At 44.0% G+C, this 1,062,761-nt stretch overlaps 6 protein-coding genes and 1 long non-coding RNA gene across 37 annotated transcripts; 4 read left to right on the plus strand and 3 right to left on the minus strand.

Annotated features, from left to right (window-relative positions):
- The first annotated feature begins 13,895 nt into the window (after positions 1-13,895).
- Positions 13,896-149,930, plus strand: LOC144596346 (melanophilin-like). Its single transcript, XM_078404594.1, has 15 exons — positions 13,896-14,024; positions 46,487-46,656; positions 70,314-70,535; positions 78,374-78,513; positions 84,210-84,263; positions 89,599-89,684; positions 93,783-93,911; positions 98,537-98,747; positions 107,692-107,936; positions 115,030-115,113; positions 127,814-128,047; positions 138,678-138,770; positions 141,791-141,851; positions 143,149-143,249; positions 146,865-149,930. Exons 2-15 carry the CDS (start codon positions 46,547-46,549, stop codon positions 146,889-146,891), a joined length of 1,797 nt encoding a protein of 598 aa, XP_078260720.1. The 5' UTR covers positions 13,896-14,024; positions 46,487-46,546; the 3' UTR covers positions 146,892-149,930.
- An 18,088-nt stretch (positions 149,931-168,018) lies between these two features.
- Positions 168,019-238,697, plus strand: LOC144596074 (calcium-responsive transcription factor-like). 6 transcript variants are annotated; one of them, XM_078404194.1, is made up of 16 exons: positions 168,019-168,066; positions 180,711-180,796; positions 182,556-182,680; positions 184,231-184,461; positions 187,327-187,447; positions 189,170-189,296; positions 191,988-192,072; positions 195,128-195,317; positions 200,107-200,224; positions 206,565-206,708; positions 212,770-213,009; positions 216,244-216,406; positions 219,883-219,958; positions 225,465-225,595; positions 226,526-226,886; positions 235,788-238,697. In XM_078404194.1, the coding sequence occupies exons 3-16, from the start codon at positions 182,570-182,572 to the stop codon at positions 235,886-235,888; spliced, it is 2,199 nt and encodes a 732-aa protein (XP_078260320.1). In that variant the 5' UTR covers positions 168,019-168,066; positions 180,711-180,796; positions 182,556-182,569; the 3' UTR covers positions 235,889-238,697. The 6 variants fall into 6 exon arrangements, with proteins under 6 accessions (XP_078260320.1, XP_078260322.1, XP_078260323.1 ...); XM_078404196.1 differs by having other exon boundaries at positions 226,526-226,882; XM_078404195.1 differs by lacking the exon at positions 168,019-168,066 and adding an exon at positions 177,246-177,519.
- A 4,776-nt stretch (positions 238,698-243,473) lies between these two features.
- Positions 243,474-267,651, plus strand: wdr12 (WD repeat domain 12). The gene is made up of 13 exons (XM_078404205.1): positions 243,474-243,575; positions 246,506-246,600; positions 248,397-248,491; positions 249,575-249,681; positions 249,871-249,986; positions 252,399-252,553; positions 253,226-253,271; positions 254,336-254,421; positions 258,459-258,599; positions 259,542-259,647; positions 265,681-265,813; positions 266,355-266,427; positions 267,281-267,651. Exons 1-13 carry the CDS (start codon positions 243,535-243,537, stop codon positions 267,356-267,358), a joined length of 1,272 nt encoding a protein of 423 aa, XP_078260331.1. The 5' UTR covers positions 243,474-243,534; the 3' UTR covers positions 267,359-267,651.
- A 3,394-nt stretch (positions 267,652-271,045) lies between these two features.
- unc80 (unc-80 homolog (C. elegans)) lies at positions 271,046-524,593 on the minus strand. Of its 4 annotated transcripts, XM_078404201.1 has the most exons (65): positions 524,437-524,593; positions 503,436-503,484; positions 494,337-494,493; positions 485,696-486,006; positions 480,491-480,614; positions 477,519-477,580; positions 470,419-470,549; positions 463,923-464,184; positions 463,145-463,279; positions 458,850-459,066; positions 457,450-457,590; positions 455,639-455,907; positions 452,813-453,133; positions 448,550-448,681; positions 446,993-447,140; positions 446,731-446,769; positions 439,687-439,835; positions 438,340-438,503; positions 436,483-436,581; positions 433,003-433,211; positions 425,854-425,960; positions 422,116-422,263; positions 414,029-414,201; positions 411,203-411,415; positions 409,758-409,893; positions 398,339-398,472; positions 397,233-397,398; positions 395,255-395,458; positions 395,062-395,159; positions 393,206-393,406; positions 386,797-386,901; positions 376,421-376,559; positions 374,548-374,729; positions 369,000-369,131; positions 368,126-368,309; positions 367,322-367,453; positions 367,036-367,179; positions 356,842-356,942; positions 349,692-349,778; positions 349,108-349,291; positions 340,913-341,007; positions 336,070-336,159; positions 334,098-334,199; positions 330,133-330,313; positions 328,199-328,464; positions 324,706-324,840; positions 322,764-322,902; positions 321,343-321,439; positions 320,384-320,554; positions 319,968-320,060; positions 314,940-315,158; positions 313,426-313,626; positions 311,314-311,437; positions 309,932-310,057; positions 306,711-306,834; positions 306,212-306,418; positions 305,166-305,350; positions 299,857-300,022; positions 297,431-297,610; positions 295,026-295,170; positions 292,802-292,858; positions 283,371-283,452; positions 282,257-282,368; positions 276,357-276,571; positions 271,046-272,244 (listed from the first exon to the last, which is right to left on the minus strand). In XM_078404201.1, the coding sequence occupies exons 1-65, from the start codon at positions 524,526-524,528 to the stop codon at positions 271,990-271,992; spliced, it is 9,948 nt and encodes a 3,315-aa protein (XP_078260327.1). In that variant the 5' UTR covers positions 524,529-524,593; the 3' UTR covers positions 271,046-271,989. The 4 variants fall into 4 exon arrangements, with proteins under 4 accessions (XP_078260327.1, XP_078260328.1, XP_078260329.1 ...); XM_078404202.1 differs by lacking the exon at positions 446,731-446,769; XM_078404203.1 differs by lacking the exon at positions 292,802-292,858.
- An 8,998-nt stretch (positions 524,594-533,591) lies between these two features.
- Positions 533,592-814,296, minus strand: LOC144596077 (microtubule-associated protein 2-like). Of its 21 annotated transcripts, none has more exons than XM_078404210.1 (23): positions 814,163-814,296; positions 782,393-782,475; positions 706,799-706,849; positions 697,855-698,202; positions 612,291-612,570; positions 594,152-594,196; positions 586,320-586,436; positions 578,640-578,714; positions 575,491-575,733; positions 568,614-568,859; positions 562,679-566,932; positions 562,269-562,472; positions 561,869-562,000; positions 561,188-561,264; positions 557,562-557,735; positions 554,447-554,491; positions 551,410-551,557; positions 549,458-549,523; positions 548,538-548,866; positions 547,824-547,922; positions 538,297-538,378; positions 538,085-538,197; positions 533,592-535,941 (listed from the first exon to the last, which is right to left on the minus strand). In XM_078404210.1, the coding sequence occupies exons 5-23, from the start codon at positions 612,547-612,549 to the stop codon at positions 535,726-535,728; spliced, it is 6,924 nt and encodes a 2,307-aa protein (XP_078260336.1). In that variant the 5' UTR covers positions 612,550-612,570; positions 697,855-698,202; positions 706,799-706,849; positions 782,393-782,475; positions 814,163-814,296; the 3' UTR covers positions 533,592-535,725. The 21 variants fall into 21 exon arrangements, with proteins under 21 accessions (XP_078260336.1, XP_078260334.1, XP_078260333.1 ...); XM_078404208.1 differs by having other exon boundaries at positions 782,389-782,475; XM_078404207.1 differs by lacking the exon at positions 697,855-698,202.
- A 51,573-nt stretch (positions 814,297-865,869) lies between these two features.
- Positions 865,870-952,625, plus strand: LOC144596347 (parathyroid hormone 2 receptor-like). 2 transcript variants are annotated; one of them, XM_078404595.1, is made up of 13 exons: positions 865,870-866,428; positions 874,727-874,826; positions 890,543-890,653; positions 891,268-891,383; positions 891,583-891,677; positions 906,330-906,513; positions 914,962-915,115; positions 916,951-917,011; positions 924,506-924,572; positions 929,071-929,165; positions 944,248-944,386; positions 948,463-948,504; positions 951,820-952,625. In XM_078404595.1, the coding sequence occupies exons 1-13, from the start codon at positions 866,369-866,371 to the stop codon at positions 952,156-952,158; spliced, it is 1,563 nt and encodes a 520-aa protein (XP_078260721.1). In that variant the 5' UTR covers positions 865,870-866,368; the 3' UTR covers positions 952,159-952,625. The 2 variants fall into 2 exon arrangements, with proteins under 2 accessions (XP_078260721.1, XP_078260722.1); XM_078404596.1 differs by lacking the exon at positions 874,727-874,826 and having other exon boundaries at positions 866,312-866,428.
- A 100,901-nt stretch (positions 952,626-1,053,526) lies between these two features.
- On the minus strand, positions 1,053,527-1,058,442 carry LOC144596079 (uncharacterized). 2 transcript variants are annotated; one of them, XR_013547564.1, is made up of 3 exons: positions 1,058,338-1,058,442; positions 1,057,522-1,057,544; positions 1,053,527-1,053,777 (listed from the first exon to the last, which is right to left on the minus strand). It is a non-coding gene; the product is annotated as an uncharacterized LOC144596079 (long non-coding RNA). The 2 variants fall into 2 exon arrangements; XR_013547565.1 differs by lacking the exon at positions 1,058,338-1,058,442 and adding an exon at positions 1,057,778-1,057,798.
- Positions 1,058,443-1,062,761: the final 4,319 nt, after the last annotated feature.

Genomic DNA, 1,062,761 nt, shown 5'->3' on the forward strand with positions numbered 1-1,062,761 from the left:
GAAACATCACTCATTCCTTCTCTCCAGAGATGCTGCCTGTCCCGCTGAGTTACTTCTGGTAAGGCACACAGTCTGTCAGCCACCACCTGATGCAGCCTGTGTGTTACCTCCCTCCTACCCTAACCAGCCTGGCCACCACCACCACACAACTGCTTTGGCCCAGCCTGTGTACCACCCTCCCAGCTGGCCCAGTGTGAGTTCCATCACCCCTCCGCCCTGCCCAGTCTGTGTTGCACCACATCAGTACCTTGCCCACCTTGTCTTTAACCTCCCTCTCACCCAACCCTGCCTGTGTACCACCTCTTAACCACATTGCCCATCCTGTGTTTAAGAATAAGGGGTAGGCCATTTAGAACGGAGATGAGGAAAAACTTTTTCTGTCAGAGAGTTGTGAATCTGTGGAATTCTCTGCCACAGAAGGCAGTGGAGGCCAAGTCTCTGAATGCATTCAAGAGAGAGCTGGATAGAGCTCTTAAAGATAGTGGAGTCAGGGGGTATGGGGAGAAGGCAGGGACAGGGCACTGATTGAGAATGATCAGCCATGATCACATTGAATGGTGGTGCTGGCCCGAAGGGCCGAATGGCCTACTCCTGCACCTATTGTTTATTGTCTATTCCCTGTGTGCCACCACCTCAACCACCTTGCCCAGTCTGTTATCCACTACCCCACTAGCTTGCCCAAGCTAAGGGGTCCACCACCTCACGACTTGGTCCAGACTTTGTGCCACCACCCTATTACCTAGCCATGTGTATCACCTCCCTCCCACCTTGCTACACCTGTGCCACCACCACACCACCAGGTCCTGGGTCACCACCCTCCCACCTTGCCACACCTGTGCCACCACCACACTATCCAGGTCCTGGGTCACCACCCTCCCACCTTGCCACACCTGTGCCACCACCAGGTCCTGGGTCACCACCCTCCCACCTTGCCACACCTGTGCCACCACCACACTATCCAGGTCCTGGGTCACCACCCTCCCACCTTGCCACACCTGTGCCACACCTGTGCCACCACCTGGTCCTGGGTCACCACCCTCCCACCTTGCCACACCTGTGCCACACCTGTGCCACCACCTAGTCCTGGGTCACCACCCTCCCACCTTGCCAAGCCTGTGTTCCACCAACCTACTACCTGGCCATTTGTGTCACCAATGTCCCACATTAATGTCCTCCCACCAATGTCCTCCCACCTTGTCCAGCCTGTGTGTCACCACCTCACTACCTGACCCCCTGTGTCAACACCATCACCTTACCAAGCCTGTGTTCCACCACCAGAATACTCCACCCTAGTCAAGAAATGCTAGACTTGCCAACAGTGTGCATGTCCTGATATCTTTAAAACTGTAATCAATTCTGTGGGTATGTTCAGAGTATAGCACACGAGTATTCCTAGTTTTCTGGATCTTCAACAAACATATCAATGCCTGTTAGTTACTTGTTCATCTCCTATTCATAAATGCAATGTAGCTGGGCAAAATATATATATGGACTGAATCTTGTGTTGAAGTAATGACAATACTTCAATAGTATAAGAAAATAACTGCAGATGCTGGTACAAATTGAAGGTATTTATTCACAAAATGCTGGAGTAACTCAGCAGGTCAGGCAGCATCTCAGGAGAGAAGGAATGGGCGACGTTTCGGGTCGAGACCCTTCTTCAGACAGTACTTCAAATTTCAAAACTTTGCAAAAGGCACTGAAAAATGTGAGTCCCTTAGTTTTTAGATTCCAGCTTTTGTTTTGCAACTGAATTTGCCAATTCAAATACTTCTCCAAAGATGACCAGTTTGGACCAGTACAAACAGGACGGTCTGCACCTGAGCTGGAATGGAACCAATGTCCTAGGGGGAGTGTTTGCTAGTGCTGTCGGGGAGGATTTAAACTAATGTGGCAGGGGGATGGGAGCATGAGCAGAGAGATAGAGGGGTGTAAAATGAGGGTAGAAGCAACAGGTAGCAAGGTGAAAAGTAAAAGTGGCAGGCAGACAAATCCAGGGCAAAAATCAAAAAGGGCCACTTTTCAACATAATTGTATAAGGGGTAAGAGAGTTGTAAAAACAAGCCTGAAGGCTTTGTGTCTCAATGCAAGGAGTATACGTAATAAGGTGGATGAATTAAATGTGGAGATAGTTATTAATGATTATGATATAGTTGGGATTACGGAGACATGGATCCAGGGTGACCAAGGCTGGGAGCTCAACATCCAGGGATATTCTATATTCAGGCGGGATAGACAGAAAGGAAAAGGAGGTGGGGTAGCGTTACTGGTTAGAGAGGAGATTAAAGCAGTGGAAAGGAAGGACATTAGCTTGGATGAAGTGGAATCGATATGTGTAGAGCTACGAAACACTAAGGGGCAGAAAACGCTAGTGGGAGTTGTGTACAGGCCACCTAACAGCAGTAGTGAGGTTGGGGATGGCATCAAGCAGGAAAGTAGAAATGCATGCACCAAAGGTGCAGCAGTTATAATGGGTGACTTCAATCTACATATAGATTGGGTGAACCAAACTGGCAGGGGTGCTGAGGAAGAGGATTTCTTGGAATGTTTGAGAGATGGTTTTCTAAACCAACATGTCGAGGAACCAACGAGAGAACAGGCCATTCTAGACTGGGTATTGAGTAATGAGGAAGGGTTAGTTAGCAGTCTTGTTGTGCGAGGCCCCTTGGGCAAGAGTGGTCATAATATGGTAGAGTTCTTCATTAGGATGGAGAGTGACAAAGTCAATACAGAAACAAGTGTTCTGAACTTAAAGAAAGGTAACTTTGAGGGTATGAGGCGTGAATTGTCCAAGATAGACTGGCGATTGATGCTGAAAGGGTTGACGGTGGACATGCAATGGAAGGCTTTTAAAGGTCGCATGGATGAACTACAACAAGTGTTCATCCCAGTTTGGCAAAAGAACAAACCAGGAAAGGTAGTGCATCCGTGGCTAACAAGGGAAATCAAGGATAGTATTAAAACAAAAGATGAAGCATACAGATTAGCCAGAAAAAGTAACATACCAGAGGACTGGGAGAAATTCAGAGTCCAGCAAAGGGCTTAATTAGGAAAGGGAAAATAGATTATGAGGGAAAACTGGCAAGGAACATAAAAACTGACTGCAAAAGCTTTTATAGATATGTCAAGAGAAAAAGATTAGTTAAGACTAATGTAGGTCCCTTGCATTCGGAAACAGGTGAATTGATCATAGGGAACAAGGAGATGGCAGACCAATTGAACAAATACTTTGGTTCTGTCTTCACTAAGGAAGACATAAACCGTCTGCCGGAAATAGCGGGGGACCGGGGGTCAAATGAGATGGAGGAACTGAGGGAAATCCAGGTTAGTCGGGAAGTGGTGTTAGGTAAATTAAATGGATTAAAGGCAGATAAATCCCCAGGGCCAGATAGGCTGCATCCCAGAGTGCTTAAGGAAGTAGCCTCAGAAATAGTGGATGCATTAGTGATAATTTTTCAAAACTCTTTAGATTCTGGAGTAGTTCCTGAGGACTGGAGGGTAGCTAATGTAACCCCACTTTTTAAAAAGGGAGGGAGAGAAAAAACGGGGAATTATAGACCAGTTAGCCTAACATCGGTAGTGGGGAAAATGCTAGAGTCAGTTATTAAAGATGTGATAGCATCACATTTGGAAAGTGGTGAAATCATCGGACAAAGTCAGCATGGATTTACCAAAGGCAAATCATGTCTGACGAATCTTATAGAATTTTTCGAGGATGTAACTAGTAGAGTGGATAAGGGAGAACCAGTCGATGTGTTATATCTGGACTTTCAGAAGGCCTTCGACAAGGTCCCATATAGGAGATTGGTGTACAAACTTAAAGCACACGGTATTGAGGGTTCGGTGTTGAGGTGGATAGAAAATTGGTTGGCGGACAGGAAGCAAAGAGTAGGAATAAACGGGTCCTTTTCAGAATGGCAGGCAGTGACTAGTGGGGTACAGCAAGGCTCAGTGCTGGGACCCCAGTTATTTACAATATATATTAATGATTTGGACGAGGGAATTGAATGCAACATCTCTAAGTTTGCGGATGGCACGAGGCTGGGTGGCAGTGTTAGCTGCGAGGAGGATGCTAGGAGGCTGCAGAGTGACTTGGATAGATTAGGCGAGTGGGCAAATGCATGGCAGATCCAATATAATGTGGATAAATGTGAGGTTATCCACTTTGGCGGCAAGAACAGGAAAGCAGAGTATTACCTGAATGGTGACCGATTGGGAGAAGGGGAGATGCAATGTGACCTGGGTGTCATGGTGCACCAGTCATTGAAAGCAAGCATGCAGGTGCAGCAGGCAGTGAAGAAAGCGAATGGTATGTTGGCATTCATAGCAAGAGGATTTGAGTTTAGGAGCAGGGAGGTTCTGCTGCAGTTGTACAGGGCCTTGGTGAGACCGCACCTGGAGTATTGTGTGCAGTTTTGGTCTCCTAACCTGAGGAAAGACGTTCTTGCCTTAGAGGGAGTACAGAGAAGGTTCACCAGATTGATCCCTGGGATGGCGGGACTTTCATATGAGGAAAGACTGGATAGACTGGGCTTGTACTCGCTGGAATTTAGAAGACTGAGGGGGGATCTTATAGAAACATATAAAATTCTTAAGGGTTTGGAGAGGCTAGATGCGGGAAAATTGTTCCCTATGTTGGGGGAGTCCAGAACCAGGGGTCACAGCTTAAGGATAAGGGGGAAGTCTTTTAGGACCGAGATGAGAAAACATTTATTCACACAAAGAGTGGTGAGTCTGTGGAATTCTCTGCCACAGAAGGTAGTTGAGGCCAGTTCATTGGCAATATTTAAGAGGGAGTTAGATGTGGCCCTTTTTGCAAAAGGGATCAGGGGGTATGGAGAGAAGGCAGGTACAGGCTACTGAGCTGGATGATCAGCCATGATCATATTGAATGGCGGTGCAGGCTCGAAGGGCCGAATGGCCTACTCCTGCACCTATTTTCTATGTTTCTATGATGGTTCAGCATTTACACGGCTCATCTAAAGCCCATCTCTGCTGCCACCTAATGGAGATGGTACGGTACTCCCTACTCTGTTACTCAATCTAAATACAACTCTCAACTCCAAATAAGTCTTTCTGCATCAAACTGTTGGTTCTGAGTGCCACCTTTGTACAACAAACTTCCACCTCTGCTGTGAATCTACCAAAGCCAAGCTCTGATGCCCGTCGGTCGGCGGGACCAGGAGCTGTTCCTATGTAGCCCTCCATGTATCTGCTCACTGAAACCATGTGTGCATTCAACACTCATTCTTGGTTACCTTGCATCCAGCAAACCTTGCCTCATGTAACTGTATATATCAGACCCTCTATGTATACACCTTGCATCCCAATCTGAATTATAATAATGGCGCATTTGCTTAGCGGTAAAAGGACTGGTCCAAGTCAGCATGGATTTATGAAGGGAAAATCCTGCTTGACTAATCTTCTGGACTTTTTTGAGGATGTGACAAGTAAAATGGATGAGGGAGAGCCAGTGGATGTAGTGTATCTAGACTTTCAGAAAGCCTTTGATAAGGTACCACACGGGAGGTTGGTGAGCAAAATTAGAGCACAATGGTATTGGGGGTAGGGTGTTGACATGGGTAGAGAATTGGTTGGCAGACATGAAGCAAAGAGTAGGAATAAACGGGTCCTTTTCAGAATGGCAGGCAGTGGCGAGTGGAGTGCCGCAAGGCTCGGTGTTGGGGCCGCAACTATTTACAATATATATTAATGATTTGGATGATGGAATTATAAGTAACACTAGCAAGTTTGCGGATGACACAAAGCTGGGTGGCAGCGTGAACTGCGAAGAGGATGTTAGGAGGTTGCAGGGTGACTTGGACAGGTTGAGTGAGTGGGCAGATGCATGGCAAATGCAGTATAATGTAGATAAATGTGAGGTTATCCACTTTGGTGGCAAAAACAAGGAGGCAGATTATTATCTCAATGGTGTCAGATTAGGTAAAGGCGAAGTGCAACGAGACCTTGGTGTCCTTGTACACCAGTCACTGAAAGTAAGCGTGCAGGTATAGCAGGCAGTGAAAAAAGCTAATGGCATGAAAGCTAATGGTATCAGTCTGAAGAAGGGTCTCGATCCGAAATGTCACCCATTCCTTCTCTCCAGAGATGCTGCCTGACCCGCTGAGTTACTCCAGCATTTTGTGATACCTTCTAATGGCATGTTGACCTTCATAACAAGAGGATTTGGGTACAGGAGCAAAGAAGTCCTTCTGCAGTTGTATAGGGCCCTGGTGAGATCACATCTGGAGTATTGTGTGCAGTTTTGGTCTCCTAGTTTGAGGAAGGACGTCCTTGCTATTGAGGCAGTGCAGCGTAGGTTCACGAGGTTAATCCCTGGGATGGAGGGACTGGGATGAGGAAATATTGGAAAGACTGGGCTTGTATTCACTGGAGTTTAGAAGGATGAGAGGGGATCTTATAGAGACGTATAAAATTATAAAAGGACTAGACAAGCTTGATGCAGGAAAAATGTTCCCAATGTTGGGGGAGTCCAGAACCAGGGGCCACAGTCTAACAATAAAGGGGAGGCCATTTAAAACTGAGGTGAGAAGAAACATTTTCACCCAGAGTTGTGAATTTGCGGAATTCTCTGCCACAGAGGGCAGTGGAGGCCAATTCACTGGATGAATTTAAAAGAGAGTTGGATAGAGCTCTAGGGGCTAGTAGGATCAAGGGATATGGGGAGGAGGCAGGCACGGGGTATTGATTGTGGATGATCAGCCATGATCACAATGAATGGCGGTGCTAGCTAGAAGGGCCAAATGGCCTCCTCCTGCACCTATTTTCTATGTTTCTATCTTTAGATTTTTTTAGAGATACAGCGCAGGAACAGGCCCTTCGGCCCACCGGGTCCGCACCGCCCAGCGATCCCCGCACACTAACACTATCCTACACCCACTAGGGACATATTTTACATTTGCCCAGCCAATTAACCTACAAACCTGTATGTCTTTGGAGTGTGGGAGGAAACCGAAGATCTCGGAGAAAACCCACGCAGGTCACTGGGAGAACGTACAAACTCCGTACAGACGGCGCCTGTAGTCTGGATCGAACCTGAGTCTCCGGCACTGCATTCGCTGTAAGGCAGCAACTCTACGTACTAGAAGGGTCTTGACCCAAACGTCACCTATCCATGTTCTCCAGAGATGCTGCCCGACCCGCTGAGTCACCTCAGTACTTTGTGTCCGTCTGTGTATTAAACCAGTGTCTGCAGTTCTTTGTTTCTACATTTCGACAGCCTCGCTCCGTTTTCCACAGATGGAGATTTTTAAATGGAAATAACACCACAGCATCGTAAGTATTTATTCACAAAATGCTGGAGTAACTCAGCGGGTCAGGCAGCATCTCGGGAGAGAAGGAATGGGTGACGTTTCGGGTCGAGACCCTGAAAGGACTGTCGTGGTCAGAGAGTTTGTCGAATGAAAGCTGGGTGGTGCAGCGGTAGAGTTGGTGCCTCACAGCGCCAGAGATCAGGGCTCGATCCTGACTACATCTGCTGTCTGTACGGAGTCTGTACGTTCACCCGGTGGGTTTTCCCAATTTTTTAGATTTAGATTTTTAGATTTAGTGATACAGCGCGGAAACAGGCCCTTCGGCCCACCGGGTCCCTGCAGACCAGCGATCCCCGCACACTAACACTATCCTACACCCACTAGGGACAATTTTTACATTTACCCAGTCAATTAACCTACAAACCTCTGCGTCTTTGGAGTGTGGGAGGAAACCGAAGATCTCGGAGAAAACCCACGCAGGTCACAGGGGGAACGTACAAACTCCGTACAGACGGCGCCCGTAGTCAGGATCAAACCTGAGTCTCCGGCGCTGCATTCGCTGTAAGGCAGCAACTCTACCGCTGCGCCACCGTGCCGTTTCCTCCCATACTCCAAAGATGTGCAGGTTTAAAGTTAATTGGCTTCGGTAAAGATTATATATTGTCCCCAGTGTGTGTAAGATAGTGCTATTGTACGGAGATCGCTGGTCGGCGAGGACAAGGTGGGTCGAAGGGCCTGTTTCCACACTGTATCTCTAAACTGAACTCAACTAAACTGAAAGAACAGCATCGTAATGTGGGTGTTTATGTTCCTTCCCCCACCCGGCCCCCAACTCCAAGAGCTCCCTACCCGGCTGAGCACGCTTGCCCAAAGAGGCACTACAGCTCAGGTTAACATGTCCCCCACCACCTTCTCAAGGGGAATCTTGGATGGGCAATAAATGTCGGCCTTGCCTGCCCCACCCAAACCCCATGAACGAATGCTATGTTGGAGGCAAGAGGAGACATTCATCAAGGAGGTTCAATGGATATTTTGTGGCACGGTGGCGCAGCGGTAGAGTTGCTGCCTTACAGCGAATGCAGCGCCTGAGACTCAGGTTCCATCCTAACTACGGGCGCCGTCTGTACGGAGGGGGGATCTTATAGAAACTTACAAAATTCTTAAGGGGTTGGACAGGCTAGATGCATGAAGATTGTTCCCGATGTTGGGAAGTCCAGAACAAGGGGTCACAGTTTAAGGATAAGGGGGAAGTCTTTTAGGACCGAGATGAGAAAGTTTTTTTTCACACAGAGAGTGGTGAATCTGTGGAATTCTCTGCCACAGAAGGTAGTTGAGGCCAGTTCATTGGCTATATTTAAGAGGGAGTTAGATGTGGCCCTTGTGGCTAAAGGGATCAGGGGGTATGGAGAGAAGGCAGGTACGGGATACTGCGTTGGATGATCAGCCATGATCATATTGAATGGCGGTGCAGGCTCGAAGAGCCGAATGGCCTACTCCTGCACCTATTTTCTATGTTTCTATGTTTCTATGTTCTCCCCGTGACCTGCGTGGGTTTTCTCCGAGATCTTCGGTTTCCTCCCACACCCCAAAGACGTGCAGGTTTGTAGGTTAATTGACTGGGTAAAATGTAAAAATTGTCCCGAGTGTGTGTAGGGTAGTGTTAATGTGTGGGGTCGCTGGGCGGCGCGGGCTCGGTGGGCCGAAGGGCCTGTTTCCACACTATCTCAAAAATCCAAAAAAAAATCTAAAAATGAGTTCCGCCTTCCAAGTTTTTAGGTAGAGAAGCTTTTTTCTCATTTGCAGTTTAGTTTAGTAAGAAACTGCAGATGCTGGTTTAAACTGAAGATAGGCACAAAAAGCTGGAGTAACTCAGCGGGACAGGCAGCATCTCTGGAGAGAAGGAATGGGTGACGTTTTGGGTCAAGACCCTTCTTCAGGCATGTCTATAGTTTAAGAAAATAACTGCAGATGCTGGTACAAATCGATTTATTCAAAAAATGCTGGAGTAACTCAGCAGGTCAGGCAGCATCTCGGGAGAGAAGGAATGGGTGACGTTTTGGGTCAAGACCCTTCTTCAGACATGTCTATAGTTTAGTTTAGTTTAATTTAAAGATACTGCATGGTAACAGGCCCTTCGGCCCACCGAGTTCGCACCGACCATCGATCCCTGCACATTAAAGACGTACAGGTATGTAGGTTAATTGGCTGGGTAAATGTAAAAATTGTCCCTAGTGGGTGTAGGATAGTGTTAATGTGCGGGGATCGCTGGGCGGCACGGACTTGGAGGGCCGAAAAGGCCTGTTTCCGGCTGTATATATATGATAAAAAAAAAAAAATTAACACCACCCCACACACACTAGGGACAATTTGACTTTTATAACCCAGCCAATTAACCTACAAACCTGTACGTCTTTGGAGTGTGGGAGGAAACCGAAGATCTCGGAGAAAACCCACGCAGGTCACGGGCAGAACGTACAAACTCCACACAGACATGCACATGTAGTCAGGATCAAACCCAGGTCTCTGGGGCTGGAAGGCAGTAGCTCAACCATTTTGACATTGAATATCAGAGATAGACAAACAGCTCTAGTAACTCAGCGGGTCAGGCAGCGTCTCTGGAGAAAAGGAATAGGAGACGTTTCTGGTCGAGACCTTTCTTCAGATAGAATCGGGGGAAAGGGAAACGAGAGATATAGACGGTGATATAGAGAGTTATAGAACAAATGAATGAAAGATATGCAAAAACGTAACAATGATCAAAGAAAGATGGAGCCCACAACGGTCCATTGTTAGCTGTGGGCTAGGTGATAATGAGTTATACAGACAGTAAAATACGACAGTGAAATTAGTTCAAGGACTCGGGTGGGGGAGGAACGGAGAGAGAGGGGATGCAAGGGTTACTTGAAGTTAGAGATATAACAACTTATACCGCTGGGGTGTAAGCTGCCCAAGCGAAATATGAGGTGCTGTTCCTCCAATTTGCATTTGGCCTCCCTGTGACAATGGAGGAGGCCCAGGACAGAAAGGTCAGTATGGGAATGGGAGGGGGAGTTAAAGTGTTTGGCAACCGGGAGATCATGTAGGCCAAGGCGGACTGAGCGAAGGTGTTCAGCGAAATGATCGCCCAGTCTACGCTTGGTCTCGCCGATATACAGGAGTCCACACCTGGGACAGCAGGTACAGTAGATGAGGTTGGAAGAGGTGCAAGTGAACCTCTGCCTCACCTGAAAGGACTGTCGTGGTCAGAGAGTTTGTCGAATGAAAGCAGGGTGGTGCAGCGGTAGAGTTGCTGCCTCACAGCGCCAGAGCCCAGAGCTCGATCCTGACTACATGTGGTGTCTGCACGGAGTCTGTATGTTCTCCCAGTGGGTTTTCCCACTTTCCTCCCATACTCCAAAGATGTACAGGTTTAAAGTTAATTGGCTTCGGTAAAGATTATATATTGTCCCCAGTGTTTGTAAGATAGTGCCACTGTACGGAGATCGCTGGTCGGTGCGGACACGGTGGGCCGAAGGGCCTGTTTCCACACTGTATCTCTAAACTGAACTAAACTAAACTGAAAGAACTTGACATGGATAGGCATTGGCTTAGATGAGGCCGACAGTCAGAATCCTTTTCCCCAAATGGAAAAAATCAAATGCTAGAGGCCATAGCTTTAAGTTGAGAGGGGCAAAGTTTAATGGAAATGTGCAGACCAAATGTTTTACAGAAGGTGGACACAAAATGCTGGAGTAACTCAGCGGGTCAGGCAGCATCTCTGGAGAGAAGGAATGGGTGACGTTTCGGGTCGAGACCCTTCTTCAGACTCCGAAACGTCACCCATTCCTTCTCTCCAGAGATGCTGCCTGACGCACTGAGTTACTCCAGCATTTGGTGTCTACCTTCGATTTAAACCAGCATCTGCAGTTTTCTTTCCTACAAATGTTTGACAGAGATGGGTGAGTGGCTGGAACGTGCTGGCTGAAGTGGATGCATTAGTGACATTCAAAAGACTTTTGGATAGGTGTAAGGATTATGCAGGGATTGGAGGTATATGGGTGATCAGCAGGTAAATAAGTGATGATCTTGCCATCATGTTCTGTAAGGGCATTGTGGACTGAAGGGCCAGTCTGTTGTGGTGAACTCCTCCATGTTGTATTACCGAGGTGCCGCGGTAATGAGTAAACTTTTTTTAATATCAAAAAATACTTTATTCCAGAAATAAATATTTACAAAACATTTTCTTTTCAAAACTCCATCCGAAATTCCCAGAGGTTATACCTTCATTCATTACAGATATTATAGACAATAGACAATAGGTGCAGGAGGAGGCCATTCGGCCCTTCGAGCCAGCTCCACCATTCAATGTGATCATGGCTGATCATTCTCAATCAGTACCCCATTCCTGCCTTCTACCCATACCCCCAAATTGCCAAATTCATTGGCAAATTTATACGCCCCTTATTTGGAGGGGCGTCTCTCTCCACCACACACTGCCCCCCCATGTCAAGCAGCGGAAGGGCCCTAGACTGTGGTCCTCCCCCACAGGGCCTTGGCGTTGGCTGCAGCAAGCTTCAGTGCGTCCCTCAGCACGTACTCCTGCAATCTACAGCGGGCCAGTCGGTAACATTCCTTGATGGACAGCTCGCTCCGCTGGGAGGCCAACAAAGCTCGGGCAGACCAAAGAGCGTCTTTCACTGAGTCGATGACCTTCCAACAGCACTCGATGTCAGTCTCCGAATGCGTCCCTGGGAACAGTCCGTAGATCACAGAGTCCTCTGTGACGGAGCTGCTCGGAATGAATCGTGACAGGGACCCCTGCAAACCTCTCCAGACTCTCTTGGCAAATCCACACTCTGTGAAGAGGTGGGCCACTGTCTCTTCTCCGTAGCAGCCGTCCCGAGGGCAGCGTGCGCTGGTAGTGAGGTTCCGGCGGTGCAGGAAGGATCTGACTGGGAGGGGAACCCTCACCAGAAGTTTTAACTGATGCGTGTCTTCCCCCCACTCCCGCCCACCCCTCCACCACCACCCCCCCCCCATTCACCCAATTCATCCCCCCGAACCCCCTTTAAAACTCCCCCAAACCTCTACTGCATTGGTCTAACACCCTCCCCTCACTCAGCCACTCCACCCCCACTCCACCCCCACCCCGCCCCCCCCGCTCCCCCACCCCCTCACTCACACACTCCATTCCCACCTCAACCCCCCGTTAAAACTCCCCCAAACCTCTCCTGCAATAACTGAAATTGTGTTTAGGATTTTTCTTCAGAGCCCCACTCACGCACTCCATTCCCCCCTCAATCCCCCTTAACACCCCCATACCTGTGCTGCATTAACTTAAATTGGCTTCAGGTTTTTGTAAGAGCCCCACTCCATCCACACCCCCTCAACCCCACTTATCATCCCCCGCCACAACCCCCCTTATCCCCCCCTCAGCCCCCCTTATCCCCCCTCCTCCATTCACCCAATTCATCCCCCCCCCGAACCCCCTTTAAAACTCCCCCAAACCTCCACTGCATTGGTCTAACACCCTCCCCTTACTCAGCCACTCCATTCCCCCCTTAATCCCGCTTAAAACTCCCCCAAACCTGTGCTGCATTAAATTGGTTTCAGGTTTGTTTTTTTAAGAGCCCCACTCACCCACTCCATCCACACCCCCTCAACTCCATTTATCTCCCCCCCCCCCACAACCCACCCCCTTATCCTCTTCTCACCCACTCCATCCCCCAGCCCCAATATCCCCCCCCTCTCTTCCACCCTCCATTCACCCAATTCATCCCCCCTGAACCCCCTTTGAAACTCCCCCAAATCTCTACTGCATTGGTCTAACATTTAGCCACTCCATCCCCCCGCGTTCCCGGGTGGGGGCAGGGGAGGGGCAAGTGGGGGTGGCTAGGGGGGATGAAGTGGGTTAGTAGGGGGAGGAGTAGGGGGAGGAGGGGGGGGATTGAGTGGGGGGTTGAGGGTGCTACAATACAAGAGAGGCTTTGGGTCCAGGCCTCACTCAATCATACCCTCTCCCCTTCCCTGCCTCCCCTTCCCTGCCTCCCCTTCCCTGTCTCCCCTTCCCTGTCTCCCCTTCCCTGTCTCCCCTTCCCTGCCTCCCCTTCCCTGTCTCCCCTTCCCTGTCTCCCCTTCCCTGTCTCCCCTTCCCTGTCTCCCCTTCCCTGTCTCCCCTTCCCTGTCTCCCCTTCCCTGTCCCCCCTCTACGAGGAATAAGTCCACTTGGTCTAGTTTGTTCCATATCTCTCTACATCACCATCTGTATCTGTCGTTTCCCTCGCCCCTGACTCTCAGTCTGAAGAAGGGTGTCCACCCAAAACGTTACCCACACCTTCTCTCCAGAGATGCTGCCTGTCCCTCTGAGTTACTCCAGCATGTTGTGTCTATCTTCGGTTTAAACCAGCATCTGCAGTTCTTTCCTGCACGTAACCGTTCGTTCGTTTGTTTGTTTGTTCGTCCGTTCACTCCAAGCCACAGGCAGCTAGCTCCTGCAGCATCATGTGCTTATCCCATCAGCTGCCTGTGAACATTCTTGCCTGGCAGTGACCCTGATAAAGGTCCATATTCATCCGTGGCATGTGATTGCTCAGTGTGGGGGGAGTACACGCGAGTGATTCCACCGCTGGAGCATTGAGAGCGCAGTTCCACAGCGACGCGTCCACCAGCGACAGCTCAGCTCAGCTCAGCTCAGCTCAGCTCACCTGAATCTGCAAGGAAATCCCCACCTCGCACCTGAATGCGACCTGTTGACTTCACTCTGTGACTTTGGTAATGTATGACACTGTTAAATCTGAATTACTGAAGCAGAGGATGTTGGAGCCACTGAATCTTGGTTTGAAAGTGAACCTAGTAAAAGTGTGTTGTTGGAAGGAACTACAGATGCTGGTTTACAAAATGCTGGGAGTAACTCAGCGGGACCGGTGGAGATTGCTGCCTGTCCCGCTGAGTTACTCCAGCATTGTTGTGTCCTCCACAGATGCTGACTTACTCCAGCAATTTGTGTCTAAAAGTGTGGTGTAATTTTCAGAGCAAACCACTGCAGAATTACAAGTATGTAATAGCGTTGCTGTGTGGCATTAATACAGGTGTGCAACGGGCAAATTAGAAATCGGAATATTTACCAATTGTAAAATGAGTGATATTAATTCAAATGCTGGACACAAAATGCTGGAGCTACAATATGTTGTGCCTACCTTGAATGTAAACTGGCATCTGCAGTTCGTTCCTACACAATAATTCAAAAGCTGGTCGTCAATCCTGCCACTTTTGAGGATAAAATAAACTTGGCAGATTTACCTTCTACTTTAGTTAGAATATTGGAGTGTAATTTTACCCGGAGTTATTAGCTACAATCTACCAGCAATCCAATATGGATCACATTAACCATGAAGTGTTTTCCTGAGTTTCTTTGGAGTGCAACAAAATGATAATGAAAGATATTAAGCAATAATAAATGTTGTGCATAAGTCTGGAACAGTTCATGCGTATCACTTAAAGATAAATTCCATGACAACCAAAGCCCTCAAATATTTACCGATTAATGTGTCATAGAACTGAGCGTGCAAACTTGAACGTTAAAATATTAGCAGGAATTTATTATTAAAAAAATTAAACACTGGTTAAAATATAAGCAGGTGTATTTAAAGTTCGTGTGAGAGGGGAATGCAGATGCTGGTTTAAACCAAACTTAAGGGCTTGTCCCACTTTGGCGATCTTTTAGGCGACTGCCGGCGACTGTCAAAGTCGTAGCAGATCGGCGAAAAAAATAACCGTACGACAGTGATCGCGACAGTGACCGCGACAGTGCCCGCGACAGTGCCCGCGACAGTGACCGGGACAATGCACGTGACAGTGACCGCGACAATGCACGCGACAGTGACCGCGACAAGTTGAGACAACCTACCACATAGGCGACGGCAAGCTGACAACAACCAGCGACTCAAGGGCCTGTCCCACTGAAGTGATTGTAAGCCGACTGCCGGCGACTAGGCTGTCCCCACAGTTCGCCGGGGTGGCGCGGGCATGATCGTGGGGAGTCTTCAAAGAATCGTAGTGGATCTCGGCGCGTCGCGAAGATTTCAACCGGTTTTAAATTTCTTGGCGACAGCTGGCTTATGGCCCGGTACCGTAGCTTATTGCGGGCGCTGTCGCACGCTGTCCCCAGGTTTGCAAGGTTGTCGCCTGTACTTTATCATGACATCTCATTCACAGATTCTCGTTGCATTCATTTCGGCCATTAAAATCAAACGCTGACAAATGCGCTGCGCGATGAGAACTCTTTATTTGTTTAGATCAATGAGGCAAGCACATACGCAGGCATTTCACGATGCTTATTAAAGGCCAAGGCTCAGACATAGACAGACACTACTAAAAAGATATACTGTTTTACTGCTGTGCTGTTTGTAGGGGGAATGCACACCTGGCCATAAAGGACAGCAAGGTCCGGCCAGCCCTTTTCACACGTCAATGGCACCTCCGAGCATGACATCTGTGGTCTAAACCCGCTCACTGAAAAGCAGCTGCAACAGCCCGGTGTGCATCGCGGACTCCACCCACAATCCTCATGGTCAGGTGTGCATCTCCCCTACAAACAGCACAGCAGTAAAACTCAGTATATCTTTGTGTTAGTAGTGTCTGTCTAAGTGTGTGCTTTGGCTTTTAATAAACGTTGTGAAAATGCCTGTGTATGTGCTTGCCTCATTGATCTAAATGAATAAAGAGTTGTCATAGCGCAGCGCATGTGTCAGCGTTTGATTTTAATGGTCAAAATTAATGCGACGAGAATCTTTGAATGACATGTCATGAAAAAGTACTTTAGTAAATTCCGACAGCTATTTTTTAAGAAATCACCCAAATCAACTTTATTCAAAAACAACATATTCCTATGAAAGATGGGTAACTGCATGCAATTTTTTTTTTTTTTTAAACTGGCACTTCAAACAAATGTAAAATATACCTAGAAATGTCACTGGATGGGCCTTGCTGTGGGTTTGTTCACGTGTGAGTTGTGCGTGTGACACCTCCACATAAGTGCAGGTTGTCGTTGGTTGTCTTGCTTGCCGCGGTCCCTGTCGTAGTGGACGTCCTGGGTAGCGAAGACCGAGTCGCCGGTTGTCGTCAGCTTGTCGTTGCCTATGTGGTAGGTTGTCTTAGCTTGTCACGGGCATTGTCGCGGTCATTGTCGCGGGCATTGTCGCGGGCATTGCCGAGGTCACTGCCGAGGTCACTGCCGAGGTCACTGCCGAGGTCACTGCCGTGGGCACTGTCGTGGGCACTGTCGCGGCCGCTGTCACTGTCACGGTCATTGTCACTGTCGCGGGCATTGTCGTACGGTTATTTTTCTCGGCGATCTGCTACAACTTTGACAGTCGCCTAAAAAATCGCCAAAGTGGGACAGGCCCTTTAGACACAAAGCTGGAGTAACTCAGCGGTACAGGCAGCATCTCTAGAGAGAAGGAATGGGTGATGTTACGGGTCGAGACCCTTCTTCAGAGTTTATTCTACAGGTTTTTTTAACCCCCCCCCTCACTCCACCCTAGTGCTTGTACTAAACGTTATACCCTTGCCATGTATCTGTACACTGTGAATGGCTCGATTGTAATCATGTATTGTCTTCCGGCTGTTTGGTTAGCACGCAATATAAGGCTTTTCACTGTACCTCGGTACACATGACAATAAACTAAACTGAACTGAAACATCCATTTCTCCCACTATTGCACTATTCCACCATTCCCACCATCCCATTCATCATGTTCACGCCCCCTTACCCTAGTATACTCATCTTCCATCTCCAATCCCATATTTCCTTTAATTCCCTCTTTCCCCCCCCCCCCATCTGCTTCCACCCATAGCCCCTCCTCACTCCACCGCTCCTTATCTGATGCCTTTTCACCTCTAGCCTTTGTCACTTCTACCATTCACCTCCCCCTCCCCCCCACCCCCATCCTCTCAGCTGTCTCTGCTAATGACTTGCAAGACCTTACCCCACTGCCACCTCTCGCTTCGAGCTTGCTCCCCCCCTACTCTACCAACCTGAAGAAGGGACCTGACCTGAAACATCGGCTCTCCACGGATGCTGCCCGATCTGCCGAGTTCCTCCAGCACTTTGATTTGTGTTCAAGATTCCAGTGTCTGTATTTTCGAGAGTAAGATTAGAGGGATTGGATTTGAATGTTGTAAATTCAGTGGTATGCACTAATTGGTAATAAAACTTCCTATTAGATAGAATTTAAATTTGCTTTGAATGTCTAGCGCACACACACACTTTAAACAAAAAGCACAAGACAGCTATGCATGTTTATAGCACTATTCACAAGATCAGGACATCACAGTGTATTTCACAACTGCTGAGATATTTTTTAAATAGAACCTCATCATAAACAAGAGGAAAGTTTTGAGGTTGAATCGTAGAACAAGTATGTGCTGTATGTGTGATTTTTTTCGCATGCCTGTTTGTCCATCATGAGTTGAGGCCGAGAGTAAGAGAAATCGTTTCGAAAATGCTTGAAATAAGAGTTCCCTTGTTTTTTTCTGTCTGAGATAAGTAAGTGAAGTGGGAGCATAATCTATGCAGAACTTTTTGTTTTGTTCTTACTGCTTTCAAAGAAATTGCAAAATATTTATTTTAATTTACTGGAACTTAATTTGGCGATGTGAATGGTTGCATGTTTGAAGCCGGATTGATTTGAGCTGCTCTCCAAATCACTTTGACAATGGCCCAACCTGAGTACTTCCCACGAACAAAGGCCCAACCAACTTGTCCTCGCCATCAATATCTTTTCCTTTGATTTCGCCCACTTCCTCCAAATCAAAGGTGTGGCCATGGGCCTCAGCTATGCCTGCCTTTTTGTTGTGTACGTCGAACTATCCCTGTTCCAGGCGTTCACTGGGCCTATCCCCCAACTCTACCTCTGCTACATCGGGGCTATCTCCTGCCCCCGTGCAGAACTCATAGACGTTATCAACTTCACCACTAGCTTCTACCCTGCCCTCAAATTCACCTGGACTATCTACGACACCTCTCCCCTTTCTCGATCTCTCTCCCTCCGTCACAGGAGATAGACATCGATTACAGACCGACCGACACCCGCAGTTACCTGGACCACACTTCTTCCCACCCTGCTCCTGCACGGATGCTATTCCCTACTCTCAAGTCCTTGGTCTCTGCCGCATCTGCTCCCAAGATGAGTTGTTCCATACGAGGACATTTGACATATCCCCGTTCTTCAGAGAATATGGATTGCTTCCTTCTGTCATAAATGGGGCCCTCACACATGTCTGCTCTGTGTCCCGTAGTTCTGCTCTCTCTCTCTCTCTCTCTCTCTCTCTTTTCCCCTCCCCCCAGATGCAATAAGGATGGGGTTCCCCTGGTCCTCACTGTTCACCCACCAGCCTCCCCATCCAATACATTTTCCTCCAATATTTCCCGTCCCACCAACAAACACGTCTTCCCATCTCCACCCCTTTCCACCTTAGGCAGGGACCCACTCCTTCCACAACTCCCTGGTTAACTCCTCCCTTCCCACCCAAGCCACTGCCTCCCCAGGTACTTTCCCCTGCAACCACATGAAATGCAACACCGGTCTCTATAACCCCCCCCCCCCCCCCCCCCCCGACTCTGTCCAGGGACCCCTGATGGTCCTTTCAAGTGAGGCAGTGGTTACCTCCGCTAACCTTGCCTATTGCATCCAGCGTTCCCGACGTGGGGGTCCTGTACACTGGCGAGACCAACGGTGGACTTGGCGACCGATCCCTGAACACCTCGGCTTGGTCCGCCGAGGCCTACAGGATCCCCCGGCTGCCGAACATTTCAACCCCCATCCCATTCCCACACCGACCTCTCTGTGCTGGGCCTCCCTCCATTGGCAGAGTGAGGCCACAGGCACATTGGAGGAACAGCACCTCATATTTTGCTTGGGTGGCCTACAACTCAATGGTATGAATATTCTCTAATTTTAAGTAGTTTCTATTTGCACTCCCCCCCCCTCCCCCTCCACCCTCGTTGTTTAGAAAGTTCCACGGTTCACCATGTTGTATCCCTCTTGAGATCACACCTTCCCTAGCTAACAATGGGCCTAGCAGGGTCCACACTGCCTGAGGTCATTTGTGGCCAGCCCTGCTTAGTCCCGGTCTCTTCTCACCTCCATCTCTTCACCATTACCCCCTTGCATTCACCCAGAGAGTTGTGAATCTGCGGAATTCTCTGCCACAGAAGGCAGTGCAGGCCAATTCTCTGGATGTATTCAAGAGAGAGCTAGATAGAGCTCTTAGGGCTAACGGAATCGAGGGATATGGGGGAGAAAACAGGAACAGGGGACTAGTTCTGGATGATCAGCCATGGTCAGCTGGCTCGAAGGGCTGAATGGCCTACTCCTGCACCTATTTTCTATAACCATATAACCATATAACCATATAACCATATAACAACTACAGCACGGAAACAGGCCCGTTCGGCCCTACCAGTCCACGCCGACCATTCTCCCTGACCTAGTCTCATCTACCTGCACTCAGACCATAACCCTCTAATCCTCTCTTATCCATATACCTATCCAATTTACTCTTAAATAATAAAATCGAGCCTGCCTCCACCACTTCCACCGGAAGCCCATTCCATACAGCCACCACCCACTGAGTAAAGAAGTTACCCCTCATGTTACCCCTAAACTTTTGTCCCTCAATTCTGAAGCTATGTCCCCTTGTACCCACGTCAACTCTGTCCGTCCCTCTCAAAATTTAAAAAACCTCTATCAAGTCCCCCCTCAACCTTCTACGCTCCAAAGAATAAAGACCCAACCTGCTCAACCTCTCTCTGTAGCTTAAGTGCTGAAACCCAGGCAACATTCTAGTAAATCTCCTCTGTACCCTCTCCATTTTGTCGACATCCTTCCTATAATTTGGCGACCAGAACTGCACACCATACTCCAGATTCTACTTTCAGTCTGAAGAAGGGTTTCGACCCAAAACGTCACCTATCCTTTTTCGCCAGAGATGCTGCCTGTTCTGCTGAGTTACTCCAGCAGCACTTTGTGTCTATCTTTTTTTGATGTGTCAATTGGCCAGCATAATTTCAGTACAGTAATAGGTAAAATCAGAACATCCTCAACAATCTAATGGGAAATAAATCGAGAGTGTGTTAGAGATGGGGGGTTTTCACTCGGTGGGAAAATGTTGTCATGGGTGTGATTTCGAAAGAAAAGGGGGACATAGGATTTCATGTAGAGAATTGCAGACTGGGGTACAAATAGATGAGGACATGGCTGCCAGCAATGAAACAGTGGGTAGGATGCCATTCAGTCCAGTGGCACAGCTGGTAGAGCCACTGCCTCATAGCGCCAGAAATTGGGTTCAATCCTGACCTCCGGCACTGTCCCAGTTGAGTTTCTACATTCTCATGAATGAACGAATGAATGAATGAATGAATGAATGAATGAATGAATGAATAAGTTTATTGGCCAAGTATGTGCAGATACAAGGAATGTGCCTTGGTGCTCCGCTCACAAATGACAACACAAACATGCAGTTGACAATTAAGAATAGAGCATAAACACATCAAAACAATAAGGATACAATATTACGGTCTAAAGATGTGGGTGAAAATAAACCAGAGCAAAAAAGAAACTACAGACTTTGGTTATTGAGTGGAACTATCACGCGTGGGGGAAAAAAAATCTGTTTTTATGTCTGCTTTGACTGTCCGGAGTCGCCTTCCAGAGGGAAGTGCTTCAAAGAGTTTGTGGTCAGGGTGAGAGGGGTCAGGGATGATCTTGCCCGCTCGCTTCCTGGCCCTTGCAGTGTACAGTTCTTGTGGCTGAGTGGGTTTTTCCATGAACGTCGGTTTCCTCCCACACCCCAAAGATGTGTGAGCTGGCGGATTACTTTGCCCTTGGTATTTTGTTCCTCGTTTATTAAAGTGAGCGGTAGAACTGGAGGGAATTGATGAGAATGTGGAGCACAGACTCAATGGCCCAAAGGGCCTGTTTTTATGCCATCTCTCGCAATGAATCTGCACTGATGAACAGAGTCACACTGGTGGAGTTGGAGTTGTACAGTTTAAGGAGATTACTGGGAGTGATAGGAAAGTATGAAGCAACTGGAATATATAAGACCATCCAAAAGAATTTAAAACTTGCTGTAGTTAGCATTAAATTGCAATTCTAAAGTAAAAATACAGAGTGCCGGAAGAACTCCCTCCGCAACGTTGAGCAAAATGTGAAGCAGGAGAATAGCAGTCTTTGCAATGTAATTGCCGTGATGCGGCACGGTGGCGCAGCGGTAGAGTTGCTGCCTTACAGCACCAGAGACCCCGGTTCGATTCTGACTCCTGGTGCTGTCTGTATGGAGTTTGTACGTTCTCCCCGTGACCTGCGTGGGTTTTCCCCGAGAGCTTTGGTTTCCTCGCACACTCCAGATATATAGGTTTGTCGGTTATTTGGCTTGGTAAAAATGTAAATCGTCCCTGATGTGTAGGATAGTGCTAGTATGCGGGGAACGCTGGCCAGTGTGGACTCAGTGGGCCGAAGGGCCTGTTTCGGAGATGTATCTCTAAACTAAACTAAACTCAACAGATTAGTCAGCATCTGTACAGAGAATTGCACAGATGATATTTGTTGTTGGGTTCCAGGGTCTCGACTTGAACCTGTCCATTTTCCTCCACAGATATGAGTTCCCCCAGCAGTCTTTATTTCTGTTTGCTTCCTTGTTACCTTTTCCTAGCTGACGATGATCTATTCTACCTTTTTCTTGGTCAGCATCCCATTTGATGTCTCATTTTCACACCTTGCACGTGCTTGTCTCTGTGTCACCCTCTCCCCTGACCGAAGACTGGTCTGAAGAAGGGTCTCGACCCGAAACGTCACCCATTCCTTCTATACACTGGAATATAGAAGGATGAGAGGGGATCTTATCGAAACGTATAAGATTATTAAGGGGTTGGACATGTTAGAGGCAGGAAACATGTTCCCAATGTTGGGGGAGTCCAGAACCAGGGGCCACAGTTTAAGAATAAGGGGTAGGCCATTTAGAACAGAGATGAGGAAAAACTTTTTTAGTCAGAGAGTTGTGAATCTGTGGAATTCTCTGCCTCAGAAGGCAGTGGAGGCCAATTCTCTGAATGCATTCAAGAGAGAGCTAGATAGAGCTCTTAAGGATAGCGGAGTCAGGGGGTATGGGGAGAAGGCAGGAACGGGGTACTGATTGAGAATGATCAGCCATGATCACATTGAATGGCGGTGCTGGCTCGAAGGGCCGAATGGCCTCCTCCTGCACCTATTGTCTATTGTCTATTGTCTATTGTCTATCCAGAGATGTTGGCTGACCCGCTGAGTTACTCCAGCATTTTGTGTCTATCTTTGGTGCAAAGGTTGACTTGCAAATGAGTGGAGTATGAGGCGAAGGCTGGAGGTGACAAGGAGATAAAAAGGTGTCCGATAAAAAGAGAAGAGTGAAATGTAAAGGTGGAAGGAGGAATATGAGTGGAATGGGACAAGGGGGAGGGAAAAGAGGGGGGAATAAAAGAGAAACCATGTATGGGAGGATGTGAGATAAGGGTATTGTTAGGCCCGTGAGCGATGTTTGATTTATTACTTTTAATATTTTGCTATAACAATAAGGCCAAATCATAAAGATAAATGTTCAGTGGGCAAAGTTTGGAATTATAGATCAGATCTAGATAAAACATATCACATCACTCCAAAGACGTACAGGTATGTAGGTTAATTGGCGGGTAAATGTAAAAATTGTCTCTAGTGGGTGTAGGATAGTGTTAATGTACGGGGATCACTGGGCGGCACGGACTTGGAGGGCCGAAAAGGCCTGTTTCCGGCTGTATATATATGATGATATGATGATGATGTTCTACAGCGGTATTTGCCTGCCGTGAACTTGTCCACTATTGCCTTTCACTCCCAGTTAGCTTTGTCTTGTGGTATTGTGCCTAGGGTTGCCAACTATCTCGCTCCCAAATACAGGACAAGGTGACGTCACCGCCCTGCGCCCCACGTGACCTCACCCAGCCAGCGGCCAAGTCCTCCCGCTCCACCAATGGTGGCCGCCCAGGCCGGGAGGCGGGTTGCTACGCAACCTCCGTCGGGCGAACACACTCGGCCCCGCTCCCCGAACACACTCCATTAGCCTACACTGTCTGGGCCTACAGCGGCCCCCAGGCCTACAGTGTCCGGGCCGACAGTATCCAGGCCTACAACGCCCTCCGGGCCAAATCCAGTACAAGGGCGGTCCTTTACGGGACCATCCAATTTAGCCCACAATACAGGATGCCCCGGCTAATACGGGACAGTTGGCAACCCTAATTGTACCATATGTGGAGAGTGTGGTTGTGAGCAGGCATGCCACCTTTACCGATGTCCAACTTGGTATTATCAAGCTCGAGTTATGTATTTCTTCCTTCCTAGTGTGTGCAGCTGATCATGAATCTTTATTGAGTGGATCGATACCTTATCCTCAATGGCATTGTGTAAAGTACTGAGGACATGTGCTCTGTATGGCCATGTAATTGATATTCTCACTCTTGCCATATCCTGCACAGGAGAGGACAATGACAATTATCTGTTTACCTGTGCATTTTGTAGGTTTAGTTTAGAGATACAGTGGGGAAACAGGCCCTTCGGGCAACGAGTCGGCGCCAACCAGCGATCCCCGCACAATAACACTATGCTACACACACTAGGGAGAATTTACAATTGTACCAAGCCCAATAGACAATAAGTGCAGGAGGAGGCCCTTCGGCCCTTCGAGCCAGCACCACCATTCAATGTGATCATGGCTGATCATTCTCAATCAGTACCCCGTTCCTGCCTTCTCCCCATACCCCCTGACTCCACTATCATTAAGAGCTCTATCTAGCTCTCTCTTGAATGCATTCAGAGAATTGGCCTCCACTGCCTTCTGAGGCAGAGAATTCCACAGATTCACAACTCTCTGACTGAAAAAGCCTACGAACCCGTACATCTTTAGAGTGTGGGAGGAAACTGAAGATTCTAGAGAAACCCACACAGGTCACGGGGAGAACGTACAGACTCCGCACAGACAGCAACCGTTGTCGGGATCGAACCACGATCTGGTGCTGCAAGGCAGCAACTCACCGCACCACCCAATTGCTAAATTGTATGAACACCTTTCTTTATCACACCTATGAATTCCTGAATAGTCTTCCACTAGATTACTAGGTACCATGAGAACTCCAGTGAAATAAGTCTGTCTCCTTCCTCGGTGTGCACAAGGAACTGCAGGTGCTGGATTACAAAAAAAGACTCCAAGTGCTGAAGTAACTCAGCAGCTCAGGCAGCACATGGATAGGTGACATTTTAGGGCAAAGCCTGGCATGTGATAGGTGGAGGTAAATATTCCCCTTTCCCCTGACTCTCAGTCTGAATGAAGTAGGGACTCGACCCGAACTGTCACCTATTCATGTTCTCCAGAGATGCTGCCTGACCCGCTGAGTTACTCCAGCTTTTTGTTACAATCTCCTGCTATTTTATTCCAATATATACTAGTCATAAAATTTCCATCTAAAATGACTGCCTTGGAATTTCACGTTCTCCTTTCATCTCCTGCTTGTTTCAAATTCTTCTTGCTCCTCAGACGTGAATGTTGAGGAATGTAATTTGCATGTAATGTGGAGGGGTCAGTGGTATGTTACTGCCACATCTACTGAGATCAGTGAAATCAGTTTGGTATACGCTACATAAGCACAATCATAAACAAGTACAAAAGTGCAAAGAGGAGATCTTATTGAAACATATAAGATTATTAAGGGGTTGGACACGTTAGAGGCAGGAAACATGTTCCCAATGTTGGGGGAGTCCAGAACCAGGGGCCACCATTTAAGGATAAGGGGTAGGCCATTTAGAAGGGAGATGAGGAAAAACTTTTTCACTCGAGAGTTGTAAATCTGTGGGAATTCTCTGCCTCAGAAGGCAGTGGAGGCCAATTCTCTGGATGCTTTTAATAGAGAGCTAGATAGAGATCTTAAAGATAGCAGAGTCAGGGGGGGTATGGGGAGAGGGCAGAAACGGGGCACTGATTGTGGATGATCAGCCATGATCACATTGAATGGCGGTGCTGGCTCGAAGGGCCAAATGGCCTACTCCTGCACCTATTGTCTATTTTCTCAACTGGCAAACTAGCATTTCTATTAATTTGAAGTTACATTTTACAGCCTTGGTGACTATAATGGTCACAAGGCTAATGAAAGTTTCTCACCAATACGCATTGTTTTGCCGATTACGTGACTTGCACAACTTTGAATTGAATACTATGTGCACATTGTAAAGGGAAAACACAGAGGGGTTGGAAACAGAGGGAGACTTATTAATGTGTAGAATCATTAGAGTAAAGACTAGTCTTGGCTATCTGTGCCAAATGGCTTGTTTCTTATGCTGTCCAATACACTATGAAAACTGCTATGTGTTTGCAGATGCTGTTAAACCAAAGATAGACACAAAAAACGAGTAATTCAGCGGGTCAGGCAACATCAGTCTGTCTGGGCCTACCTGATCTCCCGGTTGCCAAGTACTTTAACTCCCCTTCCCATTCCCGCCTTGACCTTTCTCTCCTGGGTCTCCTCCATCGTTAAATTGAGTCCAAACTCAAATTGGAGGAACAGCATGTCATATTTCGCTTGGGCAGCTTGCATCCCAGCAGCATGAATATTGTCTGAAGAAGGGTCTCAACCCGAAACGTCACCCATTCCTCCCTTCCAGAGGTGCTGCCTGTCCCGTTTAGTTACTCCAGCACTTTGTGTCCATCTTCAGTGTGAGTATTGATTTCTCTAACTTCAAGTAACCCTTGCATCCCCTCTCTCTCCATCCCTCCCCCACCCTAGTTGTTGTGCTAGTTTCACTGTCTCATTGTCTGTAACTCGTTTTCACCTCGCCCACAGCGAACAATGGCCTGTTTCCCTTCTCACCATTACTTTTTACATATCTTTCATTCATTTGTTCTACTTCTCCATATCACCGTCAATACCCCTCATTTCCCTTTCCCCTGACTCTCAGTGACTCCAGTATGTCGTGTCTGTCTTTGGTTTAAACCAGCATCTGCAAGTCCTTCCTGCACATAACCATTCAATCGTTCGTTCACTCCAAGCCACAGGCAACTAGCTCCTGCAGCATCATGTGCTTATCCCATCAGCTGCCTGTGATCATTCTTGCCTGGCGATTGTGGAGGGGCTGTGACCCTGATAAAGGTCGGTATTCATCCGTGACATGTGATTGCTCCGTGTGGGGGAGTAAACGCGTGTGATTCCACTGCTGGAGCCTGAGAGCGCAGTTCCACGCTTCCACCCGTCAGCTCAGCTCAGCTCAGCTACCGTTCACCTGAATCTGCAAGGAAAATCCAACCTCGCACCTGAATGCGACCTGTTGACTTCACTCTGTGACTTTGGTAATGTATGACATTGTTAAACTGAATCTTTGAAGCTTGGCGTTATTGACAGAGGATGTTGGAGCCACTAAATATCTAATATCTTCCTGCATCATTGGCATATTGTGGACATTTTAATATAGAATACTATGTGCACATTGTAAAGGGAAAAAACAGAGGGGTTGTAGATAGAATGAGAATTATTAGAGTGTAGAATTATTAGAGTATAGACTAGGCTTGGCTATTTGTGCCAAATGGCTTGTTTCTATGCTGTGGCTTAAATCCAATGCACTATGAAAACTACTATATGTATGCAGATGCTGGATTAAACCATAGACACAAAAAGCTGGAGTAATTCAGCGGGTCAGACAATATCAGTCCACTGGGGCCTACATGATCTCCCGGTTGCCAAATACTTTAACTCCCCTTCCCGTTCCCATTCCGACCTTTCTCTCCTGGGCCTCCTCCGTTGTCAAATTGAGTCCAAACACAAATTGGAGGAACAGGACCTCTTATTTCACTTGGGCAGTTACATCCCAGTGGTATGAACATTGTCTGTAGAAGGGTCTCAACCTGAAACGTCACCCATTCCTTCTAACCGTAAATGCTGCCTGTCCCACTGAGTTACTCCAGCATTTTGTGTCCATCTTCAGTATGTATATTGATTTCTCCCACTTCAAGTAACCCTTGCATCCCCTCTCTCTCCGTCCCTTCCTCATCCTAGTCGTTGTACTAGTTTCACTGTCGTCACGTTGAGTCTCATTGTCTGCAACTCGTTTTCACCTAGCACATAGCTTAAAAAATAGCCTGTTTCCTTTATCATCATTACTTTTTACATATCTGAAAATGGAGTGGGCTCTACGGAGAGTGGTATGGGTCGGGGATGGGTAGGTGTGATTGGTGTTGGGATCACAGAGCAGGTGTTGGAAGTGACAGAGAGTAATGTGTAGGATGCGGATGTTGGTGGTGTGAAAAGTGAGGACCAAAGGAACTCTGAGGCGGAACGAGCACAGAACTGCGGAACCCAGAGGAGACACTGGCAGGGATCCATCCACAACAATAGACAATAGGTGCAGGAGGAGGCCATTCAGCCCATCGACCCAGCACTGCCATTCACCGTGATCATGGCTGATCATCCACAATCAGTACCCCGTTTCTGCCCTCTCCCAATACCCCCTGACTCCATTATCATTAAGAGCTCTATCTAGCTCTGTCTTGAAAGCATCCAGAGAATTGGCCTCCACTGCCTTCTGAGGCAGATAATTCCACAGATTTACAACTCTCTGACTGAAAAGGTTTTCCTCATCTCCGTTCTAAATGGCCTAACCCTTATTCTTAAACTGTGGCCCCTGGTTCTGGTCTCCCACAGCATTGGGAACATGTTTCCTGCCTCTAACGTGTCCAACCCCTTAATAATCTTATGTTTTAAACAGCAGTGGGGAAAACCAGGTCCACTCTAGAAAGAGAACATCTCGGATGTCCTAGAGTGGAAAGCCTCCTCTTGGGGGCAGATGTTGCGGGAACAGATAAATTGGGAGTAAGGGATGACCGCCTTGCAAGTGGCAGGCTGGGAGGAGGTGTAGCCAAGGCCTGCTGGATCTCCTGGTTGCTAACTATTTTAACTCTTCCTCCCATTCTCATACCGACCTTTCTGACTTTGGTTTCTTCCATTGCCAGAGGAAAGCCACATGCAAGCTGGTGGAACACCACCTTGTATTCAGCTTGGGTCACTTACAATCCAATGGAATGAACATTGAATTCTCTCATTTTAAGTCATCCTCCCCACCCTCTCTCTCTTTCCAATGCCTCGCCCACCCAGGTGTGCGCCAATTTCTCCCACTATTCCCTCATACCCTTACACCTAAATCCCCCCCCCCCCCCCCCACTGCTTTATATTTCACTTGTCCCTTCTTATCTGACATCCTTTTGTCTTCTTTTCATCTCTGGCCTTTGTCACTTATTCCCACCCATCTGCTAATCCAAACCCCCTCACCTGTGTCTACTCTTCACCTGCCAGCCTTTGTCCAGGCCCCATTTCTCTTGTGCAGCTTTCTCCCCGCCCACTGCAACCAGTCTGAAGAAGGGTCCTGACCCGAGACGTGGCCTGTCCATTTGTTCTGTGGATGCCGCCTGAACCGCTGAGTTCCTCCAGCACTTTGTGTGTTAATAAAAGATCAGTATTATGGGAGCAGCAGGGCAAAGCTTTGCAGTCGACACAGATGGAAGCGGTTGATTCTCGGTTTTGCGACCTTTTGTATTTGAGACTACTGCGGAGAGTTAAAGCCGACTGTTGGTGAAAGCGCACAGGGACAGAGGAAGAGACAGAGCAAGGCAAGGCCAACCTTGTATGTGGATGGGTTCATATGTTTTAATCTGCACTGGTTAGACTGTCAAACTGTGGTGACTCATGTCTTTGCATGCCTTTGCACCTAATCTATTCTCAAGAATTTTTCATGTGCACGCCTAAAGGGTGGGCAAGTGTTTATCCTGTGAATTCCATCCATTTTCATCCAATGAAAACTCTGCAAACACAAGCAAAGCATGTGGTAACTTTGACTTGTAAGTGGAGTGAGCTAAACAGTTGGTATGTGGCAGAGAATTCCACAGATTTACAACTCTCTGACTGAAATAAATTTCCTCATCTCCGTTCTAAATGGCTTATCCCTTATTCTTAAACTGTGGCCCCTTGTTCTGGACTCCCCCAACATTGGGAACATGTTTCCTGCCTCTAACGTGTCCAACCCCTTAATAATCTTATACGTTTCGATAAGATCCCCTCTCATCCTTCTAAATTCCAGTGTATACAAGCCTAGTCGCTCCAGTCTTTCAACATATGACAGTCCCGCCATTCCGGGATTTAACCTAGTAAACCTACGCTACACGCCCTGAAGAGCAAGAATCCTACGCTACACGCCCTCAATAGCAAGAATCCTACGCTGCACGCCCTCAATAGCAAGATACGTCTTAAATATTGTGAGAATATCCACCATCCTCACAGGCCGCGCATCCAGACCCAACCAAACTATGGTTGAAAAAAACCTTCCTCGAACCCTCTCTAAACCTTTTTCTCCTCACCATAATATTATGCCTCTGGTCTTAGAAAACTCTGCCGTGGAGAAAGGTTTCTTACTCTCTACCCTACGTATGCCTCTCATTGTCTTGTATACCTCTAGCAAGTCACCCTAGCCTCCTCTTAAAGTCAGAGTCATACAGCATGGAAACAGGCCTCTCAGTCCAACTTGGCCATGCTGAAGAAGATGCCTCATCTACCCTAGCCAACATGCCCAAGTTTGCCCATGTCCCTCTAAACCTTTCCTATCCATGTACTTGTCCAAATATCTTTTAAATGTTGTTTATAGTCCCTGCCTCAACTATCTCACTGGCAGCTCGTTCTGTACACCCACCATCCTCTATGAAAAAGTTGCCTCACAGATTACTTTTTAAATCTTCCCCGTCTCTCCTTAAATTTATGTCCTTTGGTTCTTGATTCTCCTACTTTGGGTTAAAGGCTCTGTACATTCACCCTATTTATCCCGCTGTTGATTTTATACACCTCTATAAGATCACCCCTCGGCCTCCAGTGATCCAAGGAATAAAGTCGTAACCTGTCCAACCTCTCCTTATAACTCAGGCCCTTGGGTCCGGCACAGTGGCACAGTGGTAGAGTTGCTGCCTTACAGCGAATACAGCGCCGGAGACTCGGGTTCGATCCTGACCACGGGCGCCGTCTGTATGGAGTTTGTACGTTCTCCCCATGACCTGCGTGGGTTTTCTCCGAGATCTTCGGTTTGCTCCCACACTCCAAAGACGTACAGGTTTGTAGGTTAATTGGCTGGGCAAATGTAAAAATAGTCCCTAGTGGGTGGAGGACTTTTTTTTTAAAGTCCTGGCCACATCCTCGTAAATCTCTGCGCTCTTTCCAGCCTAAAGACACCCTTCCTCTATCAGAGTGACCAAAACTGAACATAGGACTTCAAATGTGGCCTCGCCAACGTACAACTGCATCATTACAACCCAACTTCGACAGTATAGTCTGAAGAAGGGTCTCGGCCCGAAACGTCACCCATTCCTTCTCTCTGGAGATGCTGCCTGTCCCGCTGAGTTACTCCAGCTTTTTTTGTGTCTATCTTCTATAGTTCATACCCTGACTGATTAAGGCCAATTAAGGACTGAAAGCTACCTTGACTATTCTGTCTCCTTGTGACACTACTGCCATGGAAAAATACATGTCCACTTTACAGTACTCCCCAGGACCTTCACTGTTCTCCAAAGAAAATGCACCCCAGCCTCCCCAATCTCTCCAAATAACCTGTATGGTCAATCTGTGTATAGTCTTTACGCTGACTGGTTAGCACGTAACAATTTTGTTTTTGCTGTACCTCGGTACACATGACTAAACTAAACATCCTGGTGAAAACACAAGTGACTGCAGGTGCTGGAATCTGAAGCAAATAATCAACGGACTGAAATAACTCAGAGGGCCAAGCATCTTCTGTGGAACCAAAGGAACGATTGATGTTTTGGGCCATGATATTGTATCAGGACTGAGGGCGCAAAGGAAAAGTTGCCAATGTATAGAAATGAGAGGCAAGGGTGTGAGAGAGGCTGGTTGGTTAGGAGTGCAAGTAGATGAAGGGGGAGGGGGAAGGATGGGCAGAGGGTGAGGAGTGAAAGAAGGGCTCTCAGTCTGAGGAAGGGTCTTGGCCCAAAACGTCACCCATTCCTTCTCTCCAGAGATGCTGCCTGACCCGCTGAGTTACTCCAGCATTTTGTGAATATCTAGGGGGAGAACGAGGCCACTGTGGCTAACAAAGGAAGTCAAAGATAGCAAAAGAGAAGGCATTTAACAAGGCAAAGACTAGTGGGAAGCCTTAAGATTGGAAAGCTTTTAAAAACCAACAGACGGCAACTAAAATAGCAATAAAGAGAGAAAAAATAATAAGCTTGTCAATAATATTAAAAACCAAAAGTTTTTTCAGATATATAAAGAGTAAAAGAGAGGCAAGAGTAGACATTGGACTGCTGGAAAATGATGCTCGGGAAGTAGTAATAGGGAACAATGAAATGGCAGATGAACTGAATAGACAATAGGTGCAGGAGGAGGCCATTCGGCCCTTCGAGCCAGCACTGCCATTCAATGCGATCATGGCTGATCATTCACAATCAGTACCCCCTTCCTACCCTCTCCCCATACCCCCTGACTCCGCTATCCTTAAGAGCTCTATCTCGCTCCGACAATAAATTTAGAAGGATGAGAGGGGATCTTATCGAAACGTATAAGATTTTCAAGGGGTTGGACACGTTAGGGGCAGGAAACATGTTCCCAATGTTGGGGGAGTCCAGAACAAGGGGCCACAGTTTAACAATAATGGGTAGGCCATTTAGAACTGAGATGAGGAAAAACTTTTTCAGTCAGAGAGTTGTAAATCTGTGGAATTCTCTGCCTCAGAAGGCAGTGGAGGCCAACTCTCTGAATGGATTCAAGAGAGAGCTAGATAGAGCTCTTAAGGATAGCGGAGTCAGGGGGTATGGGGAGAAGGCAGGAACGGGGTACTGATTGAGAATGATCAGCCATGATCACATTGAATGGCCTCCTCCTGCACCTATTGTCTATTGTCTATCTCCAAGACTTAACACTGTAAGAGTAGGAGACAGAATACAAAGGTCCCTAATGTGGCTCCTCAGGGTCTCCTCTGGAACAGTTAGTCAAGTCGAGTCAATTTTATTTGTATAGCACATTTAAAAACACCCCACGTTGACCAAAGTGCTGTACATCTGTTTAGGTACTAAGGAAAAAATGAAACATACAGTAGCACACAAACATAACAGCACATACAAAACAGTTCACAGCCCCTCCTCAATGGGGCTCAAACGCTAGGGAGTAGAAATAGGTTTTGTTAGGGGTGGAGATTAAATGTTGCCCTTTCCCATAACCTTGGAATCACAAAATGATTTTTTTTTTTTTAATTAGTTTTTCATGCCTTTTTGGATAAAGACTATTTCTGGCAATGACTTCCAAGGACTTTAAATGGCACAGCAATGGAAGGAAACAGGAAATTTATTACCGAGAGGATCGTTTCAATTGAAACGTAACAAAAATAAATGTTATGCCGCTTGAGCTGAATGCAAGTATTCATGAGCAGCTGTGTTTAAATCTGAGAAATATTATGTTGTTATGCTGAGTAATAAAATTAGAGTTATTATTAAAATTAGAGTTTCCAAGGATATTAATGAATATGACATCTTTTGACGTAAAAATGCAGAGAAAGTCATTGATTCAAAATTGAAGGAGCCGGTTGGGGTTAGGGCCAAACACGTTGCCTTTGTTCATGTTTGGACCCGGTCTGTACTACAATTTGTCATGAGTTGATCTGGCCAGCGTCTAATCTGAGTGTGAACGAAAGGTTGCAGCTCAATAGCACTGTTGAAGACCACTTCCATCGTTTTGTTGATAGTGGAGCAGACCATAGAGTGGTGAGGCTATTGAAAAATGAGGATGGGGATATATCTAAATATATAAAAAGTTACATCTCAGATCCCTATTAAATCCTTTCCCCTTCACCTTAAACCTATGGTATGTCCTCTGGTCCTCACTTCATCTAGTCTGGGCAAGAGACTCTGCATCTAATGTGTCTAGTACACATGGTTGGTGACATGCATGTGAGTTTTCGTCTCGGTTGGAAGGGCTGTTTCCTGACCTGGATGGTGTTGAGGATGGACATGTCCTTCCAAATCCTTCCTAGCCAGAAGTCATAGTCATACATCGTGGAAACTAGTCCCACCTGCCTGCGTTTGGCTCATATCCCTCTAAACCTATCCTATCCATAATACCTGCCCAAATATTGTTTAGATATTGTTACAGTACCTGCCTGAACTACCCCCTCTGGCAACTCGTTCCGAACACCCACCACACTTCATGTGAAAAGGTTGCCCCTCAGATTCCAACTAAATCTTTCCCCTTTCTTAACCTATGTCCTCTGGATCTTGATTCCCCTTTTTGGATAAAAGACACTGTGCATTCAATATACTTGTATTCAATATAAATATACTTGGACCATCTCTGACATCTCCCTACCGTTTCTGGATCTCACCATCTCCATCACAGAAGACAGACTAGTGATCGACATCTGCTATAAACCCACTGACTCACACAGCTATCTTGACTACACTTCTTCCCACCCTGCATCCTGTAAACACTCTATCCCCTACTCCCAATTCCTCCGTCTACGCCGCATCTGCGCCCGTGATGAGGTGTTTCACACTAGGGCATCGGAGATGTCCTCATTCTTTAGGAAACGGGGCTTCCCCTCATCCATTATAGATGAGGCTCTCACTAGGGCCTCCTCTATATCCCGCAGAGGTTCACCTGCACCTCCTCCAACCTCATCTATTGAATCCGCTGTTCCAGATGTCAACTTCTCTACATCGGCGAGACCAAGCGCAGGCTCGGCGATCGTTTCGCTCAACACCTTCACTCAGTCCGCCTTAACCAACCTGATCTCCCGGTGGCTGAGCACTTCAACTCCCCCTCCGATTCCCAATCTGACCTTTCTGTCATGAGCCTCCTCCAGTGCCATAGTGAGGCCCACCGGAAATTGGAGGAACAGCACCTCATATTTCCCTTGGGCACCTTACACCCCAGCGGTATGAACATCGACTTCTCCAACTTCAGATAGTTCCTCTGCCCCTCTCTTCCCCTCCCCTTCCCAGTTCTCCCACTGTCTTCCTGTCTCCGACTACATCCTATCTTTGTCCCGCCCCCTCCCTGACATTAGTCTGAAGAAGGGTCTCGACCCGAGACTTCACCTATTCCTTCTCTCCTGAGATGCTGCCTGACCCGCTGAGTTACTCCAGCATTTTGTGTCTACCTGTGCATTCACCTGATCTATTCCTCTCATAATATTATACACCTCTATCAGAACAACTCCCATCTTCAGGCTCTCCAAGGAATAAAGACCTAGCTTGCTCAACCTCTCCCTATAGCTCAGGCCCTCGAAACCTGGCAACATCCTCGTAAATCTTCTCTGCACTCTTTCTAGCTTAGCACCATCTTTCCTGTAACAGAGTGACCAAAACTGAACATAATACTCCAATTATGGCCTCACCAATGTCTTGTAAACTGTAACATAACATCCCATCTGCTATAAAGAAAACTCTGATAAAAACCAATGTGATGAATGCCTTCTTGACCAAACTAACTACCTGTGAAGACACTTTCAATAGACAATAGACAATGGGTGCAGGAGAAGGCCATTCGGCCCTTCGAGCCAGCACTGCTATTCAATTTGATCATGGCCGATCATTCACAATCAGTACCCCGTTCCTGCCTTCTCCCCATACCCCCTGACTCCTCTATCCTTAAGAGCTCGATCCAGCTCTCTCTTGAAAGCATCCAGCGAGTTGGCCTCCACTGCCTTCTGAGGCAGTGAATTCCACAGATTTACAACTCTCTGATTGAAAAAGTTTTTCCTAATCTCCGTTCTAAATGGCCTACCCCTTATTCTTAAACTGGCCCCTTGTTCTGGACTCCCCCAACATTGGGAACATGTTTCCTGCCTCTAACGTGTCCAATCCCTTAATAATCTTATATGTTTCAATAAGATCCCCTCTCATCCTTCTATGAACTATGCGCCTTCACTCCCAGATCCCTCTGCTCTATGACTCTCCCCAGGACCCTGCCATTCACTGTGAAGGTCCAGCCGTGGTTTGACTTTCCAAAATACAGCACCTAGCACTTATCTATATACTAAAACTCTCGTTTGTTTGTTTGTTTGTGATTGAACTACAGTCAAAACGGTACACGATAACGTGACAATTTTAGGCCCACCTTACTCACCATCGTCGCTTTAATGGTAATGCAAGTAGTTTTATTGAATCGGTGTTATATTTTCAAAGTTATTCACATTTTAAAGTTTAAATCTATCTCCGAGGGAGGGGGGGTGGAAGGAGGGGGGGGAGGAGGGAGAATAAGGGGGGAGAATAAGGGGGGTGGAGTGGGGGGGGGGGGAGGAGGGAGAATAAGGGGGGTGGAGTGGGGAGGAGGGGGAGGAAGGAGGGGGCGAGAGGGGCGGGGCGAGAGGGGAGGGGCGAGAGGGGAGTAGGCGAGGAGAGGGTGCTGCACCAATGCAGGAGAGGTTTGGGCCCAACGGGTCCACTTGGTCTAGTTTGTATTAAATTCCATTAGCCATTCCTCAGCCCACCTGTCCAACTGATCAAGATCTTGCTGCAATTCTTGATAACCATCTTCGCTATCTACGATGCCATCCATTTTTGTGTCATCTGCAAACTTACTAACCATGCCTTGTATATTCTCATCCAAATCATCGATACAAAGCACAAGCAGCGATGGGCACAGCACTGATCCCTGAGGCACTCCACGAGTCACAGATCTCCAGTCTGAAAAACATCTTGTACAACTGTAGCGGAACATCGCAACTCTGATACTCAATAGCCTTTTATACCCAAGGCCAATGTACCAAAACCCTTGTCTGCCAGTGAAGCCATGTTGAGAGAACTACGTACATATACTCCTCGAACCCTCTGCTCTACAACATTCCCCATGACCCTGATAAGGTTCCCTGCTGCTCTGACCTCTCAAAATGCCTGTCACTTACCTGAATCAAACTCTGTTTGACATTCCTCAACCCACCCCCCGGCTGTTCAAGATCCCACTGTAATTCCTGTTAACTTTCTTCACTGTCTTTAACATCCCCCACTTTCGTGTCATCTGCAAAATAACTAATCATGCCTTGTACATTCTCATCCAAATCGTTGATATAGATAACAAAATGGCAATAGGCTCAGTGCCGATCCTGAAGCACACCACTGGTCTCAGGCCTCCAGTCCGATAAACAATCTTCCACTGCCACCATCCTACAATGCGGAACTTTATCAAAGGCCTCACTGAAGTCCAACGAAAGGTCCAGACCCGAAACGTCACCTGTCCATTTTCAGCAGTGATGCTGCCTGTCACGCTGAGTTACTCCAGCACTTTGTGTCCTTTTTTGCTGCAGTCAATATAGACTATGTCTGCAGCCTTGCACTCTTTAGTTTAGAGATTCAGTGTGGTAACAGGTCCTTGGGCCCACCGAGTCTGCAACGACCAGCGATCCCCGCACATTAACACTCTCCTATACACATTAGGGACAATTTTTGTATTTATACCAAGCCAATTCACCTACAAGCCTGCACGCCTTCAGAGGAAACCGAAGATCTCGGGGAAAACCCACGCAGGTCACGGGGAGAACGTACAAACTCCGCACAGCCGGCGCCCATAGTCGAGATCGGACCGGTTCTCTGGCGCCGTAAGCACTGTAAGGCAGCAACTCTACCGCTGCGCCACCGCGCCGTACCACTTATCAACTTCTAGGTTACTTCTTCAGAGAACTCAATCAAATTTGTGATTCACAATCGAGCGCAGACAGAAAAGATATTTGGCAGGTGCATGGATAGAAAAGATTTAGATGGATTCAGGCCAAACGCGGGCAGGTGGGACTAGTGTAGATGGGGCATCTTGGACAAGTTGGGCTGAAGGCCTGTTTCCACGCTGTATGACTCTACGAGCACCGTGTTTATAAACCTGTTGTGCTGCTGCGAGCAAGAATTTCATTGTTGTTCTGGTGCATATGGCAATCAAAAACACTCTTGACTTGACACGGAGCATCATTTGAGGGACACTTGAATGGGTACATGGATGGAATGGGTTAAGTGGGGTATGAACACGATGTGGGCAAATAGGGCTGATTCAGATGGGGCATCTTGGTTGGCATAGCCAACTTGGGCCGAACTGCCTCTTTCTGTGTTGTATGAGATGTGTGGGGCAAGTGTTTTTAACAGAGAGGGGTGGATGCTTGGAATGCACTCTGGTGGAGGCAGATATGATAGGGGCTTTTAAGAGGCTTATAGATAGGCACATGGATATGCAGCGAATGGATATCCCCCCTCTCCCTCACCTCCCTCTTCTCCCTCCCCTCCCCCCCTCCATCCCCATGAACCCCCCCCCCCCTTATCCTCCCTCCCTGGGAGATAGATTTAAACTTTAAAATGTGAATAACTTTAAAACTAGACCAAGTGGACCCGTTGGGCCTAAACCTCTCCTGCATTGGTGCAGCACCCTCTTCTCCCCCCCCTCCCTCCCCTCCCCCTCCCCCTCCCCCTCCCTCCCCTCCCCCCTCCCTCCCCTCCCCCCTCCCTCCCCTCCCCCCTCCCTCCCCTCCCCCCTCTAACGTGTCAACCCCTTAATAATCTTATACATTTCGATAAGATCTCCTCTCATCCTTCCAAAGAGGGCGTGCGGCGTAGGTTTACTAGGTTAATTCCCGGAATGGTGGGTCTGTCATATGTTGAAAGACTGGAGCGACTGGGCTTGTATACACTGGAATTTAGAAGGATGAGAGGGGATCTTATCAAAACGTATAAGATTATTAAGGGGTTGGACACGTTAGAGGCAGGAAACATGTTCCCAATGTTGGGGGAGTCCAGAACAAGGGGCCACAGTTTAAGAATTAGGGGTAGGCCATTTAGAACTGAGATGAGGAAAAACTTTTTCAGTCAGAGAGTTGTGAATCTGTGGAATTCTCTGCCTCAGAAGGCAGTGGAGGCCAATTCTCTGAATGCATTCAAGAGAGAGCTAGATAGAGCTCTTAAGGATAGTGGAGTCAGGGGGTATGGGGAGAAGGCAGGGACGGGGTACTGATTGAGAATGATCAGCCATGATCAGCCATGATCACATTGAATGGTGGTGCTGGCTTGAAGGGCCGAATGGCCTCCTCCTGCACCTATTGTCTATTTCTATTGACCGTCAAACTGTCACCTCCAATCTACCTGTCAAATGTCCTGACGGTAAATAAATTGGTTAAACAAAACTATCTTCTGGTATCTTCAAATGCCTTTATTAATTTAATATTATGTGCTTCTAAATGCATCTGCGACAACCTAGCAAACCTGGGGACAGCATGCGACAGACAGCGCCCGCAATAAGCAACGATACCTGTCGCCGAGAAATTTCTATCTGGATAATTTTTCTTCGACGCACCGAGATCCGCTACGATTCTTTGAAGACTCCTCACGATCATGCCCGTGACACCCCGGCAAACGTTTGGCGTCAGCCTAGTCACCGGCAGTCGCCTTAAAATCGCCTTAAAATCGCCCTTAACATGGCATTATGGCATTATGTTCGGTTTGGACAATCTGGGTTGAAGTGCCTCTTCCTGTGCCGTACTGTTCTAAGTGGACGCACAACATTTGCCACTCTTCAGTCTTCTGGCATCTCACCGATATCTTGTGAAAATTCCGTTATCTTACTCGGGACTCCTGCAATTTCTTCTGCAGCTTTGCACAGAGTCCTCGGGCACATCTGATCTGGCCTGAGGGATTTATCTACCTTCATATATGTCTTAGGACGTTCAGCACCAACTCACTGTAATATAGACTGCCCACAAGACATGCCCATCAACTATTGCATGTTCCCTAATCTTTGTGTCTTTCTCCGAGCTAAAAACAGGGGAGAAATATTCATTGAGGACCTTGGTCCACATATGGCTCCACATATTGATGACCACTTTGGTATCTGATGGGTCCAATTCTCTCTCGAGTTACTGATTTTCCCTCAATATACTTATAAAATCTCTTTGGATTCTCCTTAATTCTTTTATGTGTCGGAGCTGCCTGATGACATGGGATGATAAGCTGGATGTGAATGGTAGAGGGGTGACAGGCGAGGACTAAGGGAACCTTACATTTGGTCTCCTTTGTGCGAGGAGGGCTAAGAGCAGGAGTCTGGCAAATGGAGTAAATGTGAATGTGGACTCCATCAAACTGAATAGAGTGGAAGCCACATTTATATTTTTTTAAAAGGGACATCTCACCTTGAGAACAGATGGAGCAGAAAAGGAGAAACTAAGACTGGGCGATCGTTTCGCTGAACACCTTCACTCAGTCTGCCTGGGCCTACCTGATCTCCCGGTTGCCAAACACTTTAACTCCCCCTTCCATTCCCACACTGACTTTTCTGTCCTGGGCCTCCTCCATTGTCAGAGTGCGGCCAGACACAAATTGGAGGAACAGCATCTCATATTTTGCTTGGGCAGCTTACACCCCAGCGGTGTGAATATTGATTTCTCTAACTTCAAGTAACCCTTGCACCCCCTCTCTCTCCATCCCTCCCCCACCCAATTTGTTCCACTAGCTTCAAAGTCGTCTTGTTGAGTCTCATTGTCTGTTACTCGTTTTCAGCTAGACCACAGCTAACAATGGCCTGTTCCTTTATCATCGTTACTTTTTTGCATATCTTTAATTCATTTGTTCTATATCTCTCTTAATCACCATCTATATCTCCCTTTTCCCCTGACTCTCAGTCTGAAGAAGGGTCTCAACCCGAAACGTCACCTATTCCTTTTCTCCAGAGATGCTGTCTGACCCGCTGAGTTACTCCAGCCTTTTGTGTCTGTCTTTCGGTTCAAACCAGCATCTGCAATTCCTTCATACGCAACTAAGAGAATGGTCTGAATCCGTATAAGAAACAGGGTGGGAGGAGGACGTGTAGTTAATGTAGCCGTATGAGTTAGTGGGTTTAGAGTAAACTAGACCAAGTGGTCCCGTTGGGCCTAAACCTCTCCTGCATTGGTGCAGCACCCTCTCCTCTCCATCCCCCTCTCCATCCCCCTCTCCATCCCGCTCTCCATCCCGCTCTCCATCCCGCTCTCCATCCCGCTCTCCATCCCGCTCTCCATCCCGCTCTCCATCCCGCTCTCCCTCCCCCTCTCCCTCCCCCTCTCCCTCCCCCTCTCCCTCCCCCTCTCCATCCCCCTCTCCCTCCCCCTCTCCCTCCCCCTCTCCCTCCCTCCCCCTCCCTCCCTCCCCCTCCCTCCCTCCCCCTCCTCCCTCCCCACCTCCCTCCCCCTCCTCCTCCCTTCCCCTCCTCCCTCCCTCACCTCCCTCCCCCTCCCCATCCCCCTCAACCCCCCTTCCCCTCCATCCCCCTCAACCACTCCCACTCTCCCTCCTCCCTCCCTCCCTAAGAGATAGATTTAAACTTTAAAATGTGAATAACTTTAAAAATATAACACCGATCTCAATGAAACTTCTTCCATTAGCACCAAAGGGACGACGGTGAGTAAGGTGGGCCTAAAATTGTCGCGCTATCGTGTACGGTTTTGGCTGTAGTTCAGGAACAAACAAACAAACAAACAAACGGGAGTTTTAGTATATAAGATGTGAGTGGATAGTTTGTCTGCTGAGTTGGAGAAATCCACAAAGGGAGGGAGTAGTCGGAAATGGTCCAAGTGAAGTTGAGGATGTGGATGTTCACAGAGAATGTGATTAAAAACGACAAGTTGGTCCACCAATTTCCTCCAGCAGTTTGTTTTTTTGCTTCAGGACACAGCATCTGCAATCTCCTGCGTCCTCATTATCATCACTCAAACTTGGATCGTGGCAAAACTACTTGTGTGCTTATTGTCTTTTTTTAATTTTCAATTTGCGATTCTAATGATATTATCTGCCGACTGCTGTTGTGTTTTTTTGGTATGGTCATGATGGTAGCTACTTTATGAAAGCTAACAGCTAGATTATTGTACATGCCAGCATATTGGGCAGAACAATTATAGATTTAAGTATTCTGATTTCCAAGTGCTGCTTTGCAAATGGAAAGTCTTGCAGTGTTAGGGGGGGTCTACGACGTGTTGAGAACAAAAGACTCCCTTAATACAATTCAGTCACAAGATGAACTTGTGTTTTTCATGCCCTTTCGTAGTTGCTAAAACTGATCATGTCATGAAACCTCAAAATATTTTTATAAAAGCCAACCAGAGTGCAGCAAATTGATGGATCGTCAACATCAAGATTGTCAACAGGAAATAAATCAACAGTTTTCAGAGACATATTTTCCATTTGGGGTGTGATGTGCAGAATTTGTTACAGCAGAGACCAGTTGAGAGAGCAAAAGTTGTGCCCTAAAAGATCAGCCAAATAAATGTAATGCCTTGGATAGATGCAAAATGCTGGAGTAACTCAGCGGGACAGGCAGCATCGCTGGAGAGAAGGAATGGGTGGCGTTTCGGGTCGAGACCCTTCTTCAGACTTAAAACGTCATCCATTCCTTCGCTCCAGAGATGCTGCCTGTCCCGCTGAGTTACTCCAGCATTTTATGTCTATCTTTGGTGTAAACCAGAATCTGCAGTTCTTTCCTACACAAATGCAATACCTTTGTGCTTGCGTTTGCCCGTAAGGTTAATTCCTTCAGAATGAAATGAACGTTAAATAGACAGATATGCTGGACAAGGGAAAAGCAAAGACCGCAGGTGTTGGGAATCTGAAACATGAGTGATTGCTGGAAATACTCTACAGCTCAGGCTACGACCATGGACCAAATACAGAGTGGATGATGTCACAAACTGCACAAAGGAGAAAGGAGATCAGTCTGAAGAAGGGTCTCGAACCGAAACTGAAACGTCACCCATTACCTCTCCCCGGAGATGCTACCTGTCCCTCTGAGTTACTCCAGCATTTTGTGTCTATCAAAGGAGAAAACAACCTGGTTGTAAGATACAGAGAAGGGGAATCGTGGAGAGAATATCTGTGAAAGTATAGAGACTGAGATTCTCCAGGTGTACACAGGGCCATGAAGGTTTGCTGATCACAGTTGGTCTGTCTGAGGCAATATAAATAGGGAGTGTTGATTAAGGACAGTAAACATAGAAAATAGGTGCAGGAGGAGGCCATTTGGCCCTTTGAGCCAGCACCACCATTCATTGTGGTCATGGCTAACCATCCACAATCAGTAACCCTCCAACCTCTGTCTCCACCTTCACCCTCCCCTCACACCGCCTGGCTTCATCTGCCTTGTTTGCCTCCATCTATTACCCACCTCGGCCTCCCAACACCCTCTGCTCCCATTCCCTACCTGGCTCTATCCATCTACCCTTCACCTCTCTGCGATCCACCTATTATCCAGGACCTCACCTGGACTGCAAATACCAAGGCGGTAGTGAAAAAGTCACAACAGAGATTGCACTTCTTAAGATTACTTCGGAAAAACAGACTGAAGGAGAATCTGCTGGTGACCTTCTACCGCTCCACCATCGAGAGTGTACTGGCATACTGCACCATTGTGTGGTATGCTGGCTGCTCAGCTGCAGACCAGAAGGCCCTCAAAGGTCATCAGGACAGCAGAGAAAATCATCGGCTGTCCACTACCTTCTCTGAAGAACATCACCAGCTCGCGCTGTCTGAACAGGGCCAGAGTCATAATCAAGGACAGCACTCATCCAGGGCACGAATTGTTTGTTCTCCTGCCCTCTGGGAAGCGTTATAGGAGCCTAAGGACCAGGACAAATCGACTCAAAAACAGTTTTTTTCCCTGGGCAATAAGAACAGTGAATGGAAGCACATGACTCGACTTTTCTCATTTTAAGTGTTTAACCCATTCATTATTTATTAGGTTTTTAAATTGGTTTATTTGACACTAGCATTTGTTGTGTTGGTTCGTATGTCTGTGCAATTGTTTTTGCACTGTCGCACTGTTATCAGCTGTAGCATTTCTAATTTCGTTGTACCTTGTGTACAATGACAATAAAGGCATATTAATTATTAATCTACTTGCATCCCAAATGTATGAATATTGATTTCTCTAACTTCAAATAACGCCTGCATCCCCTCTCTCGCCGTCCCTCCCCCACCCAAGTCGCACCAGCTTCTCGTTCTCACCTAGCAAACAGCTTTGTCATTGTTACTTTTTTTGCACATCTTTCATTCATTTGTTCTATTTCTCTCTCAATCACCATCTATAGCTCTCGTTTTCCTTTCCCCTGACTCTCAGTCTGAAGAAGGGTGTCGACCCGAAACGTCACCCATTCCTTCTCTCCAGAGATGCTGCCTGTCCCGCTGAGTTACTCCAGCATTTTGTGTCGATCTTCGGTTTAAACCAGCATCTGCAGCTCCTTCCTGCACATCTTATCCACTGCCCCCTGCCTCACCTGTATCCCTCTCCACTTTATACTGTGTATGTTGTCTCTCCACTCTCTGTCCTGAATGTTAACAATACCTTTCCACCTTGACCCACTGAGCCCCTCAAGCAATTTGGGTTTTGAGAAATACCTTAATGAAGCAAAAAAGAAATGCAGATGATAGAAATAGGAAACAAAAGCAGGATCCTTGTATATTCTTTCACAGACTGGGCTACCAATTTATCAAATGTCTCGAATTCTGTCTCAAATAGTGTCTCTTCAGTAAAGCAACTCTTTGGATCATTTAACATATTTTTAAAATTTATGTTTCACTCAAACAGTGTTCTGCCCAAATGGAACCTGTATCAAATAAAATCGTTCATTAACATGTCCCCTCTCTACACTCACCACCACTGTCACGCTGGCTGAACTAATGCCTTCACCTTCAGTCTTAAAGTTTTAAATATACAGTTTCTGCACATTCTTTCTCATGAGGTTTATTTCTGATTTAACCAAGGTTGTTCTTCAACCTTGCACCGTTTCAAAAGAGCTAGCAAATATTGTATTGAAAGGCTCTAACAGGAGACAGACACAAAGTGCTGGAGTAACTCAGCAGGTCAGGCAGCATCTCTGGAGAGAAGGAATGGGTGACGTTTCGGGTCGAGACCCTTCGTCAGACTGTCTCTGCCAGGAACTGTATTCATTACAAGCAGCTAAATGGCATCTGCCCTCCAGTAACACACGGCTTTGATTCCTAAAGCATATTAATCACTATATTCTCTGTTTGATAATCCTATCCAAAAGCCACTTAAATGCCACTATTCTATCTACCAGCACCAACAATCCTAGCAGTTTTTAAAAAAAGTGCTCTGCTTATCTCCTTTTAAACCTTGCCCCTCTACCTTAAAGCTATGGCCTCTAGTCTTTGACATTTCCAGCCTTAGATAAAGGTTGTGACTGTCTACCCTATCTGTGCCTCTCATAAATGTATATACTTCAAAGGTATTTATTTCACAAAATGCTGGAGTAACTCAGCAGGTCAGGCAGCATTTCAGGAGAGAAGGAATGGGTGACGTTTCGGGTCGAGACCCTTCTTCAGACTGATGTCAGGGGGGGCGGGACAAAGGAAGTATATAGAAACATAGAAAATAGGTGCAGGAGTAGGCCATTCGGCCTTTCGAGCCGGCACCGCCATTCAATATGATCTTGGCTGATCATCCAACTCAGTATCCCGTACCTGCCTTCTCTCCATCCCCACTGATCCCTTTAGCCACAAGGGCCACATCTAACTCCCTCTTAAATATAGCCAATGAACTGGCCTCAACTACCTTCTGTGGCAGAGAATTCCACAGATTCACCACTCTCTGTGTGAAAAAAAACGTTCCCATCTCGGTCCTAAAAGTCCCTTATCCTTAAACTGTGACCCCTTGTTCTGGACTTCCCCAACAATCTTCCTGCATGTAGCCTGTCCAACCCCTTAAGAATTTTTAAGTTTCTATAAGATCCCCCCTCAATCTTCTAAATTCCAGCGAGTACAAGCCGAGTCTATCCAGTCTTTCTTCATATGAAAGTCCCGCCATCCCAGGAATCAATCTGGTGAACCTTCTCTGTACTCCCTCTATGGCAAGAATGTCTTTCCTCAGATTAGGAGACCAAAACTGTACGCAATACTCCAGGTGTGGTCTCACCAATGCCCTGTACAACTGCAGCAGAACCTCCCTGCTCCTATACTCAAATCCTTTATACTTCAATTAGATCTCCCCTCAGGCTCTGATGCTCCAGAGAAAACAATCCATGTTTGTCCAACTTGTCCCAAGCAGCTTTCTAGTAAACCTCTTTTGCACCCTCTGCTAAACCTCCATGTCCTTTCTGTAATGGGGTGACCAGAACTGGATATGTTCCAAAAAATGTCCTGAAAAAGTGATTTCATCAGTGACTATGGAACTGGCCTGTGGACTGAACAATTAGGTTCCATTTCCCAATGATACTTATCTATTGTGTGATATATATATATTTTAAACGTAACACGGGTGGTCACGGTGGCACAGCGGTAGAGTTGCGGCCTTACAGCGCTTGCAGCGCCGGAGACCCAGGTTCAATCGTTCTCCCCGTGACCTGCGTGGGTTTTCTCTGAGACCTTCGGTTACCTCCCACACTCCAAAGACGTACAGGCTTGTAGATTAATTGGCTTGGTGAAAAGTGTAAATTGTCCCTAGTGTGTGTAGGATAATATATTCCTTTATTCGTCCCACACCGGGGAAATTTACAGTGGATAGCAAGAGAGCAAGAGATCATTCATTATAAATAAAAGGTACATAAATTGTCATCAGTTTTCTGTGTGTTCTTAGCTGTTACTGTTGACTCATCTGCTGGGAGCAGTGCTGGTTGTGCAGTCTCACAGCAGCGGGAAGGAAGGACCTCCGATATCTCTCCTTCACGCACTTGGGGTGAAGGAGTCTGTCACTGAAGGAGCTACTCAGTGCAGTGACAGTGTCCTGCATGGGGTGGGAGTCGTTGTCCAGCAGCGATGTTAGCTTTGCCATCATCCTCCTCTCTCCCACCACCTGCACTGAGTCGAGGGGGCAACCCAGGACAGGGCTGGCCTTCCTGACCAGCTTGTCGAGTCTCTTCCCTTCTGTCGCTGAGATGCTGCTGCTCCAGCAGACCACTCCATAGAAGATGGCCGATGCAACCACCGTGTTTTTAGAGGGACCTTAGGAGTGCCCCCTGCACTCCAAAGGTCCTGAGTCTCCTTAGCAGATGGTGTTAATGTGCGGGGATCGCTGGTCAGTGCAGACTCGGTGGGCCGAAGGGCCTGTTTCCACACTGTATCTCCAAGCTAAACTAAATTAAACTGAGAATATGTATTTCTGCAGTTCATGAAATGGTTTGAAATGTGTGTCCTCACAGATTTCGTCGTTCGTTTGACCAGACACGTGTGACCAGTGCGTTCAAGAGAATACACCGAGTATGGCTAGGAATTTGGATCTTACACAGTTAACAGAGGACGAGGCACAGCATGTGTTCCAAGTTGTTCAACGAGATATGAATCTACGGAAGCAAGAGGACGAACGGCTTGGGTAAGCAGACGCAAGTTTTCTACATTAACAGGAAGAATTGACCAAGGTGACGTTGCCTCGTGAGGTGGACGCGCACTCTGTGACATTTAACAGAGCAACGTGGATAGATATTAACTGTAGGAAGGAACTGCAGATGCTGGTTTAAAACCAAAGATAGACGCAAAAAGTTGGAGTAACTCAGCGGGCCAGACAGCAGCTCTGGAGAAAATGAATAGGTGACGTTTTGGGTCGAGACCCTCTTTCACACTTCAGATTTTAAACATAGAAAATAGGTGCAGGAGGTGGCCATTCGGCCCTTCGAGCCAGCACCGCCACTCATTGTGATCATGGCTGATCACCCACAATCAGTAACCCGTGCCTGCCTTCTCCCCATATCCCTTGATTCCGCTAGCCCCTAGAGCTCTATCTAACTCTCGTTTAAATTCATCCAGTGAATTGGCCTCCACTGCCCTCTGTGGCAGAGAATCCCACAAATTCACAACTCTCTGGGTGAAAAGTTTTTTTCACCTCAGTTTTAAATGGCATGAATGTCAAGGGTGACTTGATAGACTTGCAATGCGTGCATTTATTTCAAGAGGATTAGAATACAAAAACAGGGATGTAATGCTGAGGATCTATAAGGCGCTGGTCAGGCCTCATTTGGAGTAACTGTGAGCAGTTTTGAACCCCATATCAGAGGAAGGACCTGCTGGCTCTGGAGAGGGTCCAGAGGAGGTTTACAAGAATGATCCCAGGAATGAGTGGGTTAACATATGATGAGCGTTTGACAGCACTGGGCCTGTGCTCGCTGGAGTTTAGAAGGATGAGGGGGACCTCATCAAAACTTACAGAATAATGAAAGGCTTGGATGGTGTAGATGTGGAGAGGATGTTTCCACTAGTGGATCACAGATGAGGCTGAGGAACGTATCGAGAACACGATCAGACATCAGGAGTCACGGATTTATCATATCATATCATATATCTACAGCCGGAAACAGGCCTTTTCGGCCCTCCAAGTCCGTGCCGCCCAGTGATCCCCGTACATTAACACTATCCTACACCCACTAGGGACAATTTTTACATTTACCCAGCCAATTAACCTACATACCTGTACGTCTTTGGAGTGTTTAGTTTTCGTTTTTTTTAGAGATACAGCGCAGAAACAGGCCCTTCGGCCCACCGGGTCCGCGCCGACCAGCGATCCCAGCATATTAACACTATCCTACTAGGGACAATTTTTACATTTATCAAGCCAATTAACCTACAAACCTGTACGTCTTTGGAGTGTGGGAGGAAACCGAAGATCTCGGAGGAAACCCACGCTGGTCACGGGGAGAACGTACAAACTCCGTACAGACAACACCCGTAGTCGGGATGAAACCCGGGTCTCCGGCGCTGCATTTGCTGTAAGGCGGCAACTCTACTGCTGCACCACCCTTGAAGTGTAAGAAACTGAAGAGATTGAAGTATAAGAAACTGCAGATGTTGGAATCGTGAACGAAACACAAAGTGCTGTAGGAACTCAGCCAGTCACACAGCATCTGTGGAGAGACAATGTTTTGGGTCAGGTCCTTTCTTCAAAGACTAGAGGGCGTAGCTTTAAGATCAGAGGGGGAAAGTTTAAAGGTGACATCTGAGCTGTCACTTTGTCCTTTAAGTTAGTACTGGACCAAGTGGACCCGTTGGGCCCAAACCTCTCCTGCATTGGTACAGCACCCTCTTCTTCCCCCCTCTGCTTCCCCTTCAGCCCTCCCCTCCCCCCAACTCCATTCCCCTCAATCCCCACTTATCCTCCCTCCCTAGGAGATAGATTTAAACTTTAAAATGTGAATAACCTTAAAAATATAACACCGATTTCAATGAAACTTCTTCCATTAGCACCAAAGGGACGACGTTGAGTAAGGTGGGCCTAAAATTGTTCAGGAACAAACAAACAAACAAACTAGAGTTATAGTATATAGATGGATAGAATTATTATTAGAGTAAAGACACCTGCTGAGGACATACACTAAGCGCTTTTGGGACATAAGCCCTCTCGCACATGGGAACCTGCGTATTGATTAAAAAACGTTTAAATTAATTACTTTTTTTAAAAGGGAAAACCTGGGTTTTGCCATTCCCAGGACAAGTGGATAGGGAATATGTGTGGACCCCACACATCACAGTACACCTGATATCATGATTACCTGGGGCAGACTGAGTGGATCACGAGGCCATTTCCAGTATTGCTCTATCAAAGGTACATTCCAATGGGCGAGATTGAGAAAGCCTTTCGGAAGTAGTCACGCATTTGAGTGAAATTGCTGTAGGTTATCTGCCTGAATTCTTAGAATGACGTTTGAATAAAAGGAAGGCGAGATCAGATATTGATTGAGCACAGAATGAAATGCCTCTTTGATCATCTGCTCAGTGCTCCTCAAATATTTAGATTGATTAACTAAGTTTAGACATGCTATTGACTGGCCTGTAAATGAGACTCTGTCTATTTAGCAGTCCACCTACATTCAATTCACCAAATATTTTAGAAACATAGAAAATAGGTGCAGGAGTAGACCGTCCCATATGATCATGGCTGATCATCCAAAATCAGTGCCCCGTTCCTGCTTTCTCCCAATATCCCTTGATTCTGTTAACCCCAAGAGCTATATCTAACTCTCTCTTGAATACTTCCAGTGAATTGGCCTCCACTGCCTTCTGTGCCAGAGAATTCCACAGATTCACAACTCTCTGGGTGAAAAAGTTTTTCCTCATCTCAGTCCTAAACTTCTTAAACTGTGACCCCTGGTTCTGGACTCCCCCATCAATGGGAACATTTTTCCTGCAACATTTTCTGACATATAGAAACATAATATCAACTTTCTTCAAATGGATGCTGATTTGAATGATCTAAATGTTCAATGTTCAATCTGTGCAGGCGATAGCAACCAAAGTTTTGTCCTACATTGAATAATTGAATTGAATTGAATTGATTTTATTAGCCAAGTATGTATACATACAAGGAATTTGCCTTGGTGCTTTGCTCACAAGTAACGACACAACATACAGTAAATAATTAAGAATAAAACATTATAGTTTAAACATGTGAAGAATGAAATAAAATACCAGAGCAAAAGGAGGCAACAGACTTTGGTTGTTGAGTAGAGCTACTGGTCGTGGAAAAAGCTGTTTTTATGTCTGGCTGTGGCTGCTTTGACAGTCCGGAGTCGCCTTCCAGAGGGAAGTGCATCAAAGAGTTTGTGGCCAGGGTGAGAGGGGTCAGAGATGATCTTGCCCGCTGGCTTCCTGGCCCTTGCAGTGTACAGTTCGTCAATGGGGGGAAGGTTGCAGCCAACAACCTTCTCAGCTGTGCGAACAATACATTGCAGCCTCCGGATGTCGTGCTTGGTGGCTGAGCCAAACCAGACCATGATGGAGAAGGTGAGGACAGACTCTACGATGGCAGTATAAAACTGGACCATCATTGCCTGAGGCAGATTGTGTTTCTTCAGTTGCCGCAGGAAGTACATCCTCTGTTGGGCCTTTTTGATTGTGGAGTCGATGGTGGACCCCCATTTAAGTTCCCTGGAGATTATGGTTCCAAGGAACTTAAATGACTCCACAGATGTGACTATGGTGTTGTTGATGATGAGTGGGGGGAGGGAAGGATGAACTCTCCTAAAGTCTACTATAAATTCCACCGTCTTAAGAGCATTGAGCTCCAAGTTGTTGCGATGGCACCAGGACGCCAGCTGTGTCACTTCCCGTCTGTAGGCAGATTCCTCCCCATCCTGGATCAGTCCAATCACGGTTGTGTCTTCTGCAAACTTGAGGAGCTTGACAGAGGAGTCTGTGGAGGTGCAGTCGTTGGTGTAGAGAGAGTAAAGGAGAGGGGAGAGTACACAGCCTTGCGGTGCTCCTATGCTGAGGGTCTGCGGGTCCGAGATGTGCTTTCCCAGCCTCACTTGCTGCTTCCTGTCCATCAGGAAGTTGATAGTCCACTGACAGAGGGGTTCAGGCACAGTCAGCTGGGAGAGTTTGGAGTGTAGTAGCCCTAGCACAATGGTGTTAAAAGCAGAGCTAAAGTCCTCAAACAGAATCCTGGCATAGGTCCCCTTGTGGTCTAGGTGCTGGAGGATGGAGTGCAGGCCTAGGTTGACTGCGTCATCCACCGATCTATTGGCCCTGTATGCAAACTGCAGGGGGTCCAGCAGGGGGTTTGTGATGTCTTTCAGCTGGGCCAGCACAAGTTTTTCAAAGGTCTTCATGACTACAGAGGTCAGTGCGACAGGCCTGTAGTCATTAAGGCCAGTGATCCTTGTCTTTTTGGGTACAGGAAAAAAAAAAGAATTCTGTTAAAACAAAATGAAATCTGACTATTTGCCGCCAGGCTAATTGTTTCAAATAAGTATCCACAGATCTTCAATTTTAAGAAATATTGAACATTCCTCTGATGGATTTTAGTCACTGGAACAAGTCATGCCATACCAAATGTACAACGAGGTACTTTATTTGCATAGTGGGTGGTTTTCATCCAAGTACATACAATGCACCTGATAAAAGTTTTAGTAAACAATACATTGCCCTGTTTACTAAATTGCTCATTGCCTGCAATACATTCCACACAAGCCCTAATGGCAAACAGATATAAACTTAATTCTTGGTCATGATCCTGCTACAACAGTCAAATTATATCTCAATATCCAGTGCAATTGTGCATCTGAGAAGGTGTAAATAGTATCTATGGCATCCAACTGAAATCCTCTCCCTGGTTAATCTCATGTTTATAAACAGACTTTCTGGGCACCATGATTATAGGAAAGATGAAAAGGGTACAGAGAAGATTTATGAGAATGTTGCCAGGACTGGAGGGTCTGAACGAAAGGGAGAGGTTGAGCAGTCTGGGACTCTATTCCTTGGAGCGCAGGAGTATGAGGGGTGATCTTATAGAGGTGTATAAAATCATGAGAGGAATTGATCGGGTAGATGCACAGAGTCTCTTGTCCAGAGTAGGGGAAGGGGAAAAGATTTCATAAGAATCTGAGGGGTAATTTTTCCACACAATAGACAATAGACAATAGGTGCAGGAGGAGGCCATTCGGCCCTTTGAGCCAGCACCGCCATACAATGTGATCATGGCTGATCATTCTCAATCAGTACCCCGTTCCTGCCTTCTCCCCATACCCCCTGACTCCGCTATCCTTAAGAGCTCTATCTAACTCTCTCTTGAATGCATTCAGAGAATTGGCCTCCGCTGCCTTCTGAGGCAGAGAATTCCACAGATTCACAACTCTCTGATTGAAAAAGTTTTTCCTCATCTCAGTTCTAAATGGCCTACCCCTTATTCTTAAACTGTGGCCCCTTGTTCTGGACTCCCCCAACATTGGGAACATGTTTCCTGCCTCTAATGTGTCCAACCCCTTAATAATCTTATACGTTTCGATAAGATCTCGTCTCATCCTTCTAAATTCCAGTGTATACAAGCCTAGTCGCTCCAGTCTTTCAACATAGGACAGTCCCGCCATTCCGGGAATTAACCTAGTAAACCTACGCTGCACGCCCTCAATAGCAAGAATGGGTGGTGGGTGTATAGAACGAGCTGCCAGATGAGGTAGTTGATGCAGGGACTATCCCAACATTTAAGAAACGGTTAGACAGGGACATGGATAGGACAGGTTTGGAGGGATATATGGACCAAATGCAGGCAGGTGGGGCTAGTGTAGCTGGGACATGTTGGCCGGTGTGGGCAAGTTGGGCCGAAGGGCCTGTTTCCACACTGTATCACTCTATGACTTGAGTTCTCTTTAATCTGACTGATAGTCGTTCAGGACTGCTCTCTGGTTGTGGTAGGATGATTCAGTTGCCTGACAAACAGCTGGGAAGAAGGCCGAGCGCGCGGACTGGACGTGACCCGCAACTGTGCGGAGTTGTGGCGCAGTGGAGGACACCAACGCCCATGCTTGGTCAAGACAACGGGCCTTCACGGTCAGGTTAAGAACTATGCGCATACAACAAGTGGCAATTAAAAATGGCGCCAAACCTGGCGACTCTTGCATACTCTCTCATCGTACGTTTTCTATGCCCCTTGTACTGTATCTAAGATGTGCTTCGGTACAGTAATACTTGCACATAAACTGTATGCAAAACAAGAATTTCACTGTACCTCTCGGTACATGTGACAATAAAGTAGCATTGAGCCATTGACCACAGCATCTTCCTGTTGTGCCTTAATCGATTGTACCACACATTACTTCTCAAAAGCGATGAAAGGTTTTCTTTGTTGTAAATGTTTTGGGCAAAGGACAAAATCCTTGTATTTATTCCGGTGACATGCCTGTTTACTTAGCAAATACTTCAAATCAGTGGAATACACAGTCATGCTGTGTTAATGCTTTATCCATGCATGAATCATCACAGAAGAATCTTGTGGCACACTAACACATGCTGACCTGACCAGAATGCTGTTGAAGAATGTCACGTGCCACTGCTCTTCTTCCACACACTTCCCACAGCATGGACATGAGCAGCAGACAATATGTTACCTCGCGCAAAAGAATATTTAAAGTAAACAGTTCATATTTTCATCGCTGGGACGGTGGTGGAGAGAGTCAAAAGCTTCAAGTTCCTGGGCGTGCATATCTCTGCCGATCTGTCCTGGGCACAGCACACTGATGCAATTATACAGAAAGCCCATCAACACCTCCACTTCTTTGGAAGATTGAGGAGATTCGGTATGTCGACAAATGCTCTCTTGAACTTGTACAGGTGTGCAGTAGAGAGCGTATTGACCGGTTGCCTGGTTCGCCAACTTGAATGCCCAGGAGCGAAGATGACCGCAAAAAGTGGTGAACACTGCCCAGTCCATCACCCATACTGACCTCCCCATCATCGAAGGAGTCACTGCCTCAAAAAGGCAGCCAGCATCACCAGAGACCCACACAACCCTGGCCACACTCTCATTTCACCCCTGCCATCAAGAAGAAGGTACAGGAGCCTGAAAACTGTATCGTCCAGGTTCAAGGACAGCTTCTTCCCTACAGCCATCAGGCTATTAAACACTACAATGTGCGGAAAGGACCTGCAGATGCTGGTTTAAACCGAAGACAGACACAAATAGCTGGAGTAACTCAGCGGGACAGGCAGCATCTCTGGAGAGAAGGAATGGGTGACGTTTCAGGTCGAGACCCTTCTTCAGACTCAACCTCCAAATAATGAACTACATAAACTTGGGGGCATTATTTTTTATCTTTGCACTATTATTGTTTGTTTATTTTATTTTTTTTAACATTTTTGTTGTTTACAGAATTTTTTTAAACTTTTATGTTTAAGGCGAAGATAGATAAATTCTTGATTAGGACGGATGTCAAAGGTTATGGGGAGAATGCAGGAAAATGGGATTAGGAGGCAGAGATCAGCTATGGCGGAGTGGACTCGATGGGCAGAATGGCCTACTCCTGCACCTATTGTCTATTGTCTATTGAAACCAGATTTTGTAGGGTTCAGGGTGGGACGGACACCTGATGGAGTGCATAGGTGAAAAAGGGCAAGGCAGTCACCGGTTCCATCAGCGTTTGAAGATGTAGAACATAGATTCAGGACATTGAGAAATGCACCAGGGATGGGAGTGTTGGGGGCTCAGAAATCAGAGTTGAGGTTTAGAAATTTATACGGGCGAGTCGCAGCCTGGCCACAGCCTCCTCTCCCACCGTGCGTGCTAACCAGTCAGCGGAAAGACAATACATGATTACAATCGATCCATTTACAGTGTATAGATACATGATAAGAGAATAACGTTTAGTGCAAGATAAAGCCAGCAAGGTCCGATCAAGGATAGTACAAGGGTCATCAATGAGGTAGATAGTAGTTCAGCAGTGTTCTCTGGTTGTGGTAGGATGGTTCAGTTGCCTGATAACAGCTGGGAAGAAACTGTCCCTGAATCTGGAGCTGTGCGTTTTCACACTTCTGTACCTTTTGCCCGATGGGAGAGGGGAGAAGAGGGAGTGGCCGGGATGTGACTGGTCCTTGATTATGCTGCTGGCCTTGCCGAGGCAGCGTGAGGTATAAATGGAGTCAATGGAAGGGAGGTTGGTTTGTGTGATGGTCTGGGCTGCGTCCACTGTTTTTTTGCTGTGGCCTATCGTCCCTCAGTTTAAATCCTGGAAAGCCCTACCTAACAGCAGTGCGAGAATACCTTTGTCAGAATGATGCAGTGGTTTAGGAAAGCAGATCCCCACCTCCTTTTTGAGGGTACTTACGTGTGCGAATAAATGCTGGACTTGCCAGCAGCCTCCAGATCACAGGAGTGAAATTTAAAATTTGTATTATCTCATAGAGTCATAGAGTCATAGTGTGGAAACAGGTCCTTCGGCCCAACTCACCCACATCGGCCAACATTGTCTCAGCTACCCTAGTCCCACTTGCCTGCGCTTGGTCCATAACACTCCAAACCTGTCCTATCCATGTACCTGTCCAACGGTTTCTTAAACGATGGGATAATCCCAGTCTCAACTGCCTCCTCTGGTAGCTTGTTCCATACACCCACCACCTATGTGTGAAAAAGTTACCCCTCGGATTCCCATTAAATCTTTTCCCCTTCACCCTGAACCTATGTCCTCTGGTCCTCGATTCCCCTACTCTGGGTAAAAGACTCTGTGCATCTACCCGATCTATTCCCCTCCTGTGATCAGATGTTTGTTAAGGGATAAATCCATTCCAAAACTTGTGAGAAACCTTTTGCGTTCCTTACTAGGCCAAGTTAAATTGCAGGATGAGCCTCAAGAGCTTGCAGCTGAGTTGTGGCCAGTCAAGTATAGATAATCGAATTAATTCGGGTCATTTGCAACGGTCAGTGACCACATTCAATGTTGCTGAGAAAACAGTTGCACAAATGCAGAAACACATTCAAAATATATATTTTGTACCTGTTGGTATTTCTGACGACCGAACAAAGCGGAGAAACAGCCGATCGAAAAATGTAATTTACAAAATCACTGACGTGTATTCAGTTGTAGAAAAATTCGCTTGAACTGTGTAGTTCAAAAATTAGTTTGAACTTGGGAGGCTCGCTCCGTCCTGGGGGTGGAGTTGGATTCTTGGGAGGGGTTCTTGGAGGGGAGGATGCTCCTCAAACTGTGGAGCATCCTGGACAATACAGCTCACCCCCTCCATGACTACACTAGTCAACCTGAGGAGCACCTTCAGCAACAGACTGGTTCCACCAAGATGCAGCACAGAACGCCACAGGACATCCTTCTTCCCTGTGGCTATCAAACTGGACAACTCCTCCCCCTTCTGTCGTGGGGTAGACTAACTGACGCCTCTCCCCCATCCCCCCCCCCCCCCCCCCATCCCCAAATATTTACACATCCCCAATCCTTTCCACTCGCCACTTTCATTTAATGTTTCATGTATTTTGTGTTTTATGACTGTTGGCAGATAAATTTCCCTCCTGGGATAAAGAAAGTCCTATCGTAGCGTATCATATATACATTTCTTATCATTTCACAAAGTAATATTTTACATCGGTTACTATTTTTAACAAAGCAACAGATAACAAGGGGCCACAGTTTAAGAATAAGGGGTAGGCCATTTAGAATTGAGATGAGGAAAAACTTTTTCAGTCAGAGTTGTGAATCTGTGGAATTCTCTGCCTCAGAAGGCAGTGGAGGCCAATTCTCTGAATGCATTCAAGAGAGAGCTCTTAAGGATAGCGGAGTCAGGGGGTATGGGGAGAAGGCAGGAACGGGGTACTGATTGAGAATGATCAGCCATGATCACATTGAATGGCGGTGCTGGCACGAAGGGCCGAATGGTCTCCTCCTGCACCTATTGTCTATTGTCTATTTCTGCTGCCAATATACTGGTGTACATCTGTTTTGGCTTATACCTAACATGGAGGCTTCATATAGAGGTTTTGTTATTGCAGATTTAGGTGATCACATCTTACAAGCTTTCAATGCAAACTCTGCAGATTTGGCTGCAATCCTACCCCTCATATGTTGTTATGTTTCATTGCAACTTGACCATGGTGCACATTCAGTACCAACAGAATCCAGGAAGTTCAAGACCCGACCCTTGGCTGCTTCAACTAATTCTGGAAATTGCTTTACAACTTCAGGAAAATCTTACAATTTACCCAGATCATTTATTACCCATTCACTTGCAAAAGATTGGATTGCATAAGCTGTGTTTTAACAACATGGGCAAAGCTAGCAATCTCAGCCCGTGAGAGCGCATGATCTATTAATATTTCCACTTTGAATATATAAATCACAGCCTACCTGCATCAACTCCACTTCTCAAAATCTTTAGACTCTAGAGACACAGCCTGGAAACAAGCCCTTCGGCCCACCGAATCCACGCCGACCAGCAATCACCCTGTACATTAACACTGTCCTACACACGAGGGACAGTTTACAATTATACCGAGCCAATTAACCTACAAACCTGTGCGTCTTTGGAGTGTAAGATGAAGCCAGACTAACCCGGAGAAGACCCATGTGGTCACAGGAACAATGTACAAACTATGTACTGACAGCACCCTTAGTCAGGATCGAACCCGGGTCTCTGGCGCGGTAAGGACGCAGGTCTGCCGCTCGGCCACTGTGCCACCCCTTCTCACTGTTACATTCTGTCCTTAAAGTTCGTCTACTGTTTGCCCGAAGATCCATTCAAGAAAAGTGGTCTAGAATGCGTCATGACTTGGCATTTCGTTTGTGCTGTCTTCTGCTCAGCGTGTCCAAATCCATCACAGTGTTGTTGTGAATGATGTTGTGTGAAAACTAACCGTGAATGGAAATATCTGATGATCTTCACTGATCATCTTGGCACTGTATGCAATAAACTGAGTGCCAAATGGCAGGTTTGTGTCAGTTACTTGAGATCAGGCCAGCAATTGATTGAGTGCTAGGTGAGATCCTTCCATTCCTGCTCACGGAACTCTGACAAATCACTGAAATGTTCAACATGGAAAAAATAAATGTGCAGGAAGGAACTGCAGATGCTGGTTTACATCGAAGATAGACACTAAATGCTGGAGTAACGCAGCGGGACAGGCAGCATCTCTGGAGGGAAGGAATGGTCTGGTAGAAGGAAAGCCATTCCATATCATAAGTGCTGAGTTACTCCAGCTATTTGTATCTATTTTCATGGTAAAAAAAAAAAATTTGCATTATACACCCATTGTGATGAAGTGCTTCATCACTAGGTTGTAGGGTAAAAGAAAATTTTGGCGATCTGCTACGACTTTGACAGTCGCCGGCAGTCACCTTAAAAATCGCGTAACTGGGACAGGCCGTTTAGAATGTCATTGTTCCATTTTGGGACATATGACAATAAAACACTCTTGACTCTTGAAAAATCATGAGGCCAACTCTACCTTGGCTATGCTCTCTTCTCGCTGTTACCATTGAAAAGAAGGTACGGGAGCCATCGAACAATTATCTCCAGGTTCACGAACAGCTTCCTCCCATTAACCAACAGGTTCTTGGAACACCCTGTATGACCTTAATTAGCATCGACCACCATAGACTTTGCACTACTATCGTTGATCTATTTACCTTTATTTTTGCACAATCGTTCTTAGAATAACTGGTAATTTATTGTATATATGTTTTGTTGTTGTTGTTATATCTAATGTGCCTGTAAAGCTGCAGCAAGTAATAATTTCATTGTTCCAGTTCACATCCAGTGCATATGACAAGTAAACACTCCTGACTGTTGAATACCAGCTTGTTCCTAGTGGTTGTGGACAGAGAGTCACTTCATCAGAATTAGTCCGTTGCTTCTCTGCAGAGAACGCTTTGAAACACTGTCTGCAAACAAGACAACGTCTGATTGTTGCTGCCATTGCGACAGTGAATTTGTAGACTTGAACAAATCCTGTTTAGAACTGCTCTGTTTGCTGAGTAAGATGTATCTTTATCCCACACACTGTGTTGAATTATTTTCAATGTTGCCCAGAAATCTGACAACAGTTTATTTTAACCACATATCAGTAGAGATGAAAGCAACTGCAGATGTTGGTTCACGCCAAAGATAGACACAAAATGATGGATTAACTCTGCGGGGCAGGCAGCATCTCTGGATAGAAGGAATAGGTGAAATTTTGGGTCAGTAGAGTCTCGAACCGAAACGCCACCCATTCCTTCCCGCCAGAGATGCTGCCTGTCCCGCTGAGTTACTCCACCATTTTGTGTCTATAATCGGTAGAGTAGCATTATTACGTTTCCATCTATTTGTTTTGGACCTGAGCATTGCGAACAAGGCCAGTATTTATTGCCCATCCCTGGTTGCCTTTGAGAAGCCAGATGGACTTAATGGTGACGTTGGGGCTTTGGGAGGTGCTCTCACAGTAGCCTAGCATGGTAATGGCTGTACAGATGGTACACATTACAACCAAAATGCATCAATAAAGAAGAGAGGGAGTGTTTAAGATGGTTTATAGAATGCCAGACAAGGCTATAGTTGCTGCCATACAGCACTTGCAGCACCGGAGACCCGGGTTTGATCCCGACTACGGGTGCTGTCTGTACGGAGTTTGTACATTCTCCCCATGATCGCGTGGGTTTTCACCAAGATCTTCGTTTTCCTCCCACACTCCAAAGACATACAGGGTTGTAGGTTAATTGGCTTGGCATAAGTTTAAATTATCCCTCGTGTGTGTTGGATAGTGTTAAGGTGCAGGAGTCGCTGGCTCAAGACTTCTATACCAATCATTCTACACAGAGAGCTAGATGCAGGAAGATTGTTCCCGATGTTGGGGAAGTCCAGAACAAGGGGTCACAGTTTAAGGATAAGGGGGAAGTCTTTTAGGACCGAGATGAGAAAGTTTTTTTTCACACAGAGAAGTGGTGAATCTGTGGAATTCTCTGCCACAGAAGGTAGTTGAGGCCAGTTCATCGGCTATATTTAAGTTAGACGTGGCCCTTGTGGCTAAAGGGATCAGGGGGTATGGAGAGAAGGCAGGTACAGGATACTGAGTTGGATGACCAGCCATGATCATATTGAATGGCGGTGCAGGCTCGAAGGGCCGAATGGCCTACTCCTGCACCTATTTTCTATGTTTCTATGTTTCTCTTTCCTCTGGCCGTACACACTTTGCATAAAAAAGAGATTCCCTTTAAAACTCCTTCCTCTCACTTTCAACCTATGCTGTCTTGTTTTTGATGGTCCTACCATGGGAAAAAGATTTCAACCATCCATCCTGTCATGTCATCCCTCAGCCTCCTTCACATCAAGGGAAAGAAGAGCAGCTTATCCAATCTCTCCCCTTAACGGGCACCATCTTAGAAACATAGAAACATAGAAAATAGTTGCAGGAGGAGGCCATTTGGCCCTTCGAGCCAGCACTTCATTGTGATCATGGCTGATCATCCACAATCAATAACTTCAACCCATATCCCTTGATTCCACTAGCCCATAGAGCTCTATCTAACTCTCTTTTAAATTCATCCAGTTAATTGGCCTCCACTGCCCTCTGTGGCAGAGAATTCCACAAATTCACAACTCTCTGGGTGAAAACGTTTTTTTCTCACCTCAGTTTTAAATGGCCTCCCCTTTGTTTTTAGACTGTGGCCCCGGGTGCTGGACTCCCCCAGCATTGGGAACATTTTCCCTGCATCTAGCTTGCCCAGTCCTTTTATAATTTTATACGTCTCTATAAGATCCCCTCTCATCCTTCTAAATTCCAGTGAATACAGGCCCAGTCTTTCCTCAAATGACAGTCCCGCCATCCCGGGGATAAACCTTGTGAACCTACGCTGCACTCTCTCCATCCTTCCTGTAGTGTGGCACCCAAAATGGTACACAACGCTCCAGGTATGGCCTAACCTGTGCAGGTTCACAAACTGCTTCTTCCCGACACCCATCAGGCTATTAAACACCATAACCTCCAGATAAGTTCTGAAGGACATAGACTCGGGGTTATTAGTTTTGTATATTTGTACTATTATTGTTTGTTTGATTTTATGTGTACATGATATAATATATGTATATATTTATTTTTATATACAGATGCTCCTCAACTTACGATGGGGTTACATTCCGATAACCACATCGTAAATCAAAAATATCGTAAGCCGAAAATGCATTTAATACACCTAACCTACCAAACATCATAGCCACCTAACCTACCCAACATCATAGCCACCTAAACTACCCAACATACAATACAATACAATACAATATATCTTTATTGTCATTATACAGGGTACAACGAGATTGGGAATGCGCCTCCCATACGATGCAATAAATTAATTAGACAATAGACAATAGACAATAGACAATAGGTGCAGGAGTAGGCCATTCAGCCCTTCGAGCCAGCACCGCCATTCAATGCGATCATGGCTGATCACTCTCAATCAGTACCCCGTTCCTGCCTTCTCCCCATACCCCCTCACTCCGCTATCCTTAAGAGCTCTATCCAGCTCTCTCTTGAAAGCATCCAACGAACTGGCCTCCACTGCCCTCTGAGGCAGAGAATTCCACACCTTCACCACTCTCTGACTGAAAAAGTTCTTCCTCATCTCCGTTCTAAATGGCCTACCCCTTATTCTCAAACTGTGGCCCCTTGTTCTGGACTCCCCCAACATTGGGAACATGTTATCTGCCTCTAATGTGTCCAATCCCCTAATTATCTTATATGTTTCAATAAGATCCCCCCTCATCCTTCTAAATTCCAGTGTATACAAGCCCAATCGCTCCAGCCTTTCAACATACGACAGCCCCGCCATTCCGGGAATTAACCTAGTGAACCTACGCTGCACGCCCTCCATAGCAAGAACATCCTTCCTCAAATTTGGAGACCAAAACTGCACACAGTACTCCAGGTGCGGTCTCACCAGGGCCCGGTACAACTGTAGAAGGACCTCTTTGCTCCTATACTCAACTCCTCTTGTTACGAAGGCCAACATTCCATTGGCATTCTTCACTGCCTGCTGAACCTGCATGCTTCCTTTCATTGACTGATGCACTAGGACACCCAGATCTCGTTGAACTCCCCCTCCTCCTAACTTGACACCATTCAGATAATAATCTGCCTTTCTATTCTTACTTCCAAAGTGAATAACCTCACACTTATCTACATTAAACTGCATCTGCCATGTATCCGCCCACTCACACAACCTGTCCAAGTCACCCTGCAGCCTTATTGCATCTTCCTCACAATTCACACTACCCCCCAACTTAGTATCATCTGCAAATTTGCTAATGGTACTTTTAATCCCTTCTTCTAAGTCATTAATGTATATCGTAAATAGCTGGGGTCCCAGCACCGAACCTTGCGGTACCCCACTGGTCACTGCCTGCCATTCCGAAAGGGACCCATTTATCCCCACTCTTTGCTTTCTGTCTGTCAACCAATTTTCTATCCATGTCAGTACCCTACCCCCAATACCATGTGCCCTAATTTTGCCCACTAATCTCCTATGTGGGACCTTGTCGAAGGCTTTCTGAAAGTCGAGGTACACCACATCCACTGACTCTCCCTTGTCAATTTTCCTAGTTACATCCTCAAAAAATTCCAGTAGATTTGTCAAGCATGATTTCCCCTTCGTAAATCCATGCTGACTCGGAATGATCCCGTTACTGCTATCCAAATGCTCAGCAATTTCGTCTTTTATAATTGACTCCAGCATCTTCCCCACCACTGATGTCAGACTAACTGGTCTATAATTACCCGTTTTCTCTCTCCCTCCTTTCTTAAAAAGTGGGATAACATTTGCTATCCTCCAATCCACAGGAACTGATCCTGAATCTATAGAACATTGAAAAATGATCTCCAATGCTTCCACTATTTCTAGAGCCACCTCCTTAAGTACTCTGGGATGCAGACCATCAGGCCCTGGGGATTTATCAGCCTTCAGTCCCATCAGTCTACCCAAAACCATTTCCTGCCTAATGTGGATTTCCTTCAGTTCCTCCATCACCCTAGGTTCTCCGGCCCCTAGAACATTTGGGAGATTGTGTGTATCTTCCTCAGTGAAGACAGATCCAAAGTAATGGTTTAACTCGTCTGCCATTTCTTTGTTCCCCATAATAAATTCCCCTGCTTCTGTCTTCAAGGGACCCACATTTGCCTTGACTATTTTTTTCCTCTTCACGTACCTAAAAAAACTTTTGCTATCCTCCTTTATATTATTGGCTAGTTTACCCTCGTACCTCATCTTTTCTCCCCGTATTGCCTTTTTAGTTAACTTTTGTTGCTCTTTAAAAGAGTCCCAATCCTCTGTCTTCCCACTCTTCTTTGCTATGTTATACTTCCTCTCCTTAATTTTTATGCTGTCCCTGACTTCCCTCGTCAGCCACAGGTGTCTCTTACTCCCCTTAGAGTCTTTCCACCTCTTTGGAATAAATTGATCCTGCAACCTCTGCATTATTCCCAGGAATACCTGCCATTGCTGTTCTACCGTCTTCCCTGCTAGGGCCTCCTTCCAATCAATTTTGGCCAGCTCCCGCCTCATGCCTCTGTAATCCCCTTTGCTATACTGTAATACCGACACTTCCGATTTTCCCTTCTGCCTTTCCATTTGCAGAGTAAAACTTATCATGTTGTGATCACTGCCTCCTAATGGCTCTTTTACCTCTAGTCCCCTTATCAGATCAGGATCATTACACAACACTAAATCCAGAATTGCCTTCTCCCTGGTAGGCTCCAGTACAAGCTGTTCTAAGAATCCATCTCGAAGGCACTCTACAAACTCTCTTTCCTGGGGTCCATTTCCAACCTGATTTTCCCAGTCTACCTGCATGTTGAAATCTCCCATAACCACAGTAGCATCACATTTTTGACACGCCAATTTTATGTCCTGATTCAACTTGCACCCTATGTCGAGGCTACTGTTTGGGGGCCTATAGATAACTCCCATTAGGGTCTTTTTACCCTTACAATTTCTCATTTCTATCCATACTGATTCAACATCTCCTGATTCTATGTCACCCCTTGCAAGGGAATGAATATCATTCCTTACCATCAGAGCAACCCCACCCCCTCTGCCCACCTGTCTGTCTTTTCTATACGTTGTGTACCCCTGGATATTCAGTTCCCAGCCCTGGTCCTCTTGTAACCATGTCTCAGTGATCCCTACAACATCATACTTGCCCATGACTAACTGAGCCTCAAGCTCATCCACTTTATTTTTTATACTACGCGCATTTAAGTACAACACTTTAACTTCTGTATTTACCTCCTCTCTCACATCGTTCACAATTGGCCCTGCCCTTAATTTCTTTTCCGCTCTAGAACTTCTGTTCCCATTCTTCCGAGAGTCTTTTGCAATATCTCCTGTATTCCCTTTTACCTCATCTTCATATTCACAATTTGTTAACCCCTCCCCCCCACTACTTAGTTTAAAGCCACAGGTGTCACACTAGCAAACCTGCCTGCCAGAATGTTTGTCCCCCTGCTGTTAAGATGCAACCCGTCCCTTTTGTACAAGTCACCCCTAGCCCAGAAGAGATCCCAGTGGTCCAGAAATCGAAATCCCTGCTCTCTGCACCAGCCCCTCAGCCATAAATTCATACCCTCTATCTCTCTGTTCCTGGCCTCACCAGCACGAGGTACCGGTAGCAGTCCAGAGATAACCACCTTCGACGTCCTACTTCTCAGTGCTTTTCCCAACTCTCTAAACTCCCGCTGTAGCTAGTTAGTATTAATTTAAACAACCCATTGAAACAAATTGGAACAGTTTTAAAACAGAATGAAGTGCAAGTAGGTCTGTGCCGGTTCACTGTGCGATGTGACCATCCGGCTCAGCAGGACCGGTTCATAGCAGCTATGGCCCTGGGGATGAAGCTGTTCCTGAGTCTGGAGGTGCGGGCGTAGAAGGCCTTGTATCGTCTGCCCGATGGTAGAAGTTCGAACAGACTGTTGCAGGGGTGTGAAGAGTCTTTATGGATGCTGGTGGCTTTTCTGAGGCATCGTGTGTTGTAGATGCCCTCCAAGGCTGGTAGCTGTGTTCCGATGGTCCTCTGAGCTCTATGAACTACCCGCTGAAGAGCTTTCCTCTCTGCCTCCGTGCAGCTGAGGTACCACACAGGGATGCCATGTGTTAGGATGCTCTCTATGGTGCAGCGGTAGAATGTTGTCAGCAGCTGTTGGGGAAGACCAGACTTTTTCAGTGTTCTTAGGTAGAACAGTCGTTGCTGTGCCTTCTTGACCAGCGCAGCAGTGTTATTGGACCATGTTAGGTCCTCCGAAATGTGAGTGCCCAGAAACTTGAAGCTGGACACTCTCTCCACACTGTTCCCGTTGATAAAGATCGGGGCGTATTCCCCGTTGTGTGACCTACGGAAGTTGATGATCAGCTCCTTTGTCTTGGTGGTATTTAGGGACAGGTTGTTATCAGAGCACCAGTCCGCCAGGTTCCGCACCTCCGCTCTGTAGTTTGTTTCATCACCGTTGGTGATCAGCCCGATCACCGTTGTGTCATCTGCAAACTTGACAATGGTGTTGGTGTCGAATGTGGTGTGCCGGTACTCAGGGTGATAGTGGAGGACAGGTGCGGGCCCATAGCCAGCTAACCAACCCAACATCATAGCCATCATAGAGAGTATCGTACCGCATATCGCTAGTCCAGGACAAGATCAAAATTCAAAATTCAAAGACGGTTTCTATTGAATGTGTATCACTTTTACACCATCGTACAATAAAAAAATATCGTAAGCCGACACATCGTAAGTCAAGGAGCATCTATATTTATATTTATTTAATATATTTATACTTATATAATATATATATTTAATATATTTATATATATAATATATATATATATATATATAATATATATATATATATATAATATATATGTATATATATATATATGTATATATATATATACATACACACTGAACGTCACCCATTCCTTTTTTCCAGCGATGCTGTCTGTCCAGCTGAGTTCCTCCAGCATTTTGTGTCTATCTTCGGTTCAAACCTGCATCTGCAGTTCCTCCCGACACTGAACTTGTTCTCATTTATTATTTTGTTTACAGGGTACTATGTTTAAATATTCTGTGGTGCTGCTGCAAGTAATAATGTCACTGTTCTATCTGGGACACACGACAACAAAACACCCTTGACTCTTGAACAGAGTTTTGTACAGTAGCGACATAACTTCTCAACTCAACCGAAGCTGTCAGGCCGAGAATCGGCTTGGATAGCATTGGCTGGATGCTGCAATTAATGCGATTACCAGGATGCACCACAGTGGTATATTTGTTGTTTGCAAAGATTTTAGTTAAAACTGGAGGTGGACAATTCTGAACTTTCAGATCACAGAAATATAATTACATCACTGTTCTAGCAACCACACCTTTCTGTCACCCATTCCTTCTCTCCAGAGATGCTGCCTGTCCCACTGAGTTACTCCACCATTTTGTGTCTATCTTCGGTTTAAACCAGCATCTGCAGTTTCTTCCTAGTGTCTGAAGAAGGGTCTTGACCCGAAACGTCACCTATTCCTTCTCTCCAGAGATGCTGACAGTCCCGCCGATTGACTCCAGCATTTCAAAGGGTTCAAAGGTGTTTTATTGTCCAATTAAGGTACAGTGATATTTGAATTACTATACAGCCATACAAAAAAAAAGCAACAAGACACACAACTACATTAAAGTTAACGTAAACATTCACCATGGTGGATTCCCCACATTCCTCACTGTGATGGAAGGCAATAAAGTCCAACCTTCTTCCTCTTTATCCTCCCGCGTCGGGGCGATCGAAGCTCCTGCGGCCTGGAGCTTCCGAAGTCGGTCTCTAACCAGAGACCGCCAGCTCCATGTTGTTAAAGTCCGCAGGCTCCTGCGGTTGGTGCTCTGAGGTCGATCCCTGGCAAAGGGATCGTCCGCTCTGCGATGGTAAGACCGCAGGCTCCCGCGGTTGGAGCTCCCGAAGTCAGTCTCCAGCAAAGGTCACCAACTCCACGACGTTAGGCCGCAGTACGGAAGGAGATACGATACGGAAAAACTTCGCATCTCCGTCGAGGTAAGAGGCAGTGGAGGCAGTGGAGGCCAGTGGAGGCCAGTTCGTTGGATGCTTTCAAGAGAGAGCTGGATAGAGCTCTTAAGGATAGCGGAGTGAGGGGGTATGGGGAGAAGGCAGGAACGGGGTACTGATTGATAGTGATCAGCCATGATCGCATTGAATGGTGGTGCTGGCTCGAAGGGCTGAATGGCCTACTCCTGCACCTATTGTCTATTGTCTATTGTCTATTTAAAAAAGGTTTCCCCCCCCCCACCCCCCACATAAAACAAGTTAAAGAACACTAAATATATACATTTAACACATACTATTAAAATAACAAAGAAGGAAGGGACAGACAGACGAGGCAGCCATTGCTGGCGCCACCCAGTGGTCAATTTTTGTGTCTATCATCGGTTTGAACAAGCATCCGCAGTTCCTTCGTATCCAAAAATATGTCAACCTCAGGCTTGAATCTGTTCTGTTAGTGGGCCGCGACAATCCTCTCGACATAAAATGCCCAAAGGTTCACACTGACTGGAACAAAAGTTGGAATAGCCTGCATGTGAGGGAAATATCTTTCAATCAATGAACTAGATCATGGATCTGAGTGTTCTACACAATAGATCATCATGCTAATGTGACCTCACCTTGTACCTGAATTAGAAAGCTAATAATCAATCTCATCGAAAGGGTATTGATTGTGTCGTATTTCCTGTGGCTCACGGTCAATTGGGAGGTAAGATATTTTTTTAACATGTAACGAGCTCTTGTTATCATTGCTGATTTATGATCACTAAATGATTTCTCACACTTTCAGTTTATGAGATTAGAATTAATAGCCAAAATTGTGACAAAACTGCAATGTTTCTCATCTCTCATTGCAGACTACTTTTCTGTTCCTTCATGTGTGTATTCTCTTATCTTTTTAAAAGTTCAAGGTACTAAGCAAAATGGTGAGCAAATTCGGAATGTCCGTCTGTGAATTTTATTTCTGTTAAAACCAAATAGAGCACAGGTTAGCCAGGCAAAGGAAAAATACATGCTGAGCAAAAAATGAGGCGTCACTTGAAGCAGAACATAAAACACAGCGCTGTGCAGTACAGGAACAGACCCTTAAGTCCACAATATCTGTGCAGAACATGGCACTTGTTAAATCTAATCCCTTCTGCCTGAAGGGATTCCAGTCTGAAGAAGGGTCTTGACCCGAAAAGTCACCCATTCCTTCTCTCCTGAGATGCTGCCTGAACCCGCTGAGTTACTCCAGCATTTTGTGTCTACCTTCGATTTAAACCAGCATCTGCAGTTATTTATCCTACCCCTCTGCCTGCATATCACTCCATTCCCTGCACGTCCATCTACCTCTGTAAAGGCCACTTAAATGCGACTGTCGTATCCACCATGGCCCATGGGATTGCGTTCCTGGCACCTGCCACTTTCTGTGTAAAAAAAACTTGCCCATACGTCTCCTTTAAACTTTCCCCCTCTGACCTTAAAGCTATGTCCTTTGTTCTATCTATTATAAAGTCATAGAGAGATACAGTGTGGAAACAGGCCCTTCGGCCCAACTTGCCCACACCGGCCGATGTGTCACAGCTACACTAGTCCCACCTGCCTGCGCTTGGTCCATATTCCTCCAAACCTCTGTACTTGAGTTTGAACTGATTGTATCTATATATGGCATATCTGATCTGTTCGGACAGCATGCAAAACAAAGCTTTTCAATGTACTTTGGTACATGTGACATTAATGAGCTGAAACCTAAACCATAGGCTATGACATTCCCATCCTGGGAAGAGGTTCCTGACTTCCCTATCCATGCCTCTCAAAACTGTGTAAACTTCTATCAGATCTCCCCACAACCTCTGACATTTCACAGAAAAAATCCAATTTTGTCCAACTTCTCCTTGCAGCTAATACCCTCCTAACCCAGCACCATCCTGGTCAACCTCTTTTGCACTCACTCTTTTGCCTCCATACCCTTAGATAGGCCCAGATAGTTGGAGTAACTCAGCGGTTAGGCAGCATCTCTGCAGAAAAGGAGCAGGTGACATTTCGGGTCGAGACCCTTCTTCAGAAGTTGGGTCTCCATCTGAAACATCACCTGTTCCTTTTCTCAGGAGATGCTTACTGCTGTTGCAGATACTGGATACTGCAGTCACCTGAATCACTCGAGTCACTCGAGGCCCTGGAGGGAAATGGTCGATTAATCTGGACAGGCCCGGTCATTGCAATGTTAGTTTTGCGGCCTTTAGTGTTTCTACCGGCCATAGTTTGTCTTTCCGTTCAGTTAGTGAGCAAGTTGGATGAAATATTGTAGGTATTTTTCTTTATATTACGCCAAAATAATACTTAAATGATAAAAAAGTTCTGAAGAGGTCTGCACAACACTGCTTACTCCATTCCTGCTCACTAGCGCCCCTGACCCGCTGAGTTACTCCAGCTTTTTGTGTCTATCTTCGGTTTAAACCAGCATCTGCAGTTCCTCCCTACACGCCTCCAAATGCTTCTTGTAAAGGGGCAACCGGAGCAGCACATAATACTCCAAATGTGGTCAAATGTGGCCAAACCAAATTTCAGTATAGCTGCAATATGATCTCCTGACATTTATACTTAATGCCCCAATTGATTAAAGCTTTCTTTGCTACTTATGTTGCTTCTTCCAAGGAACAAAACACTTGTATCCCAAGGTCCGTTTGTGCATCAATACTGTTAAGGGTCCTGCCATTGTTTGTGTACTTCCACCTTACATTTGACCTCAAAAGTGCATCACTTCCCACTTTCCCAGACTATACGCCATCTGCCATTTCTCCGCCCATATCTTCAACTGTTTTATAATCTACATGCTTTCAAATAGTTTGGAAAAAGAGGGGGGGAAAAAAACCCGTTTATCTTTGGAAATGGATCTGTTCGTTTGCAGTGTCCGCATAGGTTTTAAGTGTCAGGTAGATTTATACTCAGACTGCAGTTTCACTACTTAGCTGGCGAACCAACCTATCCAAAGCTGATAGGGCCTATAATTAATAGGGCAATATAAAAACAAATGAAATTTGTAGTTATGGTATTATGCTTTCTTGAGCTAAAGCTTCAGAACCCATTTAAATAAATTTGGAAGAAGTGTCATCAAAATTCAAAAATATAACTTGTGAAGTGGGACTAAATCAAAACTCTATGTGTCAAAGATGAGTTGAACACAAATCTTTTTAGTGCTTGCATTAGGATAATATGCATAATATTAAAATGTTTCCATCTATAATGCATGGTGCTGAAACTTTTAAAATTGAAAGCCATATCTTACTTGTATCTTGAACAACTGGTTTGGGTATCTCGGTCTACAAGTCATAAAGACTGCTTTGAATGAGCGTTGCACTTTCATATGCATTGATGGATTTTCACTCATTCCATTTGAGCATTGCACACTGGAAGAATGCCTGGGAAATTCAGGTTGAGCGTTCAGGGAACCCTCAAAGATTTTCCACCTCAATTCCCGATCAGTCCCACCAATATACAATGTCAATAACGTTTTATATTCCCTCAAACTTGGGAACAAATTCATATTCAGTTACAACCTACAGTACTTCCACAGAGTTGAAAACCATCTGACTGGCGTATGAACCGTGCATTGCATCAATCTATTTGTCAGATGTTCCAATCAATACATCTTATTTCTTTTGCTTTGATTTGCTCATCTGTTTCTCTGTATTTCCACCTTGTTCCTTTTCCTTTCCTTCCTGCTTCCTGTCACCCAGGGAACTAAAATGTAGGATTGAGGAAGAAGGGACTAAGAGGAAGTTTCTAACAAAGCAAGCCAAGTTTAATGAAGGTCATTGCATTCACTGTCTGGAGTCCTTCCAATTTTTGATGAACTGCAAGCGTCCATGCCTGGATTGTTCTCTGAACATCTGCAAAAACTGTAGCAAATTCAACAAAAAGGAGTACGGCTGGGTGTGTGATTCATGCCGGATAATCAGGTGAGAAAAAGCATGGAAACCAATCTTCCTTCTGCATGAGCATCTTGTTTGTCTTCTTAACTCCAGGGTTTCCCTATCTTTTTATGTATGGGCTTCACGGGGTGTCAGGGGTCATGGGGAGAAGACAGAAGAATGGGGTTGAGGGGGAGAGATGGATCAGCCACGATTGAATGGCGGAGTAGACTTGATCGGCTGAATGGCCTAATTCTGCTCCGATCGCTTCTGAGTTTAAGAAGTTCCCAACTTTTTTCCGCCCCCAGTAAAGAGAAGCTTTCAAACTTTGAATGTGGCAACATTATTGTGCCAAAATTGAATTTAAACCAACAGGTAATATGAAATGGGTCCCAGTCAGGCTCAGTTAAAACATTTGTAAAAATTAGCTGATGGGAAATGGACTGCTTTTCCTATTGCATCTAAAATTCAGATTTTAATTTACAGCCTTTTGCAATGAGCTAAATTCTAGGAAATATGTCTGGGGTGGAATCATTTCGATCAGGGATATAATGTACTGGTGCAAGATGAGAAAACTTGAGTGCATTCGGTTATGGGCACAAATAACCATTGCAAAAGTCGCTTACTTTTATTAGGTTACAAGTTGCCTTGATTGCAAAAGCACAGAAAATTGAGGTCTGGTGTGGTGAACACGAGGGCAGTAAGGTACACTTGTCAGATTATGATGAGAGGCTAGTGTGCCATAATCAGAGAAGTAACCCTGCGCAGGAAGGAACTGCAGATGCTGGTTTAAACCGAAGATAGACACAAAATGCTGAAGTAACACAGCGGGTCAGACAGCATCTCTGGAGAAAGGGAACAGGTGACGTTTCGGGTCTGAAGAAGGGTCTCGACCCGAAATGTCACCTAGTCCCTTTCTCCAGAGATGCTGTCTGACCCGCTGAGTTACTCCAGCTTTTTGTGTCTATCTTATAGAATGGATCTTATAGAAACTTACAATATTCTTAAGGGGTTGGACAGGCTAGATGCAGGAAGATTGTTCCCGATGTTGGGGAAGTCCAGAACAAGGGGGTCACAGTTTAAGGGTAAGGGGGGAGTCTTTTAGGACCAAGATGAGAAAGTTTTTTTTCACACAGAGAGTGGTGAATCTGTGGAATTCTCTGCCACAGAAGGTAGTTGAGGCCATTTCATTGGCTATATTTAAGAGGGAGTTTGACGTGGCCCTTGTGGCTAAAGGGATCAGGGGGTATGGAGAGAAGGCAGGTACGGGATACTGAGTTGGATGATCAGCCATGATCATATTGAATGGCGGTGCAGGCTCGAAGGGCCGAATGGCCTACTCCTGCACCTATTTTCGATGTTTCTATGTTTCTATCTGCACAGAAGTGATCCTGGTGCCTGATCGCCATCTTGTGGTAGGATGACAGTATGTTTATCTGTAAATGAAATAACACGCTGAGCTTCATTTCTCACAGGATGCAAGCTTTTATGTTTTTATAACATTGTCCTGTGTACATTATTTTTCCTTATTAATATTTATTTTTCTTGTATGTTATATAATAACTGCCCTTTGTCTTCTAAACTTTCTTATACCTCGCAAATACTTTGTCCTGAATGATGTTTGTCTTCCTTGTATAGTTCACTTATTTTAGTTTCAGGTTTTTTAGTTTCTGAGGTATAGCGTGGAAACAGGCCTTTTCGGCCGGCCAAGTCAATAGACAATAGACAATAGGTGCAGGAGGAGGCCATTCGGCCCTTCGAGCCAGCACCGCCATTCAATGTGATCATGGCTGATCATTCCTGCCTTCTCCCCATACCCCCTGCACCAACCAACAATCCCTGAACACCAGCACTTTAGGGACAATTTACAATTTTTACCGAAGCCAAATTAACCTATAAACCTGTATGTCTGTGGAGTGTGGGAGGAAAGCGGACCACCTGGGAAAAAACCCACGTGGTCACAGGGAGAACGTACAAACTCCGTACAGACAGCACCCGTAGTCAGGATCGAACCTGGGTCCCTGGTGCTGTGAGGCAGCAACTCTACCACTGTGCCACCTTGGTCTTCAGATCCATATTTCTCCTTTCCTGAGGGGAGGGGGGAGGGGAGGGAGGGGGGGGGAGGGGAGGGGGGGAGGGGAGGGGGGGAGGGGAGGAGAGGGTGCTGCACCAATGCAGGAGAGGTTTGGGCCAAACGGGTCCACTTGGTTTAGTTCACTCTAAATGTCCAGTCCCGGTTTGACATCAATGAAATGCATCAATTCACATTTGCCTGAGTAAATTTCCATCCCCCATTCATTCACAAAATGCTGGAGTAACTCAGCAGGTCAGGCAGCATCTCAGGAGAGAAGGAATGGGTGACGTTTCGGGTCGAGACCCTTCTTCAGTCTGGACAGGTACATGGATAGGACAAGTTTGGAGGGATATGGACCAAACGTGGGCAGGTGGGACTAGTGTAGCTGGGACATGTTGGTCGGTGTGAGCAAGTTGGGCCGAAGGGCCTGTTTCCACACTGTATCACTCTTTGACTTTATTCATCACTCGCCAAACAGTGCCAACAGTAGTTGGCAGTTCCAAAGAGAACAGCCAACAATCAGCCAAGCCACTAATGCTGGATGTAGAGCGTAAATCCACTGTAAGTCCAGAACTTGCTGAGGCATGGATGCACTGAGGGATGGATGGCATTGGACTCTATGTAGAGCAAGGTGGTGGAATACCTCAGGTCTGACATGGGATCAGAGACCAAATTCAGTCCAATTGGGGAGGCTCTTGATCTGCAGAATAAGGAAACTAGATGATCTTTTCAAAATGATATTATGCCAGTTCAAGTTCACAATGATTTTTAAGTATTTAAATATTCTTATTTTATTTTAAAAACTTTTTAAAAGTTTATTTATTGATTTTAAAAGTTTAATTTTTCATTGCATTTGAATGTCAGAGGGCTTTAAAGTTTGTCTCAGAGCTTTGGTACTAAACAAAGCGACTTCCGCAGTTTTTCCTTCTGCCAAAGACCTCAGAGGCTTTCTACAGGCACAATATTGTATCCCACTGCCCAAGACCCACTTGCTAACTTCAGCTGAAAGGGTTTTGAGGCCAAGCTAGCATCCACACCAACCTTCAGCACAAGGGGAGTCTTGAAGAGCAGAGGGATCTAGGAGTTAGGGTTGCCAACTGTCCCGTATAAGCTGTAGGCCCGGACGCTGTATGCCTGGACACTATAGCCCAGGGGCTGCTGTAGTCCCGGACAGTGTAGGCCCGGGCGCCATCTAATGGAGGTTGCATTGCAACCCACCTCCCAGCCCTGGAGGCCGCCATTGGTGGAGTGGGAGCACATGGCCGCTGGCTGGGTGAAGCCACGTGGGGCATGGGGCGGTGACGTCACCCTTTGTCCCTTATCTGGGATTGAGGAAGTTGGCAACCCTGCTGTAGGTATATAGTTCCTTGAAAGTCACAGGTAGATAGAGTGGTCTTCATTTGACTGGGAATTGTGTATAACAGTTGAGAGGTCATGTTATAGTAGCACAAGGTATTGGTGAAGCCACATTTGGAGTATTGTGTTTAGATGTGGTCACCCTGTTATAGGAAAGATGTCAATAAGTTGGAAAGGGTGGAAAGAAGATTTACAAGGATGTTGCAAGGACTCGAGGGTCTGAGCTATAGGGAGAGATTGAGCAGCTGGGAGTTTATTCCTTGGAGTGCAGGAGGATGAGGGGTGATGTTTTAGGAGTGAATAAGATGGGGGAATAGATATCATGAGGGGATAGATGGGGTAAATGCGCAAAGTCTTTTACCCAGAGCAGAAGAATCAAGAACCAGAGGACATAGATTTTTGAGGGCGGAAAGATTTAATAGGTACCTGAGGGACAATATTTTTACATAAAGGGTAGTCAGTAAATGGAACGAGCTGCCAGAGGAGGCAGTTGGGGCAGGTACTATCACAATGTTTAAAAAACATTTGGACAGGTACCTGTAAAACACAGGTGTAACAGGATATGGGCCTAACGCAGGCAGGTGGGACTAGTGCAGATGGGGAATTTTTGTTGTGGTGGGAAAATTGGGCCGAAGGGCCTCAATACACGATGTATGACTCTATGACTCTAAATAAGTATGGGTGCTTGCAGAAATCCATGTATATTACAGACAGGAATAGTGGCACACTTGTTTCTTGTGGCCAAACACTGCAACTGTTTATATAGAGCAAGGTCATATTACCAATACTGGGATACATATATGTCACTCCTTTGACTCCTCCCACTTCCTCCAAACCAGAGGCGTAGCTATGGGCACTCGCATGGGCCCTTGCTGTGCCTGCCTCTTTGTCGGGTACGTCGAACAATCCCTGTTCCGGGCGTACACTGGCCCCATCCCCGAACTCTACCTCCGCTACATCGACGACTGCATTGGTGCTACCTCTTGTACCCATGCAGAACTCACTGACTTCATACACTTCACTTCCAATTTCCATCCTGCCCTTAAATATACCTGGACTATCTCCGACATCTCCCTCCCGTTTCTGGATCTCACCATCTCCATCACAGGAGACAGACTAGTGACTGACATCTACTATAAACCCACTGACTCGCACAGCTATCTGGACTACACTTCTTCCCACCCGGTCTACTGCAAAAAGTCTATCCCCTACTCCCAATTCCTCCGTCTACGCCGCATCTGCGCCCGGGATGAGGTGTTTCACACTAGGGCGTCAGAGATGTCCTCATTCTTCAGGAAACGGGGCTTTCTCTCTTCCATTATAGATGAGGCTCTCATTAGGGTCTCTTCTACATCCCACAGCTCCGCTCTTGCTCCCCCTCCCCCCACTCATAACAAGGACAGAATCCCCCTCGTTCTCACTTTCCACCCCACCAGCCAGCGTATACAACAAATCATCCGCCAACATTTCCGTCACCTACAACGGGACCCCACCACTGGCCATATCATCCCATCCCCTCCCCTTTCTGCGTTCCCCAGAGACCGTTCCCTCCGTAACTCCCTGGTCCACTCGTCCCTTCCTACCCAAACCACCCCAACCCCAGGCACTTTCCCCTGCAACCGCACGAGATGCAACACCTGTCCCTTTACCTCCCCCCTCAACTCCATCCAAGGACCCAAACAGTCTTTCCAGGTGAGACAGAGGTTCACCTGCACCTCCTCCAACCTCATCTATTGCATCCGCTGCTCTAGATGTCAACTTATTTACATCGGCGAAACCAAGCGCAGGCTCGGCGATCGCTTCGCTGAACACCTGCGCTCGGTCCGCGTTGACCAATCTGATCTCCCGGTGGCCGAGCACTTCAACTCCCCCTCCAATTCCCAGTCTGACCTTTCTGTCATGGGCCTCCTCCAGTGCCATAGTGAGGCCCACCGGAAAATGGAGGAACAGCACCTCATATTTCGCCTGGGCAGCTTGCAGCCCAGTGGTATGAACATCGACTTCTCCAACTTTAGATAGTTCCTCTGTCCCTCTCTTCCCCTCCCCCTTCCCAGATCTCCCTCCCAGTTCTCCCTCTATCTTCCTGTCTCCACCTATATCCTTCCTTTGTCCCGCCCCCCTGACATCAGTCACCTATTCCTTGTCTCCTGAGATGCTGCCTGACCTGCTGAGTTACTCCAGCATTTTGTGAATAAATACTGGGATACATGGTCGTTAATTTATTTTTATGGGAATTGGTGCAGGAATCAATACTTGGCAGAAAATTGAGAGATCTTTATAATCTGAGATTATAATCTCAGACAATCTCAAATTTTATATTCTTAAAACTGAGGTGAGAAGGAACTTTTTCACCCAGAGTTGTGAATTTGTGGAATTCTCTGCCACAGAGGGCATTGGAGGCCAAATCACTGTATGGATTTAAGAGAGAGTTAGATGGAGCTCTAGGGGCTAGTGGAATCAAGGGATATGGGGAGAAGGCAGGTACGGGTTATAGATTGTGGACGATCGGCCATGATCACAATGAATGGTGGTGCAGGATCGAAGGGCCGAATGGCCTCCTGCACCTGTTTTCTATGTTTCTATGTTTCAATCTCATGTAATTCTTCAGATTCATGTAACAGATAGGATTTGATTTCCTACCATTGTTGGCAATGAAAAGTAAACCTGCACCCTTTTGATCCAGAGGCGACAATGAACTAGTTGGCCGAATCCACATACAGTTCCTGAAAAGTGGCCCTGATGATGCCTCATGCACTGGAGGAATCGTAGGCCACCAGCACTTCACACAAAGGACCTTTTACTGTGTGGTGTCTCCGCTGAAGAATGTACTTGTTGTGTCAGCCACATTTTTCAGTCAGAGAGTCGTAAATCTGTGGAATTCTCTGCCTCAGAAGGCAGTGGAGGCCAATTCTCTGAATGCATTCAAGAGAGAGCTAGATAGAGCTCTTAAGGATAGCGGAGTCAGGAGGTATGGGGAGAAGGCAGGAACGGGGTACTGATTGAGAATGATCAGCCATGATCACATTGAAAGGCAGTGCTGGCTCGAAGGGCCAAATGACCTCCTCCTGCACCTATTGTCTATTTTCTATTGTCTATTTTGAATCAGTCACAGTTCATTTTGAGTCATTAAATTTAATTGAATTGAATTCAATTCCATTCAATTCAATTCAATTCAATAGATTTTATTAGCCAAGTATGTACACATACAAGGAATGTGCCTTGGTGCTTTGCTCGCAAGTAACAACACGACATACAGTAAACAATTAAGAATAAAACATTATAATTTACACATGTGAAGAATGAAATAAAATACCAGAGCAAAAGGAGGCCACAGACTTTTGGTTGTTGAGTAGAGCTACTGGTCGTGGAAAAAAATCTGTTTTTATGTCTGGCTGTGGCTGCTTTGACAGAGGAAAGTGCTTCAAAGAGTTTGTGGTCAGGGTGAGAGGGGTCAGAGATGATCTTGCCCGCTCGCTTCCTGGCCCTTGCAGTGTACAGTTTGTCAATGGGGGGAAGGTTGCAGCCAACAACCTTTTCGGCTGATTGAACGATGCTCTGCAACCTCCAGATGTCGTGCTTGGTGGCTGAGCCAAACCAGACCACGATGGAGAAGGTGAGGACGGACTCTACGATGGCAGTGTAGAATTGGACCATCATTCCCTGTGGGTTGGGTTACAATCAAGGCAGCGAAAGTCTGGGGAATCAATTCAAATCCTCCCGATTTGCCGTGTTGCTGAAACCTGTGCATTAAGTCCCAAATTCATTTTGTAAGGCAGCGGAGAAGTAATTGGGCTTTAGAAATCTGTTGACTACAGAAGGAAAGGGGCAACTGAAGAATAAGAAATCAGAGGGAAAATTGAACCAAGATTTGAGGAGCCGGATGTTTATAGAAACGTAGAAAATAGGTGCAGCAGGTGGCCATTCGGCCCTTCGAGCTAGCACCACCATTCATTGTGATCATGACTGACCATCCACGATCAGTAACCCGTGCCTGCCTTCTCCCCATATCCCTTGATCCCACTAGCCCCTCGAGTTCTATCTAACTCACCACTAGCCCCTAGAGCTCTATCTAACTCTCCACTAGCCCCTAGAGCTCTATCTAATCCTCCACTAGCCCCTAGAGCTCTATCTAACTCTCCACTAGCCCCTAGAGCTCTATCTAACTCTCCACTCGCCCCTAGAGCTCTATCTAATCCTCCACTAGCCCCTAGAGCTCCATCTAACTTTATGGTAATGCAAACTTGATATGAAGGAAATAAGGTGAACTTAAATTTGATACCAGGATTGAATCTGGCAAAAGAAGGAATTTTAAAATAAAATCTGCCCCCTGGTTCTTGAGGACAAATAGTACTCATGGGAGTAGGAATTGATCATGCTGCATCTGAGGGTTCTATTGTAAACGTGGGTTTCAGCCAAAGGATAAAACTTCTAAATCCCAACTCTGGGTTTTTTTCAGGATTGTAAAGACCGCATCGCTGGACTGGTTTTACAGCCACGTGACCTCGCGTTTCAAAAACTTTGGCAGCGCCACAGTGATGCACTCTTTGAGCGAGAGAGACCAAAGTGTCGAAAAAGATCCCCTCCAACACTTAGAAGGTATTTATTCACAAAGTGCTGGAGTAACTCAGCAGGTCAGGCAGCATCTCAGGAGAGAAGGAATGGGTGACGTTTCGGGTCTGATGTCAGGGGGGCAGGACAAAAGAAGGATATAGGTGGAGACAGGAAGACAGAGGGAGAACTGGGAAGGGGGAGGGGAAGAGAGGGACAGAGGAACTATCTAAAGTTGGAGAAGTCAATGTTCATACCGCTGGGCTGCAAGCTGCCCAGGCGAGATATGAGGTGCTGTTCCTCCAATTTCCGGTGGGCCTCACTATGGCACTGGAGGAGGCCCATGACAGAAAGGTCAGACTGGGAGAGGGAGGGGGAGTTGAAGTGCTCAGCCACCGGGAGGTCAGGTTGGTTAAGGCGAACTGAGCGAAGGTGTTGAGCGAAGCGATCGCCGAGCCTGCGTTTGGTTTCGCCGATGTAAAGAAGTTGACATCTAGAGCAGCGGATGCAATAGATGAGGTTGGAGGAGGTGCAGGTGAACCTCTGTCTCACCTGGAAAGACTGTTTGGGTCCTTGGATGGAGTTGAGGGGGGAGGTAAAGGGACAGGTGTTGCATCTCCTGCGGTTGCAGGGGAAAGTGCCCGGGGGTGGGGTGGTTTGGGTAGGAAGGGACGAGTGGACCAGGGAGTTACGGAGGGAACGGTCTCTGCGGAACACAGAAAGGGGAGGGAAGGGGATGGGAAGATGTGGCCAGTGGTGGGGTCTCGTTGTAGGTGACGGAAATGTTGGCGCATGATTTGTTGGATCCGTTGGCTGGTGGGGTGGTACCCTCCAACACTTAGGTATGCTTTCAATTCCTTCTATCGGCGATTATGTTACTCTCCAGCGGGTATAGATCGCTTGTTTTAACGACCACTAGATGGATACGTAATGCCTTAAAGAAGCAAACAAGGATGAACAGAACAGTAATGAAGATAAATAAATTAAGGAATGGTGGTTATGATTAAACGATGCACCGTGTGAAGTAGATGGATCAGAAGTTTTCAATGATTTATTTATTCTTTTGAATTATGTTAAAGTGTTATGGTCTAAATATTCTAACGCTGGTTAATAGTTTATGTGGCAATGCATTATCACCCATTTTGATCATGGTCCCATCACTGTAAGCCAGTAGCTCTCACTAAATGTTTAGCTTTAGTTTAGTTTATTACTCTCACATTTGCCAAGGTACAGTGAAAAGATTGTATAGGAAGGAACTGCAGGGGGTATGGAGAGAAGGCAGGTACAGGATACTGAGTTGGATGATCAGCCATGATCATATTGAATGGCGGTGCAGGCTCGAAGGGCCGAATGGCCTACTCCTGCACCTATTTTCTATGTTTCTATGTCACCTATTTCTTCTCTCCAGAGATGCTGTCTGACCCGCTGAGTTACTCCAGCTTTTTGTGTCCATCTACAGTGAAAAGCTTTTGTTTGCATGCTATCCAGTCAAAGAATAGACTGTACACGTTTACAATTAAGCCGTCCACAGTGCACAGATAAAGGATAGGGGGCGCTATAAGCAGTGCAAGGTGAAGTCCCATAAAGTCCCGTGGCGTGGGGAATGACGCCAGGTTTGGCAGTGACCACACCAACACTCGCTGTGGGATGGACTCACATTGTCTGTTTTATTTACAGTAACAAGAGAGTTCAGGACCGCTTTGGAACACTGTCCATTGTCCAAGGAGCATTGTGGTGGTTCTGGCAATCTTGGGCCTGTCCCGGCAGCTCAGTCCTGGTCTCGAAGGAGAAGGCGTGGCGATCTCGGGCTTCTCCCCGCAGTTCACCCTTGCTTTGACAGGAGCCAACGGCTGGGGATCTTAGACTTATCCTGGCGGCTCAGTCTCTGCCTTTGCGTGTGGGCGCAGTGGTTCGCCCCATGGCAGGAAGAGGCATCTCAGGTTTGCCTGTGCCATTCAGTCTTAGCCTCAGTAGAGGCACTGGCAGTCTAGGGCTGCTTCCTGGCAGCTCGGTTTTGGCCACACGGTGGCACCGGTGGTCTCGGGTTGATCCCAGTGGCTCAGTCTTCCTCAAACTTGCGATGGGGACGCAGTCCCACTTTTTCCTCCCTTCCTCTCTCTGCCTCCCTCCCTCCTTCCCTCCCTCCCTCTTCCTCTCTCTGCCTCCCTCCCTCCCTCTTAACAAGAATACATGGTACATGGGGTGAATAAATAATCTGGTTCAGCTTCTGACATGGAGAGCGAGAAAAGAGACGAAATTAGGCGGGGAATGGAAATGGTAGCAGACTAAACTAATGATAGCTTCATTCATGCCAATATTAGATTGGAGGAAACTCTGCCCAGAACCAGATGCCAAACATCCAAGAGTACAACTTAGAGATACTGGGGGGATCGTGAAGCAATGCTATGGTGGACATGGGAGATTTCAACATGCAGGTAGACTGGGAAAATCAGGTTGGTACTGGACCCCAAGAGAGGGAATTTGTAGAGTGCCTACAAGGTGGTTTCTTAGAGCAGCTTGTAGCTGAGCCTCCCAGGGTAAAGGCAATTCTGGATTTGGTGTTGTGTAATGAACCGGATTTGATTAGGGAGCTTAAGATGAAGGAACAACAAGGAGGTGATGACCAAATTATGATAAAATTCAATCTGCAGTTTGAGAGGGAGAAGGTGAAATTATTTGTGTCGGTATTACTTTTTTTTAGTTTAGAGATACAGCGCGGAAACAGGCCCTTCGGCCCACCGGGTCCGCGCCGACCAGCGATCCCCGCACATTAACACTATCCTACACCCACTAGGGTCAATTTTTACATTTACCAAGCCAATTAACCTACAAACCTGTACGTCTTTGGAGTATGGGAGGAAACCGAAGATCTCGGAGAAAACCTACGCAGGTCACGGGGAGAACGTACAAACTCCGTACAGACAGCGCCCGTAGTCGTGATGGAACCCGGGTCTCCGGCGCTGCTTTCACTGTAAGGCAGCAACTCTACCGCTGCGCCACCGTGCCTCCGCCATGCCTCTGTAGTCACCTTCACTGTTGAGCAAAGAGGCATGAGGGAGGAGCTGGTTAAAGTTGTTTGGAAAGGGACTCGTGCAGGAATGACGGTGGAACAGCAATGGCAGGGATTTCTGGGAATAATAATGATGCAGGATCTTTTCATTCCAAAGAGGAAGAAAGGTTCTAGGGGGAGAATGAGGCGACCGTGGCTGACAAAGGAAGTCAAAGAGAGCATAAAACTAAAAGAGAAGGCATATAACCTTGCAAAGATTAGTGGGAAGCTAGAGGATTAGGAAGCTTTTTCAAAAAAACAACAGAAGATAACTAAAAAGGCAATATGGGGAGAAAAGATGAAATATGAAGGTAAGCTAGACAATTATACAAAAGAGGACAGCGAAAGTTTCTTCAGATATATAAAGAGTGAGAAAGAGGCAGGAGTGGATATTGAACTGCTGGAAAATGATGCTAGAGAAGTGATAATGGGGAATAAAGAAATGGCAGAAGAATTGAATACGTTTTTTGCATCACTTTTCACAGTGGAAGACACCAGCAACGTGCCGAAGATTCAAGAGGGTCAGAGGGTGGAAGTTAGTGGAGTGGCTATTACTGAGGAGAAGATGCTTGGGAAGCTGAAAGGTCTGAAGGTGGATAAATCACCTGGACCGGATGAGTTCTAGGGGCTAGTGGAATCAAGGGATATGGGGAGAAGGCAGGCACGGGTTACTGATTGTAGATGATCAGCCATGATCACAGTGAATGGCGGTGCTGGCTCGAAGGGCCAAATGGCTTCCTGCTGCACCTATTTTCTATGTTTCTATGTTTCTTTGTAAATGTACCAATGGGCAAAGAAGTGCCAGATGGAATACAGTGTGGCAAAGTGTGCAGTCATGCATTTTGGTAGTAGGAATAAAGGCGTAGACTATTTTCTAAATGGGGAGAGAATCCAGGAATCGGAGGTGCTAAGGGACTTGGGAGTGCTGGTACAGGATTCCCAAAAAGTTAATTTGCAAGTCTAATCGATCGTGAGGAAGGTAAACACATTTATGTCAACTGGACTTGAACATAAAAACAGGGATGTAATGCTAAGACTTCATAAGGCACTGATCAGACCACATTTGGAGTATTGTGAACAGTTTTGGGCCCCATATCAGAAGAAGGATGACACAAAATGCTGGAGTAACTCAGCGGGTCAGGCAGCATCTCTGGAGAGAAGGTACGGGTGACGCTTCGGGTCGAGACCCTTCCTCAGACTGAAGAAGGATGCACTGGCATTGGAGAGGGTCCAGAGGTGGTTTTATGAGAATGATCCCAGGGATGAGTGGGTTAACACACAATGAGCGTTCGACGGCACTGGGCCTGTGCTCGCTGAAGTTTAGAAGGATGAGGGGGGGACCTCATTGAAACTTATCGAATAGTGAGAAGCCTGGATAGAATGAATGTGGAGAGGATGTTTCCACTAGTGGGAGAGTCTTGAACAAGAGACCGTTGGCGGCACGGTGGCGCAGCGGTTGAGTTGCTGCTTTACAGCGAATGCAGCGCCGGAGACTCAGGTTCGATCCTGACTACGGGCGCCATCTGTACGGAGTTTGTACGTTCTCCCCGTGACCTGCGTGGGTTTTCTCCGAGATCTTCGGTTTCCTCCCACACTCCAAAGACGTACAGGTTTGTAGGTTAATTGACTGGGTAAATGTAAATATTGTCCCGAGTGTGTGTAGGATAGTGTTAATGTGCGGGGATCGCTGGGCGGCGCGGACTCAGTGGGCCGAAGGGCCTGTTTCCGTGCTGTATCTCTAAATCTAAAACATAACCTCAGAATAAAAGGTCATACCATTGCAAAGAAGACGAAGAGGAATTTCATTCTTTCAAAGGGCAACAGATCTGTGGATTTCATTGCCACAGAGACAGTGGAGGCCGGCAATGGATATGTTTAAGGCAGGGATTGATAGTTTCTTGATTAGTGCGGGGGTCAGAGGTTATGAGGATCTTATCCCAGAGGTAGAAGGATGAAAAACGAAATGCCATGGTGACTATCATCCTTGCTGCTTCCTTCCTGAAACCACACACCCTGGAGATGAACTGGGTGGAAGAAAGTGATGAGCCTGTGATGGACTTGGTTGTGTTCACCGCTTTCTGCAGTAACATCAATAGGATGCAAAGAATGTTTTGAGGAAGATTTTCAGAAATATCACTCTAATATGTTGGACAATGTAAGTTGGTATTTGTTGAAGGTCTCAACTGGAGAAGCACTTTTGAGGTCCAGTTTCTCCTGACCTATGGCTGATTAGTTTAGTTTATTTTAGTTTAGTTTAGAGGTACAACGTGGAAACAGGCCCTTCGGCCCACCGGGTCCGCACCGACCAGTGATCCCTGCACACTAACACTATCCTACACCCACTAGGGACAATTTACTCATTTACCAAGCCAATTAACCTACAGACCTGCACGTCTTTGGAGTGTGGGAGGAAACCGAAGCTCTCGGGGGGAAACCCCACGTGGGTCACGAGGGGAACGTACAAACGTCGTACAAACAGCACCCATAGTTGGGATCGAACCCGGATCTCGGGCGCCGTAAGGCAGCAACTCTACCGCTGCGCCACCGTGCCGCCCTTCAGGGGTTTCTTTGGCTCTCCTCAGTGATTTAGAAGCTTTTGCCAGGCATTTGCCGTGATATAACGGGACGTAGATATTTGTAAAATTGGGAAAAATGATCGAAATTTTATTGTTAATGTATGCAACGCCTCTTACAGATTTAAACTGTGAAGAAGATGATTACGACCATGAATCCGACAGTTATTTTCAGTGTGAGTAAACAACAAGTGTTTCATTGATCTTCCACTTTGCAGCAATCCGATGAGAACAATATCCGACCCCTGTGTGCATCCAATGATGTTAAGGATACAGGGTCTGTCTGTTTGCCACCAGCAATCCTTGGCTGAGCCATCTGCCAATTGACATAAAATGTACCCTGTAGAGAATAGATCATTACCAGTCTCGACCACCTGCCTCGTCATCCAAACAGGTGGTGCATCTCCAATTCCTCAGTGCAGCTCTCAAGCGAACTCTCGATCAGGATCATCGTTCATTGCAGAAAGGGGAAACAATAACACTGAATTGGTACATGATACTCCATTTGTCACATGTGCCAAGGTTCATTTTTGTATACAGTTCAGTACAAGTATCAGCATACATAAGCACTTAGACACACTGGTCAACATGAAGAGTACCTTCAGCAACGGACTGGTTCCACCAAGATGCAGCACAGAACTCCACAGGAGATCCTTCTTCCCTGTGGCTATCAAACTGGACAACTCCTCCCCCTTCTGTCGTGGGGTAGACTGGCTCCCCTCCACCCCAATCTTTGCACATCCCCAATCTTTTCTCCTCGTCACTTTAATTTCATGTTCCATGTATGGTATAGTGAAGAAAGCGAATGGTATGTTAGCATTCATAGCAAGAGGATTTGAGTATAGGAGCAGGGAGGTTCTGCTGCAGTTGTACAGGGCCTTGGTGAGACCACACCTGGAGTATTGTGTGCAGTTTTGGTCTCCTAATCTGAGGAAAGACATTCTAGCCTTAGAGGGAGTACAGAGAAGGTTCACCAGATTGATCCCTGGGATGGCAGGACTTTCATATGAAGAAAGACTGGATAGACTCGGCTTGTACTCGCTGGAATTTAGAAGACTGAGGGGGATCTTATAGAAACATATAAAATTCTTAAGGGGTTGGAGAGGCTAGATGCGGGAAGATTGTTCCCGATGTTGGGGGAGTCCAGAACCAGGGGTCACAGCTTAAGGATAAGAGGGAAGTCTTTTAGGACCGAGATGAGAAAATATTTCTTCACACAGAGAGTGGTGAGTCTGTGAAATTCTCTGCCACAGAAGGTAGTTGAGGCCAGTTCATTGGCTATGTTTAAGAGGGAGTTAGATGTGGCCCTTGTGGCTAAAAGGATCAGGGGGTATGGAGAGAAGGCAGGTACAGGTTACTGAGCTGGATGATCAGCCATGATCATATTGAATGGCGGTGCAGGCTCGAAGGGCCGAATGGCCTACTCCTGCACCTATTTTCTATGTTTCTATGTTGTCTTTCATGACTGTTGGCAGACCAATTTCCCTCCTGGGATAAATAAAGTTCCATCGTATCGTGTCCTATTAGATAAGCATCTCAGATACAGTACAAGCGTGTAGCAGTAGCACACTGAGACAGTATACAGGGAAAAAAACTGCAGATGCCGGTTTAAATCGAAGGTAGACACAAAATGCTGGAGTAACTCAGCGGGTCAGGCAGCATCTCGGGAGAGAAGGAATGGGTGGTCAGATCAAGAGCCCCACACTTACAACTGGGAATTGAAAATGATGCTGTGTACTGTCTCAAAGGTAGACACAAAATGCTCTTCTCGACCCGAAACGTCACCTATTCCTTTTCTCCAGAGATGCTGCCTGACCCGCTGAGTTACTCCAGCTTTTTGTGTCCATATTCGGTTTAAAACCAGCATCTTCAGTTCCTTCCTAGTAAGCACTAAGCAAGGTTCAATGCTTACTACTTTTCAATTCTATTACTCCAAAACTAAACACTCAAGCGCAGTTTGCTTTTTAATGGCCCTGCTAACCTGTGGCATTGCTGTTAGTCACAGTCAGACAGCACAGAAACAAGCCCTTTGGCCCTAAAAGGTGCCCCTTCCACATACGTTCCACCTGCCTGCATTTGGCCAATATCCCTCTAAACCTTTCCTATCCATGTAACAAAAGACCTCTAGATGTTGTCATAGTTTATGCCTCAATTACCTACTCTGGCAGCCCATTCCATAATACCTACAACCCTTTGTATGGAAAAAGTTGCCCCTCAGATTCCTATTGAATCTTTCCCCTGGATCTCGATTCTGATTCTTGATTCCCCTATTCTGGTAAAAAGAAAATGTGCACCTACTCTATCTATTCCCCTCATTAGTTCATAAGGTCCTAAGTTCATAAGTTGTAGGAGCAGAATTAGGCCATTCGGCCCATCAAGTCTACTCCACCATTCAATCATGGCTGACCTATCTCTCCCTCTCAGCCCCATTCTCCTGCCTTCCCCCCATAACCCTTGACACCCTCACTAATCAATCAATCTCCACTTTAAAAATACCCATTGGTTTGGCCTTCACAGCCTTCTGTGGCAATGAATTCCACAGATTCACCACCCTCTGATCAAAGAAATTCCTCATCATCTCCTTTCTAAAGGTACGTCCTTTTATTCTGAGGCTATGACCTCTGGTCCTAGACTCTCCCACTAGTGGAAGCATCCTCTCCACATCCACTCTATCCAAGCCTTTCGCTATTCTATAAATTTCAATGAGGTCCCCCCCTCATCCTTCTAAACTCCAGCGAGTACAGGCCCAGTGCCGGCAAACGCTCATCATATGTTAACCCAATCATTCCTGGGATCATTCTTGTAAACCTCCTCTGGACCCTCTCCAGCACATCCATCCTCAGATATGGGGCACAAAACTGTTCACAATACTCCAGATTCGGTCTGACCAACGCCTCGTAAAGCCTCACCATTACATCCCTGTTTTTGTATTCTGGCCCTCTCACAATATATATTATCATTGCATTCACCTTCCTTACTGCCAATTCAACTTGCAAATTAACCTTTTGGGAATCCTGCACCAGCAATCCCAATCCCTTTGCACCTCCGATTTCCGAATTCTCTCCCCATTTTGAAAATAGTCTGCCCCTTTATTCCTACTACCACAATGCATGAGTCCACATTATGCTCCACTGTATCCCATCTGCCACTTCTCAGCCCACTCTCCCAACCTGTCCAAGTCCTTCTGCAGAGTCCCTGCTTTCTCTATCCTACCTGCCCCTCCGCCTATCTCCGTATTGTCTGCAAACGGCCACAAAGCTAACAATTCCCTCAACTAAATCATTGATATACAACGTGTAGCACCCCCAGCACCGACCCCCTGCGGAGCTCCGCTAGTCACTGGTAGACAAGCAGAAAAAGCCCCCTTTATTGCCACTCTTTGCCTGCTACCTGCTATCCACGCTGGTATCTGCCCTTTCGATACCATGGGCTGTCATCTTCTTCAGCAGCCTCACGTGCGGCACCTAATCAAAGGTCTTCTGTAAATCACCTCTATCCACCTCTATAAGATCACCTCTCATCTCCCTCTGCTCCATGGATTACAGTCCTAGCCTGCCCAACCTCTCCCCTCTTGCCCACTTGACCATCGTATCTACCTGTGACTCCATTCTCAATCAAATATGTACCTGCACTCCCAGATACCTCTGCTCTACAGCACCCCCCAGAGCACTGCCATTTACTGTGAAGGTCCTACCCTTGTTAGGCTTACCAAAATGCAATATCTTACATTAAACAGCTGCATTAAACTCCATGAACCATTCTTCTGCCCACTTGCCCAAATGACCAAGATCCCGCTGATAACCACCTTCGCAATCTACAATGCCACCCACTGTAATTTAATCTGCAACCTTACTAATCCTGTCTTCTACATTCATATCCAATGTGAGCTAACCTTTCAAAGCAGCCTACAATGCGGAACCATGTCACATGCCTTGCTGAAATCCATATTGACCATGTGTAGGAAAATAACTGCAGATGCTGGTACAAATCGAAGGTATTTATTTCACAAAATGGTGGAGTAACTCAGCAGGTCAGGCAGCATCTCTGGAGAGAAAGAATGGGTGATGTTTCGGGTCGAGACCCTTCTTCAGACTGATGTCAGGGGGGGGCGGGACAAAGAAAGGATGTAGGTGGAGACAGGAAGACAGCGGGAGATCTGGGAAGGGGGAGGGGAAGAGAGGGAAGGGAGGGGAAGAGAGAATAAGCATTAGGACATTCAGAATCTCCTCGACCGTAATAGTGGCTGCCCTCAAGACACTTCCATTGACTGCCCCACGTTCCCCAAGTTGTCTTTCTTCACGGTAAAAACAGAGAAATACTAATTGAGGACCTTGCCCATCTCCTGTGGCTCCATATAAAGATGGCCGCTTTGATTGCTGAGCGGCCCTATTCTCTCTCTCTGGTTACCCTTTCTCCTTTAATGTATTTACAAATTCTCTTTGGATTACCCTTAATGTTATCTGCTAAAGCTCTCTCCTGCCACCCTTTTTCCTCCCGGTTTCCTTCTTTATTGGGCTCCTCATTTCCTGGGATACAATTGCTCTCACTTGCCCATACCTGTCCCATGCCTCCTTCTCTTTCTTGGCCAGTCTCAATTTCTCTCATCATCAAAGCCTCTTTCTGCCCACCTGCCTTGCCCGTCACTCTAACCGGAACATGCATGCCCTGAACTCTAATCACAACATTTTTAAAGGCAATCCACTTTCTGCCTAAGTTAGATAGAGTCAATTGACAAAAGTTCTGCTCAATTAAAAAGGTTTCCCTTTGCTAATGAAAAGAGCAGAAGTTGCTTTAATTGCTTGATTTAACCAGTTAATCGCGGACTTTGTTGCTTCCAGCTTTGGTCAATCGATCATGTTGGATTCTGTGGCAAGGGCCAAGAATGTATTTTCTGATTTATTGTGCATGTCAGTGGAAGTTTACCATGCTATTAAACCATAAGTGAAATTGATCTACAATAGTCTTCTTCTGAAGTGCACAACACTAGGTGATCCGAGAATACACGGCTGTGTCGGGTGTCCACCGATCAAAGATCAAGGAGATCTTATCGTAATGTATAAGATTATTAAGGGGTTGGTCACGTTAGAGGCAGGAAACATGTTCCCAATGTTGGGGGAGTCCAGAACAAGGGGCCACAGTTTAAGAATAAGGGGTAGATCCATTTAGAACTGAGATGAGGAAAAACTTTTTCAGTCAGAGAGTTTTGAATATGTGGAATTCTCCGCCTCAGAAGGCAGTGGAGGCCAATTCTCTGAATGCATTCAAGAGAGAGCTAGATAGAGCTCTTAAGGATAGCGGAGTCAGGGGTTATGGGGAGAAGGCAGGAACTGGGTACTGATTGAGAATGATCAGCCATGATCACATTGAATGGCGGTGCCGGCTCGAAGGGCTGAATGGCCTCCTCTTGCACCTATTGTCTATTGTCTTTTGTCTATTGTCACAAAGTCTCACAAGCAGAATGACATTTGCAGTATTATTGATGTGATTTTCTCTTCTGTTTTCCTCCTTTAGGTGGATACACTCCTCATATGATGACAGACGTTATTGGAGAGGCTGAAGATACTTTTGATGACGAAGAGGACCGGTTCTATAGTACAGTAATACCCCTTTGAGTGTTTGCTTTCTTTTGAAAATGTCACCGATGTCTACAATAAGATGTTATTTTTGCCATTGAACTTTGCGTTACAATGCCGACTTTAATTATGCTGATTACATTCATTACCAGAGAGGTTTGCCAATAGTCACCAAGTACAAGATAAACAAATAAATACAAAGATAGACACAAAATGCTGGAGTAACTCAGCGGGTCAGGCAGCATCTCTGGAGAGAAGGGATGGGTGACGTTTCGGGTCAAGACTTGACCAGTCTGAAGAAGGGTCTCGACCCGAAAGGTCACCCATTCCTTCTCTCCAGAGATGCTGCCGGTCCCACTCAGTTATTCGAGCATTTTGTGCCTACGGTGTTAACCAACATTTGCAGTTTCTTCCACCAAATAAATACAATACTGTTAAACTACTTACGATGCTAAAGATAAACTGCTGGAGGAAACTCAGTGCGTCATGCAGCATCTGTGGAGGGAAATTGACAGACAGTCAGTTGGGACCCTTCTGGCTGGATACATAGACAATAGGTGCAGGAGGAGGCCATTCGGCCCTTCGAGCCAGCGCTGCCAATCAATGTGATCGTGGGTGATCATCCACAATCAGTACCCCGTACCTGCTTTCTCCCCATACCCCCTGACTCCGCTATCCTTAAGAGCTCTATCTAAAAACTCTCTTATTAATGCATCCAGAGAATCGGCCTCCACTGCCTTCTGAGGCAGAGAATTCCATAGATTCACAACTCTCTGGGTGGAAAAGTTTTTCCTCAACTCAGCTCCAAATGGCCTACCCCTTATTCTTAAACTGTGGCCCCTTGTTCTGGACTCCCCCAACATTGGGAACATGTTTCCTGCATCTAGCGTGCTCAATCCCTCAATAATTTTATATGTTTCAATAAGGTCCCCTCTCATCCTTCTAAATCCCAGTGAATGGAAGCTCAGTCGCTCCATTCTTTCAACATAGGACAGTCCCGCCATCCCGGGAATTAAGCTCGTGAACCTACGCTGCACTCCTTCAATAGCAACAATGTCCTTCCCCAAATTAGGAGACCAAAACTGCACACAGTACTCCAGGTGCGGTCTCACCAGGGCCCTAAACTACTGCAGAAGGACCTCTTTGCTCCTGTACTCAACTCCTCTTGTTATGAAGGCCAACATGCCATTCGCTTTCTTCACTGCCTGCTGTACCTGCATGCTTACTTTCAGTGACTGATGTACAAGGACACCCAGGTCTTGTTGTACATCCCTTTTTCTGAACCTGACACCATTCAGATAATAATCTGCCTTCCTGTTCTTGCCACCAAAGTGGATAACCTCACACTTATCCACATTAAACTGCATCTGCCATGCATCCGCCCATTCACACAACCTGTCCATCCTGCAACCTCATAGCCTCCTCCTCACAGTTCACACTACCACCCAGCTTTGTATTATCTGCAAATTTGCTAATGGTACTTTTAATCCCTTCATCTAAGTCATTAATGTATATTGTAAATAGCTGCGGTCTCAGCACTGAGCCTTGCAGTACCCCACTAGTCACTCCCTGCCATTCTGAAAAAAGGGCCCGTTAATCCCTACTCTTTGTTTTCTGTCTGCCAACCAATTTTCTATCCATGTCAATACCCTGCCCCCAATACCATGTGCCCTAATCTTGCCCACTAATCTCCTATGTCGGACCTTATCAAAGGCTTTCTGAAAGACCAGGTTCATTACATCCACTGGCTCTCCCTTGTCCATTTTACTTGTTATATCCTTAAAAAATTCCAGAAGATTAGTCAAGCATGATTTCCCCTTCATAAATCCATGCTGATTTGGACCGTTCCTGTTACTGCTATCCAAGTGGATATCCTGCTATACTGCTAATACTGCTATCCTATAACATCTTTAATAATCAACTCTAACATCTTCCCCACCACCGGTGTCAGGCTAACTGGTCTATAATTCCCTATTTTCTCTCTCCCCCCTTGAAAAGTGGGATAACATTAGCGACTCTCCAATCCACAGGAACTGATCCAGAATCTGTAGAACATTGGAAAATGATCACCAATGCGTCCACGATTTCTAGAGCCACCTCCTTGACTACCCTGGGATGCAGACCATCAGGCCCTGGGGATTTATCAGCCTTCAGTCCCATCACTCTACCCAACATTTCCTGACTAATGGATATTTTTAAGGCAGAGATAGATAGATTTGTGATTAGTACAGGCGTGAGGGGTTATGGGGAGAAGGCAGGAGAGTGAGGTCAGGAGGGAGAGATAGATCAGCCATGATTAAATGGCGGAGTAGACTTGATGGGTCGAACGGCTTAATTCTGCTCCTATCACTTATCACCCAATTAACTCATTTCCTCATATCTTCGCTCTGTCTTGTACCCAATCCCTCTTCTCACAAACAACCGAGGCAATTCAAATGCTTTCTACCACAGTCGGAAGATGGATCCCAACTCAAAATGTCGCCTGTCCATTTCCCTGCTTAGTTCCCCCAGAGGTTTGTTTTTTGCTCGTTTCCAGCATCTACAGTCTTTAGTGTCTACAATGCTGAAGATGGACTGTAAACTGAGGTGGCTATAGATCACACCAAGTTGTACAATCTATCTCACGCAAAGTATCCATTGAATGGCATGGCATGGAAATTTAACTCAGGTGCATTTTAAAAGCCCACCTTTGATTGATTTGGATGAAAAACATGAAGTACATTGTATATTGAAAAGTATACTTGCACTTTTATATTCCACAATATAAATCCTGATTACTTACTCTGCCATACCTAGTTTTCATTGCTAGATAAGAGCATAAATAGAAGCAGTGGTAAGCCTTTCGACCCCTTACATTTGATCCACCATTCAATACGATCATTCAGTTCCTTTACCTCTGCAGTACTCAACAGTTGTGATGGGTATTCAAACGGCTTAGGGGTGACCTTGGTTCTCCATCACAGCAACAGAAACTGACCTAGGTTCGAAAAGCTTATTGGGAATTAAGATAAGCTTCTGACCACTACAGTTGGCTCATCACCTCGCCACTATCAAGAGATACAAGATGGACACAAAATGCTGGGGTAGCTCAGCGGGGCAGGCAGCATCTCTGGGAAGAAGGAATGGGTGACGTTTTGGGTCAAGACCCTTCCTCAGACTGATACAATACTGACCATGACTGCCTTAAAATTGCAACCTAATTCAGTTAGGCAACTCACTTGGCCTGGTCAATATTGTTGTAAAACATAACGCACCTATGATGTTAAGTACCTAAGTACCATCTGTATCTCTCGTTCCCCTTTGCCCTGACTCTCAGTCTGAAGGTCTCGACCCTAAACGTCACCTAGTCCCTTTCCCCAGAGATGCTGCCTGGCCCATTGAGTTACTCTAGACTTGTGTCTATCTTTGCTGTTAACAGCTCTTTTCTTCCAAATCATCATATCTAATTTGTATAGCCAGCTTGATTTTTTTAAGTATTACCAACAATAATGTATCATTATTTCGATCTTTCCAACATTTGTGTCCATTTTATATCAGCAAAACCTTTTTTCAATCTCTATCGGTTTGAATGAACCATGCTGTTACCAGATTTCCGTATTGACTATTAGCTGTCTTACTAAATTCTGTATTTAGTTAGTTCCATACTTCCATGAGCTTCCTCCCCAGACCTTCATATTTTACGGGCCATTGCAATGAATTAGGATTCTATGATTGCAGTTATTAATGCACATTCAGTTAGCATTTTAATGCAATACTCATTATAGAATGTCATTGGTGTCATTGAACTAAACAACAAAGGAGATTATTCAGCCAACTGATTCTGTGCCGGCTGTCAGGAAAAAACTATTCAATCAGTTGCTTTTGCCTGTTCTCCTTCCAAAGTTCTGAGTAAGTTTTTTCTACTGGAGACACGAGCAACTGTAGATGTTGGAAATTGGAGCAGAACACAAAATGCTGGAGTAACTCAATGGATCGGACAGCATCTGTAGAGGGGGAATAGATAAACAACGTTTTGGTTCTGAACCATTCTTTAGACTGAATATTGTTTTCTTAAAGAAACGAATATGGAAGTATATTTGAATTGAAAAGTCATTAAGATGTTTTCTACTTTGTGTTCCTTAGCAACGTAGAAATAAACGGCTGCTTTCGGTACATCTTTTCGATTTTGATATGGATTCAGAATACTCTGCCCAGTCTCGTCGCCAGTCTCTCCAGCTTGCATCACCACATTTTGATGGGAATGACTTCCAGGTAATTCCCGCAATTCTTCAGCAGCACTGCAACATTTTCCTGCTGTGTACACAAACAAACGTGCTCTATCAGTAGATTCCTGACCTTTACAGATCAGGTATTTGCTGAGTTTAGATCCTTACTGATGCTGAATTTGCTAATATTAGATGGCATCTCTAAACTCAATATAAGGTCATAAGTAGACAATAGACAATAGGTGCAGGAGGAGGCCATTCGGCTCTTCGAGCCAGCACCACCATTCAATGTGATCATGGCTGATCATTCTCAATCAGTACCCCGTTCCTGCCTTCTCCCCATGGTCATAAGTAATAGGAGCAGAATTAGGCCATTCGGCCCATCAAGTCTACTCCGCCATTCAATCATGGCTGATCTATCTCTCTCTCCTAACCCCATTCTCCTGCCTTCTCCCTATAACCCCTGACACCCGTACTAATCAAGAATATGTCTATCTCTGCCTTAAAAATATCCATTGACTTGGCCTCCACAGCCTTCTATGGCAAATAATTCTACAGATTCACCACCTTCTGACTAAATAAATTCCTCCTCATCTCCTTCCTAAAAGAAAGTCCTTTAATTCTGAGGCTGTGACCTCTGCCCGTAGACTCTCCCACTGGTGGTAACATCCTCGCCACTTCCAATCTATCCAAGCCTTTCACTATTCCGTTCGTTTCAATGAGGTCCCCCCTCACCCTTCTAAACTCCAGTGAGTACAGGCCCAGTGCCGACCAACGCTCATCATAAGTTAACCCATTCATTCCTGGGATCATCCTTGTAAACCTCCTCTGGACCCTCTCCAGAGCCAGCACATCCTTCCTCAGATATGGGGCCCAAAACTGCTCACAATGTCAAAGCATGCGCACTGGAATCACACACTCACGCCCGAGGAGGAGGTCACAATAGACAATAGACAATAGGTGCAGGAGGAGGCCATTCAGCCCTTCGAGCCAGCACCGCCATTCAATGCGATCATGGCTGATCACTCTCAATCAGTACCCCGTTCCTGCCTTCTCCCCATACCCCCTCACTCCGCTATCCTTAAGAGCTCTATCCAGCTCTCTCTTGAAAGCATCCAACGAACTGGCCTCCACTGCCTTCTGAGGCAGAGAATTCCACACCTTCACCACTCTCTGACTGAAAAAGTTCTTCCTCATCTCCGTACTAAATGGACTGAGTGTGTCATGCCACCACTGGCTCTTTAATTGACCTAGGTAGACACAAAATACTGGAGTAACTCAACGGGTCAGGCAGCATCTCGGGAGAGAAGGAGTGGGTGACGTTTCGGGCTGAGACCCTTCTTCAGACTTTAATTGACCTGTCCAATTAACTCACCACCTGCTCTTCTCAAATATTGCAAATGTTCATTTACAAATTAAGCGTCCAAATATTTTTGAAAAGTATGAAAATAACTTTTGAATTTCCATCACCTTTTGCCAATTATTTCTGATTTTAATCTCCCCATTGCTTGCTTTGCTCATTATTTAGTTTAGTTTAGAGATACAGCGCGGAAACAGACCCTTCGGCCCACCTAGTCCGCGCCGACCAGCAATCCCCGCACATTAACACAATCCTTCACACACTAGGGACAATTTTACATTTACTCTAAGCCGATTAACCGACAAACCGTTACATCTTTGGAGTGTGGGAGGAAAACGACATGCAGGTCATGAGGAGAAACATAGAAAATAAGTTCAGGAGTAGGCTATTCAGCCCTTTGAGTCAGCACCGCCATTCAATATGATCATGGCTGATCAACCAAAAATCAGTACCCCGTTCCTGCTTTCTCCCCACATCCCTTGATTCCATTAGCCCCAAGAGCCAAATCTAACTCTCTCTTGAAAACATCCAGTGAATCGGCCTCCACTGCCTTCTGTGGCAGAGAATTCCACAGATTCACAACTCTCTGGGTGAAAACGTTTTTCCGCATCTCAGTTCGAAATGGCCTCCCCCTTATTCTTAAACTGTGACCCCAGGTTCTGGAACAATATGTGATTAAACTTGAGCCATTCACAGTGTATAGATACATGATAAGGGAACTGAGAGAGAACGTACAAACTGTACAGACAGGATCGAACCCGGATCGAACCCGGGTCTCTGCCACTGTAAGCACTGTAAGGCAGCAACTCTACCGCTGCGCCACCATGTCGGCCATTTAAAATCAATACATCCATTTACAAGCTGCTTTGCTGTTCCTGGCTTGTTTCATTTAATCCATAGGTAGCCTCTGAAAATGCTTATTTATAAGGCACCATCAAACTTGGCTGTGGGGCCTCCTCACATTCTAGCAGCCTCAATAAATCGGGGTGTCAGGGTGACGAGACCCTCTTTGGAAAGACCAGCCAGTAGCTGACTTCAATGCGCCTGTACACAAACAGAAGGCAGTACCTTCAGAGGTTGAGAACTGAGAGAGAGAGAGAGAGAGAGAGAGAGAGAGAGAGAGAGAGAGAGAGAGAGAGATTGAGAGAGAGAGAGGGTCAGCCCCAGATTGGTTTGTGGCTTCAATGTCATACCGCATAATTTGTTTGCTTGCACAGATACACGGTTTTAACCATAGATTTCCGAAATGTTTAATATTTTTTGTGTGGGTTTAGAAAAACAATGAGAATTTCTAGTGAGTAAACTGAAGTTAGAAGTAAGGCGGTGGAATGAAGGAGGGAAGTTTATTGCCCTTTTAATATGCATGAAAGCAGCAAAGCAAAATGTGAAAGCAATAATATTATTTCCAAAGCATACATCATTGGTTTCACAAACATTCCTGCAGACTCTACGCATGACTGCATCTGCAGCCCCTAAAGCCAGCACATAGACAGGCCACGTCCTCCCAAAGAATTTTATGACTCTCAGTATGAATCATTGTAATTTAAGAAAATGATATACTTTACCACTCAGAAGTCTAGGGGCTCTATCAGCCCTTCCAGAAGCATGGGTGGGTCAAGGCAGAGGTTAAATAGCAACCAGGTGACACTATAATGCAAGCCCCTTGAAATCTCCACATCCAGTTAGTCAGTTTTGTTTATTGTCACGTGTACAAAGGACAGTGAAAAGCTTTTGCTGCGTGTTATCCAGTCAGCAGAAAGACTATACATGATCAGCCATGATCATATTGAATGGCGGTGCAGGCTCGAAGGGCCGAATGGCCTACTCCTGCACCTATTTTCTATGTTTCTATGTTTCTATGATTACAATTGAGCCATTTACAGTGTATAGATACATGATATCGTTTAGTGCAAGGTAAAGCCAGCAAAGTCTGATCAAGGAAAGTCTGAGAGTCACCAATGAGGTAGATAGTAGTTCAGCACTGCTCTCAGGTTGTGGTAGGATGGTTCAGTTGCCTGATAACAGCTGGGAAGAAACTGTCCCTGAATCTGGAGGTGTGCGTTTTCACACTTCTGTACCTTTTGCCCGATGGGAGAGGGGAGAAGAGGGAGTGGCCAGGGTGCGACTGGTCCTTGACGAGGCAGCGTGAGGTATAACAGGAGTCAGTAGAAGGGAGGTTGGTTTGTGTGATGGTCTGGCCTGTATCCACAATTCTCTGCAATTTCTTGCGGTCTTGGATGGAGCTGTTCCCAAACCAAGCTGTGATGCATCCTGATAAAACACTTTCTATGGTGCATCTGTAGAGGTCGGTGAGAGTGGTAGGGGACATGCCAAACTTCCTAAGCCTAAGCTTCCCAAGCTTCCAGGTGTAATGAACATACGCAGCTATTCTATGAATAGGAGATGTTAAATATTTCTTCTGCTCCGTTTAGTTTTATATTCAGCCTTGGGATCTGAGCATTGTTGGCAGGACTGGAATTTGTCCATCCTTAACTGCCATTGAGAAAATTGTAATGAGCCGCCTTCTTGAGCAGTTGCAATTCTTGTGGGAAGATGATCCCACAGAGTAGTCCCAGAAGTGGATAGGAGCCTTCAGATGGTGGTGTTTCCCATATGCCTGGTGGTCGACATGCTGTGGATGTAGACTGGCTGACCAACACAGTGCATTTTTTAGATGCCACACACTCCAGCCACTCCGTGCTTTGGGTAGAGGGAACGTCTATTTAAAGGATGTAGGAAGGAACTGCAGATGCTGGTTTAAACCGAAGGTAGATACAAAATGCTGGAGTAACTCAGCGGGTCAGGCAGCATCTCTGGAGAGAAGGAATGGGTGACGTTTCGGGTCGAGACCCTTTAGACTGAAGAAGGGTCCGATGGTCTCGATCTGAAATGTCACCGTCCCTTCTCTCCAGAGATGCTGCCTGACCCGCTGAGTTACTCCAGCATTTTGTGTCTACCTTCGGTTTAAACCAGCCTCTGCAGTTCCTTCCTACATCCTTTAAATAGATGTTCCCTCCGTTTTGTGTCTGTCTTTTATTAAAAGGATAGTTGATGGGTTCCAGCTTGCTATTCCTGTAGACATTCACAGCACATACTGAGACTTTAGGCACCAGACATCAAATCACAGTGTCTCGGAAGTGATGGTTTAATTCCATTGGGAATTCCCTTGAAAATGCAATTATGGAGGCACTTCTCGCAGTTGTTTTTATTGGCGGGGTTCTTGGGTTGTACATTGCAATAACTGTGCCCTCTGGATGTAGGCTTTGGCAGAGACCATTATTTTTTCTGCCTCACTTCCATTTCTGTTGCAGTCATGTTCAGAGATGTCCTCTCCTGGCAATGGGGCAGCAGGAGGAGGCTCCAGGAAAGGATCCTTGGTTGAAAACCCTGAGCTTTCCGCTGTCTTTCGAAGCATTCTGCAGGAGAAAAGTCAGAACTTGATGCCAGATCAACTGTTCAGCACGGAAGTCCGATTCGAGATTAACACAAGAAGGAAAAGCTTGGATAAACCGTTTAAAACTGGTACGCTTGCATTTTTTTCATGAGATATTTAATTTACATGCTTTGTTATAGATGCAATATTTTTTAAAGTTTTTTTTTTAGAGATACAACACGGAAACAGGCCCTTCAGCCCACCAGGTCCACGCCGCCCAGCGATCCCCGCACATTAACACTATCCTACACCCACTAGGGACAATTTTTACATTTACCAAGCCAATTAACTTACAAACCCGTACGTCTTTGGAGTGTGGGAGGAAATCGAAGATCTTGGAGAAAACCCACGCAGGTCACGGGGAGAACGTACAAACTCCGTACAGACGGCGCCCGTAGTCAGGATCGAACCTGAGTCTCCGGCGCTGCATTCGCTGTAAGGCAGCAACTCTACCGCTGCGCCACCGAGACCACTCTATGCTATTGTTACATAAGTATATATTAATAAGTAAAATCCAAAGTTAGTAATCGGTAATTGGTAGTTGGTAGTTGGTTATCTACACTAGGTTTGACATCCACATCCATTCCAACTTGGAATTTAAAATTTTCCAAATATTCAATGTCCATTATGCCTGGCAAAAGCTGGTATTTTTTTCACAATTATCTGTATACTGAAACTCTCGTTTGTTTGTTTGTTTGTCCTGAACTACAGCCAAAACGGTACACGATAGCGCGACAGTTTTAGGTCCACCTTACTCACCGTCGTCCCTTTGGTGCTAATGGAAAAAGTTTCATTGAAATTGGTGTTATATTTTTTAAGTTATTCACATTTTAAAGTTTAAATCTATCTCCAAGGGAGGAAGGGGGGAGGGAGGGGGGATAAGGGGGTTGAGGGGGATGGAATGGGGGGGGGAGGGGAAGGGGTGGAGGGAAGGGGTGGAGTGAGGGGGAGGGGAGGGGAGGGGAAGGGAGGGAGGAAGGAGGGATTGAGGGGGTTGAGGGGGATGGAGTGGGGGGAGGGGAAGGGGTGGAGGGAAGGGGTGGAGTGAGAGGGAGAGGGAGGGGGGAAGGGGATGGGGGGAGGGAGGGGGATGAGGTGGATGGAGTGGGGAGGAGGGGAAGGGGTGGAGTGAGGGGATGGGGGGGAGGGGAGGGAGGAGGGAGGATAAGGGGGTTGAGGGGGATGGAGTGGGGGGGGAGGGGAAGGGGTGGAGGGAAGGGGTGGAGTGAGGGGGAGGGGGGAGGGGAGGGGAAGGGAGGGAGGAAGGAGGGATTGAGGGGGTTGAGGGGGATGGAGTGGGGGGAGGGGAAGGGGTGGAGGGAAGGGGTGGAGTGAGAGGGAGGGGGGAGGGGAGGGAGGGAGGGGAGGGAGGGGGATTGGGTGGATTGAGTGGGGGGGTGGGGAAGGGGTGGGGGGAGGGGGAGGGGAGGGGAGGGGGAGGGAGGATAAGGGGGATGGAGTGGGGGGGAGGGGAAGGGGTGGAGGGGGAGGGAGAGGGGGAGGGAAAGTGGGAGGGAGAGGGAGAGGGAGAGGGAGAGGGAGAGGGAGAGGGAGAGGGAGAGGGAGAGGGAGAGGGAGAGGGAGAGGGAGAGGGAGAGGGAGAGGGAGAGGGAGAGGGAGAGGGAGAGGGAGAGGGAGAGGGAGAGGGAGAGGGAGAGGGAGAGGGAGAGGGAGAGGGAGAGGGAGAGGGAGAGGAGGGGAGATGGGATGGGGGGTGGAGAGGGTGCTGCATCAATGCAGGAGAGGTTTGGGCCCAACGGGTCCACTTGGTCTAGTGTGCCCTTAAAAAGGTATTGGTGAGCTGCGGTCTCCTTCAATCCCAGTCATTCTGATGGTGACAATACTCACACTACTTTCAGTTACAGAAATTGTAGATGTTACCCAAACAGCAATATGTGAGTGGTTTAGAGAGTTTTTTTGAGCTGATGGATTTCCCGAACTCTACATCACCTTGTGCATATCCTTATTGTACCTGAAGAAAATAGGCTTGGAAAAAAAATCCCTCCAATAGTTTAAGAAAATAACTGCAGATGCTGGTACAAATCGAAGGTATTTATTCACAAAATGCTGAAGTAACTCAGCAGGTCAGGCAGCATCTCAGGAGAGAAGGAATGGGTGACGTTTCGGGTCGAGACCCTTCTTCAGACCCTCCAATAGTTTACATCAATCACACACATTTTCAGGATACCAGCACATTACATTTAAAGGGTGAATTTAACAAATAGATGTATTCGAAAAATATTTAAAACTTATAAAAAGCAATGATTAATAGGATTAAGAAAATACAAGGAACAGAAAAAAAGTAAACCAAACGTTTTAATATTCTGCAAAACATTCTGAAGCTCCTAAATACTTTCCTTCTATTCAAACAAAGGGGAAGAGACCACTTGTGACTCCCATCACCTGAGGCACTGGATTCTTTAAATGCAAATTGTAACTACAAAGCCATAATCCCCAGATTTCCACTCCGATGCTGAATGTCCTATTTGTATGTCCTATTATACTGAGTGCAAATCCTTGGATCTCTTACACAAGACAATATCAAACCCAGGGACCTTCCACTAAATTGGTGTGTGGCAATTTAATAGGTTTCCATTCCTTGATATCTATATACTAAAACTCTCGTTTGTTATCTTGTTTGTCACTGAACTTCAGCCAAAACGGTACACGATAGCGCAACAATTTTAGGCCCACCTTACTCGCCATCGTCACTTTAGTGATAATGCAAGTAGTTTTATTGAAATCGGTGTTATATTTTTAAAGTTATTAACATTTTTAAGTTTAAAAGGAGGGGAGGGGGAGGGGAGGAAGGGGGGAGTGGGGGAGAAGGGAGGGGGGGTTGAGGAGAGAGGGGAGAGGGGGGAGGAGAGGGTGATGCACCAATGCAGGAGTGGTTTGGGCCCAACGGGTCCACTTGGTCTAGTCTAATATATCATTGCAAGAGAATTCACTTTGTATGTTACCACGTTTGGCGCAGGTTCAATTCTATTGTGGCAGTTAAATCAAATCTCTAAACAAAAGCTTTGGGATAGTAATGCTGGCATGAATGTAGAACATAGAACAGTACAGGCTACCATGAAGCCAAATTAAACAAATCCCATCTGCCCGCACATGGCGTTTGGCTCTCCGTTTTCTTCCTATTCATGTGCCTGTCTCTTGAATGTTGCTATCTTAACTGCTCTCATCACTTCCTCTGGTAGCATATTCCAAGCTCTGTGTTCAACTCTCTGTGTCATATATCTTGCCTCGTAAATTCCTTTAAACACTCTCCCACTGACTGTAAAGTTATGCCCTTTAGTATTTCACATTTCCATCTTGGGGAAAAAGATGCTGACTGTCTACCCTATCTAAGCCTCTCGGTGCTTTATAAATATCTGTCAGGTTGCCCCTCAGCTTCAAGCACTGGAAAACGAGAGAGAATTATCCACGTTTGTCAAATGTGCATGAAGGAACTGCAGATGCTGGTTTAAACCGAAGATAGACACAAAAAGCTGGAGTAACTCAGCGGGTCAGGCAGCAACTCCGAAGAAAAGGAATAGAAATAGGCGATGTTTCGGGTCGAGATCCTTCCTCGAGTGTGAAGAAGGGTCTCGACCCGAAACGTCACCTATTCCTTTTCTCCAGAGATGCTGCCTGAGTTACTCCAGCTTTTTGTGTCTATCTCCAAGTTTGTCAAACTTCTCCTTATAGCTAATACTCTCTAATCCATGCAGATGATATCCATTGTCCTTAATTCTTCAATTACCTTCATCACTTTCTCAAAATCTCAATTGTTTGGAAGGCATGTCCTCCCCCAGACAAAGCCATTCTGATTATCTCCAATAAGTCAAAGAAGGACACAAAATATTGGGGTAATTCAGCGGGTCAGGCAGCATCCCCGGAGGCAATGGATGGGTGCCATTTTGGGTCGGGACCCTTCTTCAGACATCTAGTCTATAGAAGGGTCCTGACCCAAAACATCACCTATCCATTTTCCCCCTGGAGATGCCGCTTGGGTCGGCCCTCTGCGGACCTTTCACCGTCCGGAACATGCCTGGAACATGGCAACTTCTACAGCCTGACCGCGGGAGAAGACGGCAGGGGAAGAGTAAAGACATCCCGGTCTTCCATCACAGTGAGGAGGTGACTGGAGGAGACTCACTGTGATGGATGTTTCTTTTTTCTTTTTTTTTGTGTTGCTTGTGATTGTGTGTGAATTTGTTTATTTTTATTGCTCTATTGCTGGACTGTGGGTGACCTTTCATTTCACTGCACATCTTGTACGTGTATGTGACAAATAAACTTGACTTGACTTGAATTACTCCAATATTTTGTGTCTATCTTTGGTATAAACCAGCATCTGCAGTTCCTTTTGTATTACATTATCCCCAATAAGCCCAAGCTTTTCCAAATATGAGCAAACCCCATCCCTAAGAACCTTCTCCAGTAATTTCACCTACTGCTGAGGTAAGGCTCACTGGCCTATAGTCTACTGGATTATCTCAATTAGCATTTCTTACTAGGGAACAACGTTGGCTATTTGAGTGTCCTCTGGTACCTTGCTTGTGGCTGAAGAGAATCCAAAGTCTCTGCCAAGTCCCCCGGAAATCTCCGCTCATGCTTCTCTCAAAAATTGGGATTGATCAAACCAGGAACTGTGGACTTATCCATCTTAATTGTCCTTCAAGAATCAACACCTCCTTCCTTCTTAATATCAATATGCCCCATCAGCATACCCTTCCCCCTCACTAACCATGTCCTTCTTCTTGATGAATACTGATGCAAAGTACTCATTTAGTACTTCACCTACCACCTCCGTCTCCAGGCATACATTCATTCCTTTAAGTGGTCCTACCCTCCCGAGCTACCTTCTTGTATTCAATGCATATATAACATGCCTCGAGAATTTCCTTGATTCTACTTTCCATGTCAATTTTAAGAAGCCTTTTTAGCCTTACTGGTGCCATTTAAGTTCTTAGACACAAAAGGCTGGAGTAACTCAGCGGGTCAGACAGCATCTCTAGAGAAAGGGAATAAGTGGCGTTTTGGGTCGAGACACATCTTCAGGTCTCTACCCGAAATGTCACCTGTCCCTTCTCTCCAGAGATGCTGCCGGTCCCGCTGAGTTACTCCAGCTTCTTAGCATAGAAACAAAGAAACATGGAAACTTAGAAAATAGGTGCAGGAGAAGGCCATTTGGCACTTCGAGCCAGCACCGCCATTCATTGTGATCATGGCTGATCATCCACAATCAGTAACCCGTGCCTGCCTTATCCCCATATCCCTTGATTCCGCTAGCCCTTAGAGCTCTATCTAACTCTCTTTTAAATTCATCCAGTGAATTGGCCTCCACTGCCTTCTGTGGCAGAGAATTCCACAAATTCACAACTCTCTGGGTGAATTTTTTTTTTTTCCATCTCATTTTTAAATGGCATCCCCTTTATTCTTAGACTGTGTGGCCCCTGGTTCTGGACTCCCCCAACATTGGGAACATTTTTCCTGCATCTAGCTTGTCCAGTCCTTTCATAATTTTATCCGTTTCTATAAGATCCCCTCTCATCCTTCTAAATTCCAGTGAATACAAGCCCAGTTTTTCCAATCTTTCCTCATATGACAATCCCGCCATCCTAGGGATTAACCTCGTGAACCTATGCTGCACTGCCTCAATTGCAAGGATGTCCATTTTCAAATTAGGAGACCAAAACTGCACATAATACCCCAGATGTGGTCTCACCAGGACCTTGTAGAACTGCAGAAGGACCTCTTTACTCCTGTACTCAAATCCTCTCGTTATGAAGACCAACTTAGCTTTCTTCACTGCCTGCTGTACCTGCATGTTTACTTTCAGTGTCTGGTGTACCAAGACATCCAGGTCTCGTTACATTTCCCCTTTACCTAATCTGACATCATTGAGATAATAATCTGCCTCCTTGTTTTTGCAGCCAAAGTGGATGACCTCACATTTATCTACATTATACTGCATTTGCCATGCATCTGTCCACTCACTCAACCTGTCCAAGTCACCCTGCAACCTCCGAGCACTCTCTTCACAGTTCACACTGCCACCCAGCTTTGTGTCATCTGCAAATTTGCCAGTGTTACTTTCCTGTGTCTATCTTCAGTTTAAACCAGCACCTGGAGTCCCTTCCTCCACATTTAAGTTCAATACACAGAAACTAAAACAGGAAAAAATGGTTTCCATGGTCATATATAAATGGAACAATGAGGTTGATGAGGCCTTACAGGACTGCTTTGACATAACTGACTGCCAGATGTTTGAAGACGCAGCAGAAGGCAATATCGACGAATACACAGACTCGGACTTAGGCTACATAAGTAAGTGCATCGATGATGTGGTTCCAAAAGCTACCATCTGCACTTACTCAAATCAGAAACCCTGGGTGGGACGGGAAATCCATGCTAAACTTAAGCACGGACTACTGCCTTCAACTCAGGTGACCTCAACGCCTACAAGGTAGCCAGATATGACCTCCGGAAGTCCATCAGGAAAGCCAAGAGAGACTACAGAGACAAAGTGGAATCTAACTACTACAGCTCGGACTCCAGATGCATGTGGAGTGAACTATGCTGCGTCACAGACTACAAAGGGAAAAACAGGAGCACTGTTCAGCCGACCGCATCGCTCTTGGACGAGCTTAACACCTTTTACGCTCGGTTCCATGCAGACAACACAGCGCCCACCATGAGTCCACAGGTGTGCAGGGGGACTACCACACTGTCCTTACAAACGGCAGACGTGAGGCGGTCCTTCAAAAAGGTCAACGACCGCAAAGCTCCAGGGCCGGATGGTATTCCAGGGCGGGCCCTCAGAGCGTGTACGGATCAACTGGCAGACGTGTTCACCAACACCTTCAACCTCTCTCTGAGTCAGTCTGTGGTTCGCACCTCCTTCAAAGCATCCATCATCGTTCCTGTTCCAAAGAAACCAGTAACCTCCTGTGTAAATGACTACCGTCCTGTCGCACTGACACCAGTCATCATGAAGTGCTTCGAGCGACGAGTCAAAACTCACATCTGCTCCTCTCTCCCTTACACCTTGGACCCTCTTCAGTTTGCACATAGACCAAACAGGGCCACGGACGATGCCATCGCCATGGCATCACATACTGCGCTCACCCACCTGGACAAAGGAAATACATATGTGAGAATGCTCTTTATTGACTACAGCTCGGCATTCAACACTATTATTCCCTCAAAACCCGTCCCCAAGCTCCTCGATCTTGGACTGGAGACCTCCATCTGCGGATGGATATTCGATTTCCTGACGGGCAGGCCCCAGGTGGTGAGAATTGGCAGCCACGCCTCTTCCTCAATGATCCTCAACACAGGTACACCACAGGGCTGTGTGCTCAGTCCTCTCCTGTACTCCCTGTTCACGCACGACTGTACTGCTAAGCACAGCTCAAACAGCATCCTAAAGATTGCTGACGACATGACCATCTTGGGCCTCATCACAGACAACAATGAGACGGCCTACAGAGAGGAGGTAAAGGCACTAAACAGCTGGTGCCAGGAAAATCACCTCTCTCTCAATGTCAGCAAAACTAAAGAGATGATCGTGGACAACAGGAGACAGTGGGGGAGTGGACACCTCCTCATCCACATTGGTGATGCTGAGGTTGAAAGGGTCAGCAGCTTTAAGTTCCTCGGTGTACACATCACTGAGGACCTTTCCTGGACACTGCACACGGACACAATAACAAAGAAGGCCCACCAGCGGCTCTTTTTCCTGAGAAGACTGAGGAAGTTTGGCATGAACGCCAGCATCCTCACAAACTTCTACAGACGCACCATCGATAGCCTGCTGACGGGCTGCATTACAGTCTGGTACGGGAACTGTTCTGCCCACAGCCACAAATCACTACAGAGAGTGGTGAAGACGGCACAGCACATCACTGGCAACTGTCTCCCGGCCATTCAGGACATTCTCTACCGGCGGTGCCTGCGGAAGGCACGCAGCATCATCAAGGACCACAGCCACCCAGCACCCAGGCTGTTCTCCTTGTTACCGTCAGGCAGACGATACAGGAGTATGGCTGGGCGTACCACCAGACTTAAGGACAGTTTCTACCATCAGGCCATCAGGCTTCTGAACTCATAAACACATTTCACATCAGATATGTTGATTATTTTTAATATTGTCTTTTTACCTATTTTTAATATTGTCTTTTTAACTTACTAATGTCATTTTTAAAATCTTATTTATCCTTGGAATATTACTGCTGAGGTGACCCGTTGTCTTGTCAAATACATTTCATTGTTCCATTGACCCTGTGCCAACCTACATATGACAAATAAAATGGATTATTATTATTATTAATAATAATAATAATAATAATAATATTCATTTATTGTCATTGCAACGAGTACAACGAAATTAAAAAATAGCCAATGCTGACGGTGCGTAAAAACATATATGCAATAAATGCAAAAACAAATAAATACAATTATATTAAGTACAAAAGTTTTAACAGTGTTGCCTAGTGCAGAAGGTAGTGTTCAGTTCTCGTATGGCCCTGGGGTAAAAACTGTTCTTAAGTCTGTTTGTTCGGGATTTGATCGACCTGAAACGTCGACCAGAGGGCAGATGAACAAACAGACGGTGGCCGGGGTGGGATGGATCTTTTATTATTTTGCCTGCTCTACTGAGGCAGCGTAGGCTGAACAGGTGCTCCAGGGAGGGCAGTGAGCAGCCGATGATCTTCTGGGCCGTCGTGATGACCCTCTGAAGGGCCTTCCTGTCCTTTTCTGAGCAGCTGGCATACCATGTGGTTATACAGTATGCCAGCACACTCTCGATGGAGCAGCGATAGAAGGACATCATGAGCTTCTCCTGCAGGTTGGTTTTCCTGAGGATCCTCAGGAAGTGGAGTCTCTGCTGTGCCTTCTTCACTGTGGTGATGGTGTTGGTAGACCAGGTAAGGTCCTCTGCGATGTGCGTACCCAGGAACCTGAAAGCGGGTACCCTTTCCACACAGACCCCATTGATGTAGAATTTCCCTTGTGCTTCACTTCCATGTGAATTGATCGCAGAGGAGGCTGTGCATCGTGAGCAGAGGGTTCCCCACTCTCCGTCCATTCCTGGAATTTGGATCTCCGCTGAGGACGAGGAGGAGCAGCAGTTTTTGCCTCGCCCGAAGCAGAAAGCCGTGTGCTACACAGATTTGGAGAGTTCTGACAATGACGAGGCTCCTGAACATCCCGTCTATCGTCGCCACTTAGTACGAAGTCGGAGTAAAAGCTCCTCACAGGAAAGTCCAGCAGCTGGTGGAACTCAGGTAAGTTGACAAATAATGCAATCAAACGGGCTTACTAACCAACACAATTATGTGTTACACGCAACTCAGTGTTCATATTGTATTTTTCCTTTGTGGTCTGGTACTTCCTTAGTCGCATAAGGTCATAAGTGATAGGAGCAGAATTAGGCCATTCGGCCCATCAAGTCTACTCCGCCATTCAATCATGGCTGATCTATCTCTTCCTCCTAACCCCATTCCTCCTAACTCCAATAAGGGGTTGGACACGTTAGAGGCAGGAAACATGTTCCCAATGTTGGGGGAGTCCAGAACAAGGGGCCACAGTTTAAGAATAAGGGGTAGGCCATTTAAAACTGAGATGAGGAAAATCTTTTTCAGTCAGAGAGTTGTGAATCTGTGGAATTCTCTGCCTCAGAAGGCAGTGGAGGCCAATTCTCTGAATGCATTCAAGAGAGAGCTGGATAGAGCTCTTAAGGATAGCGGAGTCAGGGGGTATGGGTAGAAGGCAGGAACGGGGTACTGATTGAGAATGATCAGCCATGATCACATTGAATGGCGGTGCTGGCTCGAAGGGCCGAATGGCCTCCTCCTGCACCTATTGTCTATTGTCTATAACACGTTTCTCAGATTACGAGCCTAAAAGTGAAGGTCTGACAATGTCAGCTTAACATCAAATTGTGATCAGGATATTCTACACTCAGTATATTGCTGCTGGTTTTCAGTTTTGTTGCTGGTATTATAACTTGTTATGAAAGGATAATTCACAGCATCAGTAGCCTCCACACATCTTAGTGAATGGCAAGTGGAATCTGCTGTGGTGGATGTTTATGTTAAATTTTATTTTATATGGCTGTGTGTCTCGTTGCTTTTCACTTATTATGGCTGTATGGTAACTCATATTTCACTGTACCTTAGTTGGTACATGTGACAATAAATTGATCTTGATCTTGAAATCTTGAAGTGAACTACACTCACTCCTGCTGCTCTGCTCTGGAGCAAACCTCATGTTTAACTCTAAGCTAAACTCTCTAAGCTAAACGAAACCAAACTCCTTCCTGGCAACATGCTGAGAGATTTATTCACAAAATGCTGGAGTAACTCAGCAGGTCAGGCAGCATCTCGGGAGAGAAGGAATGGGTGACGTTTCGGGTCGAGACCCTTCTTCAGACATGCTGAGAGAAGTTGACTTCATCCGTTCTTTGTGCTCTGTACATCATCTTCCAGAAAATAATTGCCCTTATGAAGGAAACCAGATTAAACCTTAGCATTGAAAGTTGCAAACATGTTAATAATTGCATCTTTTGGTTTTGTTTGCTGTCAATTCCATCATGTTTCTTCATGTTTCCAACACTGGAAATATTCAGCAGCTTTATTGAATCCTTTCTAAGAACTACTACCATTTGTTTAAATGGATGAACATTTGAAATCATTAAAGAACTAAAATACCGTAGATTTTAAAAATAAACACAGACAATTTAAAATATATTTAGAAGTGGCGCAGCGGTAGAGTTGCTGCCTTACAGCGCTTGCAGCGCCGAAACCCCCAGTTCGATCCCGACTACGGGCGCTGTCTGTACGGAGTTTGTACGTTCTCCCCGTGACAACATGGGTTTTCTCTGAGATCCTCGGTTTCCTCCCACACTCCAAAGACGTGCAGTTTTTTAGGTTAATTGGCTTGGTTTAAGTGTAAATTGTCCCTAGTGGGTGTAGGATAGTGTTAATGTGCGGGGATCGTTGGTCGATGCGGACTCGGTGGGCCGAAGGGCCTGTTTCCACGCTGTATCTCTATACTAAACTAAAAACTAAGCTAAAGTACAACTCTTGCCACAAACTTGGCCCAGGGTAGGTTGTCCAAACTGCACACAGATCCCACAGAAGCACCTCAATGTAATTGGAGGACTTTCACAATCACTCAGAAATGGCAAAAGTGTTTGCTAGTTATGCAGAGAAATGTTGGAAATTAGAAGAACCTAATAAGACAATAAGACATCGGAGCTGAATTACACCATTCGGCCCAACGAGTCTGCTCTGCCATTCGATCATGGCTGATCTATTTTTCCCACTCAACCCCATTCTCCTGCCTCCTCACCGTAACCGTTGACGCGCTTACTAATCAAGAACCTATCAATCTCCGCTTTAAAAATGACCCATGATTTGGACTCCACAGCCATCTGTGGCAATGAATTCCACAGATTCACCACCTACTGGGTTAAGAAGCAAGAGACACATAGAAAATGGGTGCAGGAGGAGGCCATTTGGCCCTTCGAGCCAGCACCGCCATTCATTGGATCATGGCTGATCATCCACAATCAGTAACCCGTGCCTGCCTTCTCCCCATATCCCTTGATTCCACTAGCCCCTAGAGCTCTATCTAACTCTTTTAAATTCATCCAGTGAATAAATTCATCCATGTGAAGCTCCTCCACATCTGTATCCTAAAGGAACGTCCTCTTATTTTGAGGGTGTGCCCTCTGGTCCTAGACTCTCCCACTAGTGGAAACATCCTTTTCACATCCACTCTATCTAGGCCTTTCATTATTCGGTAAATTTCAATGAGATTCCCTCATATCCTTCTAAATTCTAGCCCAGGTCGAAAGCCTTTATTCAGAGGGTGGTGAATCTGTTGAATTCTTTGCCACAGAAGGCTGTAGAGGCCAAAGCAGTGGATATTTTAAGGCAGGGATAGATAGATTCCTGATTTGTACAGGTGGCAGAGGTTATGGAGAGAAGGCAGGAGAATGGGGTTAGGAGGGAGAGATAGATCAGCCATGATTGAATGGCGGAGTAGACTTGATGGGCCGAATGGCCTAGGTCTACTCCTGTTCCTTATGACCTTATGACTATCACATGTTCCACACGCCAGCGCATTTTTCATCAGATCCGGAGCCCAAAATGTCTCACAATATTACAAATGTGTCCTGACCAGTGCCTTATAAAGCCTTGACATTATGGCCTTGCTTTTATATTCCAATCCTCTCGAAATGAATGCTAAAATTACAATTGCCTTCCTTGCTACCGACTCAACTTGCAAAGTAACTTTGTGGGAATCCTGCCCCAGCACTCCCAAGTCCCTTTGCACCTCGATTGCAGAATCCTTTCCATATTTGGAAAATAGTCTACTCCTTTATTCCTTCTAGACAATAGACAATAGACAATAGGTGCAGGAATAGACCATTCGGCCCTTCGAGCCAGCACCGCCATTCAATGTGATCATGGCTGATCATTCTCAATCAGTACCCCGTTCCTGCCTTCTCCCCATACCCCCTGACTCCGCTATCCTTAAGAACTCTATCTAGCTCTCTCTTGAATGCATTCAGAGAATTGGCCTCCACTATCTTCTGAGGCAGAGAATTCCACAGATTCACAACTCTCTGACTGAAAAGGTTTTTCCTCATCTCCGTTCTAAGGAGATGAGGAAAAATTGGCCTACCCCTTATTCTTAAACTGTGGCCCCTGGTTCTGGACTCCCCCAACATTGGGACCATGTTTCCTGCCTCTAACGTGTCCAACCCCTTAATAATCTTATACGTTTCGATAAGATCCCCTCTCATCCTTCTAAATTCCAGTGTCTACAAGCCTACCAAGGTGCCACACCATACACTTTGCCACGCTGTATTTCATCTGCCATTTTTTTGCCGATTCTCCCCAATCCGTCCAAGTCCTCTGAAGACTCCCTGCTTCTTCAGCACCACCTGCCCCTCTACCTATCTTTGTATCATCTGCAAACTCAGCCACAAAGTCATCAATTCCATCATCCAGATCATTAATATACAACCTAAAAGGTCTTAGACCCAACACCAATCCCTGTGGAACACTGTTAATCACCGGCAGCTGACCAGAAGAGGCCTGCTTTTTTCCCACTCTTTGCCTTCTGCCAGTCAGACAACCTTCGAACCATTCTAGTGCCTTTAATAGCATGGGCTCCTATCTTATTTAGCAGCCTCACGTGTGGCACCTTATCAAAGGCCTTCTGAACATTCAGGTCCATTGGTGCTTCTTTGTCTATCCTGCTTGTTAGTTCCTCAAAGACTTCCAAAAGATTTGTCAGGCAAGATCTCCCCTTAACAAAATCAAACTGACTTTGGCATATGTTATCAAGTGCGTCCAAGTAACTCGAAACCTCAACTTTAATCACGGACTCTAGTCATTCTTGAAAGATCACCACTAATGCCTCCACAATCTCTACATGACATTGTCTTGTAAACTCGAGGCATTGTGTAATGCAGTTATAATGTGCCATAAGAAATGAACCGCTTTCAACAAGATGGGTGGTACAAGTAAAATCCCTAACCCCAGATCTTTGCAAAAGTGGACAAGTTATGATTTCAAGGATATAAAATCTAGCTGCAGATTACTTAAGAATGAATCAATCAGGAGCATGAGTAGCAATGTCGCCCTTTGAATCTGCTCCACTCATTCAGTAGGTGAGGGGTGATGTTCTACCTCAATGACATTTTCATGCACTCTCCACGTGTCCCTTGATTCCTTAAAATCCAGAAATCTATAGATCTCTGTTTTGAATGAACACAATGGACAAACTTCCACGACCCTTATGCACAGAGAATTCCAAAAACGTGCCACACTGAATGAAGATTTTTTTTTTCTCATCTCGGTCCTAAATGGCCTACCCATTACTCTGAGACCATGACCCCTGATTCTGGATTCCATAGACAGGATAAACTTTCTCTCTGCATCCATCCTGTTAAGCTCAATGAGAGTTCTGTGAGTTTCAATAAGATCAGTTAAGAGTGGCACAGTGGCACAGCTGGTGGAGCTACTGCCTCACAGCACCAGAGATCCAGGTTCGATTCTGACCTTGGATGCTGTTAGTGTGAAGTTTGTACTTTCTCCTTGTGACTACAGGGGTTTCATTTGGGTGCACCAGTTTCATCCCACATCCCCAAAACACTCAGTTTGTATGTTAATTGGGCTCTGTAAATTGTCCCAAATGTTTAGGGAGCAGATGAGACACTGGACTAACATAACTAATGCCTAAAAAAGAACTACAGATGCTGGTTTAAATTGAAGGGAGAAACACCAAATGCTGGAGTAACTCAGGGGGACAGGCAGCATCTCTGGGAAGAAGGAATGGGTGACGTTTCAGAGAAGAATGGTCTCGACCCGAAACGTCACCCATTCTTTCTCTCCAGAGATGCTGCCTGTCCCGCTGAGTTACTCCAGCATTTTGTGTCTAACATAACTCGTGTTTAGTTTAGTTTAGTTCAGAGCTACCGCGCGGAAACAGGTCCTTCGACCCACCGAGTCCACACAGACCAGCGATCCCCGTACATTAACACTATCCTACACACATTACACACACTGAGGACAATTTACACTTATCCCAAGCCAATTAACCTACAAACCTGTACGTCTTTGGAGTGTGGGAAAAACCAAAGATCTCGGAGAAAACCCACGCAGGTCACTGTGGTCAGGATCGAACCCAGGACCCGGGTCTCTGGCGCTGTAAGGCAGCAACTCTACCGCTGCGCCACCGTGCCGCCCACTGTGATCAATTTAATCAGCCTGGACTGTGTGAGCAGACAGGTCCACATCCATGCTGCATCTCTAATTCAAACTCTAGAACATGTAGGCCTAGTCTATCCGTTGTACTGTCTGCTGTGTGTGATTGCATCATCTGGACTGCTTTAATTTGGCTGTACTTTGTGTGGTGACAATAAAGGTTTTTTACATTTACATTTACATTTACATTTACATTTACATTTTTTTACATTTGCATTTACATTTACATTCTGTCTCCCTCATACTTCAAATATGCCACCGTAGGAATCTGTCTGATGAATCTTTGTTCCATTCTTTCAATGGCAAACATATGCTTTTGCAGGTTAGGAGATTTAACAGGTGCGTAGTACTCCAGGTGTGGTCTCAACTCGGGTTTATATAATTAGACTTGAACGTGTTTGGTTCTATACTCAAATCCTCTCAGAATATAGGTCAATGGTCTTTTTGCTTGCCTCATTGTTTGCTGCATGTTCCCTTTTGGCGCCTTTTGTGCAAGTGGGTCCCTTTGCACAGAATCTGCACAATCTAAAAAACACTCTCCATTTCCACCTTGATGAAATGGATGACTTCATGTTTTTCTATATATTTCACCGGCCGTTTCTCATGCAGCCACTTAGCTTGGTCGGTTTCCTCTTTAACCCTCTTTACATCCTCCTGCCAACTCTCAATTCCCACTAAGTTGTGTATAATCAACAAATTTAAAAAATGATACTTGGTCCCCTCAATGTCTAATTTGTTGGCATTGACTGTGAATAGCTGAGCGCTGAGCACACTGAAAGATATTTCTGCTTTCACATTCTTTTATTTCCATCAATTCTGGTAAATTAACTCAGCCCAAGTTCCCCAGTCCTCACGTCTTTCTCCACTGTAAAAACAGAGTAGAAACACTCATTAAGGACCTTGCCCGTCTCCTGTAGCTCCACACAGAGTTGACCGCATTGATTCCTGAGCGGTCCCGCTCTCTCCCTTCCCAACCCTTTTCCCTTGATGTATTAATAAAGATTCTTGAGATTATCCTTAATATCATTTGCCAGAGCTATCTCCTGTCCGCTTTATGCCCTCCAGGCTTCCTCAGTTCCCGAAACTCCTCCAGGGAGACACTAGATCCCAGCAGCCTATACCTGCCCCAAGCCTCCTTCTTACTCTTGTCCAGAGCTTCAATTTTACTCGTCATCCATGTCCTCAAAGAGCCCATTTTGAACAATCAATACTTTGTGATATATTAACTCTTGCAAAATGTTTCTTCCTTTGCTGCTCTTCCTCTGATTAAATGCTGTTTAAAATGAATCCAGCTTGTTTTTGCAAATCATTTTTATCTCTGTGCTATTCTGTGTACAATATGTGTTCTGACAATGACCGAAGTGTGAGATTAAGGATGAAAAATGGTGCAAAGTTGGCACAGCAACAATTCTTTGGACTTGGGAATGAAAATGATGCAAAAGTTACATTGAGCCAACATCCAATATTGGTTTCCAATTGCACCACTTAATCTGACACTGATGGTCCTCTTTAAGGTGCATTAGATCAAAATGTATTGATCCTGCTGGTGGTGGTGGTGATGGTGGTGGTGCTTTGATGCTTTCCTTACCTGCAGATTTCAGACCTATCCAAGCGCATGTCTTCCATTGAGCGAATGCTAAGCAGACTGGAGGAGAAGATAACCCCAACCTCTGTAAAGGTAACCATTGGGATTATTTTAATCGCACTGGGGGAAATAGCTAAAACATTTTAACGCAGGAGGATGACGGGTGATCTTATAGAGGGGCACAAAATCATAAGAGGAACAGATCGGGTGCATGCACAGAGTCTCTTGCCCAGAGCAGGTGAATCGAGGACCAGAGGACATAGGTTTAAGGTGAAGAGGAAAAGATTTACTAAGAATCTGAGGGGTAACTTTTTCACACAAACGGTGATGGGTGCATGGAACAAGCTGCCAGAGGAAGTTGTTGAGGCTGGGACTATCCCAACATTTAAGAAACAGACAGGTACATGGATAGAAACATAGAAAATAAGTGAAGGAATAGGCCATTTGGTGCTTTGAGCCAGCACCACCATTCAATATGATCATGGCTGATCATCCAAAATCAGTACCCTGTTCCTGCTTTTTCCCCACATCCCCTGATTCCTTTAGCCCGAAGAGCTAAATCTCTCTTGAAATGGTTTGGAGTTATATGAACCAAATGCAGGCAGGACTAGTGTAGCTGGGACATGTTGGCCGGTGTGGGCAAGTTGGGCCGAAGGGCCTGTTTCCATGCTGTATCACTCGATGACTCTATGACTCTATTGAAATAACTTTTGCAATTCCCCATTCTCATGGTTGTTGGAGTTTGATCCAGAAAATGGATCTGAAAACTTTGAGTTTCATGAACCCATCCCAAGCAATAAATGACCTGCCTGGCCAATCAATCATTCACCCCAGGATTGCAGGATAAAGCTGGTGAAATCTGTGACTCACCTGCATGTTCAGTTATAAATCGGCTGCCCCATGTAAGGCAGCATGAAGGAGTCGAGCAGCTGCCTCATAGCTCCTGAGACCTGGGTTCGATCCTGACTACGGGTGCTGTCTGTACGGAGTTTGTACATTCGCCCCGTGACTGCGTAGGATTTCCCCGGGTGCTCCGGTTTCCTCCCACATTCCAAAGACGTGCAGGTTTGTAGGTAACTTGGCTTCAGTAAAAATTGTAAATTGTCGCCAGTGTGCAGGACATTGTTAGTGTGTACAAGGAATCGCTGGTCGGCACAGATGCGATGGGACGAAGAGCCTATTTCCATGCTGCATATCCAAAATAAATAACTGCAGATGCTGGTACAAATCGAAGGTATTTATTCACAAAATGGTGGAGTAACTCAGCAGTTCAGGCAGCATCTCAGGAGAGAAGGAATGGGTGACGTTTCGGGTCGAGACCCTTCTTCAGACTGATGTCAGGGGGGTGGGACAAAGGAAGGATATAGGTGGAGACAGGAAGATAGAGGGAGATCTGGGAAGGGGGAGGGGAAGAGAGGGACAGAGGAACTATCTAAAGTTGGAGAAATCAATGTTCATACCACTGGGCTGCAAGCTGCCCAGGCGAAATATGAGGTGCTGTTCCTCCAATTTCCGGTGGGCCTCACTATGGCACTGGAGGTGGCCCATGACAGAAAGGTCAGACTGGGAATGGGAGGGGGAGTTGAAGTGCTCGGCCACCGGGAGATCAGTTTGGCCAACGCGGACCGAGCGCAGGTGTTGAGCGAAGCGATCGCCGAGCCTGCGCTTGGTTTCGCCGATGTAAATAAGTTGACATCTAGAGCAGCGGATGCAATTTTGTGAATAATTCTGCATAGTTGCTCTTTTTCCTAATTTCTTTTTCCTATTAGTTTCAATATACTACTGGTCAAGAAAGAGAAACGTTCACTTTCATCCAAAGTCCTTGTGCAAAGAAATAATGGCTTGGGCTCTGCATTAAGATGTAAAAGGCGGCAAAGTTATGAAGAAGTCGTAGTTTATGTCACCTTTAGATCTGTGTTTTGGGAAGGGTGAATGTGAAAATGAGTAACAATGGGGAAAGTTTGAATGTTTACACTAGTTGGTGGGTTAGGGCAGATCTGGAGTACAAATGTAAAAGCTGAACACAATCCACCTAAAATCAGCTTGCCAATATGTTATCATATCATATCATATATATACAGCGCGGAAACAGGCCTTTTCGGCCCACCAAGTCCGCGCCGCCCAGCGATCCCCGTACATTAACACTATCCTACACCCACTAGGGACAATTTTTTACATTTACCCAGCCAATTAACCTACAAACCTGTACGTCTTTGGAGTGTGGGAGGAAACCGAAGATCTCGGGGAAAACCCACGCAGGTCACGGGGAGAACGTACAAACTCCTTACAGTGCAGCACCCGTAGTCAGGATCGAACCTGAGTCTCCGGCGCTGCATTCGCTGTAAAGCAGCAACTCTACCGCTGCGCTACCGTTGGCTGGTCTAAAACCAGTGCAGGAAAAGGTGGATATACTCAGCAGACCAGGCAGCATTTGTGGAGAAATGAACCAAATTCCATCTTGTTGAACTGCAAAAGTCAGATTGTTTTAAATGAAAACAGTATCGGGGAAATAAGGGGAAAACATCGGGTCGGAGGAGAAAAGAACAAAGTGTGGGATGGGCCTCATCTCTGGATAGAAAGAATGGGTGACATTTAGGGTCTCAGTCTGAAGAAGGGTCTCGACCCGCAATATCACCCATTCTTTCTCTCCAGAGATGCTGCCTGTCCCGCTGAGTTACTTCAGCTTTTTGTGTCTATCTTCAGTTTAAACCAGTTCCTTCATACACCCTTCAGGAACATGCTGAAAGCTGTAAGTAACATCATCAAAGATAGACACAAAAATCTGGAGTGACTCATTCGGCCCATCAAGTCTACTCCGCCATTCAATCACGGCTGATCTATCTCTCCCTCCTAACCCCATTCTCCTGCCTTCTCCCTATAACCCCTGACACCCGCACTTATCAAGAATCTATCTATCTCTGCCTAAAAGATATCCACTAACTTGGCCTCCACAGCCTTCTGCCCTGCTGAGTTCCGCCCACTCCACCTCTGGCAGATTATGACTCATCAGCCACTTTAACTCCCTCAGAAGCCAAAAGGAAGCAAGTCGTAATCGACCCGGAAGAAATGCCCGAGAAGAAGAAATGTCCTTAAAAGACTAATTAACAGGTGGACTTGTGACCACTAAAAGCGATTATAATATATTATTATTCTCCCATAGTTCAGGTCCAATGCTAGGTCTAAGCAAGTTGACAATCATTATTGAACAGTAAAGCCAAGCATCATAACATGCTTGGTTTAACCCACAATATCTCAGAAAGGGTTCCCCAGTGTTCCAGTCTAATCGATTTAAAAAATATTTATATTCACAAACAAAGTTACCGCAAGGCTTTCTGCTTGTTATAGTCTCAAATTATTGTGTAGGGAGGAACTACAGATGCTGGTTTAAACTGAAGATAGTCACAAAATGTTGGAATAACTCAGCAGGACAGGCAGCATCTCTGGAGAGAAGGAATGGGTGACGTTTCGGGTCGAGACCCTTCTTCGGACTCATTGTAGTTGGAGAGGACACTGTAATGAAAATTCCTTATGAGATATCTGAAGTGAAGAAGTTTAAAAGAACTTGTGTCAAAATGTTTAATTAAGTTTGGAGGCATTGGAGGGTAGATCGCCGGAGATGGTGAGGTCCGTGATGGTGCTGATGATGAAGGTCTGGTGTTTGTCGGTGGGGTCATGGTCCAGGGATAAGTAGGAGGAGGTGTCTGCGAGTTGTCGTCTGGCCTCGGTCCGGTAGAGGTCAGCACGCCAGACTACCACAGCTACTCCCTTGTCAGCGGGTATAATGACTAAGTCAAGGTTGTTGCGGAGTGAGTGGAGGGCTGCACGTTCAGGAGGGGAGAGGTTGGAGTGATTCAGGGGAGCGGAGAATTTGAGGCGGTTAATGTCACGCCGGCAGTTGGAGATGAAAAGTTCTAGTGAGGGTAGTTGGCCACACGGGGGGGGGGTCCAAGAAAAAAGAAAAAAGAACTTGTGTATGCACTACGAGTAAAAGAAGGATCAACATTACAAGTTATTTCTTAATTATTGGAGTACCAATTTTAAATAACTAATTTATGTTATTGTAGGAACTCCCTTCAAAGAGCATGCCTCACTAATTGCCCTTTCCCCCAATGTCACGCACTGAGAAATGTTACAAGGATTAAAGTTCAAGAGAAGCAGGGCCTCAGCCTTCATGCATAACAAGGAGAGACGCATATTGTCAACTGTACAAGGCAGCATGAGAAAAGTTCAGGTTCCTCACGATGCGTCATCTCTCGGGCAGTGCTGTCCCTTTGTTGGTAGATTAGCTCTCCCTCTCTGTGGAAACCGGGACTCTCGTTCACAGGAGCTCACGCTGCCTCAGTCCAGGGGAGATGTGCCGGGGGATTTGGAGCCTGTTAAAGCCAAACGACATGGCGTAGGGCACTGCAGAAATGCCAGAATTGTTCAAAATTCATAACAATTACGTGTCTTAGTGTTCTTTTTAAATGAAAAGCCTCCCTGTAAAGTGAATATAAAACAAAATCTCAATGGCCAGATAGTGTAAGAAAATAACTGCAGATGCTGGTACAAATCGAAGGTATTTATTCACAAAATGCTGGAGTAACTCAGCAGGTCAGGCAGCATCTCGGGAGAGAAGGAATGGGCGACGTTTCGGGTCGAGACCCTTCTTCTGAAGAAAGGTCACCAATTCCTTCTCTCCTGAGATGCTGCCTGACCTGCTGAGTTACTCCAGCATTTTGTGAATAAATACCTTCAATGGCCAGATAGTGATCTACGATGCAAAACTTTCTATTGTATGTTTAAACTTACATTTGAACCTGGGTTGGGGGGACCGCTGTGAAGGGGGGGGGGAGCGAGAGCAAAGGAAGACCCGGCTAAGGGAGGGGGAGTAGAACAGAGGAGGACCTGGCAAAGGATACTTTGGAACTTTGTCCTTTATGTGGCGACTATTTGCATACCTTGAGTATGCAAGCAGAGAATTTAACTGTGGCAATAAAGTATTCAATCATTCATTCATTTTATCATTTTTGCTTGTATCTTTTGACCTCCCCACAAAATTAAATATGTAATATTCCGTTCCCCATCTTATGCCACTGACTAATGGCATAAATTGCTAATCTGTATGCCGCGTGAAACCAGAATCAGAATAGCCTTTATCGTCATCCAAAAAAACAAGTCTTTTGGACGAAATTCCCTTACCCACAGTCCAACATTAAGAGCAATAAAAATAAGCAATAACACACACAATCACAAACCAACACAAAACAAAAGAAAGAAACATCCATCACAAGGAGGGAGAGAGAAAACGGGGAATTATAGACCAGTTAGTCTGACATCAGTGGTGGGGAAGATGCTGGAGTCAATTATAAAAGACGAAATTGCTGAGCATTTGGATAGCAGTAACGGGATCATTCCGAGTCAGCATGGATTTACGAAGGGGAAATCATGCTTGACAAATCTACTGGAATTTTTTGAGGATGTAACTAGGAAAATTGACAAGGGAGAGTCAGTGGATGTGGTGTACCTCGACTTTCAGAAAGCCTTCGACAAGGTCCCACATAGGAGATTAGTGGGCAAAATTAGGGCACATGGTATTGGGGGTAGGGTACTGACATGGATAGAAAATTGGTTGACAGACAGAAAGCAAAGAGTGGGGATAAATGGGTCCCTTTCGGAATGGCAGGCAGTGACCAGTGGGGTACCGCAAGGTTCGGTGCTGGGACCCCAGCTATTTACGATATACATTAATGACTTAGACGAAGGGATTAAAAGTACCATTAGCAAATTTGCAGATGATACTAAGTTGGGGGGTAGTGTGAATTGTGAGGAAGATGCAATAAGGCTGCAGGGTGACTTGGACAGGTTGTGTGAGTGGGCGGATACATGGCAGATGCAGTTTAATGTAGATAAGTGTGAGGTTATTCACTTTGGAAGTAAGAATAGAAAGGCAGATTATTATCTGAATGGTGTCAAGTTAGGAGGAGGGGGAGTTCAACGAGATCTGGGTGTCCTAGTGCATCAGTCAATGAAAGGAAGCATGCAGGTACAGCAGGCAGTGAAGAAAGCCAATGGAATGTTGGCCTTCGTAACAAGAGGAGTTGAGTATAGGAGCAAAGAGGTCCTTCTACAGTTGTACCGGGCCCTGGTGAGACCGCACCTGGAGTACTGTGTGCAGTTTTGGTCTCCAAATTTGAGGAAGGATATTCTTGCTATGGAGGGCGTGCAGCGTAGGTTCACTAGGTTAATTCCCGGAATGGCGGGACTGTCGTATGTTGAAAGGCTGGAGCGATTGGGCTTGTATACACTGGAATTTAGAAGGATGAGGGGGGATCTTATTGAAACATATAAGATAATTAGGGGATTGGACACATTAGAGGCAGATAACATGTTCCCAATGTTAGGGGAGTCCAGAACAAGGGGCCACAGTTTGAGAATAAGGGGTAGGCCATTTAGAACGGAGATGAGGAAGAACTTTTTCAGTCAGAGGGTGGTGAAGGTGTGGAATTCTCTGCCTCAGAAGGCAGTGGAGGCCAGTTCGTTGGATGCTTTCAAGAGAGAGCTGGATAGAGCTCTTGAGGATAGCGGAGTGAGGGGGTATGGGGAGAAGGCAGGAACGGGGTACTGATTGAGTGATCAGCCATGATCGCATTGAATGGCGGTGCTGGCTCGAAGGGCTGAATGGCCTACTCCTGCACCTATTGTCTATTGTCTATTGTCTATTGAGTCTCCTCCAGTCACCTCCTCACTGTGATGGAAGGCCAGAATGACTTTTCTCGTCCCCTGCCGTCTTCTCCCGCGGTCAGGCTGTTGAAGTTGCCACGTCGGGGCAGTCGGGGCTCCCAACATTGAAGCCCCCGCCGGGCGGAGAAAATCCTGCGGCCTATTCCAGGCCGCGCCGGTGAAAGATCCGCGGCAGGCCGACCCAAGCCCCGCGATTCGGGGCGGGTGAAGACGCTGCCGCTGCCGGAGCTCCCGATGTCGGCCCCCACCCAGGGGCCTGCGAGCTTCCGACGTCCTCGCGGCCCGCGGTCGAAGCCTCCGAAGGCGAGTCGCAGCCGCTCCCGCAGCGCCACCACAGCCTCCGAAGGCAGCAGATGGTAAGTCCGGTCCGTGGGCTCTGCGAACCAGAGACCAGGTGGTCCCAGGTGGAGGCCGCCAGCTCCAGGTGTTTGGCCGATGATAGGCTGCAGCGGGAACGGAGACACGACCCAGAAGAAAGGTTGCGACTCCGTTCGGAAGAGACAATTTTACAGTTCCCTCCTCCCCCCCCCCCACACATAACACACAACCACAAAAAACTCTACATCACATCTAAACACTACAATTAAGACAAAAAACAACAAAAAACACAAAAGACAAATGGACTGCAGGCGAGCCGCAGCTGCTGCACAGCGCCGCCACTTCCGAATGGAATTGTAATTAGATAAATGGTCAGATAAACTGCCCTGATAAGTTTAATTGACAGACAAATGTTGTTCAGGACATAGAGAGAGAAGCCGTCTGGGTCAATCCAGCTTTTTGTGCCTATCTTCGAGAGAAATCTTTTGTTATTCTTCAGATATTGCCATGAAATCTTTCACATCAGACTGTGGAAGCAGAAAGGGTATTGGATTAACTCTCCTGGCACCATAGAATCCTTCTGAATTAATGATTTTTTTTTGTATTTTGAATGTCGTTGTTGGGATTTATGTTACAGCTGTACAAGGCACTGGTGAGGCCACAGTTGGAGTATTGTGTTCAGTTTTGGTTACCCTGCTATAGGAAAGATGCTTTAGAAACATAGAAACATAGAAAATAGATGCAGGAGGAGGCCAATCGGCCTTTCAAGCCAGCACCGCCATTCATTTTGATCATGGCTGATCGTCCCCAATCAATACCCCGTGCCTGCCTTCTCCCCATATCCCTAAATTCCACTAGCCCCTAGAGCTCTATCTAACTCTCTCTTAAATCCATCCAGTGATTTGGCCTCCACTGCCCTCTGTGGCAGAGAATTCCACAAATTCACAACTCTCTGGGTGAAAAAGTTTCTTCTCGCCTCAGTTTTAAATGGCCTCCCCTTTATTCTAAGACTGTGGCCCGTGGTTCTGTTGTGAACTGTTTTGTATGTGCTGTTATGTTTGTGTGCTACTGTATGTTTCATTTTTTCCTTAGTACCTAATCAGATGTACAGCACTTTGGTCAACGTGGGTTGTTTTTAAATGTGCTATACAAATAAAATTGACTTGACTTGACTTGACTCTGGACTCGCCCAACATTGGGAACATTTTTCCTGCATCTAGCTTGTCCAGTCCTTTTATAATTTTATATGTTTCTATAAGATCCCCTCTCATCCTTCTAAACTCCAGTGAATACAAGTCTAGTCTTTCCAATCTTTCCTCATATGACAGTCCCGCCATCCCAGGGATCAATCTCGTGAACCTACGCTGCACTGCCTCAATTACAAGGATGTCCTTGCTCAAATTAGCAGACCAAAACTGCACACCATACTCCAGATGTGGTCTCACCAGGGCCCGATACAACTGCAGAAGAACCTCTTTACTCCTATACTGAAATCCTCTTGTTATGAAGGCCAACATTCCATTAGCTTTCTTACATTCCATTAGCTTTCTTTTAAGCTGAAAAGAGTGCAGAGATTTACAAGGATGTTGTCAGGCATTGAGGGGCTATAGGGATTGATTGGGCAGGCTAGGACTTTATTCCTTGGAGTATAGGAGAATGTAAGAGGTGTGTAAGATTAAGTGGGGGGAATAGACAGAGTAGATGCACAGAGTACCCTATTTTCTTCTAAAACGCACAAAGTCATAACTGTGCTCCACAAGGGGCAGCACTGTGGTGCAGTGGGTAGAGCTGCTGCCTCACTGCGCCAGAGACCCGGGTTCCAATCTGACTACGGGCGCTGTCTGTACGGAGTTTGTACGTTCTCCCCGTGACCTGCGTGGGTTTCTTCCGGGTACTTCGGTTTCCTCCCACACTCCAAAGACGTGCAGATTTGTAGGTTAATTGGCTTCGATAAATGGTCAATTGTCCCTAGTGTATAGGTTAGTGTCACTGTATGGGGATCGCTGGACGGCGCGGACTCGGTGGGCCGAAGGGCCTGTTTGTGCTGTATTTCTAAACTAAAAAACTAAACCAAGCATTCTGCAGCACTACCATCTCTGTACATTACATCTGATGATAAAGGAATAGAAAATCCATTGCAACTGGTCACTACTTCCACAGCAAGGATAATTGAAATGCAGAGAAAAGTACATCGCCTATTCTGCTGTATCTCAAAATGTATCATTTGCTCTCAGTAACAAGCAAATCCCATTTACATCCTCCAAAGAATGCAGATGCTCCTCGACTTACGATTGGGTTACTTTCCGATAAACCCATCGTAAATCGAAAATACCGTAAGTCGAAACTGCATTTAATACACCTATCCCTAATTGCCTTCCTCGTCTTCTCACCAGAAGGAGGAGACACAGATGGGCGTTTTGTAGACATGTTGGATGCAAAAACACAAAACACAATACACAACATCCAAACAGCGCTGGCAGCACCATACACTGTAGAGTATGGGTTGCTTACACTCGTGATGGCGGGGCTGGCTGGGAGCTGCGGCTCGCTGCCCGGCATCACGAGAGAGTATATCGCCAGCCCGGGAAAAGATCAACATTCAAAATTCAAAGTACCGTTTCTACATAATGTGTATCGCTTTTGCACCATCGTAAAGTCAAAATATCGTAAGTCGAAGCGTCGTATGTCGAGGAGCATCTGTATTTTGATTTCCACTGTCCTGTTCAATGAACTTCCCAGCATTTAGATTTAGCCCGTGTGGGGGAAAGCAGCTTGTACTGGAAGGATCTTACTGCTTGAACCATCAGATGGTGCCACGGACATGAAATCACTCAAGTGCATTGGAATGGTGCAGATGAGAGGCATCTGTGGCTCGACAATTCACTCATCTTCTTCCTCTGTCTCTGCAATGGGAGCGATGAAGCATTAGTCCAGGGACCACTGGGTTTATTTCCCGCTCCGTTTATCTCAGTTGACATAAAGGTTGTTCATAATGCCACTTTCATGTTGTTGTTCCTGCTGCAGTTGTACATGGCCCTGGTGAGACCGCACCTGGAGTATTGTGTGCAGTTTTGGTCTCCTAATTTGAGGAAGGACATCATTGCTATTGAGGGAGTGCAGCGTAGGTTCATCAGGTTAATTCCCGAGATGGCGGGACTGACATAGGATGAAAGAATGGGTCAACTGGGCTTGCATTCACTGGAATTTAGAAGGATGAGAGGGGATCTTATAGAAATGTACAAAATTGTAAAAAGAAATTGGACAAGCTAGATACAGGAAAAAAGTTCCCGATGTTGGGGGAGTCCAGAACCAGGGGTCACAGTTTAAGAATAAGGGGTAGGCCATTTAGGACTGAGATGAAGAAAAACTTCTTCGCCCAGAGAGTTGTGAATCTGTGAAATTCTCTGCCACAGAAGGCAGTGGAGGCCAATTCACTGGATGGTTTCAAGAGAGAGTTAGATCTAGCTCTAAGGGCTAAAGGACCAAAGAGGGATATGGGGGAAAAAGCCGGAACGGGGTACTAATTTTAGATAATTAGCCATGATCATATTGAAGGGCGGTGCTGGCTCGAAGGGCTGAATGGCCTACTCCTGCACCTATTTGCTATGGTTCCATGTTTCTATCCATGTACCTGTCTAACTGTCTACGTGGGGCTGTGGGAGGAGTGTCTATCACCTTTCCAGTTGGAGGTTAGTTAGGAATGAGGAAACATCTTAAACATCCCTTGATATAATCAGAATGAATGCAACATTGCTGAGGCCTTGACATCCAAAGGTCTTGCAGAAATTGTTTTTAATGGTCCTGGAAATGTTTAGATTTAGATTTAGAGATACAGCACGGAAACAGGCCCTTCGGCCCACCGAGTCCGCGCCACCCAGCGATCCCCGCACATTAACACTATCCTACACACACACGGGACAATTTTTACATTTACCCAGTCAATTTGTACGTCTTTGGAGTGTGGGAGGAAACCGAAGATCTCGGAGAAAACCCACGCAGGTCACGGGGAGAACGTACAAACTCCGTACAGATGGCGCCCGAAGTCAGGATCGAACCTGAGTCTCCGGCGCTGCATTCGCTGTAAGACAGCAACTCTACCACTGCGCCACCATGCCGCCCAAATTTAGAAGATGATTTTCATGAAACAGTGCGGGTAATACTGAATGCTCAGACAAAGTTCCCTCCTGAAGCACCAGGCGACCATGGTTTCTCGGGATAGTAGATTCCAGCCGCGTTCCCTTTTGTTGATCACATTATCGAACAGGAAGTTTACAGAGGACAACGAGGATGACTCAAAGGCAAATTGATCGAAGCAACATGCCCTCCTGGACCGGGTAATCATTACGTGCCATCTGTTGTGCAGTCCTTCGTAATGACACATGGCTGCTTTGATGGGAGCACTAAGTTGTTTACAGAATGGGTTTTGTGAAAAATGTGATGCCGTGTGTATTTCCATATCAAGCAAATTAACTAAACTTCCTTTAAATAAACCTCCTTTAAAAAAAAACTAATAGCCGGTCCAGAAAGGCTTGAAGTAGTTGTTGCTGATTCTCCTCTACACACTGGGTTGAAACATTTTCTTTTGTAACATTTTAACCCTCAGAATGTTGACAGCTACTGTATGCTTTCATTAGGATGCAAGTAAAGACGCTTTTCAAAGAAACTGATGAATTAATTCAGCTGGGAAGCATTAGGCTGGTCAACAAAAAAAATGTCCCTTTGTTTGGTTTGAGTTTTTAGTGCATTTACTAGTCTGTGGAAAGGGAATTACAGATGGTAAGTGGGACAGACAGAACAGCAATTTTAAAAAGCAATCCTACAGGGCAGGCAACATGTCCTCCCTCCCATTCTCCAGAACCAGGGGCCACAGTTTAAGAATAAGGGGTTGGCCATTTAGAATGGAGATGAGGAAAAACTTTTTCAGTCAGAGAGTTGTAAATGTCCTTCCTCCCTTTCTCCAGGACCAGGGGCCACAGTTTAAGAATAAAGGATAGGCCATTTAGAACGGAGATGAGGAAAAACTTTTTCAGTCAGAGAGTTGTAAATCTGTGGAATTCTCTGCCTCAGAAGGCAGTGGAGGACTATTCTCTGAATGCATTCAAGAGAGAGCTAGATAGAGCTCTTAAGGATAGCGGAGTCAGGGGGTATGGGGAGAAGGCAGGAACGGGGTACTGATTGAGAATGATCAGCCATGATCACATTGAATGGTGGTGCTGGCTCGAAGGGCCGAATGGCCTCCTCCTGCACCTATTGTCCATTGTCTATTGTTTGATTCTACAGTAAATTATTTTAGTTTAGTTTAGTTTAGTTGAGAGATGTGGTGCGAAACAGGCCCTTCGGCCTACAAAGACCGCACCGGCTTGCGATCCCTACACACTAGCACTATCCTACACACACTCGGGACAATTTACATTTATACCAAGCCAATTAACCTGCAGACCTGTACGTCTTAGGAGTGTGGGAGGAAACCGAAGGTCTCTGAGAAAAGCCACTCAGGTCACGGGGAGAACGTACAAACTCTGTGCAGACAGCACCCGTAGTTGGGATCGAACCCGGGTCTCCGGCGCTGCATTCGCTGTAAGGCAGCAACTCTACCGCTGTGCCACCCATCTCCAGCATTTTGTGTCTATCTTTGGTTTAAACCAGCATCTGCAGTTCCCTCATGCACTCCATGAAAATGCTGGTCGGGATAAAATGCCTGATTCTGTGATTTGACTTTTTTTTTTAAATTCTCATTGATTTTTTCTTTTAGTCACCAGACCACAAAGTCAGGCAAGAAATGTCTTCTCCAGCCAAGTCTGATGCCTCTGGACTTGATTGGACTGACGCAGATTTGGAAGAGGGAAAGCTGAAAAAGAAATTGGACGAGTTGGCCAGCAATATAAGTGACAGAGGTCCTTCATCTGAAGATGAGCTGAGAAGGAAGACTGAAAACCCACGAGAAATTAGCTCATCCATTGAAGACCCCCACGTTCAAATTCCAAAGGTATGGTTTGAACTTTCATTCAAGGCCAGAGCGATACTCTGAGGTATTTGAATATTTCACATTCAGTTCACCTGATAAGTAGAGTTGTGATCTGTTGGCAGTAATGTTTCCGTGCAGTCATTTGATGAACCGTTCGTGTTTCTAATTGAAAGCTGACTTGATAATGAGGCATGGTGTAGGAAGGAACTGCAGAAGATGGTTTAAACCGAAGATAGACACAAAAACTGGAGTAAATCAGCGGGACAGGCAGCATCTCTGGAGAGAAGGAATGGGTGACGTTTCGGGTAGAGACCTGAAGAACGGTCTCGACCCGAAATGTCACCTATTCCTTCTCTCCGGAGATGCTGCCTGTCCCGCTGAGTTACTCCAGCTTTTTGTGTCTACCTTCTTTTAATAATCAGGCAGTTCAACAACTTATAAACATTAACTCCTCTCGGCCACCCTTAAGTGTTCAAAGGATGGCACATCTACCATGGATTCTATTCAATTTTATTTGAATACTATCACCAACCCAGTTTAGTTTAGTTTAGTTTAGAGATACAGCGCGGAAACAGGCCCTTCAGCCCACCGAGACCATGCCAACCAGCGTTCCCCACGCATTAACACTACCCTACACACACAAATGGCAATTTACAGTTTTACCAAGTCAATTATTCTACAAACCTGTATGTCTTTGGAGTGTGGGAGGAATCAGAAGATCCCAGAGAAAACCTACGTGGGTCACGGGGAGAACGTACAAACTCCGTACAGACAGCACGCGTAATCAGCATCGAACCTGGGTCTCTGCAGTCATAAGGCAGCAACTCTACCACTGTGGCACTGTGCTGCCCATTCATTATCTCAGAACAGTTTCTCTCTTTTGTAAGAGGAAAGGGTCATCTGAAGCTAGGCGCCATTAACCCACAGGCTGGGAGTTGATGGGGAGACCATCCCTCGGTCCGTCAAACTTGAGTCCTCCCTAAGGCTACCAAAGATGCACACAGAGGGCAGATCAGATGTGATTTCTGATGAGCCCCTCAGTCTGGAGTTACGGTGGTCAAACAATGGACATGGAGAACACCGAAAAATTGAAATCAGGATTATCGGACAGAATGAGAATCTATTTTGTAAAATCTTAAGGTCTAAGTGATAGGCGCAGAATCAGGCCATTCGGCTCATCAAGCCTTCTCCGCCATCAGCCAATCATGGCTGATCTATCTCTCCCTCCTTACCCCATTCTCCTGCCTTCTCCCCATAACCCCAGACAACCGTACTCATCAAGAATCTACCTGTCTCTGTCTTAAAAATATCAATTGACTCGGCCTCCACAGCCTTCTGTGGCAAAGAATTCCACAGATTCACCGCCCTCTGACTAAGGAAATTCCTCCTCATCTCCTTCCTAATTCTGAAACTGTGACCTCTGGTCCTAGACTTTCCCACTAGTGGGAACATCCTCTCCACATCCACTCTACCCAAGTCTTTCGCTATTTGGTAAGTTTCAATGAAGTCCCCCCTCGTCCTTCAAAACTCCAACGCTCGGCATAAGTTAACCTACTCATTCCTGGGATTATTCCTGTAAACCTCCTCTGGATCCTATCCAGAGCCAGCACATCCCTCCTCAGATATGGTGCCCAAAATTGCTCACAGTGCTCCAAATGCGGCCTGATCAGCACCTTCTAGAGCCTCAGCATTACATCCATGTTTTTGGATACTAGTCCTCTTGAAATAAATGCTAGCATTTATTTTTGTGACAATGGGGACCAAATAAGCAAAACTAAAAGTGGGACAAGTTTAGGAAAGTAGAGCAAAAATAAAATTTAAAATAAATTGACCATCTTACGTGATATGAGAATGATTGTCAGAGTACACAATGTTAAATTGATCTGATATTAGCCAGCTTGACATCAAGGTGTCACAGTTGACGTCAGTCTTTCAGTCAGAGAGTGAAAGGAGGGAAGGAAATCAACTGTTCTTGATTGTAATTTAACAGCCACAAACCATTTATATTGATATTAAAATGTAATGCATTGGGACTCAGTTAAGATGCTTCCCAACCACTGAATGCTCAGTAACTTGAAAGGCATATGAAATATGCCACAGATAGATTATCAGAGACCTGCTGCTGTCTATTGAACTATCCAGATAAGTTCTCTGACTTCCAGCAATAAGGAGAGCAAATAGGGATGGATGAAACAATGCTTTTGTGTTAAATTGAGCCTGATTTATAGTATCGTTGAAATTGTGCTACTTTGTTCGCTATTTCCACAAAAAAGGGCGGTTTGGTTTAGTCACGGCCCACGTCAGCCTAAGAACACACATCATTTTCACAACGTCATTGGTCCAGAAGCAGCAAAAGAGTTTTGTGGTGCCAAGTGGCTCAGCTCTGCCATTGTGGAATCCATGACAGATTCAAGAGTTGCCAAACACTTTCACTCCCCCTCCCATTCCCACACTGACCTTTCAGTCCTGGGCCTCCTCCATTGTCAGAGTGAGGCCACGTGCAAATTGGAGGAACAGCACCTCATATTTCGCTTGGGCAGCTCACACCCCAGCGGTATGAATAATGATCTCTCTAACTTCAAGTCTCTAACTTCAAGTAACCCTTGCATCCCCACTCACTCACTCCGTCCCTCCCCCATCCAAGTCGTTGTACTAGTTTTGTCATCCTGGTGAGTCTCATTGTGTGTGTAACTCATTCTCACCCAGCCCACAGCCAACAATGGCCTGCTTCCTTGATCATCGTTACTTTTTTGCATATCTTTCATTCATTTGTTCTATATCTCTCTGTATCATCATCTATAATCTCTCGTTTCCCACTCCCCTGACTCTCAGTCTGAAGAATGGTCTCGAACCGAAACGTCACCCATTCCTTCACTCCAGAGATGCTGCCTGTCCAGCTGAGTTACTCCAGCATTTTGTGTCCATCACAAATTCCACATTGTCTGACATGAGGAGCACAAGCAACTTGCATCAACCTAGGCATATACATAAAGCACGTCAATCAGGGCTTATTTATAAAGTGCAGTAATCATGTTTGAATGGGATACTGGTTAAAATCCCACCAGTCTGATAGGGTCAACATCACTTCTGTTTGGTGTCTGACTGGTATTCAATGGAAAATGACCACTGTGCAAATTGGCTAACTCATTCTGTGAAACCCCAGAAGACCAGGTATTGGCGATGAAATAATGTCATGCAGTTGTTGAAACAAGTGCTGCTCTCTGGAGAGCTGGAGAACTGGAGAGGCCATAGCACACTCAATGGTCCTGTGTAGATATGCACTTGAAACTGCATCCTTGCCATTCACATACGTTACTTATTAAGGCTATTCCAGTGGCACCTCCCAAACACACAGCCTCCATCACCAAAGTAAATAAGGGCAACCATTGCAGGAAGCATCACCACCTCACCTTCTCCTCCAGATCAGAAGCTACCCTGACCTGCAAATTTATTGCCAATCATTCCTAAAGACTCCAATTCCCTACTCAACGACAATGAGAAAGAAATAAGAGGCCATAGATGCTGCAATCTGGAGCCAGTAACAAACTGTTGCAGGAACTCTGTGGATCAGGTAGCATCTGTGAAGACAGCAGGATGGTTGACATTTCAGGTTAATAATTTGCATCTCTAAGGGCCTGTTTCCGCGCTGTATCTCTAAATCTAATAATTCTCCCCATACCCCCTTTTCTATTATGTTATAACTATTTCATTTCACATGGGCAAAATACTACCATCAGCATTATACTAACCAATGAGACCATTTCAAGCAAGACATTGATGCAAATGTTAAATCAAGGTCCCAAGAGAATCCCATAGCGATCCATTGTTTATTATCCTACACTTGTTCTACCAAGCATTAACATACACAGATATCAGTTACCAAATGTGTAATCAAGAACACAGATTAACATAAAGCAGTATAAACAGTTTGGGAAGTAGTCCATGCTTCTAGAAATGCCATTGGGAAGTTTAAGAGCCTTGGTGCAGTTTTAATGCCCCTTGTTTTCTCTCCAAGGTTATCGTAAGTACTATCTTAGGGAATCTTCAATTCCTGGAGATTTTGGGGAGTGCAGAAAGAGTTGGCAATCATAGGCGGCATGGTGGCACAGCGGTAGAGTTGCTGCCTTACAGCGAATGCAGCACCGGAGACCCGGGTTCCATCCCGACTACGGGTGCTGTCTGTACGGAGTTTGTACATTCTCCCCGTGACCTGCGTGGGTTTTCTCCGAGATCTTCAGTTTCCTCCCACACTCCAAAGACGTACAGGTTTGTAGGTTAATTGGCTGGGCAAATGTAAAAATTGCCCCTGGTGTGTTTAGGATAATGTTAATGTGCGGGGATTGCTGATCGGCGCGGACCCGGTGGGCCGAAGGGCCTGTTTCCGTGCTGTATCTCTAAACTAAACTAAACATAGTTACTGATAGCTGGTGACATTCTTTGCCAAATGATATAGCACCTGTATTTTTATATCAGTGATCAACATGTTGGCAGAGGAATTAGTTTAACTTGGCATCATGTTTGGCACAGACATTGTGGGCCAAAGGGCTTGTAGCTGTGCTGTACTGTTCTATGTTCTGTTCCAATTCTACACCATTGTGGCAAAGAATGGGAGGGTTAGCTTGGTCATTCACCAGAAAGACCAACACTACCACAACATGTTTTTTCTCCGGCTTTACTTCTCATTTATTTTGTGTTGTATTTGGCCCTAACAAAGTTGCTAACATCATCAACAAGACCGCTTTTGTTTGCGTTCCGCAGAAGTTAGTCCTACGTAATATAATTCAGAAATATTTGTGTTTTTTAGAACTGGTTTAACCATAAGAGTATTTTCAAGTGGGATGGCACATTGTTGACGTAAAAAGGGTAGGATATTTGTGCTCAGATCTAATGGACGCATCAACTGAAACATAAGTACTTTCAGTGTTCCATTAGCTTATCTGTTGAAAGGGAGAAGATGTTAACCCTCCAATCCATTAATCAGAACAGCAACTCTGCTGATTTTGGTTTCCTAATGGTTCTTTTGTCTCAGTTTCCTTTAGAATTTAAGCAGCATAGCATGCACCTGGACAGCTAAATGTACTGTATTATGCCCGCATGTTCTTCCTTGCCTGCTTTGACATGGATTAAAGTAGACTACTCGGATATTAAGACACACAAGCATGTCCTTTTGATCTATTTCAGCATCAGGGAATATAAGCTATTAACAGGATCGGAAATGAATGAGATATTTTGAAATATCAACCTTTCCTGCCCTGTATTTCTGCTCAATGGACAACCTAGTTGTTTTGAACACGAGGGAGAAATAAAGCCCATTCATCAAATGCAAGCACAAAGTGGGGCCGAGGTTGTTGGAGGTTAACAGTCCAGAGAATTACAAGCAGATAGAAGCACTATTAGATTCCTAATGATAGTGCACCATGTGAAGCCTCAACACCAGAAGGAATACAGATCTTAGCTGGTACAGTAGAAAGGGCATTGCAGTCATCATTCACAAAATCCTGGCTATGAAACAGAGCATAAAATATCACCCTTTCGAGATTTTACCACCACCATTAACTCCCACATAACAAATGGAAGATGGGGTTTAGGTGTCTGACTGTACAGTGAGCGATGTCCATGCCCATACATGAGTCACCATAGTTAGAAACGTGGACCGCAGTAAGTGTCGGTAGATGCGATAATATAATCATTTGTTTACGGTCTTAAAAAACTATCTAGAAGCACGAGTTTACAATCAATACCGGGTTCCAATTCTGTCCAGCTATTAAATTCGATAACTCAGGCTTTCAAATATCTCTAATAATTTTTATCACCAACGATGTTGACTGTGAAGCTGCCGAACGGCAGTAAAAGACAACCTCACCCTTCAAGGAGAAAACTGTTGTCCTTATCCTTCCAGGGCATGTGTGACCCCACACTTAGGGTAATGTGGTTGACTTTTACTTGACCTTTGAAATAGTCCAGCAAGTCATTCAGTTGTAGAAAACTATTGAAAATCTAGAACATGTAAAGTAAGATTCAGATATTATAAAGGCACTGCCATCACAATCTACCCCAGCAAAAACCCGCTGCTTAATATAAGGATATACTTGCTCCTTAAGATCATTATGAAGTTAGAACATAGAAACATAGAAAATAGGTGCAGGAGGAGGCCATTTGGCCCTTCGAGCCGGCACCGCCATTCATCGTGATCATGGCTGATCGTCCACAATCAGTAACCTGTGCCTGCCTTCTCTCCATATCCCTTGATTCCACCGAAGACCTCTTCACAGTTGGAAGACCTGTTTACGCACTCGACGCACGCTATGGCATCGCATTGAATCATTACCTCAGAATCATAACTTTAATTGTAATTGTAATTAATTTGTTAGCCAAGTATGTAAACATACAAGGAATTTAATTTGCCAACAGTCAACTGCAGCTCGATTGTTAGTATTTTGGCTTCCGAGTCAAGAGGTGGTAGGTTCACACTCCACAAATGAATACAAAAATCCCCAAGCGACCATCCAGTCAAGAATCAAGAGTGTTTCATTGTCAAAAGTCCCAGAAAGAACAATGCAATTCTTACTTGCAGCAGCACAACAGAATATGTAAACATAGTGCACTGTAAACAAGATAATAAATGAGAAAAAAATCAGTGTGTGTATATATATATATATATATGTGTGTATATCTATACACGCATACTCACAATACATACACCGATCAGCCAAAACATTATGACCACTGACAGGCGAAGTGAATAACATTGATTATCTTGTTACAATGGCACCTGTATATATATATATATATATATATATATATATATATATATATATATATATATATATATATATATATATTAGGCAGAAAGTGAACAGTCAATTCTTGAAGTTGATGTGTTGGATGCAGGAGAAATGGGCAGGAGTAAAGACCTGAGCGACTTTGACAAGGGCCAAATTGTTATGGCCAGACGACTGGGTCAGAGCATCTCTGAAACGGCAAGGCTTGTGGGGTGCTCCCGGTCAGCAGTGGTGAGTACCTACCGACAGTGGTCCGAGGAGAGACAAACCACAAACCGGCGACAAGGTATTGGGCGCCCAAGGCTCATCGATGCGCGAGGGCAACGAAGGCTATCCCATCTGGTCCGAACCGACAGAAGGTCTACTGTGGCACAAGTCACAGAAAATGTTAATGGTGGTCACGGGAGGAATGTGTCACAATACACAGTGCATCGCACCCTGCTGCGTATGGGGCTGCACACGGAGGACCAACAGCATATTCGGCAGGTGGTCATAATGTTTTGGCTCATCAGGTCATAATGTTTTGGCTGATCGGTATCTATATATAGATTGGATGGGGTAAAAGCCTTTGAAATGTGTTGGTACAAATGGAATATTAAAAGCAGGTGATTTGTACTTTAGTTCACTAACAGTAATTTACAGAACTTGCAGCAGAAGCTGGATATTTTATCTGAATAAAGGTTCACTAGGTTAATTCCCGGAATGGCGGGACTGTCGTATGTTGAAAGATTGGAGCGACTAGGCTTGTATACACTGGAATTTAGAAGGATGAGAGTGGATCTTATTGAAACATATGATTATTAAGGGATTGGCCACGCTAGAGGCAGGAAACTTGTTCCCAATGTTGGGGAAGTCCAGAACCAGGGGGCCACAGTTTAAGAATAAGGGGTAGGCCATTTAGAATGGAGGTGAGGAAAAACTTTTTCACTCAGAGAGTTGTAGATCTGTGGTATTCTCTGCCTCAGAAGGCAGTGGAGGCCAATTCTCTGGATGCTTTCAAGAAAGAGTTAGATAGAGCTCTTAATGATAGCGGAGTCAGGGGGTATGGGGAGAAGGCAGGATCGGGGTACTGATTGAGAACGATCAGCCATGATCACATTGAATGGCGGTGTTGGCTCGAAGGGCCGAATGGCCTACTCCTGCACCTATTGTCTATTGTCTATCTCATGTACAATCAACCTGATAATTTCCTATTTGGCAGAGACATCCCATCAAGTTTCACTGCATGTGTTGTATCTCGTGTGCATTGCTCAGTGCTCTTTGATTTGGCAGGAACAGGAGATGCATTCAATCTCACATAAGGGAGATTTGTGAACCCGTATTGTTCTCAATTCTTACTCTTCCATTGGGACACGGAGCCATTTCTGAACTCTCCCCAAGTTTGGTTTGGCAGCAGTAATGTAGTCCACATCCGTGAATCTATTCCTTGTAACTGTCTGTACGGAGTTTGTACGTTCTCCCCGTGACCTGCGTGGGTTTTCTCCGAGATCTTCGGTTTCCTCCCACACTCCAAAGACGTACGGGTTTGTAGGTTAATTAGCTGGGCAAATGTAAAAATTGTCCCTAGTGGGTGTAGGATAGTGTTAATGTGCGGGGATCGCTGGGCGGCGTGGACCCGGTGGGCCGAAGGGCCTGTTTCTGCGCTGTATCTCTAAAATCTAAAAAACCTAAAAAAATCTAAACATCCAGCTCTCAATCCCTGAAAAGAGTGTCTTCTCTTTCAACCTCACTGATTCCCTTGATGTCAGAGCCAGGTCTTGACCATCAGTTCCACTAGCTAAAGCTTGCTATGTATTTCCCATTTGACTGATCAGGACTTGGCAAACAAACTCATTGTCTTGTTGAAATGGTTGTTGTTTATGCCTGAACCTTGGCTGTGAATGTTCTGGTAATTGCAGCAGAAACAGATTGTGTCCTGAATTGTCTACTTACAGTGGAGCCACTGGATTTTGTTCAGAAATAGGACATACAACTGATACTCCTTTACTGAGCATCACAGCCATTAAGAGCATGGTCAAATGATCAGACTGAATATGACTGAGCTACTCACTGGAGAAACATGGGGAGACTTTTATAATCAATCTATGTTTTCTTCTTCTAAAGTCAACTTTAAAAGGCAGTGGTGCCAATTCAAAGTTCAAAGATATCCAATTGTAGGTTTGCAGAAACAACACACAGCACTTCCTCACATTCCTGGAATGTGAGAAGTGAGAGTTCTGGCCTTGAAACATCCCTCAATGGCACATTATAATTTGGCAACACCTTCCCTGAACAGAAATGCATCAGGGCAAGAGAAAAGGCCTGGATAGAGTGGATGTGGAGAGGATGTTTCCACCAGTGGGAGAGTCTAGGACCAATAGTGGTCATGGCCTCAGAATAAAAGGATGTTCCTTTGGGAAGGAGATGAGGATAAATTTCTTTAGTCAGAGGGTGGTGAATCTGTGGAATTAATTGCCACTGAAGGCTGTGGACGCCAAGTCAATTGATACTTTTAAGCCAGAGATAGATTCTTGATTAGTACGGGTGTCAGGGGTTATGGGGAGAAGGCAGGAGAATGGAGTTAAGAGGGAGAGATAGATCAACCATGGTTGAATGGTGGAGTAGATTGAATGCTTGATGGGCTGAAGGGCCTAATTCTGCTTCTATCACTGATGAACATATGAAAACCTTTGTTTGGAATCTGAGTTATAATGTAGTAGGTGGTGGTGTTAACTGACTGGATATAACTGGGCAACATGGTCTGTAATTAGTTAGGAAGGGAATTGAAGGCTGTGCAAATATTGGTGCCTTGTTAACAATAGGTAATAAGATTGAGCACTTAACAGGCTAAGGAACTTGGACGGAGTTGGGGATGAGCTAATTAAGTTAGAAAATTGGGATCCTTGAGACTTAGGCCAATTGACGGGTTAGGAGGGATTGGTGGATGCAAGTATGAATATTTTGGAAGTTAGAGTAATAGGGTTGATGTAAGGAATATGGTTTATCCAAGTCAGGTCCCAGCCTGAGTGCCACTATTAAAACCTTCACTAATGCCTCTGGTAACATTTCAAAAGGAGCAATGTCTGGGAAATTGATATCATTTCAATTACATCTGAAACGGACATCATATTAGATGTGGGAAGGTGATTTATGATATAATGTGCCTTGTTGAAGTTCACAGTTGACACAATTAAAGTTGGAAATGGTTGTAACAAGGGGGAATAAATGCTTCCAGGTAAGTATTGCTGCAAAAAAAAACACTGGGCTTCTGAATTTGTGGTCATCTGTGGTTTCTGTGTGCACTCTACGACTATATACATTGCAACAGATATGTTTTAATTAGATTTACTCTCTTCCATAATGTTTTTGTTGTTCTCTTGATTGAGCCACGTAATGACAATGTAAAGAGCCATGGAAGGAAGCCATGAATATAAGGTTTGATTGTAACCAGGGATTTAGCTTAGAGATACAGCGCGGAAATAGGCCCTTCAGCCATCGAGTCTGCACCGACCAGTAATCTTCGCACATTAACACAACCCTACACTAGGGACATTTTTTTACATTTATACTAAGCCAATTAACCTACAAACCTGTACGTCTTTGGAGCGTGAAAGGAATCCGAACATCTCGGAGAAAACCCACGCGGTTACGTGGAGAACGTACAAACTCCATACACACAACACCTGTGGTCAAGTTCGAACCCTGGTCTCTGGCGCTGTCAGGCAGCAACTCTACCGCTGCGCCACCGTGCTGCCCGAATTGTTTGGTAATTCATCAAAGAATGGTATATGAGGAACTGCAGAGGGACAAAAAGACAAAAGATGTACAGTATCTCTAACCAAGGAATCTCAATGCATTGTTTGAAATGTCAGTGCGATTTTGTACTGCAGGTTTCACAAGTAGAAAACTGGATAGCAGCTCTGAATGTTGCTGGGATGAATGCCTCACTTCCCGAAAAACCTAAAAGCCACCAGGGTACACAGGTGCGTGTATGGATGTAACATGGAACATTGCCATTGATAGCTGCTAAATAATATTGGGTAACATAGGGTCAGTCCACAAACAGGGTTTAGAGAGCCATAGGCCAAATACAGGAAAATGGGGCTAGCCCAGCATGCTAACTTGCCGGCATGAACAAGGTGAACCAATGGGGCTATTTCCATGCTGCGCTGTTCTGTGATTCTATGGCCCTATGACTCAAAAGGTGGGACAATTTGGAGATTCAATTCACGGCTTTGACTCAATTAGCTGATCTTGGCCAGGCTGCATTTGATGGAGTTACAATTTGTTGAAAGGTCAAGTCGAGGGAAAACCAGCCTTCAGTAATTACCTCCAATCTTCAAGCCAACTACATGATGTATCTGCATGGAGAATCAGCTGAGGAGATAGGCTCCCTGCTGAGCAGCATTGTGGGCACTGTCTTCATGAGCTCCATCTTGAAGTATGATCACCTGAAAAAGATACAGAAGTGTCTACATTCTCAGCCAGGATTTAATGAGGTGCGGAGAGGTTAGGGCATGAGATAAAATGTTGTAACAGTCTTTTTGCTCAACTGAAACAGATTGTTGGAAATAATAGTCTTCTAGGTTCTGTATTTGACATATTAGACAAACATATCTCATTCTCCCCCTCACTGGATAGAGCTCTTAAGGATAGCGGAGTCAGGGGGTATGGGGAGAAGGCAGGAACGGGGTACTGATTGAGAATGATCAGCCATGATCACATTGAATGGCGGTGCTGGCTCGTAGGGCCGAATGGCCTCCTCCTGCACCTATTGTCTATTGTCTATTGTTACCCCCATACCTCCCCCTTCCCAGTTCTCCGCCTAGTCTGACTGTCCCCCGATTACGTTTTGTCTCTGTTGTCTTTGTTGTCACCTTCTCCTAGCCAACAATGATCTATTCTACATTTTCCTTGAACAGCATCTCTTTTGATGTCTCGTTTTCGCACCTTATCCTTCCTTATCTTCACTCCCGTCTCTCAGTCTGAAGAAAGGTCCCGACCCGGAACGTCACCCATTCCTTCTCTCCAGAGATGCTGCCTGTCCCGCTGAGTTACTCCAGCATTTTGTGTCTATCTTCGGTGTAAACCAGCATCTGCAGTTCTTTCCCACACATATGTTATTCACTTATCTTTTAAAGTAATTGAATGTTTCTAACTATTGAGACGCATTGCTTTGGCAAGCAGTATCATCACCTGTCATGGTAATTGTAGTACCTGGTTTCCACACTGAAGTGTGCAGGAAAACAGTAGTTAAGTGTAAGTGACTGGTCTATATTCCAAGGATTGGATTATTGGTCTTTGACAAAAGTGGTCTTTGACCAATAAATCTGAAATAAAAAGACTAATATTAGCAATTGTGGCCATAAACTTGCTGCACTATAGTAAAAAAAACACATTGGATTCACTATGTCTTTCAGGGAAAACAATCTACCATCCTTACCATCCTGAACTATGTGCGACTCAAGACCATGAATCTGGTTGATTCTTAACTGCCTTCTCAGTCCAGGACAAGTAGAGATGGACACTATATAACAGCTGTGTCAATGATGTCCATATTCCATGAACAAAATAATAAAATAGCTGTGGGTAGACACAAAATGCTGGAGTAACTCAGTCTGAAGAAGGGTCTCGACCCGAAACGTCACCCATTCCTTCTCTCCAGAGATGCTGCCTGTCCCGCTGAGTTACTCCAGCATTTTGTGTCCACCTTCGATTTTAACCAGCATCTGCAGTTCTTTCCCACAAATAAAATAACTGTATTGAATTTTATAAACCAAAATTATTGAAATAATCTCTTCATATTTTCATATCATATCATATATCATATCATATCATATATATCATATCATATATATCATATCATATCATATCATATCATATCATATCATATCATATCATATCATATCATATATCATATATCATATCATATCATATCATATCATATCATATCATATCATATCATATCATATATATACAGCCGGAAACAGGCCTTTTCGGCCCTCCAAGTCCGTGCCGCCCAGTGATCCCCACACATTAACACTATCCTACACCCACTAGGGACAATTTTATTTATTTTTTACATTTACCCAGCCAATTAACCTACATATCTGTACGTCTTTGGAGTGTGGGAGGAAACCGAAGATCTCGGAGAAAACCCACGCAGGTCACGGGGAGAACGTACAAACTCCTTACAGTGCAGCACCCGTAGTCAGGATCGAACCTGAGTCTCCGGCGCTGCATTCGCTGTAAAGCAGCAACTCTACCGCTGCGCTACCGTGCCGCCCTATAAATACCAAAGTAACAGTGGTTATTAACTTCCCCTGATAAAAAGGTTACTGTTTTTCAGATGGGCAACATAATAGAAAATATTAATTTGTTGTATTACTCCTATAAATAATGAATTACTTTCAACCCCTTGTGGTTTGAAATATAATCCCTAACAATTTGAAAAGATCAGATGCTGGGGATTAGAAGGAGACCATGTAACTAATTTGTCATAGTCATACAGAGGGGAAACAGTCCCATTAGCCCAACCTGCCCACGCCAACCAACGTGCCCCATCTATACTAGTCCCACCTGCCTACATTTGGTCCATATCCTTCTAAACCTATCCTGTCCATGTACCCATCCAAATGTCTTTTAAATGGTGTGAAAATAATTGCCTCAACTACTTCCTCTGGCAGCTTGTTCCATACACCCACCGCCCTTTGTGTAAAAAAGTTGATCCATGGATTCCTATTAAATCTTCCCCCCTCCTCACCATAATCCTATCTCCTCTGGTTCTTGATTCCCCTACTCTGGGTAAAAGACTGTGCATTTACCCGATCGATGCCTCTCGTGATCTTGTAGACCTCTTCAACAGCACTGGTCACATTTATCATTCCCATGAAGATCCTAATTCTGCATGGAAAATCAACAAGCACCCTTTGTTTTGACTGATATGCTTGAATGCTGATTCATTCAACAACCAATGTTTAACCAATGTATTTGTCTTTTACAGGCAAAGATGGTATCGGACCCTCCTTCGAGAAAAAATTCAACTGGAAATAGCATATCAAAAAGTAAGTTAGGAATGGTCGTAATTTTCATTTAACTGTGTAAATATGTATGAAGAGTATACTTGTATTTATTCATAAAATGCTGGAGTAACTCAGCAGGTCAGGAATGGGTGACGTTTCGGGGTGAGACCCTTCTTCAGAGTCTGAAGAAGGGTCTCGACCCGAAACGTCACTCATTCCTTCTCTCCTGAGATGCTGCCTGACCCGCTGAGTTACTCCAGCATTTTGTGAATAAATACCTTCGATTTGTACCAGCATCTGCAGTTATTTTCTTACACTACAAGAGTGTACTTGTGATCATTTTGATTGCAACAGAAATTGGATTTGATAGTCTTCAGTGAAACATCGATGCAAAAAGATGTTCAGATGTGCTATAAAAACACAGAAGATGCTGAAACCACTCAACAGTTCAGACCGCATCGTAGACTTTCAGCAGCGGCAATTCTTTTTAAATCTTCTGGTTCTGATAAATCTGCCTTTCCCATTATCTTATTCTACCCCCATTTCTCACGATGCTAATCGCTTTCCAGTCCTTTATTTGCATTCCCCTCCACCATGTCATCCTACCAATTCTGAATGTAATCCAGTTTCTTTCCCCTTGATTGCTTCCAGGCTTTCTAATCCTTAACATTCTTGCACAATCTCCTATTCCCTCTTCCACTTTGTTTTAAAATCGTAGTTTACTCTTCAGTTGCATTTCTTCCTGTTCCTCTCTCTGCTCCCTCTTGCATTCTGCATATATGCCATTGAACTGTAAATGTTTCCAAATGGGCCATTTAGTCCAACAGTCCTTGGCGATGTTTGTAACACAACAAAAGCCCCTTCTCTTCAGTTTATTCCACCAACAAGTCATTTTTGTTTGTTTTGCTTGTTTGATCAGCCACCCTCACTCTGCGAATGCAGGCACGTTCCACCTTCTCGCCACTCTCTGGTTAAAGGAGTTTCCCCTACATATCCAATGGCCTTTAATTAATGACTGTTTTATATTGACAATCATAGATCTGAACTTCATAGGTCTGAAGAAGGGCCTGGACCCGAAACGTCACCCATTCTTTCTGTCCAGAGATGCTGCCTGTCCCGCTGAGTTACTCCAGCATTTTGTGTCTATCATAGATTTGAACTGTTCCTTACATGAAATATTTCTTCAATCCACTCTCTCAATCCCCTTTATAATGAATCCAATCTGTTTAGATTCATGTCAGCCCTCTCCCCCACGGAGGATATAATCTCGACCTAATTCCTGATGCTGACAGATGTACAGATGTAGTGAGGTGTAGTAAATAATACTCCTTTTCCATAGCGGTCAAGAATGAAGCACGTGAGCAAAATAAGCAGTACAAAGGATCACTCACACAAAGGAACCCAAGCAAAAAGACTCGAAGATTGGACCAGGTTTTCGGGGTATGTTAAGGACCTCGCTGTGGGTCTTGAGTGTGCAAAGAAGTACAAATCTCTGCATAATATAGCAAGAATTCTCAGCAGATTTTTGAGGCCGTATTTAGAGTATTGTGTTCAGTTCTGGGCACCATGTTATAATAATAATAATAATAATAATAATAATACATTTATGTTATATAGCGCTTTTCAGGATACTCAAAGACGCTTTACAGAGCAAACAAGACATAAAAACAAACAAACAAACAAAAGATTTGTCCTGACGGAAAAGCGGCGAACAAACAGCGCCAGCGTCCTCTCACGTCAGGGTCCGGCAGTAGACAATAAAGAACACAAGACACACAATTACAGTTTAACACAAACAACCATCACAGTGATTGCTCCAGGCACACCCTCACTGTGATGGAAGGCAAAGAAAAGTCTTATATCCTCCTCATTCTTCTCCTGCGGTCAGGCAGTCAAACTGCTGCCTCGAGGCGAATGAGGCTCCCAACTTTTGAAGCCCCTGCCGGGCGATGGAAAGTCCCAGGCCGAGCCGAGCAGGCCGATGAAGGTCCTAAGCCCCCACCGGGCGATGGAAAGTGCCGCGGCCGAGCCACGCAGGGCGATGAAGGCCCTGCAAGCGGGTCGATCGAACCTCGCGCTTCGGGGTGGTTGAAGCTGCTACGGCTGGAGCTCCCGAAAGCCGGTCGCCAGCCAGGGACCTGCGAGCTCCCGATGTTGCGGTCTGCAGGGCCCACGGCCAAAGCCTCCGAGATGGTAAGTCCAGACCCTGCGACCGGAGTCTTCAAGGTCGATCCCAGCTGGAGGCCGCCAACTCCACAGTGTTAGGCCGTAGCGCGAACGGAGACACAACACGGTAAAGGTCGCATCTCCGTTGAGGAGGAGATTAGAAAAAAAGGTTTCCCCCACCCCCCCACCCCCCACCACCCCCCACATATACAGAGCTAAAAATAAATCAAAACATACATTTAAACGATAACAAAGACAGAGAGAATGCCGGTGAGCCGCAGCTGCGGCTATAGGAAAGATGTTGTCAAGCTGGAAAGGGTACAGAGAAGATTTACGAGGATGTTGCCAGGACTCGAGGGGTGTGAGCTATAGGGAGAGGTTGAGCAGGCTGGGACTCCATTCCTTGGAGCACAGGAGGATGAGGGCTGATCTTATGGAGGTGTATAAAATCTTGAGAGAAATAGATCGGGTAGATGCACAGAGTCTCTTGCCCAGAGTAAGTGAACCGAGGACCAGAGGACGTAGGTTTAAGGTGAAGGGGAAAAGATTTAATAGGAATCTGAGGGGTAACTTTTTCACACAAAGAGTGGTGGGTGTATGGAACAAGCTGCCAGAGGAGGTAGTTGAGGCTGGGACTATCCCAATGCTTAAGAAACAGTTAGACGGTTACATAGATAGGACAGGTTTGGAGGGATATGGACCAAACGCAGGCAGGTCCGACTAGTGTAGATGGGTCAAGTTGGCCGTTGTGGCCAAGGGCCGAAGGGCCTGTTTCCATGCTGTTTCGTTCTATGACTGTGTTGCTGCATGGTTCTTGGTCTGCATTCATGGCCAGCTCAGCTCAAAGATAATGCCTGGGGTGGAATTCAGTTTCCTCAACAACTGCTAGTTAAACTGCAGAGATGGTGGTGAGTCACAGGAACAGACCCACGATCCTCTTTTTGAAGTGCATCATATCGAAGATCAGAATTCCTTGTTTGGTTTGGTGGGGGTTTTTTTTAAAGAAAATTTGTAAATAATCCCTATTATAAAAATAAGTGCTTTCTACTATTAAATATCCAAATCTTTCTGCTGAATATTGATCTCTCTAACTTCGTAACCCTTGCTTTCCCTCTCTCTCCATCCCTCCCCCAACCTAGTTCTCAGACTAGTTTCACTGTCCTCACGATTAATATTACTGATTGTATGCCCCATTGTCACCTTCCCCTTAGCCAACAATGAACCATTCTGCACTTCCTTGAGCAGCGTCTGCTTTGATCTGTCGTTTTCACACCTTGCCCTTCCCTATCTCTAGTTTCCCTCTCCCCGACTCTCAGTCTGAAGAATGGTCTCAACCTGAAACGTCACCTATCCCTTCTCTCCAGAGATGCTGCCCATCCCGCTGAGTTAATCCAACATTTTGTATCTATCTTTGATGTAAACCAGCATCTGCAGTTCCTTCCTACACAGTCTTTCTTCGTACTGCCAGACATTCCAGTTGAATGTAGAGCCGATTCTCCTTCAGGTTGGGAGAGAAATGTCAACCCTATTTCAGTGTGCCAGTGTTCTCCACTTGCACTCCAACTTAGGCCTCTACTCTCCCAGAGTTAAACTCGGAAACAGTTTTCAAAATGGTGGTCCTTACTGTGGAAGGGGGGTGATTTCTGTGCATCAGGTGGAGGCATCTATCTGCAGATGTAGGTGGGGATGGTGGACCAGATTTGCTTCTGCAGGAGTGGGAAGTAAAGCTGTACATATTGATTGGGGGAAATAAAATGCAGTATAGAAAGAAGCCAGTGCCTGATTCCTCTATGCTTGCTAAATTGGGTACCATGATGCCGTGTAGATTGATGAAAACATAATTTTAAAGTAGTTCTATCTTCGAGTAAGCATGGAGCACAGCTCTCAGGAACAAAATGGGCTGTGATCAGGTTTACAATGCAATACAATACAATATATCTTTATTAATAATAATAATAATAATGCATTACATTTATATAGCGCTTTTCATACACTCAAAGATGCTTTACAGGGATTTAAAGAACATAGGGAAGTGAATAAATAGATAAATAAGTAAACGAACAGAGAAAGGAGACAGAAGGTGAGGTGACCTTCAGTGGTTGAAGGCAGTACTGAACAGGTGAGACTTCAGTGATGTTTTGAATGTGGTGAGTGAGGAGGAGTCTCTGACAGTTTGGGGTAGTGAGTTCCATAGGGTGGGAGCAGCAATGGAGAAAGCCCTGTCCCCCCAGGATCTGAGTTTGGTCCGGATGGGGGGGGATAGGAGATTGGCAGCAGCAGAGCGGATGACAATGACAATTGTCATTGTACAGGGGTACAACGAGATTGGGAATGCGCCTCCCATACGATGCAATAATTTAATTAATTTAAACAACAACAACCCAACTTTGCAAACGATATGGAAAATAAATCTATCTATAGTTCTGATATTTGACAAACAACACACATTCAAAAAAACATTTAATAAATGTGTTTATTGCTATACAGAGCATAATATTTCTGCATTAACTGGACGAGTTAAAGATTTGAGGAATCATTCATGAGAGTCGGATCAGACCGCCACCTTTCACTGTTTGGTAATATTTTACGTCCATTTCAGGCATGTAAAACATCAAAGGCTTTTTAAAAAAATGTTACAGTTTTGCCCTCTTTCCTGAGGTAAAGCAGAGATTGTAATCTGTTTGATGTTTAAGAGATAGAAATGCAGTTTCTATCCCAGTTAAGACTGAAATACAAAACCAGATATGGTTTGCAAAGTGGGGCCTGAGCAACAGGCTTGTAGATGGAAAAATAGTACCACCTTAAAAACCGAGGTTTGTTAATCTTGTTATTCTTACTCATTATTGTTCTCCATAAATAATCATCCTTATGTGTTTGTTTGCTGAACAGAAACCAGTCATGTCAATGCAACCATGAAAAAGCCACCGACGTGACACGCATGCTGCAGCTTTGAAAAATGCACAAGGTTTCCAGAATGAGGCTAAGAATCCTAATTTTCAGGAGCGATCGGCTTGCTAAATGATACATAGTACAAAAAGAGCTTGTATGCTTATTGTTTCTTTCATGCAGGGTTACGCACAATTGAACCTCTGACAGATGGATATCCTTTGCATGGAAATATATGCATGTGCAATTGACCATGTTGTGACCGTTGTATAGCTCGTACAAATTCAAATGTTTTGAAACAGCAATATATTACATATTATACATTAGCAACACTTCTTTTGTTATAATTTTACACATCTAATGAAGATATCACCATAGCCCAATTGCTAAATATACTGTCTACTGGGTGACTGAATTGAAAGACAGATCCAGCCTTAATTCCTGATCTACATGAGATAAATGACCTCGGTTGTGAGGTGTTGGGATATAATGATCCACTTGCTGCCATTATCCTTACCATTTCTTTGGAACGATCTTCCATAATTTTCAGTTTGTGATCTTAGCTATAAATCCTGAACAGGATTTAGACAATAAACAATAGACAACAGGTGCAGGAATAGGCCATTCGGCCCTTGGAGCCAGAACCACCATTCACCGTGATCATGGCTGATCATCCACAGCCAGTACCCTGTTCCTGCCTTCTCCCCATACCCCCTGACTCTGCTATCTGCTATCTGCTATCTAACTCTCTCTTGAAAGCATCCAGGGAATTGGCCTCCACTGCCTTTTGAGGCAGAGAGTTCCACAGCTTCACAACTCTCTGAGTGAGAAAGATTTTCCTCATCTCTGTTCTAAATAGCCTACCCCTTATTCTTAAACTGTGGCCCCTGGTTCTGGACTCCCCCAACTTCGGGAACATGTTTCCTGCCTCCAGCGTGTCCAATCCCTTAATAATTTTATATGTTTCAATAAGATCCCCTCTCATCCTAAATTCCAGAGTATACAAGCCCAGTCGCTCCCATCTTTCAACATACGACAGTCCCGCCATTCCGCACTCCCTCAATAGTGAGAATGTCCTTCCTCAAATTTGGAGACCAAAACTGCACACAATACTCCAGGATTGGTTTCACTAGGGCCCTGTACAACTGCGGAAGGACCTCTTTGCTCCTATACTCAACTCCTCTTGTCATAAAGGCCAACATTCCTCTAGCTTTCTTCACTGTCTGCTGTACCTGCATGCTTACCTCCAGTGACTGATGCACTAGGACACCCAGATCTCGTTGTACGTCCCCTGTTCCTAACTTGACACCATTCAGATAATAATCTGCCTTCCTGTTCTTACCACCAAACTGGTTAACCTCACATTTATCCACATTAAACTGCATCTGCCATGCATCTGTCCACTCACACAACCTGTCTAAGTTACCCTGCATCCTCATAGCATCCTCCTCATAGTTCACACTGCCACCCAGCTTTGTGTCATCTGCAAATTTGCTAATGTTACTTTTAATCCCTTCATCTAAGTCATATTGACTATGTTGCTTTCAGTTTGTCCAACCAACCAACATAAACTAAAACGATGAGTTAAGATCTTATTTGGTTTCTCATTTCTATCAAAGGTTAAATATCCCACTTGGTTCCCCTATAGATATTTAATAGTGTTTGTACACCTTCTGATGAGTGCTTAAGTATTATCCCAGGTTTCAGTCTTGATGTATTATCCACAGCAGCTACTACTATGTAAGATAAAACTGCTTTGAATTTCCTGTCCATTGCTTCATAAAAATGCCAAATGTTATTAATTTATCTAGCCTATGACCTTTTGCTTTTATAATTTATTAAACCATATGTAATATTTGTGAAATTTATCAAAAATTCCTATAATTAAGAATGAAAATGCTGTGTTAAAATCAAAGTCCCCTTCACAATTAAAACCAGTCCCCTTCACAATTTATCTCACTAAAGACAAACACACGTTTATATATCTTGCTGATAGTTATACTTTACACTTCCCCATTGAGGTTTCTTTAAATCTGTTGGTTTGAAAACAGGTCTGGCCTTGTTTAGTTTAGAGATACAGCGCGGAAACAGGTCCTTCGGCCTGCCGAGTCCGCGCCGACCAGCGATCCCCGCACATTAACTCCATCCTACACATGCTAGGGGCAATTTACATGTTATAGAAAGCCAATTAACCTGTCTTTGGAGTGTAGGAGGAAACCGAAGATCTCGGAGAAAACCCACGCGGTCACGGGGAGAACGTGCAAACTCCGCACAGACAGCACCTGTAGTCAGGATCAAACCCGGGTCTCTGGCGCTGTAAGGCAGCAACTCTACCGCTGCACCACCGTGTAATGGATTCTGTTTCTTTTAAAAATATTGCACACATTCCATCAACAGAAAAATCATTGATTGAAGTACAGAAAGTCTTATTAAATTGAGATCGGCATCGATTGTGAAACCTGAATCGGGATGTGTTGAGAAATTGATGGTTGTAACTGTTGAAATGATGCCTTACGTTCTGAACATTTATTTTGGAAACACGAATTCATCAGGAACAATTGTATTTAACAAACGAAATGAAAATGTACTGTAAAAATTGGTCTCCCAGTAAATAGTTTATCTTCGAGAAATTTCCAGCCAAAATTGTTGGAGACGCAAGTGATTGCAAAATTAAAATATAAACCATCTAGTTCAGTGGCTGAAGAAGGAGAGGGGGGGGGGGGGTGGACTGCCCCATAAGCTTAACTGATAAGCAACCCATAAGCAACATGGAGCAAGTCATTTTCATGATAAACTTGGCCCATTCCAGAAAAAACTGAGTCTCTATTCTCTGACAGAACCTAAGAATATATCCACTAGTCACAACTCTGAAGAATTTTGCAATGAAGAGGTGAATGCCTTAAAGATTAACGTATAATCCTAATGATTCCAATTTTAATCATGTATTCTGCTTCATTCTTTGAAGAAATGCACAATAAAAGTTTATTCCTGAATTTGAGCTATACTCATATTTTGGATATTAAGGAAAATATATAGTTATGGATAGAATTGGTGAGAATATTGTGGTTATCGCTGTATATAATTAGTTCATCTACCATGTGCCTATTATTTTGCACATTTCTATGATATGTAAACGATATTATTATTATCCTCATTGCTTATTAAATTTCCAAGTTGTGTATATTATCTTCAAGCTTTGAAATATGCTGTATTGCAGAATCTTAAGATAAATAGACATATGGGTCTAATTTTGACCCCAGCTTTGCATATTTTCGTTTAAACTAAAAACCTTCAATTCATTAATCTATTTCTGCTTTCCATACCTAACGCAACTTTGTATCTGTGGTACTCCTGTTTCTTTAATCCCATGAGCTATAATTTTGATCACCTCTTGTACAATGGATTTTCGGAGGTCTTTTGAAAGTCATCACTCACATTATCAAATTCACTTTTGAGAATTTAAGTCGTTGGGCTTCTAACGCCATCTGTGCATCTAAGAAGGATCTGTACCGTTGTTAGTTGCATCACTCAATAATAGACAATAGACAATAGGTGCAGGAGGAGGCCATTCGGTCCTTCGAGCCAGCACCACCATTCAATGTGATCATGGCTGATCATTCTCAATCAGTACCCCATTCCTGCCTTCTCCCCATACCCCCTGACTCCACTATCCTTAAGAGCTCTATCTAGCTCTCTCTTGAATGCATTCAGAGAATTGGCCTCCACTGCCTTCTGAGGCAGAGAATTCCACAGATTCACAACTCTCTGACTGAAAAAGTTCTTCCTCATCTCAGTTCTAAATGGCCTTCCCCTTATTCTTAAACTGTGGCCCCTTGTTCTGGGCTCCCCCAACATTGGGAACATGTTTCCTGCCTCTAACGTGTCCAACCCCTTAATAATCTTATACGTTTCGATAAGATAAACTAGGATGCATGTCTCTCAGCGGGTTAGGCTGCATTGCTGGAAAATGTGGACAAGTGACGGGAGGTGGGCGCAGCGGTAGAGTTGCTGCCTTACAGCGCTTGCAGCGCCGGAGACCCAGGTTCGATCCCGGCTACGGGTGCTGTCTATAAGGAACGTTCTCCATGCGACCGCATGGGTTTTCTCCAAGATCTCCGGTTTCCTCCCACACTCCAAAGATGTACAGGTTTGTAAGTTAATTGGCTTGGTATAAGTGTAATCTGTCCCTAGTGCGTGTAGGATAGCGTTAATGTGAGCGGGGATCGCTGTTTGGTGCAGACCCAGTGGGCCGAAGGGCCTGTATCTCTAAACTAAACTAAACTAAAGCGATGTATTGAGTTAGGATCCTTCTTCAGACTGATCGGGAGGGTGGGGGAAGAAAGCTGGAAGAGAAGAGGGCAGGACAAAGCTAGGACAGAGTAATAGGTAGACACAGATGAAGAGGGGGGGGGGGGTATGGTTGATAGGCAGATGGTTGGACAAGGGCCAGAGATTTAAAAACAGGTGTGAGACAAAAGGCTTGAAGAGTTGCAAATTGTGAAGCCTGAGGAAGGAATATATACCCATGTACCCATTTAAAAGCCTCTTAAATACCACTTTCCTATTCAGTACCACCACTGGAAGCAAGTTCCATGAACCTATGTGTCTTTCTGTAAAAACTGGCTTGGCACATCTCCTTTAAACTTTGCCCCCTCTCGCCTTAAAGCCATGTCTCTAATCTATGATATTTCCTGCCTGGGAACTAGGTTCTGACTGTCTACCCTATCTATGCCTCCCTTAGTTTAACCTGTTCAGTGCCACCCCCGAGTATACTTGAGGGATGGCCAATAGTGGGAAAACGAAACTTGGCAGTGAACAGGTTAATATACTTGTACGAGGTCTCCCCTCAACCTTCACTCCAGAGAAAACAATCCAAGTTCTCCTGACAGCTAATAACCTCCACCCCAGGCAGCGTTCTGATAAACCTCTTCTTCGCCCTCTCCAGAGACTCCACGTTCTTCCTGTCATGGGGTGACCAGAACTACACGCAATGTTCCGAATGCAGCCAAAGTACCGTAAAGTTGCAAAATACCTTCCTGACTCTAATACCCAATATCCCAACTAGTGAAGGCAAGCATTTCATATGCCTTCCTTAAAACTCTCTCTGCTTATGCTGCCACTTTCAGGGAGTTATAGACAGGTCCAAAAATCCCTCTATGCAGCGAACACCAGTTAAGTGTAAGAAAATAACTGCAGATGCTGGTACAAATCGAAGGTATTTATTCACACAATGCTGGAGTAACTCAGCAGGTCAGGCAGCATCTCGGGAGAGAAGGAATCGGTGACGTTTCGGGTCGAGACCCTTCTTCAGACTGAAGAAGGGTCTCGACCCGAAACGTCACCCATTCCTTCTCTCCTGAGATGCTGCCTGACCTGCTGAGTTACTCCAGCATTTTGTGAATGAACAGCAGTTAAGAGTCTTGCCATTAACTGTATTCTTTCCTCTTAGATCTGCCAGAGTGTCACGCCTCTCACTTGCTCAAATTAAACTTAAACTCCTTCTGCCAATTGTCCATGCATTTCTGCAGCTGATCTATATTCTGCTCTACACTTTGACACCTTTCCACATTGTCTGCAACGCCACCACTTTTGGGATCTGGAGAATTTGGAGGCCAGGGCAACACTGTGAACACTTCATCATGTTCCTCAAAGCAATCCCGAACAATGTGTGCAGTGTGGCAGGGCGCATTATCCTGCTGAAAGAGGCCACCAGGGAATACCATTGCCATGAAGGGATGTACCTGGTCTGCAACGATGTTTTGGTAGGTGACATGTGTCAAATTGACATCCATGTGATTGGCCAGACCCAGGGTTTCCCAGAAGAACATTGCCCAGAGCATCACGCTCCCTCCACCGGCTTGTCGTCTTCCCACAGTCGGTTCGGACCAGATGGGATAGCTTTCGTTGCCCTCGCACATCAATGAGCCTTGGGCACCCAACACCCTGTCACCGGTTTGTGGTTTGTCCCACCTCGGACCACTGTCAGTAGGTACTCACCACTGCTGACCGGGAGCACCCCACAAGCCTTGCCGTTTCAGAGATGCTCTGACCCAGTCGTCTGGCCATAACAATTTGGCCCTTGTCAAAGTCGCTCAGGTCTTTACTCCTGCTCATTTCTCCTGCATCCAACACATCAACTTCAAGAACTGACTGTTCAGTTGCTGTCTAATATATCCCACCACTTGACAGGTACCATTGTAACAAGATAACCAATGTTATTCACTTCACCTGTCAGTGGTCATAATGTTTTGGCTGATTAGTGTATATACACAAACATCTACACACATACTCAAAAAATACACTCTGCCAAGCTTTGTTCTGCCTCTCCCCTTTTCCAGCTTTCTTGTCACCCTACAATCAGTCTGAAGAAGGGTCTCGACCTAGAACTGCACCTATCCATGTTCTCCAGAGATGCTGCCTGACCTGCTGAGCTACTCCAGCACTTTGTGTCCTTTGGTGTAATAACCAGCATCTGCAATTCTTTATTTCTACAAAGAGTGTCACTGTGTCTAGCCACGTGACAATGAAAGACTTTGAACAAATGAGCTATTGTAAAAGGACGACTAGAACTGTGCACAATATTCCAAATTCAACCTAACCAAATGGAGCTGCAAAATGACTTATAGACAATAGACAATAGGTGCAGGAGGAGGCCATTCGGCCCTTCGTGCCAGCACTGCCATTCAATGTGATCATGGCTGATCATTCTCAATCAGTACCCCGTTCCTGCCTTCTCCCCATACCCCCTGACTCCGCTATCCTTAAGAGCTCTATCCAGCTCTCTCTTGAATGCATTCAGAGAAATGGCCTCCACCGCCTTCTGAGGCAGAGAATTCCACAGATTCACAATTCTCTGACTGAAAAATGTTTTCCTCATCTCCGTTCTAAATGGCCTACCCCTTATTCTTAAACTGTGGCCCCTTGTTCTGGACTCCCCCAACATTGGGAACATGATTCCTGCCTCTAACGTGTCCAACCCCTTAATAATCTTATACGTTTCGATAAGATCTCCTCTCATCCTTCTAAATTCCAGTGTATACAAGCCTAATCGCTCCAGTCTTTCCACATATGACAGTCCCGCCATTCCAGGAATTAACCTAGTAAACCTACGCTGCACGCCCTCAATAGCAAGAACATCCTTCCTCAAATTTGGAGACCAAAACTGCACACAGTACTCCAGGTGCGGTCTCACTAGGGCCCTGTACAACTGCAGAAGGACCTCTTTGCTCCTATACTCAACTCCTCTTGTTATGAAGGCCAACATTCCATAGGCTTTCTTCACTGCCTGCTGTACCTGCATGCTTCCTTTCAATGACTGATGCACTATGTCACCCAGATCTCATTGTACGTCCCCTTTTCCTAACTTGACACCATTCAGATAATACTCTGCCTTCCTATTCTAACCACCAAAGTGGATAACCTCCCACTTATCCACATTAAACTGCATCTGCCATGCATCCGCCCACTCACACAACCTGTCCAAGTCACCCTGCAACCTCATAGCATCTTCCTCACAGTTCACACTACCGCCCAGCTTTGTATCATCTGCAAATTTGCTAATGGTACTTTTAATCCCTTCATCCAAGACATAAGACTTCCTGACTCTTATACACAATGTTCTGACCTGTGTCAGCACTTGGAACTATGATGTCATGCCCATTACGAAGACTTGGTTGTGAGAGGGACAGGATTGGCAGTCTCAACGTTCCGGGAATCCATTCTTTCAGATGTAGGTGTTGGAGAACTTGCTTTACTAATCAGGGAGAATGTCGTGGTAGCTCTCCGACAGGACATCCTGAAGGGTTCATCCACCGAGGCGATGTGGGCAGAGCTCAAAAATAACAAAGATGCAATCACTCTAATGTGATTATACTAAAGGTCTCCCGTAGAAAATGAAGGAAAAAAACAGGTGGACAGATTACAGAAAGATGCAAAAGCAAAAGGGTTGTCATAGTGGGTGGCTTTAACATTGACTGGGACTTACTCAGTGCAGAAGGATGGGGCAGAGTGTGTTAGGTTTCCAGAAGGATTTCCGGAATCAGTATGGACATGGTCCAACTAGAAAAGGTACCATACCAGACCTTGTATTGGGAATTGAACTTGAACCTGACCAGGTGACTGGTGTTTCAATGGAAGAGTATTTTGGGAGAAGTGATCACAACTCCATGTGTTTTAATAGTTATGATTATGGATACAATACAATACAATACAATATATCTTTATTGTCATTGTACCCAGGGGTACAACGAGATTGGGAATGCGCCTCCCATACGATGCAATAATTTAAGTAATTAACAGCAACCCAACGAAACGAAACAATTGTAACAGTTTTTTAGACAGGGTAAAGTGCAAGTTGATCTATGCGTTGTGGCCATCCGGCTCAGCAGGACCGGTTCATAGCAGCTATGGCCCTGGAGATGAAGCTGTTCCTGAGTCTGGAGGTGCGGGCGTAGAAGGCCTTGTATCGTCTGCCCGATGGAAGGAGTTCGAACAGACTGTTGCAGGGGTGTGAAGAGTCTTTGTGGATGCTGGTGGCTTTTCTGAGGCATCGTGTGTTGTAGATGCCCTCCAAGTCTGGTAGCTGTGTTCCGATGGCCCTCTGAGCTCTATGGACTACCCGCTGTAGAGCTTTCCTCTCTGCCTCCGTGCAGCTGAGGTATCACACAGGGATGCCATGTGTTAGGATGCTCTCTATGGTGCAGCGGTAGAAGGTCGTCAGCAGCTGTTGGGGTAGACCAGACTTTTTCAGTGTTCTTAAGTAGAACAGTCTTTGTTGTGCCTTCTTGACCAGCGCAGCAGTGTTATTGGACCATGTTAGGTCCTCCGAAATGTGAGTGCCCAGAAACTTGAAGCTGGACACTCTCTCCACACTGTCCCCGTTGATAGAGATCGGGGCATATTCCCCGTTATGTGACCTACGGAAGTTGATGATCAGCTCCTTGGTCTTGGTGGTATTTAGGGACAGGTTGTTATCCGAGCACCAGTCCGCCAGGTTCTGCACCTCCGCTCTATAGTTTGTTTCATCCCCGTTGGTGATAAGCCCGATCACCGTTGTGTCGTCTGCAAACTTGACAATGGTGTTGGTGTCGAATGCAGGAACACAGTCGTGTGTGAAGAGGGAGTAGAGCATGGGGCTCAGAACACAGCCCTGTGGTGTGCCGGTACTCAGGGTGATAGTGGAGGACAGGTGCGGGCCCATTCTCACTGCCTGCGGTCGTTCCAGCAGGAAGTCCAGGATCCAGTCACATAATGACGAGCTGAGGCCTAGCTGATGGAGTTTGGTGATGAGCTTGGTGGGGATCACCGTGTTGAAGGCGGAGCTATAGTCTATGAATAGCATCCTCACGTACGTGCCCTGTCTCTCTAGGTGAGTCAGGACAGTGTGATGAGCCAGAGAGATGGCGTCCTCTGTGGATCTATTTGCCCTGTATGCAAATTGATGTGGGTCCAGTGAGTCAGGGATGCTGGATTTGATGTGTGAGAGGACCAGCCTCTCAAAGCACTTCATGACTATCGGCGTTAGGGCAACCGGGCGGTAGTCGTTCAGGTTGGAGATCTTTGCTTTTTTCGGCACCGGAACTATGATAGCCGACTTCAGGCACTTGGGGACCGTAGCTAGAGATAAAGACAGGTTAAAGATCCTGGTGAATACCTCAGCCAGCTGTTCAGCACAGTCCTTCAGTACCCTTCCTTGAACTCCATCCGGTCCTGCAGCCTTGCGTGGGTTGACCCTTTGCAGAGCGCGTTGTACCTCCTGTGTGTTCAGTTGCAAGACCTGTCCCACCGCCTCGGCTGGGGTTCTTTCACTCAAGGTGGTTTTGCCAGTTTCAAAGCGGGCAAAGAAGGTGTTAAGCTCGTTGGTCAGTGCCATATCGCTGTGGGGGCAGGCAGGGCTGCTCTTGTAGCCAGTGATGTCCCTGACACCCTGCCACATGCTTCTGGTGTCCGTGGTGTTGAAGTATGTCTGGACCTTGGACCTGATACTAAATTAGGGTGAGGCAGTTAACACCATTATTAGGCAGGGGCTAGGAGGAATAAATTGGGAGGCTGATGTAAGATGTAGAAAGATTAACACAGTCAGGGCTTCTGCTCCTGTGCTGTACTGTTCTATGTTCCTGTTAAGACCTGGATCACCTGGAGGGAGTACAGAGAAGGCTCACCAGATTGATTCCTGGGATGGCAGGACTTTCATATGAAGAAAGACTGGATAGACTCGGCTTGTACTCGCTGGAATTTAGAAGATTGAGGGGGGATCTTATAGAAACTTACAAAATTCTTAAGGGGTTGGACAGGCTAGATGTGGGAAGATTGTTCCCGATGTTGGGGAAGTCCGGAACAAGGGGTCACAGTTTAAGGATAAGGGGGAAGTCTTTTAGGACCGAGATGAGAAAGTTTTTTTTCACAAAGAGAGTGATGAATCTGTGGAATTCTCTGCCACAGAAGGTAGTTTGAGGCCAGTTCATTGGCTATATTTAAGAGGGAGTTAGATGTGGCCCTTGTGGCTAAAGGGATCAAGGGGTATGGAGAGAAGGCAGGTACAGGATACTGCGTTGGATGATCAGCCATGATCATATTGAATGGCGGTGCAGGCTCGAAGGGCCAAATGGCCTACTCCTGCACCTATTTTCTATGTTACAATATCCCTCTGTAGATCAAGGCTATTAAAGGTCCTGCCATTAACTGTATATTTTTCCCTTTAAATTTGACCACCCAAAGTGCAACACCTCACACTTACCCAGATTAAGCCCTATCTAAATTTATCTGCCCTTATCTACAACTGATCTATATTCCACTGTGTTCATATTCTTATATTATCTGTCTCACCTAATATCCACCTTCCCCTTAGCTAATAATGAACCATTCTACATTTCCTTACCATCGCCTGCTTTGATCTGTTGTTTTCACACCTCACCCTTCCATATCTCTCGACTCCCCTGTCCCCTCACTCTGAAGAAGGGTCTCGACCCAAAATGTCACCCATTCCTTCTCTCCAGAGATACTGCCTAGCCCGCTGAGTTTTTCCAGCATTTTATGTCTATCTTGAATAAAAAGAATCATCTGATACACCTCTTAAACAAATTGTTACATTTTGCTGCCACGTTTAAGGATTGGTCTACATATACTTTAAGGTCCCTGTATTCCCACACACCCCTCTGTAACCCTTTGCCTATTGTGTAGTCTCTAGCCTTGCGGCAGCTTCCCAAGTCCATCACACACTAGAGTCATGGAGTGATGCAGCCTGGAAACAGGCCCTTCGGCCCAACTTGCACGCACTGGCCAACATGTCCCAGGTACTGGTCCCACCTGCCCGCGTTTGGTCCATATCCCTCCAAACCTGTCCTATCCATGTACCTGTCTAACTGCTTCTTAAACGTTGGGATAGTCCCTGCCTCAACTACCTCCTCTGGCAGCTCGTTCCATACACCGATCACCATGTTCCACACACCCACCACCACCACCACACTTCCATTTGCCACTTCTCCACCCAAATCACAAAATGATTTGTACCTTCCTGCAGGCTGAAGCTTTCTTCTTCACCGTCAACTAAAGAACCAATGTTAATATATCCTGGAAACTGCTTTAAAATGCTACTACATTAAGACAGTCCTGTGAAGTCGCGTATAGTGGTCGAAAGAAGGGCTGGTATAAGAAAATAACTGCAGATGCTGGTACAAATCGAAGGTATTTATTCACAAAATGCTGGAGTAACTCAGCAGGTCAGGCAGCATCTCAGGAGAGAAGGAATGGGTGACTTTTCGGGTCTGAAGAAGGATCTCGACCCGAAACGTCGCCCATTCCTTCTCTCCTGAGATGGTGCCTGACCTGCTCAGTTACTCCAGCATTTTGTGAATAAATACCTTCGATTTGTACCAGCGTGAAAGAAGGGCTGGGGTCCTGTGAGATCAAGAAGTTAAGGAAAAAGCAAAACCAGTGTGGGGGGGGGGGGGGGGGGGGGGTGGGGGGGGAGGAAAAGGGAAATCAGAAAGCTGGAGACTTAGAACAATTGAAGAATAAACAGACAGTGGGAGTGTGATGTTCGATGGAGATTATGGGTTTCCATATTAGCGGATGGCTGTTTTACACATGGGCTAGTGGTTCCACTAAACGGATGAATTATTATATTCCACTGCATTAAACTTTTGTTCACCATCACTGCCAACGGCAATTCCGTTTCAGCCGACATAACATAGCACAATTGCACAGTTTGCTACGGATCACGGGGGGAGACACGAGAACTACCAGGTAAGTGCAGAAGTGCTCACGGTGGAAACTCTCACAGAGTGAGGGAGAAGTTTTGCCAGCTGACTGGGTGTCATTCCTGTAACTAAGACAGCAGATCTTGGCGTCAGCGAGTCACCTTTCAGAGGGGCGCTGAGTGAGAAGTGACGCCAGGCGACTGGGAATTGGGTAAAGTTGATTCGGTCAGTCACTGACGTATATCACGAAATTAGTGGAATGAATAAAAAGCAGATCTTGAGGAAGCGGACAGGAGTCTTCAGCAAGTGCCTGTTTGGAGCCGTGCGGTCAACATCTCCTGGGCCAGCCAGCAACCCCTGCTACATCAGCCTAAATTGGACATACCTAGAAATTCCGTGAGTTACTTGAAATATACATACATACATTTTTAACACAAAACGCTGGAGTAACTCAGCGGGTCAGACAGCATCTTTGGAGAGATTAAACCAGGGAGGTTTCGGGAAAGGGTCTCAACCCGAAACGCCACCTATTCCTTCTCTCCAGAGATGCTGCCGTGACCCGCTGAGTTACTCCAGCTTTTTGTGTCTGTCTATCTTCGGTTTAAACCAGCATCTGCAGTTCCTTCCTGAACATTTTAACGTGGGGTTTGCATTTCAGAACGATTCAAAGTCTGTAGAGTTCATGTTTTAAAACGTTTCCGACAGATTGTGGGGAGAGTGTGTACTTTTGTAACTTACTCCACTTGCAGAGAAAAACAATATTTTCATGCAAGACACCTGTTTGTTGTTACGTTCCGCAGTCAGGACTCCACCCAAACAAACCCCTGTCGAGGAATGAAGCTGTTGTTCGCTTGTTGTGTCGCGTGCTTGCTGCTGTTCATCGCGTTTGCCGACGCCGGTACCCGGGTTCACGGATCCCCGGTGGAGATCAGGAGTAAGTGACCGATCGCCTTACCCAGTTGGTGATGATGGGAGATTGCTCAGCGTGCACTTTTAAATAGTCTCAACCCGTTTCGTTAGTACGAGCGGGATGTGACTCAAACAAGGACAAGTGGGGCTGGGTTGGAGTGAAAGTGTGGGACTCCATTAGAATAACATTATCTCTAAATCTAAATCTAAAAAAAAAATCTAAATTAGAATAATATCAGTCTGAAGAAGGGTCTCGACCCGAAACATCGCCCATTCCTTCTCTCCTGAGATGCTGCCTGACCTGCTGAGTTACTCCAGCATTTTGTGAAATAAATACCTTCGATTTGTACCAGCAAATGCAGTTATTTTCTTACATTAGAATAACATGTACTGTTTTGAGTCTGAAGGGTCTCGACCCATTCCTTCTCTCCAGAGATACGGTCTGACCCGTTGAGTAACTCCAGCTTTTTGTGTCTGTCTTCGCTTTTCAACCAGCGTCTGCGGTTCCTTGATAGACACAAGAAGCTGGAGTAACTCAGCAGGTCAGGCAGCATCTCTGGAGAGAAGGAGTGGGTGACGTTTCGGGTCGGGACCCTTCTCCAGAGAGTTCCTACCTACACAATTTGCAGTTCCTTCCTACACGTACTATTTTAAGTTGCAACACAAAGTTGGAGTAACTCAGCGGATCAGACGGCATTTCTGGAGGGCATGGATAGGCGACTTTTCGGGTAGGGGCCCTTCACCAGACATTCGATGCCGGGTGGCTCGAGTGCTTATGAGAGGGACTTGGGGGGTTAACGAACAATAATTCCCACCTCCCACTACAATCTGTCTGAAGAAGGTGCCCGACCCGAAACGTCACCTATATATTTCTGACCAGCGGAGTTACTCCAGCATTTTGGTATAGGAGTAGAGAGGTTCTTCTACAGTTGTAAGACCACATCTGGAGTATTGTGTACAGTTTTGGTCTCCTAATTTGAGGAAGGTCATCCTTGTAATTGAGGCAGTGCAGCGTAGGTTCACGAGATTGATCCCTGGGATGGAGGGACTGACATATGAGGAAAGATTGAAAAGACTAGGCATGTATTCACTGGAGTTTAGAAGGATGAGAGGGGATCTTATAGAGACATATAAAATTATAAAAGGACTGGACAAGCTAGATGCAGGAAAAATATTCCCAATGTTGGGGGAGTCCAGAACCAGGGGCCACAGTCTTAGAATAAAGGGGAGGCCATTTAAAACTGAGGTGAGAAATAACTTTTTCACCCAGAGAGTTGTGAATTTGTGGCATTCTCTGCCACAGAGGGCAGTGGAGGCCAAATCACTGGATGGATTTAAGAGAGAGTTAGACAGAGCTCTGGGGGGCTGTAGAATCAAGGGATATGGGGAGAAGGCAGGCATGGGTTACTGATTGTGGATGATCAGCCATGATCACAATGAATGGCGGTGCTGGCTCGAAGGGCCGAATGGCCTCCTCCTGCACCTATTTTCTATGTTTCTATTTTGCGTCTATTGTTAACAATAAGAAAATGTTTTGCTCACGATTCCAGCGTTTGCAGACTCTTGTGTGTCTCAAAAAATAGAAAATGCAAGATATGCTGCGCTGGTCTGGAAGTGTCAGTGGAGTGGGAAACAGTTAAATTATACGGGCTAATTTGGTCTCGGCTTAGAGCCGTGCGCGTCTTATTTGGAGTTTCGTACTGCCCTCGATCTCCTATCTAGGCGAGAGAGGAAGGTGAGCCAAAAGGTCTGAAGATTTGCAGTGGAGTCGCTGCTAGGTTCGATTCTGACCTTGGGTTCTGTAGTTTGCATCCCGTGGGATTTCTCGGGTGGTCCAGTTTCCTCCCAAAGACGTGTGGGTTTGTAGGTTAACTGGTTGTGTGAATTGCCCCAAACATGAGAAATTAGAAATGAGAATTCAAATGAGAAATGAGAAGTGAATGAGAAATTAGCTAACACAGCACTAGTGTGTGGGAAGGAACTGCAGATGCTGGTTTAAACCTATAGATTGACACGCTGGAGTAACTCAGCGGGACAGGCAGCATCTCTGGAGAGAAGGGATGGGCGACGTTTCTTCAGACTGCACTAGTGCGAATGGGTCGCTGGTCGGCGAGGTCTCGGTGGGCCGAACGACAGGTTTCCATGCTGTAACTCTGAATTGAACTAAAACTGGAAACTGAGGAGAGGCACTGAAGTTATTTCTCCAGAGATGCTGACTGATCCATTGAGTCACCCCAGCTTTTTGTGTCTATCTTCGGTTTAAACCTGCATCTGCAGTTCCTTCCTAAACATTCCGTGAATCCCTATCCAGTAAATAAAAGCAAAGTCCTGACAATATAAATGATTATGTTTTGGTTCTCAGATGCTGATATTGATTCATCTTGGTATACTGGGCGTGGGATAAGGCCTGTGGGTCGTTTTGGAAGAAGAGGACTAACCTTGGAAAAAAACAGAAAATATGGATTTGCTACTCGCAGTGTCTGTGGTCCAATTCGAGAGAGTGGAGATTCTAACATGGATGAATAACTGGCTTCTGGCCTGCAGCTCTGTCAACACACAAAGCCAAACTTTTTAAATTATCTGCTTATTGTTGATTGTGTACTTAGGACAAATCACAAACTAATGATTATCTGTCAAGCAAGAATAGTGTTTTGAAACCCAATATGCATCTATATATTGAAACTCTCGTTTGTTTGTTTGTTCCTGAACTACAACTAAAACGGTACACAATAGCTCGGCAATTTTAGGCCCACCTTACTCACCGTCGTTCCTTTGGTGCTAATGGAAGAAGTTTCATTGAAATTAGTGTTATATTTTTTGTTATTCACATTTTAAAGTTTAAATCTTTCTCCTAGGGAGGGAGGGGAGAGGGAGGGAGGGAAGGGGAGAAGGGAGGATAAGGGGGGTTGAGGGGGATGGAGTGAGGGGAAGGGAAGGGGGAGGGGGGGGAGAGGGAGGGCCCAACGGGTCCACTTGGTCTAGTATTGTAACAAAATTTTAATGCTATTTGAATTCCCATGTAAAATGGGTTCTTGGGAGCCAATTCATCGTCAAACCAATTCATAGTTTGCTACCATAGAACCCTAATCTTGAATTCTATGTCACTTGGAAGCCCTCAAGGAAATATTTAGGAAGTAGAATGGATTGTTGTTCTACTTTTTTCTAAACCTGCAGCTTTCCCTCAGCAATAGCTCCCACCCTCAACCCACTTTCCTGGTTCCTGCCAGATCTTGAGGAGCTTTTTTCCAGTCAGCTCATTTGATAACTTCCTGCTTAACTGCTTATTTAACTGCTTATAACTGCTTATTATCCCTGTTCTCTGTATGTAATTTCTGATTCCTGTTTTTTAAGTTCCTTCACAATTTTGCTTTCCTCTGAACATGATTTTCATATTTAGTTCAGATTCAGCATCAAAAGCTTTTCATAATAGCCACTTAATTGTTTTAATTTCATCTTTAATTGGATTTAAGATTAACTTTAAGAATTGGGGGGTTATTGAAGTGAGATCTATTATATAAAGATAGTATAGATACAGCAAGTTATTACATTTTAATTTAAAATAATGTGACAAAATACCTACATTGTTGCCAGGAGAATGAGGAGTGAAATCGGGAAACTGGATGAAAAGTCCCATGAACTATTCTAAAAGAATGTGGAAACTGTGAAGATTTAAATTTAGATCTGCTTTTTAACATGTGTGTGCTTATATATATATATATATATGAATGATAATATGGTATTAAGGGATACATACATAGACACAATAGGTGCAGAAGTAGGCCATTCGGCCCTTTGAGCCATTCAATGTGATCATCCACCATCAGTACCCCGTTCCTGCCTTCTCCCCATTTCCCTTGATTCCACTAGCCCTAAGAGCTCTTTATAACTCTCTTTTGAATGCATCCAGTGAATCTGCCTCCACTGCCTTCTGAGTCAGAGAATTCCACAAATTTACAACTCTGTGTGAAAAAGTTTTTCCTCATCTCAGTTCTAAATGGCCTACCCCTTATTCTTAAACTGTGGCCCCTGGTTCTGGACTCCCCCAACATCGGGAACATGTTTCCTGCATCTAGCGTGTCTAATCCCTTAATAATTTTATATGTTTCTATAAGATACCTTCTCATCCTTCTAAATTCCAGTGAATACAAGCCCAGTCGCTACATTCTTTCATCATATCACAGTCCCGCCATCCCGGGAATTAACCTCGTGAACCTAGGCTGCACTCCCTCAATAGCAAGGATGTGGAGAATAGACACAAAAAGCTGGAGTAACTAAGCGAGACAGAAGGCATCTCTGGATAGAAAGAATGGGTGACTTTTCAGGTTGAGACACTTCTTCAGACTGAGTCAGGGGAGAGGGAGAAACAGAGATATGGAAGGGTAAGGTGTGAAAAAGAAACATCAAAGGGGACGAAAATCAAGGAAAATGTATAGATTATTGTTAGTTGGGAGAAGGTGATAATGAAGCATACAAAGATAAAATAGATGTTAGATGGGGAATAGATGTTAACATGTAAATTTGAATGTCAAAACAGGATCAAGGATTTAATGGCTTCTTGTCACTACCATCAATTTCTTCGCTGGCAGGGGACTCAGAATGAACGTTGTTTTTACAATATCAAATTCTTATGGCCCCACGTAATCTTCAGTATAAGAACTCTATTTTTTGTGTTTGCAACATTGTGAACCTCCTGTTATTTTTGTTTTGTGACCGGCTTTTCATCTCAATATGCCAGTAAACATTCTTTCCTGCCCCATGGTTAGTTTGCAGTGACTGTCAAATTATTTTTACTACTGCCTCAAGCCTCATTTTTAAACAGTGATCCTAGACCTAGATTGTTCTACATGTGGATACACGCTCTCCCATCCATCCTGCCAAACCCCATTTGAATCTGATCTGATCACTTTCCACTTTTTCCCATATGATCAAGTCTGATTGGTATGGTTTTGCCTTCTTGGGCAATCTCTTGGGACTGAGGATGGCCAGCTTCCACTCTAGGTCTGAGGTGGGTGGCAAGGCTGATGTGGGATCCACAACTCTGCTACGAATGGGGCAGGAGATGCTGGACAGGGCAGAAATGTGGACTTGTTTCATGGGTATCCCATGTTTACTCTGGGCTTGTGTGGTCCTGAAATGTGGACTCGTTTCTTATTACCATCCTCAAGTTCATGGTCTCCAGTGTGTTGAGGTAGTCTCTGTTTCAGGTGGGCAGGAAGCATAGCTGTTTAGTAGACCACATCGTTTGACGTAATTCTCTTCAAATACTCTTTATCTCAAACAGCAAAAAAACTGTTCCAGCATGTTGATAGTGAATTTCATCATTGACGCCTGCCTTCACTGAGAGATGACTCCCGTGATAAAATAAGTTGTTCAACTTTTCCAGTGTCTTGACTTAGATATTTATTGACTGAGCCCTTTGTTATGAAGCGGGGAATCTTGGCTGAGCACCTTTTAAAAAAAAAAAATGTTAAGCGTAAGAATCATTTTTACAGATGTTCATGTGAATTAGTTAATGTGAATCTGTAAATTAGCTCCTTCCTACCAGGAAGTTTCTATGATAAACCGTCTGTTATTGTCTATTATTTCTAAATTAGGTTCATTGCTATGTTGAAATCAGTTATTCTATATGAACTTGTTTGAATAATATTTGAAATGAATTAATAAACAAAGGAGGGGTGGGACAATATTGCAGACTTTTTTATTTGTTGAAATCTGTCATTGCCATGAATCTACTTTATATAGAGAAAACTGTTTCTGAAGTAGAAAATGGACAAAAACATTACAAAGTTCATTCTTCATATACTGAAATACAGACTTGCCTAGTTCTACATTTTTGCCGTGTCCATTTTCCTTCTTTACTCCCCATACACACTGCATCTAACAGTTGCATTAAAAAATTGATGCAATCAAAATTCAGAGCACATTTTGTATCTTTTGTGAATCTGTAAGATGGCAATGGAAGAACTTTATACTAAAATGAGCTTTCAATACACCCGAGTGCAATTAGCAGCACGCACCGAAATTGACTAGTTAAACAAGAACAAACAACAAAATCTTCTCCCTAAATCCAAGAGAGTACACAATCAGTTTCAGTTTAGTTTATTGTCACGTGTACCAAGGCACAGTGAAAAACTTTTGTTGCATGCTAACCAGCCAGCAGAAAGACAATACATAATTACAATTGAATCATGGTGTCAGATTGAATATTTAGGACTTTTAGTTTCCTGAATTATCAGTGTTGAGAATATTGGACCAAATAATCCCATCTCGCCATCATGCAAACAGATGGTAAGATTTCACCAGCAATTTGGTGAGAATCAAGCAGGGCCTGTGCACAGAAAATTGACAGGCTTGCACTCACATTGAGCAATAAGAGGAATCTTTGCTGAAATCAAACTGCATGAGAAACTCAACACCGTGGAAGAGCATAATTGCCAGAGGAATCACAACAGGGAGAGAAGGTCGACCATGTTCATCTGCCATCAAACACCTCTTAACTGGAATCTACCTAACATTTGCCAGTTCTTATTCCACCCATTCCCTTCACCTTGCTCGACCAGCTTTCTCCCCTCTATTTCAACAGTCAGGAGGGTCCCGATCCAAAATGTACTTTGTCCATTTTCTTCCATAGATGTTGCCTAACCCACTGAGTTCCTCCAGCACTTCGTTTTTAAAAAAACGTAAGATTCTACCATGGGCGTGTTTCTGAGAGAAATCCTTTCAACCACGCCTACAACCAGCAGAACAAAGTGTACCCTGTACAGGAACGGCCTAAGGAGACACAGAATGCTGGAATCAGAGGCAGAAATAAATATGCTGCTGGAGGAACTCAGCAGGCCGAACAGCGTCTGTGGAGGCAGATTGTCAATCCTGGCCTGATTGCCCCCACAAACGCCCATTCAATTCCTCCAGCAGTTTTTTCGCGAAAGGAACGGCGGGTGGAGATCAGAAAGACCAGGGAATAGACACAAAATGCTGGAGTAACTCAGCGGGACATGCAGCATCTCTGGATAGAAGGAATGGGTGAGGTTTCGAGTGGAGACCCTTCTTCAGAACTGCCCCGCCTCCCGAAGTTGTGGCAAAGGCAGAAATCAATGACGAAACTGAGGATCACCTTTAATGCGCCAGGCACATTTTGGACAAGTGAGGAAAAGCGTGTTCTAGCATAAAACCCATGCTCTATTGAAGATAGCCACGAAATGCTGGAGTAACTCAGCGGGGCAGGCAACATGTGTAGGAAAGAACTGCAGATGCTGGTTTAAACCGAAGGTAGACACAAAATGGTGGAGTAACTCAGCGGGTCAGGCAGCATCTCTGGAGAGAAGGAATGGGTGACGTTTCGGGTCAAAACCCTTCTTCAGACTGAGTCTGGGGAGAAGGAGACTAGAGATATGGTAGGGTAAAGACCCAAAGTTGCACTGGGTCCTGGCAGCAGCCCACACCTCACCCCAAACCAGGTGGCCATAAGTGCATGAATGATAGGAGCAGAATTAGGCCATTCGGCCCATCACGTCTACTCCACCATTCAATCACGGCTGATCTATCTCTCCCTCCTAACCCCATGCTCCTGCCTTCTCCCCATCACCCCTCACTCATCAACAATCTGTCAACCTCCGCCTTTCAGCTGCGAGGTGTGAAATGCCGGGTTGTTGTGTGTGTTTGGTTCACAGCCAAGCCGGGCTGCTGGAGATGGCTGTCGGCGAGCGGCTGGGACTGGGACTGGCAGAGTAGAGAGCTCACCCCGCCTCGGCCTGGCTGTGCCCCGCCGCTCCCCGGCCTGTGGCTGCCTGTGCCCGGCCTGTCCTGTCCCAGCCTCGGCCGCAGGGCCCGAGTCTTGGCCGCCGGTCCCCGACCCCAGGCCCAGCGGTGCCGGTGCCGGGCGCGGGGGGTTGGGGCCGAGCGGCCGGTCGGGCCCGGGTCTTGCCCGAGTGAGTCCCCGATCCCGGATCCCCGGGTCTTGCTCGGGGTCCCGAGCTGGCGCAGGCGCAGGCGCAGTGCCGGTTGGGGCCGAGCGGTGCCGGTGCCTGCCGGGGTGCGCATGCGCAGTGCCGCGCCGCTCCGGCTCTCCAATGGCGGACGTGTTGTGAAGCGAAGACGAGGTTGAGTAGACTCGTTCCGGCGCCGTGTGCCCGACCCGACCCGCGCCCCGCACACCCACCCACACTACACTACACACACTCACTCACACCACACACAACACAACACGCAGCGAACACCCACCACTCCCCGCCACTGCAGGCGCCTCTGCGCCAGCAAGGGAAGGCAGCTACGGGCAACAAAATGGCGAGAGGACTGCGGGCTGCCTGTGGAGATTGGGAGAGGGGGGCAGTCTGTGTGTCCCAGTCCCACTCCCAACTTAGTCAGTCCCACTCCCAACTCCGTCCCAGTCCGTCCCTGTCCCACTCCCAACTCCGTCCCAGTCCGTCCCTGTCCCACTCCCAACTTAGTCAGTCCCACTCCCAACTCCGTCCCAGTCAATGTATCCCAATCCCAACTCAGTCAGTCCCAGTCAGTGTGTCCCACTCCCACTCCCAACTCCGTCCCAGTCAGTGTCCCAGTCCCACTCCCAACTCAGTCAGTCCCTGTCCCAGTCAGTCCCTGTCTCAGTCAGTCTCACTTCCAACTCCCGACTCAGTCAGTCCCAGTCAATGTGTCCCACTCCCAACTCAGTCAGTCAGTGTCTCAGTCCCACTCCCAACTCAGTCAGTCAGTGTCCCAGTCCCACTCCCAACTCAGTCAGTCCCTGTCTCAGTCAGTCCCACTTCCAACTCCCAACTCAGTCAGTCCCAGTCAATGTGTCCCAGTCCCACTCCCAACTCAGTCAATCCCTGTCCCAGTCAGTCCCTGTCTCAGTCAGTCCCACTCCCGACTCAGTCAGTCCCAGTCAATGTGTCCCAGTCCCACTCCCAACTCAGTTAGTCCCTGTACCAGTCAATCCCTGTTTCATTCAGTCCCACTCCCATATCCCGACTCATTCAGTCCCACTCCCAACTCCTGACTCATTCAGTCCCAGTCTGTCTCTGTCCCACTCCCAACTCCCGTCCCAGTCCCAACTCAGTCAGTTCCAGTCCCTGTCCCAGTCAGTCCCACTCCCAACTCCTGACTCAATCAGTCCCATCCCAGTCTGTCCTAGTCCCAATCCCAGTCAGTCCCAACTCAGTCAGTTTCAATCCCAGTCCTAGTTCTAGCCCCCCAGCAAATCATCTCTGCACTATTTCCAGTTTAATGGCATCTTTCTTATCACAGAATGACCAAAACTGAAGAAGGGTCTGGACCCAAAACGTCACCCATTCCTTCTCTTGGAGATGCTGCCTGTCCCGCTGAGTTACTCCAGCATTTTGTGTCTACTGAATATAAATAATCTAGGTCTGGTCTCATCAACATCCTGTCCAACAGTGATGAATGTCCCAACCACTCTTTTCAGTTCCCAGATGAAGAGCAGCATGCCCAAAACCCTTTTCACCATCCTATCCATCTGTGACATTACTTTAAGAAAACAATGTACTTGTATTCCTACAACACACTCCAAGATCCGATCGTTCACTATGAAGGTCCTGCTCTATTTTGACTTTCCAATTTCCAATTTATATGAATTAAACCTCATTTGCCACTCTTGGCTTACACGCCCAGCTGATCATGATCCCACTAATTCTCAGTTTAGCATCTTCACAGTCTCCGATGCTATCTATTTTAGTATATTCTGCAAACTTGTACATTCTCATCCAAATCATAGATATAGGTGACAAACAACAATAAACTCAGGACTGATGCTACCACTAGTCACAGGCCTCCAGTCCGAACATCAACCTTCCTCCATCATCCTCTTCTTCCTACATTTTTGACAATTCTGTATCCTGGATCCCATGCGATCTAACCTTCCAGAGTAGTCTATTGTGCGTAATCTTATCAAAGACTTTGCTAAAGACTATTTAGACTACGGCTACAGCCCTGCCCGTCTTGGTTCCTTAAAAAAACACAATCAGATTTGAGAGACACACTCTCCCACACACAAAACCATGCTGCCATCATTAATCAACCCCCGCCTTTCCAGATGAATGTACATCTCATCCCTCTGAATTTTGATCGAATGAAAGTTGTGGGTTTGTGGGTGGTTGGATCTTTCTTTAAAATTAAGATAGATTGTAAATGAGAGTTCTGAAGTAATTGTGAAATGACTCCTTTTTATCTCTCTTTGGTCCTTGCAAATTAAAAAAATTGTTAGCAGTTAGCACAAATGTGAAGCCCTTTGGAATTCAAATTTTAAAGTATTAAACCCTCATGATGCTGATAAATAAATAATTAACATTATTTCCTGTGGTAGTGTTTGCTATCTATTTTTAGAACACCTTTCAGTACCTGCTTTGGAAGATTGTATTTAAATGTTTGGTTTTCTTGGCCTTCCGAAGTAATTCAGTTGAATTAATTTAGTATTGTACTGATTAAAAATACTGTGAATATTTTCACTGAATTTTCAGAGATTTATACTGAAGAAATCCCATGGTATATGGATAGAGGATCTTCAGGAATGATTTACTCTGTTGCTGTGATAAAATTGTAAAGCCAGAAATGTGAAAGATGAATTAGCATTTCGCATTTCCAGATTCTGTTTCAACTGCAAATATGTTCATTCTTTAGAACTTACTTTGTTTAACAAATTAGTTAGTTTGATATGAGTGCTTATAGACAATAGACAATAGTTGCAGGAGTAGGCCAGTCGGCCCCTCGAGCCAGCACCACCATTCAATGTGATCATGGCTGATCATTCTCAATCAGTACCCCATTCCTGCCTTCTCCCCATACCCCCTGACTCCACTATCCTTAAGAGCTCTATCTAGCTCTCTCTTGAATGCCTCATCACTGCCTCGGGCAGTCCATTACAAATGACAAACACCCAGGTAAAACATTTCTTCCTCAGATCCCTTTGAAAGTTTGTACATTCATCTTGAACTCATAATTTAGTATACCTCAATCATATTCCCTCTCAGCCAAGGAACACAAACTCCAGGCTGCTCATAGTTGAAAGGCAACATATGAGCAGTCCCCAAGTTACAGAAAATATGACACAACAATTTTATACATATTTTCCCACGATTTCCAAAGACTTTTTCAACATAGTTTAGTTTAGAGATACAGTACTGAAACAGGCCCTTCGGCCCACTGGATCCACACCGACCAGCGATCCCTGCACATTAACACTGTGCTATACCCACTCGGGACAATTTTTACATTTACCAAGCCAATTAACCTACAAACCAGCAAGTCTTTGGAGTGTGGGAGGAAACCGAAGATCTCGGAGAAAACCCAAGCAGGTCATGGGGCAAACGTACAAACTCCATACAGACAGCAGCCATAGTCAGGATGGAACCCGGGTCTCCGGTGCTGCATTTGCTGTAAGGCAGCAACTCTACCGCTGTGTCCCTGTAGCCATCATAAATTAATTGGCTTATGTAATAGTGCTAATAGAAATAAAATATATCATGGTATTAATGATTGGATGCAGTAAATACTCCGTTACTTCAGTTATGGGTAGCGTGTGAGAGATGAGATGATGAAATGAATTATAGCAGGTGTATGCAGAATATGGACAGCTGTAGAAAATGGATGTTTCAGATTTACAGAAAAAAATGGTTTATGTACAGTTTTCAGGAACAGAATCCTTATGTAAGTTTGGGACTGACTGCCTGTATTGGCGAATCTCCTCCGCACCCTCTCCTGTAGAATCAGGTCTTTCCTTGAGTGTGGCGACCAGAATTATACACAGTGTAGGAAAATAACTGCAGATGCTGGTTTAAATCGAAGGTAGACACAAAATACTGGAGTAACAGCGGGTCAGGCAGCATCTCAGGAGGGAAGGAAAGGGTGACGTTTCAGGTTGAGACCCTTCAGACCCAAAACGTCACCCATTCCTTCTCTCCTGAGATGCTGCCTGACCCGCTGAGTTACTCCAGCATTTTGTGTCCACCTTAGAATTATACACAGTCCTCCAGTTGTGGCCTAACCAATATTTTAGAACCATAAACTCCCTGGACTTACATTCAATGCTGCAGTTGTTGAAGGCATATACCTTGTGGGCTTTCTGAACCACCTTTTCTACGTAATGCCACGTTTAGAGATTGTTGGATTTATGCAGCCTTTTTTTCCTCTGTCATCCACTGGGCTCTACCATTCATTGTTTATGTCCTCATCTTGTTAGTCCTCCCAAAATATAATGCCAGCACAGGCCTGGGTTCATTCCCAATCTCTGATTTGTGGAGTTGTGCCTTCTCCTTGTTTCCACATGGGTTTCCTCTGAAGTTTTAGTTTTGTCCCACACTCCACGAAAACATTCAGGTTGGTAGCTTAATTGGCCATTGAAAGTGCATAAAATCTGGGTGAATGTGGGGAGAATAACAGAAAATGGGATTGATGTAGGATTAATGTAAGTGGAATGTGGGACCTTAAACCCACAAGGTCCCACAATCTCATCAGAGACCTCATCAAAGGTTTTATTGAAGTACAGATCAACTGCATTGCCTTCATCAATATACCTTGTTTCTCATTTTAAAAATCAAATTAAATCGTTCAGACAGTATATCCCTTAACAAGAACATACTGATAATTAATTCTTGCCTTTCCAAGTGTACATTGATCTTTGTCTCTCAGATACTGAAATAAGCCTGTCACATTAAGTTTAGTTTAGAGATATAGTGTGGAAGGTCCTTTGGATCACTGAGTCTGCATGGACCAATGATCACCCGTACACTAGTTCTATCCTACACACTCAAGACAATTTACATCAGCCAATTAATCTACAAAGCTGCACGTATTTGGAATGTAGGAAGAAACCGGAGCACCGGAGAAAACCCACATAGTCACAGAGAGATGCCTACAAAGTCCATACAGACACCACCCGTAGTCAGGATCGAACCCGGGTCTCTGGCGCTGTAAAGCGGCAACTCTACCACTGTGTATTATTGCAGATTTTGAAATTCCCTGCCACTATAAACCCTATTATTCTTGTATCGCTCCGATTTCCCTACATATCAGCTGTGTCTGCCACTGTCTGTTACAGTGGAATTCTCTGCCACAGAGGGCAGTGGAGGCCAAATCACTGGATGGATTTAAGAGGTAGTTAGATAGAGCTCTAGAGGCTAGTGGAATCAAGGGATATGGGGAGAAGCCAGGCACGGGTTATTGATTGGGGACGATCAGCCATGATCACAATGAATACCGGTGCTGGCTCGAAGGGCCGAATGGTCTCCTCCTGCACCTATTTTTTATGTTTTCTATCCTGAGCAACATAGTCAGCCTATTTTTGTTTACAAGCTCTATGTAAAATGCCTCGTTTGAAGAGCTGTCTAGGATATTCTCCCTCATTTTCTCTTAGGTACATTTTTATTAGCGGCTGTTACACTGTCAGCAACATGGTCATCCTTTTTTTCCTTATTACAATAAATTATGAGACTGAAAATTAATTTTATGATTTGAATTCCAAGGAATACCATGTTCCAAATAGATGTTTAATTTAATGGAAAACCTGCCGGTTTGTCACAGGCATCGTGGAAGTGATGAGTGGCACCAGGCTAATCTTGTGCATATAGGTAGAACTGGTAATGCTGTAACATGATAATAGGTAGTATTAAGACATTAAAATTGACCTGTGCCTGAGATATGTTCTGATTTGTTTCCGTTGTTACTCTCAGTATCACATTGGGAAGAATGCTGGTCTTTTATAGAACACCAGAACAGTTTAGGTGCAAAATGTTGCATATAAAATATGTGAATGTAGTTATAAAAAGAATGACATCGATGTAAAATAAAAATGGTTTTCAACAGAGAAGGCAGCACTGTATTCAATTCATGTCCATTCATAATATTTTAGCAATGGTACTTGTTATGGATGGAATGCTGTTTGGTGGAGTTGTATTGTTGGTAATTTATTATTGAAGTTTAAGTTATGTTTAAATATGAGCCTGCAGAATATTAAGGAGGGAATGCTATGATAGAACATATAGTTAGCTTTAGGAAGACAGACACAGAGGATCAGCTGTGAGATGAACAGAATTGTGCAGAATAACATTTATTCAAAGCATGTCCTGATGAAAAATCAACTTGACATACAAACTTTACTTCTCCACATTCAAGGCTTTATATTTTCATTCAGAATTCTAGCATCCACGGCATTTGTTTTTGTTTACTCTTTTATTGTTTTGGTACAAATATGCAGTTTTTCCCAGTTTGGTGCAGTTGCTACAATGAAATAGCAGAACGTAGGCAGCATGATTGAGTTTTACATTGTTTAACTGAAGATTATGTCACATGCTGATTCTAAGTAATGTACATGCATACCTGGTTCACAGATTTCACTGTATCTACATTTTGACTATTAAACAGCATCTGCAGTTCTTTGTTTCTACATTTTCATTTTTAACCAGTGTAATGTATTCATGCATATTCATGTGCCATGTTAATGAGTGGGTGTTCCTTATTAGCCGAGAACGCTGGGTAAATAAAGGTTGGCAACGAACGTGTGAGTGTACTTTATCTTTATGCCGTGCTGAACATAACAAAATTGGCGACGAGGACGGGATTGTGAAGGAGACAGTTTGTTTTGCATAGCTAGCATAGCTTTTGTACTGCTAAGTTTTAGGTGCTTTGCTACACCAGAACAGGCAGGAAATCTGAGCTTGTGCAAAAAAAAACTTTCCTCGTTCCTTTGTTTAAAAAAAAGAGAGGGACAAAATGGCAGCGTCCACGGGCTACATCGGAATCCTGGGCATCTTTGACAAAAGTAGAGAGCCATTCAGCTCCTATATGGAAAGAGCGAACATGTTCTTCATGGCTAACAACATCACGGAGACCAGTGGTGAAGGAGAGGTAGTGGCTGCAACAAACAAGGCCGTTCGTGAACGCATGAAAGCGATTCTGCTCACGGAGATCGGACCTGAAGTGTACGGCACACTCGTGAATATCCTTGCGCCCATAAAGGCAAAAGATGTGCCTTTCAGTGACATTATAAAGAAGTTGGAGGAGCACTTCAACCCAAAGCCTCTGGAAATTGCAGAAAGCTACAAATTCGGCACGAGAAACCAGAAGCAAAACGAGACAATCAGTGAGTACATTGTTGCCTTGAAAAACTTAACGTTGCACTGTAACTTTGGAACCTTTCTCGAACGCGCACTACGTGACAGATTTGTTTGTGGTCTAGTGGACGAACGAATTCAGTCCAGACTCATGAGCACTCCTGATCTTACATTTGAGATAGCATGCAAGATTGCTACCACAATGGAGATGACATCAAAGAATGCTCGCGAGTTTCGTTCACCACATACTGCAGTGGCCATGTACACACACAAAGCAGCGCCTATGGCCAAACCAAAAGGGGCTAAACTGAAACCGAAGTGCAGCCAGTTGTTATCGTTGCAACGGTAATCACCAATCCCAATCCTGTCAGTTCAAAACAACTAAGTGCTATAACTGCCAGAAGAAAGGCGATATCGCCTCAGCATGTCGGGCCAAGCTTAAAGTGGGAAACACACGACAACACCAGAAAAGTGTTCACAACTTAGAGATGAACCCGGATGACAATGAACTTGGGTTGTACATTATTCATGCAACTGATATCAATAAGCCTATAACCAGCCAAGACATGGACTTTCGAATTAAACTATTGGTTAATGAACAGTTAATTGATATGTGTATTGACACGGCAGCAGACTGTTCGGTCATGAGCAAAGACCTGTACGAAACAAAGTTCTCACAGACACCATTGTCCGAGAGTAAGGTCAAGCTGAGAACCTACTCAGGGGAAGCCTTGGAGACGTGCGGACAAATGAATTGTTAAGTTCAGTGTAATGGCCAGTCAGTAACACTGCCCATCATAGTGGCCAGCTACAGAAATAAACCAACCCTCCTTGGAAAGGATTGGCTCAGTAGAATGAAATTAGACTGGAAGAACATTTTCAGCATCGATGTGTCCAAATCACGTCTTGAAAATGTCGTAAGCAAACATGCTGAAATATTTGCTGATAGTTACACGGGAATAACAGGGTACTCTGCACACATTCGACTGAAGCAAGATGTGAGACCTGTGTATTGTCGACCAAGACCCGTACCATATGCGCTAAAGCAACAAGTGGAGGAAGAACTCAACAGGTTGGAGCGGAATGGAGTACTCGTGAAGACAGACCAGAGCAACTGGGCAACGCCAATTGTGGCCATACCCAAGGCTGACAAAACTGTTCGACTATGCGGTGACTACAAAGTCACAATCAACCAAGCTGTTGACAACGAACAGTATCCTTTGCCAACCTCGCAGGATCTGTATGCAGATCTTAGCGGAGCAAGAGTCTTCACTAAGCTGGATTTGTCTCACGCTTATGCCCAACTCAATGTTGACAAAGAAAGTCAGCAGTGCTTGACCATCAACACACATAAGGGCTTGTATTCATACACAAAGCTGCCCTATGGTGTGAAATCTTCCCCAAAAATCTTTCAGTCCGTCATGGACAAAATGTTGCAAGGCATTCCACACTGTGTGTGCAACCAGGATGATCTACTGATATTCACAGTGGGCATGGAAGAACATCGGGAAATACTCGAGCAAGTTCTCACACGACTGAACTGCCACAACGTCAAACTACGAAAGAGCAAATGTGCATTTGCACAATCAGAGGTGATCTACCTTGGACTCAAAGTAGATTCCAACGGACTGTGCCCTGTGAAGGCGAAAGTTGAAGCAATTGCGAATGCTCCAAAGCCCAACAATGTGTCAGAGCTACGATCATTCCTTGGGATGGTGCAGTTCTATGCACGATTCCTTCCAGATTTAGCAACCGTGCTAAAGCCACTACATCATCTGTTACAAAAGGATGAGAATTGGATGTGGGGAAAGGAACAACAACATGCATACGACATCTGCAAGAAAAACCTGACAAGTGACAAACTCCTTGTTCACTACGACACGACGCGCGATATGAAACTTGCTTGTGATGCTTCAAGTTATGGTGTAGGTGCAGTGATTTGCCACGTAATGGATGACGGACAGGAAAAGCCTATTGCTTTTGCCTCCTGCACCCTATCACCAAGTGAGCGCAACTATGCACAGATAGAAAAGGAAGCACTCAGCATTGTGTTCGGAATCAAGAAATTCCACCAGTTTCTACTTGGCAGACCATTCACCCTTGTGACTGATCACAAACCACTACTAGCGATACTTGGTCCCAAGTCAGCTATACCTTCCATGGCGGCATCAAGGATGCAGCGCTGGGCAATTCTGCTGTCCCAGTATGACTACAAGGTAGAGTACAGAAACTCCAAATGCAACGCAGTCGCAGATGCGTTGTCCCGATTGCCCCATGAGAACTCTGATGTGGGAAGCGAGAACTCAATCTACACACTGCAAGTCGTAGATGAAGACTTTCCAGTGACTGCAACAGAAATTATAGTTGAAACAGAGAAGGACACTGTGCTGAAGAGTGTCTATGAACAGACATTGAATGGTTGGACTGAAATCGAGAGTGGATCAAACTCGGAACTGAAGCCTTTCTATAATCAACGACATGAATTATCATGTGAGCAGGGATGCATAAAGTGGGGTTACAGAGTGGTTGTACCAGAGTTTTTAAGAAACAAGATTATGTACGAACTTCATGCCGAACATCCTGGCATAGTAAGCATGAAGTCAATTGCTAGAAGTTTTGTGTATTGGCCTGATATAGACAGTGACATTGAGTCACTGGTGAGCAAATGTAGCGTGTGTCAAAATTGCCGCAGTAAACCACCAAAAACACCACTGCAACCCTGGTCATGGCCAAGTAGACCGTTTCAGAGAGTTCATGTAGACTTTTGTGAAAAGGGTAATGATAATTTTCTGGTACTAATAGATAGTCATTCCAAATGGATTGAGGCTAAGCATATGGGATCAAGCACTACTGCTGAGCGTACCATAGACGAGTTGAGTTCAATTTTTGCATGTCATGGTTTACCAGAAGAACTTGTTTCTGATAACGGACCTCAGTTTCGTTCAGAACAGTTCAATAGACAATAGACAATAGGTGCAGGAGTAGGCCATTCGGCCCTTCGAGCCAGCACCGCCATTCAATGTGATCATGGCTGATCATTCTCAATCAGTACCCCGTTCAAAGAGTTCATGCAGCGTAATGGGGTAAAACACACACTTGTTCCTCCATACCATCCAGCCTCCAATGGGGCGGCGGAAAGGTCTGTTAGAGTAGTCAAAGACGCTCTCAAGAAACAGGTTTTGCAGGGTAGTTTCTTGCTGAAGTACAGAACCACACCACACACAACTACGGGTTATTCACCTGCAGAACTGTTGATGAAGAGAAGGCTAAGAATACGCCTAAGTCTAGTTCAACCCAATTTGGCCTAGAGAGTTGAGCAAAAACAGTTAAGTCAAAAACGCCACTTTGACTTCCACAAAAAGGAGAGGAACTTCAAGCCAGATGAGCAGGTTCGTGTTCTCAGTCCTCCCAACAAGTCCAGTCGAGACAAATGGGATGTTGGGAAAATAGTGGAAGTGTGTGGAACAAAAAGATACTTAGTGGATGTTGGAGACAAGATCAAAAGTGTTCATGTGGATCAAATGATTCCAGCCAAAGATGATCCAAAAACTGAGCATGAATTACTAATCCCTGAGTATTCATCTGAAAGTGAGTTAGAAAAGACTATTGTGGTTGATACACAAAATCCAGTTAGTACAGATAAAGAGACAGACTTCTCTAGTCAAGGTCAGTGTACTAACATAGAGCCAAACAAGCCAAAATTGAGTCTACACGTACATCTGTTATGCCTGTTGCACCTGTTACTGTTAGACGATCAGGCAGGAACCGCAAACCAGTAATTAGGTTAAATTTGTAAGTTAGACAACTCACTCTACAAGTAAAACGAAAATGTGTGAATATGTAAAATAAATGTGTTATGTTTATCATTTGAAATTTTGTAAATATGGTTAAAAGTATTGGTTTAAATCAAGTATCACAACACCAAAATTGTAACTGAGTACTTGGATTTAATACTTAAAAAAAGGGAGAGCAGTGTAATGTATTCATGCATATTCATGTGCCATGTTAATGAGTGGGTGTTCCTTGTTAGCCGAGAACACTGGGTAAATAAAGGTTGGCGCGATTCAGGCAACGCGCGTGTGAGTGTACTTTATCGTTATGCCGTGCTGAACATAACAACCAGCATCTGCAGTTCTTTGTTTCTACATTTTGGCAATTAACCAACATCTGCAGTTCATCGTTTCTACATTTTTGACTGCTCCGCTGCAAAGGATCTCGACCTGAAACGTTAACTGTCCATGTTCTCCAGAGATGCTGCCTGACCTGCTGAATTACTCCAGCACTTTGTGTCCTTTTGTGGTTCACAAAGAGCAAGGGGAGTTGCGGTTCACATTTAATCCTGACCTATTTATGTGGAGGAAAGAACTGCAGATGCTGGTTTAAATTGAAGATAAACACAAAATACTGGAGTATAGCTGCCTGTCCTGCTGAGTTACTCCAGCATTTTGTGTCTATCTTCAATTTATGTGGAGTTTGTATAGTCTTCCTGTAACCACATGGGTTTTTTTCTCCAGGTATTCTTGTATCCTCTCACAACACAAATAAGTGCATGTTGACATGTTAATTGGCCTGAGTAAATTGCTCTCATGTTTAGGTGGTCATTAGGATCTAGGGGGAGTTGATGAAAATGTTGGAATAAAACAATTTGAAAGAATGTAAGAATAGTGTAAATGAGTGGTTGATGGCAGTGTGAGGGGCCTGTTTCCTCGTGTAATCTCTTTATGATTCAGATTCTAAAATGATCATTTTACAGGATATTAATTATTGTTTTAAAAGTGCCAGGATGTAGTTGGAACCTGACAAATGTTATGTTATAGAGTCATACAGTACGTAAACGGGCCCATGGGCAAACTCGTTCATGCCCCATCTAAGCTAGTCCATTTGCCTGCGTTTGGCACATATCCCTCAAAACCTTTCCTATCCATGTATCTGTCCAAATATCTTTTAAATGCTGTTACGGTACCTGCCTTAAATACTCTCTCTGGCAGCAGCTCATTCGATATATCCACCATCCTCTGTTTGGAAAAAGCTCCCTCTCAGGTTCCTATTACATCTTTACCCTTGTACCTTAAAGCTATGGCCTCTGGTTCTTGTTTCCCATACCCAGGGGAAAAAATCAGTGCATTCACCCTATTATTTCCCTCATGATTTTACACAGCTCTATAAGATCACCCCCTCAGCCTCATGCGCTCCAAGGAATAAAGTTCAAGCCTGCCTTTAGCTCGGGTCCTTGAGTTGTGGCAATATCTTTGTAAATCTTCTCTGCACTATTCCCAGCTCAATGGCATCTTACCATTACAAGGACAGTGATGGGAAAGTAAATTGCTGTTATCTTAAATTGGAGAAATGGGTCTTCTATACCCTATCAATTAAAGAGGTGTGTGTGACATGTTTGAAAGCATACTTTCAACTTGACCCTTGGCATTTGTGATTATTTTCCAGTGACAAGCAGAGATGTGGTATCAATTTAAAGTTTGACTATGCAATTATCTTGCTGGGAAATAAAGTGCTGTCCTTATTCATGGATAGGATTAATAGTAAATTGTATAACTGAATATTCGCTAATGACCAGAGAACAGAAGTTGAAAAATGTTTGCAGATTGTTTTGAATTTTGTTGCCTACTTTGTAAATGAGAGGAGATACTTCTTGTCACAATGTAAAATTTTGCTCATTCTATCAGCAAACCAATACAGAGAAGATTCAAGATCTTGAAAAGAATTTGGACAATTAAGTGGATTGGCTATCGAACAGTGGATGGATTTTAGTGTAAGTAAATACATGAAAATTCACATTGGTAGAGTAACCATAAGGAATAAAGACTCAAGAACTCAAAACTACTGGAAATACTCAGCTGGTCAGGCTGCACCTGTGGGAAGAAAATGAAAACGAATGTTTCAGATTGGAGACCCTTCGTCAGACCCTTCTCCAACCTGAAACATTAATTCTGTGTCTCTTCAGCATGACCTGCTGACTATTTCCAGCATTTTCTGTTGATGCTTTAGATTTTATGTATTTTTTTAATTTTCAGTAAATGTGCCTATTGACGAAGGATTCAATCATAACGTCCAAAAGCTTCAGCAAATAATCTTTTGAAATTGCTCATTTAAAAAAGAAATGACTTCTCTTTCACATCACCTTGGATTCTCCACAAACCTTTTTGGAAAGACTCACTACTTTGTTTAAATTACTTTCAATGCTATCTTTTTCTTTTGTACTTGCATCTAGGTTCCACAAATTCATAACTCTCTGGGTGAAAACATTTCTTCTCACCTCAGTTTTAAATGGCCTCCCCATTATTCTTAGACTGTGTCCCCTGGTTCTGGACTCCTCCAACATTGGGAACATTTTTCCTGCATCTAGCTTGTCTAGTCCTTTTACGATTTTATACGTCTCTATAAGATCCCCTCTCATCCTTCTAAACTCCAGTGAATATAAGCCTAGTCTTACCAATCTTTCCTCATATGACAGTCCCTCCATCCCAGGGATCAACCTCGTGAACTTGCGTTGCATTTGTAGCATTGTTCTTGTTACCTTCTAAAGTGAGTTTCTGGTCATAACATTGTTAGTAAGTTTGTGGATGGCACTAAATTGGTGGTAGAGTGGACAGCGAAGAAGGTTACCTCTGATTACAACAGGACCTTGATCAACTGTGGTGATGGGCCGTGGAATGGCAAATGGAGTTTAATTCAGATCAATGCAAGGTGTTGTATTGTGGTAGGACAAACCAGGGCACGTCTTACACAGCAATTAGTAGGGTACTGGACGTATGCTTTAGAACAGAAAGACCCATAGGTACAGATACATAGTTCCTTGAAGATGGCGACACAGGAGGACAGGATGATGAAGAAGGTGTTTGGCATGCTTGTCATGATATACAAGATATTGGTAGGGACACATTTGGAGTGCTGTTCACCGTTCCCGACAGCCTACTGTAGAAAGAACGTCATTAAAGGGAAAGGGTGATAAATGGATTTGCAAGAAGGTTTAAGTTATAAGGAGAGTCTTTTTTTCCCCTGGAGCGTAGAAGACTGGGGGTGACCTTATAGCGGTATATAAAATAATGAGGAGCATAGATAGGGTGAATAACCACCTTTTCCAAAGATAGGGGAATCTAAATCTAGAAGGCATAGGTTTAAGGTAAGAGGGTAAAGATTTAGAACTCTGGGAAGTGGGGGGCAACATTTTCACACACACAGGGTGGTGCATACATGGAACAAACTGCTAGAGGAAGTGGCTGAGGTGGGTACAATTATGACATTTAAAAAACACTAGGATAGGCACATAGATAAGATAGGTTTGAAGGGATATGGGCCAGGTGTAGACAAGTGAGATTAGCTCGGTTAGGCAACTTGGTTGGCTTGGTGAATTGAGCAGAAGGGTTTTTATTTTGTGTCCATTTTTGTTTTACCCCCAAATTCCTTTTATGAATTTCAATCTCCTCTTTTTTGCTGCCTTGCGTAGTTAAATATTTCTACTTGATTTGTTGATATTATTTGGCCATCGCAGTTTAAACTTTTTGTTTCAGTGGTTATTTCTGAGATGGAAGAGGATGTCAGTCGGGACGAAGTCAGTATTGAGAAGGGCACTACATTATTGGGATCTGATTCTGACATAACTGAGGAGTCTGAGGCAGAGCCACACGTTTTCCAGGTAAGATAACAATAGACAATAGACAATAGGTGCAGGAGGAGGCCATTCGGCCCTTCGAGCCAGCATCGCCATTCAATCTGATCATGGCTGATCATTCTCAATCAGTACCCCATTCCTGCCTTCTCCCCATACCCCCTGACTCCGCTATCCTTAAGAGCTCTATCTAGCTCTCTCTTGAATGCATTCAGAGAATGGGCCTCCGCTGAATTCCACAGATTCACAACTCTCTGACTGAAAAAGTTTTTCCTCATCTCTGTTCTAAATGGCCTACCTCTTATTCTTAAACTGTGGCCCCTTGTTCTGGACTCCCCCAACATTGGGAACATGTTTCCTGCCTCTAACGTGTCCAACCCCTTAATAATCTTATACGTTTCGATAACGGAAGGAGGCGCAAGATACACGAGAAGTGTATAGCAAATCAGTCAGCAAATATGGGGGAAAGAAACAAATTAGCGATTCTGGTTACAGACCTTTCCTCAAACATTGGTTCTGGAGAATTATGAGGATAAAATAAATGCTTAATTGAACGTGATGTAAATTTTGGGTCAGATATTTCTCATTGCAACCTGATTCTAATTCCAGTGGCAAAACCCAGGAGGTAACTGCTGGTGAAGTCCTGCTCCTGACATACTCTGGAAAGTTTTGACAGCAAGCAAAATGCTGACCCTGCCACGTTACCAAATCTGTCAGGGATTTTAAAAATCTCTGCGTATGGTATTCAGATTTTTTTTTAAAATCTGAAAACATGCATAATTGTGCAGGAAAGAACTGCAGATGCTGGTTTAAATTGAAGGTAGACACAAAATACTGGAGAAACTCAGCGGGACAGGCAGCATCTCTGGAGAGAAGGAATGGGTGACGTTTCGGGTCGCGATCCTTCTATAGACTCGACATGTCACCCATTCCTTCTCTCCAGAGATGCTGCCTGTCCCGCTGAGTTGCTCCAGCATATTTGTGTCTACCTTCAACATGAATAATTGATTTTTTACAGATAAGATTATATTTTTCACAGCTCTTTCCAGTTGAAATCACTGATGAATATCTAACCTGGCAAAAGAGTATGGAGCCAATATTCCACAGCTAAAATGTTGATCGTAATAAAATGAGCTTCGTTGCTGGCATTGAGAATTCCACTAGCAGACTAATTGACAAATATTACCTTTACCATTGTCTAATGAGCTTGTTTTGTTTGATGCTATGGAACCTTAAGCATTTGCTGACAAAATCTGAGCCAATGTATCTTTCATTGTTGCTCTACGTGTGACTGTTGAGGTTTTTGGTAATGGTGTTAGTGATATCTTCCTGCATTTTTGTTCAGTTTCTGTTGAATGCTTACCTTAGTGGTACAATTGAGATTAAGTTATCTTGCCACCTGATATTTGGCCACATTGTCCACAGTTGCAATAAATATTCTTCCACGTAAAATAAGGTTCCTTCAGCTAAGATTGTTATAGATGTTCAACCATAAGAGCTTAACACTCCTCTCTCGCTACTGTTTAAGTACAAAAGTCACTAAATTCAGTTTTATGTTTATTTTTTAAAAATCAAAGCAATTGGCTTGGATAGATGATGGAGATTCGGCATTTGGAAGGAGTGATCCAATCACTGTCATTCCTATCACGGTACATATTACGGATGGCTCGGGTACCCATCAGAATCCTACTGTACAGGTGTCACAGCAGTCACAGACACTATCTACTGAGCAGTTCCAACTGATGGATCCAAATGGTCATCCTATCCAGTACGAACTTCAATCACTGGGGGATACAAATGCACGCATGGTAAGTAACAAACAGCACACAATGATTTAAATTTAAATTGTATGTTTCACTTTGCTACATCAAATAGTGGTGCACTGGATGGTAGAAGTAATGAAGCGTACATAATTGTACAAATTTTATTAATATTAAAAATCTGCATATATTGAAGCATGTCACTGAAGAACCCTTATCCACAAAATAATGGTGAAATAGAGGCTACAATGATTAGACAAAAGTTGCTTTTCTTTATGGGAGTAGCCTTTTGGCTCCTGGAAAAATAAATGCCAGAATTTTTATATTTGGAGTCCAACTTTTTAATAATAGATCAAACTAGGTTGCCAGTTTGCTGTATTTAGCAGATAACCTCATGCACATTCAATATTTTATACATTTAGTGTTTTAGATCCAGTCATCGTTTGTAGTTTGCGTATGAATACCTTGATCAGTGACTTAGGCAAACCCAAATTTGTAGTTGTTTGTCAGTTTCTGTGACTGACTTCAAAATCTGCATTGCTACCACAGCCGATTCCCAGCGAGGTACATAAGGATACTTAATGAACTGTGCCTTGAGTCCTAGAGGGAAAGAAAAATATCACCAGGATAAGAGCATCAAAAGTGAGGTGACTTTTTATTTATCTGAACATAGAATCTCAGAATAATTGACTCCATTATTGTATTGGAACCTAGATCGTAACTGTTTGATGTGATTCCAAATGGCTAGATCTCTCAATCCACTTCGGCACTCTTCTCCATGTGGATTGGTCAAACATCATGTGACGTTGATAGGTTGTGCAAGATAATCCCTCTAAAATACATTGATAAATTACAGTTTAACTCCCTGAACAAAATATTTGTAATTCCTATTTGGCTACCAAATTTTGGCACTACTTGGATTGATTATTTAATTGCTGAAATAGTATGTGTCTTATTCGCCATTGAAAACATGCTCCAGGTGTAAATTACCTCATTGCAGAAACGTTTACAGTAGAATATGTTGTTCTGAATTGGCTTCCAAATGATTCTGTGACTGAAGCTGACGATGCTTCACTGAAAAAAAGGTGTTTATCTTCTCCCAATGAATTGTATCTTAAGGTGTACCTGTTTGTGTTGGTCAGGAAAAGAGATGATCTCAGTCTTCTTCTTCTTGCATATGGCGTGCACAGCCCAAGGTTGCAGGTCAAGGGTAGACATCCAGGCCAGGGCAGCATTAGTTGCTGGGTGGATGGCCTTGGTGCCACCAGGGAAAAGCCTCAGTGAGCAGTCATTCACTCTACCTGACATTTTTAAGTCACCATTCAAAACTCTAAATTCCACAAAGTGTCTGCTTGAAGAGGGTCTATATGCGTTCAGACATACACTGTTGTCTTGGTAGTGGGGCACAATGGTTGCTTGATGGTACAGTATTTTAAAATAACTTGAAGATGAAGATCATAGCAAACGTGCAAGCAGTTTTTAAAACTATTTCCAGTTTACTATATGAAAATTAATATTGATACTAATTATTTGAACATTATTTAGCATTCATTCCTCCATCTGTTCATATGTGTCAGCTTCAGGATTTCTTTCCCTTAATACGACTTTCAGAGGTTGGGCTAAAATTAATAAGACATGGCTCAAAACTATTTTTGTTTGGAGACAAAAGGTGAGTGCATCGTAGGGTCCATTTTCTCTTGGATTAACATGATATATGTGCATATATAGCTTGGATAGAATGATCATGCATGTGAATTTTCCGCGTTTTCGAGGTTTTCCACGTTTTTATAATCCATTTCCCGTGCTTTTTGCATGATTTCCGCGTTTTTCACTTTGCCAAATAAACAGAGAAATCGGATCGAAAAAAAGAAACAAACAAAAAACCCGATGTATAGACTTGTAATGAACACTAGGATTCCACTAGAGGTCGCTAGGGGTTCCGCGAGCAATCCCCCCCGCGCGCCCTGGAAGTCTCTTCGATAATGTGCCACCTAGGCTGGGCAAGGCAGCCAATCTCGACCTCATCGGGACTTCCACGGCCGATCGTTGGGTTGAATTTGCAACCTGCGGCCGGGCCTCTGGAACTCCAGCCCAGCTGGAGCTAGCAAATCTATCCCCATAGCCGACTTCCTTGGCCTGCTGGATAAACCAGCAAAGCTCTGGAACCAAGAGTGGCAGAAAATCAGTGGTGGAACTGTAATGAGTAAATATTAAATTTAAGTGCAAGATTATATAACTAAATTAATTAAGACAGGGTTAAAATGTAAGATACAGCAGAAAAGCCAATTACCACCTTTTTGGGCTGATTATGATTATCAATTCATGTGCAAATTTACTTCAATGTTATTAGTGTACGGTGACATATTCACTATTTTGTAATGTCTGTTTTTACTTTGAAATGCACCAAAAGAGGTTTGAAACTGGTAATTTTTTGTAAATTTTCAAATATTTTCCAATTTTTGGACCCTCGTTGTATGCCCCATGCAAGCGTTCGGCTCTATTCCTCTTTTTTTTTTTTACCTCACTCACATGCCTGAGTGATGTGGAGAGGATGTTTCCACTAGTGGGGGAGTCTAGGACTAGTAGTCATAGCCTCAGAATTAAAGGATATTCCTTTAGGAAGGAGATGAGAGGAATTCCTTTGTGGTGAATCTGTGGAATTCTTTGCCACTGAAGGCAGTGGAGGCCAAGTCAATGGATATTTTTTAAGGCAGAGATAGATTGATTCTTGATTAGTACGGGTGTCGGGTTATGGGGAGAATGCAGCAGAATCGGGTTAGGAGGGAGAGATAAATCAGCCATGATTGAATGGCGGAGTAGATTTGATGGGCTGGCTGGCCTAATTCTGCTCCTATCACTTATGATGTTACGAAGCTATGATCTACCACAAGTACTGTTGGTTGCTATTTCTAGATGATTGTTACCAGCCAGTCGGAGAATGGCCAGGTGCTCCATGTGATTCCATCCAATCAGCCTGGCGTTGCACAAGTCCTCATTCCACAGGGACAGCTTCTTGACATTACAAGTTCACATGGTAAGAACAATTATCTGGCATTTAAAATTATGTGTAATTGTGTGTGTGTGCAAGTCATCTTATTAAAACCAAAGGAGTGCTTGTATGATCAGTTCCAAAGAGAATTGCTAGACAATGGGACAAATAAAGAGTATAACTAAAATGGAGAAGAGGTACCAGCTACTTATTCCTAAATTAATAACTTCAACAGCGATTACTTGTTCACACCATAAAACTACACTTCATTTTTTAAATCAAATTAGTGCTCGACTAAAATATTCATGGTACATACCAGGTCTTTCATTGCTATTCTAAATAAAGAAAATAATGAAAAATAGCGCTCAGCAAGAATCATCGTCATGATAATTAATAACAATTCATAATTGTACTGGGAAATGATTATCAAGTAAGGTTTGTCAGAAGAATTGTTAGTTTTGAAGCACAGAAGAATAGAAGTTAAAAATAATTGTTACATTTTGTTATGGTTGTCAAAGTTGAAAGAAGGTATAAACCCCCCTACTTTATATATATATATATATATATATATATATATATAATCAGAAAAAATACCAGAATGATAATTTGCATTTTAAACCAGATACATTTTTCCGCATCGCTCACAACTATAATTTTATGCCAACTAAACTCTGGTATATTTTACTAATTTATTGTAATCCATGACTACGGGTGCTGCACTGTAAGGAGTTTGTACGTTCTCCCCGTGACCTGCGTGGGTTTTCTCCGAGATCTTCGGTTTCCTCCCACACTCCAAAGATGTGCAGGATGTAGGTTAATTGGCTGGGTAAATGTAAAAATTGTCCCTAGTGGGTGTAGGATAGTGTTAATGTACGGGGATCGCTGGGCGGCACGGACTTGGAGGGCCGAAAAGGCCTGTTTCCGGCTGTATATATATGATATGATATGATATTACCGATTGGTTGGCAAAGTTAGAGGGAATGGTTAAATAAGAAATGCCTATAGGGAACAAAAACCTAAAATATTGAGTTTCTAGGTATTAGAATGTTCAAAGGTTATTGTCACGTGTACCAATTAAAGTACAGTGAAACTCGAATTATAATACAGCCACACTTAAAAAAAAAGCAACAAGATACACAACTACATAAAAGTTAACATAAACAACCACCATAGCGGATTCCCCACAATCCTCACTGTGGTGGAAGGCAATAAAGATTCATCTGCTTCCTCTTTATTCTCCCGCGGTCGGGGCAGTCGAACCATCCGCAGTCGGGGCGATCAAATCTCCCGCAGCTGCCGGTCGAAGCTCCCGCGTCGGGGCGGTCGAAGCTCCTGCGGCTTGGAGCTCCTGAAGTCGGTCTCTGACCAGTGACCGCGAGCTCCACGATGTTAAGTCCTGCAGGCTCCCGCAGCTGGAGCTCCCGAAGTTGGTCTCCAGCAGAGGCCGCCAGCTCCTCGATGCAAGAGATTTTTTAAATCGCATCTCCATCGAGGTAAGGGATTTAAAAAAGTTTCCGCCAACCCCCAACATAAATCGCATCTCCGTCGAGGTAAGGGATTTAAAAACGTTTCTGCCAACCCCCAATATAAAACAAGCTAAAGAACACTAAAACATACATTTAACACATACTGTGTGATGAGCGGTGAGTGTTGTCATACACTCATCCCATGGTGGGGTTTTTGTCGTTTCTGTATCCTGTTTGTTTTTATAACACTGAGGACGTGGTCTGGTGGTTACATTTTGTATGTTATTGTATTTATTGGCAGATGCAACAGATGACAAACGGATAAGTGATGAACTTCAGACAGTGACTGTAGCTGCAATTGCAGATAACGCTGGCTATGTTTTGCATCCACAGTCTTCACTAACTTTGCCCAAAAAGACTACAGTCAGGTATGAACGGGATAATGCTTACATTAGGTAAAAATAATATTGAATTGCATTTTCATGGCATATTTTACTTTCCACCTATATTTACATCTAGTTAGCTCAGAGATCCTCATTTAACTTGAAAGATGGATTGACATGTTGATCTTTATCATGAATGATAAATCCAAGGAAGAGGCATATTAATTGACCAGAGGAAGCAGCAAACCGGAGGACTGGGAGAAATTTAGAATTCAACAGAGGAGGATAAAGGGGTTAATTAAGAGGAGGAAAATAGAGCATGAAAGAAAGCTTGCAGGGAATATAAAAAGTGACTGTAAAAGGTTCTATAGATATATGAAGAGGAAAAGATTAGTGAAGACAAATGTAGGTCCCTTACAGACAGAAACAGGTGAATTTATAATGGAAACAAGGAAATGGCAGACCAGTTAAACAAGTGCTTTGGATCCATCTTCACTAAGGAAGACACAAACAATCCCCCAGAAATCTAGTGGGAGGGAGGAACAGAAGGAAATTCACATTAATCCACATTATATAATGGTGTTATATAAACTGTTGGGACTGAAGGAAGATAAATCCCCAGGACCTGATGGTCTGCATCCCAGAGTACTCAAGGAGGTGGCCCTAGAAATCATGGATGCATTGTTAATCATTTCCCAATGTTCTATAGACACTGGATCAGTTCCTGTGGACTGGAGGGTAGCTAATGTAACCTCACTTTTTAAGAAAGCAGGGAGAAAGAAAATAGGGGATTATCGACCAGTTAGCCTCACATCGCTAGCGAGGAAGATGCTTGAGTCGATTATTAAAGATGTAATAGCAGTGCATTTGGAAGGCAGTGACAGGATCGGTCAAAGTCAGCATGGATTTATGTTGGGGAAATCATGCTTCACTAATCTGGAATTTTTTAAGGATGTAACAAGTAGAATGGATAAGGAAGAGCCAGTGGATGTGGTGTATCTGGACTTTCAAAAAGCCTTTGACAAGGTTCCATGCAAGAGATTAGCGTGCAAAATTAGAGCACATGGTATTGGGGGCAGGGTATTGATATGGATAGAGAACTGGTTGGCAGACAGGAAGCAAAGAGTAGGAATTAATGGGTCCTTTTCAGAATGGCAGGCAGTGACTAATGGGGTGCCGCAAGGCTCAGTGCTGGGACCCCAGTTATGTACAATATATATAACTGATTACGACAAAGGAATTAAATGTAATATCCCCCAAGATTGTGGATGACACAAAGCTGGGTGGCAGTGTGAGCTGCGAGGAGGATGCTAAGAGGCTGCAGGATGACTTGGATAGGTTGGGTGAGTGGGCAGATGCATGGCAGATGCAGTATAATGTGCATAGATGTGAGGTTATCCATATTGGTGGCAAGAACAAGAAGGCAGATTATTATCTGAATGGTGTCAGATTAGGAAAAGGGGAGGTGCAATGATACCTTGTACACTGAAAGTAAGCATGCAGGTATAGCAGGCAGTGAGGAATGCAAATGGCATGTTGACCTTCATAGTGAGAGGATTTGAGTATTGGAGCAAGGAGGTCCAATTGCAGTTGTACAGGGCCCTTGTGAGACCATACCAGGAGTGTTGTGTGCAGTTTTGGTCTCCTAATTTGGGGAAGGGCATTTTTGCGATTGAGGGAGCACAGCATAGGTTCACCAGGTTAATTCCTGGGATAGCGGGATTGACATATGATGAAAGAATGGATCAACTGGGCTTATATTCACTGGAATTTAGAAGGATGAGAGGGGATCTTATAGAAATATACAAAATTATTAAAGATTGGACAGGCTAGATACAGGAAAAAAGTTCCCGATGTTGGGGGAGTCCAGAACCAGGCGTCACAGTTTAAGAATAAGGCGTAGGTTATTTAGGACTGAGATGAGGAAAAACTTTTTCACCCAGAGAGTTGTGAATCTGTGGAATTCTCTGCCACAGAAGGCAGTGGAGGCCAATTCACTGGATGTTTTCAAGAGTAAGTTAGATATAGTTTTAAGGGCTAACACAATCAAGGGATATGGGGAAAAAGCAGGAACTGGGGACTGATTTTGGATGATCAGAACATGATCATGTTGAATGGCTGTGCTGGCTCAAAGGGCCGAATGGCCCGCTCCTGCACCTATTTTCTGTTTCTATGAATTAGTGGTAGATGACACGATTGCAAACAAAAAGTAAAACCAGAAAATGCCTGGGGTACTCAGCAGGTCAAGCAACGTCTGTAGGGACGTAATATTCTGGGGCAGTGGTCTGCTGAGTATCTGTGGCATTTTCTGTTTCTGTTTCAGATTTCTAGCATCTGCAGTATTATTGCTTTGGAATAATTGAAAACTATTGTTGTGGTGGTAGGCAAACTACGGTGGGTTAAGGCTGCTTGGTTGGTAGGTTGGATTTAATGTGTGCCAGTCTCTCGAAGCACTTCATGATGGTGGATGGTTAGAGTTTACTGTTAACATACAATTTCATTTGGAGAATGCACAATTTATCTTTAGTGAAATTGATTGTCCTCGAAGTTTGGCAATGTTAGCAATAGCAAATAGAATTTCTTTATCTTTTGCAGCCAAATCTCGCTGCAATTATGTCACTTCTTTATTCTGTTTTTTTTTGCCTCTGTTTAATAGTTTTACAATTCCTGAAGAAAATAATGCAATGATATCACAAAATAGCTTTAAAAAAAAGTTTAACTTTTTTTGTATTTCAGAATGGTTGAAGACAACTTTTCTGTCCCGTTTCAACCACTGCCACACAACACCCCTGCCTGGGCAAGAAGACTTCGGAGCTGTGAGGTTGATTAGCTAATTGTACATGATCTTTACTAAATGTTTGCCTTGTTGACTTCTACTTCAGCAATGTGACTTTCAAATAATTTGTATCCCTTAATTGCAATATACAATTTTTAGAACAATTGTTGGTGCTTCAGTCTGAGATCAGATATTTTAAAGATTACCCTTTATAATTTTCAATCCTTCAATAGATTGCAGATTTTGATCATGGAAAAAAAGCAAAGCAGATTCAAGGCATTTTTTTAAATATACATACTTTTGAAGTTTATTCATCAAAAATTAAAGATCTGGAAGTGAAAAACCTGGAAGATTTCTGACAGAAATTAATGTTTACATATTTATTGCTTTTTTGGTGCTGTTTTTCCATCAGTTGTTATTTCATATTTCCAGAGTTCATCTTAAAATGTTCTGTCAATTCGTGCAATGATTTAACATAGAAACATAGAAAATAGGTGCAGGAGGAGGCCATTCGGCCCTTCGAGCCAGCACCGCCATTCATTGTGATCATGGCTGATCGTCCACAATCAATGACCCGTGCCTGCCTTCTCCCCATATCCCTTGATTCCATGAGCCTCAAGAGCTCTATCTAACTCTCTCTAAAATCCATCCAGTGATTTGGCTTCCACTGCCCTCTGAGGCACAGAATTCCACAAATTCACAACTCTGGGTGAGAAAGTTTCTTCTCACCTCAGTTTTAAATGGCCTCCTCTTTATTCTAAGGCTGTGGCCCCTGGTTCCACCAATATTGGGAACATTTTTCCTGCATCTAGCTTGTCCAGTTGTTTTATAATTGTATATGTTTCTATAAGAATCCCTCTCATCCTTCTTAACTCCAGTGAATACAAGCCTAGTCTTTTCAACCTTTCCTCATATGACAGTCCCGCCATCCCAGGGATCAATCTCGTGAACTGCCTCAATTACAAGGATGTCCTTCCTCAAATTAGCAAACCAAAACTGTACACAATACTCCAGATGTGGTCTTACCAGGGCCCTATACAACTGCAGAAGAATCTCTTTACTCCTATACTGAAATCCTCTTGTTATAAAGGCCAACATGTCATTAGCTTTCTTCACTGCCTGCTGTACCTGCACGCCAACTTTCAGTGACTGGCGTACAAGGACACCCAGGTTTGGAGGAGTGTATGCTGTCCCTAATAGGGATAGTACTGTGTAGGAAGGAACGGCAGATGCTGGTTTAAACCGAAGATAGACACAAAATGCTGGAGTAACTCAGCAGGCCAGGCAGCATCTCTGGAGAGAAGGAATGGGTTGAGGCCCTTCTTCAGACTAGAATCAGGGGATAGTATTATGTCTACACTGATAGGCAGACGAGTTGAACCGGTACTTTGGATCTGTCTTCACTAAGGAAGATACAGACAATCTCCCAGATGTTCTAGTGGCCAGAGATCCTAGGGTGTCGGAGGAACTGAGGAAAATAGGTCCTTCTGCAGTTGTACAGGGCCCTAGTGAGACCGCACTTGGAGTACTGTGTGCAGTTTTGGTCTCCAAATTTGAGGAAGGATATTTTTGCTATTGAGGGCGTGCAGCGTAGGTTTACTAGGTTAATTCCCGGAATGACGGGACTGTCATATGTTGAAGGACTGGAGCGACTAGGCTTGTATACACTGGAATTTAGAAGGATGAGAGGGGATCTTGTTGAAATATATAAGATTATTAAGGGGTTGGACACGTTAGAGGCAGTAAACATATTCCCAATGTTGGGGGAGTCCAGAACCAGGGGCCACAGTTTAAGAATAAGGGGTAGGCCATTTAGAACAAAGATGAGGAAAAACTTTTTCAGTCAGAGAGTTGTAAATCTGTGGAATTCTCTGCCTCAGAAGGCAGTGGAAGCCAATTCTCTGAATGCATTCAAGAGAGAGCTAGATAGAGCTCTTAAGGATAGCGGAGTCAGGGGGTATGGGGAAAAGGCAGGAACGGGGTACTGATTGAGAATGATCAGCCATGATCACATTGAATGGTGGTGCTGGGTCGAAGGGCCGAATGGCCTACTCCTGCACCTATTGTCTATTGTCTAAAAGATGCTGTCAGACTCTGGTTCTCTTGGACCCATGCTATGCCTGAAATTCCTTTAACTAGATATTAGTTAGAGAGCCCCAACATTTCTTTCATGTCTCTTGAGAGTAAAATGTCTGATAACTTATCCAACTAGTTTGTGCACAATCTCATGAGTGAGTGTTTAAATGTGAGCTCTCTGTTGGCTTCATGTTAATCTGCAGAAATATTTTAGTTTTGTGTAAGTTTAGTGCTGGAATATTTTATGTTATTGCAGTATTTAGACAATTTTTGCCGATGCATTTTTCTCCCTAATATTCCTTGTAGGAGCCTGAACAAGAGTAAAAGAATAGTTTAACTCAAGCTAGGTTGGTTTAAATAGCCCCATGTTTTTCTTGATATTCTTACTGTTAGAGACAAAGTGGCTGTTTGAATATTTTATTCATTAAAATTTGTAACTGTTTTTTTACCTGTTGCCATTTGTAAAAAAACAGTTTGTTATCTGTCCTTCTATTTTTACTCCTTTCTGGCCTATGTCCATGGCCTAATTGAAAATGCAGTTAATATCAAACAAAATGTATGGGATTATGCAATGTCAGTATGGTACAGGAGCGGGCCCTTCAGCCCACTAATGTTGTAGCTTCTCATTCAGTAGTCATTGTTTAAATGCAGATCAGCGATTGGATGGAAATATAAAAACTGCAGATGCTGGCAATCTGAAGTAAGACCAGAAAATGTTGGAAAGGTTCGCAATGCCAGTTATGGGAAAGGGAACAGAGTTAGTATTTCAGGTCACAGATGCTGACAATGTTATTCATTAGTTTTTGTTTTTAGTTCAGTGTTTACATGTTTTACTTTCCGGTTGGTGCTCAGAGCTCAATGCACTATTCAAGATATGGTCCATTAAAAACATGGCCGTAGCCGATAGCATTATAACATAATAGATAGCGGAAGGAATTGGAGAATGCCGAGAAGAAAACATAAACACCAATAAAATGTCTAAAGAGGAACCATCTCATCATTGTGTTTAAATTCATTATTCTAGAAAATTGGAGATTCCTACCGTGGATATTGTGAAAGTGAAACTGAATTGGAAAATGTATTAACGGTCCACAAACAACAAACGCAAAGTGTGTGGGGAACAAGACAGTCTCCGAGCCCTGCCAAACCTGCCACCAGACTGATGTGGAAATCCCAGTATGTCCCATATGATGGAATTCCATTCGTTAACGCAGGTCAGAATAGAATACTCATCGTAAAATGCCCAATTATCACCTGAGAAATATTTAGTTGACAGTTATCAGATAATTATTTTTAACATTTCAAAATGTTTTTAATTCCCTTGGCTCATTTCATATATCTTTTATTCTCGTTCATAATTTTTTCTGTTCAATCTCACTTCACATTATATCTCCTAAACATTGGAGTACTGGACGTTATATTATTATTATCCTAAATATGTTGAATTTGAGTGCAGAAGGTTGATTATTCTTTATCCTACGTTGGAATAGAATTTTGTAAGCCAAAGGAACCTATTCAGCTCAGTGTGCTTGTACCAGTTTTGCAAAATAACTGCCCGTTTAATTTTATTCCAAAACCCTCAAAAAAGTTTTTTAAAAAAAATCTTATTCTTCTTTAAGATTGGTTTTGTATTCTGATTTGAATATGATCTTAACAATCTGCTGCATGAAAGATATTTTTTGATCTCTCTCTCTCTTCATTCTGATTTGTGATGATTTTATGTCGTCCAGTACCAAAATGCCAACCAATACATTTTTTTTGCTTATTTACTTAACATAGAACAGTACAGTACAGGAACAGGCCCACAATGTTAGTGCCAAACATATTGCTAAGTTAAACTGATCCAATCTGTTCTGTATATGATCCAAATCCCTCTATTCCCTGCACTTCCATGTGCCTTTCCAAAAGACTCTTGAACCCAATATTGAATTGGCTTCCACCAGCAACCTTGGCAGTGTGTTCCAGCACCCACCCCCCCAACACACATTGTGTGTAAAAAAGAACTTGCCTGGCACATCCCCATTAAACTTTCCTCCTCTCACATTATAGCTATGCCCTCTAGTGTTGGACATTTCCACCTTGGGAAACAGGTTCTGACTGTCTTTGCCTCATAATTTTATACACTTCCATCAAGTCTCCCCGCAACCTCTGATGTTCTAGAGAAAACAATCCAATCTAATCCTCAGTCGTGTTTCATAATTTTAAAGAGCCTTATCATATTTTCCTGAAATGTTTTTGGTGTAAACAAACACATATTTTTCTATCGATTCATTATTGACTGTTTACATTCATATCAATATTTCTTTACCCCCCTCTTGATGGCTTTGACATTATTCTTAAAAGGAATGTCCAGAATTTAATGAAGTTGTTTTAACTGGCTTGCAAATTGCTTTTGTAGATTAAACATTATTCTTTGCATATGCATGTTAATCTCTTCTTTGAACTTGTATTTTTACTCATTAACCTAATATTTCAGTTTTTTTAGAAGCCTATCGCAGCCCCTAAGTGCCTTAACGATTTATCACTTAAAGTATATTTGTTATTAGGATTGGTTTGTATTGTTTTATTACTGTCATGTGTACTAAGATATAGTGAAAACTTTATTTTTTATCCTTGTTCTCAATCTCAAGATATGTGATGTAACGAGGTGGCTCAGGGGTGCAGTTAGTAGAGCTCTAGTAACCTGGCTTCGTTCCTGACCTCCACTGTTGTCTGTGTGGAGTTTACATGTTCTCCCTTTGCCCACGTGGGTTTCACCCGCATACTCGGTTTTCCTTCTATGTCCCAAAGACATGCAGGTTGATAGGTTAATTGGTTACTGTAAACTGATCCCATTGGGTAGGCGAGTGGTAGAATCTGGGGGCAGTTGATAGTAATAGGCCGATGTCAACATGGTTTCGTGAAGGGGACAAATTTGTTGGAATTCTTTGAGAAAGTAAATAGCAGAATAGACAAAGTAGAATAGACAGAATAGAGTCAGTAGATTTTGTTTATCTGAATTTTCAGTAGGTCTTTGAAAATGTGCTGCACATGAAGTTGCTAAAGAAGATCAGGGCCAATGGTATTGGAGGGAAGATACTAGCATGGATAGAAGGTTGGCTGAATGGTAGAAGACAAAGAGTGGGAATAAAGGTTTTTTTTCTGGTTGGCGCCAGTGACTAGTGGTGTTCTGAAGGGGTTGCTGCTGGGTCCATACTCTTCATGTTGTATATCAATGATTTAGAGGAGGGAATTGAAGGCTTTGGGGCCAGGTATGCAGATGATACTAAGTGGAGGGGCATGTATGTGGAGGGAGCAGGGAGTATGCAGAAGGACATGGACAGGTTGGGAGAGTGGGCAAAGAAGTGGCATATGGAAGACAACATAGCAAAGTGCATTCATGCATTTTGGTAGTAGGAATAAAGCCTTGGACTATTTTTAAAATGGGGAGAGGATTCAGAAATCAGAGGTGCAAAGGGTCTAGAGTGCTGGTGCAGGATTCCCAAAAGGTTAATTTGCAGGTTGAATCGGTAGTAAGGAAGGCAAATTCAATGTTAGGATTCATTTTGAGAGAACTAGAATATAAAAGCAGGGATGTAATGCTGAGGCTTTATAAGGCAATCGTCAGACCACATTTGGAGTATTGTGAACACTTTTGGGGGGCTATATCTGAGGAGGGATGTGGTGACGTTGGAGAGGGTCCAGAGGAGGTTTACGAGAATAATTCCGGGCATGATTGGGTTAACGTATGATGAGCGTTTGATGACTCTAGGCCTGTACTCGCTAGAATTTAGAAGGATGAGGAGGGACCTCATTGAAACTTACAAATAATGAAAGGCCTGGAGAGAGTGGATGTGAGGAGGATGTTTCAACTAGTGGGTCTAGGACCAGAGATACACAGCCTCAGAATGAAAGGACATACTTTTCGAAAGGAGATGAGGAAGAATTTATTTAGCCAGAGGTCGTGAATGTGGAATTCATTGCCACCCCCAGATGGCCATTGAGGACAAGTCATTGGGTATTTTTAAAGTGGAGATTGCCAGGTTCTTGATTAGTAAGGGTGTTGAAGGTTACAGGAAGAAGGCAGGAGAATATGGTTGAGAGGGGAAGATAAATCAGCCATGATTGAATGGCGGTGTAGACTCAATGGGCCAAATGGTCTAATTATGCTCATATGAGATGAACTAATGTTTGGGAGAATAAAATATAAGATTAATGTACAATGAATGAAAATGAGCAGTTGATGGTCTGTTTGGAGCATAGTTGTAACTCTTTTTGACTCATTAACGCATTTTTCATAAAATTAAGTTTAACATCACATCTTTCTTGCACTTAAACACACAACTGGTAAAACTCCTTACTCAGAAACTTGTTGTCACCTTTTGAAAATCACACCACATTGTCATCTCTGGTTTCCTTATTAGTACTGCTTTGATTGTCAAAGTATTTAATTAAATTTGTCAGATATGCTTTTGCAAAGTTATAACAATTATCCTTAATCAATCTGCTAACTTTCTGAATTAGTATTTACACCGATCAGCCAAAACATTATGGTCATGATGAGCCAAAACATCATGACCACCTGCCTAATATGCTGTTGGTCCTCCGTGTGCAGCCCCATACGCAGCAGGGTGCGATGCACTGTGTATTGTGACACATTCCTCCCGTGACCACCATTAACATTTTCTGTGACTTGTGCCACAGTGGACCTTCTGTCGGTTCGGACCAGACGGGATAGCCTTCGTTGCCCTCGCGCATCGATGAGCCTTGGGCGCCCAACACCCTGTCTGTCGCCGGTTTGTGGTTTGTCCCTCCTCGGACCACTGTCGGTAGGTACTCACCACTGCTGACCGGGAGCACCCCACAAGCCTTGCCCTTTCAGAGATGCTCTGACCCAGTCGTCTGGCCATAACAATTTGGCCCTTGTCAGAGTTGCTGAGGTCTTTACTCCTGCCCATTTTTCCTGCATCCAACACATCAACTTCAAGAACTGACTGTTCACTTGCTGCCTAATATATCCCACCCCTTGTCAGGTGCCATTGTAACAAGATAATCAATATTATTCACTTTGCCTGTCAGTGGTCATAATGTTTTGGCTGATCGGTATATTATACCTACTAATTGTAGGCGTCCTATTTTATTGTTATCATTTATTCCCTCGCTCACCTTTTACTCCAAAATTCTTTGAAAGACTCTTGTTCAGAACTGCTGCTATTTCCTTTAGTATTTCCTTTCATTCAGAAAACTCTTTGAAAGTCCAGCTCCTCCTGATAGTCTCTAACCAAGTCCTTGACCCAATTTTAAGTTTTGATCATAAACATTGATGTTTCTTGGGTTACAGAGGATCTGTTTGATGCTGATGACTGGCCACAAAAATTGCAGAGGGGAAAATGATCCAAATGAATCTGAATGAAAATTTAAAAAAAACAACTGCAAGTGCTGGAAATCTTAGAAAACCAGGCAGCAACTGTGGAAAGCGAAACAGATTTAACATCTCTGGTCGAAGCCTTTTTTTTGACCTGCGACATTAACTCTTTCTCTTTCGAAGTTAACCATAATGATTGGTAGAATGAGTTTAATTTAAAGTGATTAGGATATCAGGTTGGTCACCCAAAGAACTTAGTGCGTTTAAACGAAGTCTGAAAGTAAAAGTACATGAGGTTTCCTGGATTCAAACCTAAATGATGCACTTTGTTGGTAAGCAGATAAGTACATGAGTGAGAAATACGCAGGTAGGATGGGGGAAAGTTTTATATGGAGTATTAACATGGCATGGACCATGTTAAGCTAAGTGGGTTTCCATATGGATAACTTCTGTGCAGCATCTGATTCCAAGCGAACAAGCCATCTGATTCCAAGCCAACAAGCCACCAGTTGTTTCTCCAGCTCTTGGACCTGTATTCCTTAATTGAAGCTGGAGCAGATGTTGCAGCTCCTCCATAGGCAGTCAGGAAAGCTATTGGTTTGCTTTGTGTCATTTGTCTGCTTGATAACTTGACCAGTCCTTGTATCTGCCTCTTTCAGGAAGTAGGGCCATTGTCATGGAATGCCAATTTGGACCAAGGCGAAAAGGAGTTCAGCCTAAGAAAACAGAACAGGAGAATATCTCAAATCAGCATTATAAGGCAACTTGTGCTGCACGGTGAGAACGTCTCTTGAATAAATGGAAGAAATGTATGATCACTTTTAACTTGACGGAAGCAGATTCATTGATGATAAGATTATGAAATGTAAGGGTTTCTGGCATCTTAAGTGCAATATAGTTCCATTTGCACAAATGATAATGCTACTCAAACTGCTAAGGTCCTTTAATGTAAGTTGGGTTAAACGTTTGTATTCATTTCTCAAGGTCGGTAATGAAAAAGAGATATTGTTGATCAAGGAATTGGCAATCGTGCCCTCAAAATTCTCAAATGAGCAGAGATAATCTTAGGGGATGTGGACATTACTGATTAGGCCAGTATTTAATCCTCATACCTAAAAAGAACATTGGGCATTGAACACTACAGCATGTGGTCTTAAGGAGAACATATAAACTTCACACAGATACTCGAAGTAAGGCTTGAACCCTGGTTGCTAGTGCCGTGAAGAAGCAGCTAGTAGAGGACTTAGGAGAGGAAGCAGCTTTACTAACTGTACTACTGTGCTGTCCCAATTGCAACTACAACACTTTGTCTGGCTTCAGTGGAAAAAAAACAGATCCAAATTCATCTTGCAATGGCTGTGGTCCATATGAGCTTTCTCTGCTTTAATTACTTTCTCCTAACCCATTTCAAGTCTCTCTTTAAATGCTTTGCCTTAATCTCCAGCTGTAACACAACTTCCATATTCTTATAATATTCTGTGGAAACAAATTCCTTAAACTAAGAAAATTGATAAAGGCAGTACAGTTAAACTGGTTTACATGGATTTCATTGGCTTTTGACTATGTCCTGCATAGTAGGCTGGAAAAGAAGGTTAAAGCCCAAACAAACTGATATTTTTTTGTTACTGGTAACAAAGCACATTTTAAGGCAGAGATAGATTCTGATTATTACAGGTGTCAGAGATTATAGGGAGAAGGCAGGAGAATGGGGTTAGAAGGGAAAGATAGATCAGCCATGATTGAATGGCGGTGTAGACGATGGGCCAAATAGCGTAATTCTACTCCTATTCATGACATGACCTAAAATTAGCTTGGTGCATTAATAATCTTTCAGTCAACACAAAGATTGAAAGAGTCGTAGATAGCAAAGAAGGTTGTCTAAGGATACAGCAGGATGAAGACCAGACTAGTTGGAAAGTTGGGCAGAGTGATGGCAGATGGAATTTAATCCAGAGGTAATGCATTTTGGGAAATAAACTGGCAGGACATGTAGAATAAATAGCAGTGACGTTAGAAGTGTTGATGTACAGAAGGATAGGGGTGCATCCCGATAGTCCTCTGAAAGTGGTGACACAGGCAGGCCATGAAGAAGGCTTTTGGTATGCTTACCCTCATAGGTTGAGGCATTGTGCATCGGAGTTGGAACATCATGTTGCAGCTCTACAAGACATCGGTTAGAACGTGTACAGTTCTGAATGCAACATTACAGCAAGGATCTGGTAGCAATAGAGATTCGTCGAGACATTGCCTGAAATGAAGGCTGCAGTTAAAAGGAGTGATTGGATAGGCCATGTTGTAAGATAGCAGACTGAGGGGTAAGTCACCATTGTATGCGGATGCCGAGAAGTGTGTTCAGCTCTGGCAGAACAATTTCTAATCTTGTGATGTGGACTGGAGAAGAAGAAGTCATGGACTCAATGGCATTCTTACTGTTAACACATTTTCAGATTTACTTGAGGCTGTTTGTTTTCTGCCTTTCGTCCTAAAATGAAACCTGCTGGAGCAGCATCAAATTGTGTCACAATTAAGGACCCGTACTATTGCCTGTGCATTTTGGTTTCCTATCACTGTTATTTCGTATTTGTAGACTTTAGATATGGTTGTGCAATAGCATGTAGTGTAATGGCTTGTATGTTTCGATGGAAAACTATATAACGATCAGAACTACGTTATTTCCTTTGGCTGGAAAATTGTGCAGATTTAACTAGTAGAGTACCCGAGGGATCAGTTCATAGGCTTCAGTTATTTTACTAATTATATTAATGACTAGAGGGGGGAGCAAAATGCAAAGTATTTAAAGTTTGTTGAAAACAGAAATAAGTGTAAGAGCAAGTCGTGTAGATTGATTGTGTCCTACAATGGAATGTAGTTAGATTGAGTGAGTGGCTGAAAATTTGTAAATGGAGTTTAACGTAGAAAAGTATGAGGATATACGTTTCATTAAGAAGAGTCAAAAAGCAGATCTTTATCTAATTGGAAAATGGCTGCAAATGAGTACGGTACAAAGGGATCTGGGTGTTCTTGTGCATGAATCACAAAGTGCAGATGGAATTTAATCCTGAAAAGTGCGAGGTGATGCACTTTGGCAGGAATAACTTGGAGAGGGAGTACACCATGAATGGAAGGACCCTAGGGAAGACGGGTACAGAGGGACCTTGGAGTGCAGGTACACAAGTCCTTGAAGGCAGCAGGACAGGTGGACAGGGTGGTCAAAAAGGCATATGGGTTACTGGCCTTCATTAGCCGGGGCATCGAATATAAAAGTAGGGGGGTAATGATGGAATTGTACAGAACACTGGTGAGGCCACAGCTGGAGTATTGTGTACAGTTCTGGTCACCACATTATAGAAAGGATGTGATAGCTTTGGAGAGGGTGCAGAGGAGATTCACCAGGATGCTGCCAGGGATGAAGGGCCTCGGCTACGAGGAGAGACTGAGCAGACTGGGGTTGTTTTCCCTGGAGCAGAGAAGGCTGAGAGGGGACATGATCGAGGTGTACAAGATCATGAGGGGCATAGATAAGGTAGATGGCAGAGAACTTCTTCCACTGGTGGAAGGTTCAACAACGAGGGGACATAGATACAGGGTAAGGGGAGGGAGGTTTCGGGGGGATGTGAGAAAGAACTTTTTCACCCAGAGGGTGGTTGGAGTCTGGAACTCACTGCCTGGGGTGGTGGTGGAGGCGGGAACACTCACAACTTTTAAGAGGCATTTGGATGGGCACTTGAAATGCTACAACATTCAGGGCTACGGTCCAAATGCGGGAAAATGGGATTAAAATTAGACTGTGTTTGGTAACGGGCGGCACGGACACGATGGGCCGAAGGGCCTCTTTCTGTGCTGTAGGACTCTATGACTAAAAGGGTCAGGGACGTTTTGTTACAATTGTATGGAGTTTTGGTGAGGCTAGAGCTGGAGTGCTGAATACTGTACTATTTTGGTCCCCTTATCCTAAGAAAAGATATAATAGCATTAGGAGCGTTCCTGAAGAAATTCACCAGATTATTTACAGGGATGAGAGCATTGTCCTAGAAAGAGAGGTGAAACAGGCTGGGTCTGTATTTTTGAGAGTTTAGAATAGAACATGGAACAGCTCAGCACAGGATCAGGCGTTTGCCCACAATGTTTGTGCCAAACATATTGCCAAAATAAACTAATCTCCTCTGCCTGCGCACGATCCATATCCTTCCATTCCCTGAATATGAAAGGCTGCAAATGAGTAAAGTACAAAGGCATCTGCTTGTTCTTGTGCATGAATCACAAGGAAAGGGCACAAGGAATGGGCATTTGCATGTGGCCGTCTTAAAGCCTCTTAAACGCCACCATCGTATCTGCTTCCACTACTACCCCTGGCAGTGTGTTCCAACACCCACCACTCTGTAAAAAAACCACACTGTGTCCAGCACATTTCCTTTAAACCTGGGCCCTCTCAACTTGAAGCTATGTCCAATCACTTTTCCTCTACTAACACTCTCCTGCACCTGGCAGAATGTCCTCACTGTCAGCAACTTATCTTTTGACTCCTCTCACTTTCTCCAAGTAAAAGGTGTAGACAGGAGCATTTGCGTGGGCCCCAGCTATGCCTGCCCTTTTGTTGGTTACGTTGAGCAGTCCTTGTTCCAAACGTACACTGGCACCAACTACCCTGATCTCTTTCTCCCCTACATCGCCGACTGCATTGGGTATACCTCCTGCAGAGAGTCATACAGCGTGGAAACAGGCCCATTGCCCAAAATGCTCACGCCGACCACCGCCATTCCCACCTTTCATCCCACCAGCTTCTACATTAAATACAGCATTCTCCAACATTTCCGTCACTTCCACTGTGATCCCAGCACCAGTCACATCTTCCCATCCCTTCCCCTTTCTGTCACCTCCAATGTGATCCCACCACCTGCTATATTTTCCCGTCCCCACCCATTTCTGCCTTCCACAGAGACCACTCGCTCCGCAACTCCTTGGTTCATTCATCTTTCCCCATCCACACGACCCGTCCCCGACTATTTTGCCCTGCAACCGCAGGAGAAAATACGCCTGTGTCTATACCTCTTCCATCAGCTCCATCCAGGGACCCTAGCAGTCTTTCTAGGTGAGACAGAGGTTCACGTGCACCTCCTCTAACCTCATCTTCTACATCCAGTGTTTCCGATGAAGCCTGCCGTGCATTGGTGAGACCAAGTGTAAACTCGGTGAAATTTGCACTAATGCCTACTGGATCTCCCTGTTGCTAATCATTTTAACTCCTCCTCCGATTCCCATGATGAACTTTCTGCCATTGCCAGAGTGAGGCTACACCAAACTGGAGAACAGCACCTCATATTCCGCTTGGGTAGCTTACAACCCAATTGCATGAACATTAAATCCTCCAATTTTAGGTAACTGCAAAACTCATTGTTCCCTCACTCCCCCCTTCCTTCCACCCCCCCTCTCCTGAGCCCCAACTGAACTCGCACCTTTTTCTCCCCTCCCCCTTGCCTTCCACCTACATTCCTTCCTCGAGCTTCACAATTCGCTACTCTTCAATCCTTCTCTCTTACACTTCCTGTCTTTTCATCTCTGTTTTTGTCCAACCATCTGCCTGTCAAAGAACCCCCACCACCTATTACTTGCCAAGTTTTGCCCTGCCTCTCCTCTGTTCCAGCTTTGTTCTACTCCCCCCACCTCCCCCACAATCAGTCTGAATAAGGATCCTGACCCGAAACATAATCTATGTTCTCCAGAAAGGCTGTTTGACCTGCTGAGTTTCTCAAGCATTTTGTGCCTATTTTTAAAGCTATACCTTCTAGTTTTTCACATTTCCAGGCTGGGGGAAAGGTTCTAATTGTCTATCCTATCTAAGCCTCTTATCTATACAATTTTAGGCCCACCTTACTCACCGTCGTCCCTTTGGTGCTAATGGAAGAAGTTTCATTGAGATCGGTGTTATATTTTTTAAGTTATTCACATTTTAAAGTTTAAATCTATCTCCGAGGGAGGGAGGGAGAATAAGGGAGGTTGAGGGGGATGGAGTGGGGGGGGGGGGTGGAGGGAAGGGAGGGGGAGGGAGGGAGCGGGGGGAAGGGCGGGGGCGGAGGGGGAGGGGGGTGGGTGGGAGCGGGGCGGGTTGGTGGAGGGGGGAAGGAGAGGGTGCTGCACCAATGCAGGAGAGTTTTGGGCCCAACGGGTCCACTTGGTCTAGTAATTTTATATACTTCTACCAGTTCTCCCTCAACCTATGGCATTCCAAAGAAAACAAGCCAGCCTCTCCTATTTAATACTCCCTAATCCTGGCAGCATTCTGGTGAACTACTACTGTACCCTCTCCAAAGCCACCACATCTTTCCTGTAATGGGGCAACCCGAACTGCAGGCAATATTCCAAATGCAGCCCAACCAAAGTGTAGAGGTGCATGATGACTTCCTGACTCTTATATTCAATGCCCTGATCAATGAAGGCATGGATTCGGGCAGCACAGTGTGCAGCAGTAGATTTGCTGCCTTACTGTGCCAGAGACCAGGTTTAATCCGGACTATGGGTGCTATCTATATGCAGTTTGTACGTTGTCCCTGTGACTATGTGGGTTTTCTCCGGATTCTGTGGTCTCCCACACTCCAAAGACGTGCAGGTTTATAGGTTAATTGGCTTCTGTAAGTTGTCCACAGTGTGTAGACTAGAATTAGTCTACGGGTGGTCATTGGTCGGTGAGGACTCGGTGGGCTGAAGGGCGTGTTTTCACGCTGTATCTCTGAACTAAACTAGACTAAAACTAAATATACCATATGCCCTCCTTACCACGAATAATGGGGGATTTTCTGATTGAGGTCCTAAGATCCTAAGTGAACATGGCAGGGTAGATGTTCTGACCGGTTCAACTTGAATGCAGGAATATAGTTTTGAGATAAGGGGCCAGTAATTTAAATTTGAGGTACATAGAAATTTCTTCTCCCAAAGAGTAATGAATCTCCGGAATTTATCGTCCAGAGGTGTTGGAAGCAAAATCATTAGATTCTTAATCTGGGTTTAGTTTTGTGATGAATGGAAAATGCATTCATTTGCAGAAGATGGGTGTTTAATGATATTTTTAAAAATTCTGATGGCTTGTAACTAAACCTTTATTTTTATTGTTATTCTGTTGCAGAATCTACATTAAAAAAGTACGGAAATTTCCAGAATACAGGGTTCCCACAGACCCTAAAATAGATAAGAAAGTTATTCGGCAAGAGCAGGAAAAGGCTTTTAATATGCTGAAGAAGAATGGATTTGATGTAGGCGGAGTTGTCAGGTAGGGATGTTCTATGGGTCAAAGAATGGCTCGCGATTAATTTGCTCCAACTTATCTGAGTATCATTGTTGCGATATTTTGCTCTACCTGTGAGTAATTAGTTGCCATTTTCTTAAAGCTCCTTCAGTATCGCTGCAAAATGAGACAGGAATGTCTTTTTGAACTCTGAATGAAAATTAGTTTCTCTAGTCAATGACATAAATCTAATGGATTCACTTAATGGCAGCATAAACATGCATTTGTATTAAATTTACACTGGTGTACTTTATCTCACTGAATTGTGGTGGCACAGCTAGGGTTAAGGCACAATTATCTAACTGTTCTTGAACAGTTGAACTGGGAAAGAAACAGTTTGTTCTTGACTCTGTTAGCAAAATTGTGGGATTTCAGACAGACTTGAGTAAAGCAATTCCCTACATAATCACAATGAGTTAATCAATTTAAAATTCCAATCCACTGGCAGGATTTTTTTGATAAGAGTAACTCGGGTCCTCTGCTCAAGCCAGTGGGAGGAAGCCTCATTATGTTTAACTCATCCCTTCCCACCCATGTACCTTCCCCTGCAACCACAGGAGGTGCAACACCTCCTCCCTTGATTCTGTCCAAGGACCCCGACAGTCCTTTCAGGTTAGGTTCAGGTTCACTTGCACCTCCTCCAACCTCATCTATGGTATCCGTTGTTCAAGATGTGGTCTCTTATACATCGGCGAGACCAAATGTAGACTGGCGGCTCGTTTCTGTGAACACCTCTCAGTCCAAACACTTTCATTCTCCTTCCCATTCCCACACTGACCTTTCGGTCCTAGGCCTCCTCCATTGTCAGAGTGAGGCCAAACGCAAATTGGAGGAACAATAGACAATAGGTGCAGGAGGAGGCCATTCGGCCCTTCGAGCCAGCACCACCATTCAATGTGATCATGGCTGATCATTCTCAATCAGTACCCCGTTCCTGCCTTCTCCGCTATCCTTAAGAGCTCTATCTAGCTCTCTCTTGAAAGCATCCAGAGAATTGGCCTCCACTACCTTCTGAGGCAGAGAATTCCACAGATTTACAACTCTCTGACTGAAAAGGTCAGACTGAACAGCATCTCATATTTTGCTTGGACTGCTTACAACCCAGTGGTATGAATATTGATTTCTCTAACTTCAAGTAACCCCCTCATTCCCTCTCTCTCCATCCATCCCCCACCCAAGTCGCACCAGTTTCAAAATCGTCTTATTGAGTCTCATCGTCTGTACTCGTTCTCACCTAACAAACAGCTAACAATGGCCTATTTCCTCTATCATTGTTCCTTTTTTGCATATTTTTAATTCATTTGTTCTGGGTATCTCTACATCACCGCCTATATCTCTCGTTTCCCTTTCTCCCGACTCTCAGTCTGAAGAAAGGTCTCAACCTGAAACGTCACCTATTCCTTTTCTCCAGAGATGCTGTCTGACCCGCTGAGTTCCTCCATCTTTTTGTGTCTATCGTAAGCCTTATTCTTCATTTGATTGGGAATTCTTGGTGTTTTGTAGTGTTATTTGCTGATTGATTTTCAGTTGAGCCAGAACTACTGGAATTGGGAATTCAATTCAAGCACACTGAACTGCAACAAGCTGATTCATTTTGCAGAAGGTGCTAGCAAAATGCACATTTTTACGAAGATTCTGGAACTTGTTTCTAATACCCCTTTTTTTCTGTCGGGTCTTGTCAAATTGAAATTTGCAGATTGATGATAAAGGCCTTGTAGTAGTTATCTAACTGACAATGCTAAAATGCACATTGGCAGTCCGAAAATAATCTCCTAAAAGTGCTATAACATATAATTAGTTCCAAGAGATCTTTTGATAAATTTGTATTATTTTAATTTACAAAGTTAAAACAGTAGCACAGATCTGCTGCCTCACAGCGCAGAGGCCCGGATTCAATCCTGACGATGGGTACTGTCTGTGCAGTTTGTATGTTCTCCCTGTGACCGCGTGGGTTTGCTCTGGGTGCTCCGGTTTCATCCCACATTTCAAAGAACTCCTGGTTTGTAGATTGATTGGTTTTTGTAAATTGCCCCGAATGTATAGGATGCAAAAGTGGGACAACATAGAACTATTGTATGTGTGATCGAAGGCTGGTGTGGACTGACGGGCCTGTTTCCACCTTGTATCTCTAAAGTAAACTAAACTAAACTTAAGCAACATTTAAAAATCTGACTGTAATTGAGTTTCCAGAACTTAGATAGGCTATCATTTAAAACAAATTCTGCTGTGAGTAACGAAAAACATAAATCTTTGCCGACATTTAAAATAAGGAAGCCATCGGATATTAAGGTATCAATGGATGAGGGGTGTGTCGTAGCCATTTCCGTGCTGCAGGACGTCATGACTATGACTCCATGAATTAAGGATGCACAATAGGGGTGGCACGCTAGCACAGAGGTAGACTAGCTGCGTTACAGAGCCAGTGCCCCGGGTTCAATCCCGACTACGGGTGCTGTCTGTACGGAGTTTGTACGTTTCCCCCGTGACCTCTGTGGGTTTTCTCTGAGATCTTATGTTTCGACCCACACTCCAAAGACGTACAGGTTTGTAAATTGGCTTGTAAATTGTTCCTAGTGTGTGTAGATAGTGTTAGGATCGCTGGTCCGTGTGGACTCGGTGGGCCGAAGGGCTTGTTTCCGCTCTGTATCTCTAAAGTAAACTAAACAAAACGAATAAATGCTGACTTGTCCAGTGAAATTCAAATCCTGAAAAGTGAAGAATAATGGTAATAGTTACATGAAAAGTTGATTCCAAAGTAGTTGCAGGTTTTAGATTACATAAAACATAGAACAAAACAGCACAAGAACAGGCCCTTCGACCCACACTGTCTTTGCCAAACATGATGCCAAGACCAACTCTTATCTGCCTGGACATAATCCATATTCTCCATTCTACATATCCATAGACCTATCCAAAAATCTCTTAAATGTCACTATCGTATCTGGCAAAACCACCACCTCCCGCAGCTAATTCCAGGCACTCACCACCCTCGGTGTAAAACAAAATGCCCCACTCATCTCCTTTAAACTTTGCCCCTCTCAACTTAAAGCTATGCCCTCTAGTATTTGATTTTTCCATCCTGGGAAAAAGGTTTTGATTGTCTACTGTATCTATGCCTCTCATAATTTTATATAATTCTATGAGGTCTCCTCGTGGTCTCCAGTGTTCCAGAGAAAACAGTCCAAGTCTGCCCAACCTCTCCCTTTAGCTAATACCTCCTAATCCAGGCATCATTTTGGTAAACCTTGACTGCTCCCTTTGCAAAGCCTTCACATCCTTCCTCTTTTGGAGCAGCCACAACTGCACACAATGCTCCAAATGTGGCCTAAACAAAGTCCTATAAAGCTGCAGTTTGACTTCCAGACTCTTATGCTCAATGCCCCAAACTATGAAAGCAAGCATACCATATGCCTTCTTTATTATTTTCTTTCAAAGAAACAGGCGCACTTAAACTGACAATTTCAATAGCGCAAGGTCCTGTAATGAGACATTTCAAAATATATATTATCAGATACTAATATTTTCATCGTATATGAACGTGTAAATACAAAAGTTTATTGACACCTTTGTTAACATTTCGATCAGAAGTTGACTAACTAGAAGAAGGTAATAAAGAGCTGGAGGGGATCCATCAGCCATTCAGTGAGATCATATCTGATCTTTTCCCTCAATATAATTTTTCTGTACTAATCCTATTATTGATTCCTTAACAACCAAAGTTTTCCTTAGTCATCTTTGCTAAATTTATTTAGTTATCTTATTTCTCCAAAAATCCGTATTATAAACTGAATTTAAATTCCACAGCTGACTTGGTGGGATTTGAACTCTTCTCTGGAGAGTAATCCAAAAGCCTGCACTAATAGGTCCAGTTATTTATCAGCTGTTCTACCAACATGAATGAGTGAAACCTTATTATCACATGTGACATGTCATGGTGCAAATCTTTGTTCAGCATGCACAAGGTATGCAAAGAGTCGCTACCTGTAGGGCGCTGACAAAGTTACAAAATATTCCATTTAGTCCCTAATGGTCCCTCTTTATTTTTTGTGGCCCACCCACGCTGGGTCCCCTTTTGTTCCCTGCAGCATGTCCGACCTCCGGCATCCTCTGCCAACCCCATCCACGACCGCCGTGCACGTGACCTCGTCCGCTGTCGCCCGAATACATCTAATACCCTCTGCAAATTTCTACATGCTTTTTAAAATATGCAACTCAATATGGGAAATAATACTCCAGCCTGGCCAAAGTTAGTATTAAATACATGTAGCGAATCTTCTTGAGGTTTGCTTATCATTCCTGTATTTATAAAAATATTTGACAAACATCATTACACCATTCTCTCACGTTAGCTATCAATCTAGTCTGGAATCATGGCCCCACCTTTTTTTACTTTTTGTTTGTATTTAGCTTCATTTTCCTATTATTATTATTATCATTATTATTATTATTATTATAATAATATAATAATAATAATAAGAGAAGAGCTATTATTTAACTCCTCCCCTTCTGTCATGGGGTAGACTGACCCCCCCCCCCCCCCATCTTTGCACATCCCCAACATGTTTATCATCCAGTGAACCCTGGCTTTGTCTGGCCTTTCCTAAAAGTATCTCTTGACAACTAGTATACCATCTTCTTTTTAAAGGAAGTATATTTGTTAATTATATCTCTTCCATTTTGTGTTAATTCTTTATGTAACCTGGGCCTTACTGTAGTATGATCACTCTCTTCAAGACGCTCCTTCACTGTGGCATTCTCAATTGACCATGTTTTTATTTTGTCGAAGGGACTAGATGAAATAATAATTTAGGTAAAGAATACTCTCCAAAGCACACTTCAGAACCTCCCCCTCCCCCAAAAATAGTTGCTGATGTATTCAAGATTGGCCCACCATGGCTTTTTATTATTACTCCAAATAATATGGTATTTTTGGTATTTTTCTCACATGGTATTTTTCTTAGAAATCTAATTGTCAGCCACTGCAACATCTCCATTGTTTCTTAATTACAATTGAATTGATTGTGCCTCAACCTTTCTAGTTATACCTGTCAACACTCTCCTTTTCCTTAGTCTTCTTTCTTTGCTTAACATTTTAACTTTTTTTGGTGAACGCTGTCTTCCATGACACACAATTGCCATGCTGTTGTTGCAACTTTGGTTCTCACCCTCATAACCCTGGCACACTCCAGATTTTATAAATAACCTCTCTTTATTTCCCATGGTTGTAATAATTTTGTCACATTTCTAATTGTCTGCCTGTCGCAATTATCACTGCACTTCAGTTCTCGTAGCACTATAACCTGGTAATCAGACTCCTATTTAGTTAGTTTAAACTCGGACGCACTACACTTGTCGACCTGCCTACAGGATCTAGGTTCCATTTCTGTCCAGGTGCAACCTGTGAATCTTGAACTAACCCCAATCATGAGGAATCTGAACCTCTCCCTCCTATACTATCACTCTAACCATTCATTGAGGCACACTTCCTTATTTCCACTCTTACGAGCACATCGCCCTGACCTAATTCAGATATTACTACTTTAAAATGAGCACCTCTCATTTCTAGCTGATACATTTTTTGGCAAAATTTTTAGTATTCTAATTTTCTGAAAATGATGATCATCTATAAATGCCATTTATTTCACAAAATGCTGGAGTAACTCAGCAGGTCAGGCAGCATATCAGGAGAGAAGGAATGGGTGACGTTTCGGGTCGAGACCCTTCTTCAGACTGATGTCAAAGGAAGGATATAGGTGGAGACATGAAGATAGAGGGAGATCTGGGAAGGGGAGGGGAAGAGAGGGACAGAGGAACTAACTAAAATTGGAGAAGTCGATGTTCATACCGCTGGGCTGCAAGCTGCCCATGCGAAATATGAGGTGCTGTTCCTCCAATTTCCAGTGGGCCTCACTATGGCACTGGAGGAGGCCCCCCAAAAAAACACAGCCCCATCTGTAAATGCCAATTCATTTTACCTGCATGACTATAAACAGTTATAACAATGTAAGTTATTGAGTTTCTCACACAGGATTCATGTTTGTCATAGGTGGTATGTACAGTTACCTGCACCACAGGCTCATCAATATCATGATCAAGATGGCTCCTATTTACCACCGCCTCCATTGCCACCCCCCCCAACGTTTGTCTCTATTGAAGAGGAGGATGTTAGTATGATGGATGAAAATGGGATCCTTCCATCTCGTCTGCACCCGCGGGTCACTGATAAGATTCGAGAACTGGTTGCTCAGGGAATTGACCAGGTCTACATGGTCCGGAAGCAGCTCAGGTACAACGTTAGTTAAGCAAAATGTTGGGAATGCTGGAAATGGTAAACATTGAATGTGATGAGAAAAACTGGCATCTTTGGAAAGAGAGGGGGAAGTAGGCAGAGGTACCATTTCAGGTCAAACCGTTTGCTTGAAGCTATTTATCGTTCCGATGAAATATCATTGAGTTGAAACAGGAAATCTGTTTCACGTTCCATAAATGCTACCTGACATGAGTATTCTTTTGCATTTTCCATATTTTATTTAACAAACAGCTTTGTTTGTCAATAAGAAATCCAAGTATAAAATGTACTCACAGAGCAACTCAATAATAATAATAATAATTCATTTATTTTATATAGCGCCTTATCGCATGCTCAAAGCGCTTTACAAAAACAATTAACATAGAAACAAACAGACAAACTATCCTGACGGAAAAGCGGCGAATAAACAACGCCAGCGTCCTCTCACGTCAGGGTCCGGCAGTAGACATTAAAAAGCACAAGATACACAGATATAATTTTTTACACAAACAGCCATCACAGTGATTGCTCTAGGCATACCCTCACTGTGATGGAAGGCAAAGTCTTATCTCCTCCTCATTCTTCTCCCGTGGTGCCACGAGGTGATCGAGGCTCCCAACTTTTTGAAGCCCCCACCGGGCGATGGAAAGTCCCAGGGCCGTGCCGAGCAGGCCGATGAAAGTCCTGAGCCCCCACCGGGCGATGGAAAGTCCCAGGGCCGAGCCGAGCAGGCCGATGAAAGTCCTGAGCCCCCACCGGGCGATGGAAAGTGTTGCGGCCGAGCCACGCAGGGCGATGAAGGGCCTGCGAGCGGGTTGATCACACCTCGCACTTCGGGGCGGTCGAAGCTGCTACGGCTGGAGCTCCCAAAAGCCGGTCGCCAGCCAGGGACCTGCGAACTCCCGATGTTGCGGTCTGCAGGGCCCACGGCCGAAGCCTCCGAGATGGTAAGTCCAGGCCCTGCGACCGGAATCTTTGAGGTCGATCCCAGCTGGAGGCCGCCAACTCCACGATGTTAGGCCGTAGCGCGAACGGAGATACGACACGGTAAAGGTCGCATCTCCGTTGAGGAGGAGATTTGAAAAAAGGTTTCCCCCACCCCCCCCACCACCACCCCCCACATACACAGAGTTAAAAAATAAAATAAAACGTACATTTAACGACGACAATGACAAAAAAAAAACAAAAAAACAGAGAGACTGCCGGTGAGCCGCAGCTGCAGAACACAGCCACGCCTCTTTCTAATATAGAATCATTTGTCAGGGCTATCAGGGAAAATGACCATTTTCCCTTGTTTGTAATGTACACAAATATGTGATGTCAGTTTACTAATTTCTGCACCATGTTTTCATTGGTTGTAATATGAAAGAGTGCCAATCTGGTTTCTAAAAATCATTAATGGTGTTGACATTTATTCAATGGATATGTTTGCTTTTTTTCAGCATTTTAAAATCTTTTTTTAAGTGACCCAGTTTTTAATTGAATCTGTATGTATAAAATTGAATTCAGTTTGCATCTTAAAGTGAACAATATCAACAAGATTAACTCTTAAAAAGCAGATTTGTAATCAAAATCCTTTTAGTTTTTTTTGAGTGTATTGAGTTTTTAAAGTGTAAGCAATGCTTTGGTAACATCCCTGGATAAGTGGGAAACAAATTGCTAGTTTGACAATGAGGAATTAGAAATGTCCGAGGATAGTTGGAGGGTCACCAAATAGATAGTAGTTCAGCACTGCTCTATGGTTGTGGTAGGATGATTCAGTTGCCTGATAACAGCTGGACCACCTTGCACTATACATTATCCCCTTATCATGCATCTAAACACCGCGAATGGCTCGATTGTAATCGTGTATTGTCTTTCTGCTGACTGGATAGCACGCAACAAAAGCTTTTCACTGTACCTCGGTACACCTGACAATTAACTGAACTGACCTGCAATGTGGATGTAGATGCTTGTTGTTAATGATGAAGTGAATATTAATGATCAAGCCATTTTGGTATTGGTATTCATTTATTATTGTCACATGTACTGAGAGGCAATGAAAAACATTGTTTTGCGTGCTATCCAGGCAAATCATACCACACATGAGTACAAAAGAGAGTGGAAACAGAGTGCAGAATACACTGACACAGAGAGAACGTGCTCAGTGAGGGTGGTGCCATACAACAGCAGCCTCGCCAGATGTCTGTCCATCCTTTTCTTTTGCTGTTTTTAGTCTATTGTTAAATGTATGTTTTAATGTATCTTTAGTTTGTACTATGTGGGGGTTTTTGTTGGGGCCGGGGAAACTTTTTTAAATCTCTTTCCTCGACGGAGATGCGACTTTTTCCGTATCGTATCCCCGTCTGCGCTGCGGCCTAACATCGTGGAGCTGGTGACCTCTTGCTGGGGATCGACTTCGGGAGCTTCAACTGCGGGAGCCTGCGGACTTAACATCATAGAGCTCGTGGTCCCTTTGTCAGGGATCGACTTCAGGAGCTTCGACCGCCCCGATGGCAGGAGCTTCGATCGCCCCGACATGGGAGCTTCGATCGCCGGCTGCGGGAGCTTCGATCGCCCAACTGCGGATGATTCGACTGCCCCGTCCGTGGGCGAATAAGGAGGAAAGAAGAGAAGACTTTATTGCCTTCCATCACAGTGAGGAATGTGGGGGAGCCACTGTGGTGGATGTTTATGTTAACTTTTATGTAGTTGTGTGTCTTGTTGCTTTTTTAGTATGACTGGCAAATCAAATTCCTTGTATGTTTTTACATACTTGGCTAATAAATTAATTACAATACAATTACAATAACAAAAGTGCAAGGGCTGCAGATTGGGAAATTGGGATTACATCCTTGGCAGATGAGAGGTCCATTTAAGAATCTGATAAAAGCAGGGATTTCCATCTCTTATTTCCTCATGGCCATTTTTTTGTAATCCGCCAATTTTAAACAGTTTACAATTAGGAAGCAGCCAGGCAGGTCTAAATTGGACCATTTGTGTATTGATTTTTATTCCCCTTTTAAATTATAACTAATTCATTTCTAGGTGACTTTTGAGCCAATTTGAGAGTTCTGTTTTGTTAAGGTTATGTCAGGGAGGTCAAGCTGGTGTGTTTGATTTACTTTGGGTCTGACTGCATGCAACAGAGGCATCAATTGTTTCATTATCTAAATTTCGTTTAACTAAATTATTTCTTCTTGAAGTGTGATGTACTAAGCTGTAATTGATGATATGTTTATCTTTGTGCAGAAAGTTTGTGGAAAGGGAACTATTTAAACCTGACGATGTTCCTGAGAGACATAATCTTTCCTTCTTTCCGACTGTTAATGACATCAAAAATCACATCCACGAAGCACAGTTAGCACTGCAGAGAGGAGAGCTGGAGTACACGACTGGATCAATGACTGCAGCAGTAAGATTCCTTTGTTCAATTGTGAAAATAACATATTAAGCTGAAGAATGGAATATCCTTGCTAATTGGGTTCAACCTTCTATAAATAGTAATTGCCATTGATCTCCGAGTGGCATCTGTCATTTACTTTACATGAACATCTGCCGAATTATTTTGTTTTGGCCACCAGAGAAAGATTTACCAATAGTTACTAGCTTTTGTCAATGTTTTATTTTTTCATTTATTTCTGAGTGGTATCCAGCAAACTATTTTCTAATTCTTCCATATTTTGTGCTTAAAAAACAAGTTCAACCATCTTCACTTGACATGACACTATTTGACTAAATCCATAAACAATATCCCGTTTATCCAAGTTCCTGTGGGATATGTAGGGAGATCACAGGTAGCTGAAGGAATATTAAATTTTGTAATAATAAGGGTTGTTAACTTTCCAAGTATCGACTAAGTGCTAGGAACTTATTGGAATTTGTTTTGCGTTTTCAAGATAGTTTTCTCAATCATGATATAGATTATGCTTCTGGAGAAGGATCAAACCTCTTCCTTCTCTTGGGAAACAAGGAAGGGCATGTGACTGAAGTGTTAGTGGAGGTGTTTTTAGGGATCAGTCACCATAATTCTATTGATATTAAAATAGCTATGGAAAAGGATAGGACTGGTGGCAAGTTAAGATATTATATTGGGGCTGGGCAAATTAGATGGTAATAGACAGGAGAGAGAGACTGCAGGCAAAAGGGATGTCCATCCAGCAAGAGGGAGCCTTTTAAAAGTGGGATAGGGAAATTTCAGTCAGCATATTCCTGTTTAGCTTAGTTTTTTGGTTTAGAAATATAGCGCGGAAACAGGCCCACGGAGTCCGTCCGCACCGACCAGCGATCCCCGCACATTAACACTATCCGACTACCAGGGACAATTTACACATACACCAAGCCAATTAACCTATATACCTGTACGTCTTTGGAGTGTGGGAGGAAACCAAACATCTCGGAGAAAACCCACGGGGAGAACGTACAAACTCTGTACAAACAGCACCCGTAGTCGGGATGGAACCCGGGTCTCCGGCACTGCAAGTGCTGTAAGGCAGCAACTCTACCACTGCGCCACCTTGCAGTTAGAATGAAAGGTGTGGCTGACAGAAGTAGGGAACTCTGGATGGCAAGAGATATTGAGGCTATGATTGGGAAAAAGAAGCAGGAATTTGTCGGGTATATGCGGTTGGGATCCAGTGAAAACCTTGAAGAGTAAGGGGTGTAGGAGTACACTTACAAGGGAAATCAGGAGGGCAGAAAGAGGGCATTAGAGAGCTTTGGCAAATAAGGTAAAGGAGAACCCAAAGAGATTCTATGTATATTAAATGCATAGGTAGGGAGAGAATATGGCTTCTTAAAGATCAGCGGGGTTGTCCATGTGTGGAGCACAGCCCTAAATTAATATTTCAAATTTGTATATATCGTGGAGAAAGTCATGGATGCTAGGGAACTTGGGGAAGTTAATAGTGATGTCTTGCAGATAGTTTACAATAAAGGAGGTGCTGGAGGTCTTAAAACACGTCAAGGTAGATAAATCTGGGACATGATGAAGTCTATCCTCAGACATTGTGGGAAGGTAAGGAGGAAATTGCAGGACCCGGCAGAGATATTTATATAATTGATAGGCACGGGTGAGCTACCAGAAGAATGAAGTTGTGTCTTTATTTAAGAAAAGCCAGGGAATTAACAGATTAGCAAGTCTGACATCAATGGTGGGTGAGTTAATGGAGGAGATTCTGCCAGACAAGATCTACATGCATTTGGAAATTCAAGGACTGATTGAGGATAGTCAGCATTGCTTGGTGCATGGCAAATTATATCTGATGAATGTGAGTTTTTTGAACAGGTGACCAAGATGATTGATGAAGGCAGGACAATGATGTTGTTTACATAGACTTCAGCAAGACCTTCCAATCACTTTTGATTCAGTCTATCTTGCACAAGACTAGTTTTATTTCAGTTGGAAAATAAAAGCACTTCACAACAAAAGTCTATAAATATTGACAGACTTTCTATGGGGGCAGAGACAAGAAAAGAGGTCAGTGCCTTTTCTGTCTACTGCATAAAATAATGCAATGTTTTAGAGTCATAGAGCTACACAGCATGGAAACAGGCCCTTTGGCCCAATTCGTTCATGCTGGCCAAAATGCCTAATCAAGCTAGTCCCATTGGTGTCGGCCTGCTTTAATCCATCCAAACATTTCCTATCCTTGTACCTGTCCAAGTGTTAAATGTTTTAAATGTTGTAATTGTATCTCTACCAACTTCCTCTGGCAGTTTGTTCCAAATATGTACCAGCTACTATGTGAAAATAGTGTGTGAATTCCTCCCAGATCCCTGATAAATATTTCTCCTTTCACGATAAATCTACCTAGAGCAGGGCAACAAGAATTGTACACAGTACTCCAAATGTGGGCTTGCCAGCATCTTGTACAGCTGTAACATGATGTTCCAACTCCTGGACTCAATAACATTTCATGCCAAATGCCTTCTTCACCATCCTGTCTACCTGTGTCGGCACCTTCAAGGAACTTTCAACCTGTACCTCTGTGTGTCTCTGTCCTACAACACTTCCCAAGGCCCTGCCAATTTACTTTGCAAGTTCTGCCCTGGTTTGACTTACCAAATACAACACCTCACATTTACCTGAAATCAATTCCATCTGCCATTCTTTGGCCTACTGGGCCAATGATCAAGATCCTGCGGTAAGCTGTGTGAAAGAAACCAAAGATGTCGTAATTTTTAATTTTTAATTACCGGTGACATCTGCAATAAAATATTTAATTTTCCAGCTTTTAAACTGATGCCACTTTGTCTTTTCTGGTCGTTTGGATAGATTGTAAATCTCCTCTTATTATTTCAAGAGGGGCAATTGTTATGTGTTTGGCCATATCAAATTTTTCAGAAAAAGGTGGATATTTATAGGATTTTACAGTAAGGGTATTGTATTTGACGGCATAATCATATACTAATTAATTGCAATGTAATTAATGTGCAAGTCTATAGATAAATGAACTTAAGACATAATTCTACATTGTTTAAATCAACCTGCATGTAAAAATGTAAGATAAGGTTTGAAGATCTGGGTACCCAATGTTCACAGTCTTATGTTAGTTGGCACCTTTAAGCAACATGCCATAGGTAAGTCAATTATCCCCAGAAGAAAAACAATGATATTAAGCTAATTTATGCTTACCTAGGTCCCAGATAGAGCAGTGAAATAGTCATCTGTTAATGTTTTATTGATATTGGCAAAAGAAATGCACTTTGGCGAAGACATAGGGGTGAATGGGGTGAATGATTCTGCCCTTCTTAATATTGCATTATGATATATTTTAAATGTTTACCCATCCAGTACTTTCTAAGTTGCATATGTAATGGGTGACTGGGTCACTGATCTGTGCGGTTCTCAAATCTGTTTCTGTTTAATGATAAAGATTATTTTTCCAGCTGCAGTGGACAACTTCCAATGGGAGTCTTCACACAGAGACAGTGACAGTCACACTTGCATCTGCACCTGGGGATGGTAAGTGCTGGTACAAATTTTAATTATCATTTTGATCTCCAATTTGCAGCAGGAAGTAACTATGACAACTTTATGGCCTTGATTTAAATGTGAAAGTACAACAAAGTTATCCATTGAAGAGTTGTCGCAATTATACATGTGATTCAAAATGTTGAGTTCAATTTGCATATCGGACACAAATACCTAATCTATGCTTACATTTCAATCCATAACTAAGGGAGAAGGGCTTTTGTTCTGGTGGTACGTTAAATGGTCTCTCTTTCCCCCTTTGAGTGGATGTAAAAGATGTGCTAGTTTAATGCAAAGTCAGATACAAACCTAATATCGGAAACTGGGAGTAGTGTAATAGACAAAATGTTCGATGTGAATATAGGGCTCATTTCCTCACTTTATGACTAAAAGCTGAAGGGTTCCAGCCGATATTTATTCCATTTCCAAGTTTTAATGAAAATTCTCAATTCATTATTATCATTGCTTTTTGTGAGATTATCATATATCATATCATATATCATCATATCATATATATATACAGCCGGAAAAGGGCCTTTTCGGCCCTCCAAGTCCGTGCCGCCCAACGATCCCCGCACATTAACATTATCCTACACCCACTAGGGACAATTTTTTACATTTACCCAGCCAATTAACCTACATACCTGTACGTCTTTGGAGTGTGGGAGGAAACCGAAGATCTCGGAGAAAACCCACGCAGGTCACGGGGAGAACGTACAAACTCCGTACAGTACAGCACCCGTAGTCAGGATCGAACCTGAGTCTCCGGCGCTGCATTCGCTGTAAAGCAGCAACTCTACCGCTGCGCTACCGTGCCGCCCAAATGGTGTGCACATTTGCTACATTACGGCATTGCTTACATTTCAGAAATGCTTAATTGGTTATATATTGCCTTGGGAAAGCCTGAGATTCCGAAAGGTGTTTTATGCAAGGAGCAAATAAATATTGTCTCTAGAAAAACATAGAGCCTAAAACATATTCAGCTGATTTCTTCTCCCTAATTCAAAAATAACTCTGTAGAAATGTTAATGTAATCAAGAAAACAATTCTGAAATTATTTTTCTTAACTGAAGGACGAAAGCCCTCCCCCTTTCGGATACAGAACCATCTGTCCTCAACAGAGGCCTCACCTTCGTTCCCCTCTGCCCCCACCTCAATGAGTTTCGGGTTCGCCATGAGGTAGAGCTTTTCTTCTGTCACCTCCGCCTCCGTGCCTTTTTCTATGGGAAGGTGTCCTTACCACCCAGTGATGACCCCTTCTCCTATCTCCACCGGTCGCCCTCCTCTTGGACTCCCCCAGATGACCCTCTACCCGTTTCATTTCTAACTGCCAGCATGACATCAACCAACTTAACTTTTCCATTCCCCTTACCGACCCTAACCTCACCCCCTCTGCTCACTCTGCAGCAACCCCGACATCATCAAACCCACAGACAAGGAAGGTGCCGTGGTAGTCTGGCGAGCTGACATATACCGTGCTGAGACCAATTGCCAGCTTTCGGATACCTCCTCCTACTCACCCCTGGTCCATGACCCCACAGATGAGCACCAGGCCCTCATTTCACAGACTATCTCTGATTTTATCATTTCTGCAGCCTTCAACCTTTTTGTTCCACAGCCCCGCACAGCCTGGTTTTACCTTCTCCCCAAAATCCATTAACACAACAGCCCTGGCAGACCCAATGTTTCTATCTGCTCCTGTCCCACTGAAATAATTTCCACATACCTTGCCTCCATTCTATTCCCCCGGTCCAATCCCGACCCAAGATACCTTGCACGCCTTTTGTCTCTTTAATAGCTTCCGCTTTCCAGGTCCTCGTTCCCTCCTCTTTACTACAGACGTTCAGGCACTCTACCCCTCCATCCCCCACCAGGAAGGCCTTAAAGCCCTCCGTTGCTTCCTCAACTGCAGAATCAGCCAATTTCTCTCTACAAACACTCTTCTCACTCTCAACAACTCCTTTGGCTCCTCCCACTTTCTCCAAATCAATGGCGTAGCCATGGACACTCGCATGGGCCCCTGTTCCTGGCGTACACTGGGCCTATCCCCAAACTCTACCTCCGCTACATTGACGACTGCATCGGTGCTACCTCCTGCAACCATGCAGAATTCATGGACTTCATCAACTTCATGACCAATTTCCATCCTGCACTCAAATTTCACTCTGTCTATCTCGACACCTCCCTCTCCGTTCTTGATCACACCGTCTCCATCACAGGAGATAGACTATAAACCTACTGACTCTCACAACTATCTTGATTACACTTCTTCCCACCCTGCCTTCTGCCAAGACTATCCCTTACTCCTCCTGGTGTTCCATACCAAGACATCCGAGATGTCCTCATTCTTTAGAGAACGGGGATCCCTCTCTTCCATCACGCATGTCTCCTTGGTCGATATCCCGCAGCTTGCTCTTGCTCCCCCTCTCCCCAATTTCAACAGGGACAGAGTCCTCCTTGTCCTCACCCTTCACCCCTTCAGCCGTCGCATACAACACATAATCTGACATTTTCCCCACCTCCAACGGGATCCCACCATTAGCCACATCTTCCCATTTCTACCCCTTTCCACCTTCTGTAGATACCGTTCCCTTCGCAACTCCCTGGTAACTCATGCCTTTCCACCCAACCACCCCCTCCCCAGGTACCTTCCCCTGCAACCGCAGGAAGATACAACACCTGTCCCTATACCTCATCCCTCGACTCTGTCCAGGGACCCCAATAGTCCTTTCTGATAGGGCAGAGGTTCACTTGCACCTCCACCATCCTCATCTACTGTATCCGTTGTTCCAGGTGTGAACTCTTATATATCAGAGAGACCAAGTGTAGACTTGGCGATCGTTTCGCTGAACGCCTTCAATCAGTCCGCCTTGGCCTACTTGATCTCCTGGTTGCCAAACAATTTAACTCCCCTTCCCATTCCCACGCTGACCTTTCTGTCCTGGGACTCCTCCACTGTCAGAGGGAGGCCAAATGCAAATTGGGGGAACAGCATCTCATATTTTGCTTGGGCAGCTTCCAACCCAGCAGTAGGAATATTGATTTCTCTGACTTCAAGTAACCCTTGCATCCCCCTCTCTCCATCCCTCCACTGCCCTAGTCATATTAGTTTCACTGTCGTCCTGTTGAGTTTCATTGTATAACTCATTATCACTGAGCCCACAGCAAACAATGGACCATTGTGGGCTCCACCTTTCCTTGATCATCATTACTTTTTTGCATATCTTTAATTCATTTGTTCTGTATCTCTCTATATCACTTTTCCCGTTCCCCTGACTCTCAGTCTGAAGAAGGGTGTTGACCCGAAACGTCACCTATTCCTTTTCTCCTGAGTTACTTCAGCTTTTTGTGTCTATCTTCGGGTTACACCTAACTGAAGTCCAGCTGATCTTCAGAGATGCAGATCCCCATCTGAGCGTGAAATCACCAGTCATTTACTTGTTGACCACACCTAATTCCAGAATGGTCGCAGGTGCAGTATTTACTGGATGTGGGCTCCTAGCTGATTACTGTGGCCTCTTCAGGACCTCTCGAGTTGCAAGTGACCACATTTGAGGAATGACATTGACAATTGGTGAGGCCTTGTCTCATTTGTAAATGTTTTTGATATTCACAAACAAGACAAGTATTACCAAAATGAAAACAACTGACTCAAATAAAGTCTGCTTGCCATTCTTGATAACCAATTCTTCCCAATGTTTCGGTACTTGTTTGGTCTAATCTAGCACAAACTCAGTGGAGAGTATTTTGCAACTTAAGTTTAAGGAAGCCCACTATGGGGGGTGGGGGGTAGTTGGGGAGAGTGATGCCACCTTTGGACTTTGGGCCTTCCACAGTGAAGCACTGTTAAGTTTCAGTAGAATCATTGGCACGAATAGTGAAAGGTTTGGATAGAGTGGATGTGGAGAGGATGTTTCCATTAGGGGAGAGTCTAGGACTAGAGGTCACAGTCTCAGAATTAAAGGACGTTCCTTTAGGAAGGAGATGAGGAGGAATTTCTTTAGTCAGAGGAAGGTGAATCTGTGGAATTCTTTGCCACAGAAGGCTGTGGAGGCCGTCAATGGATATTTTCAAAGCAGATATAGACAGATTCTTGATTAGTACGGGTGTCAGGGGTTAGGGGGAGAAGGCAAGAGAATAGGTGAAGGAGGGAGAGATAGATCAGCCATGATTGAATGGCGGAATAAACTTGATGGGCCGAATGGCCTAATTCTGCTCCTATCACTTATGACCTTATAACCTTGGTGGAAGGTTCACCCCAATCTTTTGTTTGGCAAAGATAATGTAGAAAAAATTAAATCACTTTATTTTAAATGTTGAAAGAGTAAGGAAGTTTTGCTTCTGTCACATTTGCGTCTTGAAGTATGCTAAAGCAGAAGTAGAAATAAGAAACTTACATGAATTGCCATTTTTAAAGCCGACCATGATTTTCCTCTGAGTCATACAGCATGGAAACAGGCCCTATGGCCCAACTTTTCTATGCCGACCAATATGTCCCACCTAAGCTAGTCCTATTTGCCTTCATTTGGCCCATATTGATCTAAACCTTTCGTTTCCATATAAAGTGTCTTTTAAATGCCGTTATAGTACCTGACTCAAGTGTTGCATCTGCAGCTCGTTCAATATAACCATCACCCCCTGAGTTAAGTTGCTCCTCAGGTTTCTATGAAATGTTGCCCCTCTCACCTTAAATGATGTCTTCTGGTTCTTGATTTCCCTAACCTGAGTAAAAGACTATGCATTCACCTTATCCATTCTTCTCATGATCTTATCCACCTCTATAGGATCACCTTTCAGCCTCCTATTCCCCAAGACATAAAGCTGTAGCATGCTCAACCTTTCCCTCAGGCCCTCAAATCCTGGCAAAAACTGCGCAAAATGTTCTCTGCACTCTTTCCAGCTTAATGATATCCTTTGTACAGCAGGTTGATCAAAAACTGAACACAGTACTTTAAATGCAGCCTTATCGACATTTTGTGCCACTGTAACATAATGTACCAACTTCTATACTTAATGCCCCGACTGATGAAGGCCAATGCACCAAAAGCCGAATGGCCTCCTCCTCACCTATTTTCTATGTTTACCACCCTATGTGATGCCACTTTGAGGGAACCATGTACTATTCTGCTCAAGTCCCTACCATTCATGTGAAGGTCTTGCCCTGGTTTGACTTATGTCGTATTACTGTAGAATGCTCATCTTCCAGTTCATTACATTTCAATTGTGAATGATGTTAGTTTCCCAAGTACCCGTAATAATGTCCTGCCGACCTCAGTCAGCTCCACAGCATTGTACTACACTTTCCCATGGTGATGATGAGAAATTATGAGTATTGTAACTTACTACAATCTTAGAGAAGATTCATTGATATTTGTACTTTTAAGGTGGAAGATGTTGTTGTAAAACCGTATTCAGCTAATTTCATTGAACGTTGCTGATGAAATGATTCAAATAGTAAAGCTATGTGCATAATTATATGGATGTTGTTAATTCGCAGAGAGCACCACAGCAGATTCAATCATCACAAAGGTGGAGTCAGCCCAGCTAGCAGATACACTATCTCCAGAGGCAACACAGATTCCTTCTTCAGTCTCCTCATTGCAACCAAAGCTTTTTGCACAATTACAGGTTAGATTGAAATGATATTGATATAAAGAAACCCTAAACCTCCAATTTCTCCTTCAGATGTTGATTTGTGTTGTTGTAATCTTTTCCCCCGCCTAACAGGAAAGATCTGGCTTTTGAGCTTTGTTTCAGAACTTACTATTAGCATTGTCATGCTTCAGTCCATCTGCTGCCCAGAAACCTCTGACTATGATCTTCAGACCATTCTCTGCTGCCCACAATCATTGCTGGTTGACATTGGATTCGAGTTGACTCTTGCATATATAATTTTTTCAGTTCTCATTCTTGAATCCAAATAAATTCACTGGCTTGTCCTTTCCTCCCCTTGTCACGTCTTCCTCCCATCCAATTTTCAGGGTCCCTTGTATGCTTTCAACAGGGCCACCATGCATTATTTAGTTCCTCAGCCTTACCATTGCAAACAATGCCCCTTGTCATCCAGCCTTCAAAATCTGGGATTCCTTTCACAGTCCTTTGCCACTGCTCGCCCTCTTTAAAAACATTAATTAAAACCTTTCCATTTGACAAAAAAAATTAGCTGCTTTTCTTGGTATTGGAATTTTTTCTTGTTATAATCTTGTAAAGTGTAATGGGATGTTTTGCCTTGTTAAATATTCTATATAATGTAATTCCTCATTGCTTTGTGCATGTTCATCATATTCAACACCAGTACAGTCAAAACAGAGTTTATATCACAGATTAGGAATTCAGTTTTGAAATCAGTTTTGTGCATGTTAGAATCATTGAATCTTTAGGTTAGAGTTTGTTATTGCTTCACCCAGACCATTGAAACCTGATGCAAGAAAATGTTTGGTAGAATACCTCTTTGGGTGATTTTCTTTCCATAGCAATTTCTGTTTGATGTGGAAAGTTGACGACCTTTCAAAGCATTAGTGTCTTGTCATTTACTATTGCATATCTTCTTTCTTTAAGGGTTTACAATTACAGCCAGCTTTTGCTGCTGCGGACACAGCCACTGCAGTTGTTACATTGAATTCCCATCAACGAGGCTCGTGCGCAGTGCAGGAGTCAAGCAGCCCCACTGCGCGGCAGCAGGTTTTCAGTCAGGCTCATTTCTTGCAGCTTAGCAGTTCACTGTCAGAATGTGACTCTGCAACTTCAGTGGGCATGACAGGATCTGAACAGAATATGGTCAGCATGGGGCAGCTGGTGACAGTCAGAGCATCGATCAGCGGAGACAGAGGCCTTGATGGAGGAGTTCACCAGATCTTGCTAGGATCTGGGCAGACCATTCCTGTACAAATTATGGAAACCTCATCACCACCCACAGTCAGTAAGTTTACTTGGTTTTGTTAATGGAACTTAGAGCTTTGAAGTATTCTAGATTTAATTCATTCATAATTGGGTGTGGTTCACCCAGATTTTATTTTTTGTTTTTGTTTTTCTCTCTTATTCCTTGATTGTAGAGCTACATATGAGAAGGATAGGAAAAGACATTCAGGTTTACAGTGCCCTCCATAATGTTTGGGTCAAAGACCCTTCATTTATTTATTTGCCTCTGTACTCCACAATTTGAGATTTGTAATAGAAACAATCACATGTAGTTAAAGTGCACATTGTCAGATTTTATTAAAGGGTATTTTTATACATTTTGGTTTCACTAAGTAGAAATTACAGCTGTGTTTATACATAGTCCCCCATTTCAGGGCACCATAATGTTTGGGACACATGGCTTCGCAGGTGTTTGTAATTGCTCAGGTGTGTTTAAATGCCTCCTTAATGCAAGTGTAAGAGAGCTCTCAGCACCTCATCTTTCCTCCAGTCTTTCCATCATCTTTGGAAATTTTTATTGCTGTTTATCAACATGAGGACCAAAGTTGTGCCAATTAAAGTCAAATAAGCCATTATGAGACTGAGAAACACGAATAAAAATATTAGAGACATCAGCCAAACATTAGGCTTACCAAAATCAACTGTTCGCAACTGTTCTTTAAGAAGAAAGAGAGCACTGGTGAGCTTACTAATCGCAAAGGGACTGGCAGACCAATGAAGACCTCCACAGCTGATGACAGAAGAATTCTCTCTATAATAAAGAAAGATCCCCAAACACCTGTCTGACAGATCAGAAACACTCTTCAGGAGTCAGGTGTGGATTTGTCAATGACCACTGTCCGCAGAAGACTTCACGAACAGAAATACAGAGGCTACACTGCAAGATCCAAACCACTGGTTAGCCGCAAAAATAGGATGGCCAGGTTACAGTTTGCCAAGAAGTACTTAAAAGAGCAACCACAGTTCTGGAAAAAGGTCTTGTGGACAGATGAGACGAAGATTAACTTACATCAGAGTGATGATAAGAGCAAAGTATGGGGGAGAGAAGGAACTGCCCAAGATGTGAAGCATACCACCTCATCTGTGAAACACGGTGGTGGGGGTGTTATGGCCTGGGCATGTATGGTTGCTGAAGGCACTGGCTCACTTTTCTTCATTGATGATACAACTGCTGATGGTAGTAGCATAATAAATTCTGAAGTGTATAGACACATCCTATCTGCTCAAGTTCAAACAAATGCCTCAAAACTCATCGGCCGGCGGTTCATTCTACAGCAAGACAATGGTCCCAAACATACTGCTAAAGCAACAAAGGAGTTTCTCCAAGCTAAAAAATGGTCAATTCTTAAGTGGCCAAGTCAATCACCCGATCTGAACCCAATTGAGCATGCCTTTTATATGCTGAAGAGAAAACTGAAGGGGATTATCCCCCAAAACAAGGATAAGCTAAAGATGGCTGCAATACAGGCCTGGCAGACCATCACCAGAGAAGACACCCAGCAACTGGTTATGTCCATGAATCGCAGACTTCAAGCAGTCATTGCATGCAAACGATATGCAACAAAATACTAAACATGACTACTTTCATTTACATGACATTGCTGTGTCCCAAACATTATGGTGCCCTGAAATGGGGGGACTATGTATAAACACTGCTGTAATTTCTATATGGTGAAACCAAAATGTATATAAATGGCCATTATTAAAATCTGACAATGTGCACTTTAACCACATGTGACTTTTTCTATTGCAAATCTCAAATTGTGGAGTACAGAGGCAAATAAATAAATGATGGGTCTTTGTCCCAAACATTATGGAGGGCACTGTATGTATGCAGCGATGGATATCCTGCTAAACAAGCATTCAATTAAATACCTATGAAAGAAAACTTTAAAAAAAATTATGCAATCTTTATCTAGCCAAGTAGTAACTTATTTTGTGTAAAGTTCTTTAAGTCATCGAAGCAGAAGTGGGTCATTAAGCCCATCGAGTCTACTCCACTGTTCATTCATGGCTAATCTATCTCTCTCTCAATCCCATTATCTTACCTTCTCCCCAAAACCCTTGACACCCTGACAATCAAGTATCTTTCAATATCCACCTTAAAAATACCTAATGACAGCCTCCACAGCCATCTGTGGCAATGAATTCCATAGATTCACCACACTCTGACCAAAGAAATTCATCTTCATCTCCTTTCCAAAGATACGTCCTTTTATTCTGAGGCTATGCCTTTTGGAACATCCTCTCCACATCAATTCTATCCAGGCCTTTCAGTATTCGGTAAGTTTCAATGAGGTCCCCTCTCATCCTTCTAAAGTCCAGCATGTAGCAACTCCAGGAAACATTCTCGTAACCTGATTTTCCCAGTCTACATGCATATTGAAACCCCCCATGACCACTGTAACATTGCTTTTCTTACATGCCAATTGGATCTCCTGATGTAATTTGTACCCTACATCCTGTTGGGAGTCTGTCCCAGTGGAATAACTCCACCCATCCCCAATACTGGTGCCAATGTCCCACAAATTCTTATCCACTTCTCCCGTACCAATCTTTGAGCCACACATTCAACTCTTTTATCTTCTCGACCCTGTGCCAATTTGCTCATGACTCAGGTAGTAATCCAGAGATTATTACCTTTTTGGTTCTGCTTTTCAATTTAGTCTCTAGCAGCTCAAATTCCCTTTGCACAACCTCTTTTTCCCTGTTCTACCAATTTCATTGGTAATCACATGGACCACAATGATAGGACCTTTCTCGCCCACTTCAAATTCCTCCGTAGGTCAGATGAGATGTCCCGAACTCGGGCATCAGGCAGGCAACACAGCCTTTGGAACTCTCAATCCCCGTGACGGAGAATTGTATCTATTCCCTTGACAACGTCATCCCCAATGACAATGACGAATTTCGTCTCTTCTCTCTCCCCTCTTGGATGGCTCCCTAATCCACGGTGCCATGGCTAGATTGCTCATCCTTCCTGCAGCCCCCTCACGTGTCTGCACGGGGAGCAAGAATCTCAGACCTGTTTGACAAGCTGAATGGCTGAGGCTCCTCGAACACCGCATTTACCTCAATCCCCTTGCCTGCCTCACTTACAGACACACCCTCCTCCTGACGAAAGACCACTTTGAAAGTGGTTACTCTAACGGGTGTGACTGCCTCCAGAAACGCAGTGTTCAGGTCATTCTCCCCGTGCCTGATGTGCCGTAGCTTTTGAAGCTCAGATTCCAGGTCGTCAACTTTGAGCCTGAGTTATTCAAGCAACCAACCACTTGCTGCTTTCCATGCAGGGTTCAGCAAGAACCCTTTTCAGTCCAAATCTAAAATTCTTTCTGCATGAGCTATCTGCCAAAATATCTCATTCTTTTAAGTTTTTCCTGAAAGATATTGAGTCCTGTTCATTTTTCAACGTATCATATCCTGTGCCTTTTCCTAACATAGCCTATATGGTCAGCCCAAATGTTAGCCAAGCCTGATACTTGCATAATTATTGTGATTTCCCTTTTAATATGCTCAATGGTCTCCATCCTTTGCAAAGTTGCTAAACTGTACACCAGAGTTCTATTCCAAGTGTGCTGGTTGACACTGAAAATGGACACAAAATGCAGCGCCCTTTGTTGTATATCAAAACCTAAAAACACAGTCCTAGTTCCAATCTTACTGAAGTAAACCTTTTAAATTTCTGAGTTCTATTAAATGCAACAGGTGCTATTCAAACAGTTATACCTGGACTATCTCTGACATCTCCCTCCCGTTTCTGGACCTCACCATCTCCATCACAGGAGAAAAACTAGTGATGGACATTTACTACAAGCCTACCGACTCGCACAGCTATCTGGACTACACTTCTTCCCACCCGGTCCCCTGCAAAAAGTCTATCCCCTACTCCCAATTCCTCCGTCTACGCCGCATCTGCGCCCGGGATGAGGTGTTTCAGACTAGGGCTTCCGAGATGTCCTCGTTTTTCAGAAAACGGGGCTTCCCCTCCTCCATTATAGATGAGGCTCTCACTAGGGTCTCTTCTACATCCCGCAGCTCCGCTCTTGCTCCCCCTCCCCCCACTCGCAACAAGGACAGGATCCCCCTCGTTCTCACCTTCCACCCCACCAGCCAGCGGATCCAACATATCATCCACCAACATTTCCGTCACCTACAACAGGACCCCACCACTGGCCATATCTTCCCATCCCCTCCCCTCTCTGCGTTCCGCAGAGACCGTTCCCTCCGCAACTCCCTGGTCCACTCGTCCCTTCCTACCCAAACCACCCTAATCCCGGGCACTTTCCCTTGCAACCGCACGAGATGCAACACCTGTCCCTTTACCTCCCCCCTCAACTCCATCAAAGGACCCAAACAGTCTTTCCAGATGAGACAGAGTTTCCCCTGCACTTCCTCCAACCTCATCTATTGCATCCGCTGCTCTAGATGTCAACTTATTTATATCGGCGAAACCAAGCGCAGGCTCGGCGATCGCTTCGCTGAACACCTGCGCTCGGTCCGCATTAACGCAACTGATCTCCCGGTGGCCCAGCACTTTAACTCCCCCTCCCATTCCCAGTCTGACCTCTCTGTCATGGGCCTCCTCCAGTGCCATTGTGAGGCCCGCCGGAAATTGGAGGAGCAGCACCTCATATTTCGCCTGGGCAGTTTGCGGCCCGATGGTATGAACGTCGACTTCTCCAACTTCAGATAGCTCCTCTGTCCCTCCTCCCTTCCCCTCCTCCTTCCCAGATCTCCCTCTATCTTCCTGTCTCCACCTATATCCTTCCTTTGTCCCACCCCCGACATCAGTCTGAAGAAGGGTCTCGACCCGAAACGTCACCCATTCCTTCTCTCCCGAGATGCTGCCTGACCTGCTGAGTTACTCCAGCATTTTGTGAATATGCATTATACTTGTCCATCTAACACAATCTTCTCCCATGGCAACATTGCATCCAATTGGTAAAATTTATTAAATATCTATAAGCTTTCCATAGTTGTGGTGAATTTAGAAATGTAACTATTATTCCCATGATATATCCATTGTTTAGAAATGCAGAACAGAGATAAGCCATTTAGAAGCAACATTCATAATGAGCTCTGATGGGTAAGGTTTCTTAAATCTACAAAATTCACTTAATCATCCGTTTCTGTTTTAGTGCAATTCTAATAACCATAAATTTTATATGAAAACAAGTACCTGTTTAGTGCTTCCTTGGAAGCAAGCAAATTAATGTTTCTTGTTTAACCTCCTGTTCTACACTTTCAGTTTTCTTTCTGAAAAATGTTCACCCTGCATTTCCTATTAACCTCTGTCTCAATTTATAATAATTATGACTCTGCTAAATTTGCACACAGTGAAGCTTTCTAACTGTAATTGGTCTCTTGCACTTTCTGCAATCCAAAGAGGTCTAACATGAGCATTGGTTATACCTTTTAAAGGTGATATGGGTTTCTATGTTCACCATGCTTTCAGACCCCAGCCGAACCTCCTGAGTGTAAATCTTTTACTCATTATCCTATTAATCCGAACAATTACTTTGAATGATTGGGAAATTTATCCAGACTTTTCATAATTTTATGCACATCGATTAAGATTCCTCTCATACAGTGCCCCCATAATGTTTGGGACAAAGACCCATCATTTAATTATTTGCCTCTGTACTCCACAATTTGAGATTTGTAATAGAAAAAAATCACATGTGGTTAAAGTGCACATTGTCTGATTTTATTAAAGGCCATTTTTATACATTTTCACCATGTAGAAATTACAGTAGTGTTTATATATAGTCCATCCCATTTCAGGTCACCATAATGTTTGGGACACAGCAATGTCATGTAAATGAAAGTAGTCATGTTTAGTATTTTCAGTAATAGCAATAACATAACTTTTGGTACTGCAAGCTAAAATATTAAATGTTGTATATTACATTGTTTAATTAAGTATCATTGTTAATAAAAGTGATTGTTTGTTAATTCCAATGGCCATCTGCAGTGAAAATAGCAGCTATGTTGTTGAGAGACAATGGTAACTTATTAATGCGGGGAGGTTACATGGAAACATTTCTTTTTCTTTATTGTTCAAATCCAAGACAAGTTGTTTTCTGTTTGCCAATTTCTAAAGTAACTTTTAAGTGGTTCACTAGCTCCTGATCGTGTTATAACCAGTTTGACCCATGTAATATAAATATTTTTCCCTAATTCATCACTCGTTATATCCAATTTATGGAAACACATATTATAGCAGAACTATCTGTTACTGTTGTGTTGCTGCAAGTAAAAATTTCATTGTTCCGTTTTGGAACATATGACAATAAAACCCACTTGACTCTTGAACTACCTGCACAAAGTAGGTAATCCATTCTAGTGCTCTTTTTCAATATGACAAATGATTTAAAAAAAAGCTGATTAACTAATTGTCAGGGTAGTTTGATGGCTGTTGTGAAGAAGAAACCTTCAATCATTTTGTCACATGAGCTAAATTTGAGGTCTGAAGAAGGGTCTCGACCCGAAACGTCACCCATTCCTTTTCTCCAGAGATGCTGCCTGTCTCACTGAGTTACTCCAGCAATTTGTGTCTCCCTTCGATTTAAACCAGCATCTGCATTTCTTTCCTACACAGTTAAATTTGAGTGTTGGTTACAGTGAAGTGAAACATTTTACCTCCTTTTCCAATTCTCCGAGGTTGCGATATTTACCTTGACTTTCCACAGCTGATTTCAACCCATTCCTTCATGCAACACTCCTGGAAAATTGCTGTCCAAGAGAACTTTAACCCCTTTATTTGTTCACATGTTCACTGATGATATACTGCAGACTATAAGCCCTTAATAGAGGAAAATCAAAAAACTGTGGAGACTGAAAATCTAAAATAAAGGCGGGAAATGCTGGAAATATTCAGCAGATTCATAAGTTCCAGGAGCAGAATTAGGAAAGTCAGTTTTCAACACGTTATTACTAACTACATTATTTGTTCGGCCGTTGTTTGATAATATAACTCCACTGCTTTGGAAACACAAAATTAGTCTTTTTGCAGCAAGCATCATTCACCTCCAGGAATTTTGCAACATGCTAAAATCAACTAAATGAATCCAATCTTTTCAGCTTCAAGTGATACATCAGACAAGTTAGTTTACAACACATTATTAGTAATTACTTTATAGTTAGATGCCATTGTTTGAAAAATAATACTGCTTTGAAAACACTGCATGAGTCTGCAGCAAGCAGCATTCTCTTCCACGAATCTTGCAATAACTTTTCAGGGCAGGGTGCCACAATCAAATAAATGACTCCCATTGATAAGCTTCATGAGATATATCAGAAGAGTTAGATTACAAAGCATTATTATTTGTTACTTTTTATTTAGACTGTTTGAAAAATAATACTAGTGCTTTGTAAACACTGAATTACACCTACTCCCAATTCCACACTATCTCCATCACAGGAGACAGACATCTACTACAAACTTCAGTCTGAAGAAGGGTCTCGACCCAAAACGTCACCCATTCCTTCTCTCCCGAGATGCTGCCTAACCTGCTGAGTTACTCCAGCATTTTGTGAATAAATCTACTATAAACCCACTGACTCGCACAGCTATCTGGACTACACTTCTTCCCACCCTGTCTCCTGCAAAAAGTCTATCCCCTACTCCCAATTCCCACACTACCTGTAGCAAGCAGCATTCATCTCCATGAATCTTGCATTAACCTTTGAAGGTAAGGTGCAATAATCAAACAAATGACTCCAATTGATTAGCTTCATGAGAAAAATCAGGAAAGTTAGTTTACCACATTAATACTAACTACATTATTGTTAAAGGCCGTTGTTTGAAAAAAATAACTCTACTGATTTGGAAACACAGCTTCCATTCGGCCCATCGTTTACGCCATCATGGCTGCTTTATCTTTCCTTCTCAACCCCATTCTCCTTCCTTCGCCCCATAACCCGACACCCTTCCTAATCAAGAATCTGTTAATCTCTGCCTTAAAAATATGCATTGACTTGGCCTCCACAGCCGTCTGTGGCAATGAATTCCACAGATTCACCACCCTCTGACCAAAGAAATTCCTCCTCATCTTTCTAAAGGTATGTCCTTTTATTCTGAGGCTATGGCCTCTGGTCCTAGACTCTCCACTAGTGGAAACATCACCTACACATCCACTCTATCCAGGTCTTTCACTATTCGGTATGTTTTGATGAGTTCCTTCTTCATCCTTCCAAACTCCAGCGAGTACAGGCCCAGTGCCATCAAACGCTCATCATATGTCAACCCAATCATTCCTGGGATCATTCTTGCAAACCTCCACTGGATACACTCCAACGCCAGCATATCCTTCCTCAGATATGGGGCCCAAAACTGCTCACAATACTCCAAAGGTGGCCTGACCAGTGCCTTTTCAAGCCTCAGCATTACATCCCTGTTTTTGTATTCTAGTCCTCTCGAAATAAATGCAAGCATTGGATTCGCCTTCCTTACTACCAATTAAATGAGTGCAATTAAATTATTACAAATCAGCCTTTTGGGAATCCTGCACCAGAACTTCCTTTGCCCCCCACGATTTCTGAATTCTCTCCCCATTTAGAAAATAGTCTACAGCTTTATTCCTACTTACAAAATGAATGACTCCACACTTTGTTATACTGTATTCCACCAGGTCAGTTAGTGTCTGGAAAAAGAAGTAAAATGAACAATGATAAGAGTCATTGACCATAAACATTCAGTTCTGCTTCTATGTCTGCTGATGCTGCCTGACCTGTTGAATATTTCTAACATTTCCTATTTTTATTTATGTCCTATATATAAAATAAATTTGAATTGTTTCCCTATCCCTCTGGAATAAATTGTTAGTACTTAACTTATTGTTGGCTTGGTGGATGATATTACTTATTTACTTTGTATTTCTTTCCAATGTGATTCTAGCCCAAGACAGTTATATTCGCCAAGTGAAAGAGGAGTCTGAAGATGGGATTCTACCTGCACCTGAGCCCTGCATGCCTGAAATAGCTAGACCAGGAGACTGAAGATCTTCATGCACTCCATGTGTGCAACCAAAGAATCAGCTGCTCCCCATACATTATCCTGGCATGGGGAGACTCCTGAGCTATCGGAACAGGGAAGGGCCTGGTTTCAGACACAGGTTAAAGCTTTTGTTCCATTCAAGTAGCAGGGATATGTTTGCCTGTTTTACAAGATTGGGATTCAAAAAAGAGAAATTTGTTAAATGCATGGACCGGACCTCCTACTCAATCTTCTCCAGAATCAAAAGTGGGGGCAGCTGAATATTTTAAAAAAAGGCTGCTAAAAGAGATCTTATGTTTTGATGGTCAATATCTTTCCGTGAAATATCCGGAAATGCAGGCAACAGATCACATTGTGCAGCTCAGTATTTACCAACTGGTTTTGGAGCCTGTGCCAGCAACATGAATGATCATCCTAAGTACTGGTTTCTACTATAAGGCTGCTGCAATTTGATTGAAGGTTCTTCTGCTTTGACTGCTTGTCAGTGTTAACTATTGCTATTTCTGGTGCTGGTGCCAGATATATGCTGAGAAGAGAACATGAACTTAAAGGCATGCCGGATCTGATCAGACTATAATATATTTATTCTGAAAATGTTCAGCAGGCGCTAACCTGGCAAATATGGACCGATTTTATATTGGCTAATGGTTTGTTTGGTATTAGAGATGGAGGCAGAATTGAAGTCTTTTGTTTTATTTTCAAAATGATACAGAAGAAGCCTCTCAGGATTACAATACAGGCATCTTGCTGGCAGAGCTTGGAAATGGGAGGGTTTTCACTCTGGGACTGACAGCCAGTGTGTTTACTATCAGAAGGCATTCTTCCAAAACCTGTAATATGAATGAATGTCTTGCAGCAAATTTCTATGTTCGTGTTCCCTGCCAATTACAGTCCATATTATGTTTTGAAAAACCTGCTCATAGCATGAATAGCAGGAGTCCTAAAATCTAAATTATTATATTAACATTATTTCTTTTAACTAATTTGATTTAAAGGGAGATAGGCTGCATTTGAAGATTACTGAGTTTCTATACTGTTGGTAGGTGTGGAAGCTTGTGAGAGAAACGTGGAGTTCTTCGCCATGCATACCCTTGTGATTGTGATTACAATGCTATGTAATAAGGAGATGGCTTCTGGCCAGACTTTGGGTAATGCAATCACATGTTTTACATTCAGGCCTTTAGTTATTGATGAACAACATATGTGCAATCGTGGCAAAAATACCACCAAAAGTTTTCACATTTTTTGTGCTGTGGGTCTCTTTAGTGTTGAGAACCAAGCATTTATGTTGGTTATATTTGACTTGACAATGCCTATCAATATCTAATTAACTCCAAAAAATTAAAATGTGTATTTATCTTTAGATGCCACAGGCAATCATATTTAAAAATGTGCCCTTTATTTTTGGGAAGCCTTATAATCCGTCAAAACGGATACAAACTTTTTTAAAAAGAAAAACAAATTAAGATGAGGAAAGTGTGCCATGAGGAGAGGATTCAACGTTTGAATCAGCAAAACATCTTTGGTGGTAAAACCTATTCCATTGCTGTGAAACAAGTAGAATGAGTTTTTCAGCCAAAGAAGGACCAACTATTGCTGTGCCTACTTTTTAGCAAGCTAACTGGGAACTGCCAATATATACCCTATCCCTATTTTAATATGGGCATTAGGAGGATTAATTGTGCTTTCTGATTACACATATCTACCTGATATGAGTCATTTAAAAAGTACACTTGCTGCAGTGAATTTTGATCACAGATAATATTCAGTCATCAGTGTTTGCAAAAGATTGCATTGTTTACAGAAGTAAAATAATTCAAATAAAGCCACTTTTAAATGTAATTTCTCCTTGTGGAGAACAGTTTGTTTTTATTGAGGAGATAAGAGAAAGTGTTGTACAAAACTTATCTACTTTTATGATGCATCACACTGTTTCATGATGAAAGCTTTGGCAGTTTAGTTGTTTTTAGTGCTCAAAGGCTTGGCATTGAATTTTCTTGCAACCAAATCATATTGACACATCTTTGCACATTACCATTATGGTTTATTTTAAATGGTACATTAAAGTTGTTTAGCACCCAAATAGTTCCATCTGTGGGAATGAGTGCAGCCTGCTAAATGTGCAGTTGAATTCCCCACAGCTGCTGCAGTTAGCCACAATGGGACTCCAGATGATCAGTATAACTCACAGGTTGCTATATCAGAAGGTATCCAAAAGATGATGAGGTGTTTGTGGGAAAAGGAATGAAAGAGAGAAGAGGGAGTGAACATATCACTTCATGGAAACCTGAAGATCCACCATTCCTTTATGTTGACAAGTGGGGTGTCTGGAGACTACCCGGGGGCGTACCTTGTAGAGATGCTGACCTCCAACAGCATCACTGGAATGCGTGAACCCTAACCCTACTCTTGCTAGATGTGCTGCCTTAACTTCACTTTACCTTTTCATTGGACAAACATAGTCAAATAAATAGCATCACAGGTTGCAACAGGATCATGGATGAAAACAAAGTAAATCTGAGCAAGTGTTTCCATCGAGACCTACTTTGATGGCAGTATACTTATGAAAATAATGGGCACGGAGGGTGTAGCGGGAGAGCTACTGCCTTACAGCATCAGAGACCCGAGTTTGATCCCGACTACGGGTGCAGTCTGTACGGTGTTTGTACGTTCTCCCCGTGTCCTACGTAGGTTTTCTCTGAGATCTTCGGTTTCCTCCCACACTGGATGTACAGGTTTGTAAGTTAATTGGCTTGGTTATAAATGTTAAAATGTTAGGTCACATAATGGGGAATACGCCCCGATCTTTATCAACGGGGACAGTGTGGAGAGAGTGTCCAGCTTCAAGTTTCTGGGCACTCACATTTCGGAGGACCTAACATGGTCCAATAACACTACTGCGCTGGTCAAGAAGGCACAGCAACGACTGTTCTACCTAAGAACACTGAAGAAGTCTGGTCTTCCCCAACAGCTGCTGACGACCTTCTACCGCTGCACCATAGAGCATCCTAACACATGGCATCCCTGTGTGGAACCTCAGCTGCACGGAGGCAGAGAGGAAAGCTCTTCAGCGGGTAGTCCATAGAGCTCAGAGGACCATCGGAACACAGCTACCAGCCTTGGAGGGCATCTACAACACACGATGCCTCAGAAAAGCCACCAGCATCCACAAAGACTCTTCACACCCCTGCAACAGTCTGTTCGAACTCCTTCCATTGGGCAGACGATACAAGGCCTTCTACGCCCGCACCTCCAGACTCACGAACAGCTTCATCCCCAGGGCCATAGCTGCTATGAACCGGTCCTGCTGAGCCGGATGGTCACATTGCACAGTGATCCGGCACAGATCTACTTGCACTTTATTCTGTTTTAAAACTCTTACAATTTGTTTCATTGGGTTGCTTAAATTAATACTGACTAGCTAATTAAATTATTGCATCGTATGGGAGGCGCATTCCCAATCTCGTTGTACCCCTGTACAATGACAATAAAGAGATATTGTATTGTCCCGAATGTGTGTAGGGTAGTGTTAATGTGCAGGGATCGCTGGTCGTTGCGGACTTGGTGGGACGAAGAGCCTGTTTCTGCGCTGCATCTCTAAACTAAACTAAAATTCTGTGCACGTCGGGATGACATTCCAAGAAATTGACCCAGTGACAAAAGGATGATATGAATTTCCAGTGGCTCTGCTTTTGTTTTCCATATTGTAGAATAAATAGCTGGAAATGCAAAGGTCAGAAAATATATGTGACAAAAGAGTTAGCTGTTCTGATCAATGACCTTTAAATCACCTTGTTTTTTGCTCAAGGATGTATCTGGAAATGGCTAATAATGTCTATATATTCTCCCTACCTCTCAATCCAGGATTGCCAATGCTGCATTTTAAAGCAAGGGTCTATATATTCATGTGTAGGAAGGAACTGCAGATGCTGGTATACACCAAAGATAGACACAAAATGCAGGAGTAAATCAGCGGATCAGGCAGCATCTCTGGAGAGAAGGAATGGGTGACGTTTCGGATCGGGACCCTTCTTCACACTGAGTCAGGGGAGAGGGAAACAAGAGGTATGGAAGGGTCAGGTATGAAAACGACAGATCAAAGCTGACGATAAGGAAATGTAGAATGGTTCATTGTTAGCTGAGGGGAAGGTGATAAGGAGGCATACAATCAGTAAAATTAATCTTGAGGACAGTGAAAGTAGTCGGAGAACTAGAGTGGTGGAGGGACAGAGAGAGGGAAAGCAAGGCTTACTTGAAGTTAGAGAAATCTACTGGTTTGTAAGCTGCCCAAGCGAAATATGAGGTGCTGTTCCTCCAATTTGCATTGGGCCTCACTCTGACAATGGAGGAGTCCCAGGACAGAAAGGTCAGTATGACAATGGGAGGGAGAGTTAAAGTATTTAGTAACCGGGAGATCGTATAGGCTGAAGTGAACTCAGTGGAGGTGTTCAGCGAAACGATCACCAAGCAGATACAGTAGATGAGGTGCAAGTGAACCTCTACCTCACTAGAAAGGAGTGTCAGGGTCCTTGGACGGAGTCAAGGGAGGAGGTAAAGGGATGTGTTGTATCTCTTGCGCTTGCAGGGAAAAATACTTCGAGAAGGTAGACACAAAATGCTGGAGTAACTCAGCAGGTCAAGCAGCATCTCGGGAGAGAATGGGTGACGTTTTGGGTCGCGACCGTTCTTCAGACTGATGTTAGGGGAGGGGGTGGGACAAAGATAGGATGTAGTAGGAGACAGGAAGACTAGTGGGAGAACTGGGAAGGGGGAGGGGAAGGGAGGGACAGAGGAACTATCTGAGGTTAGAGAAGTCAATGTTCATACCGCTGGGTTGTAAACTGCCCAAGCGAAGGGGTGGTTTGGGTGGGAAGTGATGAGTTAACCAGGGAGTTGCGGAGGGAACTGTCTGCGGAAAAAGGTAGAGATGGGAAGATGTGACTAGTGGTGGGATCCCGTTGGAGGTTGAAAATGTCGTTAGATTATATGTTGTATGTGATGCTGATGGAGTGAAAGGTAGGGACTAGGGAGACTCTGTCCCTGTTGTGATGAGGGGGTTGGGGAGCAAGAGTGGAGCTACGGGATACTGAGGAGACGTGTGAGAGCCTCAACTATGATAGAAGAGGGGAACCCCCATTCCCTAAAGAATAATTAGATGTCCTGCATGGAACAACTCATCTTGGGCATAGATGGAGGACTTGGGAGTGGGGGGGATAGTCTTTGCAGGAGGCAGGGTAGTCTAGATAGCTGTGGGAGTCAGTGGGGTTTTAATAGATGACAGTCGATAGTCTATCTCCTGTGATGGAGACTGGGATCAAGAAAGGGGGGAGGGAGGTGTCGGAGATGGTCCAAATGAATTTGAGTGCAGGATGGAAATTGGTGAAGTTGATGAATTCCATGAGATCTGCGTGGGTGCAGAAGGTGGCACCGATACGGTCGTCAAACTCCCCCCCCCCCCCGACTCTCTCCCCCATCCCCCGACGACACTCTCCCCCTACCCCCCCGACGACTCTCTCCCCCCACCCCCCGACTACTCTCTCCCCCCACCCCCCGACGACTCTCTCCCCCCACCCCCCGACGACTCTCCCCCCACGACTCTCCCCCCACCCCCCCTGACTCTCCCCCCACCCCCCGACTCTCCCCCCACCCGACTCTCCCCCACCCCCCCCGACGACTCTCTCCCCCAACCCCCCCGACTCTCTCCCCCCCCACCCCTCTCCCCCCCCGACTCTCCTCCCCCACCCCCCCCGACTCTCTCCCCCACCCCCCCCGACTCTCTCCCCCACCCCCCCCGACTCTCTCCCCCCACCCCTCTCCCCCCCACCCCCCCGACTCTCTCCCCCCCACCCCCCCGACTCTCTCCCCCCCCCCCCGACTCTCTCCCCCCCCCCCCCGACTCTCTCCCCCCCCCCCGACTCTTTCTCCCCCCCCGACTCTTTCTCCCCCCCCGACTCTTTCTCCCCCCCGACTCTTTCTCCCCCCCGACTCTTTCTCCCCCCCCGACTCTTTCTCCCCCCCGACTCTTTCTCCCCCCCGACTCTTTCTCCCCCCGACTCTTTCTCCCCCCCCCACCCCTTCTCCCCCCCAACCCCTTCTCCCCCCCAACCCCTTCTCCCCCCCCAACCCCTTCTCCCCCCCCAACCCCTTCTCCCCCCCCAACCCCTTCTCCCCCCCCAACCCCTTCTCCCCCCCCCAACCCCTTCTCCCCCCCCCAACCCCTTCTCCCCCCCCCAACCCCTTCTCCCCCCCCCAACCCCTTCTCCCCCCCCCAACCCCTTCTCCCCCCCCCAACCCCTTCTCCCCCCCCAACCCCTTCTCCCCCCCCCAACCCCTTCTCCCCCCCCCAACCCCTTCTCCCCCCCCCAACCCCTTCTCTCCCCCCCCAACCCCTTCTCCCCCCCCCCAACCCCTTCTCCCCCCCCCCCACTCCTCCCCCCCCCCCCACACTCCTTCTCCCCCCCCCCACTCCTTCCCCCCCCCCCCACTCCTTCTCCCCCCCCCCCCACTCCTTCTCCCCCCCTCCCCACTCCTTCTCCCCCCCCACTCCTTCTCCCCCCCCACTCCTTCTCCCCCCTCCCCCCCACTCCTTCTCCCCCCTCCCCCCCACTCCTTCTCCCCCCTCCCCCCCACTCCTTCTCCCCCCCACTCCTTCTCCCCCCTCCCCCCCACTCCTTCTCCCCCCTCTCCTTCTCCCCCCCACTCCTTCTCCCCCCCTCCCCCCCACTCCTTCTCCCCCCCTCCCCCCCACTCCTTCTCCCCCCCCCCTCCCCCCCCCCTCCCCCCCTCCTTCTCCCCCCCCTCCCCCCCACTCCTTCTCCCTCCCTCCCCCCCACTCCTTCTCCCCCCCTCCCCCCCACTCCTTCTCCCCCCCTCCCCCCCACTCCTTCTCCCCCCCACTCCTTCTCCCCCCCTCCCCCCCACTCCTTCTCCCCCCCTCCCCCCCACTCCTTCTCCCCCCCTCCCCTTCTCCCCCCCACTCCTTCTCCCCCCCACTCCTTCTCCCCCCCACTCCTTCTCCCCCCCCTCCCCCCCACTCCTTCTCCCCCCCCTCCCCCCCACTCCTTCTCCCCCCCCTCCCCCCCACTCCTTCTCCCCCCCTCCCCCCCACTCCTTCTCCCCCCCCTCCCCCCCACTCCTTCTCCCCCCCTCCCCTTCTCCCCCCCACTCCTTCTCCCCCCCACTCCTTCTCCCCCCCACTCCTTCTCCCCCCCCTCCCCCCCACTCCTTCTCCCCCCCCTCCCCCCCACTCCTTCTCCCCCCCCTCCCCCCCACTCCTTCTCCCCCACTCCTTCTCCCCCCCACTCCTTCTCCCCCCCTCCCCCCCACTCCTTCTCCCCCCCTCCCCCCCACTCCTTCTCCCCCCCTCCCCCCCACTCCTTCTCCCCCCCACTCCTTCTCCCCCCCACTCCTTCTCCCCCCCACTCCTTCTCCCCCAACCCCCCAATTCCGAGTGCCTGTGCACCGGCCACATTGCTCTGCAACCCGCATCAGTCAGGAGGGGCGGAGCGCTCCCGCCCCTGACCGGGGGCACTTCGGGCGTTCGGCTCTTCGTCCGCTTGGCTCTTCGGGCGTTCGGCTCTTCGGGCGCGACCACGTGTTGACGTCGGGTCTGTGACGGAGGAGGCGTCCTGTCGGCCAGGACTTCGCCATGGCTCAGGTGCAAGCGCGCTTCCGCACGGACAGCGAGAGGTGAGGAGTCGCCGCCACGACCAACCGTCCCCGCCGCGCGACCCCAAGCGTCCGCCCCCCCCCCCCCGCGACCCCAACTGACCAACCGTCCCAGCCCCCCCCCTCCCGCGACCCCAACTGACCAACCGTCCCCGCCGCGCGACCCCAAGCGTCCCAGCCCCCCCCCCCCCGCGACCCCAACTGACCAACCGTCCCAGCCCCCCCCCCCCGCGACCCCAACTGACCAACCGTCCCAGCCCCCCCCCCCGCGACCCCAACTGACCAACCGTCCCAGCCCCCCCCCCCGCGACCCCAACTGACCAACCGTCCCCGCCGCGCGACCCCAAGCGTCCCAGCCCCCCCCCCCCGCGACCCCAACTGACCAACCGTCCCAGCCCCCCCCCCGCGACCCCAACTGACCAACCGTCCCAGCGCGACCCCAACTGACCAACCGTCCCCGCCGCGCGACCCCAAGCGTCCCAGCCCCCCCCCCCGCGACCCCAACTGACCAACCGCCCCCCCCCCGCGACCCCACCTGACCAACCGTCCCAGCCCCCCCTCCGCGACCCCAACTGACCAACCGTCCCCGCCGCGCGACCCCACCTGACCAACCGCCCACGCCAGCTCGCGACCAACAGACCCCGACTCGCACCCCCCCCCCCCCCCCCCCCCCGGGCCACCTGGCATCAGCTCCCCGCCGAACCAGCAGACTGCCCGGTGCTGCCCGAGTTAGCCCTCCCCCCCTCTTTTTGTCATTGGGTTTCGCTGTTGTCGGCGGCAGAAGCGTGGCGACTGTGTGTGTGTGCACTGCCTGGGTGAATGAAGTCTGCTGTTTGATGATAACTTCACTGTACCTTGGACCAGGGTACAACCAAGGACCAACATCAAACATGCACCAAGGCTGAACGTACAGCTCCAATGAATCTGGATTGGTGCCAGTGTGCATTTGGACAAGTCTGTTCCACCCAACCTAGAGAAAGGCAGAGTGAGTGAGACACAAGATGCTGGAGTAACCCAGTGGGACAGGCGGCAGCATCTCTGGAGAGAAGGATGGGGTGGCGTTTTGGGTCGAGACCCTCCATCAGATTGAGTCAATTTGAATCAGCCTGAGGAAGGGTCTCAACCCGAAACGTCACCCATTCCTTCTCCAGAGATGCTGCCGCCTGTCTCGCTGGGTTACTCCAGCATTGTGTATCTTCGATTTAAACCAGCATCTGCAGTGCCTTCCTACACTATAGAAAGACCCCATGTGTGTGCGCCTGTGGCTGCACCTTGAATTTGAAGAAAGAGAAAGGAGTCAAATTTATAGGGAAGATTTGTGAAATATGGGCCAAACACAGGCAGGTGGGACAAGCCTAGATTGGCCATCTTTGTCAGCATGGGCAGGTTGGGTCAAAGGGTTTGTTTCCATGCTATATTACTATGAATGGAGCAGTTCGTGAGGGTGAGGACAAGTTCCTCCGGCAGAGGAAAGTGTCAGTACAGGAAAACTGGGATTGGGTGTCTGTTTAAGGGAGAAGCGAAGGGGCCTGAGACCTTCCTGGTGGGGAATGGTGGTGTAAAGGGACTGGATGACCATGGTAAAGATGAGGCAGTGGGGATCTTGGCATTGAAAGTTCTTGAAGGGCTTATGAAGTGTTTCAGATGTATTTTGGATGGGACTGGTCAAGGAGATGGAATCAAGGTATTAGATAATGAGTTCTCTGGAGCAGGAGCTAGAAAATTCGATGGGTCTATCAGGGCAATCCTGTTTGTGGCTTTTGATGTCTTAACAGCAGAGAGCAAAAATTACATTTGGTTTTATTTTTGAAATTCATCCTACTTGGTGATGTTAAAATCCTGAAACTTATTTAAAAAATAATTTTTTAGTAATTGGAGGAATGACAATGTGAGAGCACTCACAAACTTGGATTGCACCACCAAAGTAGATTCGATCAGAAATTAGAAAAACACTATAATGATAATACAAAAAATAATGAGAGGGCAGTAAGTGAGACATCAGGACTCAGATTGAAGAAGGGTCTCGACCTGAAACGTCACCCATTTCTTCTCCAGAGATGCCACCTGTCCTGCTGAGTTACTCCATCATTTCACGTCTATCTTCAGACTATCAGGACAGATCTTTAAAGGTGTTTGTCAAATGTTCACTGCCCATATTGTGCTGTTTGGTAATTCTATGAAATACTTCACCAGAAGAGGAAACGTTTCATCAGTACAATTTTGTCTCTGCTTTTAGTTTTCAGTACAAACACCACCTTTTCTGGAAGTGAATTCCAGATATCAACCACTCTGTCTAAAAACATATCTTGCCTCAAATCCTGTTTAAAACTCCTTCGTCTCGTCTTAAATGATGTACATTGAAAATAATTCTCACTATCCACTCTATAGTTCCTCTCATTTTATATGCCTCCATCATACCTTCTTTGCTCTAGGGAAAACAAATCCAGTCTGTTCATTCTCTCCCCGCAACTAAAGTCCTCAAAAGTCAGGCAACATCCCGGTGAACTTCCTCGATGGTTTTTTTAGCACATTCACATCCTTCCTATAATGTGGACTGCACACATTAATCCAAATGCTGTTGAATCACTATTTTGTGAAGCTACAATATAACATCTCAACTTTTATATTCTCTGTCCTGAACTATTAAGGCAAACATCATATGCTAGACACAAAATGCTGGAGTAACTCAGCGGGACAGGCAGCATCTCTGGAGAGAAGGAATGGGCGATGCTTCGTGTCGAGACCCTTCTTCAGACATATGCCACTTCGCCTTCCTGTCTTTCTGCATTACCACTTTTGGAGAACTGTGTACTTGAACCCCAGGGTCCTATTATTCATCAAATTTGAGTTTTTTCACCATTCTGTATGTTCTTGCTTTGAGGACCAAAATGAGAAAGAGTTTAACAGTAAAATGTGTGACTGTGACATTCTGCTGTGTGTTTCTGTTACAGATATGAAGTAGATGACATACCATTCTCTGTGCCAGCTATATCTGAAGTTATTGATCTCAGTAAAATTATTAATAAATTACTGGAAACTAAACATGGTGAGTTTAATCTGTATGCAAATTTTGGGTGTCAGTCTGTCAACCTGCTTTTGTTGAGATTACCTTGATTCAGTATTTCGAACAAAAACAATACTGGAAGTACTTGGCAAAACCCCCTTGCTCAGAAGTACAAAATGGGGACCAGCACGTCCTAAGTTGTGGAGAGAATAGAGGAAATATCTGTGATAAGGTGCATATCAAAGTTGTCAAGGCAATAATTACTTTAAGAACCAACCTTTGAAACAAATACGATGTTTGACAAAATGACAAATTTACAGCCACATCTGAGGGAAAGAAAGGGGGTTTACCTGAAATTGTCAAAATTTATATCAAGTCCCATTCAGAAGATGAGGTGCTGTTGCTTGAGCTTGTACTGGGCATCCTTGGAGCAAATGGGAGGTCAAAGACAAAAGTCAGAGAGGGACATGGAATTTAAACTGCAGGTACTGGAAGCTCTGGGTCACCCTTGTCAACTGAATAGAAATATTCTGCAAGTGTTCAAGTAAAATTGAGTTTATTGTCATTTGCACAAGCATGGTGATGTACTGGTACAACAGAAATCTTAGCAGCATTACCAGCGCATAGGTCAGACAACACGAAACACAAATTAAACCAATAGAAACAAAAAACAAGTCTGTGGTAGTGCAAGAGGTAGACCGTCGTGTTCTGTTATTGAAGAAGGATTAGGTGGTTCAAGAATCGGATAGTTGGAGGAAAGTAGCTGTTCCTGAACTAGGTTCCTTAAGTGTGGAACTTCAGACTTCTGTATCTTCTGCCTGGTGGTAGCAGTGAAAAGAGGGCAAAGTCTAGATGGTGGGAATCCTTGATAATAGATGCTGCCTTCTTGAAGCAGTGCCTGATGTCGACATTTTCAATGGAGGGTATGGCGATTGCTGCCTGACCTGCTGAGTTACTCCAGCATTTTGTGAATAAATCAATATGGCGATGCATGTGATGGACCAGGCTGAGTCCACCACTCTCTGCAGCTTCTTGCGTTCCTGTGTGTTAGAATTGCCATTCCAAACTATGAGGCAAAGAGTCAGGATTTTTCTAGAGTTCATCTGTAAATGTTTGTTTGAGTATTCGGAGATACACCAAATCTCTTTACATTTCTAAGAAAATAGGGGTACTTGTCGTGCCTTCTTCATGATTCCATTCATGTGTGTGGCCCAAGACAGGTTGTACAAGATATTAATGCCCAGGAATTTGAAATTGCTAACTCTCCACTGATCTGCAAATTAAAACTAGCATGTGGCCTCCTGACTTCCCTGATTGTTCCTTACTCTTGTAGATATTGTGTGAGGCTGTAGTTGCAACACCACTTAACTAGGTGTTTTATCTCTCTCCTATACATTGACTCATCACTGGTGATAGAGTCAACCAAGGTGGTGGCATTGGTGAATTTATAGATGACATTGGAGCTGTGCTTAGCCACAAAGTCAGGTGTGCAAAGAGAGTTGAGCAGGGTGCTAAGCATGGAGCCTTGAAGTGCACCTGGGTTGATGGCCAGTCTTTCTCCATGAAATAAGTATTCTGAAACTACATTCTGTCTGGATTTGCATTCTACATTGTTTTATGGAACTTGCAGGCCCGTGTAATGTGGCAATTCAGAGGATGTAGGTGATGATGAAAGTGGCCTGATATTGAAAAGGAGCCAGCTAATTTTCTAAGATTTCAATGATGAATGGTTTGTAGTTTCTGGAGAGTAGTTCTGGCGTTAGGAATGGTGAGGAGAAGTTAGTGTGCTTTGTGCTGGTATGTGTAACGTAAATCATCGGTCATTTCTTGTCTTGCAGTTAATCACAAGCATGCAGACTTTGATTTCCTCATCAAGGGGCAGTTCCTGCGAGTGCCACTGGGTAAGCACATGCAACTGGAGAACATTTCAACAGTAAGTCATCATCAAACATTCTACTGAAGTTTATTAATGCAGTAAACAATATCGATAAAATTACATTTGACAAAAGTGTTTGTTCCATGATGTATTTGCTTTTCCCTGATTATGACTATATGAAGTATGGACCTTCCTATGTATTTAATATTTGCACTTTGGGAGGTTGAATGTAAGAGGAAAGTATATGATTGATGGCCAGACCTTTAACGGCATTGGTGTGAAGAAGGATCCTAGGGTCCAAGTCCATAACTCTCTGAAAGTGGCAGCACAGTAGATATAGTGGTAAAGGCGGCATAAGGTCTGCTTGCCTTTACTGTTCTGTGCATTGAGTATAAGAGTCAGGAAATCATGATGCTTTGGTTAGGCTGCATTTGGAGTATTATGTGCCATTTTGGTTAGCCCATTACAAGACTGATGTGGAGGATTTGGAGAGAACGCAGAAGAAGTTTACCAGATGCTGCCTGGATTAAAGGGTATTAACTATAAGGAAAGATTGGACAGTTTTGACACACTTAGATAGTTTTCTCCAGAAGGCCAGAGATTGAGGGGGGACAGTCAACCTTTTTCCCAGGGTAGAAATGTCAAATTCTCGCAGGCATAGTTTTAAGATGAGAGGGGAAAAGTTTAAAGGAGATGTACAGTGCAAGTTTTTTTTGCACATGATGGGGAGTGCCTGGAACGAGCTGCCAGGGGAGGAGGTGGAGGCAGATGCGAGTGACATTTAAGGGGCGTTTATCTTATTATATTTAGCACAAATATTGTGGGCCGACAGACCTATTCTATTCTATGTACATTTATTATTTCCTACGATCAGCAGATTTAGTTTAATTCTCTTCACTTTTAGTAATTATTCTTTCCTATCAGTCTTATGTGCATTTGATGCCATTCATTACAATACAGTGGGGCTACAGTTTCCATACCAAGTAATTTTTGTGTATATTCTGACTAATGGACAAAATCGACTTGCCGATATTTGTTAAAAATAGATTATTTTTTTTACATGTGGACAGCTTGTATGATTTTTCATGTTTTCTGTGAGGAAATTGAGGATAAGAATGCTGATGTTTTTTTCCAAACTAGGAAGAAGTGGTTGAGATTGAATATGTAGAACGATACAATGCCCCACAGCCAGAAGAGTGTTTGTTCCATGATGACTGGATCAGTGCTGTGGAAGCACAAGGTGATTGGTAAGAACAGATTAAAACTGTTTGGCATTAAGAACCCTGGTAGAAAATTGGGCTAATGATTTAAACAATTTTTTTGCAACTCATATTTGCTAATGATTTATTGGAGCTAGTTTCTTCATCAGTTCCTTGTCTACTTGGAATACAGCAGTAATATTTAAAATATGACACAGTTATCTTGTATTCTCCCAGGATTCTTACAGGTTCCTTTGATAAAACGGCTCGTATCTGGACATTAGACGGCCGACCACTTGCAGCTCTTTCTGGACATACTGAAGTTGTCAAAGATGTTGCATGGATTAGGAAAAGTGAGTTTTTGGTCACCTTGTCACAGCAGTTATATCTAAGTTCTGTCCATTTGCCTGCATTTTAGAATTTGAATTTGCAGATTTTCTTTTATCTTTGTAACTCAGTTAGAATATTATAACTTAGTAAGTTTGTGTTACTCTAAATAACGTGAGATGTGTTTAGGTGGCTGGGAATCCCTTGTGGCTCTATTTAATGTACAAAAGGTTTAGAATTTTGGATTCCATATTGCAAATGTTGCACATTGCAAATAGGCACCGAACTATATAGACTTGGGAGCATTAAACTTTTTTTTGTTGTTTATTATGGGTTTTACAGGGTACTATGTTTGCATATTTGTTGTGCTGCTGCAAGTAAGAATTTCATTGTTCTGTTTCAGGACATAAGACAATAAAACACTCCTGACTTGACTCTTGTAATTGATTAAAGAAAATGTTAAGTCAGTCCAATTGGTTAATGAACAGTGTAGTTCTGTGCTTCCACAGTTTCTTAATGTGACCTCTTCTGTCTTGTGTTGATTCTCTGTCAGCAGCATCCTTAAGATCAGACCTTCATACCCACATGCCCAGGAAGTGCAGGCTTGACATTTGAGCAGCCTCATTTCCTGTGGTTTTAATTACATAATATAATGGGGATTTAATTTGATTTCTTATGCCATTGAAACCATTATTTTTGGTTAAATTCTCTTATGATATTTGAGATCGGTGAAGGACGTTGACAATAATAGGTCCTTTGAAAGTCAGGTCCGTAATGTGTCACCTTCATGAACTTGTCATTTGTAATTTTAACACACCGTTTCAGTTACTTTCTTCCTTTGCCTGATTTCTTGTGAAAACTAGGTATCAGTGTGAAGGTGATATTTTAAAAGATTTCTGTTGATTCATTTGTTTCTAGAATAACAAATGAATCAACAGAAATCTTTTAAAATGTGAAGAAATATTGCAGGACACTTAAATGTTTTGGATGAAAAAATGTAATTCATTTTCCTACCAGAATTGGGGAAAGTTGCCTATAATGAAATACACTAAATATGGGCCATCACTGAATGCCATACTGCTGACCTGGTGTGGGAGTGTTGAGTTGGGGTATTCTAGGCCTCTTCAAATGCTGATGCAGGGACTGTGAGCCTACCATCCCCAAGTGAGGAAAAGCAAAGTCTGAGGCATTATGCGTGCAGAATCGGTAGATAATGTCACCAGAAGCCCAATGGTCCATGTTCAAATATAGGTTTATTAAAAACAGATCCAAATAATGCATTTTTTGATGAAAACAAGAAATGATCCATGACAAGTTTGTTACTCATCACCCATTGGACAGATTGTGGTATTCTTTTAGTCTTCCAATCTGCAACTATAAGTTTTCTGACCGAAGAGGTCTTTAGATTGTCTTAATGTCGATTCCACCCTTGGAGCTGATCACTAGCTTAAGCGAGTTGCAGCTTTATATGGAGTTTATATTGGCTATTTTTGAGGCAAGCCCATCGGGGAGTCGCTGCTAATAGGCACTCATTTACATTATCTAGCAGCCCAGCAGATAATTGTTGTGTTCAGCTGGATGATTATTTGCTGTTTATGTGCTTCCTCTGCTTTAATCCGTAAGACCTAGTCAAAGAAAAATTGTCTATTTTCCCCTTTCCTAATTGGACATATACTGTCAAAGTTCAACTGCTGTTATGTCTATATAATTTAGCCAAAGACCTAACAATGTAAGCAACACGCAATACTGCAATATCACCAGCTCTATCTATAGCTGTTTCTCAAACAGCAGCATTCTTAAGAACAGAGATTCACACCCATATGTTCCATCATTCCTTGCTAATGTTCTTTAGCTTTCACCCAGTTCTTTAGCTCTCACCCACACCCCGATCCGTGACCATATCACCCCCGTCCTTTACAAACTCCACTGGCTCCCCATCCCCCAGAGAATCCAGTACAAAATCCTCCTCATAACCTACAAAGCCCTCCATAACCTGGCCCCATCCTACCTGACCGACCTCCTCCACAGGCACACTCCCACCTGCACCCTCCGCTCTGCTGCTGCCAATCTCCTATCCCCCCACATCCGGACCAAACTCAGATCCTGGGGGGACAGGGCTTTCTCCATCGCTGCTCCCACCCTATGGAACTCACTACCCCAAACCGTTAGAGACTCCTCCACACTCACCACATTCAAAACATCGCTGAAGTCTCACCTGTTCAGTACTGCCTTCAACCACTGAAGGTCACCTCACCTTCTGTCTCCTTTCTCTGTTCGTTTATTTATTTACTTATTTATCTATTTATTCATTTCCCTATGTTCTATAAATCTCTGTAAAGCGTCTTTGAGTATATGAAAAGCTCTATATAAATAAAATGCATTATTATTATGTGCAGTGTGTGATGTTACATTGATTTAACTTTTGTTCCTTCTATTAGGTGCTCCTAGCAATTTGCTGCTCACTGCCTCCCAGGACCAGAGTATTATTTTATGGGAATGGAACTGTGAAAAGAACAAAGTGAAAGCATTGCATTCTTGTCGAGGACATGCAGCTAGTGTGGAATCGATTGCTGTGGACAACTCCAAAACCAAAGTGAGTTTATCTCTTGACATTTTCTGTTGAGATCTACAGGCTTCGATGGTTTTGATACTTTTGAGAGTTACTATCAAAGGCCTGGGAAATGGAGAGAGCTGATTAGCCAATAAAAAAAGATACTGGTCTCCGTATGTGTTCCTTGGAGAAAAGGAACTAATGAAATACTTGCTAAAAGGGAACATTATATATTATTTAGAGATGTGTAACCTATGGTGTTGCTGTGTCAGGACTCGTGCAATCTCATCGCACAGTCCATGACTGAGTTTGATATTGGTTAGGCTGGGGTGAGCAGTGTGACGACTAATTGTTGAGGAGTGAGGTACAGAATCGCCCTTGCAGACCCAGGCAGCATGGCCCCATTGATCTATTGTATCTCCTGTCTCTCGCATCACCTCCTCTGTGATGGAAGCTACAGTCTCCCCTCTTTGCTTGGCTGCCCAACTATTCCCAGCCGAGAATCATCATTGAGCTTGTTACTGGAGAGAAATCTCTGGGCAATTGTAGGCCTTAGATTTCTTCAACTAGACTAGCAGCAGGACACACATGGTGCTTCCATAGGCTTTCCTGATGTACTAAATATTCTGCAGTTGGCATAATTGTAGTATTTTTGTTAACCATAGTTTTATAGAGTACATATTTCCCCATTTCATTTAATGATATTTTTTTTAGTTTTGCAGTGGCTCCTGGGACAAGATGGTAAAGATTTGGTCAACAGGTAATGGAGAATTGTGTCTGTTATTTTGAATTCATTTAAGTATTTGTCTACAAAGTATTCAACTCTAGGCCATCTTCTTAATTCTATTATTTATTTCTCTAAGCAATCTTGGTATTTGCATGATACAAGTTGCTGGCAACAGTATTTTTTGAAAGTAAGGCACATTTTGTACTGGATAGGGACATTGTATAATATTGAAACTGCTGGATCTAAAGTTATTAAACTTTATTTTCGTTGTCTTAGAATTATATTGATTTATACATAATTTGGCAGAATTACTGATTTTCCTGAAAATCTGATGTTGTTCAATACAGATGTATCTACCTAATCAAATGGAGCTCAAAGCCCTTGTGAGAATATGTATTTACAACACTTGCAGGTTGCTGCTTTTTCCGTGGAGCTAAGAGAGCACTTGTTGATAAATTGCACATTGAGTTGTATTTGGAAAGCAGAGTAAACACATCACAGGCTGGACAAAGTTCAATCTCCCTACCATGTATCTTTAGGATTTTTTTAGATTTAGAGATACAGCGCGGGAACAGGCCCTTCGGCCCACCGAGTCCGCGCCGCCCAGCGATCCCCGCACATTATAACAATATACACACACTAGGGACAATTTTTACATTTTTTTTACCCAGTCAATTAACCTACATACCTGTACGTCTGTGGAGTGTAGGAGGAAACTGAAGATCTCGGAGAAAACCCACGCAGGTCACGGGGAGAACGTACAAACGGCGGCCGTAGTCAGGATCGAACCTGAGTCCCAGGCGCTGCATTCGCTGTAAGGCAGCAACTCTACCACTGTGCCACCATGCCGCCGATCATGCATTGTATCCTGGCTGGGGGATGGATTGGCCACTTTTCTGTGCCACAGCCAGTGATACTCAAATTTGCTGTTTTGTGTAATCCTAGGTGACCTTTTCTATTGGTTTCTGCTGTTTCATTTTACAGATGCATTTAAAAAAAAATTAGTTTCTCGTGTGGTTGGTTTGGACTATAGAACTCCTTTCTGTGCTGCACCAATTAAAAATTCTCATTGTCATTGTTGGTTTGGATTCTATTAGTTCCCAATGAGGATGAAGAAATGACAGAGGAGTCAGAAAACAGACCGAGGAAGAAACAGAAAACTGAACAGCTGGGATTAACAAGAGTAAGTTGTTGTTTTATGTTGTAACTTCGGGGGGGTTGGGGGGGTGATAAGTGGTGAGCTGCCTTTTTTTCTTCAATCTGCTTTATAAAGTAGAATGCATTTTGTACTATAAATGTTATGTAAATCCAGTCAGCAGCTCAGTTACTAGTTCTACTCAATAGTTCTCAGTAGTTCTACTCAATAACCAAAGTCTGTAGTCTCTTTTTTGCTCTGGTTTATTTTCACCCACATGTTTAGACCGTAATGTTGTATCCTCATTGCTTTGATGTGTTTATGCTTTATTCTGCAGTTGTACAGGGCCCTAGTGAGACCACTGTGTGCAGTTTTGGTCTCCAAATTTGAGGAAGGATATTCTTTCTGTTGAGGGCGTATGTTGAAAGACTGGAGCGACTAGGCTTGTATATACTGGAATTTAGAAGGATGAGAGGGGATCTTATCGAAACATATAAGATTATTAAGGAGTTGGACACGTTAGAGGCAGGAAACATGTTCCCAATGTTGGGGGAGTCCAGAACCAGGGGCCACAGTTTAAGAATAAGGGGTAGGCCATTTAGAACGAAGATGAGGAAAAACTTTTTCAGTCAGAGAGTTGTAAATCTGTGGATTCACAAAATGCTGGAGTAACTCAGCAGGTCAGGCAGCATCTCGGGAGAGAAGGAATGGGTGACGTTTCGGGTCGAGACCCTTCTTTTATCCCCCTCTCTTGTAAATCTGTGGAATTCTCTGCCTCAGAAGGCAGTGGAGGCCAATTCTCTGAATGCATTCAAGAGAGAGCTGATAGAGCTCTTAAGGATAGCGGAGTCAGGGGGTATGGGGAGAAGGCAGGATGGAGAATGATCAGCCATGATCACATTGAATGGTGGTGCTGGCTCAAAGGGCCGAATGGCCTACTCCTGCACCTATTGTCTATTGTAATGTTGTATCCTCATTGTTTTGATGTGTTTATGCTTTAGAAACATAGAAAATAGGTGCAGGAGTAGGCCATTCGGCCCTTCGAGCCTGCACCGCCATTCAATATGACCATGGCTGATCATCCAGCTCAGTAGCCTGTACCTGCCTTCTCTCCATACCCCCTGATCCCTTTAGCAAAAAGGGCCACATCTAACTCCCTCTTAAATATAGCCAATGAACTGGCCTCAACTACCTTCTGTGGCAGAGAATTCCACAGACTCACCATTCTCTGTGTGAAGAAATGTTTTCTCATCTCGGTCCTAAAAGACTTCCCCCTTATCCTTAAGCTGTGACCCCTGGTTCTGGACTCCCCCAACATCGGGGACAATCTTCCCGCATCTAGCCTCTCCAACCCCTTAAGAATTTTATATGTTTCTATAAGATCCCCCCTCAGTCTTCTAAATTCCAGCGAGTACAAGCCCAGTCTATCCAGTCTTTCCTCATATGAAAGTCCCGCCATCCCAGGGATCAATCTGGTGAACCTTCTCTGTACTCCTTCTAAGGCAAGAACGTCTTTCCTCAGGTTAGGAGACCAAAACTGCACACAATACTCCAGGTGCGGTCTCACCAAGGCCCTGTACAACTGCAGCAGAACCTCCCTGCTCCTAAACTCAAATCCTCTTGCTATGAATGCCAACATACCATTCGCTTTCTTCACTGCCTGCTGCACCTGCATGCTTGCTTTCAATGACTGGTGCACCATGACACCCAGGTCACGTTGCATCTCCCCTTCTCCCAATCGGTCACCATTCAGGTAATACTCTGCTTTCCTGTTCTTGCCGCCAAAGTGGATAACCTCACATTTATCCACATTATATTGCATCTGCCATGCATTTGCCCACTCGCCTAATCTATCCAAGTCACTCTGCAGCCTCCTAGCATCCTCCTCGCAGCTAACACTGCCACCCAGCTTCGTGTCATCTGCAAACTTAGAGATGTTGCATTCAATTCCCTCGTCCAAATCATTAATATACACTGTAAATAACTGGGGTCCCAGCACTGAGCCTTGCGGTACCCCACTAGTCACTGCCTGCCATTCCGAAAAGGACCCGTTTATTCCTACTCTTTGCTTCCTGTCCGCCAACCAATTTTCTATTTCTTTATTCTTAATTGTTAACTGTATGTTTGTGTTGTCATTTGTGAGCGGAGCACCAAGGCACATTCCTTGTATATGCACATACTTGGCCAATAAAAGTATTCATTTTTATTCATTTAGTACATGTCTCTTGACGAGACGGGATGTGGCATTGTGGTGGTGTGGGCTACGGTGTACAAATCATTTTTGGGTAATGTGAAGGAATTCTGTAATGATGAATTTAATGTTTATAGCATGAAGCCGCAGTAATTTACAATTGGCTGACACCACTTGGAGTAGCCGGTGCTACTCTTTATCGTGCTCCTGGGTGGCAGGGCCAGAGACCAGCTGATTTCTGCTGGTTGCTGAGAAAGTGCAGGAAGCTAGGCTGGGTTAGTGGTGGGAACATCACAGCCAGGTGTCTCCATAAAGCCATTCGTTTGTCGCACGACCTGTCTTACCTCAGACACTGCCTTGTGTGCTGTGCTGCATGTGCACACGAGCCGCATGTGGCTCTCTGGATAGCCAGCTTTACTCTCCTAACTGGTGCTCTTGTTTGGGATGGCAAGACCAGCTCTTAGTCATTGTGTAGGAATGACCTGCAGATGCTGGCTTACATTGAAGATTGACACAAATGCTGGTGTAACTCAGTGAGACAGGGGCTTTGGATCGAGAATGCCTGTTCTGAGTTACTCCAGCATTTTGTGTCTATCCTAGTTGCCATTGTTGTTTTCACTGTTATTTCTTGTCAAAGTACGTTGGGCACCAGGTTAGCTGATAAATTAATAAGATTGGGAACTGCTCAGATATAGCAGAAGGATCCGGTGGAAAAAGATCAGCGGCACTGTGGGGAAACAGTTGGTAGTGTACTGATTTAAGACATTTTTTTAAAAGCTTATTTACTAGAAATTGACCTGAGCATTTGAACTTGGTTTAAAGGTTATTTGGATGCAATGTGTAACCAAGTTCAAATTTACGATTTTAGTGTTTGTATACTAATATACCTCAATTTCAATTCACCTGAATGCTAAAGATACATGATGCTTAGATTTTATGGTATTCAAATTAGTTTAATTGACTATTGTCTTTAGTTTCAACCTTAATTACGTGTTCCTGATTGCTGATTTCAACCTGGCTGACATGAAAGTTAGTGATTGCCACAAAGATCAACTATCGTACAGTACTTTTTTCACAATGTAAGCAAGAAAAGCTTAAGTGTCAGTGAGCAGAGTGTATGTGACTTGCAGTCATCATGGTGAAGGGAGGAGGGTACAATTACCATTTTAAGATTACCTGATTAAAATGAAGATCTTGTTAATGGAGAGTTAATTCGGAAAGATTTTGAGAATGCAAGCTGATAATCAGCTAATGAGAGCTGATTATGGAGCAAAACAAACTGCTGGAGGAATTCAGCGGATCAGGAAAATGGATCGTCAGCATTTCTGGTCGGGACTTCATCTGGGCTGAGGGAGGTGGGGAGCTAACCAGCATAAAATGGTGTGGCGGCAAATGACAGGTGGATCCAGGTGAGATGGGGTGGGGGTTGGTGGATGGAGTCAAGTGTTGGAGAGGGAGGTGCAGATGTGATCAGGGGAGGTAGCTAGATGCTGCCGGTGATGGAATCTGGTGGGAAAGTAAGGTGGAGTAGGGACCAAATTAAAGGTGGAGTGAGCAGATGGGAAGTGTGTGGGGTGGGAGATGTACTAAGGGGTAACAGGTTGCTTGTAATTAGAGGATTCAAAGTTCATGTTGTTGGGTGCTATTCCTCTAGTTTGCGTTGAGCCTCAGCATGGCAGTGGATGAAATCAAGGACAGATATGCTGGCATGGGAAGGGGAATTGAAATGTCTTGAATCTGGGAGCTCCTGGTGGCCATGGCAGACTGAATGCAGGTGCTTGGCATAATCTGTGTCTGGTCTCACTGATGTAGAGGAGGTCACATTGAGAGCACCGAATGCAGTAAACAAGATTGGAGATTATTGATATGTTAACTTGCATATTCCCTTTCATAGACCCCCATGATGACACTGTCTGGTCACAATGAGGCAGTTTCTTCAGTCCTGTGGTCTGATACTGAGGAACTATGTAGTGCATCTTGGGATCACACCATAAAGATATGGGATGCGGAAACTGGAGCTCCAAAGTGTACTCTGGTGAGTTAATAGTATTTATGCTGCAGTTTAAATTCTGGAATTAAATATTTGTGTCGACCAGAATGGAATTAATATTCTATTAACAGTATAAGAATTTGGAAAGAGAACTATTACTTCAGCGATTGTGGCCTATATTCCAGTTTCTCTTTAATTTACTATGCTTGCATATATTTGCCCGTGCTCAGATTAGAGGACTTCCATTGTTTCCTGCCTGTTTCCATTGAGAAATGGAACAATTCTTGCTCTGTGCATTTTATTGATCCAGTGCCTCATTGATGAATCACTGCAGAGTAAGACCTTTGGCGGAGTTACCAATTTAAAAGTTAGGACAGACTTTAAGAAGTTTCTAGTAGTTAATCATATATTCTGTACATGATTAAATATATGATTAAAACTACCAGTTTTGAATTTCTTGCTGTACTTGACGAGTGAATATTGATAATGAGTCTTGTAAGAAAATAACTGCAGATGCTGGTACAAGTCGGAGGTATTTATTCACAAAATGCTGGAGTAACTCAGCAGGTCAGGCAGCATCTCAGGAGAGAAGGAATGGGCGACGTTTCGGGTCGAGACCCATACTATATCTATATGTACAAAATAAAACTCTCCCATGCTTTTCCTTAAATGATGGTTAATATAACACTTTTTCAACATCTTTTTGTAACTAAGATGTGTTGTTCTACATTAATGCAGAAGCCTGATAGGTTAGCTTATGTGAATGAGGTTGCATGTGTTTATGTTGTTAGTCTCTTTAACTTATTGTCTTCCACAGATATTTTTGTGGTTTAAAAAGCTTATGGTTAACTTTTTTTAATGAAAAGCAAAATGAACAGATCATCTTGTGATGTAGGTAAATAACATATGGTAATCTAAACATCTATCTCATGAGGTGTAATTTTTCCATGCTTTTTGAAATAGGATGTTTTCTTTTCTACTCTGCAGACTGGGAATAAAGTGTTCAATTCCATCTCTTATTCCACTCTATGCAAAAGGTTAGCATCAGGCAGCACGGACAGGCACATTAGGCTGTGGGACCCACGCTCAAAAGGTAATGTACAATGGGGTTTATCATGTAAGATGCTACATATTTTACAATGTTTTCCTTGCCCTGAGGTTGAATGTAATTGTGGGTTATTCAGGAAGATAATGGAAACATAGCTCTCCGATTGAATGCAACCTGTTTTATTCCAAAATATTCTAAGTTTGTGTTGTCACATCAGGATAACCTTCAAGGTTGAGCAGTGCACAATCTAGTGAACAACATAAAATTTTATGTGTGACGTTTTGGGTCGAGACCCTTCTTCAAACTGGTTAGGGATAAGGGAAGACTCCTAAGGGAAGATAAGGACTTGAAACGTCACCCATTCCTTCTCTCCAGAGATGCTGCCAGTCCTGCTGAGTTACTCCAACTTTTTGTGTCTATGGTTTAAACTAGCATCTGCAAGTCAAGTCAAGTTTGTTTGTCACGTACACATACACGATGTGCAGTGAAATGAAAGTGGCAACGCCTGCGGATTGTGCAAAAAAAGAATTACAGTTACAGCATATAAATTAAAGTTAATACAGAAAAGACAAAATTTAGTCCCTGGAGTTATAATTGTTAACAGTCCTGATGGCCTGTGGGAAGAAACTCCATCTCATCCTCTCCGTTTTCACAGCGTGACAGCGGAGGCGCTTGCCTGACCGTAGCAGCTGGAACAGTCCGTTGCTGGGGTGGCAGGGGTCCCTCATAATCTTGCTTGCTCTCGATCTACACCTGATGTATAGGTCCTGCAGGGGGGCGAGTGTAGTTCCCATGGTGCGTTCTGCCGAACGCACTACTCTCTGCAGGGCCTTCCTGTCCTGGGCAGAGCTGTTCCCAAACCAGACTGTGATGTTGCCGGACAGGATGCTCTCTACAGCCCCAGAGTAGAAGCATTGAAGGATCCTTAGAGACACTCTGAATTTCCTCAGCTGTCTAAGGTGGTAAAGGTGCTGCTTTGCCATACCCACCTGTGTGGCAATGTGTGTTGTCCATGTCAGATCCTCTTTGAAAGTGGACTCCCAGGTATTTAAAACTGCTGACCCTTTCCACAGTAGAGCCATTTATTTCCAGTGGCATGTACGTCCTTGGATGTTGAGCCCTTCTAAATTCCACAATCAGCTCCTTCGTTTTTTTGACATTCAAGTTCCTTTCTACGCATAAAATTTTATGTACTCTTTTTTGTAGTCAAGTGGATCATGGATCTAGGCCATGGACAGGAGCAGATTAGTTATGCCAATCCAAGTCAATCTGTTATTTCAAGGAGCAATCACTAATTGGCTGCAGCAAGAATCTGGGAGCTATTACCACTCACTAGTTAAAGGTTTTCGGGCTCATAACTAAACTGTCTAAAACTCTATTGAAAGTGCAACCACACGTTGCAGAATATTTTTTTTGTACCAGAATTGTTAAATAAAATCTACTAATTATTTACTGGTTGCTTTTGACACATTGATTGAATAATCAGAAAATATTTACCTTGCTATAGGAACAATGCCTTTAAGGTGGGAATGGTGCAGATAAGGTTTAAGGATATTGCCAGGACTCGAAGGCCTGAGCTATAAGAGGAGGGTGGACATAGAAACATAGAAAATAGGTGCAGGAGTAGGCCCTTCGAGCCTGCACCGCCATTCAATATGATCATGGTTGATCATCCAGCTCAGTAGCCTGTACCTGCCTTCTCTCCATACCCCCTGATCCCTTTAGCAAAAAGGGCCACATCTAACTCCCTCTTAAATATAGCCAATGAACTGGCCTCAACTACCTTCTGTGGCAGAGAATTCCACAGACTCACCATTCTCTGTGTGAAGAAATGTTTTCTCATCTCGGTCCTAAAAGACTTCCCCCTTATCCTTAAGCTGTGACCCCTGGTTCTGGACTCCCCCAACATCGGGAACAATCTTCCCGCATCTAGCCTCCAACCCCTTAAGAATTTTATATGTTTCTATAAGATCCCCCCTCAGTCTTCTAAATTCCAGCGAGTACAAGCCCAGTCTATCCTCATATGAAAGTCCCACCATCCCAGGGATCAATCTGGTGAACCTTCTCTGTACTCCTTCGAAGGCAAGAACGTCTTTCCTCAGGTTAGGAGACCAAAACTGCACACAATACTCCAGGTGCGGTCTCACCAAGGCCCTGTACAACTGCAGCAGAACCTCCCTGCTCTTAAACTCAAATCCTCTTGCTATGAATGCCAACATACCATTCGCTTTCTTCACTGCCTGCTGCACCTGCATGCTTGCTTTCAATGACTGGTGCACCCAGGTCACGTTGCATCTCCCCTTCTCCCAATCGGTCACCATTCAGGTAATACTCTGCTTTCCTGTTCTTGCCGCCAAAGTGGATAACCTCACATTTATCCACATTATATTGCATCTGCCATGCATTTGCCCACTCGCCTAATCTATCCAAGTCACTCTGCAGCCTCCTAGCATCCTCCTCGCAGTTAACACTGCCACCCAGCTTCGTGTCATCCGCAAACTTAGAGATGTTGCATTCAATTCCCTCGTCCAAATCATTAATATACATTGTAAATAACTGGGGTCCCAGCACTGAGCCTTGCGGTACCCCACTAGTCACTGCCTGCCATTCCGAAAAGGACCCGTTTATTCCTACTCTTTGCTTCCTGTCCGCCAACCAATTTTCTATCCACCTCAACACTGAACCCTCAATACCGTGTGCTTTAAGTTTGTACACCAATCTCCTATGTGGGACCTTGTCGAAGGCCTTCTGAAAGTCCAGATATAACACATCGACTGGTTCTCCCTTATCCACTCTACTAGTTACATCTTCGAAAAATTCTATAAGATTCGTCAGACATGATTTGCCTTTGGTAAATCCATGCTGACTTTGTCCGATGATTTCACCACTTTCCAAATGTGATGCTATCACATCTTTAATAACTGACTCTAACATTTTCCCCACTACCGATGTTAGGCTAACTGGTCTATAATTCCCCGTTTTCTCTCTCCCTCCCTTTTTAAAAAGTGGGGTTACATTAGCTACCCTCCAGTCCTCAGAACTACTCCAGAATCTAAAGAGTTTTGAAAAATTATCACTAATGCATCCACTATTTCTGAGGCTACTTCCTTAAGCACTCTGGGATGCAGCCTACCTGGCCCTGGGGATTTATCTGCCTTTAATCCATTTAATTTACCTAACACCACTTCCCGACTAACCTGGATTTCCCTCAGTTCCTCCATCTCATTAGACCCCCGGTTCCCCCGCTATTTCCGGCAGACGGTTTATGTCTTCCTTAGTGAAGACAGAACCAAAGTATTTGTTCAATTGGTCTGCCATCTCCTTGTTCCCTATGATCAATTCACCTGTTTCCGACTGCAAGGGACCTACATTTGTCTTAACTAATCTTTTTCTCTTGACATATCTATAAAAGCTTTTGCAGTCAGTTTTTATGTTCCTTGCCAGTTTTCCCTCATAATCTATTTTCCCTTTCCTAATTAAGCCCTTTGTCCTCCTCTGCTGGACTCTGAATTTCTCCCAGTCCTCTGGTATGCTACTTTTTCTGGCTAATCTGTATGCTTCATCTTTTGTTTTAATACTATCCTTGATTTCCCTTGTTAGCCACGGATGCACTACCTTTCCTGGTTTGTTCTTTTGCCAAACTGGGATGAACACTTGTTGTAGTTCATCCATGCGACCTTTAAATGCCTTCCATTGCATGTCCACCGTCAACCCTTTCAGCATCAATCGCCAGTCTATCTTGGACAATTCACGCCTCATACCCTCAAAGTTACCTTTCTTTAAGTTCAGAACACTTGTTTCTGTATTGACTTTGTCACTCTCCATCCTAATGAAGAATTCTACCATATGATGATCACTCTTGCCTAAGGGGCCTCGCACAACAAGACTGCTAACTAACCCTTCCTCATTACCCAGTCTAGAATGGTATACAGGAGGCTAAGGGATGATTTTGAGAGATTTATAATATCATGAGGGGAATAGATAGAGTGAATGCACAAAGTCTTTATCCCAAGATAGGGGAATCTAAAACTAAGTTTAAGGTGAGAGGGGAAAGATTTAACAGGAACCTGAGGGGCAACCTTTTCGCAGAGCGTGTGAGTATATGGAATGAGCTGCCAATGAAAATAATTGAGGTAACAACAAAACATTTGAACAGGCACATGGATAGAAAACGTTTAGTAGGATATGTTCCAAATATGGGTAAAGGGACCAGCTTAAATGGGGCATCTTGGTCACCATGGTCGAATTTGGCCAAAGGGCCTGTTTTCGTGCTGAATGACTCTGACTCTGATAGGACTGCTGATACCTACAGGATGTTAACTTTAGAGATACAGGCCCTTTGACCTACTGTCCACCCCGACCAGAGCTCGCCCTGTATACTAGCATCACCTTAAGGGTCTGTCCCACTTAGGCGATTTTAAGGCGACTGCCGGCAACTAGGCTGTCGCCGACAGTTTGCCAGGGTGTCACGGGCATGATTGTGAGGAGTCTTCAAAGAATCGTAGTGATTCTCGGCGCGTCGCTGAGAAATTTTCCAGATAGAAATTTCTCGGCGACAGCTGGCTTGTCGCCAGGTACCGTTGCTTATTGCGGGCGCTGTCGCACGCTGTCCCCAGGTTTGTTAGGTTGTCTTAGATGCATTTAGAAGCACGTAATATTAAATTAAGTAAAGTCATTTGAAGATACCATAAAATACGTGTGTTTAACCAATTTATTTACCGTCAGGACATTTGACAGGTAGATTGGAGGCGACAGTTTGACGGTCAGGTAAGCCTGGGAATTTCGCGATGTTTATGGCCATCAGCGATTACATTTAAAGTGGGTTCCCAACCCAGATATGCATCTCCTGTACATTTTAAAAGAATGCCCACACTCCGCACAAAAATCCATTTAACCACATTTAAAATTAAATTTCTTAATACTGCTATTAGTAAACTGGAAGTCAATCCAGTTTATGCCTTGTTACCGTGAAGCTTGGTTTTCAAGTAACCTGGGCGAGATGTTATATTTCAAAACTCTCAAGTAATTACAGACTTGTCAGTGATTTCAGCGGAAATTAGGACGCCGGAGAAGCATTGATAAGTGTGGGAATTTTGCGATGTTTTCGAAGACGGTGTAATCTCTTAGCCAGGTGCTAGTTTCACAAAAAAGGTAACCGTAGGGTAAAACTTGAGCCTTGAATAAGCAATCTTTGGAGGCAAGCTTAAGCAGATAGTGCCTGTATTGTCCTGAATTTGCATATATGAGAGGGGATTGTGTAAGGTTTATACTGGGTTTAAACATATAAGTATTTTCCCTGGCTGCAGTTCCAGAACCAAATATGAGTTACAAGTTCAAAATAAGTGATTTACCATTTGAACCGAGATGAGAAAACCTTTTCAGCAAAAAATGAACTGTTGGAGGAACTCAGTGTGAAACAGCATCTGTGGGGGCGGAATTGTTAATGCTTTGGGTTGGGACTGCAGCATGACTGGGTGATGCAGGATCTCCACTCGAAATGTTGATAATTCTTTCCCTCCCTGCCACGGATGCAGCTCGACAAGCCGACTTCCTCCACCACTTTGTTTTAGTCCCAGATTCCAGCATATAAGTCATTTGTTTCTTTAGAAAATGTATTTACGCAGAGGGTAGTGAATCTTTGGAATTTCTTGATAACCAATAATCTATAAATTTCTGAATCTACTCAGCAACTAACACTACACAATCTTGTGTACAGAGGGATAGATTTTTAGTGCAAGAAAGGGAGGCCGAGACAAACTATCAGTTGTAATCTTAATGAATGGCAGGGCAGGTGCTGTTATTCTTGTTATCCCTGGTACTACTAGAGGGCATGGATTCAAATATTTCTGGTTCTACCAGGCCCACCAAAATGAGTCTGGAGAAGGGTCTCGACCCAAAACGTCACTCATTCCTTCTCTCCAGAGATGCTGCCTGTCCCACTGAGTTACTCCAGCTTTTGTGTCTGTCTACCAAAACGATTCTCTATGTAAATAGTGTAAGTGTGGCAAAGCTCTTTGTGGTAACCTTACTTGAAAGGGGTTATGTGAACCTCTAGTCATTGTTTACTCTTTCTTGCAGATGGATCTCTCGTTTTGCTGTCTCTAACTTCACACAATGGATGGGTAACAGCCGTCCAGTGGTCACCCATGAATGAATATCAGTTGATTTCGGGTTCCTTTGACAAGCTGGTCAAGCTCTGGGATACACGAAGGTATCTTGGGAATGTGTCTGTTTGAGTGGGATGGAAATACACAGCTGCTAATTAATGCAGTGATTAATTACTTTTGCAAAATCACCATTATTCTAATTATTGGAAGAATTGGAATGAAATCTTACTTGTCTCAGTTAGATGGTTATGGTACAGTTTTTCTGGGGCTACAACCAATTCAGTCCCCAGAATATAAGCAAATGTTAGTGTACATTGGTGTGTAGCATTTTCTAGAACTGTAAAGTTATCCTTTTAAAAATTACATTGCAGATTTAATCATACTATTAATAATAAAACAGCACTTTGTAAATGATCTACTGGAAAGCGCTTTATCTTAATGTCTTATGTTTGCAGTTCTACTTTGCTGCCCAACCCTATTCTCCTTCACCCAGCCATTGCTAACCAAGTGTCCCCATTATCAATTAGGTTGGCTACACAAAAAGAATCTTCTGGGTTAGACAGATTTTCATTATGCTTAGACTTATGCTCACACCTTATCTCTACAGTAAAATATGCATACATTGTTTAATCTCTTTTGTTTTAGTTGCAAGGCTCCTTTATATGATATGGATGCACATGAAGATAGAGTACTTTGTGTGGACTGGAGCGAGACGGGGGTAAGTTTGCTATGAGGATGAAGTGCTGATGCTGCAGCATTTATGGTTTTCCACCTTGTAAAGTTACTAGTTTCCGAGGCAATGGAGCAAAAAGTGAACAGTTATAATTTCTTGTTATTAGGTATCTTGCATTAAGAAATGTGCTAAATGGCAATGCATTAGTTACAATACAATATATCTTTATTGTCATTGTACCCAGGGGTACAACGAGATTGGGAATGCGCCTCCCATACGATGCAATAATTTAAATAATTTAGACAACAGCAACCCAACGAAACAATTGTAACAGTTTTAGACAGGGTAAAGTGCAAGTTGATCTACTATTGGCATGTAGTGTTTACTGAAGTGTGACCTAAGAAATGCACACAGTGAATAAGCTCATAAAATGATGTCTTGTTCCCAATTTTCTGTTGCAAAATGGGGTGTGGGATGAAATAATGGGTGATGCAGAAAAAGCTCAATCCCTTTTTCTTTACTCTTGTGAGACATGTGGTCAGATGTCACTATGTTAATTGAAGAAAACCATTGCACTTTGTGTTGAGAGAAATCCAAATAGAGGAGTGTGAAACATGAAACTTGTTTGCACTTGGAGATTTAGGAAATTTGATGCAGATTGTAATTGCTCATTGACGATTTTAAGAAAAGGTTTTGGATGAAACAACATTGAAAAAATATCATATTTCTCATCTGGCACCAGCTTTTCACTCTTTGATTCTCTTGCATTAATTTTCTATTGATGTACTAATGCTGAAAAGCTAACTGATATACATAGCTATCTTTCTGTTCAATCTTCACAGGCCAAACTTGGAATGGAAAGACTAAACCATTTTTTCTAATTTTTCCCTTTTTTCAGTTGTTGTTAAGTGGCGGAGCAGACAACAAATTATTCATGTTCAGATATCAGACTCCCACTTCTGGAGATGGAGCATGAGAATGGGAAAACAACCGATGCCAGAACATCATCTGTGGAGACCAGAGACTGCAATATTACTATGTTTCTCTTAAAGCAGCTTACAACAAATTGAATAAGATCTGTCAGTGTGGCATGACTAGCCTGTCTAACTGTATGACCAACCCTGTTAAGGTCATTTGAGAAATTACAATCGGACTAAAACATTGAAATCTGGACTAATGTCATTAATCTCTACTGTGATGAACAAATGGCAAGGATTAGAGCCAGAGGAGAAAGGCATTAATCTTCAATAAATTTGCACCTATATTTTATTGTGGTTATACCTGAAACTTCTAATTTTACACTTTTTGCAAAATTCAGTAGTTGAAATTATGGGCGATTTTGTCTGTTTAAAGGCACTTACATATCTACATAACTAAACCACCTTCCTCATGTGTGTTTTTGGGAGGGTCTGTTAGAAACCGCTCAAATTTTGAGTATGAAAAACAGGAATTTAAAAGTTGAAGCAACCACCAATTATCTTGATTAAAGGTTCATTTTCCCAGGACAGAAAATTAGGTCAGTTGAATTTCTATAGTGCTCAGAGCACAAAGATCAACAGATTGTTCAGTATCCGTAAAACATCATAACCAACTGACTTTTGCTGTAAGAAATAAAATTATGGAAAGCCCTAGAAAATCATTCTAAGTCAGTAGTTAATGTACCATTTTGTTTTGTTCTCTTAAATGTTAAAATAACATTCAGAGTAGATTTCAGTGTTCTGTACAAAATTAAAATTGGGAATTAGTACTGGTCAGAATATGGAATATTCATAAATTTAAAAAAATTAGCACCTTGCAATGCAAGGCCAATGGATACAGAAGTACCAGGGATTTATGCTAACAAAATGTATACAGGTATGTAGGTTAATTGGCTGGGTAAATGTAAAAATTGTCCCTAGTGGGTGTAGGATAGTGTTAATGTACGGGGATCGCTGGGCGGCACGGACTTGGAGGGCCGAAAAGGCCTGTTTCCAGCTGTATATATATGATATGATATGATATGAAAATGCACTGCCTGTTCATAAACAATAGAAAATTAATTCCAGGCACTAAAAATAAATAATACAATACCATCTCTCTACTGCCTACACATTTTAAAACTCCCCAAAACATGTAAATGCCATTGTCTTCAGTGAGAGTGTGGAATCAAATAAATGTGTCTTTATTGAGACAGTGTCGCTGGAGGTGCTTGCTCTCTGAAGGAAAATGTTACTTTGGGAGCCTGCTACATTGAGGCATATTTTAAAATCAGATTAATTGTTACCTTTCAAAGCATACATATTATAAATGCTTAAATAATTCTAAACTCAGTGAAAATCAGGTGGAAATATTTGTCATATTAAAGTTTAAAAAATCTATTTGGGGTAGGAATTGCATGTAAAATTATTCATTACTGTGTAGAATTATACCACAATTTTAAAGAAAATGAGTTGCATCGATCACTAGGCATTCATTAAATGATTACCTGATACACCTTTTCAAAGCAGTATGACAGCTTAATTTCTAGTTGATGATCCAGTGCATATTCAGGGTTCGTACACTTGGAACAGCAAAATATTTAAGGACTTTCAAGTCCAAAATCCAGCAAACTTTGATGGCTTTTTCTTGTTTTTCTCTATCGGTAAGAAAATACTGTATTCAAAACTGTTAATTTGGTGTATATATGGTTAATGTAAAAACTATGATGATTTTGTAGGGATCTTTGCTTTATGATGCGTGTTCCCCTCAATTCTTTAACTTGTCCCGGGAACCGTGCGGCTGCGGGGACTGGAGGCAGAAGCTGCCGGCGAACGGATCGCCACGAGAGATCACAGCGCCCCCTCCCAAGGAATCTTCCCTCACCGCCGCTCACCCTAGGGCTTCTGAACAACAACTACACTTGTGTTTGTGCTAGAGGGAGACGGGGAAGAGTGGAGGAGAGGGGTGGGTAGAGGGAGCAGCGGGTCCGGTGAAGGAGCGCCCCCACTTGCGGGGGCTGCTTCCTCCTCCTCGGCCCCGTCTCCCTCTAGCACAGCGAAATCAGAACAAACAAGTGTAGTTCAGAAGCCCCGGGGTGAGTGGCGGCGACGGAGTTTTAGTATATAGTTTATGGATAAGAAATAGCTCTTAGACCATATCGTTTCATGGTGGAGAGAAGCTAAAGCCCGGACCGTCTGCAGCATCCATCAAAATTTCTGTGGTAAGTGCAGACTGGTACTAGCTTTGCAATGGGGCCCTGAATCCCAGAGGACTTAGCTCACATTGGTTCCACATAAAGAGATTGAAAAGCAGATACCTTCTCCCATTCTACTCATTGCTCATTCCCTCCTGGTTATCTTCCAGAGTATTACCCCAATAGTTTTCCTGATCAGCTGTGAGACAACCCCTCCTTTTTTGTATCACTTCTGTCGTTTAATATCTCGATTAATAAAATTCTCTGCAGATGATCACTGAAAAAGACAAATAATCCCTTCTATTATTGACACTCGGGCAATGATACATGCAGCCTTTAGTATTTTTAGACTGCATTAACTAAAATAAACTTAATTAAAATCTTGTGGGGGAAAGTAACTTTTTTATTGTGAGTATGAAACTAATCCCAAAGCCCCTTTTTCACAACTGGCACAGTTGTTTTTATACCACCATTTTCTACAACACGAGATTGCTTTATAGCAGAACTGTTTCCTGGAATACTGATGTCAGTCCTGCCCTTCCCTCAATCGTGTTTCCATGTTGCAACAATATCAACAGCCCATGCACTGATCCATGCTTTCAGCTCAACCGTATCTGCAAGGCTCCTTGCATTAAAATAAATGTAGTTAAATTAAACAAAGTGAAATGCTGTAATAGACTGGTAATTCCAGGTGCACACAACAAGCAGCACATCAGGACATAGGAATTTAGCCCCTGAGAACCTCAAGGAATGCAACAAATGTGTATTGATTCCATCTTTACACACTTAAATAACGGGCATGTGAATTTTCCCCATTTCCCGCGCTTTTTGCATGGTTTCCGCTTTTTTACTTTGCCAAATAAACTGAGAAATCGGATCGGAAAAAAGAAGAAAAAAAACCGATGTATAGACTTGTAATGAACAAGTGTCGCTAGGGGTTCCGCGAGAAATCCCCCTCGCGCGCCCTGGAAGTCTCCCCGGAAATATGGCACCTAGGCTGGGTAAGGCAGCCAATGTCGACCTCATCGGCACTTCCACGGCCGATCGGTGGGTTGAATTTGCAACCTGCAGCCGGGGCTCTGGAACTCCAGCCCAGCTGGAGCCAGCACATCTATCCCCATAGCCAATTTCCTTGGCCTGCTGGAAAAACCAGCAAAGCTCTGGAACCAAGATTGCCAGAAAATCAGTGGTGGAACTGTAATGAGTAAATATTAAATTTAAGTGCAACTAAATTAAGACTGGGTTAAAATATAAAACAAAGCAGAAAAGCCAATTACGACCTTTTTGGGCTGATTATCAATTAATGTGCGAATTTACTTCAAAATGTTATTAGTGTACAGTGACATTCACATTATTTTGTAATGCCTGTTTTTACTTTGAAATGCACTAAAAGAGGCTTTAAACTGGTAATTGTGTGTGTAAATTTTCAATAATTTTCCAATTTTTTCATCCCCGTTCGCAAGCACTCGGCTCTTTTCCTCTTTTTTTTAACCTCTCACATGCCTGAATAACATACTTGACAACACTTAAGTCTCACCTGCTGACGTGGGATACGGCTCCAATTCTAATGAAATCAATAACTATCACATTCTAGAAAGGATGTATTAGTCAGAATCCAAAACGAGAACATGTACAAGTTAGATCTTTCGATTATGACCATCAGAACTAAATAATCTCATTCAATTCGAATTGATTAATTTGCTCATACTTTAGACACATATGTTACATTAACTCTGAAATATGCAACTCAATGTCTGCCGTAATGTTATGAAGGAAAAGAAAGCAAGTACAGTTCAAATATCAAACTGAAGTAAAGCTCTTGTTAATCACTTTTATTTTGATTGAAACAGGCCCTTTGCCCACCAAGTCCACGCCGACTATCGATCACCTGTTCACACTAGTTCTATGTTATCCCACTTACAGTATTAGACTGACATAGTAACATTTTAAACACATATGGAGACAAGTAACAGGCTTAATTGTATATATGCACATTAAAGTGATCTGACAGTACAAGCTGATGGACATAAGTGGTAACAACATCAGGACTTGAGATATCCGACCATAGATCTGAATTCACTGAAGCAATACATTTACGGCTCATGATTGACCTGCTATATTTGGAGTTTTATTGAATAATTCTTTGCACTATTCACATTTTGGCACATTGTTACGTAGTTGCATTGGCTAAACTAATTCAGTAAACTGCTAAATAAATCATGGGATTGAAACTCACCAAGTTATGCTTGTGGCAGCAGATATTTTCAGCTACATTTTGACTTTCACTATACATTGGTCAATAGGTCTAGACAATAAAACATAACACAAAACTTCTGAAGCAGCAAAACATATGAACAAAGTTACTGATGTAACATTTAAAAAGAAATACGATGGAACTGAGCCACAGTTATAATGACAGGAGGATGCAAAGCTCTCCATCCATGGGGAATAAAGGGTTAAACATGGGATTCATCCACATTTGCATTAGTCTCACCAGATTCTACATGGGGCAAAACCAATGCTTCTGAAAGGTGAGAATTTTCCGATCCATTCTCTTCACTGATGTACAGGTCATTCCCTGGAGGTTCAAGTAAGTTACTTATTTCAAGGCCTGACAAATCTTCACTCAGAGGAACTGGGACCTGTTCTGGTGGTTGCATCTGTGTTGTTTGATAATCCTTATATTCACTCTCTGAAAATGTTGGCTTCACCTGAGAAAAGTAGAGGCACTGTGTTATAACAAGACAAGATTGGCATTTTAACAATCTTTTATGAAGCAATGCCCTAGGCAACCTGCACTTAGAACTGTGAGCCCACTGCCTTCGACCCTCTGTGAATGAAGCACATTGTTTGATTAGAGAGAGCACTTGTAAAAAAATTAATTTCGATGTCAGACGAGCAGCGTGCAATTTTGTACCAGGTACGCCTTTGCACGTTGAGGAACAGTGCAGAAGTTTTACCATTAATACAGTTTCATTGTGCACTGCTATATTAAAATTAAATCTTGGGAAATGATTTCAAAGTATATCAAATATCAAGCAGCTTTATTGTTTGGCATTTTTAAGGACCTTAGTGAATATGACCAGAAAACGTTGATTTTCCTTCCTCTTTTAAGTCTATATGCACAGCACTCTATTCTTCAGCTCAATGCAGGCAAAACGTACTTCTGAAATTCTAATCCTTCTTTAATATTAGATGATTAGCAAGAGTAGATCTTGCACTTTGACTTTCCTTCTTTTTTTCCTGATAAATGTTAGTTTGCCTGTGTCTGCATGATGACCAGATATTTAATTTCAATACATAAGTTATGTGTAACTATCTGATCATCTTCTCATAGTACTGGAACATCTGTTCAATAAATCAGCACCCTACCGTTACCTGTACTTTGCCTTTTCTTTTGTATTTTCACATGTTAATATCTTCAAGTACTGCTTGTCTTATACAGTTGTCTTATTTTTCTTTTGGTTATGATTTGCTACTCTATGTAGCAGCCAACAGACATCCAACCTGCTACGATGCTTCTAATCCAGTTGAAAATCCATCCAAATCTCTTGTGCCACTTAAACTGAGCAACATGACATCATATTGAAACTCTTTCAGAGGTTTAGCAGGTGATAACTGTTGAGAAGGTTGCTCAGCATTCGACTTTCTGGCCATCTCCAGCTTCTCGAGGGCCACTGGTGGGAAGGCGGGGTGCCCATCCAGGGCAACAAGATCTCTTTCTATTGCACAAATTGGGGTTCTTTTACAAACTACAAACTCCCACTGAAACTTTAGGACATTAGTGGCAGAGTATGCGGTAAATTCATATTAATCTAGACTCTGTCACATCATCTTTTGAGGCAGCTTCACCTAACACATCCTAACTGTGACATATATCAGCATTACATCTATAAACTAAAACTCGTTTGTTCGCTTGTTCCTGAACTACAGCTAAAACGGTACACGATAGCGCACCAATTTTAGGCTCACCGTCGTCCCGTGGTCCTATGGAAGAAGTTTCATTGAAATCGGTGTTATATTTTTAAAGTTATTCACATTTTAAAGTTTAAAAAACCGCGCATATGCAGTTGGGGCACCTTTGATCTGGTACTTACGTAAGATTGCCGCCGCATCCCCAGAACAAATGGGGGCCATTGAGCAGGGCTCGGCCGCCTGTCTCTTGGAGCGGGAGAATCAGACCTGGTGCCGGGGGAAGCAACCGGAGCCTGGGCCTGGACGTGACCAGGTAACCGCGAGCCTGAGGTGGGCCAAGGGGAAAGGCGGCAGCAGTAGCAGCGGCGAGGCCGGACGTTGGTGGAGGTGGAGGCTGAGGCCTGGTGCTGGAGGGAGGGAGGGGGTAGGAGAGGGGAGGAGAGGGTGCAGCACCAATGCAGGAGTGGTTTGGGCCCAACGGGTCCACTTGATCTAGTACTTAGTTAATTTTCTGTAGGAAAATAACTGCAGATGCTGGTACAAATCGAAGGTATCACAAAATGCTGGAGTAACTCAGCGGGTCAGGCAGCATCTCAGGAGAGAAGGAATGGGTGACGTTTCGGGTCGAGACCTTTCCTCAGACTGATGACAGGGGGGCGGAACAAAGGAAGGATATAGGTGGAGACGGGAAGATAGAGGTAGATCTGGGAAGGGGGAGGGGAAAAGAGGGACAGAGGAACTATCTAAAGTTGGAGAAGTCAATGTTCATACCGCTGGGCTGCAAGCTGCCCAAGCAAAATATGAGGTGCTGTTCCTCCAATTTCCGGTGGGCCTCACTATGGCGCTGGAGGAGGCCCATGACAGAAAGGCCAGACTGGGAGTGGGAGGGGGAGTTGAAGTGCTCAGCCACCGGGAGATCAGGTTGGTTAAGGCGGACTGAGCGAATGTGTTGAGCGAAACGATCGCCGAGGCTGCGTTTGGTTTCGCCGATGTAAAGAAGTTGACATCTAGAGCAACGGATACAATAGATGAGGTTGGAGGAGGTGCAGGTGAACCTCTGTCTCACCTGGAAAGACTGTTTGGGTCCTTGGATGGAGTTGAGGGGGGAGGTAAAGGGACAGGTGTTGCATCTCCTGCGGTTGCAGGGGAAAGTGCCCGGGGATGGGGTGGTTTGGGTAGGAAGGGACGAGTGGACCAGGGAGTTACGGAGGGAACGGTCTCTGCGGAACGCAGAAAGGGGAGGGGATGGGAAGATGTGGCCAGTAGTGGGGTCCCGTTGGAGGTGACGGAAATGTTGGCGGATGATTTGTTGGATATGCTAGCTGATGGGGTGGAAAATGAGAACGAGGGGGATTCTGTCCTTGTTACGAATGGGGGGAGGGAAGGGGGAGCAAGAGCGGAGCAGCTGGATATAAAAGAGACCCTAGTGAGAGCCTCATCTATAATGGAAGAAGGGTAGCCCCGTTTCCTGAAGAATGAGGACATCTCCGATGCCCTAGTGTGAAACACTTCATCCCGGGCGCAGATGCGGTGTAGACGGAGGAATTGGGAGTAGGAGACTTTTTGCAGGAGACAGGGTGGGAAGAAGTGTAGTCCAGATAGCTGTGCGAGTCAGTGGGTTTATAGTAGATGTCAGTCACTAGTTTGTGTCCTGTGATGGAGATGGTGAGGTCCAGAAAAGGTAGGGAGATGTCGGAGATAGTCCAAGTATATTTAAGGGCAGGATGGAAATTGGAAGTGAAGTGTATGAAGTCAGTGAGTTCTGCATGGGTACAAGAGGTAGCACCAATGCAGTCGTCGATGTAGCAGAGGTAGAGTTCGGGGATGGGGCCGGTGTACGCTCGGAACAGGGATTGTTCGATAATTGTCTCTTTATTCTGACCCCTTGTGCTGAATCCCCAGGTGCTGCTTCACACCCTCTTCAGCTCAAAAGGCCTTATCATTTTTGTGGCACTGGAAGAACTAGAGAAAATATAGGATAATGGAGCAAATACATAGAATTCAAAATATATTTGGATTTTAAGAAGTTGAATTTATGATTAAAACAAAATCACTTTCAATCATCAATGTTAGCAAGAAAAATTAGATGATCACAGAAATGCTTCTCATTCATAGAATTGTTGAATAGAAATCCTGACGGGGAACCCATCAATGATTTTAAAATGGAAGAAAATGTACAATAAATGTTACATGGAAAATATATACGTTTAAAAGAGAAACATTCACATTCATGGAGAAAAGCAACAACATGTATATAGACACAAAATACTGGAGTAACTCAGAACAGGTAGCATCTCTGGAGAGAGGAATGGGTGATGTTTCGGGTCGAGACCCTTCTTCAGACTGAATATGTATATGTTGATATCTGCTTTATTAAGATGGCATGCATGTAGTGGATTCAATAACCTTTTTTTGTAAAGTACTGATTCCATAAATTGGCATGGACATCATTATAAAATTCCACATCCCTCTTGGTAACAGAATTATTATTGCTAAGTGTTGCAGATAATTCATTTGCAAAATTAACCAATATCCTATCTGCCTTCTACTAATAATGTGAAAAGTTCCCTGGTATTTTGAGAATAATAATGTCGTTCCCCTGATGTTCTGTTTAATACTTACCATTCAGTCAAAACCACCAAGGTATGTTAACTTGTCGGTTCCAACTGTGTTCATTATGAGACCCCATTGTGTGAATTTTCTGCATTTATGCATCACTGACTCCATTAAAAAGAAATAAGATGAAAAATGCCTTATAAATGCATTTGTTCAATCGCCATGTGAGAGAAGCCGTTAAGTTCTCAATTTTATATTAAAAAGCATGATTTTGAATTAGGCTTTCAATTTATTTGCAACTCATATCATATCTTTCAGTTTTGAGGGCCAGCTTCCTGTTAAAGGGATTTACCTGGCTGCTGTCAAGAATGCTTAAATCTTTGTTTGAAGGGCTTGCAGGTTGTGCTGCTGAAACTGGTGAAGTGGTGGTTGACGATGCAGCAGATCCTGGTGGGTGGGCCTCAGTTTTCTCTGGTGCAGTTTCCTTTCCCTCTGCGATAGTTGCCTGTTGCTGGGTAGCTGTGCTATCCTGTTGCATTTCAGTGAAGGTAACTGATCTTTTTTGCTCTGTCAGAATTCAAGTCAAACATAGAAATATATGGAAAGCATCGTTACTTTCTTTAATTACATCCTCAGCGATAACATATTCATAAACCAGCATAATCAGGGCTGTATACAAGTCTTTAAACTAAATAGTGGGGATGGGCAGGGGGGGGTTAACCAATTGGAAATGTATGGATTAAGTTAAAGGGAAGGCGAGTGCAGGAGAGGTTACAGAAGTTTCCAGAAATAGTAGAGCGGGAAGTTTAAGGGATAAGAGACTAAGGTCGGGTAAAGTCGGTACCAATGAGAGAAGGGTGGTGAATAGCGAATTAAACGTATTATTCGAATGCACGTAGTATTCAGAACATGGATGAGCTTACAGCGCTGTAAGAAATTGGTATGTACGACGTTGTGGGCATCACATGGCTGACAGAGGATCAGAGCTGGGTGCTGAATGTCCAAGGTTACATATCCAATCGAAAAGACAGACAGGTTGGCATGGTGGGGGGGAGGGGGGGTTAGTTCTTCTGGTAGGGAGTTAAATTCAGTCCTTAGCAAGGAGTGACAGGATCAAAAGATGTAGAATCCTTGTGGATAGAGCAGAGACGCTGCAAGGGTAAAAAGACTCTGATGGGAGTTATATACAGGCTTCTGAACAGTAGCCAGGAAGTATGATGCAAATTACATTGGGAGATACAAATGGTATGTGAGAAAGGCAATGTTACGGTGGCCATGGGGGATTTCAATATGCAGGTTGACTGGGAAAATCAGGTTGATACTGGACCCCAAGAGAGGGAATTTGTAGAGTGCCTACAAGATGGTTCCTTAGAGCTGCTTGTAGTTGCGCCTGGGGGAAAAGGCAATTCTGGATTTGGTATTGTGCAATGAACCGGATTTGATAAGGGAGCTTATGGTAAAGGAACCACAAGGAGGTAGTGCCCATAATATGATAAAATTCAACCTGCAATTTGAGAGGGAGCAGATGAAATCTGATATGTCCATATTTCTATTGAGCAAAGGCACAGAGGCATGAAGGAGGAGCTGGCTAAAGTTAATTTGAAAGGGACCCGAACAGAAATGATGGTGGAACAGCAATGGCAGGAATATCTGGGAATAATTCGGAAGACACAGGATCTTTTCATTCCAAAGAGGAAGAAAAATTCTAATGGGAGAATGAGGTGACTAGGGAAGTCAAAGATATGATAAAACTAAAAGAGAAGGCATATAACATTGCAAAGATTAGTGGGAAGCTGGAGGATTGGGAAGCTTTTAAAGAACAACAGCGGGTAACTAAAAAGGCAATTTGTGGAGAAAAGATAAAATACGAAAGTAAGCGAGCCAATAATATAAAAGAGAATAACAAATTTCTTCAGATATGTAGTGTAAGAAAAAGGCAAGAGTGGATCTTGGACCTCTGGAAAATGATGCTGGAGAAGTGATAATGGGGAACAAAGAAATGGCAGATGAACTGAATATGTTTTTTTGCATCAGTCTTCACAGTGGAAGACACCAGCACCGTGCCGGAAATTCAAGAGTCGGAGGTAGAGGTTAGTGGAGTGGCTATTACTATTGATGACAATTTATCCTTGTGTTTATTTTATTTATAATGAATGATCTCTTGCTATCCACTTTGCAGCTTTTACACTGTAAATTTCCCCGGTGTGGGACGAATAAAGGAATATATTACTAAGGAGAAGGTGCTTAGGAAGTTGAAAGGTCTGAAGGTGGATAGGTCACCTGGACTGCACCCCAGGGTTCAGAAAGAGGTGGCTTTAGAGATTGTGGAGGCATTAGTTGTGATCTTTCAAGAACTACTCAAGTCAGGGGTGGTTCCAGACGATTGGAAAATTGCAAATATTACTCCGCTGTTCCAAGAAGCACATGATAAAATAGGCCCAAGTCAACATGGTTTTGTAAAAGGGAGATCTTTCCTGACGAATCTGTTACAAACCTGTTGGGATTTTTGAGGAAGTAAATAGCTGGACAGACGAATGAGAGACAGTGGATGTTGTTTACCTGGATTTTCAGAAGACCTTTGATGGGTGAGGCTGCTAAAGAAGATGAAAGCCCATGGTATCAGAGAGAAGGTACATGGATAGCAGGTTGACTGGATGACAGAAAGCAAAGAGTGGTAATAAAGGGACCCTTTTCTGGTTGGTTGTCAGTGACAAACGGTGTTCCTCAGGGGTCGGTGCAAGGGCCACTACTTCTCACGATGTATATTAATGATTGTGTGGGCAGGTAGTGTAGAGAAAGCATGGACTTTGCGGAACGTCTTGGGCGGGTGGGGAGAGTGGGCTGGGTCGGAGCAGATGGAATACAGTGTAGCAAAGTGTGCAGGCATGCATTTTGGTAGCAGGAATAAAGGCGAAGCCTATTTTCTAAATGGGGAGAAAATTCAGAAATCAGAAGTGCAAAGGGACTGGAGTGCTGGTGAAGGATTCCTCAAGAGTTAATTTGCAAGTGAGGAAGGCAAATGCAATGTTAGCATTTATTTCGAGAGGGCTACAATACATAACAGGAATATAATGCTGTAGCTTTATACGGCACTGGTCAAACTGTATTTGGAGTACTGTGAGCAGTTTTGCGCCCCATATCTGAGGAAGGATGTGCTGGCATTGGAGAGGGTCCAGGAGGCTTACGAGAATGATCCTAGGAATGATTGGGTTCACATATGATGCGCGTTTGACGGCACTGGGCCTGAATTTGCTGGAGTTTAGAAGGGTGAGGGGGACCTCATTTAAAACTTACTGAATAGTGAAAGGCTTGGTTAGAGTAAATGTGGAGAGGATGTTTCCACGTAGGAGAGTCTAGGACTAGAGGTCATAGCCTCAGAATGAAAGAATGTACCTTTAGAAAGGAGATGGGAAGGAATTTCTTTAGTCAGAGGGTGGTGAATCTGTGGAATTCATTGCCACAGACGGCTATGGAGGCCAAGGTCAATGGGTATTTTTAAGGCGTAGGTAGATTCATGATTAGTCAGATTGTCAGGGGTTATGGGGCAAAGGCAGGAGAATGGGGTTGAGAGGGAATGATGGAATAGCCATGATTGAATGGCGGAGTAGATTTGGTACACTTTATCCAGGCTCTCCTTCATTATCCTCCTTTCTCTCTATCACATCTCTTTACCTCACACTTTTTGTCATATCATATCATATCATATCATATATATACAGCCGGAAACAGGCCTTTTCGGCCCACCAAGTCCGTGCCGCCCAGCGATCCCCGTACATTAACACTATCCTACACCCACTAGGGACAATTTTTACATTTACCCAGCCAATTAACCTACATACCTGTCCAACTATCTGCCAATCATAACCCCCCCCTCACCCATATTCACCTATCACTTGCCAGACTGTGTCCCACCCACCTCTCCCCAGCTTCCCCCCCCACCACTACTACAATCAGTCTGAACAAGGGTCCTGACCAAAAACGTCACCTATCCATGTTCTCTAGAGATGCTGCCTAACCTGCTGCGTTACTCCAGCACTTTGTACCTTTTTTTTGTAACTCAACATCTGCAGTCCTTGTGTCTACTTGTGGTGAGACTATCATTAAGAGACCAGCGAACTATGTGCCAGCAAACATTCAAATACCATTCTAAAAAATAACAATGGTGAAGTAATGCTATCATTGATTCCTACCATTTATAATCCCAACCAACGAAAAGGAAAACTGAAACAAAATTTCTTCACTTGATCAATATTTGCATCACCTCAAACAATACTTATCAAATATGGAGATCTTGTTGCAAAGAGCACTGGAGAATTATACCACTTCATGACCAGAACCACACCATCTCATTGAAATTCCATATTTTTGTTATCTTGTCTTTTATTTATCTTAATACATGTAAGTTCACAAGACATAGGAGCAGAATTAGGCCATACTGCCCATCGAGTCTACTCTGCCATTCAATCACGGGTGATCTTTCCTTCCCTCTCAATCCCATTCTCCTGACTTTCCCCATTACCATTGGCAGCCTTATTAATCAAGAACCTATCAATTTCTGCTTAAAAAATATCCACAGAAAATATTCGCCTGTGGCAAGGAATTCCACAGATCCACCACCCTCTGGCTAAATAAATTCCTCATCTCCTTTCTATAGGCACGTTCTTTTATTCTGAGGCTGTGCACTCTGGTCCTAGACTCTCCCACTAGTGGATACATCCTCTCCATATCCACTCTACCCAGGCCTTTCATTATTCAGTAAGTTTCACTAAAATCCCCCTCACCCTTCTAAACTCCAGCAAGTACTCCAGAACAGTCAACTGTTCATCATACGTTAACCCAATCATTCCTGTAATCATTTTTGTAAACCCCTGTAAGCATTGTCTTGTAAGCATTGTCCTGTAACCACAAACATTGTCTTTATCTAAGCATGTTTATTAATGACTTAGACGAAGGGATTAAAAGTACCATTAGCAAATTTGCAGATGATACTAAATTGGGGGGAAGTGTGAATTGTGAGGAAGATGCAATAAGGCTGCAGGGTGACTTGGACAGGTTGTGTGAGTGGGCGGATACATGGCAGATGCAGTTTAATGTAGATAAGTGTGAGGTTATTCACTTTGGAAGTAAGAATAGAAAGGCAGATTATTATCTGAATGGTGTCAAGTTAGGAAGAGGGGATGTTCAACGAGATCTGGGTGTCCTAGTGCATCAGTCAATGAAAGGAAGCATGCAGGTACAGCAGGCAGTGAAGAAAGCCAATGGAATCTTGGTCTTCGTAACAAGAGGAGTTGAGTATAGGAGCAAAGAGGTCCTTCTACAGTTGTACCGGGCCCTGGTGAGACCGCACCTGGAGCACTGTGTGCAGTTTTGGTCTCCAAATTTGAGGAAGGATATTCTTGCTATGGAGGGCGTGCAGCGTAGGTTCACTAGGTTAATTCCCGGAATGGCGGGACTGTCGTATGTTGAAAGGCTGGAGCGATTGGGCTTGTATACACTGGAATTTAGAAGGATGAGGGGGGATCTTATTGAAACATATAAGATAATTAGGGGATTGGACACATTAGAGGCAGATAACATGTTCCCAATGTTGGGGGAGTCCAGAACAAGGGGCCACAGTTTAAGAATAAGGGGCAGGCCATTTAGAACGGAGATGAGGAAGAACTTTTTCAGTCAGAGGGTGGTGAAGGTGTGGAATTCTCTGCCTCAGAAGGCAGTGGAGGCCAGTTCGTTGGATGCTTTCAAGAGAGAGCTGGATAGAGCTCTTAAGGATAGCGGAGTGAGGGGGTATGGGGAGAAGGCAGGAACGGGGTACTAATTGAGAGTGATCAGCCATGAATGGCGGTGCTGGCTCGAAGGGCTGAATGGCCTACTCCTGCACCTATTGTCTATTGTCTATTGTCATGTTGCATAGGAATTTAAAGTTGACCACTTTTGAAAGGGCAAATGAAACATATACGAATGAAACAGACACCTATCCAAATGTTTATGTTCTTATGAGCTTAATGATTATAGGGAAAAGATCTTTAAGGAAAAGATGTTCATGCCTTTGTCCTTACACTTCCCCGCACACCCTGCTTTACCACATAAATTTATATAGTTAATAGGTGCAGGAGGAGGCCATTTGGCCCTTCGAGCCATTATATATTTCAAAATATTTGAATTCCCGTGCATTTTCTTTATGATTCTAGTTTCTAAATGTGTTAAAATATTAGGTAACCCCTGGGATAAAGAAATCTAACTCCTGGATCGTACCCAGTGGCTTGGATTTTGGCTGGATGCATCGCCTGGTTGTGGATAGCCGGGCTCCCTGCCGTCCTCTTACATCACTCTGTAACTTTGGACGCGAAAGCAGAGCACGCCGAGGCTGCAAGGAATATTCAGAAATAAATTTCTTATTTAAAACTTGTAAAGAATTACATTTTAGTCTAGCAAGTTAAAATCTAACAGGATATAGGACACTGTTTATTTTTAGATAGACACACAAAGCTGGAGTAACTCGAAGGTAGACACAAAATGCTGGAGGAACTCAGCAGGTCAGACAGCATCTCTGGAGAAAAGGAATAGGCAACATTTTGTGTCGAGACCTTCCTTCTGAAGAAGGGTCTCGACCCGAAACGTCACCCATTCCTTCTCTCCCGAGATGCTGCCTGACCTGCTGAGTTACTCCAGCATTTTGTAAATAAAACGATTTGTACCAGCATCTGCAGTTATTTTCTTATACTTCTTAAGTAACCCGTTGGGTTACTCTAGCTTTTTGTCTCTATCTTTGGTTTAAACCAGCATCTGCAGTTCCTTTCTTCACACTGTTTATTTTTCATCTTTTTGGTGCCAATAAACTGTGGCCAAATGTAACAAAAACCTCTCTCTAATCTGTTCCAATAATGATTCTCATTCAATAATTCTTTGTGCAAATTCTTGTTGCATGTCTTACTACCATCAGATTTCAATGTGATATTTGTATTTGACTGTTCTTATACAGAGTCATTTCAACTTTAAGGGCAGAGATCCATGTTGAGGTAAGCATGCACAAATCACTATTAATCTGGCCTCTCATCATCTGGAAGGACCAATATTACAAGGCATGAACGTAAAGAGGCTCTTCCTGCACTGACAATTGGCAGGCAAGGTGGAGTTTATCATTGGCCTCGCCTGATGAACTAAGCTGGTAGTTTGGCTGGTACACTGATGTACCTTCAAGAGGTACACACACAGACTATCAGTAAGTCACAGACGAATGTTCAATGTGACAATCTTGCACTTTATGTTTTAAAGAACCTCAAGATAATTTTCCACATGTCCATTCCAAAGTATTATTCATGGTCATTTCCTTAGTTTTCAGCGTTGAAAGATCCAAATTCACTCTTACCTGTCTTAGACCTCTCTTCCTTCCCAAAGGTTGTTGTGCGAGAAGAATCTGATGACCAGGTTCACTCTGTACACTTGCAACCCTGTTGAGCGTATTAAAGGCCAATTAGATTGCAAATGTTATACAGTAGAAAATATTAGCAGGGCTTGCCTCATGTTTTTATGCCAAGCAGTTCTAATCTAACACTGATTACATTGTTACAGTTTAATTTATAGGCTGATGTTGAAGACCAATTGACTGGAGAAATCTCAAATATTCCTTTTAATTCAAGCATGTACATTGTTTAGATATTAAAGCACCCAAATAAAGCTCCATTTATAGACAATAGACAATAGACAATAGGTGCAGGAGTAGGCCATTCAGCCCTTCGAGCCAGCACCGCCATTCAATGCGATCATGGCTGATCACTCTCAATCAGTACCCCGTTCCTGCCTTCTCCCCATACCCCCTCACTCCGCTATCCTTAAGAGCTCTATCCAGCTCTCTCTTGAAAGCATCCAACGAACTGGCCTCCACTGCCTTCTGAGGCAGAGAATTCCACACCTTCACCACTCTCTGACTGAAAAAGTTCTTCCTCATCTCCGTTCTAAATGGCCTACCCCTTATTCTTAAACTGTGGCCCCTTGTTCTGGACTCCCCCAACATTGGGAACATGTTTCCTGCCTCTAATGTGTCCAATCCCCTAATTATCTTATACGTTTCAATAAGATCCCCCTCATCCTTCTAAATTCCAGTGTATACAAGCCTAATTGCTCCAGCCTTTCAACATACGACAGTCCCGCCATTCCGGGAATGAACCTAGTGAACCTACGCTGCACGCCCTCAATAGCAAGAATATCCTTCCTCAAATTTGGAGACCAAAACTGCACACAGTACTCCAGGTGCGGTCTCACCAGGGCCCAGTACAACTGCAGAAGGACCTCTTTGCTCCTATACTCAACTCCTCTTGTTACGAAGGCCAACATTCCATTGGCTTTCTTCACTGCCTGCTGTACCTGCATGTTTCCTTTCAGTGACTGATGCACTAGGACACCCAGATCTCGTTGAACATCCCCTCTTCCTAACTTGACACCATTCAGATAATAATCTGCCTTTCTATTCTTACTTCCAAAGTGAATAACCTCACACTTATCTACATTAAACTGCATCTGCCATGTATCCGCCCACTCACACAACCTGTCCAAGTCACCCTGCAGCCTTATTGCATCTTCCTCACAATTCACATTCCCCCCAGCTTAGTATCATCTGCAAATTCATCTAAGTCATTAATGTATATCGTAAATAGCTGGGGTCCCAGCACCGAACCTTGCGGTACCCCACTGGTCACTGCCTGCCATTCCGAAAGGGACCCATTTATCCCCACTCTTTGCTTTCTGTCTGTCAACCAATTTTCTATCCATGTCAGTACCCTACCCCCAATACCATGTGCTCTAATTTTGCCCACTAATCTCCGATGTGGGACCTTGTCGAAGGCTTTCTGAAAGTCGAGGTACACCACATCCACTGACTCTCCCCTGTCAATTTTCCTAGTTACGTCCTCAAAAAATTCCAGTAGGTTTGTCAAGCATGATTTCCCCTTCGTAAATCCATGCTGACTCGGAATGATCCTGTTACCGCTATCCAAATGCTCAGCAATTTCGTCTTTTATAATTGACTCCAGCATCTTCCCTACCACTGATGTCAGGCTAACTGGTCTATAATTACCCGTTTTCTCTCTCCCTCCTTTCTTAAAAAGTGGGATAACATTTGCTATCCTCCAATCCACAGGAACTGATCCTGAATCTATAGAACATTGAAAAATGATCTCCAATGCTTCCACTATTTCTAGAGCCACCTCCTTAAGTACCCTGGGATGCAGACCATCAGGCCCTGGGGATTTATCAGCCATCAGTCCCATCAGTCTACCCAAAACCATTTCCTGCCTAATGTGGATTTCCTTCAGTTCCTCCATCACCCTAGGTTCTCCGGCCCCTAGAACATTTGGGAGATTGTGTGTATCCTCCTCAGTAAACACAGATCCAAAGTAACGGTTTAACTCGTCTGCCATTTCTTTGTTCCCCATAATAAATTCCCCTGCTTCTGTCTTCAAGGGACCCACATTTGCCTTGACTATTTTTTTCCTCTTCACGTACCTAAAAAAACTTTTGCTATCCTCCTTTATATTATTGGCTAGTTTACCCTCGTACCTCATCTTTTCTCCCCGTATTGCCTTTTTAGTTAACTTTTGTTGCTCTTTAAAAGAGTCCCAATCCTCTGTCTTCCAACTCTTCTTTGCTATGTTATACTTCCTCTCTTTAATTTTTATGCTGTCCTTGACTTCCCTCGTCAGCCACAGGTGTCTCTTACTCCCCTTAAGAGTCTTTCCGCCTCTTTGGGATAAATTGATCCTGCAACCTCTGCATTATTCCCAGGAATACCTGCCATTGCCGTTCTACCGTCTTCCCTGCTAGGGCCTCCTTCCAGTCAATTTACAGGACTATGTGTATTTTTTCATGATTGTGAAACATTCTGAAAAAGTTTTATTTAAATTTTCATGCATTAAAGAATAAAAAAATTAACATCTATTTTTCAGGTGATTAAATTAAGTTCATTTTTAATTACTTATTCAAGATTAATCATGGTTTGAGCTGTTTTCATAATCTGTAAATGGATTTTATTAAAGCTTTGAAACCCTGCGTAAATAGTACAATGTTTCACTCAGAATATAAAATTGGTAAAACAGAAGCCAAAACTATAGAGATCACAAAAGTCTGATGATTCATAAAAATATGTCTGCCAATGGTGTGAGCCATTTATTTCACATATTATGCAATAATAAAAGAATACTAGGGACATCAAAATTCCAATGCTGGATATAATTTCAATTTTAAGAAATATTTTTGCTTAATTGAAAAGAGACAATATTTGTAAGTCCCAAGTATGTGAAAGTATCTACTGGCACATATTCTATACCCACTGCACAAGGAAATCACCCATGTTATTGTGATTGCATCTGTTGGGCAGATAACCTTGGCAGAGATTTTATTGCTTTTATGACTAAGCTCATATTCAAACTAAAAATGAGATTACGTGTTCTTACTGGGACATAGGAGGTTGAAGGGTGACCTTATAAAGGTCTACAACATTTTTGATAACGATACGATAGGGAATCAGAATATTTTTCCCAGGGTAAGGGAGTCCAGAACCAGAGGGCAACCAGAGATGAGAGGGGAGAAATTGAAAGGAGATCTGCGGGGTATATTTTTCACACAGAGGGTGGTGAATATGTGAGGTGGTAAAGGCAGATACAGTTTCAACATTTAAAAGGTATTTGAAGAGGTCCTTTGGATAGGGAAGGTGTAGATGGATACAGATTAATACAGGCAAATGGGATTTGCATAAATAGGCATCAGGGTTGGCATGGACAAAGAGAGTGGAAAGGGTCTGTTTCTGTGCTGAATGATGCTCTGAGCTTAAGATGGTATTCACCAGGCTATAAGAATAATAGCTAGAGCTAGCCGATAAAGCTACGACAACACACCATCACCATGAAATCTCATGTTTACAAATGCGCTGCTAACTAAGACACTGCACTATCAGCAAGTCAAAGCAAAGCTCTGCAGTGGCCTGGAACTAGGGTTGCCAACTGTCTCGTATTAGCCGGGACATCCCGTATTTGGAGCTAAATTTGTTTGTCCCATACGCAACCGCCCTTGTCCCATATTAGGCCCGGGGTGTAGGCCCAGATGCTGTATGCCCAGATGCTGTAGGCCCGGACACTGTAGGCTAACGGAGTGTGTTCGGGGAGCGGGGCCAAGTGCGTTTGCCTAACGGAGGTTCCTTAACAACCTGCCTCCCGGCCGGGCAGCCGTCATTGATGGAGCGGGAGCATGTGCCCGCTGGCTGGGTGAGGTCACGTGGGGCGCAGGTGGTGACGTCACCTTTTGTCCCTTATTTGGTAGTTAGCAAGTTGGCAACCCTACCTGGGACCCCACTCATGTTACAGTTATACAAGGCATTAGTGAGGCCACATTTGGAGTAGAGTAAAGCCTTGTAATAACGGACCATAGGGCGGAATAATGTCCATTATAACCGACTAAGGTATTGAATGAATGAATGCTTTATTGTCACACGTGACAAGTCACAGTGAAATTCTTTGCATTAGGTATATAGTTGAAACAAATAAATTGCAAACGCTGGTTAATATACAAAAGGGCACAAAGTGCTGGAGTAACTCAGCGGGTCAGGCAGCATTGATAGCTGATATCAGGACCCTTCTTCAGACTTATTCAGTCTGCTGTTACTCCAGCACTTTTTGTCGTTTCACCTAAAAACTAGGGGCCGGTGCTGCTGGTCTGCATCAGCAAGCCCTTCTTCACACACCGCACGGTCCGGTGACACGGATGTTTTACGTTGTAGCCCCTGGGGACAGCGCTTTCTTCAGGCCGCTGCCAACAACAAGCTACACTCGGTCACCATGGGGCTCCCTCCCCTCTCACCTGCTGCCGCTTCCAAGGTGGAGTATGTCGGCGACTCCGATTGGGGTGGAGGCAGCGGTGAAGGATTGGGGGAGGGGGGGCCGAGTGGACAGAGTGACGGGAGAAGGAGGCGGCTGTGGACAAAGCAACGCCGACAGGAAGAGACAGCAACAGGTGGGAGGGGAGGGAGCCCCATGGTGACCGAGCGTGTACTGTCGATGGCGGCGGCCTCGCAGTAACAGCCATGTCAACCGGACAATCCGGTGGGTGAAGAAGGACTCGCTGCACACCTTGCGAGTCAGGGGTGGCATCAGAATCCGGTGCAGTAAGAGGCTGGGGGTAGCGTCAGCAGGTCAGTCCGCTAGATCCAGAATCCGTTATAAAGGGATCTGTTAAAGGGTTAACTGTATTGTGTTGTTTTGGTCCCCGTTAAAGGAGTTCATGTTAAAAAGGAAAGGGGCCTAAAAAGATTTATGAGGATGTTGCCAGGGCCTGAGCTACACAGCATGGTTGAGCAAGCTCAGAATCTATTCCATATAGCCATATAACAACTACAGCACGGAAACAGGCCCGTTCGGCCCTACCAGTCCACGCCGACCACTCTCCCTGACCTAGTCTCATCTACCTGCACTCAGACCATAACCCTCTAATCCCCTCTTATCCATATACCTATCCAATTTACTCTTAAATAATAAAATCGAGCCTGCCTCCACCACTTCCACCGGAAGCCCATTCCATACAGCCACCACCCTCTGAGTAAAGAAGTTACCCCTCATGTTACCCATAAACTTTTGTCCCTCAATTCTGAAGCTATGTCCCCTTGTTGGAATCTTCCCCACTCTCAAAGGGAAAAGCCTACCCACGTCAACTCTGTCCGTCCCTCTCAAAATTTTAAAAACCTCTATCAAGTCCCCCCTCAACCTTCTACGCTCCAAAGAATAAAGACCCAACCTGTTCAACCTCTCTCTGTAGCTTAAGTGCTGAAACCCAGGCAACATTCTAGTAAATCTCCTCTGTACCCCCTCCATTTTGTCGACATCCTTCCTATAATTTGGCGACCAGAACTGCACACCATACTCCAGATTCGGCCTCACCAATGCCCTGTACAATTTTAACATTACATCCCAACTTCTATACTCGATGCTCTGATTTATAAAGGCAAGCATACCAAACGCCTTCTTCACCACCCTATCTACATGAGATTCCACCTTCAGGGAACAATGCACAGTTATTCCCAGATCCCTCTGTTCCACTGCATTCCTCAATTCCCTACCATTTACCCTGTACGTCCTATTTTGATTTGTCCTACCAAAATGCAGCACCTCACACTTATCAGCTTTAAACTCCATCTGCCATCTTTCAGCCCACCCTTCCAAAAGGCCCAAGTCTCTCTGTAGACTTTGAAACTCTACTTCATTATTAACTACACCACCTATCTTAGTATCATCTGCATATTTACTAATCCAATTTGCCACACCATCATCCAGATCATTAATGTAAATGACAAACAACAGTGGACCCAACACAGATCCTTGGGGTACTCCACTAGACACTGGCCTCCAACCTGACATACAATTGTCAACCATTACCCTCTGGTATCTCCCATTCAGCCATTGTTGAATCCATCTTGCAACCTCACTATTAATACCCAATGATTTAACCTTCTTAATCAACCTTCCATGTGGAACCTTGTCAAATGCCTTACTGAAGTCTATATAGACAACATCCACAGCCTTGTCCTTATCAATTTCCCTGGTAACCTCTTCAAAAAATTCAAGAAGATTAGTCAAACATGACCTTCCAGGCACAAATCCATGTTGACTGTTTCTAATCAGGCCTTGTTTATCCAAATAATTATATATATTGTCCCTAAGTATCTTTTCCATTAATTTTCCCACCACAGACGTCAAACTAACAGGTCTATAATTGCTAGGTTTACTTTTAGAACCTTTTTTAAACAAAGGCACAACATGCGCAATGCGCCAATCTTCCGGCACCATCCCCGTTTCTAATGACGTTTGAAATATTTCCGTCATAGCCCCTGCTATTTCTGCACTAACTTCCCTCAATGTCCTAGGGACTATCCTATCAGGACCTGGAGACTTATCCACTTTTATATTTTTTTAAAGTGTCCGTACCTCCTCTTCTTTAATCCTCATAATTTCCATCACTACTCTACTTGTTTCGCTTACCTCACATAATTCAATATCCTTCTCCTCGGTGAATACCGAAGAAAAGAAATTGTTTAATATCTCCCCCATTTCTTCCGGCTCAGCACATAGCTGTCCACTCTGACTCTCTAATGGACCAATGGATCATCAGGAGGATGAGAGATGATCTTGATAGAGGTGCACAAAATCATGAGAGGAATAGATCAGGTAAATGCACAGAACCTTTTATCCAGAGTGGGGTAATCAAGAACCAGAGGTCAAAAGTTTAAGTTGAGGGGGGAAAGATTTAATAGGAATATGAGGGGCAACCTTTTTTATACAAAGGGTGATAGGTGTATGGAACAAGCTGCCATAGAAGGTAGTTATGGCAGGGACTATCACCACCTCTAAGAAGCATTTAGATAGGTACGTGGATAAGATAGGATTAGAGGGATATGTGCCAAACGTAGGCAGGTGGGACGAGTATGAATGAGACATGTTGGTCAGAGAAGGCAAGTTGGGCCGAAGGGCCAATTTCCATTCTGTATGACTCTATGATGAGTCGTCATTAAATATTGGTGAGCTGCAAGACTGAAGGGTGGCAAATGTATATCTATTCAAGAAGGGCTGCAGGGAAAAGACAACACGCCAGTGAGTCTGACGTCTGTGGTCGAGCAGTTACTAGAGAGTATTCTGAGGCATAAGATGTGCATGCACTTAGATGGAAAAAGGCTGATAAGGGAGAGTCAGCACGGTTTTGTACATGTGAGATCGTGAATATGATTGAGTTTTTTTGCAGATATGACCAAATAGGTTGATGTTGTGACGGGAGAAGGAGCTGTAGACATTGTACATATGGATTTCAGCAAGCATTCGACTAGGCTCCGCATGGTATGCTGCTTTGGAAGGTTAAATTGCATGGGAACCAATGAGAGGTAGCAGAAAGGATAGAAAATTGGCCTCATGGAAGGAAGCAGAGGGTGATAGCGGAAAGTTGTTTTTCAGCCTGTGACTAGTGAACCTCAGGGTTCGATGCTGGGCCCATTGCTGTGTGTATGGCCGGAGCTGCCAGAGGAGGTAGTTGAGGCAGGTACTATTGCAACATGCAAGAAACATTTAGACTGGAACATGGATTTCATTGGTATGGGGTCAAAATTTCATAAGTCCCTGCCTCAAACAAATGTGAAATATTTCCATCACATGGACTTTAGTGGTTAAATATATAGTTCAACATCTTAATCTCTTAGATGACAGCACGTCATTTTCGACTGCACTGTCCTCCGTCCCCCGGATGGAGGGGTAGACCTCACGGCCCTCGATAACAGCACATTGCACTGGCTACAGCGCCTGGAGGGCGTTACATAACTTCTGCTGCCTCAAACACAAGACGAAGATCTCTAAAATAATTAAGATTGGGCAATAAATTCTGGCCTTGCAAGCTGTGCCTACATCCATGAATAATAAGGATAGAAAATAATGTTAGATCCTTAGATAAATGTGTTAATATTAATAATAGCATAGAAAAATGTCTGGAAGAGGTGTGTTAGCAAAGTTTTGTTCTAGATTCTTGATGACACTACAGTATGCTGGTGTGAAAATCAGATTGGAAGTCAATTTCTCTAAATCTTTCACATTTTCCCAGGGTAGAGAGAATTCTTCCCAAGATAGTGGATTATCAAACTAGAGGGCAAAGGAGAAAAAATTAAGAGTGACCTCAAAGCAACTTTTTCAATCAGAGAGTCGTCCTCATCTGGAATTAACTTCCAGAGGAAGGTATAGAAGTAGATTAAATTCTGACCTTCAAAATACACTTGGACAGATAGATGGATTGGAAAGGTTTAAGGGAGATGGGTCAAATGCAGGCAAATAGGCCTAGCCCACCTTATCAGCATGGAGCTGTACATCTCTATGGCTCCGTACATTTTAGGTGTCCCGTACTACCTTCTCCCGTACTATTATTCAGTAATTTTCACGACTTACTACAAAGTGTGCACACAACAGAAATATGAATTTTTAAGCACGACAATGTCACATTGATATGCTGTTTTCCATTGTTATCACTTCCTTACAAGCAGTCGCCATCCTGCCTAAGCACATTGCTCTATATTTCTAGATTTCTCTAGACAATACTAAATTTCAATATGAAAATTACCTGGATTTCAATACCAACCAGTGTGAAGTGTAACCTAGATTTTATTCAGCTTAAGTAAATGTTTCTTGCCAAGTTTTGTGCTGATACAGAGATGTCACTGAAATTGTATTTAGGTCTTTCAAAGAAACCACTGGGCTGATCTGGCTCAAGAGGTGCAGTCCCATTAGTCAGATTTCCTGCCTCCCTATTTTCTTGCTTCCCTGCAACTTATGGGGCCATTTCAATTCACGTTTACATCCTTAAGTGCCTCTTGGTGCAATTTAAAACAGCTAGGGTGAATACATTAAAGTAGACAGATTAGTCATTGGAAATGGGGGCTTCTATTGTCCTGGACTTCTCAATAATTTTGTGGGTTGAGCTACATTTCCACCTTTGCCATCCAATTTTCCATCAAAGACTTGATCATCTACAAAGCTGCAACACATGGGCATAAATGAACATTATGAGACCATGAGTTTATAACATCAGTGTAATGGGAAATCTTCACAGGAGATCTGACTTTTAATTAAACAGAACACAAAACACAAAATATGAGGTTAAAGACAGGTGAATGGAAGTATGTTTTTTGAGAGGAAAAGTCACATGATACATAAATAATACTTGTTAAATGATAAGGAAAGTGTTTGTTGTGATTCCCAGCACACATGTTAACATAAATACATTACACTGTACCTAGAAAGGTTAATCTCAGCAGCCAGCCCCTGGGATTCGTCGAGGACATTAGGTTCACTGCAGGGCAGGGAGACGAGTATTTAGGGACATTATGCATGCCTTGTCCACAAACAGGGCAGTTCACAACATTACATGCTGTTCAACAGCATTTATTTAATATAGACTTAGAAAAATTAAAATAAGTGTTTACTGGTGTAGGGATTAGAAGATTAAATTAGATTAATTTTCAAAATACATGAAAAAAAAGTAAATAAATTCCACTTTGGAAAAATCTGCAAGAAAAGAAAAACATTTTTTGAGCTCTGTACAGGAAACATAGGTAGATGGAGAAAGCAAAACCTATTTTGTAACATAAAGGAATCAAGTTTAGTATATCTGAAAAATAAATGTGACAATTGTGAATTCTTCAGAATATAGTATATATTTATAGCAGCTAGAATGCCTTTCACTTTGTTCTATAAATCAAGTTTTTGCATATCTTTTCAGCAAATGAAAATACAGAAGAAAATTGTTAAATATAATTTTATATCACAACAATCCTGTGTGGAGGTAACCTAGAGGAAGTGAACATTGGTAGGTAAGATAGTTCATGTTAGTTCTTATTGGCTTTTAGTAGCGCATTAAAGCAATTAGCAGCCACCTGAATGTGTCACATCTGTCCAGAAACCTAAATATGATGAAAGCATAGAAAATAGCATTTCAGTGTAAAATGTCATCAGCATTGTTCTCTGAACCAAAAGGATGCTTTTCACAGGACGCATTACATTGCTGAGATTACGAGAAAGCAATTTTAAGGGAAGTTAAAATGTAAAAAATGTTGACAAAAATATATTATTTCAAATTTTTTTGCATTCAATTCTAAATTTATTAAGCTTGGAAACAAGTATTTTATAATCAATTTGATCTATTTCTTTTTATATGTCTTCATATATTAATTATAATTTTGTTGATTGCACTGATTGATAAAACTACCTGAAAATAAATGCAATGATTATTTTGGCAATGTCTGCCTTTTTATCAGATTTCTGCCACATCTAAATTGCACAACAATATATGAAATGTTGGAGAAAATGGGTAGTGACACTAATTGCAGATTATGGCCTCCAAGCCTGGAAGCATAAAATATTGTTAATTTCAGTCACAATACTGATTAGATAGCAAGTGGGCACAGCAATGGCAGCTTAACATTAATACATTCCAGAAGAAAGGATGACAAAACATACTGTGGTTCCTCAGCCGAGGAACGACGGTATGTTTCTCTTTATAGCCAGCAGTTTATTAACTATATTCTCTTCACTGTATATATTCTTCATAGCCAGCGTTTGTTGGTATTTCATGGCACTGCTGCACTGACAGAGTGAATTAAGATAAGATAGTATGATTTATTTTACCATTTTTTTCTCGATTTATCTCCTGCTTTTAAAAGATTTAAAAGAATGGATTGGAAACATGGCATAACAACATTTTAGAATTTCGCTGGTATAATTTTGCAGATTATTTGTAAGAATATAACAGAAATTATGACATTTGTTGTAAATATACGTATTATGTAATTACATTTTAATGAAGAAATCATATACTTTAGGAACACAGCAAACGGCCAAATCAATTTATTGTTTATGGAACTGTTTCCAACCACAATCTAACTGAAATATGAACATTCAATTTGTATTTATTCAGTCACGTTTATTTTTTTAATGCAAAATTAATTCTATTACTAAGTTACATCAATCTTAAGTTAGTAATACAGGTAGAAACAACATGCTGTAAATTCACCTCCTTCATTCTCAAAAATAAACATATTCAAAATAAGTTAATAACCTCAAAAAATCACCCCAGTTGCAGCTGCAGTGAGCAATAAGCATGGGAAACATATATTTGTAGCGTTAAGATAAAATAAAAAAATGTTTGTGTTTATTACGACAATCTGCACTATAATAAACAATAACAGGGATATTATTAATCCAGCATTATTTCCCAGATATAGTTCATTGATGCATAACTTATTTTGTTGATATTGGTTAATATCTCTAAGAGGCAATTCAACATCTCTGGAGATGAAGTAAACTTGACGGAACATATTTAAACAAACAATGATATTTCCATATTGAATTGTTATTCTTCAAATTCCAAATTTTAGAGATAGCACATGAAATTTTAATAATTCATAGAACATTTAATTATATTATCTTTGTAGCTAGCAGAACATTACTAGTTATATTACCTGTGGCTAGGCAAAATTCTAATTCTTGAATCAGACTGAGGAGCAGACGTGGTGATGTGGCTGGAAAATCGACGGCGCCCTCGACTGCTGCTAGCTAGATAAGCTTCTTGCTCACTAACTACGCTAGGCATGCTGACAGTGTCATCTGCAAGACAGAAAGGAGAACCGATATAACCACTTTTCTATATTAATAAGTGTTATGATGCACCAATGACAGTGGTTACAATGATAAAGCTGATATGGAACATGCTGGAACTCCCAATTAAAGCAGTTTAAGTACTTCTGTGATGAGCCTATAGAAGTTACAAAAATATAGATACAAGATTTTTTCACACTCTAAAAGTAAAGTTTAAATTGCCTTTTCTGTGCACTGATGCAGTTGTCAATTTGGTGATCCAATATGATGCTAAATGTCAGAACTAAATTCTCTCTTGCACAACATCCTTTATTTCAAATATAGTAAATGCAAATTTCAGGAGTAAAAGTTTAAACCCTTTTCAATGTTGCATGACAATCCACTGTGATGGGAACAGGGGACTTTAATTCATAATTTATGTGATCTTTAACAGGATCTGGGAAGGGAATGGCCAGGCAATCTTTCAGTTCCAGTCTGAAGAAGGGTCCTGACCTGAAATGTTGCACGTCCATTCCCTCCCCAGATGCTGTCTGACCTGCCGAGTTCTTCCAGCAATTTGTGGTTTGCTCAAGAACCCAGTATCTGCAATCTCTTGTGTCTCCTTTTTAATTATGTGTTGGGCGAATGAGACTACAGTAGTGGATTGAGAAAAAATATGAAAAAGTATACAACATTATTTATTTCTTTATATCTACACCCAACATATTCTACCTAAAACCACTTTCAAACTCAACCTGATAAGGCGTGTTTATTTTGCCATCTGATAAAGTGAAGTGGTGAGGGATGGCACAGTGGAATTGAAGTGGCAATGTTTGGCTCAATGGTGTTGTAGGTCGTGTAGTTGTCTCACATCTCCAGTAGTTCAAGTTCAATTCTGTTCCCTGGTGCTGTCTGTGTAGCATTTGCTTATCCTCATGACCACATGAATTTATCATGGGTACTCTAATCTCCCCCACATCCTTCAAGGCTAGCTGTTTGGCAGGTTAATTGGCTACTCTCAATTATCTCCGGTGTAGGTAGATGGCAGAACAATGTGAGAGAATATGTGAGTAATGGGATTGCACTGAGAGCTAGTGTAGACCTGATGATCTTACCAACCATATTGAATATTCATATATCAAGCCAGCCTATACTTCTTAACATAAAATCCCTGGAGTTTGAGGACATTGTTTTACTGGCATAAAAGTCATCTAATCATCCATATTGGCAGCAACATTTCTTGCTAATTAAAACATTGGAAAAATGGGTGCACTTGGTGAAAAAGAGCAGTTCAAGCCACTATTCCAAATGATAAACTCATCCAGCAAAATGGGGAATATGAAAGCTCATACCCATTGCCAGATTAATTTAAAAGTTCACCCAGTGCATATTTGTTAGCTATGGGTTTATCCTTTTAGGCTGCTAGTTTACTTTGATGAGTTTTCTGGTCTATTTTAATACTGTTGCAATTCATGGTCAATTTCTGAGAAGAAACTTCTGCTAAACTCACTCTGGAAAGAACAAGAGAAGAAATTCCCACTTTTTCACTTACTAGTCTGGAGACAATGGGATAGAAATTTCTCAAAGCAGTAATATAACACAGGCAATGCTGCATCATGCCTACAGATATTTGAGGAGGGGCTAGGGGCCATGGGTGCCTGCAACAGGAAGGTATCCACAACTTCCATTGGCATTAAATGTCACACCTTTTGCAGCAATATTTTTGATCAGTTACTTCAGCAGATCCACGCTCAGCAAAGCTGATCATTGTGGCTCAGCATCGTACCACTTGTACTTATGCAGTTTATCAGAGAAATAAAGCAGGAAAAAGTAAAGCAGGAAGCTTTGTTCAAATCAAAAATTGGAAAACACACTGTACTTTTGATAAAGAACCAAATACATCCCAAACTAAAATTACTAAAGTATAAAATGTTCTAATATTAATCCTCATGCTCTGTATGTGCATGATGATGAATTAATTTGAATTAGAATTGCCTGTGTAAATGTGAGGGTTTAATAATTTTATCAAAAGTAATTTAAAGAATGGAAATATTGTAAAATACAAATGTGCATTCAACATTCTAACAGGCACCATTCAAAGACAATTCAACTTAGACCTTGTAATGTATCAAATATAGAACCTGCAGCTCATGCTATTTTCATTGCTCTAAATTATGACCATTGAAATGGAGAAAAAAAATGCAAAGGATGAATAAACTGACAAGTGCAGTCTGCTAGAAGCAATTAACATGCAAGTTGAACTGAAGCTCTGTTAATGACAAATGCTCACTTTCACCATCCTCCTCATCAGTCCTGCTTAGTGTGTCCTGAGAGGCCTGATGAGAAGGTTGGCTGTCCTGCTCCCACACAGTGCCTGTCCCCGTGTTTGAACGAGACATGGTGGCCAGACTCAAGCGGTAAGCTGATGTGGAAGTTCCCACAGTGCTGATGGAAGGTTTGCCTTGGTATGCTGCAAAGATATAATGAACAAGTTATGAGACAAATATGGCACTGCAAGTTTCTGATTAGAGTCAGTACTTTCATCAACTGCAAGCAGTAACAGGAGTCTTGCACAATAATTGTCGTCAGCAGATAATATTGATAAAATGCAAATCTTCTTGAAGAGGGTGGTGGAAAGCTTGAAATATTGCCAGTTTGTAGACGAGGACAGGATTAGGTGCTTCAGGGTTATGGGGGAATCCTGGCGACTCAAATGTGATTTGAGCCCAAAACCATCAGGCTATGTTACTGCTTATTCCAATTGGGCAAGTTTATTTAGTTCTTAGCTAAGCAGTTAGAAACCACCCAAGAGTTCATTTCACTCACCACCTAATCAGAAAGTACAAGGATAGCAGTTGAGCACAGGTCAGTGGCTTGCACTATCAAGCTCTCAATGCAGAGGATGCACGATGATGTGCAATTTGTAAGGCAATGAAATTTGATAAAATGGTTAAAAAATGAATATGTATCTTAAAAGCAATACATGTGAAGAGTTTGTGATATTACAGAGCTTCCTCGAAGGGCCAAATGGCCTACTCTTGCACCTACTGTCTATTGTCTAAGCTGCATTCTGGGAATACTGCAACACTGCAAAAATAGACTTGGTGGAGCTTAAGCATTATTTCATTATTTTAATAATTAGATTTTCAGCAATAAACCTAAATGCATAATAGTTACTATCATATAGAAATATAGATTACATTCTAATATTGTATGTCATATTAACAGCCTTGAGTTGATGTTCCTTTTCCTTGTGGACAGCGTGGGCACTAATCTTTAGCTTTTTGACTTCCATTGTAGAAATGGATTATACTAATGCAGAGCAACTAAAAGACATGTGGACAATTCTGCAGTCTTTCTGAAGTGAAAACTGTTTTGTGTGCAAAATAAGACCTGAATTTGCAAAGCTGGAAAACATAATTTACCATTAAACACCCCTTGTGTACAGTGGTCCAGAAGAACATTCACAGTCCAAGTGGGATATTGAACATATATTTAAGGGAAAATATAATGACATATTGTCACCTGACAACATGTGGATGCATGGGTATAAAACAAAAGCTTAAAGTATTTACTTTGCCCGAAAAAAGATCAGGAGATTAAACCATAACTTAAGAAATCCAACAAAATACAATTCAATAAGATCAGTTCTCTTGCCCAAATAGTATGTCAAGAACATTACTTGTCAACATCTACCATATTCAATGCTCACCTGAGCTCCCTTGTACAATCGCACTGCTCCCCCAATGTATTCATGCGTACCTTCATTTCAATTGGGTTACATTGAAGTTTTTGCCACACATGCATCCTTTTAGAGGTACGCATATCAAACCATTGTAATAGAAAGTTGCTCATTCTGGTGGGGCTTTCAAGTCAATCTTATGATAGCTATCAGTGACTAGAATCATGACATCGAAATGGCAAAAGCTAGTCACTGGGAAAGTTGATGGCAGTGCAGGTCATGGTGACTGAAACATCAACTAATAGTTGATCAACCAGTATCAAACATAAATAAATAGCACGTTAAGTGATATTCCAATGGTACATGAGAATGTGGCATGGACATAACTGTTAAGAGAACGTTTCGGCTTGGCATCCACTGATCTGGCTGAATCTTTATTGCATGTTCACAATAGACAATTTGGGGACATTTTTAGCTGATCACTGGTCAACCGTAAACACATTGCTATGGTCTGTAGATAGTGTGACATGCCTGCCAGTTTTCCTAGCATTTGATCTTTTACGCTTCCTCAACTGTGCATTTGCAGCACCTAAATTAAGCTTTTCTTAAGTAATGAACAAAAATCTGGATTGCAAAATTTACAAGCTTTTATAAAACTGAGGTGGTAAAGGAATAACTTTCCCTGGTGACATAAAATGCAGCAGCTCGCAGAATACAGCCTGGGAAATTCAGCCTACTAGGACCTGCTCTTCCGAGTAGAAGTTTGTCCTGTGCAACAGCTGCAGCGTAATATTACAGAATTGAAATCAATGCATAAACATGGGTAACAGTTGAATATTTGTTCATTCAACCCAAGGCAATTAACCAAACTATCTTAACATTATATTTGCAAATATTCTCTAAGTGGGGCTCTGCCACCTGATTTAGTCTCTGGTCATAAAGTTAGGTTACATGTATTGTGAATAAACTTAATTTTATTCATGAAGTACAGTAATTTACAAAAAACAAAATTTGTGTGCTGAGATTACCATTACCTGATCCACTATGTACTGCCTCCTTCAAGATTTTTAATTCGTTGTTAAACTCAGTGACAAGTGAGCTTTTGCTGAGTGGCCTTGGAATAAACCTACGCTCCAGCTGGTCTATAATATGATGCCGAGCAGTTGCTTCCTCATGGTTTTCTGCCGGATGACCTAATAGCTAGAAGAAACCCAAAGAAAATAATTATAAATTGCCTATATTTTTATTCCATCCCTATTTAAACATTGTATTTCTCTCCATTTTTTATGTTCTTCCCATGGGAAAACTGGATATGCAGGAGTGCAAAGTAGGTTCACAAGGTTAATTCCAGGGATGGCTGGACTGTCATATGTTGAAAGAATGGAGCGACTGGGCTTGGAGTCACTGGAACTTAGAAGGATGAGGGGGGATCTTATTGAAACATATAAGATTACTAAGGGATTGGACACGCTAGAGGCAGGAAACATGTTCCCGATGTTGGGGGAGTCCAGAACCAGGGGTCACAGTTTAAGAATAAGGGGTAGGCCATTTAGAACGGAGATGAGGAAAAATGTTTTCACCCAGAGAGTTGCGAATCTGTGGTATTCTCTGCCTCAGAAGGCAGTGGAGGCCAATCCTCTGGATGCTTTCAAGAGAGTTAGATAGAGCTCTTAAGGATAGTGGAGTCAAAGGATACGGGGAGAAGGCAGGAACGGGGTACTGATTGTGGATGATCAGCCATGATCACAGTGAATGGCGGTGCTGGCTCGAAGGGCCGAATGGCCTACTCCTCCCCCTATTGTCTATTGCCATTAACCAATTTCAGATGCAGTCAGGCAATGATGTTACTCATTTATCCACAAACCTCTGTGGCTCGTCATTATAGACAATAGACAATAGGTGCAGGAATAGGCCATTCAGCCCTTCGAGCCATTCAATGCGATCATGGCTGATCACTCTCAATCAGTACCCCGTTCCTGCCTTCTCCCCATACCCCCTCACTCCGCTATCCTTAAGAGCTCTATCCAGCTCTCTCTTGAAAGCATCCAACGAACTGGCCTCCACTGCCTTGAGGCAGAGAATTCCACACCTTCACCACTCTCTGACTGAAAAAGTTCTTCCTCATCTCCGTTCTAAATGGCCTACCCCTTATTCTTAAACTGTGGCCCCTTGTTCTGGACTCCCCCAACATTGGGAACATGTTTCCTGCCTCTAATGTGTCCAATCCCCTAATTATCTTATATGTTTCAATAAGATCCCCCCTCATCCTTCTAAAGGAGATTGATTGAGAAGCATGAGGATCTAGCCTTTATTTTTTTCCTGAAAAGGCACCGTAACTTTGATTTAACCAACAGTTTGTTGTCCTAGAAGGAAATGAATAAGGCAGTCTATTTATAGGAAGGAACTGCAGATGCCGATTTAAACCGAAGATAGACACAAAAAGCTGGAGTAACTTTGGTTCTTCCTCGATCAGAGACATAACCAATTTCTCTTGACTAACACACTCCTCTGTCTGGCAAAACCTGATCTCGCCCTCAACAACCTCTATTGACTTCTCTCACATTCTCCAAGTTAAAGGTGTAGCCATGGGCACTTACATGGGCCCCAGCTAAGCTTGCGGTTTAGTCAGTTACATTGAACAGTCCTTGTTCCAGGTGTACACGGCACCATCCCCCACCTCTTTCTCTGCTACCCCGATGACTGTATTGGGGCTACTCCCTGCTCCTGTGTCGAACTCGTTGATTTCATTAACTTCACCACTAACTTCCACCCTGCCCTCAAATTCCTGGACTATCTCTGACCCTCTCTCCGCTTTCTTGATCTCTCTGTCTCTATCACAGAAGACAGACTATCCAGAAATGACTACTACAAACGCACTGACTTCCAGAGTTATCTGGCCAACACTTCCGCCCACCCACTCTCCCCAAAAGACATACAAAGGCACTATCGCTAACTTTCAATTCCTCTGTCTCTGCCGCATCTGCTCCCAAGATAAGGCTTTCCATTCTGGAACATCCGAGATGTCCACTTTCCTCAGTAAAATGCTGTTTCCCCCTCCCCCTGTAGATGCATCCTTCACCTACTTCTCTTCGGTGTCCCGTAGTTCTGGTCTCTCTCCCCCTCCTCCCAGAAGGTACAAAGATAGAGTTCCCCTGGTACTCACCTTTCATCCCACAAGGTTTTGTATCCAACACATCGCCCTCCAACATAACCATCACCTTCAATGTGTTCCCATCACCAGCCACATCACTTACACCTTTCGGCCTTCCAGGTACCACTCCCCCTGCAACTCCTTGGTTCACTCATTCTATCCCACCCAAATCACCCCCTCTCCAAGTATTTTCCCTGCAACATTAGGAGATGTAACACCAGTCCTTGTACCTCTGCCCTTGCCCCCATCTAGGGACCCCAGAAGTACTTCTAGGCGAGACGGAGATTCACATGCACCTCCTCTAATCTAATCTACTGCACCCAGTGTTCCCGATCTGCTGAACAATTGCGTTTGGTCCGTCAAGGCCTACTGAATCTTCCAGTTGCTAACTATTTTAAATATCCTTCCAATGCCCATACTGACCTTTCTCTCCTGGGCTTCCTCCATTGCCAGTGTAAGGCCGCATGCAAACTGGAGGAAGAGCACCTTATATTCCTCTTGGGTGGCTTACAACACAACGGATATAGACATTGAATTCACCAATTTTAGGTAACATCTAACAATCCCTCTTCCCCTTTCAAGATTCAAGATCAAGATTCAAGATAGCTTTATTTGTCATCCAATATTGGACGAAATTCAGTCACCCACAGTCCAACAATAAAAGCATTAAATAAGCATTAAAATTACACAACCCCAAAAAACCCCCAAAACACAGTCCAACAATAAAAGCATTAAATAGGCATTCAAATTACACAACCCCAAAACCCCCAAAAACACAGTCCAACAATAAAAGCATTAAATAGGCATTCAAATTACCCAACCCCAAAAACACACAAAAAAGAAACATCCATCAAAGAAACATCCATCACAGTGAGTCTCCTCCAGTCCTCTCCTCACTGTGATGGAAGGCCACAATGTCTTTCCCTTCTCCTGCTGTCCTCGCCCGCAGTCAGGTTGTTGTGGTTGCAGGCCGCACCGGACGGTCCACAGCGGGCCAAGCCTAAGGCGAGTCCCAGCCGCTCCCGCAGCCTCCGAAGACGGCCGGCTCCGCCGATGATAAGTCCGATCCGGGGCGGGCGAACACGCTGCTGCTGCCGCTGTTGCTGCACGTCGGGGCAGTCGTGGCTCCCGACATTGAAGCCCCCGCCCAGCAGAGAAATATCCCGCGGCATATCTTAGGCCGCGCCGGACGGTGAAATGTCCTCGACCCAAGCCCCGCGATCCGGGGCGGGCGAACCCGCTGCCGCTGCCGGAGCTCCCGATGTCGGCATCCACGCGGCCCGAGCCTAAGGCGAGTCGCAGCCGCTCCCGCAGCCTCCGAAGACGGCCGGCTCCGGTGATGGTAAGTCCGATCCGCGGGTTCTGCGAACCAGAGCCCTGGAGGCCGACAGCTCCAGGAGTTGGGCCGATGGTAGGCCGCAGCTGGAACGGAGACACCACCCAGAAAACAAAGGTCGGGTCTCCGTTCGGAAGGGACACATATTTACAATGTTACAGTTCCCCCCCTCCCCCCCACATACACACATAGTACACAAACACAAAAACACCACATCACAACTACAATTAAGACAAAAAAAACAACAAAAACACAAAGACAAATGGACCGCAGGTGAGCCGCAGCCGCAGCTGCTAGGGCAGCGCCGCCATCTTCCCCTTTCTCCCCAATGGCCCCCTTTCTTCCCCCACCCCTTCCTTGGGTCCCATCTGGAATCGCTCCTATTTCTCTCTGAAGAAAGGCCCCGATCCAAAACGTCACCTATTCATGTTCTCCAGAGATGCTACCTGACCCGCTGAGTTACTCCAACACTTTGTCTCTTTTTTTTTTGGATGCACAGTAACTTAATTTGCTGCAATCATTTGTGTTGGAAGCACAACTGCCAGCCTCACTGCCCACCTGCCAGGTGTGAGTTACTTCAACTGCAGTTTCCTTAAACTGAATTCATTTCTAAACCAAAAAGGAAACTTTAAAAATCTAGTTGAATAATTTTGGTGCAATGACACCAAAACGTATATCTTTATGACTTTCTGTTTCAATTTACGAAGAATTTACCTAATAAAGCAGAGGCATCTTAAATTAGAAGATATAGGTTTAGGACGAGGAGTTAGAGGTGACCAGAGGAAGAACCTTTTCCACAAAGAGTGTGGTAGAATCTGGAACAAGCTGCCTGAGTAGGTGTTGGAGGCAGGTATTCTCACAACACTTAAGAAGAATTGAGACAAGCACTTAAATTGCCAAGCCGTAAAAGGCTTCTGACCAAGAGCCTATGGGACTAATATAAATTAGATAGGGATTTGATGGGTTCACATAGTCCTTGTGTGCCATGGGGCTTATCTTCTGTGACAGCATGACTCTAGTATACTCCAATAACAAGAAAATACTTTTGAAGATAAGGAAAACAATGTGCTGTAAAATTAAAATCACAGTTTGATTATAAATTTCTATTTTCAGCTGTTTTAATTGAATCACTTACTTGCCACTTCCATCTATATGATGGAACATTACTTTAAAGCAAAATTAAAACAAGAATTACATTCTAAGTCACTGGCTAGTTGCACAATTCACAATAGGTTTTGCTTTTAGAAATTGGCAATTGAGTTTGAGTGGAGACTCAGCGACTCTCAAGAAGTGGGGTTATATAGACACTGAAGACGTCACCTGCATATGTGGCACTGAACCACAAACTATGGAGCACCTATTGAGATGTCCTCTATTGGAGTTCGAATGCAACTCTCAGGACCTCGCAGAGAACAATGATATTGCTAAGTGTTGTGTTCAGTTTTGGCTGAAACACAATATCTAACATATGTGGACACGATAAGAAGAAGGGGTTCTTCAAAATGAAAGAACAAATTGGTCTGTGTTTGTCAATAGACAATAGGTGCAGGAGGAGGCCATTCGGCCCTTCGAGCCAGCACCGCCATTCAATGTGATCATGGCTGATCATTCTCAATCAGTACCCCGTTCCTGCCTTCTCCCCATACCTCCTGACTCCGCTATCCTTAAGAGCTCTATCTAGCTCTCTCTTGAATGCATTCAGAGAACTGGCCTCCACTGCCTTCGGAGGCAGAGAATTCCACAGATTCACAACTCTCTGACTGAAAAAGTTGTCAAGGTCAAACAGTACACAGATTTAATGCAATCATAACAAATTCAAAAATGACAAAAACAGGGCAGATGTAAATATTTTTTACCTTGCATTGGATAAAGGGACGCAGAAGAATAAAGATGGGGATTCGTGTTCTCACTATAAAATCTATGAAATCCCACATGGCAAGACCTCCAACCTTTCGTAGTGCCATTTCTTTAACTTGCAAACTGAGCTTGTACCACTGGCTGCCCAAATGATGTTCAAAGCACACAAGGATAACCTTTAATGCTAACACATAAGCAGGATTTTAAAAAACAAGAGAAAAATAACTCAATTAATTGGGTTAAACACAGAATAAATAAATATCACTATTACATACTTAAAAAGTAATAAAATTAAATGTATAGTTTTATTCCATGAATCAATTGATGCTGAATATAAAAGAAAATGACACCCAGCATCACCCAGGTAAGGTCTGATCCAACTGTACATACATTTTTTAGTTTTAGTTTTTTAAGAGATACAACATGGAAACAAGGCTCTTCGACCCAATTAGTCCGTACCGACCAGCAATCCCCGCACAGTAACTCTATCCGACACACACTAGGGATAATTTACATTGATACCAAGCCAATTAACCTTCAAACCTGCAGATCTTTGGAATGCGGGAGGAAACTGAAGATCTCGGGGAAAACCCACACAGGTCACGGGGAGAACGCACAAACTCCGTCAAGACAAGCACCCGTAGTCAGGATCGAACCCGGGTCTCTGGCGCTGTAAGGCAAGTCACTCTACCACTATGCCACTCTTGGCATTAGTTTTAGTTATTGAGTTACATAAATGTCTCTGTAATTGTTGCCATTTTGTTGCTTTTCTGTGTTTATGTTTATTTACAAAGGATTTTCAATTCATATATTGGTCTGTACACTTTGGAAGCCAGTATCTGTGGAAATGTCAGTTAACGGGGCACAGTTGGATAGTACAATCTCAAAGTCAAATTAGCTTTGATTGTGAAAATATCTCAGTGGTATTGAAAACTGAATTTGGCAATAAGCACCTCGATCTGACATACAATAGGTAGAGATAAATTCTGCTTAAAACACATCTTTTGTTACCAAACAAATAAAACAAAATGCTCTCCCGCATTACCCAAGTAGGCTGCCTGGCTTGTAGATTCTGTTAATCCTTCGCGTCGCAGGTCCTTCCCTGCATCCCCTAGAATTGAACAATGAGCTGGAGAGTTCTCCAGCATGAAGTTTTTGCTACGGGAAGTACTGATGATTCGTGGTGGGAGAAGGATATTGATTACAGTCTGCAACAGCAGGAACACTTCAAGCTTCTCCAAGTTAGGGCTGTCTATAACAGAAAGTAATATTTATGTCATTTATAAAATGAGGGAATAATATCCCCATTCATATTATCAAATATGCAAGCACCAACATATCTTTAAGTCGATAAATAGAAATTTAAAGGATAAATTTAAGGAAAGATGTAGCCTACTTTCCCTTTATTTGCCTTTCTGCCACCAAGCTAATGTCCTTCTGCTGAAAGATCGGCTTATTTGTTCAATCGCAATGACTATGAATCTTAGTTTAGTGGTAAAGCGCACAAAAATATATTTTACTATTAAAAAATCATAGCAACTGACCTTTGCTTCCAGTTCCAACTGTTAGCACGAATGGTATCAGAAGATTCAGAAGCATCCCTTCCCTTCTTTCTTGATTAGTGAATGGGGAAATCACATGGCTTAAAGGGAAATCTTCTTTCAAAGCCTTTCATAAAAAGAAGACTACTTTGCTAAGAATACTTTAAACAGCATTTCAATGTGTTCTATGACAGAATAAACATTTAGTCTAGTGAGTCTAGAGTTACAAAGATCACACTGGTTGTGTATTATCCCTCTTTTCCATCCACTTCCGACAAGCAAGGCAATTTAGTGGTCGGTTAACTTACAAAACCACACGTCTTTGGGATGTGAAAGGGAATTGTAGCACCCGAAGGAAACCCCTGCGGTCTCAGACAGAACGTGTAAACTCCACACAAATAACACCCAGGTCGCTGGCAATGTGAGGCAGCAGCTCTCTACAGTGCCACCACATTGCAGATTCTTAACTGCTGATTGAACCTGCCCAGTAAACCAATCAGCCCAAAGGGACAATAAAGGACAGGCAATAAATGTTAACTTTGCTATCAGCACCTGTAACATGAGATAAACTATATTTTTAAAATCATTAATGTTGTCTTTTAAGTCTCTCGATTCTGCCTGATAAAGCACCAGCCCATTAAATGATTTAATTGATTTCAGCCAACAACACGGAAAATCACTATCAACTTAGGAAAGGAAACCACCGCTGAACCAGTTGTCTCAATGCCTGCAGGGAGCGTTCTGATAATTATGTGGCCAGCAAACCACACACTAATCTCTTGTAACATATTTTGGGAACGATCAATGCAACTGGACTGTTATTTACATCTGTGCCAACTCAGACCATTGAGATCTCATCATCCTGAAGGCACTGTCATGTTTTTATTATGATGTTTGGATTAAAAAATCCAGGGTTATAGTTTGGAAATTATAAGGTAATTGAAATGTTTAATATCCAATATTAATCAATATGTCCAATCAAAATAAATGATTGATGATTTTAGAAAAAAGTTCTGGCAACGCACGTCTAGAACTCTGGAAAGCAGCATGTGAGGAAGACATTTTTTTAATGCAAGTCTTCATCAGCATTGGTGGGAAATAATTCAACCCAACTCACTTAACAGAAAACAGATCAGGAACCCATTTAACTTTCTATCAAGTTCAACAGAGACTAAAATTAGGCAAGGTTAATTGGGAGCTTTTTCTGGAAAAAGAGAAGAGAACTTTAAATAAAACATTAAAACAAAGTGCTGGAGCAAGCCAGCGGGTCAGGCAGGATCGCTGGAGAACATGGACAAGTGACATTCAGGTTGTGAGGTTGATAGAAAATATCGGGGCTCTATTATTTGATCATTTGATATATATTTTTAACACTACATGATTTTATTATTTACTTTCAGCAAAACAGAAACAAACCCTTTGGCCCATGGAGTCCACCACTCATCATCCACTTATTTATATGAATCGTTAATTAATTCAATTTTTCTAATTCTTCCCACATTCTCTTCAACTTTCCCCTACTACTCAACTGTACATCTGGGACAATTTGGCAACACTTCGCAACATAGCTGGATGCAGTCACGAAGAAGGCATTCTACATGCTTGTCTTCGTTGGTTGAGCTATTGAGTATAAGAGTCAGGATAATATAGTGCAGCTGTTCAAAATATTAGTCAGGCTGCACTTAGAGTCCGACTATCCTACAACCCTAATCCTACCTCAACAACAGAACACTACGTACCTATTGCAGTACAATGCACTTGTTTTCTAATTGGGTTTTGCACTGATGACTTGTGTTTTCACAGTCATTCTCTTTTCACTGGCTTGAACAATGTCTTTAAAGGAGTTCTGATGGGCAAGTTATGATAAGTCATAGAGTCATACAGAGTAGAAACAGACCCTCCTTCCCCACTCTCTCCTCTCCCCTCCTACCCCCACCCTTCCCTCCACCCACTCGGCCCCCACCCCTTCGCGGACCCGTTGGCGGCGAAAGCCACTTACCGAGCGTGCAGGGAGGGGGAGCTCCGGAGTGCGGCGGCGGCGGCAGTGGCCTGGCAGAGCTCGGTGTACTCGAGGCGGACAGCGCGGTGAGACCCGGCAGAGGTGGGAGGCGGATAGCGCTGCAGGGTGGCGGGAGGTTGGACTACTCGAGGCGGGCAGCGCGACAGGAGGCGCGCACAAGATGGCGGAGTGTGTGGAGGAGGAGGAGGAGGAGAGCGGCCGCCATCTTTCTGTAGTCGCGATGGGGCCGTCGGTGACAGCGACCCTCGTCGACGACGCCATCGGTAGAAGCGGCTGCTGAAGGAAGAGGTGAAGAAGCTGCCCGCTGCGGCTTGTGTGCGGTAATGGTGTGGGGCGCTGGGCCCGGGTGGCAGCGGGGACTCGAGTACGCCGTGGGTTGAAGGGACGGAAGGGAAGGATCAGTGGACCATCAGTCCGACCATCTCCCTCCTGCTCAGAGTGTCCCCCGGGTGTGGGAGAGTGGGGAGAGAGGAGAGGGGAAAGAGAAGAGGGGCGGGTGGCTGCCTCGATAACGGCGTCCATCTTGTTCAGGTGCGTGTGGAGGGAGGTCATGCGTGCCCCATTGTGATACGGGGCACTTTGCCCCGTCATACGCAGAGCACTTTGAAAAATTTGGTTTGAAATGAAATTTTGAAACTTTAAAATCTCTCTAACTTAAAAAATATAAGACCAATTTAAATAAAACTTGTTTTATACAGTCGCCAGGACAGTGGTGGTTAAGGTGGCACTGAAATTGTGGTGCTATGGTTTACCATTTTGGCTGCAGGTGCACATGTCCACAACAAAATTTTAAAATTTCAGAGAGATATATATACATACAAATATTTTTTTAGATTTTTTTTTAGATTTAGAGATACAGCGCGGCAACAGGCCCTTCGGCCCAGCGAGTCCGCGCCGCCCAGCGATCCCCGCACACTAACACTATCCTACACACACTAGGGACAATTATTACATGTACCCAGTCAATTAACCTACATACCTGTACGTCTTTGGAGTGTGGGAGGAAACCGAAGATCTCGGAGAAAACCCACGCAGGTCACGGGGAGAACGTACACACGTCGCCCGTAGTCAGGATCGAACTTGAGTCTCCGGCGCTGCATTCGCTGTAAGGCAGCAACTCTACCGCTGCGCCACTGCGATATAGATTGATGGATGGACCTGGGAAATGTTACTTTCTTGACTTTCAGGAACAAGGTGAACATACCTGAATTTGTAAAGCAACAAGCCGCACCACAGCTGTGCTGAAGGGTAGTGGAGGAGAAAGGTACGGACTCAGGTGCAGAAGTGGTAGACCATCAGCAACACTTGAGGGTCCAACAACGCCCATTACCTATGGATATCAAATGAGAGATTTAAATTTCACTACAAGGTATCAGACGGGTATCAGTTCCTGAAATCCTCTATAATGAATAAAATCAGGGTATTTTCATTCTTGGTTAATCTATATATTATGACTGGAATACACTTTATATGCTAGTCTATTTAATATTTTCAGTTGGATGTACTGAAGAATGTTCACTAATTGTAGCAGTTTTTTGACAGAACAACTCAACACAAACAAAACAATTAAGTTTCACGTGTACATAAAATGTTTTAACCCCTCAATTGTTAGGCAGATCAAATAACTCCAAAAAATGTTCTCAGAGATCAGATGCAGGAGTGTGATTGTAGCTCCAACAAAATTCATAAAGTTTGACATGATCGAGAACAAAACTACCCCTTTGAGTGCCACTATAATTCCATTAAAGATTCAATCTATCCAATACTGGTACACCACAGTTGAATGTGTAGAAAGCTGACAAAGTAAACTCTGCTGCCCAGCAGGTCAAAACCAGCTGGTGGATGAGAATAGCACCATTTGCAAGTTCCACTCCAGATTTACACTTAAACTGGTAAAACCCTCAAACTTCTTACTTAAATGCAATGCCTTCCATTCATAAACTGCAAAAGTTCAAGGTGACTACAAACTATGAAAATTCTAAGGGCAGTTATGGAGAGCTAAGTTTACATCCTCAAAAGTAACCCAATTATCCTTTTACTGAAAACAGATAAATAAATCCCTAAGTGACTACAGGCACAAGCATTCTTGAGCAGTCATCAATTGTTCAGTAATTTTGGAAATAAGATAGAATTGAAAGGAGAAAGAAGAAAAAAGGAAAAATTGATTTTCTGAGAAGTGGCCGACTGCTATGGTTCAATCACTGAAATGTATTTCCCCGTTGGTTTCTTATCTTGCCTCCAAGATAAATCTTGGAGGCAAATCTGAGGGAGTCAGTTAACTTGTTACCCTACTTAAATCTCAATCTTTCCAATACACCATTCATAGATTTTCCAACATAAGTTCCCAGAGTTGGGAGCAATGGCAAAAGTTTTCTGACTTTCCTTTTGTGTTGAGGTGCCAAATATAGAATTACAACTAGTGTTCCATCAGAAAATGATCAGCATGGATTGGAAATTAAAGCTTGATTTTTTAATCTATACAGTTCAGTGCCAGACAGGCCACATCTTTCAATTATACATCACTGTAAGAATTCTACAGAATATTAAACAAATGATCAAATCCCCTGTGCACACAATTCTACTCACCAAATTAACACAGACATTAATCAATGACCTGAGATGTGGCAGAAATGAAATGATCGGCTGTCTTTGAAGAGTTAAACAAATGCCTTCTATTAAACTGCTGGCAGCTTCCCATTCCACCTGGCGCCTAAAGAAATAATAAAGATTTTACCAAAATATCGTGAAATATCCCAATATTTTAAACTAATTTATTAGATGGAAAACTACATATGTCCTAACATCAATGTCACTTTATTAAATATTCAAAAAGTTAAATTAAACTTAATATTTTTCATTTCTTGATCCCCAACACATTTGGGGATGTTGCCAGGACTCGATGGCCTGAGCTTCAGGGTGTAGTTGGACAGGCTTGAACTTTATTCCTTGAAGTGCAGGTGGCTGATGGGGTGATCTTATGGAGGTTTGGAAAATCACAAGATGCATAGGGTGAATGCACAGTCTTTTTCTCAGGGTGGGGGAATCAAGAACAGAGGACCTATGTTTAAGCTGAGAGGGGAAAAGTTTAATACAAACTTGAGGGGTAACTTTTTCACACGGAGGGTGGTGGGTATATGGAACAAACTGTCAGAGGAGGTAGCTGAGGCAGGTACAATATTTAAAACACATTTGGACAGGCACATGGAAAAAAATTGGTTTAGAAGGATATGGGCCAAATGCAGGGAGGTGAGAGTAGTCTAGATGGAGCATGTTGGTCATCATGGGCAAGTTGGGCCAAATGTATGACATTATGACAAGGCGGGAGGAACATCCTGTTTCCATGCAGTGTGATTCTATGACTCTACTTAAAAAATAGTGAGTGTATCTGATTCCACCACCTCCTCTGGTAACAAGATCTACATATTAATCCATTTCTGTGTAAAGTATTTTCCCCGTAAGATCCACTTAAGACTCCTTCCTCTCACCATAAACCTTTGTCTCTAATATCCTCACAATAGAAATAGATTTTGATCATTTACACCTCTCATAATTTTATGTGTATATATTTCCTTGGATTCCAATTAATATTTTCAATTTCTGCTGATTGATGGCCATCTTGCATCTTAAATTGCTTGAATGAGATTTTGGGAATATTTGGACAAGAGTAACAAGGTCAGAGTGTGGAAAAGACAAATATCACATTAAAGATTCCAACAGGTATTTTTGTTCTTCTCTGTAGGTGGGTCAAATACTGGTAAAAAAACTGTGGGAGTACCTTCATCACATGGAATGTAATGTCTCACAGGCATTTTCTCGGGCAGCTAGGGAAGGGAGATCAATTCTAGCACTGCCAACCAAATGCATAAAGTTAACAACCAAATAAACAAACAATGTTCTTCAGTATGAAGAACTGACTGAGTTCTGCCAGTGTTCTGTTTTAAATGTTCACCAATGATGGAGTTTCATTCCTTCTGAATATAGTTGTAGTCATCACTGTCTATATCTCTCATTTCCCTTTCCCTTGACTCTCAGTTTGAAGAAGGGTCTCGACCCAAAAGTCACCTATTCCTTTTCTCCAGAGGTGCAGTCTGACCCACTGAGGTACTCCAGCTTTTTGTGTCCATCGTCTGTAGATTTTAAAAATATTGAATTTCAAACCCAATTGTGTTTTCTCTTTTCTCTAAATTCTATCATTATTCCCCTCTACTTCCCTTGCAGTACCCGAAGTGGCATCAGATTTCAAAAGTGCGGGATCTAGAACTTGCAGAACACACGTTTCTGCTTTTATTTTATATTTCCCGCAACTGCCGCATATTTTTAACTTTTAAAAGTTGTCATTGAATTCACCCACTTATTTTAAACTGGAAAATCAAAAAGGACTGCAGAGGGTGGAAATCTGAAATAAAAACAGAAAATGGAAACACTCACCAGATCTGGCAGTTCGGTGAAAAGAGGAACAGAGTTAACACTAATTTATACTACCTCGGTCTTTATGCTGTGAGCATAGCTTCAAGGAGGAAAAATACATTTTCGCAGACACCAAGTTATGCCTTAATCACTTCATCTTGTCAGCCAAGTGCTAAACGAAGCTTTACAAAAGCTTAAAAGGCCTAGGCTTGGAAGACAAAGCCCAAATGTTCTACCCATTACATTCCCAACTATATTCTGTAATGTTTATTAAGATACAAATCAAATTACCTTAAGGTTGGCATTTTGTGAATCTTATTGAACATTCGATCTAATCTTTTCAAGATTAAAATGAGAGCTGGCCGTACAGCTTCTGTAGTCCAATCAGTGATTGGAAGCATTTCCATGATGTATCTTCGAAGACCATGACTCTCCATGGTTTGAGTATCATATGGTGCAAGCTTCAGAAGGGAATGTGCAATTTCTGCCAATCTAAAATACAAATAACATCATAGTTAGTCTAAAAGAACAAAATAATATAATTGCATATTAAGGAAGTTGAATACTCCCATTAGTGGAATGTAAAGTAATTTTTTGCTTTCAAACTACAAAAGGGATGAATCCAAAGAAGGTCTGAGAGCGCACTCATTGGGATAGCAGTACCAGGATATATTATACTCTTCTTTACATATATTACACATATTTCTCACCTTCTCATATATTTCACTAATTACATAGAGAAGATCCAATAAAATATGAGGCTCGTTGTAATGCATGGCATTTGATAGATTGAGTTTGGTACTAACATTGAAATTCTGGTTGCTGCTCCTGGAATTTACTGGCTCGTGATTATTCACTGAAGACGACCTTTCTAACACACGGTGGATTCAACCTATCAATTCATTGGGGGTAAAGTTATTCTGGGTTATTTTCACTATCTGGTGCCTCAATAAAAACTAATGGATATGGTTCAGAGTCTAAATCTGCATACATATGGTGATACTCTTCCGCCATGATGCTTTTAATAAAAGAGCTTCACAGAAACTGCATAAAGAATGTTCACCTAATGCATACATTACAGAGTCATATAGAGATAGCATCAAAACAGTGCTTTCGGCCCACCGAATTTGTGCCGATCACCCCTTTACATTAATCCTATAATAATCCCAATTTTCTTTTATTCTTTCCAAATGCTCATCAACTCCTCCCAGATTCTATCATTCGCCTACACGTTAGGGGCAATTTACAACAGTCAATTATCCTACCAATGTACAGATCTTTGATGCATTTGAGGAAACCCACACACACAAACCCCACAGAGATATCACCAGGTCGCTGACACCATGAGGCAGCAGCTCTACTAGCTGCGCCACTAGCCTGCATCATAGAAATAGGTTTACATCATCAGATGTTCATCAGAGCTTCACGGTTTGATGAAAATGAGCTCAAACTGAACAGAAAAGAAACACCACTTTCCTCTTCTTAAGCAGTGGGTGCCAGTGGAGCATTTGTTAAAAATTTAAGAGGAAGATGATTTCGTGGGTTTTACCAGCTTTCTGAACCGTTTGGAAGATAAATTAAACCCTCTGGAAAACCCCATAAAATAACTGAGCAGAACAATTAAGACTGAAAAGGTTAACAGAGGATAAATTCCTTATTTTTAATCACTTTAAGAATGGCTTCATTAGCTACTTTGTCCAAGAGTAATTAAGGATCAGTCAGAAATGTTGGTCTTACCAGAGACATTAACACCACATGAAGAAAGCACTTTAAAGTGAACAGAGCAGAACATTTATTGTAAATACCTCATATGTGACTTTGCATCAAGAAGGTCAAACGCAGTGACCCTGGGCTCTCCAGCAACATTCTGCAGGATTTTCAATCTAGAACCACAGTGCTTAAAGAACTCAGTGCAGATATTTAAGAGTGACTCCCGAGGTCTGCGGAACTCCTCCCTTGCTATACGTTCATCTAGCTCTTCAGTCGGAAGACCCTGCCCCTCTTCCAACAAATGTAGGTTATCTCTGCAGACAAACAACAGATTAATTTGGCGATAAAGTAACATTTAAAAAACCCAACATCAACAAAACCAATTATTGAGCATTTTTTCTGAACAAAATCATGGCGACTCTTACCTAATGTGATCAAAATGCCCCTACATTACAAGAAGTTGAGTGAGCAAGGAGTGTCCCACTGGTCGGTAACCGATTTCCAGAGGACTCAGGTAGGTGAGTCGAATAGGAAGATGATGAAATTTCATACAAAGATGTGTGAGTTGATGTATTTCCGTTGGGAAGGAGACAATATATTTAAGTGAAGCTATTTCAAAGAGGACACCAGCTTTTGAAAATGGCAGGAGAGTTTAACAAAGCAATTTAAAAAGTGGGCTTTACCAACAAGGGCACTGAGATGCAAAGTGAAGAAATTTGTGTTCAGAGGAAGAATTGCTTTCAAATTTGAGTAGTACTCTTTGTCAAAGAAAGAGGGATTGGTGCCAAATGTTTAAACTGGCTTAGAAAGAGTAAATAATAAGAAGGGTTTCCAGTGGCTGGAAGGTCTCATCAAAATGTCTCAGATTTAAAGCAGTTCAGTCTCATTGCACAGAAACGGGCACTAACTCCCACCATGGCCATGCTGACCCTTTTGTCCATCTACACTAATTCCATTTATCAGCATTAAGACCGTAACCTTCTAGGAGTTGCCTATTGCCTATAAAATTGAGGATTACGTTTTATGAAATGAATAGTTATAACAGGATAAACAGATAGGATACTAGATATAAACTCAAGAACAACTTTTAAATGGAACTGGACAAATATTTAAAGGAAAAGGAACAAATTAGAAGGATGTGACAAAACTGTTGCTCTAAAAGTGCAAGTGGATGGGCCAGATAGCTCTCTCCCATGCTGAACTATTCCATAGTTCTCCAAGATAGGGATGAGAATAAATTGTTTACCCAGGGTCAATCAAACATTAAAATCTGCTTTTGGGAATACCGAAGCACTGTATTGTAATGTTTTATATTGGTTCATTGACATTTCTTCACAATTTTGATGATTCTGTAAACTAATTATCAGTTGGGATTGTTACTTCGAGGCTGGAAAAATCAGCGGAGGTTGTCACTCTCAAATATTTCGTATTACGATACTTTTACATTGCTTTCCCTGTGGTATGTAGTGAATTCCGTAGTCTAGTGTGGTACACTTAAGAAAGAAATCAGGAGGACAAAAAAATACGAAAAGCACAAAGTGCTGGAGTAACTCAGTGGGTCAGGCAACAACTTTGGATGATATGCATAGCGATGCTTCGGGTTAGGACCATTCTGCAGATTAATGTCTGAAGAGGACATGAGATAGGTTTGGCAGACAAGGTAAAGGAGAATCCTAAGAGATCCTACAAGTATATTAAGAGCAAAAGGGTAAAGAGGGAAAGAATGTCCTCTTAAGAATGAGACACAGGAGATGGGCGAGATAATAAATGAACGTTCATCATCCATATTTACCATGTAGAAGGTGCGGAAGCAAACGAAGTAAGGAAATTGAATAGTGGCGTGTTGAAAGATATCAACATTACACAAGAGGAGGTGCTGTTAGTCATAGAAACATAGAAAATAGGTGCAGGAGGAGGCCATTCTTCAGACATTTTAAGGTGCCAAAATCACTGGGGCCTGATCATGTTAGGAAGCTAGGGGAGATATTGCAGGAGCCCTGACAGAGATATTTGCATCATCTTTAGTCACGGGTGAGGTACCAAAGACTGGAGGGCGGCTAATGTTTTGCCTTTATTTAAGAGGAGATGCAAGGGCAAGTCAGGGAACTATAGGCTGGTGAGCCTAACATTGGTGGTAGGAAAGTCACTGGGGGAGATGCAGAGACACAGGATCTACCTGCATTTGGAAAAGCAATGACTGATAAGGGATAGGCAACATTGCTTTGTATGTGGAAAATTGTACCTCATAAATCTGACTGAATTTTGTGACCAGATAATCAAGAGGACTTACGCGGGTGGAGCTATATGAGCTTTAACAAGGCCTTTGACAAGGTCCTGCATGGTAGGGTAATCTGGAAGGTTAGATCACATGGAATCCAGGGTGAACTCACGAATTGCTTACAAAATTGGCTTGGTGGAAGGAGACAGAGGATAGTAATGAAGGGTTGTTATTCAGACTGGCAGCCTGTGACTAGTTGTGCACCACAGGGATTGGTGCTGGGACCACTGTTGCTTGTCATCTGTATCATCAGTGAAGATGACAATCCAAGATTACAACAAAATTACGATGAACTGCGGAAGTGGACAATGGAATTTCAAATGGAATTTAACTCTGAGGTATTTTGTAAAGAGAAACCACTTACACTGTATATAATAGTGTGTGGTAGAACAGAAGGAGTGAGGGGGGAAGTACATAGTTCCTGAAAGTATACTCAGGTAGAAATATGGTGAAGAAGGCATTTGGCATGCTTGCCTTCATCAGTCAAGGCATTGAGTACTGTTCTTGGGACATCATGTTTCAGCTGTACACATTATTGGTGAACCCCTCTTGGAGTATTGTGCATGTTCTAGTCGCGCAGCTAAAGGAACGATGTCATTAAGTTGGAAAGGGGGTAGACTCACAAGGATGGTACTGGGACTGGAGGGCTTGAGTTATAAGGAGAGGCTGGACAGGCCGATCCTTTATATTATTATTTTCAGCCCTGTGATTAAGCCCACAATTTCAGTACCAGCAAGGTGTTCATTGTTGGAGTAAATTTTAGACTCTCCAGCCCGTAATATTCTAAAACTCCTTAATTCAACAAATGCCCCCAAAAGATTGTAACATTACAAATCTGCTACATTAAAAAAAGTCTGAAAGAGTGAAATCAATACAATTCAAGACATTTAGATCTATCATCACAAGTTGCCCAGCAAACCAAACTAAATTTTTTCATGCGCTTCACTGTAGCAGAGGAATGGCATGGATGCAGTTCATTTGGTTTTAGCTAAGGTTTCACAGAGGAAAGAAACACGGACAAGCCCTTTGTCTCATGGTGTCTGTGACATTCGTGAAGTCAGTCAAAACCAATTACAAACTAATCCCACCTGCCTGAATATGGTCTATATATCTCCATTCCCTGCTTGTTCATGTGTCTGTCTAAATGATAAACATATGTTCTTCTACCACCTCCTCTGGCAGCATGCTCCAGGCATCTTTCACTCCCTGTGTAAAAAACTTTCCTCTTCTTACCTTATAGCTATGCCCTCGAGAATTTAACATTTCCACCAGGTGTTCAAGCATCTGATTATCTATCCTATTTGTGGCTGTCATAATGTTATATACTTTTACCAGGACAACTCACAGCTTCCAACTCAAGTATCGATTGTTCTTGAGTTCGAACTGATTGTATCTATGCATGTTATATCTTAATTGTTTGGACACCATGCAAAACAAAGCTTTTTACTGTATCTGTGACAATAATAAACCTAAGCACTCCTGACCCTATCTAATCCAGTCTGAAGAAGAGTCCCGACCTGAAACGTCTCCTATCCATTCCTTCCAGAGATGCTACCAAACCCAGTTACTTCAGCACTTTGTGTTTCGATCAAGATTCCAGCTTCTGCAGTTTCTTGTGTGTCCAAGTCAATCTCTTCCACACCTTCTCGAAAGTCTCATCTTCCTGTAATGTGGTGGCCAACACTTCACACAATACTCCAAATGTGGCCTAACCAAAGTTTTCTACAGGTGCAACATGACTTCCTAACTTTTATACCCAACAGCCCAACTGATAAAGGCAAGTAAGCCATGTGCCTTCTTAGCCACTTGTTTGCCACATAGGGATCAATGGATATGCTTCCCAATATCTTTCTACATCAAAGGGTCCTGCCATTTACTGGACACTTTCCTCTTACATTTGACCTGCCAAATTGCAACACCTCATATTGGTTTGGATGAAACGCTAACTATTTCCCTGTCCACATTTCTAACCCGCTGCATCCTTTGACTACCTCATTCACTAGCCACAACTCTGCTAATTTTATTTCTTCATGAGACATTTGATTAGGAGATTGGTTTGGCAGCAGAACAATGAGTAAGATTAACGGGTTTGTATTCAAGCAGAAGGAAATGAGCAGTGGTGTCTCTCAAGACTAAGGTCTTAACTATCCATGTATTTACTTATGACCTTGCTAATAACATGAACTGCCATGACATTGACAGGAATACACCATTACACAATATATTGATAAAGTGAAGGGATGATGGAAAATTAGGTAAAAGCAAGTAATTGTGAGGTCATCCATTCTGAAAAAAATGATAGACATATTCAAATATTTGGAAACAGTAAAATGTTAGGAACAGTGAGGGTTCATAGAGATTTAGGAACCACTCACACATACTTTAGGGTTTTGAAAGAAACTGATAAGATGAAAAGAGGAAAAAATATCTTTGCTTCTGGAAGAAGTCTAGGGAAAATAAACATAAAACCAGAGCCAGTCTATTCAAACATTAAGTTAGCAGACACTCCTTCACATAAATAGCAGAAATGTAAAACTCTTTCACTAAAAAAGCCACTTAAATCTGAGACCGCCCACCTCGATAAAGATCAATCTACATGCCAACAATCAAAACTGCACATTTATTATGAATTAAAATATTTTCAATTGTCAACTGTTTTAGCTTCAAGGACCATAAGGAGTATGTTTCATTGACTAATCTTATAAACAGGATAATAGGAAAATATCTCAGGAGAAAACGTTAGAATGATAGAAATTACAGTTTAAGAGAGCAATCAATCCAATGTATGTTTAAATTGAAAGATGATGAAAGGAATATATAAAAATGATCATGGCTTCTTCCTGACCTTGTGTTGATCCCTGCAGACATGGTATGGTTGGCTGTTGGAGCTCCTCTGTGACCTTGATCAGACCTGCTCATCTGAGGAGCTGTCATTGGCCTACATCGAATCCACAAAATAAACCAACACATATTACCCAAATTGAAAGAATGGTTCATTTAAGTGAGGTTAATGTTCCTTGATTGATCTAACTACAAAAAAAAGTAACTACAAAATTGTATTTTTAAATTTATTTTGTTGTATTCTAATATAGCTTTGTGTATTTAGTTAAGAAAGAATCTATTTACTTAAAAATACAGTACAAAGCAATTTAGTAAAGATACAAATGTTGCAACATTTTAAATTTCATTTAGATGCAATTAACAAATCATTGGACAAGCTGAAAAAATTGTACAAGAACAAGATTATCTCTTCTACATTACCGGGTGAGAGATTCAACACTGTATAGCAGAGCTTGTATTGATGTGGCAAGTGAAGCAATGATACTGATTTCATCCCGAGCTGCAGTTGCTGACTCCAATTCAAAGGTTTGCTTCTTTAGTTTCTGTAGGTAACAAGGTACCAGTGCCTCTAGAACCATCAGCATTTGAAGGCTGTGGCACAGAATAGGAACATTAAAGCAGACAAAACACCTTGCTTGGCATAATCTAAGTCTAGATAATAATATTTTAGTCAACAGTTAAAAAACAAAATATAAAGATTGTGTAGCACCAAGATTGCTTCTCAAAAGGCACATTATCCATCTGTCCACTTATGGGTTAGTCTTGCCCTGTAGCAGTGATTATTATTAAATTTACATTTTGCAAATAATATATTGATAAAGTAATGGAAAAGGGGAAAAGTAATAGAAACATAGAAAATAGTGCAGGAGTAGGCCATTCGGCCCTTCGAGCCTGCACCGCCATTCAATACGTTCATGGCTGATCATCCAACTCAGTATCCCATACCTGCCTTCTCTCCATACCCCCCTGATCCCTTTAGCCACAAGGGCCACATCTAACTCCCTCTTAAATATAGCCAATGAACTGGTCTCAACTACCTTCTGTGGCAGAGAATTCCACAGATTCACCACTCTCTGTGTGAAAAAAAAACTTTCTCATCTCGGTCCTAAAAGACTTCCCCCTTATCCTTAAACTGTGACCCCTTGTTCTGGACTTCCCCAACATTGGGAACAATCTTCCTGCATCTAGCCTGTCCAACCCCTTAAGAATTTTGTAAGTTTCTATAAGATCCCCCCTCAATCTTCTAAATTCCAGCGAGTACAATAAAATTCAATTTCAGTTGACATGAACTTGCACCGTTTCATTAAAAATACTGATAACTATACTTTGAGCAATGAGCAACTATTTTTACATTAAATTTCCAAATAATATTACAGTACCTTCTTAGTGATTCTGGAGCATATGCAACTACGGTAACACACAACTTGATAGCTTCACTGATGGAGAAGGCAAGATCTTCATTTCCATAACAGAAATCTAGAGGTAAATGGAAATGTTTTATAGAGGTGATATTTTGTTTATGTGGGCTAATGCCTATGTTTATGTTAGAGAGAAACAACTTAGTTTGCTAGTATTATTCAGCATGATTTCAACCCATGAGAGATTTGGGAATAATAATGATAGGAAAAAGTCTGTAATATTCAACAATTGAAAACATCTTAACATGATCCAACTCCTTGTATCCTGTTATGGTGTATAACGCCAGGATATGATTAATGGCCAAGTTGCTGTATCATGCTTCCCAATAGCAGCAATCATATCTCCACGATTCACAAACTTGACAGAAATGCACCAATGCGAGCTGTAAATGTTGAAGATGGTCCATCTACCAAGTAGCAATATTGTTTGAGTGTGTAAACATAGTATCTGTAGCAGTTGGAAGTCTAGTGGAAATAGATACCACCACTGACAATGAGATGAGATGCTTGCCATGCCACAAATTGCACAATGGAATATCTCAGGATCCACAGAGCTTGTGATTTGTTGAACAGTGATCTGCTGATTCTTTAATTTATTGAAGATCACAAATCAAGAACTGAGAAAAATCAGCAGACCCTAATGTAGACCATCTATACACAGTGCAGCACCACCATGTTACAAGTCCAGCTCAAAGGCTTCCTGCTAGACTTTCTACTTGATGATGATTCAGGTTAAATCTGTCAATGTACCAATGTGAAATAAATTATTCCCCTTTTCTGTCGAGATAGGATATATCCTGAACTCCATTTTTGAGACTGTTATCTCCATGATTACATGCCTGCCACTGATGATTGGAATGAAAACAGGGCATAATATCAGTAAAGGTAATTTATTTAAAGAGTTCGACATGACATCTTTGTTGGTAATTGAACAACTCCTTTAAAAAACTTGGAAGAATATCTGTAGGATTTCTGTACTTAGCACCAATAAGTTTTCTACCAAATACCAAAACATGAAGGTACAGTGATGAAGTATATTTTCCACATTCTACAAATTATAAGCATGATGATGGATTTCTACTTGTTGGACACCTACCTATCAACCAAAGGAAAGCTTAAAATGCATCTTAGGAGAGTATTTTATACTATATTATCTTGTGCAGTAACACATTATTTCATATCAAGGTTAATTTATGATATGGTTAAAAACAAATTGATCAACTGTTGCTTTACAGCTAAATAATACTTTTTCAAGCTATATAGAATGTAAATGATGAAAATTGTCACAAATTTTTCATGTCATACAATATGTTGAATGGAATAATTTTCAGCAGAATTAATCATTATAATCTCTTTCTACAGTTAAAATCAATGAAGATTACCTAGTGATTTTAGAGGCTTCTCAGCTTTTACTAATTCCAGTACATCCAATATATCTTCTGTATCGTTCTCCAAGGATACCAAGAGATTAAATAGACATTGCGAAGACACACCTTTGGATGATGCATTATGTGCAGCATCCTAAATACAAAGTCAAATAAAAGTTTTGTTAAATGCAATTTGATGTCAATATTCATTTCAATCTTTTTAATCTAACCACAAAATGCTGGAGTAACTCAGCAGGTCAGGCAGCATCTCGGGAGAAGGAATGGGTGACGTTTCGGGTCGAGACCCTTCTTCAGACTGAAGAAGGGTCTCGACCCGAAACGTCACCCATTCCTTCTCTCCCGAGATGCTGCCTGACCTGCTGAGTTGCTCCAGCATTTTGTGAATAAATCGATTTGTACCAGCATCTGCAGTTATTTTCTTATACTTTTTAATCTAACCATTTAATTTCCTGGATGAAGGTTTACTTAATTATTTTAATAGTTAAATTGATGATTACTAGTGCACATATAAAATTTTAATCTTGAATTCAAGCGCATGGATAATTGTTTTCAATGCCAGCAATGGTGGATTGTTGCAACTGGCCTCCGCATCTTATGTTTGGAAGAGACATGTTAAATGTTTGTTCACAATGATCCCATATGAAAAAAATCTAACTACAAATATAATCCAAACACATGATTAAGCCTTTGAAGTTCTCTAACGTAGCAAAATTCACAATGCGGCTAATAAAGATGAAATTGATCCTGATTTTTGAGAAAAGGATTGATTGGGAAAAAGGTCAGCAACTGTAACTATTTCCACTGCAACAATTGGCTTATGCCTTTACCTCACTGTTTTGTATGATAATGTTGTTGGAGACTATTGATATTCTTGTATCAGCACAAGGTACAAGGCAATAGACAACTGTCTTTTAAAACAAATTCATCAGATTTAAGTGTCAGCCTGGACCGGGACCCATCCAAATTCAAATGGTGAAAATAAAGCATTTTAGTTGTGTGTTGCATTTTGGAAAGTCTAACATTGGGCAGTGGATGGGAGGGCTCTGTGAAGCGTTGTAGAGGAGAGGGATCTAGGAGTGCAGGTACATAATTCCTTGAAGGTGGGGTCACAGGTAGATGTTGTGGTCAAAAAGGCTTTTGGCATCTTGGCCCTCATCAGTCAGAGTATTTAGTGTAGAAGTTGGGAGGTCACGCAGCGCTTATACAAGACATTGGTGAGGCCATAGTTATAGAATATTGTGTTCAGTTCTGGGCACCATGTAATGGGAAAGATGTTGTTAAGCTGGAAAGGATGCAGAGAAGATTTACAAGGACTTTACCAGGACCTGAAGGTCCGAGCTATAGAGAGAGGTTGAGCAGGCTGGAACTCTATTCCCTGGAGCATAGGAGGATGAGAGGTGATCTTATAGAGGTGCATAGAATTATGAGAGAAATAGATCGGGTGGATACACAGAGTCTCTTTCCCAGAGTAGGGGAATCGAGAACCAGATGGCATAGGTTTAAGGTGAAGGGGGAAAGATTTTATAGGAATCTAAGAGGTAATTTTTTCACACAAAGGGTGGCGAGTGTATGGAGCAAGCTGCTGGAGGAGGTAGTTGAGGCAGGGACTATCGCAACGTTTAAGAAGCAATTAGACAAGTACATGGATGGGACAGGCTTAAAGGGATGTGGGCCAAAAAACAGGCAAGAGGGACAAATGTAGATGGGACTTGTTGGTCAGCGTGGGCAAGTTGGGCCAAAGGGTCTGTTTCCACACTGTATAATTCTATGTCTTTATGACTCTATAGTTATTATTCTGCCAGGAGACAATATTTTGAGTGTCAAAAAATCTAATTTTGTAGAACTTTACCATCAAAATATTTGCGAGCAGATTTGAAATACTATATATTAAAATAAATAAGGTGAAAAGAGATGGAAGCAATTTTGGTTTACTTACCGAAAATTCCAGCAATGGTGCCACACTAGCAAATAACTGGAGGATAAAGGGCTTTCGATGCAAAATATAAAACTGTCGACATGTAAATTCAATTGCTTGGCGTAGCAATGGATTGCTTTCATAATCAGCATAGACCTATAAAAGGAGAGCAGGAGGAGGGTAGTTACAATTTCAAAGAAGCCTAAATGCAAATATATAAAATAAATATTACGCATGATCTATGAATAATTCATTTTGTTTTTGATGATTTAAACAGTAATAATAGGTCATATAACTACAAATTTTCAAATTAATTAATTTTAATTCCTATACCCATCCATGGAATAAGATGGAAAAGGTTATTTCTGACTAATAACGTGATTAAAGAGAAGGCACTTCTTGGTGTTCCTGCTTGGTCACCCATACAAGCCTTTTTGCTTAATATCCCATCCAAAAGCCTACACCCTCCAACAGCAACAAGCAGACTTAATACTAGATTGATACACTATGCTATGCGTGTATAGGTGATAAAAGGAAAACTTAAAACCATAACCTTCTGATACAGAGGTGAAAATGTACATTCAGAATTTGTAGAAAAATATGTACTTTATTTGGTAGTGTTCTCAATTTTGTATCTAATAACCAGATACAAAAGAGAACATTTGGTTTATAACTGTTTTCAGGGCAGGCTAATTTATTTTGGAACACTTTAGATATATAACCAAGACACTCAAAATGTTAACCAATGAAGTCGACAAATTTAAACATTGTCAGTAAAACCAGATAATCTGCTCAGTTTCTGATGAAATAAAAGTTAAGCAGTGCACATCAATCTCACTCATGAAAGATATCTTTGAATACAATTGCTCAGTTATTAAACTGAGAGGCAGGAAACAGATTATTTTTCAGCAGGACGATGGAACTGAGTGAAAATAGCCGGAAAGTAAAATTATATAAGGTTGAGAGAATGTGGGGAGAAAGAATGAAAATAAAAAATGAAATAAGGTCACTTCAGTTTCCATGGGAATGAAGGAAATGTGCCCAAAGAACTAGGGTGACTAGGGTGATGAGAAATTAAATTTGGTTAATAAATAATTCTGTAAATTATAGATTAACACCATCTTTACAATAATAAAAATATCCTTAAGTTTGAATAGTGGTTTAGTTGAATTTTTCTGGAAAATGCATTCGCATCATGATATGCAAGCAGAAAATATACAGGTTCAAGAAAACTTGTTACATGTGCAGACAAACATAGAGGACAAGAAGGGGGCAGGGGATAGCTCTGGCAGATAATATTAAGGATAATCCCAAGAGATTTTACAAGTAAATTAAGGGATAACGGGTAACTGGAGAGAGAATAGGACCCCTCAGGAATCAAAGCTGTCAACTCTGGGATGGACAAGGTCCACAATGAGTATTTCTCCTCTGTTTTTACTGTGGACGAAGACTGGGGAACTTGGGGCAGTCAGTATTATGGTTGACGAGATGCTGGTCCTAACGAATATGAAGGTAGAAAAAATCTCCCGGGCCTGATCAGATATATCCAAGGACACCGTGGGAAGTTAGAGAAGAAATTGCAGGTGTCCTGTATGAGATTTATGAGTCATCATTTAGTAGGGATGAGGTGCCGGAAGACTGGAAGGTGCCAAATGTTATATCTTTATTCAGGAAGGGCAGCTAGGAAAAGCATGAGAACTATAGACAAAAGAGTCAAACATCTGTGGTCGGAAAGTTACTAGAGAGTATTCTGAGGGATAAGATATACATGCATGTAAATATACAAGGGATTAGGGGACATCATGTCTTTCGAATCTGATTGAGCTTCTTGAAGATGTAACCAAAAAGGTTGATGAAGGCAGAACTGTAGGTGCTGTATATGTATATATCTTGTACATAAGTTTGCAGACAACATAAAAATTGGTGGAGTTGTGGATAGTGAGAAAGGTTATTGAAGAAGTTCTCCTCAAGGTATGTCCACTTTGAAGAAGTTCTCCTCAAGGTTATTAAAGAGTTCAGCAGGATATAGACCAGTTGGAAATGTGGTCAGCAAATTGGCAAATGTATTTTAATCCAGACAAGTATACAGCAGGACATTTATCATCTCCAGAAATTGGCGGAAAAATGGCAGATGGAGTTTAATCTGAGCAAGTTTGAGGTGTTGCATATTAGCTATAAGGCATGTTTGGACAAACGTGGATTGTTTTCACTAGAGCGTCAGATGTTGAGGAGCGAGGATGATGGAAGTTGCTAAAGTTATGAAACATGGATAGGGTAGATTGTCAGACTTTTTCCCATGGTGGAAATGTCAAGTTATGTAGAGCATAGGCTTAAGGTGCAAGGGGGAACGTTTGATGGACATTCACAAGGCAGGTTTTTTTAACAAAGAGAGTGGTAAGTGTTGAGAATAAACTGCTTGGAGAAATGGTAGAAGTATATATAAGAGCAATGTTTGAGACATTTAGGTAGGAACATGAAAGAGTAGGGCTGTTCCTGAATCTGGACATTGCGAGGTTGCGTCGATTCAAGATTGATAGCTCAATTTGTTTCAATGTTTTTTTATGTTGAAACAAACCGTTATCACCAAAAGAAACAATCAGATCCTTATAGCTTTGCTATTTGTTATATCTTGCTGTGTGCCATCACACTTCTACTTGGTAGTAATATCGCCCTGTGTAGTATATTGGGCCAATTAGTTACCCAGCAGCTCTCTAAAGAACATAGCCATCCGCAGCCATACGCCCTAGCCTTTCAGCGGCAATCACATGGCCCACAGGATAAACATAAAATGCTGGAGTAACTCAGCGATGCAGACAGCATCTCTGGATAGAAGGAATGGGTGATGTTTCGGGTCTCGACCCGAAACGTCACACACCCACAAGCCAACGTTTATCAATCAGGGTTTGAACCTTATATATGCATGCAGGTAGTATGCTTGTATTCATCACACCCCAGTTATTCAATCATCACAAGCCAGCTGAAAGGTAATGTCACTGCATGACTGGGCTCCAGCATTGGGCTCTGCATTGGTTAGATGAAAGGTCATTGACCTGCAATTTTTTTTGTTGCTCTTTTATAGATGCTAAGTATTTTCAGCATTTTCAGTTAACATTTTTAATACTGGCTCTGTCCATTTACATTCATATAACTGAAAATTCTCCTTTAAAGTACATGTCTAATTATTTTTTGAAAGTTAATGCTGAATAACAGTTCAAGAAGTTGCAATTAGTTTTTAATTGTGTAAAATCTATCCTTCCCATCTCACTTGTTAGTCAATTACCTTATATCCATATTATTTGATGACTAATTTTCTCACCGGAGGATATTTTGTACTTGTAATTTGATCAAACTCTGCCTTCCTTCAACCTTTGAAATGTTTTAAGCAAATAACATCTTTAGTCCCTCCCACATATTCCCAGGGTCAATTTTTAATGATTACAAAATACAATTCATTAATTATTATTTCAAAAGTGGAGAGTTCATAAAAACTGATTAGTTGTTCAAATAAACTTACTTGGAGCATGGAAGGAAGGATCCACTGATAACCGCTGAGTGAAAAAAGATGGTTGAAGTGCACTGCAGTATTGATTGCTGTAGCAGCATATTGTCGAAGCAATGCACTGTCCTCTGGATGAAGTATTAAAGCGCCATTAAACACATTTAGGAAAAGCATGATCTCATCTCCCCATGGAAATTCACTAGGCATTCCCAAAAACATCTCTTCCAATAGTTTGATCCACATGCTTTTATGAAGAGTATCAAGTCCAAATAGCTCTTTACCTGACAAAAGGATGACAGATTTCAAGAGTATTTAATTGTCATATGCACCAGGATTGGAACAATTCAATTCTGACTTACTGCAGCTTTACAGGCACATTGAAGGCAAAACATAACAAATAAATTTACAATAAATTATCAGACATTCTAGGTAAACCAGACTATGATAGTTTAAGCTGAAATATGCTGTGAATCCATTGCAGTGCAAGGTTCATAGCAATTCAGATTGTGGTTATGGTCATGCAGGATAGTTAAAGCTTCTGGAAGCACCTTTTCTTGAACCTGGAGATGACGGTTCTCAGGCTCCTGTCCCTCTTACCGATGGTAGCAGCAAGAATAGAGTGTGGCCAGGGTGGTGTGGGTCTTTAATTATATTAGCTGCCTTCTGGAGGAGATCAATACCCATGATGGACCTGGCAATGTCCATCACTTTCTGTAGCCTCCTTTGTTCTTGAGCATTCAAATTAGTAAAGCAGCCTGTGATGCAACCAGTCGCATGTTCTCCAATGGCAACATGCCAAATCTCCTCACTTCTGAGGAAGATGGTGTTGGCAAGCTTTCTTTTTACTTGCATCAGTGTGCTGGGCCCAGCACAGATTATGCCCAGCCAGCACGTGACCTGGGTGTCATGGTGCACCAAGTAGGCATGCAGGTGCAGCAGGCAGTGAAGAAAGCGAATGGTATGTTAGCATTCATAGCAAGAGGATTTGAGTATAGGAGCAGGGAGGTTCTGCTGCAGTTGTACAAAGCCTTGGTGAGACCGCACCTGGAGTATTGTGTACAGTTTTGGTCTCCTAATCTGAGGAAAGACATTCTAGCCTTAGAGGGAGTACAGAGAAGGTTCACCAGATTGATCCCTGGGATGGCAGGACTTTCATATGAAGAAAGACTGGATAGACTAGGCTTATACTCGCTGGAATTTAGAAGACTGAGGGGGGATCTTATTGAAACATATAAAATTCTTAAGGGGTTGGAGAGGCTAGATGCGGGAAGATTGTTCCCGATGTTGGGGAAATCCAGAACAAGGGGTCACAGTTTAAGGACAAGGGGGAAGTCTTTTAGGACCGGGATGAGAAAACATTTCTTCACACAGAGTGGTGAGTCTGTGGAATTCTCTGCCACAGAAGGTAGTTGAGGCCAGTTCATTGGCTATATTTAAGAGGGAGTTAGATGTGGCCCTTGTGGCTAAAGGGATCAGGGGGTATGGAGAGAAGGCAGGTACAGGTTACTGAGCTGGATGATCAGCCATGATCATATTGAATGGCGGTACAGGCTCGAAGGGCCGAATGGCCTCGTCCTGCACCTATTTTCTATGTTTCTATGAGGGATATGTATCCCAAGGAAGTTGATGCTGTTGACATGCAGATACCAATCATGAAGATGTCTGTTTATTTCAAACCTCTTCATTATTTGAATATGTGGAAGAAATTAGTTTATCCATATGAATGTGCATGAAAATTGAAAACTATTCCATTTAATTTAATAAAAAATAATCCCAAGAATCTAATTGTTAATAAAACCATGATGAATTTCCATCAGCTCTGAAATTCATTACATTACCCCCAATGATGGCCATTTTGTTTATCTGAAACCTATAAAGAGATTGGACAACATGTAAGTTGCTTGAAAATGTAGTTTAAATGATTTACATTTCATGAAGAACAATTTTACCTTGATGATCAGCAAACAAGGAAAATTCTGCGTCGACCGCATTGCGAGGGAATGATGGCAATCTGAGGAGATCCTCTTGAAGCAAGGAAACATGGGATTGTTTGTGTACTGCAGGCATGTGTTGAGTAAGGGACATCAGAAACATCACTCGTCCAAGCTCCTCCAGTTTCCGTGTAAACACCTATTTAAAATTATGTCAATGTTATTTTCAGAAAACAAAATGCTAATAGTAGTTAGCTACTGCCTTACAGCGCCAGGGGGCCAGGTTCGATCCTGACTATGGGTGCTTGTCTGTACAGAGTTTGTACATTCTCCCGGTGACCTGCGTGGGTTTTCTCCAAGATCTTCAGTTTCCTCCCACACTCCAAAGACGTACAGGTTAGTAGGTTAATTGGTTTGATATCAATGTAAAATTGTCTATAGTGTGTGTTGGAGACTGTTGATATGTGGGGATCACTAGTCGGTGCGGACTCGGTGGGCCAAAAGGCGTTTCTGCGCTGTATCTCTGAACTAAACTAAACTAATATAGTAATTTTATATTTTTCTTTTAAAATGTCATGAAACTTGACGACTTCAGCAAATAAGGGAGTCATTGTGTCTGTGCTTTCTTCCCATTCTCCAAGGAGATACAGCGGGTGGCGCCATCAGCAGTGGCTGCCTCACCAACAGTCTGTTTGTCCTTTCTTCTATTTTTGTTATTTTAAGTATGTGTTAAAAAAAATGTTTTAGTGTTCCTTGGTTTGTTCTATGTGGGGGTTGGGGGAAACTTTTTTTCAATCTCTTACCTCGACGGAGATGCAATTTTTTTTCCATATCGTACCTCCGTTCCCACTGCGGCTTAACATCGTGGAATTGGCGGCTTTTCCTGGAGACCGACGAGCGCTCCAAGCTGCGGGACTTTAACATCGTGGAGCTTGCCATCCCTTTGCCGGGGATCGAAGCTCCAACCGCGGGGCCTGTGGACTTTAACATTGTGAAGCCCGCAGTCTCTGGTAAGAAGAGGCCGACTCAGGAGCTCCATGCTGCGGAGAGAGTTTCAATCGCCCCGATGTGGGAGTTTCGATCACCCCGCCGGGGGCTTCGATCGTCAGCTGCGGGGTCTTTGATGGCTCTGACTGCGGATGGTTTGACTGCCCCGACCGCGGGAGAACAATGAGGAAGGAGATTGAACTTTATTGTCTTCCATCGCAGTGAGGAATGTGGAATCCACTGTGATAGATGTTTATGTTAACTTTTATTTAATGTGGTTGTGTGTCTTGTTGCTTTTCACTTAGTATGGCTGCATGGTAACTCAAATTTCACTGTACCTTAATTGGTACATGTGACAATAAACTGACCTTGAAACCTTGATTTCACTTCAATATTCAGACTCAGCAACTGAACCTTTGGATCCAGTAAACAGGTCATAAGCAAAGTGACAATTTAAAAACTTGCTTTAAAATTAGCTGGTGGCTGTCCAACCCCCTCCATACGATATATGCAGTGTTATGAGAACTGAAAGAAACCCTGTTGATAGTTTTGGAAATACAACCTTTCAAGGAAAACCTGCTTCTGCTGCCTCTGTTTGTTGTCGTTCGCCTGACAGGTCAGTTGACAGGGCTCACCAAGGGGAGGTCGACAACATGAGCTCGGACATGCCCCGCAAAGAGTGGGTCACCCTGAACCGGCTCCGCGCAGGGGTCGGCCGGTTCAACGCCAACATGCATCGTTGGGGGTTGCGTCCATCAGCAGCCTGCGTGTGTGGAGCAGACCAGCAAACAGCGCAGCACGGCATTTACGACTGCACTGTCCTCCGTCCCCCTGGTGGAGGGGTAGACCTCACGGCCCTCGACAACAGCACATTGCACTGGCTACAGCGCCTGGAGGGCGGTACATAACTTCTGCTGCCTCAAACACAAGAAGAAAAACCTCCCTGAACTTTCTGATGAAAGTCATCAACATAAAATTTTAAACTCTTTCTCTCCATAAGTGCTGCCTGTCCTTCTGATTACATCTCAAAATTTCTTTGTCTTTCAGATTTTCATCAAAGCATTCGACATGGTAGGCTGCCCTGGAAGGTTAGATTGCATGGAATCTAAGAAAAAAATAGCTGAATGGATATAAAATTGGCTTCATAGAAGGAAGCAAAGGGTGATGGTGGAAGGTTGCTTCTCAGACTGGAGGCCTGTAACTCGTGGTGAGCCTCAGAGTTCGGTGCTGGGCCGGTTACTGTTTGTCAATGATTTGGATGAGAACATACCCAGCAAGATTAGCAAGTTTGCAGACGATACAAAAGTGGGTGGTTTTGCAGACAGTGAAGATGGCTATGAAAATTTGCAGCAGGATCCTGATCGATTGGTTAGGTGGACTGAGGAATGGTTGATGGAATTTAATAAGAGAAATGTGAGGTGTTACATTTTGGGAAGTCTAACATAGGTAGGACCTACACAATGAATGGTAGTGCTCTGAGGTGTGTTGTAGAGCAGAGAAATCTAGGAGTGCAGGTGCATGGTTCCTTGAAGGTGGAATCGCAAGTAGATAGGGTGGTCAAAAATGTGTTTGGCACATTGGCCTTCATAAGTCAGAGTATTGAGTTTATATAAGAGTTGGGAGGTCATGTTCAGTTGTATAAGATGTTGGTGAGGCCGCATTTAGAGTATTGTGTTCAGTTCTGGGCACTATGTTATAGGAAAGATGTTGGCAAGCTGGAAAGGGTTGCAGAGAAGATTTAGAAGAATGTTGCCAGGGCTGGAGGGTCTGAGCTTCAGGGAGAGGTTGAGTAAGCTGGGTCTCTATTCCTTGGAGTGCAGGAGGATCTGGGGTGATCTTATTGAGGTGTATAAAATCATGAGAGGAATAGACCTGGTAGATGCACAGAGTCTCTTGCCCAGACTGGGCTTAAGGTGAAGGGGAAAAGATTTAATAGGAATCTGAGGGGTAACTTTTCCAGTTACAAGGAACTTTTCCATGGAACAAGCTGCCAGAGGAGGTAGTTGAGGCTGGGACTATCCCAACATTTAAGAAAAAGTTAGACAGGTACATGGACAGGACAGGTTTGGAGGGATATGGACCAAACGCGGGCAGGTGGGACTAGTGTAGCTGAGACATGTTGGCCGTTGTGGGCGTTGGGCCAAAGGGCCTGTTTCCCCACTGTATCACTCTATGATTCTATCTGCAAGATTCTATTTGGCATTTTAACAACACTTAATAGTTGCTGGTGATTTTTCAGTACTGATTTGGGAACCTTTAAATATGATAATGAGCTTGACACATTGCTAGATCCTGGGAGATCATAACATTTCAAATTACAACCTACATGAAAAATAATCTACAATTTTAGGTAAACACTCCCTCTACAAATCCTAGGTATATGCCTCTTATCGGGATAATTACTGCTTAATTGAACATACCAAATCAGATCTTTTCTACACAAACAGATTCCACTCAACTTTTTGTTCAATTAATGTAATCTATCTTTTACTTGAAATATTTCATGTACCTTCAGCATAACTAAATCCTCTCATTCATGGTATCTTTAGTAGATCAACAATCTGGACTGAGTATTGTGGCAAGGAAAAAAAAAATCAGCCAGGGCTAACAATGGTCATCTTTACTAAATGTGTTGGTAAAGTATGTTTCCTGATGGAAACTATATATGCTCACATTGGAAAAAAATTGCCTGGCAAATTGCCATTTTAATCTTATTTATTTTCTGATTTATAAACAACCTTCACTCAGAGTCAACATTATTGTATAAATTTAAGCTTTAGGGTACCTTCAACTAATCTGAGAAATGAAGTGATGTATTTGCATGAATACACCGTTGCCTTGTAATCTGTTCAGCACATTTTCCATAATTAAATATTTTGTGCAAATATATTCAAATAGGACAACATTAATGAACATGGGACTGGAGGATAAAGGCGAGTATAAATATCTTTGCAATGATTCTAAATAACATTTCTCCTCATTGGTCTCTTACTTACTTGTTTTTGGATTAGTTCTTGTCCTTTGGCTGGAAGCATGTGGACAAGGTTCAACTGTGGGGACACTGATCGCCGAAATGGATAAATATCTCGTACATAGGTCTGTAAAAACAAAACCAACCATGACATTCTGAACAGGTCATTCTAGCAGACATATACCCTGCATGGTGAAGGATTTGATTCCAGAAATATCAGTTGCAATCTCTTTGCATGAGCTTCCCTCAGCTGGATCATTGTTGAACAACATCACTCCATTTGCTTATATTTAGCTCAAATTGCCACTTGCAATCCAATATTGAGAATCTATTATTACTTGAATTAGAACAATTCACCTAATTTGGTGCTGAATTATTCAAATTTGAGTTAGAAACAGAAAAATAAGTGCAGGAGTAGGCCATTCGGCCCTTTGAGTCAGCACCGCCATTCAATATGATCATGGCTGATCACCTAAAATTAGTACCCCGTTCCTGCTTTTTCCCCATATCCCTTGATTTCTTTAGCCCTAAGAGCTAAATCTAACTTTCTCTTGAAAACATCCAGTGAATTGGCCTCCACTGCCTTCTGTGGCAGAGAAATCCACAGTTTCACAACTCTCTGGATGAAGAAGTTTTTCTTCATCTCAATCCTAAATGGCCTAACTACACCCCACATCCCCTGGCTCTCCCTTATCCATTCTACTTGTTACATCCTCTAAAAATTCCCGAAGATTAGTCAAGCATGATTTCCCCTTATAAATCCATGCTGACTTTGACCGATCCTGTCACTGTTTTCCCATATTGCCCATTTTCTGGTCAAAAATCCAGTCAACCAACTCACATTAATCGGCCATGAATTGCATTTTCTCATTTTTGGGCCTTATTCTATTTAAATAGCTATATGCCACATTTTAATAGTAACTTTACTTGGAAGGAATTCAGTTTAAGGTAATTGTATCTCAGCCAAATGACAAGATACTATATAATTGATGTAGGTTAATTGACTGGGTATATGTAAAAATTGTCCCTAGTGTGTGTAGGATAGTGTTAGTGTGCGGGGATCACTGGGCGGTGCGGACTTGGTGGGCCGAAAAGGCCTGTTTCCGCACTATATCTGAAATATGAAATAATATGAAATTACAATTGTGCTTTTCGCATGGTTCAATACTCAAGACTCTACACATACATGCATCGCGTAATGATTACAGAATAATGTTCTGCAGCACTGCTTGGAAGGGGAAAGTAAGAGAGTTACACAAATGCAGGGAATTTTAAATTATAATTCTGTTGCATAAAACACTGTGGCCACAACAGGTAAGGTGGGGCAGAAGTTTATCCTTGAGCTCCACCATCATAACTACAAGTTGTAGGTGTGATAATCCAGTATTCAGGCCAAGACAATTCAGCTTGGATTGTAACTGGGAACCGAAGGGCAGCCTGGGAAGAGGTTGGGTAGGAATGGGAGGGTGAATTGATGATTGGTGATGCAATTAATAGGACAAGCCAGTATGAGCTGGCAATGATCGCTAACATGATGGGGAAGGGATAAGGAATATTCTTGCTTCTCCTATTTCTTTATTGTTTTGTTATTCATTTCTCACATGTGGGCTTAGTCATATAGTCATACAGCGTGGAAACAGGTCCTTCAACCCAACTTGCCCACATGGGCCAACATGTCCCAGCTACACGAGTCCCACCTGCCTGTGCTTGGTCCATATCTCTCCAAACGTGTCCTATCCAAGTACCTGTTTAATGGCATTTTCTGGCATTCTGTCACTGTACCTCACAGGATAGCCAGTGATGAAAGGTCACCTAAGTAAGAGCAGGACAGAGCTGGGTATACTACAATGAGAGCTTTCCCATACATTGCAAGCATACTTCAACTGGTAAAATATTGGACCTATTGTCATTTTAAGTTTTGTTCTTATTTTGCGATTTTCCCATAATATAATCAGCATGATATTCAATATTTGCGAATTGAAATAGATCAGCCTTACTTTAGCATAATGAAACAGGTTCCAGCGTTTATCCATCAAAAAGTAATGGTTCGACTGAGCTTCAGGAATATTAAAAAATTCCAAACATTCCTGGAAAGAAATAATGTAACAAGTCCCACAATCACAACACATATCAACCAGATGAATAGAAAACAGTGAATTATTTTGATGTTGATAACATATTGTCAGGTTAATTTGAATTGTGCAGGAGAAAAAAACATAATAGCCTACAGATTGTTGTCCACCCTTGAACACATGGAAAAGGGACGAGGCCCGTTAAAAAATCATGTCAGCAATTAGGATTTTTCTTTTAAAAGCATAAAGGTAATAATGTAATGAAGTGGAGGAACATTTCCGTTGTATTCAACACGATATAATGTAGTAAATGCACGATCAAAAAGAGTACATGATGATTTTGAGTGGCAGAAACTAGAATTTGGGAAAAGAAGGGTGACCGTACTTTAAAATTATGAAAGGTTTTGATAGCATGGATGCAGGGATATGCTTCCACTTGTAGGGAAAAGCTGAACTAGTGGGCGTCATTAGAAGATGGTCAGCAAGAAATGCAATAGGTATTCTGAAGAAACTTTACTATTCCATACAAAATGAAAGTCTATAGACCAGTTAGTCTGACATCAGTGGTGGGGAAGATGCTGGAGTCAATTATAAAAGACGAAATTGCTGAGCATTTGGATAGCAGTAACGGGATCATTCCGAGTCAGCATGGATTTACGAAGGGGAAATCATGCTTGACAAATCTACTGGAATTTTTTGAGGATGTAACTAGGAAAATTGACAGAGGAGAGTCAGTGGATGTGGTGTACCTCGACTTTCAGAAAGCCTTCGACAAGGTCCCACATAGGAGATTAGTGGGCAAAATTAGGGCACATGGTATTGGGGGTAGGATACTGACATGGATAGAAAATTGGTTGACCGACAGAAAGCAAAGAGTGGGGATAAATGGGTCCCTTTCGGAATGGCAGGCAGTGACCAGTGGGGTACCGCAAGGTTCGGTGCTGGGACCCCAGCTATTTACGATATACATTAATGACTTAGACGAAGGGATTAAAAGTACCATTAGCAAATTTGCAGATGATACTAAGCTGGGGGGTAGTGTGAATTGTGAGGAAGATGCAATAAGGCTGCAGGGTGACTTGGACAGGTTGTGTGAGTGGGCGGATACATGGCAGATGCAGTTTAATGTAGATAAGTGTGAGGTTATTCACTTTGGAAGTAAGAATAGAAAGGCAGATTATTATCTGAATGGTGTCAAGTTAGGAGGAGGGGGAGTTCAACGAGATCTGGGTGTCCTAGTGCATCAGTCAATGAAAGGAAGCATGCAGGTACAGCAGGCAGTGCAGAAAGCCAATGGAATGTTGGCCTTCGTAACAAGAGGAGTTGAGTATAGGAGCAAAGAGGTCCTTCTACAGTTGTACCGGGCCCTGGTGAGACCGCACCTGGAGTACTGTTGGCAGTTTTCATATCATATCATATATATACATATATAACATATAACATATAACAACTACAGCATGGAAACAGGCCTGTCCGGCCCTACCAGTCCATGCCGACCATTCTCCCTGACCTAGTCTCATCTACCTGCACTCAGACCATAACCCTCCAATCCCCTCCTATCCATATACCTATCCAATTTACTCTTAAATAATAAAATCGAGCCAGCCTCCACCACTTCCACCGGAAGCCCATTCCATACAGCCACAACCCTCTGAGTAAAGAAATTCCCCATCATGTTACCCCTGAACCTTTGTCCCTCAATTCTGAAGCTATGTCCCCTTGTTGGAATCTTCCCCACTCTCAAAGGGAAAAGCCTACCCACGTCAACTCTGTCCGTCCCTCTCAAAATTTTAAAAACCTCTATCAAGTCCCCCCTCAACCTTCTACGCTCCAAAGAATAAAGACCCAACCTGTTCAACCTCTCTCTGTAGCCTAAGTGCTGAAACCCAGGCAACATTCTAGTAAATCTCCTCTGTACCCTCTCCATTTTGTCGACATCCTTCCTATAATTTGGCGACCAGAACTGCACACCATACTCCAGATTCGGCCTCACCAATGCCCTGTACAATTTCAACATTACATCCCAACTTCTATACTCGATGCTCTGATTTATAAAGGCAAGCATACCAAACGCCTTCTTCACCACCCTATCCACATGAGATTCCACCTTCAGGGAACAATGCACAGTTATTCCCAGATCCCTCTGTTCCACTGCATTCCTCAATTCCCTACCATTTACCCTGTATGTCCTATTTTGATTTGTCCTACCAAAATGCAGCACCTCACACTTATCAGCATTAAACTCCATCTGCCATCTTTCAGCCCACCCTTCCAAAAGGCCCAAGTCTCTCTGTAGACTTTGAAAATCTACCTCACTATCAACTACTCCACCTATCTTAGTATCATCTGCATATTTACTAATCCAATTTGCCACACCATCATCCAGATCATTAATGTAAATGACAAACAACAGTGGACCCAACACAGATCCTTGGGGAACTCCACTAGACACTGGCCTCCAACCTGACATACAATTGTCAACCGTTACCCTCTGGTATCTCCCATTCAGCCATTGTTGAATCCATCTTGCAACCTCACTATTAATACCCAACGATTTAACCTTCTTAATCAACCTTCCATGTGGAACCTTGTCAAATGCCTTACTGAAGTCCATATAGACAACATCCACAGCCTTGCCCTTATCAATTTCCCTGGTAACCTCTTCAAAAAATTCAAGAAGATTAGTCAAACATGACCTTCCAGGCACAAATCCATGTTGACTGTTTCTAATCAGGCCTTGATTATCCAAATAATTATATATATTGTCCCTAAGTATCTTTTCCATTAATTTTCCCACCACAGACGTCAAACTAATAGGTCTATAATTGCTAGGTTTACTTTTAGAACCTTTTTTAAACAAAGGCACAACATGCGCAATGCGCCAATCTTCCGGCACCATCCCTGTTTCTAATGACGTTTGAAATATTTCCGTCATAGCCCCTGCTATTTCTGCACTAACTTCCCTCAATGTCCTAGGGAATATCCTATCAGGACCTGGAGACTTATCCACTTTTATATTCTTCAAAAGTGTCCGTACCTCCTCTTCTTTAATCCTCCTAATTTAATCCTCCTATACAGCCGGAAACAGGCCTTTTCGGCCCTCCAAGTCCGTGCCGCCCAGTGATCCCCGCACATTAACACTATCCTACACCCACTAGGGACAATTTTTACATTTACCCAGCCAATTAACCTACATACCTCCAAATTTGAGGAAGGATATTCTTGCTATGGAGGGCGTGCAGCGTAGGTTCACTAGGTTAATTCCCGGAATGGCGGGACTGTCGTATGTTGAAAGGCTGGAGCGATTGGGCTTGTATACACTGGAATTTAGAAGGATGAGGGGGGATCTTATTGAAACATATAAGATAATTAGGGGATTGGACACATTAGAGGCAGGAAACATGTTCCCAATGTTGGGGGAGTCCAGAACAAGGGGCCACAGTTTAAGAATAAGGGGTAGGCCATTTAGAACGGAGATGAGGAAGAACTTTTTCAGTCAGAGAGTGGTGAAGGTGTGGAATTCTCTGCCTCAGAAGGCAGTGGAGGCCAGTTCGTTGGATGCTTTCAAGAGAGAGCTGGATAGAGCTCTTAAGGATAGCGGAGTGAGGGGGTATGGGGAGAAGGCAGGAACGGGGTACTGATTGAGAGTGATCAGCCATGATCGCATTGAATGGCGGTGCTGGCTCGAAGGGCTGAATGGCCTACTCCTGCACCTATTGTCTATTGTCTATTGTCTATTGTCTCCCATAGAGATTGGTTGAAGCAAATAGCACTGATAGAGTTAAAGGGAAGCTAAACAAGTACGACTGAGATGGGAAGGGTGTAGGAAAAAAACTGCAGATGCTGGTTTAAATCGAAGGTACACACAAAATGCTGGAGTAACTCAGCGGGTCAGGCAACATCTCGGGAGTGAATGAATGGGTGACGTTTTGGGCCGAGACCCTTCTTCAGACTGATGTCAGGGGAGGGGGCAGGACCGTCATTCCTTCTCTCCCGAGATGTTGCCTGACCCGCTGAGTTACATCAGCATTTTGTGTCTATCTGGGAAGAAAAGGTGACAGATTTAGATAAGGCTTGGGGAAATGCTAGTGTGGGCTAGTTGGACTGAATGCAATGTAAACTATACAATCCTGATAACATACCTGAAATATTCCTTTCTTCATCTGCTAATATTTTCAGCGAAAGCAAGGTACAATTTTTAATTACCAAAACAAAACATTTATTAAATCATTTCATATTCAATCATAGTCAAAGTGCCAATTAGGCAAAACTGAATCATTATGTCAGCAGTGAGGTCATGTGTCACTGAATGCTGTGGGCCCTAATGATAAGTTTCTGTCCATTAAAACATATTTTAACATAGACATAGCAAGAATCATAATCTTTGCGTGTTTACGTATCATATAAAACATTAAAACAAAAATTGAAGATAAACTGCTTTAACTAAATATTTGATGGAATAGGAATGAGTACTTGATAAATGTGGACATAAATTCAGCATATACTGACGGAAATAATTAAGAGGTATAAAATGAAATAGGATCAATGAACAAAGGACAAAATAATTCAACATACATGAAATGAAGTATGTTATTATTGTTTGTTGCATTGAAATGTTCCATATAAGTAGCAGGCATACTCTGAAATGTGGCAAACATGCAAGTATTCACTATATGGTATTTACTTATAGCAACTATTTAATAAAGTTAAAGAATCTTAACTCCATTGATCACTATCTGAATCTAAACATGAAATAATAACTCTTTACCTTTAGAACAGCTTCAAACTGTGTATCTTCATGGACAGGTAGTTGTGTTGGAATATCACATTCATTCTGTCCGTGGACAACTAAAGTCTTTGTGCCTGGTATAAGAAAAAGTCCTACATTTAAAGTGTTTGCGATAAAGATTAAGCACATAGCCAAACAGCAACTGGGACAAAAAATGAGGATTTATTTTCCTACTAGCAGCAAAGCTAGCCGTTGGATTGTCGCAGCCAGTTAGTTTCAGTGTCGGCGGAGGAGCGGGAGAATTTAAAAGTTCGCTGCCTGATTGTTGCAGCATCAAAATTGGCTAATTGCATCACTAATAAAAAGAAGGCAAGATGGAGTGGAGCAGCCTATTGAGAATGGCTGTGTTGGGAGAGAGGCTGTATGGAGGGTAAGGGTACGGTTCAAAAGGCTTCGGCAAAGGGCCAAGGAAAGGAAACTAAACAGAGGTGGACAGTCTGCTGCTTCATGTGTGTAGGTGGAATGGTGCAATGTCCCATCTGCAGAATGTGGGAAGTCAGGGAAACTACTGGTGTCCCTGATTACTACACCCTGTCCTTGACTACACTTCTTCCCACCCTGTCTCCTGCAAAATGTCTATTCCCTACTCCCAATTCCTCCTTCTATGCCACATTCCTCGCTGCTCCATCGAGAGTGTGCTGGCATACTGTATAACCACATGGTATGCCAGCTGCTCAGAAAAGGACAGGAAGGCCCTTCAGAGGGTCATCACGACGGCCCAGAAAATCATCGGCTGCTCACTGCCCTCCCTGGAGCACCTGTTCAGCCTACGCTGCCTCAGTAGAGCAGGCAAAATAATAAAGGATCCATCCCACCCCGGCCACCGTCTGTTGTTCATCTGCCCTCTGGTCGACGTTTCAGGTCGATAAAATCCCGAACAAACAGACTTAAGAACAGTTTTTACCCCAGGGCCATACGAGAACTGAACACTACCTTTGCACTAGGCAACACTAAAAAATCTTTGTACTTAACATAATTGTATTTAATTGTATTTATGTATTTATTTGTTTTTGCATTTATTGCATATATGTTTGTACGCACCGTCAGGATTGGCTATTTTTTTAATTTCGTTGTACTCCTTGCAATGACAATAAATGAATATTATTATTATTATTATTATCTGCGCCCAGGATGAGGTGTTTCACACTCGGGCATCAGAGATATCCTTATTCTTCAGGAAACGGGCCCTCTTCCATTTATAGATGAGGCTCTCACTAGGGCCTCCTCTATATCCCGCAACTGCGCTCTTGCTCCCCCTCCCCCATTCGTAACAAGGATAGAGTGCCCCTTGCCTCACCTTCCACCCCATTAGCCAGCGTATACAACATATTATCCTCCAACATTTCCGTCACCTCCAACGGGACCCCACTACTGGCCACATCTTCCCATCTCCTCCCCTTTCTGCTTTCCGCAGAGACCGTTCCCTCCGTAACTCCCTGGCCCACTCGTCCCTTCCCACCCAAACCACCCCCTCCCCAGGCACTTTCCCCTGAAACTGCAGGAGATGCAACACCTGTCCCTTTACCTCCCCCCTCGACTCCATCCTAGGACCCAAACAGTCTTTCCAGGTGAGGCTGAGGTTCACCTGCACCTCCTCCAACCTCATCTATTGTATTCACTGTTTCAGATGTCAACTCCTCTACATCGGCGAGACCAAACGTAGGCTCGGCGATCGTTTCGCTCAACACCTTTGCTCAGTCCGCCTCAACCAACCTGATCTCAGCACTTCAACTCCCCCTCCCATTCCCAGTCTGACCTTTCTGTCATGGGCTTCCTCCATTGTCATAGTGAAGCCCACTGCAAATTGGAGGAACAGCACCTCATATTTTGCTTGGGCACCTTACACCCCAACAGTATGAACATTGACTTCTCTAACTTTAGATAGCTCCTCTGTCCCTCCCTTCCCCTTCCCAGTTCTCCCACTGTCTTCCTGTCTCCAACTACATCGTTTCCTTGTCCCGCCCCCTCCCCTGACATCAGTCTGAAGGTGGGTCTCAACCCGAAACGTCACCCATTCCTTCTCTCCTAAGATGCTGCCTGACCCGCTGAGTTACTCCAGCCTTTTGTGATAACTACACCTGTAGGAATTCAGTCCAGGTACAGCTCCTTACAGCTCGCATTACAGAACTGGAACTGCAGCTGGACGACCTCAGGATCATCCGGGAGAATGAGAGCATCTTGGATAAGACTCATAGCGAGGTTGTCACGCCTAAGGTCAAGGAAGAAAAAAGGTGGGTGACCACTAGGAGGAGGTGTAGGTGGGAGATTGTGTCTCATAAATCTGATTGAGTTTTTAAAGATGTAACCAAAAAGCTTAATGAGGGCAGAGTTGCGGACGTTGTCTATATGGATATCAGCAAGGCATTTCTTAAGGTTCTGCATGGTAGACTGCACTGGAAAGTGAGAAAGCATGGGATCCAGGGAAAGCTAGCCGACTGGAAAGCAAATTGGCTTCATAGAAGGAACAGAGGGTGATGATGGAAGGTTATTTTTCAGAATAAGGCCTGTGACTAGTGGTGTACCTCACGGATTGGTACTGGGCCCATTGCTGTTTGTGTCATATTAATGATTTGGATGAGAACGTGCAAGGCAGATTTAATAAATTTGCAGATGACACTAAAGTGGTTGGAAAGTTGCGGCATGGTGGCGCAGCGGTAGAGTTGCTGCCTTACAGCGAATGCAGCGCCGGAGACTCAGGTTCGATCCTGACTACGGGTGCCGTCTGTACGGAGTTTGTAAGTTCTCCCCGTGACCTGCGTGGGATTTCTCCGAGATCTTCGGTTTCCTCCCACACTCCAAAGACGTACAGGTATGCAGGTTAATTGACTGGGTAAAATGTAAAAATTGTCCCTAGTGTGTGTAGGATAGTGTTAATGTGCGGGGATCGCTGGGCGGCGCGGACTTGGTGGGCCGAAGGGCCTGTTTCCACGCTGTATCTCTAAATCTAAATCTAAAAATTGAAAATGGTTAGCAAAGATTACAGCATACTCTTGATCAGTTGGTCAAGTGGGCTGAGGAATAGTTAATGGAGTTTAATACAGATAAGTGTGACATGTTGCATTTTGGGATGTCAAACCAGGGCAGATCCTTCACAATGAATGGCTTGGCTCTGCAGAATGTTGTAGAGCAGAGGGATCTAGAAGTACAGATGCATAGTTGCTTGAAAGTTACGTCACAGGTAGATAAAGTGTTCAAGAAGGCTTTTGACACATTGGCCTTCATCAGTCAGGGTATTGAGTATAGAATTTGGGATGTTATGTTACAGTTGTACAAGACCTTCGTGACACCACATTTGGAGTATTGTGCTCAGTTTTGGTCATCCCCCTGTAGGAAAGCTGGAAAGAATGCAAAGAAGATTTACGAGGACGTTGCCAAGACTTGAGGGCCTGAGCTATAGGGAGAGGTTGTCCAGGCTAGGACTTTATTCCTTGGAGTGCAGGAGGATGAGGATGATCATATAGAGGTGTATAAGATCATGAAGGAATAGATAAAAGTAGGTGAACATTTTTATTTGTTACTGAGTGTAGGGGAATCAAGAACCAGAGAACATAAGTTTAAGGTGAAAGGTGAAAGATTTAATAGGAATCTATATGGGGTAACTTTTTCACACAGAGGGTGGTGGGTATATGGAATGAGCTGACAGAGGAGGTAGTTGAGGCAGATACTATTAAAACATTTAAAAGATATTTAGACAGGTACACTGACAAGAAAGATTTAGAGGGATACTAGAGATAGTGGACCCGTTGGACCCAAACCTCTCCAATGGGGTTCATTGGTGCAGCACCCTCTCCTCCTCCCCTCCCCCCCACCCTTCCCCTCCCCCCTTCCCCTCCCCCCTACTCCATCCTCCTCAACCCCTCTTATCCTCCCTCCCCCTCCCTCCCTCCCTCCCTAGGAGATAGATTTAAACTTTAAAATGTGAATAACTTAAAAAATATAACACCGATTTCAATGAAACGTTTTCCGTTACCAAAGGGACGACGGTGAGTAAGGTGGGCCTAAAATTGTTGCGCTATCGTGTACCGATTTGGCTGTAGTTCAGGAACAAAAAAACAAACAAGGGTTTTAGTATATAGATGGGCCAAACGCGGGTAAGTGAGACTAGTGTAGAAGGGCCATCTTGGTTGGTTGGCAGGTGCAGGTTGGGCCGAAGGGCCTGTTTCCGTGCCGTATCACTCTATATGTAGCGAGGTCTGAAATGCACTGCCAGGGAGTTATGAGTGGGGCCACATTCAATTGCAGTGTTCAGAAAGAAGTTCCTTGGGCACCTAATTTCCAAAACAATGGAAGTAGTTGGGGAAGTGGAACCAGTGGGATAGTTCATACATGGAGCTGCTACTGAGTTGAGTAGCCAAATGGCCTCCTATACAATGCTGTAACCATTTCATGAATTTTGTGAATCGCTAATTATACGTCTGTGCCCACAATCTTCCATCTTTTCGTGGTAATTTAATGTGTTGCCTCTTCTGAAATTATACTGAACCATTATGGCCATAATTTCAGTCGCTGAACTCCTCCAGCTTAAAAATGTACTTCATCAACCAAACCTTTAATAAACTATCTTACTGCTTATTATGTGGCTGGGAATCACACATGGTTTGATATTGCTCCTTTGAAATCCCCTGGGATGTTTTACTGCTTTAAATATAAACTAAGTTGTTGAAGCATGGTTGTCAGTCATTTGCCAAACAAGATTACTCATCTATTACTGAGTTTGTCTGATTTTCATCCTATCAATTTCAATAGGAGGAACGTGGTTCTACTGAAATGAATAATAACCAAACAGAAAAATTGATTTAGTGACCTTTCACCGTCCGGCACGGCCTGGAACGTGGCAACTACAACAGCCTGACCGCGGGAGAAAACGGCAGGGGAAGAGAAAAGACATTCTGGCCTTCCATCACAGTGAGGAGGTGACTGGAGGAGACTCACTGTGATGGATGTTTCTTTTTGTCTTTAATTGTGTGTGTTATTGCTAATTTTTATTGCTCTTGCTGTTGGACTGTGGGTAATCTTTCATTTCACTGCACATTTATGTGTATGTGACAAAGAAACTTGACTATAGGTGCATTTTGGCAAAAGGTGCCTCTTGAAGTTATATAAATTTTTGCTTATCATATCCACATTAAAATTACTTGACTTTAACAGTTCATAACTAGCTAAAATAAATCAAGGATTTTAAAATATAATCTAGCAATCAATTGTTTTGAATTTGTGATGATTCAATACCTGGCTCGCTGATTGGTTTGTAATGTGAGCTGGATTCTAGAGTGGAAACAGGGAGTGTGGCTAGATCTGGGGGGTCTGGACTGTGTGTCTGGCGAGAGCTGGGTTTGGGATCTGAAACACAAGGGCTCAGGAACATGGACAGCAACATACAGAGTGTTTGTACAGTTCCTACTCCCTTCAAACTCACTGGGTTCACAGAAAATTCATGAGGATTAATAACAGAATGTACAGTTCAGGATTCCTTCGTGAGTAGTGACCACAACATGGTAGAATTTCAGGTACAATTTGAGGGTGAACAGCCAGGGTCCAAAATCACCTTTAACTTTAATAGGGGTGATTACAATGGCATGAAGATTGAGATGTCCAGTGTGAACTGCTACAATATAATGCTTTGTTACTGTATTAGGCATTCTGATATTTTTCTCTTTTCACTCTCTGTAGTACTTGCTAATGGCTTGATCTCACTCATGTATTGAATGATTTAACTGGAGCGCACACAAAGATTTACACTGTACATGTGACAATAATAATAAACCAATACCAAAGTTTATTTATTGGTATTGGTTTATTATTATTGTCACATGTACAGTGTAAATCTTTGTGTGCGCTCCAGTTAAATGGGTCTGTCGATGAACAGTGGCAGATATTTATCATCTAGTTCATAATGCTCAGCAAAAATACATCCCTCCTTTGAAAGAGGAATGCCTCCAGTGGAAGACAATGCAGGTCAAAGATCATGTTAGTTGAAAAATAGAGCACACATTGTAGCAAGGGCAATTGGCAGCTCAGAGGATTGGGTATTTTTCAGAAATATGAAGCAAAAGGCTAAAAGAGCTCTTAAAAATGATTTTGAGAGAAAACTTGCATGTAATACCAAAACCTTCTGATAGGCTACTCCAGATTATTAAACTACATGGGATCCCGAATGAGCTAACCAATTGGATACAAAATTGGCTTGGTGGTGGGAGTCAGTGGGTGGTAATGGAAGATAATTTTTCAGATTGGAGTTCTGTGGCAGAGGGATTGGTGCTGGGTCTATCGTTGTTTTCCATTTATATTAATGATTTGGTTGAGAATGTAATATACATGGTTAATACGTTTGCAGATGATCACAAAATTGGTGTTACACTGGACAGTGAAGGTGGTTATCTAAGAATAAAAAAGGGTAAAGGGTTGGCAGATGGGAATTAACTTGGAGAAGTGCAAATAACTTAATTTTGGTAAGTTAAACCAGGGCATTTTACACAGTAAATGGCAAGGCCAGAGCAGAGACTTCCAGGGATACAAGTACATAGTTCCCCTGAAAGCGATGACACAGTAAACAGGGTGGTGAGGATGATATTTCCACACTTGACTTCATAGGGTGGGGCACAAAAGTTGAGACATCATGTTACAGCTGTACAGGACATTGGTGAGACTGCACAGAGTTCTGGTCATCCAGCTGTAGGAAGGATTCTTTAAGCTGAAAAAGGTGCAGGAAAAGATTCACAGGGACATTAATAGGACTGGAGGGCTTGTTATAAGGTGAGATGGAATAGGCTGAGGATTATTTCTCTGGAATATAGGAGGCAGCGTGTACGCCCGCCCCGAATCGCGGGGCTTGGGTCGGCCCACCGCGGACCTTTCACCGTCCGGCGCGGCCTGAAATAGGCCGTGGACCTTTCACCGCCCAGCGGCGGCTTCAATATCGGGAGCCCCGACCGCCCTGACGTGGCAACAACAACAGCCTGACCGCAGGAGAAGACGGCAGGGAAGAAAAAAAGACATTTTTGGCCTTCCATCACAGTGAGAAGGGACTGGAGGAGACTCACTGTGATGGATGTTTCTTTTTGTTTGGTGTTAGTTGTGATTGTATGTCTTATTGCATTTTTATTGATTATTCTTATTGTTCTTATTATTTAACTGCGGGTAATGTTTCATTTCACTACACATTTATGTGTATGTGACAAATAAACGACTATTGACTATTGACTATTGATTGGCTGAGGAGCATAGAGAACATCAAATTGTGAACATATTGGTATATTGTTGTCACGTGTACCGAGATACAGGGAAAGGCTTTATTTGCATGCTATCCAATCGAATCATACTATATATGAGTACAATGAAGCAACACACAAGTACAACAAATAGAAAAATACCAGAATGCAGAAAATGGTATTACAGTAGCATAGTATTATTGTTACAGAGAAATTGCAAAAAAAGTGGCCCCCCATGCCAGACCATTACTCACATATTGAATGCCGCACTTGACAGATCCATTTCAATTGGCAGCACAACCATTAATAGAGCCTCATCTGAAGCAACTGAAAGAATTACTAGGCTTGATAGCGAGTTCCGAATATTTAATTTATGTATATTACTATGATGGCAGTATTGCAGGGAAAGAAGCTTGATATATCAGCAATTGAAAATTTGCGGTTATTATGTAGTATTCTATTATAAGAAAATAACTGCAGATGCTGGTACAAATCGAAAGTATTTATTCACAAAATGCTGGAGTAACTCAGCAGGTCAGGCAGCATCTTGGGAGAGAAGGAATGGGTGACGTTTCGGGTCGAGACCCTTCTTCAGACTGATGTCAGGGGGGGGAACAAAGGAAGGATATAGGTGGAGACAGGAAGATAGAGGGAGATCTGGGAAGGAGGAGGGGAAGAGAGGAACAGAAGAACTATCTAAAGTTGGAGAAGTCGATGTTCATACCACTGGGCTGCAAGCTGCCCAGGCGAAATATGAGGTGCTGTTCCTCCAATTTCCGGTGGGCCTCACTATGGCACTGGAGGAGGCCCATGACAGTCTGGGTCAAAATGTGGTCGTAGAGCAGGAGAAATCACAGAGGGGGAGCAGCGAGAGAGCATGTTTTCTTGGTCAATTCTATTTATCATTTCAGCAAATGCACAAAAGTGATAAGCAGTTGAAAATAATTTACTTGCTTTTGTATCTACCTGGCATTGAGGCTGTGACCAATAGTTTGACTTCACACTGTTCTTTTTTCATTGTTTGTTTCAGGTCTTTGAAGAAAAGCCCTTCTACATAAACTACAACCTCCCACAGAAAGGTGACTGTGGCCGAAATTGCATCCATGCCCCATTCACAAGGGGTGCGCACAAAATACATAATCAGGCCAACCTGCAAGGCAACAGATAATTATGAAAACTGAGAGAGTATTTCAGTATGGCTTCACAATAGTGAATTACATTACCAAAACAAATGCAAAATTATCCTATATATTTCTGGGACTACATTCACTCTCATGCAGGCATTACTGAATATTCAGAGAATTGATTAAAAAAATTACTGTCATTTCAATGTGATGTGCAGCTTTCTTTGAAAATTCTGTTTTTATTTAAGTAGCTCAATCATGAAAATGATTGAGGAATGGTTTATCAGGTTACAGAAAACAGCTTTAATTCAAATGAATTGCAAAGATCAGACATAAAAGTGGATGGCTTAAATTTAAAATTTAATTTATTATTGCATGGGAATGGTGAATAATACTTGCGTAATAGAAGACCACACTAATACTTACCAAATAGTTGAAGAGTATATGAGACGTCTGAGCAGGCATATCCCCAATATTCAACAGAAGTTTTCGAAGCATGTAGATCAGTTCATCCTTCAAAGAAGAGTGCAATTCAGTCAAAATCCGATGACTTTGATAACTTTGTAATTTAAAACGAATTGTTCTCCAAAAAAAATAATTCACTAGACATTACGATTTATTAACAATATCACATGGATGCCATGTGATCTAACCTTCTAGAGCACAAAACCATTCAGCAGTTGAATTTTACCTGAAGAAAACTTTCTAATTCTTTACAATTAGAAAGTTTTCTTCATGCAAAGTTTGACTGGTGAATGGTAGGCGCCTCTGGAAGGTTTGATCAAATGACATCCAAGGGGGACTAGTTGTTTGGGTACAGAATTGGCTTCATGGAAGGAAACAGAGGGTGGCGGTGGAAGGTTGTTATCAATGATTTAGATGAGAATGTACAAGGCATAATGAATAAGTTTACAGATGTTACTAATGTAGGTGGTATCGTGACAGTGAAGAGAGTTATCAAAAATTACAACAGAATCTTGATCAGCTGGGCTAATGGAGTTCAATGCTGATAAATGTGATGTGTTGCATTTTGGGAAGTCAAGATACGGCAGGACCTTCACAGTGAATGGTGGAGGCCTGGGGTTCCAAGAGTTCAAGTACATAGTTCCCTGAAAATGGCTCCATAGGTAGAGAGGGTGATAAAGAATGCTATTGGTACACTGTCTTTCATCTGTCAAGATACTGTATAGAAGTTAGCCTGTTGTGTTACAGTTATATAAGACGTTGGTAAGGCAACATTTGGAGTATTGTATTCAGTTTTGGTCATCCTGCTATTGGAAGGATGTTATTAAACTGGAAAGAGTGCAGAGAAAATTTACAAGGATGTTTCCAGCACTCAGGGGGCCTGGGCTATAGGGAAAGGTTGGGCAAGCTAGCACTTTTTTTCATTAGAGTGTAGGGGGCCAGGGGAAGACCTTATAGAGGTGTACAGAATCATGAGGGGAATTGATAGAGTGATAGTCTTGTACCCAAGTTACGGGAAGAAAGAACCAGAGCACATAGATTTACAGTGAGAAGGGAAAGATTTAATAAGGACCTGAGTGGCAATGTTTTTCATTCAGAAGGATATGGGTATATGGAATTAACTGCCAGAGGAGGTAATAAAAAGGAACAGCAGATGCTGGTTTATAACAAAGATAGACATAAAATGCTGGAGTAACTCAGCGGGTTAGGCAGCAACTCTGGAGAAAATGAATAGGTGACATTTTGGGTAAGGGACCCTTATGCAGTTTGAAGAAGGATCCTGGTCCAAAAGGTCACCTATCCATTTTCTTCAGAGATGTTGCCTGATTACTTCAGCAATTTTGTGTATATCTTTCCCAGAGGAGGTAGTTGAGGCAGGAACAATAACAATATTTACAAAACACTTGGACAGGTACATGGATAGGAAAGATTTAGAGATAGATTGGCCAAATGCGGGCAGATGAGACTAGCTTAGAGCATCTTGGTCGGCATGGGGAAGATGGGCCAAAGGGGCTGTTTCTATGTTGCATAACTCTATGATGAATATCTTGTAGCAGTATTTTAGCATGTGCTAACCTGTTCCCCCTTAAAATGGCAATCTAGGTTTTATTTACTTTATTAGCCTACATTGTTTCAAATGGGAAGCTATTTTAGATATCTAATGGTAAAGGCTGCAGTTTCTGGCTCACAGTAGACATTCAAAATTTGAGCTCTGAGATATTTGCATCAATATCTCTAAAAATACTTTTTTTCGGAAATGTTATGTTGTGAACAGTTTCTATATAAATGCTTGGAAAGGTAATTAATATATTAGTAGTGCAAGGTTAATGCTTTAATGCATGAATAAATAATTGCTTTATTCAACTGCAGATGTTGGTTTAAATCAAAGGAAGACACAAAATGCTGGACAAAACCCAGCGGGTCAGGCAGCATCTCAGGAGAGAAAGAATGGGTGACGTTTCGGGTCGAGACCTTATTCAGTTGAGTAACTTGAAAGTATTTTATGAGCCCAACAACCTCAAAAATCTGTGCATGACAGAAAATCATGAGTGGGCTCACCATGATTTCTCACCATTGAAACTAATGGCTGGAAAATCACAAGCAAACAACATACCATTTTCGGGCAAGTAAAAAATCTTCTTTTGATCGACATGGCCTCAAAGTTTATCCCACTGATTAAACATGCCAATCAGGATTCGCACACTGGCATTTCTTCACAAGTTTACATGGGTATCATTGGCAAGGCCAGAATTCTCTAGCCATCTCTAGTAACCCTAGAGAATGTGCTGGCAAAACACTTTCCTGAACCGCTGTATAGTGCTTTTTGTAAAAATTTCACAATGCCATTAGGTCACTAGTTTCAAAATTTAGACCCACTGGTGATGCATTTCCAAGATAGGACCACACATGACTTGGAGAGAAAGTCGCAGGTGATGGGGCTCTCATTTACTTGTTGCCCTCCGTCTTAGATTGGGAAATCATGTCAAAGTTGCTAGGATGAGATGAGTAATTGTAATGCATTTTGTAGATGGCATCTAATGCACTCAGTGTGATGGTGGTGGAAGAATAAATGCTTAATATTTTTACTTTTTAAAGAAACAGTGTGGAATCAGGCCCTCCGGCCCACCGAGTCTACGCCGACCAGCGATCACCAATATGCTAGTTTTGTCCTACACACCAGGGACAATTTACAGAGTCCAGGCAATTTACCTGCACGTCTTTGGAATGTGGAAGGAAACCAGAGCACTGGAGAAAACCCACACGGTTGCAGGGAGAATGTACAGATAGCACCTGTAATCAGGATCATACCCAGGTCTTTGGCACTTTCAGGCAGCAATTCTACTGCTGCTCCACTGAACACAGATAGGGTGCTAGTCAAGCAAGTCGCTTGTCCTGGATGGTGTTGAGCTTCTTAAGCATTGTTGGAGCTGCACTAATCCAGGCAAGTGGAGAATAAACCATTATACTCGTGAATGGTGCATTGTAAAGGGCTTTGTGGTGGCAGGTGATGAGCCTGTAGAATATCTAGCATTTGATCTTTTCAATTTTTATTGACTGGTCTGGTTGAATTTATGGTCAATGGTAACTCTCAGGCTATGAGAAGTGGGAATTCAACGATAAGTAATGACAAGAAATGTTAGGGGAAGGCGGTTGGATTCCCAGTGTTAGAGATTGTGAAGGACAGATACTTTGGGGTATGAATATTACTTGACATTGTTCAGCCCAAGCCTGAATCTGAATGTTGTCTAGGTCATGCTGTATGATTACTTCATTTGCTGAGGTGTTGCAAATAGAATTGAATGTGGTGCAATCACAGTGAATATCTCTTTTTCTGATATTCTGGTGTTGTGCCTGAGAAACTGCCCTGCTAAACCCCTGCATCAATGTTCTGGGGTTGGTATGATCAACGTCCTTTGTGCAAGGTATTATTCCAACAAATGGATAACTTTCCCCAGATGTCTCCCATTAACTTCAGTTTTATCAAGAAAGCATAATGCTACTGTGTAGTCGGAGACAACGCCATGTTCACGTTCATATTATACTTGGCACTCGCAGAAAGGTGAACTCATGTGACTCATTCTATTTACAGTGGTAAAGGACCGCATGGGGGCGCTGTCTCTCGCCATCACACCAAATGTGCGATGATGCTTGCGATCTCACAGTTGTCCCAGCAGTTTAGTCTTGGCCATCGAAATAGGAGGCATGGCGATCTAAAGCTTCTTCCTGCAGCTTACCCTAGCCTCGAGAGGTGTTGACGGTACAGGTTTTTTCCTGGTAGCTCAGCTTTTGGCTTGAAAAGTTGGCGCTAAGCAGTCTCTGGATTATCTTAGCAGAGATACACCCCACTAGCAGAGATACACCCCACTTTGTCTCTCTTTCTCTCTACCCTGCTTCTTCTCTCATCTTCTCCCTTCTGGCTAGAATGCCTGGGTTTTATTGGGAGTAGGTTGAAGTGGCCAACCAATATCAGCTAATTGGACCCAGCTGCTACTAATGATGCTGAGGATTGGTCTATCCTGACCTGTCAGCCAGTTAAAGGCATCAGAGTGACATCGAAGGGTGTGGGCACTGTCACAGCTATCTTGATGTCAAGAGCAGTCACTCTCTGGTCAACGTGCCTCTAGAATTCAGCTTTTTCGTTCTTATCTGGACCACAGCTGTGATGACATCTGGAGCTAAATGGATTTGGCAAAACCAAACTGGACAGCAGTGAGGTTACTAAGAGTAAGTGCAACATGATAGCAGAGTTGACATCACTCGCTGCCTATTTAGTAATATGGAAAATAGGTGCAGGAGGAGGCCATTAGGCTCTTCGAGCCAGCACTGATTGAAAGTAGATTGATTGGGTGGGAACAATTCATAATGATTGAAAGTAGACTGATTGGGTGGGAATAATTGATATTATACTTGTCCCAATTTTGTCAACAGGAAGTAGGTAGAGTCACGGAAACATTTTCCTGATAGAAATTTCTCGTCGACAGCTGGCTTGTCGCCAGGTATCGTAGCTTATTGCGGGCGCTGTCGCATGCTGTCCCCAGGTTTGCTAGGTTGTCGCAGATGCATTTAGAAGCACGTAATATTAAATTAAGAAAAGGCATTTGAAGATACCAGAAGATAGTTTTGTTTAACCAATTTATTTACCGTCAGGCCATTTGACAGGTAGAGTGGAGGCGACAGTTTGACGGTCAAGTAAGCGTGGGAATTTCACGATGTTTCCGAAGACGGTGTAATCTCTTAGCCAAGTGCTCGTTTCACAAAAAAAGTAACTTGTATCGACCTGACTCGGCATTGTCGTGGTCATTGTCGTAGGGTAAAAGATAATTTCGGCGATCTGCTACAACTTTGACAGTCGCCGGCAGTCGCCTTAAAAATAGCGTAACTGGGACAGGCCCTTAAAAGACTAAAATAGTCACCACTAACTACAACATCCACTGATTGTCCTTTATCTATCCAGATTTGTCAGGCAAGGTCTCTCCTTAACAAAACTGTGCTGACTTTGGCCTATTTTATCTTGTGCTTCCAAGTACTCAGAAACCTCATCCTTAATCATGAACTCTAAAGTCTTACCATCCACAGAAGTCAGACTAACTGGCCTATAGTTTCCTTTCTTTTGCTTCGTTCCCTTCTTAAACAGTGGAGTTATATTTGCGATTTTCCAGTTCTCTGGAACTATTCCCGACTCTCGTGATTCTTGAAAGATCACCACTAATGCCTGCACATTTTCTACAGCCACCTCTTTCATAACCCTGGGTTGTCGTCATCTGTTCCAGGTAACCTATCCACCTTCACACCTTTCAGCTTCCCAAGCACCTCTTCCTTAGTAATAGCGGCTACACTCACTTCTGCCCCGTGAATCTCTTGAATTTCTAGCACATTGCTGGTGTCTTTCACAGTGAAGACTGATGCAACAAACTTATTCAGTTTGTCTGCCATTTCTTTGTTCCCCGTTACTACTTTTCCAACATCATTTTTTAAGCGGTCAAATTGCGTCTGCCTCAAACACCACACCCGGCAGCATTTTTCAGGCACTTAGCACCCTTTAAAGTAAAAAGAATGCTCCACAGTAGCTAGCGGCACAGTGCTAGAGTTGCAGCCTTACAGCGCCAGAGACCCAGGTTCGATGTTGACTGTAGGTACTCTCTGTACAGAGTTTGTACATTCTCCCCGTGATTATTTGGGTTTTCTCCGGGTGCTCCGGTTTCCTCGCACAATCCAAAGTTGTGCAGGTTTGTAGGTAAATTGGCTTCTGTTAATTGTTCCTAGTGTGTAGGATAGAACTAGTGTATGGGTGATTGCTGGTCAGTGCAGACTTGGTAGGCTGAAAGGCCTGTATCTCTAAAACTAAATAAAAAACTAAAACACCTCAACTGCGACCTCTGGCATTCCAGAGAAAACAATCCAAGTCTGTCCAACTGCTCCCTGTAGCTAATACCCCCTATTCCAGGCATCATTCTGGTAAACCTCCTCTACACCCTACTCCAAATGCAGCCTAACCAAAATCCTATAAAGCTGCATTATGAGTTCCTGACTCATACTCAATACCCCGACCTATGAAAGCAAGCATACCATATGCCTTCTTTACCATTCTATCCACTTGTGTTACCACTTTCGGGGAATATGGACTTGGACCCCAAGATCTCACTGTACATTAATTCTGTTAAGGGTCATGCCATTACTTGTATAGTTTCCCCTTACATTTGACCTCCCAAACCCCTCATACTTGCTCGCATTAAACTCCATCTGCCATTTCTCCCCCCTTTACTGTAGCTGATCTATATCTTTTCTTTAAATTCCTCTTTAAAACTCCTTCCTCTCAGTTTAAACCTTTTATTTTGTCTACTCCTAACATCGATTCTGTAGATTCTGATGATCTACCTTTCTCTTCCCTTATAATTTCATATGCCAACATCAGGCCAATTCTCAGCCTCCTTTGTCACAGCAAAACAAATGCAGCCTATCCATAGAGTGCCATAGAGTCATACAGCATGGAAACAGGCTCTTAAGCCCAACTTTCCCACACCAAACAACTTGCCCCACCTGCACTGGTCCCATCTTCCTGCGTTTGACCCATGTCCCTCCAAACCTTTCCTACCAATGTACCTGTCCAAAACTTTCGTAAATGTTGTGCTAGCACTTGCCTCAACTATCTGCTCTGGCAGTTCATTCCACACACCTACCACCCTTTGTGCAAAGATAGTTGCCCCTCGGGTTCCTATTAAATCTATCCCCCCTCACCTTAAATCTATTTTCTCTGGTTCTTGATTCCCCTACTCTGGGTAAAAGACTGTGCATTTTCCCTAAATAATCCACTCATGATTTTATACACCTACAATCTTAATTATCCGATCTCTTCTCATTACTAAATTTCTCCACTCCAGGCAGCTCCGTGGTGAATGTCCTCTGCATTTTCTCTGTTTATTTTCCCAACCACATCCTACCTATAGCGTGGCCATTATTTTGTGACCATCATTAATAAGATTAGTTTTTTCCCCAAAAAATCTACTTACTTAACTAAATTTAAATTCCTCAGATCCCATGCTGGAATTATGAGAAACATTACAAAACAAATACAATATGCACTAAATTCTCAGTTTTATTGAAATTTCAATACCTGACGGTTACTAATGGTGAGCTTCTCCAGAAAATGGCGCAACACAAGTGCAGGGTCTTCAATCAAGCAGTTCCACAATACTTGCTGTGCCACTGCACTCACTAAAAAAAAGGAAAGCGTCACACAGATTAATATTAGAAATGAAAGTTATGAGTTTATTATTAATTAATCTTTAGAAATATATTGGTGCAGTCTAATTAAAAAGGCTGTTGATCCTGCTCATATCTGTCAGTAGGAAGTCATCTGATTAATTTACAAGATATTTGGATTTCCAACATTTTCCGATCCATTTGCTCTATGAAGCAGAAAATGCAAGCTTCATGTTTTAGGACAGAAGTAACTTCAAGCTCAAACTAGGCCAATCTTCTGGTTTCTCTTTGTGACATTGAAAACAAAATGGACTAAATTATTTTGTTTTGAATTTCCAGATAGAATGTGGACACAATGAAAAGGCTATCAATTATTTGCTTGTCTTTTTAACTGAATAGTTTGCTTGGCCATTTCAGATGGCAGTTAAGACTGGGTCATTTAATGGGGCCAGATCATGCCTATGTCAGATAAGAGTGGCAGTTTTGCCTCCAGAGAAGGCAATAGGGTACGACAATAATTCTTGAATCCAGATCAGTAAATCAAACATTTGAAGCCCAATCCAGTTGCTTAGCCTACCTAGATGTCCAACAGCAAGCAAAAAGAATAATCTTTTGATCATTCAACGAATCCTCATTCAAATATAACCATCATTCATGATTTACAATCCCCATCTGCATTACTTCTTTTAACTATTCCTGACCAGTACGTGTGCCTTCAGAATTCAGCACACCCCAGCGGTGAGGACTGCACAGAGCTGGACAGGGGAGGCAAAAGAATGTCCACAGGACTGTTTGGAGTTGGCAGCAACACTTCCTCCTCGATAACCATCAGCACGGGAGCACCTCAAGACTGTTTGCTCAGCACCCTGCTCTATTCATTCTATACTCACAACTGTGTAGCTGGACACAGTTCAAACTCTATCTTCAAGTTTGTCGATGACACAACCATTGTTGGACAAATTATAGGTGACCATGAGTCAGAGTATAGGAGGGAGATCAATCGACTCTAAGCCCTACCCTGAAAACAGTGAAATTATCTCATTTCTTTCCTCTCTCTACTATCATGACCATTCTCAACTACACCACGACCCCTTCTTCCAATTACCCTTCTGAGCTCATGTCCTGTTTTCATAGTTTTTGCCATCAAATTGCTATTTCTGGCTCGCTTCCTCAAAAAACGACTCAGGCCTGATTAATTGTCAATATTCTATTCTCCCTTTCATCTCCGGTCTTTAAATGTTCTGAAACATCTCAAATTTACAACCAACTTTTCCATCTAATCAGATTTCTACCCCTCAACAGTATTGAATGTCCTAATTAAAAGAACAAATAGCTTCCTTGTCCCCAGTGCACTACCTTTCTCAATATCTATGCAATATCCAAAATAGTGCAATAACCAGTCTGTTATTAGCCTATCTTTCATTCTGGAACGTGCTCCCTGGGGTAGTTGAACTAGGCCTTTTCGCTGAAATGGCATTTAGTTGAAGTGGCAGGTAGTTGAAGTGGCGTTTAGGAGGCTTTTAAGTAGGCATATGGATATGCGGAGAATGGAGATTGTGAGCCAAAGGGTCTCTACTGGTCTATGTTCTGTTTTCCAGCTCAATTTGATGACATTTCCTTTATCCCACTCACATCTACTCAACAGAGTTGTATCAACAGTTTCTCTATCTGTTAGGTTTATAAGTCATAGGAGCAGAATTAGGCCACTCAGCCCATCGTGTCTACTCTGCCATTCAATCATGGCTGATCTATCTTTCCTTCTCAACCCCATTCTCCTGCCTTCGTCCCATAAACTTTGACTCCCTTACTAATCAAGAACCTGTTAATTTCCAATTTTAAAATACCCAATGACCTGGCTCCACAGCCAGCTTTGGCAACAAGTTCCACTGATTCACCACCCTCTGACTAAACAAATTCCTCATCTCCTTTCTGAAGGTATTCTGAGGCTGGGGCCTCTGGTCTGAGACTCTCCCACTAGTGGAAACATCCTCGCCACATTCAGTCTATCTAGGTCTGTCACTACTCAGTAAGTTTTAGTGAGGTCCCCCCTCAACTTTCCAAACCACAGCGAGTACAGGCCCAGAGCCACCAAACACTCGTCAAACGTTAACCCAAACATCCCCAGCATCATTCTCCTACAACATCCTCTGGACCCTTTCCAATGCCAGCACATCCTTCCTCAGAGATGAGGCCCAAAACGGCTCACAATCCTCCAAATGCAGCCTGACCAGTGCCTGATAGTGCCTCAGTGTTACATTCCTGTTTTTATACTCTAGTCCTCTTGAAATTAATGCTAACATTGCATTTGCCTTTCTTACTACCGATTCAACTTGCAAATTACCTTTTGGGAATCCTGCACCAGCACTTCCAAGTCTATTTGCACCTCCGATTTCTGAATCCTCTCCCCATTTAGAAAATAGTCAATGCCTTTATTCCTACTACCGAAGTGCATGACTGCACACTTTCCTACGCTGTATTCCATCTGCCACTTATTTGCCCATTCGCCCAACCTGTCCAAGCTCTTCTGCAGACTCCCTGCTCTCTCTACACTAACTGCCTCTTCACCTATTTTCGTATCATTTGCAAACTTGGCCACAAAGCCATCAATTCCATCATCCAAATCATTGATATGTGATGTGAAGAGTAGCGACCCCAACACCGTTCCCTGCAAAACACCACATGCAGCCAACCAGAAAAAGCCCCCTTTATTCCCACTCTTTTCCTTCTGCCATTCACCAAACCTTCTATCCATGCGAGTATCTTCTTTTCAATACCGTGGGCTCTCATCTTGTTTAGCAACTCTCATGTGCTGCATTTTATCAAAGGCCTTCTGAAAATCCAGGTAAACAACAGTCACCCATTCTTTCCATACCATAGGTGTTGCCTGTCCCGAGTTACTCCAGCATTTTGTGTCTATCTTCAGTGTAAATCAGCATCTGCTGTTCCTTCCTACACATCCACTGACTCCACCTTATCTATTTTGCTATTTACTTCCTCAAAGAATTCTAACAGATTTATCAGATCTCCCCTTTACAAAACCATGCTGACTTTGGCCTATTTTACCATTTGCTTCTAAGTACTCTGAAACCTCATCCTTAAAAATTGACTCTAAAATCGTAGCAACCACTGAAGTCAGGCGAACTAACATGTAGTTTCCCTCTTTTTGCCATGCTCCTTCTTTGAACAGAGAAGTGACGTTTGCAATTTACCAGTCTTTGGGACCACTCCTGACTCTAGTAATTCTTTATAGATCACGACTACTGCCTCCACAATCTCTAAAGCTACCTCTTTCAGAACCCTGGAATGTAGTCCATCTGGTCCGGGTGACTTATCCACCTTCAGACCTTTCAGCTTCCCAAGTACCTTGTCCTTAGTAATAGCAGCTCCACCAACTTCTGCCCCCTGACTCTCTTGAATTTTAGGTATGTTACTGGTGTCTTCCACTGTGAAGACCGATGTAAAAAACGTATTCAGTTCATCTGCCATTTCTTTATTCTCATTACTACTTCTCCAGTGTAATTTTATAGTGGTCCAATGTTCACCCTTGCCTCTCGTTTACGCTTTATATACCTGAATATACTTTTGCTATCCATTTTTATATTATTGGCTTGCTTGCCTTCATATTTCATTTTTCTCCCCTTGTTGCCCTTTAGTTACCTTCGGTTGGTTTTCAAAAGCTACCCAATCCTCTAGCTTCCCACTAGTCTTTGCAATATTATATGCCTTCTCTTTCAGCTTTATGCTTTCTCTGACATCTTTTGTTAGCCACGGTTGCTTCATTCTCCCCTTATAATCTTTCTTCCTCTTTGAGATGAAAAGATACTGTATCTTCCAATTTACTCCCAGAAACTCTCACCATTGCAGCTCCACTGTCATTCCTGCTCTGGTCCCTTTCCAATCAACTTTAGCCAGCTCATTCCTCATGCCTCTGTAGTTATCTTTACTCAACAATAACACCGACTCACCCGATTACATCTTCTCCCTCTCAAACTGCAGGTTACATTCTGTCATATTATGGTCACTATCTCTGAGGGGTTTCTTCACCTCAAGTTCACTAATCAAATCCAGTTCGTAACACAACACCAAATCCAGAATTGCCTTTTTTTAGATTTGACTACAAGCTGCTCTAAGAAGCCAAATCGTAGGCACTCTACAAATTCCTTCTCTTGGGATCCCATACCAACCTGATTTTCCCAAGTTACCTGCATATTGAAATCCCCCATAACCAATGTAAAATTGTCTTTCTTACATGCCTTTTCTATTTCCTGATGTCATTTGTGCCCTATATCCTGGTAACTGTTCAGAGGCCTGTATATTAAAAAAAATAGGTGCAGGAGTAGGGCATTCCGCCCTTCGAGCCAGCACCACCATTCAATATGATCATGGCTGATCATCTAAAATCAGTACCCTGTTCCTGCTTTCTCCCCATATCCCTTGATTCCGTTAGCCCTAAGAGGGCTATATCTAACTCTCTCTAAAACATCTCCCATCAGGGTCTTTTTACCGTTGCAGCTTCTTAGCTCAACCCACAAGGATTCTACATCTTCATGAGCGCCGATCCTCTTTCAGGCATGTCTCTGCGATGCCCACATCGTACGTACCAATTTCAAACTGCACTATAGCTCATCCACTTTGTTCCTTACACTGCATTCATTCAAATATAACAGTATTCACCACCCCTCTTTTCAAATTAGCCCCTCTTTTTGCCTGACCTTAAGGCTCTTAACCCTTTGCTTGCTTGGGTGCTATTCAATCAAATTAACATAATAAAGCCAAACTCAAGTACAATTGATAGAGCAAAGGAAATAGAGCTGAGTACACAGCACTGTACAGCACAGCACTGTTCTCAGCACTGTATCACACCATTTCCATAGACAAAGTCCAAAGTCCATAATGGGGGAGAAGTAAATTGGGACAGCACCATAGCTTATGGAACCATTCAGAAGCCTGATAACAGAGGGGAAGAATCTGTTCCAATGTCTGGTGGGATACATTTTCAAGCTTCTGTATTTTCTGTCTGACGTGAGCAGAGAGAAGAAGGATTGTCCAGGGTGGGACAAGTCTTTGAGTAGGTTGGTTGTACTTCATTACATATGGAAATCCCCAAGGATTTATCGTTGACCCGTGCCTGTTTCCCATTGACATGAAACACTTTGGTTACATTAAAAGTCAGGTCTAGTTTATTAAATGTGCGAGAAGGCCTATTTTATTTCTTCTTTAGATCAAGGTTGAATTTTGTTTGATTACATTTCAATAGAGCGCTCTTTGTTATGTTGCTTTCAGTACAGAGTATTAGAAATACAAGCTGCTATCAATTACAATTATCTGCTTGACCTAGCATTAAATTACATTATAAACATTGTCATTATCAAGGGGCAACAAATCACATGCCCACATAATAGCTGTGATTTTAGAATCCACATTGCCAAATAGAAAAGCTTTCCAATCTTGGCAGATTTGCACAGTAATTTTACAATTGAAATGGTAACAATGATAAAATAAGATAGCCGAAGAAAAATATATGACATCATCTGAAATAATTTTTTTAACAATAAAAATGAGTTTTATCAAAAATGTGTAGAAAGTGCCGTATGAATTGAAGACAGGATGAATGAATTAAAGTCCCTGGCACAATAAAGAGATTAGTCATAGAGTCATGTAGCACTGAAACAGGCCCTTCTTCCCAACTTGCCTATGCCAACTAAAATGTCCCACCTGCCTGTGTTTGCCCCATATCCCTCCAAACCGTTCCTATGCATGTACCTGTCCAAATGTATTTTTAATGTTGTTATAGAACCTGCCTCAATGACCTCCTCTGGCAGCTCGTTCCATTCAAACACCACCCTCTTTGTGAAAAGATTACCCATCAGGTTCCTATTAAATCTTTCCCTCTCACCTAAAACCAATGTCTTCTGGTTCCTGATTCTCCTACTCTAGATAAAAGACTCGCATTCGTCCTATCCATTCCGCTCATGATCTTATACACATCTATAAGATCATCGCTCAGCTCCATCGAATAAAGTCCTAACCTACCCAACCTCTCCCAATAGCTCAGGCCTTCAGGTTCTGGCAACATCCTCGTAAATATTCTTTGCACTCTTTCCAGATTAACAACATCTTTCCTATAGCAGGGTGACCAAAACTGAACACAGTACTCCAAACGTGGCCTCACCAACATTTTGTACAAGGGCCGGCACAGTGGTGGACTTGATGTCTTACAGTGCCAGAGCCCAGAGATCGATCCGACCGCGGGTGCTATCTCCATGGAGTGTGTACGTTCTCCCTGTGCTCATGTGGGTTTTCTCTGGTTTCCTCCCACTCTAAAGACATGCATGTTTGTAGGTTAGTTGGCTTTGGTAAATTGTCCCTAGAGGATAGGATAGAACGAGAGTACGAGTGATCGTTGGTCAGCACAGACTTGGTGGGCTGAAGGGTCTGTTTCCTTTTTAGATGCTTCTATTAAAAAAACTCAATTGGACGCCTCTTGCTTTTTCCTGACCAGAGCCTCAATTTCTCTCGCCTGCCCTTCACCCTAAACAGAATATGCTTCCCCTTAACACTTGTCATTACACTTTTAAAAGTATCCCACTTTCCGGACATTCCTTTGCTGGTAAAGAACCTAATCTAGTCAACTTTGGCACGATTCCAGATAATACAATGAAACTTTGCCCAATTCAAAATTTTAATTTGAAGCTTGTCTTTATCCATAACTATTTAAAAACTAATAGAACAGTGGATACTGGTCCCAAAAGGCTTGGCCATAGACAATTCAGGTACATGTCCTTCCCAATTTCCTAAGAGTAGATTAAGATTTGCCTTCTCCCTTGTAGGGTTCTCTACATATTGCCAGAGGAAACGTTCCTGAGCACATTTGACAAATTCCACACTCTGATAGCCCAAGTCTATGACATTCCTATTTGTCTTGCAGCTACATGCAATCTCCCGGCATATTTGTACATCTAATTCCCTTGACTATTTGGGGCCAATAGTACACTCCCAACAAGGTGATCAATCCCTTTTCTCAGCTCCACCCACATAACCTCACTGGGTGAACTATCAGTAATATGATCTTGGACTACTGCCGTGACATTTTCCTTAATCAATAAAGCACACCCTGTCCTCTTTTACCCACACTCTATCTTACCGTAGCATCTGTACCCTGGAACATTAAGCTACCAGTCCTGTCCCACTCTTAGCCAGGTTTCCGTACGGCTACAACACCCAATTGCACGTACATATCCACACCCTGAGTTCATCCACCTTGGCTATGAAGCTTCTCGCATTAAAATAAATGCAATTCAGTCCTTCCTTGCTCCTTGCCATGCTCCATACCAACTTCCAGCCTCAGGCCTGCATTGGATCCTGCCCCCCTGCCAATCTAGTTTACACCCACCCATGTAGCAAAAGCAAACCTGCCTGCAAGATATTGGTTCCACTTCAGTTCAGGTCACCGCTGCCCCAAAAGAGAACCCAATGGTCCAAAAATGTAAATCCCTGCCCCCTCCACCAACGCCTCAGCCACACATCATCTGTTCTAACTTCCTGTTCCTACCCTCACTAGCACATGGCACCAGGAGTAATCCGGAGATCACTACCCTGGAGGTCCTGCTTTTTAATCCTTTGCCTAACTCCCTATATTCATCTGGCAGGACTTCACCCCTTTTCTTACCCATATCATTTGTGCCAACATGCACAATGACTACTGGCTGCTCACCATCTCCCTTGAGAATGTCATGCAGCTGCTCCAAGATATCCTGGACGCTGGCACCAGAGAGGGAGCACACCATTCAGGAGTCTCAATTGTTGCTGCAGAATCTCCTGAATGAGCTCCTAACAAGCTCCTACCACTATCGCTCTGCCTGACTTCATTCTTCCCTACTATGCCTCAAAGCCAGGTTCGATGCCACCAACCTGACTACTGCTGCCCTCCCCTGACCGGACATCCCCCCAAAGGTATCCACAGGGGGCATACCTGTTGACGTGCAATGGCCACAAGACACTCCAGAACTCTGTGCTTACATCCCTTTCCTGTTGGTCACCCATTTCCTTTCTGCCACTACCCAAGGCATGACCACTCACTGCAACTCCTGTCCATGATCCTCTCAGTCTCCTGGATAATTCTGAGGTTGTACAGTTGCTGCTCCAGTTCCCTAATGTGGTCTGTAATGAGCTGCACCTAGAGGTTTATTGAAGAAAAAATACAGACAGTACCTTATCTCGCCATCACGGAAGCCTCTCAAGCCAAAGCTTCACACTTATTCTCCACAGCAGCCTCCACACAGCTGCTCCCAACATAGCTGGTTCACTTGTATCTACCTTCCTTTTATAAACTCTCTAAGGAGCAAATCACTAAAGTCTTTGCAGCTTGTCCAACTGAAATTCACCTCAGCTTGTTAACTGTGGCTGCATTGCAATGAACCAAGTGATTAAAAAAAAGACATTTATTTCATCACCTTTGCATGGTCCATTGAAATTAATATGATATGTTTTAAGTATTGTTATTGTTGTAAATTTGTGCACATTAAGCTCCTACAAACAGTATCTTTTAATATACTAGATAATCACCTCTCTGTAATGAAAAACTTGAAATCTCCTTCCTCTCACCTTTAATCCTGTTTCTGATACCAAACCCTGGTAATGTATTTTTGACTATCTACCCTAACTATGCCTCTGATATTCCTCTATCAGGTCACTCCTCAACATCCTTCACTCTAGGAAGACAGATATTTATCCAATCTCTCCCCATATTGAAGTCCTGCAATTAGGCAACATTCTTGTGAATCTCCTCTGCACTCTCTTGGTGCAACCTTTCAGGTTGAGGTCCTTTAATCACACCAAGAAAAACTATAAATCAAACATGTTTTAAGTTGTAGAGAAGGGGGAGGAATGGAGAGAACAATCCAAGTTTGTCTAACCTCGCCATACAGCTAATCCCACTAACCTAGGCAGCATCTTGGTAAACCTCTACTGCACCCTCTCCAGAGTCTCCACGTTCTTCCTGTAATGGGGCAACCAGAACTGGATACAATATTCCAAATGAAGCCTAACCAAACTCTCTAAAGCTCCAACATGACCTATTTGAGCACTCTTGTACTCAATTCCTTGACTGATGAAGGCAAACACTCATACACCTTCTTTACCACCAGGGGTACGATGGCGGCCTCGCCAACGGTCTGTCTCATCTTTTTCCATCTTTGTGTTTTTAGTTTGTTGTAAAATGTATGTTTTAGTTTATCTTTAGTTTTGTATTATGTGGGGGGGTGGTGGGGGGAACTTTTTTAATCTCCTTCCTCGATGGAGGTGTGACGTTTTCCCTATCGTATCTCCCTCCGTCTGCACTGCGGCCTAACATCGTGGAGCTGGCGGCATCTTGCTAGGACCTCCGACCTCCAACCGCGGGAGCCTGCGGACTTTAACATTGTGGAGCTCGCGGTCCCTGGTTAGAGACCGACTTCAGGAGCTCCAACCACATGAGCTTCGACCACCCCGACTGCGGATGGTTCAACTCCCCCGACCGCGGGAGAAAAAGAGGAAAGAAGATAAGATTTTATTGCCTTCCATCACAGTGGGGAATGGGGAGGAGCCGCTGTGGTGGATGTTTATGTCAAATTTTTATGTGATTATGTGTCTTGTTGCTTTTTTGGTATGACTATGACAAACCAAATTCCTCGTATGTTGCAAAACATACTTGGCTAATAAATTACAATAATGATTATGATTTACCACCCTATCTACCTGTTTGGCTACTTTCAAAGACCTATGGTCTTGGATACATCCCAGGATACCTCTGTGCATCAATGCTGATAAGGGACTTGCCATTAACTGTAGATTTTCTCCTTGTATTCAACCTCCCAAAGTCAAACCCTATACAGGGTGAATTAGGGCACAGCATCTGCCGGTTACTGTTTTTCAATGTACTCAAATGTCAGATTACAGTCCATAACCCATGACTACCCAACTAGTGTGAGAGTCCTACAACATTCGATGATACTCAATGTGGAGTTTAAAATTATAATTTTGACAAACTTTTGTGGTTCTGAATTTCATTTAAAAACATGTTTGCTTCAAAAAATTGTGCAGTTACCCAAGAATTGATAAAACATACCTGCCACACCATCTTCTCGTACTTCTCCATCCTCCATGAGATGAACAATTGGGAGCACTGTAGCACAAATGCATGCAGGAAATACAGCCTGGGGAGGCTGCAAGACATGATGCGTTGGAGTGTTCTCTGTAACATCTTCTTCATCTGCACAGAAAACAGATACTGATTCCACTCATAAAAGGTATTAATTTAAAGAATTAAGAGTTTAGCAACTTTGCACATGAAGGCATGCAATAAAATAGCTACTTCTTAATCATTCACAGGTTAACTAATGGCTATGATTTACCTTCTGCACTGACTGCTGATCGCACCGACCACACAGACCCTCGGCGGAATGAGTAATTTCTATGGGAGGTACTGGATGTACAGGATGGACTAACTGACAGCCGACGGGAAGCTAAGTTTGTAGCATCCTCAACTACAAAAGTAAATCAAAAATTTTGACTGGTAAGTCAGTATATATATTTAAATACTCATCTATAACATACAATAATAATAAAGATGGTTATAGCTTATGTACTTAAAAGATTATTACAAAAGATATATTCATTACAATGGTTATAGATAAGAATTGTCATTCAGTCTTTGCTTTTCAGGAAGTCATGATGCAGCTTATTAGGATTTTGGTTAGACCGCATTTATATTATTGCGCGCATTTATGGTTGCCCCCATTACAGGAAGGACATGGAGGCTTTGAAGGGTGCAGAGGTTGGACAGACTTGATTTATTTTCTCTGAAATGAGGAGAGACCTGATAGAAATGGAGAGACATGGGATTAGCTGAGAATGGGGATCTTCGTCGGTATGGACAAGGTAGGCCGAAAGGCCTGTTTTCGAGCAATTTGACTCTATGGCTCTAATACTGCAGTTCAATTTCCTCACAGTATTTATTCTTTTGGAAGGTATTGTACTATATATGGTTAAATAACTTTCCATATCAATGATTTTTTACTTGCAGCCTATATTTGCTGAAACGGCTTGGCGGTATAGTTAAGGCCTACCACAGTCTTACATAAAGTGAGCATTACATTTTTCAATGTGTTTTCTTTAAAAAATCTGAGGAACTGGATAATGATGTGTTCAGATATTACCTTCCTCCTCCAATTCAGGTGGAGTGTTAATGGCCTCATAGCACGCTTCCTGGATGATGGGAATGGCTGTGATCAGGCTGGCTTCTCTACCCAGTCGCTTCTTCTCTTCTTCCTGCTGCAAGTTCTTCAAAATATGTTCAGCTCGTTGATGCGATCGCGAAACTGCACGAGCTGAAAAAGATTTCTATAAAAGATGGCGAGTTAAGATCATTAAAACTGAGTCATTCAGTAACCATTAATGTGCCACAGAGTACATGAATGCTGAATAGACACAAAATGCTGGAGTAACTCAGTGGGACAGGCAGCATCTCTGGATAGAAGGAATGGATGACATTTCAGGTTGAGACATTTCTTCAGTCTGAACCCATTAGCTTTAAAATAGTTTATACTTTGATAGTAGGAAAAAAACTGCAGATGCTGGTTTAAATCGAAGGTAGACACAAAATACTGGTGTAACTCAGCGGGTCAGGCAGCATCTCGGGAGAGAAGGAATGGGTGACGTTTCGGGTCGAGACCCTTCTTCAGAAGAATATTACAGAGACCCTTCAGAAGAAGGGTCTCGACCCGAAATGTCACCCATTCTTTCTCTCCCAAGAAGGAATGCTGCCTGACCCGCTGAGTTACTCCAGCATTTTGTGTCTACCTATACTTTGATAGTATTAGACTGAAACTTGCAAAAGTTGATTGGAGTAGGTTGTTAGAAGTCAAACCAGGGCATGACCTTCACAGTAAATGTCAGGGCCCTGAGGAGTGTTACAGAGCAGGGTGGTTTAGGAGTAGTAGATTGACTTTATTCCTTCATATTAATGGCCGGAACTTAATAACACGGATAAACCAAAGGCTTGACACTATTTACCTGAAAGCAAACACTTACAGATTGGTCTTCACTGATTGGGTCTTGTACACGTCCAGTGCTCTGGGGAACCCAAGGGGGATCAAACATTGGTACAGATGGCATGCCCAAAATTGGAGAAGGTAAGGTGAAGTTTATGCTTGGAGGTGGAATCTTAAACACAATAAAATAAAAGTACTTAATCGATAAATGGACTTAATAAAATAATTACAATTTGCTTAACATGCTTTATGTCCAATCTACTAAGATCTGCACAGACGTTAAATGGTATAAAAAAATAACATAAATACCTCAACAATTATTTATTTCAATGTTTTTCCATGAAAATTAGTACCTTTTGATCTTCAGGATTGTTAGAAGTAATTTTACATCAAACGTCATATTGAGAAGGTTAAAAAATATTTTGCATCAATACATTTGCTTATTAATCCATGAATATATATTTCATTCTTGCCCTAGTAACATGATCAGTAATGAAACAGATGCATAAATGTAATTAACTGATCTAATATGGTGGGCAAAACTGGAGTTCAAAATTGAGAGTTCAAATATACTGGTGGGAATGTAAAATAAGGTCAAACCTCTGGACAGTAAGCAACCAGGCACCATTTGTGGAGGGGGATCATCATAATTAGGCGAGATCACGCTCAATGTTTGTTTGCCTGCAATGACCTGAACCGAATTCAAAGAGCGCTGTAGATGATTCAACAATTAAGTTTAGGGCGGTCACGGTGGCACAGCGGCACAGCGGTAGAGTTGCTGCCTTACAGCGAATGCAGCGCTGGACACCCGGGTTCGATCCCGACTACGGGTGCTGTCTGTACGGAGTTTGTACGTTCTCCCCGTGACCTGTGTTGGTTTTCTCCGAGATCTTCGGTTTCCTCCCACACTCCAAAGACGTACAGGTTTATAGGTTAATTGGCTTGGTAATTGTAAAATTTGTCCCCAGTGGGTGTAGGATAGTGTTAATGTGCGGGGATCGCTGGTCGACGCGGACCCGGTGGGCCAAAGGGCCTGTTTCCACGCTGTATCTCTAAACTAAAAAAAAAAAGAGACATTTGGACAGGTGCACGAATAGGATAGGTTTAGAAGGTTATGGGCCAAGTGCTGGCAGGTGGGACTAGTGTAGATGGCGCATGTTGGTCACCGTGGGCAAGTTGGGCTGAAGGGCCTGTTTCCATACTGTATGACTCTAAGGCACAAAAGATGAGTTTATCACTCCTCGTGCAGCTGTTCCTAAAAACTAATGGTTATGAAGTGCAATTACTGAAAATGTGGCGTAAATATCCCATCTATATTTGAGACATTTCTTCATGTATTTACGAGAACAGTTCTGGAAACCAAAAACAAGAGTAGAAGCAGAGAATTAAAATACCAAAAGCTCAATATCATGGTAATGAACTTAATTACACTAAGGAGACATCTTATCCCCATTTAACCTACCCAATATCTGAGAAGCAATACCGTGAGCAGTGACTGCAACTCAACTCTAAAAGAAATACAAATAAATTGTTGTTTCATCTGGGAGTAGCGTTTGACAGAGGATTAATCATTGAATGTATAGGCAGATAAGGTGGAAGGAGAGATGACAAAGGGAAATTCAAATTGTGCTCTTGAATTTGGGGGTGTGGGATCAGAGCAGAAATTTGGGACAAACACAACCAAGGGATCCATCAAATGTGTACCAAGGCAATCTTTAAGTTAGTTAAGCTAAATAAAAATGCATAGAACGTTCTGGTGAGAAATATTGTATTTGTAACGTCAGATAAATAAACTGAATTCTTACTGGAAGCAAGGTGTGAAGCAATGTAGTAATGCTGCATTGGAAATCAGTGGGCTTATAAAACAAATAGTAGGAGACAGCCAGAAATGAATATAGAAAAGATGAGAAAGTCAAAGGTATGTTGTATAGATGGTGAAAATTGGAAGCAAAACATCTGTCATTGGGAAAATGTTAGAAGCTACATTTCAAGGAAATCAGTCAAAGTCAATGGCTTTGTGAAAAGGAAATCAAATTTGACCGATTTGGAGTTTTTTGTAGACAAACCTGTCCTGTTGATAAAGAGGAAGCACTGAAAGTTCTATACTACATGTTTCCCGGACATGTTGATATCAAGGAGGAGGTAGTGTTAGTCTACTGAAGACCAACAAGATGAACAGTAAGCCCCCAGGGGCTGAGGGGATTGAGAGGGGTCAGAGAGATTGCTGGACCTTGACAAAGAACTTTGCATCCTCTCTAGCCAACAGGTGGGGTCCTGGAGGACTCCAGAATAACTATTTTGTTCCTTTGTTTAAGAAGGGCAATAGGGATAAATGAGGAAATTGTAGATCGGTGAGCCTTACATCAGTGGTGTATTATTGGAATGTTTTCTTAGGAATAGGATTTATTTACATCTGGAAAAACATGGACTTACTGAGGATAGTCAACATGGTTTTATGCAGAAGATTACGTCTAGTACATTTTTTTGAGGGGGTGACAAAGATATTTGACAAGTGCACAGCAGTGGTTGCTACCTACATGGCATTCAATAAGGTCCCTCATGGTAGGCTGATCCATAAGACTAAGGTAGAAATAATCCATGGAGATTTGGTAGAATGGACTCAAAATTGGTTTGGCCATAGAAACCAGTGGGTAGTGGTGAAGCGTGTTATTCTGACAAGAGCTCTGTAACTAATGGTATTCCACAGGGATCAGTGTTCTGATTTGTGATGTATGTACATTAGTTGGATGAAAATGCAGGTGGGCTGATTAGTAATTTTGCAGACAACACTAAAATCAGAGTTGTGGATAGTGAAGTAGGTTGTCAAAGATACAGCAGCACATGGATCAATTGGAAAAATAGGTGGAGAAATGGCAGATAAAGATTAATCCAGATAAATGTGAAGGGTGGTACTTTGGGGCATCAAATGCAAGAATAAGGGTAAGACCCTAAGGAGATTTGATCTCTATAGGGATCTTGGGATGCAAGTCCACAGCTCCTTAAAAGTGGCAACACAAATAGATAGCGTGCTAAAGGTATATGGCATACTTGCCTTTATACATTGGGTCATCAAGTGTAAAAAGTTGGGAAGTGTGTTGCAGCTGTGTAGAACTTTAGTTGGGCCATATTTGCTTAGGAGTATTGTGTGCAGTTCTATCGCCCCATTAAAGGATGTGGAGGTTTTGGAGAAAAGGTTCACTCACATATGGTGAGCAGTAACTTGCCAGTGAGATAAATGCTGGAGACACGTTTTATTATTTATATAAATGATGGATAAAAGGACTGAACATATGGTTGCTAATTTTGCTGATGACACAAATGTCAGTGGGAAAGCAAGTTGCGAAGAGGATATGAGGAGACAAAAAAAATGACCAAGTTAAGTGAGTGGGCTAAGATCTGGAAGATGAAGTGTAATCTAGGAAAATGTGACATTGTCCATTTTGGCTGGACAAATAGAAAGAATATTATCTAAATGGTGAGAAATTGCAGATGTAAACGAATTTGGCTCACAAAATCCTAGCATGAAGATAGAGCAGGTAATTAGGAAGGATAGCAGAGTTATTGTTTATTGCTGGCAAATCAAATACAAAGCAAGGCATGATAGAATGAAGTCCTAATGCAGACAAATGAGATTAGTGTAGATGAACAAAAAGGTCAGCATAGAAGTGGGGGGACCTCTTCTGAGAGGTTATACCAGTTATATGGGGTACTGGTGAATCCGCATCTGAAATACAATGTGCACTATTGGTCTAAGGAAGGGTGCAAATGTGTTGGAACCAGTTCAAAGAAGGTTCATCTGATTCTTGGATTGTGCGAGTTATTTAGGAGTAGACTTTAGAGATACAGTGCTGAAATAGGCCCTTTGGCCCACCACGTCCGCACTGACCAGCGATCACCTCGTACACTAGCACCATCCTACACACTAGGAACAATTTAGAATTTTGCCGAAGCCAATTAACCTACATGTCTTAGGAGTGTGGGAGGAAACCGGAGCACCCAGAGAAAACTCATGCAGCTACATGGAGAACGTACAAACTTTATAGACAGCAACCCTAGTCAGGCTCAAACCCGGTTCTCTGTCGCTAAGGCAGCAACTCAACTGCTGCGCCACCGTGCCACCCCACGGGTAAAGTTTGGACTGACTAGTGGAATACCTTGTGGAGCTTTGAAGACATAAATGAAACATCGTAGATCATAGTTGGAGGAAATTTTGTGTTTAAATTGTACCCAGAATCTAGCCTTCAAGTGGGGCTCAGTTTCCCTCTTAATTACGGTTCATAGTTTAGAGTTTAGAGAGATGCAATACAGAAACAGGCCCAGAGTCCACGCCGTCCAGCGATCCCCGTACACTAGCACTATCCTACACACTAGGGACAATTTACATTCTTTATGAAAGCCAATCAACATTCAAAGCTGTACGTCTTTGGAGTGTGGAAAACAATCGTGTCATGAGGTGAACGTACAAACTCTGTACAGAAAGCACCCATAGTCAGGATCAAACCCGGTTCTCTGGCGCTGAAAGGCAGCAACTCTACCGCTGCACCTCCGTGCCACCCGTTCATATGAATAGATATAAGCTACATCTCGTAGAGCAGGGGTGGGTTTCTCAATCAAGTCGTCTTTTTCAAGGCTTTAACAGTACGCACTGGGAAACATTGAGAACCCAACGTGTGTCAAAGATTCATAGCACCTACTGCATTTTTATATTCTCATGACACCATGGTTACATGTGGATTTTACATTTTTGAAATAATTCATCATTGTTCATTGGCTCTGTAGCCTTTCATCTGTTTTTCCCCAAAGTTATATTTAACCTCTCGTTCCCAGTTATTTAGAAAAATTATTCACCCTTTTATCTAATAAATGAGCACAATAAAATACATTATTGCCTGATCAGTTTTATTTTGTTTACAGCCCACAATGTTTAATTTAACTGTGGAATTTATAAACCATTATAAATTTAGTTATTGCCTTTCCTAACATCCTAAGTTGCCTTCACTATGTTGGCCTCTTTTTCCATCATGCTTACCCAGTATGCAATCTTTTGGATTAAACATATTACAAACTTCTCATTTTTCTTATAATTTTCAGAATTTCCTACATCAAGGGTTTTGACAGGATGAATTTCGGGAGGATCTAAAAAGATGGTATTACCACTTCAAATTAAAAGGGCACCTGTTTAACAGAGAGATGAGGTGATTTTTTTTTCCCTCTCAGATGGTACGAGTCACTTTCGTAAGGGGAGTTGCACTGAAGTTCTTTAATATTTTAAAGGCAAAGTTCTAAAGATTCCTGATAAGCAAGAGGTGAAAGGTTGCAGAAAATAGATGAGGTGGAATTGAGGACTATTCGTGCTCCTAATTTCCATGCTTTTATGTTATTCTGGCCAACAGTCGGAAATGGAATACAGCAGTAAAGATGAAGGTAAAGACTTAACACACTGGAATGAAGAATGTTCTACAAATCTTACAAAAAGGTAGTTGTAACTAAGAGATATACACTGTCTAAAATAATATGCTTTTATTTTGAACAAGCGAGTGGAGACAAGAGACGAGCTGCTCCAAAATTACTTATTCTCGTACGCCTACCTTAAAGATCTGTTGTGCACCTTCTTCCATACGTGGCCAGACCTGATATCTGAATCTCCAGAGTGTGTTAAATTTCACAATAGCATTGATCCGTTGAACTGCTTCTGGATGGTGAAATTCAGACATTACCATATCGGATACAGCATCAGGAACTTTTACCGCACACAACAGAAACATGGCAGCTGTAAAAAGGGAAAATATAATTATATATACATAGTTTCTATCACAATATACCAAGCAGTTCATAACCAAATACAATCTCTCCTGTAACATACAAAATATGACAGCCAATGGGTGGGTACAGGCAAGGTGGACAACATTTATGCAAGAAAGGACAAATTTGCAATAATACAATTTTCAAGAGTTGCTCAAGTCCAATGCATTTTTAATCAACCATAAGATGCTGAAATATTTAAAGACAGAAATGGCATTTGTTCTCACTGGTGTACTCACTACCTCCTGGCCACCCATTCACAGTTCTACTTGCCACATCTCCATTGTATCTATCAAGTTTGCCAACATATTCAACACCTTCCATGTTCTTATCAAATGCAACTACATGCGCTAGTTCTAGTTGGTGAGGAAACAGGTGGTTTAAAGATCAAATTAAAAAGATCCCAACCTGAGGCATAGTCGGCCCATTTTCCTCAATAGATGCTGCCTGGCCTGCCTTGTTCCTCCAGGACTTTGGTTTTTGCTCAGTCCTGGTGAAAGTTTATCATCTCTCCATAGACACTACCTAACCTGTTGAGTATTTTTAGCATATTGTGTTTTAATTTCAGATTTCCAACATGGGCAACTTTTATCTTTTGAGCAATATAAGAACTCAATGCCATTGCTCATTATGTTGAGCATTCCCAGCTTCACACTCTCTTGATTGTATACCACAATGTCAATTTGTCTTGTTGATATGCCTCATCAACAGGGAAGCAAATATTCAGGATTGGTGATGGATGAGTCTGGGATATTGACTGCTGATTGTGTTTGTTTGAGAATGACATCAATTTGTTGCTCAATTAATCTGTGCAATATTTTTCTCAACTTTGGCACGAAAAACTTAGTGGGTGTGACTTTGTTCTTGACCCTACTATTGATGCCAGGTGATTTGTAGGGGTTTGATCTATTCTTTTGTAGAATCTTGAAACAATTTAGTGGCCTGCTGTGCTATCTGACGCTGAGTTTAACATGTTGCATGGGTCAGGAATTACAATAATAAGCTTGGCAAGTTAATTTGATTAAAGCATTTTAGTCATAAGGATAATTTGGGATCAGACATTGGTGTGCATAAACATCGGATATAGACCTGTGATTATTGGAAATGTGAGACTGAACTATTTAAATTAAGCAACACATAAAATCATGCCATGCATCAAACCTGTTACAAGACGGCCATAGAAGTTTTCTAATCAACCAGGATTAGGACATTATAATAATAATAATAATAATGCATTACATTTATATAGCGCTTTTCAAACACTCAAAGACGCTTTACAGGGATTACTAGAACATAAACATTAGGCTTTATCAAATCATGCCCGTGACTAATATATCATTCTTTGTACTGCACAAAATAATGACATTTACGAATTTTTAATTGAATAAACTCAGCAGGTTTTACTGATAAGCAAATGTATCTCATTGCTCCCACAAAACACACTCTTGGCACTTGAAGCTGTCAGTGATGAAGAACGTTTTACTGTCTAACCTGATTTGTTTGGCACAAATGACATTGCCACATCACTGACAAATGAACACAACTTGTGAAACACCAATAAACGTTACTTTTCTTAAGCTGAACCAATGCAACGTTGGAAACTTTCATTCACTTTAAAGTATAGTATGATGGTATGAATCGCAATGAGACTGATATTACCAGCTGCAGCTGCCATGTGTTCATCTACACTGAGAAGCAGCTCCCAAGCTGCAGGTTGTATGTCACTGTACATGTCTTCAGTTAGTATGGGTGCAGCTTTAATCAACAAGGACAGAGGTGCTGGAGACAGGCTCATGACCTACATTAAAAACAGAGATCAATTAGAATTACAAGGCAAGAAAGAGAAACAAATTTCACTGGTACTTTACACGGTCTCTATCTCAATTCCATTTACAGGAAATTCAGGGACGACATTGCATGCAACAATTTATGACATAGTATGAGATATTTCTAAACTAAACTAAAAGACCAAATAAAGATTTTATTATGTTCATTGGGGGATAGTGACAAGGTACCAGAGATAACTCCCTTTCCGTTCCTAAAATAGTTTCACAGAGATTTTTATGACCATTTTTGGACCTGTGTTTTTGTGACATTTTTCAAGCAGGATTCCATCAAATCCTTAGGCTAATTTATATCAGAAAGATTACATTAATTTTGCAATTAAATAACACTATATAAGCCAAATTCTGATTATGCTTATGATTTTTTTCATTTATCACCCGATTATATTTTTCTGATGTCCCAAGGTTTTGCAGCAGATCGTGAGTAGCGGTGCCCCTTTGGTCACTGTGAAACGTGTCACGTGTGAACTGTTTTTATATTTCTTTTTTTTTAAATTGCTTATATTTTGTGTTTAAGCTTTCCATTGAAATACTTAATAATGATAGAACTTAAAATCATGAAAGTTTTGGACTTAGTCTCCAATAATCCTCGGTACATCAATGCTGTTAAGGGTTTTCGCATCACCTCTATAGATTTTCCTTACATTCAACCTTCTGAAGTGCAAAGGAAGGGTAAAGGGAGAGAGAGCAGTGATCCCCTCAGGCCATTCCCCTCGAAAACAAGTGTACCCTTTTGGATACTGTTGAGGAATAATGACCATTCAGAAGAGAGATGCATCAGCAATCAGTTCTATGCCACCAGTCCTGGTTTAGAGGCAGACTGGGGTAAGGTGAAGTCAGATATGGTTAATAATGATAGGCGACTCAGCAGTTAATGGGACAGACTGGAGATTCTGTGGCTGCTAACAGGAGTCCAGGATGGTGTGTTGCCTCCCTGATACAAGATGTCTTGGAGCAGCTGCAGATCATTCTCAAGGAGGAGGTCGAACAACCAGAAGTCATTGTGCATGTTGGCACAAACGACATAGGTAGGAAAAGAGTTGAGATCTTGCATAATGTGTGTAGGGAGTTTGGGAAAAGGTTAAAAAGCAGGAAAAAAGGTTAAAAAGGGATTAGAAAAATAAATGAGAGGGCTGAGGAGTTGGTGCAGGGATTCAGATTTTATGACCATTGGGATTAGCTGGGGCAAAGGTGACCCGCAGAAAAGGAGACGTGTTGCACCTGAACTGGAGGACTATTATCTAGGTGAAGAAATTTGCAAATGCTATTCAGGAGTGTTTTAACAAGTTTGGCAGGGGGCGGGATGAATAATGATAATATATTCCTTTATTCGTCCCACACCGGGGAAATTTACAGAGTTACAGCAGGAAAGTGAATAGCAAGAGATCATTCATTATAAATAAAACTAAAGACAAGGATAAATTGTCATCGGTTTTCTGTGTGTTCTTAGCTGTTACTGTTGACTCGTCTGCTGGGAGCAGTGCTGGTTGTGCAGTCTCACAGCAGCAGGAAGGAAGGACCTCCTATATCTCTCCTTCACGCACTTGGGGTGAAGGAGTCTGTCACTGAAGGAGCTACTCAGTGCAGTGACAGTGTCCTGCATGGGGTGGGAGTCGTTGTCCAGCAGCAATGTTAGCTTTGCCATCATCCTCTTCTCTCCCACCACCTGCACCGAGGCAAGGGGGCCTTCCTGACCAGCTTGTCGAGTCTCTTCCCTTCTGCCACTGAGATGCTGCTGCTCGAGCAGACCACTCCATAGAAAATGGCCGATGCAACCACCGTGTTGTAGAAGGTCCTTAGGAGTGCCCCCTGCATTCCAAAGGACCCGAGTCTCCTTAGCAGATAAAGTCTGCTCTGGCCCTTTCTGTATAGCGCATCGGTGTTTTCGGTCCAGTCCAATTTATTATTGAGGTAGACAACCAGGTACTTATAAGAATCCACCCTCTCGATGTCCATTCCCTGGATGTTCACCGGTGTCGGGGGGGACCTGGCTGCGCCTGCGGAAATCCACCAACAACTTCCTGGTTTTCCCTGCTTTGATCCGGAGGCAGTTCAGCTGGCACCAGTCCACAAACTCCTTGATCAGTTCTCTGTACGTCCTGTCCTCGTCGCCCGTGATGAGGCCAATGATGGCAGAGTCGTCAGAGAACTTCTGTAGATAGGAGTCTGCAGAGCTGTGCCTGAAGTGTGTAGGGTGAACAAGAATGGCGCTAACACTGTTCCCTGCGGAATCCCTGTGCTGCAGACCACCATGTCCGAGACCAGGTCCCTTGTCCTCATACTGTGGTCGGTTGATGAGGTAGTCCAGAATCCAGGATGTGCGGTGGTGATCCACTCCTGTGCGCTCCATCTTGCCCCCCAGAAGCCCCGGCTGGATGGTGTTGAATGCACTGGAGAAATCAAAGAACATGATTCTCACAGTGCTATCCGGCTTCTCCAGGTGTGAGAGAGCTCTGTTCCGCAGGTAGATGATGGCGTCCTCCACCCCGATGCGAGTCTGGTAGGCGAACTGCAGCGGATCCATTGATGGTCTCACCAGGGGGCGGAGATGGGCGAGGACCAGACGCTCCAGTGTCTTCATCAGGTGTGATGTCAGTGCCACCGGCCTGTAGCTGTTGAGTTCGTTCAGGTGCGGCGTCTTTGGCACCGGATGTCTTTGGTACCACGCAGGATGTTTTCCACAGCTGTGGAACTCTCCCCAGTTTCAGGCTCAGATTGAAGACATGCTCCACTATTCCGCACAGCTGGTCTACACAGGACTTGAGGAGCCTCGAGCTGATGCCGTCCGGACCAGCCGCCATCCCCGCATTGATCTTCCTGAGCGCATTTCTCACCTGGTCTGTGCAGAAAGACAGATTGGAGCACAGTGGCTGGGTGCTCAAGGGTGTGAGAGAAGGAGGGGGTGTGGGGGGGGGGGGGGTGGGATGGTGTGGGGGGAGGAGGTGGGGGTGGTGGGGTTGGGGCAAGAGAAGCAAAAGCAGTGGGTGGTGACTGACCCAAGTGCTGTGGGAGGGGAGGTGTGGCAGTGTACTGGACGTGCAGACAAGGGGGGCTGCAGCAGGGGTGACTGGACCGTGGGAGGGTTAGGTGACTGATCGAACCTGTTGAAGAAAAGGTTCAGATCGTTCACCCACTTCTGGTCCCTCACGGCCTGGGAGTCCAGTTCTTTGTACCCAGAGATGGTTTTGAGGCCTCTTCAGACTCCACTGATGTTGTTGTTCCTCAGCTCCTTTTGCACAGCCTTCAGCTCCTCCTTATTTCCCGACTTAAAGGCCCTCTTTTTCTCCTTAAGGAGATCCTTTATGTCAGGGTTGACCCAGGGTTTGTTGTTGGAGAAACACCGTACAGCCCTGGTGGGTACAGTGTTCTCCACACAGAAGTTAATATAGGCCGTGATGCACTGGGTTAGACTGTCAATGTCCTCCCCATGGGAATCACAGAGTTCCTCCCACACAGTTGTTTCGAAACAGTCTCTCAGAACCTCCTCGGTCTCCTCAGACCCCTCAGACCATCCTCTAACAGTGCGGGTCACCGCTGGTTGCCTGTGCACGAGAGGTTTGCAATGCAGTGGTGAGGCAGTTGGGACCCTAGAGGCCAATACAGAGGGTCAATGAGAGCAAGTTCACTAAACAGGATGGGCAGGAGCACGACTTGGAGTGAGAAAAGATGGTTGGTTATAATTACATTTATTTCAGTGCAAGTGGCCTGACAGGTAAGGCTGATGGACTCAGGCATGGATAGATACACGTGACTAGGGTGTTATAGCATTACAAAAACATAGCTGAGGGAGGGAAAGGACTGGCAGCTTAATGTCCCAGGGTGTTATTGATTAAGTAAACCATCACAACAGTAGTCCATGTTAATATTACTAAGAAGCTATATTGGTAGAGCTGAGAAATAAAAAGATAATCTCCTTGTTGCAAATGTACTATCGGCCCTCAAATAGTCAACCAGAATTAGATAGGGTGAATGGACATACTCTTTATTTCCCCCAGAGTGGGAAATCAGGAACGGAAGGGCATTGGGTTAAGGTCAGAAGGGAAAGATTTAAAAGGAACCTGAGGGACAAATTTTTCACACAGATGGCGAACATATGGAACAACCGACCAGATGAACTTGTCGATGCAGATACAATAATGGCAACAGTTAAAATATATTTGGACAGGTACATGGAAAAGAAAGGTTTAAGGATATGGGGCAGGTGCAGGCAGATAGAACTTGCTTAGATGGGTTTCTTAGTCAGTATGTCAGAGTTTCTTAGTCAGATCTTGAATCTCTTGAATGGATGAGTTGGGCCGAAGGACCTTTTTCCATGCTGTATGACAATATGATACTATAATTAAACGATATAAGCACTGTATGCAGTCATTAATGAATACCATGAAATATGTTATTATAATTATAACTAGCTAGAAAAATGCTAGAATTATGAAAACATTTGCATAAAGTCAAATTTCCAGAAGTTAGGTCATCACTAACTTGGGGAGCCCTGTATTAACCTTTTAAAATGTTAACATTTTTAAATTGTTAAACTTGACCCCAACCTATTCATTTCAAATTATTTCTGAAACAGGACAGGGAATTATTATAATAAGGCACATGCATTACATTTAACCCAGCAAAATGCAAAGCACTGAAGGACCTCAGTGGACCAGGCAGCATCGGAGAAGGGATTGGATAGGCGACCATTTGGATTGGGTCTAATCCTAGTACTAAAGTAAAGTCTAAAGTTCAGATAGATTTAGTCCCATTGGTGGCCACATCATCTCTAGTCTGTTCTGTTATATTGTTTTGAGGAGATTCACAATGATGTTGCCAGGACTCGAGGACCTGAGATAATAGTGAGAGGTTGGGCAAGCAAGAAATTTATTCCTTGGAATGCAGGAGGCTGAGGGATGATACAATAGCAGGTACAAAAACATTTAAGACAGGTACATGGAGAGAAAAGGTTTAGAGGCATATGGATGAATGCTGTCAAACGGTACTACCTTATATGGGGCATCTTGGTTGGCATGGGCAAGTTGGGCTGAAAGGCCTCTTTCTGTGCTGTATGACTTTGCCCTATCTGTGGTGACTCTTTGCATACTTGTGTATGCAAAACAAACAATCTCACTGTGACATGTCACAATGAACTATCACTAAGATTGACATCAATGATTTACCTGTATCCCTCTCTCTTACCCTGGTTTATCGTACCAAAATATCCTTCACTATCACAGCCTTGAATTCAAATCCTCTTCTGGCTAATATACCATATCCTGCCTTGCTCTCCAATTTCATATATTCCAAGAGATCCACATGCTTCCTTAACACCACTCTGACCACACTCCTAACAATCAACTTCCCATCTGGTTTACAACATGGTTAACAGTAATATGAAGGAAGGAACTGCAGATGCTGGTTTACACCAAAGATAGACACAAAATGCTGGAGTAATTCAGTGGGACAGGCCGCATCTCTGGATAGAAGGATTAGGTGAAGTTTTGGATCGAGACCCTTCTTTAGAGTAATCTTTTCTTGGTTCAGTGGGGTGGGTCATGACGCCGGATCAGCAATGAACACACTGACACACGTAGTAAGGTGAACTCACCCAATGGTAAAAGATAAATAAGAGCATCTAGAATCATCCCAGCAGCTTCCTCTCTTTCTCCCCTCTGGCTAGACTCCTGGGTTTATAATGACAAGGATAACATTTAATTGGTTCAATGACCATTAATCATATCGGGCTGCAGCTCGTTTGCCTGTAGACGGGTAGGAGCAGACCTTAAAGGGGACATGTTGTCACATTCCCCCCCCCCCCCCCCTCACTCCACAGAGACAATCCCGGGATTTGTAGCAGGTCCGACCAAAGGGCGGGAGAGGTCATCCGCATTCTGAAGCTGCCCTTCCGCCATTGCCGTGCATTTTCACTCTTCTGTCCAGCACTGTGCTCACTAGCAAGCTCTGAATTCAGTTTCAGCCTGCATCATGGTCCCCTGGGACCCATCACTGAGAAACTCCACGCTGCTCTGTTCTCCCTCTCGCCCATCCTTCCTCCAACTGGACAATAAAAGCCGCCTGGTGACGTTGCCCTTCCTGGAGAGCGGAGGTTCCAGATGTGCTGTTTACAATTTCATCTGCCAACTCGTCACATTCCTGTTCTGTATGGTGATCTGTTTACTTCGAAGCAGCCCATGTCCCATGACGCTGCAAGATTTCTGCCTCAAGATTCTTCAGCTTCTTTTCATTCTCCTTGGCTGGCTGAGGATCTAATCTCTGGAAACAGCTCACGTTGGTAGTCTTTCATCTGTGCCTGAAGTCTGCGGAGTTGTTTAATTGCCTCGTCGCGACATTTATTCACTGCCTCAATTTGCGCTTCCAGGCCTTTGGTCCATCTCCAGCTTCCTCCTTGTGGTAATTGTTTGTGCATGCTGCTATTCATTGTCCAGCTCTGCTTCAGGCTCAGGAACCTGTTTAACCAGCATTCTCTTCTCTTCACCATGGAAAACCTCCGGCGATCTACCCCTCAGTGCTTCCAATCTCATAGTTCCCCAACCCCGCACGGCCCGATTCTACCTCCTACCCAAAATCCACAAACACAACTGTCCCGGCAGACCCATTGTCTCTGCCTGCTCATGCCCTACCGAACTTATCTCTACCTACCTCGACTCCATCCTATCCCCCCTGGTTAAATCCCTCCCCACCTACGTCCAAGACACCTCACACGCTCTCCATCTCCTGGATAAACTTCCGGTTCCCAGGCCCCCACTCCCTCATTTTCACCATGAAACCCGTCACCTACAACGGGACCCCACCACTGGCCATATCTTCCCATCCCCTCCCCTCTCTGCGTTCCGCAGAGACCGTTCCCTCCGTAACTCCCTGGTCCACTCGTCCCTTCCTACCCAAACCACCCCAACCCCGGGCACTTTCCCTTGCAACCGCACAAGATGCAACACCTGTCCCTTTACCTCCCTCCTCAACTCCATCAAAGGACCCAAACAGTCTTTCCAGGTGAGACAGAGGTTCACCTGCACCTCCTCCAACCTCATCTATTGCATCCGCTGCTCTAGATGTCAACTTATTTATATCGGCGAAACCAAGCGCAGGCTCGGCGATCGCTTCGCTGAACACCTGCGCTCGGTCCGCATTTACGCAACTGATCTCCCGGTGGCCCAGCACTTTAACTCCCCCTCCCATTCCCAGTCTGATCTCTCTGTCATGGGCCTCCTCCAGTGCCATAGTGAGGCCCGCCGGAAATTGGAGGAGCAGCACCTCATATTTCGCCTGGGCAGTTTGCAGCCCGGTGGTATGAACGTTGACTTCTCCAACTTCAGATAGCTCCTCTGTCCCTCCCTTCCCCTCCTCCTTCCCAGATCTCCCTCTATCTTCCTGCCTCCACCTATATCCTTCCTTTGTCCCACCCCCGACATCAGTCTGAAGAAGGGTCTCGACCCGAAACGTCACCCATTTCTTCTCTCCCGAGATGCTGCCTGACCTGCTGAGTTACTCCAGCATTTTGTGAATAAATCGATTTGTACCAGCATCTGCAGTTATTTTCTTATTCTCTTCTCTTCATTCTGCTCATCTCTGGCCTGCAGGTCATCTTCAGCCAGGTACTCCGGGTGCGAACGAGACTCCCGGGGTTCCTTGCGTCATCTCCAAGAACGTGGGGTTTGGACTTTCCGGTGGCTGCCGAATAAGTCTTCAAACCCAGGATAGTCACGTCTGACGAGCTTTGGAACAGAGAGTCCTTTAACCACCCCTACAGTGGGTGACCAGCTGTGTTGCTTGGTGGCAATAGATATATGGGCAACTGAAGCTTGGCGCACCTCACCGTACACATGGTTCAGTGGCTCTACAGTGGTAGCCTATTGGTGTCTAACAGTTCTGGCCAGACCAGAGTAATATAGCTGCCCGAATCTAATAAAGCTGATGTAGGCTGACCATTTATAAAGAGGGTGCACATTCGGGGCGGTCGTCCTTTCTTCTGGCCCCCATGGATGGTGCAGCCTGTCAGCCACAGTTTGGACTGGGTCGAAGGAAGCCCATGCCATTCTTTCCTGCCTGTTGGCTTAGCCCCACCTCCCTCCAGTATTGAGTGGGGCTTTTGCCCATGCGGGACCTCCAAGCCATGGCTCATATGGTTGGGCTCATTCAGCACAGTCAATAGTTTCCTCATACGTTTGGGGGGCTTGCTGAGCCACTGCATGCCGAGTCTCAGCTGGTAGGCTCCTTAATGTTTTATTACCACATGAACAACAACTTCCCCTGAGATATGCCGGTGGGGCTGGAGTGTGTGGCAAGCCTCCTTTGCCAAGCCAGCTCAGCTCTTGGAGGATTATTGGGGTGGTACGCCCAGTCATGGAATTGCTGTGCCCTAACACAGGGGAGAGGCCAATGAGGTGCACTGCTTCCATCTTGACGATACCATGGTGTGCTGGGCTTCACCACTCAGGTATGGAGCCAAGGATGTGCATCCAATTCTGACGCTCCCATTCTTCTCTCACAGCAGTCAGTTCAAATGTGCATCTACATCATCCTGTTCGGTCAGTTTGATGAGAAGACCATGGGTTGTTGGTAGGCTTCACCCAGGGAGTTGTGAATCTGTGAAATTTTCTGCCACAGAAGGCAGTGGAGGCCAATTCACTGGATGTTTTCAAGAGAGTGTTAGATAGAGCTCTTAGGGCTAACGGAATCAAGGGATTATGGAGAGAAAGCAGGAACGGGGTACTGATTTTGGATGGTCAGCCATGATCATATTGAATGGTGGTGCTGGCTCAAAGGGCCAAATGGCCTTCTCCTGCACCTATTTTCGATGTTTCCACGTGCATCCCTGTGCTGTGTGCCTTCACTGGCACGAAGCAGCAGGGATTCTGTTACCTGAACAAAGTTATGGGTCAACTATTGGGTTGCCTGCTGCAGTTCTTGGGTGACTTGCTTTTGTTCGATGCTGGTGTCAAATAAATGCGAGATCAGTCCCTCCATCACGTGAGAAGCCAGTGTGGCATCGGTCATGACGCCAGATCAGCAATGAACACAATGGCACACACAGTAAGGTGAACTCACCCAATGGGCTTTATTTCTAACGATAAACAAAAGTGTCTAGAATCATCCCAGTAGCTTCCTCTTCCTCCCCTCTCTGGCTGGACTCCTGGGTTTATCAGAACAAGTATCAGATTAATTGGTCCAATGACCATTAATTCAATCTGGCTGTAGCTCGTTTGCCTGTGGCTGGGATTGGAGCGGACCTTAAAAGGGATGTGTCATCACAGTTCCTATCCAATTTTCTTCATCATCAGCCATTAGTAATCCTCTTAAAACACAAAGCATGCCCTTACACCAACCACCCAATCTGTAACATCGCCTTCCTTGTTAAAGTCCCATTTGAACATATAAACTAAATTCACTCCTTCCAATATTTTGAACAGCCATTCATGGCAAGCTTCGTTGGGCTAATCCTGATACACCCTACCTCCTTGAGTGTACTTGCACCAGCAACATTTTGAACACTGCCATTGTGAACTTGGTTGTCACTACTTTCTTGTTTACTTGATTTTTTGTGTTGTAACTTATGATGACTTTAAAAATGCCGCAATTTTTAAAGTTTACTTTGGGAATACAGTGTGGAAACAGATCTTTCGACCCACTGAATTCGTGCCGACCAAGATCACCCATGCATTAGTTCTACACTATAACAGTTTCACATCCTACGCATTTGGAGCAGTTTACAGAAGCCAATTAATCTACAAACCCACATGTCTTTGGGACATGGGAGGAAAACCCGGGGAAATGGGAGGAAGCACGCGGGGAAAACCCACACGGTCACGGAGAGAAAGTACAAACTGCACTCCATACAAACACAGGATTGAGTGCAGGATTGGCACTCCAAGGCAACAATTTTACTGCTGCAACACTGTTGCACCTCCTTCGCCACTGTGCCGCCTCCCTGTGCCACCAATGCTGCCCCCACTTTCCAGTTTGAGTTTCAAGCAATGATGTAATGCACACTTAAAAAAACATACCAAACATTTTACATGTTAGCATCGAAAACTACGCATCATCATTACTGCTTGAACATTTTGCAACCCAAATGTACCTTATTGAACAGCAGAAAAATGATAGATAGGAATTATGTATCAACTACAATTATGTATCAACTATTAGCTCAAGTATATATAAAAAGACAACTGAACAATTACATAACAATACCTGAGTCCTAATATATTTCAACATTCCAGAATCCTTTTTCCCTTCCAGACTTGTAACAGGTATCCTTTTTCTCAAAGGTGTACGGAGGCAAGACTTGTCAGAGCACTGAAGAAAAAAACCCAAATATTTAATTGCATTTTAAAGTGAACAATTATGAGCGACAAGCATTTCTGTGTCCTGGTATTCTAAAAAACACTCCATTATTGTTCTATTTTAAACTTACTCAAACACAAATGTGCTGTTTGCACTTTATTTTCTATGAGTCATAGAGTTGTACAGCACAGAAACAGGCCATTTGACCCAACATTCCCATGCTGCCAATGACGCCCCACTTGCACGAGTCCCATCTGGCTATGTATAGCTCTCCATACCTTTTCTGTCCAGTACCCATCCAAATGTCTTTTAAGTCTTGTTATAGTACCTGTCTCAACTACCTTCTCTGGCAGCTCGTTCCATATACCCACCACGCTCTATGCAAAAACGTTGCCCCTCAGGTTCCTATTAAATTTTTCCCATCTTGATTCCCTTACTCTGGATTCCTCTACTCAAAGACACTGTGCATTCATCTATTCCCCTCATTATTTTATACACTTTTATACTATGTATAAATAAAAAAGCAGTATGTATGTGGAATTTAAAAGGACATCCACAAAATGGTGTGATGGAAAGTGGATTACATTGTTACTTTGGTTAAGGAGTAAGTGAAGCAAATTTACATATGTATGCAGATATCTCTAAGTAGTTGGATAGTGGATTGTTGAAGTTTTACTGTATTGTCCCAATTTCAGCTTTAAAGTTAGGTTTAATCAGCTTTCTCATTCAAGCTCTCTCTTAATCCTTTCCACCAGTATAGCTCTCTCTTAATCCTTTCCACCAGTAGATACAAGTAATTCTATAATCTAGGATTGCTATTGGGGCAATAGGTGAAAAGTCCTTTAAACAATGATATTTATATAGTCTCATTAATATCTTAAAACATCCTCTAGAATTTAAAAAACATGGATACAAAGCCAAAAGAAAAGACTACTAGAAAGATGATAAAGCTTTATCAACAAAAAAAGGTTTTAAAGAAGCGATGAATGAACAGAATTCAGAGGTAAGTCTTAGAACATGGCATCTGAATACACAGTTAGGCATGTTTCAAGAAATTACAATCAGTCACGGGCAGCAATCTTCAGAAGATTCAAAATGTCATCGGAATCTGAAATGCAGAGCTGAGGGAGTTAACAGAAAAACAGGGGTGGGAAGTTGGGAAGGACTTTATAGGTTACCTCCGTGGAGAGAAGCGAAATATAAGGATTAATAGGATGTGCACAAGAACTGAGGGAAAGGGATTCAATATCTACAAGATTAGTGTTGGACCAACAGTATTCACTGCATTTTTGAAAGGAATCACAAAAAGCCTCAACATAAAGCCTCAGATGCACATGTGATGATACAGCAATAAGAATTCTCACATATTGTGTCTGACAATGCATCATAATGTAGCACAATGCTCATTAATGGTTTGAGTCATAGAGGAGCTAAAGCACCACAACGTCAATTTTATAAACTGTGTTTTTGTTGAGCAAGGCTCCCATGCTTAAATTTTTTTAAAAACTGAGTGCATCGCAAGTCATCAGTAACAACTCAAATGTAATCCATATTGTAAAAGTAGAAGAAATCTTGAGTTAATATTTTGGGCAATTTAGACCTTTTAGGTAAATGAACCACAACATTGTCAGAAGAATCTGAAAATAAAGCATAAAAGCCAGAAAGTGATTAAGTACTTCAGAGGTGTAGCATGTTGACCTGGAAATTAAATGCAGTTACTGTGAAGATGTAAAAAGGAAAGGAGATTGCATGATTTTTGCAAATATTAGTAATAAGATCTCATACTGATTGCAGTACTGGTCACTTGAATAGTAGATAAAAAAGTTGAATAACAATAGTGGGTTTAACAAAGAACAGTACAGCACAGGAATGGGCTATTCGGTCCACAATGTATGTGCCAAACTGATCTCATCTGCCTGCACATGACCCACATCCCTCTATTCCCTGCATTTCCATGTGCCTATCCAAAAGCCTCTTAAACATCACCATTGTATCTGACTCCACCAATCCTCTGTGTAGAAAAACTTCCCCTGCTCATCTCCAATAAACTTTCCATTGCCTCACCTTATAGCTCTGCCCTCTAGTGTTGGATGTTTCCACCCTAGCGTCTGCCTACTCTATTTGAGTACGGCATTGAGGGCAGCACGATCCCATTGACCTTTTGTCTTTGGCTTCCTCGTTTCCAGAGTGAGGCCATACACAAACTAGAAGAACAGTACTCAACGCTACTTGGGTAGTTTACACCTCAATATAAAGATATAAACATTGGATTCTCCAATTTCAAATACCCCTCTATCTTATCTCTCCTTCCAGCACCCCTCCATGCCACCCCATTGTGCACACATTTCTCTCACCACCAAGCTCCTTTCTCCGCTCAATCAGCTCATCTCCCATCCCCAAATCCCACAGTTCCCTTTTATTTCCCTCGCCCTTTCCCCTGCACCCTTCCATGCATATCCCTCATTTCACTCCTCCTCTTCTACCCTTATCTGACCTCTTTCATTTCCTTTTGAGCTCATGCCTTTGTCACTTACTCCTCCCATTTGCCAATCACACCTCCCCCCATCTGTATTCACATATCACTTGCCAGGCTTTGTCGCACCCCTACCTCTGTTTTCCAGCCTTCTCCCCCTGAGTCCAATGTCTAAGAAGGGTTCTAAACTGGAATGCCACCTGTCCATTCCCTCCTCAGACACTGTCTGATCCGCTGAGTTCCACCACACTTTATTTTTTGCTGATTTAGATTCTTGTGTCACCTCAAAAATCTATTACTTTTGACACCCAGAAAGAAAGCAACTTCAGAAGAAGGGGAATAACATCACTTGCATGTTCCCCTCCATGTCATACATCACTAACTTGGAAATAGATTGTAATTCCTCATTGTGGGTGGATCGGAATCTGGGTAAGCAGCAGTGGTACGGGCAGCATCTTCGGGATTGGCTGAGTGAGCAAGATAAGGCTGAGAGGCAGCAGCAGGAACAGCAGCATCTTTGGGATTGTCAACAAGCGAGAGGCATGGATAGGCAGGTGTGGTGGGACCAGCTACTTTGGGAGCTGTCGTTTTATGCGGGGCTGTGAGGTTAAAGTGGGCCGGTAAGACTCAGAGTTCAGACAGAGTGTGAGTACTGGCCAGGAGGGAGTGGGGATAAAAAGTCTGCAAGATAGGATGGTGGTGGTATGCAACTAATGGATTTGGATAGGGTTCTAAATTTATACTTTTTCATCTGTATTCACCAAAAAGAAGGACATGGAAAATAGTACGTTTGGGGAAGGATAAATTGATAGTCTGGCGCATGTCAATATTAAGAAGGGGAGACGAAATGCGTAGGAAGGAACTGCAGATGCTGGTTTACACCAGAGATACACACAAAATGTTGGAATAACTCAGCAGGACAGGCAGCATCTCTGGAGAGAAGGAATGGGTGACATTTTGGGCCGAGACCCGAAGGGGGAGGATTTAGATGTCAAGAACACAGAAGGTTTGATAAATTTCCAGGCTAGGCTGCTATGGAAAACAAGAAAGGAGATAGCTGGGGCCGTGACCGAGATTCTGCATCTTCATTAATCACATCTTTATTAATCATCTTAATTAATGTTATTCTTTTAAGAAAGGAAGCAGGAAATAAAAACAAGTAACTGCGGGGAAATTATTGGATCTATGTATATTTGGAAAGACGGGGTAATCAAATATAGTAGGCATGGGTTTGTGTGAGTGAAATTCCGTGTCACCAATTTGATCGGGTTTTTGAGGAAATAACTAAAGGGCCTGTCCCACTTAGGCGATTTTAAGGCGACTGCTGGCGACTAGGCTGTCGCTGACAGTTCGCCGGGGTGTCGTGGGCATGATCGTGAGGAGTCTTCAAAGAATCGTAGTGGATGTCGGCGCGTCGCTGAGAAATCAACCGGTTTGAAATTTCTCGGCGACAACTGGCTTGTCGACAGGTATCGTTTCTTGTTGCGGGCGCTGTCGCATGCTGTCCCCAGGTTTGCTAGGTTGTCTTAGATGCATTTAGAAGCACGTAATATTAAATTAAGTAAAGTAATTTGAAGATACCATAAAATACTTGTGTTCAACCAATTTATTTACCGTCAGGACATTTGACAGGTAGATTGGAGGCGACAGTTTGACGGTCAGGTAAGCGTGGGAATTTTCGCGATGTTTATGGCCATCAGCGATTACATTTAAAGTGGGCTCCCAACCCAGATATGCAACCCGGAAATCAGATATGCATCTCCCGTACATTTTCAAAGAATGCCCACACTCTGCACAAAAATCCATTTAACAACATTTAAAATAAAATTTCTTAATACTGCTATTAGTAAACTGGAAATCAATCCAGTTTATGGCTTGTTACCGTGAAGCTTGGTTTTCAAGTAACCCGGGCAAGATGTTATATTTCAAAACTCTCAAGTAATTACCGACTTGTCAGTGATTTCAGCGAAAATTCGGACGCCGGAGAAGCATTGATAAGTGTGGGAATTTTGCGATGTTTCCGAAGATGGTGTAATCTCGACCTGACTCAGCATTGTCGTGGCCATTGTCGTAGGGTAAAATAAAATTTCGGTGATCTGCTACGACTTTGACAGTCGCCGGCAGTCGCCTAAAAAATCGTCTAAGTGGGACAGGCCCTTAAGACGTTTGATGAAGGCAAACCAGTAGATCTATTTTGTATTGACTTTAGTAAGGCATTTAAAAAGGTCCTACATGATAAGCTAGTCTAGAAGATTAAGATACATTAGCTCTATAGCGAGGTGGCTGAATGGATCCAAATTGCCTTGGTAATATGAGACAAAGGGGGGGGGGAAGGGGGGGTAATGATGGAAGTTGCTTTTCTGATTGGGAGTCTGTGATCAGTGGTATACTGTGGGGACTGGTGCTGGGACCCTTATTACGTGATATATATTAATATCTTAGATGAGAATGCAGGAAAATAACATGAAAGCCCGTGGCATTAATAATAATGAGTAGATTGCTAAGGCTATAGAAGCTTATAGAAAGCTTATGGATCAGATAGAAAATTTAGTGGGCCATTGGCAGATGGAATTTAATCTTGATAACTTTACAAAACACTGGTTAGGCTGCACTTGAAGATGTGGTCGCCATACTATCCGAAAGATGTGTTTGTGATAGAGAGTGCAGTGCAAATTCATCAGGATGTTGCTTGGATTAAAGGATGTTAGTTATTGGGAGAGTTTGGATAGGATGTGGTTGTTTTCCCTTATGTCAAGGCGGTTGAAGGTGACCTGATAAGAGATATATAAAATTATAAAATGGACAGTCAGGATCTTTTAACCCCTCCTGGTAGAGGTATTAAAAACAAGAGGGCAGAGTTTTAGGTTGTGAAGTTTTAGGTGATTTCAGGAATAAAAGTTTCTTTTTTATTTACAGACAGAGTGGTTTTTATCTGGAACTTGCTGCCAAGGGTATAGGTGAAATCGGATACAATCACTATGTTCAAGTGACATTTAGACAGACACTTGAATATGCAAGGCATAGAAGTGTACAGAACTAATGTGGGCAAATATGATTATTGTGGATGGGGAAAAGGTTAGCTCAAGCCTTGTTGGGCAAAGGGCCAGTTTCTGTGTTGGACAACTCTATAACTTGAGACCTCCCTCTTTCAGTATCATTGTTGGACTATCTTTGCCACAGAATTGCTGCAGTTCAAGTTCGTGGTTCACCAGCAGCTTCTCAAGGCCAGTGAAAGGTGGGCAATAAATATTGGCAAGGCCAGATACTAAAATGCCCTAGTTTCCTTTTCTGAAATTTGTTTATGGGACATGGATGTCAGCAGCAATGCCAGTAATTTTTGCTCTTCATTAATTTTAAGAGTCATCCAAATTAACAAATACCACAAAGATAGACACAAAATACTGGAGTAACTCATTGGAACACGCAGCATCTCTGGAGAGAAGGAATGGGTGACGTTTCGGGTCGAGGCCCTTCTTCAGACTGATCTCGACCCGAAATATCACCCATTCCTTCTCTCCAGAGATGCTGCCTGTCCCGCTGAGTTACTCCCGCATTTTGTGTCTATCTTCGATTTAAACCAGCATCTGCAGTTCTTTCCTTAATAAATACCACAGCAGAATCATTATTTTCCACATAAACCGCAAGGAAATAAGTGGCACTTTGAATCCAGCATTCACTAAATACCACATTTGATGAGAACCAAACTAAAATTAATTCAATCAATGTGTGCATTTATTGCATTGTATTCAAATGTCAGACAACAATTGAAAATGATGGGGAAAAAAGTAACAAAGGAAAGCAAAACTCTTCATCCAGAGTACAAGGTTGAAGAATTCTAATTACCTCTTTGGACTTCTTGGGTCTCAATCCTATTTTACTTGCAGAATCATCATCGCGGATTGTATCCACAGTGTCTCCATAGAGGAGCTTGATTGCCCTCACAAGTCGTGCACAGGATCGGCTGTGATGCTGGTAGCAACATGGGTGGCAGTAATCAACATGAGAACAGATGAAACTTTGTTGGCTGCTTATCAATATCATAACCTATAGAAAAGGAACATAATATTATTAATATTAAAAAACTTTACCTACTTATCGACTAAATAAGATATCTGACCATACACCTAAACTGTGTTAATTATGCCTAGGAAAATAACTGCAGATGTTGGTACAATCGAAGGTATCACAAAATGCCTAATTATGCCTTATTGAAGCTCGGAACTAAAGTCAGATTTGGTCTGCAGCTGCCAAATATATTCTCATGCCTAAAAACAAATAGCTTTGGAATGGTAAAAAAGAATGCAGATGCTGGAATCTACAATAAACAGAATACTGGAAGAAATCAGTCGGTGAATCAACATCTGTGCAGCTAAAAGATGCAAGTCCTTTTTCATTTACATCCACAACATCTCTCATGCCTTCCACCATTTTGATAACTTTCAAATTTCCTGATCCCAAATGAGTTATCCTTACCATGTACAACCAGTTTCTCTCCACTAACACTCTCGTCAACTTAGCAGAACTCAACTTTATCTTCAACAACTTCTTGTTTGATTCCTCCCATTTTCTACTCATCAAACAGGTGGCCACGGGAACTCACATGGGGAGTTGCAATTGCCATTTTTGTTCACTCCATTGGTTTGTTCCAAGCCGATTCCAATACAGCCCTACAGCTCTGTTGCATCAATGACTGCATTGGTGATCTCTCCTGCAGTCGCACAGAACTCGTCAATTTAATTACCTTCGCCATTAGCTTTCATCATGTCCTAAAATTCACCTGGACTATCTCTGACACTTATCTCCCTGTTGAAAAAATACCTAATATTCATTAATTTGGTTGGGAGATTATTGCACATTGCCATTATGCCAATTCTAATCGCGATGCTTGGAGCTTTGTTGTTTTTAATTCATACTCTCAGATTCACTGATTTGTCAACCTAAATCTACATTATAAATTTAGTTTGCTGCAATTTTCCACAATGAAAAAATATTCAATTCTACAAGCCTCTGTTTGGAGTGAGACCTGTTGGGAACATTCTGTGCAAAAATGTGGGTGAAGATGATTCCATAGCATGGTAAGAGAATTGTTCAGATATTTTAAGAAGAGGACCTCCACAGCTGCATTTATAAAGTCAAAATGGGGCAGGAAGCACAAATACTCTTTTTAGAGAAACATAAAGGGCCAAATGGCTTCCATTTATGCTATATGATTCTGTAATATCTCAGTTTCAACTATTACTCAAATTCTTTGCCTCTCTTTGGGAGCAAGATTACCAAGAATGCACAAAATATTTGAAGCATCACTGATCAATCATCCACCTAAACTTACACATTGTGCATACACGTATATTAGTACATTCATGTTTTTTATCTCTATTTTCAATAGGTGATGTATGTACAAACCAAAATAAATTAAAGTACAGAATAACAGAAATTACATTTGCTGTAGGGATTGTGCAGTAATCAATGACTGCAGCACAAAGGTTAACTGTTTCTCTTTCAATAGCAGTTTTAACATTTTCTGTTTTTATTTTTGACCTTGAGACTCTGCTTTTTTTTAAATTTTCAGAGGAAGAATCTATTTTTATGTTATCTCTGACTTCACATTTGTGAGATTTCTGGTTCAAATATGCTAGCACTCCAAAGTTTGGCATCTCAAGCATAGAAGAAAACACAAATATTTTAACACTAACACATACCGGCAACCAGGTCATGTTTCTGTGGTAATTTTCTTCTGTCCCCCCTGTACTCTGTCCTTCTGGTTCAATACTTGGTTCACTGGTACTCCAGGGGCTACCTGTTAAAAATAGGAATTAATTTCTATATATATGCTTTTTACACAAGCAAACCAAAACTAGATTTGTTTGAATAAAACGTAGATTAAGAAATTACCTATATCAGTAACAGTGTCATGGCTTTGAGATAATATAAGCTCTTCATTTTCTGACTCAGAGTCTTGTCGTGAAAGTTTTGCACTTTTCAAACTCCCTGCTCGACGTATACTTGATAAAGATCCACCCTTCTTTACTCGAAAACTTCGTGCCCCCTTTATCTGAAGTAGACGGGAACCTCCTGGTCTTACTTTTCTAACTGGTCCTAAGAAAAAAAAAGTTACACATCAAAAATGATGGTACCTATTCCAAGGTATCTTACATAAAATGCAAGCAAATAATCAATACCCGATTGATCAATTTGGATTACAAAATCTCATCAGCTTAGTTTAGCTTCAAGGTACAGCGTGGAAACAGGCCCTTCGGCCCATCGAGTTTGCACCGATCAGCGATCCCCACACATTAACATTATCCCAAACAAACTAGGGACAAATTACACTTATAGCCAAGCCAATTAACCTATAAACCTGTATGTCTTTGGAATGCGGGAGGAAACCGAAGATCTTGGAGAAAACCCACGAGGTCATGGGGAGAACGTACAAACTCCATACAGACAGCACCCGTAGTCGGGATGGAACCCGGGTCTCCGGCACTGCAAGCTATGTAAGGCAGCAACTCCTCCACTGCGCCACCGTGCCACCAAGAGTTCTAGAACTATTCCTTGTACCATGTTGTTGCATGACTGAATTTGTTTAGGGGTGGAGGAAGTTCTTTTACAAAATAATCTTGTACAAAAGTCAGAATGGCTACAAACACAAACAAGGCTTCAAAATCTCAATATCGTGAAGTAATCTTATTAATACGACTTAAAACAAAAATCATGATCTTCGGTTTCCTCCCGCACTAAAAACATTGTATATTTTATTTTCTATTTAAAACCAAATTTAAAATCTGTGTAAAAAATCTTGCCACTGTAGTCAGAGTTAGAAGTTTACCAATTCAATCATTGTAAGGATGGAATGTTTTACTCAATTTTTCAAGATCTGGGCATAATTGACAAGACCAACATTTATTACCCATTCTTACACATCTTTGAGAAGATGGTGATGAGTCATCTTCTCAAACCACTCCGATCATTCCAGTGGAAACACTCGCAGTGCTGTTGGAGGAGGATGTCCAGTGACTTGAAGGATAACAAAGAGGAAATGGCATTCCCACGCAGCTGAAGTCCACGCTATTCCTGCTGAGCCAGTGTCAGAAGCAATAAACTTTTATAGTGGTGGATGGGTAACAGTGTCAAATCTAGTGGTACCCATCAAGCGCTCTGCTTGGTCCTGAATGGTGTGAAGTTTTCTGAGAATTGTAAGAATTGTACTCATCCAGGTAAACTGAGATTATCCCATGGTACTCCTCGTCAGTGCCTTGTAGATGGTGAAAAGCTCTGGAGTGTCTTAAGATGAGTAACTTGCTGCAGGATACCCAGCCTCTAACATGCTCTTGATAGCTATGGTATTTATATGCTTGGTCCACTTGAGTTAATGGTGACCACCAGGTTGCTGATGGTAGGGACTCTGTGATGGTAACCATTAAATAGTTAGATTCTGTGGATAGACTCAAAATGCTGGTGTAACTCAGCAGGACAGGCAGCATGTCTGGAGAGAAGAAATGAGTAATGTTAAACGTCACCCATTCCTTCTCTCCAGACATGCTGCTTGTCTTGCTGAGTTACTCCAGCATTTTGTGAAGAGGTTCTTGACCCAAATTGTACAAGGTGAAGCGAAATAATTTTTGGATCTGTTCATGATCAATAACTTGCACTGGTGCATTTTGAAATGTGCAGCATTTGCTTTGAAAAGGAAATACATTTTCTTCGATGCACTACCTCAGGAACATCAACTTGTGAATTTTCTAAGGTGGACAGTCTTACTTGTTTGTAGACGATGTATAATATACAATGATCATTTAATTTTATTATATTCATGATTCATTTTTATCTATTTAAAAAATTTTTAATGCTTAAAACAAAATTTCTTTCCAACCTTTCCTCTCCTCACAAGCTGTATCAGATTTAAGAGTATGGCTGCTGCTGTGTGGTGAGTCCTTTGAATCTTGCTCATCATCAATAATTCCTGCAAAACTGATTTTGCGTTCATATCGATGCCGACCTAACTCAGGGTCCAGACGAAGTCTGCAGCTTTCCAAATCCTGTTGAAAAGAGTAAATCAGACCAACATTTTGAGAAGGAGAAATATCCAAAGCCCTGTTGCGCAGCACATACTAAAATGTCCAAATTACAGAGGTCAAAAAGTTAATCTGAGAGACAAAAATGGGGAATGGCCATTTATTTTTCCCAGGGAAGTGTCTGATGCACTGGCAGAGATAAATTGAGCAAAAACAAAAGGAACTCAGTGGATCAGGCAGCATCAATGGAGGGAATGGACAAAGTTTCAGTCAGGATCCTTCTTCAGATTGATCAGTCTAGAGGTTTAGTTTAGTTTACAGATATAACATGAAAACAGGCTCTTCCGGCCCACCGAGTCCACACTGAGCATCGATCCACCCGTTCACACTAGTTCTATGTTATCCCACTTTTGCATCCACTCCCTATACACAAGGGGCAATTTACAGAGGGCAATTAATCGACAGACCTGCACATCTTTAGGATGCGGGAGTAAACTGGAGCACGCGGAGGAGACCCACATGGGAAAACATGCAAACTCCACACAGACAGCACCTGTGGTCAGGATCAAACCAGGGTCTCTGGCGCTATGAGGCAGCAACTCCATCAGCTGCTCTACTGCCCCACTCGAAACATCATTCGTCCATTCCTTCAACAGATGCTATCTGATCTGCTGAGTTCTTCCAGCACATTGTTTTTTGCTCAGATTCCAGCATCTGCAGTTTCTCTATCGACAAAGTTAAGTTTCTGCATTGGGACTAAACTTGACAATAAAACTAGCACTTAATATTGAACTAGAAAATGCACCTCTGAAATGCAGAAAGTACAAACTATGTGAAGTTTCCCTTGCTTTTGAAATTTCATATATAAGGTCACGGATTACTTTCTGCTTTTTAGTTTTGCTAAATGCCTTTTACTGATACGATGATTCGCTATCAATAATAAACTGTGATTGATGATACTTACAACAAGAGGCTCAGTACGTGGTCGGGGCAAGCAAGGAAAGGTTTCTCGAAGAAATGTTGTGATCTCTAGAAGGAGCTGGCATGCTGCCATCTTTAGTGCAAATGGACAGCCACACTTGGTCGGATTAACAGTATCTATGTGAAACGTTAAAGTGACCAAAAGTTAGGAAAAAGTTAGAAAACATTCATTTAAAATTAACTTGTGGTATGAGATTATGAGAACATTTTCAAACTTCAAACAGATAGTGTTTAAAGCTATTATTTAGTTTCATAAGAGTAAAGGTTTAAACAGAAAAAAATCTACAAAGACTTTTCTTGAATTATTAATTTTCCTCTCAGATCTTGTTCTAATCAAGCAGCATATTTGGAAAGACCATAAGACTATAAGGCATAAAACAGAATTAGGACATTCAGCCCATCGAGTCTACTTGGCCAATTCTATCGTGGCTGATCTATTTTTCCCTCTCAACCTAATTATCCTGCCCTCTCCCCGTAACAATTAATGATGATCAACATTTGATGATCAACAGACAATGTTAAATGTAGCCATAAATTGCATTCAAAAATCCTAGTCAATCTCTTACTGCATTTCTTTTGAGGAGGTGTGCTTAAAGGAAATAATTGAACAAGGCCGTCCAGCTGTAATTTAGTCTTCACTTTGAAGTTATACATTCTGGTCTTATCTTTTACATTTCCATCCTAAGTTCCCAAGCTTATATTTGCAAAGGAAACTGCCTGTATATTGCTGGCATTGTAATTATAACCTCTGATTAGTGGATCAACTCAAGCATCATACAGGGAGTAATTACAGTATTATAAGTTTACACAACCAATTTCAATTACAAATGTGGACATGAGAATTTACTAAAAAGTCAATAGGAGATGAAGAACAATACATTTTGAGGGCGATAAACTAATTATTGCAATGAAAGCTATGGCTGTTGAATCGGCTGTAGAAGATCATCATAGGGTCATACAGAACAGGAATAAGACCTTCGGCATGCCACATCCATGCAGCCCATTGTGCCATACATGATTCCCATTTACCCTATTCGCATGTAACCTTCTACATTCTTGGATTACTGCAATTGTGGGCTGCATCATCATATATCATCATATCATATATATACAGCCGGAAACAGGCCTTTTCGGCCCACCAAGTCCGTGCCGCCCAGCGATCCCCGTACATTAACACTATCCTACACCCACTAGGGACAATTTTTACATTTTTACATTTACCCAGCCAATTAACCTACATACCTGTACGTCTTTGGAGTGAGGGGAGGGAAGCTGAATACAGATGTGTAGTAAACGATTTTATTGAGCCAGGGCCGTCTTAACGCATGGGCCTGATGGGCACTTGCCCGGGGGCCCACGAGCATAGGGACCCCATGCTGATCTGTGTATGTTAAGTGACTTGCAATAAATAAATACTACTTTAAAAATGTAGGTTCAATAAGTGCTTTTTTCGCAACATTTTCGGTCCCTAAGTGCTTCTCACAGCGATCTGTAAGTGCTTTTCGCAACAATGTAGCACCCTAAGTCCATCGCTAAGTGCTTTTCGGTAAGTGCTTTTCGCCGGCACGACAGGGGGGGGGGGCTGGTAGGGAAAGGGGGGTGGGGGAGAGTAACGGTAGGGGCCCCAGTACACTGCTTTGCCCGGGGGCCCATAATGCTGTAAAAACGGCCCTGTATTGAGTGGTGTGGGCTGAATCACCTGAAGCTCAACACCAACAAGACTAGGGAGTTAGTGGTGGACTTTTGGAGGAGAGAACACCCCTGTCTCCATCAATGGTGTGGATGTGCAGTTTAGCAAGGAGTACAAATACCTTGGAGTTACCTGGACAGTAAACTGGACTGGTTCAGGAACGCTGAAGCCCTGTACAAGAAGGGACAGAGCCGGCGGTACTTTTTGAGAAGGCTCCACTCCTTCAACGTTTGCAGTGAGATGCTGCAAATGTTCTACCAATCATTCTTCGCTGTCGTGTGCTGGGGCAGCAGGGTGAAGGCTGCGGACGCCCACCCTGCGGAAGCTCATCAGGAAGGCTGGCTCCGTCCTGGGGGCGGAGTTGGATTCATTGGAGGTGGTCTTGGAGGGGAGGATGCTCCTCAAATTGCGGAGCATCTTGGACACAGAGCTCACCCCCTCCATGACACACTGGTCAATTTGAAGAGTACCTTCAGCAACAGACCTCCCCCAATATTTGCACATCCCCAATCCTCGTCACTCTAATTTGATGTTTGATGTATCTTGTATTTTATGACTGTTGGCAGATCAATTTCCCTCCTGGGATAAATAAAGTTCTATCTTATCGTATAGGTTTTGGTCACCCAGTTATAGGAGGGATGTTGTAAAGCTGGAAGGAGTGCAGCGAAGATTTATGAGGACTTGAGTGCATGAGCTTTCTGGAGAGGTTGGGCCGGCTAGGACTTTATTCATTAGCGTGCAGGAGGCTGAGGGGTGATCATATAAGATCATGAAGGGAATAGATAGGGTGAATGCAGAGAACCTTTTACCCAGAGTGGGGAAATCAAGACCAGAGGACATAGGTTTAAGGCACAAGGAATAGCAGATGCTGGTTTACTAGAAAAAACCCAAAGTGCTGGAGTAACTCAGCAGGTCAGGCAGCATCTCTGGAAGACATGGATAGGTGACGTTTCGGACCTGGACTTCTTCAGACTATTTGTAGTGGGGAGAAAGCTGGAAAAGAGGGGGAAAAGAGCATGGCAAATGATAAGTGGATACAGCTGAGGGAGGCTAAAAAGTATTGACTTCAAACGTCACCTATCTATGTCCTCTCAGACATACTTTCTGACCCGCTATGTTATTCTAGTGCTTTGTGTTTTTTTTGGTCCATAGCCTTCTTTTCCTTCACAATTCAAGTACTTACTCAGTTACTTCTTAAATGTTGTGAGAGTCCCTGCATTCACCACCCCTTGAAATAGTGCATTCCAGACTCCAACTACTATCGGTGTGGAACACAATCTTTCCTCAGAACCCTTTAAAACTACTTCTGACTTTAAATCTATGCCCTCATCTTATCACGGATCTATATTGTCTATTCCTCTCGTGATTATATCTACTTCTATCAGTCACAAATCCAAAGAATACAAATCTGGACTTCTCACAACTAAATGCTCCAATCCAGGTTAAATAGAGTCATAGAGTCATAGAGTCCTACAGCACAGAAAGAGGCCCTTCGGCCCATCGTGTCCGTGCCGCCCGTTACCAAACACAGTCTAATTTTAATCCCATTTTCCCGCATTTGGACCGTAGCCCTGAATGTTGTAGCATTTCAAGTGCCCATCCAAATGCCTCTTAAACGTTGTGAGTGTTCCCGCCTCCACCACCACCGCAGGCAGTGAGTTCCAGACTCCAACCACCCTCTGGGTGAAAAAGTTCTTTCTCACATCCCCCCGAAACCTCCCTCCCCTTACCCTGTATCTATGTCCCCTCGTTGTTGAACCTTCCACCAGTGGAAGAAGTTCCCCGCCATCTACCCTATCTATGCCCCTCATGATCTTGTACACCTTGATCATGTCCCCTCTCAGCCTTCTCTGCTCCAGGGAAAACAACCCCAGTCTGCTCAGTCTCTCCTCATAGCCGAGGCCCTTCATCCCTGGTAGCATCCTGGTGAATCTCCTCTGCACCCTCTCCAAATCTATCACATCCTTTCTATAATGTGGTGACCAAAACTGTACACAATACTCCAGCTGTGGCCTCACCAGTGTTCTGTACAATTCCATCATTACCCCCCTACTTTTATATTCGATGCCCCGGCTAATGAAGGCCAGTAACCCATATGCCTTTTTTGACCACCCTGTCCACCTGTCCTGCTGCCTTCAAGGACTTGTGTACCTGTACTCCAAGGTCTCTCTGTACCCCTGTCTTCCCTAGGGTCCTTCCATTCATGGTGTACTCCCTCTCCAAGTTATTCCTGCCAAAGTGCATCACCTCGCACTTTTCAGGATTAAATTCCATCTGCCACTGCTCCGCCCATCTGACCATCTCATCTATATCTTCCTGCAGCTTGCAGATCCCTTCCTCGCTATTCACCACCCCCCCTAACTTTGTGTCATCTGCAAACTTGCTGATCATGCCCTGTACGTTGACATCCAGATTATTAATGTAGATTACAAACAGTAAGGGACCCAACACCGATCCCTGCGGCACCCCACTGGACACCGGCCTCCAGTCACAGAAGCAACCTTCTACCATCACCCTCTGCCTTCTGTCACTAAGCCAGTTTTTTATCCATTTTGCCAAGGTGCCCTGGATCCCATGGGCTTTTACCTTCTTGACTAGTCTCCTGTGTGGGACCTTGTCAAAAGCCTTACTGAAATTCATGTATACCACATCCACTGCACTACCCCCATCTACCTCCTTGGTCACCCCTTCAAAAAATTCAATCAAGTTAGTCAGACACGACCTTCCATTAACAAAGCCATGTTGACTATCCTTAATTAACCCTCGATCCTCCAAGTGAAGACTGATTCTGTCCCTCAGAATCTTTTCTAGCAGCTTCCCCACCACCGATGTCAGACTCACCGGCCTGTAGTTCCCAGGTTTATCCCTACTGCCCTTTTTAAATAATGGCACCACATTAGCTATCCTCCAGTCCTCCGGTACATCCCCTGTTGCAAGAGAGGCTCTGAAAATTTGTGCCAGAGCCCCCGCAATCTCCTCCCTTGCCTCTCTCAGCATCCTGGGATACATCTCGTCAGGGCCCGGAGACTTATCCACTTTTAAGCCTGCCAGAGCCTCCAGCACCGACTCCCTGTCAATAGCAATATGCTCAAGAACATCACAACCCTCCTGCTCCATTTCTAAGTCCGCATCGCCCTCCTCCCTCGTAAAAACAGATGCAAAAAAATCGTTTAAAACATCTCCTACATCCTCTGGCTCCACACACAGCTTTCCACTATGGTCCCTGATGGGCCCCACTCTTTCCCTCGTTATCCTCTTACCCTTGATATACTTATAGAACACTTTGGGATTTTCTTTTATTTTGCCCGCTAGTGCTATCTCATGGCCTCTTTTTGCTCTCCTAATTTCTTTTTTAAGAACCGCCCTACACCTTCTGTATTCCTCTAATGATGCCTGTGCCTTAAGTTCTTTATGCCTTCCAAAAGCCCCCCTTTTTTTTCGAATCAATCCTACTATATCGTTCGACATCCAAGGTTCTTTGGACTTGTTTGTCCCACCCTTAAACTTTAGGGGAACATGCTTCCTCTGTACTTTTTCAATTATTCCTTTGAATGATTCCCACTGTTCCGATGCGGTCCTCCCCCACGAGAAGCTGATCCCAGTCCACCAGGGCCAACTTCTGCCTTATCAGATTAAAATCGGCCTTGCCCCAATTTAGAAATTTTCCCTCTGGTCCCTCTTTATCCTTTTCCATTACCACCTTAAATATCACTGAATTGTGATCACTGTCACCAAAGTGCTCTGCTACTGACACTTCAGCCACCTGTCCGGCCTAAGTCCAATACCGCCCCCTCCCTTGTTGGACTTTCAACATATTGGCTCAAAAAGCCCTCCTGGATGACCCTTAGGAACTCTGCACCCTCTGGGCCCTTGACACTTTGGCTATCCCAATCAATAATTCGGGAAGTTGAAATCCCCTACTATTACTACCCTGTTGTTTTCACACACCCCCGAGATTTGCCCACAAATATGTTCTTCTATTTCCCTCTGACTGTTTGGGGGTCTGTAGTATACACCCAGTAAGGTGCATGCCCCTTTTCTATTTCTCAATTCCACCCAAATAGCCTCATTTGAGGAACCCGCTAATATGTCATCCCTTCTTACAGCAGAAATAGATTCTTTGATTAATACTGCAACACCCCCTCCCCTTTTTCCCTGCTCTCTGTCTCTCCTGAAGATTCTATATCCTGGAATATTGAGCTGCCAGTCCTGCCCTTCCTTCAACCATGTTTCCGTAATGGCAACAATGTCGTACTCCCATGTGTTCAGTAAACCTTCAATTCATCCCCCTTGCTTCCAATACTCCTTGCATTAAAATAAATGCCGTTCAGACTTGCCCTACCCCATTGTGCTGGGGCATTCTTGTTCTGCCTCCCAATCTGACCAGTTTTTTCCTCTATATTTTCCTTCTCCTCACCCCCTATACTAGCTCCATGCTGTATCCCAACCCCCTGCCAAATTAGTTTAAACCCTCCCCAACAGTGCTAGCAAACCTCCCCGCCAGGATATTGGTCCCCCTCTGGTTAAGGTGTTAGACATGTTAGACAACATCCCACCTCTGATATTGTATGGCATGGTCGATAAAGGGAAGCATCCTAAATACCTTGTATTAATTGTGTACAAAATCATGAGAGGAAATGAACGGGTAGATGCATAGTCTCTTGCTCAGAGTAGAGGAATTGAGGACCAGAGGACATAGTTTAAGGTGAAGGGGAAAAGATCTAATAGAAATCAGAGGGGTAACTTTTTACGTAAAGGGTGGTGGTTATATGGAACAAGCTGTCAGAGGAGGTTGAGGCTGGGACTATCCCATCGTTTAAGAAACAGTTAGACAGGTACATGATAGGACAGGTTTGGAGGGATATGGACCATGCGAAGGCTAGTGGGACTAGTGTAGCTGGGACATTGTTGGGCAAGTTCGTCAAAGAGTCTGTTTCCACGCTGTATCACTCTATGACCTTCTTTGCCATCTTATCTGCCTATGCTGTCACATTCCATGGAAATGTAACGCAAGGTTCTCTCTGTTCATTGACAAATGCACCACTTTCCTTTCATTCTTCCAAAGCAAAATAGACAACATCTACAGCACCTTAACCACCAACGCACCTGCTCCCCCTCAAACCACCTGCCCCCCCTTATCCTGTCAACCCCTGCCTCAGTTCTCCCCAGTCTCCACCACCTACCTCTCTGACCTCTTCACAGGAATAAAAACTGCCACCTGCTCTCTGGACCCCATCCCCTCCAGCTTTGTCAAGGCCTGCCTTCCTGCTCTCTCTCCACTTATCACTGCAACAATAAACTCCTCCCTGTCCACTGGCATCGTCCCGCCATCCCTCAAAATCGCTGCTGTCACCCCCATTCTGAAAAAACCTGGTCTCAACCCTGACACCCCAAACAACTTCAGACCAATCTCCAACCTACCCTTTCTGTCCAAAGTTTTGGAACGTGCTGTAGCTTCCCAACTCAAATACCACCTCTCTACCAATAACCTGTATGAAACTTTCCAATCCGGATTCCGCTCCAACCACTGTACTGAAACTGCGCTCCTCAAAATCACAAACGACCTTTTCCTCTCCTCCGACGCTGGCAACCTCAACATCCTCATCCTACTTGACCTCAGCGCCGCCTTTGACACCATAAATCACTCCATTCTCCTCACCCGACTTGAAACCTCCTTTAACATCACCAGCACAGCCCTATCCTGGTTCAAATCTTACCTCTCTGACAGGCACCAGTTCATCTCCATTAACAACTGTAAATCCCCCACCGCTCCCCTCCCCCAAGGTGTCCCCCAAGGCTCAGTCCTTGGCCCCCTCCTCTTCATCCTCTACCTGTTCCCCCTTGGTCAATTAATCCGCCGTCATGGTCTCAACTTCTACTGCTTCGCCGATGATATCCAGCTCCTCATCTCCACCAAGTCAATCTCCCCCACCACACACTCTACACTGACAAACTGCATCACTGAAATAAAATCTTGGCTTCAATCAAATTTCCTCAAACTCAACTGCAACAAATCTGAAATCATCATCATTGGTCCAAAAACGCTCACCAAATCCAGCCAAAACTTCATCCTCAATATTGATGGTCTCCCAGTATCCACCTCCCCTCACATCCGGAATCTTGGAATCATCTTTGATCAAACCCTCTCCTTCGACAAACACATCAAACACAGCCTTCTTCCACCTCAAAAACATTGCCCGTCTCCGTCCATCCCTCTCCTCCACAGCTGCAGAAACCCTCATCCACGCCTTCATCACCTCCCGTCTGGACTACTGCAACAGCCTCCTCTATGGCGCACCCTCAAAAATCATCAGTTAGCTTCAATACATTCAAAACTCCGCTGCCCGTCTACTCACCCACACCCCGATCCGTGACCATATCACCCCCGTCCTTTACAAACTCCACTGGCTCCCCATCCCCCAGAGAATCCAGTACAAAATCCTCCTCATGACCTACAAAGCCCTCCATAACCTGGCCCCATCCTACCTGACCGACCTCCTCCACAGGCACACTCCCACCTGCACCCTCCGCTCTGCTGCTGCCAATCTCCTATTCCCCCACATCTGGACCAAACTCAGATCCTGGGGGGGACAGGGCTTTCTCCATCGCTGCTCCCACCCTATGGAACTCACTACCCCAAACCGTCAGAGACTCCTCCACACTCACCACATTCAAAACATCACTGGTCTCACCTGTTCAGTACTGCCTTCAACCACTGAAGGTCACCTCACCTTCTGTCTCCTTTCTCTGTTCGTTTACTTATTTATCTATTTATTCACTTCCCTATGTTCTCTAAATCCCTGTAAAGCGTCTTTGAGTATATGAAAAGCGCTATATAAATGTAATGCATTATTATTATTATTATTATTTAGGGCACATCATTAACTGTGTACATCCTGGCTTGCTCTCACAAAATGCACCACCTCGTTCGTCAGGATTATATTCCATTTGACAAGTTTGTGGAAAATACTGTAATCAAAGAGAGCAAGATTAACAGATTGGAGAGGCGAGTGCCGGCAAATTCACGACAAGGAGAGAGGATAGACCACTGATTTTAAAGTGTTTTATTCCGATGTTAGTGGCTTGATAGAGATGCAGGAAACAGAGGAGGGGTTGCTTTTTTGATCAGGAAGAACATAACCAAAGTGCTCAGAGGGGATTTTCTGGTGAGAGGTCATTCTGTGAGGCTTTATGTGTAGAACTTAAAAACAGATAAGGAATGATCATTTTGATAGAACTGTAATTGGAGGCCTCCCAATAGTCAGCATGAATTAGGAGCATGTTTTCTGGGAGATAGCTATTAAAATAATAGGGCAGTATTCGTGGGTGAATTCAACTTCCTTTTGTAATGACTGGGTCTCCAATTGTGTAAAGGACTTAGGCGGGATAGAATTGGTTACATTTCAGTTCTACACATGAGACAGGAGGAAAGAAGGAGGCTGCTTTTTTGATCAGGAAGAACATAACCACAGTGGTCTAGTTGTTTTAAGGTAGTTAGAGTTAAAGAGTCATACAGCATGGAAACAGGCCCTTCGGTCCAACTTGCCCATGCGGATCCAGGTGTCCCTTCTATGCTAGTCCCAAATGCCTGTATTTTGCCCATACCCCTCTAATCCTATCCATGTACCTGTCCAAATGTATTTTAAATGTTGTTATAGTATCTGCCTCAACTACCTCCTCTTGCAGCTCGTTCTATATACCCACCACATTCTGTATGAAAAAGTTGCTCGTCAAGTTCCTACTAAATCTTTCCTCTTTCACCTTAAACCTATGTCCTCTGGTTCTTCATTCTCCTACTCTGAGTAAAAGACTTTGTGCATCTGCCAATCTGTTCCCCTCATGATCGTTTACACTAGTGGTGTCCAAACTTTTTTCAAAGAGGGCCAGATTTGATATTGTGAAAATACCCAAGGGCCAATGCCCCCCCCCGGACCTTTAACTAATGCGCTCCACCCCCCCCCCCCCCCCAAGACCTTTAACTAATGCGCTCCCCCTCCCCCCGGACCTTTAACTAATGCGCTCCCCCCCTCCCTGGACCTCGCGTCTGACAATCCGCAGATCGGGCAGCGCTGACCGCCGGGAGGTGTAGTCACCGTCGCCTCTCCCGCTCGGGGCGGGGGGGGGGGATGCGGCACCTGCCCGACTGACGGGAGTGCCTGCCAATGAGCGTGCGGGGTGACGAGAGCTCAGCTGCTGCTCTCCCGACTCCCCCCCCGCACGCCCTCAACCCCGTCGCCGGGAAGTGTAGTTGCCTTTCCCGCTCGGGGCAGGGGGGGGGGGGGAGGTCGGGCAGCGCTGACCGCCGGGAGGTGTAGTCGCCCTCTCCCCTCCCCTCTCCCCCTACCTTCATTCTGTTAGACAGTGCTGGCGGGCCATAAATAATACATTTTAAGATGGAAGCTGCGGGCCGTATAAAATCTGACCTCGGGCCGCGATTGGCCCCCGGGCCGGACTTTGGACATGTCTGGTTTACACTATACGATCACTCCTCATTCACCTGCACTCAAAGGAATAAAGTCCTAGCCTGTAGAGCCTCTCTCTAAAGCTCAGGCCCTCAAGACATGGCAATATCCTCATCAATCTTCTCTGCACTCTTTCCAGCTTAACAACATACTTGCAAAAACAGAGTGACCAAAACCGAACAGAATATGCCAAATGTGGCTTCACCAATGTCTTGTACAACTACAAAAAAATCCCAACTTCTATATTCAAATACCTTGATGAATTTATGATGAAGGCCAATGTGCCAAAGGCCTTCCTGATCACTGTATTTACCTGTGCCGTCACTTTCAAGGAAGTATATACCTGCACTTCCAGATTAGAGATGCATGGACCAAATAGTAATAGTTTTCCGAACTGTATAGCTATCACTCTGCACTGCGTACAGAGCAAGAAAATATGGCAACAAACTGGCTTATGCCAGCTGGTACTTTTATTTAAATGTAGCAAGTGAAACAAGGAGTGTGCTTTACAAATCTACACTGTAAGAATGAATCCTTGAAAAAACAAAGTGCAATGAGTTCAAATGCAACTGCCAGATTTTCATCCATCCATTTGACTAGGTACCATATATTCTACATGTAAAACTCTCAACCAGAAATTGAAATCCTTAGGCGAACAGTTTGACAATAATTAGGTGAGGCAGCCTGTGTACTCCTAACAGCTAAGAAGTGCAATATCTGAGCCAAAACTTCCCTGATGGTACGCAGGTACTCAATGTTCTGCGTGCATTGCTCATGCAGGATGCATGCCTTCCATTGGCTGCATCAACTCCACTTCAACAGCACAATCTTCAATAGATGTTGGAATCGCATCTTCATTGGCAACCAGTGAGTAAACATTTGCTCATTTAACTAGGTGTATTGGAAATTATAATTGGAGACAAAAATTGCAGATGCTGGAAATCTAAAACAAAAACTGAACATGTTTCAAGTCCTCAGCAGGTCAACAACATCCATGAGAACAGAAAGAGAGTGTACAGTTTGGGTCCCGGACCCTCCATCTCTGGACATGATTGTCAATTCTTTTCCTTCTTACGGATGCTGTATGATCTCCAGCACATTCTTCTTTTTATCTTCTTGTTTCCACCTATATCATAACCTAGTCTTATAAAATGACCTGACATTTAACTGCAGCTTATCCAGAGGAAATATTCCACCCATGACATGAATGTATCCTAAAATCACATTTAAAGTTAAAAATCAATACATACTGTCGTCAAGGAAATCCTCTTCTTCATCTTCTTTCCTCAGACGTCGTTTAGTCTCATCATCATAAATGAAGCTGAGTATGTTTGCTGGGCTCTCACGCTCTGTATGACATAGCTCATTCAGTCTGGTCCCAATAGCCTGTAAGAAGACAGCATCAGAATTTCAGAGCAGCAATTTATGTAAACAAGTAATTCATGTAAAAAGGATTGTGCATGAAACATATTTTTAAAAATCCTGATCTTGTTATATAAAATAACACACAAGTATGTATGCATACATACACACACACACACACATTTACACTCCGCCAGCAATATTCTTCCCAAGTTTCCCATTTTCCCCAAATGTTTATCTTCACCGTCCCCTTCCAAAACACCTGTTCCAGGTGATGCTCAATGTGGGAAAATTGGAGGATATATTACATGTTGACATGGAAGAACACAAAATGCTCAACCAAAACATATGGATCTGTAAAGCCTGATGTTCCAATACTCCTTGTTAATTGACAAAGTGCTAATAAACAAACATGCCTTGGAAATGGCTTGAGCAGAGAGTCAAAGAGCCATACAGCACGGAGGCAGATCCATTTGCCCAACTCGTTCACGCCAACCAAGATGTCCCGTTTAAGCATATCCCATTTGTCTCTTTTTGACCCATGGCACATTTGTTATCCATATACCTGTCTAAGTGTCTTAAATGCTGTTTAAAGTACCTGCCTCAACTACCACCTCTGGCATCTCCTTCTATATACCCACCACCCTCTGAGAGCTCTATGTTCATAGTCACAATTACGTTTTTATCACTTGAAGCTTGAACAGTACAACAAAAGTTGTTTTTATATTTGTTTTCCTGTGCCCTCTTAGTGACATTGCTGATACCAAAATAGTTTAGGATGAATGTACAGCAGATTGAAGTACACATGAATATGTAAGATAGGTGGGATTCCATTTATATTCTAAATTACTATATAGGATTTAATGCCAGTAATATTAAAGGTAATTCAGAATTGTGAATAAATTCTTATTTGAATGCCATCTCAAAAGATGGATTAGAGATTGGAAATTATGTGTCATGGTGTTAGAACAGAACTTAAGCTAGCAGAACGTCAGAAGGTAGGAAATCTGCAGAAAATTTGAATTAAAACAAAAAATACTGGAAATATTCAGCAATCAGAACTAATGAATGATCTGAAATGTTAACTTTGCTTCTCTTTCCAAATGATGCCTGAAGGAATCCGTGTTGTAATTTTCTTACGGTAAATGCAGTTTTTTAAATTTTCTTTCATTTTGCAAAACTTGATAATGTCTTAGGATAATGATAAAGATGAGGGCTCTCCTTCTAACCTGTTTTTGTAAACTGTGAATATTTCATGGACAGACCTAGTTCAGTTTTCCATTTAATGTTTTCAGTAAAATATGTTATTAGTTGCCAAAGGTTCTTGTCTTACCTCACCCCACTGACAGAAGAGTTTTGCTGCCTTCCATTGTAATTTCTGATTGCGCTTATTTCCAACAATGGGTGATCTTCCTCGTGACAAACCCTTTTTAGTTATACTAACATGGTGTCCTTTCATCCACTCTGGCCAGTTTCCACGATTGCATCGATGTACAAACCGGGCACACTCCAAGAATAACGCTGCCCGTGCTACAACTGGCGCTTCCTGAGTTGATCATTCAAAGAGAGATGTTGAAATCAAAATACATTTAAAAAACTTGTTTTTTTGACCAAGTTGCTAATTAAGTTAAAAAATTTCATTGATTTCTATTCCTTGTCCCCAAAGAATGAAGTAAAATGATTTAAAACCAGCATTTAGTACATCTTTTAGTGGAAAGTGAACATCAATTAAAATGTTATTACTATCAAATGTCAAACTTTATTTATTGCACTGTATCTTCACACTAAGCATTAGGTACTTTATAATGCCATGAAACACATAACATGAACAAGACTTTTGCGCAATGTTACATAACCTGACTTCCATCCCAGGCCATTATCTGGCTTTGTTCATTTTAGTGTAATATATGCAGGTGTGGAAATAGGATAGAACAGAGCACTTGCTTAAAGAGGCCCAGAACAAAAGTTAAGAAACAAATCCAAACTTTCCTTCGCCTTAATTTTAACATTAATCTGCATCCCATCTCTCCTTTTCATTTTTTTCCCAGTGTCACTTCCACCATTCTCTCACGCTCTTGCTATCTTGATCACGAGTAACATTTACGAAAGCTGGGAACTGCTGGTTGGCCTGTCCTCTTTATGAAAGGAATTACACATTCAACAGAGTAGTAAATTGATTTAAAATGGATAAAGTGTTAAATATAAAATATGAATAAAACACAAATTTATATAGCATCCGTTGCATTTAAATTACTTCAGTGTTTGGATGTAATTTTAATTATTTTCCTCACCTCTTTTCAATCCCTTAATCGATGTTTGGAGAATGGGCAGCATTCTCATCTATTCTATTCATCTATTCTAATCTATTAGAATCTTTCAATGAAATTTACAAGGTTATTTAATGAGATTTTCAAATAACCAATTAGACAATATCTAAAAATTCCATATATCCTGATGAAATGTCCCCAAACTGACTAGTTAAGAAGACAGAAAACGTGAAACAAACTAGTAACTATTACAATGGATTAACAATTGGGTTTTGGCTCATGGGTAAAAACTTATAGTAATGATAGTGAACATGATAATGGTAATATGTCATACAACGGTTAGTCTTGAGTCTGTTACATTTAGAAATAATCTAGATCTAGTTATTTGAATAATGGAGTTGGTCAATCTGAATACCAATTACATTTATGTTTACATAATACAAAATGAAAGTTAATTTGAAAGATTGTCTGATCATTGGCTGTAACTCTCGAAAGGATATTGCCTGGAAGTTGAGGCCAAAACATACTGGCCATTTCGTTCCATAAACAGAACTAAGTACCAAACTAATCACAAATTTCTTGTACAAATTCATTGTAGAGCACATTTGGAATACTAATCAAATTATAGTTCTGTAATACAAGGTAGACACAAAATGCTGGAGTAACTCAGCAGGTCAGGCAGCAACTCAGGAGAGAAGGAATGGCTGACATTTCGGGTCGAGACCCTTCTTCAGACTACAAAGCAGATAAACTATTAGAGCAGAAAATCAAGGATAATTACATAGGTGACATTCCAGCCTGGAAGAGCTTGGTTATTTGGAAAGGCTTACTGGGCTGTCATTTGAGAAAGGCACATCAAATTGTGAAAGGGATTGAATACATTTTTTTGTATTTCAACAAGATAAATTCTGGATGATTACAGAACATGCATGAAAACTATATAATACAAGGGGGGATTGCATACTGGAGATTTTTTCTTGCTTCTGAATGCAGTACCAACTCGGAACAAACATGCTCTGGATGTTGTAACGAAGCATTACAACCAGGAATTAAACAAGCTACTGTTGCATTTTCTGCAATTATGAAATTTAACATATGCCTTGAGTTCATATTTTCCAAGGATCTTCTGGAATGGGGAATTCAGGACTTTGGACACAGTCTAAATTAGAGGTAGTCAGAGAGAGGGAGGAGTTTGAAATCCATTTCTGCTGATACCAATTCATTTAAAATCAGAAGTTTGATTTTCATTGATGTGGTGAATAAATGGACGCAGGTCACAGATCAGCAATATTCTCAATAACAGACACCAATAAAATAACAAATAATTCTCGATCTAAGCGTCTTTGAGTATATGAAAAGCGCTATATAAATGTAATGCATTATTATTATTATTATTATGTTCTAGATCTGCGGGACTAGCTTGATGCCGAATTGACCAATTTGTGGATATTTTGCTGTTTGTGGATTTGTGATTAAATTGTGAAGGAGCATTGCTGGATTCTGTTATGATGCTGGAAACACCCAAAGCACAACATAAAAAGTTACAACATTTAACTAGGCCAATTAGCTCAACTAATCTGTGTCAGTATTTATGTTCACCAAAAGCCACATCGCCAAATACATCTCACGGCCTCAGCATTCTGCATTCATTTTTTCACTATATACTTACTTATAGCATGTATGTTATACTGGCGTGTTTCTAAACTCTTCGCTCAACTTCTGCTCTGGCGGCATGAAACATAATCTATCAACTTTCCGGTAAAGGATGAATGAAACAAACCTTCAACATTTCGCAGTGAACATGTTCTACCACTGACATCTGGGAAGAACCTGTATTATCAGATACAATGAAATGGAAACTTGTAGGCAAAATTAAAATAATATTTTATTACCAGGTCAAGAGCTGCAGCTAGGATTGAAGCATCAGGAATTGTTCCAGGTTCACAGCAGTTTAAAAGGAACTGGAATCGTTTCATGCCTTGTCTAATGGCTCCAAGATTTAAAATATTTTTGCTTTTGTTCCCTTCCTGACTAGCTGCAAGGTGTTCCTCAAAACTACGACAACCTAGTGAAGTATAAAATATTAAATTATGCAAATGTTAATGTAATTATGTCTTTATTAAGAGACCAATCTATTTGATATGGCTTAAAATTACCTGACAGGTCAATTTCTATTCAAATATAGAAGCTGTAAATCAAACAGATGGTAATCCATCTAATGCACTCTTGCATTTTGGCAAACATATGATGTAATGGTAAAAGAACGGTATGATTAACAATTGCAATATATTTATGAGTAAGAAAATAACTGCAGATGCTGGTACAAATCGAAGGTATTTATTTCACAAAATGCTGGAGTAACTCAGCAGGTCAGGCAGCATCTCAGGAGAGAAGGAATGGGTATCTCCTGAGATGCTGCCTGACCTGTTGAGTTACTCCAGCATTTTGTGAAAAATATATATTTATGAGAATCACTCACAACAGATCCGGCTTTAAAGAAAGCTCCAGTTAGTAGCAGCTAAAAATGAGTTGCTGGGGCAACACAGCATCTGAGGGTCAAGCAGCATCTGAGCAGAAAAAAGGTTAGACAACATTTCACGTCAAACCCTTCATCTGGTCTGAAACAGAAGAGGAGAGAAAACCTCTACTGAGAGGGAAAGGGCAAGGTAAGAGCTGACAAGCTCTAGGTGGCTCCACGGAAGGAGAGTTTGAATAGTAGGTGAAGTAAGGTGGGGGGAAGTGATCTACCATAGCCATCGGTGCTAGGACCTTTGTAGTTTGTGATAAACATAGACGACTTGGACATAAATGTGAAAGGTACGATTAGCAAAAATGTGATTGCACAACAATTTGTGTCTTGGACAGTGAAGAAAGTTTTCTTAGACCGCTGCTGTATTGTTCCCTGAAAGTGCCAACATAGGTAGATTGGATAGTGAGGATTGCACCATTCATAAGATGAGGCACAGAATATAAAAATTGGGACATCTTTCTGCAATGTAATAAAACACTGAAGTATTGTGTGAAGTTCTGGTCACCTCATCATAGTGATTGCACTGGAAAGTGCACTGAAGAGAATTGCAAATGAGATTCACCAGGTTGTTGCCTGGATTGAATAACTTTAGACGGCGAGATATTGGATAGCTGGGTTTGTTTTCCCTGGAGCAAAGGAGGCTAAGGCTGAAAAAATAATGAAAGGATGATTTATCAATTTATCAAATTGATCAAAAGTATCAAAAACAAGTGTGTGTAGGTTTAAGGTGAGAGTAAAATGTTCTAAAGGGGAAAGTCTTTCACAGAGAAAATGATTGAAAGCTGCCAAAGGAAATGGTGAGTCAGAAACAATCTCTATGTTTAAGAGACATTCTAACAGATACTTAAATAGGCAAGGTTTAGAAGGGTACACACCAACTGCAGACAAGTGAGATTAGGATGGATGGATAAGAAAATAGGCATGAATGTTGTGGGGCAAAGACCCTGTTTCTGTGCTTTATAAATCTAAGACTCTCTGTCTCCACAACTCTCTATACATGCAATATAAGAATGCAACAAAGGGCAATATTTATGTGAAATAGAAAATCATTACAACTTGTAGTTTAATTTTTTTTTAAAGCAATCAGTTGAAATTAATGAGCAGATGATGAAACGGCACAGTGGTGCCACTGGTAGAGCTGCTGCCTCGCAGCACCAGAGACCTTGGTTCAATCCTGACCAAGGATGGTGTCTTTGTGGAGTTTGCACGTTTCCCCTATGACCACGTGGGTTTTCTCCAGATGCTCTGGTTACGTCCCACATCCCAAAGACGTGCCAGTTTGTATGTTTATTGGCCTCTGTAAATTGCCCTAGTGTGTAGGGAATAGATGCAAAAGTGTGATAACATAGAACTAAAGCAAGCAGGTGATCAATGGTTGACATGTACTCGGTGGGCTGCTGGGCCCGTTTCCATGCTGTGTCTCTAAACTCTAAACCAGGGGCACGAATGTAGCACTAATGTCTGTGATAATAAAGTTATTTCTAAGGTTGGTTATGATGTATATCAACTGTTACCTTAGCTAGGTCCTGGACCCACTACAATAGATCAACAGGGATGCAATCTCACTGGCTCTCCATTCTGCACTGGACCACTTGACAATAAGAACACATACATCAACTTATTGTTCATAGAGTACAGCAGGGTGTTCAAAACTATCATCCCAACCAAACGTGTTATCAAACTCTACGAACTGGGTCTCTGCTCACGCATAAGCAACTAAATTCTCGAGTTCCTTATTAGCAAACCAGTGTGAATTGGCAACAACACTTCCTCCTCAATAACCATCAGCACAAACCACCTCAGACCTGTGTGCTTATTCCCCTCCTCTACTCACTCTATGCCCATGAATTTGCAGCCATACACAGTTCCAATACCATCTTTAAATTCACCGACGATACCAGCATTGCTGGACAAATAACAGGCAATGATGAGTCAGAGTATAGGAGGGAGTGAAAATGTGATTGAATGGTGCCAAAACAACAATCTTCCTCCCAACGTCAGCAAGACTAAGGAGCTGACTGTTGACTTTATAAAGAGAAAGTCAAGGATCCACGAAACTATCTTCATTGATGCATTGACTGTGGAGAGAAATTCAAGATAGGGTGGCTTTGTACTTGGGATATTGTGTCTCATGAATCTGATTTGAGTTTTTTCAAGATGTGACCAAAAAGCTAAATGAGGGCAAAGCTGTAGATGTTGTATACATGGATTTCAGCAAGGCATTGACAAGGTTCCGCATAGTAGGTTGCCCTGGAAAGTTAGCTCGCATGGGATTCAAGGAGAGCTAGTCGACTGGATAGAAAATTGGCTTCATGGAAGGAAGCAGAGGGTGATGGTAAAAGGCTGTTTATCGGACTGGAGGCCCTGATTAGTGGTGTGCCTTAGGGGTCGGTGCTGGAGTAATTGATGTTGTTATCAACATATTAATGATTTGGATGAGAACGTACAAGGCATGATTAGCAAGTCTGCTGATGACTTAGGTGTTATTGTATACTGTAGGTGGTATTGTAGACAGCGAAGATGGTTATCATAAATTGCAGCAGGATCTTGATCAGTAGGGCAAGTGGCTAAGGAATGGTTAATGAAGATTGATACAAAGTAGTGCAAGGTGTTGCGTTTTGGGGAAGTCAAACCGGGACAGAACCTACACAGTGAATGGCAGGACTATGGGGAGTGTTGTTGAGCAGAGGGATCTTGGAGTGCTGGTACATAGTTCCTTGAAAGTGGCGTCACAAGTAGATAGGGTAGTCAAGAGGCTTCCTTCAGTCAGAGTATTGAGTATAGAAGTTGGGAGGTCCCACAAAGGTGGTGTCGTCTGTAAATTTGTAAATTGAAGTAGATTTGCACATGGCTGCACCATCGTGAGTGTACAAGGAGTAAAGAAGGGGGCTGAGAACGCAGCCTTGTGGGGCACCAATGTTGAGGATTATTGTAGAGGATGATTTGTCCCCTATCCTTACTGATTGGGGTCTGTTGGTCACAAAGTCAAGGATCCATTTGCAGAGATGAGTGCTGACACCAAGTCCCGCGAGTTTGGTGATGACTTTGGAAGGTATAATGGTGTTAAAGGCAGAGCTGTAGTCTATGAATCGGATCCTGGGAGCATTGAATATAAGAGCCAGGAAGTCATGATACAACTCTATAGGACTTTGGCTGGGCTGCTTTTGGACTAATGTGTGCAGTTCTGGTTGCCCCATTACAGGAAAGATGTGGAAGCTTTGGAAAGGGTGCAGTGGAGGTTTACCAGAATGCTTGGGAAGGTACTGCAAATGCTGGTTTACCCCAAAGATAGACACACCCCATCCCCACTGCAGCTTAACATCGTGGAGTTGGTGGCCTTTCTTGGAGACCGACGGGCGCTCCAAGCCGCGGGGGTCTGTGGGACTTTAACATCGCAGAGCTTGCAATCCCTTTGCCGGGGATCGAAATTCCAAACGCGGGGCCTGTGGATTTTAGCATCGTGAAGCCCGCGGTCTCTGGTAAGAAGAGGCCGACTCGGGAGCTCCATGCCGCGGAGAGAGTTTCAACCGCCCCGACGCGGGAGTTTCGATCATCCCGACGGGGGCTTCGGCCGTTGCCTGCGGGGGCTTTGATCGCCCCGACTGCGGATGGTTTTACTGCCCCGACTGCGGGAGAACAAAGAAGTAGAAGATTGAACTTTATTGTCTTCCATCACAGCGAGGAATGTGGAATCCACTGTGATGGATGTTTATGTTAACTTTTATGTGGTTGTGTGTCTTGTTGCTTTTCACTTAGTATGGCTGTATGGTAACTCAAATTTCACTGCACCTTAATTGGACACGTGACAATAAACTGACCTTGACCTTGAAAATGCTGGAGTAACTCAGCGGGACAGGCAGCATCTCTGGAGAGAAGAAACGGGTGACGTTTCGGGTCAAGATTCTTCTTCAGATGCTGCCTGGATTAGAGGGTTTCAGCTATAGGGAGAGGATTAACAAAGTTGTAGACCACAGAAACTAGCTCATTGGCCCAGCATGTCCATGCCAACCTTTTTGCCTATCTCCACTAGCCCCATTTGTCCACAACAGGCACGTACTCCTTCATTCCTTGCCTTTAATGACCATTGAAAATTATGCAAATAATAATATTCCTTTATTCGTCCCACACGAATATGTAAAAGATACATAAATTGTCATCAGTTTTCTGTGTGTTCTTAGCTGTTATTGTTGACTCGTCTGCTGGGTGCAGTGCTGGTTGTGCAGTCTCACAGCAGAGGGAAGGAAGAACCTCCTATATCTCTCCTTCATGCACTTGGGGTGAAGGAGTCTGTCACTGAAGGAGCTACTCAGTGCAGTGACAGTGTCCTGCATGGGGTGGGAGTCGTTGTCCAGCAGCAATGTTAGCTTTGCCATCATCCTCCTCTCTCCCACCACCTGCACTGAGTCGAGGGGGCAACCCAGAACAGAGCTGGCCTTCCTGACCAGCTTGTCAAGACTCTTCCCTTCCGCCGCTGAAATGCTGCTGCTCCAGCAGACCACTCCATAGAAAATGGCCGATGCAACCACCGTGTTGTAGAAGGTCCTTAGGATTGCCCCCTGCACTCCAAACGACCTGAGTCTCCTTAGCAGATAAAGTCTGCTCTGGCCCTTTCTGTATAGCGCATCGGTGTTTTCAGTCCAAATATAAAGAAGGTGCAAGAGGAAACAGTAGAGATGACACAAGGTCTGGATATGTTCCTCAGAATTCAAAAGTCATATTTAAAATGAGCGAAAATATTTAATTCTGATCATTATTCACCAAGATTCCAGTGTTAGACAGAAAATCGGGTGGAATACAATTATAAACCATATTAAAAATTGGGAAATTTCCCAATTTATTAGAGGAAATCGTAAATGCAAATCTCAGATCTGTAAATGTAAACTATTACAGACAACAACATCACAAACAGTGTCATAAGTGAGTGACTAAATTGCAAAGTATAAAATAAAAGTATTGAGAATAAGCACATAAGAACAAAGGAGCAAGAACAAAGGAACAGTTGACCACCCAGCCCCTCAAGCTGTGGCCCCTTCTGTATGATCACCAGCCTCAGGCTTCGACTCCTCTTGTGCATCACTTCTTCAATCCCTTGATTTTACAAAAATGTATCTAGCTCCCCTCCAAGTACTTGTACTGATCACGTATTGTGTTATTGCACCACTCTCTGCATCAAAGAATTCAGATAGCGCCATCCTCTATGTGAAAAAAATCCTTTGCACCTCAGTTTTAAATGACAGCCTTCTTATTGTGTAACTATGTTCCCTTGTTTAAGAGTCTCCCACATGTGGAAACATTGCATCAAGGAAGTGGAAGCTTTGGAAAGGGTGTAGAGGAGGATTACCAGAATTATGCCTGGATTAGGGGGTATTAGCTACAGGGTTGGAAAGATTTGAATTGTTATCTCTGGAATTTCAGAGGTTGTGGGGTGACCTGAATTATGAGAGGCACAGATAAAATAAGACAGTCAGAACCTTTTTCCCAGAATAGAAATATCAAATACTTCAGGCAAAAGTGGCAAAGTTTAAAGGAGATGTGCGGGGCAAATTCTTTTTTATCAGGGTGGTGAGTTCCTGGAAGGTGCTGCCAGTGGTGGTGGCGGAGAGTGATATGATTGTGGCATTTAAGAGACTTCTGGATAAGCATATTGTTATGGAGACAGTGGAGGAATATGGATTATGTGCAAGAAGATTATCATGGCAAGTTTTTTCTACTTTAGAGAGCTTATCTTACTCTAGTGAATCTCGTTGGACTGTCTCCCATGCTACTGCATCCTTTCTTAAACGAAAGGTCTAAAAGTGTGCATTAGATGCAGCCTCACCAGCACCCTGTAAAATTGTAACAATACTACTCAATTTTAAAACCCCAACCACGTAGCAATAAAGATAATATACTTCCCATAAAGTGGCAACTAAAGTGTCAGAGGTGGTGGAGTCTGATACAATTACTACTTTTGTAGACAGGCACTTAAATACACAAGACACAGAGGATACACACCTAATGTTGCACATGGTATTGGTGTAGATGGACAAAAGGACAGTATGAACTCAGTGGGCTGAAAAAACATGTTTCTGTGCTGTATAACTCCAAGGGCTTTGTGATCACAAGTGCACACAACATTCCCATTCTCCTGCCCCACCTGTGGAGAAATATGGTGTCTGCAATTCCCACATTGGCCTAATTAGCTATCATGGAACCCATAAAAGCAGAGTGTAACTAAGTCATCCTTAATCCCAACAGACTGTCTAACAGGATATCTATAATAAAAGTCACTAAATATTTTCATTCCTAACAGGTCTGTGCAGAATTATAACTGGGAATGTGGATCGTAAATGCAGGTAAGTAACTAAATACATACAAAGGTTCTGCCTAGCCTCATGCTCATTGCTGAATCAAAAAGATACGAGTTTGACCACATAAACTAAACTGACTCCTGAGTGCAGATTCACCTTCCATTTGAAAACTTAGACTGAGGCTGTGTTGCAAATGATGGTGGAAATAGTGGAAGAAAAGCTGATTAATATAACATTTAATCAGGTCTTTCATGTATACCATCATTCTCCGTTGGTATAAAAATGCTAAGTATTTAGTTCATTCAGAGATACAGAATGGAAACAGTCTGTTCGCCCCACCGAGCCCATACCAAAGATCGATCACCCATTCACACTCCTATGTTATCCCACTTTTGCATCTACTTATACATTCCAGGCAATTTACAAAGGTTAATTAAGAGCTGTATGTCTTTGGGATGTGGGTGGAAACTGGAGCACCTGGGGGAGACTCATGGAGTCACAGGAGGAACACGCAAACTCCACAAAGGCAGGACCAAACCCGGGTCTGTGGCATTGTGAGGCAGCAACTCCACCAGCTGCGCCACTGTGCCAGTTCATCGTTTGCTCATTCATTTCAACTGATTCCTTTCATTTATTTTCAAATTGCAAGTTTGATTCTCTATTTCATACAAATATTGCGCTTTGTTGTGTTGACATGTGTCAAGAGGTCAGGATTGAACCTAGGTCTCTGGCACTGTGAGGCAGCAGCTCTACCAGATGTGCCACTGGGCAGCCCATCATTCAAGCCTTTCTTTTCCATTATTGCCCATAAGAAGCATTTGCATAAATGATAATGCTATATTCTTGTATATATGAAAAGCTTTAGATAAATGAAAGGCATTGGGCAATCGTTTGGTTTCCTGGTAGTGTGAATGTCCATAAACTCCTAAAATGCTCAAAACTATCATACAGCAAACAAAGCAACAAGACTGCATCCAAAGAATGGATTCAATAGTGTCTGAAAATCAGTTATCTAATTGCAAAGTACGGCAAAACAGGGAAAAAAAACTCACAGAAATAATTGAAATGTTCAACATTAACTGAAAATCAAACAACCAAACTCACTGGACACAAAAAAGATTCAACTCTGAAATTAAATGCCTGGCAAGTATCATCTTACCATCTTTTTCTTCTGAATGATGAAGCTTTGATGGATTCCTTCGACCGGAGCGCCATTTACCAAGTCGCTTGAAGAAGTTCTCCTCTTCATCTCGCCCATCTTCCAAGCCCTCACCTTCAGAAAGCTTTACTGCACTATTAAATTTCACCTATGTACAATGGCATTATAAGGGAATAAACTGTAAATTTGGTCTTTTGCAGAATTTTATCAATTAAGAATTGATTTGAAATCATGGACAATGAACATTGTTAAATTTAAGCTTGTAGGATTCTCCTCGCCAAAATAATAAATACAAAATGCCTTCCCACTGCAATCCCTACCCCCCCCCCCCACCAAAACCAAAGTGTGTCAACTTAGGTTCAAATGGAGATTGAATCCACAATCTTCTGACAGTAACACCACAGACAAGGACATAATATCAAAACAAAGGGACCAAAGTTCTAATTATTTTATTAACTTAGAAGAAATATTTAATTAACGTCTTCTGCTGAATTCTTATCCTTTTATCTGTGCTTCAAATTCTGCCCAATTTTGATGGGGATAGAAAATCCCATCACTAATGTGGTTTTGTTTGGCAAGGCCAGTAATTGATGCAGTTATTTTAAGGTCTGCGGTTGCATCTTAAAGTGAAAGTGAAAATGAACCAGTATTATCTTGTTCTCTATTTTCTTGATGCAACTACTAACATTGCTATATTGTTCCAAAAGATGGAAATCTTCCAGTGAAAAGATTGTAAATACTGGGACCAACAGCAAAAAATGAACTGCTGGAGGAACTCAGCACGACAGGCACCATCTGTGAAAGGAAATGGACAGTCGATGTTTCGAGTCAAGATCCATCTTCTGGACTGAAAGAGTAAAGGTGAGACAGACAGCATAAAGAGGTCAGAGGGAGGAGCAAGAGCTGGAAACCGATAGGTAGATTCAGGTGAGGAGGGATGGATTGGTTGATAGAGTAAAGTGGGGGAGAGCGATGGGGATAACAACAGAAGCTGGGACATGAGGGGGCTGGAGTGTCCCGGGGAGCCGCGTGGGCCCGATCCACCCGCCGAACAACCATGCCGTCACTGACCAGTACGGCGACTGAAGACCCGGTAGGCCCGACTCGCCCCACAGGCCTTCCAGGGGACTGCGGAGAAGCCGGGTGGCGAGGCCTGTCTGTGCCGAAAGAGCCTCAGTGGTGGCGGCGATGGGAGCCTCAGCAATGGCAGCGATGGGAGCCTCGGTGGTGGCAGTGGGAGACTCGGTGGCAACGGGAGCCTCGGTGACGGTGGGGCCTCGCGGTCGATGAGCGTGAGGGGGAAGACAATGGGGACCCGGCTTGGAGGGTCCGCTGTGAGGGATGGTGGAAGAACAAAGGGGGTCCCGGTGTGGGGGCGGGGGGGGGGGGGGGGTGGGGCACTCTAGTTTCGAATCCTCTGCCCAGGGGATAGGTCTGTGTTCGTTTGTTTGTTCATTTGTTCCGGTGAAGGCGCTGTACACATGGCAGCCAGACAACAGTCGCTTGTCTTTTTCTTTGTGTTTTCACTTTTAATTTCAAGTTTTTGTATACCTTGTGTGTTGTGACTGTCGGCAAACCAATTTCCCTCCGGGGATCTTGTATCTTGTAGTCATCACTGCCGAAGAGACCACCAGGGACTATACTGGAAGTTGACGAGAGTGGGTTTGGTCTAACAGGGGCTTTGCCATCTATAGGCCTGGATGGAGGTCTTGAGGGTTGCCTAGGTGGGCATGTCAACAGAGGATTATGGGGGGGGGGGGCATTCCAGAGGGAAATTGCTTCAGGGAAAAAAGACTGGATGTAGGGAGTAGATGTGTGTTGTTGAACTACAAGTTGCTGCTTGTGGCTTTTTCTGGATCTTGTTGTTGAATAAAGGTTTAGCGTATCATGTCGTATCGAGATAAATGAGAGGACACAAGATATTTGTGGAAAAGAAAGATATGTACGAGAGAAGCCAAGTGTGGTCATTTTTAGTCATCCTGCTATAGGAAAGATGCCATTAAAATGGAAAAAATGCAGAGAAGGTTTATGAGGATATTGTCAGGACTTGAGTGCCTGAGCTATAGGGGAAGGTTCGGTAGGCTAAAGTTTTATTCCTTGGAATACAGCAGGCTGAGGGCGTTCTTATAGAGGTTCATAAAATCATATGGGCAACAGAAAGGGTGAATGTACAAGAAGGAATAGGTTTGAAGTGAGAAAGAAATGATTTAATAGGAACCTGAGGGACAACTTTTTCCACATAGAGTGGCGGGTAAATGTAGTGCGGTGCCAGAGGAAGTAGTTGAGGCAGGTACAATCACAAATAATTAGAGAAATCAATGTTCATGCCATCGGATTGTAGTCTACCAAGGCAGAATATGAAGTGCTGTTCCTTGTGGCAGTGGTGGAGGCTGAGGACACACGCGTTAGTTTTGGAATGGGGAAGAGAATTGAAATGGTTAGCAACTGGCACACCAATCTTTCGGTCAAATTAAAGTTTTCACGTGACAAACCAAATAGTTGGAGGTTATGTCAATAATTCACAGCTAGCAAGGGGAATGTATTAGTAGTGGATATAGGCAGATCTGCCTGACCACTGACTAGTTCAAAGTGACTGGCATAATAGCACAGATCAGGGATCAATGGCTGTGTCAGTAATCCTCACCAAATTGTACATTTATCTAATGGATCATGGGCCAGTTTCAGGGGATTTTTTTTTTTAAATCTCCTAATTTAAAGGAGAAAACAAATTAAAATTTTCAAACAAGCTTATGCAGAACCATAGTAAGTACTTAATAAAAATACAACAAAAAGAATCAAGGTGATTTTACTCCACATAATGTGCAGTAAAGTGGAATCACATAACACTTTGTTTTATTTTATTTCAGTGATTATTCGAGTGGCAAACATTATGCTAATGGTCAGTTACTTATTACTCTTTTAGACTTCAACAGCAGCTCAGTTTCAGGGCATATAATTCTATAATATCTACTGCTTGCATAAAATTAAAAACAAATGTTGAACAAATTATTTATTTGTTTGAAATGTTATATAATGAGGGATAATTGTCAGAATGAGGCCAAATGCACATTCGAGGAACAGCACCTCATATTTTGCTTGGGCCGCTTACAATCCAGCAGTATGATTGTTCATTTCTCTAACTTCAAGTAACCCTTGCATCCCCTCTCTCTCTGTCCCACCCCCCACCCTAGTCATTGTACTTGTTTCAATGTCATCCTGGTGAGTTTTATTGACTGTAACTCGTTTTCACCAAACCCACTGCCAACAATGGCCTATATTCTTTATCATCGTTACTTTTTTGCAAATCTTTCATTCGTTTGTTCATTTGACTATATCTCTCTGTATTACCGTCTACATCTCTCGTTTCCCTTTCCCCTGACTCTCAGTCTGAAGAAGGGTCTCTACCCGAAACATCACCTATTCCTTTTCTCCAGAGATGCTGAGTTACTCCAGCTTTTTGTGTCTATCTTTGGTTTAAACCAGCATCTGTAGTTCCTTCCTACATATTAACTTCAAAGCACTTTGGGCAAATGGAGAATATATCAACTGCAATGAATCACAAACATTTACTTAGCTGTACAACATTACAAAACTGCACATCAAAAGTTAACAACTAATTGCAAAGTCCTTTTAAATCCAGAGTATATGATGTTATGTGAAAGAAAACCACTTTTCCATTTGACATGACAGATAAATTAAAAAGTGCTAATTAATACAAATAATAATCTGTCTCTGCACCTTTGAATTCTGGCGTATAAATGAAAGTCTGTCAACAGAACTTATGTCCAAAAGGTCTTCAACGCCATCTGTTAACCCCGACAATGAAGAGCGCTTCAACCAGTTACCTATAATGGCAAATATGATTCATAATTATTTGTACACTGTTTTGTCTTTGATGTATACCATAATTTTATAATTTCAATCTATCCCAGATGACATGATGTTATACAAGTATATACAAGAGTTAATATTCTTTAACTTTTTCCAGAAATATTTCCATTGATGTCACCCACTGTCCAATATATTTATTTCAGATGGAAAGATTGAATGCAGCTCACAAAAAAATCCCTCAAAAAAGTTGATAATATTGTTCGCACACTATTATACTCAATGTGCATTTTTACACATGCTATTGTAACAATCCTCACTTCTATCCGGCAAAAGCCAAATAACATTTAAACCTGATCAGCTAAGTCATATGTGGCATTCACATCATGCAAATACCAAACAACAACCAAGTTTAATTAGAATAAGTGTAATCACCTTGACATTCTACATCGTGGGCAAAAGCTTAAATGGACCAGCCACATAAAAACTCTGCAACGCAAATAAGAGGTTGGGTATATACAGTGACTAATCTCCTGACTCCTTAAAGGTATTCCACCGTCTGTAAAGTACATTTGTGGGATTTCCTGTCAGTATGGCAATAAATAGTAGGGTGGCACAATGGTAGAGTTGCTGCCTTACAGCACTTTCAGCACCAGAGACCCGGGTTCGATCCTGACTACAGGTGCTGTCTGTATGGAGTTTGTACGTTCTCCCCGTGACCGCGTGGGTTTTCTAAGAGATCTTTGGTTTCCTCCCACACTCCAAAGATGTACAGGTTTGTCGGTTAATTGACTTGGGTTTGTAAACTTGGTATAAGTGTAAATTATCCCTAGTATGTGTAGGATTGTGTTAATGTGTGGGGATCACTGGTCGGTGTGGACTCAGAGGGTCGAGGGCCTGTTTCTGCTCTGTATCTCTAAACTCAACTAAACTAAACTCTAAACTAAAATATCTTGTCCGCACTACAGCATGTCAACTAGTGGAAAGGATCTGCAGGAGCAAATTTACAGGGCATTTGTAAAAAGTGATAGCACTTCAACTATCCATGTGTAAATTAGACTTGAAATAGGATAAAGGGGAAAAGGAGAAAACAATTTTTACATGTGTTCAGGAGAGTTATCAATCAGTACATATAAGGAACAAACTGGGAAGATGGCATTGCTGGATTTGGTTCTGGGAGATGTCGGACCAAGTATTGGTATTGGTGTGTTATTGTCACATGTACAAAAATAGTGAAAACCAGCGTTAAGCTTTGGCTTCTGCCTACACTTTTTTTTTTGCATACTATTCAGTCAGATCATACACTTGAACACAATAAATAGTGCTAAAGAGGAAATTAACAGAGTGCAGAAGAAAGTGTTATTGCTACAGAGAAAATACAGATTTTAAAAAGTGCAAGTGCCGTAACGAGTTAGATTGTAAGATCTGGGATATGGAGTGGAGTGGGAGAAGCTGGTTTGTTGGATGTACTGAGCAGTGTCCACGACTCTCCTTGAGGTCTTGGGCAGACCAGCTACCATACCAACTGTGATACATCCCAAAAGCATGCTTTATATGGTACATCTGTAGAAATCGGTAAGAGTCAGTTGAAACATGCCAAATTTCCTTAAGGGCCTGTCCCAGTTACACGATTTGTAAGGCGACTGCTGGCGACTGTCAAAGTCATAGCAGATCGCCAAAATTATCTTTTACCCTACGACAATGACCACGACAATGCCGAGTCAGATCGATACAAGTTACTTTTTTTGTGAAACTAGCACCTAGCTAAGAGATTACACCGTTTTCGGAAACATCGCAAAATTCCCACGCTTACCTGACCGTCAAATTGTCGCCTCCAATCTATCTGTCAAATGTCCTGACGGTAAATAAATTGGTTAAACAAAACTATCTTCTGGTATCTTCAAATGCCTTTTCTCAATTTAATATTACATGCTTCTAAATGCATCTACGACAACCTAGCAAACCTGAGGACAGCGTGCGACAGTGCCCGCAATAAGCTACGATACCTGGCGACAAGCCAGCTGTCACCGAGAAATTTCAATCTGGAAAATGTTTCCGCGACGCGCCGAGATCCGCTAGGATTCATTGAAGACTCCTCACGATCATGCCCGCAACACCACGGCGAATGTTCGGCAACAGCCTAATCACCGGCAGTCGCCTTAAAATCGCCTAAGTGGGACAGGCCCTTTAGTCTCATAAATAAATCAAGGTATGCTTTCTTGGCTTTATTGTTGATGTGGTTGGACCAGGTTAAATTATTGGTGACATTTACACCAAGGAACTTGAAGCTCCTCATCAACTCCACTTCCTTATTCAAAAAGGCTGCAAAGTTCATTCCATTAATTACAGAGCAGCCACTTACGTTGGTGGTGGGGAAGTGCTGAAAACAATAAACTGAGACAGTATGAGCAATCCAATGGACAAACATTGATTAATTAGGCAAAGGCAGCATGGATGACTAAAGGAAAAATTCACACCTAAATTTATAGATCGAGGGAACAAAGGATTAATTTAACAAAATGTGGCAGATATTGCACATGTAGAGTGTCAAGAGACATAGGACAGGACAGCACAAGAACAGGCCCTTCTGTGCTGAACTTGATGCCAAGACCATTACTTAGCTACCTGCGCACAACCTATATCCCTCCGTTCCCTGCATATCCATTTGCCTATCCAAAAGACTTTTAAAAGCCACTAACATATCTGTTCCAAACAACACCACCCCCAGCAGCACATTCCAGGCACTCACCAACCTCTGTGTACAAAATCTTGCCCAGCACATCTCCTTAAATTTTGCCCCTCTCACCTTACAGCTAAGCCCTCTAGTATTTGATTTTTCCATCCTGGGAAAAAGATTCTGACTGTCTACCCTATCTATGCCCCTCATTATTTTATCTGTTTTTATCGGGTCTCCCTGTAACCTCCAGCGTTCCAGAGAAAATAATCCAAGTCTGTCCAACCTCTCCCTGCAGTTAATACCCTCTAATCCAGGCATCATTCTGGTAAACCTCCTCTGCACCCTTTCCAAAACCCACCTTTCCACAATACTCCAAATGCAGACTAACCAAAGCCCAATAAAGCTGCATCATGACTTCCTGACTCTTATAATCAATGACCCAACCTATGAAAGCAAGCATACCATATGCCTTCTTTACCACTCTATTTATTTGTGTTGCGACTTCCAGGGAGTTATGGGCCTTGACCCCAAGATCTCTCTGCACGTCAATGCTGTTAAGGGTTATATCATTAATTGTATATTTCCCGCTTACATTTGACCTCCCAGAGTGCAACATCACACACTTGTTCGGATTAAATTCTATTTGTCATTTCTCCAGTAATTTCTGTGGCTGATATATATATATATCCCTGTGTTTACTTTGACATCCTTCCTCAAAGTCAGCGACCCCAGCAATCTTGGTGGCATCTGCAAACTTACTAACTGCCCTGTAAGTTTACTAACTTACTAACTGCCCTGTCTATAAATCCATGTGGAACTCTGCTGGTCACAGACTACCGGCCTGAATATTGTCCTTCAATCACAACCTTCTATCGGTATGCCAATTACAAACATACATCTGTTCCAATACATACATCTATGTATCAAACATACATTTGATAATGGCCACATAATAGGCTTGTCATCCAAAACTGAAGGCCATGGAATAAAAGGGGCTTTAGCAACACAAATAAAAAATTGCATAAGGAAACAGTATTAATTAGCATTTCTTTTATGGGCTCACGGTAGGTGTACAGTGGAGCTCCCCAGGAGTCAGTACTATGATCGATGCTTTTCTTAATATGTATTAATGACTTGGACTTGGGTGTTCAGTGCACAATTTCCAAATACATAGTTCATAAGTCCTAGGAGCAGAATTAGGTCATTCAGCCCATCAAGTTTACTCCGCCATTCAATCATGGCTGATCTATCTTTCCTTCTCAACCCCATTCTCCTGCACGCCCCATAACCAATGAAACCCTTACTAATCAAGAATCTGTCAATCTCCGCCTTAAAAATATCCATTGACGGCCTCCATCGCCATCTGTGGCATGGATTCCACAGATTCACCACCTTCTGACTAAAGAAATTCCATTTCATCTCCTGATGCCACAAAACCTGGAGACATAATGAACTGGGAGGAGGATAATAATGCACTACAGTGGGAAAATAAATAGTAAATTAAATTCATGCTAATAAATATGAGGTGCTTCAGTCTGGTTGCAAAATGAGAGAATATAAATTAAAGAACACTATTCTAAAGTAGGTACAAGAATAAAGATCACGGGATACGCGAGTATCACATTGAAGTTGCAGGACAGGTTGAGGTATTGGTTGTATAAAAAACATACAGCATCCTGGAATTTAGAAATAAAAGTAGAGATTAGAAAGCTTTATAAAAAACTGATTTACCCACAACTAGAGCATTACACCTAGTTCCCAGAGCTATCCAAAAGGAAAGATTGCAATGGTAGACGGACTTTATACCTGTGAATAGTCCAGAAAATAGGGTATTCTCATTGGAACAGTTGCATGGAACAAAAAAGCAGAGATATAGAGAGCCATAGTCACACAGCGTGAAAACAAGCCCTTCAGCCTAACGCCACGCCGGCCATCATGCCCCATCTACACTGGTCCCACCCTTTCCAGCTTGTCAACATCTTTCATGTTGACCTATACTGTACATCTTTCATGTGACCAATACTGAACACAATATTTTAACTGTGGCTTCTCCAATGTCTTGTACAACTTTAAGACGACCTCCCAACTTCTATACCCAATATTCTGACTGACGAAGGCCAATATGCCAAAACCTTTCTTGACCACCCTATCGACCTGTGACGCCACCTTCAAGGAACTATGTACCTGCACTCCTAGATCCCTCTGCTCTACGACACTCCCCAGAGACTTGCCATTCATTGTGTATGTCCTGTCCTGGTTTGATGTCCCAAAATGTAACACCTTGCAACTTCTCTGTATTAAATTCCATTAACCATTCCTCACCGACCTGTCCAACTGATCAAGATCCTACTGCAATTTTTGACAACCATCTTCGCTGTCTACAATGCCACCCACTTTAGTGTTATCTGCAAACTTACTAATCATGCTATACATTCTAATCCAAATCACTGATATAGATGCCAAACAGCAATGGCTTCAGTACTGAACCCTGAGGCACACCACTACTCACAGGCCTCCAGTCCGAAAAACAATCTTCCACCATCGAATGTAGACACAAAATGCTGGAGTAACTCAGCGGGTTTTGGGTCGAGACCCTTCTTCAGACTGAAGGGTCTTGACCCCAAACGTCACCCAATCAGTCTGAAGAAGGGTCTCGACCCAAAACGTCACCTTTTCCTTCTCTCCCGAGATGCTGCCTGACCCGCTGAGTTACTCCAGCATTTTGTGTCTACATTCGATTTAAACCAACATCTCCAGTTTTTTTATTTCCTAAACCTTCCACCTCTCTGCTTCCTTCCATAAAGCCAATTTTCTATCCCATGCAATCTAACCTTCCAGGGCAGCCTACCATGTGCAACCTTGTCAAATGCTTTGCTGAAATCCATGTATGCAACGTCTACAGCTCTGCGATCGTCAATCTTTTTGGTCACATATTCAAAATTCTCAATCAGATTTGTCCCACGCACAAAACCATGTTGACTATCCGTAATCAGCCCTTGTCTACCTAAATGCATGTATATCCGATCTCTCAGAATACTCTCTAGTAACTTTCCAACAACAGATTTTAAGCTCACTGGCCTATAGTTTCAGCCTTTTTCCTGCAGCCCTTCTTAAATAGAGGCACAACATTTGCCACCCTTCAGTCTTCCAGCACCTCACCCGTATTTAGTGATGAATCATAAATCTCAGCCAGGGCTTCCACAAGTTGCTCTCTAGCTTCCCATAGTGTCCTCGGATATATCTGGTCAGACCCGGGAGATTTGCATCCCTTCATACACGTTAGGACCTTCAGCACCTCCTTGATCTTAATACTGATTGCCCTCAAGACATATTGACTGCCCCAAGTTCCCCGGTCCTCATGTCTTTTTCCATGGTAAAAACAGAGGGAAAATACTCATTAAGATCCTTGCACATTTCCTGTGGCACCACAGAGTTGACAGCTTTGATTCCTGAGGAGCCCCATTTTCTCCCTGGTTACCCTTTTTCCCTAAATGTATTTATAAATTATTTTGGGATTATCCTTAATATTATCTGGAGAGCAATCTATTTGGGGGCCTGTAGTACGTTCCAAACAAGGTGGAGCATTCCTTTCTTAGTTCTCAGCTAGAGAAATAAGAAAGGTAAAGAAAACTTTTCCCAATGATGGTAAGGTCAAAAGCTAGAGAACGGAGGATGGAGATAATGTGTTAAAAGAACTAAAAGTGACATGAGAATTTTTTTTAAAGGGTCAGATTGAACTGCCTTCAACTGCAGCATTTAAAAGGGAGATGGATATGTACCTGAAAAAAAAAGAATTTGCAGGGATATGAGAAGAGACTTCTGCTGGATTGATTTTATATGAAATGGCACCGACCTGACACACCATACAGTCTTCTGCCAGGCTGTAATGATTCTATGATTCTGTAAGCACTGAGTTTATCATCATTTGTACAAATCAGGGCTATTTTATTACAATGGTATTTTCATACCATTGTAATAAAATAGCATAATCAAACCAAATAACATAGCATCATCTATAATCTCCAAAAACCTTTCACACTGGTTTTTAATAGCTTTAGGGCACATACACTGCAGCATGCAGTTCTGGTTAATTACATACAATTTTATTGCCAACCACTAAAGTTGATTAAGGCAAAAAGCACGAAAGAAAGAGAATGACCTCATCATTTGAAAAAAATTAATGCACAAGATATGAAAAAAAAACACAATGGTTATTTTTATTAAGAACACTTTTCATAAGAAAATCCCTTATATGGTCAAATTTTTTATACTGTTTTTATTCTGAAATTATACATTTATTGTACTTCCAATAATTCAATATCGATCCTAATATCTCTGGAACAAGATTGCAACAAATGGTTATTTTGCTTAATAAAATTTACCTATAGGAAGTTTGAGCTTTTTCCTCAGGGAAATTCTTCTGGATCTTGAACGTGACCGCCTGTCTGTGGTGGTTCCAGAGTGAGCTGTTGTGCATTCAGATGTATCTTGCTCGGATTGGCTGCTTGTATCACTAGCAGCGCTTTGTGATTTAAACATTTTGCGCCAAAAGTCTTTTCGACCCAAAAGAGCTCCTGGAATTTGTTCTTCACTGTTTTTATTGAAAAGCACAAAAAGAACACCAAAAATGTGAGCAGGAGGCGGCAAGTTGGTCCCTCAAACCTGCACTGCCATTCAACATAATCACAATCTGTACTAGATACCTCTTGCCCTCAATTCCGATCATTTAAAAACATATCTACATCCACTTGAAATATATTTATTGATCTTACGTTCACGTCTCTGAGGTTGAGAATTTTGTGACCAAAAAATTATTCGTACCTTGGTTTTAAATGACCAGCCCAGTCTACCAGAAAAGCTGATATTGCAAAGTATAGAAGTTACTGAAGGTGGATAGGAAACAAATGCATCCAACTTTCTGGCTTACGAGAGTGGGAAATGTTTGCCCTCTGAGAGGAATGTGTGAATAGATGACTTTAAAAAATTGCCTTATATGGCTTGATGCTATTATATTTTGGATGGCTTTACGTGATGCTGTTAAGAGTGCATCTCTGAATGAAATAGCACACAACTAGAGGCACACAGTGGTTTATAAAAAATGACCAGATTTCAGGATTAGGTTATTGGCAGATATAATAATGTATTTTCTTTCTTTTGTAGTTATTGGGATGTAATATCTATCGATTTACCATAAGTTATAGAAGCCCTTTGTGTACTCGGTTATGCTGCTCTAAGGATCCTATGCCTCAGAGATGAGTTTGTTGTGGTCCTGCTACAGAAGACCCAAGTGGTAACTGCGAAGTACATAGTCCGCTTATTTTGTCAAATATTCAGGCATCACAAAACAGAAACTATTAATTATCTGAGAATCACATAATCAGACAGACTCCATCAGCACCACTTTGGTTCCATAGTGTAATCTATGGTTCTGAAGCACGATTAATTAACCAGCTGATATTGAATGATCAAGTTCAGTGAGTAAAAATGCATCATTTGATGATACATTGCAATTTCTTCCTTATTAATTCGGTCAGTGAATTTCAAGGAAATGTATATAGTTTTATAGAACCACGCAAATTATAATGGTGTTTTGTCTTTTCATATGGGGGTGAACATCTGGGAAATTACATGTAATTAGAATTGAGCTGGTGAGCTAAACAATGGTACAGATTTTCATGTATAACATTAGATGTGAGACAAACTATAAACTGGAGGAAATTGGAATTGGAATCTGTTCATTCGTTCTTTGGGCGGCACGGTAGCGCAGCGGTAGAGTTGCTGCTTTACAGCGAATGCAGCGCCGGAGACTCAGGTTCGATCCTGACTACGGGTGCTGCACTGTAAGGAGTTTGTACGTTCTCCCCGTGACCTGCGTGGGTTTTCTCCGAGATCTTCGGTTTCCTCCCACACTCCAAAGACGTACAGGTATGTAGGTTAATTGGCTGGGTAAATGTAAAAATTGTCCCTAGTGGGTGTAGGATAGTGTTGGTGTGCGGGGATCGCTGGGCGGCGCGGACTTGGTGGGCCGAAAAGGCCTGTTTCCGGCTGTATATATATGATATGATATGATATGATAAATGGCAAATTTTGATAAACAGGCTTGATTTTAAACAGGATTAAAAAACAAGCCAACTCCAATTTGGGAGGTTTCTAAGGAATACACCCAAAGTTATTTGGCTCATTACATAGATATAATTAGAAATTCGGCAGGGATAGGCGTTATACTGGAGGGCAATTGACAGAATAATATTAGTTATGGCAATACGATTTTCACTTACAGAAACCGCCAAAACCATCTGGATAGAGTGAATGTGGAGAAGATATTTCCACTAGTGGGAGAGTCTAGGACCAGAGGCCATGACCCACAGAATAAAAGAACATACCTTTAGAAAGGAGATGAGGAGGAATTTATTTAGTCAGAGGGTGGTGAGTCTGTGGAATTCATTGCCACCAACGGCTGTGGAGGACGTCAATGGATATTTTTAAGGGGGAGATTGACATATTCTTGATTAGCAAGGGTGTCAGGGGTTACAGGGAGAAGGCAGGAGAATGGGGTTGAAAGGGAAGTATAGATCAGCCATGACAGAATGGTGGAGTAGACTTGATGGGCCAAATGGCCTAATTCTGCTCCTAGAACTTATGAAATAAAAACTATAATAGCTTTCTCATTGATTTATCCCGGTAATTTAGGTAAGATTACGATGATACATCAAATTAACTGGATTAATGTGTTCCACCAATTTCTCATTCCAAAGCGTTATATTTTAACCAAGAGAATTTGGATTAACTACACCAGGTGGTGCCAGTATTGGCTACCTAGACTCACAGAATGCTCTCAATCTTATTCAATAATAAAAATAATCAGATTTACAAGACTTATAATAAATTCATAAAACATAGTAAAATTCTTGCACTGGTCGCCATGGCGTCAAAATATGGTGAACCTGTGCAAGAATTTCACTGTGCAGACAATAAAGAACCATTGAACCATAAAACTCTTTAACCAAAGATTCATCACCAAAAGTATCAAATTATTGAGTGAAATGCAAAAACATAAATAAGTCAAGACTTTATTTCAGAGAAAGTACACTGGTTGTCAGGTGCATCTGTGCCACTGCACATAAAGAGAGAGAAGAATATTCAAGCAACATAAGATTATAAATATCTCAAAGAGCTATTATTATTAAAGAAAACTTTAGACTTTAGAAATACAACACGGGAACACACCCTTCAGCCGACCGAGTCCGTGCTGCTCAGCGATCTCAGCACACTAACACGATCCTGCACACCAGAGTGAATTTACAATTTTATCAAAGCCAATTAACCAACAAATCTGTGTGTCCTTGGAGTGTGGGTGGAAACTGGAACACCTGGAGAAACCCTACGTGGTCATAGGGAGAACATACAAACTCCATACTGACAGCACCCCAAGTCAGGATTGAACCTGGGTCCCAGGCACCTTATGGCAGCAACTCAAGAAAGTATTTGGTGTAGTTTGAGCAGTAGCAACAGGCCGGAAAATGCTGTGAATGTCAAAGAACAAGCAATTTGGTTGAGGACATCTTTAGTCATTTGTAGATCACAACAGAGTTGAGACAAAAGCAGATTGGCACTGCAGTGCTGAAGGTATGCAAAACACATCAAGGATAGATGATATTTGGAATTAATAACTGACCAACTTTAGGACTCGATCAGATTATTTTGTAATGATGCAATGAGATGGACAAAACTGGGTGAGTGGGGGTTTATGGGCTCTGCAGGGTGAGCAGATAGGGAAATGTTTGACTTGCAAAACTAAACTGTGCACCAAAACATTATATTATGGAAATTAAATACATTTTCAACAACTTCCTGCCACTTACTGCTCCGGAGTCTGAGGAGGACGACTGGAGACAATGCTACGACATTCATCTGGTGCTGCTGAGGCTTGTGCTTTATCAGTGGTTGTCCCTCCTTCAGCCCTGCAATCAACAACATTCAGATTTTATTACTACTACTTCCATGCCAATCATTACATAGATACAATTTTTTTTAAATGGCAGAGGTATGTAGGTTAATTTGACTGGGTAAATGTAAAGAATTGTCCCTAGTGTGTGTAGGATAGTGTTGATGTGCGGGGATCGCTGGGCGGCGCGGACTTGGTGGGCCGAAAAGGCCTGTTTCCGCGCTGTATATATATGATATGATATGATGATATGATATGGGCAAAATAAAAACTGGAGGGCTATTGACAGAATAATATTAGTTACTCCAATACCATTTTCACTTACAGAAATTATTGAGGTCACAATTTTTTTTCTGGTGGAGGGCACACAAATTATAACTACATAATGTGAACCAGATAACCATTCACTTATGCTAACATACAATAACACAAAGTAATGCAAGTCTGAAGTTCATGCCTCGATGAATCACTTTGTGATATTAGTACAAGCATATTTAGATTTAATCACATACAATAACAATTTCTTACAAAGACAACTAATGTTACTCTTTCTTTATTAAAATTCTGACTTTAGTAATGGTAAAGAAACAGTAAGCATTTCAGTACCCCAGTGTTTCTTATGCTGGTAATTATTTTGTTGGGAATAAGTGCAAAGTAATGCGATATATCTCAGAGAGTATAATTCAATTGACAAATTATTTGATTGCCAATTTGAACATAATACTCCTCCAGTCAACTTCCACCATAATTTCATTCGCGTCACTTAAAACTCTGATTTGATTCTGGTCACTCAAAAAGCTCTGATATAATTCACAACAGTAGGTTCTGTAGTTGTTCTCCAGATCAATCATGTGCAACAAATGAGTATTATATAATCAAAAGTAACCATCCTAAATCAGTCTTTATTCTTCAGTTTCAATGGCAAATCTATGAGCTGTTATAATTGCAGCCATTTGCAATTCTATCACATAATATCAATTTCAGTCAAGTAATCTAACAGATTTCACTTAGAGTCATAGAGCCATACAGCGTGGACACAGGCCCAACTTGCCCAGACTGGCCAACATGTCCCAGCTACATTAGTCCCACCTGCCCACGTTTGACCCATATCCCTCCAAACCTGTCCATGTACCTGTCTAACTGGTTCTTAAACTTTGAGATGGTCCCTGCCTCAACTACCTCCTCTGGCAGCTCATTCCACCACCCTTTATGTGAAAAAGTTATTCTTCAGATTCCTATTAAATCTTTTCGCCCTCACCTTAAACCTATTTCCTCTGGTCCTCGATGCACGTACTCTGAACAAGAGACTGTGCATCTACCCAATCTATTCCTCTCATGATTTTATACATCTCGATAAGATCACCCCTCATCCTCCTGCACTCCAAGGAATAAAAATCCTAACCTACTTAACCTCTCCATATAGCTCAGACACTCTAGTCCTGGCATCATCCTCATAAAAGCACATGACGAGCATCTCCTGTTGAGACTGAGTTGAGGCAGAAAGCATGTGCAATATAGAATCAGGCTGCATCCATTTTCGGGCCATAAAATGGACACAATGAAATCAAAGACTGAAACCACAGGGGAAAAATGTAAATGAATTGTTCACTTCATTGTCACCTCAAAAACACTGCACTGCATGATTTGGACTTCTGTCCAATAACAACAAAAATTGTTAAGCACATGCCCTTTCCAATTAAGCCTGTGTTATTTATCAGAAACCTAGAGTCACAATAAAATATTAAATTATTTTGCAGCAATAGCAGCTGATTACCTTTTGCTGACTGACACTTTCTTTTCTTCAGGTTCTTCAGGTTTCTTACCAGGTGTCACTTTTTCTGCACTATCTAGGAGCGCACTGAGTGTCACCCTTCGAAAAACATTCCCATGAGCTTCTTTGATGAATTGAACAAGCTGACGAATGTCACAATAAAGGCCCTACAACAACAACAGCAACACTTTGTGTTTACAAGCAATCGTTTGTGTAGCAAAACCAAGAAAATTCCCAGGAACATAGTCAAATAAAATTGGCATTACCAAATAAGAGAATATTTAAGAAGATTACCAAATGCTTGGTCAAACGTGAGATTATGCTACAAATGAACATTTCCCTTATAATTTCATCATCAATTTTTAAATGTCTTGATTTTAGGCAGACCACAAAAATTATCAAGAACTTTCTTTAATTCACAAGGGAGCTCCAGGCAAGCGCTGCACAGCAATGCTAGACCGAGCCCGGCATGGAGCCGACCAGGACATGGCCATCGCCATGGAGCCGACCAGGACATGGCCATCTCCGTGGAGCCGACCAGGACATGGCCATCTCCGTAGAGCCGACCAGGACATGGCCATCTCCGTGGTGCCGACCAGGACCTGGCCATCGCCATGGTGCCGACCAGGACCTGGCCATCGCCATGGAGCCGACCAGGACCTGGCCATCGCCATGGAGCCGACCAGGACAATGGCCATCGGCGTGGAGCCGACCAGGACATGGCCATCGCCATGGAGCCGACCAGGACATGACCTTCTCCGTGGAGCCGACCAGGACATGGCCATCTCCGTGGAGCTGACCAGGACATGGCCATCTCCGTGGAGCCGACCAGGACATGGCCATCTCCGTGGAGCCGACCAGGACATGGCCATCTCCGTCGAGCCGACCAGGACATGGCCCGGTCACCAGCAGAGCGAGGAGAGACGTCGTTGAGCGAGCAGAGGGTGCGAGCAAGCAGGACCATCGGTGAGAGTGGAGGTCTGGAGAGCCTTCACATGCATGAGTATCAGCGGGCAGCCGAGGACGGTCTCATGTAGGTCCCGGCGGTCGATGGAGGACACGCCGCCGCGAACAAGGAAGGACCGGCGTGGGTGGTGCCCAGAACAAAGAGGGACTTCGGTGGGAAGAAGGAAGAGGGACTTCATTGAATATCTTTGTAACTTTGTCTGTGACTCTTGCATCTTGTACTGTATGCAAACAAAGAATCTCACTGCACCATGTACACGTGACAAATAAGTATCAATCAAGGACCGAGTATGAACTTAATTTATAATAAAGTTATTGTGAAGTGACATGGTATGAAGACAGTATGAGACTGGCAACAAATTAGCTTCCAAAAGAGATCCTCACCAGATTCTCGGCACTGTGTAATTCATGTGTGGTGGATGCACATCGGGTGATCAGAGGTTTGAACATGCAGCTCACAATAATTGCTTCCATATTCCATGCAGCTGATTTGCTGTCACCAGTTGTAAAATTATTTTCAAATCCTGCCTTGTCTAAACGTACAGAAAATTAAAATGAATGCTTTATTTGCTGAATCCAGTTTCACATATATCTGACCCATTCTAACCCAGCTTTAATCTTCATAAATCAATTACTCTTTCCCATTGGTCTGCACTAATTTATCGCTTTTCTGCATATAAAGATTGATGTATCAAATGCATCAGTCAATAGCTAACTTCCAAATGCCCTAATTAAATTATGCTTGCAGCTTTCCAAGATAACTGCCAATGCAATAAAAATCATTTAACTTCAATAATTTTAGCTCTTCCCTGTCATTTAATTTTATTGCCCAGACCAGGCATTCTCCTCGCCATCCTTTTAGTGTCGGCCACCAATTATTCGATAGGTCGCATGGTCTAATTTCTGAATTAGACAGCTGAGGCTTTTGGTGCTATTTAAGACTTGAGTACAAAATACAGGGGATACTCCATTGACAAATATGTCAACAAGGGTTTAAAGGTCTAAAAAATGAGAAAAATATTAGTGAATTATTAGTAAACAGTAACAGTATAATCGGAAAAAATTTAAAATTAAAGAGGCTGGAATTTCTTCGTCCATGTATGTATAAAGCATACCATATAGTAGCACGTGTTTGTTTTGGCTTTGAAACTTGAATTTATTAATACCAATCAAATCAGATTCTGGATGGAGTGCAAGGTGCATCCACTCCCAGTTTGTGCATCTAACACAGGCATCTAACAGGGAAGAATTTGTATGCCTGTACACTTTTTGAATGAATAATGCTATCTAAACCAGATGCATCAAGGCTGAAATCGGCACAAGCAGGACTGGCCTTGTGGCCAGCGGTTCCATAGGGAGCCAGTGCTGTCAGCCAATAAGCAGTGCATCTGATTGGCACCAATTGAGACAAGCTCATGGTCAGCTGGCTAAGAGTCTGGCCTCCTGCTCCACAGCTGGACTGAGCTGAGACATTTTACCTCTCAGCTTGCTCAGCCAAAGCTGGCACAACCATTCTCGTGAATAAGGAAGCTAATGTTGATTTAAAGTTCAGGTTCAGTTTTTTAATGTTTCTTTGTTTAACTTTACATTTTTATTTTAAACAGTTTACAGTACTTCACTGCATTCTATATAAAAATATTAATTTTTAATTAGTTAAACCTTTTTAATTGTGTTGGCCCAGGCACAGATTGGAATACCTTCTGTTAGTTCAGTTTAAGATTCCATCCACTTCATGCAAACTTCTTCAGCATTCTTCCAAAATCCAAAACTTCTATCACCTCAAAACATTATTAAACAACCTCAATGCAGTACTCCCATATAATGCCCTGCAATCATAAGCCTACTTATGCACCATCTTTACATTGCCTCCCATACTTAGAAACAAAAGACTTTAGTAAAATATACCAATACCTACTAGATTAGGGGCAACACGTGATCTTTTATTGGGAAATGAGGATGGAACTGTCAGTGTGGGAGCATCTTGGGACCAGTGACCCCAATTCCATTCGTTTTAAAACAATTATAGAAAGAGATGCAGCTGATCCACAAGTTAAAATCCTATATTGGGGCAAAGCTAATTTTGATGGCATTAGTGAGCAACTTGCAATGCTTAATTGGGACAGTCTGTTAGCAGGTAAAGGGGCGTCTGGCAAGTGGGCAACTTTTAAAAGTGAGATTGGGAGAATTCAGGACCAACATGTTCCTGTTAGAGTGAAGGGCGAGGCTAGCAGGAATAGAGAGTGAGGATCCAATCAGGAAAAAGGGTATCTCAGGTATAGGCACTTGGGATCACATAAGGAGTATAAGGGACACAGTACTCTTAAGAAGAATATGTTGTATACCTAGAAGATGCTGTTTACCTAGATTTTCAGAAGCCGTTCGATAAGGTGCAGCACATCAGGCTGCTAGGGAAGATGAGAGCCAATGGTATTAAAGGGAAGATACTAGCATGGATAGCGAACTGGCTGGATGGCAGAAGGCAAAGAGTTGCAATAAAAGGTGTTTTTTCAGGTTGGCTGCCAGTGACTGGTGGAGTTCCGCTAGGGTTGGTGCTGGGGCCACTTCTCTTCACTTGTATATTGATGATTTGGATAAGGGGATTGAAAGCTTTATGGCCAAGTTTGCAGATGATGCTAAGATAGGTGGAGGCGCAGGCAGTGTAGAGGAAGCAAGGACTCTGCAGAAGGACTTGGACAGATTAAGAGTCAAGAGTGCTTTATTGTCATGTGTCTGAGATAGAACAATGAAATTCTTACTTGCTGCAGCACAACAGAATATGTAAACATAGTACACTAAACAATATGACAAACGAGAGAAAAAAATTCAGTATGTATATATACACATACCCACAAGTACACACATATATACACCGATCAGGCAAAACATTATGACCACTGACAGGTGAAGTGAATAACATTGGTTATCTTGTTACAATGGCACCTGTCAAGGGGTGGGATATATTAGGCAGCAAGTGAACAGTCAGTTCTTGAAGTTGATGTGTTGGATGCAGGAGAAATGGGCAGGAGTAAAGTCCTGAGCGACTTTGACATGGGCCAAATTATTATGGCCAGACGACTGGGTCAGAGCATCTCTGAAACGGCAAAGCTTATGGGGATGCTCCCAGTCAGTAGTGGTGAGTACCTACTGACAGTGGTCCGAGGAGGGACAAACCACAAACCGGCGACAGGGTGTTGGGTGCCCAAGGCTCATCGATGCGCGAGGGCAACGAAGGCTATCCCATCTGGTCCAAACTGAGTGTGGGAAGACGACCAGCCGGTGGAGGGAGTGTGATGCTCTGGGAAATGTTCTGCTGGGAAACCCTGGGTCCGGCCATTCATCTGGAAGTCAATTTGACCCGTGTCACCTACCTAAATATCGTTGCAGACATGGTAGACCCCTTCATGGCAATGGTATTCCCAGATGGCAGTGGCCTCTTTCAGCAGGATAATGCGCCCTGCCACACTGCACACATTGTTCGGGAATGCTTTGAGGAACATGATGAAGTGTTCACGGTGTTGCCCTGGCCTCCAAATTCTGCAGATCTCAATCCGATTGAGCATCTGTGGGATGTGCTGGATCGACAAGTCCGATACACGGCGGCTCCACCTCGCAACTTACAGGACTTGAAGGATTTGCTGCTAATGTTTTGGTGCCGGACACCTTCACTGTCATCCCTGCTAGGGTCTCTTTCCAGTCAACTTTGGCCAGCTCCTACCTCATGCCTCGATAGTCCCCTTTGCTCAATTGTAATACTGAAATCGGTCCATGACATCTTGAACCCTGGCATCAAGGAGGCAACAGATCATCCTTGAGTCTCGCCTGCCGCCACAGAATCTCTTGTCCGCACCTCGCACAATGGAGTCACCCACCACTATGGCTCTGCCCGATGTCGGTCTCGCCGGTCAAGTCTCATCGCTAGGAATGGAACCACCGACCTGTCCGCTGCTTGGATTGGAAGCGTCTTCTGCCCCAACAGCTCCCAAGAGGGTGTACCTGTTTTCATTAGGCACAGGCACCGGGGTCTCCTGCACTCCACGTTTACTCCCCTTTCTCACAGTCACCCACCTTCGCTCTTCCTGTATCCTAGACGTGACAACCTCACTGTAGGTCCTGTCCAGGAAACCCTCGTTTTCCCGGATGGCCTTGAGGTCATCCAGCTGCTTCTCCAATTCCCCAACACGTTCATTCAGGAGCTGCACCTGGACACAATTCCTGCAGATATAGTTTCCAGAGGCTCCAGCAGTATCCCTGACTTCCCACACGCTGCAGGAAACACACTGCACCAACTTGTCTGGTGACCTGGGACCTGACCAAGTGCATCCTAGGAAGGGGAGCAAGGAGGGAAATTGCTGGGGCTCTTGCAGATTTTGAATCTTCTTAGCCATACCAGAAGAATGGAGGGTGGTTAATGATGTTCAAAGGCACCAGTGAGCTTAATGTCAGTGGTGTGAAAGATACTGGAGGGGGTTCTGAGAGACAGGATTTGCAAAGGCAAGGTCTGATTAGGGATCGTCAGCATGACTTTATGCATGGAAATCGTGTCTCGTGTATTTAATTAGGTGTTTTGAAGAGGTGAGCAAGAGAATTGACGAGGCAGGGTAATGGATGTTGTCTACATGGACTTTAGCAAGTCTTTCAACACGATCTGCATTGTAAACTGATCTGGAAATTTAGATCACATGGGATCCAGAGTGAACTAGCCAATGGATGCAAAATTGGCAGTGGAAGGAATTATAGAAACATACAACATGGAAACAGGTTATTTGGCCAAACCCGTACATGCCGACTAACCCTTTCAAACTAGTCCCACGTAAGCACTTTGCCCATATCCGAGTATGTGTCCAAATGTCTTTTAAAAGTTGTTATTGTACCCTCTACCACTATTTCGGCTGACATCTTGCTCATTTCATCTTAAACTCATGCCTTCTAGTTCTTGAATTACCCACTGGGAAAAAGACTGTACTTTCAATCTTTCCATTTCCCTCATTATTCTATACATCTCCATAAGGTTACCCCTCAGCCTCTTGTGCCCCAATCTCTCCCTATAAGGGAAGGTCCTTGGGTCCTGCTAACATTCTCTGAAATTTTCTCCACATTCTTTCTAACTTAATGGCATCTTTCCTATGCCAAAGTGACAAAAACTGAACACAATACTTCAAATGAGGCCTCACCAAAGTCTTATACAACTGTAACATAACATCCAGAAACAAGGAACTGCAGATGCTGGTTTACAAAATGTAACATCCCCACTTTTCTACTCAATACCTTGACTGATGAAGGCAGCATGCTAAAAGTCTTGTCCACCCTATCTTTCTATGATGCCACTTTCAGGGAACTATGTTCTTGTATACTGAGGTAGCTTTGTCCTATAACACACTCCTGGTTTGACTTTCCAAAACGCATCACCTCACATTTAGCTGAATTAAACTCCATTTAATATTCCTCGGCCCAGTTGCCCAGCTGATCAAGATCCTGCTGTAATTCTTGATAACCATGTTCATCATATATGATAGCACCTATTTTGTTGTTTTCTGCAGACTTACTAATAATGCTCTGTAGATTCTTATCTACATTCTTAATATCAATGACAAACAACAATTAGCACAGCATCAATTCCTGAGGCACAGCACTGGTCACAGGCCTCCAGTCCAAAAAACAACCTTCTACCATCACCATCGGTTTTCAATGTTGAAGTCATTGCTAGTTAGCTAGCTCTCCCTGGAACCCATGCAATCTAAATTTGCCAGAGCTGCCTATCATAGAACATAGAACAGTACAGCACAGGAACAGGCCCTTTGGCCCACAATGACTGTGCCGAACATGTTGTAAAATAAACTACTCTTATCGCTCTGCACACGACCCACATCCCTCCATTCCCTGCATATCCATGCGCCTATCTAAAAGCTTAAATGCCACTATTGTATTTGTCTCCACCATCACCCCTGGTAGCATGTCCCATGCACCCACCACCTTCGGCAAAAGGTTCTCACTGTCTACCCTATGTATGCCTCTCATCATTTTACATACTTCTTTCAGGTTTACCCTCAACCTTCAGTGTTCCAGAGAAAATAATCCGTCTCTCCAACCTCTCCTTGTAGCCTATACCCTCTAACCCCCCTGCTTCCGGTAAACCTCTTTGCACCCTTTCCAAAGCCTCTACATCCTTCCTGTAATGGGATGACCAGAACTGCATGCAATCAGGGCCGTCTTTACAGCATTATGGGCCCCGGGCAAAGCAGTGTACTGGGGCCCCTACGACAACTACTCACAGGAATAAAAATGTAAATGGTCGATAAAATTAAACATATAAGCTCGTGGTGCCCCGGGCAAGTGCCCATCAGGCCCATGCGTTAAGACGGCCCTGCATGCAATACTCCAAATTCAGCCTAGTCCTATAAAGTTGCATTATAGCTCCATGACTCTTATACTGTATACCTTGACCAATGAAACCAAGTATACCATACGCCATCTTCACCACTCTATCTACTTGTGTTGCCACTTTCAGGGAGTATTTGATGTGGACCTAGATCTCTCTGTACATCAATGCTGTTAAAGGTCTTGCCACTGATTATATAATTTCCCCTTACATTCGACCTCCCAAAGCACACCACCTTACACTTACTCAGATTAATCACCAGCTGCTATTTCTCCACGATTTCTGTAACTGATCGATATCCTGCTGTATACTTTGACAACCTTCCTCACATTCTGCAATCCCAGCAATCTTGGTGTCATCCACAAATTTGCTAACCAACCAATCTACATTTACATCCAACTCATTTATATATATTACAAACAACAGAGGTCCCAGCACAGATCCCTGCAGAACTCCTCTGGTCACAGACCTTCAGCCTGAATATTGTCCTTCCATCACAACCTCTGTCATCTATCAGTCAGCCAGTTCTGAATCTATACGACCAAGTCACTATGAATCCCGTGCATCTTCATCTGTTAAACCAGCCCACCATGGGGGACTTTATTAAATGCCAAATCAATGAAGACAACATCAAACAACCTCCCATCGTTGATCACCATCAAAAAATTCCTGAGATATTTTTAGTACTAAGGTTTTAGATCTTTCATGTTTGCTGTTGAGTTTTAGGGAATTTATCATAAGTTTTAAGTCACTTGGGAAGGTTAGGTACTTTATCCATTCTATAACATTCATGTTCCCAAATGTTAAATGTGCAGCAGTATGATTAATTAACAGATTACCATTGTAATGATCTTAACAGCAAAAAAATAAAGGGCTGGGAACTTCTTCATTAAATAGGAACAAACTGATGGATAAGTCATCTAGAATCTTCATACAGCCCTGCTTTTAATCATTTCAAGATAATAGAGCGAAGAAAAACAGAAATATTCTAAATTCAAAAGGAATAGTGGATTTTGTTACAATTTAAAAACCAGATAGAGGCAAGTAGTTACCTTGAAAATAACTGCATAGAATCAAACCTGATTGAATGTCTGAAAGGCAAAGAAAAAACTGCAGCTGGTAGAAATCCAAAATAAAAAGATAAATACTCAGCAGTTCAGGTAGCATCTGTAGAAAAATCTGGTTAAAAATCTGAAACATTAACTATCTTTTTCTGCACTGTTGCTGCCTGAGCTGTTGTGAATTGTTAGCACTTTTTAATTCAGACTGAATATATACTCTGTGACAACTACATATGATGAAAAGAATACTTACTGTCAGTAACTGGTTCCATGCAAAACCCAAGCAAAGCATGCAAAAAATCCACTACATTGTTCAATGAATCCTTGTTTACATACTCCCGCAGAGTTTGTCGAAACTGTACTTTGCTAAGTTTGTACAATCTTGTAAGGCAGTTCTGAGCCTAAAATAAACAACACATTTTAAAATAAACAATATTTTTGAGAGCTAATAAGGATGCATTAAAACAAAAACTCATGGTAGCCTCCATTATGCAGCAGTGATATTTACTTGTGTATTGTACAGCATAAACGAGGATAAACCAGGTTATTTAAATGTTAATACCATTCAGAGTGTAATACTGTCAGCTCTGAATTCCATAATTATGAATTTATTTCCATATTGCTTTAGTCAGTGGATTTGAGAAAAGCAAGACCTATTGTAAGTGTAAGAAAATAACTGCAGATGTTGGTACAAATCGAAGGTATTTATTTCACAAAATGCTGGAGTAACTCAGATCGGCGAGTCTGCGTTTGGTAGCAAAACGATCGCCGAGCCTGCGTTTGGCTCTAGATGTCAACTTCTTTACATTGGCGAAACCAAACGCAGGCTCGGCGATCGTTTCGCTCAACAGCTCCGCCTTAACCAACCTGATCTCCCAGTGGCTGAGCACTTCAACTCCCCCTCCCACTCCCAGTCTGACCTTTCTGTCATGGGCCTCCTCCAGTGACATAGTGAGGCCCACCGGAAATTGGAGGAACGGCACCTCATATTTCGCTTGGGCAGCTTGCAGCCCAGCGGTATGAACATTGACTTCTCCAACTTTAGATAGTTCCTCCGTCCCTCTCTTCCCCTCTCCCTTCCCAGTTCTCCCTCTATCTTCCTGTCTCCACCTATATCCTTCCTTTGTCCAACCCCCCTGACATCAGTCTGAAGAAGAGTCTCGACCCGAAACGTCACCCATTCCTTCTCTCCTGAGATGCTGCCTGACCTGCTGAGTTACTCCAGCATTTTGTGAAATAAGACCTATTGTAACATCTTCTACTCATTTCATAGAGGCACATAATCAATGTTATAATTTTGGATCATTCTAAAGAGTAGCCCTAATTTGCCTCATGATGAGGTTAATTGAACAATGGTAAATGCATCCTTGCCTCTAAAAATAGAATGTGACATAATTTGGCAACATACACCATTTTAATTTTTGCTACTGGTATTCATAGAACATAGAACATACAACAGGATGGCACAGGAACGGACCCTTCGGCCCACAATATTTGTACTGAACACGATGCCTAGTTAAACTGATCTCATCTGTCTGTGCATGATCCATAGCCCTTTATTCCTTGCTCTTCCATGTGCCTATCTAAAGCCTCTTAAACAACGTTATCGTATCTGCCTCCACCACCACCCCAGGCAATGCATTTCAGCATTGCACCGCTCTCCGTATAAACAAACATCCCATTAACCCTTCCCTCTCGTCAATGCCCTCTAGTTTTAGACATTTCCACCCTGGGGAAAAAGGTTCTGACTTGCCCACTTTATAAATGTCTCTCATAATTTTATATTTTTATTCAAACGGAATTCACATACTTGATGACGGAGACGATCTCCTGATAGACCACGGTGACCCTCGCCACAACCATATGCACACCCCAAGGATTTGACGATTTTGATCAGCATCGTTAATGTAAGTTTATGAATGCTCCCTGGGATTTCTTCTTCCTAAGTAAAAATATATAATAATAATAATAATACATTTTATTTATATAGCGCTTTTCATATACTCAAAGACGCTTTACAGAGATTTTGAGAACATAGGGAAATTAATAAATAGATAAATAAGTAAATAAATAAATGAACAGAGAAAGGAGACAGTAGGTGAGGTGACCTTCAGTGGTTGAAGGCAGTACTGAACAGGTGAGACTTCAGCGATGTTTTGAATGTGGTGAGTGTGGGGGAGTCTCTAACGGTTTGGGGTAATGAGTTCCATAGGGTGGGAGCAGCGATGGAGAAAGCCCTGTCCCCCCAGGATCTGAGTTTAGTCCGGATGTGGGGGGATAGGAGATTGGCAGCGGCAGAGCGGAGGGTGCAGGTGGGAGTGTGCCTGTGGAGGAGGTCGGTCAGGTAGGATGGGGCCAGGTTATGGAGGGCTTTACAATAGACAATAGACAATAGACAATAGGTGCAGGAGTAGGCCATTCAGCCCTTCGAGCCAGCACCGCCATTCAATGCGATCATGGCTGATCACTCAATCAGTACCCCGTTCCTGCCTTCTCCCCATACCCCCTCACTCCGCTATCCTCAAGAGCTCTATCCAGCTCTCTCTTGAAAGCATCCAACGAACTGGCCTCCACTGCCTTCTGAGGCAGAGAATTCCACACCTTCACCACCCTCTGACTGAAAAAGTTCTTCCTCATCTCCGTTCTAAATGGCCTACCCCTTATTCTCAAACTGTGGCCCCTTGTTCTGGACTCCCCTAACATTGGGAACATGTTATCTGCCTCTAATGTGTCCAATCCCCTAATTATCTTATATGTTTCAATAAGATCCCCCCTCATCCTTCTAAATTCCAGTGTATACCAGCCCAATCGCTCCAGCCTTTCAACATACGACAGTCCCGCCATTCCGGGAATTAACCTAGTGAACCTACGCTGAACCTTTGTAGGTTATGAGGAGGATTTTGTACTGGATTCTCTGGGGGATGGGGAGCCAGTGGAGTTTATAAAGGACGGGGGTGATATGGTCACGGATCGAGGTGTGTGTGAGTAGACGGGCAGCGGAGTTTTGAATGTATTGAAGTTTATTGATGATTTTTGAGGGTGCGCCATAGAGGAGGCTGTTGCAGTAGTCCAGACGGGAGGTGATGAAGGCGTGGATGAGGGTTTCTGCAGCTGTGGAGGAGAGGGATGGACGGAGACGGGCAATGTTTTTGAGGTGGAAGAAGGCTGTCTTTGTGATGTGTTTGATGTGTTTGTCGAAGGAGAGGGTTTGATCAAGGATGATTCCAAGATTCCGGATGTGAGGTGAGGTGGATACTGGGAGACCATCAATGTTGAGGATGAAGTTTTGGGTGGATTTGGTGAGCATTTTTGGACCAATGATGATGATTTCAGATTTGTTGCAATTGAGTTTGAGGAAGTTTGATTGAAGCCAAGATTTTATTTCAGTAATGCAGTTTGTCAGTGTAGAGTGTGTGGTGGAGGAGATTGACTTGGTGGAGATGAGGAGCTGGATATCATCGGCGAAGCAGTGGAAGTTGAGACCATGACGGCGGATTAATTGACCAAGGGGGAACAGGTAGAGGATGAAGAGGAGGGGGCCAAGGACTGAGCCTTGGGGGACACCTTGGGGGAGGGGAGCGGTGGGGGATTTACAGTTGTTAATGGAGATGAACTGGTGTCTGTCAGAGAGGTAAGATTTAAACCAGGATAGGGCTGTGCCAGTGATGTTAAGGGAGGTTTCAAGTCGGGTGAGGAGAATGGAGTGATTTATGGTGTCAAAGGCGGCGCTGAGGTCAAGTAGGATGAGGATGTTGAGGTTGCCAGCGTCGGAGGAGAGGAGAATGTTGTTTGTGATTTTGAGGAGCGCAGTTTCAGTACAGTGGTTTGAGCGGAATCTATACAATTTAGTACTTCATAGATGAAAATTAGAGCAAAAGCAAAACTGAACAAAATGTTGGACTGTGAGAAGACTTCCTCGCCTGTGGAGTAAATAAAATCTAAAGTTCACATGGTAAACGTTCTATTATACTCTCAGTCTCTGAACAAAACTGTACATGGTTAAAACATTTCCAAAGAACATTCAAATAAATTTGACTTTTCAAAAAGTTCCCCCCCCCCCTTTTCTACTCTTGATGGTAATGGTTTTTACTGAATATTGTTTCACAAATACTTAAATTCTCTTGAAATGTAGCTCTTCAAAAGAGTGATTTTTCATGTTAAAAAATAGTTATAAACTGAATTTTGGTTAAGTATTTGATCCATTGCTGCCTTCTCCAGTCAGTCACATACACTTGTTATCCAGTAGGAGTCATTGTAAGTAGTTGAAAATGGTAATGTTGAGTCACTTACTTTGGATTAGAGCGACTACCTAACTACTTCGGAACAAATGTTTATATCAAATGTTTCAAATCTGTTTGCTGGAAATTCTAACTGAAGGAGATTAATTGACATCAAGCCAACATTCTTGACGTACCTCAAAGCCAACCTCCAAAGACGTACAGGTATGTAGGTTAATTGGCTGGGTAAATATAAAAATTGTCCCTAGTGGGTGTAGGATAGTGTTAATGTACGGGCATCGCTGGGCGGCACGGACTTGGTGGGCCGAAAAGGCCTGTTTCCGGCTGTATATATATGATATGATATGATATGATTCTGCCACCTGTCCTTGTCCACTGCTAGTTGACTTAACAGAAAGTCAGAGCTTCTGCAAAGTTCATTGCTTCCAGGCTGAAAAATCTGCCGACCAAAATATAGTAGCTCAATTAAAGTAACTACTGGGAAAAAGGTCATCAGAATATTTTATCTAAAAGTTTGAATTATTTTTAAATGTGCGAGTTTCAGTTTAACTTTCTATAATATCATCTCTTCAAATAATATTTTTGAATGTCTTTGACATTTTCAATTTCAGTGTAAAAAACATTAAATAAAAGTCAATGGATAGGAAAGGGGATATAAACTAAACACAGGCAAATGGGACTTGCTCAGATATCTTTGATGGAACAGATGAGTTGGGCTGAAGGGCTGTTTCAATGCTATATGACTCGATAAATCTAATTTCAATTACAGGTTTGAGATCCAGTCAGCCTGGGGATTGGACTTTGATAAATACAAAAGTCTTGCTGTGACTTCAGCTAGCCACTTTCATTGAAATATTCCCCACATTCCTCAATGGATGTTGGAAGGATGTAACAGGGAGAACAAAAAAACATGGTCCAAAGCAAGTGGTTAGTAATCTTTGGACAGAGAAAATCTGTTTCAATTTGTTTGATGACAATTGTACACTGCAGTAATCCAACTAGTTTTGCAATAAGTTATCCCAGGAACTGAAACCGGCTTCAGATTTTAAATAACAGTTGTTCTTGTTACTTTAATTAGAAGCTGTATTGGTGAATGCCCTTTTAATACGGTTGCTTTAAAGAAAGCTCCCTAAACCCACCTCCCAGGGGTGATTGAGTTAACATACAATGAGCATTTGACGTCACTGGGCCTGTACCTGCTAGAGTTTAGAAAGAAGAAGTGGGAACCTCATTGAGACCTACCGAATAGTGAAAGGCCTGGATAGAGTAGATGTGGAGAGGATGTTTCCAGTAGTTGGAGAGTCTAGGACCAAAGGCCATAGCCTCAGGATAAAAGGACGTACCTTTAGAAAGGAGATGAGGAGGAATTTCTTTAGCCAGAGGGCGGTGAATCTGTGGAATTCATTGTCACATAAGGCTGTGGAGGCCAAGGCAATGGATACTTTTAAGGTGGAGATTAATAGGTTCTTGATTAGTAAGAGTGTCAAAGGTTGTGGGGAGAAGGCAGGAGAAGGGGAAGATAGATCAGCCATGATTGAATGGTGGAGTAGACTTGATGGGCCAAATGGCCTAATTCTGCTCTAGCAATTTATGAAACAGAAATATTTTCCATTTAGGATTTTCATTTGACATTATTTTAAGACAGCTTGAAACCTTAACCTTTCCCCAATTTACCACAAGACCAGTAGGCTTGTACTGCAATGTCAAATCATTGCTCCATTTAATAATAACTCCCAACTTGCTAATGGAAAGGACCCCATTTCTGATTTGTCTAATAATGAAATGCTGAATTTCACAAATTTGTAACTTTTGTAACATTGGAAATAACAGCAAACCTCTTGACTTTTGCTCTTTTTGTCTCCATCATCTCCTCCACCGCCTCCTCGGTCACCGCTTGCACCTGCACTTCCATCTCCATCCTCTGGTGCACCAGAAAATGCACTGGATGATCCTCCTGGTGCTCCTCGATGGTTGACTGCTTCTTTCTGCCATTTGTCACCTATATTATTCTCCTTATTTTCTTCAGTTTTGTAATTCTTATCCACCGATTGAACTACCTCCAATTGCAGCAAGCAATCTATAATGTTTAGCCCAACATCACATATCCGAGAACTGATATCATGGTTAAGCACCACAAATAAAGCTTTCAGAATGACCTAAAAAATAATTTAAAAATCCATTTACAAATTCAATACCAAAAATCGTCATACTTTACATTTGTGAAGTCCTAACACATAGGCTGGATCAAGTTCCATTTTGCCTTTATCTGCTCCATTTCCACAGTCCCATTTAAAATTTGTGACCACACAACTTCAATTAAACTCAAGGCCTCACTCCTGCAGTTATCCTACAAAGTAATATTCCCAGAGAACAGCATCGGCCTCTAATAGCTGATCCTGAGGTGGCTAAATTGCCTTATGAATGCTTCCTGGTGTCAAAGGCCTATTTGTGACAATTACAGAAACATAAAAACAATTTAAAACATGTAGTGTAAAAATGTTAAATATATTTACTTAAAATCACCTTGAAGTAAAATTAATATTAAGATTAAGTTAAAAAAAGTGTAAATGGAGTCATTTTACAAATGCCAGTGATGCTTTCTCTCAAGTCCTGATCCCAGACTCAGAGCTGAGTGCAGTGATATATTTGAAGATCACATTTATTGGCACATTTCTAACATCCATGGTGCCTTGGACAGCAGTGTGACCCAAGGAAAACACATCTACAGTAAGATATTGAGCTGCAGGCCAAATTGCAAATGTTGTAAGGAATACGTGATACCAGGAAGGTTTTTAACCAGGAATTGCTTATACCCCATAAACTATACTCCTCTGATATGACCAATGGTCAGGTACAAGGGTGAGTGACTGCAAGTAAGCGAATGTTAGCAAAAAAGCAAAAGTACAACAGTCTTTGTGATCATGCTTTGGATATGAGTTTCATTCAGCTTGTTTAGATAAGAATGGGGGCAGCAAGGTCAGCTAACTAACCATGCCAGCATGCAAGTCGGGAGGAAAACAAAAACGTAGTGGTAGAACTGGACAGTAGAGCCAGGGGGCTTTACACTGTTTTCTGCAGCAAAGAGCAAGTGCCCAAAAGGATATGTTGCCCAGTACCAAAGAACGTGGGATATCTGTTCTCAGCTGGAGAGGAACCTACAGTGGGAAGGAGACACATCATCATGGTACCATGATAAATGTACCAACTACATAGGCAAGATGTTTCACATACTATGTATGAGGATCTTGGCACCAAATGAAACAGAACCTCAAAGACAATATCTCTGAATTATTATCCAACCCAAGTGCAAAATGGTCCTGAAAGTGTGTCTCAAAGACTGGTGTGGTAGAACTGGGGTCCAGATCCTGGGTCACCAGCAGTAAAGGAAGTGGGAGCTGTGCTATTGGGCACCAGAACCAGACTGTGGACAGTTTTCCAGCATATGGCACAACTAGAGAGCATTTTAAACTAAACAAGGTGACAAGGGAACAAATTTGCAAGATGATATTGCAAATCAAAGAGTAGAGAACAGGCTGGAGAGAAAGGTATTCCTAAGGAAAATGATAAATATGACAAGATGGATTAGAGCATATCTACGAATAAGTCAGTAGAAAAATCAAGAGGTAACAAACTAATAAAAGGGGAAACTAAATCATTCACAAAATATTTCCAATCGGACAGATGAATTTAAAGCACAAATAAAAATACAGATGATCTGATAACCATTGCAGAGACTTCAGGAAGATATAAAGTGGAATATGAATATTGAATGCAGGTCATAGTCATAAAATCGTAGAGCATGGAAGTAGGCCATTCAACTCAACCAGTGGGCATCCTTGCAAATTATAATAAGTGGCAGAGCTGGGTTGAGAGGCTGAATAGCCTACTCATAATTCATATCTCTGTCAGGGGCATGTGTAGCATGAAAACAAGCCATTCCACCCTCCACATCTACGCTGACTATTAGGTCAGCACTAATGCAATCTCCCAGCATTTGGTCCACAGCCTTCATTTCCCAGGCAAATCAAGTGCTCATCTAGAAACGTCTTAAGTGCTGTCGGTGACCCAGCTTCAACATTTGTCTCAGGCAGTTCAGTCCAGGTTCTTGGATAAAGGTGGGCCCCTCATATTTCCTCTAACTTCATTCCCCCTTTAAATCTGTACCCTCTTATTTTATCTACATCTGATATGGATAAACATTTATTGTAATCCCAGGGAGATAAGATTTAGCTACTCCAGTCTCTCCTCATAATTGAACTGCTCCATCCCAGGCAACATCCTGATGAATCTCTTCTGTACCCTCTCCAGTGCTATTACACATTTATTTTCACATGTTGTCCAGCACATAGTAATCCAGCTAAAGTCTGATAATGTTTTAGAAAGTTGGAGCATAACATCCCAACTCTGTATTTGATGCCCTCACTAATGAAGGCAAGTATGGTTCATTAATTTTGAATGAAATTTAGAATATTTGCAATTTGTTCCTGTTAATTTAAAGTCAACAATTAAATCTTAAAAAACCAAAGTTGTCATCTGCAATTATTTCAGCTTGAATTTAGAAAGAATTTGAAGTAGATAATTTCAAAATTATGAGTAGACTATCGATACACCTTTTTACACTTTCTAAAACCAAACAGCCTAGTTTTGTCATAAAACGTTACCGCTAGATCAAGCATTCCATTTTTCTTGATAAAATTGTTAGTTCCTTCCATGTTTTCTGTTTCCTCAAGGCAGGTATAGTTTATACAGGAATCAGTCAGACTGCGAGGCAGGTTGGCACATGCCAGTGGCTCATGGGGTAATTCTGGTATCGCCACTTGGTTATATAGTTTTCGCATGTGATCACTGAAGAAATCAGAATATCCCACATTGAACGAGGCTACCGTTGTGTTGAAAGTAGCTACTGTGATTGTGGAAATCTGTGATCTCACTGCAAAATATAAAATTAATTAAGATTTTTTTTTCCATAAGTTTAACTTCAAATGCAAAGTTAAAATGTAATACAATGGCTTAGATGTACTGGTGGTATATGCCACTAATTACATGAGTTTGTGACCCAATCATATGCAATATTGGGAGAAGCTAAGTCTTCTGACGATTATCAAATTATAGGAATAATTTGTAGTAGCCACACATTTATCTACCTCATATTTAACTGAGATTCAAGACCATCCCAAGTTACAATTTTGTCAATTTTACAATTTAATTATAAAATTACTCTGGTAATTTAGTTAACCTACAGAGGCTGCGATTAATCAAACCAAACTGGATTTAGTCTGGCCATTTTAATACCCCATCCCCCTCCCACTTTGACCAATCAGTCTGTGGCCTCCTGCACTGTTACTAAGAGGTTCAATGCGAGCTTGAGGGACACCTCATCTATCTGGGCACGTTGCAACCTTCCAGATTCAGTGCTGAATTTTACAACTTCTTCACTTGTTTCAATCATTCATTTTGGTGCAGCTTGTTTGTTTTTCTCCTTCTTGTTCATTTTTGCCACCACTAGAAGTGATGGTCAAGTGCAGCCAAGAAACCATTTTCTTGCTCTGCATTTCACAATTCCTAAAGCATATTGTTTATATTATTTTGTCTGTATTCTCACTCACTGACCAGATAACCATGTTTACAGATTATTCCCAGTCACCCTAGTTTTACTGTCAGAGATATCCACCATCTCCGCAGCTTAACACACTTCATTGCTCTCCATCCCTATTTTGACAGACGTCAAAATGAAATGGCAATTGTTTCTTTTCCCACAGATCTAGCCTGACCTGCTAAGTATTTTCAGCATTTTGTTTTCATTTTAGATATCCAGCACCTGCAGCATTTTTTCCCTCTGCTTTTTTATTCCCAAAGTAAGGGGAATGCAAAGGTGGGACTTCATAAGACTATATCCTACAGTTGATCTATACTGATCTAAGAAAATGAAGAAGGTTGCTTCACAAGGTTCCTCAACTGAATTCAACTTGTCACAGACATAAGGAGCAAATTCAGATGGGTATCTGGGCTCATCACATGACAGATTCTCTGAACACCTTGAAAATACATCTACATTTATTTAATCCCCATGCTCAGTTTCATATATATAGGCACCTTTTCACAATAGACAGTAAACCTAACACATAAGGATGAATAAATGTATTTTCATGAATTTAACTAAGCACTAAATACATCATGAGAATCGATTTTAGTTGAGTTCAAATTCATGGATTTAAGTTCGAAAGCCAAAGAAAACAAGTGCAAATCGGAACTGAGCAACCATGATTTTGGTGAGAGCTTTGGTGGTGAGGTGCAAAAGCCCAAAGAAATTAAATGTGGAGTAAATAACATTGATCAATTTTCCAAATATGAAGATTTTTTATTTTTGTTCAAATTTTACTTTGCAGTAGACCGTGCGACAATACATGACTCCCTATCAAAAAGGAAGATAGTTAGTTACACAGTAGACTTAGTTACCTACTATACTCCTTACCATCTTTAACTGTATTATCTCCATGACTGTTAGAGTGATCAGGCATGTCACTCAGCAAGGTGTGATGAGAATGAGAATGCTTAGCACTCATGCTTTCAATTTCTGTTGCAGCATCTGAACTGCCTCGTCGGGTAAACTTTCCTGTGAAAGATTATTTTTTCAGAAGAGCATTCATTAAAATTATTTTTATATTAACCAGACCTCATTGAAAAATATAGAAAAATTCAAATCCGAATTATACCAAAAATACAACAAAGCAAACTATATACCCCTAATATGAATAATGTTTGCAATGTAAGCAATTTAATAACAAACAGAAATAAATGGGTATGGTCCGATATTAATTTTAGACATGTGTTTGGTACCTAAACCAAGTGCGGGGGCGAATATAAATCTAAAATAAATATAAACGGGTATCTGACATTTCAGTAGGGCTGACAGAAGAAAAGAAATGGGGTAGATCTGGTCATAAAGAATCAGATCACAACAATTATATTGGTTCAGAAGCTTCATATATAGGATCTGACTGTCGAGGTTAAAAATAAAGTAAGAGTAAGTAAGAAGGTACAGATAGTAAGTAGTAGCAGTACCTAACAGTGGCTCTGCTGTAGAACAAAGTATAAATCAATAAATAATAATATTGCAAAGGTAGACAAAGTTAATGCAAAGGTAGACAATCTTAATCATCATAAAGACTGAAGAAATCAAAATTGGCACGGGCAGACTTGAGGGGGAGTTCATAGAATGCATTCAACATTTATCATTCTTAGAGTGATATTTTGTTGAGGAATCAACTCAGAAATGGGCTCTTTTAAATTTGCTATTGTTAAATGAGATTGGATCAGTGAATGGTCCAACAGTAAGCATCCCCCAGGAAGTGATAAAAACATGGTCGAATTTCAAAATCAGTTGAAGACTGAGAAGCTATGGTCTGAAACTAGTGTCCTAAGCTTAAGGTACTATGGTAAGAGGGTAGAGTTGGACAAAACAATATGGAAAAATAAGTTACATGGTAAGATAGCAGATCAGTAATGGCAGACGTCTTAAAGAGATATTTCATAAATCGCTACAAAGGTATAGTCTGGTAAGAAAGTAACTTCACACGGAGGATCTATGACGGAGGAAGTTAGAGGATGACATTAAATTGAAAAACATAAAATGCTGCAAAAAATAATGTTAGGTCAGAGGATAGTATATTTTAAAAACCAGCAAAGGAGTGCATTAAATAATGAAGAGAAGATGGGAACAGAAGGGGAAACTAGTAAAGTATATAAAAACAGAGAGCAAGGAAGTCGGCAAATATATGAAAAGGGTAAGTGTAGCTCAAGTAAACATAGATCCCTTGTTGGATGATACTAGGGAAGTTATGTGAAACAAATATGCTATTGTACTTGGCTAACCTAGTATCGTAGCTTGCCAGCCTCCTCTATCCAAACCACGTCTTTCATCCCCAGTTCCAGAAAAGCTCCCAAATGAGAATGTGCTTCGAGTCGGTGATACATCTAAATGATCCTCATGTAGAAGAAAAGGCATTCCCATTCGTCGTTGTCTCTTTTTACCTGGTTGATGGAATGGGATAGAGCCTTTGCGTTCACGGTCCTCTTTACGGCTCTTGAACTAGTACACAGGTAATACATTTTATTAGTACACATATAGATTTTATTATTAAACAGTATTTGATGTGGGTCACAAATTAGTGCATTTTAGCATTTAGACTGAACGAGCCTGAGTTTGTGATCTATTTTTTTTTTAACAATTACTGTTTAAGAAGCACTTAGACAGTTACAGAAGGATATGAGATAGTTTAAAAAGATACAACTTGGAAACAGGTCCTTCAGTCCACGCCAACCAATGATCACCGTACACTAGTTCTATGTAATCCCACTTTAGCATCCTACACACTTGGGGCAATGTGCACTGAAACATACTTCACTGCCAAGTGCTACACCTTCAGTAGTCAACTTATCACAAATAGTTTAAAGATGCAGCATGGAAACAGGCCTTTGGCCCTCTAAGTCCATGCTAACCATCGATCACCCGTTCACACTAGTTCAATGTTATCTCACTTTCTCTTCTACTCTCTACACATTAAGGGCAATTTTACAAAAGCCAATTAACCTGCATGTCTTTGGAATGTGGGAGGATATCGGAACACCCGGAGAAAACCCACACGGTCACAGGGAGAACGTACGAACTCTGTAGAGACAGCACCCATAGTCAGGATCAAATCTGGGTCTCTGGCACTGTGAGGTAGCCACTCTACCACTGTGCTACTGAGCTACTCATATGGATCTAATGTGGGGGAATGGAATTGGAGTAGGTGGGCAAAAAGGTCAGCATGGAGTTGGTGGGCCAAAGGGCCAATTTCTGTCCTGTACAATTCTATGACTCGAAAGAAGGGAGAAAGTAAATAAGAAACTGTTAGCCTAACATTTGCAGTTGGAAAAATGCTGGAATCTATAATTAAACTGTATATAATATATCTTTAGAAGACATTTATTGGTTTAATTACTGCTGGTATTAAAATAACCATAATCAAATGATCCAGGTTTATGTCTTCATGAAAAAAAGCGAATAAATAGAGTACTTTAGTAAATTGCTGAAATAAATAAACTAGCCTGAAAATGACTAAATTCCAAGGACCTGATAATCTATATGCCAGAGTTTTGAAAGAGATTGTGCTGGAGACAATACATCTTCTACAATGTTGACAGAATTTGGAATGGTTTCTGTAAATTGGAGGGTAGCAAATATAACCCCACTTGGATTCTGGTCACCACATATAGGAAGGATGTGCTTGCCCCTGAGAGAGAGGGCAGAGGAGGTTTACCAGAATGCTGCCTGGATTGCAAAAAATTGATTGGACAGGCTGAGCTTGTTTTCCGAGGATGAGGAGTGATCTGAGGTAGTTTATAAAGTTATGAGATCTGAAGATGGGCTAGATAGTCAGAAATGCTTTCCCCATAACAGAGGTATCAAAAGCATAAGGTGAGAAGAACTAGTTTTAAAGGAAAATTTGAGGAATACAGACCAAGCGTAAATGTTCAGTGAAACAGTCGCCGATGTACAGGAGGCTACACCGGGAACACCGGACGCAGTACATGAGGTAAGTGGAAGTTGATAGTCTGTCCCGTGATGGAGACCGAGAAATCAATAAAGGGGAGAGAGGTGCCAGAGATAGTGTTTTTATACAGGAGAGTAGTCAGCTAAGTTAGCATATGGATTTGGGGTAATGGACTAAAAGTTTTCTAACAAAAATCAAGGAGAAGGAATAATTAGGTCCAATGCAGGTTGGCAGGCTGCGATGAACGGGGCATGACAGGGATTGATCATCAAGGCCCAAATCTTTGCAAGCTAAATTTTTGAATTATCTGAACAGACTAAAACTCCCTCTGCACTATTGACTGATGAAACTTACAAACTCCTACAGTTATCTGAATTACACGTCCTCCCACCTTCCCAGCAGTTATCAGGCAACTGAATCATCCTACTGCAACCAGAGAGCAGTCCTGAACTACTATCTACCTCATCTGAGAAACTTGGACTATCTTTGGTCGGACCTTACTGGCTTTACCTTGCACTAAATGTTATTTCCTCATCGTATATCCATACACTGTGAATGGCTCGATTGTAATTATGTATTGTCCTTCCGCTGGCTGGTTAGCACGTAACACAAGTTTTTCACTGTACCTCAGTACACGTGACAATAAACTAAACGTCACATCTTCCAATCTCCACCTTTCTTCGTCTTCGGTAAAGACCGCTCCTTCCGCAACTCCTTGATTCGCTCATCCCTTCCCACCCAAACCACCCCCTCCCCCGGGACTTTCCCCTGCAACCGCAAGGGTTATAAGAGTTGTTCTTAGGCCTTCTCCCACACCTCCATCCAGGGACCCTAGCAGTCTTTCTAAGTGGGACAGTTGCAACTCATCTAGCCTCATCTACTGTGTTCCTGATGTGGCTTCCTGTACCAACCATTGACTTGGTGATCATTTTGCCAAACATTTGCGTACAGTCCACCAAGGCCTATGGGAACTCCCAGTTGCTAACCATTTTAACTCCTCTTAGAATTTCCATACTGACAGTTCTGTCCTGGTCCTCCTCCATTGCCAGTGAAGCCACAAGCAAACTGGAGGGACAACACCTCTTGTTCCTCTTGGGTAGTTTGCAAACCATTGAACATATGAACATTGAATTCTCCAATTTTAGGGAACCACAAAACCCTCCCCCTCTATCCTCTATTGCCCCCACCCTTCTGGCCCACTCTCCCCTGTGCCCCACCTGGGCTTGCATCTATTTCTCCAATCCTTCCCACTACATTCTTTCTTCTAGCTTCGCAATTGGCAACTCTGCAATCCTTTTGTCTCACGTCTTCTGTCTTTTCATCTCCGGCCTTTGTCTACCATCTGCCTGTCAAAAACATCCCTCACCTGTATCAAGATGTCTCTTATCACTTATCTCTGTGTCTCCCTTTCCCCTGACTCTTGTTTTGAGGAAGGGTCTCGACCTGAAATGACACCCATTCCCTCTATCCAGAGATGTTGCCTGTCCCGCTGAGATACTACAACATTTTGTATCTATCTTTGGTGTAAACCAGCTTCTGCAGTTCCTTCCTACTCACTCCTCAACATATTACCTGCCAGGTGTTGTCCTGTCCCTCCTCCCTTCCCACTTTCCTCCCCTCCCCATACAATTAGTCTGAAGTAGAGTCCGGACCAGAAACATCACCTATCTATCTTCTCCAGAGATGCTGCCTGACCCAGTGAGTTACTCCAGCACTTTATGCCTCTTTTTCAAAAATACAGAATTTCTCAGTTTGATGAGAACACAAAACTAATTGGGAATGTGAGTAGTAATAAGATTGCAACAAAGATTCAAGAGCATGTATACAAGCTAAATAAGTGAGTAACTACAAATCACATGGCGTACATTGTGACAAAATGCAAAGCTAACTACTGGAAAACAGAAATGCTCAGTATTTTTAAAATGAGACTGGGAAATGTTGATGTCCGAAGAGAGCTTGGTGTCCTATATTTGTCACAAAAATCAAACATGCACGCCAGCAGACAATTAGCAAGGCAAATGGTTATTTTGCAAGAGGATTTGAGTACAGAGATTTCCTACTGCAATTACGCTGGGCCTTTGTGAGATTGCACAATATATTTACTATAGATTAGATAGCACAGCAAAGATTAGCCAGCTGGATTCTGGTAAGGTGGATCTCTTATTGAAGAAGAAGTAGAATAGGGTAGGCACAAAATGCTGGGGTATAGGTTGGGTATCTTTGCCGATTAAATGGCAGACAAGTCATTCATTCCATTCAAAACATAATAATAGATTTCTGGACCTTAAAGAAATCAAAGATATGGTAAAGGGCACACAAATGGTGTTGCAGTAAAAGATCAACTGATATCCTGTTGAATGACAGAACCGATTTGAAGATCCAAAGGATCCATCTTTCCATTTCTTATATTTTATGTTCAAATATAAATTTGTCCTGGCACATACCTAACTGGGGGAGCAAAAGATACTTAAAAGTACTGATAGTTTTTACTTACTTAGAATAACAGTGTCTGTAACTAAAACTAGATACTTATGGGTAAATAATATTTAACTACAATATAAATTACACCAGCAATATCACTATTAACCTTTTAGATCTGGGATAATAACCATCTCCAAAACTTTTCTTTACCTTTTTGAAGATGTTCATTCCAAGATCAGTAGAAAGGTCTGGAACCGCCTGTCTTCTAAGGTTTGTCACGGACAACTTTGATAATGTTTCAGAACTCAGGGACTTTTCCCCTTCATTACATTTCACAGTAAGATCCTTATAACGACAAAAGTAAGATTTTAACTATTTTAAACTGTCACAGATTACACAGGGGAGTGGAGTGAGGGATTTTTTAATAGGTTGTTAAAAAGTGACAATCACAACATTAGATGATTAGAATACATATTTGACCCATTTCAAATAAAAGTGACTTAGGGGTCTCAAATGGGATAATCCTGCAAGAAACTGCAGACACTATAAAATTGTAGCTTTAAAAGAGAAAAATATGTTTCGTGTAAACCACTGGGTTTATTGCCCTGTTAGAAAATGTTCCTCCAAAGTGAAACATAACATCACTGGGTCTGATACAAAAAAAGAAAAAAGAACACCATTTTGAAATGCAAATAAAATTTAAACTTACAATGCATATTATTTTTGCTGTGCATAAATAAAGCTAGTTGCACAAGGTATTAATTATAATTACCTTACTATGAAAATTATGGTTAAACTAGCAAGTTTTTAATTCAACATTAATGAGATGAGTTTACTATTTTGCTGCCTTCTCAAGGATCAAAATGGTTACTTTTAAAAATATATGTAGATTAGCCTGGTCTTATTTTATTTCACATATTTTATTTTATAAACCAAATATTTTTTACATAGACATTGGAAGCCACAGATAAGAACATAATTTGCTTACCTGTGTTTTATGAGTGTTAACCAGAGAAGGAGCTGTTGCTACCATGGAACTACTGCGTGGTCTGGGTAAGTGGCTTATTTCTGGTTCAGTAGGCCTATCAGGCTTCTCCTCCAAAATCTGTCGAAGCCTTTGAAAATAATACATCAATGCCCAGTGGATACCTTCTTCAGACCAGTGTGGTTGCAGCAAGCAACGCAATACTGCAATATCAAAATAGGTGGCATACCGAGACTTCCGACTCAGTGGAATGGTTAATGAAGTTCTGTAACAGATGTAATTTATGCTACGTTAGAAGATAAGTGAGCAAAATGTGTTGAATCATGTTCAAAATAAATAGAATTCTCCAATAAAAATGATATTCAAAATCAACGCATAATTCATTAGAACTTCCAACTCAAACCAAACACAAGTTCCAATAACTAATACAGTTCATCTCCAATAGTCTGCTATCTGACTATTCAAAACTCCCAATGGTTTGGCATCTGGCTTATCAGTTAATATTTGCTGTACCCTCATCTAACTCACTTAGGGCCCTGGTACCTGCATCCATTGCAACTTGCTGGAGCCCTGGTTCCCGTGCTCCATCGCAGCTAGCAAGTCCCACTTATTGTACTCTCCTTGATCTGACCAGGGTTCCATATCCCATTTCCCCATTAAACATATCTGGTTTATTGGGAAGTGTATTATGATATTTGTAACATTTTTTTAAAAGATATTAAAATGTCGTGGATTTTAGTAAGGATTAATAACAGTAATTAATAATTAAGATGATAGGAAAGTCAACCGGCCTAGTGCTACCAAAGTCCTAAGTATGGCAGATAATAGGAATTTTATTATATCCTGCTGAAACTTCAACTATCCTCACAAATATCTTCAGAAAGAAAAAAATAGAAATGCACACAGGGTGAGAATAGATGGAATTGTAAAACAAATACAGAATTGGCTGGGAGCAGAGAATTTTTTTAAAAACTTGGGCAAAATAAAAGTGCTGGAGGAACACAGTGGGTCAGGCAGCATCTGTTGAGGGAATAATTCAACTTTTAAAAAGTTTGGAGTTTGTGGCTGTATATAAAAAATACCCCTTTGTTAAGCAAGATTATTTTGCTCAGGCACAAAAGAGCCATGTAAAAACAACGTAGTTATGACAATGGTGACATGGCTCATAAAGAAAGGACTGAATGCTTAACCTTCTGGTGTAAAATGAGGAAAAACAGCAATTGTGGCACTGCACTGCAAGAGAGAATGCCCTTGAAAGACCAAAGATGAAATAACATGAATCACAAGGTTTAAAATTAGTCATCAAAAAGAACAAGGAGCAAACGCGAATAATACTTGACAGGAATAGAGCAATTCCAGCAATCTGAGACAGACCATGCCGAAGTAAACAAAGTCAAGGAATGGGAAAAATGTTAATCCCTTGAAAAGGGCGCCTTTTGTCTATAATCCAAATATATTCCTAGAAGCAAGGAAAGGAAGAGCAATTAAGTTCAGCACTCCTGCAGAAGAAAGGAGCTGGAGAGTAGAACAAAGCAGAAAATGGGGCGAGTGTGACAGATGCATGGAAGAATTAAGATGAAAATACAAAAAATAATATGTAAAGATTCCCACAGCTATTTAGAAAATACCTCTTTGCACCCTGTCTCCCATAAAGATCATGTCTCCTTTGTATCAGTTCTCAAAGTGGGTCCTTCCACTCCAGGGCATCTGAAATGTCCTCCATTTTCAGGAAACAGGGCTTCCCCCCAACGATTAATTGAAGGAGCCCTTATCTGTATCTTTTTCCTGCACCCGTATCTTTTTGCCGCACTTCTATTCTCGTGTTGCCTCCTCCCAAACACAGTGATAGAGATCCCCTAGTCCTTGCCTTTCACCCCACTAGCCTCCACATCCAGCTCATCATTCTTTGACATGTTCACCAGTTACAATATGATCCCACCTCCCTCCCCACCCTTTTGAACTCTCTGCAGGGACCACTCCCGCCTTGACTCCCTTGTTTGTTCATCCCTATCAACCACCCATTCCCCTTCCCAAGCCCTTTCTCCTGAAACAAAATGAAGTGTTACACCTATCCCCACACCCCCTCACTCACCACCATCCAGGGGCCTAAGCATTCCATAAAGGTGAGGCAGAGATTAATCGTATATTACTTTTGTGATCCTGTCTATTACTTTTGGTGCTCTCGATGTGGCCTCCTACATCAGTGAGACCAAGTATAGACTAGGCAACCATTTTGCCAGCACCTGCACTCTGTCTATCATGGCCATCTGGAGCTCCCATTTTAATTTCCCTTCCCATACCTGCACAGACCTGTCTGTCTTCAGCCTTCCTCACTCGCTTCAAGGTGAGGCCAAATATAAACTACAGGAACAGCACCTTATATTTAGCCTGTGAAGCCTACAACCCAACAGCATAAACACTGTGATGGGAGGAGGTCAGGCAACAGAGAAACATAGAAAATAGGTGCAGGAGGAGGCCATTTGGCCTTTCGAGCCAGCACCACCATTCATTATGATCATGGCTGATCATCCACAATCAGTAACCTGTGCCTGCCTTCTCCCCATATCAATTGATTCCACTAGCCCCTAGAGGTCTATCTAACTCTCTTTTAATCTCTGGAGAAAAGGAATAGGTGACGTTTTGGGTTGAGACCCTTCTACAGACTGAGAGTCAGGGGAAAGGGAAACGAGAGATATAGGACAAATGAACAGAAGATATGCCGAGATCAATGCTAATCAAGGAAAGGTGGAACCCACAATGGACATTGTTGGCTGTGGGATAGGTGATAATCAGTTATTCCAACACTGATACTCAACAGGATGACAGTGAAACTAGTACGCGACTAGGGTGGAGGAGAGACGGAGAGAGAGGGTCAGGCAGCATGTCTGGTGAAAAGGAATAGGTGACGTTTCAGGGCAAAACGCTTCTTCAGACCAGATGTCAGGGGAAAAGGAAACTAGGGATATAGTACAAATGAATGGAAGATATGCCAAAAGCAACGATGATCAAGGAAAGGTGGAGCTCACAATAGTCTATTGTTGCCTGAGTTACTCCAGCTTTTTGTGTCTGCCTTCGGCATAAACGCTGAACTCTCCAATTTCAGGTAACCTACTCACTCTGTCCCTTTCTCTCTTTTTGATGTACACAGGTCCTCTCACACACACCTTTCTTTCCAAAGCTTTCTCCCCCAGTCTTTCCCCTCCTCAACTCACTCTATCTGGCCCATTGGCCTTTAATCCTTGAGCAAATTGCAAAGTGCTGGAGGAACTCAGCGAGTCAGGCAGCAACTGTAAAAGGAATGGAGACGTTTTGGAACTTATCTTCCGTCTGAATTACTCAGTCGGTGGTGAGTAACTCCAACACTTTAATGTTTGCTCAAGATTTCAGCATCTGCAGTTACGTGTCTGCAGCTTCCTGCCTTTTGTCAATATTTCCACCCCTCCTGCCCACCTTGCTCCAGCTGCCATGCAATCCTTCTTCACTTAGATCCACCTATCATTTGCCAACTCCTGCCCCAACCCTCCTCCTTTTACTGGCTTTCACCCCTATGCTCTCTCACTCCAGATGAAGTGTCCTGACCCGAAACATTGACTGTCTATTTACCCCCACAGATGAAGTTTGACCTGCTTTGTTCCTCCAGAAGTTTTTTTTTTGCTCTCTGAATATACAAATTACAGAGAAGATGCAAATAAGTAAATTGAGAATGAGTCAAGATGAGAATAGTGTTAATAAATCATGTCATAAGTGATAGGAGTAGAATTAGGCAATTCAGACCAACAAGTCTACTCCAGCATTCAATCATGGCTCCCTCCTAACTCCATTCTCCTGCCTTCTGCCCATAACCCCTGACACCTGTACTAATCAAGAATCTATCTCTGCCTTAAAAATATCCACTGACTTGGCCTCCATACCCTTCTGTGGCAAAAAAATCCACAGATTCACCACCCACTGACTAAAGAAATTCCTCTTCATCTCCTTCCTAACAGAACAACTTTGAATTCTGAGGCTATGACCTCCTGTCCTAGACTCTCCCACTATTGGACACATCCTCTCCACATCCAACCTATCCCAGCCTTTTACTATTCTGTTTCAATGAGATTCCCCCTCATTCTTCTAAACTCCAGTGAGTACAGGCCCAGTGCCGACAAATGCTCATCATACGTTAGCCTACTCATTAATATAAAGAAGAATGTACAGTTTTTTCCATAGTAAAGGGTGTTCGAGGAACACTGGGGTTGATCCAGCATAAAAACTGGGACCTACTGGTAAAGGTAAATACCTAACTGACTAAATGAGTTTCCATATTAATATTTACCAAGATTAACTACAATAAAAGCAGATATTGATGAGATTAGAATACTTGGATATTATTCATTTTTACTGAAAAAAACAATAATCTTTAGTTCTGCCAGATATTCAATCAAGGGTTGTTGCTATTGTCTATCATGGGGCAAAAATCCATTATTGTATATTAATTCCTCTATCTTTGATTTATATTATCATTATCATAAAAAATGACATCTATTTTACTTTAGTTCACTAATTAAAATGAATTGGTTACAAGTCAGAGCCTTACAATTTTCTGCAATAGCTGTCAAAATGAATGATTACCATCAAAGCGGGAAGGATGCTTTTACAATTAAATTCCAGCTCCTTATTGCCACAATATTAAGCAAGGTAAATAGCTAAAGATTAGTTTGAACGCAATTTAGAAACCATGGCAACTAGAAAAATGCAATGAGAAAGACAGCTTTTGCTTGCAGTCACTGATCCTTTACAGATAACATTATTAAATTCATCTCATTATTCCCTAGCAATTATGATGAATATAGTTATCATTTGCAGTTACCATTTTCTCCAAGTTTATCGGCTTCTTAAACAAAATAATGGAATTAATTTTTATCCCTACCATCTTTATACAAGACCAAATCATCTTGGACCGACCCACTTGCTGTTACCCATGTTTTTTTTTCTGGATGTTGAGCAGCTGATAAGCCTTGGTTCCCTCTGGAACTGCAGGCTATTCATCATGTGATTTAGCTCATTGTTTTCATCACTATTTCATTCATATTCATAACTAAATGAGAATTACATTACACTGCAGATGGCAGTAAAATCAAACTTAACATAAAACCTGATAAAAAATTGAATTACTACTGAACATTTTATCACATGGGGGAGAAATTGAGAAATTATAGAGAATACAGAGACAATTAAACCATAAAGGGCTTGTCCCACAGGTGATTTTAAGGCGACTGCCGGCGACTAGACTGTAGCCGAACGTTCGCCGGGGTGTCGCGGGCATGATCGTGAGGAGTCTTCAATGAATCGTAGCGAATCTCGGTGCGTCGCGGAACAAAATTTCCAGATAGAAATTTCTCGGCAACAGCTGGCTTGTCGCCAGGTATCATAGCTTATTGCGGGTGCTGTCGCATGCTGTCCCCAGGTTTGCTAGGTTGTCGCAGATACATTTAGAAGCACGTCATTTGCAGATACCAGAAGATAGTTTTGTTTAACCAATTTATTTACCGTCAGGACATTTGACAGGTAGATTGGAGGCGACAGTTTGACGGTCAGGTAAGCGTGGGAATTTTGCGATGTTTCTGAAGACGGTGTAATCTCTTAGCCAGGTGATAGTTTCACAAAAAAAGTAACTTGTATCGACCTGACACGGCATTGTCGTGGTCATTGTCGTTGGGTAAAATAAAATTTTGCCGATCTGCTACGACTTTGACAGTCGCCGGCAGTCGCCTTAAAAATAGCATAACTGGGACAGGCCCTTAAGGAATCCTATTCTCAGTGGTTAAAGGGAAGCTAGCTAAATATTGTAATACTGATGATAATGATAAAGGTAGCCTGTATTTTTTGTACTTGTTTTACAAAGTTAAATTTGACTTTGTTGGGGATTGGGCAGATTACTAATAAGGGGGAAGCTTTTGCACGCTCAAATTATCCTGAGCTATTGGGTAGAGTAACTGAGGCCTGTAATTCTTTCATGATGTGGTCCAACCAGGTCTGGTAATGGATGACAAAACAAGTTGTGTGCTCAATGTACTTCAGCCATGATCACATTGAATGGTGCTGGCTCAAAGGGCCGAATGGCCTACTCCTGCACCTATTGTCTATTGTCTGCTTGGATTTCAGGGAACAATGAGTATACGCAGTTAACTTGTGCTAGGACAAGTTCCTATGCCACAAATTTGCATGTCGATACCTGGAGCAATTTTACAGAAGCCAATTAACCTACAAACCCACAATTCTTTGGGATGTGGGAGGAAACTGAAGCATCCAGAGGAAACCCACACAGTCACAAGGAGAACGTGCAAACTCCACGCAGACCTCACCAATTGAAACTTGGTCTCTCTAGCGCTGTGAGGCAGCAGCTCTGCAAGCTGTGCCACCATTATTGAAAATAATGGCAAATTGAATGCCATGCAGTATATACAAACTGTAAGAGAAAACAATTATTTATTGACATTCAAAAGAGCAACAGCCATACCTGGAATTAGAGGTTCCTTTATCCTGGGATGCACCCGCTGCTTCAGGTGAGTTTTTCAGGTGAGAGCTCTGCGATCTGATTTCTGAAGCTATAGAATCTGGCTGTGCAGTTTCACAAACCATCTGAAACCCCTTTAAACCATTGGAATGAATTAATTAACTTTTAGTTGATTAAATTGACAGCCCAATTAAAAGCAGTGAAATTATACAACATCCATATTTCCAAGATGTATCAGTACAGACAAAATAATAATTCACACATATTGTTCAGCCTATTTAAAGGGCTGCTGAAGGTGAAAGATTAAATTTATTTTTATTTTCATACTAATAAGCAAAAAGCAAAAAGACGACAATGTACTGCTCATACTTGCCAAAATATAGATATAGAGATCCACCAATTTTCCAGCAACCTTGGTTTGCCACATTATCCTTTTTGCCTGACCAACAAAGGTTACATAATGATGATACAACACTACACCTCTGACCCCCTCCCATGTTTTTAAAGCACCATGGACTGCTAGAAACAAATAAAATGAGGTGGGACATGACTGCCAAGCATAGCCAATGAAGTGGGACAGGTGTCAAGCGAAGTTTTCATACAGCTCCCCAAACCCTCAACCAGTTCAACTCCCCCTGGAACTCCACTACCAACTGCCACTCCTCCCCACTGCAAGTTCCGTGACCCCACCCCCCGAGCTGAGGGTTCGCCACAGGACCCCCCACAGAACCAGAGGCACGGAACCGAACGTGAAGATGAACGAGGCTGCCGGACCTCGTGCATACGTCCCCACGCACAGGGGACACGCCCGCTACGGGCGAATTTGGGAGCAACTGGGATGGCGGATGCCCCCGACGACGAGGATGGGTCACCCGCACTGGCTCGCCAAGGTCCAAATGGGCCGGCTTCAAACGAGCCACAGACACCGTCTCCCGCCGCTTACTCGTTAACAACTGAAAGAGCGGCCGCATTATCTTTGCCGCCGCTGGCACAAATCGCTGATAAAATGTGACCATCCCTACAAACCCCTGAAGGCTCCGCACTGTGGAAGGCCACAGAAACTGACAAATGGCCTCAACCCTGTCCCTGAACGGAACAGCACCGTGTTGCGTCACGCGGTGGCCCAAAAAGCCGATGGCACGGAGGACAAACTGGCATTTGTCGGGGTTGATGGCAAGACCATGCTCGCTGAGGCGCTGGCATGACAAACGGAGGTGGGCATAATGTTCTTGCCGAGAGAGACTAGCCACGAGGATATCGTCCATGTAAATGAAAAGGAAATCGAGTCCCCGACCCACGGTGTCCATCAGGCGTTGGAAGGCTTGCACGGCATTCTTAAGATCGAAGGGCATACGCAGGAACTCAAACAACCTGAAGGGGGTGATTAAAGCCGTTTTGGGCACGTCCTCCGGCCACACGGGAATCTAGTGGTAACCTTCGAAAATAACTTAGTCCCAGCCAGATGGGCGGAGAGGTCCTGGATGTGGAGAATGGGGTAGCGATCCACGATGTATCCACGTTCAGGTGGCGGTAGTCGCCACAAGGGCTCCAGCCTCCGGAGACCTTTGGTACCATGTGCAGCGGGAACCCCATGGGCTATCTGAGCGGCGGACAATTCCCATAGCCTCCATGTTGTGAAACTCCACTTTGGCGATCTGGAGCTTGTCGGGAGGCAGCCTGCGGGGGCAGGCGTGGAGCGTTGGTCCCGAAGTTAGAATGTGGTGCACCACACCATGTTTCGGGCTGGCCAAGTGGAATTGCGAAGTCAAAATTTCAGGAAAGTCCCCCAAAATTTGTGCGTAAAAATTGTCCACTGCAGACACCGACCGGGTTGCGGATTGGCGTGGCGGATGCAGCAGGGCGCAAGGAGTTCACTTCCAACGTGTAGACGAGGCGTTGCCCCCTCACATCAACTAAAAGTGATTGCGCCCGCAGGAAGTCGGCACCCAGCAACGACTGAGACACGTCCGCAATGGTGAAAGGCCAGGTAAAGTGGCAAGAGCCAACGATAAGCGGAATGTGCGGACATAGAAACATAAAAAATAGGTGCAGGAGGAGGCCATTTGGCCCTTCGAGCCAGCACCGCCATTCATTGTGATCATGGCTGATCATCCACAATCAGTAACCCTGCCTGCCTTCTCCCTATATCCCCTGCTTCCACTAGCCCCCAGAGCTCTATCTAACTCTCTCTTAAATCCACCCAGTGATCTGGCCTCCACTGCCTTCTATGGCAGAGAATTCCACAAATTCACAACTCTATGGGTGAAAAAGGTCCTTCTCACCTCAGTTTTAAATGGCCTCCCCTTAATTCTAAGACTGTAGCCCCTGACGCCGCAAGTTCGTATGGTGCTGCCATTCGCGGCAGTTAACGAGGGCCCCAGCTTTCCAGAATGAATGTCCACTCCCGATGGGGGCAAAACGATGACTTCTGCCCATGTCCACCAGGAATCGTCGTCCCAAGCTACGGTCCCATGCATATGTGGTGTATCTGGCCGACCGCCGAGGTGATTACTGGCGACCGACCCCGGCATTTCCCGGAAACGAAACATACCAGCTACTCCTGGAGCAAGAGACTCAGCTGAATCCCCGGTGGTCGCGGCCACAGGTCGCGGTGCCCTCGAAGGCGCTGACGACACACGATCGAGCGAACCTCCACCCTGCCGCCTGGCCAGCCACAGCTCGTCTGCGCGTTCCGCTAGCTGCAGGGGTCATCGAAACACGCCCCAGAGAGGAGCAGGCGGATGTCATCGGGCAACTGTTCTAGGAAGGCGTACTGAAAAAGCAGGCAGGCAGGGCTGGTGGCCGTCCATGAGCGTGAGCATTTCGCTCATGAGGCTCGATGGCTTACGGTCGCCGAGCCCGCCCATGTGGAGGATCCGCGCTGCTTTCTCCAGGCAGCTGAGCCCGAAAGTGCGGAGGAGCAGTGCCTTGAGGCCTTCGTATTTGTTGGCCGCTGCCAGCGCGCGCAAGTAAGGCACCAGTAAGCCATCTCCTGGTCGTGCGCGCCGACGACATAGAAGTAACAGGTGTCGTCGGCTGTAATCCTGTGGATGTGGAATTGAGCTTCCGCCTGCTGGAACCACACCTAGGGCTGCGAGGTCCAGAAGACTGGCAGCTGAAGTGCGACCGCGTTTTGTTAGGCCTGGTCAGCGGCAACGGCGGGCCGAGCGCTGGCGGCGTCCATTATTGCGATCCAAAATACCCATTTCAGACTGTCGGGGTCACCAATGAGGCGGGACACGTGTCAAGCGAAGTTTTCTTTGTTCCTCATGCACCATACAGCTCCCCAAACCCCCAACCAGTTCACTAGTTCAAGAGCGGAACTCCACTACCAACTGCCACTCCTCCCCATTACAAGTTCCGTGAGCCCATCCCCCGATCCGAGGGTTCGCACCACGCGTGGGTCACCACCAGGGACCGCCACAAGCTATAAATTAAATTTACAGCAAAGCTTGCATTTCTCGAACACCAGTTAACGGGATGCCCTTGGAAGTTGTGATGAGGGTCAGATCGGCAGCTGCCCATGGGGCCGAGGCGCCCCTTTCCCAACTGGCCTAACGGGCTGACCCCCACCAACCCGAGATTTGCTGAATCTGCGGTAGGGCGGGTGCCCGCCGGAGTCCTCTGAGTGGAGTCAAACGGTCCTGGAACAGTCCGCCTAGGCTGCCGAGGGGCTGAGATACCAACCCGCAAAGTCGGCCTCAGATGTCGGCTATTGGAACAGATCTGCTGCATCCAACCTGACCAGAGTTCCACAGCTCTAGACACAGGGGGGGGAAATTCGACCCGCCGATTAGAAGTCTGAACACATAAGTCCCAATCAGGTCGAGATCGGCCACCTCATCTGGGGGGGAGGGGGGAATTTCTAGTGCGCTCGTAATTTTGTCTGGATTAAAGAAGGTGCCGGACCATCAGTTGCCGGAAATGGTGGTGGACCTGTAAATTGATTTCTTCAACTAAGTTGTTGAGAAGGGGTCCAATTGATAGCTGTTTGAGAACACATTTAGTAAACTGCCTCTTTTGTTTCTACAAAGAAACCTATGCAAAACTATTTCTGATAAAATACGTATTTTAAGGATTCATTTTGTTTCTCGCCCCAAAAAAATTATGTAGAGTGCTGGCCTCCACACCATATTCAATATTCTCTCAAGTGGCAATACCATTTTAAAAACAACCAAAATAAAAAATTATGGAAGTATACCGCAATTCAAGCAGCATTTGGGGGCAGAGAAACAACATCAATGTTTTAGATCAAGGACCATTATTGGAACTGGAAAAGTGAAAAGACAAATATGATTGCAATAGCAGAGCAGGGAAAGGTTGGAGAAAGCAGACCAATGCTGGCTAGCGTCAGTCTTTGGTCTCTTACATTGCTTCAATGAGGTCCAACGCAAGGTCAAGGTCACTTTGAAGTTCTTAGGACTCTGTATAGTTTCAGGTAAACACCCTCAGGTGCTCTTTAAATCTTCCTAATCTCACCTTAAATCTATGCCCTCTAGTTTGGACTCCTCTACACCGAGAAAAAGATTGTGATACGCCTCATGATTTTATATACCTCTGCAAGGTCACCTCTCGGCCTACTACGCTTCAAGGGGAAAAACCCCACCCTATCCAGTCTCCCGTTAAAGCTTAATCTCTCCGGTACCGATAATATCCTTGTGAATATTTTCAGAACCCTTTCCTGCTTAATAACATCCTATTATAGCTGGGTGGCCATAACTGCACACAATATTCCAAGCATAGTCTCTTCAACATCTTACATAATATCCCAATTCTTGTATTCAAAGCCCTGATCAATGAACGCAAGCGTACCTAATGTCTTCATCACCCTGTCACCACTTTCAGGGAACAGTGGTATACTCATACCCCTAGGTCTCTCTATTATACAACACTCTGCAGGGCCCTGCCATTTACCATGCAAGTATTCTGACCACGTTCGATCCTGAACACGGGTGCTTGTCTGTATGGAGTTTGTACGTTCTCCCCATGATCTGTGTGGGTTTTCTTCAGGTGCTGTTGGTTTCCTCCCACACTCCAAAAATGTACAAGTTTGGCATTGGTAAAATTGTCCCTAGTGTGTATAGGATAGTGCTAGTGTGCGGGAATCGCTGGTCAGTGCGGACTCGGTGGGACGAAGATCCTGTTTTTGCGCTGTATCTCTAAACTAAAGTAAATTATTGCCTTAATTTAACTTAACAAAATGCAATCCCTCGCATGTCTCAGAGTCAAATTTCATCTGTCAATCCTTGGCCCACTTTTCCAATTGATCTAGATCCTGTTATACTCACCAAATGTAGTACCATGTGCAAACTCGCACAAATGATTACAGAGTGAAAGATTTAAAAAGCAGCCATTAAGGTATGGATTTGTAAGATTCATGCGACTGTAGAGCTGTAAAGAGGGGCAGTGTGGGATGTTTAAAAAACAGCTTTATCCAGCTGAATAAGTGTGGGATGTTTAAAAAAACAGCTTTATCCAGACATGCTCAAACAGAGCAGCCATTTTGGATAAGGTAAGGTCTTTCCAACTTTCTTCTTTAATCTTATTAAGTCAGATGGCAGTTAGGCCAGTGGAATGTTCCTCCTGCAGGATGTAGGAATCAGGAACACATCCAGGGTTGCTGGTGACTACATCTGTGGGAAGTCCAGCTGCAGCTCCTCACCGACAGCAACCAGTGGCTGGAGTTGCAGCTGGATTCACTCGGGACCATTCGTAATGCTGAGAGCATCATAGATGGGAGTTTCTGTAAGGTGGCAACTACTAAGGTGCAGGCAGCAGGGTGACCACCAGGAAATTCCCAGGAAGCCATTGACCTCACGAGCAACTATACTATTATTGATACTTTTAGAGGGGAAGTCCTTTCAAAGATGGCCGCTGCAATAACTGGGGAGTTAAAAAAGTGATTAAAAAGTAGGAGTTCAAAATCTTTACAGAAAATACAGTAAAGAATTACTAATGTCAAACGAATGGACAAGGTGTTACTCTTCCCAGAACAAAGGAATCTAATATAAGTTCACTACTGCCTTGCAGGGAAGGAATTTGCAATCCTTAGATTTAACCTAGGTCGGCAGCAGCTCTCATCTCTTAACTAACTCCTGAAAGAGTCAAGCAAGTCTAATAATTGAATAATGATCGCTATGTTATGTTAGAAAAAAATAAAAACAGATTAAACATGCCTTCAACCCAGACATAAAATATGGACACAGCTATATTATGCTCAAGACAAATTGACCTGAGTACGAAAGACACAAAATACTGGAGTAATTTTGCAGGGCATGCAGCATCTTTGGAGAACATGGATAGGTTCAGGTCAGGACCCTTCTTCAGACTGACTCTATTCATGACTCTAAGTCACACCCCATCCCAACTTGTAAAAATATCATTGTTCTTTTACCATTGCTAGATTTAAGGATCTATATCCTGGGACTCCTTACCCAACAGCTTGCAGGATTAACTTCCACTAGTAGGGTTGTAACAATCCAAAGTAGCAACTCACCACACCTTTTGAAAGCAATTAGGCATGGACAATAAATGTCAGCTTCGTCAGTGACACTTATATTTTAAAAAAATGAAAGAATAAGAACAAAATAATAGAATCCTTATTTGACATTTAAATTTATACCGTTTTGTTTTCATGGTATTTCAAAATAAGCATTGAAATAAGAAGGTACCAAATGCTAACATCAATGCAAAAGTTAAAAGAGGGAAAGTATTTCCACATGAGCATGTTATATTCAAGATGTTAATATTGCATGGTACGAGTTCAGAGAGAGAAAAGCTGGGAGTACTGAATAAGGCAGCCTATCTTCAATTTTCAGAATTTCAGGCTATCATCAGGAAACACATTTCCCCATAAAGGGCAATGGAAAACTAAAAGTCAATTTCATCAAATTTTACGAATAATTGGAAATTGAAATGATTAACATATTTTTGTTAGATAGAGGTATTCAGGCACATCTGACAATAGCAGGTAAATACTCCTGATAATCGGGATCACTACAATGTAATTAAATGGCAATTAAAAAGCTGAATGGCATTCTCTTATCAAACAAAAGTATCTAAACTAAACTATAGGAAAGTTTACAAGTTTCCAAAATGCTCACCGTTGTTCCTTCTTTATCCAAATCACAAGATACTCTGTTGTTTAAGGGTGAAGTTCTCTTAGCTGGAAAGAAAAAACATGTATCACCAACAGAGAACAGGTTAGATTTTCTAATCTCCGCTCCCTGTTCTAACTCCTTTAATTAAGCAGGAATTGTGTGCTGTTGGAAGAACCAGGGGGCGCCTCGCCTGCAGTCTGTCTGTCCTTTTCAAACTCTTTTTGTTATTTTTGGTAAGTTTTAAAAGTTTGTGTAAATGTTCTCTGGTTTGCTTTATGTGGGGGGTGGGAGAGGGGTTCGGGGAAACTTTTTTCAATCTCTTACCATGCCAGAGATGCGATTGTTTTCCGGATCGTATCTCTGGTCGCTCTGCGGCCTAACATCATGGAGCTGGAGGTCTTGCCTGGGACTGACTTTGAGTCCCCGCGGGGGCATGGACTTACCATCTGAGCCTGCGATCCCTTGCCGGGGATCGACGCTCCAATGCAGCCTGTGGACTTTAACATCAAGAGCTTGCAGTCTCGGGTTGAGACTGGTTGGGAAGTTCCAAAAGCTGCACGAGGTTCGACTAGCCCCGACCCAGGGTAGATCGCCCGGCGTGGGGGAGCTGAGATTCCCCCCCGATGCAGGAGCTTGAACTCCCCGACGAGGTAAGCTCGCCGCCGGCTACGGGAGTCAAGATCATCCGTTCAACGGAAGGTTAGAGGCCCCCGACCGCTGGAGGACAAAGAAGGGAGAGATTGAACTTTTTTTTCACCTTCTATCACAGTGAGGAATGTGGAGGAGTCACTGTGGTGGATGTTCATGTTAAAATGTATTGTGTGTCCTGTTGCTATTTATTGTTATGACTGTACGGCAAATGAAGTTCCTCGTATGTTGCAAAACATACTTGGCTAATAAAGTTTTATTGTGATTGTGAAGAGCAAGAATTATGGCTTTTGTAATAATTATGATAAATAAGTGAATTGTTCAGTAAAATATGCAATTGGACTTAAGGGAGTCCATAACAACGTTTTCTGATGGCAAAGACATTCCCTTAAATTGGGTAAATTAAAATGTGTAATTAATCTTACCTAGGAATCACCGACAATATGCTGCATCCCAAAGTGCAGAAATTACTTTTGAACCTTTTCTGTTTTCTTTTCCAAACATTCCAAAAAGAAATTTCAGCAAAAAGTGAAAAGTGTCTATAACTCGTGCCCTGCTAATTGAACCATGATCCAATGGTCCATTGTAAAAGCCCCTCCAACTTACAAGTTCCCCATCAAACATATCCACTACTTTAACAGCCATCAAAGGGTCAGTTTCTGAATGCCCGTTCGCTTGTTTGCAGCCTTGCACCTGCACCTTGTAATTTGTTTGCCTTCAACCTTGTCAAAACTCATTAATGGGTTGAAATGCTTAAGCTTTTTTGTTAGACTTTTACTTTAGACTTTAGAGATACAGTGTGGAAACAGGTCCTTGGAGCCAATCAGTCCACGCTGACCAGCGATCACACCGTACACTAGCACTATCCTACAGACCAGGCAAAATTTACAATTTACAGAAGCCAATTAACCTACAAACCTGTACGTCTTTGGGATATGGGAGGAAACCAGAGCACCCGGAGAAAACCCATGCAGTCACGGGGAGAACGTACAGACTCTGTATAGCCAGCACCCGTAGTTAGGATCAAACCTGGGTCTCTGGCACTGCAAGACAGCAACTGTACCGCTGGGCCACTGTGCCGCCCTTATTCACCTATCAGTCCCCTTCAAATAAACCTTTCCTTATAGAATTAACAAAACACACATTTTAGTTCCCTGAACTTGTCAACTCTGCTCTAAATCTACTCAGTTGGGTAAACCAACTCAGTTGAAAATTGAAAACATCTATTTATATTGATATTGAAACTTGATAAATATTCCTGTTTCAACTATGTTCACAGTTCTAAACATAGAGTAGGATGTATGAGAATTGTATAATTGTTTGATTATTGCCTTGGCTGTATCATATTAATTTATCATTGTCACATGTTCTGAGGTTCAATGGATAACCTTGTTTTGAGTGTTATCTAGGCAAATCATACCATACATGTACGTCAGACAGCACAAAAGACAAAACAAAGAACATCAAAGAAAATGGGCACCAGATGCTGGAGTAACTCGGTGGGACAGGCAGCATCTCTGGATAGAAGGAATGGGTGATGTTTCGGGTCTCGACCTTTCCTTCTATCCAGAGAAGCTCCTTGTCCTGCTGAATAACTCCAGCATTTTGTGTCCATTTTCGGTGTAAACCTGCATCTGCAGTTCCTTCCTACACACCGAGGAAAATGTTACAGCTACTGAGAAAGTGCAGATAAAAAAATGCAAGGGCTGCAATGAGGTAAATTGAAAGGTCAGGAAATTCATCCCGAGCATTTAAGAGGTCGATTCAAGAATCTGTAATAATGGGGAAGAAGCTGTTCTTGAATCTGGTAATAGGTGCTTTCAAGGATTGTACCTTCGTGCCCGACAGAAGACAGAATGATTGGGATGCCAGTGAGGGGAGAGGATGTTTTTTTTGTGATGGACTGGGCTGAGTCCACAACTCTCTGCAAGTCTTTGCTCTCTTGGGCAGAGCAGTTGCCATACCAAGATGTAATGGATACTTTATATGGTGCACCTGTAGAAATTGGTAAGAAATATTGGAGTCATGCCAAATTTCTTTAGTCTTCTGAGGAAGTAGAGGCAATGTGTGCCTTCTTGGCAGTAACGTCAATTTGTTTAGACCAAGACAAATTGTTGATGAAAAAAGTATTGTAACAGACACCTGTATTGTTTAAATGCATGGTTGTAAATATTAGCAAACAGAATTCCCACTATTAAATTAATGTTTCTATTTATTTTGTCTTTCTTAAAGCACTAGGCAAAGGAATTTTACGCAAACTGCCATTAAAATACACAATAATAATTTCAAAGCTTAAACTCAAAGCCAAAAAGTCAATATCTTCTTACCTGTAACAATATTTCTGACTGGCTTTACATGGGCAGTAAATGCTGGAGCTTCGGGATGTTTGTGCTCCCACATTGGTTGCCAAATAACAAGGCCGCTGGCCAGGCGAAACGTTAGATCGGATTCCTATAGATTTGCATTGAAGGGAATACATCACTCGACTTGGGGGACAAATAAATTAGTTTCATACAATTGATTCTGGCTCTGCGAATCAATATATTTTATCAATATATTTTAAATAATTTAATTACTAATACTGAGATTTTTAGCCAATTCACAGAGATTGAAATTCATCTTCTTTCCTAAATGTATATTATATTATTTTCTTATAAAATGATTTATAAATTGATTTTGTAACTTTTCATTCCAAATTCAATTTAACTCGAGGGAAGTCTGTTATATCACAATTCTTCTAATATTCTTGCACCTACTTCTGAATAAGGCAAAATCATATTATAATGTTTTAATCATTCTCAGTTATCTTATAAATTGACATATGTATAAAACACCATTCAGTTGTGAAAATGTGTGTAACCCTCCTAAGAACACAGGGCTAAAGTTCATGATCAATGCAAGTTATCAAATTACCACATAATTGAGAGGCCTGAATATAACTTTCCAGCACAGATGTGGCCACTAGGCTTGTTTTGTCTGTACCCTTTTGTCTATTGTCTATTGAAAGCACATACAGGTCCACCACCAATTTCCTGGGGCATTTTCTGGGGCATGGATAGGTGAAGTTCTAAGTTAACCCCCTTTAGTTAATTCCCCTCTTCCCTGTGTCCCACCCATTTCTCTCGCTATCCCACTCTCCTTTCCCTATCCCTTCCTCTGGCTTCATATTTGACTCCTCCCCTTCTCCCTCATCTTACACTCTTTTCTCCCCTTTTCATCTCCACCCTTTTGTCCACCCATCTACCAATCAAAACACACTCATCTGTATCCAGCTATTACTTGCCAGGATAGACACAAAATGCTAGAGTAACTCAGCAGGACAGGCAGCATCTCTGGCGAGGTAGTGTAAGAAAATAACTGCAGATGCTGGTACAAATCAAGGGTACAAATCGAAGGTAGACACAAAATGCTGGAGTAACTCAGCGGGTCAGGCAGCATCTTTGGAGAGAAGGAATGGGTGACGTTTCGGGTTGAAGAAGGTCTGAAGAAGGGTCTCGACCCGAAACGTCACCCATTCCTTCTCTCCAGAGATGCTGCCTGATCCGCTGAGTTAGTCCAGCATTTTGTGATACCTTCGAAAAGTGGTAACACAAGTCGATAGAGTGGTAAAGAAGGCATATGGTATGCTTGCTTTCATGAATGAATGAATGAATGAATAAGTTTATTGACCAAGCATGTGCAGATACAAGGAATGTGCCTTGGTGATCCGCTCACAAATGACAACACAAACATACAGTTAACAATTAAGAATAAAGCATAAACACATCAAAACAATAAGGATACACCATTACGGTCTAAACATGTGGGTGAAAATAAACCAGAGCAAAAAAGAGACTACAGACTTTGGTTATTGAGTAGAACTATCACTCGTGGAAAAAAGCTGTTTTTATGTCTGGCTGTGGCTGCTTTGACAGTCCGGAGTCGCCTTCCAGAGGGAAGTGTTTCAAAGAGTTTGTGGCCAGGGTGAGAGGGGTCAGAGACGATTCATAGCTCAGAACATTGAGTATAAAAGTCAGATAGTCATGATGCAGCATTATAGAACTTTGGTTTGGCCGTATTTGGAGTATTGCATGCCGTTCTGGTCACCCTATAACAAGGAGGAGTTGGAGGCTTTGGAAAGGGTGCAAATGTAGTTTGTGAGAATGATGCCTGGACCAGAGTGTGTTAGCTCTGGGAGTGGTTGGACATACTTTGATTGTACTCTCTGGGATGCTGGAGGTTGCAGTGAGACCTGCAGTGAGAAGTGTATAAAATGACGGGATGAATAGATGGAACAGGCAGTCAGAACCATTATCCCATGATGGAAAAATCAAATACTAGAGGGCACAACTTTGAAGTGAGAGGGACAAAGTTTGAAAGAGATGTGCCATATTTACATAGAAGGTGGTGAGTGCCTTTGACAAGCTGCTGGGGCTGGTGGTTGAGGCACATGCAATAGTGACATTTAAGATTTGTACCAATAGTCACATTTGGATAGGCGCATGGATATGCCGGAAATGGGTTGATATGGATTATGCGCAGGCCGTTAAGTGTTGGTCTTTGCATCAACACAGATATTGTGGGCCGAAGGGCCGCGTTATACTGTTCTATGTTCGAATTATTGCAGCCTAATGTACAACGTGACCTCTAAGTAGTGATAACGTGGATAGATTTTATTGACTGATATGAAGGCACTGAAGGTCCTAGAAGGTTAAAGGGTCCTAGAAGGTCCTAGAAGGCTAAAAGAAGATCCCCAGATTTTTAGAATAGATAATTTAATCACAGAACTATCACATGGAATTCAATGCAAATATAGATAATTTATTTCCCAGTCTGGAATTGGGGCTAACCATGAGGATCAAAGGTCAAATGTAAGGGCACAATGGCACAGCGGTTTTGTTGCTGCCTTACAGGGCTTACAGCGCTGGAGACCCGGGTTCGATCCTGACTACGGGTGCTGTTTGTATGTTCTCCCCATGATCTGTGTGGGTTTTCTCTGGGCCCTTCGGTTTCCTCCCACACTCCAAAGACACACAGGTTTGTTAGTAAATTAGCTTGATGTAAGTGTAAATTGTCCCAAGTATGTGTAGGATAGTGTTAATGTGCGGGAATCGCTGGTCTGTGCGTACCGGTGCACTGAAGGGCCAGTTTCAGCGCTGTATCTCTTTAAAAAAAGGATAGAAAACAGTGTCGTTGTTAAAAGAATAGGAAAGAAAAAAGTATTTTGCTTCTACTGGTCCTAGTGCCAGAGCCTAGTTTGCAGTGTGATTTGTATAGGGTCAGGTGAATAAATGCCTGTGGAACTTAGACGAGTTGTAGCAACAGCAAAAATATCTACTTATATCCAAACGTTTTATGTTGAAGAGGGACAGACAGCAGTAAGTGTAAGAAAATAACTGCAGATGCTGGTACAAATTGAAGGTATTTATTCACAAAATGCTGGAGTAACTCAGCAGGTCAGGCAGCATCTCAGGAGAGAAGGAATGGGCGACGTTTCGGGTCGAGACCCTTCTTCAGACTGGAGAGGAATGCATTGTCCCACCCCCACCACTTTTCAAGGTTAAACCATCTGAGTAGATTTAGAGTGGAGTTGACAAGTTCAGGGAAATAAAAGGTGTGTTTTTTTAATCTATAAGGAATATATAGATTCCGAGATATTCCTAATCACCAGAGACCCAGGTTCAATCCTGACTACAAATGCTGTCTATACGGACTTTGCACTGTGCTCCCTGTGACTGCTTGGGTTTTCTCCAGGTGTTCCGGTTTCCTCCCACACTCCAAAGACATGCAAGTTTGTAGGTTAATTGGCCTCTGCAAAATTGTCCCTAGTGCGCAGGATACAACTAGTGTGTGGGTGATTGTGGTCAGCATGGTGGGCCGAAGCACCTGTTTTCATGCTGTATCTCTAAACTAAACTAAAACTAACTTGACCGTCGTGCACTACGTTTAATCTAGACATTATTATGGGAGCGCACTAGAAATCCCCAACCCGCGGGAATCCCCAGAAAATGTGCGCCTCGGCAGTGAGAGGCGGCCGAACTCAAACTTATCTGAATTTCCGCAGCGGACTTCAGTTCGGTGGGTTGAATTTGCGCCTGTGGCCGGGGCTCTGAAACTCCGGCCATCTGGATCAGTTTCCTTAGCCGGCTTCCAAGGCCGACTTTGTGGGCGTGCATTTCACCCCCCCTGCAGCCTAGGTGGACCATTCCAGTATCGTTCAACTAACCTCTGTTGGTCCAGCAAAACGGATAACCCAGCAAGGCTCTGGAACCAAGAATGCCGGAAAATCGGTGGTGGAGCTGTAATCACTTCCAGATCTATGTTTTGTCCCTTAGCCTGGGAAAGTTTTGCTGTTCAATTCCGTACATATCTTAATTTAAAAAATGCTACAACCTTTGTGTCAATATATTCCAGATCTTAACCCAAGGTGAAAAAAAAATCTTTATTAAACCTCTGACTTTTCTGCAATTACTTTAGCATTGTGTCCTTTGACTCCAAACTCACCCTGCCAATCTAAACCGTTTCCACTTTATCTCTCAATGAAAACCAATCATAGTTTTGAAAAAAAAACACAAAGTGCTGGAGTAACTCAGCGGGCCATATAGCATCTTTGGAGAAAACAGATTGGTGACAATTCGGGACCCAAAACGTCATTACCCACGTCCTGCAGAGATGCTGCCGGGGTTACTCCAACATTTGGTGTGCTTTTGTCAACTAGCATCTGCGGTTCTTTGTGTCTAATGGGAAAACACATGCTGATCCTATCTAATAATGGAGTGATAAAGCCTTTCTCTGCCCTCGCTGAATCTCTTATATCTTTCCTGAATAGAAAATAATACTGAGTTGCAGCCCAATTAGTAACTCATCTTTCAGCACTCCAAACTGGTGATTATTAAACATTTAGTGTAATATTGAATACTAAAACGTACTGGAGAAACAAGGAACTATTGATGCTAGTTTACAAAAGAATTGGAGTAACTCAGCATGTCAGGCAGCATCTCTGGAAGACATAGATTGGTGAAGTATTAAGTTCACCCTTTTCTTTCCTGTACCCTAGCTGGATACAGACCCATTTCTCCCACTATCCCAACCCCCTTCCGACGATATCCCTTCTTCCGGGTTCATGTTTTACTCCTCTGCTTCTCCTTTATCTTACACCCTTTTCTCTCCCTTTCATCTCCAGCCTTTGTCCACCCATCTGTCAATCAAAACCGTCATCTTTATCCACCTATCACTTGCCAGGCATTGTCCCACGGCCACCTCTTTTCCAGCTTTCTCCCCAGCTAAAATTAGTCTGAAGGGTCCAAACCCGAAAAGTTACCTATCCATGTCCTCCAAAGATGTTGCTTGACCCACCGAGTTACTCCAGCACTTTGTGTTTTTATTTAACAAAAACGCACTGTACAGTTTACAGTTCAAATGCACAAATGCCATATAATGTAAGCAGTTGATTCAGTAGTGCAGTAACAGTGAGAAGTAACCTGTGATTTATGCCAAATTCAAATACCCAGAAAGTAAAACATTTTTACAAAATGAATAAATCATTAATTTACCTTAATTCTGTTGACAAGAGGTGCAAACAAGAAGACAAACAGTTCGACCGTGGCCATTGAATTAGTGAATAACTTGGGTCTGGGGTGCTCTTCCTCCTCGGTGACACTGCACTGCCTGGGCTGCCCTGGAGATCCCTGGTTCTCCACTTGATGAATAAAAGTGCTGCTGCTCCCAGACCAACTGGATCCTCCTCCTCCAGCACTGAAAGCAGCTGTCGTTTCATTATTGCATTCATAAGGAGCATCCAACAGCATCCAGTGCAGGGTATGAAGAAGCTTGGTCTCTGCCACACCAAGCTTATCCTGATGGCCTTTAACATAAGAATGTACAATATACTTTCACGGTTTATATGGAATCTTTCACAAAATAAGCATTTCACAGTTTATGCAATCTTGTCGATTCCCGGTTCCCAAACACTTTAACTCCCCTTCCTATTTCCACACTCACATTTCTGGTCTGGGTCTCCTCCACTGTCAAGAGTGAGGCCAAACGCAAATTGGAGGAACAGCACCACATATTTCGATTGGGTAGCTTACACCCCAGCAGTATGGGTATTAACTTCTCTAACTTCAAGTGACCCTTGCATTCTCTCGCTCTTTCCGTCCCTCCCCCATCCTAGTTGTCCTGCTTAGTTTCACTGTTTCACTCGTTAGTTTCATTCATTATCACCTTCTCCACAGCCAACAATGGACCATTGTGGGCTTCACCTTTCCTTGATCATTGATGGTGTCTTTGATTTGTCCTTATGCATACCTTTCATTCATTGTTCTTTGTATCTCCATATCTCTAGTTTCCCTCTCCCCTGACTCAGTCTGAAGAAGGGTCTCGACCCGAATCGTCATCTATTCCTTTTCTCCAGAGATGCTGCCTGACCCACTAAATTACTGCAGCATTTTTTTCTATCTTCGATATAAACCAGCATCTGCAGTTCCTGCCTGCACATAACTGAAGGTAATTGCTTCATTTGCAATTTAGAATTTGCATTGGTGATTACTCCTATCCTGTTAGGAATATACACCAGGGTTTGATCTTGACTACGGGTGCTGTCTGAACGGAGTTTGTACGTTCTTCCCTTGACCACGTGGGTTTTCTCCTAGGTACTCCGGTTTCCTCCCATACTCCAAAAACATAGAGGTTTGTAGGTTAATTTGCTTCGGTAAGATTGGAAATTATTCCTAGTGTGTAGGATTGTGCTAGTGTAAGGGGATTGCTGGTCAGCTCGGACACAGTCGGCTGAAGGGCCCGTTTCCAGGCGGTCTCTCTGAACTAAACTGAAGCTTTCACATTACGATTTGGGGGGAAATTGCTCTTTTCCAACTTACAGTAAATTAAGTTTATGGACAGTTCTCGAAGATAGAACCCTTATGTAACCCAGGAATCCATTGTACTCTTGCTTATTTTAAGTTATTTCATCCCGGCTTGATGGATTCTTTTGAAAATATCTGTAGATAACTGAATATATAATCAAACAGCTGATATAGATTATGAATCTAGACTAGTTTCACCACAATGTTAGTTACTGAATTTTGTTTTAATGACTTTTATTCCATAACTTTCCAAGCAGGAAAAACAATCTTCTCATATTTGTTCTGACATAGCCTTTAAAACCATGATAACATGCAGAGTGGACAGCATGGTCATGACACTAATAGAGTTGCCATCTTTCCACTCCAGCAATTAAGTTCAATCCTGACCTCCAGTGTTACCTCTGTGGAGTTTGCTGGGAATGTTGGAAGAATAAGTTATAGCAAATTAGGTAGGGAAATAAGATTGCTTCATGAGCTAGCATAGAATCTTGGGGGCAAATGGCCTTCTTACCGAATAGCGGATGGAGCAGCATTGGAGGCAGTCCAAAGAAGATTCACTAGACTAATTCCTGTGATGCAGAAATTTCCTATCAAGAGAGACTAACAATTATGACTCTATGTTCCTCAGAGTTTAAAAAAGTGAGATGTTTTTATACTTTTCCTAAGAAGGCTTTTCAGGGAAGATATTCAGATGTTTTCACAAGTAGGAAAGTCACAACCAAAGGAACATAGCAACAAAATAACCAGCTGGCTTACAATTGAGATGTGTAAAAACTTCTTCCCTCAGAGGGCAGTGAATCTCTGAAATGTTCTACCTCAGTGGGTGGAGGAAGCTTGATCAACATCTAATATACCAAAACTCTCATTTGTTTGTTTGTTTGGTCCTGAACTACAGCCAAAGCAGTACATGAATGCGTGACAATTTTAGGCCCACCTTACTCACCGTCGTCCCTTTGGTGCTCATGGAGGAAGTTTCATTGAAATCAGTGTTATATTTTTAGTTATTCATATTTTTAAGTTTAAATCTATCTCCTAGGGAGGGAGGGGGAAGGGAGGGAGGGGGGGAGGGAGGGAGGGTAAGGGGGGTTGCAGGGGATAAGGAGGGGAGGGGAAGGAGGAGGGAGGAGGGAGAGGGGAGGGAAGGAGAAGGTGCTGCATCAATGCAGGAGAGATTTGGGCCCAACGGGTCCACTTGGTCTAGTATATATTTAAGATGGATATTTTAAGATAACGAATTTAGGTTTATGGGGAATTGGCACGTATGAAGAATTAAGGCCAACACAGATCAGCCATCAGCATGTTGAATGATGGCTCATGGTAATCTATTCCTGTTCTTATTTTCTTGTGGTTTTTTTTGTTCCATGTCCTAAGGAAATATAGAAATATATGGAGTAATCCATGCAGCCTTTCAAGCTTGCTCCCACATTCAACACAATCATAGTGAATCTTCTACTTCTACCTCAATGCCATCTTTCTGCATTATCGCCATGTTCTTTGATCCACGGAATATCCATGCAGTAACCTGTCAACCTTACTTTGAATTAATTTCTCATAATACGCTGGAATAAATAATTAAGAAGATTCACCATCCTTTGTGTGCAAGAATTTTGTCATATCAGTGCTAAATTCTGAAACTCTCACCTGTGGTTTCTCCCTACATGCAGTCTTGCAACCCCTAAAAGAATTTTGGAAGTTTCAATGATATCTCCTTTCATTCTTCTAAACTATAGCAAATATAGGCAATCTTCTCTCCTCATACAGCAAACTTCCTCTGTGCCAAGTACATCAGTTCTTGGGTAAGGACACTGCCTATTTCTGTAGTCATCTCACCAGTAGCCTAGTCAGTGCAGTAAGACAATGCAATTGTTGCATCTACATATTAGCTATCAAGGAACTGCATACAAAACCATTAATACTGCCCTATCTGTTACCATTTCTGATGTGAATTACCTCACCTTTTTCCACATTTTCTTGTATTTGCTATATTTTTCCTTCATTTCCTCTTGAAGTCTCTAAATCCTTCCCTGTTTAGGTGACCCCCATATTATGGCAATTTGGGTAACAGAAATACATCCTTACAGCATTCGCAAATCACGATCAGTAAATCTGGGATACGGAATAAATTGTGCTCCTATAAAATTTATATCAATTAAGGATGGAAAAATGCTTCAGGAGGATGTAGGTATCATATAAAAAATACACTGCTTTTACACTGTGTCTACCTCACATATCCCCATAATATATATTCCATCTGTGTAAGAAGGAACTGCAGGTGCTGGTTTAAACCAAAGATAGACACAAAAAGCTGGAGTAACTCAGCAGGACAGGCATCATTTCTGGAGAGAAGGAATGGGTGACTTTTCGGGTCGAGACACTTTTTTCTCTCCAGAGAAGATGCCTGTCCCGCTGAGTTACTCCAGCTTTTTGTTCTATATATATTCCATCTGCCAGGTTCTCACCCACTCATTTTCTTTGTCTACATCCTCTGAAAGGCTCTTTACATTTTACATTCCCAACTCACAATCCACCTGGGTTTATATTCATTGGCTATATTGGAAATATGACATTTCATCCTCCTGGCACATTGTTGACATTATTTATGGTTTGTTGGGGCCCTTGCACCAATCTCTATGGCACTTCATTGGTTCAAGTCTGTCATTTTGTTCATTCCCACTATTTGTTTTCTGTCTGTTAACCAATTTTCAACCAATGCCAGTATACTACTTACAATTCCATGTCACTCATTCCGGACTGAACAAGGGTTCCGATCCGAAATGTTACCTATGCATATTCTCCAGAGATGCTGCCTGACCCAATGAGTTATTCCAGCATTTTATGTCCTTTTTTGTAAACCAGCATCTGCAGTTCCTTGTTACTTCATGTCATCTAACCTTGCTGAGCTACTTCCTGCGTGAGAGCTACTGAATATCTAAATACACCGTATCCACTGGTTCACCCTTACTAATACTACTACTAGAGTACCACTAGATTATCTATTAGATTAGACAAATCTGACTTCCCTTTTAAAAAATGTGTTAACCCGATTTTCTTCCTTATCTCCTTCCGTCTACAGGAACCATTCCCAAATCAATAGAATTCTGAGTCATGAAAACCAATGTATCCACTAACTCTATAACCACCTTTTCCAAACTCTAGGAGATAGATCATCAGGTACTTAGATATAGATAGATACATAGACAATAGGTGCAAGAGTAGGTTATTTAGCCCTTCAATAGAGGTGCAGGAGTAGGCCATTTGGCCCTTCGAGCCAGCACCGCCATTCAATGCGATCATGGCTGATCATCCACAATCAACACCTCGTTCCTGCCCTCTCCCCATACCCCTTGATTCTGCCAGCCCTAACATTAAATATTGCTAGAACCAGTATTTGTGGAAAGAGAAACAGGGTTAATGCTTCAGAATGAAATGTTTTTTTAACATTCACTTGTCAAAATCTGTGCACAAAGATTACAGGTCAAAACCGGTTTCTCTTTCATAAGATATTGACCGACCCGCTGAGTGTTTCCAGCAGTTTCTGTTTTTATCTCAGATCTCCAGCATCTGCAGAAATTTATTTTAGAGGTACAGTGCCCTTCGGCCCAGAGTCCACATTGATCAACAATCGCCCATACATTAGTTCTATCCTACATACTCGGGACAATACACAGATACCAATTAACCTATAAACTTGCCTGCCTTCGGAATGTTGGAGGAGACAGGCGCACTTGGAGAAATACAAACTCTGTACAGACAGTTCCCGTCGCCAGGATTGAACCTTCGTCTCTGGCATTACAAAACAGCAATTCTACCATTGATTTGATTTGCTTTGATTTTATATAATATCTAGACCAAGTGGACCCTTGCGGCCATTCCTCATTGGATTCCCATCGTGACATGGGAAAATCGTGTTTGTTCTTAAAATAAATGGCTTTTTTTTCTTAAAAATAAAATAAATATTATCTGGACTGTTTTTGCTTTTTATGGATGAAATCCTCTCTTGGAGAGCCTCGAGACTGTGCCCTCATTCAGCAGCAGCGTCAGGGTCGATTGCGACGACAGTTGCTTTGAGCGGGAAGAAACCGCTCCCCCCAAGTGGGACCCAGACCAATCGGGCATCGAGCAGGAGGTCGGAGCCAATCAATCGACCCCACATGGGGGTGAGCGGCAGGAGCAAATCAGGACGCGCCGGCGACCAATCAGAGCGGGGAGATTCGGCGCTCCCGCCATATGGGGACTCGGGCCAATCGGGCGTCAAGTGGGAGGTTGCAGCCAATCAACGGACCCCATGTGGGGTGAGCAGCAGGAGCAAATCAGGACCTCCCAGTGACCAATCAGAGCGGGGAGCGTCGGCGCTCCCCCCACGTGGGACCCGGACCAATCGGGCGTCAAGCGCGTGGTTGGAGCTGAACACAAAATAGCAACCCTCCAACAGCGCACACACCAGAGCTGAAGACAACATGGCAAGCCTCCCCCTACTGAGCACGCGCCGGAGCTGAACACAAAATGGCAACCCTTCCCCAACCGCACACGCGTGGATCCGGCGAACATCCGTTGGGCTCAAAGCTCTCTTGCATTGGTGTAGCACCCTTTACTTCCCTCTTCCCCTTCCCCCCCACTCACCCACTCCATCCCCCCACTCATCCACTCCATCCCCCTCCCCCCCAACTCACCCACTCCATCCCCCCTCCCCCCACTCCATCCCCCCTCCCTCTCCCCCACTCCATCCCCCCTCCCTCCCTCTCCCCCACTCCATCCCCCCCACCCACTCCATCCCCCCCCACCCACTCCACCCCTCCCCACCCACTCCACTCCCCCCACCCACTCCACTCCCACCACTCACCCACTCCACAACCCCCACTCACCCACTCCATCCCCCCTCCCCCCCTTCCATCCCCCTACCCCACTTCATCCCCCCCTCCACCCCCGTCCCCCCCTCACCACACTCCCCCCTCTCACCCACTCCACAATTCATGTGTGAAAACGACTATTATTTCCAACAGTCTGCAGTTCTTGAACTACATGTACAATGTCAGGCATATCATGAGTATATTCTGCTATTTATAGAAAGGTTATTGAACAGAAATACTTTTTACAACACAAAGAATTTTTTTTTTTGTTTTGTGTTGTTTTTTCCATTTTGCCTTACATATCCCAATTCTCTGGGTATTGAATAAAAAAACAATGGTCATAAAATGTATGACTAGGTTATGAGGAATGAGTTTCATTTAAAACTGCACATACCTAATTTCATTGAAGACATACTTGCTGCAGTGGTCTTCAACAGCAAATCACAACAGTACATGTCCCCCCACCCACCCCATCTCCCCCCTCACTACCATCCCCTCCACTCACACTCTACCCCCACTCCCCTCCACCTCCCTCCCCCGACCCTCTTTCCCCCCCACCTCCACTCCCCCCTCCAATTCTCCCCCACCCCCACTCTCCACCCCAACTCCATCCCCACCTACTCCCCTCCCCTCCCACCCCTACTCCCCTTCCCTCCCACCCCCACTCCCATCCCCAACTCCATTCCTCCGCCCCCCCACCCCAACCCCCACTCCCCCCAACTCCCCCTCCCAACCCCCTCCCCCCATTCACCCACCCCATCCCCTCTGAACATCAACGGGCCTCATGCTATGCAGTGAGGCGAGGCCAGCGGCGAGACCGGGCCAGCGGCGAGACCGGGCCAGCGGCGAGGCCAAGCCAGCGGCGAGGCGAGGATAGCGGCGAGCGGCGAGGCCAGTCCAGCGGCGAGGCTGGGCTAGTGCGAGGCCAAGCCAACGGCGAGGATAGCAGCGAGCGGGAGGCCTGGCCAGGCCAGCAGCGAGGCCAGCGGTGAGCGGCGGGCTGGACGAGGGGCAGTGCGAGCTGCGAGGCATGTGTTTTGCGGAAAACTGTGAGGCGGAATAGGAATGGTGGAAATTAAATAAGAAAGCGGAAACTTTCCGCCAAATTCGGAAGGGTAGGGAGGTCTGCGAAAGGGTTCCCAGTGCAAAGGTGAGTAAGGTAGTCCTAAAATTGTCACGCTACGTGTGACGGGGGCACAAATATATCACGCGGCCAAACAAACATCAAGCTAACATCCTTCACAGCGACAGAGTGTTAGTAATATATAGATAGATATACTTGCATTGACGCAGGATATTAAAGCTGTCATATAAAATATTATTGAAAATATTTTTAAAAATGTTTGAGAGCCAATGTTCTGCGATTGGGAGCTGAAGCCAAAAACCCCAAGTTTCTAAACTGACACAGTGAGATAAGCTGTTGTGTAAACTGTCTATAAATAGGTAGGTTTTGCACAATGGAATATTATTATCAGGCACATTGAGGCAAACAAAACAAAGTTATTCAGTGGATAAATATTTGAAGCACTGCAGTTATATGAAGAAAAGGTATCACTTTTAGAATAAAGTTAAAATAAAGTAAAATGCATCTTTTCGTATCCCCAACTTGCTTAAAACAAGATGATAAAATGGATGTTTCTATTGCTGTCCTGTATTTCAAATTGTAACATAACCAGTGTCAGAACAGACTTTGTGCATAGACTTATATATTTTTGAGTATGTGACATTTCAAAATTCATGTTCAAAGGTCATGATAAACCTTTAAAGTTATTATCAATATTTGACAATGAGAGAAACCATGGCTGTTAAAAACTAAGGTGCAAGCCTGATTCTGTACACAATAAATCAGTGTTGTCAGAAATTACATGCCATTTCTCGCACTGTCACACATCACCTGAAGAACTGAAAACTTAACTATCTCTATTCCTAGGTGCATTTGCCTTTTCAAAATTCAATCCTGACTACAACTTCTTAAGACAGCTATTTGAAAATTGGAAACCATTTTTTGAGGAATTAGAACATGTACAAAAAATGATTCACCTAAAATAATGTACTTGGCTCATCATCTCTACCCTTCATCTTATCAATTATCTATTCTGCTTGGCTACAGTGAAGAAATAACCAAGTTGTTACAGAGTTATCACTTTGAGATGGTCTACTGCCTTAAATAATGCTGTCGGGTGTGACCTCCGTGAATTTATTTGCTCTACCCCAAAGCAAAAAGAAAATCAGTATAAACTGACAACTTTTATTTTGTTCTTGAGAATTTTAAGTTACTACTGAATGCACTTAGTAAACATTAAGTCTATAGACAGCGGCGAGCGGCGAGGCCAGCGGCGAGGCAGGGCGAGAGGCAGTGCAAGCTGCGAGGCATGTGTTTTGCAGAAAAATGTATACTGAAAAATATCCAATGGTGATATTAAATAACCAAAATAGGTTTAAAGTTAGAAAGAGCAAGAGGAAGAGAAAAATGCAAAACAGCTCACCAAGCTTATTCCGGTTTGACAGAAGTGTGGCTGTGCAGTGGAGTACATGTGGAAGGGCAGCCTGTACAAGTTCCCAACGTGTGATGCTCTGGATGGCTTCAGAAAGTGCAGGTGAGAGACCATGTAGCTTACTTTCCACCAATACACGCTCAAAAGACTAGAAACCAACAAAGCACAGTTAAAATAAATCAATTAATTCTTCTCACAAGTAAACATACACGACACAATGCAGAAGTTAGAAGATTGTTGTGAAAATGCAGAAGTTAGAAGATTGTTGTGAAAATTATAGTCAGAGATTAAAATTTAAACATAAAACAGTACCGAGGGTTCGGTCCACAATATCTGTACCACTTCTGATGCCAAAACAAACTAATCCCAACTGCCAGCACATGATCTATATCCATCCATTCCATAACTGTTCATGAATGAATGAATGAATGAATACATTTATTGGCCAAGTATGTGCATATACAAGGAATGTGCCTTGGTACTCCGCTCACAAATGACAACACAAACATATTGTTAGCAATTAAGAATAAAGCATAAACACATCAAAACAATAAGGATACAACATTACAGTCTAAACATGTGGGTGAAAATAAACCAGAGCAAAAAAGAGACTTTGGTTATTGAGTAGAACTACTCGTGGAAAAAAGCTGTTTTTATGTCTGGGTGTGGCTGCTTTGACAGTCTCCTTCCAGAGGGAAGTGCTTCAAAGAGTTTGTGGCCAGGGTGAGAGGGGTCAGAGATTATCTTGCCCGCTCGCTTCCTGGCCCTTGCAGTGTGCAGTTCGTCAATGGGGGGAAGATTGCAGCCAACAACCTTCTCAGCTGATCAAACAATCCGTTGCAGCCTCCCGATGTCGTGATTAGTGGCTGAGCCAAACCAGCCCATGATGGAGAAGGTGAGGACGGACTCAATGATAGCAGTATAGAATTGGACCATCATTGCCTGTGGCAGATTGTGTTTCCTCAGTTGCCGCAGGAAGTACATCCTCTGTTGGGCCTTTTTGACTGTGAAGTCGATGGTGGCCCCCCATTTATGGTCCTGTTTATTAATAAGGTCATGTGCCTGTTTAAATGCCTCTACCCGCCACCCCCACTCCCAGCACCTACCATTCTCTGTGTAAAAAAGCTTGCCTTTGGTTAGGTTTATTATTGTCATGGGTAATTAGGTACTTGTTTTGCATGCAATCCAAACAGATTAAGTATACTACATCAATAAATACAATCAAGTCAAACTTAACCACAATAGATAGAGCAAAGGTGAAGATACCGAGTGCAGAATATAGTTCCTAGCATTGTGGCGTATCAGTTCCATAGACAAAGTTTAAAGTCCACATTGAGATTGAGGTGAATCGGACAGTGCACTAGCTTACGGAGGGACTATTCAGAAGCCTGATAACAGGGAAGCTGTTCCTGAGTCTGGTGGTGTGCGTTTTCAAGCCCCAGTACCTTATGCCAGAAGGGAGCTGGGAGAAGAAATAACGACTGGAGTGGGACAAGTCTTTGATTATGTTGGCTGCTTTTCCGAGGTGTAGATGTAGTCAATGGTGGGAATCTGGTCTGTGTGATGGATTGTGCTACATCCACAACTCTCTGCAATTTCTTGCGGTCTTGGGCAGAGCGATTCCCAAACCAAACTGTGATGCAAAGCAATAGTATGTTTTCTATGGTGTATCTGTAGAAGTTTGTAAGAATCACTGGAGAGTTACTGAACATCCTCAGTCTCTTCAGGAAGTGGAGGCACTGGTTTGCCTTCTTGATTGTCAATCTTGTTGCATTGATGCGATAGATCTTTGCTAATATTAATGCCAAGGAACTTGAAGCTCTCATCCATTTCCACTTTGGCATAATTGATACTAATTAGAGTTTGTACTCCACCATGCATCCTGAAGTCGATATCTAACTCCTTTGTCTCATTGACATTGAGGGAGAGAATTATTGTTTTGACACCATGTTACTAACTTCTCCATCTCGTTATTGTTCATGTTCCGGCCCTCAACAGAGGTGTCATTGACAAACATGTAGTTGGAGTTAGAGCTGAATTTGTCCATATGGTCGTGAATGTATAGGGAAGTGTATTAGGGCACTGAGAACACATCCTCGCAGGGCACTGGTATTGAGAATTATTGTGGAGGTGGTGCCACCTATCCCCACTGATTCAGGTCTATAGGTCAGAAATTCAAGGATTCAGTGAGAGAGGGGCGTTGATTCCTAGGTCCAGGAGTTTGGAGCTGACTTTGGATGGGATTCTGGTGTTGAAGTTAGAGCTACAGTCAATAAATAGAACTCTAACATAGGAGTCCTTATTGTTCAGGTGTCTCAGAGATAGGTTTAGGTCCAACAAGATTGCGTCCACTGTTGAAGCTGTTACGATGGTAACCAATGTTCAGTGGATGAAGACTGGATGGAAGGCTGGAATTAATGTGTGCCATCACAAGTCTCTCGAAGCCCATTACATTGGTGGGTGGTACAGTGCCACTGGATGGTAGTCATTAAGACACGTTATTTTGCTTTTCGTTAGCATGGGAATAAAACAGGTGGGGGTCTCAGAATGGAGTAGTGATAGGTTAAGGGTGTCCGTGAATACCTCTGCCAGCTGATTCACACTAGTCCTGAGGACTGAACCCAGTTGCTTTCCACAATTTCACTCTCAGGAAGGCCGGTCTTAGGTCTGCCGCGCTAATCGTTGTTACAAACACACCAGAGACTGATGGGGAGGATGGCGTTCTACCACCGCCTTTCTGTACAAAGTGGACGTAGAATACAGAGTTCATGGGGGAGCAATACTGCCCACCTTCCCATGGTAGCCTGTTATTGTGTGCAACCTGTTATTGCCTTAACATACGGGTATCAGTATCATTGCCTCAGGACTTCTGCTTGGATGGAATTACTTCTTGACATCCTTAATCACTCTTTGAGGGTCATACGAGATTTTGAACCGCTCGGTATCATTCAACTTGAATGCTGCAGACCTGGACTTCACCTGGGAGTGGATCCATTGTTTCCTGTTGCAATGGTCATGCATCGTCTTCTTTGGTATAGAGTCTGTGACAGCAGTGACATATTCTTCTAAGTTAGCCGCAGAGGCTTTGAATATAAAGCAATCCACTGACTCAAAGCAGTCGTGAAGGATCTCATCTGTTTCGTCGGACCAGCAGCACAAGACTTTCTGTACTGCATCTTCCCACTTCAGTTTCTGTTTGTAAGCAGGGAGTGGAAGCACAGCCAGGGTATCAGATTTTGTGAAATGTGGTGTTGCAATCCTTTTTTGATAATTGTGTAGCAGTGGTCAAGGGTGTTTGGGCCTCTGGTGGAGCAGAAGACTTGGTGGTCGTATTATGGCAGCACGCTCTGGAGGTTAACCTGATTGAAATCCCCAGCTGTTATGAACAAGGTCTTGAGGTACTTTGTTTTAAGGCCATTGATGATGGTGTGTGGTTCCTCAACAGCAAGCTTAGAATCCCTTGCACATCTCCTTTAAACTATTACATTAAAGCTATGTTCCCCTATCACATTAAAGCTATGGCCTTAATATTTGACATTTGTACCCTGTGAAAAGACTCATGATCTACCCTATCTATGGCTCTCATAACTTTATAAACCCATCAGGTCTCCCGTCAGCTTCCAACACTCCAGAGAAAACAATTCAAGTTTAACTAATCTCTCCCTACAAGTAATATGCTCTAATTCAGGCAGCATCCTGGTATATTCTTCGTCCAGTGGTGTGACCAGAATTGTACACAACACTTCAAATGTCACCTATGCAATGTCTCACACAACTGCAACATTAGGTAGTGTAGCATGGGAGCTGCAACCTGCATTATGATCCCCTGCACATCAATGCTGTCCAGTCTTGCCATTGACTGTTTCTTTTCTCCTTACATTCAACCTCCCAAAGTGCAACACTTCACACTTGCTCGGGTTAAACTCCATCTGCCATTTTTCTGTCCATTTCTGCAGCTGATCTATTTCCCGCAGTATCTTCTGACAGCCTTCCTCGTGGTTTGCAACTCCTCCAATTTTGTTGTCTTGAGCAAATTTACTCACCAACGCATCTACATTCACTTCTATGTTATTTATATATATCACAAACAGCAGAAGTCCCAGTACAGATCCCAGCAGAACTCCACTGGTCATACACCTCCAGTCAGAATATCTACCTTCCAACATAACCCTTATAATGTGGTATTCAATGAATAAGCCAGTTCTGAATCCAGTACATCATGAATCCTGTACATCTTAATCTTCTGGATCAGTCTACTAAGAGGAACCTTATCTAAAGCCTCACTATAATGTGTGTATACAATATATTGGAAAAGTTAAAATCCACTATTTCTACAGGCCTACTGGTCTTGCAGCACCCAGCATATTTGCTCTTCTAATTCCCGATGACGATTTGGGGGTGTATTCCCAACAAGGTTTTATTTCTCAGCTCCACCCATATGGCCTCACTGGACGAACAATCAGTAATGTTTTCTCAGACTACTGCCATGATAGAAACATAGAAACATAGAAAATAGGTGCAGGAGTAGGCCATTCGGTCCTTCGAGCCAGCACCGCCATTCAATATGATCATGGCTGATCATCCAACTCAGTATCCTGTACCTGCCTTCTCTCCATACCCCCTGATCCCTTTAGCCACAAGGGCCACATCTAACTCCCTCTTAAATATAGCCAATGAACTGGCCTCAACTACCTTCTGTGGCAGAGAATTCCACAAATTCACCACTCTCTGTGTGAAAAAAAACTCTCATCTCGGTCCTAAGACTTCCCCCTTATCCTTAAACTGTGACCCCTTGTTCTGGACTTCCCCAACATCGGGAACAATCTTCCTGCATCTAGCCTGTCCAACCCCTTAAGAATTTTGTAAGTTTCTATAAGATCCCCCCTCAATCTTCTAAATTCCAGCGAGTACAAGCCGAGTCTATCCAGTCTTTCTTCATATGAAAGTCCTGCCATCCCAGGAATCAATCTGGTGAACCTTCTCTGTACTCCCTCTATGGCAAGAATGTCTTTCCTCAGATTAGGAGACCAAAAATGTACGCAATACTCCAGGTGTGGTCTCACCAATGCCCTGTACAACTGCAGCAGAACCTCCCTGCTCCTATACTCAAATCCCCTCGCTATGAATGCCAACATACTATTCGCTTTCTTCACTGCCTGCTGCACCTGCATGCCTACTTTCAATGACTGGTATACCACGACACCCAGGTCTCGTTGCATCTCCCCTTCTCCTAATCGGCCACCATTCAGATAATAGTCTGCTTTCCTGTTCTTGCTACCAAAGTGGTAACCTCACATTTATCCACATTATACTGCATCTGCCATGCATTTGCCCACTCACCTAACCTATCCAAGTCACGTTGCAGCCTCCTAGCATCCTCCTCACAGCTAACACTGCCCCCTGCTTCGTGTCATCCGCAAACTTGGAGATGTTGCATTCAATTCCCTCGTCCAAATCATTAATATATATTGTAAATAGCTGGGGTCCCAGCACTGAGCCTTGCGGTACCCCACTAGTCACTGCCTGTCATTCTGAAAAGGACCCGTTTATTCCTACTCTTTGCTTCCTGTCTGCCAGCCAGTTCTCTATCCACATCAATACTGAACCCACAATACCGTGTGCTTTAAGTTTGCATACTAATCTCTTATGTGGGACCTTGTCGAAAGCCTTCTGGAAGTCCAGATATAACACATCCACTGGTTCTCCCTTATCCACTCTACTAGTTACATCCTCGAAAAATTCTATAAGATTCGTCAGACATGATTTACCTTTCATAAATCCATGCTGACTTTGTCCAATGATTTCACCACTTTCCAAATGTGCTGCTATCCCATCTTTAATAACTGACTCTAGCATTTTCCCCACTACCGATGTTAGACTAACTGGTCTGTAATTCCCCGTTTTCTCTCTCCCTCCCTTTTTGAAAAGGAGAAAATGATGTTCTCCTTTATCAATAAAACAACTCCCCCTCTTTTAAACACCCCCCTCCCCACTCCCTTCAAGCACTGTACCAAATTCTGTCCGTCCCTCAGCCAGGTTTATGTAATGGCAGTCGCTCGTACCTATCCACGTTGGGATCATCTGATTTGCCCATCAGGCTTCTCGTATTGAATTCCTGTAGTGTGGCAGCCAGCACTCAGTACCATACTCCAACTGCAGCCTGAACAATGTTTCCGTTGAAGAAGTACTGAAGGTACTATCGTGTATGAAAGTAGACAATTCTCCAGGGCCTGATGAGATATATCCAAGGACATTGTGGGAAACTAGAAAGGAAATTGCGAGAGCCCTGGTAGAAATTTATGAGTCGTCTTTAAATGCAGGAGAGGTGCCAGAAGACTGGAGGGTGGCAAATGTTGTGCCTCTATTCAAGAAGGGCTGGAGGGAAAATGCTGGGAACTATAGGCCAGTGAGCTGAACATCTGTAGTTGGAAAGCCACTAGAGAGTATTCTGAGGAATAGGTTATACAGGAATTTGGACGGGTAAGGGCTTATCAGCATGGTTTTGTATGTGGGAGGTTGTGTCTCACAAATCTGATTGATTTTTTTGAAGATGTGACCAAAAAAGTCGATGAGGGCAGAGCTGTAGATGTTGTATACATGGATTTCAGTAAAGCATTCGACAAGGTTCTGCATGGTAGGCTGCTCTGAAAAATTTGATCGCAGGGGATCTAAGGAGAGATAGCTGAATGGATAGCAAATTGGCTTCATGGAAGGAAGCAGATGGTGATGGTGGAAGGTTGCTTTTCGGACTGGAGGCCTGTGACGAGTGGTGTGCCTCAGGGTTCGGTGCTGGACCCGTTACTGTTTGTCATCTACATCAATGATTTGGATGAGAAAATACAGGGCAAGATTAGCAAGTTTGCCGATGATACAAAAGTGGGTGGTGTTTCAGATAGTGAAGATGATTGTGAAAGATAGCAGCAGGTACTTAATCGAATAGCCAGGTGGGCTGAGGAATGGTTGATGGAACTTTATACGGAGAAATGTGAGGTGTTGTATTTTGGTACGTCCAACAAGGGCAGGACCTACACAGTGAATGGTAGGCCTCTGGGGAGTGTGGTAGAGCAGAGGGATCTTGGAGTGCAGGTGCATGGTTCTTTGAAGGTCGAGCCGCAGGTAGATAAGGTGGTCAAACAGGCTTTTGGCACATTGTCTTTCATCAATCAGAGTATTGTGTATAGAAGTTGTGAGATCATGTTGCAGTTGTATAAGACGTTGGTGAGACCGCATTTAGAGTATTGTGTTCAGTTCTGGGCACTGTGTTATAGGAAAGATATTGTCAAGCTTGAAAGGGTTCAGAGAAGATTTACAGGGATGTTGCCAGGACTAGAGGGTCTGAGTTATAGGAGAGGTTGAGTAGGCTGGGTCTCTATTCCATGGAGCGCAGGAGGATGATGGGTGATCTTACAGAGGTGTATAAAATCATGAGAGGAATAGATCAGGTAGATGCACAGAGTCTCTTGCGCAGAGTAGGGGAATCGAGGACCAGAGGACATAGGTTCTAGGTGAAGGGGAAAAGATTTAATAGGAATCTGAGGGGTAACTTTTGCACACAAAGGGTGATGGGTGTATGGAGCAAGCTGCCAGATAGTTGAGGCTGGGACTATCCCAGTTTAAGAAACATTTAGACAGGTACATGGATAGGACCAGGCGCAGGCAGGCGGGATTAGTGTAGTTGGGACATGTTGGCCGGTGTGGGCAAGATGGGCCGAAGGACCTGTTTCCACACTGTATCACTCTATGACTATAGATCTTACCCGACAAATCTGAGGAAGTAACAAGCAGGATAGACAAAGGATAGTCAGCGGATGTTGTTTACTTGGATTTTCAGAAAGTTTCTGATAAGGTGCCACATGATGAGGCTGCTCAACATGATAGACATGGCATAATGCACATGGCATTAGAGGTAAGGTACTAGCATGAATAAAAGATTAGCTGACTGGCAGAGACAAAGAGTGGGAAAAGCAGAGGCAAAGGCGGGCCTTTTCTGGTTGGCTGCCAGTGACTAATGGTGTTCCGTAGGGATCGGTGTTGGGTCCACTACTTTTCAAGTTATATGTTAATAATCTGGATGATGGAATTGATGGCTTTGTTGCCAAGTTTGCAGATGATACAAAGATAGGTGGACGGGCAGGTGGGGTTGAGGATGCAGGGAGTCTGTAGAAGGTTTTGGAAAGGTTATGAGTGGGCAAAGAAGTAGCAAATGGAATACAGCAAAGCAAAGTGTATGGTCATGCACTTTAGTAGAAGGAATAAGGAAATAATCGGTGGTGCATGGGGACTTGGGAGTGCTGATGCAAGATTCCCAAAAGGTTAATTTGCAGGTTGAGTCAGCAGTATGGAAGGCAAATACAATGTTAGCATTAATTTCTAGAGGACTAGAATATAAAGCAAGGAAATAATGCTGAGACTTTATAAGGCACTGGTCAAGCTACATTTAGAATTTTATGAACAGTTTTGGGCCCCAGGATGTGCTGGCGTTGGAGAGGGTCTGGACAAGAATGATCCTGGGATGATTGGATTGATGACTGATAAGCATTTGAAGGCTCTAGGCCTGTTCTCGCCGGAGCTCGGAAGGATGAGTGGGGATCTCATTGAAACCTACCGAATAATGAACGGCCTAGGTAGAGTGAATGTGGAGAGGATGTTTGCAGCAGTGGGGTAGACTAGGACCAGAGAACACAGCCTCAGAATAAAGGGATGTAACTTTAGAATGGAGAGGAGAAATTTCTTTAGCCAGAGGGTGGTGAATCAGTGGAATTCATAGCTGCAGATTGCTGTGGAGGCCAAGTCATTAGGTATTTTTAAAGCAGAGATTGATAGTTCTTGATTAGTAACAGTGTCATAGGTTACAAGAGGAGGCAGGAGAATAGTGTTGAGAAGGAAAAATAGATCAGCCATGATTGAACTGCAGAGCAGATTTGATGGGCCGAATGGCCTAATTCTGCTCCAAGATCTTATAGTCAGTGATAATCCCTGGTATTACAAAACGTAATAGCATCATAACGATACCACGTGCTCACTTTAATATACGCCGCATTTAATAACGGAACCAAATAACCAATGTATTTTTAAAATAAGATAGCATACCACACAGGAGGCTTCATACTGTTTTCCCAGCTTTGGTCTCAGAAATGCACTGCAAGATAAAAAAGAAAAGTAAACATTTGAAAAATAGACCAACTGGTTTTGAAAATTTGATGGAATAAACACATAAATACTTCTAATTTTGTTTATTAAGCAGTTCCCTACTTGCACAGTAGTGTGGGGTCGAGGGAACAATGTCACAGATCGAAGGTAACCACATCGACACTCGCAATAGGGTGAACTTACATGGTTTATTCCATTTACAATGGTAAGAAAGTCCAGGGCACTGTCTCTCACCATCTGAGCACATTTGCAATGACGTTGGCGATCTTGGGCTTGTCCCAACAGCTCAGACCTGGTCTTCGAAGGAAGAGGCGTGGCGATATCAGGCTTCTTCGTGCAGTTCACCACTGCCTTAAGAAAAGTGGCTGACAGTACAGGTTTCTTCCTGGCAGCTCAGCTTTGGGTTTGGAGAGGAGACGCTGGCAGTCTCTGGATTATTCTGGCGGCCACACTTTGCCTCTGTATGTATGCGTGGGTGCAGTTCCTCCTTGTCTGGGGCAAGAAGAGGTTCTGGTATTTCAGGCCTGCCAAACCACTCAGTCTTAGCCTCAGGTAGAGAACCAAGTGGGACCTGGTGCGGGGGCGCCTTCGTGAACACAGAGGGACCCGGCATGGAGGGGGGGGTCGAGAGAACAAATAGGCACCTGGCATGGGGGAGCGGGGGCACTGAGTGAATAGACGGCTATTGGGAACTACTTTGTAACTTTGTCACTGCCCTATGACTGGGGGAGTCTTAAGAAAGGTCTCGAACCAAAACGTCACCCATTCCTTCTCTCCAGAGATGCTGCCTATACCGCTGCATTACTCCAGGATTTTGTGTCCATCATTGACTTGGGGACAGTTGTGCCCAAGACTGCAATAAATTGCAAAGAGTTGTAGATGTGACCCATTCCATCACACAGACTAGGCTCCCCACCATTGACTCCATCTACACTTCACACTGTCTCAGAAAAGCAGCCAACATAATCAAAGACTAAGGCATCGGAGATACTAGGGCATCGGAGATGTCCTCATTCTTTAGGAAACGGGGGTTCCCTTCTTCCATTATAGATGAGGCTCTCACTAGGATCTCAATATCCCGCAGTTCCGCTCTTGCTCCCCCTCCCCTCCCCTCATTCGTAACAAAGATAGAGTCCCCCTTGTCCTCACCTTCCACCCCATCAGCCGTCGCATACAACAAATTATCCTCCAATATTTACGCCACCTCCAACGGGATCCCACTACTGGCCACATGTTCCCATCTCCACCCCTTTCTGCTTTCCGCAGAGACCGTTCCCTCCGTACCTCCCTGGTCCACTCGTTCCTTACTACCCAAACCACCCCCTCCCCAGGTACTTTCCCCTGTAACTGCAGGAATTGCCACACCTGTCCCTTTACCTCCCCCCTCGACTCCATCCAAAGACCCAAACTGTCTTTCCAGGTGAGGTAGAGGTTCACCTGCACGTCCTCCAACCTCATCTATTGTATCCGCTGTTCCAGATGTCAACTTCTCTACATCGGCAAGTCCAAGCGCAGACTCGGCGATCGTTTCGCTGAACACCTCTGCTCAGTCCGTCTCAACCAACCTGATCTCCCGGTGGCTCAGCACTTCAACTCCCCTCCCATTCCCAATCTGACCAGTGATAAAACGCATTGAGCTCATCCAGATGTCCAGGTGTGGATGGAGTGGTAGGTGCTCCAGATCATGGTGAAGCACTGGTCAAATGTGTGGCGTCTACTGGCGTGGAAGGCAGCGGGATACGTCATTTTGTGCTTATTGATTAGGGTGCTCACTACCCCAAGTGACAGCTGATGTCTGCCTGGGGATGGATTTAGACTGAGTCAGGATGACAGAGAACTTTCTAGGTAGGTTAAACAGTCGGCACCTAAGCACCAGATATTCCAGGTCGGGGAGTGGGAATGGGAAAGCGAACAAGTCCAAGGACCATGACAAGTTTATTATGAACCAGACGCTGCCATCTCTTCCTTTTCCTGACTCTGCAACCTTGAATGTGAATAGAAACAACCTTGGACTGGACCTTGGACCTTGCACTGCATTCCTGAGAGTTACGTGTGAGCTAAGACTCTGTAAAACAGAGTACACAGAGCACAACAGTTCCTTATGCCCCTCTGATACAGCAGGATTGCTTTTCAGTCTTCTACCTTGTTCTCCAGCAATTGTATATGTGCCAGAAGGCTACAGGATGAGAAAGGTGTGGCACATGCCCCAACGCTCCAGTCTTACCTGAAGGCCACCCCATCCATAAATTACAGACTTGCATGTTGCCTGCGACATCTGGAGAAGCATTTTAAATCTCATTCTTAATAATGAAGCTCATATTAAAACATTTAGCCCAACCCTAACTTAGACTAATAAGACTAATAATTTTAAAAGATATAACTGCAGACAAATCCTAAACATTAGTTTGTAGTTTAGTTTATTATTGTCACTTGTAGTGAGGTACAGTGAAAAGCTTTAGTTTGCATGCTATCCAGTCAAAAAGACTACATATATATTCACAAAATGCTGGAGTAACTCAGCAGGTCAGGCAGCATCTTGGGAGAGAAGGAATGGGTGATGTTTCGGGTCGAGACCCTTCTTCAGACATATAAATAAATATAATTAAGCTGTCCACAGTGGACAGATAAAGGATAAACGGTACAGCATTTAATGCAAGATATAACATTGAAGTACAATAAAGTCTGATTATTGATATAGTCTGATATAGTTCAAAGGTCTCCAACAAGGTAGATGGAAGGTCAAGACTGCACTCTAGCTGATGAGAGGACTGTTCAGTTGACTGATAAAAGCTGGGAAGAAACTGTCACTGAATCTGGAGGTAAGCGTTTTCACGTTTCTGCACCTCTTGCTTGATGGGAGAGGGGACAAAAGGGAATGACCGGAGTGACACTAGTCCTTGATTGTGCTGGCAGCCTTGCTGAGGTAACGTGAAGTGTAGATGGAGTCAATGGAAGTGAGGCTGGTTTATGTGATGGTCCGGGCTACATCCACAATTCTCTGCAATTTCTTGCTGTCTTGGATGGAGGTATTCTCAAACTAGGCAGATGCATTGTGATGAAATGCCTTCTCCGCACATCTGTAGAACGTGGTGAGGGTAGTTGGGAACATGTCGAGCATCCTAAGCCTGCTAAGTAGAGGCGTTGAGGTGCTTTCTTGGCCATGTCTTCGATGTGGCTGCCCAGGGCAAATTGCTGGTGATATTTATTCCTAGGAACATGAAGCTTTTGACCAACTCTCTTTCAGTGCCATCAATGTATACTGGGGTGCATGTACTGCTTCATTTCCTAAAGTCAATCACAATTTCCTTTGGCTTGCTGACATTCAGGGAGAGGTTGTTGTCTTGGCACTAAGTTACAAGGTTTTCAATCTCCTTTCTGTACTCCATCTCGTTATTATTTGATATCTAGTCCACTGCGGTGGGAAAGTTTTATAAAGGACACTGGTGCTGATCCAGATGGTGAATCAAGAAATTGGAATTGCAACCATTTTACATATTGAGTAGAATGTATTGTTCCTGGGTTTGATGTGGCAAAATTCAAGCTAGTATCAAGAACAGTGACCTGCAGCTCCACAGCAGCCAGCAAATCCACCCCACTGGTCTCTCCAACATTCCTTCATATGTACAGTTTATGTATTTATTGCCAGATTTGTACCAAGATAGTTAAATACTTTGTTTTGCACACCACCCAATCAAATCAGATACCATGCATAAATACAACGAAGCCCAATTCAAGTACAATAAATAGAACAAAGGGAAAGATACAGAGTGCAGAATATAGTCTCTCGTGGGGACCGACCTCCTCATCAAAGGGATCTAGCTAAGGAGGCGCTGTCTCAAAAAAGCAGCCAGCATCATCAAGGATCCACACTATTCTGGCCACACTCTTATTTCACTCCTACCATCAGAAAGAAGGTCTGATAATTGTAACATCCAGGTTCAAGAACAGCTTCAACCCAACAATCATCACGTTACTGAACACAATGAACTCCAACTAAACCATAAACTGCCTTGGTTGCACTCGGAACTTTGGGCTTTGCTTTATTTTGCACTAATTGGGTTTTTTGATTTATTGAGTAATCCTATTTACAAACCTGTCGAGCTGCTGCAAGTAAGAAATTCATTAATCGGTTTTGGTACATATACGTACATTTGGTACATATACGACAATAAAACACCCTTGACTCTCTTAATATTACTCTTAATATTAATCTTAATAATAAAGTTACAGCTCATTCAAAATGCCGCAGCCAGGCTTTTAACAAATACCAAGAAAAGGGAACATATCACCCCAGTATTATACTCCCTTCATTGGCTCCCTGTAAGATCCAGGATAGACTATAAGGTCCTCCTTTGGTATCACAAAATGCTGGAGTAACTCAGCAGGTCAGGCAGCATCTCTGGAGAGAAGGAATGGGTGACGTTTCGGGTCAAGACCCTTCTTCAGACAGATGTCGGGGGGGGGGCGGGACAAAGAAAGGATATAGGTGGAGAAGTTGAGATCTGGAACAGCGGATACAATAGATGAGGTTGGAGGAGGTGAAGGTGTACCTCTCTTTCACCTGGAAAGACTGTTTGGGTCCTTGGATGGAGTCGAGGGGGGAGGTAAAGGGACAGGGCACTAGGGCATTCTTTAGGAAACGGGGCTTCCCCTCTTCCATTATAGATGTGGCTCTCACCAGGGCCTCCTCTATATCCCGCAGCTCCGCTCTTACTCCCCCTCCCCCCATTCGTAACAAGGACAGAATCCCCCTCGTTCTCATCTTCCACCCCATCAGCCAGCGTATCCAACAAATTATCCTCCAACATTTACGTCACCTCCAACGAGATCGCACTACTGGCCACATCTTCCCATCTCCTCCCCTTTCTGCTTCCGCAGAGACCGTTCCGTCTGTAACTCCCTGGTCCACTCGTCCCTTCCTACCCAAACCGCCCCCTCCCCAGGCACTTTCCCCTGCAAACGCATGAGATGCAACACCTGTCCCTTTACCTCATATTACCTCATGAGGAACAGTTCCTCATATTTCACTTGGACAGCTTACAGCCCATCGGTATGAACATTGGCTTCGCTAACTTTAGATAGTTCCTCTGTCCCTCTCTTCCTCTCCCCCTTCCCAGATCTCCCACTGTCTTCCTGTCTCCATCTATATCCTTTCTTTGCCCCGCCCTCCTGACATCAGTCTGAAGAAGGGTCTCGACCCGAAACGTTACCCATTCCTTCTCTCCAGAGTTGCTGCCTGACCTGCTGAGTTACTCCAGCATTTTGTGATACCTTCGATTTGTACCAGCATCTGCAGTTATTTTCCTACACAAGGTCCTCCTTATAGTCTACAAAGCCCTAAATGGCTTGGGAACAGCATATCTTACAGAGTCCCTCCTTCCATATGCTCAGGTCTTCTGATGCTGGCCTGTTACACTCAATGCTGCAGCAGTAAGAAAATTAGGGAAGCAGCCTTTTTCAACTACGCCCCCAAGCTGTGGAATACCCTACCCAGGGCTATGAAGTACGCCGACTCAATTGAGATTTTTAAACGACAGTTAAAAACATATCTTTTCACTCAAGCTTTTAACTGATTTTACATCCTTTGTTCTTTTCCACTCCCAATTTTAAATTTTAATTTTTTTTATATCAATCTGTGCTTTGTATAAAATTGTACTGTTTTATATTGTATCCTTGTTTAGACGTGTTTGGTTTTGTGGAAAGCACTTTGGGCTCCATTAAATTGCATGAAAAGTGCTACATAAAAGTTGTTTATTATTATTATTGTAGCCCAACAGTTCCATAGACAAAGTCCAATGTCCTCAATGAGAATCGACTGTACCTTAGCTTATAGAAGGACCATTCAGAAGCTTGATAATAGAGGGAAATAGCCTGTTCTTGAGTCTGGTGGTTTGTATTTTCAAGCTTCTATATCTTCTGCCCGACTGGAGTAGGGTGAAGAAGGAACAGCTGAGGTGAGAAAGGCCTTTGATTCTGTTGGCTGGTTTCCTGAGGTAGCAGGAAGTGTAGATCGAGTCAATGGTGAGTAATCTGGTCTTTGTGATGAACATGGGGTACATTTACAACTTTCTGCCATTTCTTGCAGTCTTAGGCAGAACAGGTCCCAAACCAAGAGGCGATGCAGCTCGACAGTATGCTTTCTATGGTGCATCCATGGAAGTTTGTAAGAGTCATTGAAAACATGCTGAGTTTCCTCAGTCTACTGAGAAAGTCAAGGCATCAAGGTGCCTTCTCAGCTGTTGCTTTAATGCGATTGGTCCATGACAGATTTACGCTAAGGAACTTGAAGCTCTCTACTATTTCCACTTTGGCACCTTTGATGCTGATTGGTGATGTACTCCACTATACTTCCTGAATCCAAGTTCGGTATTTGTAAACTGGGGATAACCTGCAGTTGCACTTTTCGTTTAATTACATGATCGAGCTGGTGAACTGGTAAAAGGTTTATTGATTATATTTTTGACCAACAGTTTAAAACCTTACAGGTGCAGGATAGTTCTCATAAAGGGCCATTGGACTTCCCCTGTAATATGTTGCTACATATTAGACAAATTCAAGGCAGCATTTATCTAATCTAAAGAAGGATCTCAACCCGAAACGTCACCCATTCCTTCTCTCCAGAGATGCTGCCGAGTTACTCCAGCTTTTTGTGTCTAGCTAGCATTTCTCTAATGTTCAGAGTTAGTACTAAATCATGCTTAACTATTTTACAACTATCAAACTTGAAAATGAATCCAATGGTAGCGTGAACCCATCTGTATAGTTTCTGTAAAACATCTATTGTTACACCTGGTGGGGCCACCAGCACTGGCTCCCTCGCCAACTGTCTGTCCTTTCTATTGTTTTAATTATTTTAAGTATGTGTTAAAGTATGTTTCAGTGTTTCTTGGTTTGTTTTATGTGGGGGGTTGAGGGGGGGTGGGGGAATTAGGGGAAACTTTTTTCAATCTCTTACCTCGACAGAGATGCAATTTTTCTCCGTATCGTATCTCCGTCCCCACTACGGCCTAACATCGAGGAGTTGGTGGTCTTTCCTGGAGGCCGGCCCGGCGCTTCAAGCCGCAGGCGCGGCGCGGACTTTAAATGGTAGAGTTTGCGATCCTTTGCCGAGTATCGACTGTGGAGAGCTCCAACCGCGGGGCCTGTGGACATTAACATCGTGAAGCCCACGGTCTCTGGTAAGAAGAAGCCAACTCGGGAGCTCCATGCCGCGGAGAGTGTTTCATTCCGTCCCGACAACAGAGTTCGATGATGCGAGGGCTTCGGACAGTTGGCAGCGGCGACTGCGGATGGTTCAACAGCCCCGACCACAGGTGAACAAAGACCTTTGTTGAACTTTATTACCTTCCATCACAGTGAGGAATGTGGAATCCGCCATGGTTGATCTTTATGTTAACTTTTTTTATATGGCTGTGTGTCTTGTTGATTTTTATTTAGTATGGCTGTATGATAACTCAAATTTCACTGTACCTTAATTGGTACATATGACAATAAATTGAATCTTGAATCTTGATCTTGAATCTTGTTTCTAAACTGAAATCTCTGGCAAGCTTTTATGTTGGTATAACATAAATATATATATGTATAAAAATATGATACTGGAGAGATTTTTTAATGTTATTTTCATTTGTCTGCAAAAGTATATTCTGTTTACTTGATGGGAAATTTTGCTTGTATGTGGTACTTCATATAGCCATGTAATACATAATATAAACTTATGGTTCCAGACTTTCTTCAACTGTTGTAAAATTAAAATTTGTTTTTGATTTTGAGCCATAATTGGACACAAAAATGTGACATTTTTTACACATCATAACTTATGTGAAAATATATACGTATCGTAATGGCCTACATTTGTCTAAACAAATTTTTTTTGAGGACCTTTGATATGCCTTCCAAACCCGACTTTGCTTGGAGAAATTAGTTGCACATATTCATTTGGGAGTAAAAAATATCATGCTCATGTACGTAACTCATCGTGTCCTGAGAGTTAAGTACGTAAGATGCCGTTGGAAATCATGAAAAATGAATATTTTTCGGATCGATATTCATTTGTTTCTATGATGCTCAAGCCAAGTAAAAAATATATATGTCCAAAAATTCTTAACTCAACATACTTTAAAGCAAACGAGACATAATATGCTTACTTTGTTCTCCGTGTCCAAATCGTTACGTACATAAGCAGGCATCATTAACCCGCTGTTTTCATGTCTGGTGGATTTGTCAACTTATAAAAACATTTTATAAAAAAACATTTTATAAGTAAGTGTAAGTGTAGTTTGTCAGTTTTCTGCTGACGGTGCTGCAGCCTGATGACCCTTCGTGTCTTCGGAGCGTCTACTGGTTAAATACAGGAGACGTTCAATTGTCCAGCGCTATCTTCCTAATGAAAGCTGCCCATCGGACACCATCTTGTTTGAGTTTTGAAAGGTAAGATTTTGTTTGTATTTTAAATGTATTTTGGGGGAAATACTAGCCGAGTCAGGTTGAGATTACACCCTTCTGAAACATCGCGAAAATTCCTACGCTGTCAATGCTTCTCCAGCATCCTGGTTTTCACTGAAATCACTGACAAGTCAGTAAGTACTTGAGAGTTTTGAACTATAAAACCTTGTATGGGTTACTTAAAAACCAAGCTTCACGGTAACAAGGAACAAACCGGATTTACTTTCAGTTTACTAAGAGCTGTAGTAAAAAAAAAATGTTTTAAGTGGTTACGTGGATGTTTGCGAAAAGTGTGTGGGCATTCTTTGAAAATGTAAGGGAGATGCATATCTGGTTTCTGGGTTGCATATCTGGGTTTGGAGCCCACTTTACATGTAATGGTGGAGGCCAAAAACATCGCGAAAATCCCACGCTGTCAAACTGTTGCCTCCAATCTACCTGTCAAATGGCCTGACGGTAAATAAATTGGTTTGCTGTCCAATTTCATTGTGGACCGCCACGGATAGGATGTATAACTACACTACATAAGGGACATGGTTGCACCTGAAGTGGAGAAGGACTGATGTTCTTCTGGGTAGCTACCGTATTGATGCTCGGGAGGTTTTTAACAAAGGAAGGACAAACAGGGAGAAGTTAGTATGTTTATTTCAACACGAGTATCGTGGGTAAAACAGATGAACTTAGAGCCTGAATCAATGCTTGGAACTCTGATGTGTAGGAAGGAACTGCAGATGCTGGTTTTTACCAAAGATAGGCACAAAATGCTGGAGTAACTTAGCAGGTCAGGCAGCATCTCTGGGGAAAAAAGAATAGGTGAGGTTTTGGGTCATCACCTATTCCTTTTCTCCAAAGATGCTGCCTGACCGGCTGAGTTACTCCAGCATTTTATGTTTATCTTGGAACTCTGTTGTTGCCATTAAGGAGATATGATTGCAAGAGGGACAGGACTGGCAGCTCCACGCTCCAAGGTTTCAATGATTCAGGCGTGATAGAGAGGGAGGTAAAAGAGGAGGCCGTCAAAGTATACAGTGCAATATTAATCTAATGCAGAAATGGGTGGAAATTGGTTATGTAATTTAATCCAAATAATCAGACTGGAGGCCTGTGACTAGTGTGCCTCAGGGTTCGGTGCTGGGCCCGTTACTGTTTGTCATCTATATCAATGATTTGCATGAAACATACATGACAAAATTAGCAAGTCTGCAGATGATACAAAAGTGGGCAGTGAAGATGTTTTGTGTAAAATTGAAGCAGGATCTTGATCAATTGGCCAGGTTGGTTGAGGAATAGTTGATGGAATTTAATACAGAGAAATGTGAGGTGTTGCATTTTGGGAAGTATAACATGGGTAGGACCTACACAGTGAATGCTGGGGCTCTGGGGAATGTTGTAGAGCAATTCTGGGAACAACCATTGCAAAAGAAGAAAGGTGTAAGCCCCGAGTTCAGAATTTAGAGAAGACTAGAACCTGTTGGGGAATACCTGGCTGGTGTTATTTCACACAGGAAGTATTTAGGTCCAAAATCTTGCAATTTTGCACAAGAAGCGATAATTTAGAACAGTAAATCAAATGTAGTGTTAGAAGTCAGTGTTATAATACATGTTTAAGTAACTCCAATGCTAATAAAGATTACGTTAAACTAAACCTTGGGTATGAGACTCTTTTTCCAGTTGGCCAGATAATACCCCATAGAGGTGTGGCACCTTCACGCCCACGTTAGTTTTGCATACAGCCTGTCACCGCTGGCGACTTGCCAGCAGTCTCATGAGAAGGTCCAGCCACAAGAGCTCAATAACAACTTCAAGGTCAGATGCACTAATTGGCCGTATCGGCACACGGGTTATGATTGGTGAGAATGTAGATAAGAGGCTTCTGGAATAAACGGAACACAAGGTGTCTGGCTCAGCTAAGTGTTATTTGTTCTTTGCTTTCTGTCGTGGGATTCAATTGATCCCACACCTGGTGACCCCGTTGCTACACGCAATCTTCCACTTACTCACGAAATGTATGATGACAAGAGGGATACAGTGTCCCAACTCTTTTCAAAACTAACGCCAGAGCAAGGTTTTCAATACCAGAAGCTCGATTTTACTCCCTCAAGGTCACGAGCCAACGGACAAAATCCGGGTTCCTGGCACCTCGTCTTCCAGAGCAGATCGCAGGTGCAGTAGAGGACGTGCTCCAGGAGGCTCTTAATCCTGAAGAAATGGCACCATATGACGTGCTTAAATCCGCTATCTTGGAGTGAACATAGCCCTCAAAGCAAGCCCGCATTTCGGTGCTGCTGGGAGATGATAAGCTCGGTGATAGGAGGCCATCACCAATGCTGTGGAGATGATGCTGGCTAGCGGGAGATGAAAAGATTGACGGCGATATCTGGAATCAGAAGTTGCTCCGCTGCATGCCTACACTGGTGCAGGGGCACCTGATAAATATTTTCAATCGGCTAGCATTGACGAGCTCGCAAAACTGGCTGACATTGTCATGGAGACAACCACTGCGTTGCAGATGACTGTGGTTAATGTAACAACAGGAAAGCCGGAAAATGCACAACAGTAATAGCAAATTGCAGCACTCACTGAGCAAGTCGAGGCTTTGGCAGCCAAGCAGAACCATCCCCGTTTCAGGTTTAACGCAAACCTTGGGGGTTGGAAGCGACAAGGCCCGGCAGTAGAGGCGACTGCTGCCCGTGGGCAAACCAGCCACCGCCTTTTTCTCAGCAACCACCTTTTGGGTGTGCAATATCTCATTGACTCCGGCGCCGAGGTGTCGGTCATTCCTCCCAGTTCCCGAGAGCATTTTCACCCTAACACCAGATGTGTTCTCACCTCTACGAACAATTCTAGCATACAGGCATTTGGTCAGAAATCAGTCACGCTCGACTTCGGTCTGCAGAGAACGTTTCGCTGGATTTTCACAATCGCCGACGTATCAAAAACCATTATCGGAGCGGATTTTCTTTCACACTTCTCTTTGCTGGTGGATTTTAAAAATCGCCTCTTAAGCGATTACTGCACCTGTGCACACGTGAACTGCATCTGCCGTCTGGCAGTGACTATCTCTCACCTTAGCAGCCTCCAACCCAGCACTGGCTCATATCAGGAGTTACTTAAACAATTTCCGCGACTATTAACTCTGCCTTACTGACACAACGATATCAAACACTCTGTCACACATCATATTCACACCCACAGCCCTCCAGTTTCGGCCCGAGCACGCAGGTTACCCGTAGATCGCCTCAAAGTTGCAACGGCCGAATTTGACCATATGTTGGAGCTCGGGATCATCCGCAGGTCTAAGAGCTGCTGGGCATCACCTCTTCACATGGTCCCGGAGAAGTCTCCAGGAGATTGGCCACCCTGTGGCCCCTACCGTTCACTAAACAATGCCACTATTCCAGATCGATACAGCATCCCACATTTGCAGGATTTCTGTGCAAGCCTACAGGATAAGCGGGTGTTGGCAAGCATCCATCTCGTGCGCACGTATTATCAAATTTCGGTCGAACCTGCCGATATTCCCAAGACAGCCGTGATCACTGCGTTTGGGACGTTCAAATTTCTATGGATGCCCTTTGGCTTATGGGACACAGCACTATTGTTCCAGCGTTTCATGGACCACATACTCTCCGGCCTCGATTTCGTCTATGCATACCTCAACGACGTGTTGGTAGTGAGCTCCAGCGAAGACGAACACAAGAAACACCTCGAATTACTGTTCCGGCGTCTCGACGAAAATGGTATTGTCATTAACACGAACAAATGCTTGTTTGGTGCTCGCAAACTCACTTTCCTCAGGCATCGCGTGACGGAGCACGGCAACCCGCTCGGCAAAGCAAAAGTGCAAGAAAGCCGAAACTACCCAGTGCCAAATTCGTTAAACCAATTATGCCGATTTTTGGGGATGATGAGTCTCTACCGCCGCTTTCTACCGAACGCCGCAGGTTCCCTATTACCCTTGACCAACTTACTCAAAGGTTCAAACATATCGTCTTCAAAGAAATAGTTGTGTTTACCCGAGGATGCAGTGCAAGCCTTCAGCACCGCCAAGAGGACCCTCACCAATGCAAATATGCTAGTCCATCAGAGGCCCAATGCCTTATTTTCACTCACCACTGATGCCTCCATCAACATCATGGGAGCCGTCATGGAGCAGCGAGTCAATGGCAGGAGGGAACCTCTGGCATTCATTTCGGCAAAATGATCACCCACTCAGATGAAGTACTGTATATTCAGGTGAGAACTTTTGGCTATGTACCTCGCCGTCAAGCATTTCCGCCATCTGTTGGAAGGCCGTTCCTTCATTATTTATACGGATCACCAACCGCTCACATACACTACTCGTATAAGTGTGGGGAGCTATTCACCGCTGGAAATCCGCCACATGGATTTAGTTCTGCAGTTCTCCAGTGACATCAGGCACATTCAAGGAAAAGCAAATCCGGTTGCCGACGCCCTATCAAGACTGGAGGTGGATGCTCTGAATGCAGCCACACTCATTGATTTTCATGCCATGGCTCACGCGCAGCATACTGATCCCGATCTTATTCATTATCATCGGACGCATACAGTCCTAAAATTGGAAGATATCGGTGACATGACAGAAATATTCGTATGTCACACTTCCACTGGCAAACCAAGGCCGTTTGTGCTTAGGACAATGTGTCGAGAAGTTTTCAGCACACTGCACAACTTATCACATCCGGGCAAGAAGGCTACGATGAAACTAATTTCCAAATGGTTCATCTGGCTTTTCATCAAGCCAAGTTGGATTATGGGCGAAGACTTGTTCACCGTGTCAACAATCCAACATCTCCAGGCACACTAGGACTCCTTTCAGTGAGTTTCTTGTACCGAACACACAATTCGATCACGTGCGCCTGGACTTGGTCGGCCCACTCCCACCGTCAAGAAACTACACATATCCGTTCACATGTGAAGACCAATTTACAAGATGCTATCCCAGTCATCAACATTTCAGCGGAAACAATAGCCTGTGCTTTTGTTGACTGATGAATTTCGGTCTTTGGGGTCCCAAGTACGATCATAACAGACCGAGGACCGCAATTCGAATCTATGCTGTTTCAAACACTAACCGACCTCTTGGGTACGAACCGGATTCGAATGAATGCGTATCATTCACAAGCGAACAGCCTGATTAAACGGTTCCATCGCCAGTTGAAAGCTGCTCTGGCAGCCGGAGGAGATGCGTCGAACTAGAGTGAACGGTTGCCTCTGGTTCTGATTGGCATTCGTACGGCGGTGAAAGCAGACCTAGGATGTTCGTCGTCGGAAATGGTTAACGGCACAACTCTGAAGCTGCCCGGCGAATTTGTTGAACCAATCCCCAGACAGATCCTATGATCCAAGCAGGTGTCTCGATCGATTACGGCAAACTACACAGCTAATCAGGCCAACACCGACATGGCGAACACCTGCAATGGTCTACAAGCCTGCTGACCTCCAATGCTGCACACATGCTTTGGTCCGATACGACGCTGTCCACCTACCTCTTTAGCAAGCATATGATGGCCCTTACCAAGTCATCCAACGTCTACCTAAACGTTTTGTGATCTGTCGGAACAGAAAAACTGACACCGTATCCATCAACCGGTTAAAACCAGCATACATCGAGAACCAACTGACTATCTCACCTCTGAACCGGCGAAGTCACAAGACCCCAACACTTCCTGTCAAAGACCTCCCACATTGCAGTACCAAACACGATCAGGCCGTAAAATCAACCGGGGCAGGACAAAGCCAGGCAGTCGCCACCTTGTATGACTCGGTGGCTGAGGGGGGAGCTGTGGCGCCTTCACGCCCACGTTGGTTTTGCATATAGCCTGTCACCACTGGCAACTTGCCAGCAGCCTCACGAGAAGGTCCAGCCACAAGAGCTCAATAACAACTCCAAGGTCAGATGCCCTAATTGGCCTAATCTGCACATGGGTTATGATTGGTGAGAATGTAGCTAAAAGAGGCTTCTGGAATAAACGGGACCACAAGGTCTCTGGCTCAGCTAAGTGTCGTTTGTTCTTTGCTTTCTGATGTGGGATTCAGTTGATCCCACAGAGGTAATAGGGTTGATATTTTGGCTGGGTTGAGTGGTCAATTATTTGTGCTCCCACCATGTCAGAATCACAGACTTGTAAAACAAAATGGCAGTTAGAGGATGTAAATTCAACCAGGGGCAAGGGTGAACTCAGTGATGGGAGTTAAGTGTCCCTCTTGTGAATTGACCCAAAGGGATTGAACAGGAATTTGGGTGGGAAAACAGTCATTAAGGATTTAAGATGTCGCCTCTCACGTGCCACCCCTCCACCCACCCCGAAAGCAAATTTGAACCACCAGACTCCTATCACAATCACCTCCCTGGTAAGATCTATATCTTTGACCAAATTAATTTAATCAAGTATACACTCAGATATAACAAATCAATGTACATGTTTCAGAGCTGCTTTTTATTAAGTATCATTCAACCATTGTATGCCCACCACGATTCTTTATCAAACCCCTGAGACAATTTGGCATAGAATCTACCAGATTCTGACTATTTCCAAGTATTTTTCATCTCAATACCACTGATGAATTATGGCCTTGGTGAGCTGTCTCATGGTACAGTCCTTTCTTTGCCCTGTCCCCTTGACAATTGACCACAAATTCTCAATCAGATTCAAGTCAGGGGAGTTACCAGGCCAGTCAAGATACGTATCCCTTTCTGGTGAAAAAAATAGGGTCACCATCTTTGATGTGGCATGGTGCAAGGTCTTACTTGAATATCCAAGATCCATCTGGAAAAGATCTTACCATCACTGACACCACTCTTAATGATATTTTGCGACAATCTCATCATTCCGTCAACTGGTTGTAATGGACCAACACCATAGTAGCTGAAACAACTCCAGAATATCTTCTTTTCAGAACGATTGACGGACAGGTCTATGTGGAATTTTCTCACCAGCTCTCCGACTGATTTCTTAACATGTTGGCTACATTGGCCATGAATCAGGAAATGGCTTTTGTCACTAAATAACACCTTTCCGCAGTCCTTACATGTCCAATATATTTCTTTTTCATTTGTTTATTTTTCATCGCAGTAGTTAGAGGTTGTTTTTTCACAGGTCTTCTGGCTATACGACTAGCTTCAATAAGGCTCACAGTGCTTGAGATTGAGACCCCAGCTGCCGCCATATTGTTCTTCAGGGCATCACTTATGAATGAATGAATGAATGAATGAATGAATGAATGAATGAATGAATGAATGAATGAATGAATGATACTTTATTATCACATGTGACATGCCCCTGTGAGATTCTTTGTTTCGCATACTCAAGATATGCAAAGAGCTGCCACATAAAGGGCGCCAACAAAGTTACAAAGTATTCCATTGTAACACAAAGTATTCCATTTGTGGTCCCTCTTTGTTCTCGGCTTTCCCACCACGCCGGGTCACCCTTTGTTCTCAGCAGCGCATCCAACTTCCGGCAGCCACGTGGCCCATCCTGGCTCTTGCACCCACATGACTCCCTCAACCTCCGACACCATCTTCATCCTTGACAACAGACCCCTTCCTCGTCTTTGACCGCTGACCCTTTCCTCGTCCTTGACCGTTGATCCCTTGCTCGTCCTCGTCCACTGACCTCTTCCTCGACCCCTTCCTCGACCGCTGACCCCCTCCTCGTCCTTGACCGCTGACCTCTTCCCCATCCTTGACCGGAGACCCCTTCCTTATACTTGACCGGAGACCCCTTCCTCATCCTTGACCAGAGACCCCTTTCACATCCTTGACCAGAGACCCCTTCCCCATCCTTGACCAGAGACCCCTTCCCCATCCTTCACCGGAGACCCCTTCCTCATACTTGACCGGAGACCCCTTCCTCATCCTTGACCAGAGACCCCTTCCTCATCCTTGACCAGAGACCCCTTCCTCATCCTTGACCGGAGACCCCTTCCTCATCCTTGACCAGAGACCCCTTCCTCGACCACCGACTTCTTCCTCGTCCTCCGACCTCTTCATCGTCCTCAACCGCTGACCCCTTGCTTGACCGCCGACCCCTTTCTCGTCTGCTTCCTCGACCGCTGACGCCTTCCTCGACCGCTGATCTCTTCCTCAATCGCCGACCCCTTCCTCATTCTCGACCGCCGACCCCTTCCTCGACCGCTGACCCCTTCCTCGTTCTCCACCGCTGAACCCTTCCTCGTCCTCGACCGCTGACCCCTTCCTCGACTGCCGACCCCTTCCTCGACTGCCGACCCCTCGTCCTTCTCAAATGATGATCAAGCAGCAGGTGGATGATGCAATACTGACACAAATTGGTATTTTGTCTTTAACTTATTTTGAATGTTATCGGTTTTGCTTCATGCTTTGTATCATCACATGTTAAGTCGTATGTTAAGTTATAGCCATTTTTTGTAGTCTTAGGTTACCATTTCATCCCATGCATCATTTGAGTCAGTTCCAAACTATCTTCATCCAGGTGCGTTGATGCATTCCATTTTCACACCCAATTATTTTGTCCTTGCTCATTAGTATTCGAGTCAACCCTGAGTTTCATCCCCATCTTCTACAATTCATGCTGGTTCTTTCTGTGAATTGGATTAGTCTATTTCTGTAGGATTCCTCCATTCCCTGTGTTCTGATTTGTTGCTGTTCAACGCTAATTGATTTTTCTACTCTACATTGCCATCCAACCGAAACCAAATTTCACAGAAATCGCTGGAAATTAATACCCAGAGAATGAAAAATGACCAGAAGAACATTTTTGGGAGAGATTTATAGGGTTTCGCAAAAATATAAGAACAAATACTGGTCATAGAAACTTATTGCATGAAAAAATAACAATTCGTAATTTAAGATTGGATTAACCAAATGTGGGCCTTGCATTACACTTGATTAAATTGCCCATGGTTCAATTAATTTGTATAAAGATGTTGAAACTGTACAGTAATAGGTGAGTGTTCAGTGTGGGGAAGGTGCATTGGGATTATCTAGATGCCCCTTATGGGTAAAAAATGACTGAAAAGTATTAGAGAATCATAAAACCATCGGACTTAATATCGGGAAGAGGCTGGGAGAGCACAGGCAAAAACAAGCCTCTAAGCTTACCTGAGAGCACTTTGGGAAAAATTGAGATTTCAAACTTAAACAGTTCATTGTTCTTTATCTCTCTACATCATAATCTATATCTCTCATTTCCCTTTTCCATTACTTTGTTTGTTTGCCAGCTCAGAAAGGTACCTAGTTTGGCTCAAGGAAGATTGTGGGGGAGTTATTAGTAAAGCTTTGGGAATGATCCTGGGATTTCCAATAATCCCACTAAACAAAATTGGTTGAAAGTCTTCTTGGTAAAAAAACATTATACAGATAAGATTAGGACCAGAAGAGGGTCCATCTTATTCTGCAGAAAACAGAGATTAATCCATACAACTATTTGTATGGCTATACTCTGTAGAAATGATTTATAACATGGCGCAAACATCTGTGTTGTATGAAATGAAATACAGCCAAGGGTAATTGTGATCCAAGTCACTAAATGCTAAATGGATCAAGGGGGGCACTGCAGCTGCAAGGCTCACAGATAAACCTTTGCAAGAATGATGTGACAATAAGTCAACTTTGGTAAATTCTGAGAATAGAAGTCAATATTACATGAACTCTCTAGTCTGATACAAAGAATAAGGGAACCAGAGAGCCCAAAGTCATGCATAAGTGCACTTAAACATGAAAATCCTGAATTTACTACTAAAGATAATCTGTCTTCAGCAATGAAGATGTAGAATTAACCTAGCTACCTGCATGCAACACTGAAAGCAAATGAAAATAATTGATTGTTTCCTGTTAAACATGAAGCCTTTAATTAAGTTGTAATCATCACTACCCCTGAATGACTTCCCTGATTCTGAAAGGTCTTATTCCTTCAGACCCATGCTCTGCTGAGTCCTGTCTCCTGAACATCCTACAACTCCATTCCATTAATGACTAAAAACAAAGATTATATTTAAAAACTCAACAGAATCTATTTTCATGTAATCCCCCCATGAAATGAATGCAGAGTACATCTCAACCCAAATTTAGGGCGGCACAGTGGCGCAGCGGTAGAGTTGCTGCCTTACAGCGAATGCAGCGCCGGAGACTCAGGTTCGATCCTGACTACGTCTCCTGGCGCCGTCTGTACGGAGTTTGTACGTTCTCCCCGTGACCTGCGTGGGTTTTCTCCGAGATCTTCCGTTTCCTCCCACACTCCAAAGATGTACAAGTATGTAGGTTAATTGGCTGGGCATATGTAAAAAAAAAAAAAAAAATTGTCCCTAGTGTGTGTAGGATAGTGTTAATGTGCGGGGATCGCTGGGCGGCGCAAACCCGGTGGGCCGAAGGACCTGTTTCCGCGCTGTATCTCTAAATCTAAAAATCAAATCTAACTGCCAGGGAATCAGAGGATAAAGCAGGGTGACAGATGTGCCATTTAGGTCCAATACTTACCTCAAAACAGCAAGTTCCTTTAGTCAAACTTTATGGTCCGACCTTTTCTATTTTGCCTAGTGAGGACTGATCAGTTTCTATTATGACTTTCCCATCCCCAAGTTATGGATTCAATATAGAAGGCTGCAAATTCAAAGTGGCATTAAACATTAAAGGAAATCTGTGATTTGGTATATTCTAAAGCCTTGCAGGTGAAAATTAAACTTTAGGGTGAATGGGAAATTTGAAAGGAAGGTACATACCATTCCACTACCCTAGGACTATTGTGCACCATTGCGCATTACAGGTCAATGTCAATTATTCCATGATCAGTCTGTTTCTTGCTCCCCTTCAGAAGAAACAGCAATAAGCCAATAAGCCCCTCCGCTTTTCAATCATATGATGGCTCATCTAACCTTTGCCTCAACACTGTTCTTGTAGTTTAAATGCCCGTCGATCGCTGCCTGTAATGTATTCAGTGCATTACCTCTGCATCTCTCCCAAATCCAAATAAACAAACTTCTGGAGGACTCGGCCAGTTATTGCGATGTTGCAGCAGCCTGACCCGCTGAGTTCCACCAACGCATCGTTTATCGCTCAAGATTCCAGCATCTGCAGTCCCATCCGTCTCTCTTATCTAGTTTATCTCCCTTTCTCGCTCTCTTTTTCCCATGTCGGTGTTTCTCCTTCACCACCGCTCCCTTTTCAGGTTTATGCTTCCCACTCCCCTTCACCGTCCACGTTTTGTTTGCTTTCTACCGCTTCACCTGTTTATTATTCTCAGGACACACAGATGTTCATTGGCCGTGGAAACGAGCAATAAATCAACTACTTTAGACCGAAGGGTCTCGACCCGAAACATCACCCATTTCTTCTCTCCAGAGACGCTGCCTGTCCCGCAGAGTTACTCCAACATTTAGCGTTTATCTTCGGTGTAAACGATCATCTGTAGTTCCTTCCTACACATCAAACCAGACCCCCCCCCCCCCCCCCCGCTCAATGAGAGCGGCTCTCCAAAAGAAAGCGGATGCGTCGAATGGCCACGGGATTTGCTGGCTTGTTTTGGGAGAAGATGCGCATTTAAACGCATACGACAATTCATGCAACAGGTTGTTGCGTTGGGCAGCACGGCGCTGGGAAGGATGATGACGGTGCAAAAGGGATATTTAAAAGCGGAATGTATGAACACCCGCTGGGGAAAGGAACAATTTGCAGAGCCGAGAGGGTCGGGCTGGAGAAGCCTGAAGCTGCAAGCGGCCAGATACACCCGCGGTCACGTCTCTCCACCCCTCCCCTCTCCTCTCATCCCATCCCCTCTCATTTCCTCCCCTCTCATCCCCTCTCCTTTCCTCCCCTCCTCTCATCCCCTCTCCCCTCCTCTCATCCCCTCTCATCTCAGCTCATCCCCTCCCCTCCTCTCATCCCCTCACCCCTCCTCATCCCCTCTCATCTCAGCTCATCCGCTCTCATCTCATCCCCTCTCCTCCCCTCATCCCCTCCTCTCCTCTCATCTCCTCTCCTCTCCACTCTCATTCCCTCTAATCCCCTCCTCTCATCCCCTCCTCTCATCCCCTCTCCTCTCATCCCCTCTCCTCTCATCCCCTCTCCTCTCCTCTCATCCCCTCCCCTCTCATCCCCTCTCCTCTCATCCCCTCTCCTCTCCTCTCCTCTCATCCCCTCTCCTCTCATCCCCTCTCATCCCCTCTCCTCTCCTCCCCTCTCCTCTCATCCCCTCTCATCCCCTCTCCTCTCATCCCCTCTCCTCTCATCCCCTCCCCTCTCCTCTCATCCCCTCTCCTCTCATCCCCTCTCCTCTCATCCCCTCTCCTCTCATCCCCTCTCCTCTCATCCCCTCTCCTCTCATCCCCTCTCCTCTCATCCCCTCTCCCCTCCTCTCATCCCCTCTCCTCTCATCCCCTCTCCTCTCCTCCCATCTCGCATCTCCCCTCCACCGTCGCCGCCGACCTGCTGCGCCACCAGCGAGCCGGCGGAGGACGAGAGCCCCCCCCCCGGCCTGGAGTAATGAGCGGCCCTCACCTGGTCTGCCGCCACAGGAAGGTCTGGATGGGCAGCGGGATGCCGCGGCCGCACTCCCGCTCGGCATCCTCCGAGCTCTTCCGTTTCACCATCGTCGAAGCTGAAGAAACCCTTCTCCCTCCCTCTCCTCCTCCTCCCCCCTAATGGCCGCCTCTCCCTCCGCCCCCCTCCCCCTCCCCCTCCTCCCCTCAGGCCGCCCCCTCCCCTCCCCAACGGTCTCGGCACCTGCCCTGCGCGCGGGCAGCGCCTCGCCCTCTAACGGTCGCCTCCCCCTAACGGTCGCCAGCGTCGACACCTGCGCACAGACCGTTCCCCTCCCCTCCCCTCCCCTCCCCTCCCCTCCCCTCCCCCCGCCTGGTCCAGAACTCGGGAGATAGCCACAAAATGCCGGGCTTACTCAGCGGGTCAGGCAGCGTCTCTGAAGAGAAGCAACGGGTGACGTTTCGGGTCGAGACCCTTCTTCTGACTGAAAGTCACGGGATATCGCAGAGATATGGCAGGGTAAGGTGTGAAAACGAAACATCAAAGCAGGGGACCATGGACAGGGCCAAGGCAAATGCAGCCAGAATGGATCATTCATTGTGAGCTTGGGGAAGTTGACAACGCAGCAAACATTTAATCAGACTGTCAAGTGTTGCTCACTTCCTGGTCGTGGCGATATAATATAGGAAGGAACTGCAGATGCTGGTTTACTTCGTAGACACAAAATGCTGGAGTACCTCAGTGGGACTTGCAGCTTCTCTGGAGAGAAGCAATGGGTGATGTTTCGGGTGGAGACCCTTCTTCAGACTGAGCAGTCACTGCGAGTTCCTTATGGCTTGCATTTCATCATGCCAGCCAAAATGCAGCCCCAGATCAGTGTTGAGCAGATTGATTGCTCAAGTGGGCTCTCACAGCAGCATTTGCACTTTGCCTCGGTGGTTAATTCCACACCAAGCCATGGGATATAAGAGGTCACTCTAATAGTTTCACTGTTGTATAAGTGCCATTTGACCGGTGAGTCCTCAGCCTCGCACCACTGTGTGAACATAGGCACTTGTGCTTAGTCCCGTAGACATGTCCCTATGTCCTTAGTAGACATAAGATTCTGTCTTCCCCTTTTTTGCTTGACTGCATGTCTTCACCCACCCAGGTTATTTCTCTGTGTAGGATTGAACTGCAGATGCTGGTTTACACTGAAGATAAGACACAAAATGCTAGAGTGCACAAAATCCTGCGCAGTGGGACAGGCAGCATTCCTTTCTCCAGAGATGTGCCTGTCCCACTGAGTTACTCCAGCATTTTGTGTCTAGCTCCGGTTATTTCTCTCCATGGTAACAATCTCAACTGCCAGCAATCAATATTGAGCTTGCTATCATTCAAAAATCTCAAGCCTTGGAAAAAATAAATAGAAATATAAGTGATTGTTTAAATGATGAGAGATGGTAAAGTGCTTTTGAGTCCTTGTACATGTTAATACCTATGCACATCATGCAAATAGGAAGGCCTGTATTGCAAGAGGATTTGAGTATTGTGCACAAGTTTGTCCCTCTTGTGTGCAGGCAGGTTTAACTCTAGCTAAGGAAATATACCCTTTCAGCAAAGGAGTTCAACAAAGGTTCTCCAGATCAATCCCTGGGAATTATCCTGAGAGGAGAGTTTAGGCATAGGGTTATACTCTGAAGACAGGTCCCAACCCAAAATGTCGCTTATCCATTCCCGACACAGATGCTGACTGACCTGCTGAGTTACTCCAGCACTTTGCATTTTAGTCAAGATTCCAGCATCTGTAGTTCCTTGTGTCTTACACTCTTGTATTTGGAAGAATGAGAAGTGATCTCATTGAAATGTACAAAATTCTTACAGGATAGTTGTGGGGATTGATGTTTCCTCTTGCTAGGGTATCTCAAACAAGACCTCAGTCATAAATCTGGGCCTAGCCATTCAGAACTGATCAGAAGATATTTCTTCACTTGGTTAGAGAATTGGTGAATATTTTCAAATCATGGATTAATAGATTTCTGCATGTTAAGAGAACCAAGGAATGGGCAAGGAAACCAATGCTGAGATATGATAAACCACGATCTTACTTAACAGAAGAAAATGGGACTGGAAACATTGAAAATAGGTGCAGGAGTAGGCCATTCGGTTGTTCGAGCCAGCTGATCATACAAAATCAGTACCCTGTTCCTGCTTTCTCCCCATATCCCTTGATTCTGTTAGCCCTAAGAGCTATATCTAACTCTCTCTAAGTGGCTTCTCCTGTTTATTTTCTATTCCTTATCGACTGATAAAACATATAGAAATTATTAACAGCAATGATTTATTTCCATTTTTTTATTCGCCATATTTTCTCTTAACTCTGCCTGAAGAGAATATATGCTTATTTTTGCCTACTTTGAAAAAATTATAGAATCTGCTTGCCGTGTTCTAACCAGCTCAAACTCATGATCTCGTTTTCTATCCATCCACTTCTTAATCATTTTTGACAAATTCTTAAACCTGCCACTCCTCAGGCTAGCTGATTGCATTATGTGCATTAATACATTATATTTAGGATGAAACTGCAGATGCTGGTTTACACTGAAGATAGACACAAACTGCTGGAGTAACTCAGCGGGACACGCAGCATCTCTGGAGAGAAGGAATGGGTGTCCCTCGTGGGTGTAGGATAGTGTTAATGTGCGGGGATTGCTGGTCGGCGCGGACCCAGTGGGCCGAAAGGGCCTGTTTGCGCGCTGTAGCTCTAAACTAAACTAAACTATATCTGATATAGTGGAAAGTAAAGAGGGATTTGCCTAGTTTCTGCCACAGGGTTATTTATTGCTAGGCCTCCTCCACTGCCACCTACCTGAATAGCAGTGGTCAAAACATTTCTCCCTGCATAGCAGTGAGGATTTCATCCATCCACAAGCACAATAGCCATGGTCTGCAATATACATTAACACCAAGAGCTCTGTGGAAAACAGCATTATCCACTACACATTTTGAACTAAAGGCTGTGATTCTACGAATTGAAGAAGTCTATGGAGCATTCTCCTCAAACAGATTTTTTTTTCCATCCTGCATCTGGTAGATGATGGCATGCAACCCATGACCTTAAGCAACATGCCCACAACAAACCATTCTTCAGTGCAGATTGATGGTGAAGGAAACCTGCATCTAGCCTTAAATTTTCATTGGCCACATTGCCATACTTACCACCTGATAAAAGTTGGTATAAGAAAATAACTGAAGATGCTGGTACAAATTGAAGGTATTTATTCACAAAATGCTGGAGTAACTCAGCAGGCCAGGCAGCATCTCAGGAGAGAAGGAATGGGTGATGTTTCGGGTCGAGACCCTTCTTCAGACCTGATAAAAGTTGTTCTTTGGGTCATATGAGAAACTGTCTTCAATCAACAATGCATCTATTCCACCCCAACGTTGGTCATCAGGCTGCAGAACTAATGTTTGCATGTGTTCCTATTTAGAGCCCAAGTTCCAAGTTATCATCAACTCTTTCACTGAAGCACAAGGGCATTATATTTAACATCCACAAAACTAAGGTCCTGCAGCAACCTGCTGTAGACTGTTCCTTAACAATAAATGGTCTATGACAAGACCCTCTCAATTAATGACAGTGATGATGAAATTCATCACCTTCAGTGTGTCAGTGCAGTGTTTGGACATTTGAGGAATTGATAGGAAGATGAAAACCTCAAATCCAGCGTAAACCTCATAGTCTACTATCGACAGTGAGCATCCTAAATGCTTCTGAGACATTAGCAAAACCAAACATCTCAAATTGCATCTGCTTTCCAGGCAAAGCTGTCCAAACCTATAGCTTACATCCTCTCTGAGACCAATGTCCCCAGAATTGAAACCCTACATCATCCATAGCATTCATCTGCCCTTGACTATAATCCTGAAAAAAAGTCTATTTCGAGCTCTATTATGTTGAGATTTTCCAGGTAAACAAAGAAAATATCTCAAGAATATTCTCAAAGCTTTCTTGAAAATATATAACATCCACAAACTTGTGAGCATTCCTGACAATAACTGCTCAAAATGGAAATGCACTGGAGACATTGAATTTATTTGTTGCGAACAGACGGAAGTCCTGCATGAATGGTGGAAATTGCACACCACCTCCCAGCTTCCACCCACTGGCCCTAATCAACCACTTCAGAACCAGAATGGAAGCAATCACGAGGGTCTTTCTAAGAAAGGGATATCAAAGCAATACTTAGGTATCACAAAATGCTGGAGTAACTCAGCGGGACAGGCAGCATCTCTGGAGAGAAGGAATGGGTGACGTTTTGGGTCGAGACCACTCCACTCCTTTCGGTTGCTCCACTCCTATTCAAAGCAATACTTGGTCTTTTATACCTGGTTCCATTGGTCACAGAGGCTTAGGAAGCCATGGAAAACCATAAAATGGGAATTGGCTGATTATGTACAATTCAATGATACACTCAAGGCATAAATATAGTACCCAATGATAGAATTAGCATAAAATGAACAAATCGCAGATCCATTTTACATTACATTTTTTAAAGAATTAATTTTCTTTGTCAATATGAGCAGATGCTGACCATGTAAATTGGTCTTATTTAGGTATTAGCTAATCAATACAAAACAGTACTAAAAGGATTAAAAACGTTAAAAGGGACCTAATCTGTAGTGACAACAAGAAGGAAATTATCAGTGCACCTGCTATTACAGAGCCAATGCAGTGTAATAATTTCTGGTCCAACAAGCTAGAAAAATAATTTGAGCTCAATACAGAATTAAGATTTGTTAAGGAAAGAAATGTTTGGATGGAAATGTGGAAGGTTTACCCATGGAAACGTGTTTTATTACAGAGTTTATATGCAATGTGGGCCTGTATGGGCCTCGTCAGTAGCAGTGATGCTTTTCCTTATAGACCTTTCAGCTCCATGAGGCTATTCTGCTATTCATTAAGATCATGACTGATCTGATATTCCTTGTTCGATCTCATGGCCTTTCCTCATAAACCTTGACTCCAAATCCTTGATTCCTCTTGAGCTAATGTTCTCTCACTCTCTCTCTCTAGATGCTGCCTAACCCTCAGCGAATTTCCTACATTCTATTTTATTTCAGAATTCCAACAACTGCAGTGTTTTCTTTATCTCAGTTCCATCACTATTTATCTTTTTAATTTTCTCGCCTGTCCATTTGTCTCCTTTTATTTCTATCTATTCCAAACAGGTGAAATTAACTGCTTACAACACCCTCTCTTATCATAGACCATGAATATCATTCGGCCTCTTGGTTTCCATTTTATTACAGGCAATTCTATCTTACCCATCCTTTTATTTTTTAAACTGAAACATCATAAGTATCCATTTTTTTCTGAGTTCTGATGAAAGGTCGGAATGGTAACTCTTTTCACTCCACAGATGCTGTTTGACCTGCTGATTATTTCCAGTATTTTCCAGTTCTATTTCAATTCAGTGCTTTTTCTGCAGACAAAAGGGTGCTGGTATACATATAACAATTCACGCCATGCTGCTGTACAGCAATCTAATTTTTAACTATTTAGAGGTGACAGTACACTGTACCGGCACGTACTATAACACAAAAGCACTGTTTCCATCTATAATATTTGATTTAGTGAGGATACAATTATACAATTGACTATACCAGTCAGCACATAAATAAAATTATAATACTACATCAGGAATTTTTCTTGTCTGAAGAAGTATAGACATATAGGGAAATGTACATCCAGGATGCAAATAATCCAACACCCAAGGGAAGGCTACGATGGAAAATGAAATCTCGTCACAAAGTCACCAAATATGTAGACGGTGAAAAATAATGTATCTTATTGATTTAATCTATGATTGAATTATTCTTCAAAAGATAGCACACCATGTCAACTCTGTCAAGCAAGCATTTCAGAATTTTAATCATCCAGCTTTTGTCTGGACTTGGTTTTCCGTGAAGGTCGGAGAGAAGCAGCAGCCAGAAGCAGCGAGAGCGACTATTGGCTGGAAGTAGGTGAGTCAGAGGGAAAGAAAATTTAAAAAGAGCACCAAAGGCCCGGTTCAAGTGTTTTCCGTGAAGGTCGGAGAGAAGTGGCCGCCAGAAGCAGCGAGAGCGAGTATTGGCTGGAAGTAGGTGAGCCGGAGGTAACAAAGATTTAAAAAGAGTTCCAAGAGTTCAGGTTCAAGTAATTTATAAATTAGCCCTAAAGTCGTTGATTAGGTAACAGATGAAGAAGTGCAGCTGTCGAGGAGCGGCCTTGTTGGGAGCCGCCTTGTTGAGGTGAAGTGCCTTGGCGAGTAAAGTGTGAGTCTTTGGCTCAAGAGTCTTGCCTTGGTGAGTAAAGTGTGAGTCTTTGGCACAACAGCCTTCGGCGAGGTGGTTGAGGCAAGGAGGTTACATTTGATCGAAATTTGTGATTTTTGTCCACTGAAGAAATGGCAGGCAAGTTGGTCCACTGTGTTTCCTGCAGGATGTGGGAAGTCAGGGATACTGCTGGACCTTCTGGGAACTACACCTGCAGAAATAGTGTCCAGGTGCAGCTCCTGAATGAACGTGTTAGGGAATTGGAGAAGCAGCTGGATGACCTCAGGGCCATCAGGGAAAACGAGAGTTTCCTGTACAGGACCTACAGTGAGGTTGTCATGCCTAGGATACGGGAAGAGCGAAGGTGGGTGACTGTGAGAAAGGGGAGTAAACGTGGAATGGCAGGAGACCCCAATGGCTGTGCCTAATGAAAACAGGTACACCCTCTTGGGAGCTGTCGGGGCAGAAGACATTTCCATTCCAAGTGACGGACAGGTCGGTGGCTTGAATCCTAGCAAGGAGACTCGACTGGCGAGATTGACATCGGGCAGAGCCCTAGTGGTGGGTGACTCCATTGTCCGAGGTGTGGACAGGAGATTCTGTGGCGGCAGGCGAGGCTCGAGGGTGGTCTGCTGCCTCCCTCGTGCCAGGGTTCAAGATGTCATGGACCAACTTCAAAACATTCTCGAGAGGGAAGGTGAAGAGCCGGAAGTAGTTGTACACGTGGGCACAAACGACATTGGGAAGAAGAGGAAGGAGGTTCTGCAACGTGAGTTTAGATAGTTACGAAGCAGACTGAAAAGCAGGACTTCTAGGGTGGTTATCTCTGGATTCCTTCCTGTACCCCGTGCTGGTGAAGGCAGGAACAGGGAGATAGGGGATCTGAATGGGTGGCTGGTGTAGGGAGCAGGGATTTAGATTTATAGACCACTGGGATTTCTTCTGGGGTAGGGGTGACCTGTACAAAAGGGACGGGTTACACCTTAACTGGAGGGGGACCAACGTTCTGGCAGGCATGTTTGCTAGTGCTACACGTGTAGGTTTAAACTAAATAGCGGGGGGGGGGAGGGGTTGACAAATTGGGAGTGTAAAGATGGAGTTAAAGGGGAAATGAGTTCAGGAAAAGTTACAGAAGACTCCCGAATTAATGGGAAGGAAAGTTCGAGAAGGGATAAGAGAGTAAGGTCAGGACCAATAGTGACCGGTGTGAGAGGGGATGTTAAGTGTTGTATATGAATGCGCAAAGTATAAGAATTAAAGTGGATGAGCATTAGGCTAAGTTAGAAATTGGCACATATGATGTGGGAATTACACAGACATGGCTGCAGTTCATACCACTGGGCTGCAAGCTGCCCAGGCGAAATATGAGGTGCTGTTCCTCCAATTTCCGGTGGTATGAACGTTGACTTCTCCAACTTTAGATAGTTCCTCTGTCCCTCTCTTCCCCTCGCCCTTCCCAGATCTCCCACTGTCTTCCTGTCTCCACCTATATCCTTCCTTCATCCCGCCCCCCTGACATCAGTCTGAAGAAGGGTCTCAACCCGAAACGTCGCCCATTCCTTCTCTCCTGAGATGCTGCCTGACCTGCTGAGTTATTCCAGCATTTTGTGAATAAATACCTTCGATTTGTACCAGCATCTGCAGTTATTTTCTTACACAGGGTACTTAAGGAAGTGGCTCTAGAAATCGTGGTCGCATTGGTGATCATTTTCCAATGTTCTATAGATTCAGGATCAGTTCCTGTGGATTGGAGGGTAGCTAATGTTATCCCACTTTTTAAGAAAGGAGGGAGAGAGAAAACAGGAAATTATAGACCAGTTAGCCTGACATCGGTGGTGGGGAAGATACTGGAGTCAATTATAAAAGATGAAATAGCGGCACATTTGGATAGCAGTAACAGGATGGACGAGTCAGCATGGATTTACAAAGGGGAAATCATGCTTGACTAATCTTCTGGAATTTTTTGACGATGTAACTAGGGAAATGGACAAGGGAGAGCCAGTGGATGTAGTGTAACTGGATTTTCAGAACGCCTTTGATAATTAGTGCACATGGTATTAGGGATAGGGTACTGACATGGATAGAAGATTGGTTGGCAGACAGGAAACAAAGAGTAGGGATTAACGGGTCACTTTCAGAATGGCAGGGTGACTAGTGGGGTACCGCAAGGCTCAGTGCTGAGACCGCAACTATTTACAGTATACATTAATGACTTAGATGAAGGGATTAAAAGTAACATTAGCAAATTTGCAGATGACATAAAGCTGGGTGGCAGTGTGAACTGTGAGGAGGATGTTATGAGGATGCAGGGTGACTTGGACAGGTTGTGTGAGTGGGCAGATGCATGGCAGACGCAGTTTAATGTGGATAAATGTGAGGTTATCCACTTTGGTGGCAAGAACAGGAAGGCAGATTATTATCTGAATGGTGTCAAGTTAGGAAAAGGGGAAGTACAACGAGATCTTGGTGTCCTTGTTCATCAGTCACTGAAAGTAAGCATGTAGGTACATGGGAGTCAAGAACCAGGGGCCACAATTTAAGAATAAGGAGTAGGCCATTTAGAACGGAGATGAGGAAAAACTTTTTCACCCAGAGAGTTGTGAATTTGTGGAATTCTCTGCTTCAGCAGGCAGTAGAGGCCAGTTCTCTGGATGCTTTCAAGAGAGAGTTAGATAGAGCTCTTAAAGATAGCAGAGTCAGGCGATATGGGGAGAAGGCAGGAACGGGGTACTGATTATGTTGAATGGCAGTGCTGGCTCGAAGGGCCGAATGGACCTACCGTCTATTGTCTATTGACATAGATTATTTCAGTAACCTGCCTTGATCTCAGGCAAAGTTTACAAATTGCTCAGTTTCAAAAATAAACAGAACAAAACTTTACTAGTGTCAGATGAGAAGCAATTTATTCTGCAAATCACTCTACAGCAACAAATACAAGTGCAAATTTTACTTAAAACATACAAGCTAACACTGGCCAATCCCAAAATCTTATTCTGTCTTAACAGACTCCAGAATGACTGGACATAAAACACATTCTCTAAAGCACATTAAAATTCCGCAGCCGATACCAGGCCAAGATATCTTATTTTGCCCTATTTTTCCTTCATGTCTTCTAAAATGTTTAAGTATTTTCTTTTTCAAATTTTGTTGGAGTAACTTGGCAAGATGATAACATCAATAACAGACCCTCATTTAAAATGCAACCCCTTCATCTTTTTGTATCTATCTCCCACTTCAACAATGTTCCATCTAATCAGTTTCCTGTTACAGTATCCTGCATTGTTCAATACAAGCTGTTTTCATTTTAATTAAAAATATGCAGCATAGCTTTCAACATATTCAGATAATCTTAAAATACATTGTTATTTTCTTCTACAAAAGATTAATTTACTTTCCAAAGCATTTTTACAGGCTAGTGAAAAACATGGTCTCAATTTCATTAATATTTGTTAAAGATACTGTCGTTTGATTACATTAATAAATATCTACAATAACTTTTGATAGCTGGCTGTAGCTTTACAAAACATACCTTCAGATTAATTTATTTTTTTAATAGTTTTGATTTCCAGTTTATCCATCCTGCAACAAGATACTCCCTCTCCAGAACCTCTAAAAATGCATTACAAATTTCTGCTGTCATTCTATCAGTTGCCAATTAATTTCTAAATCTCCATTTTAACTAAACATTGAAAATAAAATCTATTGTTATGACTCCAAAAGTCGTGTAGGTATGGCTTCAGTAACTCTGACTGAGGCGAACAAATTTGGAACAAAATACTCTTATATCCTGATTCCATAGTATATGTATTTAAAAAAAACATCATCTTAATTGGCCCTCACTACCAAAACTGTCTTGCAAAATGTAATAAGCAAAAAACAGCACACACCAAATGCTATATGACCCCCTCGGTACATCAAAATTCTACAAAGCAATTGTTTGAATCTTTTAGCTAGCAATACATCAATAAATTCATCTGGCACTAAGGTCATAGCTTTTGGTTGTTACAGTAAGCACTTCATGCTATTTTTTTGAGAGATAAATCTAACAAGTATAATTGCTAATGGCTACCTTATCCTAAACAGTAACACCAAAAGGTGCATAAACACAGATACTGTGAATAAAAGCATAACTTCAAGTATATAATGGATAACACACTGGCCACAGAGAATATCTAGTATACCGTATATATATTATATATATGCAGTAGATTAAACTGCATATATATGTACTATATATCAAACAACTGATCAAACAAAATATGAAAAGTCAGCATATATAGAAATCTAACACTGAACTGACATTCTAGTTAAAGATACAGATCCACAACTTTAGATTTGCATCCTATTTAAAGTAGCTGCATGATATTTCTGAACAACTTGATTCCCATTTTTGTTACAACGTGTATTATAAAAATGCAAAACACTACCATTTATGAATGAGCCCAATAATATTGTGATCATATTGTGTTTTGACATTAATATTTCCGCTGTTCAACTTAACAGACTGCTTTTCCTTCCTGGACAGAATGTAATTCAAGGATTCTTTACATATATTACTCGTTTCTGGGCTTGCCCTTTTATTCTCATGAAACACAAGTATGTATTAATTTATCTTGTAATAAATACTAACAATAGGCATCCTCCTTCATTGACAAGGAAGAATCCATTCAACATAGAATGAATAACTGGGAATAAAGCATGTCAGCTGCTTTCTGAGTATTGATCCATTTCAACACTGCCTTCAGGCATAAATCATTATAAATGCATTTGCCATCAGTCCATGCAAGCAGAGCTGAGAAACAACATTGCTATGTGTGATGTACAGCAGTTGTAGCCATTTAAAGCCAGAAACACCTGGCATGAATGGAAACAAGATTTTATTTTTACTCATTACGGTCTAAAGACATGATCAATATTTAATTGAAAAGGAATAAACACAATCCCACTTTGAGCTCATGAAGGCTCAAAGCACATGCTACAAACAAACAATTAAAATGATGTAGAGCAAAATCACAATCCTTGCTTGGCTAGTGCAGCAGTAACATCATCAGCAAGTGTGGCAAGTTGCGGTGATTCCATTAAATTGATGCTTCCAGAAGAGGAGACGTTGCTGAGTCTGTGAGGAGTTGTGGCACCAGAACGCCCTGGGGACTGAGTGATAATATCTGCTCCATGGTCCACACGGGCCCTGGCATTCTCACGGAAGCAAAGCTTGTGGCTTTCAATCTATTTAGAAAATCAAATTAATATTCATATTACTGATGGAGACAGATTGCAATTGGTAATATTCCATGATACAAGACTAGTTTTCATATTTGCACAAAGTACAGTGCCCTCCATAATGTTTGGGACAAAGTCCCATCATTTATTAATTTGCCTATGTACTCCATATTTTGAGATTTGTAATGGAAAAAATCACATGTGGTTAAAATGCACATTGTCAGATTTTAATAAAGGCCATTTTTATATATTTTGGTTTCACCATGTAGAAATTATAGTTGTGTTTATACATAGTCTGCCCATTTCAGGGCACCATAATGTTTGGGACACAGCAATGTCATTTAAATGAAAGTAGTCATGTTTAGTATTTTGTTGCGTATCCTTTGCATGCAATGACCGTTTGAAGTCTGCGATTCATGGACATCACCATTTGCTGGGTGTCTTCTCTGGTGATGCTGTGCCAGGCCTGTATTACAGCCATCTTTAGCTTATGCTTGTTTTGGGGGCTAGTCCCTTTCAGTTTTCCCTTCAGCATATAAAAGTCATGCTCATTTGGGTTCAGATCAGGTGACTGACTTGGCCACTCAAGAGTTGACCATTTTTTAGATTTGAAAGGGTGTGTCTATACACTTCAGAATTCATTATGCTACTACCATCAGCAGTTGTATCATCAATGAAGATAAGTGAGCCAGTACCTTCAGCAGCCATACATGCCCAGGCCATAACACCCCCACCACTGTGTTTCACAGATGAGGTGGTATGCTTTGGATCTTGGGCAGTTCCTTCTCTCCTTCATACTTTGCTCTTGCCATCACTCTGATATAAGTTAATCTTCATCTCATCTGTCCACAGGACCCTTTTCCAGAACTGTGGTTGCTCTTATAAGTACTTCTTGGCAAACTGTAACCTGGTCATCCTATTTTTGCAGCTAACCAGTGGTTTGCATCCTGCAGTGTAGCCTCTATTTCTGTTCGTGAAGTCTTCTGCAGACAGTGGTCATTAACAAATCCACACCTGACTCCTGAAGAGTGTTTCTGATCTGTCAGACAGGTGTTTGGAGATTTTGCTTTATTATAGAGAGAATTCTTCTATCATCAGCTGTGGATGTCTTCCTTGGCCTGCCAGTCCCTTCGCGATTAGTAAGCTCATCAATGCCCTCGTTCTTCTTAATGATGTTCCAAACAGTTGATTTTGGTAAGCCTAAGGTTTGGCTGATGTCTCTAACAGTTCTATTCTTGTTTCTCAGTCTCATATTGGCTTATTTGACTTTCATTGGCACAACTTTGGTCTTCATGTTGATAAACAGCAATAAACGTTTCCAAAGGTGATGGAAAGACTGGGTGCTGAGAGCTCTCATTAAGGAGGCACGGTAGCGCAGCGGTAGAGTTGCTGCTTTACAGCGAATGCAGCGCCGGAGACTCAGGTTCGATCCTGACTACGGGTGCTGCACTGTAAGGAGTTTGTACGTTCTCCCCGTGACCTGCGTGGGTTGACCTGCGTGGGTTTTCTCCGAGATCTTCGGTTTCCTCCCACACTCCAAAGACGTACAGGTATGTAGGTTAATTGGCTGGGTAAATGTAAAAATTGTCCCTAGTGGGTGTAGGATAGTGTTAATGTACGGGGATCACTGGGCGGCACGGACTTGGTGGGCCGAAAAGGCCTGTTTCCGGCTGTATATATATGATATGATATGATAAACACATCTGAGCAATTGCAAACACCTGTGAAGACATGTGTCCCAAACATTATGGTGCTCTGAAATGGGGGGACTATGTATAAACACTGCTGTAATTTCTGCATGGTGAAACCAAAAAGTATAAATATAGCCTTTATTAAAATCTGACAATGTACACTTTAACTACATGTGATTTTTTCTATTACAAATCTCAAATTGCGGAGTACAGAGGCTAATAAATAAATGATGGGTCTTTGTCCCAAAGCATTTCTTAAAGTTTTACAAGTTTGCTACAGCAAGTACCTGCGAATAGGAAGTATAAAATAAATAAATTCCCCATCATAAGGCAGGGAAATAGACAAGAACAAAAACATGTTGGGATTTGATAGGTTTTCTATTGAAATTTTAGCAAAATACAAATGTACTCATTTACTTGACTTGGCTGTGAATTGTGTTGTCCGTTTCCTTTCCTACCTTTATATTTCCACCTCCTGGAGTATGACGTGTATTATCTAAGGAGCCAACCTTGGACTGAGCTTTCTCCTTAAAATCCAGTTTCTGACTTTCAATTTTAATATGTCCTCCACCTGCACATGGTCAATGAATCAAATTTTGAATTACACAATAAACAATATAGTAATACGCATTTAAAAAAACAGGCACATAATAAGTTGAGAGTACAGTACCTGATCTATAGTGTATGTTGCTGAAAGAGCCACATTTTGATGTAATGTGACTCACATCTATTTTCTTGGTAACTATTTGTACCTGAGAAACATGAAAGCAACCTTTCAGCACAAACATCAGATCATACATTGAACTTGAGCACTGCAGCAAAGTGAGTGAGGAACACAATTACAAACCTTTTTAGATAGAAATCATTAACTGTTCTACAGCTCTTATTCTGTTTTAGTTAATAATTAGTATTGTTGGAAAATGGATACCATATATAACTGTATTTTGAAAGGTAAAGAAGCATATAATAATTAAACGATCAGTCACAAAACCCCAAATGTAATCCACTTGGTTAAATCAATAAATATTAAGGACATCTAATGGCATGGTTACTTTTTATTCTTAAAAATAAAATTTCTAAATTGGATTAGGGTGGAATAACACTGTTAGAAATTGCAGAACATTATATGCTGCAAGCCATGCCAAACCCTCTATGGAAGAGCACCATTCAAGTCAAGAACTTATTTTACTGAATCAAATATTACATCCTATTCACACTCAATTTTGGACTTCTCTATGACAATAAACAATAGACAATAGGTGCAGGAGTAGGCCATTCGGCCCTTCGAGCCAGCACCACCATTCAATGTGATCATGGCTGATCATTCTCAATCAGTACCCCATTCCTGCCTTAATCTCCTTTAATCTTATACGTTTCGATAAGATCTCCTCTCATCCTTCTAAATTCCAGTGTATACAAGCCTAGTCGCTCCAGTCTTTCAACATACGACAGTCCCGCCATTCCGGGAATTAACCTAGTAAACCTACGCTGCATGCCCTCAATAGCAAGAACATCCTTCCTCAAATTTGGAGAGCAAAACTGCACACAGCACTCCAGGCGCGGTCTCACTAGGGCCCTGTACAACTGCAGAAGGACCTCTTTGCTCCTATACTCAACTCCTCTTGTTATGAAGGCCAACATTCCATTGGCTTTCTTCACTGCCTGGGTGAGAATGATCAGCCATGATCACATTGAATGGCAGTGCTGGCTCGAAGGGCCGAATGGCCTCCTCCTGCACCTATTGTCTATTGTCTATTCTCCCCATACCCCCTGATTCCACTATCCTTAAGAGCTCTATCTAGCTCTCTCTTGAATGCATTCAGAGAATTGGCCTCCACTGCCTTCTGAGGCAGAGAATTCCACAGATTTACAACTCTCTGAGTGAAAAAGTTTTTCCTCATCTCCGTTCTAAATGGCCCACCCCTTATTCTTAAACTGTGGCCCCTGGTTCTGGACTCCCCCAACATTGGCAACATGTTTCCTGCCTCTAACGTGTCCAACCCCTTAATAATCTTATATGTTTCGATAAGAATCCCTCTCATCCTTCTAAATTCCAGTGTATACATTCCAGTGTATACATGGTAGTATTTTTTTTAATGAACCGCAGGACAAACTAATAGCTAAATCCCACTGTCTGGCAATAATACAGAAGGGAAAATGTTTATGTTAAATGATTTTTTCCTCAGAAAGTCAAAGAAAAATAATAACTAATTCTAAAGAAATATCAAGTAATATGTTTTCATATTTTAGACAAAAATATTAGTTTGCAATGTCACCGACAGTTAAAAGATTTAGAATTAGATGTCGTAGCAGAAACAACACAAGATAATAGTTTGTCATATGTATGTGTGGACAATGAAGAGTTGAAAGAATAAAAAAGGATGCATCATATGGTTTGGAGATATTTGAGATGGCTTTCAATTAAGAATTCTGCTCAGTTCTGAAATATTTATGAAATTTGGATGCCTTAATCCTGTATTTCAGAAAAAAAAATCACTATTTCCCAGACACAGATATCGCATTTTTTCAACTCGTGTGCAAGAAAAATAGACAAAATCTAACAACAATGGCTTTTATTTCAAGGTAATGTATTTGTCAATTCAATTAATTCAGGCTATTAAATTTGGGGTAAAGCATATCAGTAATGTGCACTCATAACGTGATTGGGGTTTGATGGAGACATTTTCCATGAACTGATCTGGATTTCCTGCAAGAGCAAAGAAAATCATTGCAATATTGCCTTGAACAAAAGTTCATTGTTAGTTTAAAGATTTTCCTTGTTGATATCATCTTTTACCTTGATAAATTTTGTTGACCAATTTTATTAGTTGAACAATAAAATGCTTAAATATTCTGTGGATTTATATATCATGAATTTAATTGATAATTTACATAGAATGTTTAAATTTATTACTGTATTTTAATCTCAACCTATTGTAACCCCCAATGTTAGTAGGAAAGAGTCAGGTTGAGTGAATATGCGAGCTATTTGCGGATAACACCTGTGGGGGAAGGCTGTCGAAGTATATAGTGGGACAGATCAGCTGCAGAAATAGGTGGAGAAATGGCAGATGGAATTTAATGCAAACAAATGTGAGGTAGTGCACTTTGAGAGATCAAATGTAAGGAGGAAATATATAATTAATGGCATGACCCTCAATGACATTTATGTACAGATGGGTCTTGGGGTCTAGGTCCATAACTCCCTGAAAATGGCAACACAAGCAGATAGTGGTAAAAAAAAAAGGCATATGGTATGCTTGCTTTCAAAGGTTTGAGTTTAAGAGTCAAAAAGTCATGATGCAACTTTGTAGGATTTGGATAGGCTACATTTGGAGTATTGTGTGCAGTTTTGGTCGGCTCATTACAGGAAGGATGTGGAGGTTTTGGAAAGGGAGCAGAAGAGATTTACCAAAAGGATGCCTGGATTAGGGAGTATTTGCTACAGGGACAGACTTGGGAAGCCAGAGGTTGTGGGGAGGTCCGATAGAAGCATACAAAATTATGGGAGGCATAGATCGGGTGGAGAGTCGGAATCTTTTTCCTAGGATGGAAAAATCAAATACTAGAGGGTATAGCTTTAAGGTGAGAGGGGCAAAGTCCAAGGAAGATATGAGGGCTAAGTTTTTCAACACAGAATGTAGTGAGTGCCTGAAACATGCTACCGGGGATGGCTTTGCTCATTTAGAATTGCGGTTTTGTAATAAAAACTTGCAAAATCCAACAAGAATTATTCTGTTTCCAACATAATTCAAGATGCCGTCATAACAGTTGGTTCCCCTCTTTCAGTGCATAATCTCCTTTTTCGCTACCTTGGGTACGCATTTCTTTTACGCAGAGAGAGTATGCACTGTGCATTTTCTCATTGGAGTGTTCCATTTTTTTGCATTTACATTTAAAGCTTATTTTGCTATATGCCATGTCTGGGGTATGCTGTTGAATAGTTCCACGTGATAGGTAAGAAAAGGGGTATCAGGGGTAAATATGCAGGATGAGACAGCAATAATAGAATGACAGAATTAGAGTCGTTGCTTTCACTTGTGACTAATAATCAAGGCCAAATGAATATTTATTGTAATCTATCAAAGGAAGGTAAGTGTTAAGTTAAAAAGCAGACCATGTGTGAAAAGAAAATTGACAACCTTATCTATTAAATGATCAAATTTCATTTGTATCCCCCTCACATTTTTTATCTAAATCTGTAGCATTTGGAATCTTAAATACATTGACTGCATAGCTAAGGTATCAAAGTATGAAAAAAAATCAGGCAGGTTCGCAAATTATGAAGCATAAGAGAGAAAGGAGAATTTGTTTGCGTAAGACCAGACATAGGAGAAAATTGTCATTTTATTTTTAAAGCAGAAAATGGGTTGCTGGGATAGGTATACTTTAACATTGTTGGAAGATTTCCAAAAAGGATAGAAACCTAAAAATACAAGATGAAATAACAGAATGAAGAAAGTTGTTAATTAGAAAGTAGAAAAACAGATAGACATTTTATCCACAAAACGAAGAAAAAGGACAGCCACATACAACATATAACTTAGTGTAGTTTAAATCCATTGGACATGACATTAATCCATTAATATTTATTTTTGACTTACTAGCTTAGGTTCTGTTTGAACGATAAGGGTACATTATATAAAACTATAAAATATCAGGCTGATGCTGACTAGGTGAGTTGATGGATACATCTTGAGATATCGGATGCGAGTCGATGAGAGGTATAATTAGATTTACTAATTAATTCAAAGGTTCAATTTGATTATAGGGTACTCTGGGATTTCTATTGACACCTTGTAATTGAAATTCTACAACAATGAATCGTATTTCCATTACATATTCCTTCACTGTACGTCAATGCAATACATTTTCCAAATTTGAAGTTAATGAAAATGTGATAAATATATGGTAATTAGTGCCTCTGTGTAAGGAAAAAAGCATTCATTTGTAATGAGGGGGAGTTATGATGGTATTTGGTCATGCTAGTAGAGATAGTTCTGCCATTGATGCAGTAAGATTATGCTGCAAAACACATCTCTTATTGTGTCCAAATCCATAGACATATTATTAGATTTTATATAAGATTCAGGAAATCTTAGGTAAGGAGAAGTAAGTTTCAAGAAATCTTAGGTAAGGAGGAGTACGCAAAAGTGTAGGTTCACATATTAAACACATCAAAGCCACTCCAGGAAATTCAGGATCTACAAGATTAAAACGGAATAGAGATACGTGGTCCTGGAGGACTCTTAGTCTGAAGAAGGGTCTCGAACTGAAACGTCACCTATTCCTTCTATCCAGAGATGCCTGTCCCGCTGAGTTACTCCAGCATTTAGTATCATTGCCAATGTTGTTCCTTTGTTTAAGAAGGGAAGTAGAGATAATGCAGGGAATTGCAGGCTGGTGAACCTCACATCAGTGGTTGGGAAGCTAGTGGAGGGAATTCCTCAGGACAGTTTATACTAGTATTTGGAAGAGAGTGGACCAATTAGGTACAGTCAGCATGGCTTTGTCTAAGGCAGGTCATGTCTTACGAACCTGATTTTTATGAGTTGTTGACAAATATGATTTATGAGAGTGGATGTTGTCAATATGGACTTTAGTAAAACATTTAATATAGTCCCCTCATCGTAGCCCGATCCAGAAGATTAAAGTACATGGGATCTACAGTGATCTGGTCGTTTGGATTCATTACTAGCTATCTCACAAAAGACAGTGTTATAGTGGAAGATAGTTATTCTGGTTAGAAGTCTGTGACCAGTGGAGTTCCACAGAGAACATGGATCTGGAGTACATAGATAGGTGACGTTTCGGATCGGGACCCTTCCTTGGACTGTTTGAGGTGGGGGGAGGGAGCTGGAAGCTGGAAAAGAGGAGGGGCAGGACAAAGCCTGGCAAGGGATGGTAGATACAGGTGAGGGTGGGTTTTGATAGGCAGATCTTCTATCCATATCTCACACTTTTTGATTTTCATCTCTGGCCTTGGTTCAATCATCTGCTTATCACCCCCCCCCCCCCCATCACCTCCACCTATATGTACCTATCACTCACCAGGCCTTGTCCTGCCCTCCTCTCTTCCAGCTTTCTCCCCCCCCCCCCCCACCACAATCAGTCTGAAGAAGGATCCTGACCCAAAACTCCCCTGTCCATGTTCTCCAGGGATACTGCCCGACCCACTGAGTTACTCTAGCATATTGTGTCCTTTTTAAAAGCTGGATATAGGCTGGTTAGTAAATTTGCAGACGACACTAAAATTGGTGGAGGTGTCAAAGTATAGAGGGATATAGATCATCTACAGAAATGGGCAGAGATAAGGCAGATGGAGTGTAATCTGAGCAAGTGTGAAGTTTTGTGTCTTGGGAGGATGGAGGTAAGGGGAAAGAATCCAGTTAATGGCTTAACAGCAATGATGTACAAAGGGATCTTGGGGTCCTAGTCAATAGCTCCCAGAAAGTAGATAGTGGTAAAGAAACTGAACGGTATGCTTGCCTTGATCAGATGAGGCATTGTGTATAAGAGTCAAGAAGTTATTTTGCAGCTTTTACGAGTTTGGTTCGGCCACATTTGGAGTATCGTGTGCAGTTGCAGTCACCCCATTATAGCAAAGACGTGGAGACTTGGGGAAGGTGCAAGTTTACCAGAATGCTGCCTGGATTAGAGGGTATTATTTATGAGGAGAGGTTAGACAATTAAATTGTTTTCTCTGGATTATCAGAGGCTGAGGGGAGACCTGATAAATGTATATAAAATTATGAGGCATTGATAGAGTGGACAGTCAGAACCTTTTTCCCAGGGTGGGAATGTCAAAGACTGAAGGGCATAGCTTTAAGGTGAGAGGGGCAAAGTTAAAAGGAGATGTGCAGGGCAAGTTTTTTACACAGTGGTGGGTGCCCAGAATGTGCTGCCATGGATGGTGGTGGAGGCAAATACAATAGGATTTAAGAGGCTTTTGGATAGGCACATGGATGTGCAGGGAATGGACGGATATACATCATCTGCAGCCAGAGGAGATGAGTTTACTAAAGCGTCATGTTCAGCATGGACATTGTCGGATGAAAGGCCGGTTCCTCTGCTGTACTGTTCTATGTGCTAAAGACTCTTGCCCCTGCTCAAGTTTAGGGTTTTCATCTCCCAAATTTCTTTACTTTACAAGTGGCTGACACTTTCATTTGGCTCAGTGTTGTCATAACTATGTGTCTTGTTTTAAATCCAAGAGAAAGCAATAACAGAAAATTCTATTGGAAAATGAATTGATTTACTATTTTAGGTAATTGATCAAGCATGTTATCAGAAAAGACAGTCAAAAAGAGGAATTGTGTAAGTGTGTATATACAGAGAGCTGGTTATGAATTTTTGTAAGGACTGTAATTATAAACATTTAAAATTAGTCCAATAATAATACAGTAAAGCATCGTTTTAACGGACCTCTTTATAGTGGACTGACCTACCAACAGCTGCCCACGCCGCCCCCGGTTCACACCGCTTCCCCACCACTCGCAGTGCCGGCCACTCGTAATGCTGGCTGCCCCTGCCTGACTGCACCACCGCCACTATCAGTGCCAGCGCCCCCCAACCTGCACACCCCCCCGCCCGCCCTTGCAGTGGCACCACCACCACCTCCACTGTGACCGCAGCTGCTCCCAGGCCGCAAATGCCACCGCAACCCAGGCCATGCCTGCCGCCGCTGCTACCGCGACCACCACCCCGGCCGTTCCCATGCCGCGCCTGCCGTTGCCGACACCCCGGCCGCTGTCGCTGCCACCAACCCCTACCTGCATTCCGGCCACCCGCGGGAAGCTGATCCTCACCTCACCTCTTCCTCCATCGCCAGCAAGCCGGGGCCGTCAACTCACCTGGATTCGCCCAATTCCAGACCGAGAGTCAGAAGGAGGCTCCCGGCCCAAAACGCTACCTGTCCATGTTCTCCAGGGCTGTTGCCTGACCTGCTGAGTTCCTCCAGCATATTTTGTCCTTTTGTGTATTAACCAACAATTGCAGTCGTTTGTTTCTACTATTATACAATGATAATACCTTACTCAGTTATAGCGGACAATCGGCAATAACAGACACCATCCAACCCTCCCACCCTCCATGGTCCGTTATAACGAGGATTTACTGTATTGGAAACTAAAAAAAAAACTTCTTTCGATCATATAAAAGTCTCCTCCCTGATATGCAAAATGGCTTTGTGGTCATCTAGCTGGAAAAAGAAAATCAAAGGATATAATTATCTTTGTAGAGGTACGATAATATTAACATCTATAATATCAGTGTTGGAAAATTAAGTTTTAACACGCAGGAGACAAAGAATGTTTTAATATTGGATGGTGGAGAGAAGATTGGAAGCATTGAAATTATTTGATTGAAAATTATTAAAGATTAATGGTGCAGATAAAAGGTATCAAATGGAAAACTATATCTCATTGGTGATCCTCAGACTCTCCTTGATCGAACTTTGTTGGCTTTACCTTGCACTAAATATTATTCCCTTATCATGTATCTATACACTGTAAATGGCTCGATTGTAATCATGTATTGTCTTTCTGCTGACTGGTTAGCACGCAACAAAATCTTTTCACTGTTCCTTGGTACACGTGACAATAATCTAAACTTTAAAAAACTATAAATGCTTCAAATACACATCAGACATGAAGGGGTAAATGGGCAGGAAAGATTTAAAGGGATATGGGCCAAATACAGACAGGTAGGACTTTTGTAGATCGGGCAACTTGGGCCGAAGGGTCTCTTTCCATGCTGTATGACTATGATTCTAAGGTGTCCAGCATTTTAGGATTTTTCTGAGGAATGTCTTCATAAATTGGATTAGGTTAGCAGAACATAAAACTACTGCAAACATTGTGAATTTTAGAATGAAGAGCAATTCACTGATGTGGTTAGCAGTCTAGGTCATTTATAGAACAAAAGTTGATTTTTAAACAAAAAGTTCAAATATTTGTTTTATTTCTAAAAGATTTACATGCAGTAAGTAGCACTTATTTATGACCTCAAGACATCCCTCAGGACTTTACAGTTAATTCAGTTGTTCTAAAGTGGAGTCACTTTTATATTGTAGGGAATGCCACAACTATTTGGATAGAGTAAGCTGCAATGGTCATCAATGTGATGACAACCAGATAAACACGAAGGTAGACTCAAAATCATGGAGTAGCTCAGTGGGTCAGGCAGCATCTCGGGAGAGAAGGAATGGGTGAGGTTTCGGGTCGAGACCTTTCTTCAGACTGATGTCAGGGGAGGGGGCGGGACAAAGATAGAATGTAGTCGGAGACAGTAGGACAAGTGGGAGAACTAGGAAGGGGGAGGGGATAGAGAGGGAAAGCAAAGGCTATCTGAAGTTAGAGAGACTTCCATGACAACCAGATAACCTGTTTTTATAATGTCTTTTGAAAGATAAATGTTGACCAGAACCTGGAGATTGACTCCCCTACTCTTCAAAATAGGGCCATGGGAAAAATAAATTAGAAATAGTCATAGAGTGATACAGTGTGGAAACGGGACCTTTGGCCCAACTTGCCCACACCAGCCAACATATCCCAGCTACACTAGTCGCATCTGCCCGCATTTGGTCCATATTCCTCCAAACCTGTCCTATCCATGTACCTGTCTAACTGTTTCTTAAATGTTGAGATAGTCCTTGCCTCTGGCAGCTTGTTCCATACACCCACTACCCTTTGTGTGAAAAAAACATTAAAAAACAAAAAAATGCAGAAAGATTCCCAAACAATACCATGTTTCGACATGCAAAACATCTCTATTTCATTTTGTGTACATGTTGAGCTATTTGCATCATAAATATAGATTAGTGTTTATGGCAAAGAAGTCAGTCAAATGTTTTAACTGCATAGATAATGGAGATGAATCATAGACATAATACAAAATCAGATAAAGGTTATTGTCTTTGTAAATGCTGATCATACAGTAAATGTTGCTATTGTGTCAAAATATGGAATTTAAATATTGATATGTACAATGCACACAACAAAATACATGAAAATACATTATTTTCAAAGTGTCAAATAATACTTCATAGTAGCATCTCGTATGAAATGATGCAAAGCAAACAGACATTTTAATTGATCAGCAAGCAAGCAAGCAATTCCACATGTGAATTTTATATAATAACTACAGAATTTGCTGCTCAAATAAATTATCAGTTTTCAAAGTAAGCAAGTGACTCACGTTTCCAACCAGGGGAGAATAGCGCATGTTGTCCAGCGAGCCACATTTTGGCTGAATATGGCTAAAATCAGGTTTTACATTTACATTTGCTATATGCACCTGGAAATGATAGGAACTTTACCAATCAATATCTACACACTAGTCATTCAGTGAGAAAATACCCACAGTAAATTATATTACATTGTCACACAGTTTCTGTTTATAAAGAGGAATTTTAGTTCCAATTTTCAAGTGAAAGCTTTAATTCCAATTGGATTGAGAAAATATTTTATAATATCAAAAGTCAGCAGTAAATGACAAATGGCTTTAATTGATGGTTCCTGCTGTCTCATAGAAAATAGGTGCAGGAGGAGGCCATTCGGCCCTTCGAGCCAGCACCGCCATTCATTGTTATCATGGCTGATAATCCACAATCAATAACCCGTGCCTTTCTTTAAGTGAAAAATGTAAGCAAACCAATTGCCATTGGTCCTTTAGATTTGACTTGGTATCATCTTTTATCAGATTTTCAACAACAGGTCCAAAACCAGCACTAAGATTAATACAATACAATGATCTGAAATCAAAGGGCAGGGCTAAAGAAATAAAACAAATGCAGCAAATTATTTTAAACCTTAAGATTTGATTTTTCGTTCCCAAAATGAAGTACTGCTGATACTATCACGAATGCCATCAAATCTAGTATACTTTACAGAAGTACAAATAGTTCCATACCTGCCCTCCACTTGGTTGATATTTCAGGTTGTCAGTTGATCCAATTTTGGACTTGATGTTTTTCAGATCTGGCATTGGCTGGTTGATAACACGGAGCTGCTTTGGAGTAAGGGGAGATTTTGGAGGAGTGCGGATAATAGCCACTTTCCTTTCTGTGGGCACAAGAATGGGAGATTTGTGTGTGCCAGGAGTGCCGGGAGTGCGAGGGGTCCGGCTACCTGGCGTGCGAGAGTAACTGGGTGGTGTGCCCGGCGTGACTGCAGTCGATCCAGGAGTGGATGGCGTGACAGTGCCGCTTCTTGCTGACCTGGAGCGTGCTGATTCAGAGCCTTTGAAAAAATATACATATTGTATAGAAATTTTGTTTAAAACAACAACATAGCCTCTGCATGGGAAGGAACTGCAGATGCTGGTTTACACCGAAGATAGACACCAAATGCTGGAGCAACTCAGCGGGACAGGCAGCATCTCTGGAGAGAAGGAATGGGTGACGTTTCGGGCCGAGACCTTTCTTCTGAGATGCTGCCTGTCCTGCTGAGGTACTCCAGCATTTTGTGTCTAACAGAGCCTTCTTTGCACAGGCCTACAAACATAATCATCCAGAGTACATTAAGGTAATCATCACATCTTTTGGCTGAATTTATGGAATATTGATGAGTAGGTTAAATAAGCATTTTCATGATGTACATCTTTGATAATTACATTACGATAAAGGTCTGAAATTTGATTTTTTTTGTATTAGTTCTTAGCCCACAATATAAATCTAGAAGCCCATTTGTGCTCTGCGCAACTGAAAATCAAAATGCCATTACATCCATCCATTCATGGTTCTGATTGCTCCATGTGAGCTACACCAAGTCTGTCATGCAGAAAATAGGTCACTTTTATAAAACATTCAATAGGGCTAGACAACAGGATACCTGCATGTGCTCGCGATCTGGTCATCCCATGACCCCTTTGGTCATTTCTTGGTTCAGTCCTTATAGCTACAAGGGGGTAGAGAACAGACCAAATGTAAATAAGGGGCTTACATTTTAAGTAAGCAAATCAGCAGAGAAAAATAGATAATGATCATTATACTTGTAATCTGTATAGCAGATCCTATTTTCCTTTTTTTTTTTCAAACTCTGTTAAGGAAACTGGCTTGCTCAAGATTCACATGCATGAGTTCTGAGGAGTAACTGGTCTAATATCCTTGTATCTTTATTGCACTTTAGCATATTTCATGTGTTCATTTAAATTATTCTACATTCCTATTTAAACAGTGGAGTGATCTGAAAGCGCAAAGTGCAACAGGCTACTAGGAAAATGCTAGCACATAGCTTGAAATGCACCGAATTGCAATGGTAATGAAACATAAATAAAAGAGACAATTTTGCCAACAACTCAAACTGTGATTCTTCTGTAAGAAGCCTCCGGACAGTTCTCAGATCTGCAAAGTTCTTATGTTGTGTCAGCAAGGTGCATTATGATAGTGACTGAAGTCAAAATATTCAGTGTATAGCCTTTTAGGTTTAACTCTTATCTCTGCCTTTGTTATATTTGACTGTTAATATTGAACTTGGAAAGCTCTCTACTGCCTCAAATGAAAAATACGGTGCTGCTTCCCTATGTTTCATTGAAGCTTATTGGAGGATGGGAGGACCACAAAGACAAGGAGATCAGGGTGAGTACTGGAATGGGAAATCTGAGAGGCAACTGGAAGTTTAATATCATGCATGAGGACCAAGTAGAGGTTCTGCAACGTGATCACTCGGTCTGTATTTTGCTATAGAGGACACAAAGACTTCAATATACTTATTGAAAAATTGCTGTTCATCGCAGTGAAGAATTTCTGAGGGATGGACAATGGAATCGAAGCAGGTAGTAGGACTGGTGTGAGCAGGTGTTCCAGAAATCTCCAGGAAAGAACATTTGGAACTGGAGCAGCAATCTGTTTTAATTTCAGGCTTCTGGCAACTTGATAAATTGAAGATTGATTCATTAGAAGGATGAGGGGGGATCTTATTGAAACATATAAGATAATTAGGGGATTGGACACATTAGAGGCAGATAACATGTTCCCAATGTTGGGGGAGTCCAGAACAAGGGGCCACAGTTTGAGAATAAGGGGTAGGCCATTTAGAACGGAGATGAGGAAGAACTTTTTCAGTCAGAGGGTGGTGAAGGTGTGGAATTCTCTGCCTCAGAAGGCAGTGGAGGCCAGTTCGTTGGATGCTTTCAAGAGAGAGCTGGATAGAGCTCTTAAGGATAGCGGAGTGAGGGGGTATGGGGAGAAGGCAGGAACGGGGTACTGATTGATAGTGATCAGCCATGATCGCATTGAATGGCGGTGCTGGCTCGAAGGGCTGAATGGCCTACTCCTGCACCTATTGTCTATTGTCTATTGTCTATGACCAAATATATGATAGCTAAAATGAAGATGAAAGAACTGCACTGCTGAAAATATTAACATACGAAAAGTGAAATATTTTCAAGTAACTTTCAACAAACTGGAATGATTCATAACTTTGCAGGTTTTTCCTTGTTCTGTTAAGAACAACACAAAATATATTATAAGCATAAATAACTATATTAAACAAAATGAGCGTCTTGGAAGCAGGAGAAAAAGTGAGGATGATTTCTGCTGATCAGATCTCTAAAAAAAAGTCTACTGGCATTTTTGGCTTTCCTCCACAGTAATTACACAAAATTGCATGCTACGTTCATTTTGAAAGCATTGAGTTGGAGCACAATAAAGGCACAGAAAAAAGCAGTGCAACTGTGTAATGCCCTTGCACCTTAATGCTCACATGATTGAAAACTCAACATCATGCCTGGGTTCAAAAAATCATTCATTCATGACGTTTCAAACAGAAATATGAAAACTAACTTGTTGGTCGCCTCGGTACGGAATAAACCGGGCTTGTAACAGGAACAAAATGTGCATCCTTTTCTTCCGGTGGAGCTCGGCGAATGGTCAAGATCGAAGAAGGTCTCGGCAAAGCTGAACGCTTTTCTGGGCTCCTCCCTGTGGCATCCTGCATAGAGCGAACCATATCACTATTATCTGCAACTCCACCCAACTCTTATTATTTCTAATCATGTTTGAAATGGGGCAAACATATGTGCCCATGAGGATAAATTAAATCTACCTTCCACCTCCTACCTCCTGAATAGCGCCCACAACCTACATGAAAGCATCTTGATGCTTTAGAACTGAGTTCAATCCTAGCAAGTGTAAGGTGTTGCACTTTGGAAGGTTTAATGTAATGGGAAAGTGTACAGTTAATGGCAAGATCCTTAAAAGCACTGATGTTCAGAGGGATCTTGGATTCCAAGTGCATAGCTCCTTGAAAGTGGCAATAAAAATAAATAGAGTGGTAAAGTAGACATAAGGTATACTAGCCTTCATCGGTCTAGTCAGTGAGTATAAGAGTCAGGAAGTCATGTTACAGCTTTATAGGACTGGTTGGACTACATTCTGAGTGCTGTTTGCAGTTCTGGTCACCCCATTACAAGAAGGATGTAAAGGCTTTGGAGAGGGCGCAGAAGAGGTTTACAAGAATGCTGCCTGGATTAGTGGACATTAGCTATAAGGAGATGCTGGACAAACTTGTTTTTTTCTGGAACATTGGAGATTGAGAGGAGACCTTAATGTATATAAAATTATGAACATGATAAATAAGGTAGACAGTCAGAACCATTTTCCCAGGATGGATATGTCAAGAACCAGAAGGCATAGCTTTAAGGTGAGAGGTGAAAAATTTAAAGGAGATGTGTGGCGCAAGTTATTATTTAAGCTGAGAATAGTGGGTACCTGGAACACACTGCCTGGGATGATGGTGGAGGAAGATATGATAATATCATTTAAGAGGCTTTTTGATAGGCACATGAATATACAGGGAATAGAGGGATATGGATTATGTGTAGGCAGAGATTAAATAAATTTGACATCATGTTCAACATGGACATTGTGGGCTGAAGGGTCTGTAATTATGCTGTGCTGTTCTATGTAGAAACAAGGCACTGCAGATGCTGTTTACAAAAAAGGACACAAAGTGCTGGAGTAATTCAGTGGGTCAGGCAGCATCCCTGGAGAACATAGATAGGGGACATTTCGACTCAGAATCCTTCTAAACAATAGGTACAGTTCTATATTATTTTCCTATTCCAGCAGTGTATGCAGATATCAATAGGCTTTTTTAAAAAAACTGATTACTAAGGTGCAACTAGAAAAACTCGACATTACAGCAAATTTACACACTTGTGAGGATTTGGATCTGCAATACATCAGGAATAAATTACCACACATTATCAAACAGAGCTACGGAAGGCGAGTGATATTAGTTTCTTTCTGCTCATTCATCACTTAATACAAGCATTAGCATTACATACAAGACAAATTATTTTACTGCCTTTCAGAAAGCACATTCTTGAAAATTCCATTTTTAACTAAAAACACCTCTGTGAAATTAAAATAATTAGTCAGGTTTCAAAAATATTTTAATCATCCTTCTTTGAGATCGAAAGGTGTTTACAAAATTAAGTTTAAATTAAAATCACGGACATAATAGATGAATTTAACAAATATTTTGCATCGCTCTTCACCAGAGAAGATACAAATAATTCCTAAAAATAGCTGTAAAATCGGGCATTTTAAGAGAGGCAATAAAACCTTGGGAAATAACAATCACCAGGGAAGTGGGGCAAAGCAAAATGTTAAGAGCTCTAACCTGACAAGTACCCTTCCCTGATGGACGTCGTGCTAATTCTTAATACTAGGAAGATTCAGGGAAGGTTCCATTAAATTAGAAAATAGATACAACTCCAAAAGGGGAGACGGAATGCAGGAAACTACTGAACATTTAGCTACATATCTGTCATAAAGAAAATATATAAGCTCTGTTTTAAACCAGCATAGCAGAGCAACTTAACAGTGTGGATGTGGAGAGGATGTTTCCTCTTGTAGGACGATTTAGAACTAGGAATTACCATTTAAAAATTACAGATGGAATGTTTAAATTAGAGAGGAAAGATCTGTTTTTCTCTCAGAGCTGAGTGTCTTTGGAAATTTCTTCTCTGAAGTAGGTAGAAGCAGAGACATGTACGACTTTCAAGGCAGAGGAAGACAGGTTCTTGTTAAACAAGGGGCTGAAATATTACCAGAACTGGGTTAAAATCAGATCACTTATGATCTCACTGAAGAGCTGAACTACGTTGAGGTGCCAAGTGGCCAACTCCTAATTCAAGATCAAATGTTTATGATCTCCATGTTGCAATGAAGATCAGTGAAAATAATAATTTTTCTAGCATCTGCCACCTTAAAAAGTTCAGCACTAAAGTTCCTATTTAGCATTAAAATATTTTCGTACTTTAAATTCTGAGAGTTATCCCTTTATTTTTTTCTCGACCTCTAAAATGCATTTATCTGCTACCAATGATAATACCATCATCATCAGAAGAAACTATCTCTGGATACATCTGAATAAACTTTCCTGATCATCAGAAGATGATACTTGAAGTTAAGCCCTATGCCCTTACAGAAATGAATTAGCAAATATTATTTTTGCATCTATTTATTACTATTTAGAATTTTTGGTGGCATCAAAACATGGGCAGTGTAGCGGTAGAGCTACTGCCTTACAGAGCCAGAGACCCGGGTTCGCTCCTGACTACGGGTGCTGTCTATACGGAGTTTGTACACTATCTCCGAGACCTGCGTGGGTTTTCTCCAAGATCTTCCGTTTCCTCCCACACTCTAAAGACCTACAGGTGTGTACGTTAATTTTCTTAGTGTGAATGTAAAATTGTCCCAAGTGTATGTAAGGTAGTGTTAATGTGCAGGGGTCAATGGTCAGTGCGGACTCGGTGGGCCGAAGGGCCTGTTTCTGCACTGTATCTCTAAAAAAAACTACAGATGCACTGACCCATTGTTTGATGAATTCATTTTCACCACTTTCCTTTTGCAAATTCTGGAGGGAAAAAAACAGGTCATTAAAAACCTCTGTGTAGCTTCCATCCAGATAGAATATGAAGAAGTCTAAAGATTTACTCAGAAATCTGCAACACAACAGTGAACGGTCAGTCTATGCCTACAATGGTTTCTTGCCCCACTCCTCTTACATAATCTCGACGAGGCATCCTTAGATGTTCGTAGTTATCATCCACCTGCTGAACATTGGCCATGCCAACACACATTGTCCAATATTCTTACCTACACAGGTGACATCCTGCTTTACTTCATCATGGCCCCTCTTCATTCCAGTATCTCTAAACTGTTTGGTGGCTTGTCCATCACACAGCATTGTTTAAGCATTAACTTCCTTCAACTAATTTTTGAGATTGCATTTACTGGTTTTGTCTCAATAAAAATTTGGTCTATTAGCTACTAATTATTTCTGTCCCTGCCGAACTTACAAAACAGAGCCAGCATGTTCAAAAGCTTGCTGTCCCATAGGAGCTGGTGAAAGTTTTGAACCTTCACCAAGACCAGTTATTATCTCTGCCATCACTGTCTTATATTTCTGATTTGTCATCCTCATCCAAGCATGATTCCTCTGGTTGAACTTATGCTAGATCCTGTTCACTCATCATCCCTGATCAAGTGGTTAGCAATGCAGCAAATATAAAGTTCTCATCCTAATTTTGAAATCCTTTTGGGACCTTACCTTTCCAGCACTAATTTCCTCCAATCTTTCCAGTATATCTCTGCCCCTCCGATTTTCACCTCTTGATTAATCATTTTGAATTTCTCATCGCTTAATGTTTCTTCATTACTGTCGATGGAGATGCCTTCAGCTGCTCAGGTCTTAACTTTGGAATTCCTTCTCCAAAGTGCCCCTTCTGTTTTTCATTTATTAAAACTTTTGACCAAGTCTATCTCAATATGCAAATTGGGGATCACTGGGCGGCACGGACTTGGAGGGCCGAAAAGGCCTGTTTCCGGCTGTATATATATGATATGATATGATATGATGAAAAATCCTGATAACACTTGCTCATTTTGTTGGGATGTTTTGTTGCAGGAAAGGTGGCCTCACATTTACAGGTTAAGCTGAATAAAATGAACTGATTAAACATTATAATTAGCTTATGCTGTTATAATATTTCACGAAAATGTGTGTTGAACAAGTTATATTATCGATACAATCTTTGACCTGAAACATTAACTGTTTGTCTTTCCACGCATGCTGCCTGACCTGCTGAGTGTTTCCAGCATTTTCTTTTTTCATTCAAGGATACTTTTCTCTAGGAAGTAAAAGTAACTTAGATTGCAGAGGCATCATTAAAGCGATTGCATTTCTCATAACAAAAATGTCATGCCCAAAACCTACTGCCAAGCTAGAAAATACACAGTTGAATTATTAAGTCCAAAATTTTAGTTAAAACACTGACCAATTTGAATGTGTGCAAAATTAGAGCACATGGGATTGGGGGTAGCTTATTGACATGGATAGAGAACTGGTTGGCAGACAGGAAGCAAAGATTAAGAATTAACTGGTCCTTTTCAGAATGGTAGGCAGTGACTAGTGGGGTGCCGCAATGCTTAGTGTTGGGACCCCAGTTATTTACAATATATATTAACAATTTAGACGAAGGAATTAAACGTAACACCTCCAAGTTTGCGGATGACACAAAGCTGGGTGGCAGTGTGAGCTGCGAGGAGGATGTTGTGAGGCTGCAGGGTGACTAGGATAGGTTGGGTGAGTGGGCAGAAGCATGGCTGATGCAGTATAATGTGGATAAATGTGAGGTTATCCACCTTGGTGGCAAGAACAAGGCAGATTATTTTCTGAATGGTGTCAGATTAGGAAAAGGGGAGGTGCAACGAGACCTGGGTGTCCTTGTACATCAGTCACTGAAAGTAAGTATGCAGTTACAGCAGGCAGTGAAGAAAGCAAATGGCATGTTGGTCTTCATAGCAAAAGGATTTGAGTTTAGGAGCAAGGAGGTACTACTGCAGGTGTACAAGACCCTGGTGAGACCACACCTGGAATATTGTGTGCAGTTTTGGTCTAATTTGAGGAAGGACATTCTTGCTATTGAGGGAGTAGGTTCACCAGGTCAATTCCTGGGATGGCGGGACTGACATATGATGAAAGAATGGATCGACTGGGCTTGTATTCACTGGAATTTAGGATGAGGGGGGATCTTATAGAAATATACAAAATTCTTAAGGGATTGGACAGGCTAGATGCAGGAAAAATGTTCCCGATATTGGGGGAGTCCAGAACAAGGGGTCACAGTTTAAGAATAAGGGGTAGGCCATTTAGGACTGAGATGAGGAAAAACCTTTTCACCCAGAGAGTTGTGAATCTGTGGAATTCTCTGCCACAGAAAACGCAGTGGAGGCCAATTCACTGGATGTTTTCAAGAGAGAGTTAGATGGAGCTCTTAGGGTTAACAGAATCAAGGGTTATGGGGAAAAGGCAGGAACGGGGTACTGGTTTAGGATGATCAGCGGTGCTGGCTCGAAGGGCTGAATGGCCTACTCCTGCACCTATTTTCTATGTTTCTATGAATGAATTGGCTGATATCAGCATTTGCAGAAATATCTTTTAACATGTCGTAGATGATCTTTACTACTAACGAGCAGCTAGCTCCAACCTTGGAAGAGGCGTATTTTTATGATTGGAATGAGAACACAAAGAAAACGTTGGCGGAAAAGTAAATGTTTGCTCATATTTCTTCGCTGCTATTATATTGTTTTCATTACAGTTATTATATTGATCAGGTACTAGTTGTGGACATAACTATTACTTCTTCAGTAGTAAATAGTCTAGCCCATCCAGGAAGCCTGTCTCCTATAGTAAGCCTGGCTGCATGAAGCTAATGCATAACCGTAATGAGAACTCCATTGAGTAAACATCTCTATCATGACTTTAAGTTCAAAGCCTTTTGCTTAATGCTAATCAAATTTAATGCATAAAAAAAGCCCAAATGTTTGGCAGAAAACTGAAGGAGCATTACCCTTTTTTTCAATTCCAAATAGAAATAGCATAATGCAAGAAGCAAAACTGCATGGACATTTCTTCATCTTACCTTGCTTACAGGCTGCTCTTTCAAAGAGTCTCTAGGGCTGGCAGACGAGGATCGTGTGGGGAAATAATTTAGGTCAATAAAGGCTTTTCTATCACCAGAACAAGTAGATTTAGGTCTTTCGGGGAGGTGGGAAGATAATTTTGAGGTAGGAATCTTTGTTAGTGTAGATGAATTCTTGCCATGAGAAAATATAAAGCAAATTTAAAAAAATAAGACAATGAACATAAAAATTAAACAAAATATAAAAACAGAATTAAAAATAATAACATGTCCGAATATTCTAATGAATGTATCAAAAATGTTATGTAACAGCACCAGTAATAGCCATTTTACTTTGGGTTCTAAACAGCTGAACATTATCTTTCTAATCAACAAACGTTCCTCTCCACGTTTTCATGTTCTACTAAAATATTCCATTATAAATTGGTGTTCCAGCAGTCAATATAATTGGCCTTAAACGCGACAATCCATTCCCTAAACCCTAGCTCCTAGGTCCTCATTATCCCTAGATGACTTTCAATGCCATTTTACAAATGATTATGGTTTTATTTAATTTAGGGTGACCTTCTGATTAATTGTTAAAAGCATTTTTGTCTTGGATAAACTGCACAAAGATGTACACATACATGGACACACAAACTCTCACCACTTTAGTTTATGCTCAAGCTGGATATATATTACATGTTCTCTCCATGCCAGTGAGTCATACTGCCCAACCCGTCCATGCCAACCAAGATGCCCTAACTTGCAAGTCACATTTGCCTGTGTATAACCATATCCCTCAAATTCATGTAATTCCATGTACCTGTGCAAATTACTTTAAAATGTTGCTAATGTTCCTAACTCAACTACTTGTAAGAAAATAACTGCAGATGCTGGTACAAATCGAAGGTATTTATTCACAAAATGCTGGAGTAACTGGATACAGGTCAGGCAGCATCTCAGGAGAGAAGGAATGAGCGACTGAAGAAGGGTCTCGACCCAAAACGTCGCCCATTCCTTCTCTCCTGAGATGCTGCCTGATCTGCTGAGCTACTCCAGCATTTTGTGAATAAATACCTTAACTCAACTACTTCCTCTGGTAGCTCATTCCATTTACCAGCCACTCCATGTGGAAAAGGTTGCCCCTCAGGTTCCTATCAGCTCTTCAACTTCACCTTAAACTACTGTCCTTAACTATTTTATTCCCATACCTTGTGAAAAAAACTGTGCGCATTCACCCTATCTATTCCCCTCATGATTTTATACACATCTCTATGATCACCACTCAGTTTCCTGTGCTACAAGGAATTGTCCTAGCCTGTCCATCCATATGTCCTGGTAACATTCACTTAAATCTTCATTGTACACATTCTAGTTTAATGACATCTTCCCTCTAGTAGGGTGACCAAACTGAACATAATACTTCACCAATGTCTTGTACAATTGTTATCACGGAACAATTGCAGCAATTATTTAGAGAACAGTGGAAGTAAAAAGGTTATTCTGATGGGAAAATTATCTATTCATTTTATATTATGCATTATAAGACAATAGTTCTACATCCTGCTACTGTATCTTCACAAGTAAATAAAACCGACTAGTGTTCTAATGGATTAACAATTTTATGAAAACAAGTTAAACAAATTTAAAAGAAATGCATTCAAAACTTTAACAAAGTAAAATTAAAATAATGCTCTAAAACTTCAATGTCGGTTGTGACTTTACAAAAATGTAGTATCTTTTCAATGGAGATGAATACAAAAGTTATGATGAGAAAGTCTTTGAAATCCTACATGTGCTTTACAATTCAAAAGGGATTATTTTGCTCTGGAATATAAACATTTCACAAACACTTTTTATTGTTTGTTTATTCTGTTATTCTTGGGATGTCATAACTTCCAGGCATGGTCTTTTCAAAACAAAGGTTGTTATAGAGCCATAGATGGATACAGTGTGGAAACAGGCCCTTCGGCTCAACCTGCCCATACCGAAAAACATGTTCCAGCTACACTAGTCCCACCTGCCAGCATTTGGTCCATATCCCTCCAAACCTGTCCTATCCATGTATTTGTCTAACTGTTTCTTAAACGTTGGGAAAGTCCCTGCCTCAACTACCTCCTCTGGCAGCTTGTTCCATACACCCACCACCCTTTGTGTGAAAAGGTTACCCCTCTGATTCCTATTAAATATTTTCCTCTTCACCTTAAACCTATGTCCTCTGGTCCTCGATTCACCTACTCTGGGCAATGTATCTACCCGATCTATTCCTCTCATGATTTTATACTTTTAAAATTCAAAAGTTCTGCTTCTAAAATTCTGTCGAAGATAGACACCAAAAGCTCGAGTAACTCACGGGGTCAAGCAGCTTCTCTGGAGAAAAGGAATAGGTGGCGTTTCGGGTCGAGACCCTTCCTCAGATTGAGAGTTAGGGGAAAGGGGAATGAAAGATATAGTGGGTACTTAGGACAAATGAATGGAGGAAATGTAGAAAGCAACGACAATCAAGGAAATGGTCCATATTTGGGTGTGGGATAGTTGATAACGAGTTAATACAGACAATGGAATTCAACAGGTCAACAGTAAAACTAGTATGACAACTAGGGTGGGGGAGGGATGGAGAGAGAGGAGATGCAAGGGTTACTTGAAGTTAGAGAGCTCAATATTCATACCACTGGGTTGTAAACTGCCCAAGCGAAATATGCTGTTCCTCCAATTTACGTTTGCCCTCACTCTGACAATAGAGGCGGCCCAGAACAGAGGTCCTTATGGGAAAAGGAGGGGGAGGTAATGTGTTTGGCAACCGGGAGATCACATATGCCAAGGTGGACTGAGCACAGCTGTTCAGCAAAACAATCTCCCGTCTGTGCTTGGTCTCGCCAATACATAGGAGTCTATATAGGGGCTAGCGGAATCAAGGGACACGGGGAGAAGGCAGGCATGGGTTACTGTTTGTGGATGATCAGCCATGATCACAATGAATGGCTCGAAGCGCCAAATGGCCTCCTCTTGCACCTATTTTCTATGTTTCTATGAGTCTGCACCTGTCTCTTGGCTTCTCATTGTAGAGACAACAAAGCAATACAATATAATTTAATGTAAGGGGAGGGGGAGGGAAGAAATAGGTGGGGCACAGGTGAGAGGAGAGGGGGGACATTATATGGGGAAGAAATTAAAAGGGGAGGGTTATGAAGTTACCTAAAATTGGAGAATTCAGTGTTTATCCCATTGGGTTGTACGGTTGTAAGTTAAAATGGAGGAATAGAGGAGTAAATATTTCCTTCTGTGAGAATTTTTTGAATGTCTGTGTATAGAATGGCATCGAGTTTCAATCATCAGATTTTATATTTGAATAGAATGTTTCAACCATGCTTACATCAAATATTTCCTCTGGATTTAACACAGCACATGTATTCAATGCCTGTGAGCTAGTTACCTCAAAACAATGTGAAACTTGATAAAAGGCAAAGCTCACCCAAAATAAAAATTGTTATTTTCAAAATCTAAGCGTTATTTTGAGGAATTTAAGAAATATCTGCAGCTTTGATATATACATACTTCAAATAAAAGCAACATCAGTAACTGCTATGCAAGCTGTCCCATCTTCCGTAAAGTGCAAGGAATGCATTTATAAGTGATTTACTTACTATGATCCGCTCTTTGGGTTGCTTAGCAACAGAAAATTTCTGATCTATAATGTAAGCACCCTCAGCACTTCCAGGAGCTAGGCAAACAGAAGATTAATATTAGAACATTGGACAATAGACCAGAAAGATGTTTCATTTTAATCAAGATACGCTGAGATGTGCATGAAACCAAAATTAATTTAATATTATTACCATCATATAGAAGGGGAAGCAAAGTAATGAAGTACAAAATTATCCAGACTAACAAACAAATAAAGCTCCATACGGAGGAAACCTCAGTACATAAATACTTTAGTTTATTAAAACAAAGCTATTAGATGTCTTTAAAAAATCATAAATGGAAAACAAATACTGCATGTAATGAAAGTTATTCCTGAATACCTCTGAACAAGGGGATTAATGTGAATGGATATCATGATGCAGGCTGCAACACTTTCCCACCAGCACACAGTGAAACAAACTCCCACAAATAAGAATGACACCACCACTTCAAGGTTAAGACCACCGTACTTGCAAGCTTGTGCATGACAAGCATGTGTGATCATGACAGCTGTAAGAAAAACAAAATGAAAAGTGCCATATGCAGCCCAATGGCTGAAAAGAAAACACAGGAAAAAAGCCAGTCCAGCAATGAAGTAAAGCCCATATTTGCCAGCCACATTGCAGTGTTTACACAGTCACCTGTCTGCTTCCGTTTAGTACAAGGGACGTGAGCTGGTCTATGATATCTTACAGCTGGTTTTAATATGATTTTCCTGGAGGGAGACCGGGTCTGAATCTCTGTTTTTTTAGCAAGTTCAGACTTCTTATACACTGTTAGAGAAGAAAGACAAGAGCAAATAAATGAAGACAGAAATAAAGTGCTACTCAGGTGGAATGTGCAACATCCACTTTACATTAAAGGAAACAATAGATCAATTCAGCAAATTAGATATTTCTAATTCCTGCTTTTGTTTATTATCTAACATTTCTACAGCCAAATCTCACAGAGAACATAATATTATTACATGGGAACAATACAAACACCTCACATCACAAAAATGGAACAAGTGAAAATAAAGATTGCTTCCATTGTATGAACCTTTTCTTTTCTTTTTGTCTTCTTTGCAGAGTACACTGACATCTTTTTTGATTATTTTTCTCTCAGGCGTAGAAGCTCTGTTTTTGGCAGTTTTTATCAGTTTCCCTTTCCTATGTTTATCCAAAGACGGGCTGCTGAACTCCTTCTCTGGCTTCTCCTGTTTTGTGACAGCAGCGGGTTGTGTTACTATGATACTCTCTTCATCTGCAGAATTAAAGTGCAAGAAATCACTTTAAATAGCAACAGGGATAATAAGAGGGAAAAGATAAAAAAACATAAACCAAATTTGTATTATTTTTAAAAACTCTAACATTAAAGGATACAGTCTAATTAGCACTAGTTAATTTATACATAATAACGAGAATTTACTATCTTGGCATGGATGATAGCTAGTAAGGCTTTACAGGCACCTTGTGTATCCATCCAGCAGCTGTCTGTGTCCATTGCTGATTCATCAATGCTCTCATCTTCCTTCAAGTCTGTCGGGATCTGTATTTTCCCTGGGATAATCACAATTTCAGCAGCTTTTGCAGGAGGCTCGTGAATTTGCTCTTCTGTTAATTGGGTTGGTTCACTGCATGTGAAAACATCATCAGTGTCATCACATTCAGCTACGGCAAATCTCACACTGTGGCCCAAGTCCTCTCCTCCCTCTAGCGTGGTTTGTACAACAGTAATAATGTCATCTTCCACCGTGACAACAGATTCCACAATTCCTCTCTCTTCAGCTCCTTCTGCAAGGTCAACGTTTTCAGATACGTCGTCGTCAGCAGGGTCCACATGCAAAACGATTTCTGGCACTGTAACCTCAATCAGCAAATGAGCACATTCCTCATTGCTGGTTTTCTCAACCACAGCCGATTCGTGCACAGCAGCAGAGGTTCCATAATCAGGATGTTCTGCCTTTGAAACTTCTGAAACAATAACTTCACTGGATGTTGTAGTAGTTTCACCCTCTGTGATTTTCACAGGTGGAGTGTCTGCATGTTCAATAATGTCACCGGCCAAACTAGGCAGAGTTTCCAAATGTTCAGTTCTCTCAGCTTGAATCAATACTTCAGCAGGAGCAGGCTTCTTCACTATTTTGTCATCCAACTCCACAGCTTCCAAATCATCCTTACATGCAGTAACCATACTAGGTAAACCAGGCACCATGACATCCTCTCTGATTTTATCAGTTTGAGTTGATTCTGGTGCAGGGACAATTTTCTCAGATATCTGATCAGTCTCTTCCATTTTCACACCCATGTCAAGGACAGTAACCTCACTTGGCAGATTAGCCTCACTGGCACTGAATATCATTTTCTCAGGTGAGGTGGTTTTTTGTATAGGGGAAGATTCCTCAGGTATTTTGTGATCAACGGTGCCAGTTTTCTCACTCACCTCTGCTAATGTAAGCTCGATTTGTGAAATAGACTTACTTTCCACTAACTCCTGGGCTTGGGGGATTTGTTGAAGAATAGCATCATCCTCAGACACTTTATCCTGAACAGAATCTGGTACTGCAGCCTCACAGGGCAAACAGGGTATATGTTCATCTCTCAAGACTTGAACTTTGTCTTGAATGGAAGCAAATTTCTCATAAAATAAGGGATCTGATTCCATTTCTATGTCAACATCGAGGACAGTATCCTGCCTGGGCAAAATAGGCCTTGGCTTATCTTCAAATGCTTTCTTAATTTGAGCTGGTTCCTGTACAGAAAAGCTTTTCCCAAATCTTACTGACTCCATTTCTAAAACCGTTACAGTAACTCTGTTGGGCAAGCTACTCTTTGTCTCATCGTTCAATGCTTTCTTATGCTGCACATCTTGAAAAGTCGCATCTTTCTCAGAGAGCTTTTGATCCGCACTCCCTAGATTCAAAGGCGATGGTGTTGGCGAATAATCCAATGGTTTATTTAGAGAAGCGTCTATTGCAATTTCCTGAGCATCAATAGTCTTATTTTGATCAAATTCTTTCATTTCAGGGACATCAGGTAAATGAACAGTTCCAGACTCCGTCTTAATAATCTGGTCTGGAACATGTATTGAAATCGATTCTTCATTTTGAATTTCTGATCGTCCTTCCAAAAGAGGTGTTTTTAATTCACTGTCTTCCGACAGAGTGACAATTCTAAAATGTGAATCCTCTTTATGCCTATTTGCATCTATTTGCCTCCTGACACTTTCCTCGTCAATAGTCTGAGAAGCTGTACGGATTTTGTGAAGGAAAATGCTCCCATCTTCCAGAGGACTTTTAACCTCCTCGGGAGTGGGCAAGGGACCAGAGTATTCAAAAACACAGTAGCCCATTTCCTCCGGTTGACCAACATTTTTAATGATTAGTTTAATGCTTTCACTTAAAGCCCCTGAGCCAGAAGCAGATTCTGCAGGCATGGACGCTCTCCTGACCACTTTGGTTTCCGTGGCCTCAAAACTCAATCTCCTTCGACCCAAATCCAACATTTCAGGCAAGTCAGGAACCACAACACTGTCATTTTTGTAATCCTGCATTAAAGTATGGGAGTAAGCATATTGTGGATCCAAACCCAGGTTTTCGTCAACTGACTTCTCATATGTGGAAACACGTTGACTTTTGTCCACTTCAATAGGAAAACATATCTGCTTCTCTTCAGCAGGGGTTGGGATGGGGAAAAACTCTGCTGACTCATCCAAGCTTATACCCCTCGAACAGGCAAGTATGTCAGACGCCAGTGGTGACAAAGATTCAGGGGGTCCTTGACTCTCTGCTTCCACCTCAAGAGATATTGAATCTAAAAAGGTTGTTGGTAAGTTCAGTACTAACTTCTGGAGTCCTTCTGAAGTATTCACATCACCACTCGAATCGGCCTGTTGAGAAATTGCTCCTTCTCCATGGTCAGGACAAGCAGGAAAATCAATTTCATGTCCTGTGGTGGGCCCAGTCACTTCGTCAACAGAGAGAGATGACAGTGCAAGTGTGCTGTAATGAATTATTTCTGCTGAACTATCATTTTCAACTTTCTTCTCACCTGCTTTTGGTTTTTCACATGGGGCCTCAGAGGCCTGCAGCACTTCACGAGGTAGTCTCAAACTACTTTCCTCTGTAATAGTCATTTCATAATATCCATCTCCAGGATGTTCACTTATTTTTGCGCCATTATCTTTGGGAACAAATGTTTCAAAATATTTAGATAGTTCTGGTTGATCCACCTCTTTCCTCTCTTTTAAATTCACATTGGTAGCATCAATATTTTGGCTTTGTACGATTGGATTAATTGAATCTATTACATTCTTTTCAGAAGTAACATTCGATTCAGTGGATGGTGGCACCAGTGGTTCAGAATCTTGTTCTTTAGGAATTATCTGGTGAGTGCTTTTTCCCTCAATTTTTGAGGATGGTTCTTGAATCTTCTCCGTACTTTGCTCCATTGCACTTGGGTCAAATTTGATAACCTCAAGCATTGGATCTTTACTTAATTGGTCAGCTGCATCACCTGTAGCAGGTTGTATGTTATATGGTACATTTTGATTTTCATCCTCCACATAGGATTGAGCAGAAGTAACATCAGTTGATTGCCAAACTTCTACTTTTTGATCAGCTTTATCCAGTTCCTTAGATGGAAGATTGGCTGTTGGCTCTTCAGCCATATGTTGAGAAGACTCCGTTGGTAATAACTCTGCTGCACTAGGAACTTTCTCCTCAACTGCTGGTTTTCCCTTTGAATCCTTTAAATTTTCTGCACTTTTTACCAAGTTATATTCAACATGTTCTGATCTGTCTTCTGGCATTGAAAAGACATCACCTATATGTTCGACCAGTTTTATTGTATCTGAGATTTCTTGGCCTTTAGCTTCTGAAATTATAGTTGTCACTTTGTAAGCACTGTCAACATTTGCAAGTATTTGCTCTAAATGCAATTCCTCATGCACTTTTGACTTTTCCTGAGGAATTTGCTGTTCCTTCTCTTCAGTGGCAGAAACAGTGTTTGCAACAAAATCCATTTTGTGCATCTCATCTTTGCTTTCAGTAACAGTGATTCCAGCAAACAATGGCACTTCTTGTGAAGCTGCTTCAATATCTTTACCAGTTACGACAGTTGCAGAAATATCCCTTTCTTTCACACAGCCAGACTCTGCAATATCTGCAATGGATGTTTCAGATGTTTCTTTAATATCAGGACTCAATGAAGGCATTTCACTTTTATCTAAAACAGATTTGCTGGATGTCATTTTGGATGAAGCGTATGGGGGTTTTATGATTGTATCTGTTTTATGGACAACACTTGGTTGGATGTGGGTAACAATGTTCTCTGCTGCCGCCACTGAGATGCACTCATTTTCATGAGAACTGAACTGTATTGAACATTCACCATGGCTAAATAGAGTCTCAGTCCTGGTAGCAACTAACTCTGTTGGACATGGTTCATTCGTAACAGAAGGAGCTAGAGGTTGGGTTTGCAAAACAGGAGTTGGAAATGAATTCTGTATCTTGGAGACTTCCACTGGTGTTCCTCTGAGAGCTTCATTATCTTTACCCAATGTAGAAGATGACAACAGATCAGATATTTGTTGATCAGTACGTTCAACAGTCTTATCTTTCAACTCTGTCATTGACACTTCATGCAACGCTGGTCCTCCCACACCAGCAACAGAGGATTCGCCACCTGTTGACAGCTTGTCCATCTTCGTGGCTGTAAACAAATCTAAAGTAGTTTGGTTGCATGCATAGAATTAACTCAATGATTTGCAAAAGCACTCCAAATATTTTTTTCCTGCTCAAAAAGCTAATGTGTGAAATAAAAGTTCTATGCTGGGATCAAATAAAAAAATATTTAGGGTTGGCAATATGAGTTTTATTATTGTTGGAATTAAATTATATTTATATGCAAAACTGTGATTGGTTCTCAGTACTGTAGTTGTAAAGAAATCTAATATGAAACTACTTTTTAATGAGTGCTTTGGTGTTGTACTAGTTCTGAAAAAGTCACACAAACTAAATGTAAAATTTTCCAATACATACATTTTTACATTTATTTATTCTACAGATTGACGTTGAAGTTTCAGTGGATATATCAGATGATCTTCCCTGACTTAATCATGTAAGAAAGAATTGCTTATTTTTGTTTATTATTTCCTCATTAATCTTCATCATGCTAGACTGTTGCACCTACTATCCTTAACCCTTCTGTATCTTGGCCCTCTTTTCGTGATCTGTAGTTATTTACCCCTCCAGACTTCTCTCCTCCATATGTTCTAATAAAAATCCATGTGATTTTATTCTGGAGTTTTTGTATTTTCTGTGTCCAGATGCTTTGGAATTGTGGACGCAGACTTGGAATGCTGACTTTTGATCACATAAGTTAGAGGGTCCCTCCATGAAAACAGGGGAATGTGGGCTTCAGGCTGTAAATTGAGGCATGTGGGTGTAGTTGAAACAGGTGTGAGTAACAAGCTGGGTGAAAGGGGGGGAGAGGCAGAGGCATTTCCGATGTTTACATAACTCTTCCCCATGGTAGGTGGCCTTCCTATTACCATCTTACTGGAAGATAGGGTTAAGAGGAAGAGGTGTGATTTGGAGCTTATACAGAGGGTTGGTACTGAGAGGTATCCTATTGTGGAGAGTCTCTTATTAAAATATTAATGGAGAGCACTGTCATCATATGGAAGTCAACAGGAAGACACCTTCCAGAGAAGATGGCATTTCTTCCTTGGACCCAATCTCCCTATGAGTCATGCTTTTTCCATTGGGAATTTCAGCTGGCACACTGTCTCATTAATGGAGAACACTTGGTGATCTTTTGACAAAATCATGTCAAGAATGTGCATTTGAATTCAAACATAATTTCCCACTTCAACCATTTTGTCCATTCGACCCATCATTAACAATAGAAAGAGAATAGCATTCGCCACAGCCTAAATAAAACAATAAATGCGAGATGTCAGCACTGAAGTATGAAGCAAAACAATCTACTTTAAAATAATCCTTGACTTAAATTGAAAATACAAAATGCAACTTAAAAAAAAATCGTTGATCACTGGTAAGCCTGGTAAGTAGAAAGCGGGTGAATCAGCTTCAAAAGAATTGATAACCCATTAGCAATGTAACTGGCAAACATGTAGGCAATGGAAAGCCTTATGTGCAATTAAAAGAAATACAGCTCAACTGCCAAGCATGTAACATCATGACAACAAAGTAACTTTAGTGTCAACAAGAGTGGTGGGAAATTATTGTTGCTCCTGTAGCCAGCATCAGATCAGCCAAAGCACTTAAAGCACCCTTAAATTATCCTTCAAGCAACATCTACCAGCAATAAACAAAAACTTGTTAATAAGAACATTCTCAAAAGGCACTGTCATCATATGGAAGTCAACAGGAAGACACACCTTCAAGAGAAGGTGGCATTTCTTCCTTGGACCCAATCTCTCTATGAGTCATGCCTTTTCCATTGGGAATTTCAGCTGGTACACTGTCTTCATTTGATGATGTGACTTCCACACATTTGGTATCCCAGGGATGTGCCACAGCTTCTGCTTGCACTAAGTGCTCAGCAGACCAAGGCTCATGAACATGCACTTGCTCATGAGCTACTGCTGGTTCCTCTTCATCAGACGCTGGACTTTCAACAACTTCTACTCAAAGGAAGAAGTGGACATGTCAGGACAAAAGACAACACAGATGTTAGAATGTAACAGCTTTGATGGGACACTTTCAGCTCTGCTTTGTATAAATAAAGTATAAGATTAGCTGGCATAGTCATCCTGCAAGCATTTCAAAGGCTTTTTATTGATATGAATACTGAGGTGAGCTTGAAGGGAGTGCTTAAATGTACATATTTTAGTGAAACATGTACAGGTCAAAATCTATCTGTGTTGCAAAAGTCATAGAGTTATATAGCATGGAAACAGGCCCTTCTGGCCAACCTGTCCATGCCGACCAAACTGCCTTGTTGAGCTAGTCCCATTTGCCTGTATTTGGCCCATATCCCTTATCCATGAACTTGATCAAATGTCTTTTGAACATTGTAAGTGTACCCACTTCTATTGCTTCCTCTGGCTGCTCGTTCCATAAACTCCCCACCTTCTGTGCAGAAAAACGAGCCATCAAGATCTCCTTTAGATATCTCCCCTCTCACCTTAAACCTATGTCCTCTAGTTTTAGACTTCCCTACCATGGTGAAAAGACTATTCCCAATGACTTTATCTACACCCCGAATGATTTTATCAACCTGTCTATGTTCACCCCTCAATCTGCTACGTTCCGGGGAAAATAGTCCCATCCTATCCAGTCTCTCGTCATAACTCAAGCCATCCAGTCCTAGTAGCATCCTTGTGAATCTTTTGTGTACTCTCTTTAGCTTATTCATATCCTTCTGACAGCACGGCAACCAGAACCGCAAGCAATATTCACAATGTGTGTTTACTAACATACTGTAACATGGCATCCCCTGTGTGCAATGCCCCATCTGATTATGGCAAGCATGCCATATGTCTTCTCCACCACCCTGTCTACATGCGTCACCATTGTCAAGGAAGTATGTACTTGTACCACTCAGTCTCTCTGTTCTACAACACTCCCCAGGGCCCTCACATTCAAAGTACGTTCTGCACTGGTTTAACTTCCCAAAATGCATTGCTTCGTGTTTGCTTGAGTTAAATTCCAAAGAATCCTTTTCCCACTTTTTCAGTTGATTCAGATCATGTGGTAAACTCAGAAAACCTTCTTCAATGTCCAACATACTAGCATTTTTGGTGTCATTCGCAAACTTACCAATCAGGTCCTCTACATTCTCATCCAAATTGTTAATATATATGACAAACAACAGACATAGCATTGATCCCTGTTACACACCACCAACACAGGCCTCTAATCTGAAAAACAATCTTCCCTCTCACCCACCCAGTCCCTCCAATTAGCCAATTTTATATCCAATTGATTAGCTCACATTATAACTTCCGACTGGTCTACCATACTGAACCTTGTCAAAAGCCTTGCTCAGGTCCAAGTAGCCAACATCTACCACCCTACACTCGTCAATCTTCTTCCGTCACCTTTTCAAAAGACTCAATTCATTTCATCAGACATGATTTCCCACACAGAAGGCTATTCCAAATGCAGATAAATCCCATCTCTCAGAAGGCCCTTCAGTAACTTTGCCACCACTGATATTAAGCTCACTGGCCTGCAGATCCCTACCTTGCCATTGCAGCTCTTCTTAAATAACAGCACAATGGTAGTCACCCTCCAGTCTTCCAGTACCTCTCCAATGGCTTAACAAAGGTATAAAAGATCTCTGCCAGTGCTCTACCAAATTTTCCCCTGGCTTCTCACAATTTCCTCGGAGACACTAAGTCAAGCCCTGGGATATATCCACTGACGTGCCTAAAGACCACCATTACCTTCTTTCATAATATATGTTTCAAGACATTACTGTTCTCTTCCACAAACTCCCTAACTTCCTTGACCTTCTCCGGTTTTAATACAATACAATACATTCGTCTAAGACCTCGCCATATCCTGTGGCTCCACACAAAGACAGCTACGCTGAACACGCTTAACCGGACCTATTCTCTCCCTAGTTATGCTTTGGCTTGATCGGGCTGCCTATACTCGACAAATGCTTCCTTTTTCATGACAGGCAGGCAGGTGGGACTAGTGTAGCTGGGACATGTTGCAGGTGTGGGCAAGTTGGGCCAAAGGGCCTGTTTCCACGCTGTGACTCTGTGTCCCAAGGTTCCCTCGTACTGCAGTCTAGCCCTTCACCCTAATAGGCATATGTTTGCTCTGATCTCTTCTTATCTCACTTTTAATAGCCTCCCATTTGGCAGATGGTCCATTCACCTGCTAAATCTTCCAATCAACCTTTGCATGTTCCTATCTAATGTCATCAAAATTAGCATTGCCCCAATTTGGGACTTTTACATGTGGACTAATCCTTCGTTTTTCCTTGACTATTTGACAACAAATCGAATAATGGTCACCTTTCCAAGAGTGCTTCCCCTTTGACATTTCATCCAAGTATTTTGTATCTGATATGTGGGCAAGCACTGTGGAATAAGCAGTGTTCTTCAGCTCTACAGAATACCAACTGTCTGCCCTGAGATACTAACTGTCTGCTTAAGTACCAGTGGACCTTTTATAACATAAACATTTCAAATATTTGATGCAATATCCAGAATATATCTATAATTTATTGCAAAGTCTTTTGCACTTATTTTTTTGTGTAAGGTTTAGTGTATCTTGGATGGAATTAGCATTTTTAACTGATACTAACTGTCAGCATACCTTCAACCTATATTATGATAATCATCTCTCTCACTTTGTTTTTGGTAATTTGAAGAACATTATTATCAATCCAATTCCTCATAACATATAATGGCAAGGCTCCTCCAGCAAGAGAAGGAATCAGTAATTATGTTTTAGAAGGATTTCTGGTACCCACAAGTGTTGCTGTAGACCTTGTGATCTGAATGGAACTTTCATTGTGTAGAATTATTTAAATTGTGGAGTTCAATTAATTTTTCAATAAGCAGCAGAGACTTGCAAAAGAGGAAAAAGGTCGATAAAAAAGGACACAAAATGGTGGAGGAACTCAGCGGTCAGGCAGCATCTCTGGAGAACGTGCGTCGGAGACGTTTTGGGTCGGGACCTTCTTCAGGCTCATCCTATCAATTATCCATGTTCTCCAGAGATTCCGCCCGACCCGCTGAGTTACTCCAACACTTTATGTCCTTTTTCCTAAACCAGTTCCTTGTTTCTGCTAAGAGGTAGATAAGTTTGTCCAGACACAAATACACAGCCACAAAAGCTGGAGGTAATTGATTCAGTAGTAATAATCTGAAAGAGCAAAATTGTAGGATTATGGAGAAAGAGAGGAACGGAACTAATTAAATAACTATTTCTAAAAGCTGGCACTAGGATGAAATGTCACTTCAAATGACGATTCCCTTTTAATAGTTTGATCTAATTTTTGTGCAAATACACCAAAACTAAAAACATTTCAGCACTTTAAAAATATGTTTTGAAATGAAGGAATGCATCTTTACATCTATATTTACTGGCCCGTAATAATCAAAAGTATATCAACGTTATAAAAATGTGTGTGCTATTGTAAAAGCCCTGCTTCTCATCTTGTGCATGTGGAAAAACATACATTCAAATTATGGCTTCAGATTTCATAACACAGTGGTACACGAGGTGACGCTTCTTTTGGTATCAGAATATGCAGACAGCTCAAAACTGCAAATTCATTAGTGTCAGAGGCCAAGAGCTGAAAGTGTTTCAGTGATTTCCATCGTTACTGAAGTGAATGCAAAACTCGCATGCCAGAAATGAAAGCTATGTGGAATAAGCACTCACACATCTAGTGCAGTAATGGGTGAAAGACATGAATGAAAACAAAACAATAAAGTGCACTGAATTCATAATTCATGCACCATTTTACCCAATGTAGGAAGTCCCAAGCTTAATTCTAGCCATATTATTAAGAACCAGAAAGTTTTTGACCTGATAGTCTTTGAAATGCACAAGGCTTTCTCATACATAATCAAGGTAAGCAAAATTGTGCATCATTTATATGTCTTATATGTCTAACAGTCCTAATTAATTGTAAGTGATACAATTTTGGAATTCATTTGTTTCTTTAAAGTGTTCATTAAAATAAAAGATATCATGCCATTTAGGCAATTAGAAGTATTTCCACCTGATTATAACAATTTTGATACAATGGCTTGTCGGTTGGTACCTGTGGCAACTTGTAAATATTACTTTGCATGTGATGAAATCCTTGAAAGTGCTTCACAAGTGCATCATCAGTAAACAATTGTCAGAAAACAACTGATACCAAGCCACAGAAGAGGTTGATATAGGTTAAGAAGGATCCAAAAAGAAAAGTGGACGAAGGCTTTGGGAGAGAACCAAAATTAAGATCTTGGCAGCTCAATCACTGAGAAATTAAATCCAAGGATGATAAAAAATCAGAAATGAAGAACAGAAATGTCAAAATATCTGAAAAGTTTGGAAAAGATTGAGAGGCAGAGGGGAAGCAGGGCAACACCATGGGAGGTCTTGGAAAAAAAAGATGCTAAACGGGTTAATATCAAATAGTTACTTAACTTGGAGCCACGATCAGTTCCAAGCATTGTACAATGTTATGACATGGGAAGCAGAATTTGCAGTGACTTCAGATTTACAGAGGCAGGTCAGATGTGCATCTGAATCATGAAGTTTTGAAAAATAAAGGCATGGGGAGATTTACGCAACAGTTAAAGTGAAGTGTGACAGGGAGGGCATTGTTACAGAGGTGTAAACAGAAAATCTTAGTGCAAGGTAGTTCTGCTACAAATGCGAGACAGGTTGAACACCGATTTTGCAGAAATGATGGCCCGCCTAGCCCTTATAATCCGGACAAAATTACGAGAGCTCAGTTGAAATTCCCTGAGTGGCCACAGGAGGCATTGCGAGTGGTGAGCGCTCTTTCCGGCCGTGTCGCTCCATCGTGAAGGAGTTATACTGTATGTTTCATCTAAACATTGAAATCCCTGCGTGACCGTGTCTAATTCTACCTCTGCTGGCTCAATGTTGAAGCTTTTTGTGTTTCAACTCTGCCTGATCCCCACGCACCAGTCCACAACCCCTCCTCCCACCATCCTGTTCAATGTTCCTCCCACCCTCTGGAACTCTGAACTTCCTGCCAAGCCTTCTCTCATTCACTGGGCACCTTTAAAAGGCTGCTTCCCAAAATCCCTGTTCAACTCTGCTCTCAATCTTCCCTCCTAACTTTCGCAAAGACAATACAGTAAACCCTTGTTTTAATGCCCCCATATCAGATTTTGGATATAGCAGATGGAGGGGGAGGGTTGAGATGGGCGGGGGGAGATGGGGAGGGGGCAGAAGGATGAGGAGGGAGCGGGGGTTAAGGAGGGAACATAATGAGGGAACTGAGGGGGAAGAGGAGGGAGTGGCGGCGTGAAGAAAGCGCTGACCCAAGGGGCTACAACATGAGCCGCAACAACATCCGTGTCGCCGGACCGTGGGGAGGGTGAAGAAGGGCTCACCGATGCATCTTGTGAGTCGGGAGTGGGGTGGGAAGCCTGGGCTGTAAACGGCCGGAGAGACGGTGGGAGCCGGGGATGGGTCGGCAGATCATTCTATTCACAGTCAGTTTACATTTTAGATTTGCTTTATTTATGTTTCTGGCACTCCGTGGTGCTTTAGAGACACGGGAGGGGAGTCATTAGTGGGCCAGGGGCGTATTGTCGTTTCATTATCACGTGACCTCTGTGGGTCCAGAAAAAACGGATAATCCAGAAAGGCTCTGGAACCGAGGGTGCCGGGAAATCAGTGTTCAACCTTCATTTGCATTTCTAAGAAACCTTGTGTTATAGAAAATCAGGTTCTAGAAACGTGTCAATGGGGGTAAAGGGTTTATGGCCGAGAGAGTTTCGGACTCGCAATCACAAAGTTATTGTTTCCATAATGATTTTTTTCACTATCAATATCAGGCAAGAGGTACAGAAGTGAGAAAACGCACACCTCCAGATTCAGGGACAGTTTTTCAATAGCTGTTATCAAGCAACTGAACCATCCTATCATCAACTAGACAGTGGGCCTGTGCTACCATCTACCTCATTGTACAATCAATTCACCTACATAATTCAAATAATTTTCCCTAATCCATAACTGATAATGTATCCAATTTGTGTTATTGAAATATGCCTTGTAGCAGAACTACCAGTATGTGAAACAAAGCTCAAAGTTAAAAATGCTGAAATCTGGTTCATTTTCCAACAGTCTCAGAAAAGGAGAGATTTCATGACGGGAAACGGATTTTATGATGGAGTTTAAAGACAACGTGTTCAACGTCATAAATGTTAGACAAAATTTCGATTCATCTGACGGCGTATATCAGAAGATCATTCAGAAAATGTAGACAGTGAAGTTGTCAAGAGAAGTTGTTGAAATGGAGATGTACATGAACAGCTTGCAAAAAACTGAAACTGTGGTTTTGAGGATATCCTTGAGATGAGAAAAGATGGCCTTGAATAGATATATGTGGCGATTCCTTACCAGGTAATTATGAAGTTATGGGGATTAGTCATGGTGCTGCTTGAAAATTAATTGGTCACTCCTTACCAACTATTATCATCTACTTGCACAAGGGACTTCACTTCCATGTGAGTAAAAAAAACGGACTGGTGAATACATGCAAGACGGAACAAGGGGAAGAAGGCAATAAGATATAAGGAACCATGCTGGGTTCACCTTTGTCCTGACTACACAACACATCTGCCTGTTGTATAGAGGCACTGGGGAGTGTACCAGCAGTAGTCCATTGTGAACTGAATAAAGGATGCTCATAGTACTCCTCATCAGAATTGTAAGGCTCTTCATCATGAGCAGAAACAGAAATGGAAGGGGCTAGGAGTTTGCACTTCTCCTGAGTGATGGTCGGCTGATAGCTTGAACACCTTTGGAGAGGTTTTTGCTTAACCTCAATCACTAAATCTACAAATAGACACAGTGGTAATTTGACAAACAGACATGTCGAAAACAAAATAAAATCAGCTACTCAAGGTGATGAAACTGGCCAAAAAGCATGCACTGTCTGACATAAATATACAAGTGATGTTCCGCACTTGAAAGTTTGCATATATATATTTATACACTAAAACTCTCATTTGTTTGTTTGTTTGTTCCTAAACTACAGCCAAAACGGTACATGATAGCACAACAGTTTTAGGCCCACCTTACTCACTGTCATCCCTTTGGTGCTAATGGAAGAAGTTTCATTGAAATTGGTGTTATATTTTTAGTTATTCACATTTTAAAGTTTAAATCTATCTCCCAGGGAGGGAGAAAGGGGGGAGGATAAGGGGGATTGAGGGGGATGGAGTGGGAGGGGAGGGGAAGGGGGGAGGGGGAGGGGTGTGGATGGAGGGGGTGGAGGGAGGGAAAGGGGGGGAGAGGGAGGGAGGGGAGCAGGGGAGGGGGAGGGGGGAGGAGAGGGGGCTGCACCAATGCAGGAGAGGTTTGGGCCCAACGGGTACACTTGGTCTAGTATATATTTAAAAACAATCAGGTGGTTAAAAGGTTTTAAACAAATACCAACCTTAGGATGTTTCTATAGTTACTTGAACCCAAGCTGATATTATATTGCATTATCTTCGTAAACTGCTATTGCAGCCCAATCTTCTTTGTTGAAATACAATTTTGGCCCTATTTTTACATTGCTTTGATTACACTGTGAAAATACCAGCAACCTCTTCACTATATGCACGGTTAGATGTGAAAACCCTCAACTTGCCTTTTGTGATAATCTGCTCTTCCAGGATGGCAAGTTTAAGATTTAACCAGTGTTACCAGTCAATATTGATGATTTAATTTAGTTTACTTTAGAAGGACAGCACGGAAACAGGCCCTCCGGCCCACCGAGTCCGTGCCAACCAGCGATCCCAATCCACTAACACTATCCTACACAAATAAGGGACAATTTACAATTATACCAAGCAATTAACCTACAAACCTGTAGATCTTTGGAGTGTGGGAGAAAACCAGAGATCCCGGAGAAAAAACACGCAGGTCACGGGGAGAACGTACAAACTCTGTACAGCTAGCACCTGTAGTCAGGATCAAAACCGGGTCTCTGGCGTTGTATGGTAACAACTCTACCGCTGCACGATATAATGGAAATTTCAACTATTTACAAATTATTCTCATTATGATCAAATTCTTTCGTGGTTGCATAAGGTTAACTTTTAATTAATTTAATTATCCAATGAATATGGACTCTGGTAACAACGCCACCTCTTATCGTCCATCCCTAATTGCCTCTGAACTGAGGAGGCAGTTAAGAATCAACCTTTTGTTGATGGGTCTGAAGACACATATGGATTACAGTAGGATACTGTGCAACAACAAATTTCCTTCCCTTAATCAGATGAGACTTTATGACAATGTGGTAGCTTCATAGTTACAGTCACTAACATTTGTTTTTTTTTAAATTCCTGATATATTTATTATTTGAATTGAAGTTCCCATGGTTCAGTTTCCAGTCACTTCTTCGAATCAATGGTCGAGTAATCTGGCTGTTAATTGAGTAATATTACCACCAAGGTCTTCCTGTGTCTTTTCAAGCCTAAATTACCTTAGCAAACAATCTGACCATAAAAACAATACTTATAATTTGTGAGAATAAGATTGGCTACCATCGATGGTTGCTGATTGGTAAAATCCCATAAAACTAACATTGGACAGCAAGTCATAAAAGAGGATGGCATTCCACAGAGATCGCAACATCTTTATGTACATAGTTTTCTTCAAAGGACAGTTCCAATGGTCATTGAAGACAAAGATTAAGCTTTCTAGCAAAACCCAGACGAAAAAATGTGTGCTGTGCCGAAACTTAAGAGCAATAACATTATGACAAGGTCATAATATTGGAAGAACATGAATACACGATTCAGGACTAGCATCTGGCTAGTTTTCTTCACAAATATTAATCAGCTTCCGATTCTCTCGCATTTGTCTGCTTTTGTTTCAGAATTCACATCTAATGTGCAAATTGTCACAGAACTACATTATAATGCTGACTTCCCGTTTTGAAAGGTGAATCAATTTAACAGCACAGCTGACAAATCCAAAATCTGATACAGACGATCTGAAATATCCCACCTACTATTCAGTATTTTTTTTACCAACACCTATTAACATTAAATGATCTTTCTTTCTCAGTGAAGAATGTGAAGGATAAGCTGTAGATGAAAATATAGTTTAAAAAATCACCATTCTCATAAAAGTATTTGTATTTTATCTTCCTTTCTCCCTCCCCGACTAAGAATAAAATTACAACATGCACTACTCCCACCTCATCTGTCCATATATTCACAATACTGCAACTGGACTTGCTGGGCAAAGAATGTCTCGACCCAAAAAGTCACCTATTCCTTTTCTCCAGAGATGCTGTCTGACCCGCTGAGTTACTACAGCTTTTTGTGTCTATCTTAGGCAAATCCAAAGTATGTTTTGATAATACATCATTCTCATAACAATAGAAAGCTTTACGAGTCTTAAATAAAAAACAGTCTTTGAGAGAAATTGTTAGTACAGAAATATCATTCTATCTTCTATGTGCCAGATTTTACTATTGCTGCTTGGCCAGTTTCATTCACTGCTGTTGTTCATGCACCAACACGCTATTCGGTCGACAAACAACATCCAAACACTTCATGAAAACAAGAAAGTGCTGAACATAATTCGGCAATAAACAAAGGCACAGAGACATATTTTTAAAATTGCATTAGAATTTCTTCTCACCGTCAATTTCTGTTTATTCATGCCTGCAAACTACAACATCTGTATTTAGTCACGACAAGTTATGAACTTCAACAGAGATAAAAACACAATTTTCCTACCTTTCTCCACCGCAGGTAAATGTTTTGATGCTGGAGATGGTGGTGGGGAAGGTGGCAAATTTGTTATATCTTCAGCTATAAGTAATTAAAAAATGCAGCAGTTTTATATAAACTCAATAATACAATAATCTAAAATACAATATTTTGTGATTCCTTGTGATGGAACTTTGGCAGAACAAGTGTTAAGTGAAGTTGCTTCAGATCACTCATAGCTCCTTGATACTGATTGCTGGCACACGGAACAAGAGTCAAGTGAAAGCACAAAGTCCCTAAGATAGTTCATAGTTCAGAGACTAGTTGAAATTCATAGTGTTCAATAGTTTGATGATTGTTGGGAAGAAGCTGTTTCCTGAACGTCACAGTTTTCAAACTTCTTCCCGATGCAGCAGTGACATGAGAGCTGTGGATCCATGATGCCTTTTTGAGGCAGCGCCTCTTTTAGATCCCTCTAATGGTGGGGATGCAGCTCATGAGGAATTTGGTTAGGCAGCAGCATTTGGAATATTGCGTGCAGTTCTGGTCTCCCCTTTACAGGAAAAATGTGGAAGCTTTGGAGAGGGTGCAGAGGAGGTTTACCAGAATGCTGCCTGGATTAGAGGGTTTCAGCCACAGGGAGAGGCCGGATAGGCCTGGATTGTTTCCTCAGCAAGATCAGAGGCTGGGGGTAGATGATAGAAATATATAAAATTATGAGAGGCATAGATAGGGGATACAGTCAGAACCTTCTTCACAGGGTGGAAATGTCCAACACTAGATGGATAGGACAGGTTTAGAGGGATATGAGCCAAATGCAGGCAGGTGGGACATGTTGGTGGGTATGGGCAAGTAGGGCCAAAGGACCTGTTTCCACGTTGTATGACTATGACTAGAGGGCATAGCTATAAGATGAGAGGGGTAAAGTTTAGAGATGTTCGGGGCAAGTTTTCTTTACACAGAGGGTGGTGGGGGCCTGGATTGCATTGCCAGGGGTGGTGGTAGAGGCAGATATGATAGTGGTGTTTAAGAGGCTTTTGGATAGGCACATGGAAATGCAAGGAATAGAAGGATATGGGTGAGGTGCAGTCAGATGAGATCAGTTCAGCTGGGCATCATGTTCGGCACAAACACTGTGACCTGAAGGGCCCATTCCTATGCTCTATCGTTCTAAGTTCTATGGTCTACACATGATGGGCCGGGCAGTGTTCACCACTTTTTGTAATTTCCATTGTTCCTAGATGTTCAAATTGCCGAACCAGGCCATGATGCAACCAATGTGATGTCTACTCTACACCTGTAGAAGTTCAAGAGCGTATTAGTTGACGTACCCAATCTCCTCACTCTTCTGAAAAAGTGGAGGAGTTGATGGGCTTTCTTTATGTGCTGGGTCCAGGATAGATCTTCAGAGGTATTCATGCCCAGGAACTTGTTGATTCTCTCCATGACTGGCCCATGAAGACATCTTAATGGATCCTCGGCCTTCCTCTTCTAAAGTCAACAATCAGGTCCTTGGTTTTGCTGACGTTGAGACCAAGGTTGTTGTTCTGGCACTGTTCAAGAATTTCCCTTCTATACTCTGACTCAACATTATCTGTAATTCGTCCAACAATAGTGGTGTTGTCGGCAAATTTAAAGATGGAGTTGGAACTGTGTCCAGCTACATGGTCGCTCAAAGGGCTGAGCACACAGACTTGAGTGCTCCTGTGCTGATGGTTATCGAGAAGTGTTGTTGCCAACGTGTGCCAGATTCAACAGGATTAACAGCTTGCTGCCCTGCCCTTTGGTTTACTAATCTAATATTTCATTTATTTCCTAAATTAGACTAGAAATTTCCGTCACTTTAATTTTCAATGTTATTGCAACTAAAAGTTCAGGGCTGACAATACTGTGCTTTTGCAAAGGACATCAAAAAGACCCAATTTAACTGCTTGCGCTGAGAGTATTTAATTATCATTTGTACTGGCAACAGAACAATGAAATTCGTGCTTCTTACAGCTTTACAGCGCCATTAACATAATAGCACACAAATAAATATACAATAATCAATAATGCAATAAATTTAAAATAAGTAATACCAGGTAAACCAGACCATAATAGTGCAAAACTAATGACTGTAATGCAACAAAAACAAATTCCATAGTAGATAGTATTTGTTGAGATCGGGTCGTGTTTAGTGATGGGCAGTGTTTAAGAGACAGATAGTTAGTGGTAAGAAGCTGTTCTTGAACCTGAAGGTCATAATGTTCAGGTTCCTGGACCTTCTTCTTGAAGATAGAAGCAAGATGAGAGCTTGGCCACTCACCACTCATCTGACTTCTAGACCCTAAACTACTGCAAACAGTTTCTCTCCATTCATCTAAATCTCCTGTAATGTTACAAACCGCCGATACAACTTCTCTTATCGTTTCTAGAAACATAGAAACATAGAAACATAGAAAATAGGTGCAGGAGTAGGCCATTCGGCCCTTCGAGCCTGCACCGCCATTCAATATGATCATGGCTGATCATTTCTACTTTAAGAACTACTCAGCTTTCCTGTAAATCTCTTCTGTTCCCTCATCAAAGTTTTCACATTCTTTCTAAAGGGGGGGCAGAATTATCTACAATATTTCAGATGGGATTGCTTCCTGATTTTGAATTCCACGCTGCTATTTGAAGCCCAGATCTCATGTGCCTAATTAACAGTTTTGGTCTGAACTACATTCAAAGATTTTTGAAACACTCCTAATGAGTTGCTTCTGGCATTTACTTTAAAATAGTACAATTTAGCACAAACAGGCTCTGCTTAATCTTTCAACCAAATACACCACTGCTGTTTTTAAAAATTATATCTCCTTTTATCGTATCCATCCACTTAAGCAGGCTTTCCAAATCCATGAGATCTATTATCTTTTTTGGTGTCTACACTTCCAAACTTCATACAGATTGCAATTTTTTTTTAAAATTATGCTCCGAACCATGTTCAATTACTAACTTGCTTCAGAAAACAAGTTGATAGTAAATCGTTTAGAACATTGAACAGTACAGCACAAGAACAGGGGCGGCACGTGGGCGCAGCGGTAGAGTTGCTGCCTTACAGCGCTTACAGCACCAGAGACCCGGGTTCCATCCTGGCTACGAGTGCTGTCTGTACGGAGTTTGTACGTTCTCCCCATGACCTCTGTGGGTTTTCTCCGAGATCTTCGGTTTCCTCCCACACTCCGAAGACGTAGGTTAATTGGCTTGGTATAAATGTAAACTTGTCCCTCATGTAGGATAGTGTTAATGTGCGGGAATCGCTGGTCGGTGCGGACTTGATGGGACGAAGGGCCTGTTTTTGCGCTGTCTCTCTAAACTAAACTAAACAGGCCCTTTTGCCGACAATGTCTGTGCTGAACATGATGCCAAGACCATCACTTATCCACCTGTACACAATCCACATCCCTCCATTCCATACCATATACCTATCCATAAGTATTTTTAATGAAACTAACGGATCTGCTTCAACCACCACGGTAGCACATTCCAGCACTTACTGCCCACTGTGTAAAAAAACATGGCCCGCTCATCTCTTTTAAACTTTGTCTCTCTCATCATTAATCTATGCCCTTTAGCATTTGATTTTTCCATTCTAAAAAAAATTCTTACAATCTACCCTATCTATCTACGCCTCTCATAATTTTACATAGTTCTTTCAGGCACTCCACAGAAAACAATCTAAATCTGTCCAACCTCACCCTGTAGCAAATACTCCCTAATCCAGGCATCATCTTCGTAAATCACCTCCGCACACTTTCCAGAGCCTCCACATCCTTCCTGTAATGGGGCATCTAGAACTGCACAAAATACTCCAAAGTCCCATAAAGCTGATCATGACTTCCTGACTCTTATCTTTAATGCTCCGACCTTTGAAAGCAAGCATACCATACGCCTTCTTTACTACTCTATCTACTTGTGTTACCACTCTTAGGGAGTTGTGGACTTGGACCGCAGGATCCCTCTGTACATTAATGCTGTGAAGTGTCATGCCATGAACTGTATACTTTCGCTTTGTATTTGACTTCCCAAAATTCAACACCTCACACTTACTCAAATTAAACATAAATTCAACAGCTTATCTCTATCCCACTTAGGGTTGCCAACTGCCGTATTAGCCAGGACATCCCAAATATTAGCCTAAATTGGTTTATTCCATACGGGACCGCCCTTGTCCCGTATTAGGCCCAGGGCGCGCTATAGGTCCGGACACTGTCGGCCCGGGCCCTGCCTAACGGAGGTTGCGCAGCAACCTGCCTCCTGGCCAGGGCGGCCGCCATTGGTGGAGCAGGAGCACGTGACCGCTGGCTGGGTGAGGTCACGGGGGGCGCGGGGCGGTGATGTCACCTTTTGTCCCTTATATGGGAGTGAGAAAGTTGGCAACCCTAATCCTGCTATATATTGTGAGAGCCTTCCTCACAGTCCATGACCCCAGCAATCTTGATGTCATCTACAAACATACTGTCCATCCCGTCTACATTTACATACAAATCATTTATTTATATTACAAACCCCTGGTTCTGGACCCCCAACATCGGGAACATTTTTCCTGCATCTAGCCTGTCTAATCCTTTAAGAATTTTATGTTTCTATAAGATCCCCTCTCATCTTTCTAAATTCCAGTGCATACAAGCCCAATTCTGCCTGATCTAAGCCTTTGCCATTGAGCAAGTCCCAGTCAATATTTGGAAAGTTAAAATCACCTTGTTGCTTTGACACCTTTTGGTAATCTGTCTGCATATCTGTTCTCCTATCCCCCGTGTGCTATTGGGGGGCCTAAAGTATAATCCCATTAGAGTTCTTGCACCTTTCTTATTCCTAAACTCCACCCATACGGCCTCAGCTGCCCAAACCTCCAGTATGTCCAGTATGTGCCTCCGTGACGGTCTCCCTGACCAGAAGAGCAACTCCTCCACCTCTTTTGCCTCCCTCTCGATCACGTCTGAAATATCAACGCCCCAGACATTGAGCTGCCAGACGTGCCCCTCCCGCATCCACGTTTCCACGATGGCCACATCATCATAATCCCAAGCATCCATCCAGACTCAAAGTTCAGCTTCTTTCTCCCCATCCTCCTTGTATTGAAATACGCTCACTTCATCCCATCAGCGCCACCGTATTCCTTCACCTCTCCCTGCCTGTCCTTCCTCTGAGACTTATACCTTCTACCTGACCTCTACCTTCCCATCACTACTAATCTCTGACCAACGACCCTGGTTCCCACCCCCCTGCCTCTCTAATTTAAATCCTCTCAACTAGCACTAGTGAACAACCCTGCAAAGATAATGGTTCCCCTCCCGTTCTGAGGCAACAAGTCCCTCTTGTGCAGGTCACCTCTGCCCCAGAAAAGATCTCAATCATCTAAAATCTGAATCCCTGGCCCCTGCACCAACTCATCACCCATGCAATCATCTATCCTATCTTCCTATCTCTACCCTCAGTAGCACGTGGCACTGGGAATATTCCAAAGATTACCACCCTCAGGGTCCTGCTTTTCAATCTTCAGCCTAACTCCCAATATTCTCTTTGCAGGACCTCATCCCTTTTCCTACCTACGTTATTTCTCTGCCAATGTACACAACTACTTCCAGCTGCTCGCTCTCCCCCCTGAGAATGTTCAGCAACCGCTCGAGAACATCCTTGACCCTGGCACGACGGAGGCAACACACCATCCTGCAGGCTTGTTTGCTGCCACACAATCACCTGCTTGGGCCCCCAACAAACAAATTTCCTATCACTAAGGCTCGGTCTGTGTTTCCCCTTCCCCGCAGTGCCTCAAAGTCAGGCCCGACACAGCAGTTGCTGCTCTCCCCTGAGTCTGCCACAACAGTATCCAAACACGCACAAGACAGACACAAAAAGCTGGAGTCACTCAGCGGGTCAGACAGCATCTCAAAAAAGATGAATGGGTGATTATACATACACACACAAACACTGGACTTTTTTTTCTCGTACATTATATTGTTTACAGAGTATTACGTTTACATATTCTTACATCTTGTGCTGCTGCAAGTAAGAATTTCATTGTTCTGTTTGGGACACATGGGACATAATCTTGACTGTTTCCTTAGTTCCCTCTTTATACTTTTTATAGTCAATCTGATTCTCATCCTGCTATCTGTCCTAATCCCCGTATTGCTGCTTCATCCTGCGTTCACTTTGACCATCAATGAAGTCTGAGGTTGCCTCTTTGCAGGAATGCACCAACGCTGTGCCTAATATTTACCCACCCTTCTTCAGGCTATCCTAGCGATATATCTCTCAATTTATTTGTGGTTCTTAATGTATCTGTGCAAGTCACTGCAACTAGTGCACAGATTGGCACACTGAAGCAGATGACCATAGGTTTTGAGAAATCCTTGACTTGGAAGCTCAACTGTTCCTTTCACCGCATGTGTTCCCTAAGCAGCTGAATATTTTCAACGCTGTCTATATTAATATGGCAGCTTCCTTCATGGCACCACAGTTACCTTTGAAGTCTGTACTGTACGGAGTTTGTACGTTCTCCCCGTGACCTGCGTGGGTTTTCTCCGAGATCTTCGGTTTCCTCCCACACTCCAAAGACGTACAGGTATGTAGGTTAATTGGCTTGGTATAAATGTAAAAATTGTCCCTAGTGGGTGTAGGATTGTGTTAATGTGTGGGGATCGCTGGGCGGCGCGGACCCGGTGGGCCGAAGGGCCTGTTTCCGCGCTGTATCTCTAAATCTAAAATCTAAAGTCCCTTTTTGCATTTGGCTTTCTAAAGTTAAAGGAGTTATGCTTCTTATCCATCAGCCAGCAGCTTCTCCCTCAAGAGACTCTCTTTTCTGTCATTTGTCTGTCGGTGTTGAGGAGATGTGAGAATGTGAACTTTGCTGTGCTAGGATTACCATACTTATGACAATAGAGGAGGCTATGTTGTTCCACTGTGGCAATGTCAGCAATCGTGTTCCTTTCTAATTTTCCCTTTACCATGACCTCGCCATGTTATAGCCCCTCCAACATCAACTCACTGGGGGTAATTTACAGTGGCCAATTAACATGTCAGCACATCTTTAGGATACCAGAATACCAGAGGAAAGCCGCGCGGGAAGAATGTGCAAACCCCATGCAGCTAGCATCAGAGGTCAGGACTGAAGCCAGGGTGCTGAAGGTCTGAGGCAGCAGGAACATCAGTGCTTCAGTGTGCCAATATGTGCACTAGTTGCAGTGATACATTAGGAACCCCAAACAAATTTTGAGATATTGGAGAGGGTCCAGAGGAGGTTTATGGGAATGATCCCAAAATTGATTGGGTTAACATATGATGAGCGTTTGAAGACAGTGGGCCTGTACTCGCTGGAGTTTAGAAAGATGAGGGGTAACTTCATTGAAACTTACCGTATAGCGAAAGGCCTGGATAGAGTGGATGTGGAGACGGTGTTTCCACTAGTGGGAGAGTCTAGGACTAGAGGCCATAGCCTCAGAATTAAAGGACATTCCTTCACGAAGAAGATGGGGAGGAATTTCTTTAATCGGAGGGTGGTGAATCTGTGGAATTTGTTGCCACAGAAGGCTGTGGAGGCGAAGTCAATGGATATTTTTAGGACAGATTCTTGATTAGTATGAATGCCCGGGGTTATGGGGCAAAGGCAGGAGAATGGGTTTGAGAGGAGTGGCGGAGTAGACTTGATGGGCTGAATGGCCTAGTTCTGTTGATTTGATTTACCTGCAGAAGGCTGCTTCGGCTGGTCTCTCAGTGCAGTATCTTTCACTTGCTCTCCTTTGAGCACAGCTACTGCCTCAGCTGTCACTTCCTGAACAATCCTGGCAGAGATCACTTCTGCTGAATGGATAGAACAAAAACAGTGAGAGCAAAGTTAATTTTGTCACTCGGACCCTCAACACAACAATGAACAAATAAAGAAAAACAAAATTAAAACAGATGTCAAAATATGGATTCAGAGAAATATGCTTTATATCTTGTTACAATACATGTTTAACGCTTGAAACCTGTGTGATTTTACTCTATGGGGAGTTGCACAGTTTAGGAGAATTAATATTCGCAAGCATTATTTCATTCATTTCAATTGACTACATTCATAAATCGTATACAGATGCGATGTTCCTGTGTTAAAATGGAACATTGTACGGTTGTCAAGTTGGAGCTTTGCTCAATCTGACCTACCCTTCAATACCTTTCAGATATTAACTGCGTCAAAATGAGGTATTAAGGCACATAGAAACATAGAAACATAGAAAATAGGTGCAGGAGTAGGCCATTCGGCCCTTCGAGCCTGCACCGCCATTCAATATGATTATGGCTAATCATCCAGCTCAGTAACCTGTACCTGCCTTCTCTCCATACCCCCTGATCCCTTTAGCCACAAGGGCCACATCTAACTCCCTCTTAAATATAGCCAATGAACTGGCCTCAACTACCTTCTGTGGCAGAGAATTCCACAGACTCACCACTCTCTGTGTGAAGAAATGTTTTCTCATCTCGGTCCTAAAAGACTTCCCCCTCATCCTTAAGCTGTGACCCCTGGTTCTGGTCTTCCCCAACATCGGGAACAATCTTCCCGCATCTAGCCTCTCCAACCCCCTAAGAATTTTATATGTTTCTATAAGATCCCCCCTCAGTCTTCTAAATTCCAGCGAGTATAAGCCTAGTCTATCCAGTCTTTCTTCATATGAAAGTCCTGCCATCCCAGGGATCAATCTGGTGAACCTTCTCTGTACTCCCTCTAAGGCTAGAAGTCTTGGTGGACAACTATTGAGATCATGCTAGGTTTACCCATGATGGAAGTGGAACCTTTTTTGTCTTTCTCAATGCGATTCCAAATCTACCTGTATCAAATGGTTAGTAAGAAACGTTATTTGCAATGACTGGGATATACAACAGGGTGACTTACATTGTATTGTAGCTGCCTCCTACACCCATGCAGAACTCAGTGATTTAATTAGCTCTACCACTAACCTCCACCCTGCCTTCAAATTCACTTGACTATCTCTGACACCTCGCTCCACTTTCTTGATATCTCTGTCTTCATCACAGGGGACAGACCGATGTCTGCTACAAACCCACTAACTCCCAGTTATCTGGACCACACCTCCTCCCACTCTGCCTCTTGCTTAGACGCTATCCCCTACTATCAATTTCTCCACCTCTGCCGCATTTGCTCCCAAGATGAGCCTTTCCATTCCAGGGCATCCAAGATGTCTCCTTTCTTTGGTAAACGTGTTTCCCCCCCTGCTGTCATTGATGGATCCCTCACCTACATTTCCTCTGTCTCGTAGTTCTGCACTCATTTCCTCTCCACCCAGATGGAACAAGGACAGAGTTCCCCTGGTCCTCACCTTTCACCCTACCAGCCTCCACATCCAACACAACATTCTCCGACATTTCCACCACCTCCAACATGATCCCATCACCAGTCACATTTTCCCCTCCCCACCACTTCCTGACTTCTGCAGAAGGTTGGCATGGGCAAGTAAGGCCAAAGATTAAAGGAAGACAAAAATATATTAAATCGTTTACCCTCCAGAAGACTATGACTGCTTGAAATAGGGGAATTAGAGGGGCACTGATTTAACATTTTGGGTAAAACATAAACGGGAGTTGCGGGGAAAAATGTTTATGCTGACAGCAGTTGGGAATTTGAAATTCACTGCTTACAAGGACGAGAAAATAATCAAGCCTTTGAAAAGGAATTGGATAAAAACTTGAAGGAAAAGTATTTTATTTTCAGCATATAAAGCTATTTTGAGGTGTAGAAATAGTTAAGAGGATGTGACTCACTTGGGCAATGGAAGCTTTGAATCTTTGGATCTTAATGCCCTTCCCTACTGCAATTTTAATTGCGTCATTTCTGGGATGGTTGCAGACTAACTGGCAAAGATTGATTGCTGTGAATTCCATTATCGTTGTCACAATCTGCCCAGATGGTAGAAGGTAAATCCGATGTTCCTTGTTTATTTTTCCGTCAATTCCTGTTTTCCCACACGAAGGTTGTGCAATGATGCTTCCCATGCATGTTCCATTCTGTTCTGCTCTTATGGATTTGGATACAGGTTCTATTCCTTTATATTTTGTATGTTCAATATACCTTTTGCTACTGCTCTTAATGCTATACATTAACTTCTTTAAAATCGAAACAATTATCTCAAGGAATATTCCTTATTTCTTTCTTTTAGTTTAGTTTAAAGATACAGTACGGAAACAGGCCATCCATGCTGACCAGCGATCCCCGCACACTAGCACCATCCTACACACACACGTGGGACATTTTACAAATTATCCAAACCAACTAGCCTACAAAACTGTATGCCTTTGGAGTATGGGAGGACGTGGTGAAAACCTACGTGGTCACGGGGAGAACGTACAAACTCCGTACAAGCAGCACCAGTAGTCAGGATCAAACCTGGGTCTCTGCTGCTGGCACTACCACTTTCTCTTAATTCCACTCTATTTTGCACTCTCTCTAATTTGACAATATTTCATTCATTCAAACAGTTTCTTACATTTCTCATTCAATGGTAATAGCGGTTAGTCTAGATAGTATTCATGGTCCAAGATGCAACATAATTAATTATGCATTTTCAATCCCGTCAATTTTATGGCATATAACAGTGAGATACACGTTAACGACGAGCTAATAAATCAATGTTTTATCCGTGCATAATTTCTGGAAACTCATCTCATTGCTCTTGCATGGCAGCGATCCTAACAGCTACAATATGGAATTAGGGTAAAATAAGTCAATAAAACGAGCAAACATAATGGAGCAACAAATGTACAGAAAAAGAGATATAGGATGAAGTAAACAGAAAAAACATTGAAAATTAAAAAGAAAACGCGGCAAAAAAAAGTAATAATCACACAATAGCTCAGCTGCTGCCTCACAGTATCAGAAGCCGGGTCGATATTGACCTCAGGCTGGCTGTGTGGAGTTTGCACAATCTCCCTATGACAGCATGAGTTTCCTCCGGGTGCTCCAATTATCTCCCACATCCCAAAGATGTGAGGGTTTGTAGTTTAATTGGACTCTGTAAATTGCCTCTAATGTGTATGGAATGTGTAGAACTAGCGTACGAAATGGCGAAGATTGACACACAATGCTGGAGTAACTCAGGCAGCGTCTCTGGAGAGAAGGAATGGGTGATGTTTCAGGTCAATACCCAGAGGTGTTCCATACCAGGACATCGGAGATGTCTTCATTCTTTAGGGAACGGATGTTCCCCTCTTCCATCATAGATGAGGCCCTCACTAGCGTCTCCTTGATATCCCTCTGCTCCGCTCTTGCTTCCCCTCCCCCCAGCCATTACAGGGACAGAGTCCCCCTAGTCCTCATCTTCCACCCCATCAGCCATCGCATACAGCACATAATCCTCCTACACTTTCGCCACCCCCTCCGGGATCCCACTACTGGCCACATCTTCCCATCTCCACCACTTTCCGCTTCCGCAGAGACCATTCCCTTCGCAACTCCCTGGTCAATTCGTTCCTTCCGACCCAAACCACCCCCTCCCCAGGTACCTTCCCTTGCAATCGCAGGAGATGTAACACCCATCCCTATACCTCCCCCCTCGACTCCATCCAAGGACCTCGACAGTCTTTTCAGGTGAGGCAGAGGTATCTGATGTTCCAGGTATGGACTCCTATATATCGGCGAGACCACGCGCAGGCTTGCCGATCGTTTCGCTGAACACCTCTGATCAGTCCGTCTATACCTACCTGATCTCCCGGTTGCTAAACACTTTAACTCCCCCTCCCATTCCCACACTGACCTTTCTGTCCTGGGACTCCTCCATTGTTAGAGTGAGGCCCAGTGCAAAATGAAGGAACAGCATCTCATATTTTGCTTGGACAGCTTACACCCCAGCGGTATGAACATCGACTTCTCTAAATTCAAGTAACCTTTGCTTTCCCTCTCTCCCCATCCCTCCCCCTTCCCAGTTCTCCGACTAGTCTTACTATCTCTGACTACATTTTATCTTGGTTTGCTTTGTTGTCACCTACTCCCAGCTAACAGTGATCTGTTCTACATGTTCCTTGATCTCCATTCCCTTTGTCCTATTTTCACACCTTACACTTCCCTATCTATGTATCTCCCCTCCCCTGATGTCAGTCTGAAGAAGGGTCTCGACCTGAAACGTCACCCGTTCCTTCTCTCCAGAGATGCTGCCTGTCCCACTGAGTTACTCCAGCATTTTGTGTCTATCTGCGGTTGAAACCAGCATCTGTAGTTCCTTCCTACACAGTATGAAAGGGCGCTGTAGACTCAGTGTGGCAAAGGGCCCAGTTTCCACACTGTATCTCCAGCTAACCTAAACTAAAAATTCAGTTTGAAAAGTAATTTTGAACATGAAAGATTGCACATCAGGTTTAACATCATATCAAAATAAAAGCTAATAAAATAGTATGTTCTCAATTCTTAAAGTTATCCAATATTTTTTGTCAATACTAAAACAAACTTATTCATCACAATCACAGCTAGATCTTGAATTCAACTCCACCTAACATGAGAAACTTCTCATCCTATCTGCATTGCAATCTTGTTCTTCTTTTATGTGCAAGTTACATACAAGTTATGCAAGTATCTATTTTTAACTAGCTGACTGCAAAAAGCAAGACAGAACATTAAAGGTACTCATTCCATATCATCATTCTATATTGTGCTTTAAGAAAGAACAAGGCCAAACCACAAATGAAATGCAAAAAAATGGGTTGACAAACTTGATTTACTCAGTGGTGTATTAGTTACATTGCAATATAACTACCATGAAATGGACATCAGTTGTCCAGCATATATAGCACTACATCGAATAAACCAGACAATTAAGAATATCTTACTCAGCTTTGTTGTTTCTGCATTAGACGTGGAAGAGGGGGAAATGAGGACTATGAAGAACAGACTTGAACATAGAACAGTACAACACGAGGGCAGGCCCTTTTGCTCACAATGTCTCTGCTGAACATGATGCCAAGACCATCACTTAGTCTGAAGAAGGGTGTCGACCCGAAACGTCACCCATTCCTCTCTCCAGAGATGCTGCATGTTCCGCTGAGTTACTCCAGCTTTTTGTGTCTGTCATCACTTATCAAAGATAGACACAAAAAGCTGGAGTAATTCGGCGGGTCAGACAGCACCCCTGGAAAAAAGGAATAGGTGATGTTTCGGATCGAGACCCTTCGGACTGTGAGTCAGGGGCAAGGGAAACGAGAGATATAGACGGTGATATAGAGAACTATAGAACAAATGAATGAAAAATGTGCAAAAAAGTAACAATGATGAAGGAAACATGAAACATGAAGGTTAGTTGTGTGCTGGGTGAAAACGAATGACAGACAATGAGGTTCAACTAGACGACTTTGAAGCTGGTGCGACTTGGGTGGGGGAGGGATAGAGAGAGAGGGGATACAAGGGTTACTTGAAGTTAGATAAATGAATATTCATACCGCCTGGTTGTGTGCTGCCCAAGTGAAATATGAGGTGCTATTCCTCTAGTTTGCGTTTGGCCAAACTTCGACGGTGGAAGAGGCCCAGGAAAGGAAGATCAGAGTGGGAATGGGAAGGGGAATTAAAGTGTTTAGCAACCGGGAGATCAGATAGGTCCATGCGGTCTGAAGGTGTTCAGCGAAATGATCGGCCAGTCTATGCGTTTGGTCTCGCCGATGATTAAGAGTCTGCACCATGAACAACGGATACAGTAGATGAGGTTGGAGGAGGTGCAAGTGAACCTCTGCCTAACTTGAAAGGACTGTCAGGGTCTTTGGACAGAGTTGAGGGGGGAGGTAAAGGGACAAGTGTTGCATCTCCTGCAGTTGCAGGGGAAGGTACCTGGGAAGGGGGTGGTTTGAGTGGGAAGGGATGAGTTGACCAGGTAGTTGCGGAGGAAATGGTCTCTGCGGAAGGCGGAAAGGGGTGGAGATGGGAAGATGTGTCAGAGGGTTGCATGCGATGGCTGGTGGAGTGAACGGTAAGGACTAGGGGGACATTGTCCCTGTTACGAGGAGGAGGGAGAGCAAGAGCGGAGCTGCGGGTTACCAAGGAGACACGTGTGAGGGCAGTGATACAGTGTGGAAACAGGCCCTTTAGCCCAACTTGCCTACACCAGCTACACTAGTCCCACCTGCCCGCATTTGGTCCATATCCCTCCAAACCTGTCCTATACTTGTACCTTTCTAACCGTTTCTTAAACATTGGGATAGTTCCTGCCTCAACTACCTCCTCTGGCAGCTTGTTCCATACACCCACCACCCTTTGTATGAAAAGAGTTACCTATCAGAATCCTATTGAATCTTTTCCCCTTCACCCTAAACCTATGTCCTCTGGTTCTCGATTCACCTACATTGGGCAACAGGCTCTGTGCATCCCCCTGATCTATTCCTCTCATGATTTTGCACACCTCGACAAGATCACCCCTCATCCTTCTGCGCTCCAAGGAATAGAGTCCCAACCTACTCAACCTCTCCCTATAGCTCAGACCCTCGGGTCCTGGCAACATCCTCGTAAATCATGGTCAACATCATATTATTGATAGCCCAAGGCAGCCTTCAAATAAAATGAAAGACAGTCATTGATTTCCAACCTGTCTTCCAGCCAAACTCATCGATCCGAGTTCCATCCTGACTACACTCAAGCTGAAATAAATAGTACATACAAATCTGATACACAATTGGGAATTAACTCTCGCATGATCAAACCATTATAAAAGACCTTCTTTCCTACCTCTGCAACCTCTGTGTATTGCATAGTTGACATTGCAGCAAAAACTCAACACTTCTTTGCTTCAAGAATCCATATTCTATTTTTTTGCTAAATAGCCCCCTTAAATAAATCCTAGGGCAGCCACGGTGGCGCAGCAGTAGAGTTGCTGTCTTAAAACGCCAGAGACCCGGGTTCCATCCCGACTACGGGTGCTGTCTGTACGGAGTTTGTACGTTCTCCCCGTGACCGCGTGGGTTTTCTCTGAGATCTTCGGTTTACTCCCACACTCCAAAGACGTGCAGGTTTGTAGGTTAATTGGCTTGGTGTATGTGTAAATTGTCCCTAGTGTGTGCAGGATAGTGTTAATGTGCGGGGATCGCTGGTCGGTGCGGACCCGGTGGGCCAAAGGGCCTGTTTCCGCGCTGTATCTCTAAACTAAACTAAACTAAACTACAGTCCATCCTTCAAAAACAAAAATCTGTGAATCACAATGGGAGAAAACAAAGTGGTCTTCTCCGGTGGTGCAAAGCTAATTCACATGAATCTGCAGCCTACTTTATTCTGGGACTGAGGTCATGGAGTGCATTGCAAAATAAGCTGTCCATTCACCACGATACAATTTGTGCCACTCAGTAAAGACAAATGCACATGTTGACCACAATGTTAGTTGAGGTTAATTTTATACTTGGCGTGTAATACAAATCCATTTGGTCTTCAGGAAGGAATAATACATTAAGTAATAATTAGTGACTGAATTTAAAAACAATGTGAATCTGAAAGCTTTACTAACTAGAGCAATACATCCGGACATTTTGATTATGAACATGATGCAAGTTAGAAATTGTACCTTCTGCAGCAGGAACTGATTTACTGTCAGTACTTCTTTCAGAGGCTGCAGGAAAGTAAATAGAAAAATAGACAAGGGAAAGAATAAGGATCCGTTTAAGGCACATTGACATCAGATTGAAAATAAGAAGTAAATGACACACATGAAATATCACTGCATATTATTCATTCCTTTTGGTAAAATGTAAGGCTAATGATTTGCCTGATGAAAATAGACAGCAGGTCGTCACAAATAAAAGTATAGAGAATGCTGTGAGAACCCTGGCATTTCCTGTCGTTATATTATTAATACATCTGCGATGGATTACGAATCAGGAACACCAACTAATCCTTTATGGTTCTAGTACTTACTTTGTTGATTCTACATTGATTTCTATTCCACCACTCTGTGTTACTTTTGTCATCATTTAAACCACACTACTGCACAGAATGATGAGAGGAAGCGACTGTTTTTACAAAATTAATCCAGGAAACACCAAGGTGTGTGTAAGCCCAAATCATAGAAAACAATAAAACGCTTCTGACACTTTGTTGACTTTGCAGAACAGTTAGAAATGGCTGTTTGGAGAACAGTTTCGCTGGTGACAACGAGATTTCTTATAGTAAAACCACAAAATCCTTAGAATTTCTGAAATATGAACAGAAATCTGTGTGTGATTTAGTTGTTAAACAATTTGTTAGATATTTGAGGGCAGTAGAGAACTTTAGACAGCCTCTTTCACCATTGCTCCATACCTGTGATTATTCATTCTCAGATGGAAATCAATACCTGTACAATATGGTCTGACATCCAGACATGAGTAATACCATGGCATACATGAGTAATCTTGTGCATCCTCCTCATCTAAAGAGAGAAAACCTTTCCTGCAAACCCATCCGAATGTAGTATCTGAATCTGAATGTAGAGTGATCTGAAATTTTGGACAAAGGTTTAATCAAAGGTAACATAAAAATTATATGTCTACCCCTATATGAGTGTGGATGTTTAGTCATTGGGTATATTCATGGCTGGGACTAATGAATACTTTGGAATTGAAAGGAAAAGTTGATGTTGCAGAATCAGCTTGAAGGGCTGTGTGCCCTCCTGCAGCTCGTGTCAGTTTGACTTGCACGAGAGACCTGATTCCTCAGGTGATCTCTGACAAAGTGAGGTCCGTTGTCTTGATGTGCAAGTGAAGTAGTCCAGCATTGATGAGGAAGGACAACATGAATCTACTGTACCACTTCTATTGTCTGATATATGTACCTTAATTCAGTTTTGTGAAGCTAAATATGGGAGAAAGATACACTTGCTTGACACGGTTTGAATTAAACTAGATTTTGATAATTATTCTAATCATATAATGCCATCATTGAGACAGTCATATAATTATGAACTGGAAATTGAGAATACACTGGACTATAGCCAGTAGTGGAACATAGAACAGTACAGCTGTTAGGTCTTATAGCTCAATATAGCTCTTGGGGCTAACGGAATCAAGGGATATGGGGAGAAAGCAGGAACGGGATACTGATTTTGGATGATCAACCATGATATTGAATGGTGGTGCTGGCTCGAAGGGCCGAATGGCCTACTCCTGCACCTATTTTCTATGTTACAGCACAGGAACATATAATATCCATGCTAAACATGATGACAAGTTCAAATAATCTCCTCTGCCTGCATGTGATCCATATCCCTCCATATCCATGTGCCTATCCAAAAGCCTCTTAAATGCCATTATCACATCTGCCTCCACTAGCACTCCTGCCAGTGTGTTTCAGGCACCCACCACTCTCTCTGCCCTCTGGACCTTTCCACTCTGGGAGAAAGGTTCTGTCCATCTACCCTATCAATGCCTCTCATAATCTTGTATATTTTTATCCGGTCTCCCCTCAGCCTCTAGCTCTCAAGAGAAAACAATACATTTATTCAGCTTCACCTTATAGCTAAATCACTCTAATCCAGGCAGAATTCTGGTAAACCTCTTCTGCGCCCTCTTCAAAGCCTCCATGTCCTTCTTGTAAATCGGGCGACCAGAACTGCACATAATACTCCAAATATAGCCGAAACAAAGTCGTATAAACCTGCACTATCTATTCCTGAGTCTAAATCTCACTGCCCGGACTAATGAAGGCAAACATATCATGCATTCTTTGCCACTCCATCTGCTTGTGTTGTCATCTTCAGAGAGACGTGGGCATGGACCCCAGGAACCCTCAGTGCCTCTGGGAGGTTCACCTTACACTCAACCTCCCAGAATGCAATACCTTATTGTCTGTTCTGTCCACGACATGCAAGGCAAATCCCATTTGGCTAATATCACTCTATATACATTTGATCATCGGCAATGAGATGGAAGGAATTATTGTTAAGGTCATCAAGTGGAAGTTACTCGTCAATAATCTGCTCATCAATGCTATCTTGGGTTTTGCCAGAAATACTCGGGACAAAATCTCATCATCGCCCCCATCCAAACGTGAACCAAAGAATTGAATTCCAGGGGCAAGTTACTGCTCCTGGTACCAGAACAACTGTTGATTATTAATTTCTTTTATTATTGCATGTTTATTTGTGTTTTTAAAGTAATGGGTCTGTGAAGCTGCAGCAAGTAAGAATTTAATTGTTCTGTTGCCAATACACATGACAATTAAACATTCTTGATCAAAGCACTCTGGGAAACCGGAAGCCAAGGAGAAAACAATCCCAGGATGGAAATGTCAAAGACTATAGGGCATTGGTTTAGGTGAGAAGGGCCAAGTTTCAAGGAGATGTATAGGGCAAGTTTTTTGTTTACACAGATGCATTGCCAGGGGTGCTGCCGAAACAGATACGATAGTGGGATTTAAGAGGCTTTTAGACAGGTGCATGGATATGCAGGGATATGCGTCATGTGCAGGCAGATGAGATTATTTTACCTTGGCATTACGCTCAGCACAGACAATGTGGACCGATGGGCCTCTTCCTGTGTTGTACACTTCCATGTTCTTTATTTACTGGACATTAACTAGGATATTGTAGACTTAGGATATTGCTCTAGGATATTGTAAACTTGGTCAGGAAGAAAAAGGAAGCGTATGTGAGGTTTAAGAGGGTGGCAGCAGAAGATGGGTCTCGACCCGAAACGTCACCTATTCCTTTTCTCCAGAGATGCAGTCTGACCCGCTGAGTTACTCCAGCTTTTTGTGTCTATCTTAGGCTTATGAGGAATATAAAGCTAGTCGGAAGGAATTCAAGCGGACGATTAGAAGGGCCAAAACGGGCTTGAAATGTCATGCCAGTGGTAGGGAAACTATTGGAGAGAATTCTTCAGGATAACATTACCCCCATTTGGAAAAGAATGGGCTAATTAGGGATGTAAAGGAAATAAAACTGCAGATGCTGGTTGAAATCGAAGGTAGACACAATGAAATTTGATGTTATTCGCATGGATTCATAACTGGCATATACATAGACGACAGTGTATTGTGGTGGAAGGAAGATATTCTGGCTGGAGGTCTGTGACCAGTGGAGTCCCACAGGGACCTGTGCTGGGACTCTGCTGTTTGTGATATACATAAATGACCAGGACGTAAATGTAGATGGGTTTGTGAATACATATTTGCTAATGACACCAAAACCGGAGGAGTTGCAGTGACAATAGACAATAGACAATAGACAATAGGTGCAGGAGTAGGCCATTCAGCCCTTCGAGCCAGCACCGCCATTCAATGCGATCATGGCTGATCACTCTCAATCAGTACCCCGTTCCTGCCTTCTCCCCATACCCCCTCACTCCGCTATCCTTAAGAGCTCTATCCAGCTCTCTCTTGAAAGCATCCAACGAACTGGCCTCCACTGCCTTCTGAGGCAGAGAATTCCACACCTTCACCACTCTTCCTCATCTCCGTTCTAAATGGCCTACCCCTTATTCTTCAACTGTGGCTCTTTGTTCTGGACTCCCCCAACATTGGGAACATGTTCCTGCCTCTAATGTGTCCAATCCCCTAATTATCTTATATGTTTCAATAAGATCCCCCCTCATCCTTCTAAATTCCAGTGTATACAAGCCTAATTGCTCCAGCCTTTCAACATACGATAGTCCCGCCATTCCGGGAATTAACCTAGTGAACCTACGCTGCACGCCCTCAATAGCAAGAATATCCTTCCTCAAATTTGGAGACCAAAACTGCACACAGTACTCCAGGTGCGGTCTCACCAGGGCCCGGTACAACTGTAGAAGGACCTCTTTGCTCCTATACTCAACTCCTCTTGTTATGAAGGCCAACATTCCATTGGTTTTCTTCACTGCCTGTTGTACCTGCATGCTTCCTTTCAGTGACTGATGCACTAGGACACCCAGATCTCGTTGAACATCCCCTCTTCCTAACTTGACACCATTCAGATAATAATCTGCCTTTCTATTCTTACTTCCAAAGTGAATAACCTCACACTTATCTACATTAAACTGCATCTGCCATGTATCCGCCCACTCACACAACCTGTCCAAGTCACCCTGCAGCCTTATTGCATCTTCCTCACAATTCACACTACCCCCCAGCTTAGTATCATCTGCAAATTTGCTAATGGTACTTTTAATCCCTTCATCTAAGTCATTAATGTATATCGTAAATAGCTGGGGTCCCAGCACCGAACCTTGCGGTACCCCACTGGTCACTGCCTGCCATTCCGAAAGGGACCCATTTATCCCCACTCTTTGCTTTCTGTCTGTCAACCAATTTTCTATCCATATCAGCACCCTACCCCCAATACCATGTGCTCTAATTTTGCCCACTAATCTCCTATGTGGGACCTTGTCGAAGGCTTTCTGAAAGTCGAGGTACACCACATCCACCGACTCTCCCCTGTCAATTTTCCTAGTTACATCCTCAAAAAATTCCAGTAGATTTGTCAAGCATGATTTCCCCTTCGTAAATCCATGCTGACTCGGAATGATCCTGTTACCGCAATCCAAATGCTCAGCAATTTCGTCTTTTATAATTGACTCCAGCATCTTCCCCACCACTGATGTCAGACTAACTGGTCTATAATTACCCGTTTTCTCTCTCCCTCCTTTCTTAAAAAGTGGGATAACATTTGCTATCCTCCAATCCACAGGAACTGATTCTGAATCTATAGAACATTGAAAAATGATCTCCAATGCTTCCACTATTTCTAGAGACACCTCCTTAAGTACCCTGGGATGCAGACCATCAGTGTGAGGAATGCTGTCAGAAGATATAGTGGGATAAAGACCAGTTGCAGACGTGGCCAGAGAAATAGCAGATGGAGTTTACCCCGATCAAGTGTGAGGCATTGCACTTTGGGAGGTTGCATGTGAGGAAAGAATACAGTGAAGGGCAAGACCCTTAACAGCATTGATGTGCAGAGGGATCTTGGGAGTCCAAGTTCATAGCTCACTGAAGGTAGCAGTACAAGTAGAGAGAGTGGTAAAAAAAGACAATGTGGTGTGTTTGCCTTTATTGCCGTTCGCACTGAGTACAAGAGTCAGGAAGTCACGATGTAGCTCGAAAGGACTTTGGTTGGGCCACATTTGGAGTATTGCGTGCAGTTCTGGTCAACCCATTATAAGATAGATGTGGCGGCTTTGGAGAGGGTGCAGAGGAGGTTTTACAGAATGCCTCCTGGATTAGAGGGTTTCAGCTACAGGGAGAGGTTGGATACATTTGGATTGGTTTCTTGAGAACTTTGGAGGTTGAGGGGAGACATGATAGAAGTTCTATCACCTGCACACATTGGCTGCATTGCATAGAGTCTGCAATATGCACTTTACTTGTCCAAGACTACTCCAAGAGCACCTCCCACACACCTGATCTCTCCCAGCAAAAAAGGCAAGGGCTTCCATCACACAGGCTAATCACCACCTCTTTAAATAGCACATCACCATGACTCAGAAATATATTGCCTACGATTGTCACTGGATCTAAATCCTAGAACTCCCTACTGAACAGCATAAAAGAAAGTACGTTAACTTTGAATGCAGCATTTCAAAAAAAGGTTTGTCATTTTCTCAATGGCCACTTGGCATTGAATGCAATTTTTGCAAATGGTACCCTCATCTTGAAAACCTGCACCACTTATGTGTTAGCAGATAATTATTTTTTTTTAAATTATTATTAAACAACTCAAGTGGTCAAGTGGTAATATTGAAATTGCAGTAACAGAAAAGCTTCTTACTTTGAAATGTTTTAGAAAGGGAGATAATGGCAGACATTGTAATCTGGAGTAAATGGTGTGCATTGAAAATGCTCTGTTACCTTTTATAGGAGAATATGCCATAATTGCTGATATAAACTACACTTATATTTTACAGAGATATGTTTATTTAAGTTAAATATTTCATCTCCAAAGACGTACAGGTATGTAGGTTAATTGGCTGGGTAAATGTAAAAATTGTCCCTAGTGGGTGTAGGATAGTGTTAATGTGCGGGGATCGCTGGGCGGCACGGACTTGGTGGGCCGAAAAGGCCTGTTTCCGGCTGTATATATATGATATGATATGATATGATATGATATGATATAATTTACTTACAATGTATTCATATTATCCTGCAATATGTAATTTTAAAAGAAGCTAGTTAATTCTTTTGAACTAAAAATATTATACACAAAAGAATAGCTACGGAAATAATAATTTTAAGAAACTGTGTACTTTGGGAAAAACAAAGATGGTGTTTGCAACAGCATTGGGAGTGGACATTTTGTCCAGTATCGAGCAGCTATAAAGATCTGGGCTCTCTTTCCACATAAAATTAAACAATCAATTCCTCCAAATCAAGGATAAAATAGATGTTCAATTAATTTGATTCATGGATGACAATATTCTCTGGCATCAAACACCACCTGTTTGTGAGTCTAATGCTGGGTACCACAAACAAAGGGAAATTTCTAGAATGTGACCATACTGGATTTCTTCTCTGGTAACATCATCACGTGGACAAAAAAAGCTTCATATTTACGTATCTTTCAGCTTGCTAACATTATAAATATTAGAATGCTAAATAGAGATTCATGTTTCTGCTATCATTTGAATATGGAGAAAGATAACACTGAATTTACATAATAGATCATATCCTGAGAGGAAGATAAACATTTTATAGCAAGAAAAAAAAATCTCAAGAAATTATCAAATGTAGTTGATTTCTTACTGTCGTGTGTATGTATATTTGTATACACACACACACACATATTATTATAATATATATATATATATACACTGATAATGAACATGCAACAGCAATATAAAACCCTTTCAATTAAGTTAATTAATTCAATTAAGCAAATTCAATTAAGCATATTCCTCATTTAGCTGCATAAAATTTCACATAAACAAAAAATCTCTGGGTTTAAATTGGCGTTTAGGTTACTTTTTGAAAGAAAATATATATATATATTGACTTTTTAATTTCCAGGGGATTTAAACTAATTTTTTTTAATGTCATTATAATAGGAAAGAGTAAAGAGATAGCATTGAAGTGGATAGTTTTCATCTACATTGGAAATAGAAAAGTCGCATTGCTTACAGTGTTGAAAGATCCAATAATTTATTTCCATTCTCTTTTACTAATTGTTCAACGAGTATGGCATATGTTCCTCAGCAATTCTCCACGAAGTAAAACGTTGTGTTATCCAGAATATAGTTTTATTTCTGAAACCAGTGTAGCCTCAAGAATATCTTTGTTTTCCAGGAAAAGGAGCCAGGATAAATTCAAACCAAATAATATATAAAATTCCGTACTATTTTGAATAGGTAATATAGAACAGATTTAATAACCCTTTACTGTAGATATTCAATAACAAGGAGTTTTTTATTTTACACGATGTGCGTTATCATTCTAAAATATTGATGATTTTTTTTAAGACACCCTGTGATATTTCAGCAACAATGGGATCTTTTACAAAGCAGATAAAATCTTTTTACTTACATTGTGCACTAGAGCTACAATATTGGGTTCCCTTCAATCACAGTCCCTGTACGAGCAGGTAGGAGCTGATGAAACTCATAAGGATGTCACTGTAATGGGCAATCCCAATAAGACTAGAGTATGGGTTCCTTTGTGCACATGAAAAGCTGAATATTAATGATTCTGCCCAACTCTGCTTTCTTCCCAAAGCCTGGCTGTGTCAGGGATCTGCAATGCATGCAGTAAACTGTTGTCATAGCAACAGAGGCAGAACTGACTAAAATGTAACGCAGCGGCAAGGGTGCAAGGACAACATCAAATAGTTTACTTATTCCTAATTAGCAAATTACCACTGATTGCTCAATGAATCATGCAGCACAGAGGGAAGCCATTCAGCCCAGATTAACCATGGTGATATTGGGTTTTTTTCCCATTTCCAATTCCAAATTAAAAATTACAACATAATCTGCTTCCACTACTTGTTCAAGGAAAGAATTAAAGGACACTAGACCAAGTGGACCCGTTGGGCCCAAACTTCTGCATTGGTGCAGCACCCTCTCCTCTCCCCCCCCCCACCCCCACCCCCTCCCTCCTCCCTCCACCCCTCTCCTTCCCCACCTCCCCCCTCCCTGCCCCCCTCCCTCATCCTCCCTCCCTCCTTTCCCCCCCACCCCCTCCCTCCACACTCCCCTCCCCCCTACTCCATCCCCCTCAACCCCCCTTATCCTCCCTCCCTCCCTAGGAGTTAGATTTAAACTTTAAAATGTGAAAAACTTAAAAAATATAACACCGATTTCAATAGACAATAGACAATAGGTGCAGGAATAGGCCATTCAGCCCTTCGAGCCAGCACCGCCATTCAATGCGATCATGGCTGATCACTCTCAATCAGTACCCCGTTCCTGCCTTCTCCCCATACCCCCTCACTCCGCTATCCTTAAGAGCTCTATCCAGCTCTCTCTTGAAAGCATCCAACGAACTGGCCTCCACTGCCTTCTGAGGCAGAGAATTCCACACCTTCACCACTCTCTGACTGAAAAAGTTCAATGAAACCAGTTTAAGAATTAGGGGTAGGCCATTTAGAACGGAGATGAGGAAAAACTTTTTCAGTCAGAGAGTGGAAATCTGTGGAATTCTCTGCCTCAGAAGGCAGTGGAGGCCAGTTCTCTGAATGCATTCAAGAGAGAGCTAGATAGAGCTCTTAAGGATAGCAGAGTCAGGGGGTATGGGGAGAAGGCAGGAACGGGGTACTGATTGAGAATGATCAGCCATGATCACATTGAATGGTGGTGCTGGCTCGAAGGGCCTCATGGCCTCCTCCTGCACCTATTGTCTATTGTCTATTGAAACTTCTCCCATTACAACCAAAATGGTGAGTAAGGTGGGCCTAAAATTGTCTCACTATTGTGTACCACCGATTTGGCTGTAGTTCAGGAACAAACAAACAAACAAACACCGAGTTTTAGTATATAGATAACATTTCTAAATCTTACAAAAACAATAAAGATCTAGTCACAGAATGGCGGATCTCCTAGCTTGGTAATTGGTTTTGTAAAGCTGTCATTCTCATTCGTTTTTTTTCTCCTCGCAAAATCCTTGATCTGTTTAGTTTCCAACCGCATGGGTGGGTAAAAGTATAGAAAAGTATAAGTACAGAGACACAGCACAGAAGCAGGCCCTTCAGGCCAAAAAGCCCGCACCGACCAACAATCCCCACACATTAACTATACTACACACACACTGAGGACAATTTTACATTTATAACCAAGCCAAATAACCTACAAACCTCCCACGACTTTGGAGTGTGGGAGGCAGCCAAAGATCTTGGAGAAAACCCACGCTGGTCACGGAGAGAACGTACAAACTCCGTACAGACAAGTACCCGTGGTCAGGATCGAGCTAGGGTCTCTGGCGCTGTAAGGCAGTAGCTCTACCGCTACGCCACCGTGCTGCCCCATACCATGGATTTCTGCAACACAGCTACAAATACTGCCATTGATATAGCCTTTATAATTTTATAATATATCTCAAGACACTTGAACGAGGATTTGCCATTGAGACTGTCGGGGCCAAGAGTCATTTAGAAAGCAATTTGAAAGCTCACAACCTGGACAGCTGAAGGGCTAGCTTCCTATTATGGAGCATATAAAATCAGAAACATGCAAGGCAGCAGATTGAGGGCAGCAGCACCATTCTGAAGGGCTGTGGTTCTGGAAGCGATTAGAGATATAGTGCTCTTGGTGGAATTGAAAACAAAGAAAGGGGAGCAGCTCATGTTTTCCACCCAAAGAGCAGATGGCCAAAGGTTTTGACCTCATGAAATTTTGTGGAACAATACTTACAATTAAAGGCGCAAATGGATTGTAGTAAATCCATTCATATTCTGTACACTCATCAATAAAGTTTAACCTGCATGTCCCTTAGTTTCTATTATATATCAAATTAGTTGTTTGCTTCAGTGAATGTTTACCTCAGAAATAAGTATATTGTTTTGGACATTATTGGGGGTGACGGTCTTTCAAGAGGAGAGCAGCAATCAACGAGTGGCTCTGATACACAGCGGGGGAGGGTGGTGACAAGGAAAGTTGTTGTAAAAAGAGACTTGATAGTTTAGGCGGCAAACCAATTGCAGAGAATTGTGGACCATCACACAAACCAACCTCCCTTCCATTGACTCCATTGATACCTCACGCTGCCTCGGCAAGGCAAGCAGCATAATCAAGGATGAGTCGCACCCTGGCCACTCCCTCTTCTCCCCTCTCCCATCAGGCGAAAGGTATAGAAGTGTGAAACCACATACCTCCAGATTCAGGGACAGTTTCTTCCCAGCTGTTATCAGGCAACTGAATCACCCTACCACAACCATCCCTGCACATTAACATCACCGTACACACACTAGGGACAATTTTACATTTATACCAAGCCAATTAACCAACAAACCTGTACGTCTTTGGAGTGTGGGAGGAAACCAAAGATCTCAGAGAAAACCCATGCAGGTCACGGGAAGAACGTACAAACTCCGTACAGACAACACCCGTAGTAGGGATCGAGCCTGAGTCTCCGGCGCTGCAAACGCTGTAAGCAAAGGCAGCAACTCTACCGCTGCGCCACCGTGCCACCCTATAGCGCCGTGGGATTTGCTGTTAGTTTCAAAATAGGTATGGAAAGTGATAGGACTGGTTCACAAGCCCTAAATTGGGACAAGGCTAATTTTGGCAGAAGCTTGTGAAGTTTGATTGAGACAGGCTGTTAGCAGGTTCAGGAGTGTCTGGCAAGTGGGAGGCTTTTAAATGTGTTGGCTCTGAATTCTCCCTGACAGAAGGGTAAGTCTGCCAAGCTTATGGAACCCTTGTTGATGAGGGATATTGATACTCTGGGCAAGAAAAAAGGAGGCTCAAGAAGGATATGTTAGGTATCTGCAGCTGGGATCAAGCCAATCCTTTGAGGATGACAAGGGATGTAGGAGTACACTTAAGAAATAAATCAGGATGGGAAAAATGGGACACATTTAATGTAGTGGAGAAGCTTAAACGATTCTGCAAGTATATTAAAAGTGAAAGAATAACTAGAGAGAGGACAGTCCCCTTAAAGATCAATGTGATTACATGGTAGATGAAACTGAGTACCCAACTCAGTGCAAACAATAGAAGGAGCTTCCCGTCCCTCAATCTAATTGCCTATCTCATCTTCCCATCCTATCAGGCATCTGCCCCATCTGTGGCATGGTCTCACCACCCAATTCACTGGGTGTTTTCAAGAGAGAGCTAGATTTAGCTCTTAGGGCTAAAGGAATCAAGGGATATGGGGCTAAAGCAGGAACGGGGTACTGATTTTAGATGATCAGCCATGATCATATTGAATGGTGGTGCTGGCACGAAGGGCCGATTGGCCTACTCCTGCACCTATTTTTCTATGTTTCTATGTTTCAGAACTAGACTGGCAGCAATTAATCCTCGATCCCAAAGGGCTACCTAAGATTATAAGACATAGCTATGGAGACATTTATGTGAAGGTAACAATTACAAGAAAAAATATGAGATCTGTTTTGTCGCACCCTGGCCACTCCCTCTTCTCCCCTCTCCCATCAGGCAAAAGGTATAGAAGTATGAAAACACACACCTCCAGATTCAGGGACAGTTTCTTCCCAGCTGTTATCAGGCAACTGAACCATCCTACCACAACCAGAGAGCAGTGCTGAACTACTATCTACCTCATTGGTGACCCTCGGGCTATCTTTGATCAGACTTTAGTGGCTTTATCTTGCACTAAACGTTGTTCCCTTATCATGTTTCTACACACAGTGAATAGCTCAATTGTAATCATGTATTATCTTTGCACTTTCAGCACACAGCAAAAGCTTTTCACTGTACCTTGGTCGTCATGACAATAAACTGAACTAAAGCAGTTTGTGGAGTGGGTCTGTTACAAAGGTCAAGTCCATCCTTCAAATAAAGAGCCTTGCAGTAAGACCACTAGGTAAATGAGTACATTGTTGTTGTTAAATATATAACTGGGCATGTATGCTTCATGGAATTAATTAGGTAACTGTAGAATATCATATTTGTGAATAATTAGATGTAAATAATTAGATGTAGGTACAATTTAAAGTATGTAGATAACAATAGCCTGTATATATTTGTTACTTTAATGGAAAGGTATTTATTCACAAAATGCTGGAGTAACTCAGCAGGTCAGGCAGCATCTCAGGAGAGAAGGAATGGGCGATGTTTCGGGTCTCTCCTGAGATGCTGCCTGACCTGCTGAGTTACTCCAGCATTTTGTGAATAAATACCTTCGATTTGTACCAGCATCTGCAGTTATTTTCTTACACTCTTATGTTACTTTAATGGAAAGCTGTGCACTAAAGATGGATTTGAATGTGCCTAAAAGAACAGAGTGTTTTTGATATATTGTTGTGGAAGCCTCTGTTGTTACTGGAGTAGTAAATGGAGCAAAAACAACAGATGCTGAGAATCCCAGCACACCAACAGAAAATGCTGTAAGCCAAGCAAGATCATTGGGGAGAGAAGCAAGGTAAATGCTTCCAGCCACAGACCCTTCATCAGAACTGCAAAAATGTAAAGGCAAGCATATTTAAAATTACAGAAAGGGGGAGGGTGAAGAGAACAGAGGAAATGTCTGTGAGGCTGCAGAGCAAAGTTAGGAAAGCAACAATTATTTTTTAATAAAATCAGTAAGAGACAGAAATGACATCTGGAACAAACTGAAACAGAAAGGTAGAGCCACATTCATGTTGAGATAAATCATCACTGGGAATTGTTCAATTCAATATTAAGTCGCAATAGCTGCAGCATTTCCAGATGATGGGGAAGTGCTGCCCCTTCAGGTTTGATGGAGCAATGCAGGAGGCTGACAATGGATGTCAGAGTGGAAGTGAGGTGGAAGATTCAAGCTACAGGTGACTCAGAGTCATCCTTGCAGACTGAACAAGGGGCAATGAAAAGTGTTCACTCAAACGCATTTGGTTTCTCCAAAACGCAGGGGACAACATTGCGAATACCAAATGGGAAGTACCCGAGAGATCTTGACACGGTAGATGTCGAGGTGATGTTTCCCCATCTGGAGGAAGCCTAGAACTTAGCGTTTCAATTCAGTGTACCATATTCAATGCTCACAATGTTGTTTCCCCAATCTTGGATTCACGGACTGCTTTGTGTATTCAGCATTGCTACCACTTGCTGCAAGTTAAAACACACATGATTTCCATACAGCACAAAACAGGCCGCTTGGCCCATCGTGTCTGGGCTGCCCTTTTTTGCCCATCCATTGAAAGCTCCTTGACCCAAATGTTTTTCTAATTGTGTTTGGCACTAATAACTTGCTTTTTTTTAATATACATCTTTCTTTTAACAATTTTACATGTAACTAATGTATAGTTTGTTCTGTGTTTGTGTAAGTCTATGTGCGTGTTGTGTGTTTGTGTGCGTCTAATTATGTATAATTTGTTGTGTGTTTGTGTGAATCTACAAGCAAGATTTTTCATTGTACCTTTACCTCATCATACTTATGACAATAAACTAGACAATGCTGTTCTCTCCCTGCAGATGCTGCCTGGTCTACTGAGTATCTTCAGAAGTTTATATTTTCATTGCTGTCATTTGACTGTTGACTTGATTCAATAAAGAAGAGTTTTCTGGTAGCTCTCTGGTTTTATACAACCCTATTTGTAAATTCGGAACAGAGGCCATTTGAGTTTGCTCCATCATTTGATAAAATCACAATGATGTAACTGCAACTTTACTCCAAGCCCCATTTGCCCCTAATTAATTTTTTACACACTTCCTTATAAAGTATTCACCTATGCCTTAAAAACATTCAAATGCCCAGTCTAAGAAGAGAGTTCCCTCAGGGTAAAATTTCACGTTGTATCTTTCTTAAATGGGTGTTCCCTTATTTTTAAACAGTAATCTTGGTTCTAGATTCTCCCACAAGAGGAATTGATCTACATCCACCCTGTCAGGAACCCACAAGAATTTATGTTTCAACCAAGTTCACTTTCACTTCTACATGGTAGTGGAATCTAGCCTAGCCTGTCCAATCTTTCTTTCTAGCAATGTCATACAATAGTCTACTAAACCCTCTCTGAACTGATTCCAATGCATTCACATCCCTCCTTAAACACAGATATCAATAGTCTACGCAGAACTTCATGTGCACTCAACAATGCCCTATGTTATTGAATCATGACCTCCATACTTTTGATTTCCATTCCCCTCACAATAATTAATAATATAAAGTTAGTTTGCTTCATCGCTTGCATACAGAGACCTGGACACTGAGGTCACACTCATCTCAGAAACACTGCAATCTGACACCGTTTCGATATGAACCATTTTTTAAAAGTTTTCCTGCTAATGTGGACAATTTCACAATTCCACGTTACATTCTCTTGGCCAGATCTTTACTTACTCATTTATTCTTTCTACATCCCTTTGAAGCCTACTTACATCCTTGTCACAACTTAGTCTCCTACCTTAGAACCACCTTAGTCTCCTACCTTAGATGCTGGAAACTTGCCAAAAAAAGGGAACGGTGCTGGAGGAACTCAGCGGGTCAGGCAATATCTGCAGAGGTTAAGGGGGTGGTTGAATTTTTGGGTTGAGATTACTCATGTAGACTGGAAGAATAGGCAGGAGGTAGCTCGGCCAAAGAACTAACAGGTGGATCCAGGTGAGGTGGAGTTGGTTGGCAGATAACTATGAGTTGGGAGATGAAAGAGTGCAGTTTGCGAAAGGTCGGGAGGTGGGGAGTGTCAAACAAAAGGCTAGAGATTCTGGAATGTGCTAGAAAAGGAAGGTGAGGAATGGAACTGAACAAAAGGCTGGTGGCAGATGGAAACTACAGAGGGAAGGCAGGGGTGAACAGTATGGGAGGGGGGCATTCAGAGGGAGGAGTGTGTGGGAAGAGGGTGAAAGAAATAGAGTGGTAGGGGGCTAGAGATATTGCGGGAAGAATGGGATGTGTGAGAACCAGGATAGATAGGAAGAGAGGGAGAAAGGGAGGAAAGGAGTGCAGGTCAGCTGAAACTGGAAAATTCAATGTTCAAGCCACTGAGTTGTAGACAAACTAGGCAGAAAATGGGGCGCTGTTCCTCTTGAATGTGCAAACAGGAGGAACAATACCTCATTATCCATAAACCAAGGGCATAAACACCGAATTCTCACATTTCAGGTAACCTTTGTCTCTTTCTCTCTGTTCCTATCCACCTGGTTCTGTCTCACACCTCTATTTTCCACCGTACAACCCAGCCCCCTTTCACCATGTTTCTTTCCACACCCCGTCATACACTCCTCCCACTGGATTCCCTGTCCCCTCTAAAGCTCATGCCTCCCCTCCCTCTGCTCTTCCCATCTGCCGCTACCCCTCATTCTACACTTAGGGCAGCACGGTGGCGCAGCGGTAGAGTTGCTGCCTTACAGCGCCAGAGACCCGGGTTCGATCCTGACTACGAGTGCTGTCAGTACGGAGTTCGTATGTTCTCCCCGTGACCGTGAGAGGCTTCTCCGGGATCTCCAGTCTCATCTCACATTCCAAAGATGTACAGGTTTGTAAGTTAATTGTCTTTGATAAAAAATTATAAATTGTACTTAATGTGTAGCATAGCGTTAGTGTGCGGGGATCGCTGGTCGGCACGGACTCGGTGGACCGAAGGGCCTGTTTCCACGCTGTATCTCGCAACTCTGAACTTTCTTTCTTATCAAATTCCAGAACCTGCAACCTTGTGTTCTCAACATCATCTACCATTCTCTGGCTCTCTCCACCCTTTGCTCCCCAACCAGTTATCTATCAATTAACCCCTCCTCACCTTGTATCCACCTTCCACTTGCTAGTGTACTTTAGTTTAGTTTAGTTTAGCTTAGAGATAGTGCGGAAACAGGCCCTTTCAGCCCACCGGGTCCACGCCGACCAGCGATCCCCGCACACTAACACTATCCTACACCCACTAGGGACAATTTTGTCTTACATTTACCAAGCCAATTAACCTACAAACCTGTACATCTTTGGAGTGTGGGAGGAAACCGAAGATCTCGGAGAAAACATACGCAGTCACGGGGAGAACGTACAAACTCCGTACAGACAGCAGCCGTAGTCGGGATTGAACCCGGTTCTCCGGCGCTGCATTCGCTGGAAGGCGGCAACTCTACCGCTGCGCCACCGTGACCGCCCAGTTCTTGCCCCACCTCTCCATCCCACCTCTTTATATTAACTCCTTTCCCACTACTCGTTTAGTGCAGATGAAGGTTCGTGACCTGAAATGTTAACTGTCCATTTCCTTCCACAGATGCAGCCTGACCCAGTGAGCTCCGCTCCCTGTAGCTCACTGCTTGTTGCATCTCACCAACCAATGAAGGACTCATTAATCATACTATTTATTTTCTGTTAGCTGGCTAAATCTCTGTCGCTGCCTTTCTGCCACCTTCCACAACATGAGCTTTTATTCTTTACCATAACTTTTGATATAACACCTTATTAAATGCCTCTGGAGATCTAAGTTACAGTAAACCCTTGTTATAATAGACCATGGGGGGGGGGGGGGGGGGGGGAGAGAATGATGTCCGTTATTGCCGATTGTCCATTATAACCTCGTAAGGTATTATCACTGCATGTAGTTGAAACAAAGAACTGCAGATGATGGCTAATACACAAAAGAGACACAAATTGCTGGATCAGCAAGAGACACAAATTGCAAACTCAGCGGGTCAGGCAACATCTCTGGAGAACGTGGATAGGTGACGTCAGGGCCCTTCTTCAGACTGTTACTCCAGCACTTTGTGTCATTTCATTTTAACACCAGGTGCTGATGCCGCTAATCTGCGTCAGTGGGCCCTTCTACACTGGTTCACACGGCTGTTGTTAGGGCTCACGTCGTAGCCCCTGGCCGACAGCTCTTCCTTTAGGCCGCTGCCAATGACAAGATGCCCTCAGCCACCATGGGGCTCACTCCCCTCTCATCTCTGTTTCCGGTTCTACGTTGGGATATGTCGGTGACTCCGGGAGAGAAGGAGGTGGTGGGGGTGGGGGTGGGGGTGGGGGGGGGGAAGAGGCAACGGGAAAAGGAGACGGCGGCTTTCGAGCGGAATCGAGAATTCCTTCTTCTCGATGGAAGAAGCGAGAGCTGGTGAGAGGGGTGGGACCCACACACTGACCAAGCCCGTCCTGATGGTGGCGACAGCCCGAAGAAAGCCCTGTCCCCAGGGGCGACAGTGTGAACCGCAACAACGGCAGCTTCAACTGGACCATGAAGGGCTGTGGGGGGTGAAGGGCAGGGGTGGGTGAAGAAGGGCTCGCAGGTGAACTATGTGACCCCTTGGAAGCTTGCGCTATAACAGCTCGGGAGATAAGGTCCGTCCGCTATAACCAAAATCTGTTATAAAGGGGTCCATTAAAATTGAGGGTTTGCTGTATTTTTCTTAGTAAGAAGTCGTCCCAAGGTGCCTACAGCTATTACAATAATGGATTATAATAACAGGAGACAAAGAGTGCACAATGTACAATCTAAAGTTAATGGTATATAGGGATGTTGCAAAACAAAAGACCAAAACACTGCAGTTATTTGCAATAGATTCTACGTTCTAACATTATGATAGTCATGGTTTAGTAATGCTTCTGGTTTTAATTTGAGTGCACAAAGACAATATATACATGGCTTTTCATGGTTGCTTAGTAATAGCTAAAGTAGCATTTTATCGCCTGCTGAATGCTGTAGAAGATAAGAGGAGCAAAGTTAATTTCACCTGCTGTCACTTTGGGTCCAGCAGCCAATTTCCCATTGATTCCATTTGCTTTAGTCACAGTGTAGGCTGTTTGGCTTCCATTCTGCGTCTCGGCTGGGTGCTCCCTGAACGAGTAGCCATTCTCAGTCCTGGATATACATTCAGCTGGGGCAGTCTGCTCTTTAAAATCTGCAGCAAACTGATGAGAAGCAGTCTCGAGGACAGTGTTCGAGGTCCATTGTGGTGCATTCGCTGCCTCAGCCTTCCTGTCGTCTGCCATTCTTCTTTGGTCAGCTCACAACTGCAATTAAGATCATTGTACTGGTTATTAAAGATGACTGCTAACAATGCAAGGCATAATAATCCTTCTGAGTCAATTTCACGTTCAGATAATTTACAATTTTCATTTTAATGATTAACACTAACAGATCATGTAATGTAAGAAAATAACTGCAGATGCTGGTACAAATCGAAGGTATTTATTTCACAAAATGCTGGAGTAACTCAGCAGGTCAGGCAGCATCTCAGGAGAGAAGGAATGGGTGACGTTTTGGGTCGAGACCTTCAGACTGATATCAGGGGGGCGGGACAAAGGAAGGATATAGGTGGAGACAGGAAGATAGAGGGAGAACTGGGAAGGGGGAGGGGAAGAGACGGACAGAGGAACTATCTAAAGTTGGAGAAGTCAATGTTCATACCGCTGGGCTGCAAGCTGCCCAAGCGAAATATGAGGTGCTGTTCCTCCAATTTCCGGTGGGCCTCACTCTTGGCACTGGAGGAGGCCCATGACAGAAAGGTCAGACTGGGAGTGGGAGGGGGAGTTGAAGTGCTCGGCCACCGGGAGATCAGGTTGGTTAAGGCGGACTGAGCGAGGGTGTTGAGCGAAATGATCGCCGAGCCTGCGTTTGGTTTCACCGATGTAAATAAGTTGACATCTAGAGCAGCGGATGCAATAGATGAGGTTGGAGGAGGTGCAGGTGAACCTCTGACACTAACAGATCAAATCGGAAAACCTCTTGACTTTGTAGCAAACACCATCAGAGATTGTTAATGTCTGCAATGGACTTATTATTATGAAAGTAACTGGTCTCATTTTTGCATCTATTTCATATATTCCCAACATGAAAAATTTACATCCTTGCTCATGCAGATCCATTGTCATGTTTAGCAAATAACTTTCACACAAGTAAATGATTGCTCAGCAAATTCCACTCCTCCCTAACCCCCACCCCATTTTATCTCACTGTTTCTTTATTAACATGTAATGCATTTGCAAATCTCCTTAAGATTAGAATACTTAGTAAAAAATATAATCCTTCAAATAAGTGGGCAAAGCAGCATTTGCATTTTAGGGTCCACACTTCATAGCACATTGCTTTGTTTTTAACTAAAGTTTTGATTATGTCACTACATCCCTTGTTGGTTGAATGATAATAAACACTGGGAGATTATTTAATGAGAAACTTAAATCCATCATTAAATCAGATTCCTTTCCCCTGTGAAATTAACATTTGACTAATGGGTATTGTCTAATTAATGCACTGATACAAAAATGCTTAAGGTTAAATATGAAATGTGCTCAGATATCAGCAGAGTGAGAACTTCTCATGACAATTCACAAGTCACCATCCAATCCACACATTGGGAACTGCTTGGATTAATCAGATGAGCAAAACCTGGGCTACATTGTGCAGAATTATTTGTTGAATCATTATGTATCATATATTGCCACCTGTCGGAAAGAAAGATAAATGTAACAACATCTTTGATTCAATATGATACACAACATTAATAATGAAGACTCATTGACAAGGACACATGGTATCCATCCAAGACCGCAAAAATTTGCAGCGAATTGTGGACGCAACCCAGACCATCACACAAACCAACCTCAACTTCTATTGAAGGTAGACACAAAAAGCCAGAGTAACGCAGCGGGACAGGCAGCATTTCTGGAGAGAAGGAATGCGTGACGTTTCGGGTCGAGACCCTTCTTCAGATGTTTTCAGACCCTTCTCCAGCTTTTTGTGTCTACCTTCGATTTAAACCAGCATCTGCAGTTCTTTCCTACTCCATTCTATAATAGAGTCATAAGTCATAGAGTGATACAGTGTGGAAACAGGCCCTTCGGCCCAACTTGCCCACACCGGCCAACAATGTCCCAGCTACACTAGTCCCACTTGCCTGCACTTGGTCCATATCCCTCCAAACCTGTCCGATCCATGTACCTGTCTAATTGTTTCTAACTGTCTAATGTGATTTTTTCTATTGCAAATCTCAAATTGTGCAGTACAGAGGCAAATAAATAAATGATAGGTCTTTGTCCCAAACATTATGGAGGGCATTGTACAACAACAACTACACCACTGCCCTCATCAACCATTTTGGTCACAAATCAGTCATATTTGTGAGACACGACCTCCCACGTACTTGACTCCATTTATACCTAATGCTGCCTCGGCAAGGCCAGCAACATAATCAAGGACCAGTCGCACCCTGGCCACTCCCTCTTCTCCCCTCTCCCATCAGGCATAAGGTATAGAAGTGTGAAAACCCACACCTCCAGATTCAGGGACAATTCCTTCCCAGCTGTTATCAGGCAACTGAATCATCCTACCACAACCAGAGAGCAGTGCTGAACTACTGTTTACCTCATTGGTGACCCTCGGACAATCCTTGATCGGACTTTGCTGGCTTTACCTTCCACTAAACGTTATTCCCTCATCATGTATCTATTCACTGTAAATGGATCGTTTGTAATCATGTATTGTCTTTCTGTTGACTGGTTAGCACGCAACCAAAGCTTTTAGCTGTGCCTTGGTACACATGACAATAAACTGAACTGATGGTATAATACAAAACTCTCAGAATAGGGGTGTCTGGTTGAAATTTAACAGACAGAAAATTTTGAAAAATTTATAAATGGAAAGTTTCAAAAATGTTGACTGAATTTAAAGTAACTTTATTCCCATATGTAAAATGGAATTAGGTGAATGTTTGAAGAACAGAATTTCAAAATGAAATCAAAAGATTCAAACTTAAAAAGGGCCCGTGTGATGTTTGGTTTAATAAGTAATGAGTAATTTGGAAAATGCAGGAACATCATCAAAGCATGTGATAAACATTTTATGAAGTAGTAAGTAGTTAAGATCATAAGATTATGTGATAGGAGCAGAATTAGGCCATTCGGCCCATCAAGTCTACTCCGCCGTTCAATCATGACTGATCTATCTCTCCCTCCTAACCCCATTCTCCTGCCTTCTCCCCATAACCTCTGACACCCGTACTAAACAACAATCTATCTATCTCTGCCTTAAATATATCCACTGACTTTGCCTCCACAGCCTTCTGTGGCAAAGAATTCCAAGATTCACCACCCACTGACTAAAGAAATTCCTCCTCATCTTCCGAGAAGAACGTCCTTTAATTCTGAGGCTATGACACCGTCCTAGACTCACCCACTAGTGGGAACATCCTCTCCACATCCACTCTATCCAAGCCTTTCACTATTCTGTACGTTCCAATGAGGTCCCTTCTCATTCATAAACTCCAGCGAGTACAGGCCCAATATCATCAAACGCTCGTCATATGTTAACCTATTCATTCCTGGTTAAATGATGATATGCTTCATGCAGGTGACACCTATATTGCTAGTGTGGCAGACCATGAAGAAGGCCGTCAAAGCATACAGTGGAATACAGTATGTCAACTGCAGAATGGGCAGAGAAATGACAGATGGAATTTAATCCAAGCAAGTGTGAGTTGTTGCATATTGGGAGGCCAAATGTAAGGGGAAGGTACGGAATGGAATGGAATACTTCATTGTCACATGTAACAAGGCACAGTGAGATTCTTTGCTTGCATACCTAATGTGTACAAATAGCAGCCACCTACGGCGCTGACAAAGTTACAAAGTACGCCGGCTCCTCCTTTTGTCCCCCTCCCAACAGTAGTTTCCCCACGCCGGTCCCCATTGTCTTTTATTCTTCCCCCCCTTCCCAATTGTCCATTGTTCTTTTCTCCCCTTCCCCCCCCCCCACCCCTCCTCACGGCGGTCCCCCCATGCCGGGTCCTCCGTTGTACTTCCCCCCCCACACTGGGTCCTCCGTTGTACTCCCCCCCCCCCCACACTGGGTCCTCCGTTGTACTTCCCCCCCACACTGGGTCCTCCATTGTACTTCCCCCCCACACTGGGTCCTCCATTGTACTTCCCCCCTGTTGTGATATTGCAGGGACTACTTTGTTGTATCACAAGGACTACTTTGTTTGCCTGTGTAGTAATGTCTATATAAGAGAATGAGGTGGTTAGGTGGCCACTCTGGTTCCAGGTGGCCATGGAATAAACAGCCTGGATTTAAGCTCCAGCATTATAACCTTTTAAACACGTGTACTTGTGGTCCGTCCAGGGTCATAACAAAGGTACAACAGATACTGGACCACAAAGTACAACACCCCCCACACTGGGTCCTCCATTGTACTCCCCCCCCCCCCCCCCACACTGGGTCCTCCATTGTACTCCCCCCCCCCCCCCCCCCTCCACACTGGGTCCTCCATTGTACTTCCCCCCCACACTGGGCCCTCCTTTGTTCTTCCCCCTCCCTCATGGCAGTCCTCCAAGCTCTCACGGACGTGCACTGCTACACTGTACTCTCACTGGTACACTTGATTTTTGACTGTTAATAGTTGTGATGTGCAGTGGGTTGCCACACAAGTAGATGGAGTGGTGAAGGAGGCAGATGGCATGGTTTCCTTCTTTGGTTGGGACATTGAGTATAAAAGTCAGTCAGTCATGATGCAGCTTTATTGGACTGTGGTTTGGCTGCATTTTGAGTATTGTGTACAGTTCTGGTCGCCACATCGCTGGAAGGTTGTGGAGGTTTTCGAGAGGGTGGAGAAGAGGTTACCAGAATGCTGCCTGGATTAGGGAATATTAGTTACAAGGACGAACTCGTATTCTTTTCTCTGGACCATGGGAGTTTGAGGGAACATCTGATAAAAGTACATAAAATTTTGAGTTGGCGTAGATTGGGTAGACAGTCATATCCTTTTTCCCCAGGGTGGAAATGTCAAAGACAAGAGGGCATAGGTTTAGGATGTGAGGGGCAAAGTTTAAAGGGGACTAGACCAAGTGGACCCATTGGGCCCAAACCTCTACTGCATTGGTGCAACGCCCTCTCCTCCCCCCCCCCCCTCTCCCCCCTCCCTCCTCCCTCCCCGTCTCCTCCACTTCCCCCCCCATTCCATCCTCCTCAACCCCCCCTTATCCTCCCTCCTTCCCCCTCCCTCCCCTTCCACCTCCCTCCCTCCCTCCCTGGGAGAAAGATTTAAACTTTAAAATGTGAATAACTTTAGAAATATAACACCAATTTCAATGAAAGTTGTTTCATTAGCATCAAAGGGACGACGGTGAGTAAGGTGGGCCTAAAATTGTTGCGCTATCGTGTACCGTTTTGGCTGTAGTTCAGGAACAAACAAATAAACAAATGAGAGTTTCAGTATATAGATGTGCAGCAAGTTTTTTTTGACATAGAAAGTGGTGGGTGCCTGGAATGCGATGCCAGTGGTGGTGGCAGAGGCAGATACAACAATGGCGTTTAAAAAACATTTAGGTAGACACATGGATATGCTGGGCATGGAGAAGTATGGTCATGCATAGGCAGATGAGATTAGTTTATCTTGGCATTATATTCAGCACAGACATTGTGGACTGAAGAGCCTGTTGCTGTGCCATAACATTGACAGTAGATTTATGCACTATGTGTACAGCCAGAAGCATTTCATCGTTTAACCAAAACAATAAACAATTTTTGTCGATATTTGGACACTGAAGCAGTTAAATTTTTATCAATGTGCATGCGTCAATAATTACATGCGACATTTGCACTGCTGGTTCAGAATCCCTGCTGCTCCTGTAATTGCACACCTGGAAATGCAAAAAGAAAAACTGGAAGCCACTATTAGATCCCCAGTTTGCAAAAGAGCTCCACAAGGAAAAATGTTCCCTTTGTCATCATTTAGTGCAAACCTCAAGATCGTTTTTTAAGAATGTCATTAAAACTTTCGATGCGACTAAATCAAACTAAATCAATATGATACATTCACTACAAATATCAAAATCATCAGGCAGCCCAGTGGTACAGCGGTAGAGTTACTGCCTTACAGCGCCAGAGACCCGGGTTCAATCCTGACTACGGGTGTTGCCTGTACGGAGTTTGTACGTTCTCCCTGTGACCGCGTGGGTTTTCTCCAGGATCTCCGGGTTCCTCCCACATTCCAAAGATGAACAGGTTTGTAAGTTAATTGGCTTCGGTAAAAATCGTAAATTGTCCCTCGTGTGTGGGATAGTGCTAGTGCACGGGGTTCACTGGTCGACATGGACTTGGTGGGCCGAAGGGCCTGTTTCCGTGCTGTATCTCTAAACTAAACGAAGCTGAAAATAGCGCATTGACTATTTAAAAGAATCTGTTGCAGTCCTAAAATTCCATATCCGTCTTCCATGTAATTAATCGACAGCCAACTCTCGTTTTAACAAACCTCTGTATGCGTGTGTACCACAGTAGGCTACTGAGCAATTATTTCCTCACAACTATGAACACTGATTAACTGGCCATTCAGTCTCAATGTAAATTCTCATCTGGCACTCACGCTCATTCTGCACCATAAGGTCTTCTCCCGTCAACGATTGGTCAATTTTCCGTGCTCAATCTCTACACAAAAATGATGATGCGTGCATCTCCTGTAATCAGGAATTCTGTGCTGGTGATGTCTGTGTCGGTAAAGATTTTTGCCCCACCAGTAATGTACACCAATAGATCTTAAGAACAGTAATTGAAAAGAGAAACAAGATTAACTGGGGCCTTCCATCAAACGAAACCTCCAGCTTTACAAAAAGGCTTCATAACGATCGATACTAAATGCTTGCAGACAGGATTATGAATGAAAAGGCTAAATTTATGCTCTCTTTTGACTGACCGTCCCTGGCTATGAAGTTGCTTTTGCAATCCGCCTGGGATTGGGGTAATAAATTAAGATTTACATACTTGCTCAAAGACCAGATGTGCCTCTGTGTTCATTTTAAGCAGCTGCACCATTAAAAAGGGGGTGTTTTTGAATGTTAGCTATATAATTTAAGCCCCAGTTTCTAAATGCAAAAAACGTCTGGCCAAAGCAGAGCTTGTCAATCTAGGGAACAAAAGGAAATTATAACTCTGCACCATTTCTAACGTGTGTAATTAATGATTTGCGCAACTCCTCAACAAAGGAACTGCAGAATATATATTGTCTCCTCAATTCCATTTTGTTGTAGTTAAATAGACTATATAACCACTACCCAGCAAATGCATTTAAAAAAGAAAAGGTTGATACTAATGCGTCCAGAATATGGAAGCCATGCACCTTAGAAAGCATTTTATCGGGATGCATCACAGCTTAGTTTGGGAACAGCTCCATCCAAGACAGCAAGACATTGCAGTGAATTGTGGACGCAGCCCAGACCATCACACAAACCAACCTCCCTTCCATTGACTCCATTTATACCTCACGCTGCCTCGGCAAGGCCAGCAGCATAATCAAGGACCAGTCGCACCCTGGCCACTCCCTCTTCTCCCCTCTCCCATCAGGCAAAAGGTATAGAAGTGTGAAAACGCACACCTCCAGATTCAGGGACGGTTTCATCCCAGCTGTTATCAGGCAACTGAACCATCCTACCACAACCAGAGAGCAGTGCTGAACTACTATCCACCTCTTTGGTGACCCTCAGATTATCCTTGATTGGACTTTGCTGGGTTTACCTTGCACTAAACATTATTCCCTTGTCATATATCTATACACTGTAAATGGCTTGATTATAATTATGTATTGTCTTTCTGCTGACTGGTTAGCACGCAACAAGTGTCTCATTGTATCTCGGTACACGTGACAATAGACTATACTGGACTATGCTGTACGCAAGGTTTAAACACAACATCAAGGAAGGATATTTGATGAAACACCTCTTTTATTCTCTACATTTTTCAGGGACCATCTTTTCTGAGGCACTCTGATCTCCTCCCAATCAGCTTTGCTGTCCACAAACAAAACAGAGGCAACACCTGTCTATTCACCTCTACCCTCCACAGTGCTCAGGATATCAAATATTTGTGCCAGGTAAGACGCAGCTTTATTGCACGCTCTCTCATATAGTCATGTGTATTTACTGTTCAGGTGGACTTCAGACTTTACTTTAGACATTGGAGATAGAGCGTGGAAACACGCCCTTCGGCCCACCGAGTCCATGCCAACCAGCAATCACCCTGTACACTAGCACTACCCTACACACTAGGGACATTTGTGTACGGCAGCAACTGTACCGCTGTGTTACCGTTCTGATCTGTGGCGTCTCTGAGAAGATCAAATGCAGACAGGGTGATTGGTTTTCTGAATACTCGATTCAATCTCCAACAATGATCCTGAGTTAAGAGAGTTCAGAGTTCAGTTTAGTTTATTGTCACGTCTACCGAGGCACAATGAAAAGCTTTTGTTGCGTGCTATTCTGTTACTGTTACCGGGCACTAGTTCATTATTCCAATAGCCCAGTTTCCTACCGCAAACATGTTCCCAATGTTGGGGGAGTCCAGAACCAGAAGGCAGTGGAGGCCAATTCTCTGAATGCATTCAAGAGAGAGTTAGATAGAGCTCTTAAGGATAGCGGAGTCAGGGGGTATGGGGAGAAGGCTGGAACGGGGTACTGATTGAGAATGATCAGCCATGCTCACATTGAATGGTGGTGCTGGCTCGAAGGGCCGAATGGCCTACTCCTGCACCTATTGTCTATTGTCTATTTTGATGAACTGCACAACCAGGCATTTTACAAACATGGGACCTCCTGCAAGTCATAAGTCAACCACTGCTGCCTGCCCTGTCCCTCTCTTCCCCTCCCCCTTCCCAGATCTCCCACTGTCTTCCTGTCTCCACCTATATCCTTCCCTGACATCAGTCTTAAGAAGGGTCTCGACCCGAAACGTCACCCATTCCGTCTCTCCTGAGATGCTGCCTGACCTGCTGAGTTACTCCACCATTTTGTGAATAAATACCTTCGATTTGTACCAGCATCTGCAGTTATTTTCTTACACTTACTGCTGTCTGTCCCTCTTCAACATAAAACGTTTGAATATAAGTAGATATTTTTGCTGTTGCTACAACTCATCTAAGTTCCACAGGCATTTATTCACCTGACCCTATACAAATCACACTGGAAACTAGGCTCTGGCACTAGGACCAGTAGAAGCAAAATACTTTTTTCTTTCCTATTCTTTTAACAACGACACTGTTTTCTATCCTTTTTTTAAAGAGATACAGCGCTGAAACTGGCCCTTCAGTGCACCGGTACGCACAGACCAGCGATTCCCGCACATTAACACTATCCTACACATACTTGGGACAATTTACACTTACATCAAGCTAATTTACTAACAAACCTGTGTGTCTTTGGAGTGTGGGAGGAAACCGAAGGTCCCAGAGAAAACCCACACAGATCATGGGGAGAACATACAAACAGCACCCGTAGTCAGGATCGAACCCGGGTCTCCAGCGCTGTAAGCCCTGTAAGGCAGCAACAAAACCGCTGTGCCATCGTGCCCTTACATTTGACCTTTGATCCTCATGGTTAGCCCCAATTCCAGACTGGGAAATAAATTATCTATATTTGCATTGAATTCCATGTGATAGTTCTGTGATTAAATTATCTATTCTAAAAATGTGGGGATCTTCTTTTAGCCTTCTATGACCTTCTAGGACCTTTTAGCCTTCTAGGACCTTCAGTGCCTTCATATCAGTCAATAAAATCTATCCAAGTTATCACTACTTAGAGGTCACGTTGTACATTAGGCTGCAATAATTCGAACATAGAATAGTATAACGCGGCCCTTCGGCCCACAATATCTGTGTTGATGCAAAGACCAACACTTAACGGCCTGCGCATAATCCATATCAACCCATTTCCGGCATATCCATGCGCCTATCCAAATGTGACTATTGGTACAAATCTTAAATGTCACTATTGCATGTGCCTCAACCACCAGCCCCAGCAGCTTGTCAAAGGCACTCGCCATCTTCTATGTAAATATGGCACATCTCTTTCAAACTTTGTCCCTCTCACTTCAAAGTTGTGCCCTCTAGTATTTGATTTTTCCATCATGGGATAATGGTTCTGACTGCCTGTTCCATCTATTCATCCCGTCATTTTATACACTTCTCACTGCAGGTCTCACTGCAACCTCCAGCATCCCAGAGAGTACAATCAAAGTATGTCCAACCACTCCCAGAGCTAACACACTCTGGTCCAGGCATCATTCTCACAAACTACATTTGCACCCTTTCCAAAGCCTCCAACTCCTCCTTGTTATAGGGTGACCAGAACGGCATGCAATACTCCAAATACGGCCAAACCAAAGTTCGATAATGCTGCATCATGACTATCTGACTTTTATACTCAATGTTCTGAGCTATGAATCGTCTCTGACCCCTCTCACTCTGGCCACAAACTCTTTGAAACACTTCCCTCTGGAAGGCGACTCCATACTGTCAAAGCAGCCACAGCCAGACATAAAAACAGCTTTTTTCCACGAGTGATAGTTCTACTCAATAACCAAAGTCTGTAGTCTCTTTTTTGCTCTGGTTTATTTTCACCCACATGTTTAGACCGTAATGGTGTATCCTTATTGTTTTGATGTGTTTATGTTTTATTCTTAATTGTTAACTGTATGTTTGTGTTGTCATTTGTGAGCGGAGCACCAAGGCACATTCCTTGTATCTGCACATGCTTGGCCAATAAACTTATTCATTCATTCATTCATTCATGAAAGCAAGCATACCATATGCCTTCTTTACCACTCTATCGACTTGTGTTACCACATTTCGAAGGTATCACAAAATGCTGGACTAACTCAGCGGATCAGGCAGCATCTCTGGAGAGAAGGAATGGGTGACGTTTCGGGTCGAGACCCTTCTTCAGACCTTCTTCAACCCGAAACGTCACCCATTCCTTCTCTCCAAAGATGCTGCCTGACCCGCTGAGTTACTCCAGCATTTTGTGTCTACCTTCGATTTGTACCAGCATCTGCAGTTATTTTCCTACATGTGTTACCTCTTTTACTGAGTTATGGACGGACTGCAAGATCACTTTGTACACTAATGCTGTTAAGGGTCATGCCACCAATTGCATATTTTCCCCTTACATTTGACCTTCCAAAGTGCAACACCTCACACGCTTGGATTAAATACCTTCTACCATTTCTCTGGCCATTTATGTAGCTGATCTATCTCCCGCCTAACACTTTGGCAACCTACCTCACAGTCTGCGACCCAAGGCAATCTTGGGGTCATCTGCAAACTTACTAAGCAACCCATTCATGTCACAGATCCCTGCAGAACTCCACTGGTCACAGACCTCCAGCCAGAATACTGTCTTTCCACCACGATCTCTGTCTTCTAAGAGTAAGCCAGTTATGAATCCATATAGCCAAATCATGCACCTCAATCTTCTAGATCAGCTTACCATGGAGACTTTATCAAATGCCTTACTAAAATCCATGTGGACATCATCATCCACTGCCCTACCTTCATCGATCACCTTCGTCACCTCCTCAAAAAAAGGTCAGTAAGACATGACCTGCCATGTACAAAGCAATGCTGACTGTCCCCAATAACCCATTCTCTTCCAAATGCGAGTAAATCCTATCCTAAAGAATCCTCTCCAATAGCTTCCCTACCACTGACATGATAGTCACAAGCCTATCATTCCCATGGAATCTCACTAGTTCTCTTCTTAAATAAAGGAACGGCATTAGGATTTGCAGATGGTGTGGTCAGCAAGTAAGTGGTCCTGCGTTGGAAATTTCATTTATTATTTTTTTGAAACTCTGCAAATTGGTAGAAATATAAAATTGATAACCAAAATCACCAAAACATCTGGTTCTTGAGCCTTTGAGACTTCCAACAGTTCAACTCACCCAAACGAAGCAGATAAACGAATAAAGGAATTGTGAAAGAAATAAAGAATTATGTCTGTGTGTGTCACTGCATGTGTGCGCGTCTCTCTGTCTGTGTGTGTCTGTGTGTGTCTGTGTGTGTCTGTGTGTGTCTGTGTGTGTCTGTGTGTGTCACTACATGTGTGCGCGTCTCTCTGTCTGTGTGTGTCTGTGTGTGTCTGTGTGTGTCTGTGTGTGTCTGTGTGTGTCTGTGTGTGTCTGTGTGTGTCAGAAGGTCATAAATAATAGGAGTGGAATAATCGGCCCACCATTCAATCATGGCTGATCTATTTTTCCGTCCTAACCCCATTCTCCTGCCTTCTCCACATAACCCCTGACACCTGTACTAATCAATAATCCGCTGACTTGGCCTCCACAGCCTTCTGTGGCAAAGAATTCCACAGATTCACCAACCTCTTACTAAATAAATGTCTCCTCATCTCCTTCCTAAAAAAACATCCTTTAATTCCGAGGCTATGGCCTCTGGTCCTAGACTCTCCCACTAGTGGAAACATCCTCTCCACATCCACTCTATCCAGGCCTTTCACTATTCGGTAAGTTTCAATGAGGCCAGCCCTCATCCTTCTAAACTCCAGCGAGTACAGGCCCAGTACCGACAAACACTCATCATATGTTGACCCAATCATTCCTGGGATCATTGTTGTAAACCTCCTCTGGACCCTCTCCAGAGCATGTCTGTCTGTGTGTGTGTGCGCGTGCGTGTCCCTCTGTGCGTCTCTCCCTCTCTCTGTGCGTCCATCTCTCTGTCTCTGTCTCTCCCCTGGAGGAGTGGGACAAAGGAGATTAGGATCAATGCGCTGCCAGCAGAAGCAAGGCTAGATTCAATTACATTGAAAGGTTGTGTGGAATTGCAGAAATAAATGATATAATTAGAAGGATACGACATCATTAAGTGGTCATCCTAACATTGTGCTGACTGATTCATTTTTGGAGCACAAGTGAAGCAATGTCTTGACAAATGAGGGAAGGTCGATAAGTATCCATTTCTGAGAAGCTGCTGGTAGACTGGAGCAATGCCAATTGCTGTGCTGGTCGTAACACATGGCAATTCATGCCTTCTTTCCTACAAATCACTGTTCTTTACACACTAATGACTATGGGTGCATTATACTCAATTTTCCAGTAGATGCTACGGATAAACTTTATTTCATTCCTGACAGCATCGCTTTGTCTCACCGATGTGCAGGGGACCACATCGGGAGTCAAAATGGGAGCATTGGTGATTTAGTTTAGAGATACAGTGCAAAAACATACCCTTCAGCCCACCAAGTCCATGCCGACCAACGATCCCCACAGCACTTAAGGGCCTGTCCCACTTAGGCGATTTTTTAAGGCGACTGCCGGCGACTGTCAAAGTCGTAGCATCGCCAAAATTTTCTTTTACCCGACGACAATGACCACGACAATGCCGAGTCAGGTCGAGATTACACCGTCTTCGGAAACATCGCGAAATTCCCACGCTGTCAATGCTTCTCCGGCGTCCTGATTTTCGCTGAAATCACTGACAAGTCGGTAACAAGGCATAAACTGGATTGACTTCCAGTTTACTAATAGCAGTTTTAAGAAATTTAATTTTAAAAGTGGTTAAATGGATTTTTGTGAAAAGTGCGTGGGCATTCTTTGAAAATGTACGGGAGATGCATATCTGGTTTCTGTGTTGCATATCTGGGTTGGGAGCCTACTTTAAATGTAATCGCTGATTCCCACGCTTACCTGACCGTCAAACTGTCGCCCCCAATCTACCTGTCAAAGGTCCTGACGGTAAATAAATTGGTTAAACACAAGTATTTTATGGTATCGTGAAATGACTTTACTTATTTTAATATTATGTGCTTCTAAATGCATCTGAGAGAACCTAACAAACCTGGGGACAGCATGCGACAGCGCCCGCAATAAGCAACGATACCCGGCGACAAGCCAGCTGTCGCTGATAAATTTCACTCCGGTTGCTTTCTCAGCGATGCGCCGACATCCACTACGATTCTTTGAAGACTCCTCACGATCATGCCCGCGACACCCGGCGAACTGTCGGCGACAGCCTAGTCACTGGCAGTCGCCTTAAAATCGCCTAAGTGGGACAGGCCCTTTACACTATCCTACACACACTGGGGACAATTTACAATGATACCAAGCCAATTAGCCTACAAACCTGTATGTCTTTGGAGTGTGGGAGGAAACCAGAGATCTCGAGAAAAACCCACGCAGGTCACGGGGAGAATGTACAAACTCAGTACAGACGGCGCCCGTAGTCAGGATTGAACCCGGGTCTCTGGCACTGCAAGGCAGCAACTCTACCACCACCCTATTCTTCCCTATCATTTTCACAAAAGAGATCATTTATTCAGAAAGGAAAAAAAGAATGCAGATGCTGGTTTAATTCGAAGGTAGACACAAAATTCTGGAGTAACTCAACTCAGACGGCGCCTGTAGTCAGGATGGAACCTGAGTCTCCGGCGCTGCATTCGCTGTAAGGCAGCAACTCTACCGCTGCGCCACCGTGCTGCCCCATTTACTATGGTGCTGCATTTACTATTCATAGGAATTTGTTACAAAACAATGATTAAATTTGAAAACATAATTCAGAGGCTGAGAAACATTTTGCAAAGCTCAAATATTTTTTTAAAAGCCAACATTAAAGATGCAAGGAATTTGAAATAAAAAGTCTCTTCTGACCTTTGTCACACAGAAATTGACAACCTACTGAAACATTTAACCTTTTCTACTATCATATTTTATATCTGTGCAATAGTCACATAACTTCGTGGTTTGCCCTACAATTGCATCCAAATATCCACAAGGTGAGTTTGATTAATGAATCTATTTTATACACTGTGAAGAGTGTGAATATGTGTACAGTGTAGATAGGTATCCGATGATGAGCATGGTGGATTGATGGGTCTATTCTTGTGCTGCATGACTCTAACTCAGTTTAGTTTGTTGTCACGTGTACCGAGGTACAGTGAAAAGCTTTTATTGTGTGCTAACCAGTCAGCAGAAAGACAATGCATGATTACAATCAATCCATTTACAGTGCATCGATGCATGATAAGGAAATAACATCTAGTGCAAGGTAAAGCCAGCAAAGTCTGATCAAGGATAGTCCGAGGGTCACCAAAGAGGTAGATTGTAGTTCAGCACTGCTCTCTGGTTGTGGTAGGATGATTCCATTTCATTTACTTTAACAAACATCTGATTTGAAACAAAACATTTGAATTAGGATCATTCCACAGGGGGACTTTCTATTACAAACATTCTCCCTTGCTTTCTCTACAATTTTTGTGACAGCATTTCCATAGACTTTCTTTATAACAAAAGCCTTTGTCCTTTGCCAAAGAGAGAAATCAAACCCCATGCAAAATGTTAGCTAAGGTAGGTGTACAATCTACCTTAAACAAGGTAAATAAACAATCAGCTCCTATGTCTTACTAAAGTTGAGAGCAAGATTGTTGTCCGGGTACCATTCAATCAAATTATCAATCTCCCTCCTGTACTCTGACTTATTGCTACCCCTTATTCGTCCAACAATGGTGGTTTTGTGGCCCAATTTAAAGCTGTTTTAGCAGTAGGCAAATTGTAGTAGGTCTAGGTCCTTACTAAGGCAGTAGTTGACATGCATCATAACCAATCTTCAAAGTACATCATCACCACGGATGGTCACTGATGCATGTCACCTTACCCTTCTTGAGCACTGGTATTATTGATGTTCTTTTAAAATGGGTGGAAACTGTAGGCCTTAGTAATGAGAGGTTGCAAAAACTCCAGAAGGTTGGCTGGTGCAGGTTTTTAATAAAGCAGCTATCAGAGCTAGGGGCTTTCTGAGCGTTCACCCTTAAGAAGTATCTTGCAACATCGGTCTTGGTGACTGTGATTACAGTGGCATTGAGGCTATGGGAGCCTCGAGAAGGCACATCGATGTTCTCACTTTCGAAGTGAGCATTGAAAGCATTGATTCACAAAATGCTGGAGTAACTCAGCAGGTCAGCCAGCATCTCAGGAGAGAAGGAATGGGTGACGTTTCGGGTCGAGACCCTTCTTCAGTCTGAGATGCTGCCTGACCTGCTGAGTTACTCCAGCATTTTGTGAATAAATACCTTCGATTTGTACCAGCATCTGCAGTTATTTTCTTACACAATGAAAGCATTGAGCTCCCCTCGGATTGATATCTCATTGTCACCTGAGCTATTACTTGGTTTCACCAAGCGATGGTATCTCACCAAGGAAGTGATGGCATTAATTAAAATCTTGGAGATTCTGTCATCTCCCATGTGGCGAGGATGGAAACAGCCACTTGGGAAGAGTCAAAATAAATGTTACTAAATGTTACATTCTTCACAAAAGCCATCATCTCTGTTGGATGTAAGAAGGAACTGAAGATGCTGGTTTAGACCGAAGAAATAGACAAAATGCTGGAGTAACTCAGCAGGACAAGTAGCATCTCTGGAGGGAAGGAATGGGTGACGTTTTGGATCGAGACGAAACATCATCCAGTCCTTCTCTCCATTGATGCTGCCTGTCCCGCTGAGTTACTCCAGTATTTTGTGTCCATCTCTGCAGGATATCATCTCTATATTGTACTGTACCATAATCAATATTGGAAATGTCTGTAAATACTGGTTTGTGTGGGAATTGGCATTGGAATCGGATTAGCAAGACTACTGCAACGCTGAGCTACCTATACTATTAGTCTATTCTCCACCTTACTTCAGAAATAACGTGGACAGTTGTTTAAATTAAGAGTCCTCTTTTGTGTACTTAGTATGGAGAAAACAACGAATTTCACTGTACCTTGGTTTAGTTTATTGTCACATGTACCGAGGTACAGTGAAAAGCATTGTAAACCTAGGTACAACTGACAATAAAGTACCATCATCATCATCCTAGTTTGCAGCTCACCATTACAATCACACTCCAGACTCAGGGTGTCCAAAGAAATAAAGGCAATGAGCTCAGTACTGAAAAAGTATATCCAAAATCCCAGATAACATCTTTCTTCGTGTAATCATAGTGAGCAATTCAAGCTTTGAGACATGAATAAGTATGAGCAATTTTTAAATAATAGACTGTGCCCAATTACTTTGGTGGAAAATTCTCTGGTTCTTCGTTAATGACTGAAAATACCTAAGTGCGTTAAATCTGACTCACACTTCCTCAAGCTATTTTCTTTCCGCCTACGTTAGCACTTGCAGTTTAAAAGGAGAATTCATCGAGTAACCTAATGGCTTACCTCGCAAATTGGGTGATGAATTATCACTGAGTTTCATTCCAGGCAAACATTTGAAAAATCATCAGAAACAGATCGGGCGGCATGGTGTCGCAGCGGTAGAGTTGCTGCCTTACAACACCAGTGACCCGGGTTCCATCTTGATTACCGGTGTTGTCCGTACGGAGTTTGTACATTCTCCCCGTGACTTGCGTGGGTTTTCTCCGAGATCTACGGTTTCCTACCACACTCCAAAGACGTACAGGTTTGTAGGTAAATTGGCTTGGTATAAATGTAAAATTATCCCTAGTGTTTGTTTGTTGGATAGTGTTAATGTGTAGGATGGTGTTAATAGGGAGGGCCGCACGATGGCTGCCTCGCCTACAGTCTGTCTTTACCTTTCAAACTCTTTTTTTTTTTGTGGTAAGTTTTTAAAGTTTGTGTTAATGTTCTCTGGTTTGTTTTATGTGGGGGGTGGGGGAGGGGGTCGGGGAAAACCTTTTTTCAATCTCTTACCTTGCTAGAGATGTGATTGTTTTTCCGGATCGTATCTCCGGTTGCTCTGCGGCCTAACATCGTGGAGCTGGAGGCCTTGCCTGGGACTGACTTTGAGCCTCACTGTGGACTTACCATCTGACCCTGCGATCCCTTGCCTGGGATCGATGCTCCAACCGCGGCCTGTGGACTTTAACATCAAGGAGCTCGCAGTCTCGGGTTGAGACCGATCAGGAGCTCCAAGCCACACGACGTTCGACAAGCCCCGACCCGGGGTAGATCGCCTGGTGCTGGGGAGTTGAGATCCCCCCCCCCCCGATGCAGGAGCTTGATCGCCCCGACGAGGAAGGCCGGCCGCCGGCTACGGGAGTCAAGATCGTCCCGTCACCGGAAGGTTAGAGGCCCCGACCGCTGGAGGACAAAGAAGGGAGAGATTGAACTTTTTTTCGCCTTCCATCACAGTGAGGAATGTGGAGGAGTCACTGTGGGGGATGTTCATGTTAAAATGTATTTATCGTTATGACTGTGTGCCAAATTAAGTTCCTCGTCTGTTGCAAAACATACTTGGCTAATAAAGTATGATTGTGATTGTGATTGTGTGATGTGCAGGGATGGCTGGTCGGTGTGGACTCGGTGGGCCGAAGGGCCTGTTTCTGTGCTGTGTCTCTAAACCATAACGAAACTAAAGTAATACTTTTCTCTCTCAAAATGTCTAGTCAAGATTCGGCCATTATGTTTAAAGTGCCTTTGGGTTGGAGATGCCTTGGACATTTCTCACTGTAAGCTACCTTTGGGCGACACACCATTTCTATATCAGGCCTGCACCAAATGCTATCTTTCACACTTCAACACAACCTTTGGAGCATTGTGGGAGAAACTGTCCTCTGTCCCAAGAGAACCTAATGAGGGTCAATTAGTTCCTCCTGGTGTGAATAAAATATCAAAATTAACTTTCTGCAAACAAATCAATTTAAATGGAGAATCGGATAGCACAGCCTCTGCATCCACACTACTGCAATATGGGCAAGTTCTGATGCACCTGGATCTGATTACAAAAAAGGATACTCTCTCCCATTGTGTTTTTACTACAATATGGTACAGCCTTAATAGAATAGCTCCAAAGACTGTTTACTGAGAGGAGCACAAAATATAATTTTAGAGGTTGCACTAACATCATAAGGTCAAAAGTGATGGGAGCCGAATTAGGCCATTCGGCCCATCAAGCCTACTCCCCTGATAGACACACAAAATGCTGGAGTAACTCAGCGGGACAGGCAGCATCGTTGGAGAGAAGGAATGGGTGATGTTTCGGGTCAAGACCCTTCTTCAGACTGAGGCCCCAAACGTCACCCATTCCTTCTCTCCAGAGATGCTGCCTGTTCCGCAGTTATTCCAGCTTTTTGTGTCTATCTTCGGTTTAAACCAGCAACTTACACGAATCTACTCCGCCATTCAATCATGGCTGATCTATCTCTCCTTCCTAACCCCATTTTCCTGTCTTCTCCCCATAACCCCTGACACCCATTCTAGTCTTTAAAAAACCCATCACGAAGTCTGTGTTAACATCATCAATCGGTTTTGACCACTGACGTTTGCTTATTTTTGTCTTCAAAAGCTTTCCCCTTTGGTGAAAGTGATTTAGATTCATTTTGGACCTCAGCTCATCCTTTTGTTGGCTTGCATTCTGCGATTTTAAATCAAAGAGCTGGGTGGGGAGGGAGAGGTGGCGATTCTGCTGGGTGGAAAATTAGAAAGTCAAAGAGAAAGGACAGTGTAGAATTGTAGAATAGATCTGAAGGGACCAATTAGGTAGCGGGTGATATGGATGCCTTGGAACTTGGAGTGTGTAGGAGGGACTGCAGATGCTGGTTGAAACCAAAGATAAACACAAAAAGTTGGAGAAACTCAGGCAGCATCTCGGGAGGAAATGAATAGGTGACCCTTCTTCAGACTCTGTCTTAAAAAGGGTCATAAATTCATAAGTGATAGGAGCAGAATTAGACCATTCGGCCCATCAGGTCTACTCCTCCATTCGATCAAGACTGATCGATCTCTCCCTCCAAACCCCACTTTCTTGCCTTCTCTCCTAACCCCTGACACTCATACTAATCAAGATTCTAGCCATCTCTGCCTTAAAGATATCCATTGACTTGGCCTCCACAGCCTTCTGTGCCACTGAATTCCACAGATCACACACCCTCTGGCTAAAGAAATTCATAGAAAACATAAACATAGAAAATAGGTGCAGGAGGCCTTTTGGTCTCGACACAAAATGTCACCCATACCTTCCCTCCAGAGATGCTGCCTGTCCCGCTGAGTTACTCCAGCTTTTTGTGTCTATCTTGGAACTTGAAACTGTCCACCTTCTCTCCAGCAGCTCCGTTGATGAAGACAGGGTTGTGCTCACCTCCTTGTTTCCTTGGGTCAACAACCAACTGTTTCATCTTGATGACGTTTAGGGCACGGTTATTGTCCTGACACAATCCTCTCAAACTCTTCCCTGCACTTCACCTCCTCATTGCTGCTCTGGCCAACATCAGTGGTATGTATCATCTGCGGGTGCAATGGCGGAACGGCCTTTGTACTTGGTTACACCATCATGTGTTTACTAGGAGTAGAACAAAGGACAGAGTGCACACCCCTTCAGAGGACCAGTGTTGAGGGTCAGCGTGGGGGAAGAGTTGCGACCAATTTTAACCAACCGAGATCTGCTGGTCAGGAAGTCCAGATGGCAGTTGCCCCAAGTCCAAGATCAGGACGTTTAGGGATCAGTATATTCAATAGACAATAGGTGCAGGAGTAGGCCATTCGGCCCTTCGAGCCAGCACCGCCATTCACTGTCATCATGGCTGATCATTCACCATCAGTACCCCGTTCCTGCCCTCTCCCCGTACCCCCAGTAATGAAGATGGAGCTGTAGTCGATGAATAGCATCCTCACAGACGTGATCTTTTGTCAAGGTAATTCAGGGCCGAATGGAGGCCAAGAGAAGTGGTGTTCACCAGGGACTGAGCTTTCCTGTGCATGAATTGCAGAGGGTCTAGATTGTCCAAAGGCCAAGTGCAAGTGTGGGCAATTAACCAATCTTTTAAAGCTTCTGAGGATCAAAGAATGAAGAGCTCAAAGTGAACCCTGACAAAGTCTGCCTTTGGGCAATTCCCTCGAACTTTCTTCGTGAAAGTTGCAGCTGCTTTGAATTTCTGCTCCCGGCACAGAATCCTTCTGAGCTCCTTCAACAAATTATACAGGCATGTTCAAAGCATAATGTCTCGCTGTATTAATGTAACAGTCAAAGCAGCTTACAATCAGCACATTTCCTAGACTTCCAATTCAATGCTCAGATACATTCTGCACTGTGTGGAAGCTTTCACCTTCATGCTCCTAAATGTAAATCAGCAAAATTCTTTGGATCAATATTTGAGATGGTAACCAATTTAAAGGATGATTTTAGCATGAACATAACTGCTGCCTAACACTTTGCAAAGTGTTAAACTGACCCAAAATCAATTCCATGCTCATGTAAAACAGGACAAACAGCGGAGACCGGGTGGGAAGAAGTGTAGTCCAGGTAGCTGTGGGAGTCAGTGGGTTTATAGTAGATGTCAGTCACTAGTCTGTCTCCTATGATGGAGATGGTGAGATCCAGAAATATTTAAGCGCAGGATGGAAATTGGTGGTGAAATATATGAAGTCAGTGAGTTCTGCATGGGTACAAAATTGCGTGAAGTACGTTTTGCAAAAACAGCATCCAGTAAGAAAGGAAAAGCTGACAGTTACTCTGGGATACTGCACACTAATTGAGTTGGACAGAAGCTGTGCCAACTCTTGTCTCTCCAACTTGACTCATGTTTAAAAATAAATAACCTCAAATTAGCCTTGAGCAACATTCTGAAACACATGGTTTAAAAAACAAACAGATGGAAGTGAGGCTGCACAAGGAAAAACTACACGAGGATCACTATTAGTTTAGTTTAGAGATACAGTGTGGATATAGGCCCTTCGGCCCACCGGGTCCACGCCGACCAGCGATCCCCGCGCCCCTGCAGACCGCAACATCGGGAGTTCGCAGGTCCCTGGCTGGCGACCGGTTTTTGGGAGCTCCAGCCGTAGCAGCTTCGACCGCCCCGAAGCGCGAGGTACGATCGACCCGCTCGCAGGCCCTTCATCACCCTGCGTGGGGGCTCAGGACTTTCATCGGCCTGCTCGGCTCGGCCCTGGGACTTTCCATCGCCCAGTGGGGGCTCAGGACTTTCATCGGCCTGCTCGGCTCGGCCCTGGGACTTTCCATCGCCCGGTGGGGGCTTCAAAAAGTTGGGAGCCTCGATCACCTCGTGGCACCACGGGAGAAGAATGAGGAGGAGATAAGACTTTGCCTTCCATCACAGTGAGGGTATGCCTAGAGCAATCACTGTGATGGCTGTTTGTGTAAAAATTGTATCTGTGTGTCCTGTGCTTTTTGTTGTCTACTGCCGGACCCTGACGTGAGAGGACGCTGGCGTTGTTTATTCGCCGCTTTTCCGTCAGGATAGTTTGTCTGTTTGTTTTTATGTTAATTGTTTTTGTAAAGCGCTTTGAGCACCCGATAAGGCGCTATATAAAATAAATGAATTATTATTATTATTATTATTATTAATACTATCCTACGCACACTAGGGACAATTTTTACATTTACCAAGCCAATTAACCTACATACCTGCACGTCTTTGGAGTGTGGGAGGAAACCGAAGATCTCGGAGAAAGCCCACGCAGGTCACGGGGAGAACGTACAAACTTCCTACAGACGGCGCCCGTAGTCAGGATCGAACCTGAGTCTCCGGCGCTGCATTCGCTGTAAGGCAGCAACTCTACCGCTGCGCCATCGTGCCGATGATGTGCTGGATGCTGCAGCTGATGGGGTGAAAGGCGATGACCGGGGCAACTCTGTCCTTGTTCCGTCTGAAGCTAGGGCAGAACTATGGGACACCGAGGAGACACGGATGAGGGATCCATCTGTGACAGATGGGGGGGGAGACCACGTTCACTAAAGAAAGGTGACATCTCGGATGTCCTAGAATGGAAAATCTCATCTTGGGAGCAGATTCAGCGGAGATGAAGGGGTTGAAAGTAGGGAATAGCATCTCAGCAAGAGGCAGGGTGGGATGAAGTGTAGTCCACATGACAATGGATGTCGAAGGTGGACACAAAATGCTGCAGTAACTCAGCAGGTCAGGCAGCATCTCGGGAGTGAAGGAATGGGTGACGTTTCAGGTCGAGACTGATCAATGGATATCGGTAAGTTTATGGTAGACGCAAACTTACCGACTCCGATGCTTCTTGTTTCTACATTGAATTCTCCAATTTGGGGAACTACAAAATTCTCCCACTCTCTCTTCTCCCCCCACATGCTTCCCACCCACTCCCCTGCACCTCACCTGCACTCAAACCTATTTCTCCGTTCCCCATCCAACATCATTCCTTCCGCAGGCTTCACGATTCGCAACTCTTCAATCCTTCTGTCTCCCACCTTTTGTTTTTTTAAATTTCTGGCCTTTGAACTCTCAGAAACCTCCCTGGTGCCAGCCTGTCTTTGTCCTGCCCCTCCTGTCTTTCAGCTTTCTCAACCCCCCCAACATTCCATCTGTAGGGTACCGATCCAAAATGTTCGCCAGAGATGCTGTCTGACCCGCTGAGTTACTCCAGCATTTTGTGCTTTTTATCGGAGATTCAATGCTCAGTTTTAATCACCTCCCTAATGAGAACATTGTCAGCAAGGGAGCTGTACAATTCTTGAGGTTCGGGAGAGTGATTGGTGATGGAAATATGTAGTATTCTTGCCCACCAACCAGAATGCCAATTGTGTGGGAAGGAACTGCAGATGCTGGTTTAAACCGAAGCCAGACACAAAAAGCTGGAGTAACTCAGCGGGACAGGCAGCGTCTCTGGAGAGAAGGAATGGGTGACGTTTCGGGTCGAGTCCCACCTTCAGACTGAAACGTCACCCATTCCTTCTCTTCAGATATGCTGCCTGTCCTGCTGAGTTACTCCAGCATTTTGTGTCTGTAACCAGAATTCCTACTTGTCTTTGCTCAAGCACCGAAATCACTCACTCACGGTCGGTGGAAACCTTCTCTACACTTAAAAAGCTGCAGCCCAGCATCAAACGGTTAGCTTCTGCAGCAGAATAGCAGGAGCGATCCCTCCCAGTGAGAACTGTCTCCTGCATAGAAGGCAAGACCAATGTGAACTACTTCCTGCTCATTCAAAGTTACAATGCCGACTAAGACTCTCTTTGTGCATTTGGGTCAACCAGTTAATGCAAACATCTGTCCTCTTGTGGAAATTATCTAACCCTACGGCAGATTGCACAGACTGACCAAGGATTGAACTCAATGCTGAGAGCACAATTTTTTCAGCTTGGCAGCAAAGGTCCAGTTTTTGCTTAAAAAACAGCGATAACATACCATAATGTTTTATCGCAACGTAATTGAGGAACAAATTTATTTGTTGTGGTCTTTCATTTAAGTGGTCTTGCTACCCATTATCTTATGGCAACACAAGCAATTGTTTCTAGCAGACAGAAGGGAAGAAAGGTATAAAAATTATGGAATCATTTTATACAACCACTTCCACACAGCAAACAGTTTCTCATTAAACAAAATAAGACGTAGAAAAAATGACTTTTTGCACAATGGCGACTTCTAAAATGCTTACTGCTAACTGTTTGAGAGAATAATATTAAATGTAATTGACAAAATCTCATCTCTGTCATCAGTGAAATGATCATATCATATCATCATATATATACAGCCGGAAACAGGCCTTTTCGGCCCACCAAGTCCGTGCCGCCCAGTGATCCCCGCACATTAACACTATCCTACACCCACTAGGGACAATTTTTACATTTACCCAGCCAATTAACCTACATACCTGTACGTCTTTGGAGTGTGGGAGGAAACCGAAGATCTCGGAGAAAACCCACGCAGGTCACGGGGAGAACGTACAAACTCTTGATTATTGCATTGGCAAAGATCCAGTCAATCCCTGGCATCAAACGTGATTAAGAAAGCTTGCAAAGACACCTTTGGAGAATTTAACACCGTGAACACTAACATATAGAGGAAGGGATGCGGGGTGAAGTCGAGGAACGATCATAAGTTCATAAGCGATAGGAGCAAAATTAAGCCATTCGACCCATCAAGTCTACTCCACCATTCAATCATGGTTGATCTATCTCTCCTTCCTAACCCCATTCTCCTGCCTTCCCCCCATAACCCCTGACACGCGTTGCTGAATAATGCTGAAGAATGATGACATGCACCCTTAACTCTTGGGCTGTCCATCAAAAAAAAAATTCAAATGTCAATATTATTAATTTAAAGAAACACTGTCACTGCTTATAGTTTTCATTGGTGGGTTGGTTTGGATGCTGTGTCCTGGGCTCAGTGCAGACATAATCTTGGGGAATGCAAGTATAATTTATATATTATTTGTTTTTGATAATCTTGGGGAATGCAAGTATAATTTATATATTATTTGTTTTTGTGTGTTTATCTGAGGCTAAGTGCTCGTGACACTGCTGCAAGCAAGAATTCCCATTGTACCTGTAACTTACCACACTTGTGCATGTGACAAGAAATTTGAATTGATTTGATTTGACTTAAAATGGCTGATTCTGAATGATGGCTCCCAATTGTTATTCCTCTGAAAACTCTGAAGTCGTGCAGTGGACAGCTCAAGGAATGTGTACACCAGGAACTTCCCAGCCTGGTCAGGGTTGCCAACTGTCCCGTATTAGCCGGGACATCCCGTATATTGGGCTAAATTGCTTGGTCCTGTATGGGGCCGCCCTTGTCCTGTATTAGGCCCGGGGGGGGCGCTGTAGGCCCGGACGCTGCAGGCCCGGATGCTGTAGGCCCAGGTACTGTAGGCTCTGAGGCCTAACGGAGGTTGTGTAGCAACCCGCCTCCTGGCCCGGGCAGCCGCCATTGTTGAAGCGCGAACACGTGGCCTCTGGCGGGGCGGTGACATCACCTTGTCCCTTATTTGGGAGTGAGATAGTTGGCAACCCTATCTATGCCCCGCAGTGAACTAACTGTTCCTCAAACTCACAACCCAACCCCATCCTCCAAAGTTTACATTCAAACACTTTTTGTTGCATGAACTCTCTCTCTCTCTCTCTCTCTCTCTCTATCTCTCTCTCTCTCTCTCTCTCTCTCTCTCTCTCTCTCTCTCTCTCTCTCTCTCTCCTCTCTCTCTCTCTCCTCTCTCTCTCTCTCTCTCTCTCTCTCTCTCTCTCTCTCTCTCTCCCTCCCTCCCTCCCTCCCTCCCTCCCCCTCTCCCTCTCCCTCCCCCTCTCCCTCTCCCTCTCCCTCTCTCTCTCTCTCTCTCTCTCTCTCTCTCTCTCTCTCTCTCTCTCTCTCTCTCTCTCTCTCTCTCTCCTCTCTCTCTCTCTCTCTCTCTCTCTCTCTCTCTCTATCCACACTTCCCCATCGAGCACATTAATTGCCTTTAGCACAGTATTAATTACTTCCTGCTTGCCTCCTTCCCTCACTTTGTTGCAGAGTATTATGTTGTCACTGTAGAAAGCATCAAGTTTACACACAGGCACCATTTTATATTTCTCTGAGCAAAAAAAACTTCCTGCTTATTTAAAAGTGAACAGATGTGACCAAATGAAAACCAGCAGGATCGTGAAAGCATGCCATTGTTATGCTACTTAAATTGCAAACATAAGACCCAAAACAGCCTCTTTACATGTTTCATTGGTCAACCCTAGTGAGGTTCCCACTGAATAAAAGATTGGTGCCAATTAAATGCTTGACCTACAAATGAAACAGCTCAATTTTAAGGCCGTCTGGAAGGTCTGTAAATGAGCATAATTAGCAGAGACGTAATTGTGATTAATCTGATGTGGCGGGAAAAGTATGGTTGCATGAAGACATATCAATGCATCAAATTGTTTTCTAAGAAGTCACTGGTCTTTCACCTACTGATAGCCCTGGATATTTTAATTAAAAGCAGAGGCTGGAACCCCAGCTGGCTTTTCTTGCCCCCAAAACCAGATTCCCTAAGGCAATGATAGCAGCCTTGTGATAATCCTTGAACAATCTCGCCACCCGAACCAAAGCCATAAATCTAGGCCTTTCTCTCATTCTCTGATGCAATTACTGCCAGCTAGATAATAAAAGTAACAAATGCATGGGCCAGTCAACTGCAGTTCCTGTATGCTACTGACAGAATGGGAATTGTGAAGGAACCTTTAAAATATGGGGCGGCACGATGGCGCCGTGGTAGAGTTGCTGCCTTACAGCGCCAGAGATCCGGGTTCGATCCCAACTACGGGTACTATCTGTATGGAGTTGGTACGTTCTCCCCGTGACCGCGTGGGTTTTCTCCGACATCTTCGGTTTCCTCCCACACTCCAAAGACGTACGGGTTTGTAGGTTAATTGTCTTGGTGTAAATGTAAAATTCTCCCCTGTGTGTAGGATAGTGTTAGTGTGCTGGTCGGCACGGACTCGGTGGGCCGAAGGACCTGTTTCCGCGCTCTATCTCTGAAGTAAAATATGACAAAAGAGTATGATATCCAAGAAAAATTAAAATACATACAACCTAGTCTCCAGTGACTGAAAGCATCCTCATCCAGATCATTCTTCCTGTTCCCAAGCCCATTTCAGTGGATTAATGTCAGCTAATTCACTTGAGAGCATTCCACGTGGTAAATTGATAGATTTTTATATGGTCAAACTTTTTCCCTGGTTTCTACCGACATCCTTCTTGTAGTCTCATCCATCTCTCACCCTCTTTCAGCTCATTGTTGGATTCATGTTTATATTTCTAAATCTTTGAACTGTACAGTTAAAGTAAAGGCAAAGTTGATCCTCAGGCTGCAAGTGGAAGGTATGAACATCGAATTCTCCAATTTTACGTAACCTCTTGTAAACCTCCCCTCATCTCCCCCCTCCCCCCCCCCCTTTCCTTCCCCTGTACCCCACCTCTCCTTTCCTTCCCCTGGACTCCCACCTATTTCTCTCCTCCTCCCCTCTGCTACTTTCCTCCCTCCAGCTTTACAATTGGCCCAGTCTTCAAACCTGCCTCATGCCTTCTTTTCTTATCTCTGACCTTTATTCCAACCACGTGCTTATCAAAACCCCTCCTCATCTGTGTCAACCTATTACCTGCCACATTTTGTCCTGCTTTCTTCCCCCCACCCTACAATCAGTCTGAAGAAGGGTCTCGCCCCCAAAACGTCACCTATCCATGTTCTCCAGAGATGCTGCCTGACCCGCTGAGTTACTGTTTTGTCCTGAAGTGCATCATTGGTCCAGTTGTGTCATTTGCAGCTCACAATTCCCACTAGTTTAATCTTAAGGGTGCAGAAAACTATCTAACTGATGACATATTTTGGACAAGAAAATATAGTCTAATTGTTATATAGGATATAATGGAAAATGTGTCCACTGTTCCTGTGTAAAGTACCAATAGGCGATCATTTGTCTATTAGTTCTTTGTTAGCAAACCTGCATAAAGTGTTCTGCATTACTGATTCTAATAATGCTTAACAAATGGGGAACACAGTAGCACAGCGGTAGAGTTGCTGCCTTGCAGAATCACACACCCGGGTTCCATCCCGACTACGGGTGCTGTCTATACGGAGTTTGTACGTTCTCCCCGTGACCTGCATAGGTTTTCTCCGAGATCTTCAGTTTCCCCCCACACTCCAAGGCCGTACAGGTGTGTAGGTTAATTGGCTTGGTGTCAATGTAAAAAAAATGCCCCAGTGTGTGTAGTAGAGTAATGTTAATGTGCAGGGATAAATTTGCATATTCCCACGCAAATTTTCTTTAAAAATAAATAATCTCATCAATGGTATTCAATGATCCTGATGAGCCGAAACAGAGCAACATTGTTGCACATTGGCAACTCAATCAAAAAGTCAAAGGAATAGCTGATTGCACAACTGATGAAAGATTTCATGGATATTTCTAAAGGCTGTAAAATAATTTGTTTCTGAACAGGTTGCCAAGAATAAATCCAGCAGCAAACGATTATTATTAAAAAGATTGCTTAACAGCACAGAGAAGGGCCCTTCAGTTCACTACTAGACCAAGTTGGGCCCAAACCTCTCATGCATTAGTGCAGCACCCTCTCCTTCCCCCTCCTCTCCTCCCCCCTCCCCCCCTCCCCCCCCCCCACTCCATCCCCTCAACCCCCTTATCCTCCCTCCTCCTCCCTCCCTCCTCCCCAGGAGGGATGTGAATAACTTTAAAAACATAACACCAATTTCAATGAAGGTATCACAAAATGCTGGAGTAACTCAGCGGGTCAGGCAGCATCTCTGGAGAGAAGGAATGGGTGACATTTCGGGTCGAGACCCTTCTCCAACATTTTGTGATACCTTCAATTTGTACCAGCATCTGCAGTTATTTTCCTACCGATTTCAATGAAACTTCTTCCATTAGCACCAAAGGGACGACGGTGAGTAAGGTGGGCCTAAAATTGTCACGCTATCGTGTACCGTTTTGGCTGTAGTTCAGGAACAAACAAACAAACGAGAGTTTTAGTATATAGATCTTCCCTTTGACCTAATTTACACGATACCCATGTGCCCACTCCTTGTCTATTGAAGTGTATGTCCAAATGTCTCTTAAATTTAAGGATTGTATCCGATGCACCTCTTCCTGTAGCAGTAAGTTCCAGATTTCAATCACGCTCTGTGACAAAAACATTCCCCTCAATTTACCTTTAAAACTTATTCTCACCTCAACCGTATTCTCTTTTTTTGATACTATTATCATGTGAAAATAATTCTGATTATCTACCCAATCTAGACTTACAATGTTATACATCATCTCACAGTATTCCTTCATTTCACATAAAACAAACCCAGCTTAGTGTCATAGAGTGAGACAGTGTGGAAACAGACCCTTCAGTCCAACTTGCCCACACCGGTTAATATGTCCCAGCTACACTAGTTCCACCTTCCTGCATGTGGCCAATATCCCACCAAACCCGTCCTGCCATGTACCTGTCTAACTGTTTCTTAAACGTTGCAATAGTCCCTGCCTCAACTACCTCCTCTGGCAGCTTGTTCCATACACCCACCACCCTTTGTGTGAAAAAGTTACCCCTCAGATTCCTATTAAATCTTTTCCTCTTCACCTTGAACCTATGTCCTCTGGTCCTCAAATTCCCTACTCAGGGCAGGAGGCTCTGTGCATCTACCTGATCTATTCCTCTCATGATTTTGTATACCTCTATAAGATCACGCCTCATCCTCCTGCGCTCCAAGGAATAGAGTCCCAGCCGAGTCAACCTCTCCCTGTAGCTCACACCCTCGAGTTCTGGTAACATCCTCGTAAATCTTTTCTGTACCCTTTCCAGCTTGACAACATCTTTCCTATAACGTGGTGCCCAGAACTGAACATAATACTCTAAATGCGGCCTCATCAATGTCTTATATAACTGCAACATGACCTCCCAACTTCTATACTCAATACTCTGACTGATGAAGGCCAATGCGTCAACATCCATTTTGACCACCCTAACTACCTGTGCTCCACCTTCAAGGAGCCATGCACCTGCACTCCTCGATCCCTCTGCTTGATAAATTGGTCTATTTCCAACCCATCACTCTATCCTCCCTTGCAAAGCTTGTCTCCACCATGAAACCTGCAACCTGCCCCTTGACGCTGTCCCCACTGCCCTTCTGAAGGATGTCATTGCAATAGCCGGTCCCAGCATCCTCTCTATCATCAACAGTTCTCTGGCCACTGGCACCGTTCCAACCTGTTTCAAGCACGCGGTGGTCCAACCCCTCCTGAAAATACCTAACTTAGACCCCACCTTACCTAGCAACTACAGGCCCATTTCCAAACTGCCATTCCTGTCAAAAGTCCTTGAAAAGGCAATTCTAAATCAATTAATGCCTTACCTACACCAAAATACAATCCTGGAAGGTTTCCAGTCAGGTTTCAGGGCCCACCACAGCACAGAGTCTGCCTTGTTGAAGGTACACAACGACCTGCTTCTCGCCATCGACACCGGCGACTGTACTATCTTGCTCCTTCTCGACCTCAGCGCAGCGTTTGATACAGTGGATCACACCATCCTTATTGACCGTCTCCAGTACGGGGTTGGCGTTGATGGCACTGCACTGAGCTGGTTCATTTCCTACCTCAAAAATAGGAGTTTCTCCATAAACATAGGCAATTATTCCTCTTCCCCAGCTAGCCTCTCCTGCGGGGTTCCACAAGGCTCCATCCTAGGCCCCATTCTCTTCTCTCTATACATGCTCCCCCTCGGCCAAATCATTCAAAGGCACGGCATTTCTTTCCACTGCTATGCGAATGACACACATATCTCCCGCTGAAACCCAACAACCGGTCAAATTTAATCAGCCTCATGCACTGCCTTGAGGACATAAAATGTTGGATGGCACAGAACTTCCTTCAACTAAACGAGAGCAAGTCTGAGGTTATCCTATTCGGCCCCCCCCCCCCCCCCCCCCCCCCCCACGACTCCATCAAAACGATAACAGGCAGCCTTGGAAGCCTATCCCCCCTGGTCAAACCGCACGTCAAAAACCTGGGCGTGATATTTGACTCGGCATTAAAATTTGACAGGCAAGTCAACGCTGTGGTAAAGGCCAGCTTCTTCCAGCTTCGTACCATCGCGAAAATCAAACCATTCCTCAAATCTGACGACACTGAAAAAATCATTCATGCATTCATTTCCTCCCGTCTGGACTACTGCAACTCCCTATACACTGGATCAGTCAATCATCCCTGTCCCGCCTACAATTGGTCCAAAACGCCGCAGCGAGACTCCTGACGCGTACCCGTAAAAGGGAGCACATCACCCCGATCCTGGCCTCTCTCCACTGGCTCCCTGTACGGTACAGAATCAATTTCAAGCTCCTCCTAATCAGATATAAAGCCCTAAACGGGCTTGCCCCCCCTTATATCAAAAATCTTTTATCCCACCACTCTATCTCCAGGTCCCTCAGGTCGGCCGATATGGGGCTACTGACTATCCATTCACTGTGAAGGTCCTGCCCAAGTTAGGCTTCCCAAAATGCAACACCTCATATTTCTCTGCATTAAATTCCATTTTCCAATCTTCCGAAGGATCATATCCAATCTCTTCCGAAAACTTAAAGATTCAAGATTCAAGAATTAAGGTACATTGAAATTTGAGTTACCATTCAGCCATACTAAGTGAAAAGCAACAAGACACACAGCCACATAAAGTAAAATTTAACATGAACATCCACCACAGCGGATTCCACATTCCTCACTGTGATGGAAGTTCAATCAACTTCCTCTTTGTTCACCCGCGGTCGGGACTGTTGATCCGTCCGCAGTCTCCGCTGCCGACTGTCCGAGGCCCTCGCGTCGGGATGATTGAATTCCCGCGTCAGGACGGTTGTAACTCTCCGCGGCATGGAGCTCTCGAGTCGGCCTCTTCTTACCAGACACCGCGGGCTTCACGGTGTTAAAGTCCACAGGCCCCGCGGTTGGAGCTCTCCACAGTCGATCCTCAGCAAAGGATCGCAGCTCCGCGATAAAAATGTCAAACATTAGTCAATGAAAACTGCTTGACTTATGTGTTTTTATTGTCCAAGTGGTCCAGTACAGAGTAGAGGCTTCTTCCTCGTAAAGGATCTTCTAACGTCAGCCTCAGTGACTGAGATTACAATGCCATTGGGGACTAAGAAGGCACAGTGCTCAAACCTTTCATACCTTTCAAATGAAATAAAAGTTCAAAGAACCCACAAAACCAATTTGAAGAGTTATCCATGTCTAAAACCTATTCATCAATCAATTCACAGAAACATATAGGAAAGAACTACAGATGCTGGTATGCACCGAAGATAGACACAAAATGCTGGAGTAACTCAGCGGGACAGGCAGCATCTCTGGAGAGAAGGAATGGGTCGAGACTCGGGTCGAGACTCTTCTTCAGTCTGAGAGTCAGGGGAAAGGGAGATACATAGATATGGAAGGGTTAGGTGCAAAAACGAGACATCAAAGGGGATGAAGTCAAGGAAAATGTAGAATAGATCATACCTTGTCAGACCCAAGTTAACAATGATCAATTCTACATTTTCCTTGACTTTGTCCCCTTTGATGTCTTATTTTCACACCTTACTCTTCCATATCTCATTGTCTCCTTCACCCCTGACTCTCAGTTATGACCAGCAACTAAATTTATCATGTCAGCTTCCAATAAAAATCACCTGATGTGATGTCCACAATATTAACAAACTGAGGGATTTTATGTTCTTAATCATCTAGATGGGTTTTCAAAAATTCTGAAACAACATTGCATCTAAGACTTACGTTGCATTCACTGTTAGATGTATAATGATTTGTGATTACTATTTTAGTAAAAGATTTTATTTAATAGCAATAATGTAAACAATTATTTTCTTTAAAAGAGATTCACGTTGATGCTACCAGGACTTGCTAGGGGAAAGACTGGATAGGCTGGGACATTTTTATTTGGAGCGTGAGTGGCTGAGGGGTGACTTTATTTGAAATGTATAAAAACATGAGGGGCGTAGTTAAATTGCACGCTCACAGTCTTTTCTCCAGGATCGATGATCCTAAACCAGGAGGCCATAAGCTTAAAATGTCCTGACAGACAGGAAGCAGCATGCAAGGCTGGGAAAGCACGTCTCGGACCCGCAGACCCTCAGCATAGGAGCACCGGAAGGCTGCGTACTCTCCCCTCTCCTTTACTCTCTCTACACCAACGACTGCACCTCCACAGACTCCTCTGTCAAGCTTCTCAAATTTGCGGATGACACTACCCTGATTGGACTGATCCAGGATGGGGAGGAATCTGCCTACAGACGGGAAGTGACACAGCTGGCGTCCTGGTGCCATCGCAACAACCTGGAGTTCAATGCTCTCAAGACAGTGGAACTGATTGGGGGGAGTGGAGCTCCCTCTCCCCTCCCCCCACTCACCATCAACAACACCACAATCACATCTGTAGAGTCATTTAAGTTCCTTGGAACCATCATCTCCAGGGACCTTTAATGGGGAGCCACCATCGACTCCACAGTCACAAAGGCCCAACAGAGGATGTACTTCCTGCAGCAGCTGAGGAAACACAATCTGCCACAGGCAATAATGGTCCAATTCTACACTGCTATCATTGAGTCTGTCCTCACCTTCTCCATCATGGTCTGGTTTGGCTCAGCCACCAAGCACGACATCCGGAGGCTGCAACGGATCGTTCGATCAGCCGAGAAGGTTGTTGGCTGCAACCTTCCCCCCATTGACGAACTGTACACTGCAAGGGCCAGGAAGCGAGCGGGCAAGATCATCTCTGACCCCTCTCACCCTGGCCACAAACTCTTTGAAGCACTTCCCTCTGGAAGGTGACTCCGGACTGTCAAAGCAGCCACAGCCAGACATAAAAACAGCTTTTTTCCCCACGAGCAGTAGCTCTACTCAACAACCGAAAGTCTTTAGTCTCTTTTTGCTCTGGTTTATTTCACTCACATGTTTAAACTATAATGTTTTATTCTTAATGTTTTAATGTTTTATGTTTTATTCTTAATTGTTTACTGTATGTCGTGTTGTTACTTGCAAACGGAGCACCAAGGCACATTCCTTGTATGTGTACATACTTGGCCAATAAACCTATTCAAATTCAGATGCTCAAATGACGGGGGGGGGGGGGGGAGAGATTTAGAGGGATCTCAGGGGGCATTTTATTTTGCTCAGAATGTGGTCAGTATCTGTAATGACCTGAAGCTGCTTCGGAAGCAGATATAATTGCAGCACGGTAGCGGCACAGTAGCGCAGCGGTAGAGTTGCTGCTTTACAGCGAATGCAGCGCCGGAGACTCAGGTTCGATCCTGACTACGGGTGCTGCACTGTAAGGAGTTTGTACGTTCTCCCCGTGACCTGCGTGGGTTTTCTCCGAGATCTTCGGTTTCCTCCCACACTCCAAAGACGTACAGGTATGTAAGTTAATTGGCTGGGTAAATGTAAAAATTTTCCCTAGTGGGTGTAGGATAGTGTTAATGTACGGGGATCACTGGGCGGCACGGACTTGGTGGGCCGAAAAGGCCTGTTTCCGGCTGTATATATATGATATGATATGATATATAATATAGATAGCAATGGTTTGGAAAGACACAAAAAGCTGGAGTGACCCAGTTTCTCTGGAGATGCTGCCTGTCCTGTGAGTTACTCCAGCTTTTCGCATCTGCCTTCGGTTTAAACCAGCATCTACAGTTCCTTCCAACATAAGGTTTGGAGGGATATAGGCCAAATGGGACCAGCCCAAAATGCCAACTTGATCGGCATGGAGAGGATGAGCTGATGGGTCTGATTTCAAGATGTACAGTTCTATGATTCCATGACTCATGTTCTACCCATTTTACAGCAATTTCATTACTAGTATACTTTTATACTCTTTGACATGAGATGTCAACCCAAAATGATTGCAGGTTGTGAAATATACTCTGAAAACCAAAGACTTTCACATTTCTGTTCAGAACCCAGTTTAGAAAACAAGTTCAATAATTTATCAATGTACCTGAAAGGATGATTTTAAAAAAAGAAACATGATTATTATCATTAGAGACGATTTCTTAAAAAACTGCATTTGTGGGCAGATTGCAGTCACATTTTACAAGCACACTCAGAGGAAAATTCAATAAGCTACTGTGACTTGCAACAAAAAGGATCATTCCAACAATAAAATTGGATAGTTAATCCTTCCACAGCCCTCAGAGCTAAATACAAATATGTGTAATTATCCTGCCTACAGCACAAAATAGATGATTAGTACTTTGTGATTTATAACTTTGTATTTTTATTTTTAAGCATAGGCTTAAACAATTCTGGGTTTAATATTTTATTTCTGGCAATGAAATCAAGTAAGAACACAATGTACAAAAATACTCAAAAACGCTAAACTTGGCAAAATGAATAACTTTTGCATTTAAAATATGATCTGCATGGGACAAAGCTGGACCTTAAAAATAAACAAATTAATAATAGTTTAAAATACATTTATGATATTCAGCTACAATAATCATCTGTAGCAAACTGATTGATACATTTCAGATAACTATACCCAGAGTGAAGAGGTGCTCAATAATTGTTACTGTGATGTTTCTTGTTCTAACACCATAGGTCAGCACGGTGGCGTAGCGGTAGAGTTGCTGCCTTACAGCGCCAGAGATCCAGGTTCGATCCTGATTATGGGTGCTGTCTGTACGGAGTTTGTACGTTCTCCATTTGACGGTGTTGGTTTTCTCTGGTTGCTTCGGTTTCCTCCCACACTCCAAAGACGTACAGTTTTGTAGGTTAATTGGCTTCGGTAAAATTCTAATTGGCCCAAGTGTGTAGATAGTGTTAATGCACTGGTCGGCATGAACACGGTAGGCCGAAGGTCCTGTTTCGACTACTTATCTCTAAACTAATCTCTAAACTAATCTTTAAACTAAACTAGTCAATGTGGGATCATGAACTAAAGGAAAATATCTATGTTTTCAATCAGTAAGACTGGTTTCTCACCTTAGTATGTAATTATTATGAATTATGATTTTATTGAATTGTGCCTTTTTTCTCATCTCAGGCAAGAGTGAAAAATGAGGGGGGAGATGCAGTGGGGATGGGCGAACGGCAGAAACAGGTGTGCAGGAAAGATGAGAAAAGGATAAATATAAGTGGAGAGAAAAAGGAATGAAAAGAGACACACAGAGATGAGATGCCGCTTACAATATGCAAAGAAGGGGGGAAGTGAGGTACACATCACAAGTGGCATGGTGGCGCACCGCTAGAGTTGCTGCCTCACAGCGCCGGAGTCCCGGGTTCAATCCTGACTACGGGTGCTGTCTGTACGGAGTTTGTACGTTCTCCCCGTGACCTGCATGGGTTTCTTCTGAGAACTTTGGTTTCCTCCCACACTCCAAAGACGTACAGGTTTGTACGTTAATTGGCTTGGTATAAATGTAAAACTGTCCTTAGAGTGTGCAGGATGGTGTTAGTGTGCAAGGATCGCTGGTCAGTGTGGACTCAGTGGGCCGAAGAGCCTGTTTCCACGCTGTATATCTAAATTAAAACTAAACATTAATTAAGACTAAGTGAAAAACGGCCGGAAAGCTATATCAGCCAGCAATCTTTTATGGAGATACTGATAATAAAGCACTTCAAGCAAAGTTAATTGACGATATTGCAGGAATCTGCTTGGCTAAGGAATTGTATTGCAACCTGAACGTAGGTATTTACACCAATACTGTATTTAACCAGAAGATAGACACAAAACGCAGGAGTAACGTAGCAGGACAGGCAGCAGCTCTGGAGAGAAGGAATGGGTCACGTTTCGGGTCGATACCCTTCTTCATACTCTGAAGAAGTGTCTCGACCCAAAACATCACCCATTCCTTCTATCATGAGATGCTGCCTGTCCCTGCTGAGTTACTCCAGCACTTTGTGTCCATCTTCAGTGTTAACCAGCATCTGCAGTTCCTTCCTCCACGGTATTTAATCAGTTGGATTTTGAAAAATGCTCCTCCCCAACTTTATTGGGGGGAGGGGAATTTACAATTTTAAGATCATTGTTATAAAATACCATTCAACATAAGTCACAAGTCTCAATATTTATTCTTAAAGTTAGTTTTATTATTTAATTTGATTTATCTTTGGTTTATTGTTGCCTCTGTTTCTCTCAATACAGAAACTACCTGAGTGCTTCCTGTATTATGTTTTTATTTCTTCAACGTACAAATTTCCTTTCTTGCATTTGCCACCCTCATTGCATCCTTTTAGTGCACTTTCCCGGTGTTTCTCATTCATAACTGTCATTTGCAGTGAAGAAAGCTAATGCGATGTTGGCCTTCATAACGAGAGGATTTGAGTATAGGGGTAAAGAGGTTCTTCGGCAGTTGTACAGGGCCCTGGTGAGACCGCACCTGGAGTATTGTGTGCAGTTTTGGTCTCCAAATTTGAGGAAGAACATCCTTGCTATTGACGCAGTCTCGCAGTGCAGCGTAGGTTTACTAGGTTGATCCCCGGGATGGTGGGACTGTCATATGAGGAAAGATTGGAAAGACTGGGCTTGTATTCACTGGAATTTAGAAGGATGAGAGAGGATCTTATAGAAACATATAAAATTATAACATGACTGGACAAGCTAGATGCAGAAAAAATGTTCCCAATGTTGGGGGAGTCCAGCACCAGGGGCCACAGTCTAAGAATAAAGGGGAGGCCATTTAAAACTGAGATGAGAAGAAACTTTTTCACCCAGAGAGTTGTGGATTTGTGGAATTCTCTGTCACAGAAGGCAGTGGAGGCCAATTCACTGGATGAATTTAAAAGAGAGTTAGATAGAGCTCTAGAGGCTAGCGGAATCAAGGGATATGGGGAGAAGGCAGGCACGGGTTACTGATTGTGGATGATCAGCCATGATCACAGTGAATGGCGGTGCTGGCTCAAAAGCCAAATGGCCTCCTCATGCACCTATTTTCTATGTTTCTATGTTTCTAACTATGGTGACTAAACCCAAGGCAGCACATATGTGCAGGGTATTGCACTCCTGAGTCTCCACAATAGTTTACAGGAAAACAGCAACAGAACACTATGAAAATGACCTCGTGTCGACAAAACCGCTCCTTCACAGCCAGTACCATCACGGAACTGACCACAGGCGACCTCCAATATTACAGTCGGTCGTGTTACAGAAATTTCCCCTTACAGAATTCACAAATTCCCACCCAGAATAAAATTTGTGTTAATTATGTGATAATTTTGTGATTATTATGTGGTACGTTGGCAACTAGCTCCAAAATTGGCTACATGATTGGAGATAGATAGGTCTTTCCCTGACTGGAAATCCATTACAAGTGGTGTACGATGAAGCTGGTTGCAAGGACTTTTGCTTCTAACATATATAAATGACTTGGATGAGAATGTAGTAGAGTCATGCAGCATGGAAACATGCCCCGCTATGGCCATGCCCCATTCACACTAGTCCTACCTGTCCCATTTGGCCATATCCCTCTAAACTATCTGAACGACAAATGTTATTGAAATCTTGTTATAATACCTGCCTCAATTGACTCTCTGGCAGCTCATCCCATATGCCCACCACCCTCTGTGTGAAAAAGTTACCCCTCAGGTTCCTATTCAATCTTTCCCCTCTCACCTTAAATCTATGTCCTTTGATTCTTGATTCCCCTGCTCTGGGTAAAGAACTCAGTGCAGTTAGTCCAGGTCTTGTGGCAAGGCAGGGGTCATTGCTGCACATTAGACAATGGGGTTAATCCCCAGGATGGCGGGACTGTCATATGAGGAAAGATTGGAAAGACTGGGCTTGTATTCACTGGAGTCTAGAAGGATGAGAGGGGATCTTATGGAGACGTATAAATTTATGAAAGGACTGGACAAGCTAGATGCAGGAAAAATGTTCCCAATGTTGGGGGAGTCCAGAACCAGGGGCCACAGTCTAAGAATAAAGGGGAGGCCATTTAAACCTGAGGTGAGAAAAAAATAAATCACTCAGAGAGTTGTGAATTTGTGGAATTCTCTGCCACAGGAGGCAGTGGAGGCCAATTCACTGGATGAATTGAAAAGAGAGTTAGATAGAGCTCTAGGGGCTAGTGGAATCAAGGGATATGGGGAGAAAACAGTACAAAAACAATATACCTGTAATGCTTTCAGAATTAGAACTTCTCCAACTTTAAATAGTTCCTCTGTCCCTCCCTTCCCAGATCTCCCTCTATCTTCCTGTCTCCGCCTATATCCTTCCTTTGTCCCGCCCCCCTGACATCAGTCTGAAGAAGGGTCTCGACCCGAAACGTCACCCATTCCTTCTCTCCTGAGATGCTGCCTGACCTGCTGAGTTACTCCAGCATTTTGTGAATGAATACCTCAGAATTAGAAGAGATGTATTCCACAATTTTCCACATTTGTGGTCACACACGTGACTAAGAATGGCCCATAAGCAGAATGGTTTTGTCTAGTACTGGGGGCATGACAATGCATCTTGTGCTTTGATCGCTGTACGGGCACATTTAGTATTACAACGCAGTGCAGCTTAACATGGAATAACAAGCAGCATAGCAGAACCAATTAACTTTACATTGGCAAGAAAACAGAGAATCCTTTTTCAATAATGAGATGGAACGACTAACAATTAAAAAATGTTGAAGTGAGAAGCACTCACAAAGTAACAATTTAAGTATAAGGTTGTGACAGAAGATTTCATGATTTTGTAAAAATAAATCATTAGTTCGATCCTCACTATTTCCATGACTGCGTCTGCCTTGCACTCATGTCCAAAAGCTCACTAATTTTAAAACTGCAATTCTGCAGCAGCTCAGCAAGTTTGCAGATGACAGTAAAATGGATGGTATTGTAGACAAAGATGGCTGCCAAAAATTGAAGCAGGATATTGATCAGCTGGGGCAGGTGGGCTGAGGAATAGTTGATGGAATTTAACATAGATTGGTGTAGCATTTTGGGAAGTCTAACATGGGCAGGACCTACACAGTGAATGGTAGGGGTCTGGGGAGTGTTGTAGAGCAGAGGAATCTAGGAGTGCAGATACAAAGTTCCTTGAAAGTGGCATTACAGATAGATAGGGTGGTCAAGAAGGCTTTCGGCACATTGGCCTTCATCAGTCAGGGTATTGCGTATACTTGTCAGGTCTGATGAAGGGTCTCAAACAGTAACATCACCTATTCCTTTTCTCCAAAGATGTTGCCTGACCCGTTGAGTTACTCGAATTTTGTGTTAATCTATTGAGTATAGAAGTTTGGTGGTCATTTCCAGTTGTATAATACATTTGTGAGGCCACAATTACAGTATTGCATTCCGTTTTGCTCAGCATATTATAGGAAAGATGTTGTCAAGCTGGAAAGGGTGCAGAGAAGATTTACGAGAATGTTGCCAGGACTTGAGGGCCTTGACTTGAGGGAGAGGTTGAGCAGGTGAGGACTTTATTCCTTGGAGTGCAGGAGGATGAGCGGTGATCTTATAGAGATGTACAAGATCATGAGAGGAACAGATCGGGTAAATGCACAGAGTCTTTTTCCCCAGAGTCGGGGGAATCGAGAACAAGAGGCCATGGGTTTTAAGTGAGGGGGGAAAGATTTAATAGGAACCTGAGGGGTAATGTTTTTACACAAAGGGTGGCGGGTACATAGAACGAGCTGCCGGAGGAGGTAGTTGAGGCATGTCATAATGTTTGAAAGACATTTTCACAGATACATGGATGGGATAGGTTTAGAGGATTATATGGACCAAGGTGGGACGTATAGATGGGGCATGTTGGTCAGCATGGGCAAGTTGAACCGAAGGGCCTGTTTCCAACCGAAGGGCCTGTATGACTCTATGAGCTTATATTATTGTGATAGGAATTTTGAATGAGGAGGCAATAATTTTTCATTTATGCTCAATACCTTAATATTCTTGTTCAGAAATAAAAAGCTTTTTATATAATTTTCAGAATGCCATGATTTATTACGTTCACAACCTGATTACTTTCACCTTATATATTCAATATACACCGATCACCCAAAACATAATGACCTGATGAGCCAAAACATTATGACCACCTGCCTAATATGCTGTTGGTCCTCCGTGTGCAGCCCCATACGCAGCAGGGTGCGATGCACTGTGTATTGTGACACATTCCTCCCGTGACCACCATTAACATTTTCTGTGACTTGTGCCACAGTAGACCTTCTGTCGGTTCGGACCAGACGGGATAGCCTTCGTTGCCCTCGCGCATCGCTAAGCCTTGGGCGCCCAACACCCTGTTGCAGGTTTGTGGTTTGTCCCTCCTCGGACCACTGTCGGTAGGTACTCACCACTGCTGACCGGGAGCACCCCACAAGCCTTGCCGTTTCAGAGATGCTCTGACCCAGTCGTCTGGCCATAACAATTTGGCCCTTGTCAGAATCGCTCGGGTCTTTACTTCTGCCCATTTCTCCTGCATCCAACACATCAACTTCAAGAACTGACTGTTCACTTGCTGCCTAATATATCCCACCCCTTGACAGGTGCCATTGTAACAAGATAATCAATGTTATTCACTTCGCCTGTCAGTGGTCATAATGTTTTGGCTGTATCTATCCAAATGTCTTCTGAAAGTAGGTATGATTGGCAAGTTTGCAGATGACGTCAAAATTGGTGGGAGTTATAGATAGCAAAGAAAATTATCTACTAAAACAATGGGACAGAGATCAACTGTAGATTTGGGTGGAGCTATGTCAGTTGGGATTTAATCCAGGCAAATGAGAGAAAATGCAATTTTGTAGCAGTGCAGATAAATTAAATAGTTACTGATAGACAGAGAACCATAGGTCTATTGTCCTCAGAAAATGCCAAATTAGGTGGATAGGATAGTGAAAAAGTTATGTGTAGGAAGGAAAAACTGATGCTGGTTTACACTGAAGATAGACACAACATGCTGGAGTAACTCAGCGGGTCAGGCAGCATCACTGGAGAGAAGGAAGAGGTGACGTTTCCGGTCGAGACCCTTCCTCAGTTGAATGAAGGGTCTTGACCCAAAATGTCACCTATTTCTTTTCTCCAGAGATGCTGCCTGACGCACTAAGCTACTCCAGCATTTTGTGTCCATCTTTAGTGGAAACGTTACAGTGCGCTTACCTTAATAGACCGAGGCAATAAGTGGGACATCATGTTGCAACTGTACAAATCATTAGTTAGATTAATGTGTACAGTTATGTTTGCCACACCAGAGGAAGGGTGTGATAGCAATAGAGGAAGGGTGTGATGGCAATCTCCACCATCAAAGGGATCTACAGAAAGCACTACCTCAAAAGGGCATCAAAGACCCACAATACCCTGACCACGCTCTCATCTCATTACCACTGGGAAAGTCATACAGGAGCCTGAAAACTGTTACCCCATTCCAGAACAGCTGTTATAGACAATAGACAATAGGCAATAGGTGCAGGAGGAGGCCATTCGGCCCTTCGAGCCAGCACCGCCATTCAATGTGATCATGGCTGATCATTCTCAATCAGTACCCTGTTCCTGCCTTCTCCCCATACCCCCTGACTCCGCTATCCTTCAGAGCTCTATCTAGCTCTCCCTTGAATGCATTCAGAAAATTGGCCTCCACTGCCTTCTGAGGCAGAGAATTCCACAGATTCACAACTCTCTGACTGAAAAAGTTTTTCCTCATCTCAGTTCTAAATGGCCTACCCCTTATTCTTAAACTGTGGCCCCTTGTTCTGGACTCCCCCAACATTGGGAACATGTTTCCTGCCTCTAATGTGTCCAACCCCTTAATAATCTTATACGTTTCGATAAGATCTCCTTTCATCCTTCTAAATTCCAGTGTATACAAGCCTAGTCGCTCCAGTCTTTCAACATATGACAGTCCCGCCATTCCGGGAATTAACCTAGTAAACCTACGCTGCATGCCCTCAATTGCAAGAATATCCTTCCTCAAATTTGGAGACCAAAACTGCACACAGTACTCCAGGTGCGGTCTCACTAGGGCCCTGTACAACTGCAGAAGGACCTCTTTGCTCCTATACTCAACTCCTCTTGTTATGAAGGCCAACATTCCATTGGCTTTCTTCACTGCCTGCTGTACCTGCATGCTTCAGTGACTGATGCACTAGGACACCCAGATCTCGTTTCTTGACACCATTCAGATAATACTCTGCCTTCCTATTCTTACCACCAAAGTGGATAACCTCACACTTATCCACATTAAACTGCATCTGCCATTCATCCGCCCGCCTGTCGCAGCACCGAGCCTTGCGGTATCCCACTAGTTACTGCCTGCCATTGTTAGGCAGCAATCATCAGGCTCTTCAACACCGCACAACACTAACTAACTAACTACCTGTTAGGTACCCTTTTGAGGCAGTGCCTCCTGTCGATCCCTTCAATGATGGGGAGGGCAGTACCTGTGGTGGGCCACGCAGTGTCATTCGAGTTACTGAACCAGGCTGTGCTGCAACCAATCAGTATGCTTTCCACTGCACACCTGTAGGTTCAATGGAGTACTCCTCGGCGACTATGATCAACTGTGGATTTTGTTTTGGTTGCATTACAGAATGTGGTTTGGCACTATTATCGTCTTGCAACCCAGTAATACTGATTTTTAATTTATTGTATCATTGAATTATTCTATGTGCATTTGTGTGTTATTAGGCTTGTTAAACTGCAAGAAGAAAAAAAAATGCTTTATTTCTTTGCTGGTAGAAATGCCAATTGAACATTATTGACAAGAATGTTGATACTTGAGCTCAGCCTGATTGCGTTTATGGATAGTGATATCTGATTTCATGGAATACCATGCAAAACAAAGCTTTTCACTCTAGCTCGGGATGGATGACAGTCATAAACATAAACCTAGCCTGGAGGAGAGGATTGCAGTTAAACGAGGAGATCGGGATCAGGAATAAAATAAGTGGGTTAACCTATGATGAGCGTTTGTCAGCACTGGGCCTGTACTCGCTGGAGTCAAGAAGGATGAGGGGGGAACTCATTGAAACATACAGAATAGTGAAAGGCTTGGATAGAGTGGATGTGGAGAGGATGTTTCCACCAGTGGGAGAGTCTAGGGCCAGAGGTCTTAGCCTCTGAATTAAAGAACGTTCTTTTAGGGAGGAGATGAGGAGAAATTTCTTTAGTCAGAGGGTGGAGAATCTGTGGAATTCTTGGCCACACAAGGCCGTGGAGACCGTCAATGGATACTTTTAAGGCAGAGATAGGTAGATTCTTGATTAGTACAGGTATCAGAGGTTATGGGGAGAAGGCAGGAGAATGGGGTTAGGAGGGAGAGATAGATCAGCCATGATCGAATGGCAGAGTAGACTTGATGGGCCAAATGGCCTAATTCTGCTCCTATCACTTCTGACCTTATGATCGCATAGGCTGGGTTTATTCTCACTGAAATGTAGGAGATTGAGAGATGACATTACAGAAGTTTATAAAATTATTATAAGGGGTATAGTGACAATTGTATCGATGGTGTGAATGTCTATAACCCCAGGGCAGGGGAGGATAATACCAAAGGGCATCGGTTTCAGGGAAGAGAGTAGGAATTTAAAAGGAGATCTGAGGGGCAAGTCTTTTTTCCCCCAGAGGGCGACAGTTATTTGGAAGAGGCAGTCAGAGGATGTGGCAGAGGCAGGTACAATTAGTGTTTAAAAGTCATTCGGACAGGATACTAGATACTGACCTATTCTGCGTAAATGGGATTAGCACAGATAGGCATCAAGGTGAATAGACACGGTTGACAGATGGACCCATTTCTTTGCTGTACATTTCCATTAATCTACGAGCTTCAGTTTAGAAAGTGCCATAATGAAACTATCATGGATTACTGTATTTTATTCTTCAAATTTCCGAAAGAGAGCCGGTTCCATTTCTGGCTCTAGTTCGCAGGTGGCAGTTTAAAGATCTCACCATTCAACTACTGCTTCCTCTCTAAATTTGCAATTGATACCATCCATTGAAAAAGAAACGACTACTGAACAACACATCCTTAATTAATTAATGCCTCGTTACAATTTTACAGGCATCGTGTTCTCCTATCTCAACGGCAGCAAACACTTTAATTATTGTTCAGGAAGGAACTGCAGATGCTGGTTTACACCAAATTGCTGGAGTAACTCAGCGGGACAGGCGGGATCTCTGAAGAGAAGGAATGGGTGATGTTTCGGGTCGAGTCTGAAGAATGGTCTGTGATTTCTACCTAACATTCTCTTTGTACCCTTCCATTTCTCTGTGTCTCCCTCTCCCCTGACTCTCAGTCTGCAGAAGGGTCTCAACCCGAAACGTCACCCATTCCTTCTCTCCAGAGATGCTGCCAGTGCCGCTGTGTTACTCCAGCATTTTGTCTATTTTAATTATTGTTCAGTTGTACTTGCACTCACATCTATCGTTATTTGAGATTGTCTCTTCAGATTTCTTTCATCACGATCCTCATCATTCTCCTCTCTGTATAATCGAGTCAATAGACAATAGACGCAGGAGTAGGCCATTCGGCCCTTCAAGCCAGCACCGCCATTCACCGTGATCATGGCTGATCATCCACAATCAGTACCCCGTTCCTGCCTTCTCCCCTTATCCCTTGACTCCGCTATCATTAAGAGCTCTATCCAACTCTCTCTTGGATGCATTCAGGGAATTGGCCTCCACTGCCTTCTGAGACAGAGAGTTCCACAGCTTCAGAACTCTGAATGCAAAAGTTTTTCCTCATCTCCGTTCTAAATGGCCTACCCATTATTCTTAACTGTGGACCCTGGTTCGGGACTCCCCCAACACCGGGAACATGTTTCCTGCCTCTAGCGTGTCCAATCCCTTAATAATCTTATATGTTTCAATAGGATCCCCTCTCATCCTTCTAAATTCCAGAGTATACAAGCCCAATCGCTCCAGTCTTTCAACATACGAGTCACAACCACCATGAATGGTAGAGATTTTGTGAGAGCCAAATAAATATCCCTCTTTCCACTTTTGCACCCGCATTACAATGTCCAAATATTTTCATCTCAAGGGGATGGTGATGAAGACTACCTACTGAACTGCAGACTTCAAACCAAACACCATGAAGATGTTCAATACAAGATGAAGATTTTTCCTAAAATATTCTTAATCTTTTTATTAGAACCATTTCCAGTTAGACCAGTTAGCCTAACATCGGTAGTGGGGAAAATGCTAGAGTCAGTTATTAAAGATGTGATAGCATCACATTTGGAAAGTGGTGAAATCATCGGACAAAGTCAGCATGGATTTACCAAAGGCAAATCATGTCTGACGAATCTTATAGAATTTTTCGAGGATGTAACTAGTAGAGTGGATAAGGGAGAACAAGTCGTGTTATATCTGGACTTTCAGAAGACCTTCGACAAGGTCCCACATAGGAGATTGGTGTACAAACTTAAAGCACACGGTATTGAGGGTTCAGTGTTGAGGTGGATAGAAAATTGGTTGGCGGACAGGAAGCAAAGAGTAGGAATAAACGGGTCCTTTTCGGAATGGCAGGCAGTGACTAGTGGGGTACCGCAAGGCTCAGTGCTGGGACCCCAGTTATTTACAGTGTATATTAATGATTTGGACGAGGGAATTGAATGCAACATCTCTAAGTTTGCGGATGACACGAAGCTGGGTGGCAGTGTTAGCTGCGAGGAGGATGCTAGGAGGCTGCAGAGTGACTTGGATAGATTAGGCGAGTGGACAAATGCATGGCAGATGCAATATAATGTGGATAAATGTGAGGTTATCCACTTTGGCGGCAAGAACAGGAAAGCAGAGTATTACCTGAATGGTGACCGATTGGGAGAAGGGGAGATGCAACGTGACCTGGGTGTCATGGTGCACCAGTCACCAGTGCACCAGAAAAAGTCTGTCATCAGCGGCCTTAACGACTACCGTCCGGTAGCACTCACACCGGTCATCACAAAGTGCTTCGAGAGACTGGTCCTGCAGCACATCAAAGCCAGCCTCCCACCCACCTTCGACCCATACCAGTTTGCCTACAGAGCAAATAGGTCTACAGGGGATGCCATCGACACTGCTCTTCACACTGCACTGACCCACCTTGAACACCAGGGGAGCTATGTGAGGATGCTCTTCCTCGACTTCAGCTCTGCCTTTAACACGGTCATCCCGAGCAGACTGGTCACCAAACTTTCTGACCTTGGATTTTCCCAAACCATCTGCCAATGGATCAAGGACTTCCTGACCAACCGCCCCCAGACCGTCAAAATAGGCCCTCACCTCTCCTCCACCATTACACTGAGCACCGGCTCACCACAGGGCTGTGTGTTGAGCCCCATCCTTTACTCCCTCTACACTCACGACTGCGCCCCCACCCATCCCACCAACACCATCATCAAGTTCGCGGATGACACGACTGTGGTTGGACTCATCTCAGGAGGAGATGAGACAGCCTATAGGGATGAAATCCAAAGGCTGGCAGCATGGTGTTCAGTGAACAATCTTGTCCTGAACTCCTCCAAAACAAAGGAACTTATAATTGACTTCAGGAAAACCAGTGTAGATTACGACCCACTCTACATCAATGGGGTCTGTGTGGAAAGGGTACCCGCTTTCAGGTTCCTGGGTACGCACATCGCAGAGGATCTTACCTGGTCTACCAACACCATCACCACAGTGAAGAAGGCACAGCAGAGACTCCACTTCCTGAGGATCCTCAGGAAAACCAACCTGCAGGAGAAGCTCATGATGTCCTTCTATCGCTGCTCCATCGAGAGTGTGCTGGCATACTGTATAACCACATGGTATGCCAGCTGCTCAGAAAAGGACAGGAAGGCCCTTCAGAGGGTCATCACGACGGCCCAGAAGATCATCGGCTGCTCACTGCCCTCCCTGGAGCACCTGTTCAGCCTACGCTGCCGCAGTAGAGCAGGCAAAATAATAAAAGATCCATCCCACCCCGGCCACCGTCTGTTTGTTCATCTGCCCTCTGGTCGACGTTTCAGGTCGATCAAATCCCGAACAAACAGACTTAAGAACAGTTTTTACCCCAGGGCCATACGAGAACGGAACACTACCTTCTGCACTAGGCAACACTGTTAAAAAATCTTTTGTACTTAATATAATTGTATTTATTTGTTTTTGCATTTATTGCATATATGTTTTTACGCATCGTCAGGATTGGCTATTTTTTAATTTCGTTGTACTCGTAGCAATGACAATGAATGGATATTATTATTATTATTATTATTATTATCATTGAAAGCAAGCATGCAGGTGCAGCAGGCAGTGAAGAAAGCGAATGGTATGTTGGCATTCATAGCAAGAGGATTTGAGTTGAGGAGCAGGGAGGTTCTGCTGCAGTTGTACAGGGCCTTAGTGAGACCGCACCTGGAGTATTGTGTGCAGTTTTGGTCTCCTAACCTGAGGAAAGACATTCTTGCCTTAGAGGGAGTACAGAGAAGGTTCACCAGATTGATCCCTGGGATGGCGGGACTTTCATATGAGGAAAGACTGGATAGACTGGGCTTGTACTCGCTGGAATTTAGAAGACTGAGGGGGGATCTTATGGAAACATATAAAATTCTTAAGGGGTTGGAGAGGCTAGATGCGGGAAGATTGTTCCCGATGTTGGGGGAGTCCAGAACCAGGGGTCACAGCTTAAGGATAAGGGGGAAGTCTTTTAGGACCGAGATGAGAAAACATTTCTTCACACAGAGAGTGGTGAGTCTGTGGAATTCTCTGCCACAGAAGGTAGTTGAGTCCAGTTCATTGGCTATATTTAAGAGGGAGTTAGATGTGGCCCTTTTTGCTAAAGGGATCAGGGGGTATGGAGAGAAGGCAGGTACAGGCTACTGAGCTGGATGATCAGCCATGATCATATTGAATGGCAGTGCAGGCTCGAAGGGCCGAATGGCCTACTCCTGCACCTATTTTCTATGTTTCTATGTTTCTATTTCAATATTGAAAGTTTCATTTCTGAGGGAAAACTGCGCATGAAGTTCCAATCAGATTTACAAAAGAAATTATAAAAAAATAGGTTAGGATCTGTTTCAATCAATAGCCTTCAGGCAAAATCACATGCATTCTTTTTTTGTTCAAAAATGTATGTAAAGGATGCATGCTTAAATCAAATTTTATCTGATGCCTTTGAGCAATTATATTTGCTTACCATATTCCTCAGTAATAGATGCCTGTATCAAAATTGTACATTTACAAGATGGTACCTCAGGGATGAAAGAATAATTAATATCAAACAAGGAGGAAAATAAATATGGCTGGAAGAGCAGAGAAGAACTGTTTTTTGCTCCTAAGGAGTAGGATTCCTCCCAAATTACGGTGGCAAGGTGGCGCAGCGGTAGAGTTGCTGCCTCACAGCGCCGGAGAGCCGGGTTCGATCCTGACTACGGGTGCTGTCTGTACGGAGTTTGTCCGTTCTCCCCGTGACCTGCGTAGATTCTCTCTGAGATCTTTGGTTTCCTCCCACACTCCAAAGACATACAGGCTTGGAGGTTAATTGGCTTGGTAAATGTAAAAATTGTCCCTAGTGGGTGTGGGATAGTGTTAGTGTGCGGGGATCGCCGGTCGGCGCGGACCCGATGGGCCGAAAGGGCCTGTTTCCACGCTGTATCTCTAAACTAAACCCATTATTGAAATCAGGAAATGCATTTTTGTCCAAGGTTTGATTAGAATAGGATTAATGTAGTTAGATTGGATGTGGATACTTGGAATGGGAGCAGAGGGCCAAATGAATTGTCCTGCCACACACACAGGTTAGGCAAGGCATAGATAGGTCTCAGACAGGACACTGTTCAGGCTGTGCTCCCTGAAATAGGCACAGTTGGGGTCGGGCTTTACACTGCCAAGTGTGAGAAGTTTGCGTTCTGGTAAATAATTGATAAATATTTTTGATGTTCAGGTATACTTGAAACATAGAAACATAGAAAATAGGTGCAGGAGTAGGCCATTCGGCCCTTCGAGCCTGCACCGTCATTCAATATGATCATGGCTGATCATCCAACTCAGTATCCCGTACCTGCCTTCTCTCCATACCCCCTGATCCCTTTAGCCACAAGGGCCACATCTAACTCCCTCATAAATATAGCCAATGAACTTGCCTCAACTACCTTCTGTGGCAGAGAATTCCACAGATTCACCACTCTCTGTGTGAAGAAATGTTTTCTCATCTCGGTCCTAAAAGACTTCCCCCTTATCCTTAAACTGTGACCCCTGGTTCTGGACTTCCCCAACATCGGGAACAATCTTCCCGCATCTAGCCTCTCCAACCCCTTAAGAATTTTATATGTTTCTATAAGATCCCCCCTCAGTCTTCTAAATTCCAGCGAGAGAATTGAAAGAGAATTATGATTGTTATCGATAATTAAAATCAACAATGTAAAACGTTGAAAACTTTCAAAACACTACGAAAGAATTGGAAGTTTTATTCCATTCTGTCTCAAGGTCAAGAACCCCAATTCTATTAAATGAGGACTGCAATTCTATTTTGTGAGCACAACAATTGGAGATGGGAACTCCAAACATAATGGTATGAAAGAGTAAGAAAATAACTGCAGATGCTGGTACAAATCGACGGTATTTATTCACAAAATGCTGGAGTAACTCAGCGGGTCAGGCAGCATCTCAGGAGAGAAGGAATGGGTGACGTTTCGGGTCGAGAGCCTTTTTCAGACTGATGGTATGAAATGTCAACAAGACCATCGACTCCACCTCAAGCTTAGTGATGAAGGCAAAGTGACAATAAAACCCGGTCCATGCAAGTCTGGAACTCCTGCTGTTCCTCATAGAGATTTAGGTCACATAAATATGTCCAGCGATTCTGCACCAGCCATTTACACTAAATCTTATATTCATCCTTTTTTCCTTTAATTTTCCTGCCATTCTAATCAACATCCCCCAGATTCTACACTGATCTACAGGTCAATTAACCTACCAACATCACATGCAGGATCAATGAGAAATCTCCACACCAACAGCGTCCGAGTTCAAGTTTGAACCCAGTCTCTGGTACTGTGTGGGGTGGCTCCACTAACTACATCACCCCTATGCAATCTTCAGTGTTGGTGCTCAAATGTTCAATTTGGTGCTGGATGTCCCAGGCATCTGGACCTTATTTATAAGAATGAGAAAACTTTGGCATTTTATGTTTTCAGAAGGCAGCTAAGATCTCCCGGCAGGTTTGTAATGAAATCCTAGATTTTAACATAAGCTGTCTCCAATGATTCAGCCTCATCACATCAGATCATCAAAACATCATCTTCATCAGACAGCAGTGAAATATTTCATAATTCATTGTGACAGAAAAAGAATATCCTGTTATTTTCTTAAGTGCACTAACTCTCCCATGAGCTGGAAAGAAATGGGAATTTATAGACAATAGACAATAGGTGCAGGAGGAGGCCATTCGGCCCTTCGAGCCAGCACCGCCATTCAATGTGATCATGGCTAATCATACTCAATCAGTACCCCGTTCCTGCCTTCTCCCCATACCCCCTGACTCCGCTATCCTTAAGAGCTCTATCTAGCTCTCTCTTGAATGCATTCAGAGAATTAGCCTCCACTGCCTTCTGAGGCAGAGAATTCCACAGATTTCATCAAATTTCATCCTGTTGGCCTGGATAAAAATTGAATTGAATTGAATTGAATACATTTTATTAACCAAGTATGTATACATAAGGAATTTGCCTTGGTGCTCCGCTCGCAAGTAACAACACGACATACAGTAGACAATTAAGAATAAAACATAAAACATTAAGAATAAAACATTATAGTTTAAACATGTAAAGAATGAAATAAAATACCAGAACAAAAGGAGGCTACAGACTTTTGGTTGTTGAGTAGAGCTACTGCTCATGGAAAAAATCTGTTTTTATGTCTGGCTGTGGCTGCTTTGACAGTCCGGAGTCGCCTTCCAGAGGGAAGTGCTTCAAAGAGTTTGTGGCCAGGGTGAGAGGGGTCAGAGATGATCTTGCCCGCTCGCTTCCTGGCCCTTGCAGTGTACAGTAAAGAGAAACAGTCAACAAATATAATGGCTTGAAATAAATAATGATCTTTTAAAAAGATTTCAAATCAGCACAAACTAATCCAGGTCAGATTTGATATGAATACCTTTATCTTTGATATTCCTGCAGTTGGAAAGCGTTATTTCTTTCTCCAAGCATTGTTTCTAGAGTGATCTCCTGACTATTAAATCCTCGCCATTAAGCAAATTTTGCATAATTTATGGCTTCTCGTGCAGAAAAATCCCTTTCATTATCCTCCTCTTTCCAATTACATGAAGAAGGCCACCTTTGCATGCTTTAAATACCAGAAGAGCTTAAAACGGAACACTGCTAAGCTCAACAGATTCCTTTTGCTACTATATAAACATATTTTATTCTACCACAATAAAAATAAAATGTGTGGTACTATGGCACGTGTGATCGAGCCGCTGCCTCACAGCGCTAGGGACCCAGGTTCGATCCTGACCTCGGGTGCTGTCTGTGTAGAGTTTGCATGTTCTCCTTGGGACCACGTGGGTTTTCTCTGGGTGCTCCAGTTACCTCCCACAGATGAGCAGGTTCGTAGGTTAATTGGCCTTTGTCAATTCCCCCCAGTGTGGGGAGTGGGTGAGAAAGTGGAATAACAAAAACTAGTACAAACAGGTGATCGATCATCGGCATGGACTCGGTATGCAGGTTGCAGATTTCCAAGCTGCATCTTTCAATTCAAGTTTTGTTATCCAATGGAATTTCCTCGACTTGAATCAATTCACAACAAGACTTGCTTCTGGCAGAGATTTCTTTAACTTGCTAGCCGCACAGAGAATTGCTGACTCATCAACTGCTATTCACAACACATTTCCTCACATTACAATTGGAAAAGACTGGTGGAAACATTTATATTCGGAAACCAAATCGATTCCAAATGCAATTTCTTTTACAAAAGAATGACCGTGCTATGTTATATCTTTACAGAACTGCCACAAAGACAAACACCAATAAGCAATATATTTGTGTGCTGTATTCAAATGTGCAGTGCATTTGCAATTGTGAATTCACTTGTCGTCCTGTTGTGTTCCTGTCTGTATTTGTTATCCCACAGCTAACAATGTGTGTAGGAAAATAACTGCAGATGCTGGTTTAAATCGAAGGTAGACACAAAATGCTGGAGTAACTCAGCGGGTCAGGCAGCATCTCAGGACAGAAGGAATCGGTGACGTCTGAAGAAGGGTCTCGACCCGAAACGTCACCCATTCCTTCTCTCCTGAGATGCTGCCTGACCCGCTGAGTTACTCCAGCATTGTGTGTCTACCACAGCTAACAATGACCTATTGAGTGTCCCACATTTCCTTGATTATCATTGCTTTGTGCATATCTTCCATTCATGTTTTTACATGCTTGGCTAATAAATAATTACAATTACTCCTACGTACCTCCTATCTCTCTCATTCCCCTTTCCCCTGACTCCGTCTGAAGAAGGGACTCAACCTGAAACCTTTTCTCCAGAGATGCTGCCTGACCCGCCGAGTTACTCCAGCTTTTTGCGCCTATCTTCACTTCTTCCACAATATTTGCTCAATTCAAGATCAATCAACTGATCACAACCATTCAGGAAACCAGTGAATCTCCTCCATTGAGAAGAGGAACCTCATTACATTTGAAAATATGTTTTCTTTTTAAAAAATAAGTTTGATATTGCCTACTGCAGATGCAATCTATCAGAATTACAAATCACCATATAAACACTTGAGTGTAAGAAAATAACTGCAGATGCTGAGACAGAGGTTCACCTGCACCTCCTCCAACCCCATCTATTGTATCCGCTGCTCCAGATGCCAACTTCTTTACATCGGCGAAACCAAACGCAGGCTCGGCGATCGTTTCGCTCAACACCTTCGCTCAGTCCGCCTTAACCAACCTCATCTCCCGGTGGCTGAGCACTTCAATTCCCCCTCCCACTCCCAGTCTGACCTTTCTGTCATGGGCCTCCTCCAGTGCCATAGTGAGGCCCACCGGAAATTGGAGGAACACCACCTCATATTTCGCTTGGGCAGCTTGCAGCCCAGCGGTATGAACATTGACTTCTCCAACTTTAGATAGTTCCTCTGTCCGTCTCCTCCCCTCCCCCTTCCCAGTTCTCCCACTGTCTTCCTGTCTCCACCTATATCCTTCCTTTGTCCCGCCCCCCTAACATCAGTCTGAAGAAGGGTCTCGACCCGAAACGTCACCCATTCCTTCTCTCCTGAGATGCTGCCTGACCTGCTGAGTTACTCCAGCATTTTGTGAATATAAATACTTGAGATGCATTGACTGTTACAATGCCCCATAATGCTCAGTGGTATCTTTTTGTCAGATATAACACTGGATTTCATCCTACACATTGGAATGCTTAGCATGAAACAGATGAGCAGCACAAGATTGCTGTGAGAATATAATATCAGGGATTTGCACACTTAATCACCCAGCGGGTCCCTGGTGAATGTTTCCGATCTGAGTCATGGATCAGTTTTAATCAGATAAATCACTTACAACGAATGAGACTAAATCCCCATTTCTCACGTCACAGTAAGAACCATGAAGCAAGCTTGAGATGTATGGCTTCTTCATTTACATTACTAAACTATCAGAATGAAAAATCCATCAAAGCCGTGGAACGCCCTTGAAGTTGATGCTGTTACTCAGCACAAATGTCACATTGCATTTGTCCAAAAAGCATGAACAAATTGCTGCATTTTACATAAGCCGCTAAAGATAATAGTCAGAGACGTACAGCATTGAAAAAGGCTCAACTCGTCCATGAAGACCAAGATGCCCCATCTACGCTGGCCCCATTTGACTGCATTTGGCCCATCTATACACTAAAACTCTCGTTTGTTTGTTTGTTTGTTTGTTTGTTCCTGAACCACAGTCAAAACGGTACACGACAGCGCGACAATCTTAGGCCCACCTTACTCACCGTCGTCCCTTTGGCACCGTCGTGCTAATGGAAGAAGTTTCATTGAAATCAGTGTTATATTTTTAAAGTTATTCACCTTTTAAAGTTTAAATCTATCTCCTAGGGAGGAAGGAGGAGGGAGGGTGGGAAGGGGAGGGGGGAGTGGGGGAAGGGGTATTGGGGGGAGGGGGAAGGTGGAGGGGGTGGAGGGGGGAGGGGAGGGGGAAGGGGAGGGGGAAGGGGAGGGGCGGGAGGGGAGAAAGGGGAGAGGGAGGGAGGGGAGGGGGTAAGGGGAGAGGGGGAGGGGGGGAAGGGAAGGGTGGAAGGGGGAGTGGGGGGAAGGGGTATTGGGGGAGAGGGGGAGGGGGAGGGGGAAGGGGATTGAGGGGGGAAGGGGGAGAGGGCAGGAGGGGAGGGGGAAGGGGGAGGGGAGAGGGGGAAGGGAGATGAGGGGAGGGGGAGGGGGAATGGGGAGGGCGGAGGGGGAGGGGGGGAAGGGAGGAGGGGGAAGGGAGGAGGGGGGGAAGGGAGGGGGACAGGGTGCTGCACCAATGCAGGAGAGGTTTGGGCTCCTTCGGGTCCATTTAGTCTCGTATATCCCTCTAAAACTTTGCTATTTATGTGCTTGTTCAAATGTCTTTTAAATGTTATTGTACCTGTCTCACGACTTCCTCTGACAGCATTTTCCATATACCCAGCACCGTCTGATGAAAAAACTGCCCCTCAGGTTCGGAATAAATCTATCCCCTCCCAACTTAAACCTATGCCCTCTAGTTCTTGATTCCCTTAACGTGGGAAAAAGACTGTGCATTCACTCTATCTATTCCTCCCATTACTTTATGCACCACTCTATAGTCACCCCTTAGCCTCCTGCACTCCAAGCTTGGCCCCACAGACCCTCAAGTCCTGACCTGGCAACATCCTCGTAAATCTGCTCCCCACCCTCTCCAGCAAAATTGCATCTTTCCAATAGCTGGCCAAGAAGAACTGGACGTAATACTCCAACTGCAGACTCATCAACGGCTTATACAACTAACATAATGGCCCAACCTCAGTACTCAATGTCCTTACTGATAAAATGTACCAAAATCCTTCTTTACCAACGTGTCTAGCTGGGATGCCATCCCAGATCCCCCTGCTCTACAACACTCTCCACGGCCTTCACTCTGAAGGTTCTGCTCTAGTTTGACTTCCCAAAAGGCTGCAACTTACACTTATCTGAATTAAATTCCAGTTGCCATACCTTGGCCCACTTGTCCAGCTGATGAAGATCCTGGTGTAATTCCTGAGAACCATCTTCCCTGTCCAGATCTATTTTAGCGACATATTTAAACTTTCTAAACATGCCTTGTACATTCTCATTCCAATCATTGATGCAGATGGCAAACAGCAATGGGGCAGCACTGATCCCTGAGGTACACCACTGGTCACACCAGTTGTCTTAGGCAACGTCACATATTTCACTCTGATCGCTTACAAGTACAACGACGGTTTGCCCACCCCATGTTACCAACAATATACGTTATTTTTCCGACTATTGTTAACTCTGTTTCCCAGGTCCCCTTGGGCCAGATCATGCACTGTCACGAGCCACAGAATCCAGAGGCCTGCAGTTACCTAGGCTGGGTACGGAAGGGCAACTTTACCGGCCCTTCACAACCTGGAGTTCAACAATGAAGTCTCAGTGATGGCAAGGCCTCAACCTATGTGCTGCTGAGATCCTGCCCCAGGGCATCACTGATCACCTTTGATGGGCGACTTTGGCGGCAGAGCCATCCCTATCACCAAAGAGAGCAAAGAACTGTACAGTGCAGGAAGGAACAGCAGATGCAGCTTCTTGAGTAGTGCGGGTGTAAGAGGTTATGGGGGGGAAGACAGGAGAATGGGGTTAGGAGGGAGAGATAGATCAGCCATGATTGAATGGCGGAATAGACTTGACAGGCCGAATTCTACTCCTATTCCTTATGACCTTATGCTGGTTTACACCAAAGATAAACACAAAATGCTGGAGTTACTCAGCGGGACAGGCACTATCTCTGGATAGAAGGAATGGGTGATGTTTCGGGTGGAGGTTTTTCTTCAGGCCCGAAAAGTCGCCCATTCCTTCTATCCAAAGAACAGTACAGCAGAGGAACAGGTCCTTCAGCCAACAATGGCTGTGCCAAACACGATGCCTACTTTCTTCAATTAAACCAAGACAAAACTGAGGTAGTTGTTTTTGGAGCCAAAGAGGAACGACTAAAAGTCAGCGTTCAGCTTCAATTGGCAATGTTAAAAACCACGGACAAAGCCAGAAATCCTGGTGTAGTCATGGACTCAGACCTGAATTTCAACAGCCGCATTAAGACACTTACAAAGTCAGCCTACTATCACCTTAAGAATATATCAAGGGTTAAAGGACTTATGGCTCAACAGGATTTGGAAAAACGTGTCCATGCATTTATCTTCAGTAGACTTGACGACTGTAATGCTGTCTTCACAGGTCTCCCTAAAAAATCGATTAGAAGGCTGCAGCTGATTCACAACACTGCTGCCCGAGTCCTCACTAAGACCAAGAAAGTGGATCACATCACTCCAGTTCCGAGGTCTTTACACTGGCTTCCAGCCTGTCAGAGAATTGATTTCAAAATACTACTGTTGGTTTTTAAAGCACTGAGTGGTTTCGGGCCAAAATACAGTTCTGATCTTCTGTTACATTATGAACCATCCAGACCACTCAGGTCATGTGGGACACGTCTGCTCTCTGTCCCCAGAGTCAGCACTAAACATGGAGAAGCAGCGTTTAGTTTTTATGCAGCACATATATGGAGCAAACTCCCAGAAAACTGCAGGTCTGCTGCAACTCTCAGTTGTTTTAAATCGAGGCTGAAGACCTTTCTGTTTGACGCTGCCTTTTATTAAATCAAATAACTATTAATTTCTGACACTGCACTGTAACTTTTATTCTTGTATTTTATACCTGTCTTATTTCATTTTAGCTTGTTTTTATTTTCTGTTCTCTTTAATGACCGTTTTTTGATTGCTTTTGATTACTCTTTAATGTTTTTTGGTAAGCACTTTGAATTGCCTTGTTGCTGAAATAGACAATAGACAATAGGTGCAGGAGTAGGCCATTCAGCCCTTCGAGCCAGCACCGCCATTCAATGCGATCATGGCTGATCACTCTCAATCAGTACCAATGTGCTATTTAAATAAACTTGCCTTGCTTTACTTAAATTTAGGTTTACTTTTTGCCTGCACATGTATCCCGTATCCCATGTCCCTGCAAAAGCCGTGTGGTAGCTGCTTCTACCACTACCCATGCCAGCATCCTGCAGCCACCCACCATTTTCAATTTAAACAACATGTTCCACATATCTATTTTAAACTTTGCTCCTCTCTCCTTTATGCTATGCGCTCCAGTCTTTGATATTTCCAGACTGGATAAAAGATTTGGACTGTCTTTCTATGCCTCAAATAATTTTATAAACTTTTATCAGGTTTTCCCTAAACCTCTTAAACCAGAGAAAACAATCCAGACTTGTTCAGCGTTTCCTTACAGCTAATACTCTCTAATCCAGGCAGTGACCGTTTAAACCCCTTTTACATCCTCTTCAAAGTCTCCTCATACCTCTTGTAATGGGGGTGACCGGAATTGTACATAATAGTCCAAATGAGGTCAAACCAAATGTGTAGGAAAGAACTGCAGATGCAGTCTGAAAAAGGGTCTCGAACCGAAACATCACCCATTCCTTCTCTCCAGAGATGCTGCCTGTCCCGCTGAGTTACTCCAGCATTTTGTGTCTATCTTTGAGGTCAAACCAAACATTTTAATTAAAAACTTTTAATTCAAAAGTTACAAGAGCCTGCAACATGACTTCCTGACTCATATACCTTATGAGAGACATAAAATGCTGGAGTACCTCAGTGGGGACGGGCAGCATCTCTGGAGAGAAGGAATGGGTGACGTTTCGGATCGAGACCCTTCTTCAGACCATCTTTGGTTTAAACCAGCATCTGCAGTTCCTTCTTACTCATATACCTAATGCCCTGACTGATGAGGCCAGGCATTCAATACACATTCTTTACCACTCAATCTACTTGTGTTGCAACTTCCAGGAAGCTATGGACTTGGATCCCAATATCCCTCTGTGCGTTAATTCTGCCAATGATTATTTGACCTCCCAAACTGCCAAGACTTGAACATTTTTTAAGTATCTCCAATATTGAGAGAAGATTAAAAACTATTAGAAATGAAATAAGTAATACAAGAATTTTATTAATTAAGAAAAAGGATTAATCAAAAAACACTGAAACGTTGAAATATTTGAAAATATAAGATTAGCCTTGCATTCAGATCTGCCATCTTGAATCACCTTTGTAATCAATTCCTTACAGCGAATGCAGCGCCGGAGACTCAGGTTCGATCCTGACTACGGGTGCTGTCTGTATGGAGTTTGTACGTTCTCCCCATGACCTGCGTGGATTTTCTCCGAGATCTTCGGTTTCCTCCAACACTCCAAAGACGTACAGGTTTGTAGGTTAATTGGCTGGAGAAATGTAAAAATTGTCCCTAGTGGGTGTAGGATAGTGTTAATGTGCGGGGATCGCTGGGCGGCGCGGACCCGGTGGGCCGAAGGGCCTGTTTCTGCGCTGGATCTCTAATATCTAAAAAATCTAAAAGTCAATGGGGTTTCAGATATGATCACAGCTCTGTTCTAGCCAAGGATCTCAGTGCTAATTCCCATGTAATGCTGGAAGTGCCAAATATGAGTACAACACCATTCATCACTTAGTGCGTCTTTGACTTCCATCTACTGAATATTGCATGCCTGAATACACTGTTGTACCTCCAGCCCATGAAGCTGTTACTCACGATTCCCATATGGTTGTAAGCTTGGCAATGGCATTGAAAGTACTGTGTGAAGAAAACAATATCACTATTTATCACGTTCCAAATGGGTCAAAGGAAATATAGATCAAAGTTGCAAAAGACAGTATTTTCTTTGTTACTGTTTAAAATCTGCTGGAAAATAGTTACTCAAAACGACATTTGAAAAGCCGTTGTTAATATTCTCTTTAACTACCCAGGCTGCCCTCTCACAAATCTCTCCATCAGCCCCAAAACTTAAGTAGAGCTGATGGTCATCCATACAGATCTAGGTTTTGAAAGTCCAAAGGTATCTTAGTCTGGACTATGCCATGATTCCAACTGCTCTGAGAGTAGAAATAACAATTTGATTTGAAACTAGGACTGGAACAAATAAGCCTAAATAATCAAATGAGAGATCATTTAATTTAACACTAAAATAATTGTTTTGTGAATAAACACGTGGTAAGTACTTTAGAAAAGTTGCCAGTGAGTGACCATTTATTTACCCAGCATTAAGTTTCAACAGCGTTTGATGGCACTGGGCCTGTGCTCGCTGGAGTTTAGAAGGATGAGGGGGGATCTCATTGAGACTTACCGAATAGTGAAAGGCCTGGATAGAGTGGATGTGGAGAGGATGTTTCCACTAGTGGGAGAGTCTAGGACTAGAGGTCATAGCCTCAGAATTAAAGGACATTCTTTTAGGAAGGAGATGAGGAGGAATTTCTTTAGTCGCATGGTGGTGAATCTGTGGAATTCATTGCCATGGAAGGCTGTGGAGACCAAGTCAATGGATATTTTAAAGACAGAGAGAGGTAGATTCTTGATTAGTACGGGTGTCACGAGTTATGGGGAGAAGGCAGGAGAATGGTGTAAAGAGGGAGAGATAGATCAGCTATGATTGAATGGCGGAGTAGACTTAGTGGGCTGAATGGCCTAACTCTGCTCGATATCACTTATGAACAGAAATAAATGAGTGGAACAAAGACTTACAAGCAGTTCTTCTTGTCTCAGTCAGAAAACTGACTGAGCATTTATTTGGAGTCAAAGGGAAACAAATCAGTGTTTTAAAAAAAGATAATGTTCGTTGCATCAGAGCATCGAGTATAGAAGTTGGGATGTAATGTTGAAATTGTACAGGGCATTGGTGAGGCCGAATCTGGAGTATGGTGTGCAGTTCTGGTCGCCAAATTATAGGAAGGATGTCGACAAAATGGAGAGGGTACAGAGGAGATTTACTAGAATGTTGCCTGGGTTTCAGCACTTAGGCTACAGAGAGAGGTTGAACAGGTTGGGTCTTTATTCTTTGGAGCGTAGAAGGTTGAGGGGGGACTTGATAGAGGTTTTTAAAATTTTGAGAGGGACGGACAGAGTTGACGTGGGTAGGCTTTTCCCTTTGAGAGTGGGGAAGATTCCAACACGGGGACATAGCTTCAGAATTGAGGGACAAAGGTTTAGGGGTAACATGAGGGGGAACTTCTTTACTCAGAGGGTTGTGGCTGTATGGAATGGGCTTCCGGTGGAAGTGGTGGAGGCAGGCTCGATTTTATTATTTAAGAGTAAATTGGATAGGTATATGGATAGGAGGGGATTGGAGGGTTATGGTCTGAGTGCAGGTAGATGAGACTAGGTCAGGGAGAATGGTCGGCGTGGACTGGTAGGGCCGGACAGGCCTGTTTCCATGCTGTAGTTGTTATATATTGTTATATATATATTGTTGCATTAAAATACCACGAGGGAGAAAGGCATAACTGTAAAAACAGATTTAAACATTAACAACGCTTCCTCTCAAACAACAAAGCATTCCCTGGTCTTTATAAAACAAAGTCGCTTTCATCTCTGTTTTTAAAATCTTCACCATAAAAGCCTGAAGTGCATTGATTTACTGTTTACTAAAACACAGATGCAACAGAGCTACCAAGCTATCAGTGGGCATCAGAGCTTTGAAGTTAACAAACCAAAGGACTATTTAGAGAACTCATCCTCCCTGTAAACCAGATTCCAAGGACTTAATTCCAGTTCCATCACATTCTCCTTGTACACAAGCCAATACATCACAACTGCTCTTCTGGGGACCATTTTCAATTAATGCTTGCATTTTAAAATCATGTGTCTGTACAACTTAAAATGACAGTTGCAGATTGCTGAATCACATGCAGATTTATGAAATACTTAAAAGGAGAAAACTCAAAATTGCATTAATTAAGCTGAACAATTAGAGAAAGTTGTGTGAACATAAATCTTCATGGATTTATAGATAGTACAAGAAAATATAAAACACTAATGGGTTAACATGGTGTTTAAGGGGACCATATGCTCCTCAATGAAGAGCCACATGTTAATCTTATTTAAATAAGACATCAGTTCCACCTACCTCGACTCCATCCTATCCCCCCTGGTCCAATCCCTCCCTACTATTTCCAAGACACCTCACACACTCGTTGTCTCTTCAATGGCTTCTGTTTTTCAGGCCACACTCCCTCATCTTTACCATGGATGTTCAGTCGCTCTACACCATCCCCCACCAGGATGGTCTTAAAGCCCTCCGTTTCTTCCTCGACCGCAGAACCAGCCAATCCCCATCTACTAACACTCTCCTCCGCCTAATGGAGCTGGTCCTCACCATCAACAACTTCTTCGACTCCTCCTACTTTCTCCAAATCCAAGGCGTAGCTATGGCCACCCGCATGGGCCCCAGCTATGCCTGCCTCTTTGTAGGGTACGTCGAACAATCCCTGTTCCAGGCTAACACTGGCCCTATCCCCGAACTCTACCTCCGCTACATTGATGACTGCATTGGTGCTACCCCTTGCACTAACTTCATTAACTTCACGACTAATTTCCATCCTGCACTCAAATTCGCTTGGACCATCTCCGACATCTCTCTACTTTTTCTGGATCTCACCATCTCCATCACAGGAGACTGACTATGGACTGACATCTATTATAAACCCACTGGCTCCCATAGCTATCAAGACTACACTTCTTCCACCCGTCTTCCTGTGAAGACTCTATCCCCTACTCCCCATTCCTCTGTCCACGCCGCATCTGCGCCCAGGATGAGGTGTTTCATACCAAGTCATCAGAGATGTCCTCATTCTTTAGGGAACGGGGGTTCCCCTCTTCCATTATAGATGAGGCCCTCACTAGGGTCTCCTCGATATCCTGCATCCCCGCTCTTGCTCCCCCTCTCCCCATTTGTAACAAGGACAGAGTCCCCCCTTGTCCTCACCTTCCACCCCATCAGCCGTCGCCTACAACATATAATCCTCCAACACTTTCGCCACCTCCAACGGGATCCCACTACTGGCCACATCTTCCCATCTCCACCCCTCTCCATTTTCCGCAGAGACCGTTCCCTCCGCAACTCCCTGGTCAACTCGTCCCTGCCCACCTAAACCACCCCCTGCCCAGGTACTTTTCCTTGCAACCGCATGAGATGCAACACCTGTCCCTATGCCTCCCCCTTCGACTCCATCCAGGGACCCCGACAGTTTTCCAGGTGAGGCAGAGGTTCACCTGCACCTCCTCCAACCTCATCTACTGTATCCGGTGTTCCAGGTGTGGACTCCTATATGTCGGCGAGACCAAGCGCAGGCTCGGCCATCGTTTTGCTGGACACCTCTGCTCAGTCCGCCTAAACCTACCCAATCTCCCGGTTGCTCAACACTTTAACTCCCCCTCCCATTCGCACACTGACCTTTCTGTCCTGGGCCTCCTCCATTGTCAGAGTGAGGCCCAGCGCAAAATGGAGGAACAGCACCTCATATTTCGCTTGGGCAGCTTACACCCCAGCGGTATGAACATTGACTTCTCTAACTTCAAGTAGCCTTTGCTTTCCCTCTCTCTTCATCCCCTCCCCCTTCCCAGTTCTCTGACCAGTCTTACTGTCTCTGACTACATTTCTGTACCACCCACTCCCTGACATCAGTCTGAAGAAGATGCTGCCTGACCTGCTGAGTTACTCCAGCATTTTGTGAATAAATACCTTTGATTTGTACCAGCATCTGCAGTTATTTTCTTTCATCAGTCTGAAGAAGGTCACCCATTCTTTCTGTCCAGAGATGCTGCCTGTCCCGCTGAGTTACTCCAGCATTTTGTGTCTATCTTCGATTTAAACCAGCATCTGCAGTTCTTTCCTACCCAGCTTAATTTAAGCTGTATTGTCTATGGTGGAAAACCGTCTAAATTAATTCCAGATCCATTTCAACCCTGGTTAGGAATACCAATACAACATTTTCTAGATATACTTCCAAAAGCTGTTTACTGCTTTCTATAATTTTGCAACATAGAGTGTCCAAGCCTAGTTAGTTAGTTACATTTATTGTCATGTGTACCCTGGTTTAGTGAAAAGCTACCTAGACAGCGGAAAGAATGTTCATGATTACAATTCAGCCACCCACACCATACAATGCCTCCTTGAAGTTCTTCCTGTGATAATATTACTCAGCGCTGGGCCTGCCCTCGGCTCCCTCTTCCCTTCCCTTCCCCTCTCCTCTCCTCTCCCCGGCCGGCACAGTGCCTTCCCCACGCTGCCCAGAGTCCAGCGGCCTGGTTTTGTGCTATACTCTTCTATGTTCTATGTTCCAGATGATAGAATTCACGCTGTATTTGCATCACTTTCCTCCTGTAGATTGATACACCTTGGTTTAGTTTCGAGATGCAGCGCGGAAACAGGCCCTTCGGCCCACCAAGTCCGCACCGACCAGCGATCCCCGCACATTCACACTGTCCTTCACACACTAGGGACAATTTACACATATACCAAGTATACAAACCCAATCCAATTAACCTACAAATCTGCACGTCTTTAGAATGTGGGAGGAAACCGAAGATCTCGGAGAAAACCCACGCGGTCACGGGGAGAACGTACAAACTCCGTACAGACAGCACCCGTAGTCAGGATCGAACCTGGGTCTCTGGCGCTGCAAACACTGTAAAACAGCAACTCTACCGCTGCACCACCGTGCCACCCACCTGTGGTATAATGACAGGAAAGTCAACGATTAATCAGTACCATAAACATGGAAATTAATTGGTGTGCATCACAAGGAAGGTTGGCCTCCACACTCTTGGTAATTAAGTTGCCAGTGCTCCAGCCTCGTTGAAAATTATATAACTATCATTACAGGCACATTAAAATATATAGACAGGTGGTTTATTAAGCTCTAAAGCATGCATGTCCTTTGATTTTAGTTAATAGGCCAGTCAACACAAAAATAGTTAATACTGTCTAAAATATCAATGTTAACATATGAAATAGGCACATAGCCCCATTTCATCCTTCTTCAAAATTACCTGACTCATCTTCTGCTTGAAGATAGACACAAAATGCTGGAATAACTCAGCGGGTCAGACAGCACCTCTGGAGAAAAGGAATGGGTGATGTTTCTTCAGGCTGTGCTCGGTTCCCTCTGCACTTTTGGACATCCGGGTGAGGAACATTAGTTCTTTGTAACAGAAGTTTTCCACTTTACAATGAATGTTGGCACAACACAATAAAATCAGTGACCCGAATCTTTAGACAGTTCCACGCCTGTGTTACTGCATGCCAAATCACACTGGGATCAGCTGCCTATTCAGTATCCTTTCTGGATGGAAAAGGAACAAGATTCACCAATTGTCTTGTCTAGTTTTATCTTCCTCCTTCAGTTACTTATTTTAAAAGTGCTTAGCTCAATTATATCACAGTTATAGTACATTCTGTTCACGCTTATGTGGTCAATTCCACAAAATACCAATCACTCCATTTACTGTTAAGATAATCATTATTCTCTATTCTACCTGCTTATAGTTGAAAGAAATTGTGCAATATTCAAAATGATTCAAAGCAATAACCAAGATCAAGGCGGAGGTGATCATAATGGGGACTGTTTCAATGTGAAGTCGATAAACCCTATTCCTACAATATGGATTTTTCCCTTAACACCGTTTAGTTTTCGAACGTAAAGACTGACGGCATTTGAAGCACAACCTTCAATTGTAGTGAACGTGGCCGTCTGTGTTGCAAAGCAATTACTGCTGCTAAGTATTACAATTTAACATAGCATGGGTCACGAACCGTGCACCCTCACAACCAAGCCCAAGACTTTCCAATTTAATCCAGATAGAAACTTATAAACAATGAGAGTCAATCACATAGTTACCCTCCGCAGTGTTTTGCTCCCAGCAAGAACAGCACTTGATGGAGTCTATAAACAATTCAACCATTTCTCTTCTGAGCTGGCAGGCAGCACATCACATGAGGAAATCTCTCAGCAAAATATAAATTGCAAAACCGCTGGCAAGATGAAGTTGAGACAGAATTGCTTAACACACGACTGACTGTTTTCCACTTGTGGCTCCAATCACTGAACTGGCTTTGATTCTATCACTACTATTCTACTACGGCACGGTGGCGCAGCGGTAGAGTTGCTGCCTTACAGCGAATTCAGCGCCAGAGACTCAGGTTCGATCCTGACTACGGGCGCCGTCTGTACGGAGTTTGTACGTTCTCCCCGTGACCTACGTGGGTTTTCTCCGAGATCTTCGGTTTCCTCCCACACGCCAAAGACGTGCAGGTTTGTAGGTTAATTGGCTGGGCAAATGTAAAAATTGTCCCTAGTGGGTGTAGGATAGTGTTGATGTGCGGGGATCGCTGGGCGGCGCGGACCCAGTGGGCTGAAGGGCCTGTTTTTGCGCTGTATCTCTAAATCTAAAAAAATCTATTCACACAGTTCATGTCTGACCCATCAATAGATATACATAGATATTGATATAGAAATACATATGTATTATATAGATATGTATTATATAAATATGTTTGTAGTACATAAATAATACATGCTTATTATATACTAGACGGCCTGTGGACCCGTTGGGTTCCCGTTGTGACAGCGGTTGATGAAAAAAAAGACACACAATTTTATCATATCATCATATCATATATCTACAGCCGGAAACAGGCCTTTTCGGCCCTCCAAGTCCATGCCGCCCAGTGATCCCCGTACATTAACACTATCCTACACCCACTAGGGACAATTTTTACATTTACCCAGCCAATTAACCTACATACCTGTACATCTTTGGAGTGTGGGAGGAAACCGAAGATCTCGGAGAAAACCCACGCAGGTCACGGGGAGAACGTACAAACTCCTTACAGTGCAGCACCCGTAGTCAGGATCGAACCTGAGTCTCCGGCGCTGCATTCGCTGTAAAGCAGCAACTCTACCGCTGATTGGTCAAACTTTAACTTGAAGAAAATTTGAGCATTTACCTCAGGAGTCATCGTTCAACGAAGCCCCCGTTTAATGACAACATTGAACACGGAAGTATTAGATCAAAATGGCGATGTTTATTTTATGGGGTATGTGTCCGAAATACAGGCAACACAGTACACGAAAGCGCAACAATTTGAACGAAACTTGATACTGCACACCACAGGTGAATGGTGAGTAAGGTGCCCCTAAAACTGTTGCACAATCCTGTACCGTTTTGGCTATATTTCGGGAACATACATATATATATATACAAGATGAGATTTTTAGTGATATATATAGATTAAGCTTGCTAGTCATTACATATATTATAGAGATACACACATATATTAATATACATATATACCTGTGTGTGTGTATCTGTATATAAAATCGATATAATGACTACCAAGCTAAATAGCCATTAAACCAGACCTCTTTATGTATGTGTAATAGAACAGAATTTCATAACGCAAGATTTCACCTTATGTGTAAAAAGGATCACAAATACAATAAGTGCACAACAAGCCAATCAGGACCTACAAGGGAGGGTTAAAGTGTTGGAAGCCATGAGTCCAGAGATGCAGTAATTTCAAGTTTCCTTGTTATTGCTATTCAATCTGCTTTAACTGTTCTCCCTTGAATACCAGCCTTGAAGGTCTGTGAATCTTTGCTGTCATTTTTCTTTTAGTTCCCTCATCCAGTTTCACAGAAGGCATTATACTTTATCTTTGTTAAGTGTGACCATCAATTTACTAGAAGCCTTTTCAATTTTTTTTGCATTTATCTCCTGCTGTGTACAGCACTAGCCTGTAATCCATCAATTCCCACGTGAGCAGAAACTACAGTACCTTAACTTTGAACAGTGAGATTGATCCTTTAAATTGACACAATAATATGCATTACTCCAATGTAACAAACGATCATTGTCCAGATTTGCAAGCCTTGGAACCTCTTCATTTATCCTAATGTTAACTCTTTAATAGAAACATCATGCATCAGTAACTACGGGTTCTGCCTGTACGGAGTTTGTACGTTCTCCCTGTGACCTGCATGGGTTTTCTCCGGGAAGATCTGGTTTCCTCCCACATTCTCCGCAAAGAGTAGGAGTAAGCGGGTCCTTTTCAGAATGGCAGGCAGTGGCGAGTGGAGTGCCGCAAGGCTCGGTGTTGGGGCCGCAACTGTTTACCATATATATTAATGATTTGGAAGAGGGAATTAGACGCAACACTAGCAAGTTTGTGGATGACACAAAGCTGGGTGGCAGTGTAAACTGTGAAGAGGATGTTAGGAAGGTGCAGGGTGACCTGGACAGGTTGAGTGAGTGTGCAGATGCGTGGCAGATGCAGTATAATATAGATAAATGTGAGGTTATCCACTTTGGCGGCAGAAACAAAGAAGCAGATTATTATCTCAATGGAGTTAGGTTAGGTAAGGGTGAGGTGCAGCGAGACCTGGGTGTCCTTGTACACCAGTCACTGAAAGTTGGCGTGCAGGTACAGCAGGCTGTGAAGAAAGCTAATGGAATGATGGCCTTCATAACAAGAGGATTTCAGTATAGCAGTAAAGAGGTTCTTCTGCAGTTGTATAGGGCCCTGGTAAGACCTCATCTGGAGTTTTGTGTACAGTTTGTCTCCTAATTTGAGGAAGGACATCCTTGTAATTGAGGCAGTGCAGTGTAGGTTCACGAGATTGATCCCTGGGATGGCGGGACTGACATATGAGGAAAGATTGAAAAGACTAGGCTTGTATTCACTGGAGTTTAGAAGGATGAGAGGGGATCTTATTAAAACATATAAAATTATAAAAGGACTGGACAAGCTAGATGCAGGAAAAATGTTCCCAATGTTGGGCAAGTCCAGAACCAGGGGACACAGTCTTAGAATAAAGGGGACTGAGGTGAGAAAAAACTTTTTCACCCAGAGAGTTGTGAATTTGTGGAATTCTCTGCCACAGAGGGCAGTGGAGGGCAAATCACAGGATGGATTTAAGAGAGAGTTAGATAGAGCTCTAGGGGCTAGTGGAATCAAGGGATATGGGGAGAAGGCAGGCACGGGGTATTGATTGGGGACGGTCAGCCATGATCACAATGAATGGCGGTGCTGGCTCGAAGGGCCGAATGGCCTCCTCCTGCACCTATTTTCTATGTTTCTATGTTTCTATTCCAAAGACGTACAAGTTTGTAGGCTAATTGGCTTAGTATAAATGTAAATGTTCCCTCGTTTGTTTAGAACTAGTGCTAGTGTGCGGGGAATCACCGGTCGGTGTGGACTCGGTGGGCCAAAGGGCCCGTCTCCATGCTTTATCTCTAAACTAAACTACAGCTTGTCAGGATTCCAAGTTTCTCTTGTTTCCTGCCAAAGTTGGTCTAGAGCAACTATTAAAAGTTTTTAAATGATAATTTTAGATAAAAACAATGTATTTTAGGAGGAGTACATGTTATAGTAGTGATTACATTCTACTGAAGAAAAGCCAACTGAAATAAATGCATTTTTCCTACTGCAAATTAACATTAGAGGCAGTAGAAACTGGTATCAAGTTCTGTTAATCCTGTCACTGTATTGAATGCTTTGTAGAAGTGCAAGTAGATAAGAGTAAATGGTTAGATAGACACAAAATGCTGGAGTAACTCAGCGGGACAGCATCTCTGGTTAGAAGGGATGGGTGAGGTTTTGGGTCAAGGCCCTTCTTCGGAACCCGTATCTGAAGAAGGGTCTCGGCCCGAAACATCACTCATTCCTTCTATCCAGAGATGCTGCCTGTCCTGCTGAGTTACCCCAGCAATTTGTGTCTATCTTCAGTGTAAACCAGAGTGTTGGCTACTTCCCACATTATGGGAGTCACAGTATATTAATAAGATTAATAGATTTTTTTTTTAGATTTAGAGATACAGCGCAGAAACAGGCCCTTCGGCCCACCGGGTCCGCGCCGCCCAGCGATCCCCGCACACTAACACCATCCTACACCCCACTAGGGACAATTTTTACATTTGCCCAGCCAATTAACCTACATACCTGTACGTCTTTGGAGTGTGGGAGGAAACCGAAGATCCCGGAGAAAACCCACGCAGGTCACGGGGAGAACGTACAAACTCCGTACAGACGGCGCCCGTAGTCAGGATCGAACCCGAGTCTCCGGCGCTGCATTCGCTGTAAGGCAGCAACTCTACCGCTGCACCACCGTGCCGCCCGATGTCAGGGGTTGTGGGGGGAAGGCAGGAGAATGGGATTAGGACGGAGGGATAGATCAGCCACGATTGAATGGCGGAGAAGACCTGATGGGCTGAATGGGCTAATTCTGTACCGATCACTTATGACCTTAATGAAACTCACCACAATCTTCTATGCACCAGCATAGGCCATCCTGCATATATGTCTTTGTCCCAACAGCAAAATTAGCAACTTTAGACAATAGACAATAGACAATAGACAATAGGTGCAGGAGTAGGCCATTCGGCCCTACGAGCCAGCTCCGCCATTCAATGTGATCATGGCTGATCATTCTCAATCAGTACCCCGTTCCCGCGTTCTCCCCATACCCCCTGACTCCGCTATCCTTAAGAGCTCTATCTAGCTCTCTTTTGAATGTATTCAGAGAATTGGCCTCCACTGCCCTCTGAGGCAGAGAATTCCACAGATTCACAACTCTCTGACTGAAAAAGTTTTTCCTCATCTCTGTTCTAAATGGCCTACCCCTTATTCTCAAACTGTGGCCCCTGGTTCTGGACTCCCCCAACATTGGGAACATGTTTCCTGCCTCTAATGTGTCCAATCCCTTAATAATCTTATACGTTTCGATAAGATCCCCTCTCATCCTTCTAAATTCCAGTGTGTACAAGCCTAGTCGCTCCAGTCTTTCAACATATGACAGTCCCGCCATTCCGGGAATTAACCTAGTAAACCTACGCTGCACGCCCTCAATAGCAAGAATATCCTTCCTCAAATTTGGAGACCAAAACTGCACACAGTACTCCAGGTGCGGTCTCACTAGGGCCCTGTACAACTGCAGAAGGACCTCTTTGCCTCTGGTGCATTATCCAAATCACTATATAAATTGGAAAAAATGTAAGCAGATCCCAGTGCCACATCTCTCATTACATCCTGCCAGCTATAAAAAGTTGCCAGCTGATTTTCTACCCATGACTATATACCATGTGTTTTTTCCCCGCACGTCAACGTTCGATACCTCACCTTATCATAACCATGGAAAACTAAATCTGCTACCTCCTCCAGCTTCTCTTTTCTCACCACACATCGCTGGTACTTCTGCAGATAATGCTAATCAAATGGTAAAACTTTATTCCCTTCCACATAATCACATTGACTTTGAAAGTAACAAAAAAAACTGCAGACGTTAGAAATCTGAAATAAAAACTGAAGACGATGGAACCAATGAGCTGCTCAGATAGCACCAGTGAAAGGAGAAATAGAAAGACAATTTCTAGCCCACAACCCTTAAAAAGAACTGGGACAAAGAGAAAACAAATTAGTTATACCATAGATAGGAAAAGGGATGGAACAAAAGCGCAGCGGTAGAGTTGCTGCCTTACAGCACCAGAGACCCAGCTTCGATTCCGACTACGGGTGCTGTCTGTACGGAGTTTGTACGTTCTCCCCGTGACCACGTGGGTTTTCTCAGGGATCTCCAGTTTCCCAGTACGCCTAAAAACGTACAGGTTTGTAGGTTAATTGTCTTGGTACAATTGTAAAATTGTCCCTAGTGTGTGTAGGATAGCGTTAGTGTGTGGGGATCGCTGGTCGGCGCGGTCTCGGGGGGCCGAAGGGCCTGTTTCCGTGCTGTATCTCTAAACTAAACTAAACTAAAAAGGTGAAACAGTTACAGGTCTTCCCTCAGGTTAAGTTTGTAAGGATCATTTGGAACCGGAACAGCAAATCCAAAATGAAGCCACGTATCTAGTTCCCACACGGGATTAGATGCCTGCAGCCTTACATCAGCCAACAAATCCATCCCGGCAGATTCCCAAATGCTCATTTATATGTGCGGATATTACAAATATTGGACGCTGAAACCTCAAAGGACCTGTGTATTGAATAGAATGAGGCTGGGGTTGCCATGGTAACAAGCTGCTCGGTGAGCCGTTGTGGTTGGCAGGTTAATGAAGGTAATGAGAGAGAGTGCGCGCGAGAGAGAGAGAGAGAGAGAACAATAGAACATGTAAGAGCTGAAAGATGCAGGTGATAGCTGTAGGAAACGCCCAGCAGCTGGGCAGCTTTGGAGAGGAGGGTTAAACAGTTATTCTGATAGATGGATGAGGCACAACAGAATTGGCTGAATGACACCAACAGAGAAAATTAGTCACCTGAAATTATAGTCAGTCATACAGCACCGAATCAGGCCCTGTGGCTCAAAATGTCCATGCTGACCAAGATGCCCTCTCCAAGCTAGTCCCATTTGCCCACGTTTGGCCCATATTCCTCGAAACCTTTCCTTCCCATCACCATTACTCTCTCTTTTGATGAAGCAGTTAAAGATAGCTGGGCCTACAACAATGCTCTGAGGCCCTGTTGTCAGGTCCTAGCATTAAGATGATTGCCCTCCAAAGATTACAAGGCATGATTCCAACCATTCCCCTTCATGATCACTGACTGACAGTTTACCAGAGCTCCTCAATGCACTTCAATAACATTCTGCCGATATCAAAGAACATCATTGTCACCGCCTCTTGAATTCAGGCCCATTATTTATATCAAGGTTCTGATGATCTGTGGAGCCAAGTAATGCTGCAGAAACACCAGCAGGTTGTCGGTTGCTGGTTGCTGGAAATGGCAGCAACCATTTGCTGCCATTTCTGGAATGCAGGTTAAGTGCAATTAGGGGTGCCAACTATCTCACTCCCAACTAACGGACAAGGTGACGTCACCGCCCCGCGTGACCTCACCCAGCCAGCGACCACGTGCTCCGCTCCACCAATGGCGGGCGGCCGCCCGGGCCGGGAGGCGGGTTGCTACGCAACCTTCGTTAGGTGGCACCCAGGCCTCTGGACCTTCACTGTCCGATCCTATATTGTCCGGAAGGTAGACACAGATTTTAACCAGCATCTGCAGTTTTTTCCTACTACACTGTCTGGACCTACACTGTCTGGGCCTACAGCATCCGGGCCGACAGCATCCGGGCCTAATAGGGGACAAGGGCAGTCCCATACGGGACAAACCAATTTAGCCCAAAATACAGGATGTCCCAGCTAATTTTTTTTTTTTGGTTTAGAGATAATAATAGGTGGCAACCCTAAGTGTAATTGTTGTGTGGTCCCATGAGCTTGTTGCATCTAGTATTTTCAACAGTTCCTCAGCATTGTTATGACATGGGTCAAATTGGCTGGAGGCTGCTTTCTGTAGTGACAGAGACCACACTTCTGACTAAACATGGCTAAAACATCTGCAACCTTTAAAAAACCTTCAGCACTCACAAGCTGGGCTCCAGAACATTAGTCATGGGGATGTTCCCTTGTTAATTTTCCCTCCCACATTCATATCCAATTGCGTTGGTTGATTCTGTTAAGTATGAGATCACTTAGCCCTGTAGTTCAATGGTCCTGTGTTGAGCTTCACAAAGTTATTTAAGGGCCTGTCCCACTTAGGCGATTTTTTAGGCGACTGCCGGGGACTGTCAAAGTCATAGCAGATCGCCAAAATTTTCTTTTACCCTCCGACAATGACCACGACAATGCCGAGTCAGGTCGAGATTACACCGTCTTTGGAAACAATGCTTCTCCGGCGTCCGAATTTTCACTGAAATCACTGGCAAGTCGGTAATTACTTGAGAGTTTTGAAATATAACATTTTGCCCGGGTTACTTGAAAACCAAGCTTCACGGTAACAAGGCATAAACTGGATTGACTTCCAGTTTACTAATAGCAGTATTAAGAAATTTAATTTTTAAACTTGGTTAAATGGATTTTTGTGCGGAGTGTGGGCATTCTTTGAAAATGTACGGGAGATGCATTTCTGGTTTCTGGGTTGCATATCTGGGTTGGGAGCCCACTTTAAATGTAATTGCTGATGGCCAAAAACATCGCGAAAATTCCCATGCTTACTTGACCGTCAAACTGTCGCCTCCAATCTACCTGTCAAATGTCCTGACGGTAAATAAATGGGTTAAACACAAGTATTTTATGGTATCTTCAAATGACTTTACTTAATTTAATATTACGTGCTTCTAAATGCATCTAAGAGAACCTAGCAAACCTGGGGACAGCGTGCGACAGCGCCCGCAATTAGCAACGATACCTGGTGACAAGTCAGCTGTCGCCGATAAATTTCATACCGATTGATTTCTCAGCGACGCGCTGAGATTCACTATGATTCTTTGAAGACTCCTCATGATCATGCCCGCGACACCCCGGCGAACTGTCGCCGACAGCCTAGTCGCCGGCAGTCGCCTTAAAATCGCCTAAGTGGGACAGGCCCTTAAATCACCCCTAGAAACACTCGGGGGCACTCCCAGCATGCCCTTCAGCACTCCGTGTACCATTGTCGAACCAGGGTTGATCTTCTGGTCCGATAGTAATGATAAAGAGAAGGTTGATCAGGTATGAAGTTACATGTCAAATCAGCAGTAAATTCTGTTGCTGCTATTAAATTCTGTTCACTATTGCTACCTGTGGCCCGATTTTGAACTGGCCAAATCCAACCTATTTAGCACGTCTTCAGTTGAAACCAACATCTGTAGTTCCTTCCTACATTATTTAGTACAATTGCTGTGTTTCTATTACCTTCAGAGACCGTGTCATGTTGCTATTTCTTGTAACAATATTGTATCATTTGATGATCGATGGCCATAAAATTTGTTCACTAAAAGATGCACAGAGTCTCTTGCCCAGAGTAGGGGAATCGAGGACCAGAGGACATAGGTTCAAGGTGAAGATTTAATAGGAATCTGAGGGGTAACTTTTTCACACAAAGGGTGATGGGTGTATGGAATGTAGAGATACAGCGCGGAAACAGGCCCTTCGGCCCACCAGAGTCCGCGCCGCCCAGTGATCCCCGCACATTAACACTATCCTACACACACTAGGGGCAATTTTTACATTTACCCAGTCAATTAACCTACATACCTCTACGTCTTTGGAGTGTGGGAGGAAACCGAAGATCTCGGAGAAAACCCACGCAGGTCACGGGGAGAACGTACAAACTCCGTACAGACGGCGCCCGTAGTCAGGATCGAACCTGAGTCTCCGGCGCTGCATTCGCTGTAAGGCAGCAACTCTACCACTGCCCCACCGTGCTGCCCAATAATCAGCCAGAGGAGGTAGTTGAGGCTGGGACTATCCCAACATTTAAGAAGCAGTTAGGTACATGGATAGGACAGGTTTGGAGGGACATGGACCACATGCGGGCAGATGGGACTAGTGTTGCCTGGACATTGTTGGCCGGTGCGGGCAAGTTGGGCTGAAGGGCCTTTTTCCACACTGTATCACTCTATGACTTGATGCTCTGTGTTCGTGAGGAAATGTCCAATAGTAAACTCAGTTCTTTAGAATAGATCGTAGCATACTGCACTAGAGATGGGGCAGAAAAATACCAAGGCCACAGAAAATCTGACGAGGTTGGCAAATTTGTGGAAGCTTGATAAAGCAAATAATATTTCGCAAAACCAACATCAGCCCCTGCTGAGGACAACATACCGAAACAAGTGTAGGAAGGAACTGCAGATGCTGCTTTACATCGAAGATAGACACAAAATGCTGGGGTAGCTCAGCGGAACAGGCAGCATCTCTGGAGAGAAGGAATGGGTGACGTTTAGAGTCAAGACCCTTCTTCAGAAACAAAACGTGCAAGGTCTTTTGGATTCCTCAGCCCGTGACAAAATGCAGGAAGCATATAATGCCCACATAGACAGACCAACAAATCAATCACATTTTTGAAGTGACTGGAAAAGATGCTGGCGACCAGGATGCAGTGATTGGGGAATACAGGTGAAATATAACCGTGCACCACTGTATTACATCAATTTGTGAGTGCCATGTATAGTGAATCAATCCCTCGTTCAATTAAGTTATTCAAATACCACACTATCAGTCTGATAAACCGCAGTTAGCACACAAAATGTTGGATACATCTTCAAGGAATGCAGATAGATTGAGGGAATGGGCAAGAATCTGGCAACTTGAGTATAAAATATGATAATGTGCTATGATATGATAATATAATAATATGAAAATATGAAAAATTCATTTCAGCAGAAAACTATTTTTAAAATTAAGTCTCAACTTGGTGAGCGCTTACAGAAACGCAGGTGCAAGAGATCTAAGTGTTCAATTGCAAAAGACTCGACTAATTACGGTGATCAATTTTTTAAGCAGTTTTGGCAGTTAACAGAATATTAATGTTCATTTCTAGGGTATTTCAATATGCAAGCAGGGATACGCTTCAGTTACATAAGGCATTGGCAAGACCACATCTGGACTACCATGTACAGTGACATCTCTGGAGAAAAGGAGTAAGTAACATTTCGGGTCTAGTCCCTTCTTCAGACTGAAGAAGGATCTCAACCTGAAACGTCACCCATTCCTTCTCTCTAGAGATGCTGCCTGTCCTGCTGAGTCACCCCAGCATTTTGTGTCTATCTTCAGTATAAACCAGCATCTGCAGTTCCTTCCTACGCTCCCATGAACAGTGTTGTTCTCCTTATTTTTGAAGAGATGTTAATGCAACGTAAGCAGTTCAGAGAACGCTAACGAGACTGATAGCTGGAATGGATGAATTATCTTAGGAGGAAATTCTGGACAAGTTTGGCTTGTGTCCACTAGAGTTTATAAAAATGACCAGGGACTCAAATCTGATCCTGAGAATTTTGGGCAGGTGAATGTAAAGCGGATGTTTCTTATTATGGGAGAATCTAGAAATAGGGTCAACCGTTTAAGGCAGACACAAGGCAATGTCTTCCCCTTTCAGAAGGACACAAGTCCTTTGAATTCTCCTCCTCACATGGAGACAATTCTAGAGACTTAATGGAAGCAAAATCTTTGAACATTTCTCAGGCAGAAGCAGGCAGATACAATGTAAAGTGGTGAACATTTGCTGTGGTGGTTGGAACTGCAAGGTTGAGATTACAATCAGATTGGCCCGAAATGTATTAAATTGTAGAACAGGATCGAGGGGTTGAGTGATTTCATCTCAAATTCATATTTTTTAACTTCATAATTATTATGGTTCAGGCACTGTATTTTGCGTGGTTCATCAGTCGCTGAATGTTACTGAATTAAATAGCTACTTTTATTTCATGGAAAGCCGGGCCTTCATATAAGTTTAATCAGCTGCCTTTTCCATCTTAATCAAGTGCATAGTACCTGTTTGTTTTAAAAGCACCACCAGTCAGAGACTGAAGAAGGTCATAAGTGATAGGAGCAAAATTAGTTTACTCCGCCATTCAATCAGGGCTGATCCAACTCCTCCTCCTAACCCTATTCTCCTGCCTTCTCCCCATAATCCCTGACACCCATGCTAATCAAGAATCTATCTATCTTTACCTTAAAAATATCCATTGACTTGGCCTCCACAGCCTTCTGTGGCAATGAATTCCACAGATTCCCCACCCTCTGAAATTCCTCCTCATCTCCTTCCTAAAGGAATGTCCTTTAATTCTGATGCTATGACCTCCAGTTCTAGACTCTCCCACTTGTGGAAACATCCTCTCCACATCCACTCTATCCAGGCCTTTCACTATTCGGTAAGTTTAAATGATGTCCCTACCCCCGTCATCCTAAACACCAGCGAGTACACGCCCAGTGCTGTCGGTGCTATCTCAACCCAAATATGTGATATGTGCAGCCCCTTACGCAGCAGGGTGCGATGCACTGTGTATTGTGACACATTCCTCCCGTGGCCACCATTGACATTTTCTGTGACTTGTGCCACAGTCGACCTTCTGTCAGTTCGGACCAGATGGGATAGCCTTCGCTGCCCTCGCGCATCGATGAGCCTTGGGCGCCCAACACCCTGTCTGTCGCCGGTTTGTGGTTCATCCCTCCTCGGACCACTGTCGGTAGGTACTCACCACTGCTGACCGGGAGCACCCCACAAGCCTTGCCGTTTCAGAGATGCTCTGACCCAGTCGTCTGGCCATAACAATTTGGCCCTTGTCAAAGTCGCTCAGGTCGTTACTCCTGCCCATATCTCCTGCATCCAACACATCAACTTCAAGAACTGATTGTTCACTTGCTGCCTAATATATCCCACCCCTTGACAGGTGCCATAACAACAAGATAATCAATGTTATTCACTTTGCCTGTCAGTGGTCATAATGTTTTGGCTCATCGATGTATATCTCAATGTGTTTTTTTCCTAGCCTGTTATAGCACTGACGTATTTTACAAAAGACTCTGTTCCAGTTTTGTTTAGACTTGACATTTGCCCCTCAACCACAAATAGGAAAAACTGATGAGAAGTAAACACCATACCAATGAAGTCGTTTTAACCCATGCCTGACATAGAAAAACTGTCTAAGAAAGAACTGTAGATGCTAGTTTAAATCGAAGGTAGACACAAAATGCTGGAGTAACTCAGCGGGACAGGCAGCATCTCTGGAGAGAAGCAATGGGTGACGTTTTTGGTTGAGACCCTTCTGCAGACTGATGTCAGGGGAATGGGTGGGATAGAGATAGAATGTAGTCGGAGACAGTAAGCCTGATGGGAGAATGGAAAGGGGGAGTGGATGGAGAGAGAGGGAAAGCAAGGGCTATCTGAAGTTAGAGAAATCAATGTTCATAGCACTGGGGTGTAAGCTACCCAAGCTAAATATGAGATGCTGTTCCTCCGATTTGTGCTGGGCCTCACTCTGACAATGGAGGAGGCCCAGGACAGAAAGGTCAGTGTGGGAACAGGAGGGGGAGTTGAAGTGCTGAGCAACTTATGGGAAAAAGGTCACATTTGCAGTGTAGTTGCTCAATACAGTTAGAGAAACGCAAGTCAAGTTTGAAACAAGAGAATATAATTTGCAACCACATCGTTGGTCTGATTTATAAATCTTTAAAAATACCATAAAGGTTTCCTTTCTGGCTTGTCTGCAAAAGGAGTGCAAAGTCACACCACCCTCCCCCTCGCTCCATCCCTCCCCCATCCCAGTCGCACCAACTTCACGCTTTCACCCAACAAGGGCCTGCTTCCTTTATCATCGTTACTTTTTTGCATATCTTTCATTCATTGTTCTTTAACTCTCCACATCATCGTCCATATCTCTCATTTCCCTTTTCCTGACTAGTCTGAAGAAGGGTCTCGACCCAAAACGTCACCCACTCCTCTTCTGCAGAGATGCTGCCTGTCCTGCTGAGTTACTCCAGCTTTTTGTGTCTATCAAAAGTTTACCTATACATACCAGGAAAATCCTATCTTCTAGCCCCATTCTGTATGTCGTTACCTCGTTTGTGGTGGTGTGTTTGCATACATGGGGGGGGGGGGGGAATGGTTTAGGCGTTAGATGGAATGTATTAACATGCTTCAACTTTCCTTACCACTCCTGGATTGGGGACCCACAGATCATGTTGTCAATGTCTATGCAACTACCATAGTAGTGGGTGACTCCATTGTCCGAGGTACGGACAGTAGATTCTGTGGCGGCAGGCGGGACTTGAGGATGGTCTGTTGCCTCCCTGGTGCCAGGGTTCAAGACATCAGGGACCGGCTTCAGAACATCCTAGCGAGGGAAGGCGATCAACCGGAAGTAGTTGTGCATGTGGGCACGAACAACGTCGGGAGGAAGAGGAAGGAGGTACTGCGACGTGAGTTTAGAGAGTTAGGAAGAAGACTGAGAAGTAGGACGTCGAGGGTGGTTGTCTCTGGACTGCTACCTGTACCTCGTGCTAGTGAGGGCAGGAATAGAGAGATCGGGGACATGAATGTATGGCTGAGGGGCTGGTGCAGGGAGCAGGGATTTAGATTTCTAGACCACTGGGATCTCTTCTGTGGTAGGGATGACATGTACAAAAGGGAAGAGTTACACCTTAACAGTAGGGGGACCAACATTCTGGCAGGCAGGTTTGCTAGTGCTACCAGTGTAGCTTTAAACTAAGTAGTGGGGGGGAGGGGGTTGACAAATTGGGAATATGAAGATGGAGTTAAAGGGGAAGCGAATACAGGAGTAATTGCAAACGACTCTCGAATAAATGGGACGGGAAGTTCTGGATGGGATATGAGAGTAAGGTCAGGGCCAATTGTGACCGGTGTGAGAGGGGAGGTGAATACCGAAGTTAAAGTGTTGTATTTAAATGCGCGAAGTATAAAAAATAAAGTGCATGAGCTTGAGACTCAGTTAGACATTGGCAAGTATGATGTTGTGGGAATTACTGAGACATGGCTACAAGAGGACCAGGGCTGGGAGCTAAATATTCAGGGGTACACAACGTATAGAAAAGACAGACAGGTGGGCAGAGGGGGTGGGGTCGCTCTGTTGGTAAGGAATGATATTCCCTTCATTGCAAGGGGGGACATAGAATCCAGAGATGTAGAATCAGTATGGATAGAAATTAGGAATTGTAAGGGTAAAAAGACCCTAATGGGAGTTATCTACTGGCCCCCAAACAGTAGCCTCGACAGAGGGTGCAAGTTGAATCAAGAGCTAAAATTGGCGTGTCACAAATGTAATGCTACGGTGGTCATGGGAGAATTCAACATGCAGGTAGACTGGGAAAATCAGGTTGGTAATGGACCCCAGGAAAGAGAGTTTGTGGAGTGCCTCCGAGATGGATTCTTAGAACAGCTTGTACTGGAGCCTACCAGGGAAAAGGCAATTCTGGATTTAGTGTTGTGTAATGAACCTGATCTGATAAGGGGACTCGAGGTAAAAGAGCCATTAGGAGGCAGTGATCACAATATGATAAGTTTTAATCTACAAATTGAGAGGGAGAAGGGAAAATCGGAAGTGTCAGTATTACAATATAGCAAAGGGGATTACAGAGGCATGAGCTGGCCAGAATTGACTGGAAGGAGGCCCTAGCAGTGAAGACAGTGGAATATCAATGGCAGGTATTCCTGGGAACAATGCAGAAGTTGCAGGATCAATTCATCCCAAAAGGAGGAATGATTCTAAGGGGAGTAAGAGGCACCCGTGGCTGACAAGGGAAGTCAAGGACAGCATAAAAATAAAAGAGAAGTATATCATAGCAAAGAAGAGTGGGAAGCCAGAGGATTGGGAATCTTTTAAAGAGCAACAGAAGATAACTAAAAAGGAAGCTAGTCAATAAATTAAAGGAGGGTAGTAAAAGCTTTTTTAGGTATGTGAAGAGGAAAAAAATAGTCAAGGCAAATGTGGGTCCCTTGAAGTCAGAAGCAGCGGAATTTATTATGGGGAACAATGGAATGACAGACGAGTTGAACCGGTACTTTGGATCTGTCTTCACTAAGGAAGATACAAACAATCTCCCAGATGTTCTAGTGGCCAGAGATCCTCGGGTGATGGAGGAACTGAAGGAGATTCACATTAGGCAGGAAATGGTGTTGGGTAGACTGATGGGACTGAAGGCTGATAAATCCCCAGGGCCTGATGGTCTGCATCCCAGGGTACTTAAGGAGGTGGCTCTAGAAATCGTGGACGCATTGGTGATCATTTTCCAATGTTCTATAGATTCAGGATCAGTTCCTGTGGATTGAAGGGTAGCTAATGTTATCCCACTTTTTAAGAAAGGAGGGAGAGAGAAAACGGGAAATTATAGACCAGTTAGTCTGACATCAGTGGTGGGGAAGATGCTGGAGTCAATTATAAAAGACGAAATTGCGGAGCATTTGGATAGTAGTAACAGGATTGTTCCGAGTCAGCATGGATTTACGAAGGGGAAATCATGCTTGACTAATCTTTTGGATTTTTTTGAGGATGTAACTAGGAAAATTGACAGGTGTGAGCCGGTCGGTGGATGTGGTGTACCTCAACTTTCAGAAAGCCTTCGACAAGGTCCCACATAGGAGATTAGTGGGCAAAATTATTGGGGGTAGGGTACTGACATGGATAGAAAATTGGTTGACAGACAGAAAGCAAAGAGTGGGGATAAATGGGTCCCTTTCAGAATGGCAGGCAGTGACTAGTGGGGTACCGCAAGGCTCGGTGTTGGGACCGCAGCTATTTACAATATACATTAATGACTTGGATGAAGGGATTAAAAGTAACATTAGCAAATTTACAGATGGTACAAAGCTGGGTGGTAGTGTGAGCTGTGAGGAAGATGCTATGCGGTGCAGGGTGACTTCGACAGGTTGTGTGAGTGGGCGGATGCATGGCAGATGCAGTTTAATGTGGATAAGTGTAAGGTTATCCACTTTGGTGGTAAGAATAAGAAAGATTATTATCTGAATGATGTCAAGTTAGTAAAAGGGGACGTACAATGAGATCTTGGTGTCCTAGTGCATCAGTCACTGAAAGGAAGCATGCAGGTACAGCAGGCAGTGAAGAAAGCCAATGGAATGTTGGCCTTCATAACAAGAGGAGTTGAGTATAGGAGCAAAGAGGTCCTTCTGCGGTTGTACAGGGCCCTAGTGAGACCGCACCTGGAGTACTGTGTGCAGTTTTGGTCTCCAAATTTGAGGAAGGATATTCTTGCTATTGAGGGGGTGCAGCGTAGGTTTACTAGGTTAATTCCCGGAATGGTGGGACTGTTGTATGTTGAAAGACTGGAGGGACTGGGCTTGTATACACTGGAATTTAGAAGAATGAAAGGGGATCTTATCGAAACATAAGATTATTAAGGGGTTGGACACATTAGAGGCAGGAAACATGTTCCCAATTTTGGGAGAGTCCAGAATCAGGGGCCATAGTTTAAGAATAAGGGGTAGGCCATTTAGAACGGAGTGAGGAAAACCTTTTTCAGTCAGAGAGTTGTAAATCAGTGGAATTCACTGCCTCAGAAGGCAGTGGAGACCAAGACTCTGAATGCATGCAAGAGAGAGCTAGATAGAGCTCTTAAGGATAGCGGAGTCAGGGGGTATGGGAAAGAAGACAAGAACGGGGTACTGATTGAGAATGATCAGCCATGATCACATTGAATGGTGGTGCTGGCTCGAAGGGCCGAATGGCCTACTCCTGCACCTATTGTCTATTGTCTTATTCTTTGCCAACCCCATTCTTGTTAAGAGATCAATTCACTGGTTTATATAAAATTGCCACTAGGCAATGCTTATGATTTGTCTACGCAACTTCAATCGGTTTAGTAAATGAGGATGTTTTCACATTTCTCAGAAGGCAACATTCCGCCCTCCATGTTTTCCAATGTCTTCTTGTAGTTAAGGTAACCTGAAACATGTTTCTGATCGGGTCACTTGGCAGGGATGAAATGTTGACCAATGATATTTGAAATACAGTGAGGACTATGTTCAAATGCGAAAAATAGAAAATGAGAGATTTGAGTGAATGATATTTAAATTCTCCCAGATGAATGCTCCTCATTCTTCCTACTTTGACTCAGAAGTGCTCGAGGTTAACATCATAATTAGAAAATGGCGCTTTCAAGACATTTTGCATTATGCTGGTCATGCCAGTTACAACTTGCAGATCAATGGTCTCAATCAAAGGCTTAAGTTAAAAGAGAAAAGAACAGTTTTTACTTTTCTTGGTGAGTATCAAACTAATTACAAAAGGAAAGCATTGAAAAGCCCCAGCCTTTTTTGCTCAAAGTATACACTGAGCTGAAATGTTACAACAGGCAACTTTGAAATCAACCTTAGCGGATGATAAGTATTTTCTGGTCAAATTATCTGCTCATTTTGAACAGAGATAATTCATGAGGTAGGAACTGCACTGCAAACCCCTAAAACCCATCAAACTGTGCCCAATTTCCAAATGAAGACTGAACAGCCCGCTTCTTCACGGCAAAATGAATGAATACATCCTGACATTAATTGCTAACTAGATGATTTTTAATCCATTTGGTGAAGCATTTGTTATGGAACATTTGAGCCACTCAACATTACTGAGTTAATGAGCATCAAATATTTCAACCAATCATTTTTTTCAGCGGTCATTAAAATGAATTTATTCGTTAAATGAGGAACTTTTCACATTTCCAAGAAGGCAAGGGTCATATTTTCCAATACATTGTTGTATTTAAAGCAACCAGTGTTCCTTCTTTGGCAAGCATAAAGCTTAATTGCAGTCTTCATTTCATTTGCTCCAATACAAGTTTAAAATTAAATTAAGACAAAATGGTATCTTTAGATAGACACAAAAAGCTGGAGTAACTCTTCGATTACCCTATCTCTGCCTCTTTTCAAAGGTATTTATTCACAAAATGCTGGAGTAACTCAGCAGGTCAGGCAGTATCTCGGGAGAGAAGGAATGGGTGACGTTTCGGGTCGAGACCCTTCTTCAGACTGATGTCAGGGGGGCGGGACAAAGGAAGGATATAGGTGGAGACAGGAAGATAGAGGGAGATCTGGGAAGGAGGAGAGGAAGAGAGGGACAGAGGAACTATCTAAAGTTGGAGAAGTCAATGTTCATACCACTGGGCTGCAAGCTGCCCAGGCGAAATATGAGGTGCTGTTCCTCCAATTTCTGGTGGTCCTCACTATGGCACTGGAGGAGGCCCATGACAGAAAGGTCAGACTGGGAATGGGAGGGGGAGTTGAAGTGCTCGGCCACCATGAGATCAGGTTGGTTAATGCGGACCGAGCGCAGGTGTTGAGCGAAGCGATCGCCAAGTCTGCGTTTGGTTTCGCCGATGTAAATAAGTTGGCATCTAGAGCAGCGGATGCAATAGATGAGGTTGGAGGAGGTGCAGGTGAACCTTTTTCTCACCTGGAAAGACTGTTTGGGTCCTTGGATGGAGTTGAGGGGGGAGGTAAAGGGACAGGTGTTGCATCTCGTGTGGTTGCAGGGGAAAGTGCCCGGGGATGGGGTGGTTTGGGTAGGAAGGGACGAGTGGACCAGGGAGTTACGGAGGGAGCGGTCTCTGCGGAACGCAGAAAGGGGAGGGGATGGGAAGATATGGCCAGTGGTGGGGTCCCGTTGTAGGTGACGGAAATGTTGGCGGATGATTTGTTGGATCCGAGTTACTCCAGCATTTTGTGAATAAATACCTTCGATTTGTACCAGCATCTGCAGTTATTTTCTTATACTATCTCTGCCTCTTCGCTCGTCTCTTTCTTCGGTTTAAACCAGCATCTGCAGATCCTTCCTAAGCATGGTATTTTTAGACACTGAATTAAAATCTAAAGTCTGGCTTTATATATAATGTTTAGATATAATGTTTGGATATAATGTTTAGAACAGTACAGTCAGCTTCGGGTTTACACAGTGCACCAATTTCAATGTAAAAGGCCAGGCTGCAAGAATCAGGGTTATTCATTTTAACTATACTCTATGGCGAGTCCGAAAACTTGTTGGTTGTAGAAGAAGTTTATTGCAGCCGCAATATTCGAATACAGAGTTAAACAACAAGGTAAAGGACAACCATCAAAAACTTACTGTCTTCTTCGAAGACTTCGCCGAACTGAACATTTCGGGCGCCAAAAGCGCACATGACCACGCTGGCCAATCAGCGATGTCGCTCCCTGGACCAATCCCCATGGTCGCGTTCACACGTGACCTCGCTGGCCAATCCGAGGGTTCGACGACCTGGACCATTCTCTATGGTCGCTACAACTCTCTAATTAGAGTAGGCATGATCCTCGGCTCTGCAAAATGCTTTTGTGCCATTTTGAGAATTTTCTGCATGCTGTGGTTCTTTTTGACAGTGAAAATCAGGGCAGCTTTTCCATGTTGTGGGAACCACAGCCTGCATGCTCCTGCAGGATCAGACGTAATCACACTCAACTGCAAAGGAAGCAAAAAAGAACAGCTGTAGATATAGAGTGCCTTTGAACCTGCAACATCTTTTCTGCAAGGCCCATTATTCATCAGTGGGGTTCATCAATGCGGTCTATGTCGGGAGAGTTGGCTGACCATTTATCTGCCCATTCTCGCACACATTTGGTGATAATTTGTCAATTAAAACTTCATGGAACATGAATGTTTTAGAGATGGTTAGCCGTGATGAAACAACAGTCACTCTGTTCTCTACATGTGCGGCGCGGTGGCGCAGCGGTAGAGTTGCTGCCTTACAGTGCCAGAGACCCGGGTTCGATTCTAACTACGGGTGCTGTCTGTACAGAGTTTGTACGTTCTCCCCTTGACCTGCGTGGGTTTTCTCCAAGATCTTCGGTTTCCTCCTACACTCCAAAGACGTACAGGTTTCTAGGCTAATTGCCGTTGTATAAATGTAAAAAGTCCCTAAGTGTGTGTAGGATAGTGTTTGTGTGTGGGGATCGCCGGTTGGTGTGGACTCAGTCGGCCGAAGGGGCTGTTTCTGGCGCTGTGTCTCTAAACTAAACCTAAATTACTCCATCTTCATGCCCAACTCTCTATGAACAATATTATCTACTGGGTAGGACTATGTATATGGAGCGTGGATGGAGGATTAGATAACTATGAGAAAACATTTTCAGCTAAATAGACCATTCTCAGGTTGGCAAGTTGTAACTGGTGGGATGTCACAGGAGTCAGTCCTTGGTCCTCAGTTATTCACTATTTACATCAATGACTTAAAAGGACAGACTGAGTTCACAGCAGTCAAACTGGCTAATGACATAAACAAGATTTAAGAAGCATACAGTCCTGGACAAATGCATGACAAAGGGTTGCATAAAATGTGGGAAGTATGAAACAATCCATTTCGACTGACTGAACAAGTAAGTAGAGTAACCTTTAAATGGAGAAAGATCACAAAATGGTGCTAGACAGAGGGTTCTGGGCTTACATGAAATTAAATGCACAAATTTAGCATACAGGTACAGCAAATGATTAGAGAGCAAACTGTATGCTGGTCTTTATTGCAAATGGGATGGAGGATGAAAATAGTAATGTCTTGCTGCAATGTCCTTCCTCGATACTGATTTCTCTTTCCACAGGTGCTGCTTGACTGGCTGAGTTCTTGCAGCATTTTCTACTGAAGCTTCAGATTCCAGGAACTACATGTTTTTTTTCATTACAGGAGAACTGCGTATTGTTTTGGTCTCCTTATCAAGTCGATTGGAGAGTCTTCAGAGAAAGTTACTGGTTTAATTCATGAAACGAAGAAAGGTTAGGCCTTTGCTCATTAGTGTTCAGAAAAATGAGAGATGATCTTCTCAAAACATTCAAGATTTTGAGCAAACAGGATAAGATACTAAAATGTAGGAAAGAAAACTGCAGATGCTGGTTTAAATCGAAGGTTGACACAAAATGCTGGAGTAACTCAGCGGGTCAGGCAGCATCTCTGGAGAGAAGGAATGGGTAACATTTTGGGTCGAGATCCTTCTTAAAAGAATGTTTCCCTCATGGCAGGAACCTAACCTAGAGGTAATGGACAAATTTCATCTCATTTTAGTCCTAAATGCCCTTTTAGGTATTTTGAAACAGTGGTCCCTGGTTATAGATTCTTTAACTAGGAGAAACATCCTCTATGAAACACCCATCAAACCTTGTAAGAATTTTGTGTGCTTCAATGACATCGCTCATTTTTCTAAACAAAGGAAATGTGTCCACAATTGCACAAAATGCCCTGGATGTGGTTTTACTAAATCTCCTGCACTCAAATATTCTAGCAATAAAGACAACTATATCACTGGCCTTCCTAACTATCTGCTGCACCTACATAAGCTGTCAGTGACTAATGTACAAGGATACCAATATCAATAGTCAACAGTCCTTTTTTCACTTTGAACATCAGCATTTTTCCAATCGCATACCATAAAAAGATATTCAACGTTCCTCCAAAAGTGGATAACCTCTCATTTCCCCACATTATATTCCATTGACAAGTTGTTATTTATTTCCCTTTGAAGCAATTTTGCATCATCAGCACAACTCACATTCCCACTTAGTTTTGTATCATCAGCAAAACTTAGAAATATTACATTCAATGGCCCAAATCAAAGAGTTGATATAAATTGTGAATAACTGGCATCAAAAGCTATTCTGTATTCTGTATTCTGTATCACTAGAGCACCCCTTTGGTCACACATTGTCAACTTGAGAAGAATCTCCTGATTCCCACACTGTGTTCAATCCATTAATCCAAGGTCCCACATAGGAGATTAGTGGGCAAAATTAGAGCACATGGTATTGGGGGTAGGGTACTGACATGGATAGAAAATTGGTTGACAGACAGAAAGCAAAGAGTGGGGATAAATGGGTCCCTTTCGGAATGGCAGGCAGTGACCAGTGGGGTACCGCAAGGTTCGGTGCTGAGACCCCAGCTATTTACGATATACATTAATGACTTAGATGAAGGGATTAAAAGTACCATTAGCAAATTTGCAGATGATACTAAACTGGGGGGTAGTGTGAATTGTGAGGAAGATGCAATAAGGCTGCAGGGTGACTTGGACAGGTTGTGTGAGTGGGCGGATACATGGCAGATGCAGTTTAATGTAGATAAGTGTGAGGTTATTCACTTTGGAAGTAAGAATAGAAAGGCAGATTATTATCTGAATGGTGTCAAGTTAGGAAGAGGGGATGTTCAACGAGATCTGGGTGTCCTAGTGCATCAGTCACTGAAAGGAAGCATGCAGGTACAGCAGGCAGTGAAGAAAGCCAATGGAATGTTGGCCTTCATAACAAGAGGAGTTGAGTATAGGAGCAAAGAGGTCCTTCTACAGTTGTACCGGGCCCTGGTGAGACCGCACCTGGAGTGCTGTGTGCAGTTTTGGTCTCCAAATTTGAGGAAGGATATTCTTGCTATTGAGGGCGTGCAGCGTAGGTTCACTAGGTTAATTCCCGGAATGGCGGGACTGTCGTATGTTGAAAGGCTGGAGCAATTAGGCTTGTATACACTGGAATTTAGAAGGATGAGGGGGGATCTTATTGAAACATATAAGATAATTAGGGGATTGGACACATTGGAGGCAGGAAACATGTTCCCAATGTTGGGGGAGTCCAGAACAAGGGGCCACAGTTTAAGAATAAGGGATAGGCCATTTAGAACGGAGATGAGGAAGAACTTTTTCAGTCAGAGAGTGGTGAAGGTGTGGAATTCTCTGCCTCAGAGGGCAGTGGAGGCCAGTTCGTTGGATGCTTTCAAGAGAGAGCTGGATAGAGCTCTTGGAGATAGCGGAGTGAGGGGGTATGGGGAGAAGGCAGGAATGGGGTACTGATTGAGAGTGATCAGCCATGATCGCATTGAATGGCGGTGCTGGCTCGAAGGGCTGAATGGCCTACTCCTGCACCTATTGTCTATTGTCTATTGTCTATCTATTCTCAATCCATGCACTTTAATTCCCCTTCACATTCCCACACGGACCTTTCTGTCCTGGGCCTCCTCCACTGTCAGAGTGAGGCCCAGCGTAAATTAGAGGAGCAGCACCTCTTATTTTGCTTGGGCAGCTTACACCCCAGTGTTATGAATATAGACTTCTCTATCTTTAAGTAATCCTTGCTTTCCTTCTCTCTCCATCCCTCCCCCATCATAGTTCTCCAACCAGTCTGACTGTCCCCCTGATTATTATTTTTTCTTTGTATGCTTTGTTGTTACCGCCCCCCTCTGTTCTACATTTACCTTGACCACATCCCCGTTGATGTCTCGTTTTCACACCTTACACTTCCTTATCTCTGTGCCTCCCTCTCCCCTGACTCTCCGCCTGAAGAAGGGTCTCGACCCGAAACGTCACCCATTCCTTCTCTCCAGAGACGCTGTCTGTCTCGCTGGGTTACTCCAGCATTTTGTGTTTATCTCCAATTCCATGTGCTGCAACCTTCATTTCCAACCTCCTGTGTGGGATCTTTCTGAAATCCAAACACATGACATCCACTGGCTTTCCTCATTTACTCTATTAATCACACCTTAAAAACCTCCAACAAGCAGTCAATATTTTCAGGTCAGATATGTTGAGTCTGCTCACACACATTATCTTCCAAGGATCTTATTCTCAAATCATATATTACAGATGAGAGCATTATATCAACTTTGGATGTTGATAACATGTCAAAAATCCTGTGCTTTCCCCTTTTCTCTCTCCTTTTTTAAGTAAGATCACATCTGCTTTTCTCCAATCTGCAGGAATTTTGGAAGATGATAAGCCGAGCATCCACTGTTTCCACAGTCACGGGTATGTCCTCAGCCTTCTCCTCGGCCAGGGTGAGGTCTAACACAAACCAGAACGACAGCAGTGACACAATAAACTGCAGAAACTGGAAATTTGAGCAAAAAAACCCATAGTGCTGCAGGAACTCCCTTTCTGTCAAGCAGCATCTGTGGAGGAAATGGACAGAAGACATTTCGGGTTGGGACCCTTCTTTAGACTCAAGTACAGCACCTCGTGTTCTGACTGAGTAGTCGACAACCCAAATGGTAGGATCATTAAATTTTCTGGTTTCAGGTAGCCCACGTCCATTTCCAATTTACCATTACTAATTTGATTTGCTCAGTCTACATGTAGACTAAAATCCCCATGAGTACAGTATCACCCCTTCTATCTTCTACCGTCAGGCAGACGATACAGGAGTATGGCTGCGCGTACCACCAGACTTAAGAACAGTTTCTACCATCGGGCTTCTGAACTCATAAACACATTTCAAATCATATATGCTGATTATTTTTAATATTGTCTTTTTACCTATTTTTAATATTGTCTTTTTACCTTACCAATGTCATTTTTTAAATCTTATTTTACTGGAATATTACTGCTGAGGTGACCCGTTGTCTTGTCAAATACATTTCATTGTACAGCTGACCCTGTGCCAACCTACATATGACAAATAAAATGTATTATTATTTATTTATTTCCTTTAGTTTAATGTGCCTTAAATCACAACAAGCATTCTGGGACTCAAAACAACACCCATCATTTTTTGTCACTGCTGCTTCTTAGCTCCATCCAAATTGCTTCTAATTCCGCTTTACAATCTGCCAAGCCAAGATCCTCTCTCATTACTGCACTGATCCCTTATTAATGGCCCTGCTCCACCCTTTTTGTTTTTGCCTGAATCCTTCCAAAATATCATAAACCAACCTAACTTTGGTACCTGTGCAGACATTTTTTGTAATGGTGATCAGATCAAGTTAATTAAAGCTATTTATGCCACAACTTCATCTGCCTTGTTGCAGGGTAACGTCCATTTGATATAGTGCCTTTATATCTGGCCATTAGATTTTTTTTGTTCACATTATTATTTTAAGTACCTGTCCATTTTTCCACCACCCAACTTATTTTGCTTACTACATGTGCCTTCATCATTGGGGGAGCTGAGTAGAAGAGTTGGGAATTCATGTTGCAACTTTATAAAATTTTGGTTCAGCCTCATTTGGATTATTGTGTACTGCTCTGATTGCCCAATTACAGGAAGGATGTGGAGGTTTTAGAGGGGTTGCATAAGGTGTACCCAACGCTGCCTGGATTGGAGGGAATTAGCTATAAGGAGAGTTTGGACAAACATGGATCGTTTTCTCTCGCTTGTTTCACAGATGAGCTCCAAGGAGTTTGTAAATCCAGATTCAGAGGAATAATAATAATAATAATAATGCATTACATTTATATAGCGCTTTTCAAACACTCAAAGACGCTTTACAGGGATTACTAGAACATAGAGAAGAAAATAAATAGATAAATAAGTAAACGAACAGAAAAAGGAGACAGAAGGTGAGGTGACGGTCAGTGGTTGAAGGCAGTGCTGAACAGGTGAGACTTCAGTGTTGTTTTGAATGTGGTGAGTGAGGAGGAGTCTCTGACGGTTTGGGGTAGTGAGTTCCAGAGGGTGGGTGCAGCGATGGAGAAAGCCCTGTCCCCCCAGGATCTGAGTTTGGTCCGGATGGGGGGGGACAGGAGGTTGGCAGCAGCAGAGCGGAGGGTGCAGGTGGGAGTGTATCTGTGGAGGAGGTCAGTCAGGTAGGATGGGGCCAGGTTATAGAGGGCTTTGAAGGTCATGAGGAGGATTTTGTACTGGATTCCCTGGGGGATGGGGAGCCAGTGGAGTTTGTAAAGGACAGGGGTGATATGGTCACGGATCGGGGATTGGGTGAGTAGACGGGCAGCGGAGTTTTGAATGTATTGAACTTTACTGATGATTTTTGAGGGTGAGCCATAGAGGAGGCTGTTGCAGTAGTCCAGACGGGAGGTGATGAAGGCGTGGATGAGGGTTTCTGCAGCTGTGGAGGAGAGGGATGGACGGAGACGGGCGATGTTTTTGAGGTGGAAGAAGGCTGTCTTGGTGATGTGTTTGATGTGTTTGTCGAAGGAGAGGGTTTGATCAAAGATGATTCCAAGATTCCGGATGTGAGGGGAATGGGGAATGAAATGTAATAGGCATGAGTGAATCTCCAGTAGATCAAAAACACGATAAACAAGATGAATCATCCCGTTGACACAATGAGTTGTCATAGTTAATCCGATCAAATCCTAGATTATTGATCGGTATTTACATTGTGCACAAATTTAATAGACAAGACATATTATTTGGTTATAAGATGCTCCGTGATCTGTTTTAAGCTTTCACTTTTTGGTTTCTCTTGATTCTTCCTTTCCAATAGTTAAAATAAGTCACTTCAATATAGCACATATTTTTAAAACTTTTAAACATAATCCAGGTGATAATCTAATTTGAAACACTTTAAAACAGATCACATCTTGTACATGCCTATTAAAATAAACCAGTAAAAATATTTTTCAAAATAGAAAATTAGACACACATATTAAAGATCAAAAAGGGTTCTTTTATTTATTATATTTATTTTACTCTTTGGTAATTAGAGAATCAATGAGACTTCAGCCAATGAAGATTTCCCGCTAGATTTAACACAAGTCAGTCATAAAGTTTTTACCAAATATTTGGCAGAGTTGTGCAATTTATCAGCTGATCAATTTGCAAGTTTAAATGCTACACATATGAGTGTTTAACGCACTAAAATACTGAACAAAATAATGAACGAAAGTTATAAAATCCGTTAACCATTTATCCACTGAATGAGCAAGAATAGTTTCTCTGTTCAATGTTATTACGTTGAATTACATCAGCCAGTACAGACGTTATTTCCCCCCTTCCTAATTTCCTATGTTCCTCTCCTGAAATGTTGATTTATACAAGGGCACAACTTCAAGGACACAGGCAATCTCCTTATCTAATCTGATTAGTTATTTACACAGCAGAAGTCTAGCCAGTGAGTGCTTCCTAGTTGTGTAGGAAGGAACTGCAGATGCTGGTTTAAACCAAATATAGACACAAAAAGCTGGAGTAAAAGGAATAGGTGACGTTTCGGGTTGAGACCCTTCTTTAGAGTTTGAAGAAGGGTCTCGACCCAAAAGATCATCTATTCCTTTTCTCCAGAGTTGCTGTCTGACCCGCTGAGTTACTCCAGCCTTTTATGTCTGTCTAGTGCTTCCCAGTTCTTTGATTGGAAGGATTTTCACAATTGAACCCAATCACATTCTTACCTGCCTTCCTTTCACATCTGTAATGTTGCATGGCAGAGGCAGAATTTTACCTGAGAATTAGGAGAATGCCTGCAATATTAAGTAGATGGGGAGAAGGGTGGGGCACAGGACAAAAGCTGTGCCTGAATTATGAACGGAGCTGGAGTAAAAGCAGGCTTGAGGGAGAAGAGGTTACAGTCCTCAGGAGTCGGCACATACAAGTATAAACCATAAGCTATTTCTCGAGAGTCAAGAGTGTTTTATTGTCATATGACCCAGATAGAACAATGACATTCTTATTTGCAGCAGCACAACAGAATATGTAAACAAGGTGCACTGTAAACAATATAATTAACGATAAAAAAAAGTTCAGTGTGTGTATTTACACATATGCATATATACACACAGATATATATATATGCATACCCACATATATATAACATTTCTAAACTTCACTCTAAGAAATGCTAACACGAATTGGAAGCTTCAAATGATCCAAGTAATGGGAAACAAACTGGGAAATAAGCCTGTTTGATTACATTTTGTTTGCTTACTATTTTTGAGATTTGCTGGATAAAAATTACACAATTTTTTACAATTCAAAACTAACTAAATTATAGTGGCATCATTATGGTTTAATAACATTTAAAACGTAATTTAACAAAAATCCCATTTCTTTGTAATTAGCCCATAATTTCCATTTAACTATGCAATGCCCCATTTTGATTTTTACAGTATTCTGTTTGCTGTCTGACAGGTTGTGTGGGGAAAATGACAAAAGGAAACAAAATCTAGATTTCTTCCTCCCCAATAAAATAATGGTGTTTCAAAATAATAGTCTTTCATATTTGCAAATGCAATCACAGAGGTTCATCATGAAAGACATTCATAGAATGAACAGCCAAATTTAGAGTACCTCATTTCTAAAGACAGTGAATATTTTAACAATCATTCTGCATTTTCATTTAAGAAAGAATCAAGGACCGTACCTTCTGAGCAGATCTTTCACAATTTCTGATATGAAAATCTTCAGACGTAATCTGCAAAATAAATCATTCCAGTCAGCTATGAACTAAAATTGAAATGCACCATCATCCCTGCAGAATCCATTTTTTTAACAATGACTTTCATTTTAAATGTTTTTCCTAATTCTAATACAACCACTTCCAAACGATCTTACCAGCTGATAGCCTGCACTGCATAATTTTTATTTTCAGATGACCGCATTGTAATACTAACGCAGCCCAATTCACCCCTCTCACGCACAAAATAAATACACCCAATTGGCTCTGTAGGATTGAATGCTGCTGCAAGTTAAAAATCTCTTACAGTACCGTTAGCAGCACAGCAGCCTCAGAAATATCTAGAAGGCTGGACGAGGTGAGGGGGTGGGGGTGCAGTGGGGGTGGGTAATGGTGAGCTGCCATTATTGTTATGAAACCATACTGCTGCACTCTCATCTGTTTAAGTGGCTGGCTGGGAGTTGGCGACACATCCTCCCTCCCCAATGACGATTTTAATTTCAATTGTACCCGGTCAAGTGCATCTCTTGGAGTGGAGACACTAATCCTTTACAATGTCATGCACCGTGTCAGAAAATACAAGCTCAGCAAATCAATCTCACAAACATTCTGTTTCACAAGATCAGAAATAGGCTATTTTTTGGCGTTTTGTACATTTTCACAAAAAAATGTAGGCAGTGCAGTCTGAGACGTGCAAGAAGAATCAGGGTTTTTTTTTAAGATGGTGTTTGCCAATCGGGAAATTGCTTCACCACTTGCCATAAAAGAATTGCTAACAGATGAACATTTGGCACAACAGTGAAATATATAAATTACTGGTTTTGATTAAAAGATTAAAAAGTACAGTGGTCAATAGAGCATTTGAATTACTGTACATTGTCAATTTTCAGAATTTTCTGATTACTGTTGGTATTTAAAGAAAATGGATAACCCTCAATAAAAATTTAATTCATTAAAACATTGTTCTTTATCGCTTGCATTACTATGTTCTTTGGACAGAACTGATGGATCTTCTCAAGAATCTTAATCAGACCTGCCTCACAGGTGATGAGTGGCTAAAACTGCATGCCTTTAGAAATTAGTTTAACTTAGCATCATGTTCAGCATGGACACTGTGGGCTGAAGGACCTATTCCTGTATGCACTGAGTAGCTCCTTCAGTGACAGACTCCTTCACCCCAAGTGTGTGAAGGAGAGATATCGGAGGTCCTTCCTTCCCGCTGCTGTGAGACTGCACAACCAGCACTGCTCCCAGCAGACCAGTCAACAGACCAGTTAACAGTTTAAAAAAACACAGTAAATGATGACAATTATCCTTATCTTTATTTTTATTTATAATGAATGTCTCTTGCTATCCACTTTGCTGCTGTAATACTGCAAATTTCCCCGGTGTGGGACAAATAAAGGAATATATTATTATTATTATTATTATTATTATTATGTACTATGATCTACAGGGCATGAAGGGATATGGATCACCCGCAGACAGGAGATTGATTTAACTTGGCATCATCTTCAGCATGGATGGTGTAGACCAAAGGGCCTGTTCCTGTACTGTACTGTTTCTTAGTATATTTCTTAGAATATATTTTCTTCCAAAAAAAAAATTTGCAGCAGTGATCTGGCATTGATAACCTTTTATGAAGATGCAGTATAATGTTTATCATGTCAAGACACAATTTATTTTCCCTTTCAGATGTTGTTTATTACTTGCTGGGGATGAGAGTCATCAGAATGTGCCATCTGACAGAGGCATGAAATGGGTCTCATAACCCTGTTGCCTCAATGCCACCTCACTAAGATTCTTCCAATATGCGATTATCACAGGCAAAAGTTAATGTTTGCTCCACATCAGTTCATCAGCATCATCCAACCCAATGCTGGTGAAGCACAAGTGCTAGACAGAAATGTTGCCTCAATGCCTCCCATTCCAGCCCTCCCTTGGGTGTTTGCATTAATGGTTTGCCAGACTCTCAGTTCAGCTTCACTTTCCACACCGCTGTTACAAAGCTCTGAAATATTACCTGCTTTAGCTTTTATTCCTGCTTGAACACAAAACCCTCAAATGACTTTAATACCTCCACTATTAACCTTTTATCTCCTCTTCAATGTTGACTTCATATCAATCAGAAGCCTACAACTCGCATCTCACCTTTCACCGCATCCTATTCATTAAACGCCTGCAATTGTTCAGCCTTCCCAGAGGCTCTCGGTCATTATCAAAGTCCCTGTGTGACCTTGCCTCTCCATTCAAGCCTAAATCTTTTGCCAGTCTTGCAGCACAAGAAGTACAGTCATTCCACTTGGCCTCACGTCTCCTCACTTTCATTGCCTGCTCGCAGCTGCATAACCTTCATTCAGCACAATCCTGAACTATGGAAGTCACTTCCTAATACCATTTGTAAGAAAATAACTGCAGATGCTGGTACAAATCAAAGGTATTTATTCACAAAGTGCTGGAGTAGCTCAACAGGTCAGGCAGCATTTCAGGAGAGAAGGAATGGGTGATGTTTCGGGTCGAGACCCTTCTTCAGACCCTCCTCCTGGCGCAGCGGTAGAGTTGCTCGAATGCAGCGCTGGAGACCGGGGTTCGATCCTGACTGCGGGTGCTGTCTGTACGGAGTTTGTACGTTCTCCCCGTGACCTGCGTGGGTTTTCTCCGAGATCTCCGGTTTCCTCCACACTCCAAAGACGTGCAGGTATGTAGGTTAATTGGCTTGGTAAATGTAAAAGCTGTCCCTAGTGGGTTAATGTGCAGGGATCGCTGGTCGGCGCGGACCCGGTGGGCTGAAAGGGCCCATTTCCACGCTGTATCTCAAAACTAAACTAAACTATGGAAGTCACTTCCTAAAACCATTTGCCTTGCTGCATTGCCCATTGTTCGCGCAACCTTTGGCAAAATATTAATTTTTCATCAGTTTTCATCAAACTCTGGCCATTTCAAACTCCGGCTGGATGTTTTGAATAATAACATTTTGTTTTGAATTAAAATCTCAACTCCTGACTGTTTTCCCGATGTTTGTGGTTTGTATTTATTGCAATGAATGTTTCCTTTTGCAAAGTCCCGTTCACCACAATGACCATCATGGGAAGGCCTTCAGACAGAGCGAGTCAATACTGACAAGGAAAAACTATCATTCAAAGTCATTAAAATGGATATCTTCATCATATTTAAAAATACTATGATGCACATAACAGTGCCCATTAGAATTGCTTAAAAACCCTGTTCCACTTTAATAAAAACTCAAAGTAGACACAAAATGCTGGAGTAACTCAGCGGGTCAGGCAGCATCTCGGGAGCGAAGGAATGGGTGACGTTTCGGGTCGAGACCCTTCTTCAGACTGATGTCAGGGGGGCGGGACAAAGATAGAATGTAGTCGAAGACAGTAAGACCATTGGGAGAACTGGGAAGGGGGAGGGGATAGAGAAAGGTTATCTGAAGTTAGAGAAGTCAATGTTTATACCGCTGGGGTGTAAACTACCCAAGCAAAATATGAGGTGCTGTTCCTCCGATTTGCGCTGGGCCTCACTCTGACAATGGAGGAGGCCCAGGACAGAAAGGTCAGATTGGGAATGGGAGGGGGAGTTGAAGTGCGACCGGGAGATCAGGTAGGTTAAGATGGACTGAGCGGAGGTGTTCAGTGAAACGATCGCCGAGCCTGCGCTTGGTCTCGCCGATGTAGAGAAGTTGACACATGGAACAGCAGATACAATAGATGAGGTTGGAGAAGGTGCAGGTGAACCTCTGCCTCACCTTAATAAAAACTCAACTTTGTTATCTCTCCACACATACAACTCACATCAGGAACTTTTGTTTCCTTTCAAAGTCCTTGAATCTCACCATCTTCCTCCAATTGACTAGTCCTCCCCCTTAAGCATGATAAGGTCATGGCTGAAGATAGACACAAAATGCTGGAAGAACTCAGCGGGACAGGCAGCATCACTGGAGAGAAGGAATGGGTGACGTTTCAGGATGAGACCCTGGCCATAAACTCTTTGAAGCACTTCCCTCTGGAAGGCGACTCCGGACTGTCAAAGCAGCCACAGCCAGACATAAAAACAGCTTTGTTCCACGAGCAGTAGCTCTACTCAACAACCAAAAGTCTGTAGCCTCCTTTTGCTCTGGTATTTTATTTCATTCACATGTTTAAACTATAATGTTTTATTCTTAATGTTTTAATGTTTTATGTTTTATTCTTAATTGTTTACTGTATGTTCGTGTTGTTACTTGCGAGCAGAGCACCAAGGCACATTCCTTGTATGTGTACATACTTGGCCAATAAACTTATTCAATTGAATTCAATTCTTCAGACTGATCTCGGGTCGAGACCCTTCTTCAGACTGATCTCGGGTCGAGACCCTTCTTCAGACATGGCTGATCCATACTTGGCCTGAATATTACTTTCTTGCTATCGCCCCATTCCCCTCATGACAATATCTCTTGTCGTTTAGATATTGTCAAAACCTGCCTTGAACATATCCAAGGATTCTGCCTCCATAGCCCTCGGCTGAAGAGAATTTCATGAATCTCAGGGAGAGGCAATAACTCCTCACCTGTCTGATGTGGGCCACTCCCTATTCTGAAATTCTGCCCCTGCTTTCTTTATACCCTCCTGGGGGAGAGGGGGTGTCTGCAACGTTCTTCTACACCATTGCCCACCATTCCAATCGTCAATGGCCTTACAGCGAATGCAGCACCGGGGACTCAGGTTCGATCCTGACTACGGGCGCCGTCTGTACAGAGTTTGTACGTTCTCCCCGTGACCTGCGTGGGTTTTCTCCAAAATCTTCGGTTTCCTCCCACACTCCAAAGACATACGGGTTTGTAGGTTAATTGGCTTGGTATAGGTAAAAATTGTCCCTAGGGGGTATAGGATAGTGTTAATGTGCGGGGATCGTTGGTCGGCGCGGACCCGGTGGGCCGAAAGGGCCTGTTTCCGCGATGTATCTCTAAACCAAAATCATTTTTCTCCCTTCACATCTACATGACATGCTTTGGGCATATAATCTGAAGGATCTATCCTAATACCAGTGGGATTCGCCTCAATTATCACACCTCAAACACGTGACGTGCTTTAGGATTGACTTTTCACAGCATTCAGTGACCTTCAGACATCACACTTCGTAGCTGACCTATGTTGTTCGCCAAGGCTTTGTATGAATAATTCTCGTGCCTTTAGTGATATCCTTCCACAGTTTTACCATCTCCAAGGTTCCTTCCCCATACTCTCTTGCCCTCCAATTCAGATTTCCCACATTGGGCAACAAAGCGGAAGTGGCGGCGCCTAACGGCTGCGGCTCGCTAGCAGTCTGTTCGTCTTTTTTCCTTTTTTTTTGTTGTGTGTCGGTGTTGGGATGGTTTTTGTATTTTTTTTTTTTGGGTTGTGTATGTGTAGGGGGGGGGTGTGGGTGGGGGGGGTGGTGTGGGTGGGGGGGTGGCGGGGGGGGTGGGGGAAACTTTTCTCTTCCTCACGGCGCGGGGTGCGGCTCGGCTGCGGGGCCTAACATCGCTCGGTGCGGCTTGGCCGCTGGACTTTACATCGCCCGGTGCGGCTTGGCCGCTGGACTTAACAGTGCCCGGTGCGGCTCGGCCGCGGGACTTTTCATCGCCCGGTGCGGCTCGGCCGCGGGACTTAACAGTGCCCGGTGCAGCTCGGCTGCGGGACTTTACATCACTGGTGCGGCTTGGCCGCTGGACTTAACAATGCCCGGTGCGGCTCGGCCGCGGGACTTAACATCGCCCGGTGCGGCTCGGCCGCGGGACTTTACATCGCTGGTGCAGCTCGGCCGCTGGACTTAACAGTGCCCGGTGCGGCTCGGTCGCTGGACTTAACAGTGCCCGGTGCGGCTCGGCCGCGGGACTTAACATCGTCCGGTGCGGCTCGGCTGCGGGACTTTACATCGCTGGTGTGGCTCGGCCGCTGGACTTAACATCGCCCGGTGCAGCTCGGCCGCTGGACTTAACAGTGCCCGGTGCGGCTCGGCCGCAGGACTTAACATCGCCCGGTGCGGCTCGGCCGCGGGACTTTACATCGCCCGGTGCGGCTCGGCCGCGGGACTTTTCATCGCTGGTGCGGCTCGGCCGCGGGACTTTTCATCGCTGGTGCGGCTCGGCCACGGGACTTAGCTGCGCAAGGCTTGGTCGCGGGGCCTTTCATCGCCCGGCTCGGCCGCGAGACGTTTCAGCGCCCGGTGTGATTCGGCCGCCGGGACTTCCATCTCCTTGCGGGGACTGTGCGGGTCGGTCGGGGACGAGCTGTCTGTCCGTGGGCGTGGGGAAGAGAGTGGAAGTTTTGTTGCCTCCATCACAGTGAGGGGGTGTTTGGAGTCACTGTGATGGACGTTTGTGTTGGGGCTATGTGTCTTGTGTTCTTTTTTTCTATGACTGCTATGTAGTTTCGTTCGGTACTTCGGTATCGAATGACAAATAAAGCTCTGTTATATGTTATATGATGGCACAACAAAAGAGCTGCTCTCTCACAGTGACAGAGACACAGGTTCAATCTTGACCTCACGAGTTCTGTCTATGTGGAGTTTGCAAATTCTTCCTGTGCCTGCTTGGGTTTCCTCCAATATCCTTCAACATCCTCAAGATGTACAGATTGCCATTGTAAATTGGCCCTAGATGTAGGTGAGTGAATGGAATCTGAGGAGAGGTGATGAGAATTGTGGATTATTGGGAATGTGCGGTTGATGGTCAGAGTTTCCTCGTTGGGCCAAAGGACCAGTTTGCATGCTGTCCCTCTCTCTGAGTCTATCCCATCTCTTCTGTATCTTCAGCGACTCTGTTATTATTCAGACAATCTCCTGCACAACACTACGGCCATTCCACCGTCTTTTCTTAGATGTCTATATTTTAACCAAATGTTTTCCTTTTACAGAGCCAGGAGGATTATAGAGTAATACAGTATTGTTTGGGATGTACAAATTACTGCCTATTTCCAGAAAGATGCATTATTTTGGTTAATACAGCTGTAGTCTTCTTTCATTTAATTATTTACAAGATTTCCCACCACTGGCAATTAATATTCAACTCTAAACTAGATTATCGTCATTGCTTAAAATATTTAAACTTGTTCTGTGATGATGATGTAAATCAAGACCTGCAATTTAACACTGTTGACTCTTAATGCATCTTATGTACCAGTTACTGCATTAGTGACATTAAATTGGTCTCAATAAAATGACTTCAGTGGTTATTCACTGATAAACAAATGCATGCATACTTCCACAACCTTTTAACAATACATGACAATGGCTTGGCTGGTTTATACATCAGCGATTTTCTTGCTATAAATATTCCGTCTAGTCTCCAATTAACCCAGTGAACTGTTCAGTGGCAGATGGGCACCCTGAAGGCAAGTAGAAAGATGCAGTAAATTGCCCAACAAGTATCTGGACTCCATAACAGTGCACGGCTTAGCCCACGTAAACAACAAAATTAAATTTGCACTACAGCCAAAAGGCTGCAAAACCTGAAACTAAAGCTGAACATATTGAACCATTCAGTGGCTTTGGTAGTTATGAAGGTGAATTCCCAAAATAAATCATATTTTTGCTTGCCTCGTCCAAACAGACCCCAACTGCCCTGTGGAATCTTCATGTTGTCGTTTCTTGCTGTACAATATATTGTTGTAATGAAAGATGAAAAGGCAAGTTGAACCAACAACAGATCCCAATCACTGGACTACCGCAGAAAATTATGGGCCTCGGTCTTTTAGATTTTCTTGCAGGAATTATAGAAACATGTACCATCATCACTCTATTCTTGCCTGGAAAGTGAGATGGTTGTTACCACCGTGGACTGTCCATCTCTATAACTATAGTTTAACTAGGCTTATACTCGCTGGAATTTAGAAGACTGAGGGGGGATCTTATAGAAACATATAAAATTCTTAAGGGGTTGGAGAGGCTAGATGCGGGAAGATTGTTCCTGATGTTGGGGAAGTTCAGAACCAGGGGTCACAGATTAAGGATAAGGGGGAAGTCTTTTAGGACCGAGATGAGAAAACATTTTTTCACACAGAGAGTGGTGAATCTGTGGAATTCTTTGCCACAGAAGGTAGAGGGTCACAGAGGGTCTCGACCCGAAATACCACCCATTCCTTCTCTCCTGAGATGCTGCCTGTGCCGCTGAGTTACTCCAGCATTTTGTGAATAAATACCTTCGATTTGTACCAGCATCTGCAGTTATTTTCTTACTCTTTCATACCATTATGTTTGGAGTTCCCATCTCCAATTGTTGTGCTCACAAAATAGAATTGCAGTCCTCATTTAATAGAATTGTGGTTCTTGACCTTGAGACTGAATGGAATAAAACTTCCAATTCTTTCGTAGTGTTTTGAATGTTTTCAACATTTTACATTGTTGATTTTAATTATCGATAACAATCGTAATTCTCTTTCAATTCTTTTGCTGGAATTTAGAAGACTGAGGGGGGATCTTATAGAAACATATAAAATTCTTAAGGGGTTGGAGAGGCTAGATGCGGGAAGATTGTTCCCGATGTTGGGGAAGTCCAGAACCAGGGGTCACATCTTAAGGATAAGGGGGAAGTCTTTTAGGACCGAGATGAGAAAACATTTCTTCACACAGAGAGTGGTGAGTCTGTGGAATTCTCTGCCACAGAAGGTAGTTGAGGCCAGTTCATTGGCTATATTTAAGAGGGAGTGGTAAAAGGGATCAGGGGGTATGGAGAGAAGGCAGGTACAGGTTACTGAGCTGGATGATCAGCCATGATCATATTGAATGGCGGTGCAGGCTCGAAGGGCCGAATGGCCTACTCCTGCACCTATTTTCTATGTTTCTATGTTTCTATGTAAATACTTTATCGTTTCAATTCGAGATAGGTTATTGAAAAATACTAAACAAATATAAACTGTCGACAAAGCTATGATCTAAATCGTGTTTATTGAACCAATTAATGCAGACCCACATTCTGCAGAAAATACCATGGGACATTTTATCATCATCTTGAAAAATACCTTAAAATGTATGGGTGAGACTGCGGAAAAATCAGTTTTTCAAAAGTCATGTCTATTACCTAGGGAGCCAATACGTTATAAATGTCAACTTCTCATTCCTTTAGGTTTTAATTGTTATTGGATGTTAATGATGCATGCGGATATCACAAGACCAACATGATTTCATCACTAATTGACCCATGAATTAAGTTATACTGCAGGCCATTTCAGAATGCAAACTCACGGACATATGGCACAGAAGCAGGTCTTTCGGCCCAGTGTCCATGGCAACAATTAAACGTAAACTAATCCAAATTTTATTTTCCCCACATTCCTATTAATGCCCATCAGATTCTACCATTCACCTGCAAAAGGACAATAAACCGTGGTCAATTGACCTACCAATATGCAGGTCTTTGGGATATGGTGGGAAACTAGACACCTGAGAAAAACCCATATGGTCACATGGAGTCATTGAGTGATACAGTGTGGAAACAGGCCCTTCGGCCCAACTCGCCCACATTGGCCAACAATGTCCCAGCTGCACTAGTCCCACTTGCCTGCGCTTGGACCTTAACACTCCAAACCTGTCCTATCCAAGTACCTGTCCAATTGTTTCTTAAACGATGGGATAGTCCCAGCCTCAACTGCCTCCTCTGGCAGCATGTTCCATACACCCACCACCTTCTGTGTGAAAAAGTTCACCCTTGGATTCCTATTAAATTTTTTCCCCTTCACCTTGAACCTATGTCCTCTGGTCCTTGATTCCCCTACTCTGGGTAAAAGACTGTGCATCTACCCGATCTATTACTCAAATGCACTGGAGAATGCACAAACTCCACAATAACAGCAGTGGAGTTCAAGATTGGACCCCATTCACTGGAAATGTTCAGCAGCAGGTCTATCGTACCACTGTTCATTATGAAGAATCAACCACTTTTGTGAGTTTGGAGACATGTATAGTTCACACCAATTAAGAACTGTAGATTTCCTTTCCTTCAGGAGGTAAGATTAGAAACATTAACGTACACTACTCCAGACAGAGATGGACACAAAATGCTGGAGTTACTCAGCGGGACAGGCAGCATCTCTGGAGAGAAGGAATGGGTGATGTTTTGGGTCGAGACCCTTTTTCAGGATCTCGACCCGAAACATCACCCATTCTTTCTATACAGAGATGCGGCCTGTTCGGTTGAGTTACTCCAGCATTTTGTGTCTATCTTCGGTGTAAACCAGCATCTGCAATTACTTCCTACACAGTACTCCAGCATCTTTGAGGTTACTAAAAAACTAATAAAGGCAAACCTTACATTTCAGAGGAGTTGCATTACTAGACACCAGTCCGTATCATGATATTCTGTAACATGCAACCATATTCCCTATTGAATCTCATGTCACAGGTGGAGATGTGTTGCTACAAGATGTTTTTCTCTCAGCAGTAATAACAGGTATTGTTCTTGCTGGTTCACAATGCAGCCCACTTAAGAGTTTTGCTTTAGAAACTAACAACGCAATCTCTAAAGTGACCAGCAGTCGCATCTGATGAGGCAAGACTGCAGTTGTTTACCACCTTGTGTAGGAAGGAACGGCAGATGCTGGTTTACATTGAAGATAAACACAAATTGCCGCCATAACTCAGCGGGACGGGCAGCATCTCTGGAGAGAAGGAATAGGTCAAGTTTCAGGTCGAGACCCTTCTTCAGACTGAGAATCCGGGGAAAACTATTCTACATTTTCCTTGATTTGTATCTCCTTTGATGTCTCGTTTTCACACCTTACCCTTCCTTTTCTGCATCTCCCTCTCCACTAACTCTCAGTCTGAAGAAGGGTCTCGACCCAAAACGTCACCCATTCCTTCCATCCAGAAATGCTGCCTGTCCCGCTGAGTTACTCCAACATGTTGTTTACCACCTTCCAGCCTTTAGTTTAAATGGAGGCATTACAGTTCTAAATGCATATCAAACGTGGTCAACATAGGTTAATGACATACCTCACAACAAGTAGTAGCAGTAGTTTAAGTTCACAACTTTCACATAAAGTTGCTGGCCCTATTTCAGGCTGCATGATGGTAAATAAAATGGAAAGTGCTTGAAAAAACTTCTGGACAGTAAAATAAACCTACTGTGTGAAACAGATACCACATTATCTGAGCATGCATCAAGAAACATGAGGTGAAAACATAAAAATAGACAACACTTGTTGTTTCTTTCTCATTATGCGCTTATTTATTTTTCCCCCACATAAACACTACAAGAGAATTTTATTCTGTACCTCCGTTTCCAGTCGTAATCTGTGAATTCTGTACGGGTAAATTTCCACAATGCAAATGTTCATAACATGGGGATAGATAGACACAATGTGTGGAGCAACTCAGTGGGACCGGCAGCACCTCTGGATAGAAGGAATTGGTGACGTTTCAGGTCGAGACCTTTCTTCAGACACTGAGTCAGGGGAGAGGGAGACCACGGGGATAAGGAAGTGTAAGGTGTGAAAATGAGACATCTTACTTGCAGCAAGTAAGAAGGCCATTACCAGGCAGTGGCTTAATGAAACAGTCCAAAACAGGAACAGTGGCTAGAATCTTTACTATGGAGAAACTGACATATCTCTTGAGAGTCAAGGAGAATTCATTTGAGAAGATCTGGGAAAAATGGATCGTTTATTTGAGCCATGACACCAACTAGATAAATGCCTAGCTAGACATTGGAAGATTGTGTTATATAGAACTAGATGGTATGTTTGTGCGAATATTGAAATATCTCCAGATAACCAATCATTGTTACGTTTTAATTTTTTATTTGGTAAGTGTACCACACTGTCTCATTCTTTTTGTTGTTGTTTGTTTTTCTTATTTTATTTTATTTATGTTGATGGTGTTGTATTGTTTTGTATATATTTCTGTGAAAAAATCAATAAAAGTTTAAGTGAAAAAAAGAAAATGAGACATCAAAGGAAATAGATCAAAATGTAAAATGGAATTGGTGTCTGCAGTCCCTTCCCACACATAACATGGTGGTTGCCTGTACTACTTCTACTCCAGACTTACTTACATTTAGATCCCTCAGATTGCATTTGGGATGTGAATATTGGATCAGCAGACGACTGGATCAACAGTCCAGGTCTCTGGCTCCTAATCCAGCAACTTCATCCCCATAGTGTCAATAATTATCTAAATGTTAGGCACAGACAATAAGAGGTCTCAGCTGTGACACCACTTATGGATGCTGACATGATTCAGGGTTTTGTAGGGAATTCCCACTTGGATAACTGGTGGGACACTTTACAAATACATTTCTGTCATGCCATTCTTGCACTTAAGTGTGATTCAATTAACTAAATTACAATAGCAATGTTTAAGAGGCATTTAGTTAGGCACAAGGACAGGGGAGGGATAAAGACCATATGCAGACAGATGTGCAATTTAAATTGGTAACATGGTCAACACAGATATTGAGCCGATAAATCTGTTCCTCTGCAGTACTGTTGTATATTCTATGTTACATTTTACTGCAAAGTATTTGATTTGAATCTAAATGGTTAAAAGGACTGACAGCATCTCTGGAGAGAAGGAATGGGTGACGTTTCGGGTCGAGACCCTTCTTCAGATCTTAACCAAAGATGTGTTAACCAAAGACATCACCCATTTCTTCTATCCAGAGATGTTGCCTGTCACGCTGAGTTACTCCAACTTTTTGTGTCTATCTTCGGTTTAAACCAGCCTCAGCAGTTCCTTCCTACACAGTTTATCTACCTCTTTTGCTGGCTTTATCTTGCACTAAACGTTATTCCCTTCTCATATATCTATACACTGTAAATGGCTTGATTGTAATCATATACTGTCTTTCTACTGACTGGACAGCACGGAACTGTACCTCGGTACATGTGACAATAATAATAAACTAAACTAATTATACAATAAACAAACTGCTTAAATCTGAAGAAATAAAGGCAAAGCCAGTTCCATGATATATTTCATTCGAAAAGATCATGAAAGCAATCAAATTGGCTCAGCCAACTGCTAACAGTTAAAAAATTCAACTATTCTCAATTATGAATATTATTAAAATCCTTGGTTCGATAAAAATTAAAGAGGCATAGCTTTAATTTATTTAGTCTTAAATAAGATTATATTATCATCATTTAATATTAATATATTAATATTAAGATTAGATAATATAATCCTTACTTTTTTGCATATCTTTCATTCATTGTTCTTTATCTATTCACATCACCATCTATATCTTGTTTCCCTTTCCCCTAACCAGTCTGATGAAGGGTCTCGACCCGAAACATCACCCATTCCATCTCTCCAGAGATGGTGCCTGTCCCGCTGAGTTACTCCAGCATTTTTGTGTCTATCTTTGGATTAAACCAGCATCTGCAGTTCTTTCTTACACACTAAATAATGAGGGTTGGGTCAAACACTGGGCCTGTACTCGCTGGAGTTTAGAAGGATGAGGGGGGACCTCATTGAACTGTACAGAATTGTGAAAGGCTTGGATAGAGTGGATGTGGAGAGGATGTTTCCACTAGTGGGAGAGTTTAGGACCAGAGGTCATTGCCTCAGAATTAAAGGATGTTCTTTTAGGAAGGAGACGAGGAGGAATTTCTTTAGTCAGAGGGTGGTGAATCTGTGGAATTCTTTGCCACAGAAGGCTGTGGAGGCCAAGCCAATGGATATTTCTAAAGCAGAGATAGATAGATTCTTGATTAGTACGGGTATCAGAGGTTATGGGGAGAAGGCTGGAGAATGGGGATTGGAGGGAGAGATGGATCAGCCATGATTGAATGGCGGAGTAGACTTGATAGGCCGAATGGCCTAATTCTGCTACTATCATTTATGACCTTCTGTTGGGATCTGCATTGCTATTTTTTTTTAAATTTTCATTGTAATGATTCACAGCAACAGACCAAATAAATCCACAAACATAATCTATGCTCCAGCACTTGCCATCCGAAGCAGATCTTGCAAATGTGCGAGGCATTACAAGGCATCTGGTACTTGTTGGACGAGAATTCAAATCCTTCGGGGGCAGGAGGAAGGAAAAAAGGGACAATATTGCCAAGAGAGAATTAAAAAAAGAAAAAGCGAAAGCATATTTAGGTTTCCACTGAACCTCCAGGCCCGGCTCGAGCAGCGCAAAGTGCCTGCTGGGTCGGTTCAACCAGCAAGCTCAAAGGACTGCCTCTAGCCATCTACCGTCTGGGAAGTCAGGACACGGGCAATCACGTGGGCTGTGCAAGACAGAAATGACGGGACGCCAGGAGATTAGGAACTGAACCATCATGGGCTCTGCCTTCAATACAACAGAACAAAAAACTCAACCTTTTGCAAAATAGACAGATTAAAAGAAAATTGCCTGCAGATTTAAAATGTAAAGACTGGTCCTTGTCTGATAAAAGCGCTTCAGGAATTAGTCATTCATTAGTCGACATATTTTTGGATTAAGCTGATTTCTTCCACCTACAGGGAAATGCTGAGCTACAACAAGAATTACATGGGAGTGCGTGAGGCCTGCAGATAATGACTCTCCAAAGACATTCAAATACTTCCCATTCAGGCACCAGCACAAATTGTTAATGTGAGAGAGTCGGGTTGCTGCTATTTATAATCGCTGATCGCACTGCAGATTAACATGGCTCTCAATTTTAACCCATACCAGTTGGCAGAAACCACACCAATGAAATAAGTAAAATCAAAATCAAATCACCACTTCCCCACCCTGTAGGGCTGCCAACTGTCCTGTATTAACCGGGACATCCTGTATTTGCGCTAAATTGGTTTGTCCCTTACAGGACCGCCCTTGTCCCGTATTAGGCTCGGACGGCGCTATTGGCCCGGACACTGTAGGCCGGGGGCCGCTGTAGTCCCAGTGTAGGCCCGGGTGCCGCCTAACGGAGGTTGCGTAGCAACCCGCCTCCCGGTCCGGGCGGCCGCCATTGGTCGAGCAGGAGCACGTGGCCACTGGCTGGGTGAGGTCACGTGGGGCGCAGGGCGGTGACGTCACCCTTTGTCCCTTATTTAGGAGTGAGGAAGTTGGCAACCCTACTACCCTGACCTGAGAAAAAATTGCCTTAAATCAATTTCTCTCCTGGGATAAATAAAGTTCTATCATATCATATTGTATAGCAAGCTGTGAGGTCACAAACCTGAAGCTAGCAAACTCCTCTCTAAATGTGCAGCGCATCCTCAGAGTATATGATTATAGATGGATCTGTGATTCTAACCAAAGTAGAATTGCTGCAGAATTTTCTGTGCAAGGTCAAACCTGTCAAGGCCAGAACCAGAAGAGGCTTGTTTTCAGTCTCTTAACAGGAAATCTGGGACCTCCCTTGCTCTAATATTTCTACCACCACCTCTTCGCCTCAGCCTGCATCACCCACAGCACCGACCACAACCCCCCCCCCCCCCCCCCACCCCCAAATCTAGGGGTGCCAACTATCTCATCTCAAATACAGGACAAGTGACGTCACCACCCCATGCCCATGACCTCACCCAGCCAGCGGCCACGTGCTCCCGCTCCACTTATGGCGGCCGCCAGGGCTGGGAGGCGGGTTGCTACGCAACCTCCGTTAGGTGGCACCCAGGCCTCCGGACCTAGACTGTCCAGAGCCAAAATGTCAGAAACCTAGAGTGTCGGGACCTAAACTGTCGGTACCTACAGCGTCGGGACCTACAGTGTCGGGGCCTATAGCATCCGGGCCTACAGTGCTCCCACGGGCCTAATACAGGACAAGGGCAGTCCCGTACGGGATAAACCAATTTAGCCCAAAATACGGGATGGCCCGGCTAATACGGGACAGTTGGCAACATCCCCAGTATAATTCTGCACACCTCCCAACACTCAGTCAATTGCGTTTCCACAGCACTCTTTTTCTTTATTTTACTTTACAGATACAGCGTGGAAACAGCCCCTTCGGCCCACCGAGTCCACGCTGACCAATGATCCCCGTAGAATTAACGTTATCCTACACACACACTAGGGACAATTTGCATTTATATCAAGCCAATTAACCTACAAACCTGTACGTCTTTGGAGTGTGGGAGGAAACCAGAGCTCTTGGGGAAAACCCGCGCAGGTCAAAGGGAGAACGTACCAACTCCGTACAGACAGCACCCGCAGTGTCAGGATTGAACCCGGGTCTCTGGCGCTGTAAGGCAGTAACTCTGCCGCTGTGCCACTGTGCTGCCCACTGCACGTTACTGCTCTTCAACCAGCACAAGAGCCCTGGGTTTATTGAAGAGGTTGATTCAAAGACACCGAGAGTGTAGGTCAGGCTGAGGAAGCCCGAAAGTTGTGGTCTGTCCGAGTAATCATGACTGCAGTCCCTCATTTACATTTCTAGCAGTCTCCCAACCACATGGCCAGACAAACAGCCTGGATCCGAGGCATGGCAGCAGGCTGCTGGGCCTCCTTGGGAACTGATCCAAACCATCAGGAGGTCTGAGAGAAGATTTGAATTGAGGCCAAAGGGCTCCATTGTAAGGCCATGCACACACACACACACCCAACCCACAAACTGTTAATCTATAAAATAACATTGGCAACACACAGCTTGTATCCTTGGGTTTCCCGATCCTGAGAAAGCTACACAGCCACAATAATTATCAAAGTGGGCCAAGGGAGCCTGATTTAAATACACTTATATACATTAATCAAATATCCCATCTCCCCACAGCAGGCAATTCAATGCGCCAATAGCTATTATTGTACAAATGAGAGTGAGTCCATGCAGAGTTGGCAGGTGAATTATGTTGTGTGTTTCATTTATCACCCTCTTCCATCCTCACACACACAACCTTTGAAGTTGGGGCTGAGTGGGAGAGGATATTCATTGTGAGTATCTTAAAGGTACATTTTTGTTGGAAACAAAAAAAAACCAGAATATTGTTCAGGTTGTAAATGTCGAAGTATACAGTTTAGTTTTAGTTTAGTGTTTAGTTCAGAGTTTAGTTCAGAGTTTAATTCAGTTTAGTTTAGAGTTTAGTTCAGAGTTTAGTTCAGAATTTAGTTCAGTTTAGTGTTTAGTTCAGAGTTTAATTCAGTTTAGTTTAGAGTTTACTTTAGAGTTTAGTTTAGAGTTTACTTTAGAGTTTAGTTCAGAGTTTAGTTCAGAGTTTAGTTCAGAGTTTAATTCAGTTTAGTTTAGAGTTTAGTTCAGAGTTTAGATCAGTTTAGTTTAGAGTTTAGTTCTGAGTTTAGATCAGTTTAGTTTAGAGTTTAGTTCAGAGTTTAATTCAGTTTAGTTTAGAGTTTACTTTAAAGTTTACTTTAGAGTTTAGTTTAGAGTTTAGTTCAGAGTTTAGTTCAGAGTTTAGTTTAGAGACAGTGCGGAAACAGGCCCTTTCGGCCCACCGGCGTTGCATTCGCTGTTAGTCAGCAACTCTACCGCTGCGCCACCGCGCTGCCATCATAGTTAAATTCCTCTGCTCATAGAAGAGTGGCTGGAGCAAGTTCACACTGGAGACCCTCACCTGTGATCGCCGTCCATCCTATAGCACCATACATACACCGTTTGTTACATTCTTTATGGAGATCGATGAATTGGTGTGACTCAGAAATCTGACACTTCGCTATTTTAAACTTCAGATGTTCAAGAGTCCAGCTGAATGCAAGAACGTGTTTGGAGCAGGAGAAGGCTATTTATCTCCTCAAGCTTGCCCCAACACTCAATATATTGATGGCGGCCTACTTCCTTTATAAATGCTCCCAATGATCTCATTTCCACAATGTCCTGGGATTGAAAATTTCAGCAAATCACCACCCTCTGGGAGAATTTGTTACTCAAGGTGGCAAGGTGGCGCAGCGGTAGAGTTGCTGCCTTAAAAAGCTAGAGACCCGGGTTCCATCCTGACCATGGGTGCTTGTCTGTACAGAGTTGGTACGTTCTCCCCGTGACCTGCGTGGGTTTTCTCCGGGATCTCCAGTTTCTTCCCACACTCGAAAGACATACAGGTTTGTAGTTTAATTGGCATGGTATAATTGTAAATTGTCCCTAGTGTGTGTAGGATAGTATTAGTGTGCGGGGATCGCTGGTCAGCGCGGGCCTGTTTCTGCGCTGCATCTCTAAACTAAACCTCAGATTGACATGACTGCCCTCTAATCCTGTAACTATTTGAATCTCATACCAAATTCACTTACGGACAGAAACATCTCGATAACTATCCTGTCATGCCCCCAAAAGGATCTTACAAGTTTCAATAAGATTACCCCTCATTCTTTGAAACACCAAAGTTATACTGAACTAATTTCTTTACCTGCTCATGAAAGAACAACATGCTTAGCCTAGGACTTGGCTGATTTAATCTCTTTGGGACATCCAACATTAGTGTATCCTTTCTTAAACAAGAAAACCAAAGTTGCGCACGGTATTTCAGACTCAGCCTCACCAGTGTCCTACACAATTACAACAGCACTTCACTATTTCTAAATCCCAACCCTCTTGCAATCAAGACCAATGTTCCAAATCACTCAGTGCATCTACATACTAACCTTTTGTGATTTCTGCACAAAAAAATGTTGATCCCTTTGTACCGTTTATCTGCAATCGTTCTTCATTTGAATAATAGTCTGCCTAGAAATTCCTCTAACCTAAGTGGACATTTTTAAATCATTGTTGGCAAGCAGTTAGAGAGTCATAAGTAGAGTCATAAAGCACAGAAACAGGCCCTTCGGCCCAACTTGCCTATGCCGGCCAAATTGCCCATTTATACTAGTTCCACCTGTTTGTGTTAGGCTCATATGTCTATATACCCTTCCTATCTATGAGCTTGTGCAAATATCTTTTAAATGTCGTTATGGTACCCAACAGTACCTCAACTACCTCCTCTGGCTTGTTCCATTTACCCACCACCCCATGTGTGAAAAACTTACCCCTCAAATTCCTATTAAACTATTTCCCTCGTACCTTAAACTTGTGTCCCCTGATTCTTGATTCCTGTACTCTGGGTAAAAGACTCTGTGCATTTATCCAATCAATTCCCCTTGTAATTGTATATACCTCGAAGCACTAAAGACCTAGCCTGCCCAAGCACTCACTATAGTAGGCCCTCAAGTGCTGGCAACATCCTCGTAAATCTTCTTTGCACTCTTTCCACTTTTATGACATCCTTCCTACAGCACAGAGTGACCAAAACTGAACACTCCAAATGCAGCATCACCAATGTCTTGTACAACTGCAACATAACGTCCCAACTTCTACACCCTGACTGACGAAGGCCAATGTACCGAGAGCCTACTTGACCACACTATCTACCTGCGACGCCACTTTCAAGGAACTATGTACCTGCACCCTAAGATCCCTCTGCTCTACAACACTTTCATTGTGAAGGCCCAGCACTGGGTTGACAATTGACAATGCATCACCGCGCACTTATCTGCAAGTTTATCTTGATGTTTCATTACTGGTGGCAAAAATCAAACAGGGATCTTGTAACGCACTAAAAAGATAGAAAACATTGTGCATGATGCAACACAGTTAAAATTTCTCAAGTATGTTATGTCTGTCACGTGCATTATGCATGAAGTGAAAAAGGCGAAAAAAAGTGTTACAATTTCAACAGCGGAGTATTCTCTGACTACAAAAATAATCCACAGGATTTTATATAATATAATGATTATTCCGCAGTTAGATCTCAATTTGTAATTTTAAAATAATCTAACTACTGCTTTGATCTGGGGGGGGGGGGGGGGAGGTGAAAGAAAATCCTGGGGGGGGGGTTGGTGAAAAAAAATGAATGGCGGTCACGGTGGCGCAGCGGTAGAGTTGCTGCCTTACAGCGAATGCAGCGCCGGAGACCCGGGTTCCATCCTGACTACGGGCGCCGTCTGTACGGATTTTGTACGTTCTCCCCGTGACCTGCGTGGGTTTTCCCCGAGATCTTCGGTTTCCTCCCACACTCCAAAGACGTACGGGTTTGAAGGTTAATTGGCTTGGTCAATGTTTTAAAAAAATTGTCCCTAGTGGATGTAGGATAGTGTTAATGTGCGGGGATCGCAGGTCAGCGTGGACCCAGTGGGCTGAAGGGCCTGTTTCTGCGCTGTGTCTCTAAACTAAAAACATGTTAAGCAAACATTATCAGAAGCCCTAGGTGGGAATCCTCCACTGATCCATGATCTGTATCAGCAGAACATTCCCCTGTCTGCAAAGTGTCCTTTTCCCCGCAGTAAGTCCGAGGCACCCCCTCCTCCTCCTGTGAAGCTCCTCCAGGAGATCCTGGTGTAAATGTTGTGCATCTTCCTGCACGAATGACAGAATCTGCCTCACCAGCCAATGAGTACATCCCCTCAGGCTCACTGTCAAACAGATCTGGTATTTAAACTGAACATGCCAATGGTCTCTGGCATTTTGAAAACTCAGGCACCATTAAATTAAAAAAAGTGGGGAAAAATAAAGCATTGAAAATACAGCACATAATTAAAAACACCCAAAGGGCCGTGAATCTTAGCAAACTTTTGTCACCCGCTGGTCTGATTACATGCTTTTTGATGCACCAAGCAAGGAGCTTAACTGAATGAAAGCCCAGACTGCTAGAATGCCCAGAATCCCAGTGAGTATTCAGGACTTATTTCTGCCTAAGTAAATTAAATATGGTTACCCAAGATGATTTGCCAGCCTTTGTACAAGATCAAATATGATGTAATGTTCATCATATTTATTTGAATGCAACGTATCACATCACCATCAATGACCATTTTGATAATTAATGTAATCATCAATTTTAAGCAAAGCACATTCAAGCACACTTCATAATAGAGCTACAAAGACAATCATCAGGAAGAAGAGACAGAATAAGCCAAATGAATGACCTTGTTTTCAAAGCACTATGCATGGAACATTCCAACCATTCAATCCTGAATGATATCACCTTGAAACAGGTAACCACAAATGAGCTACAGTACCACAAGCCCTTGCACTTTATACCAGAAGAGCAACCAAAATCCTCCTAATCCAAGCTAGGAATGGAAAAGTTCATGTTCATAAGTGATGGGAGCAGAATTGGGCCATTCGGCCCATCAAGTCTACTCCACCATTCAATCATGGCTGATCTATCTCTCCGTCCTTAACCCCATTCTCCTGCCGTCTCCCCATAACCCCTGACACCCGCACTAATCAAGAATTTATCTATCTCTGCCGTAAAAATATATATTGATTTGGCCTCCACAGCCTCCTGTGGCAAAGAATTCCACAGACTCACCACCTTCTGACTAAAGACATTTCTCCTCATCTCCTTCCCAGAGGAACGTCCGTTAATTCTGAGGCTGTAACCTCTAGTCCTAGACTCTCCCACTAGTGGAAACATCCTCTCCACTTCCACTCTATTCAAGCCTTTCACTATTCGGTAAATTTCAATGAGGTCCCCCCTCATTGAAAGTTGTAAAGTCAAAGCATCAGAATATTAAAGGTGAATCTGCAGTATGGTATTCATACTGTATTCATGGAGATTGAGCAAGTGACTGTGAAAGGTATAATTCAATCACAATACTGAGATTTAGATGAACAAACTGTGGGCGATGGGTGATGCCCAGCAGGATTTGTTTAAGGGTGAATGAAGAGTGATCAATAGCAAGAGTATATTGTTTGAGTTCTGGCCTTTCTTTGCATTCATTCAAGGAGCCTCTAACTTTCGTATTCGAAAAGTTCCACTTTGCTTCTCAGCGCTTGTTTTCACAGGTATTAGTGGGATCATAATCTATGTCAGCAAAAGAAATGTATTGAGATAAATACATTTCAAATGCAAGCATGCTCATGCTCAATTAATCAGGACTAAAAATGATGGATTATAAAATACTGAATTTATTATGAACAAATATGGAGTTATATTGATAACAACAGCAAAACATTTTCACTGAAATAAAGAGTCCCCTGGTCTTAGTATAAGCTATTTCATATATTCTTTACAAGCAGATCTGTGCCGAAATCGGAGTGGAAAAAGGAAGTTTAATAACTTTTGTTTTATTCCCAAACTCCCAACTTTAAGTCACATTCATTTCCCCACCTGTCACATTCGAGTCCAACATTTATGGATTCAAATTCCATTTAGGAACCCGAAGCCCAACTTCGACAGATGCGGCGTGGAAAGCATTTTATCAGGATGCATCACAGCTTGGTTTGGGAACAGCTCCATCCAAGACCGCAAGAAACTGCAGAGAATTGTGGACGCCGCCCAGACCATCACACAAACCCTTCCATTGACTCCATCTACATTTGACGCTGCTTCAGCAAGGCGACCAGCATAGTCAAGGACGAGTTGCACCCTGGCCACTCCCTCGTCTCCCCTCTCCCATCAGGCAAACGGTACAGAAGTGTGAAAACGCACACCTCCACATTCAAGGACAGTTTCCTCTCAGCTGTTATCAGGCAACTGAATCAACCTGACGCAGGTGGAGAGAAGTCCTGAACTACTATCTACCTCATTAGAGACTTTCGGACTATCTTTGATCGACTTTACCTTGCACTAAGCATTATACACTTATACAGCAGCCAATGAATGTTTTGTTGGGGGGGGGGGTGGGTGGGGGACTAATCACCCGAAGGAAATCCACGAGGTCACAGAAAGAACGTGCAACCTCCACAAGGCCGGCAGTGGAGGTCAGATTGAACCCAGCAGTGAGACCACAGCGCTTTAATGAATAGGTTTATGGGAGGTAGAACAAGAGGATATGAATAGGCTTGAGTAAAGCTAATGGAAGATCATTTTCTGGCCCCACAAGACTCCTGTCAGTCTTCCAAAATTCTCACCATTCTTCTACCCAGATGCACGATTTTTCTCTTATTTGTCCTCGATGAGTTTAAATCACGATGCACACAGTATATTATGATCTCCAGTGTGCTGCAGCAATAGAACATGGTGTGCATTTAGAATAGAACAGAAAATATACCCTGGCTCCCGCTAAGATCAGTACGAGCAAAAATGGTAGTGCTTTTTAAAATATGTAATTCAACCTGCAAAATTACCTACAATTCAATTTAAAATAGAACAAATGACTGAATCTTATTAACAACAAATCGATATCTCCACAAACAGAAATTAAAGCCTAGTGCATCGCAAACCATAATGCTTCATTCCTAGTCCAATTTCCAACTGCTCTGAGAGCAGAAATAACTATTTGATTTGAAACTAGGACTGGAACAAATAAGCCTAAATAAGCCTAAATAATCAAATGAGAGATCATTTAATTTAATACTAGAATAATTATGCGCGAATAAACAAGTGGTAAGTACTTTGACAAAGTTGCCAGTGAGTGACCATTTATTTATCCAGCATTAAGTTTCAACAGCATTTGTCGGCACTGGGCCTGCGCTCGCTGGAGTTTAGAAGGATGAGGGAGGACCTCATTGAAACTTACCGAATAGTGAAAGGCTTGGATAGAGTGGATGTGGAGAGGATGTTTCCATTAGTTGGAGAGTCCAGGACCAGAGGTCATAGCCTCAGAGTTAAAGGACTTTCCTTTCGGAAGGACACAAGGAGGGATTTCTTTAGTCAGAGGGTGGTGAATCTGTGGAATTCTTTGCCACAGGGCTGAGGAGGGCAAGTCAATGGATATTTTTAAGGCTGAGATTGCCAGATTCTTGATTAGTACAGGTGCCAGGGGTTATGGGGAGAAGGCTGGAGCATGGGGTTGAGAGGGAAAGATAGATCAGCTATGATTGAATGGCGGTGTAGACGTTGGGCGGGATGGCCTAATTCTGCTCCTATCATTTATGACCTTACAAACATTCAACTGAATATTTGGCCCAAGTTTGTTTGCAAGAACATTCAAGCAGATTAGTTCAATGACTTGACATCAGTTCTCTGTGCAGAGTTAGATAGGACAGTTGCAAACGTGAATGTTGATTGACAGGATTCAGCATTCAAAATAGAACCAATTTTGTGAAAAGCCTACAAATTCAACAGAATTGTACTGGAATCTTCTGATCACAGATTAAAGCACACAACTGTGTTGCTGAGTGTGAATATATATCGTGTATTTACTATTGAAGGTAGACACAAAATGCTGGAGTAACTCAGCGGGTCAGGCAGCATCTCAGGAGGGAAGGAATGGGTGACATTTTGGGTCGAGACACTTCTTCAGACTGATTGCTCTTATAATTATTAGTCACTCTGCAAGTTCACCAGGAAAGTCTGATATTTGCTGTCCCTCCTGCGTTACATTCAAGCTGCGTGAAAACCATTCAATAATCTTCTCACTAACTCACCCTGCAACGACAAGCGTCACAACGGAGAACAAAAGAACAGCAAGTGGTCCACAATTGTAATTTATCACAGCGTTGCAAACCTAACAGCCTCATAACTCAACAATTACAACAGGCCATCTTCTACATGAACATGCTAATGTAATTAGAGTGTGCCAAGCATATAACACCAGTGGGGTTTTTTTGGAGAAACATTTTAGATGGTGATGCTTAAAAACTAAAAGATATCAGCACACCCTTCAAATAATGTAGTGACTGTTTTAAAGCACGTTTTTGGCAAGGCAGAAGTGTAAGGGGGGGCTCAGAGATGTTTGCAGAGGTTCCTTCAGGCACAGCTCCTCATTTACAGCTTTCCTTTGTTTCAGCCACGTTCTAAAATCCCTTTCTGAGCACAGCTCATGACGATTCATGATGGGCTCCTGGTTAATTTCCCACAGCCAAGAAAGCCAATGGAGCAGAATGTTAGCAGCGCCAAAGTGAGAATGCCTCTTGCAGACACAAATCCAATGATTGAGCTCAGAGTAACTGCAACCCTACATGCAGTGGACTGGAACAAATCTCCGCAGTAGGAACAGCCAAGATTGAGCTGTGGGATTGAATCAAGGCTGAAATATTGCTCTCTGTCCAAATGCACTCCATGTTCTGCCATTTTTGCCATCCCTACTATCTTTGTGCAGAGCAGCCCATATTCATTTAGAGGTGAAATCCGACAGATTGTTTGTTGTACCATCTGTTACTATTAATTCAATTTTAAGTGCGGCACGGTGGCGCAGCGGTAGAGTTGCTGCCTCACAGCGAATGCAGCGCCGGAGACCCGGGTTCGATCCCGACTAAGGGCGCTGTCTGTACAGAGTTTGTAGTGACCTGCGTGGGTTTTCTCCGAGATCTTCGGTTTCCTCCCACACGCCAAAGACGTACAGGATGTAGGTGCATTGACTTGGTAAATGTAAAAATTGTCCCCAGTGGGTATAGGATAGTGTTGATGTGGGGGGATCGCTGGTCGGCGCGCCGAAAGGGCCCGTTTCCGCGCTGTATCTCTAAACGAGACTAATTTCACTCAGCTTATGCAAAGAATTGAAATGAAGATTTGAAATTCTAATTCCATCTCTTGAATTGCTCAACGAACAAAACATGGTGCCCCATGACTCTCTTTTCTTTAAAATGGCCACACTAATCCACACTTCACCACTGCTAGAAACACTGAACAGGTCAACTCTTGATCGCTTCAGACATAATCTACGTTACCTCTTAATTAAAAAGTCTGCTTGAACAGTGCAAGAAAAGAAGCAGAACTGTACAGCTTTGGCACACTCTGCATTTTGCACAATAACTGCCCCGTGACAACAGAGGGAGTAAAGTTTTCAAGCATAGGGATCCATTCTCTTCTCTCTTCGGCAAGAGTTCCATAGCGCATGATGACCATACTAGTTTTAACACGTATTAAATATATTCAATGCAGTGAAACTCAATATGGAAGAAAGGAAGCAGGAAAATAGCGTCTCAATTTCCAGAAGATTTACACGTTGAACAGAGTGTGAAGTAATCAGTATTAGACCATTGCATAAAACATTAGTCCATTGTATAAAACATTAAATATATGTTTTTCAATGTTTTGCTAATTTATTCATTAGGCTCTCTGAAGTATAGAAATATCACCCACTGTTTCAGTTAAGGTTATTTTTATGTTCAGAGCTGTGGAGACTTGTGTTTCACACGAAACAGATCAATATTTACAATATTCTGTGCATCAAAGACATAATTTATTCTTCATATTGCATCAAGTAGAAAACACTTGAGGAAATAATGTTGCATTAGAGTCGTAGAGTGATACAGTGTGGAAACAGGCCCTTCGGCCCAAAATGCCCACACCGGCCAACATGTTCCAGCTACACTAGTCCCACCTTAAGGACTTCATCACCCAATTTGCTGATCTGATTTCTAGCATTTTGCCCAAATTTGACCGGATCATGATTCTTGGTGACTTTAATATTCATGTTTGCTGTCCCACTAAGCCTCTTGTGAGTGAATTTATGCACCTGGTTGAGTCCTTCAATCTGACTCTTCACACCACGGGACCCACTCACAAGTTAGGCCATACTCTCGACCTAGTGTTATCGTCCGGATTCCCAATCAACAACATTGAAACTACTGAAGCCTGTCTATCGGACCACAGCGCTATCATTTTTGACGCATCTCTGCCTTTATCTCCCGCAAAATCTCATCTCCCTGTTCGCTACTCCCGCGACATAAATTCATTGACTGCCAGTAAATTCTCCGAGGCTCTCACAGCTGCCCCCAACATCTGCACTATTGAGGCCTCTCCCCCCCCATCTCAGCACTGAGGATCTCGCCTCTTTATTTAATATCACTTGCTCTTCCATCCTGGATTCTATCGCTCCCCTTAAAATGAAAAAGCCTAAGCCCAAAGGTCGGCCGTGGCTCAATGACACCACCAAAGCCCTAAGAAGGGAGTGCAGAAAATCAGAAAGGAGATGGAAATGTGACAAGCTTCAAATTTCCTTCGAAATTCTGAGAAACAATCTTCTCAAATACCAGGAAGCAGTAAAGTCTGCTAGAGCACAATACTTCTCCGACCTTATTTCCAAAAACTCTCATAACTCCAAGGTCCTATTTAGAACAATTACCTCTGTCATATGTCCCGCCCCCAGTACCAGCTTAGTTGGGTCCCCTGCTAAGTGCGAAGAATTCGCTAAATTTTTCACCAACAAAGTTGAGAATATTAGAATGAACATTTCCCCTCCCACCCGTGACCTAGCTGTCTCACTAGTCTGTTCATCTAAATTGGACTGCTTCCAACCCGTCACTCTATCCTCCCTTGCAAAGCTTATCTCCGCTATGAAACCTGCAACCTGCCCCCTTGATCCTGCCCCCACTGCCCTTCTGAAGGATGTCATTGCAATAGCTGGTCCCAGCATCCTCTCTATTATCAACAGTTCTCTGGCCACTGGCACTGTTCCAACCAGTTTCAAGCACGCGGTGGTCCAGCCCCTACTGAAAAAACCTAACCTAGACCCCACCTTGCCTAGCAACTACAGACCCATTTCCAAACTGCCATTCCTGTCAAAAGTCCTTGAAAAGGCAATCCTTAACCAATTAGTGCCCTACCTGCACCAAAACACCATCCTGGAAAGTTTCCAGTCAGGTTTCAGAGCCCACCACAGCACAGAGTCTGCCTTGTTGAAGGTACACAACGACCTGCTTCTCGCCATCGACACCGGCGACTGTGCAATCCTGCTCCTTCTCGACCTCAGCGCAGCATTCGATACAGTGGACCACACCATCCTTATTGACCGTCTCCGGTATGCGGTTGGCATTGATGGCACTGCCCTGAGCTGGTTCGCTTCGTACCTCAAAGATAGGAGTTTCGCCATCAACATAGGCAGTTATTCCTCTGCTCCAGCTAGCCTCTCCTGCGGAGTTCCACAAGGCTCAATCCTAGGCCCCATTCTCTTTTCTCTATACATGCTCCCCCTTGGCCAAATCATTCAAAGGCACGGCATTTCTTTCCACTGCTATGCCGATGACACTCAGCTTTACCTCCCCCTGAAACCCAACAACCAGTCAAATTTAAACAGCCTCTCACACTGCCTTGAGGACATAAAATGTTGGATGGCACAGAACTTCCTCCAATTAAATGAGAGCAAGTCTGAGGTCATCCTATTCGGCCCCCCCGACTCCATCAAATTGATAACAGGCAGTCTTGGAAGCCTATCCTGCCTAGTCAAACCGCATGTCAAAAACCTCGGCATGATATTTGACTCTGCATTAAAATTTGATAAGCAAGTCAACGCTGTGGTAAAAGCCAGCTTCTTCCAACTTCGAACCATAGCTAAAATCAAACCTTTCCTCAAATTCGACGACACAGAAAAAATCATTCACGCTTTCATTTCCTCCCGCCTAGACTACTGCAACTCCCTATACACTGGGATCAGCCAATCTTCCCTGTCCCGCCTGCAACTGGTCCAAAACGCCGCAGCGAGACTCCTGACGGGTACCCATAAAAGGGACCACATCACCCCGATTCTGGCCTCTCTCCACTGGCTCCCTGTACGGTACAGAATCAACTTCAAGCTCCTCCTATTCACGTATAAAGCCCTAAATGGACACTCCCCCCCCTACATCAAAAATCTTCTAACCCCCCTCTCTAACTCCAGGTCCCTCAGATCGGCCGACTTGGGGCTATTCACTATCCCACGGTCTAGGCTTAAACTCAGGGGTGACCGCGCTTTTGCGGTTGCAGCTCCTAGACTGTGGAACAGCATCCCTCTCCCGATCAGAACTGCCCCCTCCATCGACTCCTTTAAGTCCAGGCTCAAAACATATTTCTACTCCCTAGCGTTTGAGGCTCATTGAGGAGGCGCTGTGAACTGTTTGCGTGCTACTGTATGTTTTCATTTTTTTTTCTATTGGAACCTAATTCAAATGTACAGCACTTTGGTCAACGTGGGTTGTTTTTAAATGTGCTATACAAATAAAATTGACTTGACTTGACTTGACCTGCCCACTCTTGGTCCATATCTGTCCAAACCTGTCCTATCTATGTACAGTAGCTGTCTGTTTCTTAAAAGTTGGGATAGTCCCAGCCTCAACTATCTCATCTGTCAGCTTGTTCCATGCACCCATTGTGTGAAAAAGTTACCCCCCCCAGATTCCTATTAATCTTTTCCCCTTCATCTTGAACCTCTGTCCTCTCGTCCTCATTTCCCCTACTCTGGGCAAGAGACTCTGTGCATCTACCCGATCTATTCCTCTCATGATTTTGTACACCCCTATAAGATCACCCTTCATCCTCCTGCGCTCCATGGAATAGAGTCCCATCCTACTCAACCTCTCCCTATAGCTCACACCCTATAGTCCTGTCAACATCCTCGTAAATCTTCTCTGAACCCTTTCAAGCTTGACAACAACTTTCCTATAACATGGTGCCCAGAACTGAACACAATATTCTAAATGCGATCTCACCAACGTCTTATACAACTGCAACATGACCTCCCAACTTCTATACACAATACTCTGACTGATGAAGGCCAATGTGCCAAAAGCCTTTTTGACCACCTTATCTACCTGCGCCTCGACCTTCAAGGAACCATGCACCTGCACTCCTAGATCCCTCTGCTCTACAACACTCCCCAGAGGCCTGCCATTCATTTTGTAGGTCCTGCCCTTGTTATTCAACCTCAATGCATGTATTAAATTCCGTCAACCATTCCTCCGCCCATCTGTCCAATCGATCCAGATCCTGCTGCAATCTTTCACAACCATTTTCACTATCTGCAAAAACACCCACTTTTGTATCATCAGCAAACTTGCCCTGTATGTTCTCATCCAAATCATTGATGTAGATGACAAACAGGAACGGGCCCAGCACCAAACCCTGAGGCACACCACTAGTCACTGGCATCCAGTCCGAGAAGAAATCTTCCACCATCTTCCCTCCATTGAGCCAATTTGCTATCCATTCAGCTATTTCTCCTTGGATCCCATGCGATCTAACTTTCCAGAGCAGCCTACCATGCGGAACCTTGTCAAATGCCTTACTAAAATCTATGTATGCAACATCTACATCTCTGCCCTCATCGACTTTTTTGGTCACGTCTTCAAAAAGAATTAGAAGAATTTGTGCGACACGACCTCCCATACAAAACCATGCTGACTATCCCTAATCAGCCCTTGCCCATCCAAATACTTTATATCCTATCCCTCAGAATACTCTCTAGTAACTTTCCAACTACAGATGTTAAGCACACTTGGCCTAGTTCCCAGCATTTTCCCTGCAGCCCTTCTTGAAATGACGCACAACATTTGCCACACTCCAATCTTCCTGTATTTTAAGACGACTCATAAAAGACCCCTCAAATAACCTGCTCCAGGCAAGGTTGAGTGAGACCTTCTCTCATACCCTCAAAGTTGGCCTTACCCCAGTTGAGCATTTTAACACGTAGGCCCTCTCCCTCCCTATCCATAATTATCTTAAACCTAATCAAACAGTGGTCACTGGTCCCAAAAGGTTCCTCCACAAACACTTCATTAACTTGCCCGTCCCAATTTCCCAATACTAGATCCAGTGTTACTCTCTCACATGTGGGGGCCTCTACATACTGCTTGAGAAAACTCTCCTAAACACTTTTGAGGAATTACACCCCATTTAAACCCCTCGCACTATGATTTTCCCAGTCTATATTGGGAAAGTTAAAATCCCTACTACAAAAACCTCATTTGACCTGCAGTTGTCTGCAATCTCCCAGCACATTTGTTCTTCTATTTCCCGTTGACTATTCGGGGGTCTGTAGTACACCCCCAACAAGGTGACCATCCCTTTCTTGTTCCTCAGCTCCACCCATGTAGCCTCACTAGACAAACCGTCCGTAATGTCACCTCTGACCACTGCTGTGACATCCTCCTTAACCAACAATGCAACCTCCCACCCTCCTCTTTTTCCCTCACCCCTGTCTCTCCTGAAGCTCCTGTACCCCAGAACATTGAGCTGCCAGTCCTGCCCCTCCCTTAACCATGTTTCAGTCATGGCTACAACGTCCCAGTCGCTCGTACCTATCCATGCCCTAAGCTCATCTGCCTTACCCGTCAGGCCCTTTGCATTAAAATACGTGCAGTTTAAACCAACCCTCCTTCCTCGCTCTCCGCCTTTCAGCTGCCTATTCTGTCCAATAACCTTTCCCACACCACCCTCCATACCAACTTCTAGCCTTTCACCCGCCTCTGTCCTGCACGAGATCCCACCCACCTGCCAATCTAGTTTAAACCCTCTGGTGTAGCATTAGCAAACAAGCTCGCCAGGAGTCTTTCTCCTTTATTATTTTTAGTTAAAATTCATTTCCCTCCTTCTAGCTTTGAGATCATCAAAAATGATTAGTACAGTTTCAAAAGTACTCTCCCCTACTGTAATTCCTTCAAGAGTCTCATCAATTGATGAAAGCAATGACCAACAAATCAGAGTCCAGAGTTAATTCGGCCCACTAAACCCACAGATAACTGATCAATAAGCGAGTTTGGTATCTCGACCTTTCCGGCAGGGTCTCGACCTGAAACGTCAGCCATTCCTTCTCTTCAGAGATGCTGCCTGTCCCGTTAAGGTACTCCAGCAGAGCAGTTGGATTGGAGGGCCAATTCCATGACTGGAAGGCAGGATGAGCAGGAACATAACATCCATTATTTTCTACGTCATTGCATTTTGGATGTATTGTGCTATTATGTTATTTTTGCATGGATATAGAGTGTGAATTAGTTTAGTTTGAAGATATAGTGCAGAAACAGGCCCTTCGGCCACCCTGGTCCGCGCCAACCAGCGATCCCCGCACATTAACACCATCCTACCGCCATTAGGGACAATTTTTACATTTACCAAGCCAATTAACCTGCAAACCTGTACGTCTTTGGAGTGTGGGAGGAAACCGAAGATCTCGGAGAAAACCCAAGCAGGTCACGGGGAGAAAGTACAAACTCCGTACAAGCAGCACCCGTAGTCGGGATTGAACCCGGATCTCTGGCGCTGCATTCGCTGTAAGGCAGCAACTCTACCGCTGCACCACCGTGACGCCCTATTAGGTGAAGTTTATTTTTATTCTCCTGGAAAGTGATTGTGTACAACTTTTGATGGAATGTAAATAAAGTGATGAGCAAATAATGAGCTCGGAAAAGGTGAAATGATGAAAATGAACAAAAGCTCAACATGTTGGTTATACCTTTATTGGTACAAGCATTGGATAAATAGAACGCAGGCCAAGAAAATCAGCATTCTTCAGCTGCTGAAAATTAAAAATAAAAAAGTGAATACTGGAAATGTTCAGGAGGTCAGGCAGTGGATACGGAGAATGTTTCGCATCAACAATTTTTCATCAGAACCACGAAATAATAAAAGCGAACATATTTTAAGATGCGGAAAAAGGAGGAAATCATGAACTTGGCATTTGGTTCTCTTTCCCTCTCCACAGATGAATATTTCGGAATCCTGGGTTTTTTTTGTGCCAGATTCCAATTTTGCTAGCTGTCAGCCTCATTAATAAAACCAGAAAGAAAATTACACAGTGCTTTAAAGAAAGAGCAGGCGCCATTTTGTAACCTTGTTTAACATTGCATGCCTGCGCTTAAAAGTTGACCCCACAATCATAATGGTAACAAGCAATAAATCCCTCCCCACCTCACCCCCCAAAAAAAGTTAATACACTTCTTCCAAGCTCAGCGGGAAAGTCACACAACTGTAAAGTGTAGGGTCTGCTCCATTATTTAAATTGCCCCACCAACATCCCTGCTGGATTGGCAGTATAAGGTCACAAGTGGGTCAAAATAACAAATGTTCTGTTATGGTATATTTGCATGGATACAATGGTGTCATAGAAATCTTACCTTGTTTATAAAATCCCTGGTATTAATTAGGACTTTTATTTCCCCAGACCTGAGGGATTCCTTTATATTTTTCTTCGTTACCCAGAATCCTAAAATCTTTAATCCATTTGTGTTACATTGTTCCCTTGACTACTTCTGCATTTCTGCCAAACATCTTGGGGGGAAAGGCAGCGAGCTGCACAAATTCCTTTTATATAAAGCCTGATAACAACAAAGGTTTGACTGAACTGGCGACAAGGAAGCTCCATAAACATTTATGGCCTTCTTCTTGCATCTAACACAAATGATGAAGAACATCCAATGTACGCTAATATTAAGACTACAATAATTGTTGTCATTTTGGGTAAATTGTTCTGGGTAACTAATTGAAACTTCATATTTCCATCAACTGATGAGCTGACAGTCACTCCCCAGTAGCAGGCTGCTGAGAGTTATTCATCTGTTGTTGAAACGGACAGAATACAATCTGTAAACTGCTGGAAACATTAACAATTTGTCTTTGCAGGAAAATACAGGAAGCTCACGCGTTACGGCCAAATTACACGAGTTTTCTCTCTTTTATAAATAAAGTGGAATTCCCATTCATTTTGATTCTTACAAAAACACATTGAAACAGAGTTGAGCAATAACTTAGCTTTGCTACCAAAGAAAGTATATTTTTAATCTCACGATATTCAAAATTTAAACTTCTCTTTGGTTTGGAAACTATTAACACAGCCACTTTTTCTTACAAAATGTGCATTTTTATTGAAAAAAACCCATTTACACTCGAATTTATGCCCCTCGAGAATTTTTAATGTATTTTTTTGTCCGGCTTAAATGTGTTCCTCTGTACCTTTCCCAAAGCTATTTAAATTACATTGATTAAATTAAATTAAAAATGCAGACATGTTCTTACAATTTCCTGAAGTACTTAACACATGAAATTATGGTCATTTATTCCTAGTGCACAGCTCGCATTAAAACGCAAGACTTATGTTTTTCAATCAGAGAGGAAATACTTCACTGGTGAAGTATGCTTGTCCAGGGCCAACAGAGAGGCTTACTGTGTAAACCTGACATAATTGTGTGAGCTTGCAGTCTATTTCCGTCACATTCATTGCACATTATACTGTCTCCCACAAAAGCAACAAGAAGATATTGGCGATAGACACAAAATGCTGGAGTAACTCAGCGGGATCCCTGGATAGAAGGTATGGGTGACGTTTTGGACCGAGAGCCTTCTTCAGACCGAGAGTCGGAGGTGAGGGAGACACGGAGATAAGGAGGGGTAAAGTGTGTGAAAACGAGACATCAAAAGAGATGTGGTGCAAGGAAAATGTAGAATAGATCATTGTTAGCTAGAAGATGACAACAAAGCAAACAGAGATAAAATGTAATCGGGGACAGTCAGAATAATCGGAGAACTGGGAAGGGGGAGGGATGAAGAGACAAGGCTTACTTGAACTTAGAGAAGTTAATATTCATACCACTGGGTTTTAAACTGCCCAGCGAAATATGAGGTGTTGTGCCTCCAATTTGCGCTGGGCCTCACTCTGACAGTGGACGAGGTCCAGGACAGAAAGGTTGGCGTGGGAAGGATGGGGGAAGTTAAAGTGTTTAGCAATCAGCAGATTAGGTAGGTTTAGGCAGACTGAGCGGAGGTGTTCAGCGAAACGATCGCCGGGCCTGGTCTCGCCGACATATAGGCGTCCACACTGGAACAACCGATACAGTAGATGAGATATATTGATCCAAGCTTGCTTAAAACGTTTGGTGGGCTCTTGCGTAGTGTTAACACTATTAATAAAGGATAACAATTTTGAAGCTCAATATCCAGATCTAGATGTTATTATTGCACTTTAAACATATTAAGATCTAGGTATATACGGTTAGTGGTGAAGCAATATGGTACTCACCAGGAATCTTGCAGAAAGCTATCCACACAGATCTAGGTATCTCCATGTCAAGTACCCAGGTTCCCTCACAACAGTGACATCAAACACCAATTTAAGGGAATCGCTGGCCTCCAACCACCATGATATTATCATGGATTCTCACAGACAGTAAACCAGGAAGTATAAAGTATTGATTAGAGGATTATGGTCCACATAAGCTTAGATTTTGTGGCCTATCTGAGTTGCAATTGTGAATTAATGTGACGCGGGACATCCACTTGCACGCCATGCGATAAAATGTAACAATTTCACGCTACTTTACATTGATTACTGCATGTAATTACTTCAGAAATTGCCAGTTTCACAATGCAATCATAGCCAAATCCGACCGTTTTACCACCATTAAACTAAAATTAGTTTTTCGTTTACAGTATGCTGATGAGCATATTACTAATAGTGTGTTTTTTTATTATTTAATAAGCAGGGCTCACAACACATGTCAACACTTGTCATTCGTAGCAAATATAAAATTAGCATCTGTCAGCTTTTGTTCAGTTGCCACCACTCTCACTTCCAGACTTGCACTTCAAATACTCACCCAGCGATCAGGGAATAAAACCCTAGGCTGTTCCATTAATATATTACCCAGGGGAAGCCACGCTGTCAGAACTGTCATAGAAATTCAAAAATAGGTGCAGGAGTAGGCCATTCGGCCCTTCGAGCCAGCACCGCCATTCAATATGAATATATGGTTGGTCATCCAGAATCAGTACCCCATTGAAAAGTCCGGGAGCAGAGCAAGGACGCCCGTTGGCTGAGCAGTAAAGTAAGTGCTAATCACAGTTCAACAGGCAGTTTAAGTGAGAAGTCAGGTAAATTGGACAATCAGGCAATTTAAATTGGTGATATAAGCAAGGCTCACAAAAGGGTGCAGCCCTGTTCAGGTGCAGCCCAGTGAGAAAAGTGCCCAGTGAGAAAAGTGCCCAGTGAGAAAAGTGGCCAGTGAGAAAAGTGCCCAGTGAGAAAAGTGCCCAGTGAGAAAAGTGCCCAGTGAGAAAAGTGCCCAGTGAGAAAAGTGCCCAGTGAGAAAAGTGCCCAGTGAGAAAAGTGCCCAGTGAGAAAAGTGCCCAGTGAGAAAAGTGCCCAGTGAGAAAAGTGCCCAGTGAGAAAAGTGCCCAGTGAGAAAAGTGCCCAGTGAGAAAAGTGCCCAGTGAGAAAAGTGCCCAGTGAGAAAAGTGCCCAGTGAGAAAAGTGCCCAGTGAGAAAAGTGCCCAGTGAGAAAAGTGCCCAGTGAGAAAAGTGCCCAGTGAGAAAAGTGCCCAGTGAGAAAAGTGCCCAGTGAGAAAAGTGCCCAGTGAGAAAAGTGCCCAGTGAGAAAAGTGCCCAGTGAGAAAAGTGCCCAGTGAGAAAAGTGCCCAGTGAGAAAAGTGCCCAGTGAGAAAAGTGCCCAGTGAGAAAAGTGCCCAGTGAGAAAAGTGCCCAGTGAGAAAAGTGCCCAGTGAGAAAAGTGCCCAGTGAGAAAAGTGCCCAGTGAGAAAAGTGCCCAGTGAGAAAAGTGCCCAGTGAGAAAAGTGCCCAGTGAGAAAAGTGCCCAGTGAGAAAAGTGCGAGTCTTTGGCTGCGAGTCTTCGGCGAGGTGAGGAGGATACCATTGTTTTAAGCCAGAGCTGGTTATAGGCACAAGGTGATGGCGGAAAAGTTGGTGCGGTGTGTTTCCTGCAGGATGTGGGAAGACAGGGACGTCGCGGGAGCTTCTGGGAGCTACACCTGCAAGAACTGTGTCCAGGTGCAGCTCCTGAAGGGACGTGTGGTGGAGTTGGAGAGGCAGTTGGATGACCTCAGGGCCATCCGGGAATGCGAGAGTTTCCTCGACAGGACCTATTGTGAGGCTGTCACGCCAAGGGTCCAGGTCGAGCGAAGGTGGGAGACTGTTTCCGGGGGGAGTGGACGTGGACTACAGGAGACCCCAGTGGCTGTGCCTATTGCAAATAGGTATACCCTCTTGGGAACTGTCGGGGCAGAAGACGTTTCCAGTCCGAGTGGCGGACCTGTTGGCAAGGATACTCGACAGGGGAGACCGAAGTCTGGAAGAGCCGTAGTGGTCGGTGACTCCATAGTCCGAGGGACGGACAGAAGATTCTGTGGCAGCAGGAGGGACTTGAGGATGGTCTGTTGCCTCCCTGGTGCCAGGGTTCAACACATCACAGACCGGCTTCAGAAAATCCTAGCGAGGGAAGGCGATCAACCTGAAGTCGTTGTGCACGTGGGCACGAATGACGTCGGGCAGAAGAGGAAGGAGGTGCTACAGCGGGAGTTTAGAGAGTTGGGAAAAACGCTGAGAAGTAGGACGTCGAAGGTAGTTATCTCTGGACTGCTACCGGTACCTCGTGCTGGTGAGGCCAGGAACAGAGAGATAGAGGGTATGAATTTATGGCTGAGGGACTGGTGCAGAGAGCAGGGATTTAGATTTCTGGACCACTGGGATCTCTTCTGGGCTAGGGGTGACTTGTACAAAAGGGACGGGTTGCATCTTAACAGCAGGGGGACAAACATTCTGGCAGGCAGGTTTGCTAGTGTGACACCTGTGGCTTTAAACTAAGTAGTGGGGGGGAGGGGTTAACAAATTGTGAATATGAAGATGAGGTAAAAGGGAATACAGGAGATATTGCAAAAGACTCTCGGAAGAATGGGAACAGAAGTTCTAGAGCGGAAAAGAAATTAAGGGCAGGGCCAATTGTGAACGATGTGAGAGGGGAGGTAAATACAGAAGTTAAAGTGTTGTAGTATAAAAAATAAAGTGGATGAGCTTGAGGCTCAGTTAGTCATGGGCAAGTATGATGTTGTAGGGATCACTGAGACATGGCTACAAGAGGACCAGGGCTGGGAACTGAATATTCAGGGGTACACAACGTATAGAAAAGACAGACAGGTGGGCAGAGGGGGTGGGGTTGCTCTGATGGTAAGGAATGATATTCATTCCCTTGCAAGGGGTGACATAGAATCAGGAGATGTTGAATCAGTATGGATAGAAATGAGAAATTGTAAGGGTAAAAAGACCCTAATGGGAGTTATCTATAGGCCCCCAAACAGTAGCCTCGACTTAGGGTGCAAGTTAAATCAGGAGATAAAATTGGCGTGTCAAAAATGTAATGCTACGGTGGTTATGGGAGATTTCAACATGCAGGTAGACTGGGAAAATCAGGTTGGAAATGGACCCCAGGAAAGAGAGTTTGTAGAGTGCCTTCGAGATGGATTCTTAGAACAGCTTGTACTGGAGCCTACCAGGGAGAAGGCAATTCTGGATTTAGTGTTGTGTAATGATCCTGATCTGATAAGGGGACTAGAGGTAAAAGAGCCATTAGGAGGCAGTGATCACAACATGATAAGTTTTACTCTGCAAATGGAAAGGCAGAAGGGAAAATCGGAAGTGTCGGTATTACAGTATAGCAAAGAGGATTACAGAGGCATGAGGCGGGAGCTGGCCAAAATTGATTGGAAGGAGGCCCTAGCAGGGAAGACGGTAGAACAGCAATGGCAGGTATTCCTGGGAATAATGCAGAGGTTGCAGGATCAATTTATTCCAAAGAGGTGGAAAGACTCTAAGGGGAGTAAGAGACACCTGTGGCTGACAAGGGAAGTCAGGGACAGCATAAAAATTAAGGAGAGGAAGTATAACATAGCAAAGAAGAGTGGGAAGACAGAGGATTGGGACTCTTTTAAAGAGCAACAAAAGTTAACTAAAAAGGCAATACGAGGAGAAAAGATGAGGTACGAGGGTAAACTAGCCAATAATATAAAGGAGGATAGCAAAAGTTTTTTTAGGTACGTGAAGAGGAAAAAAATAGTCAAGGCAAATGTGGGTCCCTTGAAGACAGAAGCAGGGGAATTTATTATGGGGAACAAAGAAATGGCAGACGAGTTAAACCGTTACTTTGGATCTGTCTTCACTGAGGAAGATACACACAATCTCCCAAATGTTCTAGGGGCTGGAGAACCTAGGGTGATGGAGGAACTGAAGGAAATCCACATTAGGCAGGAAATGGTTTTGGGTAGACTGATGGGACTGAAGGCTGATAAATCCCCAGGGCCTGATGGTCTGCATCCCAGAGTACTTAAGGAGGTGGCTCTAGAAATAGTGGAAGCATTGGAGATCATTTTTCAATGTTCTATAGATTCAGGATCAGTTCCTGTGGATTGGAGAATAGCAAATGTTATCCCACTTTTTAAGAAAGGAGGGAGAGAGAAAACGGGTAATTATAGACCAGTTAGTCTGACATCAGTGGTGGGGAAAATGCTGGAGTCAATTATAAAAGACGAAATTGCTGAGCATTTGGATAGCAGTAACGGGATCGTTCCGAGTCAGCATGGATTTACGAAGGGGAAATCATGCTTGACAAATCTACTGGAATTTTTTGAGGATGTAACTAGGAAAATTGACAAGGGAGAGTCAGTGGATGTGGTGTACCTCGACTTTCAGAAAGCCTTCGACAAGGTCCCACATAGGAGATTAGTGGGCAAAATTAGGGCACATGGTATTGGGGGTAGGGTACTGACATGGATAGAAAATTGGTTAACAGACAGAAAGCAAAGAGTGGGGATAAATGGGTCCCTTTCGGAATGGCAGGCAGTGACCAGTGGGGTACCGCAAGGTTCGGTGCTGGGACCCCAGCTATTTACGATATACATTAATGACTTAGACGAAGGGATTAAAAGTACCATTAGCAAATTTGCAGATGATACTAAGTTGGGGGGTAGTGTGAATTGTGAGGAAGATGCAATAAGGCTGCAGGGTGACCTGGACAGGTTGTGTGAGTGGGCGGATACATGGCAGATGCAGTTTAATGTAGATAAGTGTGAGGTTATTCACTTTGGAAGTAAGAATAGAAAGGCAGATTATTATCTGAATGGTGTCAAGTTAGGAGGAGGGGGAGTTCAACGAGATCTGGGTGTCCTAGTGCATCAGTCAATGAAAGGAAGCATGCAGGTTCAGCAGGCAGTGAAGAAAGCCAATGGAATGTTGGCCTTCGTAACAAGAGGAGTTGAGTATAGGAGCAAAGAGGTCCTTCTACAGTTGTACCGGGCCCTGGTGAGACCGCACCTGGAGTACTGTGTGCAGTTTTGGTCTCCAAATTTGAGGAAGGATATTCTTGCTATGGAGGGCGTGCAGCGTAGGTTCACTAGATTAATTCCCGGAATGGCGGGACTGTCGTATGTTGAAAGGCTGGAGCGATTGGGCTTGTATACACTGGAATTTAGAAGGATGAGGGGGGATCTTATTGAAACATATAAGATAATTAGGGGATTGGACACATTAGAGGCAGATAACATGTTCCCAATGTTGGGGGAGTCCAGAACAAGGGGCCACAGTTTGAGAATAAGGGGTAGGCCATTTAGAACGGAGATGAGGAAGAACTTTTTCAGTCAGAGGGTGGTGAAGGTGTGGAATTCTCTGCCTCAGAAGGCAGTGGAGGCCAGTTCGTTGGATGCTTTCAAGAGAGAGCTGGATAGAGCTCTTAAGGATAGCGGAGTGAGGGGGTATGGGGAGAAGGCAGGAACGGGGTACTGATTGATAGTGATCAGCCATGATCGCATTGAATGGCGGTGCTGGCTCGAAGGGCTGAATGGCCTACTCCTGCACCTATTGTCTATTGTCTATTGTCTATTTCTGCTTTCTCCCCATATCTCTTGATTCCATTAGCACTAAGACCTAAATCATACTCTCTCCTGAAAACATCCAGTGAATTGGCCTCCACTCCCTTCTGTGGGAAAGAATTCCACAGATTCACAACTCGCTGGGTGAAAAGGTTTTTCCTCATCTAAGTTCTCAATGGCCTACCCCTTATTCTTAAACTGTGACCCCTGGTTCTGGACTCCCCCAACATGGGGAACATTTTTCCTGCACCTAGCCTGTCCAATCCCTTAAGAATTTTATATGTTTCTATAAGATCCCCTCTCATCCTTCTAAATTCCAGTGAATGTAAGCCCGTTTGATCTGTTCTTTCATCATATGTCAGTCCTGCCATCCCAGGAATTAATCTGGTGAGCCTATGCTGCACTCCCTCACTAGCAAGAATGTCCTTCCTCAAATTAGGAGAACAAAACTGCACACAATACTCCAGGTGTGGTCTCACCAAGGCCCTGTACAACTGCAGTAGGACCTCCTTGCTCCTAAACTCAAATGCCATGAAGTGCAGCAGAAATATCCCTGCTCTTTTGGCCAATATTTACCCTTTGCGAGAAAATCACCTATACACTGCTCTGACTAAAATACTGCAGGTTTCCTACGTCATGGAGTGACTACACTTGTACAGCTGTAATACACTCAGATACATCCAGGGGTATTGAGAGATGAGTTTTAATTATTTCACATTACGGTTGCTTTGTGGTGATAAGTTTCAAATTCTAATACAAAGGTGATGAAATGTAACAGGAACGCAGCAGGAAGCCATTCAGAAATAGCACCCTGAGAAAAGGTCTCAGCCCGAAACGTCACCCACTCCTTCTCTCCAGAGATGCTGCCTGTCCCGCTGAGATACTCCAGCATTTTGTGTCTGTCTTCAAAAATAGCAGCAGCCCAGTTCAACCAGGTTCTGCTTGAATTCCTCTCTTAAATCTTTCCAGTGCTAGAATGCTCTTCCCCAAGTCACTACACGAAACCTACTTGGTCAAGCAAGCTTTAGATAATGTAATTACCATTTCATGACTCAATTTCAAATTTTGTGCTATCATGCTCCCGTGAAGTAACTCGTGTTTTTTACATAACAGATGTTTTATAATTGCAAATTATCCATGATGAAGTGTAGTTCTCAAAATAGGTATCCCGCATCTTATTTAACAAAACTAAACATCGTAAACAGGAAATGCTGGAATTACTCAGCGAGTCAGCCAGCATCTGTGGAAAGAGAAACAGAGTTAATATATCAGGTTCAATAAAATAAAATGTTGCAACTAGAACCAAGCATAGATTAACATAAAGAATAGTATGTAGGTAGGCACTGACGACAGCTGACATTGGAATATAAAGATGTTAAAAGATATATCATTTTGCAAATGACTGATGTGACTTATTTTGTTACATGATGTAGCGTTACTCTGGAGTTTTGGCACCGGCTGAATATTTTTCAATGGATGTGTTGGAAAATAGAAAATAGGTGCAGGAGGAGGCCATTTGGCCCTTCGAGCCAGCAGCCAGCAATGTGATCATGGCTGATCATCTACAATCAGTAACCCGTGCCTGCTTTCTCCCCATATCCCTTGATTCCACTAGCCCTTAGAGCTTTATCTAACTCTCTTTTAAATTCATCCAGTGAATTGGCCTCCACTGCCTTTATGTGGCAGAGAATTCCATAAATTCACAACTCTCTGGGTGAAAAGGTTTCTTCGCACCTCAGTTTTAAATGGCCTCCCCTTTATTCTTAGACTGTGGTCCCTGGTTCTGAACTCCCCCAACATTGGGAACATTTTTCCTGCATCTAGCTTGTCCAGTCCTTTTATTGATTTGTTGATTCCTATACACAAGGGTAGTCATAAAAAAATGTTCAATGCAAGTAGAAATTTCTAATACAAAACAACGTTATGGGAAAAACAATATCACGAACATTGCATAGTGCCTGAGCTGCTACCCACACAGAATACTCCCTCCTCGTAGGCGGTTCTTCCATTATAGAAACATAGAAAATAGGTGCAGGAGTAGGCCATTCGGCCCTTCGAGCCTGCACCGCCATTCAATATGATCATGGCTGATCATTCAGCTCAGTAGCCTGTACCTGCCTTCTCTCCATACCCCCTGATCCCTTTAGCAAAAAGGGCCACATCTAACTCCCTCTTAAATATAGCCAATGAACTGGCCTCAACTACCTTCTGTGGCAGAGAATTCCACAGACTCACCACTCTCTGTGTGAAGAAATGTTTTCTCATCTCGGCAATATAGACAATAATTATACAATCCTTTGTTTAAACAAAATCATATTCATGCAAGTATAAACACAAAGTGGGAATATATTCACGTTATCTTATTGTGGAACCGATCTTTGCAATTTCACAACTAATTTAGAGATTTGATTTTTTTTTGAGATTTAGAGATACAGCGCAAAAACAGGCCCTTCGGGCCACCGGGTCCACGCTGCCCAGCGATCCCCGCACACTAACACTACCCTACACCCACTAGGGACAATTTTTACATTTGCCCAGCCAATTAACCTACCTGTACGTCTTTGGAGTGTGGGAGGAAACCGAAGATCTCGGAGAAAACCCACGCAGGTCACGGGGAGAACGTACAAACTCCGTACAGACGGCACCCGTAGTCAGGATCGAACCCGAGTCTCCGGCGCTGCCTTCGCTGTAAGGCAGCAACTCTACCGCTGCGCCACCGTGCCGCTAAATGTTTTCATGTCCAAAAGTGAAGGAAGTCTTATTCAGAACTTCTAATCAATGTGATGGGCATGACTGTCTGATATCTTGATCACTATTAAGTAGGCTGGTCTCTGTGCCACCAAGCGACCTTTCTATTGCTCATTAACCACCACAGTTCTCCAGCATCCCAGGTATTTATTCACAAAATGCTGGAGTAACTCAGCAGGTCAGGCAGCATCTCAGGAGAGAAGGAATGGGTGATGTTTCGGGTCGAGACCCTTCTTCAGCATCCCAGCAGATGCTTTTAACTGCTCGACCGCTGGTTGGCACGGCCTCGGAGGGCTGAAGGGGCTGATTCCGCGCTGCATCACTAAAGTCTCATCACACCATTTTTCAAAAAGTGCAATCTGAGAGAATTTTAATAAAATAAATTCATTCTAGAGCTTTCAAGACCTCTTCGCCCACAGTTCACTTTAATGATATCTGTACTGAAACAGTATATTGTTTGCCTAACGTACAAGAAGCTTTTCATTCATGACTGGAATTTTTTTTAATTACAATCACGTAAATTCAATATCACAACACAATTCCCAAAGTAATTTTCACTAAAAAAAAAGCTGCATTCATTAACAAACCTGCCTTCAAATTTTAACCCTTTAATATAGTATTTCATGCACATTACTTGCAGCTAATTTTGTACAAGGTAAATTAATTCTACCTGAGCCATTTTGGAAACTAGATGCTGTACTAATTTGCCTTTTAACAGGAGACACAATTGTTAAAACCAGTTGAAACCAATGGCACGAAACTTTGCTCCAAAGGAATCTGTATCCCAAGTTTGAGCAATCTTAAAGCAGCTTTTAGTGGGAACCGGGTAGAGCAGAAATGTCCATAATTAGGTATTAATCTGTGAATCTTACTCTGAAGACCACACAGACAGCTGGTGCAGGAAATAAAAGGATCATATCGACGATTCAAGAATATGAGATGCAGCTGCTCCTGAATGCCTCATCTGGAAGTGCTGAATGTTGGTCAAAAGCACATCCGAGATTACAAATTATACCATTCCATTCTCTAACACCATTACTTGAACTGCATTCAAACAAAAACAGTCAAGCTATTAAATCATTTTTGCCGTGAAAGGAACTGCAGATGCTGGTTGATACTGAATACAGACATAAGGTGCTGGAGTAAGTTAGTGGGTCAGGCAGCATCTCTGGAGAAAAAGGATGGGTGACGTTTCAGGTCCGAGCCCATCCTTTTTGACTGGAGAAGGCTTTACACAGAGTTGTAAAGCTGTGGAATTCTTTGCCACAGAAGGCAGTGGAGGCCAGTTCACTGGATGCTTTCAAGAGAGAGTTTGATTTTCCTCTTAGGTCTAAAGGAATCAAGGGATATGGGGAAAAAGCAGGAACGGGGTACTGATTTTTAGATGATCAACCATGATCATATTGAATGCCGGTGATGGCTCGAAGGGCCAAATGACCTACCCCTGCACCTATTGTTCTATGTTTCTGTTTCCGAACCGAAACGTCACCCATCCTTTTTCTCCAGAGATGTTACCTGACCCGTTGAGTTACTCCAGCACTTTGTGTCTATAATCATTTTTGCCGCTGATTGTAAAATATGATCATGTATACATTTATGTTTAGGTTTATTATTGCTATGTTTACAAGAGTACAGTGAAAAGCTTCGTTTTCCTAACTACCTCTAGTTTAGAGCAGCTGCAATAAACTCATGTTTGACTTCACGAGACATGGATCTGCCTTCAGCTATACCGCCTTTATGGCCTGGGCATGTATGGCTGCTGAAGGTACTGGCTCACCTATCTTCATTGATGATACAACTGCTGATGGTAGTAGCATAATGAATTCTGAAGTGTATAGACACATCCTATCTGCTCAAGTTCAAACAAATGGCTCAAAACACATTGGCCGGCGGTTCATTCTACAGCAAGACAATGATCCCAAACATACTGCTAAAGCAACAAAGGAGTTTTTCAAAGCTAAAAAATGGTCAATTCTTTTGTGGCCAAGTCAATCACATGATCTGAACCCAATTGAGCATGCCTTTTATATGCTGAAGAGAAAACTGAAGGGGACTAGCCCCCAAAACAAGCATAAGCTAAAGACGGCTGCAATACAGGCCTGGCAGAGCATCACCAGAGAAGACACCCAGCAACTGGTGATGCCCATGAATCGCAGACTTCAAGCAGTCATTGCATGCAAAGGATATGCAACAACATACTAAACATAACTACTTTCGTTAACATGACATTGCTGTGTCCCAAACATTATGGTGCCCTGAAAAGGGGGGACTATGTATAAACACTGCTGTAATTTCTATATGGTGAAACCAAAGTGTACAAAACTGGCATTTAATAAAATCTGACAATGTGCACTTTAACCACAAGTGAGTTTTTCTATTACAAAACTGAAATTGTGGAGTACAGAGGCAAATAAATAAAGAATAGGTCTTTGTCCCAAACATTATGGAGGGCACTGTATCTCTGCCTTAAAAAATATCCACTGACTTGGCCTCCACAGCCTTCTGTGGCAAAGAATTCCACAGATTCACCACCCTCTGACTACAGAAATGCCTCCTCATCTCCTTCCTAAAAGAACATCCTTTAATTCGGAGCCTATGACCTCTAGTCCTAGACTCTCCCACTAGTGGAAACATCCTCTCGATATCCACTCTATCCGAGCCTTTGACTATTCGGTATATTTCAATGAGGTCCCCCCTCATTCTTCTAAACTCCAGTGAGAACAGGCCCAGTTCCAACAAACGCCATCATAGGTTAACCTAGAGATAGTGCCTTAAAGTGCCATGGACCCGGGTTCGATCCCGACTACGGGTGCTGTCTGTACAGAGTTTGTACGTTCTCCCCGTGACCTGCGTGGGTTTTCTTCAAGATCTTCCGTTTCCTCCCACACTCCAAAGACGTACAGGTTTGTAGGTTTGGTATAATTGTAAATTGTCCCTTGTGTGTGTGTAGGAAAGTGTTAAAGTGCGGGGATCACTGGTCGGTGCAGACTCGGTGGGACGAAGGGCCTGTTTCCACGCTGTATCTCCAAACTAAACTAAACAACATGAATTAATTCAAAAAAGTTAAAAATATATAATTGAATAGTGTACAATAAATCACAATACTATCTATGTTCGCAAAACACTAGAATGGCCTAAAGGCTCCTAAATTATACAAACAGCGACCAGTATTTTTCAGTTCGTGAACTCACTGCTCTTCAAATACTAAGTAAGACGAACATTAAAAGTAAATTACAAAGAGTCTATTTATTTGGCAGGATGCTTCTGTTAACTGGAATATTATGGGACAGGGCTTCCTGCAAAGTACCGGAAGGACAATCATCCTATTCATTCCATAACGGAGATCAGCATGGCACAGGTTCTGCTGGTCACAGTTCTGGCCAGACGAGGAAATGAGGTTGGATAAGATGGCTTTGAAAACATTCAAAAATGTGGTTTCCCTTACTCATTTATGAAAAGTGTCGCACCACATACATTTCCACGCTTTGCACATAAGTAAATAAGCATTGTAACAATTCTTTTTAGGATATCTAACATGGAACCTTAAATGCAAAACCATTTATCAAATTTTATTTTTAACTAAAAATTCAGAATCTGTGACTTTGCTAAAAGGGGATAAAAGTTTGCAAGCATATTAAAGTAAACGTAGGATTTGTTTTATAGTGGAGGATACAGTGAACCATAAAGTGAAATTAATACAATTTCCTTCAAGAATATAAATTTAGTTCTGGAGATGCAGCTTGAAATGCATTCTTCCTCAGTGCATTTATGATGATGACTACAAGGGTTAAACCATTATGAATACAAGGGTTTAAATGCCAGCACTTAATCAAGCAGATTGGTTAGCGTAATTCGGGCTAGGGTTTTGTTTCACTATTATGCTTCTCTTTTTTTTAATTGATCAATCAAGGGGACGTATTAATGAAAAGCCAATTCTAATACTGAAATTCTGTCTCTCTTTAGACTATGGTTGACTTAAAATGCTGGAGTAACTCAGTGGGTCAGGCAGCATCTCAGGAGAGAAGGAATCCGAGTTTTCTTTTCTCTTCCTGACTTCCAGTTAGTTACAATTTAGTCGATTGTCACGTGTACTGAGGTACAGTGAAAAGCTTTTATTGCGTGCTATGCAGAGTCTCATGCACTCCTCGTTATGTCACACTGAACTTTTTTTCTCGTTTATGAAATTGTTTAGTGTTCTATGTTAACATATTCTGCTGTTCTGATGTGCTGCTACAAGTAAGAAATGCACATAAGAATTTCATTCTCTCTGGGGCATGTGACAATAAAACACTCTTGACTCTTGAATTGATGGGTGATTTATTTAGACTATTGTTTTCTGGTTGTTTCTTAAGTGTGATTAGTCTTGAACATCCCAAGAAACTGCAGCTGATGAAGTTAAATACGAATAAAGGCACGGTAAACTCAACACGAGAGAACTGCCATTTTGAGGACAACCATTACAGCTACTACTCATGAGGACAGCCACTTTATCCACTCAATTGTTATTTGTGTTGACTTCAATGGAATGCAGAATCAGAAGGTATAAAACGGGTGGAAAATGGGAAAGTCAGAAGATTTCAGTCTATCCTTAAACTGTAAGGGTCCAATACTGATAAGTGGACTTTTCATGTGTGCATCAGCTGCCTAATAGCATGGTTCCTGTCAATGTATAAGCCAACTACTTGATGTGGTAAAAGAGATGGGAGTCTGAGACAAGTCACCTAGAACAGCAATTATCTACTTCAGTCTTGCACATCATGTTCCTGATTTACTTACGATAAAATAAATAATTGAGAAATTGAACAGCAAAATTTTGAATTTTAAGACCAACCAAATTGACTGAGTTGGATAGAGCTCTAGGGGCTAGCGGAATCAAGGGATATGGGGAGAAGGCAGGCATGGGTTACTGATTGTGGATGATCAGCAATGATCCCAATGAATGGCGGTGCTGGCTCGAATGGCCAAATGGCCTCCTCCTGCACCTATTTTCTATTGCCTATTGTCTATTGTTGACTGCATTTTTGTTTTCATGGCACTATGGATTCATATACTCAAAGTTCAAATGTAAAACATTTATGATCGTGCTAAAAATGTAAAACAGAATGTTTGATCGTAAAGGTGATGCTGGTGAAAGTAATAAATAATTTATTCATTGTGTTGTTAATGGTTGGTAATGGTTGACCCAGAGAAAGAATATGTAACATGTACAATAATTGTGGTGTATCAGATTCCAGGCACACGAACAACCATTGTATAATATGTTCGCAAATCCACACTAACCAGCTTGTTAGCACAATTGATCCACAAGCATAAAACACTTGCATGAAAGGGAACTCTGCCAGCTGGCTTTCCTTTAAGAAGGTGGTTTCCATAAGTATGCACAAAGGCCAAAAGTTAATAATACAGATCACCACTATGGTTAAAAAGAGTAAAAGATGAGAGTAGTCATACTACAGTGGTCACATTTTGCAATAACGTTAAGCGCTCAAGAAATAATCACTCTCTTGCAATGGAATTTTTTCCTTGTGAAGGAGCAGATATTTCAGGGGCAAAAAAAAAAGCAATTAATCCATGAAATTGGAGCTCATCCCCTCTACTCATCTAATTCAGCAAGAACTAAATTTTGTGTGTAAATGTTAGATATATTATAACATTAAAGACTGAACTTCGATGGAAAATAATTACTTAGTTGTGATTTATTTTGTTTTGTTGGAGTATTGCCCATATTATAGTTACTGGCACATTAGCTATGTCCAGAAACAACCCATAATACTTCACACACTTAGTGTTTCTGGCATTTGGTGCAAAATGAGGTTTAACAGGATCGAGCCATTCAACAATGGTGTCAGATGTCACAATTGATCCACAAATATTTTTACATAAATGTTTTCAGCAGCTGACACCGCAGCAACAAAACACTCTTCACCCCGCCTAAAGTAATCCCAAAACACCAGCTAACACGGTGACGCAGCGGTAGAGTTGCTACCTTACAGCGAATGCAGCGCCGGAGACCCGGGTTCGATCCTGACTACGGGCGCTGTCTGTACAGAGTTTGTACGTTCTCCCCGTGACCTGCGTGGGTTTTCTCCGAGATCTTCGGTTTCCTCCCACACTCCAAAGACGTACGGGTTTGTAGGTTAATTGGCTTGGTAAATGTAAAAATTGTCCCTAGTGGGTATAGGATAGTGTTAATGTGCGGGGATCGCTGGGCGGCACGGACCCGGTGGGCCGAAAGGGCCTGTTCCACGCTGTGTCTCTAAACTAAACATCCTTAAAAATCTACTATACTGACCTTTCAGTCAGACTGCCATTTTGAAAATAAACGGTTACAATAGAAACAACAGAAATTAATTCAGTAGCTGTTTATTTGAAAAAAGAAAAGAAAATAATTTATTCTAAAAAGGAATTAGAAGTTAAAAAACAGACAAAAATGTTCAGACAAAATATGCAAACAAAATGCCAAAAGAACAGGTATTACAAGAAATCACAGAGGCCTGCTAATAGAAAGGAAGTTTTGATTTATAATCAAATTCTTCATATGTTACTTTTTTCCCAGTGCAAAAAAACAAAGCGCCCTGGGTAACCAGCGGTTCAGGCAGCATTCGTAAAGGGAATGGACGTAAAGGGAAGGGAAACATTGTTTCGGGTCGGGACCCTTCTCTAGACTAATGAGAGTAGGGGGATAAAGCTGGAAGAGAGAGGTGGGGCGGGACACAACCGAGCAAGTGATAGGTGGAAACAGTTGATGAGGGTGATTGGCAGATGGATGAAGTAAGCAGAGCAGGCTAAAGGTGAAAGGGAGACAAAAGGGTGTCAGATAAGGAGAGAAGAGGAGGAATGAAGTACAAAACTGGAGAGAGGGATATGGGTGACAGGGGCGTTGGAGGGGAAAGAGGGGGGATAAGAGGGATTTGTGCCTGGGAGATGAGCATACCAATTAGCAGAAAAGAACAAGATGACTTGGTTGGTATGTGATTGTGGGGTAAATGTGTGTGCGGGATGGCGAGGTCAGAAAGGCAAGGGAAAGAGACACCGGGTACTGCGGGGTATTACTTAACATTAGAGAAATCATTGTTCATAACATTGGGATGTACGTTACCCAAGTGGAATATGAAATGCTGTTCTTGCATTTGGCATGTGGCCCCACTCTGACCATGGAGAAAGCCAAGGACAGAAAGGTAGATGCGAGAATGAGAGTGAAAATGGTTAGCAACTGGGAAATCCAGCCGTCCTTGGCAGGCAGAACACGCGTCCAACGAAACAGTCACCCAGTCTATACGATCTTGCTTATGTAAAGAGGTGCATGGGAACTTCTATCACACTTGGAAGAACCTGGATGGAGATGAGAGAGGACAACAGACAATAGGTGCAGGAGTAGGCCATTCAATGTGATCATGGCTGATCATTCTCAATCAGTACCCCGTTCCTGCCCTCTCCCCATGACTCCGCTATCCTTAAGAGCTCTATCTAGCTCTCTCTTGAATGCATTCAGAGAATTGGCCTTCACTGCCTTCTGAGGCTGAGAATTCCACAGATTCACAACTCTCTGACTGAAAAAGTTTTTCCTCATCTCTGTTCTAAATGGCCTACCCCTTATTCTTAAACTGTGCCCCCTTGTTCTGGACTCCCCCAACATTGGGAACATGTTTCCTGCCTCTAACGTGTCCAACCCCTTAATAAACTTATACGTTTCGATAAGATCCCCTCTCATCCTTCTAAATTCCAGTGTATACAAGCCTAGACGCTCCAATCTTTCAACATATGACAGTCCCGCCATTCCGGGAATTAACCTAGTAAACCTACGCTGCACGCCCTCAATAGCAAGAATATCCTTCCTCAAATTTGGAGACCAAAACTGCACACAGTACTCCAGGTGCGGTCTCACTGGGCCCTGTACAACTGTAGAAGGACCTCTTTGCTCCTATACTCAACTCCTCTTGTTATGAAGGCCAACATTCCATTGGCTTTCTTCACTGCCTGCTGTACCTGCATGCTTCCTTTCAGTGACTGATGCACTAGGACACCCAGATTTCGTTGTACGTCCCCTTTTCCTAACTTGACACCAGTCAGATAATACTCTGCCTTCCTATTCTTACCATCAAAGTGGATAACCTCACACTTATCCACATTAAACTGCATCTGCCATGCATCCGCCCACTCACACAACCTGTCCAAGTCACCCTGCAACCTCAATGTGCAATGTAGCATCTTCCTCACAGTTCACACTACCACCCAGCTTTGTTTCATCTGCAAATTTGCTAATGATGCAGAGACAGGTGTTACATCTCCTGCAGTTGCAGAGAAAAGTGCCTGAAGAGGATGTAGGTTGTATGGGATGGGACGAGCACATAAAGGAGTTAAGGAGAAGATGGCTTCTACAGAAAGCGTAGAGGGGTGGGGACGGTAAATGTTTTTCTCAGTAAATGTTCTGCCCACTATCTCCAGTGGTAGCAACTAAAATGGACTTAAAATGTTGCAGTTAAAAAATTTAAACAAGGAATCAGCAGGACAAATATTACTATGTGCGTGGTCAATATGAAACTCCTTTCTTGAACATTCCTTTTCCAGCAGCAATTCCCATTTCCTGATAACACCTGCCAGCATTACTCAATGACTGGTTAGAGTAAAAGGGACTGCGGAGGTAAAATAAATATCTCAAACAGCAGTGGGAAGTATTTTGAATCCAAACTTGCGTTCGCACAATAACATTAAAACTCACAGTCAGACCAACGAAAACGAGGAAAAACACAGAATAAAAAGTCATTCTGATAATTTACTAAGTTAATGTTAATAGCTTGCAGAAGAATAAGGGAGAATACTTAGAAAAACATCACAGAGGACACGAGGAAAATCTGTTCCATGCCTAATAATTCTATCTGTCTGGAAACTGGGCTACATTCTGGTCCCAGTTATACTAGTTTTTGGCACACAGACTTTTCAGAAACAAATGTGCATTAAATTCCTATGCAGCAGATTGCAGGGCTAATTTTTGGCCTGTTATGTTGGTTCTGCTAAAATTGCCTCTTTTTAAAGTTCAAGACCAGATACTAACTCTACCCGAAAGCCACGGCCTTCTCTTTAATTTTGGGATTACATAGCTTGACGTTAAAGCGCTGATTTTCAAAGTAAAACTGCAAGTGAAATTGGCTTATGTGTGTTTGCCAGAGCCAGTGTCATGACTCAAGAGACAAATACTTTGATGCATTAGAGCACAAGAGAAAAAAAAAATATCCATTCCAGTCACAGACCATCTTGCTCTTTGATAATAATTTCCACGTGTTTGGAGAAACTTTTAGTCTCGTTTTGGTCTAATTTAGGATGAAGACAGGCAAGACTGTTAACTGAATCTTGTTTAATAGGGACAAATTAGCGCCAACCATGTTATCTTCAAAAGTGTTTATAAGATGTATGTCATATGTAATAGTAGTTTATGAACAATCATAGCAGTGTTAAGGCTAAACTGCTGTAAAATTGGCGTCATGTGACTAACTCTGGGCTATTCCAACATTTCAGAGTGGATATTGCCAAAAGCAGACTGTCACTTTGGAGGGAGCCACAGTGCAAATGCTCCCTGACTTTAAGACACTACCCCTTGTTGTACGTTTCCGCTTTTGACTTTATTCCAGTGATTTAGAGAGATAATGGCACACAGTGTCAGGAGCGTTGATTGCTAAAATTAGGAACTTCAAACACAAGTGTCAGAATGTGATTAACAAGGGCCAGGAGTGATCCCTCACAGGAGATAGTATGTGGATGTATGCCAAGAGACAACAAGCTGTGAGTCCATTGAGATGGTAAAGGACTGTACAAACATGCAGGAGACAAAGAATTCACATTGTTTATCCGAACAAGTATGGCAAGCAAACTGGAGCAGACAGAAGTAAAGATGTTATTATAATGTTAACATCCAATGAAACCCTTAAATGAAAATCTTGGAGTGTGAATCAGCTACATTATAAGCAGAATGCAAACCGTCATAGAAGAGAAGCAGTTGACCTTTACTGATCCTTACACAGAACCTGGACCACAGAGTATCCTTTAATACTTTCTTAACAAGAAGGAAAAATTGTAAGCAGATAATTGCAATTTTGCAGATTTGTTCAGCAGTAACAAGATTATTTGTGATTTAGTTTAGACACACAGCATAGAAACAGGCCCTTCGGCCCATCGAGCCCACACCGACCAGCGATCCCCGCACCCTAACACTATCCTACACACACTAGAGATAATTTTACATTTATACATTTAACCAATTAACCAAGCCAATTAACCTACAAACCTGTGCGTCTTTGGAGTGTGGGAGAAAACTGAAGATCATGCAGATCACGGGGAGAACGTACAAACTCCGTACAGACAGCACCCGGGTTCAGGTTCAAACCCGGGTCTCTGGCACTGTAAAACAGTATGTCCAGATGCAGCTTATATGGAAGAATCGGGAGTAGGGGAATCGAGAGTCCATAGAATAGAGACCCAGACTGCTCAACCTCTCCCTAAAGCTCAGACCCTCTAGTCCTGGTGGGTTGGAAGATCGGAACTACACCCTGACTTATGGGGAGACAGTTCACTAATCTAATAACAGCAGGGAAGAAGCTGTTCCAGAACCTGAAAAGCTTTCAAGCTTTTGTATCTTACATCTGACAGGAGAGAGGAAAGGAGGAAATAACTGAGGCAAAAATAGTTCTTCATTATGTGTAAGAAGGAACTGCAGATGCTGGTTTACACCGAAGATAGACACAAAATGCTGGAGTAACTCAGCAGGACAGGCAGCATCTCTGGAGAGAAGGAATGGGTGCATTTCGGGACAAGACGTCTGAAGTCTGAAGAAGGTTCTCAACCCGAAACATCACCAATCCCTTCCATCCAGAGATGCTGCCTGACCCGCTGAGTAGTTCTTCATTATGTTGGCTGCTTTCCCGAAACAGCATAAAGTGCTGATGAAGACGATGATAGGGGTTAGGCTGGTTTGTGTGATGAACTCAAAGGTAGTTAAAAAAACTTCAGACACTTAGCCGAGCCACCAAGCCTCCCTCAGTATTCGAAGTTAAGGGCCAAATTGTGCAGAAACTTAGGAGTGGACAACTTAGAATTCTATTCACAATAGGAGCAGGAGTGAAAGTATTTTGTGGAAGACAAATGAAGGCACCCAGAAGATAAAACACAACGCAATAATAAATGGGTCCCAAAGACCTATCATCACGAAGAGGTGAAGACACGATAAAGTTGAATCCTATCCCCCATCCTATGTGATAGAAAGCAGTGGTGAGTCAACACACACCACACCTTTAGTTTAGTTTGGAGCGTGGGAGAAAACCGAAGATCACGGGAAACCCACGCAGGTCACGGGGAGAACGTACAAACTCCGTACAGACAGCACCCGTAGTCAGGATCGAACCCAGGTCTCCGGCGCTGCATAAGTTGTATGCCTAAATTGTATGAGGACATGCTGGGGGTAAACTTCATAATTGGAGGGAATGGACATGGTCTCGGGATCAGTACCAACGAGCCTTGCTTGACAAGTGTATTGAGATGCCCAAGGGTGCACCACTCATGCTGAAAAGAATACCCATGGCCCATCAAAAGCCATGGGACAACTGCAACCAGATGGGATAGGATCTGATACGAGAGCCTATCACCTCAAGTTTCTGCAAGACTTTGTGCCAAAACAATACACAGGTGCTCCCGGGCTTACGATGCTTTGACTTGAGATATTTTGACTTTGCGATGGTCCAAACGTAGCCAGCCGCCGCTCGCTTCCGGCCACGTGATCGCGCGTATTAAATGCATTTTGACTTACAATATTTTTGGTTTGCAATGGATTTCTCGGAACGGAACCCCATCGGAAGCTGAGGAGCGCCTGTACACACACACAGACTTAATGGTTATTTTGGATGTTTGTTTTTCATTACTACAAGGGAGATGTAACATGTGTCAAACGTAATGGTGGCTATTTAAACAAAGTCCAAATTGGCAGAGCAGTGATAGTGAGGAAGGTTGTTCTAGGATACAGCAGGATTTAGATCAGTTGGAAATAAGAGGAGTGATACGGCAGATGGAGTTTAATCCAGATAAGTGTGTGGCGTTGCATTTTGGGAAAGGTCAAATGTAAGAGGAAAGTCTAGAATAAATGGCAGGATCCTTAGCAGCATTGATTTCAGAGCAACTTTGGTGCGCAAATCCATAAGTCCCTGAAAGTGGCAACATAAACAGATCAGGTAGTAAAGATAACGTACAACATAGTCACCTTCGTCGGCTGGGACACTAAATATAATAGTTGGCAAGTCATCTTTAGTTTACTTTAGAGATACAGCGCGGAAACAGGCCCTTCGGCCCACCGGGTCCGCGCCGACCAGCGATCCCCACACATTAACACTATCCTATACCCAGTAGGGACAATTTTTACATTTACCCAGCCAATTAACCTAGAAACCTGTACGTCTATGGAGTGTGGGAGGAAACTGAAGATCTCGGATAAAACGCACGCAGGTCACGGGGAGAACGTACAAACTCCGTACAGACAGCACCCGTAGTCGGGATCGAACCCGGGTCTCCGGCGCTGCATTCGCTGTAAGGCAGCAACTCTACCGCTGCGCTACCACTGCGCCACCGTGCTGCCCGTGTCATGATGTAACTGTATAAAACTTTGTGTAGAAAGGAACTGTAGATGCTTGTTTACACTGAAGATAGACCAAAATGCTGGAGTAACTCAGCAGGACAGGCAGTGTCTATGAATAGAAGTGGATAGGGTGACTTTTCAGGTGGAGACCCTTCTTCAGACTGGGTGATGTTTCAAGTCAACACTCTTCTGCTGACTGCTGCAGTCTGAAGGGTCTCGAACCGAAACATCACCCATTCCTTCTATCCAGAGATGCTGCCTGTCTTGCTGAGTTACTCCAGCTTTTTGTGTTTATCTTCTGCATAAAAATTTGGTTAGGCCGCATAGACATAGACATAGACATAGAAAATAGGTGCAGGAGTAGGCCATTCGGCCCTTCGAGCCTGCACCGCCATTCAATATGATCATGGCTGATCATCCAGCTCAGTAACCTGTACCTGCCTTCTCTCCATACCCCCTGATCCCTTTAGCCACAAGGGCCACATCTAACTCCCTCTTAAATATAGCCAATGAACTGGCCTCAACTACCTTCTGTGGCAGAGAATTCCACAGACTCTGTGTGAAGAAATGTTTTCTCATCTCGGTCCTAAAAGACTTCCCCCTTATCCTTAAGCTGTGACCCCTGGTTCTGGACTTCCCCAACATCGGGAACAATCTTCCCGCATCTAGCCTCTCCAACCCCTTAAGAATTTTATATGTTTCAATAAGATCCCCCCTCAGTCTTCTAAATTCCAGTGAGTATAAGCCTAGTCTATCCAGCCTTCATATGAAAGTCCTGCCATCTCAGGGATCAATCTGGTGAACCTTCTCTGTACTCCCTCTAGGGCTAGAATGTCGTTCCTCAGATTAGGAGACCAAAACTGTACACAATACTCCAGGTGCGGTCTCACCAAGGCCCTGTACAACTGCAGCAGAACCTCCCTGCTCCTATACTCAAATCCTCTTGCTATGAATGCTAACATACCATTCGCTTTCTTCACTGCCTGCTGCACCTGCATGCTTGCTTTCAATGACTGGTGCACCATGACACACAGGTCAAGTTGCATCTCCCCTTTTCCTAATTGGCCACCATTCAGGTAATACTCCGGTACATTTAGAGTACTGCATGCAGTTTGGGTCGCCATGTTACAGAATCAGTCATACAGCACGGAAACAGGCCCTTCGGCTCAATTCTTCCATGCCAACTAGGATTGCCAACTTCCTCACTCCCAAATACGTGACAAGGTGACGTCACCACCCCGCGCCCCATTTGAGATCTCACCCAGCCAGCAGCCACGTGCTCCCGCATCACCAATGGCGGCTGTCCGGCCCGGGCGGCCACCATTGGTGGAGCGGGAGCACGTGGCCGCTGGCTGGGTGAGCTCACGTGGGGCGGTGACGTCACCCTTTGCCCCTTCATTGGGAGTGAGGAAGTTGCAAACCCTACTAATACGGGACAAGGGCGGTCCCGTATGGGACAAACCAATTTAGCCCAAAATACGGGATGTCCCGGCTAATACGGGACAGTTGGCAACCCTAATGCCAACCAATATGCCGAATATACTGTAAGCTCGTCCTATTTGTTGCGTTTGACTGAAATCCCTCTAAATTTTCCCTATCCATGTCCTGTCCAAGTCTCTTTTAAATGTTAGAGGTAGGATCTCGAGGCTTTGAAGAGGTTCACCAGGAAGCTGCCTAGATTAGGGAGGACTAACTAAAGAGTTGGACACACCTGGATTGTTTTCTCTGGAGCAGAGGCTGAGAGGCAATCTGTAGAAGTATACAACATTCTGAGAGGCTCGGATGGGGTCGATGGTCAGAGTCCTTTTCTCTCTGGGTAGAAATATCAAATACTACGGAGCATAGCTTTGAAGTGAGAGGGGGAATGTTCAAAGGAGTTTTATGAGGCAAGTATTTTTTCCCCACATGAAGAATGTAGGTTCCCGGAACATTCTACCTGGGAACGGTAGCGCAGCGGTAGACTTGCTGCTTTACAGCGAATGCAGCGCCGGAGACTCAGGTTCGATCCTGACTACGGGTACTGCACTGTAAGGAGTTTGTACGTTCTCCCCGTGACCTGCGTGGGTTTTCTCCGAGATCTTCGGTTTCCTCCCACACTCCAAAGACGTACAGGTATGTAGGTTAATTGGCTGGGTAAATGTAAAAATTGTCCCTAGTGGGTGTAGGATAGTGTTAATGTACGGGGATCACTGGGCGGCATGGACTTGGTGGGCCGAAAAGGCCTGTTTCCGGCTGTATATATATGATATGATATGATATGAAGGTGGTGGAAGTAAATATGATGGTAACGTTGAATAGGTATTTAGATACGTACATGAACTGGTAAGGAATGGAGGGAGATGGACCATGTGTGGGTAGACAGGATGTGTTTACATTGGCATTGTAGTCAGCACGGACATCTTGGGCCAAAAGGCATGTTCCTGTGCTGTACTATTCCTTACTCTATGTTCTTTTAAGGCTGTACCATTTAGAATGTTACCAGTGTGCTTTCTCAGTTGTTTAACATCATGGAGAAAGTCACTGGAAGAATGTTCCCTGATATTCTGTGCTCTTTTATTTAATAAAATATCTCAGTTGTGAGCTTGAACGACTAGTTTTCCTGTGCCTTCGAGTTACTGAGAACCTTATTTTCTCGGCTTTTCCCCAACTCTCAGTATGAGGGAGGGTCTCGACCCGAAACGTCACCTACTCCTTTTCTCCAGAGACCCACTGTCTGTCCCGCTGAGTTACTCCAGCATTTTGTGTCTATCTTCGGTTTACACCAGCATCTGCAGTTCCTTCCTACACCTTATTGTGCATTTAAAGAGGAAATGTATTCTAATGAATTGACAATTAACTAAATTTTGGAAATTATATAGAGATTCCTCTGATGTGACGGCATGAAATCCTATGCTGAAACTGTCTTGTATAATCATTGCATGATCCGAGTGAAATTCCTTACAGGTTTAATGTTAATCTCTTTACCATTAGCGTACCTTACATGATGTTTTCTAGATAACCTATTCCTGGCAATTCAAAGCACAGAATTGGAGAGATTGATATAAACACCTTCATCATTAACCCATTGTACAGAGCCACTGTTTTAGTTCCTATCACCACCAAGACTGAAAAGCCTGTTAATCAGGGTATTGTGGTTTCAAAGTAAAAACAGAAAATGCAGCAAGCACTCAGCAGGGCAGGCAGCATTAAAGCAAAGGGGAACAGTGAAAGTTGCAGGTTGGCCATCCTTCATTAGAACTGGGGAAGAAAGAAAACAAGTTACTTTTATGTAGAAGAGGGCAAATGGAGGGGGGGGGGGGGGGGGGGAGATGTGTGTTGCAGAGAACAAGGGGATTTTCTCTGCTAGGGTGAAACCAGATGACTTAATGAGGCAGCTAAGTAGCAGTTTAAATTAGATTGGGCTCTCCGACAGCCTTCCATCTGCCCCTTCTGCTTTGTTTTATTGTTGGATTTTATAGAGTTGAAGATCAGAAAAAATGCATGCTTCTGCAGTTCTGAAACACTGAGAACTAGCACATTGTGGTTGATGTGGCAAATAACAACTAAAGTGACTGCAGTTCAACCGGTCTTTATTCAATATTTAACAAAGGTTTTCAGATTCCTGAAGATTTAAAAATTTGGCTGCATGCTCAAATTTCATCCCTCTGTTACCAGATGGTAGATGGTTGCATACCAGGATTTCCATCTCCCAACACCACTAGACTTACATCAGCTAATATAATGTAAATACTGAATATAACAGGTCACAAATCACTCCTCACCAAGCCTCTTGCATTCATAAGGTCATAAGTGATAGGAGCAGAATTAAGCCATTTGGCCCATCAAATCTACTCTGCCATTCAATTATGGCTGATCTGTCTTTCCCTCTTAACCCCATTCTTCCACCTTCTCCCCATAACCCCTGACACCCTTACTAATCAAGAATCTATCTGTCTCTGCCTTGATGGCCTCCACAGCCTGAGGCAATGAATTCCACACACCACCCTCTGACTAAAGAAATTCCTCCTCACCGCCTTCCTAAAGGAACATCCTTTAATTCTGAGGCTATGACCTCTGGTCCTAGACTCTCCCAGTGGTGGAAACATCCTCTCCACATCCACTCTATCCAGGCCTTTCACTATTCGGTAAGTTTCAATGAGGACCCCCTTCAACCTTCAAAACTCCAGCGAGCACAGGCCCAGTGCCGACAAAAGCTCATCATATGTTAATCCACTCATTACTGGGATCATTCTCGTAAACCTTCTCTGAACCCTCTCTAGCGCCAGCCCATCCTTCGTCAGATACGGGGCCCAAAATTGCACACAATACTCCAAATGCGGTCTGACCACTGCCTTATAGAGCCTCAGCATTCAAGGTGTAACCAATCAGTCTTTGATTCCTCCATGTCTTAGTTTGTTTTTTTAAGCAGCCATACAGAGTAAATCTGACCCCGCAGGATGCATTTGACAACATATTGAGACAGAAGGCAGTAAACACTCAAGACTTGAGAGATTAAACAGATGCAAGTAGACCCAAAGGGCTCTTCATTTTACATTTTCTTTTGAAAACAAAACTTGATTTGATATTTTGTAATTTGAATAGGTCTTAATGTTTGTATATAAATTAACACGTTTTTGATCACTTTTTGAACTGACATGTATTTTGTGTGAAACAATGACAGCTGTAATAGGTATGCCTTTCTTAGCTTTGATGCTACAGAAGTCCGATTATTCTGAAAATTAAAATTTGCACTGGCAACTTTACCTCAATTGTCTATTTGTAAAGTACAATGTCTGTAAAGAAAAGATCAAGGTGGGGAGACTTAGTAATGAAATGTTTGGAAATATTTGTGTTAAAGGGAAGCATCAGAACCTAGCAGGAAGCATTCCATGACCTTTAAAGACAAGAGGAAGGAAATTATCAAAGCTCTGGAGATTTATACTGCAAGACCTTTCAATGTGAATGTTTGCCAGAGGACTGGTGAGTAGCCTATGCAGCAACCATGTTCAGTAATTACAAACCAGATAACTTGACATCTGAAGAAGAGAAAATTACACAGTCCTTAATTACCATACATGTTGATGGGGGAAACAATACTATAAATTCACAAAATGGATTTAGAAACCCTTCTGATGCCTTTGAGAGAGAAACATAAGAGAATGCCAAAATATAGACTCCAAGAAATCTTTTGACAACGACCCACATGTAAAGTTAAAAGGAGTTTAAAAGATGTAGAATTAAAAAGCCCAAAACCGCAGTGACATCAGAGCAAGAGTTAAAGGCCTCATTTTTTGTTTATTCTGGTTGGAAGCCAAAAGATGCAATTCTTCTAGTGTCCTTTGGAAATATGAATATTGGCCCAGTTTGAGTATTGAGAAAATGAGCAAACTATGTTAAAATAGAAACAGTTAATTCTCTGTGATCAAAGAAAAGCAGAGTGGGATGACAAGATGGTGTCACACATTAAAATTGGACAGATGGGATTAAATATCTACAAGCAAGAGCATTAAAAACCAAGAACATAAAATAAATCAGCACATACTTTAAAGGGAAGCAGACTGATTGATGAGGAATAATAGAGAGTAATGCACAGGCTCAAGACACCAAAGTTAGCATCTCTGTTTGAGGTTCTTTAAAGAGAATTCTAGATGCCTTTCACAAAATATAAAATACAAAGGTCAATATAAGAATACAGTAAGACGTTAGTTAAAGTACAAGTCAAGTCAAGTCAAGTTTATTTGTCACATACACATACACGATGTGCAGTGAAATGAAAGTGGCAATGCCTGCGGATTGTGCACAAAAAAGAATTACAGTTACAGCATATAAATAAAGTTAATAAGTTACTATAGTGTAGACAAAAAATTTAGTCTCTGGAGTTATAAAAGTTAACAGTCCTGATGGCCTGTGGGAAGAAACTCCGTCTCATCCTCTCCGTTTTCACAGCGTGACAGCGGAGGCGTTTGCCTGACCGTAGCAGCTGGAACAGTCCGTTACTGGGGTGGCAGGGGTCCCTCATAATCTTGCTTGCTCTGGATCTGCACCTCCTGATGTATAGGTCCTGCAGGGGGACGAGTGTAATTCCCATGGTGCGTTCTGCTGAACGCACTACTCTCTGCAGGGCCATCCTGTCCTGGGCAGAGCTGTTCCCAAACCAGACTGTAATGTTGCCGGACAGGATGCTCTCTGCAGCCCCAGAGTAGAAGCAATGAAGGATCCTCAGAGACACTCTGAATTTCCTCAGCTGTCTTAGGTGGTAAAGGCGCTGCTTTGCCTTACCCACCAGTGCGGCAATGTGCGTTGCCCATGTCAGATCCTCTGTGATGCGGACTCCCAAGTATTTAAAATTGCTCACCCTATCCACAGTAGACCCATTGTGCTACAATAGGAGTACTTTACATGGAGAGTTCAGGTCTTGTCTAATAGTCACGGTTCATTTAGATGAGGACAGTGCCAATTTTGAGGCAACTTGATTGTAGCCTGGGAAACTATTAAAAAGCTGCACAGCATACTGACTAATGCACTATTGCAATGTTGCAGCACCATGACTTTGAGTACAATTTATGATAGGCACCAATGAATATGGTGTTTCTAATTGTGTCGGAAAAGAACTGCAGATGCTGGTTCAAATCAAAGGTAGACACAAAATGTTGGAGTAACTCAGCGGGTCAGGCAGCATCTCAGGAGAGAAGGAATGGGTGACGTTTTGGGTCGGGACCCTTCTTCAGTCTGAGGAAGGGTCTCGACCCGAAACGTCACCCATTCTTTCTCAACTGAGATGCTGCCTGACCCGCTGAGTTACTCCACATTTTGTGTCTACCTGGTGTTTCCAATTACTGAGGCTCTGGAATATATTGTTGGATTCGCTGGTGGATGCCTTCTCTCATAGAGTCAGTCGTAGAGTGATACAGTGTGGAGACAGGCCCTTCGGCCCAACGCGCCCACACTGGCCAACAATGTCCCAGCTACACTAGTCCCACTTGCCTGCGCTTGGTCCACATCTCTATATTGGGAAAGTTAAAATCCCCTACTACAACAATCTCATTTGACCTGCAGCGGTCTGCAATCTCCCGGCACATTTGTTCTTCTAATTCCCGTTGACTATTCAGGGGTCTGTAGAACACCCCCAACAAGGTGATCATCCCTTTCTTGTTCCTCAGCTCCACCCATATAGCCTCACTAGACGAACCGTGCGTAATGTCACCTCTGACCACTGCTGTGACATCCTCCTTAACCAACAATGCTACCCCCCCCCCTCCTCTTTGTCCCTCAACCCTGTCTCTCCTGAAGCTCCTGTACCCCGGAACATTGAGCTGCCAGTCCTGCCCCTCCCTTAACCATGTTTCAATCATGGCTACAACGTCCCAGTCGCTCGTACCTACCCATGCCCTAAGCTCATCTGCCTTACCCGTCAGGCCCCTTGCATTAAAATACGTGCAGTTTAAACCAACCCTCCTTCCTCGCTCTCCGCCTTTCACCTGCCTATTTGGTCCACTAACCTTTCCCACACCACCCTCCAACTTCTCGCCTCTCACATGCCTGTGTCCTGTGATCCCACCCCCTGCCAATCTAGTTTAAACCCACCCATGTAGCATCAGCAAATCTGCCCGCTAGGATGTTGGTCCCCCTCCAGTTTAGTTGCAACCCGTCCCTTTTATACAGGTCACCCCTGCCACGGAAATGAATCTAATTATCCAAAAATCTTGAATCCCTGCCCCCTGCACCAACTCCTCGGCCACACATTCATGTCCCCTCTCTTCCTATTCTTACCTTCACCAGCACGAGATACTGGAAGCAATCCTGAGATCACTACCCTGCAGGTCCTGCTTTTCAGTCTTCTACGTAATTCCATAAATTCTTGTTGCAGAACCTCCTTCCTCTTCCGACCTATATCATTTGTGCCAACATGCACAACAACCTCCGGCTGCTCCCCCTCACTCTTGAGGATGACGTGCAGTCGCTCCGAGATGTCCTGGCCCCTGGCACCAGGGAAGCAACACACTGTCCTGGAGTCTCGTCTGCTGCCGCAGAATCTCCTGTCCGCACCTCTGACGATGGAGTCTCCCACCACTACAGCTCTGCCTGACGTCACTCTTCCCCGTTGAGCCTCGGCACCAGGGTTGGAATCACAGCCCTGGCTGCCACTCAATCTTGTCGTGTCATCCACTCCCAAGAGGGTGTACCCTGTTTTCAGTATGTACAGCCACCCTCTCCTGCACTCCCCTTTCACACAGTCACCCACCTTCGCTCTTCCTGTATCCTAGGCGTGACAACCTCACTGTAGGTCCTTTACAGGAAACTCTCGTTTTCCCTGATGGCCCTGAGGTCATCCAGCTGCTTCTCCAGTTCCCCAACACGTTTATTCAGGAGCTGCACCTGGACACTATTTCTGCAGGTGTAGTTCCCAGAAGGTCCAGCAGTATCCCTGACTTCCCACATCCTGCAGGAAACACAGTGGACCAACTTGCCTGCCATTTCTTCAGTGGACAAAAAAATCACAAATTTCGAATTAGGTGTAGCCTCATTGACTCTTGATCCAAAGACTCCCACTTTACTCACCAAGGCACTTCACCCAACAAGGCCGCTCCTCGACAGCTGCACTTCTTTATCTGTTACCTAATCAACTACTTTAGGCTAATTTGTAAATTACTCGAACCTGTGCTTTTGCCGCTCTTTTTAAATCTTCTTTCCCACTGGCTCACCTACTTCCAGCCAATATTCTCTCTGGCTGCTGCTTCTATCCGACCTTTTAGGAGTTGAAGCAATTCTGACTGGGCTAGAGGCTACGTTATGTAAAAACTAAGCATCATCCTGGATAATATTCATAAATTTAATTTCCTGAATTGATTCCCATCAGCTCAGGGGTACTGGAAATTAATTTATCCAGGATGACATAGAAACATGGAAAATAGTGCAGGAGGAGGCCATTCGGCCCTTCGAGCCAGCACCGCCTTTCATTATGATCATGGCTGATTTGATTACATAACGTAATCTCTAACTCAGTCAGAATTAATTTTCCAGAATAAGTGTGCCTCTAATTGACTCCAGAGGATTTATGATGCAGCCCTGGAGGTCGCAAGTGCAGGAAATGTTTAGACGTACAATTCACAGTATCAGGACATTTGAGGCAGGCTTCCTTAAGGGCCAGCTGTGCATGAAGGAACTGCAGATGCTGGTTTAAACCGAAGATAGACACAAAAAGCTGGAGTAACTCAGCGGGACAGGCAGCATCTCTGGAGAGAAGGAATGGGTGACGTTTCAGGTCGAGACCCTTCTTCAGACTTCTTAAGGACCAACTGGTCTTATCCTTCCTAGTAACAGCCATGCACATATGAGCAAATAATAATTTTTTTGACAAGTAGGGACATTTTGTGAAAAATAAAACAGATTTTGAAGTAAAGTAATAGAACTGTTTATTAAGAAATTACACATGTCAATCATAAGTAACACATCCACCTGTTTCTTAATATTATGGGATCTGGAATGATAGAAATTAAAGATTACCTGAGAGAGATTTTGATGGAAGACAATTGGAAACTACAGCTAGGATACTAGAAATGTAAACTCCCAGATAGCAAGATCATAAATGCCAAATCATTTGGCCAGTAAAGGAGCATATGTGATTTTTTAGATTTAGATTTGTGGAAAGAGAAAGAGAAAGTGGAAGGATTGCTGAACAGAAGCAACAACTGGTTTCTTCTTCCATAGGCTGAGTTTCTTCCAGCATTTCTGTCTTTATTTCAAATTCCAGAGTCTGCAGATTTATTATTTTTCCCCTCGCAGGTAGCAGATGAGGCCAAAGAATCGCAACTTTGAACATTACATCAAATATGGAAATTAAGGGAAAAGGGGGAGGTGAAATACGGTGGGTATATAGGACTAGGACGACTTGATTCCAGAGAAAATCAACACTGGCTGAGTCAAATGGCCCATGTCAACTTTTTAACGTCTAAGTATTCCTATGCCTCCATACTTCAGAAGCCAAAATACTGCTGAAGAACCTTTTATTACCTCTTTACCTTGGCCCTAGTTTTGGACTGAATAGAGTGTAAATGTAGTCAAGGACTTTGTTTGATACCAGTCATTCCATACTACAGTTGAACCTAATGAGAAGATTGTCCACTCCCAAGTTTTGGTCCCTTGTGATTTTTAAACTACTACACACTCAGATATAGAGGACAATATGACCATCTCAGGACATACGTCAACAAAAGATCAAATGACCCAATCTATGTAAATCTGTCTTAAAACTGTTACAATTTGTTTCGTTGGGTTGTTGCTGTTTAAATTAATTAAATTATTGCATCGTATGGGAGGCGCATTCCCAATCTCGTTGTACCCCTGTACAATGACAATAAAGATATATTGTATTGTATTGTGTTGTATTTGATTGCAATCCATTTCCGTCCACAAGTTCGTGTTTGTTAGACAATTTAATAATCTCATGAAACTGTGTTAACGATAGTGCGCCCATTGTTCTGGATTTCTAGAAACTTAACTAATGAGGGGACCCAGCACAAATTCTTCGGCATCCGCTATTGAGACAGCCTCATCATTCATTAATAGACCATTAGCACAAGAAAATAAAAAGAATATTCATAACGTTGGCTACATTTCTTTCAAGATTCATTTGAGTATCTTTCTCCCTCTGATATCCCCTTTAAAAAGAAATGAACGCATTTAATAAGCCATTAAAAAAAACACTTTGTTGAGATGTTATCTACCTGGATCTGCATGAACCCTTTCTAGCTCTCAATATTCATTATTTCCCTAAAAAAATCTACGTTTCACTGCATTTTAGGGTAATTTGAGGTTTCCCATTTCTTTTCTCGTAAGAAATTTGAAAATAGCACATCGCATTACCATTATCCTTAAATGAACAACATTCCTTGTGTTAGATTTTATATGACAGGCATGTAAACCAACAAGGTGCAATCTCCCCCCCCCCCACTCTAAGTCACCTATCAGATGCAGCACAATACTGAATTATATAAAAGATAGACACAAAATGCTGGAGTAACTCAGCGAGTCAGGCAGCATCTCTGGATAGAAGGAATGGGTGACGTTTCGGGTCAAGATCCTTCTTCAGACTGAGAGTCAGAGGAAGAGGGAGACACAGAGAGCAGCTGCCTATCCCTGCTGAGTTACTTCAGCATTTTGTGTCTATCTTCGGTGAAAACCAGCATCTGCAGTTCCTTCCTACACATTTCGTCTGCCTACTTTGAAAAAAGTTCTCCTCCCTTCGACGAGAATTCTGCAACATTCTCTCTTGCTGCTCTCTGTGTCTCCCTCTCCCCTGACTCTGTCTGAAGAAGGGTCTTGAACCGAAACATCACCCATTCCTTCTCTCCAGAGATGCTGCCTGAGTTACTCCAGCACTTTGTGTCTACCTTCGGTGTAAACCATCATTGAAAATAGACACAAAATGCTGGAGTAACTCAGTGGGACAGGCAGCATCTTTGGAGAGAAGGAATGGGTGACGTTTGGGGTCGAGACTCTTCTAACAGTCTGAGACTCACTGATTTACATTGCCAAATAACAAAGCAATCATTGACATCTATATACTAAAACTCTCGTTTGTTATCTTGTTTGTGACTGAACTTCAGCCAAAACGGTACACGATAGCGCAACAATTTTAGGCCCACCTTACTCACCATTGTCACTTTAATGATAATGCAAGTAGTTTTATTGAAATCGGTCTTATATTTTTTAAGTTATTCACATTTTAAAGTTTAAAAGGAGGGGTGGAGGAGGAGGGAGGGAAGGGGGGAGTGGGGGGAGAAGGGAGAGGGAAGGGGGAGTTGAGGAGTCAGGGGAGGGGGTGGAGGACAGGGTAGTGCACCAATGCAGGAGAGGTTTGGGCCCACTCGGTCTAGTTTTCAATAAATGCCCTCCCACCACCCTCCTCAAATGCTCAAATTCTCATCCATAGACCGTTTGCCTTGTAAGCTGATATTAAATCTCATATTTATGTGGTCAATACACAACCCTGCGGTGTGCCAGTACTCAGGGTTGTAGTGGAGGACAGGTGGAGGCCCATTCTCACTGCCTGAGGGTGTTCTGTCAGCAAATTCAGGGTCCAGTTGCATATAGACGAGCTGAGGCCTAGCTGGTGGAGTTTGGAGGTGAGCTTGGTGAGGATGACCGTGTTGAAGGCAGAGCTATAGTCTATAAATAGCATCCTCACGTACGTGCCTGTCTCTCCAGGTGAGTCAGGACGGTGTGAAGACCCAGAGAGATGGCGTCCTCTTTGGATCCATTTGCTCTGTATGCAAACTGATGTGGGTCTAGTGAGGCAAAGACATTTTATCAGAACTGGGAACTTAGCTTGACGTTGTAAAAAGCGTGGATGAATAATGGAGGAAGAAAGGGATATCTTGGAAAGGATAAGGTCAGGGTTGTCATGAGTGATCAGCTGTAGGTGAAGTAATCTGGTTGATCACAACTTATCCCCATGGCAAAATTATCTCATCTATCAAAGATATTCAGCAGGTAGACACAAAATGCTGGAGTAACTCAGCGGGTCAGGCAGCATCTCGGGAGAGAAAGAATGGGTGACGTTTCGGGTCGAGACCCTTCTTCAGACCGACATCTGCAGGTTTTTTTTCCTACTAAAGTTATTCAGTAACCACCCTCTCTGTGACTTAAAATTAATTTGCATTCACCTTCTCAGTTCTGACTAAAAAAATCTTGTCCCGAAACTTTAATTCTGCCTCTTTTTCTACAGGTGAATGTTTCCAGCATTTTCTTTTTTTTTTCTCGTATTTCCGGCACCTGTAGGTTTTTGATTTTTGGTCTCAATGTATTGAGTATTTTGAGACTTATTTTGTTCCCCAAAACACAGCCACGTTTCTGTTGGGGGTCAACTGGACATGCAACTACAATCAAACCTGTTAAGCCAGCATTTCTTAAATTGTTCTTATCAGAGAAGTCATTAACAGCGTTGATATAGCAATCGCAAGACAAGTTACTGATAATCGTGAGCATTTTTCTTACATAGGTTATGTCAAGACAGACACAAGATGCTGGGTAACCTAACGGGTCACCCAGCATCTCTGGAGAAAAGGAATAGGTGATGCTTCGGGTTGAGACTTTTCTTCAGACTGCTTACGTTAAATGATTAAGGTAGTTGGTGAGGACCAGTGACGGCACTGACTACTAGCAAATTCACAAGACAGCAGTAACATCAGTATCAGATTATCACCTTACAAAGGACAAACCATCTTCCGCACATTCTGAAGCTAGGTCAATAACAATGAACTCAACAGTCTCATAAACCTGATAATCATTCAGCTCTGTGATCAGACCTCACAAGCTAAGCCTGTAAACTAAATTTGGTAAAATGATGGTTGCTGTTGCTTTTGATTTATCAGGTCTGCCACAAGAAAATTTAAAGACTAAATCGACCACAACAATTTCATGAACAAATATGAATTTGTTATTAAAAGCTTCCCCGAAATGCATGCCTTTGCAATGACCAAATCATTCATGTGATCCATTCATCTGTGTGGAAATGATATTCTGATTAGCAATTTTAGTTACGAGGAAGTTACAATTACAATTTTACAAAGTTACAATTTTAGTTACTGAAGAAGGAATGGGTGACGTTTCGGGTCGAGACTTTTCTTCAGTCTCGACCCGAAACGTCACCCATTCCTTCTCTCCTGAGATGCTGCCTGACCTGCTGAGTTACTCCAGCATTTTGTGAATAGACATTTTGATAGGTCAGAATGCCTTGGAAGTCAGTCTGTCATTTGATACAACATTCATTAAACCTACTCATGTTGGTCTTTTAAATCAAAAACATTTAGCGTTAAAGTTTGTATGCTTGGTTATCACCCTTTTCAAGTTCTCTGTTTGCATTACACAATTGTAATTACAGGTTAAAAAAACTGTTTGCTTAAAATTTATTCTAGCTCAACCAATCTGATATCAGATAACAAAATCTAATTTTTATAAAACTTTCCATTGAAAGAGCTACTGCAATGGAGACTAATTCATAATTCGCAATGCAACAATCGAACTTTCAAACTGTTTGAAGTTTCTTTCATGGCCAACCTCATGAAATGCAGCCAAACAATTTTACCTCTGCAATCCCTGGGGAAATCCAAAGGGCGACACATAACCAAGACTCACAAGTAATTGTGAAAAAGCCAAAGTACATTTATATGCAAAGCACAGCAGGGGGAAGTAAACGCTCAGTCTCGCTGCACTATGTTTAAATATCACTAACCTTTACCATTTACCACGCTTTGAATTTAAACAAAACAATGGAGACCAACATTCAAAAGAAACAGAGCTTATTTTTTGCTTTTGGCACTGCCGCACACTCTTAAGAAAATCTAGCCTTGGATTAAAATGAAAGCTGCTTTAAATTAGCTCTACATATCTGCAATTGAAAGCTCTGCTTTAACACACAAAGTAAATTGATCCCATGATATAAATAAGTTTTGTACGTGGAAATGTCTACAAATGGCAGTCAAAATTAAAGCGTAGCTATGTACTTAATTATTCCTGTACAAGCTTACAAGAATTTAATAACTCCCCTCCCCCCCCCCCCCCCCCCCCGCTAATGGAGTCACACTACTTGCCAGGCACCAGTCTTGCATTAGCTGCAATTTCCTCTAGTTTAATACCAGGAAGATCAACATTTTCTTGAGCGACCGCAGCAACATACACCATTCACTCAAAACTCTTTCACATCGTCTCAGCCTCCTTGACCATGATCAGAGCTGCCAACACCCGCCAAACTGTCTTCATCACATTAACACCCACCGACTCATCCAATCTGCCACCAAAATCCTCACTTTGGTCCCTCCAGGCTCCACCATTTTACTGATTGCATGGTTGCCCACTGATGTTCTACCAGACCCTGCAAACTCCTGCTGCCTAAATATCATTTAATACCAAGTACCATCCAAGAGAGAGCTAGATAGAGCTCTTAAGGATAGTGGAGTCAGAGGGTATGGGGAGAAGGCAGGAACGGGGTACTGATTGAGAATGATCAGCCATGATCACATTGAATGGCGGTGCTGGCTCGAAGGGCCGAATGGCCTACTACTGCACCTATTGTCTATCCCCCACTGCTACTTTCGCTGATGCACATTAGCCTGTACTGTAGTCAGACATAAAATGCTGGAGTAACTCAGTGGAGGCAGCATCTCTGGAGAGAAGGAATTGGTGACATTTCTAGTCGAGACCCTTCTTCAGACCATCAGACCCATTCCTTCTATCCAGAGGAACTGCCTGTCCTGCTGAGTTACTCCAGCATTTTGTGTCCATCTTCGGTGCAAACCAGCATCTGCAGTTCCTTCCCACACATTAAGACTGCACTGTGCTCCATCAAGTCTACCTCTTGCATTCATCACCCATGGCCACACTCTGTAGTCCGGGAGGATCTGGTTCTATTAGAGGCCTCACAGCTGTGGCAGTCTCTGTGGTCGATGCTGTGACCCTAGTCCCAGACCCTCTGATGGGCTTTTAATAGTTCGATTCGATCAAATTCCTCTGATCTGCTTTTCAGTGTATCTGACTTCTTTAGTTTAGTTTAGTTTAGAGATACAGCACGAAAACAGGCCCTTCGGCCCACCGGGTCCGCGCCGACCAGCGATCCCCGCACATTAACACTATCCTACACGCACTGTGGACAATTTTTACATTTACCAAGCCAATTAACCTACAAACCTGTACGTCTTTGGAGTGTGGGAGGAAACCAAAAATCTCGGAGAAAACCCACGTGGTCACGGGGAGAACGTACAAACTCCGTACAGACGGCGCCCGTAGTCGGGATGGAACCCGGGTCTCCGGCGCTGCATTCGCTGTAAGGCAGCAACTCTACCGCTGCCCGCCCTGATGATTTTCTTATTTCCTTATGATATGCGAGACAGACCGTTTAGTTCACTGGTCTAGTCCTTAACACAGAGCTATCCTGTTCTCCCTGCATTCCCACAACTTCCCTCGGATTCTCCGACTTACCTGCACACTAGGAGTTACTTGTTGCCGGGTTTATACTGTCTTTGCAAAGTTGTTGATATCTGATCTCATTACTAATCCGTAAATGAAACAAGACACCTGGGTTTCTACTTTCACCATGGTAGGAATGTTGCATTTTTTTCATCAGTTAAATTAATAATTGAGAAGTAAACAGAAAAGCCTTGAGGAGGAGGTCAAATTTAATGGGAAAAAAATCAGGCACAAAATGAAATAATAAGGGAAAGGGAGAATAAAGGCAAGATACCAGCATGGATAGAAGATGGGCGGACTGGCAGAAGGCAAAGAGTGGGATAGATGTTTTTTTAGATTTAGAGATACAAACGCGGAAACAGGCCCTTCGGCCCACCGGGTCCGCGCCGCCCAGCGATCCCCGCACATTAACACTATCCTACACACACTAGGGACAATTTTTTTAACATTTGCCCAGCCAATTAACCTACATACCTGTACTTCTTTGCAGTGTGAGAGGAAACCGAAGATCTCGGAGAAAACCCTCGCAGGTCACGGGGAGAACGTACAAACTCCGTTCAGACAGCTCCCGCAGTCAGGATCGAACCTGAGTCTCCGGCGCTGCATTCGCTGTAAGGCAGCAACTCTACCGCTGCGCCACCATGACGCCCAGGGGGCTTTTTGTTGTTGGTTGGCCGCTGATGACCAGTGGAGTTCCACAGAGGTCGCGTTGGGTCCACAGCTTTTCAAGTTGTATATTAATGACTTGGATGATGAAATTGTGTAGGAAAGAAAACTGCAGATGCTGGTTTAAATGGAAGGTAGACACAAAATGCTGGAGTAACTCAGCGGGTCAGGCAGCAACTCTGGAGAGAAGGAATGGGCGACGTTTCGGGTCGAGACCCTTCTTCAGTCTGAAGGGCTTGGGCAGGTTGGGAGAGTGGGCGATGAAGTGGCAGATGGAATACAGCATAGCAAAGTGTGTGGTCAGGCACTTTGGTAGCAGAAGTAAAGGCGTACACTCTTTTTCTAAATGAGGAAAGAAATTGGAGGTGCAAAGGGTCTTGGGAATGCTGGTGGAGTTTTGGACGCCATATCTGAGGAAGGATGTGCTGGTGTTGAAGAGGGTCCAGAGGAGGTTTACGAGAATGAAGGGGGGGACCTCATTGAAACTTACCGAATATTGAAAGGACGGGATAGAGAGGATGTGGAGAGGATGTTTCCACCAGTGGGAGAATGCAGGACCAGAGGGCACAGCCTCATAATAAAAGGGCGTACCTTTAGAAAGGAAGAATTTCTTTAGCTGGAGGATAGTAAATATGTGGACTTCATTACCACAGACAGCTGTTGAGGTCAAGTCTTTGGGTGTTGTTAAAGTAGAGATTGATTGGTTTTTCATTAGCAAGGGCGTCAAAGGTTACGGGAATAAGGCAGGAAAATACGTTTGAGAGAGAAAGATAGATCAGCCATGACTGAATGACTCGAAGGTCCGAATGGCCTAATTCTGCTCCCATGGCTCATGAACATAAAGGAGCAGAAAGGAATGATAAATAAATATAGAATTTCCCGAAACCACTGCAGCTGGACTTTGGGACTACTCACTTTTATTTAAATTGTTCATTTGAAGGGAATGGCAGCCAATGAGCAGTCAGCAATGATCGCTGTACTCTCTGCAATACTGCAGTTTGCTACAGTCAAGGAAAGTCCTGTGTTAACCAGGATAGTATGGAGTCGGGTATCGACACGAAACGTCACCTATTCCTTTTCTCCAGGGATGCTGTGTGACCCACTGAGTTACTCCAGCTTTTTGTGTCTATATCGTCTCGATAATATGATGCTTGATATCACAAATGAACCAAAGAGTCAGATTGGATGGCAGATATCAAACCAGTTGGTTTATTTCCAGAGTTTCAATTACAGATGCTCCTCGATTTACGATGCTTCGACGTACGATATTTCAACTTTACGATGGTGCAAAAGCGACACACATTCAGTAGAAACCGTACTCCGAATTTTGATCTTTTCCTGGGCTTTTCTCAGGCTCGCAGACCTGTCCGCCGCTCAGACTGGCAGTCTCTTACGCGGTACGATACTCTCTCATGATGTTGGGCAACGGCAGCGAACCACAGCTGCCAGTCAGCCACGATTGGGGGCTGCCACGGCTATGATGTTGGGTGGGTTAGGTGGCTATGATGTTGGGTAGGTTAGGTGGCTATGATGTTCGGTAGGTTAGGTGGCTATGATGTTCATAACCCTATCGTAAGTCGAGGAGCACCTTTATATTATAGAGTCGGGGTCATACAGCATGGAAATGGACAGCTTGCCCGTGCTGATCAAGGTGCCCTATCTACACTAGTCACACCTGCCCACGTTTGGCTCATTTCCCTCCAGACGTTTCCTAACCGTGTACCAGACCGAATATCTTTTAAATGTTGTCATTGTTTCTGCCTCAACTACCTCCTATCCTCCCCAGCCAACACATTCCATACACCCACCACTTTCTTTGTGTAAACCCTGCCCCTCAGATTCCCATTAAATCTTTCCCCTCTCACCTTAAACCGATGTCCTCTGGTTCTTGATTCCCCTACTTTGGGTAAAAGACAGTGCATCTACCCTATCTATCAGCCTCATGATCTAATACTCCACTCTCGGATCACCTCATTCTCCTACACTCCAAGAAATACAGTCCAAGCGTGCCCAACCTCTCCATATAGCTCAGGCCCTCAAGTCCTGGCAACATCCTCGCAAATCCAGCTGAACAACATCTTTCCAATAGTGGTATTACCAGCACCATTACAGTTGTAATGTAACATCCCAATCTCTACACTCAAAACCCTGACCCCAATGTGCCAAAAGCCTTCTTGACCACCTTATCTATCTTATTTATCTATTGTCGCCCATTCCTTCTCTCCCGAGATGCTGCCTGACCTGCTGAGTTACTCGAGCATTTTGTGTAAAAAATTATCTATCTGTGACACTACTTTATATGAACTGTGTACCGGTGCTCCTAGATGCTGCTGTACCTCAACAGCCCAAGAGCCTTGCCATTTACCGTGAACATTAATTCAAATGTTCAACTTTTATGATTGGATTCATAACATTATTAATCCAATAAGCCAGTAAAATAACCAACATATCAGCAGTGGAAAATACAAATTAAAGACCGCTGTAAGGCAGCGGTAGAGTTGCTGCCGTACAACGCCGCACACCCGGGTTCGATCCCGACTACGGGTGCTGTCTGTACGGAGTTTGTACGTTCTCCCCGTGACCTACGTGGGTATTCCCTGAGATCTTCGGTTTCCTCCCACACTCCAAAGACTTACTGGTTTGTAGGTTCATTGGCTTGGTATGAAATGTAAAATTGTCCCTAGTGTGTGTAGGGTAGTGTTAATATGCGGGGATCGCTGGTCAGTGCAGACTCGGTGGGCCGAAGGGCCTGTTTCCACACTGTATCTCTAAACTAAACTAAACTTCGGATTATTTTCTGCAACATCGAAGACTTGGCTGAAGACCTTGAAGGTTCTATGTTTTGGAGGCAAGTTAGACTTAGAAATCCAAGTTGCAAAATGATTAGGGGTGTATATGAGGTGCAGGTGAAGGATATTTATTCACCTTTGTTACAGATCAAGCACACCAAAGTGTTGAAGGCAATAGTTAGAGTGATGTGGGAGGAAACAGTTTTGATTTATGGAAGACTGCAGCAACGCTGGGTGTACAGGAAGCTGTTCCAGTGGGATGTGCTTCAATTAACTTTGATTGGACTTGGTACCCTGACAAATCAAATAACCGGGGTAGCAGTAAAAAATAATACACTAAATAAAAATGTTAACAGAAAAAACTGCCGGAGGAAATCTGTGGGGTGAAATGAGTAAGCAACATTCTGAGACTACAGAGCTTTGATCCATTGGTTGTAAAATCACTTGAAATTGGTTCCCTGTGCTGTGTTTTTGTTATTTTGTTGTTAAGCCTGTAGTCCTTTCTTACTCCCCATATACCTGATGCAGGCCCTTTGCATTCCTCAATTGAAACAACTTTCATCTCTGGCCTGAAGGTAATGAAAAAATTTGTTTTGCTTATTTCATGACCTTCTTCATTGCTCATTGACATTTTTAAAAAAAATATACAATAACCAGAAATGCATCATAGCCAAGTTCTCAACTTGCCAATGCCACCCACTCCCAGAAATGTAATTAAAAAATCATACTTGCTTCAGAAGGAGAGGCTCCCACTACTTTTCTTGCAGACTCAACAGCTGATCTGCAGTGAAGTTATTTCTTTATGAAATAGTCACCTACATTTAAAAGAAAAGCAGAGTATGAACCAAGCAACAACACATCCAACATGTGATTTAAAATCAAAGCAGAGCACGCCTACCTTTCCATGAACATCTTCATCAATGCACCCGAGACCATCTTTACTGCTCCTTTTATTGCATTGCCTCCTCACAAACCAAAACCAAACAATCATGGAGAAGGCCCTCCCACTCTAAACCAAAATTCCAGTCTGTTTTCTAATTTATTGTCCACCTTCTCCATAAAAACACAAAAAAAGGGGCAGCACAGTGGCGTAGCGGTAGAGCTACTGCCTTCGAGTGCCAGAGACCCGAGTTCAATCCTGCTTACGGTTGCTGTCTGTACAGAGCTTGTACGTTCTCCCCGTGATCTGCGTGGGTTTTATCTGAGATCTTCGGGTTCCTTCCACACTCCAAAGACGTGCAGGTTTGGAGGTTAATTGGCTTGATATAGATGTAAATTGTCCCTCGTGTGTAGGATAGTGTAATGTGCGGGGATGGCTGGTCAGTGCAGACTCAGTGGGCTGAAGGGCCCGTTTCCGCGCTGTATCTCAACTAAAAATCTAAATAAAAGCCGGATCTATCTCAGTGCTGTTCATATCAACTCTGTCAAGCCATTTTAAAATTTGCTACATCACTTCATGTTCTACTGAACTCAAGAGGATACAGGCACTGCCTGTTTAATCTCTCCTAATTGTCTTGCAAATAAAATACATCATATGCTTTGCCATCATAATGCTTAATGTACATTTCAAGGTAATCATACACAAGGACACACGGGTCTGTTTGGATACCATCACCTTTCATTTAAACCAGACTTTTCAATTTTCTTTTATTTAGAGTCCTCCTATCTCCTTGACAAGACGTCCACAAAAAGGTAAAGTATACAAATTTCACTGCCAATCCCTATATTAACTAATACTCTAAATCCAAGTCAATTTAAAGATACATCAGCAACTCTCTCTCTCTCTCTCTCTCTCTCTCTCTCTCTCTCTCTCTCTCTCTCTCTCTCTCTCTCTCTCTCTCTCTCTCTCTCTCTCTCTCTCTCTCTCTCTCTCTCTCTCTCTCTCTCTCTCTCTCTCTCTCTCTTTCTCTCTCTCTCTCTCTCTCTCTCTCTCTCTCTCTCTCTCTCTCTCTCTCTCTCTCTCTCTCTCGTTAAATTTCATGCATCTATTCCAGAAGCAGGTTCCATCAGGGATTGCACAGGGTTCGGCAAAATGAATAGGCACATGTGAAGAAACCAGAATAACTACATAGCCTAAACAGAGCTAATGTGATCTACAGTGCCCTCCATAATGTTTGGGACAAAGACCCATCATTTATTTATTTGCCTCTGTACTCCACAATTTGAGATTTGTGATAGAAAAAAATCACATGTGGTTAAAGTGTACATTGTCAGATTTTATTTAAGGCCATTTTTATACATTTTGGTTTCACCATGTAGAACTTACAACAGTGTTTATACATAGTCCCCCCATTTCAGGGCACCATAATGTTTGGGACACATGGCTTCACAGGTGTTTGTAATTGCTCAGGTGTGTTTAAATCCCTCCATAATGCAGGTATAAGAGAGCTCTCAGCACCTAGTCTTTCCTCCAGTCTTTCCATCACCTTTGGAAACTTTTATTGCTGTTTATTAACATGAGGACCAAAGTTGTGCCAATGGAAGTCAAAGAAGCCAATATGAGACTGAGAAACAAGAATAGAACTGTTAGAGACATCAGCCAACCCTTACACTTACCAAAATCAACTGTTTGGAACATCATTAAGAAGAAAGAGGGCATAGGTGAGCTTACTAATTGCAAAGGGACTGGCAGGCCAAGGAAGACATCCACAGCTGATGATAGAAGAATTCTCTCTATAAATAAAGAAAGATCCCCAAACACTTGTCCAACAGATCAGAAGTCAGAAGTCCTTCAGGAGTCAGGCGTGGAATTGTCAATGACTACTGTCTGCAGAAATACAGAGGCAAATACGGCTAGATGCAAACCACTGGTTAGCCACAGAAATAGGATGGCCAGGTTACAATTTGCCAAGAAGTACTTAAAAGAGCAACCACAGTTCTGGAAAAATGTCTTGTGGACAGATGAGACGAAGATTAACTTATAGAGTGCTGGCAAGAGCAAAGTATGGAGGAGAGAAGGAACAGCCCAAGATCCAAAGCATACCACCTCATCTGTGAAACACGGTGGTGGGGATGTTATAGCCTGGGCATGTATGGCTGCTGAAGGTACTGACTCACTTATCTTCATCGATGATACAACTGCTGATGGTAGTAGCATAATATATTCTGAAGTGTATAGACACATCCTATCTGCTCAAGTTCAAACAAATGCCTCAAAACTCATTGGCCGGTGGTTCATTCTACAGCAAGACAATGATCCCAAACATACTGCTAAAGCAACAAAGGAGTTTTTCAAAGCTAAAAAATGGTCAATTCTTGAGTGGCCAAGTCATTCACCCGATCTGAACCCAATTGAGCATGCCTTTTATATGCTGAAGAGAAAACTGAAGGGGACTAGCCCCCAAAACAAGCATAAGCTAAAGATGGCTGCAATACAGGCCTGGCAGAGCATCACCAGAGAAGACACCCAGCAACTGGTGATGTCCATGAATCACAGACTTCAAGCAGTCATTGCATGCAAAGGATATGCAACAAAGCACTAAACATGACTACCTTCATTTACATGACATTGCTGTGTCCTAAACATTATGGTGCCCGGAAATGGGGGGACTATGTATAAACACTGCTGTAATTTCTACACGGTGAAACCAAAATGTATAAAAATGGCCTTTAATAAAATCTGACAATGTACACTTTAACCACATGTGATTTTTTTCTATTACAAATCTCAAATTGTGGAGTACAGAGGCAAATAAATAAATGATGGGTCTTTGTCCCAAACATTATGGAGGGCACTGTACATTGAGGCAATATCAGGAAGTTTACTGAAAGAGACCTAGTGTTGATGGTGAGTGCAGGTGTAAGACCCAACGTGAAGTTTTACATTCATATAATGAAGGGAACGTCAACACCCAAAAACATGGCATGCAAATTCACTTTATAGTCATAAAGTCATACAATACCAAAACAGTTCCCTTTCAGCCCAACCTGACCATACCGACCAAGATGTTCAATCTATACTAGTCCCACCTGCACACGTTTAGCCCATCCGCCTCTAAACCTTTCCTCTCAATGTACCTATACAAATGCCTTATAAATGTTGCTAAAGTATCTGCCCTCAAATTTCTATTAAATCTTTCCTCTCAACCCTTAAACCTATGTTCCCTGGTTCTTGATTCCCCTACTTTGGGTAAAAGACTCTGTACATTGGCACTAACTATACCACTCATGATCTTATACACCTCCATGAGATCACGCCTCATCCTCCTGCATTTCCTCGGCAAACTTCTAATGCTAGCTTACTTTCCATTACTTCCCACTGGTTCATTTATGCAAATTGATGATTACTAAACATGTGAAAATAACAAATATTAGCATCTTCTGTGCTCCTCCAAGATAAACTTCTTCCAAATCTGATTGGTGATAATCACTGGTGGGCTTCCAAAAATGTTTCTACATTGCTACCCCTTTCTTCCTTTCAAATGCTTACTACAAACCCGAGACATTGCTGGGCCACATTTGGAGTACTGTGTAAAGTTCCAGTTACCCTGCTGTAGAAAGGGGGAAGTCATTCAATTAGAAAGGTACAAAAAGGATTCACAAGGATGTGGCCAGGAGTCAAGAGTTTGAGTTGTAAGCAAGCAAGGCTGGGAGATTTTTCGCTGGAGAGTAGGAAGCTGAGGGGTGGCCTTATTGACCTTATCATGAGGCACAGATTGGGTGAAGCCGCGGCCTGTTACTCCCGGATGGGGTAGTGCACATATTGAATGGGCAGCAGGAGGAAGTCGAAGAGGCGGGTACTATTACGTTATTTATAGATAACGTGGACAGATGCATGGATAGATAGGCCAGGTGCACACAAGTGGTTCTAGCTCAATTAGGCAACTTGGTCGGCATGGATGAGCTGGGCTGAAAGGCCTGCTTCAATGCGACATCCTGAAGCAGATCATGTTATTTGACACTAGACCAAGTGGACCCGTTGGGCCCAAACCTCTCCTGCATTGGTGCAGCACCCTCTCCTTCCCCCCACCCCTCCCCTCTCCCCCAATCCCTCCCCTCACTCCATCCCCCTTTTCCCCCTCCCCTCCTCTTCCCCCCTCCCTCCCCGCTCTCTAGGAGAAAGATTTAAACTTTAAAATGTGAATAACTTAAAAAATATAACACCGATTTCAATGAAACTTCTTCCATTAGCACCAAAGGGACGATGGTGAGTAAGGTGGGCCTAACATTGTCGCGCTATTGTGTACCGTTTTGGCTGTAGTTCAGGAACAAACAAACAAACAAATGAGAGTTTTAGTATATAGATCCATTGAAGCATCAGTGACATTTTAGAAGCACGTATTGTAAATCCTCAAAGAAAATGATTGTTTATATAAGATAGGCTGCATCTAAGCAATTCTACCACCCTCCTCTCTTCCTTGTACCACACCTGCAAGCGCACCCATTTCTCCCTTCTCCTTGACCCCTTCCACTTATATTCCTCCCTCTGGCTTCACATTTTGTACCTCTTTTATTCATATCTCCTTGCCTCACACTTTTATTCATATCTCCTTGCCTCACACTTTTTGTCTTTTCCAAATATTTTGCACCAAATATTTTGCTCGGGCAGCTTACAACACAGTGGTATGAATATTGATTTCTCTAACTTCAAGTAACCCTTGCATCCCCTCTCTCTCCATCCCTCCCCCACCCTAGTTGTCGTACTGGTTTCGCTGTTGCCCTGCTGAGTTTGACTGTATAACTTATCACCTACACCACAGCCTACAATGGACCATTGTGGGCTCCACCTTTCCTTGACCATCGTTGCTTTTTGCGTATCTTCCATTCATTTGTTCTATGTAGCTTGTGTATCTCTCATTTCCCTTTCCCCTGACTCTCAGTCTGAAGGGTCTCGACAAGAAACGTCACCTATTCCTTTTCTCCAGTGATGCTGCCTGACCCGCTGAGTTACTCCACCTTTTGAGTCTATCTGCTGCATATACACACACAGACGTGTATACACACATTGTGTATATACAAATACACACACACGCATATATGCACACACACATATATGCACCAAAACATGCATATACATGCACACATGCATTTTCACACACACACATATATATATATATATATACACATGCATATATACACACATACACATGCATATCAGTCAAAACATTATGATCTGATGAGCCAAAACATTATGACCACCTGTCTAATATGCTGTTGGTCCTCCGTGTGCAGCCCCATACGCAGCAGGGTGCGATGCACTGTGTATTGTGACACATTCCTCCCGTGACCACCATTAAACGTTTCTGTGACTTGTGCCACAGTAGACCTTCTGTCGGTTCGGACCAGTCGGGATAGCCTTCGTTGCCCTCGCACATCGATGAGCCTTGGGCGCCCAACACCCTGTCGCCGGTTTGTCCCTCCTAGGACCACTGTCGGTAGGTACTCACCACTGCTGACCGGGAGCACCCCACAAGCCTTGCCGTTTTGTGGATGCTCTGACCCAGTCATCTGGCCATAATTTGGCCCTTGTCAAAGTCGCTCAGGTCTTTACTCCTGCCCATTTCTGCTGCATCCAACACATCAACTTCAAGAACTAACTGTTCACTTGCTGCCTAATATATCCCACCCCTTGACAGGTGCCATTGCAACAAGATAACCAATGTTATTCACTTCGCCTGTCAGTGATCATAATGTTTTGGCTGATTGGTGTATACACACGCATATATACGCACACACTCACGCATATATACGCACACACTCACGCATATATACGCACACACTCACGCATATATACGCACACACTCACACATATATCCGCACACTCACGCATATATATGCACACACTCACACATGTATCCACACACACTCGCGCATATATCCGCACACACTCATGCATATATACGCATATATACATATACACATGTATGTATATACATATGTATGTGGGTACATATATGCATACATGCACATATGTACACATATATATACATACATACACTACTTTTTGTTGTTTATTATGTTTTTTTAGAGTGCTATGCTTACATATCTTTTGTGCTGCTGCAAGTAAGAATTTGAATGTCTCATTCCGGGGCATATGACAATAAAACACACTTGCTCTTGACCAAATTGACCCCTGGAGATGGTTCAACAAAACATCAAATGAGAAGTGAAAATTCTACTTAAGCATATGCAGAACATACAAGAAGATATATATACCTATGATCAGCAAATGCCATCAGCAGATGCTTGATTTGAAGTTGGATTTCAATTAAAATAGCTCAGAATACGATTCCCATGTGATTTTATGTTTGTTACTGGATAATTTGGAAAAGAAGATTGAAAGTCATTATCAAAAGCAAGTTATTTCTAATTAAATAGAAGAAAGCTTTAGATCTCCACAACTCTAGAATATAAATAAAATGGAATTGCTTCATTCAAAATAATACAAGTTCAAGAGACACATTCAGTAACAAGGTTTAATTGTCACCGAAACCAGAATAAGAAACTAATCAACCAAAGCATAATAGGAAGAAATTATTGCAATACTTCCAATAATATTAAAGTCAAGAACCATTAAAAATAGAAAACGGTGTGAGCAGAATATAGTTAATCTTCCAAGCAATTTCTTTGAATTCTGAGACAGTAGCTCAGAAGACCAGGCTAACACACCATTCTCCATGAATAAAGTTGAAGGGGATAAAGAATGAAACAGAAAATTGAAAAGAATACATGTTTAAATATCCAAGTTCCAAGGAGAAGCAATCAATATTCCAAATAGAATGGAAAATGATGCATTACAATTGGAAGGAGCCATAACCCAGGTTGGTCTCTTCTTACACCACACCTCTGTAAATGTGTCCAGATCCAGACACTGAGAATGAGAGAAATTTGAGACTTGGAAGTTCAGAACCAAACTGATCAAGATCAGGTTACTTGACTGAAGGAAGAGTTTCAGGCATGAGGACACTGGTCCTCATGAGGACACAACCAGAAAATCTTGAAATATTGAAAATCTTGAAAATCCATAAACAAAATACTGCACACAGTGGAATTCTGAAATTAAGACACAAAATACTAGAAATATTCACATGGTCCAGTAATAGCTGTGGGGCCAGATGCAAAATTAGAGATTCAGGTTGATGATCATTCATCAGAATTATATCTCTTTCCACCATAATGCAACCTGAACTGTGTTTTCACTTACATTGTAAAGATTTCGGTAGCAGAGTAGATCCTAAAAATCTGACATCACTATGTGGCCCATCATCCACATCTGGTTGGACAATCACCACTGACCAAAGACCAAACTGTACCAGCCACATAGTTAGCGTGGCTACCAAAGGCTAAAAGCTGGATGCCCTGCACCATTTTACTCACCTCCTCACATCCAATATGTATAAGAAGTCCACTGCCTAGATTGAGCTACATTAACAAACCCAATAAGGACAAAGAATCCGGCAAAGAAACATAGAAAATAGGTGCAGGAGGAGGCCATTCGGCCCTTCGAGCCAGCACCGCCATTCATTGTGATCATGGCTGATCTTCCACAATCAGTAACCCGTGCCTGCCTTCTCCCCATATCCCTCGATTCCGCTAGCCCCTAGAGCTCTATCTAACTCTCATAACTCTCCAACTCGCAGATAGACACAAAATGCTGGAGTAATTCAGGCAGCATCACTGCAGAAATAGATTAGGTGACTTTTCGGGTCAGGGCCCTTCCTCAGATTGAAAAGTAAGTGATGGGGGGGGGGGGGGACAGTGAAGTGCTGGAGGCGAGTAAAGATCAGGACCAATCAGGGCCGGATAGAAATGACCTCAGGCAGAGAGGTGCCTAGTAAGCCCATTGTTGTCTAGGGAGGGTGTGATCTCAAGAGGAAAACAATGTGAAGAACTGTGGAACTGGTTAAAGGGTGGAGGAAGAGGGCATGGGATGAAGGGGGAGGGGAGCAAGTAGAAGTTACTTATAATTAGAGAATTCAACGTTCATACCACGGGGGATGGACACGAAAAGCTGGAGTAACTCAGCGGGACAGACAGCATCTCTGGAGAGAAGGAATCGGGTCGAGACCATTCTTCCAATGGGTTTGGCACCTTAATCACCATCCTAAATATTCTCTCCCTCCATCACTGAAGCACTATAATAATCGTGTGCTATCTCAAAAAGTACTACAATTATTGATCTAACTTATTCAAACACGGCCCATAGTTGAAAACATTACCATCAAGAACAGTAAGATTAATAGGTACATGGTAACACCACAGGTTTCCAACCATTCTAATTTAGAAGTATGTTCTTGTTGATTCACTATCAGTGGATCAGAATCCTGAGTCACTATTCCCATCTCAAGAGAAATTCTTACCAACACTGTCTACACCCAGAAAAATAAATAAATAAAACGGCAAGTTTCAACAAAACCACATGTGCAGAGGAGTTGGTAAGATATTGATATGGGCATATGGATGTTTCCACCAGTGGGAGAGTCTAGGACTAGAGGTCATAACCTCAGAATTAAAGGACGCTCCTTTGGGAAGGAGAATTTCTTTAGTCAGAGGGTGGTGAATCTGTGGAATGTTTTGCCACAGAAGGCTGTGGTGGCAAAATCAATGGATATATTTAAGGGAGAGATAGATAGATTCTTGATTGGTACGGGTGTCAGGGGTTATGGGGAGAAGGCAGGAGAATGGGGTTCAGAAGGAGAAATAGATCAGCCATGATTGAGTGGCGGAATAGACGTAATGGGTCGAATGGCCTAATTCTGCACCTATCACTTATGACCTAACTAAGAAATGCCTCCACAGAATTTAAGGGAGAAAAAATGATAAACTGTTTACTCTCAGTAAACAAACCAAAGTGACCCAAATTACTTTTTAAACCTTAGAATGTAGCATAATATCCAAATGAGCCAAAATGCACAAAGAATATTTTCCACCTTCTAAAAAATTCAAATTATTTTTTTTCCCGATGCTGACTAAATGGAGAGGGAATTATTAATTAATAGTGACTTGAACTACACAAATTCCCCAGAGATTTAAGATGAAGCTCTCAACTTACAACTGTTTCAAAGCCCAGAAAATTGATATACCACAGTAAAGAAGAATGAATACCACAGTTTAAAAAAAAAGACTGGTTTGAGAGAGAAAGATAGATCAGTCATGATTGAATGGTGGAGAAGACTTGATGGGCCGAATGGCCTAATTCTGCTCCTATAACTTATGAACATATTTACCCTTTTTCCCGATACAACAACGAAGGCTGCAATTTAAATGGAAATTGCTGCTCATCAGATCATTGGCGTTCACTGCAGTAAAATATACTTGTACAACACATGAGCTGAAGCTTGGGATCGAAAGATGTTCAAAAGTACCAAGCAGACAAGCCTATCTTTAAAAACTGCTGCAAACTAACTTCTTAAATATGTCAGTACGAGGATAGCTCCTCTCCTTGCTATTTGTTTTACTGGCTTTATGATTCATGGCTTCTTACCAGACTCAATGTTGTCTGTTCTGTTAGTGTCAGTCATTAAGGCCAAAGCTGGTAAAGTAGTCAGAGTAGATAATTACAGAACCATAGCTTTAGCCAGCATACTGTCAAAAGTCCGAGAAAGGATTCTGCTGGATAGGTTAAATTAGTTTGTTCACTCTATAGACAACCAGTTTGGTTTTAAAGCTAAACATGGCACAGACCTGTGCATTTATGCCTTAAAGGAAATTGTAAACAAACATAGAGGTAAAAACTCATCAGTCCTTATGTGCGTTATTGATGCTTCCAAAGCCTTTGATCGTGTTAATCATAGAACATTGTTTGTTAAATTGAGTCAAAGCGGGGGTGCCCAAATACATTGTGGGAATTCTGGCTTACTGGTAAGCCCACCAGACTATGCAAGTAAAATGGGGCAATAGGTGTCGCAGCCCCATTTGGGGTTAGCAATGGTGTCAGACAAGGGGGAAATCTTGTTCCCAGTTCTTTTAAATCTCTATATTGATGATCAGTCCAAGCAATTGAAAGCCTGTAATACTGGGTGCATGGTTGGTAATACTCTAGTGAACCATGCAGATAATCTTGTGGAACTTAGTCCATCTAGCACTGGTCTACAGCAGCTCCTTACTACATGTTCTGTGCATGGTGTGGAACATGATATCAACTGTAATGCCTGTAAGAGTGTTGCTATGATATGTAGAACCAAAGAGGATAAATGTCTAAAGTTTCCTGATTTTAAATTGGCTGATAATAATCTTAGTATCCATAATAAGGTAAAATATCTTGGACCTTTTATTACAGAACAAATGACAGATGAGGATATTTATAGGCAACGCCGCATGATGTATGCCCAAGCAAACATTCTCTTATGCAAGTTTAGTGCGTGTACAGATGGAGTGAAGATGTCTCTGTTCAGAGCATATTGTACGCCACTCTATACTGCACACGTGGTCAAACTACAGAAAAGCAAGCCTACAGAGACTTCAAGCAGCTTAGAATGATGCTATGTGAATATTACTTAAGAAACCTAGATGGTGTCGTGCAACGGCACGGTAGCGCAGCGGTAGAGTTGCTGCTTTACAGCGAATGCAGCGCCGGAGACTCAGGTTCGATCCTGACTACGGGTGCTGCACTGTAAGGAGTTTGTACGTTCTCCCCGTGACCTGCGTGGGTTTTCTCCGAGATCTTCGGTTTCCTCCCACACTCCAAAGACGTACAGGTATGATGGCTGGGTAAATGTTTAAAAAAAAAAAAAATTTAAATTGTCCCTAGTGGGTGTAGGATAGTGTTAATGTACGGGGATCGCTGGGCGGCACGGACTTGGAGGGCCGAAAAGGCCTGTTTCCGGCTGTATATATATATGATATGATAAGTGAAATGTTTGTGGCTGCAGGAGTCAATACTTTAGAAACTCTTAAGAAATCTTATGTATAAATTTATTTGCCGGATTAATGACTCTGAAAATGAAATCATCTTGGCATTATCAAACATATGGTTTAGCACTACATGCTACCAATCCCAACAGTCTCTTTGTAGGACTGATTTTTTTTCATTCTTAATTTTAAACCTTGTATTGTGCTTTTGTAAGTAATTTACTGTTCTTTTGTATGTAATTTATTCTATGTAATGTCTTGTCTTTTATTTGGACCCCGAGTCTGTAATAATGTAAAGTAGTAGTGGAAAGTAGTTGTAGTAGAAACTAGATCACCACTATTTCCTTCAGTTTCCCTAACTGCTTTGACATTTATCTGACTTATTTTGATTTACCCTTGGATTTTGAGTATGGCATTAAATATAGATGGCTTCTATTGTATTTTTTATACTTTTCTGCAAAACAATTTCAGCCAAATAAAATTTTCCTTTATATATATATTATACATTATATAATAATTTTAATGTCAATTACATTAAAGATGCAAAAATTGTAAAATTGTAAAATATCCAGAGCTACGCAAGAATGTACAACTAAAGGGGATTCAATGGTTAACATCTCACATCGTTTTCAAATCTTCTACTCATACATTTATCTTTACTCTTCACTGAACTCCTCTTAATAGTATTTTACCCTTCAGTGAACTCCTCTTAATGTGATGAATGCATTAGTTCTGGCAGACGATGAACAGGGTAATTGCCAATTCACCTCCCCATGAAATCCACCATAAAAAAGTTGATATCTGATTTTGTAATCATCTGGTAGCTCCTTCTTTGCTACAGGCTAAAATTACTTCCTTCGGCTTCAATGATGACTACATATTCCACATTGCAGGTGCTTTTTTTACACTCTATACATTTAAAACCAAAGTTCGCCTGCTTGTCGTTGCAAGCGAGAAGCAACGCCAATGTTTGATATTGCTTCTGAATGTTTGCCCTGGAATGTTGAAAGCCCAAATATTGGTAACAAAAATATACAAATAAGTGGCTTCCTTGTGTGTCTGTTTTCCTAGTCTGCAGAATGAATACTAAACCAGTAGTGATCAAAGGGCAAGTGATTCGGCTCTTTCAGTTTTTATACATTATAAGCAGTTTAGTTTAGTGATAGAGTGCAGAAACTGGCCATTCGGCCCACCGAGTCCGCAACGACCAGCAATCCCCGCACACCAACGCAAGCCAACACACTGGGGACAATTTAAATAAATAGACAGTGTGATGCAAAAGTCAAAGGGTATTTGGGAACCTCTGAATCACTTTTTATTGCGTAGCTAGGTCTTACTGCACTATGCTATATTCTTATATTATGAAAAATATCCACATGCATTTTCTGCTTCAGTATACAATACAATACATCTTTATTGTCATTGTACAGGGGTACAACGAGATTGGGAATGCGCCTCCCATATGATGCAATAATTTAATTAGCTAGTCAGTATTAATTTAAACAACAACAACCCAACGAAACAGATTGTAACAGTTTTAAGACAGAATAAAGTGCAAGTAGATCTGTGCCGGATCACTGTGCGTTTTGACCATATCATAGAGCAGGGTCCCAAACCAAAACATTGTCTATCGATTCCCTCCACGGATGCTGCCTGGCCCATTGAGTTCCACCAGTAATTTGCTCAAGATTCCACCATCTGCAGTTTCTTTTATCTCCAATATAGAAACATAGAAAATAGGTGCAGGAGTAGGCCATTCGGCTCTTCGAGCCTGCACCGCCATTCAATATGATCATGGCTGATCATATGCCTATTTACTTGAACTGCTTTATCAACAATACTATGAATCTCAACCCACACTGGGTGTCATTTGCTCTCTGATGTCCAAAACCATCCAGCACAAGGTCTCATTGGAGTCTTGGTCCAAATGTGGATCAGAGAGCCAAATTCCAGAGGCATGATAAAAGTGACTGTCTTTGACATCAAATCCATTTTTGATTAAGACTGGCATCAAGGTGCCCTGTTAATCTGGTCAAAGGGCATCACCGGAGAAGCACTCCAACAATTGTCGTCGTACCTTAGGCAAAAGGAGATTGCTGTGGTTGTTGAAGCTCAATCATTAGAGCCCAGCACATCACAGGAGTTTTTCAAGGCAATGATCTCAACAATCTTCAATAGTCTGAAGAAGGCTCTCGACCCGAAATGTCACTCATTCCTTCTCTCCAGAGATGCTGCCTGACCCGCTGAGTTACTCCAGCACTTTGTGTCGACCTTCAACAATCTTCAACTGATTTACCACTGACCTTCCTTCCACCTCGATAGAGATGTTTGCTGATGATTGATTAAATCTCAATTCCATTCACAACCCTTCAGCAAATGAAGCATCCCTGCGTGCAGCAAGACTTGTACATCAATCAGCACCACTAAAGTATCATGCAATGACAATCCCCAACAAGAGCAAAGCTAAACATAGAAGCATAGACAATAAGTGCAGGAGGAGGCGATTCGGCCCTTCGAGCCAGCACCGCCATTCATCGTGATCATGGCTGGTCATCCACAATCAGTAACCCGTGCCTGCCTTCTCCCCATATCCCTTGATTCCGTTAGCCCCTGATACATAATGGCAGTCGCATGGCGAGTCCCCGATCATCAAAATTTTAGGGGTCTGCCACATAAATAATGCTGGCAAGAAGATTGGTATTCTGCAGTGAGTGATTTTCCAAATTCTTTCCCCATTTTACAAGTGTGATGGAATACTCTCCACTTTTCCGAAAGAGTAGAGCTTCAAAAACAATCTGAAAGGCCATCACTACTCAGAATAAAGATGTCACCCAAACCCACCATCCAAAACATTCAACCTCCTCCATTGTAGAGTGTGCTACCTATAACATCCATTATAACTATCCATATCCATTTATCCTACTTACGCAGCTCCTATAGTCAGGATCTCCACTACCAATGACAAGGGGGTCAGCTAGCAGACAGGATTCACCAAGGATAGCCACAAAATGCTGGAGGAACTCAGTAGGGCAGACAGCATCTCTGGAGAGAAGGAATGGGTGACGTTTCGGGTCGAGACCCTTCTTCAGATCCCTTCGGTCTGATGGAGGGCCTTGACCCAAAAGGTACCTTATTCTATGCACATTGATGTAAAAGTGTTACATTTAATTCCAATACAAACAAAACAGTAATCTAGTAGTCCGTACAATTTAAATCAGCATTCCTGACCGAGCGAAATCAAAAATAGCTTTTAATCAAGTACAGAGCACACAATATCATTAAGCAAATCTGTGGGTCTGAGTCAATAATCAGTTTAAGACAACAGAATTCGATTTAGATTCTTGAGATATGACCATGAAGGGGCCCACAACTGGCATTCCTTTTGTATTAAATGTTCTGCTGAATTTTAGCCAGGAAATGGCATCTGGAAGAACAGCCAATTACTGCTACCTAGTCACCACAAGATGCCATTACCAACCGTAACCCACTGCAGACGTACGTGCCCTTAACACATGCTTGTGGCAAATCACACAGACTGCAATTGCCTCAGCGTTATCCAGGACTGCATGCCCTGAGCAACCACTGCCAGATGTTTAACTCTTTTTGGTAACGGATCACCCTGTCTGAAGAAGAGTCTCAACCCGAAACGTCAATCAGTCTGAGGAAGGGTCTCGACCCAAAACGTCACCCATTCCTTCTCTCCAGAGATGCTGCCTGTCCCGCTGAGTTACTCCAGCATTTTGTGCCCACCCTACTGTCAGATCTCACGTCATTCAGACCCAATTAATGATGGTGCAACGAGCTACCAAAGACTAATTTCTTCACTTCATCGAGGATCCCATCCATCAGCCTAACAACCTCTACTGCCATCTGCAAACTCTTACTCAATATCACAAAGCTATTTTGGAAGTGCAGAAAAGAAAGGTGCAAGTTGGGTGCCGGTAAAGAGGTGTAGTGCCTCCGAACAAATCCACTAGCTTTACACTACAATTCTGCACTTACTCTGTACTTACGTATAATTGTGTTTATGTGCAGTACGATTTTACTGGATTAAATGTAAAATAAAGAATTTCACCGTATCTAGGCATGTGACAATAAAGTATGGTCGAACTATTGAAGAGAGGGTGAATAATAAGGATTATCAACACATACATCAGCTAAAAATCTGAACGTCATGTCGTCTTTGGATACAGTAGTATTCAGTCCTGTATACATTTAGGATAACAGTTCACATCCTGTTTATCTTTCTATTTTAGGCACTCAGTTTGAATGTTTGTTACACAAAGAGTGAATGCGATCCATGACATTATCATGAAACAAATGTTAAATCACGAAGAGTAAACAATACTGCTTCATTACTGATTATATGGCTGCATCATGAAGATTTAATGAAGTGGACAAATGAAGATCTGAAAACAGATAGTCCAAACAATAACACATGTTGCTTTAAAGCAAATAAAAGACTATTTTAGCAATTTAGATTCTTTCTACTCAAGATGGGCGAGACAATGACAAATACAGAATTACATTTTTATGTTTAATTTTATCACTCTTTACCAAATATACCTTGCATTCTGTAATTGTTTTGATGTGATCCTTAAAAAGCAGAGTCTGATACAAGGATACCCTGAGCATCCATGCCCAAGGCACCAAGCAGTTATGACTTTCTCCAGGTTTGTACTTTATTCCATTGAAACGAAACAAACTAAAAAAATAATGTAAATGCAAAGAACATTTAAAGTTTGAAAATTTAAAGTTAGATCTGTTCCTTGGAGCACATTTCATATAATCCTAGTTTCCGACAATCAATCACTGAATTTTTAAAGTTTTGAATTAGATGCAAAAATCAGCTGTCCATTCCACCTCGCAAAATGAGGTTAGCAAAATGCTGGATCTTAAATAATCTGATTTTCAACATATCACGACTCTTAATTAATCTTTTTTTAAGGCACGTGTGATCCAGGAGGAGTTTAAGGCACCTGGGATCAATAGACAATAGGTGCAGGAGTAGGCCATTCAGCCCTTCGAGCCAGCACCGCCATTCAATGCGATCATGGCTGATCACTCTCAATCAGTACCCCGTTCCTGCCTTCTCCCCATACCCCCTCACTCCGCTATCCTTAAGAGCTCTATCCAGCTCTCTCTTGAAAGCATCCAACGAACTGGCCTCCACTGCCTTCTGAGGCAGAGAATTCCACACCTTCACCACTCTCTGACTGAAAATGTTCTTCCTCATCTCCGTTCTAAATGGCCTACCCCTTATTCTTAAACTGTGGCCCCTTGTTCTGGACTCCCCCAACATTGGGAACATGTTTCCTGCCTCTAATGTGTCCAATCCCCTAATTATCTTATATGTTTCAATAAGATCCCCCCTCATCCTTCTAAATTCCAGTGTATACAAGCCCAATCGCTCCAGCCTTTCAACATACGACAGTCCCGCCATTCCGGGAATTAACCTAGTAAACCTACGCTGCACGCCCTCCATAGCAAGAATATCCTTCCTCAAATTTGGAGACCAAAACTGCACACAGTACTCCAGGTGCGGTCTCACCAGGGCCCGGTACAACTGTAGAAGGACCTCTTTGCTCCTATACTCAACTCCTCTTGTTACGAAGGCCAACATTCCATTGGCTTTCTTCACTGCCTGCTGTACCTGCATGCTTCCTTTCATTGACTGATGCACTAGGACACCCAGATCTCGTTGAACTCCCCCTCCTCCTAACTTGACACCATTCAGATAATAATCTGCCTTTCTATTCTTACTTCCAAAGTGAATAACCTCACACTTATCTACATTAAACTGCATCTGCCATGTATCCGCCCACTCACACAACCTGTCCAAGTCACCCTGCAGCCTTATTGCATCTTCCTCACAATTCACACTACCCCCCAGCTTAGTATCATCTGCAAATTTGCTAATGGTACTTTTAATCCCTTCGTCTAAGTCATTAATGTATATCGTAAATAGCTGGGGTCCCAGCACCGAACCTTGCGGTACCCCACTGGTCACTGCCTCCCATTCCGAAAGGGACCCATTTATCCCCACTCTTTGCTTTCTGTCTGTCAACCAATTTTCTATCCATGTCAGTACCCTACCCCCAATACCATGTGCCCTAATTTTGCCCACTAATCTCCTATGTGGGACCTTGTCGAAGGCTTTCTGAAAGTCGAGGTACACCACATCCACAGACTCTCCCCTGTCAATTTTCCTAGTTACATCCTCAAAAAATTCCAGTAGATTTGTCAAGCATGATTTCCCCTTCGTAAATCCATGCTGACTCGGAATGATCCCGTTACTGCTATCCAAATGCTCAGCAATTTCGTCTTTTATAAGTGACTCCAGCATATTCCCCACCACTGATGTCAGACTAACTGGTCTATAATTACCCGTTTTCTCTCTCCCTCCTTTCTTAAAAAGTGGGATAACATTTGCTATCCTCCAATCCACAGGAACTGATCCTGAATCTATAGAACATTGAAAAATGATCTTCAATGCTTCCACTATTTCTAGAGCCACCTCCTTAGGTACCCTGGGATGCAGACCATCAGGCCCTGGGGATTTATCAGCCTTCAGTCCCATCAGTCTACCCAAAACCATTTCCTGCCTAATGTGGATTTCCTTCAGTTCCTCCATCACCCTAGGTTCTCCGGCCCCTAGAACATTTGGGAGATTGTGTGTATCTTCCTCAGTGAAGACAGATCCAAAGTAACGGTTTAACTCGTCTGCCATTTCTTTGTTCCCCATAATAAATTCCCCTGTTTCTGTCTTCAAGGGACCCACATTTGCCTTGACTATTTTTTTTCTCTTCACGTACCTAAAAAAACTTTTGCTATCCTCCTTTATATTATTGGCTAGTTTACCCTCGTACCTCATCTTTTCTCCCCGTATTGCCTTTTTAGTTAACTTTTGTTGCTCTTTAAAAGAGTCCCAATCCTCTGTCTTCCCACTCTTCTTTGCTATGTTATACTTCCTCTCCTTAATTTTTATGCTGTCCCTGACTTCCCTTGTCAGCCACAGGTGTCTCTTACTCCCCTTAGAGTCTTTCCGCCTCTTTGGAATAAATTGATCCTGCAACCTCTGCATTATTCCCAGGAATACCTGCCATTGCTGTTCTACCGTCTTCCCTGCTAGGGCCTCCTTCCAGTCAATTTTGGCCAGCTCCCGCCTCATGCCTCTGTAATCCCCTTTGCTATACTGTAATACGGACACTTCTGATTTTCCCTTCTGCCTTTCCATTTGCAGAGTAAAACTTATCATGTTGTGATCACTGCCTCCTAATGGCTCTTTTACCTCTAGTCCCCTTATCAGATCAGGATCATTACACAACACTAAATCCAGAATTGCCTTCTCCCTGGTAGGCTCCAGTACAAGCTGTTCTAAGAATCCATCTCGAAGGCACTCTACAAACTCTCTTTCCTGGGGTCCATTTCCAACCTGATTTTCCCAGTCTACCTGCATGTTGAATTCTCCCATAACCACCGTAGCATTACATTTGTGACACGCCAATTTTATCTCCTGATTCAACTGATCCAAGGGGAGCTAACGGCACATGGGAGCTGTCTAATTGGTTCCAAAAGTGGCTTTGCTGCAGGAGGCAAGGGGGAGCAGTGGAAGGATGCTTTTCTAATTGGAAATCTGTGGCTAGTGATGTGCCACACGAACCAGTGCTGTTTGAGATTACATATTAACAACTTGGTTGTGAATGTGGGAGGTATGATCAGTAAATTTGCAGGTGACATGAACATTGGTGTTCTTTGGATAGCGAAGAACGTTCCAGGTGAGACAGAGGTTCACCTGCACCTCCTCCAACCTCATCTATTGTATCCGCTGCTCTAGATGTCAACTTCTTTACATTGGCGAAACCAAACGCAGGCTCGGCAATCGTTTCGCTCAGTCCTCCTTAACCAACCTGATCTCCCGGTGGCTGAGCACTTCAACTCCCCCTCCCACTCCCAGTCTGTCCTTTCTGTCATTTACCTCCTCCAGTGCCATAGTGAGGCCCACCGGAAATTGGAGGAACAGCACCTCATATTTTGCTTGGGCAGCTTGCAGCCCAGTGGTATGAACATTGACTTCTCCAACTTTAGATAGTTCCTGGGATGGCAGGACTTTCATATGAAGAAAGACTGGATAGACTAGGCTTATAATATTATTTTAAAAAAAAAAATATTTCAGATACAGCGCGGAAACAGGCCTTTTCGGCCCACCAAGTCCGCGCCGCCCAGCGATCCCCGCACATTAACACTATCCTACACACACTAGGGACAATTTTTACATTTACCCGGTCAATTAACCTACATACCTGTACGTCTTTGGAGTGTGGGAGGAAACCGAAGATCTCGGAGAAAACCCACGCAGGTCACGGGGAGAACGTACAAACTCCTTACAGTACAGCACCCGTAGTCAGGATCGAACCTGAGTCTCCGGCGCTGCATTCGCTGTAAAGCAGCAACTCTACCGTTGCGCCACCGTGCCGCCTGGAATTTAGAAGACTGAGGGGGGATCTTATAGAAACATATAAAATTCTTAAGGGGTTGGAGAGGCTAGATGCGGGAAGATTGTTCCCGATGTTGGGGAAGTCCAGAACCAGGGGTCACAGCTTAAGGATAAGGGGGAAGTCTTTTAGGACCGAGATGAGAAAACATTTCTTCACACAGAGAGTGGTGAGTCTGTGGAATTCTCAGCCACAGAAGGTAGTTGAGGCCAGTTCATTGGCTATATTTAAGAGGGAGTTAGATGTGGCCCTTGTGGCTAAAGGGATCAGGGGGTATGGAGAGAAGGCAGGTACAGGTTACTGAGCTGGATGATCAGCCATGATCATATTCAATGGCGGTGCAGGCTCAAAGGGCCGAATGGCCTACTCCTGCACCTATTTTCTATGTTTCCTCTTCCTTCCAGAGAATTGGCCTCCACTGCCTTCTGAGGCAGTGAATTCCACTGATTTACAACTCTCTGACTGAAAAGGTTTTTCCTCACATCCGTTCTAAATGGCCTACCCCTTATTCTTAAACTGTGGCCCCTGGTTCTGGACTCCCCCAACATTTGGAACACGTTTCCTGCCTCTAACGTGTCTAACCCCTTAATAATCTGATATGTTTCGATAAGATCTCCTCTCATCCTTCTAAATTCAAGTGAATACAAGCCTAGCCGCTCCAGTCTTTCAACATATGACAGTCCAGCCATTCCGGGAATTAACCTAGTAAACCTACGCTGCACGCCCTCAATAGCAAGAATATCCTTCCTCAAATTTGGAGACCAAAACTGCACACAGTACTCCAGGTGCGGTCTTATTAGGGCCCTATACAACTGCAGGACCTCTTTGTTCCTATACTCAACTCCTCTTGTTATGAAGGCCAACATTCCATTGGCTTTCTTCACTGCCTGCTGTACCTGCATGCTTCCTTTCAGTGACTGATGCACTAGGACGCCCAGATCTCGTTGTACGTTCCCTTTTCTTAACTTGACACCATTCAGATAATAATCTGCCTTCCTATTCTTACCACCAAAGTGGATAACCTCACACTTATCCACATTAAACTGCATCTGCCATGCATCCGCCCACTCACACAACCTGTCCAAGTCACCCTGCAACCTCATAGCATCTTCCTCACAGCTCACACTACCACCCAGCTTTGTATCATCTGCAAATTTGCTAATGGTACTTTTAATCCCTACATCCAAGTCATTAACGTATATTGTAAATAGCTGCGCATCTGTAGAACTTGGTGAGGGTTGTTGGGGGACATGCCGAACTTCTGAAGCCTTCTAAGCGTTGGTGTGCTTTCATGGTTGTTACTTCAGTATGGGTGGTCCAGGAGAAATTGTTGGTGATATTTACTCCTGGGAATTTTAAGTTTTCAACCATCTCTACTTCGACGCCGTCAATCCACACTGGGAAGTGTGGACCGTTACGCTTCCTAAAGTCGATCACTATCTCTGTTGTCTTGCTGACATTGAGAACCTAAAAGTGCCTAATTCAAAGTTTGGCAGGGCACGAGTTTGGAAGGCAGTTTTCCATTATTGGAAAAGAATGGAATAAAAACAGAATGCTTAATTGATAATCATAAAATTGGCTAGTGGGGGCACTTCAGCATTCATCACCAACAATAGACAATAGGTGCAGGAGGAGGCCATTCGGCCCTTCGAGCCAGCACCACCATTCAATGTGATCATGGCTGATCATTCTCAATCAGTACCCGGTTCCTGCCTTCTCCCCATACCCCCCGACTCCACTATCCTTAAGAGCACTATCTAGCTCTCTCTTGAATAAAAACTTTAAACTAAACAAAAATATATTTCACCATTTAAATCTTTTCTCAGCAGTTTTCGATAAGTATAAATACGGTCTCAGAAAGTTTATAAGGCAAATACTTCCTACAAAATCCATGACTTGAAAGTATCTAAATTAAAAAGTCTGAAGAAGGGTCTCGACCCGAAACGTCACCCATTCCTTCTCTCCAGAGATGTTGCCTGTCCCGCTGAGTTACTCCAGCATTTTATGTCTACCTTCGATTTAAGCCAGCACCTGCAGTTCTTTCCTACATAAATAAAAAAAGCTAATGCTGGTACAATTTCTAATTTTGAAATTTCCAAAATGTCAAAGTCATGAGCAAGCCAAAGTATTCTGCTACAATAGATAAAAGATAAATGGTAACATTACCAGACAGTAGGTGCTACAAAATACTGAATCATTTGCTCACAGCAAAACGGAAACGTTGGTATGTTCTTCAGTATTTTGGTACTTCAATAACTACAGAAATATTTTCACAAAGAAAACCTATGCATACTTTCAGAGAACAACACTGCACACAAATGCTGGAGTGAATGTAGAAAGGAATCACCAGGACATTGCCTGGATTGGAAGACTTTAGTTAACAAGGAGAGATGAAGATCATTGAGATTGCAAGCAGCACGACAGAAATAATTAAATATAGCAGCTCTGAGCCTAGCTGGATAAACGAAGCCGCACAAATCGGTGCTGTAACTATCAAGCTGATTATCCATTTAAACGCATTTGCGATCTACCAATGGCAATGGAGCTGCCGACTGAGGGAATTCCCGATCGCTGGGGAATCCCCGACTTCGCGGAGGATTGCAGGAACCGTGGGTGCAGTACCTGGAAACACCAGGGAAGCCTCCATCGTGCCCGGAAACGTGGCCGACAGGCTGGACTATATCAGACTGTACCATTCCACTAGCCAGCGTTCAGCCACTGGGAAATAAAGTGGAGGACCTAAGGTCAAGACTGCTTTATCAAAGGGAGCGGAGGGAATGCTGTGCGCTCTGTTTCACAGAGACATGGCTCACCCCCAGCTCCCCAGACACAGCCGTCCAGCCTGAAGGTTTCTCCATCCATCGTACGGACCGAACGCAGGCATCGGGAAAAGGGAGAGGCGGGGGCATTTGTCTCATGGTCAACTCTTCATGATGACCACAGGTCCACCCAGCCAAACTGACATTTGGTCAAGTATGCTGATGACACAGTTCTCCTCCTGTCTCTGCTCTCAGGCCCCTCACAGCTCAGCTTTTCATGAGTTTGTGGAGTGATGCGACAACTCCTGTCTTGAACTAAATGCAAACAAGACCAAGGAGATGGCAGTGACCCTCTACAACAAGCAGAGGGAACTGGCTGCGGCAGTCATCACCACTATCCAGGGGAAGCCTGTGGAGATTGTTGAGGAGTACAAGTACTTGAGCACAGTCTTCGACAACCTGCTGAAATTTGCCTCCAACACAGAGGGCATCCTCAGGAAATGCCAGCAGCGGCAGTATCTCCTGAGGAAGCTCAACTCCTTTGGGGTCAGCAAGGACATCCTCAGGATGTTTCACTACTCCTTCATTGAGAGCGTCATCACCCTCTCCTTCACCTGCTGGTTCCACTCCATCAGCCTTCAGATAGAAACCGCCTGCAGAGCACAGCCAAAGTCTGTTCCAAAATTATTGGACTCCTGTCAGAACCCTCTTCACCCTCTGCGACCAGCAGATGCAGGGTTGGGTTTTACAGGACCCCTTACATGTCCTGTCCTCTGCGTTTGAGTGGCTCCCCTCAGGACGCCGGCTTCGCTGTCCAGGCTGTGGGACACAGAGGAGGACAACCTTTGTCCCCAAGGCTGTTCAGCTCCACAACTCCCAACCACCCCTGTCCCACTGCTCACCCTGCTTATCCCCCCCTCCCCCCCCCCAATAGTTTTTGTACTACTCCACGTGCCTTTGTAAATTGCCCCACGGGGACAAACAAAGTGTTTTGAACTTGAACTTGAATTACTGAGGTCTGAAGTTGTCACCTGCTTTAAGAGGGCATCAATAATACCCGTGCCCATGAAGGGTAAGGTGACGTGCCTCAATGACTATCGACCAGTGGCACTAACGTCCATGGCGATGAAGTGCTTTGAAAGGTTGGTTATGGCGCATATCAACTCCTACCTCAACAGAAACCACGATCCACTACAGTTTGTCTACCGCCACAACAGGTCAACGGAGGATGCAATCCCACTGGCTCTCCAGTCTGTACTGGACCACTTGGATAATAAAATCACATACGACAGGCTGTTGTTTATAGACTACAGATCAATACAATCATCCCTTCCAACTGGATCCTCGACTTCCTCATCAACAGACCAGTCTGTACGAATTGGCAGCAACATGTCTTCCCCAACAACCATCAGTACGGGAGCACCTCAAGGTTGTTCGTTCAACTTCAAGTAACCCTTGTATCCCCCCTCACTCCACCCCTCCCCCACCCAAGCCTTACCAGCTTCAAAGTCGTCTTGTTGAGTCTCATTGTCTGTAACTCGTTTTCACCTAGCTCACAGCTAACAATGGCCTGTTTCCTTTATCATTGTTACATTTTTGTACATATCTCTGATTCATTTGTTCTACACCGTCTATATCTCTCATTTCCCTCTCTCCTGACTCTCAGTCTGAAGAAGGGTCTCGACCCAAAACATCACCTATTCCTTTTCTCCAGGGATGCAGTCTGACCCGCTGAGTTACTCCAGCTTTTTGTGTCTATCTTTACTCACGACCGTGTAACCAGACACAGTGCGAACCCCATCTTCAAGTTCGCCAACAACACCACCGTTGTTAGACAAATTACAGATGAGGATGAGTCAAAGTATAGGAGTGAGATCCATTGATTGACCAAATGGTGCCAGCACAACAACCAGTTCTCAATGTCATTAAGATCAAGGAACTGATTATGGACTTTGGAAGAGGAACAATGAGGACCCAGAAACCTGTTCATATCAACAGGATGGTGGAGAGTGTCAAAAGCTTCAAATTCCTGGGCGTGCATATCTCTGATCTTTCCTAGACCCAGCACACTGAGGCAATTACAAAGAAAGCCCATCAACTCCTCTACTTCCTGAGAAGATTGCAGAGATTCAGTATGTCAGAGAGGATTCTCTTGAACTTGTACGGGTGTACAGTAGAGAGCATATTGACTGGTTGCATCACTGCCTGGTTCACCACCTTGGATGCCCAGGAGCAAAGATGACTCCAAAAAGTTGTGAACACTGCCCAGTCCAACACCGGCTCTGACCTCCCCACCATCGAAGGGATTTACCGGAGTCACTGCCTCAAAAAGGCAGCCAGCATCATCAGAGACCCACACCACCCTGGTCACACACTCATCTCACCCCTGCCATCGGGTAGAAGGTACAGGAGCCTGAAAACTGTAATGTCCCCTACAGCCATCAGGCTATTAAACACTACAACCTCAAATAAGGTCTGAACTACAAAGACTTGGGCCATTGGTTTTGTGTTTTTGCGTGTGTGTGTGTGTGTGTGTAATCCTTTTTTCTCATTTATTATATTGTTTACAGAACACTTTGTTACATATTCTGTTATGCAGAATACGAATTTCATTGTTCTGTGGAACATATGACAATGAAACACTCTTGACTGTTGGGATGGGATAAGCTGGATTTTGTTTTACCTGGAGCAAAGGATGCTGAGTTGAAAAGAATCGTTTATTGTCGCATGTGAAAGGTTACAGTGAAATTCTTTGCTTGCATACCCAAGGTATGCAAATAGTCGCCCATAAAGGGCGCTTACAAAGTTACAAATTCCTCTTTCTCTCCCCCCCCCCCATGCCAGATTCCCCTTTGTTCTCCCCCCCCCTCTCTGCTCCCTCACGGCAGTCCCCTCCCCCCCCCCACCGGATCCTCCATTGCCTATTGTTCTTCCCCCGTACCCACAGCGGTCTCCCCCCCCACCGGATCCTCCATTGCCCATTGTTCTTCCCCCTCCCTCACAGTGATCCTCCCTTTGTTCCTTCCCGATAGAAGTACACAAGGTAACGAGTGGCATGGAGAGCATAGTGTTTTTTCTCTGGTATGGGCATCAAAAACAAGAGAGCGTAGGTTTGAAGTCAGAAGGAGGAGTTTCACAGGGGACCCGAGGGAATAATTTTAGTTTATGACAGGGGCTGTTGTTATTTGGAACTCACTGCCAGAGGCAGAGCTGAAATCAGATACAATCACTATTAATAAGAGACTTTTATACAGATCGGCAAACCACAGAAATGTCATGAAGCTACCTAGTGCTGCTAAATTTGATTCGGATAGATAGCCAAGAATTTGGGGCATCCAAAGGGCCTATCTCTATGTGTAGGAAGGAACTGCAGATGCTAGTTTACACTGAGGATAGACACAAAGTGCTGGAGTAACTCAGCAGGTCAGGCAGCATCAGCGTCTCAGGTCGGGACCCTATTTCTATGCCCCATGACTCATGTCAATTAAATATACTGAACTTGCAAATAATTATAACCAGATCCAGTAAATTGTCATTCTGGACCTTCCATCTAAAATTACCCATATGTTCACATATTAGTAGCAAGAGTTATGGTGCAAAGATTATAACACGAAATGATTTCTGATTGTTACGTAAACAAGAAAATAATTCAGTTAGTGGTTATTGGTTGTAAGTTAGTGGTTTTGCAGATAGTGAAGATGGTTGTGAACGATTGCAGCAGGATCTGGATCGATTGGCCAGGTGGGCGGAGGAATGGTTGATGGAATTTAATACAGAGAAGTGTGAGGTGGTGCATTTTGGGACATACAACAAGGGCAGGAGCTACACAGTAAACGGTAGGCTCGAGGTAGTGTTGTAGAGCAGAGGGATCTTGGAGTACAGGTGCATGGTTCCTTGAAGGTCGAGTCGCAGGTAGATAAGGTGGTCAAAAAGGCTTTTGGCACATTGGCCTTCATCAGTCAGAGAATTAAGTGTAGAAGTTGGGAGGTCAAGTTGCAGTTGTATAAGATGTTGGTGAGACCGCATTTAGCATATTGTGTTTAGTTCTGGGCACCATGTTATAGGAAAGATATTGTCAAGCTTGAAAGGGTTCAGACTGGCAAACATGTTCTATTCGTTTTTCCATTCCTTTAAAACAGTACTTAGAATTATCCAAACAGGATTATTCTTTGTCCCGCCCACTCCCCTAACATCAGTCTGAAGAAGGGTCTCGACCCAAAACGTCACCCATTCCTTCTCTCCAGAGATGCTGCCTGACCCGCTGAGTTACTCCAACATTTTGTGTCTACCCAGGATTATTCTGATAGCATTTATTCACAAAGTGCTGGAGTAACTCAGCAGGTCGGGCAGCATTTCGGGAGAGAAGGAATGGGTGATGTTTCGGGTCGAGACCCTTCAGACCCTTCACCCATTCCTTCTCTCCCGAGATGCTGCCCAACCTGCTGAGTTACTCCAGCACTTTGTGAATAAGTACCTTCGATTTGTACCGGCATCTGCAGTTATTTTCTTATATTATTCTGATAGCAGTTCCAACAGCAGATAATTGTTTGTTTTTACACGATTACAAAAATAAAAACTGTGCTTTAAAGTGGCAATTTTAAATTTCAAATTACATACATACACCTTTTACATCAGTGTTCTCTATTGAAACAATGTCCCGGCTCAGTTGGCCTCAGTGTGATCTACATCTTAACATAATCATTATTCCATACTCCTTCAGCAATTCTATAGTTTAGCTTTGCCCACTTCACTCCCCTCACAATGGGTTTCACAAACACCTTTTCTGGAAATCTTACCACAGGTCCCCGGCTTTGTCTTTTTTTAAAAAGTTTACCAGAATCATCAAGAAATAAAATAAACAAACAAAAGATCCTCTGTCAAAATCAATATACAGTAATTCTGGCAAATCCTCCGTATGTTCCGGAGGGACAAACACTCGAAAAGGCCAAGATTTGATAAAGGTTCGCTCCAGGGCAGCAATAAATAGAGTATGAATATTGATTTCTCTAACTTCAAGTAACCCTCTCTCTCCATCCCTCCCCCACCCAAGTCGTACCAGCTTCAAAGTCGTCTCGTTGAGTGTCATTGTCAGTGCTCGTTCTCACTAGCACACAGTGCTCGTTCTCACCTGCATATCTTTCATTCACTCGTTCTATATCTCTCTACATCACCGTCTATATCTCTCGTTTCCCTTTCCCCTGACTCTCAGTCTGAAGGAGGGTCTTGACCCAAATGACAGCTATTCCTGATTTGGATAAACATTATTAAACAAATGTAAGAAAATTACTGCAGATGCTGGTACAAATTGAAGGTATTTATTCACAAAATGCTGGAGTAACTCAGCAGGTCAGGCAACATCTCAGGAGAGAAGGAATAGGTGACGTTTCGGGTCGAGACCCTTCTTCAGACTGATGTCAGGGGGGCAGGACAAAGGAAGGATATAGGTGGAGACAGGAAGATAGAGGGAGAACTGGGAAGGGGGAGGGGAAGAGAGGGACAGAGGAACTATCTAAAGTTGGAGAAGTCAATGTTCATACCGCTGGGCTGCAAGCTGCCCAAGCGAAATATGAGGTGCTGTTCCTCCAATTTCCGATGGACCTCACAATGGCACTGGAGGAGGCCCATGACAGAAAGGTCTGACTGGGAGTGGGAGGGGGAGTTGAAGTGCTCAGCCACCGGGAGATCAGGTTGGTTAAGGCGGACTGAGCGAAGGTGTTGAGCGAAACGATCGCCGAACCTGCGTTTGGTTTCGCCGATGTAAAGAAGTTGACATCTAGATCAGCGGATACAATAGATGAGGTTGGAGGAGGTGCAGGTGAACCTCTGTCTCACCTGGAAAGACTGGGTCCTTGGATGGAGTTGAGGGGGGAAGTGAAGGGACAGGTGTTGCATCTCCTGCGATTGCAGGGGAAAGTGCCCGGGGATGGGGTGGTTTGGGTAGGAAGGGACGAGTGGACCAGGGAGTTACGGATGGAACGGTCTTTGCGGAATGCAGAAAGGGGAGGGGATGGGAAGATGTGGCCAGTAGTGGGGTCCCATTGTAGGTGACGGAAATGTTGGCGGGTGATTTGTTGGATACACTGGCTGATGGGGTGGAAGGTGAGAACGAGGGGGATTCTGTCCTTGTTACGAATGGGGGGAGGGGAAGCAAGAGCGGAGCTGCGGGATGTAGAAGAGACCCTAGTGAGAGCCTCATCTATAATCTTAAACAAATGTGTAGACTCCGAGAATGTCCAGGTTTTTTTTTGCACAGTTCCTGTATTGTACAGGCTCATCAGTCTGAAGAAGGGTCTCGACCCGAAACGTCACCCATTCCTTCTCTCCCGAGATGCTGCCTGACCTGCTGAGTTACTCCAGCATTTTGTGAATAAATCGATTTGTACCAGCATCTGCAGTTATTTTCTTATATCCTGTATTGTACATATTTTTTACTTGAATAAAATTTATTTTGATTTTGTTTTAAAATATTCTCTTTTTCTCCAGAGATGCTGTCTGACCTGCTGAGTTACTCCAGCATTTTGTGTCCATCTTCAGCAAGAGCTAGATGGCTCCAAGAACAACAGAAAGGGATCAAAGTCAAATAAGAATTCTTCTCAATCCAAGCTGCTATCCGCTGACCTCCAGAAAAGGTGCATCTGTCTAGACACAGATGGCGATATATCAGGCTTAGCTCTGATGCCCAATCCCTAGTCAGAAAGCATCGTGACAATTACCATCACAACAGAAGAAACCAGTTTGCTCAATAAGAACAGGCTGCTGCTATCGGTGAAAGTCGGCACCTTACATTAAGAAGAACATGTGTACACAGAAAGGAGGCTTGAATTATTTGTAAAACAGTTTTGATGGTGAAACCGATTTAAGTGACCTACATTGCCAAAAAATACAAGAATAAAGTTGACAACATTAAATCTCCTGAAAAACAAATAAAATCGACATGGCATACATATTTTGTAACTGTCATGAGCCAATGAACCAATTCAGGTAACTGGTTAAAAAAATATATACTTATTTATATTCCAGAGAGCAGGGCATGTTAAATACAGTAACCTAAGATGGCATTCACGAACCATTCAGTTCGAGCGATGTGATTTATGACATAACTGGAACCCCTGCAATACATCACCCCAAACAGTTGTTTTTCTTTGTAATACATAGCAATGATGTTTTGCACATTGGCACTCTGAACGTACAAAAGAATGGGATGACGGTAACTTTAGTGTTTTCCCCAGTTGGCCCTTCACCAATTTTCAGTGTTAAAGGATTCACACCCCTGAGCCAAGGCATTCATAAACTCAGAACACAACGAACCTTCTTTTCCTCTCCAATTATCCTTCTCCCTGTGTGATCCTTTCTTTGCCATTTTACAAGATAGAGCCAACCTGTTTTGTGATTTTTCTACTCCCTTTCCCTTGTTCTTTCTGAGCCCAGTTCAGTGCCAAGCTCTTTGTCCACCCCCCCCCCCCCGAAATCTGGTTCAAATTGGTACATATTGCTTTAATGAAATTGCCCCAAATTCGAGCATGTGTAAAATAAAAATCGGCATCCATGTCACCACATTCACAGCTGTACCACAAAAAAAAACTGCGTCTTGTGCTAAACAAAGGAATCAACCAACTGGCTATTTGCACAATGGTCAACGACCAAAAGTCATTTCACTTGAAGTGTAAAAAAGGAGAGCTGGGCTGGCCCTTCTCCCAGCACCATCTGGCAGGCAGGTGGGTGGATGGATGGGCTTTGTAGCATCTATCCCTTTGTGACCATTTGCACTGTAAACGCGCGTCGAAGTCAGGAAGCTGATTCGCAGGCGCACTCCAGCATCGTGGAGGTAGGTTCTCAATGCAAGGGAGATGAGCCACTGCAGTATAAGGCACCACCAACCCCTTTCCTATGTATGCACAGGCAGTAATACCGTACACAGTGAGAGCGTGAGTGATCCGCTGGCCATGGAAGAAGGCGGGTCATACGCATTTACACTGAAACACCCTGTCTCTTGGTCACATCTTCAGCGAATGCATTCTCCAGAAGAAACATTTCAGAATCTTAGTTAAATGACCAAACAAAAAAAAATCAAGTGTTGCAAAAGATTTTGGAAGCCAACCCGTCTTCCCTTCCCCAGGAGATGTACTGGTGCATCAGTGGGACAATTTTTGTTTCCTTCGCGACCATGTATTTATTGTATTGTTTCTGTAAAAGTGTGGTTCGGTCGATCCTTAGTAGATACACCGAATGCTCAGCATTTTAATAAATGGCACTTAATCCTGGGTCTGCAAACGTGGGGACGTAATTCAGATGAAAGTAAACGCTGAACAGAACAAAAGAGACAGTCCCACCCTCCCCTCCCCTCCTCCCTCCCTCCCTTCCCTCCCCTCCCTCCCTTCCCTCCCTCCCTTCCCTCCCCTCCCTCCCCTGATCAGCTGCAGACAGCCGGCAAGACTCGAGACCAGAGGCTCAATTAAGAGACGCAGTTTTCCTGAATGTTCTAACGCCACACAAAGACATGTCAGATTTTGCGCATTTTACCCCAGCAGGAAAAAAAATGCCCCATTTATCTGCCTCGGGGAAGAAGTGCAGCTGCAAGCAACCGTGCAAACATGTCGTGCGTTTGGGTGTGACAAATAGTCTGCCTTCCCCTGTTGATTGTAGCATTACCAAAGATGACAGTGAGTGCTGCAAAAGGACAGAATAGGACTGAGGAGAGTCTGCATGGATTCACCATGGTTTACCCCACCCCAACCCAACCCAACCCACACAGTTGCACAAAATGTGGCAGGTTGCGCCAGTGGAAAATGGGAGAGACAAAAGGTGGGAGAGACGACTGCGGCGTTGGTGTGTACTGGCGGAGACTGCCAATGTTGCTCATCATCCGCCCTGCCTGGACCACACAACACAACACACCACAGGCTGGCTGGCTGGTTGGCCGCTCTATTGTCACTCGCTGCCAGGCTGAAGCACCTCGTCTCGCCTGCACCCCCCAGCCCAGCCTCACCCCCCTACCCAGTCCTGGGTGCACCCCCCAGCCCAGCCTCACCCCCCCTGCCCAGCCCTGCCTCACCCCCCCTGCCCAGCCCTGCCTCACCCCCCAGCCAAGCCTACCTCACCACCCTACCCAGCCCAGCCTCACCCCCCAGCCCTGCCTCACCCCCCTGCCCAGCCCAGTCTCACCCCCCAGCCCAGCCTACCTCACCCCCCTACCCAGCCCTGCCTCACCCCCCCAGCCCAGCCCAGCCCTGCCTCACCCCCCCCCTCCTCACCCCCCTGCCCTACCTACACCCCCCTACCCAGCCCTGCCTGAATCACCCTCCTGCCCTGCCTGACCACACCACATCTCGCCTCCCTGCCCTGCCCTGCCCTGCCCAGCTCTGCCTCACCCTCCTGCCCAGTTAGACAAGGTCACAAGCACGAAGCAGCATCACCCCCTGCCCTCCCCTGCCCCGCTCCCCCTGTATCTCCACACTTACCTGTGGTGCTGGTGCTGGTGCTGGTGCTGGAGCTCCGCTGGCCGGCTGGGCGCGCACCGACTGAGGCAGAGAGAGACCAGACCGGGCACAGGCAGAGAGGGAGGGGCGGGACAGAGGCGCGCCCGCCAGCGGGGTGCGCGTGTCCGCCATGGCGCCAACGTGCAGGCGGCCCGCGCGCGCGCGCTCCCGGGGATCGGGGGAACAGACGATGCGCGCTCCCGAGGACCACAGAAACAGACAATGCGCGCTCCCGAGGATCAGCAAGATTCCATGCATGTTCCCACAGATCTGGGAATGTCATGCGTGTTCCCAGGGATCTGGGAATGTCATGCGTGTTCCCAGGGATCAGGGAATGTTGATGCGTGTTCCCGGGATCAGGGAATGTCATGCGTGTTCCCGGGGATCAGGGAATGTCATGCGTGTTCCCGGGGATCAGGGAATGTCATGCATGTTCCCGGGGATCAGGGAACGTCATGCGTGTTCCCAGGGATCAGGGATATTCAATGCGTGTTCCCGGGCATCAGGGAATGCCGAAGCGTGTTCCCAGGAATCAGGAATATCATGTGTGTTCCCGGGGATCAGGGAATGTCGATGCATGTTCCCAGAGATCAGGGAATGTCGAAGCGTGTTCCCGGGGATCAGGAATATTCAATGCATGTTCCCGGGGATCAGGGAATGTCATGCGTGTTCCCGGGATCAGGGAATGTCGATTTGCATTCCCTGGCATCAGGGAATGTCATGCATGTTCCCGGGGATCAGGGAATGTTGAAGCGTGTTCCGGGGATCAGGGAATGTCGAAGCGTGTTCCCGGGGATCAGGGAATGACGATGCATGTTCCCAGGGATCAGGGAATGTCATGCATGTTCCTGGGCATCAGGGAATGTCATGCGTGTTCCCGGGGATCAGGGAATGTCATGCTTGTTCCCGGGGATCAGGGAATGTCATGCGTGTTCCCGGGGATCAGGGAATGTCATTCGTGTTCCCGGGGATCAGGGAATGTCATGCGTGTTCCCGAGGATCAGGGAATGTCGATGCATGTTCCCGGGGATCAGGGAATGTCATGCGTGTTCCCGGGGATCAGGGAATGTCATGCATGTTCCCGGGGATCAGGGAACGTCATGCGTGTTCCCAGGGATCAGGGATATTCAATGCGTGTTCCCGGGCATCAGGGAATGCCGAAGCGTGTTCCCGGGGATCAGGAATATCATGCGTGTTCCCGGGGATCAGGGAATGTCAATGCATGTTCCCAAGGATCAGGGAATGTCGATGCATGTTCCCAGAGATCAGGGAATGTCGAAGCATGTTCCCGGGGATCAGGAATATTCAATGCGTGTTCCCGGGGATCAGGGAATGTCATGCGTGTTCCCGGGAATCAGGGAATGTCGAAGCGTGTTCCCGGGGATCAGGGAATGTCGAAGCGTGTTCCCGGGGATCAGGGAATGACGATGCGTGTTCCCGGGCATCAGGGAATGTCATGCATGTTCCCGGGGATCAGGGAATGTCGAAGCATGTTCCGGGGATCAGGGAATGTCGAAGCGTGTTCCAGGGGATCAGGGAATGACGATGCATGTTCCCAGGGATCAGGGAATGTCATGCATGTTCCTGGGCGTCAGGGAATGTCATGCGTGTTCCCGGGGATCAGGGAATGTCGAAGCGTGTTCCCGGGGATCAAGGAATGTCGATGCGTGTTCCCGGGGATCAGGGAATGTCATGCATGTTCCCGAGCATCAGGGAATGTCATGCGTGTTCCCGGGGATCAGGGAATGTCGAAGCGTGTTCCCGGGATTCAGGGAAGGTCCATGCATGTTCCCGAGATCAGGGAATGTCGATGCATGTTCCCAGGGATCAGAGAATGCCCATACGTGTTCCCGGGGATCAGGAACATTCCATACACATTCCCAGGGATCAGGGAATGTCGATGCGCGTTCCCAGGGATCAGGGAATGTCGATGAACATTCCCGGGGATCAGGGAATGTCATGCATGTTCCAGGGGATCAGGGAATGTCAACGTGTGATCCCGGGAATCAGGGAATGTCGATGCACCTCAAGTTTTATATGAACAGCCCCTTAATTTTGTAGCTCTGTCCCCTTGTTTGCGACTCTCCCACCGATGAAAATATCTCAATATCTACCGAGGACCAATGTTGGGAAGCTCCAAAGACGCAAAAGGTTCGACCAGCCCCGACCCGGGTCAGATCGTCCCGCGCGGGGGAGCTGAGATCCCCCACCCCCCGATGCAGGAGCTAGATCGCCCCGACGCGGGGGGGCCGACCGCTGGCTATGGGAGTCAGGATCGTCCCATCAACGGAAGGCTCGAGGCCCCCGATCGCGGGAGAACAAAGAAGGGAAGAGATTTAACTTTCTTTCGCCTTCCATCACTTTGACGGTGGAGGAAGCCCAGGACAAGGATGGCCAGTGTGGAATGGGAAGGGGAGTTATATTGTTTGACAACCGGGAGACCACGCAGGTCCAGGCGAACCTGGTTAAGAGAGGGGAAGGACTTGCAGCTCAATGATCCAGGGTACAATTGTTTCAGGAGAGACAAGAGGTGAGGGTAAAAGAGGAGGGGGTGTTGCATCATTGGTTAAGGAGGATGTCACTGCAATGGTCAGAGGTTCACAGATAGATAGGATGGTCAAAAAGGCGTTTAGCACATTGGCCTTCATCAGTCAGAGTATTGAGTATAGAAGTTGCGAATTCATGTTGCAGTTATATAAGATGTTGATGCCACATTTTGAGTATTTCGCTCAGTTCTGGGCAGCATGTTGTAGGAAAATTGGTGTCAAGCTGAAAAGGGTGCAGAGAAGATTTACGAGGACGTTGCCAGGACTAGAGGGTCTGAGCTATAGGGAGAGGTTGATTAGGCTGGGTCTCTATTCCATGGAGCACAGGACGATGAGGGGAGATCTTATAGAGGTGCACAAAATCTTGAGAGAATAGATCAGGTAGAAGCACAGTCTCTTTCCCAGAGTAGGGGAATCGAGAACCAGAGGACATAGGTTTAAGGTGAGGGGGGGGGGGATTTAATAGGAACCTGATGGGTAATGTTTTTACACAAAGGGTAATGGGTGTATGGAACGAGCTGCTGGAGGAGGTGGTTGAGATTTAAGAAATATTTAGACAGGTACGTGGATAGGATAGGTTTAGTGCGGTATGGGCCAAACACAGGTAGGTGGGACTTGTGTAGATGGGACATGTTGGTCAGTGTGGGCAAGTTGGGCAGAAGGGCCTGTTGCCATCCTTTATGACTCTATGACTGATAACAATCTAACTTTGGAGCATGATCTGGTAACTATCACTGGAAGCTGGCGAAGATCAAGATGTGGAGGGGATGGGATGGGAGAAATACACTTAAGGTTGCTTAGCTCCACTTCTTGTCAAACCTCAGCAAGATGGCTAACATAGATTCTAACATGGTGCAGTTATTGGCTTCTGCAGCCTCATGTCTCACAAGGGCAGGGGAACTTTGTAGTGAATTTTATGCAATGCATTGGGTTGATGTCATGGTTTTGTGGCATGTTTAAGATGGGGATGGTCCAAAGTGAAGCATTCAATGCGGGAGCACCTGAATAAATTGTTTTGAGCTGCAACCACTTCCTATAAAAGAGGCAACATAATGTACACCTATAATCAATAAAAACTGTAACTAATGTTGCCATTCACACTCAGAATATTTAATTTGTAATTATAGAATGGAGAAGGATACAAAATGTACAAAAATTAACAATTGCTAATCAAATACTTCATTCTTTTACGGGCATTGAGAAGACTGGCATTGAAGATGAGTTCCTTTCAGCTAAATACAATTATTTCTTACTAAACTCTTGCTATGCTTTCCAATTTCCCTTCCCTCCTCCTTCCCCCAGAGCTATATAGTGGCTTATCAATTGTTAGATAGATTGCTAATTTCTTCAATTTAGTGTTAGTTTAGAGATACAGCGCAGAAACAGGCCCTTCGGCCCACCGAGTCCGCACTGACCAGTGATCCCTGCACATTAACACTACCCAACACACACTAGGGACAATTTTTTTATACCAAGCCAATTAAGCCCCAAACATGTATGTCTATGCAGTGTGGGAGGAAACCGAAGATCTTGGAGAAAATCCCACGCAGGTCACGGGGAGAACGTACAAACTCCGTACAGACAAGCACTCGCAGTTATGATCATACCTGGGTCTCTGGTGTTGTAAGGCAGTAGCTCTACTGCTACGCCACCGTGCCGCCCACATTTCTAGGGAAAGATTATCAACCTGACTGTCCATTTACTGTTTTTCTTTCTCTACAGTCATTGCCTGATTCTTTCCCATGAGTATTTCCAGCATTTTCTCATTTTAATATTTCATTCTTTCTACATCAGCCGTATTTAATGTTTGTACCTAATTTATTCTTCCTGTTTTAGCCAAATAGGATGAAGTGACATTCTCTGTATTACAGCTAGGACTGGTTCTACAAAATCTACTATGGCAGGCCTGGAAACACCCTCTGCTGGTCAGATGAGAAATAAGAGATAAATGATGATTACAGGAGAGGTTTCAGTTCAGTTTAGTTTTTTGGTATGGTGAAAAGCTTTTGTTGTGTGCTAACCAGTCAGCAGAAAGGCAATACTAGATTACAATTGAGTACCATCACAGTTATAGATACATGATAAGGGAATAACATTTAGTGCAAGGTAAAGCCGATGAAGTCCGATGAAAGATAAACCGAGAGTCACCAATGTGGTAGATAGTAGTTCAGCACTGCCCTCTAGTTGCTGTCGGATGGTTCATTTGCCTGGGAAGCTGGGAAGAAACCGTCCTTGAATCTGGAGGTGTGCGTTTTCACACTTGTATACCTTTTGCCTGATGGGAGAGGGGAGAAGAGGGAGTGGCCGGGATGAGACTGGTCCTTGATTATGCTGCTGGCCTTGCCGAGGCAGCGTGAGGTGTAAATGGAGTCAATGGAAGGAAGGTTGGTTTGTGTGATGGTCTGGGCTGCAATTCGCTGCAATTTCTTGCGGTCTTGGATGGAGCTGTTCCCAAACCAAGCTGTGATGCATCCTGGTAAAATGCTTTCTAAAACTGAAGGAGTTGTAACCGCTGAGGAAGGCTGTCAGATGATACAGCAGGATATAGAACAGAAATGTGTTCAGTCTTTCGCGCATGCTTCACACTAACTGGGAGATCAAAGCCAGAAAGCCAGTGTGAGCGAAGGTTTCACTGCACTTCTGCCTTCCTCCGACACATTTTACCGCAGTAAGGCAGGCAAAAATACAAACTGCTCAATCTGCTGGAATAAAAACGGCTGCTTACCATGTATCTGCACACTGTAAATGGATTGATTGTAATCATGCATTGTCTTTCTGCTGACTGGATAGCACGCAACAAGGCTTTTCACTGTACCTCGGTACACGTGACAATAAACTAAACAAAACGAAAGCAAAGAGTGGGGATAAATGGGTCCCTTTCGGAATGGCAGGCAGTGACCAGTGGGGTACCGCAAGGTTCGGTGCTGAGACCCCAGCTATTTACGATATACATTAATGACTTAGATGAAGGGATTAAAAGTACCATTAGCAAATTTGCAGATGATACTAAGCTGGGGGGTAGTGTGAATTGTGAGGAAGATGCAATAAGGCTGCAGGGTGACTTGGACAGGTTGTGTGAGTGGGCGGATGCATGGCAGATGCAGTTTAATATGGATAAGTGTGAGGTTATTCACTTTGGAAGTAAGAATAGAAAGGCAGATTATTATCTGAATGGTGTCAAGTTAGGAAGAGGGGATGTTCGACGAGATCTGGGTGTCCTAGTGCATCAGTCACTGAAAGGAAGCATGCAGGTACAGCAGGCAGTGAAGAAAGCCAATGGAATGTTGGCCTTCATAACAAGAGGAGTTGAGTATAGGAGCAAAGAGGTCCTTCTACAGTTATATCGGGCCCTGATGAGACCGCACCTGGAGTACTGTGTGCAGTTTTGGTCTCCAAATTTGAGGAAGGATATTCTTGCTATTGAGGGCGTGCAGCGTAGGTTCACTAGGTTAATTCCCGGAATGGCGGGACTGTCGTATGTTGAAAGGCTGGAGCAATTAGGCTTGTATACACTGGAATTTAGAAGGATGAGGGGGGATCTTATTGAAACATATAAGATAATTAGGGGATTGGACACATTAGAGGCAGGAAACATGTTCCCAATGTTGGGGGAGTCCAGAACAAGGGGCCACAGTTTAAGAATAAGGGGTAGGCCATTTAGAACGGAGATGAGGAAGAACTTTTTCAGTCAGAGAGTGGTGAAGGTGTGGAATTCTCTGCCTCAGAAGGCAGTGGAGGCCAGTTCGTTCGATGCTTTCAAGAGAGAGCTGGATAGAGCTCTTAAGGATAGCGGAGTGAGGGGGTATGGGGAGAAGGCAGGAACGGGGTACTGATTGAGAGTGATCAGCATGATCGCATTGAATGGCGGTGCTGGCTCGAAGGGCTGAATGGCCTACTCCTGCACCTATTGTCTATTGTCTATTGAAAGAGAACAGAAGAAAAACCAGAGCCATTAAGATTGCAACACCACAGCTAACCTTCCCTATTGTACAGAAGAAAGCAGTTTCCTAAATACCTTTGGCTTGATGTTTGAAAACCTCACCATTAACATAAAAGAGAGTTACATAGAAACATAGAAAATAGGTGCACTAGGAGGCCATTTGGCCCTTTGAGCCAGCACCCCATTCATTGTGATCATGGCTGTTCATCCACATTCGGTAACCTGTGCCTGCCTTCTCCCCATACCCCATTGAAACATAGAAAAAGTGTTCAGATGAACATACATCCTAAAACAGAAATTGTGAGATTATTTCACCAGAAATCAATATTTATTGTAAAGAACTGACTTTTTAGATATGAAAAGTTGCCAAATCCAGAGGCATTTAATGTATGCAATCAATTGAAGGTTACATGGAAGCATGAGAACAGGCCTTTCGGCCCACAATGTCTGTGTCGAACGTAATGGCAAGACCATCTACCTGCACATAATCCCTTTCCCTCCATTCCCTGCATATCTGTAAGCCTATCTTGAAGTCTTTTAAATGCCACCTTAATATCTGCTTCAACCACAACACCTAGGGTTGCCAATTGTCCCGTATTAGCCGGGATATCCCGTATTTTGGGCTACATTTGTTTGTCCCATAGGGGACTGCTCTTGTCCCGTATTAGGCCCGGGGGGGCGCTGTAGGCCTGGATATATTTGGCCCGGATGCTGTAGGCCCGGGGGACGCTGTAGGTCCAGACATTGTAGGCCTGGGGGCCGCTGTAGGCCTGGACAGTGTAGGCTAACGGAGTGTGTTCGGGGAGCGGGGCCGAGTGTGTTCGCCTAATGGAGGTTGCGTAGCAACCCGCCTCGTGGCCTGCCGTCATTGGTGGAGCGGGAGTACGTGGCCACTGGCTGGGTGAGGTCACGTGGGGCGCGGGCAGTGACGTCGCCTTTTGTCCCTTATTTGGGAGTTAGAAAGTTGGCAACCCTAAACACACCTGGCATCGCGTTCCAGGCACTCCCTGCCCTCTGTGTAAAAAACATTTGTCCCACATATCCCCTTTAAATCTTGCCCCTCCCACTTTAAAGTTATGCCATCTAGTATTTAACTTTTACATCCTGGGAAAAAAGGTTCTGTCTACCCTCCCTATGCCTCTCCTAATTTTATATACTTCTGTAAGGTTGTCTTTCACCCTCTGATAGTCCAGAGAAAACAATCCACGTATGTCCAGCCACTCCCTGTAGCTAATGCCCCCTAATCCAGGCAACATTATCCTAACCCACCTCTGCATCCTTTCCTAGGCCTCCACATCCTATAATGGAGTGACCAGAACTGCACACAATACTCCAAATGTGGCTTATCCAAAGTCCTATGTAGCTGCATCTTCCCGACTCTTACACTCGAAGCTCTGACCAATTTACAGTTCAACAGTTCAACAGTTCAACAGAGCTTTATTTGTCATTCGGTACCAAGGTACCGAACGAAACTACATAGCAGTCACACACAAAAAAGAACACAAGACACATGACCCCAACACAAACGTCCATCACAGTGACTCCAAACACCCCCTCACTGTGATGGAGGCAACAAAACTTCCACTCTTCCCCACGCCCACGGACAGACAGCTCGTCCCCGACCGACCCGCACAGTCCCCGCAAGGGGATGGCCCGCGGCCGAGTCGCACCGGGCGCTGAAACGTCTCGCGGCCGCGCTGGGCGATGGAAGGCCCCGCGGCCGAGCCGTGCGCAGCTAAGTCCCGCGGCCGAGCCGCACCGGGCGATGTTAGGTCCCACGGCTGAGCCGCATCGGGCGATGTTAGGCCCCGCGGCCGAGCCGCGCCGGGCGATGTTAGGCCCCGCGGCCGAGCCGCAACAAGCACTGTTAAGTCCAGCGGCCGAGCCGCACCGGGCGATGGAAGGCCCCGCGGCCGAGCCGCACCCCGCGCCATGAGGAAGAGACCTAAAAGAGAAAGGTTTCCCCCGTCCACCCCACCCCCCCACCCACACCACCACCCCCCCCGCCCCCCGTCCACCCCACCACCCATACACAACCAAAAAAAAAAAACCAAAAAAACCCATCCCAACACCGACACACAACAACAAAAAAAAGGAAAAAAGGAAAAAAGACGAACAGACTGCTAGCGAGCCGCAGCTGTTAGGCGCCGCCACTTCCGCCACTAACATCAGGACCAAATGAAGGTATGCCATGTGCCTCCTTAACCACTATCTATTTGTGTTGCCACTTTCAGGGAATTTTGGGCTTGGACCCCCGAGATCCCTCTGGACATCAATGCTGTTAATGGTCACGCCATCATCTGCATACTTTCATCTTACATTCCCACCTCTCAAAGTGCAACACCTCACACTTGCTTGGATTAAACTCCATCTGCGATTTATTTGTCCCATTTCTGTAGCTGACCTATATTTCACTGTATACTCTGACAGCCTGCCTCAAAGTCTGCAACCCCACCAACCTTGGACATTTACCAACCAACCTATCTACGTTTATGTCCAAGTCATTTATATACATCACAGACAGCACGAATCACTGTGGACCTCAGCTAGTCACAGACCTCCAGACTGAATTTTTTTCCATCTTCCTCACCGATCTGTCTTCCATCAGTAAGCCAGTTCCAAATCCATTCGACCAAGTCACTATTAATCCCATGCATCTTAATCTTCTCGATTAGTAATAATCGTGGAGAACTTCATCAAATGCCTTATTAAAATCCATGTAGACAACATCTACCTCCTCCTCAAAATACGTGACCAAATCTGGAACACGTGACCTGTCGTGTAGAAAACATGACTTCAAGATCAAGATTTCAATGAACCATTTATTGTCACATGTACCAATTAAGGTACCGTGAAATTTGAGTTAAGTAAAAAGCAACAAGACACACAGCCACATAAAATAAAAGTCAACCTAAACATCCACCACAGCGGACTCCACATTTCTCACAGCGGCTAGGCTTGTATACACTGGAATTTAGAAGGATGAGAGGAGATCTTATCGAAACATATAAGATTATTAAGGGATTGGACACGTTAGAGGCAGGAAACACTTTCCCAATGTTGGCGGAGTCCAGAACTAGGGGCCACAGTTTAAGAATAAGGGGTAGGCCATTTAGAACAGAGATGAGGAAAAACTTTTTCAGTTAGAGAGTTGTAAATCTGTGAAATTCATTGCCTCAGAAGGCAGTAGAGGCCAAGTCTCTGAATGCATTCAAGAGAGAGCTAGATAGAGCTATTAAGGATAGCGGGGTCAGGGGGTATGGGGAGAAGGCAGGAACGGGGTACTGATTGAGAATGATCAGCCATGCTCACATTGAATGGTGGTGCTGGCTCGAAGGGCCGAATGGCCTACTCCTGCACCTATTGTCTATTGTTTATTGTCTATTGTCTATTGATGGAAGGCAATAAATTTAAATCAATTCCAATTGACAGTTATCATGCTAACTGTCCGTTATTAACTAATTCTCTTACAAATGGGAGCAAATCCTATCCCAAAGTATAATCTTCAATAAGTTCCCTACCGCTGATATGAGGCTCACTGCCCTGTAATTCCCTGTATTTCTTCTACTTCCCTCCTTCAACAAGGGAATAACATTAGCTACTTTCCAGCCCTTTGGGATTTCACCAGTGGCTAGGGAAAACACAGATCTTCATCAAGATCTTCATCAAGAATCCTGCAATCTCCTCTCTTGCCTCCCTCAATAATCTTGGATAAATCCCATCAGGTCCTGGGAATTTATCCAGTTTAATGTCTTCATAAGATCATAAGTGATAGGAGCAGAATTAGGCCATTTGGCCCATCAAGTCCACTCCACCATTCAATCATGGCTGATCTGTCTCTCCCCCCTAACCCCATTCTCCTGCCTTCTCCCCAGAACCCCTAACACCCATACTAATCAAGAATCTACCTATCTATCTCTGCCTTAAAAATATCCACTGACTTGGCCTCCACAGCTTTCTGTGGCAAAGAATTCCACAGATTCACCACCCTCTGACTAAAGAAATTTCTCCTCATCTCCTTCCTAAAAGAACGTCCTTTAACTCTGAGGCTGTGACCTCTAGTCCTAGACTCTCCCACTGGTGGAAACATCCTCTCCACGTCCACTCTGTCCAAACCTCTCAACGCTCTGTCCATTCCAAATCCATTCGACCAAGTCGCTATTAATCCCACGCATTTTAATCTTCTGGATCAGTATACAGAACTTTATTGTCATTCGGTACCGAGATACCGTTTCCAGCAGTCACAGAACACAACAAAAAAGAAAAGAACACAGGACACACGACCCCAACACAAACATCCATCACAGTGACTCCAAACACCCCCTCACTGTGATGGAAGACAACAAAACTTCCTCTCTCTTCCCCCCCGAGCCCACAGACAGGCAGCTCGACCCCTACCGAGGCGACCGACCCGCACAGCCCCCGCAAGGGGATGGAAGTCCCCACGGCCGAGCCGCGCCGGGCACTGAAACGTCCCGCGGCCGAGCCGCGCCGGCGATGTTAAGTCCAGCGGCCGAGCCGCGCCGGACGATGGAAGACCCCGCGGGAAATGGAAGGCCCTGCGGCCGAGCTGCGCCCCGGGGAAGAGACCTAAAAAAAGAAAGGTTTCCCCCACCCCCCCCCCCCCCCACACATACACAGCCAAAAACAGAAACAAAAACCATCCCAACACCGACACACAAACAAATAAAAGGAAAAAAGACAAACAGACTGGCAGCGAGCCGCAGCCATTAGGCGCAGCCACACAGCCAATCATGGAGAACTTCAAGAGTCCCAACACCTCCTTCTTAATCTCAAACTGCCCTTGCATTCTCCACACTGAGCTGACTGTCCTCCATACCCTTCCCCGTTTATTACCTTGCCTTCATCCCCAGACTCCAAGCACAAATTCCCACCTTAACTCCTGAGCAGTCCCACTTTCTCCCTGGTTATATCCTCTTGTTTTTAATGTAGGTATAAACAAACGTGGGGATTTTCTTTAATCCATGTTGACAAAGCCGTTTTGTGACTCCTTCTAATTACCTGCTTGAGTTATTTTCTCCCTCTCTTTATATTCTTCAAAAGTACGGTCTGATTCCATCTGATGGCGGTCACGGTGGCGCAGCGGTAGAGTTGCTGCCATACAGCGAATGCAGCGCCGGAGACTCAGGTTCGATCCTGACTACAGGTGCTGTCTGTACGGAGTTTGTACGTTCTCCCCGTGACCTGCGTGGGTTTTCTCCGAGATCTTCGGTTTCCTCCCACACTCCAAAGACGTGCAAATATGTAGGTTAATTGACTGGGTAAATATAAAAATTGTCCCTAGTGTGTGTAGGATAGTGTTAATGTGCGGGGATCGCTTGGCGGCGCAGACTCGGTGGGCCTGTTTCCACGATGTATCTCTAAAAATTAAAAATTAAAACTTTTTAAGCCTTGCATGTGCTTCAATTTTAATTTAGTTTAGTTTAGAGATACAGCGCGGAAATAGGCCCTTTACGCCCACCGGGTCCGCGCCGACCAGCGATCCCCGCACACTAACACTATCCTACACCCACTAGGGACAATTTTTACATTTTACCAAGCCAATTAACCTACAAACCTGTATGTCCTTGGAGCGTGGGAGGAAACTGAAGATCTCGGAGAAAACCCACGCAGGTCACGGGGAGAACGTACAAACTCCGTACAGACAGCACCCGTAGTCGGGATCGAACCCGGGTCTCTGGCGCTGCATCTGTGAGAAGATAAAGAGAGTTTGTCTTCTCTTCCCACAGATGTGGCGTGACCTGCTGAGTATTTCCAGCATTTTCTGTTCTTATTTCATGCTTCCACAATGTAGAGTTGCTGAATAACACCTGTAATGCTGTTGCAATTTATTCCACTAGTTCTTCTTTTGTTTCCTTACATGTCTTCCCATTTACCATTATGCCATCATTAATTTCTCTTAGTTTTCACCCGTACCTTTCTTCCTTCCATTCTGCACCCTTTCTCAGCCTCTAATTGTTACATCACAATATTGTTTTCAGTTCTCATGATAGACCGCCACTTGAAACGTTACGTTTGGCTATCTCTCTACAAACCTTCCTGACTTACTGATATTAGTGGGATTTTCTTGTCATCATTTGGGATTACCACACTTCCTGTATTTTATAAACTTATTTTTGCTGTGTCTTTAAAGTCTTCGCTTGGTTCCTACTTTTAATTCCCGAATGGTGTCATGCCCTCCTTGTCTCCAATCACTTCCAGCAACATACCAGGGCGCATGCCAGATTATTCTACATTCCTCAATTTAATCACTCCACCATTGGCGCCCGTGTCATCAGTTGCCAAGATCCACTGCTCTGGATTTTCCTCTACCTTTCTTTACTAGCTTAATATGAAATAGAAGGATGCCTTAGATCCTTCCAGAAGAGCAATCACATCAGCCCCATCCCCCTTCTCTTTATATCCCTGTATCAATAGACAATAGGTACAGGAGGAGGCCATTCGGCCCTTTGAGCCAGCACCGCCATTCAATGTGATCATGGCTGATCATTCTCAATCAGTACCCCGTTCCTGCCTTCTCCCCATACCCCCTGACTCCGCTATCCTTAAGAGGTCTATCTAGCTCTCTCTTGAATGTATTCAGAAAATTGGCCTCCACTGCCTTCTGAGGCAGAAAATTCCACAGATTTACAACTCTCTGACTGAAAAAGTAGGAGACCTTTGAAACGGTCTCCCACCTTCGCTCGATCTGGACCCTTGGCGTGACAGCCTCGCAGTAGGTCCTGTCCAGGAAACTCTCGCATTCCCGGATGGCCCTGAGGTCATCCAGCTGCCTTTCCAACTCCGCCACACGTCCATTCAGGAGCTGCACCTGGACACAGTTCTTGCAGGTGTAGCTCCCAGAAGCTCCAGCGGTGTCCCTACCTTCCCACATCCTGCAGGAAACACACTGCACCAACTTATCTGCCATTACTTTAGAGTTAAAAAACAAATCAGGCTCAAAAACAAGTGTAACCTCCTCACCTCAGCCTCCTCGCCGAAGTCTCGCAGCCAAATACTCGCACTTTTCTCGACAGGGCTGCACCCCTTGTGCAAGCCTTGTTTATATCAGCCACTAAATTGCCTAATTGCCCAATTTACCAAGCCTCTAATTTAATTGATCAGCCAATCCACGTACTCACTCCTATCCTGCCTTCCTGACGAGCTTGGAGGTATGCGCTTCACTGGTTGCCTGCGAGCGTCACTTTGGCGCACTTTTTATCGGACTATTACCTTCAATTAACACTTACATGCTTTCAGCCAACGGTCGTCCTTGCTCCTGCTCTCCCGACCTTTACTGACTGACTGCTAGCGTCCCTTTGGCGCTCTTTTAAAACGGACTTTTACCTTCAATTAACACTTACTTGCTTTCAGCCGACGGTCGTCCTTGCTCCTGCTCTCCCGACCTTTACTGAATCCAAATCTTTCTCTAGCTTCTCTCCAGCAATCTCTCCGTCCCTTGGATTTAGTCCTTGAAACCCATGACCTCTGCTCCCTTTACCAATAAAGGGTTTAAGGACTGCCTCAAAGTGTCCCTCAAAGACTTGGACATCAACCTCAGCACTTGGGAGTCTCTTGCTCTGGACCGTCCAACCTGGCGTAGCAAGCTCACCACAGGAGCCCGTGCAGCAGAGAACAGATGCACTGCAGAGGCCCAGAGGAAACGCACCGCGCGCAAGGCCCGGGCTACCTCCACTTCCACTGCAGCACCCATCCACTTGTGTCCTACGTGTGGGCGTGGCTTCCGGGCCCAGATTGGCCTCACCAGTCACTTCCGGACCCACAGTCACCAATACTCCAACTGAAAGTGAAGTCATGGTCATCTTCCAACCCGAAGGACCAACAACAACACTGTTAGATTATCTTCCTTCTCATTATTCCCTCTCTCACTGCTCTCACATCGTCCCTTTGCCATCAACACCTGCTTCTCTAAAAATGCTTCACCATGTTGCGCTGGACATTTTTGAACGCATGGATGGGATTGTCCTTGCTGGCTGCACTCTTACTCACCAATATCCACTCCTGCAGTCTAATGGGTTTAGAGGGATACAATACAATGCAATACAATACCTTTTATTGTCATTGTACAAGTACAACGAGATTGAGAATGTTACTTCCATATCGCGGCAAAAATGAAAACAACTAAAAGGGGGGGGGGGGGGGGGAGAAAAAAGAAAAAACAAGGTAAAGTTCAAAAAAAAAGGTTCATGCAGGGGTCAGTTGTGCCAGATGACCCTGGGGGCAGAGACAGATCACGGCAGGCTCTCAGCAGGACCGATTCAGACCAGCTACAGCTCTAGGGATGAAGCTGTTCCTTAGTCTGGAGGTGCAGGCGTAGAAGGCCTTGTAACGTCTGCCATCTGGATCCGGGCCAAACGCAGGCAGGTGGGACTAGTATAGCTGTCCACGTCTTCATCAGTACATCTGGAATGACTTGGAGATCAACTCTTGGATCTTGCACTTTCTTATCTACAAACTTTGTTCCAAATGGCACCAGAAACCAAGTCAGATCACATCCTCTGCATAGCTATTACCTGCTGTGGACACTTTACTGTCTATGATCTGTAACACTAAATGTCAGATCTCTATTACCACAAACTACACAACAGCAAACAGGCATCTCCCGGTTGCCAAACACTTTAACTCCCCCTCCCATTCCCACACTGACCTTTCTGTCCTGGACCTCCTCCACTGTCAGAATGCGGCCAAATGCAAATTGGAGGAACAGCACCTCATATTTAACTTGGGCAGCTTCCACCCCAACGGTATGAATATTGATTTCTCTGACTTCAAGCAACTGTTGCATCCCGTCTCTCTCTGTGAAAACCTTTTCAGTCAGAGAGTTGTGAATCTGTGGAATTCTCTGCCTCAGAAGGCAGTGGAGGCCAATTCTCTGAATGCATTCAAGAGAGAGCTAGATAGAGCTCTTAAGGATAGCGGAGTCAGGGGGCATGGGGAGAAGGCAGGAATGGGGTACTGATTGAGAATGATCAGCCATGATCACATCGAAGGGCCGAATGGCCTCCTCCTGCACCTATTGTCTATTGTCTATTGTCCCTCCCCCACCCAAGTCATTGTACTAATTTCGCGGTCGTCCTGTTGGACCATTGTGGGCTCCACCTTGATCATCATTCCTGGCCTTGATCCGTCTTTATTAATTTCATTCATTTATTCTTTGTACCTTTTCCTATCTCTCAGTTCCCTCTCCCCTGACTCTCAGTCCAAAGAAGGGTCTCCACCTGAAATGTCACCGTTTCCTTCTCTCCAGAGAGGCTGCCTGTCCTGTCCGCTGAGTTACTCCATCTTTTTGTGTCTATTTTAGATTTTTTAAAACACCACCTGTGGTACCCTCTGCAAAACAGACACCATCCTGTCATGAAATATATTGTCATTTCTTCATGCCTGAGATCATTTTATCGCCGTGACTACAGTCCTTTAATATGGCAGCTCATCAACACCTTCAGAACGATATATTTAGCTGGAAAATAACATTTGCCTGATTTCCTCGTTTGTACACTTTTCCAGTAGATGGTGCTCTGGCCATTTGTAACACAGCGGTCGAACAATTGAATTGCTCCCAAAGGTATGCCCAGCTTCCTTCTTGCATGTGAGCCAACAACCAAACATGCCCTGCACTGCACCAAAAGGGGCAGAGCATGAGGCTGGAGTAACTCAGCGGGACAGGCAGCATCTCTGGATAGAAGGAACCCGTGACATTTTGCTTCGATCTAACTGGGCCAGGTTAGACATATCCGAAGAAGGGTCTCGATCCGAAACGTCACCCGTTCCTTCTCTCCAGAGATGCTGCCTGTCCCGCTGAGTTACTCCAGCTTTTTGTGTCTATCTTAAACATATCCATTGCCAGGCATGTGATCAGGTTGTGGATCACAGAGGTGGGGATGGTGTTCCCACACGTGATCAGACAGGAATTGAGGTAGGATTAGACACATAACTGGGCCAATGTCTAGGGTGAATGTCTAAGGGGAGGCCATTTAAAACTGAGGTGAGAAGACACTTTTTTACCCAGAGAGTTGTGAATTTGTGGAATTCTCTGCCACAGAAGGCAGTGGAGGCCAATTCACTGGATGAATTTAAAAGAGAGCAAGATAGAGCTTTAGGGGTTAGCAGAATCAAGGGATATGGTGAGAAGGCAGGCACGGGTTACTGATTGTGGATGATCAGCCATGATCACAATGAATGGCGGTGCTGGCTCGAAGGGCCAAATGGCCTCCTCTTGCACTTATTTTCTATGTTTCTATGAGTGCTTGCCCACTCAAATGCGCAAGAATTTCAAAGTAGTCAGAAGAATATGTCGAGGAGAGTACTTATACATAGACCTCACTGCAAGACAGTGAATGGCTTAGACTCCACAGCAGCAGACTGAACCAATCACAACACCAAGCAAGTCATTGAGCGGGAAAGAGTGCAGAGAAGATTGATGAGGATATTGATGTGGGACGCGAAGGTTTGGGCTGTTGGGAAATGTTCGAATGGCGAGGACTTTATTCCTTGCAGAGCAGGAGTGTGAGAGCACGTCCTGCTCTGCACCTCAACACCTGCGCTCGGTCCGCATTAACCAAACTGGTCTCCCGGTGGCTGAGCACTTCAACTCCCCCTCCCACTCCCAGTCTGACCTTTCTGTCATGGGCCTCCTCCAGTGCCATAGTGAGGCCCACCGCAAATTGGAGGAACAGCACCTCATATTTTGCCTGGGCAGCTTGCAGCCCAGCGGTATGAACATCGACTTCTCCAACTTTAGATAGTTCCTCTGTCCCTCTCTTCCCCTCCTCCTTCCCAGATCTCCCTCTATCTTCCTGTCTCCACCTATATCCTTCCTTTGTCCCACCCCCCTGACATCAGTCTGAAGAAGGGTCTCGACCCGAGATCCATTCCTTCTCTCCTGAGATGCTGCCTGACCTGCTGAGTTACTCCAGCATTTTGTGAATAATACCTTCGATTTGTACCAGCATCTGCACTTATTTTCTTATACTAGGGGTGTGAGAGGTGATCTTATGGAGATCACGAGGGGAATAGGCATGGTGAATGTACAGAGTCTTTCACCCAGGATAGGGACTCAAGCACCAGATATTAGTTTAAGGTCAAAGGGGCAAGATTTTATAGGAACCTAAAGGGCAACACTTTCACTCAGAGGGTAAATGGAACAAGCTGCCAGAGGAGGTAGTTGAAGCAGGCACTATAAAAACATATAAAAGACACTTGGACCGGCACATGGATAGGACAAGTTAAGAAGGATATGGGCCAAATGTGGGTAAATGGGACTAGCTTAGATGCGGTTTCTTGTAGGCATGGATGAGTTGGGTAGAAGGGCCTGTTTCTGTGCTGTATGACTCTGTGACTAACACCAAAACATGTCTCGATTGTTAGTGAATAACCCTTGTCACCTGCAGAGCTCAACTGAGCAAATGAGCTTTGAACAAGTGGCATCAAAATTGGCACTACCCACAATTTGACATCAATGTGCAGGTTCAGAATTCTCCTTGTGTGCATATCATAAACACAGAGCATCTGGTCTGAATTTTCAGAAGTGCACGATGAGTACACAAATTTCCCATTCAGGTTTTAGATTAAGTTAACTCATGTAGTGTGCAATAGTAAAATTGAGCTTCTGCCTCACTTCCCTCTGCACATCCTACAACTATTACAAAGGTGTCCCCTTCTTCTAATATTTAAACCCCTTTCAGACTAATTTAGGATAACCTGCACAGGACAGTATTCACATACGATTTTTCCATGTTGCTGCATAGAGTACTTACCATGAGAAGACATGGAAACATTTTTAAAGTGGACCATTTTCTATTAAAGGATTTTCCGTATATTTTGATGTGACATTTGGAAAAAACTCCGAATGCATCAGACCATCATCGTTTGAAATTAGCTTAAATCGAACTGTATGGGTGGGGATGAAAGTGATTTAACTCAAGTCAAGTTGAGTTTATTGTCACATGGACAAGTACAGTAAGGTGTAGCGTTATACAGGGTGGAAACAGGCCCTTCAGCTCAATGGGCCAACACAAACCACCATGTCCCATCTGCACTAGTTCCACCTGCTGCATTTGGCCCAGATCCCTCTAAACCTATCCAATCCATGTACCTGTCTAAATGTTTCTTAAATGTTGCGATAGTTAGTACCTTCTCCAACCACCTCCTCTAGCAGCTCGTTTCATATACCTACTGCCATTTGTGTAAAAATGGTACCCCTTCGCTTCCTATTAAATCTTTCCCCCCCTCACCTTAAACTTATGTCCTCTGATTCTCAATCCGCTACTCTGGGAAAAAGACTATGCATTTACCCGATCTATTCCTCCGATGTTTTTGTACATCTCTATAAGATCACCCCTCATCTCCTGCACTTCAAGGAATAAAGTCCTAGCCTGTTAAACGTCTCCCTGTAGCTCAGGCCCTCGAATCCTGGCAACATCCTTGTAGATATTCTCTGCACCCTTTCCAGCATATATTTCATATAACATGGTGACCAAAACTGAACACAATACTCTGAATGTGATCTCACCAATATCTTATATAACTGTAACATGACCTCCCAACTTCAATACACAATACTCTGACTGATGAAGGCCAATGTGCCGAAAGCCTTTTGGACCACCCTATCTACCTGTGACGCCACTTTCAAGGAACTATGTACCTACACTCCTAGAAGCCTCTGTTCTACAACACTCCCAAGGAACCCTGCCATTCGCTGTGTACTGTATGTCCTGCCCTGGTTTGACTTCCCAAAATGCAACACCTTGCATTTATCTGCATTAAACTCCACCAACCATTCCTCAGCCCAGCTGCCCAAGCAATCAAAATTCTGCTGCAATTTTTGACAACCTTTGAGAAATGTTCTTTGAAAAACCTTTGACTTTTTGACAAATGTTTACCAAGGACAATACCCCCACCCAACTTAGTGTCATCTGCAAACTTGCTAATTATGCCTTGTACTTACTCATCCAAATCAACGATAGAGATGACAAACAGCACCGAACCCTGAGGCACACCAATATTTCACAGGCTTACAGTCCGATAAACAAACTTCCACCATCATCCTCCTTTTCCTGCCATGAAGCCAATATTCTGTACAGTCAGCTATCTCTCCTTGGATCGCATGCGATCTAACCTTCCAGAACTGCGGAACCTTGTCAAATGCCTTGCTAAAATCCCAATATACAATGCCGACAGCTTTGCCCTCATCAGCCATTTTGGTCACATCTTCAAAAAACTCAATCAGATTCGTGAGACACAATCTCTCACGTATAAAACCATGCTGGCTATCCCTAATCAGCCCTTGTCCATCTGAATGCATGTATTTCCTATCCCTCATATACTCTAGTGACTTCAACCAACCACAGGTTTTAGGCTCATTGGCCTTTAGTTTCCAGGCTTTCCCCTGCAGCCCTTCTTAAATAGAGGCACAACATTTGCCACCCTACAGTCCTCGGGCACCTCACATCTATTTATTGATCACTCGTAAAACTCAGCCAGGGCACCTGCAATTTTCTTTCTAGCTTCCCACGGTATCCTTCAATATATCTGATCAGGCCTGGGAGATTTGTCTACCTTCAGACACATCAGGACCTTCAGCACTTCCTTGACTGTAATACTGACTTATCCTCAAGACACTTCCATTCACTCTGTATGTTTCTTTTTTTCCTGGTCAGATGTACAGCACTTTGGTCAACGTGGGTTGTTTTTAAATGTGCTATACAAATAAATTGACTTGACTTGACTTGACTTGACTCTCACAAGTTCCTCAGTCCTCATGTCTTTCTCCACAGTAAACACAGAGGAGAAATACTCATTGAGGACCTTACCCATCCCCTGTGGTTCCATGCAGAGTTGACCGCATTGATTCCTGGTGGGGCCCACTCTCTCTCTCTCTCAAGTAACTTGCGGGTCAGATGGCATCTCTGGAGAAAAGGAATAGGTGACGTTTTGGGTCGAGATCCTTTTTCCCTTTATGTACTGTGATATCATGAGAGGTAGAGTCATAGAGGGGAGATACATTTCCTCCCGGTGGATGCAACAAGGACTATAAACCATCATGGCTGCCAGCAAAAGACTACAAAACCCATAGTCAGCAGGGCTGATTGCCTCAGTGAGCGAGCTAGAAGGGAAGGGAAGCAGGGTATTTAAAGAGAGAGACAATGACTGGAGCAGAGAGGGAGAGAAGCAGTGTTTGAGTTATATATATATATATATTTTTTTTCATATTTCATATTTCAGATACAGCGCGGAAACAGGCCTTTTCGGCCCACCAAGTCCGCACCGCCCAGTGATCCCCGCACACTAACACTATCCTACACACACTAGGGACAATTTTTTACATATACCCAGTCAATTAACCTACATACCTATTCAATTCCTTAAAGGACAGCATACCATTTGCTGTCCAAAACTGTTACAACTGTTTCGTTTCGTTGGGTTGCTGCTGTCTAAATTACCTAAATTATTGCATCGTATGGGAGGCGCATTCCCAATCTCGTTGTACCCCTGGGTACAATGACAATAAAGATATATTGTATTGTATTGTATTGTATTGTTATATTGTGAGTTATATATGAGTTATATTGTGTAAGAAGGCAGCAAGCTACAGTTTTGATTTCACTACCTGTTTTGGTTTTGTGTACCTGTCTGCAAACAATTAAGTTTACCTGTTTTTGGAAAAGACTACATATATGGAATTTAAGTTTGAAAACAAGAACTTTTCTGTCTTCATTTCCGGCACCCACACCTCCCAACCTTCAAGAGAAAAGTTCCCAACCTCTCAAGACATCACAGTACTTATATGTAAAATGAAATTCTGGTTTGCTGCAGCACCACAGGCAAAACACACAAATATATAAATTATACATAGAGTTCTGCAAGACAGTAAATAGAAAAAAGACTGCATAAAAAAGGACGTTAGTGTAAAGTACAACTAGAAATAAAACAAGTCTATGGTAGTGCAAGTGATGGTCCCTAACGTTCCATTTCCTAGATAGGGTTAGGGTGGTGCACATCATTGTGAGAACCTGATAGCTGTAGGAAAATGGGAAAAAAAACTGCAGATGCTGGTTTAAATCGAAGGTAGACACAAAATGCTGGAGTAACTCAGCGGGTCAGGCAGCATCTCGGAAGAGAAGGAATGGGCGACGTTTCGGATCGAGACCCTTCTTCAGACTGTCTACCTAGTTGTAGGAAAGTAGCTGTTCCTGAAACTACTGGGCATGTGACTTGTGTAACTCCTGCCTGACAGTAGCAGCAAGAAGAGAACATGGCCCGGATGATGGGGATTCCCGATGATAGATGCCATGTTCTTGAGGCAGCAACTTATGTAGATGCTTCTGATGGTGAAGATAGGTCATAAGTGGTAGGAGCAGAATTAGGCCATTCGGCCCATCAAGTCTACTCCACCATTCAACGTCATTTATTTCTCCCCCCTCACCCCATTTTCCTGCCTTTAGATTTTTAGATTTAGAGATACAGTGTGGAAACAGGCCCTTCGGCCCACCGGGTCCGCGCTGCCCAGCGATCCATGCGCATTAACACTATCCTACACACACTAGGGACATTTTTTTACATTTTGCCCAACCAATTAACCTACAAACCCGGACGCCTTCTCCCCGTAAGCCTACATAGTCAGCTGCCAGTCATATACATACTTGAAACAATCACATATTTAAAAAAATAAGAGTATGGTATTGTAATTGTCTGAGAAGAATCATCAATTAACTACAACTAGTTGAAGTATGTCTTTATTTTGACTTTAGATATGCTGGAGTTATTGCAGAAATTAGTTGAGAAAATCACAGTCATATACTTGAGAAATGCTCTGCTGAGATGTTTATCAATATCCCTTGTGTAGGAAGGAACTGCAGATGCTGGTTTAAACTGAGGATAGACACAAAAGGCTGGAGTAACTTGCGGGTCAGGCAGCATCTCTGGAGAAAAGGAATAGGTGACGTTTTGGGTCGAGACCCTTCTACGGGAAAACATTCTTCAGAAATATTCCTTGTTATGTCTAAAGCTTCTAGAATGATAACTTTGGGAATAATGTCAATTCAAGCCAATTGTATTGTGTGTTTTAGAAGAGCAGAGGGCTCAAAATAAAAAGACTAGCAAAAGTGCTCAGTCACAGAAGACGAGTTTAGAACTAAACTTAATACCTAGGGTGAGAATATTTTTTCTGCTTTCTTCCATCATGAATCGTAAATTATACATCTTTGATGTACTGTTAACTGGCTGCAGAACAGCAGTGTTAAGTGAAAGGCCTCTGAAAACTATTTTGAATGTTTTAAGTTCTTTAGTTTCAGCTATTAATGGATATTCCCCACTGTTTCAACAAGCCAAGTGTGTGCGCAATAAATGAATCAGAATGCCGTCATGGATTAATAATAATAATATATTCCTTTATTCGTCCCACACCGGGGAAATTTACAGTGTTACAGCAGCAAAGTGGATAGCAAGAGACATTCATTATAAACAAAAGTAAAGGATAAATTGTCATCAGTTTACTGTGTATTCCTTAACTGTTACTGTTAACTCGTCTGCTGGGAGCAGTGCTGGTTGTGCAGTCTCACAGCAGCGGGAAGGAAGGACCTCCGATATCTCTCCTTCACGCACTTGGGGTGAAGGAGTCTGTCACTGAAGGAGCTACTCAGTGCAGTGACAGTGTCCTGCATGGGATGGGAGCCGTTGTCCAGCAGTGGTGTTAGCTTTGCCATCATCCTCCTCTCTCCCACCACCTGCACCGAGTCGAGGGGGCAACCCAGGACAGAGCTGGCCTTCCTGACCAGCTTGTCGAGTCTCTTCCCCTCGTGGTCAAGATTATTGTCTGAGCTATTACCACTCAGTCACCTAAAATAATAAGCCCAAAATGATTTAAAATGCTGAGGAAGAGCACATAAGATCAAATTTCTAGTAGAAAAATATAATGAGCACTGTTAAAGTAAATTGAGGGAAAAAAATCAAGTTCGTTCTCCTTAATTTCCAGAATCTTCTTACTTTTTATATAATTACATTTTTCACCTCAAAAATTGCATTCAAACATAGAACTGTGAACCTACATCCCCCTGCGGAGAGAACAGCAGTTGACAATTAATTATAACCTAGAATATTACAGATTGATCTGCATTAATGAACAGCCAAGATAGTCACATGCGAATTGAAATGCAAACAGCTTCCATTGAACTTATATCCTTGCTCACTCTTTGCTCTCAATAGAAAAGTCTCTATCATCTAAAATTTGCATGCAATTTGCACAAAATTGTGGTAAAAATGAAAGAAGCTATAATTTATTTCCAAATCCTACCATAAGATTCAAATTCAAATGTATTTTTAGGATTTCTCATGTATAACATGCATTTGAAAAGTATATTCATGGTACAATTCCAAATGTTATCTTGCAGCTACACAAACTGCCAATAATGTACACTCATTTCTTTTCAGATTAGTTTAATTTAGAGACACAGCGGGGAATCAGGCCCTTCGGCCCTCCAAGTCCGCACCGACCTGCGATCCCCGCACATTAACACCATGGAACACACACTAGGGACAATTTTACATTAATACCAAGCCAATTAACCTACAAACCTGTACGTCTTTGGAGTGTGGGAGGAAACCGAAATCTCGGGGAAAATCCGCACAAGTCACGGGGAGAACGTACAAACTCTATACAGACAGCTCCCGTGGTCAGGTTCGAACCTGGGTCTCTGGTGCTGTCAGCACTGTAAGGCAGCAACTCTACCGCTACGCCACCGTGCCAGTCTTCTAAACTGTAACTGTGTTTGTAAAGTACTACTATGGCATCTTCTCCGTGGGTTGTCACCTTGTGGTGGTGGAGAAGCTTGTGTGGTCCTGAGATCCTGAGGGCGATGCTGTCTGGAGCTATGCTCCTGGTAGGGTCACCCATGGCGGTAAGGTCGAGAGGGAGGTCCCTGACAAAGAGCGATCCAACCAAGACCTCAACGGTGGAACAGGCGGAGGGAGGATGACGGCTGACTTTAGTGGAGCATCACAACGGCTGGGAAGGTGGATGAAGGCTGCAGTGGGCCGGCGCTATAGACGGGAAGGTAGACACTCCCTTCCCCACGAGTCTCGGGCAGATGAGGCTCGCCAGCCTGGAATGGCAGTCCATCTAGGAGAGGGAAAACTCTGATCAACTGCCTTGTGGCCACGTCCAGTCATGGAAAAAGCTCCAGGAGTAAACCTCAAGAAGAATCTGGAGTGGGAGTCCCTAAGGCAGTTGGTCGTTGTCCACAACCTCATTCTGGCAGCTCCTGTGATGGTGCCAAACTGTAACGGCTCTGCTGGTCCTTTGGATCGATCAGCGATGTGGAGAGGGGGGATGTGCTGCACGGGCAACAGCCTGTCCTTCATATGACATCGCCCGGGCTTGCATCCGACCCACACATCCACGCTGCTCCAGCCGAGGCTTGGAGCAAGCAGCCAACAACCAGGATGCATCACCCATGGTCGGCCATGACCGAGGGGGGCCTTAGATACCTCATGTTCATGTTTCATGTTCCAGAAAAGATATGAAAGATATGGAAGGTGCCCATGAAATGAGCCGTGTTTATTCCTCCCTTTCACACATTGTTGTTTCCTCAGCAGGTCCTTCCACACAAATAAACACTCAAGCCATCAAACATTGTGCTACGGCTGTTCACATTCCTATCCCACGGCTTTTTTGACGCCACGATGTTCAGCAGAGCCTTAGATTATATGTTCATTAAATCTGGGAAACATAAAATGAGAAAAGGTCATTCACACAAAGGGTGGTGGGTGTATGGAACAAGCTGCCAGATGAGGTAGTTGAGGCTGGGACTATCCCAACGTTCAAGAAGCAGTTAGACAGGTACATGGATAGGACAGGTTTGGAGGGATATGGACCAAATGCAGGCAGGTGGGACTACTGTAGCTGGGACATGTTGGCTGGTGTGGGCAAGTTGGGCTGAAGGGCCTGTTTCTACGCTGTATCACTCTATGACTCTCTCTGCCCCAACATGCACATATTATCAAAGACAAATCCAAACTATTTCAATGCTAGTGGTAATGCTCCAATAACTGAGTTGCTGATTCTCAATAATTTTAACTAAGGGAACTTCAAAATATGTATTCATCCTAATTTTAATATTTTTATTGATGATTCTAACTGGACACTACTTTTCCTTCCACTTCCACATAGCCTATTAACATGGGAAATGTCACCTTTAACCCCATTATTAATCAGACAATCATTCGTCTCTTTTTCAGTCAGCTCAATCTGCTTAAAATGGATCCTGTATTTATTTCATAATTTGTCTTCATTGGTGGAAATAACTTAAGATCATTTCTGCACAGGGCATGCAAAACACTACATCTTGTGCCATTCAATGTTCAACTCTATTGTTAGATTTACAATACAATACAATATATCTTTATTGTCATTGTACAGGGGTACAACGAGATTGGGAATGCGCCTCCCATACGATGCAATAATTTAATTAGCTAGTCAGTATTAATTTAAACAACCCAATGAAACAAATTGTAACAGTTTTAAAACATTAATTTCATTCATGATGCTGATGTGTCCATTGAGGGCAACAGATTGTTCAATATTTGTGACAGTAGGTTTTTGTCTCCCGGATCTACTCCCGTTAATTTTTATTGTTAGATCCTTTTTTCTTTTTTTTTTTTTAACCCTCTTACTCTCTTTCTCCCCAAGTTTATAGTTTTATATTTTTATTTTTACTTTCTCTCTTCAAAAATTTAAAAATTGAAGCTATGTAAGAACTTTGTAACAAATGTGTTTTTTCTTATTTCGATTTGTACATATGCTTTTCAAAAATAAAAAAAAAATAAAAAAATAAAATATTTGTGACAGTTTGTTTAACTCCAAGACTAGAATACTATTAAGATTTCTTGCTGAAGAGCTTACGCTACATCCAATTATGCACTACAGACCAAACATGAAAGTCTATTTCTAAGATCTAGCTTTTGAAACACTGACTTTGTGATCCATTATAATTGAAAGTATAGATGGATGTGTCAAGATTAATAATTAGATGCCATCTAAAGGATGAAGTGCCTTTGTGCAGGTTTTCAATCTAGATACTACTAATGTGCTTGGACATCGATTATCAGTTGTCAAATTATCAAAGTAAAACTGCTAATTCTAACATGGAAAGAGAACCATTACATTCCCCAAATTATGGCCAAATGAATTACCTATTCCTGTTGGGTAGAGATCAGTGAGTTTGTTCACTTCTCACAGATCATAAGGTCATAAGGAATAGGAGTAGAATGAGGCCATTCGGCCCATCAAGTCTACTCCACCATTCAATCATGGCTAATCTATCTCTCCCTCCTAACCCCATTCTCCTGCCTTCTCCCCACATCCTCCGACCCCTGTACCAATCAAGAATCTATCTATCTCTGCTTTAAAAATATCCATTGGCTTGGCCTCCACTCCACAGCCTTCTGTCACAAAGAATTCCGCAGATTCACTAAAGAAATTTCTCTTCATCTCCTTCCTAACAGAACATCTTTTAATTCTGAGTCTATGACCTCTGGTCCTTGACTCTCCCACTAGTGGAAACATCCTCTCCACATCCACTCTATCCACGCCTGACACTATTCTGTATGTTTCAATGAGGTCCCCCCTCATTCCCCTAAACTCCAGCGAGTACAGGCCCAGTGCCGACAAACGCTCATCATAAGTTAACCCACTCACTCCTGGGATCATCCTTGTAACCCTCCTCTGAACCCTCTCCAGAGCCAGCACATCCATCCTCAGATATGGTGCCCAAAATTGCTCACAATATTCAAAATTTGACCTAGCCAGCGCCTTATAGAGCCTGGACATTACATTCCTGTTTTTGAATACAAGCCCTCTTGAAATAAATGCTGTCATTGCGTTTGCTTTGTTTACTGCTGATTCGAGTTGCAGATTAACTTTTTGGGAATTTTGCACCAGCACTCCCAAGTCCCTTTGCACCTCTGATTTCTGGATTCGCTCCCCATTTAGAAAATAGTCTACGCCTTTATTCCTACCACCACAATACATGCCTCCACACTTTGCTACACTATATCCCATCTGCCACTTCTCTGCCCACTCTCCCAACCTGTCCAAGTCCTTCTGCAGAGTCCCCTGCTTTCTCCACACTACCTGCCCCTCCACCTATTTTTGTATCATCTGCAAATTTTGCCTCAAAGCCTTCAATCCCCTCGTCCAAATTGATTCCACATGATAAGGTTCTGATTACAGGTGTCAGGGGTAATGAGGAGATGGCAGAAGAATGGGGTTAGGAGGGAGATCCCATAGGTTGACAACAATTGAGGTCTGAAGAGCAAATGGCAGCCAGGGTGCCAACGTCAGACCATGGAGAAAGTGTTAAATTAAACGCACAAGAAGTCAATACACTTCCTTGTCATTAGGTCATTAGGTCATAAGTGATAGGAGCAGAATTAGGCCACTCGGCCCATCAAGTCTACTTCGCCATTCAATCACGGCTGATGGATCTCTCCTTCCTAACCTCATTCTCCTGCCCTCTCCCCAAAACCCCTAACACCCATAATCAGAACCTTGTCATGTAGATTCAATTCCACATCCACCCTCCACTTTCATGCAATGGGTCTCCTTCTTATGAACCTTGCAGCATAAGAATCAGGTGAACTTATCCCAAGCTTAGGTTTACATGTTACATGTTACATGTTACATGTCCCAAGGTTGAGCAAAATGCTTCGTTTTGCATGCTGTCCAAAAGATCAATAGACCATGATATATGATAAATACCATGCATCAAATCAAACTCGATTGAGGGCAAAGGCGAAGATGCAGAGTGCAGAATATAGCTCTGGGGATTGTAGTGCATCAGTTCCATGGACACAGTCCAAAGTCCACAATGGGGTAGAGAGGTAGTGATGAATCAGACAGCAACCTGGTTTGTCTTTATTATCCAACATGCCACAATTTATTACAGTAATCAAAGTGGCTAAATAATATTTTACCATGCCTTGGGAAGACCAGAGCTTTGCTTAAAAGTGTCTATGAAAAATCTTTGAACAAGTTTCTTGAAATATAATTTTTATGGAACCTGTTTTTACTTGAGATCTGAACTTTACACAGTAAAGCTTCTTTATAATGGACCACATGGGGAGGGATAGTGTCCGCTGCTGCCGATTATGGGCGGCACAGTGGCGCAGCGGTAGAGTTGCTGCCTTACAGCGAATGCAGCGCCGGAGACTCAGGTTCCATCCTGACTACAGGTGCTGTACTGTACGGAGTTTGTACGTTCTCCCCGTGACCTGCGTGGGTTTTCTCCGAGATCTTCAGTTTCTTCCCACACTCCAAGGACGTACAGGTATGTAGGGAGAGAGAGAGAGAGAGAGAGAGAGAGAGAGAGAGAGAGAGAGAGAGAGAGAGAGAGAGAGAGAGAGGGAGGGAGAGAGAGAGAGAGATAGATAGAGAGAGAGAGAGAGAGAGAGAGAGAGAGAGAGAGAGATTTTTTTAACATGTGCATTTGCTGATTAAACAACTCAAAGAGAAAGCCAATTAAAATGATACACCAAGTCTTATTTACTTGCTTAGTTAATATCAAATTATAGTCAAATAGCTGAGCTGTGACTGCTTCCACGATGCATTTTAAATGAAAGTACTGGAATAAGCACTTTTACTGCCTGTAGTAATTATGTAAAAGGCAGTCTCTCAGGATTGAGGATGATTTACTTACAGTGCAGTGTTCGGGGTTGCCAGGTGGTTGATCAGGCCAGTGCAGAAAATGTGGAAAGACACAAAATGCTGGAGTAACTCAGCAGGTCAGGCAGCATCTCTGGAGAGAAGGAATGGGTGACGTTTCGGTTCGAGACCCTTCTTCAGACTCATTCTTCTTTCATGTCCATCATCTATGTTTTTACAATATAGATGATGTATATTGTGGTATAAGAAAATAACTGCAGATGCTGGTACAAATCGATTTATTCACAAAATGCTGGAGTAACTCAGCAGGTCAGGCAGCATCTCAGGAGAGAAGGAATGGGTGACGTTTCGGTTCGAGACCCTTGGTGGTAGGTCAGGACACCTTCAGACAGTCACAGAAAGGACAAAAGCTGCCGATAGGATTTGTAAAGTGGTGTCTTTCTTCCAATACCTCTTCTGCCACTTACATAGGAACCCTAAACAGGTCCTTTGACCCAACTATCCATGTGGAAAGACACCCTAGGAGCTCATGTAAGAGCTGTCAACCTGATGAGGTATTCTTGTCTGTCTCTAAACGTGACTTGCAATACCAAAACTGAGGAGTATGGATGGATGCAGACTGCAAGTGCATGGCTGGCACTGGCTGGACCAGGTATGAGTTTTCCTGTGTGATATCCTGCAGCTTTAATGGGTCAGAAACGTGTAAGAAGAAACTGCAGATGTTGGTTTAAACCAAAGACACAAAAAGCACAAAAAGGCGGAGTAACTTGGGTCGAGACTGAAAGAGGGTCTCGACCCCAAATGTCACCAATTCTTTCTCTCCAGAGATTTTTTTAATATCAAAAAATACTTTATTCAAGTAATAAATATTTACAAAACATCTTCTTTTCAAAAACTCCATCCGACAGAGATGCTTTTTTTTTTTTTATATCAAAAAATACTTTATTCAAGTAATAAATATCATTTACAAAACATATTTTTTAAACAAACCCATCCGACATTTCCGGAGGTTACTCATTCAATACAGGCATTTACTTAGACATTTACTTACATTTACATACATTTACCCAGTATCCCTTGTTTGGAGGGGCGTCTCTCTCCACCACACCCTGCCCCCCCCCCCCCCATGTCCAGCAGCGGAAGGACCCTAGACTGTGGTCCTCCCCCACAGGGCCTTGGCGTTGGCTGCACCGAGCTTCAGAGCGTCCCTCAGCACGTACTCCTGCAGTCTGCAGTGGGCCAGTCGGCAACATTCCTTGACGGACAGCTCGCTCTGCTGGGAGGTCAACAAGGCTCGGGCAGACCAAAGAGCGTCTTTCACCGAGTTGATGACCTTCCAGCAGCACTCGATGTCAGTCTCGGAATGCGTCCCTGGGAACAGTCCGTAGATCACAGAGTCCTCTGTGACGGAGCTGCTCGGAATGAATCGTGACAGGGACCCCTGCAGACCTCTCCAGACTCTCTTGGCAAATCCACACTCTGTGAAGAGGTGGGCCACCGTCTCCTCTCCGTAGCAGCTGTCCCGAGGGCAGCGTGCGCTGGTAGTGAGGTTCCGGCGGTGCAGGAAGGATCTGACTGAGAGGGCTCCCCTCACCGCCAGCCAAGCCAGGTCTTGGTGCTTGTTGGTGAGTTCTGGCGATGAGGCATTTTGCCAGACAAGCTGGGCTGTCTGTTCTGGGAACCACGCCACAGGATCCATGGAGTCATTCCCCTGCAGTGCCTGCAGGACGTTCCGTGCTGACCACTGCCCGATGGACTTGTGGTCAAAGGTGTTGGTCCGGAAGAACCTGTCCACAAACGACAGATGGTTCGGCAATGTCCAGCTGACTGGCACATTGCGTGGCATCTGCGCCAGGCCCATCCTTCGCAACACCGGGGACAGGTAGAACCTCAGCAGGTAGTGGCATTTGGTGCCCACGTGCCTTGGCTCTATGCTCCGCCTGATGCAGCCACACACGAAGGTGGCCATCAGAATGAGGGCGACGTTGGGCACGTCTTTACCCCCGTTGTCTGCCGACTTGTGCATTGTGGCTCGTCGCACCCGGTCCATCGCCGACCCCCAGATGAAGCGGAAGATGGCCCGGGTGATCCCCTTGGCGTGGGAGGGAGGGACGGGCCACACTTGCGCCAAGTACAGCAGCCCCGAGAGCACCTCACACCTGATGACCAGGTTTTTCCCCGTGATGGAGAGGGAGCGCTGCTTCCACAGCTCCAGCTTCTTCCCCACCTTGGCTATCCGCTCCAGCCAATTTTTGTTACATGCCTCAGCCTTCCCGAACCAGATCCCCAGCACCTTCAGGAAGTCAGGCTTGATGGTGAAGGGGATGGAAGATCGGTCGGGCCAGTTGCCAAAGAGCATGGCCTCGCTCTTCTTGCGGTTTACCCTGGCCCCCGTGGCCAACTCAAACTGGTCGCAGACGTTGATCAGTCTGCGGACCGACCCTGGATCCGAGCAGAAGACGGCGACATCATCCATGTACAGGGAGGCCTTGACCTGAGTGCCCCCACTGCCTGGCAATGTCACTCCTCTTATGCTCGCATCCTTCCTGATGGATTCGGCAAAGGGTTCAATGCAACAGACGAACAAGACAGGGGAGAGAGGGCAACCCTGCCTGACTCCAGACCTGACGGGGAAGCTGTCTGATTCCCACCCATTAATTTGGACTGCACTACAGATATCGGTGCAGAGCAGTTGTATCCACTTCCTGATTCCCTCCCCAAAGCCCATTTTGGAGAGCACGTCCCTCACGTACGTGTGCGATATCCTGTCGAAGGCCTTCTCCTGGTCCAAGCTGACCAGGCAGGCATCCACCCGTCTGTCCTGCACGTAGGCAATGGTGTCTCTCAGCAGCACCAGGCTGTCTGAGATTTTCCTGCCAGGTACAGCACAGGTTTGGTCCGGGTGGATCACCGGTCCCAGAGCAGACTTGACCCGGTTGGCGATGGCCTTAGACAGGATCTTGTAGTCTACATTCAACAATGTGATGGGTCTCCAATTCCTTAAGTCATTCATCTCCCCCTTCTGCTTGTAGATCAGGGTGATGCTGCCCTTCCTCATAGAGTCTGACATGCTGCCGGCTAGAAGTATATCGTTGTACACTTCCAGCAGGTCCGGGCCCACCCAGTCCCACAGAGCCGAGTACAACTCTGCCGGTAAGCCATCGCCTCCGGGAGTTTTACTCGAGTCAAAGGAACGGATGGAGCCAGTCAGCTCCTCCAGGGTCAGTGGTTTGTCCAGACTCTCCCGCTTGCTGTCGTCCAAGACTTCCGTGATGGAGGACAGGAAGTTCTGGGAGGCGGTGCTGTCTCTGGTCTTTACATCGTACAGATCCTTATAAAAGGATCTGCAGATCTTGAGCATGTCTGACTGCGAGGATGTTACCGAGCCGTCCTCCTCCCTAAGGCTTTTGATCACAGAGCTCCCCCTGTGAACCTTATGGAAGAAGAAACGTGAGCACGTCTCATCCTGCTCAACATGGCGGACCCTGGACCGGAAGATGATCTTGGAGGATTCAGAGGTAAAGAGCCGAGCTTGCCGGCCCTTCAGCTCTCTCAGTTCCTCCCTCACATCCACCCCTCTCCTCTGCAGAAGGAGTAGCTGCTGCAAATCTGTCTGGAGTTGACACAGTTCCCTCTTACCCTGTCTTGCTCTCTGGACACCTTTGGAGACGAAGAACTTCTTGATGTTCTCCTTTGTTGCCTCCCACCAGAGTGTCGGGGAGTCAAAGAGGGGCCTCACAGTTCTCCAACATGCGTAGTCCCTCTTTAGCTCCTCAACGTTCTCCGGGGTCAACAGCTCCACGTTTAACTTCCACGTCCCTCTGCCCGCCTTCTGGTCCTCCTGTAGGTGACAGGTGGCTTGAAGGAGGCAGTGGTCAGAGAAGAACACCGGCGCGAGGTCGGTGTGTCTGACCGTGACGGCCCTCGATGTGAAGAGGAAGTCTATCCGGGACTGGGCTGAACCGTTCGGTCCTGACCAGGTGAACCGCGGCTGGGCCCCGCCTGCAGGGTCACTGAAGGCGTCGCGCAGCTTTGCATCTTTGACCGTCTCCACCAGGAGTTTGGAGGTGCCGTCCAGTCTGTGGTTGGCACTGCCGGATCGTCCAGCCACATCGATGATGCAGTTGAAGTCACCGGCCAGAACGAGCGGTCTAGACGTGGCCAGCAGCGGTGGAAGCTGCTGGAGGACGGCCAACCGCTCGCTCCGCATGGGTGAGGCATACACATTAATCAGCCGGAGCGGAGAACCACGGTACATTACATCCACCACCAAGAGACGCCCCCCCACCACCTCCCTTACCTCAGTGATGGTGAAGCCCCCTCCCCGCAGCAAGATCCCCAGACCGCACGCACGAAAATCATTGCCCCCCGACCATACCGACAGTCCGTGGGGCCACCATCGCGACCACCTCCGATAGCAGCGAAGGTGTGGCAGCCCGCACTCCTGTAAAAAAGTCACATCAGCCTTTACCTTGGCCAGGTACTGCAAGGCGGATACACATCGCACAGTGCTCTTCACACTGCGCACGTTTAAGGATGTCAGTTTCAGCTCCATTGTCCTTTAGTGTCCCAGGCGATCCTCCCGCATGCCAATCATCTGGCTGAGTTCCTGCACATTTTTGTTGCACAGGTAGTGGTACAGGTTGGTGGCTTCCTCAGCACAGGGTATATTTTCTGGCGAGGCCACTGCGCTGCTCCCAGTTTCCTGGAGCTGGGGCCCATTGGCCACTGCGCTGCTCCCAGTTTCCTGGAGCTGGGGCCCATTGGCCACTGCACTGCTCCTGGTCTCCCGGAGCTGGGGCCCATTGGCCACTGCACTGCTCCCGGTCTCCCGGAGCTGGGGCCCATTGGCCACTGCACTGCTCCCGGTCTCCCGGAGCTGGGGCCCATTGGCCACTGCGCTGCTCCCAGTTTCCTGGAGCTGGGGCCCATCGGCCACTGCACTGCTCCCAATCTCCCGGAGCTGGGGCCCATTGGCCACTGCACTGCTCCCGGTCTCCCGGAGCTGGGGCCCATTGGCCGTTGTGCCGCTCCCGGTCTCCCGGAGCAGGGGCCCATTGGCCGTTGTGCCGCTCACGGTCTCCCGGAGCAGGGGCCCATTGGCCGTTGTGCCGCTCACGGTCTCCTGGGGCAGGGGCCCATTGGCACTGCTCCCAGTCTCCTGGGGCTGGGGGGCAACAGACACGTTCTTTCTCTTACCTTCCCCCTCCTCCGTTTTCTTCCTCTGCCTCTGCTTCCGTTGTCGGATCCTCCCGGTCGTCTCATCCTCCGATGCGAAGAGGTTGCTGGCCTCGTCCTGGGAGAGGACTCTTTTTTGGGACTTGCTTGCCCCCTCCGGCTTTTTCTCCGTGCGCACAGCCTTCAACGTTTTCCTCGATTTTACCACCTGCCATTCCTCCTCTTCCTGTTCCCCCTCTTCCATCGACTCACCCTCATGGGCAGGGGCCTGGGGGGCTCTGTCCTGCGGTTGGGGGCTCCTGGTGGTCGTGTTGTCATCGCCCCTGCTCTCCTTTCCTTTTTGGACTTTTGCCGTGGTAGGAGGCGTCTCGTCCACCCTGGGTGTGCTGGCAGCGGCCCCTCTTATCGCCTGTGCGTACGTGCTAGCTCTTTTAGGGCAGGCCCTGTAAAGGTGGCCTCCCTCCCCACACAGGTTGCAGCTCTTACTCTCTTTACATTCCCTTGTCTCGTGGCCTTCTAACTTGCAGTTTCTGCAGACAACTGTCCTGCATTCTGCCGCCACGTGCCCAGGTTTGTTGCATTTCCTGCACACCCTGGGCTGCCCCGCGTACGTCATGTAACCCCGGTTCCCTCCGATGGCGAACACCGAGGGAGGGTGGATGATGAATCCCTTCCCGTCCACGCTCAGCTTCACCTTCACTTGCCTCTTGCTCGTCCAGATCCCGAACAAGTCCTTTATGTCCACGCAGTTCCCGGCCCCTTCGACGTAGCGCGCAAGGAAGGTGAGGACATCCACGACGGGCACATGTGGGTTAAACATGTGCACCGTGATCATCCGTTCCCTCTGGGTGGGGAGGGTGAAGAGCGGCTGCACCTTCAGGAGCGACAGCGGGGCTTCATCCCCCTTCTCACGGAAGTCCTGCAGCAATTTCTGCCATCCCGCCGGGTTCTGGAAGGTAACGTCGAAATATCCATTACCTGGGAAGTCCTGGAGGCAGAAGATGTCCCCGGCCTTGAATCCACAGGCCTCCAGCAGCACCTTCTTGATGAAGAGGTCCCTTGAGAAAGGGTTCCCCTCCCTGAGGTCCTTCACCGATACTCGCAGGGTATTCCGGATACCCTGCCCTCAAACTCCACTTGCTGCTGCCATCCCACCTGGATAAGGGTGTTAGGTTGGTTACCCAACCAGCATGGATCCACCCCTAAACCAGACACGTGCTCCTGACCTCCGCTCCTCGTCGATGATCCAATGCAAATACTGCTCTTATACTGTTCTTATAAGAACATTAGATTGTACCAGAACAGATACTACACTTGATCTTAGCCTGTCCGCTGAGTTACACTTTTTGTGTCTATCTTAGGCTTAATGGGTCTGTGGTAATCACACATTGCAAAGACTACACCTTTGAGCCAGGGTGAGTCGATTCCCCCCAACCCCCCACTCACCGCCTCCAATCTAACCCCAACCGTCCTACTATATTTGGACACAAGAAATCTGGAGTAACTCAGCGGGTCAAGGCAGCATCCCTGGAGAGAAGGAATGGGTGGCGTTTCGGGTCGAGACCCTTCTTCAGACTGATTATTAGAGGAAGGGTCTCGACCCGAAATGTCATCCATTCCTTCTCTCCAGAGATGCTGCCTGTCCCGCTGAGTTACTCCAGCACTTTGTGTCTATCTTCGGTTTAAACCAGCATCTGCAGTTCCTTCCTGCTATATTTGGTACCGTACTGAAAAATTCTTTAAAAAAGAGAGGAAAAGGACAGATTACAAGAGAGTAAAACAGACAGAAAAGTAAAAAATATATGACATCATTAAAATCCAAATGCAAATAGCCATTGAAAATTGAGACCTGAGGTTAATATCAGTTAATTTTCAATGCAGGAATATTGACGGACAGTAGTTGCCAGTTTCCATCAATTAAAATGATCTTATTTTTGAAACACAGGATTTTCTGTTATGAGATTCTTTCATAGCATTTACTCAAACATATTAATTTCACGGCTATGAATTCATATTAGCAGTGAGGCAGTTAGCAAATATCACCACTTCCACATTGCTAATTCTTCAGGCTGCCTGACTTGCAAGTTCTCCCAGTGACTTCATGACTCCAAATCATGCACAATGTAATGTGACTGAGTGTCTTGCTGGGTTGATTTAATTTGATTTAGAGATACAGCGCAGAAATAGGCCCTTCGGCCCACCGGGTCCGCGCCGCCCAGCGATCCCCGCACATTAACACTATCCTACACCCACTAGGGACAATGTTTACATTTTGCCCAGCCAATTAACCTACAAACCTGTACGTCTTTGGAGTATGGGAAGAAACCGAAGATCTCGGAGAAAACCCACGCAGGTCACGGGGAGAACGTACAAACTCCGTACAGACAGCGCCCGTAGTCAGGATCGAACCTGAGTCTCCGGCGCTGCATTCGCTGTAAGGCAGCAACTCAACCGCTGCGCCACCGTGCGGCCGTTGTTAGAAACACAGAAACATAGAAACATAGAAAATAGGTGCAGGAGTAGGCCATTCAGCCCTTTGAACCAGCACCGCCATTCAATATAATCATGGCTGATCATCCAAAATCAGTACCCCATCCCTGCTTTATCCCCATATCCTTTGATTCCATTAGCCCGAAAAGCTATATCCAGCTTTCTCTTGAAAACATGCAGTGAATTGGCCTTCAGTCCCTTCCGTGGCAGAGAATTCCACAGATTCACAACTCTCTGGGTGAAAAGGTTTTTCTTCATCTCAGTCCTAAATGGCCAACCCCTTATTCTTAAACTGTGACCCTTGGTTCTGGACTCCCCCAACATAGGGAACATTTTCCTGCTTCTAGCCTGTCCAATCAGGAGTGGTCACTGCTGAACCTGGTGTCACGCTCAACACCACAATACATATAATTATAAAACACTTTCGACTCTCTCTTGACTCTTGACACGTTGTAGGGCTTCGGGAAGTATTGAAGAACAGGGCGGCACGGTGGCGCAGCGGTAGAGTTGCTGCCTTACAGCAAATGCAGCGCCGGAGACCCGGGTTCCATCCCGACTACGGGTGCTGTCTGTACAGAGTTTGTACGTTCTCCCCATGACCAATGCCCTGTACAACTGCAGCACAGGTAGGCTGGTGAGGAAGGCTACACAAGGCTTGCTTTCAACAGCCGAGGCATGGCATTTCAGAGCGTGGTTATGGCGTGGTTATGGCGACACTCTGTAAATCTTTAGTTGGACCACAGCTGACATATCGCGTGCACTTCTGTTTGCCACATTGTAGGGTGGATGCCATTGCACAGGGGAGAGCATAGAGAAGATGTACCAAGACGTCCCAGTGAGCTGCACCTCCCCATCCCTGCACCACCACCTTCCCAGACAAGATTCTTGGCCATGCCTGGGAGGTTGGGGGGAGGTGGTGAGAGGGAGAACAACTCAGGGAGCTCTGGAATTTTATTTCAGCTTGATTATAAAATAACACACACAGAAAATAAGTTGGCACGGTCGTGGAGAAGCTTGGCTCCTCTGCCAGACCATGAAGAGAGAATAAAGAGTCTTAATCTCGCACCTAAACCTCAACCATTTTTAGCAATAGCCTCATGTTTCTCATTGCAACAGTTGGAGAGGCGGCTTGTGTAGCCTGGATGTGCAGGAGGGAACTGCAGGTGCTGGTTTGCACAAAAGCAAGACACAAAATGCTGGAGTAACTCAGTAGGACAGGCAGCATCTCTAGAGAGAATGGATGGTTGACGTTTGGGGTCGAGACCCTTCTTCAGCCTGGAGGCAGCTTTGAGACAGTAAGTGTGTCTGTGATGTAGCCTCCTCCACTGTCAGAGTGAGGCCCAATGCAAATTGGAGGAACATCACCTCATATTTCGCTTGGGCAGTTTATAACCCAGAACATTGACTTCTCTAACTTCAAGTAACCCTTGCTATCCCTCTCTCCCCATCCCTCCCCTAACCCAGCTCTCCGACCAGTCTGACTGTCCTCCTGATTACATTTTCCCTTTTATGCTTTGTTGTCACCTTCCCTGGGCTAACAAGGATCTATCTATTCTACATTTTCCTTGAACTGCTTCCCCTTTGATGTCTCGTTTTCGCACCTTACCCTTCCCTATCTCTGTCTCCCTCTCCTCTGACTCTCAGTCTGAAGAAGGACCTCGATCCGAAACATCACCCAATCCTTCTCGTCAGAGATGCTGCCTGTCCCGCTGAGTTACTCCAGCATTTTGTGTCTATTTACTGATATAAATCAGCGTTGTGATCATACAGTAATTATTGCCTGAGGCAGCTATTGACATGAAAGAATCAAATAAGAGCTACGTAAATCAATCAAACAAACTGCAATGAGGTACAACAGTTAAGGAGAACCTGGCTTATTTAAATTCATAGACATTATTGGTGTAAATGAAATGAAATCTGTAAAGTTAGACTGCATGAATTAATGCCACAATAGATATTCTGGTGTCAGCTACAGTTTATCGATATAATACTCAGTTGAGTTGAGTTGAGTTGAGTTTATTGTCACATGTACCGAGGGACAGTGAAAAGATTTTGGTGCATGCTGACCAGTCACCACAAAGGCAAAAGATGATTATAATCGAGCCAAATTGTATCCTGTGTGTAGGAAGGAACTGCAGATGTCGATAGACACAAAAAGCTGGAGTAACTCAGCGGGACAGGCAGCATCTCTGGAGAGAAGGAATGGATGACGTTTCGGGTCGAGACCCTTCTTCAGACTGAATTAGGGGAGAGGGTGATACAGAGATAAGGAAATATAAGGTGTGAAAATGAGACAAAGGGGATAATCAACAAAAATGTAGAATTGTTAACTCGTAGATCATTTCATAGGGTGGCACGGTGGTGCAGTGGTAGAGTTGCTGCCTTACAGCGAATGCAGCGCCGGAGACTCTGGTTTGATTCTGACTACGGGTGCTGTCTGTACGGAGTTTGTATGTTCTCCCCGTGACCTGCGTGGGTTTTCTCCGAGATCTTCGGTTTCCTCCCACACTCCAAAGACCTACAGGTTTGTAGGTTAATTGACTGGGTAAATGTTAAAAAAAAATTGTCCCTAGTGTGTGTAGGATAGTGTTAATGTGCGGGAATCGCTGGGCGGCGCGGACTCGGTGGGCCGAAGGGCCTGTTTCCGCGCTGTATCTCTAAATAAATAAAAATCATTGTTACGGAGAAGGTAACAACAAAGCAAACAGAGATAAAATGTAAACGAGGACAGTCTGACTCGTCGGAGAACTGGGCAGGGGGAGGGGTGGAGGGAGAGGGAAGGCAAGGATTGCTTGAAGTTAGAGAAGTCAATGTTCATACCGCTGGGGTGTAAGCTGCCCATGCAAAATATGAGGTGCTGTTCCTCCAATTTGCATTGGGCCTCACTCTGACAATGGAGGAGGCCCAGGACAGAAAGGTCAGTGTGGAAATGTGAGGGGGAGTTGAAGTGTTTAGCAACTGGGAGATCAGGTAGGTTTAGGCGGACTGAGCGGTGGTGTTCAGCGAAGCGATCGCCCGGCCTGCGCTTGACTTTTAGTTTCAAAGAGAAATTGTCAGTGCATGTTTCTGAATGATTGTGACAGCCAGTTAAAAGCTGTCTTTGATGAAAACGTTGGCTTGATTTAACAAAGGACTTAATTTAATGATACAATTTATGGAAAATTGGCCATGACATTTCAATTGGGGAAATTGAAATGTTTGCCAACAAATACTTCTCTGCAAAGTGTCTTCTGGTAGTTATCAGTGGTTCTGGACTATTTGCAGGTAATTACTCTCTTCAAAAGAACTTCACAGGACAGTGGATTGACTGCTGTGCAATCCTGACTATCTGGAGATGCCAGTGTAGTCATTTTTAGAATTAAGATTAGAGGTATTTTTCTGAAGTACATTGAAACACTTTGATTTTCTGTTGTAGCTTTACTCCTGTTGTAAAGCAATGCAATTATGCTGGGTTATAGTTCCCAGTGTGCCTCCCCCACTCCTTATTCACCTTCCCCGCACCCTTCGCTACCCAACACAAGTCCATTTGTGAGCCAAGACACTGGTTTACATCAGCTGATGACTGTTAAATACCCTCTTTTAATCAAAGACTGTTTTTAACTTCACGTCACAATTATTAGGAACATGCATTGAAGATTTGTCTATCATTATAAAAGTGATATCAGTGCCTAATGTTTAGAGATACAGCGCGGAAACAGGCCCTTTGGCCCACCGGGTCCGTGCCGACCAGCGATCCCCGCACATTAACACCATCCTACACCCACTAGGGACAATTTTTACATTTACCAAGCCAATTAACCTACAAACCTGTACGTCTTTGGAGTGTGGGAGGAAACTGAAGATCTCGGAGAAAAGAAAACCCATGCAGGTCACGGGGAAAACGTACAAACTCTGTACAGGCAGCACCTGTAGTCGGAATGTTGATGTTAATGGAACTGATCGGAAAGCAGTCTGGATTGAAAGAGTGCGGAGGAAAGCAAGTCACATTATACTCAACTCTCTCAATATTGTCAACATAGGGAACCAATAGTCACAAATTAATATTCCTTTTGATTTCTTCTCATTCATCAATCGAATATATTCCATTTATTTTAAAAAAGTAACACATATAAACAATTTCTTTCCAATTTGTTGCAAACTTTTGATATTGACCATGCCTTCCTCATGAGCTGTGAGTTTTATTTGGAACGTGCTGCTTGCAGATGTGGTGGTGGCAGGTTCCACTATGACCTTTGAGAGAGTTCTAGGTAGACATCGGCAGCAAGGTGATGCAGGTGGGTGGCACGGTGGTGCGGCGGTGGAGTTGCTGCCTTGCAGCACTTTGACCGCCTGAGGCAAGGGTTCGATCCCGACTACGGGTACTGTCTGTACGGAGTTTGTACGTTCTCCCCGTGACCGCGTGGGTTTTCTCCAAGATCTTTGGTTTCCTCCCACACTCCAAAGACGTACAGGTTTGCAGGTTGATTGGCTTGGTGTAAATGTAAATTGTCCCCAGTGTGTGTAGGGTGGTGTTAATATGCGGGGATCGCTGGTCGGTGCAGACTTGGTGTTTCTACTCTGTATCTCTAAGCTAAATATATGGTAAGAAAAATAATTCTGTTTCATGGAGAAAGGTTTCGGGATTGGAACTAGTTCGTTACTCCGGTAGAGATCAGGCATTGGCACGATAGGGTCAAATGTCTTCCTTCTATTCACCCCAGTCATTCCCCATTGTCCTGTCTCCTATCAGGCAGAAGTTACTAAAGCTTGAAAGGGTGTAGCATAAGATCCAAGAATAGCTTCCTCCTCAGTCTTATCAGACTACTGACCAGTCCACCCATGAGCGAGGGTGTCGTCCCGATCTTCCAGCCTACCTCTTTGCAGACTGCCCATTTGTTTTTACCTGCACTTTCTCTGTGGCTGTATTGTTGTAATGCTGTAACAGTGTATTCTGCCCTCTGGTATTTTTTTATCTTTGTACTGTTTGATTGTACTCATGTACTGTATACTATGATTTGACTGGATAACATGCTAACAACACTTTTCACTGTATCTCGGTACATGCGATAATAAACCAAAACTAATATTATTTTCTGTTTCCATGAAGGTCACTAAGTAACTTGCTTCCACCTTGTTCAGCTTAGAGATACAGCACGGAAACAGGCACATTGACGAACTGTACACTGCAAGGGCCAGGAAGCGAGTGGGCAAGATCATCTCTGACCCCTCTCACCCTGGCCACAAACTCTTTGAAACACTTCCCTCTGGAAGGCGACTCCGGATTGTCAAAGCAGCCACAGCCAGACATAAAAACAGCTTTTTTTTCCATGAGTAGTAGCTCTACTCAACAACCAAAAGTCTGCAGCCTCTTTTTGCTCTGGTTTATTTCACTTACATGTTTAAACCGTATTGTTGTATTTTTAATGATTTAATGTTTTATGCTTTATTCTTAATTGTTTATTGTATGTTCGTGTTGTTACTTGTGAGCGGAGCACCAAGGCACATTCCTTGTATGTGTACATACTTGGCCAATAAACATTCAATCTTTCGTTCATTTATTTATTCATTCATTCAGCATATCGAGACTGGATGGAGGTCTTGAGGGTTGCATAGGTGGGCATGTCAACAGAGGATTATGGGGGGGCATTCCAGAGGGAAATTGCTTCCGGGAACAAAGACTGGATGTAGGGAGTAGATGTGTGTTGTTGAACTGCAAGTTGCTTGTTGTGGCTTCTTCTGGATCTTGTTATTTTCTCTTTGACGGTAAGCCAGCGTGGAAGTGGATGTCCTTGTTGATGATCTTGTGAAGGGTGGTCAATCTGACCATCTGGCTCCTGGTTTCAAGGGAGTCCCATTTTAAGTCGGTGAGCATTTTGGTTACACTGGATTGTACACAAAGTGAAAGATTCGAGTCACCCCTCCACAAAGCACTCACCCAACTTACATTTGAATTGTTCTGTGTAGAAGTGGCCACATTGTAAACGCAGTGTGCAATGCCCCAGATTGACAGAAGTGCAGTGAATTGCTGCTTCAACTGAAAAGACTGTTTGGCTCTCTGGAAGGGTTAAGGTAAAAGAGCATTGGAGGCCATTTTATTGCTTTGATGGGAAGCAACCAGGAGAAAGGAAGGGTCTGAGGAAGGGTCTCGACCCAAAACGCCACCCGTTCCTTCTCTCCAGAGATGCTGCTGCCTGACCCGCTGAGTTTAGATTTAGATTTTTTAGATTTAGAGATACAGCGCGGAAACAGGCGAAACAGGCGAAATAGGCCGACCGGGTCCGCGCCGCCCAGCGATCCCCGCACATTAACACTATCCTACACCCACTAGGGACAATTTTTTACATTTGCCCACCCAATTAACCTACATACCTGCACGTCTTTGGAGTGTGGGAGGAAACCGAAGATCTCGGAGAAAACCCTCGCAGGTCATGGGGAGAATGTACAAACTCCGTACAGACGGCGCCCGTAGTCGGGATCGAACCTGAGTCTCCAGGCGCTGCATTCGCTGTAAGGCAGCAACTCTACCGCTGCGCCACCGTGCCGCACAGCTTTTACTCCAGCTTTTTGTGTCTATCTTCAGTTTAAACCAGCATCTGCAGTTCCTTCCCACACACGAGGAAGGAAGGGGTTGTTGAAGTTGGAAGAGCAAACGAGGGAATCACGAAAGAAGCAATCCTTTTCAAATCGGGGGGATGTGTCAGACGGCGGAACTCCACTGAAGATGCAAAGGATGATCTGTTAAAGGTGGGGATGGATGGGGTGAAGCTGAAGATCGGGGGAACCACAATCTCACTCTAGCCAGGAGGACAGAGAACGAGAGAGGAGGTGCTGGAACGCAATGTGCTCGAGGGGCTTATCATTTATATTTATCGAGGTGTGGGAGAACTGGGTTTGAATTTAAGTATAAGTTCGTCAGTTTAAGAATAAGGGGTGGGCCATTTAGAACTGAGATGAGGAAAAATCTTTTTCACATGAAATTGTGGAATTCTCTGCCTCAGAAGGCAGTGGAGGCCAATTCACTGGATGCATTCAAAAGAGAGTTAGATAGAGCTCTTAGGGCTAGCTGAATCAAGGGGCATGGGGAGAAGGCAGGCACGGGGTACTGATTGTGGACGATCAGCCATGATCACAGTGAATGGCGATGCTGGTTCGAAGGACCAAATGGCTTACTCCTGCACCTATTGTCTAGGTATCTTTGTATCTTTGAATTCATGGGGCATTGGCATCAGTAGTGGGGAAGGAGGTGGCTATGAACTGCGCTGGGACCCGGGTCCTTGTGAACCGCATAGATGGCAGTGATCTTTGAAGAATCACTAGTCAGGAATGGTTCCAGCGTAATGGAAAATCGCAAAGTTTGAGACCCTGTTGCAAAAGTGGCTGACTCACCATTTGTCTCAGCATTTAATGAACAACCAGTCTCAGAATCAGCTGTCCACCATTCAATGTTCAGCTTTTTTTGCACCAATATGGATATAGAAATTAGGTACTTATACTGCTTTATCTCACTGGGTGCTGTCAAGAGATGATGACCTCCCTATTGTTTGGCCTTTGCAAATGAACCCAAGCATTAGTCCGTGATTCAGTTCATGCTTCTGTGATATTTGATTGTTTTGACAGCTGTGTTATAAACCTTTCAAAAATGACTTTGAAACGAGAAAAAGGTCTTTTTTTGTAAGTTGTCACAATTCCATTTTGATCATTTCCATTTACTCTTGGCAGCATTCAATTTCTCCTTACCATTTCTGTGGTTAACATGGACCAGTGGAATTCTTTGCCACAGGTGGCTGGATATTTTTAAGGCAGAGATAGAGTGGATAGATTCTTGATTAGTACAGGTGTCAGAGGTTATGGGGAGAAGGCAGGAGAATGGGGTTAGGAGGGAGAGATGGATCAGCCATGATTGAATGGTGGAGTAGACTTGATGGGCCGAATGGCCTAATTCTACTCCTATTCCTGATGACCTTATGACCTTATGACTAGTTTCCTTATTCTTATTTCATAACTAAAGAATCATTTTCATTTGCTGGATAGTCTACAGATGCACAGCTATTTATTTTTTTCCTTTAAAATGTCGAAAACATATATTCGGACATCTGAAATAAAAACAGAAAATGCTGAAATGTTCATTCTGTAGGATCACCCCTCGTCCTCCTGCGCTCCAAGTAATAGAGACCCAGCCTACTCAACCTCTCCCTCTAGCTCAGACCCTCGAGTCCTGGCAACATCCTCGTAAATCTTCTCTGTGCCCATTTCCAGCTTGACAACATCTTTCCTATAACATGGTGCCCAGAACTGAACACAATCAACATCGTCTCGCCCCATCTTCTGATCCATCAAATGCTTCAAAGTCCCTCCCTGAAATTCTATAACAAACCCTACAAAGATCTTAGCAAGTATTGGGTAAGATGCACATGAATTGTTGCTGCCTTACAGCACCCGAGACCCGGCTTTGGCCCTGACTGTGTGTGCTGTATTTACGGAGTTTTTACGTTGTGCTGCCACCGTGTGGGTTTCCTCCGGGTGCTCCACTTTCCTCCCACATTTCAAGGACGTGCAGGGTTGTGGGTTAATTGGCTTCTGTAAAGACTGGATAGACTCGGCTTGTACTCACTGGAATTTAGAAGATTGAGGGGGGATCTTATAGAAACTTACAAAATTCTTAAGGGGTTGGACAGGCTAGATGCGGGAAGATTGTTCCCGATGTTGGGGAAGTCCAGAACAAGGGGTCACAGTTTAAGGATAAGGGGGAAGTCTTTTAGGACCGAGATGAGAACGTTTTTTTTCACACAGAGAGTGGTGATTCTGTGGAATTCTCTGCCACAGATGGTAGTTGAGGCCAGTTCATTGGCTATATTTAAGAGGGAGTTAGATGTGGCCCTTGTGGCTAAAGGGATCAGGGGGTATGGAGAGAAGGCAGGTATGGGATACTGAGTTGATGATCAGCCATGATCATATTGCATGGCGGTGCAGGCTCGAAGGACCGAATGGCCTACTCCTGCACCTATTTTCTATGTTTCTATGTAAATTGCCCCTGGTATGCAGGGTAGAACTAGCATGTGGGTGATTGTTGATGCACGTGGACCCGGTGGGCTGAATGGCCTGTTTCCACACTGTATCACTAATCTAAACGATAGATGGCAAAGGTTCAAGATCTATCATGATGAAGTCCCCAGTGGTAGGCTGATGCAGAAGGTCAAGATGCATGGGAATGAGAGTCACTTGGTCGTATGGCTTCAGAACTATCTTACTGATAGAAGAAAGAGGCTTGCGGTGGAAGGACATATTCAGGCTGGACGTCTATGACCAGTGGAGTTCCACAGGGATCTGTGGGGATGGCAGATGGAGTTTAATCCAAGCAAGGGTGTGGTGTTGCACTTTGAAAGGTTGAATGTAAGTGGGAAAGTATACAGTTGATGGCGTGACCCTCAACAGCATTGATGTACAGAGAGATCCAGGGGTCCATGTCCAGAATTCCCAGTACATGACAAAACAAGTGGATACAATAGACAATAGACAATAGGTGCAGGAGGAGGCCATTCGGCCCTTCGAGCCAGCACCGCCATTCAATGTGATCATGGCTGATCATTCTCAATCAGTACCCCGTTCCTGCCTTCTCCCCATACCCCCTGACTCCGCTATCCTTAAGAGCTCTGTCTAGCTCTCTCTTGAATGCATTCAGAGAATTGGCCTCCACTGTCTTCTGAGGCAGAGAATTCCACAGATTTACAACTCTCTGACTGAAAAAGTTTTTCCTCATCTCCGTTCTAAATGGCCTACCCCTTATTCTTAAACTGTGGCCCCTTGTTCTGGACTCTCCCAACATTGGGAACATGTTTCCTGCCTCTAACATGTCCAACCCCTTAATAATCTTATATGTTTCGATAAGATCTCCTCTCATTCTTCTAAATCCCAGTGTATACAAGCCTAGTCGCTCCAGTCTTTCAACATATGACAGTCCCGCCATTCCAGATAGCATGATAAAGAAGGCACATGGTATACTGCCTTCATTGGTCGGAGCATCCAGTATAACAGACAGGAAGTCATGATGCAGCTTTATTGGTTAGGTTATATTTGGAGTATTGTGTGCAGTTCTGGTTCTCCCATCAGGAAAGATGGGAAAGTTTTAGAAAGTGTCCAAGAATGATGCCTGGATTGGAGGGCATATTCTTGTGCTGAGTTTGGTTTAGTTCAGAGATACAACGTGGAAACAGGCCCTTCGTCCAACCGAGTCCGCACCGACCAGCGATCCCCGCACATTAACACTACCCTGCACACTTTAGGGACAATTTATATCAAGCCAATTAACCGACAAACCTGCACGTCTTTGGAATGTGGGAGGTAACCGAAGACCTGGGAGAAAACCCACGCAGGTCACGGGGAGAACGTACAAACTCCGTACTGACAGCACCCGTAATTGGGATGGAACCCGGGTTTCTGGCGCTGCAAGGGCTGTAAGGCAGCAACTCTACCGCTGCGCCACTGTTTTCTCTGTGATCTCCTCATGAAACTGCAGAGGAAACAGTACAAGAAGTAATTGACTCTCCAGTTGAACATTACACAGGAAATGACCCTGGTAATGGCATGCTGCAAGCAGCGAATAATATAGAGATATCTTTGGCTTGAGAGTTGCAGGGAATCTGGCAACTGAAGGAACTGGACCGCAAAGAGCAAAGGAAAAGTGCAAATCACAGCAGAATTATTGCCTTGACTTGACTTAACTTGAAGATTGAAATATAAATTGTCACAACATGGAAATGAAACTCTGATTTCATTGTTAATTGATGCAGAATATATACCAGAATAATGAACCTCGCTGATAATGATGGCAAAGGCACCATTGCCATGATCTTTTAAACCTTTGAAACACTCAGTTTTACCTCCTCCAACCTCATCTACTGTATTCGCTGTTCCAGGTGTTGTCTGTATATCGGCGAGTCCAAGCACAGGCTCGGCGATCGTTTCGCTGAACACCTCCGCTCAGTCCGCCTTAACCTACCTGATCTCCCGGTTGCTCAACACTTTAACTCCCCCTCCCATTCCCACACTGACCTTTCTGCCCTTGGCTTCCTCCACTGTCAGAGTGAGGCCCAGCGCATATTTGGCATGGGCAGCTTACATCCCAGCGGTATGAATATTGACTTCTCTAACTTCAAGTAACATTTGATTTTCCTCTGTCTCCATCCCTCCCCCTTTCTAGTAATTTGTCCAGTCTGATTGTCCCCCTGATTACATTTTATCTCTGTGTACTTCCTTGTCAACTTTTCCTGCCCAATTCCACATTTTCCTTGAACTGCATCCCCTTTGATGTCTTGTTGTTCTGAAGAAAGGTCTCGACCCGAAATGTCTCCCATTCCATCTATCCAGAGATGCTGCCTGTCCCGCTGAGTTACTCCAGCATTTTGTGTCTATCTTTGGTGTAAACCAGCATCTGCAGTTCATTCCTACACAGTTTTATGACCGACCTGGTTATAGATATTTCAGGTGAGTGCACTATCTGACATAAACTGATGCACCTTTGGTGTAGGGGTGCCAACTATCTCACTCCCAAATAAGGGACAAGGGGCCACAGTTTAAGAATAAGGGGTAGGCCATTTAGAATGGAGATGAGGAAAAACCTTTTCAGTCAGAGAGTTGTAAATCTGTGGAATTCTCTGCCTCAGAAGGCAGTGGAGACCAATTCTCAGAATGCATTCAAGAGAGAGCTAGATAGAGCTCTTAAGGATAGCGGAGTCAGGGGGTATGGGGAGAAGGCAGGAACAGGGTACTGATTGAGAATGATCAGCCATGATCACATTGAATGGAGATGCTGGCTCGAAGGGCCGAATGGCCTCCTCCTGCACCTATTGTCTATTGTCTATTGTGACCTCACCGCCCTGTGCCCCACGTGACCTCACCCAACCAGCGGCCACGTGCTCCCGCTCCACCAATGGCAGCCGCCCGGGCCGGGAGGTGGGTTGCTACGCAACCTCCGTTAGGCGGCGCACGGGCCTTCAGACCTACACTGTCCAGCCTACAGCGGCCCCCGGGCCTACACTGTCCGGGCCTACACTGTCCGGACCTACAGCGTCCGGGCCTACAGCGTCCGGGCCTACAGCGTCCGGACCTACAGCGTCCAGGCCTACAGCGTCCGGGCCTACAGCATCTGGACTTACAGCGCCCCCCGGGCCTAATATGGAACAATAGCGGTCCAGTAAGGGACAAACCAATTTAGCCCAAAATACAGGATGTCCTGGCTAATACGGGACAGTTGGCAACCCTACTTGGATAGCTACCCAGACAGCAGCTGTTATTTCCTTGATTAATTCAAGATCTTCCCACCAAACTGCTCGCTGTGTTCCATTGCTTGTTCCTTTGTTCCATTTGCAGTTAAATAGAACATCAATCTTTGTGTCCGTGGATAGTGGAATGGCTAATGGAGTTTAATGCAGATAAGCGCGCGGAGTTGCTTTTTAGAAAGCCAAACCAGGCCAGGACATTCACAGTGAATTGAAGGACCCTGGGGAGTGTTGTAGAGCAGAGAAATCTAGGAATATTGCGTCTCGGTTCCATGAAATGTGGAGCCACAAGTAGATACAGTGATAAAGAAAGTTTTGGGTACATTGTCCTTTATTGGTCATGGTATTAAGCATAGAGGTTAGTTAAGGCTTTGTTAAAATCTCCCTGGCATTAATTAGAGTCATAGAGTGATACAGCATGGAAAGAGGCCCTTCGGCCCAGCTTGCCCACACCGGCCAACATGTCCCAGCTACACTAGTCCCACCTGCCTGATTTTGGTCCATATCCCTCCAAACCTGTCATATCCACGTACCTGTCTAACTGTTCCGACTGTACCTGTCTAGCCTGTCCCGACTGTTGCATTAGACCTCACTCAGGTGAAAGAGTTCATTGGCTATATTTAAGAGGGAGTTAGATGTGGCCCTTGTGGCTAAAGGGATCAGGGGGTATGGAGAGAAGGCAGGTATAGGATACTGAGTTGAATGATCAGCCATGATCATATTGAATGGCGGTGCAGGCTCGAAGGGCCGAATGGCCTACTCCTGCACCTATTTTCTATGTTTCTATGTTTCTATGTTTCTAAGAGTTTTCTCTGGAATCCGAGGGATAGAAAAACTTATTTTTCTCATTTATCACATTGTTTCCAGTGCACTGTGTTTACATATTCTGCTGTGCTGCTGCAAGTAAGGATTTCATTGTTCTTTCTACGACACATGACGATAAAACACTCTTGACTCTCTCTAGTCTGACCTACATGGGTCTCCACAACCTCAGAAGCTCTACAACTTCTGAAACATCAGCCCTTTCCAGTTCCCCCCCCACCTCTCCAGTTGCAGTTTAATGTGGATAAGTGTGAGGTTATCCACTTTGGTGGTAAGAATAGGAAGGCAGATTATTATCTGAATGGTGTCAAGTTAGGAACAGGGGACGTACAACGAGATCTGGGTGTCCTAGTGCATCAGTCACTGAAAGGAGGCATGCAGGTACAGCAGGCAGTGAAGAAAGCCAATGGAATGTTGGCCTTCATAACAAGAGGAGTTGAGTATTGGAGCAAAGAGGTCCTTCTGCAGTTGTACAGGGCCCTAGTGAGACCGCACCTGGAGTACTGTGTGCAGTTTTGGTCTCCAAATTTGAGGAAGGATATTCTTGCTATTGAGGGCGTGCAGCGTAAGTTTACTAGATTAATTCCCGGAATGGCGGGACTGTCATATGTTGAAAGACTGGAGCGACTAGGCTTGTATACACTGGAATTTAGAAGGATGAGAGGAGATCTTATCGAAACATATAAGATTATTAAGGGGTTGGACATGTTAGAGGCAGGAAACATGTTCCCAATGTTGGGGGAGTCCAGAACAAGGGGCCACAGTTTAAGAATAAGGGGTAGGCCATTTAGAACTGAGATGAGGAAAAACTTTTTCAGTCAGAGAGTTGTGAATCTGTGGAATTCTCTGCCTCAGAAGGCAGTGGAGGCCAATTCTCTGAATGCATTCAAGAGAGAGCTAGATAGAGCTCTTAAGGATAGCGGAGTCAGGGGGTATGGGGAGAAGGCAGGAACGGGGTACTGATTGAGAATGGTCAGCCATGATCACATTGAATGGCGGTGCTGGCTCGAAGGGCCGAATGGCCTCCTCCTGCACCTATTGCCTATTGTCCAATCCTACCGGCACCTGGGCAGGTAAACTGATGGCAAAACCGCGATCTCATCTGCTACCTTCTCGGGCTTGGAATTTTAGCCAATGTGCGTGGAAAAAAACCCCCATGCAAATGCTTGGGAAGGGAATTCCCAAATTACCAGTCAAGCTTTGGTTGATTCGATCACTGAGGACAATAGACAATTGGTGCAGGAGGAGGCCATTCGGCCCTTCGAGCCAGCACCGCCATTGAATGTGATTATGGCTGATCATTCTCAATCAGTACCCCGTTCCTGCCTTCTCCCCATACCCCCTGACTCCGCTATCCTTAAGAGCTCTATCTAGCTCTCTCTTGAATGCATTCAGAGACTTGGCCTCCACTGCCTTCTGAGGCAGAGAATTCCACAGATTCACAACTCTCTGACTGAAAAAGTTTTTCCTCATCTCAGTTCTAAATGGCCTTACCCCTTATTCTTAAACTGTGACTCCTGGTTCTGGACTCCCCCAAAATTGGGAACATGTTTCCTGCCTCTAACGTGTCCAACCCCTTAATAATCTTATACGTTTCGATAAGATCTCCTCTCATCCTTCTAAATTCCAGGAGCGGTGCACTCTGCAACGTTACAGTGAAATCCTGAGTATTGTGCTGCTTCGTGCGGGAGGTGGCACTGTCTATGGCTAATATTTTTCTTTCCTCCCAAACTTCCCAATTCTTCTTCGCAGCTTTGAACAGTGCGCTTTACACAAGGCGATTTCTTCATGAAGTGTCTCTCCCAATTGCCAGAGGGTTGGCGTTGACCCAGCAGCGTCCAGAAGAAGAGTCTCTTCTCCAGAGTTGCTGCCTGTCCCGCTGAGTTACTCCAGCTGTTTTTGTGTCTATCAGCAGCATCTGCAGTTCACCTCCTACAACAGTGACCAACCTTACTGAGACTCTGAAGTGGGGTTCACGAAGGAGGGTTGTATTTCACAAGGAGAGAGAGGCTGTCGTGATGGGTTATTTCAGCTCTCACACCGGTGCACACAGACAACGTTGAGAAGGAGGTCGGACTCTCGCTGGGGAAGGTAGGACCAAGCTAGTGGTCTTTCCCTCTGTTAGCATCACCAGCTTGAACCAGCAATCTTGGTCCCCGGAGTCTTCGGGTCGCCAGGAATCTCTGCCATTCCCCCACCTGCTCCTGGAGCTGGAGAAGTCCTCGCCAAAGGGGGGCGACTGGGACTGGACAAGCCGGACTTTGGGGCTTGGTGGCTTGGACGATGGGAGGCAGGTCCGGGCTCTGCGCTCTGGGACTGGTGTATTGCTACATCGCCCTGCAGGTAAGATTGTAACCGCGGTCATTGCAAAGCCAGTCAAAAGCTCCCCAGCTCAGATATCTGTCCAGTGCCACCTCAAAGGTCAACGATTAAGATTACATCTCACTTTAAATTGGACGAATGACTCCTTATTCCGTTACTTCACATGCCAAGTGCTGAGTGTATTTCCGAATCTGTTTTTCTGACTGCTAGTGTGGATGCGAAATTTTAACATTTAATATCCTATTTTAATATCCGTTCGAGAGTCGATGGAAGTCTTTCGTTTCATACTTGTTGAAATATGTCCTCGTTTACCATCAATTTCATAAACTACACTTGCTGGTGAAACCCTCTGTTGTCGGATGGGAAGGATAGTTTCTTGCTACTTTAATTTCATTCCTCGTCATCTCATCATTGTGACTGTGGTCGGGAGAATCTCTTCGTCAAATTTTACAAAACGGACCATTTCACAAAAGAGTCCTTCGTGAAAATGTAAAAAGGAAAAGACTAGTTGTGGGGGGTAAATACAGTCCTTTACAGTAAGAGGCCAGAGGAACAATACTGGAGGTTAGGAAATGGCAGAGGAATTGAACAAAGAATTGAACAAGATAAAACTGTTTGAAATTTTGGAGAACGTGGCTTTATGGAGAACTGAGGGTGAAAAATATTATTAAAAAAATAATATTAGAGAAGTTCGTGAACTTGAAAGCCCATACAAAACAAAGACTGGAAGATCCATATGGCAGAGTTTTGAAAGCAGGGGCAAAACATACAGTGAATGCCAGTGATGGAAATGGGTTTGAGGAACTTGGGATACTCTAAAGTCCGTGAGGTTGGGATGGAAGGGGGGATTTTTTTTAATGTGCGGTCATACCCATGTAAGAGTACAAGAATGCATAACTTCTTTATTGTGTATTTATAATATAGTTTATTGTGTATTATATGTCACAGCTGCTTTCTGGCATTTCTCTCTCTCTCTCTCTCTCTGTCTCTCTCTCTCTGTCTCTCTCTCTCTCTGTCTCTCTCTCTCTCTCTCTCTCTCTGTCTCTCTCTCTCTCTCTCTCTCTGTCTCTCTCTCTCTGTCTCTCTCTCTCTGTCTCTCTCTCTCTGTCTCTCTCTCTCTCTGTCCTCTCTCTCTGTCTCTCTCTCTCTGTCTCTCTCTCTCTCTGTGTGTCTCTCTCTCTCTGTCTCTCTCTCTCTCTGTCTCCTCTCTCTCTCTGTCTCTCTCTCTCTCTGTCTCTCTCCTCTCTCTCTGTCTCTCTCTGTCTCTCTCTCTCTCTCTCTCTCTCTCTCTCTCTTCTCTCTCTCTCTCTCCTGAATCTCTCTCTCCTCTCTCCCTCTGTCTCTCTCTCTCTCTCTCTCTCTCTCTGTCTCTCTCTCTCTCTGTCTCTCTCTCTCTCTGTCTCTCTCTCTCTCTGTCTCTCTCTCTCTCTGTCTCTCTCTCTCTCTGTATCTCTCTCTCTGTCTCTCTCTCTCTCTCTGTCTCTCTCTCTCTCTCTGTCTCTCTCTCTCTCTCTCTCTCTCTGTCTCTCTCTCTCTGTCTCTCTCTCTCTGTCTCTCTCTTCTCTGTCTCCCTCTCTCTCTGTCTCTCTCTCTCTCTGTCTCTCTCTCTCTCTGTCTCTCTCTCTCTCTGTCTCTCTCTCTCTCTCTCTCTCTCTCTCTCTCTCTCTCTCTCTGTCTCTCTCTCTCTCTCTCTCTGTCTCTCTCTCTCTCTCTGTCTCTCTCTCTCTCTCTGTCTGTCTCTCTCTGTCTCTCTCTCTGTCTCTCTCTCTGTCTCTCTCTCTCTCTGTCTCTCTCTCTCTCTGTCTCTCTCTCTCTGTCTCTCTCTCTCTCTGTCTCTCTCTCTCTGTCTCTCTCTCTCTGTCTCTCTCTCTCTCTCTCTGTCTCTCTCTCTCTCTGTCTCTCTCTCTCTGTTCCATAATGGTATATAATCTCCATTTTTTTCTGTCACCTCTTTCTTTCTGCATGCCGTTTCTTCAGCACGCCTTCTGCCACTAAGAAGCCATGTCCACACATATTCTTTGGGTTGAATTTTGACAGAGAGGTCCACACCAACTTAATAAATAGAAGAGTTGAGAGATGATCAGTTTGAAGTCTAGCACGTTGTGGGGACATGCAGAAATTCATGCCACTGAAGCTCCTTTCACATTCTGCTGTCGATACCGAATGTATTTACAGCCGTTACCAGCTGCTGAAAATCTGCAGAAACTATCTCCCCTTTAGATTCCTTGAACTCTCTGAAGGCTTTGACACACAGCTGACCATTTAAGCCAAATTGTTCTGCCATTTCTTCTACATCATTATCCCCAAAGGTAAAAAGTGAATCTTCTGGAATATTGTTTATATCTAAATATTTCGACTTGTTAATTAACTTTTTACATTTATCATTGGAAGCTGTTGTAGATTCAAGCAGCCTGGATTTCATATTATTGACCAAACTCCTCAAAAACTGTTGTCTATGTATAGTAGGTACTTTACCAGCTCTCAAATTTATTCCATTAAATATCATCTGGCTTGTTGCTTTCTCCACTTGAGTATAACATTTTCCTGGCTTCTCTATTTGACATTCAAGAACCTTGATAGTTCGTTTAATTTCCTCATGTGCTTTACTAAGTGTACAATTTCGGTTCTGCAGTTCAAGTGACAGTTCAGACAACTCTAGCAAACTGTCCACCAACAAGCCCAAATTATTTAGGAAAGCTGATGACTCTAATACGTTTTTTAGCCCCTCGTACTTTGCTCTCTCTGCACTAGATCTTGAAGCATCACAGCGTGCTTTTCCAAAATGCTCCCCAAATAGCTTTATAAGACTGTCACGTTGCCTTTCCAGTTCGGTAAGACGAAGCAACCCATCTCACACTGAAAACACGACCAATTTTCAACAGTTGACAGGGAAGAGCCTCAGCACATGCAGTTAACTCATCCTGATTCTTAGGAGACCTATGATATAAGGAATACAATTTATCACAAAATATCTGAAAATGATTCAAACCTGCAACTTCATTTACAGCATCACCTACACTGAGTTCAAGCCTGTGACTGGCACAGTGCCAAACAGTTGCATTAGGGAAATCATCAAGAAATAGTTTTGCAACCCCTGCATTTCATCCTTACATTACTGATGCACCATCAGTTACAAGTGATATCACATTTTCTTTTAGGTACTGTATTGAAAAACCATCTCTTTGTAAGCAACTTAGAAGCTCATCATATATACATTTTGCATTTGCACCAAGTTTCATATGTTCTAAGTCAAAATAGAATGATATAGGTTGGGAAGATTCACCAACTGCTGCTCTCAAGCAGACTACTAGAACAGTTTTCCCATTAATAGTAGTAGATTCATCAATCATAATAGACGTTTTAGATTGTTTTGAAATTATATTTTCCACCACTGTCTTTTGCATCTGGTTCCCTATGTGGTGAGAAACATCTGCACATGACTTACGGGAGTGGAGAACGTACCCTAAGTCGATGCCGTTTCTTTCTTGCAGTTCAATATCAGAAGACATATCAGTGTAGGGTCTTCCCCCCTTTGTGTACAATATTATATACAGTTCTAAAAAGTCAACCTGTTTTTGCTTCGTCCTTTTTCAGTGACATATACACTACATTTTTTATTGCTTTTTTTTCAGCTGTTTCATTGATTTTTTGGCATCTGATATGAGCGTCACTATTTTTGTGCTTAAAAATCTTTTTTTCTTAAACTCATGAACTGTTTTGCTTTATCATCACTCACTCCTACTACATTAACACCGCACCACTCACGAGACAAATGAATTCCTTGTGTTCGTTCAAGTTCAAGATGACACTTGCTGCATACACGACATCCTAACTGTTTTTAACAATTAGCCAGGGATATTCTTTCTTTTTGTTTAATAATAATAATAATAATGCATTACATTTATATAGCGCTTTTAAGTACATTTCTTGTGTCCAACAGTGTCTGGAAGATCACATTTTTCAATGTCTTTTGAAATGTCTTCGCATGTAGCATCAGGCGAAACAGCAGCATCAGTTACATTATCATTTTCAAGTAATTTTGCCTTCTTTTCTGGCTGAGTGTTTTCATTATCATTTATTTCTTCATCGATCTGAAGACGCTGTCTTTTAAAGTATCTCAGTATGCTCATTTTCACTGGGGTACACAAATCTGAAATTTATAGATATTTGATAGTGATATATAATAAAATTTGATAGTGATATATAATAAAATATTTCCGCTTGCAAAACCACCCACAATAAAATATTCACCACTCACGATTTAGGCTGGAAAAAACTATTGGTACTACTTATTTAATTTTCTCCCCATCCATTCTAATTTAACTGAAACAACTGAGGCTCAGCGGCAGAGCGGCAAATAAAATAACGTGGAATAATAAAATAACGTGACTTTACCTGAGCCCGTGCTCGCGGTCCGGTAGCCCTGACAGTGAGTTTAAGAAATTCTCCCTTGAATTTTGTTCAAAGGAACGCGGTGTCATTAATACATGGTCAAAACACAATTACATTTACTGAGCAATGTGGATCGATGTATTGATGACACATTGTATAACTACTACCTGTTAACTACTGGCTGTTAACAAGTGCTAACAGTGGCAGTTAACAAATCGTTTTCGTCTGAGTTGAATAAAGTGATAAACGACTCGAATCTTTCTGCAGTACTCATTAACCCCGAGCTGGAAATTGAAAACTAGGGGAGCGCCATCCCCCTGAGTACCCCCCTATTTCCATCGCTGGTGAATGCCTGATTCACTGCAGCGTAGGTGTGCAGCGTAGGTTCACTAGGTTAATTCCCGGAATGGCGGGACTGTCGTATGTTGAGAGACTGGAGCGTCTAGGCTTGTATACACTGGAATTTAGAAGGATGAGAGGGGATCTTATTGAAACATATAAGATTATTAAGGGATTGGACACGTTAGAGGCAGGAAACATGTTCCCAATGTGGGGGAGTCCAGAACCAGGGGCCACAGTTTAAGAATAAGGGGTAGGCCATTTAGAACAGAGATGAGGAAAAACTTTTTCAGTCAGAGAGTTGTAAATCTGTGGAATTCTCTGCCTCAGAAGGCAGTGGAGGCCAGTTCTCCGAATGCATTCAAGAGATAGCTAGATAGAGCTCTTAAGGATAGCGGAGTCAGGGGGTATGGAGAGAAGGCAGGAACGGGGTACTGATTGTGAATGATCAGCCATGATCACATTGAATGGCGGTGCTGGCTCGAAGTGCCAAATGGCCTCCTCCTGCACCTATTGGCTATTCCTGCATATTGAAGTGTAGCGAAGTCATGTCAGCATTTTTAAAAAAGGGGAGAGTGGAAAAAGGGAATTTCCAATTCATTTCTCTAATGTCAATACAAGGAAACTACTGGAACCTGGAAGGAAGGTTGTACTAACAAAACGCCTTGATAGGTATATAGACAAGCAATTGCAGATACTGGTTTACAAAATAAAACAAAGTTCTGGAGTAACTGAGTGGGGCAGGCAACATCTCTGGAAGATATGGGTAGGCGATGTCTTGGGTCTGGACCCTTCTTCAAAGCAAACACTGAGCAAAGCCAGCATGGTCTTATGAAAATAAATTTGCATTTGACTGATCTGCTGTTCATTTCCTGAGCAAGTGACGACTAGAATAGTTCAGAGGGAACCAGTAGACAGACATGAAATGCTGGAGTAACTCAGCGGGACCGGCAGCACCTCTGGAGAAAAAGAATGGGTGACGTTTCGGGTCAAGACCCTTCTTCTGATTGCTGCTGGTTAATGCAAACCCTGATTCAGTCTGATTCAAACCAGCATCTGCAGTTCCTGCCTACACAGTCGGACGAGCAGGTGTATTTGGATTTTAGCGCAGCCTAACTGGCAGAAAACAAAGAAGACAAATTAGTATGAAGGAACTGCAGATGCTGGTTTAGACAATAGACAATAGGTGCAGGAGGAGGCCATTTGGCCCTTCGAGCCAGCACCGCCATTCAATGTGATCATGGCTGCTCATTCTCAATCAATACCCCGTTCCTGCCTTCTCCCCATACCCCTTTACTCCGCTTTCCTTAAGAGCTCTATCTAGCTCTCTCTTGAATGCATTTTGCATTTTGAAATAAATTTATTGTTTAAACCGAAGCATTTTATGTCTATCTTCGGATGAAGACAACTGAGTTATCTTCAGATTAGCATTCAGTAAGGCGGAATGCTGCACGGATCAATATGGGGCATCAACAATTTATAATCTACACTGATAACTTGAATGAAGAATCTGAGTTTAATGTAGTCACTTGCCATAGATAGGAAGAATTATCTGGAGACAAAGACAGTAAGGAAGTTGCCTGCAAAGGGGTACAGATAGGTTAAGAGATTGGGTAGAAAGTTGGCAGTTGCAGTATAATGTGGAATAATTGAGATCAGCCAAAACTTTATGACCTGATGAGCCAAAACATTATGACCACCCACCTAATATGCTGTTGGACCTCCGTGTGCAGCCCCATACGCAGCAGGGTGCGATGCACTGTGTATTGTGACACATTCCTCCTGTGGGTGGGTGAGGGATAGAGAGAGAGGGAATGTCGGGGCTAACTGAAGTGAGAGAAATCAATGTTCAGACCACTGGGCTGTAAGCTGCCCAAGCGAAATATGAGACGTTGTTCCTCCAATTTGCGTTTAGCCTCACTCTGACAATGGAGGAGGCCTCGGACAGGAAGTGTGGGAATGCATCTGCAGTTCCTTCCTACAAATTTGAGTCCCATTTCCACAATCAACCCACACTTATTGCAGATGTAATTGTGATGTATATGTATTGTAAATGCCAGTGCCCCCCCTCAAGGGGGTTGAGGCCAAGAGCAGAAGCTGGCCAATGGGCTTGTGACTGAGGTCAGGTGAGCTTCTAGGGCCAATGGGCTTGTGCCTTGTGACTGAGGTCAGGTGAGCTTCTAGAAGTTTCCTGGTGAAGGATCAGTAATAAAATCTTCTTACAAGATGTCGGGCGTATATTCATTGTGCTAGGCACAACAGGGTCTTACAGAGGACATTACAGTAATCACCAGGAACCACCAAGGGGTCCATCAGCTCCCACATCATGCAGCTGCTGCTTGCCTCCATGATGTGTTTCCAACAGCACCTATTCACACTTCTCACCTGCTGCTGCTCTGGGCTTGACTGGTCAGCACTCTTGCCCATAGCCCTTCTTGCCAAAGCCTCAAGTTGCACTTTCCCTCAACACAGCCACTCCCAACAGGCCACTCCGCTGCACCTTGCCTACTTTCTTGAGAGGAATAGATTGGGTAGATGCACAGAGTGTCTTGGCCAGCGTAGGTGAATCGAGGACCAGAGGACATAGGTTTAAGGTGAAGGGAAAAAGATTTAATAGGAATTAGAAGGGTAACCTTTTCACGCAAAGGGTGGTGGGTGTATGGAGCAAGCTGCCAGAGGAGGTAGTTGAGGCAGGGACTATCCCAACGTTTAAGAAACAGTTAGACAGGTACATGGATAGGACAGGTTTGGAAGGTTATGGACCAAATGTGAGCAGGTGGGACTAGTGCAGATGGGACATGTTGGCTGGAGTGGGCAAGTTGGGCCGAAGGGCCTGTTCCCATGCTGTATCACTCTCTGGCACACTGAAATACTTCTTCTCGACAATGTTTTAAAGTTGATATGTTGTTCCCGCAAGATTGTTGCTCTTCCACTCTGTGTTCAACCTCTGAAGGTGGAAAGAAAATCCCTTAACCCTCGAGCCCCTTGCCCACACAAGCTGTGTTCAAATTTATCCCATGCTTTACGGGTCACAGTGCATATCTTTCACTATTCATTTTAGAAGGAAATGGCAGATAAGCATAATTGACCAGCTTATGGAAATGTTGTGCCTTGGCATTTGCTGACAAAAGTGTACAATGGATTGATTAGCCTGAAAGAGAAGAGGTATTTCAAACATCGATGAAATACAAACCAATGATGCTACTCGTTGTTTTAATAACCTGCATTTTTGTACCAATTTATCACACGAGAGGTGACTCTGCTCTGAGTTGAGAGAGATTATGGATCATTTAAAGTTTATAACCCTAGGAAGAGCATTTTCAATGCATCAGTAAAGAGCTGCTGAGAATTTCCTATTACAATGCAAATACGGTATCGGAAGTTCAATGATATCACTATAATTGCAAACATCCAATTGCCTTTAAGCACAGACAAGAGGAATACTTCAAAGATATCATTCTTCAGGACTTAAGTAAAATTTACAAGCAATTCCTCCAGCTTTGTGCAAATGTTAATTTACGATATACAATTATAGTTCATTCCCAATTTGTGGTTGAATCTCACCTGGATTTCGATGTCTCTCTGCAGGCTAACACTGTTGATGCAATCACCAGGGAAAAACAGATCAGCCTGCTACTTGAGAGAAAAGGAAGTTGTGATCTTCAGATACTGGATCAGACTGAAGCAGGTATCACCCCCATATTGTTTAACTCCTTACATTGTCAGATGATTCTGAGTGTTATCTTTTTGATGAGAAAGCCGACATAAGGACTAAGGTATCACAAATTGCCGGAGTAACTCAGCGGGCCAGGCAGCATCTCGGGAGTGAAGGAATGGGTGACATTTCGGGTCCAGACCCTTCTTCAGACGAAACGTCACCCATTCCTTCTCTCCTGAGATGCTGCCTGACCCGCTGAGTTACTCCAGCATTTTGTGATACCGTGGATTTGTACCAGCATCTGCAGCTATTTTCCTAAGGACTAAGATAAATAACACCACACAAGATGAAAAGCACTTAGAGCCATAAATTGGCTAAATTGGCTGAGATTTTAAAGATCTGAAGGAGAAAGAACTACTTAAGAAAGAGAAGATTCTCTATGTGAAAATGATGTTAGTAAGTTTAGTTTAGTTTAGTTTAGGTTAGAGGGACAGCGTGGAAACAGGGCCTTCGGCCACCAAGACTGCACTGACCAGCGATCTCTGCACATTAACACTATCCCACACACATTTTACATTTTTTTGTACAATTATACCATGCCAATTAACCTACAAAAATGTATGTCTTTGGAGTGTGGGAGGAAACTGCAGATCTCGGAGAAAATCCACGTAGGCTACCGGGAGAACATAAAAACTCTGTACAGACAAGCATCCATATTCAGGATCGAACCCGGGTCTCTGGCGCTGTAAGGCAGTAGCTCTACTGCTGTGCCACTGTGCTGCTTCAGTGAAGTTAAGGGATGAAGCAATTCAGATGGTGTGTTGATTATTTTTAGGTGTTTTTAGTTCAACTGCAGCATCTGTGCCACCTATTCTTGCTTTGCCTCAAAGCTATATGCTGAATGGAGTGATAATGGTGTAAGGATTTGACAGGTCACTAGAACAAGGCATCGTGTCACTCCCTGAAGGCAAGAGATGTACAACAATTCAGGGAAAGATTTAGTATTTTTTTTAGTTTTAGAGATACAGCGCGGAAACAGGCCCTTCGGCCCACCGAGTCCGCGCCAACCAGCGATCCCCGCACATTAACACTATCCTACACACACTAGGGACAATTTTTACATTTACCCAGTCAATTAACCTACAAACCTGCACGTCTTTGGAGTGTGAGAGGAAACCGAAGATCTCGGAGAAAACCCACGCAGGTCACGGGGAGAACGTACAAACTCCGTACAGACGGCGCCCGTAGTCAGGATCGAACCTGAGTCTCCGGCGCTGCATTCGCTGTAAGGCAGCAACTCTACCGCTGCGCCACCGTCAAAGTTAAATGTACAAGGACCACACAAGGACTCAAAAAAACAGGTGTAGATTTAAGGGGAAAACCAGGCAGGCACAAAGGGGAGGACAGAATTGAAAGATAAATTGATGGGATTAATTCATAAGTTCCTAAGTTGTAGGAGCAGAATTAGGTCATTCAGCCCATCACGTCTACTCCGCCATTCAATCAAGGCTGACCTACCTTTCCCTCCCAACCCCATTCTCCTGCCTTCTCCCCATAACCCCTGACACCCGTACTAATCAAGAATCTATCCATCTCCACCTTAAAGATATACATCGATCAGCCAACACACTATGACCTGATGAGCCAAAACATTATGACCACCCGCCTAATATGCTGTTGGTCCTCCGTGTGCAGCCCCATACGCAGCAGGGTGCGATGCACTGTGTATTGTGACACATACTTCCCGTGACCAACATTAAAAATTTCTGTGACTTGTGCCACAGTCGACCTTCTGTCGGTTCGGACCAGACGGGATAGCCTTCGTTGCCCTCGTGCATCGATGAGCCTTGGGCGCCCAACACCCTGTCTGTCGCGGGTTTGTGGTTTGTCCCTCCTCGGACCACTGTCGGTAGGTACTCACCACTGCTGACCGGGAGCACCCCACAAGCCTTGCCGTTTCAGAGATGCTCTGACCCAGTCGTCTGGCCATAACAATTTGGCCCTTGTCAAAGTCGCTCAGGTCTTTACTCCTGCCCATTTCTCCTGCATTCAACACATCAACTTCAAGAACTGACTGTTCACTTGCTGCCTAATATATCCCACCCCTTGACAGGTGCCATTGCAACAAGATAACCAATGTTATTCACTTTGCCTGTCTGTGGTCATAATGTTTCGGCTGATCGGTGTATAAGTAGCATTGAAGAACATCAATTCCGCTGGAGGACAAAGAAGGGCAGAGATTGAACTTTTTTTGGCCTTCCATCACAGTGAGGAATGTGGAGGAGTCACTGTGGTGGATGTTCATGGTAAAATGTATTTTGTGTGTCCTGTTGCTTTTTATTGGTAAGACCGTATGGCAAAACAAATTTCTCGTATGTTGCAAAACATATTTGGCTAATAAAGTATGATTATGATTTAGAGCTTCAGATTTAGAGATACAGCGTGGAAACAGGCCCTTCGGCCCACTGAGTCCGCGCCGCCCAGCGATCCCCGCACATTAACACTATCCTACACACACTAAGGACAATTTTTTTTAACATTTACCCAGTCAATTAACCTACATACATGTACGTCTTTGGAGTGTGGGAGGAAACAGAAGATCTCGGAGAAAACCCACGCAGGTCACCGGGAGAACGTACAAATTCCGTACAGATGGCGCCCGTAGTCAGGATCGAACCCGAGTCTCCGGCGCTGCATTTGCTGTAAGGCAGCAACTCTACCGCTGCGCCACCGTGCCGCCCTGGTGATGGTAATTATGAGAAGCTTGGCATTGGCACGGGAACGTTGGGTGGAACAGCAAATCTTACTATGATGATAGTTGCACAATTTAGAAACAATTCTCCATTCATTTTCATGATAAAGGTAGGATTCAGTTGGAATGGTGACTGCCTTTGTGTACATTGGCTTGCTGGAGTGCATTGTCTGTTGCTTTAATATATAATACATTTTCCTCACGACTTGTTGCCACTGGAAGTCCACATGGAATATATTGAAAGGACTAGAAATTTTAACAATAAAATGTTCTAGAAATGAAATTTACTTAATTGAATTGACTGAGCTTTGGTTGAATGTCAGAAATAATCTATCCATTACTGCACAAAATGCTGGAGTAACAGCAGGTCAGGCAGCATCTCAGGAGAGAAGGAATGGGTGACTTCGGGTTGAGACCCTTCTTCAGACTGAAGAAGGGTCTCGACCCAAAACGTCACCCATTCCTTCTCTCCTGAGATGCTGCCTGACCTGCTGAGTTACTCCAGCATTTTGTGAAATAAATACCTTCGATTCATACCAGCATTTGCAGTTATTTTCTTACACATCCATTACTGCAGATAATTCATATCATATCATATCATATCATATACAGCCGGAAACAGGCCTTTTCGGCCCACCAAGTCCGTGCCGCCCAGCGATCCCCGTACATTAACACTATCCTACACCCACTAGGGACAATTTTTATATTTACCCAGCCAATTAACCTACAAACCTGTACGTCTTTGGAGTGTGGGAGGAAACCGAAGATCTCGGAGAAAACCCACGCAGGTCACGGGGAGAACGTACAAACTCCTTACAGTGCAGCACCCGTAGTCAGGATCGAACCTGAGTCTCCGGCGCTGCATTCGCTGTAAAGCAGCAACTCTACCGCTGCGCCACCGTGCCGCCATCGAAGCCATTCTCCTGCCCGTGTTACTTTATTTGAAGCAGGTGTTAATTCATTGCATGCGGTGAAGCTCTCTGACTCTAGGTCTCTAAGTGATAGCATCAAAGTCGCAAAATCACTGTTCACAAACCAATGGTGCATGTGATACAGAAAATGTGCAATCTACAACCTCGCTGGCTCTAACTCCTCCCCCTTCTGTCGTGGGGTAGACTGACTCCTCCCCCACCCCACCCCACGGGGGCCGTGCATTTACCATCGGAGCCTGTGATCCCTTGCCTGGGGTCGACACTCCAACCGCGGCCTGCGTATTTCACCATCAAGGAGCTTGCAGTCTCTGATGTCGGGAAGCTCCAAAGTCGCAGAAGGTTCGACCAGCCCCGACCCGGGGTCTGGTCACCTTGCGCGGAGGAGCTGGGATTCCCCCCGATGCGGGAGCTTGATCGCCCCGACACGGAGAGCCCGACCGTCAGATATGGGAGCCAAGATCGCCCCGACAACGGAAGGCTCGAGAACAGAGAACAAAGAAGAGAAGAAGGCTGATCTTTTTTCCGCCTTCCATCACTGTGGGGAATGTGGAGGAGTTGCTGTGGTGGATGTTTATGTTAAAATGTATTTTGCGTGTTCTGTTGCTTTTTATTGGTATGACTGTATGGCAAATGAAATTCCTCGGATGTTGCAAAACGTACTTGGCTAAGTCTGAAGAAGGCTCTCGACCCGAAACGTCACCCATTCCTTCTCTCCTGAGATGCTGCCTGACCTGCTGAGTTACTCCAGAATTTTGTGATTTTATAAATACCTTTGATTATGATTATGATCTTCATCCTTTACTTGTCCCATCATCACCAATGTGGTCTTCCACCACCACCTTTTTAAAATTTGATTCCCTCTGAATTCCCTTCTCTTCATTTCTTTCGCTGTCCATGAAAATGATTAAAAGCTCAAATGCCTTGAACAATTCTAAGCCTTGCTGAAGTGTCACACATACTTGCAATTGCCAGCCCTGCTTCTGGCATCACAGTTGTTAATTGGCCTGCTGAGTATTTGCAGCTATTTCTGTTTTAACTCCTTGCCACCTGCTCTCAAAATTAATTATCCGTGAAAAAAAATAATGATCAGAAAATATTCAGCGTGAAATGCTGCAAAGAGAAATTTCAATCACAGAGAGAGAGAACGCGTTTTATTGTCATGTGTCTCAGATAGACCAATGAACTTTGTTACTTGCAGCAGCACAACCGAATATGTAAACATAGTGCACTGTAAATAATATAATAAAGGAGAAAAAAGGTTCACATACTCACACATACACGCACAATATACCCACACACGCACACACACGTACACATAAAATACAAACAACAATAACAGTGCAATAATAATAATAATAGTCTCTGTAGTTCGGAGCTTATTTGAGGTTGTAGTGTGTAATAGCCTGATGGCTGTAGGGAAAAAGCTGTTCCTGAACCTGGACGCTACAGTTTTCAGGCTCCTGTACCTTCTTCCCGATGGCAGGGGTGAGATGAGTGTGTGGCCAGGGTGGTGTGGGTCTCTGATGAAGCTCGCTGCCTTTTTGAGGCAGCGACTCCGTTAAATCCCTTCGATGGTGGGGAGGTCAGTGCCCCTGATGGACTGGGCAGTGTTCACCAGTCCTCAGCTCCTTCACCCTGGGCATTCAAGTTGTTGAACCAGGCCGTGATGCAACCAGTCAATATGCTCTCTACTGTACACCTGTAGATATTCAAGCCAATCCTCTCTGACGCACCCAATCTCTGAATTATACGAAGAAAGCACATGAAGGAGCAAGGAAAACTATTTTTTAGGATTTTAGATTTAGAGATACAGCGCAGAAACAGGCCCTTCGGCCCACCGGGTCCGTGCCGCCCAGCGATCCCCGCACACTAACACTATCCTACACCCACTAGGGACAATTTTTACATTTGCCCAGCCAATTAACCTACAAACCTGCACGTCTTTGGAGTGTGGGAGGAAACCGAAGATCTCGGAGAAAACACCCGCAGGTCACGGGGAGAACGTACAAACTCCGTACAGACGGCGCCCATAGTCAGGATCGAACCTGAGTCTCCGTCGCTGCATTCGCTGTAAGGCGGCAACTCTACCGCTGCGCCATCCTTACTATCAATGTCCGCAAATGGCTGCTGTCTGTGACATTCTCATAATCTGTTCCCCCCCCCCCCCCCCCCAATAGATAAGAAAGCCTGGATCTCAGCAGAATGTTTCAGCTTTAGCTAATTTAACTACATTCTATCTTGGCCATTTTCCCATCATGCCCCAGGGTTAACCAAACTATAACCTACGCATCCTCATTATAATCCTCAAAGTTCCCAACACCACCCACTAACCTAGCTTCTTGCTCATCCATCACCTGCCCATTGCCTACGTACTCATTTGATTAGGACCCTTCCTGCTCCTCATTTCCATCTATTCTCTCCATCTCCCTTATTCGGTTCACCCATCTGATTAGATTCCACCATCTACAGCCTCTGGTGATCTCCACCTCTCTTGGTATCTCCATCCCTCTCCTTTACCGGATGCCATCCACACCTCCTCATCTGGATCCACTTGTTGCATGCCAACTCTTGCCCCATCCCACCCTCATTCTACTGATGACCTTCCCTCCACCCTCTCCCCCCAGAGAAAGGGCCTTGACCTGAAACATTAACTGTCCATTTCTCTTGAGGATGGTACTTTATTGTCATGTGCAGTGAAGTCCTTTGTTTTTGCAGAGAAAGTACACAAAAGAGTCACCACCATGGTGCTGACAAAGTTACACAAAGTACTCATACCTTCTTCCAGAACCAGGGGCCACACAGTCTAAGAATAAAGGGGAGGCCATTTAAAACTGAGATGAGATAAAACTTTTTCACCCAGAGAGTTGTGAATTCGTGGAATTCTCGCCACAGAGGGCAGCGGAGGCCAATTCACTGGATGGATTTAAAAGAGAGTTAGATAGAGCTCTAGGGGCTAGCGGAATCAAGGGATATGGGGAGAAGGCAGGCACGGGGTATTGATTGTGGATGATCAGCCATGATCACAATGAATGGCGGTGCTGGCTCGAATGGCCAAATAGCCTCCTCCTGCACCTATTTTTCTATGTTCCCCCCCCCCCCTACACCAGGCCCCCCTCTGTTCTCGCCGGTGTGGCCTGTCCACCTCACCCGTCCTGGTCTCCATTGGAGGCTCCAACCTGATCTCGTCCTGGCCCCAGCCTGGCCTTGGGGCTCCGACCCGACCACCAGGAGTGGCCCTGCCCACTGCTCATTTTGTTTTTAATATACAAAATGCTTCCATTCAATTGTACAGGAATACCGAGTAGTAACAAAATCAAGACTGCCAATTGCAGTTTACAATCAAACAGTTATCGGATTAAAATATTGTCAGCTTTATCAACAATACACTCTACCAGCGTTCAAGGAAGGCCTCCAGGATCTCCGTCTGAAGAAGGGCCTCTTCCTGAAACGTCACCCATTCCTTCTCTCCAGAGATGCTGCCTGACCCACTGAGTTACTCCAGCATTTTGTGATACCGTCGATTTGTACCAGCATCTGCAGTTATTTTCCTACACACTAAATGGCTCGATTGTAATCATGTGCAGTCTGCTGACTGGATCGCACGCAACAGAAGCATTTCACTGCACCTCGGTGGATGTGACAATAAACTAAACAAACTGACTAACTAAGACCTAAATTATTTATTCACACAATGCTGGAGTAACTCAGCAGGACAGGCAGCATCTCGGGAGAGAAGGAATGGGTGAAGTTTCGGGTCGAGACCCTTCTAACTAAGACCTATTAAACTGTAGTAAACTATACAGGACTGCAAGAAGTCTCTGCTTATCTGATTGCACCCAACCTCCATCAATGAAGATATGGGCAGCAGATATATTGGGAACACAACCAACTCTGTGTATCTCTCCAAACCATGCCCCAAACTGCTGTAAATTGGAAATATATACTGACACTTCATTGTCTTTGGTTCCCTGCTGAATATCACCAAACAGGTTGCAAAGGCTTGACAAGGCACCATCATTTTCTCAAGGACCGTTCGGGATGTGCAATAAATGCCAGCCTTACCAAAGACGATCACACCAAAAAAAAAAAAAGAATAAATTAAAATTAAAACAATCTGGTCTGGAACTTCCACAGAATCTACGCACCAAATCTGAAAATAGTTTTTGGCTCTGAGAAAAAATGGTCAAAGTAAGATGATGCACTTTAGGTGGTGCTTATTCCAAGTTGATTCATCAGAAGTTTTCATACCACCCACCACCGCAGCATTGTAGTTCGGCTCTTTAGTTCAGTTTAGTTTATTGTCATGTGTATTATAGAAACATAGAAACATAGAAAATAGGTGCAGGAGGAGGCCATTCGGCCCTTCGAGCCAGCAGCGCCATTCATTGTGATCATGGCTGATCATCCACAATCAGTAACCCGTGCCTGCCTACTCCCTATATCCCTTGATTCCGCTAGCCCCTAGAGCTCTATCTAACTATCGAGGTACAGTGAAAAGCTTTTTTTGCGTGCTAACCAGTCAGCAGAAAGACAATACATGATTCCCATGCATGATAAGGGAATAACGTTTAGTGCAAGGTAAAACCAAAAAAGTCCGAGGGTCACCAAAGAGGTAGATAGTAGTTCAGCACTGCTCTCTGGTTGTGGTAGGATGATTCAGTTGCCTGATAACAGCTGGGAAGAAACTGTTCCTGAATCTGGAGGTGTACTCCCATATATTTTACCTGATGGGAGAGGGGAGAAGAGGGAGTGGCCAAGGTGCGTCCTTGATTATGCTGCTGGCCTTGCCAAGGCAGCGTGAGGTATGAATGGAGTCAATAGAAGGGAGACTGACACAAAATGCTGGAGTAACTCAGCGGGACAGGCAGCATCTCTGGAGAGAAGGAATGGGTGACGTTTCAGGTCGAGACCCTTCTTCAGACAGCTGGGAAGAAACTGTCCCAGGCATCGAGCATCGGAATGATTACTGAGGTCAACGAAACTTCAACAGAGGGGCTCTGACCTGAAACGAGGTCAGGATTGAACCCCAATTACTGGAGTAGTGGGCCAGTGACTCTACCAGCTCAACCACTGTGCCACCCCTGAACATTTCAACTATTGGCGTACAATCGGCAATTTAGCAGCTTCCGCCTCACTGGGCCAGTTTTGGTCTGCCGTAAACTTCAATCTGAGTACATTCATCCCAGCGGACTTAGGTGACAAGGAAGCAATGGGTGATAAATGAATTATGAGTGAGGAGAAGGGAATCGGTTTGCATCTCTCTCTAGCTGTGTAGTCGGAGAAATTTGTCCCTTCTCCAGCTTGTTTGACAAATTCATGGTTATAATAGGGCCATTTGTTGGCCACAATATGTAACAATGACGCATGGAGCTCACTGTGTCATTCATATTAATGCAAAAGCCCATTGGTAATCACCAACTATTTTGAAGCACTCAGCAGTTCCACAGGGATCTGCGGCAGAATTACCAGGACAAAAGATCACTAGCACGGTGGGAGAAACTCGTTATAGTTCACGAAAATCAAAAAGAGAAATCAAACACTGAATTACCTTACTCCTTCATCCTGTCCACAATAAGAATCATTTCTACCTGCCATGCTTCTTTCTACACCTCTCCATATATAGCCTGGTTTGCTGGGTGTCACCAGCAAATCAAACAGCCATCAAGGCTACACCTCTTCCCATCTGCAATATGCCTTCACTCTTGCAACATTTTCTGTTTTCATTGTGAAGGCCCCGCCATTCACTGCCTTCATAACACCGAGCAATTGGTACCTGGATGTGCAGGAAGGAACTGCAGATGTTGGTTTAAACCGAAGATAGACACAAAAAGCTGGAGTTACACAGCGGCACAAGACAGCATCTCTGGATAAAAGGAATAGGTGACTTTTCGGGTCAATCTGACCCTCTCTCAATGTGAAGAAGGGTCTCGACCCGAAACATCACCTATTCCTTTTCACCTGAGATACTGCCTGACCCGCTGAGCTACTCCAGCTTTTTGTGTTCACAATAGATGTCTGGATATTAGAGGAATCACGGGATGTGGGAAGAGGGCAGGAAGAGCAGCCTTAATTTGTTGATTGGTGGAGCAGCTTCCGCTGCTGCTTCTATTTCTTGAACAGCTTCCATTTATGGTTGCAAATGGACAGATGGCACAATGTGTGAACATGGAATATAGAACAGCACAGCACAGGAACAAGCCCTTCAGCCCGCGATGTCCATGTCAATGTCAATCTCCTCTGATCTTTTTAGTTTGGTTTTCGAGATACAGTGCGGAAATAGGTATGTAGATTGTGCTAATATCATGACAGGAGACCGTAGAAAAAAGCCTAACAGGAATTTAATTAATTATGCGTGCACCCATCACTGTAACAGAAATTTGGATCTACTGTTAATGAATTTAGACTTGTGGGCAATCATCTCATTCTGTTTTTGTGACCCAATCAGAATCAGAATAATCAGAATCAGAATCAGAATAACCTTTATTGTCATCCAAAAAAAACAAGTCTTTTGGACGAAATTCCGTCACCCACAGTCCAACAATAAGAGCAATAAAAATAAGCAATAACACACACAATCACAAACCAACACAAGACAAAACAAAGAAACATCCATCACAATGAGTCTCCTCCATGTCTTTTCTCTTCCCCATGCCGTCTTCTCCGTCTAATTAAGCCTTTCTGAGTTCTATTCTGCAATTAAGACCTCGAGTTGCTGTTAATCAAGTCTCAGTGCAAAACCTCATCATCTGAGCATATTAAAATGTGCCAAAGTCACACTAGACCGGTGAGCTTTGGCTGCCTCCTGGTGTACAAGCACCAGTTTAATAAATTGCCCCTTACTTCATAAAACTAACTCCGCGTGACCTTTCCATTTTGTTCCTTCAAGAGGTTCAAGTTCCCTAGCGTTAATATAACCAATGATCTTTTAGGTTAGTTTAGAGATACAGGCCCTTCGGCCCACCGGATCCACGCCGACCAGCGATCCCCGCACATTAACACTATCCTGCACACACTAGGGACAATGTTTACATTTTACCCAGTCAATTAACCTACATACCTGTACGTCTTTGGAGTGTGGGAGGAAACTGAAGATCTCGGGGAAAACCCACGCAGGTCACGGGGAGAACGTACAAACTCCGTACAGACAGCGGCCGTAGTCGGGATGGAACCCAGGACTCCGGCGCTGCATTCGCTGTAAGGCAGCAACTCTGCCGCTGCGCCACCGTGCCGCCCTTATTTTATAAGCGAACGCAGTCGTAATCCAACCACATTGATGTGGCAGCTGAGTAGAACACCATGTCTCCACTTCCTGAGGACGCTGAGGAAATTTGGCATGTCTCCAGTGACACTTAATAACTTCTACAGATGCAACACAGAAAGCGTTTTGTCAGGTTGCATCAGAGATTGGTTTAGGAATAGCTCTGCCTAAGAGCGCCGGAAATTGCAGAGAGTTGCAGATGTAGCCCAGTCTATCACACGAACCCAACTTCCAAACATTGACCACATCCATACTTCACGCTGCCTTGGAAAAGCCGCCAACATAATCAAAGACCTATCTGACCCGGGTAATCCCTTCTTCCCCCCGCTCCTGTCCAAGCAGAAGGTACAGAAGTTTGAAAGCCTGCACCACCAGACTCAGGAACAGCTCTTCCCCTCTGTTACCAGGCTTCTTTTCGTGTTCTTGTTCTATGCCTGTATGAAACTTTGCGAGTCTTCAAGGTACAACAGAAGTCTTTATTACAGTAACTCAATGCTGGCAGCAAGACAACTAAAATGGCTGCAACCACACAATCTGACTGCACACTCAACACTGTGTACAGCCCTGATAACTGTGTACAAAACATCTCCCTTTGTCCTGTGCAGCGCCAACTGCTGCACGGGAGGAGCAACGGGTCCTCCCACCCCACACAGCCCATCAAACATCACACTTCTGAATGGTCTTTCCATAAGCTCGTGTACTGTCCAATTCACCTCTACCCCACTGAGTCCATTGGACTCAATCTATGGAACTGATGCACGATAACGCACTAAAATGCTGAGAACTATACTCTGCACCTCTGTATATTCCCCTTTGCTCTATCTATTGTACTTGAGTTTGAACTGATTATATCTACGTATAGTAAATCTCTTCTGTTGGGATAGCATGCGAAACAAAGCTTTTCACTGTGCCTCGGTACATGTGACAATTGAGACCTCAGCTTAAACCTAAACGTTTGATCCAGGGAAAAAACTGTTCCACTGTATCCCGTCTGTCCTTATAATTCAACCCTCCATTCCCAGCTACATCTTTGTGAATCTTTTCTGCACTCACATCGTTCCTACAGTAGGGTGACCAGAACTACACACAATATTTAAGGTGCCATCTCATTAACATCCAATAGACCTGATGTGGCATGATGTCTCAATTCTTTTAATCAATGCCCCATCTGATAAAGGCAAGCATGCCACACATGCCTTATTCACCACCTTGTTCATAAGTTTACAAATGATAGGAGCAGAATTAGGCCATTCAACTCATTCAATCATTCAATCATGGCTGATCTATCTCTCCCACTCAACCCCATTCTCCTGCCTTCTCCCCATAAACCCTGACACCCGTACTAATCAATAATCTATCTATCTGTGCCTTAAAAATATCCATTGACGGCCTCCACAGCCTTCTGTAGCAATGAATTCCTCAGATTCATGATCTGACTAAAGAAATCCCTCCTCATTTCCTTCCTAAAGCAATGTCAATTTAATCTGAGGCTATGACCTCTGGTCCTAGACTCTCCCACTAATGGAAACATCCTCTCCACATCCACTCTATCCAAGCCTTTCACTATTCTGTACGTTTCAATGAGGTCCCCCCCTCATTCTTCTAAACTCCAGCGAGTACAGGCCCAGTGCCAACAAACGCTCATCATATGTTAACCCACTCATTCCTGGGATCATTCTCGTAAGCCTTCTCTGGACCCTCTCCAGAGCCAGCACATCCTTCCACAGATATGGGGCCCAAAATTAGTCACAATACTCCAAATGCGGTCTGGCCAGCATCTTATAAAGCCTCTGCATTACATCCCTATTTTTGTAATTCTAGTCCTCTTGAAATAAATGGCAGCATTTATTACCTATTTACCTGTGTTGCCACTTTCCGAGAACTACATACTTTACCCCGAGATCACCTTGACCCACAAACAGTCCACAAAGTCCTGCAATTTACTGTATAAGTCCTGCCCTGGTCTTAACTTCCCAAAATACATTGCTTTGCACGTGACTGAGTTAAATTCCATCTGCCATTGCTTTGGCCACTTTCCAGGTTGATCGAGATCCTGTTATAACATCAGACACCATTTTTTTACTGTCCATGACACAATCAATTTTGATATCATCTGCAAGCATACTAACCATGCCACCTGCATTCATCCAAATAGTTAACATATATGAGAGACAATCAGGGACACAGCACTGATCCTTCTGATGCACCACTGAGCGGCAGGGTGGCGCAACGGTAGAGTTGCTGCCTTACAGCGAATGCAGCACTGGAGACCCGGGTTCGATCCCGACTACGGGTGCTGTCTGTTTGTACTTTCTCCCCGTGACCTGCGTGGGTTTTCTCTGAGATCTTCGGTTTCCTCCCACACTCCAAAGACGTGCAGGTGTGTAGGTTAATTGGCTTGGAAAATGTAAAAATTGTCCCTAGTGGGTGTAGGATGGTGTCAATGTGCGGGGATCGCTGGTCGGCGCGGACCCGGTGGGCCGAAAGGGCCTGTTTCCGCGCTGTATCTCTAAACTAAACTAAACTAAACTAAACTGAACAGGTCCCAGGCCTCCAATTTAAAAAGCAAGTTCAATTATGAGAAGAGACTGGAGAGGATAAATCTGTTTTCCCTGGAGGAGAGGAGATTAAGAGGGAAGGTATATAAATTTATGAAGGGTATTGTTAGGGTAGACTTTTCCTCATGTACGAGGTAAATAAAACACAGAGACATGGGTTTAGGGTAATGGGGAAGAGTGTTTGAGGGACACTGAGGGGAGCCATCATTACCCAGAGCGATAAGTACCTGAAATGCAATTCTAGAGAGAATGCCTGAACCTGGTTCACTGGCAACGTTTGAAAACTGCCTTGATGAGCAGGTAATCACTTAGGCCTAGAAGGCTATCGACCAGGAGCTAATCGATAAGATTCATTCGGAAGGGCATCCACTGGTCAGTGTGGATTAGTTGGACTCAATGTCCTGTTTCCATGCTGTACGATTCTATCATCCATAAGCTGAAGCCACACTCAGGAAGGAGATGAGGAGGAATTTCTTTAGTCAGAGGGTGGTGAATCTATGGAGGCCAAGTCATTGTAAGGTTCTTGCAGGACACAATAGCCACACATTTTTTAAAGCTCTGCTCTATCTAATGCACTTATTTTTTCCTTTTGTTTTTTACTAGTTTATCCTTTTTGTGAATGAAGATAAATGTCTGGAAATTTTTGAATAGATTTTTTTTTTTTCATCTGTGGAAATCAGTATTTACCGATGATAAATGTTTGTCGTTTCGAAGTGGTTTGACGTCTAGGTGGTACTGATGTGGTGTGAGAAGCATTACTTTTGCTCTGAAGTTATGGAAATAAACAAAGCAACATTTAAACCGTACAAACTATTCAATTTGGGAAAGTAATTTTATTACCTCATGCACTCAAACCTGTTTGGGGGATGTGGTCAGGATGTTTTTTTTCCACGCAAGGGCAGTGGACATCTGGAACATGGAATTCTCTCCCTCCAAAAATTGGGCGATGATGGGGGATAATTAAAAATCTCGAAACGAAAGTTGATTAGCAAGAGAAAAAAGACTTGGAACTTTCACTTCCACTGCTCGATTTTGAGGACTGAGTCCCGCTAAAACGTCATCACAAAATTGCCTACTTGGACATTGCTGGCACCATTGGGGCCAAGTGGTAGAGTTGTTGCCTTACACTGCTTACAGTGCCAGAGACCTGACTACAATTGCTGTCTGTACGGAGTTTGTCCGTTCTCCCTGTAACTCCCTGCAATGACTGTTCTACCTGAGAACACTGAAGAAGTCTGGTCTACCCCAACAGCTGCTGACGACCTTCTACCGCTGCACCATAGAGAGCATCCTAGCACATGGCATCACTGTGTGGTACCTCAGCTGCACGGAGGCAGAGAGGAAAGCTCTTCAGCGGGTAGTCCATAGAGCTCAGAGGACCATCGGAACACAGCTACCAGCCTTGGAGGGCATCTACAACACACGATGCCTCAGAAAAGCCACCAGCATCCACAAAGACTCCTCACACCCCTGCAACAGTCTGTTCGAACTTCTACCATCGGGCAGACGATACAAGGCCTTCTACGCCCGCACCTCCAGACTCAGGAACAGCTTCATCCCCAGGGCCATAGCTGCTATGAACCGGTCCTGCTGAGCCGGATGGTCATATCGCACAGTGAACCGGCACAGACCTACTTGCACTTTATTCTGTTTTAAAACTGTTCCAATTTGTTTCATTGGGTTGTTTAAATTAATACTGACTAGCTAATTAATTTATTGCATCGAATGGGAGGCGCATTCCCAATCTCGTTGTATCCCTGTACAATGACAATAAAGATATATTGTATTGTATTGTATTGTAACTGCATGGGTTTTTTTCCAAGATCTACAGTTTCCTCCCACACTCCAAAGACGTACAGGTTTGTAGGTCAATTGGCTTTGTATAAGTATAAATTGTCCCTAGTGTGTGTAGGACAGTGTTAATGTGCGGTGATCGCTGGTCGGTGCGGACACGGTGGCTTGTTTCCACGCTGTATCTCTAAGCTAAACTCTAAACTAAATTGCTCCTGTACTCTTTGTTTCTTAAATTGTTCTTTCTATCATTTCTCAACTGTGATTGAAGGTTTTGCACCAGAAAATTAACATTGCATCTCTCTATCTAATGGCTGCTTGTCCTGCTGAGTGCTTTCTGATTTTTGCATTTCAAGTTCTTTTGTAGGTATTTTAAGAATTATAACAGTGCACCTGGTGCCTCTTGGACAGAATCACTGCGTTACCTGCTTTTCCGATCTCTTGTGTTTTTACAGATGGATCTTGCTCTCCGGAGTGGGATGGGTTAACATGTTGGCCAAATGGGATCCCAGGAAGTTTGACTATGGTCCCCTGCCCAAGCTATGTTTACGACTTTAATCACGACGGTACTGTGTTTTAATATGTTACTTGTTTTTGCTTACGAATTATTGTTCACTTCGTAAATGTGAATGACAAAAAGCTAGTCAATCAGAAGGGACCGTAGGTTCACGAGATTAATCCCCGGGATGGCGGGACTGTCACATGAGGAAAGATTGGAAAGACTGGGCTTGTATTCACTGGAGTTTAGAAGGATGAGAGGGGATCTTAGAGAAACGTATAAAATTATAAAAGGACTGGACAAGCTAGATGCAGGAAAAATGTTCCCAATGTTGGGGGAGTCCAGAACCAGGGGCCACAGTCTAAGAATAAAGGGGAGGCCATTTAAAACTGAGATGAGAAAAAACTTTTTCACCCAGAGAGTTGTGAATTTGTGGAATTCTCTGCCACAGAGGGCAGTGGAGGCCAATTCACTGGATGAATTCATTAAAAGAGTTAGATGGAGCTCTAGGGGCTAGCGGAATCAAGGGATATGGGGAGAAGGCAGGCACGGTTTACTGATTGTGGATGATCAGCCTTGATCACAATGAATGGCGGTGCTGGCTCAAAGGGCCAAATGGCCTCCTCCTGCATCTATTTTCTATGTTTGTATGTAAGGTATATTTTCCCACTTGGGTTGCAGGGTTTGCCTATCGACAGTGTGAGGAAGATGGGAAGTGGAAGCTTGTGGAAAGTCTGAATCGAACATGGGTTAATTACACAGAGTGCTTTGTGCAGCCTCACAACACTGACAGACAGGTACAATGAAACTCTTCCTTATCCATGTTGTTGTAGTGCCTACACTGTATTGATGTTGGGAATTAACATTGAAACAATGCCTCATTTTACAATGTATTTATAATGCTGTTTTCATTTTAACACATGACTAACAAAAATAAATAATTGCACATTATAAAACTTCTACCAGGCAACATTTTAATATATTCTTATTCAACAGGAATTCTTTGATCGGCTGTCAGTGATGTACACTATCGGATATGCTGTTTCACTCTGCGCACTGACCGTAGCCATTATGATCATGGGATATTTCAAGTATGTACAAAAGATGAGAATCCTCGCCACCCATCCTGACTTTGATTTTCGGAAAGAATGTTGCATTGTGAATATTATTATTTAGCCAGGCTAGCACAGAGTGTTACACAAAGGGGCCAGCAATGAATAGATGGACAATGATGTAGGAGTCCCTGAGCTGGGAAGGGCATTGTGTGAAAGCTCTTTAGGATTGTACTAGACCAAGTGGACCCGCTGGGCCCAAACCTCTCCTGCATTGGTGCAGCACCCTCTCCTCCCCCCTCCCCTTCCCCTCTCCCCCACCTCCCCCCAACTCCCTCCCCTCTCACCCCTCCCGCTCCCCTCCTCCCCCACCCTCCGCCTCCCCTCCCCTACCCCTCCACTCCCCCTCCACCCCCCCGACACCCCCCCTCCCCCTCCCCTCCACCTCCCCTTCCCCCTTCCCCTCCCTCCTTCCCCTCCCCCCTACTCCATCCCCCTCAACCTCCCTTATTCTCCCTCCTCCCCCCCTCCCTCCTTCCCTCCTCCTTCCAACCTCCCCTCCCCCTCCCTCTCTCGGAGATAGATTTAAACTTTAAAATGTGAATAACTTTAAATATATAATCCCGATTTCAATGAAACTTCTTCCTTTAGCACCAAAGGGACGACGGTGAGTAAGGTGGGCCTAAACATTGTCGTGCTATCGTGTACCGTTTTGGATGTAGTTCAGGAACAAACAAACAAACAAACGAGAGTTTTAGTATATAGATTGGAGTCTTGGCCTCTCCTGTGCGGCTGAAAGGTTCCCTCTGGAAAATCATGCTGAACCCAACCCCTTGACAGTTGTTCTGATGGTGAATAAATCTGAAGTATGGAATCTTTCAATTTAACATACAGAAGTGTGTGTGTGTGTGTGTGTGTGTGGGGTGGGGGGGTTTGAGGGGGCATCTGGCCCGTCGTGTTAATGTTACCCAAACGAGAACAACTTACTTAATTCCTCGTCCCAGTTCCCAGTGTGTAGTGAACCATGCAGCGAGTTCCAGACCTCCACTGGAACTTTGCATGGATTTATTTCCTCAGCTGACCTTTGATTCATCCACCAGCTATTTTACATCTGCATCCGCTAATTACTGACTTCACTGCTGGGGGAAGTAAGACATTCCTTTGGTAATTTTCTGTGCCAGAATTAATGTGGATTTAACTAATCTCCCTCTCTTCATAACTAAAGTTCTGCAACTTGGAAATCTTAATAAACCTCTTTTCCAATTGTAACCTACATTGTATCGCTTTACACCCACTTGCTATAATTCTTTCATTCTTACATTTCATTGAAAACGCACTCTAACTCAGTCCATAATTAAACCTTTGGAATATACACTGTCCAGTCATTACTGAATACCAGAAAACATTATTATTATTATTATTATTATTATTATTATTATTATTATTATTATTATTATTATTATTATTATTATTATTATTATTATTATTATTATTATTATTATTATTATTATTATTATTATTATTATTATTATTATTATTATTATTATTATTATTATTACTGCTATTGTTAAATGCTATTGTTAACAATAGGAAAAGGAGTAGAATTAGGCCATTCAGCCCATCAAGTGTACACCCTTCAATCATGGCTGATCTATCTCTCCCTCCTAACCCCATTCTCCTGCCTTCTCTCCATAACCCTTGACACCTGTCAGAGGTTGTTATTATTATCATATCATATCATATATATATACAGCCGGAAACAGGCCTTTTCGGCCAACCAAGTCCGTGCCGCCCAGCGATCCCCGTACATTAACACTATCCTACACCCACTAGGGACAATTTTTACATTTACCCAGCCAATTAACCTACATACCTATTATTATTATTATTATTATTATTATTATTATTATTATTATTATTATTATTATTATTATTATTATTATTATTATTATTATTATTATTATTATTATTATTATTATTATTATTATTAATCATTAATCCATTGTCAATATTAATTAATTAATTTATTATTATTATTGATTATTGAATATTAATTATTAATATTATTACTGTTATTATTTATTGTTAATATTATTAATTATTAATACTACTACCATTAATTATTATTATTATTATTATTATTATTATTATTATTATTATTATTATTATTATTATTATTATTATTATTATTATTATTATTATTATTATTATTATTATTATTATTATTATTATTATTATTATTATTATTATTATTATTATTATTATTATTATTATCCTGAAGATTAAGACTGCTCTAATTAATCAGTTTCTCAAAAAAAGTGATTAATGATTAATCACCGTTGCTTTATCATGCTTAATCAATTAAAGTGTTTTGATTTCTAAACTCTCTAAAGCTAGTACGAGAATAGGGTGTATAATTTTTTGTAAATAAATGTTTGGTAACTTATCAGCCAGTTTATCCAATAAAGCTAAGCAAAAACGTAAACATAGTCAGTCAGTTAAATGCATTCAGAAAATTTCGAGCAGCAAAATGTCGAAGTAACTGAATTGGTTTTCAAGGCAAGAAGTCAGATGTTTGGCACAACTTAGCTGTGAGCAAACATGACCGGAGTTTAGTGACGTGCAAGAATTATGAAACAACTTTCAAAGATCAGCCATTCTTGTTGTCATTGAAATATCATCTGGAACACAAACATGCCTTCAAATTTGACCCCGTGTCTTCAAACAAGTCAGTTGGCATTCCATCCTGCACAGGTTAGGGAACAATCCTTTCGCATTTCAAGAAGAAATCAACAGAAATACCTGAGTTTCTTACTGCATGTTTGACAGTTTTCGACACAATTCTGTTTGCAACTTTGGCCAAAAGTAACAACATCAAAAATGGCTGGAAAGCACAAGGTCTGAAAATCCCAAGTACTGTATGAGAGAGAGAATTCGTGATATGGTCATGAAGTTTGGAACAAAATTCCAGGAAGAAATGAAGTAGGAACTGAAGGAAATACTGGAATATGGGGACAGCTTTCCACTCACTTTCACGTGAGGAGTGTTTCACAACTCCTCAGGTACCTGGATGATCCAATGGATTACGACTCTGCCTGGAACTCCTGACTAGTGCTTCCACCGACAAATAATCTGGTCGTTGTGAGAGACGTCTACATGCAGCTGTTCTCAAACTAAGACGATTAATTAGTTTAGTTTAGTTTAGAGATACAACGTGGAAACAGGCCCTTTCGGCCCACCAGGTACGCGCCGACCAGCGATCCCCGCACATTAACACTATCCTACACCCACTAGGGACAATGTTTACATTTACCAAGCCAATTAACCTACAAAGCTGTACGTGGGAGGAAACCGAAGATCTCGGAGAAAACCCACGCAGGTCACGGGGAGAACGTACAAACTCCGTACAGTCGGCACCCATAGTTGGGATCAAACCCGGGTCTCCGGCGCTGCATTCGCTGTAAGGCAGCAACTCTACCGCTGTGCCACCGTGACGCCCTGAATGATTTGGTGACAGTGGTGAAGAAGATAATGATCAAGTGTTGATCCCACTGTGGAGTTAAGCAAATCAGAAGAACTCGGTGCCATTCACTCCAGAAAAATTGTCAAGAGGCTGAAGCCAATGGAGTCATTTTCAAACCCGCAAGATACTAGGAAGACATTTTTGCCACCTCCACCACATTTTCCCATCTCCCCTTTCTGCTTTCCACAGAGACTGTTCCCTCTGCAACTCCCTGGTTAACTCGTCCCTTCCCACCCAAACAATCCTATCCCCAGGTATTTTTCCCTGCAAATGCAGGAGATGCAACACCTGTCCCTTTACCTCCCCCCTCGACTATGCAAGGACCCCAACAGTCTTTTCAGGTGAGGCAGAGGTTTACCTCCTCCAACCTTACCTACTGTATCCACTGTTTTGGGTGTAGATATCTATCTATCGGTGGGACCAAGTGCAGACTGGGTGATCGTTTCGCTGAACACCTTCGATTAGTCTGCCTGGGCCTACACGATCTTCCAGTTGCCAAACCCTTCCCATTCCTATACTGACCTTTCTGTCCTGGGCCTCCTCCACTGCCAGAGTGAGGCCTAATGCAAATTGGAGGCACAGCACCTCATATTTTGCTTGGGCAGCTTACAACCCAGCAATATGACTATTGATTTCTCCAACTTCAAGTAACACTTGCATTCCCTCTCTCTCTGTCCCTTCCCCACCCTATTCGGCCTACTAGTTTCACTGTCATCTGCTTAGTTTCACTGTTTGTATCCACTCATCATTACCTTTTCCACAGCCAACAATGGACCATTGTGGGCTCCATCGTTGTTGGCTTTGATCTGTTCTTGTCATACCTTCCATTCATTTGTTCTTTGTCCCTTTTCATATCTCTAGTTTCCCTCTCCCCTGACTCTCAGTGTGGGGAAGAGTCTCTTCCCGAAACTGCACCTAATCCTTTTCTCCAGAGATGCTGCTGGCTCCAGCTTTTTGTGTCTACTTTCGGTGTAAACCAGCGTCTGCAGTTCCTTCCTAGACCTTTAGAAGATAATGAAGCAAGAATTGGCTGTCCTGGAAAGCACGTCAAAATGCCCAAGCATACTTGAAAAAGTGGACAGAGCGATCATGACAATTCTACCCAGCTCAATTGAATCTGAAAGATGTTTGAGTATTGCTGGCCTCTCTGTCACAAATTTGTGTACATTACTATGTGAAGTCCATTGTAGTTTATGCGTTCTTACCTGATGACAGTCTAATGTGGGTTTGCATTTGTGAAATAATGGTAAATTTGCCAAGAAAAAATGAGTTTTAGTTTGAAAATCACAAAATTCAGATTGGTTAATCAGAAAGCAACTCTACTGAAGATATTTAATAGAAAACATATTGGAGAATATGGAAAACCAAGGAACTGCAGATGCTGGTTTACAACAAAAAAAAAACCCCAAAGTGATGGAGTAACAAACCAGCTGTCACCGAGAAATTTCTAGCAGGTAATTTTTTCCGTGATGCGCCGAGATCCGCTACGATTCATTGAAGACTCCTCAGGATCATGCCCGCGACAACCCGGCAAACGTTCGTGAAATTTATTTCACGACGCGCCGAGATCCACTAGGATTCATTGAAGACTCCTCACGATCATGCCCGCGACAACCCGGCAAACGTTCAGCGACAGCCTAGTCACCGGCAGTCGCCTTAAAATCGCCTAAGTGGGACAGGCCCTTTTCAGCGCTTACAGCGCTAGAGACCCGGGTTCAATCCCAACTACGAGTGCAGTCTGTACGGAGTTTGTACGTTCTCCCCATGACCGCGTGGGTTTTCTCGGAGATCTTCGGTTTCCTCCCACACTCCAAAGACGTACAGGTTTGTATGGCTTTGTATAAATGTATAATGTTCCCGAGTGTGTGTTAAGGCCCTGTCCTACTTAGGTGATTTTAAGGCGACTGCCGGTGGTTAGGCTGTCGCTGAACGTTTGCCGGGGTGTCGCGGGCGGGCATGATCGTGAGGAGTCTTCAATGAATCCTAGCGGATCTCGGCGCGTCGTGAAATAAATTTCCTGATAGAAATTTCTCGGTGACAGCTGGCTTGTCGCCAGGTATCGTAGCTTATTGCGGGCGCTGTCTGTCGCATGCTGTCCCCAGGTTTGCTAGGTTGTCGCAGATGCATTTAGAAGCACTTAATATTAAATTAAGAAAAGGCATTTGAAAATACCAGAAGATAGTTTTATTTAACCAATTTATTTACAGTCAGGGCATTAGACAGGTAGATTGGAGGCGACAGTTTGACGGTCAGGTAAGCGTGGGAATTTCGCGATGTTTCCGAAGACGGTGTAATCTCTTAGCCAGGTGCTAGTTTCACAAAAAAAGTAACTTGTGTCGACCTGACTCGGCATTGTCGTGGTCATTGTCGTGGTCATTGTCGTAGGGTAAAAGAAAATTTTGGCGATCTGCTACGACTTTGACAGTCGCCGGCAGTCGCCTAAAAAATCGCCTAAGTGGGACAGGCCCTTTAATATGTGGGGATCGCTGGTCGGTGCGGACTCAGTGGGCTGAAGGGTGCTGTGTTTCGAAACTAAACTAAACCAAAGGATCAAATTCACTCCTATCATACACAACAGTTTCTCAATTTACAGGCGCAATTGTTCCCTGAAAGTATGTATTGAACAAAATGTCTTTACTTTGAAAAAATACATTTAATTTCCTTAATTTGAAAAAAAAATGAACTTGGCAAAATACATTATGTATATTTCCGAATGTGGCATGCTTTTTACATCAGCCAAGATTAGCTTTTGTTAATGCAAGACACTTACCACAAAGAATGTTGTAGTGAACCTGTAGTGAACAAAGAATGTTGTAGTGAAAGAATGTTGTAGTGAACACTGGTGGTGTTGTAAAAATCCATAAATGAAATATTTATAAATCAACAGATTATACTGAAATTATACTGGGTCTGGAGACAAATTTCACCAAACCCGTCTACTATATTGCACGTTATTAAGGTCTTAACCTTTCAAATGTGTTAAATTAGCTTCACCGTAGTTGTATCCTTCAATATTGTCCTTGTATGACGTGTCTAAATGTTTGACAAAAACCTATAAGAAAAAGGAGATTCTGAGATTCTGAGACTCCATAGAGCTTATAGAAATAGCTGAAATTCAGCATTACAGAAATTCAGCATTACAGAGCTTATAAAAATAGCTGAAATTCAGCATTACAGATATGAAGATAACCCTACAAATGTAGGTTAAAGCTAATGGGAAAGATAAAAGGCCTGGGTACTGTTTTATCAAGTGAAGAGGAGGGTGGGAGGTGACCTGATAATTATTTTAAAAAATCATGTCAATTGATAGAATAGGTGCAGAAAAAAATATTTCCGCAAGGCTCGGTGCTGGGGCCGCAACTGTTTACCATATATATTAATGATTTGGATGATGGAATTAGAAGTAACACTAGCAAGTTTGCAGATGACACAAAGCTAGGTGGCAGTGTAAACTGCAAAGAGGATGTTAGGAGGTTGCAGGGTGACTTGAACAGGTTGAGTGAGTGGGCAGATGCATGGCAAATGCAGTATAATGTAGATAAATGTGAGGTTACCCACTTTGGCGGCAAAAACAAGGAGGCAGATTATTATCTCAATCGTGTCAGATTAGGTAAAGGGGTAGTGCAACGAGACATGGGTGTCCTTGTACACCAGTCACTGAAAGTAAGCGTGCAGGTACAGCAGGCAGTGAAGAAAGCTAATGGCATGTTGGCCTTCATAACGAGAGGATTTGAGTATAGGAGCAAAGGGGTCCTTCTGCAGTTGTATAGGGCCCTGGTGAGACCACATCTGGAGTACTGTGTGCAGTTTTGGTTTCCTAATTTGAGGAAGGACATCCTTGCTATTTACGGAGTGCAGCGTAGGTTCATGAGATTGATCCCTGGGATGGCGGGACTGACATATGAGGAACGATTGAAAAGACTAGGCTTGTATTCACTGGAGTTTAGAAGGATGAGTGGGGATCTTATAGAAACATATAAAATTATAAAAGGGCTGGACAAGCTAGATGCAGGAAAAATGTTCCCAATGTTAGGCGAGTCCAGAACCAGGGGCCACAGTCTTGGAATAAAGGGAAGACCATTTAAAACTGAGGTGAGAAGAAACTTTTTCACCCAGAGAGTTGTGAATTTGTGGAATTCTCTGCCACAGAGGGCAGTGGAGGCCGAATCACTGGATGGATTTAAGAGAGAGTTAGATAGAGCTCATGGGGCTAGTGGAATCAAGGGATATGGGGAGAAGGCAGGCACGGGTTACTGATTGTGAATGATGAGCCATGATCACAATGAATGGCGGTGCTGGCTCGAAGGGCCGAATGGCCTCCCCTTACACTAATGTTTTATGTTTTTATGATGCCAAGTTATACAAATCTACTCTGCCTGCACGTGATCTATATCCCACCATTCCCTGCATATCCATGTTTCTATCGAAAAGACTCTTAAATGCCACAATCATATCTGCCTCCATCACCACACCTGGCAACACTTTCCTACCACCTGCCATTCTCTGTATAAATCATATGCCCCAAACATCTCAATAGACAATAGACAATACGTGCAGGAGGAGGCCATTTGGCCCTTCGAGCCAGCACCGCCATTCATACCCCCTGACTCCGCTATCCTTAAGAGCTCTATCTAGCTCTCTCTTGAATGCATTCAGAGAATTGGCCTCCACTGCCTTCTGAGGCATTGAATTCCACAGATTCACAACTCACAGATTTTCGTCATCTCAGTTCTAAATGGCCTACCCCTTATTCTTAAACTGTGGCCCCTTGTTCTGGACTCCCCCAACATTGGGAACATGTTTCCTGCCTCTAACGTATACAACCCCTTAATAATCTTATACGTTTCGATAAAATCTCCTCTCATCCTTCTAAATTCCAGTGTGTACAAGCCTAGCCGCTCCAGTCTTTCAACATATGACAGTCCCGCCATTCCAGGAATTAACCTAGTAAACCTACGCTGCATGCCCTCAATAGCAAGAATATATTTCCTCAAATTTGGAGACCAAAACTGCACACAGTACTCCAGGTGCGGTCTCACTAGGGCCCTGTACAACTGCAGAAGGACCTCTTTGCTCCTATACTCAACTCCTCTTGTTATGAAGGCCAACATTCCATTGACTTTCTTCACTGCCTGCTGTACCTGCATCTCCTTACAACATTGCCCCTCTCACCTTAAAACTATGCCTTCTTGTCTTTTACATTTCCACCTTTGGAAATAGATTCAGACTGTCTACCCCATCTATACCTCTCATGATTTTATACACTTCTATCAGGTCTCCCCTCTTTGACATTGCTTAGAAGATAATTCACGTTTGTCCAACCTCTCCTGAGAGATAATACCCTGTAATCCAGGCAACATTTTGGGGAAATCTCCCCAAAGCCTCCACATTCTTCCTGTAATGGAGCAATCAGAATTGACTTGATATTCCAAATATGGTCTAACCAAAGTCCTGCAACTTTGCAACATGACTTCCTGACTCTTGCACTCACTACCCCAACCTATAACGGCAAACATGCCACATGCCTTCTTCACAACTCTTCCTTCTTGTGATGCAATTGTAGGGGAGCTATGGACTTAGAGCCCAAGACCCCTCTATACGTAGAACACAGAAACATAGAAAAATAGGTGCAGGAGTAGGCCATTCGGCCCTTCGAGCCAGCACCGCCATTCATCATGATCATGGCTGATCAGCTAAAATCAGTATCCCGTTCTGGCTTTTTCCCCATATCCTTTGATTCCTTTAACCCGAAGAGCTAAATCTAACTCGATCTTGAAAACATCCAGTGAATTGGCATCCACTGCCTTCTGTGGCAGAGGATTCCACAGATTCTCAACTCTCTGGGTGAAAAAGTTTTTTCCTCACCTCAGTCCCAAATCGCCCACCCCTTATTCTTAAACTGTGACCCCTGGTTCTGGAGTTGAATGAATGAATACGTTTATTGGCCAAGTATGTGCAGATACAAGGAATGTGCCTTGGTGCTCCGCTCACAAATGACAACACAAAACATACAGTTAACAATTAAGAATAAAGCATAAACACATCAAAACAATAAGGATACACCATTACGGTCTAAACATGTGGGTGAAAATAAACCAGAGCAAAAAGGAGACTACAGACTTTGGTTGTTGAATAGAACTATCACTCGTGGAAAAAAGCTGTTTTTATGTCTGGCTGTGGCTGCTTTGACAGTCCGGAGTCGCCTTCCAGAGGGAAGTGCTTTGAAGAGTTTGTGGCCAGGGTGAGAGGGGTCAGAGATGATCTTGCCCGCTCGCTTCCTGGCCCTTGCAGTGTACAGTTCGTCAATGGGGGGAAGGTTGCAGCCAACAACCTTCTCAGCTGTGCGAACAATCGTTGCAGCCTCCGGATGTCGTGCTTGGTGGTTGAGCCAAACCAGCCCATGATGGAGAAGGTGAGGACAGACTCAATGATCGCAGTATAGAATTGAACCATCATTGCCTGTGGCAGATTGTGTTTCCTCAGTTGCCGCAGGAAGTACATCCTCTGTTGGGCCTTTTTGACTGTGGAGTCGATGGTGGACCCCCATTTAAGGTCCCTGGAGATGATGGTCCCAAGGAACTTAAATGATTCCACAGATGTGACTATGGTGTTGTTGATGATGAGTGGGGGGAGGGAAGGATGAACTCTCCTAAAGTCTACTATCAGTTCCACTGTCTTGAGAGCATTGAGCTCCAGGTTGTTGCGATGGCACCAGGACGTCAGCTGTGTCACTTCCCATCTGTAGGCAGATTCCTCCCCATCCTGGATCAGTCCAATCAGGGTTGTGTCATCTGCAAACTTGAGGAGCTTGACAGAGGAGTCTGTGGAGGTGCAGTCGTTGGTGTAGAGAGAGTAAAGGAGAGGGGAGAGTACGCAGCCTTGCGGTGCTCCTATGCTGAGGGTCTGCGGGTCCGAGATGTGCTTTCCCAGCTTCACATGCTGCTTCCTGTCCGTCAGGAAGTTGATGATCCACTGACAGAGGGGTTCAGGCACAGTCAGCTGGGAGAGTTTGGAGTGTAGTAGCTCTGGCACAATGGTGTTAAAAGCAGAGCTAAAGTCCTCAAACAGAATCCTGGCATAGGTCCCCTTGTGGTCTAGGTGCTGGAGGATGAAGTGCAGGCCTTGGTTGACTGCGTCATCCACCGATCTATTGGCCCTGTATGCAAACTGCAGGGGGTCCAGCAGGGGGTTTGTGATGTTTTTCAGCTGGGCCAGCACAAGTCTTTCAAAGATCTTCATGACTACAGAGGTCAGTGCGACAGGCCTGTCGTCATTAAGACCAGTGATCCTTGTCTTTTTGGGTACAGGGACAATAGTGGAGACCCTGAAGCAGGCAGGGACAGTGCAGGTTTGCAGGGACTGGTTGAAAATGTCTGTGTAGATCGGTGTCAGTTGTTTGCCACAGAGCTCGAGGGTTGAGGGGGAAACATTGTCCGGTCCTGGAGATTTCCGGCTTTTCTGTTTTCTGAATAGCCTCTCCACCTCCGCAATTTCTATTGTTAAACTGGTGAGGATGTGCACATTGGTCCAATGCACACATTGAGAGTCTTGCCATCAACTGTATACTTTCTTCTTACATTTGATATCCCAAAGTGCACCTCACACTTGCTTGGATTAAACTCCATCGGCCATTTTTTTGTCCCATTTCTGGAGCTGCTCTATATCCCACTGTATACTTTGACAACCCTACCTTACCGCCCACATTTCCACCACTTTTGGTATCATCGGCAAACTTACCGACAAACCCATCTATGTTTTTGTCATTATATATCACAAACAACAGAGGTCGCTGCACTGATCCCTTAGGAACTCAGTTTACCACAAAGCTCCAGCCAAAATAGCAAACAAGCAGATCTGACTCCAAACGACCAAATCTCCATGGATCCTATGTATATTGTTCTGCTGGATAACATGAGGGACTTTATAAAATGCCTTACTAAAATCCAACATCCACTGCCCTACCCTCAATAATCACCTTTGCAACCTCCTCAAAAAGCTCAATGCAAGTTAGTAAAACATGCCTTGCCATGGACAAAGCATTCTCTTCCAAATGGGAGTAGATCCTATTCTTTCCATTTTTATAAATTCCTGGATCATCTCCACTTCCCTTCATAAACAAAGGGTCAACATTGACCAGTCTCCAGTCTTCTGGAACCTTGCCTGTGACTCAAGAAGATACAAAGATCTTTGTCATGGGTGCTTTGATCTCTTTTTTGCCTCTCTTAAATACTTGGGATAGTCCCCATCCCAATAGTCAATAGTCAATAGTCAATTTATTTGTCACATACACATAAATGTGCAGTGAAATGAAAAATTACCCGCAGTTCAACAATAAGACCAATAAAAATAAGCAATAAAAATGCAATAACACATACAATCATGAACCAACACCAAACAAAAGAAACATCCATCACAGTGAGTCTCCTCCAGTCCCTCCTCACTATGATGGAAGGCCAGAATGTCTTTTTCTCTTCCCCTGCCGTCTTCTCCCGCGGTCAGGCTGTTGGAGTTGCCTCGTTGGGGCGGTCGGGGCTCCCGACATTGGAGCGCCGCGCCGGACGGTGAAAGGTCTGCGGCGGGCCGACCCAAGCCCCGCGATTCGGGGCGGGCGAAGACGCTGTTGCAGCCGCTGCCGGAGCTCCCGATGTCGGCCCCCACCCAGGGGCCTGCGGGCTTCCGACGTCCAGGCGGCCCGCGCCGAAGCCTCCGGAGACGAGTCACGGCCGCTCCCGCAGCATCCGAAGGCAGCCAGCGCCGCAGGTGGTCCCAGCCGGAGCCCGCCAGCTCCAGGTGCATGGCCGATGGTAGGCCGCAGCGGGAACGGAGACACGACACAGAAAACAAAGGTCGCATCTCCATACGAGAGAGACAATGTTACAGTTCCCCCCCCCCCACATAACACACAACCGCAAACACTACATCATATTTAAACTACAATTAAGACAAAAACAACAAAAAACACACAAGACAACAGACTGCAGGCAAGTCGCAGCTGCCAGGGCAGCGCTGGCTCCTCCTCCTTGGCATTTATCCTCTTTACTGCTCTTCAACAGCCCCAAAAGCATCTCCCTCTTGGTTGTGATCCAAGATTCCCTCCCTTTGCCATTCTTACCCGTCCCCCTAACTGGAACAAGCCAGTCCTGCACTCTAATCGCTCTCACATGTATGACGTGGACTTACCCAATAACAACTGCTCCGAATGTGCTCTCCCAAGCTCCTGCTTAATAATGCTGTGATTTGCCCTATCCCGATTTAGTAGCTACTCTCAAGGTCCAGGCATATTTTTTATGACTATCTTAAACTGAAGGAGTTGTGATCACTATTCCCAAAATACTCTCGCACTGACGCACCGGTCACTTGGCCAGGTTAGTTTGTCAGTGCAAGGTCCAGTGTGGTACCTCCTCAAGTTGAACTATCCACTAGCTCTTTTAGGAAACTCTCCTGAATACACCTACCAATTCTGCCCCATTAGATAATAGACAATAGACAATAGGTGCAGGAGGAGGCCATTCGGCCTTTCGAGCCAGAACCACCATTCAATGTGATCATGGCTGATCATTCTCAATCAGTGCCCCGTTCCTGCCTTCTCCCCATACCCCCTGACTCTGCTATCCTTAAGAGCTCTATCTAGCTCTCTCTTGAATGCATTCAGAGAATTGGCCTCCACTGCCTTCTGAGGCAGAGAATTCCACAGATTTACATTAAACTCCATCTGCCGTAGATCAGCAAAGTCTTGTGCTTAGTTCCAGTCTATAACGTTGCCCAAAACGCCAACTCTATTGCTTTTACATCTTTTCATAATCCGTTCCTCTATCTCCCACTGGCTTTTGGATGGCCTATAGTGCAATCCCATTGGAGTGATTCCATCATTTTTTATTTTTGAGCTCAACCCATACTCTCTGTGGATGGACCCCTCGGGATGGCCTCTTTGACATTCCCCCTAATTGCTAAAGCAACTCCCCCACCTCTTTTACCTTCCTCTGTATATCAGTTGTGCCCCTCTTGCAACCGGGTCTCCGTTATGGCCACAACATCACAGTTCCAAGCAATGATCCAGGCTCCAAGTCATCTACATAACCCATGATACAGCTTGTGTTGAAATAAATATAATGGTTCAATGGTATTTAATTGTCAGGTGTCCCCTGCATGTGCCGGGGTACAGTGGAATTCATTTTTTGCAGACAATTCAGTAAAATCTTATTATAAACTTGACCAAGTGGACCCGTTGGGCCCAAACCTCTCCTGCATTGGTGCAGCACCCTCTCCTTCCCCAATCCGCCCTCCCCTCCCCCCCACCACTCCCTCCCCCCTCCCCTCCCCCCCTCCCCCCATCCTCCCTCCCCCTCTCTTCCCCTCCCCTCCCTCCCTCCCCTCCCTCCCTCCCTCCCTCCCTCCCTCCCTCCCTCCCTCCCTCCCTCCCTCCCTCCCTCCCTCCCTCCCTCCCTCCCTCCCTCCCTCCCTCCCTCCCTCCCTCCCTCCCTCCCTCCCTCCCTCCCTCCCTCCCTCCCTCCCTCCCTCCCTCCCTCCCTCCCTCCCTCCCTCCCTCCCTCCCTCCCTCCCTCCCTCCCTCCCTCCCTCCCTCCCTCCCTCCCTCCGTCCCTCCCTGCCTCCCTCCCTCCCTCCCTCCCTCCCTCCCTCCCCCTCTCCTTCCTTCCTCCCTCCCCCCCTCCTTCCCTCCATCCCTCCCCCTCTCCCTCCCTCCCCCTCTCCCCCCTCTCTCACTCCTTCCCCCCTTCCTCCCCTCCTCCCTCCCTCCCTCCCTCCCCCTCTCCTTCCAGATACAGATAAAGTTTAGAGATACAGCGCAGAAACAGCCCCTTCGGCCCACCGGGTCCGCACCGACTCGCGACCCCCCACATTAACACTATCCTACACACACTAGGGATTTTTGTACATTTACCAAACCAATTAACTACGGATGCAGTCTGTACGGAGATTGTACACTCTCCCTGTGACCTGCGTGGGTTTTCTCTGAGATCTTCAGACTGAAGAAGGGTCTCGACCCGAAACGTCACCCATTCCTTCTCTCCTGAGATGCTGCCTGACCTGCTGAGTTACTCCGGCATTTTGTAAAGCATTGTGATCGTGCATCACTTTGATAGTTTGATTATTCAAATTGAACTCTATTGATTGAAGGTGCCTGACATGAATTATTTTTCCCCAAACAGAAGACTCCATTGCACCAGGAATTATATCCACGTCCACTTGTTCATCTCCTTCATGCTCAGAGCTATCAGCATTTTCATCAAAGACCATGTTGTCTATTCTTATCTTGGAAAACAATATGACCCTTCTTCAACGGATGACCTGAAAGCCGTCACTACCACACCAGTAACAGACAAGTCTTCTTATGTAAGTACACATCCATCTGTTCAGATGAAAGATTTAACTGTTAACAAGTCTTTTGCAACAAGCTTTTAGCAACAAGACTGACTTGTTCCTGTCAATGTAATCAATGAGATCATGATTGCTTTTGGACCTTAACCTATTCACCCACCTTTGCCCCATATTTCTTTTTGAAATCAAAGGCAACATTTGCAGATTTCAGAAACCGGAAATGAAAAAAGAAACGTTTGGAAATCCTCTGCAGATTCGAATGAAGGTTCATGGCCTTGAAACATTGACTCTGTTACTAAATCCTCAGATGCTGAGTGACCTGCCCAGAGTTTCAGACACAAGAGACTACAGATGCTAGAATCTAGAGCAAATAATAACCTGCTGGAAGAGCTCAGCGGGGTCAGGCAGAATCTGTGGAGAAAGAAGCAATGTATTCATGCAGGTCCCAGCACAAAACATCAACCATACTCATCTCAGTGTTTTCATATTCCCCATGTTTCATTTGATTAACAAGAATCTTTTAATTTTCAGAATTAATGTTAATATTTGACCCAACAGGTCAAATTAAATTTGAGTAGAGGTCATAGCCTCAGAATTAAAGGACGTTCCTTTAGGAAGGAGATGAGGAGGAATTTCTTTTGTCAGAGGGTGGTGAATCTGTGTAATTCTTTGCCACACAAGGCTGTGGCGGCCAAGTCAATGGATATTTTTAAAGTAGAGATGGATAGATTCGTGATTAGTACGGGTGTCAAGGGTTATGGGGAGAAGGCAGGAGAATGGGGTTAGGAGGGGGAGATAGATCAGCCATGATTGATGGGCCGAATGGCCTAATTCATTTCCGATCACCTATGACCTTATGTCCTTTTGATCTTATTAAGTTAGTTAATTTTTTTGTCACATGTACCGAGGCACAGTGAAAAGTTTTTGTTGCGTGCTAACCAGTCAGCAGAAAGACAATACATGATTACAATCGATCCACATACAATGTACAGATACATGAGATAATTTCAGAATAATTGGAGGAAACCATGAATCAATTTCGTCTTCATATAACCTAACGGAATTAGAGTGCCAGTTTTTGATTACCTCAGCTCACTCATTTCACATTGCTAAATCAGGTCAGTCTGAGAAGGGTCTTGACCCGAAACATCACCCATTTCTTCTCTCCAAAGATGCTGCCTGTCCCGCTGAGTTACTCCAGCATTTTGTGTCTACCTTCGAGTGTTAAAGATCAGAAGACTTGACATGATTCCATTGAATATACCAAAACCTCCCATCATACCGCTACATTTATCTCGGGAAGATCAATCGATCATTATGGTCCAAGGTAGAGATTTTTAAATTAAACCTCCACATACTCAACCTGATTTAATTGTCGAAATGTATTTCTCTGCAGACTCTTGAAAGACTCATATCAAAGTCAGGAAGGTCTGTGTTATAATTATCCAGGAGTTTTGAGTATTCTGACTTCAAAAAAAGGTTCAAAGGTTCAGGTATTTTATTGTCACATGTACCAATTAAGGTGCAGTGAAACTCGATTCACCATACAGCCATACTAAAAAAAAGCAACAAGATACACTACTACATAAAAGTTAACATAAACATCCACCACAGCAGATTCCCCACATTCCTCACTGTGATGGAAGGCAATAAAGTCCAATCTTCTTTACTCTTTATTCTCCCACGTTCGGGGCAGTCGAACCATCTGCAGTCGAGGTGATCGGAGCCCCCGCGTCAGGGCGATCGAAGCCCCCAGATTGGGGGCGGTCGGAGCTCCTGCGGTTTGCAGCTGCCAAAGTCAGTCCCTAACCAAGGGACCACGAGCTCCATGATGTTAAAGCCCGCAGGCTCCCGCGGTTGGAGCTCCAAGGTCGAGCCTCGACAGCGATCGCTAGCTCCACGATGTTAAGTTCTGCAGGCTCCTGCGGTTCGAGCTCCCCGAAGTCGGTCTCCAGCAGAGGCCGCCAGCTCCACGATGGTCGTGTTCACTTGCTGCCTAATATATCCCACCCCTTGTAACAAGATAACCAATGATATTCACTTCGCCTGTCAGTGGTCAGAATGTTTTGGCTGATCGGTGTATCACTTGGGTTTCCGCCTCCACATGCTTTGTCGAGGTGGGTTTTGTGATGAGGTTGTCTGATCATGTCACCTGGTTTGTTCCTCTTGGGGCACTTGTGATGGTGTTGGATGGATAGGAGTGGGAGAGGATGTATGTCTCACGTGTACCCAGACGTATGGGAAGTGGCTGGTCACTCTGTTCACTGAATAATTGTATTTAATTGACATGACATCATCCCGCTTTGCCAGAATATGTGACAGAGTGTTAATAGTCAATAGTCGTTTATTTGTTACATACACATAAATGTGTAGTAAAATGAAACATTACCCGCAGTTCAACAATAAGACCAATAAGAATAATCAATAAAAATGCAATAACACATACAATCACAACTAACACCAAACAAAAAGAAACATCCATCACAGTGAGCCTCCTCCAGTCCCTCCTCACTGTGATGGAAGGCCAAAATGTCTTTTTCTCTTCCCTGCCGTCTTGTCCCGCGGTCAGGCTGTTGGATTTGCCACGTCGGGGCGGTCGGGGCTCCCGATATTGAAGCCGCCGCTGGGCGGTGAAAGGTCAACGGCCTATTTCAGGCCGCGCCGGACGGTGAAAGGTCCGTGGCGGGCCGACCCAAGCCCCGCGATTCGGGGCGGGCGAACACGCTGCCTCTGCCGTTGCCGGAGCTCCCGATGTCGGCCCCCACCCAGGGGTCTGCGGGCTTCCGACGTCCACGTGGCCCGCGCCGGAGCCTCCGGAGACGAGTCGCAGCCGCGCCCGCAACATCCGCAGGCAGCCAGCGCCGCAGGTGGTGAGTCCGCGCCGTGGGCTCTGCGAACCAGAGCCCCAGGTGTTCCCAGGTGAATGGCCGGTGGTAGGCCGCAACGGGAACGGAGACACGACACAGAACAAAGGTCACGTCTCCGTTCTGGAGAGAGAATGTTACAGTTCCCGTTCCCTCCCACCCCCCCCCCCCCCCCAAAACATAACATACAACACTACATCATATTAACACTACAATTCAGACAAAAACAACAAAAAACACAAAAGACAGACGGACTGCAGGCAAGCCGCAGCTGCGACGGCAGCGCTGGCTCCTCCTCGGAGTAGGTGGGCTCGCCGCCTCACGGCTCCAGTGAGCCAGGTTCGATACCGTTGCTGTCTGTGTGGAGTTTGCCCGTTCTTCCTGTGTCCATGTGGAGTTTCCCCCGGGTGCTTCAGTTTTCTCTCACATCCCAAGGGCGTGCCGGTTGGCGGGTTGAATGGCCGCTATAAATTGCCCCCGATGTGCAGGTGGGTGCTGGAATCTGGGTGAAGTTGGTGCCAATGTGTGGCCGATAAAATGGACGGTTGATGGGCAGGAGGGGTTGTTTCCATGCTGGGTGACTGTGACTCCACCACAGAGTGGGGGCAAGAGCATCTGCAGGAAGATAGGTACCTGGATGGTAATGTTTGAGCATTGTCTCTGCCCTGTATTGTGTTCGCTAAGCTTTGCCTTGCCATTAGAAACATAGAACATTTGTGTAACTTGGCATCATAGAAACATAGAAAATAAGTGCAGGAGGCCATTCGGCCCTTCGAGCCAGCACCGCCATTCATTGTGATCATGGCTCATCATTCACAATCAGTAACCCGTGCCTGCCTTCTCCCCATATCCCTTGATTCCGCTAGCCCCTAGAGCTCTATCTAACTCTCTCTTAAATCCATCCAGTGATTTGGCCTCCACTGCCCACTGTGGCAGAGAATTCCACAAATTCACAACTCTCTGGGTGAAAAAGTTTCTTCTCACCTCAGTTTTAAATGGTCTTCCCTTTATTCCAAGACTGTGGCCCCTGGTTCTGGACTCGCCCAACATTGGGAACATTTTTCCTGCATCTAGCTTGTCCAGCCCTTTCATAATTTTATATGTTTCTATAAGATCCCCACTCATCCTTCTAAACTCCAGTGAATACATGCCTAGTCTTTTCAATCTTTCCTCATATGTCAGTCCCACCATCCCAGGGATCAATCTCATGAACGTACGCTGCACTGCCCCAATTACAAGGATGTCCTTCCTCAAATTAGGAGACCAAAACTGTACACAATACTCCAGATGTGGTCCTACCAGGGCCCTGTACAACTGCAGAATAACTTCTTTACTCCTATACTGAAATACATTGATGTATGCTTCACCACTCTTCCTCCTCTGTCCCACCTTTCCGCAGCTCACACCATTCAGTGTCAAATTGTTAACAGGTTAATTACAGGTGACAGGTGAGCTGTTGCCCGCATTTCTAATTTTTTCTCTCTGGTATTTCTTTACAATTTGGCAGTGAACTAGTTAGGTTTAGACTGCCTGACATGATTCTCCCAGCAATCCAGTCTGTCAGATTTAATGTGTGAGTCTCAGGAAATGGTTTGGTACTTGTTGAGTGTATAACATGATGTAAAACAGTTAAAAGCATTTTAATGTGAGGTGCATAACTGGTGATTCACGCGTTCTATTTAGAAGCAGCACGTGAAAGAACATCACAGACGTGAATTACTATCATTCCATTATTGTAGCTACTCATCAGCAAATCCATTAATGTTAAAGTTCTATTCATTCCATTACCTTGGTAATTAAGCTCTTACAAAAAGAAATAAGTGCAAATATTTCAAAAGAGTGCGTGCTATAATGACACAGAATAAGCAAATTACTGGGTACCACATCATGCTCTAATGCAAGCAAGGCTGATCGAGGTTACTGTTCTACGCGAGAAAACAATATAATAAACTTCTATCCTTAAGAGCTCTATCTAGCTCTCTCTTGAATGCATTCAGAGAATTGGTCTCCACTGCCTTCTGAGGCAGAGAATTCCACAGAGTCACAACTCTCTGACTGAAAAGGTTTTTCCTCATCTCTGTTCTAAATGGCCTGGCTTTGAATTTGAAGAGGTGACCGACAGGAAAGCTATGCCATTGCATGAGTGTAAAAGTCCAGTGATTCTTCGGTCAGTGCTAAAGCACAGTCGTGCTGCTTCCAGCAGAGTTCTGGTTGGATTCAATGGGTGGCTTTCTTTTTGATGATGCCTTCAAATGGGCTGTCAGAGATACATAAAGATGGGAATTTGCTGCGTATACATTCTTCTATTTTATTCTCTCAATTTTGAACATCTTAACAGAAGGCAGCTGCTTTGTCAAACGTACCTTGAGCTAATCCAGCAAAATGCCACAGGCTCCGTGAAAATTGTGCTCACCATCACTGGTACGTGAGCATGGCTTTGCACCTCCACAGGAAGGCCTATTCTCTGGGGCAGTGCAAAGTGGTACCCTTCCATTTATTTCCACACTTTGAATCTTGTCCTGAACCTGGAAATTAAATTCTGAGAGGAGTGGACAATATCCAAATAGAAAGATCAGAACATTTCGTGGGCTGAGCAGTGAGCCCTTTGACCAATTTGAATGAATGAGTACATGTGGCAAGTCACAGTGAAATTCTTTGCTTGCGTACCCAAGGTATGCAAATAGTCGCCCATAAAGGGCGCTGACAAAGTTACAAACTACCCCTGCACCAGGTCCCCCATTGTTCTTCCCCCATCCCTCCCTCCCCAGGCCGGGCCCCCCATTGTTCTCCCCCCCCCCCCTCCCACGGAAGGTCCTCATTTGTTCCTTACCTCGGCAGCGGTGTCCTCACTTCCACATGTCCGTCCTCGTCTGTCGGCCGGCGCCATCATCGACCGCAGCACCGATATCTCTGGACACCTCCCTGGCATGGAGCCAGGCAGACCCAGGGGCTGGCGGTGGGCTCCGACCCACGTGGATCTGGACTCGGCTTCTCTGCGGCCCACCAGGCTGTGTCTGCTGGGACGCATTATAAAGTCACCACTTCAGCTTAGTTTAGTTTACTGTCACGTGTACTGAGGTACAGTGAAAAGCTTTTGTTGCGTGCTGTCCAGTCAGCAGAAAGACAATACATGATTACAATCGAGCCATTTACAGTGTATAATCTTGAATGGTGACATTTCTCACAGTTGTGGCAAACAGATCAGGAATATCACCCAATGGGTAGTGTGCAAAATTATTGACCTGCAGCGACAATGTAATTGTAATGAACTCTCATGGTTTTCCACCTACTTTAGTTTAGTTTAGTTTAGAGATACGGGAGTCGATGCGATTGTTTTCCGGACCGTATCTCCGGTCGCTCTGCGGCCTAACATCGTGGAGCTGGCGGCCTTACTCGAGACTGACTTTGAGCCCCACCGCGGACCGTGGACCTACGCTCCCTTGCGATCCCTTGCCTTGGATCGACGCTCCAACCGCGGCCTGCGGATTTCACCATCGAGGAGCTTGCAATCTCGGGTAGAGATCGATGTCGGGAAGCTCCAAAATCGCAGAAGGCCCAACCTGGGGTCTGATCGCCCGGTACGGGGGAGCTGAGATCCCCCCGATGTGGGAGCTTGATCGCCCCGACACGGAGGGCCCGACTGCCGGCTGTGGGAGCCAAGATCGCCCCGTTAACGGAAGGCTCGAGGCCCCCGACCACGGGAGAACTAAGAAGGGAAGAAGATTGAGCTTTTTTTCGCCTTCCATCACAGTGAGGAATGTGGTGGATGTTCATCTTAAAATGTATTTTGTGTGTTTTGTTGCTTTTTATTGGTATTTAGATTTTAGATTTAGAGATACAGTGCGGAAACAGGCCCTTCGGCCCACCGGGTCCGCGCCGCCCAGCAATCCCCGCACATCCTATTAACACTATCCTACACCTACTAGGTTCAATTTTAAAAAAACATTTACCCAGTCGATGAACCTACAAACCTGCACGTCTTTGGAGTATGGGAGGAAACAGAAGATCTCGGAGAAAACCCACGCAGGTCACGGGGAGAACGTACAAACTCCGTACAGACGACGCCCGTAGTCAGGATCGAACCTGAGTCTCCGGCGCCGCATTCGCTGTAAGGCAGCAACTCTACCGCTGCGCCACCGTGCCGCCCCTATGATTGTATGATTGTACGGCAAATGAAATTCCTCGTATGATGCAAAACATGGCTAATAAAGTATGATTATAATTATGGTTATGAACTAAACTAAACCACTTGGTTTGCAGGATCTGCGAGTGTCTTTTGCACAGGGAAGGTCTGTGGGCAATGACGAATGTGACAGGATTGGGATTCTCCAGGAGTTAACGAAGTTGATGGGCCGAATGGCCTAATTCTACTCCTATCACTTATGATCGTATGATCTTAAGAAAGGGTTGTACATGGAATACCTGCAATAAAACTCTCAGTCTCCATGATTCAAGTCATAAGTCTCTGACTTGCGATAGCAGAGATGGTCTGATGTGATGCCTGAAACATGCCTTTATCGAACTCAATCTTTTGGCAATTTGGCAATAATAGCAAAGTCAAGTTTAGCGCACACATCCTGAAGCCTGTGAGAAGGTGCAAGCAACCTTTGTTCTTGAACCAGTGCTCATTCACAGTTTCCAGAAATGTTGTCTTTTGACCGCAAACTGAAAGAACGAGTGACTTATAATTGCAGGGATTCGTGTGTACCTGTCAAACTGTTACTTCTTGCTGATGCCTAACCTGTGCAATTTGTGAAAGTAACATCTCTCAGACTGCAAGAACTTTCTTCACACCTTTCCTAGCCAATAATTGGCCTACCAGGGCACCACCCTGGCTGATGTCATCTGTTGCTGGCCCTGATTTTGTCCAGGTCTTTTCTTGCCTCCAATTCTCCCTCCCCTCCCACACCCCTCCCACCCCCTACTTTCAGTCTGAAGAAGGGTTCTGACTAGGGTAGCCAAATTTCTCACACCCAAATAAGGGACAAAAGGTGATGTCACCACCCTGCGCCCCACGTGACCTCACCCAACCGGGGCCACGTGCTCCCGTTCCACCAATGGTGGCCGCCCGTGCCGGGAGGCCGGTTGCTATGCAACCTCCGTTAGGCGGCGCCCAAGCCTCCGGGCCTACACTGTCCGCGCTTGCAGCGGCCCCGGGCCTACAGTGTCCGGGCCTACAGTGTCTGGGCCTACAGTGTCCAGGCCTACAGTGTCTGGGCCTACAGCACCCTCCGGGTCTACAGTGTCCGGGCCTGCAGCGACCCCCTGGCCTACAGTGTCCGGGCCTACAGTGTCTGGGCCTACAGTATCTGGGCCTACAGCACCCTCCGGGCCTAATACGGGACAAGGGCGGTCCCGTACGGGACAAACCAATTTCGCCCAAAATACAGGATGTCCTGACTAATACAGGACAGTTGGCAACCCTAATTCTAACCCAAAACATCACCTAGCCTTCTTCTCCAGAAATGCTGTGTGTCCCGCTGAGTTACTCCAGCATGATGTGCCTATCTTTGCTATAAATCAGTATCTGCAGTTCTTTGTTTCTACAATGCATGGAGATAAGTTTGTTTTCTTTGATCCCACCTCTGTTTTGTCCCAGGTGGGATGCAAGATTGCTGTCGTGTTGTTTCTCTACTTCTTCACCACAAACTACTACTGGATGCTAGTGGAAGGCCTGTACTTGCACTGTCTCATACTGATGGCCTTCCTGTCTGACAGAAAATATCTCTGGAGTTTCACATTCATTGGATGGGGTAAGGTACTAACAATTCCTTTAAAAATAAACAATGAAAGACTTCCAAAAGCACGGAAGGAGGCAGATGAAGACATTGTTTATCTAACATTTTCAGCTGAAGCAGACACTTGCCAAGGAGAGTGCATGTCCACCTTGTGCCCATGTTAGTGCGATAATTTTAGTGGTATAGGCATGACTTTCTTTTTCCCTTCTGTTAAAAATAGTTTGTTTATTGCCAAGATCTACCTGTGATATCAACTTTCGGTCGCTTCTGATTTATGTATTTAGCCCAGTTTCGGAATATGTCTAATCTTATTCCGTGGACAACAAATGTTCCCCTCTGGACTCCTTGGCTGTCTCATCTGGTTTTGGGTGAGCCAAGGAATATAATAGACTCTCCAGAAGTCTGACGAGGAGTCTCGACCTGAAATGCCACCTATTCCTTTTCTCTAGAAATGCTGCCTGTCCTACTGAGTTACTTCAGATTTTTGTGTCTGTCTTCATAATAATAGTCAATAGTATTTTATTTGTCACATATGCAACTGCACAGTGAAATTTGTTTTGTATATATTACACATGTGGGCGCCGCCATTTTGGGGGCCATTATTCAAAGTCCACAAAGATTGGTCGGCCCGTCCGGCCATCTTATGTCCGGGGGGCACCTCCGGTAGCCGACCTTCAAGGCACTGGAGGCATTACCCCGGTTCACCCTCCCACCAGCCCACACTCCTCACATCCGATGCAACACTTGTCCCTTTACCTCCCTCCTCAACTCCATCCAAGGACCCAAACAGTCTTTCCAGGTGAGACAAAGATTCACCTGCACCTCCTCCAACCTCCGCTGCTCTTGATGTCAACTTATTTACATCGGCGAAACCAAGCGCAGGCTCGGCGATCGCTTCGCTCAACACCTGCGCTCGGTCCGCGTTGGCCAAACTGATCTCCCGGTGGCCGAGCACTTCAACTCCCCCTCCCATTCCCAGTCTGACCTTTCTGTCATGGGCCTCCTCCAGTGCCATAGTGAGGCCCACCGGAAATTGGAGGAACAGCACCTCATATTTCGCCTGGGCAGCTTGCAGCCCAGCGGTATGAACATTGACTTCTCCCACTTTAGATAGTTCCTCTGTCCCTCCCGTCCCCTCCTCCTTCCCAGATCTCCCTCTATCTTCCTGTCTCCACCTATATCTTTCCTTTGTCCCGCCCCCCTAACATCAGTCTTAAGAAGGGTCTCGACCCGAAACGTCACCCATTCCTTCTCTCCTGAGATGCTGCCTGACCTGCTGAGTTACTCCAGCATTTTGTGAATAAAAACCTTTGATTTGTACCAGCATCTGCAGTTATTTTCTTATACTCTTCACATCTGACGTCTCTAGGTGAAGATGAATATGTTTCATATCTTTAGAGATTTCATGAAGGGGCGTGACGGTATCGCTCAGTAGGTTGATGGAAGGAGGCAGGAATGAGAAAGATTGCGAGTCAGACTTCAGTATTTGTTAGGAAAGATTGTAATCAGCACACTAACCTGTCCATCTTTCTGGATGAAAGCTGAAACTCAAGCTCCAAATTGTGCTAAATGTAATCCCCAAAATAATGTAACTTGTGTAATGGCCATCTACTGTAATGGCCATGAGAAGTTTTAATGGAGAATTGATTTTCGACCTCCATTCAGTCGAATTAACAGTTTCTGATCAAATCTTTCAAAGGCATTTTTCAATTTTGTATTGTGATAATGCATGGTTAATAATAATCGAGGCATCTTCCTAAAGAGCACAGGTTTCACAATGTGCTTAATGCATTGGAGAATCATTAGTGAAGTGAAACCTAATAAGTCAAGCTGCTCTCTTCCTTTTCCAGGAGTCCCATCAGTCTTTACTGCAGCTTGGGCTATTGTCAGAGCAACGATGGCCGATGAAAGGTGAGAAAACATTTTTTTTCTTTGTTGTTTAATTTATAAAGGTCTTTTTTTGAAAAGAAAGTGGAAGGATTTGATCTTCCTTCATTTGCCAATGCTTGCAGAAAGATGGCTGTATTTATGCTTTCCACCAAGAGGCACAGTGCACACAGGACCTCAAATCCCACATTCTGCATAACACTGGGATTCATGATCGAGTCCCAAAGATTTACATCACTTTTAAACTTTCAAGAGCACGAGAAATTCAGTGTTTATGAGTAGATTTATTTTTTAGATTTAGAGATACAGCGCGGAAACAGGCCCTTCGGCCCACCGGGTCCGCGCCGCCCAGTGATCCCCGCACATTACACTATCCTACACACACTAGGGACAATTTTTACATTTACCCAGTCAATTCACCTACATACCTGTACGTCTTTGGAGTGTGGGAGGAAACCGAAGATCTCGGAGAAAACCCACGCAGGTCACGGGGAGAACGTACAAACTCCGTACAGACGGCGCCCGTAGCCAGGATCGAACCTGAGTCTCCGGCGCTGCATTCGCTGTAAGGCAGCAACTCTACCGCTGCGCCACCGTGCCGAGTAGAATTGCATCAGCCAGGATTTTATTTATTTACATACAAATGATTATTAACACACCAATTACCCTAATTAAACGTTATTCCCTTATCATGTACACTGTAAATGGATCGATTGTAATCGTGTATTGTCTTTCTGCTGACTGGTTAGCACGCGACAAAAGCTTTTCACTGTACCTCGGTACAGGTGACAATAAACAAAACTAAATTAACTTGATCCTGTCATAAGGTCATACGTGACAGGAGCAGAATTAAGCCATTCGGCCCGTTAAGTCTACTCCGCCATTCAAGCATGGCCGATCTATCTCTCCCTCCTAATCCCATTCCCCTGCCTTCTCCGTGCCAGGGTGTCAGGGGGTATGGGGAGAAGGCAGGAACGGGGTACTGATTGAGAATGATCAGCCATGATCACATTGAATGTCAGTGCTGGCTCGAAGGGCCGAACGGCCTCCTCCTGCACCTATTGTCTATTGTCTATTGTCTATTGTCCCCATAACCCCTGACATCCGTGAAATATGAATTAATTTGAAAAAGTTCTTGAGGTCAAAAACCTAATGAATATCTTAGTGAAATAGATTATATCTCTTCCGTAAATATTGTGCCTCTTTGAAACATAGACTTGGGTGAGACCCCCCTAATAATTCTAAACCTGATAACATTATTTTCAGCTGTGAAATCAGCAAGGCCGCATTTTATCATCAGCTGAAAGTTGAAAACAAATATTCATTCTTGGGATATAGGCATTGCTGGAAAGGCTGAGATTTATCTTGTGCTTCTCACTGTTCTTGAGGGAAAAAAAGACAAATGCTGCAACTTTGAGCCGAAGATGATTAAGCAGCAGGTCAAGCAGCACCTGTGGAAAGAGAAACGGAGTTAATGGTAAAGTCTGAGACCCTTAGACAAATGAAAAGGAGTGGCAATGCCCAGTGAAAGAAGGTGGTAAATTATTGTGCAGGAAGGAACTGCAGGTGCTGGTTTAAACCGAAGATAGACACAAAAAGCTGGAGTAACTCAACGGGACAGGCAGCATCTCTGGAGAGAAGGAATGGGTGGCATTTCGGGTCATAGAAACATAGACACATGGAAAATGGGTGCAGGAGGAGGCCATTTAGCCCTTCAAGCCAGCACCGCCATTCATTGTGATCAAGGCTGATCATCCACAATCAGTAACCTGTGCCTGCCTTCTCCCCATATCCCTTGATTCCACTAGCCCCTAGAGCTCTATCTAATTCTCTCTTAAATTCATCCAGTGAATTGTGCCCCTCTGTGGCAGAGAATTCCACAAATTCACAACTCTCTGGGTGAAGACGTTCCTTCTCACCTCAGTTTTAAATGGCCTCCCCTTAATTCTAAGACTGTGTCCCCTGGTTCTGGACTCCCCCAACATTGGGAACATTTTTCCTGCATCTAGCTTGCTCAGTCCTTTTATAATTTTATATGTCTCTATAAGATCCCCTCTCATCCTTCTAAACTCCAGTGAATTCAAGCCTCGTCTTTTCAATCTTTCCTCATATGTCAGTCCCGCCATCCCAGGGATCAATTCCATGAACCTACGCTGCACTGCCTCAATTACAAGGATGTCCTTCCTCAAATTAGGAGACCAAAACTGTACACAATACTCTAGATGTGGTCTTATCAGGGCCCTATACAACTGCAGAAGAACCTCTTTACTCCTATACTGATATCCTCTCGTTATGAAGGCAAACATGCCATTAGCTTTCTTCACTGCCTGCTGTACCTGCACACCAACTTTCAGTGACTGGTGTACAAGGACACCCAGGTCTCGCTGCACCTCACCCTTACCTAACCTGACACCATTGAGATAATAATCTTGTTTTTGCCGCCAAAGTGGATAACCTCACATTTATCTACATTATACTGCATCTGCCACGCATCTACCCACTCACTCAACCTGTCCAGGTCACCCTGCAACCTCCTAACATCCTCTTCGCAGTTCACACTGCCACCCAGCTTTGTGTCATCTGCAAACTTGTTTGTGTCGAGACCCTCCTTCAGAAATGATTGGTCTGGAGCTGCAAATGGGAGAAACAAAAACATCATCTGCAATTATCAAAGGAAAATATTATTTGTGATAGAAATCAGAAATTATGATGAGGAAAATACTAATCATCTGAAGTGAATGAACTAGTATTGTGTTTGGAATCCTGTAAGGCAACCAGTCTGAAAATAAGGTGCAAGTTATTACTTTCGTGTTGAGTTATGGTGGAACAAAGTAGGAGATTTCTCCTGAATGTTATTTCTACCATATAATGTTTTTATTTAAAACATTTTTATTTTCACTTCTCCAAATTCAGTTTGTCAGCATGCCGCCACACCTAGAGCATATACCATCTGTCCCAATACTAACAACAACATAGTAAGCCAGAAAAATGTCCTTGTGCTATTCAGTTTAGTTTAGTTTAGCGTTACAGCGTGGAAACGGGCCCTTTCGGCCCACCGGGTCCGCACCGACCAGTGATCCTCGCACAATAACACTATCCCACACACACTAGGGACAATTTTTACATTTACCAAGCCAATTAACTTGCATACCTGTACGTCTTTGGAGTGTGGGAGGAAACCGAAGATCCTGGAGAAAACCCACGCAGGTTACGGGGAGAACGTACAAACTCCGTACAGACAGCAACTCTACCGCTGCGCCACCGTGCCGCTGTGATTAATGTCAATCTGTGCAGCAGCCATAAAGAATTTCTGCAAGTACAGAGTCCAATTTCTATGTAATGAACGGGGCACAATTTGGTTGTTAAACAATTTGTGAATGGTGGGTCGAGGACCATGTGGTTAATTGTGAGGACAAGTAGTTGCCTTAATATTTATTTTTTTGGATGCTTTGGATGCCTCGGTCTCATATTTTTTATTCCCTCCATTTCAATTGGATTCAAACCGAGTTGGATTCTGATCAAGCTTACTGATAGAGGACAGAGGGGTGTGGTGGAAGGACAGTATTATGGCTGGAGGTCTGTGACCTGTGGAGTTCCATAGGGATCAGTGCAGGGGCCTCTGCTGTTTATGTTATACTAGATTAAGTGGACCCGTTGGGCCAAAACCTCTACTGCATTGGTGCAGCACCCTCCCTCCCTCCCTCCCTCCCTCCCTCCCTCCCTCCCTCCCTCCCTCCCTCCCTCCCTCCCTCCCTCCCTCCCTCCCTCCCTCCCTCCCTCCCTCCCTCCCTCCCTCCCTCCCTCCCTCCCTCCCTCCCTCCCTCCCTCCCTCCCTCCCTCCCTCCCTCCCTCCCTCCCTCCCTCCCTCCCTCCCTCCCTCCCTCCCTCCCTCCCTCCCCCCCTCCCCCCCCTCCCCCTCCCTCCCTCCCTCCCTCCCTCCCTCCCTCCCTCCCTCCCTCCCTCCCTCCCTCCCTCCCTCCCTCCCTCCCTCCCTCCCTCCCTCCCTCCCTCCCTCCCTCCCTCCCTCCCTCCCTCCCTCCCTCCCTCCCTCCCTCCCTCCCTCCCTCCCTCCCTCCCTCCCTCCCTCCCTCCCTCCCTCCCTCCCTCCCTCCCTCCCCCCCCCCCCCTCCCTCCCTCCCTCCCTCCCTCCCTCCCTCCCTCCCTCCCTCCCTCCCTCCCTCCCTCCCTCCCTCCCTCCCTCCCTCCCTCCCTCCCTCCCTCCCTCCCTCCCTCCCTCCCTCCCTCCCTCCCTCCCTCCCTCCCTCCCTCCCTCCCTCCCTCCCTCCCTCCCTCCCTCCCTCCCTCCCTCCCTCCCTCCCTCCCTCCCTCCCTCCCCCCCTCCCTCCCTCCCTCCCTCCCTCCCTCCCTCCCTCCCTCCCTCCCTCCCTCCCTCCCTCCCTCCCTCCCTCCCTCCCTCCCTCCCTCCCTCCCTCCCCTCCCCTCCCCTCCCCTCCCTCTCCCCTTCCCCTTCCCCTCCCTCCCCCACTCCATCCCCCTCAACCCCCTTATCCTCCCTCCTCCCCCCTCCCTCCCCTCCCCTCCCTCCCCTCCCTCCCCTCCCCCCCTCCCCCCTCCCCTCCCCCCTCCCCTCCCCCCCTCCCCCCCTCCCCTCCCCCCCTCCCCTCCCCTCCCCTCCCTCCCTCCCTCCCCTCCCCTCCTCCCTCCCTCCCTCCCTCCCTCCCTCCCTCCCTCCCTCCCTCCCTCCCTCCCTCCCTCCCTCCCTCCCTCCCTCCCTCCCTCCCTCCCTCCCTCCCTCCCTCCCTCCCTCCCTCCCTCCCTCCCTCCCCTCCCCTCCCCCCTTCCCCTCCCCTCCCCCCTTCCCCTCCCTCCCCCACTCCATCCTCCTCAACCCCCCTTATCCTCCCTCCTCCCCCCTCCCTCCCTCCCTCCTCCCCCCTCCCTCCCTCCCTCCCCCCCTCCCTTCCCTCTCTAGGAGATAGATTTAAACTTTAAAATGTGAATAACTTTTAAAATATAACACCCGATTTCAATGAAACTTCTTCCATTAGCACCAAAGGAACGACGGTGAGTAAAATTGTCTCACTATCGTGTACCGTTTTGACTGTAGTTCAGGAACAAACAAACGAGAGTTTTAGTATATAGATATCAATGGCTTGGACGTACATGTAGACGGGTTGGTCAGTAAGTTTGCAAATGACAGCAATGTTGCTGGGGGTCACATAATTGTGAGGGTGTAAACAGCAGGGTATAAATCAGCTGTAGAAAGGGGCAAAGGAATGGCAGATGGAGTTTAATCTGAGCAGGTGTGAGGTATTTCACTCTGGGAGGATAAGTATAAGGAGAAAATATACAATCGACGGCCTAACCTTTAACAGCATTGAGGTACCGATTGTTCTTGGGGAAAATAAGCCATATTGTATGCTTGGCTTCATTGGATGGAGCATTGAGTATAAGAGTCAGGAAGTCACGATGCTGCTTTATAGACTTTGGATTGACATGGTGGCACAGCGGTGGAGTTTCTGCCTTACAGTGCCAGAGACTCGGGTTTGATCCTGACTTCGGGTGCTGTCTGTACGTTCTCCCCGTGTCTTGCACAGGTTTTCTCCGTGTTTCCTCCTTTAGTTTCCTCCCACACCCCAAGGACGTACACGTATGTAGGCTAATTGGCTTAGAAGAAATTGTAAATAGTCCCTGGGGTGTGTAGGATAGTGTTAGTGTACGGGGATCGCTGGTCGGCGCGGACTCGGTGGACCTGTTTCCGCGCTGTAGCTCTGAACTAATCTAAGACTTTGGTCGCTGCATTTGGAGTATCGCATGCAGTTCTGGGCGCCCCATTGCAGGAAGGATGTGTACACTTTGGAAAGGGTACAGAGGAGGTTTACCAGAATGATGCCTGGATTAGGGGATTTCACCTCCAGGGAGAGGTTGGACAGACCTGGATTGTTTCCTCTGGAACGCTGGAGGTTGCAGGGTTACTTCATAGAAGTATGTCAAATTGTGAGAGGCATAGATTGGGTAGACAGTCAGAACCTTTTTACAAGGATAGAAACATCAAATAGAAGACATAGCTTTAAGGTGAAAGGGGCAAAGTTTAAAGGAGATGTGAGTGCAAGTTTTTTAAACTGAGGGCAATGGACACCTGGAACACACTGCTGTTGGTGGTGACTGAGGCAGAAACGATAGAGGGATTTCAGTTTAGTTTATTGTGATTGAAGACAGTTTTGGATCGACACATCGATCTGCAGAGAATGAAGGATGTGGATTATGTGCGAGTACATAACTCTTGGCCTTGGCATTGTGCATGGCACAGACGTTGCGTGCCAAAGGGCATGTTCGTGTGCTGTACTGTTCTACATTTTAAATTAAAACCATGGCTGGCACAAGTGAAAGGCTAATTAAAATGCTTCTGCTCGAAAATTAAAATGGTCAGTTAAAATGGTGGCACAGTGGTAGAGTTGCTGCCTTGCAGCGCTTACAGCACCGGAGGCCCGGGTTCGATCCCGACTACGGGTGCTGTCTGTACGGAGTTTATACGTTCTCCCCAAGACCGCATGGATTTTCTCCGAGATCTTCGGTTTCCTCCCACACTCCAAAGACGTACAGGTTTGTAGTTTAATTGGCTTGGATTTGTATACTTGGTATTGTTGTATTTTGTATATTAGTTAAATTTAAGCATAGGCATTCGCTATACTTTGTTACATTGTAACTGCTGTAATCATTATTAGCCATTTAAATTTAACAGTGTAGGCATTCTTTATACTTTAGTACATTGGAACTGCTGTAATCAGTAACACATTAAGACGTATTATATGTGCTTCCACATTCTTTGAACCATTTGCTTTATCTTACACTTTCTTATTCCTTGTTACATTGTTGCGCATCATTTGCTTAGGCATTCCTTACACTTTGTTACATTGTAAAACTGTTTCGACATTCTTTGAACTTTGTTGGTCGATGAAAGATAATGGTGGCAAGATAAGGAGAAGACATAGGCCTTGGGGTGATGGATGGATGTGAGGGATGGACTAGCAGGGAAATAAGGGTGGCGGAAGGTGAAGAGATATAAACATTAAGATAAGGATAAAGTAATAATTGGGATTTAATGGTGGCGGGATAGAAAGGGGGACTTCAAAGGAATGAATGACTGAAGAAAGGAGTGTGGGTATGAGGTAATGTAAAGAAGATAAGGTTTGGAATAATCCTATAAAATTAGGCTGCCCGGTGTACTAAGTGGGCAGTCAGGTGGTTGGCTTCCTGATTGTTCCAGCCGTTGTTTGCAAATAAAGGCTTGTAACTTCTCAAAGAATTCTCCGTGTCGCCTGTCTTAATTTCGAGGATCAGGGAACCACAACAGTATACGTGTAAATTGTCCCTAGTGTGTGTACGATAGGGTTAATGTGTGGGGATCGCTGGTTGGTGTGGACTCGGTGGGCCGAAGGGCCTGTTTCCTAAACTAACCTGTATCTCTAAACTAAAAATGAAACAGCCATAACTAACAATAGGAGGCCTAAAAGTTGTGTTTGTATTAACATAAATTTCTTTCTTTTTGTGCCATAGATGTTGGGAACTAAATATAGGCAACTTTCACTGGATTTATCAAACACCAATTGTATTGGCCATCGTGGTAAGTGGAAGCTATAACTTGAGTTGCAGCTCTGAATGAAAAGTGGAGAAGAAAACACAGTTATCCAGATTAAAAGAGTTAATATTTGAACTTTGAAGAATAAGCTAAATGTTTTGCATGAAAGTAATTCAAGGCAACGCATTATTATTACTATGATCATTCAAATCATTCACATAGTTCTGTAACCAGGGCTAGCAGGATCAACATTTCAACATTATGCAATATTTTAAAAAATAGCACTAATGAACATTGCTCTATTAAAGCATAACAACATAAACAATATCAGATTCAGACTGAATCATACTTTACACAATGTGCAGGGAGAATATTTTTTTGTGTGTTTTATACATTAGGATATGAGGACTAGCTGGACTGTTCTAGTGTTGCAATATATTATGATCATTGCACAGAACCATTCATCGCTGTTGACGGTTTAGTTTAGCGATATAGCATGGAAACAGGCCCTTAAGCCCACCGAGTCCACACCGACCATCACTCACACTAGTTCTATGTTATCCCACTTTCCCATCCACTCCCTACACACGTGAGGCAATTTACAGCGGCCAATTAACTTCCCACACAACTTTGGGATGTGGGAAGAAAGATGTGGGAAGAAAGATGTGGGATGTGACTGCCCCCGACCACGGGGGAACAAGTAGAAGAAGATTGAACTTTATTGCCTTCCATCACAGTGAGGAATGTGGAATCCACTGTGTTTGTGTTAACTTTTATGTGGCTGTGTGTCTTGTTGCTTCTCCTTAGTGTGGCTGTACCGTAACTCAAATTTCACTGTACCTTAATTGGTACATGTGACAATAAACTGACCTTGAAACCTGGAGGAAACCCACGCGGTCACGGGGAGAATGTGCAAGTTCCAACACAGATAGCATCCAAGGTCAGGATCGAATCCAGGTCTCTGGCACTTTGAGGCAACAGCACTACCAGCTGCACCACTGTGCCACCATGCTAATCTATAGACTAAAACTCTCATGTGTTTGTTTGTTTGTTCCTGAACTACAGCCAAAACGGTACACGATAATTTTAGGCCCACCTTACTCACCGTCGTCCCTTTGGTGCTAATGGAAGGTTTCATTGAAATCGGTGTTATATTTTAAAAGTTATTCACATTTTGAAGTTTAAAAGTTTAAAGGGGGAGAGGGGGGGGTGGAGGGGAGGAGGGAGGGAGGGAGGGAGAGGGTGTGGAGTGAGGGGGGGAGGGGGAGGGGGTAGTGGGGGCTGAGAGGGTGCTGCACCAATGCAGGAGAGGTTTGGGCCCAACGGGTCCACTTGGTCTAGTATTTCCTAATAATGACATATTGTTCTTTGCAAAATCTGTAACAAATATATCACATATTAGTTCATATTGTGGTTTAAAAAGAATATACCTAATTGAGATAGAACAAAATAATTGACCATCTTTCAAGTTAAGTCGAGTTTATTTTCATATCAACAAGTTCAGTAAGATGGAGGTAAAATGAAAAGTTTACGTGCAGCTGTTTCACAAGCATATAGACACAGCACATACACACTAACATAACTTATACATAAATTATACATATACATAGCACAAATGGCACGTATATTCTACAATATATTATTGTGACGATTATTTGTTTTGTTCAATTCGTTACTGTATTAAAGAACCAACTTTCAGAGGCAAAAACTTCCATTGACATGTCTTGCAAATCTAACATATAATATACGTTAATATAACTCAAGAAATGTGACAAGCTATTATACCTAATTATTCCATGCAAAATTATGGTGTGCACTGCGATTGTTTTTAAGAACTCCGTTTCATTGCTGTGAATGAGTTGCTTGTCAACTTAGATGAGTCAACTTTGCAATGAGCTGGTGCAAGAGGTCATGTTGCATACAGTGAGCAATTACATTGGTTTTTCTCTCCTGTAAATGGTCCCAGAATGTAAGTCGCGTTTCTTCTCGGCGACAGTATTTGTCGTTTCTATAGCAACCGGACATTTTGGATGCAGTCAATACAGCCCTGAAGTAAGCAAAAGGACTTTTTTATTAAAAAATGTGAAGTTAGAGTCAAAGAGTCATAGAGTGATACAGTGTGGAAACAGGCCCTTCGGCCCAACTCACCCACACCGGCCAACATGTCCCGGCTACACTAGTCCCACTTGCCTGCGCTTGGCCCATATCCCTCCAAACCTGTCCTATCCATGTACCTGTCCAACTGTTTCCTAAACATTGTGATAGTCCCTGCCTCAACTACCTCCTCTGACAATTAAGTTGCATCTAAAGATTCCACAGACAAATGATTTTATTCCACTCTGCAAACCTATTTATCTTCATACTTTCCATTTCATTATAACGCATTGGTCATTTAATTGACTACTGCAAATTACTTCTGTGTGTAAGTAGGTTTAGAGATACAGTGCGGAACAATACAATACAATACAATACAATACAATATATCTTTATTGTCATTGTACCCAGGGGTACAAGGAGATTGGGAATGCGCCTCCCATACGATGCAATAATTTAAGTAATTTAGACAACAGCAACCCAACGAAACAAATGTAACAGTTTTAGACAGGGTAAAGTGCAAGTTGATCTATGCGTTGTGACCATCCGGCTCAGCAGGACCGGTTCATAGCAGCTATGGCCCTGGGGATGAAGCTGTTCCTGAGTCTGGAGGTGCGGGCGTAGAAGACCTTGTATCGTCTGCCCGATGGAAGGAGTTCGAACAGACTGTTGCAGGGGTGTGAAGAGTCTTTGTGGATGCTGGTGGCTTTTCTGAGGCATCGTGTGTTGTAGATGCCCTCCAAGTCTGGTAGCTGTGTTCCGATGGCCCTCTGAGCTCTATGGACTACCCGCTGTAGAGCTTTCCTTTCTGCCTCCGTGCAGCTGAGGTACCACACAGGGCCTACGGCCCACCGGGTCCGCGCCGACCAGCGATCCCCGCACATTAACACTATCCTACACCCAATAGGGACAATTTTTACATTTACCAAGCCAATTAATCTACAAACCTGTACGTCTTTGGAGTGTGGGAGGAAACCGAAGATCTCGGAGAAAACCCACGCAGGTCACGGGGAGAACGTACAAACTCCTTACAGACAGCACCCGTAGTCGGGATGGAACCCGGGTTTCTGGCGCTGCATTCACTGTAAAGTCCATATGAAATTCCAACTTCATTATTCTATCTTGGACACACGATAATGAAACATTCTTGAACGTGCAGATATTGCACTATGCCAACAGAAACAGCAGGTTGCTTTCTGTAGCAATGCACTCTAATTTGGCTGTAATTAGACAGCAAAATAAATGAGGATCATTGTCTAAAGATGAAGGTTGCCTAGCAACTTTGCACAGTTGCAAACCCACCTTAAAAGCAGCAAGAAAATGATTCAAATCAAACGCAGTTTGATGCGAACACAGACCAGGAAAATTTAGGCTGAAGACCAAAATATTTTAAGAAGAGGACACAAAAGAGAAAATGAGCAGTAAGGGGAGGAAATATTCATTGTCCTTACTGCCCCAGAAGTCCAGAACCAGGGGCCACAGTCTTAGAATAAAGGGGAGGCCATTTAAAACTGAGGTGAGAAGGAACTTTTTCACCCAGAGAGTTGTGAATTTGTGGAATTCTCTGCCACAGAGGGCAGTGGAGGCCAAATCACTGGATGAATTTAAGAGAGAGTTAGATAGAGCTCTCGGGGCTAGTGGTATCAAGGGCTACGGGGAGAAGGCAGGAACGGGGTACTGATTGTGGATGATCAGCCATGATCACAGTGAATGGCAGTGCTGGCTCGAAGGGCCGAATGGCCTCCTCCTGCACCTATTTTCTATGTTTCTATGTTTCTTACTTCGACACTTGCAGCACTCAGAAGCCACCAGCTGGTATTTGCTAGTAACACATTCACTGTCATTATCTTTGTTACATGCAGAACCGAGAAGTAACAATCTGGATCACAATCTAGTTACACAATCACGGGTCTGAAGAAGGGTCTCGAAACCGAAACCTCGCCCTTTCCCTCTCTCCAGAGATGCTGCCTGTCCTGCTGAGTTACTCCAGCTTTTTGTGTCCATCTTCGGTTTAAACCAGCATCTGCAGTTCCTTCTTACACAAGTCACAATCTAGTCAGTTATTATCATATTAAGCATCTTTACCTTTGTACTCCATTGCATACGGAACCATTTGTATAATGTAAGAGTAAAGTATAGATACTGTGATTAACACATCAATCTACCTCACCTTTGTACTTCCTCAGTTGTTATCTTTTAAATGGCACAAATGTCCTGCTGTCCCGACTTAACTTTGAGAGATATGATCACAGGCTTTGACTGAGACCTCCTCCCCTTGTGCAAGTTAAACAAACCAACTGTTGATGGTTAATGATTTGAGTCTTATTTTAGATCGACTTCGACAAGATCTGTTAGAGATTGAAGGGAAGCTTTCATGTTTTAAAACTAAGCCATGTCCTACGTGGATAGGTGTTTGTATCGTACTGATTAGCCGTTATCTCTTTTTCAGGTAAACTTTATTCTCTTCGTAAATATTGTTCGAGTGCTGGCAAATAAACTTCGTGAGACCAATGCTGGGCGATATGATGCGAGGAAGCTATACAGGTAACATTTGATGACATCAATCTATTCCTTAACATTACCACTTTAGTAGCAAGATTGTTAAAACTTCACATTACCTTTGCAGTGCGACTATTTTTGAAGAATTTTCCTGTAAATGTTTCGCAGTCTGCTGCAGTTTCTCAGTCTGCTGTAGCTCATTTGTTTCTGAACTCAAAACATATAGGTTTAGTTTAATTTATTATTGGCACCAAGGTACAGTGAAAAGCATTTTGTTCTGTGATATCCAGTCAAAGAACAGACTATACATGATTACAATCAAGCCGTCCACAGTGTACAGATAAAGGATAAAGGACACTACATTTTGTGCAAAATCAAATTTAATAAAGTCCAATTAAAGATAGTTTAACAGTCTCCAATGAGGTATGGGAGGTGAGGATGCACTCTAGCTACTGAGAGGATGGTTCAGTTGCCTGATAACAGCTGGGAAGAAGCTGTCCCTGAATCTGGAGGTGTGTATTTTCATTCTTCTATGCCTCTTGCCTGGTGGGGGAAGAGAGACGAGGCAGTGACCGGGGGAAGACTGGTCATTGATTATGCTGGCAGCCTTGCCTAGGCAGCGTGATGTGTAGATGGAGTCAATGGAAGGGAGGTTGGTTTGTGTGATGGTCTGGGCTGCGTCCACAATTCTCTGCAACTTCTTGCGGTCTTGGATGGAGCTGTTCCCAAACCAGGCTGTGATGCATCCTGATGAAATGCTTTCTATGGTGCATCTGTTGAAGTTAGTGAGAGTTGTTGGGAACATGCCAAACCTCTTAGGCCTTCTAAGGAAGTAGAGGCGTTGATGTGCTTTCTTAGCCATAGCTTCAATGTGGCTTATCCAGGACAAATTGCTGTTGATATTTATTTCTAAGAACTAGACGTTTTCAACCATCTCTATTTCTGCTCCATCAATGTATAACGGGGAATGTGTGTACTACTTTGCTTCTTGATGTTGATCACAATCTCCTTTGTCTTGCTGACATTGAGGGACAGGTTGTTGTCTTGGCACCAGTTTACGAGGTTCGCAATCTCATTCCTGTACTCCATCTCATCATTAGTTGATATCTGGCCCCCTACAGTGTGTCATCTGTGAACATAAATAGAGTTGGATTGGTATTTGGCTGCACAGTCACGAGTGTATAAGGCATTTAGTCGGGGGCTGGGAATGCACGCTTTGCAGGGTACCCGTTTTGAGGAGTATCGTCGAGGATGATTTGTCCCCTATCCTCACTGATTGTGGTCTGTTGGTCAGGAGGCCGAGGATCCAGTTGCAGAGGGGAGTGCTAACTCCAAGTTCCACGAGTTTGGAGATGAACTTTGTTGGGATAATGGTACTGAAAGCAGAGCTGTAGTCTATGAATAGGAGTCTGACGTAGGTGTCCATCCTACCCAGATATTCCAGGGATGAGTGTAGGGCCAGGGAGATGGCATCAGCCGTGGACCTGTTGTGGTGGTAGGTGACCTCCAGTGGGTCAAGGCTGCTTGGTAGGCTGGAATCAATGTGTGCAACAACCAGCCTCTCGAAGCACTTCATGATGGTGGACATCAAGGCCACTGGACGGTAGTTATTAAGGCGTGGTCTTACTTTTGGTTGGTGCGGGGATGATGGTCTTCTAGAAGCAGATGGATACCTCCGAAGGGAGTTGGGAGAGATTAAAGATGTCCATGAACACTCCCGCTAGTTGGTTGGTCCACGCAGTTCCTAAGGATGCCTGCCAGGGACTGCATCTCAACATTTAATCCCTTCAAGGATAATCTCTCCAGCATTATAAATGTTCACAATTAAAATCGATACCTCCTTATCTCAATAGGTTTTAAAGAGGACTATTTAAAGTATCTTGTCCCCCCCCCCCCCCCCCGCCCCTCTCTGATACATTGCTGGTTCCACACCAAATCATCATGCCAACAGCTTACAGGATTGAATGATATTTTTTACAATGCCATCTAATTGGGAACTAATTCTAACACAAGTGCTTTTGTAGATTAAATGTGTAGGAAGGAATTGCAGATGCTGGTTTAAACCGTAGATAGACCCAAAATGCTGGAGTAACACAACAGGACAGGCAGCATCTCTGGAGAGAAGGAATGGGTGACGTTTCGAGTCCCGGGTACACAGGTCCCACCTGCCCGCATTTGGTCCATATCCCTCCAAACCTGTCCAGTCCATGTACCTGTCCAACTGTTTCTTAAACGTTGGGATAGTCCCTGCCTTTACTACCTCCTCTGGCAGCTTGTTCCATACACCCACCACCCTTTGTGTGAAAAAGTCACCCCTCAGATTCCTATTAGATCTTTTCCCCTTCACCTTAAACCTACAAACCTACAGGTGCTCCTCAGCTTTCGATGGGGTTCCGTACTGAGAAACCCATCGGAAACCGAAGGTATTGTAAGTCGAAATGCATTGAATGCGCGCGATCACGTGGCCGGAAGTGAGCGGCGGCTCGCTACGGGTCACTGCCGTTTGCACCTTCGTCGAACTATCGCAAGTCGAAACATCATAAGCCGGGGAGCACCTGTATGTTTCTGAAGCACCCCCCCCCCCACCCCCCTCTTCTGTGCTACATCTATACTTATACATCAGCTACACATCACTCTGCCTGCCTGACAAATTGCCTTGGACATGAAGCATTACCTCTGCGTCGTTTACAAAGGTTTCGCCAATTGTTTCCAGCAATTTATATTTTAATTTCTCTTCCTCCCCTTGGTGTTTGTTTGTTTGCATGAGATCATAAGGTTATAAGTGACAGGAGCAGATTTAGGCCATTTGGCCCATCAAGTCTACTCCGCTATTCAATCATGGCTGATCTATCTTCCTCTCGCAACCCAATTCTCCTGCCTTTCCCCCATAACCCCCGAGACCCGTACTAATCAAGAATCTATCTATCTCTGAAATCACCTTCAAGCATCAAGGGTTAGTGGTTTGCAATGGAATCAAATGAATAGGGATGCTTATATAATTGTACAAGTGTGAATTTCTATGGGTTATCTAAACAGGGCACAAACTAACTTCATTAAACTTCAAGTTAACCGTCTCATTTTCTCACCATCTGCACATTTTAAATCTGTTCCAAATCATCAACAATTTCCTTAATTATTTTGTCATTGATTTAATTGGTAAACTTTTTTATTGCTTGACAATCACTGCTCGGTCAATGTATTTGGATTCAGGTGCTAGATACTGTATACCTGTTCTCTTTTCCCCATCATTTAACCATATTTATCTTTTCCCCTCCCTAGCATATTATTCATAATTTCATAACACATAGAAGTAGTATTAGATCATTCTCCTCCGCTCCGCCATTCGATCACGGCTGATCTATTTTACCCTCCCAACCACATTCTTCGCCCCGTAACCTTTGACACCATCATTAATCGAGAACCTATCAATCTCTGTTTGAAAAATACCCAATGACTTGGCCTCCACTGCCAACTGTAGCAATGAATTCTACAGATTCACCACCCCCAGGCTGGAGAAATTCCTCCTCATTTCCTTAAGGGATATGGGGGTATGGGAAGAAGGCAGGAATGGGGTACTGATTGAGACTGATCAGCCATGATCACATTGAATGGTGGTGCTGGCTCGAAGGGCCGAATGGCCTACTCCTGCACCTATTGTCTAATGTCTATTGGACAGGCTAGATGCAGAAAAAATGTTCCCGATGTTGGGGGAGTCCAGAACCAGGGGTCACAGTTTAAGAATAAGGGGTAGGCCATTTAGGACTGAGATGAGGAGAAACTTTTTAACCCAGAGAGTTGTGAATCTGTGGAATAAGCGAGTTCGAATTCTCGACCGCGCATGCGCAGGTCATAGGTCACCTGTGCTAAACATTCTCGCCGGCTGAGCTGGAGAGAAGGAACGACTGAGAGAAGGGTCTCGTCCTGAAACGTCAGCCATTCCTTCTCTCCAGAGATGCTGCCTGGCCCGGTAAGGTACTCCAGCATTTTGTGATGTGTTTCTGGGTGATATTATAGGGCGGGTTTGATCAGACAAACCGCTCCGCTGGATGCTGACCTCTGCAGCTGTCTAATCGCTGCCCGAACAGCAGCTTCACGTTTACAGTGGTCATCCATTGTAGCCACCGCCCACACAAAGCAGCAATTCATTCACTCAAACGTTTGTTTGTCTTTTGCATCGCCGACAATCGAAGAACGATTGAGAAAACCAAGAATAACTCATGGTTTGGGAAGTGCAACATATTCCCGCTTGACGAGCAGCTCCGGTACAAGTTACAATGCAAAAGAAAATCGTCACGATCTCGCTCACTCACCGAAGAATAAAGCAATAAAACCTACAAAATCATCATAGTCTTGTACAAATTAACCATAAATACACCTAGTTAATAGATTTGAAAGCAGTATTTTCTTAGCTCGAAGAAGCTAAACTGGAAAATACGGATGAAACGCAAGTCTGTATACACGCAGCAGCTCAGCCCGCGAGAATGTTTAGCACAAGTGACCTATGACCTGTGCATGCGCGGTCGAGATACCAAACTCGCTTATTCTACAATAGACAATAGACAATAGGTGCAGGAGGAGGCCATTCGGCCCTTCGAGCCAGCACCATTCTCAATCAGTACCCCGTTCCTGCCTTCTCCCCATACCCCCTGACTCCGCTATCCTTAAGAGCTCTATCTAGCTCTCTCTTGAATGCATTCAGAGAATTGGCCTCCACTGCCTTCTGAGGCAGAGAATTCCACAGATTCACAACTCTCTGACTGAAAAAGTTTTTCCTCATCTCCGTTCTAAATGGCCTACCCCTTATTCTTAAACTGTGGCCCCTGGTTCTGGACTCCCCCAACATTGGGTACATGTTTCCTGCCTCTAACGTGTCCAACCCCTTAATAATCTTATATGTTTCGATAAGATCCCCTCTCATCCTTCTAAATTCCAGTCTATACAAGCCTAGTCGCTCCAGTCTTTCAACATAGGACAGTCCCGCCATTCCGGGAATTAACCTAGTAAACCTACACTGCACGCCCTCAATAGCAAGAGTATCCTTCCTCAAATTTGGAGACCAAAACTACACACAGTACTCCAGGTGCGGTCTCACTAGGGCCCTGTACAACTGCAGAAGAACCTCTTTGCCACAGAAGGCAATGGAGGCCAATTCACAGGATGTATTTGAGAGAGAGTTAGATATAACTCTTAGGGCTAACGGAATCAAGGGATAAGGGGAAAAAACAGGAACAGAGTACTGATTTTGGATGATCAGCCATGATCTTATTGAATGGTGATGCTGGCTCGAAAGGCCGAATGGCCTACTCCTGAACCAACTTTCTATGGTTTCTAAAGGTACGTCCTTTAATTCTGAGGCTGTGCACTCTGGTCCAAGACTGGAAACATCCTCTCTACCTCCACTCTATCTAGGCCTTTGGTTGTTCATTATGTTTCATTGAGATCCCCCCCTCCCCCCCTCAACCTTCTAAAGTCCAGCAAGTACAGACCCAGAGCCATCGAATGTTCCCCATATGTTAATCCCTGGGATAATTGTTGTGGTCCACTGGAAATTTCCATTGCAGATTTACCATTGTTGACTTGAATGAGGTGTTAATATTGTAGCGTAAGAGGTACAACATAATATTGTAGTGTAAGAGGTAACATACAATAGTGTAATATTGTAGAGGCTTTATGTCTGTGCACATCAATCATAACTAAACAGTTCCTCTCATAATAGATGATTACCTAAAACCACTGCTTGCATCATTATCTACATCCTATAGTGTTTTAGATTGAATATTGTGGACAGGAGTATAATGGAAAAGATAATATTGAACAAACCATGTAGTTATTGTGAAAATTCAGCCAGACACATGGTGAGGGGGAGATGGACTGTGAAATGTGTACCTAATAGCAGGGTTATCTAAGCTGTTTTACCAGCAGTAGAGTTGCTGCCTTACAGCGAATGCAGCGCCGGAGACTCAGGTTCGATCCTGACTACGGGCGCCGTCTGTACGGAGTTTGTACGTTCTCCCCGTGACCTGCGTGGGTTTTCTCCGAGATCTTCGGTTTCCTCCCACACTCCAAAGACGTACAGGTTTGTAGGTTATTTGACTGGGTAAATGTAAAAATTGTCCCTAGTGTGTGTAGGATAGTGTTAATGTGCGGGGATCGCTGGGCGGCGCGGACTCGGTGGGCCGAAGGGCCTGTTTCCGCGCTGTATCTCTAAACTAAACTAAATTATTAAATTCACAAAAATGGTTTCTTGCCCTAACCATTCCCAAAATCATCAAGGTGATTGCATTTTCTCATTGATTTCCCATTAAATTCACACAATTTGTAATGCAATTAATAAGCTAAATTTAAATTTAATAAAGATAGGCACAAAATGCTGGAGTAACTCAGCGGGTCAGGCAGCATCTCTGGAGAGAAGGGATAGGTGACATTCCGGGTCGAGACCCTCCTTCAGACCTATTCTTCAGAAATATTTAATGATGTTTGTTAGTAACTACCAATCAAATTGTCCAGTGGAATATCCATTTATTGTGGTTGAAAACTTAAACCACAGTTTCTTGGCTTTTTTTCCTTAGAAAACTTTTTTTCCTTAGAAAACTTAAACCACAGTTTAATAACAGGCTATTTGACCCAGACCTGTGCTTGCCGTTAAGCTAAAGCATGCCCCAATCGGTCTTCATCCAAAACAATCAGTACGCCCATCTATTTAGCTTCCATGGTCTTTATTTCACATTGCCCAAAATCTCTCTCTCTCTCTCTCTCTCTCTCTCTCTCTCTCTCTCTCTCTCTCTCTCTCTCTCTCTCTCTCTCTCTCTCTCTCTCTCTCTCTCTCTCTCTCTCTCTCTCTCTCTCTCTCTCTCTCTCTCTCTCTCTCTCTCTCTCTCTCTCTCTCTCTCTCTCTCCCTCCCTCCCTCCCTCCCTCCCTCCCTCCCTCCCTCTCTCCCTCTCTCCCTCTCTCTTCTTGATTTAACACAATTGAAAGATGTAATTTATCTTGCTTTTGTGCATTTCACAATAATAAAATGTTGTAATTTATCACTATTATTACACAACACAACATGGGGCCATTCAGCCCATTGAGTCTATGCCAGTTGTCTCAGCAGTCCCATTCTCCTACTTATTTCCCTGTAAACTATTCTTATTCGCATATCTAACGACTCACCTCTGATTCTGCTACCACTCCATCTAGATTGGGGATAATTTGCAATGATTTTATAATTTGAAGGACATTATCTTGCTGACATAACTTTGCAATGCGGGAGGAAACCAGAGTATCCCTGAACGTATGTAGAGGGTGGTGAACACAGACCAGTCCATCAGACCCTACAAACTCCACACAGACAGCACCGGAGGTCGGGATTGAACCTGGGTCACTGGAGCTGTGTAGCAGCACCACCAAAGTGTACCACACTCACTAGTGTCACAAGAAGCATGTTACCGTCACTGTTAATCTTTCAAAATGTATTTCCACCAACCAATAATTTTAAAAATGCACAGAGAAACTGCTTCTGTAATCGCTAGATTGCTAGATTGCTAGTTGCTGTCTCACAGCGCCAGAAACGCAGGTTCCATCCCGACTACGGGTGCTGTCTGTACGGAGTTTGTACGTTCTCCCCGTGACCGCGTGAGTTTTCTCCGTGATCCTCCAGTTTCCTCCCACACTCCAAAGACGTACGGGTTTGTAAGTTAATTGGCTTGGTATCAATATAAAGTTGTCCCCTAGTTTGTCTAGGGTATTGTTAATGTGTGGGGATCGCTGGTCGGTCTGGACTCGGTGGGCTGAAAGCCCTGATTCCCCGCTGTATCTCAAAAACAAAACAAAAAAGCCAACTTTTTTTCCGAAATCCTGCTGCATTGATCATAATGGCCTTAGAAAATAAGCCAAGAATGTTAAGTTTTACATTTATGTTTGGTTGTTGCTAAGCAATTACATAGATGTACTCTGGCAAGATGCAACTTAATTGAGGAATTGGACTTGCTCTGAATATCGATGCAGATTAATTAGAACAGGAAAGCTGGAGGCCCAGATGGTATATCTGGGCGAGTACTAAAGTCTTGTGCTACTTAGCTTGTTCCAGTGCTCACCACAATATTCAACCTCTCCTTGGCCAAGTCCGTGGTCCCTGCATGCTTCAAAAGATCCATCATCGTACCAGTGCCAAAGAATGCCTCTCCAGCTTGTTTGAATGACTATCGACCGGTGGCCCTCACCTCGGTGGTCATGAAATGCTTCGAGAGGCTGATCAAGAACCACATCTGTGCCTTCCTCCCTCGCAATATGGACACGCTGCAGTTCACATACCGTCCGAACAGATCCACGGATGATGCGGTCTCCCAGGTTCTGCACACCACTCTCTCTCATCTGGACAGCCAGGGGGGCTATGTGACGATGCTGTTCATTGATTTTAGTTCAGCTTTCAACACAATAGTCCCCACCAGACTGGCTGAGAAGCTGCTGAAACTGGGGCTTAGCACCCCTCTGAGTGCCTGGGTCCTGGACTTTCTCACCGCCAGGCCCCAAGTGGTCAGGATGGGGGATCACACATCTAGCCCCCTCACCCTGAACACAGGATCCCCCCAGGGTTGCGTCCTTAGCCCCCTACTGTACTCCCTGTACACACATGACTGTGTGGCCAGGTTCAGCTCCAACTCCATCATCAAGTTTGCTGATGACACTGTGGTGGTGGGCCGGATCTCCAACAACGATGAGAAGGCCTACCGGGAGGAGGTGGCTGATCTGGCATTCTGGTGTCAGGACAATAGCCTCCTCTTGAATGTCACAAAAACTAAGGAGCTGATTGTGGACTTTAGAAGGGCTCAACATCCAAGGACGTACACGCCACTGGAGTTAAATGGGTCTACTGTGGATAGGGTGAGCAGCTTTAAATACCTGGGAGTCCACATCACAGAGGATCATACATGGACAACACACATTGCCGTACTGGTGAGTAAGGCAAGGCAGCACCTTTACCACCTCAGACAGCTGAGGAAATTTAGAGTCTCTGAGGATCCTTCAGTGCTTCTACTCTGGGGCTGTAGAAAGCATCTTGTCCGGGAACATCACAATCTGGTTTGGGAACAGCTCTGCCCCGGACAGGATGGCCCTGCGGAGAGTAGTGCGTTCAGCTGAACGCACTATGGGAACTACACTCGTCCCCCTGCAGGACCTATACATCAGGAGGTGCAGATCCAGAGCCAGCAACATTATGGGGGACCCCTACCACCCCAGCAACGGACTGTTCCAGCTGCTACGGTCAGGCAAACGCCTCCACTGTCACGCTGTGAAAACAGAGGATGAGACGGAGTTTCTTCCCACAGGCCATCAGGACTGTTAACTCTTATATCACTAGGGACTAATTTACTGTATTCATTTATTTTTTGAGTTGTGTCTTTTAAAAAAAAAATCTCTTCTGTTTTGTAGTTTAGCACAATCCGCAGGTGTTGCCACTTGCATTTCACTGCACATCTTGTATGTGTGTGTGACAAATAAACTTGACTTGACTTGACATAGAATAGTACAATACAGGAAAAGGCTCTCTGGCCAATAATGCCCACAACTAGTATAAGAAAATAACTGCAGATGCTGGTACAAATCGATTTATTCACAAAATGCTGGAGTAACTCAGCAGGTCAGGCAGCATCTCGGGAGAGAAGGAATGGGTGACGTTTCGGGTCGAGACCCTTCTTCAGACCACAACTGCCAGGTTCAACTCATCTCCTCTGCCTGCATGTGATCCATCTCCCTCCATTCCCTGTACATCTCACAGATATACAGATCACCCCAGACCAGCGATCACCACACATTAACTGAAGTCTGAAGAAGGGTCTCGACCCGAAACGTCACCCATTCCTTCTCTCCAGAGATGCTGCCTGTCCCGCTGAGTTACTCCAGCATTTTGTGTCTATCTTCCTTGCCCAGGTTTCTTGCCTTGAAATCTAACTTCCTAGCCAACACTATCTGCTGAGGTAGATCAATACAACCACTCATTATCTGTTTCCTGGCACACATCAACACACTACTTCACACCTTGGGAAGGTTTACACTCAGCTTTCAGCAGGCCAATTCACACACTGTCTAAATCCGATTTAAAATTTCACCAACCAATACTTCTGGCAGTCCATCTAAGTGTCCTTCTCCAACACTCTTTAACATACTGGTGGCTATAAGGAGAATTGGCCTGTTACTGTCATATTGAGTGAGATACAGTGAAAAACTTTATAGGAAAAAAAACTGGTAAAAATCGAAGGTAGACACAAAATGCTGGAGTAACTCAGCAGGTCAGGCAGCATCTCTGGAGAGAAGGAACGGGTGACGTTTCGGGTCGAGACCCTTCTTCAGACTTCAGTTAATGTGTGGTGATCGCTGGTCTGTGGTGATCTTCAGTCTGACGAAGGGTCTCGACGCGAAACGTCACCCACTCCTTCTCTCCAGAGATGCTGCCTGGCCCGCTGAGTTACTCCAGCATTTTGTGTCTACCAGTGAAAAACTTTGTTTTGCATGCTATCCAGGCAAATCATACTATACATCGTACGTACATCATGTTAGTACAAGAGAGAGAAAGAGGCAGAATGCAGTATTTAGCATTACAGCTAAATAGAAAGTGCAGATTAAAAAAACAGCAAGAGCTGTAACGAGGTAGATTGGTAGATTGAATTTATCTTTGACATACACATTTCGGTATGAATGTTGAATTCTCCAATTTTAGGTAACCTCTAAACAACCCCCTGCCCCTTTCTTCCCCACCCCCTCCCCCTCTACTCCATGTGCCCCACCTAGACTCACACCTATTTCTCCATTCCACCCCCGCCCCACCCCCTTCTGCTAATATCCTCCCTCTGGCTTAGCAATCCATAACGCCACCATGGTGCAGCGCGGCAGCAGAGGGTCAAAGAAGATGGCCGCCGGCAGGATGAACTTGCGGCCGCTCTCCTACTGCTAGCCACCCGGGGCCGGTGCGAGTGGGTCCCTCTCCCATTTCCTCTCCCCCCTCGCCCGCCCCCGGCCCCGGGGGAGACTCCCCGGCCGGCAACGGGTCCACGGGCCGTCAGTTGGGGGAGGTTTGTCGGGCCTGGTATCTACGCGGGCATAGTTGGGGAGGCTTGCTGGGCCCGGTATCTATGCGGGCACAGTTGGGGGAGGCTTGCTGGGTCCGGTATCCGTGTGTGCGCAGTTGGGGGAGGCTTGCTTGGCCCAGCGGCGGCCCTCGACCCTGGGACCTTGCTGAGCGTTTTTTAGGGTAAATACAATTGTGTTTAGAAGTTTAACAATGCAGGAGAGGTTTGGACCCAATGGCTCCACGTGTCGTCTCCTCGTCAATAAATAGGTGCTTTGTTATCCAGACGTTCCAGCACTGAGTGTAGTTGAGTGCAGATGAAGCATTAGTCAGTAACCAAGGTACTTTATAAAAAGGTCTTAGGACGAGGCGGTTAGCAGTTTTACAATGTGTCTACAGAATACAGAATACAGAATAGCTTTATTGTCATTCGTTTTACCGAACAAAATTAATTTGCCAGCAGTCACAGAGCAAAAAAACAAAGAACACAAGACACACAACCCCAACACAAACATCCATCACTGTGACTCCAAACACCCCCTCACTGTGATGGAGGCAAAAAAACGTCCTCACTCTTCCCCCATGCCCCTCCCACGGACAGACAGCTCGACCCCTACCGAGGCGACCGACCCGCACAGCCCCCGCAAGGAGACGGAAGGCCCCACGGTCGAGCCGCACCGGGCGATGGAAGGCCCCGCGGCCGAGCCGCACCGGGCGATGGAAGGCCCCGCGGCCGAGCCGCACCGGGCGATGGAAGGCCCCGCGGCCGAGCCGCACCGGGCGATGGAAGGCCACACCGGCGCTGGAAAGTCCTACGGCCGTACCGGGCGATGGAAAATCCCGCGGCCGAGCCTCGTCCCGAGGAAGAGACCTATAAAAAGAAAGATTTCCCCCACCCCACCCCACCACCCCCCCACACCCCCCACATCCCCCACACATACACAGCCAAAAACAAACCACCCCAACACCAACACACAAACAAAAAAGGCCAAACAGACTGGCAGCGAGCCGCAGCCATTACGGCGCCGCCACACGTCTACTCCGCAGAGACAAAGTTCTGACAGCTTCTGCGTTAAACAATACTGCAGTATAAAGCAGTTAGTAACATAGTACGTAGGAAGGAACTGCAGATGCTGGTTTAAACCAAAGATAGACACAAAAAGCTGGAGCAACTCAGCAGGTCAGGCAGCATCCCTGGAGAGAAGGAATGGGTGACGTTTCGGGCCGAGACCCTTCCTCAGACGCAGAGTAACTTGCTTCAATCTTTAAAGTTGCATCTGACCAATCTTCTAAGCATCACATTTCTTCTAACCCACCACTCTATCTCCAGGTCTCTCAGGTCGGCCGACTTGGGGCTACTGACTATCCCGCGGTCTAGGCTTAAGCTCAGGGGTGACCGCGCTTTTGCGGTTGCAGCTCCTAGACTGTGGAACAGCATCCCTCTCCCCATCAGAACTGCCCCCTCCGTCCACTAAGTCCAGGCTCAAAACCTATTTCTACTCCCTAGCGTTTGAGGCCCTCTGAGGGGGCGCTGTGAACTGTTTATGTATGTGCTGTTATGTTTGTGTGCCATTGTATGTTCGTTCTTAGTACCTGAACTGATGTACAGCACTTTGGTCAACGTGGATTGTTTTTAAATGTGCTATACAAATGAAATTGACTTGACTTGATTTGACATTTGTTCGAATGATAGTCTGTGCGGACTAGTGCTTGTTGCTGGGCAGGCATGTAAACCTACTTACTGAGATCTCACCCCACACGTTTGGCACAGAAGAGTGCGTTCTCATCTTTCACTCCATCTTCAAAGCTTATGCGGACTTGGCTCTTCAAAGACAGTGGAAGCTTTGGGCCCATTGTTCCTTTCCAGCCTCAAACATATAAAGCAATGGAGATCTGTGGTTTGGACACATCAAACCGAACGAAGCATGACAGTAATTTGCAAATATCACCATGGACGTTCTGAAATTGAAATTCGTTATCGTTGTGAAAATTGATTAAGGCTGCATTCTTGAAATCACAGTTTGTTGGTAATTGAAAGGAGATAGCAATGCTTGAAATGACAATATATGCTGCTTATTTTCTTGCCTACATAACAGTCTTCAAAGCCATGTACTGCTGAGCTTTCTCACTCCCTCTGAAACATTCTGTTTCTGGTTTATTTGAGAAGCTGTCATTTGCCTACGTTTATTGTTTTAAAGTTAACTCAGATGCTGAAACAATAATGGAATATATTCCAACATTCTGGAACATTCTGTCTCCATTCACATTTATAAAAAAACACAATACAGACAGACACAAAATGTTGATGGACACAAAATGCTGGAGTAACTCTGCGGGTCAGGCAGCATCTCAGGAGAGAAGGAATGGGTGACGTTTCGGGTCGAGACCCTTCCTCAGAGAAGGGTCGTCACCCATTCCTTCTCTCCAGAGATGCTGCCTGTCCCGTTGAGTTACTCTAGCTGTTTGTGACTATCTTCGGTTTAAACCAGCATCTGCAGTTCCTTTTTATACTATATAAAAACACTGTTACTTTGAGATACTTTACATTCTCCAAGTATTTCTATGTGCTTTGAAGCCGATTATTTATTCTTGAGGTGTAGCCAGCCCCATTTTGCAGATAATAATGACAATAAGTTCTACACACAAAAATGCTGGAGTAACTCAGCAGGTCAGGCAGCATCTCAGGAGAGAAGGAATGGGTGACGTTTCAGGTCGAGACCCTTCTTCAGTTTGAAGAATTTTAATGAATAAATACCTTCGATTTGAACCAGCATCTGCAGTTATTTTCCTACACAATAAATTCTACACAGTTCAGTTGGACTACAATAAATGAGGAATAGGTATACAACTAATTTTGTGTTGGAAGAAACATCAGTTAAAGACAGCAAGATAGCTTTCTGCTGTTCTTCAATGAATCATCTGAAAAGTTAACCAAAAAAGACACACAAGTCCTCCCATCTCATGAAAAAGCTTTGCATCTCGTTGAAATGACATCTGGAGCCCAATATCAATACAATGAGTGGGTCAGGAATTCTTCAAGCAAATGAGCGTAGCAAAGGGTGATTAGTTCGGGTGTCAGAGGTTATGGGGAGAAGGCAGGAGAATGGGATTAGGTGGGGGAGATAGATCAGCCATGATTGAATGGCGGAGTAGACTTGATGGGCCGAATGGCCTAATTCTGCTCCTATCACATGATATGATGGGATTGGGCAAGTTGGATAAAAAGCTGAAGCAGAGAGATGGCTGGATTGTGGTGGGGTCAATTGGAAAAGGGTATGATCAAAATGACGTAAGATTTTATATCTTTGTGAGAATCACAAGCAAGAGGCCTTCAGATGAGATAGATAAAAGTGAAGTGCTTGAAGGTGGAGAAGGGATCTAAATAGATTAGGACCAAGTATGCTATTCAGGAGGTTATTCTTATATATAGGAAGGATGCTGGTTTCAACCAAAGTTAGACACAAAAAGCTGGAGTAACTCAGCGGGACAGGCAGCATCTCTGGAGAGAAGGAATGGGTGACGTTTTGGGTCGGACCCTTCTTCAGACCCGGTTATTCTTATATGTTATTCAAGGTGCTTTCAGCAATACTCAATAAAAGACGTTTAACTGGGGAGTTGAAACGGGAAGAAGAATCCTAGGTTTGAGGTGTGTTTCAATGTGCGCCCAGCAGCCAGCCACATTTGCTGTGGTGAGACCTTATCTACACAAAGCATTGTTTGTAAAGGGGAGGTGAATGAAGAAAGACAGCATCAGGGATCCAGTAAGTAAACATGTGCAGGAAGGACCTGCAGATGCTTAAACCAAAGAGAGACAAAACAAAACTGGAGTAACTCATCGGGTCAGACAGCATCTCTGGAGAAAATAAATAGGTGACGTTTCGGGTCGAGACCCTTCTTCAGACTCCTGAAGAAGCCTGCAGAAGGGTCTCGACCCGAAACATCACCCATTCCTTCTCTCCAGAGAAGCTGTCTGACCCGCTAAGTTACTCCAGCATTTTGTGTCTATGTTCTAGTAGGACAACAGGTCGATTTGCAAGTATTATTACAAATATCTCATGTTATGTTTGTTTGTTTTTAAGGAAATTGGCAAAATCCACGTTGATTCTTGTGCTGGTTTTCGGAGTCCATTACGCCGTGTTTATTGGTGTGCCACACACCTTCACTGGATCAGCCTGGGAAATCAGGATGCACTTTGAGCTTTTCTTCAACTCATTTCAGGTAGGATCATCTCACGAATGGGGCAAAATAATTTGAGAGTTTCTCAAACACCATGTCTGTGCTATTATTGATCAGTGTGCAAAAGTTCTTATCCTTACTCAAGAAATGTGTCCCAAGTGTCACAGAGGCAGTTCAGTTTAGTTTATTGTCACGTGTACAGAGGTACAGTGAAAAGCTTTTGTTGCATGCTAACCAGGCAGCGGAAAGACAATACATGATTACAATCGAGCCGTTTACAGTGTACAGATACATGATAAGGGAATAACGTTTAGTGCAAGGTAAAGCCAGTAAAGTCCAATCGAGGATAGTCCGAGGGTCTCCAATGAGGTAGATAGCAGTTCAGCACTGCTCTCTGGTTGTGGTAGGATGGTTCTATTGCCTGATAACAGCTGGGAAGAAACGGGGAAGTTTGTGCTGTCTATCATGCTCTCAATTACACTAATCCTGCACTGCACTAATCCAATTTTATTATTCCCGTATTCCCACAAATTTCTCCCAGATTCTGTTCCTCACCTCCACAATAGCAGAAATCAACCAAGCAACTCACACATTTTTGGAATATAGGAAGAAACCGGAACACATGGGGGGGAATCCCACTCAGTCAAAGGTCAGGATTGCAAACTCAACAGGTCAGGATTGAATCTGGTTTAGACACAAAATGCTGGAGTAACTCAGCGGGCCAGGCAGCATCTCTGGATAGAAGGAATGGCTGACGTTTCGGGTCGAGACCTTTCTTCAGACTAAGAGTCAGGGGAGAGGGAGACGCAGAGATAAGGAAATGTTAGGTGTGAGAAGGAGACATCAAAGGGGATGGAAGTCAAGGAAAACGTGGAATAGATCATTGTTAGCTAGGAGAAGGTAAAATCGAATCTGGTTTGCTGTGCTTGGATGGCACAGGGGTTTAGCACTTTGTGAATATCGAAGGAAGAATACATTTTGGTTTATGCAGTGTAATAATTTGTTTACAACAGGGGAGTAAAGAAATCCTGGCAAAAAGATGGATAACATCCTTTCCATAAAAATAAGTTTCTAACATTAACTGAACCATTGCAACCAGGTTGTGATTCACAATTGACATATAGTCTCAAACTTTGGGGGAATCAAGGGTTAAGGGAATCAAATAGGAAAGTGATGTTGAGCCCAAAATCAGATCAGCCATAATCTGGGAAGTTACAGGGGTCATATTGTCCTATTCCTGCTTCAATTGCTTGTGTGTTTATGTTTAACTAGTGTTGAATGGCACATAAACACTTCTTATTTATAACAAAAAGTAAATACAAGTAAATATAAGTAAGTAGGTGTAGCGGTAGAGTTGCTGCCTCACAGCGCCAGAGACCCGGGTTCAATCCTGACTATGGGTGCTGTCTGTACAGAGTTTGTACGTTCTCACCGTGACCTGCGTGGGTTTTCTACAGGATCTCCGGTTTCCTCCCACACTCCAAAAACGTACAGGTTTATTGGTTATTTCGCTTGGTATAATTGTAGAATTGTCCCTAATGTGTGTAGAATAGAGTTAGTGTGCAGAGATCGCTGGTTGACACGGACTCGGTGGGCCTGAGGGCCTGTTTCCACGCTGTATCTCTAAACTAAACTAAACTAAACTAAACTAAACAAGTCATTAACTGTGACCCATCTAGATTGATTATAATATAACATCTGGCAATCATTTCAAGTAACAATTAAAAATGCAATCAAATCTAGATCAGTGCTTCACTCTATTCATACAATCACCCTTGGATCGTACATGCTCGAATCTAAAGAGAATCATCGTCAATGGAGATCATTTAGTTTAGTTTAGAGATACAGCATGGAAACAGGCCCTTCGACCAGCAATCCCCGCACATTAACACTATCCTATACTCACTAGGAACAATTTACACTTACACCAAGCCAATTTACCTACAAACCCGAACGTCTTTGGAATGTGGGAGGAAACCGAAGATCTCAGAGAAGATCACGGGGAGAACATACAAACTCCGTACAGACAGCACCCGTAGTCGGGATTGAACCCGGGTCTACTGACGGTTGCAAGGCAGCAACTCTGCCGCTGCGCCACCGTGCCGCCCTAAATTTGAACTAAGCCTTATTTCTCAGTTGATTTTGCAGTGTGAACTGGATCGGGGATATATTGCCACCGACACACATTTCCAATATCACTTCCAAGTGCTAGTTCTCCAGTTCATTTACAACACTGGCATCCATCTGATGAAATGAAAAATTGCTCAATGATGTCCCGTTCAGAAAAACCAGGACAAATCCAATCAATGGTCATCCCCTTTGACTTATTGGCAACCATTAGCCAAGGAATGGCTGATGCCATAGGCAATGCAGTCAAATTATTATACTCAACAATAGCATGCTTATCAATGCTTAGTCTAGGTTCAGGCAGGACCTCTTAACACCAGATCACAATGCAGCCTGGCTCCAAAGGTACTATGTTAAGGAGGCATATATCTATATATTTCATCCCACTAGGTCATGCCACCACTAGCCACATTTTCCCATCAGCCCACCACTAGCCACATCTTCCCACCTCCACCTCTTTCCACTTTCCCTCCGCAACTCCCTGGTTAACTCATCACTTCCCACCCAAACCACCCCCTCCCCAAGTACCTTCCCCTCCAACCGCACGAGATGCAACACCTGTCCCTATACCTACTCCCTCGACTCCGTCCAAGGACCCCGACAGTCCTTTCAGGTGAGGCAGAGGTTCACTTGCACCTCCTCCAACCTCATCTACTGTATCCGCTGTTCCAGTTGTGGACTCCTATATAACAGCGAGACCAAGCGCAAGCTCAGCGATCGTTTTGCTGAACACCTCCGCTCAGTCCACCTAGGCCTACATGATCTCCCGGTTGCTCAACACATTAACTCCCCCTCCCATTCCCACACTGACCTTTATGTCCTGGGCCTCCTCCATTGTCAGAGTGAGGCCCAGTGCAAATCGGAGGAACAGCACCTCATATTTCGCTTGGGCAGCTTACACCCCAGCGGTATGAACATTGACTTCTCTAACTTGAAGTAACCCTTGCTTTCCCGCTTTCCCTAACCTGTCCTAGTTCTCTGACTAGTTTCACTGTCCTCTTGATTAAATATTACTGATTGTTTACCGTGTTGTCACCTTCCCCTCAGCGAACAATGAACCATTCTACATTTCCTTACCATCGTCTGCTTTGATCTGTAGTTTTCGCACCGTACCTTCCATATCCCTAGTCTCCCTCTCACCAGACTCCCAGTCTGAAGAAGGGTCTTGACCCGAAACGTCATCCATTCCTTCCCTCCAGAGATACTGCCTGTCCCGCTGAGTTACTCCAGCATTTGGTGTCTATTTATATATTTCTTGCATATATTTTATCTCATAAACTGAGAGTGTGGCCCAACTTGCCCACACCGGCCAACAATGTCCCAGCTACACTAGTCCCACCTGCCTGCATTTGGTCCATATCCCTGCAAACCTGTCCTATCCATGTACCTGTCCAACTGTTTCTTAAATGATGGGATAGTCCCTGCCTCAACTACCTCCTCTGGCAGCTTGTTCTTTCCACCCATCACCCTTTGTGTGACGATGTGTTGCACAAAATGTTCTGGAAACTATACTTTGGAAAAACATATCCCTGGCTGTGTAGAATTGGGCTGTGGGTGGTCACGGTGGCACAGCGGTAGAGTTGCCGCCTTACAGCGGATGCAGCGCCGGAGACCCGGGTTCCATCCCGACTACGGGTGCTGTCTGTACAGAATTTGTACGTTCTCCCCGTGACCTGCGTGGGTTTTCTCCGAGATCTTCGCTTTCCTCCCGCACTCCAAAGACGTGCAGGTTTGTAGGTTAATTGGCTTGGTAAATGAAACAAATTGTCCTTAGTGGGTGTAAGATGGTGTTAGTGTGTGGGGATCGCTGGTCGGCGCGGACCCGGTGGGCCGAAAGGGCCTGTTTCCGCGCTGTATCTCTAAACTAAATTCAAGTTTCTGCAAACCCTGCCTAGGATTCAGGTTAGAATCACTGCTGTTCTATTTTTATTTGTGACCGATGTTCGCTCGGCTATTATTCTAACGCTGTTGGATGGGTGTGTTGTTTGCAGGGATTCTTTGTGGCCATTATCTACTGTTTCTGCACTGGAGAAGTAAGTCATCCTTTTACTTTGGCGCAAAGAATGCGCCCACAACCAGATTCAATCAGTCACTTTCTTCCTGGAAATAATTTTCGTTTTTCCCCCATTTGTCCTTTTTCCCCACGAAAACCATCAAAGTCAAGAACATCAACAACTGCAGATGTTCGAAATCTGAAATAGAAACAGGGACTGTTGAGGCAGAAACACTCAACAGGTCAGGTAGCATCTGTGGAAGGAGAAATAATGTTCATTGACATTTCAGGTGTGGTGAAGGGCCTGCAGCCTCGTGTGTTGACTCTATTTTCCTTTACACAGAGACTGCCTGATCTGCTGAATGTTTCCAGCATTTTCTGACTACAACTAAATTAAGAACTGGTCAGTCTGGAGTCGCCTCCAGGTCATAAGGTCATAAGGGATAGGAATAGAATTAGGCCATTCGGCCCATCAAGTCTACTCTGCCATTCAATCATGGCTGATCTATCTTCCCCTCCTAACCCCATTCTCCTGCCTTCTCCCCATAAACTCTGACACCCGCACTAATCAAGAATCTGTCTATCTACGCCTTAAAAATATCCATTGACTTGGCCTCCACAGCCTTCTGTGACAAAGAATTTCTCAGATTCACCACCTTCTGACTGAAGAAATTTCTACTCAAAGAACGTCCCAACTGTAATGGCGGCATTAATAAACCAAATGGACTTTTACCACAATCTAATAGATTAATTGTTCCTATATACGTTATATGCAAGATTTATTTAATTTACAGTTCGATTAATTATTAATATTATACATAATGAAATATGATTAATTAATATAATAATATATTATATATCATTATATATAATATAGTATATATTATTAATTATTATAATATATAAAATAATTAATTAGCCAATTAGCAATACAATTAAATGATTTATTTATTTATTGGTAATATGATTTGATTAATTGATCAATTAATTTGATTTATTTAATTCATGCAAGGGTTATTTAATGACAAGTTGAAAATTTCCCAGCTTCGAAGTGGAATTCTGAAGATCTCTGGTTCAATTATCCATTTCCCGAGACTAGGGTCTCGACCCGAAACGTCACCCATTCCTTCTCTCCTGATGCTGCCTGACCTGCTGAGTTACTCCAGCATTTTGTGAATAAGTAGCTCAATCAGTATAGTTTAACCTGTTTGTGAATCTGAAGGCGGTACATCTCAGCCCTGCTGCTGCTACCTAAAGGCAGTACACCTCACCCCTGCTGCGACCACCTACTGTGGCAACCTCCTGACACATCTCCCTGTGGTTGCCATTAATTGGCCTCTTGCTCATGGAGTCAAAGACTTGTACAGCATGGAAACAAGCATTTGAGCTCGCCAAATAGACAATAGACAATAGGCAATAGGTGCAGGAGGAGGCCATTCGGCCCTTCGAGCCAGCACCGCCATTCAATGTGATCATGGCTGATCATTCTCAATCAGTACCCCGTTCCTGCCTTCTCCCCATACCCCCTGACTCCGCTATCCTTAAGAGCTCTATCTAGCTCTCTCTTGAATGCATTCAGAGAATTGGCCTCCACTGCCTTCTGAGGCAGAGAATTCCACAGATTCACAACTCTCTGACTGAAAAAGTTTTTCCTCATCTCCATTCTAAATGGCCTACCCCTTATTCTTAAACTGTGGCCCCTTGTTCTGGACTCCCTCAACGTTGGGAACATGTTTCCTGCCTTTAACCAGTCCAACCCCTTAATAATCCTATACGTTTCGATAAGATCCCCTCTCCTAAATTCCAGTGTATACAAGCCTAGTCGCTCCAGTCTTTCAACATATGACAGTCCCGCCATTCCGGGAATTAACCTAGTAAACCTACGCTGCACGCCCTCAATAGCAAGAATATCCTTCCTCAAATTTGGAGACCAAAACTGCACACAGTACTCCAGGTGCGGTCTCACTAGGGTCCTGTACAAATCTACACTCACCATCAAGCCAGCCGCCCTTATCCCACTTGCCTGCATTAATTCCATCAGTACCTGTCCAGGTTCCTCCACATCCAACACAACACTCTCTGACATTTCTGCCGAGACTAAACGTAGACTCGGCCGCCGTTTGACCAAATACTTGAGCTCTATCCAACAAGATCTGCTTGATCTCTCGGTTTGCAAAGCATTTTAACTCCCCGTCCCATTCCCACATCAACCTTTCTGTCCTTGGGCTCCTCCATTGCCAGAGTGAGGCCACTGGAGGAACAGCACCTCACATTCCTCTCGGATAGCCTCTAACTCCAATTTGAATTGGATTGAATTCTTCAATTTAGAGTACTATCTCCACCCGCCCCCCCCCCATCTGTTTCCCATGTCCCCCCCTCATCCCAGTGTGCACACATTTCTCCCACCATTTTCCACCCCTAGTCACCCTGTTCCTTTCCTCTCTGTCATCTGTCCATATCCCAAGTTCTCCGTTAACCTTTTATCCCCCTTTCTCCCACATGTTCCCCTTCCACCCATCACCTTCCCCTCACTTTACATTTCACCCACTCCTCTTCTGCTCATCTGACATCCTTTTTGACTCCATTTCATCTCAGGCCTTTGTCACTTACCCCACCATCTGCCGGTCAACCCCTTCCCTCTCTCCTATCATCACACACCATTTACTAGGCTTTTTTCCCCCACCCTCACCTCTCCCTTCCAGCTTTCTCTCCCACTTCTCCAACCAGCCTGAAGAAAGTCCCGACCTGAAACGTCAACTGGCCATTTCCCTCCACGGATATTGCCTGACCCACTAAGTTCCACCAGTACTTTGTGTTTTGCTCAAGATTCCAGCATCTGCAGTTTCTTGTGGCTCCTCCTAAATGCTGTTACTGTTCCTTTCTCCGACACCACCTCAAGCAGCTCCTTCCAGATTTTAATTACTCTTTGTGTGGAATCCCTCAGATCCCATTTACGATTAAAAAACCTCCAGCTTAACGTTAAGGTGCAACATGATGGCCCAGCGGTTTAGTTGCTGCCTTACAGCGCCAGAGATCCAGGTTTGATCCTGACTCTGGGTGCCGTCTGTACAGAGTTTGTACGTTCTCCCCGTGACCTGCTTGTGTTTTCTCCGAGATCTTCGGTTTCCGCCCACACTCCAAAGACGTGCAGGTTTGTAGGTTAATTGGCTTGGTAAATGTACAAATTGTCTCTGGTGTAGAATCGCGTTAGTGTGCGGGAATCGTTGGTCGGTGCGGACTCGGTGGGTCGAGGGACCTGTTTCCGCACTGTATCGTTTATCTCCAAACTAAACTAGTCTAAACTAAAAAGTAATGTCAATTTGGTTTGATATAATTAGACGTTCATTTTCCAAAGGTTCAGACAGAAATTAAAAAGTTATGGACAAGGTGGACGCTATCATTGGACTGGAATGGCAAAACAAGTTGTGGGACGTACAGATATGCCTCGGCACTAACCAACCTGACCAACAGCACCGCCAGCCAGGAGCCGATGACCGGGCACATGTCACTGTTCACGTGCAAACTCCGCAAGAATGGAGCGAAGCGGGAAATTGCTCAGCTAACCTTGCCTGGGTGTGTAAGAAGCAGCTCTGACCACGAGAGCATCCAGGCACCCATTCCTGAAGAAGTCAACGAAAATGAGAAAAAACAAGAAGATATCATTTTCCTTCGAGAATACTCAAAACCAGCTTAGAGGGCAAACAGAGATGTGAAGAACTGATTTAAAGCACGACAAAGTTATAATGAAATTAATATTTGCCCCATCAACATTTTTTTGGATGCTCATTTAATATTATTCAGCTAAGATTAAGAAAACTGTAGATTATTGCACATGTCATAAGGAATAGGAGTAGAATTAGGCCATTCGGCCCATCAAGTCTACTCCGCCATTCAACCATGGTTAATCTATCACCGTCCTACTGAACGCTAATCCTTGATAAGGAAATGTACGCAATGTTGTAAAGGAGGAGATTTCTGTTTTCAAAAGATACATCATTCTTTATTGTGCACTCATTGGTAGACCATAGTTTTGATTGTCGGTGCAGTTTTTCAACTTGTTCCTTCTTCATATGCAGTGAAAATACTTTCATGTACTCTTTGGGAAAAGAAACATTGAAATTAAAGTCTGCAACTATTTAATAAAGGAATTGTGCATTTAAAGATCAAGTTGTTTGCTTTTCTTATTAATGCACTTGAAATTGTGAATCCCCATTCGTAATTCAAACTGGTGTTTGATCCATGTGGGAGGGAACATGCTACTCACAAAACTGGCGGTTCTGTTTCATATATAACTATGGTGATTACTCTTCAGAGTATTTCTCAATGATCTGATATTATGGAAGATATCTCTCACCAATGGCACATCACGACTGAACTGTGCAGTGAGTCCCAGCTCACCACCCCTGTTTATGTTTATTACAAAAAGAGTCCACCTGGTGGCGCAACGATGGGAGTCTCGCCGACAGTCTGTATGTGTCTTTTTTTTGTTATTCTTGGTGAGTTTAAAAAGTTTGTGTTAATGTTCTCTGGTTTGTTTTGTGTGGGGGGTGGGGGAGGGGGGAAGGGGAAACTTTTTTCAATCCCTTACCTTGCCGGAGATGTGATTGTTTTCCGGATCGTATCTCCAGTCGCTCTGCGGCCTAACATCGTGGAGCTGGAGGCCTTGCCTGGGACTGACTTTGAGCCCCACCACGGGGCCGTGGACTTACCATCAGAGCGTGCGATCCCTTGCCTGGGATCGACGCTCCAACAGCGGCCTGCGGACTTCAACACCTCGATGCTCACAGTCTCGGCTGGAGACCGATGTCGGGAAGCTCCAAAGCCGCACGAGGTTCGACAAGCCCCGACCCGTGGTAGATCGCCCGGCGGGGGGGAGCTGAGATTCCCCCCCCGATGCAGGAGCTTGATCGCCCCGACGAGGAAGGCCCACCGCCGGCTACGGGAGTCAAGATCGTACCGTCAACGGAAGGTTCGAGGCCCCCGACCGCTGGAGGACAAAGAAGGGAGAGATTGAACTTTTTATCGCCTTCCATCACAGTGAGGAATGTGGAGGAGTCACTGTGGGGGATGTTCATGTTAAATGTATTTTGTGTGTCCTGCTGCTTTTTATTGTTATGACTGTATGGCAAATGAAATTCCTCGTATGTTGCAAAACATACTTGGCTAATAAAGTATGATTGTGGTTGTGATTATGAATTACCATGAGCAACTTCATATCTAAAGCCATCTGATTTTCAGATAATGGGGGTGATAGGAGTTTGTGTTTGTCACTGGTGGGGTTTGGGGCCAACTGAACAGTGAAACAGGTGAATGTGGATCTTTGATGACTGATTAAGCCATGCCACTTGTATTAAACTCTAGGCACAATCTCCAAATGCTCCTAAATTACTTTGAAATTCAATTTGAGTTTTAGTTTAGAGATACAGCACGGAAACAGGCCCTTCGGCCCACCGGGTAGCGATCACCACACACTAACACTATCCTACACCCACTAGGGATAATATACAATTTCACCAAAACCAATTAACCTACATACCTGTATGGGGAGAAGGCAGGAATGGGGTACTGATTGAGAATGATCAGCCATGATCACATTGAATGGCGGTGCTGGCTCGAAGGGCCGAATGGCCTCCACCTGCACCTATTATCTATTGTCTATTGTCTTTGGAGTGTGGGAGGAAACCGAAGATCTCGGAGAAAACCCAAGCAGGTCATGGGGAGAACGTACAAACTCCGTACAGGCAGCACCCATAGTCAGGATGGAACCTGAGTCTCCGGCGCTGCATTCGCTGTAAGGCAGCAACTCTACCGCCGCGCCACCGTGACTGCACTTTGTATGCCCCTTTAGATACAGTTAGGGGGGGAAAGGGGTGGCCAGAGAACAGCAACTGTGGCACTGGGGTGGGGGGAGGTCAGACATCTTTGTTAAGAGGACAGGGGTGGCACGGTGGCGCAGCGGTAGGGTTGCTGCCTTACAGCACCAGGGATCTGGGATCGATCCTGACCACGGTCGCTGTCTGTACAGAGTTTGTACGTTCTCCCCGTGACCTGCGTGGGTTTTCTCCAGATGCTCCGGTTTCCTCCCACACTCCAAAGACTCACAGGGTTTGTAGGTTAATTCTGTAAATTGTAAATGATCACTCGTGTGTGTAAAGAAGTGTTAATGTGCGGGGATCGCTGGTCGGCGCGGACTCGGTGGGCCGAAGGACCTGTTTGCACGCTGTATCTCTAAACTAAAACTAAACTAAACAGACAGGAGATTCTGTGGCAACAATGGAGACTCCAGGAATGGCGTGTTGCCCCCCTGGTGCCAGGGTCAAGGATGTCTTAGAGTGGCTGCAGAACATTCTCAAGTGGGAGGGGAAGCAGCCAGAAGTCGTGTACACAATAACACCAATGATACAGGTAGCAGTAGGGATGAGATCTTGCAGGGTTTAACAGAGGGAGTTTGGCAAAAAGTTTAAAACGCAGCATCTTGGGAGTAGTCATTTCTGGAAGCTTTCCAATCTAGGACATCCGAGATGTCCTCTTTCTTTACTAAACATGGTTTCCCACCTGCAGTCACAGATGGATCCCTCACCAGCGTGCAGTCCCGTCTGTGTCCGGTAGTCTTTCTCTCACTTCCCCTCCCCCCGACGGAACGAGAATAGAGATCCCCTGGACCTCACCTTTCATCCCACCAGCCTCCACATTCAATACATCGTCCGACAGCATTTCCATCACCTCCAACGTGATTCCCATCATCAGTCACATCTTCCCATTTCCACCACTTTCCACCTTCCGCAGAGACCTCCACAACTCCTTGGTTCACTCAGCCCCTCCCCCCCAAACTGCCCCCCCTCCCCAGGTATTTTCCTCCATTGTCAGAGTGAGGCCCAGCAAATTGGAGGAACAGCACCTCATATTTCACTCGGGTAGTTTACACCCCAGCGGTATGAACATTGACTTCTCTAAATTCAGATAGCCCTTGTTTTCCCCCTCTATCCCCTCCCCTTCTCAGTTCTCCCACTAGTCTTCCTGTCTCCGACTACATTCTATCTTTGTCCCGCCCCCTCCCCTGACATCAGTCTGCAGAAGGGTCTAGACCCGAAACGTCACCCATTCATTCTCTCCTGAGATGCTGCCTGTCCCGCTGAGTTACTCCAGCATTTTGTGTCTACCTTCGATTTAAACCAGCATCTGCAGTTTTTGCTCCCCCTGACCAAATAGAGAATTAGCTTCATGGAAGGAAGCACAGAATAGTGGTGAAAGATTATTTGTTGGACTGAAGGCTTATGACTAGTGGTGTGCCTCAGGGATCGGTGCTGGGCTCATTGCTGTTTGTGGTTTATATCAATGGATTGGATGAGAATGCAGGGAAATAGATGTATTGAGTTCACAGAATCTTGTAGGGGAATCAAAAACCGTAGGACATAGGTTTAATGTGTTGGGAGGACACATGCAGATGCTGGTTTACACCGAAGACAGACACAAAATGCTGGAGTAACTCAGCGGGACAGGCAGCATCACTGGATAGAAGGAATGGGTGACGTTTCAGGTTGAGACCCTTCTTCAGAGATAGGTTTAAGTTGCGAGGGGAAAGGTTTATTAGGAATCTGAAGGGCAACTTTTTCACTCAGAGGCTGGTGGTTCTATGGAACGAGTTGCCAGAGGAGATAGTCAAGGCAGTCACATTTAAAAGACACTTGGACAGGTACATGGATGGGAAAGTTTTAGAAGAATATGGGCCAAACATATGCAAATATGTTAGCATAGATGGGGCACTTTGGACAGTTGGGCCGAAGGACCTGTTCCTGGGTTGTGTAACTCTATAATTCTATCATTCTTTCTGGTGCAGGGAATGTGTCAGCTACAGTCTGGATCTTGACCTGAATTGCTCAGTCCAGTGACATGATTGGCACAGTCTTACAGATAAATTATAATGAAAGGTGATATACTTTGCCAGAAATATGGTTTACTTCAGCTGAAATAGAAATTGGATTGCTTGACAATAAAAATATCAGTGCTCTCTTATCCAGTTTCCATGTTCATATTTCTTCAAAGACCTATATTTTGGTTTCCAAATAGTTGAATAGATATTGGAAACTTTTCTTCGAACGTCATCAATGAATGATTTGTAAATAATCATCCGTTCTAAAGACAGAAAATACTAAGAATACTCTGCCTCCTATTCTTGTACATTTATCAAATGTTGGAGGAAAGGTCGAGGAAGGAACTGGAGATGCTGCTTTGCACATAAGATAGGCACAAAATGCTGGAGTCATGAAGAAGGGTCCCGACCCGAAATGTCACCCATTCCTTCTCTCCACAGATGCTGCTACCTGTCCCTCTGGGTTACTCCAGCATCGATATACTGAAACTCTCGTTTGTTTGTTTGTTTGTTTGTTCCTGAACTACAGCCAAAACGGTACACGATAGCACGGCAATCTTAGGCCCACCTTACTCACCGTCGTCCCTTTGGTGCTAATGGAAGACGTTTAATTGAAATCATTGTTGTATTTTTAAAGTTATTCACATTTTAAAGTTTAAATCTAAGAGGGAGAGGAAGGAGGATAAGGGGCATTGAGGGGGGTGGAGTGGGGGGAGGGGAGGGGAAGGGGGGAGGGGAAGGGGGAGGGGAAGGGGGAGGGGAAGGAGGGAGTAAGTGGGGAGTGGGGAGGGGGAGGGAGGGAGGGGGAGGAGAGGGGAGGGGAGGAGGGAGGGGGAAGGAGGGAGGGAGTGGGGAGGGGGAGGGAGGGAGGGGGAAGGGGGGAAAGGGGCACAAGGGAGGGAAGGGGGAGAGGGGAGAGGGAGGGGGAGGAAGAGGGGAGGGGGCAGGGAGGGGGGAGGAGAGGGTGCTGCACCAATGCAGGAGAGGTTTGGGCCCAACAGGTCCACTTGGTCTAGTTTTGTATTAATTGCTGGACATGTGCAATGAGAGAACATTGTACAGGCCATCTCTGGATGATGAACAGGTTCCATTTTAAAGTCGTCCATGAATCAATTTTGTCCATAAGATAGAAAATACCCAACTACCTAATGTGGTAATCATACCACAGTATGATAACAAGTGACATCTAAAGCTCGTAACACTAATAAGAAAGAACAATTACTAAAAGTGGAGAGAGAGGAAATTAATTCTGCCAATTAGAGAGGAATCAACACAGTATGTCAGACAATTGAATTTAATATTAATAATAATCTTAATATTATTATGGGGGCTTGTTTGTATGCAAGCGTGTCCATTGCAGGTGGTGAGGCGGTAGAGTTGCTGCCTTACAGTGCCAGAGACCCGGGATCGATGCGGACTATGGGTGCTGTCTGTACAGGGTTTGTACGTTCTCCCCATGACCTGCGTGGGTTTTCCCCAGGAGCTCCGGTTTCCTCTCACACTCCAAAGGCGTACAGGTTTGTAGGTTAATTGGCTCGGTAAACTTGTAAATTGTCCCTAGTGTGTGTAGGATAGTGTTAATGTGCGGGGATCGCTGGTCGGCGCGGACCCGGTGGGCCGAAAGGCCTGTTTCCGCCTGTATCTCTAAGCTCTACTCTCTAAAGTCAGACATTCATAACCAGGTAAAGTCTATCAACACAGATCAGCCAAAACATTATGGCCACTGACAGGTGAAGTGAATGACATTGATTATCTTGTTATAATGGCACCTGTCAAGGGGTGGGATATATTAGGCAGCAAGTGAACAGTCAGTTCTTGAAGTTGATGTGTTGGGTGCAGGAGAAATGGGCAGGAGTAAAGATCTGAGCGACTTTGACAAGGGCCAAATTGTTATGGCCAGACGACTGGGTCAGAGCATCTCTGAAACGGCAAGGCTTGTGGGGTGCTCCCGGTCAACAGTGGTGAGTACCTACCGACAGTGGTCCGAGGAGGGACAAACCACAAACCGGCGACAGACAGGGTGTTGGGCGCCCAAGGCTCATTGATGCGCGAGGGCAACGAAGGCTATCCCATCTGGTCCGAACCGACAGAAGGTCGACTGTGGCACAAGTCACAGAAAATGTTAATGGTGGTCACGGGAGGAATGTGTCACAACACACAGTGCATCGCACCCTGCTGCGTATGGGGCTGCACACGGAGGACCAACAGCATATTAGACAGGTGGTCATAATATTTTGGATTATCAGCTGAACGAACATAGCCGTTTGGATGCATCAGTGAAGTAATTAATGATGGTTTGGGCTCAGGCTCTGAGTGTGCATGTGTGAAATGTGTATGAGCTCATAGAAACATAAAATTCTTGAGGGATTAGCACACGGCAGATGCAGGAAAAATGTTCCCGATGTTGGGGGAGTCCAGAACCAGGGGGTCACAGTTTAAGAAAAAAGGGGTAGGCCATTTAGGACTGAGATGAGGAAAAACTTTTTCACCCAGAGAGTTGTGAATCTGTGGAATTATCTGCCACCAAAGGCAGTGGAGACCAATTAACTGGATGTTTTCAAGAGAGAGTTAGATTTAGCTCTTAGAGCTAACGGAATCAAGAGATATGGAGAAAAAGCAGGAACGGGGTGCTGATTTTGAACGATCAGCCATGATCGCATTGAATGGCGGTGCTGGCTCGAAGGGCTGAATGGCCTACTCCTGCACCTATTTTCTATGATTCTATGTTTCTACTCACTGTATTTCTGCAGCATTTGCATCTCTTCGCCAGGCCTGAACATCAATTTAGTTTGCCGCAGTGTTAAAACAAAATCTTGAACTTGGACTTCCGCGTTCCGCTGCAGTACTGCACGTCTCAAACCGTTGTGTTCCTTCAGCTCTTCCGTGAAGCCACAGCATTATGTGGCAACAAATGTCAGCTCAACCACTGGCTTTTTCAAGAGAATGACCGGTTATAAATAGGAAGGAACTGCAGGTGCTGGTTTACACCGAAGATAGACACAAAATGCTGGAGTACCTCAGCGGGACAGGCAGCGTCTCTGGAGGGAAGCAACAGGTGACGTTTTGGGTCGAGATTCTCGAGACCCTTCTGACGGGTCTCGACCCAAAACATCACCCATTCCTTCCCTCCAGAGATGCTTCCTGTCCCGCTGAGGTACTCCAGCATTTTGTCTCTACTGGTTAGAGACAGGAATCTTACAGAGTGGCAGAGAGCCTTGCAACCCATCGCGGTCAAAAGAGCTCCCTAAGATGTTCCCTCGACTCAGCATTTCACCAACATATTGAGGACTTTTGCTTCATTCAACTCAATGACCATTCTTCACCTTACAAGGTTTCTCTGGAATCTGACTCCATCATTCCTTCAAATCTTCACCTTCTGCGTGAAGTAGAAGCACCTCGGCTTCTCTGGTTTCTCAATTCTCTGATGTAACCGCAAAGAGAGTTCACTGGAACTCACCAATCTCGTGCCACATCGGAGCAGTTTCAAATAATAGAGAGAGCAAGCTTTGTGAAAAGGCAGTGTGTGGAGCTCTGGCAAACAGCACTTTAAACCCATCACGCCAGAGAGCATTATATCATATCATATCATATACATACAGCCGGAAACAGGCCTTTTCGGCCCTCCAAGTCCGTGCCGCCCAGTGATCCCCGTACATTAACACTATCCTACACCCACTAGGGACAATTTTTACATTTACCCAGCCAATTAACCTACAAACCTGTACGTCTTTGGAGTGTGGGAGGAAACCGAAGATCTCGGAGTAAACCCACGCAGGTCACGGGGAGGACGTACAAACTCCTTACAGTAGAGAACCAAATACAGATTCAATCAATAGTGTTTACTGTAGAGGAATAAAAATGCTTGTATGTTCTTGAAGTTCCCATTGGCATTTCCAAAGGAGAAAGGTTGGTTCAGTGACCCTCTCTAATGCTGATTTATTTAATCAGGCACTGGATGGTGCAGTGAGTTAGAACAACTTTAGAAAGGTACCTAGGATGAGCTGAATTTCTTGTTCCATTAATATAACGTTGTGGAAACTTAATTTACCAGTCTGGACAGGGTTTCTGTAAAAAAATCTCAGCTGAAACCACAGGAGTGGATTGAGAAAAGCCACAAGGCAACTCCCATCCTACATATTTTGGGCCTTCAATTATGTCACCTCTCTCTGCTGACCTCAGCATAACCCAGGTCCCTGGATCAAAAGCCAACCAAGTATCCATCAGTTTCCTCAGCCCACCCTCCTTGTTCTCTCATAGCACCAGGTGGCGCCACCAGCAGTGGCTGCCTCACCAACGGTCTGTCTGTCCTTTCTACTGTTTTTATTATTTTAACTATGTGTTTAAAGTATGTTTTAGTGTTCGTTGGTTTGTTTTATGTGGGGGGTGGGGGGGGGGGGGGGAATTGGGGGAAACTTTTTTTCAATCTCCTACCTCGACGGAGATGTGATTTTTCTCCGTGTCGTATCTCCGTCCCCACTGCGGCCTAACATCGAGGAGTTGGTGGCCTTTCCTGGAGACCGGCCCGGCACTTCATGCCGCGGGCACGGCGCGGACTTTAACATCGTGGAGCTGCGATCCTTTGCCGGGGATCGACTGTGGAGAGCTCCAACCGCGGGGCCTGTGGACTTTAACACCGTGAAGCCCGCGGTCTCTGGCGAGAAGAGGCCGACTCGGGAGCTCCATGCCGCGGAGAGTTACAACCGTCCCGACGCGGGGAGTTTCGATCATCCCGACGCGAGGGCCTCGGACAGTCGGCAGCGGCGACTGTGGACGGTTCAACAGCCCCGACCGCCGGTGAACAAAGAGGAAGATGATTGAACTTTATTACCTTCCATCACAGTGAGGAATGTGGAATCCGCTGTGGTGGATGTTTATGTTACATTTTATTTTATGTGGCTGTGTGTCTTGTTGCTTTTCACTTAGTATGGCTGTATAATAATAAAATAAGGAAATAATGGCGGACAAATAAAGCCAACCGTTTATGTATAGTGTCCTTGAAGCATGTTTATTACATTCGGATCAAGGCAAGGCTCTGACAACCTCTTCCTCCCAACCCTGAACTTTAGAAAGAAGGAATGGGTGACGTTTCGGGTCGAGACCCTTCTTCTTGACCCGAAACGTCACCCATTCCTTCTCTCCAGAGATGCTGCCTGACCCGCTGAGTTACTCCAACATTTTGTGTCTACCTTCGATTTAAACCAGCATCTGCAGGTTTTTTTCCTACACACCTGAACTTTAGACCTCTGTCCTCCAAAGCCAACCCCCAATTGTTTCTGATATCTGCCAGCTATATGCGACCGGAGTTTCTGCCCAGTTGCTTGATTTCACATGTGTTCTTTGGGACTTGCAGTAGTCCAATCCCCATCTCCTTCCTGCCTTCACATGTGCTGACCTTGAATTACCAACTGGGAACATCGTTATCCTAAATAAATGACTGCTCAATAGAAACCGGTTAAAGTGAGCTTTTTAACTTATTTCCTCTCAAATAGCACTCTACTATCCTTTAATGTTTAAAAAAATAATGAAACTTGGAAAGCTATTTGTTGAACAAATGTTCTGAATATAAACTATCTTCCCTGCAAACATTTCACTGATGCATGGAGAGATATTTTAATACATTAACTCTCCTGAAAAAGAGCACAATTTGGCACAGAAACAGAAACCCGAAATTAACATGTAGCAAAATGTTCAACACCCTCAACGAAACATTGATAAAAAATCTGGTATTTGAAAGGTACAGCTGGTTCAACAGTAAAATAAATCAGTTCTGCGTGTAATTATAATTATAATTATGAATTAGTGCCAAATGCTAACACTTTGCAACAATTTTTTTTAATAACATTCACACACTGCAATTCTAATAAAAGCTAAAACCAGAATATATCAAACTCATTTTATCTGTGGTTGCCTTTGTTAAACCATTAGACCAAGTGGACCCGTTGGGCCCAAACCTCTCCTGCATTTGTGCAGCGCCCTCTCCTCCCTCTCCCCCTCCCCCCTCACCCCTCCCTCCCTCCTCCCCCCTCTCTCCCCTCCCCACCTCCCTCCCCCTCCCTCCTCCCCTCCTCTTCCCCCTCCCTCCCTCCTTCCCCTCCCTCCTCCCCTCCCCCTTCCTCACCCCCTCTCCCCCTCCCTCCCCCACTCTCCTCTCCTCCCCTCCCATCCCCCCATCCCCTACCCCTCCCCCCTCCCACCACACCCCCTCCCCCTCCTTCCCTAGGAGATAGATTTAAACTTTAAAATGTGAATAACTTAAAAAATATAACACCGATTCCAATGAAACCTCTTCCATTAGCACCAAAGGGACGACGGTGAGTAAGGTGGGCCTAAAATTGTCACGCTATCGTGTACCGTTTTGGCTGTAGTTCAGGAACAAACAAACAAACAAATGAGAGTTTTAGTCTATAGATAATAACAGAGGCAAAAATGACATCATTGCAAAGTTCAATATTAATTTGCGAACATAGAAAATGAGTTTGACATAACGTACATAAGTGCAATAATAGGAAGGGAATTGTACAAACTGATTACTAATTTAACAGCAATTCATGATGAGTGCTAAAATATGAATATTTAACGACCTTGCAGATCATCTCAAGTGTACCTGCAGCCTACGCATCTGTGGTTTGGAACTGAAAAGTCGACAATTCCTCTTCCAGAAGATAGACATAAAAAGCAGGAGTAACTCAGCCGGTCAGACAGAATCTCTGGAGAAAAGGAATAGGTGACGTTTTTTAGATTTAGATATACAGCGCAGAAACAGGCCCTTCGGCCCACCGGGTCCGCGCCGACCAGCGATCCCCGCACACTAACACTGTCCTACACCCACTAGGGACAATTTTTACATTTGCCCAGCCAATTAACCTACAAATTAACCTACATACCTGTAAGTCTTTGGAGTGTGGGAGGAAACCGAAGATCTCAGAGAAAACCCACGCAGGTCACGGGGAGAACGTACAAACTCCGTACAGACGGCGCCCGTAGTCAGGATCGAACCTGAGTCTCCGGCGCTGTAAGGCAGCAACTCTACCGCTGCGCCACTGTGCCGCCTTTAGGACGAGACCCTTCGTCAGACCCAAAACGTCACCTATTTCTTTTCTCCAGAGATGCTGTTTGACCTGCTGAGTTACTCCAGCATTTTGTGTCTGTCTTCAGTTTAAACCAGCGTCTGCAGTTCCTTCCTGCACAATTCCTATCCCTGCATAGGTGCTGCTCCAACTGGTGAGCTTCTCCTGTGGATAGTTTGTTGCTCCAGATTCCAGCATCTGCTGCCTCTTGTGCCACTGTAGCATCTGCATTGTTTAATCATCTTTACATGTTGGATACGGTAAGCCATCCTCAAGCTTGATCTATATGCATGAAGATCTTGTTCTACTGAGCATTCCCTAGTGCACTGAGGTCCAATGCACGCATTTTAATGTCCCTTTCTTTCCCTCTCTCGAATTTCCCACACTTATCCATTAACCAGACATCATCACCTATAGTTATCACCATGGCAATCCGTGGTGCAGGAGGAGGCCATTCGGCCCTTTGAGCCAGCATCGCCATTCATTGTGATCATGGCTGATCATCCACAATCAGTAACCCGTGCCTGCCTTCTCCCCATATCCCTTGATTCCCCTAGCCCCTAGAGCTCTATCTAACTCTCTTTTAAATTAATCCAGTGAATTGGCCTCCACTGCTTTCTGTGGCAGAGAATTCCACAAATTCACAACTCTTTGGGTGAAAACGTTTTTTCTCAGCTCTGTTTTAAATGGCCTCCCCTTTATTCTTAAGACTGTGTGGCCCCTGGTTCTGGACTCCCCCAACATTGGGAACATTTTTCCTGCATCTAGCTTGTCCAGTCCTTTTATAATTTTATACGTCTCTATAAGATCCCCTCCCATCCTTCTAAACTCCAGTGAATACGAGCCTAGTCTTTCCAATCTTTCCTCATATGACAGTCCTGCCATCCTGGGGATTAACCTCGTGAACCTACGCTGCACTGAATAATCTTGTTGCAACTGGAAAGTCAGTGCAATAAAAGCTTGGTGCCCTGGCACAGGCCAGGCTTGATAGGAGCTGGTTAACTCCTTGTTGGCTCAGCACCCCCCACAATATGGGATCCACACCTGTGCCAGCCCAGCCTCTGCCCCTCAAGTCCTGGTGACTCAACTGTGCCAATTTGTGAAGTGCAGGACAACTGCGGATGTGACAGTGGATGTGATTTGTGGATCCAAGCAGCCACTGTGGTATTTGCTTTCTTAAACATCCTGTATTTTACTGCTAAATGTCATATATCCACGATGCAAATGTGCATTTTCAGGTCCCGATTTGGGATTCTAGTTACCCTGCCTCCATCTTCCCTTTATTCAGTAGATACTGGTAGCATAGGTGGTGAGGGCAGGTATTGAGGGGGGTTATTCTGGGATGACAGAACCAACTGTTGAGCCTTCCCGAGGTGTCGTGGGCCTAACTCAACACAACACCAGTGAAGGAAGTTGCCCACTTGATAACCCCAATGATATACTTGCATCTACATGATCAGCTTTTTTTAAATGAGCTTGTTAACATGTAGGTGACTGTTTATTGCATACGGAGCCAGTTATTGTCCTTGGCATAAGTTGGTGTATTCAGTTCAGATACCACTTTGGCTGTGGGCTTGGTTTTCTTGGTTGAGCGCTTATGCTGATGTTAAAGCAGAAGTACTTTGTGTTTTAATTATAATTACTTCTCGAAAGTAGAAAGACACTAGAAACACTCAGCAAGCCTGGCAGCAGCCATGGAAAGAGGAACAGGGTCGATAGACTGTAGGTAAATCATTGGGAGTACTAACAGCAGCAACGGGAGCCTCATGGCCTTGGGGCGTGAGGGTGGGGGGGGGGGGGGGGGTGGGGGAAGACAATGGGGACCGGGCACGGTGGGGCGGTCGTCAGGGATGGTGGGAGAACAAAGTGGTTGGTGGGCACTCTAGTTTAGAATCCTCTGCCCAGAGGATAAGTCTGTGTTCGTTTGTTTGTTCCGGTGAAGGCGCTGAGCACACAGCAGCCAGCCTAGTAATATCCCTCAATACCAAAGAGACATTAATAAATCCTTCAATATTTTGCTTATCTTCTTTTCCATACTTATTTTCTTGGAGAATTAAACTATCGAAAGACTGACGAGAGATCATTTATTTGTTGGGCAGTGTGAGTTCTTTCAGTGTGAAGAAGGGTCTCGACCCGAAACGTCACCCATTCCTTCTCTCCCGAGATGCTGCCTGACCTGCTGAGTTACTCCAGCATTTTGTGAATTAATACCTTCGGTGAGTTCTTTTACCATGACTTAAATTATTAATTGCTCCTTCTTACAACTGATACGTTAATTTGTAAATCTCATTCATTGAATTATTGATTCCAAAGTCCTTCAGATTTTCAGGGATTCTGGTTCAAGGTTTGCAGAAAGAACTAGCCTTGAATACCTAAGCTTCTTTAGGAATTCCAATGTATCCAAATGTCTTTTTCTTTTTGTTTTCATTTTTAATTTCAGGTTTGTGTGTACCTTGTGTGTTGTGACTGACGGCAGTCCAACTTCCCTCCGGGGATAAATAAAGTTTTATCGTATCACATCGTATTGTAACATAATTATGATGATGGTCTCTGATCTGAAACATTAACTCTGATTCGATCTCCGTAGATGCTGCCTGAGTATCCCAGCATTTTCTGATGTAGTTTCAATTTCCAGAATACAGAGAAGATTTACGAGGATGTTGCCAGGACTAGAGGGCCTGAGCTATAGAGAGAGGTTGAGTAGGCTGGGAGTAGGCTCCAGTTCCTTGGAGTGCAGGAGGATGAGGGGTGATCTTACAGAGGTGTACAAAATCATGAGAGGAATAGATCGGGTAGATGCACAGAGTCTCTTGTCCAGAGTGGGTGAATCGAGGACCAGAGGACATAGGTTTAAGGTGAAGGGGAAAAGATTTAATAGGAATAGACAATAGACAATAGGTGCAGGAGTAGGCCATTCAGCCCTTCAAGCCAGCACCACCATTCAATGTGATCATGGCTGATCATTTTCAATCAGTACCCCGTTCCTGCCTTCTCCCCATACCCCCTGACTCCGCTATCCTTAAGAGCTCTATCTAGCTCCCTCTTGAAAGCATTCAGAGAACTGGCCTCCACTGCCTTCTGAGGTAGAGAATTCCACAAATTTACAACTCTCTGATTGAAAAAGTTTTTCCTCATCTCTGTTCTAAATGGCCTACCCCTTATTCTTAAACGGTGGCCCCTGGTTCTGGACTCCCCCAACATTGGGAACATGTTTCTTGCCTCTAACGTGTCCAACCCATTAATATTCTTATATGTTTCAATAAGATTCCCTCTCATCCTTCTAAATTCCAGTGTATACAAGCCTAGTCGCTCCAGCCTTTCAACATACGACAGTCCTGCCATTCCTGGAATTGACCTAGTAAACCTACGCTGCACGCCCTCAATAGCAAGAATACCCTTCCTCAAATTTGGAGACCAAAACTGCACACAGTACTCCAGGTGCGGCTTGTACTACTGTAGAAGGACCTCTTTGCTCCTATACTCAACTCCAATTGTTATGAAGGCCAACATTCCATTGGCTTTCTTCACTGCCTGCTGTACCTGCATGCTTCGTTTCAGTGACTGATGCACTAGGACACCCAGATCTCGTTGTACGTCCCCTTTTCCTAACTTGACACCATTCAGATAATAATCTGCCTTCCTACTCTTACCACCAAAGTGGAAACTGAGGGTTAACATTTTCGCACAAAGGGTGGTGGGTGTATTGAACAAGCTGCCAGAGGAGGTAGTTGAGCCAGGGACTATCCCAATGTTTAAGAAACTGTTAGACAGGTACATGGATAGGACAGGTTTGGAGGGATATGGACCAAACACAGGCAGGTGGGACTAGTGTAGCTGGGACTTGTTGGCTGGTGTGGGCAAGTTGGGCCGAAGGGCCTGTTTCCACACTGTATCAGCCTATGACTCGATCTGCATTTTTAAAATTTACAATTCTCTATAGCCACTTGAAACTATGCCACAGACTTTGGAGATACTTCCCACCACCAATGGATTCTAAAAGCAGAAAATATTCTCCCAGAAAATAGTCTTTATATTAGTATTAAATTAAATTCGAAGCTGTGGTGCCATTTAAGTTATTGACTGTTATAAATTTTTTATGGGTTTGTGTCTATGAGGATAGTCAGGGGCAAATTAATAAACATTTTTGTCCAAGTCACATTCAGATTTTGAGCCGATGATTCTTCTCTTCCATATCTTTCACACAATAAATGATAAACCTGAGACAATTATATTCTGTAGAGAGCCCTCTGCTGCCAATAAATGGTACCAGGTTGAATTCAAAGAATGTGATACATGTTTATGATTGCAGTGACCAACGACCATAAATACTTTAATTACATGTAAATTCACATAATGCGCAAGTGAATTATGTCAGAAAGTGGTAACATTATTAAACGGATAAATCTAAAAGCAAAAACTGCGGGTGGTGGAAATTTGAAACAAAAACAAAATGCAGTAAATATTCAGTCATCAGCTGCATTTATATCGAGAGAATTAACATAGAAACATAGAAAATAGGTGCAGGAGGAGCCATTCGGCCCTTCGAGCCAGCGCCGCCATTCAATATGATCATGGCTGGTCATCCACAATCAGTACCCCGTTCCTGCTTTCTCCCCATATCCCTTGATTCCGTTAGCCCAAAGAGCTATATCCAACTCTCTTTTGAAAACATCCAGTGAATTGGCCTCCACTGCCTTCCGAGGCAGAGAATTCAACAGATTCACAACTCTCTGGGTGAAAAGGTTTTTCCTCATCTCTGTCCTAAATGGTCTACCCCTTATTCTTAAACTGTGACCCCCAACAGTTCTGGACTCCCCCAACATCAGGAACATTTTTCCTGCATCTAGCCTGTCTAATCCCTTAAGACTTTTATATGTTTCTATCAGATCCCCTCTCATCCTTCTAAATTCCAGTGAATTTAAGCCCAGTCGATCCATTCTTTCATCATATGTCAGTCCCACCAATTAACCTGGTGAACCTACGCTGCACTCCCTCAGTAGCAAGAATGTCTCTCCTCAAATCAGGAGACCAAAACTGCACACAGTACTCCAGGTGAGGTCTCACTAGGGCCCTGTACAAAAGCAGTAGGGCCTCCGTGATCCTATACTCTCACTATGAAGGCTAACATGCCTTTGGCTTTCTTCACTGTCTGCTAGATTGTCCACCTACTCATTGCTTCATACTGTTTGTCAACTGTGTCTAGTAATCAACACAAAATTATTTTGGGCTCCTTTAGTTTAGTTTAGAGGTACAGTACAGAAACAGGCCCTTCGGCCCACTGAGTCGGCACCGACCAGCGATCCCCACACACTAACACTACCCTACACACACTAGGGACAATTTATATTTATACCAAGCCAATTAACCTACAAACCTGCACATCTTTGGAGTGTGGGAGGAAACCGAAGATCTCGGAGAAAATCCACGCAGGTCACGTGGAGAACGTACAAACTACGTACAGACAGCGCCCGTAGTCGGGATGGAACCCAGGTCTCTGGCGCTGTAAGGCAGCAACTCTACCGCTGCACCACAACCGCTGTTTAACAATTTTTTGTGACTTTTAATTAACATTTCAGCATTAGCCTTGCCTTTATCCAGCTATATAAAACGATGATTTTAATATTTTCTTTTAAGTATATTTGAACAAAGGCCTTATTTGATCAGATGCAGTAACACAGTGGTTGACAGGAAAACACGTATGTACACAGCTCCATGCATTTCTAGCCCTGTTATGATCAGATAAAACATCTGGAAAGAAAGAAGTAATATGTGGAAGAATGGGAAATTCTCTCAAATCTGAAAGACGCTTTTCTGAAAATGCAGTGCAAAACTGATCAGTTTTCATATTAGTATGAAGTCATATTAGCATGATCACAGTGAGTGGCGGTGCTGGCTCGAAGGGCCAAATGGCCTCCTCCAGCACCTTTTTTTCTATGTTTCTATGTATTGCTATTCTAAACTTCTAATGAAATGGTTGTTGATATTCTCGTACATGTTTCCATGAACACATTACAAGAGGTTGCACTTTAAACTTCAATGCATGCAAATTTATTTGTAGCTGCTGTGAAAACTGCAGTATGACAAAGGTTAAGATAGTTGTACAGCACAAGGACATTCCTTGACGCATATCACAAGGTTCTTGATAGGCATCCCTTGAGAATTCTTGAGATCAGACAATAGACAATAGACAATAGGTGCAGGAGGAGGCCATTCGGCCCTTCGAGCCAGCACCACCCTTCACTGTGATCATGGCTGATCATCCACAATCAGTACCCCGTTCCTGCCTTCTCCCCATATCCCTTGACTCCGCTGTCTTTAAGAGCTCTATCTAATTCTTTCTTGAAAGCATCCAGAGAATTGGCCTCCACTGCCTTCTGAGGCAGAGAATTCCACAGATTCACAACTCTCTGGGTGAAAAAGTTTTTCCTCATCTCTGTTCTAAATGGCCTACCCCTTATTCTTAAACTGTGGCCCCTGGTTCTGGACTCCCCCAACATCGGGAACGTGTTTCTTGCCTCTAGCGTGTCCAATCCCTTAATACTCTTATATGTTTCAATAAGATCCCCTCTCATTCTTCTTAATTCCAGTAGTATAGGAAAATAACTGCAGATGCTGGTACAAATCGAAGGTATCACAAAATGCTGGAGTAACTCAGCAGGTCAGGCAGCATCTTGGAGAGAAAGAATGGGTGACATTTCGGGTCGAGACCCTTCTTCAGACTGATGTTTCGGGTCGAGACCCTTCTTCAGACCCCTGAAAAAGGGTCTGGACCCGAAACGTCACCCATTCCTACTTTCCAAGATGCTGCCTGACCTGCTGAGTGACTCCAGCATTTTGCGATACCTTCTAAATTCCTGTGTATCCAAGCCCAGTCGCTCCATTCTTTCAACATATGACAGTCCCGCCATCCTGGGAATTAACCTCGTGAACCTTCGCTGCACTCCCTCAATAGCAAGAATGTCCTTCCTCAAATTTGGAGACCAAAACTGCACACAGTGATTCTAGGATTCTTGAGAACCATCCCTTGAATTAAAGCTAGCTAGAACCTAGAGGATATGGTTCTTGATAATCCTCTACATACTAGAGGGGAGGGAGCGAGGGGGAGGAAGGAGGGTGGGGGAGGTAGAGGAGGGAGGGGGAGGGGAGGGGGGGAGGGAGGGGGGAGGGGAGGGGGGGAGGGAGGGGGAGGGGAGTAGCGAGGGGGAGGAGGGAGGGTGGGGGGAGGCGGGAGGGGGAGGGGAGGGGGAGGGGGGAGTGGAGGGGGAGGGGGGAGTGGAGGGGGAAGGGGGGAGAGTGGGGGGGGAGAGGGGAGGGGGAGTGGGGAGTATGGGGGAGGGGAGTGGGGAAGGAGAGGGTGCTGCACCAATGCAGGAGTGGTTTGGGCCCCCCGGGTCCACTTGGTCCAGCCCTTACTAAAATTGAATACAAATAAAGGATTAAATAGCATGTCGTTTTATTTGCATTAGTGTTATTGCATTTGTATTAGTGTTTTGAGAATGTATTGTGAATGTTGATGAGATGATTTCAAGGGTCAAAATCTGTATAAAAATCTGACAGTCCCGAGTGGAATTTCAGACCGGTAAGTAAGTGGGACTGTGCTGCTTGTTCACGTAAAGTGTGTCTGGAAAATGAATGCAAGATGTCACAGTCCAGCTGATCGGCGAGGACACCATCAGTGTATTAATGTTTGTTATCCTCATACATGCTTGTTATCATCTACCCGATCCTGTATCAATAATTTTCTCTTCATGACACAGCTGTTCACTCATTACCCCTTTAATATCTCCAGTACTACACATTCTGACAGCGTGGAGAAAGGTTTAGGCCAGATCATTCCACTTTGATTGTGTTCAAATTCTAGCTATTAAAAGCTGGCCCATCCCTTACAGAATGAAAGGAATTGTTTCCACGAATTACAAGCATTGCTGCAATAGTATCTTCCTCTCTGCACATCTTTCCCTCAACAAATCTTAACTGGCTAGCAAGCCACGCCACGTATCTTTGTATCGTTCACAAACTGGGCCACCAAGCCATCAATTCCATCATCCAGATCATCAACGTCTAAAGTGAAAGGTATCTAAGGCCGCCAACTGTCCCGTATTAGCCGGGACATTTCTTATATCAGGCTAAATTGGTTTGTCCCATACGGGACCGCCCTTGTCCCCTATTAGGCCCGGGGGCCGCTGTAGGCCCGAACAGTGTAGGCCCGGAGGCCGCTGTAGGCCCAGGGCCCACTGTAGGCTTGGGGGCACTGTAGATCTGGACAGTGTAGGCCCGGAGGCCGCTGTAGGCCCAGGGTCCACTGTAGGCTCGGGGGCCGCTGTAGGCCCGGACAGTGTAGGCCCGGGGTCCACTGTAGGCCCGGGGTCCACTGTAGGCCCGGGGTCCACTGTAGGCCCGGGGTCCATTGTAGGCCCGGGGTCCATTGTAGGCTTGGGGGCTGCTGTACACCCGGACAGTGTAGGCCCGGAGGCCCCAGCGCCGCCTGACAGAGGTTACATAGCAACCCGCCTCCCGGCCCGGGCGGCTACCATTGGTGGAGCGGGAGCACGTGGCCGCTGGCTGGGTGAGGTCACGTGGGGCGGTGATGTCACTCTTTGTCCCTTATTTGGGAGTGAGAAAGTTGGCAACCCTAAAAGTAGCGGAGCTAGCAACAATGATTTGCTATCCCCGATTTCCTCTTTTTCATGCACTTGCGCTGTCTTGCAGAGAAGTAACACTGATAAAGGTTGCAACATCTTTGCAGCATTTGTGTCAATCGGGCAACCCCAATGCATAGAGCAAAGGGGAAAGGGGGCCGTCATTACATAATAATGCATGAAATAATGCATGAAATAATGCATTAAACAAATAATTACTTCTTCCATTCACAATTTCCCCCCTTTACCCCCTACCCACTTGCCCTCTTTATTGTCACAGTAAATGGCATGAGAATGAGACCACAGATAGACTCAAAATGCTGGAGTAACTCAGCAGGACAGGCAGCATCTCTGGGGAGAAAGATTGGGTGATGTTTCGGGTCGATTCGAAATGTCACCCGTTCCTTTTCCCAGAGATGCTGCCTGTCCTGCTGAGTTACTCCAGCACTTTGTGTCTTTCTTTGGTGTAAACCAGCATCTGCAGTTCCTTCCTACACAATGGGACCACAGACGCCAGCTCAGCAGAGGTCGATCGTAGATGGGAGGAAAACAAAATATCAGCTCCATAGGAAAATAACTGCAGATGCTGGTTCAAATTGAAGGTAGACACAAAATGCTGGAGTAACTCAGCGGGTCAGGCAACATCTCAGGAGAGAAGGAATGGGTGACGTTTCGGGTCGAGACCCTTGACCCGAAACGTCACCCATTCCTTCTCTCCTGAGATGCTGCCTGACCCGCTGAGTTACTCCAGCATTTTGTATCAGTTCCATAAGTGAGGACGTCCAAATGTTTCAGTTTGTATTGTAACTCCAATTTGACGTAAGGGCAAACACTTGCAATTTCTCGAGAAAGATGGGGTCGTTATTCTCTCAATTTTGTGCTCTTTTGTGCTGGAGGAATAGGAGAATAAGGAAATAATTCCATTGTCTCATCTGTCATCTCGTCAGAATTATATGTGTCAGTTTCTCATAATCCATTCAAATTGTGAATGGAAATTATGAATACAATATTCTGGGGGCAGGATTGTTCTGATCATGCCTTGTTTCATGACATCATTGTGATTTCTGAAGTCGTTTAAAAAATGACGCTATGTGTAGAAACCAAACCTATTATTCCTTCATAAAAGCCATTTAGTGAAGATAATATTACAGTTCAAAGGGTTATTACTGCAGCTATTCAACAATACATTGCTTTTTTCCCCCTAGATAGACACAAAATGCTGGAGTAACTCAGCGGGACAGGCAGCATTTATGGAGAGAAGGAATGGGTGACATTTCGGGTCGAGACCTTTCTTCAGTCTCGACCTGAAACGTCAGCCATTCCTTCTCTCCAAAGATGCTGCCTGTCCCGCTGAGTTACTCCAGCATTTTGTGTCTGTCTTCGGTGTAAACCAGCATCTGCAGTTCCTTCATACACTCTGAAATTATAACTCTTTAATAAAAGTTACATCAGTTTTGCTTGATTTTGTTTCTATTTTGAGATAGAAATTTTAGTTTGTGATGCAAGACACTGCCTTTGTTTTGATACTAAATATTTAACTTTTTCTTTTATTAAGCTTTCACTCGGATTCAGACATTCCCCCAATTTATTAACAATTATTGAATATATTCCACTCTCAGAAGAAGAAGCTAAGCTTCTGTATGGAGGAGAATGAAATGCTATCTCGGAGGGCAGGAGAAGAGTCAAGTCTTGGATTGATTGAGCTGCGAGTCAGGCTGCCATCAAGGTCTGAAAGAGGCCAGGTCCCAAATCGTCACCTGTCTATGTTCTCCAGAGATGCTGCCTGACCCACTGAGCTACTCCATGGCTTTGGGGCATTTTTTTTAACCAGCAACTTGTGGACCCTTCTTCAGACTGGGTACAAAGAAGATTTACAAGGATGTTGCCAGGACTAGAGGGTCTGAGCTATAGAGAGAGGTTGAGTAGGCTGGGACTCCATTCCTTAGAGCGCAGGAGGATGAGAGGTGATCTTATAGAGGTGTATCTCTTGAGAGGAATAGATCGAGTAGATGCATAGGGTCTCTTGCCCAGAGTAGGTGAATCAAGGACCAGAGGACATAGGAGAAGGAAAAGATTTAATGGGAATCTGAGGGGTAACTTTTTCACACAAAGTGTTATGGGTGTATGGAACACGCTGCCAGAGGAGGTAACATCCCGTATTTTGGGCTAAATTTGTTTGTCCCGTACGGGACCGCCTTTGTCCCAGGCCTAACACGGGACGAAGGGCGGTCCCGTATGAAACAAATCAATTTAGCCCAAAATACAGGATGTCCCGGCTAATACGGGACAGTTGGCAACCCTAGGTAGACTGACTTCACCCAATTTTCACATTTACCAAGCCAATTAACCTACATACCTGTACGTCTTTGGAGTGTGGGAGGAAACCGAAAGCCTTTCTGCCCACCCGGTTCCTGAGATGCCATTTTCAGGGCAGTCGGGTAACTGGTGACAAAGATAAGAGAAACAAAAACAAAGCAACATAAGATAGAAGTAGTAGACCGCCATTTGTCATTCAATACCAGGAAAGACCAGCACCATTTTGTTGTGGTAACTCGAACCTTCCTGTCTGTCTAAAAAATCATAACCTTAAGATGCAGCAATGATAATTTCAGCAATAACTGGTTGTTCTTTTTTCTTTCTGCAGCAATACATTAAACTACGCTTGAAGCTTCTTAAAAAAGCTTTTAGTTGCGAACTTTGAGCTTTATTTTAACCTCCCACTTTTTTTCACACAGTACAGTACATCCCAAGTCATCTTAACCTCCATCAGTTGCAAAGGGAAATGGTGAAAAGACAGGAGGAAATGCAACTGCATAAACAAAACTGTCAAAACAAAGAACAGAGAAGACACTAGCCCCTCTGACAGCACATGAACCAATACAATTGTGCTTAATTATATCAAGGCAAATGGCAAAAGTAATGCCGAAAAAAAGTCTTTAATGAGAAACTGAAGTGGTACACTCAGTCATTTCATTACCTTACTCATTCCATGTGCAGGCTTCAAAATGAAACATAATTGCACCAGATTTTGTGCTACGGTTTTGGGCGGTTCGGTGGCGCAGCGGTAGAGTTGCTGCCTTACAGCGCCAGAGACCCAGGTTCGATCCTGACTACGGGTGCCGTCTGTTCCTTCGTACACATTAACCGAAGTCTTTGGGAAGTGGGAGGAAACCGAAGCTCCCAAGCCTTTAGGGCACTCTTTAAATGGCGCATTGAACTACTGTTGAAAAAGCTTGTGATCTCAGAGCATGTCATGTCTTCCCTCAGATAGCCATTTCTTGCATGCACTGCCTAAAACAGAGTATTTCTGAACATCTTGTGCATTAACTGTTCAGTGCTACCCAGAAGACAATCATCAATTCAATCATATTGCAGGGAGAATTGTACACATTACAATGACAAGGCAATCACCCTCTACGTGGAGTTGGACATAGAGTTAATGGAGCAGCACTTGATCTCGCTATGCCATGGGGCATTAGAAACGTATACAATTATAAAAGGACTGGACAAGCTAGATGCAGGAAAAATCTTCCCAATGTTGGGGGAGTCCAGAGCCAGGGGCCACACAGTCTAAGAATAAAGGGGAGGCCATTTAAAACTGAGATGAGAAAACACTTTTTCACCCAGAGAGTTGTGAATTTGTGGAATTCTTTGCCACAGAGGGCAGTGGAGGCCAATTCACTGGATGAATTTAAAAGAGAGTTAGATAGAGCTCTAGGGGCTAGCAGAATAAAGGGATATGGGGAGAAGGCAGGCACGGGTTACTGATTGTGGATGATCAGCCATGATCACAGTGAATGGCGGTGCTGGCTCGAAGGGCCAAATGGCCTACTCCTGCACCTATTTTCCATGGGGCAAGATTGCAGAAGTGTGGGGAAAATCATTTCAGTTAGAAGCACTAAACCATTCAATACAGGCTAGAGGTTTTACTCTGCTTCTAAAGTATTATTGCAAGTGAATAGCAATAGCAAAAACATTACCAACAAACTTTGTCAAAATGATAAAGAAGTCAAAATCAAGAATTAAAATCCCAGAAACCTGATGATAGATTCTTGATGAGCGTTTGTCAGCACTGGGCCTGTACTCGCTGGAGTTTAGAAGGATGAGGGGGGACCTCATTGAAACGTACAGAATAGTGAAAGGCTTGGATAGAGTGGATGTGGAGAGGATGTTTCCACTAGTGGGAGAGTCTAGGACCAGAGGTCATAGCCTCAGAATAAAAGGACGTTCCTTTAGGAAGGAGATGAAGAGAAATTTCTTTAGTCAGAGGGTGGTGAATCTATGGAATTCTTTACCACAGACGGCTGTGGAGGCCAAGTCTGTGGATATTTTTGAGGCAGAGATAGATAGATTCTTGATTAGTACGGGTGTCAGAGATCTTCAACGAAGAGAAGATAGCATCATGAGCAGTGTTTGCATTATGATGAACTGAACACAGTACAAGTAATGCGAAGAATACAAATTACTGGAGTAACTCAGCAGGTCAGGCAGCATCTCTGGAGGACGTGGATAAGCGACGTTTCAAGTCGGGACCCATCTTCAGACTTGGAATATGCATAGGATGGTGAATAGGAACAACAAAATCATATTGAACACCGGAAGATGAAATTGGGTTGTTAGGGTAATGGAAGGGAGTCTGTCTGAAAGTCCTGTGAAATGTACCTGGTGGAATTATGCTGGAAGTGGCAAAAGAGCAATATGGAGATTGGGAGAGACACAGGTAACTGCAGATGCTGGTTTACAAAAAAAAGACGGCAAATGCTGGAGTAACTCTGCGGACCAGGCAGCATCTCTGGAGAATATGAATATGTGATGTTTTGGGTCAGGACCCTTCGTCAGGCTGATTGTTCTGGGAGGGTGGAGGGGGGGGGGGAGAAGAAAGTTGGAAAAGAGGGCAGGACAAAGCCTAGCAAGCAATAGATGGATGCAGGTGAGGGTTTTATTTATAGGCTCTGGGCTGTGTGGTCACTCACGGCTGGAGCTCTGGGCTGCGTGGTGAGTCTTGGCTGGAGCTCTGGGCTGTGTGGTCACTAGGCTGGAGCTCCAGGATGTGTGGTCACTCTAGGCTGGAGCTCTGGGCTGTGTGGTCACTCATGGCTGGAGCTCTGGGCTGTGTGGTGAGTCTTGGCTGGAGCTCTGGGCTGTGTGGTCACTAGGCTGGAGCTCCAGGATGTGTGGTCACTCTAGGCTGGAGTTCTTGGCTGGAGCTCTGGGCTGTGTGGTCACTCCAGGTGGTCACTCTCGGCTGGAGCTCCGGTCTGGATGGTCACTCTCGGCTGGAGCTCTGGGCTGGGTGGTCACTCTAGGTTGGAGCTCCGGGCTGTGGTCTCACTCTCGGCTGGAGCTCTGGGCTGTGTGGTGAGTCTTGGCTGGAGCTCTGGGCCATGTGGTCACTCTCGGCTGGAGCTCTGGGCTGGGTGGTCACTCTAGGTTGGAGCTCCGGGCTGTGGTCTCTCTCTCGGCTGGAGCTCTGGGCTGGGTGGTCACTCTAGGTTGGAGCTCCGGGCTGTGGTCTCTCTCTCGGCTGGAGCTCTGGGCTGGGTGGTCACTCTAGGCTGGGTAGTGTGAAAGAACAAATGGCAGTTACAATAAAATGAGATGTGAAGGGTATCGGGACATCTGCCTGTCTGCGCTGGGACGATTGGAATGTATTTGTTCATCCGTGTCTTCCTGAGGTGCTTGATCTATGATTGTCGTAGGACCATGTGAAGAGGCAAAGGCCTGTTGTGCCTGCGGGAAAGGGAAATCAAAGGGGCACCGTGCTCATCAGAGGGAAACTCTGTATATAAGGAGTAGATGAATCTTTGTTCGGTGAGCAATCTCCGAGATTGCTCCAAGTGATCGCTGTATTTGACGCTCTTAAATAAAGACTTGATTGCCTTGCCCAATCTTTGTGGCGTGTTTTAAAGTTTTCTTTAACAGCCACTCTGGGCTGGAGCTCTGGGCTGGAGCTCTGGGCTGGAGCTCTGGGCTGGAGCTCTGGGCTGGAGCTCTGGGCTGGAGCTCTGGGCTGGGCACTGTTCACCACCTGTAGCACATTTACAGCGCGGAAACAGGCCCTTCGGCCCACCGGGTCCGTGCCGACCAGTGATCCCCGCACATTAACACTATCCTACACACACTAGGGACATTTTACATTATACTATTCAATTAACCCACAAACCCGTACGTCTTTGGAGTGTGGGAGGGAACCGAAGATCCCGGAGAAAACCCACGCAGGTCACGGGGAGAACGTACAAACTCCGTACAGACAGCGCCCGTAGTCGAGATCAAACCAGGGTCTCTGGAGCTGCAAGCGCTGTAAGGCAGCAACTCTACCGCTGCGCCACCGTGCGAGCCACAAATTTAATTAAACAAATTTTAAATTGGTATTAGAAGTGTTGAAACTCCCAGCAGATCTGAAGACTGCAGAATTAACTGATAGGAACCAAGGTTTCCAATGAAGCGTGAACCTGGACAATAAACGAATGAAAGTTAAAATGAAAATGCTGCTGCTTGTGAAAGTGTCAGAGCGTTGATCATAGGAAAACAGAAAAAACATAGAAAATAGGTGCAGGAGGAGGCCATTTGGCCCTTCAAGCCAGCACCGCCATTCATTGTGATCATGGCTGATCATCCACAATCAGTAACCCGTGCCTGCCTTCTCCCCATATCCCTTGATTCCACTAGCCCCTAGAGCTCTATCTAACCCTCTTTTAAATTCATCCAGTGAATTGGCCTCCACTGCCTTCTGCGGCAGAGAATTCCACAAATTCACAACCCTCTGGGTGAAAAGGGTTTTTCTCACCACAGTTTTAAATGGCCTCCCCTTTATTCTTAGACTGTGGCCCCTGGTTCTGGACTCCCCCAACATTGGGAAAATTTTACCTGCATCTAGCTTGTCCAGTCCTTTTATAATTTTATATGTTTCTATAAGATCCCCTCTCATCCTTTGAAATTCCAGTGAATACAAGCCCAGATCGTGCCCTGACGATCTGGGTGAAGATATGTGTGCCAGGTACAAGCGCCAGTTGGCTAATTCCAGATCACTTGATGTTGGACCCACAGCATCTTCATTTCATTTCATTGGCATCAAGGGCATTAAAAATGTCACAGACTGAGTATAATGACAGCCAATCTGACAATATAACACAGCGTTAAAATCACAGAGAAATGGCTGACTAAAGTAAATCACTTAGATACTTCAGGAAGGAGAATTTGATTAAGCTAACAGTCACGAAGACACCTTGTAGAATTGCAAATACACCTTCACAAACAGCAGACTGTCATAAACAGCAGAATATTCAAATCTGTGACAACGGTGGATTACTGCTGTAAAACATGCAAAGGAGCATGGTAATCGATTAACAGTGACAGCATAATTAACGATAGTTGTATACCAGTCATTGCCTAGTAGTTCCAGATGGTTTAGGTGAATGAGAGGTAGGTGGGGAGACTGTTACCGGTGAATGACTTCAGGACTTTGTGTAAGAAAATAACTGCAGATGTTGGTACAAATCGAAGGTATTTATTCACAAAATGCTGGAGTAACTCAGCAAGTCAGGCAGCATCTCAGGAGAGAAGGAATGGGTGACGTTTTGGGTCGAGACCCTTCTTCAGACTGATGTCAGGGGGGCGGGACAAAGGAAGGATATAGGTGGAGACAGGAAGACAGTGGGAGATCTGGGAAGGGGGAGGGGAAGAGAGGGACAGAGGAACTATCTAAAGTGGGGGAAGTCAATGTTCATACCGCTGGGCTGCAAGCTGCCCAGGCGAAATTGGAGGTGCTGTTCCTCCAATTTCCGGTGGGCCTCACTATGGTACTGGAGGAGGCCCATGACAGAAAGGTCAGACTGGGAGTGGGAGGGGGAGTTGAAGTGCTCGGCCACCAGGAGATCAGTTTGGCCAACGCGGACCGAGCGCAGGTGTTGAGCGAAGCGATCGCCGAGCCTGCGTTTGGTTTTGCCGATGTAAATAAGTTGACATCTGGAGCAGCGGATGCAATAGATGAGGTTGGAGGAGGTGCAGGTGAACCTCTGTCTCACCTGGAAAGACTGTTTGGGTCCTTGAATGGAGTTGAGGGGGGAGGTAAAGGGACAGGTGTTGCATCTCGTGCGGTTGCAGGGGAAAGTGCCCGGGGATGGGGTGGTTTGGGTAGGAAGGGACGAGTGGACCAGGGAGTTACGGAGGGAACGGTCTCTGCGGAACGCAGAAAGGGGAGGGGATGGGAAGATATGGCCAATGGTGGGGTCCCGTTGTAGGTGACGGAAATGTTGGCGGATGATTTGTTTGATCCGCTGGCTGGTGGGGTGGAAGGTGAGAACGAGGGGGATTCTGTCCTTGTTACGAGTGGGGGGAGGGGGAGCAAGAGCAGAGCTGCGGGATGTAGAAGAGACCCTAGTGAGAGCCTCATCTATAATGGAGGAGGGGAAGCCCCGTTTCCTGAAGAATGAGGACATCGCTGACGCCCTAGTGTGAAACACCTCATCCCGGGAGCAGATGCGGCGTAGAGTCCAGATAGCTGTGGGAGTCAGTGGGTTTATAGTAGATGTAACTTTGTGTGTGGCTCTGTGGGAGAATGCATTACATGGTCATGGTACCAACCTCAAACCATAATTAGTGTCATAGAGCTCTACAGCATGGAAACAGGCCTTTCGGCCCAACGTATCCATGCCAAGCCTGGTGCCTATCTTAGTCTAGTTTAGTTTAGTTTGGAGATACAGCGCAGAAACAGGCTCGTGCCCACCGAGTCCACACCGACCAGCGATCCCCGCACACTGGCACTGTTTAATGCACTAGGGACAATTTACAATTATACCAAGCTAATTACATTGACCAATTATCAAAGGGTCCAGTCTGAAGAAGGGTCTCGACCCGAAACGTCACCCATTCCTTCTCTCCTAGATGCTGTCTGACCCGCTGAGTTACTCCAGCATTTTGTGATACCTTCGATTTGTACCAGCACCTGCAGTTATTTTCCTACACAATTATCAAAGGGTTGCAATCACTCATGCATCGGATCACACTTTCATAACCATCAACATAGTTAGGGAGGGAGAGAATTAATAAATGGGGTAAACTTTCAGAGTGCCGGTGTACATGACACTTAATCACTCTTCTTCAGACTGTCTCGACCCGAAACGTCACCCATTCCTTCTCTCCAGAGATGCTGCCTGTCCCACTGAGTTACTCCAGTTTTTGTGCCTATCTTTAGTGTAAACCAGCACCTGCAGTTCCTTCCTACACACATAAGCACTCTTGATCTCCTGAATTCAATGTGAGCTGTTTGTCTACACTTACTGTATCCATCATCCTGAATGCTCCGCATATGAATACAACACAGTGGGAACTGAATAGAGCTTAGGTATCTTTTCCCTCAAGGACTCCGTGCTCATTATGTGCAAAAGTGAGATTGTCAGGATGGGAACATCATTAAACATCAACCATGATGTTATTGAATGCCAGACCAACTCAAATGGCTACATGGCATATTCCTAAGGTCATAAGGTCATACATGACAGGAGAGGAATTAGGCCATTTGGCCCATCAAGTCTACTCCGCCATTCAATCATGGCTGATCTATCTCTCCCTCCTAACCCCATTCTCCTGCCTTCTCCCCATAACCCCTGACACCCGTACTAGTCAAGAATCTATCCATCTCTACCTTAAAAAAAATATCCATTGCTGTTCCTATTTGTTATGTTGTGACCAAGATTCAAGATAGTAGCTTCATAGAATGGAGGAGGATTATTGCTGATGTTAGGCAAGCTGGAAATAATACAGTCGATTTTTATCTGCTGACCACAAAATGACGATCATCCTTCCTCCTGCACGCCAATGGTCTGTTTTCTCATTGCCAATAGACAATAGACAATAGGTGCAGGAGGAGGCCATTCGGCCCTTCGAGCCAGCACCCCCATTCAATGTGATCATGGCTGATCATTCTCAATCAGTACCCCGTTCCTGCCTTCTCCCCATACCCCCTGACTCTGCTATCCTTAAGAGCTCTATCTAGCTCTCTCTTGAATGCATTGAGAAATGGAAAACAAAATTGGGGCTGTATTTTACTACCTGTCTGAAGAAGTGTCTTGACCAGAAACGTTAAGCCCGTGTCCCAGTTTGGCGATGTTTTAGGCGACTACAGGTGACTAGGCTGTCGCCACACGGTTGGCGGGGTGTCGCGGGCACGGTCGTGAGTCGTCTCCGAAGAGTCATAGCGCTTTTCTGGTCGACGCTGGATTTTGTGAAGGCTTAAAAAATTTCGGCGACTGTTGGTTTGACGCCAATGAGCGTAGCTTGACGTCTCCTGATGTGGGCGCTGTCGTAGGTTGTCGCCAGATTGTCGCCAGGTGAAGTAGGCTGTCGTCAGGTGATGTAGGTTGTCGCCAGGTTGTCGCCAGGTGTGTCGCCAGGTGAAGCAGGTTGTCGCCAGGTGTGTCGCCAGGTGACGTAGGTTGTCGTCAGGTGATGTAGGTTGTCACCAGGTGTGTCGCCAGGTGATTAAGGTTGTCGCCGGTGCTGACTTCGGCGAATTCCAAGTGTGGACTTGATCTGATTATCCATCAGTGTAAGAAAATAACTGCAGATGCTGGTACAAATCGAAGGTATTTATTCACAAAATGCTGGAGTAACTCAGCGGGTCAGGCAGCATCTCAGGTGAGAAGGAATGGGTGACGTTTCGGGTGTAATGTGTCCATAAATGATGTCAGGTTATGTATGTTTTTGCACTTGTATTCTGTTTAAAGTTTGAATTTTAAAGTTTGAAGTTTGAAGTTTATTGAAATTTATTGACGTTTATTACAATATTTTTGTATGTTCTTATCAACCTTTAAAAAAAATTTGTTTGAATATCAATAAAGGAAATTCTTGACATTTTGACGGAAAATTGATGTATGAAGTTAGTGTATTTCAGAGTAGTTTCTCATGGCATGTTGCCGCTATGGTGGGTAGGTTGTTGCCTCTGTGGTCGTAGGTTGTCGTAGTTGCGGTCGTAGGTGGACGTCCTACCCGCGACGATTGGGTCGGCGGTTGTCGGTAGCTTACCGTAGCTTGACGTCGACTAGGTGGTAGGTTGTTGTAGCTTGTCGTAGACATTGTCATAGGGGGGGGTCCAGTCGCCGGTTTTCCGGCAACCAGCTACGACTATGACAGTCGCCGGCAGTCGCCTAAAAAAACTCCTAAGTGGGACAGGGCCTTTACCCTTCTCTGGTTGTGATAGGATGGTTCAGTTGCCTGATAACCGCTGGGAAGAAACTGTCCCTGAATCTGAAGTGTCAGCAATGTTGGGAGTCGCCACATGATGGAGTATCTGCCAGGGTGATGTCAACCCAACATCATCCGACATCCCACTCAATGGAATCCGGATGGGCCAGATCACGTGGAAAGAGGGGCAGAGAGGCCTCAGAAGGCAGTGGAGGCCAATTCTCTGAATGCATTCAAGAGAGAGCTAGATAGAGCTCTTAAGGATAGTGGAGTCAGGGGGTATGGGGAGAAGGCAGGAACGGAGTACTGATTGAGAATGATCAGCCATGATCACATTGAATGGCTGTGCTGGCTCGAAGGGCCGAATGGCCTCCTCCTGCACCTATTGTCTATTGAGAGGACAACTGATGAGGCGCACCACCCACTGCCACAGAGAAGAAGCATGAAGTAGTATTGAGCATGGTGGCATAGCGCTAGAGCGCAAGAGACCCGGGTTCCATCCCGACTACGGGTGCTGTCTGTACGTTCTCCCCGTGACCTGCATGGGGTTTTCTCTGAGATCTTCGGTTTCTTCACACACACCAAAGATGTACAGGTTTGAAGGTTAATTGACTTGGTGTAAATGTAAAATAAATGAATGAATGGATAAGTTTATTGGCCAAGTATGTGCAGACACAAGGAATGTGCCTTGGTGCTCCGCTCACAAATGACAACGCAAACATACAGTTAACAATTAAGAATAAAGCATAACCACATCAAAACAATAAGGATGCACCATTACGGTCTAAACATGTGGGTGAAAATAAACCAGAGCAAAAAAGAAACTACAGACTTTGGTTATTGAGTAGAACTATCACACGTGGAAAAAAGCTGTTTTTATGTCTGGCTGTGGCTGCTTTGACAGTCCCGAGTCGCCTATCCAAAGGGAAGTGCCTTCCTGGCCCTTGTAGTGTACAGTTCGTCAATGGGGGTAAGGTTGTAGGTTGCAAATTGGCCCTAGTGTGTGTAGGGTGGTGTTAATGTGCGGGGATCGCTGGACAGCACTGACTCGGTGGGCCGAAGGGCCTGTTTCCACGCTGTATCTCTAAACTAAACTAAACTAAATTAAACACACACCCGAACCAATCAATTCCTGATTAGTACGGGTGTCAAGGGTTATGGGGAGAAGGCAGGAGAATGGGGTTAGGAGGGAGAGATAGATCAGCCATGATTGAATGGCGGAGTAGACTTGATGGGCTGAATGGCCTAATTCAGCTCCTATCACGTATGACCTTATGACTAAAAATGGGGAGGGGAAATAAAACCAGATTAAACAAATGGAAACGCATCGTCCAAGGACAAATAAGTCAGGCAAATGATAATATTCACGCCTCTTGAGACTGTAAAGAACTTTATGGAGACTTAACTTGTAATAGATCACTTAAAAGGAAACTTATCCTCCTGAATTAGCTGAAGCCTACATCAAACTTTCCGTAAGATGAAGCTTTTTTACAGGTTCCCTGGAGTCACATCCTCCTCTTGTGGCCACACACGCAGAGAAACTATTGTCATTACAATGGAACGCTATCAAGGAGTTCATGAAAGAAAGACATGACTCACGTTATGTGTCGGTACAATTGACAGCAAGTGGCTCCAAGTCACGCATCACCTGAAACTGCTTTAACAGGGCTCTTTCCTGAGTTCTCATGAGAAACCGTAACGCCTTGTAAATGAAAACGCTGCAAAGTAGGGCAAACTAATCTAAATGTGCCCACTTTCATTCGACGATGCTGCGGCTTTGTTCAAATGCACACTTGCGGCAAATCAAAGGTGATAAATGTAAAGTCATGTTCGTGGATGTACCAAGAAATGAGGGCTCATTGAAACGTCATTAAAGAAAATCTAGAAATGTGGTTATTTTGCATTACATGTTGAAGGATTAATAATTTGTTCACTGAGAAAAATTTCTGGATGAACAAGTTTGCACGAACTTCATAGAGAAGATATATTTTGTTCCTTTCATTGGATATGAAAAAATAATGAACATAATTTTCTCCTTACTCAGCACTAGCTCACTTTTTCCAACTTCAGCCTTCAAAGCTAAACTTTCTTTACAACAGAAGCTCGGCGATCGCTTCGCTCAACACCTGCGCTCGGTCCGCGTTAACGCGGGGAAGATGCTGGAGTCAATTATAAAAGACGAAATTGCTGAGCATTTGGATAGCAGTAACAGGATCATTCCGAGTCAGCATGGATTTACGAAGGGGAAATCATGCTTGACAAATCTACTGGAATTTTTTGAGGATGTAACTAGGAAAATTGACAGGGGAGAGTCAGTGGATGTGGTGTACCTCGACTTTCAGAAAGCCTTCGACAAGGTCCCACATAGGAGATTAGTGGGCAAAATTAGGGCACATGGTATTGGGGGTAGGGTACTGACATGGATAGAAAATTGGTTGACAGACAGAAAGCAAAGAGTGGGGATGAATGGGTCCCTTTCGGAATGGCAGGCAGTGACCAGTGGGGTACCGCAAGGTTCGGTGCTGGGACCCCAGCTATTTACGATATACATTAATGACTTAGACGAAGGGATCAAAAGTACCATTAGCAAATTTGCAGATGATACTAAGCTGGGGGGTAGTGTGAATTGTGAGGATGATGCAATAAGGCTGCAGGGTGACTTGGACAGGTTGTGTGAGTGGGCGGATACATGGCAGATGCAGTTTAATGTAGATAAGTGTGAGGTTATCCACTTTGGAAGTAAGAATAGAAAGGCAGATTATTATCTGAATGGTGTCAAGTTAGGAGGAGGGGGAGTTCAACGAGATCTGGGTGTCCTAGTGCATCAGTCAATGAAAGGAAGCATGCAGGTACAGCAGGCAGTGAAGAAAGCCAATGGAATGTTGGCCTTCGTAACAAGAGGAGTTGAGTATAGGAGCAAAGAGGTCCTTCTACAGTTGTACCGGGCCCTGGTGAGACCGCACCTGGAGTACTGTGTGCAGTTTTGGTCTCCAAATTTGAGGAAGGATATTCTTGCTATGGAGGGCGTGCAGCGTAGATTCACTAGGTTAATTCCCGGAATGGCGGGACTGTCGTATGTTGAAAGGCTGGAGCGATTGGGCTTGTATACACTGGAATTTAGAAGGATGAGGGGGGATCTTATTGAAACATATAAGATAATTAGGGGATTGGACACATTAGAGGCAGGAAACATGTTCCCAATGTTGGGGGAGTCCAGAACAAGGGGCCACAGTTTAAGAATAAGGGGTGGGCCATTTAGAACGGAGTTGAGGAAGAACTTTTTCAGTCAGGGAGTGGTGAAGGTGTGGAATTCTCTGCCTCAGAAGGCAGTGGAGGCCAGTTCGTTGGATGCTTTCAAGAGAGAGCTGGATAGAGCTCTTAAGGATAGCGGAGTGAGGGGGTATGGGGAGAAGGCAGGAACGGGGTACTGATTGAGAGTGATCAGCCATGATCGCATTGAATGGCGGTGCTGGCTCGAAGGGCTGAATGGCCTACTCCTGCACCTATTGTCTATTGTCTATTGTCTATTGTCTATTGTCTATTGTCTATTGTTTATTAACCTATCTGATCTCCAGGTGGCTGAGCACTTCAAATCCCCCTCCCACTCCCAGTCTGACCTTTCTGTCTTGGGCCTCCTCCAGTGCCATAGTGAGGCCCAATGGAAATTGGAGGAACGGCACTTCATATTTCGCCTGGGCTTGCAGCCCAGTGGTATGAACATTGACCTCTCCAACTTTAGATAGTTCCTCTGTCCCTCTCTTCCCCTCCCCCTTTGCAGATCTCCCTCTATCTTCCTGTCTCCACCTATATCCTTCCTTTGTCCCGCCCCCCTGACATCAGTCTGAAGAAGGGTCTCGACCCGAAACATCACCCATTCCTTCTCTCCCGAGATGCTGCCTGACCATATAACCATATAACCATATAACAACTACAGCACGGAAACAGGCCCGTTCGGCCCTTCCAGTCCAAGCCGACCATTCTCCCTGACCTAGTCTCATCTACCTGCACTCAGACCATAACCCTCTAATCCCCTCCTATCCATATACCTATTCAATTTACTCTTAAATAATAAAATCGAGCCAGCCTCCACCACTTCCACCGGAAGCCCATTCCATACAGCCACCACCTTCTGAGTAAAGAAGTTACCCCTCATGTTACCCCTATACTTTTGTCCCTCAATTCTGAAGCTATGTCCCCTTGTTGGAATCTTCCCCACTCTCAAAGGGAAAAGCCTACCCACGTCAACTCTGTCCGTCCCTCTCAAAATTTTTAAAACATCTATCAAGTCCCCCCTCAACCTTCTATGCTCCAAAGAATAAAGACCCAACCTGTTCAACCTCTCTCTGTAGCTTAAGTGCTGAAACCCAGGCAACATTCTAGTAAATCTCCTCTGTACCCTCTCCATTTTGTCGACATCTTTCCTATAATTTGGCGACCAGAACTGCACACCATACTCCAGATTCGGCCTCACCAATGCCCTGTACAATTTTAACATTACATCCCAACTTCTATACTCGATGCTCTGATTTATAAAGGCAAGCATACCAAATGCCTTCTTCACCACCCTATCCACATGAGATTCCACCTTCAGGGAACAATGCACAGTTATTCCCAGATCCCTCTGTTCCACTGCATTCCTCAATTCCCTACCATTTACCCTGTACGTCCTATTTTGATTTGTCCTACCAAAATGCAGCAACTCACACTTATCAGCATTAAACTCCATCTGCCATCTTTCAGCCCACCCTTCCAAAAGGCCCAAGTCTCTCTGTAGACTTTGAAACTCTACTTCATTACTAAGTACACCACCTATCTTAGTATCATCTGCATATTTACTAATCCAATTTGCCACACCATCATCCAGATCATTAATGTAAATGACAAACAACAGTGGACCCAACACAGATCCCTGGGGCACTCCACTAGACACTGGCCTCCAACCTGACATACAATTGTCAACCATTACCCTCTGGTATCTCCCATTCAGCCATTGTTGAATCCATCTTGCAACCTCACTATTAATACCCAACGATTTAACCTTCTTAATCAACCTTCCATGTGGAACCTTGTCAAATGCCTTACTGAAGTCCATATAGACAACATCCACAGCCTTGCCCTTATCAATTTCCCTGGTAACCTCTTCAAAAAATTCAAGAAGATTAGTCAAACATGACCTTCCAGGCACAAATCCATGTTGACTGTTTCTAATCAGGCCTTGTTTGTCCAAATAATTATATATATTGTCCCTAAGTATCTGCTGACCTGCTGAGTTACTCCAGCACTTTATGAATAAATACCTTCGATTTGTACCAGCATCTGCAGTTATTTTCTTACACTTTTAGATACTCCTAGATACAACTTGTGTGACTATAACGTTGATTGGGATGAATTGAGGCCCTATTTTCTGAAATGGGTCAGATATCCAAAGCATCTCTTTTCATCTCCAAAGTAACGACATCTGTTTCATAAACCATTTTGTCAGGACAAGAGTTCTCAGATTAGTTTAAGTTTCGAGATAGAGGGCGGAAACAGGCCCTTTGGCCCACCGAGCCTGCACTGAAATTGAGGCTTTGGTCAAGAATAAGAAGGAGGCATGGGACAGGTATAGCCAGCTGGGATCGTATATCCCTTGAGGAGTTTTGGGATCTAAGGAGTAAGCTAAAAAAGGAAATCAGGGCAAAAAGGGGACAGGAGTTTCGAGGAGGATGCTAGGAGGCTGCAGAGTGACTTGGATAGGTTCGGTGAGTGGGCAAATGCATGGCAGATGCAGTATAATGTGGATAAATGTGAGGTTATCCACTTTGGTGGCAAGAACAGGAAAGCAGACTATTATCTGAATGGTGGCCGATTAGGAGAAGGGGAGATGCAACGAGACCTGGGTGTCGTGGTACACCAGTCATTGAAAGTAGGCATGCAGGTGCAGCAGGCAGTGAAGAAAGCGAATGGTATGTTGGCATTCATAGCGAGGGGATTTGAGTATAGGAGCAGGGAGGTTCTGCTGCAGTTGTACAGGGCATTGGTGAGACCACACCTGGAGTATTGCGTACAGTTTTGGTCTTCTAATCTGAGGAAAGCCATTCTTGCCATAGAGGGAGTACAGAGAAGGTTCACCAGATTGATTCCTGGGATGGCAGGACTTTCATATGAAGAAAGAGTGGATAGACTCGGCTTGTACTCGCTGGAATTTAGAAGATTGAGGGGGGATCTTAAAGAAACTTACAAAATTCTTAAGGGGTTGGACAGGCTAGATGCAGGAAGATTGTTCCCGATGTTGGGGAAGTCCAGAACAAGGGGTCACAGTTTAACGATAAGGGGGAAGTCTTTTAGGACTGAAATGAGAAAGTTTTTTTTCACACAGAGAGTGGTGAATCTGTGGAATTCTCTGCCACAGAAGGTAGTTGAGGCCAGTTCATTGGCTATATTTAAGAGGGAGTTAGATGTGGCCCTTGTGGCTAAAGGGATCAGGGGGTATGGAGAGAAGGCAGGTACAGGTTACTGAGCTGGATGATCAGCCATGATCATATTGAATGGCGGTGCAGGCTCGAAGGGCCGAATGGCCTACTCCTGCACCTATTTTCTATGTTTCTATGTTTCTAAAGCGGTCAAGTCTGAGATGGGCAAGGTCCTCAAGAGGACGGAGGAACTTGGGGCAGTCAATGGAAGTGTCTTGAGAGAAGTCAGTGTATGGGCCAAGGAGGTGCTGATGATGCTGACGTGTGTGAAGGTGGACAAACCCCCTGGGCCTGATCAGGTTTATCCGAGGACACTGTGGGAATCTAGAGAGGAAAATGCAGGAGCCCTGGCTGGGATTGACGAGTGGTCATTAAATACAGGAGAGGTGCCGGGAGACTGGAGGGTAACAAATGTTGTGTCTCTATTCAAGAAGGGCTGCAGAGAAAAAGCTGGGAACTACAGGCCGGTGAGCTGAACATCTGTGGTCGGAGAGTTACTAGAGAGTATTCTGAGGAATAGGATATAAATGCATTTAGTGAGAAGTGATAGTCAGCATGGTTTTATACTTGTGAGATCTCCCCTCATCCTCCTGCGCTCCAAGGAATAGAGTCCCAGCCTGCTCAACCTCTCCCCTCAAGTCCTGGCAACATTCTTGTAAATCTCCTTTGCACCCTTTCCAGCTTGGAATCTGAATCTCATGAATCTGATGGAGTTTTTTGAAGATGCGACCAAAAAGGTTGATGGGGCTTGAGCTGTCGATGTTGTATACATGGACTTCAGCAAGGCATTCGACAAGGTCCCACATGGTAGGTTGTTAGATCCCATGGGATCCAAGGAGAGATAGCTGAATGGATAGAAAACAGGCTCCATGGAAGGAAGCAGAGGGTGATGGTGGAAGGTTGCTTCTCGGACTGGAGGCCTGTGGCTAGTGGTGTGCCTCAGGGTTCGGTGACGGGCCCGCTACTGTTTGTCATCTACACCAATGATTTGGATAAGAACATACATGGAAAGATTAGGAAGTTTGCTGATGATACAACAGTTCGTGGTTTTGCAGATTGCAAAGATGGTTGTCAAAACTTGCAGCAGGATCTTGATCGATTGGTCAGGTGGGCTGAGGAATGGTTGATGGAATTTAATGCAGAGAAATGTGAGGTGTTGCATTTTGGGAAGTCTAACCACGGCAGGACCTACACAGTGAATGGTAGGGGTCTGGGGTGTGTTGTAGAGCAGAGGGATCTAGGAGTGCAGGTACATAGTTTGTTGAAAGTGCAATCACAAAGGGTGGTCAAAAAGGCTTATGGCACATTGGCCTTCATCAGTCAGAGCATAAGACCATGTGAGACCGCATTTAGAGTTCTGTGTTCCATTTTGGTCACCATGTTACAGGAAGATGTTGTCAAGCTTGAAAGGGTGTAGAGAAGATTTATAAGGATGTTGCCAGGTCTCAAGGGCCTGAGCTGTAGGGAGAGCTTGGGCAGGGTAGGACTTTATTCCTTAGAGCGTAGAAGGATGAGGGGTGATCTTATAGAGGTGTATAAAATCATGAGAGGAATAGATCGGGTAGACGCACAGTCTCCTGCCAGGAAAAGAAGAATTACAATCCAGAGGACATATGTTTAAGGTGAAGGGAAAAAGATTTAATAGGAACCTGTAAGGTAACTTTTTCACACAGAGGGTGGTAGGTGTATGGAACAAGCTGCCAGACGAGGTAGCTGAGGTTGGGACTATCACAATGTTTAATGTACATCGATAGGACAGGTTTAGCTTTTGATTTTTTTAGATTTAGAGATACAGCGCAGAAACAGGCCCTTTGGCCCACCGGGTCCGCGCCGCCCAGCGATCCCCGCACATTAACACTATCCTACACACACTAGGGATAATTTTTACATTTACCAAGCCTGTATGTCTTTGGAGTGTGGGAGTAAACCGAAGATCTCGGAGAAAACCCACGCAGGTCACGGGGAGAACGTACAAACTCCATACAGACGGCACCCATAAGGTTGTTAGAGGTTAACTAACATTGGAGAATTCAATGTCCATTGAGTGCAGGGAATAACATCTTTGCAAAAGACAGGGTGGGAGGAAGCTTAGTCCAGATAACCATGGGGAGTTTTGGATTAGACATCAGTCAATAGTCTGTCCCCCGTGATGGAGACAGGGAGATCAAGAAAGGGGAGAAAGGCATCGGAGATAGTCCAAGAATTTGAAGGCAGGGTGGAAGATCGTGGTAGTTAATGAGATCAACAAGTTTGGCATGGTTGCAGGAGGGAGCCCTCTGCGGCAGAGAATTCCACAAATTAACAACTCTTTGGGTGAAAAGGTTTTTTCTCATCTCATTTTTAAATGGCCTCCCCTTTATTCTTATTCTTAGACTGTGGCTCCTGGTTCTGGACTCCAACATTTTTCTACATGGCATCTAGCTTGTCCAGTCCTTTTATCATTTTAGATTCTATAAGGACTTGGACAAAAAAGTGGCAAACGGAATACAGAGTAGCAAAGTATTCTGTCATGCACTTTGGCAGAAGGAATAAAGGTGGACATTACTTTCTATATGGAGAGGATTCATAAATTGGAACTGCAAAGGAGATTGGGAGTTCTGGTGCAGGATTCACTCAAGGTTAATTTGCAGCTCACATCAGTAGTGAGGAAGGCAAATGCATTGTTGGCATTCATTTCAAAGGGACTAGAATATAAAAACAGGGATGCAATGTTGAGGCTTTGTAAGTCGCTGGTGAGGCCACATTTGGAGTATTGTGAGCAGTTTTGGCCCTATATCTGAGGAATGATGTGCTGGTGTTGGAGAGGGTCCAGAGGAGGTTTACAAGAATGGTCCCAGGGATGATTGGTTTAACATAAGAGAAGCGTTTGAAGGCTCTGGGGCTGTATTCTCTGGAGTTTAGGAGGGATCTCATTGAAACCTACCGAATAATGAAAGTCCTAGAAAGAGAGGACGTGGAAAAGATATTTCCAGTAATGGGAGAGTCTAGAACCAGAGGGCACAGCCTCAAAATATCTTTAAAATGGAGGAGGAGGAGTTTCTTTACCGAAGTAGTGAATCTGTGGAATTCATTGCCACAGGCGGCTGTGGGAGCCAAGGCATTGGGAATTTTTAAAACGGCAATTGATAGGTTCGTGATTAATAAAGGGCCTGTCCCACTTAGGCGATTTTTTAGGCGACTGCCGGCGACTGTCAAAGTCATAGCAGATCGCCAAAATTTTATTTTACCCGACGACAATGACCACGACAATGCCGAGTCAGGTCGAGATTACACCGTCTTCAGAAACATCGCAAAATTCCCACGCTGTCAATGTTTCTCCGGCGTCCTAATTTTCGCTGAAATCACTGACAAGTCGGTAATTACGAGAGTTTTGAAATATAACATCGTGATGGGTTACTTAAAAACCAAGCTTCACGGTAACAAGGCATAAACTGGATTTACTTCCAGTTTACTAATGGCAGTATTAAGAAATTTAATTTTTAAAGTGGTTAAATGGAATTTTGTGAAAAGTGTGTGGGCATTCTTTGAAAATGTACGGGAGATGCATATCTGGTTTCTGGGTTGCATTTCTGGGTTGGGAGCCTACTTTAAATGTACTCGCTGATGGCCATAAACATCGCAAAAATTCCCACGCTTACCTGACCGTCAAACTGTCGCCTCCAATCTACCTGTCAAATGACCTGATGGTAAATAAATTGGTTAAACACAAGTATTTTATGGTATCTTCAAATTACTTTACTTAATTTAATATTACGTGCTTCTAAATGCATTTAAGAGAACCTAGCAAACCTGGGGACAGCATGCGACAGCGCCCGCAATAAGCAACGATACCTGGCAACAAGCCAGCAGTTGCCGAGAAATTTCACTCCGGTTGATTTCTCAGCGACGCGCTGAGATCCACTACGATTCTTGGAAGACTCCTCACGATCATGCCCGCGACACCCGGCGAACTGTCGGCGACAGCCTAGTCACCGGCAGTCGCCTTAAAATCGCCTAAGTGGGACAGGCCCTTTAGGGTGTTAAAGGTTACAAGGAGAAAGCAGGAGAATGGGGTTGAGAGGGAATAATAGATCAGCCATGATTAAATGACAGGGTAATCTCGATAGGTCGAATGGCCTAATTCTGTTCTGAACTCTTACTGTCTTATGGTCTTATGATCTCATGGTTAGCAACTGGGTGATCCACTGGCCTTTGCGGACTGAACGCATGTGTTCAACGAAATACCCGCCTAGTCTTGGCTTGGTCTCACCGATATAAAGCAGGCCTCATTGGGAGCACCAAATGCACTGGATGAGGTTAGAGGAGGTGCTTGGTTTAGTTTAGAGATACAGCACGGAAACAGGCCCTTCGGCCCACCGAGTCCGCGCCCGCCAGTGATCACCCTACACATTAGCACCACCAAAAAACCTGTTCATCTTTGGAGTGTGGGAGGAAACTGGAGAACCCAGAGAAAACCCACGCAGGTCACGGGGAGAACGTACAAACTCCGTACAGACAGCACCTGTAGTCAGGATCGAACCTGGGTCACTGGCGCTGTGAGGCAGCAACTCTACTGCTGAGCCACAGTGCCTCTCCTATACCAATGCATATGAATACAAGTGCATATACCATTATATACCAAAGGTGTCATTTTCCAATCTGCCAGGATCCAATCACTGATTTGGGGACTGAGTGGCTGACTGATGTTTCTATGTCCCTAGCTATACTATTTTGACCTCATGTAAATTACGCTGAGGTAAAAGGAGCATCCCTATTATAATGTGCAAAGTTGCGAGAACATTATTAACAAGTTGGAAAACAATCAACTTGGCACAATTGCAGGCTCAGTCCCCGCTGGGATTCTGAGACACAGAGTCCTTCCTGATCTGAATTTCAATTCTCGCGAATAGACAACATTTGCAAGGTTTTAAACATGGAAAGACTCCAATTAATATTGTCGGTCTTTAGTTGACAATTGGAAAACTCAAAGTAATTGATGAATTCTGAAAACAGAGAAATTGGGAGAGGCAGAGGGAGCGAAACTAACCACTGTGCATCCAGAGGCAATTTGGGAGAAGTGTACTGTAGGTTCCCAATTACATCCAATTTACATCAGTATCACATTCACTTCAAACCAATAACGCAAGGGCATGTAACAGCTAAGAGACACGAACACATTGCGGCTTCCATTGATTTACTACTGCACTGTAACCAACACCAGGAAAGATTATGCTGACATGTGCAGAGTTGGCCCTTTAGGTAAAACAATATTAAAGCTCCCCTTTACACCAATGGCTTCTATTTTCTCAAAGGATGCACACGTCAGAACAATATTAAATGATCTGAAGAAGGGTCTCGACCCAAAACGTCACCCATTCCTTCTCTCCAGAGATGCTGCCTGACCTGCTGAGTTACTCCAGCATTTTTGTCTACCTTCGGTTTAGACAATAGACAATAGGTGCAGGAGGAGGCCATTCGGCACTTCGAGCCAGCACTGCCATTCAATGTGATCATGGCTGGTCATTCTCAATCAGTACCCCGTTCCTGCCATCTCCCCATACCCCTTGACTTCGCTATCCTTAAGAGCTCTATCTAGCTCTCTCTTGAATGCATTCAGAGAATTGGCCTCCACTGCCTTCTGAGGCAGAGAATTCCACAGATTCACAACTCTCTGACTGAAAAAGTTTTTCCTCATCTCCGTTCTAAATGGCCTACCCCTTATTCTTAAACTGTGGCCCCTTGTTCTGGACTCCCCCAACATTGGGAACACGTTTCCTGCCTCTAACGTGTCCAACCCCTTAATAATCTTATACGTTTCGATAAGATCCCCTCTCATCCTTCTAAATTCCAGTGTATACAAGCCTAACCAGCATCTGCAGTTCCTTCCTACACATTCAATGATTAACTGATGCAGATTTCTGCAGTGAAAAGAAAAGCTACTGTAAACGGAGGTGTTTGTGAGGGATGGGATGTTGCAACAGGGTACAAAAGATCAGATGCAATTATAAAGAAAAGAATACAGCAGTGGGTTTAAAGTGAAATACACACTGACGAGTGTCTTGGGTTATAATTGATTAGGTTTTGAATTAGGCATAGCTGAATATTACTGTTCCTTTTCCATTTCCTATTACATTTCCTTTTCCATTTACTAACCATGGGCACATAGCACTTAGAGATATCCGCCACATATAATTCAACCTTTTATTGATTATACAGTAATCAGCAAAAAGAAAGCATTACAGCATTACCTGCGTGGAGTTACATTCATTCCATTCTTAATGGAAATGAAGCAGTACACGGAACAAAGCTTTTAGTGCTTTTATGAATTGGTAGGTAAGACATTGTGGGCATCACAGAGGTGTGGCTGAAAGAGGATCAGAGCTGGTAGCTGAACATCTAAGGACAATAGACAATAGACAATAGACAACAGGTGCAGGAGTAGGCCATTCGGCCCTTCGAGCCAGCACCGCCATTCAATGTGATCATGGCTGATCATTCTCAATCAGTACCCCGTTCCTGCCTTCTCCCCATACCCCCTGACTCCGCTATCCTTAAGAGCTCTATCTAGCTCTCTCTTGAATGCATTCAGAGAATTGGCCTCCACTGCCTTCTGAGGCAGAGAATTCCACAGATTCACAACTCTCTGACTGAAAAAGATTTTCCTCATCTCCGTTCTAAATGGCCTACCCCTTATTCTTAAACCGTGGCCCCTGGTTCTGGACTCCCCCAACGCGCTGTATCTCTAAATCTAAAAAAAAAATCTACACACACTAGGGAAAATTTACAATTATACCAAGTATACAAACCCAAGCCAATTAACCTACAAACCTGCACGTCTTTGGAGTGTGGGAGGAAACCGAAGATCTCGGAGAAAACCCAAGCAGGTCACGGGGAGAACAGACAACCTCCGCACAGACAGCACCCGTAGTCGGGATGGAACCCGGGTCTCCGGCGCTGCAAGCGCTGTAAGGCAGCAACTCTACCGCTGCGCCACCGTGACGCCCACATTTTTATATTAAGGATGAGGTTTCCGAGTACTTAATAGCACACGGTAAAATAGGCTGAAGTCAAGATGCAACTTTGAAGGGGAGGTCTTGCCTATCAGATCTGGTGGAATTCTTTGAGGAAGGGGAATAGCAGGATCGGCAAAGGAGAGGCAGTGGATGTTTTTTACATGGATTTTCAGAAGGCCTTTCATGAAGTGCCACACGTGAGGTTGCTTCACAAGATGAGAGCCCATTGTATTAGAAGCAAGGTACGAGCATGGATAGAACATTTGCAGAATGGCAACTAATCTGAGGAAAGACATTCTTGCCATAGAGGGAGTACAGAGAAGGTTCACCAGATTGATTCCTGGGATGGCAGGACTTTCATATGAAGAAAGATTGGATAGACTCGGCTTGTACTCGCTGGAATTTAGAAGATTGAGGGGGGATCTTACAGAAACTTACAAAATTCTTAAGGGGTTGGACAGGCTAGATGCAGGAAGATTGTTCCCGATGTTGGGGAAGTCCAGAACAAGGGGTCACAGTTTAAGGATAAGGGGGAAGTCTTTTAGGACCGAGATGAGAACGTATTTTTTCACACAGAGTGGTGAATCTGTGGAATTCTCTGCCACAGAAGGTAGTTGAGGCTAGTTCATTGGTTATATTTAAGAGGGAGTTAGATGTGGCCCTTGTGGCTAAAGGGATCAGGGGGTATGGAGAGAAGGCAGGTACAGGATACTGAGTTGGATGATCAGCCATGATCATATTGAATGGCGGTGCAGGCTCGAAGGGCCGAATGGCCTACTCCTGCACCTATTTTCTATGTTTCTATGTTTCTATAATAATAATAATAATAATAATAATAATATTCATTTATTGTCATTGCAACGAGTACAACGAAATTAAAAAACAGCCAATCCTGACGGTGCGTACAAACATATATGCAATAAATGCAAAAACAAATAAATACATAAATACAATTAAATTAAGTACAAGATTTTTTAACGGTGTTGCCTAGTGCACAGGTAGTGTTCAGTTCTCGTATGGCCCTGGGGTAAAAACTGTTCTTAAGTCTGTTTGTTCGGGATTTGATTGACCTGAAACGTCGACCAGAGGGCAGATGAACAAACAGACGGTGGCCGGGGTGGGATGGATCTTTTATTATTTTGCCTGCTCTACTGAGGCAGCGCAGGCTGAACAGGTGCTCCAGGGAGGGCAGTGAGCAGCCGATGATTTTCTGGGCCGTCGTGATGACCCTCTGAAGGGCCTTCCTGTCCTTTTCTGAGCAGCTGGCATACCATGTGGTTATACAGTATGCCAGCACACTCTCGATGGAGCAGCGATAGAAGGACAACATGAGCTTCTCCTGCAGGTTGGTTTTCCTGAGGATCCTCAGGAAGTGGAGTCTCTGCTGTGCCTTCTTTACTGTGGTGATGGTGTTGGTAGACCAGGTGAGATCCTCTGCGATGTGCGTACCCAGGAACCTGAAAGCTGGTACCCTTTCCACGCAGACCCCATTGATGTAGAGTGGGTCGTAATCTCCACTGGTTTTTCTAAAGTCAATTATAAGTTCCTTTGTTTTGGAGGAGTTCAGGACCAGATTGTTCACTGAACACCATGCTGCCAGCCTTTGGATTTCATCCCTATAGGCTGTCTCATCTCCTTCTGAGATAAGTCCAACCACAGTCGTGTCATCCGCGAACTTGATGATGGTGTTGGTGGGATGGGTGGGGGCGCAGTCGTGAGTGTAGAGGGAGTAAAGGATGGGGCTCAACACACAGCCCTGTGGTGAGCCGGTGCTCAGTGTAATGGTGGAGGAGAGGTGAGGGCCTATTTTGACTGTCCTAAGGCAAAGAGTGGGAATAAGGGGGAATTTTCAGGTTGCCTGCCGATGGCCAGTGGTGTTCTGCAGGGGTCAGTGTTGAGACCGCTACATTTCACGTTCTATATTAATGACAGGATGATAGAATTGAGGCTGTGTGGCCATGTTTGCGGATGATAATGACGATCAGATGGAGGCAGGGAGTGTGGAGGAATCATGGAAGGACATGGGCAGGTTGGGAGAGCGGGCAAAGAAGTGGCCGATGAAACACAGCGCTACAAAGTGTGCGGTCATGCATTTTGGCAGTAGGAATAAAGGCAGGAGAATGAGGTTGAGAGGGAAAGATAGATCTGCCATGACCGAATGGCAGAGTGGACTCAATGGGCCGAATGGCCTAATTCTGCTCCTGTGACTTAAGAACTTTTGTGAGCAGATTTTACCACTGTGTTGTTTTGTTAGCAACGACAGTGTTAATGTGAATCCCAACTAAACTGAGTCAGCCACTTCAAATGATGTACTACTTGCATCAAAACCTCTCGTCCTTAGATTAATCAGGCTGCACAGTGATTTTGTAATGGTTATAATGTTAAAGAACACGCCGCTTATTACAAAGAGAATCATTTTATTTCAAGCACTGGATGGAAGAAAATGCCTAATTTTTAATGCATGGAAGTCGTTCAAGAGGCACTGGCCAAGAGCTGATTATTGCAGTCATATATAATTCATCAAAAGACAATATTGTCCTTAATCTTTCCTTCTCCCTATTCATTGCCCGATTTAAAAGAAACCCAAGATTATTGATTAAACAGTCGATTATTCGATTTTCTGGGACAATTTATTGCATTTCGTTCATTAAATGAAAATATGCGAAACCAAGTGGGTGAGTGGGTGTGTTCCTGTGCCTCACTGTTCCTTGTGGGTCAAGGTAGCATATTGTCCTTTTCACTGTCTGTATTACTGGGCAACAGCACACTTGCACTTAACATAATGACAAACTAATTAATAAATAGAGACACATCAACTGTCTCTATTTGAAAGCTGATGGCATATGTCTGTTTCATAAGATTCATAAGTCATAAGTGATAGGAGCAGAATTAGGCCATTCGGCCCATCAGGTCTACTCCGCCATTCAATCATGGCTGATCTATCTCTCCCTCCTAACCCCATTCTCCTGCCTTCTCCCCACACCCTCTCCCACCCCTTACATCCTTTACATCTCCAAAATACTAACCCTTCTTTTTTAAAAATTAATTATCAACTTTGCATCCTTTGAGAAAAGCAGTCATGCAATAATCCAATTAATTCATAACATTTTATCTATTAGAAATGGAACAGAACAATACAGGCTGTAAGGGGTTTCTGCGCCCAGCTTTCGCCCGACCTAAGGTCCCCGTGCCTTGCTCTGATCCCTTGACCAGGCCGCGCACACTGGTTCCCCGTGAGTGGTTCGGCCCCTTCCGACCTGTCCTCCAAAACCATTTTGTAGGTTGCCCTAACCCCCTTGAGGTTCTCTTCCTGGGTCTCCAGCTGGTGGCTCAGGGAAGCGCACTGCTCCCTGAGCTTGCCCTTACTGCGCATAGCCTCAGTGATCTGACACTCCATCAGCTCTACCCTGGCTTCGTGGCGGTTGGTCACGACCCGGTGCTCCTTGTTTAAAGAGTCCAGAGCCTCAATCAACTGGTGCCCACCCGCAGCCTTCTCCTCTACCTCCTCCTGAAGGTCCCTGATCTGGGCTGCCTGTGCCACAACCACGCGGTCCAAAAGCTGGACCTGCTTTTTATAGCAGGTCAGCCAAACCGCCTTTTCTACAGATTTCTTGTGGGCTTTACTGGCCGTCCACCGGATCGCTGCATCCAGTGGGCACTTGTCCTCTAACAAACCACACATCCATTGTTTGGTGATATTCACCTTGCTAAACACATAGTCCGCAATGCGCTCGTCCATTACATCCCTAGTTTTAAAATCTTTTTCTGGTCCACTATCATCCTGCTGCCAGTGTCCCTTCGTGGTCGCCATTATCTGTAAGGGGTTTCTGCGCCGAGCTTTCGCCCGACCTAAGGTCCCCGTGTCTTGCTCTGATCCCTTGACCAGGCCGCGCACACTGGTTCCCCGTGAGTTGTTCGACCCACTCACCCCCTACGGTTCTAGACACTGGACTTAGATGCAGGAGCGTTTATAGTGCAGAAAAATTCAACCAGACCAGATTTGAAAACCAGGGTTTAAATGGAAAAGGCTTTTATTGAGCGCTTGGGACTATTGTCCATGAATACTTATACAGTTCTATAAGACATATCTATAAGACACATACCGAATTACATGAATACTTTTGACTATGAATCATAAAACGCACAGTTCTACAAGACATATACATGAATACCTTTTTCTCTGAATTCTAAAACGCACAGTTCTACAAGACATATACACGACTGTAAGATGGGGAACGTACGACACATCGCAAAATTGACCAACACATATTCCTTTACACACCCATGTTTATTCAAACCACCCTCCCCTCTACACTAAACTATGTCCAGGATATGCAGGATCGGGGTATATGCTCACCATGGGGCTATTACTGGCGTTACTGGCTGTTCGTGCTGCTTCTCCGCTGCTTTCCGTGAGGGTCGTGCTTGTCCCGTGAGTTTCTTCCTTCCGTTTCTTGCGTTCCTTGCAGGTTTTCTTGCAGTATTTCTTCTCGAGTTGCGTGCCTGTTCCTCTCTCTTGCACTTCGCTTCTTCTTGCCTGTCTTTTCTTCCTCCTGCATCCGTTTGACTTGTTTCTTGCATCCCAAAAGTCGTGGCCAGTTATACTATTCTGACCCGTCCTATCTCCCGCCAGATCTTGGGATCTCTTTGTTTAAAAGATATGTATGAGTTTTCTCTCTGATCTGCGCTTATGTTCGGGGGTACCGGGGATGGCCAGACGGTGTTAATTGGTATTTCGTTGTGAGGTGATGGGTTTAACTGGTTTCCCATCACCTACCAGGTAGTTTTCTATGGGCTATTGTGCCCCCTTAACGAGATTAACTGTGTAGGTCGGCTTGGGGCATTGTGAGTATGCTGATGTCAGCGCCCCAGTGTCTGGACTTCGACCTGGTTTCGCAGGTTTCTGCATGGCCAATACCCATCCATTGTTCTGGCCGTGGCTTTGCAGAAACCTAGAGACTGGGCTGTAAGGTTTTTGCTCTTGTGGCTGGTCACGAGGTCCTGTGGGAGGAGTTGGCTGCGCCTAATGGCTGCGGCTCTCTGGCAGTCTGTTTGTCTTTTTTCCTTTTTTTTTGTTTGTGTCGGTGTTGGGATGGTTTTTGTTTCTGTTTTTGGCTGTGTATGTGTGGGGGGGGGGTGGGTGGGTGTGTTGGGGGGGGGGTGGGGCGGGGGAAACCTTTCTGTTATTAGGTCTCTTCCCCGGGGCGCAGCTCGCCCGCAGGGCCTTCCATCGCCCGGCGCGGCTCGGCCGCTGGACTTAACATCGCCGGCGCGGCTCGGCTGCGGGACGTTTCAGTGCCCGGTGCGGCTCGGCCGCGGGACTTAACATCGCCGGCGCGGCTCGGCTGCGGGACGTTTCAGTGCCCGGTGCGGCTCGGCCGCGGGACGTTTCGGTGCCCGGTGCGGCTCGGCCGCTGGACTTAACATCGCCCGTTGCGGCCGCGGGACGTTTCGGTGCCCGGGGCGGCTCGGCCGGGGGGCCTTCCATCCCCTTGCGGGGGCTGTGCGTGTCTCGGTAGGGGTCGAGCTGCCTGTCCGTGGGTGCGGGGGGAAGAGAGTGGAAGTTTTGTTGCCTCCATCACAGTGAGGGGGTGTTTGGAGTCACTGTGATGGATGTTTGTGTTGGGGTCGGGTGTCCTGTGTTCTTTTCTTTTTTTGCTGTGACTGCTGAAATTTTGTTCGGTGTTGTGCCGAGTGACAATAAAGTTTTGTTATGTTATGTTATGTTATGTTATGTTATTTTAGGACCCACGGATTGTGGCATCCCTTGGTAAACTGACCGCAGCCTTTCTCCGCTATCAGCCCCAGTCTCCCGTTTAAAATGTCCAAACTGCAGCTCTTTGGTTTGGTGTTGCTTTCAGAATGAGGGAAAACTTCTCAAATCTTACAGGCCCTTGAGTTCACACTGTCTGTGACAACCATGGTGCCAATTTAAACTGCCTAACCCGATCTAACTCCCCCCATCCCCAACCTGTTCATGTGTCAGCCTTGATGCCTTATAAATGTTGCTATTGTATTTGCTTCTACCACCTCCACTGGCAGGGACATTCCAGGCACCTGTGTAAAAAATACCTGCCTTGCTTGGCCTCCTCCATTGTCAGAAGGCCAAACGCAAATTGGAGGAACAGCATCTCATATTTCGCTTGGGCAGTTTACAACCCAGTGATATGAACATTGATTTCCTTCAAGTAACCCTTGCATCCCCCTCTCTCTCCATCCGTCCCCCACCCAAGTCGTACCAGCTTCAAAGTCTCATTGTCTGTACCCATTTTCCAAGTCTGTACCTCAAACTACCAGCTTGTTGAGTCTCATTGTCTGTACCCATTTTCACCTAGCACACAGGTAACAATGGCCTGCTTCCTTTATCATCGTTACTTGTTTGCATTTCTTTTATTCATTTGTTCTATATCTCTCTACATCACCGTCTACATCTCTCCTTTCCCTTTCCCCTGACTCTCAGTCTGAAGTAGAGTCTCCACCCAAAATGTCACCCTTCAGAAGAGTGGTGGCTCTTAACACTCCTCCTAACCTGGCTAAGATTCTGGAATTACTAACAGGGGCAACTTTTCTCATCCTCAATTAAAATCCTTCATGACAAGAGGAGTTGAGTATAGGAGCAAAGAGGTCCATCTGCAGTTGTACAGGGCCCTCGTGAGACCGCACCTGGAGTACTGTGTGCAGTTCTGGTCTCCAAATTTGAGGAAGGATATTCTTGCTATTGAGGGCGTGCAGCGTAGGTTCACGAGGTTAATTCCTGGGATGGCGGGACTGTCATATGTTGAAAGACTGGAGCGACTGGGCTTGTATACACTGGAATTTAGAAGGATGAGAGGGGATCTTATTGAAACATAGAAGATTATTAAGGGATTGGACACGCTAGAGGCAGGAAACATGTTCCCGATATTGGGGAAGTCCAGAACCAGGGGCCACAGTTTGAGAATAAGGGGGAGGCCATTGTGAACGGAGGTGAGGAAAAACTTTTTCACCCAGAGAGTTGTGAATCTGTGGAATTCTCTGCCTCAGAAGGCAGTGGAGGCCAATTCTCTAGATGCTTTCAAAAGAGAGTTAGATAGAGCTCTTAAAGACAGCGGAGTCAGGGGGTATGGGGAGAAGGCAGGAACGTGGTACTGATTGTGGATGATCGGCCATGATCACAATGAAAGGCGGTGCTGGCTCAAAGGGCTGAATGGCCTCCTCCTGCACCTATTGTCTATTGTCTCCTCCTGCACCTATTGTCTATTCTATGCCTGGACTCCTCTGGAGATCAGTGTGCTGGCTGTAGCGTGATGTGTCTTTCTCCAACCATCAGTAGCATGAAGGAAGCAGCAACTATCAATACATAAAGATGCTGCCCAAGCCCTCTTGCTTTAGTGGTCTAGTGTGATAAAACCAAGGATCTGGGACCAAGTACAGTCCCTGAAGATTCAAGCTTCAGAGACACCCAATTCTCAGCAGGTTCCCATTGGAGGATAGACAAACACAGGACCAGAGCTTTGTCATCAGAAACATTTCAAAACGTGAACAATCATAAGCTCCGAGTGGTTATCAACTTTTCAGGAGAATATTTATTGTGGTGATAGACCCAGAGAATTATTATTCCACATGTTGTACAATCATTCTCTATTAATCACATGGACCAGTCTCAGTCTTCAGGCAGAGTCAATTTAAGATCAAACATCAAGTGTGATGATCCCAAGAATGGTTGGGTTAACATATGATGAGCGTTTGTCGGTACTGGGCCTGCGCTCGCTGGAGTTTAGAAGGATGAGGGGGGACCTCATTGAAACTTACCGAATAGTGAAAGGCTTGGATAGAGTGGATGTGGAGAGGATGTTTCCACTAGTGGGAGAGTCCAGTACTAGAGGGCACAGCCTCAGAATTAAAGGAAGGAGATGAGGAGGAATTTCTTTAGTCAGAGGGTGGTGAATCTGTGGGATTCTTTGCCACAGAAGGCTTTGGAGACCAAGTCAGTGGATATTTTTAAAGCAGAGGTAGATAGATTCTTGATTAGTGAGGGTGTCAGGGTTTACGGGGAGAAGGCAGGAGAATGGGGTTAGGAGGGAGAGATAGATCAGCCATGATTGAATGGCGGAGTAGACTTGATGGGCTGAATGGCCAAATTCTGTTCCTATCACTTATGACCTTATAAGGTAAAATTATGTATGGTGACCCGTGACACAGAGAGGGTTGGAAGGAAAAGAGCAGGTGCTTACTGTTCCTAAGCACGTTGGATGTAGTTGCTTTGTAAGCATCAGTTCCAATGAGCAAATACCCGTCAATATTCAAGCATTATAGTTAGCCAAAAGGGACAAGATATAAGGTGGACCCCAACATTACTGCAGTTCGGGTAACAGAAATTTGTCCTTCTCAGATCACTACCAAAAATCTGAGATACTAAATAAAAATGTGTTCTTATAGAAATACATAGACATAGATTAACATAGAAAATAGGTGCAGGAGGAGGCCATTTGGCCCTTCGAACCAGCACCGCCATTCATTGTGATCATGGCTGATCATCCACAATCAGTAACCCGTGCCTGCCTTCTCCCCATATCCCTTGATTCCACTAGCCCCTACAGCTCTATCTAACTCTCTCTTAAATTCATCCAGTGAATCGGCCTCCACTGCCCTCTGTGGCAGAGAATTCCACAAATACACAAACCTCTGGGTGAAAAAGTTACTTCTCACCTCAGTTTTCAATGGCCTCCCCTTTATTCTTGGACTGTGTGGCCCCTGGTTCAGGACTCCCCCAACATTAGGAACATTTTCCTGCATCGAGCTTGTCCAGTCCTTTTATAATTTTACACATCTCTGTAAGATCCCCTCTCATCCTTCTAAACTCCAGTGAACACGAGCCCAGTCTTTCCAATCTTTCCTCATATGACAGTCCCGCCATCCTGGGGATTAACCTCGTGAAATTTATGAAATTATGTAATTCATGTGAACAGAATAAACACAACTTTAGACTTTACTTTACTTTAGACTTTGGAGATACAGCACAGAAATAGGCCCTTTGGCCCACCAAGTCCACGCCGACCAGCGGTCACACTGTGCACTAGCACAATCCTACACACACATGGGTAGGCTTGCCAACTTCCACACTCCCAAATACGGGACAAGGTGACGTCGCCACTCCGGGCGGCTACCATTGGTGGAGGGGGAGCACGTGGCCGCTGGCTGGGTGAGGTCACATGGGGCGCGGGGCGGTGACGTCACCCTCTGTCCCTTATTTAGGAGTAAGGAAGTTGACAACCCTACTAATACGGGACAAGGGTGGTCCCGTGCGGGACAAACTAATTTAGCCCAAAATACGGGATGTCCTGGCTAATACGGGACAGTTGGCAACCCTACACCTGGGACAATTTATAATGTTTTTTGTTTTTACAGTAGCCAATTAACCTATTATCCTGTACATTTTTGGCATGTGGACGGAAACCGGAGCACCCGGAGAAATCCCACAGGGAGAACGTACAAACTCTATACAGACAGCACCCGCATCCGTTGAGCCCGGATCTCTGGCGCTGTAAAGCAGCGACTTTACCGCTGTGCCACCATGCCACCACAAAATGTATACATAGAAAGAAAATTGCCTACCTAGAACAACATAGCAGGGTGCCAGCTCACAGTGGAAGGCCACTTAAGAAATTCGTCTTTGGAAACTGACAAGGCAATTCCTTGGAAAAAATGTAACATCCATATGTGGTTAACTAAAGCAACAATCTTTCCTTTTCTACGTAAAGTAAATCAGAATTCTCATATCACTGACTGTTGAGAGAAAAAACTTCCCAAATGTAAATATCTCCATTTATAATGTGGGATTCAATAGGGCAAAAAGGGTTCACGCTGCATAAAATGGTAATGCATAAGGTTATCTGAAACACAATGTCTCCATAATACAGGAGTGCAATGACTGCCACCTCTTATGGACCCAAACTCCAAAATATATCATCTTCTGCAGATCTCCTTTTCCCTCCGTAACTCCCTGGTCCACTCGTCCCTTCCTACCCAAACCACCCCATCCCCGGGCACTTTCCCCTGCAACCGCAGGAGATGCAACACCTGTCCCTTTACCTCCCCCCTCAACTCCATCCAAGGACCCAAACAGTCTTTCCAGGTGAGACAGAGGTTCACCTGCACCTCCTCCAACCTCATCTATTGCATCCGCTGCTCTAGATGTCAACTTCTTTACATCGGCGAAACCAAACGCAGGCTCGGCGATCGCTTCGCTCAACACCTGCGCTCTCTGTCCGCGTTAACCAATCTGATCTCCCGGTGGCTGAGCACTTCAACTCCTCCTCCCACTCCCAGTCTGACCTTTCTGTCATGGGCCTCCTCCAGTGCCATAGTGAGGCCCACCGGAAATTGGAGGAACAGCACCTCATATTTCGCCTGGGCAGCTTGCAGCCCAGCGGTATGAACATTGACTTCTCCAACTTTAGATAGTTCCTCTGTCCCTCTCTTCCCCTCCCCTTCCCAGATCTCCCTCTATCTTCCTGTCTCCACCTATATCCTTCCTTTGTCCCGCCCCCCTGACATCAGTCTGAAGAAGGGTCTCGACCCGAAACATCGCCCATTCCTTCTCTCCTGAGATGCTGCCTGACCCGCTGAGTTACTCCAGCACATTGTGAATAAATACCTTCGATTTGTACCAGCATCTGCAGTTATTTTCTTACATCTCCTGCAGAAGATGAGGACAATTGGTAAAGCAAGGCTGACGAAGGTAATACTTTAAACTGAAGATAGACACAAAAAGCTGAAGTAACTCAACGGGTCAGACTGCATCTCTGAAGAAGGATCTTGACACGAAACATCACCTATTCCTTTTCTGCAGAGATGTTATCTGACCCACTGTTACTCCAGGTTTTTGTGTCTATATTCGGTTTAAACCTACAGTTCCTTCCTACACATCTTGTCTGCTCCACTGCGAACTCTCCTCAAGGTGTGCCTGCTTTGAAGTTCTCCTCCTCTCTCTGGCGAGAGTTCTGCAACATCCTCTCTTGCTGCTCCCCCTGTGTGATACCTCATGCTCACCGACTCTACAGAGTCTTAAGAAGGGTCTCGACACAAAACATCACCTATTCCTTTTCTGCAGGGATGCTGCCTGACCCGCTTGGCTCCTCCAGCTGTTTGTGTCTATCTACAAAGGTAATATGTTCTTTCAGTGAACCATGGAACCTTCAAGTTTTGCTGATCAAGTAACTTCAGGCCGGCACGGTGGCGCAGCGGTAGAGTTGCTGCCTTACAGCGAATGCAGCGCCGGAGACCCGGGTTCCATCCCGACTACGGGTGCTGTCTGTACGGACTTTGTACGTTCTCCCCGTGACCTGCGTGGGTTTACTCCGAGATCTTCATTCCAAAGACGTACAGGTTTGTAGGTCAATTGGCTTGGTAAGTGTAAAAATGGTCCCAAATGGGTGTAGGATAGTGTTAGTGTGCAGGGATCGCTGGTCGGCGCGGACCCGGTGGGCCGAAGGGCCTGTTTCCACGATGTATCTCTAAAACTAAAACTAAAAACTAAAACTAAAGGGGCCGGTAGGAGGCTGTCCGGGGAGGTCTAACAGCCCGGGCCTTCATGGCTGCTGTAGGAGGCACCTGGTGCACAAAGGTTGAAGGCCCAGCAAGGACAGGGAATGCTCGCTGGAGAACTGTATGAGGGGGAGAGGCAGACGGGCTGTGGATGGTCAGTGGAGTGAGGGTGGGCTGAGAGAGGTCCGTGGAGAGGTGCTTAGAATGGCAAGGACAAAGAGGGACCGGGGGTGGGGGGGCAGGGTGGGAGGGAATGGAGGGGACAAGTGGGAGGCCGCAGGGAACAAGGAGCGACCCGGCAGTGGGGTGCCGCTGAGAACAAGGAGGGACCCAGCAAGTGTTGCTGCTGAGATCAATTAGGGACCATCTGTACTGCTGTAACTTTGCCAGTGCCAGACGTGGCAGCTCTTTACATACAAGGATTTGAGCACAGGAGCAAAGAGGTCCTTCTGCAGTTGTACAGGGCCCTGGTGAGACCACAACTGGAGTACTGTGTGCAGTTTTTGTCTCCTAATTTGAGGAAGGGCGTCCTTGCTATTGAGGCAGCGCAGCGTAGGTTCACCAGGTTAATCCCCGGGATGGCGGGACTGTCATATGAGGAAAGATTGGAGCGACTGGGCTTGTATTCACTGGAATTTAGAAGGATGAGAGAGGAACATAGAAACATTAAAAATTATGAAAGGACTGGACAAGCTAGATGCAGGAAAAATGTTCCCAATGTTGGGGGAGTCCAGAACCAGGGGCCACAGTCTAAGAATAAAGGGGAGGCCATTTAAAACTGAGGTGAGAAAAAAACTTTTTCACCCAGAGAGTTGTGAATTTGTGAAATTATCGACCACAGAAGGTAGTGGAGGCAAATTCATTGGATGAATTTAAAAGAGAGTTAGATGGAGCTCTAGGGGCTACTGGAATCAAGGGATATGGGGAGAAGGCAGGCACGGGTTACTGATTGTGGATGATCAGCCATGATCATAATGAATGGCGGTGCTGGCTCGAAGGGCCAAATGGCCTCCTCCTGCACCTATTTTCTATGTTTCTAAGTTTCTATGACAGGGCCCGTAGTCGGGATCGTTCCGGGGGTCTCTGGTGCTGTAAGTGCTGTAAGGCAGCAACTCCATTACTGCATTTGCCCTGTGTGACAAATGGGTGACAAATTCTCCATTCCATTACCTGTCCCTGATTCAAAGTGCATTAGCTTGTGTTGAAAGCTTTATCCTGACCTATGCTTTCTATTGCATCTTTCAATAAGGCTGACCGAACATGACCTTACAGAGCTGACAATAACAGCTTCAATTTTGAAGTACTCTTCAATCATCCCTTGGAGTAAGGATTCCATTATCTTTCCCACCAGTGACATGAAGCTATTTAGCCACGTGTCCAGCGGACTCATTCAATCACCTTTAAGTCAGATTAAGTAGCCATTAATGCTTCTACATTATTCCCTCCTCTAGTAATCTTCACACTGCCTTTGTTATCTCTTGCTTAATGGTTTCTTGTCCGTCTGGCCGAGGAGTTCGATCCTCTATTTGATATTCCCTTCAGTTCTCCACAGGAGGTGAGGCTTCAAAGTCGACATCCTTGTGCTTTGCTGTAGATTGGACTGATGACTGCATCAGCACTGGGTCTTGTAGGCACCTACTCCCAATAATAAAAACCTTTGCCCATTTGACACTGGAGGAACAGAGAGTGGATGTGGGATGATGACAGGAAAGTCTGTATTATAAGTTCGAGGAACAGAATTAGGCCATTCGGCCCATCGAGTCTACTCCGCCATTCAATCATGGCTGATCTATCTTTCCCTCTCAACCCCATTCTCCTGCCTTCTCTCCATAACCCCTGACACCGGCCGGTACTAATGAAGAATCTATCAATCTCCGCCTTAAAAATATCCATTGACGTACATTTGTCAGTCCACTAATTGATACTGTAGAGAAGCTTCAGGTGGAGTCACAAGCCACATGAAAGTATATACAATGATATCCTTGAGAGGAAGATTGCAACATGCAAATCGTTGTGATTGAACTGGAATGACTCATTGTCAAAATGTTCTGGTGTTTGCTTGACTAAATAAAAACGTTTCTCGACCATTATGAATGTGGAGCGGAAGAAAAAAGAATAAAATAATAAAAATTGTGCCTGAAGGTTCTGACCTTTGGTGCATTAAGCTGCCAGTCCTGCCCTTATTTCAACCATGCCCTTGTGGTGAATAACAAACAGTTTTTAGCTTAGTTTAGTTTAGAGATACAGCGCGGAAACAGGCCCTTCGGATCAGCGAGTCCGTACCAACCTGCACATTATCTCTGCCCTACACACAAGAAGGTAAATTTTACATTTATACATTTATACCAAGCCAATTAACCTACAAACCCGCATGTCTATGGAGTGTGGGAGGAAACCGAAGATCCCGGAGGAAACTCATGCAAACGTACAAACTCCGTACAGACAGCACCCGTAGTCGGGATGGAACCTGGAACCCTGGCGCTGTAAGGCAGCAACTCTACCGCTGCGCCACCGTCTCGCCCCTGGTGTGCCAGGGATGGTGGTTGCTGCTGGAGTCTCCTGTTTCTGTGGTATTTTGGTGGCTGGCGACCAGACAGTGTAATGACGCACAAATATTCGACCAGACAGCTGGCAGTAATGTCAGGACATGGATATCCTGGGGTCTGGCAGCAACACACAGTGAAATTCAGTAAGCTTTTTGCTTCAAAGGTAAGGCTCCTTTATCATGACTTCCTACGAATGAAGCAATCAAGCACCTCTCTTTTACCAAGCTTACAGAGAACGCATTTTATCAGGATGCATCACAGCTTGGTTTGGCAACAGCTCCATCCAAGACCGCAAGAAATTGCAGCCAAATTGTGGACGCAGCCCAGACCATCACACAAACCAACCTCCCTTCCTTTGACTCCATTTACACCTCACGCTGCCTCGGCAAGGCCAGCAGCATAATCAAGGACCAGTCGCACCCTGGCCACTCCCTCTTCTCCCCTCTCCCATCAGGTAAAAGGTACAGAAGTGTGAAAACGCACATCTCCAGATTCAGGGACAGTTTCTTCCCAGCTGTTATCAGGCAACTGAATCATCCCACCACAACCAGAGAGCAGTGCTGGACTACTGTCTACCTCTGTGGTGACCCTTGGGCTATCCTTGTTTGGACTTTGCTGGCTTTACCTAGTACTAAACGTTATTCCCTTATCATGTATCTATACACTGTAAATTGATCGATTATAATCATGTATTGTCTTTCTGCTGACTGGTCAGCACGGAACAAAAGCTTCTGGAATTTTTTGAGGATGTAACAAGTAGAATGGAGAAGGGAGAGCCAGTGGATGTGGTGTATCTGGACTTTCAAAAAGCCTTTGACAAGGTCCCACACAAGAGATTAGTGTGCAAAATTAGAGCATGTGGTATTGGGGGTAGTGGATTGACATGGATGAACTGGTTGGCAGACAGGAAGCAAAGAATAGGAATTAACTGGTCCTTTTCAGAATGGCAGGCAGTGACTAGTGGGGTGCCGCAAGGCTCAGTGCTGGGACCCCAGCTATTTACAATATATATTAACGATTTAGATGAGGAAATTAAATGTAACATCTCCAGGTTTGCGGATGACACAAAGCCGGGTGGCAGTGTGAGCTGTGAGGAGGATGCTAGGAGGTTGCAGGATAACTAGGATAGGTTGGGTGAGTGGGCAGATGTATGGCAGATGCAGTATAATGTGGATAAATGTGAGGTTATCCACTTTGGTGGCAAGAACAAGAAGGCAGATTATTATCTGAATTCCGTTAAATTGGTAAAAAAAGGGGAGGTGCAATGAGACCTGGGTGTCCTTGTACATCAGTCACTGAAAGTAAGCATGCAGGTACAGCAGGCAGTGAAGAAAGCCAATGGCATGTTGGCCTTCATAGCGAGAGGATTTGAGTTCAGGAGCAAGGAGGTCCTACTGCAGTTGTACAGGCCCCAGGTGAGACCCTGGGGTATTGTGTGCAGTTTTGGTCTCCTAATTTGAGGAAGGACATTCTTGCTATTGAGGGAGTGCAGCGTAGGTTCACCATGTTAATTCCTGGAATAGCGGGACTGACATATGATGAAAGAATAGATCGACTGGGCTTATATTCACTGGAATTTAGAAGGATGAGAGGGAATCTGATAGAAACATAAAAAATTCTTAAGGGATTGGACAGGCTAGATGCAGGAAAAATGTTCCTGATGTTGGGGGAGTCCAGAACCAGGGGTCACAGTGTAAAAATAAGGGGTCGGCCATTTAGGACTGAAATGAGGAAAAACTTTTTCACCCAGAGAGTTGTGAATCTGTGGAATTCTGCCACAGAAGGCAGTGGAGGCCGATTCACTGGATGTTTTCAAGAGAGAGTTAGATAGAGCTCTTAGGGCTAACGGAATCAAGGGATATGGGGAAAAAGCAGGAACGGGGTACTGATTTTGGATGATCAGCCATGATCATATTAAATGGCGGTGCTGGTTCGAAGGGCCGAATGGCCTCCTCCTGCACCTATTTTTTTATATTTCTGCAACAATAGATCTTCACCACTCCATGGTGCACGTGACAATAAACTAAACTAAAACTGAAACTGAACTGAAACAAGCACAGTTTCAGCCTCGATCTTCCAATCGTAATAGGATGGATCTGATGATTCCTTTCATGTGCTCCTCTAAAACCATTGATTAATCAGCCTTTTTCCCCTGCATGTACAGCTGCTTTTCTTCACCATGCAAGTCCCTTCATCATTCATGTAGGACTTTCCTCTGGACAACAGTCTCTGGCCTTTCAGTTGGGGCCCACATGTTCACAGAAGAAATATTGATGTGAATGACCACCATTGTAACATCCAGCTAGAGTTGGGCAGCACCAGTCATTGATAACGTTGTTATGTACTTTTATAAATACATCAAGAAAAAAAGGGTGACTAGAGAGAGAGTGAGACCCCTCGTGAATCCAAGCGGTCAACTCTGTGTGGAGCCACAGGAGATGGGCAAGGATCTCAATGACTATTTCTCCACAGTTTTTACCGTGGAGAAAGACAGGAGGCCGGAGGAACTTGGGGCAGTCACTGGAGGTGTCTTGAGAGCAGACACTATTATAGTTGAGGAGGTGCTGATGGGCCTGACGTGTATGAAGGTAGACAAATCTCCCGGGCTGATCTGATATATCCGAGGATACTGTGGGAAACTAGAGAGGAAATTGTAGGAGCCCTGGTTGAGATTTACAAGTGGTCATTAAATGCAGGTGAGGTGCCGGAATACTGGAGGGTGGCAAATGTTGTGCCTTCTATTCAAGAAGGGCTGCAGAGAAAAAGCTGGGAACCACAGGCCAGTTGGAAAGCTACTAGAGACTATTCTGAGGGATAGGATATACATGCATATAGATGGACAAGGACTGATTAGGGATAGTCAGCATGATTTAGTACATGGAAGGTCATATCTCACGAATCTGATTGAGTTTTTTGAGGATGTGACCATAAAAGGTTGATGAAGGCAGAGCAGTAGACATTATACATATGGACTTCAGCAACGCCTTCGACAAGGCTGCTCTGGAAAGTTAGATCAAGTCAAGTCAAGTTTATTTGTCACATACACATACACGATGTGCAGTGAAATGAAAGTGGCAATGCCTTTGGATTGTGCACACAAAAAGAATTACAGTTACAGCATATAAATAAAGTTAATAAAGTTAATATAGAGAAGACAAAAATTTAGTCCCTGGAGTTATAATAGTTAACAGTCCTGATGGCCTGTGGGAAGAAACTCCGTCTCATCCTCTCTGTTTTCACAGCGTGACAGCGGAGACGTTTGCCTGACTGTAGCAGCTGGAACAGTCCATTATTGGGGTGGTAGGGGTCCCTATTAATCTTACTTGCTCTGGATCTGCACCTCCTGATGTATAGGTCCTGCAGGGGGACGAGTGTAGTTCCCATGGTGCGTTCTGCCGAATGCACTACTCTGTAGGGCCATCCTGTCCTGGGCAGAGCTGTTCCCAAACCAGACTGTAATGTTGCCGGACAGGATGCTCTCTACAGCCCCAGAGTAGAAGCACTGAAGGATCCTCAGAGATACTCTGAATTTCCTCAGCTGTCTAAGGTGGTAAAGGCGCGGCTTTGCCTTACCCACCAGTGCGGCAATGTGTGTTGTCCATGTCAGATCCTCTGTGATGTGGACTCCCAAGTATTTAAAACTGCTCACCCTATCCACAGTAGACCCATTTTTCTCCAGTGGCATGTACGTCATTGGATGTTGAGTCCTTCTAAAGTCCACAATCAGCTCCTTCTTTTGTGACATTCAAGAGGAGGCTGTTGTCCTGACACCAGAGTGCCAGATCAGCCACCTCCTCCCGGTAGGCCTTCTCATCGTTGTCGGAGATCCGGCCCACCACCACAGTGTCATCAGCAAACTTGATGATGGAGTTGGAGCTGAACCTGGCCCCACAGTCATGGGATCCAAGGAGAGATAGCTGAATGGATAGAAAATTGGCTCCATGGAAGGAAGCAGAGGGTGATGGTGGAAGGTTGCTTCTCGGTCTGGAGGCCTGTGACTAGTGGTGTGCCTCATGGTTTGGTGCTAGGCCCGTTACTGTTTGTCATCTATATCAATGATTTGGATGAGAACGTACATGGCAAGGTTAGTAAATTTGCAGATGGCACTAAAATGGGTGGCATTGTAGATAGTGAAGATGGTTGTCAAAAAATGCAGCAGGATCTTGATCGGTTGGACAGATGGGCTGAGGAACGTTTGTTGGAATTTAATACAGAGAAATGTGAGTTGCATTTTGGAAAGATTAACATGGGCAGGACCTACACAGTGAATGGCAGGGCTCTGAGGAGTGTTGCAAAGCAGAGATCAAGGATGCAGGTACATAGTTCGTTGAAGGTGGCACTACAGGTGGTCAAAAAGGCTTTTGGTACATTGGCCGTCATCAGTCAGAGTATTGAGTATACACGTTGGGAGGTCATGTTACAGTTGTATAAGATCTTGGTGAGGGCCGCATTTATGGTATTGTGTTCAGTTCTGGGCACCGTTTTATAGGAAAGATGTTGTCAAGCTGGAAAGGGTGCAGATGTTGATGATGTTGCCAGGACTAGAGGGTCTGAGCTATAGGGAGAGGTTGAGTAGGCTGGGACTCTATTCCTTGAAGCGCAGGAGGATGAGGGGTGATCTTATAGAGGTGTATAAAATCATGAGAAGAATAGATCGGGTAGATGCACACAGTCTCTTGCTCAGAGTAGGGGAATCAAGAACCAGAAGGCATAGGTTTGTGGTGAGGGGAGAGAGATTTAATCGGAACCTGAGGGGATAACCTTCACACAGAGGGTGGTGGAAGTGTGGAACGAGCTGCCGGAGGAGGTAGTTGGGGCAGATAGTAACGTAATGTTTAAGAAACAATTGGACAGGTACATGGATAGGACAGGTTTAAAGGGGTATGGGCCAAACGCAGGCAGGTGGGACTAGTGTAGATGGGACTCGTTGGTCGGTGTGGGCAAATTGGGTTGAAAGGCCTGTTTCCACACTGTGTCACTCTATGATTAAATAAGGACAAGGCAACATGGCCTTATATGCATTTACTCCAAAATTAGAAAAGATTAATATTGTACATATCTCATTCACGACACCATTTTTATTAATGTTACATGAGATTTTGAGAAGAATAAAATACCTAATTGAGAGAGAAGAAACAAATGAATTGCTTTTCAGAGAAGGCGACATTTCTTATGTAAACTGGAAACTTAATATTGAATTCTTACCTGTCTCTGGACCTTAAGCCCATTGAGTACAGACACGAAATGCTGGAGGCATCTCCGGAGAGAAAGAATGGGTGACGTTTCGGGTCGAGACCCTTCTTCAGCCTGAGCCCATTGAGTATATGCTTTCCATTAATTTTGGACATTAAAAAAGCAGGAATGCCATTTAATAAGACAGCTCTTTAAAATCCAATTTACTTTCATCAAAGAAAATACCAAATGGCGAAGGCCAAATATTTTGTTGCTGCCCTGGTTTCCAGTCCATTTTCTTTAATGTATGTAAAAATGCCAAGCTGCTAAGTGCTATAGTGGAACAGTACTGCCTCAGTTTCGACACTGGACCTTTCTGTTTGTGAAATCCAGCTCCCATTATCAAAGTAAACGGTGACAGCTGCAGAATTCATCGGTGATGGGAAGGAGGAGGAGAGCAGATGAAAGCAGGTTTACGCGTGAACCAAAAGCAACGAGAGCTTTTATGTAACTCTGACAACTCTGCGTGACTCCTCATAATGAAATGGAAAGCTGAAAGCATTTGCAGGAAAATGTACCTGCAGCTCTGACAATGTATTTGGCAGTTGGCAGTAGCTGTTTCTATGCAAAAGTAATAATGTACGATAGCCTTCTTCATTATTCCTGCTCTCCTGGCACCTAATTTGCCCAGGTATAGACATAATTAACATTGTAGTACAATGATTACTGAGAGTGTCTTTTTATAAAGGGGCGATCTTGTCGATGTGTGGTTAGACATGCCATTGGGATTATGGGGATATATGCCAATATTGCTGGGCTCAGTTTTAGGCAAAGATACTAGAGGAGCAAGATGAACCACTCCATTGAAATCGCCTATACTGAAGTGTAGTCCGCAAAGGAGTGTAAAGGCCGCCATTTTAGTAGGCAAAACCCGCCGTTCGCTCTGCCTCTCGCAGTGTAATCAGTGTTTTGGGGGAACAGTATTTTTTGATGATAACATTAAAATACAGAATATATCTCATCTATCAACTCACAGATTTTTGTTATTTTTCTTTTTAAATGTTTCTGCAAGTTTCTGCCTACTAAAATGGCGCCGTGACATACTACGGTTTTTAGGGTCGAGTGGTCTATCTTGTTCCTCTAGTATCTTTGGTTTTGGGCATTGAGTATGGACATTGCCTTACTCGCCGAAACGATCGCCGAGCCTGCGCTTGGTCTCACCGATGTAGAGAAGTTGACATCTAGAGCAGCGGATACAATAGAAGAGATTGGAGGAGGTGCAGGTGAACCTCTGCCTCACCTGGAACGACTGTCGGGGTCCTTGGATGGAGTTGAGGGGGGAGGTAAAGGGACAGGTGTTGCAAAGGGACAGGCGAGACCAAACTCAGGCTCGGCGATCATTTCGCTCAACACCTTCGCTCAGTCCGCTTTAACCAACCTGATCTCCTGGTGGCTCAGCACTTCAACTCCCCCTCCCACTCCCAGTCTGACCTTTCTGTCCTGGGCCTCCACCATTGTCAGAGTGAGGCCCAGCACAAATTGGAGCAACAGCATCTCATATTTCGCTAGGGCAGCTTGCAGCCTAGCGGTATGAACATTGACTTCTCTAACTTCAAATAGTTCCGCTGTCTCTCTCTATCCCCTCCACCTTCCCAGTTCTCCCACTAGTCTTCCTGTCTCCTACTACATCCTATCTGTGTCCCACCCCCCTCCCCTGACATCAGTCCGAAGAAGGGTCTGGACCCAAAACATCACCCATTCCTCCTTCTCTCCAGAGATGCTGCCTGACCCGCTGAGTTACTCCAACATTTTGTGTCTACCTTCGATGCTCATTAGGCATTTACTGTGTGGTAGACCAATGGATATTTCCTTCATGTGTTCCACTACAGCAGGTGCCATAAAACATATCAGGTGCGTCTGGAATTTGTGGGGAAATTGGGATAAGGGTTATCTGCAGACATCTGCAGATAACGAGGACCACAGGCTTCAGGTGAAGGGGGAAATATTGAATAGGAATCTGAGGGGTAACTTTTTCACACAAAGGGTGGTGGGTGTCTGGAACAAGCTGCCGGAGGAGGTAGTTGAGGCAGGGAATATCCCGATGTTCAAGAAACTATTAGACAGGTGCAAGGAAAGAACGGGTAAAGAGGGATTTCTGCCAAACACGGGCAGGTGGGTCTAGTGTAGCTGGGACATGTTGGGCAGAAGGGCCTGTTTCCACACTGTGTGCCTCTATGAAACGATCTCTTCACCAAATGTTTGGTCTCTCTGCCGAAGCTTGCCGGATATCCCAGTTGCTCACCATTTCAACCTCTGTTCCTGTTCCCATGTGAGTCTTTCTTTCAACCAAGGTGCGTAAGGAATGTAATGAGAAATAACCATTCAACTTCTCAAAACCAATGTCCTGCTAGCCTCATGTCCGTTATTTGTTCTGCACTTTATCTGATATTCAACAGGACGAAAATAACAACCAATGAACCTTCCAAGTTTGCAAGAGTTACAAATCCAAATTGGCCATGAGATAGATATGATGATAGTAAGGCACAGCTATATCTTTTAAGGGATATTTTAAACTAAAGGGAGCTGAAGAAGGATAGGAATTATGCAGTATAGTCCCTAGATAATTGAAGGCATTGTGACAAAGCTGAAGCTGTTCAATTTTGAAACGAGACCGAGTTCAAAAGTGGGATTAGAAATAAGTGGATTCTGATGTGCATTGCAAGGATGTGTTGCTGTTCATGTTTGATTTGGATTGCATAAATGAGATCTTCACAGTTGCTGCACTCCAAGTCCTATTGTGCATCTCACACCATTTTCATTGCCTTTGCTTGAGCTGAAAGAATATAAATCCTGCCAGTTTCTTTCATTTTTATTCCTTTGTGGATTTTGGGATATTTTGAGTCAAAGAGTCAAAGCCCAACATGCCCTGCGTTTGGCCCATATCCCTCCAAACATTTCCTGTCCATGTACCTGTCTAAATGTTTTTTTAAACGTGATCACACTTGCCTCTACTCCGGCAGCTCGTTCCATACACCTACCTCCCTTTTATGTGCGTTTTTTTTAAGCTGCCCCTCAGATTTCCAATGCGCCTCTCTCCCCTCACCTTGAACCTATGTTCTCCGGTTCTTGATTCCCCTACACTGGGTGAATACCTGATCTATTCCTCTCATGATCTTATACACCTTTATATGTTCACCCCTCATTCTTCTGCGCTCCAAGGAACAAAGTTCTAGCCTGCTCAACCTCTCCCTATAAGCTCAGGCCCACGAGTCTTGACAATATACTCGTAACTCTATTCTGCACATCTTCCAGCTTAACAACATCTTTCCTACGGTGCATTCAGAAAGTATTCAGACCCCTTCACTTTTTCCACTTTTTGCTACGTTACAGCCTTATTTTAAAATGGATTAAATTCTTTTTTTTTATCATCAATCTACACACAATACCCCATAATAAAAAAGTGAAAACAGGTGTTTAGAAATATTTGCAAAATAATTAAAAATAAATAACCCTGGTCTCTGGCGCCATGAGGAAGCGACTCGACTGATATGCCATTGTACACGGCACCACTGGCTTGTAAGCTAGCCAAGCAGAATACGAGGTGCTGTTCCTCCAGTTTGTGTGTGGCAATGCAGGGGCTGAGGACAGAAATATCAGTGTGCGAAGGGAAGTTAAAATGGTTCGCAACTGGGACATCCAACAGGCTTAGGCAGACACAACACAAGTGTCCGGTGAAACAGTTGCCCAATCTACACTTGGTCTTGTCTGTGAGGCAACACTTGGAGCATTGTGTTCCATTTTAGTCACCCTACACTAGTAAAGATGTTAAGCTTAACTTAGAGAGTGCAGAGGATTTCAGAGGATGTTGCCAGGATTGGAGGGCCTTAACTGGAGGGACGGGTTGAGTAGGCTGGGACTCTATTCCTTGGAGTGCAGGAGGCTGAAGGATGATCTTATCGAGCTGTATAAGATCATGAGAGGAATAGATCAGGTAAATACACAATCTTTTAACCAGAGTAAGGGAATTAAGAACGGAGAAAGGGGTGACAGGCCTAATAAGAACCTGAGGGGAATAGAAAAAGTAGATGCATGGAGTCTTTCATCCAGAGTAGGGGAAGAACAGAGGACATAGGTTAAAGGTAGGACCTAGGTTAAAGGGGAGAGGGGAGAGATTTAATGGGAAACTGAGGGGCAACGTTTGGAATAAGCATCTAAAGGAGGTAGTTGACGCAGATACTCTAACATTTAAAAGACATTTGAACAGGTCCATGGACAGGAAAGGGTTGGAGGGATATGGGGCCCAAACACAGGTAGGTGGGACTAGATGGGGCAGCTTGGTTGGCATGGGCAAGTTGGGCCGAAGGGCCTGTTCCATCACTCTATATAAAGGAGACCTTGGTGGGCCGAAAAGGCCTGTTTCCGCGCTGTATATATATGATATGATATGAATGATACCGGAGGCACCATGAGCAGTGGATAAGGTTGAAAAAGGTGGGTGGGAACCTCGGTCCTACCCAGAAAGGGCTCTTGGACGGAGTTGAGGGCGGAGGTGTAAGGACAGGTGTTGCATCTCCAGCAGTTGCAGGGGAAGGTACCTGGGGATGGGCGTGTCGAATGGGCAGCTGTGAAGGAATCGAGAGATTGTCGAGGGAGTTGTTTCTACAGAGAGGTGGGGGCAGGAAGACAGGCACAAGATGCTGGAGTAACTCAGCGGGTCAGGCAGCGTATCTGGAGAGAAGGAATGGGCGATGTTTCGGGTCGACTGGAATTCTGAAGATGTGAATTCTGAAGGGACAGACAGGAAGATGTGCCTGGTGGTGGGATCAACCTGAAGGAGGCGTAATCGTCAGAGGGTGAGATGATGTCCTGGGTGCGGAGGCCAGTGGGGATGAAAGGTGAAGATCAGTGGAAATCTATCCTTCTTCCAACTGGGGGGGGGGGAGAGAGCAGAACTGTGGGACATAACATTGGTAGGGTAGGGGCTACATCCACAACAGCAGGGGAGAGGGAAACCATGTTTACTGAAGAATGAGGAACAGCACCTTTCAGGTGAGAGGGGAAAGATTTAAGAAACCCAAGGGGCAACGTTGACACTCAGAGGCTGACATGATGCTTGATGCTTATTTGGCATTCATAGCGAGGGGATTTGAGTATAGGAGCAGGGAGGTTCTGCTGCAGTTGTACAGGGCATTGGTGAGACCACACCTGGAGTATTGTGTACAGTTTTGGTCTCCTAATCTGGGGAAAGACATTCTTGCCATAGAGGGAGTACAGAGAAGGTTCACCAGATTGATTCCTGGGATGGCAGGACTTTCATATGAAGAAAGACTGGATAGACTCGGCTTGTACTCGCTGGAATTTAGAAGATTGAGGGGGGATCTTATAGAAACATACAAAATTCTTAAGGGGTTGGACAGGCTAGATGCAGGAAGATTGTTCCCGATGTTGGGGAAGTCCAGAACAAGGGGTCACAGTTTAAGGATAAGGGGGAAGTCTTTTAGGACCGAGATGAGAAAGTTTTTTTTCACACAGAGTGGTGAATCTGTGGAATTCTCTGCCACAGAAGGTAGTTGAGGCCAGTTCATTGGCTATATTTAAGAGGGAGTTAGATGTGGCCCTTGTGGCTAAAGGGATCAGGAGGTATGGAGAGAAGGCAGGTATGGGATACTGAGTTGGATGATCAGCCATGATCATATTGAATGGCGGTGCAGGCTCGAAGGGCCGAATGGCCTCCTCCTGCACCTATTTTCTATGTTTCTATGAATAGCCACAGGAGAGAGTTGAGGCAGGTACTAGAACAGAATTTAAAATACACTTGGACAGGTGCATGGATGGGAAATATTTAGAGGAATATGTGCCAAATGGGATAGGCTTAGAATGGCTTAGAACGACTGAAGAAGGGTCTCGACCCGAAACGTCGCCCATTCCTTCTCTCCTGAGATGCTGCCTGACCTGCTGAGTTACTCCAGCATTTTGTGAATAAATACGGTCACCTGTAATATCCTCTAAGCATGTCTAGCCCATGTACAGGAAACGTTTGGCATTTTATGGAGTTAAATATTAATGAACAAGACCAGGGCGGTCACGGTGGTGCAGCGGTAGAGTTGCTGCCTTACAGCGAATGCAGCGCCGGAGACCCGGGTTCCATCCCGACTACGGGTGCTGTCTGTACGGAGTTTGTACGTTCTCCCCGTGACCTGCGTGGGTTTTCTCCGAGATCTTCGGTTTCCTCCCACACTCCAAAGACGTACAGGTTTGTTGGTTAATTGACTTGGTAAATGTAAAAATTGTCCTTAGTGGGTGTTGGATAGTGTTAATGTGCGGGGATCGCTGGTCGACGCGGACCCGGTGGGCCGAAGGGCCTGTTTCCGCGCTGTGTCTCTAAACTAAACTAAAACTAAACAAAATATAAATGAATACAAAAAATTCTAGAATAATGGGGGATGATCTCAGTGTGTTAGAATTTCTAATGATAGAGAATCAAATATCTTACCTTCAACTTAAGGTCTCATTCGCAGCAAGCTAGAGTTTGGTAATCATTCCATTATTGAGAATTTATTACGATGATTTATTTGACCACATATTAACTTTTTAAACTGCTGATCCAGTAATACAGAGGCCTGAACTACCAATCTGGAGAAGTGAGTTTAATGCCCTTCATGACAGCCCTTCATGATAATTTTAATACAATTACAATTTAATACATTTGGAGTATTATGTGCAGTTTTGGTCTCCTAATTTGAGGAAGGACGTCCTTGCTATTGAGGCAGCGCAGTATAGGCTCATGAGGGTAATCCCCGGGATGGCGGGACTGTCACATGAGGAAAGATTGTAAAGACTGGGCTTGTATTCACTGGAATTTAGAAGGATGAGAGGGTATGTTAGAGAAATGTATAACATTATAAAAGGACTGGACAAGCTAGGTGCAGGAAAAATGTTCTGAATGTTGGGGGAGTCCAGAACCAGGGACCACAGTCTAAGAATAAAGGGGAGGCCCCTTTAAAACTGAGATGAGAAAAAAAAAATTAACCCAGATTGTGAATTTGTGGAATTCCCTGCCACAGAAGGCAGTGGAGGCCAATTCACTGGATGAATTTAAAAGAGAGTTAGATAGAGCTCTGGGGGCTAGCAGAATCAAAGGATATGGGGAGAAGGCAGGCACGGGTTACTGATTGTGGATGATCAGACATGATCACAATGAATGGTGGTGCTGGCTTGAAGGGCCAAATGGCCTCCTACTGCACCTATTTTCTATTTTCTATGTTTAATTACATGGTGGTGAATTTTTGATACTAGCGACCATCAAATTACTGAATTGTTGTAAAAGCCCATCTAGCTCACTAACATCCTGCAGAGAAATCGATCAATCTCACTCTTTCTATCACACGTCTGTTTCCAGGCAGGTAGCAATGTGTTTGATCTTCAATTACTTTCCATCACAAATACAGCACTTTGAGTTGGCTGCTCATCAACACCTTCACAAGGGCAATTGGAGACAGGAATAAATGGTGTACGTAGGAACTGCAGATGCTGGTTTAAACCAAAGATAGACACAAAATGCTGGAGTAACTCAGCGGGACAGGCAGCATCTCTGGAGAGAAGGAATGGACCCTTCAGGCCACCCTCTCCAACAATGATCCATTCTACATTTTCTTTGAGCGTCATCCCCTTTGGTGTCTCGTTTTCACGCCTCACCTTTCCATTTCTCTGTCTCTTCCTGAAGAAGGGTCTCGACCCAAAACGTCACCCATTCCTTCTCTCCAGAGATGCTGCCTGACCCGCTGAGTTACTCCGGAAGAAAGACTGGATAGACTAGGCTTATACTCGCTGGAATTTAGAAGACTGAGGGGGGATCTTATAGAAACATATAAAATTCTTAAGGGGTTGGAGAGGCTAGATGCGGGAAGATTGTTCCCGATGTTGGGGAAGTCCAGAACCAGGGGTCACAGCTTAAGGATAAGGGGGAAGTCTTTTAGGACCGAGATGAGAAAACATTTCTTCACACAGAGAGTGGTGAGTCTGTGGAATTCTCTGCCACAGAAGGTAGTTGAGGCCAGTTCATTGGCTATATTTAAGAGGGAGTTAGATGTGGCCCTTGTGGCTAAAGGGATCAGGGGGTATGGAGAGAAGGCAAGTACGGGATACTGTGTTGGATGATCAGCAATGATTATATTGTATGGCGGTGCAGGCTCAAAGGGCCGAATGGCCTACTCCTGCACCTATTTTCTATGTTTCTATTTTGTGTCTATCTTCAGGAATAAATGGCGACTTGTCATCATTGTCCCTGTAAAAATGAGTAATGGAAAAATATTTGCACCTCTTTGCTGCCAGTATCCTCCTTGACAGCTGGAGTGTGCTTAAAAATGGCAGGCAATGTTACTGGTCCCTGTTCATACAGGCACACCACCCAACTTGTTCACACTCACTGTTGGTCTACCTGCAGGGTGATCACTGCAGAAATGGCAGACTCTCACTTCTGCAGCTGCAGAGACAGGATTAACTGCAGGGCGAGAACAGTGCCGGTTTGAAGCTCAATGCTATTCTTGTCAATATAAAGAGGTTATAACCCTTTGTCTGTCTGCAACTCCAGAGAATTCTGTAATCAGTTTTCCACAAAGTAAGATTTCAGCTCATAATTAGATTCAGGACGAAGGCGTGTGAATTGTTGCAAAGATAAATACATTGCATACCAACACCGACCGGCCTTTGCCCTTGGAACAAACTTTTAGCAAGAGCTCCTGTTCATTTACTGACATATCAGCAGAAACCATGAGTGTGAAATGACAATTGGATGAAATGGAAAGCCGGGACCGTCACACAAACCAACCTCCCTCCTGTTGACTCCATTCGTACCTCGCGCTGCCTCGGCAAGGCCAGCAGCATAATCAAGGACCAGTCGCACCCCGGCCACTCCCTCGTCTCCCCTCTCCCATCGGGCAAGAGATACAGAAGTGTGAAAACGCACACCTCCAGATTCAGGAACAGTTTCTTCCCAGCTGTTATCAAGCAACTGAACCATCCTATCACCAACTAGAGAGTGGCCCTGACCTACCATCTACCTCATTGGAGACCCTCGGACTAACTCTAATTGGACTTTACCTTACACTAATCCTGTATCGGCTTGATTGTAACCATGTACAGTGTTCCTCTGAGTGGATAGCACGCAACAACAAAGCTTTTCACTGTACCGCAGTATATGTGACAATAATATACCAAACTAGGTTTAGTTTAGTTTAATTTAGTTTGGAGATACAGCTGGGAAACAGACCATTCGGCCCACAGAGTTGATGCTGTCTATCAAGCACACGTTTGCACTAGTTCTACGTTATCTCACTTTCGTATCCACTCCCCACACACGAGGGGAAATTTACACAGGCCAATTAATCTACAAATCCCCACGCCTTTAGGATGTGGGAGGAAGCCGGGGCATCCGGAGAAAACCCACATGGTCACAGGTAGAACGTGCAAACTCCACACAGACAGCACCAGAGATCAGGATTGAACCTGGGTCTCTGGCTCCATGAGGCAGCAGCCTAGAGAGAGGTGACAAGTAAAGTGTAATACGTCTTTTGGAGTCATGGAGCAATCCAGCAGGAAAGAGGCTCTTCGGCCCACCTTGCCCATGCCGACCAAGTTGCCTATTGGGCTAGTGGCATTAGCCTGCATTTGGCCCATCACCCCTCCTGTCCATAGAACTGTACAGATGCCTTTTAAAAGTTGTACAGTGCCCTCCGTAATGTTTGGAACAAAGACCCATCATTTATTTATTTGCCTCTCTACTCCACAATTTGAGATTCACAATAGAAAAAAATCACGTATGGCTAAAGTGCACATTGTTAGATTTTAATAAATGTCACTTTTATACATTTTGGTTTCACCATGTAGAAATTACAGCAGTGTTTATACATCGTCCCAGAAGACCACCTGGAGAGAGAGGATGCTAGGCACAGTAGTTTGGGTCTTCACTGGGCAATGGCATTGCTTTTTGTACAAACACTTGCTGAAAACAAAGCCGGAAAGAAGGAAAAAAACAATCCTTGCGCCTGAAATGGGGCATGAGGTGGGGGAAAGATGGAGATTGGAGGTAGGAGTGTGAGGTTGCAGGAGATATTCTCAGAGCCATCCCAGGGAAGAGAGGTTTGTTTTCAATAGCTGGGAACTTGGATAATCAGAGCACAAATAAATGGTATTCAACTGCAATCGTGGTTCCTTTTTCATGTTCTTCCACCGCTTGTTTCTCATTAGGCTTCACCACATTTCAACGTCAAGAAAAGCATAAAGATATGAATCCAGGCACAACTCCAGCTGTTGCAGCCAGCAGCTGTCACACAATGTATGATCCAATTTGTGTCTTTGTAGGCACCGAGGTTTTAATTTTGATCACTGAACATTGAAGTGTCTGAAATTCATAGTAGACCATTAAAATTGAAAATTGAAATAGTCACAGGAAGAGCCACAGCTCATGGGGAAGGAGGTACAGGAGCCTGAAAACCATGATCTCCAGGTTTCCAGGTGTGAAGAAGGGTCTCGACCCGAAACGTCACCCAATCCTTCTCTCCAGAGATGCTGCCTGACCCGCTGAGTTACTCCAGCATTTTGTGATACCTTCGATTTGTACCAGCATCGGCAGTTATCTTTCTACACAACTTGCCTCACCACTGCGATTTCTCCTCAAGGTATGTCTACTTTGAAGAAGTTCTCCTCCTCTCTTCGTCGAGAGTTTAGCAACATGCTCTCTCGCTGCTCCCCCTCTGTGATTCCTCCTGCCCTCCTACTCTACGACCACGTTTTGACCCAGACTAGCTACCACGTCTGTTTTCTTGGGACTGAGTCCGAAGAAAGACCTCGACCCGAAACGTCACCCATTCCTTCTCTCCAGAGATGCTGCCTGACCCGCTGAGTTACTCCAGCATTTTGTGATACCTTCGATTTGTACCAGCATCTGCAGTTATTTTCCTACACATCTCCGGGTTCAAGAACAGCTTCTTCCCAGCAAACATCAGGCTCTTGAACACTCCACAACACTAACCGTTACCTCAGCAACTGTGATCCACCGTGGAAAGGCACACAATGCTGGAGTAACTCGATGGGTCCCCATGTTCCCGATGTTGGGGGAGTCCAGAACCAGGGGCCACAGTTTAAGAATAAGGTGTAGGCCATTTAGAACGGAGATGGGGAAAAACCTTTTCACCCAGAGAGTTGTCACCTGACAATAAACTAAACTGACCTGTGCTGTATAACGCTATGATTTGCTTAGATGAGCAAGTTATTATCAGGAACTAATTGCAGCAGGATTCCATGCGTCAGAGCCCTGCTTCAAAAATTCACACTGCCCAGAATGTCCCAATAACAAACTCCATGGCAGCATTTTCCACTCTCAGATATTCAACCCTTTATGAAGGACTGAATTTGTTTTAATGAAACGATCGGCAAATTTACCGCATAACCATTCAAGCATTTATTACAAAGGAAAAAGATGATGCATTTCCAAAAAGATATTGCCCAATATATTATTATTTAGCTCTTCACAAATTGCCACAAATCTCACTCTTCCAGCTTTGTGAAATTCCACCCCCTGCAATTGTGAAATATATACAGCGACATTGTCAGGCTGTTGAATACGTGACATACAAGCAATTAATGGATCTATTCTTTAGGATCAATCTCACAGTAGGTAGAACATATACGCTGTCAAGATGAATGCAAGTGATTCAGAATTGATAATAAATTGAAATGCATAAAGGAGGAAAGATTGCATTTATGGTACGCGAGGAATATTACACAAACTGAATGAACAAGACCAGGGCGTCACGGTGGCGCAGCGGTAGAGTTGCTGCCTTACAGCGAATGCAGCGCCGGAGACCCGGGTTCCATCCCGACTACGGGCGCCGTCTGTACGGAGTTTGTACGTTCTCCCCGTGACCTGCGTGGGTTTTCTCCGAGAACTTCGGTTTCCTCCCACACTCCAAAGATGTACAGGTTTGTAGGTTAATTGGCTTTGTAAATGTAAAAATTGTCCCTAGTGGGTGTAGGATGGTGTTAGTGTGCGGGGATCGCTGGGCGGCGCGGATGCGGTGGACAGAAAATGCACGCAATTTTGGCCTCCGGTTTTGATGCCGGTGCCTGTCACCGGTTGACATAGGTAGTCGCCAATGGAATTCACCGTAGTCAGCACCGGCGACAACCTACTTCACCTGGCGACAACCCACGACAGCACCCACGTCAGGGGACGTCAAGCTACGATCATTGGCGTCAAAGCAACAGTCGCCGAAGATTGTTAAACATCTCAACATCCAGCGGCGAGCAGAAAAACGCTACGACTCTTTGGAGACGACTCACGACCGTACAGGCGACAGCAGAGTCGCCTAAACAATCGCCCAAGTGGGACAGGCCCTTAAAATCACCTTGAACGTTCAGTTCAGTTTAGTTTATTGTCATGTGTACCGAGGTACAGTGAAAAGATTTTTGTTGCGTGCTAACCAGTCAGCAGAAAGACAATGAGTCACGATCATCCCGTCATCGGAAGATTAGGGGCCCCCAATCGCTGGAGGACAAAGGAGAGAGAGACTGAACTTTTTTTCCGCTGGTTTAAACCGAAGATAGACACAAAAAGCTGGAGAAACTCAGCGGGACAGGCAGCATCTCTGGAGAAAAGGAATGGGTGACGTTTCAGGTCGAGACCCTTCTTCAGACTGAGAGATAAGGAAGTGTAATTACAATCAATCCATTTACAATTTATCAGTCCATTTATCAATCTATTAACATTTACAATCCATTTACATGAGAAGGGAAGTAGAAGTGCTTGTAAAAAATCAGGGTCATGGAATTGTAGAGAGATCATGGTAAATAGTCCTTCATCCCACCAAGTCCACACTGATTATCAACCTCCCATTTACACATATCCCATACCGATTCCCCTTTTTAATTCACCCCATATTGTCCTCAGCTCTCTCCAGATTACACTACCACTCATTTAATTTAATTTTTAGTTTTAGAGATACAGTTCGGAAACAGGCCCCTTCGGCCCACCAGGTCCGCGCCGACCAGCGACCCCCGCACATTAACACCATCCTACACCCACTAGGGACAATTTTTACATTTACCACGCCAATTAATCTACAAACCTGTACGTCTTTAGAGTGTGGGAGGAAACCGAAGATCTCAGACAAAACTCACGCAGGTCACAGGGAAAATGTACAAACTCTTTGTATACAGCACCCGTAGTCAGGATCGAACCCGGGTCTCCTGAAGTGGGCCAAACAATGTATTTTTCATGCCATCATTTTTTGGTTCCGAGAGGAACATTGATCTGATTGCTGATTCTACAGAACATCATGGGTTTAGGTTAGAGATACAGCTGCACTGTACGGAGTTTGTACGTTCTTCCCGTGACCTGCGTGGGTTTTCTCCGAGATCTTCGGTTTCCTCCCACACTCCAAAGACGTACAGGTTTGTAGGTTAATTGGCTGGGTAAATGTAAAAATTGTCCCTAGTGGGTGTAGGATAGTGTTAATGTGTGGGGATCGCTGGGCGGCACGGACTTGGAGGGCCGAAAAGGCCTGTTTCCGGCTGTATATATATGATATGATATGATATGATATTAATACTATCCTACACACATCAGGGACAATTTACATTTACACCAAGCCAATTAACCTACAAACCTGTACGTCTTTGGAGTGTGGGAGGAAACCGAAGATTTCGGAGAAAACCCATGCAGGTCACGGGGAGAACGTACAGACAACAGGGATCGAAGCTGGGTCTCTGGCGCTGCAAGCACTGTACGACAGCAATTCTACCGCTGTGTCAGCATGAAATTGGGTACTTTGAAACTGATAGCATAATAATTGCCATCCCTTTTCTGCAGCAGTTGTAAGAAGACCGTTCGGAATCGTGGGGAAATGTTACCTTGGGCTTCAAAAATGTAATACCAAGCAAGCTTTGATCTTCTTTAAGCCAGGGCAGTGCAAAATGTGTGTTAAACGGTGTGCTTGAGGTGCAGAAACAATTACTGTTATAGAGCACACAGGCCATCTATAGGTGGACACGCTACCACAGCAAACATTAGAGGACAAACAAGTAGTATAAGAAAATAACTGCAGATGCTGGTACAAATCGAAGGTATTTATTCACAAAATGCTGGAGTAACTCAGCAGGTCAGGCAGCATCTCAGGAGAGAAGGAATGGGTAACGTTTCAGGACGAGACCCTTCTTAAGGGTCTCGACCCGAAACGTCACCCATTCCTTCTCTCCCGAGATGCTGCCTGACCTGTTGAGTTACTCCAGCATTTTGTGAATAAATACCTTCGATTAGAGGACAAACTCTACCCAACAGTGTTAACAGCTCAGATTCGCCAACTCTCATCAGAATCATTGTCTTCTCCTTTTGTTTTTCTGCATTAGAATTTATGTATTCCTGTTAAACATTTACCACTGAGCACATTAAAGAAAGAGCAATTTCTCCACAAATATGTATTTTTAAAACAGGTGGGACAAAGCTCCATTTTCTTTGTATAGAAAAGGTACAAATCTTTGGATTGCTCTATGTAAATGGCACTGGCATTGTTGACGAAGCACTTGCTTCACAACTGGACCTGGACCTCTGACAGAAGGATGAAGGAGTGATGCATGGTGGAACGACCTGTTCCTTGTCTGAAGGTCAGGCATTGCAGAAGGCCCAGGCCAAGGCTGGGGAGCAACTCACCAGAAGCGTGCGCATGAGGCAGATGCACTTATGGGTGTGCAGGGAGGAATTGCAGATGCTGGTTTACACCATAGACACAAAATGCTGGAGTAACTAATCGGGACAGGCAGCATCTCTGGAGAGAAGGAATGGGTGACGTTTCGGGTCGAGACCCTCCTTCAGACAGTCTGAAGAAGAGTGATTAAGATGACCTTTCAGATTGTGACCTGAGGAAGATCTCCACCCAAAACGTCACCCATTCCTTCTCTTGCCAGAGATGTGATTGTTTTGCAGGTCGTATCTCCGGTCGCTCTGTGGCCTAACACAGTGGAGCTGGAGGCCTTGCCTGGGACTGACTTTGAGCCTCACTGCGGGGCGTAGACTTAACATCTGAGCGTAGGTTTTCTTGCCTGGATCGACGCTCCAACTGCGACCGGGCCGGTCTCCAGGAAAGGCCGCCAACTCCTCGATGTTAGGCCGCAGTGGGGACGGAGATACGACACGGAGAAAAATCACATCTCCGTCGAGGTAAGAGATTGAAAAAAAGTTTCCCCCAACTCCCCCTACATAAAACAAACCAAGAAACACTAAAACATACTTTAACACATACTTAAAATAACAAAAACAGAAGAAAGTACAGTCAGACTGCTGGCCAGGCAGCCACTGCTGGTGGCGCCACCTGGTGTTCAAGAAGTGCACCAGAGGTGTGAGGTGCTGTTCCTCCAATTTGTGCTGGGCCTCACTCTGACAATGGAGGAGGCCCAGGACAGAAAGGTCAGATTGGGAATGGGAGGGGGAGTTAAAGTGTTTAGCAATCAGGAGATCAGGTAGGTTTGAGTCCTGAGTGGAGTCCTGGTGAATACTTTGTATATATACTTCTACAGCACTGACCTCATTAACCTTTTTGGTCACATCTTCAAAAAACTCAGATTCATGAGACATGACCTCCTACGTATAAAACCATGCTGACTATCCCTAATCAGTCCTTGTCCATCTAAATGCCTGTATATCCTATCCCTCAGAATACTCTCCAGTAACTTTCCAACTACAACTATAGGCTCACTGGCCTATAGTTCCCTGCAGCCCTTCTTGAATAGAGGCACAACATTTGCTGCCCTCCAGTCTTCCGTACTTAATAACAACTCCTGAATTTCAGCCAGGGCTCCCGCAATTTCCTGTCTGGTTTCCCACAATGTCCTCAGATATATCTGATCAGGCCTGGGAGATTTAGCTACCTTCATATGTATCAGGACCTTCAGCACCACTTCAACCAAAACAATGACTGCTCTCAAGACACTTCCAATGACTGCCACTAGTTACTCCGTCCTCCTGTCTTTCTCCTCGGTAAATACTCATTGAGGACCTTGCCCACCTCCTGTGGCTCCACACAGAATTGACCGCTTTTCCCCTTTACGTGCTTATAAAATCTCGGGATTGTCCTTAATGCTACCTGCCAGGGCTATCTTGTGTCCCATTTTTGGACTTCCAATTTCCTTTTTTAGTTTGCTCCATTGTTCCCAAAACTCCTCCACGGATACACTTGATCCCAGCTGCCAGAACCTGCTCCATGCCTCCTTCTTACTCTTGACCAAAGCCTCAATTTCCCTCGTCAGCCAAACTTCCTTACATTTGCCTGCCTTGCCCTTCACTCTTAACAGGGACGTCACGTGTAGGTCCCAAGCTCTTGTCAGCACACTTTTGGAAACATCCCACTCTCCTGACATTCCTTTTCCCGCAAAAAAACCTGGTCCAATCAACTTGAGCAAGTCCCACTCTCATTCCCTCAAAGTTGGCCTTGCCCCAATTGAGTATTTTAACTCGTGGGCCCTCTGTCTCTATCCATAACTATCTTAAACCCAATCAAACAGTGGTCACTGGTCCCAAAAGGATCATCCACAAACACTTCATCTACCACAAACACTTCTCCCCACCCAATTTCCCAAGACCAGATCAAGTGTTGCCCTCTCCTGTGTGAGGCCCTCTACCGATATGGATGGAACAAACGCTCCCAATGGGGAGTGATTGGATCAACTAGGCCTTTATTTATTGGAGTTTAAGAATAAGCAGGGTTCTTGATGAAACATTCAAAGTTCAGACATAGCTCAGCGGACTGGACTCAGGAAGAAGTATTCCTCTGCCCATGGGAGTCTGAAGAAGGGTCTCGACCCGAAACGTCACCCATTCCTTCTCTCCTGAGATGCTGCCTGACCTGCTGAGTTACTCCAGCATTTTGTGAATAAATACCTTTGATTTGTACCAGCATCTGCAGTTATTTTCTTATATACCCTCTGCCCATGGGAGTCTATAATCCAGGGAAAGACATTTAGGACTGAGATGAGGAGCAATTTCTTCATTGAGAACCCAATGAACCAAAGTCATTCTCTACCACAGAAGGCTGCAGAGTCCCAGTTGTCAAATACAATAAAAGAGTTGGATAGATTTCATAATAATAGCACATTTCCAAACTGATCGATAGACTTATCGTGCTGTTAATTTATCTTGTTTATTACCAGAATGGCAATACTAGAAAAATGCAGAGCTGGGGGAAAAGGAGGAAAAACATTCCACAAAAGAATTATCAACCTTTGAATTAACGCTTTTAATAAAAGGACACCCAATAAAATGTATTTCCTGACTCTTTGACAGCCCATTTTCCTAGTGAATGCACCATCGCCCAGTGTTCCACTGCCTCTCCTGCTTTTATCTGGATTACCAGCTCAGAACGAGCTCTGCAGAAAAGCTCCATTGGAAAATGCTGAGTTCATAGTTTGTGCGATTATGGGTTAAAATGAGGTTATTATTCAAAACACTTGATTCTTCACACAAATAATCGCAGTCTTAAATTACTTTACACAGAATGATTCGATCTTGAATGAGAAATTACTTTAAGATGGCTTTACTATGATAATGCAAAATTACACCCAATTAAACGCAACAATAAAAATCTGCAGTGAAACTGTCACATTATCTTACTACAGCACTAATCAACATAATTCATGGCAGCAACTGAAAGCTTGCGCCAAATCTCTCTTTAAAATTGACGGAAGCAATTTCATCTTTTCTTCATTCCACCCCCACAGAGATACACAAATTTGGTCTCCAAATTTGAGGAAGGATATTCTTGCTATGGAGGGCGTGCAGCGTAGGTTCACTAGGTTAATTCCCGGAATGGCGGGACTGTCGTATGTTGAAAGGCTGGAGCGATTGGGCTTGTATACACTGGAATTTAGAAGGATGAGGGGGGATCTTATTGAAACATATAAGATAATTAGGGGATTGGACACATTAGAGGCAGGAAACATGTTCCCAATGTTGGGGGAGTCCAGAACAAGGGGCCACAGTTTAAGAATAAGGGGTAGGCCATTTAGAACGGAGATGAGGAAGAACTTTTTCAGTCAGAGAGTGGTGAAGGTGTGGAATTCTCTGCCTCAGAAGGCAGTGGAGGCCAGTTCGTTGGATGCTTTCAAGAGAGAGCTGGATAGAGCTCTTAAGGATAGCAGAGTGAGGGGGTATGGGGAGAAGGCAGGAACGGGGTATTGATTGAGAGTGATCAGCCATGATCGCATTGAATGGCGGTGCTGGCTCGAAGGGCTGAATGGCCTACTCCTGCACCTATTGTCTATTGTCTATAAAACATTCCACTTTGCAGGATAAAATGTTTTTGAGCTGGAAGATAATGGAAAACATCTCATGGGAAACGTTATGAGATTATCATGCCCTGCCCCAATCAGATCATCCTGAAAAACAGCTTTAGAAGAGGCTGTTTTAAGATCATGTGATAGGAAAATTAGGCCATTCGGCCCATCAAGTCTACTCCACCATTCGATCATGGCTGATTGATCTCATCCTCCTAACCCCATTCTCCTCATAACCTGACACCCGTACTAATCAAGAATCTGTCTTTCTTTGCCTTAAAACCATCCACTGACTTGGCCTCCACAGCCTTCTGTGGCAAAGAATTCCACAGATTCGCCACCCTCTGACTAAAGAAATTCCTCCTCATCTGGAGATACTGGATGTATTCAAGTGTTAAATATAGCTCTTTGGGCTAACGGAATCAAGGGATATGGGGAAGGAGTAGGAACAGGGTACTAATTCTGGATGATCAGCCATGATCATATTGAATGGCAGTGCTGGCTCAAAGGGCTGAATGGCCTACTTCTGCACCTATTGTCTATGCTTCCTAGAAGAACTTCCTTTAATTCTGAGCTGATCACCTTTGGTCCTAATGGTGCTCTCCACATCCACTCTATCCAAGCCTTTCACTATTCTGTGCATTTCAATGAGGTCCCCCCTCATTCTTCCAGCGAATATTCGTCCAGTGTCGTCAAACACTCATCATATGTTAACCCACTCATTCCTGGGATCATTCTTGTAAACCTCCTCTGGACCCTCTCCAGAGCCAGCACATCCTTCCTCAGGTATGGTGCCCAAAATATTCCAAATGCGGCCTGAACAATGCCTTATAGAGCCTCAACATTACATCTGTTTTTAAGTACAATCCCTCTCAAAATAAATGCTAGCATTGCGTTTGCTTTCTTTACGACTGATTCGACTTTTTGGGAATCCCACACCAGCACTCCCAAGTCCCCTTGCATCTACGCCTTTATTCCTACCACCAAAATGCCTGACTCCGCACTTTGTTACGCTATATTCCATCTTCACAGCCCATCTCCCAAGTCCTTCTGCGGAGTCCCTGCTTTCTCTACAATACCCGCCCCTCCACCTATTTTCGTATCATCTGCAAACTTGGCCACAAAGCCTTCAATCCCCTCGTCCAAATTGTTAATATACAACGTGAAGAGCAGTGGCCCCAGCACCGAGCCCTGTGGAACTCTGCTAGTCATTGGCAGCTAACCAACAATACAACAGGTATGCAACATCTACTGCTTCTCCTTTGTCTGTCCTGCTAGTTACCTCTTCAAAGAATTCCTGCAAATTTGTCAGGCAAGACCACCCCTTCACAAAGCCATGCTGACTTCAGCCTATTTTATCGTGAACTTCTAAGTACTGTCAATGGATGTTTTTGAAAAGGTGTTGGGGCTCCAGCTTGGGTAACAAAAAAAAACTTGAATTGATTTTAAATATTTAATTGTCTTTCAGAAAATGTCTTTTATTCAGAACTGTTTTTATTAGAAATATTATCCCACGGCTCCACCTGTTGGCAGGACAGAGCAGAGGCAAGGACAGACTATGGCATCCAATTTGCCAGGTTTAGAATGGAAACAAACAAAATTCGATAAGACACAAACTCAGCGGGACAGGCAGCATCTCTGGAGAGAAGGAATGGGCGACATTTCAGGTTGTGACCCTTCTTCAGACTGAGTCAGGAGAGAGTATAAGAACATAACTGCAGATGCTGGTACGAATCGAAGGTATTTATTCACAAAATGCTGGAGTAACTCAGCGGGTCAGGCAGCATCTCAGGAGAGAAGGAATGGGTGACGTTTCGGGTCGAGACCCTTCTTCAGACTGATGTCAGGGGAGAGGGATACGAGACATGTAAAATGTGAAAAGAACAGATCAAAGCAGACGATGATCAAGGCTCATTGATGAATCATAAAGTCATAAGTGATAGTAGAATTAGGTCATTCGGCCCATCATGTCTACTCTGCCATTCATGGCTGATCTATCTCTCCCTCCTAACCCCATTATCCTGCCTTCTCCCCATAACCTCCGACACCTGAACGAATCAAGAATCTATCAATCACTGCCTTAAAAATATCCACTAACAGCCTCCACAGCCCAACCAGTGCCTTGTAGAGCCTCAGTATTACATCCCTGTTTTTGTATACAAGCCCTCTTGAACTTGCTTTCTTTGAGGGGATGGCAACGAGGCATACGAACAGTAAAATTAATCAGGACAGTGTGTTAAATCAAATTCTTTACCTTCAGTCTGAATAATCACACGTGATACTGGATTAGCACATCAGATTTATTCCACCATGGGGTTCTTCCCGAGAAGATCTCCAGACACAACACTAGTGTCTGAAGAGAGCTCAACTCAGGGGAGGGGAAGAACAACTTCTCCACCATTGTTTACTTTTTTATACAGAAAAAGAGAGGTGTGACAAAAAGAAATCAAGGACCAATTACACATCTAATACAAGGACCAATTACACATCTAATACAATTCCCATGGTTACAGAGAAGACAAAATCATTGATACAGGTCACATGCTCAGAAACCAAACCATTAATATAAGTCACATGTTTTTAGAGAAACGCATCAATTTACCTAGAGTGGATTCAAAACTTTTCCTACTTTCACACGCACCCAAATAAGGAGTTGTTACTAAGAAAGAAACTTTCTTATCTCTATAGACGAGCAATCTCGCAGCTGCATGACCTTGCTTTACTGTTTCAATACACAGTACTCGCAGTCAGACAGAGTAGTGGGAGAGGACAATAGCCCATCTCTTCTGTACACTCCTTATCACTCGTAAAGGAACAAACACATTCTGTTCCCAAGGATAACGTTTCTGCCACAAGCATCCATCTTACTGCTTTCCTCTAAAATAAGCATCCATTTTATATTAGCTAAAACAACAAAAGAAACCATCTTTACTACAACAAAATATAATATCTCTAATTGACTATACCAGCTAATAGCATAGATTCTCATTCCCTCCTTTTATCATTCTATGATAACTATCAAAGCTTAAAACAATAAATCACCTTAAACACTTCAAGAGTAAAACAACGCCTTCATATTCCCTCAGGTGGATAGAAAACAAACTAAGTACAACCAACCCTCTAAATATAATCAAATCAAACTTCTAATCAAATCAAACTTCAAAATATAATCAAATCAAACTTCTAATCAAACCAAACTTCAAAATATAATCAAATCAAACTTCTAATCAAATTAAACTTCAAAATATAATCAAATCAAACTTCAAAATATAATCAAATCAAATTTCTAATCAAATCAAACTTCAAACTTCTAATCAAATCAAACTTCAAACTTCTAATCATCTCAAACTTCAAATCAAATCAAACTTCTAATCTTCTCAAACTTCAAAATATAATCAAATCAAACTTCTAATCATCTCAAACTTCAAATCAAATCAAACTTCAAATCAAATCAAACTTCAAATCAACTCAAACGTCTAATCAAATCAAACTTCAAATCAAATTAAACTTCAAATCAAATCAAACTTCTAATCAAATCAAATTTCAAACTTCTAATCAAATCAAACTTCAAACTTCTAATCAAATCAAACTTCAAACTTCTAATCAAATCAAACTTCAAACTTCTAATCAAATCAAACTTCAAACTTCTAATCAAATCAAACTTCAAACTTCTAATCAAATCAAACTTCAAATCAAATCAAACTTCAAACTTCTAATCAAATCAAACTTCTAATCAAATCAAACTTCAAACTTCTAATCAAATCAATCTTCAAACTTCTAATCAAATCAAACTTCTAATCAAATCAAACTTCAAACTTCTAATCAAATCAAACTTCAAACTTCTAATCAAATCAAACTTCAAACTTCTAATCAAATCAAACTTCAAACTTCTAATCAAATCAAACTTCAAACTTCTAATCAAATCAAACTTCAAACTTCTAATCAAATCAAACTTCAAACTTCTAATCAAATCAAACTTCTAATCAAATCAAACTTCAAACTTCTAATCAAATCAAACTTCAAACTTCTAATCAAATCAAACTTCTAATCAAATCAAACTTCAAACTTCTAATTAAATCAAACTTCAAACTTCTAATCAAATCAAACTTCAAACTTCTAATCAAATCAAACTTCATACTTCTAATCAAATCAAACTTCAAACTTCTAATCAAATCAAACTTCAAACTTATAATCAAATCAAACTTCAAACTTCTAATCAAATCAAACTTCAAACTTCTAATAAAATCAAACTACAAACTTCTAATCAAATCAAACTTCAAACTTCTAATCAAATCAAACTTCAAATCAAATCAAACTTCAAACTTCTAATCAAATCAAACTTCAAACTTCTAATCAAATCAAACTTCAAACTTCTAACCAAATCAAACTTCAAACTTCTAATCAAATCAAACTTCAAACTTCTAATCAAATCAAACTTCAAACTTCTAATCAAATCAAACTTCAAACTTCAAATCAAATCAAACTTCAAACTTCTAATCAAATCAAACTTCAAACTTCTAATCAAATCAAACTTCAAACTTCTAATCAAATCAAACTTCTAATCAAATCAAAAAGGAAACTTCATCAATACTAGACCACCATTAACACTTCTAAACAATGACCCCTGACACCAGAAAAACTGCTCCCTGCTACAATATCTCTTACATGAACTGCTTCTTGCCTGCATCGCCTTAACTCTTTTAGTTTCAAAACTCCACAAATGCATCATTCTTCTGGTATAGCCTTCCAAAGGGCACATATCCTATTACACCTATTTTATTATGTTGCTCATCCTCAAAACCACTTCATCTTCCCCTTCACTCTTGCTTCCTAATCTAATAACCTTCCTAGTTGTTCAAACTCTTCCTTCACACTATCAACATCCTCAGCCTCCTTATCATACAATTCAGTTTGTCTTACCACTAACATTCTTGAAGTACCAATACTCTCTAACACCATCTGCATTCTTCTCAATACGCATTTCAGAATAGCCAACCTGACAAAAATACAAACAATTAAAATTCCCACATACAATGCTATATTAATCAACTTGTCCGACCAGCCCCCGAAATCCTAATCACCCCAACTATTCGACTCCTTCATGTTATCCATTTACTCTCTTATCTTGTAATAAAACTAGTAATATTCTCTGTCTGATCCCTAACTCCCATCATACAACTGCCTTTTACTATAGCACAGACACCTCCTTCCAGAGCCAACAAATAATCTAGGGCATATCTGTTCTGCATAGTAAAGAGCCTAAGTTCAGTAAGTTCCTGGGTAATCATGTCGAGGGCCCCCGTGGTTGCATTACCCAAGATAGTGAGACCACAAATGAGGTAATTGCGATTATTGGCAGCCAAATAACCTCCAGTGAAGCCTAGACTAAAGAAGCTCGCCCATCCCTATCCCACAGAGCTCCCATGTGTTCCTAGAGATGTGAGATCTTTCCACTTTGAACAAAATTCTTTTGAAACAGCTTTAGTCACCAACCTTTGACGAGACACCCACTGGGAGGGACAGGTTATTGTCATAGGAATCAGGGTTCTTATTGCCACCTCAGGACTGGTGGATTCAGGACATTAGTGGCTGTACCATTAAAGAAAAAGAAAAGGTTTGAATACGTTAAAAACAAAGTGCCATGACATATCGAACACATGTTTAACTCACCTCCCTCTATCAAGATCCTAAACTGCTCAGAGAATCATTGTGCATCTCTGCCACCTCTTTCTTTCATCATCTGGGTAAAAGTTGGGTGTTAATTTTGCACGGTTTGGCGATATCCGCGACCAAACATACGTCCTGTGAATGTGAATTATCCTTTGGTAACGGAAGACCAATAGCAGGCGGGGCAGTAAAGGGTTCATAAATAAGGTGGGTTTAGACGCCTTTATTTTTGCTTTCTCCCTCCAATTATCACATATAAGGTACTTTAGGGGGTCCCATTCTGGTCATGCTGAATAATGCCTGTACTGAGGTCATGGGTGGGTAGCAAACAACTGACTGTGGGGAGTACATAGCTGAGTGAGCTCGGAGAAATAAGTTACCTCTTGGGACTTCTCCGAGAAACGTGAGATCACGTTTACATCTCTGTAGTGGAGAGACCAGACATAGTTCTGTGAGAATCCAACCTACCGCACTTCGACATACATCATCAATTTTTACATTTAGTCCAATAACAAGGTAACATTTTATGATGACAGTCCTTCAACAGTCACGAAAAGTGAAGATGCCTCAAAAGTCCAATACAGGCCTTCAGTCGGCTGACGTTCCATTTTCCAAATCCCTCCGGGTTATCATCATCGCATTAGAGTACATCTCCTTGGCACAGGTGGTGATCGTGGTTAGGTTGGTTCGGCCTGCACTTCTTTCCTCCATCATACCTGGAATCTGCAAGGCTTTAAGACAGATGATCACCAGGGGCATTTTCATTATACGTTAACCTCGTGTACTCCGAGGAGAGATTTCAGCACGTAGTCTCCTGGTATTATGGACTCGTCCCCTTATGTAACTGGTAGTGGCTTCGGTGCCTCTTGTACCTGGGAATGCAGGACTGGTAAAGCAGGGGTTAATTGCTGTGCATAAATAATTAATTCATCGCTGAGGGCGTGTGGGTCAGAATAACTTCCACACACTTAATCATAATGTGCCCCTGACAACTCTATAAGATCTACTTATATACACTCAAAGGGTCAATAGACAATAGGTGCAGGAGTAGGCCACTCGGCCCTTCGAGCCAGCACTGCCATTCAATGTGATCATTGCTGATCATTCAAAATCAGTACCCCGTTCCTGCCTCTAACGTGTTCAATCCCTTAATAATCCTATGTTTCAATAAGATCCCCTCTCATTCTTCTAAATTCCAGCGTATACAAGCCCAGTCGCTCCAGTCTTTCAACATACAACAGTCCCGCCATTCCGGGAATTAACCTTGTAAACCTACGCTGCACGCCCTCAATAGCAAGAATATCCTTCCTCAAATTCGGAGACCAAAACTGCACACAATACTCCAGGTGTGGTCTCACTCCAGGTGCAGTTCTCCAACTGCAGAAGGACCTCTTTGCTCCTATACTCAACTCCTTTTGTTATGATGGCCAACATTCCATTGGCTTTCTTCACTACCTGCTGTACCTGCATACTTCCTTTCAGTGACGGATGGTCAGTCCAATATGAGTGTCATTCCCTTTGTGATTCCGGGATTATTTCATCGGCAAATTTCAAAATCTGAGGCTTGTTTTAACGCCTCCTGGTGAATTTTCGGATGCAACCAGATTTCCTTTGCCATCCTGACCATACCCTCCTTACTAGCATGCGTAAGGAAGTGTATATAGTTGAAAGGAACGGGCAGAAAAACATCAGGTACACAAATTTGCCCAAGAGGGGTAAGCCAGAGCCCAGTCAAGGAGTCAATGGCACAATCCTCTCATTCCAAGATCACGTTGCCCAGCAGAGGCATCCCCCTGCATTAACCCTACATCACCCATGTCTGGCAAGGCCGTTCTGCCCATTAGAATCTTTGGTTCTGTGGGGACCATAGTGCAGGATTCGCAAGCTACGGTGCGGGCAGTGATGTCAGCAAAGGGCATTTCCCTGGAGATTTTAGTCGCGGCCACCCGGATGGGCATTGCACTTGATAATGGCCAGTTGTGTTGGGAGGGCTGGGGCTTGCAATAGGTTGATCACATAAAGCTGAAAATGGGCAATCTTATAAGGAACATCCAATGTCTGGTGCAGTGGCTAGCACTGTTTTAGATTGCGGCACGCTTCTTCTTGTTGGGGTGAGAGAGTGAGTTGCTGCGTTGCCTTGGCGGAGGCAAGGGTGACAGTAATTTAATGTACACTGCCACGTTGGGGATCCACTCCGGCAGAAATTCACCAAGCCCAGAAAAAAGCCCTCATCCGTCTAGGGGTGGTCGGGCTGGTATGGTTCCCAAAGGGTTCTCCATCGTACCCCCTCGGTTGGATTCAGGATAGCGGACGTTAGGGTGAACACATCTCTTGCGACTGTTTCGTACATGGTTAATGTTGATCTTATACAATTCACAAATCCAAACACAGTCTGGGGCATTCCTAGAAATTTTCATCATTTCCTGTAACTTCCATGGGGTGTGTACATGCATCACAGCCTGCGCCCCATTATGTGCTGCTAATGGGTTTGGCATTGCTCTCAGTAGCATTATCTTTTTAGTCTTTTTAATTTCCTGCTGGTTCTCAGCCTCGCGTTTCCTTTGCTCTTCGTTGCACTCTCTCACTGATGAATTCAATTACTGCTGCTCCTTCCTCTTCTGCCTCAGCCCTTCCCCTCCTTTCATCCTCCTTTTCAGTTTCCCGGTCGCTATCGGTATCATCTTCCTCTGGGGATGCCCTTCCCTGTGGGGGTGCCGATGCCCCCCCCGATGGGATCTTAGTGGGGCAGTTCCTGCTCTTGGGGACAGGTAGCTAGGGGCATATGGGGGAGGTGTTCTACACCATTCCCGACTTTCCCAATTTACACCTCATCCTCCTCCCAGGCCTTCTGGGACAGATCTGCTCTCTGTCCCAGAGTCAGAAATAAACCTGGAGAAGCTGCGTTTAATTTTTTATGCACCACATATATGAAACAAACTCCCAGAAAACTGCAGGTTCGCTGCAACACTCAGTTCCTTTAAATCGAGGCTGAAGACTTCTGTTTGACGCTGCCTCTTATTAAATCAAATAATTATTCATTCTAACATTGCACTGTAACCTTTATTCTGGTATTTTATACCTGTCTTATTCTATTTCAGCTTCCTGCTCTTTAATGTTTTATGTAAAACACTTTAAATTGCCTTGTTGCTGGAATGTGCCATATAAATAAACTTGCTTTGCCTTCGGCTTTTACATTCCATGCTTCCCCCACGCTGACCATCCTTCGTCTCCTAATCTCTTGGTTACAACCTGATAACTGTGTGTAATATGTACGTTTTCCAGGGTCTAAGTAACACATATCCCCCCTTCCCCTCCAGGAGAGAAACTCGGTTAACACACTGACCAATTTATAAAGTATTTCTACAGACCCCATCCTCCCTGGGACGGGTTACTCAATTTAAAGTCTCCAATTCATAAAACTTTCTTACTGGCTTCTTGGCTTCTATGTGACCACTGTGTTCCCAGGAACCTTTTTCAGGAGTCCAGACACAAAGGATCTGATAGTGCACTTTTACTCCCTTCAAGGTCCCGGTCAGACCACAGCCACTTACTCAGTTGTTGGATATAATTTCAGCAGGACTCAGCCGTGCTTCCCCAGCCGGGGTGATACGTATCTGGAACAGGGCTACGGGAAGTAATTTGACCCATGTAATTCCCATTTCACCCTGTAGTTGGCCAATTTACTTTTAAGGTCTGATTAACCCTTTCAACTATGTCTGGCAGTCTGAGGTCTGTAGGCACAATGCAACTATTACTGGATGCCCATCTGGGTACAGAATTCCTTGTTTATTTGACCCATGAAATAAGAGCCGTTGTCTGAACTTAATCGGCTTGGAATTCCATACCTGGGAATAATCTCATTAACACTTCACCACAGTAGAGGCTTTGTTATCCCTTGTCAGGTGAGCATCAATCCATTTACTAAACTCATCTACAATAACTAATACATATTTATAACACTGACATCTCTCCAGCTCACTGCAGTCCATCTGGAGGGCCTCAAAGGGACCCACGGACAATGGTGTTTTACCCATCTCACAAGGTACACCCTTTCCAGGATTATGTTGCTGACCAATCAGGCAACGATTGCTAATACCTTGAGCCAGAGATTGTAACCGTGAATGCCAACATGTGGCTAGGAGCATATCACTGGTTGCTTTAGCACCACAATGAGTTGCAAAGTGTATATATTCAATAACCCACATTGCTATATCATCTGACATACAAGCCTGTCCAGCAGGGGTGATCCACAGTTTAGATTCACAATCAACTGTACACCTGAGCTGTTTCCACAGTACCTTATCCCAGTCAGGAGCGTCCTCCTGTGATTTAATGACGTCTTGGATGGTTGGCATTCCTTTCCAAGGGAGACTTGCTTTTATTTGAGCTTTTAGTCTGGCCCATCATTTTAGGCACAACCACCCGCTGTCCCCGGGACGCCTCTCTAGCTTCCTAAACGGTCCCTACATCCACCGGTGTTTGACCTGTTGTGTGGGCAGATCATTTCATAACGGAAATCTGCTCTGTTGTATTAGGACAACTAGTTCAGCTGGCTGAGCAGAATGCTCAAAGCTGCTGACTCCAGTTTGCCATCCTGACAACATATGGGGGATTTAGGGACTTCAGGCAATTCTGTGATTCCATTCATCCAAATCAGGAAACAAACAGTCTCCCTTCATTCGGGGAAAGCCAGCCATTGGACTACGTAATCCCTTACATCCATATCCCCAGACCCCATCAGGGTCTTACCAGACTTCTGTCTCAAACGTTTCTCATGAGCACATTCCTTCTTTAACACTCTGGCTGATTTAGCCACTCCCCCTTCAGTAATTCCTATTCCCAATTTCAAAGCATTATCCTGCCAACTTGCCAACACTGAAGCTTCCCTTAATTCTTGACAATAGTTTCCACCGGGCAATAAGTTCCTTTGCCAGAGTACCCCTATTACTCTTCCAAATTATCTCTTGAACCTTCTTAACATCATCCAGAGCCTTTATTCCTTCTAATGGCCAAAAGTCATCCCCTAATTTCTTGTTTAACTCCCCCGACAATTGTCTGAATTGCTCCGATTTGTCAGGATACCGTTCACATAAGATTTGCAAAGCACTGTTTGATTCAGTTGTAGTATCCAAACGATTACCCATCTTGCTGACTGATAATTCAACACAGTGCGTTGCAAATGACACAAATTACACAGTCGCATTCCAAACGTCACACATCTTAATACCCCCCCCACAACACTTCACACAAGTTCACACACCTCACAACACTTTCATACACACAATCGGACCCAATCTTACAGCGACTGTAACCCACGCTTTCAGGACTGAAACCTGAACAACGTCCGCACTTTCAGGACTGAAACCTGACCCAGTGGTATTGATATCGATATCATTTAATTATAGTCGACTCCCAGTGATACCAATCACTGACCAAAATATCTGCCGCTTCCAGTATTCACCAGACTGACCTGATTTCGTCAAGATATCACACAAGAGTTAGCGAATGGCCAATTCGTCATCAGACGACAGATCAGAGGAAACCGATGCAGTAAAACAAACCACTTGCATCGGGGGCCCAATTCCTCTCTCTGCCTCCGAGACTTCTCAGCTCCTTGGCCGCGAACTCGTGGCAATTGTCTTTTGAAATCCCACCGCTGCCACCAAATGTTAAATCAAATTCTTTACCTTCAGTCTGAATAATCACACGTGATACTGGATTAGCACATCAGATTTATTCCACCATGGGGTTCTTCCCGAGAAGATCTCCAGACACAACACTAGTGTCTGAAGAGATCTCAACTCAGGGGAGGGGAAGAACAACTTCTCCACCATTGTTTACATTTTTATACAGAAAAAGAGAGGTGTGACAAAAAGAAATCAAGGACCAATTACACATCTAATACAAGGACCAATTACACATCTAATACAATTCCCATGGTTACAGAGAAGACAAAATCATTGATACAGGTCACATGCTCAGAAACCAAACCATTAATATAAGTCACATGTTTTTAGAGAAACGCATCAATTTACCTAGAGTGGATTCAAAACTTTTCCTACTTTCACACGCACCCAAATAAGGAGTTGTTACTAAGAAAGAAACTTTCTTATCTCTATAGACGAGCAATCTCGCAGCTGCATGACCTTGCTTTACTGTTTCAATACACAGTACTCGCAGTCAGACAGAGTAGTGGGAGAGGACAATAGCCCATCTCTTCTGTACACTCCTTATCACTCGTAAAGGGACAAACACATTCTGTTCCCAAGGATAACGTTTCTGCCACAAGCATCCATCTTACTGCTTTCCTCTAAAATAAGCATCCATTTTATATTAGCTAAAACAACAAAAGAAACCATCTTTACTACAACAAAATATAATATCTCTAATTGACTATACCAGCTAATAGCATAGATTCTCAAGTGAAACTATAAGACAATTTGATATGAAAACACTGGAATAGTCCAAATCGAAGGTGGACACAAAATGCTGGAGTATCTCAGCGGGGCAGGCAGCATCTCTGGAGAGAAGCAATGGGTGACATTCCGAATCGAAACCCTTCATTAGACTGATCCGAGTTACTCTAGCTTTTTGTGTCTACCACTGGAATAGTCCAGACAGGTTTACCCATCTCTAATATGGTATATAGTCCATCTCACATGAAAAATATACACACACCACAATTTTAAACATAGCACAAAAAGCAAGGAAATTTGTGTTTGGTAGATTATTTCTTTGTTGTAACAATGCTTCTTGGCAATAAATCTTATACCGTTGGAAAGCCTGTTTATTTCCCTTTTAAATGGTGCCACATTTGTAAGGAACATGCATTTGTGGGATGAGCAGCAGAGCTGAGTATATGGGTTGCGCCCATGAAAAATTTGCCAAATCTTCTCTGCCAATGCCAAACAGCTTATTCTGCTGTTGCTATTGACTCTTGTTTTGAGCTTCTGGTACCCCCAGGTGCTGACAATCAGGTGCCTGATTGGCACCTGATTGGCAGCATCTGTGAGCATGGGCCCTGCTACAGTGGTCAGTAGGTGTCTGCTCCAAGAATCGGCATGCCACGTTTGACTGATCTGGATAGGGCCCGTGCGATAGGGCAACTTCAAGCTGGTGTTCCGCAAAACCAAGTTGCGGCATTATTTGGAGTGAGCCCTAGTACCATCTCCAAAGTGAAGGCCAAGTTCCATATAACGGGGGATGTCAGACAGGCCGCGAAGTGGGCGTCCCAAGAAGACGACACCCGAAGAAGACCGTTTCCTCACCCTGTCAGCACTTAGGAACCGTAGGCTGTCTTCTACAGATTTGCAGTCAAGGTTTGCAGGACGATATGGCCGACGGCTCTCTGCCCAGACAATTCGGAACAGACTGCACGCAGCCGATCTCCGGTCTCATAGGGCTGCCAGGAGGCCTGCCATAACTGCCCTTCACCGTCAGGCCCGTTTGCGCTGGTGTCGGCAACACGTGCATTGGAACCTGAACATGTGGAGGAACGTTATGTTCAGCGATGAGTCCAGATTCTCCCTACGGCAGTTGGATCATAGGGTCAAAGTGTGGAGAACGCTATGCTGATTGCTGCACCAATAGAGTAACATCTTTTGGTGGAGGCAGTGTGATGGTGTGGGGCGGCATCTCCCTCACTGGAAAAACGAGGCTTGTCATCATTGGAGTCAATCTCAATGCAGAGAGATATCGAGATGAGATTCTGCAACCAGTGGCAATCCCATATCTCCACAGTCTGGGACCCAACTCTATCCTCCAAGATGACAATGCTCGCCCCCACAGAGCAGGGTTTCTCAGAGGTTACCTCCAGAATTTGGGAGGGGAGAGGATGGAATGGCCTGCCAGCAGTCCTGACCTCAACCCCATTGAACACTTGTGGGATCAGCTTGGGCGTGCTGTTCGTGCCAGAGTGACCAACACAACCACGTTGGCTGACTTGCGACAAATGCTGGTTGAAGAATGGGATGCCATTCCACAACAGTGTGTGACCAGGCTGGTGACCAGCATGAGGAGGAGGTGTCAGGCTGTTGTGGATGTGTATGGTTCTTCCACACGCTACTGAGGCTCCTGTTTATTAAATGAATAAATTGTTAAATTGCCAATATGTCTTGTTTCTTCAGACTTCAATCATCCAATCCACCAAACAACACCGAACAAGAGTCAATGGCAGAATAAGCTGTTTGGCATTGGCAGAGAAGATTTGGCAGATTTTTCATGGGTGCAACCCACATACTCAGCTCTGCTGCTCATCCCACAAATGCATGTTCCTTACAAATGTGGCACCATTTAAAAGGGGCTTTCCAACGGTATAAGATTTATTGCCAAGAAGCATTGTTACAACAAAGAAATAATCTACCAAACACAAATTTCCTTACTTTTTGTGCTATGTTTTAGAAATAATTGTTTTTAGTTATTCTGTGTCAGCACTTAAGATGTCCCGATAATATCAACACCAATGTTCAATGCAAAAATGCGTCTAACTTTAGTGGGATTTGTCAAACAGAATTGATTTTCTCACACTAACGCCACAGAATAATACTTTGATCATTTAAAAAAGGTACTGGAGATCATATTCAGAGGCAAAAATTCATCTGTTTAAGCTAATGATGAGCAAGTTCATACATTTGGAAATTACACAAAAATCGGTGGAGTCAGTGATATTGAAGGTTGTTTAGGAAAATAACTGCAGATGCTGGTACAAATGGAAGGTATTTATTCACAAAATACTGGAGTAACTCAGCAGGTCAGGCAGCATCTCGGGAGAGAAGGAATGGGTGACGTTTCGGGTCGAGACCCTTCTCAGACTGATGTCTCAGGGGGGCGGGTCAAAGATAGGATAGAGGTGGAGACAGGAAGATAGAGGGAGATCTGGGAAGGGGGAGGGGAAGAGAGGGACAGAGGAACTATCTAAAGCTGAAAGCTGCAGGCCTACCTGAGGCTACGACCGTCTCCGCCCTGGGGCCGCTGCCTTCAACGTCCCAGACCTCTTCGCCGCCGCCCACGATGATCCCTCCACGGCCGCCGACCCTCGCTTCCTCCCCGGCCATCTGCTTTCCGGGCCGACCGCCACTTACCCGGGCTCTAGTCCCCCGCGGGCCTCCCCCAGCGACCGTGACGACCCGCGCCGCTCCACCGCCCAGCAGCAGGTCACAGACGTCGCTGTACCCGGCCACCGGGACCAACAGGCCGCAGCTCCACCTGGCCCACACACACCGCGCTGGGCCCACAGCCCCCACCAGGCAGAGCCCCTCAGCACTGCTGGGTCCTACTGCCCACCCTCTACTACAGGTAACTGCAGCAGGGGTTCCACTGGGTCTCCCCCTTCCCCCTCTAGCCAGGCGACCCCAAGTACTCCCCACCTCGGTCCTCATGCCCCCCTCTGCCCTGCTAACCCACCACCCCCCCACCATACATCCCCTCCCTCTCCACCTGCCCCTCTGCCTCCATCCGACCCCAACCCCCACCATTGCCGGGTGTTCACCATCCCCCCTGACCTCCCCCTTTCAGACACCGAACGGTCCCCTCCGCCCCCACATCAACGAGTTCCGCGTCCGCCATGACGTGGAGCTCTTCTTCCGCCGCCTCCGAGCCTTTTACCATCGTAAGGTGTCCCGACCCCCCACTGATGACCCCTTCTCCCGTCTCCAACAGACCCACCCGTGTGGCCAACTACCCTCACTAGAACTTTTCATCTCCAACTGCCGGCGTGACATCAGCCGCCTCAAATTCTCCGCTCCCCTGACTAACTCCAACCTCTCCCCTCCTGAACGTGCAGCCCTCCACTCACTCTGCAACAACCCGGACTTAATCATCAAACCCGCTGACAAGGGAGGTGCTGTGGTAGTCTGGCGTGCTGACCTCTACCGGACCGAGGCCAGACGACAACTCTCGGACACCTCTTCCTACCTATCCCTGGACCATGATCCCACCGACAAACACCAGACCTTTATCATCAGCACCATCACGGATCTCACCATCTCCAGCGATCTACCCTCCAAACTTATAGTTCCCCAGCCCCGCACGGCCCGATTCTACCTCCTACCCAAAATCCACAAACAGAACTGTCCTGGCAGACCCATTGTTTCTGCCTGCTCATGCCCCACCGAACTTATTTCCACCTACCTCGACTCCATCCTATCCCCCCTGGTTAAATCCCTCCCCACCTACGTCCAAGACACCTCACATGCTCTCCATCTCCTCGGTAACTTCCGGTTCCCAGGCCCCCACTCCCTCATCTTTACCATGGATGTCCAGTCACTCTACACTTCCATCCCCCACAAGAATGGTCTTCATCATATCATATCATATATCTACAGCCGGAAACAGGCCTTTTCGGCCCTCCAAGTCCGTGCCGCCCAAGTCTTGAAGCCCTCCGTTTCCTCCTCGACTGTAGAACCAGCCAATCCCCATCTACTAACACTTTCCTCCACCTAACAGAGCTGGTTCTTACCCTCAACAACTTCTCCTTGACTCCTCCCACTTCCTCCAAACCAGAGTAGCAGCTATGGGCACTCGCATGGGCCCTAGCTACGCCTGCCTCTTTGGCGGGTACGTCGAACAATCCCTGTTCCAGACCCATCCCCGAACTCTACCTCCGCTACATCGAAAACTGCATGGGTGCTACCTCTTGTACCCATGCAGAACCCACTGACTTCATACACTTCACCTCCAATTTCCATCCTGCCCTTAAATATACCTGGACTATCTCCCTCCTGTTTCTGGATCTCACCATCTCCATCACAGGAGACAGACTAGTGACTGACATCTACTATAAACCCACTGACTCCCACAGCTATCTGGATCACACTTCTTCCCACCCTGTCACCTGCAAAAAGTCTATCCCCTACTCCCAATTCCTCCATCTACGCCACATCTGCGCCCAGGATGAGGTGTTTCACACTAGGGCATCAGAGATGTCCTCATTCTTTAGAAATGGGGCTTCCCCTCTTCCATTATAGACGAGGTTCTCACTAGGGCTTCCTCTAAATCCCGCAGCTCCGCTCTTGCTCCCCCTTCCCCAATTCGTAACAAGGACAGAATCCCCCTTGTCCTCACCTTCCACCCCATCACCCAGCGTATCCAACAAATCATCCGTCAACATTTCCGTCACCTACAACGGGACCCCACTACTGGCCACATCTTCCCATCCCCTCCTCTTCTGCGTTCCGCAGAGACCGTTCCCTCCGTAACTCCCTGGTCCACTCGACCCTTCCTACCCAAACCGCCCCATCCCCGGGCACTTTCCCCTGCAAGGCAGGAGATGCAACACCTGTCCCTTTATCTCCCACCTCAACTCCATCCATGGACCCAGTCTTTCCAGGTGAGACAGAGGTTTACCTGCACCTCCTCCAATCTCATCTATTGTATCTGCTGCTCTAGATGTCAACTTCTCTACATCAGCGAGACCAAACGCAGGCTCGGCGATCGTTTCGTTCAACACCTTCGCTCAGTTCGCCTTAACCAACCTGATCTCCAGTCTGACCTTTCTGTCATGGGCCTCCTCCAGTGCCAGTGAGGCCCACCAGAAATTGGAGGAACAGCACCTCATATTTCGCTTCAGCAGCTTGCAGCCCAGTGGTATGAACATTGACTTCTCCCAACTTTAGATAGTTCCTCTGTCCCTCTCTTCCCCTCCCCTTCCCAGTTCTGTCAGTCTTCCTGTCTCCACCTACATCCTTTCTTTGTCCCGCCCCCCTGACATCAGTCTGAAGAAGAGTCGCGACCCGAAAACGTCACCCATTCCCTCTCCTAGATGCTGCCTGACCTGCTGAATTACACCAGCATTTTGCGATACTTTCGAAGGTTGTTTAGATAGTTGGGCATAAAGCAGGTGGAAAGTTGGGTGGGGTAGTTGGAATTTAATCTAGGCAGTGAGAGGCAATGCAGGAGGCAGCGAAAGTCTAATTTTCTTAGGACAGACTAAATGGCATGAAATGGCAATAAAATGCACCGTCGTCAATTATTTTCTGAGTTAGTGAAGGACAAAGTTAATAAACGTGTCCCCATCATAGTCCAAGGCATGAATATAAGTCAGGATGTCATATCAAGCCAAGGGAGTATAATGGTCATATGTACTGGCTGGTTGAGGCCCTTCAGACAGCTTCTTGGTCTTTCTTCAACTTCAAGTAACCATTGCTTTCGCTCGTTCCTCCCCCAAACTAGTTTTCGACACGATAAACTTTATTCATCCCCGGAGGGAAATTGGTCTGCCGACAGTCACAACACACAAAAACTTGAAATTAAAAGGGGAAAAAGGACAACGGCTGCCATGGGCTCAGCGCCTTCACCAGAACAAACGAACACGACAGTCCCCTCATTGTCTCCCCTCCCCCAACGAGGCCCACGCCGCCACCGCTGAGGCTCCTTCGACCCAGACAAGCCTCGCCACTCCACGTCACCAGTCCCCAAGGTGGCGTGTGGGCCCTACCGAGGCTCCGGTCTTCGTTCACTATCCTCATGATTAAATTTTACTGTTTGTATGCCTCCTCGCCATCTTCCCCCCAGCTAACAATGAACCATTCTACATTTCCTTAAAAACACATGCTTTGATCTGTTTTCACCTTACCCATCAATATCTCCATGTCTCCCTCTCCCGACTCAGTCGGAGGTTTTAACCTGAAACGTCACCCATTCCTTCTCTCCAGAGATGCTGCCTGTCCCGCTGAGTTACCCCTGTATATGTTTAAACCGGCGTCTGCAACTCCTACAAAGATCCTGAGATGGGGAGAGAACAAAGGGAGACCTGGCGCAGGATACTTTGCAAAGCACCCTTTGTGTGGCAGCTATTTGCATACCTTGGGCGTGCAAGGAAAGAATGTCACATGCGACAATAAAGCACTCATCCATTCCCGTCTCCACCTCTTTTCCAGCTTTCTCTCCCGTACTCAAGTTCGAAGGTCCTGACCCAAAATGTCATCTGCTCATTCCCTCTACAAATGCCTAACGCTTGGCACGTTCCTCCACCATTTTGCATTTTTGCTTAAGATCCCGGCATTGATCAAATACGCTGTTGAAATAATAACGCCTTCAAGGTGGAACCTTAAGATTTTAAAAAAATTGTGGCTATTGCTTCAAACCATTGGTGCATATTGTTGAACAATGTTCATTTAGATGGCATAGAAATGCGATTTACTCATTTAATCTCCACACCAATCTGAATATATTTATGCACCACAATTGACAATAATTTTCAAAATTGGTTAATAAAAGTAGTAAACTCTCGGCACATGTACAAGGTTTCTTGGTAATCGCCCCTCACCTGTCTGGATATAAATGCTAAAATGCACCAACACCAATCAGACCACTTCACACACCACTCAATAAAGCCACATTATTCACTTCCATCAAAACTGGTTGATATATTTTTACAGATCTAAATCAGAACCAAAATTCCAACTACTGGCAAATTAAATTAATTCAGCTGCATTAACATTTTGGGGCACTGTGTACAAATCAATTGTTCAACAGAAAGTCCACTGGCCACAAGCATATAACGTGAAGCTATATTTCACTGAAAAACCCACTTGACTTTTCCCACCACTGTAGCAACACGCAAGCAATTCGAGCATTGAGAATAACAATTAAATACTCCCCATCGCCTTAAAAAACTAATAAAAACAAGATACAAACCATTAGTTTACACTTTAATTTGTAACTAATATACATCATGGCACAGTACAACAGTCCAATGTTCTGGATCTTTCATGACCGGCATCCAAAACACCTACATAAATTGTTGATCTTAGAGGAACAAATTATAAGCAGAAATGTCCAGAGTCCATTTGCCAAGGAGGATTCAACATAGTCTGATCAGCACTGCATCATCAGCAGCAGTTCACCTGGACCTCTGCCTCATCTTTCGTCTTTTACGCTTCAGTCTGCAAAAGGAATAAGAACACTCATCATGAAAAGACAAATAGAGAATTGGATTAAAATGAGAAGCACGTGAATAACTGAATGCAATGGAGCATTGCTGAAGGATAAGATTTAACTGCTGATCAATTGACCCATCTTCAGCATGCATGACTGAACACAGCCATCATAAATTTCAAACTAAATAGAAGACACGACATTGGTGGAAATAAAGATTGGAAATTCACAGCAGGGTATCTAGAATCTGTGGAGTACACATTTCAAATGTCTAGTATCTGCCACACACTGCCATATTGAAATATGTGGTCAGGCAGCATCTGTGTAAAAATGGAATAAGTGATGTTCCGGGTCGAAACCCTTCTTGAGACTATTGAAAAATGAACTGGAATCAGTGAATTTGGAATGCCAGGATTAAGTACAGGACAGGAGTGCAATCCTAAAATTTGGCAAAGCTCTTGGCAATCTTAGATGAACATCTCAATCTTAATAGTCTGAAGGCTCAACGCCACATCCTGCAATGACACAAGGTCAGCATCTGGCTCCTGCTCATGCTTAGGGTGCAGTCCCATTACCCCAATGCCCTCTCCTTATTTCCCTGTAAACCCATCAACTTCGATTTAATCATTTTAGCCATTAATCCACACTAAGGAGTAATTTATACAAGCCTATTTGACTGATGACTGTTCAATAGCTCCAGTCAGATCCTTGTCAGGAAGACAAGTTCTGCGGCATAGTAAGGAAAGGTTAAGACAGGGTACTAGACAGTTAGGAGATGCTGCAGCTGCAAAAGGATCTCCAGGGTGGTGTGCTGCCTTCCCAGAACAATGGGTGAGGGAAACCATTCTCCGGGGGGGGGGGGGGGGGGGTAGCTGGAAGTCCCTGTCTACGTTAGCACAAAATGACAAGTTATAGAGATGAATATCGAGAGCTAGGGTGGAAGACTTGGTCTACATGGAAATTAGCAAGTCCTTCAATCAAGTTCTATACGATAAGTAACTCTAGTTACTGCAGTTTTTTGTTTCAACAAGGCATGTTTCTCGAACTGGGGACAAATGGTGTGCCTCAATGGTGCTGGGTCCATTGTCATCTATATCAACAATTTGTACAATAAATCGTTAGTAGATTTGCAAACGACACTAAAGTAGGTGGAATCGAATATATGGAAGATTTTAAGTGGGCTGAGGAATGACATGTGGAGTTTAATTCCGATAAGTAGAATGGGTTGCATTTTTGGAAAGTCAAACAAGGGTAGGAGTTTCATTGTGAATAATGTTTGGTAGAACAATGGGACCTAGGTTATTACTCCCTGAAAGTGACGTCACATGTGGACAGGGTGAAGGCTTTTGACATGTTGGTCTTCATCAGTAAGGGGATTAAGTACAGAAGTTGGGATGCCGCGATGCAGCTGTACAAGACAACGATTGGTGTGTGTTATGTTCAGTTTCTGTCACTCCACTACAGGAAAGATGCCATTAAACTGGAGATTGCCAAATGACAGCAAAGCTGTCCTAGAGCACCAGAGACCCAGGTTTGTTCCTGACCACGAGCTCTGCCTGTTCAAAGTCTGTGCATTCATTCTCCTCGTGACTGCGTGGGATTCCTCTCGCATTCCAAAGAAGTGCAGGTTTGTAGGTTAATTGGTTTCTATAAATTGACCCTTGCGTGCAGGATAGAACTAACAACAAAGAGCCTGTTTCCACGCTGTTTTTCTAAACTAAAATTATTTAATAGGACGTTGCCTGTGCTCGAGGGACTGAGTTATATGGAAAACCAGGGCATGCAAGACATATTTCTCTTTGGAGACTGAGGGGTGATCTTATAAAGTAGTATAAAATCATGAAGAGCAAGGTTAAAGGTATTTTTTTCCAGTGCAGAGGGGAAATCAGAATGTAGGGGCATAGCTTTCAGATGAGGGGCAACTGTTCAGAGGGTAATACATAGTGTAAGTGGGTGATGCAAGTGCAAAAATATTAAGATATTTGGATAGGTACATGAATAGGAAAGGTTCAAAGGATATGGGGTAAATGGGACTAGCATTAGGTGGGCATCTTGGTCAGCACAGTAAGTTGGGCTCAAGGAGCAGATTCCATGCTACATGACAAAACTACCACAGGAAAGGAAATAAAAACTGCCGGAGTGGCCAAAAAGATTGATGTGGCAGCGTATTGTCTAAGTCGTCTTGACCAAGTCCCTTTTCAAGGTACGGCGTGATAATCTGGTCCGGCAGGTTAGTTCACATGGAATCCAGGACGTGGTAGCAAATTGGACACCAGAATTGGCTTGAAGAAGGGAGGCAGCAGGTGGGGATCAGTGTTTTCAGACTGGAGGCCTGTAATAAGTGTTATGCCAGAGTTTGGGGCTGGGTCCACTGTTGTCGTTATTTAGATCAACAGCTTGGATGAGATCGTAGGTTTAGTTTAATTTATCGGCATGTGAGCCATGGTTAGCAACTTTGCAGACACCTAACAGCAAGTTATCTAAGAGTACAAAAGGATCTTGGAGCTGAAGAACAGATGGAGATTGACATCAAGCCACCACTATACACACTGACATGGCCACATTGGGAGTATTGTGTAAGGTTCTCATCTCCTTGCCATAAGGATCTATTTAAGCTGGACAGAGTACAGAAAAGATTTATGAGGACATTATGAGGCCTGGAAGGTTTAAGCTACAATGAGAAGCTAGAAGTTATCTGTGAAGAGTTGGAGGCTATGGAATGACCTTAAAGGTTTATAAAATCCCGAGGGACATAGAGAAGGCAAATAACCAGTCTCATCACTGGGGTGGGGGAAACTAAAATTAGAGGCTCTAGGTTCACGATGAAAAGGGAAAGATTTAGTAAAGACCCGATGGGCAATCATTTTCAGAGGGCAATGGGTATATGGAATGAAGTTCCAGGGGAAATATCAGATGATAAGTACAATTACAATATTTAAAGACTCTTGGACAGGTATGTGGACATGAAAGGCAAGGGGGGGGAGGAGGGGGTAGGTGACAGACACAGGACTGGGTCTTGCTTGGACAACTAAGCTGAAGGATCAGTTTCCATATCGCGTAATATCATCTGAAGACAGAAATGTTGTAAACACTTGGAGTGAGGTGGCATTCCTGGATAGAGAAAGTCGATGCTTCCGGCCATAGGACAGAATGGAGACAAGAAACTGCAGATGCTGGAATCTTGATGCAAAATAAATAGTGCTGTAAGGACTCGGTGAGTCAAACAGCATCCACAGACGGAAGAAGCATACATTTCCGTCTGAAGAAGGGTCTTGATCCAAAATGTCTATCTATTCCCATCTTCAGATGCAGTCCACTAGACACACATTTTTTAAAAAGCAAGCAGATCTGAGCTTTGTTGCTATAACACTCCAGTGTTGTAATAACATACTACACTGGTATTTTTCTCCTTTGCACTACCTCTTGTACCAATGTATGGTTTGATGGCACTCATGTGCAGCATGATTTGACTGGCTGGCACACATTTTTTTTCAGTAAACATAACGATAGTAAATCAACACCAACGTAGGAGGTTTGGGTCCACTTAGTCAACCTCCACTCACTAATCTGTGACAAACACAATATTATTGCATTACATACTAAAATAAACACTTAGAAACAGTCTTCGATTCCATTAAAAGACAACTTATTTGCCATTCAAGGGCGTGGCCTTATGGCTACAAATGAAGATTTCAGACAGAAACTGCCCACATTTCACGGATATTTGAGCACTGCGAATGAACATCACATACCTGCGCATACGCTTCTTCCGCCACTGAAAAGCAAAAATGTTAAAGGTTAAAACAGATAGTTTGATCCACCCGAGTATAATTCTACTCGATCGTCAACAGATGACAAATGCAAATACTTTAGTTTATAGATACAGCGCGAAAACAGGCCCTTCGGCCCACCGAGTCTGCACCGACTAGCGATCCCCGCACATTAACACTATCCTACACACACTAGGGGCAATTCATAATTATACACCAAGCCAATTAACCTACAAACCTGTATGTCTTTGGAGTGTGGGAGGAAACCGCAGATCTGAGAAAACCCACGCAGGTCACGGGGAGAACGTACGGAGAGAGGGGAGAGTGGAGGAGAGAGAGGGGGAGTGGGGGGAAGAGAGGGGGAGTGGGGGGAAGAGAAAGGGAGTGGGTGGTGCTGCACCAACGTAGGAGGTTTGGGTCCACTTGGTCTAGTTACTCTCTAAACATCACTGGTTGTCCGCCATTGCCAGGCAGCAGCAGCAACAGCAGCAGGGCAGCGCCAAGAGGTTGCTGCCAGATGGTGCAGCCCCCAAAGTGCGTCACACACACAAGGTGCTGCAAATGGACGGGCGGCGGCCTAAACGTTGGCCGTCAGCCCCTATTTTCCCTCCGCAGATCAGATGCTGCCCGACCCGCCCAGTTCCTCCACCACTTCTTTTTCGGTTTTAAATGTTTAAATAAACCCCCCACGGGCCGGGCCGCGCCGCCGTGCACGGACAGTGCAGGGAGGAGGGAGGCGGCCGGCCCTGCACAGACGCCGATGGGATAACCGCGCTCCACGTCGCCATCCAACCTTACCTTGGCTCGCATCTTGTCAGGGACCTGCAAGGGAAAAAGATGGAGGGGTCAGTGAGTGCGGATGGCGGAGGGGGAGGGCGGATGGGGACGGATTGCGACGACGGGCCGCGGCGCCATTTTACTCAACCGCTCACCTCAGATGCTCGCCGACGAAAGGCCGAGGCGCCCGGCGCGCTCCCGCATATAAGGCGCGGGGCGGTGGGCGTGCGCGCTCCCGACACTGCGTGCGCACTCCCGCATATAAGGCGCGGGGGTGGGAGGAGGGGCGTGCGCACTCCCGCATATAAGCCGCGTGCAGGGGACGTACGCGCTCCCCACCCCCACGGGAGCGGCTCTAGGGGAGCGCACCCTCACGTTCAGTTCACGCCTCCTATTTCGCCTGGGCAGCTTACACCCCCAACTCAGCAGGTCAGGCTGCATCTCAGGAGAGAAGGAATGGGTGACGTTTCGGGTCGAGACCCTTCTTCAGACTGAAGATGTTTGGTCAATAGACAATACCGCCATTCAATGTGATCATGGCTGACCATTCTCAATCAGTACCCCGTTCCTGCCTTCTCCCCATACCCCCTGACTCCGCTATCCTTAAGAGCTCTATCTAGCTCTCTCTTGAATGCATTCAGAGAATTGGCCCCCACTGCCTTCTGAGGCAGAGAATTCCACAGATTCACAACTCTGACTGAAAAAGTTTTTCCTCATCTCAGTTCTAAATGGCCTACCCCTTATTCTTAAACTGTGGCCCCTGGTTCTGGACTCTCCCAACATTGGGAACATGTTTCCTGCATCTAACGTGTCCAACCCCTTAATAATCTTATGTTTCAATAAGATCCCCTCTCATCCTTCTAAATTCCAGTGTATACAAGCCTAGTCGCTCCAGTCTTTCAGCATACGACAGTCCCGCCATTCCGGGAATTAACCTAGTAAACCTACGCTGCACGCAAGAATATCCTTCCTCAAATTTGGAGACCAAAACTGCACACAGTACTCCAGGTGCGGTCTCACTAGGGCCCTGTACAACTGCAGAAGGACCTCTTCGCTCCTATACTCAACTCCTCTTGTTATGAAGGCCAACATTCCATTGGCTTTCTTCACTGCCTGCTGTACCTGCATGCTTCCTTTCAGTGACTGATGCACTAGGACACCCAGATCTCGTTGTACGTCCCCTTTTCCTAACTTGACACCATTCAGATAATAATCTGCGTTCCTATTCTTACCACCAAAGTGGATAACCTTACACTTATCCACATTAAACTGCATCTACCATGCATCTGCCCACTCACACAACCTGTCCAAGTCACCCTGCAACCTCATAGCATCTTCCTCACAGCTCACACTACCACCCAGCTTTGTATCATCTGCAAATTTGCTAATGGTACTTTTAATCCCTTCATCCGTCATTAACGTATATTGTAAATAGCTGCGGTTCCAGCACCGAGCCTTGCGGTACCCCACTAGTCACTGCCTGCCATTCTGAAAGGGACCCATTTATCCCCACTCTTTGCTTTCTGTCTGTCAACCAATTTTCTATCCATGTCAGTACCCTACCTCCAATACCATGTGCTCTAATTTTGCCCTCTGATCTCCTATGTGGGACCTTGTCGAAGGCTTTCTGAAAGTCAAGGTACACCACATCCACCGGCTCTCCCGTCAATTTTCCTAGTCACATCCTCAAAAAATTCCAGATGATTAGTCGAGCATGATTTCCCCTTCGTAAATCCATGCTGACTCGGAATGATCCTGTTTACTGCTATCCAAATGCTCCGTAATTTCGCCTTTTATAATTGACCAGCATCTTCCCCACCACTGATGTCAGACTAACTGGTTTATAATTTCCTGTTTTCTCTCTCCCTCCTTTCTTAAAAAGTGGAGTAACATTAGCTACCCTCCACTCCACAGGAACTGATCCTGAATCTATAGAACATTGGAAAATGATCACCAATGTGTCCACAATTTCTAGAGCCACCTCCTTAAAGTACCCTGGGATGCAGACCATCAGGCCCTGGGCATTTATCAGCCTTCAGTCCCATCAGACTACCCAACAACATTTCCTGCCTAATGTGGATTTCCTTCAGTTCCTCCGTCACACTAGGATCTCTGGCCACTAGAACATCTGGGAGATTGTTTGTATCTTCCTTAGTGAAGACAGATCCAAAGTACCGGTTTAACTCGTCTGCCATTTCCTTGTTCCCCATAATATATGCCGCAGGATATTTCTCTGCTGGGCGGGGGCTTCAATGTCGGGAGCCACGACCGCCCCGACGTGCAGCAACAGCGGCAGCGTGTTCACCCGCCCCGGATCGGACTTATCATCGGCGGAGCCGGCCGTCTTCGGAGGCTGCGGGAGCGGCTGGGACTCGCCTTAGGCTTGGCCCGCTGTGGACTGTCCGGTGCGGCCTGCAACCACAACAACCTGACTGCGGGCGAGGACAGCAGGAGAAGGGAAAGACATTGTGGCCTTCCATCACAGTGAGGAGAGGACTGGAGGAGACTCACTGTGATGGATGTTTCTTTGATGGATGTTTCTTTTTTGTGTGTTTTTGGGGTTGGGTAATTTGAATGCCTATTTAATGCTTTTATTGTTGGACTGTGTTTTTGGGGGTTTTGGGGTTGTGTAATTTGAATGCCTATTTAATGCTTTTATTGTTGGACTGTGGTTTGGGGGTTTTTGGGGTTGTGTAATTTGAATGCCTATTTAATGCTTTTATTGTTGGACTGTGTTTTGGGGGTTTTTTGGGGTTGTGTAATTTTAATGCTTATTTAATGCTTTTATTGTTGGACTGTGGGTGACTGAATTTCGTCCAATATTGGATGACAAATAAAGCTATCTTGAATCTTGAATAAATTCCCCTGCTTCTGTCTTCAAGCGACCCACATTTGCCTTGACTATTTTCTTCCTCTTCACATAGCTAAAAAAGCTTTTACTATCCTCCTTTATATTATTGGCTAGCTTACCCTCGTACCTCATCTTTTCTCCCCGTATTGCCTTTTTAGTTATCTTCTGTTGCTCTTTAAAAGAGTCCCAATCCTCTTGCTTCCCACTCTTCTTTGCTATGTTGTACTTCTTCTCTTTTATTTTTATGCTGTCCTTGACTTCCCTTGTCAGCCACGGGTGCCTCTTACTCCCCTTAGAATCTTTCCTCCTCTTTGGGATAAATTGATCCTGCAACTTCTGCATTCTTCCCAAGGTAAGGTCAAAGTGCATGATGCACGGAGTGGTTCAAGCCATCTGGAGGACATGGCAGCTTCTGGCATATACTACCAACACATGCAACAGGTACAATCTTATCTTGAAAAAAACGCTAATAGCCAATTTTTGTGCTGTAAAAAATGAGGAAGAAGCTAGAGGATTTGGCGGATGAAGAGGAACTGGGAACATACAGGTATGTAGGTTAATTGGCTGGGTAAATGTAAAAAAAATAAAAATGTCCCTAGTGGGTGTAGGATAGTGTTAATGTACGGGGATCGCTGGGCGGCACGGACTTGGTGGGCCGAAAAGGCCTGTTTCCGGCTGTATATATATGATATAGGAAGGATGTCGACAAAATGGAGAGGGTACAGAGGAGATTTACTAGAATGTTGCCTGGGTTTCAGCACTTGGGCTACAGAGAGAGGTTGAACAGGTTGGGTCTTTATTCTTTGGAGCGTAGAAGGTTGAGGGGGGACTTGATAGAGGTTTTTAAAATTTTGAGAGGGACGGACAGAGTTGACGTGGGTAGGCTTTTCCCTTTGAGAGTGGGGAAGATTCCAACAAGGGGACATAGCTTCAGAATTGAGGGACAAAGGTTTAGGGGTAACATGAGGGGGAACTTCTTTACTCAGAGGGTTGTGGCTGTATGGAATGGACTTCCGGTGGAAGTGGTGGAGGCTGGCTCGATTTTATTATTTAAGAGTAAATTGGATAGGTATATGGATAGGAGGGGATTGGAGGGTTATGGTCTGAGTGCAGGTAGATGAGACTAGGTCAGGGAGAATGGTCAGCGTGGACTGGTAGGGCCGGACAGGCCTGTTTCCATGCTGTAGTTGTTATATGTTATATGATATGATATGATAAGGGCTGCCAAGCTCGTGGACGCAAAAAGCAGCTGGGAAGACGTCTGGCCAGCCGGCGGGAGAAAGGAAAACGCGGCCGCGAAGGGAGGCTAAAGAGCAAGGCCGAGAAGCAGAGGGCCGCCGACCGGCCAGCAGGGGGAGCAGAAGAGGAGGAGGAGAAGGAAAGGACGGGGTTGAGCGAGCTGGGAGAGGAGCAGCGGGAAGAACCCGAGCCGAGGGGCCTGGAAGGTCTGCAGGGGCAGAAGCAGCGAGCGCTGGAGGTCGGCGACCCACTGGGACCTGAGGGCGAAGGGCCCAGGGAGCCTAGCTCGACGGGCTTGATGGTGGAGGAGGCAGTGGAAGAGGAGGAGGAGCGGAGTGTCAAGCCCGAAGAGGAG

The sequence above is a fragment of the Rhinoraja longicauda genome, chromosome 8 (genome assembly GCF_053455715.1).
Source record: "Rhinoraja longicauda isolate Sanriku21f chromosome 8, sRhiLon1.1, whole genome shotgun sequence".
Classification (NCBI taxonomy): Eukaryota; Metazoa; Chordata; class Chondrichthyes; order Rajiformes; family Arhynchobatidae; genus Rhinoraja; species Rhinoraja longicauda.

Excerpts from the sequence above, each read along its gene's own strand:
- LOC144596077 (XM_078404207.1), bottom strand. The coding sequence starts at position 612,549 with ATGGCAGACGACAGGAAGGCTGAGGCAGCGAATGCACCACAATGGACC. Across the intron at positions 561,265-561,868 it reads TACTAAACGGAAGCAGACAG|CTCCTGGAAGTGCTGAGGGT; the intron begins GTGACTGTGTAA and ends CTGTTTGCCTAG. Across the intron at positions 554,492-557,561 it reads AAGAGCAGCCTGTAAGCAAG|AATTTGCAAAAGGAAAGTGG; the intron begins GTAAGATGAAGA and ends TTTTCCCTCCAG.
- LOC144596346 (XM_078404594.1), top strand. The coding sequence starts at position 46,547 with ATGGCTAGGAATTTGGATCTTACACAGTTAACAGAGGACGAGGCACAG. Across the intron at positions 107,937-115,029 it reads CAGCAGCTGGTGGAACTCAG|ATTTCAGACCTATCCAAGCG; the intron begins GTAAGTTGACAA and ends CCTTACCTGCAG. Across the intron at positions 115,114-127,813 it reads TAACCCCAACCTCTGTAAAG|TCACCAGACCACAAAGTCAG; the intron begins GTAACCATTGGG and ends TTTTTCTTTTAG.
- wdr12 (XM_078404205.1), top strand. The coding sequence starts at position 243,535 with ATGGCTCAGGTGCAAGCGCGCTTCCGCACGGACAGCGAGAG. Across the intron at positions 253,272-254,335 it reads GGTAAAGATTTGGTCAACAG|TTCCCAATGAGGATGAAGAA; the intron begins GTAATGGAGAAT and ends GGATTCTATTAG. Across the intron at positions 254,422-258,458 it reads AACAGCTGGGATTAACAAGA|ACCCCCATGATGACACTGTC; the intron begins GTAAGTTGTTGT and ends TCCCTTTCATAG.
- LOC144596347 (XM_078404595.1), top strand. The coding sequence starts at position 866,369 with ATGGGAGGCAGGTCCGGGCTCTGCGCTCTGGGACTGGTGTATTGCTAC. Across the intron at positions 906,514-914,961 it reads TAACAGACAAGTCTTCTTAT|GTGGGATGCAAGATTGCTGT; the intron begins GTAAGTACACAT and ends GTTTTGTCCCAG. Across the intron at positions 944,387-948,462 it reads TTTTCTTCAACTCATTTCAG|GGATTCTTTGTGGCCATTAT; the intron begins GTAGGATCATCT and ends TGTTGTTTGCAG.
- unc80 (XM_078404201.1), bottom strand. The coding sequence starts at position 524,528 with ATGGTGAAACGGAAGAGCTCGGAGGATGCCGAGCGGGAGTGCGGCCGC. Across the intron at positions 470,550-477,518 it reads TGGATAAAGAAGGAACAACG|GGGTTTCAGATGGTTTGTGA; the intron begins GTGAGCATTTTG and ends AATGGTTTAAAG. Across the intron at positions 459,067-463,144 it reads GAATGAACATCTTCAAAAAG|TTCAAGAGCCGTAAAGAGGA; the intron begins GTAAAGAAAAGT and ends CCTGTGTACTAG.
- LOC144596074 (XM_078404194.1), top strand. The coding sequence starts at position 182,570 with ATGGAAGAGGATGTCAGTCGGGACGAAGTCAGTATTGAGAAGGGCACT. Across the intron at positions 182,681-184,230 it reads CAGAGCCACACGTTTTCCAG|CAATTGGCTTGGATAGATGA; the intron begins GTAAGATAACAA and ends TAAAAATCAAAG. Across the intron at positions 213,010-216,243 it reads ATGGTCCGGAAGCAGCTCAG|AAAGTTTGTGGAAAGGGAAC; the intron begins GTACAACGTTAG and ends ATCTTTGTGCAG.